Source organism: Ambystoma mexicanum, chromosome 4p, assembly GCF_040938575.1.
Source record: "Ambystoma mexicanum isolate Mex_15411 chromosome 4p, UKY_AmexF1_1, whole genome shotgun sequence".
NCBI classification, from domain to species: Eukaryota; Metazoa; Chordata; class Amphibia; order Caudata; family Ambystomatidae; genus Ambystoma; species Ambystoma mexicanum.
In genome coordinates, this window is record NC_090927.1 from 910,466,171 (window position 1) to 911,619,603 (window position 1,153,433).

Here is a 1,153,433-nt window from a genome sequence, read left to right on the forward strand (position 1 = left end):
ACCGCCGGACTCGTATTACCATTCCGCCTCCTTGACTACCGGAAATACCAGGGCATTATGAGCCTTGTGTCCCGGGAATTCCGGAGGCGCAATTCGGTAAATCCCCATTCCCATTGAGTCCAATAGGACTCAATGGGAATGGGGAAGTGGAAACACCGGCACCATCTCGTGATGGTGCTGGTGTTTCCACGTCCACCTGCAGGCGGGCAGTGTTAAACCCGCCAGGTCAGACCTGGCGGGAACATCACCTCCCGCCTGCAGGAGTCGGGATCGGGCGGTCCGGAATTAACAGTGGCGGCGGGTTTACCGCCACTGTTATTTCCAGACCGCCCGACCTGTAATGAGGCCCCATGTCTCTATGACCCATAAATTGCAAATGGAAGCACTGTTAGTACGTCTCACACTAGCAGCCTCTTTTTCGTGGCATTTCCTTGTCGTGCATTCGTGGTCTGACCACAGCCTTATTTCTTTTAATATTCTGAGCCCCACAGGGCGGGCCAAAGGGCTCCCAGTCACATCCTGGAGACGTAACTGGCATGCAGTAGATTCCCAGCTGCTGTCCTCCGATATTGTATCCTGCTGTAAGGCAGTTGGAAATGTGCAATTTTCTTTACTCTCTGGCATCGTAGTTCATGTTGCGAATCATATAGCCCCTCTTAAATTAGTCCAGGCCAGGAAACGTCCTTCTGAGCCCTGGTTTACTGATTCTCTGAAAGCATCCCACCTGCAAGTCAGACAGGCAGAGCGTAAATGATGCTATGCGTATGGTGCTGCTGAGAAGGTTTCTTTTCTATACATTGCTAGAGTATACCAACAGGAGGTGATAACAGCTAAACAATCCTACTTTACTGTCAAGGTGGAGTCCATTTTTAATCAATCTAAAGAACTCTTCTCTGTGGTAAAATCCTTCTCCTCAGCCACATGGTTTTCCCTACAGTGCCTGCCTCTCAAGATTTGTGTGACTCGTTGTCAGACTTTCTCCACACCAAGGTAATGGATATCTGTGATAACATCTCAGGAGGTAAGCAGCACATAGCAACAGCTACGACCTGCGATAAGGTGGTTGCAGATGGTACAGGATGGAACACTTTCCCAGAATTCTCGGCGATTGAAGTTTCACAGGCAGCGGAGCACTTGAAGTCAGCAGCTCCGTCTGACCCCAACCCTCTGGCCACTCTTAAAACGATCTTGCCGGCCATGATCCCTTGGGTTGTGGAGGCAGTGAATTCCTCATGTTGGACGGGTAAAAGTTCCAAGTGAGTTGAAGCAGGCTATGGTGATCCCTCTTCTTAAAAAGACTTTGCTGGATGTGTCGGTGTTGGCTAACTTTCATCCTGTTTCTCTTCTCCCTTTTTTCATGAAGCTACTGGATCCTCTTCTTTCTTCCTTTCTGGAATTGTCAGTTTTCTTTGACCCCTTTCAGTCAGGGGTTCATCTGGGATGGGGCACAGAGAGTGTCCTGGTGTCTGTGGTCAATGACCTCACCATGCTGGTGGACCAGGGCAGAGTGGAAGCCCTGATTTTACTAGATCTATCGGCGGCATTCAACCTGTTCGACCACGCCGTCCTGCTATCTCGCCTGCAGACGGCTGGCCTCTCTGGGCCTGTCCTGGATTGGTTTGCATCTTTCCTCGTTGACAGGAGCCAATCACTATCTTTGCCTCCTTTTCTTTCTTTCACACTTTATTCTGTGGTGTCCCTCAGGGGTCAGCCTTGTCCCCCATTCTCTTTAACATCTATATTCAGCCCCTAATTTGACTCATCCATTCCTATGGGTTTTCTATTATTCCTACGCTGACGACACTCAGATTCTGGTCCGTCTTGATCGGGACCAGGGGACTGTAGCTCGTGAACTAGGGAAGTGTCTGTCGGCAATGGGAAACTGGATGAGTATGAATTGGCTGAAGCTAAATGGGGACAAGACGAAAATCTTGGTGGAGGGTTCTTCTTTGGTTTCTGCTGAATGGTCTGATTCTTTTTGGCCCCCTACTTTGGGTGACCTTCCTATTCCGGTGGAGGTGGCCAAGAATTTAGGGATTTTTCTGTCATCTGACTTATCAATGTCATCTCAAGTCAGCGTAGTCTGTAAGACTGCTAATTTCCTTCTTAGAGTGCTGCGCAGAGTTCTGCCTTTCTTGCCTGAACGTCTGTGACCACTGGTAGTGGCCTCCTTGATTACCAGTCGGATCGATTATTGCAGCACACTCTATTTGGCACAACCCCTTGGGTTGATACACCGTTTGCAGCTGTTGCAAAATCTTGCAGCTAGCCTGACTACTTCCTCCCCTTGCAGAGCCCACATAAGCCATGTGCTTCGATCACCGCACTGGCTACCGGTGTCACAGAGGATTAGGTTTAAAGCCTTTTGTTTGGTACACTGTGCCTTCTTTAGGCAGGGCCGAAATATCTGCAGGACAAATTTTCCCCCTACATTCCGGGCAGGCTATTGCACTACAGTGATGCCAACTTAGTGGTTATCTCGAAAGTCCGCCTGGCTCGCGTGGGGGGTCGTGCCTTCTCATACGCAGCCAGTAGACTGTGGAATGGGCTTCCATCTAGCCTCAGAGGCCTTGTGAGCCATCTTCATTTCAGAAGGGCACTGAAAACCTTCATGTTTTAGGGTCACAGCTGGGGTCGGTTTCTCCTTCTTTTCCTCGCGCCAAGATGCCTTCAGGCGAAAGTGTGTTTTATAAGTACTCCTAACATAACATTGATATACTTGACTGCCGAGATGTTGTCCATCTTCGACAGAATACATGAGTTCACTTTCTTCTTTGTGAATGCCTTGATCAAGAAGGATCCTGCTAACAGCTCTAGGCAATTTATGTGTGGTTGGATTTCCTCCCAGCTCCATTTCCTCCTGTTTCTAACATCCCACACCGGGCCCCTTAGCCTGCTGGCATCTGACTCCATCACTAGGTCGGGCGGTCCCCAAATATGGCTTTCCCATTCCAAGCGTCCATATTCTGCAGCCACCATTCCAGTTCTGTTCTGGATTTGAGGTCTAGTGGCACTGCTTTATGGTACTTCAGACCTTGTTGTAGGTGTCTTATTTTTAGTCTCTGCAAAGCCCAATAATGTAAGGACCCTTGAAATATGGCTTCAATAGACAATGCTAATAGTCCCACTATTCTTGCTAACGTTCTCAAGGATACTACTCTCTTGTCGAGACATCCTCTGATTTCTTTCTTGATGTCTCTTACCTTCCTGGCTGGTAACTCTAGTGTTGCTGTTCTGGTGTCTACTATGAACCCGAGGAAGTCTACCCTTTTTATCGGTGTAATGTTGGATTTCCCCTGATTCACTAGGAATCCCAGCAACGAGAGTAGGCCTTTTACCCATTCTGTCTGGTATCAGAGGGTTTCCCTGTCGTCTGCTAGTAGCAGGATGGCGTCTAGGTAAATGAACATACAGATCCCTTTCGCCCTGATCGCTGCTGCTATCGGTCTCATGAGCTTTGTAAAGGCCCATTGTGCCGATGCTAAACCGAAGGGCATCATTGTGAATTGCCAGTATTACCCGTCCCAGGCGAATGCTAGGAAGGGGCAGTACTGTTCTTGGACAGGTACTGTGAGGTACGTGTCTTTTAGATCGATCCTTGAGAGCCAGAATGCTTGCCTTAGTGTGTCTCGAGCTGGTGAATCCCTTCCATCTTGAAGTGGCGGCATATCACCCAGCTATTCAGTTCTTTTAGATTGATCACTGGTCTCACTTTCTCCTTCCTGTGTACTAGGAACATATTGCTTACGAATTCTGGTGTTTCTGCGCATGGCTCGTTGGCTCTCATCCGCGCTGGGTGTTGCAGCTCGCTGTGCAAGCTCTCCCTCTCTGATTGGGCTATGTGTATTGGGGATGGGTGTGGCATTGGCATGGTTCTTGTGTGAATTCTAATTGCAGTCCTTTGGCTGTCTGCAATACCCACGTGTCGCTGGAAAGCGTGTGCCATTTTCGCCCAAATTGCTGTGACCCCGGCGCCCTCACTGGTGGGTATGTATTGTGTCTCACCTGCAGGGGTGATATGTCCTCTGCCTGGTCCCCTTCCTCGACATCTGCTCAGGAATCGGCCTGTGGTGGGAAAGAAGGAGTCTTGCTGTTTATATTCCCAATAATGGCTCTTATATTCTGAGGCCTCCTTGTGCCTTGATCGCGATCCGTCGCTCAACCTCAAAAGCGACCGGTCCCGGTGAAAACCTTGCTAGGATATATCTTCCTAATCGAGGCCTGGGCCTTTTCCTGGGAGGTGTATGTCGCCACGAACATCACCATTTCCTTTCCGAAGGTTTCTCCGAAGAGAAGGCCTTGGGCCACTTCACCCGCTTCATATGAGGCCAGGTCTCCTAGTTTGGAATCTATCTTTAAGAAGTTTCCTCGCCTCCTTTCTGAGGAGATCAAGCAATTTGCGTTCCCCAGGAGGCATACCGCTCTCTGTGCCCAATTTGCTAGAACATCTGGGTCAACTTCTTCCCCCGTGTCTCTGTACCGCTCTGCTAGGTCCATGATCTTGGCTAATGGTCCCGCAAGGTCTAGCATTTTCTCTTGACAGCTCCTCCATGATCTATCTATTCCTTTTTGAGGATCGCTAGATGTCTTAGACATGAAAGCTAGCATCTTCGGGTCCAGCTCAGGTGCTTCTGCCACCTTTCCCAATAACTCTTGCCTCGGGCACTCTGCTTTCATGTGTTGTCTTGGTTCTTTCTTGAGTGCTTTTCGCAGCCTCTGCGTCATGTATTTGGCCACTCGTGGGGATGGCTGCCAATCCTAAGACCTGGGGTTTCTAATGTTCTCGGGTTCTAACATATCTGTTATGTTATGTTATGTTATGTTACTTGGCATTTATATGGCGCTCTATATATCATTGGTATGACCTCAAAGTGCTGGTAGGTTGAATGCCCTTGGGAAGCGTAGTTTTGGTCAGTAGAGAGAGCTAGTGTCGTAAGGTGCGTGGGTGCACCAGAGATGTGTGCAGCTTATGTAATTGCTGGGTGGTAGCTGCATCCTAGCGTTAGGTGTGGTGCTGGAGATATCAGTTGGATGTGTGCAGTCTGGTGGGTGGACACCCAGACTGGGCTCTGGCTGCGTTAGGCCTGAAGGACGCGTATGTGAGCGACTAGGCCGGAATGTGCTCGGCTAGCTGCGTTTTATTAGGGTGATGAGGTGTTTCATGGGGTAGTATTCGTATGTGAACAGTTAGGCCGAATTATTCAGGGGTATAGCTGTGTTCTAGTTGAATGATGGTGTATAGTAGAGGGTAAGCATAGTAATGTGATATGATGGATATCTTTAAAGCGCCCGAGACTAGACACGTGAACAGAATGGCAGGGAACATAGTGACACACAGACACAGAGAGACAGGGGCTGCGCTTACAGCGACAGGGGCCTGGGGAGGGATACAGATATATGGCAACTGAATGGGGAACAGGATGGCAGGGTACACAGTGATACACGGGGGCATGTTAACATTTACATTCTTATTTCTATCTAGATGCGATTCAGTAAGTTCATCCATCCATTTCCTCTATTTCTTCGTCCACTCATTCTATCATTTGTTCTATCCATCAGATGCCTCTATCAATGTTATCTCTTCCATTCTATCTGTCCCGTGCATCTATTACAACTATTCCTTCCATTCTGTTCATTACGTTCATTGCATCCAACGGTTCCATAGACATAAATTCCAATCATTCCATCCATTTCATCAATCAGTTCAGTATGCATACATTCTATTAATTCTGCATGCATCTATGCCCTCCATTCCATCCTTTCCATCGATTCCGTCCATTTCATCCATCGATTCCGTACGTTCCATCCATCGGTTCCATCCATCGGTTCCATCCATCCATTCCATCTATACATCAGTTCCATCCATCAATCTGTCCGTTCCATCTGTCCCATCTATCTTTTCCATCCAACCCATCCATCCCATCCATCTGTTATATCCATCCGTTCCATCCATCCATCCGTTCCATTGCATCCATCCATTCCATCCATCCATCCATCCATTCCATCCATCCATCCGTTCCATCCATCCATCCCTTCCATCCATCCATCCATCCATCCGTTCCATCCATCCTGAGATCTCTTCCCTATCTTCTAGATGTTCCTCTTTCCTTAATATCTTACTTCCGGAGGGTTCTAAGTCTCCCTCCTCCATCTCTCTTCCTCTTCTTATGAAGAGCGTGGGGTCTCTGATGACTCTTCCTCCGAGTCTATCCCTTCATTTCCCATATTGTTCTTCCCTGGGTCGGGGGTCGTGAGGCTTGGCAACACCGACTTACATAGGAATGCATCTCTTAGCATATTGAAAGCATTGGTAGCCTCTGGGGCCTCTTTGTCTGCCCCATAGCGTTGACCCGGGTGGTCAGAAGAGGCCTTCCTCTTTCAGGTCTCAGTACACCCCTATGGGCCTCCTTGTGGGGCCCCAGTGGACATGCTCTCAGTTTTTATCGGTGCTCTTTTGCTTTTGGCTCAACAAAGTCTCTATTGTAGACAGTCTGTCTTGTATGTGTATTACACCTTGGGCCACTGCTTTCACCAGTGAGTTCCCCAGCACCTCTCTGAAGCTGTGAGCTAAGTCCTCTGCCTGCTCCTCCTCACTCCTTTCAAATTCTGACATTGCTTCTGCTGTGGAGTTACTATGTGTGGCCAGCACCTGTTCTGCTCTGCTTCTATTTGAGCTTGCCCCTCGATTTGCGAGGGAATGGATGCAGCCCTTCCTCTTGCCGAAAGGCTGTTGCACGATCTGTGCTGTGTGTTTATTTGTGTTGATATCAGATTATGCATACTTTGATATATGTGACCTCTCCCAGTATCGGGAGGCTGGAGCACGAATCGTGTTGATAAACTTGAATATGGTGTGCGCTGCGCCTGCTGCAGCTCTCTCGGATCATTATTGCTCCCGAGTGCCGTGGTGTTTGTCACGCTTCACTGGAGTTGCTCTGCTGACAAGCGCTCATGAGGCCCCACCCCACCGAGGGAGTGGGTTGCTACGCACCTGAGGCCCCGCCCCACTGAGGGAGGGGGCCGCTCTGCTCCTCTGCTTACGTGGTCTGTGGCAGGGTCCCCAATCATGCCTCCTCCGCACTCTCTCTTCCTCTTGTGCTACTGTTCGCGTGTGCCTGCAGCCCTTCCGGGCAGTTGATCTCTCTCTCCCCTTTCACAAAGGTTCTCCCTGTTTGCGCTCTAGCGCCCTGACCTGGTAGCACGCTAGCACTCCCCTCATGCTGAAACCTTGTGTTTCAGCATGAAGGGAGTGCTACTTCTGGAGGGTTGCCCGACTGCCCGACTGCCCGACTGGTGCAGTCGGGCAGTGACTGACGGCGCCAGACAACAGTCGCAGTATCACAATCGAGCCGAATACGGCATGAATATTTAACAGATACCAATGCTGGTGAAACGGAATTACTTGCAACTGCAACATTGACCTTTCAGGAAACTGATCACCAGTAAATACCTACTTTACACGGCCCATGAGCCTTACACATTTTTATCAGAGGAGAGTATATGTTTCAAGGACGCTAGGAGGACTTACACATAAGACTTTCTGTGCAAACTTAGGATTGTCCACTGAATATGTTTAATGCACCAACTATCAGTAGCTTTACGCCCTGAAGACGGCCTAGATAGGTTGAAACACGTGTTGGCGTGACCAAGTTTCTTTTCTAAATGTATATATACAGGCCGATTCATGTAATTCCCCTCAAACGTGTCGCACGCGGCTGGCGCACAGCGTGCCCGTGCGAATGTCTGCGCCAGCCGCGTGCGATAAAATCAATTTCCGCGCACAGCGTATTCATGGATTCCCACCTCCAAAAGAAGACGTGGCGCAGAGTGGCGCAACGACCCTGCAGCAGCGCCAGTTACGCCCCCAAGAACGCCCTCGCGCAAGGAAAAGCCACCAAGATCGCAAAACCATCGCAAAGGGCTGCGCCAACCCTGTACCAGTTTACCGGACTGGCAAACAGCAAACGCAAAGCGGGGAACGCGTATTACGGGTGTCGGGAACACGCGTGCGCAAGAAGTTCCACACGCGACCTGGCCTGGGGGAGCGTGTGCGTGTATTTCAGGGGTGCGCAAGAAGTATGACACGCGAATGGCCTGGGTGCGTCTATTTCAGGGGTGCGCGAGAAGTATTACACTCGAATGGCCTGGGTGCATTTATTGCAGGGGTGCGCGAGAAGTTCCACATGCGATTGGCCTGGGCGCGTGTATTTCAGGGGCTCGCGGGTGGTTTCACACGCGATCGGGCCTGGGGGAGCGTGTGCGTGTATTTCAGGGGTGCGTGAGAAGTCCCACACGCGATTGGCCTGGGCGCCTGTATTTCAGGGGCTTGCGGGTGGTTTCACACGCGATCTGGCCTGGGGGAGCGTGTGCGTGTATTTCAGGGGCTCGCAGGTGGTTTCACACGCGATTGGGCCTGGGGGAGCGTGTGCGTGTATTCCAGGGGTGCGCGAGAAGTTCCACACGCGATTGGCCTGGGTGCGTGTATTTCAGGGGCTCGCGGGTGGTTTCACACGCGATCAGGCCTGGGGGAGCGTGTGCGTGTATTTCAGGGGCTCGCGGGTGGTTTCACACGTGATCGGGCCTGGGCGTGTATTCCAGGGGTGCGCGAGAAGTTCCACACGCGATTGGCCTGGGCACGTGTATTTCAGGGGCTTGCGGGTGGTTTCACAGGCGATCGGGCCTGGGGGAGCGTGTGCGTGTATTTCAGGGGCTCGCGGGTGGTTTCACACACGATCGGGCCTGGGGGAGCGTGTGCGTGTATTTCAGGGGTGCGCGAGAAGTTCCACACGCGATTGGACTGGGCGCGTGTATTTCAGGGGCTCGCGGGTGGTTCCACATGCGATCGGGCCTGGGGGAGCATGTGCGTGTATTTCAGGGGCTCGCTGGTGGTTTCACACGCGATCGGGCCTGGGGGAGCGTGTGCGTGTATTTCAGGGACTCACGGGTGGTTTCACACGCGATCGGGCCTGGGGGAGCGTGTCCGTGTATTTCAGGGGCTCGCGGGTGGTTTCACATGCGATCGGGCCTGGGGGAGCGTGTGCGTGTATTTCAGAGGCTCGCAGGTGGTTTCACACGCGATCGGGCCTGGGGGAGCGTGTGCGTGTATTCCAGGGGTGCGCGAGAAGTTCCACACGCGATTGGCCTGGGCGTGTGTATTTCAGGGGCTCGCGGGTGGTTTCACATGCGATCGGGCCTGGGGGAGCGTGTGCGTGTATTCCAGGGGTGCGCGAGAAGTTCCACACGCAATTGGCCTGGGCGCGTGTATTTCAGGGGCTCGCGGGTGGTTTCACACGCGATCGGGCCTGGGGGAGCGTGTGCGTGTATTTCAGGGGTGCGCGGGTGGTTTCACACGCGATCAGGCCTGTGGGAGCGGGGTACATGTATTTCAGGGGTGCGTGAGAAGTACCACACGCGATTGGGCTGGGTGCGGGTATTCCAGGGCTGCGCGGGAAGTTTTACACGCTCGCCTACAACACGTATTCATGGAAACGAACGTGGCCAATCCGGAAACACGTACGCCAGCAGGAAGTAGGCGTACGTCCACCCGCACAGCATAAAAGTGCACACAAACAACAAACAAGCTCAGACGCCAGGATGAACATACCGTTCCTAGCAGCAGTGGCCGTGGGATACCGCAGGAGGAGGAGGAGGATAGTCCGGGCCAGAATTTTTACACCCAGAACCAGCCTTTTTGGGATGCCTGATGACCATGTGTATGGGAGGTACAAGTTTCCACCTCACGTAATACTCGACCTGGTCAGTGAGTGGGAGGATGACCTCACATCAACCACCCTGTGCTCCCAAGCACTCAGCCCCCTGGAGAAGGTCCTCAATGTACTGCACTTCCTGGCCACTGGATCATTTCAGCGGACAAGTGCCATAGTGGGGGGGTGTCACAGGCCACGCAGTCACGCTGCCTACACCAGGTCTTGGCCATCATCACTGCACGCCCATCAGTCCGCAGGCACATATACCTGCCCAGAACACCTGCAGAAAGGCAGGCTGTTGCCCAGGACTTCTACAGGGTGGCACAATTCCCCAAAGTGCTAGGTGCCATTGATTGCACCCATGTGGCTCTACGTCCCCCCAGGGCAACTGAGCACATCTATAGAAACCGCAAGCACTGGCATTCCATCAACGCCCAGGTAGTATGTGATGCCAAGGGAATCATCACCTCAGTATACGCCAACTATCCAGGCTCCACCCACGACAGTTTCATCTACAGAATGTCTACCCTAAACCGGGACATAGAAGCTGGGCGGCATGGCGATACATGGCTGCTTGGTGAGTATAAATGCCACTGCGCATGCATGCATGTCAGATACTGAGTAATGTCACAATCCCACTGATGATACCCATCACCACCTCCCCAGGGGACAGTGCCTACCCTCTCAGCACCCACATGATGACGCCAATTCGGAACCCCACCACGCCACCCCAGGTAAGATACAACACAGCCCACATTGCAACCCGGGGCATCGTGGAGCGCACATTCGGAGTGCTCAAGTCACGCTTCCGCTCCCTTGACCGTTCTGGCGGGCAGCTGTTATACGCTCCCCCAGTAGTGTGCAGGATCATAGTGGCAGCATGTGTCCTGCACATCGTTGCAACACGCCGGGGCCTGGCCGTGGACATGGTGGTGCCCCACATCCCCAACCACATGCATGCCCACTGCGCATGGGAGGGGAAAGGGCACAGGGTGAGGCAGCCCGTACGCAGCTCTTGGCTAATTACTTCACATAAAATCACACCCCTGTGGAGTGCACACAGCCCTGGCACATACCAGCTGACAATCAATGATGATTGTTACTGACAATTATGATGTGTCAATGGACAGTCAACTGTCACAACCATACCAGCCTGAGATTGTACATCTGGAAGTGTTCCATTGTGTGCTTCCCAAACTACACAAACAGCACCAATGCTGTGTTCAAAAGACAAACTTCTATGCTGCTGAAATCATTACCCCCTTGCAAGACACAACATGACAACAGTGCCATGTCACCCAACCCCTCCCCAGCACCGCCACCCAACACACCATGGCATGACATGCCATGTGAGAGCAAACAAAGTCATCCCCCAAACATGACACGTGTCACAAAGTACAGTGTCCCTAATGGAAACTGGCCACACACAATGTGCCCACATGAATGTAGAAACAACAACACACATGACCAAATACTTACCACAATACAATCGACATAGCATAAACATGACAGTACTAAGGCAAAGGATACGTAGTCTTACAACATGAGAATGCCAGCACATCCACCACCTCCAACTGTACAGTGTTGTTGCCAGGCACATCTGGAAGTCCACTGCTCACAACATGAGCCCCATCTCCAAAGTGGACGGCCTTGTGAAGACATGAGGAATGAACCTGCAAATCAGGAGGGAGACATGGATGCACAAGCACACATCAATACACCATGCAGTGCACAATACAACAACAATATGCACTAGGAATGTATACACAGTATTGACTACAGACTGCCCACACAGCTCATGGGAGTCCAACGTCACTGTGTAATTCACTGTCACTTGGGCACACCCTTTGCAAGCCCATGGAAACGGGAAGCAGGAGGGGTGTGTGTCTCACTGACCCAAGCATCTAACCCAAACTCAGGACAAGCCTGCATGTGCCCAGCCGGAATACAGTGGATGCCCACAGGAGCCACACAAGGCAACACACTGCAACAAAAAATCAAAAATCAAAAATGGCCATGTGTGGGCCGGGGGGGTGGGAGAGGCCACCCAGGAGGTCTGAGGACAGGGTGCCCACCAACAGTCACCTGCGTGAATGTTGCGAAAAAAAACACCTCCATGGGCTCATGGCCTGCACGGCTACTAAATAGTGGGAGATTCACTGCTGGATTCGCTCTCCTCAACCTCTGCTGCTGCTGCCACAGGAGGTGGTGGTGCCATGGGAGGCAGCCCACGCAATGCCCTAGTTTGGTCCTCCATGGCAGCAAGCATGCGGGCCTGGAAGGCCTCGTTCTGGAGGGAGATGGTGCGGAGATCCCCATGCAACACCCAACGTGTTGCCCGGACCTCCGCCCGAGTTGCCTGCATCTCTGCTGAGAGCATACGGGTGACGCGCTCAAGCAGTTGTTCTGTCCTGGTGACAGTGGAAGCCTCAAGGTCCACAAGAGTCTGCCTGAGGTGCCGGACCTCTCCCCTCAGGGCTTCCCTCTGTCCCTGGGCATCTATAGAAATTGATTCCCTCAGATTGTCCAGGGCCGCCTGTCTGTCCCTGTTGGGCGCCAACATGTCCTCCCTGACTGATTGGCAAATGGAGTCTGTTGCCTGCTGTAGTAGCTCCATCTGCCTTTCTGGGGGGACAATGGAAGTGGCCACCCTCTCCATGGCCTGAGCAATCATTTCGGATGATGCTGCCTGTTGGTTGGCCATACCGTAAATGGATTGCTCCCATGCGGTATTGCCTGGTGGCGGACGGCCACCGCGTTGGCGGGCACCACACCTGTCTGGGGCAAGGCCAACTGCGCCTTGCTGTGTCGGCACTGCCTGAGGCTGCAGGACTGCATTTCCCCTCTGAACTGCTGGCCCAGGAACAGGATCAGATGTTGCGGAGTGTTGCCCTGCATCCGTAACCACCACAGGCGCACCTACCAACACTGACATCCCCATAGTGTGCTCTACCCCTGGTGCAGGTGGGTCGGACAGAACAGTATCCCTTCCATGAACACATACCTGCGAATCCACATAGGCCTCATCCGAATCAACACCTGAAAAGAGTTCTGGGGAGGTGCAGCCAGGGACACCCCGGGACAGTATGGCCTGCAGCAAGAGAGGGTTCTCCCCCACCACCAAACCAGGTCCCCCACTGGTGCCTGGTCGTGCTTCAGATCCCTCCTGGGCCTGCACCATCTCCTCTCCCTCAACAGCATCAGGTGCGTCATCCTCTGCAAAAACAATAAAGACAAAAAATGGAAACAGGCATTAGCACCATGGCACGCTATTAGGCCAGACAAGCTACAGTACCAGTAATTGATTTACACACGTCCCACATGACTATAACCCTCCCATGCATGCACTGTCCATGAGTTGGAAGGGGAGGAAAATGTCAGACACTGATGACACCAAGATGGGAGAGCAACACATCAGCTGCATGCTGGCCAGCAGTGCCATCACACATTGGCCTGTGAGTGGCATGTCCAATACACATACATGACACATGCCATCACACAGATGGCATGTACCATGGGCATGACATATATGTGACAATGGGGCACAGTGATGCGCAGTAGAACCAGGTGAATTCCTACAATCAGCCTGAATGAACACAGCTTAATACGGAACAATGTGGTAGCAAGATGCCACTTCAAGGGCAACTGGCGCAATGTAGTGCAAAACGCCTACTGTGGCCAGAAGGGACACTGTAATACCCACATCCCGGGGCGCAGAATGCATTGGATGAAGCACATGGGTGGGACAAAACACTCAGGCACACACACCCTGACCTGGCACTCAACCGAATCCCCTCCCACAAACTACATACACATGGATCACACACACATGCATGTGCACTCACCGGACAATGCCTCGTAATCTGGCAGTTCTCCCACACCTTGGATCTGCTCCTCTGTGACGTAGGTCCCAGCAACATGCTCATGTAGAGTGAGTTCTATGTCCTCTTGTGGAGACCCACCTCCAGTCACCAGAGTTGCGACATGACTTGAGGCCAGCTTTTTCTTTGCCCTACGCTTAAGGTCGTTCCAGCGCTTGTAGCACTCAACAGCTGTGCGCCTCATAAACCCAAGGGCACTTATGCTGTCCGCGATGGACTGCCAGTGTGCCTGACGTCGAGCAGGTGTAATCCTACACCCTGAAGTGACCAACATTTCGGCGTCATGTTCAGACACATACTGCACAAGTGCATCCAGTTCGGTATCATTGAAGCTAGGCTTCCTTGGCGTGCCGGACCGTGTAGCCGTGTCGGGGTCATCAGCCTGTACTGGACGAGCACTCTTCCTCTTTCTTTTTGTGGGTGGTGGGGATCCGGAGTGCCCTACGCCGCTCTGGACACTAGAGGCAGGAGCACCGGTGGACTGTGTAGTAGTAGTGTGCGATGGCACACTGACCACATGACTATCTGCAGGCATTAGCTGAAGTGTGATTATGGCAGGGGGAACCTCAGTCTGATGTACCGGGACCAACACTGTCCTTGCTGGGGCAGTCAGAGCTGGGGTGGACGGAGCTGCAGCTGCCCCTGCAGCCTCCCCACCCCGCCTACTCGGGGCAGCAGATGACATGGCTGCCCCTGTACCACGTGGCCTGGTGACACTGGCTTGCGCCGCCACCCGTGGGCTAGACTTGGCGACCTGTCGGACTCCATGGGAATGGGGATTAATGGAATTCTGCCTCCGGAATTACCGGGTCACCGGGGTTGTAATGCCCCAGTGATTCTGGCAATCACGGAGGCGGAATGGTATTACGGGTCCGGCAGCAGCCTGCCGGTTTTTCTGGCATGGCTACCACCGGATTCGTAATGAGGCCTTATATATCTATGTGTATTGATGTTTTGTAGAACAATAATGATAGGTCTGTTGAATATACAGGAAACCATTTCCTGTTGATGGTTGTAATTGGACACAAAAAGGTTGCTGACATTGTACGAAATGTAAAAGTGAAAAAATAAACCTGTGATTTGTAGCCAAAAAGCAAGGATTTGCTAATTGTTGGGAAACAATTTTGTTCATGATACATGGTATTATTTTTGTTAATGGGAAATTGTGAGGTTGCAGACTCATTTATTTCAATACATTTACAAGTGATATACAAGACTGCAATTATTGTGTTCTCTACATAACTGACGGATGGTTAGCGCAAAGTGCTCGTTGACAACACATACTTGGTGATTTCTGTTAGGTCAAGAGAAGGACCTACCAGCACTGCAGCTTACTTGCAATTAAACATAATCTATTCCTAATAATTAATTAGAGTGCAAGCACCCTCAACTTCGGATTAACCTAACCGCTGTCTACGTTTAAAGTATGCTCCTCACCTGGCTGCGCTACCAGTTTTTTGTGAGGGCTAGTTGTAAAGGAAAGAGGATAGATAGTGTTACTAAAAGACAAAGGAACGGAATTGTCCCTTTCTGTGAGGGTGCAGAGATAGGAGACGGACACAGGAGTGGTAAGTTGGTTGGCATAAACTTTTATAAAAACAAAGTGGGGCTGGATAATTGCCTTTCTAGCCCTAATACCAATAGGGGTTTCCCTTCCTCAAAATTATAAACTAAGTAGTCACTCGGAATGCCGCTGTGTCAAAAACCCCTATTTTCAGCCCTCACACTAAAACATAATCTTACAAGTGTAGGGAGGATTCTTGTGGGCTAAAGTTCCCTGGTAGTTTGCAAAATAAAGTTCCAAAGAGTGAAAGGAAAAACACGCTTCCAAAAAGGGTTCTTCTTCTTTCCCTGGTCTCCTTTCCAGGCTTTCTTTTATAATGTTTACAATGTCATGGGGTGGCTTTCCCCTTTCTCTGCTCTTTGGGAGGTGGTCCTCAATGCGAGAAGGAGTGCCTTCCTTCCCCATAGCTTTTCTTACTTCCTCTTTCAATAGGTAGCACACAGTGCCAGGGGGGATGGCTTCCTTCCCCTGGGCTTCTCCTCTCGCAGTTTGCCTGGTTCCTGAATCTGCCAGGCACTGTGTCTTTGTTGTATTCTAAATTTTAGTTGCGGGTCCCAGACTTACTTTCTATTTCTAGTTTTATTCTCTTGGTATACTTGGTATACTTCCCTGCCAAGTATTTCTCTTGCTCTGTAGCGCTGTATAATTTTTTTGCCGCTGACAGCTTTCTGTGGGTCCAATACCCCCTTCTATTTCATTTATTTCCATTGTTTCCCAGACACCTTCGTTTTGGTATCTTATTTGTGGGTCACAGACCCCTTTGTCTTCATGTCTTGTTTGTGGGTCCCAGTCCCCTTTCCTTGCTTTCTTGTTCGTGGGTCCAAGACCCTGTTTGGCAGATCTGGTTCACTTCCTGCCCAGGCACTGCGACAAGGACGACGGATTATCCTCCTATTCCCCTCTGATAAACCTGGTTCTCTAACATGCCAAGTGGATTAGGGTAATCAAGGTAGTCTTTGTATATCATTTTGGGTCCAGGATCCTGTTTCTTAGGTGCCCCATGCCTTTCTCTTCTCCACACTCAACCCAAGTGGGTCTGCATGATTTTACCGAACCCAAAGGTTCAACTCCCAAAAGTTCGATTTGTTTTTTATTTCCGCAAATATATATATCGGGGCGACCCCCCCACAGTCCCCCCATCTTACCCCTATACATTTTTATACACTTTACCCCCCCACATATATGTATGTGGAAAATTGGGGGTCAGACTTTTGGTAGTCGAACTTTTGGTATTCAGTCCTTTTGTACAATACCACCCAAGTACCTCCTGCTTCAACACTCAGTATTCTCTGGAGGGTCGAAGTGTTTCTGGTGGTTTCGTTTGGTTTCCCGTTCTCTAGACCGACTTCTGGAATCAAGATCTCTACGGCGACTGCACAGTTGCTTCTGCAGGGTGGTTGGATGTTCTCTCCATGCCCTTTCTCTCAGCTTTCACACTGACTTCTCCAGCAGCTCTGTTTTCTGTTTCCGTGTGCTTTCTCTCTCACACACTCGATTTCCACTATATCAGCTCTGCAGCACTTACCCACTTTCTCTCACTTTCTCGCAATGTTGCTCCCCTCTGTAGTGGCACTGCAGCCAGGAAAGCTGGAGAACTGGAAAGCTGGAAAGAAGAGATCACACTTCTCCTTACTAACAATGTCAAACCAGGGTCGAAAATCATCCTTCTAGGTGACCTCAACGTGGGCCTCAATGACCCTAATGACAATAATGCCTTGGCCCTTGCCAATACCATTACAGGACTTGGCTTTCTTAATCGCATCACTAGCCCCACGCACATTAAAGGAATAACCCTTGATTGGATTGCAGACCTTAATTGCAACATCAAAGTCCTCTCTATCACACCTTGTGCCTGGTCTGACCACCATTTTATCACCTTGACCATTCAGGACACCCCGAGGACTAGCTCCAGCCCCAGCATGGCCCCACCACCAACTAGAAATAATAAGAATATTACAGTGGATAAGATGCTCCCGCTACTTAACCCCACCACTAGCATGCACAATTACAATACCCTTTGCCCAGAAAAATTGGTCGATCTGTACACCCATACCCTCTCTCTGGCCATAGATGAAGTAGCCTCTCTAGAAATGTGAAAAGCTGAACAAACGCACACCCTCAATACTCGGTACACCATTAGTCTAAAAAAGCTGCAGAGTACTAAGAGAGTAGCCAAAGGGGCATGGAGAAAAAAAACCTCTGCTCTCAATAAAGTGAAATCGCACAAGCGTCATCCAACTACAAAAATGCTATCCACTAAAGGAAAAGGGATACCTGCAATCAGAGAATCAGCAACACAAAATCCGGGACCAAAGAACTCTTCCCTATCCTCCGAGAATTGGAAACACCTGTGACACCGGATGATCAATGCATCAAAGATACCAAATGGTTCTCGGACATCCAAGCAGGCCTGCTAGACAAAATTACGCTCCTCCAAACCAAAATTGAAGCTAAAAAACAAAGTCTCTCTGTTGAAGCTAAACACTACAACCCGACTAAAGTCACCACAAACCTGCCCACTCCTTTTCTGTTTGCTCCTATCTCAGTGTCAGAATCTATTAACATTATCGAAAGCCTCAAACCCTCTAAATTTCAGGGAGATACTTGCCCGCCCTCCTTCATCAAAGAGGTGGTAGCAGATATTTCACCTTTCATCACAACCTTTATAAATGCTTCATTCGAATCCTGCACAGTCCCTACCAACCTTAAAGATGCGTGGGACTGCCCACTCCTGAAGAAACCATCACTTGACCCTAACACACTGACCAATTATCGACCCATAGCCACGGTACCGTTTCTACTCAAAATTCTGTATAGGGCAGCGTACATCCAAATTCAAAAACACCTTGAAAGGAACAACCTCCTCTGCCTTCGCCAATCTGTCTTTGTAAGCACCTTACACCAGCTGCTCATCTCTCAGTTAAAGCCATCACCTGCATTCAATCCTTTCTCTCAAATAGGACCATGACAGTGTTATCTACCACTGCAACAGCTGACTCAGCCCCAGTCTTATGTGGCGTGTCCCAAGGCTCGTGTGTCTCTCCCACTTTATACAATATCTTTACGGGCACAAGACGTTCCAGAAGAGCATGGTACCTGAAAGGAGAAAGAGTACCAGAAGTTCTATCTATGGCCTATCTTGGCTCAACCCTCAATGATAGTATCAATGACTCTTATGGGCTGACATCAGTGAAGTGCAAATCTAGGAACTTGACATCACAAGCGAAAGTTATTAAACAAAGGTATTGTAAGTTTTCATTAGCACCACTGATTGAATTTTACAAACTCAAGGTCATGCCCATACTGACCTATGGCGCAGAAGCACAACTTTCACTTGCAGGGGATGTGTGGCCACAAATTGAGGGCCTCTTTTGGAGGCGAGTACTTGGCATGCCTAACTCGCTCCCAATGGACATGATGCGAAAAGAGCTGGGGCTTACGTCACTTTATGCGGTCACTGTGTGGAAAACATTGTCCTTCCTACGTAAGTGTCTAAGCCCCCCGGGTGAAGGTGGGTTTGTAGTTGTTAAAAAGGCACTAAAGCAAGAGCAAGAAAGAACCCTCATTCAATGGAAAAGTATATGTATGGAAATCTTGCAAAGTATAGAGTTATCGGAAGACATGCTATCACAGAATCCAGGACACGTGAAAAAGAAGCTATTTGATTTAGATTGGATAATGACAGAGGAGCGAATTAACAACCTAAAAATTGGGGGAACGAAAAGAAAAGACTTCAGAAAATGAGGTGTAGTCCTGAGCTATATAAATAAGTCCCATCTCCTACATTGAGGCACGACTTCATGAGATTTCGTTTTAATTTGTACACCTCAAAGGAAGTAATAGAAAGACAGAAGGCCACTATTGAACGCGACTATACTTGTAGATTCTGCTCTCAACCAACAGAAACTCGATTCCATCTCACGTTACAGTGTCCATCGTTGACTCACCTAAGAATGAAACACTTGGGAAAATTAATCGAGGAGTTCACTGTAATGTCTATTAGAGAATGGTGGGAGCTTTTGAACCAAGGAAAACAAGTAATTGTCACACTAGCCCTACTGGCATATTTAAAGGATATTTTTAGACTGATTATGGAAGAAGGGAAGGGTACCACCAACTCAATTTCTGATCAATTAGAGAATGAATAGAGAACTATGAACTTGAGCTTGACTGTTAAGTTAAATTTATTTGCTCTTTCTTCCTTTTGTTTTCCTTCATGCCTCGACAGAATTTTTGATCCTTTGGAATGTGCTTAGTTTTTACAAGTATCTCTCTTGTTGGAAGCAAATTCAATCCGAGACTAAGGAATGTGTTCTGTGTCTGTCGACAGGGGAAGAGGTCCAGATATTTTGGCATCGGATTGAGTTTTCGACAATCTATCGTACAATTAAGTGATACGCGGTATTCATCTTTTTTTTCTGTAGTATTTATCCAATGAGCTTTTTGTATTTTTCTTTTTGCTTCCACTGGTCTACAAGCTAGTATTTCTTCTGTTATGTTCTTGTATTGCATCAGTTGTTTGCAATTTTCTTTCCATGTATCCAATATTTTGTAGTAGCTGGAATTGGGGTGAGTCTGCAAGCACCGTGTCGATGGCGTGTCATCATTATTCACAATCTTCCTATATAGGTCTAGGATTTTCCATATTACAATGGATTCCAGGGACTGTAAGGCCAGTTCAAATCAAATTTGAGTTACTGGGAAAGAGGGTGGTAAAGCTAGAACTTTTCTCCAGACCCTTCCTTCTATCGCATCCCACGTTGTCCATGACAAGTTTAGGATGGATTCACTTCCATATGTAACTATTGCAGTTACCTTTTGTCTGTAAAACATTGTCAGGGGTTTGCAGGAAAATGTTCCATACTTTCTACGTATTATCGCTCCTTGTCGAGCAAGGAAGTCTATTTTTTATCAATAAATGGTCTTTCCATAGACTTCCATTAATGCTTTGATCGATCCAGACTCCAAGATATTTTGTAGACGTAACTAATTCAAGTTTTTTCTGTTGAAGATAGATCGCCGGTTCTTTCTTTTCTTTTTTCCCCATTCTTGGTTAGGCATATCAATTCAGTTTTTGCTAGGTTGAAGCTTAAATCATTCTTTTCTACATCATTAGATAGGATATTCACCATCTTCTGCATGCCGATTTTGGTCTTATCTAGTAGAACCATGCCGTCTGCATACAGGATCCATTTAATGGGAGTTCAATTCAAGATTGGTGGATTGATTATTACAGTTTTTTGATGATCTTCAAAGTCAGCCAGATAAAGACAGAACAATGTAGTAGCCAGCGGGCACCCTTGCTTTAGGCCATTCCATGTATTAATTACCTCTGTTACTGCTCCCATTTGAGACAGTGGGACACGGACATTAGTGGATGAATACAGCGCCATTATGGGTTCCAGGATGTTCGAAGGGCAGTTCCACTCTCTCAATTTATCCCACAATTTTTTCCTGTTAACGCTATCAAAAGCCATTTGGAAATCAATGAATGTTGTAAGGATATGGGTGTTTGTCCTCATTGCTTTTAGCTTCAATAGGTTCAATATAAAAAGGTTGATGTTAGTGCCAACTTCTTTTAGGAAACCCGTTTGTCTCACGTCGAATCTTTGGGTATTCATTGTCCATTTTGTCAGGCGTTGCTGTAATATGGTGGCAAATATTTTCCCTAGGGGATCTAACAGTGCCGATGGTCGGTAGTTAGTTGGTTGATCTCGGTTGTCCTTTTTGTAAATCGGGATGACAATAGAGCTTGTCCAGGTAGTCGGAATTTGCTTATTTTTTATAATGAGGTGAAACATGTGTTCACATAGTCTTGACCAGACCTCTGGGTTTCTCTTCAAAATGTGATTACTTAACCCATCTGGACCCGGGGCCCTGGAGGAGTTGAGATGCTGTATGATCTTTAAGATTTCGTCATGAGACCATTCAAATTCCCAGGACTGAGTTATTGCATTTTTGTATTTTTCTGGTTTCATAATTTTTCATCACTTCTTTTTTTTTATAGATATTTGTGAAGTGCGCTGACCATGCTTTCTCAGATACATCAGCAGTTACAAGTTCTTTAGTGAGATGATTGTTATTTAGCAAGTTCCACATCTCTCTGGTGTTGCGTTGATTTAATGTGGCCAGCATTGTCTCTGCATCTAGTTGCATGCGCATTGCTCGTGAATTTCTTTGCCAGTTTCTATACTGTTGTTTGAGCTTTTGAATAGTTATTTTTCTATCTTCATTATTCAATTTTTGGGCCATTCAAATCTTTAATCTAAGTTTTTTTTCTTGGTGGCCGTTTCCTAATTAAATGCATGAAGATGCTGGACAGGTTGTGGTCGTTGTTTTGATCTAAGTCCTTTTTGTCTGTAAAATAGCCATTCGTATTCAATTTTATTATTGTCCATCATTTCAGTATTCTCAAAGATCGTCAGTAGTTGTTGCACCTACATGTCAGAAATTCATAGCCGGTTCAATCCTTGGTTCACTTCTAAAGGCACTTTTATATTTATGTGGGGGCGAGTTTGAAGAACCATCCATGTTAAAGTTAAGACGTTATGGTCGCTTGTGGTCTTATTCGTAATCTCCAGTGATTCAAGGTGTTTCATCAGTGAGCCAGAGACGAAGATGTAATCCAGGTAACCGACTGTATTTCTTTTACCCCAAGTTGGTTTTGGTGGGATGTCTCCTTTTATCAGGCCATTAACGAGGATTAGATCTCTCATTGAGCATTCCTTATTCCATAGTTGGGCTTTCTTCGTAAATTTGTTGAGGGCGATTTTATTCCCAGTTTTTGTGAAGCGATGGATATTGAAGTCGCCACATATAATTGCCTCAATTTTTGGATACATTATCTTCAGTTCGTCAATTTTTTGTACGGTGTCAATGAATACATTATCGTTAATGGCACATGGATTCCAGTAGACATTATATATAGAGGCTATCCTTGTCTTTGATTGTTTATTTTTCGTTCTAGAATTTAGCTTGATGGATGAGTGTTCTATAATGGTACATTGTGTAAATGGGTTCAGGTTGCAAGATTTAATTACCTGTATCTTCAATCCCAATCTTATCATAGTTTAAAGGCCCGCATATGGTCGACCTTTTTCTCTAGTGATAGCAGGGTTAATGTATATTATGAATCCATCACAGGAGGGTTGCTAACTGATCCACATTTCTTGTAAATACAATATATCACCATTTTTAATAATCCGGTTGTCGCCCCTGAAGAGAGCCCTTTAGCCACGAGTGTTCCAACAGCATAATTTCCAGGGGCTTCCACTTTCTTGATCTCATGTTATAATATGCGACTAGGAGAGATGCTTTTTCTTTGATGATGATTTTCCTTGGTTGTTCTATTGTTTGTTATTTCTTTATTTGTGATTTCAAATCCCAGAGTATCTAATTCTCTTGCCATATCTGTTACAGTATTTGCAGTATTCCTGTATTAGAAATGTACAGCTGCATTGTTAGTACGGTGTTCATGGAGAAATTCAATTGTTTGAATATCCCTTGATTCAATAATTTTTAGATTAGGAATCGCATGTAATAACCTTAGTATGTTTGTTCTATTCAGAACAATATTGTCGTGTCTCTGCCATTTTGTTTTGATATTGACAGTTTTGTCAGAGTAAGATCCTCTTGGATCTTCGAAACTGAGGAGCTCATATCATCCAGTTCTCTTTGGATCGGGGTCTTTTTTTTGTCTTTCTTTTTTTGTAGAACTTATTTCTGACCCTGTATAGAATGTAAGTTCGGTATCTGAAATGTCATCGCACGTTAGGATGGAGTGTTCATTATTTTTTGTGCTTTCATTCCCAGATTGGGTTAGTTCTCCTGGTGAGCAGTCTTCATTGATGACTATATACTCATCATGTAGCATTATTGCAGCTTCTTCTCCTTCATCAATGGTGTATGTCGATAAGTTCATCAAGATTTCCTCTTGTATATGGCTGTCTTCCATTGAGCTAGTTTTGTACTCTTCTAGTGCATTCTTTACTTTCTGGAGCTGTTGTACAGGATTTTGTTCAAATTTCTTTTTATCTTGCTTTGAATGTGTGGAGTCAGGTACTCGTTGCCGGAGCCTTATATTTTGTAAAAAGGCTTGTGATCCTTTCATACAATTTTTGGGTTTAGAAGGTTTATTCTTTTCTTTTGGCCCAGGGGCTTGACGTTTTCACTTTTCTTGTTGTTTTGCTCCCTTTTGTGGGCCTTCAAATATTGGGAAGCTTGGTGGTTTTAGCTCCTTCAATCTCTGTTATACTTCATTTCCCATTGGTGCCATGTTGTTAGTTGTCTTACTTATGCATGATTCTTGTTGGTTTTGTGATCTTATTTCATTCTCTTGTTGGTTAGAGTTGTTCCTTTGAGCATTATTTCCCATGTGTTTCACCATGGTTATAAGGACTGATGTCATGTCATTCTTGTCATTTCTGTCAACTCTGGCAATGTCAAATAACCTGGCCTGCCATTGAGCCGAATACTCTGCCTCTTTATCCAATCTGTCTTGTGTGCGCTTTTCAAATGCCTCTAGATTGATCTGTTTTGTGTGGATAAGTGCAAGCAAGTAGCTTGATCTTTCATAGTGTCTGTGTGAGTTTCCAGTAATTTTAATAATGGTGCAAATGCGTAGGTAGATGCAGCCATTAGTGAGTTTTGAAGATCTACCATCGTTGTTGGTATAGGTTGAGTTGGCATATTTGACTCATTTTCACAGTGACAATGCTGCGCTTCACATCGTTTTGTTTCTCTTTCTGCTTCTCACATGCTTTTTGTATGTTGATCTTGTCTTTCCATTTTGATTTGGTTATGTCTTTCTATACGTTCTTGTTGAGTTTCTTTATTCATTTGTTTAGTAATAAGTGTATCGGTACAGTTAAATAGATTTAATTTGTCTTTTTTCGACTGTGTTGTTATATTTGTTTTTGTCAGTTTTGGGTCTTTGGGAGCTGGAGTAGAAGTCATGTCTCTTGTCTCATTGGATCCACTGTTAAACGGATTAAGGCCAAAAAGTTGAGATCTCTTTCGTGATTTGCCATCAGAGATTCGATCTGTTATGTCTAAGGACAGTTTTGCAATTTTTGTCATTTCCGGTTGCAATTTGGGTGAGATGCGTTTTCTTTCTATGTTTTGTGTATTGAATTTCTCTTGCCATATCTCTTTGGCATGTTCTGCTCTTAATTTCAATGTCAACAGGGGAGTTGCCGTATTTTCTGACGATTGCAGGTTTGTGTGTTCACCTATTTGATTAGATTTGTCCTCATCGACAGTACTCTTATCTTCTAGTGAGGTATCTTTAGCTGCATCTTGTATGGCCATCTGACTAACTTTCAAAGAGGGATTCTTATTTGGTGACTTCTGTGTTAATGATTTTCCAAGAGTTTCACTTTTCTTGTCTTCTGATTTGTTACCCTTCAATTTGGGGTTGGTAATCTTTTGTGTGGAAGGCAGCTCCTCCACCTTCTACTTAGTTAATTCTCTTTCATCAGACTCAGATTTTTCTGTTTCTTGCGTCTTCCGTAGGCTTCCATTCTTTTGCTCTAGACTTGTGTTTTGTCTAGGGTGTTCCTTTACCTCAATGTCATTCTGCCTTGTTTGTTTTTTCATTTTTATTATATGAGGGAGTATCGAGGTATTATATAGTATATCTGCATTACTACCTTTCTTCATCTGATGGCAAGTCTTTGGTCCAGTCATTGCCACCATGATGACGTATATTGGTTTTGTGGGTTTGTAGTCTCCTTTCTACTGTCTGGAGATGAAGAAATATCCTTGTGGGAAGTTGTAGGATTACACAATTCCAGTTGAAGTCAAGATTACAATTCAAGCTCGCACTTACACACAACCTTGTCTAGCGGTAAAGTGCCACTTCAGAGTTTGCGTTTCTGTAATTTGTTCAATTCTGGGGATCAAAGGCAGGAGTGCCCGCAGTCTCCCCAGTGTTTGTTTCCCATTGTGTGTTCAAGGTAAGCTTAATCACTTTACTGATTACTATATAGGCCTTGAGATTTTAGGGTTCTGGGGATCAAAGGAAAAAATGCCCGGAGTCTCCCCATAATCTTTGTTTTCCATTATACTTGCAAAGTAGGCTTGGTCCCTTTTCTGATTGCTATCTTCTCATACGCTAGATTTGTTTTCGCCATATGGGTGAGCTTATGTTAATACAATGTTTTTATTGGCTAAACCTAGCATTGAAGGTGTTAGCTGTTCACCGTATCTATAATTCATTGAGCAACAGCGCTCAAAGGATAATCCTTGCAGTCGCTCTGTTGCATTTAGGTACTTGTCCACTACAGAGTTGTAATTGGATCAGCAGATCAGCAGACTCTCATAGCACTGACTCAATCTCCGCTATAGAATGGGTTTGTCAGCTGTCTCATAAGCTCTTGTTCTGTTCGTTGCCTATCTCACGTTGCAAGTCTGTGTTTTAGTAATATTTTGGCAACTGTGTTTCTATGCGATCGCACGAATATAATTATTGCTTATTTTGTATGATGCTATCTAATTCAACATGTATCATTTGAACCGTGGCAGTACAAATGTCAATGAGTTGCCGTTACGCGGCACTTCCAGAGCTGTAGAGGAGGGGATACAAATAATTGCCTTACCCTTTCTTATGGTAGAGTTCATCAGTCAAATCGATTAGCTGCTTGTGACAGGAGATCTCCACTCCTGCCGAACACTCTGCCAAACACTCCGCCACTATTTGATCACCTAGACAGCTTGGGCATCACCTACACTAACTATGCAGATGATATAGAAATGTTCATCCCTATTGAACAAAATCTACCTTATCATTCAGCCATGGATAGCCACTCACGGCCTCTGTCTGAATGATGACAAACAGAGTTATTATTGATTGTCTGTCAAAACCGCCTGAACAAATTACCCAGCCTTTTCCAATGATTCAGTATTGACAACAATACCATCCAAGTGGCTAAAGCAGTCAAAACACTAGGGATATACCTAGACTCTAACCTTAGCCTCACTAAACAAATCAACACCACAGCCTCCTCAGTAGCCTACACAGCTAAACGTATAACCGACTGCAGACCATTCCTGTCACCTGACAGTTGCATCATCCTGGCCAGGGCACTTATCTTATCTAAACTTGACCATTGCAAAACATTATGAAACAGAGCTGGTCTGCTTAACCTCAACAAACTTCAATAATGCTCTTAGAGCTTCCCTTAACATACCCAGAGCCAACCACATCACGGCAGCCAGTTAAAAAGTAAAGTGTCTCCTTGTGAAGAACAGAATCACTTACAAAACGTTATCCTTCACCCATAAGTGCTTAGCCAACATGACACCGAAATACCTAATTTTCCAAAAACCTATCAGACAAAAAAACCACCAGGCCCGCACAAATTAACTAAATCATCATACCAAGATACAAACTTGAAAAATCTGGGGGCAAAAGCTTTCCGGTCCTAGCCGCAAAGCTATGGAATGCTTTACCTACAGACCTCAGAACAGAGAGAGTATCCTGCACTTTTCGAAAAAAAACTAAAAACCTGGTTAGTCTCACAAAAATAATCCAGTTTCTTAAAGGCAGATTTTAGCTCCTATCCTCCTGAGTATCGATCTATGTCTATTTTGTTCTTTACTGAAAACCAATTCTGACAACCACCAACATGTATTGGCAATCTTTTATTTTGCCACTGTGATTGTATCTGTATGCATAATATAGTTTGCAAGACTATATGATGTATCATACCAAGTGTGCCTCACCTCATTCTGTCTGCTTGTAGAATATAATTGTAATACTATACGATGTGCCTCACCAAATGTAATGTTATTCACCTGTACTTTGACTGTAACCTGTTAATCTGTGTACACACTCAAGTGTAACATGTAAACTTGCGCCCAGGTACCTTTAGTTGGGGAGCGCTATATAAATAAAAAACAAACAAACAAAACTCAAGGCTCTCTCCACTTCATCTCTCTGTGGTATTTGGCTCAGCCTGGTCCCTCTCTTTGCCTTTCTTCTCCCGGTCTGCTGTTTGCAGACTTTGTTCGGATGCCACTGCAGTCGTCTCAGCATCCCGGTCAGCGGGTTTCTCCCTCTGCCAAACCGGCCAGATCCCTTGAATCTTGCGAGTCTCTTTACCTTCTATGCTGCTCTGCTCCTCGGCTGGCCTGCCTCCAGGTCTGTGTGTGTTTTTTGTAAGTCCTTTTTTTGTTTTTATATCCTCTTCCTGTTTTTGCTTACATGGAAGGCTAGATTGTTGACCTTGGCTCTGCGGAGCACTTGTCATTGCTCCGCCACTCTTCCTCGTCTCAGTGGTTTTACTAGGCAACCTTACCAAGTCATCGAGTTCTTCCTCATCTCAGCATTAGCAGTTGGGGTAACTTTACAAAAGCACATGGTGGAAGCTAGCAGGGAAGAGAAGAGGGGAGTTGAAGGGAAGAGGTGTACATTTGGGGAATACCGCATTCTTCTCATGCAGTTGTCCCTAATCCCATTGTGGTGATCTCTCCCCATGTGATCCCCCCTGTGCACCACCCCCAGCGGGACATCTGGGCTGTGGCAGCTTCACCCTGGCCGCATGAGAATGGGCTTCCTCTAGGGGAGAAGGGACAATATCCGAAGATTTGTCACATGTCATTCCCCTTATAATGGTGGCTTCCCCATCAGGGTTTAAACAAGGGTCATGGGGGATGTCACATAGCCCTGGGATCTTACTCGAAGGTCTATCTGTGCTATTGCAGAAACCCATTTGGAAAACTGGGGCAGATTACTACAGAGGATTAATTGTGCCGGTAGCAGTGGGATTACAGACGCTGTTACCCAGATTTCCTTCCCAACGATGCCTATGGGGACCTTCCCAAAAGAGTATGTTTTCATGTGTTCAAGGAAATAACACATTTCTTCAGTTTGAGTCCTTCTCCAATTTTTAGGCAACAACTCAGGCCTGATGGCACACTTGTTACTTTCGCTATGCAACTGGGCCCACAGTTGTTTCTGTTCAATTGTAACGGGTACCCGGTAGATGGTGTTTACTTTCACATATAGGAATCGTGTCTTGTTTTTCTTATTTTTAGTTTTCTTCCCTCTAGCTGGAGATCTCCCCATAATTTCTTCCCAATTGGCTGTTATTTCACTGGGCTGAGAGTAGAGGATACTAGCAAAGGATGGTTCAGCTCTCGATTTGTTAATGTTCTCTTCCTGGATGTATTCCTTAAGTGAGGAGATGTTGGGGAAATTAATTTTCATCGAGGGGAAATCCCTCGCCTTGTGACCAAACACCTCACAGGAGAAACATTTCTTATGTAGAGTAGCAGATGCCGTTATAGAGGATGGCATCTCTTCTTCATCTCTTATTACGAGGGTGTTAATACCTAGTTGTCAAATCACTATCGGTAGAATCCGAGGAGCTTAGAAAAAACCCTTCAAAAGCTAAAATGGCACTAACCTGATCTGACAGCAAGTCCCTGGTATGCAGCAAATGTAGAAATAAGAATCCCCCTGATCAATCTTGCTCCACCCTCTCCGGGGGTAAAATACACCAGAGCGGGTATGAGCAAGTCCTCCCAGGGAAATCCTCAGGGGAAGAAAACCCTGGACGATGGTGTTCACAGGTGCTCCGGGCGTGTCTTGAGGTAAACCAAGGTCATCTCGATGATGTCATCTGGGAGTATACAATACAGGTAAGATAACAGGTAAATATATTTAGCACAGAACTTCAGGAGATGTGCAGAAAAGGCAGAGATCTGCACTTACTGGAAGAATGTTGAACTCTCAGCCGAGAGATTCGAAGTTATCGGAAATCACGACTTCTGGTCCCTAAAGCCGGAAACGTTATATCAGTTTCCCTTCAAGAGAAAAGATATGCTTTCTGTAAGAGAACTATTATGAAAGGATAGAGGACCAGGAAAAGAAAGAATGCTAACTTACTCTGAAGGGGATGGTTGAGGGAGCGGCCAGTCAGAGAGGGTGCCGGAAGCACGAGAGTTGCCGAGGGAAAACAAGGTTCTGTTAAGCCTGGAGAGGAAAAGTAACAAGGAGGAAGGAAGGGAAGGAGAGTGAATTGCAGGGAAGAATAGTGACAAGGAATCACGTAGTAGTGAACGTCTATCTAGTGGCGAATCTTACGAAGCGTCCCATTCAGGAGTAGCGACGCGGCAGGTATCTGTGTTTCCTTTCCTATATGGGATCATGTGACCGCTCGCCTGCGTCGTAGAGGAGCGTGCAAAGTCTATACCGTTGTGAGCCGCTACGGGAAAGCCGTCCACGGCCATCTTAGACAGGCGGACGCAAAGGGCTCTGCACAATCGGCGGCGCTGCCAAAGCGACCAATGCCGCAGAGATGTGACACTAGTTCACTATCCCTGGATTTGTTAGGGGTCTCTTGATTTCTGGGAATTCTGATTGTACAGATGTTCCTCTCTTTTTTTCCTGTTCTATCTGGAAAACCTGTTGATGTAGACTCTTAGAAGGGGGGATTTCGATAGTCTCCCTTTTATCCAGGGTAACAGATGGCTTGGACAGGTTACCTCCCTCAGGGTGAGAAATATCCTCCTTCTCCTATCCTGTTATAATGGGGTAATCACCCCAGTGAGGGGACAGGATGACTGGGTTCCCAGAAGTCTCACATTCTGCTGTCTTGAAGGGGCCAGACATTTCCCAAGAAAGTGGGGAATCAGGAATGGTCCTGACTAAGATTTCAGGGGTTGGTTGGGATATCACTACCGGTGGCTCAGGTGTTTTACTCTTCTCAAGGTATAAAGTAGCATTCTCATTGCCTTCAAGATCTCTAAGGTTATCACTCCTATGGGAGGACCTTGAGATTCTAGGCTCTGGAGTCTCCCGGTTTTCTATTTCAAGAGCAAAGGAATTTTTCAAAGCTATTAAGGTGTTGAGAAGTTTGGCATTCTCCCACAAGGACTCATCCTTGGTGTGACGATGGTGAACCTCCCCTTCTGAGGGATAGAAACATTCATCTAGGGTTCCCTTCTCTTCAGATGGAACATACCAATTCACATAGCCCATAAATCCTCTTACACTACCCGCAAACACACAGCAACACAACTCAATCTAACACCTAACAAACATCTGTGACACTGGACCCCCTTATGGAAACAACTAACCAGTGCGGACGACCACAATTGCACCTCCACCCTAACCGCATATGACACACATACTCAACAGAAACGTTAGCACATTTCAGAGGCATTAAGTCTTACCCCTACGGTTACAACAAACTGGACCGCTCAACCAACTGACACACACAAAACAACGCACACAGAAGCCTGTTCCTTCTGGTTCTGAACCTTACCTATCATCCTATCCCCAATAACACACACCACCCTCTTCTCTTGCAGAGCCATGTGAGAACCTGGTGACTGCCCCTGGGTGGTAGCTGTGTGCAGTATAAATCAACATAACATAACATGATGGATTCTCAGGGTGATCTCCCTTTCTTTCTCTATTGGTCTCGTTAGAGGAAGACTCCCATAAGGTCTTGTATATCAGGGTTCCCACCAACCCGCCGCTTCTGACTTTAACTGGGGTTGATGAGAAGTTCAAGAAGGCACATTTTATTTTCGCTCTACAAGACATGATGGTTAGTGGTTTGTTTTCTCCCTTTTGGCCGTATCCCGCAGAAGGCATAAACTAGAGGACCAAGTTAGGGGCGTGAGGTCTACCTGCAAGTCCAAGGAGATGATAATCTTGTCTCTGGCAGAAAGCAGATACTCTGGGGGAAAACAAGATTATAGCTGTTCCCCTCTATGATTTTCCTTACTGGAAGAATGGACTGGGAGGTCAATAGCTGAAAGGGAACTCCCATCCTACGGTTCACATAGTTATGGGGTTCAGGGCTTCTAAGCAGACCCTGATCATGTGTTCTTGACCCAATAAAGTGAGGTTGATTTGTCTCTAGGTTTAGGGTTGATGACCTACTGATGGAAAAGACAATGTGCCTCATTACGAGTCCGGCGGTAACCGAGCCGGAAAAACTGGCATGTTACCACCGGACTCGTATTACCATTCCGCCTCCGTGATTCCCGGAATCACCGTGGCATTACAACCCCAGTGACCCGGTAATTCCGGTAATTCCGGAGGCGGAATTCCTTAAATCCCCATTCCCATGGAGTCCGATAGGACTCCATGGGAATGGGGAAGTGGAAACACCGGCACCATTTGTGATGGTGCCGGTGTTTCCACCTGCAGGTGGGTGGTGTTAAACCCGCCAGGTCACACCAACCAGTCCGGAAACAACGGCGGTGGCGGGTTTACCGCCACTGTTATTTCCGGACCGACTGACTCGTAATGAGGCCCAATGTTAGTCAATCCCTTTCCGAGTATATCACCCCTGGTGCTAGCGATTATGTGCCATGTGATCCTGCTAACTACTCATGTGGGTTCCCCAGTTTGTGTCAACATGGCAGCATGCCACTTCTGACACCATATGTAAGCATGCAGAGATAGGAGATGGACACATGAGTGGTAAGTTGGTTGGCATAAACTTTTATTAAAACAAAGTGGGGATGGATATTTGCCTTTCTAAGCCTACTACTAATATGGGGTTTCCCTGCCTCAACATCATAAGCTAAGGAGTCAGTCAGGGTGCCCAAATAAACTAAGTCTGTTGTTATGACAAAACCCCCTATTTCCAGACCTCACACAATAACCTAATCTAACATGTGTGGGTGATGGGGTGGGGGTTCTTCAGGGCTAAAGTTCACTGCAAGTTTGCAAAATAAAATTCCAAAAAGTGAAAAGAAAAACAGGCTTCTACATAGGAGTTTTCCCTGGTCTCCGTTCCAGGTTTTCTTTTATAATGTTTACAGTGTCACGTGGGGCAGGGGCACTCTCCCCTTTCCCTGCTCTTTGAGAGGTGGTCCTCGATGCCAGACGGAGTGTCTTCCTCCCCCTGGGCTTCTCTTTGCACAGTTTGCCTCCTGTTTCCCGAATGTGCCTAGTTACTTTGTCTTTGTAGAATTCCAGGTTTTAGGTGCGGATCCCAGACTCGCTTTCTATTTCCAGTTTTATTTATTTATATATACTTGGTATACTTCCCTGTCAAGTATTTCTCTTGCACTGTAGCGCTGTGCAATCCTTTTGCCACTGACACCTTTCTGTGGGTCCCAGACCCCTTTTTATTTCATTTATTTCCCATGTTTCCCGGACCCCTTTGTTCTGGTATCTTATTTGTGGGTCCCAGACCCCTTTGTCTTTGTCCCCTTTGTCCTAGACCCTGTGTGGCAGATCGTGTTCACTTTGTCCATAGGCAATGTGACGAGAAGGAGGAGTTATTCTCCTAATCCCCTTTGATACACCTGTTTCTCTAACCTGACAAGTGTTCTTGTGGCTTACAGTAATCAAGATCGTCTTTGTGTATCGATCTTAGGTGTCCCGTGTCAAACCTCAAGGGGTATACGCAACCCCTCTGTAACCACGGAAGCCGAAGGGAGTACGACTCTCCCACCTTGGTTGTGCCCGGGTGTAACGCTCACCTGATTCCCGCAGAGGCGCCGGTCTTGACTGGGCGAATACCGTATCTTCAAAAGGTGATGTGTAACACAAGGTTGGCTCTTTGGGCTGGACCTCTGTGCACTGTATGTCTGACTCGAAGAATAAGATGTCTGCAGACAGAAAATATGGGATTAATGAACTGGGGTTATTGGGTGTCTCTCTCTTCTTCCCCTTCTCTTCTCCTGTAGAACCCCAAAGGTTAACGCTCTCACCTTAGGTAAGTGAACGCCGTGCTCTCCATCTGCCTCGGGGCAGGGTGCCGTAACCAGTTTCTTCACTGGATAAGGGTGCAGGCCTCTTGACCTCAGAGGACTGCTGTCCGTCGTTTACTGCACGAACGGTAAGTTCTGAGTATTTCAAATGTCTTTAAAAGTCTTTTGTAATGATGTCTCTTGTTTTGCAGGGTTCCGGCGATGGCGGATGACGGGCTGAAGTGAGTTGAGGATGGAACCCGTGTGAGGAATAGAAGCGCCTGGAAGCACGTAAGTAAGCGCTTGTTGCCTGCTTCACGATGCGCACTAACTGTCCTTTTATCTTGCAGGTACAAGTTCGGAGCTGCTGAAGGGTGCCGGAATACCCACTGGGTTCGGCGTGGGAAGGAGTAATGGCACGTGAGTAATAAAGTTACCCAATGTCTTTAAACGCACCTTCTTTTGTCTTTCAGATGCGGGATGCAGCGCCGAAGGCCTCCGGAGCGTGCGAAGAGTTGGTAAGCTTTTGTCTTTCAGATGCCGGAATGCAGTGCGAAGACCTCCGGAGCACGCGAAGAGTAGGTAAGCCTTTGTCTTTCAGATGCCGGAATGCAGCGCGAGGCGTTGGTGACAGCTGATGGACCAGGTAAGAGAAGCGCTGTCACTGAAGACCGTAATGCTAACCTGTTCTTTCTTGTCTTTATAGGTGTTGCTGAAGACTGGATTCAGGATGGTAAGCCTTTTTCCCTTAGGCCCAGGATCAGATGCAGAAGACACGATGAGCGTTCTGCTGCAGAGGATGCAGAATAACGCAAAGCAAGATTCATCCATCGGGTGTGGTTTAAATAGCCTCCTGTAGTGCTTAGGTGTCTCCTTCCACAGCCTCGCCTAGGTAAGAAAAGAGTTCCTGCTATCCAGAAGAGTTCCAGTGTTCTGAACCTAGGGAGTGGCTCCTGCCCCACCCAACAGGAAAAGTAGTCCCAAACAGAAGAGGATTAGAGGCTCAACTGGCAGGTAAGTAAGCAGCATGGTCTGCTGCAGGTAAGTCCACCCAAGTATTATGAGCCTGGCGCTTCCAGCGCTGGGACTGGGCATATTTATGAGCCTGGTGCCACTGGCGCCAGGACAGGGTCCAAAAGGTCCCAATTGGGACTGGTTGGCACTCAGAACCTGGGTTATGGGTCTGCTTCCAAGGGAGTTGGGTAAGTCCTGACCTTTTGGAAGCAGAGATCATGACAGCACCCCCCCTCAAGGCCCCTCCCAAACCGGGCTTCTCCGGGGGTTTGGGCTTGTCAGGAAAGGTTCGATGGAATCTTTTGATTAGACGAGGAGCGTGGACATATTCTGCAGGTTCCCAGGATCTTTCTTGGGGGCCGTAGCCTTTCCAGTCAATTAGGTAAAATAGTTTAGATTTGGAGATCTTGGAGTCCAGGATGCTTTTGACTTCAAACTCGAGTTCTCCATCCACTAGGATAGGTTTTGGAGATTTAGGTAGTCGGGTTTGAGGTTGCACGGGTTTTAATAGAGAGACGTGGAAAACCGGATGTATCTTCATGTGAGGGGGCAAGTCCAACTTGACCGCTACTGGGTTTACTATGGTAGTGATGGAATAGGGACCAACGTATCTTGGGTTGAATGTGTGTGGTCCTTTTAGAGGTAGATATTTGGTGGATAACCAGACTTGATCTCCTACTTGATATTGGGGGGCTTCCTTCCGATGTTGATCTGCTCCTTTCTTGTATTGTTCCTTAGCCCTTTGAAGGTGAGAAACGGCTTCCTTAAAGGCTTGGGTGATTGTAGAATGCAGGTAGTCTACTGCTGGTGTTCCAAGATCTTGGAGTGGATCCAACTCCGAGGTTCGAGGGTGACTGGCGTATAGAAGAAAAAACGGGGTTTTCCCAGTTCCCGAGTGGACAGAGTTATTGTAGGCATATTCGGCTATCCAAAGGATATCTTTCCAAGTTTTTTCAGTTTGTTGCAGCATGCAGCGTAAATACTGTTGATTGGTCCTCTCGGTTTGTCCGTCGGTTTGAGGGTGGTGACTGGTCGATAGTCTCACATCAATTTGAGCCGACCGACAGCAACTTCGCCAAAAATGAGAAATAAATTGACTACCTCGATCCGAAATTAGAACTGAAGGAAAACCGTGCAGTCGGACGATGTTTTCGAGAAATTCTCGGGCCAGAGTTGTTGCTGTTGGCAAGCCTTTGAGTGGAATGAAATGCGCTATCTTGGAGAATAAGTCCACGATTACTAGGATCGTATTGTATCCGGAGCATGGAGGTAGATCGGTGATGAAGTCCATAGAAAGCGTATGCCAAGGGCGAGGTGGGATGTCAATAGGGCGTAAGAGGCCGGCTGGTTTTTCCTTTTGACTCTTGTTTTGGGCGCATACTCCACAGGACATTATAAAGTCTCTGATATCTTTTTTCCAAGACGGCCACCAGAAGTAGCGCTTGATCTTTTCTGAGGTTTTGGCCATACCGGGATGTCCTTCCATTAAGGAATCGTGATAACAAGAGATTACCTTTTTCTGTAAATCTGTGCTGGGCAGGTATAATCGTTCTTGGAAATACAATAAGTTGTCCTTCACTGCAAAGTCCTTTCCCTGCAGATGCCAATTCTGTATGTCTGCTGGAGTTACAAGTTGCCTGGCTTTATCCTTAACTTCCTCTATGGATTGTGTGGCGAGTACACCCAGGATTCGTTGTTCCGGGAATGATAGGTACAGGTTAAGGGTTGATCAAGTGTTCTTCCACTCCCATCCGAGAAAGGGCATCAGCTTTACCGTTTTTTGTACCAGGTCGATAGGTAATTATGAAATCAAACTCGGCAAAGAATAGTGCCCAACGGAGTTGTCTAGAGGATTGGGCTTTTGCGGTTTTCAAATATTGCAGGTTTCGGTGATCCGTAATCACAGTAACGGTGTGTCGGGCCCCCAGAAGATAATGCCGCCAAGCCTTAAAGGCAGACTTGATAGCCAGAAGTTCCTTATCAGTAATAGTGTAATTGATTTCAGGAGGCAAGAATTTGCGGGACCAAAATGCCACGGGATGCAACTGATTGGTTACTGGGTCCTTTTGTGATAGAACTGCCCCCATGGCAAGACTCGAAGCATCAGTTTCAACGATGTAGGGGAGTTCGGGGCGAGGATGTTTTAAAATTGGTGCAGAGATAAATTTAGTCTTCAAATTCTGGAAAGCTTGCTCCGCCTCGGTAGACCATTCAAAACGTTTGTTTTTCTTTAACAAGGCGGTGATGGGCTGGACTATTCGAGAGAATTCGGGGATAAACCTGCGGTAAAAGTTAGCGAAGCCTAACATGCTTTGAACACCTTTTACGGAGGATGGTGATGGCCATTTGAGAATTGCATCGACCTTCTTTGAATCCATACGCACTCCGCTAGGTGATAATATGAATCCCAAGAACTCAACTTCAGTCACGTTGAAAACACATTTTTCCAATTTGGCGAAAAGTTTGTGTTGACGCAATCTCTCGAGGACCATTTTCACGTGTTTCCGATGTTCAGATTCCGATGAAGAATAAACGAGGATGTCGTCAATGTAAACAACAACACACACATCTATGAGCTCTCTGAGGACATCGTTCATAAAATATTGAAAGGCGGCCGGGGCATTGCAAAGTCCGAAGGGCATGACCTGATATTCAAATAGCCCATACTTGGTGCGGAAGGCCGTCTTCCATTCATCGCCCTCTTTTACTCGTACCAGGTGGTAGGCTCCTCTAAGATCCAGCTTTGTATATATGCATGCTTTTCTGACTTGGTCCAGGAGTTCAGGGATCAAAGGCAACGGATATCTATTCTTAACGGTGATCTGGTTCAGGGCACGATAATCTATACAAGTTCTAAGGTCCCCTTCTTTTTTTGGAACGACGAACAAAGCTGAAGAAGCAGGGGACTTGGAAGGACGAATAAACCCATTCGCTAGGTATTGATCCAGGTATTGTCGGAGGTGAAGGTTCTCAGGCTCGGTGAGGGCATAAATCCTACTACAAGGAGGAGTAGATCCAGGTATCAGGTCTATCTGGCAGTCATAAGACCTATGAGGAGGTAGAGAGTTAGCCTGATCCTTCCGGAAAACATCTTGGAATTCTAGGTATTCGGGAGGTAACTGGGGAGTCTCCGAAGAAATTGCTGCCAGTGCAACACCAGGTGGAGGGTGACAAGTAGAGACACATTCTGGAAACTGAACCGTTCTTGCTCGCCAATCGATCTGAGGATTGTGTTTCTCTAACCAAGGTATTCCTAGAATAATCTGGAACTGAGGGGCCTTGATCACATCGAACACAATCTTCTCATGGTGTCCATCTTGACTTACTAGCGTCACTTCTTGAGTGGTATGCGTTACTGGTCCGGAGGCTATCTCCGTACCATCCACCGTAGTAATGACGTCCTTTACAGCCTTGGGACAAAGAGTTAGATTCATCCTCAAAATCATTTCATGATCCACATAATTGCCGATGGCACCGCTGTCGACGTAAGCTTCAATCGCATGTAATCGATCCGGATGATCAGGGCTAATGAGGACCATAGGTATCACGAAATGCGAGGTCACGGAACTGGTTTTAACGCTCGGCAAGAGGACCTCTATTCTTGTCGGGCGAGGTTGTTTCCCTGCTCAGAGTTTGTGACCTTGGTAACTGCAGCACCTACTGCCTTCTTGGCTGGTTTCACCGGACAGTCTTGAAGAAAGTGCCCTGAGTTTCCACAATAGAGGCATAATTGCAACTGTTTTCTCCTTTCCCGCTCCTTTTGTGTTAGTGGTCCTTTCAGGCCCCCTATTTGCATGGGTTCCCCGGAGTCTACTCCTTTGGAAGGAGTTGGTGGTTTGGAAAATACTCGAGCATCAAACTTGGAACGATCGGCCTTCCTGTTCTGCAGTCTGTGATCTATTTGAACGACTAAGTCTATATAGTCCGAACAGTCTTGCGGGGGATTCACTACTTGGGCTAACACATCTTTGAGCTCTCCACGTAGACCTCTATAAAACAGCGTAATCCTTTTGTCCTCAGGCCATTGAGTTTCCACTATCAGTCTGTTGAAAGACGCAATATAAGCCAAAAGGTCTTGATTACCCTGTCGCAATGAAAGAAGCTCATTGTCCAAGGCCTGCCCCTGTGAATGTCTTGCGAACAGTTTTTCCATACTGAGCTGAAAAGCTTGAAAATCATGGAGAACCGGATCATCTTGATTAACTAGAGGGATCGACCAGTCTGCCGCATTGCCACTAAGGTACGAAAGCACGAAAGCTACTTTAGCTTGATCAGTTGGAAAGGCTGCTGGCCGGCATAAGAAATGCAACCGGCACTGATTAATAAATACTGCAAACCTCTTTGGGTCACCAGAAAATCGTTCGGGCGGAGCCAGAGGTACATTCCCAGGTAGATTGATTTGCACTGGATTCATAGAGGATGTTGAAGGAAGATTTGCCCCTGATGCGGGTAATGGGGTCTGTCCGGCTTGTGACTGTAGCAATTGTCTGGCGAGATCGTCTGTTCGCTCCTTGGAAATAATCAGTTCCCTTCTTAGAGCGTTCGTTTCCTGACGGGCTGCATGCACTTCTGCTCTTAGTTCCCCAAGTAACTGGGCTAGCTGGTCGGTATCCGAGGTTTCCATAGCGCCTGGGCGGGAGTTTTGCGGTAGGCTTTGCGTTCTGTAACGCTCACCTGATTCCCGCAGAGGCGCCGGTCTTGACTGGGCGAATACCGTATCTTCAAAGGTGATGTGTAACACACGGTTGGCTCTTTGGGCTGGACCTCTGTGCACTGTATGTCTGACTCGAAGAGTAAGATGTCTGCAGATAGAAAATATGGGATTAATGAACTGGGGTTATTGGGTGTCTCTCTCTTCTTCCCCTTCTCTTCTCCTGTAGAACCCCAAAGGTTAACGCTCTCACCTTAGGTAAGTGAACGCCGTGCTCTCCATCTGCCTCGGGGCAGGGTGCCGTAACCAGTTTCTTCACTGGATAAGGGTGCAGGCCTCTTGACCTCAGAGGACTACTGTCTGTCGTTTACTGCACGAACGGTAAGTTCCGAGTATTTCAAATGTCTTTAAAAGTCTTTTGTAATGATGTCTCTTGTTTTGCAGGGTTCCGGCGATGGCGGATGACGGGCTGAAGTGAGTTGAGGATGGAACCCGTGTGAGGAATAGAAGCACCTGGAAGCACGTAAGTAAGCGCTTGTTGCCTGCTTCACGATGCGCACTAACTGTCCTTTTATCTTGCAGGTACAAGTTCGGAGCTGCTAAAGGGTGCCGGAATACCCACTGGGTTCGGCGTGGGAAGGAGTAATGGCACGTGAGTAATAAAGTTACCCAATGTCTTTAAACGCACCTTCTTTTGTCTTTCAGATGCGGGATGCAGCGCCGAAGGCCTCCGGAGCGTGCAAAGAGTTGGTAAGCTTTTGTCTTTCAGATGCCGGAATGCAGTGCGAAGACCTCCGGAGCACGCGAAGAGTAGGTAAGCCTTTGTCTTTCAGATGCCGGAATGCAGCGCGAGGCGTTGGTGACAGCTGATGGACCAGGTAAGAGAAGCGCTGTCACTGAAGACCGTAATGCTAACCTGTTCTTTCTTGTCTTTATAGGTGTTGCTGAAGACTGGATTCAGGATGGTAAGCCTTTTTCCCTTAGGCCCAGGATCAGATGCAGAAGACACGATGAGCGTTCTGCTGCAGAGGATGCAGAATAACGCAAAGCAAAATTCATCCATCGGGTGTGGTTTAAATAGCCTCCTGTAGTGCTTAGGTGTCTCCTTCCACAGCCTCGCCTAGGTAAGAAAAGAGTTCCTGCTTTCCAGAAAGAAGAGTTCCAGTGTTCTGAACCTAGGGAGTGGCTCCTGCCCCACCCAACAGGAAAAGTAGTCCCAAACAGAAGAGGATTAGAGGCTCAACTGGCAGGTAAGTAAGCAGCATGGTCTGCTGCAGGTAAGTCCACCCAAGCATTATGAGCCCGGCGCTTCCAGCGCTGGGACTGAGCATATTTATGAGCCTGGTGCCACTGGCGCCAGGACAGGGTCCAAAAGGTCCCAATTGGGACTGGTTGGCACTCAGAACCTGGGTTATGGGTCTGCTTCCAAGGGAGTTGGGTAAGTCCTGACCTTTTGGAAGCAGAGATCATGACACCGGGCCCCCGATGTGTATAAACAGGTCACCACAAGACAGCCAATGGGGGTAAGAGGGTTCGGGAGAGGTTGTGGTTGTGGATGGGTAGGGGGAGATTAGGATCACCGGAAAGAGGGTTAGGGATGCGTGAATGGATGGGTACGAGGAATACCGGGAAAAAAACATACAATATACGTGCAAATGCCAAACCGCTTAGAACCTCTCTTACTTGAGTCAGATTCTTACTTGAGTCAGGTGCTTAACACCTACAACCCTGTCCTGTTTCTTGTTGCCTGTCTGCCTCCTAACTTCCCTAAGCATGAAAGCTCATACAATGGATATGATGTAGCCACATAACACACATGCCATAAGCCATGCATGATGACACAGAGTTCACGTGAGACAAATGAAAATAAATAATACAGCATCAAGATTCTTGTCGCCCTTTCCCCAACTGGCTTGGCGGATATGAAGGGTTTGCTCTGAGAGCCACCCCACTGGTGGTTTGCCCAGAGCACGGCCCAGTTATCCTATGTTCTTCAACTTAGTCCTGCTGTTGGTTAACAACCTATGCCATGTCTTCCAGATGCCCAACTCAGCATTGAAAGAAAAGTTGCCAAAAGGTTCATATGTTTTAAGCGTGTTCCTTCACAGGAGTACTTTTTCGCAAAGCTGTCCACACTTTAAGCTAAACTATACCCTGTACACACATGCTAGATTATAGATTCAGGAGTTTAACTTATCCTTGGTCTGGAATCACCATGCAGCGACCCCGAGCGAGTAGCAGAAGACAATAACACATGCTCTGGCAGGCAGCGCACAGTTCACCGCAGCAGCCAGGGAGCACAAACCCTTCCCAGGATTCACCACCACGGCCCCGGATTACCAGACCTGCGTTGACCAATCTCATCCCTCAATCATGCTTCATCCACTCCTGCCGCATCACGCCACATCCTGCTCGTGCTCCTGAAGGTTGCAAGACTCAGCGCTGAGCATGGGCAAATGTGAGCCTTTTCAAGCTCAAGCAGCATGTGCTGTATGCGTGTTGCTGCTGAGCCTCCTGGGAAATGTAGTTTCTGGGTCTCTGCACACTCCACAGCCCACCAATTCTCACATCCCGTGCCTTTCTCTTCTTCCCGCTCAACCCAGGTACAACGCTGGGTATTCTCTGGAGGGTGGCAGCGTTCTGGCTGCTTCATTCAGTTACCTGTGGCTTCATGATCTCTGTGGTGACTCCACATCTGCTTCTGCAGGGCAGTTGGAGGTTCTTAGCCACTAGGGGAGAAGGGACGACATTCAAAGATGTGTCCCACTTTCAAAAAACAAATATTAGTTAAGGAAGAGAGCAGTACTGTTTCGTTTCATGTATTGACTGAACTGGCTTTCAGTAACAAAAAACCTACTCAAGGATGGGGTTTATTCCATGGAAATAGGCCGAAACTCATTGACACATCATCCTGAAGATACACTAGCTCGAGAAAAAACTTTCTGTATTTTAAAAAATCTATGAAAGAAAAGTCTCTTTCGAAACAAATGTAAAGTTTGTGATTAGACGGTACATTAAGAAAGCCAATCTATGTGTAACCCTTGAAAAATGTCTGTTCTGTAGTGAGAAAAGTTTCTGTTTTGTACTTATTAGTATGTTTTTATATGGAAATTTATAACAAGGAAACTATTGTTGAAAAATAAATCAACCAACATGTGTACTTGATATAAATCTAAGAGTTCTGAGTCTGGGTAGTTTATAATGATATTCACTCAAAAAAAGGACGTTATGGTTAAGTTGCACTACTAAAAACCTATGCAATTCACTAAAAACACTTTACAAACATGCCACTATGGTTCAAAGTAAAACCGTAAAACCCCTGAAATTCGCCAGTTATGGTAGGCTAAGCAAATATACCTGCCCTCACCACTGTGCACTGCTAACACTAACACCCAGGACCTGAAAGATGGCATCACAAATGTCATTAATGACTTTGCTGATTATATCACATGTGTAGCCCCTTTGTTTTTGTTACATAGGTTTTTAGTAGTGCAACTTAGCCATAACGTCCCCTTAACAACGTTTTATTGGAGTGAATTTGTACGGGTTTTTAGTAGATCAATGTAAGTATAACGTCTTGTTAATAAAAAAATGTTCTACTGAATGTCACAGATTTGAAGTAGGGCAACGTAACCACAACGTCCCTTTACACTCCAATTATTGCATATTTCTCAATAAAATACATAGACACAATAATCTTTGCGAGTAATAGTTTAAATTTGCAAAGCACTAACGCGTGCTACTAAAAAGGAGGAATACTTGTTATAATCCGGGGCGGCTTTGGTGGGTCGGATTACAAAAGAAAATCTTTTTTCAAGATGGCCACCATAGAAAGGGAAGGCGGTTATTTCATACATAGTCCCTCTTTCCTTTCCATGGTAGGCTGCAAAAAGCACAAGTATGTGACGTGACGCAGAACCTGTAAGTAAACATACAGCGATGTACAACCTAATAACTTACATTTCGAAATAATAGACTGGACTGTAAAAGAAAACGTGAACATTTTAGAGTTCGTAAAGTAGCTTTATTAAACAACAAACTGTCAGAGACCATCGCAGTAATTCCATTTTCAATGCAATGATAACAATGTTTCTAAGAGCGACATTGCAAATGTTAAAGATGAGGAACACGTTGGTTTTTTTCCATACAAAAAGGTTGGGTTCTTGGTTAAAGCAGCCGCTTTGTTTACACAGCGATTTCCAAGAAGGCGCCATGAGCTTGAGCCTACAGCACCATAAATGATGTGATGTTGCTTCGAATAGCGAGTTCAGCGTACGGACAAAGCAGGCTTAGAGTGCCATCCCACATAATTGTTATGAACAGGCAACCGCTCGCAAGCAGTTGTATTTGCCAGCCAAAAAAGCCCTCACTCGGCATCTGAAAACCATGGCAGGGACAGAACGGCAATATGTACCTGGGCGGGAAACGTTAGAGAAAATATGTGTCAATAACTAACCTTTACCAAAAAATTTCAAAAAAGACAACAAGTAATACACAAATGTAACTGGTCAAACATGACATTTTATTGAAATGTTACTAATGACCATGTGTACCTATAGTAAAAGGCTACAAAAGCAGAGATTCTGCATGCACCGTAAGAGAAAAATAAATGCCAACTACACAGGAAGACGATAATGCAGTTATGAAAGCAAAATGAATGAACAATTAAAAAAATATTACATCTCGTGTTTGCAAACAAGACAAAAAGAACATGGAAACTGATACACAAAAGCAGAACCTGTGCACTCTACAATATTACAGGAAAAATGTTACAGTGCAGAAAGATAATACGTTAGTTATATTGGCTCAATTACATTTTCGGTAATCTAAAAATAAAGCATGGGTCACTGTACAGTGGGCAAAAGTAAACTTACATCATATTTACTGCCTCCATTCTTTCTCTGCAAGTCAGACACCAATGTGTTTGCATTAAAGAATCTTCGTGGACTGATATTGCATGTGCCTTACAAACTTTTTAAAACATAACCTTATCAATTGCTGTTTTATTCGACCCTTTCATTCTGTGAATTTCTTCAAAGCTTTCCCTTTCTCTCAAGGTCAAAAAACAATTGCCCCTTATACATTCACTCGGATGAGTGGGCGTATTGAGCGTCCAACCAAAAAACCAACTCATGCGACCTTCACTCAGAAGCCAAATACATTCTTACTTGGCAGCAACATGTTGAAATCCAATTATGAGAACCGCTACTCCCATACACCTCCAGAATTGCTGTTTCCAGCAAAGAGTGCAGATGGTGGCCTTAGTTTTCAAAACTTAGGACCCCAGTCTGACGGCAATATAATTCCAAAAACATTTCAACCCGCACGCACTAATTGGTAGTGGTACAGTGAGCACTAACTTCCATTTAAACGTATGACTTTGGTGACAAGAAAACTCCACTTTTTCAGTTTGTGCTCCCACATCCCATCCTACCCCCCTCAAAGGTCACCATCTGAAATAGTATTACAGAAGTGTGAAACGTGCAATGCTGTCTTGTTTTGTATGTGTTTCTGGCGATATCCGCGTAGACCAAACCATGAATAAAAGATAGCGGGGGCACTGAAGAAAGCTAACGTTCTTTATGCTGTTCCACAATCAATCAGGGAAGGCGCCACATGTCCGCAGGCACAAACTTTTTCCCCTATTCAGTCTAAAGGGAAAACAGACATTTTGAGAACCCCCACTTATAATTTCCCCCCCTGCACCAAACATCACCAAACTTTCCAAAGAAATTCAAAGTGTCCGATATTTTTTTTGTGCAAACTTTGGTGAGGATTCGTCCAAGGGGAGCGCAGTTATAAGGCACCCAAAAAGTGCTCTTCCTATGGAAACAGCAACTTCACCATAACAACACAGCCAGTAACGTGCCTTTCTTATATGCTGCAATGGGTGTGGCCAGGGCCTAGAGTTTTGAGTGTGGGGTATGGCTTACGGCCTGCAGCCATGCACCCAAAACTCTACATCCTGCCCACAACCACCTGGGTGATGTGCGGAAATACAGTTGTATCGATAGGTGTGTTATGCTTCTCTTGTTCTAGCCAGAGGCTAGACTCCTAGCTGTATGTCCATAGATATTACAATGTGTGGGTGTGCAGTGGCTTATATCTCCAATGCTTTTAACTTTGTTCTTGGGTGCGTGTCCTTCGGCCATGCACCCAAGACTGTACACACTCCCCGCAAACATCCAATCGATAATCAATACTACAGGTGTATCCATTGCTATGAAATGCTGCAATGGTTGTGGCCAGGGCCTACAGTCTTGGAAGTATGGCCTTCGGCCTATGGCCATGCATCCAAGACTGTAGGCCCTGGACACAACCACCGCAGCATGTCACACCCATGGCGGCGTACTAATCAATAGCACACCCATAGGAAAAAATATGTAATAATGACATGTACGCAATTTTAATGGTCGCTAACACCACGCGTGTCCTTAGAACAGTTTCAAGGTGCCTGTTCAGAGCACAGACTGAAATACTACCCTTATTAAACCCCTCATTTTCTGCACGTACAAACATCCCGAACAAGGTGGGCATAGAGAATACATCATTAACACCTGCTGCCCAAATAAGTGCAGTATTTCACCCATCTCTTACTCTCTGAACCTCCCCAAGCACTGTAGGAGATCAAAATAGTTTCCTAAACAGCATTTTGCATGGAGACTACATCATTAACACCTGCCGCCCAAACAGGTACATTATTTAACCCATCTCTTACTCTGTCAACCTTCCCAACACACTGTAGGAGAGCAAAAAAGTTTCCGAAACAACATTTCGCCTGTGATGGCGACTGCGCTGTCTTCGGATCCAAGATGTCGGACGCATCCACACATTCTGAAGCTCATCACGGCTCACTGCAACCAATCGGCAGAGACTTCATGTCATGACGCCAGCCCCTTAGCCAATCGGTATCTTGTCCGCGGAGCGAACAGGAAAGTGTGACCGCGGAGCGGACATAGATATTACTAATTTGTTTAGACCTACTTTTTGGTCGTTTTAAAGAAAACTAGTACACGGATTGGCACCAAATTTACAAAAGCACGCTTCCGGACCAAGCTCCTGCCGCAAATTTGGTGAAAATCCATCCAGTGGTTTGGTCTGTCGGCATGCGTAAAGTTTTTCCCCCATTCAGTCTGTAGGAAAAAAAGACGTTTTGGGCCCCCCTTATAAATTTTCCCCCACTAGACGAATCCTCACCAAACTTTGCAAAAAGAATTCAGAGTGGCCCATATACTTTTTCTGCAAAGTTTGGTGAGGATTCGTCCAGGGGGAGTGAAGTTATAAGCCGCCCAAAAAGTGCTCTTCATATGGAAACAGCAACTTAACCATAACTACACGGCCACTAGCGTTGCCGTGTAATAAGTCACTCATATGCCATAGTGTGGAGTCTTTGTTTCTGTACTGACATGACGGGCAAAAAGGAAATGTACTTGTATTTTTTTCTTGGTCATATTTTTTGTCTATTGATGCTGCACTGTTTTCTTATTGATTTTCTTTACAATGAAAAGATACTTTTATATCAGTCGGTAACGCAGTTGTTCAGAAGGGTGAGTAGTTGCCTCCTGAAGCTAGGAGTTTCGTGTATCACTGTTTGCAGAACTACAAGTACATGGAAGGTATAGCATAACAAAACCCTTGAAATTCAGTAAATAAACATTAAGTAAAGGACAGTTAAGGTAAATATGTTCAGTGCAACCAAACCCCTTGAAATTCAGAGTAAAAACTTTAGTTGAAGCAGCGTTAAGGTGTGACAATCTAATGCATCAAACCCTTGAAATTCGGTGGAAAAAACCTTAGTTGGAGTGACATTAAGGTGCTGATTTAATACCAAAGCACCCATGAAATTCGGCAGGTGCCGGAAGCTACGACACCTCAACTATGAGGCCCCCATTGCGCAGCCTGTAAGCACCCTGATGACATCACAAATTGCATCACTGATGATATTGCATGTGCCATCACTTATGTCATCAAGAGTGACATCACTGGTACAACAGATCAAGTGGATGGATTCAGGTGCAACGTTTACAACCCAAAACTACCATATTTCCCCCTTCAGAATTACCAAGAGGCATTTGTTGCATATTTTCCACTACACTTCAAAGACAACATTGAAAGGACATCAATTAAATCAATATTTAATTGTATTCATTAATTGCATGCAAATAAATGCCAAACCATTTGGCAAAAACTAGTTGGCTTAAACAAGAAAGGAGGCTCTCAAAGAACACAAACAATGCTACAAGACATAAACACTGACCCCATAAATAAACCTACCAAAATATATGGAGACATACCACAAACTGGTTCATTTTAAATTGTTTTTCTTGAAACTATGGATAACAAGTATGACCACTACACAATTCATCCACTGCATTCAAGCAACATCATTGGAAAGGCTTTAGAAACATACCAAATGTGCCAAGCAAAAGGCTGTCTCGTGAGTCTATGGGAAAACCGTTTAGAGTCATGCTGTTTTCCACTACTCTTCCCTATAGGAATCAAGTAGAAATAGCAATGGGTGAGGTGGAAAATGCCATGGTACAATCCAAGCAACCAGAAAAAGATTTAGTAGTGCTGGTATTGCAGTTCAACGGTGAACAACCCAGCATTTATCTCAAAGTCACCGAACAAATAGATCATGGATTTGTATTTTATTTTGATTTTTATAGCGCTTTTGCCAAAGTGCTTTCACAGGGTAAAAACGGTACAACATAATGTGTGCATAATGACATGATTTTGCTGATCCCATTCATTTTCAATAGGCAGAAGGTGCATCCTTTAAACAAGCACACAGTGAAAACTGCTAGATGGATTTGGACCAAATAAGAAAGGTGTATGTCACAAAGCGGTGCAGATATAATTTCATTTTTCCAAAAGGTGACTGACACTAGACAAAAATCTTTTCAATATCTCCCATGGGGCATTGATTGTAGTTGAGGCATTGATTTTTCAAAAGCAAACTTCCAATGCCATATGTGATGTTTGTGAGAATTTCCACCTGAAAAGAGTAGAAAAAAAAATGCAGAAGGTAATGTACCTTATATTTACAATTAAAAATAAGTGGTATGCTGAAAGAGATGCTTCCCCCCCATAACAAGTGTTCCACCAACCCTGCTAACACAACCGACCCACTTACCTCTGCATTCACTGCCTCACCGTTTTCCTGTGCCACATTCTCCAGAACCCAGTACACCATCATCAGACTTATGCTCAACATGTCATACAGGCTGTCGCAAGTGGCTGCAGTCGCTTTCTCTTGCGGCGGCAGTGCAGCTTGACGGCTGGATTAGGCACGGCCGCCAAGCTGCAGGTTCTTTTCTCTAACCTGGAAATGATCGATCGGCTGGGCTCACCACGCTGTGTGCTTCCCCTCCTCGGTGCAGTGTCCAGTGCTGCTGTGCCTTTGGGACTTGTGCCTCTGTGCCCCATGCCTCATGTGCCCCATGTCTCATGAGACATTCCCGGAGAGGCAGTTAAGGAGTCTTGTAATCACAATAAGGGATATTTTGGAGAGGGTGGGGAGTCACAGCATACTACTAGAGAGTGTGCTGTAGAATAACAGTCCTTTGGGCGACATTTTCATTTAGATTGGTTTAGATTTGCCAGTCTGTTGTGCCCAGATTCATGCCAGCTGTTCCCTGCCTTCGCGGTTGTAAACTACGTAGTGTTTGCGCTATGTCCATTAGTAGAGCGCTTGCCTTACAAATGAAGTCCTGTTTGTTAAGTGAAACTGGCTCTAAAGCTAATATGGTTGAAAGAAAAGACCCTCCTACATGTGTACCTGTGGGCAGTAATCGTGTGAGGGAGGTTATGGCTAGGAGCGCCCTGAAAAGATAGCCGAGAGGCATAAGGTGATAGAAAGAGGTAGGGTACTGCTGTGGTTGTTCCAGGGATAAATTCAGTGGAGCTGGAAGTAGTCACCATTCAGCAGGATCTTGTTGGATTATTTGATGAAGTCTGCCCTTATGACATCGGCCTAGAAGAAGGTTGTGCATTCTCCGTCTTAAAGCATGAACGCTGTGATTGTTGAGACTATGGCACAGTTGTGGTAGGAAAATAAGGAGCCTAAGGGAAGTGTAAACTAGCATTATAGTAAAGACAATCAATGCAAAACTTATCAGGATTTTGGCAATTGGGTGGACTCTTTTAATCAGATTGTCTCACACGTCCCCTTGAGTACGATTGATAAAGCTTGTCAATGTGATTTGAGAGAGTCAGAGGTCAATAGGATGGATACAGAATGTCAAACCTGTGTGTCTATGAGTACCAGTGAGGAAAACCCAGCAAATGATTTCAAAGCATCTCAGTTCAATAGCAAGTCCCATGATGTGGGCTCTACTTTGTGATGTCATCTTTGATGTCCTGGGTGTTAGTCTTAGCAGTGCACAGTGGTAGCGCAAGTTAAGGTTGCTTAGCTTACCATAACTGGCGAATTTCTGAGGTTTTTTGGTTTTACTTGTAACCATAACCTCCCTTTAACAATGTTTTTTCATTGAATTTCATAGGTTTTATTAGTGCAACTTAACCATAACATCTCTTTAACAAAGGTTTTTCAGAGAATTCAATGGGTTTTTACCAGCGCATGCTATTTTCCTACAACTTACTAATATCATACTTACACCAATATAGCAAAGTTTTTGCCCAATTTACAGTGTTTCACCTTAGAACTGCCATTTCCCACCTTCTAGCATCATTGTTAACACTTCTATACTGTTTTTGCTTCCGTCGACGTCCGCGAATGTATGACGTTATTGTGTAGCTTCCAGACAGTGCCTTGTGACCATGCGCTTGCACGCGGCATGATGGCGTGTCCATGAACGTGTTTGCACTTCGCGATAGGGTCCTTGCTTCGAGGACAGTTCGGAACTGCATTTTCTACTGATCTAGGAACTTTGAAGCTCAAAATGTACCTTTGCACAGCTCCTACACCTAGTCTTCTCATTATCCATTAATAATCTAGTACAAAGCACACCACTGTGCAAGGGGAAGCAGTTTTGATGTGCGTTTGAAGCTGTATTCAAGGATCATGAGAAACATTGTCAACTACCTTAGAAGATACACACGCACATCTTCCCCTGTCGACCTGCCCCTCCATATTAGTGCTTGGTGCCTCTTACCTCATTTCCCTTCTCACCTTACATTCTAAACTCTATTGCAAAAATTTCTTTTTTTTAAAAAACAACAAAAGAAAGGTTCATTTAGGAACCACCTTTCACAGTTAAAAAAGAGAACTAAAAAAAATCTTATAGACTCCATCTACTTTACATTTCTCAGTAAAGTAAATAGACTCAATACGTTTTTCCAACATTTCCATTAGCATTTTGTGTGGAAATAGACTCAATACGTTTTTCCAACATTTCCATTAGCATTTTGTGTTATGCTAATGGGAATAAAGTGACATTCATTCCCCGTTCCAGGGACCGGAATGGGGGATAACGGCTCGGCAGCCAACGTTATCGGCCCAAGCAAAGTGTGTATGTGTGCGCCCTGATGCCTGCAGGCTTCAGCGCATTAAAAAATAAATGAATGAATAAATAAATAACGAGGGCTTCGGTCCATTATCTTCCATTGCAGCCCCTGCAATGGGATATAAAGGCCATTAGTACCCCGGGTTCCCAATACGGCACCCCGGGGTGCTAAAAAATAGATTTTTCTTCCTACAGCAGGACACCTGTGGCATCCCGCTGTAGGAAGGAAAATCCTTTTCCAAGATGACCACCATGGAAAGAGACGGCGGTGCTCCATACAGGGCCTCTCTTCCCTTTCCATGGCAGCCTGTAGAAGGCGAAGTCAGAACCCTATGACCATATTACCACAAGCACATTTTTTCCCTTTCAAGCCTATCCTACTTTCAAATAACCTTACCACGTAGCTGGTCCCAGGTCAACATGGCCACTTAAACATCATTTTTCGTCCCTCACGGTCATGGCCAGTAGCCAGATCTTCCCAGTCATGACCTTATACCATGACCAGTACTTTTTGTACCTACATTATGACACTTTTCAAAAAATAAAACACGGGCACATTTGCAAACCCATGCTGTAAGGTCCTTGCCAATGTTCCTTACACGAGTTTTCTTGAAATCTGCTCATGTTTTATTTTTTCCAAAATGTATATACATAGAATAGTCATATAAATTAGCCACCAGTTGACAAAATCCATTCAGTCTTTACACAAACATTGAAGGTTGGGTCTATAATCCTTCTGGAAACCTTTGTCCACATTTGTCAAATGGCAATAAAGTTATAAGCCATCTAAACATGTTGAGACCACCCCCTCTAATTTAGCCCCTTGCTGAGAAAAGCCCACCAAACTTTAAAAAAAAACATTTATATCTAGATCTAAAATTGTTTTGTAAACTTTGATGCAGATTAGTCAAATGGCACCACATTTATAAGCCTTTACAATATTTTGGGACCCCCCCTCTAAATTTGTTCCCTTTTAACAAAACAGCTCCACACTTCCCAAAACCATTCAGAATCAAGTCTAGAATATGTCCAAATTTTTATTCAGTTTCATTGAGTGATGCCAAGGTCAAGAAGTGGTTCAAGAACTGCTTTTCATCAACCATGTAATGCAGAAATAGGCATATATGTCCCCGAACATCTGAAGTGTTCACGGACATAACAGGCCATATCCCATCCCATCCTCATCACCCTTCACCTCCCGAGAGATTATTTGATAAGTTTGACAAGTGCAATGTTGTGTTTTTTAACATGTTTCTACTGCGGTGTCCACGGAAACCGGCGGTTGACCGTGAATCCAACATGGCGGGCATTTCCAAAAATCTGACACACTTCACACTTTTCACCATCCAATCAATGGCCGTCCAATGTCCGCGGACATCACAGCACCCTCTGGGCCAATTGGATGCCTGTGCACGGAACAAACACGGAAATGTAGCAGAGGCAGAAATCACTATTTTTTTGTACCTACTTTTTGGTTGTTTTAAAAAAAACTACTGGACGGATTTACACCAAATTTACAAAAGCATGCTTTTGGGTCCAAATCGCCGCTCCTAATGCAAATTTGATGAAAATCCATGCAGCGGGTTGGGCTGTAGGCATGAGCAAATCTTTTTTCCAGTATGTCCATGGAAAAAGAAAAATGTGGGATCCCCCTACAACTTTGCCCTCCCCTTGCCGAAACCTCACCAAACTTGCCAAAAAAATTCAGAGCAGGCCATATACTTTTTTGCAAAGTTTGGTAAGGATACTTCCAGGGGGAGCGAAGTTATAAGCCTCACAAAAAGTGCTCTTCATATGAGTTAAGCAACTTAACCATAACTACACACCTGCTACTGCAGGCCGTGTTATATATATACATATATATGTTTCATCCTCTAACGTCAAGAATAAAAGGAAAACTAAAAAGGAAAAAGTAGTATCATACACTTAATAGAAGGCATTTTACCAATGCTTGTTATAAAAAGTACAATATAAATAATTACTATTTAAGAAGTTCATTAAGATGCTGCAAGAATTGATAAAGTGCTAATAACATTGAGATGTTCTGTCCTCCCATCAAACGAGCCCACAGGGTGTATCCAGCTTGGTCAAAGGAATAATAAATAAAACGTTCAAATTGTAATTGTTTAATATTAGTGGTGTTTGGGCAGTAAATAACAAGATGTTTAAATTGTTTTTAAAGTGGCCTCCACTCTACACAGCCTACAAGTTCTGTTCTCCATATTTAGTCCCATCCTGGGGCCAATACATTCAAGAGTAGGAATTTGGTTTAGTTTGAATCTAATATATTGAGCTCTCGCATAATTGTATTGAAACAAATAAATGTATTTTGATAGACTAGCTCACTTTCTTACAAATCTAGAGTATTCAAAATAAAGCAAGAAATATCCCAACTTGTCAACTGTTTGTATCCAGTCCAACTCGTAAAGTCTCCTTATTGTCATATTGGGTTTATTGGCTAGTTCCTCTTTATCAGAGGCAATATTTTTCAGGAGATCATCTAGTAAGCATCTATATTTATCAAGAGATGGTACGGATCTGTCTGCTATAGCTCTATTAAAATCTTCAAAGAGGGACTTTGCATAGAGATTCAGTTTTTCTAGCTTACAATAGAGTCCAGGGATATCAGCCTTAACTTGTATCTAATGACATTTTTCAAAATGAGCAGGGAAAGACCTAAGGCTTTCCCTGTAATGTATTAAGATATAAACCCAAATCAACAAGAATTTCTTCTAAGTCATTTGTCAAAGCTGGAACTATTTTATCTGTATACAATTTTGGTAAAAACAGATTACTTACAGAGGCTAACATAAACTCTTAAGTTGGCAGCCAAAGGAAGCATCTAGCTCTTAGTTGCTCCCTAATTTCTTTCAGCGAAGCACTATTGGGAATGGTATTGGAAATGGTGAAATCCAAATATCTAATGGATCTAATTCTTTCCAGTATGAAATCCCCAACAGACCAGTACATTGTTTTGGACACTCTTTTGTTAGAGAGAATAATAACCTTTGACTTGGTACCTTTGATCAAAAGATTATTACCTATGGTATAAAATGTAAACTTGGTTTGTTTCCATTGGAGGCCAATGGGAGTAAGATCGAATAGAAGCAAGTCATCGACAAAGGCTGCCCAATGCAGGCTCAGAGCACGCATTTGTACTGAAAGAGATTTTGGGTGTGCCATAATGTGTTGATATGCTTTATGTAAAGAGAATCAGAACTAGAATACAGCCATGCCTGAGGCCAACATAGGTGTTAATGGGTCTTGTAAGAAGGCCGTCATTCCCAAGTCTAATTCTCACCTTGGTGTTTTCATGTAGCATTGAAAGAAGATTAATGAATACATCAGGATTACCCAATAACTAAGTTTAGCTCACAAATGGTCTCATGTAACACGATTAAACACACAACATTACTTATTTATTTACTTCATTTGTTGATAGCGCCCAGACCCGGAAGTATCATGGCACTAGTACCTGTTACCATGTGAAATACAGTTGTGAGAGAGATGGAAGGCAAGGCCTTATCCATATTTGTAGTTTTAAGTTTTCTGAAGATTATGTAAAAAGGCTCTTCTTGGATAAATGCTGGTTGGGCGTTGCAAAGAGTAGGAGCTATGACAGTGAGGCTTGCTGCGCCTGCTCTCTTTCTGGTAAATGTTAGTTTTGCTAGGGTTAAGGTGGTAGAGGAATGTAGGCAACGTGGTTTAGAACTTTTAGAGATATGCTGATGGAAGTAGGTAGGTGCATTGTTGTGGATGCATCGCTGCATGATTGATCGGATTTTAAACTCAATGCAGGCTTTGATAGGCAGCAAGTGGCATGTTGCTTGGGAGAAGTGGGCCATTTGTTTCAACCCCCAGACTTCCCGAAGGGCATTGTTTTGGATCATTTGCAGTTTGGTTATGTTTTTGGTCGAGGTTCCGGAAAGAATGGTGTTACAATAATCCAGTATGCTGCCAATGATAGCCCTAGCAAGCGAGAGGAGATTGTCAGACGAGAGAAATCTTCTACTGAGATTGATGAGTTTGGTGGAGTAAGCTGCTGATGTGGCTAGGTCCTTGATATGTTTTGCATGGAAAGTTCTGAGTCTAGGTACATTCCCAAAGTTTTCACATGGCTGGAGACAAGATGATGTTGCCATCAAAAGAGAAAAAGGTGAATGCCGGATCAAGGTATTTGAGTTGGTGCAGAGAGCCTATGATAAGGAACTCTGTTTTATCATTCAAGCAGAGATGGTTGTCTGCCATCCAAGCTTGGATGATACTATAAACACAATTGATGCTCGCAGAGTCTAGGATGTGATTTCCAGTAAGTTGCAGTATACTTGAGTGTGGTTGGCTAAATTTGTGTTGGGGATCTCAAGACTGCCAGGGTGAACAAAAAGGCTTAGTGTACAGACACAAGCCTTGCAGAGCCCATATGAGACAGGTATAGGGTTGGCTGCTTCGTATCCGGCGAACATCCTGGAGGTGCACTCACTGAAAAAGGAGTTGACCCAGCTGACAGCATCTTTGGAAAAGTTGAAATTGGAGGTAAGATTATTGCATAGGATGTTGTGGTCAACAAGATCAAAGACTGCAGAAAGGTCTAGTAGGAGAAGGATGGCGAGTTCTCCAGCTGTCAAGCTGGATCTTAAGTTCGAGGAGGGCTACCTAAGTGCTGTGCCTGGCTCTGAAGCCAGATTAGCATGAGCCAAGAAGGTTGTGGGCCTATATGGGGGTTTGGAGTTGGGTGTAGGCAGTTCAAGCCAGGATTTTGACAAGGTAGGGAACTGTAGTGATGGGGCATTAGATGGTGGGGAGAGTGGGGTCACGGGAAGGTTTTTTGAATAGCGTTGTGTAAGAAACCTGAAGGTGTCTCCCAATTTAGTCCCCGGGGATCTGTTATCCAGTTGGCCAGGACACAGCCATCGCCATTGGAACCAGTTCTTGTGGGTGGACTAGTGCGGGAGGATCACCTGGATGGGGGTCTTCGGGGAGTGGAACGGGAGCACCAACGGGTGAGACACGGTATTCCCCTTCTGTCAAACTCTCTTCCCTATTCTATTATACAGGACAGTCAACCTCTCTACCACCCCCTTTCTTACACAAACACTTTCGCACAGCATGAAAGACAATGTACAAACAACAGAGCCGTTTACCAGACATGTCCCAATACAAAGGTCATGCAAAGTCAGGCAATTGACCATAATCGCACATACCTGACGATCTTTCCTTTCCTCACAGGGATAAAAGGTGGCAAACAACAGCACATGACGAGCATGGTAGACCGCACAATGTGAGAGTTAACTCAGTCCGGTACTTCAAAAGAAGGCAAAAGATACCTTGAGTCGAGAGGCTACCAATGGGAGGAGAGACCTTGCCCTTATGGACAGAGACCCGTGATGCCGCGAGAGAAAGAACCAGAAGGCGACGAACAATAGCCTTATTGTGTTGCACCAGATGTCCGAAGTAGCCAGGCGCCTCCTCCGCTGAGAGCCATGCTGTATATTCCGTGTATAACATAAGTCGAGTTACAGTTGATCATCTGCAATAATCTCATCTAAAACTGCCACTCCAGCATAGTTGAGATCCACACAACAGGATACGTATATGCGTGCTGAAAACCTTATTTCAAATGTATTCTTTCCATCCACTAACCACCAAAATTGAAATCCCCAACAGGACACAATTTTTCTTTACTACCTATTTTTAGACTCCAACATTAACCATCACTGGCCTTTCAAGCTTAAAAAAAACCTCTCTGTATAAGTATGTATATAACTGCAGATGGCTAATTTGTTGAACTGGTAAGTAAAAAATAAAAAAATACAAAAATTCAAAAGAAATGCAAATACACATGTTCCTACCTTAATGAACCGTTTTCATTCGAAAATACACTCAACACCAACTTGCATTTACTTAACCTAGCCCAAACCAATGTATTAGAAAAGTTAATAACCATTATAGGCTCTAACATTACCTAAACAAATCAGCCGAATTATCTTTCCACTTCACGCTACCCATTCCAAAATGGCCGACAATTACATGCCCATATGCGGTGACGTCATTGCGTCACGTTAGACCACGTTGGGCATGGCATGATGACGTCACCGAGCTGCGCCGACAGTATAAATAGCGCGCGTACTAATGCCAGTATTATACACCCGTCCTGGCAACCTCTCCACAGCTTATCATGGCTAGAACAGGACTCATGTAACTTTAAGGATTGATAGAGGTAAGTTACTATAGATCCCATTGTTAAGATATAAAGCAACCACTTCTTTGCTCCAAGCCCTATATATATATATATATATATGTATATATATATATATATTCAACTGATTCTAAACAGAAGCTTTCTGTTTTTCTCTCTTCCCTGTAGCATTTCTGACCTTATTGAATCTAAAAATATTGACCATCAGGCAATCTTATTAAACTTTCTCTAAAGAGTATTTGGACACACCAGCTATTTACCATTTATCTGAAGCCTCTAAAAAATCAATTGGATGAAGATGTAACCTCTAATATTGCATCACAATCAGGATGAGTCAAATTTTATGACTATTTGCTAAGGTTTATAATGAGACTGCTAAATAACATGATTTGCAAAACCTATGCTTATCCCTTTTTTCAATTCTAAGTAATTTACCTTTGCCCCCCCCCCTCTTTTTTCTTTGTCAGAAACCACTTTCCTCTCCTGATGAACTATTGACAGTTTCAATGGGGAAACATGTGTCGAGAGTTAAGGACATAGAAATTGAAGTTTAATAAGGATATGTGCATGTCAACTGATTTGAAAATCATAAGGTGTGAAGTCAACACCAGGCAGGATATGATTTGAGAGTTAAGGACAGAGAAATTGAAGTCTAATAAGCATCTGTGCATACCACTGATTTGAAAATCATAAGGTGTGAAGTTAACACCAGGCAGGATATGATTTGTTTGTTCTTTTCTAATTAAATTACAACAATAAAGAGGATTTCAAGAATACTACTAACATTGAACTGGACTCTTTTTCAAAACCACAATTTGGACCTGATTCCAATTAAACACTACAATTGGAAGACTCACCTTGGAACAATTTAAAAATTAGGGTGGCGCATTGGAGTAATTTCTTCCCAATCCTTTATTTTCTTACAGTGTATCTGTGTAGCAGACGCACAGTCTTTGGGAAGTACTCATGCTGACAGCCTTGTGTATTTCTTCAAAGTTACCTAACACAAGCTCTTTTTAAAATTAGCAAAAGCTGGCACCAAGGGAGTGCTTTGTTGGCTGCAACCTTTTATTTTTCATGAAGTGGCATCAAGAATCTGGTACAAAAGAAGGCCAAAAGAGATAAAAGTGTAATGAAAATAGAGTACCTGAGAGCGGTACAAATATGGAAAGGTAGGTCAGGAGGTTAATTGACTGTTGCTGCAATCTGTGCACTGATCTGCATGCCACTGCACCTGATCGTGGGACTGGCTCCACTCTTTTATTTTTTTCTGACAAGTTTATGCATACTTGCTTCATGGACCTGAGTTTAATTTGAGACCCCTTATATTTTTTCAGGTTGCTTTATTATGTAATTTGGTGTTTTGAAAGCAGACACAATTGTACAGACTAATCTTATAATTATAGTGACTTTTCATAATGATTATAATCTGAGTCTGTAGAATTGTGTGTGGCGATGAAGGATAGCCCAGGAGCAACACGTTTGTCTTGGAAGCAATACAATGCAGAGCAACACAGGTTCGAGTCCTGATCCCGTGCTTTTAACCACTCGCTGGTATTAAGTGCGCTTGAAAACCACTCACTGGTATTAAGGGCGTAATAAAAGAACAATTATATGTTCTCATCAAGACAGAGCCTATTAAGAGGATTCCCTCTTGTAGATACACTGGTTTTTTGAAAGACTCTGCAGAAATTATATTTGTTGTTTCCAATATTGATGGATGGAATAGGAGAAGATGAAGTCTCCTCTGCGCTCTAAATTGTAAACTATGGAACTAGGAAGATGGGTCACCTTCTACAATTCATACTTTATGCGATCGTGAGCAAATCTCCTTTCATCGCTGTGACTCATTTTCCTTAGCTACCTGTAGGCAACTTCTCACTCATATGGGTTTATAATATGTACTGTTACACCATAAATTATAATTATTGTAACCACTTCTATAATTTGGGAAGGCAGGTTGCCAAGTGAGCGTCTATTGTGCATGGGGTGGGAAGGTAGACATTGTGCCAGGTATGGATTTTGTGTTGTGGGATGGGGAGGCAGTAAGATATTGGTCTTTTTCTGTGCCAACTTATGGTTTGCTTGGAGAACAAAGCCAGACTCCTGGTTTAGCTATTGCTCCGATCTACCAATTAATTCTCCAGCTTCACCACATCTTTACAGTGGTCTAAAACTATAGATGGGATGAGATGTAGTCTGCTGTCAAATTGTAAACTGGAACATGGGGAAATCTGGGCTCAAAATACCATCTTTCCCATTTTAATAATTATTTGACCCTGGTGACATATGTTGTGTATGTGGGAGAGTTTCCTGTGGTCAGCGTCTCTAAGAAACCACAAACATAACTGAAAGATATGTTGCATAAAAGTCAAGTAATGTTAATAATATATATTATATAAACTTAACAATGTGTGGGAGTGGGAGAGGTTGGCATTGAGTTAACTTGTTCTGGAAGTTGGAGCTGCTGCATTGTGGACCTGGGGCCCTACACTGCGCCATGGGCCAAAGAATTATACTTGCCCCCCAGGCCAAAAGTTGGCAGTCCCACCCTGAAGCTTGTGGTAGGTGGTGCTGGGAATTCAAGCTCCTTGAAGATTTTGAAGAGTTCCTTAGTATTAGAGCTTGCTTCGCTGATTCTGGAGTTGTCTATATTGGATTTAGTAGTTATGATAGCAGCTTTGTAAGTCTTAACTGAGGCGAGAATGGCCTCTTTGTGTGCTTGGGAGGGGTTCTTCCTCCAAGCGTGTTCATGTGCCCTTTTATGTCTGCGCAGGGTGAATATTTCTGTGAACAAGTTTTGATTGGTGATGTAGTTTTCAGTGGTGCATGGTGGTTAAGTGTATGCAGGAGCGTGGCATTGTAGGCTGTCAGGATGGTTTCTGGGTCATTGCTGTCAGGCAATAGAGCGAGGGAGGTGTGGATAGTTGGTTCAAGCTGCTCTTTGGTGAGGTTGCGGGTGTGCCTTGCAGTAATAGGGAGGCGATTAGTGCCTTTGTGGATAGTCGCAGATTTCAATGTAAGGGTGAATAGAATCAGGGAGTGGTCTGTCCATGGTAGGGGGTCAATGGTTGTGACCATGATGGGTGTGTTAAGATTGAGTATCCAATAGAGGATCCAACCTTTAGTGTGGGTGGGGGTGGTAATGACTTGGGTGGGTTTCATCTCTTGTACTTTGGCAATGAGAGCACTGGCCTTAAGGTCGGTGGTGTCATTGAAGCCTAAATTAAAGTCACTGAGTAGTATTAGTTTGGTGTTAGGTTTAATGAGCAGAGTTAGGAGAAGAGGGATGTCAGTATCTCGGGAGGAGAGGTGTTGGGTTGGAGGTAGAGGACTGCAAGGTTAATGGTGGTTTTGGGGCAGGGCTCGATTTTAGTGTGCAGGAGTTCATAGCCTTGTAGAACTGGCAGGGGGAAGGTTCTGATTGGTATAGAATATTTGGATATGATAGCAAATCTTCCGTTTGGTTTGGCGGGCCTGTCACATCTGAGCATGGAATAACCAGTGGGGATGGCAAGCAATAAGGCTGGTCCTGCAGCATCATGCAGCCAGGTTTCTGTGATGGCTAGTAGGTCATGGTCATGTTCCAGTATAAAGTCATGTATGTCTGTGGCGTGGGCGCATAGGTATCGTGCATTGATGAGGGCGCAGGCTAGGTGATTGGGTTGGTGTGCAGGCGGGGTGGGTCGGGATGGGTGCAGATGGGTGCACCTGACACAGTGTAGGTGTCATAGAGGTGGGAAGTGGCAGTAGTGCAAGGAATATGGCTGGGCGGGTGTAAATGCGTTTGTTTCCATGAGCACCTGTGCACGGTGGTTGGTTCGGGGGTTGGGTGCGGGTGTTAAAACACAGTAGTCTGGGTTGGCCAGTACACTCTTTAGAGCTTTTGCTCTTGTGGGTGACATGAGGGTCTGAGCTGAGTAGTGACACACAGGGCAAGAGCAGTGCGAGCGGTACATAGGTTGGCATGGCAATAGTAGCAGGCAGGCAATTCCTTGTTTCAGCAAGAGGCAGCATGAGGGTGGTGTTGTCGAGGGGCAGAGCACTAGGTCATTGCACAGAGGGCTGAAATTGGGTGGGCTGGGTGCAGGTTGGCTTGGCAGTAGTACCAGGCAAACCATGCCCTAATTCAGCATGTAGAGCCAAAGGGGAAGGCGCTAGATAGTGGCACACAAGACTGGAGCTGGGTGGGCAGAGTGCAGGTTGGCATGGCAGTAGTACCAGATAAACATTTCCTTAATTCAGCATGTGGCAGCACCTGCAATGTGGTGCCAAAGGGCAAGGCGCTAGGTAGTGGCATACAAGGCTGGAACTGGGAGGGCAGGGTGCAGGTTGGCATGGCAGTGGACCCAGGCAGAGACGTTTTTATGGGAGGGCAAAAGGGGCACTTACCCAGGGCCCCCACCTTGGAGGGGGCCCCACAGGGCTGTCTGATCTGAAGAAGTAAAATTCCATTGTTCACCAGTCTTAAATAGCACACGTCAGGATATTTTATGGGGTGCTGCTGAGGCTCTAAACCCATTGCCTTTCTGTTTTGACAGGTACATTCTGCCTTGATCAATTCATCATGTATTGCTTTCTGTGTTCGCTGTGGTATAGACCGTTTGTGTGTTCCTTACGACACAACTCTGTAGCATTCTTTCCTTCCTGTGGGAATTCTGTTGATCATGTGCAATAGGCAACAGTGAAATTCATATTGATGAATTGAGTACCACAATGGCTCAGAAGTTAGCTCAGTGTGTGAAGCACCCATTTCAGAGATATGTGTTCAATGCAAAATTTGAATATAATCCAGCATGGCTGGCTGAGCATTTCCTATGCCTGAAGTTTATAAACCTGCCTGCATATTTACTTGATTTTGCAGAACAACATCCGCTATTATCAGCAATGCACCTGCACCAGATAGGGGTTGCTATAAAAACTAACATATCATCCGTATGGTGAAGGTCTTGAAATTGGTTTGTTCAGATGGGGTTTTGTAAAACCTAGGCAATCGCCTAAAACAATGGCATAAGCTGTTAGTCCAAGAGGTGAATAAGTATCCAAATTCAAGACTATGGAACAAAGGCGTTCATGCTTGTATCCTGGATTTGCCAGCAGACGATACAGTGATCCAGGTCAAATAATCTAATATATCTTACATTACTGTGCTTTCTTCTGTGAGGTTGGCCATCTTGCATGCTGCTGGTATCGTTTAACCCATTACTTGATCTTTCTTCTTATGAAGGCCATTTGGGTGGATGGGTTGGTAGACAGAAGAGAGCGGACCAGATGTTGCAGGCCTCAGGCAAGCATATTTTAAGGTCTGCTTGTTTAACACATAAAACGTCTTGCTTTTTGGTACAAGTCAAAGATTTTTATGCATGTTTATAAATTAAAATGTCACAAGCCATTGTTTTGGAAGTATTTAAAGCTTTAAAATACAAAAGACAAACCTATATAAAATGTAGTAAATCACATCGATTGGTATGCTGGTACTTATATACTTCCCTTGATGATGGAGAGAATGAAGCTAGGATCATTCCCATTTTGCATAATACCCTTCTATAATATTCTGTTTAAAAATGGTCATGTTTGGTAATGTGATTTGTGTACTTTCCAAGTATGTTTTTATAAAATGAGATGGTTTTAGTTAATGGTAGGAACTGGAAAAGAAAGTGTTCAAATTCAGAAATTGCAGATTTGGCACAAATCCCAGCTTCACGCTTTCACCCCTTTACCAATGTGTGATCCTGGGCATCTAATTTAATCTTGTATTGCCTAACTTCTCAATATTGCCAGTCCCTAGACCTTTCAAAATTGTCAGCCCTACAGAGTGATTTCCTTCTTATGGTATGCTCTTCAGAAAAGCCTTATTCGTGGTTTCACTGGCTATAGTGTTGCTTCCACTATAATACTGAGCGTCAATATATTGTACACCACAGGCACTTGTTCCTATGATCTCGAATGGCAACACTATTTGAAAACCATGTACCACTTCTAATCTCAGTCTGTTTGGATACAGACACCTTCCTGCTAGATTCTAATCTGGATCCGCTATCCATGCTATGGTATGTGTAGCTTTCTCCTTCCTTCGAATTGGTCTTCTTCATCCATGCTTGAGCACTTTTGCAGTCTGTGAGGCAGCTAATGTGAGTTATCTGTCTATTCTGAGTTACATGTACCATTTACATAGGGTCCTGCGTTAATACTACACGCTGCATACCTTCCTGGATGCTATTGATAAAAAGTATCCTGTATGTACCAGAACAATACCCTCTTCGTAGAAGGCTAATGTTGGTCTTCAAATGCTACTTTTTTTATCATTCTGATTAGAGCAACAATGAAGAGGGTAAGGGGATTTAAAGAGATATAAACATGCTTATTATGCTGAGAAACAGCATATCAACCTACAGGTTGTGTGCGTGACGGGTGGGGTGCGGGGGCGTGACCAGTATTCTTGATCCCAATTCCTTTGCCTTGGTGGAGGGGGGCCCCAAAGATGTCCATGCCCAGGGCCCCAAAAGTGATTAAGATGGCCCTGGACCCAGGCATACATTTCCTGAGTTTAGCAGGTGGCAGCGCATGGGATTTAGTGCCAAAGGTCAAGGCTCTAGGTAGTGGCACACAGGGCTGGAACTGAGCGGGCAGGTGAGCATGGCAGTGGTACCAGGCAAACATTTCCTGAGTTTAGCAGGTGTCAGCATGTGGGATGTGTGCCGAAGGGCAAAGCACTAGTTAGTGGCACACAGGGCTGGAACTGGGCGGTGTAAGGAAGGCATGGTATCAAAGTAAGACAGACACAAGTTATCACAGTTCACAGGTGTTTATTAATATGTAGAAATGGGTGAGATAAACGCCTAATCTAAATCTAAGATGGGAGCAAGCTGCGACCATCAAATCACAATAATACAGTGCTAGTGGAGTCTAGTCAAATAAAAGGGCCTATACTAAAAAATTGCCAATCCTTACCAATATGCTACAAAATAGTGTGGGATAATGTTCACAAGAAAATAAAGAGTGTTCATAAAATCATAAGTCAGGATGCTGAGGTCAGGGTCTCCCTTCCCCTCAATAAAGGTGTTCTTCCTGCTTTCGTGATATATATTTTTCCATTCGCTTTTCTATTCTTGAACCTTAATGTGCCCCAGTACCACTCGATGATATCTATTTTAACTCCTTCATAGGCTCTGGGTAATATGTCTGGCTCATGTACGTATTCATGTTTATTCCTGTCCCACAGTTTCTGTGGTACGAGAGTGTATTTGGCACCAGAATCAATCATCATGTGCATGTTAACTCCATCAACACACACGTGGCCTTGGGGCTTTCCATTTCTTTTTCATTCTGTTCATCCGTTATAACAAATACACATTCCTCTCCATCTTCATCACTATAATTACTATCACCTATCCAATACGTTGAGGTGTTCTGTACTTTACAACATCTGTCATAATGTCCTTTGCCCTTGGCTTTTGCATTTTCCACAAATCATTTTCAGAGCAGGACACTGCGGGTTGTCTGCCCAATGATCTGTACCATCACATCTGAAACACCTGCCAGTGTTCCTCCTCCTTGTGCTGTTTCTCTGCTTGTGTGGGCTTTTCCTTCCCGCAGTTACATATTGTACTTTAGGAGGACCTCTGTTTCTTCTGTCTTCAGTCCACAGTGGCCTGCGAGTCCTCTCCGGTTTGCTTCTCCCACTTGTTATTTCCGTCACTTGGGATATTGATTCATTATTCCTATTTGTAGTGGTCACTGTGATATTACCTTTTGGAATTTTGTGTTTGATTTCAACAGTCTGTATTCTGTTTTCCAATTCTTTCACACATCTCTCGGTGTGTTCAACCTCCTTGGCTACGCGTAGGACGGTGTCCAAGGGTGGGTCATCTTCGGCCCATAACCTTTCTCTTACTTTACTGCTTCTGCACTCTAACATGAACTGATCTCTCAGTTTCTCGTCTAACTGTGCTTTAAAATTACATGTTTTGGCTAATTTCCTCAATTCAGATAGGTATTGCTCAACACTTTCCCCTTCTTCTTGTACTCTCTTCCCAAATTTATAACGCTCTAGAATCGTGATTATCTTCTTTTCATAGTGTTTGCTCATTTTCCTTACGGAGCGTTCATATTCATTTAAGTCGATATCTTCATCCGGAGACAATTCAGGCAGGTCTTCAAACTTTTCCTGTCCAGCCGGGCCAAGGCAGTGTGACAATAATGACTTCCTTTTTTCTACACTGCAATTTTGACCACATACAACACCTGCATGATGTTCAAAGGACTTGATCCACCTCCTCCATGGCGTGGCTGGCTCTCCAACTTCTGGCAGGAAAAACGTGAGTGGAGGCACACTATTGAAAGACATTGGGCCTCATTACGAGTCCTGCGGCAACCAGCCGTTTTTTCCAGCTCGGTTACCACCGGACTCGTATTACCAATCCGCCTCCATGACTCCTGAATTTACCAGGGCATTACGACCCTGGTGTCCCGGAAATTCCGGAGGCGGAATTCGGTAAATCCTATTCAGGCGGAAAGTGGGCAGGGTGCACAAACAGCAGACTTCAATGAAACTTACTTGTTGTGTCGTCGGCCACTGCAACGTTTGTGTGAACGGAGTGGAAAAAGCAGGCGAAAGTTATTTTCTTTTCTCGGAGAAGAGGTTGGAAGCTGGCGATGATTGGAGCGGCAAAAGCAGCCGCTACGACACTCCAGAGCAAGCCGATTATCCTGGAGGAGGGGCTGGAAGCTGGCGATGAGCAGAGCTGCAGCAGGGGCCGCTACGATGCTCCAGTGCAGGTTGATTACAAGGAGGCGGTGGGGCTCCAGACCAATCCTCGTCGCCACTTGTAGTGGCAGAGGTGAGGAAATAAAAGATATATTTGGGCTTTGAGTACTTTATATTTAATATATATTATAATAGTATATGTGAGCAGTCAAAAGATAGACGGTACACAGAGCCCCACCAACTGGCAACTTCAATGTCAGTTGTCCGTTCAATCGCGTTTGTGTTCTCTCCAACGCTGTAAACACGTCTCCTGCATTCCAGGAGCTCGTGTATACACAAGCTGGATCTCGTGGTGAGGTCTCGTGACGATTGGGAGGGAAATGTACAATACTGCAAGTCTCTTTCATGTAAAGTCTCTTGCTTCAGGGGGCCTGATAGCTATAAACACAAAACAAAAGTTCCTTCTGTTAATCTTCAAGTCAGGTGTTTCCTTTTCACCCTTGGATCCCACTCAGGCGGGCTCTGATCTTTTTCTCAACAATATCCTCCCTCAATTGGCTCAGACCATCCACTCACTGTGGACATCCCTCAGTCCGGTTCATGCTTGTCATCACAATGTTCGCGGGTATCTCACAATTTACCCCAACTTGCAGGCATCCCTCAGTCAGGTTCACGTTTGCCACTTTATCACAATTCACTTTGTCGTCACAATGTGGGATTCACTCCCCTTAGCTTTCTCCTGGCTTCACTCCGTCGGGTTCACACTGCCATTTAGACTAAATATCCTCACCTTGCAATATTCAAGAGTCTTAATGTCTTTTTAAAGAATTGTGCAGTTTATTCTCTCCACTTTAAGGTTTCCCAAAGCACTTGCCACAGTTCACAATTTCATAAGCTCATCAGAAAGCGGGTCACTCGGTTATTCTATGACAGATGCTGGTCTCACAAAATCACATGGCGCTCCCCTCTTCCGGGCGCAAACGCCGCTTTCACTGTTCCTTTACTTTCATGCACACTTTCACAATGTGTCAAAGACTTTCGACTGCACAAGGGGTTTGGCTTGACCCTTGCATGACCACTTTGACACTTCACGCTTTTCTTTCTTTCAGGAGAGGGGGACAGCTAGAGTCTTTTGAATGGGCACCCATGTGGCGTTACACCACTCTATTTCTGGTACTGATTTCACTCACAAAAGACCTCAGTCTATTATCTTCTTTCTTCACATACAATGTTGCCACTGCAACCTTGCACTTAAAGGAATGGTTCGGTGAAAAATGTGTATTGCCCCTATGGGGCGACCATGTGTTTTTAAGCCTAAGTCGCTCGATTTTAGAAAAATTTCCTACGGACCCTACCCGAGTTTTTGTCCATTAAACGCACGCAAAAACAGTTTTGTGATAATCCTATCATTTCCCCAATCGCCCTGGCTGACCTGCTTTTGCGGCACTAAATCATATCCCCCGCCCCTGAACCTGACATTATCAAAACATTCATATTCCCTGCCTCTCTCCGTGACGTTACTGTGCTGCGTAGGCAAACGCGCCCAGTCGTCTTCTACGCGACTTCACACAGAACCCGGAAACCAACACAGATCAGCTCACAACACAGCGCGCCACAATTCGGAATATGAAACTGTACTTTAAAATCAAACAGCAACACAGTAAATTTGGTTAAAGTACATTTATTTGACATTAAATGTTTATAGAATATTCAGCAATTGCCATATGAACTCCGAAACTCATTTATTTTCTTTTATCTCTATCCGCAAATCCGTAAAATTTTATCGTGAGTCACGCGCTGTTCCTTCATGGTACACAGGGTGTTGGTTTTCGTTCAAAGAAGCACTTTTGTCGCACGTTGAACCGCAAGGCTGTTCCACCAAGTAGGCACTAGGCCAGCGTAAAGGTTGATATGTTGCTTCTAGCCGCTAGTACTGCGTAAGGGCATATGGGCCCTTGGCGATCGTCCCATAAGATCATCAGAATGGTGCAGTTGTTTACATTAAGCTGCAGCTGGCGGCTGAAGAAACCGTCTGCCGGTGTCTGAAACTGGTGGCAGTGGCAAAAGGGGAGTATATACCTGTTTTGAAAACATAAAATTTACAATTAGTCTCACCAGCCGATCTTTATTAATATTATTCATTTTATTTATTACGGCCGAGCTGAAACTATTTGCTTTCAAGGATAGTGCAATGGAGTATGTTTGGCTCTAAAATCTATGCGAAAACTAACGAAATAAATCGAGGTTAGTGCACAATGAGAAACGACTTTTTGTCTACATACGTGTGGAATGTGGACCTGCATGCCCATGTGCCCGCTACAATGACGATCCCACAAACGTTTTCAAAGCTCTTCATTCATTAATTTATTCATGCATTCATTCATTAATTCTTCATTCCGGTATAAAAACGTCTAAAGAGTTACTTACATTATATTTGCAATTTCCATTGTGTCTCTGCGTAATGCAGTCTGTAAATCCCACTGTGCTCTTGACAACGATTTTTCGTATACTGAACTAACATGAAACTCGGTCTAGTTTAAGAATGTTCTGCCTTATCGTCTCTTACGTTATTGCACCCCCCAGCCCTCCCTTCAAATTAAGTTCTTTCTGCATGGTCCCTGTCTCTCAAGGTCAAAAAACAATAGAACCTTATACTGCCAGTGCGAGTTGTGGACCTCTTCATGGCGCAAGCTGAAAATCAAAGCCGCTGACCTTCACTAGAAATGAGCATACATTCTTTCTTTGCAACATCCTGTAGTAAAGCCATCTGTGAGAACTTGAAGTTTCGAATCCATCTATGTAGTGCGCCTCAATGTGCACATGCAAACTGGCTTCTCTCCCATCTGCAACGGCTCGCTTGGCACGTTCTGAGGCCCCCAATTTTGTCCTTGTTGTCTGCGAGCCTTGAAGCCCCAAAGAACCATAACTATTGAGACTTTTCATTTTTGGGGGAAGGTCAGAGAAAGTATAAAGTACCCGAGGAGTTGAGTTGAAAGTGAGATTTATTGTGTTTGTTTTATTATTTGCAATACGCAAGCCTCCCCTCGGTTAACAGTGCCCAGCATTTATAAGAGATTGCGAAAATTAGTTAAATCAACAAAAATATATACATACACATATAGACAAGGTCAGCAATATGAGGTGAATAGAGAGAGAATTCAAAGATGACACCCAGGTAGTTCGGCACCCAGGATGGTGAAGGTAGGGGTTAGGGTTAGCGTACTTTGTATGCACACTGTACAATAAAATGTATTTATAAAAAGACAATCATATTACAATTATTTAAACCGGGATTTGTACTTCACAACCAGCTCTCCTTTGGGTGGACATGGCACAGTGGCAATATTGGGTGGCAATGGATCAGTGCTCTGCACAGAAACGTTCAAAATTCCATATCTGTGCTTCTCTAATACAGCAACAATAAGGCTTTTGACAAAGTCAAACTCCATTTCCTCATAGACTGGTTTGATCACCCATTGCTTACTTCTTTTTGAAAAGGCCTTAGTGTAGCAAGGCATCCTTACATTACCCTTAGTCCTAGATTGTTCACGGCCGAGATTCTCGTTATGGGCTAAGATGGCAAGTAGAGTCCTATGACTCATGCCCTGTATGCTGAAATGCAAGCGCTTTGGTCTGTACTTTAGGCACATATTGTGGAACACCTCCAAACCTCCTGTGTGACAGAATTCTGTCAGTCCCCTCAAATCTCTTGATAGAGTTTTATCGAAAACAATCTTCTCAATGGCTTTGTGTGTCGGTGAAGATGGATTCAACCACTTCTTCTTCTTCCGTGCCTCTACTGGGGATAAAGGGCCATGTTCACATTGGTGGAAATGTAGGTTTTCTGACCAGTTGTGCACGTTGGTACAGTGGTGCATCAGTGACCGCCATTTTTCAAGTAGTATTTCCACTGACCCTTAACAACTTTTGGAGCTCCACCAAAGATGGTTGCTGATAGACTTGGACCACTCTGAAATACTTTCCAAACCTTTTTTTTCCCCTGCAGCCGAGATTTTCTTATTGATTGATTTAGCAAGATGCCATACGTCAAATTGATGTTTAATATGTGGGAACTGCTCTCTCATTGTCTTGGCAATTAAAATGTGTCTGTCCGTGGCTATGAGGTCGATGTGCATTCCCCTTGATTTTAGATATTCCACTGATTTTATAAATCCTAGTTTCTCCATGGCCACTGAGGATCTACATTGTGTTACCTGCACAACCACCAAACTCACAATTTTCTTACTATCCATGTCCTGAAAGTGGTAGGCGCAGTACTTGGCAGAAAATCCAGGGCTGTCGCACTGTCCATCGCCAGCTAGCCTGAATCGTTTGCCTTTGAATGTACTTGCTAGAGACAATTGTTAAATTTTCCAAGCATCACTAATGGCCGGAAACAGATAATCATGTTGGTATTTGTAGTACTGCGTTTTTTAAATGAAATGGAGTCCCACAAACTGAAAGAAAGACTCTAACTTTCTAAAACTGGAGCCACTAAAAAGTGATGCAGCTGCACACAGTAGATTGCCTGCTGGCAGTTTCCCCAGCATCGGTTGTGCAGACCATGAGAACGTATGATGTAATCTACATGCGGCATGTATTGTGACGTTACTGCCTTGTTTTTGACGAGTCACATGAATCAATGGCTTTCCACATACTTTCCCTCTGACGGAATGCCCACATTTCAGCATACTTATAATATCCATCAAACAACTGTCGAATACTATGTATTTGCCCTCTTTCATTAGACTGTCATCCTGCGTCAAAGTTGTTTCGGCTTGTGACGTTGAAGACATATCACCACATTTGAAAGAAATATCGCTGCTATCAAGTTCTGATGCGTCGGTGAATGTTGCTGCTGGTTCATTCTCTGTCATTTCAACATCTGCCACCTCAACATTGATGGGAGAACACAACAATCTCGACAGCTTTTTTGGTGGCAATTCTTTGGCGGGTATAGATTGTGTGAATTAATCTGCGACTACTTCAGAGCTATCTTCAATACATCCAGTATCATGTTGTTGCGGCGGTGTGTTCGTACTGTAGCAATGGTCCAATACAACTTTGCTGGATTCTCCGGACACATTCATTTCATGTTCTTGCCATTGGACATGAGCATCCCGAGTCTCAACATGCCGCGTCTGAATTAATAGTTCCTCTATAGTGTAAATGGTCTGGCAAGCAACATCTCTCATTCGCTTCACTGTCTGTGTATGTATAGTTCGTAGACCCACGGGTAACTAGAGGACAGATTGGAAAACACAAGATAAAGTATAGTACAATTGACTGGAAAAAAACATAAATAGTCCCCAGCACAAAAAAATGTCTAAAGTTATGAACTATAATAAACAAAAATAATCAGGATGGGGAGATCCAAAACAGAGACACAGAGGTGCTAGGCGTGTGTGTTTATTCTATAGTCACACAGGAAAAGGTAAGTATCTGTACAATTTATTTTACATTACTTCCGATAAGCACGAAAGGTGGTATAGAGAAGACGGACAGGGTTGTTTATGCAATGGTGACACAGGTGGGTGCAAACCTCTGGAGTGTAGAGGTCAGCATTACATTGAGATGCATATTGCCTCGTATATCGAGGGGGTATAAGGACCCGCTGTTGAACATAAACACAAAGAGCACACAATAATCTTGAAAGTGAACAGGTACAAGTGGTGATGCTGTTGTGATGAGTAGTTCGACACAGGGAGTGACACAGGGTGTGTTTCGGCCATAGAAAGTGGCTTTGGAAGTAGCCGTCTGGCCTTCGTCAGGAAAAGGGCACCAGTAGTGGTGCTGTCCGTGGTGTCTGTGGGTGAGACAAAGCTATTAGGATCTCGGGTAGTTGTTCAATAAGTACTCAGAGTATTAAATACGGGCCAAATTAATGCCCAAAAGATACCCCATACGGAGTATCTTAAAAACAGCTTACCTGCCGCCGGAGGGGAGCAGGTGAGTGCTGTCGGGTGAGCCGCGAAGAGTGCAGGCGGACCGGTGCTGGGTGTGGCACCAGGTGGAGGGCTGTGATTGCCTACGAGCTTACGTGGTCATGAGTATCACGAAGCAGGAGTGGGGCATAACTCGACCCAAGTCTGGAATGAAAATTAAAAGTTATAGGTAACCTGAGGGAGTAAAGTGTTCCAGGAAACCAGGGCTATCCCGCGTGAGAGTAGGGGGACTTACTATAGTCTGGGTGGTACGCTGCCGTGCTGGACGTAGACTGGTGGGAGCCGGATGAGTCGGACACCAAGGTGCCGTGGTTGATTGTATAAATGGCCGCCCGTGGCTAGAGACAAACGAATGGGATCCCGCGGTCCAAGAGCGGCAGTCTGCTTGGGCCAATCAAACGGCAGTGCGCCGTGTTCCAATGGAAAGGCGGTACTACGTGTGTGGTGTTGGGTAATGTAGTCCGATAAGGGCAGAAGGGACTTCTGTTAAAGGGAGCTCGCACGATAAGGCGGGCAGGTCACAAGGAGGCCGACCAAGTGGATGGATAGATTTCGCTGCCCACTGTGGGTGATTCAATACAAAGGGTTATGGTGTGTAATAATCATCAAATCATCATAAGGTGAAAAAACAACGATGTCTCGAGTGTGCACAGAGAAGATGGTAACAGTGCACAAAGCATTTACACGGTAGAAAAACATAGGTGTCTAATGTACATATTAAGATCAATCTAGTGGGGTGGACACTGGTACGTTACCAGAGAGAGGATGTTGGTGACTCATAGCTGGTGGCAATTTATGTTCTAAAAATGTTTCCATTCCACGGTTATATTGAGGCCGTCTTGGACGGAGTTCAATTTGTGGACCCATCTTTGCTCGAGTCTGGTAAGGGCAATGTTGATGTCGCCTCCTCGTCTCTGAGGCTGAAGTTGTTGAATCACGGTCCACGTGAATTGTTCATGGGTATGTTTTTTCTGGCTGAAGTGTTCGACCAGAGGTTTGTCCTCTACTTTGTTTTTGATGCAGGATCTGTGTTCGTTGATCCTTTGTTTGACTGGTCTAATGGTTTTGCCGACGTAGATCAGGTCACAGGGACACTTGATAGCGTAGATCACGTGTTTGCTTTCGCAGTTGGTGTGGCTGTTCTGTTTCCATATTAGGTTCTTATGGATGAACGTTTTGCTGTTCGTGGTGAAGCGGCAGGCGACGCAATGTCCACAGCTAAAGTGCCCCACCACTGGTGGGAGATTCCACAGCGTGGTGACTGGTTTGGTAGGTTCTAGGAAGGTGTGGACCAGGGAGTCTCTCAGGTTTCTGTTTTTCTTGAAGGCGAACAGTGGTTTCTTCGCCAGGGTTCCTTCATTTTTTACCAGATGCCAGTGTTTCTTGATGGTATTTTTGATGAGGTTACTGACTGGGTTGTACGTGGTGACGCAGACAGTTCTATCATTAGAGTGTCTTTCTTTGGTAGTAAGGCAGAGGGAGCGGTCGGTGTTGGCCGCTCTTTTCTTGGCCGTCTTAATGGACTTCCTGGGATATCCCCTCTCTCCAAGACGCGTTTGCAGTTGTTGTGCATGGTAGTTGAATTTTTCTTTGTCAGAACAATTTCTCCGGATGCGTAGAAACTGACCGTAGGGAAGATTGTATTTTAAACCTAGTGGATGGTAACTGGTGAAGTGGAGAAGGGTGTTCCTGTCGGTCGGTTTTCTGAAGAGTTCCGTCTTCAGCGCATCTCCGGACCGATAGATGTGTAGGTCGAGAAAGTTGATCTTTTGGTGGTCCCATTCAATGGTGAACTTGATGTGATCGTTCCGTGCATTAAGCCATTGGTGGAAAGCAAGTAATTCCTCAGAGCTTCCTTCCCAAATGAGTAAAATGTCATCGATGTATCGACGCCAGACCTTGATGTTAGGTCTGTGCGGATTGTTGTCAGAGTAGACATGATCTTCTTCGTATTGAGCCATGTAAAGATTGGCGACGTCCGGGGCAAAAGTGGCACCCATACTCACTCCTTTTATTTGCTGATACATTTGATGGCCGAATAGAAAGAAATTCTCACCCATGGCGATCCGGATGCACTCCACCAAGAAGTTAGTTGGTATGGTTGAGGTGTTCGCTCGTTTTTCAAGGCAAGTTGCCAGAGCTTGTAAGCCCTCAATTTGTGGGATGGAGGTATACAATGCCTCAACGTCCATGGTGACCAAAATGGACTGGGCGGTCAAATGTATGGAGTCCAAAATCTTGATGGTTTCAGTGCTGTCTTTTAGGTAAGAAGCCATCTTACCTACGAAAGGCTTCATAAAAAAGTCTGTGTACACAGAGAGAGGTTCCAGCAATGAACCACAGGCGGAGACAATGGGTCTGCCCGGTGGTTTGGTGGGGTGCTTGTGAATTTTGGGTAGAATATAGAAGGCCGGAGTCCTCGGGTGGGTTTTGTTGAGAAAAATTCTTTCTTCTTGACAGATCCACCCCTGATCTTCGGCATGCTTCGTAAGGTTGACGATCTCTTCTTGCAGCCGTGGTGTGGGGTCCCTGTTGAGCATTTTGTATGAGGATCTGTCGCTGAGGAGTCGCAAGCATTCCTGATTATAGTCTGTGGTGTTCATGATCACAATGCCGCCTCCTTTGTCTGCTGGTTTTATAGTGATAGTGTTATCCAGGTGGAGGTCCTTCAAGGACTGTCGCTCCGTTGGTAGCAGGTTGTCCTGATAGAAGTTTTTTTGTTTTATCCCGTCGGTGATTGTTTTCATGACGATTTTCTCAAACGTCTCAAATTCACAAGGGATCGTGTGTGGGGGTGGTGAAAAGGTGGATTTGGGTTTGAAACCCGTGATATTGTCTTTACTCCTCTCTGGTCTCTGGTTGATGGAATCTTGTTTCTGGGGTACGTGTATCTCGAAAAAATATTTCAACCTAAGGGTCCGGAAAAACCTTCTAAGTTCTGCTTCCGTGTTAAAGGGGTCTGCTTTGGTAGCTGGAACAAAGGAAAGGCCCCTCTCGAGGAGCGACTGTTCAGATTGAGCTAATGGCCTGGAGGACAAGTTGAAGATGGGAATAGTCTCTAGGGCTGGTTCGAGTACCACTGGCGTGTCCTCATGTATTGTCCGGTTTGTTGAGTGCGCCTTCTCGGGCGGCCCCGTTGGCCCCCTCTCTGAAAAAACGGATGTTGTGGTGGTTGATTTTGATTGCCGTTGATACCGGGGGAGCCTGGGGTGCTCCCGCCTGAAGAACCCGAGCTACCTGAAAAGTTGACTACCCGGTTCCGTCTATTGTAGTTAGTTTTCTGTTGTTGCTGGAGTTCCTCGTAGTATGTTTCTTTGAGGTAGGGATAGGTTTTCTCCTCTGCGTAGTTGTTGAGATCTTTCCTGAATTTCTGTACCTTGCGTTCCACCGTTAGTTGGTTGAATTTAATCACTTCTTCTTCTAATTTTTGTAGTTTTTGTTGTGCGTCACTGATGGTTCTGTCATCTGTGAATTTCTTTTCAAGGGTCGCGAGGGCTTCTCCCTGTTTTTTACATTCTTCCTGGGCCGTGTCGATTATAAGGATTATCCAGTCGCGGCTACATTTGTTGCCCACGCCGCTAAAGTTCACTTTGAATTTCGGATTGTCAGTGAACACCCTGGGGATGTTCTTTACTTGTAGACCTTCGGGAATGATTCCCGCTTTTAGGTATTCTAGCATGAATCTTACACCGATGAATATTTTCGAAAATTACTGGGCACAACCACCACTCTAGGCTCTGAAGGCGGACCCATCGCCCAAGGCGCCAACAGAGATGAATTAGATACCATTTTACAGAAAAAGAAAAAACTCGTAAGAACAGAGATGCATGGTACCTTCATGCTAGAATACCTAAAAGCGGGAATCATTCCCGAAGGTCTACAAGTAAAGAACATCCCCAGGGTGTTCACTGACAATCCGAAATTCAAAGTGAACTTTAGCGGCGTGGGCAACAAATGTAGCCGCGACTGGATAATCCTTATAATCGACACGGCCCAGGAAGAATGTAAAAAACAGGGAGAAGCCCTCGCGACCCTTGAAAAGAAATTCACAGATGACAGAACCATCAGTGACGCACAACAAAAACTACAAAAATTAGAAGAAGAAGTGATTAAATTCAACCAACTAACAGTGGAACGCAAGGTACAGAAATTCAGGAAAGATCTCAACAACTACGCAGAGGAGAAAACCTATCCCTACCTCAAAGAAACATACTACGAGGAACTCCAGCAACAACAGAAAACTAACTACAATAGACGGAACCGGGTAGTCAACTTTTCAGGTAGCTCGGGTTCTTCAGGCGGGAGCACCCCAGGCTCCCCCGGTATCAACGGCAATCAAAATCAACCACCACAACATCCGTTTTTTCAGAGAGGGGGCCAACGGGGCCGCCCGAGAAGGCGCACTGAACAAACCGGACAATACATGAGGACACGCCAGTGGTACTCGAACCAGCCCTAGAGACTATTCCCATCTTCAACTTGTCCTCCAGGCCATTAGCTCAATCTGAACAGTCGCTCCTCGAGAGGGGCCTTTCCTTTGTTCCAGCTACCAAAGCAGACCCCTTTAACACGGAAGCAGAACTTAGAAGGTTTTTCCGGACCCTTAGGTTGAAATATTTTTTCGAGATACACGTACCCCAGAAACAAGATTCCATCAACCAGAGACCAGAGAGGAGTAAAGACAATATCACGGGTTTCAAACCCAAATCCACCTTTTCACCACCCCCACACACGATCCCTTGTGAATTTGAGACGTTTGAGAAAATCGTCATGAAAACAATCACCGACGGGATAAAACAAAAAAACTTCTATCAGGACAACCTGCTACCAACGGAGCGACAGTCCTTGAAGGACCTCCACCTGGATAACACTATCACTATAAAACCAGCAGACAAAGGAGGCGGCATTGTGATCATGAACACCACAGACTATAATCAGGAATGCTTGCGACTCCTCAGCGACAGATCCTCATACAAAATGCTCAACAGGGACCCCACACCACGGCTGCAAGAAGAGATCGTCAACCTTACGAAGCATGCCGAAGATCAGGGGTGGATCTGTCAAGAAGAAAGAATTTTTCTCAACAAAACCCACCCGAGGACTCCGGCCTTCTATATTCTACCCAAAATTCACAAGCACCCCACCAAACCACCGGGCAGACCCATTGTCTCCGCCTGTGGTTCATTGCTGGAACCTCTCTCTGTGTACACAGACTTTTTTATGAAGCCTTTCGTAGGTAAGATGGCTTCTTACCTAAAAGACAGCACTGAAACCATCAAGATTTTGGACTCCATACATTTGACCGCCCAGTCCATTTTGGTCACCATGGACGTTGAGGCATTGTATACCTCCATCCCACAAATTGAGGGCTTACAAGCTCTGGCAACTTGCCTTGAAAAACGAGCGAACACCTCAACCATACCAACTAACTTCTTGGTGGAGTGCATCCGGATCGCCATGGGTGAGAATTTCTTTCTATTCGGCCATCAAATGTATCAGCAAATAAAAGGAGTGAGTATGGGTGCCACTTTTGCCCCGGACGTCGCCAATCTTTACATGGCTCAATACGAAGAAGATCATGTCTACTCTGACAACAATCCGCACAGACCTAACATCAAGGTCTGGCGTCGATACATCGATGACATTTTACTCATTTGGGAAGGAAGCTCTGAGGAATTACTTGCTTTCCACCAATGGCTTAATGCACGGAACGATCACATCAAGTTCACCATTGAATGGGACCACCAAAAGATCAACTTTCTCGACCTACACATCTATCGGTCCGGAGATGCGCTGAAGACGGAACTCTTCAGAAAACCGACCGACAGGAACACCCTTCTCCACTTCACCAGTTACCATCCACTAGGTTTAAAATACAATCTTCCCTACGGTCAGTTTCTACGCATCCGGAGAAATTGTTCTGACAAAGAAAAATTCAACTACCATGCACAACAACTGCAAACACGTCTTGGAGAGAGGGGATATCCCAGGAAGTCCATTAAGACGGCCAAGAAAAGAGCGGCCAACACCGACCGCTCCCTCTGCCTTACTACCAAAGAAAGACACTCTAATGATAGAACTGTCTGCGTCACCACGTACAACCCAGTCAGTAACCTCATCAAAAATACCATCAAGAAACACTGGCATCTGGTAAAAAATGAAGGAACCCTGGCGAAGAAACCACTGTTCGCCTTCAAGAAAAACAGAAACCTGAGAGACTCCCTGGTCCACACCTTCCTAGAACCTACCAAACCAGTCACCACGCTGTGGAATCTCCCACCAGTGGTGGGGCACTTTAGCTGTGGACATTGCGTCGCCTGCCGCTTCACCACGAACAGCAAAACGTTCATCCATAAGAACCTAATATGGAAACAGAACAGCCACACCAACTGCGAAAGCAAACACGTGATCTACGCTATCAAGTGTCCCTGTGACCTGATCTACGTCGGCAAAACCATTAGACCAGTCAAACAAAGGATCAACGAACACAGATCCTGCATCAAAAACAAAGTAGAGGACAAACCTCTGGTCGAACACTTCAGCCAGAAAAAACATACCCATGAACAATTCACGTGGACCGTGATTCAACAACTTCAGCCTCAGAGACGAGGAGGCGACATCAACATTGCCCTTACCAGACTCGAGCAAAGATGGGTCCACAAATTGAACTCCGTCCAAGACGGCCTCAATATAACCGTGGAATGGAAACATTTTTAGAACATAAATTGCCACCAGCTATGAGTCACCAACATCCTCTCTCTGGTAACGTACCAGTGTCCACCCCACTAGATTGATCTTAATATGTACATTAGACACCTATGTTTTTCTACCGTGTAAATGCTTTGTGCACTGTTACCATCTTCTCTGTGCACACTCGAGACATCGTTGTTTTTTCACCTTATGATGATTTGATGATTATTACACACCATAACCCTTTGTATTGAATCACCCACAGTGGGCAGCGAAATCTATCCATCCACTTGGTCGGCCTCCTTGTGACCTGCCCGCCTTATCGTGCGAGCTCCCTTTAACAGAAGTCCCTTCTGCCCTTATCGGACTACATTACCCAACACCACACACGTAGTACCGCCTTTCCATTGGAACACGGCGCACTGCCGTTTGATTGGCCCAAGCAGACTGCCGCTCTTGGACCGCGGGATCCCATTCGTTTGTCTCTAGCCACGGGCGGCCATTTATACAATCAACCACGGCACCTTGGTGTCCGACTCATCCGGCTCCCACCAGTCTACGTCCAGCACGGCAGCGTACCACCCAGACTATAGTAAGTCCCCCTACTCTCACGCGGGATAGCCCTGGTTTCCTGGAACACTTTACTCCCTCAGGTTACCTATAACTTTTAATTTTCATTCCAGACTTGGGTCGAGTTATGCCCCACTCCTGCTTCGTGATACTCATGACCACGTAAGCTCGTAGGCAATCACAGCCCTCCACCTGGTGCCACACCCAGCACCGGTCCGCCTGCACTCTTCGCGGCTCACCCGACAGCACTCACCTGCTCCCCTCCGGCGGCAGGTAAGCTGTTTTTAAGATACTCCGTATGGGGTATCTTTTGGGCATTAATTTGGCCCGTATTTAATACTCTGAGTACTTATTGAACAACTACCCGAGATCCTAATAGCTTTGTCTCACCCACAGACACCACGGACAGCACCACTACTGGTGCCCTTTTCCTGACGAAGGCCAGCATAAAGACGGCTACTTCCAAAGCCACTTTCTATGGCCGAAACACACCCTGTGTCACTCCCTGTGTCGAACTACTCATCACAACAGCATCACCACTTGTACCTGTTCACTTTCAAGATTATTGTGTGCTCTTTGTGTTTATGTTCAACAGCGGGTCCTTATACCCCCTCGATATACGAGGCAATATGCATCTCAATGTAATGCTGACCTCTACACTCCAGAGGTTTGCACCCACCTGTGTCACCATTGCATAAACAACCCTGTCCGTCTTCTCTATACCACCTTTCGTGCTTATCGGAAGTAATGTAAAATAAATTGTACAGATACTTACCTTTTCCTGTGTGACTATAGAATAAACACACACGCCTAGCACCTCTGTGTCTCTGTTTTGGATCTCCCCATCCTGATTATTTTTGTTTATTATACGTATACCCACCTGGGTAAATCGGGACCTAGCCAGGTGCCCTTAAGTTTTAAATATAAAGTTATGAACTGTTTGTAACTAACCTTGTTTTTGTTTCTTTTCTTTGCAACTTTTTTGACTCGACCTTCAACATCTGCATGCTGTTGCTCCAATACATATCTGCATGTCTCCCCTTCCTCTTGCGCTGCAACGACTATATTTTCTGTATCCGCATAGACAGCACAGAATGAGGCTCCATCGACTCCCTGAAACATAGTATTTTCATTACTGTGTATCAAAATATTGTTAGCATAAAACGCACGTGAGGACGAACACACATGTACATCTCAATAGCCAAACACTATTTAAACATTGTGTGGAACAATCAAACGACAAGTATTCGAGCTCTGATGACCTAGTTCGATGGAGCTGTCAGTATCCATACCTCTGGCTCTACATGGACTGCCACGAATTATTGTATTGAAGAGGAGGCATAAGCAACTCCCTGAAACACAGTACTTGCGTTAGTATGGTTTTCAATATCGTAAACATAACACACACTTGGGGTCGACGGCACAGGTTCATATAGAGAGATAACCACAAATGTTGCATTGTCTAAAAGAATCAAGAAATATTTAAAAAAGATCAGATTTAATCGACTTATTTCTCCGATTTCTTTACATCTGCATCATCTAAATGGGTTCTTGTGATTGTAGTGGAAGCTCCATCATCTCCCTGAAACACAGTACTTGCGTTAATAGGGAAGAAAGTATAGCAAATGGAATCACGTTATATGATCACGCTCGATGGAGCTGTCAGTATCCATACCTCATGCTGCTGAAGAATATCTAGGGCTGTTGTCAATGTGGTGCGCACTTCCGAAAGCTGTTGCGCCGATTCGTATCCGCATGGTCCCGCTTCCACCGGAATTACTTGAATGTCAGGCTCTGTATCAAGTGCGTGGGTTGACGATTCAACAACTGCCTGAAACATAGTATTTGCATTAGTAAGGATTACAATATTGAAAACACAACATATGCTTGGGGTCGACCGCACAGGTACATATCAAAGGCTAACCACAAATGAAACATGGTGTAGAACAATCAAACGACAAGTGTTCCAGTCCTGATGATCACGGTCAGTTGAGCTGTCAGTATCCATACCTCGGGCTGCTGAAGAACATCTAGGGTTGTTGTCAATGTGGTGGACGCTTCAGCATCTCCCTGAAAGACAGTACTTGTATTAGTATGGATAACACTAATTATAACTGAAAACAAACACCAGGGGACGACAACTAAGGTGTATATCAATTGGAAAGCACTAACCAAACAATTGGTAAAATAATCACACGATACATACAAATTATTACTTGACATGCATAAAACAAGTCTGTAGCGGAATAGCCAAGTATGATTACCTGATACGCGCTAGAAGTGGTTGATAACTGCGAGCACGTGACGGAAGTAGAATGTTCTTGCTTCAGACTCAAGGGATAGTCAAGAAGTTGTAAAGGTAAATTATTGTTTGATAATGAAATGCCAATATTTAAAATTGCCATGTAAGGAGACAGAATACTTGAGTAATGCGCAATATAGCACAGTTCCCTGTGCCCATATATAGATTTCGTTTGTGGGTTATGAAATCTAAAAATAATATATTGATAAATGTCATTATTCAAAAAGCTATACACTCATATCAATGTCGAAAGTATTACAAATTGGAAACAACACCTAAAATATCAATGAATCCATTCGGCTACCTACACGCTACCGCAAGACCTAAAGCTTAAAACGGACACTTGACTCACCAGTGGCGGATTGTGGACGAATAGAGTGGGAATAGCGTTTGCGAGCAATTTTCGTGTCGATCGCTGTTTATTCTTCTTTGTTGCCCAAGATGTGGTGTACATGTTCGAGGGAAAGTGCCGGCTGCAGATGAGGTATCGAACACCCCTCTTGTCCTCAAAGACTTGTTGGACTCTACTTTCCAGCTCATCCAGTGGATATCCGCAATGTCTGACCCATTCTCTTATTCGATCAACAGTTTTCGGGAATACATGCATTGTAGTGCCTTCAGATTTAGCATGGGTCTTCGAAGGGCGACCGCTAATCGAACAGGCAGGCATTGTTGAAAATTCTGAAAAGTAAATATCAAGATTATTATAAATGATGAATAAAAATGTCATAAAAAAGTAAATGAACCATACCATGCTCAATGCAAGGTTTGTTTCGGTCGCCGGAACTATACCAGTTCATCATGTGCGGCTTACTATTTGCATAAATTACAGAAATGTTTTAAATTATGTGACTAAACTCTGAACATGTGACTCGTCCCTTGGATGTTCTGTCTTGCACGAAAAGGAACCATGCTTACATTATAGACTGGACCCCCAAAGGATGCAATTCGATGACAATTGACACAGATGAAAATAAATAGATCTATTGATAGCATAACAATTGAAACTCAAGTCAATAGCAATGAGACAAATGACCGTAGCTCTATTGGGTACTGTAACAGCAAAAAGATTGAAATGTAAAAATGACCGAAATATGACTAGGATACATGGCCTTACCTTGACCAACAAACAGTTGGATTCAGCAGGCCGAGCAGTATGTTGCAGGAGAACAGGTAGATGGCCACAGGTAGCACACTGACGAGTTTGCTCGAAGCGGTCACAGATAGCACAGCGACAAGCAGATTAGCCTGCCTGGAGACACGGGGTCTGAGGAGGCCATGTGAGCGATGGCCCCTGGGCGTGGGATACCTTTTGAAGTGTACATGCTGTTTGGCACCTTGGTCGTTTGCGCCTGTCACAGCCCCCCATGCCAGCGCTCATCCCCGGGTGCGAACCGCCTTTGATAGAGGGGGTGGGATGGATGGACCTGGGGCGTGCAGATAAGGCACAGGAAGACTGCTGAATGGAGACACACTTATGTGGATTGCAGGGGGGCGGCCTGCCTCAGGGGAGGCCTGCCTGGAGACACGGGGTCTGAGGAGGCCATGTGAGCAATGGCCCCTGGGCGTGGGATACCTTTTGAAGTGTACATGCTGTTTGGCACCTTGGCCGTTTGCACCCGTCACAGCCCCCCATGCCAGCGCTCATCCCCGGGTGCGAACCGCCTTTTGGCGTGCAGGCAAGTGTGTAAGCGAGGGGCCATCAGGCCCCTCTCATTCTTTACTTCTCAGTAGAAACTCATACCAAGTGCCTCCAGTAGTGGGTTCGCCCCTTGCCCTTATGTCATTTTAACTTTGCATGACATTCGCGTAGATGGGAACACTGAGCAGGACACGGGGCATCCATTTTTGCACCCCCTTTCCACTCCATTTTGGTGACCAGGCCTCACTGCGATAGTACAGCGCGCAGAGCACATGGCCCACAGCCTCGTTCCCAGTCTGACTGGAAAACTCCAGAGGTATTTGCAACAGCTAATAAATGTAACACATCACTCTCTGAGATCACGGTCCTTCATGTGAACCGGCCTGAACCAAGCACATGGCTCGTTCATCTCCACAAACGTGTCCTTGCCCACGCACCCTCGCCAGTGGAAAGTTACTGCCATTCTGACCGTGTCCCTGGAAGGTATTCTCTTCATGTGCCAGACCACTGACCACGCCATGATGCCCACCTAGCAGATCCCCAACTAACATTAGACCCCTACTGCAGTATATCGTTGCCTATCAATAACAAATGCCACATATCAGAGATTCTTGTGAGCACAGACCCACACTTCAAACAGTGTATTATAGTGGTCAAGACCCTTGACCTAAGGCCTGTATAATCCAATGTTAATTGATAGTATTGATATATGTGTGACTTTTATAGAGACATAACCGACTGAAAGACTTTGAACAAGTGTTATTTAGTGCATGCATTATTGATAATATATTTTGTTAGCTTAGATAGTGACCACCCCGCTTCACAGCGACCTGAACTTCACCCATTCCGAGCACAGATGTCTGACGTCCATCCTTGAATGGAGACACACTTGATTGATTTAAAAAATCGAAACAACCGTTGTTAAAATATATGTGGTGTTTTATTGTGTAGCTTATTTTGATGACACAAAAATACAAAACTTTACACATTGTACAGTTCAGGTTGCAGCACAGCGAGAGAAAATCCCCTGTACTGACCGCTGTCACTCAGGAACGTTTCTCTTATGGCACGAATGGCACAGGCGGGTATCACTCTTCGAACGCGGTGTCCAAGCCTCTCGTGAAGCCACTATGTAAAGGAACGATAGGCCACCAGCCTGTACCACCTGTGAAAAGGAATGAAACAAACTGTTTTTAAATGACCAAGATAAGTTTAATAAACGTTTGTTGTCAATGACAATTCTTGTAACTAATGGCATTCTGCTCGGACAAATTCTATCTAGACACTGCACACTATTGAAAGACTTTTGTGCGTTACAATGATATGTATATGTAATTTTGGATATAGTAGAAGACCATGAAATGGGAGTGGCATCACAAGCAGAGTATACTTACTCGTTACTTGGATTAAGAGGACGAACAGTTGCGCGAAGTTCGTGCATAAGCACCATCATTATCCTCAACACGGACCGTGTGAGGCAGGCTGCCCTGAAGTCTGGCAGCTCGGTGATGCATTGCGGTCGTGGCTCGCCTACCGAAATGTAGGTCACGCATCCCAAGTTTTCACAGCAGCAGCAGCAGTTCTAGTCCTCGGTTGGCATTAGCTCACACAGATTGCATGTGCACCAGGTGGAAACACCGTCCATGCGACTAGGTCCAGGCTCTTCAGCTGTTGAATCGTCCTCCCAACTGCCGTCCGAAGACCCATCGTTTTCGCGTGTTTCCCTTTCCAGTAGTTCTTCCTCGGTATACTCGGGCTTGTACATGTAGGGCATTATTGTACCCATTGGGCCTCATTCCGAGTTTGGCACTTACCAATGGCGCTATTAGCGCCTTGGTCGGCGCTGGACCCGTACCGGCACTGCCCTGGAGGAATGGGAAATTACCGCCCTATTGCGAGTTGACCAGGGCGGTAATTTCCCATTCCCCAGGGCTCTTCCCCATTCCCAAATGAGCCCCCATAGGGCTCAATGGGAATGGGGAAATTGCAAATAACGGTGACCGTATTTTACGGTCACCGTTATTGGCTTAAAAGCACCTTTGCGCCCTCATTCCTAACGCCTGCTAAAAGCAGGCGTTAAGGACGAGGGCGCAAAGGGAATTCGGAATGTGGCGGTAAGAGATTACCGGCACCGGTCTCATTAACGGTGACCGGTATCCCTTACCGCCATACTCAGAATGAGGCCCATTGTGTGTTACAAAACTAAAATAATTGATAGCGGTGGTACTGGTATCTGTTCACACGGGCTACAAGCAATGAAGGTAGCTGACCAGAGCACAGAAACGAGTCACAGAATACTTAAAGTAGCACAGAGAGAGGAATGGAATCAGAAATCTGCTGCTGCGTGTTGTGAAGCGGTCTGTTTTCCTTATTGAGGAAAGAGGCGTCCTGACATTTCCATGCTGAAGCGCAACGAATGTTGACACGAGACGTGCTTTGGCGTTGTGAAATGGGCGAGACGCCTCTGCTGATGACAGGCTCAGGGGCGGGGGATATGATTTAGTGCCGCAAAAGCAGGTCAGCCAGGGCGATGGGGGAAAGGATATGATTATCACAAAATGGCAGCTCCCTGGTGCCTGTTTTCGCGTGCGTTTAATGGACGAAAACTCGGGTAAGGTCCATAGGAAATTTTTCTAAAATCGAGCGATTTAGGCTTAAAAACACATGGCCGGCCCATAGGGGCAATAAAAAATTTTGACCGAACCATTCCTTTAACACAGTCCAATCCACTATCAGCTTCTTACGACACACCGGCTGTGCTGAACTCGTTGGCGTTTTCTTTCCCGCTGGTGTCAAGGACGGTACCAAAATGGCAACTGCTTCTCCATGCCCTGTCAATCAGTGCAGGATGGTTCCACATACCACTGACATCTGACACACCACTCGCCAGCTCCGATTCCTGGGTTTTTGTTTCCTTTCTCAGAGGTTTCGCTGGTCTGGGTTGAAAAGGGCAAGGGAAATTCCCTCCTAGTCGTCCTTTCAGATCTCCCCGCCCTTCTCCTCCGTTTGAACTGCCGTCCCGGAATGGCTGCTTCCTCGGGTGTTTGGCCTTGCTCAAAGTGTGCTCTCGTGCTCTGCCTTTTATCCCATTGGGGAAGGGAAAGGGCAGTCAGGTGTGTGTAGTTGTTGACAATTGGCTGACTGTGCCTGACTCCTGTGTTGGGACATGTCAGGTAAATGGCTCTGGTGTTATTCTGTTGCCTTTCATGGTGTGAGAAAGTGTTTGAGTTGGAAAAGGGGGGGCAGAGTTTCTACATATCCCACGGGGTCAAATATGGTAAAGGTGTCATAAGGAAGGGGATACCGCATCTCGCCCTTCGGTGTCCCACTTATACTCCATGAAGACCCCCATCCAGGCGATCCTCCCGCACTGGTCCACCCAGAGGAACTGGATCCAAGCGATGGCCAGGTCCTGGCCACCTGGATGACAAATCCCCAGGGACTAGCAAGTAAGACACCTTCAGATTTCTCACATACCCTTCCACTATGTGAGGTGGATGAACTCTTGCATATTCCATTGATTTGCTGTGGTCGGTGTCAGAAGAGGTGTAGGGGTTTTACCGGTCTCTCTATGGTAACCTATGAATTGGGTTTTGAGGGTGTTGTCAGGCTTCATAGGTTCAGAGTTTTCCCAGTCCCATACTGGAGAATTTTGGGAGTAGTAGTCAGCTTACCAGCAACTCTGGGTTAGAAAATCTCCAAATGGAAGTGGAGTTTCCTGTAAGAGAGTAGAAAAGGTAGGCAAATCCCGCCCCAGCATAGCTTCTTCCCAGAGCCCAGGGATTATGGTTGATGATATTTTACAGGATTCACCCCGGATATATATATGTGCACAGGTATTTTGGGGTACAGATCATTGTCCCCATGTAAGGCCACATTTTTCAGGTCTTGGTCTCTAGTACTTCTTCAGATTCTTCCCACTCTTTGCCCTTTAAACAGCCTATTTCATAGGTTCATCCCTTAGATTCTTTGGACAGTCTCTACCTACATGTCCTGTTTCTCTACATGAGAAACGGACAGGAGGAGATAGTCTGCTTCCTTTTAATTCCTCTTTTAAGCAGCCATCTTTGGTCTTAGGATCAGTCCTTCTGATTTCTACTTTCTCTCGTGGCATCCCATTTTGTTTCTATATGACCCCCCTTGTTTCTCCATTCCCTGAGGTGGAGGGCGGTAGATAGGTTTATGATCCTTCCGTTCTGCCCAGCGATGGCCCGAGTTAAATTGTTTAGCTGCATCGGAGTGGTTTTGTTCAGTTTCAATGGCTGTGACTAGGGTAGGTCGATTTAACTGTAGAATGGCTTCCTGAGAGGGTGCTAGGGGGCCGACCAAGATGGCCGCTCCCCTGTGAGCTCCCAGCTGCCTCCCGCATGAATCCTGTTTAATCGCGGCAATCATGTGGCGAAACTACTAAATCTGCCAAAAATAATATATACTAGCACGGCATCTCACCCCTGTCGAAAATTCGGAGTGAATCGGACTTGCCTTCCGTGAGAAACTCGCTGCGTAGTGCGGCCTGCACAGCCAGGACCTGCGTGGGGCCTAGGAGACCCGACCCGCCTACCCAAAATCCTTTGCAGACGGACAAGAGCCACCCGCGGCCACCTCCAGCGGAAAGCGGCACAGGGGGAATCGCTCGGAGTCGGGGCACCCACAGCCAGCACCGGGACAGTGGCAGAGCGAGACACCAGCAGGTGGGGAGCAGGAGGCGCGAGGAGACCCACAGAAGCATGCAAAACAGGCGAGTTAGCGGGTCTACGTTTCGCCAACAAACCGGGGTCACTCCGCGACGTCCCCGCCATTTTAAACCACAGCGTCTCCCCGCGCGTCTGGGTCTCAGCCCCTCGCTCGGCACCAAGCGGCCAAATCTGATCACCTCGCCCGTGCCTTGGCTACACCCCAAAACCAGACACTCCGGCACTGTAGCCAAGTTAAAGATAGGTAAGTCCCAGAAACAACTAATTTTGATGCAGGCCCAGCGCCTAAAACACCCAGGCCGGAACACTGCCCAGAATCCCCGAACAACCAGTCGGAGGCAGAATTGCAGCAACAAACGGACATTAGGGAAATCCTGATGGAATTAAAAGCTGGGATAGGAGGCCTGGACAGCAAGATAGACTTGCTCTCGTCCAAGGTGGACCTGTTACAACACCGGCTCGACGAACACAGCGACAGGCTCGACTCTGTCGAACAGAGAGTGTCAGATCTGGACGACGGCACATCAGTACTCACTTCCCGGGTCTCCACGCTCGAGGGGCAAATGAAAACTGTACTCGCCAAAAACGAGGACTTGGAAGGCCGCTCCAGACGAAATAACATCAGGATAGTCGGAATCAGAGAAAGACAACTACCAGTCAGAATGGAAGAATACATCGAAAAATTATGCACAGAGCTTTTTGGTCCCACAGTCCTATTGCAAATGTTTGTAGTTGAAAGAGATCACAGAATCCCTGCGACAAGACTGGCGCCGGGAGCCCCTGCCCGCCCGATCATTGCCAAGCTTCTAAGCTACAAGGACAGGGACTCCATCCTCAGAATGGCAAGGGAAAAGGGCAAACTACACTTCGATGGGGACGACATCCAGTTTTAACCGGACTTCTCGCCGTCTGTCCAAGCCCAAAGGAGATTGTTCACCCAGGTGAAACACAGACTACGCGCCAACCAGATTACATACTCGATGCTCTTCCCGGCGAGACTTCGCATTCAACTAGAGGGAAATACCCACTTCTTCAACTCCCCAGAAGAAGCCACACTATACCTTGACCGGCGGGGATGTAAATCCGCAAACCAAACGCCCGGCGCCTCAAACAGAGAAAGAGCAGAGAGAGTCCCGCCGTGACAAACACCTGCGCTACTGCCCAAAGCAAGCAGGAATCAAGCCATCAGGACAACCTTTGCAAATGGGAGGTTGGGACTAAGCCTAGGAAGGACACCCGCGCCCCATGCACAGCACGCATTATGTTCCAGTTGGGAGGGGTTCCAAACGGACAAGTTGGGGGTTGTCCGTGTAAGGAAGTTGGTTTCATTGTTGTTGTCATTCGAATCATGCTCAAAGCGCCACGGCCTAACCGCGGGCCTCACCCAGAGACCTGCCGCCACCCCTCTCGAGCCCTCCCGCCTGACGCTGCTCCCATGCAATCCAGCCGTGCCATGTTTCCGGACTCCGACTTCAATCTTGCTGCCATCCGGTGTCATATAAATCATCACTGGTACATTCAAAGTAGCTACCTGGAACATTAGAGGGGGCAACATCCTGGCTAAGACACTCAAGATCCTGCAATTACTTAGACGCCACAAGGTCGAGGTGGCAATGATTCAGGAAACCCACCTTTTGCCGCAAAATGAGCACCAGAGGGCTCGCGGCTGGGGTTGCCATCGCTACTTCTCTTCATATTCATCCTATGCCAGAGGAGTCACTATTCTCCTTCACTCTTCACTGGGGTTTCGCCTGATCCAAACAGAAAGAGATAACGAGGGAAGGGCTCTTTTGGTTCGGGGCATAGTGGAGGGAGAGGAGGTGGTCTTCGTCAACTCTTACGCCCCCCAACACAGACAGCGCAAACAACTTTGACTGGGTGCTATCCCGCTTCTTGCAAGTGCGAAACGCTACCATAATCTGGGGAGGAGACCTGAATACTCATCTCGACCCACAAAAAGATAAATCAAAGTTAACAGCACACCCGTCCAAAGCCAGCCTACACGTCCAGGAGATCTGCAAAGCGTTTGACCTATCGGACATTTGGAGGACCCAGAATTGGGAAGGCAGAGACTACACATACCACTCAAGTGTTCATAATACGAACTCTTTCATTGACTATCTGCTAGTCTCCGCTCACAGTAGCTGGCAATGGGGCGCATGTCAAATACTCCCCAAAACCTTCTCCGACCACGCCACGGTAACACTCGAATGCCACCTGCCGACCACCAGGCCACGACCTCCACAATGGCACTTCAAACCCAGATCCCTCGCCAACCCGATATTCGCCACCGAGCTAAGCGAGGAAATCAACACCTTTCTTGACATTAACCAAGGCACCGTCAACTCTGCCGGAGTGCTATGGGAATCTTTCAAATGCTACGTAAGAGGTGTCTGTCTAGCCAAGGAAAATGGAATCCTGAAACTTATCAGACGCGAACCAGAGACCTGCGGAACGCACCTGAAGGGATAGGAAAAGCAGCAAGCCGCACACAATTCAGACCAAATCCAGGCGAGGTTGAAAGAAGAACTTCTGGACTTTAGAAAACTGGCTGAATGGGAGATAACATTTCTGGGGCAAAATCACAGAATTAGACAATACGGCGAAGGCCAGAAGCCTGGAGCCCTTCTTGCTCGCCTTATAGCAGCAGACAGGAGGTCGACAAGGGTGGACAGTATCCGGACACCGCAGGGAAATATGCTGCACAAAGAAGAAGATATAGTCAAGGTATTCGGGGCTTTCTTCCAAGACCTATACAGCGCCGGGGGCCCAGCAGACTCTGATGCGATCCGGAACTACCTCAATGACACAGAACTTTACTGGGTGGAGGGGGAACTCCGTGAGCCACTGAATGCGCCCATAACGCTGGAAGAGATCCAAGAAGCCATCAAAAGTCTACCACCTTCCAAAGCCCTGGGGCCAGACGGGCTAACTGGTGAGTTTTATAAACACTTCGCCCCTCTCATTGCCCCTCTCATTGCCCCTCTCCTGCTAAATGTCTTCGAAGAAGCGATCGAATCCGGCATTCTCCCACAGGCACTAAGAGAAGCGAACGCAGTACTACTACAAAAAAAAAGACAAGCCTCCCGAAGATTGTAAGTCCTATCGCCCCATAACATTAATTAATCTGGACAACAAAATCCTGGCCAAGATCCTCGCTTATAGGCTTGTCCCATTAATGCCTGCACTGGTACTCGCCGACCAGGCGGAATTCGTGCCTGGCTGAAACACCACATTCGGGATATGCAGAATGTTTGGGGTTCTGGCAGCACTTGACCCCGATCAGCAGGCAGTAGCGGTGCTGCTGGATGCCGAAAAGGCATTCGACTCTGTTGAGTGGCCCTTTATGTTTGCTGTGCTACAGCAGCTCAGACTTGGGAAACAGTTTATCAAGCTGCTCTCACTCCTCTATAACCAGCCCCTCGCAACAATCACGCTCGGGCCGACTCGCTCGGCACATATCAACCTCCAGCGTGGCACTAGGCAGGGATGCCCACTATCCGCCATGATATTCGCCCTAGTGATGGAGCCCTTAGCAGCGGGCCTAAGGAAACATCATATCCAGAGAGGTCTTAAAATAGGTCCTCACCGGCTAATAATATCACTCTATGCCGACGACATAGTCCTGTTAATGCAAAACCCCTGCGAAAACCTTAACCCGATCATGCGAGAAATAATTAAGTTTGGGTTGGTATCTGGCTTGAAAATTAACCAATCGAAATCAATCGTCTTTCCCTTAAACACAAAAACCAAAATAGTCCAAGACGATTTTAACTTCCAGTGGGAGACAGCCCATGTCCGATATCTAGGAATCAGAGTTTACCTAAACCACCAAGATATATTGAAAGACAACTATGAAAGCACACTGAAATTATTAAGAGACAAGGTAAACAGGTGGAAATCGCTACTGCTCATTCTCTGGGGGCAAGCCTCAATGGTAAAAATGGTAATCTTACCCAAACTCTTATACCTTTTCGCCTACATCCCCATCCTGCTGTCCCGGCGCTTCCTGGGTAATCTGAGAAGCCTAGTTCTGGACCTCATATGGTCGGGCAAACCTGCAAGGGTGGCTTACTCATCCCTCGTGCTTCCTGTCAATAAGGGTGGCCTAGCTCTACCCGATTTAGAACGGTACTACTGGGCGGCACAAGCTCAGTTTCTCAGTCATTGGTACGAACCCCAATTCGTAAGACCGCATGTAGAGGTCGAACGGGCACTAGCCTCATACAACTTGCTAAGGGCCGTGATTATCAGCAATCAAGCTGTGCCACACACGACGCTGAACATAGTGCAATCCACTTTCGCAATATGGCGGAAAATGGCTCAAAAGTACAAGATTCAGCTTAGATACTCTCCTCTTCTACCCGCGAAATTCATTCCCGGGATCCCACTCACCGCCGAGAAAGTGTATCTGATCTGGGCGGACAAGTGCAAAATAAAAACTCTTGGCGACTTCTTCATACAAGACACCTTCATAACACCCCAGCAGGCGAGGGAAAAGGGGGGCACATCCTCCCTTGACATCTTTTTGTACTTCAGAGTGCGATACACCTTGCAGGCCCTCATCCCAACATTCCCACAACAACCTCCCACCTGGCAACTACTGCATGGGACCATTCAGGCACAAGGGGAGGGCAAACTAGTCTCATCCATCTACAAAACCCTGCTCACGGACACTCTTCCCTCGAACCCCAAAACAAAGACAAGATGGGAAACCACGCTTCAAACCCTCATTCTTGATGAAGACTGGCATTATATCTTACAACAGACTCAAAAAGTGGCACTTAATTCCCGCTTCAAACAAATCCACTTTAACTATCTGCACCAAACCTATTATACCCCTAAAAGGTGAAACAGACACCACCCTGGGTCCAATGCATCTTGCGACCGTTGCGGGTCCCCGGACGCTGACTTCCTGCACCTAGCGTGGAGTTGCCCGCCAGTGTCTAAATTCTGGTCAGATGTGCTCGACGAAACTGACGCAATAATCGGCGAGAGAGTGGGACACTCACCACTGGTGGCGCTCCTCGGCCTAACGAGACCCCTGTCCTCACACGTCCGGAAACTGGCAAGCATGTTATTGGCTTTGGCCCGTAGAAGAGTAGCCATGGCGTGTGGACGAGGCAAACCCCCCACCCTTGCGAACGGGAAGAGGGACATCACATACTGCCAAGAAACGGAAGCAGAATTCATAAAGACACTTCCCCACCACGCAAGACCCCCAGATATATGGGGCCCGTACATCTCGCACCTCCTCTCTAACGCAGCACCAGCCCTGACAACTGATCAGCCACCACAGACTTCTCCTGTGTAAATGTAAATGCGTTAACTGCCTGTTGTGTGATGGGACTATCGGAGGGTGGGGGGCGGCCGTGAGGGGGGCAATCGGCGGCATTTTAGTAGCCCACTGTTTGGGCTTGTTGGTACACATGTTTACTAAAATGCAAAAATAAATTTTAAACAAAAAAAATAAATAAACTGTAGAATGGCTCCCTGCAAAAAAGGCGGTAAGGAATTAGTGAATTGTTCCAGGGTGATCAATTCCATCAACTCTTCCAAGGATTTACCATTGATCCAATGTGCCACAGCGTTTTTAACACATTTACCCATTTCTGAAAGGGTTTCGCCCAGGTTTAACCTAACGGTCTTCAGCTTCTGCCGATAGAAATTGCAGGTTTGCCCCACTCTTTTTAACAGCCCCTCTTTGATGGATAGAAAGGTGGCCCCCTGTGCAAGTATCAAGTAGTTGATAGGAGATTTGTAGTTCTCCCTTCAAAAAAGGGGACAAATAACATCTTTTAAGGTTCTCTTCCCATCCTAGTTGTTCAGCTAGACGTTCAAAGTTTAAGAAAACATTTCCTAAATCTTTGCCTTCAAGATATGTCCCCCCTGTGATAAGTACCCTCTGTGGTAGGAAGGGTCCTGCTTGCAATTCAATTAGTTTAGTAAAATGTTCTAGGAGTCTAATTTCAGCCTGCATCTGATGGGTCGCCAACTGGGCAATGACGTTTTTAGTTTGGTCAGCCATTTCTTCAAGGGCGTAAGGGTCCCTTTGGTGGATGGTTCCGAATCAGAAAAAAAAACAACTTTTGACTCCCTCGGACAAGGTTTTGAAGTCTTCTGATTCGTCTGATTCTGAGTCTGCCAAAGCAATAGACTTTTGAAAGTTAACCTCTAACCCTGATGCTCCCGTGACAGATAATTGGATACCAAAAAACAAGGATCGGAAAGGGGCTGGGGGTTCAGAGCACTAGGGCTAATAAAAGTAAAGACGGGTCTAACTTTCAATATTACTCGATCACACTGTTGTATATTAAAATATGACAGAGGAAGAGTGTCTAGTAACACTTGAGTTTTAAAGAACAAATCCTGCTGTCCAGTTGGCATACAAAAGTTGTGAGAACACCTTTTTAGTGTGGATACCTGGTCAGATTCAAGGAGTTCAATGATTTTTATTTTCCCCTTCTAGTGGTACAACAATTATCAGCATGGATCTCAAATTTTATCAGTTGAATCACATCCCATAACTGACACCATGTGTAAGGAAGGCATGGTATCAAAGTAAGACAGACACAAGTGATCACAGTTCCAAGGTGTTTATTAATCCCTTAAGTGCCAGGCTATTATGCAAGTCTATGCAAAAAGGACGGGTATACTTGTTCTTAGCAGTTCTGTAAAAATGGGTGACCTAAACGCCTAATCTAAACCTAAATCTAAGATGGGAGCAAGAACGACCATAAAATCATAATAATACAGTCCTAGTGTAGTCTAGTCAAATAAAAAGGGCCTATACTAAAACATTCTATTGCCAATCCTTACCGCTATCCTACAAAATAGTTTGGGTTGGATAATGTTCACAAGAAAAGAAACAGTGTTCACAAAATGATAGGTTAGGATGCTGAGGTCGGGCTCTCCCTTCCCCATATTTTTAGCACGGGACGAGGCGGGACTCTTGAGTACAGCACACTTCTGGGTTTCTCTGGCATGAGCTTACAGTTCCTTTCCACAATATCAGGGCCTTCTGTGCCCAAGTCGATTCCTCTTTACCCTTGGATCCCCCTCAGCCGGGCTCTAATCCTTTTCTCAACAACAGCCTCCCTCAATCGGGCTCAGACCATCCACTCACTGTGGACATCCTCAGTCGGGTTCATGCTTGTAATCACAATGTTCACGGATATCTCACTATTTACCCCAATTCGCATATATCCCTCAGTCGGGTTCACATTTGCCATTTTATCACAGTTCACTTAGTTTTCACAATGTGGGACTCACTCCCCTTAGCTTTCCCCTAGCTTCCCTCCGTCGGGTTCACACTGCCATTTAGACTAAATATCCTCACCTTGTAATATTGAAGAGTCTTAATGTCCTTTTAAACAGTTGTCCAGTTTATTCTCTCCACTTTACGGTTTCCCAAAATACTTGCCACAGTTCACAATTTCATAAGCTCATCAGAAAGCGGGTCACTCGGTTATTCTATGACTGATGCTGGTTTCACAAAATCAAATGGTGCTCCCCTCTTCCGGGTGCAAACACCTCTTTCACTGTTCCTTTAGTTTTGTGCACACTTTCACAACACGTCAAATACTTTTGACTGTACAAGGGGTTTGGCTTAACACTTGTATGATCACTTTCACACGTCAGGCTTTTCTTTCAGGAGAGGGGTACCAGCTAGAGACTTTTGAATGGACACCCATGGGGCGCCAGACCACTCTGTTTCTGGTACTGATTTCACTCACAAAAAACCTCAGTCTGTTATCTTGTTTCTTCACATACAAGGTTGCCACTGCAAGCTTGAGCTTAACATAGTCCAGTCCACTATCAGCTTCTTCCGACTCACCGGCGTTGCTGAACTCGTCATTTTCTTTGCTGCTGGACTCAAGCATGGTACCACGATAGCAACCACTTCTCGCTGCCCTGGCAATCAGTGCTGGAGGGTTCCATGTACCGCTGACATCTGACACACCACTCGCCAGCTGCGATTCCTGGTCTTTTGTTTCCATTCTCTGAGTTTTCGTGGGTCTGGGTTGAAAAGGGCAAGGGCAATTCCCTCCGGGTCGTCCTTTCAGATCTCCCTGCCTTTCTCCTCCATTTGAACTGCCGTCCCAGAATGGCTGCTTCCTTGTGCATTTGGCCTTGCTCAAAGTGTGCTCTCATGCTCCCTGTGTCGAAGTGAAAGGGCAGTCAGGTGTGTGCAGTTGTCGGCAGTTGCATGACTCTGCCTGACCCTTGTGTTGGGACATGCCAGATAAACAGCTCTGGGTTAGTCCTTTGTCGTTCACGGTGTGAGAAAGTGTTTGAGTTGAAAAAGGGGAGGGCAGAGTTTCTACGTATCCTACGGGGTAGGATTGAAAAAATGTGTCATAAGGAAGGGGATACTGCGTCTCGCCCTTCGGTGTCCCCCTTCTACTCCCCGAAGACCCCATCCAGGTGATCCTCCCGCACTGGTCCACCCACAGGAACTGAGTACAATAGCGATGGCTGTGTCATGGCCACCTGGATGACAGATCCCCGGGGACTAGCAAGTGAGACACCTTCAGGTTTCTCCAGACCATCGTTCTTTGCCTGCCAAGCCATTACAGAAGGGGAAAGACCATATGCAAATCAGGCTTGGCCCCAATCCAAAAGGGGCAGTCCAGCCCGAACTGCTACGTCACATCCTTTCTGCACGAGACCACACGCATCCCCGAACCTCTTTCAGCCTTGTTGGGCCTCATCAGTGAGGAGTAGCTTGGGTCTCTAGGCCCAGCAGGAGGGGGCCCACATCTGGGCATACACGTCCCACTCGGGTGACATAGCATAAACAAAGAGGTGATGGCTGGAAGGTTTCGAATGAATCCTAACCTCTGGCATTGCTCTGGGCAACCCTCCAGACCATCGTTCTTTGCCTGCCAAGCTATTACAGAAGGGGAAAGACCATATGCAAATCAGGCTTGGCCCCACCCCAGAAGGGGCAGTCCAGCCCGAACTGCAAGGTCACATCCCGTCTGCACGAGACCACAAACATTCCCAAACCTGTTTCAGACTTGTTGGGCCTCATCAGGGAGGAGTAGCTTGGGTCTCTAGGCCATCACCTTTCTGTTTTGCTAAAGTCACCCCGAGTGCGACGGGTATGCCTTGAGTCTGCCGGGCCTAGAGACCCAAGCTGCCACCCACAACAAACAAAGGTACTGGGGTGGAATGTAGAAGAGGGAGGCCGCTGGGGGAACATACCTGAGGGAAGGAACTTGTAAAGACTACGATGTTGATGTTGAGCATGAACGTATATCTCACGAGAAACCAAGAAAATCAGTGGAGATATTAAGCATGATGCTTGGAGAAAGTCGGCGCTCGCACATTTCTGCTTCTTTGGTTTCTTGGCTCTCTGCTCTGGGCTTTGCAATAGCGCCGCTCTCAGTGTCCCATGTAGCTTGCCACACTCTGTGAATACTTGCTGGCGGGAGACTTCATGTCTTCCGCTTCCACAGGTGTTGGTATCGTTAGACGAGCCCCAGGCACTTCCATGGGCACGCCACCACGTCAGACGGTCCTCGAAACTCTGTTCCGAGAGCAGCTTTTTTGCTTCTTGGATTGCAGAGGGCTCTGCGACTCCACTCTGCTCTGCCCCTTTAAGGTGTAGCTATGTCAGACGGGTTCCCCTGCATATGGCTCTCTCTCCTCCTCTCTTATCCACTCGTCCTTCTTACATACAAGTTTGCTCTTAAAGGGATATTCCCTTTTCCTTCAGACTTAGTGGTTGATTCAGCATTGTCTGGAGCCAAACAAAAGGAGAGCACATATTCATTACTGGAGGCAGTCCCATATATGCAGCTAAGGTGGCTTGCATAGGGAGATCATTCTGGGAATGGGAGCCCTTGTCCCCTAAAGGGGAGTCACTCCCAGTGAGGTTCCACTTTCCCAGACCCCTGCGGAGAGTCTTGCTTAGGGCTCATATCCCTAGCCCCAAAGGGGGTGGCTCCCCTCTGGGGAGAAGAGGTGATTATTCTTGATTCGTCACAGCTCCCAGAACTTAGTCATATTATTATTGCCCTGGAGATAGTGGAGAATCTTTTGTTTGACTATCATTGATGGACATACAAACTTTAAACCTTTTAGTTACATTTCTCTAATCTTGGCATATCTTTCTTTTCACCTGTTAATAGGCATGCATGTCTGTGCCCACTAGTGTTTTAGGGTGGTTTCGTAGTGAAGCTCTCTTCTTTTTTGCTTCTACAATCCTAATATCCTAAATATCATATACATGTGTGGAAAATTCCTGGGCCGAACAGGAACCTCTCCTGGTTAGCTTTTGCAAGCAATGTTGTACAGTATCATTCATTGTGTTAACTTCAAAGTGATGATTGTGGTTACACGTCAAGATACCATAAAAGAGCCTGGCAAGGTCACGTGTACATTTATCTAAGAGAGCATTATTCCATGTGACTATTGATCTCCCCCATGATAGGTTAATGTTAAACAAAATCGTGGCATGATCACTCTATTCAACAAAATTAATACTACCCAGTGAACAAAGGAAGGAAAGAAATTTGTAAGTAAAAACATGATCTATCCAGGTAGAAGACATCCCTCTTCTCAGAGTAATACTATTATCAAATGAGGGTATTACAGGGGCAATACAAGTTGTAGGTTCCATGATTCCAGAAAAAGCACCCAGGAGTCCATTCAGATGAAATGAGAACCATTGTGCGGTTTGTAAACAGTAGAGTTCAAATTAAGATATTCTGCAGCACAATTCGAATTAAAATCACCACATACCACAACGTTACTATTGTGGCCGCCTCCTAACCAATCTTCACAATATAAGTAAGAGCATACTGAATGGAACAGATGGAATTTTTTGACTGGATTACAATATATGTTGATTAAAAATACTTCGATCTTAGACTTATTGCAAATTCCTGTCTGCAGACTAATAGCAAGCAGAGCATTGTTAGCGATTTTAATCAGTGAAGCTTGTATATCAAGCGTTAGTTCAATTGCTGAAGCTAAACCCCCATATGGCCAACTTCTTGGGCCCTTAATTGCCTCTTGAGAAAAAGTTCTATTGCCCTCAATAAAGAGGGCAGTGGACAACATTGTTTCCTGTAGCATAATTATAGTATTACCTGCAAGGCAGCAGTTTGTGTTAGTGGCATTTAAAATATTAGCACAACCACATGTGTTCCATGAAAAAATATGTATAGAAGTTGTGCTAAAGATGAGACATAATGCCCTTAGAGTTTCTGTTTTATTTAGTGCTGCCGAAAGCCAGGACCAATCATCTTATGTATCCATTTTATTGTTTAAATTCAAATTAGTTGTACGCATTCTTGTATAAATGGAACAGTCTCTTTTAAATAGTAAGGGAGGAATGGCATGGTTTTTAGACATGCCAGGGTTACCATTACTTATTAAAAAATACTTATTGAAGAAAGAATGACTTGTGAGGGAGTCTCAAAACTCAAAACATCTAAAATCGTCTAATATCTAAAATCATCCACTCGCTCCCAGAACAATCACACCACAATATGGGAAAAAAGGTGCGCCACGAGTCTGTCACTACCAGCCTCAGGGATTTCCACCCACTTTATACCTCCTAAGTGTATAAGTCGGAGAGAGGGTATCATCGAAAAAATGTCTTGCAGTCTAGACCGATTGAGGTGAAGGTTGCTGTTTAATTGACGTATATTTTCGAATCCAATCACCCTTGTGTCAAGTTGAAAGTATCAAAAGAACAAGAATGTACTTCTATGTTGCATTATTTTGTAGTCCCCTTTTCATCTTTGTTGTCAGTCTTTGTACTTTGGAACAAAGAGGAACGCCAAAAACAACGGGAGAAAAAATGGAGCAAAAAGGCATAAACAAAAGGGTGTTCCTGTGTGTAAAAATATTTAAATTGTGGATACAACTTGTATTATTTGCATGTTACCTTAAATAGTGATGCGATGTAATCACATGCTTTATAGATCTATGGTACCTGTGTATATATTGTAAAGTTGATCCTATTTTCATAGTCGCAATTATGCAAAAAAAAGGAGAAAAGAGGAGGAAGAATTGATTAAGTATTTACAAAGTTATTTTGTATTTATCTGGAAAAGAGAAAATTCTCTGGAACTCATTAAATAAACATACCGGCTTCATATAATGCTGATGAATCAACTAAATTGTCCAAAACTGAATGAATAAAGCAGCTTGCTAATATATCAACAACTAAATAGTATTTGTGAGAAACATTAATGTATGTTTAAACATGTAAAGGTGAGGAACCAACAACAGGTTTGTTGTGAAAAAACACAAACAATGAGTACAAAGGCAAATTCAACATGAAAAATTGAAACATGAGTCCATTACGCCCTGCACTTGCCTGAGTTAGTTGAAGTGTGGTGGGCCAACTGCTATTGTTCTAATAGTACAGAAAAGTACCCAAGCGGGAGTTTGGCACAGTGGGAGTTTCGGTGGAATTGAAAAGGTATACCACCTTCATCAGGTAAGGGATTTCTCTGTTCAGCCCCTAGAAGAAATATGGCAGCAAATAGATATTTAGATGGTATACAGGTATCATAGTTTCTCACATAGCAAAAAATTATTTAAATCAGTGGGTAATCGGAACCAGAGAGGGTGACCACAGGGCAGTCTCAAGAAGCTATTGGACCCATCATCAAGTTTGGTCACTAAGAGAGTGCAGAGATCTAACAGAAAATAACACACCGTGCATAAGAAAAACTGGCAGATGAAAAAATATCATGAGCCAAGAAAGAAAGCGAAGGTGCAAATAAACACCCCGCCAGAGGTAAATTGGGTTGTTCACAGAAGGCAGAGAAGAAAGAAAATTCAGGACTGCTTACTTGAATGGGGTATCATGCTCTGAGTAATGGATGGTGAGTCAAAAATGTACTAGCCAACTAGGAGATAAGGTCAGTTGAAGCGAGTAACACCAACAAATTAGGTGTGTGGTTTGGGGCAGAGGTGCACACACTGCTGGTGCACATCTGTAGTCTTAAGCAGCTAGTGCCCCAGAAGGAGAAACAAATGGCTCTCAGTTGTCATTCAGAAAAAAGTTAATTAATAAAGAAGTGCAGAGTTGAAAACTTCTTACCTAAACTTTTTCAAGACACATAACAGCACAAAGTAGGTGCCACTCAAGTTGCGTAGAAAAATGTCAGAAGGCAAGAGCCGTTGAGGTAACTTGGTTGGATAAATGGCGCCAAGCTAAAAGAAAACACAGAAAGTGCAGCAACTGAATATCAAAAATAATGCCACACTATGGAAACATTTGCTATGTAAAGAAAATAATTTGATGGCAGCGGACCGTGACCCCTATGAGGGCAGAAGTGGACACTAGCCGCAGGTACATGTAAAGTTTGTCAAATGTAAAATATATCAGCATAGCCAAAATAGAAGTAGAGGGCAACACGAGGAGGACTAAATATCAGTTACTAATCAAAGCGCTGATCTTACCTGTGTGTGTGTGTATCCGCTGTTACAGGAGATCAACTCTCGTGCGGGCAAAATGTCCCGTGTACTGTCGCTGAAGCTCGCGGGTTGGACAGATCAGCTGTGTGGAGACATATAAGCTTACAGAGCGAGATCTGTAAGTTTCAGCTGAAGCCATCATATAGAAAAAGAAAGAGGACTGTAATCTGGAGGCCGGCTCTGTCAGGTAATGGAGAGAAAAAAGGGGACTAGTATGAGGTCCCTTGTTCTCTATGTTAGAAGATGCCTAAAAATAGGCACAAACGTATGGTAAAAGTGAATACTATCTGTAAAGCCTTTCCAAATGCCAAAAAAGAAAGGCAGAGAGCTTAGAGTGGAAAAAAATATGATTACAATAAATGGAAAATGAATAAAATAATTAATAAAAAATGAATAGCTGCATAAATTCACTATCAGCCATAGAGAAGGCTGCGGTCAGAATGCCATTGTGTGAGCTGTTATGTGGCATGGGTGTTGTCAACAGGAAATTAAAAGAAGCTAAAAATGAAAACAAGTACGGGTTGGCTAAATTGGCTGTCCTGATACCAAAAATGCTTGTGCTTAACAAGTTATGCATTGCCAAAAAGACCTGATTGTGTAAAAACCTAAAATTGAATGGGGTCCTACATTGTGTGAACTGTCCCCAGTATGCTATTAGAAAATGTGCTGGTAATAAATACAGATACAGAGTGCAGTGGGGACAAACTCAAAGAGCAGAGGACTACCAAATAAGCAGTGCTTCATTAAGGCCTCGGTCAGTGGTGTCTAACCGAAAAATCCAACAGGCTTCTTTGTTTGCCAGGGCTAGATGTGGATTGGTGGCATCTTTAACCACATCTATTATCCACCATGATATATCCTTGGTAGAGTGGCTCTTTTCCATGTAGTGACTTACAAGAGGAGAAGTGATTGACTTGCATCTGATGCGAGACCGATGTTCAGTTATACGCGTATGTACTGGGCGGGTGGTATTTCCAATGTATTTTAAGCCACAGGGGCATTCAATGCAATAAATCGGCCAAGGCATTTTGCAGTTCGTATGGTGCAGCAACATCCATATTTTACCATCAATAGTAAATGATTTAGTCCTGTGGACGAATTTACAGACCGAGCAGGATCCACATGCAAAATGGCCAGTAAGTGGCCGCTGATCCCAACTTGTGGTTGTAGATCTGTTGGATTTTTTGGAGGATGCATGTACCAGTTGATCCCGCAGGTGTTGTTGTCTTTTCATGGGGAAAATAGGTAATGGTTCATTGGGTAAGGATAGTTGAGCCACTGACCAACATTTTTTGATAGTTTTTTTTATCAAAAAGGTGTCTGGGCTGTATGTTAAGGCACATATCAATTTCTCTTGTAATGGTTTGGTTTTAGGTTCAAAGAGAGTCTCACGAGGAGTGAATCTGGCTCTTTTTTTAAGAGTCAGAGGCAAGTTTTTTAGGGTAGCCACGTTCCATGAGCTTGTCAGTAAGCCATTGGGCATGGTGATCATAGTCTGGTAGCAACGTGCAGTTGCGCCCGAGTCTGAGGAATTGTGAGTATGGCAAACTTTCCTTTTGGTTTCGGGGATGGAAACTGTTGAAGTCTAAAAGAGTATTTCGATCAGTTGGTTTGGTGTAAAGTGAACACATCAATTTATTGTTTAAATGTTGAATTAAAAGATCCAAAAACGGTATGTGATGGTTATTTGCCGTCATGGTAAAGCTTATCGCTGTATGACATTGATTGAGCCAGAGGAGAAAATTCTTGAGATGATCTATGGTGCCATGCCAGATAAAAATGATGTCGTCAATGTAGCGCCTCCAACAGTCAATACATTGACGAAAAGGATTAGACTCTGCAAAAATGAATTTGTCTTCAAAGTGGGCCATGAATATTATTGCCAAACTGGGGGCAAAGACTGCGCCCATGGCAGTGCCCTGTGACTGTTAAAAAAACAGATCTTCATACTTGAAAAAAGTTCTTTTTCAAAGATAAAGTGAGCAATTCAATAATGAATTCAGGTGGTGCTTTGAAAGGTGACGGAGATTGAACTAGGCTTGAGCGAATGCAATCTATGGCCTCATCTTGGGGGATACTTGTGTACAGTGCTACAATGTCAAAAGTAACCAAGAGACTCGTCAGATTGTTTGTCCTCAAATAGTGAAATAACAGATGTGCTGTCTCGTAGGTAAGTAGCAGCGTTCTGGCTGATAGGTTAAAGAAATGTGTTAATAACTTGACAAAGTGGCTCCAGCATTGTGCTGCAGCCTGCTAAAATAGGTCTGCCTGGGGGATGTACTGCGTCCTTATGTATTTTAGGGATGGCATAGAATTTTGGTGTTGAACCCTTGGACATATTGAGGAATTCAAATTCGTTCTCCGAGATCCATGCCCGATCTCGTGCATAGTTCGTAATTTCTTGAATAGTATTGTGGATGTCCTTAGTGGGGTCCTTCCGAAATTGGCAGGAGCTGCCTGGTAGATTCAATAAGTCCATAATCATGGTAACTTATTGCTCTAAGTTCATGACAACAATACATCCTCCCTTGTCCGCGGGCTTAATTAGGAATCTGCGAGTTGTTCACAAGGGAGTGGAGGGCTTGTCTTTCTTGATGTGTTAGATTATACCTCAATCGCTTTTCTTTAGTTTGAATCTTCTTAAGCTCTTTGAGTACACATTTTTCAAAGGTTAATAGCTCTTTAGGCATAATGCTGTCTTCTGGTGTGAATGCAGATGGATGGCGAAGCCCTGTGTCACTTTCCAGAGTGGGGTTCTCTCGATCTTGAAAAAATATTTTTAACCAAATTGTTCTGAAGAATTTTTTCATTTCAGTTTGGGCAGTAAACCAGTCTGTGGCACGAATCGGAATGAAAGTTAACCCTTTCTCCAAGACTGACATTTCCATATGGGAAAGCGGAATGGGAGAAAGATTGAAGATCGGAAGATCTAATGGTTCCATTGTTGCCTGGTGTTCCTCCTGCGTGGGCGTGACCGTTGTGGGTAAGTGCCCCATTGGTGAAATTGGGGTGGGGAGTACAACCTGGGGCATGGACCCCTTTACGGACCAGTGCCTAAAAAAGGTGGGTTACCTCTAAATGGAGGATAATAAGTGTAAAGACTGGTAGGGGGTGTCTGTACTTCTGCTCTCTATATGGTAGAGGAGAGGCACAGAGGACCCCAGCCAAGAGTCTCTATTATTGGTACGTGGTCAAGCAATCAAGGCCTAGCTTCTCAGGAGGTGATGCAGGCTAGTTCTTAAGTACAGTGTTGTCCCCAAACCCCCACAAAGGAATGCCCACACACTGTATTACTGAAAACACAGTCTTTATATAATTAATATTCAAAGGTATGTACACGATCACAATAACGCACTTTGTACTTGGAAGTCAATAATGATAAATATATACCATTCTAAAGTGGTACCACCAATGTTATCAAATCTCATTAAAGTGCATCAACTGTACGGTTAAAATGTCACACGGATTAATAACGAGGAAACCAGCAATATAGATATGAAGGGTCGCAAGATGGTTGAAACAGTAGGCAGAACACTGGCCCCTACCTCCAGGCGCAGTTCTGTGTGGAGATCCCCCCACTTGGGCAACCTGTAAATAAAAGATATATAGCACAAGCCCATATGTTCAATAGTCTCACTTCTTCCTATTAAGGTTTTACCCCCCCAATGTACCTGGTGGAGTAGAGTTCTCTGACGATGCGTCGACCGATCCTTCTTGAGTGCCTCCCTTTCAGGCGGGAGCCACGAATCATCGAGAGGTGTCGGGGAACTTGGCGTTCGGTGTCGGAGAATCGACGGCCCTTCTTGAGTGCCCTCTCTTTAAGGCAGGAGTCACGGGTCGTCGAACGTCCGACGGTGAACAGGGTGAAATACGGCAGGGAAGTGGCAGCTTCATTCCTAGTGGTGCTTGTAGACCACAGAGCGTTGGCATCCTGCAAGGAAGAGGCGTGCGGGGCACCTCGGTGACGATAGTTCTGGACCGCAAAGAGATGATGAAGAACTGTGGCCCAGCAAGGGCGTCGAGTCGTCGGCATCTCTGTGGTCCTTAGGTGGCGGGAAACCCACTGGTGGATGCTCCTCGGTGCGTCGACGGTCATGCCTTCTCCAGCGGGAGACAAGCGGGTGACGATGCAGATGAGAGCGTCTGATGATCAATGGAAGTTCTTAGGCAAACGGGAGCATGGCGGCTCCGGTCGGCGACGGCGGTCATCGACAGTGGCGGACAAGAGTCCGAGTGCTTCTCCTTGGAGTTCCGCAGCAGTCCCTGTATCGGGTCGGCAGCCTGTCGAAGGTCTGTCTGCCAGGGAGCGTTGGCAAAGATCAGCTGTGCACGATGGTCCCTCATAGCTCAGGAACCAGGCGCCTTACCAGGTCCTCTCTGGGTCAGTCCTTGGAGGCACAGCAGCTTTCAGATTGTGAAGGAGAGCAACAGCAATTCTTCTCGTCCAGCAGGGCTTCAAGGTCAAGCGTTAATCCAGTTACTCGTTGTAGTGGACTTCAGCTTCTGAACACGATTCCTAGCAGTGAGAGGTCCCCAGATATACTGTTGATCTCCCATTCATTCCGCTGGGTCACGCTCAAGCATCCAATCACGACTACGGGCATTCATGCAGGCAGGCAGCCAATCAGGCACATGAGGTATTCAGGCCATTCACTTCTCTCCAGACACTCACAACAAGTTATGTGTATTGGGACAAGTACCGAGCCATTCAACACTCCCAGCTGCATTCATACCGGTTTCGGGCAGGGGTGTCTCAGTCATTGTGTCAACCACCAGATACTAGACACCCACATCACAGAATGCATATTCGTCACACACTCTATTCACCCAGGTCCCACCCACAGGAGGTGCCCACAACATACATCACCGGGAAGGCTCCAGCTAGTCTGGCTGGGCCTTCACAACAACACCATATATGGCATTTCCACCCAACAGCCAGTCAGGGGGAAGGGACAGAGTCAGGGCTTCCCAGGACTTTGGGAAAACAAAGTAATGGGTAATAGAAAGCAAGAGGCCACCGGGGCCATCTTGTTTTCCATCAAGAATCAACGGATCCCAATGGCAGGGCCGGGGTATCCCAAAATGGAGGATACTCCGCGCACCTGTCGAATTCAACATGGAGCTGCCACCAGCCCATACCCTGCTTTGCGGGCCACCCACAGGTGCGCAAAAACATACACTAGGCGCACAGGGTTGTACCCCCACCCATGGGTGCCATAAGGGTATCCCATGGGTCCGTTCACCAAACCAAAAGAGAGCTGCACCGCCAGGAGTCGCACATGAACTCCTGCGCGGAAAACACGACAGAACCCACGATAAAAAGCAGTAAAGGACAAAGATACGGAGGCCCTGTCCCTCCGATGCATTTCCAGCATCACAATAAGGTAGAAAAATATAGTCACTGTCAGAACCAGAAGAATTGCTACTGCTCCCTGAGAATGTAATCCTACGTTGTTGGGGGATGCCTGGTTGGTTCCGACAAGTATTGATGTTTTGTGAATAATTTGGATCCAAATATGGGTAAACGGATTCTACTTGTAGTCTTGTATGTGTTTGGCAAGTTTTTTGGTTTTCTTAGCACACGTGGAGTCTTTAAACTCTTGGAATTTTTTATTGATATCTCTCAATTTCTCGTTGGCATTTGCTATGGTAGTGTCATTAGCAAACAGTTGTTCCGCTTAGCAAGTTCTTTTTGTGCCAGTTCTCCAAGACGTTGTGCCGTAGAAATAGTTAGTACCATCAAGTCTCTGCTACATTTAGTTGCGATGTAGCTAAAGTTCGTTTTGTATTCTTGGTCTTCTAAGAAGACACATGGTTCATTGCGAACAATTAGGCCAGATGGAATAACGTTTTTCTTAAGATACTCTATGAGAAAGTGGCCATGTAAATTAGTGTGGAAAGTTTTCTTTGTTAGTTTAAGCAAATCGGTGCCAGAGTTGGTTTTGGGAGAGGCTTGCTTTAGGCCTGTTGGGTCAAAAAAAGAAGGACCACGTAGAATTGCTCGGATTTGATCGTCATCGTAGCTGAGTGTTAAGTTGTCAGCCATGATAATGTGGGTGAAAGGTTGAGAAGAAACACAGTTTAGGAAATAGTGAAAATAAAGTGAAAGGGCTGAGGGAGGAAAACCCAGGGTACCCCTCTCTGGGGGAAGAACAACTCAAGCATCACAATAGTGTGACCCATCAAACGATGAGGTCATTAGAAAACAATGTTAGTAATGTCCCCTGAAACAGCGGTGGCTGTCAGTACAAAGGAACAAAGAGGAACTCCAAAAATAACAGGAGCAAAATGGAGCAAAAAGGCATAAACAAAAGGGTGTTCACATGTGTAAAAATATTTCAATTGTGGATACAACTTGTACTATTTGCATGCTACCTTAAATAGTGATTTCATCACATACTTTATGGATCTATGGTACCTGTGTATATGTTGTAAAGTTGACCCTATTTTCATTAAGAGTCACAATTATGCAAAAAAAAGGAGAAAAGAAGAAGAGGAAGAATTAAGCATTTACAAAGCTATTTTTTTATTTTTTTGTAAAGAAATAATTCTCTGGAACTCATAAAATAAACATACCAGCTTCATATAATGCTGATAAATCAACTAAATTGTCCAAAACTGAATGAATAAAGCAGCTTGCTAATATATCAACAACTAGAAAGTATTTGTGAGAAACATTAATGTATGTTTAAACATTTAAAGGTGAGGAACCAACAACAGAGAAAGTATTGTTGTGAAAAAACACAAACAATGAGTACAAAGGCAAATTCAACATCAAAAATTAATACATGGGTCCATTACGCCCTGCACTTGCCTGAGTTAGTTGAAGTGTGGTGGGCCAACCTCTATTGTTCTAATAGTACAGAAAAGTACCCAAGCGGGAGTTTGGCACAGTGGCCGTTTCGGTGGAATTGAAAAGGTATACCACCTTCATCAGGTAAAGGATTTCTCTGTTCAGCCCCTAGAAGAAATATGGCAGCAAGTAGATATTTAGAGGGTATACAGGTATCATAGTTTCCCATAGCGCAACAAATTATTTAAATCAGTCAAAGTGGGTAATCAGAACCAGAAAGGGTGACCACAGGGCAGTCCCAAGAAGCTATTGGACCCATCATAAAGTGCGGTCACTAAGAAAGTGCAGAGATCTAACAGAGAAGAACACACTGTGCATAAGAAAAACTGGCAGATGAAAAAATATCATGAGCCAAGAAAGAAAGCGAAGGTGCAAATAAATCACCCTGCCAGAGGTAAATTGGGTTGTGCACAGAAGGCAGAGAAGAAAGAAAATTCGGGACTGCTTACTTGAATGGGGTATCACGCTCTGAGTAATGGATGGTGAGCCAAATATGTACTAGCCAACTAGGAGATAAGGTCAGTTGAAGCGAGTAACACCAACGAATTAGGTGTGTGGTTTGGGGCAAAGGTGCACACACTGCTGGTGCACATCTGTAGTCTAAAGCAGCTAGTGCCCCAGAGGGAGAAAGAAAAGAAGAAATGGCTCTCACTTGTCATTCAGAAAAAAGTTAATTAATAAAGAAGTGCAGAGTTGAAAACTTCTTACCTAAACTTTTTCAGGATGCATAACAGCACAAAGTAGGTGCCACTCAAGTTGCGTAGAAAAATGTCAGAAGGCACGAGTCATTGAGGTAACTTGGTTGGATAAATGGCGCCAACCTAAAAGAAAACACGGAAAGCGCAGCAACTGAATATAAAAAATAAAGCCACGCTATGGAAAAATTTGCTATGTGAAGAAAATTATTCGATGGCAGCAGACCGTGACCCGTATGATGGCAGAAGTACACACTAGCCCCAGGTATATGTAAAGTTTGTAAAATACATCAGCATAGCCAAAATAGAAGTAGAGGCCAACACAAGGAGGACTAAATATCAGTTACTAATCAAAGCGCTGGTCTTACCTGTGTGTATGCGCTCTTACAAGAGATCAACTCTCATGCGGGCAAAAAGTCACGTGTGCTGTTGCCGAAGCTCGCGGCTTGGACAGATCAGCTGTGTGGAGACGCATAAGCGTACACAGTGAGATCTAGCAGTTTCAACTGAAGCCCTCATATAGAAAAAGAAAGTGGACAGTAATCTGGAGGCTGGCTTTCTCGCGCAATGGAGAGCGAAAGGGGACTAGTATGAGGTCCCTTGTTCTCTATATTAGAAGATGCCTAAAAATAGGCACAAAAGTAGGGTAAAAGTGAATACTATCTGTATAGCCTTTCCAAATGCCAAAAAAGAGTAGCAGAGAGCTTAGAGTGGAACAAAAAAAATATCATGATTACAATAAATGGAAAATGAATAAAATAATTAATAAAAAATGAATAGCTGCATAAATTCACTATCATCCATAGAGAAGGCTGTGGTCAAGATGCCATCTTGTGAGCTGTTATGTGGCATTGGTGTTGTTAACAGGAAATTAAAAGAAGCTAAAAATGAAAACAAGTACGGGTTGGCTAAATTGGCTGGCCTGATACAAAAAATGCTTCTACTGAACAAGGTATGTATTGTCAAAAAGACCTGATTGTGTAAAAAACATAAAATTGAACAGGGTCCTACATTGTGTGAACTGTCCCCAGTATGCAATTAGAAAATGTGCTGGTAAAAAGGACTACCAAATAGGCAGTGCTTCATTGAGGCCTCGGTCAATGGTATCTAACCTAAAAATCCAACTGGCTTCTTTGTTTGCCAGGGCTAAATGTGGATTGGTGGCATCTTTAACCACATCTATTATCCACTATGATATGTCCTAGGTAGAGTGGCCCTTTTCCACATAGTGACTGACAAGAGGAGAAGTGATTGACTTGCATCTGATGCGAGACCGATGTTCAGTTATACGCGCATGTACTGGTCGGGTGGTCTTTCCAATGTATTTTAAGCCATAGGGGATTTCAATGCAACAGATTGCCCAAGGCGTTTTGCAGTTCGGATGGTGCCGCAACGTCCATATTTTATCATCAATAGTAAATGATTTAGTCTTGTGGATGAATTTACAGACCGAGGAGGTTCCACATGCAGAAGGGCCAGTAAGTGGCCGCAGATCCAAACTTGTGGTTGTAGATCTGTTGGATTTTTTTGGAGGATGCATGTACCAGTTGCTCCCGCAGGCTTTGTTGTCTTTTCATGGCGAAAATAGGTAATGGCTCATTGGGTAAGGATAGTTGAGCCACTGACCAACATTTTTTGATAGTTTTTTTAAACAAAAAGGTGTCTGGGCTGTATGTTAAAGCACATATACATTTCTCTTGTAATGGTTTGGATTTAGGTTCAAAGAGAGTCTCACGAGGAGTGAATCTAGCTCTTTTGTAAGAGTCAGAGACAAGTTTTTTAGGGTAGCCACGTTCCCTGAGCTTGTCAGTAACCCGTTGGGTATGGTGATCATAGTCTGGTAGGAACATGCAGTTGCGCCTGAGTGTGAGGAATTGTGAGTATGGCAAACTTTCCTTTTGGTTTCAGGGATGGAAACTGTTGAATTGTAAAAGAGCATTTCGATTAGTTGGTTTGGTGTAAAGTGAACAAATCAATGTATTGTTTGAATGTTGAATTAAAAGATCCAAAAACGGTATGTGATGGTTATTTGCCATCATGGTATATTTTATCGCTGTATGACATTGATTGAGCCAGAGGAGAACATTCTTGAGATGATCAATGGTGCCATGCCAGATAAAAATGATGTTGTCAATGTAGCGCCTCCAACAGTCAATACATTGATGAAAAGGATTAGAATCTGCAAAAATGAATTTGTCTTCAAAGTGGGCCATGAATATTATCGCCAAACTGGGGGCAAAGGCTGCGCCCATGGCGTTGCCCTGTGACTGTTCAAAAAACTGATCTTGATACTTGAAAAAGTTATTTTTCAAATATAAAGTGAGCAATTTAATAATAAATTCAAGTGATGCTTTGAAAGTTGATTGAACTAGGCTTGAGCAAATGCAATCTATGGCTTCATCTTGGGGGATACTTGTGTACAGTGCTACAATGTCAAAAGTAACCAAGAGAGTCGTTGTGGAGTCAAATTGTTTTAAATAGGTCATTAGTGTGCTGGAGATTGCAAACAGGGTTAATACTCACCCTAGAATCATGTGGATGATATTCTGATTGTGAGGGGACCTCATTATTCCATGAAGATGAGGACTCCTTATGCAGTTCTTGACACATTCTGACAAAAGATTCATTCAGTACAATTGAGTTGTGGGATCCCAAAGTGGAGACATCTTTCAAGACTGGTTGTGCTGGCGGGCAGTAGCAGTAATTTGGGTTTGTATGATAGAACCAGTTTTAGGAGTTTTGTGAGTGCTTATTAATTGTGTGTGTGTGTGTGTGTATTCCACGCACACAGAAGATGGCCCATGCTTCGGGATACTTATGTTTTGCAAGTCTCTCAGCTCATAGGAGGCCGTCAGTTCCATGGCCATGTCGGGGTGAATGTTGATCAGCTCCTAAGATTGTATATAGGAACTACGGGTGAGGGCATGATAGTTAATGAGGAAAAATCTAGCATTTGATAAGTTAGTAACAGCTCAACTTGATAGATGATCCTCAGAAGGACTTAACAGGCCCTGTTACTACACCCTCAACCCTGCGTCATCCAGCGGACCACAACAGACCACTCACTTGCACGCCACTAAAACAACATTTATTGAATCAAGGTACCCCAAAACAATGATTACAGTAGTTACTTGGGCCTCTAGGCTTGCCTCCAATCCTTAACTCAAACCACATTCCACGGAAGCATCTTGTCATGATCTCTGCTTCCAAAAGGTCAGGGTTTTCCCAACTCCCTTGGAAGCAGATCCATAACCCAGGTTCCGAGTGCCAACCAGTCCCAATTGGGACCTTTTGGACCCAGTCCTGGCGCCAGTGTCACCAGGCTCATAAATATGCCCAGTCCCAGCGCTGGAAGCGCCGGGCTCATGATGCTTGGGTGGACTTACCTGCAGCAGACCATGCTGCTTACTTGCCTGCCAGTTGAGCCTCTGATCCTCTTCTGTTTGGAACTACTTTTCCTGTTGGGTGGGGCAGGAGCCACTCCCTAGATTCAGAACACTGGAACTCTTCTGGAAAGCAGGAACTCTTTTCTTACCTAGGCGTGGCTGTGGAAGGAGACACCTAAGCACTACAGGAGGCTATTTAAACCACACCCGATGGATGAATCTTGCTTTGCGTTATTCTGCATCCTCTGCAGCAGAACGCTCATCGTGTCTTCTGCATCTGATCCTGGGCCTAAGGAAAAAGGCTTACCATCCTGAATCCAGTCTTCAGCAACACCTATAAAGACAAGAAAGAACAGGTTAGCATTACGGTCTTCAGTGACAGCTCTTCACTTACCTGGTCCATCGGCTGTCACCAACGCCTCGCGCTGCATTCCGGCATCTGAAAGACAAAAACTTACCAACTCTTCGCACGCTCCGGAGGCCTTCGGCGCTGCATCCCGCATCTGAAAGACAAAACAAGGTGCGTTTAAAGACATTGGGGAACTTTAATACTCACGTGCCATTACTCCTTTCCACATCTAACCCAGTGGGTATTCCGGCACCCTGCAGCCGCTCCGAACTTGTACCTGCAAAATAAAAAGACAGCTAGAGTGCATCGTGAAGCAGGCAACAAGCGCTTACTTACGTGCTTCCAAGCGCTTCTATTCATCACACGGGCTCCATCTTCAACTCACTTCAGCCCGTCATCCGCCATCGCCGGAACCCTGCAAAACAAGAAACATCATTACTAAAGACTTTAAAGACATTAGAATTACTCAAAACTTACCGTTCGTGCAGTAAACGACGGACAGCAGTCCTCTGAAGTCAAGAGGCCTGCTCCCCGTATCCAGTGAAGAAACTGGTTACAGCACCCTGCCCCGAGGCAGATGGAGAGCACGGCGTTTACTTACCTAAGGTGAGAGCGTTACCCTTTGGGGTTCTACAGGAGAAGAGAAAGGGAAGAAGAGAGAGACATTCAATAACCCAGTTCCTTAATCCCATATTTTCTATCTGCAGACATCTTACCCTTCAAGTCAGACATACAGTGCACAGAGGTCCAGCCCAAAGAGCCAGCCGTGTGTTACACATCACCTTTGCAGATACGGTATACGCCCAGTCAAGACCGGCGCCTCTACGGGAATCAGGTGAGCGTTACAGAACGCAAAGCCCACCACAAAACTCCCGTCCAGGCGCTATGGAAACCTCGGATACCGACCAGCTAGCCCAGTTACTTGGGGAACTAAGGGCAGAAGTGCATGCAGCCCATCAGGAAACGAACGCTCTAAGAAGGGAACTGATTATTTCCAAGGAGCGAACAGATTATCTCGCTAGACAATTGCTACAGTCACAAGCCGGACAGACCCCGTTACCCGCACCTGGGGGAAATCTTCCTTCTACGTCCTCTATGAATCCAGTACAGATCAACCTACCTGGGAATGTATCTCTGGCTCCGCCCGAACGATTTTCTGGTGACCCAAAGAGGTTTGCAGTATTTATCAACCAGTGCCGGTTGCATTTCTTATGCCGGCCAGCAGCCTTTCCAACTGATCAAGCTAAAGTAGCTTTCGTGCTTTCGTACCTTAGTAGCAATGCGGCAGACTGGTCGATCCCTCTAGTAAATCAAGATGATCCGGTCCTCCATGATTTTCAAGATTTTCAGCTCAGTATGGAAAAACTGTTCGCAAGACATTCACAGGGGCAGGCCTTGGACAATGAGCTTCTTTCGTTGCGACAAGGTAATCAAGACCTTTTGGCTTATATTGCGTCTTTCAACAGACTGATAGTGGAAACTCAATGGCCTGAGGACAAAAGGATTACGCTGTTTTATAGAGGTCTACGTGGAGAGCTCAAAGATGTGTTAGCCCAAGTAGTGAATCCCCCACAAGATTGTTCGGACTATATAGACTTAGTGGTTCAAATAGTTCACAGACTGCAGAACAGGAAGGCCGACCGTTCCAAGTTTGATGCTCGAGTATTTTCCAAACCGCCAACTCCTTCCAAAGGAGTAGACTCCGGGGAACCCATGCAAATAGGGGGTCTGAAAGGTCCTCTAACACAAAAGGAGCGGGAAAGGAGAAAACAGTTGCAATTATGCCTCTATTGCGGAAACTCAGGGCACTTTCTTCGAGACTGTCCGGTGAAACCTGCCAAGAAGGCAGTAGGAGCTGCAGTTACCAAAGTTACAAACTCTGAGCAGGGAAACGACCTCGCCCGACAAGAATAGAGGTCCTCTTGCCGAGCGTGAAAACCAGTTCCGTGACCTCGCATTTCGTGATACCTATGGTCCTCATTAGCCCTGATAATCCGGATGAATTACATGCAATTGAAGCTTACGTCGACAGCGGTGCCATCGGCAATTATGTGGATCATGAAATGGTTTTGAGGATGAATCTAACTCTTTGTCCCAAGGCTGTAAAGGACGTCATTACTACGGTGGATGGTACGGAGATAGCCTCCGGGCCAGTAACGCATACCACTCAAGAGGTGACGCTAGTAAGTCAAGATGGACACCATGAGAAGATCGTGTTCGATGTGATCAAGGCCCCTCAGTTTCAGATTATTCTAGGAATACCTTGGTTAGAGAAACACAATCCTCTGATCGATTGGCGAGCAAGAACGGTCCAGTTTCCAGAATGTGTCTCTACTTGTCACCCTCCACCTGGTGTTGCACTGGCAGCAATTTCTTCAGAGACTCCCCAGTTACCTCCCGAATACCTAGAATACCAAGATGTTTTCCGGAAGGATCAGGCTAACTCTCTACCTCCTCATAGGTCTTATGACTGCCAGATAGACCTGATACCTGGATCTACTCCTCCTTGTAGTAGAATTTATGCCCTCACCGAGCCTGAGAACCTTCACCTTCGACAATACCTGGATCAATACCTGGCAAATGGGTTTATTCGTCCTTCCAAGTCCCCTGCTTCTTCAGCTTTGTTCTTCATTCCAAAAAAGGAAGGAGACCTTAGAACTTGTATAGATTATCGCTCCCTGAACCAGATCACCGTTAAGAATAGATATCCGTTACCTTTGATCCCTGAACTCCTGGACCAAGTCAGAAAAGCATGCATATATACAAAGCTGGATCTTAGAGGAGCTTACCACTTGGTACGAGTAAAAGAGGGCGATGAATGGAAGACGGCCTTCCTCACCAAGTATGGGCTATTTGAATATCAGGTCATGCCCTTCGGACTTTGCAATGCCCCGGCCGCCTTTCAATATTTTATGAACGATGTCCTCAGAGAGCTCATAGATGTGTGTGTTGTTGTTTACATTGACGACATCCTCATTTATTCTTCATCGGAATCTGAACATCGGAAACACGTGAAAATGGTCCTCGAAAGATTGCGTCAACACAAACTTTTCGCTAAGTTGGAAAAATGTGTTTTCAGCGTGACTGAAGTTGAATTCTTGGGATTCATATTATCACCTGGCGGAGTGCGTATGGATTCAAAGAAGGTCGATGCAGTTCTCAAATGGCCATCACCATCCTCCGTAAAAGGTGTGCAAAGCATGTTAGGCTTCGCTAACTTTTACCGCAGGTTTATCCCCGAATTCTCTCGAATAGTCCAGCCCATCACTGCCATGTTAAAGAAAAACAAACGTTTTGAATGGTCTACCGAGGCGGAACAAGCTTTCCAGGATTTGAAGACTAAATTTATCTCTGCACCAATCTTAAAACACCCTCGCCCCAAACTCCCCTACATCGTGGAAACTGATGCTTCAAGCCTTGCCATGGGGGCAGTTCTATCACAAAAGGACCCGGTAACCAATCAGTTGCATCCCGTGGCATTTTGGTCCCGCAAATTCTCGCCTCCTGAAATCAATTACACGATTACTGACAAGGAACTTCTGGCTATCAAGTCTGCCTTTAAGGCTTGGCGGCATTATCTGCTGGGGGCCCGACACACCGTTACTGGGATTACGGATCACCGAAACCTGCAATATTTGAAAACCGCAAAAGCCCAATCCTCTAGACAACTCCGTTGGGCATTATTCTTTGCCGAGTTTGACTTCATAATTACCTATCGACCTGGTACAAAGAACGGTAAAGCTGATGCCCTTTCTCGGATGGGAGTGGAAGAACACTTGATCAACCCTAAACCTGTACCAATCATTCCCGAACAAAGAATTCTGGATGTAATCGCCACAGAATCCATAGAGGAAGTTAAGGATAAGGCCAGGCAACTTGTAACTCCAGCAGACATACAGAAATGGCATCTGCAGGGAAAGGACTTTGCAGTAAAGGACAACTTATTGTATTTCCAAGAACGATTATACCTACCCAGCACAGATTTACAGAAAAAAGTAATCTCTTGTTATCAAGATTCTTTAATGGAAGGACATCCCGGTATGGCCAAGACCTCAGAAAAGATCAAGCGCTACTTCTGGTGGCCGTCTTGGAAAAAAGATATCAGAGACTTTATAATGTCCTGTGGAGTATGCGCCCAAAACAAGAGTCAAAAGGAAAGACCAGCAGGCCTCTTACGCCCTATTGACATCCCACCTCGCCCTTGGCATACGCTTTCTATGGACTTCATCACCGATCTACCTCCATGCTCCGGATACAATACGATTCTAGTAATCGTGGACTTATTCTCCAAGATGGCGCATTTCATTCCGCTCAAAGGCTTGCCAACAGCAGCAACTCTGGCCTGAGAATTTCTCGAAAACATCGTCCGACTGCACGGTTTTCCTTCGGTTCTAATTTCGGATCGAGGTAGTCAATTTATTTCTCATTTTTGGCGAAGTTGCTGTCGGTCGGCTCAAATTGATGTGAGACTATCGACCAGTCACCACCCTCAGACCGACGGACAAACCGAGAGGACCAATCAAACTCTGGAACAGTATTTACGCTGTATGCTGCAACAAACTGAAAAAACTTGGAAAGACATCCTTTGGATAGCCGAATATGCCTACAATAACTCTGTCCATTCGGGAACTGGGAAAACCCCGTTTTTTCTTTTGTACGGCAGTCACCCTCGAACCTCAGAGTTGGATCCCCTCCAAGATCTTGAAACACCAGCAGTAGACTACCTGCATTCTACAATCACCCAAGCCTTTAAGGAAGCTGTTTCTCACCTTCAAAGGGCTAAAGAACAATACAAGAAAGGAGCAGATCAACATTGGAAGGAAGCCCCTCAATATCAAGTAGGGGATCAAGTCTGGTTATCCACCAAATATCTACCTCTAAAAGGGCCACGCACATTCAACCCAAGATACCTTGGTCCCTATTCCATCACTACCATAGTAAACCCAGTAGCGGTCAAGTTGGACTTTCCCCCGCACATGAAGATACATCCGGTCTTCCACGTCTCTCTATTAAAACCCGTGCAACCTCAAACCCGACTAACTAAATCTCCAAAACCGATCCTAGTTGATGGAGAACTTGAGTTTGGAGTCAAAAGCATTCTGGACTCCAAGATCTCCAAATCTAAACTATTTTACCTAATTGACTGGAAAGGCTACGGCCCCCAAGAGAGATCCTGGGAACCTGCTGAATATGTCCACGCTCCTCGCCTAATCAAAAGATTTCACCGAACATTTCCTGACAAGCCAAAACCCCCAGAGAAGCCCGGTTTGGGAGGGGCCTTGAGGGGGGGGTACTGTCATGATCTCTGCTTCCAAAAGGTCAGGGTTTTCCCAACTCCCTTGGAAGCAGATCCATAACCCAGGTTCCGAGTGCCAACCAGTCCCAATTGGGACCTTTTGGACCCAGTCCTGGCGCCAGTGGCACCAGGCTCATAAATATGCCCAGTCCCAGCGCTGGAAGCGCCGGGCTCATAATGCTTGGGTGGACTTACCTGCAGCAGACCATGCTGCTTACTTACCTGCCAGTTGAGCCTCTGATCCTTTTCTGTTTGGAACTACTTTTCCTGTTGGGTGGTGCAGGAGCCACTCCCTAGATTCAGAACACTGGAACTCTTCTGGAAAGCAGGAACTCTTTTCTTACCTAGGCGTGGCTGTGGAAGGAGACACCTAAGCACTACAGGAGGCTATTTAAACCACACCCGATGGATGAATCTTGCTTTGCGTTATTCTGCATCCTCTGCAGCAGAACGCTCTGCATCCTCTGCAGCAGAACGCTCATCGTGTCTTCTGCATCTGATCCTGGGCCTAAGGAAAAAGGCTTACCATCCTGAATCCAGTCTTCAGCAACACCTATAAAGACAAGAAAGAACAGGTTAGCATTACGGTCTTCAGTGACAGCTCTTCACTTACCTGGTCCATCGGCTGTCACCAACGCCTCGCGCTGCATTCCGGCATCTGAAAGACAAAAGCTTACCAACTCTTCGCACGCTCCGGAGGCCTTCGGCGCTGCATCCCGCATCTGAAAGACAAAACAAGGTGCGTTTAAAGACATTGGGGAACTTTAATACTCACGTGCCATTACTCCTTTCCACATCTAACCCAGTGGGTATTCCGGCACCCTGCAGCCGCTCCGAACTTGTACCTGCAAAATAAAAAGACAGAGCGCATCGTGAAGCAGGCAACAAGCGCTTACTTACGTGCTTCCAGGCGCTTCTATTCATCACACGGGCTCCATCTTCAACTCACTTCAGCCCGTCATCCGCCATCGCCGGAACCCTGCAAAACAAGAAACATCATTACTAAAGACTTTAAAGACATTAGAATTACTCGAAACTTACCGTTCGTGCAGTAAACGACGGACAGCAGTCCTCTGAAGTCAAGAGGCCTGCTCCCCTTATCCAGTGAAGAAACTGGTTACAGCACCCTTCCCCGAGGCAGATGGAGAGCACGGCGTTCACTTACCTAAGGTGAGAGCGTTACCCTTTGGGGTTCTACAGGAGAAGAGAAAGGGAAGAAGAGAGAGACATTCAATAACCCAGTTCCTTAATCCCATATTTTCTATCTGCAGACATCTTACCCTTCAAGTCAGACATACAGTGCACAGAGGTCCAGCCCAAAGAGCCAGCCGTGTGTTACACATCACCTTTGCAGATACGGTATACGCCCAGTCAAGACCGGCGCCTCTAGGGGAATCAGGTGAGCGTTACACATCTGGCTTTAGCTGTGGCTTCACACAGGTTTTATGGAGGCGGAAGAGGCAAAAGGCTCCAGTTGTGGCCTTACACAGGTTAATATGACCTTCTGCTAGTCCCCGCGGCTTTAGTGACTCTGGTAGCTTCAGCGGATCCGACTCTGGCAAGGCGAGTGACGGATCACTCTGACGCTCCGTGTCCACGTCCACACCCTCCACTGGCCGATCGAGGCAGATCCGAGGTTTGAGGAAGGAACGTTACAGCGTCATGCCACACCACACATTGTATTCACCATAGGTTCCGTTTCTTCCCAAATAACAATCATATACCAACTAACAACAACAATATTTAACCAAATATATTATGCTAACCAAGCAAATCCCCGGTGTACAGGGATTGAAGTAAGGATTTGATGAGTAGGCGCTAGAAGCAGATCCTGGCTATTAGATATCACCCAATAAGCAAGAGAAAAAGTTTCCAATAACTCAAAATGGCCACCACTCAAACTACACTGTGAAACACTTCTTTTCAACATTTCTACCAATAAATTTCATTCTAGTCAACCTACACATCCTTACCAAAATCGAATACTACATATAGTATTTAACTTGGCTTTTTATAGTATTCGAAGACTATAACTAGTCTTTTTTAGTATTCCGTGGTAATCGTTTTAAGCAGCATACTATATGAAGACTATTCAGCGTGCTGAATACTAGTCGATTACTAATAGAATAATAAACAAAATGCTTGTTTCTAGACTTTTCGTCTTCATTTGGTATTGAATACTACATTGCCACTATTAACTACTAATGACAAGACAAAAAAAGATGAAAATAAGATCTTCCATTTCGTGGACGGCAGTTTCAGAACACAAACAAAACACTTATAACCACCAATCATAAATGGTTTTGCAAAAGCACCTTTTGCCTCCAAAACTGAAACATTCAGCAGCATCATACAGCCTTTCATGTGGTTCAGATCAGACTAACAGAATAGACAGGAATTCTCAAGGTCAAACTGCTTGATTAATTAGACATTCTTTGATCCATTGGTTAATCATAAATTGCAGATGTTTAAGATTATACATTTTTCTGAAAATTCCAAAGAGAGATATGAAATGGGACCATATTTTGCCTAAATTATCTTCCATGAGTGCCAGGAAACACCCTGTTTTATTTCCCATTCATTGTGGAGGCAATGATCTGGGGAATCTTCATAGGGATCGTCTTGCTTTAGTTGTGAATCATGATTTGGCAAAACTCATGGAACTGTACCCTCACATAACTTTAATTGTTTCTAAAAATGGAATTGGCTAACCACATGTAATTTTCAAATAGATAAAACATGGAGGAATGCGGAATGCCAATAACGCATCTGCATACCTGACTGACCATGGGATGCAATACAATTGTATATGTCTAATCTGTATGGGTGAGATGGAGTGCATCTGACAGATGCTGTTAATTACCTCTTCCTTGAAAATATTGTCAGGGTAATTCATAGAATTTCGCACAAAAGTGTTGCACGCGGCTGGCGCACAGTGTCCCCGTGCGATACACTGCGCCAGCCACGTACGATAAAATCCATTTCATCGCACAGCGTATTCATGGATTTCAGCCTCCAAAACCAGCCGTGGCGCAGAGTGGCGCAGCGACCCTGCAGCAGCGCCAGTTACGCCCCCAAGAACGCCCTCGCGCAAGGAAAAGCCATCAAAATTCCCAATTCATCGCAAAGGGCTGCGCTAGCCCTGGACCAGTTCACAGGGCTGCCAAACAGCAAACGCCAAGCGGGGAACGTGTATTTCAGTGGTTCGTGGGAAGTTTCACACGCGATTGTCCTGGGTACGTGTACATCAGGGGTGCGCGTCAAGTAACACACGCGATTCCATCAAGGCACGTGTATTCCAGGGGTTCGCGGGAAGTATCACATGCAAAATCAGCAGGGTACGTGTATTTCAGGGGTGCGCGGGAAGTATCACACGCGAATTCAGCAGGGTATGTTTATTCCAAGGTGCGCGGGAAGTTTCACACGCGATTGCCCTGGGTACGTGTATTTCGGGGTGCGCGGGAAGTTTCACATGCAAATTCAGCAGGGTATGTGTATTCCAAGGTGCGTGGGAAGTTCCACACGCGATTGCCCTGGGTACGTGTATTTTGGGGTGCGCGGGAAGTTCCACATGCAAATTCAGCAGGGTACGTGTATTCCAAGGTGCGCGGGAAGTTCCACACGCGATTGCCCTGGGTACGTGTATTTCGGGGTGCGCGGGATGTTCCACATGCGATTTCAGCAGGGTACGTGTATTCCAAGGTGCGCGGGAAGTTCCACACGCGATTGTCCGTGGTGCGTGTATTTCGGGGTGCGCGGGAAGTTCCACACGCAATTTCAGCAGGGCACGTGTATTCCAAGGTGCGCGGGAAGTACCACACGCGATTTCCCTGGGCACGTGTATTTCGGGGTGTGCGGGAAGTTCCACACGCGAATTCAGCAGGGTACGTGTATTCCAAAGTGCGCGGGAAGTTCCACATGTGATTGCCCTGGGCACGTGTATTTCGGGGTGTGCGGGAAGTTCCACATGCAATTGTCCGTGGTGCGTGTATTTCGGGTTGCACGTGAAGTTTCACACGCGACTTCAGCAGGGTACATGTATTCCAAGGTGCAAAGGAAATTCCACACGGGAATCCAGCAGCCTACGTGTATTCCGGGGGTGCCGGGCAGTCCTACACGTGAATCGGCCGTGTGGGTCCACCCAGCTGTTCACTCGACACCCTCCGCAGCCCCTGCAGGCGGCCCACACCACAGGGGACTACCCTGCACATGTCCCGCAGGCAGCCCATCCACCATGCCCATGCCCCCCAGCCAACCCACATGTCACCTTGCATTACTGCCCACCAACGCATGTTCCCCTGCACCCCCACCCCCCAGCACTGTGGGCCACCCTCCACCAGGCCCCCACTCATGTCCCCCTGAACCCCCACCCCCCAGCACTGTGGGCCACCCTCCACCAGGCCCCTACTCATGTCCCCCTGCACCCCCACCCCCCAGCACTGTGGGGCACCCTCCACCAGGCCCCCACTCATGTCCCCCTGCGCCCCCACCCCCCAGCACTATGGGGCACCCTCCACCAGGCCCCCACTCATGTCCAACTCATGTCCCCCTGCACCCCCACCCCCCAGCACTGTGAGCCACCCTCCACCAGGCCCCCACTCATGTCCCCCTGCACCCCCACCCCCCAGCACTGTGGGCCACCCTCCACCAGGCCCCTACTCATGTCCCCCTGCACCCCCACCCCCCAGCACTGTGGGGCACCCTCCTCCAGGCCCCCACTCATGTCCCCTTGCACCCCCACCCCCAGCACTGTGGGGCACCCTCCACCAGGCCCCCACTCATGTCCAACTCATGTCCCCCTTCACCCCCACCCCCCAGCACTGTGGGCCACCCTCCACCAGGCCCCCACTCATGTCCCCCAGCACCCCCACCCCCCAGCACTGTGGGGCACCTTCCACCAGGCCCTCACTCATGTCTCCCAGCACCCCCACCCCCCAGCACTGTGGGCCACCCTCCACCAGGCCCCCACTCATGTCTCCCAGCACCCCCACCCCCCAGCACTGTGGGGCACCCTCCACCAGGCCCCCACTCATGTCTCCCAGCACCCCCACCCCCCAGCACTGTGGGCCACCCTCCACCAGGCCTCCACTCATGTCTCCCAGCACCCCCACCCTCCAGCACTGTGGGGCACCCTCCACCAGGACCCCACTCATGTCCAAATCATGTCTCCCAGCACCCCCACCCCCCAGCATTGTGGGCCACCCTCCACCAGGCCCCCACTCATGTCTCCCAGCACCCCCACCCCCAGCACTGTGGGCCACCCTCCACCAGGCCCCCACTCATGTCTCCCAGCACTCCCACCCCCAGCACTGTGGGCCACCCTCCACCAGGCCCCCACTCATATCTCCCAGCACCCCCACCCCCAGCACTGTGGGCCACCCTCCACCAGGCCCCCACTCATGTCTCCCAGCACCCCCACCCCCCAGCACTGTGGGGCACCTTCCACCAGGCCCCCACTCATGTCTCCCAGCATCCCCACCCCCCAGCACTGTGGGCCACCCTCCACCAGGCCCCCACTCATATCTCCCAGCACCCCCACCCCCCAGCACTGTGGGCCACCCTCCACCAGGCCCCCACTCATGTCCCCCAGCACCCCCACCCCCTAGCACTGTGGGGCACCTTCCACCAGGCCCTCACTCATGTCTCCTAGCACCCCCACCCCCCAGCACTGTGGGCCACCCTCCACCAGGCCCCCACTCATGTCTCCCAGCACCCCCACCCCCCAGCACTGTGGGGCACCCTCCACCAGGCCCCCACTCATGTCTCCCAGCACCCCCTCCCCCCAGCACTGTGGGCCACCCTCCACCAGGCCCCCACTCATGTCTCCCAGCACCCCCACCCCCCAGCACTGTGGGCCACCCTCCACCAGGCCCCCACTCATGTCCAACTCATGTCCCCCTGCACCCCCACCCCCCAGCACTGTGGGGCACCCTCCACCAGGCCCCCACTCATGTCCAAATCATGTCCCCCTGCACCCCCACCCCCCAGTACTGTGGGGCACCCTCCACCAGGCCCCCAGTCATGTCCCCCTGCACCCCCACCCCCTGCATCCAGGGGCACCCTCCACCACGCCCCCACTCCTGTCCCCCTGCAGCCCCACCCCCCTGCATCCAGGGGCACCCTCCACCAGGCCCCACTCCTGTCCCCCTGCACCCCCACCCCCCCAGCACTGTGGGGCACCCTCCACCAGGCCCCCACTCATGTCCCCCTGCACCCCCACCCCCTACCAGTCAGGGGCACCTGCCAGCAGCCCCCCACACATGTCCCCCAGCCAACATGTCATCACAATCTAGATCCCTGGGCCTTATGGGCAGCCTCCAAATGCCAAACACCCACCCGAGTATTGCATCCACCCACTTAGAAATGGCAATTACATGATACAACCCCAATGGCAAGGTTGTAAATGAACACATGTCCCTTACATTCACACAATGGGTGTCAGTGAATGTCAAATCCCATATCATGATATGCATGAAACCAATGAGATGATACTACACATTGAAGTTTGAAGAAAAAATATGTATTAAAAGCAACATAAATTGAATCAAAAATAAACAAACGAAAATGGGAATTAAAAAAAAGAAAGCAGCATGTCCGTAAAATAATGTAAAACCACAAATCATAATCCAAAGGAAAGGTGTCCAAAGTCACAGTTCACAAAAGTAAATCCAATGGAAAATTTAAATCGAAAACCATTGCTCCATGGGTAAATCATAAAAAAAAAATATAAAATCCAACAGTCAACTATATACAGATAAACAATCCACGGTCCATGATCCCAAAAGAAGAAATGAAACCTATCTAATAACACTACCTAATAAAAAAAACTATATACAGAAATGTGGCCCATTGTCCAAAAGGTCCAAAAAAAATGCAAAACCAAAGGAAACCTAACACTAACTACAGAACTATTTACAAGGGCAGCGGGCCAGTCCGACGGCTCACTTCGGGATGTTCCCGGCCAGGGCATCATTGAACTCCTGCTCAATGTCCCAGAGGCGGTCCTCCTACATGGCCCCTAGGGTCCCCAGAGCCGTCGACATGTTCACCTCCAACTCCCTGCGGATTGCCTCGAGGCACTCGGCCCGCCTCAGGGCCCTCCGCATGGAGTTCTCCGCCCTGACCATCGTGAGCCGTGCCTCTTCCGCCCGCTGCCGCTCCGCATCTATGGCGTGGCCCAACCTCTGCCACACGGAAGACACTTCCCATCCTGGGTCCTCTTGCCCTCCGGCCGATGCCTGCCCCTCCGATGTCGAAGGCCCCGAGCCATCATGGCTCCCACCTCATTGCTGCTGCTGCTGTGCCCGTGCCCTGCCTTCTGCTGCCTGCACATCCTCCACCGGCTGGGGTGCAGTCCTTGATGTGGCCACCCCTGATGGATGTCCGACTCCCGACTGTGGCAGGGATGCCTCCTCCACCAGCCTGGCCGCACCGTCAGAGGCTGCTGGTGCAAGATGATGCAGTGACAGGATCAGAGACAGGATTGCACACAGGCACCTCCGCAGCGGCCTGTGCTGCCTCCTGTCCCTGGTCCTGCACTGCACCACTAGCACCAGTGGAATCCCCCCTCCAGACCCCATCTCTGTTGCTTGCACGGCCTCCTCCTCCACCAAACCCCCCACCAACCTGGATGACTCTGTGCCATCTTCCCCCGTTGGGCCCTGTGGGGTCCCAGCTGCCCCTTCTGCTGCCAAGGAGTCCAACTCTGACCGCCGCCTCTTGGACCTCCCCCCGGCAGCTGCAGCCTGGGACGCGGCACCGGACTCCTCACTCCCCGTCGAGATCACAACCTGGGAGGGGAGCCGGGCCTTGCGTCTCCGGCTGGCGGTTCGATCCCCGCTGCTGTGCTCCACAGCACCTTCTCCGCCATCTTCATCAGTTGACGCTGCAGACAGGGAGAAATAAAACACAGGCATCAGGGCACTGTACAATGGACACATACACACATGACAGTTGTACATGAGTGGCATTGGCAAACCTCAGACATGGCATCACAATCGCCAACACACATGTCATTTCAACTTGCACACATGAGCCATACCACAGCCATATCGCAACTGCCAGCACCATCCATACACAAACAACAGCATGAGCAGACAAAGGTGAGCCAGACATCACATGCAACACAGGGAGTGCACTACACATGTACACACACCACCACACTTGCATGCATGTGTACACCTCTGCCAACTGTCGCAGTGTTCAGATCGGCATCCATGTCACATCTGCCAATCAGGCTTCCACATCCCGCTGTCACATGCATCCATGTTGCATCACGGTTGCACCCTTGTCAAATACACACACATGCACATGTACACAGTGCTAATACATGCAGCTGAAAACAACATCCATGTGTGACATCACAAACATGCCTACGTACATACACATTCATCCAAACATGTGTGCCCACACAACTGCATTTGGCAGGCAAGCCTACACACACAAGCACCATCCATGTCTCACACATGACAGCCCTCGCATGTGTTAGCCTCACGGCCCTGTACACCCCCACCCATACTTGGCCCCATACAAACACATGTGCAATCGGCACACTACTGGCACATCACCACACGCACAGCTTACAATCATGATGCATGTACACTTACCGCTCGACTCCAGACGGGTCTGCCTCTCAAGGACCTGGACGTGGAGCGCTGGGGATATGCGTTCCAGGACCCTCATCTGATCGTTCGACAAGTGGCCCCGGCGCCCCTTAGCATCCGCTGCCTTCAAGAGGTGCCGGGCCTTCTTGAGGGTCCTGGACCTGAAGTCCTCCCAGCGCTTCTTGACATGTTGGAAGTCGTGGACTGCCACCCCCTTCGCGTTGATGGCAGTCACAATGTCCGTCCAGATCCGGGTCCGTCCTTCCTTGTCTGCGCGCAAACTTCCGAAGAGGGCATCATACTGCCCCAGGACTTGCTCCACCAGGACACCAACTTCTATGGCAGTGAAGCTGGTGCCCCTCTGCCTCTCTGGCCGGGGTTGTCAGTGGTGCCAGATGTTGCAGTGCCCGACATGACAACCCCAGAGGCAGGAGTGGGTGGGCAACTGGGTCCTGGGGCTGGGCTGTGGAGCGATGGAATCCCAGTCAGGAGTCTTCGGTTCCAGCAGGGGTGGTCACAGCAACAGCACCCCTGGCTGATGTGCAGGCAGCAAATGGCAGGGCACGTGGGCAGCAGGCAATCAGGCAGCAGCAGATGGCAGGTGGGAGCGTGCTTGGGGGTCTGGGGGGCAGTAATTCGGCCTTCTGGGCAGGAGCGTGGTCTTCCGTGTGCTTACGCGTGGCCAGCTTGATACAGAGTGATTTGGCACGTGAAAATACAGCACGTCTGCGTGTAATTCGAGGAAAGGGCCTTAGCGTGTAAGCGCGTCAGCACACGTACGCAAATTCATTGGCCCAAAGGCCACCAGCGCGTATGCGCGTCTGTGACGTGCGTGCGCGGGCATTTCCCTGTACACGGGTGCATGTTACACGTCCAATGACTGCACGTCAGAGTGTCAGCTCGTGTAATTGGAGGATGGGGCCTTAGCGCATACACGCGGAAGTGACGCTGGACGTGTGGGCATGTTTAAAAGGTACGTGTAGAATGCCATTTCCTTGTACATGCTTTTTGTGGAGAGCGAGTGGGTGAAATCTGTACTTCTTGTCGGTTCACACGCGATTTACTTCACGGCGTTCCAGGTTCGTACTCCCTGTTACCTCTGACAGCTTTTTGTCTTCTTGTCTTTTTCCTGGGCCTGTTTCCTCAAACAGCGTTCACTTCTCCTTTTGTCCTGTCTCCTCAGACAGCGTACAATTCTTCTTTTCGGCGGGGGTGTTGCCAACGCGCACACGCGCGTATTTTTCACGCGATTTTTCCTGGCAGACGGTGAGTCGCGCACGTATTTGACATCTGTGCTTGCCCCGTGTGTTGCCTACCCCTTCAGAGGTCAGTCTAGGCTGCGTGTGACACGCATATGTTCATTTTTGTGTTTCTGGGTGCCACAGCGTACTGCAGGTTTTTTTTTCCACGCACGTGGTCTAGGCGGGGTTGCGTGCACATTATCTCCCTTTTTCGGGTTGCCTGTGCTTTGCGTGACCTGTCATCTTCCCCCAGGGGTCACATACAGCCTTGCTAGAGCACTAGGGTACGAATTCCATCTAGTACCCTACCCCTTTGACCCCCACTTGCCCAGGACAATAGTTTACTGCAACTCCCATACGCACAACAACATCAGTGCCATGGTTGGGAGGCAAGCACGCGGTAAGGGTGGCAAAGGTGGGCGAGCCACAAGAGGTGGCCAGGGTGGATACGGTAGGGCACGTGGCCAGGACTTGCAGGGTGCCCCTAGCCCCCCATGTGTGGGTGACCAGTCAGGGACACCCATGCCCCCCCCATGGTTGAGGGTAACGTGGCTGACACCATCCCTGCTCAGCCCTTGTTGGACCAGCCCATTGTGGCACCAGACCTGGCACTGGGTGACTCCAGGGCTGACTTCCAGGTCAGCAGGTCTAGGCCAAGTGTGGCGGTGCACATTGGTGTCACCAGCCCACGTGGATCAGGGACAGCTATGTCATCCGCTGCCCCGAGTAGGCAGGGTGGGGACGCTGCAGGGGCAGCTGTGGCTCCATCCACCCCAGCTCTGAGTGTCTCAGTCAGGACAGTGTCGGTCCTAGTCCATCCTGCTGACATTCCCCCTGACTACATCACACTTCAGCTAATGCCTGCACCATGTCCCATGGTGAGTGTTCATTCCCACACTCCTAGTCCACAGTCCAGCGGGGCTCCTGCCCCTAGTGTCCAGAGCGGCGTAGGACACTCAGTATCACCACCACCTTCCAAGCGGAAGAGGAAGAGTGCTCATCAGTACAGGCTGATGCCCCAGACACGGCTACACAGTCCGGCCCACCAAGGAAGCCCAGCTTCAATCAGGTCGAACTTGATGCACTTGTGGAGTATATGTCCGCACATGACAGCGAAATGGTGATTACTGCAGGATGCAAGACCACACCTGCACAACGTCAGGCACACTGGCAGACCATTGCGGAACTCATAAGTGCCCTTGGATTTGTGAGGCACACAGCTAATGATTGCTACAAGCGCTGGAATGACCTTAAGCTCAGGGCAAAGAAAAAGCTGGCCTCAAGTCATGCCGCAACTCTAGTGACTGGAGGTGGGTCTCCGGCAGAGGACATAGAACTCACTCCACATGAGTATGTTGCTGGGACCTACGTCACGGAGGAACAGATCCAAGGCGTGGGAGACCTGCCAGATTACGAGGCATTGTCCGGTGAGTGCACATGCATGTGTGTGTCATCTATGTGCATGGTGTGTGTGTGAGTGCTTCTGATTGAGTGCCAGGTGAGAGGGTGTGTGCCTGAGTGGTTTGGGTCACCCATGTGCTTCATCCAATACATTCTGCGCACCAGGATTTGGGTGTTGCAGTATCCCTTCTGGCAACAGTAGACATTCAGCCCAACCTAACGCCAGTTGCCCTTGAATTGTCATCTTGCCACAACATAGTTGCATGTTATTCTGTGTTCATTCAGGCTGATTGTCTGCATTCCACCACTTTCACTAGGCATTTCTCAGTCCTATTGTCACATGTGTGACATGGCTAGGGTACATGCCATCTATGTGATCATTTCTCAGTCCTATTGTCACATGTGTGACATGGCTAGGGTACATGCCATCTATGTGATGGCATGTGTCATGTATGTGTATTGGACATGCCAATCACTGGCCAATGTGTGATGGCACTGCTAGGCAGCATGCAGCAAATTTGTTGGTCTTCCATCTTCCATCAATGTGTGCCATTTTCCTCCCCTTCATACGCAGTGACAGTGCATGCATGGGAGGGTTATAGTCATGTGGTACATGTGTCAATGAAGTACTGTTTCTGTTGCTTCTCAGTCCTAATTGTGTTCCATGTTGCTAATGCCTGTTCCCATTTCTTTTCTTTCATGTCTTTGCAGGGGATGACGCACTTGATACTGCTGGGGTTGTGGAGATGGTGCAGGCCCAGGAGGGGTCTCAGGGCCGACCGGGCACCAGTGAGGGACGTGGTGTGGTGGTGGGTGAGAACCCACACTTGCTGCAGGCTGTCATCTCAAGGGGTGTCTCTGGGTGCACCTCCCCCGAGCTCTATTCAAGTGTCGACTCGGATGATGAGACCTATGTGCCGTCGCAGGTAAGTGTTTCTGGGAGGGATTCTGTACTGTCCAACCCACCTGCACCAGGGGTAGAACCCTCAATGGAGATGTCAGTGTTGGTAGGTCCGCCTTTGGTGGTTACGGATGCAGGGTCACATTCCGCTACATCTGATCCTGTTCCTGGGCCAGCAGATCAGAGGGGGAATGCAGTCCTGCAGCCTCAGGCAGTGCCGGCACAGCAAGGCGTAGTTCGCCTTGCCCCAGACAGGTGTGGTGCCCGCCGACGCAGTGGCCGTACGCCACCTGGCAATACCGCATGGGAGCAATCCATATACGGTATGGCAAACCAACAGGCAGCATCAACTGAGATGATGGCTCAGGCCATGGATAGGGTAGGGTAGCCACTTCCATTGTCCCCCAAGAAAGGCTAATTGAACAACTACAGCAGGAAACAGACTCCATTAGCCAGTCACACAGGGAGGACATGTTGGCGTCCAACAGGGACAGGCGGGCGGCACTGGAGACTCTGCGGGAAGCCATTTCTATTGAGTCCCAGGGCCACAGGAAAGCCCTGAGGGTGGAACTCTGTCAGCTCAGGGCAACTCTGGTTGAGCTTGAGGCTTCAGCTAACACGAGGACAGAACAGCAGCTGGAGCGGCTCACACGTACGCTCTCAGCTGAGATGCAGGGAACTAGGGCGGAGGTCCGGGCATCCCGTGAGTTGTTGCATGGGGACCTACGCACAATTATCCTCCAGAACCAGACCTTCCACACCCGCATGCTTGCTGCCATGGAGGACCAGACTAGGGCTTTGCATGGGCTGCCTCCCATAGTGCCACCACCTCCTGATGCAGCTGCAGAGGATGAGGAGAGCGACAGCAGCGATTCTCCCACAATAGGGTAGCCGTGCAGGCCATGAGCCCACGGAGGTGTTTTTTTTTCGCAAGATCCACACAGATGTGTTTTGGTGTGCACCCTGTCCTCGGACCTCCTGGGTGGCCTCCTCCACCCCCCACCCCTCACCCCCCCAGGCCCATTCTTGGCCATTTTGGATTTTTTATTTTTTTTTTATTTATTTTTTTTATTTTTGAATCTTGATTTTTTTTGACAGTGCGTTGCCTTGTGTGGCTCCCGTGGGCATACGCTGTATTGTGGCAGGGCACATGCAGGCTTGTCCTGAATTTGGGTCAGATGCTTGGGTTTGTGTGACACACACCCTCCTGCTTCCCGTTTCCATGGGCTTGCAAAGGGTGTGCCCAAGTGACATTGACTTAAACGGTGACGTTCGACTCCCATATGATGTGTGGGCAGTCTGTAGTCAATACTGTGTATACATTCCTAGTGCATATTGTGGTTGTATTGGACACTGCATGGTGTATTGATATGTGCCTCTGCATCCATCTCATCCTCCTAATTTGCAGGTCCATTTCTCATGTCTTCACAAGGCGGTCTACTTTGGAACTGGAGTCCAAGTTGTAAGCAGTGCACCTACACTCTTGCGTGGTGCTAAACACTGTATAGTTGAAAGCGTTCGAAGTGCTGGCATTATCAGGTAGTGAGGCTACCAATTTTCTAAGTCCATACTGTCATGTTTATGGTAGGTTGGAGGTTGTGTAGGTGATTGGTATTATTGGTAAGTATTTGGTAATGTGTGTTGTTGGTCCTGCATTACTGTGAGCATTTCATGTGTGGCCAGTTTCCATTAGGGACACTGTAGTTGGTGACACTTGGGGCATGTTGTGGGGATTAATTTGTTTGCTCTCACATTGCATGACATGCCATGGTGTGTTGCGTGGCCGTGCCGGGGAGGGGTTGGGTGACATGGCACTGTTCTCATGTTGTATTTTGCAAGTGGGTATTCATTTTTGCTGCATGGAAGTGTGTCTTTTGATGACACTGCATTGGTGGTGTTTGTGTAGGTAGGGATGCACACATTGTGACACTTCCAGGTGAACAATCTCAGGCTGCTATGGTTCTGACAGTTGACTGTCCCTTAATTCATCAGAATTGTCAGATTGAGTCATCATTGATTGTCAGATGGTATGTGCCAGGGCTGTGTGCACTCCACAGGGGTGTGCTTTCTATGTGAAGTAATTAGCCACCAGCTGCGTACGGGCTGCCTCACCCCGTGCCCTTTCCCCCTCCCATGCGCAGCGGGCGTGCATGTGGTTGGGGATGTGGGGGCACCACCATGTACACAGCCAGGCCCCGGCGTGTTGCAACATTGTGCAGGACACATGCTGCCACCATGATCCTGCACACTACTGGGGGAGCGTATAACAGCTGCCCACCAGAACGGTCAAGGGAGCGAAAGCGTGACTTGAGCACTCCGAATGTGCGCTCCACTATGCCCCGTGTTGCAATATGGGCTGTGTTGTATCTTACCTCGGGAGGCGTGATGCGGTTCCGAATTGGCGTCATCATGTGTGTGCTCAGAGCGTAGGCACTGTCCCCTGGGGAGGTGGTGATGGGGATCATTAGTGGGGTATTGGCATTACTCTGTATCTGTCATGCATGCGTGTGCTGTGGCATTTCTACTCACCAAGCAGCCATGCATCGCCATGCCGCCCAGCTTCCATGTCCCGGTTTAGGGTTGACATCCTGTAAATGAAGCTGTTGTGGGTGGACCCTGGATAGTTGGCATATACTGAGGTGATGATTCCCTTGGCATCACATACTACCTGGACGTTGATGGAATGCCAGTGCTTGCAGTTTCTATAGATGTGCTCAGATGCCCTGGGGGGACGTAGAGCCACATGGGTGCAATCAATGGCACCTAGCACTTTGGGGAATTGTGCCACCCTCTAGAAATCCTTGCTGACAGTCTGCCTTTCTGCAGGTGTTCTGGGCAGGTATATGTGCCTGTGGACTGATGGGCGTGCAGTGATGATGGCCAACACCTGGTGTAGGCACCGTGACTGCGTGGCCTGTGACACCCCCCACTATGGCACTTGTCCGCTGAAATGGTCCGGTAGCCAAGAAGTGCAGTACATTGAGGACCTTCTCCAGGGGGCTGAGTGCTTGGGAGCACATGGTGGGTGATGTGAGGTCATCCTCCCACTCATTGACCAGGTCGAGTATTATGTGTGGTGGAAACCTGTACCTCCCATACACCTGGTCATCAGGCATACCAAATAGGCTGGTTCTGGGTGTGAAGATTCTGGCCCTGAATATCCTTCTCCTCCTCCTGCGGTATCCCACGGCCACTGCTGCTAGGAACGGTATATTCATCCTGGCATCTGAGCTTGTTTGTTGTTTGCGCACTCTTTTATGCTGCGTGGGACGTGCGCCTGCTTCATGCTGGCGTATGTGTTTCAGGATTGGACCTTTTATTTTTTGGCGCGTTGTAGGCGACCGTGGAAATCTTCCCGCCCACCCCAGGAATTCACGTAACACGCTCTCCCAGGCCCAGTCGCGAGTAAATATTCCCGCCCACCCCTGGAATACATCTACCCCACTCTCACAGGCCCAGTCGCGAGTGGAACTTCAAGCGCACACCGAAATACACGTACCCTGCTGGTATCGCGTGTGGAAGTTCACGCGAACCCATAATACACGTACCCTGATGGAATCGCGTGTGAGACTACCCGCGCACCCCTGGAATACACGTACCCTGCTGGTATCGCGTGTGGAAGTTCACGCGGACCCATAATACATGTACCCTGATGGAATTGCGTGTGAGACTACCCGCGCACCCCTGGAATACACGTACCCAGGCAAAACGAACGGCAGGGGGGTGGGGGTGCAGGGGGACATGAGTGAGGGCCTGGTGGAGGGTGCCCTACAGTGCTGGGGGGTGGGGGTGCTGGGAGACATGAGTGGGGGCCTGGTGGACGGTGGCCCACAGTGCTGGGGGGTGGGGGTGCTGGGAGACATGAGTGGGGGCCTGGTGGAGGGTGCCCCACAGTGCTGGGGGGTGGGGGTGCTGGGAGACATGAGTTGGACATGAGTGGGGGCCTGGTGGAGGGTGCCCCACAGTGCTGGAGGGTGGGGGTGCTGGGGGGCATGATTTGGACATGAGTGGGGGCCTGGTGGAGGGTGCCCCACAGTGCTGGGGGGTGGGGGTGCAAGGAGACAGGAGTGGGGGCCTGGTGGAGGGTGGCCCACAGTGCTGGGGGGTGGGGGTGCTGGGAGACATGAGTTGTACATGAGTGGGGGCCTGGTGGAGGGTGCCCCTGGATGCAGGGGGGTGGGGGTGCAGGGGGACAGGAGTGGGGGCCTGATGGAGGGTGGCCCACAGTGCTGGGGGGTGGGGGTGCTGGGAGACATGAGTGGGGGCCTGGTGGAGGGTGCCCCACAGTGCTGGGGGGTTGGGGTGCTGGGGGACATGAGTGGGGGCCTGGTGGAGGGTGGCCCACAGTGCTGGGGGGTGGGGGTGCTGGGAGACATGAGTTGGACATGAGTGGGGGCCTGGTGGAGGGTGCCCCACAGTGCTTGGGGGCAGGGGTGCAGGGGGACATGGTTTGGACATGAGTGGGGGCCTGGTGGGGGGTGCCCCACAGTGCTGGGGGTGGGGGTGCAGGGAGACAGGAGTGGGGGCCTGGTGGAGGGTGGCCCACAGTGCTGGGTGTGAGGGTGCTGGGAGACATGAGTTGGACATGAGTGGGGGCCTGGTGGAGGGTGCCCCACAGTGCTGGGGGGTGGGGGTGGAGGGGGACATGAGTTGGACATGAGTGGGGGCCTGGTGGAGGGTGCCCCACAGTGCTGGGGGGTGGGGATGCAGGGGGACAGGAGTGGGGGCCTGTTGGAGGGTGCCCTACAGTGCTGGGGGGTGGGGGTGCTGGGAGACATGAGTGGGGGCCTGGTGGAGGGGGCCCCACAGTGCTGGGGGGTGGGGGTGCTGGGAGACATGAGTGGGGGCCTGGTGGAGGGTGGCCCACAGTGCTGGGGGGTGGGGGTGCAGAGGGACATGAGTGGGGGCCTGGTGGAGGGTGCCCCTGGATGCAGGGGGGTGGGGGTGCAGGGGGACAGGAGTGGTGGCCTGGTGGAGGGTGCCCCTGGATGCAGGGGGGTGGGGGTGCAGGGGGACAGGAGTGGTGGCCTGGTGGAGGGTGCCCCTGGATGCAGGAGGGTGGGGGTGCAGGGGGACAGGAGTGGGGGCCTGGTGGAGGGTGGCCCACAGTGCTGGGGGGTGGGGGTGCAGGGGGACAGGAGTGGGAGCCTGGTGGAGGGTGCCCCTGGATGCAGGGGGGTGGGGGTGCAGGGGGACATGCGTTGGTGGGCAGTAGTGCAAGGTGACATGTGGGTTGGCTGGGTGGCATGGCCACGGTGGTTGGGCTGCCTGCGGGACATGTGCAGGGGGGCAGGGTAGTCCCCTGTGGTGTGGGCCGCCTGCAGGGGCCGTGGAGGGTGTAGAGGGAACAGCTGGGAGGACCACACGGCCAATTCACATGTGGGACTCCCCGGAACCCCCGAAATACACGTAGGCTGCTGGATTCGCGTGTGGAATTTGCCGCGCACCCGGAGTACACGTACCCTGCTGAAATTGCGTGTGGAACTTCACGCGTACACCGAAATACACGTACCCTGCAAATTCGCGTGTGAAACTTCCCGCGCACCCCAGAATACACGTGCCCAGGCCAATCGCGTGTGGAACTTCCCGCGAACCCCGTAATACACGCACACGCTATATTTCACACAGCGGGTGTCCGTGTTTGTCGGTACCCCTTTGCACCTCATTTGTCCTAGAGGGCCACTGTATGGATCATTCATCATAGCTGTATGTGGGTGCTTTTTGTTAGCGCACATTTTGGCGCACATTTATTTCAGGCGCAGGGACGCTACCGCCTGCTTTCTTGTGGCGTACTTGTTTGGCCCTGTGCGCATCTTTGCCCGTGCGCTGGTTTGCCCTATTCAATTCCATGAATATGAGTTGTAGGCGAGCGTGTGGGCGTTCCGCACACTTGCCTCCTGTACTTCCCCCGTGACGCCCATATTTTCATGCGTTGTTCCCCATTCCGAGTGTTACGCCCCGTGTTCCGCCTACTTTTGTGATGTGCGCCGCGCTATGTGCGATTTCGCAGCGGCCGTGACGCACGCCGTTGGATGACCTGTGCCCCGGCGTGCGCCGCGCACTTTTTCAGCGCACATCCAATATTTTTCTCGTGCACGGACTTCCATGAATCGATGTGCGCTGGTTTCCTTGCGATTTTCACAGTTTTACTGCGAATCGCACATTTTGGCACCTCTGCGCGGGAATTTTCGGCGCACATTAATTCCATGAATCGGCCTGTTAGTCAGCTCTGAAAGTATGCTAAGTGCAAACTGTACCATATAAAAAACAGTCCTTCTAAGAACTTCTTGCACACAATAAAAGGGCTCTTTTTTATTAACAATTGCCTTTGTTTAAACTTTGACAAATTCCCACAGAATTATCATGGAAATTCCAAATGTGGGTTTCTTTATCATTATAATTAAAGTATCCGTAATTAAATTATGACAAACACTTTACTAAAGTGCTCTTTGAGATTCCAAAGTACATCAAAAAAATAAACATCCTCATCATTTCTCAATGTATTTTATTAAATGCAAAAATGTTTTCATTTCCAACAGAAAAAAATCTGAACAATCAGTTACAAATATTTGTCCACATAAGAAACACATAGTTATTTGTTTACTTTGTCCATTTACAGTGCAATTATCAAAACATATTTGACACCCAGTGATAACCATGCAGTCTTTTTCCACATTCCACCTCACTTTCAGTAGTTGAAAAAAGAGTCAAAAGATATTCTAAATTGTCAAAAACCTCTAGATGGTTATTTATGTAAGGAGTAAAAGGAGATCAAGATGTGCTCTCCATTTCAAACGGTATTGAGCTGCTATCCTTAACAATCAAAGACCGCACTGCCTTCAAAACGACACCTCAAAAAAGAGTAAGAACCCTCTACATCATATTTTACGCTTATACCTTTGTCAAATAATATGAAATATAAGGAAAAGACAGTCTCACTCATCCAATGGCTTAACAATTGATCGGTGTGCATTTCTATTGGTAGAACATAAAACAAAACCTTTCTCTGAGGTACTCAACAGCCAATTGGCAACTGTTGTGCATATATACTTCTCCCAGTTTCCATGTAAACACTCCTGCAGGATTTCTGTAGATTCCCAGGATTTTACCACAAGAACATGAATCCCAAAAAATCTTGAAACACTGTAAAGGACCTTTCAAACAATAAATGGGCTATTATCTATTTTTTAACAGTTCACAAATACAGTTTTCTTTTTACATTTTCCTTTTCCCACATGAACACCCATACAGGACATCTGTTGTTTCTGCAAAACATTACTGTGGAAACGCATGAGTAAAAAACAAGAATTACAGTGTGCTACATAAAACCATTTACCTAGGGAGTCTATGGAGCACCAGAGAGCAACATACCAAGATGAACACAATTCAGGCCAAATAGACCACTACCATCCATGTTAAATGCTCTGCACATCCTTGACAAAAGGGACCCCTGCTTACTCATCCTCCTCAGCCTCTCTGCATCCTTCATTACCTTTGACCATGAAGCTCTCTTCAACATCCTTTCCATACTCATTGGTTTTCGATGGAACAGTCCTGGAGTGGTTTGCCTCATACGTCTCTAACATAGACCAATTTGTCAAGATGTGCCCAAACAGAGACCCAATCCTGCCTCTGTCATATTCATCTTCTTAATAGAACCCCTGGGGAAACTCCTCGCCAATACCGGCATCAAGATACACCAATATGCAGATGACACACAAATGTACCTAAATAGCAATTGCATCTACGACATCCATCGATTCGAGCATTCTCTGTCCCTCATCCTAGCCTGGATGTCAAGCACCTACCGGAAACTCAACCCTACGAAGACTAAATTAATTTTCAGAAGAAACCCCACCAAGCGTGCCCAAGTCCAGAAATGGTTGACTGACATGAAGTGCGATGTAACCTATTACAGAGAGCAAAATCTCTCTTGTTTACTTTCGTCCGTGACCTCTCATTCCAAACACACATTACTAAGAAGACCCAAACAGCATAGTATCAGCTGCAGTCCTCGACAAATTCAAACCTTTCACCCCTGCCCTGCATTTCCAATATGCCAACTTGGCCCATCTGAAAGCTGTCTAGCATGTTTCAGCACTCCTTGTCACAGGACTAAGAAACATTGACAAGATTACCCCCATGCTCAATGAGCTGCGCTGGCTACCCCATCAAGCATTCATCATATTCAAAACCTGGACTTGGACGGTTTATTCAATTTTGATGTTGATGACATCTTTAACATCATTAAGGGTTTGAAGAACTTCAGGGCCCCTGGTCCCGATGGAATAGCTAATGCGATAATTAAAGCAAACCCGACCTTCTGGGCGAACATCCTATCTCGTCTTTTTTACAGTATTATTGAATATGGAGAAATACCTGATAGCTGGAGACAGTCTGTCCTGGTCACAGTATTTAAGAAAGGGGATAAGACAGACCCCTTTAATTATAGACTGTTGGCCATGCTAGACAGCAGCCAGAAAATGTTTGCAACCCTTCTCCTGAAAAAACTTAATGTCTGGGCTGAGGAGAGGGGGCTGCTTCATACATTTCAAACTGGCTTCCGCAAGGATCACGCGGCTACTTTAAACATCTGTGCCCTACAAAGCCTAATTCCAGATGTTGAACATGGCAAAGGGAAAAAGCTGTATACTTGCTTTGTGGACTTTTCCAAACCATTTGATACGGTGCCGCATGATTGATTGTGGGCTAAGCTGACTGAGTGGGGAATTGAATCTAGATTGTTGTATCTTATCAGATAACTCTATTCTAACACCTCCGTGGTGGTGCATATGACCCAAGGAGGCATAGTATCTATATCCATACCCACCAATCACAGCTTGAAGCAGAGATGTGTCCTTGCACGTTTGTTCTTTAATTACTACATCTCGGATATGGCTATGGTGCAGTGAGAAATGTTCCTCCAGTACTGGGGTGCGATCCAGTGCCATTGCTCGGCTATGCTGACGATACTGTGCTACTGGATCGCACTTCGATAGGTCTCCAGTGCTCCATCAATGCACTCACCTCCTACACTCAGCAAAACAATCTTTTAATTAATATTGGTAAAACCAAAATGGTAACCTTTGGTTTCAGTGCAAGGGGAAAAAACGATTTGTTTGGAAATTGGGTGATGTGGCTCTTGAAGCAGTTGAGAGCTAGCTATACCTAGGTATTCCCATTAAAGATTGAGCCAATAATTTGTTTAATGGTGATTTCATAATGTCCAAGTTCTTGAAAAAGTGGTGGACCCTTAGGAAGTTTGTTAGTAGTAAAGGTGGATGTAATATCGAGGGCCTGAGTATATAGAGCTAGCACTGTGCTGGGGATATTCTATGGCACTGTTGCTATCCCAGAGCCTAAAATGAAATGACTGGAGACCCTGGAGGCAAAGGTCCTATGCTCCATCCTTGGGGTACATTGTATATTGTATATACAACAGCGGCATTCTATATATGGAGAGAGGTTTTTGCACAAAAAAACCTGTAGTGTGCACATTTTAATAGTGATTTAATTTTTTTTAGATTTTGTATGTATTGATTAAGAATTATGAAACTATTTTTAATCAAATGTTGTTGTTATCGTCTTTGGTAACAATTGCCACTGTAGGGAGGGAAAAGAAGCGAAACGTTTTTATGAATGTTCTTATCTGATTGAGTCATATTGTGTTTGTTTGCTTGTGTGCTTAAGGTGTTACTGTTGTAACCAAATGCACATTAAAGAGAAATTAAAAAAATATGTATTATGAAATATGTATTTCCTGTTTTATGTATTTGTGTACTGGTTTTTATTGTTCTTCTTGCTATTTTTATCTAGGGCTGGATTGTGATTTGTTAAATGTGTAGAAGGTTTGATATGTAAACCAAATGCACAAAAATAAAATAATAATATATATATTTTTTAAGTAACAGTAAATGTGTTTGGAGGTAAATCGGCTGATTAACTGCCAAACTCGTAATGAGGCCCATTTTGTTCCCAAATCTAAATACATGTTAACTTTAAGATATGCTTCCAATATACTCCTTTTCCCTTTTAGGAGCAATCCTTACAGTCCTTACCCGCACACCCCTGTGTGGGCTTCCACTTCCTCCCTCACTCCATCTAAACCTAAATCTCCTCTATCCTTGTGTTTCTCCTTTTTCAATTATCCGTTCCCAGTTTCTATCTGGCAATCAAATTTAAATTTCTTGGTTTTTAAGGGAGTTTTGCTTGTTTTTCTTTTACATTTTGTATGTGTTTGTTCACTCCTTATTTTTTGGTACTTGATGACATGTTGTTGTACTTGCTGGCCAGATCATGTATGTCTGGTTATATAATGTCATGTTTCGTTATGAGATTTCACATTAATGTCTAATGTCAAGTTTGTTTGTTTGTTTGTTTCTTTATTTGTAGCGCGCGCCAGAACCAAAGGTATCAGGGCGCGAGAACAAGAATACTTTAGGCTAACAAGTTACAAAGATACACAATCACAAAAGTACAGATCAATGGCAATACAGCAGGTACACAATCACAAAAGTACAGAACAATGGCAATAGAGCAGGTAATACATTTACATCAGAAATAGGTTACAGTAGAATGGTCAGATAGGCTACTAGTCAGTTAGCTGGTAAGGCTAGCCTATAGCTCGTTTCCTTTAAGCCACTTGATGAAGTTTAATCTGAGGTGTGGGTATGTTTGGTCAAGCCTTAAGGTGGGCGCGAGGGAGTTCCACAATTGGGCAGCTTTGACTGGGAAGCTGTTCCCTCCAGTTGTGGTAATTTTGAATGGGGGAACTGCTAGGCAGTTTGTATAGGCTATTCTCATGGGTCTTGGTGTGATTTTTCTTTTGAACCTCTCTGTTAGGTAGCTAGGTAGTAGGTTATTGAGGCCTTTGAACGTTAGAGATGCAGTTTTAAGTTTGATGTTGTCAGTCGTGGATAGCCAATTGGATTGTCTGATAAATGTTAAGATGTGTTCTCTTTTGCGGAGTCCTAATGCCGCTCTAAGGGCATTATTTTGCAGTATTTGGATTGTCTGAATAATGTATTTATTCGCACCTAAATAGAGAGATTTACAATAATCCAGTTTGGACAGCCAGAGTGCTCTTGCCAGCGTGGTGCAGCTGATTGTGGACAGGTAAGGTTTAGCTGATCGGATCCACTTGCAAGTGTAGGCTGTGGATGATGCCATAGTGTTCACTTGTTCTGCTAAGGTTAGGCCAGAGTCGAGGTAAAAACCTAGTGTTTTTACATCCTTAGCAACTTTGATTATGTGGCCGTCTATGACAAACGTTGTGTAGTCTTGACTGAGTTTCTTGATGTTGTGAGTCCCCAGTATGATGAGTTCCTGCTTGTCATCCCCCGAAAGTGGGATGAGAATCTGGGTGTCATCTGCATAGTTGGTGTAGGTGATGCCTAGATGGTCTAAATCATCAAACAGGGGCTTAGTAAACATGTTATACATGGTAGGGGAGACGCATGATCCCTGGGGCACACCATATGTGATGGGCGCAGGGTCTGCAGCTGCTGAGGTAGAGAAGACCCTCAGAGTTCTCTTGCTTAAGAATGATTTGATCCATGCTATGGCTTGGGGCGAGAAGTGTGCTGCTGGTTCTAGGTGGTTGCAAAGCACTCTGTGATCCACCAGGTCAAATGCTGCGCTGAAGGATCCAAGAGGAGGAGCAGGACAGTTGTTTCTTGGTCTCTCAACTTGTCGACCTGGGCTTTAAGATCAATAAGTGCTGTTTCAGTACTGTGTTGTGGTCTAAAACTTGACTGCCTGGTGCCTATGAGTTGGTGCAGCTCCAGGAATTTCTGGATCTGTATGTAGGCCACTCTATCTAGAATCTTTATCAAGAAAGGAACCGTGGTGATAGGCCTATAATTTGTTGGTATAGCCGGGTCCAGTGATTGCTTCTTAAGGAGAGGAGGACCCAAGATTCCTTGAGGTTGCTTGGTATAGTGTCTGAGGAAAATGAAGAGTTGATGAGTTTGGTGATGAATGGAGCGATGTCTCTGGCAGCATCTTTTATTATTTGAGCCAGGCAGTTGTCGCCTCAACAGTTTGAAGGTTTCAGCGGTAAGATTATTTTTTCAACCTCCAGTATAGAGACTTAAGTAAAGTTAAATCTTTGTTCTGGTTTGGTATTGGTAGGTGATTTGTCAGTTTGGATGGTTGTAGACGGTATGTTAAGTTTTTTTCTTTCTTGTCAATTTTAACTTGGAGGGTGGCAATTTTGTCACTAAGGGCCTTCTGAATGTTAGAGCACCATGTTTTATTTTTGTCACTGTTGTCAGGTACTAGGATGGGGTTCTCTAGTTCCTTCAGTATTGTGTAGAGCTCCTTGGTTCCTTATTTGGCTTGCATTATTCTATTGTCGAAACTTTCTTTTTTGGCTCGCTTTATGTCAGTTTTGTATTTTGTAGAAATATTAATGAGGGTGGCTTTATTCATCTCTGATGTTAGTAGTCTCCAGGAGGATTCGCACTTGTGTTTTTCTTTCCTTAGCGATTTTAGGTATGGGGTAAACCAGGCGTTTAGATGTGCTCTAGGTTTGCTGTTTCTCATTTTTAGTGGGGCGATAGTGTCCAGGGCATTTGCCATGACAGTGTTAAATTCATTGACTAGAAATAAGAGATCTAGTGTGTCCGGCAGCGAGTTTAGGGTCGGGAGAATTAGTGGCAATAGCCTGTCTGTTATATATTTTTTTTCCTTGTTAGCGTAGGGGGTGCTAGAGTATTATTGTGAGGTAGGAGGATTTTAACGTCTACAGAAAAGGCTATAAGAGCGTGGTCTGTCCAAGCTTGTGGGTGGACGGAGGTGATGGTTATGTTACAGTTGTGGTCAGCCACCCAGTTGAGTGTGCGGCCTTTCTTATGGGTCGGCTGTGTCACTCTTTGGGTGAAGCTAAGCTCTGAAATGACATTAGCAATGTTTGTGGCGTGTACATCTTTTTGGTCATTGAAGCCTTGGTTCAGGCCTCCTGATAGGGCTTGTGATTAGTTTTTCAGATTATCTGAAAGGATCGTGGAGATGTCCTCCTCGAAGGTGCCAATAGGTCCTGGTGGCCTGTAGATGAGGTGTATATTGATAGTTTGTGAGTTAGTTGTTAGGAGCTTGACAATTAAGGACTCACAGGATTTTGTATGTAGGGGAGTTTCTATTCGTATTGATGAATTTGTTTTGACGATGAGAACTAAGCCTCCTCCGCGGGAGTTAGTTCTGTCTTCTCTGAAGATGGTGTAGTTGGTAGGCACAACAAGCATCAGGGCTGGGCCAGCCGCTCGATGTAGCCAGGTTTCGGTAAAGGCTAGTAAATCATAGTTGCCTGTTTGAATAATGTCGGCAATTTCTGTAGCGTGGGCTATTAATGACCTGGCATTAATAAGTGCTCCTATAAGGGTATGGCTGGATGTAGGTAGCGTTGAGGTGACAAGTCTGTTCTGTTTGGCTGGCTTAGCTCATGGTCTAAGATGATTATCTATTTTATGGTTGTGATTGGAAGAGTCACTTAGTGGTGAGGGGTTTAGTTTTGTTGTGTCCTTATGACGATTTCTGTTATAGGCACATGCAGTAAGGTGCCTGGCTGGCGGTTCGTATATTTTTGGTAGTCTTGCACGTAGTTTAGAATTTCTGTGTATGAGGTCGCAAGGAATATTAGTTATAATAGGGTTAGGAGAGGGTATCTTTCCTGGGGTGGGCATATCCAGTCTGGTAATGCAGTTAGGACTTTTAGTGGTCATGTCTTGATGAGGTGGGCTCATAGAGGACATTATAGGCCTAAGAGCAGAAAGATGATAAAACATTATAGACTGGTACTATATGAGTATCTCAAGAAACGATCGGCAATGCTAAATAGGTTAAATCACTAGGGATGTCAAGCTAAACAGACGCGTAGACATTGCATTTAGTAAAAATACCATAGGTTAGCTACAGTTCCATTGGAGAATCTCTAATTGCACGGTATAGTACACTTATAGTATCCTTGATACTAGTGCTTAGCAAAGCATGTGATGGGCTGGCAGTATTGGGCACTCGCATACATATACAGGCAGTGTAATCAGTAGTCAACATTGGGATTTTGTATGTGATCAATGTGTAGTCAGACATTCAATTGCAATAGATATATTGTAAATTCTGTTATTAGGCATCAGCTGATCGTATTAGTCACTATCGGGAAGTAGGTACTCTCCCATACCGTTGTACATGGGATATAAACAATGGTCAAAGTCACAGTAGGTGTCCGGATTAGGCAAAGGAGGGCAGTTTGTTACAGGCTTTGGTTGCAGCTGCCTTGGGAAGATGTAATCTGCGGATTTTAGTACAGTAGCATTATAGTTTGGAAGAGGCTCTCATGGGGAGTTTGAGTGGGTTCACCTGACAGTTATTCGAGGAGTATGAGTTCCGGCAGCATAATGGCTCCTGTTGCGCTCTGTCAACTCCGTCAGAAGGGAGCCTCCTTTCCTAGCTTTACTTCCTGGGCAGGCTATAGGCTGAATGCAGAAATTGAGAGGCTCAGCCAATCTGGGCAAAGAGGGGCCAGGCACACGGTGGTGCAAGGATCAGGCAAATATAGGGCTCAGGGCGGCGGCCATCTTAGATGCGGTTATCTCGTGTTGTAGCAAATGCGAACAGATGAAAATTTGCCTGCTTAGATGCAGCCATAAGGTGGCAAGTAGCAATCCCCAAAACACCCAAATACATACATAATACACAGGGGAAGCACTCTGTTTATGAAAAGGGCCAAAACCCAGAAGTAGACCTTCAAATATATGCTGAAAAGCTTGTCACTCATGTTGGACTTAAGATCTGCATGATCTCAAAAGATTGCAGAAGAACCCAGCCTCAGCCCAATGGGAGTCCTTCCTCACACACAACTATAACTATCTCGAAAGGATTCCTGGCAGGCTACTGGAACCTCCAATAGGCCTGCTCCAACACCTGTTGCTATTTTAGAAAGCATTGGCAAAGCCAAAGGTTTGGGCTTTTGGATAGGCAAGGGATAGGCATTTACTGGCCACTGATATAATGGTACTACCTGGACATAACATTGCAACAGCTGGAAAATTGAGCGATTACCTGGGTAAATGATGCCAGTACCTGGCAAATGCTTATTTAATACCTCAAGCCAAAACTGTTGGCTTTGTCTTTTCTTGTTTTTTTTCTGGATTTCAGTGCATGGAAGAGATATAAATCAAGTGGCTGAAGGCACACTTGATTAAGACATTTGTATTACACCAGTAGCGATTTACAGCTGCAATTAAACCATAATCTCTCAGCAGACTGCATAGAAAAAACACTGGTGGGCTAAAATGTGATTTACTGCTTGGCAGAGTGAGCTCAAAGAGATCCCAGGAAGATGTGTTTAGGACAGTGAGTGACATGGAGTCAGTGGCAATGGGCGTAGGCCATCAGTGGGTGGGAAAATAATCAAACAACACCCATAAGCTGTATGTCCTCCTCACATGCTATCTCCCCCTACCTGTACTCCAATGCAATAGTTTCAGCGTATAGGTGGTGTTTAAGCAACACTTAAAGGCCCAAACTAAAAATGTCATATTTCCAGTCATTCAGGTCAATTTTGGGCCTACAGGCGTATAAAGTACATAGGTAAGCAAAGGAGCTTTTGCTTGTGCACGGTTACAGCATCCCATGCTCACGGTGACATCCTGGCACTGTGGAAGGCTCAAATGCCTGACCACAGCTGAACCTTCCTTAAACATTTTGCTCAAAAGGACAAGCCTAGGTGCTCTAAGACTGCCATTGTGGTGATTCGGCGCAGTATACAAAGTTTGCAGCATAACACAATGAAATAAATAAAAGCATGGAATATGTTGCCAAAATAAAAAGGGGACGTTTTGTTCATTTTTAAGGGAGACACAAAAATGACAAAGTCACATTTCTGACATACAACTACTCCCGACTGTTATTAAAAAGGGTTCCGATCACCATTCCCCTTGTCTGTGATTCCGTTTTGGAGCACATTCACTTCTGTTCCATGCCATTATTGCCACTTTGGCTGGCTGGCTGGCTGAGGGTCCCTTCACTGCTGATCTCTAAGTACAATGGTGTTCACGTTGTTGGCTTGCAACCTGAAAGACAACCCCGCCCCCTGCTCCTCAGTCCTGCAAGGTGGCCCTAACATGGTATAATACACTACACAAGCAGCAAAGCATGTCATAGCCTTATGGTAACAGTCAAAGCATAGTAACATTACATAACATTATAGACGGGGTCCAGACTGTCACTGCATACACAAGGACAGACAGCTGCTCTTTTCGCCTTACCAACCCTGTTTATCATACATCCACCTGTGTCTTACACGCATTCATGAACACGGCATGCCAAGTGAGCTTGGGGCATTCTTTCTCACTATAGATGGATACATATTACTAGATTTTGATCGTCTACTCCCAAGCCGCTACGCAGCCTGACCATGAACAAAAATAAAGTATAGTAGGACCCGAGATGAAATAAACTCTTAATAATTACCTTTTTGACATCAAGATGAATTTTACTGGGATTACCGAGATATGTTCAAAGCAGAAATGACCGAGGGAGAAAAAAACGAAAGTCATTTTTTCGAAAATTACTTTCGGTTTTGTCTCCCATGGCCATTTCAGACCATGCGCTCCCCTCCCACAACCCTTACTTACCTTGTGGCGGCACACAGCGAAGTGTGCCACCGCCTCTGCAATCCCCCTGCGTCCCCCTGCTACGCCGTTCCCTTTAGGCGCATGGAAGTCGACTAGCGCTGCAGGGTCCTTTCCTTTATAATTTTTTTTTATTTTGCTTGTCCAAGCTATAATTTTTATGTAAGCAGACACCATTGCGACCCCAAGGGCCGGAATGTCGATCAATGGGAGCATGGGACACCCCTGCAACCCTCGCTCCCTTTGAGCAACAATTTCGAATTTCGTTTTTTTCCCTATGCCATTTGCACCGTTTTCTATTTTATTATGATACCTTTTCTCCCTAGAGCACTGGTCTTCAAACTGGGGGGCTGGCCCCCTTGGGGAGGGGGCAAAGGATGTCCAAGGGGTCCCAACACTCTTGTAAAAGGGATTAAGATGACTGTTTTTTAATATAAAACAAGGATTTAGGTGATTGCCTTTAGTAGAAAATATAAGCAGTAGAAAAGAGCCTGGTGTCCCTTGGACATCCTTTGGGCCCCCTAGGGCGGGCCAACCCCTAGGTGGGGGGGCCCAGAAACAATATTTTTACTCAAGTGGGGGCTCGTTATGAACAAGTTTCAAGACCACTGCCTAGAGTTTGATCGGAAAAGCCAGAAACTGCGATTCGATCGCAAAGGAAACTTCTTATTTTTTTATTTTATTTTATTTTATGTTTATAGTTACTAAAATTATAACTTTTACATTTTCGTTTATACCATTGTCCCTGATGTCCTTTTTTCTTTTTGTTTTAGATTTCGTTTGGTTACAGGTCATTGAAGGTAAACACACAAGAACTACTTTAAATTGGTTTTTCGCTAATATAGTTCCAATATTGCACAACTCAAAAGGTCAGGCTCTTATAGTTGCCTGTAAGTATTGGTTCCCATCGTTCTTCTTGGGAGTAATGGCCAGCTTCTGGTGGGAGCATCGCCACAAATGTCTTTCTTTCTGTATCCAGCGATTCACATTCCATGAAAATATGATAAGATGTTTCGATCTGTTTGCTGTTGTTGCAGAATCGGCAAAAATACGGGTCGATAGGGATCTGTTTGGTTTTTGCCAACACCTCTCTAGTTGGTAGTAAATTCAGACAAAGTCTGAGGAATATATCTCGTGGCTGTCGACAAGGGAAAAGGTCGAGATATTTCAGGAGTTCATTGAGTTTTCGGCAGTCCAGCAAGCAGTTAAGCGATAGTTGGTATTCAGCTTTTTTTCTATGGTGTTTATCCAATCTGCTCGCTGAATTTTTCTTTCTGCTTCCACTGGTCTACATGTCAGTATTTCTTCTGAGATATTCTTGGATATCATCAATGTTTTACAATGTTCTTTGCATGCATTCAGTATTGTGTTGGAGTGAGTTTGTAGTAGTACTGCTGGAATATCTTTATCGATTACTGTCTTTCTATATAAGTCCAATGTTTTCCGTGATACGAGGGATTGAAAAGATTGCAAGGCTAATTCGACTCTTATTCTAGTAGTTGGAAAGGAGGGAGGTAGAGCTAGCACTTTTCTCCAGAACCTTCCTTCAAGCAGATCCCACATTTTCCATTAAAGGTTTAAGATGGTTTCGCTGCTGTAGGTTACTATCACGGTTACCTTTTGTCTGTAGAACATGATCAGTGGTTTGCAGGAAAATATACCATATTTCCTATGTAAAATTGCTCTCTGGCGAGCAAGGGAGCCAATTTTTGCGAAGAGGTGACATTCCTATGCCCCTGCGTATTTCTTTTCACAATCCTAAAATGCTGCTGCGGCTGCTTAGCTCTTTTAGAATGCGTTTGGTATGCAGCGCACTGCAGAGGATTGTATTGGAAGTATCCCACAACCAGACAGTGCACAAAAGGTCTTTTGTAAACGCTCATTTGTCTGCAGCTCGTAGAGTCTGTGCATGCGTCACTGTTAGGCAGAATCCTATGCAGTTCCCTTAGGGAGCACTACAGAAGATGAAGACTACAGGTATATGCAATAAATTCCCTTTGGTATCAGTCCGTACCACAAAGATTTAGTTGGTAGCTGTGGCTGAGCAGTCCGACTTATCTCAAGAGGGAGATGAGCAGTATTCAGGGTTTATACAATAGGACTACAGTACTATGGTACAAGGAAACACTGACCAAAGGTTTGTATCAAAAAGAATATATATATTTATTTTACACACTCTTAAGTTGACACACAAATCACTATCATTAAAGCAAGTTAAAACAGTCAAGAAAAGTATACACAACTCCCTATTTAAATTGTAGACAAGTTTGAGCAAGAGTGAAAACTGAGCAAAACGGCACAGTGTAAACCAAGCAGAAAGGGCACTCTAACAATTTCTTCAGAGGGAGGGAAAGGACAAGTCATACAGGGTTAGACTCTTAAACACACCAGCAACACTTCCCAATTGGATTGTGAACAAGTTAGGCAAGGCAGTACTTTAGCATAAGCAATACTTAGGTGAAAACCGAGCAAAATGCCACTTCAACAATATAGAAAGGGGAAGGAAAGGTGCTTATAAGAGTTTAGGTGCACCAACACATTTCTTAGTGAAAGGCAATTTAGAGAAGGCAGTTGTAACAGATTTAGCCAGAGTCAATAGGCCTGTGCCAGAGTCAATACAAGGTACAAGGTACAAGGCAAGTGCCCCGGATCAAACGGTTCTAGTAGCTGCAGTCAAGTCTTTGTTTAACAATTTGAAAAGGCGGTTGCAGAAGGTAAAAAGATGTTAGACGAAGGGGGCGGCCAGCCCAGAAGGTAAGTAAAGGATTTAAAACACCTTTACCCAACGAAACAGGAGGCCTGGCGGAACAATGTACCTTGGTGGTAGCGGCTCCTGCGGTGGCGGTAGTTCCTGGCAGTTCCTGCAGTTCGGGAGATCCAGCAGAGGAAGAGAGGCTCTCATCGTGGAGGAAGGTTCGAGTTACTGCACTGCCCAGCGATGAAGCCAGCCGCAGTGATGCCAAAATGAAACAAAAGGTACGCTCCTTTAAATCGCGGTTGTGGTGGACGGGTGCCTGGCTATAACCAAGGCAGGTCCTGGAAGGCGATTGGCGAACTGATTGGCCCCACCAGCTCAAGGGGAGAAGACTCTTGCAGGTGAAGATCTTCTCGAGTCGTTGGAGAAAAAGTGGTGAGGATCTGCAGCAGGGCTTTGCCGGTGGTTCAGTCGTTGCAGATGTCTTCAGCTTCTCTCCTCTTCGGGTTTCTTAGTTCCAGTGGCGACGTCTTGTCCTCCAGTCCTCAGAGCCCTGCTTTTATATAGAAAAACCCCCATTCATACAGCCTAGCTGTCACTCCCACAGCGGGGTGGTTATCCTGGCGGGATAACCCCCCAGCCTATCAGGGCAGATTGCGACTTGGGTTGCTTAGGTAACCCTGTCCAGGGTGCCTTTTCCCCCTCCCGCACATCCTATATACCCCAGACTCAGTGGCGCCGAGAGGAGGGCTTCTGTGTAGAAGCCCGCCAAAAGGACGAACATAGGATCCCCGACCTGGGTTAAGATTTCAGAGAAAGACACAAGAAAGAAATATTATCAAAGATCTGGCAATAAAAACCTACCGGAGTAAAGTTAATATTAAAATAAACCAGCGGTATGTTAGAGGCTGTCAGTAAAAGTGGTAGCCTCGAACAATGGGAAAATCCCATAGGAGAATAGGTTGAATATTTATGGTAGTAACCACTGCCACCAGCCAGAAACTTTGGAGAGAGGGACTGGACGGTACCCCCTCAAAAATGAACACCAGGGAAAAACTATTAACCCTTTCCAGTACTTCCATAGTAAGATGGGTTGTACTGGTTTTGTTCATAACTATTGACTAGTAAAGTCAATGGTAACTTTACATGCCCTGGGAGACAGTAGTCAGTCCCAGGGTATGGAGTCTATGTTTGGGGGTCTCTATGACACCCCTGTGTTGCTGCACTGAGGGTGCTGTGTAACACCCATGTAAAAAGATGATACCTATGAGGGTGAGACAAACCCCATAGACCATAAGCACAAAAGATAGCCTACACACATCAGCAATATGTCTAAGAGTTGGAAAAAGAGTCTCACTCTTAGCAGGAGAGAAAAATAAACCCGTCAAACCCAGCAAAGCTTCTGGGGGACCCTATATAGGTAAGGAAATTAGCCTTAGAAGAGAATTCTCCCCAAAAGTCACTGGCGCCTGTATTTGTTTCCTCACATCACTTTACCCTAGACAGCAAAGAAACCGAGGACGCCGCCAGGGAATTCACAGGTGCAATTCTACGGTAGATACTGCAGGTGGAGCGAAATACATTTCATACTCGCATTCCGTTGCCATTTTACTGGCACTGTGGCTTTTCAATGATCGCAGGGGCCAAAGGAGGCGTGAGTGCTTTCTGAGTGCTGAGGAAGGGATTTATAGTAAACCCATATCCCGGATCCCTTAATCCGCGGGCGCATTTTTTTCCCTTCTCTTCGACTGTATGAAATGAAAATGTACAGCCTGTGCGTGGGCGTATGAGTCATCAGAGGCCAGGAGGAGAGGGAGAGCATATGGGCTGCCAAGGGCTGACCTCACAAACACTACACACGCACATCTCAACATGGCCGCTACTCGCTCTGGAAAACGCTTTCTCCGTCAGGGTCGCCCCCGGTATTTACTCGTGTTTTCGTCCCCTGCCATTTGAACGTATGTACTGTGCACCGCTTTCCTTTTCAGTATTCAGCCAGGCTGGCTCCATCCGCCTCTTGAATACTCGCTAAAAGGACCTGAAACACGCATTGGCAAAGCCAACGTGGTTAACTTGTTTAAAGGATATGTCATTTGAACTGTTTAGATGGGTGTATTTCTGAGGAGTGGATGGATGTGTCGTTTGAAATGTATTTTCGAGAGACTGTGTCCAGGGTCGGACTGGGACAAGAAATAAGCCCGGACACCCAAAACAAGTGTCCCACCCCTCGCCTCAAAAAAAGTGCCCCTCAAACTTTCAATTTATCAAACTATCAAACTTGATATTTAAATCAATCACTGACACCAAAATCTATGCATTGAAACATCCACTTACACAACATACCATTAAAGGAAAAAAAAAAGATGAAACAGGACAATCACAGGATTGACAATTAAACAGCATAACACGCAAAGTCTGTCTTCGGGTCAAACACCACACAGTGCAAGCACAATACGAGTATTTGACGCAAAGCACACAGCGGTGTGAGATTGCATCCCTACGCTGCCCTCCTCTGCCTCCCCCTCCACACCACATAATGACCCTTGCACAGTGCATGGCACGTCGTGCCCAGGACTGGCCAATAGGGCAATGACTTGAGTACAGGCCTTTGTTGGCTAAAGTGGTCCAGTGAGATGAGTTACTTCACTCCGCAGTTGAGAAGTTGACCAGTCTTACTGAACACATATTATTTAAAATGCACAATTTGCAACACTTTTACCACAATGCTCCCCTCTGGTCGTCCCCAAAGCAGCCGCATCACAGGAGGAGTCAATTCCCATTTTGCAACCTGTCCAACAGTGCTGAATTAAAAAGAAACGACCGGGGCTTCCAGGCGCTGTGTTCACACCTGTCATCACTACAGAGAGCAACAACACTCATTTGGAGAACGCCTAGGCCTTTTTCCGGCTCTAATAGATTAGGATGACGATACAGTCATTTTAAAAAAGACATTAAAGTGCTATTTTATTTATTGGGTTGTCGCAGAAACATATAAGAAGCCATTACATACACCAACCGTCCAAATTGTCTGAGACCTGCTGCTGCTAAGAAGCCCCCCCCCCACTCCCAAAAAAAAAGTCCGGGCACATTTGAAGATATTAAACTTCTAGGCCAGGTGAGCAAAGAGAACACTTCTAGGCACTATCCATCGCTCGAGTGCCTTACAGGAGTTCCCATGTCGGCGATGGATCATATCATGATATTTCTAACGCTTTTTCTAGAAATCGTTGTAGCTTAAAAGAACCTGAGAGTGTGACGAGTCTATTGGGCGAAATAAGTTAATATTTAAGAGCTGCAGAGTTCCAGGAAAAAACCTTTTTTTCTGAGAAATTGTTTCACATAGAAAATACTAAGAAAAAAAAAAACAAATGCTCGATGATTAATTAAAAAAAGAAACGGTTTGGGCTTCAATATTCCTATTACCAAGAGAAAAAACACAAAGGCAAAACTTTTTGAACAAGCCGGGGGACGGCTTCTAAGATCATCTGCTCATCACACCCAATGCATGGGAATATGGGACCCCGCCAGGTAAGCCTAGAACAAATATGACCAAACTGTAGAAGCCAACCAAAATACATGACACCCCATCTCAAGCAATCCAGGGGTCTAGAACACATTGAGGCGCACAAGCTCAGCAGTCAGACCCTCGCTCCCGCCACCCACCGGCACCGAACCAACCCGCAGAGCGGGGACATCAGCCGGTCCCTGGCAGGAGCTGTAGCTCTGATCGGTATTTTGTACGTTACAAATCTCACTGGGAGCTTGCCGGGCTGAGGCAGCCCCGGCCCGCCCAGCCCGGCCGCTCCCAGTGTTTTGCATAGGCTGAGTAGTGTGGGCCCCCCCTTCGCTCCTGTTCCTTGTACCCCGACTATGAAATAATATGACAAGCAGACTTGGGTGTGGAAAACTTATAGGCCGTAGGCTTATTTATTTTCTACCGAAAATAACACCAAAACATAACATAATAGAATACATCACACCAGATGCTTTTGGGCACAACGTGTCCAGGGTTGGAGGAGATGCCCAGCCTTCTCCTCAGCAAGTCTTTGTTACCCTTGGGCATCCGACCCCGGACACGTGCCGCCGCCCACGACTTTCTTCTACCGTGTACCAAAGAAAGTACTCGGCGTTCCGGTTCCTCCTTCTTTCTCCTTTCCTTCCTTTTTGCAGGGTGGGTTGGGTGGCAAAATGTTTCCTTCTCCCCCTTTTCCAGGCCCTGGGAGCTTACCCGTCAGAGGTGAGCTCCTTCTTGGTTTGTCCTTCTCTTGGTTTCTGCGGGGTTACTTATACTCCCCTGCTCCTTTGTTGTCCCTTTGGGGGCCGGGCTTCCCCTGGCCCCCCTGTTGCTTTTCCTTCACACCTTTTCCTGTTGTGTTGCTTGTTTCCTGGCAGCACCATGGGTGGGGGCGCCGCCTGGCTGCCCCTCCCCTTGCATTTCGCGCCGTTTCATCCCCCACCCTGCGCCTAACCCCCCAGGCCCTCCATCGTGCCGTACTTTGTACGGTACGGGGCCTGGGGCATAGGCTGTGTAGTGTGGGCCCCCCCTTCGCTCCTGTTCCTTGTACCCCGACTATGAAATAATATGACAAGCAGACTTGGGTGTGGAAAACTTATAGGCCGTAGGCTTATTTATTTTCTACCGAAAATAACACCAAAACATAACATAATAGAATACATCACACCAGATGCTTTTGGGCACATCGTGTCCAGGGTTGGAGGAGATGCCCAGCCTTCTCCTCAGCAAGTCTTTGTTACCCTTGGGCATCCGACCCCGGACACGTGCCGCCACACCTGAGTGGATGCTGCTTCAACCGCTCAGGTCCCCCCAAAAGCACCCTTATCTGCCCTGAGAATGTTGTTATAACAAAAATCCCCCTTCCCTTAGTCGACAAGTGCGCCCCTGATTCTCCGTGCTATAAATTCTGACATGAAACTTTCCATTTTTCCCCCCATTGTGTGCCATGCTATGCAGTCTACCCGCTGCTGCTGCCTCTATGGTAGTGGTCCTTCTCTCCGATGCAGTTTAGGTATATTGCTCTCCCTCTACCCGACTGGTATACTAACCTTGCTTTTTTCCTGGCCATCCCCATCTATCGTGTGACGGGCCATTAGTTCCCCTGCCCTGAAAGCCCCATGGTATGCCTCGGCCCAGCTTTTCTTTCTCCCTTTGGCCAATGCCTTTTCCCAACATTCACCCCTTTTTGCCGAAATTACACCCACTTCCGGCGCTCCTGTTTCCACCACTGCATTTATTACCTGCTTCTCGTACTACTTACCTGTTTTGTACGTTAGGGCGTTCCTTGCTCGCTTGTTTATGACCCGCCCTGTATCCTTTTTCCCTTTTGAGTCAACCTTTGTAGTCAACCGTACCTTCCTTTCCAGGTTTGTAATGGACTTTTCTTTTTCCTTTTGGCCAATGCCTCTTCCAAACCTTCACACACTTTCTCTGCAGCCATTTTTTTTTTTCACATTGCACTCCCCTGTGGTCTTCCTTTTCCTTTTTGCGTTACCTTGTAGTTAACTGTTCTTATCATTCCAGAGCTTTTCATGGACATTTCCACTTTTCCTTTTCGCTTTGGCCAATGCCCTTACCAAGCATTCACACCTTTTCTCCGCCGAAAAAATATATATTTTTTTTTCTTTTTTTTAAAAACTTTTTTGAGTTAACCTTATAGTCAACAGTTCTTCCCTTTCCAGAGTTTTTGATGGGACCCATGCCTTCTTTGGCGTGGGCGTTTTCTCTATTTCTGGCGCCCGGCCTTGGATCACTGCACCTCTCGCCACTGAAAATGCGCCAAGGTGACAGCTACACTTTTACTACTACTGGGCATGATGCACCCCCTTTACTCGACCCGTGCACCACTGCCATGTTATCCGACTGCACCGCTATTTCTCCCGCTGCACATAATGCTACCCAGCTAGGAAACCATTCCAGCCTGCGTGTTATTCCTAGCTCATGCAGCCTCCTGCCCTGCTTTTGATCATTTCTCAGTGCAACACTCTCACCCTAGTGTTGCGCCGACGCCAAGTTCTCTTGCCGCACCCGTGAGCAACACTCTTTTCCCCTTGGTTACTCCTCGTATCCTACCTATGTGGAGCCCCATCCCGGCCCCCTTGTCCTTGGCTCAATGCTTCTTTAGAAAACCACTTTCCCTTGTTCTATGACCCTTCCCGCCGTATTCAGTTTTTCAGCTAATGCTTGCAGGTCTGTCACGGTGGCCTTGTTCCTCCCTTTTAGCGGACTGCCCCTTGCTGGACTGAACCTCCCCACTATCCATATGCCAAGAGCTGGCATGCCCCATATGTAGACATTTGCCCCTGAAATATTCCTCTTCCCCTTGCATACCTAGCCATTTCTGTGATTCCTTTTTCCTGATCAACTCTTCTTTTAATACGTTGAATATAAAAGTCCCATCCCATATCCGGACAGCAAACCATTTCTCATCTAAACTCGTGGTCCTCTTCATTCCATGCATCCCCCCTGCATGCCTTGTATATTTTTAACGCCCTCTGCTGATATGCTACCCATGCTAGCCCGTCCTCTGGGAATTTCTGTAATATAATGGTGGGCATTTGTCTGGAAGGCACTCATCCAGCTGCCAAAGCTCTTTACTACTGTTGCCCTCCTCAGTACGCCTTTCTCGACCTCTTTTATATCTTCTATTGACCCATTCATCACTCTTCTTAGCAGAGAATAAATGTCAACCAACTCTTTTCTCCATATTTTTTTTTTTTTCCCCTTTACCTTGTCGTTTATATACCATCCCCTTGCCTTCGTGGACCTGCCCTGTGGGTCCTTTCTCATTGTTGGTCTGCCTTATTTAGTCATGAGAGGTCCCTTTTCTTTGTCTGCTTTAACTGCAGCTGCTACCACTCTTGGTGCCACCCCCAAGCGGTGGGTTCCCTGCCACTGGTACTGCTGTTGCTCCTATAGGTCCTATTGGCTGTGGATTGGTACCTTGTGGTACCCCTCCTGAGTTTGGCGCTATTGGTGCCCCCTGAAGTGTTGGGGCCGGAGTCCCTCTGGGTTCCGACCCTGCCTCCCCCTCCTTGTTTACGACACCTTTCCATTTATCCCATGCCTTTCAATGATCCCCTTCCTCATTATCGCTGCTCTCTGTTTCAGATGATGAAAACCCATGTCCACTAACTTTGTTCTCTAAGGTGGATTTCAGATTATTTGGGGTGTTCTGAGACCCCTGTCATTCTATTTGTAATGACTTCTGTAATTGTTTTGCCAGTATTGCTTTCTATGATATCCTCCCGCACTTTGCTCCCTGGTGTCCCATTTCTCCTTTAAAACCTTCAATATGCACAGGTTGAAGTTTTCCTCATCCCAACCTAAATCTGGGAAGCAAACCATTCCTTTCTTAAATTCGTGGTCATACTCTTTCCATACTTCGCCTCTGGGTATTTTTGCAGAATAATAGTGGACATTATTTGAAAAGCCGACATCCATTTATCAAAAAACTCTTTGGTACCTTAATAAGCCTTTCTCATCCTCCGTTAGGTCCTCTATTGATGCATTCTGTCCTCTCTTTTGGCATTCTAGCAGGGCAAGTCTGATGCTCTACCGACTGAGCTATCCGGGCCCTTCAAAAAATAACTATGAACTCTTTTCTCCCTATTTTCTCCTTTAACTTCTCCTTAATGTGCCATGCCTGTGCCTTCATGGGACCGCCTTGGGTGTCCTTACCAACCGTGGGCCTACCATACTGGGTCACCCTCCTATCCTACTGTGCCAGTGAGTGGCCCTGCTGGGACTATGACTGTCCCTTGTATTGGTACATGGGTGAATCCTGCGGGTGTAACCGGGAAACTGGGGTTCATCCCCTGGGGAATAGACCCTGGCGGAATCCCTTGTGCCACCCCCTGTGGTATGGGGACCCTGTTGTCTGCTGGTCCTGGCTCTCCTGCCCCTTGACCGTCACCTGCACTTTCTACCCATGCCCTTTTCTGTTTATCCTTACTCATTACCTCCTTCCATTTTACCCATGCCTGCAAGTGGTCCCTCTCTTCGTCCTCGCTACTTTCCGTTTGAGATGACTCCACCCTTAATTTGACCCCGTGCTTTCTGTGCCCCACGGGTTCTGGGCGACTTACCCTGAGCCGTGATGCATGTTTTCAACATTTTTACAATTTTGACCCAATTTTATTATAACTTTTCACAGTACCTTTTTTTTTTTTTTTTTTTTTTTAATTTTTGTTTTCTTACCTTTGCCTCTTCCTAGGCTCTTCCGGCTGCTCCTGCGACTCTCTTGTCTCCTCTCTCGCCCTCTTCTGGCCTTGCGGTATTGTAACCTCCTCTTTGCTGCCGCTGGAATCCTCTAGCAGCAAAGGCGACATTGCCCTTGCCCTTTCCTCCTTCTGCATAACATCCAGCACCCATTGTGCCCCATATTCTCTTTCTGCCTTTTTTGGCCCATTCACTGAACTCCTGTGCACATCTTGCTCTTTCCTCTGCCATAATTCGAAGATCTTCCTTTCAGTTCTAGTAGCTTTTATTATTTTCTCTTCTCTGGGTGCGATGTGCTTCAATTTTCGCTGTGTAGTTGTCTCCTTAAAAGTCAGAGCCTTCTCTGTGTCACTAGGCATCTCTCCTTTTCTGCTACACTCTTCAGTTCCTTGCCCCCTCGTGCGTGTTTCTTTGGTCCTTAGCCCTGTTCTTCCCCCAGCCGGGCCTTTCCTGCTCTTTGCTGGCCCCAAGATTTGCCTTGTGTGTTTGTCCTAAATGTTGCGTTGTTCTTCTCCCAGCCGGGCCTTTCCCCTCCGTTGCAGCACACAACCACATTAATTGTGACTGCCCCTTTAAGATATCAGTGTGTCCCGGTACTTCGAGCGTTTGCCGCTCCTTCCAATTATATATGCCCCGTACAAGCCACGCCCCTTACTCGCCGCTCCTTCGTTTTGTTTACCTAGTATCCGCCGGCTTCATACGGCGCTTGTAACCGCTTCCCCTTCTCACCACACGCAGGTCTCGTTGCGGCTTCTCTCTCTGCTGCCGATGACTCGTTTCTGAGCGGCCGCTGATTCCGCGCTCCTTGCTGCCTCGTTCAGCTACCTCTTCGGCTGCTACTGTTGGTCCTCTTTTCTCGGCTGGCGTTCCCTCTCGGCAGCCTTGCAGCGGTCTTCCTGGCTCCGTCCGGCTGCCTTAACTTAACACGGCACTTCTCCTGCACGGCAGTCGTCTTCTCTTACGCCCGCAGACCTCCGGCTTCTGTGTTCGGGTTCCGACCCGGCAAGGCACTCGCAGCTCCCAGCAGTCTTCCAGCAGTGTGCTCTGGAGCCCTCGGGTGCACTCCGCCTTCGTGGGACCTTCCTGGATCTTCTCTCCGCCGCGCATTTTCCTTGGATCTCCTCTGCCGGCGTCCCTCCTCTGCTGGCCCTCGGCGGGTGATTGAGTTGGCAGCCATCCTGTCTTCACTCCGAGGCCGCATCTTACCCGAGCGAGGTGAGCGGGCCGCTTCTCCTTCTTCTGCCCAGTTCCTTCAGCTTACCCGAACGAGGTGAGTGAAAGTGACTGTCGAAAAACGAAAAGGGGAAAAGAAAAAATGTTTCCTTCTCCCCCTTTTCCAGGCCCTGGGAGCTTACCCGTCAGAGGTGAGCTCCTTCCTGGTTTGTCCTTCTCTTGGTTTCTGCGGGGTTACTTATACTCCCCTGCTCCTTTGTTGTCCATGGGGGCCGGGCTTCCCCTGGCCCCCCTGTTGCTTTTCCTTCACACCTTTTCCTGTTGTGTTGCTTGTTTCCTGGCAGCACCATGGGTGGGGGCGCCGCCTGGCTGCCCCTCCCCTTGCATTTCGCGCCGTTTCGTCCCCCACCCTGCGCCTAACCCCCCAGGCCCTCCATCGTGCCGTACTTTGTACGGTACGGGGCCTGGGGCAAAATAGTTGTTGAACTTACTTGTCTTCACCTGGCGGCTGGCGCCATGGTATCGCCGATGGCAGTTGGTTCAGGGGCCGGGCTGCCTGCAGCAAGCACTCTACGTTTGCGCATGGTTGGCCGCCGGCCGCAGGCAGAGGCATTCATCAAAGAAAGGTAATACTTCTGTGTTACCTTTCTCTGATGATTAATGCATCCACGGCGGGCCGGCGCCGCAAAGGAAAGCAATTTAACTTACGTTGCCTCATTAGTGTAGCACGGTGGCAGAGGGGAGCTGTGAAGCAATCTGCATGCGTTAAAGCCTCACTCCGAGTTGTCTAACCAACGCTTGGGTGTAGCGCTCTTCCCATCCCCCGCAAGGGTATAGGGGCCTCATTACTATGCAGCATTCATTAACCTGTACAGAGCTTAGGGACAGCACTGAACACAAAATCTAACTATTAAATATGTTGCCAGAGATTGTATCCTTGTTTACATCAGCACTTGCACATTCATTGTACCAATATCCGCAAGTGCCACTATGCTCATCATCAGCATTATAAGGACCAGCAATTAAAAAGAACAAAGTTGGGGCTTAGCACAGTGCCCATAACTACTCCAGCAGTGTCTATTCCGTGCAGAGGCATGTGGGGTACGGTGAAGCAGTCATGGCCGGCGCTCACCGAATGGTGATTAACCGCTAGCCTAGGTGTCCAGGGGCAGGGAGAACAGAACTGGGGGCTTTGGTCGGTTGACGGGGGTCTTTGGACTCTTCACCAGCCCCGCCCCCATAACACCCCCAGGTCCGTTCTCTGGCCGTGGTGGGAGTTAGAACCACTTCCCCATGCATAAGTATAGGACAGGATTTACAAGAGAGATGTTACAACGTAAAACCTTCCATCAACAATGTCACTCCTGTTTAGGGACCGCCCAGTTGCAGCCTCTCCTCCACTGTGTGTTTCAGAATCTGAAACCCACTTCTGGAACAACCGTGCATTGCAACGGATCTTTGCATACTGATCGAAATGGCAAGTCTAGTGGATTCCGGGTAGGTGACATTGGAGACAAGCCCATTGAAGTTTATAGAAGGGTAAGGGGCTTGTTATGACTCTGAACCAAGTCCAGGGTGGGCAACAACAGCCAAAAGTGGGCTAGTTGAGGGGAATGTTTCTACAATCATGAGCGTGCCCACCATGTAACATGATGTAATAGAAGGCGTCATTAAATCAGTGTGCTAGAGGTCTAGAGGGGGTGCATCCACATCACAGATCAGGTGTCGACACTGGGCTTCACAACACACCTAGGAAAGCTACCATGTAAACCCCTTGCAAGCAGTATTTCTATATTAAAGATTTCAGTACAGGCCTTGTGACAAACCGGCCCAGGCGTGGGCAGAAACCAGCCCCCGGGGCTTCGCCCGCCTCAAAATGATTTTGGCCCGGCCACGGGCCGAGTGCCCGATGGGCCAGTCCGACCCTGCACACTAGGTTATATGAGGTTTATTACAATGTAATAACCCATGTTGAACAATGTTATGGTGTCTTTGGAGAATATGAGCCTGTGATAGGATGTATCTGAGTTCGCTGCATTGTGGGCCTTTCTTACCATTCGACAGCTGCAAGTTCCTCTTCACCGTCTAGGCTGGTAATCTGATTTATGTTAAGGTTTGGCAAGAACAAGCTTTGTTAATGTGGGTATGGGTGTATGCAGAAGCGAGTTCATAGGGTATCAGGGTCTCCTGAGAGTGCTAGCGTACATGTGTTCCTGAGGTTGAGAGTGCATGTGTGGATGGTGAAAGTACAGGTGTATAATTAACATTAGGCATTAATAAATATACCTGGGCAAATGGAAACATTATATCGGCATATGAGGGTGATACCTGATTTATGAGATGATACCTGGATATTTGTTGTTAGAAAGGCATATGATGTTAGTACCTGGTAAAAGATGGCAGTACCTGGCCTGTCATGTGGTAACATGGTCATATGAAAGTTAATGGCAGACATGGCTTTGCACTGGGTATATCATGAACGTACCTAGCAAATAGTGTGAGGAACTGACATATCATAATCGTACCTTGCTTACTACAGGAATCTTTGGCCTTACTGAAGATAATTTGGCTATACCTTTCTTATTGAGGAGGCTCCAGGACATTTAATGACAGCACGTGAAAGGTGGTGTGAGTGCCCCAGGGCTGCTCGAAACTCCACTTCCTGTCATAAGTTTCATTCCTTCAAACAATATTTGACATGTCAGTGACGCCCTCATCACTCCCATGCTGATCCTTGACACAGGGCATGTGCAGCATTTCCTTCATTGCCCAATGGGTACACAGGGATCCTGGTTAGTTCATCCTTGGCACCAACTGCTAATCTGTGAGTGTGATTGGGCACCTCAGTGCAAATGTATTGCAACAGGGTCTGGCACTTGACCCTGTCAGGGCGAGTCAAGGGCCCCTTCTGACCAGAGGCAGGGGGCCAAACTGGGCCTAAGCCCAAGTGAACTCTGTCCCAGAGGTAAATCGGGGCAGGTAGGGGGCGCAGTCCTTGACACCCCCACACATGCCATGCATGCTAACAGTGGTACCACCCGCTGTTGCACGTTACCTCCAAACCAGTTTTCTGGCAAGAGTTCTCTTTTGTTTCTTTCAGAACTGCACCCCCCAAAATGCACCTGAATGCACCAAAACAACCTGCCACTGAAGCACTGTAGTAGAATAAAGAACAGAAATGGAATGCATTGGGATTTTTTCCTACCAAACAGAGATGAGAGACTAAACATCCAACCTACCAACCCCAGACATGCCCCAGGCAAATGGTGGGGCAACATAAAATGAAGTGTGAGAAAGGACTGCAGGGGTGCAGGAGAGACACAGATATCCTCCTCAAAGCGAATTGGCAGCAACAAGCACCAGCACAGGAAGAAAACCATGAGGAAACTGAGCAGCAGGCAAATACCCTGACAATAGAGATTGAAAAGGGGGCGTGGCTATGAGTTTTTTTTAAAGCTTTGAACCTGTAAAACCCAGCTCATGGGGGGCACGAGTAGGCACAGACTGGTCTACAGATTCAGACAAGCGCTGAAACCAATGTAAGGGGTGGCGAGAAGTATAAAAGGAGAGTGAATAAGAGATAGTGGATTGTAGGGGTGAAGTCAGGCGATATGGAGACGGATTAAGAGACGAGGCAGAGGTTGGACAGTGGAGTGGAGTTCTGAAAAGTGGGTGGATGAGTTAACACAGATACAGGCGAGGTATTGGTTATGAGGGAGAGTAGTACCATTCTGGTAAGGGTGCAGCAGTGAGCGGGAGAGTGTTTTTGCAAGAGTGAGGATCTTTGTGAGGGAATAGTGGGAGCTAGAAGTTGGGGACAGAGGGTAGTAGGTTGAGTTAAAGGATGTGGATTTCGGGAGGGAGTGAGATCAGTAGGCAAGGGTCAGCAGGGCACCATATCCCTGAAAGGGTCAGCAGGGCACCATATCCCTGAGTTGTAGAGTGAGAAAGGGTGAGAGCAGAGTGAAACAGGGTGAGAGTACTGGAATGAGGAGGGCTGAAAGCAGCTGAGTGAGGAGGGGTGAGAGTAGTAGAGAGTGGAGGGATGAGAGTAGAGGAACAAGAAGGAAATAAGAAAGGAGGGGTGACAGTGAGCATGCCAAACATCAAAGGTGCAGAAGAGGGGGATGGAAGGTGAGATGGAGAAAGAGAGAGAGGGAGAGAAGTATTGAAGAAGGAAGTGTAAAAACAGGCACAGGCGAGAGAGAGAGCAAGTGGGGGAGAGAGTACCAGGGTGTCTTTTGTTGGTACAAATAAGAACCTTGACATTCCTATTGAGAAACTTTGGGGAGTACCTTTTAGAGTTAGGGCACCCTTAAGAAGTCCCTGAGGGAGAGGGATAGATAAGCCTACAGACTTTAGGCCGTCACCTTATCTAGCTTGTAGATAGTATGGGTTACCAATCGCTACCTAATCAACCTGTGGTTAGGGATGCTTGCTCAGGAAGTTAGGCGCCCATGGGAGACGAAGAAGAGGGACAACCTTGAAGCACAGAATATCTTGGATAGCTGTCAGATGGGCTTCCGCCCTATGATGGGTACTGAGTCGGTTCTTGTTTTGGTACTCAACGACTTCACCATGATTTGAGACGAGAGGGGTGCACGGCAGGCCTTATTTTGTTGGACCTATCGGCTGCCTTCGTACTGTTGATCATGGGATTTTGATATCTATGCTGAAGGAGGCAGGGTTTTCTGGGACATATTGGACTGGTTTTTGGAATTTCTGGTTTTTCGTTCTCAAACCGTCTCTCTCCCGTCTTATCATTTGTCCCTGGTAGCGGCGACCTGTGGGGTTCCACAGGGGTCAGCCTTGTCCCCTTTACTCTTTAATCTATATATCCGCCCACTGATGTCACTTATTCATTTGTTTGGCTTCAGGGTTTTCTCCTACGCACACAATACCCACATTTTGTTCTGAAAACACCTGGACCAGGCAGAATTGAGTGAAAGATAAAAACATTGCTTGGACCCCATCTGGGGCTGGATGGAGGCACATTGGCTCAAGCTGAACGGTGGGAAGACGGAGGTCCTGATCACCGGCCCACCAGAGGTGGCTAATGACTGGACCTCAGATTTCTGGCCAGCTTCGCTTGGTCACCTGCCAGAGCCAGCCAAAATGGTCTGAAATGTGGGTATCAAAATACCCGAATCTTTGTCGATGTAGGCTCAGGTCAGCTCAGTGTGTGGCCTGGGGTTTCTTGAACTTAAGCAGCTAAAGAAGGTTCTCCCTTTTGTCCCCGAAAGATTCCACGCTAAGGTGGTGGCAGCATGTGTAAACGGGATCAGTGACTATTGCAATGCGATTTACTTAGCACAACCAGCCTACCTCACCTAGCGCCTTCAAGTGCTGCAAAATGCAGCAGTGCGTCTGGTGAAACATATTCCGTTTGGAATGAGGGTACCTAGGGCACAGCAATCCCTTCACTGGTTGCCTATCGATGCTAGGGTTACATTCAAAACATTGTGCTTGATTCATTGTGCACGAAATGGTAGAGGAAGTTTAGCCATTCAGGAGAAGCTTCACAGTTATACCCCAGGCCGGGCTCTGAGATCCGCTAACGCAGCATTTCTACGCGTGCCTAGATACAGGACAGAGTGGCCGGGTGGAAGAGACTTTTCTTTGGCCGGGCCTAGACTTTGGAACTCGCTGCTCTTGCAGCTAAGTACAACTACAGATTTTGCATCCTTTGGCCAAGGGCTTAAGACCTTCCTTTTTATGTGAGTCGGTTTCTCAGTTTCTCCTCAGTATCTCCTGACAGCACCATGATGCCTTTGGTGACAGTGCGCTATAGAAGAAATTGATTGATTGATTGACCTTTAGCGTGCCCCAATCCAAATCAATCCAGTGCAAATATGATCATCTTATTATCTGTTTAATAAAAACCCTTGAACCTTCCTTGAGCGCCTGCGAGCTTGTGAAGCCAGCCGTGACAGTATGTATACATGGGTTTGTGAGAGCATGTGTTTCAGTTCTGCTTGAGTGCGTCTGGCTATGTGGCCTTCTGTGAATGCATATATTTGAGAGAACACATATTGGTGTGTGAGTCCACGTGTGGGTTTGTGAGCCTGATTGTGCGTATGTGAATAGTTGTTGTCATGTGTCACAGTGTATATCTAGGCATGTGTGAGTGCAGGCTTTATGTGATTGTCGAGTGCATATCTGCATGTGGTTACCTGTGTGGGTGTAACAGTGCATATGTTCATATGGTGCAAGTGTACAAGGGCATATCCCGGTAACATATGGCATATGAGGGAACTGCATGGGTGTATGAGGAGACTACCAGAGCATATGGTGTGAGTGCCTGGCCATTTATTTGCAATACCTGGAATATAAGGGTTGTGCAACGGCCTATGAAGGCAGAAAGGACTTGAGCATATCAAGCCGGTGGCTGGGATATGGTGCTTGGACCCTGTGATAAGATGTCACTAGCTGGTATAAGAGTCAAGTCCTAAAACGAAAAGTGGGGGTCTCATTACCATACCAATTGAATGTGGTGTCACTAGAAATTAGCATATGAAGGTCCCCTCTGAAAAAAAGTGGGGGGAGTTCTGAAAAAAGTGGGGGGGACACCTGTCTGCCCGCGTGTAGCCTCTAGTTGAGCCCTGGGTGTACAGTGTGAATACATGTGCGGACACTGCCAGAAACTATAATATGGTATAAGTGCCAGGGCGTATTACGGCTCTTATTGAGCATATGGAAATATTTCTACCAAGTAACACAGACACAATCTTTTCTTACCTGTTGCTCTCTAGCCACACATATTATAACGATGCCAGCAAAAACAGACACAGAGGCTCGGACTGGTCTATAGGTCAATAGGCCCATGACCGAACCAAAAACACAAAATGTTGTTGTGGGACCATTTTTTTTTTCTCAAAGTGGGCAACATTTTTGGCCAATTTGGGCCAGTTTGATGAGTTACTTCACGATGTGGCTAGTAGTTTTGACCAGTGTTGCTGAATAACTTAAATGCACAATTTGCATCACACTTTATCAAAATATTCCCCCTTGATTACTATTCAAAAAGTGTCACAAAAGGAATGATTTGCCATTTGCAACTGTGGGACACTTTTTCATCGGTGCCCAAGACAATTGCATGGCCCAGTCCGACCCTGCCTACCGACCCAGTCGGCAGAGGAGTGAGCGGGTTTCAGCTGGGCTCGAGTCAGGGTTTATAACCTGATTGAGCCTATAGACCTGGTTTCGATATGCTGGCCCCCTTGGAGACCAGTGGGCCCTGTGTCAGAAACGTCTGATATTTTGCCTTTTCAGTAGGGTGACCAGACGTCCCGGTTTTCTAGGACAGTCCGTGGAAATCACCCTCCATCCCGGTCCCGGGAGTTTTTTCATTTTAGAAACCCCGTCCGAGATTTGCATGGTTCGGTGGCTATGGTAATTAAAATTGTAATTATTTTTCACACTTTCAGAATTTTGAGGATTGGCTCGAACCCCCAACCGTTCAGGTACAAGTCACAACACTTACTGAGCCATAGAGACTGGCTCGGAAATCATTTTACAGCAAGCCATGTAATATCAATTACAGCAAACGCTTGTTTTGAATTAACAAGCCAAGATTCACAGACAGAACTGCACAAATGAGATCATATACAGTTTATAGAAAGGAGAAGTGCTGGAAATATGTTTGGGTGGTGGTTGTGGCAGTGTGGTGGTGGGCTGCAATGCGGTAGTCCCTCTTTTATGTTGTCGCCGCAGTTTTTCGTTTTTGGAATTCTGGTCACCCTACTTTTCAGGCATTATTTCCTCTGCTTTGTAACGCACCTGGACCTCTGATATTGACTAGGTTGAAGCAGCCCCAGGGCTGTAATATGCCCCTTTCAACCGATTTGCAGTGCAGGGGGGTGCAGGCCTGAAAGACATCTTGACCAATGATATGATAGATTATTTATAACACGCTTAATACCCAGAGGTTTCTAAGCACGGACCCGGGGATCGAACTTGTGTTGCTCCGTGTCGTCTTGCTCCCAAGGCGAGCACCTTGCTGCTGAGTTATACTACCAGTGCATGGCAGCAACTAAGATATAGTTATTTTATGATGGCTATGGTCAATTATAACTGTTTTAGGAATCGCAATAGGGACAACTATTATCCCCAAAAGCAAGATATGGTCATTGAATGTATCGAAATTCAGTGCTGCGAGTTTCTCTCCCTGTTGCTTGGTTTCCACTGTTCTAGGTTCTTGGTTTGACAGCGGTTGTTACATGGTGGAGAACTAAAATACCTTCTACCTTATTATGAACAACCCCACATATGTCTTTTATATGTTTTGTATTGTAGCCTCATGACCCGTCTTACTATCTAACACTCTGCTGGACAGGGCCATGTTGTTTACATGTTAGTTTTCATGTGTCTTCTTTGGAAAGCTGGCCCATCCCCATTTGGGAGAATCTGCTGTATTAAAAAACCTATATTACAGCAGTATAACAACATTGGTTAAGCCTTTCTTTTCCAAAAAAATTTTCATTTCGTTTTTAAGTGTAGAGTCACCCTGGGAAGTCTTGTACTGTCTATGGGATAGTAAAAGTAATATGTACTCACAATAGACAGTCCGGACTAGTTACCTTTTTATATGTGTTCTGAGTCCAAGGTGTAAACTTTATTTTTATACATTTTGACTTTTTTCCCCTAATGGGTCTTATAGTGACCAAGGACATGCAGGAGTCTATGTTGTTACTGTTTTTCAAAAATGATTTCTCTTTGACTTCTTTTACTGTCCTCGTTTTTGTAAGCGGCACATCAGTGCTTTCTAAGGAAAGTTTTTCCCTAGGGACATATAGTGATTTTCCCTCTATCCTGCTGTCTTTCAAAACTGACCCTGCATCTCCTCGGCCACTATTTTTGTAGCGCCTCTGGTATGTTCCAAATGGGATTCCCATACTGCCTTTTTAATGACATACAGTTGTGTGATGCCCTCCTTTACTGTGTTACATTACTAGCCTGTTAGGGCTTCACCCTGTTCACTGTACTTTCAGTGCCCTTTGGGTAATTACTTCCCCTGTTCTAGCTCACATTTGTGGATTGTTACCATTCCCTAAAACAATGTATATCAATTGAATGTTACTTTTAAAGGAATTATTTTATTATTTTATTCAATAATATCATATAATTCAAATGTCATATATGTTGATTATTGTATTTTGATGAAATCTTAATGGCTTTGAGCCAAATAAGGATTGATCTGATGAGAATTTCTGGGGCTTTGTTGATTTGGGTTGCAATGATAATGACCCTTAAACAAAAGGTTTTCATTGAATTGCAAAGGAATTTTAACAAGAATCTTTACTGAATATCCAGAAAAGCGGTTTCCGCTTCCTACTGCAGTGGGCGAGGGACTGTGAGAATTTAATGAGAATACATCGGGGGAGGACCAAGCCGCTATGGAATAGGACGAGGATTGTGAGTCTGGAGCCATTGTAGCAAAGCTGATTTCGTTTCCTCCAGGGATTTAGGGTATTAAGGCAATCAGTGAGACAATGCAGCTCCTTAGAATTATGAGCCAATTGAAATACATGTGTGTATTGCTGGCATAGCATAGAAGTATAAGCATTAAGCCACTAATAATGTCAGCAGGGGCTTGATGTAGCTATTGTAGTGTGGTATTCCACAGTTCATCTGGGACCGAGAAGAAGTGAAATGGCCAAGCTTGATGGAGTAAGACATTTTAAAAACACTCATACAGGAAGGCTTGAAAACAGCTGCCAGTGAGGAACTCACGCCTGGGAACACCTGTGCCATTTAGGGCACCTTTGCCACAACAAGAGGTGATGTAGCAAAAGCTATCTTTAGTGGCACAAGGTCACTCTACGTGGTACAGGCATGCACAGATGTAGGTCTTAAACATGCTATATGATATGATATGTTATTTATGATGCGCTAAATACACAGAGGTTTCTAAGTGCGGACCCGGGGTTCGAACCTGTGTTGCTCGCCGTCTTGCTTCCAAGGCGAGCACGTTGCCCCTGAGCTATCCTCCCGAGACTGCTGTTTCGCATGGTTCCCTGCTAAACCACATCAATGACACAGGCTTAAACTGGCAGCGATGTGACCAAGAGGTGCAGGCTGGAATGTCACTTTTGGGGGTGGGACTGAGGCTGATATGCATATGACCCCCATCCCACCACCCCTCTTTGCAATGGCACAGCTGGCTGAAAAATGATGCAATTGAAAGTTGCCCAGAGCAATTGCCAGTTGTTATAATTCAACGCTTTGTGTCCATCACAGTTCAGTGTTGCAAACTTGCAACAAGTGGCAAGAGTGTACCCAAGCTTGGGTCTCGAGCTTGCTGTGCCAGGCATTCCACCGCTCATGATACCCAATTAGACCAACACAAGCCCTAGGTTGTTTGTCGTCCCATACATAAGAGATGTGACCTAGCAGTTTGGGACAAAGGCAGATTTGTCACTACAGGATAAACTAACAGAATGGAAAGCTGCCCCAAGAAGTTTCTAGTAGCTATGGATAATAAAAGGCTTCACAAATCACAACTATTCAGTTTTGCGCGAGTAACGTTAGGTGGCCCAGATATTGCCAGGCGTGGGCCTCAAGCGAGCGAGCTCTGCCGAGTAATACCAAGATAGATCACATTAGTGCAGCCTTTGGTACCATTCCACATAGAAGACTTTTAGCAGCGTGAATATGCGTGTGATAGGCAAATGCGATGGACAATAATGGGTTGGGAGATAGGCGCCAGAGACCGCACTCTACATGGAAGGAGGGGGCCATGCTGGGTGTCCTAGGGCTGAGTCCATGGCTCTGTACCCTTGAATGCACCCATAAGTAACACTTACACCTGTTTCCATATGCGATGAACAGGGCACTGTCCGAAAGGGACAGGAAACGGGGATGATTTAAATAGAATGGTTAATGAATGTGGAGTGTAGCTATGGGTGTGTCAAGAGTGGGCTGGAAATGGGCAAGCCAGAAGATCCAGGAATGGCTATCTTCAGTCAAATTCGATATCTATTCAGCAAGTGTTGCTTTTTCTCTTTCACTGCATCCTCCAAGCCTTGCCTGAGTGAATCCCTTTGTGTGTGTTTGCTTCAGTGTGAATTTATTTCTGCTGGCCTGGTTCTCCTTTCTTTCATAGTTAATCCTCTTCTCGGGTGCACATTTTTCCGTAGATTCTCAGATCTGCGTCACAGATATTTTTGCACCCAGCAGCCACAGAGCAAGCAGTCAAAACACCACAAACGTGCATTCCTTTTTGGGTTTATTAAAGGATGCTGTGCCAGTGTTGATCTGCTTTCTAATAAATTGTATCGCAATATTTTAAATTGAAATTCATGAGGACTTCTTCAATTTACTCTTTTGAGATCAGGCAAACAACACTGCGCAGAAAACATAAAAAAAGCAACATCACAGACGTTGGCAGCTGTGCGCTCCTCGCTTTGCATTATGGAGCAGCCAGTAGGAAAACCTGTTGTTGACTATTTTGCCGACACCACCCTGCCTCACCTTTCCCTGTCTCTCGCCATCCATTACTCCTGACAGGATGTTGCCGTCAGATCTCTGAGTGGGCTGTGGGGGAATGACAGTTTCTGGTGCTCTATTGATAGCCTAGGGTTGGTGGTAACAAACCTGCCAGCAACCACCCCAGGGATAACCCCTCATACCATGACACACTGCCTGGTAAGGAACTAGGTTCAAGTTCTAGAAAGAAAAGATTGATATTTGACTACCGCAACGATTCATAATTGCAATGTAAAATCACTTAATTGTGATTTTAGGGTGGGTATTTTTTCTTATGGTGGGAGTTCCACTTACCTCCCTCTATTATCACCACACTTTTTAAATCACTATACTCCTCCCTTTCCATCTATGGTCACTCACCACACTATTTTCCATTCATGCTTCCCCCTCAGTGCAATTTATGCACCAAACTGTTATGCAATGTGCTAAGTTTAGCGCAAACATTACCTTAATGTGTTTATATTGTACCCATTTAATGCTTGCCGTTACCAGGGCAAAGTGGTCAATGGGTATGGCAGCAGGCCAGATACAGAGATTGCATTGGTTTACTTCGGTGGTCTGGTGCATGGCCAAAGGCCAAACCCTCTGCACAAAGTGGATACAATGGGGTAAAAGTCCTCTTGGGTCTGGCTGCAGGCCAAGGCCAGTCATCACTTTAGCTGGGTTAGCGGGACCCGGGTCAACATTCCTAGTAATCTGATGCAGGTAATTCTATCTCAGAAAGGGTGACCTGCCAGCCTGGTCCCCTTTCTGGGGTCGGGGAATACGGCTCTGCAGAGAGCCAGCTTCCCAGCAGAAGATGCCCTCAGAAGCTGGAATCAAAAGGACTAGCATCACACCAGTGTGCTGCATACCAAGAGGGCCTTTGATGCTATTGACAAGGAAATAGGGCAGGGTTAATATAGACAGAGGGAGCTCAGACGAGCTACAGGAAGACTCCACCATCTTGCTTTCTCTCTTCCTTTCTGTCCCCTCCCCTCCCCTTCCTTTCACACAAAACACTTTGAATGTGATGTCAGAAGGCAAAGTCCACGTGATCGAAGAGCCGGGATTGGACCTTTAAAGCAGGCTTACTTTTGTCCAACCACCTGTGGACCTTTGCTTTTATATGAAGGGGACTCCCAAACCTTCTTTGATTCATTTCTGGATTTCTGCCCTTGAAGAAAATTTGTTTGGACCCTTTTGGGAGACAGTCCTTTCCAAAGTCCTCCAGTTGTGAGGTGAAGATAGACAGTCCAAGGCAGAGGCAAGGTCTGCTCCCTACCCATTCCCGGGGCCCAAAGGGGGGGAACCCACTGCTGGATCAAGACCTGCCCCTCTATCAGCCACACTGGGACCCAGGACCACACCATGTTGAAGGACCCCTGCAGGTACATGCTAGCCTCCCCTGTGTTTGGGAGCTGTAGTATAATTTAGCGTGTTTTGGAGAGCAGCGCCACTGCATGGGATCACATCATAGCTGCAAGGTTTTACAGCAAGTCATGTGTTGCCAGGGTAACATATGGACAGGTATATGAAGACCGGCTATCTATGAACATCATTTGTTTTCTCCATTTTTCAATACTTAGTTTAAAAGAACACCATTTTTTTCTCAATTGAAAATGCCTCAATTACAGGAGACACATTAGATACTTGATTAATTAACTTAACTAACAAATACTAATCACTAATACTAATCAAATAACATCATAATGTGATCTCCATGTGAAAATGAGGTACAAAACACAGGCTCTGAAAGTCATTTTAAACATGCACTTGGATTCATTTTTTTTTCTCTGTTCAGTGTGTTAGCTGTATGCAAAATCTGCATGCCAGGAAATGAGTAGATACAGTTTCTAAACTGTATAAACCAAGCCATTGTTGAAAAAGGAGGATAGATTATTGTGGACTTTGATTGGGTACACGTCATTTTAAGGGTTGTGACAGAGGTTTCTTGAAGCAGCTCGGGGAGAAGGAGAGTTAGTAGACATTTGACGGTGCTGCAGTGAGGACTTGGCTGAAGCTGCTGAGGACGCCTGGCTGGGCTGCTGACTTTCAGAGACTGGGGTTCCCTAGTCAATTAGCACCGGCTTGAGAACAGAAGATTGCAGATTGGAACTGCATATTTTCGCTGGGGGCTTTAAAAAGAAAAACCTGGGCCACTTCTTGGAGGCGACAAGCCAGGAGATCGCGTGTGGGAGAGCTACAAATAGCTGGTAAATATACGAATGGAGTGAGTTTGCTGTGACGGACAAATGATTTATTATTAGGCAGGCAGTGTAGCAATAGTCACTATTGGGGAATCACCGTGTTTAAATGCCACATTCTAATGTTGCCATCTAAATGCAAGTCAATTGATGTACTGTTCTTTTTATGTTGCAAAGAATTTAATGAAATTCCTTGTATTTTTGCAATTGTTTCTCTTCAGTTTATTCTAGAAAAGACTGCCTCGCAAAGCTGGTAATGTATGATTTTGAAATGAAACTGGTATAAATCACAACCTGTGTAAAGGTTTTTTTTTTTTCCTTCTGTCTTTCTCTGGTGCATTTAGCCCATATCACATAATAAAAGGGGAGGTTATTAGGTAATATATGTGCCAAACTGCCTATGTAGATAAAGTAATGTTATGAGCAATTATAAATAGCTGTGTGCGTGGTTCCACTCAGTGTATACGTATGTGTGTGTCTTCTGAGTGGAATATAATACAGTAGTCTGCTGGGCGTATATCAATCAGCAGAGAGAGGCCTCTGGAAACATAGTCTCACTAATGTAAATTAATTAGTGATAACACCACATGTTATTGTGAATACTTTATGGAAGCATAGCTCACTGGTGTAGAAAAATCAGTGATAACAGCCATAAGTGGCACTCCATATGAAAATGTGTTGTTATTGAATAATGTAGAAGCCTTAGGCCTCTAGAGATCACAAGATCAGTCTAAACAAAAGAAAGGGGTTTTGTATATTGGGGCCACAAATAAAACAAAGAAATTATGCTCACCACTATATCACAACGAAATGTATACCAACCAAATGTATCTGTGTACTGAAATAATGTATAGTCACTATACCACTATAATACCAAACCCAATCTAAATACAAGGAGTGGTTATTACTAAACTATTTTTGTTTTTGGCGGTAAGAAAATACCGCTAGGTCTCAAATCTACACAAAATACCCAACATATTTATGGTGCGTTGCAGGCTGGGAAAGTGATCATAGAGCACCTACTGGGCATGGCAAGTGTGCCTCACACCGCCATCTGTACATTAAAGGGAACCCATTTCATAATAGCAGTGTGTCACTAAAAACGAATTTCAGAATGTCTCAAAGGGAAGCTACATTCTCAGACCTAGTGCAATATTTAGAGGCAAAATTTTTTGCACATGGGACGTGGTCATCGAATAGTACCTCAGAATGGCATGACCACATTCATGGTGAGGTGCAGAAAGAAAAACTAGACAATATTTTTGCAGAAGGCAGTATTATTCAGGTCTGCCTTCTAAGGTTATTAAATGCAGCCGATAAAAATGCAGAGAAAGACTGTTTGATACGGCTATGCGCCAAGATCTGGTTTATTTTGAATAGGTCCCTGCGAATGCAGGAAAATGATACCCAGCTAATTAACAGGTTAAAGACTGACTTAGATGGGGCAAGTAAGAAAGAGGAAATGTTAAGAGCGGAATTGGATGTATGTCAAAAAGATATGCAGTTAAAATGCAGAGATTTTGATATTCAATTGTCCAAAAGCAAGAAACAGTTTGAAGACAGTGAGCAAGAATTGGTACACTTAAAAGCATTGGTGGACCACATTAGACAAGATAAAGATGAGATGGTTTCAGAAATGTAAGTTTTACAAAAAGAAGATTTTGAAAAAGAAAGTGACCTGCAAAATGCAGAACAAGAAATGATTAAAATGCTTCAAGAAAGGGACAAGAGAAATAAAGAATTTAATGAATGCCAAATGCAAATGTGTGACATGCAGGAGGTAATTAATAAAATGAGTGATGAAAACAACTATTTGCAAAACGAAGCAGACAGGCTCCTTAAAAAGTGTAAGGACTTGGAACAGCAAATGTGCATTCCCAGGTCCCAGGAGAGGCGGCAGGGCACCACATTCAATGGAGTTGAGGTGAATTCTATTTCTACCCAAAGAGCTAGTGCCCCAGTGAATGGGCCGGTGACTGAACTTGGTTGCAGCGACCTTGGGGGATTTGATACTCCCATTAGGGGCCGCCACCAATCCCATACACCTGGAACCAGGGTTGATTCACCAAGTAGTGCAATTCCATGCATTGCAACAAGTAGCCCCATAAAGATAATGAAATCCATTAAAGCCCTGATCAAACCATTTAAAAAGGGAGGGGAATGCTGCATTGAGGATCACTTAGAAGCGGTTCATGACATTTTTAAAGCCCTCCAGATACCTAAGGAACAGTACAGGCAGTATTTTCATTTAACTTTAGATGCTCCGACGGCCAGTATCATAAGGGGATTGAATGAACAGCAGAATATGACATGGGCAGAGTTTGAAAAAAAGATTAGGTGTCATTTTTCTCCTTTCCAGTCATTGCAAGAGGCAAAGAGAGTCGCTTACACAATCACTGTTGGGCCTAATACATCCCCTCGCCAGTTTTTACAAGACTTAAAAAGAGCATTTTCTCGCTTTGATGTATCTTTTGACCCCAATTCCAATGAGTTTAAAACTGCCTACTTCTATGGGCTACAGAAAGACATCATATCCCAATTGGTCCGTGAATTTGACCGTGACAAGTCCCTTGAATGGATTGTACACCAAAGCACAAAACTGTATGAGGTACTCTATTGTCAGGGTAGAGAAAGTGATAAAATGAAAGATACTAGACCTAAATCTAAAGAACCCTCAGCAACAGTGATGGAAATCAGGTCAGCCAAAATGTCCCTTGAGTCTGCTCAAAGTGCAAGTAAAAATAATTTGGCACCTGAACAGAGGGGTAATCAACAAAGGTCATCACACCCTGCACCAATGTTTCAATCACGTGATCCTAGTAATAGGGAGAGCTACATCAGCCCCAGGTACTTAGCCTGCCCGGGGCCTATCTCCTATCGACCTGATATGTCAGGTATGAACAATAACCAGAGACAAAATCAGGATCAAAGAAATGATGGTCCTTATCAGACATTGGGGACACAAAGCAGATTTGATCCCAATACCATGATATGTGGTAATCAGGATAGACCCCGATATGTGGATTGATTTGCTGATAATGGGAATCAACATAGAGGCCAGTACCCACAACATGAGAGATAGGACATGAGGCAGAGCATAAACTACACTCCACGTCAGTGCAATGATTCCCCACCAGGGGGACTACAACCAAAGGATGCGTGAATTAATCAAGAGTTCAGGAAGCATACCAATAGAAACCATTCCCCTGAGAGGTATCAGAATAGATCTAATCAGGGGAAAACAACTGATATCGATCTAGGCCACAGAGAGAGGATTCTAGAGAGATGGAAAGGTTCCAGTGCCTCGAGGCCCAAGTGAAAATGTTAGCTGAGCAAATAGGAAAGCTCTGTACAGCGCAAAAACAGCCATCCAAGGAGGGGGCAGAAGGCCATAGCAATGACCGGGGGTCTTCTGAAAAGTGACTAAGTACTTATGATACCTGCAGTGCCAAAAAGACAGATTGCTCTGATGTAATTTTGCATAATGACTCTGAGATGCCTAATGATTTAAAAATGAAAATACCAGTAAATGAACATATAACAGAAAATGCCAATACTTCTAAAAGAGAGGTTCGGTTTAACCTAGAACTAAATCAAACATTGGAGATTTGTACAAATGAAAAAGAAACACCTGAAATTCCAAAAGAACAAAGAGATAGATTTAAGAAAAATGATTCATGCATGGGGAATACCAGTGAACAGGGAGTAAGTGGGGATACTATAGCTCCTTCCCTGGGCAATCAAAACAATGACCAAACTCAGGCAGAAAAAAGGAATACTCAAAAGGAGGGTACAGGTCAATCACCTGAAGAATTCTTTGAACCACATATTTTTGAAGAGGTTAAAAGGGCTGGTATCATACTGAATAATCACAAATGCACAGAATTAGACAATGACAAATCGCCAAGTGATGTTGTTACACATGTTCAGTTGGAGGGTTGTAGTGTGACCTCTGATGATACCTGGATGGATGGGCGAACAGTGGCCACACTCCAAAAAACCTCTGAACATGGAGAAATGAATAAAGTCTCTCACACAGGAATGGGCAAAAAGAAGGGAAAAATGTCTTTCCATTTACCAATGTGCTTAGCCAAAAGTGAAAAAGGCCTGAGAAAGGTGAGCCCTGAAATCAGTAAGAATTCACATTTCTTATGTGTGTTAGAGGAAATTGAAGACAGGTATTATGCTCCCATCACTGTAGAAGAACAATGCCACACATTTGCAATGATTTACACTGGCGCACAGGCCACAATTATGTCTAAAGAATTAGTAAAGTGTATCAATGAAGAGAGATCCCCACAGAATCAGATCACAGTGAAGGAAAATCAAGGTCCAGTGCATAATTTTAACGGGGAGGAGGTGCCTATTATTGGCGTCACCGAGGTTGACATAAAGATAGGTAAACACAGAATGAAACAGGAGGTATTGGTCACATCCATTTGTGAAATACCATTTCTGATGGGAACAGATTGCCTAAAAAGATTGTCTCCTCTCATAGATGGGGTGAATGGAGTACTGTGGTCCTTAACTAAAAAACCATTGAGACCTAAGAAACTAAAATCACAAAACAGCAAGACAAATACGCTTGGAGCAGGAGAGAATGAATTTGTAGGTGGGATTGAACCCAGGACTTAAAAGTCACTAATAGGACGGCAAAGTTACTTTACAGTGGGTGAATTGCAACCCCATTGAAAAAGGCCTGGATTTGAGAAAGGCGCAGTCGCCGAAACATGTGTCATCCAAAAAGGGCCTAACATTTATCAAAGCAAAAAATAAAAATACACAAAGAATTATTTTTATCAGAAACAAGTGCAGGCATTTTTGTGCTTTTTCTCAAAACTTGCAGACGGAGTAGAGGAACTCAGTGTCTCCGTGGCCTACACTCATGTGACAAGTCTCAAAATAATAGACAAAGGAATATAATACACAAGGCAAGACTCAAAACTACAAGGAACATACAATAATAGGTCGCGAAGGTACAAGCATAGGATATCTGTTCCAAAAAAGTTCCTCAATGTTAAAAAAAGCAATATAAATGAATGTCACACCGTTGCCAAAACAAATGATGCAGTGGAGGTGTATCTCCATAATAGTTGCATACCTAGCGTCACTGTTATATTAGTGTGTCAAGACAAAATGCAGAGTGAAAATTAAAAATTATCTGTACAAATATACTTAGACCCAAGGAAAGAATGTCAAACTGCCATAGATGAGCACACCGTAAGCTTTTATTTAAAAGAGAAAACATGCAAACAAGATATTGCTCCTGAAGCAGAGTCAGAAAAACACATCACCACTCTTGCTGAAATACACATGGAAGATGAGCAACCATGGGTTCACGTTGGGATAAATGACTATTCTAAAACAATAAAAGCCACTTTAGCGCTTGAACAGGAAAGGAGCTTCATTAAAAATAATGGAAAGGGAGGCGATCCCGAAATTTAGGATTAAAAACCAGTATGTCTCTGGTTTGGACGGTCCAGACTTTGAAAACCGAATTGCAGGTAGATGCAGGCTGAAAATTAGCATTGGACAAAAAACAATTTACCATAAGGTTTGGATAGTGAGTGGAACATAAAATGACTTTTACATGGGCAATGACATCATGCACAGAATGTGTATGGTGTTAGATTTCCTTAATCAAAAGATATGGTCACGCCTAGGTGGGCCTGCACCTGAATTTGAAGACAAAAGAAGGGCTTATCATTGCGCACAGCTGGTCCCTTATGCAATTGAATTACACATGAGGAAAGATACTATTATCCCTGCATTTACCAAACAGTTTGCAATAACACTGAAATGCAAAAATGGACACGAGATGAAAGATTCTGATGCATTTGTGTGTCTGAATGAATCCATAAAACAGCAAGGCCTGGATTATGAATACATTCCATTGGTAGATGTGGGTGAAGGGTCTGTAAAAATTATGGTGAATAATAAAGGTTGTCAGGATATTCATTTAGAGGAAAACTCCCCATTAGGAATGGCCATACAAAAATCACATTACACAGCAGATCTAAATAACATGGTGATTGGAAATATCCCTGAAAAGTATGTAGATGCTAAGGGTGAATTGCCAGAATACCTGGACTCTCCGCCCAAAGGGATATTTAAAATTCATTCTGTGTACCCTTATGATTCACGCGAGACAGTGTGCTGTCATCAAGAGGATTGCATAACATTTAACTTGAATGAAAATGAAATAGAAAATCAGCCCATTGAAGTGGAAGCTGATATGCCAAAACATTTAAAAGTGGCATCTTTACAAAGAGACACAGCCGAACAATTAGAGGAAAGCGCCGAGATTCCCCTGCCAGAACATTTTCCAGAATTCTCCAAAATGGTAGAGGAGCAGATTTAACTAGCAGATGCATGTGACAACGATGAGGATAGAAATGAACTGAGGAAGATATTTATGGAGTTTAAAGATGTATTTGCAAAAGATGCTTATGATTGCGGGCTAACTGATTTACATGTGGCCACGCCACCGGAAGGGTGTAACAGAAATCCAATATTTGTGAGTCAGTATAGATTACCACTGGCATGTTTAGAGTCGTTGGCAGAGATTATTAAAAATTTTGAGTCGCGGGGAATCATCAGACCCATTCATAGCACATCCAATACACCTATTTTAGGTGTGTTAAAGCCAAATGGTCAATGGTGACTGTGTGCAGATTTGAGGGAGTTAAATAAAAGAGTGCCAGTATCCAGATGGCCACTGCCATTCATTGATCAGGGATTAGCTCAGGTACATGGTTCAAAGGTATTTACCACATTAGATCTCACCTCTGGATATTGGTGCGTGCCATTGGCAGAGGAGATACAGAATTTATTTTCCTTTTCATTTGATAAGACTCAATACGCAGGGGTTAGAGCTCCATTCGGGTACGTCAATAGTGGGAGTGAATTTGGCATATTTTTGAGAAAAACTATGCCTGATGCAGCAGAAAGAGGAACCATAGTTTATGTGGATGATGTGCTGATAAAAAATGAAAGCTTGAAAAGCCATTTTGATGAAATAAGACATGTGCTTGGCCAATTGCAGAAAGCAGACGCCAAAGTATCTTTACAAAAAGCACAATGGTGAAAGAAAAAAGTGAACTTTCTAGGCCATGAAGTGACTGAACATGGACTAAATCCACAAAAGAAAAAAATAGAGGCCATACAAAAACTTAAAGACCCTAAAAATGTGAAAGGGGTAAAAGGTTTATTAGGAATGACAGGCTATAACAGAAAGTTCATTGAAAATTATGCTGAAATTACTCAACCATTAACTAAGCTGTTAAAGCTGAATACACCCTGGAAATGGGAAAAAGAGCAGTCTGAGGCAGTGGCTTAATTAAAGGAATGTCTTGTAAAGGCACCATGTTTAGCATATCCCATAATGGACAGGGATTTCTGTATAGAACTAGGTTTCTCTGAACATTGTATGTCAGCAGTGTTATCACAAAAACATGATTTGAATCACAAAACTATTGCCTATGCAAGTAAGGCGTTTTCCCAAGTTGAAATTAAATTCAGTGAATGTGAAAGGCCCTTTTGAGCACTGTGTGGGCGCTACAGCATTTCCGCACCTTTGTTCAGGGAGAAAAGGTAATTATTGAGACCAATCATCAACCATTGCAGTTTTTAGAGACTAAAAGAATCAGGTCAGGTAACCTAGCACAGTCCAGAATCACTTCATGGACGCTAGCATTACAAGGTTTTCCTGTAGAAGTGAGATATGGCCAAAATAAAAAAAGCCCAGTTGCTCAGGTTTTAGCAGATTTATATGACTGTGCAGCTGAACATGTATCAAAAGAAGTAGAAGCGGAATCTAGTTTACAGGATTTTGGGCAATTACCACAAAAAACTTTTGATGAAAAAAATGCAAAGATTTGCCAACTGTATATGTTGATGGTTGTGCTTTTCACATTGAAAATGATAGTAATAAACAATTAGTGTCAGGAATAGGAAATGTCTGGTTGAAATGTGAAGGCGTCCCCAGTATAGGGATGAGAATTGGAGCTAGGAGCAGTCAAGTAGCGGAATTGGCAGCCATTTATAAAGCAATTGCTTCTGCAGTTGATAATAGATTCAGTGAAATTGTCCTGGTGACTGGTTCTGACTATGCACGAAATAGCTTTGTGGAATATTTACCTGGCTGGAAAGTGAAAGGCATGATTACGTACAACAAAAAGCCACTTAAACATGGGAAAATGATACAAGCCATAGACAAATTAGTGTCAGAGAATGACTTAACAATATACTGGAGGAAAATTCGTGGGTATTTAAAAACTCCAGGAGAGGATAAGGAGGGGAATGATGAGGCAGAACACCTGGCTAAAATTGGGGCCGTGATGGGAGAATTGCTACCTATTGAACATTTGCTTGGTGAATTACAAATTGATGCAGTAACACGTTCTAAAGCACCAAAGGAGACAGATCAACCAGTAGCACAATGGAGTTATGATACACCAGACCAAGATCTGATTGAGGCACAAAAGGATGATCTAATTTTGGGAATATATTATAATAATTTGATAGATCCTGAACAAAACCCTTTAACAGAAAATGATTGCGTGGGAAAAGAAGAGTTGAGGGTGCTATTAAAGAATAGAAAACAAATTAGACTACAGGATGGACTCATGATCAGAGAGTCCATAACAGGACAGATACAGTGCGTGGTACCCCTTTCATTTAGAGGGTTAATGCTACACCATGCACACGATGCAATAACTGCAGGCCACAGAGGTTCACAAAAAACATTGGAAATACTAAAAGATTATGCTTACTGGCCACATATGTCCCAAGATGTGGAATTATATACTAGAGGATGTCTAGTATGTGCCCAATTTAAACCTGCTTCACCAATGCATAGAGCTCCATTAATGAAAAGAGGCCTAACTCTTCCATGGTCAGATTTGCAAATAGACTATGTAGGGCCTGTGAAGAGGTCGAGCAGGGGGAACCGTTATATTTTAAGTGTGGTGTGTTTGATGTCGAAATGGATTGAGTGTATTCCTGCACCAGATTGTAGTGCGCAAACAGCAGCCACATTACTGGTGAATTATGTGTTTTCAAGGTTTGGGTTGCCACAAAGAATAGAATCAGACAGAGGAAGTCATTTCACAAGTGCTCTTATGAGTAAGGCATGGCAAATACTGGGTGTGAAAAGAAAATTACATATTGCATATCGGGCGGCTTCTTCGGGTGGAGTTGAACGCAGTAATAGGTCTGTTGTGGACATACTAAAGAAATTTGTGGCAGAAGCAGGTTCCAGCTGGGATTTACGTTTACCTTTGCTTTTATCAGATCAACTCCTGCCAAAGCAACAGGTATTAGCCCCCATGAGGTTTTGACAGGTAGGAAAATGGTGTTACCACAACACCTGCTATGCCGAACACATGAGCAGACACTTGTGAGTGCGTCCACAGTTCATGAATACATTGATGAACTGAGGAAGCATTTACAACATGCATTTGCTTTTGTACAGAGAAATCTAGAGAGAGCTGCTGACAGTGCAAAGTCATATTATGATAAAAAGACATCAGTGAAAGAGTATTGTGTGGGCGATCAGGTGTATAAATTTCATTTTGGAATAAGTAAACAGAAAAATTCCAAATTTCTAGCAGCATGGCAGGGGCCATTCCGAATTGTAGATAAGATCTCTCCTGTGGTTTATAACATTTTGAAGACTGAAGGTGAAACAGCAACAGAACAGTTTGTTCATGTGAATCAAATTAAACCATGCCACCCCAGACATGAGATTAAACAACTTGAGCGCGTAGAAACAGATAAAGTCCCTTGAACATAAAAAGGTAAGGTAAATGGGTCTAGTTAGAAGGCAGAGAAGTTAAATAAAGATGGTTGATTATTATAATGGAACATAAATACTGTGATATATATATATATATATATATATATATATATATATATATATATATATATATATATATATATATATATATATATATATAAAATAATATTAATAATAATGGAAACTGAAATTAATGGGGTTGGTTTGCAAAATGAAAATGTATTAAATGTGGAATGCTATTTTATGTATGTTTGTTTTCTCTTTAACATGTGCTTAATTTCAGAAAGCGAGAGGAAGAGGGCAAAATGATTTATGAAGTGCATGGATATATATAATTTTATTTTTGGCAAAAGGGTGAAGTTAGTATTGTGCTATGTACTTAATCTGTTTCTTTTCTACTTGATTTAGAATATGAACACATTTTTGTTTGGAGGTTACGGGACCGGAGGACACGGGAGATGATGGAGTCCTGGAGTCCCCTGGATGAAGATCAAATGATGCCTGCCTCCGGGTGGAGGTGAAGACAAGTAACCGGAATGCCAAAAAGAGATGACTCCTATGGAAAAAGGATCCAAGAGTGCCAAGATGAAAGAGGATCCGAATGAACCAAATGATGTGACATCGCTGGTCGGGACATGTCAGAGACAGACAAGCGTCCTGGATTATGGAGTTCCACGTATTTATTATTTTAATTAATTATTTTAATCTGTTATGTTAATTCTTTATTTTAACTATTTGTTTTATTTTATTGTTTTGTGATTGACTTCAAGTACAAAAGTAAGACACTGGACTATGGACACTTCCATTGGGAAGAAATATGTAAAATATTTTATAAGAACTGATGGACTCAGAGGTGAATTTTGATATTATGATGATTGAACAGTGATTTTTCAATTTTCATTTTTCACATATGAATATTCATTTTGTTGGATTGCTACATTTTAAAAGAAGAAAGGGAGCGTGTTTGAGTTTCTTCCAATTGTGGCTTGGACACTGCCAAATTCTCAGAAAAAGGAAGGGATATGTAGTATAATTTAGCGTGTTTTGGAGAGCAGCGCCACTGCATGGGATCACATTATAGCTGTAAGGTGGTACAGCAAGTCATGTGTTGCCAGGGTACCATATGGACAGGTATATGAAGACAGGCTATCTATGAACATCATTTTATTTCTCCATATTTCAATACTTAGTTTAAAAGAACACCATTTTTTTTCTCAATTGAAAATGCCTCAATTACAGGAGACACATTAGATACTTGATTAATTAACTTAACTAACAAATACTAATCACTAATACTAATCAAATAACATCATAATGTGATCTCCATGTGAAAATGAGGTAGAAAACACAGGCTCTGAAAGTCATTTTAAACATGCACTTGGATTCATTTTTTTTTCTCTGTTCAGTGTGTTAGCTGGATGCAAAATCTGCATGCCAGGAAATGAGTAGATACAGTTTCTAAACTGTATAAGCCAAGCCATTGTTGAAGAAGGAGGATAGATTATTGTGGACTTTGTTTGGGTACACGTCATTTTAAGGGTTGTGACAGAGGTTTCTTGAAACAGCTTGGGGAGAAGGAGAGTTAGTAGACATTTGGCGGTGCTGCAGTGAGGACTTGGCTGAAGCTGCTGAGGACGCCTGGCTGGGCTGCTGACCTTCAGAGAGTGGGGTTCCCCAGTCAATTAGCACCGGCTTGAGAACAGAAGATTGCAGATTGGAGCTGCATGTTCTCGCTGGGGGCTTTAAAAAGAAAACCCTGGGCCACTTCTCGGAGGCGACAAGCCAGGAGATCGCATGTGGGAGAGCTACAAATAGCTGGTAAATATACGAATGGAGTGAGTTTGCTGTGACGGACAAATGATTTATTATTAGGCAGGCAGCGTAGCGATAGTCACTATTGGGGAATCACCGTGTTTAAATGCCACATTCTAATGTTGCCATCTAAATGCAAGTCAATTGATGTACTGTTCTTTTTATTGTTGCAAAGAATTTTATGAAATGCCTTGTATTTTTGCAATTGTTTCTCTTCTGTTTATTCTAGAAAAGACTGCCTCGCAAAGCTGGTAATGTATGATTTTGAAATGAAACTGGTATAAATCACAACCTGTGCTTCTGTCTTTCTCTGGTGCATTTAGCCCATATCACATAATAAAAGGGGAGGTTATTAGGTAATATATGTGCCAAACTGCCTATGTAGATAAAGTAATGTTATGAGCAATTATAAATAGCTGTGTGCGTGGTTCCACTTAGTGTATACGTATGTGTGTCTTCTGAGTGGAATATAATACAATAGTCTGCTGGGCGTATATGAATCAGCAGAGAGAGGCCTCTGGAAACATAGTCTCACTAATGTAAATAAATTAGTGATAACACCACATGTTATGGTGAATGCTTTATGGAAACATAGTCTCACTAATGTAAATAAATTAATGATAACACCACACTTTATTGTGAATACTTTAGGGAAGCATAGCTCACTGGTGTAGATAAATCAGTGATAACAGCCATAAGTGACACTCCATATGAAAATGTGGTGTTATTGAATAATGTAGAAGCCTGAGGCCTCTAGAGATCACAAGAACAGTCTAAACAAAAGAAAGGGGTTTTGTATGTTGGGGCCACAAATAAAACAAAGAAATTGTGCTCACCACTATACCACAACGAAATGTATACCAACCAAATGTATCTGTGTACTGAAATAATGCATGGCCACTATACCACTATAATACCAAACCCAATCTAAATACAAGGAGTGGTTATTACTGAACTATTTTTGTTTTTGGCGGTAAGAAAATACCGCTAGGCCCCAAATCTACACAAAATACCCAAGAAAAGGACTACTGTTGACCCTGAGTGGAACACACAGCCCCTGAGAGCCAAGACGGCCAGGATTCTTGTGTTTTCACTGTCATACCGCTGCTAGCCGTGATTCGAGCATGGTTGACACGGTTTGATCCAACAGGACCCTCCAGAGCTGCCTTTGGCACTCACAAAACTTCGAACAGCAGTACAGTGTGTTCGAGCAAGTTTGCTACCACACCGCGTGATGTGGGTTTAGTACTTGCATGCTTGGGGAGTGATTGGAAGAGTAGAGAGGGAACAGGAGACTTAAAGGAGAGCGTTAACTGCTTGTAACATTGAAGCTGCACTAGAATAGTCTCATTAACATGCGTAAAGAAGCTAGATGCCCCCACACAAATAAGTTCGCCCCTCCCCACCGCCCGTGAAGTTAGCGCCTCTCCCAACATTTGAAGGGTTAGCCCCCCAAAATGTAGGTTTTGTTGTGCCCCTGTACACAAGCACACACACCATTCACCATATACACACCCAGCCATCCATACATTTAAGTGTGCACCCTTTAACCATACAGGCACACTCAGGCAGCCACCCGTACATTTAAGTGTGCACCCTTTCGCAGTACAGGCACACACCCAGGCACCCACCCATACATTTAAGTGTGCACCCTTTCACCATACAGACACACCCAGGCAGCCACCCATACATTTAAGTGTTCACCCTTTCACCGTACATGCACACCCAGCCACCCATACATTTGTGTGCACCCTTTCACCATACACAGACAAGCAGCCACCTATACATTTCAGTGTGCACCCTTTCACCATACACTGACACACGCACACTTCATGCGTTTGAGGGGAGCCCTATTACTTCAAAAAGAAATTGGGGCTCATTACGGGTCCAGCGGTAACCATGCCGGTGCTACCAGCGGGTTGCCGCCGGACAGGTATAAAATTACTGGCGCCTGACTTCCTGGTGCCACCAAGCTATTCCAAGTCCGGCGGCCAGGAAGTCAGGCGCCGGTAATTTTGTTAATCCCCATTCCTGTTAATCCCCAGTCCCATAAAACTCCACGGGAATGGGGGCACGGACGCACAAGCACCATTGTTAACGGTGCCGGTGCTTCCGTGACAGGTCTGCCTACCATGGCCACTGTGCCCGACGGTCAGAACTGTCGGCACGGCAGCCTCAGCAGGCAGACCTGTAATATGCCGGTCCGGAAACAAGGGTGCCGGTAAGCTTACCAACACTGTTGTTTCCGGACCGGCATGGTCAGAATGAGCCCCATTGTTTCTTTTTGAAGTCACTCTAACTTCAGTAAGAAATGATTTCCGTTAATGGAAATAATTTCTTTATGAAGGCAGATTGACTTAAAAAATAAACTATTTCTTTTTGAAGTCATAGGGCTCTCTCCCCCACCCCATGACATGGAGGTCTCCAGCCTAGGCTCTTCCATGTCATGGGGTGGGGAAGCCCTCGCACTTCAAAAATAAAGTTTCTTTTTGTAGTCACTGCCTTCATAAAGAAATAATTTCTGTTACAGAAATAATTTCTTTATGAATGAAGAGTGAATTCAAAAAGAAACGTTTTTTTTTAGAAAATATATATATATTTTTTTAATTTTAATGTGGGTCCCCCACCGAGGACATGTCCTGGCGGGGCCCCCCGCTCCGCAGGGTCTGCGGGGGCCCCTGTTACGGCAGTGGTTGGCATATATTATGCCGGCTGCATCCAACTGATCGAATAATGGGAGCATAAAGATGTTAAATAGTGTTAGTGACACACATGAGCCTTGTGGGACACCACTAGTAACCAAGAACTCCTCTGCCATAGACTCCTGAAAGAAGACTCTGGACTTACGGTCTGATAGAAATTACTTTACCCAGCCTGCAGCTGAGGTGGAGAAGTGTGCTTTGTCACACAGTCTGTCTGCCAGTATGGAATGATCAACCAGATCAAACGCAGCGGACACAGTGGGGAAATCCAAGCATGTCCATCTCAGTTCCACCTGATTACTGCCAAACAGAATAATCCCATAAGGTGTATAAAGTAGCACATGTAACTCACAGAGACGTGTAAGCGCTTTTATTTTGTTCTCCATGGGGAAGGTTAGAGGAATGCCTATGGGACAGGAACTGTCTCAAAATGGAGGATTCTAAGAGCATTGATGGAGGATAAAGTAAATCAAGCCTATTCTAAGAGGGCCTAATGTTCTGAGTCCAAAGTCCAGGCCCTGTTCCAATATGTACATATTTGGGGCGTCTGCATCCAGAAAGTTCCTTCAAAACACTCACAGTGTCTGCGAGTTTTAAGAATACAAGCAGACTTCTTGACTTGTCCTTTGCAGAGGAATCAATGATGAGCAGTCCTCTTGTAGACTTGAAGTACCCTGACCAGGGCAAGACGTTGCAGACACCTCACCCAAGGGGACTCCCAATGCTTTTACTAGAGCAAGCCCTTGTAGCTTTCCTTTTTTGGCCTCAGGGCCTTCCGGGTAGGATTTTCTTTCCCCTACCTTGGCGTTTGCTAGGATGCCATACATATGACCAGCAGCCAAGTATCACACTCCCAGCACACTTGGGTCTCAAAACGTTTCAAACTTTCAGCTACCACCAGTCTCTGGGCTAGAGCCCCCAGGGGACTACTCCCTTGCTCCTTCTCAAGGTCTGACTCCCACCACCCTTTGGGTCAAGTGCTGTAGGAGGCTCATTACTCCAGCCTTTTCTACAAGCCTTAACTCCTCTACAGTGTGGTTGAGTTATTGTAGCCACCTGGCGCTGTTCAATAGTCCTACAATAAGGCCTCTTTGGCTTGGCCACCTCAGGTTCTTCCTCTATGTCTCTCCTATTTTTAACAATGTCAAACCAAGTCTCTGTAATACAGTCCTAAGACCCACTAATTGTGTCAATGGTTGTCATGATTGGTGAGTCCTTTTCACCATTAGGCTAGCCTATTGTGATTTGTATTCACTATCTGGTTCTAGCTTCTCTTCAGGAGGGTGCCCCTGTCTCTTAAGATGTTCAGATTGTGTGTATTCCTTACTGATTCAATTCAATCACCTATCTGCAACTGACGGCTCATACATGCTCAGTAGACATTGTTTCCAGGGCATGGTTCGGTAACCACAAGGCATGGCCTTTGGTCATGACTCAGACACACCATAAACGCTCACTAGGCATTCCTTATGGTCCTGCCAGTGGACACTGCTCGTGGCACACCCTGCCCGCTGGGCATGTTCTGTGGCATTGCCCATTGGTCAGCGTACCGGAGGCATAGTTTTTAGGTGAGTCATGCAGTGTGGAGAGACAGTACAGTAATTAGGAAGCTTGGGGTACTCAGAGGTGCATCAGGGAGGACGGCAAAAGCAAAGACTCATAGGCTGAGGCAAAGAGGCTATTCACGAGTTGGTCTTCATCCTTCACTGTTCCGCCCTTCACTGGGACTACCCCAGGCTAGGCAACTATAGGGAGTTTTGAAGGAATGACACACACTCTTGTCACCTGTCACCTAGTCCGTCAGTGGTTGGTCTCTCTGCTATTGTCCCTGGTATTGCTGGGAGGAGGCGATTTCTTCCTGATTGGTGTTCCCAGAGGAGCCTCTTGTGGCCTTCAGCTGGAAAAAGGGCAGATCCAAGATTGCCGCAGGAAGTGATGTCACTGATCTAATATGGCCACAGGAAGTGATATCACCAATCCAAGATGGTTGCTGGAAGTGATGTGACCAATCCAAGAGGGTTGCTGGAAGTGATGTCACCAATCTAAAATGGCTGCTGGAAGTGAAGTTCCAGACAGAAAGCGAAGCCAAAAAGCACAAGGGATGACACAAGCTCTCGTCACCTGATTACCTAGTCCATCAGTAGTTGGTCTCTCTGCTATTGTCCCTGGTGTTGCTGGGAGGAGGCAATTTCTTCCTGATTGATGTTACAAAGTGAGTTGCAAAAGATGATATGATTGATAATCCAGTGGAGCAAGAGAGAGCACATGACTTTCCTCCTGGTGGCCCATACAAAGAAACAAGGAGTGTTTTGGAAGATAGATAGAGAGAGAGGCTATATTCTTTGCCTTGTAAGGAACAGTGTTGCATGGACACAAGGGGAGAAAAGGAGTGCAAGCAGGATGCAGTGAGGAACTTGGGTTAGGGTGAATCCATGAGTAGACTTGAATATCAGATGCACGTTATTATTTCGAATACGAGCATTTCGAAGACGAACATGTCAAATTCTAAATGTTTGTATTCGAAATAATAGTCCCACAGCTAAATTGCTTTCATGTACCCCGCTCCCCTACCCCCTTACTTACCCCTTTGGCGGCACACTTCTCTGTGTGCCACCAAGTCACTGCAGCACCAGTTCCCTTTACTTCTGTGGATGGGAACTGACGCTACAGGGGCCTTTTCTTCTTTTTTTTCTCAAAACTTTGTTTTTGATGTGGGGGACACCCCCGCCACCCCCAATTTCATTATAGTGAACAAGGGTGCAGGGCACACCCCCGCAACCCCTGCCTCCCTTGTTCGCTATAATGAAAACCGAATGGATAAAATGTTCGGCATTTTCGGCTGTACGTAATTTTGGTACAGCTGAAATACGATCATTTAAACCATTCGGTTTTCTATTTACGATATTTTCATGCAATACCTTGAATATCAGGAAAAGTCATTTGGTGCTATGTTGGAGAATGATGTAGCCTAAGGCAAGTCGGTAGGCAGAGATAGGAAATGGGCATGATATGTTATAGAGAGAGTGTGTTGCAAACTTTAGAATTCTATCGAAGTAGTGGAAGGAGGGGAAATGAAAAATGAAAGGGAATCATGAAAAGTAGTCAAGGAGTCTGAGCTTCTGAGTGGGGATTAAGATTTTAGTCATTTGGTAGGGAAGGTAGGGGCTAGATCTTGGAAATGTTGGGAAGGTTTAAGCTAGTTGCTTATGTGGTGGAGCTTTAGGTCACTGTGAAAGATAACCCCAAGGTTGTGGACCTTAGGTGTATGGGTAAGGAAATTGGGGGAAAGATAGCAGGGTGGGTAGTACAGGAGGGATATTCGGAGGGACATGATTTCAGACTTGGAAGAGGCACCTCAGTACCAACCATTGGTAGATGGTGTAGAGATAGTTGGACATACAAGAGAACAGATATAGGGTAAAGGAAGGGAAGGGGAAAATGATTTGGGTATGATCAGCAAACAGGTTGTAAGAGAAGCCAAAGGAAGAGATTTGTTCGCTAAGGGATATGATAGTCTGATATGATATGATAGTCTACTTATATAGCACCTATACACAATGTGTTTCAAAGCGCTTCAAGGCAAGGGAAGGAACAAGGGAACATACAATGACATTCTTACATGCCATGAACATTGAGGATATGAAAGGGTGAGGGAGAGGGGTGCAGAAAAGGAGGGGAGGAAGAAAACAAGTGGCTATTGTACTAGGCCTGACGACATTTCAGATAGTGCTGGAGGGGGTCGAGAGACAAGGAACATCCACAGGGTTGTAGGTAGGAGTGGAGATGCCAGTATTTTGAGAGATTAAAAAAAGCACTGATCTGATCGATAAGAGTCGATACATCCACATGTTAAGCGATGAGTGCCAATGTTGTTAGAGAGAATAAGTAGAAGAGACTGATGGTTGACAGTTTCAGCAGCAGAGCTATGCAGGAGCATGAGAACTGAGAAGAGTTTGTAATGGTGGACAGAGGTGAAAAAGTTGGAAACTTGATACTATTCCTGTGTCTGGCTGAAACAGGTGTCTGGGGTTGCTGTTTGTACTCTTGTTCAGAAGAGAATTGCCACAGTATTTTGGTGATGGACTTCCCATGTGGGCGGGGCAAAGACTGATATGCAAATCAAATGGTTATTTCCCTTCTGTGAAAGGTACAGTGACCTAGAGTGTGGCTGTGAACTCCCAAGTGGATACCTTCCCAAAGAACAGGTCATTTAGCCATGTTCATTCTCGCAGAGGGGCGCTTATGCCCATTTTTTAATTGTTTAAGGGACTTAGGTTTAGTCGCCCTAAGTTTCCTAGGGTCATCCAGATGTGGACCCCTCGCTCACTGTGATCAGAGAGGCACAGCTCCACCTCACTGATGAAGCCCAACAAGGCTGAAACATGTGTCTGGGGATGCTGTTGGTACTCTTGTTCAGAAGAGAATTGCCATAGCATTTTGGTGCTGGACTGCCCATGTGGGCGGGACAAAGACTGTTATGCAAATGGTTACTTCCCTTCTGTGAAAGGTACAGTGAGGTAAAGCGTGGCTGCGGACTCTCGTGTGGGTACCTTCCCAAAGAACAGGTAATTTAGATGTGTTTGTTCTCGCAGAGGGGCACCTGTGACTATTTTTTTTATTATTTCTGTGTCATGCCTGCTGCAGAAACCAAATTGGAGGGATGGTAGAGGCCATTGGTATCCTGATTAAAAAGTATTCAATTTAATATGACAGGATCAACGGGTTTGGAGTAGTCGAGTGAGAGAAATGTAGATCAATGGTTGGCAGGGTTATCAGGGTCAGTAGAGGGTTTTTAATGATGGCTAGGAAGTAGATGTCTTGTTGCAGGCAAGTAAGATGATGGTTGCAAAAGAGATTGTGAAGTGAGGTGAGGGGAGCGGTAGGAGCAAGTGAATGTTGCGAGCTTCTTGATAGTCTGTGGGGCAAATGGGTCCACAGGAGCACAAGAGGGGTTGGCATCCGTGGGGCTTGGTGGTGGTAGGAGGAAATGATGCATAGGGAAGAGTGGTGAGAAGCAATTAATGAGAGGGAGGGGGAAGGATTGGAGGCTGGTGTGAGTGTCCCTGGCTTTGGATAAGTTTGAGGAGAGGTAAGAGTCAAGTTCTTCAGTTCAGGCTGATATGAAGATGTAGAGGTGGTTAGCAGTGATACAGTGGCGCAAGCATGTATTTAGGGTGGAGGACAGTTTTTGGGGATGGAAGTTGGCCATGCTGAATGGAAAATGTTGTAAATGTGCATGTTGAATGACCTTCGGCCACGCCGTGGGCACAGAGAACACAATTACTGTGCCCAATGGCAGTGAAGTGTGGGCACTGTGTCATTGCCATGGACCGCAGTCTCTGTACTATAAAGTAGACTGTTTTAGGGCACTTTCATCTCTGCTATTGTATATTTAATGCTATTTATCTATTGTTTGTACTATGTTTTGAATACTGTTTTGTATTTATTCTGTATATCCTTGTCTATAGCGCCTTTTTTATCGATAATCTGTTGCGCTCAATAAACACATATACTACTACTACCTGAAACAGACCCACATTGGTCACTGGGCATGACCACCAGCCATGCTAGTGACAATGTGCCTAGGGCATGAGCTTCTGCCATTCTCCGGGCATATCGAAAACAGACAGTGCCCACTGGCCGTCAGCTGCCCCACAGGAACTATGCCGAGCCGAAAATAGGACCAATGCACAGTGCTCAGTATATCCTGGGCACAATGACACACCCAGAGTGCCCATACCCAGTGTATACTCTACCCTAAACAATCTCATTTAATTGCTGCATCTGGGGATCTTTCACACAAGGTTCAACACTGGAACTTTGGATTCTGTGCCATGCATGCCTTTTTGGTGGCTACCCGGCACATATTCAACATTTCTACATCATTTTTTTGATTACCTTCACATTATAATGTGCCCTATGGTACCACTTGTGCCATATATCCTACCAGTCTTTTGGAATGTGGGCTCCACAGAGGCAGCATTGAGGCTGCAGACTTTATTGCCACATACCCTGTTTTTTTGTTAAAAGAGCGGATTCTACCCCTCTATGGTTGGAGGATACCCCACAAGGCTACATAATGCCCTTATCCAGTTGTACTCTGAATTCTGTGGACGCTCGCATGGAGCCCATGGAAAGTTTGAACAGACTCAAATACTTTGAGTCCATCTCTAACCAATCAGTATTTATCATTAACCAAATTTCATTTTACTACAGTCCTGGTTCATGGACTGATCTACTGGATTTGACCTTTATGGACTTCATTCACGGTGCGTCACTCTTTCTCAACTCTCATGCTGGACTTCCTTTGCATCTTGTACTCATGGTGGCCCTGAATCATGCTGTTCCCTTCTTCATCTTGTATCCTGGCTTGCAACATCATGTGTTACTACTGACTTCTGCAATTGTATTCGCTCTCCACTCTTGCTTCTCCACTCTTTTTGACTGCTTACTCTCTGTTCTCTCCTCCTTTCCCTTCTCCCTTTTCCTATCTCCTCCCCTTACTTTCTTCTATGCACTTACTCTATCAGAATTGTCCCTGGACCTAATATGATAGCAACCTCGTCTGTTTCCTCCACCCTCCCATTACTGTTTTTTTTCCTCCCCACCATCCCTCCAGCACTATCTGAAATGTCGTCAGGCCTTGTATGATAGTTGCTTGTTTTGTTCCTCCCCTCCCTTTCTGCACCCCTCTCCCTCACCTTTTGTTTTTCTCCGGCTCTACCAGAAATGTCGTCAGGCCTAGTACGGTAGTCGCCTGTCTGTTTCCATTTCCTTCCCACTCTCCTCCTCCCTTCCTTATCTATGTCTTAGCTCTTGCACTATCTGAAATGTCGTCAGGCCGAGTACGATAGTTAATTTCACATCCTTACTGTTCATGGCCTGTAAGAATGTGGTTGTATTTTCCCTTGTTCCCTCCCTTGCCTTGAAGCGCTTTGAAACACATTGTGTATAGGCTCTATATAAATAAACAATCATATCATATCATAATCAATAAGGTACCACATTAGCTGCATGTGGTTCCATGGACCCGTTTTTTTTAATTCACTTCTTTTTTTATTTATTTTGCAAAACCGTTGAACAGCTTTTGACTCTAGGATTTTGCATCAGAACTCTATTTTTTGGGACACCCCCAATAACTTTGCAACCCCTCCAAGCCAGTAAGCGATTCGACAAAATGTTGCAATAAAAATCAGATTTGATTCCATATTTTTTGGGGTGGTGTACCTATGGAGGCAAGTCCAACTTAACCATAGCTTCAGAGTTGCTCTCTTGTAGAAAGAGAGAGCAAGAGAGAGAAATAAAGTAGGATAGTTAAAAAGAATGAAAAAGAGAGTGAGTGAGAGAGAGAGAGAGAGAGGGAGAGAAAGAAGGGAAGCAAAATATCCTGTGTATTTGTCCTTCTCCTTTGTTGTCACTCATTGACAAGGGAAATGGTAGCAATGTGAATTTCACCACGCCTTTCAAATGTTGGTCAGTATTAAGTTTCAGTGTATTTGGGACCTGTGCCATGCAGCGTGCATGTTTTTTGCGCATGGACATGCATAGCATGCATAGTGTACACACATGCCTATTCTATGCTTGAGCACTGGCCAATTCTGTATGATGAGTTAACAAGAAGACAGTGAACATCCAATGCAACACAATGCCAAGGAGAGGGACATTTCGTATTATATGATAAAAAAGAAGATCAAATAAATGCAGATTATTTCAAAAATGGAATTTTAGTCTAATGCATGAATCAAATTTCACATTTAAATAAAGAAGTTGAAAAGGAGTGTTTTAATTCTATCTCAATTGAAGACAAATTATAACATTAGCCTAAATAAATATGAAAATGTATACAATAAGGAATGTCTCCATATGTACTGACTGATACCCATAATGTGATTACTTTATAGTGATACGATTGTTACATCAATACATTTGCCGTGGGATAACTCTAGAATTGAGCAAAACACAGGCCATGTGTAAGCAGGAATAAAGAATAACTTAAAGATCTTAATGGATTTGAACACTAGAAACAACAAATGGATTAATTGAATGTCACGGGTATTCTAAAACATTGATATGAATTGGATCATTGAAGCAGAAAAAAGTAATATTTACTATCATTGGAATATTCCATTAATCATTTATTATGAGGGAAACAATTGAAATCATAGATATTTGAATCAGACTCACAAAAGGTTAACTTTTTTGGATCTTTAAGGCAAGCAAATATGGAATTTAAGTTGAATTCTGTTCAACATATTTGTTAGGAAGATTGCTGTAAAACAACTTTGCTATTGCATTCGAAACGTTACTAAAACAACTAATTGGTTATTCACATTTAATTGTTGTGTATTGCAACAGATTGTCACCACTTCTCAAAGCAAGTGTTCAGGTGATGTCATACCATCACTTATGTATTTTTCACAACTTAATTCTTAGCAAGAAAAGGTTACCACAGAAGTCATGAACACATTGAAGCTTTGTAACTCTGTTGGAAAACATCAGAAGAGGAGACTTTTATTTATACCTTAGGAAACATGATACCTATTTAAATCTTGAATCAATTATTAACGTGAGGCATGAAAGCATGAACCGTCTGCTTCTTATTTGACTAACGATGCTCCTACTATTAACCTGTCAAAAAGCACATCTATATATATATATATATATAAAATGCTTAAGTATGTTTCCGTATGGTGCACCCCCTTTTGGCGCAGCTGTTTCGCCGCTGGCCAGTTCGGCTCACCCATTTTGCCGCGGGAGCCTTTCTGGCGCTGCCGATTTGGCACGAGGGACGTTTGGAAGTGGCTCAATTGCAGCCACGTCTAAATTTCCTCACGCCAAATTCCAAAGAATAATTCTTTTCAAATGCAGCAGGTTGGCAGGAAATGTTATAGTGTTCCATTTGAAAAGAATAGTGGCTTTGGGCTGATGTAAACAGCAACGCCAAAAGAGGGTGTACCGCTCTTTCTGCTTATATTTCTCTCTTATATATTTTTTTTTAATCAGACTGTTGCATCATGATGGCTAAATATTTAATTTTGCTGCCCCGGGTACAAGGGCTATTTGGTCTTGTGGTTAAGTTCCAAGCCTCACAATCTCGCAGGCCATGGTTCGTGGCTGAGCTAAAGCTTTTTATTTTATTGTAGTTTCAAAGCATCACTTTATTTTTATTTTACATAGAAAATTAAGAAAGGCTTAGCTCGGCCACGAACCATGGCCTGCAAGATTGTGAGGCTTGGAACTTAACCACAAGACCAAACTGCCCTTGTACCTGGGGCAGCAAAATTACATATTCAACCATCATGATGCAACAGTCTGATAAAAAAAAATAAGAGAAAATGGATGCACCGAAAAAAAAAATAAGAAAAAATGGGCGCACCGAACTGGCTGCCACACCAAAACGGTCGAAGCTCTCGCCAGCGACCATTTCTCTGCTCCACCTCTCCTCCCACCCCTCACAGCTACCACCTCTCTTCTCCCACCACCTGCCCACTACCACCTCTAAACCCATGCCAGCTACCACCTCTCTCCTCCACCCCCTGCAAGATGCCACCTCTCTCCTCCACCCCTGCCCACTACCACCTCTCTCCTCCCACCACCTGCCCACTACCACCTCTAACCCCCTCCCAGTTACCACTTCTCTGCTCCTCCCCTGCCAGCTACCACCTCTCCTCCTTCCCCTCCCAGCTACCACTTCTCTGCTCCACCCCCTGCCAGCTACCACCTCTCCTCCCTCCCCTTCCAGCTACCACTTCTCTGCTCCACCCCCTGCCAGCTACCACCTCTCCTCCCTTCCCTGCCAGCTACCACCTCTCTCCTCCACCCCCTGCAAGATGCCACCTCTCTCCTCCACCCCCTGCCCACTACCACCTCTCTCCTCCCACCACCTGCCCACTACCACCTCTAACTCCCTGCCCACTATCACCTCTCTCCTCCCACCACCTTCCCACTACCACCTCTTTCCCCATCCCAGGGCTTACACCCTCCAGGCACTCGCATTCTTATATGCGTGTCGTATTTGTAAATTAGATGGAGAGATTGGCCTCGTGTTAAGTTCTGTACCCCACAGTCTTGCAGGCCATGGGATATTTTGCAAATACAATAAAATAAAAAGCTTTAACTCAGCCTCAAACCATGGCCTGCAAGATTGTGAAGCGTGGAACTTAACCACAAGACCAAACTGCCCTTGTCCCTGGCGCACCAAAATTACATATTTAACCGCCATGATACAAAAAGAGCAGCAGAGCATTTCACAATAAAAAAGACTGAACCGTCCCCTGTGACACTTTGAAAAAAAGAATAAAAGATAAATAATGCCACCTCTCTCCTCGGGCACAAAACAGTAATGACACCCCTGGAGAAACCTTTGCAAAAAACAGTAATGAGACTATCCCGTGCCAAAAGATCCCAGCGTCCAAACGTTGCAGCGCTGAACTGGGTGCGAAAAAATGGGCACACCCAATCGTCTCCTCCACCAAAGTGGTCGTGGCAAATCAGCCCGCGCCGAACTGGCCGCGCCTAATCGTCGTGCTCTGGTTTCTGTACTCAGCTGATGCAATTTATCAGTGTTAGGTTGCCCTCTGCTGTCCAAATGGCAAAGTGCACCTCTGTGTATCTCTATCAATCAATAAGAGATAAACTAACTGCGTTACAAAAGACGATTTATAAGTGACTCGCAGGAAGAAAAAATCTTTGGGCCTGATTCATGGAATAATCTGCATGGAAAAAATGGGACTTGCGCACGAAATCGCACACATGTCCCCGTCCGTTGATTCATGGAACACAATGCGCGGGGATTACACAAGACTTGCGAGGAATCTGCGCCGGTCCACCACGTCACTGTGACCCGGCGAACGCCTTGCACGAGACTCCAAGGGAAGGGCTGGCTGGGCCTGTGCAGGCACCTAAAAAGGGGGTGGAACACGTGGAATGCGGAAGAACAAGCAAAAATGTGAGCATTACGACGGACGTTCCACCTTCAAACAATCGCACCACTCATACGCGTGCAAAACAAATGAATTAATGGAATTGAACGGGGAACAGTGGCGCGAAAAACCACACGCAAATACAGAAACACCTACGCCATGCGATAGCAGGCGTAAACTTCAACGCACACACTAACAAATGCATAAAAAGCATGCACGATCAACAAACGCACGTATGTATACAGCCACGATGAATGCACCATTTGTTGCAGCAGTCCTCCTGGAACACCGCAGGAGGAGGAGGATAGGCACGGACCGGATCGTCCACCCAAGGACCAGCCTTTTTGGGATGCCTGACGACCAGGTCTAAGGCAGGTATACGTCCCCCCATATCATCCTCGACCTGGTCACCGAGTGGGAAAATGACCTCACATCACTCACCATGTGCTCCCAAGCATTGAGCCCCTTGCAAAAGGTGCTCACTGTTCTGCATTTTTTGGCCACTGGCTTTTTCCAGTGTACCACCGCCATAGTAAGTGGCATCTCCCAGGCCACGCAGTCACGCTGCCTACACCAGTTGTTACAAAAACATATGGTTCCCCGTAGTGTAAACGTTGACTGGGGGCAATATACAATATTACACAAAAACTGGGAGAACCACGTTACAGACAACGCAATGTGTTGTCCTAATTCATGCTTAATTTTGCATATCATTCTGTGCACAGAGGTCACAAGAAAAATCATGTCTAAGAATATCAAAATAGTTTTAATGCAGAAATGGCAATTAGTACATGTTCCTTGACAATACATAAAACCTAAAACCAATGTTGTAGGAAAAAAGCCTATATTTATAATTGCAGCAATTCTTGGAAAATTCACAAGAAAAAAGCTAAGAAATAACAGAAAACAAGAGGACACAAAAAAATATTCAAACAATCATGTGAACTACTATAAAGTAGGCTAAGTACTACTCTAAAACACATCTAGGATATGTTTTATATTCTCGTTGAGTGTTGTTTTTTTTTGCATTCTTATGGCACGATTAATAAATAATCATGTAATTTAGCTGCCTATGTGGGTGTGACAAGTCTAAACAAAATTAGACAGTACTCATGTATATTTCAGCTGAACGAGTACTGGTACACGTTTCGGCATGCAGATGTGTGCGGCATCCATGTTGAGCCTTCCTCAGGGCAGGTGAATCTATTGACTGTAGGGGGGGCAGAAAAAGATACATGGGCGTATCAATACTCTATATTCACAGAAGACACAATTAATCATACAATTATTTGCTGCTGGCTAAATTTGAAAAAATTCACATGGTACTTACCCTGTGCTACAGACAGGGATATGTAGAATGCGTGATATTTTTTTCAGACACAGGGTTTCTTATGCTGGCTGGACAATCTCCTTTCTTAAAAACGTGGTGTATCCTGTGGTATACACGTCCACTACAGAGAGTGATAAAGAAAAATGGGCTAAATCAGTCCCATGAAGATGCACGCAAGTGGTTGTAGAATTGTAAACAAAGAAAAATCCTCTGTATACATGGTGGAGGCAGAGACTACCTCGCAAATACCTGAAGACTGTTTTTCTTGGCCCCAGTGTTGCGCTTTTGGGGTTCAGTATTCGGATACAAAGTAATGTCTAGATGTCAGCCATGGGCCATTGGCTTACAAATCCTAAATTGTGGAAGAGATAAAAACCAGAACAAACTTTGCTAAGTAAAAGCCTCTTGACACAGGCAGTCTGGTCACATATTTTTTGCCAGGGTATGCAAGACCTACCTGAGCATATCTTGCTCCCCTTGTCGGGACTGAAGCCGTGCTAAAGTGTTCGGTCCGTGCAGCGTTTGTGGTGGATTCTAATCCTGGGGCGGTCTCGCTTCAGCCGCATCGTTAATGGGAGCTAGAACAAATACAGCATGTTGTAAAAAACGGGGGTTTGGACGTGGCGAGTACATTTTCTTACAGATAGTGCCACATACCTTAAGAGACCTCTGTGTGTTGTCTGCAACCAAATACTTATGCATCTGCAGTTTGCTGCGTTAGTCGTGTTGCCATGGTAACCGGAGCGAAGCTTGGAGAGAAACACCCAGTGCAAATGCGGCCGGCCCCAGAAAGATGTTTCCCGGATTGACTGAACTCGTGAGGACTATATTAGTGCATGGACTCTTCTATTGTGCACAAACACTAACAAGTACCAGGTCCTTTGTATTTAGTATGGATCTGAATACTTTGCCATCTGCGGCTTATTACATATGCTGATTTGTCATGGTAATGTAAGGGGCAAATCATAGCCTCCATGCCAGACATTAGGGACGTGCATAGCCTGATGATTGCATGTTGTTATAGCAACCGGGGAGTGTCGCCCTCCATGACTGATTACAGTCATAGATGAGCTTTCGAAATGATTTGTCCCCTAAACCTGTGCCTCGGGTATTGGTGAATCCCGCCTTCTGTAGCGAAATTCAGCTGTAGAGGCGGAGGCGAGGTACTATGGTATACAACTATATATGTTGGCTGAATGTGCCCCATATCTGTGTTAGAGGTAGGTGAAACCTATACCTTCATGGTTTAGGTAAGATTGTGGCTGCCCTGACAAATTAGGGCAGACATTCCAGAGAACAGTGGAGATGAATCTGATTGGGTTGAAGACTCCTAATATTCCATGGGGGGTATAAATTCCTCATTTAAACCTTGATGGAAAGAGTCCAACCTGTGGATCCATCTTGCTTCTCTTTTTTAGAAGGCTGGATAAGATGTTTGACGAGTTGCTGACAGTATCTACGATCTACCATGTTAGGTCGTCCACAGAGTGCTGAGCCTCAATATAATGATTAACAAGCCCTGCGCTAAGGTTCCGGCATCTAATCCAAGACCTGTGCTCGTAAATCCTAGTATGGATAGGTCTCAAAGTCTGACCCACATATCGTAGGCTGCATGGCCCTTCAATCAGATACACAACTTGTTTGTCCATCATTGACCGGGGGGGCAACCAAAAGGGGGGGCAGCAGGGTGCATGTCAACTTCCAAATGGGTGTACGTTAAAAAACCAATAAAAATGTTTTGCCCCTCCATGGTCTCACAGACTGCACAGCTATGGTGGACCGAGAGGCATGTCTCTGCTGGCACCACCATCCTGCGTTGAATCCAAAGGTAGAAGTGGTGCTGAAGGCTCACCACGCAGTGCCCTGGCCTGGTCCTCAGTGGCAGCAAACATGCGTGACATTGATGAATGCACCAGCAGACTGAGGACTTGGAGGTCACCATACACAACCTCATGGGTTGCACAGAGTTCCTCCGCGATAGTCTGCCACAATGATAGCATCTCCTGGCGGAACAGCCTTCTGGTGGCTGCCTCTGCCTCACAGATTGCAGCTCTGTGGGCCAACAACTCTTGCCTCAGGGCTTCCCTGTGTGCCCAACCCTCTGCAAGCAGGGATGCCCGCAGACATTGCAGATCTGCCTGTCGGCCCCTGATGTTGGCCTCCATGCACAGCCTGTGGGACCGGCATGTGGACCGCAATACTGCAGCTGTTGCTCCACCTGTGTTGCTGGGGGGATCATGGAACTGGCCACCCTATCCATGCCCTAAGCCAAACTCTCATAGGTAGCACCCTGTCGGTGGGTGGAATGCAACATCTGAATGCAACATCTGCTGCTCCCACACTGCCTGCCCAGGCTGAACACGTCCCCCACATGTGCAGGGCCCACAGCTGCCTGATCCAAGGCAGCATTGCCCTTGCTGTGATGCCAATGTCTCTGGCTGCACGACTACAAACCCTTCCTTGGATATCTGCCCCAGGACCAGAAACCAATACATGGGAGTGTGGCCTTGCAGCCGTAACCACCACAGACGGGCGTGACACTACTGACTGGCCTTGTGAAGGCACCTGACCCCCTGCAGATTCACGGGCCCCAACTGCTCCACCCATTGGTGCACTCACCTCCACCAGCATTGAGGACTGCACATCCAGTTCAGCATCAGGACTACTGGAGTCCAAAGAGTCAGAATTGTCTGCAGCAAGGCTAAGGATGATTTGTAGCACCAATGGATTCTCACAGCCTGCCACACCACGTCCTCCACTGATGGTCTGAAGGGCCACAGACTCTTCTTCCTCCTCTTCCTCCTCCTCCTCTCCTCTGCATCTGGTGCCTCCTCACCTGCACATGGACAGAAAAAGACATGTGGAGTCATGTGCAACGTGTCTACAGTAAACATATGTATCACATTGCTGTCATGTAACAAAATGCAGGGCATGTCAACATTAGAAAAACAGCATCCACACACTATGTAAAAGAAGCTATCTGATCATGGCATATGCAGACTGTCAACAACATTCCCTGCTCAGGGCCATGCTGCCAGTTGACACATTGCCAACAAACATAGTCGTTAACAATCACATTATGGCACATAGCACAGCTAACTGTTGACTAATACCAGTGAAATGGGCATGACCATGTGGCTCTGTGATGTGCAATTACATGACATGGCAACAGGAAGACACACATATCTACATCCAAGTCCGCATCCATCACATGCCACACCAGTGTTGACCTATTATAGGGAGTGTACACAATGGGAAAGTATGTGAAAAAGGAAACAGTCCCAGATGATGTATGGCTGTAATAGTACCACCTAGACAAGGTCTGTGAAGTGGAGAGAGTAAGTCAATGGAGTTGTAGATATGAACAAGGTACAGTGACCCACAAGAGGGAGAGGGGTATGGACCCATGGAGTGTGTGCTAAGTGTGGGAGGGTAACAGGGACCAGGCCTCACAATGATTTGCCTCAGGAGTCATTGATATTGGGGCAGCGGGGATGTGCACAGTCTTGACATATGCAAACTCACTCAGGGCACGCCGTAAGGTGTGTTGGTTGTCATCTTGGATGTTCTATGTAGCATGGAAGCACCTACGTACATGTGTGAAATGAGAATCTATACCATGCAGGCCATGAAGTGTAACTCATATTTCGGACACAAGCACATGTCTAGCAGAGCAGAGTCACTGACATCAAGGATGCAGCTAACAAGAGGGCACGTTGTGGTATCATGTTGCAGATGTTGGGGGGTATGCTAGTGGGTGATGAGGACTGTCACACGGCCATGTTCAACTGATGTACACCACAGGGGTTGTATCCACTCTTGTGTACACTGGACAGGAGTCAGTACACCACGACATGGTGCACCAGGAGCAGTCATTCAAATGCAGCCAGATGTGCAGCACAATCATACATCTTGGTGATGCTTCACTACACATACTCAGGATGCACAATCTTGGTCACTCACAGGACATGTCCTCATAATTTTCCAGGCCTCCTATGCCTTGCACCTGCTCCAGTAGAATGAATTGGCTCATAGCCTATTCATGCTCGGTCAGCTCCTCCTCCTCTGGTAACCCCCCTCCAGTTGCCAGAGGCGAGGTTGGCACCCAGCTTGGACTTGGTGCAACGGATGAGGTTATTCCAGCGCTTCACTACCTGTGCAGCAGTGCACTTCTCAAACCCTGAGGCGTTGATCTCATCCGTGACATGCTTCCAATGCACCATACGATGAGCAGGTGTATGTGTGCTCCCCGGTTGGTGGCACATGTCACCATGGTGAATGGCCACGTAGTCCATGAGGATAATAAGTTCTACATCATCCGGGCTGGGGCAGCTGCTTCTGCTGCACGTCCCTTACCTAGTTGGGCTGGGGCAGCTGCTTCTGCTGCACATCCCTTACCCTTTCGGGCTAGAGCAGCTGCCTCCACAGGACGCCCCTGGACCCCTGGGGCTGGGCCAGCTACTTCCGCAGGACATCCCTGGACCCTTGGGGCTGGGACAGCTACTTCTGCAGGACGTCCCTGTCCCCGCCCACGTCTTCCCCCTTTCCCTCTTGGGTTCTTTCCACTCAAGTTCCAGGTGTAAGTGAAAAATGAAAGGCACACCAAGCCATTGTCATGGGCAATTAGAGTAAGAGGGCAGTCTATGTGATGTAAGGCGTAGTTCTGTGGTCCAGCAAGGCTCAAAAGTACCCCAAGTGTGAAAAATACAGCATGTGTAATGCACAGGCACCCCAAACAAAGAAATACATGCGTACATGAGACCAGGATAGCTTCTGGAAAAAGAAAAAAGCTGTATGCAATACACAGTGGCACCCAGCAACACATAAAATGCATACCTGAACCCCTTAAAGCTACCCGAAAGGTAAGAATAGAGGTACGCGATACACAGGGGCACCCAGAGTTGGAAAATGCGTACGCGACTCAATGTTAGCCTTGCAAAAATCAATAGTAGATGCACCAAAATAAGAAGTTCGCATGGTCCCTGAAGTGAATGGATTGCGTGGCACCCCAAAATACGCAGTACTCCACGCGCCCGTCTCCTCCCCTTCGCATGCACATTCAGAGTTGCTTCTACATGTACTAATGTATCCCCGAATATGTCACGTAAGGTACACGCTGGGGCCTTTCCTCGGATTTCACATGTCCATGCTCATTTTTTACACGCAAAGTCCCGTCACTCTCTTTCTAGCAGCCATCATAGAAATACACGGAAGACCCACGCTCCTGCCTCCATGCCTTTTTACCTGCCTCCTACTGCCCTGTGCTGCCTCCAATTTAGCCACCTTCTGCTGCCTGTCCACTGTATGTGCCTGCTTCCCACCTGCACTGCGTTTGCAGTGCCTGCTGTCCAGCCATTGCCTATGTTCTTGTCTTTGGCCCTGTGACCACCTCAGCTGCTTCATCGGACTCCCACTGTGCCATTCCACCACTACCGCTCCACAGCCCAGCTCCAGGACCACCTTGCCCACCCACACCTGCCTCAGGGGTTGCCATATCTGCACCATCATCAACAGACCAAACCGGCAATCCCACGGCGGTGAGGGAGAGGACTGTCAACTTCAGCGCAAGTGAAGTAGACATCCTGGTGAAGAAGGTACTGGAGCATTATGATGCCCTCTTCAACCCTCCAATGCAACACAGCAAGGAAGGACGTCAGCAGATCTGGGACGGGATCACGGATACCATCAATGCGAAGCGGGTGGCAGTCCGCTCCTTCAAGACTGTGCACAAGCGCTGGGAGTATCTTAAATCCAGGACCCAAGGCCGTGCACTTCATCCAGCCAATGCTACGACGGAGGGGCACAGTGCACGCAAGTGCCGGATGTCGGGGAACAACATGTGGGTCCTGGAGAGGTTTTACCCAGCACTGCACACCCAGGTCTGCGAATTATGGGAATATTTGGAGTCGCATTGTGAGTATCCATGTGGCGCACTGCTGTACGGTGCATATGTGTTGTGCATGTGTCAGCAAGTTGGCAGTGAACCCCTTAGGCTTGCAGCAAGTATGCTTCTGAGACGGATGTCTGCATTCATGCCCCTGACATTGCTCTCCATGTGTGTATTGAGTCATCTTTGGATTTTAAAAGTGCTCTTACTTGCTTTGTGTGTTGTAGTGTAGTCCTGCAGACTGTGCAAATGCAATGTTACTTGTGTCTGTGATGTTTCTAGATGGCAAGTGTGCCAGTTAAGGTTGTCTTGCCCACGTCATGTGCATGCATGGATGCAGCATGTGCATTTGTATGTCTGGCTTAGTCACATTGAGGCACTGCAGTTCACGGCACTCTGATGTGATTGGTCATGGCACTTGTACCCTCGGAGTTGATGTGTGTGCATGACATATGTATGTGCTTTTTGCTATGCCATGCTCACATGTGCAATTGATGCATGTGTGTGTGGCATATGCAATAGATTGGTTGTGACAGGGCTATGTATCTTGATGTGATCGTGTGAACTGATTGCCAGGCTGATGCCTGCATGGATTTGGGTTGTATGGCCATGTGTGTGGGTGTGAAGGTTTATGGTTGTTCCCTTGACAAGTCATGTGAATGTTGGTGATGCCATGCTGGCATTGGTGCAGTACACTGATGTTGCTGTTCTGTGTCTCCTTTTCCACAGTTCACACATCGGATGAAAAGGGCAGAAGCAGTGCTATGGAGCAGGAATACAGGGATGCCTCCACCAGGCAGAGGCGCAAGCCACAGCCACGCCCCGTGACAGCTCATGTTCCGGGAGCGATGTGTCTGGGGCACTGTCAGGGACATCGGGCATGGCTGCTGGGGGTAAGTCCGAGACGGTGAAGGCGGGAGGGGACTCCTCAGCAGCAGTGGGTCCGGTGATGCCACACAGGGGCCATCCATGGCGGAACACCCCACAGAGTCATCCAGGTTGACGGGGGGGGACTTGAAGGAGGTCGCTGTGCAGCCCACCGTGGAGGTGCCTGTGCAAGATCCTGTCCCTGGGCTATCAGATGCGGCAGTGTGCACCTGCTGGGATGCCTCCACCCAGACCCACCACCCGGTGTCCGCCGATTAGTCAACCCAGACAGACACCCGCTTAGCATGTGATGTGTACATCTGGGATTATGTGCAACCCTTGCTGGCCGGATTGACGAGGAGTACAGGTGCGATTTGCGATGATGTGCAGGCAACTCATAAGATGCTTGCCCATCATCACACTGAGCTGTACGGCCTTGTCAGCTGTCTTGCAGCATGCCTGTTCTGTGTTGTCCTCCATGGGATGTTCACTGCTGCGACCCCCCTCCTCGTCTTCCTCCTCTGTACACCAGTCGTCCTCCAGGGTGCCTTCCGGCCCAGATACCAGCAGGGCCCCCTGTGCACCAGTCCCACCTACATTACCCCATCTGGTGGAGCCAACATCCCTGCCCGAGTTGGGAGTCCAAGGCACATCAGCTGAGGTGGTCACCGTGCTAGCCCAGGCACTGACAGGGTCACCGCAATGGAGGAACAGCAGGCACCCAGAAGCAGTGCATGTGCCGTACACCCCCGGGTAGCGTCATCAGCTCGGAGGGCATACACACATAGCAGGCACCGGGCACTGTGGCAGCAAGTGGCCACATGGAGGAGACTATCTTATTATTCAGGGCAGATCATCCAAAGTAGGAAGGTGTGAGGTGTAAGGCTTACGCAGCTGGACCTGAGAGACAGGATGTCTTCCGTGTTCAGAGGATATGGAGAGCAGATCACGGCAGAGAGGCAGTGGACTTGGGAAGTGAGGGCCAGGGCGGAGATTGCTCTGCATCGGCGAGGAGGCGGGCTGCCATTCTAGAGGCCACTTGCAGGGAGGCCAAAGTGATAGAGACACAAATGCTGGAAACCCTGCAAGCCCTTCAGGCAAGAACGCAGGCCTGCATGAGAGGTGAGGACGTGGCGCTGGATTCAGTCCTGGTGGAAAGGCTGAGTGAGATTGGAGAGGAGGAGGAGGAGGACAAGCCCAATGCCTGTGTGCATAGTTCTTTAGCTGTAGCTGTAGGTTTTCTTTTTTATTTATTATTTTACCCAGACTTTGAAGACATTCCTTCCCCGTTTTTATTGTATATAGTTATTTAGGCATAGGATATTCGTTTTGTTTCATATTTCCCATGGATTACTTTCAGCTTCATTCCCTGTTTATTTTTGTACATATTTATGTCCAATATGGTTATGTTTGTTACATTCCACGCTTCATGCAGTTCATTTGTGTGTCAGCCTCTTTGATAGTTCTGTTTTCAGCCATTGCATCTCTCCATTGTAGGTCATGTGTCTTGTGGTGTGCATGCTTGTGTGTTGTTGTTGCTGGGATGGTTGCGGATGGAAGGATGCACACGTGCCTGACATGTGGGGGTGGGTCCATTAGACAACTGGGTCTCCACTGTATGTTTTCATTAGCATTTACCTGCACAGCATCACTGTGTGTTTGGCATCAGTGTGGTTGTGGTGGAGGGAGGTGGGCTCACTGTGGGAGTGTTCCATGGTCACGTTCATAACACATTAGTTTGTCATTGCTGTGTAAAATCCATGTCGTGCAGACACGTTCACCAGCATGTGCAGTCACACAATGCCTTCTACCATGTGTTGCTCAACTTCTACCACTGGAATGCACTAGTGGGCCATCTTTGCTCTTCCGGAGTGGCAGCACATTTCTCCAGTCTCTGTGACTCATGTTCTCTCTGACTGTCCTACCATCACCCATGCATTGGCCTGTCATGTGATTGTTCCCTGACAGGTATGTTGCCAACCAGGTCAATCATGCTCAGGCTGTGACATGCCTGGCTATTGTTTGTGGATCTTGCAACAACTTTTGGTAGGTTGGCTTCTGTCGTGGGCACATATTCAGTCACTGTGCTTTGATGCCTTGACAATGTGCCATGGGCAACATGCAAACATATTTGAATTCACTTGTCACATGTGTATGGTGGGTGCTGATAAAGGCCTAGATGGGTGTGTAAGCAGATGCTCCACTCATGGATGGACCTCCGGTGATTCCAGTTGGTCGTATTTGCGGAATACATGTTGGTGTTGCACTTCATGATGTTGTCAGAACACCGAAGTTCAGGGGAGCTGCACACATGCATTGCACTGGTATTGTGGGAGACTGTCAGGGGGCTGCCTGTGGGGGGTGTCAAATGTGAGGGGGGCTAGGGGCAGTGTCCAGTCTGGAGGGGGCTGTTGTGTGTTGTCCAGTCTGGAGGGGGCTGCTTGCGGGGGGTGTCACAGGTGAGGGGGGCTGGGGGTGGTGTCCAGTCTGGTGGGGCCTGCCTGGGGGGGTGTCAAAGGTGTGGGAGGCTGGGGGTGGTGTCCAGTCTGGCAGGGGCTGCCCTCGGGGGGTGTCACATGTGAGGGGGGCTGGGGAGTGGTGTCCAGTCTGGAGGACCTGCCTGGGGGGTTGTCACAGGTGATGGGGGTTGGAGGGTGGCATCCAGTCTGGAGGAGGTTGCCTGTGGGGGGTGTCACACGCGAGGGGGGGTTGTCCTGTCTGGAGGGGCCTGTCTGGGGGGGTTGTCACAGGTATGGGGAGCGGGGCGGGTGGTGTCCAGTCTGGAGGGGGCTGCCTGTGTGGGGTGTCAAAGGTGTGGGGGCTTGGGGGTGGTGTCCAGTCTGGAGGTTGCTGCCTGTGGGAGGGTGCCACAAGTGTGGGGGGCTGGGGGTGGTGCCCAGGCTGGAGGGGGGCTGTTGTGTGTTGTCCAGTCAGGCGGGGGCTGCCTGTGTGGGGTGTCAAAGGTGAGGGGTGCTGGGGGGTGGTGTCTAGTCTGGAGAGGGCTACCTGGGGTGTCACATGTGTGGGGGCTGGGGGGTGGTGTCCAGTCTGGAGGGGGCTGCCCATGGGGGTGTCACAGGTGAGGGGGGCCGGGGGTGGTGTCCAGTCTGGAGGGAGCTGCCTGTGGGGGGGTACAGGTAGGGGGGCTGGGAGGTGGTGTCCAGTCTGGAGGGGGGCTGTTGTGTGTCGGCCAGTCTGGAAGGGGCTGCCTGTGGGGGGTGTCACAGGTGAGGGGGGCTGGGGATGGTGTCCAGTCTGGAGAGGTTGCCTGTGGAGGGTGTCACAGGTGAGGGGGCATTGGGGTGGTGTCCAGTCTGGAGGGGTCTGCCGGGGGGGTCACAGGTGAGGGGGGATGGGGTGGTGTCCAGTCTGGTGGGGGGCTGCTATGTGTTGTCCAGTCTGGAGGGGGCTGCCTGTGGAGGTCGTCACAGGTGAGGGTGGCTAGGGGGGTAGTGTCCAGTCTGGAGGGGGCTGCCTGGGGGGTTGTCACAGGTGTGGTGGGCTTGGGGATGGTTTCCAGTCTGCAGGGGGCTGCCTGTGGGGGGTGTCACAGGTGAGGGGGGATGGGGGTGGTGTCCAGTCTGGAGGGGGTTGCATGTGGGGGTGTCACAGGTGAGGGGGCTGGGGAGGTAGTGTCCTGTCTGGAGGGGGCTGCCTGGAGGGGGGTGTCACAGGTGTGGGGGGCTTGGGGGTTGGTGTCCAGTCTGGAGGGGGTTGCCTGTGGAGGTGTCACAGGTGAGGGGAGCTGGTAGGTGGTGTGCAGTCTGGAGGGCGCTGCCTGTGGGCGGTGTCACAGTTTAGGGGGGCTGGAGTGGTGTCCTGTCTGGAGGGGGGCTGTTGTGTGTTGTCCTGTCTGGAAGGGGCTGCCTGTGGGGTGTCCCAGGTGAGGGGGCTGGGGGTCGTGTCCAGTCTGGAGGGGTGCTGTTGTGTGTTGTCCAGTCTGGAGGGGGCTGCCTCTGGGGGGGTGTCACAGGTGAGGGGGTCTGGGGGTAGTGTCCAGTCTGGAGGGGGCTGCCTGGGGGGGTGTCACAGGTGTGGGGGGCTTGGGGGGTTGGTGTCCAGTCTGGAGGGGGCTGCCTGTGGGGGTGTCACAGGTGAGGGGGGCTGGGAGGTGGTGTGCACTCTGGAGGGGGCTGCCTGTGGGCGGTGTCACAGTTTAGGGCGGCTGGGGTGGTGTCCTGTCTGGAGGGGGGCTGTTGTGTGTTGTCCTATCTGGAAGGGGCTGCCTGGGGGGGGGTCACAGGTGAGGGGGCTGGGGGTCGTGTCCAGCCTGGAGGGGTGCTGTTGTGTGTTGTCCAGATTTCGCTGAAGTGCAGCCTGGGCTTGTGAGGGAAGGCATGCATTTTCTCTGGGGTGCGGCCTGGGCTTGCAAGGTGAGGCTTGCAATTTGGCTGGGGTGCGTCCTGGGTTTGTGAGGGAGGGCACGCGTTTTCTCTGGGGTGCCGTCTGGGCTTGCGAGGTGAGGCCTGCGATTTTGCTGGGGTGCAGCTTGGGCTTGCGATGTGATTTGCGCATTATTTGTGGGGTTTGGCCTGGGCTTGCGGGGTGAGGCGCGTGATTTTACTGGGGTGCAGCCTGTGCTTGCGAGGAAGGGCATGCATTTTCTCTGAGGTGCGGCCTGGGCTTACGCGGTGAGGTGTGCGATTTCACTGGGGTGCGGCCTGGGCTTGCGAGGTGAGGCGTGCGATTTGTGATGGTGTGCGGCCTAGGCTTGTGAGGGAGGGAACGTGTTTCCTCTGGGGTGGGGCCTGGGCTTGCGAGGTGAGGCACGCAATCTCACAGGGGTACAGGATGCTGGGCTAGGGGTGGCCCGGTGGGTTGCGCCATGTTAGTCCTTTTGCTTGCTTTTTGCTGTGCTTGTGGGCGTGTTGTGGGAGCTCCTCGCACAGCTTGTTGTTACCTGCACAACGGCTAGTAATGTGTCTTAAAATCCATGAATACGTGTGGCGCGCAATATTTTTTCTGCGCCGCGGCTCACGCAGGGTCCTTCTCGCCGCACGGACCTTGTGCCATTTCTGCACCCGATTCCATGAATCGGGCCCTTTATGCTTACAAGCAGAACAGGCTAGTGAAACAGACCAGCAAGTACTTATGAGCAAAGAGGAATCAAATATTCTATGCATAGTCAAGATGGATAGGTAAAACAATGCCTGATGATCAGATATAAAGATGCCTCAGGTTTTGAAGTGTCAATGATCACGATTATTGGGTACTTCATAACCCTGTCAGAGTTCAAAGTAAGGATGGCTACAATAAATGTTTGCATGACAAAGAAATCTGACAGTGTATTGGGGTGGAGGGATTAGCCCAGACTGCGCATTAAATTAGACCTGAACTGCGAGGAAAACATGCTAGAACAGCGTATGTTATGCCGAGAACAACTGGTGGATTAGAAATCCATTTATGTTAAAACTCTTATCATGAAATGGAGCAGTACTATCCTCCAAACTGAATAATATGGAATGGTGTCATTTTGTTAAAGAATTTGATTTATTATTATATCAAGAAACTTGGATGACAGATACCCCCCTCACTCTCACCCACCACTTCGTGGCTTTCTAACATATAATAACCTTGCAAGAACAAATTCCTAGGGGAAAATCTCTGGAGGCCAATCTCGTGGCAACTTCACTTTTACCTAAACTAGAACAATTGCTGTTAGAATCTACGGACATAATTTACTTCACTTGAAGATGGAAGGAGTTGGCTCTTTTTATATTGAGTAATGTCTATAATATACTGATACCATGATAAATATTGACCCAAATGCAATATTGATAAATCGTGGGGATTTCAATATTAAACTGGGCAAAGGGGTCCCAGAGAACCAGATGGATATGGAGACGGTCACTGCTTAAAGTGGGCCGGGGCCTGCCGGGGCCGGGCCCCGGCAGTCTCCAAAAAGTGGGACTGAGCCGCGGCCCTGACGGGGCCCACGTCCAACCGCAACATTGGCGGAATGCATTATCCCGTCGCGGCCGCAGCCGGGACGGGAGAGGCGCCTGCCATGAAGTCAGGCGAGCCGACAGAAGTCGCAGCCAGCCACAGCAACGCTGAGGCTGGCTGCCACTTCTGTCAGTCATAGTAACTGCCTCTGTTGACCCCTCGCACGAGAGGTCACCAGAGAAAGTTACTGTCCCTTTGTTTCCCCAGGTCGCCGAGGCGTCTTTAACCCTCGGCAAACCTGGGGATTCCTCGACGTTTATGAAAGATGGCTTTGAAAGTACACATTTCAAGCCATCTTTTATAAAGCTTTGTCGAAGGACAATTTTGTCCGTAGTCAAAGCTTTATAAAAGATGGCTTGAATTGTGTACTTTCAAAGCCATCTTTTATAAACCCGAAATCTTTAAAAAAAAAGATGGCCTGAAAACTAGGCAAACCGTAAGGTATGCACACGAATATATATACATGTTATATATCTGTGTGCGTACCTTACTATGGTGTGTGTACTGTGCAAGCCATCTTTTATAAACGTAGAAATATGTTACATATCTCTATGTTTAGAAAAGATGGCTTGCATAGTACACAAACCATAGTAAGGTACGCACACAGATATATAACATTTATATATATTTGTGTGTATACCCTACGATTTAGGTACTTTTTAGGTCACGCCCCTCCCACAAGCCACGTCCCCAAATGAGGGCCCCCCTCGATTTCTTACCCCACTTAAAGCCCTGGAGACGGTCGAGATCTGGGTTGTTCCACCCATGATCAGCTTGAGGGCTTATACTTGCCCAAAAGGAAAGTTATTTGATATTTCTGTTATAGAAAGGGTTTTAGGAGTAATTAAGGGAAGGTCTCCCACAGATACAGTAATGAAAGATACCATTTAAGCACATAGAGGCAGCTCAATTATAGATGCATTTTTTTTATTGCCTTCCAGCACTGATTATCCATTTTTGACATGTGCATGTTTAATCATCTGGACAAAGATACTAACCCTTTGGCTCACGTATTTCCTTTAGAAGAAAATAAAATACGCCCCTCTAACAATTATCGTGTAGGTAACCTGACTTTGGGAGACCTTAAACAAGGAATACATAGACTTATTAACCCTGCAGTGAGTGGCATATTATGTTATGTTATGTTTGATTGTACCATTGATCAGGATGTGCTGCATGCTCATGAACAATGTACGAAGACTATAGCTTATAAAATGCCAAAGGAGTGTAAGAAAATTGTAACAGAACAAGTCCAAGGGTGGTTTAGTCTTTGCTCTAGAACAGCAAGCGTGAAATAGTGGGAGGCCTTGAGACCCGACCTAAAGATAAAGACCTCCTTATAAGAAGGTGCATTAATATAGACAGGCCTGTATAGAGAGAAAAAAGGGAACTGGCATTGAAACTAATGTATAGCCCTCGGATTGGGTGAAATATCTTGTCGCTATGTTTGATGGAGAGGATATTGAGAATGCTAATATCCATCCTAGTAATTATATTACATACTTTCTGGCTAATAGTGAAAGGTTTAACTTCTCATACATAGCTGTGGCCAATGCAGTTAAGATCCAAAAACCAAATAAAAGCCCATGGTCAGATTATATTCCTGATGATTTGTATACAATAAATGTAGATTTATGGGGGATCTGTTCTTTACAGATTAATTTCAGCAATACATTTCCATTAATTAAATTCCACATACTTGAGCCATTATAGCTCTTATTTATCAAAACGGTTGGTAAATCCTCCCTGAAATCCTATTGGTTTTAACGAAATAACTATTTATATTTATGATTCTGAATATTTGATTCCCTTTTGGTGTATGATTTATAACGGGGAAAACAGTGGCGCTCATGCACGTTAATTACACGGAACGGACCACCTAAGATTGAATTTAGGTGCATAGATCCCTTCGGTGATGTTTTTGTCATTTGCACTGCGAAGTGCAGAAAGGAGAAGTAAAAGGATTGCAAGATAGCCTGCCTGCTTTCCTTTTGCACTGCAAATTGAGAAGGACTACCTACCTTTTATGTGTGGTACGCAGCGTTTTAATGACTTCCATTACGAATCCACTGCATTTACGCCAGCATGAAAATGGAGGGCCGGGGCCTCGGCAACCAAACAGACAGAGGAGCACAACAGCTCCCTCCTTCAGAGGGGCAGAGCCTTGGAAGCGCTCATCACCAGAGCGACTCCCGATAAAGCGACCAATACTACGCGGCTCCCAGACAGCCGAAACAAATGGCAGCCACATTATAGTCAGATTTACAGTGCAGCTTGCGCTTCAGTCTCCCAACGCGGGGAGAGGTCAAATACACCAACATATAAACAAAGGATTACAAATAAATACACATGGCGGGACGCGCATCAGCCTCCCAACACAAAGGGAAGGACTGGACCCAGTCCCCTCGCAATGAGGGGAACAAACTCAAGTGCCAAACAGAGCTAGACAGGTGCTGGCCACCTAGAATGGCACCACAGCGCAGCAGTGGACGTGTACACAACCTGAACACAGGTAGAAGCCAAGCACCCAGGCAGAACAAATTTCAGAATATGAGTGGAGTGAAGAGGGGCAGGCAGAGGACCTAGCTTACAGCTTCAGACAAGTACTGGGGAGCTCGCTGGTGACAGCAGTGGCCCGAGGGGTAAGGCCCCTACAAGACAGATTGTCTACAATAGAGACATTCTTGAGCCAGAAGCAAAAAAGAACAGAGAAAACAGAGAGCACGTCCACTAGGGCCCCACGAGGAGGTCCACACGGGTGTACTGAGACCTGGAAGAGGAAGGTCTCTTCTGACCCCTCGGGTCACCGCTATGGGGCAGACAAAGAGGCCCCAGAGGCTACCGATGCTTTCAACAAGCCAAGAGACGCTTTTCTGCATAAATCGGTGGAGCCAAGCCTCACGACGCAGGGGAGAAGAATATGGGAAAAGAGGGGATAGACTCTGAAGAAGAGTTACCAGAAACCCCACACTTTTCACAAGCAGAGGAAGAGAGAACAGAGGAAGAAGAGTTAGAACCCTCCGGGGGAAAGAGATTAAGAAAAGAGAAACACCTAGAAGATAGTGAAGAGATCTCAGATATGTTCGAACCCGAGAACATTAGAAACCCCAAGTCTTCGGGCTGGCAGCCATCCCCACAAGTAGCCAAATACATGAAACAGAGGCTGCGAAACGCGCGGCATAAAGAGGCGAGACAGCGCATGAGGGCTGAATAATGAGACCAAAACTGCCGGGTAAGGTAGCAGAAGCTCCCAAACTGGATCCAAAGATGCTGGTGTTCGTGTCTAAGACATTGAGAGATCCGCGAAAGGGAATAGACAGATCCTGGAGGAGCTGTCAGGAGAAAGTGTTGAATCTCGCAGGGCTGCTAGCCAAGATCATGGACCTAGCAGAGCGAGCCAGAGACACAGGGGAAGAAGTAGACCCAGAAGTACTAGTAAACTGGGCACAGAGAGCACTATGCCTGCTGGGCAAAACAAATTACTCGATCTCCTCAGAAAGGAGATGAGGACTCTTGGTGAAGATAGACTGCAAACTAGGAGACCTAGCCTCTTATGAAGCAGCCCAAGGCCTTCTCTTTGGAGAAACCTTCGGAAAGGAAATGGAGAGGTTCGTGGGGACATACACCTCCCTGGAAAAGGCACAAGCTTCGATCAGGAAGAAATTTCCTAGCAAGGTTTCCGCCGGGACTGGTCGCTATAGAGGCTGAGTGACCGGTCACTATCAGGGCACACAGAGGCCTCAGAACAGCAGAGCCTATTATTGTGAAAATAAACAGCAGGACTCCGTCTTTCTCACCAGAGGCCGATTCCCGAGAGGGCGTCGAGGAAGATGAACAGGAAGAGGACAGAGCTTCCCCGCAGGTGAGACACATTACATACCCACCAGTGGGGGAGAACACAGCAATTTTGTTGAAACAGGCACGTGCTTTCCAGCGAAGCCTGGGTGTTGCAGACAGCGTACGGACTGCAACTAGAATTCACGCAGGAACCACACCAGAGCCACCCTCCCCACCCCCCAATACCCATGGCCCAGGCAGAGAGGGAGAGCTTACACAGCGAGCTACAGCACTTAGTGCAGAAAAAAGTCATTGAGCCATGCGCAACGACACCGAAGTTCATAAGCAACATGTTCCTAGTACAGAGGAAGGAAAAAGTGAGACCAGTGATACATTTAAAAGGACTAAACAGTTGGGTGACATACCGCCACTTCAAGATGGAAGGGATTCACAAACTGCGAAACACCCTAAGAGAAGGAGACTGGCTCTCAGGGATCGACCTAAAAGACGTGTACCTCACTGTACCTGTCCAAGAGCAACACCGCCCCTTCCTGGCGTTCACCTGGGACGAGCAATACTAGCAATTCACAACAATGCCCTTCGGCTTACCATCAGCACCATGGGCCTTCACGAAACTCATGAGACCAATACAGCGATCAGGGAGAAGGGGATCTGTATGATAATTTACCTGGACGACACTCTGCTACTAGCAGACGATAGGGAAGTCCTCCAATACCAGACGGAATGGGTAAAAGAGCTACTCTCATCACTGGGATTTTTAGTGAAGCAGGAGAAATCCGACATCACCCTGACAAAGAAGATAGATTTCCTCGAGTTCATAGTAGACACCAGAGCAACAACACTAGAATTACCAGCCAGGAAAATAAGGGACATCAAGAGAGAAACCAGAGGATGCCTTGACAAGAAGGTAATATCCTTGAGAACGCTAGCGAGTATAGTAGGACTATTAGCATTATCTACTCAATCCATATTCCCAGGGCCCTTACATTATTGAGCCCTGCAGAGACTAAAGATAAGAGACTACAGCAAGGCCTGAAGTACCATCAACAGTACCGCTAGACCACAAATCCAGAATAGAGCTGGTATTGCGGCTACAGAACATGGACGCATGGAATGGGAGAGCCATATTTGGGGACCAACCCGACCTAGTGATAGAATCGGATTGGGGTTGAAAGCCTGAGATCCAAATGTTTGAGGGAGAAAAGACAGAAGATTATTTTTCCGAAATAACCTTTGGTCTTTTCTCCACTGAAAATTTCCGACTTGGCCCCCGTCCTCACCCACACCCCCACCCACACCCCCTTTATTTACCTTGTGGCCGCTGACACTGCAACGCCTGTTCCCTTTCACTTCCATGATCGGGAACCGGCGCTAGAGGGTCCTTTCCTGTTTTATTTTTTTCGGGACCGATTTCGGGGGTCACCCCCGCAACCTCCACTCACAATATAGTGAGCAAGGGTGCAGGGGACACCCCCGCAGCTCCCGCCACCGTATGGGGGATTTGGTCAGACTTTTGGTCAAATCTCCCATTCGTTCATTTTTTCTCTGTCATTTTGCCAGATTCAATATAATCGATGCCAGCAGAATAGGCTGGGAAGCCCGGTGCGGGACACTTGAAACATGAGGGACATGGAGCAGAGAGGAACGCCAGATGCACATAAATTGCCTAGAGCTTCTAGCGGGATCCTTCCCGATCAAGGCATTCACGAAGAACAAAGTGAACTCCTGTATTCTGTTGAAGATGAACAATATCTCAGCATTAATATATCAATCACCTAGGATAGATGAAGACCAAGCTCCTAGCGGAACTAGCGAAAGACTTCTGGCAATACTACCTGCAATCAGGGACCTCAGTGACAGCAGAGTATCTACCAGGGATGCTCAACGTGATAGCGGACCGGAACTGCTGATACTTGTCGGATGCCAGTGACTGGAAGCTGAACGTAGAAGTATTTCAACAGCTAGAAGAGCTGTGGGGCCCAGTGCACACAGACCTATTCGGATCCATACTAAACACACAGAAAAGCAGCTACTTCAGCTGGAGATTAGATCCAGCAGCGAGAGGAGCAGACGCTTTTCTACAAGAATGGAGCGGGGAAGTACACTATGCCTTTCCCCATTCATGATGCTGAGCACAGTATTAGCAAAGACGCGCAGGGAAGGGGCAAATCTGTAGTAGCTCCGATATTGAAGTCACAAGTATTGTTTCCAACACTCATAGAACTATTAGCAGACTGGCCGAGGATCCTCCCCTCGGGAGAACACCTGCTCACGGACCCAGTGGGTCATTTCATCCTCTGAGAGTGAAAGGCACTCTCCCACTAATGGCGTGCAGGATGGCCGGAAACGGTGGGCTTTGCCAGGCATTTCCGAACAAGCTGCACGACTCATCGCAGAATCATGAGCACCATCCACATATCAGAGCTACGACGCAGCTTGGAGTAAGTGGTGTCAGTGGTGCAAAAGGAGACATTTTTATCCCGTTTCTGCCCCAATGGTAGCAATCCTAAATTTCCTAGCAGACCTGCTACAAACAGGAAAGCATTAAGAATAGGAGAGTATAGATCTGCAATTTCAGCGGGTCATCTACCCATCAACGGAATTCATGTTGGAGAAAATGCAGCAGTAATAAGGCTCATAAAAGGAGCCCAGTTTAGAAAGCCTCCAGAACCGAAATACGTACAATTATGGGACGTGACAGTAGTGCTGAGTGTGGGATGTATTGACCCACTCCGCTATGAGATAAGGCATCACCCTGCCCGTTATGGTGAAAGAAACGGTAACATGGCGGCAAAATCCTTGTGCGTGCCAAAAACCTACAAAAACCGTGTGCTTCAGCACAAAAAAAAGAGGGATGCACAACCTGCCACCCATGGTGCATGTGCGGTGGAGTAGAGCACACCCTGCAGAAAAGGAGCCAGGGGGCCCCATGACCAGCAAACAGAGTGCAGAGAGAGAAGCAGCACTTTGCAAGTGAAACCCCAAAATGTGCCTACAAATGACATTTGCTTTGTTGCTAAAAAACCCAAAATGCTTATAACGCAACACTCCTCAACATTCACAATCTTGCCTGGTGCTAAAGTTCATGTATCAAATGAAGTATTGTGAACATACAAAGTCCTAGGCCCTCATTACAACCCCGGCGCTAAACCATGGCGCTATTAGCACTATGGTTGGTGTCGGTGTTGTAACAAGTCTGCCATGGTGGAATGGAGAAATACCGCCCCATTCCAAGGTTGGCGGGGCGGTATTTCCCCATTTCACCATGGTCCTTCCCCATTCCCATTTTCGCCCCATAGGGCTCAATAGGACTGGGGAAGGCGCTAAGTATGGTACCGCAAATTGCGGTACCGTAATTAGCACCGAGGTCCCTTTGCGGCACCCTACTTTAACGGCTGGCAAAACCAGCCGTTAAGGTCGGGTCCCGCAAAGGGACCTCGTAATTAGGCGTTAAGGGTTTAACGGCGCCGACACCTTTTACGGCGCCGTTAAACCCTTAATGCCAGGGTCGTAATGACCCCCCTAATGTGAAGAGCAAAACATTCTTCAGACAAACTGGATTGCCTGAAAACTGACAGCCCATGCCAAAATCTGGGCTGCCTGATGACAGCTGTCAGATGGGTTACTGATGAAACTTTAAAGTGAGCTAAAACTAAAAGTCTGCTGGATTAGCAAACATAAAAAGGATTGTTGTCAAAAAGGAATACAGATTTTAGTTGTGTTTTTGATTCCAAATATTTTAAGGCTAAGAAAGTAATGCATTTATGTTTGATGCAACAAATTTGGTTTTTGCTGGATTTAAGAAGTTAATTAGCCTGGCTGAGCTGCAAGAACTGGAAAAGCAGGTTTCTCCCAGAAGGAGGGCCTTCCTCTCAGCAGAAACTCATTGGGGGTGCTAATTGCGGGTTAGAACAAACTCTTGTCTACAGAAAGAGAAGGAACAATAACAAGCTTTTCAGCCCAGGAACGGAGGTGTGAAGGTGGTCGTAAATTTCTCCTGGAAGGAACTTCCCCCAAGGAGGGGGATGCACTGGACTCCCAGGAGAGACAAAGGGGCGGAGCCAAGCGACCATCTGCTGTTAAGAATGATCAGTGAACAATTTTTTAAAAGACTCATAACTTGTTATTCAAAGTGGTGAAAAATATAAAAAGGACAGAGTTAATTGAATTTTTGCCTGCACGTGTGAAGAGGCGGTAGAACTGTGTGACATGTTCTGGACAGGAATGGCAATATATGTGGTTTTATTCGAAATGTATTAATGTTAGAATTGTGAAAATGTACATGCACATCCCTATGTTAAACACACACATTTGTGGAAAGTTGCATAAAATTTGGAAATTGTGTTCATAGCGAAAAGGACAAAATTCTGTAGAAAGTTGAGACAAGATCCCACCGCTGCGGGTTTTGAGGAATAGCTGCAACATAAAATGTGGCATCTTTGTGTGTGATTTGTATAAAGGTGACCAATGTAGAAATGTACAGTTAGTATCAAATCCGATTTTGAGACCAGTGGCTAAAGGGAGGTCTCTGAGGGCTGTAAACCAAACCATAAAATGTGACACCTTCCGGCCTTGATCCAATCACTCAAATTGCAAGGCGGAGATGAATTTTTGATCCTATCCCAGCCCACAGGGGCAAGCTTAGCTAAGGCGATCCATAAACCCACTTTTTGATGTCATTTTAAAGCATAAATTGAGACAGCTGATAACACATAATGACTCACAGATCCACTCACTTTCCTGATTCCAGCGAAGTGATCCAGCATTCTACATCCAGCTTTAATATTCTTCCAGATCCAGAGGCCAAATCTCTTGCCAGCAATTGAGAACTATTGATTTCCAGCAAAGCCCAAATCCTCAAATCTATTCTCTCCACCCAGTGAAACGCTGTGTGGTGTGAGAAGGCCTTTTGAACCAGTATCCTGAAATTCTCTGGTTTGCCACCACTAGGCTTGCTTAAGGGAACTCCCTATCCAGCTGATTCAAATACCCACAGACTAGGAGGGCAGACCCTGTGCAATTCCGGCGACCGGCCTAGCTGATCCAGTACCGTGCCTGATGTGCTGTCTTTCCTAGACTAGACCCAATCCAATGAACAGAGCTGACGGTCCAATTTAATAACTTATCCTGGGAGTATTAATAGGAAGAGCTGTGACCCATAGTATATTTGCATTGGTTTATCCCTATCTCAAACCCATTGTATCTTTCATTCAGAACCAGTATTGTTAGAACTATCTTTGCGCTGACCCTTTTCTCATCTGAAGAATTAGAGTTTCCACAGTAGGCGGGTTAAACTGATCACGTGACTGTAAGATCCCTCTGTGGTATTCGCTTTTTCATAGTCATCCTCTAGTGTAAGCAAACCCATTTGTCATTTGCAAAAGTGCATTTCTGTTTTCCATTCTCGCGCCTATCTTGCAAAAACGACTCTTATTAAAACCTCTATAACTTCCTCCGTTTTTGATAGAAACGAAATTTCAACTCCTACTTGTACCTAACATCTGTAGCTATCCATAGAACCCAAAACAGTGCAATTCTCCTGTTATCACGATCCTGTTATCACGAATATCGCGCAAGGAAAAGTTTGCCGTGAATTACAATTCTGAGAAATTTGTACACGTGTGAAATAGTTTTCATTTGTTTCCGACTTGGACTTTAAGATTTCAAATGTTTTCTTTGGACTAAATCATTGCTTGTGATTGTGTGCAACTGTTCAAAGCAGCTCCCATAGGAATTTACAACCATTTAAGTATTTTTGACCACATCTGGTGTTTTTGCCCAGTAAATTCTAAAGACAATTTTAAAGCCATGCTGACAGCTGAAAAGTCCATTCCATTTTTCTCTTGTGTTTTATGGGGGAAAGTGGGACGGATATTCTGTTTAATCTGTGCTATTCCTGAATACCTGCTCTCTCCTCACATCTATTTAATTGCCTATTAAGGGGTGTTGCAGGGGGACCCTTTAACCATAGTGCCATCTGTCCAAACCACCACAAAAGTATTATTTTCTGTGCTGCATGTTTTTGGTGCTCATTACTTGATTCATAGTGTATTAAAGATATTATTCTGTGTTCTGCCACCCCATTGGTGATTGTTGTTTATCTATTAAAACATATTGTGATAAAATGTTTAAATACATAAATAAATATTTACCTTTGCGAACTAGCCTGATTCCTGGTTCACTGTGACCGGGTGGGGGCTCAGGAGAAGGGTGTGATGTGGATGTGAGTGGTATATCTTTCAGAATATTGAACTTGTAGACAAAAATAAATAAGGGTTTCAGTTGTGCACTACGCGCTGGGCTTTGACTTGTGTGTGTTCCGGATTGAAATCACTTACATGAGGCTTCTTGCAAGTTGGCCAACAAAAAGATACCTGTCCTTCAAGAAATTGTCGGGCAAACTAGCCATGCTCTTATGCCTAGTATCATGCAGGAGGGTAGCAGACGTTAATGTCCTAGATGTAGACAGGAAGACGTTCGGACCAGAGGGGCTTACCTTCACCCTTGTCAGGAAGACAAAGACAGGATCCTCATCTATATCATACCCCTACTTACACGAGCATCCGAAGTGGTGCATAGCAGCACGCATAAGAGAATGTGAAAGTAGAACAGCAGAAACTCACCCGACAGGGACAATGCAGTTATTGAAAGCGCGTAGGAGACCGTACAAAGCAGTTGCGACAGCCACCATAGCCAGATGGGTGTGCAAGGTTATGCAGCTAGCAGGAGTAGACCTGTCTAAGTTTGGTGCGCATTTTGTGAGAGGAGCAATGGCTTCGAAAGCATTAGCTAAAGGAGCAACGGTACAGGATATCTTGCAAGCGGCCGACTGGGCCAGAGATAGTGCCTTTAGGACATTTTACTTTAAGCCTATACAATCACTAAATAAGAATAAATGGGGGTAGGGTCTTATGGTGACAGCGCTCTATCCTATTAGTTTGTTGCACAAATTGTAAATAGTACAAGTTCATTCAAATGCAGGGTCAGCATCCCATTATGTAGTAAGTGTTTTAATTGAAATTCCGAACAGCCGACACATGTTTCGACCAACACTCGGTCGCCCTCAAGGCTGTTATTCCACATACATTGTATCGTCAGTAAAAACAAAACCCAAATCATCATATGTTATGCCCACATTATGGACAAGATTCACAGAATAAAATAATCACACAAAAATATATATTACAAGAATGTGGTTATCACAAAAGAAGATAATTATAAATGACAATCAAACAAGTTACATACCCAATGGTAAACGTCACGCGGGATGGGTATGTGAGGATGTGGGAAAAGAAAACAAAGCAAGGGGATCATTTATTTCAATAGACTGGCTCTAGGCTCAGACTTGTTTTAAGGCAACGGGAGGGGTGTGTCTGTGGCTGACCATGTTCTTTAAGAGATGTGAATGGTGGGTGGTGAAGGGGAGGCTGCATGAAGGTGCATGCTGAGTGGGACAATGACACAATAATGGTGGTCATTTAAATCAATTTTCTTTCCCTGTGTTTTCTTCAGTTTTACTAGAACTACTGTAAAACACAATGGCCCTCATTACGACCCTGGCGGAAAGTAACTGACCTGACCGCCATAGCGTAAATAGCGTTTCCGCCATTGCACGACGGAGTAAAGTGCGGCTAATTCTGACCCATCGGGCACGAGCACTACGCCATGGCGGAAGTGCAAAGTCCGCGATGACGGAAATGTCCCCAAAACGCCCCTCACCGCCGTCGTACGGCGCCCTAGGTGCAATTCCGCCACCCATCATAGAGGTCACCGTAATGAGCGGCAATCGGAAAATACGGTGACCATAAATATACGGAAACGGAAGCAAAAACATGGTCCCGGAAAGGGAAACAGCACGCCGTACACCTATAAAATCAGAATTCCCACACAACCATTAAAAATACTACCCTGAGACACATCCCAACCCGTCATCCACCCTAGTGAAAACAATAACAATGGGAAAAGTAGCGAAAAAAGCGTGCGACCGCAAGCGGCAGGTCCACTTCTCCCGTGAGGAACTCACCGTGCTCACAGAGACCCTCCAGGAGAATGCTGCCGTCGTCTTCTCGACGCAAATGACCAGGACGGCACTTGCGAACAAGAAGGCCATATGGGCCCTGGTGGCACAGCGGGTAAGTGCGGTGGGGACCGCACCCCGCAACCCACAGCAATGCAGAAAGCGATGGGACGACTTGCGGATACGCGTACGGAGCATACTATCCGCCAACCGTAACATTGCCACAGCTACCGGGGGAGGATCGGAATCACCCATCAAGTTGACCCCCTGGGAAGAAATCTGTGCCTCCACCATTGGAATGGAGAGTATAGAGGGAGTCGGAGGGATGGAGAAAGGAGTGCAGACATCCGAAGAATCAGGTAGGTGTCCCAAATAAAACAATGCTAAATCCACAATGTCCAATCATGTGAAGTACCATGTGTCCACATAGTGCAACAGAAACACATGTCCAGGAGAACGTCCACATACATTGGCCTGATAGCGCACTTTAAAAGTCACATTAAATACATGAATAATTAAAAATCCTAAAAACACCCTCTACATGTGCAGCAGGCACACCCTAACTGCAGGCTGCAAAACAACTGCATCCTCAATCCACACAAAAATGAAACCACCTCCAAGGCCCTGACCCAAATCACCCTCAGGTACCACCCCAATGCATGTGATACATTGCCATTCCAATTTCCACAGACCCATTAATAACGCTCGCCCTCCTTTACTCCACCACAGGGTCCGATTCAAACGACGAGCTCCAGGACACCCCTACCAGCACACCTGCAAAGAGGGCCAAGACCAACGGCCAAAGACCCTCCACCTCAGCTGCACGGATCAAGACACGGCAGCAGCACAAATCAAGTGGCAGCACACAGGAGGCACCCCAGCAGCCAGCATGCCCACAACAGCACCACCACAGGTCCCCCCAATGGATGCCACAGAAGGCACTGCTTCTGGTGGCAGCAGCACCATAGGTGACACTGCATTAATGGCAGCATGCTCCGACACAGAAAACGGTGATGTCCATGTAGGATCCATCCATGACCTGTCTCAATCCCCCTGTTTGTTTCATCCCGTACACCATGAGGATACCACGCAGGGGCACCCACAAGACGACGACTGGCCATCCCCCACAAGCCCTGTGTCAAGGCAACATGAGGTGATCAGCCCCTCTGTGACACCACCGCAAATGGCCATGGCCCAGCAGAGGCAACAGTCCCTCGACCAGGTGATCGTGCAACAGCAGCAACTGGCCACGCTCCTCAAGGACCATGCTGATGAATGTGGGGGTACTAAGGCAGCCATAGAAACATCTACTGAGACACTTAGGGCAGAAATGGAGAGAAGTACAGAGACACTAAGGGCACAAATGGAGAGAAGCACCGAGAGCCTGAGAGTACAAATGGAGAGAAGCACTGAGAGCCTGAGGGGGGAACTGCATGCGACGTCCAAAGACGTATGTGCTGAACTTGCCGCTGTGCGCCGTGTGCTCACTGAGCTCTCACAAACCCTTAGGGACATGCATGGACGTGAGCAGGCAGAGACATCATCCATTGCAAGTTCCGTCCAGGGCAGCCCCCAACGTAGATCTGGGAGGAACCTGCGCTCCACAGGCAGGGGTGCCCCTTATACCCGGAGAGGGGGCTTGCAATAGCGTCTGCCCACTGACAATGAGCATCTTTGGACACTGGTGTTCGGGGGGGAGGTAGGAGGGTGGAGGGGGTGTGTTGGGCTTACTTGGGTGGCGGGTCGATGGGGTGTGTAACATAATTTCACATATGCTATAAACATTTCACAATCATCCAATGAGATGTGTGGACATTGATCTTTGTGTACGAGGCCATTATAGGCGTACAGTCCATATTGTGCATGTTCCAGACACACACAGTGCCACAAGTCCCGTGTCCATGTATCAGCCACCAGGCGTGAGTGCTAGAAGCATGAATCTATGATAATCTGACGAATTTCACGGCCCTCCTGTGCCTCGCGGACTCCTTGAGGTGCTGCCACATCCCCACCCTCATCATGACCATATTCAGGTGCTTGCAGTTCTGCGTCAGGGGGCATGGGCACATTTCTACGTACGCACATGTTGTGTAGCATGACACATGCCATGACCATCTTTGCAACCTTCTCATGGCGGTACAGGCGTGCCCCGCCAGACCTGCTGAGGCAGCGGAAACGACCCTTCAGTAGGCCGAATGCCTGTTCTATGACTACACGGGTGAGTGGGCATGGTTGTAGTCCTCCTCATGCTGGTTCTGTGGGTTGCGGAGTGGTGTAAGGAGCCATCTCTTCAGTGGATACCCGGCATCACCTGTATGTGGACAATAAAGGATGTTTGTGGAATGACATTGCTACGTACGCATCCCCCCCCCTTCCTGCCAGGTCATTGCCGCATCACATACTCCACATTATCATGCATGAAATGAGACTCACCGAGTAGCCAGGATCTGTTCCCTGCGTGTCGCTCCATGTAGCGTGGTATTGTAGAGTTCCTCAAGACCATAGAATCATGGGTTGATCCAGGAAATCGGGCACAACAATGTGTAATGATCCTGTTGGAGTCACACACCATTTGTACATTAAGAGAATGATATTGTTTTCGGTTGCGGTACTGGGCCTCCATGGCATGTGGGACAACCAATTCCACATGGGTGCAGTCGATGGCACCAATGCAACCCGGTATGCCGGCAAGTGCATGGAATCCCACTTTTGTGTTGGTAATTTCCTGCTCTGAGCGTGGTAGAGAGATGTAGTTGTCTGCGTGCTTCAGGAGGGCATCGAGCACTTGCAATAGTGTCCGTGACAACAGCGGCTGTGAAATGCCATGCAACTGTCCGACTGTGTGCTGGTAGGTGCCTGTGGCCAGGAAGTGGAGTACAGACACCACCTTCAGTAGGGGTGGGATGGCGGTTGGGCTATCTATCATGCTGACAAGGTCAGCGTGTGTCATGTCCACAATGGCGGTTATGGTGTCCCGGTCCAAACGGTAGAGGGTGTGGATCTGCTCATCAGTGAGGCTGAACGGATGTGCTCGGAGGCGTGGGATTGCGGGCTGCCTGCGTGGTGGTAGTGGCTGTGCTGGTGGGCCTTGCTGGCCCTGCCTTGCCCTCCTCCTCCTCCTGCGTCTCCTCTGTGCGGCCGGTTGTTGTAGTAGTTGGTGTTCGTCTTCTTCTTGAAGTTGGAGTACTTGCAGTGCTATCAGGTCCACCAGGGCCAACATCGCTAGTCCTGCCGGTAGCATTTTGGAGTGGGTGTGGTTGTGGGAGGGGGTTGGGTGTGCAATTTATGTGTTTTCAGGCTGTATAGCCTCCACCTGTGGTGATTCATTCCACCTGTGCAAGCTGCAATCCCCTTTGGGCGAGCACGTCCCGCACACAACGCTGCAATTCGACGCATGGCATCTTGCTATTACAATCATGTATTTAATCCCGATGGCAGTGAAATATTGGTTCATATGTTCATTCTGCTATGGTCCCATTGTTTCACATACTATCTGTGCAGTCGCGAACAAACTTGTGAAGGGTCAGTGGAATGTAGTACTCGATTAACGGTGGACCCTCATGCAGCACTGTACCGCGGTTCACCGACGGGCGGGGCGTCCCATTTGTGAGTGAAGCCAGTTGCCATTTTCACACACTGCCGCACTACATGGATGGATTTGTGATTTCAAGCGGTCACAGATGCCTTTTCGACGTGATGTTGCAAATGAGGAATTCGAAGGACAGCGCTTTCGGTTTCCAGCTAGCGGCGAGGAGACGCCCACAGGTCTGACTGCAGATATAAAGTTCTATTGTTCAATGTCCTTGGGACAGGGGCCATGGCGAGAATGCAATGATTGATATGAATAGTATGGGATGCGCAATAGCGTAGTGGACGATAAGGCAGGACGTTCCGAAATACATGTTACTTCACAACACTAGAATTCCGGGCTGGAGCACAGTGGATTTTGCAGACTGCATTACGCACAGACTCAATGGAAATTTCACATGTTATGTGAGTAAATAATCAGGCGTTTTCATACCGGGATGAGGGAATGATGTATGGATGCATGGACAGATGATTTAATAGAGAGTTTGCCATGTACATGGCTTTTTGGAATCTATCCACTTCCCCTGCGCTATGTGATGCAGGGCTGCCATAGTGGGACCATCGTCTATCTGCCCTTGTTGAACCCTCCCTGTCTCGATGCGCCTTCAAACACTTGTGTCTATGCACGTTACTAATCCCATCTAATGGATTCTGTTTTAACAGACGCATGCACACAAACACTCGTTTGTAATAGTGTTTTCACCTCGATTTATATAGTTATGATTCGCAAGTGATTTTTGGGTGGGAATAATCCTTTTGAGTGGGCTAGCATGCATATGGCTGTGGATTTAGTGTGATCATTGAAGTGAGTAATTCAAATGAAGTTCTGATGCCCATACTATTCTTTTTCATTTCATTTGGGTGACAGGTATCTCCTCCCCTTTTGCCGCTGACATCTGTATGCCACTCCTGCAGATGGCTTTTACTCCCGACACCTGCTGCTTCGTGTTAATCAGTGGAGCACCATTACGATCTTATGGGACGATCGCCAATGGGCCACATGCCCTTACGCAGTACTAGTGGCTAGGAGCAACATATCGACCTTTCAGCTGGACTAGTGCCTACCTAATGGGACGGCCCTGCGGTTCTAGGCGCTTCCATGTTACCTTTTTGAACGTGAATGTAGCCCCTGTGTACCATGAAGGAACAGGGCGTCACACAAGAAGAAGCTGGTCATTTATTGCGGATGCAGCCCACAATAATGAAATATATTTTGGAGTTCATGACCTAATAGCTGTATGGGCTTGGTGATTTTGTTGTGCATTAAATTTTGATTATGATATTGACCGTGTAGCGTTATTCTTTGCAAGTAATGTAGCATATTCCTATTTGTGGAGCGATGTATTGTGAGAAGATCTGCTTTGGGTTCCGGCTTCTGAGTATAGTTGCGCGGTACTGTACTGGGCGCGTTTGCCTACGAAGCCCAGTGAGGTCAGGGATAGGGGCTGCCATTATGACTGTTTTAATGATGTCATGCTCAGGGGCGGGGGATTAGCTTTTGTGTAACAGATGCCGGTCAGCCAGGTGGATTGGTGGAATGATGTGATTATCAGAATATGGCTGGTCACAGGTGCCTGTGTTTGCGTGCGTTTCTTGGAGGGAGACTGAGGTCATGTCCATTGGAATAGCTTCTGTATTCGTGCCATCTGTGCCCTGCAGCTCCCATTGGCCCCTCTTGAGATGAGCCTGGCTGCTCAGTCACTCTGCCAACTTGTGTGGTACATGCTTATGCTGATGGTTGGTTTGTTTACTGGCAGGAGTACAGGGCTGGTGCAGTCTCACTCAGGATACTGCTTTGAATGTTGCCTTACACTGGTGTCAAGCGATGGGGGGCCTGTTTTTGTTTGTCTCATATTTCAGTTCATGTTGCTGTACTTGAACCTTCACATGCCTGTGCTGCATCAGTACGGCAATGGTGCCATGGCAAATATGGATGGCCACTCACAAGGCACTTGGAGCCCCTACATTCATTTGTTCGTTGGCATGCATGGGTGACTTGTACATTTCACTGGTTGCATTGTGTGACTTCATTGCACCTACGAGGAGTTGTGCAATGTGGCCAGGGAGTGGTGTACAGGCACTCAGTAGGGCCTTTTACGGTTGGTTCGCGATGCCGTACTTCTCACCATGGCGGAATGGTACTTTCCACCATGCTTGATGGCGTTAGGTAAATGTCCGCTAGGGTCAGAATTTGCGTACCGTTGCGCCATGGTGGTAATTACGGTTTCGCATGGCGCGCGTGCGCGTACTTGGTGCAGTTAGCGTTGGCGTTCACTACGGTGTCGCTAATGGCATCGTACTTTACGGTGACGGGTCATAATCGCACCAAGCGCTATTCGATGGCGGTATTGCATTTCTGCCATCGTTTTTCGATTTCCGCCAGAGTCGTAATGAGGGCCAATGTTGCAGGATGGAGGGAAAGAAGGACCCAGCTATGGGGTTTGAATCGGAGGGGAATGACAGTGAGTGTGGGGCAGTGAAAAGAAAAGGGGGCGGGCGGGCAGAGGGAACATATTTCCACTACTTTTTCTTTTACATTTCGACCACTGAAAACCACCCTTATGTGCAAGTGCATTTAGCAGTAGGGCAATAATTGCTCTGGTGAGAAAAATATATTCTTTCAATACATGTTTGTGCAAGGACAATGTTTGCCCAGGGCCTAGTCGTTTGCCCTAGTTAAAAAATTGATTGATAGAATTTTGATTTTGCGCTTGCATAATTCATGCCCTAGTGATAACTGCGCTTGCACAAGTGCAACGTGTATGCAATACGTGTATTCCTCTCCCAACGGAAGAGATATTGCAAAATATGCTGGACAAATAATGGAAACAATTTCCCTTTTAAGGGTTACTGGAGGACTTGAGAAAGCCTGAACACAATAACATGCATGCACACGGGTGTGCTTGTAAGTTTCTCGGTGTGTTTAAAAGCAGCCCCCGGCTGCCTTCCTAATACGTTCACAATAGCCTGTTTAAACAAAGTGAATTGTGTCCGTGGCGATGTGAATTCTCCACCGTTGCAAAATCCCTGCCATCTGACGCAGGGGGATTTATAGCTTTAGTAGAAATTGCTTTCCCCACTGCCCGGATTAAATGCCGCGCGATGATTTTTTGTATGAGTCAACACCGTAATATCGCGCTGGCCGACAATGTCTTGAAAGGGAGAAAGAGCCCTTCCTTTCGGGCGCCTGGGCTGTGGACTATTTCCGGGCTTTTTAACCCCAAGGTACCATGCGGACTGTTTACGGGGTAGAGTTGGACGTCGTCTTCCTGCTGTGGGGGTGCGCGGTACTCTCCGAGTCCAGAGACCCGGGCCGAGGGAAGGAGATCCGCGAGGAGTACAAGGTGGGGAGGTATGTGCTCGAAGCTGCGCGGGTCCCCAAAACGCCGCGCGCCCCAGAAACAGAATGCAGTTTTCCGAGATGTCCGCCGCTTTTTTGCGTTAATGTGCCAGTCTGTCACCGTAAGCTCATAAGAATGTTGTCAAATATCGGGGTTTGTCCATGCAGGATCCTGTCACCCGCGCTGCACATTCGTTGCATGACAGAAAGCAACATCATATCGCCTGGGTCCTGCAAATAAAGCACGCTCTGATGTCTCTGCTGTGCACACTGTTCAGATACCGTTTATGTTTTGAAATACGTACCGCCTAAATGCACTTTTTCCCTTGGGGTGACTGTTCACTCTTTTAACAGCACAGGTGAGCACTGTGTCAAGTGCACTTTTTTCTAATGTCTGCAAAATATGCAAACAACAACGCACTTGGGAATTGCCAATATCTCCCCGCACAGAGATCAGGGTCTTCAATCATTTCAGAAATGTGACACTTGTGGCTCTCTACACGTTTTTCAAAAAACAATGCCTGCTGCACCTGCCAAAAAGCAAAAACAAATAGGCGTGGCTTTGGTCCGCGCCATCTATGTTCTGCCGTGGCATGTTGCGCCACTGATTAGCAAACAGGAACTGACAGCACGCGGTCAATTACACTTCACTAAAACGAGAAAGCCAAGCATGTATTCAACGGTTCATAATGGCGGGGTCAGCGCGCGCGCCAGTACGCGCCTTCATTATTTTGCTTTCAGACCGATTCAATGATATTAGCAGATGCCCGCCCCCCACTCCCCCTCGGTGCCAACCCCGTCCCCGAGAGCGATTCCAACCAATTAAAATGACAAACAGTGATGTTCAGAGAGGATGTCCACGGGCCCGTTTGAAAATAACAAGCTGATGTTTATCGTTCACGACTATGGGAGGCTGGGTGGCGACTCACTTGCTCACAGAGACGAGCCGTTTATGCATGGCTTTTTCTATAGAAGATGTACTCTGGTAGCACAGGGGTATATGCAAACAAAACCGAGTTTTCCTTTAAAGGATTACCTAGATTTGAAAGAGCGTTTTCCTCATTATTACTCTTAATATTATAATATCACTATTTTTCAACATCAATTCTATTCATGGATGCTCTTCACTGGCTCCAGGTTGCTGCAAGGATCAAGTTCAGATCCCGCTGCATCATCCATAAGGCTGTGGGGCTGGGGACCATGCTATCTGTAACTTGCTCTTACTAAATACTCTCCCTCTAGATCATAACATTCCTCTGGTACCAACTCTGTGTATCAAGCGTTTTGCTAAACAGAGGGGCGGAGGTCCATCTATTTTCTTAGCTGGCTCCCTCTTAAGGAGCAGCCTCCCCCTTCATCTCAAGCCAGACCTCCTCAAAATCCAGAAGCTCCTCAAGACTTTCCTTTTCACTCCTCCTTCCCTTCTTCCCTTCTCTGCTAATCTCACAGTTGCTGTGATTGGTGACCAGGGTCCCTATGTGTCCTTCAGGGCCCGGGCCTGCCACACCCAATCGCCTCTGCCTACACACAGCAAGCACTTGCTTTGGCACTTACTGGCTTCGCCACTGTAGGCCTGTACATACCCATTTATTTTGTACAGATGAAAGTTCCCTAGCACTTCCTACACTGGGCACTTACACCTGCTGCTCACACACCAGCACTCCAGCACTTACTGCCTGACCACTCTTACCCTCTCCCTCCTGCACTTGCACGCTCTGAATGCTCACATGGCCAAGTAGGTTCGTCTTTACCCCCCGTGTATTGTTTTCTATCCCATATTCGTTCCCTGTTGCCCTGTGGGTACTTTGAAACACAATTTACTTGTTGTATAAGTGCCTAATGAATACACACTAAATAAAATATATAAATAAATGCCTTGCAGAATTTCCTGGCATCACTGACCGGCTTTATTCCCTCTTTCCCGCTCAACATTAATTTGATCAACTACCATGGGTCACACATAACTTGCCAATATAGCACAATGACAACGCTAAAGCATGATATATGCCAAGCTGCAGTAGTGTGGCGACCCCTTCAGGGAGAAATTGTTGAAGAAAACCCCCATTAGGCAGATCTTTAAAAAAAATGTATTGTGTTTATTGGCAGATCAAATCAAGTACTTTCAGTGACTGTGATCAATAACACTTGTGCCTCCACATATGCCAGAGATGCCTGTATCATCTCTCTGCCAGGAACACTCCCTTAGCAGGCCTAATCAAGGTCTCTTTTTGTATATGTTTTCTAAATGTAGCTGAGTACCCCACACTTAGGTGGGCCTTGTTTGCAAGGGCAGTCTCTTGGAGCTGTGTCCAATACAGGCAATGGTGGCGCAGCAGGTGAGATGTGCTATTACTGCTGGAAGAGCCAGGTTTTTCAGGGTCTTGAAAGCCCATAAAGTAGGGAAAGTCCCGCATGCGATGTGGGATGATATTCGAAAGTTAGATGTGAGAGCACTGAAACAATTATGGGAGCAAGGCGTTAGAAGGTGATTGTTGGGTGTGGAGGGTCGACATTTGACACGTATGTGATGCTATGACGTGGTGAGGAGGAAGGAGAACACCTCTTCTTGAAGATGCTGTGCACAATGCAGGTGGAATTCAAATGCATGAATTATTTTATTGTTTAATATATTGAATACATGCTGGCTAGCGACTAGTTCACAATGGTTTTGATGGACCAATTCCTTCTCATTCACTGTCATAGTGATATCCAGATGCCACTGTTGATCTCATTAGAAAGCAGTTTGACCATTCCATCTCATGTGGCATGGGGAATGATGGTCACTTTCATGAAGTGGGCCCGCTCTCTTGTTAGATGGCTACAGTAATCCAGGGGTTTGAGATTTGCGTGGGCTGAATGTTTCGTGCTTGAAAAGTATGTGCTTCTTAATTCAAAACCTGTTGTGGGTAGATAGGGCAAGCATTGTGTACTCACATATTTTGGGGCTATTTAGGAGACAGACTGCTGCTGCATTTTGACATTTTATTTAATTATTTCTTTAATTTAATTATGTGGTTGAACTAAATCAACCTTTAATTAACTTACACAAACATTCATATATATCCAAATCATACATAAACAAAGAATTAAAAACCTTTAAAATAGTAGATGTTAGCAAGTCTCAGCAAGCCACTCGGTATCCCCCAAAATGCGAACTTGCGCCATAGCCTGCACCTATCAACTGCATCAAAGGCAGCAGTAAGATCAGTAGAGGCCACAAATATGCTTTCATAAGTTCCATTCTAGGTGAACAAATGCAGACAGTTCACTATGGTCCCATTTAGGGAAGTGCCCATGTTATGTTATGTTTGTTATGTTTATTGAGTTTATATAGCTCTTTACTCGAAAGCGCTTTACAGTATAACAAGGTACAATAATGAAAGAAGCATATTTACAAACATGAAACAAACCAGTGGTACAGTATGTAGAACAATTTACTCAAAAGGAGTGGAAGAGGGGGGATGGGAGGGGAGAGGAGGTAGGTGAAGGGGGTTTCAATTTCTGATTTGAGGTCAGCCTCAGAGGAGGTAGATGAAGAGGGTTTCAATGTCCGATTTGAGGTCAGCCTCAGAGGAGGTAGGTGAAGGGGGTTTCAATGTCTGATTTGAGGTTATGTCTAAATCCAGTCTGCCACTTCTCGAGTCTCCCCAATGCTGCAGACCACGACTCTAGATGGGACAGCAAGATAGATGAAAAAACCTTACTGTCAGAATCTAGAATCACAATCAGACAGTAATTCAGGGGGCTAGACCTGTCAACCCTTTTAAAGATGGGAACGACATAAGCGGTTGACTAGGTAGAACGATACTCCTCCATCTTTATAATGTTCTGAAAAAGAGATGACAAATACTCCGCCCACAGATGGGGATCACCCCTAAAGAGAAGATTTGATAAGTCATTCGGCCCTCGGGCGCGAGATGTACTTATCTTATACATGCTTTCCAAAACAATTTCCACACTAAAGTCTTCAGGGGTTAGGTCAGAAGCATTTACAAATAATTGGAGAGTCTTGTTCTTTCCTGATTGGCCCCCTTCAAAAACTCTAGAGAAGTGGGAGACCCATGCAGACTCTGCAACACCATTCACCGGCACGTGTGGTTGGGATACATCAACCGCGTTTATGATCTGCCAAAATGCCTTTGCATCTTTATTCTTGAGGCAACAAAGCATCACCTCCGCATCATCCTGAATATACTTGGCTCTAGACAGAAGTAGCCAGTTCTTATATGTTTGTCACGCCTTTCTGATCCCCTCAACCCTTTCCACCCCAGAGATCACAGATGCTTTTTTAAGAAGAGAGATCGTTTGCTTCATTTGTTTTTTGTGGGCAACTTCATCTTTATTGTATGCATGACAGTGGGGGATGGATTTACACCCTAGGTGTCCTCTTTTCCTGCATCCGTCCTCTGATAACATTGTAGCTACAAATTTCCCAAACTTAGCAGGGGTAAAAACGTGATATTTCCATGCCTCTGAGTTTGATGTCATATACAAGGCCACATGATGGTTGACCCTCCTCACCAAGCCCCTGTTCCAGAAGATCCTATTCCCACTATTTTTGGATATTAACTCTTTGGAAACTGCTAGTACAGGCTGAGCTTGCCCCTGAATAAGTTCAATCAAGAAGACGGTTTCCAATAAGGCGTGGTCACTGTGATATGTGAAGTGAGCCCTAAAATCAATACATCTCAGAGAAAACCATTCATCTCGAAAGATGTAGTCCAACACTGAGGTTGAATGACCATTAGTCCATGTGGGAGAGGTTGTTGAATTCCAGCCATTCAGCTGGGACAAACCAAGACCCTCCAGACCATAGATTTCCATTTCCATATTTTTGTCTTACCACCTAGATCTTTTTTAACTACTGGATCCGATTCATCATTGTTGATGCAGTTAGAATTTAAGTCCCCTGCCAAGATTACACGTCTCCTAGTCGTGGTATTTTGAAATGTTTGCAGGAGAGGCTGAGGATAGTGCAGGTGCCATAATTGAGACCATGAGACATTGGGTCACTAACTATGGTCGCTTTGTGTCAGGACGTCAGGTAGAAGAGAACATTTGATGGGTTGGAGGTGGAAAAAAAGTGATTACTGTGGTGGCTTGTGAAGTCAATGCAAGGTCAAGGTGTTTCTGTCAGTCAGCTGCTAGACCTTAACTCGTATATAACGGCGTCACATCCTATCAAGAGCACAAAGATAAAGCCTCAGCCTCTGAGTACCACAACAAAAATGAATTTCAATGAGATTATCATTTGCACATTTCGCAGGCCTACACATGAGTGCCTCTGCACGCACTTTGAGGCATCCCCCATATAGCGTGGCAGTGTACAGAGCTGCCCTAGACAATACTTGCATGAATTCCTTCATATATGATGGTTTAGCGGAAGACCTGCCCTAGCACAAAAAATAGAGAGAACATATGTCCACCTACTGAGGCTGGATGAAAAGTGGCATAACTATTAAGAACGGGTTTAGTTACAGTGTGAAACACCTTGCACTATTAGGCATCCCTGGGAGGTAACACCGGCATCCTGCCACTTATTCCAGGTTGAAAGAGAGTAAATAGTCCTATTGGACTATACACCATTGGGATTGCAGAGGCAGTTGGATGCCTTTAGCCAATATGCAGAGGAAAATGAACTAACTATAAACCCCATTTAATCAAATGTAGTTAGACTCCACCAGCAAGGGAAACGAGTCCCGGAATTTGACTGGCAAATGAACGGAACATCAGTACCTGTGGTCGCTGAGGTTAAATACCGGGGATTTATTCTCACCTTGATTTCTTCCATGGTCCCTTTTGTAGAGAGATCGGATTGTGCGGCGGACCAGCTCTGTTCTCAAATGTGAAGAGATTGAGCGTATGATATACTTCACCTGATCCGATTCTATAGCAGCGAAGTTATACCAAGAATCTTGTATGGCCAGGAGATAGACCCGCGCTCATGGTCTGTAGATTGGGTGAGGATAGAGGGGCTCATTTGAAAGAGAGTATTGAGTCTGCCACCATCTCTCCCAATGGCTAGTCTGCGTTATGAGTTGGTTCTAACATCTCTTGCAGCTCATTTGGATAGCAGATTCATCCTATACTACAGACATATATTAGTACCGGAGAGGGAGTCCTTGTATGATGATCTACTTACATCTAGATATGGGGCACCCTCTGTACTGACCCAATTGCGGGACATTGTAAATAAGATATTGCTTAACATTAATAGGCCTTTGGAGAATGTTAAAGTAAACCTGGTGGCCGTTAAGAAAGCAATATTGGACCGCGGTTTGGCCAGAACTGTAGATACAATGCGTTCCTCAGCTATTGCCCCATCCCACTCTATCAAGTATAAGCCTAGAGGCTCCTTACCGGCTCATCTCTCCCGAATTCCTAACTCTAGGTGGAGAACGGAATTCCTAAGATTTAGGATGAATGTCATACTTACCGGGGAGATAAGGGGGATCTGGGCATGATCCAAAGGGGAGAAGTTGTCCCAAGGGTGTAGCCTTTGTAGTTCTCAGCAGATGCAAACTCTGAGACGTATTCTTTTAGAATCTAGTGTGCTCCATACCCTGCGTGTAAAACACTTTTCTCCCTTTGTGCTGATTGAGGAGAGGCTTACATCCCTCCCATTTTGGGAGAGAATGGCCTTAGGGCATGAATTAAGTGTGGCTTCGGAGGTACTCAGAATTTTAAATGTTTTAGGTTTTATCAAATTGTAAAGTTAGATGTACTTATTTGTGATGAATTCAGCTAATGATTAATTTAGGGAAGATTTAGATTCTTTTCTTTTTATACGAATGTATTTCTCTCTCCTTTACTTTTCTTCCTTTGTTCGGCTCTACTTCTTTCTCTCCCTTCTCTTTGTTTTTTTCCCCTCTCTTATTTCTTCTTCCCTTTCTTTCTCATTTCACTGTTTTGAAAACTTGTATTTTTTTCTTAATGCTTATGTTGTTAAATGTTTTATGTATTTGTGAAAAATCTACTTTTTGGACTTTAACACAATAAAAAAAAAGTGAGAGAAAAAAGCGATGAAAGAATTATGTGGAAAGATGAATGAAGGAAAGAAATAATGAAAAACATAAGATAGTTGGAATAAACAGAAGTAGAATGAGAACAAAAGACATGAAAGGAAAGAGAAAGAACGAATGTCTATATTAATAATAGAAAAATATAAACTGCTTGTGTGTTTGTCAGTTTCAGGATTGTATCATTACAATTTCAGAGTTGAGAACTATTTAATAAAGTCACGTCCATTATCAATACTTTTCAACAGCAGCCGTTGCCTCTCCTACTGTCCTGCAGTGGTCAGTCGGGTCAAGTATTGATACTTGGTAACTGGAGCCATTTAAGGCAGTGAGAAAGACCGCCTCCCGAGGACCATTTGGAGCTATTTAACATTTCTTAACTAATCTGTAAGTGTTCGCCATGGTGCCACAGGTAATTACTTCAATGTTTTAAAATAAAGTGATATTCATGACAGTGCCCCTTTAAGAGAGAATTGGGCACATTAAAAGACATATAAACTTTGGTAGAGTATGTATTTGTTATTATTTTCACTCTGCCTATTCGTGTCAGCAGTAGGGATACCCATTTATTCATGACCATGCTGGATTCCCCCAACATTTTCTTTAAATCATAATTCATAAAAAGATCTAGACTACGTGGTATGTAAATTCCTAAATGCCAGTCAGGCCCATAATCCCACTGGCTAACAGGCCATGTGCTAATACATTTTTTTCTCCATCATTAACATTATACTTTGATAATTGGCCAAGTTTTCAAGCAATTTTTATCATTATTGTGTGTACTTCATTTTCCATTAGAGTTTTTACGTGCAAATGAAGAAATTACAAAAATGGCAAAATGCATCAATAAAAATTCCACAATTCCTAATATTAGAGAAGTCACTTCCTTAAAATACAGCAATTAGTTAAAATTGCGCAAACTCTAAAATGGATGAATAAAGAATACAATTGATAAGAGACATTTAACACTTCCAAATATACACGTAATTCATCGAATTTTTTATTTGACATCTTCTGCTTATTTTAGTTTGATTAGGTTGATAAGATGTAAATACCTTATCAGTGCTAATGTCAGGGTGCAAAATTCCAAGTTGCAAGCTACTAGCCACTTACCACCTCAATTCTATGCATACAGACAGCACACCATTTCTTACTCTCCAAGAGTCAATTATCGCCAGCCAATGGCTAGCGACAAGTGCAAATTTTGCACCCTGCTAATGTCATGGGGACTTTTTTTGCCGAAATGAGCTGCTGCCAAATCATTTGGGTAGCTAACATTCATCGTTAAGTACGAGTTTACTGAACGTTCGTGCCCTTTAAATGGTCAAGGAAGGGCATTCAGTTACAAGATGAAAAAGCAATTCAGTGGCATTCTGTACTTCACAATGTTTACAAGAGGATAATGAGATCTTTATTCCTGATATTACTGATTTCACCAGTAAGTAGAACATTCATCCTGAAACTAAGGAACTGTGTTTGCCAGTAGGCATTTGGGAGATTTATCAGATATTTTGGGGTTGTGCCATAATTCCTAATATTCAAGAAGAGATGGTCATATAATGTATACCTCGGTTTTGCCTCCTGCGTATCTGACCAATCCTTTCTAAACAGACTTTTTTTTCACATCATAAGGGTTGCTAATTAATGCTTCTGTTGATAGTGCAAGAGATTGTAGAATACTGTCATATTTAAATTTAAAAGCAGTAATAGGGTTGTTTTATTTACCCATTTGTAAGCTAAAGACGGTAAGAAAGGGTTCTTTGGGGGAATTAAAATATTTCTGTAAAATTGCAGCATCTTTCATTGATGTCATCGCTTTATTAATATTAATACTATATTGAACAGCAAGTGTGCTTGCTTGCTTGTACTACTGGTCCACAATATAAGGTTGTTTACACAAGGCCTTGGTTTTATAGATGAATTTTATAAGATGAAGGGGTGTATCTCTGCTGATTGTCGAAGGTCCTTAAGCCAAAGGTTTCAGACATATATTATACAATTGTGGGAATCAGAGACACCCCTGTATTGATCTTCCCACAGTTTCAACTTTTCCTGATAGATTGCCAGTTATAATAGAAAAGGCTACTCACTGTAGTGTTTCTGTACTCCTAGTCCATAGTCCCCTTTCCTCTATACTTATGGGTGCTCTGTGGAAAAGGAACAGAACACTTTTTGCACAGCACAAAGGTAACGATTTCCTTTTAAGAAATGTACGTTGCGCAGAAGGCGCCACACTGTGGGCGTGGCTAGCCACACTGACTCCACCTCCCAGCAACACCCGTCAGTCCTTGCATCCATAAGCCGGGACACCTGACTAATATCCTATTTACTGGTGGACGGCACGCAATGCATATGGAGGAAAAGGGACTCAAGACTAGGAGTGCAGAAGTCACTACGGTAAGTAAATCTTTTTTACTCCTACGTCCCATCCCCTTTGCTCCATACTTATGGGAGATTACAATCACTAATTCCACTGGGAGAAAGGCACTAATCTAAGAAAAAAATGTCTTTAGAACTGCTTGACCAAACCTGGCATTGGATTTGGCTGAGATGTCCATACTGTAATGTTTGCAAAATGCAGATGGAGAAGACTACATTGCCGCCTTGCTGATAAATGTTCTGCTGGAAAGCAATGGCTCTAGACTTAGCTCTGACTGTATGAGTGTGCAAGTGTGCAAGCTCTTCGGTACTGTTGGTTTTGTAGCTTGAATGCCTCAGCGAAGCAGGAGACAATCCATCTTGCTATGGTGGCCTTTGACACCTGAAGGCCAGCTTGCTGACCACCAAAAGACACCAACAAACTCTCTGATTTTCTGTATATCTATGATTGATCCAAGTAGAATTTAAGCGCCTGCCGAACATCCAGTGAATACAAAACCCTTTGCTCTTCCATTAACCGGGATGGAAATCTCTTGATTCAAGTGAAAGGCAGAAACAACCTTGGACAGAAATTTCAGGTGCATCCTTAACACAACCGTATTTCTGTTAAACGAAGTATAGGACTCTGATGCAGACAGTGCTTGAATTTCGTTAATCCTTCTAGCAGAAATGATAGCCACTAAAAATGCAGTCTTCCACAACACCAATTTTAAATCAGCTGTCAACATGGGCTTGAAACATCATATAGGAAATTGCTGCCAATACTATGAGATCCCACACCGGATGAGGCTTAGCCACTGGTGGATAAATACGGATGAGGCCTTCAAAGTGTCTTTTTATAACAGGGTTTGACATGGATACATTAAGATCTGGAGAGCCAATATGAGATCCAATATCTGAAAAATATGTGCAACAAGAATGGATATTAATGCCTGCCGAAACCAGATGAGATTAGGAATGGAAGGACATTATCCAAGGAAGGATGAAGAGGATTGAGCGAATGCTCTAGCATCCAGAAACAGAAACAAGTCTGTTCATTTCTTTATTGGGACTTCGTAGATTGCTTCCTGGCAGCTTGCATAATGGCCAAATTGTGATCGGAAAGACCTAACCCAGCAAATACTAACTGCTGAGGTACCAGGCAGCCAAGTCCAAGTACCAAATCCTGGTTGCCCAGTTCAGTGCTTTCAATATTAGAATGCAGCTGCTCGAACTCCTGAATTTCGATAGTATCCTCGGGATAAGAGGCAAGGGGGCAAATGCATAACAAGTGTCCCCACTCCAAGGGATCTGAAGCGCATCCCCTAATGTCTCCGGATCCTGCCCCAAAAGGGCTGCAAACTGTGGACACTTGCGGTTCTGCGATGTCGCAAAAAGATTTACCTACGGAGGACCCCAAGTCAGGTAAATTTCTGGTGGAACTGATTCCTTCAGCTCCCATTCATGGTTGCAGTGGTAAAGACGGCTCAAAATGTCTGCTGTAATGTTGATATCTTCCACCAAATGTATGACCTGGAGAGATACTTGATGCTGCACCTCCCACTTCCAGATTTGGATGGTCAGACAACAGAGGGGAGGAAATCTCGTTCCTCCCTGTTTGTTTATATAAAATATGGCCATCATGGTGTCGGTTCTTAGAAGGACCTTTGAATTGTGAATCAAGCGAAGGACCTTCGAATTGCGAATCAAGCTAAGGCAGTGCTTCAAGGAGTGCCTTGAAGATCGCCAGTAGCTTCAGCACGTTTATATGGTATTGGCTCTCTGTGGCTGACCACAGAGCATGAGTCTTAATCTAGGGCGGTTCTGGGAGTCCCTCTACCGGCACAAACACGGCCCATTGACCTGTTCTTGGGTGGATGGCGCCCGGGAGAGTCTCAACCAAATGTTTAGCTCATGATCCCTTTCACAGAGGAGGAATATCCCTGCATATCAGTTTTTGTCCTGCAACGGGCAGTTCAGCACCAAAATGTTAGGCAATTCACCTCTGAACAAGAGTACCAACAGAAACCCCAGACACGTGATTCAGCCTAATCGGGCCTCATCAGTGAGGTGGAGCTGTGCCTCTCAAAGAACAGTGGGCAAGGGGTCCACGTCTGGTTTCCCCTGGTAATTTAGGGTGAAACCCAAAGTTACTTAATATGAAAAACAAGGGGGGTTCTGGGAGTCCCTGTACCGGCACAAACATGGCCCATTCACCTGTTCTTGGCCTCTGGGAGAGTCTCAACCAAGTCTTTAGCTCATGGTCCCTTTCACAGAGGAGAAATATTCCTGCATATCAGTCTTTGTCCTGCCTAGGGGCAGTCCAGCCCGAAATGCTAGGCAACTCTCCTCTGAACAAGAGTACCAACAGCAACCCCAGAAACATGTTTCTGCCTAGTCGAGCCTCATCAGTCAGGTGGAGCTGTGCTTCTCTAAGAACAGTGAGCAAGGGGTCCACGTCTGGTTCCCCTGGTAACTTAGGGTGATACCCAAAGTTACTTCATATGCAAAACAAGGTGGATTCTGGGAGACCTACCAACACAAACACAGCCCATTGACCTGTTCTTGGGTGCACTACCTACGGGTGGGACAAAGACTGATATGTGTATGTACATTTCTCCTCTATGAAAAGCATAGTGAGCTAAAGCGTGGTTGAGACCCTCCCGGGGGACATTCACCCAAGTAAGTACAGGTCAATAGGCCGTGTTTGTACCGGTAGACGGTTTCCCAGACCTCTTTTATGAGTCTGAAACTAACCCAACATAGTTCCCCAACTGATGGAAATTCATCTGAGGTTAAGGTGAAAATGTGGAGAGGCTCTTGGAAAGGGAGCCCCTCTCGATGTTCCTGTCGTTCTTCCACCAGAGTAGGTCTCAAAGCATTTTGTGAGGAAACGTGATCTTTTTCGATTGATTGCGGATCCTTCTCTTGATTCCATGACTATGCTAATGAAGCTGAATCTTTCTCATCTTGAGGCAATCTAGGAGAAGAGCCAGGATCTAAGTCGCCATAAGGCTAATCCCACCTTAAAAGCTTCGATCCTGTTCCGATGCAGGTACTGCTGAAAATCAGCAATCATCTGCCATAATCGATGGTTAGCCGCTGACAGGAGGGCATCTGAACGCGCCTGTCGTAGATGAAGGGGCGCATTAGCATATACCTTTTTGACATAGGACTCCAACAGTGTACCTTCTTTAGAAAGAGGATTGGAAGAGAGAGATGTACAATATCAGTGGGGATTCCCATTTGCATTGTCCTTCGAGCATCGGGGCGAAGAGTACAGAGTCAACTCACAAGAAGAGGCGGAAGGAGTCCTGAGGTAAATATCATCGGAAGACCGTAGCTCAGACATAGGGGGCACAACATGTACATGTAGTCTGAAAAATGGAAAACAAAGAAGAAGAAGTTGACCTGTAGGCACAAGAAAATTCTGTAGTTTCAACACTCTGTGAACTAATAATATTTCTATGGATCTCAATTCATCATATTGTCAACACTAATCGAGACTGAGTATACTGCTGAGTAAAGCCCCAGAACCTGGCCTCCGCAAATATCTTTTGACTAATTGTTATGGGTGTCGTCTTTAAAAGTTATGATTCATGTTCATATTTGTAACACTCTTAAAGTTAAGTTGCATTCAGGCAAGGGGTCCCATTTAGGTGGCCCTCTTGCTTTAGGCTGTCTCCGGATTGGGAAATTTGTAGTCCTAACCAACATGAGGGTGGGACATGGGAAGATCCTTGGGCAATTAGGGAAACAATGGGAGTCCCGGTGTATTCCAACACTAAACTGGGAAGAATGTGGGGATGGGGGAAATGGGATGTGATATCTTTATTAAAGGGATGAGGGTTGGAGAAAAGATTGACAGTAAGAAGGCAGATGGGAAGTGATCATAATGTGAAAAGAAAAAGTAGTAATGTATCACAATGGAACTAAAGTGGGGTCTTTGAATTTGAAGTGCCTAAACTCACCTCAGAACCGCTCAATGGTAGTATGTGAGTTCAAACAGTCTAGATCAGATATACTTTTCCTGCAGGAGCCTACATTTAAGGCAGAGGAAGAGCGCATACTGAGAGGTAAAGATATGGGGAAAATATTGTGGTCCTCGGGTCCATCTAAAAAAGCCAGAGAGGGATTTTTGGTCCAGAATGAATCCTCTTTCACAGATTAAAAGAGGGATGGAAGGGCGTTTACTGGCATTGAATAGTACAATAGGCCACACGACTGTCACACTAGGTTCACTCTACGCCCCCAATCAACAGCAGCTCACTTTTTGCACTTAAGCCCTTACCTTCCTAAGCACATGGAAGACCAGCCTTCTAAAAGGTGGAGGCAACCTGAACCTAATCATAGATCCCTCAAAGGACTGGTCATCATTGAGAACTGGAGTCATCCCACCAAAGTCGCAGGAAGGAGATGCTTTGAAAGCTCTCTTACATAATAGATACATGAAGAACCACTCTCCCACACACACAAACATGCACCTTCTGCTCCCCAAAGCATAAAACATTCACCAGAACTAGAATTGATTATATACTACTGGACACCGCAGAGGAATATTTGATGAGGGAAGCAGGCATACAAATAGTAGGATGGTCAGATCATGTATGTGTACACCAACAATAGAGATCAGAGCCAAAGCCCCAATAGATAGGTGATGGATCTGTAATGACACATTGTACAATGATTTGGTCTTCAGAGAAAACCTCCATAGACAGATGAAAGACCTTTTGCCGCGCAATAATACAGGGGAATGCCACCTCACACTATCTGGGACGCAGCTAAAGCCAGCTTTCACAGCCTCTCAATCCCAGAAGGCGCGACAAAAAAAGAAAGAGAACATTACATGAAACCAAATTGAAGCAAAGAATTAGAGAACAGGAGGACGTGTTAAAAAGAACAGGACGCCAGCCAGATGACCTGTTAGCTAAAATAAGAGAATTAAGACAAGAACTAGGGGACATCTAGAAGGGGAAAGCAATTGCCCAATTGTGCTTTGTTAAACAGAAATATTACGTAAAGGGCGATAAAGCCCATACGATACTGGCAGCCCGTTTGAGAGGACAGAGAATGGAAAGAGCGATTTACAAATTCAGGGGTGAGAGAGGTGAAATTCTTATTAAGCCAAAGGGATAGAACTGCGTTTCGGTGAATATTTCAACCGGCTCTATACAACTGAACATTTGAGTGAAAGGACGGAAGCACATGAATACCTTGAAACATTCCCCCTTTATACACTGGCAGTAGAAAAGAGAACATCACTAGAAGCACCTATGACAGGCAAGGAAATCCTCAAGGCTATGTCACAGTTGAAGGCGAAGTCTGCGCCGGCACAAGATGGATCAACGCCAGCTTTTTACAAAAGACATGGGCCCTTGCTAACCTTGTTCTTGACCAAACTTTTTAACAGCATGCTAGATGGCGGCAGTTTGATGGAGGACACAAATTGCACAAGCACGAATCGTAGTTCTCCCAAAGGAAGGACTGGATAAATTGGACTGTGGGTCCTACGGACCTATCTCACTTATAAACATAGCTGTTAAAATCTACGCCAGTGTCCTGGCTGAAAGAGTAAACCTAGTCCTCCCCAAGCTAATACACAGCAACCAAGTAGGCTTCATCAGGGGTAGGTAGGGAGCGGACAATATTTACAAAACATTAAATCATATTGCAGTGATTGATAAGAATCCAGAAGATGCTGTTCTATTATCTGTCAATGCCGAAAAGGCCTTCAACAGAATCGAATGGCAGTTTATGGAAGCAACTTTGAGAAAGACAGTTATGGGTCCTAGATGGCTTACAGGGGCCTTGGCACTTTACCAAAACACCAGAGCGAGGGTTGTAGAAAACAGGGTTGCATCACCTGAATTCAAATTAAGTTGTGGCATTTGTCTGGGTTGTTCACTAGCTCCATTCATTATGCATTAACACTAGAACCGCCAGCCATACCCATTTTCTATAATGATCAAATACAAGGCCTGAAGATGGGTGACAGAGAATATAAATGAGCTCTATATCCAGGGACGTCATTTCACCAAAATGCCAGGAGTAGCGGAAGTGACATCACACAACCCTTGACCCCCTGACGACATCACAGGAAGTGATTTAATTTGACCCTGCCCCCAAGTGCCATCACAGGAACTAATGGCAAACCCTTCAGATTTTTTAGATGCATCTATCACTCGTGTTTCCAGGTCATTTCAGCCAGATATAAGAACCGAGGCACACAGGGAGGCATGATTTGTCCACAATTACACATTTGGGGATTGCCATTTTCCCGATTCGACATGGTGTCTACATGTAAAACATACATAAGCAGTATTTGTAACAGGGTAACCGAAATCTGTAACGCAGGCTACAGCCAGGGTCGGATTGGCCCCTCGGCGTGGGTGTCGGTTTCTGGTCATACTTGGGCCAGTTTGGGAAAAAAATGAAAAAAATATATAGATTTGTTTCAAAATCTTTTTTTTCTTTTCAAAAAGCCTTTCATCATTCTTAGGTCGATAAATGAGTACCAACACAGGTTGGGTGATATTGTATGCATATTTGTTGTATAAAAAAAGAGCTTAAACGTAAGTGCTATACAATAACATATTATCATTTGGCCTTGGACGTCTGCTTGGATTCACAGTAATTTAGTGTACTTAGGAACAATGCTATTTGATGCCACTTCCTGTTTTGTCAAGGGGTGAAAGGTCGTGTTTCATTGCTTCCCGGTATGTCACTTTGGGGTGGGGTCAAATGACATCACTTCCGGTGATGTAATCAGAGGTCAAGGGTCGTGAGAAGAGGGCCGGGCCACTTTTTTTGAGGCCGAGGGGTGGGACACATTTTGTTGGGTGACCGGGCCTATTTCTTGTCCCAGTGCGATCCTGGCTACAGCTAGTGTATGAAACCTCTATAGATCAATGGACACAGAGGTATGTGTTATCTGTGGCGTTGCTGTGTGAAACAAGTCAGAAAAGCACTGACCTGGGGAGGCGTGTGCTGCTGTTTACCCAGGAGAAAAATGTTGCACAAGCAAGGCCTGAAAATTAAATTATTGACTACGATTTAGTATCAACAAAATTCCCTGGTTATAAATCTATCTATGAGTCAACTACCACTACGATAGAAGAAACCTATTAGACTGGTCTGCGTGCACAGAGGGGAGTGCACCTGATCATGTTATCTTTGCTGGAGTATAATACTTGGCAAAGGTTCTTCCAATATACCCAAGACGACCCATCGTTTTTATTATCTAAGCATAATACTGGGTGCCAGAAGACTTTAAAAAACACTATTTAATATAATATCATTGCTGCACACATAAATCCATAGCACCACAGTTATTTAAAATTGAAAACACCCACGAGTTGCTTCTCACCTGGGGACTCACTGGCAGACTTCAAGGCGTGCACTGCACACTACTCCTTTGTCAGACCCAGTGGTGCCCAATGGCGTAGCACAACATTTGACAGCTCCCCTGTGAGCCATGCTATGGGCCTCACCATCTCCCCCCCCCCAAGCTCCTTAACAAAGCACAGAGCACGACACACCCCGGGCCGGATTGGACCACTACGTGTGCGCAATGTCCATGATGATTATGCCGCTGCAGTGGCATGCACTACTGCAAGTGAAAGAAGTAAATTTATATTTTCAACGCTTAAATCTTTAACGTAACATAGAGAGAAGGGGGCGGTGCCTGGTGCACAAATATACCAGCCACCAGTGGTGGCTGGTGAGTTGTTTTTTTGGAGGGTGTAAATATTTGCCACAAGTATGTGATTGCGACTGAGCATAGCGAGGGAGCCCAAACTAATCAAAGTGGGTTGGGGAGGTGTGGGGGGATTCTTCTCCCTCCCCAGAGTAAATGTTTTCAATAATGGGTTAAAATAGTGCATTACAGAGACCACTTTCTGGGAAAATTTGAGTAAAAGGCCAACAATGTGGGTAAAAGGCCAACAATCGGTTTTGTAGGGTGTAGGGTAAATCATGAAAAAAGTACAATAGATGCAAGTCACCAAAAGTGCACAGGGTATTTCCCAATGCATTATCATGTTGGTCCCTGCTATATATGCCAGTATAAAAAACCTTTGTAGGTTGGCTGTGCCCATACATTTCCATGCTGGCTCCACCAACATATGCTAGTATTCCCATATAAGACCACACTTATGTTCGCTTTTAGAGGTTTTTCTATAGTATAATTATTGGGACTGGGCACAAAACTGGCTCTGCCAATATATGCCATTACTCCTATGTAAGTACATACGTTGGTTTGGCCATTAAAAGTGACATGTCACAATATGAAAACCTGTCCAAACTGGTTCCAATGTAATACAGTCTAGACCCATAAGAACACTTATCTTGCTTGATTCATCATAGAAGCTAAGTTAATAAAAGGTCATGCTACAGTGACGAATATACAGTCTGCTGCACCAAAACATCAGTCTAGCGAGGTAATACTACTTAAAAGATTCTGAGTAATTAATATATGTCATGCCACAGTAAGCAATGGCTAGACTGACTGCACAAAAAAGCCAGTCTAGCCAGGGAATGGCACACATGAACTTGCCTTTGCCCAGAAATACCAGTAAAACATGCAAAGTCAATAAAGGATGTGGCAAAAATGCTCCAGTGATCCCCAGTCTACCAGGGCCTTACACACACATGCATCCCCTTTCACCCACCCATACATCTCCTCTCACATTCACTCACACTGGATTCACAACACAGACACACACCAAACCCCATCCAGAACATTCAAACACGCACTACCACAAGTGTGCTCATTCAACCACCAGTCACTCACTCACACCTTCTCTTACATGCACTCATTGACTTCTTTACACAGGCACACACCCACCCACCCACCCAGAACATTCAAAAACACACCATCACATTCATACTCATTCACCCACCAGTCATTCACTCATACACCTTTTCTTACCTTCAACCATTGCATTTTCCACACTCGCACACCCACCCACCGAGAACATTCAAAAACACACCATCACATTCATACTCATTCACCCACCAGTCACTCACACCCACATTCTCTTACATCCACTCTTTGCATTCTCTACACAGGTACACCGCACTCACTCATTCCATTCTCTATACAGGCACACACCCACCCGCCAAGAACATTAAAACACACATTACATTACTTCTCATTCACCCACCAATCACTCACACCTTCCCTTAAATCCACTAATGCATTCTCTACACAGGTACACTGCACCCACTCATTCCATTCTCTATACAGGCACACACCCACCCACCCAGAACATTCAAAAACACACATCACTTCTAATTCACCCACCAGTCCTGACACTTTCTCTTACATCCACTCATTACATTATCTATCTGTGCACAGACACACACCCATCCACCCAGAACATTTAAAAACTCACATCACATCTCATTCACACACCAGTCACTCACACCTTCTCTTACATCCACTCATTGCATTCTTTACACAGGTACACACCCACCCACCCACCCAGAACATTTGAAAACACCCATCACATTACTTCTCATTCACCCACCATTCACCTACATACATCTGACACGCACTTCACACATGCAAAGCACACATCATATTACAATAAAAAGGATTCTTACCTTTTTCTTTCAGTTTCGGTCTGTCCTTCCAGTCCCACTTGGCTCCTCAGTGCTGCTCACAAACAGGAACCAGGAAGTTGCGAGAGCTTCCTGGTTCCTGTATGTGAGCTGCAAGGAAGCCCAGAGAGAAGGGTTTGGAGCTGAACGTGGCATGTGACATGTGCCACATGTCACAGTCAGCTCCAACCCCTACTGAGCGCCTCCCTGGCACAGCCTTGATGGGTCAGGACTGAGTGGGGACCCTCCAGACTTGGTGTGGTGGGGCCCCCATGCTGTGGGAAAGCCTGCTACACATGGCACACCTGTTTTATTTATGCAGACAATATATTTTTTTAAGTTGCTGTCGCAAGGAGTCCCCAGGGGTTGCAAATGTGGCCCCCAGGGGTCGCACTAGCGACCCCTGACGACCCCAAATGACGTCCGTGTCTATACGCAGATGATATACTAGCTTATTTAAAGAGTTCAGATTCATCAATCACTGCGTTCCTAACAACCATCTCAGAGTATGGACGACTCTCTGGATTCAAAATTAACCTTGCCAAAACTGTGGCATTACTGAAAACAGGCGACCTCACACTTTCCACCCAAAGCCTATTAAATCACAGTGTACAGATCCCAAAATTACAAAATAAAAGTGATACATATCTCTGCGAACCTTGATAAATGATATGCCGCAAACTATGCATCCCTATGGGACACAATCAAAAAAGATCTGTTGTCCTGGTCTAACATCATGTTGTCTTGCGCTGCCCGCCTCACAACTACAAAAATGAATGTTCTACAATGGTTATTATTCATGTTTCAGGCTCTCCCTCTGGTATTGTCGGCCTTGTTCCATGACAAAATAAAAAAAGTCCTTCTTGCTTATCTGTTGGACCGGAAAAAGACCGTGGATAGCATATAATACTCTTATTTTGGCCAAAGATGAAGGAGGAGCCAAATTCTCGGATCTTTACAAATACTACAGAGTCGCCCAATTCAAATTTTGGTGGATAATTTATGGGAAAACAAAGACAAACATTGGATCATCCTAGAAAATCTTCTTTTTGCCCCCGTCACACTAGGGGAATGGCTATGGGTCGCTTACAGAAATATGCCTTAGAGGATACGCTCACACCCAGTACTCTCTGTATTATGGCATCTCTGTAAACAATGTAAAGATATAGCGGGAATTACATCATGGCCATCACCAATAAGAGACAACATAGTAGACCCCTCAAGATTTCAACCCTATCATGAAGCAGGCCTGATTAGGGCAGATTATGCATTGAAACAAGTAAAATTCCTACATAAGACTGACTTAGAGAGCACCCTTGGTGTGACTGCCATGCCTCCCCTGTTATACCTCCAGCTGAAAGGGCTCTTGACAGACAATTGTTGGAAGGACTATCTTCACCGCCCTCTGACTCAATTTGAACAGATTTGTCAGCAAATCTCACGGGCGAGTCTAAACAAGCAATTGTTCTTAGATCCTTTCGTAATTGCGATTTTCTAAGGTTCAGCCTGGGATCGAAGATGTGCTTATGTTTGAAGCAAGGTTTCTGCCCAAAGGGGATGTATTGCTTAAACAAACTCATTGCCGCCACATAACGGCCCTCCAAATTTGTTAGAACTGAATCGAAATAAGACCCTTCCGTGTTCAAGGACATTGCTAGGTTATTGAACCATTCATAAGTCCATCTGAACCTATTTCTTCCTCCTGTCAGTTCAGCATCACCTTGATAATATGGTCCGCGAGAACCATGATTGTTCCAGTTTCAAGAAAATCATAATAAATCATGGTCGCCTTGAGTTTGTAAGATGACTTGAAAATGTTCAGCAGCCATAAACATATTCCTTTGAACAAAGATATAGTCAATGATGGAGGACTGGTTGGCTCTCTTCCAAGGCGGTTTAGGAGGTATGTCTCCTTTTAGTGCCAGATTCAGCATGATAAATTGCCTATCAGCCATTAGGGTGAGCCATTGGTTGGCGACATGTGTTAAAGTACCTGTAGTGGTGCTTACACAATGGTGCTTACACAACAAATATTTACAACACCTTCTACTACTGCTGAAACAATGGTGATATCAGAGATCAAATCTAACATTTGCTCTACTCCTAAGAAGAACATTTTATGAGAATTTCTAGCATGATTCCAATATAAATTCAAAAGGGCAAAATCACCCTTCGGTGTCTTCAATCTGACAAGCTGGGTGAAAAGATTATGAGAGGCCCAAGGTGAATCCAAGAGCTTCCTTCACAGCCACCAATAGGCCGGCCGCGGGTCGTCCATGGGTTGATTTTGCTGCAGACAGCAAAAGCAAAGCATGGGCTTTCCAACAAGTGGGGGTTCTACATACCAAGTTTCCTGAAGCATAATTATGTCCATATTCAAAAGAGGATTATCCTTGGTAACTAATAAATGCTAAAATTCAGTTTTGTTGAGCTGTTATTTGTTAGCTGAACGTTTTCTCATAAGTGGCCCTCTGGGCAGTCTCGAATGTGTCAAGTCCCTCGCATGATGGGATTACACCCACCAAATAGCATTGAAAGCTCCCTGGGAGCAAGTGATTCTTAGGGGTGATCCAAAATCTGTCCCCGAAGCAGGGCCTCGATTCTAGGCAACGCTTTCACTCCTATTTACTTGCAGGGAGCTATTCTCTTGATTTAAAATGAAGCCTAACCGATATAGCTCAGTTCTAGCCTTCCAGAGGGCATTCAAGACCATTACAGGCTGGATCCATAGTCTAACCTTACCACAGTCTTTATCGTGAATTTATTCAACCTGGGCTATGTGAGAGGACTGTAGATCTTCCAGTGCTTGAATATCACCAAAAAGATTCAATATACTAGTTCTATTTAGAACATATTCATCGTAAGATACCCCCCTGCACTGAAGTATTAGATTATGTTGGTTGATAGAGGTGTGAGCTAGACGCCCAACGGGCTCAATTATTCTATTTGATCTTGAGTCTGTGAATGAATGATATCTCACTGTCTCACTCTCTGTCGTAGGCCTCCATTCATTTTGCTTAGAATGCATATAGCCTCTTGTGTCTAGTATGTTATTTTCCATTTTGACTCTACAGTGTACAATTTGAGGTTTTGCCAGTATGTTAATGAATCTAATTGTTTTTTCAATCTCATTTCTTCTTCGCTCCAAAGTTAAGAAGTTATCCGCCTTTTAGAGGGAGGTTTGAGCAATATGAGTCATCCATGTCTCAGTACGATGTTTCAACATCTCTATTTGTAATCCGTTCATGAGTGTTGTCTGTGACTTGTAAGACTGGAGGCTCCTCCTCAGAGTGCACTGAGAGATTTAACAACTCTGCCTGTAACAATTCGTCCAGAGGTTCCTGCTCAAATGCAGAACAATCAAAAGAAGTTTGCTTTGCAATTGTGACAGCCTTTGGTTTATTACTGTTTGAATGCAATGTTTTCGGATTCTTCCTTGTCTCTTTAGAGCTCAGGCTTTGTTTCAGGCATGTTGTGAGGGTTGAGGGCAGCATTACCCTTTGACAAATATATTGAAAGCAGGCTATGAGGTTAATTGGCGAGATGGAACAACTTCCTGTGAGGGCTTGAGGGCAGCATCGTTCACTAAACCATCTGTTTGCACTGCAAGATTAGAATCTTCAACATATATTTGGATAAGTTGTCCCTGGGGAAGTTGAATTGGTGACGGAAGGGACCTTTCGGGAGTCCCATGTTTTAATTTGGGAATAGTTAGTTCCTCCGCGATCGGCTGATTTGAGGGAACATTTAAGTCTAAAAGTTTAGTGAATTTGTTTTCCAGGAGCTCAGCCAGTGTCTTGCCAGGTTTTCCTGGGGGAGTGTGCTCCCCCGTTCTAATGTCTAAAGAAGTGTTACGTGTATGTAAAGCAGATGTGTTTATCTGACCTGGGTATACCTGCAACGATAGCTGGCCTTTGCTCTTAATCAGACTGGCGGTGCCGGCCATGACATTTGGTAGTGGTAGATTCAGAGACTTGGCTTGTAAGTCCCCCGAGTTCAGCTTACGATCGATTATCGGGAGCACCGCTAGCATAACAGAGTCTGAAATTTCAGTGAAATCTATTAATACATCATTATGTTTCTCAGTGTTTCAAGACGGCAAGCAGGTGAAAGAAGCTCTCTATCTAAGTTTTCACCCGTGGAGCTCGCCCCTGAATTGGTCTTTACACCACAGAATCCCCTAATGTCCGCTGTTGTAGATTGAGCGCGCTTGCGACTCATTGGCTGTTTTCTGAACGCGAGCCACCTTGGGCAAACAAGCTAACTTTTCTGTCCCATTGTTTGTCTGCATTGCTGTCTTCAAAGTGTATGCATATGACATGAAGATTAATATAGACCCACAAAAAGACACCTAAAATATGCGTGCAAACAAATAAAATAACAAATATACTCAAGTGCTCCGCGCGTCCCCCGCCCAACTGCGTAACTGCACTTGAAGATGCACTCCTAGATGCGCATGCAGATGCGCTCAGCCAGTTGTTTTTGTAGGAATTTGGTGCAAAAGTGGCAGAGCCAACCAATTTAAAGATTTCTTTTGATAAATGTGTCAAAAATCCACTGTTTGTAACACTGAGAAAAAAAATGGTGGGTTAAATCAATACTGAGGCCATATAAAATGTCTTGGAAGTATTTGTAGAGTTCTTCCAGCATACCGTTCAGGAGCAGTGTCCACTGCAAGCCACTGCGTAACTACACTCGAAGATGCACTCCTAGATGCGTGCGGCCAGTTGTTTTAGTAGGAATTAGGTGCAAAGGGGGTGGAGCCAACCAATACCATTTTGGGGGGATAAATATGTCCAAAATCCACGGTTTGTAAAACTAAGAAAAAACGGTGTGTTAAATCAATACTGACGCCATATAAAATGTCTTAGAATTATTTGTAGAGTCCTTCCAGCATATAGAGGAGCAGAATGTCCACTGCAAGCCACTGCGTAACTGCACTCGAAGATGCACTCCTAGATGCACTCCTAGATGTGCGCACGCAGATGCGCGCAGCCAGTTGATTTTGTAGGAATTGGGCGCAAAAAGGGCAGAGCCAACCAATTTTGTGATGAATATGTCCAAAATCCACTGTTTGTAACATGTTATGGAGGAGAATGTCCACTGCAAGCCACTGCATAACTGAAATCGAAGATGCACTCCTAGATGCGCGCCGTGGTGATATTAGCCCCCGAACATCCAAAATGGGGAACAGGCCAAATAAACCAAATGGTGGACATCTAGCCCAGGTCAACTTCCTATGGACAGGCTATCCTGAAACCTGTGATGAAGCCCTTGCCTGCCAATTTGGTAAGGGATGGGTGGGGGGCCAAGAGTGTTGGGTTCTGCCACCTGCAACATTGTGCTGGGCCGGAGAGAGTAGTTCAGGGAATCCCTGTGCCTACCCCACTAAGTGCCAGTGTTCTGGCAGGCACTCATCACATGGAGCAAAAACCGTCAATTTAAGGGAGGTTCCAAACATGTATGGAACATTGAAAACACACCCTCCACAGTGCTGTCGCCACATTCTGTTATATTTAGACGCGCTGTGACTATTTCTCTACTCCCTATGTTCAAACACACTGCAAGGGTGACCACTCACAGTGAACACTTCATTCCACTGACTGTCACTGTCAATGAAACAGCATACCACTGGAGCATGGGAGGGAGTGCAGAGCTCCGTGGCAAAAATCCCACTCCTACCATTTATAGAAGGGTGGCATGCCTTGATGAATGTTTGAGTGAGGCTCAGCAAGGGAGAGGCAGAGCAGAGGGGGTGGTAGGAGAGCCACAGACAATTCCAGCATAGCCAATCTACTCCATAGAGCAATGATTGTTAACGCCACCGTCTGGTGAAACCAATGTGGGTCCAAGGGTAAGAAGCAACCTACTTCATATGCTGCTGGCATTTGAAAAAGAGTGATGGTGTTTGGAGGCAGAGGAGGAGCTGGGGAGATAGTTGCTGGCAAAGGTAAAAGGGGATTGCAGTAGATCAGGAGGAGGGAGGTTGGGTAGTTGGGTTCTGTCACTTGCTACATGATGCTGGACAGTGGCAGTGCACATAATCCCCTGGCCTATCCGTCCATGTTCCAGTCCTTTGACAGAGAATCATCACATGGTGCAAGGACATGGCTATGTCCCTTTAAGGGATCTTCCAAACATGGATGTAACATCGAAAACATGCCCTCCTATGGTGCACATTTCCCCAAATGTTTTTGTATAAAATAGCCATGGGACTCCCATCTCCTGAAAGTTGTGCTTAATTGCCATTCACACGCTCAAGCAAGATAATGCTGTGGCTATCAGAGGAAGGGTGTTTGCAAGGGGATGGTACTATAGCAGTGTTACCAGAACTGTGGAGGAACGTTGTCAATGGTGAAGGATCTGCACCCCACATTAAAACACCTTTCATGGGTGACTGAACACAGTGAACCCTTAATTACATCGTCACAGGTGTTAAACCAGCAGCCCACCATAGGTGGGGTCACCGAGGTCACGGGAAGGAGCCCTGTTCCTTCCCATTTAAAGATTGTGGGCCCGATTCATGCAATTATCTGCATGAAATATCAGGACTTTTTGTGCCAAACCGCGTGCAAAGTTCAGTTTGTCGATTCATGGAATCGACTGCGTGGCACTTTTTCATACTTTGCATGGACTTCGCCCATGCTTGGCAACTCACTGCGAGCGGCTGAGTTCCTTGTACTAGACACCAAGCAGTGCGTGGGCGTGGCTTGCGGCAAAAAACGGAAAATGAGGAAGAACAAGGCAAAAACTGGGCGTTACGAGAGATGGCTTGCAGGCAGTCCATCGCACGCCCACTATTGCGTGGAATGATACGTATTCATGGACCCTAGCGTGCAACATCTCAGCAGAGAAATGGCCCTGCAAAGCCCTCATACTATCCGCCACCCGAAAGCAGGTGTACAGACACTTGGGCATAGGATTAAGCATGCAGGAGTAATTTTGAGTGTCGGATTTAGAGGTGCGGGTACGCAGCCGTGGTTCTGATCTGACTTAGGGGTGCGTGTATGCAGTGTAGCGGGGTGCAGGAACGGTTTGCAGGGGTTTTCACGCAGATTTTGAGACTTTTAACAGAGTTACGATAAATCATACGCATGTTGTCAGGATGCCGGTCAGTTACTTGGGACCCTGTGCAGGGTCCCTGAGGTGCAGATGTGCTTGCGGGGGACCCCAAACACTGTTTGAAGGATGCATATATTTGCATCCAGGGGAGCACGCAAAGGTAGTTGTTCTGGCTGTTTTTGCTTTGCATGGGGGCGTGTTAGGGGGTGTTCCGGCCATGACTTGCGTATACGGTAACTTTGCGCGGGCAATTCCATGAATACACGGAGTGCAAATATTTCATTCTCGGCGCGCTGCCTTTGCGGGCTAAAGGCGCACTTTTCCATGAATCGGGCTCTGTGTTCTCAAAACGCTGTTGTGCCTTGAAGGCGGTAGCCCTACTCGACATAGGTAGGGGCAGAGCATAGTGGGCAGCAGGAGAGCTGCAGAAAAATTCCAGTTTGGCCAATGCACTCCCAAGATCAATGACACACCTGTGTGTAGTAGCAGCAGGGTGGGCCTCGGGGTGTGACCAACCCACTATATAAGCTGCTGTCATTTGGGACAGAGTGTGGGTGTTTGGAGGCAGAGAAGGAGTTGCGGAGAGAGCTGGGGGCAAAAACAGAAGGAGATTGAGTGGCAAGAAAAGGGCTGGGAAGAGATGGGCAGAGACTGGCTCTCATTCCGAGTAGGGCGGTAAGGGATACCGGGCACCGTTAACGAGACCAGTGCCGCTAATCCCTTACCGCCCTACTATGAGTTCCCTTTGCGGGTCCTTCCTTAACGCCTGGTTTTAGCAGGCGTTAAGGACGGGACCTGCAAAGGGATACCGGGGTCAATAACGGTACCGCAATTTGCCGCCTTCCCCCTTCCCATTGGGCCCTATGGGGGCTCAAATAGGAATGGGGAATGGCCCTGTGAATGGGGAATTAACCTCCAAACTCGGAATGAGGGCCACTGAGAGAGAAGGAAGGAGGTGGACAGAGGTACAATGAGTGAGAGAAAACATCAGGAGTGAGGAGGCTGAAAGGAGAGTTAAGGGGAGAGAGGAAAGATTAAGATGTTTAGAGGGGTTTGGAAAGGGCATGAAGAGAGTGGAGGAGTGTATTCAAGATACATTTGGAGGTATTATAAGCGACAGGTGTGAGAGAAGGAGGAGAGATGTATTCAAAAGTAGGTTGGAGATGATATCAAAAGAGAGAAGTGTATTCAGCAGAAGGGCGGGGGTAACATTGGAGGGGAGGAGGAGGTTTTGAGGAGGAGGGTTCTAACATAAAGAAGATCTGTACAAAATCAACAGAATCATTAAAACATCTAATCACAGAGTGTGTTGAACTATCATCCCGCCGATCGTCGTTCCTAGGCAGATTTTTTTCTCCCGGGATATACATTGAGGACTGGTGGTTTAATCTACTATCTGGAAATAGGCCTCCATTAATTTGTGCAGTAATTGATTACCTGGAAAAGATCTTAGACAATGATCTAACTTTAACTGAATGAATTAAGCTAAGGAACTAAAGAATTGACTGCATTTTACATGTAATTAAAGTTTTGTAATAAAACTAAATGTTACAATTAAAAAAAAGAAAATAAAGAAGCTCAAACAAAGGTGAGAGCGAATGCAGTGGCGCAAGCATGCTGGCAGAATGACCTCAAGGCTCATGCTGAAAAATAAATGGTCAAAGAGGCAGCCCATAAAAGGTGTGTTTGTCCTGGTCATTCAGCAAAGGGCTAACATGCAGGGCCATTTTGAAACTGGCAAGGGAGCTCAGGTTACAGTTTTGACTTCAGACTTCTGTTCTCGGCTGCAGAGCAGAGCAATAATAATAAGTCCTTTTCAGTAGCGAAGGCATCTTTTGGCGTCGGGAGGGAGGGGTAATAGGGTACCAGTGGGAGGCTGGGGGTGCACTGGGCACCAGGGACAAGACAGGGGAGGGCGGCTGCCCCCCCCCCTTGCCTCACCCATGGCTCTGCCACTGGTCCTTTTATTAGCAAGCCCAAAGACGATTCCTTCGTGGAGAATGCTAATATAACTATCCACTATTTCCATTATTATTATTATTAATTAGCCCAAAGAGGCTGAAAGGAAATTACTAATGTTTAAAAACACTGATCACATTGATTTTTATAGGTTGGTTTTCTGGTCACACAGAAAACTAATAGGGTGAATTTGACGTGGAAGGTTAGATGCAAAGGGGCTGATTCACAAAGAAGTCACTACTGGTAACTTTAGCTTTCTCTTATGCCTGCAGATTCACTATTTGTTTCACAAAGAGATTTGCAGAAGTAACCATGACTTACTCCTGGAAAGATAAGAGTAAGCCAGAAGTAAGTCGTAATTGTGCCCAATCTCATCTAACACCATCAAACTGCAGCATTTGATTCCTAGACATAAGGCCTAATAAATACATGGGGCCTCATTACGAGTTTGTAGGTAGCCATGGTGCTGTTAGCACCATGGCTGACTCCAAACCGGGCTCCTTTACCGGGTTCCTGCAATGGAGACTTACCGGGTCATTACGACATAGGAGGACCCGGTAAATCCTCCTTGCAGGAACCATTCCCCATTCCCATTTGAGCCCCCATAGGGCTCAATGGGAACGGGGATGGAGGTAACGACGGGCACATTATGAGTGTCCTGTTGTTACCTCCCTCTTCCCCTCGCGGGACCCAGAAAGGACGCCTGGTTTTACCAGGCATCCGATCCGGGTCCCGCAAAGGGAACCTTGTAATCAGCCCTGATGGAATGAAGGGGGCCGGTTCCGTACCGGCCCCCTTCATTCCGTGAGCGCAAGCCTCGTAATGAGGCCATGGTGTGTCCTTCCTTCACTCCGTCCCATGTTTTGGTGATCTCTAATGATGTAAGGGAGTGACACAGTTGCATCAGCTGTGAGGTAGAATAACACAGATACAGGGAAGAGTATAGGGTGGCACACAAGGACTGCCAGACATGTGGGGAAGTTAGAGGGAACCAAACGTAAAGTATGGGCGGAGTAGGTGGCGTAGAGATTAGGAGCAAGGCAGAGAGGCGAAGGTAAACAACGGCCTGGGAGACTGCCACAGAGTTTTCAGAGGCAGGGACCAGAGAAGGGAGAGGGGGATCACATATAGCGGGAGGAGGGTGAAGCCATCGGGCCAAGTGGCTACATTGAAGTTGGCCATTGAAGTTGGCCATTGAAATTCCTGCAGTAAATCATGCACCTCGCATGCTCTAAGACTGCAGTACATATTCTGCACAATTTACTATTAAAACAGTATCCACTCATTTACTGTTTTGTAAATCGCAGCTGTTTTTCATGATGGGTACATTTATTCTGTTATTTCGATTTTTTTGTTTCGGGAGTTTTTGCTCATGGATTTTATACGTTTGTTCTGACTATTCTTTGTGCAGTGCTCTGAAAAAAGTCATGGGCTCGAGTCGCAGGCAAGAAAAAAATCAAAATAAATAAATATCAATTGCAAGGTGCAGAAAGCTCCCTCGAACCCCTATTCAATCAAAGGGGAATGAGGTGCCTTTTGGCCAGCACCAGTTTCAATTACACACAGGATCTGTTAAGTGTGTGTAACTAACAGTGGAGAGTAATGTGAGGCACATATACCACACCATACTGGCAAAAAAGTGAACCAATCTAAAGTTGGCTGTATGCTGGGTTTAATCACAAAACAGAGGAAAGAAATGTGCCTACCCCTTATGTAATAGTCGATAAAGAGAGAATTAAAACCCTGTTTTTCTCGCTGTGCCAAATTACGAAATTTGAATCCATTTTTGTTGTAGAAAAAAAGTTTAGATAAATCAAAATGTCACCAAAGTAGAATATTAATGAGAAAATCTTGAATTAAATTCAGGAATTGGAGATAAGCTGACAAGTGGCTCTTGTTTTGTGCTTTAGGCAATTTATCAAGGCAATTTCAAAAATATAATTCCAAAGCGGTATATTTAGCAATGTGATTTCTTGATTTTCTTCTTTTACACTCTCTAATTTTCATATTTCTAAGTGAAATTATCACAATGGAAAGGCTTGGATAATTGGCAGTTGTTCCTTTATTGACTTTGTGATCTTTGTCTTAGACACGTGATGCTGGTAATATAGCTCAGCAGGTTAAGTGCTCACTGCTGCAATCTGCGTGTGAGCTGTAGGTCGCTGGTTTCAATCCCTGGAAGGCCCACTTAGCCTTTTCGTTCTTCAGATGTAGATAAACGATACCATCTTTAGTTGGGTGATAATTGTATGTAAATATGTTCTCTATACAGCGCTTCGGCAAAAGCGCCATATAAATCACACATCATTATCATTATTAACACCCGTGTTTCGTGCTTTGGCACTTTTTTACGGCAATTTCAAAAATATCTATCTTACCAATACATCAAACAACATACTTTCACAATATCCAATGTTAAAAAGAAATACAGAGGGAAAAGGCAAGACAAATATACCTTAGTCAACTCATCATTATAATACAAAGAGCATATATTATATTATGGATTCTTAAAATTCAATAGTAATGATGTAATTGAATTTTTCAGCTTGTTTTTTTAACTTAATGATATGCATTATAAAAATTCCATGTGGCCAAGACAAATGGAGAGATCAATCTATGTACATGAAAAATTAACCTGGTCAATTAAATCTAATTAACCAACAATGATAATGTGGGTTTGAAATGTTTTATTGTCAAACATTAGAAAAAATTCTCTAGATGCATTTCAGTTAAACAGAAATGTGTATCTGAAATTGTTAAATCGAATTAGTCTAAATAAATCATATTGCAGAATTATAACTGGTACGTAGGACCTTTCCAATGCATTAAAGTATATTCAGCAATATGATTTCATGATTTGCTCTGATTAAATCCTTTTCTATTCTCTAATTTTATATTTTTAAGTGAAATTATCTCTAGGCAAAAGAAAAATAAATAAAAAAAATGGGAAAGTTTATCTTATTGGTGACCGTAAAATTAGTTTCAGTTGTACATCATGAACTAAGTGAATTAAAACTTACCAAAATTACTGGGACTCATTATGACTCCAGCAGGAGCCGTGCCGGTAAAAACGGCAAGCTGCTGCCGGAGTTGTGTTTTTTTTCCCGTTGCCTGGCAATGGGGAATCACCAGGGCATTACAGCCCCGGCAGTCCCTGAAGCCAGGCGTCAGAAAAGTTACTCCCCATCCCCATTTGAGTCCCATAGGACTCAATGGGAATGGGGATGACAGTAGAACTGGCACCATTCATTATGGTGCCATTGCTACCGTCGAAGTCTGCGAGCCGGTGCCTTTCCGCCCACAGGTCAGACCTGGTGGGCGGAAAGGCACCCGGCCCGCAATCTTGTACTCTGCTGGTCCAGTAACCATGGTGTCGGTACGCCTGCTGACACCGTTGTTACCGGACCGGCAGGGTTGTAATGAGGCCCACTGTTTAGAAAGGCACGGACAATTGGGAAATAGTTCCCTTTATTGACTTCCTAATCTTTTGTCTTAAATGGTTATTTCAAAAAGTAGCTTCAATAGCTATAGAAAACCAAATAGGGACCTCTGTGGGACCAATTCATGTCCTGGTTGAGAATATATTGGCATCACAGTGTAGATTAATAACATTGAAAAGTTACACTCACATATCTGATGCAAGTGCAAGTTGTATTTCGTATTTGCGTTTGCCACAAGACATTTCCCGGGAGGCACCATTTTGTATCCTATTTCTGCTATTGACATTAAACTTGACGGATAGTAATGGGTCTAATCACATACTGTGGAAATTGGAAGTCATCTATTAGTGGACATTTTTACAAATCAATTGAATTTGGCCAGAATTGAAAATTATAAATTATAACATGTATTCCAGTAGCTATTTCTCTAAAATTGGTTAAAGGTAACAGTTCAATAAAAATGCTGAGGTTTTAGATTTTATGTTATTTGTTCTTCTTGTAATTGCGATTAAAGTGGTAATAAAGGAGATATGCCTGTCTGAATTACCTGCTCTAGATGTTCTACAAAATTATATGGGAGAGAGACATTTTACAAACTATTGTTAGGATTGGATACTTGATTGCATTTGATTCATAGCATTTGAGGTTTTTCCCTCAAAATGTTAATAATAGCATATTGTAATTGGTAAGTTTACATACATTTATATTAGTTGTTGACAAGCAAAATGTAAATTGAATATATAGATTTTTTTAAACTTATGAAGGCCGTTATTAAGTAAAGAATGCATAGAACAATTATGATAAAAAAGAGTATAACATAAACAATGGAAAGATCAGACAACATTGGGTGAAGCCATAGTCGGACTGAGAACTTCATTGTTATTGGATCAGTGAATGCATATATAATTCCTGAATACACATTCATTATGTATAATTATTCTTGAAAAAAAACCAGTAAGCTAATTTGAAGAGTTGAGTTCCACTTTTACTGCATCAATTTTGAAAATCCATTCACTTTCTTTGCTGTAGCTTTAATTCTTGATTTCCTCTTCTTTCGTCTTGTTGGACATGTTGGAAGCCAAGAAACAAATAACCTTGAACTCTTTGTTTTGATGTTCTTCACTCAAAAAGATTGACAGAGAATGACCTGGATTTTTGTTCCTGATTGTTCTGATATGTTCTAATATTCTGACTTTAGATTCCTTATTGTGCATCCTACCGGTATTTTTTCACAAACACAGTGGATATCATAAACACAGAATTTCGTTTGACAATTAATACATTGTCATAAAGTATGCATTGGGTTGTTTGAAAGATTTACTGAAATAGTATTACATTTGTGAAAGTAGGCACATCTCTTTTGTTTTAGAGTTATATTTTTCTGCTTGTAAACTCCTTGAACTCACAATTTGCTTTATATTGTGAGTTTTTCGGAATATCTTATTTGGAGGTTGTTCCAAATATTGATTAAGATCCTTGTCCATTAATAATAGCTCCAAGTGCTTGCAAAATAGTTTCCTAATAATACGATTATGGGTGGGCAGTATATTTAATGATAAACTGCACCGTTTTTGGTTTTGGCACTTTTTGGTGGCATAAGCCATCAAATATCACCAAAACAATTGCTACAAGAAGAAAGGGATTCCAAGAAGCAGTCTTTGGGGTTGGCATGACAACTTGAAATGATGTGACATACAATTGCCAGTGCATAAAGTGTTCATTCATGTTGTACTACGCGGATATAATCCAATAGTGGCTTGTTTAACGTATTTTCTCCCAATCAGGAGTAATGTCACGTGTCTGTGTGACTTTTAACGCTGGAGCCACGCAGTGATCTCAAACAGAGACTGAGGCAGCCAGGCAGGGATAGTGCAGTTCTGCCCCCCTGTCATGGCCACCATTCCGTCTTTTCCTACTGTCATGGCCACCATTCCGTCTTTTCCTACTGTTTGGTATCCATGTTCTACTGGCCCCCCTTTCTCTCCGATCTTGTGTCTGTAACCCTGACGCCACTGGCTCCTGATGGTTCCATGGTCCAGCCATTCACAGTGTCTCTCCATCGCTGTACCACATCTCTCCTGTCATCCTCAGTGATGCACCAATGTCTTGGTGGCCGCCGCCCCTCACACTGCTGCTGCAACCTTGGGCGCTGCATGGCCCTGGCGTCCCACTTGAGACTCCTGCTCTGGATGCCTCCCTAAAGCGCAGGTAAGGACCTCCTTCCCGGTATCTCTGGCGGGCAGGGTCACATGAAAGGCCGTCGAAGAAAGTGTTGGGTTGGTGTAGCTATCAGTCTCAATGCACCCTGGAGATCCGACCTCACAAAGAGAAATGGATTTTATCTTTTATTCTTTGTATTATAGGTGCCAAAGTAAAGCTTTGCGCTTCTGAAATGATAAATGCGCAGGACACTTGGAATATAGGTTCGGCATCAGCCTTGTTGAAGATTGGCGATCAGTTATTTGGGGGCTGCACAGAGAACCCTGAACATGTTTCATTAAAGCCTTCCATCCTCTCTAGATATTTGTGGGTGTTAGAATCATGTATTGTCTGTTGTCACATTATGTAATGCAATTTGGGGGAGTTGTGGAATGTGTTTAGGACGTAAATAGATGCTGTGTATTGCAGGAGTGCTTCCATTAATCAGACTAAAGTGGACTTCAGACATGTGAAGCTGCGATTGGGGTTTCTGTATAATCCTTTGCGTGGGCGCCCGCAGCCCTTTGTACAGGCTCCCCCTTTGTGCTCCTGTTTGATCCAAGCTCATGCTCACTGGCAGAGATAACCTCATTTTTGGTGGGCAGGGGTGGGGCCGATTTTAAAAAGGGGTTGCGGGTGGGTTGCAAACCCTCATACATAAGCTGTCTCTTTGCGTCTGCCGCGGATCAATTGAGGAAAGAAATTGAAGCATAGGTCTCAGTGTTGAACAGTTACTTGTGTATGCAATTAAACGAGGCACCTTCTAGAGGTGATGTGAAGTGACTATAGGACCCAGCAGAGTAAGCAATCCTGGCTCAGTATCTCACCACGAACTAGACATGCAGACTGCAGGTTACACATACATATTTGTGGTAGGTGCATTAACCCATAATGCTGTCAACCCCCAACCTTCCCTGATACCAGGATCCTCAATATGGATTAAGCCTTGATAGTCCATTAGATCCATCTTTTACCCCAATTCAGCTGCTATTTAGTTTCACAAGGAGATGCTAACCAGAGGGAGGGTCTGAGCTATCTTAAACCCGAGCAGGTAAGTATTTAACTTCCTCATGGGAGGTATGTTGACATGGGCAGGACAGGTATCCATCCTCTGCCACTGTATGTTTATTGCTGCTGCCTGTTAATAAATGTTTGAGCTTGAACACTCTGTTTTCACATGTGAAGGATTTGACGGGCTCTTGCTGTGGCACCCCTTTCCTTTGGGTGCCCAGGCTGAGCTTTACAGCAAAGTGCTGCCATATGCCTACAAAGTCCTCAATGTGGGCTACTCCCTTTAGTAGCAGTACCTGACTGATTTGCATATGGCTGGACCCCTTTTGCAATGGCATAGACATGCTAAAAAACTGTGGTGTGGAAGGTTGGCCACAGCAGTGGTTTCAAATTCTCCACCCACCTAATTTTCTCTACAACCCACTCACCCACCTCACCCCTACTCATCCTTCCGCCCACACACTTGCTTTATTTCTTACCATCTCACTCAACCTTTTTCACTCATATTTCCTCTTGCTCATCATCTATGACAACCTCTCTTAATCATTTCCTCCCTTGCTCTATTCTACTTCCTTCTCATTCTCTTCCATGCCCGTGCCCCTTATCGCATCCTCTTTTGAAATTTGACACTCTCCTCCTTGCACCCTGGTACCTATAGATACAAAATGCAAATAACAGCAGTACACGCCAAAACTATTTGCATTGCCAGTGCTTGTTGGTTTTGTTTCTGCAATTTTCGGTTGGAATAATTCCTCTCTGGGCTTATTATTAATTTCAATTAGTGCATTTTCTAACATTTTGTTTGGATAGCCTCTGTGTTTGAATTTATCATTTGTTGAGCTTCTAATTCATAGTCTGAAAATGTGGTACAATTTATTTTAGCTCATAAAAATTTGCTGTAGGGAATGTTATTAATAATCCTCATCAGATGTCCATTTCTTTCATGTAGTATGAGTTTACCTGAGCAGGTTTGTGGAACATTTTACTTTACTTCAGCATCAAGATATGAGAAAATGGTTCTACTACTATTTCTTATAAGATGAATTCCCAGCTCATTCGTATCGATTTGTTGAATATGCTCCATTAATTCAGTTTCAGAACCATCCCAGTTCAAATAGATGTCAGAAATACATCTCATGTATATTTTGACAAGTTTCTCTCATACATTTGCAACATGAGTTATGTTTGCTCAAAATATGACAAACACATTGGCAGGCAATGGAGCAAATTAGCTCCCATAACCACTCGAAAAGTCTGCTTGTAAAGATCATTATTAATGAAGATGTTATTTGTTAAGTTGAAATGTAGTACGTCTAGAATAATTTCACAATATAGAAAGAAACTGGCTGATCTCTTTTTGAAAAACATTTGTATGGCTGCAAAAGTTAGATCAGGATTAATAGAAGTGCAAAGGGCTGTTACGTAAAGTGTCACTAGAATGTAGTTTGATTGTCAATTGATGTTTTCCAACTTGAGTAACACATCCTTTGTGTTTCAAATTGTTATATAGCAACATGATTAAGGTATTTGTCTATTAATTGAGACATATGTTCTGTTAAGGAACCAATAACACTAATTATTGGTCTTAAAGGTGGGAAACCAGTTGTTGTTTTATGTATTTTTGGCAGAAAATATTCGGTAGGTATCTTGGGATGTTTCACAAATACAAAATCCATTTTTTTTTTGTTAATTAAACCACTGTGATGCCAGAAGGATACTTTATGTTTAAGTTCTCTTTGTCATTGTTTTATGGGATTATGTCTTAAGAGTTCATAACAATATTGATATTGAGGTCTTTTAAGGCATTTTCTTCAAAATCAGATGTATTCATAATTACTATTTTGCCACCTTTATCTGCCTCCGATATAATGACATTTCTATCACTCCCAAGTGCTTTGAATGCCTGTTCTTCGTGTTTTGTCAAATTATGATGATATTTCGGTCATTTTTCATTACATTTTATTTATTCCGCTCTCATGAATGCATCTATGAGATTATTTGTTGCCATAGGTGGAATAAACTTAACTGGGAATTTAAATTGGTCTCAACTGGAACATAAATACTGATGTTTAAATTGTTTAACACGTCTTGTTGGCATATATCCTGCTCTGAGTCTAAGGTCACACACGCGTGAACCAATTCAATCTGTTGCAAAGTCTTACATGTTATATTCCTGTCCTCTTGTAGATTGATTTCTTCAAACAGATGATTATGGTATTTTAGTTTTCATATTCCGGTGTATTGGTAAAGGTCAATATGTACTTGTGTGATGTCACGTCCTCTTTTGGGGGCATAAGATAAGCCTTTATTGACCACTTGTTCTTTATTGTAGTGTGTTATGACTTGTTTGCTTGTTTATTCCCTGCTTCCTGTAAGCATGATATGAGCGATGTCTTGGAGATAATGTTCAGTGAGAGTCTGGAATGCTAGCAGATGGCTACGTGTTCCAGCCCAGGCAGTTGGAAGTATGTAGCCTGGGGGGTGGGAACCAGTGGGATCTGTGGGGCTCTGATATGACTCCTAGTAAGCTTATGTCCCATCATCTTTTCTATGACAAAACAGAATAAAGAAGCTTATGTAACGTACCTGCTTCCTCCAGAGATCTTACTTCGTAACAACATGAGTGTTTTTTTCAATAAATTGTTAACTATTGTTAACTATTCCCATGTCTGTCTGGAGACCTGACCCTGGAATGTTTTGTTCCTGGGTTGTGTCATAATGTTTCTTTCTTCTGTCTGTTTTTTGTATCATGTCCTTCTCTTGATGCCTGTATCAAATATTTTGTTATCGGGGGACCAGTTTCACGTCAGGAAGATGTAGTACTTCTCTTGATGCAACCTTTTTTTTAACCTCTGGACTGTTGACAAATGTAGCTTTTATTGTCCCGAAAAGCTTACTTTTTTCCATGGTTTACTGTATCTTTGCTGATTGCTCTTTAGATGTTGCCTAATTCTTTATAAAAAAAACTAAATATGCCATTTGTTTCATTTAATGTAGTACGTTCTGCCTCTTTGTCACTATTCCCTGATTCGCTATCAGTACTAGTTGGTGATATTATAGAGATGGGACTTCAAAAATGTCCAATCATTTAAAATGTTGTCCTACTTGGGGTGAAAAGCATAAACTCTTTTGTGTGTATAATCCTCCTCATCCCTTAAGAGTTTTATGCCCTTTCGTGATTTAATTTCATCTCGATATTCCCTCGTGATTCGTTCCAAAGTGGAATGTTTTTTTACATAATTTTAAGGTTTATTTTTCTGTGTGATCTCAGTTTGCCAATTTCCCTGTCCGTTCTTCCATGTTCTCTCTTAGCATAGTTGATTAATAGTTTTGGCATTTGCAGTGAACTATGATTAAGATTTTCTTCCCACTGATTATTAAGATTTTATTCCCATTGATTAGCAAGATCTGCATCTTCCACATTATCAACATTTGGAAATACTAAAATCCTAAGTCCCCTCGGTATTCTTTGTTCTTCTAAGCATTAAACCACTGTGACCTTTTCCTAAAATTGATTAAGTTCCTTTTTACTTATTCTTTCTAATCTGACACATTTTTCTCTGTTTCCTTTTGCCTTCCCAGGCTATGAGAAACACTTTCACTGCTCCTTTTTGCAGACAAGTGTTGATCTGCGGGTTTCTCATCCCTTTATGATGCAATGCTTTATGATTGTTAATATAAGTTTAGTAATTTGATAGTGAGAAGTTGCAGACAGACCAGAACATTTAGTTGATTTACTTATTTGGTACATTTTGGGGTTTATTATTAAATCCTGTTTTCTGTGACAATCTAGATTCATCTATATATTTAAACAAACTTGTGATCTGTGGAGAAAGCGCTGTCAAACACAATGTTGATGAGCAATAATTCAAAGATTGTCCAACATGATGTATCGTATCCGATAGTTCATTTATTGATTCTTCATTAGAGGGCCCATACTGTGCCAACACGTGTTTTGACCAATTAGGTCCTTTTCAAGGCAGGGCCTGACTACCAATGTTCACATTTTAAAAATTAAATCAAGGTGGATAGGTCAGGATCAGACCAAAAAGCCCAACATTATAATCAGTGTGAGTATCCATTAAGCATTGGGCATGATGTAGGTACATGTCACAATCTGGAGAATGACTTGAAGTCACCGTAAGGGTATTGTCCAAATGCTTCACTTTCCCACCCGAGGCACCACTCTCCTCACCTGAGTCTTCAGGGTCTGAGGCTCCGACGCCGTGTCTGTGGGCAAGGTAATCCTTTTTACTCTTCGTTGTGAATGCTCTGACACGGAATGAAGCCGTGGTGGAACTCTGTATTGGTTACCACCTTGGCTCCGTCCCCGTATGCAGGCGGGTAAGGGGAAAAAGCCCAAAGGCGGAAAAAACCCCTGAGTTGTAGTCGTGGATTGCGATGAGAGATGTAGTAGTCGCTGTAGTGGTAGTGAAATTCAATTGCCTCGGGATCCTCTAGGTAAACCAATCGAAGATCCTTCCGGAGAGGAAATGACAAGGAAGGAAAGAACACTGGCAAGTAGCCGGTAAGCGTAAAAACACAGCAGCAGAGGGAAACCGGCGGAGGAGAGGAGCCGCCAGGGAGACGGGAAGGAAGGAGAAAAGAAGGGAGAGAAATCCCCAGAAGGGGGAACAAGAGCGAGCGAGAGAAAAGCACTGGAAGCGTCTCACCGTGAAAACGAAAGGAGACGGTTGCAACGCAAGGAATCATGGGAAGCAGGAAGTAAATGGGCGAGACGGAGAACAGAGGAAAAAACACTAGACCGTAAACAGAGAAACGGAAAAAAAACGTGGTGGCAGTGTTAATGGCGGCGAAGCCGTAACAACGGCATCCATCGCCAACCAAGAGGGTTCATGACAGTATGCCCCCTCTTACTGCCCACCCTGCCCGGCTTACCAGGATGGCTCTGATGAAATTTAGCTACTAGGCGGGGCGCTTTGACAAAATGCACAGGTTCCCAGGAATCTTCAGACCTGGGATACCCCTTCCAGGAAATGAGATATTGTAAACGTCCCCGGTAGTAGCGGGAGTCACGGATTTTAGAAACTTCATACACCTCCTGGGAGTCTCTGGGTGAAATGTCTTGCAAGGGTTTAGACCTAAAATGTGGTTCAGTTCGTGATTCTTTGAGAAGGGAGGTATGAAACACCGGGTGCACCCGGCGAAGGTAGGAGGGTAGTTGAATCTTGTAAGCCACCGGGTTGATTCTTTCTAGGATGGGAAACGGACCCAGGAACCGAGGGGACAACTTGGAGGACCGGATCCACCTTGGTAAATATTTGGTCGAAAGCCATACCTTCGTTCCTTTAGTCCAAGTGGGGGCCGTTTGGCGATGTTGATCAGCAAGGGTTTTGTAGGTTCTAAGGCTCCTCGCTAGACTGTCTCTCCTCCGCCGGTTTCCCTCTGCTGCTGTGTTTTTACGCTTACCGGCTACTTGCCAGTCTAAGAGTGCCAAAGTCTCTACGAGCTGATCTTGGATCATCACGCTGATATTGATAACCATGAGTCTGGAATCTTCAGGTGTCTTCTTTGTGGATACAGCCAAAGAAACGTAGGGACTGGAAGATTTAGATAACCACCGGTTTTCTGTCCCTTTTAAAACCGGGGTGATTCGTTTCCCGAACGCCGTGGAGGTAGTTCGGAACAGTCCTTGAGCAGATGTTTGTCAGACCCACAGTAGGCACAAAGCCCTCTTTCTCTTCGTCTTCTTCTTTCTTCCATGGTGAGTGGTGCTCGGGTGGTTCCAATCTGCATAGGTTCTTCACTCTGTTTAGAAGATGGAGGAAGAGTGTTGGATGATGTCCCTGTGGTAGAGGGATTTTCTCTGTAACGTCTTCTTTCATTACGTCTCTCATGGAGACGATGTTCAATCTGTAGGACCGAGGATAAAAGATCCGAAAAAGAGGCAGGTCGGGGAGACCGGGCTAGTTCGTCCTTTATCTCCTCTTTGAGACCTCTACGAAAAATGGCAAATTGTGCCTGTTCAGGCCAACCGGCCCCTGCCGCCAGAGTCTTAAATCTAGTAATGTAGGTGAGGAGATCTGAGGCTCCCTGTTTAGCATCCAGGAGATCCTCACAAGCAGTGTAGGTGAGTTCATGTCTTTCAAAGGATTCTCTGAGAAGAATCTTAAAATTCCCGTAATTCTGTAGAACCGGGTCTTCTCCTGTCACAAGAGGTGTAGCCCACGCAAGGGCATTGCCCACCATATTCGAAATGAGGAAGCCAACCTTAGCCTGATCAGAAGAAAACATATGAGGGCGGAAAGTGAAGTAAATAGTGGCAGCTTCCAGAAACTCTTTAAGTTTTTTGGGAGAACCGTCGAACTTCCCCGAAGATAGGGCCATAGGTGGCAATTCTGGGGGAGGGGAAGGTTCTTTGCCCAAAACCAATTGTTTTAATACCACATTTTCTGCCTTAACAGTCTGAAGCTCTTGAGAAAGGGACTGTACAGCTTTCCATAGTTCTTGGATTTGATCCTGCAACTGTTCTGGAGTAGCCATTGGTATCTTCTGGCGTTGCAAACTGTCACAATCTGGAGAATGACTTGAAGTCACCGTAAGGGTATTGTCCAAATGCTTCACTTTCCCACCCGAGGCACCACTCTCCTCACCTGAGTCTTCAGGGTCTGAGGCTCCGACGCCGTGTCTGTGGGCAAGGTAATCCTTTTTACTCTTCGTTGTGAATGCTCTGACACGGAATGAAGCCGTGGTGGAACTCTGTATTGGTTACCACCTTGGCTCCGTCCCCGTATGCAGGCGGGTAAGGGGAAAAAGCCCAAAGGCGGAAAAAACCCCTGAGTTGTAGTCGTGGATTGCGATGAGAGATGTAGTAGTCGCTGTAGTGGTAGTGAAATTCAATTGCCTCGGGATCCTCTAGGTAAACCAATCGAAGATCCTTCCGGAGAGGAAATGACAAGGAAGGAAAGAACACTGGCAAGTAGCCGGTAAGCGTAAAAACACAGCAGCAGAGGGAAACCGGCGGAGGAGAGGAGCCGCCAGGGAGACGGGAAGGAAGGAGAAAAGAAGGGAGAGAAATCCCCAGAAGGGGGAACAAGAGCGAGCGAGAGAAAAGCACTGGAAGCGTCTCACCGTGAAAACGAAAGGAGACGGTTGCAACGCAAGGAATCATGGGAAGCAGGAAGTAAATGGGCGAGACGGAGAACAGAGGAAAAAACACTAGACCGTAAACAGAGAAACGGAAAAAAAACGTGGTGGCAGTGTTAATGGCGGCGAAGCCGTAACAACGGCATCCATCGCCAACCAAGAGGGTTCATGACAGTACATGCATGATTATGTAAACAGTGAACACAGATACAAAATTGGAGACATTCCATTTACAACATAAGAACACAAATCATCATATGTCAAAAACGAAACCCAAAATTGAATGATCAAAAATGTACACACAACATTGTGTATGACAGCACTTTCTCCACAGATCACAAGATTGTTTATTCATTTTTTGATAGGTCATGGGTGACCTATGATCTGATGGGATAGCAGCAGTCTTGGCATAAAAATTGAACTAGGAAGAACTCTGTACACATTTTTCTTTGCATTAAGCGCTCTGATGCCCGGTTACCCAAACACAGTTGTTTTACTCATCTATATATATGACTGTGCTTCCACAAAAGTGAACCAATCTAGTGTTGGCTGCATGGCGGGTTTAATAACAAAACAGAAGAGATCAAATATGTCTACTCTTAAAAGCATGATGGACATGCCACATGAATAAGACAAATAATTAGGAAGTCAATAGAAGAACAATTGCCCGAGCCTTTTCAAAAACAGACTTTGTTACTTTCAATTAAAAATAGGAAATGTATAGGGGGATGGCTAAGATGGCGGTTTGAGCAGACTTGGATGGCGTGGGCTCCCGACTGGTAAAGAAGAACAACAGAGCTAATCCCTGTCACCCTCCATCTAGAGAGGCTGTGGGGGAACAGGAGAGCCTGCAGAAGTGTGGGGCAGACACAGGCTGCACAGCGTTGCTCTGAGGTGCTTGGTGTGTACAGTGCGGGCAGAGGGCAGAAGACAACAAGGAGCGCATCCCTTTGACAGCTGTGGGCTGCAGCAGTGAAAGTGGCCCAGCGGCCCAGCAGTGTGCTTGAAGCCTCATTGAAGTGGGCCCCCCTGAGCGGCAATGGCAGGGAGGCCCATAAAGGAAGAAGCGGTGACCCGGCGGAGACACCAGGAAGGAAGGACACCGCGAGAGGCCACAGGTGGCAGCTGCAGTGATCACAGTCCGGCAGGGGGGCAGAACTGTCACCAGGACGTACGGCGGAGGAAGGAGAAGGCCTCGAAGGCAGCAGACTTCCATTGTATACAAAGACTGGTGAGCTGGGGGAAGCGGGTTGGCAGGAGCGCAGCGGTATCCTGCAGAACACTGCAGAACTGAAGGAAGAGGCAGACTGAAGTCCTGAGGGCAACAGTAGGTTGCAGACAGTGAGCTGTGGTGCAGCGGAGGAGGCCTGGAGAGCTCACTTGGGGAGGAGTGCCCCCTTTGGCTATTGGGAGAGGCTACCTGGAGGTAAAGGTACTCAGGTGTGGAGAAGTGCCTCCCTGGTCAGAGGGAGAGGCGGTCTGGCAGTGGAGCAGGGTATCAACACAACACAGGCACAGCATGTCAGTGAGGTGCACAAGGGTGAATGAAGGACATCCCTGGAAGAGGCAGTGAGTTGGCCTGTAAAGCAGCTTTGTGCACTCGGTGGGGGCCAGACCCCAGGAAGTGAGAGTGGGAGCTGAGAGCTGCTGTATTGGAGAGGGGGCCTGGGAAAGTGTCTGACTCAGGGTGAACAGCCAATCATCGGAATAGTGGAGGAGAGAGGTTGGGCGGTCTGCCGAGATCTGTGGTCACGCAGAAAACCCAGATCTGCTGTTGGACTGGTGGAAGACCGGGCTGTGAAGGCTGGTCCATCTGAGGAGGGTGCTGGAGAAGTGGCCTGCCTGAGATAGTGACTGCCTGTAGCAGCTGTGGAAGCCCCATAGGTGGAGCAGGCAAGGCGTAGAGGCCCAGCACTACAGGGAGGAGTACGTGATTGGTGAGAAGGTCCAGGCAGTGGAGTGGCAGGAGAAAAGGGCCTGAAGGTATGGAATACAGGATGAGAATGGGACATAAGAAGAAAAACCCCACAGTCAGAAGGAGGGTGTCCACCGGGGTCCTGTTCAAGCCCCTCTTCATTTTGGAGGACAGGAGAATGGAAAGGAGGGGAGATGGTGTTCACTAAGGAGAATCTCAGCAGTGCCCTCACTAAATTCAAAGGGGAGCTTACGGAGACTGTAAAAAGTGAGTCAGCCAGCATTAAGGAGGACCTCTCACAGGCGATTGTGGCAAATCGGAGAGATATTGACAGTCTAGAGGACAGAGTAATGGAGGTACAAGGTCTCGTGACAGACTTGGCTGTGAAGGTGCCCGATTTGGAGCGTCAGGGGCAGAGCATGGAAAAGAGGATGCAATCATTGGAGAAGTGTGGGGGGTGCTGTTGAGCGCCGAACAAGATGGCCGCCTGAAAACTACACTCCGTGGCAGGCAGATCGCATGATCCTTTTTTCGGCACCTTGCAGTACTGGCACACGGCCCTGGCGGACACGACTTGCATCCTGAAGATCCGTGCACCATCCGGCCCGAATTCTGGTGAAAAACGACGCTGGGGACCCCGAGATCTTGCCGTGCCCTTCCCCCATCGGCGGCGCGGCTTCGCGCCAATTCCCAGCCCGACTGCAGGACGCGCTGATCCTTCCTGCGCACCGGAGTCCTCTGGCCACTCCTGTGCAGACCCCTTGGGGGTTCCAGTGTCCCGACCCCTTCACCCTCTCCAGCCGGGACCCATCGTGGGAGAGTGCCCCCCCGGAGCCTTAGACCTGTGCCTGCCCTGGGACCGCTTCCCACCGGCCTGGGGGGAGGCGGCTGTGGCCGCCGACGCTGCGTGATCCGGTGCTGCCTCGGGAAGCGATCACCCTCAGTGCCGCAGCCAATTGGCCCCTCCTGGTCCGTGGCCGTGTTCGCCAGTGGGATCACCTACTGGAGGCCCCGCCCCCCTCAAGGAGACGGCTTAGCGCTGCTGCGCACCCTCGGACACCGGGTGCCGCGTTCCCCCGCCGACACACACCGCGCCGTAGGATCCTGGCGGCAACAAGGTACGTGCAAGGGGGGAGCCTCGTTCACCCCCTGTGATCGGCGCTACTTTGCTCCCCCCCCGCATCGCCCCGCGACATGATTATTGGGAGTACCAGGGGCACATAAAATTCCGGACACTCCATGTCCTTGGCATGCTGAGAGCCCCGTACACGCTCTTGACTCTTGAGAACAAACGGGGGGCTCGGACCTGCCCTGGCTCCACTTCGCCCCGCTCAGGCGTTCTCCCGCAACGCGGATCTGCCCACATCCGTTCGCCCTATCTGGGTGCCTTGGGCCGCGCTAGCCAACAGCACTCTACTCCAGGGTACCCCTGGCTCCTGAACAATTTGCGGTGATCCCGTGGTCATCCTTTTACACATGACCTGCTGACTGTCTGGGGCCTGCTACAGCTTATATTACGACCCCTGGAACCGTGGCCTGTCTGCCCCATCTACAGGTACAGGACTAAGAGGAGCTCTTCCCCACCCCTCCTACAGGCTCACCTGGACGACCATACACGGGTCCCTGCTATCATAGCGACCGCTGGGCATTGCCACCCCCAACCCCTTGGTTGCCTACGCTCGAGGTCCTCGGACTGTGCACAGGTGGCTAGAACCCGCGTCCTTCGCATCACCGGGTCCAGCTGGGCTCCAACGATCTGCGCAGGTGGTCATAGGACTCATATAAACAGAACCATAGATGCTGGCCCCCCTGGGCGACCACCTGTTCCTCATCACACCTTACATACCATCCTACGCGTTGCATAGTCCGAGCTCACCCATCTCTCTTCTTGAGCTGCTGAGACGGCGCCGGCCCCCCCTCATTCCACTTGAATTCCAACATCGGAAACAGAGCTCCATCAATATGTTTGCGAAGATAACGGTGAGATCACCAGAGGAGACCACCAACCAGGCTTCTACTGCATCATCATCCGTCACAGCTCTGGAGTCTCAAAATATGATGGATTTTATCCGCGAGGGCTTCACCGCACTCCATTCAAAATTAGATGACATGAACGGTACTATATCCTCCATCAAGGCCCACATTGAGAAGACAGATGGCCGGGTGGCGGAGGTCGAGGCAAGGGTGAGCTCCACTGAAGATGCACTGGGTACCCTGCGCTCTGAGGTCGTTGCTCTCTCCAACGGAGTTCTTGAGGTAGAAAAGAAGAACGAGGACTTGGAATCTCGATCAAGACGCAACAACCTCTGCATTATCAGCGTTCCCGAGAATGATGTTCATGAATCAATGGAGGACTTTGTTGAACACACATTATTGTCGCTCCTCGACTCGCCCAAGCTCTCCCCTCAATTCGCTATAGAGCGTGCACACTGAGCCCTGATGGCTAAACTCAGGCCCGGTGCTCCTCCCCGGCCCATCATAGCCCGCGTGCTGAATTTTCGAGACCGTGATGCCCTCCTCAGGGCCGCGAGACTCAAGGGAGAACTCCTGCTGGGCGGGGCAAGGATTCATCTCTACCCGGACTTTTCAATGACCGTCCAGCGTGAACGCAAGACTTTCCTAGCGGTGAAGCACAGGCTTCGAGAACACTCAATCAAATACTCCATGCTCTACCCCGCCAAGCTTCGCATAGAGCACGCCAACCAGGTGTTCTTCTTCACGATCCCGGAGGAGGCCTCTAAGTTTATGGACGAACATTTCCCGGGCTGATCCCCCTCCCTGGTCATGTCTCTGCAGTTATCCTTCAATCCCGTTGGGGAGGGCCCAGGACCGGCCACCTTCTTACATCGGGACCACACTGGATTACTACTCTATAAATTGCTTAGTTTGGTTCATCTTTACAAATATGTGCCACATCAATATGTGCAAAAACTCTGCCTAAGTTACGTGCGTATTCCCACTGTTGGCACCTTTTGTTCTAATTTGATCTGCCGCGACCCAGAGCAGCGCGGCCAGTCCGGCCTACAGGCCCCCAGGCGCTGATGCCACTGGTTTGGTTTTGGTTGAGGGGTTTTGGGATTGCCATTCCTCTGATTGGGAGGGGGATGTGGGAGGGGGGTGGGACTTGTTGGGGGTTATGTTACTAAAAGCTTAGCATTGGCAGCGAAGGCAGATCACAGAGCGATATTCAATGACTGGTGTCACAGGGCTGCTAAACTGACCCATTGTTTACTGACATTTTTTCTGATACAAACGTCACTGCATCGATGATTGGGAGTGACCTGACCTTAATGAGCTGGAATGTACGGGGATTGGGCAATTATAAAAAGATGAGGCAGCTGCAGGCGGAGCGTCATGGGTCAAAGATTCTTTATTTACAGGAGACACATGCCCGCACTGAACAGTGTATGAGATTTGCTAAAACATGGGGTCCCCATAGATTCTTTACCAATTTCTCGACCCAAAGCTGCGGGGTCATGACTCTCATCCACAAGAGCCTCAAGTTCACTCTTATTTCTTCACAAATAGACCCTCAAGGCAGATATGTACTGCTCCATGCCACACTTCAAAAAAAGGAGGTTGTCCTGCTGAACATTTATGGTCCTAATATAGATGATCCAGATTTTTATGTACATGTCACGTCTCTCCTTGATGGCTTCCCTCTTGTCCCCATCCTTTGGGGGGGTGATTTCAACACAATCTTTGATGTAATCCTTGATAGATTTGGGTCCAAGCCCTGCCAATTTACCAGGGCAGCCTATGCTGCACTATCATCCCTTCCCCGTCTCGCCATGGTCGATGCGTGGAGACTCCTCCATCCGGACTCCCAAGCTTATTCTTTCTACTCCTCAGTGCACGATTCCTATTCCCGTATAGATAGGTGGGTGATCTCCAACTAGTTGGTTAAGAATGTCATACAACTAACGATCCTCCCCAGAACCATGTCTGACCACTCTCCTGTAACCATTACCTTAGGTTGGGGCCCTGACCCTGGTCGTACTCGACATTGGAGGTTGAAACCCCACTCACTTCTGGACCCTGAGTTTAGCTCCGAACTTGAGGTGTCCATTGAGGAGTTCTTCAAGACGAACACGGGCTCCGTAGCATCACAAGCCACTCTATGGGAGTCCTTCAAGGTCTATATGAGAGGCATAGCGCTGTCAAAGGAGAACGGTGTCCTCAAGTCAATCCGGAGAGAGCTTGCCGAGAGCGAATCCAAATTGTTGATGCTGGAGGCTAAATGCTCACTTCACTCTACCCCGGGGACCCTGGCAGATATCGGGTTGGAGCTGGATACATTCCGATCCCTTGCAGAGCGTGAACAAACATTTTTAGATAACCCTGGCATGGTGAGGAGATACGGGGAGGGTGAGTGCCTTGGCCGATTTTTAGCACGACTTATCCGCCACGAGATGGGGTCCCCACATATCCTTGGGATTGAAAGGCCTGACGGCTCTATGGCTGTTACCTCACAGGACATCAACACAGAATTTTTCACATTCTACAAAACCTTGTATTCCAACTCAGATGAGGCCTCATTGACAGAGATCAACTCCTTTCTTGATACTCTTCCTCTATCGGCCCTCTCTCCGGAGACCACAGGATCCCTTGATTCCCCACTTACCCTTAAAGAGCTCTCTGATGCTGTTGACTCCCTATCCTCGGGGAGAGCCCCTGGCTCAGACGGTATTCCAATTGAATTTTACAAACGCTATAAAACACAATTACTCCCTCACCTAATGGCTCTTTGGGAGGAATTGGTTTCGGCCGGTGTGTTTCCCCCTTCACTCCGAGAAGCCACAATAACGGTACTGCTTAAACCTGGTAAATCTCCCTCGCAGTGCGGTTCGACCGCCCACTCTCACTTATAAATTGTGATGTAAAAATATATGCAAAGGTACTGGCGCTCCGGCTGGCTCCCTTTCTACCATCTATCATCCACCCTGATCAGGTGGGCTTCATCCCAGGTCGCTCTACCTCTCTGAATCTAAGGCGTCTCTTTAACATAATCAACAGAATAAGCCCTGAGACGCATGCGGTGGCCGCCACGCTCGATATGCAAAAAGAGTTTGATTCGGTCTCTTGGAGGTATTTGTGGCGGGTTCTTGAGTGCTGTAAATTTGGTCCCTCCTTTCTCTCCTGGGTTAGATTGCTTTACTCGGATCCTGTAGCTAGGGTCCGTACTGACGACCGTTGCTCACCTCTCTTTGATATCGCCAGGGGAACGAGACAGGGATGCCCCTTCTCTCCTCTGATCTTCGCTATAGCAATAGAGCCCTTTGCCGATATGCTCCGCCAATCCCATGCACATAGAGGGCTCCGGACTGCGGGCCAGGCTGACATAGTATCCCTATATGCTGACGATGCATTGCTATTTATACGCTCCCCCTCCATCAACTTATCCCCAATACTCGAGGACGTCATCCAATTTGGCCGTATCTCGGGCCTCAAGGTGAACTGCTCGAAATCCACACTCTTCCCACTCACAGAAGGCACCCCCCCTCCTGACACCCAGGGGTTCACATGGGCTCAGTCTAAAATTACCTACCTGGGGATAGAGGTGACGCGACACCACGCATTGACCTTCGAGGAGAACTATCAGAAGTATCTTACACTCCTGTCGTCTAAAGTGCTAGCCTGGGACAAACTTCCGATATCCCTCGCAGGCAGAATAGGTCTACTGAAAATGGTAGTGTTACCCCAACTACTCTACAGGTTCACCAACGTCCCCTTATGGCCAGGTGAGGGCTTCTTCCGGGGGCTGACCCACACTATCAATTCCTTTCTATGGCACTCGGGTGCGGTCCGCCTCAAACTTGATACCCTGTCTACCCCTATGACTCATGGGGGCTTTGGCGCCCCTGACTTTCTCAAATACTGGCTGGTATCCCAAATCCAATATGCATCCTACTGGTTTAACACAACGGACACCCCCCCACATGTCAGACTTCAGAAACTAGCGGTTAGTGACCGTGTCATTCGCTCCCTGGTGATACAACCTGCCCCCCTGGCACTGGACTCACAGAGCCCGGTCGCCTGTACATCCTTTGCATTGGCGAAAACATGGAGGCTGACCGGTACCGCATACACTTTCCATGGCAACCTCCCTCTCTGGAACTTTCTTCCGGGGGTCCCACGTGTATCACCATCCATGGTCCGACGATGGGCCGAAGCAGGATACGAGCTACTACGTGACGTCTTTGATCAGGGTATATTTGTTGAATGGCCTGACCTCCCAATGTCCTTAAAGAGAGGCCAGTGTGCATGGCTTCAATATTAGTCCCTTTGTAGGACTCTTAAATGTAACTATCAGATGTTCCCGGCATTACCACGAGACGACCCTGCCATTGAGGAACTGACCTCCCCCTCGCCCACCATAGGTAACATATCTAGACTATACACTATGCTGCAGTCCAGATCTATTCCGAAATTTGCTAAATTGAAGCAGGCATGGGAGGCTGACCTCGGGGTTGAAGTATCGGATGAACGCTGGGCACATATGTGTGAGCGCATACACCGGGTGTCCTTCAACTCCTGTTTCAAACTGATTCAGTTTAAAGTACTGCATAGGTTCTACTACACCCCGAACAGATTGCACCGCATGTCATCACACCTTACATACCATCCTAGGCGTTGCATAGTCCGAGCTCACCCATCTCTCTTCTTGAGCTGCTGAGACGGCGCCGGCCCCCCCTCATTCCACTTGAATTCCAACATCGGAAACAGAGCTCCATCAATATGTTTGCGAAGATAACGGTGAGATCACCAGAGGAGACCACCAACCAGGCTTCTACTGCATCATCATCCGTCACAGCTCTGGAGTCTCAAAATATGATGGATTTTATCCGCGAGGGCTTCACCGCACTCCATTCAAAATTAGATGACATGAACGGTACTATATCCTCCATCAAGGCCCACATTGAGAAGACAGATGGCCGGGTGGCGGAGGTCGAGGCAAGGGTGAGCTCCACTGAAGATGCACTGGGTACCCTGCGCTCTGAGGTCGTTGCTCTCTCCAACCGAGTTCTTGAGGTAGAAAAGAAGAACGAGGACTTGGAATCTCGATCAAGACGCAACAACCTCTGCATTATCAGCGTTCCCGAGAATGATGTTCATGAATCAATGGAGGACTTTGTTGAACACACATTATTGTCGCTCCTCGACTCGCCCAAGCTCTCCCCTCAATTCGCTATAGAGCGTGCACACTGAGCCCTGATGGCTAAACCCAGGCCCGGTGCTCCTCCCCGGCCCATCATAGCCCGCGTGCTGAATTTTCGAGACCGTGATGCCCTCCTCAGGGCCGCGAGACTCAAGGGAGAACTCCTGCTGGGCGGGGCAAGGATTCATCTCTACCCGGACTTTTCAATGACCGTCCAGCGTGAACGCAAGACTTTCCTAGCGGTGAAGCACAGGCTTCGAGAACACTCAATCAAATACTCCATGCTCTACCCCGCCAAGCTTCGCATAGAGCACGCCAACCAGGTGTTCTTCTTCACGATCCCGGAGGAGGCCTCTAAGTTTATGGACGAACATTTCCCGGGCTGATCCCCCTCCCTGGTCATGTCTCTGCAGTTATCCTTCAATCCCGTTGGGGAGGGCCCAGGACCGGCCACCTTCTTACATCGGGACCACACTGGATTACTACTCTATAAATTGCTTAGTTTGGTTCATCTTTACAAATATGTGCCACATCAATATGTGCAAAAACTCTGCCTAAGTTACGTGCGTATTCCCACTGTTGGCACCTTTTGTTCTAATTTGATCTGCCGCGACCCAGAGCAGCGCGGCCAGTCCGGCCTACAGGCCCCCAGGCGCTGATGCCACTGGTTTGGTTTTGGTTGAGGGGTTTTGGGATTGCCATTCCTCTGATTGGGAGGGGGATGTGGGAGGGGGGTGGGACTTGTTGGGGGTTATGTTACTAAAAGCTTAGCGTTGGCAGCGAAGGCAGATCACAGAGCGATATTCAATGACTGGTGTCACAGGGCTGCTAAACTGACCCATTGTTTACTGACATTTTTTCTGATACAAACGTCACTGCATCGATGATTGGGAGTGACCTGACCTTAATGAGCTGGAATGTACGGGGATTGGGCAATTATAAAAAGATGAGGCAGCTGCAGGCGGAGCGTCATGGGTCCAAGATTCTTTATTTACAGGAGACACATGCCCGCACTGAACAGTGTATGAGATTTGCTAAAACATGGGGTCCCCATAGATTCTTTACCAATTTCTCGACCCAAAGCTGCGGGGTCATGACTCTCATCCACAAGAGCCTCAAGTTCACTCTTATTTCTTCACAAATAGACCCTCAAGGCAGATATGTACTGCTCCATGCCACACTTCAAAAAAAGGAGGTTGTCCTGCTGAACATTTATGGTCCTAATATAGATGATCCAGATTTTTATGTACATGTCACGTCTCTCCTTGATGGCTTCCCTCTTGTCCCCATCCTTTGGGGGGGTGATTTCAACACAATCTTTGATGTAATCCTTGATAGATTTGGGTCCAAGCCCTGCCAATTTACCAGGGCAGCCTATGCTGCACTATCATCCCTTCCCCGTCTCGCCATGGTCGATGCGTGGAGACTCCTCCATCCGGACTCCCAAGCTTATTCTTTCTACTCCTCAGTGCACGATTCCTATTCCCGTATAGATAGGTGGGTGATCTCCAACTAGTTGGTTAAGAATGTCATACAACTAACGATCCTCCCCAGAACCATGTCTGACCACTCTCCTGTAACCATTACCTTAGGTTGGGGCCCTGACCCTGGTCGTACTCGACATTGGAGGTTGAAACCCCACTCACTTCTGGACCCTGAGTTTAGCTCCGAACTTGAGGTGTCCATTGAGGAGTTCTTCAAGACGAACACGGGCTCCGTAGCATCACAAGCCACTCTATGGGAGTCCTTCAAGGTCTATATGAGAGGCATAGCGCTGTCAAAGGAGAACGGTGTCCTCAAGTCAATCCGGAGAGAGCTTGCCGAGAGCGAATCCAAATTGTTGATGCTGGAGGCTAAATGCTCACTTCACTCTACCCCGGGGACCCTGGCAGATATCGGGTTGGAGCTGGATACATTCCGATCCCTTGCAGAGCGTGAACAAACATTTTTAGATAACCCTGGCATGGTGAGGAGATACGGGGAGGGTGAGTGCCTTGGCCGATTTTTAGCACGACTTATCCGCCACGAGATGGGGTCCCCACATATCCTTGGGATTGAAAGGCCTGACGACTCTATGGCTGTTACCTCACAGGACATCAACACAGAATTTTTCACATTCTACAAAACCTTGTATTCCAACTCAGATGAGGCCTCATTGACAGAGATCAACTCCTTTCTTGATACTCTTCCTCTATGGGCCCTCTCTCCGGAGACCACAGGATCCCTTGATTCCCCACTTACCCTTAAAGAGCTCTCTGATGCTGTTGACTCCCTATCCTCGGGGAGAGCCCCTGGCTCAGACGGTATTCCAATTGAATTTTACAAACGCTATAAAACACAATTACTCCTTCACCTAATGGCTCTTTGGGAGGAATTGGTTTCGGCCGGTGTGTTTCCCCCTTCACTCCGAGAAGCCACAATAACGGTACTGCTTAAACCTGGTAAATCTCCCTCGCAGTGCGGTTCGACCGCCCACTCTCACTTATAAATTGTGATGTAAAAATATATGCAAAGGTACTGGCGCTCCGGCTGGCTCCCTTTCTACCATCTATCATCCACCCTGATCAGGTGGGCTTCATCCCAGGTCGCTCTACCTCTCTGAATCTAAGGCGTCTCTTTAACATAATCAACAGAATAAGCCCTGAGACGCATGCGGTGGCCGCCACGCTCGATATGCAAAAAGAGTTTGATTCGGTCTCTTGGAGGTATTTGTGGCGGGTTCTTGAGTGCTGTAAATTTGGTCCCTCCTTTCTCTCCTGGGTTAGATTGCTTTACTCGGATCCTGTAGCTAGGGTCCGTACTGACGACCGTTGCTCACCTCTCTTTGATATTGCCAGGGGAACGAGACAGGGATGCCCCTTCTCTCCTCTGATCTTCGCTATAGCAATAGAGCCCTTTGCCGATATGCTCCGCCAATCCCATGCACATAGAGGGCTCCGGACTGCGGGCCAGGCTGACATAGTATCCCTATATGCTGACGATGCATTGCTATTTATACGCTCCCCCTCCATCAACTTATCCCCAATACTCGAGGACGTCATCCAATTTGGCCGTATCTCGGGCCTCAAGGTGAACTGCTCGAAATCCACACTCTTCCCACTCACAGAAGGCACCCCCCCTCCTGACACCCAGGGGTTCACATGGGCTCAGTCTAAAATTACCTACCTGGGGATAGAGGTGACGCGACACCACGCATTGACCTTCGAGGAGAACTATCAGAAGTATCTTACACTCCTGTCGTCTAAAGTGCTAGCCTGGGACAAACTTCCGATATCCCTCGCAGGCAGAATAGGTCTACTGAAAATGGTAGTGTTACCCCAACTACTCTACGGGTTCACCAACGTCCCCTTATGGCCAGGTGAGGGCTTCTTCCGGGGGCTGACCCACACTATCAATTCCTTTCTATGGCACTCGGGTGCGGTCCGCCTCAAACTTGATACCCTGTCTACCCCTATGACTCATGGGGGCTTTGGCGCCCCTGACTTTCTCAAATACTGGCTGGTATCCCAAATCCAATATGCATCCTACTGGTTTAACACAACGGACACCCCCCCACATGTCAGACTTCAGAAACTAGCGGTTAGTGACCGTGTCATTCGCTCCCTGGTGATACAACCTGCCCCCCTGGCACTGGACTCACAGAGCCCGGTCGCCTGTACATCCTTTGCATTGGCGAAAACATGGAGGCTGACCGGTACCGCATACACTTTCCATGGCAACCTCCCTCTCTGGAACTTTCTTCCGGGGGTCCCACGTGTATCACCATCCATGGTCCGACGATGGGCCGAAGCAGGATACGAGCTACTACGTGACGTCTTTGATCAGGGTATATTTGTTGAATGGCCTGACCTCCCGATGTCCTTAAAGAGAGGCCAGTGCGCATGGCTTCAATATTAGTCCCTTTGTAGGACTCTTAAATGTAACTATCAGATGTTCCCGGCATTACCACGAGACGACCCTGCCATTGAGGAACTGACCTCCCCCTCGCCCACCATAGGTAACATATCTAGACTATACACTATGCTGCAGTCCAGATCTATTCCGAAATTTGCTAAATTGAAGCAGGCATGGGAGGCTGACCTCGGGGTTGAAGTATCGGATGAACGCTGGGCACATATGTGTGAGCGCATACACCGGGTGTCCTTCAACTCCTGTTTCAAACTGATTCAGTTTAAAGTACTGCATATGTTCTACTACACCCCGAACAGATTGCACCGCATGTCATCACACCTTACATACCATCCTAGGCGTTGCATAGTCCGAGCTCACCCATCTCTCTTCTTGAGCTGCTGAGACGGCGCCGGCCCCCCCTCATTCCACTTGAATTCCAACATCGGAAACAGAGCTCCATCAATATGTTTGCGAAGATAACGGTGAGATCACCAGAGGAGACCACCAACCAGGCTTCTACTGCATCATCATCCGTCACAGCTCTGGAGTCTCAAAATATGATGGATTTTATCCGCGAGGGCTTCACCGCACTCCATTCAAAATTAGATGACATGAACGGTACTATATCCTCCATCAAGGCCCACATTGAGAAGACAGATGGCCGGGTGGCGGAGGTCGAGGCAAGGGTGAGCTCCACTGAAGATGCACTGGGTACCCTGCGCTCTGAGGTCGTTGCTCTCTCCAACCGAGTTCTTGAGGTAGAAAAGAAGAACGAGGACTTGGAATCTCGATCAAGACGCAACAACCTCTGCATTATCAGCGTTCCCGAGAATGATGTTCATGAATCAATGGAGGACTTTGTTGAACACACATTATTGTCGCTCCTCGACTCGCCCAAGCTCTCCCCTCAATTCGCTATAGAGCGTGCACACTGAGCCCTGATGGCTAAACCCAGGCCCGGTGCTCCTCCCCGGCCCATCATAGCCCGCATGCTGAATTTTCGAGACCGTGATGCCCTCCTCAGGGCCGCGAGACTCAAGGGAGAACTCCTGCTGGGCGGGGCAAGGATTCATCTCTACCCGGACTTTTCAATGACCGTCCAGCGTGAACGCAAGACTTTCCTAGCGGTGAAGCACAGGCTTCGAGAACACTCAATCAAATACTCCATGCTCTACCCCGCCAAGCTTCGCATAGAGCACGCCAACCAGGTGTTCTTCTTCACGATCCCGGAGGAGGCCTCTAAGTTTATGGACGAACATTTCCCGGGCTGATCCCCCTCCCTGGTCATGTCTCTGCAGTTATCCTTCAATCCCGTTGGGGAGGGCCCAGGACCGGCCACCTTCTTACATCGGGACCACACTGGATTACTACTCTATAAATTGCTTAGTTTGGTTCATCTTTACAAATATGTGCCACATCAATATGTGCAAAAACTCTGCCTAAGTTACGTGCGTATTCCCACTGTTGGCACCTTTTGTTCTAATTTGATCTGCCGCGACCCAGAGCAGCGCGGCCAGTCCGGCCTACAGGCCCCCATGCGCTGATGCCACTGGTTTGGTTTTGGTTGAGGGGTTTTGGGATTGCCATTCCTCTGATTGGGAGGGGGATGTGGGAGGGGGGTGGGACTTGTTGGGGGTTATGTTACTAAAAGCTTAGCGTTGGCAGCGAAGGCAGATCACAGAGCGATATTCAATGACTGGTGTCACAGGGCTGCTAAACTGACCCATTGTTTACTGACATTTTTTCTGATACAAACGTCACTGCATCGATGATTGGGAGTGACCTGACCTTAATGAGCTGGAATGTACGGGGATTGGGCAATTATAAAAAGATGAGGCAGCTGCAGGCGGAGCGTCATGGGTCCAAGATTCTTTATTTACAGGAGACACATGCCCGCACTGAACAGTGTATGAGATTTGCTAAAACATGGGGTCCCCATAGATTCTTTACCAATTTCGCGACCCAAAGCTGCGGGGTCATGACTCTCATCCACAAGAGCCTCAAGTTCACTCTTATTTCTTCACAAATAGACCCTCAAGGCAGATATGTACTGCTCCATGCCACACTTCGAAAAAAGGAGGTTGTCCTGCTGAACATTTATGGTCCTAATATAGATGATCCAGATTTTTATGTACATGTCACGTCTCTCCTTGATGGCTTCCCTCTTGTCCCCATCCTTTGGGGGGGTGATTTCAACACAATCTTTGATGTAATCCTTGATAGATTTGGGTCCAAGCCCTGCCAATTTACCAGGGCAGCCTATGCTGCACTATCATCCCTTCCCCGTCTCGCCATGGTCGATGCGTGGAGACTCCTCCATCCGGACTCCCAAGCTTATTCTTTCTACTCCTCAGTGCACGATTCCTATTCCCGTATAGATAGGTGGGTGATCTCCAACTAGTTGGTTAAGAATGTCATACAACTAACGATCCTCCCCAGAACCATGTCTGACCACTCTCCTGTAACCATTACCTTAGGTTGGGGCCCTGACCCTGGTCGTACTCGACATTGGAGGTTGAAACCCCACTCACTTCTGGACCCTGAGTTTAGCTCCGAACTTGAGGTGTCCATTGAGGAGTTCTTCAAGACGAACACGGGCTCCGTAGCATCACAAGCCACTCTATGGGAGTCCTTCAAGGTCTATATGAGAGGCATAGCGCTGTCAAAGGAGAACGGTGTCCTCAAGTCAATCCGGAGAGAGCTTGCCGAGAGCGAATCCAAATTGTTGATGCTGGAGGCTAAATGCTCACTTCACTCTACCCCGGGGACCCTGGCAGATATCGGGTTGGAGCTGGATACATTCCGATCCCTTGCAGAGCGTGAACAAACATTTTTAGATAACCCTGGCATGGTGAGGAGATACGGGGAGGGTGAGTGCCTTGGCCGATTTTTAGCACGACTTATCCGCCACGAGATGGGGTCCCCACATATCCTTGGGATTGAAAGGCCTGACGGCTCTATGGCTGTTACCTCACAGGACATCAACACATAATTTTTCACATTCTACAAAACCTTGTATTCCAACTCAGATGAGGCCTCATTGACAGAGATCAACTCCTTTCTTGATACTCTTCCTCTATCGGCCCTCTCTCCGGAGACCACAGGATCCCTTGATTCCCCACTTACCCTTAAAGAGCTCTCTGATGCTGTTGACTCCCTATCCTCGGGGAGAGCCCCTGGCTCAGACGGTATTCCAATTGAATTTTACAAACGCTATAAAACACAATTACTCCCTCACCTAATGGCTCTTTGGGAGGAATTGGTTTCGGCCGGTGTGTTTCCCCCTTCACTCCGAGAAGCCACAATAACGGTACTGCTTAAACCTGGTAAATCTCCCTCGCAGTGCGGTTCGACCGCCCACTCTCACTTATAAATTGTGATGTAAAAATATATGCAAAGGTACTGGCGCTCCGGCTGGCTCCCTTTCTACCATCTATCATCCACCCTGATCAGGTGGGCTTCATCCCAGGTCGCTCTACCTCTCTGAATCTAAGGCGTCTCTTTAACATAATCAACAGAATAAGCCCTGAGACGCATGCGGTGGCCGCCACGCTCGATATGCAAAAAGAGTTTGATTCGGTCTCTTGGAGGTATTTGTGGCGGGTTCTTGAGTGCTGTAAATTTGGTCCCTCCTTTCTCTCCTGGGTTAGATTGCTTTACTCGGATCCTGTAGCTAGGGTCCGTACTGACGACCGTTGCTCACCTCTCTTTGATATCGCCAGGGGAACGAGACAGGGATGCCCCTTCTCTCCTCTGATCTTCGCTATAGCAATAGAGCCCTTTGCCGATATGCTCCGCCAATCCCATGCACATAGAGGGCTCCGGACTGCGGGCCAGGCTGACATAGTATCCCTATATGCTGACGATGCATTGCTATTTATACGCTCCCCCTCCATCAACTTATCCCCAATACTCGAGGACGTCATCCAATTTGGCCGTATCTCGGGCCTCAAGGTGAACTGCTCGAAATCCACACTCTTCCCACTCACAGAAGGCACCCCCCCTCCTGACACCCAGGGGTTCACATGGGCTCAGTCTAAAATTACCTACCTGGGGATAGAGGTGACGCGACACCACGCATTGACCTTCGAGGAGAACTATCAGAAGTATCTTACACTCCTGTCGTCTAAAGTGCTAGCCTGGGACAAACTTCCGATATCCCTCGCAGGCAGAATAGGTCTACTGAAAATGGTAGTGTTACCCCAACTACTCTACAGGTTCACCAATGTCCCCTTATGGCCAGGTGAGGGCTTCTTCCGGGGGCTGACCCACACTATCAATTCCTTTCTATGGCACTCGGGTGCGGTCCGCCTCAAACTTGATACCCTGTCTACCCCTATGACTCATGGGGGCTTTGGCGCCCCTGACTTTCTCAAATACTGGCTGGTATCCCAAATCCAATATGCATCCTACTGGTTTAACACAACGGACACCCCCCCACATGTCAGACTTCAGAAACTAGCGGTTAGTGACCGTGTCATTCGCTCCCTGGTGATACAACCTGCCCCCCTGGCACTGGACTCACAGAGCCCGGTCGCCTGTACATCCTTTGCATTGGCCAAAACATGGAGGCTGACCGGTACCGCATACACTTTCCATGGCAACCTCCCTCTCTGGAACTTTCTTCCGGGGGTCCCACGTGTATCACCATCCATGGTCCGACGATGGGCCGAAGCAGGATACGAGCTACTACGTGACGTCTTTGATCAGGGTATATTTGTTGAATGGCCTGACCTCCCAATGTCCTTAAAGAGAGGCCAGTGCGCATGGCTTCAATATTAGTCCCTTTGTAGGACTCTTAAATGTAACTATCAGATGTTCCCGGCATTACCACGAGACGACCCTGCCATTGAGGAACTGACCTCCCCCTCGCCCACCATAGGTAACATATCTAGACTATACACTATGCTGCAGTCCAGATCTATTCCGAAATTTGCTAAATTGAAGCAGGCATGGGAGGCTGACCTCGGGGTTGAAGTATCGGATGAACGCTGGGCACATATGTGTGAGCGCATACACCGGGTGTCCTTCAACTCCTGTTTCAAACTGATTCAGTTTAAAGTACTGCATAGGTTCTACTACACCCCGAACAGATTGCACTGCATGTCCAGTGACCACCCCTCTAGCTGCCCTAGATGCGGTCAGGACACCGTTGATTACATTCACATGATTTGGTCCTGTCCCCGCCTCTCACAGTTCTGGGATGCAGTGTGCTGGACAGTATCGGCTATGCTCGATCACCCCATCAACCCCTCCCCAGCGGGATGCCTTTTCCATGACTTCTCAGGCCTTTCCCGGAACTCCAAAAAACTAGCTGGCCTCTGCATGCTTCTTGCAGTATGATCCATCCTACTATGCTGGCTTCGCCCCACACCTCCCACCCATGCCCAATGGCTAAGGGTGGTTACATGGGCCTCGGATTCTGAGGAAACCTGGTCTTACCTACAGCCCGCTCACTCTAGGCCCAGAAATATCTGGCTCAAATTCCGATCTTACATGTCTGATCTGAATATGACACCAGATGCAGCTTCCCAGCTGCTCCCCCTGCCAGCTCGGGTCCCCACCCCTACCATAGCTCTTGTATATCTAGCATATGTCACAGTAATACTTAATGGTCATAATTGTATGTGAAGCAACTTTGTATGCCTAAATTGTGCACATCTGTATTCGTATTATACTTGCCTGCTGTTGTTCGCCTATGTTATGCTGCCATGCTGAAGAAATAAAAGTTTTTAAAAAAAAACATTGGAGAAGTGTGAGGATCTGGAGAACAGATCATGGAGAGACAACATCTGGATCAAGGAACGTAAGGAATGGGAGGAAGGTACTGACCTGGAGGGATGCATAAGAGAGATGTTCGCAGGTCTGATGGACAGTGAGCAAGGTCACGGGCTGAAGATTGAGAGAGTGTGCAGAGTGGGGAGACAGAGAGTGGACCCCGGGACCAGGCCGTCGTATGTGCTGATGAAAATGCACAACTTCAAGGACTAGTCAAGGATCATGAATGCAGCCGGGGGACTGGGAAGATACACCTGAGGGGGAGCGAGGTCCAGTTGTTTGATGACCTATCCCGGACGGCACTGGCATGTAGGTGGCCGCTAAAGCTACTTACAGAAGAGTTCACTAGAAAAAGCTGAAATACAAGTGACTGTTCCCAACAGGACTGCAGTTCTGGATGGGCAACGAAGAGAAAACTGTCTCACAGGTGGAGAAGGTGTTGAGGATTATGGGCATGAGCGCTCTGGAGTCTCTAAGGAGGGATATGGAGAGGAACTCAGAGGGGGCAGCAAGAATGTCGCAAAGGAGCCTCCAGTGGGGGGCCTCAAAAAGTGGGGGAAAGCCCTGAACTGAAGTGAGGGGGTTGGTGTGGGGCTGGCCTCCTGCATACCCTTAGGCCTAGCTGCCTGGGCGGCAGAGGGTATAAGAGAAGATGGAGGGGTGGGAGAGTGGCAAGGTGGGGAGGGGGAGGCGGTGCTTGGTGTCTGAAGAAAGTGGACACGTTCTGAACCTGGATGGAGGATTCAGTCATAATTTTGGTTTGGTTACTTGGTACTAGACTAGGAATCACTATTCTGGTTGGTTATAGCAGGGGATAGCTCTGGGGAGCGGGAGGCACAGAGAGACACATGATTTACGGTAAATAGAGAGCAATGTGCAAATTATAATTGTGGAATGTTAGGGCACTGACCAGTGCGAATATGAGGCTGGCAGTGCTGAGGGACATCACTGAATGGGGTGCAGGGATTTTTTGCCTGAAGGACACTCGCCTGATGAAGGGGGATGAGGGAAGATTGAGAAGCAGGGAATTCCTGATGCAATACCATTCAGTGGCAGGGAGCAAGAGAGCTGGGGTGACTATCTTGTTCCATAGATCTATCAGGCCGCAAGAAGTCACTGTAAGGAGAGAGCCGGAGGCAGGTTTCTGATGGTGAATGGGAGACTGGGAGGTCAAGTGTATACCTGGGACTCTCGTTACACACTGAATCAAAGGCAGGGGGACTTCCTGGGAATATGTCTGGCTGAATTAGACACATTTGGGCAGGGTGAACTGCTGGTAGCGAGGGATTATAATTTGACTACGGACCCGAATATGGACTGGTTAGGTGGGCAGAGGGGGCAGGCAATGGCACCATGTCCAAACAACTGAGAGGGATATTCGAAGAAGCAGGTATATGAGATACATGTCGAATACATCACACGTGGGACAAGGATTATTCCCCCATACACAAAATCTACTCCCAGGCAGACTACATCCTGGCAACTGCAGCAGTATATATAGGTAGTATGACAGTTTCAGACCATGCACCAATCACTTTGGAGTGAGAGGGGGGAAGATTGCAAAGAGAACACAAAGGGTGGAGGCTGGAGGAATACCTCCTGAGAGTTGAAGGGATAAGGACTCTTGTGGAGGATGAAATAAATAACTATATGGGGAGGGAGAAGAGGAGGAAGGGGCGATAACTTTAAAAGTCATGTTAAGAACCTTCTGATTGGAGCATCAAAAGACTTAAGGGAGGCTAGGAGGGTGACACAATTGGGTCTGGAAAAAGAGATGGAGAGATTGGAGGCAGCCCATAAGGAGACAGGTACCAGCAGGATTGCTAGACAGTTGGCCCATGCTAGGGAACAGCTTAAACATCTCATTGGTAGGTCAGTAGAGAGTATCCTACTGAAGTGTAGGCAGACCTTTTATGAACATGGCAATAAGGTCAGGACGGTTCTCGCAAAGCAGCTACGCCCCAAAGAGAAAAAGGGCTTCATAGCGAATCTTGAGGACAAGGGGAGGAGAATAGTAAGTACTGAAGGGGGTAAGAGAAGGGTGATAGAGGAGTTCTTTGCCAGCCTCTACAAGGAAGGACTGTGTGATATTGAGGGACCGAAGGAGTACCTGGCTCGGTGGACGGGCCACGGCTCAGACCCAGAGAGAACAACTAAAGGGCCCAATCTCACAGGAGGAGGTAGAACGGGCAATAGCTAGGCTAGACCCCCACAAGAGCCCCAGGGAAGATGGCCTAACAGCAGCATTTACACCACATTCAGCCAGCGGTTATCTAGAGGACTGCCTGATTTATTTAATGAATTCCAAAGGGTGGAAAGATTGCACCTTCCATGGAAATGGCACACATAACCCTGATCCCAAAGCCAGGGAAGTACCCACAGCCGAGCTCCTAGTACAGGCCTATAGCCCTTATTAATACACCAGGGTGCTGGCAGCTATGTTGAAGGGGGTACTGCCATTTCTAATCTTACAAAACCAATCTGGCTTTATACAGGGGCAGAATACTTTTGACAACATAAGACAGGTCCTACACATTATTGATAAAGCTACCAAAAGAAGGAAATCGGCAACATGCCTGCTGACGATTGACACCGAAAAGGCGTTTGACCATGTAAACTGGAACCTCATGTTTCAAACGCTTAGCGTGACTGGCATGAGACCGAATCTTTCTGAGAATGGTTCAAGAGAATTACCAGCACCCAAAGTCGAGGGTTAAAGTGAATGGAGGGCTGACAAATGCATTTACTATTACCAGGGGAACTAAGCAGGGCTGCCATCTACCCCCCTGCTGTTTGCAGTAGTGATGGAGCCGTGCATATAGTTAGGTGGGCCATCTTGTACCACAAATTGGGCTGTTCGCAGATGACATGGTCTTAATGGTTTCCAAACCCGACCAGTCGCTCTCGGCAATCATGAAGGCAATAGGAGCTTTTTGCAAGGTTTCTGGATTCAAAGTCAACTTCTCAAAGTCCAAGATATTTAATCTGTCGGTGGGGAAGGATGAGAGAGAACGATTGGTGGCCAGCACCGTGTTAAAGGGATAGTCCAGCAAAACATTTTATTTAAAAAATAGATAGGCAACATTAAAAAAAAAATACTAGCACTTTTTTTTTTTAAACTTCCTATGTAAAGTTTTGAGCTATTCAAGCTCAAAATTCGCAAAAGCAAGGACATGGGCGCATCCATTTTGTGAAATGGATGCCCGCCTGTGCTGGCTTTTGCTTTTGCGGCACTAATGAAGGAAAAGCCAGCCAGCTGTAGTAAACAAAAGTTACCGCTGGGTGGCTTTTCCTTCATTGGTGCTGTACGTGGAGGACGGGGACCGGAGACCAGAGCAGGAAAGCTGCAGCTGAATCTCGGTAAGTGCTATTTATTTTTTTTTTAAATAAGCACTAGCTGCGTTTTTATTTCTAAGTTTTCCGGGCTGGAGGAGCCCGGAAAACTTAGAAATAAAACCGCAGCTTTAAAAACGTTATATTTATGTTTGCGGTCGCTTTTGAAGCTCGGAGGAGCCTGAGAAACTCGGAAAGAAAAACCGCAGCGTTTTCAAACACAACCGCGTTGTGTTTCTGCCTGCTGTGGCTATCCCTTTAAGGTTGGCAGAGGGCACAGTTATGTATCTGGGAATTAACGTGACATCAACGTTAAGGAACATTTTTAAAGAAAACTGCCCCCTCTTATGCAGCAAATAACTGGGGATCTGGCAAGGTGGAGAGGGCTATTCATATTGTGGCTGGGGAAGATGGCCATTGTAAAGATGAACTTTCTTCCCCGCCTGCTTTACGTGTTTCAGGTGATTCCGCTACTGGTGACGGGGAGCACACTGAAGGGATACAGGAGGGCCTTATGGAGTTAATCTGGGGTGGGAAGAAGCCCCGGATTGGGAGGAAGATTCTATATTGGAGAAGGCAGCAGGGGGTAGGGGGCGGGCTGCCCCAGTGTGAGGAAATACTACCAGCCGGCACAACTGAGAGCATTAGCAGAATGGGGAAGGGAGGACAATCAGAAGCACTGGGTGGTTATGGAGCAGGTAGTGGCGGGAGAATATATTTGGAAGATCCCCCGGTTAAGGAGAGATGACAGACCGAGAGGGTTTATGGAGAGCCCGTTTACAAGAAACACATTTGGGATTTGGGATCAATTGAACAGAACATTTCAGCTGGAGCCCTGGCCATCTCTACGGACCCCTCTCTTTAGAAATCCTGCCTTCCTGCCAGGGATGGAATACAGAAGTTTTAAGAGGTGGATAACAGAAGGAATGAAGGAAATTAGGGAACTATATGAGGCAGCACGTTTAAAGACCTCCTCAGAGTGCTGCAGTGAATTTGGGCTGGGGAAGGAGCTGCAAGTCAAAGTGCTGCACATGTGGCACTACACACCGGCACAGCTCCATACAACTCACACTTACCGTTGTGCTGGCAGCAGTGCGAGGAGGAGGGAACGACAGAGCATGTTTGGTGTGGGTACCCGCAACTGCAACACTTCTGGCAAGAGGTGAAGTCGAGAATCAGTGGAATCATAGGGTTTGACCTGGATCTGGATGGAACCTTAGCGCTCCTTAATATCACAGCGATGGGGGAATCTAGGTTGGGAGGAAGCAGAGGAGCGCTGTGTGTTAACCTTATATTTGCCAGACGATGTATAGTGCAGAAATGGAAGCAAAATCAGGCCCTGTCCATAATACAGTTATACTGTGCGCTGTGGACTACTGTAAGCATGGGAAAGAGGACGGCGATAGTTTGAGAGACAATGAGGAGGTTCGGCAACGTTTAGTTGCCCTTTATTACATATGCTCTGAACGATTACAGCCAGTTGGATATCCTGACAAGATTAAAGATGCTTGGCATCCTCCTGGAGGAGGAGGACTAGAACATAGAGAGGCAGGCTAAGATCAATGAGCTACATACACTAGACCTGGGGCCACGGGGGAATACTATTGGAAGAGTTGGCATAGTTAATGTTGATACTTAGTTATGTGTTTTGGAAAGGAGGAAAGTTGTTGAGAGAAATTACAGACTGATATTGTCACAGTTACTTTGGATGTTATACTCAATGCTTTACTGATGTTGCCAATGATCTTAAATGTGAATAAATATTTGGTTGAATAAAAACGAAATATGAAATTTAAAGTATATAGAAGGATTTAATAAGAATACATTAAGAAATCAGACTAAATCGATTTATATTTCTGAAGTTGCCTCATTAATAGTCCCATATTTGTACAGTCATCACTAATTGTCAAAATGGGTTTATATATATATTTTATGAATTTACATTTATATCTTTTTCATTAATATTTTGAGTAAAATTGTACAACCATTACTATTGTCAAAAAGGATTTAATTTAAATTTGCACTTTCTAGTAGTGTATATTGTCTACATGAAATATGTTAACATTTAAATATTAAATATTTTTAAGATTATGTTCAATATGCTTTTGAAGAAAAAAATTAACTTTGGTGATATTTTGATTTATTACAACAGTTTTCCTGCAACATAAATATATTCACAAATTTCACAAGTTGGCCCACAGAGAAAAATAGGGGTTTAATTCGATCTATACACCACACATTAGGAAATGTCCCAATATTTTCACCTCAAATAAAGAATTTGGACATTACTTCAGAAATCCCATAGGATCCTCCTAGGTTTTCACCAAACTTAACATGGAGAGAGGCTTTTCTTTGCCCCCAAAATCTGTGTTTAATTTAGCATTTTGACAACTTTTCTGATCTTCTGCATGAATCATTGAAGCATAAAAGTCATAATTACCACATGCAAATTAGCCCGTGTACAATATTACTAAACATTCTACTTGGCTGTTAGTTCTGAGGTGAAACCTATTGATACAAGCCATCAAGGAGTAGGGAACTAGTGATTACTATCTCACTTTTTGGTTATTTTCTGTGGTATTGAGATTGTTTTTTATAACAAAATCATTAAAGTAAGAGGGTATGTTATCGCTAGAGATGATTTAGAACGAAGGCCATGAATGTCAGACTTTCTTCTTAATTTACAGTGCATGCAGGAGCAGGTAGCACTGGTGTGAAACAAAGCGAGCGCAAAGCTTAACACCTTCACAGATATTTTCATATTGCAGAAGAAGTGGTTTTAAGGGAGTTAAACCAAGACACATGAAAATCACTCATGAAAGGATGCCACAAAACAAGTTATTTTGGGTGCGTATTATTATAAAATTATTTGCACAATAATTGCATTAATAATGTTTATGATAACTTATTGAAAATAATCATATTAATGATAACTAATAACAATAATACTATACATAATAATGTAGCCCTGATTGTAAATTATACATATAGTAGGAGCCACACAATGGCACTGTGCCCATATTAGGGTAGTAATACACTGACTAGAGACTTACCTTAGAGAAAAAGTGACAACACATCTTTTCCAGTGAAGTAATTCTGTGAGCAAACAAAGACTGAATTCCAGTTCACTAGACTTTATATCCTAAACCGATTCAAACGATACGACAGTTTTGGATTTTAGTAATGTATTCCAGATTCATTTAAAAAAAAAAAAGTTAAACTAATGGTAAGCACTGAAATGCAATTGTGAAATTAGTGAACAGCCATGCAACTCACCACCCGTCCAGATATATAAAAGGCTAGCAACGTTGGTAGCAATTGTTGCACGCGCACACCTCTGCCACTAGATGATGTCGTGTATAGGTGGTTGTATTGCAAACGTACAAGCCATTTAAGCACTCTTAAAACATCATATTAACTACAGGAGCTGCACAAAACACCTGAAGAGTTTTAGGTGTAAGTGAAATGCACACATGTTATCTCATGTGTATGTCCTAGACACCTACCTTTAACAACAGCATCTGCACCGAATACCAGGGTGGTGCTTTAAAACTAAGAGAAACTCATGTATGTGCACTTATATGTATTGTATATATAGAATAGAAATTCTCATTTGAACAACAGGATTAGTGCATCAGCATGTACAAAGCGCCGAGAAGGGGCTACACGCACTTAACACTTAATTGTTCACTGCATGTAAAGACTAGAGCTGAGAGTGACAAGGAGTGTCTAGTTCATTTGTAAATGTGTATACCTCAAAGGTAGTGGGTAGTAGCAGATGAGTGTATAAGATGTAGATGCATATTGCATTATAGCTGTTAAATGGTAAAGCCCTATTTTTCATAATGTAGTAATGTTTGAGAGGGAGACTATGCAGGGCTCTCTATAGAGACTAATGCAGCAGATATTGTCTCCCAAGAACAATAAACTACTAAAAAGACAGAAAGCCTTTCCCTTAAAACTCCCACCTCACCCAGCCAGAGCGAAAATAGAACCGCAGTGATCTGTTTTCACAAAGAAGTCTGTGCAATGTGTGCCTCCAATTCAAATAACTTACATTTCTTTACTCATGTAAACAGAAAATGCACTAAAGCTCCTGGTAAACAAAAAGCCAAATCAGAAATCATTGAAAATAGTGATACACAAAGGTCTTAAGGCCTTCCCAACGAAAAAAACCTTTCAGTAAAAAGACACATGTATACCGATTACAAGATTCCCTTTCATTAATAATTATTTTTTTTCCAGATACTGTTACACCCCATCATACCATTCTTACAATTGAGCCAATTTTTATTAATAGAATTAACCCCATTCTATACACTCAAGCAATCTATTACTAAAAGAAAGCAAAAAGAGCAATATATTTTCAATTGAAGGCATTGAAATGAACATGTATGCAAGCATGTGTGTCCCATAAGACATCTAAAGAAAGAAGTGGCAATTAAATAGCAATTTCTCTGGCTCACAAAATAGTGAGCCCCTTTAAACCACCCTCAACAAATAAATGATTAAATTAATTGAGACAAGTGTCTCGAGGCGCGTATACATGGGAGTGGCATTTTTGCCTGGTCTGGTGTCAGGCACTGGATCAGAGCGCTGATTGGAGCGGGGAGGTGGATTGACTAAGTATCTTTGTTTTGAGCGTTGGATGAGAACGCTGAGTGAAGTTGTGAGGTTAAAGAGAACACTCACTCTTTAAATACTCAGTCTACCCTGTCCACCTCTACAGAGACCCGAGTCTCTCTTCAGTTGCTGTTTCCAGTGTGTGGGAGTTCCATAAAACCCCATACTAACCGCGGAGCGGTCGCGGAGTTGGCAGCAGAGTTGAGTAGCTGCAGTCTGTGGCAGTCTACCCTGTCCACCTCTACAGAGACCCGAGTCTCTCTTCAGTTGCTGTTTCCAGTGTGTGGCAGGTCCATAAAACCCCATACTAACCGCGGAGCGGCCGAGGAGTTGGCAGCAGAGTTGAGTAGCTACAGTCTGTGGCAGTCCGTGGGCAGGACGGGCAAACCTCCAACCCATGGAAACTAAAACCCCTTCGGATCCGGAGGAAGACAGGCGCTGGTTGCGGAGTGCCAGCCTATCCTACAACAGACCAGAGCCAAGCAGGGGCCCTTCGGCCCGATTGACCCCAGGATCTCGTGGATGGCCCCCAGTGATTTTGACGCTCGCCAAAGACCCAAAGGGTGCAAGTACCACAGCTATAGCTACTGCCCCTTCATCATCAGCAGTATCGATCGTCCGCGCGGGGTCCACAACCCCCCTCTCCAGATTTCATCTGCTCTGGTTGACTTGGACGTTTTCACCAATTTGCATACCCCGAATGTAAGTGAGGCTACACAGAGCGGAGTATCGACAACAGCATCGGACGTGTTACCACAGCCAGAGCAAATTGAGGCGGTTCAAACTCCCGGCTCGCCCCCAGTGCAGCCTGCCGAAGGGCGGCCTGCAAGGGACTCGCCAGCCAGTCTGAGTTGTCCCGCCGGGTTTGTTCAAAGAAAAGATTTGCAGCTCCCGATCCGCCCTCCAAGTAAACTCACCGTTTCAACGCTGCTGACTGCGGGTGCTCGCAGTCTGCTGCTCGAGGCTATGGAGGCCCCGTTCAAAGTCCCGGGCTCAGGCAACACCGCCGAGCCCGTGATGCCGGTCGGAGTGAAGAAGGAAAGGAGGTCTCCTCCCCTCGGATCTTCATCAGAGCAAAGACGGACCGAGGCTTTATTACACGCCTCCGAAGACGCGGCACTGCCTCCAAGTGAAGGCGTAGCCAAGTGGCTCCCAGAAGAAATCACGCTGACAACGTCAGAGGGGAGAAAGATGCGCGCTCCTCTCTCGGAATCCAGTGTTCAAATGGACGATTCCATAGAAGAACTGGAAATAATGGAGTCTTCTATTTCGCTTTCTGCGACCCCCCCACCAAAGAAGAAAAATAAATCAAGATCTGGACCAAAAGTGTCACACCCAGCAACGTCAAAAAACAACAAAAAAACAAAAATTACCCGACATAACGTCCAGAATAAAAAGAAAGAAACATCTGCTCTGAAGGCACTGTCTAAAACAGTCATATGCAATTCCCTGAAGGAATACTTTGTGAGCCAAGGGAAAAGAAAATACGACGTCCTAAAAGAACTCACGGACGCAGAGATACTAGAAGTCACCATAGAGCACCCAACAGGCCTAAACCAAAGTCTACCAGCTTTAACAGAAATTAACAACCAAAACAAAGTAAAATGCCCCTTTAGTCTCCCGTGTGTAAGTGCAGGAAATCAGATGGCTTTTCGCCCGATTACTCCACCAGTACCCGCAAATTTACCATCTACTAATTCCATGGATGATGCTCGCTGCAAGGACCGGGCGCAAGCCAATCCTAACCTCCCTATACAGAAACCTTTGCCATTACCAAATCCTACAAAATTGTTGCTTTCGCAACTTCTCTCGCCTAACACGGCTCAAGCCGAGAGTGCACGGCGACTTCAACCTCAACCTGAAGACATCTCTGCGTCCTTAATTCAGGCAAACGCATAGGGAAACCAGACAAGCTCCCCTTTAAGGCTCTCACCACAACAAGTAAGTCTATCACCAATTTCTAAGGACTCAAGACGGGAAAAAAGAAGCATGCAGCAGAAGTTTCCACCCATGACTCCGCCTCCAGTTACACCAAGAAGAAGAAGTAAATCAGGAGAGCTGCAACAAGCCGAAACTCAGAAAGATTGACCTCCTAAATGACTAGACATACCAACCTTAATGTCTGCAATTACAATCGCCCTTGCCCCGTTTGGCAAACTATATGATTCAATAAGTGACTCACTTAAAGATCAAACAACTTTATTGGCAATGACTCACATGAAACTGATCTATCTGGAAGGATATATTGCTGCAAAAGAAAAATTGGACTCCGAACTGTTGCTTGCGCCCACCAGATTGGCCCCAACACCGAAGCAGACAAGCCAGAGAACCATTGAGATTAAGGACTCTATAGATCAAGGGTCCCAAACAGAAACCGTCAATCCATTTGAGCAACAGTTGGCATCCAACCAACTAGCGGCAGAAAAAAAGTCGCTTTCTGTCAATTTTCCTGAACATCAGAACAAACAAAAAAAGAACCTGTCTTACCCAGTTCACCCTGTCCTAACCAACTTACCCTTGAATGGAATCAGCACACGGGGCTCTATTACCACCCCCCTTCAATCAAAAGGGGCACCAATTAAGTTGTCCGAAAACCGGAATCACAAGAAGAGCCAGGATGGCGTACTGACGTCTCCTAAGCGGGTGGAGAAAGTAAAAACTTCTCTACAGGCTGACAAAGCCACAGAGCATTTCGACCCTAATGAAACAAAACGACAGACTCAGCAAACAGGCCCCTCGGTTAGGCCTAAAGTGAATGACCACAAGGAAAGCGAACCTTGGAGACCGGTATCAACCAGCTTTCCTCAAGAAGAAAATCCCAACCGGGTCAATCCAAGAAAGTCCCCAATCACAGCAGAGGATTTTATGAGTGATGAAAACCTCATGAACCTAACCATCCATATATCGCCGACGAGTGCTGTCGACCCACAAAATTGGCACTTTGGCAAGCAAACAACGCCCACAAAAAGTAACAAGCCCGCCTCTCCTCTCCCGAAAAAACGCAGACGAACGAGTGGCCCATACATTGAAGAGTCCCAAGCTAATAACTCCAGACATCCGAGAGGTCCGCAAGCGACGAGAAACTTTCCTTCATCTCCAAAAAATCATCAAAAAGAAACGGAATCAAAGGCCTATGAGAACCCTAAGCAAAGAAGCAGAAGAAGCCCGGACAGTCCCAGAAGACGCTACAGCCTGAAAAAGCAAAGAAGTCCTAACAGACAAAAATTCTTCTCACAACTCCACAGGCCTCAGCATAATTTGCCCCCGTCTACCATTTTCAAGATAGAACAGATTCCACAAAATTCTGAAGCAATAACATTGAATAGAGGCACCGTCCTAAAAATCCTGAAACATACCAAAGATTTTAGGCACTTGACAACGGCAGACTTAACGCTAGTCGAGCCTTACCACAAATGACACAGGGCCAAGGCCTTTCTTCACGTCAAAGTTCACGCGGTGAGGAGGGGTTCAAGAGAAGACTCCATCGACCTCCTCAAACATGGCTATAACATCACAGAATGGACAAGTTCGTCAGACAAGGAAACTAATCATTCGTCGAATTCGCGCTCCATTCAAAATCCACCACTAACAGAAACAAATTGGAGCGCCCACGAACAAGCTAAACCAGCAAGCCATTGGACGGCCACCTTTCAGGACCTCGGCGAAGAGGTCAAATGTTCAAAAAGAAAAGGAAATCAAAACCTCTCAGGGTGGGTAAGAGAAGAAAGAAACCCAAGCCCAGTTCTTCATGGACTACCTAAAACATCAATCAAAAATGCGAATGACAAACTAAAAGAAGTGATGAGCAAGAGGTCTCCTCTTCAATCCTCAAATACTTTGTCAACATTTGCTCCTATCAAACAACTACTAGCGTGGTTGCCTAAAGCTCCTAAGTCCTTGACGAAAAAATAGCAACCAACATCAGTGAGTCTGCCAAACAGAGAAAAGATCCAACAACCATCTTCAGCAGCCTCACAATACACAAAGACTCAAGATGGCTCCATTATTACAATGATGTCTTTGAACACTAGAGGATTTAGCCATCTAACAAGACCAGGCGAAAGTCAACCTTGCGGAATACGATATCATAACGCTGCAAGAAACATGGCTCCTTGACAAACCAGGAATCAATGGCTTCTCAGTAATGGTCTCACCTGCCAGCAAAGGTCGACTGGGCCGCCCGTCCTCCGGTCTCTTGGTAGCAGTCCAGACCGGAGCTGGTCTGACAATCAAGAAACGCTTAGCCGCTACTCAAAACCAACTAGCGGTGCTGGTGGAATGGGCTCCCCCCTCTGTATCAAAGACTGAGAAAAGAAAAAAAAGGAGATCCAATGGCTGGCCATAATCACTACGTATTGGAATCCGCAGTCTATCACCGACGAGAAATTCCTTAAAATCATCGAAACAGAGATCGATGGAATCCTAGCAGCTCAGGAAGAGGCGCTAATCATAATAAGTGGCGACTTAAACGCAAAGTGCCCGAAAAACGGACAGAACACCAACCACCAGCGAGCAAAAATTCAGGCAGAGTCTCGAGGGCAGAAATTGCAATCATTAATGAACACCAGAAACCTTCATAATATCGAGGAGGCCCTTCCCCCAGCAAACCCCATCCCGACTTGGGAAAGAGGTGCGCAAAAGGGAACCATTGACTACATCTTCACATCTGAGGGCATGCTAACTCGGATTGCCTCATTTGAAGTATTGCGGACCTCCGTCAGCGACCATAACATCTTGAAAATCAGCTGGCCTTCGGAGTTTAGCACAAGAGTGTACCTGTCTGAAGCCCAGGAACTTACAGCCCAAGAAAATCGTCTCAGACTCACGACTGAAAGGATCAGAGAACTTACTAGAAACTACGCAAAGCAACAATATAGGGAAACTCGGCCCCTAATTCATCTAGCAGACTACCAACCTCTGCTAATTCCCTACTATTCAAAAACACAGAAAAAAGTAAGGCTCTCTGTCCATCCGATGCACGAGTACAACAGGGAGTTGGTAATTAAAAGGCGAAAACTGCGGAAACTGAAGAGACAAGCGGCAACTTTAAAATCAAGTGACGCAGTGAAAATCTACACGGTAGAACAAAAAAGATACGAGTCTTGGTTAAGATTTCACAGATCAGCCCTATATCAACAAGATGCCGAAGAAATGCTAAGGAAACTGGCAGACAAAAACTCGGGAGCCTTTTGGCAATTGATAAAAAAGAACAATAACCCCACGACCGCTCCAACATCAAACTGTGTTGCAGAGGACACCTGGAAAACTCACTTCTCTTCTATTTTCAAGCTCCCAAATGTGAATTCACTTACTATAGACGAGCCATCGAAACATACCGCCTGGGAGGACTTCTCTGATATTGATGACATCTTGTCAACCATAAAAAGGCTAAAATCGTCAAGAGCACCGGGACCCGATGGAATTACCAACATCGATTTGGAAAACCACCCGTTGGAATGGGCCATCTTTATCAGTCAAGTCTTCAAAAACTGTACCCTGTCAAGAACAATTCCAGGTTCATGGTCCACTTCCGTGGTCGCCCCCATATACAAGAAAGGAGACAGGTCGGTTCCTGCAAACTACCGCCCAATTGCTTTGCTAGATACCATTGGAAAGATCTATGGTTCATTTCTACAAATGAGCTTTCAAACTTGTGCAAAATCTGCTGAATGCAACGATCCTTTCCAAGCGGGCTTCATGAAGAACTGTGGAACTACAGTGAACATCATTATCCTTAGTATCTTAAAGAACACACTCATGGAAGGATCAGGAAAGGTTTTCCTAGCTTTCATAGACCTCACCCAGGCTTTCGACCAAGTCGATAGAGAGATGCTATGGTCCAAATTGTCCTCCTGGAATTGCCCGACCGCAATACTGGAACCCATCAAAGCCCTCCACAGAGGAACCTCTATGAGGGTTAAACTGACCCACCAAGGCTTACTCTCTGAAGTAATACCAACATTCCAAGGAGTCAAGGAGGGATGTCCACTGGCCCCTGCCCTGTTCATCTCTTTCCTAGGCGACTACAAAGACAGTGCAAATCAAACAAGATCTTTTCTGCCAAAAATTGGCCAAACACCCGTAGCTCGACTTCTTTATGCTGATGACATTATACTCCTTGACCAGACAGAAATTGGCCTCCAACGACAACTGGACAATTTGGCCTCTTACATATCCGCAAACAATCTGGAGATAAACAAGGAGAAAACGAAAATCTTGATAATGGAAAAACCACCTGGAAAGAAGTAAAAAAAATCGAGTTAGCACATTGAAAAAGCAGCCCTGGAGGTCATCAAAAACTTTAAATACCTCGGCGTGATGATAGACAGCTCCAAAACAGAAGCTGCAATGCAAAAACATCTGTGGGAAAAAACACGAACGCTCACAACCCAGGCTCGGATCATTGACAGTAAATACGGTCGGTTCTCTCTGTTACCGGTCCTAAAAATTCTATAAAGGAAAAGTGGTCCCATGCCTGGTTTACAGAGGAGAAGCTTTGCTCACGATCCCACCGACAATTTGGGAAAAACTGGAGGGGTACTTCTGGCGGAAAGTCCTCCAATTTCCAAATTCGACATCGATTGCAGCCATCAGACGAGAACTGGGCTTACGCTCCCTGAAAGCAGTAAAAGAGGCAGGAGAAATGTCCCTCTTCAGGAAAGTGCTCATGCCTGAATCTCCACCGCTATATAATCTGATAAATACAGAAATGAACAACGATAGCTGCAAGATGCTGAATACATGGGCCGCCAAACAAAGAACAAGTCTGGCTACCATCGCATGCACAGAAGAGACATTGATCCAAAATCCAACCAAAGTAAAAAGGAAAATGGACCAAGAAGACTGGATTGAAACTCAAACAATTGCGGGAAAAAATAAACTCCTAAAACACCTATCATCTCAACCGAAAAAATTGAACACTATGACTGAAATCATCAAAATATTTCCGGATAGAGCTCTCTGTTCTACTCTCCTAAGGGCAAGGTTGAACTTATTGCCAACGAATGAAGTCCGGGCCATTAAGGGCCTCTCTGCTACAAACCCTTGTCGTCTGTGCAAAATCCTATCAGAAAAGGAGGCAGTGAAACATCTCCTCTTGAACTGCCCGAAGACCATCAAAGGGAGAAGAGTATTCCTCGGCCCTCTACTTGAACCTTTCTCTCAGTACGACGAAGAAGTGTGGTGGTCCCGTTTAATGAGTGGCTCAAGGACTTCATGGTCCCTAGCAACAGCAAAAAATCCTAAAAGCTGCCTTGGACGAATGCGCCAAAAAAGAGACGGAACTCCTCACAGCAAACTTGGCCGCCTAAAGCAATGGTCTGGAAACAGACAAACCTAAGTGCAATTAACGTAAGGAAAAACAAAAAAAAAGAAAGCAGAAGAAAACAGAAAATGAAGAGGAAGATAGAAAACCATTTTGCAAAATCATAAAATTGATAAAAGCAAAAAAATAAATTAAAAAAAAGAAATAAATAATTAAAGTGCAGTGGTTTCTTTAAATCAAAAGCAGGCTGCATAAATCTTGCATAAATCTGCAAATTACTTAAGTGCTGCTACAATCGATGAAGATAAAGGCTACATTGTGACCATATCATTCTAAGCTGTATGCAAAAAAATATCCTTTAAGTGCTTTATCCAGCTTTACGTGCTGCAAAGGCTAAATATGAAATACTTATAGGCGCACAGTACTTTATGCCTCTTCGATCTATAATAATTTGAGAATTGTACAATCCATAAATTAATATTTATGAACATGTTGTCTGTTACAATCATGTCTGGTCAGTTCATGATATTTGTATAGCTTGCTGAATGGCAATTTTCCACTCATTCCATGTAATGAGAAGAAAGCATGGACAGTATTTAAATAAATAAACAGAAAAGTAGATCATGTTTTGAAAGCATAAGAATGTACAAGACTATTTCTTTATTTTATTTATTTTTCACTTGTTAGGCTCCTATACAGCAGTAAATACGGTTTCAAAGTGCCCACAGGGCAAAGGGAGGGAACAAGGGAGTGAAACACATTCAAAAACACAAAAATATTAAACAAAATAGAGGGAAAAGGAAAAAGGACAAACATACTATGCCTTGGGTGTATTCAGAACGTGCAAGTACAGCAAGGTAGAGGGCACAGGGGGGGAAGTGCTGGAGTGCCCGTGCTCGTGGGTGAGCCACGGATAAGTGCATGGTAGAAGTGCATGTTATGGAGAGTGCTACATGGCTTTGAGCCACGTTGGATATAAGTGCGAGCCTCCAAGGCGGAGGGAGTGACTTAATTGCCTTGGGTCAAGCTTGATTTCTGCCCACTTCCCTCCACCTTAGTTGGCTGTGGAAAGTGGACATGAAATCAGAAGTCATATTTATGATAATGGGAGCCTCAGGAGTTTGGCCTAGGGCTTGGGACAGTCTTCCTGAGTGTTCACGCCCCTTAGCATAATTAACAAATATAGCCAGGAAATGTGAAGTTCTTTGCAATTAAAGACACACTGTTCTGAAGCATTACTCACAAATATGCAATTGACATTGAGGATAGTAAGATGATATCTTTTTAATATCAGAGCTACCTCCTACAAGCTCTAATTTGCATTGCACAAGCTATAACAAAAGCCACTATAACATAGCACACTACCACACGCATGAAAAGAAATGTTGTGTAAGCTACGAGTATGGTTTACATTAATAGAGAAAAGAACAAGTAATCATTTTAGTAGGCAGCTTGAGTGACATGGGATTTATATTATGTTGATCTATGCTATGGAGTGGTGAAAAATACCAAAACGCCTTTAGTCTCAAAATGCACACAGCAAGACTTCCACATTTTAACTCACGCTTTAGGAAAAGATGTTCTGCATATGACTTGACCACGGCTTCCTGCCAGGCGGGACCTGCTCTCTCTTCCGATCTCTTCTCAGCCCCCCGGTACTTGAGTTTGCCGATTGCTGGGTGAACCCCTTCCTCTCCTCCTTTAGCTTGCCCTTCATATGTAATAAAGGGATCAGACTTGAGCGTCCTATCCTGCCATATGGGTGATTAAAGCCTAACTGTTAAGAGTGTTCCTTTGCTTGCACATACTATATTCCTATGTTTAACCTTAAGAGACAGGTGTTGTCTGTGTCAACTGTTTGTCTCTACTATAGTGACTGGACTTCCGTTCTGTGAACGGATAAAGAGTGTTCCTTCCTTCCACAAAACTCCATAACATTAACTGGGTTTCTGAAGGGGTAAAGCGTAACTCTTGCGTTTAAGGCAGGAAGTTGCCACTTGTGGTTTGGCTTCTCTGCTGGAAAGAGGAAGCTACTATTTCCTGCTCATCACCTTTCGTTGAATCCAAACGGCAAGTGTATGTGTGTGTTTCTAGTTTACAAGCATGTGCGCTATTTAGTGACTTAACTGTATTATCTGAACCAAGTGTCTGATTTTTTGTCCCTTGTCAAAAAGTCCCTGCCTTGTTGGACAGTGTGCATTCTTACCAAGGAACATGTGTAGCACCCTGCAAAGTTCAAGTTCTTCGGATGTGAGCCAAATTGCCTTCTCAGACTCATTTTTCTTAACACCCCCCTCAAGGCAATTTGACACAGATCAAAGGATTGCTAGCTCTGTGAAGTCATTAATTCACCTACTGGGAGCTATACATACATAAAGATTGCCTATATTGGTGGCAAAAACGAGAAAACGTACACATTCCTATTTTAGCAAATAGCTGCTGCATGCAAAAATTAACATGAGTTGCTTGATAAATTGCTGAGCATGTGTTCTGTATACAAATTAATCAGCGTCTGCATCATATTTGACAAGGTTAGTACTAATTGCCAACACCAGCATGAATGAATACATGTGTCTAACATTGGGGTATTCAGAATGAGTCCATTATATTGCAACTGGACCTAGCTAAGGATGCATGAATGAATGCATGTATTCAATGTGAGGTATTTAGGTTAACTGAAAATCATTACAGGGAATAGCTTCAAAATGCGACAAAGGATCCTTTGAGAATCCATTAGCAATTAACAACCAGCATAGCTTTGCTCCTGGATTCTTGACCCAATGCGCTGTGGACTGTGTGACTTTGAGCACATGCACACATGTGTGAACTGTCAATAGTTTGAATCGGTGTCCTTGAAAATAAACCAATATGTGAGTGTCTTTGTTACCCACAGAGATTAGCAATATTGGTATGTTTGCTTTGCATTCAAAATTGCATCTTGAGGTATGATACGATATATCTTCAGTTCTTTAATCCCTGATTGAGCTGCCAGCTTGGGCGAATTTTGTTGAATTTCAGGCATTCTGAACTCTGGATTAGCTGCAAGCCTTTTTCTGAGGTGTGTCAAGAAGCACAGAGGGGATGAAAACAGGATGCTCATGTCATCATTTTGTACTTTCTTGTTCATCATTTCCTTGTGCGATGTACTCCTAGAACCAGAGAAATCCATCACTTGTCTCGCCTGTCTCCCCAGGTCCCTGGACGTCAGGGTTTATCGAGTAGGCATTGATCATTTTGTGTCTGGCTTGGGTCAGGCTTTGCGACAGAAGGTCCAGCTGCTTCCTTGGCTGTGCCGTTGAGTGTACTGGACGCATTTGGCAATAGTCTGAGTCGCTTTTGTCGTTTCCTGAGTAGTTTATCTTGCTCTGGCATGTTCCCATGACAAGGCGTGGCTTCAGGGGGCCAATTAACTCACAGTAGAAAACTTGCGGGAAATACCTTTGGATTCCGCAAATGTCTCTATGCACAGATAATGTTCTGGTGAGTCTGCTGCGCCAAAGCGCAAATGTTGGCGGGGAGACTTCGACTCACACATTCTTGGCAAGAAGTGATTCTTCGGCACAAACTCTACATCTGGCAATGGCTGACACCGTAGACTTCTTCCTGATCAATGACAAAATGAAATGTTTATGAAATTGAGAACACTGTTCGTATCCAAGACGTCTGAAAAGTTCTGCTCTGTACCGGAAACGAGTTGCTTCAGGGCCCTTCATATTGCGACTTGTCATGATTTCAGTGTCTGCAGCAAAATATGAGACAAATTATCAAATTATCAGGTATTATCAACAGCCAGCAATACCACGCACTCGACCAAGTCAGTGTTCTAATGACTGTGTCCAAGGCAATTAACCCTTTATGTAGGGCACTTGTGGCCGCTGCTGCCACCACAGAAAGACCAGTATTGAACCCACTGAACTGTGAACTGTCAATGAAAGAGTGCATGGCTTCCTTCATCCTATTTTCAGAGGCTAGCAAAGATGCAATCTGTTTGACCACAGCGAAGTGTGCTTGGAGATATGTATCTTCAGTGCTTTGCACCTCCAAACACAATTTTAACAACCTTGCTATGTATAAACTCAATTCCGGGTACTCTAATTGTTGCAACATGAAGCTGGGACAATGTAACAATTTCAGTTGAACCAATTTAGGCGGCTTCAAAATGAAGCCACAACATTTAATTTGTGCATTTACAGTGATCAGGGTTGGCATTCCCACTGTGACATGACAACAAGATTGATTGAAATGTACCAAATATGACCCATTTGGTAGGCTATGCGCTTTATGGTAAAAAGACTCAATTGGTACAACATACAGTGTGCATTTAGAGTTACTGTCACAGGAATTCACTGGCTCAGCATGTGTACACATCATTTGAGTAGAGCCTTTGCATTCACATAATGAGTACAGTGTTATTTCAGGACTTAGATGGTGAAACACATGCATGTGAATATGGTACAACATAATCTTCTCTGACCCACGTGTCATTTACCCAATGTACATTACCCCATGACTGTAGTTCCTGACAGATCATAGAAGGTGTTGTTTGAATGGGGATGTTTAGCACCCCATGCACAATCCAATCTGTTGAGCCTGGTGACCAGGCAGATGCTGCTACTACAGTCTTTGCCAATACACTAAATAATAAGAAAGTGGAGCCAGACATCACCTGACGTGCTGCAACCTTGGACAAGTTAAGTGCCTGTATTTGTTCTGCCCATGAAATTACATTCCAATCTGTGACCCTTCTGCTGAGAGTGTCCAGAAAATCTGTTTCCACAGAAAGACTTGCTGCAGCTTCTTGGTCGCTTCTAAACACAGATAAGTCATTTTGAATCAACCCTACTACATCTGTGATGATATCTCGTAGCGCATAGACACCCTGTTGTAGCGCTTGATCATTAGAATCTGCAGCATGAAATATTGCTTGTGACCAAGTTTAGGTTCTACCTGTTATGGATGCTTGTCCCACCTCACAAGATACACTAGGGTCAGAGGTGGTGCAGGTAGCTCCTCTCCTGACATGCCCATAATGGGTGCGCCTCTGACCAGCAGCTAACTGCATGATAGCTGTCCAATTCTCTTCTTTTATTCTTTTATGAAGTTATCTAGAGATTGTATCACCTCACTCCGGTGATACTGTGAAAAGCATTCCTTGGCACAGCTTACTTATGGATATAGTTTGTGTCAGGGAGGTGTTATAGGTGTTCCAAGCCTTATATGGGCCTATACTAAGTCCTGCTTTTCTTTTATTTCATTCACTTGCTTGAACCGCCCATAACAACAGTCTCCCTGATGCATAAGTAATATGCGTGCTGCCATTACATTCTTTTGCTTCTCCATAAGACGCATCCTAGAACTCACCTTCTGCCCTCTTCCACCCAGGGTAGAAACTCAGGTTCCTATTACTGCAAGTGGTCTGTAACTCTGTATCATTTAAGAAATACATCAAATGTGGGAATCTATATGCCATGTCTTACGTGTGAACACCTTTGATTTGCCATACCTGTTAACCCCAAGTAGACCATAGAGGGACAGTTTCCCGCCATGTTTGTTCAGTCATGGTTGCAAAGTATTCTCTGTCAAAAATGACTGAATCTGCAACATACATGTGTTGTGCATTATGTGGCTCTGGAGGGAATTTATACTGGAATTTCATACATGTAATCCCCTGCTTGGTATGGTCTCAATGAAATATATGGGAACTGTGCTTTGAATTCAGGACTGTCGGTTTGAAAGGGCACTGCACAGTGTTCCCAGAATGTATTTGGGTCACAGAATGGGTTCACGTTTGACAAGCAAAAAGGCATTGTAATATCACACATTACGCACTTGGGGCCCCATTTCATGGAGATCCTCCACATCATCAAACACATCAAACAACGCATTTTGCGCAAATGTCTGGAGCCTAGTTCTTAACAGTTCTCTGTATGTTCTGGATACAGGATTACTGGGTGCAAACAGACTGGATTCATCAATCACAGAGAAGGTGTGAACTTGCAGCTGTGTAGCTGGTCCACTATATGTCTTAAATGATGGCATCCACACATGACCCTTAGTTAGAGGAAACATTTGTATCACGGCTGGAGTTCCTGGATCATGGAGCTCTCTTTTCTCTAACATCTTTGAAAAACTTAAAGGCTTTAGAACAACTTCTTTGCTTGCAGGTGGAGTGGAAACCTTGCTCAGAAAATGCCCAGAAGTCAGTGAGATGAAGAATAAAGTGAGGCTGATCCATAGTAGGAGACAATACACTGCCAGTTCTTTTTAACGTTGTGCACTACTACTGTTAGCGCATTGCACGGGTAAAAACAGAAACTTTTGTTTCTGTACGTGTCAACAGGAAGCCTGGAACTACAGTTCCCAGAATCCCTGTGAAGATCAATTTGGCACGCTGACGCGAAAGCTCCTGGTGCTAACGGGCCGGTTTGTACTGGTTCATGCCGGTGAGGGCAGGAGGCCATGTACTTCTGCTTGATATATTTAGCTTCTTGCGTTCCTGTCTTAAGGTATTTGATCTCCAGGTACTATGTTGCAGACTGATTTACTCAAACGTATTCAGCAAAATCGCCTATTGAAGCTGCAGGCGGAAAGGCGCGATTGCCTTATTGAAGATCCCACGTTCCAGCAGGGTCATTCATTTGTGCACAAGTCACTAAGGGAACCCCAGCTCATTGCTCAAGTCCCACCAGAAACATCTAGAGTGGGAAAGCCTGTGGAAGGCACTAGCAACCAAACATTGCTAACAGAGTAAACATCTTTCCCAGCATTAGTACAGCTCTAAAAATATTGCTGCTCCTTGGTGAATCATGCACTTGTGTTGCAGATTATACCCTAATGAATGATGTGGATATTATGCTCATTACAGAGACCTGGATCTGTAAAACTAATTTACACTTTCTGCAGTTGGCTACTCCAGCAGGCTTTAATGTTCTACATGTGGACCGCGAGGGTCATAAGAGTGGGGGAGTTGCCATTATTTTTAAGGATAACCTTAATCTTTATGCCTCTAGTATTCTCTCTATTAACTCTTGTGAAGGCCTTTTAGCTAAACTTCACTTCAGTCCTATCTCTACCCTTAGTCTCCTTGTACTATACCGTCTTCCCTCTGCCCTTCCTGATTTCTGCGAACAAATTTTGTCTTTCTTGGGTCCTCATATTAAGTTCTCGACTCCATTCCTTGTTGCTGGAGACTTCACTCTTTGGGCCATTAATTTGGCAGATCCAGAGGCTCGTACAGTGTCTAACCTTTTCAATACTCTGGGTTTCACACAATACAATTCCCACCCATCAAGGAGGTAACACTCTTGATTGGATTTTAACTAGAATGCAAGTTATGTCAGCCATAAACGTGGAACCTTGGTGTTGGTCGGACCATTACACCCTCTCTTTCAATCAATTTATCAGGTGATAAACATAAAAAAGTGCGTACACCATCATTACCTACTTTGCGCAGATGCACCCATAATGTTACCATGGAAGCTTTTTCAGCAATTACTTCCCCCTTATTTTCAGTAATCGGAGTTAACAGCTTACTAGACTCTTACACTGCGGAACTGCGAAATATTTTGAATGGTGCATTTGATCAACTCGCACCACTTAAAAGAGTTACAGGAAAAAAGGATACTCAGGGCCCTGGTAACCAGTGTTTTTCGCCTGAAATCCTTGCCGCTAGACAACTGAAAAGAGCAGCTGAAAGAGACTAGAGGAATACTCCGACAACTGACACAATGTCCCTCTATAAAGAAGCAATTAAGTATTTTAAAGCTACAATTTTTGCTGCAAAAAAACAAAACTAGCGGAGCGTATCCTGGAGTCCAAATCTAGTACTAGAGAATTATTCCATATTCTCGAAGAATTGAGGGGTAATCCCCAGGAATTCCACCTAGTCGTTAACAACGCTTGGTGTCAGAATATTCATAACTGTTTTATACAAAAAGTTAAACAACACCAGGAACTAGTCAGACTAAATCTTCTCGACGTACTGAGGCTGCCTTGGAATCTAACATAGCAGCCAGGGAAATCGATAGCAATAGGGATACTTTTTTTTTCAGACAAGTCACTGTGAATGAAATATCCACCATTGTGGAAAATCTTAAACCTACCTCCTGCAGTGGGGATATCTTCCCTGCACCCCTTAAAAAAAATAATTCTTCTGTATTGCCGCCCCTGTTGCATCCTTTATAAATCTTTCATTCCAACAGGGGACTGTCCCAGAGTGTATTAGAAAAACCTGTATTTCTGCCCTGTTAAAAAAGGAAGGTCTTGATCCACATGAGCCATTGAACTACGTCCTATTACCAATGTTCCCTTTCTCCTCAAGATCATTGACCAGGTCGCCTGTATTTAATACGACACCTTTGTTGAGGAGAGAGGTTTACTGTCGGCCAAGCAATCCGGTTTCAGGAAACATCATGGCACTGATACAGCATTGGCTGATGTTAAGTCCCTGTTGATGTTGTTAGACCTGTCTGCCGCTTTCAACTTGTCAATCATTATAGGATGGCAGACAGGCTAATGGAAGTGGGAGGGTGTTCAAGATTGGCAGCATCTTGGTTCCGATAATTTCTGGGCCCCAGTAGGTCATGGGTTGTCCAGGAGGACTTTAAGTCAGAGGAATCAATACTTGATTGTGGAGTTCCTCAGGGCTCCAGTGCTTCCCCTTTGCTCTACAACCTTTACTCAAAGCTTTGCTTCGATGTTCTAGATGATCTGGGTGTCAATTTTGCAAATTACGTGGTTGACACCCAGATCGTCCTGGAACTGAGGCAGACTAACTTCTGGTTGCTAAAGTCTATGATGCTATGAAAACCTGGATTCAGGAAAATGTTATGGCACTCAATGATAATAAAACTGAGATTCTGATTGTTGGCAGTACGGCCAAATTGAAGGCTCTTGAACCACAATATGAGTCATTTCTAATGGGGGGAGCCACTATCCAGGTGGCCAGCTCTGTCAAAACTCTGGGCGTGTTTTTCGATAAGAATTTAAATTCGGCCCTACCTCTCGGAAGGAAACAGAGCCATGATAGCGACAGCAACTATCAATTAAAAAATCGACTATTGTAATAGTTTACTGGTTGGCATCACAGCAGGTATTATGAAAAAACTCCAGACAGCACAAAATGGAGCTGTTCGTGCAGTGTGGTTTGAGACGTAGAGAGCATGTTTCGCACACACGACGGAAGCTTCGTTGGCTTCCTGTCCACCGGAGGATTCAATTTAAGGCCTCATGTCTTGTCTACAAGTGTCTTGCAGGTAAAGCCCCGAAGTACCTCATGTCACGGATCAGGAAGCAACAATTTAGATGTACGTTACGATCTAATAACAAGGATCTGCTATACCAACCTTTTTTTAAGTTGAGCACATACGGGGATCTAAGCTTCTATGCCTGGGTGCCTACAATCTGGAATGGCCTCCCGATGTCTATTAGACAAATGCCGTCTCTTGCTCAATTTAGAAAAGTACTTAAGACTCTCTTATTCGACGGAAGCGGCATGTAAGCCATCGTTATATCGATTACCCGTTGACTACAGTTTACTGATAGTTTCTGGTTTCCATCTTCTATCTGTTTCATGTTGTACTGTGTGTCTGAGCGCTGTGAGGCCTGCGGGTTAGTAGGCACTATATAACAATTAATTACAATAGTATAGAATAACACCGTTTGAGAAAGTCTATCCAAAAGAATTCTTTCATTACTTCAGTAACTAGAAAGGCTTTCTGTTTCCAGATTTGCAGACTTGCAATACTTTCCTGAATTGTGGACGTGTAGTCAAGATTGGGATATTCTTCCTCATCTTGAATGCCTATCAGCATCATTTGACGGATCTCCATCTCTTCGTCTTCCATGGGCTCCTCACTTGGAAGAGGAAGATTGCGTGGAAACATCGCAGTAACCATCTGTCACAGGTTTTATGTGGCCCACAGAAACTTGCCTGGAACCTCTCTTAGGTGGTACTGCGGGTAGGACAACAGTTCTGGAACCTTTCACTCTGATTACTTGCACTGCTGGTCTGTAAAACGGGCCAAAAGGAGTCTTATCATGAATCTTTTCCAGGAACCAGTCTACTGCTTTGAGAGTGTTCTCAGGACTGGCCTCTCAGCAGCTTCCACCTGGAGGGATTCCCTCAGCAGCGTTGTCGCCAGCAGTTGCTCGTGCCTGGAGAGGGTGCTTGGAAGATTATGCAGGTCAGGCATAAACATCTTTCTCCCAAACAAGAGTTCAAATGGAGTCTTACCGTTGCATAGAGACTTGTGTGATAAATTATTTAAACTCCTGACCACTAAGGGCACATGGTCTAACTAGTTACCTCCAAGTGACGGAATGCATTTAGTCAGGCTCACTTTTATGGACTGATTGGCTCTTTTCACCAATCCGTTCGTTTGGGCCCATCAAGGAAGGGAAAATTGTAGCTCTGTTCCCCATGCTTCCAATGCTTTTTTCAGGGCCTGCCCCGAAAAAACCGCTGGTCCATTATCAGCATGGAACGTTTGAGTTGCTGTAACAGCTACCACACCCCTAAGTGCCTGTATTTGCAGTCTGCTCTCTTTGGAGGAATCATGCAGGTGAACCTAGTGCAAGAATCCACTTTTACTAGAATGTACTTGTACTTATTTACTGCTGGAAGTGGGCTTATAGTATCCATATATTGGATCTAAAAGGCAAGGCTGCCTTTCTCAAAGGAACCTCCTTAGGTTTTCTGCTGTGGTCCACAGTCGTCTTCAAACATGTGTCACAGTTTGCTATATATATATTTTCATCTGCTGTGTAGCCCTGGCCACCAGAAACGGTCAAGGAGCAGCCAGTGCTATGAATGTGCCTTTTGGTATGTGCTCTTGTGTGCATCACCCATAGCAAAGGGCAAGTCTGTTTAAGATCCCAAACCTGCTTCCAGAGTTGCCTGGAAGCAATAGTGTTATGCCTAATGTCTCTGAAGTCATTTTGAATCCACCAATGCATATCAGTGTTATAAGCTCTGACAATGTGATCTGAATCTGAGACCTCAAGTGTGGGTTTCCATGAATCTGCTTGGCGCAATGCAAGCAGTAATCCATGCAATTCAGCAGTCTGGGCAGACATGTCTCCCAGATGCTTTGTTGCAATATCAATGTGTATAAATGCTTCTTCATGTGTGAAGTGTACCACGACTGCTGCGCACGTGGCAGCGTACTTGGACCATGTCTCTACTGTTGGAATTAAGGACTCGTTGCAGTAATTTACCTGGAAAAAAATCAAACAATGGCATGTCAGGCTGTGAGGTGTCAGGCTCTGTGTCCAATGTCCAACTCAATCCACTCAGTCTTTTTTCTTTTATTAAAAAAATATGTTTTATATTGTGTTTGTTTAAAAACCTTTACAATTTCTGATCAAAGGTATTACATGAACAAATATATTAAAACATTTTACAAACATACATGCTTCCATTTCATAGCAAATTAAGTACAAAATCATTCATAATACATGGTTAATAAACTAATTAGCAGTAAGTTGCGGCAACTGAATTAAGCCAACACTAAAAGAGGTCAAATAAACATATATATCATTTTCCAGAAAACCTTCTATAAAGCTATAGACCTTCACAATTCCTTTCCTTCAATTTAATATCAAGTACAGACAAAAACAATGGGCCTCATTACGAGTCCGGCGTTAACCGAGGCGGTAAAACCGTCTGGTTAACGCCGGACTCGTATTACCATTCCGCCTCCGTGATTCCCGGAATTACCGGGGCATCACAACCCCGGTTTTCCGGGAATCACGGAGGCGGAATGGTGTAAATCCCCATTCCCATTGAGTCCTATGGGACTCAATGGGAATCGGGATCATGGAAACACCGGCAGCATCTTGTAATGCTGCCGGTGTTTCCTCGTCCGCCTGCAGGCGGGCGGTGTTAAACCCGCCAGGTCAGACCTGGCGGGAACATCACCTCCCGCCTGCAGGGGTCGGGATCAGGCGGTCCGGAAACAACGGTGGCGGCGGGTTTACCGCCACCGTTATTTCCGGACCGCCACGGTCGTAATGAGGCCCAATGTCAGCCTAATGACCAACTTAATGCTGCTTCCCCACATACATCTTTCCCATAAAGTCTCTCGGGACAGATTAGAGCACGAGTAAAGGAAATTCCCAAACATATTGAATCTGTCATGCTCAAAATACTCACAAAACATGACTAAATGTTTGAGGGACACTGTCACTGTAACTTTTGTACACAATCTACAAGATCCCCTCTTGTATAGCATGTTGCAATTCCCTCATTGGAACAACCTTTCGTTGGTTTGAAATTGATTCAATTTATATCACAAGTACAAGTTGCGACCAGAGGAAGAAGGAAACTGTAAGTTATATCTAGATCGATCCCTCCATTTCCTTTTCTAGACAAGGCAAACTCTTGATATGATTTATAGGAACCAATTCGGTCAGATTGGCAGCTCCAATAATAGAGGTGCATTTTACGTTTGCAGCTTGGTATACCTAACATTAGATCCTCTTTGGAAATCCCCATCATAACCAGTAGACTGTTCATTTTTGTTGCAAAGGCTGATAGAGAGCACAAACACCTCATGGTTAACTTGGTATTCAGGTCCACATAGAGGGAGTTGCAAGGTGGACTGAGAATCTTCACATAGTTATTTAGTAACCGCCAATTCCATTTCGTGGATAATGGTAAAAGTCCCAATTCATGACGGATGACGTCATTCGGAATGGAGGAAGCCAAGCCCAACACTGTTTCCAGATACAACCCTGCAGACTATCAAGGATATCATCTCTCTCATAGAGACCCATGTCCAAGATATAGAGAATGGATGGTTCAACTTTCAATAGGTAGAATTGAAGGACAGGTAATAGAGAAAAGCTGCAAAATGTCCCCATAATTATTCTCATTTGTGAGACAAGAGCTCTTATTTTCTCTTGCAGTCTTTCCTTCCACCAGGACTGGGAATAAGGGCCTCATTCCGAGTTGGGCGCAAAGGGAGGACACCAGTGCCGGTAAACCCTTTGCGCCCTATTCCGAGGTCCCTTAGCGGGTCCCTCCTTTAACGCCTGGTCTGACCAGGCGTTGTGGACAGGACCCGTTGAGGAACTCCGGAGCGAATAATGGTACCACAATTTGCGGTACAGTTATTTGCTCCTTCCCCATTCCCATTGAGCCCTATGGCGGCTGAAATGGGAATGGGGAATGGTTTTGTCAATGGGGACTTACCGGTCCCTCCAAGGTCGGAATGGACCAGTAAGTCCCCATTGACCCAACCCGGAGGTGGTAGCGGTATGGGAGGCAGCCATGGAGCTAATTGCTCCATGGCTACCACCATACTCGGAATGAGGCCCTATGAGTCTGATAATGTATAGCCCAGGTATTTCATTGACTGTACCGTCTCAATTTTAACCCCGTCCGTGAACCAATTAAAACTAAAAACTCTTTTTCTCCCATCTGCAAAAACCAATATATTGGATTTATACTGATTCACCCTTAGATTGTGTGCTACTGCATAAGACAAGAAAGGATTGATCTTAGTCTGGAGCCCGAATGGTGTCTTATCGAAGAGTAAGAAGTCATCAGCAAATCCAATATAATTCAGTTTTAACTGGCCAATTCTAATCGGAAAGACAATAGCATTGGTCCAACACTCTTCAATGTCGCTGATATATAAATTAAACAATACCGCTGCCAGCGTGCAACCCTGTTTTAGCCCAATTGCAGTCGGTATTGAATCTGTGAGTGCCCCTTCCTTATTTAGTCTCACTCTATAGCTAGTAGATGAGTGTAAAAGGACTATAAGCGCCACCAGATGTTTCGGGAATCCCATTAGCAACATTTTTTCCCACAAAAGCTCTCTCACAACAGTATCAAATGCTGAACTTAAATCAAGGGCAGCCATATAGACTGGCCCTATATGGTTATGCTTGGAATTCCATTGGATGTGAGATAATGAAGTAGCATTAAGGGGACATCCCCTAAAGCGTCTAAAACCAGTTTGAAATTTGAATAGAGTGACATTAAGCTTCATAAACTCCAGAAGCTCCTCAAGGATAAGGTGGCAGAAAACATTGGAAGACGCATCATTAAGAGCGATCGGTCTAAAGTTGATAGGATCATTAATTGGGCCTTTCTTGTAGATTGGAATTATAACTGCTGAGCACCATGAACTAGGTATTGATTGAGTAAGGAATACAGCATAAAATGTATATTTCAAGATTGCTGCCCATAATTGGATGTCGGCTTTAAATAGACATGCCAGAATACCATCCGGACCGACCGCTCTTGAACTATTTAACTTCATGATTGCCCTAACTATATCATCCAAAAACCATGGAGAATTGACCAACAAATCGTTTTTGAATTCAAATTCGTTTTTCTTAACAAATTTGGTTGACAATTCATATTTCAACCTAATGTAGTTAACCACTCCACAGCTGCAATGGCATTTTCTTTTTGTCCCTCATTTGCACCATTTATCGACCTTAAAATCGACCAGATGTTTTGGGTGTCGCTTTTCAATAGATAATACATCATATTTTGATTGTCATGGATAATAAGCTTAGCTTTTAGGTTCTTCACAGCATTTTTATAATTTTGAAGGATATCCTTTTTTTTTTTTAAAAACAGTGCATTTGCCTGTCAAGATTCAATTTTATTAATTGTCTGATCTTTGTATTTCTATGTTTCTTTAACATGAAGATCTCGATATAAAAAATATGCCTGTGCCGGTTCGAATTGTAGACCGGCATCCCCTTCTTTGCCATCTCCATTAAGTGGGTATTAATCCTATTTGATAGACTTGCATACAACATGACAGGCTCATAGATTGTCAGGGACATCATGTTAGACATTACTGGGTCATCTTTAATCCGACAAATATGCTGAAAAGAAGTTGAAGGATTCCATCTGACCGACAGACCTGACCTGTCAATTTCCACCAATTTCAAAACCTGGTTAGTTTTATAACCCCAGTTATCGAGATTTAGCTTTACTGAGATTGCAAGTTGATCACTAAAACCAAGATCCTTGATTATACAAGGGTCAGAAGTTTTGTAGAGAGCAGTAGACAAAAAGAAATGGTCAATATGTGAGGTCAGACCACCTCGCGACCATGTGTGTGGGGACTAGCATCGCGACCATCTGCATATCCCAGTTCAGGAAACAGTCCACCCATTTTTGGCCATTCCTGACCGTGGGAGCGGAAGACAACAGTTTCCGACCGGGGCCCAGCCCACGGAATAAACAGGTTGAGTTAAAATCCCCCCAACCAAAAACCCCACCTGTGTTTGACAAGTTAAAGCACTTTCCAGGACTGTATCAAGAGTGTCAACCATCACATTAAGGGGAATGGCAGTCTTATACCAATAAATACACAAGATCAGTAAAGATTTCTCACATGCCAAACAAGGGGTCAATTCTACAGCTATCACTGCAGCATCTTTATAGATGAGTTTTGAGGCTAGTTTGCAGGTGTTATTCATGAGAATAGCGATCCCACCAGAGGGCCTACCCTTCTCTCCTCTGTAAGCAGGTTGGGAGTAACATTCAAAGCCTTCAACATTGAAATGCGAAACATACATTATTTCCTGTAATAAAATAACAGCTGGATAACTAGTCTCATTTACTGTACCCCACCAGCGATGGAAATTTGCTAACCCACAGCTATTCAATGATAAACACACAAACGGGTCCTCGTTCTGGAACGGGTTAGGGGGAGCGCTAGGGATGCCGCATCAACAGCTGTTGTCGACACATTATCAATTCCACTAAAAGCAGCAGACATGGCAAGGAGTTGTCTAATCAAGTCTTCATTAATATGTGGGGACTGCCCCATTTCAATTTTATGTTTTTCGATTATTACAGGAGCAACGGGTTTATCCAGAAAGGTTTTAGCCTCTAACTCAGTTTGAAAAATAAAAGGCATCAGGCCAACATATTCAAAATTCTCCCTCAGCTCCCAAACCAATTTCATAATTGACATTGAGTGGAAGCCACACACATCCTGTTGTTCCGGTTTGTGGCTAATCTCACCCATTCAATGTCATCTGAGCAAAGAGTTTCCTTCCACCAGGACTGGGAATAAGGGCCTCATTCCGAGTTGGGCGCAAAGGGAGGACACCGGTGCCTGTAAACCCTTTGCGTCCTATTCCGAGGTCCCTTAGCGGGTCCCTCCTTTAACGCCTGGTCTGACCAGGCGTTGTGGACAGAACCCGTTGAGGAACTTTCGGAACGAATAATGGTACCGCAATTTGCGGTACAATTATTTGCTCCTTCCCCATTCCCATTGAGCCCTATGGCGGCTGAAATGGGAATGGGGAATGGTTTTGTCAATGGGTACTTACCGGTCCCTCCAAGGTCGGAATGGACCAGTAAGTCCCCATTGTCCCAAACTGGAGGCGGTAGCGGTATGGGAGGCAGCCATGGAGCTAATTGCTAATTAGCTAATTGCTCCATGGCTACCACCATACTCAGAATTAGGCCCTATGAGTCTGATAATGTATAGCCCAGGTATTTCATTGACTGTACCGTCTCAATTTTAACCCCGTCCGTGAACCAATTAAAACTACAAACTCTTTTTCTCCCATCTGCAAAAACCAATATATTGGATTTAAACTGATTCACCCTTAGATTGTGTGCTACTGCATAAAAGAAGAAAGGATTGATCTTAGTCTGGAGCCCGAATGGTGTCTTATCGAAGATTAAGAGGTCATCAGCAAATCCAATATAATTCATTTTTAACTGGCCAATTCTAATCGGAAAGACAATAGCATTGGTCCAACACTCTTCGATATCGCTGATATATAAATTAAACAATACCGCTGCCAGCGTGCCACCCTGTTTTAGCCCAATTGCAGTCGGTATTGAATCTGTGAGTGCCCCTTTCCTATTTAGTCTCACTCTATAGCTAGTAGATGAGTGTAAAAGGGCTATAAGCGCCACCAGATGTTTCGGGAATCCCATTAGCAACATTTTTTCCCACAAAAGCTCTCTCACAACAGTATCAAATGCTGAACTTAAATCAAGGACAGCCATATAGACTGGCCCTATATGGTTATGCTTGGAATTCCATTGGATGTGAGATAATGAAGTAGCATTAAGGGGACATCCCCTAAAGCGTCTAAACCCGGTTTGAAATTTGAATAGAGTGACATTAAGCTTCATAAACTCCAGAAGCTCCTCAAGGATAAGGTGGCAGAAAACCTTGGAAGACGCATCATTAAGAGTGATCGGTCTAAAGTTGATAGGATCGTTAATTGGGCCTTTCTTGTAGATGGGAATTATAACTGCTGAGCACCATGAACTAGGTATTGATTGAGTAAGGAATACAGCATAAAATGTATATTTCAAGATCGCTGCCCATAATTGGATGTCGGCTTTAAATAGACATGCCGGAATACCATCCGGACCGACCGCTCTTGAACTATTTAACTTCATGATTGCCCTAACTATATCATCCAAAAACCATGGAGAATTGACCAACAAATCGTTTTTGAATTCAAATTCGTTTTTCTTAACAAATTTGGTTGGCAATTCATATTTCAACCTAATGTAGTTAACCCACTCCACAGCTGCAATGGCATTTTCTTTTTGTCCGAAAAAAGTGGACCAAGGCCGTGAGGCCAGCGGTGCGTGCTGCACTCCCAATAACCACAGAGTGGTATAACTGTTTTCAGTCGGTCAATCGGAGGTAATAATCATTCAAATACTCTGTTAATATTTATGAAGAAATAGAGTTTAATTTCCTTAGTGCTCTACAGTTATATATCACTGTTTTAGCAGATGCGTCACATGAGCCCAAATTGGCCTATGCATTTCGGAGTCAATATCCTTCCCCAGGGCCAGCTCATGTAATATTCAATGTATCAAAAACCTATCATCGGTTTAAGTCTAAGTCCCACAATGTACATTATATATATATGTCAGGCATGCATCATATAAATGGCATTCAGAATAGAGGTGCAGCATTAATTAATCATACAGAGAGTATTATGGTGAACAGTAGTTACATTATGGGTAGAACAAAGGCATAAGTGGGCCGTGTGGTGCAATATCATCATGGTTAACATTCCAAATGAGGCCAGTGAAAATTCACCGCGTCAGCATTTGATCATATCAGCCACCATCATCATCAAGTTAAAGTGTCACATGTGTAGGAATATAAAGCGCATCATTTAGATTATGATGATTGTAATATAAAATCATGAAATATAGCCCATACATACGTGCCAAATCGCAGAGGTATGAAAAAAGAAGAAAATAAGAAAAGAAAAGATGAATGAGAAAACATCGGATTTACTAAATTAGCTGATTGTCCGCTAATGTGAAATGCTGTAAAACTACTATTAATAAACAAGAGGTACTGACCTTGTTGTGTTGTAAGCGCGCGAGTCGTGTGCTGAATAACTAGATTCTCCAGCTTGTTTGGAAAGCGTAACCATGGAAACCACCCAACGCTTCGTTACGGCGGCGGCCATCTTGTAACATATATAATTACTAACGTAACGAATGATTAATTAATGCTGCACCTCTATTCTGAATGCCATTTATATGATGCATGCCTGACATATATATATAATGTACATTGTGGGACTTAGACTGAAACCAATGATAGGTTTTTGATACATTGAATATTACATGAGCTGGCCCTGAGGAAGGATATTGACTCCGAAATGCATAGGCCAATTTGGGCTCATGTGACGCATCTGCTAAAACAGTGATATATAACTGTAGAGCACTAACGAAATTAAACTCTCTTTCTTCATAAATATTAACAGAGTATTTGAATGATTATTACCTCCGATTGACCGACTGGAAACAGTTATACCACTCTGTGGTTATTGGGAGTGCAGCCCGCACCGCTGGCCTCACGGCCTTGGTCCACTTTTTTCGTATACTTTAGCGTGCTACTTCACGGAGGCACCTCACCAGCGGGTTTGCACCCCTTCTTGAATCGCATTTACATTGAACTAACCGAATAACCAACACATCAACCTAGGTGGTGCTCGTTCACCTTAACCCATATTTTCTTTTTGTCCCTCATTTGCACCATTTATCGACCTTAAAATCGACCAGATGTTTCGGGTGTCGCTTTTCAATAGATAATACATCATATTTTGATTGTCATGGATGATAAGCTTAGCTTTTAGGTTCTTCACAGCATTTTTATAATTTTGAAGGATATCCTTTTTTTTTTAAAACAGTGCATTTGCCTGTCAAGATTCAATTTTTTTAATTGTCTGATCTTTGTATTTCTATGTTTCTTTAACATGAAGATCTCGATATAAAAAATATGCCTGTGCCGGTTCGAATTGTAGACCGGCATCCCCTTCTTTGCCATCTCCATTAAGTGGGTATTAATCCTATTTGATAGACTTGCATACAACATGACAGGCTCATAGATTGTCAGGGACATCATGTTAGACATTACTGGGTCATCTTTAATCCGACAAATATGCTGAAAAGAAGTTGAAGGATTCCATCTGACCGACAGACCTGACCTGTCAATTTCCACCAATTTCAAAACCTGGTTAGTTTTATAACCCCAGTTATCGAGATTTAGCTTTACTGAGATTGCAAGTTGATCACTAAAACCAAGATCCTTGATTATACAAGGGTCAGAAGTTTTGTAGAGAGCAGTAGACAAAAAGAAATGGTCAATATGTGAGGTCAGACCACCTCGAGACCATGTGTGTGGGGACTAGCATCGCGAACATCTGCATATCCCAGTTCAGGAAACAGTCCACCCATTTTTGGCCATTCCTGACCGTGGGAGCGGAAGACAACAGTTTCCGACCGGGGCCCAGCCCACGGAATAAACAGGTTGAGTTAAAATCCCCCCAACCAAAAACCCCACCTCTGTTTGACGAGTTAAAGCACTTTCCAGGATTGTATCAAGAGTGTCAACCATCACATTAAGGGGAATGGCAGTCTTATTCCAATAAATACACAAGATCAGTAAAGATTTCTCACATGCCAAACAAGGGGTCAAGTCTACAGCTATCACTGCAGCATCTTTATAGATGAGTTTTGAGGCTAGTTTGCACGTGTCATTCATGAGAATAGCGATCCCACCAGAGGGCCTACCCTTCTCTCCTCTGTAAGCAGGTTGGGAGTAACATTCAAAGGGCCTCATTACGACCCTGGCGGAAAGTGACTGACCGGACCGCCACAGCGTAAATAGCGTTTCCGCCATTGCACGAAGGAGCAAAGTGCGGCCCATTCCGACCCATCGGGCACGAGCACCACGGCATGGCGGAAGTGCAAAGTCCGCGATGGCGGAAATGACCCCAAAACGGCCCACACCGCCGCCGTACGGCGCCCTAGGTGCAATACCGCCACCCATCACAGCGGACACCGCAGTGTGCGCCTACCGGAAAGTACGGTGACCGTAAATATACGGAAACGGAAGCAAAAACATGGACCCGGAACGGGAAACATCCCGCCGTACACCTATAAAACCACAAAAACCACACAAGCACTAAAAACACTACCCCGAGACACACCCCAACCCGTCATCCACCCTAGCGAAACCAAGAAAAATGGGAAAAGTAGCGAAGAAAGCGTGCGACCGCAAGCGGCAGGTCCACTTCTCCCGTGAGGAACTCACCGTGCTAACAGAGACCCTCCAGGAGAATGCTGCCGTCGTCTTCTCCACGCAAATGACCAGGACGGCACTTGCGAACAAGAAGGCCATATGGGCTCTGGTGGCACAGCGGGTAAGTGCGGTGGGGACCGCACCCCGCAACCCACAGCAATGCAGAAAGCGATGGGACGACCTGCGGATACGCGTCCGCAGCATACTCTCTGCCAACCGCAACATTGCCACAGCCACCGGGGGAGGTCCTGAATCACCCATCAAGTTGACCCCCTGGGAAGAAATCTGTGCCTCCACCATCGGAATGGAGAGCATAGAGGGAGTCGGAGGGATGGAGAAAGGAGTGCAGACATCCGAAGATTCAGGTAGGTGGGCCAGATAAAACAATGCTAAAACCACAATGTCCAATCATGTGAAGTACCATCTGTCCACATAGTGCAACAGAAACACATGTCCAGGAGAACGTCCACACACATCGCCCTGATAGCGCACTTTAAAACTCACAATAAATACATAAATAATTAAAAACACCTAAAACAACCACTACACGTGCAGCAGGCACACCCTAACTGCAGGCTGCCAAACAACTGCACCCTCACTCCACACACAAATGAAAGCACCTCCAAGGCCCCGACCCAAATCACACTCAGGTACCACCCCAATGCATGTGATACAATGCCATTCCAATACCCTCAGACCCATTAATAACCCTCGCCCTCCTTTACTCCACCACAGGGTCCGATCCAAACGACGAGCATCAGGACACCCCTACCAGCACACCTGCAAAGAGGGCCAAGACCAACGGCCAAAGACCCTCCACCTCAGCTGCACGCATCAAGACACGGCAGCAGCACAAATCAGGTGGCAGCACAGAGGAGGGTACATCAACAGGCACCCCAGCAGCCAGCATGCCCACAACACCACCACCACAGGTCCCCCCAACGGATGCCACAGAACGCACTGCCTCTGGTGGCAGCAGCACCATAGGTGACACCCCATTGATGGCAGCATGCTCCGACACAGAAGACGGGGATGTCGAAGTCAGATCCATCCATGACCTGTCCCAATCCCCCTGTCTGTCCCATCCCGTACAACATGAGGATACCACGCAGGGGCACCCACAAGAAGACGACTGGCCATCCCCCACAAGCCCTGTGGCAAGGCAACATGAGGACAACAGCCCCTCTGTGACACCCCCGCAAATCGCCATGGCCCAGCAGAGGCAACAGTCCCTCGACCAGTTAATCGTGCAACAGCAGCAACTGGCCACGCTCCTCAAGGACCATGCCGATGAATGTGGGGGCACTAAGGCAGACATAGAAACATCAACTGAGACACTTAGGGCAGAAATGGAGAGAAGTACAGAGACACTAAGGGCACAAATGGAGAGTAGCACCGAGAGCCTGAGAGTCCAAATGGAGAGTAGCACCGAGAGCCTGAGAGTCCAAATGGAGAGAAGCACCGAGAGCCTGAGGGGGGAACTGCATGCGACGTCCAAAGACGTATGTGCCGAACTTTCCGCAGTGCGCCGTGTGCTCACTGAGCTCTCACAAACCCTTAGGGACATGCATGGACGTGAGCAGGCAGAGACATCATCCGTTGCAAGTTCCGTCCAGGGCAGCCCCCAACGTAGATCTGGGAGGAACCTGCGCTCCACAGGCAGGGGTGCCCCTGATACCCGCAGAGGGGGCTTGCAATAGCGACAGCCCACTGACAATGAGCATCTTTGGACACTGGTGTTCGGGGGGGAGGTAGGAGGGTGGAGGGGGTGTGTTGGGCTCACTTGGGTGGCGGGTCGATAGGGTGTTCAACATGATATCACATATGCCATAAACAGTGCACGATCAACCAATGAGATGTGTGGACAATGATCTTTGTGTACTAGGCCATCATAGGCGTACAGTCCATATTGTGCATGTACCAGACACACACAGTGCCACGAGTCCCGTGTCCATGTATCAGCCACCAGGCGTGAGTGCTAGAAGCATGCATCAATGAGATGCTGACGAATGTCACGGCCCTCCGGTGCCTCGCAGACTCCATGAGGTGCTGCCACATCCCCACCCTCATCATGACCATCATCAGGTGCTAGCAGTTCTGAGTCAGGGGGCATGGGCACATTTCTACGTACACACATGTTGTGGAGCATGACACATGCCATGACCATCTTTGCAACCTTCTCATGGCGGTACAGGAGTGCCCCGCCAGACCTGCTGAGGCAGCGGAAACGAGTCTTCAGTAGGCCGAATGCCTGTTCAATGACTACACGGGTACGTGAGTGGGCATGGTTGTAGTCCTCCTCATGCTGGTCCCGTGGGTTCCGGACTGGTGTGAGGAGCCATCTCTTCAGTGGATACCCAGCATCACCTGTATGTGGACGATAAACGTATGATGTGGAATGCCATTGCTACGTACGCACACCCCCCCCCCCCTTCCTGCCAGGTCATTGCCGCATCACATACCCCACATCATCATGCATGAAATGAGACTCACCGAGTAGCCAGGATCTGTTCCCTGCGTGTCGCTCCATGTAGCGTGGTATAGTGGAGTTCCTCAAGACCATAGAATCATGGGTTGATCCAGGGAATCTGGCACAACAATGTGTAATGATCCTGTTGGAGTCACACACCATTTGTACATTCAGGGAATGGAATTGTTTTCGGTTGCGGTACTGGGCCTCCATGTCATGTGGGACGACCAATTCCACATGGGTGCAGTCGATGGCACCAATGCAACCCGGTATGCCGGCAAGTGCATGGAATCCCACTTTTGTGTTGGTAATTTCCTGCTCCGAGCGTGGTAGAGAGATGTAGTCGTCTGCGTGCTGCAGGAGGGCATCGAGCACTTGCAATAGTGTCCGTGAGAACAGTGGCTGAGAAATGCCATGCAACTGTCCGACTGTGTGCTGGTAGGTGCCTGTGGCCAGGAAGTGTAGTACAGACACCACCTTCAGTAGGGGTGGGATGGCGGTTGGGCTATCTATCATGCTGACAAGGTCAGCCTGTGTCATGTCCACAATGGCGGCTATGGTGTCCCGGTCCAAACGGTAGAGGGTGTGGATCTGCTCATCAGTGAGGTTGAACGGATGTGCTCGGAGGCGTGGGATTGCGGGCTGCCTGCGTGGTGGTAGTGGCTGTGCTGGCGGCCCTTGCTGGCCCTGCCTTGGCCTCCTCCTCCTCCTGCGTCTCCTCCGTGCGGCCGGTTGTAGTTGGTGTTCGTCTTCTTCTTGGAGTTGGAGTACTTGCAGTGCTATCAGGTCCCCCAGGGCCAACATCGCGAGTCCTGCCGGTAGCATTTCGGTGTGGTTGTGGGAGGAGACCGGGTGTGCAATTCATGTGTTTTCAGGCTGTATGGCCTCCACCTGTGGTGATTCATTCCACCTGTGCAAGCAGCTCTCCCCTTTGGGCGAGCACGTCCCGCACACAACGCTGCTAATCGAGGAATGGCATCTTGCAAATGCAATCATGTATTTGTACCCGATGGCCGTGTAACATTTGTTGATATGTACAATCGGCTATGGTCCCATTGTTTCACATACAATCTTTGCAGTCGCGAACAGACTTGTGATGGGTCAGTGGAACGTAGTACTCGAGTAACGGTGGGCCCTCATGCATCACTGTACCGAGTTGCAACGACGGGCGGGGCGTCCCATTAGTGGGTGAAGGCAGTTGCCATTTTCACACACAGCCGCACTAGATGGATTAATTTGTGATTTCAAACGGCCACAGATGCCTTTACGACGTGATGTTGCAAATGAGGAATTCGAAGGGCGGCGCTTTCGGTTTTCAGCTAGCGGCGAGGAGATGCCCACAGGTCTGACTGCAAATATAACGTTCTATTGTTCAATGTCCTTGAGACAGGGGCCATGGCGAGGAAGCAATGATTGATATGAATAGTTTGGGATGCGCAATAGCGACGTGGGCGATGAGGCCGGACGTTCCCAAATACATGTTACTTCACAACACTTGAATTACGGGCTGGGGCACTGTGGATTTTGCAGGCTGCATGACGCACAGACTCAATGGAAATCTCTAATGTTATGTGAGTAAGTATTCAGGCGTTTTTATACCGGGATGAGGGAATGATGAATGGATGCATGGGCAGGTGATTTGATACAGGGTTTGCCATGTACAGGGCTTGTTGGAATCTATCCGCCTCCCCTGCGCTATGCGATGCAGGGCTGCCATAGTGGGACCATCGTCTATCTGGCCTTGTTGAGCCCTCCCTGTCTCGACGCGCCTTCAGACACTTGTGTCCATGCACGTTAACATTCCCATCTGATGGAATCTGTTTTGACTGACGCATGCACAGGTACACTCGTTTGTGATGGTGTTTACACCTCGATATAGATGGTTATGAGTCGCAAGTGGTTTTGGGGTGGTGATGATCCTTTGGAGTGGGCTGGCATGCATATGGCTGTGGATTTAGTGTGATCATTGAAGTGAGTTGTTCGAATGTAGTTCTGATGGCCATTCTGTTCTTTTTCTTTTCTTTTGGTTGACAGGTATCTCCTCCCCTTTTGCCACTGCCATCTGTATGCCACTCCTGCAGATGGCTTTTACTCCCGACACCTGCTGCTTCGTGTTAATCAGTGGAGCAGCATTACGATCTTATGGGACGATCGCCAATGGGCCACATGCCCTTACGCAGTACTAGTGGCTCGGAGCAACATTTCGGCCTTTCAGCTGGACTAGTGCCTCCCCATTGGGACGGCCCTGCGGTTCTGTGCGCTTCCATGTTGCCTTTTCGTACGTGAATGTGGCTCTGTGTACCATGATGGAACAGGGCGTCTCACAAGTAGTAGCTGGTCATTCCTTGCGGATGCAGCCCACAATGGTGATATGTGTTTTGGAGTTCATGGACTAATGGCTGTATGGGCTTGGTGATTTTGTTGTGCATTAAATTTCTATTCTGATATGGGCCGTGTAGCGTTCTTCTTTGCGAGTGATGTGGCATATTCCTATTTGGGGAGCGATGTATTGTGAGGAGATCTGCATTGGGTTCCAGCTTCGGAGTTTAGTTGCGTGGTACTGTGCTGGGCGCGTTTGCCTACGGAGCCCAGTGAGGTCAGGGATGGGGGCTGCCAATATGACTGTTTGAATGTTGTCATGCTCAGGGGCGGGGGATTGGGTTTTGTGTAACAGATGCCGGTCAGCCAGGTGGACTGGTGGAATGTTGTGCTTTTCGGAATATTGCTGGTCACAGGTGCCTGTGTTTGCGTGCGTTTCGGGGGGGGGACTGTGGTCATGTCCATTGGAATGGCTTCTGTATTCGTGCCATCTGTGCCCTGCAGCTCCCATTGGCCCCTCTTGTGATTCTTTTGTTCGTGGGCATGCATGGGTGACTTGTACATTTCACTGGTTGCATTGTGACTTCATTGCACCTACGGGGAGTTGTACTTTGTGGGCAGGGAGCGGTGTACAGGCACTCAGTGGGGCCGTTTACGGTTGATTCGCGATGCCGTACTTCTCACCATGGCGGAATGGTACTTTCCGCCATGCTTGATGGCGTTAGGTACATGTCCGCTAGGGTCGGAATTCGCGTACCCTTGCGCCATGGTGGTATTTACGGTTTGGCATGGCGCGCGCGCGCGTACATGGTGCAGTTAGCGTTGGCGTTCACTACGGTGTCGCTAATGGCTTCGTACTTTGCGGTGACGGGTCATAGTCGCACCGAGCGCTATTCGATGGCGGTATTGCATTTCCGCCATCGTTTTCCGATTTCCGCCAGGGTCGTAATGAGGCCCAAACCCTTCAACATTGAAATGCGAAACATACATTGTTTCCTGTAATAAAATAACACCTGGATAACTAGTCTCATTTACTGTACCCCACCAGCGATGGAAATTTGCTAACCCACAGCTATTCAATGATAAACACACAAACGGGACCTCGTTCTGGAACGGGTTAGGGGGGGCGCTAGGGATGCCACATCAACAGCTGTTGTCGACACATTATTAATTCCACTAAAAGCAGCAGACATGGCAAGCAGTTGTCTAATCAAGTCTTCATTAATATGGGGGGACTGCCCCATTTCAATTTTATGCTTTTCGATTATTACAGGAGCAACAGGTTTATCCATAAAGGTTTTAGCCTCTAACTCAGTTTGAAAAATAAAAGGCATCAGGCCAACATATTCAAAATTCTCCCTCTGCTCCCAAACCAATTTCATAATTAACATGGAGTAGAAGCCACAAACATCCTGTTGTTCGGGTTTGTGGCTAATCTCACCCATTCAATGTCATCTGAGCAAAGAGTTCTTAAACAGGGGATCGTCTGAAAGGCTTTTAGCAAAAATTAGCGATTTTGATTGGATTTGCCATTAACGTTATCCTTGCTTTCCCATCCCAAAATAAGTGGAAAATCTTCATTTAATACAATGTCACTCTTTTCCTCATTTTCCATGACATTTATACCAAGAGTCCGTACCTTGAGGGAGGCTTCATTTCTTACAGGATGCACAATAGGCACTTATATTAGCACCTCCCCAATAGGTTGTAATGGGTTAACACTGTTTTTATTTACCAAATCATGTGCAATCACTTTATGCTGAACCCTCTTGGGATCTGCCTGCACGACAGAGTCAGGAGCTTGAACATCTTTGCCCAATATCCCCAACATCCATGGCGCACCAGAGCCCTCCCACACCGGTATATCCAGGTTGTTTACCATAGGTCCCTCCTCTTTTCTTTGTGTTTAATAAGCGAAGTTCTCTTGTGTACCACGGGATAAAACTGTGAAAGAGAGGACTGGAGACCCTCATTCCCAGTACCTAGAGGACCTAGAGGTTCAGGCGCATTTGTGGTTGATTTTTTACTCTTGCCATTTAACCTGGAATTTTTATCAACGTTGATCCCAATCACGTTCTTTTTAGGGGTCATGTTTTTCTGAGCCCTTGGGATCTGGATTTTACCAGACAAGTTATGATCTAATAGAACCCTCGATTCCTCATTGAGTTGGGATAGATCTATACCTCATCCTCATGGATAGGGATCCCATCTTTGGGGAGAGGCCCATGGGAGATTGATGCCTCCTTAGACAACTTCTTCTTTAGGGAGTTGGCTTTCGCCCTTCTTTTTTGTACTCTCCCAGCTAGCCTCTTTTCTCTACGTGTAAGCACTACAGTAGGTTTTTCCAACTCATCACCCACCATCTGATCAGGTACTTGAAGGCACCCTACTGAGTCACATTCTTCTGAGAGGTCAATCAGATCAGTCAAGGGGGAGGTACTATCAGGACCAACATGTCTACTATTTAACTCCTCCATAGTTGGTGGAGCAGGCCCCAAGTGTCCCAAGAACCCAATTCACTCCCTCAAATCTCCACTCAGTATTTGCAATTCTGCCTTATAATGGTACTTTACATCTGGAGCATGCTGAGATGCTGACCATTGATTCCATCTGGTATGTAATGCCTTCGCTCCGGGCACGCTAGCTTTTGTAGCAGCCTCAAATTGAGCTAAAGAAGTGTTCATGTGTATAGTTCAATTTGCTGCAAATGGTTGTTCTTTCTGAATAATGAGCTGAACTGAAGCCAGAATGTTCTCCTCAGGTGTACATTTTAACTCAGGTGTGGAATATACATGTGACTTATATGCAATTGGTTTAGTCTCCCCTAAATTCCACACCGTGTATGTGAAAGCATTATCTCCCTATTTCTAAGTCTTCAAATGTATTTATGTCCTGCAAAGGACCAGTTTGAGTCATTAATGAATACACATGGTGCAGAATGTCGGTGTGTTCTGGCAGCAAGTGCGCTGCTTTGAAATAAGGTTTTTATCAAAGCATACAATGGTTTCACTAGCTCAGCAAAATTAGAAACATAAGATCTGCCAAAATTCTACAGTCCTAGAATGGCCTGTACCTGCCTAAGCGTGGTAGGTGGTCGTATCCTGGCACACTTTTCAAGAAAATCTGACAAACCTCTACCCTCATCTGAAAGAGTGAATCCTAGAAAGGTAACCTCACGATGAGCTATTCTTGATTCTTTGAAGTTAATCAGGTACCCTTTTGCAGCCAATGTGTGGATGACTTGTTGCAAGTGTTCACTGAGATTCTCATGGGTGATGCAAATATCATCTACATATTGCCAACAGTTAGGAATGTCTGCGAGCAAGCTCCGTATTCTACTTGAGAATGTGCTATGTGAATTCTTATACCCCTGCATTATTCTAGTGAATTGGGAATGTGTTCCCTTAAACGTGAATGCAGTGTATTTCTGGTTCTCTATACTTAAAGGTTGTGTGAAATACCCATTGCTTAGATCAAGGTTTGTTTTATATTTACATCTGTGTAGGTTGGCTAGCAATCCAGAACTGTGTTGGTTCTGGACTGCCTCTATCTTCCAATGTGCATTCAAAACTCGAAAATCCACAATAAAACGGCAAGTATCATCAGGCTTTAAAACTGGGAGCACTGGACTATTATGTGGGCTAGCTTGCTTTATGATTACCCCCTGGTCCATTAGTGGTCTACTATGGTTTGCATGTGGGCAACTGTCTGTGGTTTAACTGGATACTGCCTCTATGGCAGAGGTGGTTTTAGTATTGGAATCACATGTGCTGGACATTCCTTATCATGCCTTACATGACTTTTAAACAGCTGCACTGTTGCCAGTGCTGACCAGTTCCTTGCATTTTTCTGCATTAGTTCCCCGCTCACTTCGTTTGAAAAAGCAGGCCTTACCACCTCTTCTCTTGGTGCTTGTCACACGTATAATAGTGGCCAATCTTGAAATCCTAACAGTCCTTTATATTGTATATGTAACTGTGGCCAAAATAGTGCTTCAAACATTTTTGGGTGCTCGCCTTCCAGCTGAATAGTTACAAAATAGACTTCATTATGTGATAATGTCTGCCCAGTGGGAGTAGTGATCTGTGCATTCCTGTGTGCCCTTGTGTGTTCTAATAGGGCCTTGTGGCTACATTCAAATATGGAAATGTCAGACCCGGAGTCCAATAGGACCTCGATCCAATCTGTGTGTCGCTTAGTCTTGGGAATGATTAGTTGCGTGCATGGACTCTGCATTCTGTGAAACCTATAGGGCTACCATGTGTTTTTTCTCAACCTTCACTTCCTTCCCCTCAGCCTTAGAACGATCTGGCGTCCTTGCCTGCGGGGAAGGAGACAGACCCTCATCAGTGTATTTTTGCAGACTCTTCATGTGTCTCCTATCTCTAAAATCATAGTCAGTAGGTCTGAAATGGGACTGCCCCCAGGCTTACCCCATGATTGTCTACCCCTGTGTTTGCCTTGCCATTGCGTGGCCTGTCGGTCTCCTGTAGTTTTGCAATTTTTTGGCTCGTGCTCGGGAAAGTTTCTTCCTCTATTGGCGATAATTGTAGCCTCTGTGGTTTGTTGCCCTTTTTACAATGGAACGATCCTCGCCCTTTCAAGGGCTTCCCTTCGTGGTGTGTTTCCTTATCTGGCTTAACATCTTTGTTACCCTTTTTTTGTGTCTCGGCAGGTCCCCTGCCTAGGTCATATCTGCCTATTGATTGATAAGTGGATGTCACTATGTCCCCAAATTGCTGCCTTTTTTCTTGTTCATTCAATTGGGACAATATCCTATGGACTTCTAACCTTGCAGGCTCTCCTTTCAATAAGGGTAGAATTATGCTCTCAAACATTTGATAATTATTAGATGCTATGGACAGGTGTAAATTCATGGCTGCGGCCGCGCCTTGTTTTTCCATGCTGTCAGCTAGTATCAGTGCTAGTGATGTGATGGATGGCGTGCCTCTCAGCTGTAAATAAAGCGAGCTATAGATTGAGATCCAGCTGTCACAGCTCGCTAAAGGCGGTGTGCAGGCAGATGGAAGGAACATGGCTAGTGCCCTATGTCTGTGCTGGGGGATAACTTGGGGTTAGACTGCTTGAAATTGCCCTAGTTTCTCTGAATACCGCTTGGGTTTGTCTTAATTTCTGGACGGACAATATCCCATTATAATTCTCAATGTCTGTAGTTGTACCTGACCTGCATCCAGCTGTCCTTGCGGTTGTTGAGCAGGTGCTATACCTTGTTGAGCTGCATATTGTAGCGCAATATTGCGCACTGTGACAAGATGGCTGGCTAGCAATTGGTAGTCAGACTGTAGATTTGGGCCTCCATGGTTTGGATGAAACCGGGCCAAAAAGTCTAGTGACAGATTGGGTGTGGCTAACAGGCCAAGCCTCGCACTTGTTTTTGGGTAAACTAGATTACCTCCAAACCAGTTGACATTATTTGTATGTGTTAAAGCCAATTCGGGAAACTGGTATGGGTGATACTGGATGGTGTCTTAAGTCTCCCCTCACCAGGAGAGCTGCATATACATTATTTGTCTTATTGGCTGGGGTCATTAAGTAAGTAAAGAGAAATTCTGCTGGCAAACCAACAAGTTGTGCCACTGCTACTATGAAATTGACATTCACTGCCTGACAGTGTGCTGATCGAAGCCATTCATATAGCGCCATTCTACAATGGATGGGAATATTGATTTCTACTCACTCTAACCTCTTATTTTAAAAAAGATTTTTAGAAAAAACATTTTTCCATGTCCTTTTACCGAGACTGCAACCTGAGGTTCGTTTACCTATTAGTAATGCTCTGGTCATCTCAAAGACGTCCCATCTGGGGTTTCACCTGACTTAATTGCCTGGGGTCAAACTTGATTTCTACCCCCTTACCTCCACCTTAGTTGACTGTGGAAAGTGGACATGAAATCAGAAGTCATATTTATGATAATGGGAGCCCCAGGAGTTTGGCCTAGCGCTTGGGACAGTCTTCCTGAGTGTTTGCGCCCCTTAGCATAATTAACAAAAATACAGCCAGGAAATGTGAAGTTCTTTGGAATCAAAGACACACCGTTCTGAAGCATTACTCACACATATGCAATTGACACTGAGGATAGTAAGTTGATATATTTTTAATATCACAGCTATCTCCTACAAGCTCTAATTTGCATTGCACATGCTATAACAAAATCTACTATAACATAGCACAGTACCACACATATGAAAAGAAATGTGCAAGCTACGAGCATGGTTTACATTAATAGAGAAACGAAAAAGTGATAATTTTAGTAGGCAGCTTGAGTGACATGGGATTTATATTGTCCTGGGAGGATAGCTTAACGGCAATGTGTGCGCCTTGGAAGCAAGACGACACTAAGCAACACCGGTTCAATCCCCGGGTCCGCGCTTAGAAACCTCTGGGTCTTTAAGCATGTTATAAATACGCAACTGAAAACACGAACAATTCTTGTAACTGTGCCTCAATGCCCGCGGGCTGTGTGAGCGCTTTAAAAATGCAAAATAAATAAAATAAATATTATGTTGATCTATGCTTTGAGTGGTGAAAAAGACCAAAACGCCTTTAGTCTCAAAATGCACACAGCAAGACTTCCACATTTTAACTCACACTTTAGGGAAAGATGTGCTGCATATGACTTGACCATGGCTTCCTGCCAAGCGGGACATGATTATCTCTCTCTCTTCCGATCTCTTCCCAGCTCCCTGGGACTTGAAGTTGCTGATTGCTGGGTGAACCCCTCCCTCTCCTCCTTTAGCTTGCCCTTTATATGTAATAAAGGGATCAGATTTGAGCGTCATATACTGCCATGTGGGAGATTAAAGCCTAATGGTTAAGAGTGTTACTTTGTTTTGCTTGCACATACTATATTCCTATGTGCAACCTTAAGAGACAGGTGTTGTCTGTGTTAACTGTTTGTCTCTACTACAGTGACTGGGCTTCCGTTCTGCGAATGGATAAAGAGTGTTCCTTGCTTCCACACAACTTCAAAACTCCACTACATTAACTGGGTTTCTGAAGGGGTAAAGCGTATTTCTCGCCTCCACACACGTTTAACAGTGCTGCTTATCAGATCTGAATGGTGCGAAAAAGCATCTCTTGAATTTGCTTCGAGCCGTTTAAGACGAAGTTGCCACATGTGGTTAGGTTTCTCTGCTGGAAAGGGAAAGCTACAATTTCCTGCTCAGTGCCTTTCGCTGAAGCCAAACGGCAAGTGTATGTGTGTGGTTCTAGTTTACAAGCACATGCATTATTTAGTCACTTAGCTGTATTATCTGAACCAAGTGTCTGCGTTTGTCCCTTGGCAAAATGTCCCTGCCTTGTTGGACTGTGTGCATTCTTACCAAGGAACATGTGTAACACCCTGCAAAGTGCAAATTCGCCTGATGTGAGCGAAATTGTCTTCTCAGACTCATTATTCTTAACAGGAGCGCCAGGATAAGTGATGAGGGTAGACAGGAGCTGGGGCGATTGGGTGTGGGAGGTCAGGGGCCCTGAGAATGCATGAGGGCCCAGGACACCAATCACAGTAACTGTGAAATTAGTAGAGGAAAGAAGAAGGGAAGGAGGAGGTAAAGAGGAAAGTCTTGAGCTTTCAGGAATTTAAGAAAGTCCTGCTCAAGGCGCAGGTGGAGGTGGAGGCTGTTCCATAGGAGGGAGCCAGTGGAGGAAAGTGATCGACCACCTACCCTCTGGCGAAACACTTTACACACAAAGAGTTGGTGCCAGAGGAACATAGAGGTCTAGAGGGAGAGTATTTAGTGAGAAAAGGTTGAAGATAGTGTGGTCCCTGAGCCAAGACAGCCTTGTGGATGATGGAGTTGAATTTAATCCGTGCAGCAACTGGGAGCCAATGAAGACTTTTTAGGGCAGGAGAGATGCAGTCTCTGGGCTTAAGGCCAAGGATAAGTCTTGCTGCCCTATTCTGGATTAGCTGGAGGGGTAGCAGAGTGGAAGAAGGTAGATTCCGGAGGAAGCTATTGCAATAGTCAGGCCTAGAGAGATCCAGGACTCGGGTAACATTGAGCCTCTTGGGGAAGGTGGGAAAATGGAGAATTCCTTTCAGAAGGAAAAGCTGAAAGTGGGACTTCTTGGCAATGTCCTGAGTGTGAGGGAGGTAGGATAGAGAGGAGTCAAAGATGAAGAGGAGATCCCATGGAGGATGAACAGAATGAGGGGAATAAGGAGGGAGCAGGGGACCCGATGGGAAGGATCACAGTTTTACAGGTATTGAGGTAGAGATCATTGGAGGTGCACCAGGACTGGATGGCAGATGGGCAGTCAGGGATAATGGAAGGTGCAAGAGGGTCAGCAGGAAGTTTGAAAAAGAGTTGTGTGTCATCTGCATAACACTCGAAGTTAGGGGAAAAAGAGGTGATGAGCTGTGCAAGCTGAGCTAGGTAGATGTTAAACAGCCACAGGGAGAGGATAGAGCCCCGGGGGACACCACAGGTGGAGAAGGAAGTAGGATAGAAGAAGGGGCTCAGGATGACTTGGGACAGGCGGTCAGTTAGGAAGGATGTCAGCCAGTCCAGTACCCGATCCGAGATACCGGGGGTATCTCTGAGCCTTTGTATGAGGATGGAATGATTGACCGTGTCAAAGGCAGAGGAGAGATCGAGTAGGATGAGTACAGCTGGGGAGTTGGAGTCAAGCGATGCAAGCAGTTCTTCACTGGTGTTCAGAAAAGCAGTTTCGATGCCTCCGGATGCTCGGAATCCAGAATGATTGATGGTCGTGGAGACCACCAACAAGTTCAGTGTGCTAGTTGAGTTGGTGCAAGGCCAGTTCCCAGAAGTTCTCCCATGAAGTGGGTCATGGAAATAGGGCGGTAGTTGGCTGGGCTGGTTGGGTCTGCTGAAGGTTTTTTCAGGAGGGGGTGCACAAGGGAGTGCCTGAGGGAGGAGGGGAAAGATCCAGTGGCAAAAGAGTGGGTGCAGAAATCAGCAAGTGTGGGGGCAAGAGAGCCGATGTTGTCCTTGACGGTTCTCGATGAACATGGGGAAACCTGTTTAGAAGAGACCTTCATGGAGCAGACAACTGTGGTAACTTCTTCAGGTGTGACGTGGAGGAGAGGTGGGGCGGAGGAGGGTGAGGGGCCAAGGCAGGCAAGGGTGTGTGGGAAGGGTTGGGGGTGAGTAGTAAGGGTGTTCAGGATTTCCTGGGTTTTGGTGAAGAAGTGAGTGGCCAGAGCATTCCAGAGAGCCGGGGAAGGGGAAGGGGAGGAGGAGAGTGCGGAAGGGTCTGCTAGTTCCCTGAAGATCTTGAAAAGTTCGGCTGTGTTGTTGGATGCACCTAAAATCCGTCCCTGTATGTGGGCTTTGCACGGATGGAGAGTCTACATTGCCTTTGGAGCAGGTGGCAGGTCAGTTTGTCAGAGGATGCGCCTGAGGTTTGCAACTTATGTGCGCCCGCTCTGCATTTTCGTTTTAGGGTCGCAACAGTCGTACAAGGTGTTACGCTTAGAGGCAGGTTTCAGGCTAGTCCTCATGACTGTGGCAAGAATGTCAAGAGCATTGGTAATGGAAACATGGAGGATGCTGAGAGCAGAGTCAGTGGTAGAGTCTGAGATAGGGGGCAAGGTGGAAGCAAAGGCAGCAGCTGATACTTGTTTCATCGGACGGATGATAGTGAATGAAGTTGGTAGGGCTATTGGGGGTGTGCTTAGCGGGCCATATGGACCCAGGCGGCGGGAGATGAGAGAATGGTCTGACCAAGACAGAGGGGTGACTAGTGGGGAGGAGAGAGAGGTCAGAGTGAGTCCAGCCGAGTGGGTTGGACCAGAAGGGAGAATGGAGCGGGATAGAGAGGTGCAGAGGTCAATGAAAAGAGTAGATGCTGTGACAGGTGAGTCCAATTGGATGTTGAAATCCCCCAAGAGGAGGACATTGGAGGTGGATGAAAGTATCAGCCCATCCACAGCCCATTCACAGAGGAATAGGGTGGTAGAGCCTGAAGGCCGGTAAAAATCGGCAATGGTCAGGGTGGAGGAGGGTGAAAACAAGCTCTCAAAGGAAGAGTAGAGCTGGGTGGGTAAGATGGAGGAAGGAACCCACTCAGGGAAGATTAAGGCAACCCCACCACCAGCACAGTGAGGTCGAGGCTTGGAAATGATCTTGTAGCCATCAGGGAAGAGGGAGTCAAAAGCAGTGACTGAGCTGGCATTGAACCATGTCTCGGTAAGAGCGAGAATGTCGAGGTCAATGTCTTCAAGAAGGAGGCAGATGTCAGCAGAGTGTTTGTAGGCTGAGCAGGCATTAAGAGTCGTCAGATGAAGGAGGGCTCTGCCTTTGAAAGTTTTCTGAGGAGAGGTACAGGGGCTTGGTAAACTAGTAGGAGGGGGAGGGGTAGAGAGAGCTGTGGGAGAAGAGGCAGGAGAAGGAAGAAAGTTAATGAAAGATGGCAGGATCTGGTCAAAGAGAAGGAGGTTGGGTTGAGGACCCTGAACCAAGATAGTGCCTGTATGGTGGACATTAACGAAGCAACGTGAAGATGAGAAGCCGGTCAAGAGGACTTCCCACTTGGTACCGCCATTAATGGGAGAGGATGTGGAAGGAGGGAGAGTAGAGATGAGACGAGGGGTCCATAGATCTGGAGAGGGGACAGAGAAGAGGATATCAGTGAGGTCTTCTCTAGAAGAAGCGCTGACAAAGGTGTCTTCGATGGGAAGGCCAGGGTTTGTACTCAAGATGTCTTTTTAGTGCTTATTCCTTTCTGGACCTCGTGAGAGAGGGGGGATACGTGATAGTGTAGCAGTTAGAGAAGATAAGTGAGATGGTGAGAGCCATAAGTGCGGCAGATGATAGTAGAGGAATGAAAAAGAGTGGCTACACTACTCAGTTGTAGCTAAACTCACCAGATGGCCTAAAAATGCAGTCCTAAGGAAATGGACTTTCAAAAATAAGGGCACACATACAGCTAAATACGACTTTAAAAAATAAGGGCACACACACAGGTAAATTCGACTTTCAAAAGTAAGGGCACACACAGCTAAATGTGACTTTCAAAAATAAGGGCACACACACAACTAAATTTGACTTTCAAAAATAAGGGCAAACACACAAGTAAAATGGACTTTCAAAAATAAGGGCACACACAGCTAAATTCAACTTTAAAAAATAAGGGCACACACAGCTAAATTCGACTTTCAAAAATAAGGGCACACACACAGGTAAAATCGAATTTCAAAAATAAGGGCACAAATGCAAATGCAGTGAGAAAGGAAGTAGGATTAGGTGCAAGGAAGGATGCAGGAGGCAGAGAACATAGGCACATAAATTAGTTCAGTTAGTGGAGGAGGCAATGCGAGAGTTTAGCCATCACGCACTGGTTGGTCTGCAGGGAGAGTAGTGGTCCATAGGTCTGAGGTCAAGGGGTAGTTGTAATTAGGTTTGGAGGCCGAATCATTGTTTGAGGGGGGGGAGGAACACAGAAGGACCTCCAGGCCCGGACAGGCACAGACAGGAGCCTTAGAAGTAGGGCCTTGGGAGGCGGGCTGGCATTCGCCTGCCGGCTTTGCTGATTGGGCATTTTCCAGGAAGAGGGGCCCAATCCCAGTGGTTCCTCCCAAGAAGGCCAGACACTCCAGTGCCTACAGAACATGGGCAGCCATGATGCAACTGAGGCCAAATGTAGCCTCTCAATGGATTCCAGAGCACACAGCACCATAAAAAAAGCATCAGCCGCGTTTTTAAGTTAAAAAATGTTGTTTTCTTTTTGCGATTAATGTAAACAAAATGTTATAGCTGGAAAGTTGCTATATGCGCTGCTTGTGCAGGAGAGTGCTTATGGCCCCATAAAGCCCCAAAAGTGTTTACCTTTCATATTGGAGTATGGGGAGAGGGAGTCCCAGTCTCATGGTAGCTGAAGAGGCCTGTGCTGGCCGGAATGGCTCCTTGAAAAACTACAGCCACAGAGGAAGGCTTTCCCAAAGGCCTTAAAGTGGGCCCAGGGAGGTGGGCTAGCATTCACCTAAAGGGTTTGCTGATTGTGCCTTTTCCAGGAAGAGGGGCCCAATCACAGTGGTTCCTCCCAAGAAGGCCAGGTTAGTATCTAACTAAGGCATGCACTCATTAGGCATTCAAATTCAAATGCCCAAATAACGCAGTTATTCACATCTGTATCTGCGAAATTAACCCATGATTATAACACAGTGCTTATGCCACTCTACCTTTCCTTCTAGAAGAACCATTCTGTACCTATGGGTGTCTACTAGCCCTAGGAAGCGGTGTAGTGCCGCCTATCTGCAAGGGATAGTAAAGTGACTGCCTTAACGCTATCAATTCACATGGCTGGGGTTCCCTGCTTACGACAATCCCAGATGTTTTTATAGTCTTGTTCTACCCTGGATTGACCCACAAAATCAGGATGAAAAGGTATTCATAACATTTATTGAAAAGGCTACTGGTAGGACTGCGTTCAACTGGGTATTTTTCCATTTTATTTCATCCACACCTGAGTATGCAGCTGATCCAGTCTATGCCGACTGTTACTAGATAAAATAGGTAATTGTTTGATTCATTAGGGTGGCTGCACTTTAATGTGCATAGATAGTGAGCCGCTTCACCGTGGGATCATGCCTTCCACAGTGTTCCCAGGTGAGCAGGTATGAGCCCCAGAGCCCCTGAGCCTTTTACAATCTTTGGCCATGTCCCATTGTGCCCCCAGCCCCTGCGTGCTGCCTTGTTTCCCGGCTTAATTCCCTTCCTCCTCCTATCATGGCCACTAGTCATGGAGCCAGTCCTTCCTCATCCCCGTGGTCCCATTGGACCCAGTCCTGGCGCCTCTGGCGCCAGGCTCATCTTAAAGTGTGCTCTGCACACTCTAGGCCTAGGGTGTGTGTAGCTGGGCCAGGCGTGGCCATGGATCAGAACTGGAAGGCACGTGCTACAGGCCCAAAGAAGGGCAAGGTGGAGTTGGTTGTCAGAGCTAATGGGAGGGGCCTGAACCAGCCTATATAAGGCCAGCCCATCCACGTGTCCTCGCTTCGCGTTACTCTGCTTCCAAGCAGCGGAACGCTCTCCGCTGTACTCACCGGTGCCTCTCTGGATTTCACAGCCTCATCCGGGAGATTCTCCTGTGATCGCTTCTTACCGGCAGTCTTCCGCCCATCTCTGCGAGCGTCTTCACTTCAGCTACTCCATCGCTGCGGACGCGTCTTGCCTGCTGTAGCCGCTCCACCTCTGGACGCGCATCCTGCCTCTACCAGCCTCTACATCGCTGAGCACGCGCCTTAGCTGTTGCCAGCCGCTACATAGCTGAGCGTACATCTTACCTGTTACCGGCCGCTACATCGCTGAGTGCACATCTTACCTGTTACCAGCCGCTACATCGCTGAGCGCACATCTTACCTGTTGCCAGCCGCTACATCGCTGAACGCACAGCTTACCTGTTGCTCGTCGCAACATCGTTGAGCGCACATCTTACCTGTTGTCAGCCGCTACATCGCTGAGCGCTCCAGCCGCTACACCGCTAAGCACGCCTCTCACCTGCAACTCGTTGCAGCCTGTGCCAGACTTTTCTTCTTGCCTCTATTCCATCACAGTCGGAGTCGGAGACTTCCTCCTGCAATCTTCATCGAGGAACCGGAGACCATTCTTCATTGTCGGCCTGCACCTACGAGGAAACAAGAACAAACAGGTTGGAACTCATTTGCATTTGCATGGCCGCATAATACAAGAGTTTAAAGCTCCCTTATAAAGACCATCTTACCTGTCACTGTTGGAACTCCATCAACCTCTATGGTCTTCCGGACTCTCTTCGATCCAGATTCACTTCCCGTACCTATGGAAATGGAATGAGACATTGCAAGAATTACTATTAAAACGGAATACAAACACTCTAATCGAACTATAATCATAACAAAGGCTTACCTTATACGTGGATTGGTCGCAGCTGTTCTGGATCAACACCCCCCATGGGCCAGTGAAGTAACTTGGTCCGTTCTACGTGCCCCTGCTAGGAAAAGCAGGACGGATAGCTGTTCATCACAAAATTACAGGGGCAACACCCAGCTCCTGAGCCGCAGGTCCAACCACTCTCAGAAGGGGAAGGTGATTTCGAGGAGCCAGGTCAAGGGAGGGCTCCAACCACGCCCCAACGCCCCCACGGAAACCAGGTGAGCGTAACACCTCCCCTATGCCCGCCTCCCAACCTTCCCTCCACCGTGATTGGCTGCAGGTTACTGTGCATAGATAGTGAGCCACTTCACTGTGGGATCATGCCTTTACTTCCACAGCGTTCCCAGGTGAGCAGGTAAGAGTCCCAGAGCCCATGAGCCTTTTAAAATCATTGGCCGTGTCCCATTGTGCCCCCAGGCCTGCGTGCTGCCTCATTTCCCGGCTTGTTTACTTTCCTTCTCCCCTCCGCTTTGCCCGCCTCCCAACCCTCCCTCCACCGTGATTGGCTGCACGTTAATGTGCATCGATAGTGAGCTGCTTCACTGTGGGATCATGCCTTTACTTCCACAGCGTTCCCAGGTGAGCAGGTAAGAGCCCCAGAGCCCATGAGCCTTTTAAAATCATTGGCCGTGTCCCATTGTGCCCCCAGGCCCTGTGTGCTGCCTCGTTTCCCGGCTGGTTTCCCTTCCTCCTCCCTTCCCCTCCGCCTGCCTCCCAACCCTCCCTCCACCGTGATTGGCTGCACGTTAATGTGCATCGATAGTGAGCTGCTTCACTGTGGGATCACGCCTTTACTTCCACAGCGTTCCCAGGTGAGCAGGTAAGAGCCCCAGAGTCCCTGAGCATTTTAAAATCATTGGCCGTGTCCCATTCTGCCCCCAGGCCCTGTGTGCTGCCTCGTTTCCCGGCTGGTTTCCCTTCCTCCTCCCCTCCCCTCTGCCCACCTCCCAACCCTCCCTCCACCCGTGGCTGGCTAGTCCTTTGGTCTTAAACCACCCCCCAGGGCAGCCCTCTGCCTGGCAGCCCTTGCAGCTAAGGGCCCCAAGGCAAAGGGCGGCTCGAACAGAGGCTGCTCCAGAGAGTGTCTGCAGGTGTCCGCAAGGGGAAGCCGGTGAAGCCAGCGACCAGCCGTCAACCAGCAGCAACCAGCAAAGTAAGTGTGGCATGGGTGGGAGGTAGAGCAATTACTCTACTCCGGAAAACCCTGCCACTCAACATTACCTTACCTCAGAACTGTGAATGTTAGCAATGCCACACTTAGTTAGAATTGTGAACATTAGCCTGCATCACATCTAGAAGGACTGTGAATGTTAAGTAGTCCAACATCTATAGAGAATTGTGGACATTAGCCTGCACCAGGACCTGGCAGGATTGTGAATGTTAACAATGCCACATTTACATAGAATTGTGAATATTTGCCTGTGCCAGACCAGACAGGATTGTGATTGTTAGCAATGCTGCACTTAGTTGGAATTGTTAACTCTAACCTGCACCAGACCCAGACAGGATTGTAATGTCCTAACTATGGACTGTGAATGTTAAGTTGTCCAACATTTAGAGAGATTTGTGAACATTAGCCTGCGTCACATCTAGATAGGATTGTGAATGTTAAGTAGACCAACATCTATAGAGAATTGTGAACATTAGCCTGCACCTGACCTCGACAGAATTATGAATGCTAGCAATGCCACACCTAGTTAGAATTGTAAACATTAGCCTGCATCACATCTAGATAGGACTGTGAATGTTATGTAGTCCAACATTTAGAGAGAATTGTGAACATCGGCCTGCGCCGGACCCAGACAGAGACTTGTACATGATAGCGAGTTCCTCATTTGGTTAGAATTGTGAACTTTAGCTTGTATCGCATCAAGATGGGATTGTGAATATTGACAAGTGCCACACTTGGTTAGATTTGTGATTGTTGGCCTGCGTTACACCTAGATAGGATTATGAATGTTGGCAATGCCACACCTGGTTGAAACTGTGAACGCTAGCCTGCGCCACTCCCAGAATATCACGAGATATCGTAGTCAGATGGTAATGAATACAGAAGGGGATGCACCCGATGGCCAAAATGTTACAGAATTGTGGACATACAGACGCTTGTCTGGTCATGCACCTTGTGGATCATGTTCAGTTTGTCCACAGAGCCAGTCCGTGGACATGGGCTGGTGGCACAAATAAACAGATATGATTAAAAATGCTTAAAAAACAGATTTCAGTGCAAGGGTCTGTGCAGCTGGGTGCAGTCGGTGGTGCACGGCCAGTGCCCTGTATACCGTATGCTTGCGCCATCATTTGCTTTGTAAAGGGAAGTTGAAAAAATTCACAGTGTTAAAGAAAAGTCATAGCTGGAGCATAAGTACATAGTGTGGTGTTGTGGCAGGCATGGTAATTGTAAACTTCAGGTTCGACAAGCTGGCGATTGCCTGTCATTGATGTCAACTGTTTTCAAAACAGCTTTTAATACCACATTCAGTGGAGGGCCTTCAAGCACAAGCCAGGTAGGCCTATGCAGAACACTCCAGTCCTGTGCATCCACGAAACCTGTATTCATCACTATAAACACTCCGAACTGCCATCTCGGGTGTTGATGCTTTTTTGATCGTATTTAAGGGGCCCTGGCATTGTGTAGTTCATGCTTCCCTCAAAGAGAAACGGCATGTATGTCCTCAATTCGAGATGACTATTTCCATGACATGATTTTGGGCCTGTAGGCGTGCAGGTGAGTGGGTAGAGGAGCTGCCTAGGCGTCTCTTGTAGGACAGGCACGGTTGTGTGAGGCACTTCAATGGAGGCTCGACCTGGGGCACTTCCACAAAGGACAATTTGAAGACTGGGCAGAGACACAGCAGGTCGGTATGAAATGCGGGAGGCTGCTTCCAGATTCTGCTTGCCTTCCTAGCCTTTTACTTGGCCAGCTCGCTCCACCGGGTGCTAAATGCACTCATAATCATAGAGCAATGTGAGCTCCGGAGACTAACTCTAGTGTTATGGTATTGCAGTAGGTCTTGGCATACACATCTCTCTAGCTCTGTGTATTTATTATCCAAGAGGAAAGAAAGTAAGGGACTAATCAGAGTGAATGGCGTAGCAGGCAGCGAACTTGGCACACTAGGTGGAATATTATATTTTGTGAACATCTACCTTTTGTGGTGGGTGGTATAATTCCACAGGGTGATCAGATAGAATGTCAAGGAGTTTGGGACTAGCTCATGGGTTGAACACCAGTTGCATATATGTATGCAGCTATCAGGTCACAGAATTAGGTTTTATATCAAAAGCATTAGGCTTGTGATCATGTACATTTTCAAAAGGGTTTACTCATCAGTATGATACTCCTTCCCCTACAAAATGAAATGTAGTTGCCACTATTAGATTTCAATACGTTAATGTAAAATGTATTGAAAAACATGGAGACAATGCTTGTGAATCTGCTTAAAATCAGATGCTGTGCATATAGTCTGACATCTAGTGGTAATCGTGGAGTATTGCATCTTTATTTCGAAGATCGATAAAAAGGGACGTTGACATGGGCGTGACTGTAACACTATCCTAACGTGAGGTGTAGTGTACCCAAAATCGTTCACGCATCCAGGTCCCCCCAGATTGTTTTTTTCTGCCTTTCTGGTCGGTCACTTAATGCGTAGCTCGTCTTTTGAGTTTATACTGCTATTTGTTCATTTGGCAATCCATCACCCGTTCTTCGCTGGTTGTTCAATGATTATCGAGAACCTTCTTAATGGCTGATCCTGTTTTGCCAATTCTACACTGCCGGTGACTCAAGGGCCGTTTCTTCTCAGCCTTGGCCAACAGTCCCCGCCTTACAGTAGGGAGAGTGCCTTTATATTGCCCATCCCCCTTTTACTCCTTTCATCTGGCTGCTTTTTCCCCTCCACTAAGGAGCGAACGTCTTTTAAATTTTGCCTCAGTAAAAGTTCATGAGACTGCCGAAACACACTGTGTCGACTTTCTATGAAACTATAACGAGACTGCAAACAAAGGTCACATATATGTATATATATATATATATATATATATATATATATATATATATATAAAAAGTACGAACAAGGTTGGAAAGGTCTCTAATAACAAGGGTTTTTGTTCGCAATTTACATACATATTTTGGATCTATGATGAATATAGGTCTTATGTTGGAAGTTTTGGTTGTTTGTGTCTAAAAATCAAATTAGGCGTCAATGTTTGTCACAGAAATGTATCTAAACATCTAAATGTGATCTGTAAAATGTGTATACCAGAATGTTTTTTAACTTTTTGATATGTGAATAAAATTATATTTTGTATAAATAATCACAAGTCTTTCAGTTGAAATAGATTGAAACAGTTATTGTGTGACATACTGGCCTTGATCATTTTGCTTTGTATATGCTGGTCCTCGCTCACGTCAAACACTTTCTATGAGGACTAATTCGGAGAGAAGAAAGGCTTGTCGTCCCCTACAATGAAAGGGTACAGAACATGTTGTTCCAGATCCTGCAGTATGTAGCCAGTCGTCAGGTAACCCGTACGGAACGCCATGCGCCTATTGCCTATGATGGCATCCTGCCTCTTCCTAGTTCCACATACCCGTCTGTGTATGCGTCCTATGCAGGAGTGGCTCTCAAGCCAATGGTGCCAGGCAAGAGATCAGTGGGACGATCTAGTGGTTGTCTTGACAGCCTTTGTTCAGTCTCTGCAGTGGTGGTCTAAGGAGAAGCTTCTGAAGGGTAAATCCTTCATCAACCCCGCAGGAAAAGCCACTCTCACCATGGATGCATCCCTGTCAGGATGGAGAGCACACCCCTAGAACAGACACCACACAGCATGTGGTCCCAAACAGTAGCATCCAATCACATCAAGCAATGTGTGCTCGACAGTCATGGTTCTCTCACCTCATGAGAATGTCAGTCTCCCCACCCAGGAAAATGCCCTGCCCATACAAGCTGCTGTTGCAAGACCAAGGGAAGACAAAACACCCGTGCCCTCAAACACTCAACTTTGAAGCTTGGCTCCTGAAGTCATAGAGTGCGTGCACCTCCAACTACCTCAAAGATGTATGGACACACTTAAAGAGGCATGAAAACCTAACACAAGTCATTGTTACTCCAATGAATGGAAACGTTTTTTCATTTGGTACAATAGTAAAAATATCAACCCTATTGACTGCTCACCTAAAGATATAGGGCTTCATTATGAGTTGTGCGGTATCTCGACGGTAAATATGCCGGAATACTGCCCAGCTGAATTACCGTTGCCACCACTTGATCCAGCGGAATTACCTCCCGATGTACATGTGCCGGTGGCACTTGCCACCGGCACATGTAAATCGCCCTAGCGATTGAACCGCTTGTCCAATGGCTCAGACAGGTTACTACATGGTCAGGCTTTTGCTGGCCAGACGGACGAGAGGACAGGGTATCCCTATATGCAGATGACCTGCTACTCTATCTCAGCAACCCAGACTACGCATGCCCAATCATAACCCAAATGTTGACGACTTTTGGGGAATTCAGTGGACTCAGAGTTAACTGGGATAAATCGGTCCTGTTCCCAGTGAAGGGTGATGACCTGGCAGTCCCCCGGGGCATGCCATATCGGGTGGAGAGAGGAGGCTTCCGCTATCTGGGCATATGGGTCTCAGGGACTCTCTCGGAATACGTAGTGCACAACCTGCACCCCCTAATCGACCGCTTTGCCGGGGATGTACAGCACTGGATGCTCCTTCCTCTCACACTCATGGGCAGATCGGCCCTCTTTAAAATGATGGCGCTTCCACGCTTCCTTTATGTACTGCAGAATGCCCCATTGGCCATACCAAACGCGGAATTTAACCGAGTAGAGCGCCTAGTCAGGAAACTGATATGGAAGGGCGGGCAGCCTCGAATCGCGTTGACCACGTTGCAACAATCCATCTGGGAGGGGGGCATAGGACTCCCACACCTCAGGTCCTACTACTGGGCCTGTCAACTAAATGTAGTTAATGACCTCCTTGATGGAGACCCCGAACAACCACACATTAGAGCGGAGTAACCCATTATCCAAGGCACCCCACCACTGGAAACACCATACCAGACCCTAACCAGGCCCCCCGCACAAACGGTCTACCCATATCGCGATGATCTGGAGGCAGGCACACACCCACATAGGCTGGGGGAACAGGATCACTATGGCACAACCATTATGGCACAACTATGGGCTGAAGGAAGTTGGCTGCATGGACCCGGTGGGTGGAGGCTGGGATAACCCCAATAGGAGACATTATTGCGGATGGTTCCATCCTCCCATTCGAAACCCTGCAGCAGAGTTTAGGAATATCTGCCACAGAACATTACCAATACCTGCAATTAAAATGAACTCACGCCATTAATGCACATGGGCAAGAGCTTGACGACGTACCAGATTACACACCTCTGGAATGCAACCTACTACCACAACACATCCCTGGCAAGGTCACCACTATTCTGTACAAGGCGATTAACGCGTTCGCCACTCCGGATTTGGTCAGTCTCAAAAATAAATGGGAGGGAGATGTGGGGCCCATTGAACCAGAGGACTGGATCCAAATACTGATGCACCCACGTGAAATCGTAATAGACTCCAGAATAAGACTGGTACAACTTAAGATACTCCACAGGGTGTACTACCCCCTAGGGGCCCTATTTGGCTGGGGAGGGCAGAGGACCCTAACTGTGTGAAATGTCGGAGGGAGGAGGGCACTGTCATCCACCTTCTCTGGGAATGCCCTAAAATCAAGTCCTTCTGGGCGCAATGTTGTCAACTGTTAACGAGAACCCTGGGGCGCACAATAGTCCCACAACCTGCAATAATGTTACTGGGGGCCCCAGATGAGAATATTCCGGATAACTGGGAGGGTATTTTTCTCTACAATGCAATGGGCCTGATAAAACGCGATATAGCACAGAAATGGGGGGCCCCGGAAAGCCCATCAGTGGCCCAGTGGTCAAACGAAATGGACATATGTGCAGCGAAAGAGCATAGAATCTATACAGCACGGGGATGCCTGGCAAAAGCCATCAAGATCTGGGGGAAGTGGGAAGACCATGTGATATAGACCTCGCCGGTTAAATAGGAAAAGAGATGGACACAACCACTATACTGGACATGGTGAGAAATGCAGATGCCGAAAGTAAAGTGCAGAGCGGCAAGACAGGAATGGAGTGATGAACCAACCCGGGCATTGAGGGGAGGGAGGGTGGGGGGATTTGTTGGTGTACTGTATGTATGTTTAAAAACCAATAAAATGTGTTATAAAAAAAAAGAATGTTCCCTTCTTTGGGTCAGTTCTTACACTGATATGTAAGTCCAGCGTACACAGCTGGAAATAAGTATGTCTCCTGTGGGTGCTCACTGTCAGAGCATGGTTGTGGAGGAAATTTTGCAGTTGGCATACCAGTAGAGGTGGTGTGAAGTGACAGCACGTGAATATGTTGACCGTTATTGGCCTTGTTGCCATTCACATACTGAGATGACACAATTAATGTACAGTATGGTACACCTCTCATAATACTGTGTACTTTGAGACCGAAGGAAGGCAGTGCGACATTACACGAGTTAATAAGTATTATACATGAAAACTATGGAGAATGTACAGTCCAACACACATACATTTGCAACCGGCAACATCATGAACACTGTTAAGTGGAGCTATATACAGAATGGCAGGCCATCTGACTGTTACCTTTGTTTGGCGTACTTGTTCAGATAGCGAAAGGAAGCGGGTGGAGCTTCAAGTGTGTGGAATTGTAATGTGTGCATTGCTTCCGTTAGATATTCCTGTGTGCCACCTACACCATCGCAGCAGTCACTGGCGTTAGTGACTTCACTTGTGGATAGTCGTTCGTCACGGCATGCACTCCAGGTATTTATATTATGTGCGTGCCAAGTGTAGCACACTCTGTCATGTGAATACATAGCTCTGGAAAGGAACAACATAAACAAAAGCAAAAGTGGACAAGCGCAGACAGAGTTTACGGTTCCAGATCATTCCATACTTTACTAACAATACAGTGAGTGGTTGGAAGTGCTTTATTTTGCCACAGAATTTAAACGCAGTTGGTGGAATCACCGCTCTTTTATTTCGCAAACAAAATCCAGTGACCAATGCCGTCTGTGGAATTCTGTTCTTCTGTTCTTGTGTAGCACAGTGGGAAAAGGAGTATGTACTGCTGATTGAGGGCCCGTGTCGAAGAATACATTTTCTCTGAAAGGTAGAGAAGGTAGCATCTGGTGTCTCTGGGATGGCTTATAGAATAAAGGTTAGCAGGTTGGTTTGTATAGCAGGAACCGCAAGTGGACATACCGGCCCATAGCTGTCGGCCCAGATAATATCATGGAAAAGACATTTCTTACGGTAATCTTCCAATGATTGGCCCGCCAGCCGTCTATTGGAATGTGGAAGGTGTGGCACGCGCGGTAGGGTGCCAGATATCTGAGTAGAAATAGGAATAAGTGTAGATGTAAGTAGAAGGTATTAGTTGCAACGTAGAGGACAACACTTTGCGGGAAGGATAATGTAGTAATAGCTGCATGCCTGATGAACCATGAAGTGTGTGTTAGTGCTTAGCACCATATGTGAACCCACTGCCTTGGTGTCTGGTTTGTAGGTAATACTGTGATTGTATGGCTGCACACGAGAAAATGTCTTGGAACTGTTGGGACTAGATGATGTTTTCATGTGTTGCTTTTTTACAAAAGTTGACAGTGTTAGCAAGTGTAGTTGGACCCATGGCACAATGTGTCTGTGTGTCTACAAAGAAAGTAATACAATAAGAAACATAATGTTGGTCACCTCGGATTGCTGGTGAATGGAGCAGCTGCTTTGGTAAGAAGTACGTCAATGAAATGTGACCTGTACATGTTTGTGTGCCGGTTGACCGCTGTGTGCACCTGTGTCCGTTATAACGTATAGTAAACTGAGGGTGCGTAGACGTAGTAATTGTGTGAAAGGGCATACAAAGGGGAGAACAGCGAATGTGGCAGTGTACGAGTGCACAGAACGTGAGGTGCTTTAGTGTACATCTTGTGTTCTATGTTCGTCGTGCCTTGTATTTCTGCATTTAGAGGGGATGGGGAAGAATGGCAGCAAAAGAAAGTACAATGACAATTGCAACTTACTGGGAATGGTGGATACATGGCAGTGTAACAGTGTTTTTTTACTGCCGTCACAAAGGTCTGTGTAATGTAAGAATAGAAAGTGAGCGGTAGAGCAAGTTTTTAAATAGGCATAATGAGGAGCACGTTAATAACTGTTAATGGTCATACACATGTGATGTAAAGGTGTACTTACATAATTTCGGCAAATTCCATGCTTCTATTGGGAGGGCGTGAAATTGTAGTGTATGGCGTATGAGATCGTTGCAGAGTACCTTTGGGGCACATGCACAAAGGAACTGCAGTGCAAGTTATGTATCTTTTTTTGCTAGACTTCTACACAATATCTAAACTTGGAGCTAAACATGCTTCCTCCTCAAAGCTGTTTTACAATGAGCGTGTGTCCTGTTTAAGGAGAGATATGTTAGGTTTTGATTTCCAGAGATGATGAAGAAAAAAAAGGAAGGAATCAGCTGGCAACGTGTTTCGATTGTGGCATGTATTTACGAATGTTGGTAGTGCCGTTACGGTGACGATAGTGCAACGCACAAGTAGATATGATGGTGCCGTACAAATGGTCACGTGAATGCACAGATGACAAAATACATCAAATGTGCTTTTACGGTGGGTAATGTGAGACTGTGTTTGCTGTTTCAGAACACGTGGGTGGCTGGTCCATAGTACACAGTTTGGTGTCGTACTGCATGATCTTTTTTGGGGCTACTGTTTAGGAAAGGAACGCAGTTAGTGTGAACGTTTGTCTAACATTGTAAGGCGGCTATGGGCTTTAAATTGTGTTTTCTTTACACAGGAAAAAAGGGTAACAGAAGTTAAAAAAGTTAAGCAGTAAGGCAGTGTTTGCAATGTGGCTTGGGAACTATGATGTATGTGCTGTAGTGAAGTATGGGTTGGCTATGTTTTTAGGAAATGGTGTACATAAAAATGAAAGTGATCTAAGGGCCTACATGGTAGCAGTGGAAAGCAAGGAGCCAAATGTTTGCAGAAGTTAGGACAGTTACGTAAGATGTATTGATGTATGCATGAAGGGATCTAGGTGAGCCGAGCGTGGCTGATTGTCCCGCGGCCGGAAAGTTTGCATGAGAAATGTCCGAACCACAAAAGGTTTGCACATTTCCCATGCGAACACACGTACACAATCCCTACATACCCATACCCCCACCCACACCCACAACTCACCCACGACACACCCCCCCACCCACACCCACAACACACCCCCACCCAAACCCCCAACATAAACATACCCTAATTACCTTTTTCTTCACGCTGAGTCCCTGTGGCGCCAGTTCCCTTTCACTTCCGTGATCGGGAACCGGTGCCACATGGTCCTGTTCTTTTTTCTTTTTTTGTTTTGTTTACGGGGGCTTCAGGCGTTTCCCCCGCAACCCCCGCTCACTATACTTTTGAGTGTAGTGAGCGGGGTGTTGCGGGGGACACACCCGCAGCCCCTGTTTAAAATAATAAAACAATTTGTGAGCTGCTGGGGTGTCCCCGCAACACCCCGCTCACTATACTTTACTATACTTTACTATACTTTAAAGTATAGTGAGCGGGGTGTTGCGGTGGACACCCCTGCAGTCTTTTTTTTTTGTTAATACTTGCCTACAATGCTACCACCAAAGGTTCGAACTTTTGGTGTTCGAACCTTTGGTGGTAGCATTTTTAGAACTTTTTGTACATGCAACCTTTTGGATACGGTCAAATTGTACAATACCTCCATGAATTTGTATTGTTGTAATTGTCCAGATTGTATGGTAGGTTACTGTAGTGTTGTTAATTTAGTGTGTGCACTTATGATAGGTTTAGGTGACCACTGTACATAGGAAACAGGTTATGTATTCTGTGGTAGAAATAGCAGGCAATGTAAACTGCAGTGGCTAAGGGGTAGGTGGCTGTGTTATGTGTGGGGTTAGTTGTACGTGGATAGATGTTTGTATATATATTGTTCTGCAGTGCAGCGGTAATAGTGGGCAGGGTGTACAATGGTTAGTGTATGGCTGGAGGCCCTACAATGTACAGGGTGTAGTGAAGCGTGTAGGGTGTGGCCACAAGCTGCATAGTGTAATATAGGTGTGCATTGTCAGTGGTGGTATTAGTATGTGTATAGCAGAGATAAGTGCACTTATTGCACTGTGGATATTGTACACAAGTATAATAGCAATCGTTGAAGACTTACTGTTTGCATTGTGGAAGGCCTGCACTGTGTTTTGTGTATGGAGTGTAAAATGTTGTCGTACTGGTTGCTGCATTATCTGTGGGAAAAGAACACAATATGGTAGCACAGGTATTTCGTTAGTTTGCAGTACACTGCATAGCATACATTTCTTTATTTTGTGGACCCTCATAACTAGCACTTCGTAAGTAGTTTTCATTGAACCAGTGTACTGTGCAATCAGTGCAGTCCCTGGGGTTCTGTCCATAATCATTGGGTCTGTGGGGAAAACAAATCTATGCTGGATAAAAATTAAAAAAAACTTCGAAATTTCGTTGCTACTATGGTGCACAATGAATGATAGTGAAGTTTGGTGTGGTTACAGCACTTTGTAAGGTGTACTCTTGACGTAGGAGGAAATGTAATGGTGCACAATATCTGGACTATACATGTTGGTAGGATGGGTGGCATTCTATATAGCAGGTGGTGATTTGTGAATGTTTTACTGCTTCCTTTTTGTACCATTGTTCCTTTATGTGTTTGGTTTCTGCTGGTGGTTTGCAAGTATTATGACATTGTTCTGTGGTAATTCAGTATTATGACCATAGTTATGTTGCTGTTGGCGTATTGTAACTGCTTATACTTTGGAAGTGTTTGAAGATATGTTTGTAGCACAGTAGTTGTTGAAGGTTGAGTTCGGTAGTTGTGATGCTGCAAATAACATCATTGTATTCAGGTTGCAGTTTGATACCAGGTGGCATGTTCTAACTGTTTACAGTGTCCTGTTTGTGAAGGGTACGTAGAAAAGCTTGTGCATTCCTGTGGTTATTTGGACATCTGTGTCAAATTACGGATTTACGTGGTGGTACGTCCATATGTGTTGGAGTTGTATGACTATTGTCGGAGAGCTGGTGACTCCTTTGCGCAAGTCGTGATTTCGGAGGTTACTGAGGATACTTTTGAACCCTCATACTTAGCACTTTCCCTTCCACGTATCTAGTGGAAAATACTGGTACTGTGCTTTGTATAGACGTACTGTTTGCGTGAATGTACTCCTTTGGTTTATTGGGGATGAAATTGTCCAACACACACTATAGTGCATTTAGTCAATGCTTCCAGTATGATACGTTGCTTTAGGTCGATAGTGTGAAAGGAAAAATATTTTTTGTCCACTTTGGAAGGTAGTGGTTGGTGCTGGAGAGTAAGGTATAGTAGGTTTGTATATCAATTATTAAAGTTTGGCTTCCAGAATATTAAGTAGGAATTTCCAAGATTTGCAGGTAGTCTGATGGAAGTTTCATTGCATTCCCACCATGACGACTATTTTGTGATGTATGCAGTATAGTGGACTCCATTGGTGGAGTCTCTGCTAGTGCAGAATTTGGATGGTAGTTACGTACCTGTTGGCGTACTGTAACTGCTGATACTTTGGAAGTGTTTGATGCTATGTTTGTATCACAGTAGTTGTTGGAGGTTGAGTTGGGTAGTTGTGATGCTGCAAATAACATTGTCGTATTTTGGTTGCAGTTAGATAACAGGTGGCGTAATCTAACTGTTTACAGTGCCCCGTAAAGGGTACGTAGAGAAGCTTGTGCATTCCTGTGGTTACTTGGACATCTGTGTACATTTTGAAGTGGTATTGTCTATTTGCGGATTTATGTGCTGATACATCCATATGTGCTGGGGAGTAAGGTATAGTAGGTTTGTACATCACTGAGTACATTTTGGCTTCAAAAATATTAAGTAGGCATTTGCAAGATTTGCAGGTAGTCTGTGCTTAGGACTTATGCCAGCATCATTGCATTCCCACCATGGCTATTGCTCTCTAATGTATGCAGTATAGTGGCCTCCATTGGTGGAGTCCCCTGTGTGGTAGATTATGGCTACAGTTGTGAAGGTTTTTCTGCCAAGTGATACCTGTCCGCGTGTGAAGATAGTAAGTTTGTAGTTGTTTTTGGTACCGTCAGCTTTGTATCTTAAGAGCATTAATATCACATATTGACTCTGTGATGTGTATGTAGCGTTGAACAAATATCAGAATTGCACGACGTACACAACATGCCATCGTTTGCATTTTGCATCAGTTGCTGAAATGAAATGGAGTCACAGTTAGGTATTGATGCATACACAAAGCATTCGTTAGGGACTTGTTCCTGAACGACATGGTTGAACAGAGTGCATGTATGTTTCCACATGTAGGAAATGTGAAAGATTTCATTTATAGGTATGTTTTTTCTTTCCAGTATTTGTAGTAAGTACTTTAGAAATTCATGAGGATCTTCTTGTCGGTTTAAAGTGAATTTCACCATTTCAGCACTGTAGTCCAATTCTTGCCTTATTCCTGAGACACCGTAAATGGTGTCAGGATCATTTACTGCATTTCTGTGAAGGACCAGTATTTGCAAACACAACTGGTTGGCGCCATTTAAATACAATTTATCAACAACTTCTGGTATTTGGAATAGAACATTGATTGGTACATTTGCATAGCAATTAACACCTGTTGTATTGGAAAATTTGAATGGTCCAGCTACTTCTGTGTCTGAGCCCTTTGATGGAAGGGTACGTGATTTCTTTGCAGAGGCATTTTTTTTGTGGGTGGGGTTGGATATGTTTTGACTATTTTACTCCTTTTGTATTTGCTTTAGGTAGTTGCTGTAGTATCAGTTTCTTTTAATTTCTTTGATGGTACTGTGCCAAAATCATTTAGTACTTCTGATGCAATGAGCCTTCTTTTCAAAGCTTTTGGTTTTTGAGGAATAGGGTAAATTTTTAGATGGGGTGTGCACAGTGCACATAGTCTATTGTACTCTATGATGCAAGGAATGTCTGCCCTGACTGCAGTTGTATCAAAATTAACTTGATACGGTCCTTCCAGTGTACGTAGCCGTCACAGTGCTACGTAACTCATGCCTTCTTTGAAGACTGTTGCCAATATCAATCAATGCTTGATCTAAGGTTAGACCTTGCGATTTATGAATAGTTACTGCATAAGCTAGCGACAGAGAAAACTGCTCTCTGCGTACATACATGTCTTTAAAAAGAAGCGACCTCGCAGTTGTGCGTCCTATATTTTTGATTTCTGAAAGTTTATCAAACTTTATGTTTACAAACTGAATGCTGTTGTCCCGTGGGTATGTCTAGAAGCCAACAACTGTACCAAATGCTCCATTCATTAAACCTTGCTCTATGTCATGTTACGCTTTAGCATAACTCTACAGTTGACACATACATTAAAAATGTACTCCAAACCTGCTATGTTGGAGATGGAGTTTTCCAAGGCTTGTAGTCGTGCTATGCCTTGTTGACACATAGGTATTGTCATACCGTGTACGTCCAGTTTGTCTGTGGCATGAATTTGCACTAGTGGTTGTTTTTCTTTTTGCAGCATTGTTGCATTAAATTGTGCACAGCTTGCTAGAGTTGGCATTAAGGCCATACAGCTGACATTTTTGTGATTTAATTATTTCATGACATTAGTAGCACATTAGTAGCACATGTGTTACGGCCGTACAGCTAATTGATGCGTCTACTATTGAGGGTAGCCTGCGCTTCCTTTGATAGTACACCAATCCGTCCGTTTTTTTAAATGTTGGCATAGGTGAGGTCTGCAGACTGACGCATGTTTTGAGTTAGTTCTCTGTATTGGAAATGTTGCCAAAGATTAACATTCCCGATGCTTTCTAGACTTTACAGCACTGTTTGTGTCCTAAGGTTTTTTTAGGAGCATTTTCATTTGTTTTAAAACTCTGCATAGCTCCATAGCAGATTGTGGTTAAAGTTTGTAGTACTCTAATTTGTTTTGGTGTACTACTGGAAGGAGTAGCAGTTGGTGTAGTGACTCCACCTATGTTGTAGGCAGCCAAACCTGTAGGGGTGGTTATAACCGCAGAAATGTTGTTGTTTGTTAATTGTTGGACGTATTTACTGATAATTTTGATTAAGAATGTTTTACCTGACCCAGCTTCACCACTTACATATAGCAGTACAGGTTTGTAGGTTTCACAAGTGCAAGTTTTACTTTCGTGCTGTAGACCATGTTCAATGGTTTCACTTACTTCTACAACAAATGGTACGCTGTTCATCGTTTAGTTGGGATTTAAGTACTGCCAACTCTTCTGTAGAGTGCTCATACTGAAGCATAATGGTGGTTACCTCAGACATGGCTAATTCTGCCTCATTTGCTATGAGTGGCTCTCCAAGTGGTTCTTGGCTGCCTGTTTGCGAAGGTTCACAGCTCTCCGAAGTGTCTAGAGTTAGTTGTACTTGAAGTTCTTCTTCTTGTTGGAGTTCATTGTCCAATATGGTTTTGTACTGTGTAAAGTTTTCATCTGTAATTGTACTTTCAGTGGCTTTGAAAGCATCTTCATAGGAGGTGAAGGTGGCTAATAAATCTTCTTTTCTCCATGGTTTGAAAAGTTGGAGTAGAGCCATGTAGTACAGTTCTTTGTGTTGAGGAGTTTTTAAGGACAATTTTATATGATTAATTAGGCTGCATTTGGTACGTCTCACCAGGCTGCCTTCACAACTTTCCACTCTGTATCTACCTTTTTCCTCATTTTGTGTAATGTTGTTTTTGTATGGGAAGTTTTGGACTACTTGGTACAAGCACAAGGCTTCTAAAGTACTACCTCTGTTTGGGTAGTATGTGTTCAATAAGTTGTTCTTCAAAATGTCCTGGCTGTTGGATCGCTTTTGGCTATTGTTTGTATGTCTTCGTACCATTTAAGTACTCTTCTTCTGGATGCAGCAGGCCCAAGGCTTAGCCACACTCTGTTGTCAGATTTCCCATATAAAGCCGTGCCGGTTAACTGGTCAGCGGCTTCGTAGCTGCCACATTTTCTATGGGACAGCATTTTAATGCCAAAGCTGTACAATTTTTGTGCCAGTGTTTTGTCAGAGGATATTTCATCCCAGAGGTCTTTCAGCTCTGTTTTCTCTGCTTTGGTTAAGTAGGCGGTGACATATCGTGCAACGGCAGTGGAGTTGTCTGCAATGTACTGTACATCAACATTGGCATTCCATAAGAGGGCAATAATTGCATTGTAATCATTGATGTACTTTGATGCTTCGCTCCTTTTTATGCAGTATGTGTTTTTAGGAGATTTTCCTTTCACACTGTGTCGAACTGAAAACATGAAGCTGTTTACTTAGCCTGTTGTTGAAACTGGTCTAGGGAAACCAAAGCGGCAATTGGTCTAGTATTTGCCTCTGTTCTTATATTTTCGTCGACAATACTTGCCACACTTGTGTCTTTGGAATTGCAGAATTTGTGCTTGTAGGTCACTATGGGTACTTTCCGAAGGAATTTTGCAAGTGATATATTTGTGAATGAACTGCTAAACAGTTTCATCACTCTCCTTGCCAAATTTAGGAGCATTTTTTATCCACAAAAGCATGTGGATGTGTGGTGCTCCTCTGGCTTGATATTCTTTTCTCCAAAAGAAGTGTTCCACTTCTCCGAGGGGAGGAAGTTGTTTATTGCAAATGAAGTGCAACATGGCAAGGAAGCGATGATGAAATTAGCGTGAAACATTTAGCGTGAAACATTGTTTGCTATGCGTAGGAAAATGTGCAAGTCTTCCCATGCATACTCAGCACAACTTAAAGTGACAAACCATGTGGGAGGGCCAAGGTTGAGTAGCATACACTGTACATCTGCGTGTCGTTAGAACCAGTACACTTTGGTACCACGCATGTTTGCCAAGAGATTTTTAACACTTGATTTTAAAACTTCGTCCTTCTCTTGCACCTTTTGAAGTGTAGCAGACATGTTTTGGAAAAGGGAACCTGTTTTTAATGTGTGCGCAACTCCATAACTCCATAACATAGCGTTGCTAGTTCACTTTCAAAGAGCAGGTGGAATATGTGCTCCACATTCTGTCTAAGTCTATGGTCTTCAGAATACATTCGTAAACAGCGGTATTCTGATTCTGTTATTTGTGTGCTTCTTTCATCATATCTTCCACCTTTTCCAGTGGGGAAGAGTAGAGGAAAGGCTCGTGCTTTCACACTTTTTCCCCATATACTATTGGGGATCCTTTGGCTTGCCGCATTTGATATGTTTCTAGTGAATCTTCTATGGTGTCTTTGGAGTGCAGTGGGTGAATTGTATAGTGGTCTAAAATACTGGAGGCTGCACTAGGATCTAGATGTTCAAATTGGCCACTTGTTGAGGAGTCCTGAATTATTTTGGTTGTTTGTCTCAGGTTTTCTTGGATAATCAACGATTTGTGTATTGGCCTTTGCACTCGTAGAGTGTCTACAGTTTATTTGAGATCTAACGGTAAATAAACTACTTTACCACAAATGCCTTTCAGTAATTCGGTAGGAGATAATGTCGTTTTTGTTTGAAGACGTATTATTGCTTGAAATGGGTGCATTGTTTGTATTATAATGCTTTCATACAAATTAAGCTGCTGCAGTGCATTTGGCAGTGGAAACAGTTCCAAATTATTACTAACTGCCCGTGAAGGCCTTTGGTTATTGTCAAGTTTTGCAGTGCAGTATGTGCACAGTATGGAGGTGTTGGTAATGTTGTGCTTGTTTTCTGCTGGAAGGTACAGAGCTAATTGAAACCATTGGGATTCCTCATTGCCTTCTGTTTTCTGCATTATATCAACAGTTTTGGTGCTTTTTTTATAGAAAGTTCTACGACAACACACACATACTTGGTTTGGCATTTCAGCAGAAGTGCTTTTGAACTTTTGTATTTCTTTTCTGTATGTGTGATGTAAAAAGTTTATAGCTGCACTGTTGTCATTATTGTTGTGTGACAATGTTGGAGTGGGTAAGTGCGCTTCAGTTTCACAGTATTTCCTTTGGATGTGCTCAATTTCATCGAGCACTTGTTTGGCTGTACTGTGTAGGATAATATCATTTAAATGTTGGAGTGCTAAAGCTGGAGTTTTTGCATAGTACAGTTTGTACACTAGATTTCTGATTGTGGAATGGTGGGTTGCTAACATTTTATTATGGTGGAAGGGGCTTTTGCAAGCTGCTTCAGAAAAGGAGGCTAAGGAATGTCCTCGTATGCCAGGGTACTTGCGCACTGGACAGGAGTCCATAGTTTGTAGTATTTTCATTTTTCTTTTGTCAGTGCCTTTGACATACTGATTGAGGAACTGTTGCAAATTGTTATTAGGCATGGGCGAACTTTGCACATTGATGTGCAAGGTCATTTGTAGGTGAGGCGTGTTGGTTTGGTGGATTGGAGAGTGCCATCTAAGTTTGATGGGGATATTTCTGAAATAAGTGTTTCCTCTTCTATTACTGTGATCTAAGACAATTTGGTTACTTTGTTGTTGTTTGTATGATTCTACATTGAAGTATGGCCCTGTGTTGGATGTGTGACTCCACTCACCTGTACATATGTGGCCAAAGGAATCTATGGTCACATTGTGTTTGTTTCGAAGTAGTGCTTGCAATTTACCAATTAATCTTGTTCGTGGTTTCATTCTCTTCAAAGTTACTATAAACAATTTCTCCTTCACACTTATAGCAGTGTCTACAAGAGCTTTTAGGATGACTTTCCTGCAGTAGGGTTTAAGGGTTGAGCATCATTTCTGCCCTCTACTTGTAAGGTTCTGAAGGACTCTGTGGTGGAAATTCCTTTGTAAAATTCATTTTTTTGAATGCTTGCTTGTGATTACACTACCATTTGTATGTGCCCTTTTAGGAGTACTGTGCGTTGGACTGTATTTTGTGGTTTCCTGAATATTCTCCCATTTTACCAGATCACCTACACTGTCTTCACTGGTAGATGGATTTGTTTTCTTTAATGACTGCATTACCTCTTCTCCTGCACCTTTCTGTTTATGTTGACATTGCAGTGGAAGGCTACTTTCTGTGTTTGTAAGTTGTGTGGCTCTCTTTCTGCATTGCTTTCTGCGGAATTGCAGTTTGTTAGGCATTGTGTAGTAGCTGTTGGCGAAGAAAGGGAAATGTGGGTGTGAACATTTTGACATGCATATGTGTGCAATGTACGTCAGTGGGTGAATGGGAGGGTAGGCAGTTATTTAAGTGCAATTGTGTGGCTGTGCAGTGGTGTGTAAGGTTAGGTTGGGGACTCTATGTTAGTATGTGGGTATTATTCTAATGGTTGCGACATAACACTTAGCACCTCTAGAGGTGTGATCCGTAACAATGAATTACATACTGCTGGATGGGCACACATCTATATGCTACAGTAGAACATTAGTGCAGTTGTTTAGTAAAACATATAAGAGTATGCTGTTATTGCACTTACTTTGTTGATTGCAGAGAGCAGTGTTTTCTACGCTGTATTTTGAAGTGTACACTCCAGTAGCTTTCCAGAGACAGGTGGGTACCGCTCCTGTATAAGAAGACGGTAAGAAAATATGTTGGCTAATGACACAGTGCTTACATTTGCAAATTACATTCTTCAGAACTGTAGGGGGATGTCTTGGCAGGAAGACGAAGTGTGTGTGTATAAATGGAAGGTCTACAATACCATATGAGATCCTAAACATCAGAGCTGTACATCTTACAAATGATCTGCTAAAAATATGGGAAGATAAATTAACTAAGATATTAAAAGAAGCAGACATATCCATTGAGCAGGTGCTGCGGATGCCTCAAATCGCAAAAAAAACGGATGCGTCGATGGAATTGGATTACCAACGAAGAAAAGCGAATACAAATGAAGACAGCTTGTGACTTCGGTCTATCGACTCATGAAATCGGCGTGCTCCCAAAATATCTATCTAAATTTCCCTCACGTTATCACAGAGATCAATTCATCAGACTGCGACTAAATCTATATAAATCTAAAGAGATACTTACACTGAAACGAGATCCAAAAACATCAATCTATGTCGTTTCTGCAATAAAGACATTGAATCGATAAAACATTTGATAATTAGTTGTCCTGAAATCTCAGTAGAACGGTCACTGCATATAGGGAAATATGCCCCAAAAAATGACAACATGGAGGATTGGTGGAGCTATTTGATCTCTGGCACGAATCAGCAACTGACGTGTGGAGTAATACATTTCATGGATAATATTCTTCTGAATTAATTATGATATCTAAACTCCCGTACAATTAACAGTCCTTACAACAAGCAGTATTGTTGCTACGTGAGATCGGCAGTTGGAAGTGCATGTGGCGAATTTGAAGTTGAATGGTTATGCATATGGTCATATGGACAAAATGTTGACAAAAGTTTGTTTTTTATTGCAAAACTAAGTCAACTAAAAAAAAGAAGAAGGTGTACAATATGAGGGGCGCTTGGGAGTATAAGCATGTTTGTTAAAGGAGTGGGTGGGCTACTTGGGAGTTTAGTGTATCTCAGGTTATGAAAAACAAGTGTGTATTAGAGTAGGCCTATTTCTTTGACAAATGCAGTACTGCGCAGTGTGGAAGGATGAGACAATGGTGTGGAAAGATGTACAGAGTGGAAAGCACAATGTTCTTGGGCGTCCATTTGCATGCAGTTCTGTGCATATGCATGCTTAGTACAGGAGTGCAGGCATTGCTTCAGGGTTTTCATTTGATTATGCACATTTACACATGTTAGTGTTTTGAACGTGGCGATAACTTTTTTTGTTGCTTAACTGCTGTTGTTCTGTGTAATGTACGGGTGGAAACTGTTGTTATGCTTGAAATGTAGGCACTTTACACAGTTTGGTTGGAAAGGCTGCCTGATAGTTGTGTTTGCGATTTGTACACATTTGCTAGGAGGTGGTGCAATGGGGGAAAGCATTGTAAAAAAGACGGAACAAAAGAACACAGTAACTCTTTTTTTTCTTCTAGCAATGCGTGTTGTGGCCAAATGGAACCTTTGCCACCACCGACCACTGTAGGAGCAATTTAATGGTAGGTGATGGGAGGCACAATAGTACAAATTTTGAGTATGTTATGGAGATGTACTCATAGGTAGACTGTTGCTACGCACCGTGCATAGCTCTCAACCTTTCATGGCCCTGGGGCGGGTGAAAACAACTGATTTTGTAATTGGCGTGTGAAAGCCCATTGATTGTTATGGGCGTTTAGGGAGCTTGGCAGTTGAGACAGCTGCATAAGCGTGTGAGTTGAGAGGTATGCAGACGTATAACACAGTTGGCACTGTACTGTAGAAAAAATAGTAATACCTACTTGGTGTGCTGATGGATAGTGATGCTGAGGTTTATGGGTGCAGAACGTGTAGATCGTTGACCCGTACTTTCTCGTGGAGGTGCTTTTGATTTAGAAGATATGTCACCTCTGTGTGAGTAACGGCTGTTATGCACTCTTCATAAGATGTGATAGAATTACATGCACAGTTCTTGGTTGTAATTGGTGGATGCATATGTAATACTTTAACAGTAGCCAATCAGGAAGTGCTGCTGAAAGACTACTTGAAAGGGACGGAGGACTGGCCCTGATCTACTGGGCCGCTGCCCTCGCGGTAGTTGGGGAAATCGCACATGCTAAATGCTGTTCTTCGTAATGTGCTTGGTATGGAAATGGGACTACGGTTGAGCGATTCACATGTATGGCTGCTTTTGTGTTCCATGGCAGGATGTTCTTTTGTGGCCGTGATAACGTTAGTGCTTGTAGTGTGACATTTGTTAGTGGAAGTGAATTTATTTTCCCCTATTGCAATTATTAATCTGTTGCCGTATATACAATGTACGCTGCAGACACACATGTAGTAATGTATGGAGCACAAGCCGAGAGCAACCCATAACAAGGAGCACAGAAGAAGGTATTTCTTGACACGACTGTCAGGCAAAATCATATGCAGTACCCTTTGGGAACACCACACACAATTAAGACTACAAGTGACAGTACAAATTCACCTTTGGTACAAGCCTGTACTACACAGTAAATTGGTAGCGATGGCTGAGCAACCAGACTTATCTCAAGAGTAAAGTGAGCAGTACCAATAGTTACACAAAGGACAGCAATTACTATAGTTCAAACACACACTGACTCAAGGTTTCTGAGTAAAAGAATATACATTTATTTACGCATCAGTTATAAAACATTTCACTATTATCAAGCAGTTGAAAAATCACAAACTTAATACACTACACCCCACCCAATACATTCTGGACAAGTTAAGCTCAAAATGAAGTGTGAGCAAAATGGCACTGCAGTAATTTAAAAGGGAGGGAAAGACAAAGTTAGACAAGAGTTGAGCAGCACCAACAAGTAAGTAGACAGGGCAATCTACAAAAAGTAACTACAGTGAGGAAATCAAATCAAGAGGCCAGGGCCAAAGTCAATGGACCACAGTCTTTGCAGAGGATCACACAATTCAGAGTAGTTTGCGGTTAAGTCTTTGCGAAGAGTTCAGAACGTAGTTGGTGGGACGAAAAGTTACTTTAAAGAATAGAGATTCTAAAAAAGCCCTCGGATTGGCAAAAGATTTCAAACACTTTTACTGCGGTCAGACGGAACGAACGACCAGATTTCAATAGTACCTTAAATGGAGAAGAAGGCTTTAGCTGAGGCAGACGTTCCTGGCAGATCCTGCAGGCTCACGGTTCCTGAAGTGACTGTCGGACTGACATGAAGTAGGAAGACTGGAGGGTCCTGCACTGCCCAGGGAAGAAACCAGCAGTAGAGCAAAGCAACCAATAAAAGGTGCGCTCCTTAAAACCCAAGCAGGGTCCGTTCCTCCTGGCTATCAGGTTCACTGTATCTGTGCACAGCAAATTCTACCAGAGGAGGGAGGCCTGGCTTGCAGTTTGGCGAACTGGTTGATCCCACCAGCTCAAGGGGAGAAGATTCCTTGCAGATCTTCCCTGTCGCCGAAGTTTGAAGAGTCGGACCCGCAGCAGGGCTTCACCGGGAGGTTCAGTTGTGGTAGAGGTCCTCTTCTGTCAGCTTCTCTTCGGTTCTCTTGATCCAGTGGCGACTCTGCCTTCCCAGTCCCAGAGACCTGCTTTTTATGCAGTTTTCCCCCATTGGCACAGCCTGGCTGTCAATCACACAGCACAGTGGCTGTCCCGCCGGGACAGTCACCACAGCCAATCATACCAGAGTGCGACATGGGTCTCCAAGGAGACCCTGTGCAGGGAGTCTCAAACCCCTCCCTCACATCCTGTCCCCCTCAGACATTCAGGTGCCTAAGGAGGGCTTCTGTGCTGAAGCCCGTGAAAGGATGGTGAACAAAGGAACCAAACCTGGTTTGGCGCACAGAGTAAAACACGAGAAAGACTTTTACAAAAAGAAATGGCGAATAAACCCAGCCAGAACCATATAAAAGTAAATATGGTCCAGCGGGTTTAAGTGAGAGTCTACCAATATAGCCTAAAACAATTCCAAGGCTGTTTAAAATAACCGCGGTTGGGAAAATAGGGTAGTTACCACTGCCACCAGCCAAATCTTAATGAAAAGGGAACTAAACAGGTTTTCAAGATGGCAGCGTGATAGAATGGACGCACTGCCCTGAGCTCCCGCTCAGAATATGCCGAACAGCACAGAAAAAATATCCTAAAACCGCAATAGCCCTCCCCGGGACCTGCTACGTGAGGTGCTGGAGCTCTGGGGACCGAGGGGCCCCACGTCAGCCCTGGTGAGGCCGCTGTAGTGCGGCGAGTGACGGAGAGCGCTGAGGCCCGCCACCCAATGCTGAGAAGCCCAACAGCGATCCCGGGAGGCGCCGAGGGCTCAGCCCGGCGGTGGAGACTGGTGCAATCCCCGTCGCACATTGGCGGGCGGAGTAGGAGAGAAGGAGGGCTCAGCAGCAGCAGTGACCCGCTCTATCGGGTCTGGGAGGCTTCGGCTCCCGTGGCAGGTGGAGGGCGGCGCTGGCCCCGGGAACTGCTGTGGTGTGGCGGTGTGCGCGGTGGTGCGGCCTCCCTAGAAGTGAAGGAGGCTTGCTAGGATCCAGGCGCAGATCCCGCCTAGCGAAGCCAGAGGCGGGGAGGTGGACAGTCCTGCCTGGAGGAGCGGCAGCGGACCGGAGGTGGATCTGAGGCCGGGGAGCCTCAGTATACTCCCCGCTGCTGGAGGAACGCTGCACATCAGGGTTCACCCTACACCGGAGATCCAAGTAAGTGGAAGGGGATGTGCGGGGGGGACACAGAGTCAACAGTGGTGGTGGGGCCCCTCAGCGTGCCCCCTCCCCATGGCTGTGCCACTCAAGAACTCGGATGGCGGGCGGGAGGAAGACGCCCCAAGAGAAGCAGTACTGAGTGGGGGCCTTGAGTTCTAGCGCCCTACACCATCACTAACCCCCCACAGGGCAGGACATACGTGGTGCCAGCAAGGGGGCTCGAGGGCCCATAGGGAAGACCAACAATAACCAGAGATAGCGAGCTGGAAGGCCCAGAACAAGCTCATTAGGGTGCCCATTACCCACACCACGAGAGGTGCAACCCCCTCATGGCGGCTAAGCTTATCCTCCAAGGACGACTAGGATAGTGAAGAAGCCCTGCTCGCTATCAGATATTAAAACACCTACATCACCTCGGCCACAACAGTGGGGAGTGCCGGAACACGCAGGTTAGATCATCACAACATAGGCACCGGTACCCCACAGTTGGGGAGCCTGCATCAGAAACATGTCTAGAAATAAGACTAAGGACACCCCAGGCGCCTCCAAGATGGCAAAAAAGATTCAGGAGGGGTCGCTGGCCCAAATCTGGGCCAGGGAATCAGAGGACCAGAGGCCCCAAGACCCTAAGGAGGGGGCCATGGTATCAGAGCAGGATGTCAGCCAGGAACCACAGGAACTGCCCGTCACCCGGTCAATGCTCAAGACCCTTCTTGGGGAGATAGTAGAGAAAATCACGGAAGCACAAATGGATGCGTTAAGAGAAGACCTGGCTGAAGGCTTACAAGCGATTAAAAGAGACCTCAACAAAATTGAAGAAAGGGTAGATATGAATGAGAGAGCCATACAGGAGCTGACCGACGACGCACGGAAAGCGGACGTTCTTCTGGAAACCCTGGCTACAGCCACGCATAACCTCGAGTTGAGGGCCGAAGACCTGGAAAATAGGTCCAGAAGGTCCAATATAGGTATTAAATCTTTGCCAGAAGCTGTTCAGGATCAAAAGCTGGCTCAAACGATGAGAGCAATAATTGGGGACCTATTAGAGAAGGACCAGAACGGCAGCCTCAGATTTGACAGAATCCACAGAGTTGGGCCGAAGTGCCAAGAACCGGGAGCGAGACCACGAGACGCCCTGGTGGCGTTACATAGTTACACGCAAAAAGAGAGGGTCCCGCAAGCAGCCAGAAAGGCAGGCCAAATTTCCCATAACGGAGTAAAAATCCAGTTGTTTCAGGACCTGTCCCAAACCACACTGAATAGGAGAAGGCCCATGGCTCCAATTCTGACTCATTTAAGGGAAAATCAAGTCTGATACAGATGGCTCCATCCATTTGCCCTCAACTTCATATGGCAGGGGAAAAATCATAAAATTACGATAAGTGAGCAGGGAGCAGCACTACTCGGCCTGGAAGACAATACACCAACGCCGTGTGCGTCCCCAGTTGGGCGAGTAGCCCCCCGGAAGCCTTGGGAATGGACAGAAGCAGGACCAAAGAAATCAAGGAAGGAGCGAAAACAGCTACCTGGCAGTTCTCATACCTAAGCCCCGTTGCCAGACCAGGGTGCCCAATCTGAAAGGAAGGACAATCAAGCTCATTAAGAAGCACAACCCATATCCCTGGGGAGGGCGTACACTTGCTGAAAATGACATGCTTATATAAATATGTCACGAAGACGTCAAAAAGGCTCAGGTAAGTCTTCATGTATAAGTTTTATTGAGTTAGACAGGTAAAAGACCCCCGACCACAACAGAGGCTCCTTACACAATCACAGACAGGATCAACTGACAAACTTGGAATGCTGGAAGCAATGTAATCAAGTACATCCTCTATGACCTAATCAGAAGCTGATGCACAGAACATTCCATGTCACCCAGCTTCACCATGCTAGGTGGCTTAGGCTGCTATGTAATCAGCAACATCATAACACATCTCCCCTTTTTTCTTTTTAAAACCCCTTCACAAACAACACATTTCACACATCACCTCTTTTCACTGTTGCTACTCAATTTTTATTCCACACTTGGCCACCAGCCACACGCACTGCACCCTTCAACACAGCAACGACCCTGACTGGGTCGGAGTATAACAGATCTCCCTTCTTTCTCACCACTCCTTTTTTTATCCTTACCCAGTCACCACACTCCACACGTAGTTCCTTACTTCCTCTTCTCTTGTTTTCCCGCATGACCCATTCACTCTTCTTCTTCTTGAGGGACCTTCTCACCTCATCAACAACCACATCAGATTCCCTGCTCCTGCCTTACCATGGCGGACACGCCATGAAATAAGGTTTACGACCTCTCATGAGCTCGAACGGACACAAACCAGTGGTAGCGTGAGGTGCCATGCGCAACGCCCACATCCTATTTTGAATAGTTGCCAATTTGTCAAATCCACACTCTTCTCCCATGCAAATGCTTTCCATCACACATCTATTGAGTCTTTCAACTACTCCATTTGTTTCAGGATGGTAAAGGGCTGCTCTCTTATGACCCACACCACGGTGGTCGGTCAAAAAACCGAAAATAAAATATCGAATCACAAAAATCCCGAATCCAAAATCTCGAAAAAAAAAATCTCGAATTATTTATTTATTTATTTATATGTATTTGTGGGTTCAGGTAAGTATAAAAAAAGGTAAAAAAAAAAAAAAAAAAGAAAAAAGGGGGGTTGGGGGGGGAACCCCCCCATTTCGAAATAAAAACGTATTAAAAAAAAAATTCGAGATTTTTTTTTTCGACATTTTGGATTCGATATTATTGTTTTCGATATTTTTGAATTCGGTTTTTTCACTATAAACCCCACACCACATTTTACATAAATACATGGGAAAACACCCACCAGTAAATTGCGTCCCATTGTCTGTGAGGACACTTCCTGGGAGACCCTCACCCGCGAAGACCTCTTGCAATACCTTAACCATGCTTTCTCCCGATATTTCCCGCACAATTCTAAAATCTGCCCACCTGGAAAATAAATCAACTATCACAACAACAAATCTTCCCCGACCATATCCCAAATCGACAGGTCCCAGTATGTCCATAGCTACATCACTCCAAACCCTGGACGGAACTCCAACATCAACCAGGGGTTGCTTCTTAGCTTCAACTCCCTTCCCGCATCTCATGCAAAATTGGCACTCACTCAAACGAGCTTCAACTTCCTTATCAAATCCTGGCCACCAGTAATCTGTTCTCAGTACCCCTTTGGTCTTTGCAATACCAATATGACCACTGTGCGCCAGATCAATAATCCTTCCACGAATCCCCACTGGAGCCACTGCTCTTTCCCATCTAAATAATATGTCATCAGCAACTGACAGTTCATCTTTCACCTCCCAAAAGGGTTTTTCTTCCTCTACTAACGCTGATTTATTTGGCCAAACAGTGGAAACAACATACGAGATCACCTTGCTCAACACCGCATCCTTCCTTATCTCATCCAACCACTCAGGTTTGGATACAATACCTTCTGTACTCCGTACTCACAAACACCATCTCCATGTTATCATCCTCTATCCTGTCCTGAGAATGAACCTTTACTCTTGACAAACTATCCGCTAACGTGTTCTCTTTCCCAGGGATCACTTCCATAACAAATTTGTGGGCTTGCATCCTGGTGACCCATCCAGCCACTCTGCGTGAAATCTTGTCCAGACCTTTCGTCTCAAAAATAACTTTCAAGGGTTTGTGATCCGTACGGATTACAAATTCTACACCCCAGACAACATTTTTAAACCTCTCTACCGCCCAATAACATGCGAGGGCTTCCTTTTCAAGAACCGAATAGCATACTTCCGCCCCTTTCAAGGCACGTGATGCATGAGCTATTAAAACTTCTGAACCATCATCTTGCTTTTGAGCCAGAACGGCTCCCAGACCGCCCTCACTAGCATCTACCGTAATGATAGTCAACTTCCTCGTATCAAAACATCCCAGAGGCTTAGCCATATCTATTTCCTCTTTGATTCTGGCAAATTCTACATCACATTCACGAGTCCATACAAAATCTGCACCTTTCCTCAACAATTTCCTCATCTCCACAACCTTAGCTGCATAGTTCTCTACAAACGTTTGATAAAACTCTGTCATACCTAAAAATGAACGAAGTTCACTTTTGGTCGTCAGCCTCTCAATTTCTTTTATGGAGTTAATGATGCTTTCCTTGGGTTTCACCCCTTCAGATGACACCTTGTGACCCAGGTAATCTACTTTGGATACTGCAAATTTGCACTTCTCTTCCCTCAAAGTAATACCTCTCTCTTCAAAAATCTTCAACACTGCATTCAGACTTCTGTCATGCTCCTCTAACGTCTCACCACATATCAGCACATCGTCTTGGAAACAAAACACTCCCTTTACACATCCAAGCAACCGATCCATGATCTTTTGAAATACCAACGAGGCTGACGCTAACCCGAACGGCATTCTTCTGAATTGAAACACACCCTCATGAGTTATGAAAGCTGTAACCTTCCTACATTCAATCACCCCCATTTGTAGTAATTTCTTCAGCTCATCTCTCACCCCTACTCTCAAAGAAAATGGTACATGCCTAAGTTTCGCAGCAACGGCAAACTGCCCCTTTTTAAAACAATCTGGTGTTGAAACCCTTTCACCTTCCCCAAACTTTTCACAAAAACTCCTTCATGCTTACTCACATACTTGCTTGACTTAGTGGACGGCAACGACACCTGGAGCACCTGCTCGGGATGATTGGGATCTAATCGAATACCCAAACTCTTCTGTCCTCTCCACCCTAGCAATGATTGCCCCTTCTTGGTAATATACACTTTGGCCCTCATTACGACCCTGGCGGAAAGCGACTGACCGGAGCGCCACAGCGTAAATAGCGTTTCCGCCATTGCACGAAGGAGCAAAGTGCGGCCCATTCCGACCCATCGGGCACGAGCACCACGGCATGGCGGAAGTGCAAAGTCCGCGATGGCGGAAATGACCCCAAAACGGCCCACACCGCCGCCGTACGGCGCCCTAGGTGCAATACCGCCACCCCTCTTAGCGGTCACCGCAGTGTGCGCCTACCGGAAAGTACGGTGCCCGGAAATATACGGAAACGGAAGTTAAAACATGGGCCCGGAACGGGAAACATCCCGGCGTACACCTATAAATACACTAAAACCACACAACCACTAAAATCACTACCCTGAAACACACCCCAACCCGTCACCCACCCTAGCGAAACCAAGAAAAATGGGAAAAGTAGCGAAGAAAGCGTGCGACCGCAAGCGGCAGGTCCACTTCTCCCGTGAGGAACTCACCGTGCTAACAGAGACCCTCCAGGAGAATGCTGCCGTCGTCTTCTCCACGCAAATGACCAGAACGGCACTTGCAAACAAGAAGACCATATGGGCTCTGGTGGCACAGCGGGTAAGTGCGGTGGGGACCGCACCCCGCACCCCACAGCAATGCCGCAAGCGATGGGACGACCTGCGGATACGCGTCCGCAGCATACTCTCTGCCAACCGCAACATTGCCACAGCCACCGGGGGAGGTCCTGAATCACCCATCAAGTTGACCCCCTGGGAAGAAATCTGTGCCTCCACCATCGGAATGGAGAGCATAGAGGGAGTCGGAGGGATGGAGAAAGGAGTGCAGACATCCGAAGATTGAGGTAGGTGGGCCAGATAAAACAATGCCAAATCCACACAGTCCATCCATGTGAAGTACCATGCGTCCACATAGTGCAACAGAAACACATGTCCAGGAGAACGTCCACACACATCGGCCTGATAGCGCACGTTAAAACCCACAATAAATACATAAATAATTAAAAACCCCTAATACACGCACTACACGTGCAGCAGGCACACCCTAACTGCAGGCTGCCAAACAACTGCACCCTCACTCCACACACAAATCAAAGCACCTCCAAGGCCCCGACCCAAATCACCCTCAGGTACCACCCCAATGCATGTGATACAATGCCATTCCAATTCCCACAGACCCATCAATAACCCTCGCCCTCCTTTACTCCACCACAGGGTCCGATCCAAACGACGAGCTACAGGACACCCCTACCAGCACACCTGCAAAGAGGGCCAAGACCAACGGCCAGAGACCCTCCACCTCAGCTGCACGCATCAAGACACGGCAGCAGCACAAATCAGGTGGCAGCACAGAGGAGGGAACATCAACAGGCACCCCAGCAGCCAGCATGCCCACAACACCACCACCACAGGTCCCCCCAATGGATGCCACAGAAGGCACTGCCTCTGGTGGCAGCAGCACCATAGGTGACACCCCATTGATGGCAGCATGCTCGGACACAGAAAACGGGGATGCCGAAGTCAGATCCATCCATGACCTGTCCCAATCCCCCTGTCTGTCCCATCCCGTGCAACATGAGGATACCACGCAGGGGCACCCACAAGACGACGACTGGCCATCCCCCACAAGCCCTGTGGCAAGGCAACATGAGGACAACAGCCCCTCTGTGACACCCCCGCAAATGGCCATGGCCCAGCAGAGGCAACAGTCCCTCGACCAGTTGATCGAACAACAGCAGCAACTGGCCACGCTCCTCAAGGACCATGCTGATGAATGTGGGGGCACTAAGGCAGACATAGAAACATCAACTGAGACACTTGGGGCACAAATCGAGAGTAGCACCGAGAGCCTGAGAGTCCAAATGGAGAGTAGCACCGAGAGCCTGAGAGTCCAAATGGAGAGAAGCACCGAGAGCCTCAGGGGGGAACTGCATGCGACGGCCAAGGACGTATGTGCCGAACTTGCCGCAGTGCGCCGTGTGCTCACTGAGCTCTCGCAAACCCTTAGGGACATGCATGGACGTGAGCAGGCAGACACATCATCCGTTGCAAGTTCCGTCCAGGGGAGCCCCCAACGTAGATCTGGAAGGAACCTGCGCTCCACAGGCAGGGGTGCCCCTGATACCCGCAGAGGGGGCATGCAATAGCGACAGCCCACTGACAATGAGCATCTTTGGACACTGGTGTTCGGGGGGGAGGTAGGAGGGTGGAGGGGGTGTGTTGGGCTCACTTGGGTGGCGGGTCGATAGGGTGTTCAACATGACATCACATATGCCATAAAAAGTGCACGATCAACCAATGAGATGTGTGGACATTGATCTTTGTGTACTAGGCCATCATAGGCGTACAGTCCATATTGTGCATGTCCCAGACACACGCAGTGCCACGAGTCCCGTGTCCATGTATCAGCCACCAGGCGTGAGTGCTAGAAGCATACATCAATGAGATGCTGACGAATGTCACGGGCCTCCGGTGCCTCGCAGACTCCATGAGGTGCTGCCACATCCCCACCCTCATCATGACCATCATCAGGTGCTTGCAGTTCTGCGTCAGGGGGCATGGGCACATTTCTACGTACGCACATGTTGTGGAGCATGACACATGCCATCACCATCTTTGCAACCTTCTCATGGCGGTACAGGAGTGCCCCGCCAGACCTGCTGAGGCAGCGGAAACGGCCCTTCAGTAGGCCGAATGCCTGTTCTATGACTACACGGGTACGTGAGTGGGCATGGTTGTAGTCCTCCTCATGCTGGTCCCGTGGGTTCCGGACTGGTGTGAGGAGCCATCTCTTCAGTGGATATCCAGCATCACCTGTATGTGGACGAGAAACGTATGATGTGGAATGCCATTGATACGTACGCACACCCCCCCCCCTTCCTGCCAGGTCATTGCCGCATCACATACCCCACATCATCATGCATGAAATGAGACTCACCGAGTAGCCAGGATCTGTTCCCTGCGTGTCGCTCCATGTAGCGTGGTATTGTAGAGTTCCTCAAGACCATAGAATCATGGGTTGATCCAGGGAATCGGGCACAACAATGTGTAATGATCCTGTTGGAGTCACACACCATTTGTACATTCAGGGAATGAAATTGTTTTCGGTTGCGGTACTGGGCCTCCATGGCATGTGGGACGACCAATTCAACATGGGTGCAGTCGATGGCACCAATGCAACCCGGTATGCCGGCAAGTGCATGGAATCCCACTTTCGTGTTTGTAATTTCCTGCTCCGAGCGTGGTAGGGAGATGTAGTCGTCTGCGTGCTGCAGGAGGGCATCGAGCACTTGCAATAGTGTCCGTGAGAACAGTGGCTGGGAAATGCCATGCAACTGTCCGACTGTGTGCTGGTAGGTGCCTGTGGCCAGGAAGTGGAGTACAGACACCACCTTCAGTAGGGGTGGGATGGCGGTTGGGCTATCTATCATGCTGACAAGGTCAGCCTGTGTCATGTCCACAATGGCGGCTATGGTGTCCCGGTCCAGACGGTAGAGGGTGTGGATCTGCTCATCAGTGAGGTTGAACGGATGTGCTCGGAGGCGTGGTATTGCGGGCTGCCTGCGTGGTGGTAGTGGCTGTGCTGGTGGGCCTTGCTGGCCCTGCCTTGGCCTCCTCCTCCTCCTGCGTCTCCTCCGTGCGGCCGGTTGTAGTTGGTGTTCGTCTTCTTCTTGGAGTTGGAGTACTTGCAGTGCTATCAGGTCCCCCAGGGCCAACATCGCGAGTCCTGCCGGTAGCATTTCGGTGTGGTTGTGGGAGGAGACTGGCTGTGCAATTTATGTGTTTTCAGGCTGTATGGCCTCCACCTGTGGTGATTCATTCCACCTGTGCAAACTGCTCTCCCCTTTGGCCGAGCACGTCACGCGCACAACGCTGCAATTCGGGGAATGGTATCTTGCTATTGCTATCATGTATTTGTACCCGATGGCCGTGTAAGATTGGTTGATATGTTCATTCTGCTGTGGTCCCATTGTTTCCCATACTATCTGTGCAGTCGCGAACAGACTTGTGAAGGGTCAGTGGAACGTAGTACTCGAGTAACGGTGGGCCCTCATGCATCACTGTACCGAGTTGCAACGACGGGCGGGGCGTCCCATTCGTGGGTGAAGGCAGTTGCCATTTTCACACACAGCCGCACTCGATGGAATAATTAGTGATTTCAAACGGCCACAGATGCCTTTCCGACGTGATGTTGCAAATGAGGAATTCGAAGGGCGGCGCTTTCGGTTTCCAGCTAGCGGCGAGGAGATGCCCACAGGTCTGACTGCAAATATAACGTTCTATTGTTCAATGTCCTTGAGACAGGGCCCATGGCGAGGGAGCAATGATTGATATGAATAGTTTGGGATGCGCAATAGCTACGTGGGCGATGAGGCCGGCCGTTCCCAAATACATGTTACTTCACAACACTGGAATTACGGGCTGGGGCACTGTGGATTTTGCAGGCTGCATAACGCACAGACTCAATGGATGTTTGTAATGTTATGTGAGTAATTATTCAGGCGTTTTGATCCCGGGATGAGGGAATGATGAATGGATGCATGGGCAGGTGATTTGATACAGAGTTTGCCATGTACAGGGCTTCTTGGGATCTATCCGCCTCCCCTACGCTATGTGATGCAGGGCTGCCATAGTGGGACCATCGTCTATCTGGCCTTGTTGAGCCCTCCCTGTCTCGAGGCGCCCTCAGACACTTGTGTCCATGCACGTTAACATTCCCATCTGATGGATTCTGTTTTGACAGACGCATGCACAGGTACACTCGTTTGTGATGGTGTTTGCACCTCGATATAGATGGTTATGAGTCGCAAGTGGTTTTGGGGTGGTGATGATCCTTTTGAGTGGGCTAGCATGCATATGGCTGTGGATTTCGTGTGATCATTGAAGTGAGTTGTTCGAATGTAGTTCTGATGGCCATTCTGTTCTTTTTCTTTTCTTTTGGTTGACAGGTATCTCCTCCCCTTTTGCCACTGCCATCTGTATGCCACTCCTGCAGATGGATTTTACTCCCGACACCTGCTGCTTCGTGTTAATCAGTGGAGCAGCATTACGATCTTATGGGACGATCGCCAATGGCCCACATGCCCTTACGCAGTACTGGTGGCTCGGAGCAACATTTCGGCCTTTCAGCTGGACTAGTGCCTCCCCATTGGGACGGCCCTGCGGTTCTGTGCGCTTCCATGTTGCCTTTTCGTACGTGAATGTGGCTCTGTGTACCATGGGGGAACAGGGCGACACACAAGTAGTGGCTGGTCATTTCTTGCGGATGCAGCCCACAATGGTGATTAGTGTTTTGGAGTTCATGGCCTGATGGCTGTATGGGCTTGGTGACTTTGATGTGCATAAATTTCTATTCTGATTTGGCCCGTGTAGCGTTTTTCTTTGCAAGTGATGTGGCATATGCCTATTTGGGGGGCGATGTATTGTGAGGAGATCTGCATTGGGTTCCAGCTTCGGGGTTTAGTTGCGTGGTACTGTACTGGGCGCGTTTGCCTACTAAGCCCGTGAGGTCAGGGATGGGGGCTGCCTATATGACAGTTTGAATGTTGTCATGCTCAGGGGCGGGGGATTGGGTTTTGTGTAACAGATGCCGGTCAGCCAGGTGGACTGGTGGAATGATGTGATTTTCGGAATATTGCTGGTCACAGGTGCCTGTGTTTGCGTGCGTTTCTTGGTGGGGGACTGTGGTCATGTCCATTGGGATGGCTTCTGTATTCGTGCCATCTGTGCCCTGCAGCTCCCATTGGCCCCTGTTGTGTTTCTTTTGTTCGTTGGCATGCATGGGTGACTTGTACATTTCAATGGTTGCATTGTGGCTTCATTGCACCTACGGGGAGTTGTACTTTGTGGGCAGGGAGCGGTGTACAGGCACTCAGTGGGGCCGTTTACGGTTGATTCGCGATGCCGTACTTCTCGCCATGGCGGAATGGTACATTACGCCATGCCTGATGGCGTTAGGTACATGTCCGCTAGGGTCGGAATTGGCGTACCGTTGCACCATGGTGGTTTTTGCGGTTTGGCATGGCGCGCGCGCGCGTGCTTGGTGCAGTTAGCGTTGGCGTTCACTACGGTGTCGCTAATGGCTTCGTACTTTGCGGTGACGGGTCATAGTCGCACCGAGCGCTATTCGATGGCGGTATTGCATTTCCGCCATCGTTTTTCGATTTCCGCCAGGGTCGTAATGAGGGCCTTTGCCTTTAGACCTCCTTCCCTTGAACTCGAACTCACTCCACACATAACCCAGCAATTCAATTCTGTCCTGATTGTACCCCCCGGGATTGATATCCGGGTCTGACAATTGATCTACCGCTCCACTCATTTCCTTCTCAAACACACTTCTAGACACTAAAGTGATCTTTGACCCCGAATCCGCCATCATGGGAATCGCATGACCATTCACGTTCACAATCGCATATGGTCGCTCACAGTCGTCTCCATCACCATCCATCACAACGTTTATGGTGTTGACAATGACATTCTGCATTGGAAGCATCACTTCCTCGTCTGACGATCTGCCATCCTCTTCTTCATTGACGTAAAGCACTTTCCTTTGACTGGACTGCCCAAACTGGTAGTTCTTACAGCAGTTCGCAAAATGACCTCTCCTTTTGCACTTTGCACATGTCGCTTTACGGCCCGGACACACGATGGAAGAAGCAAAATGTGTGCTACTCGCACATCGAAAACACAGTCTATCCTCTCTTCTTTCAGTTCTCTGCACCGGCTCTTGGCTTTTCTTCTCTTCCCCGCCGACTTTATTCGACTGCTTGCTCTTTCCCCTTCTTCTGCTCTTGTTATCTCCCACATTTAATACTTCATTCTTGACTTCCTTGGAATCATTTGTTTCACTTTTTGTCAACTTCGCGACACACGCCAATGAGTGTTCCACGCGTTTCGCAAGATCCAAAACTTCGTCTTGGTTGGGATCATCCCTCAGCCATAATTCTTTGTGTATCTTATTGGATCTACAGTGCGTCATAAATTGGTCACGAATATGCTCGTCGAATGTTCCTTGAAACTTGCATGTTAATGCTAAATGTCGCAGGGCTGTCACATACTCTTCAACCGACTCACCATGAGCTTGCACCCGCATGCGAAAATTGCAACGTTCCAATATTGTGCTGGTCTTAGGATTGAAATGCTTGTCCAGCTTCACCAAAGCTACATCAAATTCATTTCCAGCATCACCATCACTGCCATCTTCTGCTGGTTGGGGAAGAGTCTCATAAATTCTTTGCCCTTCATATCCTAAAAAATGCAACAGTAGGGCCAACTTCCTCTCGCTAGAATATGATGTTCCGCCGGCAGCCTTTATATAATGCCCAAATCCTTTGCGCCATTGAGCCCATGGTATCTTCGCAGCTCTCGGTATCGGCCTAAATATCCGCGGTCCAGCTATCCCCGGTAAACCCGCCATGACTCTCCCGGCCGAGCGCTCTCCTTGCCCTTCTTGCTTGGGTACACCAAAAACTGGCCCTTAGGTTATTGCTCGCCCGCTTCTTAACTTCTGCACGCCTTCCCCCCTATTCAGCAGGTGAAGATTCTCCCTTTATGTGCACAGGGTCTCACTTCTTGACCAGTGAGTGTTGTTTCTCTACGTCGCAGCTTCTATGCACTTTGTCCTCTGTGTGGCAGCATACAGATGCTGTGTTTAGACAGTTCAAGCTGGGCTGGCACACAATGTAATGAATGGCTCTATTCTCTTTTTCTTGACCGCAGGTTTCTTTTGCACCGATTTCTTGTCTGGGGTGTGGGATTTCCACTTCTATCAGTTCAGATGCACATTGCTGGGATTTGTCATGCGCATCAACCAGCAGCTGTGTGGTAACATCCACTTGTAACACTTTAAATGCGCCTCTACTAAGAGTTATACGGTAGAAATTTCCAGTTCTAAAAGTTCAGATGCACTTTGCGAGGATTCGTCATGCGCATCAACCAGCAGCTGTGTGGTAACTTCCACTTGTAGTAATTTAAGTGCGCCTCTACTAAGGGTTATACGGTAGCCTTTCTTTCACTGAGCTTCTTCCGTCCTTTCCGGGACTCCGTATGCGCACTGGGGAAGCATCAGCATAAACACTGTGGATTCTTGAAGAGATCCTTATCACCCCGTCAAAGTTGCCAGCAAAAGGGCCTCTCCCTCTAGCCAGGTCACGGCAGCAGCGGGCAGAATGCGAACGGCGGGTGCCCCACAAACGTTGCGCAACGGGGGGCCTGGACGCGAGCACAAACAGGGCCTCGGGCTGTATAGCGCGGCGCGGACACTTACTTGGTGTAATAGGCTGCCGGACTTGGTGGCCGCTCGACGCTGGGAGAAAATAGCGGAGCGGCCAGCGCAGGATGGAGCTTCTATCTAAACTGCCACTACAACGCTTGGGAGATAGCGGAGCGGCAGTGTACTCAGGATCCTTGCTGGGGGTCTTCTGTCACCATCCCATCCTCGTCGCCATTGTTACGAAGACGTCAAATAGGCTCAGGTAAGTCTTCATGTATAAGTTTTATTGAGTTAGACAGGTAAAAGACCCCCGGCCACAACAGAGGCTCCTTACACAATCACAGACAGGATCAACTGACAAACTTGGAATGCTGGAAGCAATGTAATCAAGTACATCCTCTATTACCTAATCAGAAGCTGATGCACAGAACATTCCATGTCACCCAGCTTCACCATGCTAGGTGGCTTAGGCTGCTATGTAATCAGCAACATCATAACAAAATAGAAGAGGCCGAAGCCAACAGAAGAGCGGGATGCAATGGGGAGAAGGTGACCCGGCTTCTTGAAATGGGAAAGGGAATTCCTGCGTGGAGACAAACCAGGCTGTTATCAGGGTCAGGCTCTCGGGTTCTCAAACCGAGAGGGGCTAGGTGCCAGCTGGACCCACCCGGTGGGGGGAAGGGGGGGAAAATAGGGGGGGGGCAGCTTGTGCAGATACAAGAGTTAGGAACTAGCAAAAGATTTTCAGGGCCGGATGTCAAGTCCCACCTACCAGAAATACAGAGTCTCTGAATAACGGCAAGGACAGACCGAACATGATCCACCATATTGACTAATATGGATCAACTCAATGTATTGACCTCAAATGTCAATGGTTTAAACTACGCGCTCAAGAGGAAAAAAATCGAGAGATACCTCAGCGGGGAAAACCCGCATATAGTCACACTCCAGGAGACCCATATTCAAACTAGAGACTTACACAGAATCAAAATCTGGGGGTATAAAAGGTTGATCCAGGCCACCCAACCCAATAAGAAATGGGGAGTAATAATAGCGCTGAAAGACAGGCTAGATCTGGAAATCATATCAACGCAAAGAGATGAACAAGGAAGGTACCTGGCGGTACTGCCTGAGGGCAGGGGGGAACAATTCACAATTGCAACAATATATGCACCTAATAGTGGCCAAGACTCCTTTATTCAGAAGTCCCTAACCCGACTAGGTAACTTTGCCAGGGGTAGCATCATACTAACGGGGGACTTCAACATGGCATGGAACCCCACGATAGACAGGAGCAGGGTCACATGGTGGCAACCGGGGGGCCCATCCGGGGACCTCAGGAGAAAAATGGGAGAATTAGCCCTAATAGACACTTGGAGGGAGACCAAAGGGAATGCACCAGGATACACATTTTATTAATATGCACATGAAACCCACTCCCGCATAGACTACATATGGATGTCCTCCCCCTTACTGGGCTCCCTAACAGATATTAATCTAGGGACTATGTCAATCTCTGATCATGCCCCAATAACCTTGACCATAGCTAGACCACGCGGACCAACGGGCCTGTGGAGATGGCGATACCCCACGCCAGTGTTTAGGGATGCAGTCTAGGAGGTAGAGCAGGAGTTGGAGGATTTTGTTGCATATAATAGTTGGGACGACACATCGCCCCAGGTGTGGTGGGATCCCCTAAGGCCACGATATGGGGCAAGATCATTGCGATCAAGGCTCGGAGGGAAAGGGAGATGAGGCTTGAGGAAAAAAACCTGGGGCATAAGCTCAAAGAGGCAATGGCGCAGATGGCTGCGAAACACACAAGAGTAGCTGAGAGGGAGGTCTGCACCCTCAGGGGTCAAATTAACCTCCTTCAGACGAGGGCGGCGGAACAAAATCTCCTACGCCTGAGTCAAAGGTACTATGTCAAGGCCAACAGACCCGATCGCCTTCTTGCGAAAATGCTACGAAAGGAAGAACAGAACAGAGCTCTCTTAAGAATCAGGGGGGACGGGGGCCGAGCCTACAAACTCATGAAATACAAAGGGAGTTTTGCAGCTTTTACACCAAACTGTACTCCTCTAGTAACCCAGACCCGGCAAGGCAAAAGTCCTACCTGGACAAAGTGCCACTCGTGGCAATATCAAACAAAGACAGTGAAAGATTAGAGGAAGATACAACAACAGACGAGGTCAGGAAAGCTATTGGCTCATTAGCAATGAATAAGGCCCCGGGTCCCGACGGCTATGTGGCTGAGTTTTATAAATTGCACAAAGAGTTCTTGATCCCGCATCTGACAAGGTTGTTCAATCAGGTAGGGCCCACTAAAGTACTACCCAGGTATATGGAAGAACTAAAGGTTATCCTTATTCACAAAAAGGGGAAAGACCCAGAGATGTGTGCCTCTTATCGCCCGATTGCGTTAATAAACGTGGACGCTAAGATACACACCAAGGTCCTGGCATCTAGGCTAGACTCAATCATGCCCAAAATAGTAAAACCCGACCAGGCGGGATTCATTAAGGGCCGGCAAACAGCAGATAATGTGCAGAGGATAGCCCATCTAATTGAAAAAACACAGCGAAAGCAGGTCCCTGCCCTCCTACTTGCGATAGACGACGAAAAGGCATTCGATCGGGTGGAGTGGAGTTTCCTCTTCGCCACGATGGGAAGGTTGGGATTTGAATTATCAAGGCCCGACTCTTCGATTGTCAGTTAATGGTCAGGTATCCGATCCGGTTATTGTAGAACAAGGCACAAAACAGGGGTGCTGTCTTTCCCCCACTGCTATACGCCCTGCATCTTGAACCATTCCTGGCGGCAGTGAGGGGAGCAGACTCTATAATTGGCATTCCATTCGGGGGTCAAGTGCACAAAGTGGCACTTTTGCGGACGACCTTCTTCTCACACTGACATGCCCTGAGCAGTCCTTGAGGGGGGTTAGCGACGAACTTGCCCAGTTTGGACAAGTAGCCGGGTTTAGAATAAATGCCAATAAGTCAGAAATACTTAGCCTTAACCTCCCCACACCCATCGAACAACAAATCAGAGAGGCATATGAGTTTAGATGAGCAAGAGATAAGATCAGATATTTGGGAATACACTTAACCAAAACTATAGAAGGAATATATCACGCTAATTACCCGCCTCTACTGGAAAAGATTAAATCAAAGCTAGTAGACTGGGGGCCTCTCTCAATCTCGTGGCTGGGATGGGTGAACGTCTTAAAAATTGCGATACTGCCGTGGCTGCTCTATCTGTTTGCAGCTCTGCCGGTAGACATCCCGCACGCCTTTTTCAGAGCCCTACAGAAGGCGACTAGTCGTTTCATTTGGAAGCATAAACATCCAAGGATCTCTGCAACCCTTATGAGAGCGCTTACCTCTCGTGGAGGCATGGGAGAGACAGAATTTAGGAACTATTATATAGCGGCGCAAATTAGGATACTTAGAGACTGGCAGAGGGATGACAGGAATAAGCCCTGGAGGCCGATGGATAGGGCGGTGGTGGCGGGACACTTAGAGGGAATCCTATGGAAACCGAGGGAAGATAGAACTCCCCAAATGTATGCCAGTCAAATTACCTCAACTTTGGGGCAAGCCTGGGACACTGCAGTGAAGGGGGCTCAGATTACCACATTCCCGTCCCCATACATGCCACTATGGGAAAACCCTCAATTTACCCCGGGCACTGACAACTCAACATTTGGGAAATGGTACCAGAGCGGCTGTCGGATGGTGAGAGATATGTTTGTGGACGGAAAGGTTAAAGACTTCGAGCGGTGCAAACTAGATAGCCACAAAGCAGGTCCTGGGGAAAGTGGGAGGCGAACATAAGGGTCTAGATATCCTCTTTATGTATGAGGCCCTGGTTGCTATTCCTACGAAATCTCTCTGCAAAATATATGTATTAATGATGATGTCAGCAGTAATGGTGTTGGCTCGTAGGTGGAAAACGAAAACACCCCCTCAAGAACATGAGTGGATTGCCAAAATATGGTCAGTAGTATCTATGGAATGGTTCATGCACTCAATACAGGGAGAGCATATGAAGTTCGCAACAGACTGGTCCACCCTCCTGGCATTTCTCGGGGGAGGGGAAAATAGGATATGGTGTCCCAAAGCAAAGACCCTGTTGGGCATTATCGACTCACAAGAGGATTCCGAACCATGAAAGGGAATACATGGGGACTTGCGGAAAAGCCAATGGGACATGAAATGAATGAAACAAGGATACACAAACTTGCATTTGGCACCATGCAGAGGGAGGAAAACTGAGCAACTGACTCCTGAATCGTGGAGGAGGAAGGGGTGAGTGGGGAGTGCTTGGTTTTGTCTTTTTTCTTCGACGTTGATTGTTTTGTTTACAACAAAAAATGCTAATAAACATATGTTCAAAAAGAAAAAAGAAAAAGGGAACGAAACAATGTTCCATGAGAAACAGACAAAAAGGGATAAGTATTAACCCTTTCCAGAACTCTATGTAAGATAGTTTGTACTGGGTCTGTGGATTTAAAAAGACTAATAAAGTCAATGGCAACTTTACATGTTCTGGGAGACAGTAGTCAGTCCCAGAAAATGAGTCTAAAGTGGGAAGTCTGAAAAAGACAACCCTGTGTTACTGCACAGAAGGTGCTGTGTAACACACAGTAAAAAGATGATGCCTATGGAGAAGGTGAGGCTCCACAGTCTATGAACACAAAAATGTTAAACACACACAACAAAACACATGTAAGAGTGGTAAAAAAGGTGAATAAAATAAATCCTAGAAATCCAGCAACGCTGCTGAGGGACTTAGCCATTCTGGAGAATTCTCCCTAATAACATCCCTTAGCAAAATAAGAAATAAACACTTTGCATAACTTCTTTGAAGACACCAATTTATTATTACGCTTAAAATGTCTTTGTGTAGCCCCATACACAGCGCAATATGTTGGCAAAAGCCGCGCATTTCGGGGGAGCACACGTGCTACATCTGGGTTTTGTGAAAGGTGGCTGCCATGGAAATGGGACTGTGCAGGAGTTGGGACTGGTCAATATGAATTTGTGGGTGTGGTGTGTAGCAAGAGATTGTGCTAGAACGTCTGTTTTCCAATAGGAGTGTGCGTGGCCATGGGGACGGGTGTGCCGTTAAGTAGGCGGCCTATATGGCTGTTGGGCGATTTGTGGATACATTGGGTACAAGTTTACACAGAGCTTTGTGCACTAGCAGCACACCTAGGTTTTGTTAATCTCGCTGTGCACTGGTACGGAATACGCAGAATGCAGTGGTTCCATGTGGGTCCTTTTTGTGCTAGTTTGGTGACGCTTCCTCATCCAGACATTATTATTGTTCATTGTGTAGGGAACAGTTTAGGGCATGTTACTGGCATTTCACTGCAGTTTGCAGTGAAGGAGACATTTCGGCAACTAATGGAAATGTTTCCAAAATCACACATAATCTTTTCTCGCATTGCCCAGAGGCAGATGTGGCTGCGTTCTTCCTTCTGAGGCCCACAAATGGAGAAAGCGCGGCACAATGTGAACAAGGTTGTGCACTTTTCTGAGCGCCCTTGGCATGTTCTCCTTCCACAATGAAAACATTACCTTTCGAAGTAGGAACATTTTTCGTTCAGATGGAGTTCATCTGACTGATGCTGGCAATGAGATTTTTCTCCGTAATATGCAAAATGCGTACAACGCTTCCTGCAAGTGTAGGATGCATTTTCCCAGTGGTCGTTCACCAATTTTAACGTTCAAAATACAAATAGTACCAAAAAGGCTCTTTTCAGAGCCACCACTTTTTTGGGGAAATGCATCCAATGCTTTTGATGGCGTCCCGTTGCCCATTGTTACCATCTCTGTACGCAGCGCTTATAGGCAGCGTCACCGCCTGCATGTTTGAATTGAACTTCTATTTTTGAACAGTGCAAGGTGGCTCTGAAAAGAGCCTTTTTGTTCCCCCCACCTTCTGGCTGTGTAGCATTTTTCATGGAGTTATAAGAGACACCAGAAAAGACAGCAGTGGAAGGGAGGTTTGACAAAGAGTACCAACCACAGGGTCCCGGACCGCAGCCTCAAAAGCACTTCGCAAATGTTCTCCCCTCCACAGTACTGCGTTGCAGTATATGCACAATACAGTGACCTTTGACCGGTAGGGGTCTGTTGTACTGCGTATTTCCTCCAAGGTTTCTTGCGGGACGCAGTGGCCCATTGGAGTGTCCCTAGTGGTGGTAGGAGCAGATGCAGAGGATGTTGTAGAGGACAATAACCTACTGCCTGCTTCGAAGGAGACAACTCTCCAAATAGCTGCCTGGTGGTTCGCTCTCAGGTGCCGCCGCATGGACGTGGTAACATAGCTGTACAAGCCAGGTTTCCTGCGACTGAGTATGTTGCGCTCAGTGCACTGCACCTGGTTAGCATGAGATTGTGGCACTTTTCCAACAGTCCTAAATAGTTTCCACACCCAGGATTGCCACTGGCTGTAGGCAATGGGGATTCCTTCTACTTTACTCTTGTTTCCTTTTCGATGTCCCTCCAAATTGTGACGCCTGTCCACTTGCTCAGGACTTGTAGAAGGGGGTGTTGATGGTGAGGGTGTGGGTGCTTCTGAGCCAGAGGTAGTAGCAGAAGTTCTGGTGGCCCTACATTGGACAAGTAGTTTGCAGGCACACAATTGGTGAGAAAGCAATTTCTGCTCCAAGCAATGTGCACTGGTGCTCTTCTATAGAAAGCCAAACAGAGCAATTGTGGGGTATGCTCTTTTATAGTGTTTATGTGGAGCACGTGACATTGCAAAGTGGCATTAACTAATTCCCTACAATATCTACATGTAGAAGGAAGAGTGGAGGATCGCTGTAAGGGTGCACTATCACTGTAACACTCCGTACATTGTAGAGAGATGTCCTCTTTTGGATCTGGCTCGCGTCTGCCAAATAAGGGACGATGCGCACCGTTGATACGTTACCAAGGTGACGCCCCCATTGTTCTCTATTTGCAAGCTTGTCTGGCGGACGTACATTGGACGTTACACTTTGTGGCACTTTGTGGCACGTGCATAGTTCTCCTACTGATACGTTTGCCATCCCCGGCCTACTTAAACATATGTCACACGTACATTGCACATTTCTACCTACGCTTGCTGCGAGCTCTATACAGTAGGTGGGATATTTACATGGAAAAATACTCGCAGAACGTCGGTGCACGCTTCCAGCTAGTACAACTATACCACACGTTTATTCGGTTATGTTCACCAGGAAAAGTGTTACCAGGCGTCACAGCACGATATACGTATGTGCACAGTTGTGCTACAGATAAACGGACGCTCCTGTTACTATTTACAGACGGATGTGTGCATGCAAACATGCGGTCCGTAGTGGCGTCCAACGGATGATTGTATTGTGATTACGCATAGGGCAGCCAGGTGCAGCGGTAGTCCGTCTCCTCCATTTTTCTCACTTGCAATCATCCACACTAGTGCTATGCCATTCTCACTTACAATGGCCTTCTTAAACAAAAAAAAGGGACATACACAATCTGTACAAATTAACATATCAATCTTTATTAGCACACATTCATAGTGACTATTCGGAAAGGGAAGGGGGACAAGGAACAGATACATATATTGGGGAAGAAGGTGTTGAGCTCTCATTGAAACGTCTTTCATGACAATGAGTTTGCGGGGAAGGGGGGGCTGGGAAATGGGGAAGGCGGACATGTGCAAGTTGGACAGTGATATCTTATTTTGCCCCTTATATGTTCTTCTACAAACGTTCTCAAGGCAGCAAATTGGAGGAGTAACTGCTCGATTTTGGCAGCCAAGCGGTCAACTTTCATATGCCCAGCGTTTAGTTCAATTCCGGTGGCCGTATGTTCCTGTGTAAAAGGTGCTGCTTCTGGTGTACAGCTTTGCATTCCGGTATGTTCTGATAAAAGACAAGAAATGTGGTTAATTAATGAAATTTTACAATGTGATTGTGTTCTTCTTGCCACCGCGTTCCCTACCTATGGGGTTACTATGCTCACTCATTTGGTCATGCAGAAAATTCTCCTCCAGCCATTCCAAGGTGCTTGCCCTTGCCGTAACTCTTTCCCTTTTCACAGTTCGGCGTGTAACAATGAGCCTATCGTCATCAGTCATTTCTTCATGCAGAAAATTCTCCTCAAGCCACTCTAGGGTGGAAGCCATTGCTGCGCACAAACAGAAAACATCATGCTTTGCTACTATTGTACACTAACAGACCTGTGCAATTACAACAAAAGTGTTTGTGTACTTGCCATTCATAAGAAGTCTCCTGGCAGCGTGAGTACAATTGATTGGAACAGGAAAACAGAATCAGAAATGTGTATGCTTTTTCAATTGAACAATGCTTTTTTTAATACAAAACCTTGTAAGTGCTTAATATTTTGTAATCAGAAAACACCATTTTTAAATCAATGCTCTGTGATGTAGAACGCACATTGCATGATACACGGGTACTTACCGAAACCAACAAGCATCTATGCAAGGCACAAGCAAGCATTTTTCTCTTCAATAGGCTTAAGCGTGCTTCAAAAACTTCTGCAATACCCGCCAGGCAATTAAGACATCTGAACCTGTAGACATGAAACAAGAAGCATCCAACCTTCTAACTGCCAGCATTAAAGAACCCAGGCAGAAGTTGAACCAGTTAGCAAAAGTAGTGTACGTGCATTGACAAGGTGAGCTGCAACTTAAAGCATGCCTAGCATGAATGGTTTTACATTTCACACAAGATATCAGCAGTGTCAGTGTGTAGCAATACATTTTTAGGGTACACCTCGTACAATTTGGATTTTTTTTTCATTGGTTTGGCATAAGCCGAAAACAATTGGTGCTGCAATTTTATGTTTTTGGGAATGCTGACAAATATATATTTTTTAAGTCCTAAAGGTTAAGAGTTTGTTTTGCTTCAACCAGATGGAGAAAAGCCGGAAGGGAGAAAACATCAGCAATTTTTTTAATGGATTTCCGGAACCGACAATGATGAAGAATACAATAAACAATTCGCTTCTATTACAACTTAGAAGAATCTCCAGCAAGCAGAATGTAAGAAGAAGGCCATTTATATTTTGTCCAAACACAAAAGAAGAATCTAAAGTACCCTACTGTTTTTGTTGAGCATCTATCTTCAGAAAAGATCAAGAAATCACTTTTAGAATTTCCTATCAAGAAATCACTTTTATAAGTTTCTTGTTTGACCATTAATGGTTGTCCTTGGATACATTCAATTTTTGCATTTTTGATCTTTTTGAAAAAACACAGACCTTTTTTGTCAAGTAAAATGTTCACATACATGATAGCTGCATGCTATTAGCTACATGTAAGCTGCATGCACACATTTCATAGACACATATACATAGCGCCTTAACATCTTTATATACAAAATAAGCATAGCCTGTTAAGGCAATTAGAATTTAACGCATTTTTGCATCCTCTCCTTTAAGGTGTAGTTAGAGGTGATCTACACCACTGCAAAATGCCTTTTTTGACTTCTAGGTAAATGAACAAAAAGGTTTACATTATGGCAAAACACCTTGGATATGAGTAAGATAAATATTAAATATACTGATACATTTGTAAAACAATAAAGGGGGGGCAGTAATGCTTATATATATATATTTTTTCAAACTTATTTTTATTGGTTTTACATTTTAAGGTAGAGCAACAACCCCAACTCCCCCCTCCTCATTCCCTGGGCACACACCATGTCCCCTTGGATCCGCTGACCTGGGGCAGCCAGATTATGAGATGTCCAAAATGCGCAACTTGTGTGGGCAGTAATGTTCCATGAGTTCCCCCTATAAAGTTTCTAGAATCGGGGCCCATACTCGTGAAAATGTTGCTTGGTCCCCCCGCATCGAGTGGGTGGTCCATTCCAAAGCCACAAAGTTCCAGAGTTTATACAGCCAGTCCGCTAGCGCCGGAGAGTCAAATGATTTCCATTTAAAAGCAGTGACTAGAAGAGCTGCCAAGTGAAAGATGTATAAGCCTTTCTTTTGTATTTTGGCCAACCCCTGTTGACCGGTTCCGCCAGCCCGAGGAGAGTTTCCCCCGCAGCTCTATCTCCTTCCCCACCATATATACCCCTAATAATCCTGTTGGTTTCATCCCAGAAGGTTTATACTGCTGGGCAGGTATGCCAAATGTGGAGCCAGTCCCCTTTATTGCCACACCCTCTCCAGCATCTGTCTGAGATGTCTGGTTTCAACTTGTGGAGCCTCTCGGGGGTGTAAGGCCACTGGTACATGAGTTTCAGCCAGAGTTCCCTGATCTGAATCGATGTCATCAAGCGAGGGATATCTGACCAGCGCGAAGCCCAACTCTCTTCTGAGGCAGTGCACCCTGCTTTGGAATGACAGCTGCTTAGGTGGTGGGGGGGGGCGTCCACTAGAAACCTATATATTTGCGATATAAGGTGCTTATCACCTGGATTCGATATGAGAAACCTTTCAAAGGGTGGAAGTGCGAAATCACGGTTAGGGGGGCCCATTATCCAGTGGAAGACCTGAAAGTATAAGAAGCGCTGCGATTCTTGTAGCCCCAGTTCCTCTTTACAGGTGGTAAATGATTTGACCTCCTCCCCTGGAACATATCCCTGAGTTTTGTACAGCCAGCTGCCCTCCACTAGGGGAATGCGGGTGGCTCCAGGCCTGGTGAGAACTGCAGGTTATGGAAAAGCAGGGTGAAGGGGCAGGGGAAGGTTGTGATGTGATGAAGGCTTACTGCTTGATCCCATGTGTCCTCCACAACTTTCGTTATGTCCCTTCGGTGTATATTGAGGGGTCGATCTGCTCTCGGGAGCCATGGTTTCTCTCCCATGTGGGGTCCTGCCACTGCCATCTACATCTACACCCACCTCTTATCCTTATTCCCCCCAACCAGTCCTTTATAGCTCTGAGCTGCGCCGCCCGGTAGTATTCCCGAAAGATTGGGAGGCCTCATCCTCCTCTATTAGGGGGAGCATTAGGGTGTTCAGTGCAATCCGAGGGGATTTGTTCGTTCATATGTATTTGCGGATCAGCTTTTTTAAGGGCCGAAAAAATGTGGTCAGGACGGGAACTTGGAGAGACTGAAATAGGTATAGCGTTAACTCTACCCAGCTATGACACAGATAGTGGGGACCATGTTTGAAACTGCACCTGAATCTGGGCCAGCAAAGGGTGAAGTGAGCCTCGTAGAACCCCTTTAGCGCGCGTGTGATGGTTACCCCCAGGACTCAGATATTATCGGGGATCCACTTGAGTTGCGTCAATTCTTTTGCTACTGTCTCCTCCTCCTGATTGACCGATAGATTCAAGATCTCAGACTTTGCAATGTTTATTTTTAGGCCTGCAACCCTGCAGAACCCCTCGAGTTCCTGCAGTGCCTCAGGGAGAGTAGTGACCGGCCCTGTGAGAGTGAGCAGCATGTCATCTGCATACACGCTTAGCTTGTGGGCCTCGCCCCTGAAGGTTATGCCCTTGATTACCTGTGAGCCGCGGAGCATCACCAAGAGCGGCTCAAGGTGGAGCGCATAAAGCAGAGGGATAGGGGGCAGCCCTGCCTAGTTCCTCTGCTAAGATGGACCGGGCTTGAGAGGTGCCCGTTCACCAAGAGCTGAGCTGTAGGGTGTGCGTGGTTTGCCTTGATCCTCCTGATACATTTAGGGCCAAACCCCATGCTGTGCAAAGTGTTAAAAAAAAAGGTCCATTCGACCCAGTCGAGTGCTTTTTCTACATCCAAGGTTACGAGCACCGCCGGGACACCTTTCTTCTCGACTTTTTCTAACAGATGCAGATCCTCCAGAGATTATCGTGTGTTTGGCGTCCCTTAATGAACCCGGTCTGATCCCGGTGGATCAGAGTCGGCATCAACTGCGCCATTCTATTGGCGAGAATCTTGGTGTAGATCTTCGCATCTGTGGTGATGAGCACAGTTGGGTGGTAGGCTCCACAGCTGGTGGGGTCCTTCCATGCCTTGGGGAAGAGAACAATCTTGGCCTCTGCCGTAGTGTCTGTGGTCCTTCCTGAGTCTACAAGGAGTTAAAGAGATCCACCAGCTGGGTAGCTAGGATTCCCCTGAACTGTTTATAGAACGAGACTAGGAGCCCGTCTAGTGCCGGTGCTTTGTTCGGTGGTAGGTTTGCCTTTGCGAGGAGTACTTCCTCTCTTGTGATTTCCTTCTCTAGGGAGTCACTGTCTGTGGGGGATAGAATCTGCAAAAGAGCTGATTTGATGTATTCCCGCTGGGATTTCTGGTTTCGTTGATCGGAAGCATAAAGGGCCGAGTAATATGTGTAAAACTGTGTGGTTACTTGTTCTGTGGAGGTAACCTTATTACCGGGGGTGACTTTGATTGCCTGGATCAATTGGGCCACCATTTCTTGCTTTAGCTGTCTGGCCAGGAATTTGTCTGCCTTATTGGCCTTAAAATAATATTTTTGATTTAAATGTAGCAAACTTCTCTCACCTTGTTTGGTATAGAGAAGATCTAGCTTACCTCTAGTATTTTTGTATTGCCTATGCAGGCCTGGGGAGGAGTATGTCTCCATACTGTGCATGATCCGCTTCAGCTCTGCTTCGAGATACGACACCAGTTTCCTCTTGAGCCGAGTTCTATATGCCTCTGCCGTAATAAGGAACCCCCTCATAGTCGCTTTAAACACGTCCCATACCACCCCGATGAGTCTGCCCCTGAGTTAAAGTCAAAGAATTCTGCCATTTTTGCCTCCAGGGAGTCACAGGTGGTCTTATCGGTTTAATGGGGAAAGACCACTTCCACAGTTTAGATTGTTGTCTAGGTACGTTGAGGGCAAAGGTAATCGGAGCATGATCTGAGATGGTTATGGTGTGAGTTTCTATTGTTTCGAATCTCCCAATGAACGTGGCCAAGGCCCACACATAGTCCATTCTGGAGAGGGAAATATGCACGTGCGTGTAGTGTGTGTAAGCGACCTCATCACCCCTAAGGGACACCCAGACATCTTTCAGGGTCAGTCTGTGAAACTGTGCATTGAGGGTCCGTGAAGCTGGGGGCTGGACATATTTAGTGATCTTGGTCCTGTCCCTGGCTAGGTTCCAAGCAATGTTCAGGTCTCCCAGAAGGATAATGTCCCCCGCACTAAAGTGTTCCAGTTTGGATATGATCTTTTTCAAGACCCCCTCTTGACCTACCAGGGGTCAAGTCCTAAAAATTAAAGTGGAGGGACTCATCAACAAATGCAATAGGATGTGACGTCGCTAGAAATTAGCATATCAAGGGGAAATATGCAACTTGCATTAAATTGCCTTTGCATAACCACCCAATTTGCACAGGACGAATGGCATTTGCCTTCCATAAAATCAACACACACACATAACCAAGAGAGGATATTTTCTTCTAATAGTGTTTTTTAAAACATTAAAAGGTGTGCATGTTTTAAACTCCAAGAACAAATACAAATGTTTTCCATAGAACTTGCAGTACTGAAATGAAAAATGTCACCTTTAGTTGTTTGTTATTTTTCATCAGGTTATATAGTGCAGTGCAGTGGTGAAACCTGACGACTGTGGTTCGATCCCAGTGGTTGGCTTTAGTGCATGATTTCAAAGAGGGCATTCAATGTTTCTCATTTTAGCTGGGGGGGACTGAGTCCACCCTGTGAAACAAGTGGGGGCCTCCGTCCCACCGCGTGTACCCTCGACTTGAGCCCTGTGACCTATGTTCGGAGCGTAGATCGTGCCCATACCTGTTCCTCCTCGTACAACTCGGCAAGAGGGGCGAGTTGTAAGAGGAGGAACAGGTATCGGCCTGCGGGTTCTACGCAAGTTTTCATGATGGACACTTGTATGGTTTGTTTAAATGCTATAAGTACCCCCTCCCTCTTACCCTGTGCGTTCTCCTGCAGTATCTTAGGGTATTGGCTCAGCTTCAGCTTATGTCTGTCTTGCCTTTTGCCTTTTGATGTGGGTCTCCTGGAGGGCTATTAAATCGGGTTGGAGTTTATACGGGAGACCCTCCGATTTCCGCCTCTTGATGTGGGTGTTTAACCCCCAGATGTTAAGCGTCAAGCAGCGGAGAGTATTTCCAGCGTTGGGTGTAATTGTGGCCATGTGCTCGCTCTGGTAAGGGGCTGTATGGTGTCTTTACGCGTCTGAATGTGCCCTTCCCCCTCCCCCATCCTCCCTCCCTGTGGCCCTTCCCGTCCCCCCCATACTCTTCCCTTCCCTGGTGCAGGTCCCCCGTGTTACTCCAACTGCAGATTACCAGGATCGTGTGCAGGACGGCCTGAAACCCCCATTTGGATCCACCCTATTCCCACCTTCCCGAGACCAGTGATATTACCTACTTTTCTCACCCTCCTCAGGCGATGTTTATGGAAACCGGCTCTAGATCTTTTCTTGGGTACTTCACCCCATGGGACCCCCTCTGGGGGGGGGGCGTAATCTCTCCGAGCCCCCTAGTCTGGGGCCTCTGAGAAGGGGTTGGTACCCCCTTCCTGATTCTCTTTATGCGGAGTGTAGACCATTCCCAGCTTTTTGGCTTGTTTTGGCTGCTCACGGTAACTGTACTCGCAGCCTGTTGATCTTCCTCTAAGCCCAGCAGTTTTGACCCTTCTTCCAGTGAACTGATCCGTCGCTGCTTCCCCTGCCATTCAAACACCATTCCGAATTGGAAGGTCCATCCGTAGCAGATGTCTTTGTCCCGAAGGGCCCTAGTTACTGGGGCCATTTGCTTCCTCCTTGCCAGCGTTGTCAGGGAGGGATCCTGATAGAGAGAGATATCCGTCCCATTATAGGAGATTTGGTTTGCATTCTTCGCAGCGGCCAGAATCCTCTCCTTGGTGGTATAATTGTGTAGCGCTGCCAGGAAGTCCCTTGGGCGGGTTCCCGGGTTTGTTTTTCTTGGGCCCACTCTGTGTACCCTGTCCAGTCTGACCTCTGTCACTGCGTCTTCTTCCAAGAGGTCCGTAAAGATGTTGCGAATCACCCCCTTCAGGTCCTTGTCACGGATGTCTTCCAATATGGATTTAATATGGATGTTAGATCTTCTTGACCTATTTGCAAGGTCCTCAGTCTGAAATTCAAGGTTGTGTGTAGCGACCACCACTTGTTCCAACAGCATGTCTGATTTCTTTGTGTCATCTGCTAGTTCCTGGAGCGCTCTTTCGTTAATGTCTACCCTCTCCTCAATTTTGCTTACTTCCGTTTTGATCTCCTGTAGTGCTGCCGCAGGTCCTCTCTTATTTTGCACATCTGTCTTTGGATGGTGTTGGTGATCTTGTCGTGAACAGAGAGTGTGTCAGCGGAAACCAGATTCAAGTTAAAGAGGTGGCCGGCAATGAGTTGGGGAGAGGGGGCCCCCGGATTCGGAATCACAGATCAGGCCATATGAACCAAACAATAATTGAAAAACATGAATATTTTATTTAGATTTCATTTGTTTAAAACATACATTTTAAATTTTGTTACAAGCTCATCTCTAAATAGCAGCATATTATTGTTCAATAAAGTGCATAGTAAAACAAAGTGCTGATATAAAACAAGACTGAAAATTCAGTCAATACTAACTTCATGTTGCCAAGCTGTCTGAACCTCAAGTCGGCTGAAGGAGATCACCCGGCTGGTGGTCAGAGGCTATGGTAACATTTAACAAGGTAGAGAAAACCACAAAATTATATGGACAAGGCAATAGTAGTTCCTGACTAGAAAAAGGGGTGCCATACGTCGACTACTGTACTGTCATGACCTACTAAATACACTAGGTCTGGCATATACACAGGAAGTAGTTTCGATGGTGCGGAGCATCTAAGCTGTTTCACGGTTGATGCCCATCTTCTTCAGGATGGCGCACTCCCGTTGGAATGTTTGCCACTAGAAGATTTTAATGTAGCAATAAGGCAGTAATACATACAGAAATAAAGAATTATGCAAACTGAATCCATAGTTTTACCAATATCTCAACCTTGAAGCTGGCCACTTATTCCCGAATGTACATCCTGGGAAATGTATGTGGACCTGCAGGGCAAGTTCTTAGTCAAGTAGAACTAAAATGGGAACGGACCACGAGCATAGGAATACAATCGCACAATTGTATCGCAGTCACAATAAGGCATCTGGAAAGATCTGTCCTACTGGAGTCTAGTGTTGTTCACCGCGTTATGGTACGTGCGCAGATAGCGTCAGTCTATGCATGAACCATCCCGCCTGCGCTGAAGTCTCAATGGCTTTTCCCCAAATTCTGTGAAGAACTGCTTGAGAACCACGTGTGTGACTGCCTGTTCTTGCGATTCGAGTTGCGGGGTGTCTTCACTATCTGACTGTTCCTGCACGGGCCCCGAGGGGGTGAGGGAGGCTGATCCACGTCCCCACACTTTTTTAATCCCGCCCTCCTGGGTCTTCTTACTGCCCTTTGCCGAGTGTTGGGGGTCTTTCCCCCTGGATTTTGACATTGCCCCCCTCGAGGTTGCCGGTTGAGGGCCCCCATAGAGCCATCGCTTGGGGCCTCAAGGGGGGAGGCCAGATCCTTGAGTATCTCACAGGCTGTTGCCCCCTCCGATTTCTGCTCCTTGGTGTCCTTGATGTCCCCTTACCCCTATGTCCGGGGGAGAGGAGAGTCCAGGGATTGTCACGGTTGTTGGGGAGGGGACTGACTCTGGGTGTCTCCTCAAAGGTTGGGTGCAAGGTGCCTGAGCTGTTTAGTGCTGCAATGAGGGTGGAGGCCCCTGGGGCCGGGGCCCTGCAGGTTGTGTTTCTGATCCGGTTCAGGTGGCCCGTGCTTCCTTCTTCAGATGGCACTGTACGCCTTGCTTGATTTCCTCCCTGTGTTTATCCCTGTTAGGGGCTTTCTTTTACTTGCCCAGAGGGGGCCCGGCACCGGGATGAGGCGTTGGGTCGAGGACCCCAGCGTGCAGACCAGTTTCTCTGGAGGACCCAGAGAGGGCTGGACACCCCGTTCGCGGTAATCCCTCTGCCTTCGTGTGTTCCGTGGACTGGGTCCTGGTGCTTGTGTCCCTGGGGCTTCCTGGTTCCTGCTCTGATGGTGCTGCACACCGGAACATAGGGGGAAGGGCGTGGCACCTCCTGAGGTTGTCTCCTCTGTGGAGTGGGGACCCAAGGCCGACTGCCTCCGAGGGAGGGGCCACTGTGTGATTTTCTGTGCGCTGGTGACCCGCGCACCCTCAGCTGCCACCCCGCTTGCCCGTGCTTACTTGGGTTAGTTGTGTTAAGTGGCACTGCTGCTTGTCTTCAGAACTTCGTTGCCGCGGGTTAGGACACTGCACTCCAATGGGGGACCGCTGTCAGCAACAGGCCCCACTCCAAACTGTTGCTGCTCCGCCCTGCTTCTTCCAGCTGCCCGCTCTGGGCTCTCGCAGCACTGTGGCTCCGCCGGAGCACAGCCTCTGTCAATTCCTGTTTGCATACCCCCTCCTGGTCCGGCCCCCCTATTTGCTGATGGGCACTTTCCTTTCTCGCCACCTAATTATGCCGGGCAGTATGCCCTCTCGGCTGCCGCCACGGGTGCCGATCTCTCCAGGTCGCTCCTAAAAGACCCGGAGCCCGAGTGCCTCAGAGCTTCCTCTCCGGCCCCCGATGCCCACAGAGCCACTCGGTCATGCTATCCGTGCGGGAATATTTAACTTGCTGCAGTTTGCCTGGAGAGGGGTCGGGCTGCTGTGGGGATACCCTCTGCTAGGTCTCGGGGCTCAGGAGCACATCGGTCACAGTGCGTTCCCAGAGGCGGCCATCTGGATCCATGCTCATATTTTTTGATCGAAATATATGGATGTTTATGTACACACATGTGCAAACATTTTGCAAATAGCAGCACGACACAAATGTCCTGCCTGAAGCTACATCATTATATTTGCTCGCTATAAGTATGACATAGGAAGATGCATAATTTTGCACCAGTGCAGCACAATACACAGCCGAATGCAACATTATTATTGTTTCCTTACAAGAGGAAAACAACAACATAACAGTAATACAGCACACAGCATGTGTGCTACCCATTTATATTTGTTCTTTTCAACATAACAAAAACATGCATCATAGAATCATGCACATTTCACACAAGTGACCAATAAAAGCACAGAATTGCTGCACATCCAATGTTTAATTTTAAAAACAAAATTGCACATCTGCACAAAGCACACATGCTTTCTCGCAAACACTGATATGTACAGTGGCCTAGGCAAACCAACATACAATTCTTAGGCATCTAGCAACAACAATTCCTTTCTCTAATTGAGAGAATTTCACTCCATTGTGAGACAACTTGAATCACACTCCTGCAGCTGAGCCTCATCGTTTGACCGAGCCTACAGCCTATGTGGGTCCTTTGTCTTCATCAGAGTTGCCACTGATTCTCTTTAAAGGGTCTCTTCTGAGCTTCATTGCTGCTGCCCCAGTGCCCTCTTTACCGTGGGTCAGTTGAAGGAGGTCTAGCAACAGCCACGTTTCTTTTGTGTTTGCCATGCCATCTCATGTGGCTCTGCTTACAAAATCGTAGACCGGAGCCACTGCCTGACTGGACCCAAACCCGACATTGACAGTTACCTCTTTACCCACAAACCATTGGCCTGCTCCACAGCAGTCTTCAACTTGTGCAGACTTCTGTGTGCCTGTGCTTGATGCCTCACATTCATTCTCCGTTCCACAATACACCCATGAAGAATGTTCTCAATGAGAAGAACAGACACATGTTGGGTCATCCATATAGCAGTTACATGCTAGGTGTTGAATATACTGCTTATGGTGGTTGCAGGAGTGGGTGCACAACAGATGGTGCATTTACCGCCCCATGCAACTCGTTTTTTTGTGAATTCATATGTTTTTGATCAGCATATGGTCAAGCACTGTATCACTGGGTGGGGTGTCAGCGATTTATTTCACATATCGTTTTCATATTGAGTTTATGATCAAATGCGGCTATCGATGTAGCCCTATTTTCTGTATGAAGCATTAATAACATGTTTGTATATTTGTTCAAGCTTTTACAATACAGGTCATTTATATGTAGCAATGTAGTGGCACTCTGTACCTCCCTTTACCCACATTCTCTAGTGAGGGATCCTCCATGTCGTATTACCCGGATATATTCCGACTGAACACGTCCCCTCCTTTGGTTTTTAGATGCTTTTTTAATGGGACCATGAATTCACACAATCCCAAAAATAAACGTTTCTCAAAATGTGCCACAATTCCTCAAACTAGCTCTTGACTAGTAACACATATGTTTTTCAACTAAATATGGATATAACATAGTTTTTACGGCATACACATTTGTGCCCCCAGGCTGTCTTTGTGGCTATTGCAATATATTTAGTGTTAGAATACAAAATGCATAGACATTCCAAGATCTCTGTTACATACATACTTGTTTTTGGTCAAATAAAAGTAGGGGCTGTTTTGAGAAATTGTAGGCAACTTTTAACCATTTTTGGACCACGCACTCCCTTGGCCCCAAAAAATAAAATGTGCCACTCTTCATCTAAACACCCTACGACTACTGACAAGTACTTTTACAAATCAAAACAATGTAACACTATATTTGAAGTATCTGCATTCATGCTTCTGGGCTCTTTGCTTCTGTTCCTGCACACGTTAAGATAAGACAAGCTACAGGTGAGAGGGAGGTGGGTGTCTAATAAGTCGGCGACAAAGAACATTGTTGCACAGTAATGTTATACTTTTAAGGCCCTTCCTACTCCAGCACATTGAGGCCCTGCCAGCCCTCCTTATCTCCACTTGAATGCCTGTATAAAACTAACTATGACTAAACCAGGTGCCCTCATCAACATATTTTGTTACACCTATGTCTTGAAACTAAATTTACAAAACTCAAAAGTAATTTAGTCTCATGCTGCTTTGCATTATGATATATTCAGGCTTCTGTTGAAGATGGGGATATCAAAGCTCCAGTTATCTTTTTGCTTTAAATATTTATTCAAGCAAGTATATATTTGTAGGAGTGGTTTATTAAAGTTTTTGTATAGAGTATTCTTGAAAGGTAAAAACACAGCTTTCTACCAACTAGAGCCTGCAAGATACATGTGGTCAAATTTCTATGTTTCAGGGTGTGCTCAAATCCCTGCATCAACCACTTAACTGAAGTGTGTGATCTTAGGCAAATCATTTTATCTAAAAAGTAGAAGTCCTTAGAACTGATTCTGTCAATATTGTACTCTAGAAACAAAATGTCTCACTCATTGTATTGCCCCATAAACAATAAAAGTGATCATTCAAAGAGCGCTTGGAGACCATCAAAATGATAGTGGTGTGTGGTATAAATCAACATAACGTTTATTGCACATCACAACATTTGTTTGCTTTTTGGTTTACTCATGACAATTTCTTGTAATGTTGTTTTCCATGATATCATTAAGTATCAAAGCCTCATATCACTTCCTGTAACAACATTGTTATTTCAAACTAATGTCAATACATATGTAACTTAGGGCCCCATGCACGTCCTTTCTCACACAAGCCCTCACCCATCGTAAAACCTGCCCTGGCTATTGATAAAGGGCATCATTCTGTACACTGACATAAACTCAGAATAATTTAAGATGGCTTTCATATCTCATGCAACCTGTAGCCCTAAAATGTATTTATGGGGCAACCACTTTAAAAGAATACATACAACATGTACTGTAATTTTGCATTACCTTAGCCCTGCAAACCTAAACACGTGGGTGACAGGGCCTTAGCAGAAAAATGCTCGTAAGGTCTCCAACTCAAGACAACGACAAGGAAATGGTTTGTTTCCTGCCCTGGGAGGAGGCTCACCACAAACGGTCAAAACGTCAGCTTTTAGCAGTGCACAGTCAATTTCTTTATCTGTTAGAGGAAATGGCCAGTTAAGACAAAAGGCGTGCGTTGCCCCTCTTTACATTTGCATGCCCAAGTGGCTATAGAGTTAAATGAGGATTAAAAGCTAACGTGGGAGAGGGTGGCACCTTGCGATAACAGAAGGCTGGTTAGGATAGATTACAAAGGAACATGTCTTTATAGTGTTAAAAAGTTCTACCTCTAACTGTGACACCCTTTACTGTTGAAAAGAGCGGATATGACAAATCCACACATACAGGGTGGCCATTTTGTGGGTACTAAATAGCTAGCCAAGGACACCAGGAGGGGAGGCAGAATGGAGGGCCAGCAGACTTGAGTGCTAATTGAGGCCGGAGAGGCTGGTGAGGAAGAGTAGCAGCAGCATCAAAACGGAGGATAGACGGGTCCAAACGAGGTAGATCCCGTCAACCACAGACGCAGAAGCCTGATTTGTACCAAACTCCTCTCTAAAGTGTCAAGTGGATGCTTCCTGTGTGCATGGAGACTAGAGGCATCTAGTGCAGAGTAGCTTAGGGACAGATATAGGTTACCCATCCTTTTAAACTAAATACCACTAGGTCTATTATTGACCCATTCAAACATGATCTTTGCTTATATGACAATCTTGTTAATAGGTTTGATGATACGTTATGTTATATCTGCTTTTGCTGTAGCTTGTTTAATGAAGTTGAGACCCTCAGAAGATAGCGCATCATATTAAAATATCATATTAAAATGCATTAAAATGATAACTCTTTTGTCAAGGGTATATTTAATTGCAACTAGGTAAAACTTTAACTCTAAATTGGTCACAAACCTAATTTCTCTGAGAGTATATGATTAATGACGTGCATAACACCAGCCACTAGGCCAGACTATCTTTAAGCGCTGGATACATGGCCTGTGGTGTTTTAAACATGAATGATCACAGTTCCATTCTCACAGCCTCGCACAAGGTGCAGAGAAGGGAGATCGTGGTCACGCCTGAACCACAGGCATTCTTGTTAGATGGTGCCCAACAAATGCGGGGCTTCTTAGAGATGACAGTAGCGTTGTTAATAATAACCTCATGCCCCAGTCGCGATAAACGTACCGGGCAAAAATATTGTTACAAAAAAGCTTTTTTAACCATAAAGAGGGGTACAGAAAATGGCCCATCAGGAAATCAATACTCCTATCCATTGCAGGACAGCCGTGTACGATTGCCTCAGGTTATCACACTTTGAGGGAGTAAATATAAACTTTACAGTAGAAATTGCACAATTGGGAGGTCTGCCAGCTGAATCGCTCTTCACTTACTTGAAAACCCCAGCCAACAAGGTGAACAACGCATATGCAACTCTCCTGATAAGGGGAGACTTAAATACCATCCAATATCGCCCATACCAGTTTCCTGAATTGGCTTTCACACATGTAAATCATGTCAACTGGTTTAGAGGTAATCTAGCTTATCCACAAACAGATGCTCGGCATGGATCTAGTTTATCCACACACAAATGCTAGGCACGGACCATTAGCCACACCCAACCTATCACTAGAATTCTTAGCCCGGTTTTATCCAAATCGCAGAGGCCCATTTTTACAAGCAGACTATCAAGTCCTGGCTGCACATTTTGACACTGTACGTAACCTTGCATTACAGTAGGTTGCGCAATATGGCATAGCGCCTGCCCAGCTGCCACAAGGACAGACAGACACGGGAGGAGTGCAGTTACAGACATTGATAATTATATTAGGGTCATGCCCTTCCAAGATTGAGGACACACACACGTGGTATTCAGAAAAGCTAGGACAGCTGCGAGCCACCTATCTCCAGGTTACACCACAGAACAGGCATAGGGCCCAAGGCATGTTTCTTCCCTCTGGCTGCACACCGCCCTTAGAAAGCTCTAACAGCTGGATTTCAATTTATAGCTGGCTTTATTTACAGCTGTTAGGCACTCCGTCTATCACATCTTTTGCATCAATATTGGCAGACATTATGGGAACACAGGGGGCTTCTGCAGCCATGAATTTAGGCTTGTCCATAGCATTCAATAATTATCAAATGGTTGAGAGCATAATTATACCCTTATTGAAAGGAGAACCTGCAACATTAGAAGTTCATCTAAAATTGTCCTCAAAAGGAAGGGGATCTTTTCAAGGTAAAATGTGTGTTAGAACACACAGACGATAGCTTCCCCAGATAGAGGAAGAAAACTACTGAGAACCTGAATCAAAGGTTGAGAAAGCGACAGGAGAAAGGGACACCCCACAGTGGCAAGGCCCTCACATGGGTAGATGACCTTGAGGTAAACCAAGTGGGCAGTCCCATTTTAGACCAAAAGACCATATTTTCAGAGACAGAAAACAAATGAGAAGTCCACAAAAATATGGTAATGATGAGCGTTCATCTCATTCCTCACAGGCGAAGACGCCATACCATTCTAAAACTGAGGGGGAAGGACGAGAACATTGAGAAAAAACACACTTCAGCCCTGCAAGTTTTACAGAATGCAGAGTCCATGCACTCCTCGAATCATTTCCAAGACTAAGCGACACACTGACTGGATAGAGGTCCTGTTAGACTCTTGGTCTGATATTTCCATATTTGAATGCAGCCACAAGGCACTGTTGGAGCATACAAATGTACATAGAAATGCACAAATAACTGCACCCCCAGGGCAGACGTTAGCAAATAATGAAGTGTATTTTGTAACCATTCAGCTGGAAGGTGAACATTCTAAAGAGATGGAAGCATTTTATTTGCCACAATTACATATCCAATATAAAGTACTTTTGGCATTTCACGATTGGCCACCATTGTATGTGAGACAAGCCCCAAGAGGTCAAGGAGTAGTGAGACATGCCTTTTCAAAAGAAGTGAGGGGGGAACAAGTAAAAAAAGATACACAAGAATGGGCAGCCCTGGCAGCAGTGCAACTGTTTAAAAACCATGTAGGACATGATCTGGAATTTCCAGTGCATGTGATTGGCAGTGCTGAAACCACCCCCACTGCAGAGGCAGTATCCAGTTAAGCCACAAGCAATTGCCCACATGCAAACCATAGTAGACCAACTAATGGACCAAGGGGTATTTATAAAACAGGCAAGCCCACATAATAGCCCAATTTAGCCTACATTACGGCCAGATGGTAAGTACCATTGTATTGTATATTTTAGAATTTTAAATGCACATTGTAAGACAGAGGCAGTCCACAATCAGCAAGGCTCTGGACTTCTAGCCTATTTACACTGATGCAAATATAAAACAAACCTTGCTTTAGGATATGGGTATTTCACACAACCTTTAAGTGTAGAAAGCCAGAAATACACTGCATTCACTTTTAAGGGAATGCATTTCCAATTCACTAGATTAATGCAGGGGTAAAGAATTTGCCCAGCATATTCTCAAGTACAATACAGAGCTTGCGAGCAGACATCCGTAATTGTTGACAATATGCAGATGACATTTATATCACCCATGAGAATCTCAATGAACACTTGCAAAAAGTAGACTTAGTGATTGACACATGGGCTGCGAAAGGGTACATGATCAATTTTAAGAAATCCAGAATAGCTCATTGCACGGTTTCCTTCTTAGGTTGTATGCTTACAGATGATGGCAGAGGCTTGTCAGCAGATTTTCTTGCAAAGTGTGCCAGGATACGACCTCCCAACACACTCAGACAATTGCAAGGCATTTTAGGGCTTTTTAATTTTGGCAGATCTTATCTGTCCAATTTTGACGGGCTGGTGAAACCATTGTATGCTTTGATAAAATCAAATTTCAAAGCAGCTCATTGGTTGCCAAAGCACACTCACATTTTGCATCAGGTGTACTCATTAATGACTCAAACTGGTCCTTTGCAAAACAGAAACAGAAAAGGATTCAGAAATAAATCTGTTGGTGGGAGATAATGCTTTCACATACAAAGTCTGTAATTTAGATGAGACTAAACACATTGCTTATAAGTCACATGTGTATTCCACACCAGAATTAAATTTACACCCAAGGAACAAATTCTCTTGACAGTTCAGATGATCATTCAGAAAGAAAGTCCCCTGTCGGCGAATAGAGCTATTCACATAAGTACATCTTTAGTTCAACTTGAGGCTGCCACAAGAGTTAGCGTGTCCAATGCAAAGGCATTACACACTAGATGGATTCAATGGTCAGCATCTCAACATGCTCCAGATGTAAAATATCATTATAAAGCAGAATTGCAAACAATGAGTGGGTTGACTTGGACAATGGATACAGAGCCGGACACCTCACTGCCAGACATGCCATTGTTTGATTTTCCCCAAGAAATGTATTGTGATGGCTCTGCCATACTCGCTGTTGGAACATGTTCCAAATATGCTGCTACATCTGCAGCCGTATTAGGACATTTTACACATGAAGACACATTTATACATACTGGTACTGCAACAAAGCACCTGGGAGACATGTCAGCCCAGACTGCTGAGTTGCATGGATTGCTGCTTGCATTTCGGCAAGCAGACTCACAAAAGCCCACAATAGTGGTCTCAGATTCAGATTACATTGTCAAGGTTTGTAACACTGATTTGCATTGGTGGATTCAAAATGACTTTAAAGATGTCAGGCTTAAAACTACTATTGCTTCCAGGCAACTCTGGAAACAAGTTTGGGCCCTTAAACAGACTCACCATTTGCTATGGGTGATGCACACAAGAGCACATACTAAGCAGCACATTCATAGCATAGGCAATGCATTGCCAGACAAATATGCCAAAGAGCACACAGTGAGAAAAACAGTAGCAGCCATAACTCGGTCAGCAACTGCAATGGATGAGGACATGAAATAAGCTTGTTTGGGTATTTTACCCATGCCCAAAGGTTTCCCAAGTAATTACATTTATGACATTGAGAATAATATAGCAGTAGTCACAATTACTGTGAAAAAGGGAGATTATATTTAAAAATTGATCCCCAATCCTTTATTTGGGGAAAGGCTTATACCAGCCACAAAGGCTGGACTTGCATCTCCCCATGTTGGGGTTAGTGCAACTGCACAGCTGCTTCCTGACAGGTATTGGTGGCCAAGATTAAGGCAACAGGTTAAAGTATACATAGCAAACTGTGACACATGTCTGAAGACAACTGTGGACCACAGAAAAAAACCTAAAGAGGCTCATTAAGAAAGGCAACATCGCCATTTCAGATTCAATATCTGGATCACATAGGCCCACTACCAGCAATAAATAAGTACAAATATATTCTAATAATAGTGGATTCTTGCACTAGGTTCACCTGATTGATTCCTCAAAAGAGAGCAGACTGCAAAACAGTCATACAGGCACTCAGGGGTGTAATAGCCATGACAGCAACTCAACGTTTCCATGCTGATAATGGTCCAGCATTCGCAGGGTGGGCCCTGAGAAAGGTATTTGAGGCTTGGGGATCAGAGCAGCACTTTTCTAACCCATTTCGTCCAGAGATGAAATGGACTTGTCGGAAAGGCAAACCACTCAATAAATTTGTGCCTGCCTAAATGGATCCTTTCAATGGGGGGTAACTGTGCCTCTAGTGATCAGAAGTTAAAATAATGTGCCACGCCTGTCTTTATGCAGCGGTAAAACTCCATTTGAACTTCTGTTTGGAAGAAAAATGGATATGCCTGACCTGCACACTCTCCCCAGCCCCCTTTCTAGGCAAGAGCAACTGCTGACGACATTCCTCCAGATGGAAGCTGCTGAGGCCAGTCCTGAGACAACTCTCAAAGCAGGAGACTGCGTCCTGGAGAAGATATATGATACGACTCTGCTTGGCCCGTCCTATAGACCAGCAGTACAGGTAATCAGATTGAAAGGTTCCAGAACTGCTGTCTTGCCCTCAATACCACCCAAGTCTCTCTGGATCACCTGAAACCTGCTCCAGATGGTAATCGCGATGTTTCCATGCAATCATCCTCTTCTAGTTGAGGAGCCTGATGAAGAAGAATAGATGGCAAACCGACAAATGATGATGATTGGCATGCAAGATGATGAAGAATATGCCACACTTGACTTCAACTCCACAATTCAGGAGAGTACTACAGGTCTTTCAATTTGGAAACAGAAAGCCTTTCTGGTTGCTAAATTAAAGAATTATTTTGGACAGACTTTCTGAAACGATGTTGCATAATACTGGCAGTATATTTCCTTCTACTGTGGCTGAGCCTCACTGTGTTTATCATCTCACTAACTTCGGGGCATATACTGAGCAAGGTTTCCACTCCACCTGCAAGCAAAGAAGTCGTTCTAAAGCCTTTAAGTTCTTCACATATGTTAGAAAAGAGAGCTTCAAGAGCCAGGAACTCCAGCCTCAATACAAATGTTTCCTCTAACCATGGGTCATGTGTGGATGCCATAGTTCCAGACGTTTAATGGTCCAGCCAAGCAGCACTTTTTCTGTGATTGATGAATCCAGTCTGTTTGCACCCAGTTATCCTGTGCCCAGAACATATAGAGAACTGTTAAGAACTAGCCACTAGACATTTGCTCAAAATGCTTTGTTTGATGCTTTTGATGATGTTGAGGATCTTCATGAGATGGGGTCCCATGTGTGTTATGTGAGATATTATAATGTCTTTTTGTTTGTCAAAGATGAGCCCATCCTGTGGACCAAATACTCTTTCTGGGAACACTGTGCAGTGCCTTTCCAAACCGATAGTGCCGAGTTCCAAGCACACTTCCCATATATTTCACTGAAGCCATACCAAGTAGGGGATTACAAGTTTGAATATCAGTATATGTTCCCCCCAGAGCCAAATGATGCACAGCAGATGTATGTTGCAGATTCAGCCGTTTTTGACAGAGAATACTTTGCAAACATGACTGAACAAACATGGCTTGAAACTGTCCCTCTGTGGTCTACTTGGGGTCTGCAGATATGTCAAATCAAAGGTGTTCACACGTTAGAACCGGCATGTAGATTCCCACATTTGATGTTTTTTTTTTTTAATTATATGCGGTTCCATACTACTTGCAGTAAGAGGAACTTGAGCTTCTACCCTGAATGGAGGAGGGAAGAAGGTGAGTTCTGGAGTGCGCCCTATAGAGAAGAAAAACAACGCAAGGGCACCAAGCATATTACTTATGCATCAGTGGGTCCTGTCTTGTGGGTGGTTCAAGCAAATTAATGCAATAAAAGAACAGGAACCAGCGTGGGCCCATATAGGGCTTGGAATTCGCATAACACTTCCCTGACACAAGCTATATCGATAGGTAAGCTGTGCCAAGGAATGCTTTCACAATCTCACATGAGTGAGGTGATACAATCTCTAGATAATCTTATTAATGAAAAGAATTGGACAGCTATCATGCAGACAACTGCTGTTCTGAGGCACACGCAGAGTGGGTGTGTCAGGAGATCAGCTACCTGCACCACCTCTGACCTTAAGAGTACCCTGTGAGGTGTTACAAGCATCAGTAACAGGTAGAAATTACACTTGGTCACAAGCAATAATGCAAATCCAGCAGACTGAAAGTGAGGCAGGGCGACAAGGATTCCATAATTCTAATGATCAAGCGCTAGAGAACGGCTTCTATGCGCTAGGGTATGTCATTACAGATGTAGTAGGACTGGTTCAGAGTGACCTGTCTGTCATTAGAAGCGACCAAGATGCAACAGTAAGTCTCTCTGTTGTAACAGACTTCCTGTACACTCTTAGCAGAAGAGTATCAGATTGGAATGTAATCTCATGGCCAGAACAAATACATGCGCTTAACTTGTCCAGGGTTGCAATACGCCAGGCAATGTCAGGCTCAACCTTCTTGTTGCTTAGTGTTCTTACAAGAGGTTTTGTGGCATCATATGCTTGGGTACCCGGGATTAACAAATTGGATTTTGCATGGTGTTTTAAATATTCATCTTCGAACCACACCTTCCATGGTTTCCAGGAACTATATTCCTGGGGTAATGTGCACTTTATTAATGACACATGGATTAGGGAGGACTATCTTGTGCCTTATTCACATGCGTGTGTTTCACCTTCAAGTCCTGAAATAACGCTGTACTCATTACGTGAATCCCAAGGTTCCACTCACATAGTTTGTGCGCATGCTGTGCAAATGAACTCCTGTGACAATAACCCTGAATGCACACTCCATGTTACACCAATTGCATTTTTCCACAGTCAAGTGCATAGGTTGTCAAATGGCTCGTATCTTGTGCAGTTCAATGAACCCTGTTGTAATATTAAAATTGGGATACCAACATTAGTCACAGTAAGTTAAATGTTGTCGTTTTATTTTGAATCCACCTATGCCATCACAATTCAAATTACTACCCTGGCCAAGACTCAAGTTAAGACCCTTACAGTTTCCAAAATTAAGCTTGCATTTGGCACGCCAGCAAAACATGCGTTTAAGAGTGCGCAGCAGTGAGGAATCTTATCTCGAGGCACACTCCGCAGTGGTCAAACAGATTGCATCTCTCCTAGCCTCTGAAGATAAAATGGAAGAGGCCATGCACTCTTTCATCGACAGATCACAGTTAACTGGCATGAATAATGTTTTTTCTGCGTTTACTATGTTTGCCGCAAGAAGCTTTGCGAAAAACTCTGACCACGCTCGATGCGTGCATTAGAACACTGATTTATTCACCACTTGGTTCACTGTGTGGACTGCTGCTAATAATTGAACTTTCTTTTTTATGCTGCTGTAGACACTAAATCATGAATGCTCGCCACATGAAGTGCCTTGAAGCAACCCATTTTCGCTTCAGAGCTGAACTATGCAGGCGACTGTGGTACCAGCAATGAGCGCAATTTCAAAAGCATTTTATATTTTCATAATCAGGAACAAGTCAACAGTGTCAGCGATCGACAGATGTCTGGTGTTCTTCCAAGTAGCTGCTCCTCGCCAAGAACGTGGGGGTCAGAATTTCACCATCCAGAATTGCATAGTGGCAGCTTTCATAGCTCATACAACCTGTAGTCCTAAAATGTATTAATGGGGCAACCACTTTAAAAGAATACATACAATGTGTACTGTCAATTTGCATTGCATTACCTTAGCTCTACTAACCTAAACAGGTGGGTGACAGGGCCTTAGAAGCAAAGTGCTTGTAAGGTCTGCAGCTCAAGACAACGACAAGGAAATGGTTTGGTTCCTGCCCTGGCAGGCAGGCAGGCTCACCACAAACAGTCAAAAGTGCACAGTCAATTTCTTTATCTGATACTGGAAATGGCCAGTTAACACACAAGACGTGCGTGGCCACTCTTTACTTTTCCAAAACCCCAGTGGCTATAGAGTTAAATGAGAATTAACAGCTAACGGGGAAGATGATGGCACCTTGTCATAACAGGAGGCCGGTTAGGATTGTTTTACAAAGGAACATGTATTTATCATGTTAAAAAGTTCTACCTCTAAATGTGACACCCTTTATTGTTGAAAAGAGAGGATATGACGAATCCATACATGCAAGGTGGCCATTTTGCGGGCAATTAATAGTTATCCCAGGACACCAGAAGGGGAGGCAGAATGGAGGGCCAGCAGACTTGAGTGCTCATAGAGGCCTGAAGGGATGGATAGGAAGAGTAGCAGCAACAGAAGGAGAACAAAGATAGCCAGGTCCAAATGAGGCAGATCCTGTAAACCACAGACGCAACAGCCTAATTTGTACAAGACTCCTCTCTAAACGTTAGTGTCAAGTGGATGCTTACTGTGTGCATGGAGACTAAAGGCGTGTAGTGCAGAGTAGCTTAGTGAGAGATATAGGATTATGCTCCAGTCCGACCCTGTGAGCCACCCCTTCCCATTTCCCCTATTAAAAAAATAAAAGAAAAAATATATATTTTCTTTTACATTTCAGGCTGGTATCTCGCGCCCTTCCCCCCGGAGTGCAGCCACGCCCCCCTTCGGAGCGTGTGCCCCACAGTTTGAAAACCTCTGCCTTAAAGGATGGTCCAGTGCCAGCTTGGTGGGAGAGTAGCACCCCTAAAGAAGACAGGGCATCCACCCCGAGACAGGGCTCACCCATTCATTCAGCTATGATGGCACGGAAGGGCGGGATCCGTCCATTCAGCTCTAGTTCTATACTGTTGCCTTATAGAGCCACATGTAGATTCTATTTTGGATCAAGTTCGCCAATGTTGGGAGGGACTGTGCCTCCGCTACGTGGTGCCCTATTCCCTTGATAATAGCACATAACTAAGGTATTTAGGAAATACTGTGTCACTCAAAGGCCATTTGTAAAGTGTGATTTCCCAAAATCACCTGGGCTGTGGGAAATCCGGCCCTGGGTCTGACTGGGGCCTTGTTTTCGTTACTCTTCTATCATAGGTGGTCAGGTGAATGGCATTTGCTTTCCTCTTACCATCAGTGATCTTGGAACTCCATAGCTTCCATTTTACGCTGGCTTTGGATGTGTGCTCTTCCCAGCTCTCTAGTCACACTGGGCAGCTACAACAGCTTCTTGACAGCTGTTCAAGGCATTACTCCCACCTGATAATAGAGAGCCTGTGCCACTCCACTCAGCCCCATTTCTTTCTTCCTTTGGGTGGCATTCACACCCTTGTTAGGATTTACTCCTAGTGAGGGGTGATTGCTCCTCCACTTTGCTTGAATCGAGATGTATTTCAAGCCGCATGTTCTGAGAGAAAGCATATGAGACATTCTGTACATGTAACCCACACTTCAGCTGCGGCCACCATTGGAAGATTCTGGTAGCATAATAAAACATACTCTGCATAAGGAGACACTTTTTCTTGTATACTTCTGATAATAGCAGGATGCAAAATGTGCACCCGCCACTGACCACTAGCCACTACCCATTGGCTAGCGATAATTGACTTGTGACGAGTAAGAAATGGTGTGCCGTCTGTATGTATAGAATTGAGGTGGCAAGTGACTTCTTTATGGCTGGCTTGTAGCTTGCAACTTGGCAGTTTGCCCCCTGGAATAGGTGGTGGTGACCTACTGTAAAAATGGCAATTATTTGTCAATATTATGCACATGAAGGTCAATCTGCAATTCTTAAATCAATAGTAGATTGCTCCCTTGCAGGACTGTGTATCAGCTGTTTATTGATTTTGTCTGGTTGCGAGTGATGTTTCTGCCTGTGGGGGTGAGACAAAGCTGGTCTGTTTAAAAAGGAGCACAGGGGTTATTTAGTTGCCATTTTAAATCAGCAAGGAAAGGACTATGTACAAATCAGCGACATCACCTGCGAGCAACCCTTGTCCTGCAGAGTTGCTAGTTAAGGCTGTGCCTCCCTACCTAAGAGGACTCAGCCAATGACTGCAGAGTCTGCCTCTAAGTCAACGCCCGCTTATAAGCGTGAGCAACTATGAAAGGGTAATTTAAGATGGAGCAGGCGCCCTGCGGGTGCCAACCTTGAGAGAGCCCACCAAACACTGCCTGTTCAGAAAGCAGGGGTAAAGTGAAAATGTTGACTCATTTCCTTCACCCAGACTGTAGTTCTGAGTCACTGTGATGTGCTACATCACTTGTCATATGTTGAGTCTCTACTGGATTCTTGCAGGAAGTACATTTTGGAGCACCAGAGATCATATTGAGGGTGTAACAGTACATTCCTGTCAATAATCTAAGATGCATCACAAGCGGGAAACAAACCACAGATCTGTGGACACCCTCCCAAGTAAGTGTGGGCAGTGGACCGAGCCCTGCGCTATGTCCATAACGTTTGGAAACTGCCACAGTCCTTGTGCGGACCTTTGCTTTCTTTCCAGTCCCTCTGTTGCTGCCTTGCCAGGTGAGATCGGTTTAATATATACGAGTTCTAGGGAAGCACGTGCCTGCAAGTGAGAGGGAAGGGAATTGTTTTTACCCACAGGCTGTAGGATGGTGCCATTACCTAAGAGAGTTTGACCTCAGAATATCACTTTGAGCTAGTGTGAACAGCTTGATTCTATACTCTCCTATACCCCCTAACATCATCACAATATCTGCATGCCTTTCTGGACCATCGGAGCTTCAGGGAGCACCCAGAGATTTAAGCAGAGCAGTAGCACTGATTAGTAAAGTACTTTTCAGTGAACAGGTAGCACCCCCAAGGAATCCCGGAGATCTAATTCACTATTTTACTCCTTAAGCCTCCAGAGGGTCTCCAACTGCCCTGAAATTCCTATCTTTGCACCTTTACTATAGCTAGGCTTTTCTGTTGATATTCCATGTCACATGTATACAGCCGAAGGCTGGTACTGAATAATTATTCTCTGTGGCGGAAAATCTATTTCTATTGTATTTCTATTGTGATTTGTAATGTGCATAACCTCAGGGTAGAGGAACCGCCCAGGAGTTGGGCAGCCTAGCACCCACTGCCCCAAGATAGGAATAATAAAAAAAACTGGAATAATGATGGAAGGAAGCAAATTACTATTGAAAATGTACTGTTCTGTGATGAAATAAAAGTACTGTGTAGTGTCACCGAAGATGTACTGAAGACGAGGCCTAAGGGCGGCATGAAGTGGCAGTTGGGCTGCCCTTGCGATGAAGACTGCCCTGCTCTGGGGGCTACCCTGCTCTGTGCAGCTCTGCCGAGGATGGAGCTCAGAGCAATCTGGTGCACTATGGAAGGAGGGCATGCAGAGATGGTTATTGCTCTTTCTGTGCACTGCTGCAACTGAGCAACATTACCTTGCTATCACATGTGCACATGTGCAGTGGAGCAGGGATGGTTATGTGGAGAATTGTGTAGCCTCTATTTTCCGGCCCTGGTCCAAGCAAGTGTGCACACCTCCCTCACCCCGGACCAGGCACAGTCCCCATGATAACCCCCCCACCCCCTTCAGGCCCTCCGCTACGGATGTGAGCTACAAATCAAAATAAAATTGCTGATATCAGGCGATGGGATACACCCTGAGTTCTTAGATGACTAACTGGACACAAACTGGACAAGGTGAATTTTATAGCGATCCCAAAGGAGGCCCTTCTTTATTTATAAAAACAAAAACATGCATTCTTTTTTAGCTACTTTCCATATTTCTTTCCAAGGATTAACCCTGGCTTGAGCTCCAACTAAATGGGGACTTGCTGCATCAGTTTACCCTTCCTTGGAGGCGTCTCGGGACCCTTAGGGTGAGTCTGACACAACATACCCCTTACTTTACCTCAGGTGCCACCCACATGGAGTGTGAGGCCAGCGGATGGCCTCTGTGGGTGGTCCCATCTCCCTAGGCAGCCTTAGGCAGGTCGCCATGTCCTCCAGCTACCTCACGCCAGGGTATCTCCCCTCTACCCTGTTTTCTTAGAACAATAACATCCTACACCTAATGAACTCTTAACCTATATAACATGGCCCCTAATACTTTCCCAAAATCTATACTCCACCCTACTTAAGTTGCACATATACATAAATATATATTACAGGGCCTGCGGTAGCAGCCCCGTAGTTATAGTTAAGTTGCTCAACTCATAGAAAGAGCACCTTTTGGGTGGCTTATAACTTTGGTGCCATTCAGCGAATCCTCACTAGACTTTGCAAACAAAGTATATGGCCACCTCAGAATGTGTTTGCGAAGTTTGGTGCAGTTTTGTCTACGGTGGGGGGGCATAGTTATAGGGGTCCCAACATTTTTTAAATCCTCTTAGACACAATGGCAGCAATGCAAGGAGTGGCAGCTTTGTCCACAAAGCGTGCTTTTGCCAATTTGGTGTAATTCCGTCCAGTAGGTTTTTATTTAAGTGGCCAAAAAGTAGGTAAAAAAGTTAGTGATATCTGGGTCCGGTCCGCAGACTCATTTCCTGATTTAGAGCCCGCGGGTGCCTATAGACCAATCAAAAAGCAGCGTGATGTTTTCAGACATCATACGTGCTCGCTGATTGGTCAATTAAAAATGTGAGGTCCGTTAAAACGTTTGAAATAGATGCCATGTTGGATTCACGGACTGCGCCCGTGGCCCGCGGACATCGCAGTAAAAACATATTAAAAAACACAACATTGCACTTGTCAAACTAATGAAACAATCTCTGGGGAGATGAGGGGTGATGAGGATGGAATGGGATATGGCCATAAAAAGTCAAAAATCAGGTGTTCGCGAACATCTCAGATGTTCAGGGACATCCATGCATATTTCTGCATTACAGGATTGGTAAAAAGCAGTTTTCGGATTGCTTATACCTTTGGCGCCACTCAATGAAACTGCATGACATTTTACAATATCATTTTAGACCTGACCCTAAAAGGTTTTACAAAGTTTGGAGCTGTTTCGCCAAAAGGGGGCAAAATTAGAGGGGGGTCCCAAAATATTTGAAAGGCTTATACATTTGGTGCCATTTGACAAATCTGCACAAAGGTTTGCGAAAGGATTCTAGATGCCGTTTTTAATGTTTTTGCAAAGTTTGGGGGATTTTGTCAAGAGGGGGCAAAATTAGAGGGGGGTCTCAACATTTTTAGATGGCTTTAACTTTGTTGCGGTTTGACAAATCTTCATAAACGTTTTCAGAAAGACTACAGACCCAGCTTCGAATGTTTTTGCAAAGTCTGAATGGATTTTGTCAAGTGGGGGCTAAGTTATAAGACAATTTTTTGTATGTACATTTTGACACTTCAACAAAAAAAACATGGACGGATTTGCAGCAAACTCGTGCAAGGAGCATTGGTTAGGGGTTCTCTTTCATTTGACCAATGTTCGTTTTTTCAATGGATTTTGCTGACAAAAATCTATTGAAAAAATCAAAATGTTTTTTTATTTTACTGTTGGTCCCCCTCCAGCACCCCCCATTTCCCTATGTTGTTGACCCAACCCAACCCCCTCCCCACCCCTTTTATACCCTTCCCATCCACCCATATACATTTCAGTGAGTTTTTTTAATGGATTTTTTTTCGGCTAAAGATGCATCGTAAAAACGGCATCGGCAAAACAGCGTACGTGGCAAGGACCCGAAAGCTTGGTTTTGCAAATGTGTCCCAATGTAGGTACACAAAATAGTGATATACCTTTGGTGACTTAGGTATTGCCTGTGACCATGGGCAGTGCACAATCTGGCTACTGGCCATGACCAGGAGGGACAGGTAATGGGGTTAAAGTGGGCATGATCACCAGGGGCCGGCTATGTGGTAAAGTTTTTTGAAATCGGGATAGGTTTGAATGGGAAAACAAAATCTGTTTTTGTCTACAGCCCAAAGTGCTGAACAGGATTGCAACAAACGTTAGCGAGGAGCATCAGCAAGAACCTCAAAGCCTGGTTTTTCAAATCTGCCCTGTGTTTTATTTTTCCTAAAGTGTCAAAATGTAAGTACAAAATATAGTGATATAACTTTGGTGCATGGACAGTGAGCCTGGCCCGCGGCAAAAAACGAATGCCTACTCTGATTTACTTATTGGGGCATGTGGCATGGCCGAAGCCCTAGGTTTAATTGGGAAATAAAGTTCTGCTTGCGGCTGAAGGCCAAAGTGCTGGACGGGATTGCAGCAAACTTATGCGAGGAGCCTCAGTAAGGACCTGAAAGCATGCTTTTGCAAATCTGTCTTGTGTTTTACTTTTTGTAAAGTGGTAAAAAGTAAGTACAAAAAATAGTGATATAACTTAGCTCCTTCGGCAGTGGGCCTGGCCTTCAGCATGGACACATGTCTACTCTGATTTGCCTATTGGGGAATGCGGAATGGCCGAAGCCCATGCCCCATGGTTGTGGAGACTGCCCATGGCTGCAAGCCATGAGCACTGGCCATTGGTCACATCATGAGGGTATAGTGGACATTGAACTGGGATACTGGGTAGGTGCATTGGATAACAAGGATGGGTTGGTGGGCAGGGTTATGGTCAAGCCTCATGGCATAGGCACTGCAACCATGACTTACAACCCCAGCATGCGCTGTTCATAACGACACACATCAGTATGCATTGCAAAGAATATTTTTGTTAAAGGAGGTTTACAGTTCTTTCATATATGTTAAAAGAGAAATTATTAATCATTTAAATACAGTGATGTAACATCATGAAACATTTTCATTCATACAAACCATTGAAATTCATAGAAAAAATGTTGTTAAAGGGATATTATGGTTAAGTTGCACTAATAAAAACCTATGAAATTCAGTGAAAAAACGTGGTTAAAGGGACGTTATAGTTAAAAGTAAAACCGAAACCCCCCAGAAATTCACCTGTTATGGTAAGCTAAGACTAACGCCCAGGACATCAAAGATTACATCATCGCCCATCTTTATGCAGAGGGCCTACTGGCCTTTCAGGTCAACCAGCCAGAGCCCCACACTGAGCTCACCACCACCTTATATCTATGTGCTCACCACATATGCCTTGAAAAAGACCCATGTTGGATTGAAACACGTGTCCGCTTAAGTGTGTAAATAAATCACCATAAACATGAGGTGACGAGATTTCTCATTTATTCTTAAGAGTCAAATCTAAATTACACAGTAAACAATAAGATCTCTGAGCCAGCGCCCAGTGACTTGGTTCTTACCCAAACTGACTCTAAATCTCTCCAAGACATAAGAGCACCGTTTTGTAAGAACCCCTCACAGGCAGCAGGATCTACTAACTTATTGCAATGATCAGCGCAGTGACCTGCACATTCCAGTGCTCTACCCAACTCGTATTTTCAAATAGAAATATCCCAGGCATTGGACCTTACCCGTACGGATACAACGGGCCAGTGCGCACAACCTTAAATACCAGCAATCTACACATCAAACACACAGACACAACCCTCACTAACCAACCCCGTCCTCTTTCTTGCAGTGCCACATGAGAACCTGGAAACTGCCCTTGGGTGGTATCGGTGCACGGTATAAATCAACATAACATAAAATAAGGCTCCATCACGAGATTGCTGATAACCTCGCATTACCGTTTCCACCGCCTGACATCCCGGTGTTAGCGGTATATCACAGGCGGCGGCGGTGCAGAAAGTTCCCTTTCCCATGGAGTCCAAAAGGACTCCATGGGAATGGGAACACTGAACCGGCACTGTTATTAACGGTGCCGGTGCTTCAGTGAAAAACCTGCCAGTAGGAGCCTAAACTACCGGCATGTCAGGCCTGCCGGTTGTTCAGTGCCCCTACCGACAGAGTCGGAGTGATCCGGTCTGGGAATAAAGGTGCTGGTGTTGTTACCGGCACCTTTATTTCTGGACCGGATCACTGGTAATGAGGCACATAACCTGGGGGAATTGTCAGCATTAAATAGCGGCTGTTTAATGCCAGTGGGGGCCTGAGTTGCCTCCAGCTGGAGGTAAGTCATGTAACCCCCACCTATAAATGTGAAGTTTGCCGCTCTGGAATAGTGCTGGTAAACGTTATTACCAGCACTTTTTTTTCCAGACCGGCAAACTTATGGGGCCCATTGTCCTGATATTGTCCAGATTGCCCTCAGGAAATAACCAAGCCCCAGACAATTCCTATCTGTATTCCAGTTAAACATTTCCCCCAAAAAATACCTGTGCCCATTTCAATGCATGACCAGTGCTGCTAATTTAACCACCTTATCATGTTATTTTTTATGTATTTGTATTTATTAATGTTCTTGTGTAAGAGCTTGTGCACACAGGCCAAAGTGCAGGCTTTCATTAACACAGTAGGACCACTATATATCTAAAGGCAACAGCTCCCTCTAGCAGTGACAACAGGCACAGCTATGCAAGTCAGCATTGTCTCTATATATCCTAAGGCAACAGCTCCCTCTAGCAGTGACAAAAGGCGAAGCTACTGCATCGGACAAACATACAGGACAAACATACATCTGGCCTTTTATCAAATTGTTAGATTAGGTGCTTTCAACAAAGCACCGAACACAGATTACCAGTGCAAATGCCCATGCATATATGACATGAATAGTAGCATAAAAACCAACAGTGAGAAAAGTTATCTAAGTTCTGAGCAGGTGAAGAAAAGGGAAGAGTGGAATGTGAGGAATGCTGCAGAGACATCAAAGAATCCCAGCCTAAAGTCTCCTCCCATGAGGTGAGGTCCACCTGATTCTACCCCTGGGGTGGCAGTACGAGGGAGGATCACATGGGAGGAGAAGGCTGTCAAGGGAATGTGGTGACTCCGTCAGGAGAAATGCATTATTCCTCCTCTTTTGAGGATGGGGTTCTCATAGTGCCTGAATATTTAGTGGCATGTTGTCACAGTAAGGTCTCCCAGACATTCCCAAGGTACCAAGTATAAGGACTCTCTTGGTAAATATGGAAATGATGTGTATGGGAGTCAGTGAGTTAATGTGACTATTTTTAGTAGTGATGATTCTCCCTGGTGTTCAGGTTTTGGACCCAATAGAAAACCTGCACTTCCTTTAAAATCTTCCCCTAAACATACGCCATGTAAATCACCTAAATAAAGTGGATTAAATGATGTTAAAACCACTAGTAACATTATTGGCTTCAAGTCCCAAAATGCTCCTAGAACTGAGATGAGAAACAGGAGTCGAGAGTTGCCAAAGTGTAATATGCAGTCTAGTTGTTGCAATGACCCACACCTGAGTGGGACCTTTAAATATACACTGTACACTATTTAGATGTACATACAGCAATGAGAGGAAATAGAATAACCACAGCTCTTTATACTAAGCAAACTGATCGGAACAATATTCTCCATCGTATGAGTTTCCATCCTCCCAACATTCTACGCAACCTCCCGTATGGGCAAATGCTAAGAATCAAGCAGATCGTTAGTGATCCTGAGGTTTGCGAAGTGCAATTACAAAAATCACAAGAGAAGTTACAATCAAGAGGCTATCCAGAGACAGATTTACTCACAGCTCGAACAAAAACTGGCTCACAAGAACTCAACCAACTCTTATCTAAAAAAACAGAGTTCAGAACTAGTGTTTGTAACAAAGCTATCAATTCAAAGCAGACAAATTAAATAAATCATCCTGAACCGAAGGAATATCCTTACCAGTGATACCAGAACTAAAGACCTATTCTGAAAACCACCAGTGTTTGCATATGAAAAAAAGTAGTAACTTTCGTAATATGTTAGTGAATACACGAAGGAGGCCTACAAGCAAAACACTGGATAAACATCCTGGAACATACCCCTGTATGAGTTGCGGTAACTGCAATAACATAATGAAAGGCAACATTGTATCACACCCAAGAACAGGAGAAAAAATCAAGCAACATGCTTATCAGAGAATGTGATTTACGCAATCAAGTGCCCTTGTGGGAAATACTATGTGGGTGAAACATTACGTAAAGCGCGAGTACGCATAAATGAACATAAATCATGTATCAAAAATAATAATCAAGCTTCAGCTGTGGCAAGACACTTTAAAGACAATGGCAGCTACGATTTCTGGTATTGGAGGTAATACAGACCAAAGGACATAACAAAGACATTAAGAAATGGAGAGCACAACAGGAAGCTTTCTGGATAGAAAGATTGGACTCACTAGCACCAGGTGGAATCAATGAGGAACTTGATTTGAGTTGTTTCCAATAGTTCCTGAACGTTAATGACTTGGAAACGATACAGATGTTTTATAAAGACTTGTGCTTTAATATTGAAAGGCCAGTTTGACCATGTCACCAGTAAATTTATGGTTAACTGTTTTTCACATATGAGCTAAATTAATTCCTAATAAGTACAATTAGAAATGTTTTTTGAGTCTCAATTTAACCAATGTACAGCTCAAATTGGATTAATGTGACTTTACGTATCGCATACAATAAGATCACTTGAGAGGCTGCTTTATAAGTATATGAGTACATTAGGTATGAGGTCTTATGAGTGCATACAATCCTCTAACTGAAAGATATGTCATGATTTGAATACAGTATTGGCCATAGCATATAGGTAGAGGTCACTATAAGAAACAGTTTTGTGCAATGCTAAGCGTTTAGCCATCTAGAACAGGTTAGCATAATGTGATGCAGTTTTATTATAAGATTTCATACACGAGGCGGTCGATAAATATATTTTTCCAGCATACCCAGTAATGTGACTTGCTGAATTTTATTTTTTCCCAACAACTACAATGAGGTTGCAGCAAGATATCATGATGTTTTACAGTAAGTAAACATTGGACATCGGCAATGCGCATGCGCGATTTTAGGCATCATGGTAAGTTGTGTTCTGGAATTTATAGTTTTGCCGTACAAATACATAGAAGCTACAGTTAGACACTATAGTCTGTTAAAATAAATAAAATCATCACATAATGGGAACACGAAAGCGCGTATCTAGATATCAGATATTAATAACACATAATGATTGATAAACAGGACCGCAACAGTGCGGCGATTGTACAATTTATATTTTGAGTGCTAGCCACTTGGCTTTGCGCGTTAATTCCCAGTATGTGTATTGTATGCTCACAGTAGTGATCGAATAGATCAGGCAACTAATCATTCCAAGATGGCCGCCAACAACAAAGGTAACTTTGGTTGTCATAGCTACCATCCAAACATTAACTAACACTGAGTTCGGACACGCGCTTCTGCCGCGTCTGCACCCGCAGTTCTACTGTTCGTAGAAGGTAAGACAGTGAACCACACACAAACGGTTCTTTTGATTGACCAAACCTTTTAGGCATTGTGACTAAGATCCTAAACATTCTTTCAGCGATCGGTCCGCGCAATCTATAATGTGGCTGCAGACATCCAACGAGAGTGAGAATCCCGATCGCAGGCCTTTGATAAGAAGCACAATTTCTAAGTAGACACCGGTGTACTCTATTAGATATTTTTCCTTACTCGTAATGCACCATATTTCTACTACATTTCAGAGTTATTACTGATACGAGCATCTACAGGTCAGTCTTTTGTACGAGATACAAGTTATAGGACATACCTCCATGAATATTCTTTCTCTGATTACTGTCACATTTCCTTTTCTCTCCAAACCCGTCACATTTGTTTTGCAACGTGAAAACATATACGTAAGAATATGATGTACTTCAATGCATTGTCGATTTCTAATACTGCATACTGGCTATGTGTATACACTCAAATACCAATGTTGAATTGATTACTGGCATTGCGATGAACTGTCATTCACTTGATTTGTTTCTTATTGTGAATTTTGAACACTATGGTGTGAATTTGGACCTTTGAACACTTGATACAATGGTTTTTAATGGATACATGGATTTGACACATATTTTCACCACCAATGGTGTATTTGAAACTTTTTGTGGGTTGGTTCTATTTTTGTTATGGCATTATTGAATTGATAGCGCTCTGGAACATTGGGTAATCTAATTGTTTATTGTTTTAGACCAGAATAGGCCAGTTTATGAAGGATATGTAAATCCAAAATGCATAGGCCACAACCTTTTTCCTTTTTTGGTGCATCTGCAAATCAGTGAACTCAAAATGCAAAACATCAATTTAAAGAATAAATAAGTTTACTTTACGAAATATAATCACCTGCGTCAAAGTACTTTTTTGAAAAACGAATCAAGAGAACATACACCACACTAAAGTGGTTTTTGGGAGTGCCGCCCACACTGCTTGCTTCACGGCCAAGGTCTTGTTTTTGCTAGTAACATTATGGGCTTCAAGTCCCGTAATGCTCCTAGTACTGAGATGAGAAACAGTAGTCCAGAGTTGCCAAAGTGTAATATACAGTCCAGTTGTTGCAATGACCCACACCTGAGTGGGACCTTTAAATATTTAAAGGCCTTTCAGGTGCGGGCCAAAGGAGAACAGGTGAAGCAGCAGAAGCAGTAGAAGCAGCAGGAAGAAGCAGGGAATGGAGTCGCTGCTGTGCTGATAGCGAGTCTCTGTGTGAAGTTCATGGAAAAGGTCGAGATCCCTGGCGCTTAGGGTTGTACAGGCTCTGTTGTACAGGCTCCGTTGACGGCCAGCACGAGCAGTGGCAGGCTGTCCAGAGCGGTCAAACACTGCAGAAATCCTGACGAATGAAGAAGTGGAACCAATGTGTCAGAAGGAGACACCAGGAAAGACCAGTGAGTTGGCCTGATGTAGGTGACCCGGAGGCGCTCCCAAGGGGATTGCAGAGTGATTTTGAATACCGAACATTTGAACCTAAGCAAACTGGGTGCAACTCTCCTATTATGAGATGTCGGATAGGAGAATATTGTAACCCGCATTGGCAAAGCTAAATTGGGAAATATCCAATATTGAATTATTATAACCTGCAGTGCCAAAGCCAAAGAGGGGCAATAACAAAACAAAGCAGATACAACTTTCCTGAAAGGGGATATATTAAAAAGGAACATTGTAACTTACATTGCCAAAGCCAGAGAGTGACACAAAGGCAAGCTGAATTTAGCAGTCCCATATCAATACACCTTGAGTTTGGGAGTTGTAAACCACATTAGTAACAGCCAAAAGGTTGTGTAAAGGAAAATTACATACAGCAGGAGAAAAGCCCTCATTGGAACAAGGAACAAGGGGGAGAGAAGTGTAACCTGCAGTGTTCATGGCAAATAGACCAGTCTTTGTTTGTTTGTTTATTTATTTGGAATGCGCTCCTCACCCGAAGGTATCTTGGCGCGACAAGAATATTCAATTTTTATGTACAGTGCATGTAAGATAGTAGTAGGTACAATACAGGGAAGTAACAGAAATTAAGGTAAAGTACAATACAATATGGTACACAGTGATCTTCCAGAACAAAGTGAGCTTGCAGAGCGACATAGTTGCATTCAGATGCCGTTTGAGACGTGCCAGGTTTTCATATTTTTCCTAAAGCTTAAGAAAGTCTGGTCTGTTCGGAGGTGCAAAGTGAGAGCATTCCAGTATTGGGCGGCTTGGACCAGGAAGCTATTCCCACCTGCTCTTTTCAGGTTAAATCTGGGAACTACAATCCAGCAGGATTGGGAAGCTCTAGTAGGACAAGATGATGATTTTCTGATGATTTTTTCTTGTTTCTTGGAGGTACTGTGGGGCAGCATTGTTTAGGCATTCATGGGTGATAGAGACTAGTTTGAGGTGAATCCTGTCCTTAATGGATAGCCATTTGGTTACTCTTCTGTCCTCACAGAGATGTGTTCTCTCTTTGGAATGCCTAGTGCGGTTCTCAGAGCATTGTTTTGTAAAAGTTGTAGTTTGTTAGTCGTTTGTTTGCTGGCTCCTGCATAGAGGGTGTTGCAATAGTCAAGTTTCGACACTATATTAACTGTACGTAGAGCCTAGGGGTCGTTATGATAGGTAGTGCGCTAGTTGATACCGCCACATGAATGCAGATGCTAATACTGTACTACTAGTCAGAGGTGCTGCGTTGAAATACTTCTAATGGTACCCCCTAGTGAGTACCAGAAAACATTAGATGAACAGCAGAATGAAGGTAAGTTCAACGCGCAGTTCCCACGTTTGTAGATTAACTATGTTATTCAATTATTAATTCACAATGAGTCTTTTGACTATAACAAGTCTTGATATTTATTTTGCTTGTAGGAAAGTCAGCCGACACGGGTTTCGACCCTCTGGGTCGTTATCAAGCCTGTAAATGCAACAATATAAATAAAACCAAAGGAAAGAATGTTTGAGAAAACCCAATACGTATGGTATTTCGTGGTTGAATTACAAACATAATAACATTAGATGTGTTCATATCATGTCATAGAAGGGTGAAGCAAAGTATACATTGTTTCATCATATCATTGTGACATAGCAGTTCAGAAATATATCCAGAAAAAAAGGTAGGAAACCATACCATGGTTCAGTCGAGCGGGTGATGTTGTCAACATATAATGAAGTTGTCATTATACAGAAAGATCCAATATGAAAAGAGATATGAAGTGAAAATAATTGTAAGTTAGAGGGTTTCTTGTCATATACTCTTTGCAACATGCACATGGGAGCATTTCATGGGCCACTCAGGGTTTAAAGGGTGTAAGTGTGAAGCACCTGAAAATGGCCATATGCCCTGAGAGAGTAATCAGGAATGCAGAAGTGGATCACCAATGTGTACAGTGAATGAGGTAATGGGTATAGTGATTGGGTGGAGAAAGTGGTGAAGTGGGGGGCCTCCAATAGGGAGTGACACATACCACGTGTCCTGGTAGGATAAATAACCAATACAGTTGAGTAAGTAATATCAACCTAAGTAAAAAGAAAAAGGAGGGGAAAGACATTAGATATTGCTAAATGCGTGGCTGGGCGCAATCCAGGAAGGTTTGTAATCATAGTAAGTGCCAACTTACCCTGAATGGTAGGTGGCAATTATTGGATAGTATAGGTAGTATATGTTGTTGTCATCAGATAGACAACTGCAATGAGAAATAAAATGAAGCTGGTAAAACCCTCAGTGGGCAAAGTTGTACTATTTTAGCTTGAGAAAATGATGGCTAATGAGGGAGGAAAAGCCCTAAATGCACGGGATACTGGCTAAAAGCATACCTGTATGTATTATGAAGTCCTCTGTAGCAGGTATAGGAGCTTAATCCCCAGCTCTGAGTAGAAAGAGCATTAAATTTGTCCGTCCGGGAGCCGGACATGTCTCTTACTAGATGCCAGCGCCGAACGCTGTGACGTCAAGCGCGTGTCGCGCGCATGATGTCACGCGCACATTTGAGCGAGTGACGTCATACGTACTGCAATCATGCCTGGATAAAGTAAACAAAGGACGTGTGATGCGGATATTGTTGTACAGTGTGATTCGGAAGACAGAATGTAGGTAATGCCTGAAGGAGAGTATAATGGAATGTTGAAAGTGAAAGTGTGTGTAAAAGATTAATTGGTAGCACATAAGAGCTGGAGACATGGTAAACATAGAGTGGTGTTTAAGAAGCGCAGGATGTCAACATGGGTTGTTCAGGAAGTCAGGGGATGGGGACAGATGAGATGCTCTCATGTCTATAGTATAATATAACTCAAAGTAAAAGCATGTGATGCTGCTTTAAGTGAAAAAGAGGCAAGGGGAGAGAAATAGTCACATGGGCAAATACTTTCAACCTATTCTTATGCTAATTGCAGTATCTTGGCATAACTGAGAGTAAACATAGTTACAAGTAGTCTGAAACCATTATGATGTTGATGATAATGTCTTAAAGACAACAAGAGATAACTATCACAAAGAGATGAGCATGTATACACTAAAATAAAGTTGTCATAAATAAAAGTAGTCTCGAATTGTACTGGTGCTATTTGCAATATCTTGGTAAAACTAAGCATGACCACGAATATACGTAATCTGAAACCGTTTGGATACTGATGGCAATGTCTTAGCATAACAAAAAGTGAAAATCACAAAAGTTGGATATGTTTTAACTAGACTTGAATTGTCATAGATATGAATAATCTCAGATTGTTGTGATGCTAATTACTGTATCTAGCCACAACACAGAATAAGCATAGATGCAAGTAATCAGAAACTGTTTGGATGCTAAAAAGCAGTGTTTTGGCACAACAAGAAGTGAGAATCACAAGAGATGATTGTGTATTCACTAAGATTAGTTTGGTAGTCGATACTCAATGCATTACAAAATACATGCATTTCATGGTCTGTGTTGAGACCTATGCTGGTGCAACGAAAGCGACAGATAAACTTAGATTCCATTTGTCTGAGTTTAAGGCATATATTGCCTCCTCGTTTGCCACACTTTGCTCTGATCAAACCAATAAATCGTATATCTGCTGCGTTATCCATTTGATGTTTGGTTTGCCAATGTAATGCCAAGGGTAAGTTAGTGTCCATGTTCTTTAGACTCGAGAGATGTTCTCTTAATTGCCTAATAGTGCTTCCTATATATACTTTGTGACACACATAGATGATGGCATACACCACTAGTTTGGATTTGCAATTGATAAAATCCTTGATTTTGATTGATCTTCCACTGTTGTCTACAAATTCTTGACAATTTGCATGGGCATATTGGCATTGATTGCAACTACCGCATTTATAAAAACCAACAGGTTGTTTCAACCATATGGGAGGGTTGCTGGTCTCTATCGAGTCAAAAAAAGAGGGACTGAGTTGGTTCCGAAGAGTGTTGGCTTTAGTAAAAGTAATCTTGGGCTTTTCCGTGATGTAGGGTACAAGGTATTGGTCCAAATGTAGTAGATGCCAATGTTTAGAGGCCAATTTGTATAGAGTTGATGAATCTCTAGAGAACTGTGTAATAATCAAGATGGGTCTGCTTAAATTGGGTACTGAGTTATGCTGGGCTTGTTTGGCAACTAATAGTTCTCCACGTTTAATTTGAGAGTATTTTTGAGAGGCTTTTTGGACTGAAGTTACAGAATAACCTGTCTACTTGAAGCGGTTGGTTAATTGGATGCATTTTGCTTCATAATCTTCCTTTTTTGAACAATTTTTTTGTGCTCTATAGAATTCGCCCTCTGGGATGTTGAGAATAGTTGCTTTTTGGTGACAACTCTCAGCGTGCAAGATAGCATTCACTGCATTTGGCTTTCTAAAGGTCCTAGTCTGTAGTGTATTGTGATCCACAAAGATTTCTAAATCTAAGAAGGTAATTGTAGTGGGATTAGAGTGACCTGTCAAAGCAATATCAAAGTTGTTGTTATTTGCATATGTCACAAATTTATCAAAGGAAGAGCTGGAGCCCTCCCAAATGATCAAAATGTCATCTATATACCTCTTCCAACATATGAGTTTGTTACGAAATTCTGGGATGTTAAGAATATGTGTTAATATTCGACAATATTAAGGCTCTAGCTAGAGTGGTACAACTCTTGGTGAATAGATATGGGGCCTCATTCCGAGTATGGCGGTAAGGGATAGCGGCCACCGGTAACGAGACCGGTGGCGGTGATCCCTTACCGCCATACTCCGAGTTCCCTTTGCGCCCTCGCCCTTAACGCCTGCTTTGAGCAGGTGTTAAAGTCGAGGGCGCAAAGGGGCCCCCAAGCCAATAACGGCGACCGAAATGAACGGTCACCGTTATTTGCATCTTCCCCATTCCCATTGAGCCCTATGGGGGCTCATTTGGGAATGGGGGAAGAGCCTTGGTGAATGGGGAATTACCGCCCCGCCAACCTTGGAATGGGGCGGTAATTCCGCCATCCACCAAGGCGCTGCCGGTCCGGGTACGGCGTCAACCAAGGCGTTAATAGCGCCATTGGTTAGCGCCGTACTCGTAATGAGGCCCATGGTTTGCAAGCATGAATCAAGCATGAATCAACTTGCACATGTACACTGTTGCAGAAGATGTGGCATTGACTTGCTTACCCAGATTCAATGTAGCGTCTAAGTAGAAACCTAAAGTTTTGGTCTCTTTGGCCACTTTGATGGTAAACCGAGTGTATTTAGATGGGCTGGAGCACCTAGGATAAGGATGTCTGTCTTATCAACATTCAGACATAAGCCATGGGCTGCCATCCATGCCTGAATGACTAGGTATATTTTGTTTAGAAGGGCTAGATCCAAGTCATATTCTCCAGAGAGGGGTAGGAATATCTGTGTATCATCTGCATAGTTGGTGTAGATGATACCCAAATGGTCCAATTTGTCAAATAATGGCTTAGTGAAGATGTTATACATGGTTGGGGACACTCAAGAGCCCTGGGGGACTCCACATGTGATCAGGGATGGGTCGGCAGCTGTCAACTGAGAGAAGACCCTCATTGACCTGTTGTTGAGGAAGGATTTAATCCAGTCAGAGGTTTCTTGAGAGAAGTTGGCCGCAGAGGAGAAGTGTTTACAAAGGATTGTGTGGTCCACCAGGTCAAAGGCGGCCGATAGGTCTAATAAGAGGGGCAAAGCACATTGCCTTTTGTCCTTGAGTGAGTCAATTTGCATTTTTAAGTCAATCAGTGCAGTTTCAGTACCATGACGTGGTCTGAAACCCAATTGTCTTAGTCCTCGGAGATTGTTGGTCTCAAGGTAGTGCTGGATCTGTAGGTATGTCGCCTTTTCTAAGATTCTGAGGAGGAATAGGACTGCTACGAGTGTAGTTGGTTGGGATGGTTGGGTCTAATGATGTTTTCTTTAACAGCGGAAGGACCCAGGCGTCCTTTAGGTTTGTTGGACTCTGCATGTGCCAAATGATGCATTTATTAGTTTAGTAATAAATGGTGCCAGGTCTCTGGCGGCTTCTTTAATTATTTGAGCAGGACGTATGTGGCCTTGGCATCTTGAAGGCTTAAGTGAGGCGATAATTTTTTCCACCTCGGCAATAGATACTTGTGCAAATTTGAATTTAGGAGGACTATTCGTGTGGTGTTCTTCAGTTTCAATGTATGAATCTGGTTTAGTGATAATGAGTCTTTTGGGTGAAATTTTATTTTGGACGGTGACACCTTTGTTTGACAGCACATTTTGCATGTCAGTGCACCATACTTTATCCTTGATGCAGGAATCTTTAGGGGCCATGGGGGATTCCAGTTCTCGTAGGATCACAAAGAGTTCCTTGGTACTGGAACGATCACAAAGAGTTCCTTGTTACTGGAACTGGCTTTATTAATCCTGTCATTGTATGTTACTCTTTTAGTCCGTAAGATTTCAGCTTTGTATTTGTTGGATAATTCAGTTAGGTTGAGTTTATTTTCTTTGGACGGGAGGTTTCTCCATAAAACTTCTAGCTTTCTTTTTTCTGCACGCACGGTTTTTAACTGCGGGTGAACTAGGTGTTGAGGTGTGCTTTCGGTTTGCTTTTTTACATTTTAAGTGGCGCAATGGCGTCTAAGGATAGAGTCATAGTGGAGTTGTACAGTTCAACTAGTTCGGCTGGATCAGATAATTCTGATGAATCATTCAAAGTGGGTATAAGCAAAGGCATAAGCTTATCCAAGGTTATGTTTCGTTTGCTCCTAATAAGGAGGGGAGGCGCTATCTGCTTAGTTTTGGTGCCTATATTGGTTTGAGTAGTGAAGGAGATAAGATAATGGTCTGTCCAGGATAAGGGTTAAATAGATGAAATGGTAGTCTTCGAATTGAAGTCTGCAACCCAATCTAATATTCTGCCTTTCTCGTGAGTCGGTTGATTGACTCCTTTTGTAAAGACTAGTTCAGTTAAGGCGTTGGATAGTGCCATCGCCTGTTGGTCGTTAGGGTTGTGGTAGCCCAGGTTAAAGTCACCTAGTAGCAGTATTTGCGAAGTGGGTTTGGTATTATCCGAGAGTAAGGCCTTCTTCAAAGGACCCGATAGTGCCTGGCGGTCTGTAGATTAAATGGATGGTTAAGGTACTTGCCTTGGTCATGGAGAGTTTAACTGTGAGTAGTTGCGTCCAGTGGGTTAGTTCTATCCTTTCCTAGTTTAACTCTTTTTTTTCTTAGGAGTCCTAGTATTAGAGCTATGGGAGTGATAGGTTTGTCTTGTGGTTTAGGCTGTAGGCAGAGGTTTCTGTTAAATCTTGAACCTAGCCTGGCATTTCTGTCTTTGATGGAGCAAGGCTGGTAAGAATTAGGTTTCCTAGCATATAGGTTTATCCATTATGATGGGGTTAGGGTTTCTGTGGCTACCGGATTGGAAACTACATCGGCAGTAGGGGCCTTAATAGTTTGAGTTAGTTCAGGTAAGAATGTAGTGGGTCTGATATTTTGGTAGTGGGAGTTAGAGTTGAGGGTTGGCAGAAATTTAGTGCGTTTGATCCCTAGTAATGATGATGAGATCATGTTTATAGTTACTTTTTAAATCACTGCGGGAGAGGGATTGTCCACTATAGTCTGGAGGAGAGGCTCAGCTAGAGTGAGAAAGAAGGTAACTAAGAGGTGGCTAGCAGTGTACATGTGATGGTCTGTAGGCAGCTTTTGTTAAAGTACCTATGGCACATGGCCAGGCGGACTTTAGATCCGCGTTTAAGACTGAGAATGCATATATTGTATTGCATATAGTATCTATGTCACTTGACCCCTAGTCTAATAGATGCTGCACTGAACACTAGTCAGCATAAACAAGGTGGCAGGACATGTCTAATGTGGCTTGTTGGGCCAGGTGATAGTTTGTAGTAGCCTAGGCAGAGCAAAGGTGAAAGCATTGGTAACATTGGTGTGTAGAAAGGAAATGCAGCATAGGCACAGTAGGTGTGTGGACATTCAAATAACAGAGCACAGTAAGCATACGTAGTGGATGGTGTCCCGGTCCAGATGGTACAGGGTGTAGTTGTACTCCGGGGTTGGGCTGAAAGGACTGGCTCTGATGTTTGGGATTGGGGGCTGCCTGCGTGTTACCGCAGGCTGTACAGGTGCGGCATGCTGGTCCTGTCTCACCCTCCTTCTCCTGCTGCGTCTCCTCTGTGGTGCCTGCTGTTGCTGTTGGTGTTGTTGCTGGTGTTGCAATGTAAGCATGTCCTCCAGCTGAAGTATTGATGCTACTATTGGATTAATCTTGGCGCAGAAAGGGGTGTGGTGTATGGGTGTGCTCCTTTTGTACAGGCCCAGACTCCATTGCCTCCACCTGTGCTGATGGTGTGCACCTGTGGCAGTTGGGAACACTTTACACAGCCTTTTACGGTTGGTCCGAGATGCCGGTATTTACGGCATGCCGGTATCCACTTTTAGTGCCTTCCTGATGCTGGTATTTGCATGTCTGCCTGACTTGTATTGCCGGCATTAAGGGTCGCTATTAGAGGCACTGTTATTTACGGTGCCACTAATAGCGGGTTGGCAGGTCGGAATAGCCCAGAGCGGTAAGCGATGCCGGTAATCCTTTACCGGCATCGTTTTTCCCTTACCTCCAAATTCATAATGACCGCCTTTCTCTTCACCCCCTAGTCAGAAGTCAAGGCAAATGTTCTCTGAAAATCAATCAATTATTGAGTCCTATTTCTTCTTTAGAAACAACATCTTAGTTAGGATGTTGTACAACAGTTCATCAAAAACTGTAGTGAATATGCCACTTCTTTTCCTACAAAACATTAAACCACATTGACAGTACTTCAAGTTACCTTCTTCCTGGTCCACTCGCCTGCAAGGCTACCCACTATTTGTCCCTTTCCTGGTTTACTCTCCTGACAAGATAAAAACTTCTATTACAACTTGCACTCTGTGGTAAGTCTTGTTAACACAATTGGCATTTAGTTCTTTCTCCAACATACTGCACAAAAGGACAATAGTTCTCACACTAGCTAAGCTAGTGCAGAAGCTAAGATGGTCGCTGCATTGTTTGGGTGTTGCTAAGCAACAACCCCAGCTGGAGCACGAGCCTCCCCATTGGCTGCCGACGACTATTTTCGTACAGCCACACGACCGGAAGGCGTAAACCGGGTCCCCAACAAGAAGGCCCTTCGATGTGGAAGGATGGTTGGCCTCATCCCGGGCCCTCTTCTGGGGTGTGGTTTGCTGTGGGGGTAAGTCCTGGGCATCGCTGTCATGGTCTGAGCCTGTGGGGGTCGAAGAGAGGGACGGCATGAGTGATGTTTTGATAGGCATCATACATACATTTGTACAATTGATTGTCCACACAATCTACGGTAATAGGCATTTGTGTTTGGATGATCACGTTGTTTGATACATGGGTGGGTGATGCAGGCATACGTCGGGGTCGCTCATGTTGGGGAAGACGTATGGTATGGGACATGCATATTTGTTGGGGCCTGAATGCAGTGTGATTTATGGCATTTACATCTTTGTGTGGTATGTGTCAGGTACGGCATTGCCTTGCTGCAGGGAACTGCATGTGACTGTGATGCGTCCGACAACTGTGCAGGGAATGTGTGCGTGTTGGGCCATGGCTTGTCTCTTTGGACAGACATATTGGTGGACTTTCATCAGACTCTGCATTACAGTGTTTTCTTAGGACACTCACCTCCATCCGCCGATGTTGTGGCCCCACACTCCATGTCTCCGACACCTTCTATGCCCTCAGTGCCAATCAGGCTAGCACAGATATCCTCCCATCGGGACAGCTTGATGGGGGAACTGGCTCCTCCGCCTGTTGCCATTGCCTGGATCCTGTTGGCAGGGAGTATGTTCCGTACTCGCAGCCGCAAGTCGTCCCACCGCTTTCTGCAGTCTTTGATGGTGCGTGGGGTGTTCCCGGCTGCGCTTACTTTCTCTGCCACAAGTGCCCAGATCTCTTTCTTGCAAATGATGGCCTCCCTCTTCATGCTCTGGGCGAACACAATGTCAGCATGTTCCTGCAGGGTCTCAGCTAGCATCTCCAGCTCATATTCATTGAAGCGCTCCTTGCGCTGGCGGGAGGCGCCCTTCTTAATAGCCTTTGGCATTGTGGTGTGTTAGAGGATACGTTTCCATGAACAGCAATGTTCCACAGGTCCTGTGCGCCGAGGATGGCAATGGATTGTGTTTTTAAAGATGGTCGCCGTGCTCCTTCCCGTTCCTGTGCGCTATTAGCGCTGGACGCTAATGCCGCATTGGTTCATGCCGGTAGTGCAATCTGCGCTATGCATGATGCCGTTAAGGTCCTTTTTCGTGCCTTTTACGGCATGGCGGTAATGCCCTTACTGGCATGGCGCAAAGCTTGTGCCCGCGAAGTCGTAATAACCCTCTATTAGCGGGCTCTTGACTACACGGACACGCTATTTGCACCATACCGGTAAGGACAGTTACTTACCTCCAACCTGGAAATGACCCCCAAACAGGGGAGTTGCTAGGTCTGGAAAAGACCCGGGGCTAAGCTAATGTCGGAACTGTTGGGACTGAGGGCTAGCTAGTCTTTTGGCTGTAGCTCCTGAGATTCTATCCGGGGCTACAACCAAAAGACCAGGGGCTATAGCCCCCTTAGCCCCCCCCTAGCAACGCCCCTGACCCAAAGTCTTTTTGATCGGCCAAACAGAAGGTTGTAGAAACTTTAACCATTGTTTGCAAGTATGGAAAACATTTTCATCTGAGACAGTCACTTTGCCAAGTGAAGAATGTATTGAATGAAAAGAACTTTACTTTCTACCTGGTGTGGAACTTGTCTTGTGAAAAGAACTTTCTGAAACTGAACTTTAGTCGGAAACATCCTGCATTAATCCAGGGAAGGGGATCCAACCCTGGTCACAAGTATTTGTGGTTATAATTTTTCTTTTTGAACTTATATGTTATTTTGTGAAGTTAAATAGTCAAATAATGCCTGTATGATTTTTGTTGTGTGCATTAGTGTGAGGGACAGATATTTTTGGACATTAGGGTGATTTCCTTAGCCTTAGTTTGTCAGGTAGGGAAACTTTGTTAGCTAGAGAAAGATAGGCGTTTGCCTCACCCCTTAATATTTAATAAAATGGTGACTTGTGACACAGTTATACCTACATGTCCATCTCATATGTCTGACCCCTCAGTGGAAGGAGGAAAGAGAATAGAAGGAGGTGAGAGGGGAGAGGGGATTTAAGAGGCATGAAAGAAACACATTTCAGTTTTAGGAGCATTGAGATGTAGGTAGTGGGAGCTCATCCAGGATTAGATGGCCAGGAGACAGTTGGAGATTGGCGAGTGAAGGCTATCAGAAAAAGAGGAGAAAGAGACAAAGAGCTGAGAGTCATCAGCATAGACATGTGCTGAGAGACCAACGGACAAAGCAATAGAAGATAAGGGGCAGGTATATAGGGAGAAGACAAATTGACCCAGGGCAGATCCCAGGGAAACACCATGAGTCAGCAGTAAAATAGAAGACTTTAAACCATCCCAAGAAACAGAAAAGGAATAGTCTGCCAGATACAATTTAAACCAGGAAAGAGCAATACCAGAAAAACCCAAGAAGCGTCGGGTTAAGACAGAAGAGTAGGATGGTCGACCGTGTCAAAAGCAGCAGAGAGGTCAAGTAGAATTAAAATAGAGGAGAGCTTAGAGTGCTGTGCAGACAGAATCAAGTTGGAAACAGAGTGAAGTGCAGTTAACGTGGAATGAAATGCTTGAGAGCCAGATTGTGTTAGTGGAAGGAGAGAGTGAAGATCAAGATAAGAAGAAACTTGAGAGCAAACTACTCATTCCAGAATTTTAGAGAGAATGGGAAGAAGAGAGATGGGGTGATAGCTTGAGGGTAGGGAAGTGTTTATGGAAGGTTTGTTTTTAAGTGAGGGAGGATAACAGTGGTTTTAAGGTCTGCCGGGAAAGTTGCAGAGGATAGAGAGATGTTGATAAGACATGTCAGATAAGGGAGCAGAAGAGGAAAGATCTTAGTGATGTAGGGTGAAGGAATGGGGTCCATAGAAGCAGTAGGAGGCGCTCTGGCAAGAAAAGATGAGGTATCAGCATCTGAGAGGGGGTAAACGCGGAGAAGGAAGAGGAAACACAAGAAAAACTAAACAGCAGTAGGGTGCTGGGGGTGGAAGTGAGGATCGTAGTTACACCACTTTAGAAGTTAAATAGTTGTCCAGATAAGTAGGAGTTAGAAACCAGGAGACAAAGGGGCCAGGAGAACAAGAGGAAAGTATAGGATTAAGTAATTGGAAAAGACGATGAGGGTGAGGCGAGTAGGAAACAATACATTTAGGGAAATAACATTTTTGGGCATCAACCAAAGCAGAATTGTAGGATGAGTGGCTAGAGGAAAGCGTAGCTAGGTTAGATGGAAAGTTTATTTTTTTGCACTTGCGATCGGCCTGCCGAAGTGTAGTGAGTAGAGAAAGAAGTTTGATAGTCAGCCAAGATTAGGGGGATTTGTAGGATGAGTGAAAAGGATAAGCAGGGTGAAGAGCGTCAATAGTTGAAGAGAGAAAAGCATTGAAAGGAGAAAGAGCTGAGTTGACAGTGAGAGGCAAAGGCTGCAGGCGAGGGAAGATGGGAAGTGGGGGCAGGTAAGAAAACAGCAGGGTCTTAGGTTCTAAGTTTACGACAAAGCTATGTGGAGAGGATATTGGGGCAGAATAGTTGGAGGGGGAGAATGGGAAAGAGATGAAAGAGTGATCAGAGAAAGGAAAGGAATTACAGGAGACAGAAGAAATTGGAGAAGAAGTAGAAAATATGAGATCAAGAGAGAAACCAGATATTTGTGAAGGAGGTGTAGGGTATTGAGAAAGGATAAATGAATTCAGTATGGAGAGAAAGGGGGACGAGGCATGGCTGGTCAAGAGATGGAGATTAAAGTCACCAAAAAGAAAGAAGTCAGTAGTAAGAGGGAGGAGACAATCTCTGGTGACAATATCAGTGCAAAAGGAAAAAAGAGCGCCAGGTGAGCAATATGCAATAAGAAGAGAGATATGATGGGTTGCATAGAATTCAATCTAAAATGGTACTCAAAAGATGCAAATTGTAGAGAGAGGGAGAGTGAAAGAGTAGGCCTGTGTCACCACCTCTACCAGATTGTTGAGGGGAGTGAGAGAAGCAAGAGGCAGTAGTTGTAAGTGAAGCTCGAGTAACTGTATTGGTAGCGGAAATCCAGGTTTCAGTGAGACAGAGAAAGTGGAGATTGAGATGAAGAAAGGAGTCCATGATGATTTGAAATATTACTGGGCCTCGCAGTTAGTGGCCGTGAATGAATGGGTATAATTATAATTGTTAATTTATCCCCATGGTAATGCCGATTGCAACGACAGTCGAGTGAGTAAAATAATTCAATTTACTCTCTCTATATACTGAACATATATTCAATTTAGTATTCCATAAAACACGGACACAATCATAGAATAACTCATTACTTATACTTCACAAGTTTTAAAGTGTCCCCCAAAAGTGACCAGCGCTTGCTAAAACTTTACAAAAACCATGTTTATATATAAAGTTGAATGTATGTATGTATGTGTGTGTGTGTATGTTTTTCCGGGTGTACAAATCCACACTGTTGAACCCACGTTTACCAAATTTTGCATGGATTCCTCTTTTGTCTGGGCAAGATCATAGTCTATGTTTGGATGCAAAAATCGTTAATGCAAAAACATTTTTGGATGTGTGTGTATGTTTGTCCTGCTATACAAATCCACACCGTTGAACCCACTGCTACCAAATTTGGCATGATTCCTCATTTGTCTAGGGCAAGATTGTAGTCTATATTTGAATGCAACAGATTCACTCCATAGACACCCTCATTTACTGATGCTCACCCTGATTCACTACAGTAGGTAAAATTTGGAAAAGTGTTTGAAGCAAAATGTTCGATATGTTGGTAATTCCTTTGAAATGTATTACTACTGTATACAGTTCGAACGTGTTTAATAATGCATTTTTAAAGGGAATTTAAAAAAAATGTTTTTATCATGCCACTCCAAATATGGGAAATGGCAAGGTTACAGTTTACTTACGTTCATTCACAAGAAGACAGCACAATCAATCAATCTTACGTGGACATTTTCTGAAATGTGCTGAAGTCATTAAGTGACTGAAACATGGCGCACAAAAAAAGAACATCACTTGGAAAAGCTCTGTCTGATGCAAAGCGAAAATCAATATCAAGAGCTTCTGAAACACAACAACAAACAGCAGCACGACTTCCTGACCAAAGGACAAGAGCAACATCCTCCAGGGCACATGAGACACCACTTGATCAAGAAACGGGCAACGCCGGGTACCCCATTCATTTAAAAATATTAAAACACATTGTGCCTCATTACGAGGCTGGCGGAATGGGTTTAACGGAGCTGGTAATGGTGCTGGTGCCGTTAAACCCATTCTGCCCTATTACAAGGTTCCCTTTTACCAGACGTCCAGAGCGGGTCCCGCGAGTGGACCAGGGAGCTAACAGCGGGCCCGTTATTAACAGGCCTGTTGTTAGCTCCCTCCCCATTCCCATTGAGCCCTATGGGGGCTCGAATGGGAATGGAAAGGTCCGGGTTCCCTGAAAGGGGAAATACCGGGCCATCCAAGGTCGGAATGGCCCGGTATTTCCCCATTCAGGGAACCCGGATCCAGACCCGAGTTTGGAGGCACCCATGCCCTTATTAAGGGCATGGGTGCCTCCAAACCCGTAATGAAGCCCATAGATGTAAACAACAAGAAGTGTGATATGTCCAATCTACTTGTCTTCTAAATTAATATTGTTTAAAGACAACAGTTATCTCTTAGGATGACCATACGTTAAAAATCCTATATAGTTAGGATGTAGATATTAGCCCAACATGTTTTTGTTCCTTTTTAGATATTGATAACTACTATTAGGAACTTCTTCAGGGGATTTGGTCTTGGCTGCTATCTTCTTGTCTCACATAAATAGCGAGATAATAAGTAGTTCAATCACTGTAGTTCAGTGTTCATTCATCTAAGAACTTCACATGTGTCTATTTTCGGAATATTTCCTCGTTCATGGTGGTAACGTTGCTACCTGCATTATAAACACAAGACATCAGCATTAATTACTTGCTGTTATTTGTTGCTGCTTATTAGTACCACACAGCATAATAGAACATCCTTTAATTATTATTAGGTTTATCTTACCTCCTTAATTAAGCGAACAAGATAGATGGAAAAGATTCATTTCTTATTATTTCTACTACATGCTACAAGCATCTCGTCAATATCATGTGTATTCCTGTATTGTGTAACGGAAAGGGAAGCACTTACTCTTACGGCTTATCCTTATATTTTGCCCTTTAGTCGGTCCTCATTCATCCGACCCATGGTTTAAATTGTCTTCATTCTGTAATGACAAACGTATATCTTATTTATGTCACGTTAATGCTGTGTCTTGCCATAAACCATAGAGAATTAAAGCCTTCTTAATGAAGCCACTCTTGTGTTTTCGGATGTGGACTTTTTTGTGTGGACCCGCTGATTCTTAATTCAAACAGAAAACTGCACGTTTTCTGTACGTCATGCTGCGTGTTGCTATTACACTTGCAGCCTGTAAAGAATAAGGGCTCACCAATATTTACCTCTCAGCCGCTCTATTCATATTCATTACTAATTGCTGCTTCATGCATTCGTATATATCAAAGTGCATTTTCTGTCATTACAGTGTGGCGGCAACAGCAATTGACTTATTGGATAAAGCGGCACACTGAACAGGCGCTGCTTAGCTTACTTGCCTATTTGTATACACAAATGCCACAGAAACATAAAGCACTATTTCACTGTCATTTACGTGCAGTTGCTTGCTCGTTTCCAACTGATAGACGCTCGCGCGTGAGGACACCGTAAAGGGGAGTTGGTGCGACACACTCTGTCCTGCTTACACCTCATCATCAATCACGTGATTATTGTCATGCCTTAGCGTTCGTGCGTAGCCGAAAATGGCTGCCATTTTTGCCATTCGCATTTGGCATGCCAGCTGGAGTTATTAGTGTTTTAAACAGACTCTCTTTAGCGACATCTCGACCAATATGGTCAGTTTATGCATGAGACTAAATGCATGACTATCATAATGTTAGGATTATTTCCTGGCCGTTCTTAGCTGGATTCAGTATATTATTTTATAAGGCCAAAACTTGTTAGGGCACCACTGTTAATAATCACAACAATACTCTAGTCTAATTCATGCAGATCACTCTCCAACTACCATATTTAATGGATGACACCATATGCATAGTTTATCTATAGCGAACTCTGGACAACATATGTATATTGACAGTACAGTAAAGATTACCCTGCTAACTGCGCAGGGAGTATTAATACTATTAAAGACTAGGAGGCAAGCATTATGCTTTACTTCTTTTATTACTACTCCTCAGCAGTTCAACAAACTTATATATTTCACAACACAGAAATGTTAAAAGTGCTCCTCTGTGAACTTTTCCATATTAAAACTACAATCCCCATAGTCTCTGTAGTCCAACTCTCTCTTAGCCTTTCTATGACACACTTCCTGTCCTTGGGCTCCTCCTCTGCTTTTATGTGCTCAGAACTGTCTTTAAGATCCATAACTTGTCCCGCCAACTGTGCAAAGACTCTGAAACTTGTGCGCTTAACAGCCGATGACCTCTCGGTTCTTTAGGTTAACTTGTTCCTTCCTTCTGCCTTCAGCTATTCTTCTGCTCATCTCCTACGAAACACACAATACAGACATTCAGGGTGGTGGCCATGTACGTGTCCTAATCCATACATTACATTACTTATTAGACACTACATGATCGGGTGGGAATTTAATGCTCGCCTCATAGTCTTTAATAGAATTAATACTCCCAGCTCAGTTAGCAGGGGTAGTCTTTATTCTATGACAAGACTGGAGGCAAGCAGTATGCTTGTTCAAAGCTTCCAAAGTACTGTTCTTGTCAAACTTTCAGTAGGTTTAAAGTAAAATTATTTAAATACACGATCACTCGACCAATCTGCTGCTAGCATAATCTCTCTCAGTAGCACTCCTGTCATAAAGGCCTTGGAGGCCATTGCTGCTCTCACTGAATGCGCTCCATACGTTCCCACATTCCCACCTGCTGCGAGCATCACTTCTTTAACCCATCTTGCAATGGTGGCTGTTGCAACTGCGTGAAAGGTTTCCTACACGGTATTAATAACTGTTGTACCTGCCGCCCTACTTTGTGCTGTTCTCCCCTCATATTCCTTAATACATTCTTCTACACACCAATTAGCCTTTCTCGGAAAATAGGGGTAATGGACTGTCGTCGTCCCCGTTTTAGTCCTCTTAGCTATCGAGAAGGTTACATCTATTTGATGGCCAGTCTTCTAAGAAACGGAGAACCGTTGTCACATCCCAAATCCACATACCTCGGTTCTGGTGGTACTTTGTACTTTGCTCCTTTGATGAGCCTCACTACTGCTGGATGTTCCCCAGCTGGGATTCCCTCTAATGGCAGATGTCCTGCTGAAATTGCTGATCTGTACACTCCTATTGTACGAAATGCTTTACCGTCTTGCAATAAATGCGCTAGAAAATTTAATATTGCTACTACAGGAGCTGAAACGGGATAAAAACTTCCCCCTTTACACCAGTTAGTCCATTTGGCCCAATCCGCATCGTAGCGCCTCATAGTGGAAGGTGCCCAGGATTCCGCGATAAGCTCTGCAGCTTCCGTCGAAATTCCTGGCAGCGCCCAGTATCTCCTGATATACTGCACGCGACTAGCGGGAGCGTCCCTCTCACTCTCAGAGGATGACACAACCCAGCTGGGTCCGTGAGCAGTTGGTCTCCTTCGGGGAGGACTCTCGGGAGGTCTATTGACAGTTCCATCAGTGTCTGGAACCACACTTGCGATTTCCATAATGGTGCTACTAAAATCAATTCTGCCTTCTCCCTCCGACATTTCGCTGGAACTCTGCTCAACATCACGAAGGGGGAAAATGCGTAATGTGGACCGCCGGACCAATCTTGTAGGAAAGCATCGGTCCCCTGTGCTCCTGGGTCTAGTCTCCAACTGAAGTACTCCTTTGCCTTAGCATTGAGCCGGGATGCAAAGAGATCTATGTGCACTAGGTCCCATCTCGTGTTCAGAATCTGAAACATCGCTGGATCCAGTTTCGAGTCGCTGGAGTCCGTAAGGTATCGCAAGTTCCAGTCTGCTACTACATTCAAGGTTCCGGGCAGGTATTTTGCCATCACTGATGTCTCCGATTGAAGGCAGAAGTGCCATAAGTCCTTCGCTAGCTCCGCTAACAATGTGGACTTTGTCACTCCCTGATGGTTTATGTATCGGACTGCTGATATGTTGTCCATTTTCAACAGTACGCACAATTTCATCTGTCCTCTTGTAAATGCCTTGATCGCGAAAGAGCCTGCTAGGCACTGCAGGCAGTTTATTTGAAGGCAAAGCTCTTCCTCGCTCCATTTTCCTCCAGTCTCCAGAGTCCCACATCTTGCTACCCAGCCTTTCTGGCTGGCGTCTGACTCGCTTACCAGATCTGGTCGGTCTGCGAAAATGGCTCGCCCTTTCCAGGCATCCATATTCTTCAACCACCATTCCAGTTCTGTAATGGATTCCTGATCCAGTGGAATTAGCTGGTGGTACCCCAGACCTTGCTGTAGGTGCCTTATCTAAAGTCTCTGGAGGGCTTGGTAGTGCAAAGAACCTGGGAATATGGCTTGAATGGATGCCACTAACAATCCCACTATTCTTGCTAACGCCCTGAGCGGGACTTGCTTTTTGCTTAAGCACGCTCTGATCTCTCTCTTGATATCCATTATGTTTCGAGCAGGAAGTTCTAATGTAGCTTTCTTGGTGTCTAACACAAATCCTAGAAAATCTAGTCTCTGTGCTGGCATGGTATCTGACTTTCTATATTCACTAGAAACCCCAGTGACTGTAGCAGGCTTTGCACCCAACTCGTATGATAGACTAACACCTCTCGGTCTTCTGTTAGGAGCAGCAGATCATCTAGGTAAATAATCAGCCTGATGCCCTTCGCTCGTATCGCTGCAGCTACTGGCTTCATCTGTTTCGTGAACGCCCAGGGAGCGGATGCAAGACCGAAGGGCATTGTCCTGAATTGCCAGAGCTGTCCATTCCAGCGAAAAGCTAGGAACGTTGTGTATTCCTCTTGTATAGGAATCGTAAGGTATGCATCTTTCAGATCTAAACGTGTTAGCCAGTCCCTGAGCGGATGGATGCCCTCCGTCTTGAAATGTCGGTACACAATCCACCCATTCAGTTCCTTGAGATTTATAACTGGACATACTTTCTCCTTCCTGCGTACTAGCAACATATTGCTCACAAATCTGGGGGTCGCTGTGCATCTTTCTATTGCACCTTTCTGTTCTAGCTGTGCTAGTTAGCTGTCTAAGCATTTCTGCTCTGCTAGTGCTAATCTCTGCTGGTGTGGCCAATACTGTTGGGTCGGTGCCTCTATAAAATCTAGTTGCAGACCTCTGACGGTCTGCAATATCCAAGTGTCGTTGGAAAGCGTGCACCAATTGCTCCAAAACATGCGTGTTCTCCCCCCTACTGGAGGGTATACTATTACTCTCATCTGAGGTGAATCCTTGACCTCGTCCCAATCCTCTGGGTCTGCGACCTCTGGGGAAACGTCCTCTGGAAGGGAAGAATGTGTCCTGTTGTTTATTTTCCCAGTATTGTACTCTGGGATTAGAGGGTCTTCTTCCTCCCTGACCTCGACCGGCTGCACGACCCCTGAAGCGCCCGGTCCCACCAAAAACTCTGCTCGGAAAGATCTTTCAAATGGATGCCTGTGCTTTTTTTAAAGAGATATATGTGCCAACGAATCGGCCCATCTCTTTCCCAAAGGTCTCCCCGAAGAGGAGCCCTTGCGCTGCTTCTCCGGCCTCGTAGGATGCTAAGTCGCTCATTTTCAGGCTCTTTAGAAGCAGGCCTCTCCTTCTTTCTGATGCTATTGCGCAGTTCGCGTTTCCCAAAAGGCATACTGCTCTTTGCGCCCAGCCGGCTAGTGTGTCCGGGTCCACTTCTTCCCCTGTGTCTTTCGCCCTCTCTGCTAGGTCCATGATCTCAGTGAGACACCCGGCTAAGTCTAGCACCTTTTCCTGGCAACTCCTCCATGACCTGTCGATTCCCTTGCAAGGATCTTTGCTGGTCGCTACGAATGTTAGCATCTTGGGGTCTAGCTCGGAGGTCTCTGCCACCTTTCCTGGGAGGTCTGGACACGGGCATTCCGCTCGTAGGCGCTGCCTCACTTCCTAGCACCTCTTTGAAGCTGCCAGCTCCTCCTCTCTCCACTCGAATTCCGACATTATCAGTTGGTGTTGTGTGCCTGTGTACCTTAATCTGGTGTCTTAGCATGCACACTGCTCCTGTGATGCTTAGTATTATTTTTTTTTTAAAATAGCCAGCTTTTTCCTGTTGCTGCTCCAGGCTGTCAATCTGTCCCTTTAATGGGCTGTGTGTGAGAAAACTCGCTTTCTCTGCGCTGCTTCCTGTTGTGGAGCTTTGATCATGTGAAGGGAGAGCCCCTCTGTGTTGCGAGCTGCCACCTGTCTTGGCTTGTGTCTTCTGAGGTGCACTGCGTTTTGCGTGCCTCCTCTTTCTATGCGATTCTCGAATCACTTATTGTCAGCTTTTGAGGCACTTGTAAGCTGTGCCGCTCTGAAATCACCGCCGGGCCCGGTGTTCTCTTCCTCATTCGCCGCGTAGAGCTGCGGCGCCTGCGCATTAGCATTTCCACGCGACTGCTGAAGTTCCGTCCCCATGAAGGTGGGGGCCGGAGCTTTGTGAGCTCTAATGCTCTTCCTCCTGTTTGAGGTGCCCGGAACGAAAATAACCTGAGCTGCAAGGCCGAGCTGGGCCCCTGCGTTGCAGGGAATGCGGCACAGGGCTGCTCGCCTTTGGGCAACCGAAGCTCTTGCTTACCTGTAATGCCTGTTCGCTGGGGCCTGTTTCCCTCCTGGCAAATGTTGCTAACTTGCTGTGCCCCGCGTATTATGGTAAAATACCAAATTCTACATAGAATACTGTCGTCATTCTACAGGACTATACTGTACTCTCACTACTCCACGTTCTCTCTCCTCAGTCAAACTTTTAATCCAATACACATCTGACATACGGAGAGGGATAGAAATAGTACTTATCTGCTTGAAGAGCAGTAAAAGAATAGGAGGAGCCCAAGGACAGGAAGTGTGTCATAGAGTGGCTAAGAGAGAGTTGGACTACAGAGACTATGGGGATTGTAGTTTTAAGATGGAAAAGTTTACAGTGGAGCACTTTTAACATTTTTGTGTTGTTAAATATATAAGTTTGTTAACTGCTGAAGAGTAGTAATAAAAGAAGTAAAGCATAATGCTCGCCTCCAGTCTTGTCATAGAATTTGATCAATGTAACACATGCCAATCTATATTTTCATTTAGCCCTATTGAATGGCTCTTGGTTAGAAAAATGAGTCACGCGTCTAGTCGCGATAACCATCTTATTCTGACTAGTGTCATTACTAGGGGCCTCATTACAAGTTTGCCAGTCTGGATCAAGGGTGCCGGTAAACTCACTGGCACACTTGTTTCCAGACCGGCAAACGACGTGTTTGCCTGCTGTGGCCGCTGCGCCCGACAGGTCTGACACTGCCTGGGGGGGCGGAGCTGCCACGGTAGGCATACCATTCACAGAAGCGCTGGCACTGTTAACAACTGGGCCGGCGCTTATGAGTCCCCACTCCCATAGGACTCTATGGGAATGGGGACTTACATTTTACTAGCGGCTGACTTCCCGGCCCACCAGACTTGTAATTTCCTGGCAGCATCGGGAAGTCAAGCACTGGTAAAAGTGTATGAGTCCGGCAGCAACCCGCCGGACTCGTAATGAGGTCCTAGGAAACATTTTTAACAGTACTGTCCATTTTAGTTCATCGCAGCTGTGTCCTACTGTAACAAAATGTCCTACCATTGGAGCTGTTAACACTGAATTCCTAATACAACTCTTGTGTTCAGTGATTCTTGTTTTGACTTTTCGTTCTGTTTTGGCTGTATGTATTTTTTGACATGGATACCAACTGGTATTATAGTTCGTAAGGTGTCTTTGTTGCCATGGTTTTACCAGTGCAATGTCCACTTAGTGAGTTCTTTCAGTTTGAGCATAGCATTGTCTTTTAATAGTTATAAATTATGGTTTTTGTAAAGGTTTAACAAGCACTAGTCACTTTTGGGGTGCACTTTAATACTTGTGATGTATAAGTAATTTGTTCTTTTATGACTGTGTCCATGTTTTATGCAATAATAAATTGAATATATGTTCAGTATATAGAGAGAGCAAATTGAATTCTTTTACTCACTCGAGAGTCGTTGCAATCTGCATTACGAATAATTCAGTACACAAACACACAAGGTTTCATAATGTGCGTTTTGTATTGACATACCAGGCTTAACCTTGTGTATTGTCCTCGAGTCCCTTCTCTGGTCTAGGAAGAACCGGAAATGGGCGTCATCCTAAATTCTTACATTATTAACCGGACACAGATACCAAGGTGGATTTTATAGGGTTCCCAAGGTGGACTCCTCTTTATTTATCAAAAAACACACATTCACTTATTACTTACTCCCTATTCCCTTTCTAAATTAAGAATGGCTGGGCTGTCCATCAGAATCAAATGTGTTTTTTCTCACACACACGTGCACACGCACAAACACACGCATAATAAACACATGCGCGCGCACTCACTCCAGCAGGCTTGATTCTTTTTGTGACATACCATAAAACATTTCTAAAACCACATCAACTAACATCAATTGTCTTCACAAGAATAAACAATACACAACAAACAATGTGAGTAGTTTTAGGATGAAAGCAAAGTTTCTTCGGACACAGGAAGACATGATCCAACTGTCCTCCCACCACCGACGCGCTGCAGCTGCTGAACACTGCATTAGGATTACGGGGTGTGCAGCAGTGTCCTGCAGCATTCCCTTTAGCTGCGTTGGCTTGTTTCCAAGTAGAACTTTTTTGCTGAGAGCTTTACAGTAAAAGGCTGAGCTGGTTTCCAAAGCAAAATAAGCAGCTTCCCTAGGCAGAATATATTTAACTGTTGGTTTTCTTTATTTTTTTAAGAGCCTAATACATTTGCATTGTACTCTCAGTTGTTTAATTTTGGCTGAATGAATCTGTTGTCAACAAATTTCTTGGGACTGTGGCTACAACCCTATTTAAATGTCCGTGCTTTGGCACCCATCGCAAACGAGGCCCTTAAGAAAATCTGCCGTTTGGGATTGCTTACCACTGCACAGGAGATACAGGCTAAAAGCTACCATGCAAAAATCAGAGTTTTAATAAGTCTCCTACAATCTAAGGATGAGGTTCTAATGTAAAAACATCTTGCTCTATTTGGGTCCTCCAAACCCAAAACACTGCCTTACATATTGATTAGGTTCTAAAGTGAACACATGTCGCACTATTCAGGTCCACACACCCCGAAACGCTGCCCTCTGCATGTGTAACACAGCACTCTGGGGATGACCAGAAGTCCCATATTGAAAGATCTTAAAGATCTCAGGAGACACTATCAGTGGATAAATGACCAAAAATATAAAGACTTTTTTGTATTGGACACGACCCAGAAGAAATGCCCCGAAAAATTGCAGATAATTACGGCACCAGCATTTTTTTCCAGACCGGCAAAGCACAAGTCTGCCTCTAGGGGCACTGATCTACCAGCAGGCCCCTACCAGCAGAAAAATGCCAGAATCACTGGCACTGGTAGTACCAGTGCCAGTGATTCTGGCAATCCCATCCCATGGAGTCCTGCTGGACACCATGGGAGTGGGAACTTACCATCACTCCACCACCCGTAATATCATGGTAGTACTGGGATATCGGGCGGCAGAGACGGTAAAGCTTTTCTCCCACTACCCATTGAGGCAAACTACGTCCATCTGAGATGTGGTTATGTCTGTGAGCCCTAATGCTAGCCTAATAGCAGCATTTTGTGTAGCCTGTAGCTTAACAATAGATATAATGAGAAGCTGTGCATACTTACAAGGCACTAAAAATAGGCTGAGAAAGGTTAACCATGGCTCCAACAACTTTTGCTCAGTCCTGCGGGGGGGGGGGGGAAGGGTGAGGGGCTGGAAATATAAGGATGTGTCTTAAATGAATTAAGGCTAGACAAAAGGATCCAGCTGTTTTTTATTGAATATGTGTCTTGCAATTGTGAGAATCCGCAACAAGGAATGGAGTTTCTCTGGGAAGCTTTAAACAGCCGTAAAATATAATATAAGGGAAGAAGTGAAAGTGATGCCTTAGAGGGAGCTATAAGGTCTCCACCACCACAAAAGATGTACTCCTAGCAAAGGTGAGAAATATGTGGACAAAGTAACTGAACATATAAAGGCATCATGTGTATAATCCCTGCAGAGTGCTGATAGTCCCAGTCTATGGATTGCTTAGTTTCCAATGTGCTATGGCAGCTGGAACATTTGCAATTGGAAACATTTGATTACGCTTGAAACTGACAATGGGGTGCAGAGCACTCACAAGGTAAAGTTTCAAAGGCACTACTCCTTAAATATGTATATATTGTTTTCTTTGAATTATGGGATTAATAACAACCCTACAGATTATATGAACAAGAGGGTGCTCCCCTCTTTTATTGCTTCTTGTTTCTCTACAGTATTGATACGTGTGAATATCGCATATGCCCCAAGAGTTATACCCCTGAATAATGTCTGAGCAGGAGGAACTAATCATATTCTGAAACATGTTGCCCTTTTTTCTTGTGCTGCAGAGGCCAAAATTGGTCCATGTAAATGAAACTTCTGGACTCTAATCATTATGAGTAGTTTGAACATGTGTTTTGTCAAGTTAGAGTCATAATTGTAAAAAGCACATTAGCATGAAGATTATGAGAGAAGTCGTTTATATAATGTATGTATAGTTTTGGGAAAGGATAAGCTTGAGGCTGTTTGGTGTTCTTGTTAAATTATAAGGAAATGTATTAATAATATAGAAAAGCCACATAATTGTAGGTAAAAAGGGAGCATAGAGCACCCCGAGATGGTGGCTCAACTTGAAGGTCCGGACTAGGGTGACCTCCCTGCAGTCATAGTGAGCGTCCCAAATTAGGTGCTCTGAATAAGCTTTCCATGAGGGAAACCTTACTCCCCTATGGCTCCCAGAGCCACTGGAGGAAGTCAGACTCCCTGTGTTCAGAGAGAACAATGACTGAGGGCAGGTAATGACAGGACGTTTCATTAGAGATAACGACAGACCAGAGTGGGGATGTTTTGTCACATGTACGCAGGAGGGCTGAACACGATGCTCTATAAAAACCCTATCAAAGCTATGTAGTTGAATTGTACAAATATTATTCCTAAACAGAGGGTCCGGACGCAATTTACTTTTGGAGGTACCACTGCCAGGAGATAATTGAGGAACACTACATCTGACAGTTTGCGTCATCATCGCGAATGGAATGTGAGCACTCCTTTAAGCTCCTTACACTGACTGTCCCCCCCGACCCCCCTTAACCCATTCCAGGCTAGAGAAGGGTATGGTCGTTCATTAAATGGTCTATGTTCTAAAAGGATACCCTCATAGGGATCTGACCTCAATTTGACCTCAACATTCACTAACTATAAAATGTTCCAAGAATGAACTGAGAGCAGTGCTATAGCTTACCTGGATTATATCTGAAAGGTTTCTCTGCACAAAGAACCTGAAGTCTGTTCCGTAGAGCATAATGCACCTGAAGAATAGTGATTGCAAAACATGAATAAGTTAAGTTATATCCTACAGAGTAAATCAACTAAGGTGAGTGTGGCATTCAACAGGCAGCATCTGATAATTTTTAAAAGACTACTTTTGAGAGGGTTGGTAATTTGATATATGCATATGTCTTGTGGGTTTACTTACAATGTAAACGTTTTTTTTTCCTTCTGAACAACCTAAGAAAATGCTGAAGGGCAGGAATACTCTATAATGTGTCATGGTTTCTGGTCTGGCAGTGGCACTGTTCTCCCTTTTCTCTAGGTAATTTCCCTTCCTCCGGTTGCAGGGTTACAGCCCTGCAATTTTCCTGACAGTGTCTGAGTGATAGCGCAAGCTCACCTCATAAAACTTTAATCTTTAAACTTTAGGCAGGGGTGGGCTGGGAACTAGAAAGGGATGTCATTTGAAGGTCACCAGGGGTCTCAATTGTGACCTCTGTGGGCCACAGTTGCAACCCCTGGGACTCCCTTGTGACCCCAACTTTAAATTTAAATGGTTCTTTTTTTTAAAGAAAAAATAAAATGGGTGCTCCTGGTGTAGTATGGGGGGGGGCACCACACCAGGTCTGGTGGGTTCCCGGCCCAGCCCTTACCCGTCAGGGTGTAGGCTGGGCCGGGGAGGCACTCAGTAGCGGTTAGAGCTGACCGTAACACGTGGCACATGTCACATGTCACATGCTGTTACGCTCACCTGACTCCCACGGAGGCGCTGGCCTGGTTCGCGCTGCTGTGACCTCTTCTAAGGTGATGCGCAGGGTTCGGAAGACGGACTGGACCGGGCCCCCAAATCTGGCTTGTCTGGCTCGCAGAAGTATCGTTCTGTTGGCGAAAATAGGGGATTAACTGTCTGCGGGGTAATACAATCGGCCTCCCACTTTCCCCTCTCACCCTCCTCGAAACCCTTCTGTGATTCCTCGTAGCGTCTCACCTTAGGGTCTGGAAGGACGAGCTCCCCATCCTGCTTCTGATGCAGGGGCGCGTTGGTATCCAGTTACTTCACTGGATTTTCGGATTGGTGAGAACCAAACTTGCTTGGCTTCCAGGTAAGTTTTTTGATAAGAGGTTCCCCTTGTGTCCATGCATTAATGTACTAATGCTAGTGTCTTTTTCCCAATAGGGGCCGGGGTACGGAATGCTGGGGAACAGGCACCGACCCGAGATGAGAGGTGAAATCCTTGTAGAAATCAGGTAAGTCTTTAATGAGCGTTTTTTGGTAATGTCTTTTCATTCGCTCATTAACGCTGATGTCTCTTTTTCCCCTTAGGGGCCGGGGTCCGGAAATGCCAGGTTGCGCTGCGGACCCGAAATGAAGAGGGAATGAATCAACAGGTAAGTCTTTACATGGAGATTTAGCTTTCCTTATTCCCTTCTCTCTCTCACCTTTTGTTCTGGTCTTTTTCTCCCTAGGCGCTGGGGCGTGACTGCGAATCCGGATGATCGCTGCTGAACATGGAGGCGCCCTGTAAAGGTGAGTGGAATGCGGCGCTGTAGCGATCGACGCGATGAGCTTTTAAATAAAAGTTTTCCCTTTTCAGGATTGTCGGCGAGATGTCTCCGGGATGCAGATTTAGCAGGTAAGGACTTTTCCTTTTTCTGTTCTATTCTTTGCTTCCTTTGCAGGTGATCTAGGATGCTGGCAGGCGTGGCAGAAGTCAGGATGCAGGAGCAGACACGGTGAGCGTCCAGCTGCTAGATGCAGAACAACGCGAAGCACGTGTGGCTGTTCGGGTGGGGTTTTAATAGCCTTGGAAGAAGTTCCAGGTATGCATCCTTCCTCCAATCAGGTATGTATCCTTCCCCGACCACGCCCGGATGGTAAATTAGTCCCACAGGTAAAGTAGTTCCTTTCAGGCCTCAAGGAGGCCGGGATCCTGCAGCATGGTCTGCATCAGGTAAGTGCACCCAAGCACTCCCATAATGAGCCTGGCGCCTATGGCGCCAGGACTGATGTCTGTTATGAGCCTGGCGCCATAGGCGCCAGGACACTGTCCAAAGGGCCCCTATATGGGGTTGCTGGGTCCTTCCTTGGGGACTGGATGTCCGTTTTCGGGGACACAGGGCTTGAACCGGCTCCCCGGGAGCGGGCATCATGACAGCACTCCCCGCCAAGGCCCCTCCCAAGGTTGTTTCCTCTGGCGGTTTTGGTTTGTCTGGGAAGAGTGGGTGGAATTTCCTGACTAATCGAGGTGCATGCACATGGTCGCTGGGTTCCCACGACCTCTCCTGAGGTCCGTACCCCTTCCAATCAATTAGGTAGGACAGTTTTGACCTAAACATTTTTGAATCTAAAATGTTCTTCACTTCGAATTCGGGCTCCCCATCTATTAGAATAGGTTCTGGAGGTTTGAGTAGTCGGGTTCCGGGTACCACTGGTTTCAGAAGTGACACATGAAAAACAGGGTGAATTCGCATACTAGCTGGTAAATCAAGTTTAACAGCCACTGGGTTAATTATTGCCGTAATAGAATAAGGTCCCAGATATTTTGGGTTAAAGGTTCGAGGCCCTTTGAGTGGTAAATGTCTGGTAGCTAACCACACTTGATCCCCAATCTGATACGGAGGTGCTTCACTCCGATGTAGATCAGCATTCTCCTTGTATTTTCTCTTGGCTTGTTGTAAATGCGTAGTTGCCTCTTTGAAGGCTTGGGTGATTGTAGAATGCAGATGTTCTACTGCAGGCATTCCGAGGTTCTGAGGTGAGTCAAGGTTTGAGGTTCGAGGGTGATGCCCAAACAAAGTATAAAAAGGAATGTGGCCAGTTCCAGAGTGTACTGAATTATTATATGCGTATTCGGCTATCCAAAGAATGTCTTTCCAGTTGCTTTCAGATTGCTGTAACATACACCGTAAGTACTGCTCAAGGGTCTGATTTGTCCTCTCGGTCTGACCATCGGTCTGAGGGTGGTGACTGGTCGATAATCTTACGTCGATCTGCGCCATTTGACAACATTTGCGCCAGAAGTGGGAAATGAATTGGCTTCCCCGGTCAGAGATTAGTATAGATGGGAATCCATGTAGCCGAACAATATTTTCGAGGAATTCTTTGGCTAGGACAGAAGCTGAAGGTAAACCTTTCAAAGGAATAAAGTGGGCCATTTTGGAAAACAAATCCACAATTACCAGAATAGTATTGTACCCCGAACAAGGAGGCAGGTCCGTAATAAAATCCATTGATAGGGTGTGCCAGGGTGCTGGCGGTATGTCTAGAGGTTGAAGGAGACCAGCTGGTCTTTTCTTTTGACTTTTATTTTGGGTGCAAACACCACAGGACATCACAGAAGATTTAACATCTTTTCGCCAAGAGGGCCACCAAAATTGTCGTTTCACCTTTTCCTCTGTCTTGGCAATACCGGGGTGTCCCTCTATTAATGTATCATGATAACCGGAAATAACTAGTTCATGTAATTCCTTATGTGGCAGGAATAAGCGTCCTTGGAAATAAGGTAAACCATTATCTATGGTAAAGTCTGATCCCTTTTGTATCCATTCCTGTAAGGTTGTAGGGTCCAGGAGTTGTTTCACTCTGGCTTGACTGTCTTCAAGCGTCTGTAACGAAGTCATGCCTAGAATCCTCTGTTCGGGAATTATTGGTACTGGTTCTGAGTTTGTATCAGATTCTCCCATTCCAATTCGGGATAAGGCGTCTGCTTTGCCATTCTTGCAGCCAGGTCGATAGGTAATCACTAAATCAAATTCAGCGAAAAACAAAGCCCATCGGAGCTGCCGTGATGACTGAGCCTTGGCGGTTTTCAAATACTGTAAATTCCGGTGATCAGTGATCACTGTGATGGTATGTCGAGCGCCAAGCAGATAATGCCGCCAGGCTTTAAAAGCGGACTTAATGGCTAACAGTTCTTTGTCCGTGATTGCATAATTAACCTCGGGTGCCGAGAATTTTCTGGACCAAAATGCTACAGGATGCAGTTGGTTGGTTTCGGGATCTCTTTGGGACAGGACAGCTCCCATGGCTAGGCTGGATGCGTCAGTCTCGACGACATAAGGGAGATCTGGACGCGGGTGTTTCAATATAGGTGCAGAGATAAACTTAGCTTTTAAATCCTGAAAGGCCTGCTCGGCTTCTTCAGACCATTCAAAACGTTTATTTTTCCTCAAGAGTGCAGTAATGGGTTGTACCACGCGTGAAAATTCCGGGATAAACCTGCGATAGAAATTGGCAAAGCCGAGCATGCTTTGAACCCCTTTACAGAGCTAGGTGATGGCCATTTGAGGATGGCATCCACTTTTCTTGAGTCCATTCGGACTCCTTTGGGTGTCAGGATGAAACCTAGAAACTCGACTTCTGTGGTATGGAAAACACATTTCTCCAATTTAGCAAATAGTTTGTGTTGGTGCAGTTTTTCAAGTACTGCCCTGACGTGTTTTCTGTGATCAGATTCCGAAGAGGAGTACACAAGAATGTCCTCGATATATACGACAACACAAACATCGATGAGTTCCCGAAGGACATCAATCATGAAGTATTGGAAGGCAGCCGGCGCGTTACACAATCCGAAAGGCATCACCTGGTACTCGAATAATCCGTATTTAGTACGGAAGGCAGTTTTCCATTCGTCACCTTCTTTAACTCGTACCAGATGATAAGCCCCCCGAAGATCTAACTTGGTGTATATGCAAGCGTCCTTCACCTGGTCAAGGAGTTCAGAGATCAGAGGCAGAGGATAACGGTTTTTAACCATTATCTGGTTCAATGCGCGGTAATCGATACAAGTTCTAAGGTCGCCTTCTTTTTTGGGCACGAAGAACAAAGCCGAGGATGCCGGGGACTTTGACGGGCGAATAAAACCATTAGCTAGGTATTGATCCAAATATTGTCTCAAATGCAGATTCTCAGGTTCGGTGAGGGCATAAATCCTGCTACAAGGGGGTTGTGCACCGGGCACCAGATCGATTTGGCAATCGTACGATCTGTGAGGAGGTAACGTGTTGGCCTGTTCCTTTTGGAAGACGTCCTGAAAGTATTGGTATTCCGGAGGTAGTGGCATGGAGGCAGAGGTTACAGATGCTAGATTAATCTTCAGGTTTTCTGGGTAGCAGGTTTGTGTACAATCCGGGAAGGTTATTCTCTTAGCTCGCCAATCAATTCGAGGATTATGTGTCTCTAACCAAGGGATTCCAAGAATAACTTGAAACTGTGGAGCCTTGATTACATCAAACACAACACCCTCCCGATGGCCGTCGGGACCAATAAGAGTCACCTCAGTAGTGGAATGTGTTACCGGTCCAGAGGCAATTTCAGTTCCATCGACTGTGGTGATGACATCTTTGCTGGTTTTAGGACGGAGAGGGAGGTTAATCCTAGAGACCAATTCACGATCCACATAGTTTCCAATAGCCCCACTATCGATGTATGCCTTTATTGCATGCAACCGCTTAGGCTGTTCTGGATCTACGAGAACCATTGGCACAATGAAATGCGAGGTCTGAGAGTTAGTTTTCAAGCTCGGCAAGCGGACCCCTACACTTGTCGGGCGGAGTCGTTTCCCGAAATGGTTTTTATCAGCGGCTCCTACCGCCTTTCGGGGCGGTTTTGCCGGGCAATCTCATAGAAAGTGTCCAGAATTCCCACAATAAAGACATAATTTTAACTGCCGCCTCCTTTCACGTTCCTTTTGAGTTAAGGGTCCTTTAACCCCTCCAATTTGCATAGGCTCAGAGACATCAACTCCCTTGGGATTAGCATGGGTCTTGACCAACACCCAGGTCTCAAACCTGGACCGATCTGCTTTTCTGTTTTGAAGTCTGTGATCCAATTGGACCACTAAGTCTATATACTCTGTGCATTCTTGGGGCGGATTTACAACTTGGGCCAAGACATCTTTAAGTTCTCCGCGTAGGCCTCGATAAAACAACGTGACTCTTTTATCCTCTGGCCATCCCGTTTCCACAATTAGTCTATTAAAGGTTGCAACATAGGATAGGAGGTCCTGATTGCCCTGTCGCAGGGATAGAAGTTCGTCATCCAGAGCCTGCCCCTGAGAGTGTCGAGCAAATAACCTTTCCATGCTTGCTTGAAACCTTTGAAAATCACGGAGAATCGGGTCATCTTGAGTAACCAGTGGAACTGACCAATCGGCAGCGCAGCCGCTTAGATATGACAATACAAAGGCTACCTTGGTCTGATCATTAGGGAAGGCCCCAGGTCTGCATAGGAAGTGCAAACGACACTGATTCATGAATACGGCGAATCGTTTGGGGTCCCCAGCAAAGCGTTCGGGTGGGGCCAGCGGCATGTTTCCAGGTAGATTAATCTGCACAGGGTTACTGGAAACCACAGGAGCGGGGTTCCCTCCGGAACCGGGTAGAGGAGTTTGCCCAGCTTGACCTTGCAAAAGCTGTCTGGCCAGGTCATCAGTTCTTTCCTTTGATATTATTAATTCCCTCCTGAGGGCATTAGTCTCTTGACGAGCGGCATGTACTTCGGCCCGTAATTCCCCCAGTAATTGGGCCAACTGATCAGTCTCAGAACTTTCCATAGCGCCTGGGTGGGAATTTGTTGGAAGGCTTCGCATTCTGTTACGCTCACCTGACTCCCACGGAGGCGCTGGCCTGGTTCGCGCTGTTGTGACCTCTTCTAAGGTGATGCGCAGGGTTCGGAAGACGGACTGGACCGGGCCCCCAAATCTGGCTTGTCTGGCTCGCAGAAGTATCCTTCTGTTGGCGAAAATAGGGGATTAACTGTCTGCGGGTAATGCAATCGGCCTCCCACTTTCCCCTCTCACCCTCCTCGAAACCCTTCTGTGATTCCTCGTAGCGTCTCACCTTAGGGTCTGGAAGGACGAGCTCTCCATCCTGCTTCTGATGCAGGGGTGCGTTGGTATACAGTTACTTCACTGGATTTTCGGATTGGTGAGAACCAAACTTGCTTGGCTTCCAGGAAAGTTTTTTGATAAGAGGTTCCCCTTGTGTCCATGCATTATGTACTAATGCTAGTGTCTTTTTCCCAATAGGGGCCGGGGTACGGAATGCTGGGGAACAGGCACCGACCCGAGATGAGAGGTGAAATCCTTGTAGAAATCAGGTAAGTCTTTAATGAGCGTTTTTTGGTAATGTCTTTTCATTCGCTCATTAACGCTGATGTCTCTTTTTCCCCTTAGGGGCCGGGGTCCGGAAATGCCAGGTTGCGCTGCGGACCCGAAATGAAGAGGGAATGAATCAACAGGTAAGTCTTAACATGGAGATTTAGCTTTCCTTATTCCCTTCTCTCTCTCTCTCTCACCTTTTGTTCTGGTATTTTTCTCCCTAGGCGCTGGGGCGTGACTGCGAATCCGGATGATCGCTGCTGAACATGGAGGCGCCCTGTAAAGGTGAGTGGAATGCGGCGCTGTAGCGATCGACGCGATGAGCTTTTAAATAAAAGTTTTCCTTTTTCAGGATTGTCGGCGAGATGTCTCCGGGATGCGGATTTAGCAGGTAAGGACTTTTCCTTCTTCTGTTCTCTTCTTCTCTTCCTTTGCAGGTGATCCAGGATGCTGGCAGGCGTGGCAGAAGTCAGGATGCAGGAGCAGACGCGGTGAGCGTCCAGCTGCTAGATGCAGAACAACGCGAAGCACGTGTGGTTGTTTGGGTGGGGTTTAAATAGCCTTGGAAGAAGTTCCAGGTATGTATCCTTCCTCCAATCAGGTATGTATCCTTCCCCGACCACGCCCGGATGGTAAATTATTCCCACAGGTAAAGTAGTTCCTTTCAGGCCTCAAGAAGCATGGTCTGCATCAGGAAAGTGCACCCAAGCACTCCCATAATGAGCCTGGCGCCTATGGCGCCAGGTCTGATGTCTTTTATGAGCCTGGCACCATAGGTGCCAGGACACTGTCCAAAGGGCCCCTATATGGGGTTGCTGGGTCCTTCCTTGGGGACTGGATGTCCGCTTTCGGGGACACAGGGCTTGAACCGGCTCCCCGGGAGCGGGCATCATGACACATGCCACGTTCAGCTCCAACCCTTTCTCCCTCGGCTTATCCGCAACTCACATACAGGAATCAGGAAGCTCTCGTAGCTTCCTGGTTCCTATTTGTGAGCAGCACGGAGGAGCCGAGGGGGCCTTGAAGGACAGACCGAAGCTGCAAGAAAAAGGTGAGAAGGCTTTTTTTGGGTAATATGATGTGTGTTTTGCATGTGTGCAGTGCGTGTCAGATGTATGTATGTGAATGGTGGGTGAATGAGAAGTGATGTGATGTAAGTTTTTGAATGTTCTTGGGTTAGTGGGTGTATGCCTGTGTGCAGAGAATGTAATGAGTGGATGTAAGAGAAAGTGTGAGTGATTAGTAGGTGGCTGAGAAGTGATGTGATATGTGTTTTTGAATGTTCTGGGTGGGTGTGCGCCTGTGTAGATGATTAAATGAATGGATGTAAGAGATGTTGTGAATGACTGGTGAGTGGGTGAATGAGAAGGGATGTGATGTGTGTTTTTGAGTGTTCTGGGTGGGTGGGTATGTGCCTCTGTAGAGAATGCAATGAGCAAATGCAAGAGAAGGTGTGAGTGACTGGTGGGTGAATGGGAAGTGATGTTATGTGTGTTACTGAATGTTCTGGGTGGGTTTGGTGCGTGCCTGTGTGGTGAATCCAGTGTGAGTTAGTGCAAGAGATGTATGGGTGAGTGACCGGTGGGTGAAAGGGGATGCATGTGTGTGCAAGGCCCTGGGAGACTGGGGATCAATGGAGCATTTTTGCCACATCCTTTATGGACTTTACATGTTTTACTGGTATTTTTGGGCAAAGGCAAGTTCATGTGTGCCATTCCCTGGCTATACTGGCATTATGGTGCAGTCAGCCTAGCCATTGCTTACTGTGGCATGACATTTATTACTCAGCATCTTTAAAAAAGCAAGCAAGATAAGAAGTGTTACCTCGCTAGACTGATGTTTTGGTGTAGCGGCCTGTATATTCTTCACTGTAGCATGACATTTTATTAACTGAGCATCTATGATGAATCAAGCAAGCTAAGTGTTCTTATGGGTCTAGACTGGCTCACATTGGAACCAGTTTGGACAGGTTTTCCTATTGTGACATGTCACTTTTAATGGCCAAACCAACGGGAGTATGTATTTACATATATTGGCAGAGCCAGTTTTGGGCCCAGTGCCAGTAATTATAATATGGAAAAATGTCTTAAAGTGAACATAAGTATAGTGAAGAGGGATGGGGAAGCCTGCCACCCCCTGCCCATCCTGCTAAATTCATGACAACTAATTAGGCCAGAAAACAATGCAATCACCCATTCTATTTCGGGCGAATCCCCAATTGACACATGATTGACCAGTATGTCATGAGGTATCCCCTCAGCCAGCCATACCGACCAAGGAATGTACAGATCAATCTATGTGTTGATGAAGAGCCACATGCCATGATTAAGGACGCCTGTATGGACAGTTTGGATTAAACACCAAGAAGCCATGTTGCTGATGTTGTTAGAGACACCACGACATAGCAGCGTTAGACATGAAGCACACGTGTCACCCGCACTTCGGGACACAAGCACGCACTTGAATACATGAAGAAAATGAGCATACAGTTCTGTAGTTAGTGGACAGATAGATATCCATACTCTCATTGCTTATATTATTTTGCCATTTTGCCAAACGCAGAAACCGCAAGGCACAAGAGATCCTGAGCAAAGCTTGCAGATGCATATACCTGAATAACCCTATGGAGCTGCAGGAGCACCTAAGGGACCTGACCGAGCCAAGTTTGACTAACCTATGGAAATGTAGTATAGTATGGACACTGTAGAAACCGAATTATAAGGTTTAGAAAAATTACAGCAGGCCTCAGGCCTCAGAGCAAGAGACGAGCTGAGCTGATCTGGGCTAGACCCGCAGCCAAGGCCAAGAGATACGGATGACATTTCAATCCCCATACGGCAAAGGGACCAGCTGCAGAAGATGCTAATAAATCCTCATAATTCAGAGCTGCACAGCTCAAATCCATGGTCTGTGAACACGTGACGTGGCCGAAGCAGACAATGGACAGCAAGTAGCGGTTGGAAAGGAGAGCTGGTCCTAGGCTGCCAGACACAGACAGCGACAAGTATGCAACAAGTGTTGCACCGATCAGGAGAGCACTCTCATAAGCTAAGGTAGTACACACAAGTTACAATGTAGACACATCCTTGTTACCTTGAAGAGGTACACAATGAGATGAGAACCTTTTGCGGATCCCAGGCCTGGGGACGTCAGCTCTAGCCAATCAAAGTTTAGTAGCCTAGGGGTGGGTAGCAACGGGCAAGAACCAATGGTAAGTCCACCACACTGCAACAATGTTATAGTTAGTGACTTAGGGATGGACCAGGCCAGCCACCTGACATGCAAGGGCCAGTAGAGTAACATCTATAATGTTCACTATAGGTGCTAGAATACTCAATACCCAATCATTTGGCCCAATAAGTTTCCTGGAGAAGGGCCCATGTTGTGACGTCATGCTGATGACATGTGGTAGTAAAACCGGCCTGCGAGCCGAGGAAGAGCGAGTTGTGCATGAATGTTTTCTGTTCCTGTGCTGATTGATCCCTGTTGGTATTGCCTGTAATAAACCACAGTTTGTACTTGCTGTTGACTGAGTCCTCTGTGTATCCTAGGAGAGGGAGTTGGGCCTTCACAGTCCGCGGACTTCCAGTGTCCCTCGGGCATACCTGAGGGTCCTCCCCAACAATGGTCTTATATGCGAATACTAGCATACGTTGGTGGAGCCAGCATGGAAATGTATGGGCACAGCCACCATACAAATGTTTTTTTTATAATGGCATATATTGCAGGGAGTGCCATGATAATGCATTGGGAAATGCCCTGTGTACTTTTGGTGACTTGCATCTATTGTCCTTTTTTTCATGATTTACCTTACACCCTAAAAAAACAATTGTTGGCCTTTTACCCAACTTTGTCCCAGAAAGTGTGCTGTGTAATGCACTATTTAACCCACTATTCAAAACATTTACTCTAGGGAGGGAGAAGAATCCCCCGGATCCCATCAATCCATTTTTGTTAGTTTGGGCTCCCTCGCTATGCTCAATGGCAATCAAATACTTGTGGCAAATATTTACACACTCCAAAAAACAACTCACCAGGCACCACCCCCTTCTCTCTATATTACGTTAAAGATTTAAGCTTTGAAAAACATATTTACTTCTTTCACTTGCAGTAGTGCATGCCCCATCATGGACATTGCTCACACGTGCTGGTCTGGAACAGCCTGTGGTGTGGCATGCCCTGTGCTTTGTTGAGGAGCTTTTGGTGGCCCCCAAAATGTTTGCTACGCCATTGGGCACAACTGGGTCTGACAAAGGTGTAGTGTGCAGTGCGCGCCTTGAAGTCTGCCAGTGAGTCCCCGGGTGAGCTGCAACTCGTGGGTGTTTTCAATTTTAAATAACTGTGTGGTGCTATGAATGTATGCGTACAGCAATGATATTACATTAAATACTGTTTTTTTAAAAGTCCTCTGGCACCCAGTATTACGCTTAGATAATACAAATAATGGGGGTCTTGAGTATATTGAAAGACCCTTTGCCAGGTATTATACTCCAGCAAAGACCAGGGAATTTTGTTGATACTAAATCCTGGTTAATGATTTAATTTTCAGGCCTTGCTCGTGCAGCATTTTTCTCCTGTTTAAACAGCAGCGCACGCCTCCCCAGGTCATTGATTTTTTTGTCTTGTTTAACACACTAACGCCTCAGATAACACGTACTTCTGTGTTCATTGATCTATAGATGTTTCCTACACTATAGATCTATACATGTTTCCTACACTAGCTGTAGCCTGCATTACAGATTTCGGTTACCCTGTTAGAAATACTGCATTATGTATGTTTTACATATAGACCCCAGGTCGAATCTGGAAAATGGTATTCCCCAAATGTGTAATAGTGGACAAATCATGCCTCCCTCTATGCCTCGGTTCTTATATCAGGGTGAAATGTGAGCACCTGGAAACACGGGTGCTAGATGCATCTAAAAAATCTGAAGGTTGTTTGCCATCACGTCCTGTTTTGTCACTTGGGGTTGGGGTCAAATTACATCACTTCATGTGATGTCATCAGGGGGTCAATGGTCATGTGTTGTCACTTCCGCTACCCCTGGCATTTTGGTGAAATGATGTCCCTACCTGGACATGTGTTTCAAAGTGGCTCTGTGTTACACCCTGTCAGCAAACATTGCAAGGAAGCCCAACCCCTCTAAGGAGCATTTGGATGGGACCTGGGGGGTTTTATCCCCCATAGAAACCTTGGAAAAATTAGGCCAAATGGTGAATTGCAAAGCACCTTCGTCCATATATGGGGATTCAAAAGTTGCACAACATGACAAAAACCTTACATATAACTCCTATTTCTGGAAGTTTTATATCAAATTATTTACTCCAGTTAACTGTGGGATCAAAGCACAGCAGGAAAGAAGGGCAGGCTGATTCGGAGAAAGGGTAAGAGAAGCAGAAAGACAGGCAGCAAACACCTTAGTTTGCTGATTTAACACTTAAGAATCAATAGAGGGCACTACAAAGTGCTAAAGGATAGTGGTAGGCCATAAAGACCGCATATGGAAACTAAGGCACAATAACCATATACTAAAACGACACGTCAGACACAAGGTTCATTTTCCAAACAAATATGGTTTATTTCAAAGTATTCTCAGTCGGCCGACTGGGTCTCACCGCCTCATGACGTGTGTTCACAAACACCCTGAGATGCGAGAGAGAGCGAACAGCGATCAAGCAGCAATATATATATACATTAGACATAACCTTTGTTAAAGCAATTCGACCCGCCCACATACAGGCTAGGGTTCAGTGATGGACAATTATGACACGTTATGAGAAGTCTTCATTCAGCCTAAACATAGTTATTTTAGCAAAGACAGCAGAGACAGTTTTCTGTCATAGGGAACAGTAAGGATATCGTGTTGTTAGCAGGGAAACATTCCTTAATACGTTATCTGTGTGTTTCGGCTCATGAGCTAAGAGTCAGATAGTTCTGAAGCAGAAAATACCACTCTCTGAGAAGGAACACCACTAGGAGAATAAAATTCATGTTTGACTGCCTTTTACAACAGCGCTTGCAAGACAACCCTGCACCTGGTCTGCTGATTAAATGCGGTTTCTGCTTGACTTCAAGGACACATGAGAAAAGAAGAAAAACAATGTATTTCTGCACAGTTTGACATTCCTGTCTGTGTTAGTGTTTCAGAGTTCAAGCCGTGGCCTCGCACGGTGTGCGAGACTAAAGCATGGAATACATTTGCAAAGCGTTTTGAAAGAAAGCAAAAGAAAAAGCAAATGGCCGCCATTTCACAAAATGGACGCCCTTTGGTTACAATGACGACTCTTAGATTACGATGTTTGTCACATGATGCGATTGGCTTCTGCCCAACATATTATACGTAGCATTCGACTATAGGATTACTTTTCTGGTCTAACAAACCCTCCTTTTGGCCGTAAGCCAATAGCATCATCCATACATCGCGTCTTCATCGGACCATGTGTCCAATTCCGAACTACCCATGCTGCTATAATCGTCATCAGAAGTATGAATTGCCATAAATTCTTTAATTATTTCATTTTCATGTTGTGCACCTTCACTTAATACTCGAGGAGGTTTCGTTGTAATCACATGTACACACTCATTTGAAATTTGGGAGCAGAGGACTGGCAGGCATTGTATGCAACAATAGCAGAATATGAGGAGTCCAAATATTATAACCAAAATTGCAATTAGTTTCCATCCCCACGATCGTAGCAGTTCCCAAACCATGAACTTATATTCAGATTCCAACCGCCTGTGGGAACATGAATTTCAGACCTTAGGACATGCAATTTCTTAATTGCTTCAAATATCGTGGGGGAGGAGTCACTTACGAATACACAGCACGCTGACTCCACCAATTTGCATACTCCTCCACGATCAGCCAAAATTATATCAAGCACCATTCTATTTTGAAGTGCAATTAATCTGATTGCTTTTTGTTCCAATATCATATTATAGAGTATATCTGTTGTCCCATTTATCGTTTTTTCTAACACCCTGGACAGTTTTCTTATATTCCATGAATTTATTGCTTGTCCCCAAAATGGTATAAATGATTTCGCTATATCCCCAATGATGTGTCCTGCGGTATCATCTCGTCGTGGCCAAGATCTAGATAATTTTGCTATTTCAGAAGTTTTGGAAAGAAATACACCAGGTAAAAGTATACCTAAATAACAGGTCCCTCCCCAAGTTCTAGGTAACCATGGACAGACCTGATCTCCACATATAAAATAGACAGAACCTCCTATATATAATGGTTTTTCTTCTTGTTCAATCACAGCAATATTCATGCATCTAGTGAATGTTCCCACTGGGTGGGAACCCTTCTTCGGTAAGCAAAATGGGACAGTACGTGGACTATGATTAATAGTATAAGAAGGAGGCACAGCTTCGTTATTTCCTACCAGAGCCATTTTAAAAGTGATTAGGGACGTGTAAAGCTTAGAGAGCCTATCCATTGGACTCGTTGTTACCGGTTCTATTTTACTTCCGCTTGTAAATACAGAACAGACCAACGGTTCCAATACCAATCTTTCAAATTCATTTATGTTTGTTCCATCAAACTGACCAGTGACACTATCATTCCATTTTCCAAAAAATAGCGCTCTTAATGATGCATAACAGGCCGTATTAAGTGGCAAAGGATGTACATATCAACCCATTCCTCTTTCCCTGTGTTGAGGTAAATGGGAACAGACCCAACAATTGGACCTATGCAAGATAGCATGGGTCATATTCATTATCAGTAGCAATGTATTATTTTCTATGTTTCACTTCTTGTGAGGGGAGAGTATAAGAGAGCACATGTACTGGGCTGCTCACAGTAGGAGCGTTAGTAGCAGTCAAGAGAGAGTTCAAAGGATGCACAGTCTCCAGATACCAAAACATTGGGATCAGTGTAATCAAAATGCAAAGCGGTATCATAATCATTAGCATATTATTCTTTCCGAACCAAGTCTTCCTTGAAGTAGGCTTAATCTCTATCTCTATATCAGCGAATATCGGCATTCTCTGCAATGTTTATCTCAGGAAAAGTTTTCAGTGTCCGTCGGGGAAAGTTCTCCATAGCAACACACGTTAACAACAAACATTCAGGCCAGTCCAGGCTAGCCTGCTTATAGATGATAGCAAGCTGATGTTAATTTAAACAGAGCTCCAAAAGGGCAGGAGCAAGTATCAATTTTATCGTATCTGTACCATTTTCCCATGCTTATCTGTGCTAGGTTGCAATGGTCCTTCACTTTCAATGGTAGCACCGGGAAGCTGCGTGTCAGAGCTTTCAATCTTGGTACACCTCATACGCTCCTTTTCCCTAGGCCTCCGTTCCCAGCTTCATCCGTGAGCTAAGAACAAAGGCGCAACAAAAAGCTGATCACTTCCAATTTTGTGAACGTAGATTGTACCTTACAGCTCCAGGTACAGTATGATCGATGAACAATGCGGTCTCATTTCCAGATGCAGGATCAGTGCCAACTTGTGATGCACTGTTTGATGATGATGAGGCAGCAATCAGACAAAGTTGAGGCAACTTTGGCCTTTCGATCTTCGTTGCAATCTCCCCAGGCCCTTTCTCGGGCTTAGGAAGTACTTCTGACAGGGAACTGGTGCTGATATCTTTGTGATCAAGTGCAGCTGTCTTTCTTTCGACGTCAGGATCATCAAATTCTTTCTCATGTGGCAAAGGAAACTGAACTCTTTTCGTTTGTGTTGCGTGGATCCAATGCTGGCGGCCATTCACTCGGACTGCAGTCTGCCTAGCCAGTAGCACCTGGAAGGGTCCCATCCAGCATTGAGCAAGTAAAGATTTTCTTTCAAAAATGTTCACGAGCGTCCAGTCTCCAGGCTGTATACAATGTCCTGGGCCGGTATATCTGACAGGAAGAGCCTCCTCTACCTGCTGATGAATCAAACGCAAGTTTTGAGTCAACTTTTGGCAGTAATCAATAAGTAATGGGTACTCAATATCCCTCAACCGCTTTGGTCGAGGCACATTCCATACATTTGCTGGTCTCCCCATCAGGATCTCGTAAGGGGAGAGACCAGTCCTCGCCTGTACAGCTGTTCGCATGCAAAGTAAAGCTAGGGGCAGTGCATCGGCCCATTTCAAATTGCTCCCTGCACATATTTTGCTTAGCTTGTTTTTCAAGATACCGTTTTGATGCTCTACTAAACCGGCATTCATCGGGTGTCTGGGCGAATGGAATCGTTTATCTATTTGGAGACCTGCGAAAATTTGCAATATCACGGCCAGAATAAAGTGCTGGCCATTGTCTGACCATATAACGCGGGGTAGCCCGAAACAGGGAAAGTATTCTTTTTGCATGGCTTTAGCTGTGGACATAGCGGTACAATCTTTCAGGGGATAGGCCTCTACCCATTTGCTGAATGCGCAGACCACCACGAGGACATACTTATAGTTTTGGCACCTCTCTATTTCTATGAAATCGAAATGGGTGACTTGAAATAGCATGGATGGTGGGCCAAAGCTTCCTACTGGTGTCACTGCTCCCTTTCCAATGTTATGTTGTAAACAAGTCATGCAATTCTGAACCAATCTTTCAGCAGTTTTTCTAATGTGTGGATTCTGCCATACAGAATCCAGGTGTTGAATCATTTTTCTAGCACATATGTGTGTCGGACTGTGGGCCATAGTGACCATAGCCATCACATAGGCATTTGGCAAAGTCCATTGGTTATTTTTCTTATCTACCCAGCAACCCTCAGTATCTAATTCTGCCGGATCCTCATACCAGTTTTTTATTTCCTCAACAGTAGCTTCTGCTTGCATTTCCTTTACTGTTGCAATTCCATTTTCTATCATGCAGGGTACTTCTTCTATTTTTTCGACATACATTTTTGTGTGTAAATCAATGGCAGTTTGTTTTGCAGTTTCCCTTACCAACATTACATGTGACTTTTTTACGTGCTTCACATTTCATTATCGCTAATCGCTTGGGAAGCGCAAGTGCTGACAACAGTTTCACTATCAAAGTGCCATTTTGAATTATTGTTCCATGTGATGTCAGGAAACCCCTTTCAGCCCATAATCAACCAAAATTGTGTACCACCCCAAAGGCATACTGACGGTCAGTATATATGTTTAAATTGAGGTTTGCAGAAATTTCACATGCTCTTGTTAACGCTATTATTTCTGCAGCTTGTGCTGAGTTATATGGGATTCGTTTGCTTTCTATAATAGTTTTCAGTGTAGTGATGGCATAAGCAGCAGTTGATGTGCCATCTGGTAATTTAAAACAAGAACTGTCAGAAAACAGTTCTCCATCTGGCTCATTCTGTGGGGTGTCAGTTAAGTCAATTCTTCCTTTTGTCTCTTGTTCAGTAACCATTAAGCAATCATGGGGGAATTGTTTTTCACTCCCTTTCTCATTTGGAGGAGGCATTAACTCGGCCGGATTTAAAGCGCAACACCTCTTAATTTGGATATGCGGTGCAAGTAGAACAATTTCATACCTTGTTAATCTGGCTGATGTGATATGTTGCTTCTGCGTTCTATTTAAAAGAACGTCCACTGAGTGAGGTACCATTACGGTTAAAGCGTGACCTAAAACCATTCCCTCGGTTTGTTTTACTGACGCAGCAGCTGCAGCAACAGCTCGCAAACAAAGCAGCAAAGCACATGCAACAGGATCCAACGTAGAAGTGAAGTAGTTGCATGGTCTATTTCTCCCCCATGATCCTGAGTCAAAACAGCCAAAACACATCCATTGTTTTCATGCACAAATAACTTAAAACTCTTGTCGTAATTTGGCGTGCCCAAAACTGGAGCTGAACACAATGCAGCTTTGAGCAGGTCAAATACTTCTTGACATTCCATGTTCCACGGCAAAGGTAAGGTAACATCCTTCCTTGTCAATGCCACTATTGGTTTCACGATCATTGAAAAGTTAGCGATCCACTGCCTACAATATGAAACCATGCCAATTAAAGCCGTGACTTCTTTCTGCGTATTTGGAATAGGCATATCTGCGATGATTTCTATTCTTTCTGGCCTCAATCTCCTTCCCTCCTTCGAAAGGAGGTAGCCCAAGTAGGCCACTTCCTTTCAACAATACTGGAATTTCTTTTGCGAAGCTTTGTGTCCATGCGCTGCTAAATGTGTCAATAATGCAACTGTACTTTCTTTACAAATGTCTTCTGTGTCTGCTGCTTTCAACAAATACGCAACCTGTTGGTAGTTCAAGCATATCTAGTAATGCTCTACTATAAATACTTGGACTCTTAGTGTAGCCCTGTGGAATTTGTGTGAATGTAAACGAACATCCTCCTAGTGTAAAAGCATACAAATATCTACTATCTGGATGCACTGGGATACTCAAAAATTCATTTTTCAAATCAATTACACTAAAATACGATGCAGAGGCTGGAATCATAGTCAAAATTGTAGTCACATCCGGGACTAATGGAAATTGCGGATCAACCACTTTATTTACTCAGCGTAAATCAATTATAAAACGGTAAGGTATATCATTACCTCCTTTCATGTAAACCGGAAGAATCAGACTATTGCAAGTACTACCAGAAGTTTCTTCAATTAAGTTTCTTTTAATTAAGTCTGATACTAAAATCTGCAAATACTTCTTCAAATCGATTAAAATAATCTGTCGCTCTTTCCTCTCTGCCCTGTAAACAAGCAGTCAATTTATCCCAAGCTATTCTTTTTTCAGGTACTAAAGTTTTCAATTTCTCTACTATTCGCGATGGTAAAGCCAACATTACGTGCGGCGGCTTTTCTCCAGCCTTTCTCTCTCTATCAATTCTAGTCAAATTCTTCCATGTTTCGCCTAACATCAGCGCGTCACTTATATTTCTAACCTGTTTCCATATGTCTACAGGAAGAATCACAGGAAACAGTAAATCAATGGCACTCAATGTAAAAAAAGATGAATTCAAGACCGATTCAATTTCCTTATAGAATCCTGCCAGGTTTTTCCTAATATCAGGGATCATCTGCTTTATAGTATTTACCTCTTGCCTAGAAAAAGGGGCATGTACAAACTGTGCGATATAATGAGTTTCTATCGTTCGCGCCGTATTTCCTCAGGAGTCAGCAACCTCTACTTTCGGTACAAACGTGGGAGGCACCTCTCTCATGGGTAATTGCAAACTAGGTGATTCTACATTTGTTCGTCTATTAAGCAACAAGGCTAAATCAAGTGAAAAAACAGTTGTTCCAGTTTCAGGCGAAAATGCTCTTTTATAAATTGTCATTAGATCAGCGGGACAACTGTCATGCCCCCCGGATTCCTACGACATTCTCATGCCATTGGGGGAAGCCCGTGGCGCTTGTCCTGGCGATTACATCAACGCCGGTGTCATCGCCGGTAAAATACTACATTTCCCAATGGGACTTGCGCTTGGCATGCTCTAGGAACGCTAATTTATTTGAATGCGTTCCACGCCTCATACTAACTTACTTCATATATCTAGCCACGCCCCCACAGAGCCGGTGCTCCTAAACCATTGTATCACGGTGAGCAGTGTTTATCGGAAAGTTTCTATGTTTTCTGTTTACCTGGTTTCTGACTCCTGCTTGCCTCCCGGACTCCGTTGCCTGCTCGCTGATTCTGTTTTGACGCCATTCTGATCCGCCCTGCTGTTTGACCACGGAATTCTTACCGGACTGCTTTTGGTCTCCCTTCCTCATGTCCGGTCCTCGGCTCTCTTTCTGACTCTTGGTTCCGCATCCCTTACCCGTTCCTGTTATTTCGCTCTTCTTAAGGGAAAAGCATATTCTGCTTGACAAACATTTGTTGTATCTAGGTGTTTATAACACTCCACCTTTTTCCTAAAACTTTTTTTTTCTTTTTTTTGTGCATTTGGGAACAACTTGCTGTTTGCATACACTTTGGGAATATCAGAACACTTTGCAGTTTGTCTCCACCCTTTGGGATTTTGGGACGCTTTGCTGTTTGAACACACATTGGATTTTGGGACGCTTAGCTGTTTGAACAACTCTTTGGATTTTGGGACGCTTTGCTGCTTTACCAGGGATTGTTCTACCACCTTCCTAGTAGCGTTCTCTTGCCACCCGGGTCAGGGTATCCCACTTACCTGGTCTTGGGGCATCAGTGACACTTTCCTTGGGACACTCTCAAAGGTGTTATCAGAAAACCTGCTCCTCCACTTTGTCTTGTGTCTGTCACAAGTAGGTATTCCACGAATCAAGGAATTTTCACAGGTAAGCTTGTGGGTCTCGGAGGGGGTAGAGGGATTGGTTTGTTGCCATCAACAACGGTATGTAATAGGTGCCTTGTTTTTCTCCCTCTAGCTCTGCTGTGCATTCCGCCTTTTTGCCTGAGCCCTTGGCCTGACAGGTTTCATTATCCTGCAAGCCATGCTCTCAGGAAGAAAGTCTGTATTTCTTCAGTGGCGTGTAGTCCAATTGGTCTTCCTGACTAACGGTGGATCTGACGGAGTACGACAGATTTAGGAGCCCAATATTGATGTCTGTCTGTCTGTGATGGATCCTAGTGCAGATCCCATGGCTGCTATGATGCAGGCCTTTTCCACACTCCGTACAGACATGGCAGCAGCACATGCTTCCCTGCATCAACGAATGGATGTCATGCAAAGCCTTGTGCATCCTTTGCCCACGGATGAGGAGTTTGGGGATGCTCCCGCTCCAGTACCACCACCCGTTCCTCCGACACCCCAGCCTGGGTTAGCTCCGGTGGTACTACCTGGCCCCTTTCCCTTGGCCCCACCAGAACCCTTCACGGGGGATTCCAAATCCTATAGGACATTCATCAACCAATGTCGCCTATATTTTTTATGCCGTCCTTTGGCATTTCCCAATTCCACAACAAAAGCAGCATTCGTGCTCTCACACCTAGGCGGTATGGCCACGGCCTGGGCGAACCCCTTCCTGGAATCTGATGACCCTGTCTTGTATGATTTTGACGCCTTACTAGTAGCCATGAACCTGGTTTTTGATGCCAGATATAAAGCTCAGGCTTCGGATTTGGAGTTTCTGGCATTGTCTCAGGGTAAACAACCCCTCCTAGCCCGGTTCAACCAGTTGGCTGCAGAAACCTCTTGGCCTGAACAGAAAAAGGCAGCAGTCTTGTATAAGGGTTTGTCAGATGAACTTAAGGACGCGTTGTCCATTGTCCTCTCTGTTCCTTAAGTATTCTCTGACCTTCTTGATTTGGTGTTGCAGGTAGATGCTCATCTGCAACAGAGGCGTGGAGAACGCCGACATCGTGATCTACGCCCCGGTAAACCTGAATCGGTATCTTCTCCAGTCCCTGGGGATGTAGAACCCATGGAGATTGGGGCAGTGAAAGGTCTTCTTAGGAAGGCCGAGAGAGAGAGAAGACTACAAAACAATCTATGTCTGTATTGCAGACAGACGGGGCACTTCATTCGTGCATGTCCGAAGCGCCCCGCTAAGCAGGGGGGAAACGCCATGACCCGTCCCTAAATCGAGCCAATGTGACGGGTCAGCCTTCCAATGGCTCACTCCTTTGCCCAGCTGCCAAACATATATACCTGTCCATGTCCTTTTCATTGCCCAACTCTCAGACCTTCTCTAGTCCAGTCATGATCGATTCCGGGGCAACGGGCAATTATATGGATGAGCAAATGGCAGCAAGCTATGGTATCCCGGTAGACCCTAAAAACAAACCAGAAGCTATTTATGCAGTAGATGGCTCCTGTCTGGTTTCGGGCCATGTCACACAACAAACACAACCCTTGCAAATGAGTACGGCGGAAGGACATACTGAATACCTGTCTTTCGATCTTATCTCTGCACCTCAGTTTGTGATTATTTTGGGCATCCCTTGGTTGCAAAAACATAATCCTGTCATTGATTGGGTGAAACAAACAGTGATGTTTTCCTCTCCATCATGCAAGGTAGGTTGCTTTCCCGTTCAGGGGATGCTTCTCTCCTCTCCATGCATGGCTTTAATATCAAGAACGCACACTGTTAATGCCACCACAAAGGTGGTACCTGAACTACCTTCCGTATATCGGGATTTGGTTGATGTGTTTGATAAGGGTTTGTCTGAACAACTCCCGCCCCACCGGGAATATGACTGTCCTATTGATTTGGCACCCAATGCCATCCTCCACGGGAGAATATATTCCTTGGCACGACCTGAGGAAGAGCAGTTAAAGAGTTACATTGAGAAGGCTTTAAGACTTGGTCATATAAGACCTTCCTGTTCTCCAGCAGCATCTCTGATTTTTTTTGTTCCAAAGAAGAAGGGGGTTCTCCGCCCTTGTGTGGATTACCGTGCCCTAAACGCGGTAACGATAAGAAATCAATACCCATTACCTCTTATCTCGGAATTATTGGATCATTTCACATCTGCTAAAATCTTTACAAAATTGGATTTGAGGGGGGCCTACAACCTGGTTAGGGTGCGTAGAGGCGACGAGTGGAAGACAGCCTTTAAGTGCAAATACGGCATCTTTAAATACCTAGTGATGGCGTTCGGCTTAAGTAATGCCCCCGCAACATTCCAACACTTTGTCAACGACATTTTCCGAGACTTGTTAGACGTTTTCGTGGTGTTATATCTGGACGATAGATTAATATTTTCCGAGACATTATCACAACATGAGGAAGACGTACAGACGGTATTACTCTATCTTTGTGAACACGGTTTGTATGCGAAAGCAGAAAAATGTGTTTTTCACGTTTCTTCTCTGGAATTTCTAGGTTTTGTGATATCCTCTCAGGGAATTCACATGTATGATGCAAAAATATGAGCAGTCCTAGACTGGCCTACTCCTACTTCCCTTAAGAGTTTACAATCCTTCTTAGGATTTGCTAACTTTTATAGACGATTTATTGCATCATTTTCGGATATTGTAGCTCCTCTGACATGCCTCACCAGCCCCTCAGTTCCTTTTTGTTGGGACAATCAGGCCCAGGTGACCTTCCAGACTCTGAAAGAGGCTTTTACTAAGGCCCCAGTCCTGCTGCACCGAGATCCCCTGTTGCCTTTCATCGTCGAGCCCGATGCCTCTGCCATTGCCCTTGGGGCTATCTTGTCACAAAAATGCCCCACGACTCGGCAGCTCCACCCAGTAGCCTTCTTTTCCAGAAAACTGACTTCCCCGGAAAAGCATTATACCATAATGGAACAAGAGCTGTTGGCCATACGAGCTGCTTTTAAAGAGTGGCGACACCATCTACTGGGGGGACGGCATCCTGTTATAGTTTATACGGATCACCATAACCTTGAAGCCCTTTCTACTGTAAAATGTACTAACTCTAGACAAATCAGGTGGCATTTGTTTTTTGCACAGTTCAATTTCACCGTCTCTTACCGGCCAGGTCCCATGCATGGCAAAGCCGATGCGCTTTCTCACATTGGAAACGATGCATCTCCCGAAGATTCAGTCCTCCCTATTTTGCCAAAAAACACTTATGTGTGTTTGTGCTGAGACCAGTTGTTTACTCAAACAGATCCGCCGTTGGACAGCAGACCATGCAACTGTTCTTCAAGGGTTGCAAGCACGTTTGATATCGGGACTGCCATATATACAGGAACGCCCGTACATTCCAGATGTTCGGACCTGGTTACAGGCTCTAAGTTGGTCTCATGATACTCGTTTAGCCGCCCACCCAGGGCAAAACAAGACACTTGACCTTCTCCTCCAATGGTGTTGGTGGCCAAATATGAAACGGGATGTGGCAGATTTTGTATCCAAATGTGCTGTATGCACACAGTGTAAATCTGTACCTGGGAAACCTGTAGGGCTTCTCCAGAGAATGCCCATCCCGCCACATCCATGGCACACTGTGTCACTTGATTTCATGGTAGAACTTCCGCCGATCCAAGGGTTAACCACTATTTTGGGGATCGTAGATACTTTCACCAGAATGGCCCAGTTCATTCCCTGTAAAGGTGTCCCCTCTGCTCCTGCACTGGCCAAGTTATTCTTCGAACAGGTGGTCCGTCTGTTTAGTCTTCCTTTGGTTCTCATTTCGGACCGGGGATCCCAATTCACCTCGCGCTTTTGGTTGGCCCTCACCCGGTTCCTTTGCATCGATGTCCGTTTGTCATCATCATACCATCCTCAGACAGACGGACAGACAGAACGACTTAACGCCACCATGGAACAATACCTTCGATGTCTATGTCTACAGTACCAGTCTGACTGGCTGTCCGTGGTGGGGGCTGCTGAATTCGCATATAACAATGCTTGTCAAGCATCGGTTGGCTGTTCTCCTTTCTATGCCATGTATAGCCAACACCCGCAGGTTTTACCGTCCGCCCTTCCTTCGGTGGCACAGGTGCCCGCAGCTCAAGCAACGGCCCATTCTTTGCTGTCTATCCGCGCTGCTGTAATTCAGCAACTGCACCAAGCACAAGATCGCATGAAAAAACAGGCTGATAGACACCGCCGATCAGCCCCGGAGTATCGCCCGGGGGACAAGGTCTGGTTATCCACTCTGCATCTTCATATACCAGGCAAGCATAAGCTAAACCCTCGCTACGTGGGTCCCTATCCCATCACGCAGTGCATCAATGCAGCTGCCTATCGCTTGGGTATACCTTCTGGTTGGAAAATCCACCCCGTATTCCATGTCTCTCTATTACGTTCTTATATTGTTGGTACGCGGCTATTCAAACATCCAGCTCCTATTACAATCCAGGGAGAGGAAGAATATGAGGTACAGGCCATTCTAGATACTCGGGTTGTCCGAGGTGTCTGCCGTTATCTAGTAGACTCGAAAGGTTACGGCCCGGAAGACCGTACCTGGGAGCCCGCTTCCAACATTCATGCTCCGCGTCTTTTGTGGCCATTTCTCCGAGCTCGTGGTCTACGGCCCGGGGGACGCCCATCTTTGGGGAGGGGTACTGTCATGCTCCCCTGATTCCTACGACATTCTCATGCCATTGGGGTAAGCCCATGGCGCCTGTCCTGGCGATTACATCAACGGCGGTGTCATCGCCGGTAAAACACTACATTTCCCAATGGGACTTTCGCTTGGCATACTCTTGGAACGCTCATTTCTTTGTATGCGTTCCACGCCTCATACTAATTTACTTCCTATATCTAGCCACACCCCCAGAGAGCCGCTGGTCCTAAACCGTTGTATTACGGTGAGCAGAGTTTATCAGAAAGTTTCTATGTTTTCTGTTTACCTGGTTTCTGACTCCTGCTTGCCTCCCCGACTCGGTTGCCTGCTCGCTGATTCTGTTTTGACGCCATTCTGATCCACCCTGCTGTTTGACCACGGAATTCTTACCGGACTGCTTTTGGACTCCCTTCCTCATGTCTGGTCCTCGGCTCCCTTTCTGACTCTTGGTTCCGCATCCCTTACCCGTTCCTGTTATTTCGCTCTTCTTAAGGGAAAAGCATATTCTGCTTGACAAACATTCGTTGTATCTAGGTGTTTATAAACACTCCACCTTTTTCCTAAAACTTTTTTTTTCTTTTTTTTGTGCATTTGGGAACACCTTGCTGTTTGCATACACTTTGGGAATATCAGAACACTTTACAGTTTGTCTCCACCCTTTGGGATTTTGGGACGCTTTGCTGTTTGAACAACACATTGGATTTTGGGACGCTTTGCTGTTTGAACAACTCATTGGATTTTGGGACGATTTGCTGTTTGAACAACTCATTGGGTTTTGGGACGCTTTGCTGCTTTACCAGGGATTGTTCTACCACCTCCCTATTAGCGTCCTCGTGCTGCCCGGGTCAGGGAATCCCACTTACGTGGTCTTGGGGCATCAGTGATACTTTCCTTGGGACACTCTCAAAGGTTTTATCAGAAACCCTGCTCCTCCACTTTGTCTTGTGTTCTGTCACAAGTAGGTATTCCACGAATGAAGGAATTTTCACAGGTAAGCTTGTGGGTCTCGGAGGGGGTAGAGGGATTGGTTTGTTGCCATCAACAACGGTATGTAATAGTTGCCTTGTTTTTCTCCCTCTAGGTCTGGTGTGCATTCCGCCTTTTTGCCTGAGCCCTTGGCCTGACAGGTTTCATTACCCTGCAAGCCGTGCTCTCAGGAAGAAAGTCTGCATTTCTACAGTGGCGTGTAGTCAATTGGTCTTCCGGACTAACGGTGGATCTGATGGAGTACGACAACAACATATCTTATTCTTTATACATTCATCTTGTTGGTATTCTACCGTAACCTGTAATACCTTTCTCTGCATTGCTGGTGTATACTGACTAACGTATCATGCACTTCAATTGGGGAAATGGCGGCATCCGTAATCCATCTAAGCGCGTCTCACGTACAAATTCACATTTCTTCACTAACAGGTTTCAACAGTGGTAAAAACCGTTGCTGGACATACAACATATGTGGTTTATCTTTTTTCAATAATTCTTTATGTAATCGATCAAGTTCTTGCTTAAACACAAATATTCGGCGTACATGTTCTCGTACTTTCGTCGCATCATCTCGCAGATTCGAAAGAACAACCAAATCACACAACTGTATCGATCAAATCACTCCATATTTTCACAAGATAATTCCCCATGCATTCTAACAATACCTGCTGTTCACCAAGGCCTCTATGATCCGATATGGAACTTTGCACAGCCACTTCATTGTCATCATCAATATACGTTTCAGCCCATTCTTTCAATTCTTCTTTCCTTCCTTTGCTAATCGTGCTACGAGTCTGTCTAATGCTTCCTTGTGCAGGCCCCATCTCTGTTGAACTGCCTGCTAAAGCGGCTAACTCATGCTCTGGTGGCGGTGGAGGAAATGATGTCACAGGCACAGGGGGAGAGGAACTGCTTACTGCAGGTGCAGATGGAATAACGGGAATGGGAGGTACATAAGGAGGAGGTGCAACTGGGTCAGTACTTTGATGTTCATTCCTTCGCTCATTTAATATTTTGTTTATTAGTTCATCTGATGTATGCAAATCTTGCTGGGGATATATTTTCTGTACATCTAATTGGAAAGCCCTGTCCATGTTCCTAATGGCTTCTGAAAGCAAGCGTCCCCAAAAGGCAGTACCCTCCCCACAATGAGAGGCAATAAAGGACACACCCCAGGAGGGAATGAGACCGAGACCAAGTGCGGGTGATGTAAAGGGTTTTTATCTAATCAATAAAGGGCATGCAAAGGACTCTGCAAGCTCCGAGAGCGCTCTGTCTGACAATAACAAAGACAGTCATATTTATTACAAAACCACGTCACAAATCCTACACGCTATAGGGGGCACATAGTCTCAGGGATTGGGTGGCGTCGACTAAACTATAGGTGAGGCAGTGATGAGCCGCTCCAGGATTGGTGGACATCCGCGTGGTGCCAATGTGGGGTGGATGGGTCAGCTGGGCTCATCGGGGTGGAGCTGCCAGGCCAGGCGCGGTCAGTGTCGAAGATTGATGGCTGCACTAACATTTTGTCCTTGCGGCCACACACACGCACAAACACTCATCCTTTAGACGATTCCAGTTGTCCTGTAAATCCTACAATATGTTACTCTAAGAAATAATAGGAGACCGGAAAAACAACATGCAATGTGAAGCTTTACCAATACATCAGTGCACTGTTACTTTTGACCTGTTGACCGGGTGTCATAAACCTGGGTGTTTGGCCTGAGGGCACAAGGTGAGCTGCCTTGTCATTCCGTTCTGTTAGATGTAGTGAGGAATTACTTTATGATATGTTAGTACAGGGTTGAATACCTATCTCCAAGGCCCATTAACTTGGGGTGAACTGGAGTATTACTGGATCGGCAAGGGTGCACCTCTGGCCCCTTGATGCAGTGGGGTTTAGGACCAGGTTGTAAATAATTCATTTGGCCGACCATGGTGGCCTCGGATATGGGGGAGGTGAATACTTGAAGCGGGTCCAGCAGAATGAGGGGAGGTGAGGCTGTGCTGCCCGCACACCAGCAAGCCCTGGCGGGCCTTGGCGGGAGGAGGGGGAGATGGCCTTGTGGCTATGCTCAATTCTCTGTGCTTGGGCTGCACACTATACCATACGAGGGAACAGTTAATAAAGTTAGTAATATTAGGATGATAACACATTTCTATTGCTTATACGTTCATGTACTACTTCATATGCAACTATGAGAATCGGGCGGTGTCACATATATCACATAACATTAGTGGAATACATTTTGGTACTTACATAAGGCAACAGATGGATAACACATGAGGTAGCATCAGGTTGGGTTGGGTACGCAGGAGCATAGAAGCAATACGTTCATATGTGATTGTACATTTGCATTCTTGTTCATAACACTTAAATGTGTCCCACCGTGTGACACACAAGTACTCAGTAATGCTTTTCCGCCTTCTTTTGTACATTATCAGCAATCGTTAGTTAGCACTAGGTGGGCTCTATCAAGCCCTTTCATTGAGTCTTCAAGGCACACAGTATCTTACAACGGGCTGAGGTCATTCTCGCTTTATCAGCACTATGAGCTTTTATCCCTTTCCCAACACCTGTGTCATGATTTACACAACAACTCTGTGAATCGTTAGGCTTTAGTATACGGTTAACACTTCATTTGGGGAACGTGGGCAGGGGTTCATACAGGGAGGGCATTGACACCATATATTTTAAATGTTAGGGGTTAGATGCCGAGTCGAGGTCTGTTCAATTGGGATGGTTCTTGTTATTTTCCAGACTTGAACCGCGACTCAGGTCACTTCCGGGACAGTGATGTACTGCGGAAGGTTAATGATACAGTGTTTGTTCTGATACTCGTTCGTGTCTGGTTGCTCGTCAGAACGGGCCTTCAGTGGATCTGCCATGGCGTGGAGGTGCAGGGGGAGTTCATGACTCCCTGCGCGCAGTGAGCGGGGGCCAAGCTGCAGCTTTCGCAGACAGGCTGTTTCGTTGGGGCTTTTGGTTGTTTCTATTTAAAATGGAGTCCCAAAGCTTTCAAAATGGTGTTTATAGCACGCTACAGTACAAGCTGATTGGCCCTGTGTATCGATCAGCAGCCACCCTGCCACCTGAGTATAGGTGCATGGGGGGCCTCTGACGAGCCACGAACCTCCCGGAGGTGGGGCATGTCGGGGAGGGGGTCCCATAGACATATCCTCCCATACATTTCCCCACTTTCGTTACTTAAGTAACGAATATTGTAACTCACCCAACCTCTGGCGCTCTTTCTCATTCGCAACAGCCTCATCCCATGCTGGTGTGCCTTTTATTGGCATCCAGGCTCTACACACCCCCCGAAGGCTCTCCCCCCTCCTAGCATATTCATCTGGTCTGCAGGTCACATATATGCATCCCCCATCTCCTTCCAAGTCCACCCATACCTCTGTATACCACTCCCGTTCTTGGGGCTCCTTTATTGTGGTGTGATATAATCTATCTACTATATCCCCATTGTGGTATAATGGCACCATTCTATACTTGGACTCTGGGTCCTCACCTGTTTGTACTTGTGCTTCTTGCATGATCTGTGCCAGTCCTCTAATCATCATTGCGCCATTTGGCACTGCATTTGCACAACATCAAAGACCCAGCTGGCACACACAAAAAATCAGGAGCAAAAATACCACGATAGGCATCAGCATTTTGACTGTTAGTCCAAGCCACGATGGTACACAAGAGAAAAGGTTGTTGAACCAGGTGCTGGTGTCTGCTCCACCTTCGTTTTTCATTCGTTCCCCCAGGTTGTGCACAGCTGCGATAACATGTGATAGCGTACCATTGTCTGCGTCTTCAGAAGGCACGAATGTGCAACAGGCACTCCCGGTTTTTCGGCAAACACCGCCGTCCATCGCCGTTAACAGGTCTAGGACATACCTGTTCTGCATGGTCATTAACCACAGGGCTCTTAGCTCCACCTTGATCACGTTAAACCCTTCTTCCGTGTCGTTGGCCAGCTGGATCAGCTCCCAGCGTGTGATCTGGAGCCATTTTGCGTTTGCTCGCGCCTGGATGCTCGGGATAAGGGAGGCGAAGAATGTTTCTGCAGAATTGAACAGCCGGTACTTGTCTGGAATCTGTACCAACAGTTCTGAAGAGGCTTTGGATATGTGGTTGGATGATCTTCGTCGCCTTGATAACACATCTTGCACATTTCCTGGAGACAGGGCATACAATTGTGGTTTTTCTGTTGGCTCGCTGTTTTGTTCACGAGGGGCAACTGGCGCTTTTCTCCCTCCCGTGATGTGGCTCTCCGGAATGACTATTAATGCTCAATGCAACGTTGCCAAGGAACATGTGCCCCTCCAGGATTGTGGGAGGTGCAAATACGCCTGTTTACCGCAGACCCAGTAAGTGTCCATAAGTGCTGCTGTTCCTTTCTTCATATCTGGGATAATGAGTGTCCGGTTGCAGTTTTTGTTTACACCCATAGAGTTTTTCCCTTTGCCATGGAAACACAGATCATATGATCTTTCTTTCTGCAGTTTGAATGGCTTTTCTATGGCGGTTACCCAGGTCACTTTCGTGATGTGCTCCTTCCAAACTGGTGTGCAGGTTTTCTCGATCCACTGTAGTTTTTCTGCCGTCAATCCTCGCAGTGCCTCAGCTTTGCATGATATTACTTCATCTTTCCATTTATTGTCCAAAAACAATGTCCCTTTAATCATGAAAAAAGGTTCTTTCGAACATATCACTCCTTTGGCTCTTGAGTAACAGGTTTTCTCATTTTGAAGCATTTCAAAAGATACTTCGTGTGTCTGGAAGGTGTTCTTAATTCTGCACAGAGTGAGATGAAGGAGACATTGGGCATATGCAAGAGGAAATTCTTTAGGCAGCAGAACTTTAGGCGTACCTGAGGAGTGGGGAATCAGGGAACAGACATAACAACTCTCGTTGGTTGTCTGTTTTGCAGTGGAGCTCATGTCTGCGTACCATTTATTTGACTGATGTGGATGTCTAGGGTCTTCTATTGTGTCTAGAACCAGGCCAGAATATTCATCATATTTTCTCCTCCCCACCTCCCTCCTTCTCCTACTGCTTCTAAGGTAGCTCTTTGCTTCTCTGGCCGCATGTGACATAGTCCCCCCTTTCCCCGTGCCTCCCTTTTCCCATTCTTCATATGGAGCCAAAAACCTTTCTGTCATCTCTTCATTCTCATCCTTTCTACGTGCAGGTGGTCTAGTTTCTGTGGTTGGAGTAACTTCAGGGGTTGGCATTGTGGCAGTAGTGTCATATAACCATGACCACCTTTCCTGTGCTATTTTGACGCCACAAAAGATCTGTCACTGATTGGCTACATCCTCTCTTTTCCCACAGCCCTTTCTCTTCCGCACTTGCTCCTTCTTGTAACTCTAGTATTTGTGACACTGGCATGGTGTTGTGGCCATCTGGGAGATCTTCCTCTACACGTTGGTGCATTAGGTACTCACCTGTTCGTTCTTTCACTAAATAAGACGCTTCCTTGGCTGCAGCATCCGCTGCTGCGTTTCCCAAAGAGATAACATCTGTATTGGACGTATGGGCCTGGCACTTCACTATGGCTACCATGGTGGGCTCTTTCAATGCCTCATTGAGTTCTTTTAGAAGCTCTGCATGTTGTACTGGCAACCCATCTGCTCTGTGGAATCCTCTCCACCCCCACCTCGCCAATCCGCCGTGTACAGTAGTGGTCATATAGGCTGAGTCTGTGTAGATGGTGACTGAGCACCCTTTCGCTGCATGTAATGCTTCAATGAGTGCTATAAGTTCTGCTGCTTGAGCTGAGTAATGGGCTGGCAGGCGATGCTGTACTATCACTTCATACTCAACTTCTTCCAATCTCACAACTGCCACCCCCACATGTTTTCCCCCGTGTATGGGTTTATTGATGCTGACCCATCTATGAAGAAAACTTCTCCTTCGTTTAGTGCATTTTCACTTACAACAGTACTTTCTCCTTCCTCCCCCTTGAAAGTAGTACAGTTGTGTGCCTGCATGTCTTCTAATGTGCATGGTTCTGTAATGGATCTTGCTGGATTTACTGTTTTGCATCGAACTACATGGATGTTTGCACTGGATAGTATTATTTCGTAAGCAGTTGGTCTTTGTGTTGTCAGTGTGCTTTTTGATTGTTCCAATATAGCGAACATGGAATGTTCCACAAGCAGTGTCACAGAGCATTCCATCACTATTGTTGCACTTTTTTCAATGGCGAACGCTGCGGCTGCGAGAGATTGCTCTCAAGCGAAATGTCCTTGCATTACTGCGTCTAGTGTACCACTATAGTATGCAAGGGGCTTGTGTCCGAGGGACGTTTTTTGTGTCAATACTGCTGTCATGAGGATCACCTTACAGTGGGAGAACAGGTAAAATTTGCGTTCATAATCTGGGTTTGCGAGCACGGGTGCGCTCAAGATCAATTCTTCAGTGACGTGAATGCGTCACCCAATTCTGCGGACCATTGTATTTCTGTGTTTTCTCATTGGGCCTCCTTGAGTGCCTGTAATAACGGTCTTGTGTATGCTGCATAATCTAGTATCCATGCTCGGCAGTAGTTACACATGCCAAGACATTTTTGCATTTCCTTCACTGTATTTGTCCTTCTTACAGCTGTGATGGCAGCTACTCTGTCTGGTATTATTTTCTTACCATCTTGTGATATTAGTTGTCCCAAATACAACACTTCTCGTTGGCAGTACTGCAGTTTTCCTCTGTCGACCTTGTAGCCTTTGTGGGCCAATAATGTCAAGAGAGCAATAGAGTTATTTCTGCATTATTCCTCATTCTTTGCGCAGATGAGTAAATCATCTACGTATTGAATAATCGTGCTCTCTGCTGTCATGTTCCCTAGATCTTTGTGCAGGATGCAGTTAAATATGCTGCGGCTCTCACAGTATCCCTGGGGTAACCTGCAATGCTTGTATCTCTTTCCCCCCAGTGTAAATGCAGTTAGATATCTGCACTCTTCTGCCAGTGAGATTGAGAAGAAGGCATTTTTCAAATCCACTACTGTGAAGTGTGATGCATTCTTGGGGATGCTGTACAGTATGGATGCCGGATTAGGGACCAAAGGGAATTCTTTTTAGATGACATCATTAAGCGGACGTTGGACTTGGATCATCCTCCAAGCCCCTTCTTTTGCTTTTTTGATTGGGTAAATGCAAGTGTTACATGGTGAATTTGAGTGCACTATTATTCCTTGGGTTAGTAATGCACTGATTGTTTCTTTTATCCCTTCCTCTGCTTCTCGGGACAGGGGGTACCCTTTTACCCTTGGTAGAATTGCTCCAGGTTTAAGCTTTATTTTAACTGGTGTTACGCCATGCAATAATCCCACATCATGGGGGCCTGTGGTCCACAAATTACTGGGCACTGATTTCATGTCATCATCGAAAAAGCAAGGAGGTGCTCCTACCACTTCCATTAGTTGTACTGGCACTTGTCTTTCTTGTATTATGATATCACATGGTATGGCTATCTCCATAATTATCTCACCGTCACTTTCTGAGTCTGAGAAAAGATCTTCATCGGATAAATCTCGCAATGCAATGTCGGCATTGATGCACAATACTGTGCGCCACTCACAGCCATGTATGTCCATTGCAATAACGGCTATTCTATTAGCTGATATCTGGACTGCGTGCAAATCTAGGGACATCACTGTCCCGGGCACAATCTCTGGGCGGGCTATTGGTCGAAAGATGACCTCCGCAGGTACTCGCCATTCTAGCTTTTTCAACTCTGGGACCACCCGTGCCAATGTTTTTAGCCCTTGAATGAACACATCAGGATCTACCGGTATGCCGCGCACTTCTGGTGCTGTTGCTCGTGCATGCACCACCAGCATTACTCGCATGGGACAGATCCCTGGAGTTCAACAAACTATCCCTCTTTCCGTAAAGGAGATAGTCATATTAAGTTTACTGAGGAGGTCCCTTCCCAGTAAGTTAATCGGGGACTGCTCGTAGTACAGTAGGGGTGCCCTTACTGTCTTACCCCCCACGGTGACATCTAAATCTTCTGTGTAAGGAACTTCGACAACAGCCCCAGAGAACCCCTGCGTCTCCAATTTACGATTAGATAGCGGAAACCGGCCTTTACGTAAACATGATTTTCCGGCTCCTGAGTCTATCATAAATATGAACTGTTTATTCCCTATCTGCGCCCCTATCAATGGTTCCTCTGCTGCATTGTAGGTTGTAGATAGTACAGGACACACAAGTGCTCCCTGTGGGCTGTCCTATGCTGGATGTCTCGTGTTCCCCCCTTGGCTGAAGTCATTACCTGATACCACTGCCACTCCACCGTACGGTACAGGTGCGCCATTAGCAGTTGTGGTGAAGGGGTTGTTTTGTGTGTATTGCATATGCTTGCGGCTTTGTGGATGCTGTTGTATATTATGAGGAGGTTCTCTTGTTGCTCTACATACCCTTGCCTGGGTTGCCCTGTGCCCCTCTGATGGGTAATCCCTATGGGCTTCCTGGGTGAGGATGACCATAGGGTTGATCGTCTTGGTACACATTATTTGGTCTGCTTCTGCGTTCCCGTGAGAAATGTCCCCACCTACCGCAATTCCAACAGTTCCCTTGTCCCCCCCTTGGACCTTGCCCTCCATACCCGCCATTCCCCCATACCCTTGACCACCCCCTCTGTGACCTCTGTACCCACCTCGTCCTCCGCGGGGGGGCCCACACTTGCCACTGCGGTCCTCCGTACTGTTCCTGTCCATTCCACTGTGGCTGCCAGTTGCCAGCCCAATTTGCTGCCATCCTCCCCTGTATCGCTACCAGTCCCTCCTCCTCTTCCCCCTCCCTGTCTTGGGGGAGTGCTGCTACAGCTGCGGTGACCTTCACCAGTTTCGTTTGTACTAACTTCGCCTCACCTGCCAACCTTTTTTGAGCGATTTCTTTCTCTCTTTCCTTTATTCTTTTGCAATGGTGCACTATTATGCTTTGTATTTCTGGCCATCCTTTTTCTTCAATCCCTGCTATTTTGTCAAGTGCTTTTTGTACTTCTTTTGGGAGCCCTCTCTTTATTATAAAGTAAAATAGGGATGTTGACTGGTCCCAGGGTGTACCCGTCTCGGCTCTCCACATCTCCTGCACCTGTAAAATGAAATCCATAGCATCCTCCCCATCATTCACTGCATTACTGACTGTAAGTCTGGTGTATATGGAAATGTTTCTCTCAGTGCATCCCATACTCTTGCATGCACTGTGTTAAAAGATGCTCCATCATGGCGATCACAATCCAATGTTACTCCCGGGAAACCAGCTTTTGTCCACACTCTATCTGCCTGGTCACCCACTGCCGATCCCAGCAAGTTTTTGACATCACCTACCGCTAATGGCACTCCCGCGGTATGCTTCTCAAATGCATATATCCACTTACTTGCCCCTCCTGATAGCGGGGGCAAGAACCTCAACAAATTAGCTTTGTCCATCAGGGCCCAGGGTATGTAATTTGGCCTTCCACCTCCCCTATGTATCAATGGGAGTTGTAGTTTATTCTTTGTCATTTTGCCAGTACTCACCTTCAATCCTTTCTTCCCTAACGTCGCCATTCTTCCCATTCTATTCCTTAACCTTCCCGTCCACTCCTCTTACATGCTCCTCCCCAAGGGTGCCTCGTCTCCTCTACCTGATCTTTCCCCGTCGCCACACCCAACCTCCCACTTTCCTGTTCCTCATCCTCAATATCACACCACAGTTCTTCCATACCCCCGGTAGCCATTCCCTTTTCACCTGTGTTTTCTTCCATTTCCTCTGGCCCCAGTTCTATTATTCGAGTTGGTTCTTCCTGAATTCTAAATAGTATTTCCCCCTTCTTCCACACTTCTTCAGACGATTTATCGAGTGTCTGTGCCGTAGGTGTTGGTTCTGTTCTTGCAGCGCTTGTTCCACTATGCTCACATATATCTCTTATTCTAGATAACTCATCTCTAGCCATTGAGAGCCTAGAGTCTAGGTCCTCTGTTAACTTTTTAATATCTACTGCTGGGGTGCTTACCTGTCCACGCTCTCTGGGGCACTCGTATGGTGGCAGTGCAGTTGGTCGTTGGGTGGCTGTGGGGGCTACGGCGCGCACAAATGTGGGATCACTATAACCTTCTGCTGGCACAGGTTTGTTTAGGAGGGGTACAATCGTGTTACCCCTTTCAATCCTTCTTTTCCTGTATCCTCCCTTCCATTTTCATGTACGGTTAGGGGAGTGTCAATGGTATTGGGCTGATTAGGTACTGTCTCTTTCTTTTTGAGTGGAGGCACTTCTTCAAACAGCCTCCATAAATCTAATATTTCTCTTCTATTATGAAACTGTTTCCCTTTGTATTTTATGAATATACACGTGGCTACCATATCCAAGATACTTTTATCAAATTATCCCCCTTCTGGCCACACCTGGGGTAATCCTTCTCCTTTTAATTCTGTGACCCACTGGTCATGGTACTTTTTTATAAGTTCTGCATTACCAGGTACATTTTTACAAATGTTTGCCAGGGGTGTTCCTGCCCCCATATTGTACTTTCAGTGCTCATCTTTCCGTTCTATTTTGTGTCTGTCACTGTGACTTATGTGTGAGTGTGTGTGTTTGTGTGTGTATCCCCTATCTTCAACGGCTCTTGAACATATACAAAAAGGCTTGCTCACAATATTACTATCTTCAGATCTTACAGGGTCACACTTACAATGACCATACCACAGAACTATGCAATATCACTAATTCAACATCATCTCTTTACAAAGCTTTGAAACACTGTTAACTTAGCATGTGCAATATGCGACAGACATTTAACATACTTTTAACATACAACACATAACATTTACCCCCCTCCTTTTCTTGCCCTGCACTTATCTCCCCGATAAAGCTCCCCTTACCCTAGCGCATTATTTGTCCCTGAACCTTTTAAGGGTTTTTACACTTTGTTCACCATCGAGGTACCCAGACTGAAGTAGAAGAAGAAAGAAAATAGCAGTTTCTAACGTATACACCATGCCTCCCTATTCTCAGACACCTTTATTTTATTCTCCACTGTTCACTTATTCCCAGTACTAGTTGAGATAGCACTATCCAGCGCTGCCTTCTACCCCCTTGCAGAGCTAGGTTCCCGTCTTTATCTTCCCTTATTTGACCTTTTTTGTCCTAATGGCCATATGCAGAGAAAGTAAAAGTAGATATAAATAGCATTAATAGTTGAAAGCACCGATTAACTGACCTCGTATAATCTGGCTCCCTTCCCTTCACCTTTTATAATCACTCGCACTTAATACTCATGTGCCCGTCTTGATTCGAGATTCTCTGGACTGGGTCCGTCCAGGCGGCGCTGCCTCACACTCAATGGCCGCCCCGGCTCTGGCGAGCAGTACTAAAGGTTTTTTTTGGAGCGGGACCCATACCCTTTGGCCTACTGCGTGCGCACGTCTAAGCGTACCAGTTGCCATCGGCGGGCAGCTCTCTTGAGCGGGCGCGTCGTGTGTCTCCACTGGCGCCGGGAAATTTCTTGTGCCAGAGGGGACGATGAAAGAATTAATCACGCCTTCGGGGTCACCACTGAAAGCAAGTGTCCCCAAAAGGCAGTACCCTCCCCACAATGAGAGGCAATAAAGGACACACCCCAGGAGAGAATGAGACCGAGACCAAGTGCGGGTGATGTAAAGGGTTTTTATCTAATCAATATAGGGCATGCAAAGGACCCTGCAAGCTCCGAGAGCGCTCGGTCTGACAATAGCAAAGACAGTCATATTTATTACAAAACCATGTCACAAATCCTACACACTATGGGGGGCACATAGTCTCAGGGGTTTGGTGGCGTCGACTAAACTGTAGGTGAGGCAGTGATGAGCCACTCCAGGATTGGTGAACATCCGCGTGGTGCCAACGTGGGGTGGATGGGTCAGCTGGGCTCATCGGGGTGAAGCTGCCAGGCCAGGCGCGGTCAGTGTCGAAGATTGATGGCTGCACTAACATTTTGCCCTTGCGGCCACACACACACAAACACTCATCCCTTAGACGATTCCAGTTGTCCTGTAAATCCAACAATACGTTACTCTAAGAAATAATAGGAGACCGGAAAAACAACATGCAATGTGAAGCTTCACCAATACATCAGTGCACAGTAACTTTTGACCTGTTGACCGGGTGTCATAAACCTGGGTGTTTGGCCTGAGGGCACAAAGTGAGCTGCTTTGTCATTCCGTTCTGTTAGATGTAGTGAGGAATTACTTTATGATATGTTAGTACAGGGTTGAATACCTATCTCCAAGGCCCATTAACTTGGGGTGAACTGGAGTATTACTGGATCGATCGGCGAGGGTGCACCTCGGGCCCCTTGAGGCGGTTGGGTTCAGGAACAGGTTGTAAATAATTCATTTGGCCGACCATGGCAGCCTCGGATATAGGGGAAGTGAATACTTGAAGCGGGTCCAGCAGAATCAGGGGCGGTGAGGCTGTGCTACCCGCGCACCAGCAAGCCCTGGCGGGCCTTGGTGGGAGGAGGGGAGATGGCCTTCTGGCTATGCGCAATTATCTGTACCTGGGCTGCACACTATACCATACGAGGGGACATTTATTAAAGTTAGTAATATTAGGATGATTACACATTTCTATTGCTTACACGTTCATGTACTACTTCATATGCAACTATGAGAATCGGGCGGTGTCACATATATCACATAACGTTAGTGGAATACATTTTGGTACTTACATAAGGCAACAGGTGGATAACACATGAGGTAGCATCAGGTTGGGTTGTGTACGCAGGAGCATAGAAGCAATAAGTTCATATGTGATTGTACATTTGCATTCTTGTTCATAACACTTAAACGTGCCCCACCGTATGACACACAAGTACTCACAGTAATGCTTTTCCGCCTTCCTTTGTACATTAGCAGCAATCGTTAGTTAGCACTAGGTGGGCTCTATCAAGCCCTTTCATTGAATCTTTAAAGCACACAGTATCTTACAACGGGCTGAGGTCATTCTCGCTTTATCAGCCCTATTAGCTTTTATCCCTTTCCCAACACCCGTGTCATGATTTACACAACAACTCGTTAGGCTTTAGTATACGGTTAACACTTCATTTGGGGAACGTGGGCAGGGGTTCATACAGGGAGGGTATTGACACCATATATTTTAAATGTTAGGGGTTAGATGCCAGGTCGAGGTCTGTTCAATTGGGATGGTTCTTGTTATTTTCCAGACTTGGACCGCGAGTCTGGTCACTTTGGGGACAGTGATGTACTGCGGAAGGTGAATGATACAGTGTTTGTTCTGATACTCGTTTGTGTCTGGTTGCTCGTGAGAATGGGCCTTCAGCAGATCTGCCATGGGGTGGAGGCGCAGGGGGAATTCATGACTCCCTGCGCGCTGTGCGCGGGGGCCAAGCGACAGGCTGTTTCGTTGAGGGTTTTGGTCATTTCTATCTAAAATGGAGTCCCGAAGCTTTCAAAATGGAGTTAATAGCATGCTACAGTACAAGCCGATTGGCCCTGTGTATCGATCAGCAGCCACCCTGCCACTGAGTACAGGTGCATGGGGGGGCCTCTGACGAGCCACAAACCTCCCGGAGGTGGGGCATGTCGGGGAGGGGGTCCTATAGACCTATCCTCCCATACACTTCTGTCTGCTGCTGTTGGTCATGCTCTAGTGCTTTCTCTACATTTGTTTTATGTCTGCGCGCGTGTTTCTCCCTACTTCTCAAACGGAGATTAGCTTCCTTCCTCCAGTCTCTTACAACGTTGAACGCTGCAGGTCGTGCCTTTTTGCGTAGCAATACTGATTCTCGGTGTTCTATACGTGCCAGTTCAAAGCTTCCATTATTAGGCCACTGAAGGTCTGATACACGTCTAGTCTGCCTATGCCAAATTGCATTAAACACTATTGCCCCTATACCGTACTTGATATACATTTTGTGTGCCGGAGACCCTTCGGGTGGCACGACCTAGCCAGTTTCCAAAGAAAGTCTACTGCAGTGAAAAAAACTCACTAAACAGGAAGACAATTTCCCAGGCATGGTTAATTCTTACCCTTTTCTTACCCTGGGCGTTTGATTTTGCAAGAGCAACACTCAACCAATATCAGGACGTTTAAGAATCGGGGCACGACTCACCTGATCAACCAATTTGTCACTCAGGACGCAATTCGCCCATATACAGATGCAACCAAGAATCGTTGCGACTGCGTGTCTGGCTCAATCTGCCTCGTTTTCAGGACCCTCGCCTTGATGCTCTCTGGGTGCTGCTCGTTGATCAGGGATCGGATATGTACAGATCTGCAGAGGAGTCTCATCACTTTTACGGGGGTGCCCCGAACACCTTCCGATCCCGGCTCGACGGCTTCGTCCTCGATTCGTTTTCTGCCTTCCTACAACTTCAACGTATGCGATCGAGCATAAGAGGGAGGGTCCCTACTCGGGCGACATATTTGCTAGGCCATAAAGACTGCATATGGAAACTAAGGCACAATAACCATATACTAAAACGACACGTCAGACACGAGGTTTGTTTTCCAAACAAGTCTGGTTTATTTCAAAGTATTCTCAGTCGGCCGACTGGGTCTCACCGCCTCACGACGTGTGTTCCCAAACACTGTGAGATGCGAGAGAGAGCGAACAGCGCTCAAGCAGCAATATATATATACATTAGACATAACCTTTGTTAAAGCAATTCGACCCGCCCACATACAGGTCCTACAGGCTAAGGTTCAGTGATTGACAATTATGACAATTATGACACGTTATGACAAGTCTTCATTCAGCCTAAACATAGCTATTTTAACAAAGACAGCAGAGACAGTTTTCTGTTGTGGGGAACATGGAGCTCTGGCTCAGCAAGGATATCATGTTCTCAGCAGGAAAACATTCCTTACTACGTTATCTGTGTGTTTTGGCTCAAGAGCTAAGGGTCAGATAGTTCTGAAGCAGAAAATACCACTCTCCGAGAAGGAGCACCACTAGGAGAATATAAGTCATGTTTAACTGCCTTTTACAACAGCGCTTGCAAGACAACCCGGCACCTGGTCTGCTGATTAGATGCGGTTTCTGCTTGACTTCAAGGACTCATGAGAAAAGAAGAAAAACAATGTATTTCTGCACAGTTTGACATTCCTGTCTGTGTTAGTGTTTCAGCGTTCAAGCCGTGGCCTCGCACAGTGTGTGAGTCTAAAGCATGGAATACATTTGCAAAGCGTTTTGACAGAAAGCAAAAGAAAAAGCAAATGGCTGCCATTTCACAAAATGGACGCCCTTTGGTTACAATGACGATTCTTAGATTGCGATGTTTGTCACATGATGCGATTGGCTTCTGGCCAACATATTATACGTATCATTCGACTATAGGGTTACTTTTCTGGACTAACAAAGAGAAAGAGAGAGAGCGAGAGAGAGAGAGAGAGAGAGAGAGAGAGAGAGAGAGAGAGAGATAGCTGGTGGGAGTTTGATTGGGCACCTAAGTGCATTTTTGATAATTGGGTTAAGATGGTATGGTAATGTTTATTTATATACCGCCAATACACAGGCAAGTGTTTCAAAGTGCTCAAGGAAGGAGGGAACATGGGGAAAAACACAACAGTCGCTCAGAGACCTTGAATTTCTGAGACGATAACCGTCTGCACAGGCAGATCAAGTGAATATGATACATTTAACAGTTTAGATACAGCAAATAGACCTGATTGCGATTCTGCATTTTTTTCAAGTGCACATTAAGGGGTGAAGACAAGGGTGAACTCACGTAACGATCATCAGGGCTGTATACAGAGCAAGGAACAAGGTTTTATTACAAGTGCAGCGGTGGGGGCGTGCAGGGCCCTGAGACAAGTGCATTAGGACTAGCAGGGGTGCCTGGGACCTGTGGGACTCTGAGGTACACCAGGTGGCCAGTCAGTAAGCTGTGTGGAAAGGAGGGAGAGAAGGAAGAGCACAGAGCTAGGTTAGCAGGGTAGGGTGAGAGAGAAGGAAGAGGAGAAGAGGAAGGTCTTGAGGAGTTATTGGAATTTAAGATTATCAGGCTCAAGACAGAGGGTGGCAGGTAGGCTGTTCCAGAGGGAGACACCTGCTGAGGAAAGGGATCTCCCTCCAAATCTATGCTTGGAGGACGGGCTCACTCGCAGAAGGTTGGAGGTAGATGAGCGGAGCGCTCGAGAAGGACAGTATTTAGGAAGGCACCATTGAAGTTAAGTAACGCCTTGTGGACAATGCAGAGGGTCTTGAATTTGATCCGTGCAGCTACGGGGAGCCAGTGAAGGGATTTCAGTGCCAGAGAGATGCGGTCCCTGGGCTTGAGGCCAAGGATAAGTCTCGCAGTTTTGTTCAGGATGAATTGCCGAGGGCACAAGGCAGAAGCAGAGAGGTTGAGGAAGAGGCTGTTGCAGTAGTCCAGCCTGGAGAGAACCAGGGCTCTGGAGACGGTGAGCTGCTGAGGGAAAGTGAGAAAAGGCAGAGTGCCTCTGAAAAGGTGTATTTGATAGTTAGACTTTTTTGAGATGTCGGAAATGTGAGAGGAGGCAATGACCCCAAGGTTTGTGGTCTAACAGGTGGGGGTAGGCGCGGGGCTAATGGAGGCCGGCAAGAGAGAGAGGGGGAAAGCGGGGGAAAGTGTCCCAATGCGAACAATCTCAGTTTTACTGGCATTGAGACAAATGTTGTTTGCAGCACACCATGACTGAATAGCAGACAGACAGTCATGTATGAGTGAGGAGGAGGAGGCTGAGGATAGCCTGAAGGATAATTGCGTGTCATCCACATAACACTGGAAACTAGAGGCGAAAGTGGCAATCACCTGTGCCAGGGTAGCCATGTAGGCATTGAAGAACCAGGGGCATAGGTTAGAACCTGAAAGATAAAATCACATACACAGCAGTCAGTTTGTCTCACTATGTGAGAGAGGGTATGTCCAGACATGGGTCCGTTGCTCGCTGCGCCATAAGGAACCAAGCTGCACCTCACTGAGGAGGCCCAGCAAGGCCGAAACATGTCTAGGGTTGCTGGTATTTCCGTGCAGAGGGGAACTGGCCTAGCAGTTCGTGCTGGGCTGCTACCATTGGTGGCAGTACCTGACTGTTTTGCATATGGCTGGACTTTGGTGTCGAAGGTTGCCCAGAGCAATGCCAGTGATACAGATTCATTCAAAACCTTCCACCCAACACTTTTGTAGTCACTGTTAATAGGAGTGGAGCACATATTCTAAGCGTCTTCTTGTTCTGGTAATCTTTAAAGTGATCTTGGACATAACTTATTAACAGTAAACCTGCCCCAAATTCACAATCGCTGACAAAAAGAGAACACTGATTCATCTGATGTATTTGAGTGGCCATGACATTGATGTGAAAAAGTCTTCCCTGAGAGCAAGACAACAATGACTGACACTTGAGTAGTTCATGTATGAGGGCAAGTAATCACTGTTTGACCTGCTAGACCCGTGAAAGTGCAGCAGCAGAGGCCCTTCAAAGAGGCACTTCTCCTGCGCCTGCAAACTTCAGCCACTGCAGGAGCAGAGTAACAGGTTCTAAGTTGTGCATATAGGAGTAATCGAAGCAACGACTCCACTTTGGTTCTTTGTATCTGATTGGTGTGTAGCCCATATGTGTGTGCTGTCACATTGGTCTGACCTATTAGGGTACATACAAAGATTAATCTTGTATCTGTGGGTTTCCAACTAAGGATACTTAGTATGGATTTAAGTGCCAATAACAAGGTGTTCGCCAGTTTAGTTCAAGCTTTGGTTTATACAAGTTCAAACTATTACCAAAGTACCCTTGAGGCCATTCATCTCGTGCCTTGAAACATCACAATCCACAACACTGTGGTCTCAGCACCATGCAAAAGCATACAGTTCTCACTTCTGCAAATCTATGTTCATGCGTGTAGGACTTGTTCTCACAGTAACAAAGGGATTGGCCTAAAGAAATCGAATGGATTTTTAGTATGTCCTTGTATGTTTGTTTGCATTTTCCCATGCTACTGCCACACACAGTGCCTCTAAAACAGGGATCCAACACTATGGGCTGGTACTTAGCAGTTCCACAATACCAGGATTTCTCACTGTCACACTAATATGCTTTGCCACCAGGAGCAGAGTCTGAGCTAATGCTATTCTGCATGGCACTGCACTGTACTGTTCCTGCAACCTGGAATGGACAGTCTCCCTCACCCAAGCAATCAACACTCTGCATGTTACAAGTTAGGCTCTAATGTACCTGCTCTCTGACATACTTAAAGTCAGTTCTATTACACAAAGAAGAGGAGACACCATGCAATGACATGATATAGGAACAGCTGGAAAGATAGGAGGAAAACCAATAAAGAGCAGAGAGGAGAGTGGAAGTGAGAGAATTGGTGACATGTAAGAGAGTGGTTTCAGTGGAGTGGCCAGGGGCGAAACCAGGTTGCAGTCGGAGTAAGAGCAAATTATAGTCAAGATAAAGTGATAGCTGGGACTAAGCAGCACATTCAAAGAGTTTGGCGAGAAATGGGAGAAGGGGGGTAGAATCATGGTTTGAGGGAAAGAGTGGATCAAGGCAGGGTTTTTGAGAACAAGAATAATAATACTGTGCTTGATGGAGAGGGGAAAGAAGCCTGAGGAGAGATAGGAGTCAAAAAGAGAAGTCAAGTAAGGAAGAATGTGAGAATACAATGGGACAATAAATCCAGATTCAAAAAGATCCAGGACAGTAAAGGTGGGTCTGAAGGGGGAGCAAAGGAGGTAAGAGAGTAGGGTAGTAGGGTTCACTGAAAGAAAGAGAGATGCAGGTGAAGCAGGTGGAAATGAGGAGCGCAGTTTGTGACTTTTGGTGGTGATGTGCGAGGCAAAGGCCAACAGCTGGAGTACTGAGTCGGATGTGGGGATCAGGGAGCCAAAAATTGATTAAGGAGGGTGGATAGACAATGAGGACAAAGGGACACATACCTGGTGAGTGATTGGTAGAAGAGTTGTTTAGCATAAAGTACATTTAGATTGTACAGAAATGTGAATAGCAGGATGTGACTACTTCCAGTGACGTTCAGTTTCCTGGAAAGAATTGGGCTTAGATTGCAAAGAAGAGATACACCAGTGTTGAGGGGTGGGGGCTTAGATGAAAATAGAAAGGATGAGTATGCTTGTATAATGAGACAAGAGAGAATGTGAAAGCAAAAAGAAGATCATTGAGTAAGAGAGAAAATGAAGGAGCGAAAAATCGACAGTTGGATGAAAAGAGTGATGAACATCTGAGGGGAGCTAAACAACATCAAAGCAACAAAGGTGGCGGTGGAAAGGGTGGTGTGGAAAGAGCAAGTAGAAGGGTCAGAAGAGGTGGACATGAGTTTACAGGTAAATGACAAAAACAAATGAGATGCATTAGAAAAAGTGGAGGCAGCTATGTGAGACCAGACGGAAAATTGGGAAACACTAGATCAAAAGTAGGACCAGGGATGTGGGACAGTATGTGAGCATTGAGATAAGTTAAATTAATCTGTTCTGAGGAGAAAATGGCTGGTCGAATGGGTGCCATGAAGATAACGGTTAAAGTGGTCTAGAAAGAAAAGTGAAAGCCAAAAGTTAGGAGGAGAGTTTAAAGAGCTTCACAAGAAGAAGAAAGACTGACTGTGAGTACTACTAAGAAAGCAAGTCAGTGCTGTTTGGATAATGAAATATAGTGATGTTCATGGGAAGAGAAAGCAAGGAGGGATGGTAGTAGGAATGCCAGCCAGATCAATGGTACAGAAGACCTGTACCACCATGTTGCCAGATTTGCTGGTGCAGTGAAATCGGGTGGCTTCCTGCGTGAAGGCCAGCAAGATGAGCAGCAGGGGCGTCCCCACAGCCAGACAGCTGACGATCTTGTCCAGGGCCAGTTCCTGCCGCAGACCCTTGTACTTGTTGGCAGCGGGGGAATCCTTGAGCATGAAGTCCGAGAACACATACTTGGTGGCAAGGTGTGCAATGGCCATGGCTGCTGCTTCCCTTCCCCAGAGCCTCTCGCTTTTGCATGCCTGGTCACATTGCTGCTTTCCTTTGTGTCACTCCTTACCTCGGGCGGACAGCATTGCTAAGCCTCCTTACTAAACCAGGGAGCCTGCACCTTATGTCAGCAGGTCAGTACACTGCGAAAGCCTTCACTAAAGCAAGCTCGCAAGCTGAAAGATTTCCCATGAGGAATTCTGGCCGGGAAAGGTGGGAATGGGTGGGAATGGCCATAGGGATTAGCATGGCTATGAGCAGGCAATGGGTTGGCTCATAACCAAACAATAACTAAACACTGTCATCACGAGTTTGGCGGTAACCCTTAAATGCGGCGGTAGCTAATAGTGACTGTGATCCCTCTGACCTGCACAATAGCTGGCCCATGCATTTGTCCAACATTGCACCCTCCCTGTTTGGCGGTCTCTCACGGCCGGTCTATACCATGTAGGCAGCAACTCCCTGTCGTATGACCTGGCCCCAGCCCCTAGTTCTGCATGCACTTTGGCATTTTTCTGCCATTTGTGGCTTGAACAACTTACTGTGGAGCGCCTTCTGGCGGACTCCCCCCACCTTCCGTCTCTCAAGCTGCTGCGCACTACAGCAGCACTGCGGTCGGCTATTTGCACCAGGCAGTATTCCCCTGCCACACTACCTGTTATCAACATTGCATGCTGCATTCGCTTGGCATCTCTTTGCCATTAGTGGTTTGGACATTTATTTGAGGAGTGTCCGTCTGGTCCGGACCCTGGCAATACCTGACCATTCCAGTTGGGCCCACTTGCCCTGTGTCTTACTATGACAGGGCGGTATTTTGCCTCGTTGATGCCTCTCTGTGACTCTGGTTTGCTGTTTTTTACAGCACTAGCGTAGCCCGCTCACTCTGCCGGGCTCGGTGTTTATACATTTTCTTCCTCTTTGAGGGAGGTGCCCCGCCTCCCGCGCTACTGGCTCCCGTGTCCCATGACATGCTCCACTCAGGTGAACAGTGTACGTGTTGGCGCCAGACACATCTCCGCCCAGCCTATTTGAAGGCTGGTTGCCACGACAACCTTTCCGCAAGTTCGCTAGCCAGCTTCTTTCAACCCCAGCTGCTCATCGCGCGAAGGCCTCCCTGATGCGGTCTCCTGCATGACGAAGCACTTTTCCCCTCTTGCCGCACGCATCAGCCAAATTAATCATTCCAGCCAAGCGCCCGCCGCCCTGTGATCGCACAGGTAAGCAGACCTGTTACTTATCTGGCGCTGCTGTTCTGTGGGTGATTTATGGATCCCTGCATATATAAAAGTGAACATGACGCCACCTCCCCATTTTTTTGCTAACTTATTCTATAGGCGTTTCAGCCTCATGTGCTGTTCCGTTCGGTGGTTTTTCCACCTATGCAAATGTGAACATGTCGTACCTTTGGTAATGTGTTACTTTGGGTGATTTTGTGCTTTTTTTCACAGCATTTCCTGTGCTGCCGGATTTGGTCCGTGCAACGTCAGTCCATCCTGGACTGTCCTGTCCTCACCCAAGCCTTTCAATCCAGCACTGACTGGTATTGTGCTTACAGGTAAACTTTTCTGCTACTGTATGCACTTTTTTACTCCAATCCGCTTCACCAGTGTATATTACACGTGTTACTCATGACCCTCACGAGCAGCTGCCCTTCCTATTCTGCCTCTTGCTTGTGGGGCCTATAATTGTCTGCCTTCTCTTTACCTCTTTTACTCCCACATTTTTTTTCCTAACTAATCTTGTCTCTACTGAATATGGTCACTTCTGGGCCCTCACTTACCGGGCACTTTCTGATGCGCGGTGTATGTGCACAAACATATACTAACACACCGTTTATTGATGCCTGCATGCAGGATTGTGCAACAGCCAATCATATGACACTGTCCTTCAGTTCTGAGATTCGTTCTCTCCTGTGCTTGTCTTCACAGTTGCTGGACTTCCTGTACAGCAAGCTGGAGCATCGGCCCTGGTTCACCCCCCTTGGCTGTCCTTACAAATAGTGTAAGAGTCCTAATACACCGGGATAGTAGCCCCACAGATTTCTCCTGTCCTCTATGCACATACAGGGTGAGTGATCCGTGCCCACTTGATAGCAGTAAAACAAACTTTGACATCCCATTGAATGTATCCTGTAGAGAACCAGTTTTACCAACTATGTCCTATTCTTCTCTGCCCCCTTTAGGGAAAAACTATCATACTACATTAATTCTGCCCTGAGGAAGGCTCCAACTATTGATGCCTGTTTAGGCTCGCCGAAACGTGTTTTCCATGTGCTTTGTTCCCCTCCCTTTTGGAAGTACTTCGGGAACAATTCCTTGATATCTGGCAGTTAACCATATGGCAAGACAACCATATTAACCAAGTTGATTGAATGATTTTGCTTTGTCTGACCAGGGTAATTTTTTATACACCCTGGTAATATCTAGTCCACAGGACCAACTGTTTTCCTGTTGGGTTTCTGAAAAATATCCAATTTGTTTTCTGATGAATATACCGTTCTTGGTGAATTTATGTACACAGGATGAATGTTATGTTTTATGTCGTTTCTCACCTTTTGCTATGTCTTTTAAACTTGTGTAAAAAGCATTTTGAATTTCTAAAAATGAGTTTTGTATAATAAATGTATTGCATCTACTCCTAGGACCTTTTTCTTTGGTTTTCGTTCCTGTGACTTTCTTCGAAAGCATACACAAAACTGAGCTTCTGCTCATTGGGTCACCTACCATCCTGGGCAACCTCAACAAGAAATATCGCTCCTTCACCATCGATAATATACCCATCGCTGTGTCCCATACAGTAAAAACTCTGGGTGTCTACCTAGACTCTAATCTCACCATGAATAGACAGGTTAACGCCATTGCTGCCTCTTCAGCATACTACTCAAAACTGCTTAACGCAGTAAGACCCTTCCTAACGACACAGAACTGCCTTACTATCGCTAGAGCCACTATCGGCTCAAGACTGGACTACTGTAATGCTCTCCTCGGAGGCACCTCCAGCAAAAACATTGCCAAACTCCAACTCGTCCAGAACAATGCCCTTAGAGCTGCCACTGGATTCCCAAAAAAGGACCACATATCGGACCTAAGGAGACAGGTTCACTGGCTTCCTGTCAAACAGAGAATCATCTTTAAAATCCTCTCCATCACTCACAAATGCCTCCATGATCTGGCACCCCCCTACCTCGCCCAGCGCATCGCCTTCCCCACTTCCACAAAGCCATCTAGGCTAGCCTACACCAACTTGATCACCAAGCCCAAAACCTGCAGAGTGCGTGCAGGGGGCTCCAGCTTCCCAGCCATCGCTGCCACCCACTGGAACGCACTACCTTCACACATTAGGGTAATCGACTCTCACCTAGCCTTCCGCAAGGCCATCAAAACCAGCCTGTTTGTCTGAAATGTCAGGCACCGTATGCCCATCTGTACTCTGTAACCTAGCACATATGATGTAACCAAGTAACCGCATGTCCTAATGTACTCATGCCTATGTACACTTTCATGTAAACAGCGCCTCAATGCCTTGGGGCTGTAGTGCGCTTTACAAATGTAAAAAATAAAATAAATAAATACACCTTGTACTAACATGGAGATTTAACTTAAATAACTGACAGGAATTAGGACTGTCACCAGCGTGGGTACCTCTTTTTGGTTCCTTGTTTCGAAAGTAGAACTTACTAGGGAACACACCATTACTGTACTGCACACAAACAATATCCTTATTGACACAGTACAAAATGTCAGGTTCCATTTTTACTCGCTCAGATCATAGCCCCACCGCTCTCATTGCATCAGTATCTCAAAATCAATGAAAATAACATACTTGTTGGGCTGGTGATAATGGTTTTCCAGAATGGGGGGAGTCCCAAGGAAGCTTATGGAGGGCTTGGGGCTTATTGTGAGGGGGAACTAAGTCCAAAGTGGGTAAAATTGTCCAAAAGAGGGGGAGTACAGATGAATGCCTTACTTTGTTGAACATCACGGTGCAAAATTTAAAGTTGCGCGCTACTAGCCACCCATAAAAAAAGTCACTCACCACCTCAATTATATGCATACAGATAGCACACCATTTCTCACTCACCAAGAGTCAATTATCACTAGCCAACGGCTAGTGGCGAGTGCACATTTTTCAGCTAGCTATACATAAACACAACCCAATAGTGATGTTTTCCCCCAACACTTCACCCCAGGGAAACTTTAAGGTCTGACTCACATTGAAGTATGTCATTCCCAATGCAGTGCTCTACAAACACGTGAAATGACTCTGCTCATAACTTGAATCCCATGAAGTGAGGACAGCTGATGATCTCACACACGTGTGAATAAGTACAACAAAGGACAGTGCATGCTAGAGCAATGTTCAGAACCATGCACATACCACACAAGACCAAATAGCTAGGCAGAAGATGGAAAAGGGGGAAAATGGGGGAAAAAGATGTAACCCTAAGGTGAACTACTGAGTGAACATGAAGACTGTAGAACTGTATTGTATCCCCTAAGCTGAAGCGTAGCCGGGGCTAGCCATAAGGCTAATTGCTTCCAGAAAAAAAAACATTTCCAATGGAATATAGGCTGTGGTCCTATTTAACTGCAATGAAAGGAATTAAAACAGTTGCACAAATCATAACAGAGATTTTAATGAAGCAGTGTGATTCTATTAAGTTTTTGTTTCAGTGAAAAGGTGTGATACTGTTTAAAAATGTCATTGAACATTATAGGTTTTCCCAACTGTGATGTCTACTGGGACTGACCACCTCAAACACTGAAGCACACAGATAGATTAGGCATGGCCGAGCCTTAAAGTGCATTGGCCTCATTACAAGTCCGGCGGTAGCCGTGCCGATAAAACCGGCAGGCTGCTGCCAGACTTACAAGATTTTCCAGCGCCTGGCTTGCTGGATTTACCAGGGCATTACAGCCCCGGCGGTCCGGGAAGTCAGGAGCCAGAAAAGGTAAATCCCCATTCACATTTGAGTCCCATAGGACTCAATGGGATGGGGAGCATGAAAGCACTGGCACCGTGTGCAAAACTGCCGGTGATCCCAAGTAAGTCTGCGAGCAGGTGCTGTCCCGCTTGCCAGGTCAGACCTGGCGGTCAGGACGGCAGCCGCTTGCAGACTCGGAGTCTGCCGGTCCAGTAACAACGGGGCCAGTAAGCTTACCAGCACCGTTGTTACCGGACCGGCATGCACGTATTGAGGCCCCATGTCTCGAATGCCATTTTCAACCTTTGAAGAAAAGGCTTGAATCAGCTCGAGTCACTGGTGCCTCCATAGAGCAGTGGTCGAAGTGAGCGGGAACGCTCGGTATTGGAGTTCCACTACTTTTACTTTTTTACTGTTAACAGAACCACTACTTTTTCCATCACTTTTCACCATTCCGGAACTGCTCTTTGTGAAGCTAAAACACACTTCTCCATTTTACCACTGGATATCATTTACAGCTAAACTGAAATCCGTTTCAACGCAATTGGCTGTCAACCAGCATGGCTGCAACCCTAGAATAATGTGTTGCACGTTGCTCCCTTCCTTCCTCCTCTGTCCCCCACCAGAGCTACAGCTCCACTACTTTTTTGGTGCACTTCTGTCACTGCCGTAGAGATGGCTCGTAAATAACTTCAGACAGAGTCGGTAAAGGTATGATTCGGCTGGATCAGTGTCACCCAATTCCAGGGAGAGAGAGACCTCTATCGCTCGAATTGGGTTCAAACACTTGGGAGTTCCATGTAGATTTTAGGAAAGGATGGGATACATGTGCAATGCTTGCGTATCTGATCACTTACGCCAAAAATGAAGATGGTCACTATTCTCGAAGAGCACCTTACATATTCAGAGACCCTTTTCTACCCCAGCCTTTGTGCATTTGCGCCAATAAGGGGGTGTGTATGTGACCTTCAAAGCGCATTCTGGATGGACTCTTTGACATATGCAGAAGATAGTCACACTTCCTTGCAGCTATTTAAAACCCATGCATGGGGATGTGCCATGCAGGACAGGGGCACTGCCAAGCCTGTCCTGAATTCCCTTGAAGTGGAACAGCCGTGGTTTCAACTGCTTCTGTCCCATTTGCATTTCTATCCCTCAAACGTGGATTACAATGATATTTTTTCTTTTTTTTCTTTTTACAAATAACAATCAAAGGCCCTTTAAGGGCCCACCGCTGTGAAAGGCTCTTGGAGCACTTACGTGGTGCTGGGAGCCTGTCATTGAAACTCACACTAATGTAAACTAGTGTTAGGCTGGCCAGCGCATAATCTGCACTGCTACACAGCCCCCCTAAAATTCCGGGGTCACCTTTCACCTTTTTTTCGGGCACAAGTGATGCGATGAGCTTACGCATCTCATCTCTTGGGCCAACAAAACGTGCGCCCTATTCTTAAAGGGCGTGGGCATTTGTGTCTCACAAATTCGCAGATCAGATGCCCGTTCACACCCTTCGTGCTTTTGTGCAAATATGGCAACGTTACTGTGCATTTTAAAGCACACCCCGAATCCACAAATGGAATGCTCTTTGAAGTCTGCAGAAAATAGCCACTTTCTGCGCACCTATTTGGAATCTGTGTAAGGGTATGCCAATGCTTATATTCCGGTTCAAAGGTTTTACGCCATTTCGGGCAGCCTCAGTAATATAGATCCGCTGGGCTATGGAGTCATGATGTCAACTGATTCCAGAAATAAATAAAACATACAATACATGTCAAGTTAATGTTACTTGTTAATCAACACTTGGTGATCATAACTGATTTCATTTTGTGCCATTTTAACCCAACGGAACCAGAGTCGCCAGAGCGCCAGGGGACCACTCCAGTGGTGATAGTGAGCGGTACAAATATCCTTTAACATTAACATTAACATAAAAAAAGGGAATTAAAGCTATGATTTGAACCTGGCTCCCTAATTGTCCCCGTTTTGGAGATGAGAGCCAAACACCTAAGCCACAGTACACATCCTGTGACCATCAAGTCTGTAGAAATGTTCATAAGGGCAAGGACAGCAGGTCATCATACATCACCCTGGGCTCAGCCAAACCATTCCACGTGGGCAGTGCAGTTTCCATCTGGCGCCATACTGTGACGAGATTCGGGGGAGGGGAGGCGTGCAGTTACTTTCTCTTCAGGCCTATTGGCAATGTGAAAATGAGAAATGAAACCCCTCAGAGGCCACACACTGAGACAAAGTGTGGCATATTGAATCATAAGGGTACATCGTCTGTCCGCCAAAATGACTACATCATTTAAATTCGAGTGGGGCAAGGACGCACACATGTTCATGGATCTTACAAGCTAATCCCCTATTCAGCCTCACCTGGACCTAAGTGTTTATGAAAAATGTTGTATCATTAGTTTGGGCTATTAGGTGTCGCTTGCAACACCTATAAAGCCCAAACTATTGCATTCAAGTATAGATTCAAGTAAATATAGGGAGGAATGGCATATGCAGAGGGACACAGCCGAATGACATTTGAGGAGGGACACAGGCCTCATCACGAGTGTAGGTAGGAATTCCTCATTCAGGCCATTGCAAAAAGAATCCAGTCGATGAATCCATCTGGCTTCTTTCGATAGAAGACTTGCAAGAGCATTAGTGTAGCGGACAACTATGTCTACAATCCACCAAGTAATTTCATCAGCAGAGTGGTGGGATTCTACAAAGTGGCTTACTAGTGGGGCACTCATGATCTTATCTGGACCAATGTTCACAGATTCTAATGTGGGCTGGGCACATCGTCTGATCCACGTATCTGAGGCCACAGGGACACTCCATCACGTACACAACTTGTTTACTTTTGCAGTTCGTGAGGTTATGAAGGGTCCATGGTCTGCCATTGACCACAAAATCTTTAGTCTTTCTTGTAAATTTACAGGCTGTACAATTTCCGCACGGAAAATGGCCCACAGCACTCCTCAAATTCCATAATCCCACTCGCGGTGCTGGTTTTATGAATCTCGAGTGAACAAGGTGGTCCCTTAAGTTCTTGCCACGTTTGTACGCAAATCTAGGGACTGGCTCATCCTGTAGACAAAGTCGAGTCAGGGGCCAATATTTGGAAATTAATTTACGTGTTTTCTGAGAGTGGGTTCCGTGTGTGATGACACAGGTAGACCTGGTGCGGGAGTCCGGGGTTTGAGTATCAGGTGTCAGTAGGGCCTCCCTATTGTAAAATCTGGCACGTTTTTTAGATTTAGAAATTATATGGCGGGGATATCCTCTCTGTGTCAGTCTGCTATCGAGGTCCTGTGCATGTTGGTAAAAATCTTCGATGTCGGTGCAATTGCGTCTAATTCTAAGAAACTGGCCAAATGGAAGGTTCTCTCTAAGGTGTCTCGGGTGATCACTTGAAAAATGGAGCAAGGTGTTTCTATCACTTGGTTTACAGAAAAGGTTGCATTTTATACGTCCTTCTTTGTGCTGTATTTCCAAATCCAGGAAGTTAACCATGTTCTCGCTAGATTCCATAGTGAATTGAATATCGGTATTTACATTATTCAGCCACACTAAGAAATTGTCAAGGGTGTCTCTTGAGCCCTCTCAAATGAAGAGAATGTCATCAATATACCTCTTCCAGTGGTGGATCTGACTTTTGAATGGGTTGTTTTCAGCAAGAATGTTTGTCTCCTCAAATTCTGACATGAAAATGACAGCTAGACTAGGCGCAAAGGTTGCGCCCATAGCAGTCCCTTTTGTCTGGAGATGGAATTGACCATCAAAATCGAAGTAGTTTTTACTAAGGGCCAATGATAGTAGCTCAATAATGAACGGGACGGGGACTCTGTTCTGAAGGTCATATTTAATGAGTTGTCTCCTCATACATTCAATAGCCTCACCCTGCGGTATGCTAGTATACAAGGATTTTATGCCCATAGTTACCAGCAAGTGTAATGTTGGGTCAAAGGGTAGGTCTTCAAAAGTTTGAATGGTGTGGGTAGCATCACGTATATATGTGGGGGTCAGAACGCTGATGGGTTTGAGGAAGAATTCAATACATTTACACACAGGTTCAAGGATCGATCCACATCCAGACACGAGCGGCCGGCCTGGTGAGTTAACACTATTCTTGTGAATCTTAGGGAGGGCGTAGATGGTAGGTACCCTCCCTTGATTATTGGTCAGGAATTCAAATTCTTTTTTGGTGATCCAGTCTCTTTCACAGGCATAGTTGGAGATCTCAATGATCTCATTGAAAATACTTTTCGTCGGGTCTTGTCTGATTTAATATAGCTTATGCCGTCAGCTAGGAGGTCGTTAACCATAAGTAGATATTGGGTAGATGTCATCAAGACGATGCCACCGCCTTCATCCGCTGGTTTGATAACCAATGAGCGATTCTTGGATAGTTCAATAATGGCTAGGTTTTCTTCTCTTGATAGGTTATCATGGTAATTGGATTTTTCTCTTTTAAGGGAATGTAGATCTTTTAGAACACATTTCTCGAAGGTGATAATTTCAGGGGGTACCTGATGGTCCTGGGGACAGAAAGTGGAGGGTACATGTAGCCCTGAATCGGGGTCCACGTCCTCATGATCTTGATCCGCAAAAAAGGCTTTTAATCGTACCGTGCGGAAGAATTTACGCACCTCCATTTCGGTGTTAAACCAATCGGTTTGATGTGTGGGGACATAAGAAAGTCCTTTTGAAATAGCTGATGTTTGTATTTCCGTGAGGCCAAAGTTAGCTAGCTTAAAAATGGGTATGGGTTGTTCATCTACCTGGTGCGTCTCCTGCGGCCTCGAGGATTGCGCATCATTGGTGGAAATTGATTGTACCACGGGGGTCCCCAACCGGGTAGCCTCATCATGCCGCCTCCACCTAAAAAAGGATGTGGTGGTGGTTGTGGGTAGTTGCCAAGTGAGCATGGTTGATTTTGATGACTCTGATCATCTGACCCACTGCTGCTGGAGTTCGAAAAAGAAATCCATTTCTTCCTATATCTGCCTTGGTTTTGTGAGGGTTGTTGGGTTTTTGCTGTCTCTCTCGCTTGATCAGTGGTATAGGGAAAGACTAGATCTAGATTAAATTCCTTTATGTCTTTACTCAATTTTTTTAGTTTTTTTAGTGACAGTTGCAGTCTTGAAGTCTGCAAAGAGTTTATTTGTTACTTGAAGTTGTTCTCGCGCATCAGTGAGTGCCGAATTGTTGAGGAAACTTTGCTCCTCCTTGTCTAAATCTTTTTGGATTTCTTTACTGATGTGCTGTGCCGTGGAGATAGTGAGGACCATAAGGTCACGGCTACATTTTATTGCGATGTGACTGAAGGTAGATGTGTACTCCTTGTCACTAAGAAAAAGAACAGGTTCGTTACGGACAATTAAACCTGCAGGAATAATACTAGATCTTAAGTATTCCCGGAGGAAATGTCCGTGTAGCTCTGTTCGGAATTGTTTCTTTTTAAGTTTCGATAGATCATCACTTCCTGAAATTGGTGCAGTGCTTGAATTAGATCCTACGGGATCAAAGATAGATGGGCCTTGAATAATGTCTGCCGTCTCTTCGGCCATTATCAACGTATAGATGAAGTAGTGGTGGGCTGCACAAAGATCTGTAGTGAAGTAAGATAAGGTGATATAGTGAAGTAAGATAAGGAGTAGGCGGGTATGGTAGCAGGTTGAGAGCAGTATCAAAGGATAAGGTTAGGAGAGGGACAGTCCAGTGGTAAATTGGCCGGACAGGTGCCCAAAGTTTAAGGCTAAGATTCTAGCACAACCTAAGCAACTATGGTTGCTGAAATATATATACAAACAATAGGTGTGCACGCGTGGGCAGGGGCAATTGACACATTCGAAACAAGGAACCAAAAAGAGGTACCCACGCTGGTGACAGTACTAATTCCTGTCAGTTATTTAAGTTAAATCTCCATGTTAGTACAAGGTGTATGCTTTCGAAGAAAGTCACAGGAACAAAAACCAAAGAAAAAGGTCCTAGGAGTACATGCAATAAATTTATTATGCAAAACTCGTTTTTAGAAATTCAAAATGCTTTTTACACAAGTTTAAAAGACATAACAAAAGGTGAGAAACGACATAAAACATAACATTCATCGTATGTACATAAGTTCACCAAGAACGGTATATTCATCAGAAAACAAATTGGATATTTTTCAGAAACCCAATTGATGAAAGAAAGGGCCAACAGGAATACAGTTGTTCCTGTGGACTACATATTACCAGGGTGTATAAAAAATTACCCTGGTCAGACAAAGCGAAATCATTCAATCAACTTGGTTAATATGGTTGTCTTGCCATATGGTTTACTACTGTTCTATGCTGTTACCGGTAATCCGTGATGTGATCGAAGATATGATGTTCAAGGTTAAGATATCCATTGTACTTGAACAGTTCAACAGGAGGGCATTTCGGAAGTGAGTCTACCTGTCTAGTAAACCACAGCCAAAGGACCTTGATTGAAGCAGCATCTTTGGGTACATCTCCAAGAATGTCCGAAGCCTGGTGGTCATCTTTGGAGGGCTAATAGAGACAGCCATCACTCATTAGCACACTGTCGGTGAGATGCTAGTCACCTATGTGAAAAGGGTTATATCCAGGACCCACGAAAACTCAGCATAATACCTTACAATGATCCAAAACATTCCCCAACTGCACGATTCATGGAGTGACAGTGCCTTCATTGAGTCCACCCTCCTCCCAAGTCTCCAGGCATAAATCCACTTGAAATGGTATGGAGGTACCTCAAGGGATATTTTAAGTAGGTACATAAATCCATTAGCAAGACTGAGCTGATGGGTGGCATCACAGAGTCTTGTTTTGAGGTACTTTTGCAAGACATTTGCTGCTGGACAATTGCCTATGGTAGATCCTACTAGTGGTTGTGAAAAGGAATTGGGCAGTGACAAATACTACACACTGCCTTAGGAGGTGGCAATGCAGCTCCTGGTGGCACAGTCCATGAAGAATTGTCATGGGGCGTAGAGTACGGGGGCAGTGCAAAGTTGCGTTGATGGATGGTGTGAAAGCTGATAGGGGGTAAATTGTGTATGAATGAATGGGAGAGGGGACCTTAACAAGCTTAAGATGTGCTGCCAGGTGTGGGAAATGTATTCCCTGAAAAGGCTACCATCCAAGGAGCAAGGTCACTATGTGTCCCCATTTCTAAGGGTCTGCGCCCGATATTCAGTTTTACAGGGACACTGGCAGTGTATGATTTCGCCCTGTATCTCCCAACAGATGCTTTGGAACAGGCACTACAGCAGGCAAGCCTCAGCCAGTTCACTTTGACTGCCAACGGCCTGCACAGGTCAGCGGTTTAGGGTCATAGGATGCCAGACCCGTGTTTATGTCTGCTGTTTGCCGTAACTTTATGTCAAACCCAGAAAATGAATGGGATACTCGTGTCAATACCAGTGGGGTGAATTAAACTGCATTCCCCTAGCCCCAGCTGATTGTGGGTTCCCAGGCATGTATTCAATCCACAGGCCTGCTAGGGCAATGGGAATGACTGCCACCTGAACGGCTATGTGCTTTAACCACACTGTACATGAAGCAGGGGGTTCAAACCCGTATTGTAAGTGGTTCATGTGTTACATGTATTGCAAACGGAATGCGTTCACTGGATATCCTGTTAGTTTGCAGGAGCTGAGTGCACCTGAAATAGGTGTCTGTGAAATAACGTCTATATATTAAAGGAAACAGCATGAAAGTGTGACTTTATTTATCAGCACCTTTAAATTGACCCTCCCCAAACAAATGGGCATACATTAAAAAGAAAACCTTCTAAGAAGTGTCCACTAAGAAAAGTAAAAGGATTGTGTCATATTGAATCCTGTATCCCAGGTAATTGTGGAGGTCACCATGTTGGTTGTGGGGTTCACCAAGATCAGACTCAGGGTCCTAAGCGATTGATGGTCCATCAGGCGAGCGCTCAACCTCGAGTCCAACATTACAGGGAATGGCAGGCACCTGCACCCCTGTATGCTTGAAAGGACTTATTTGTTACACCCACCTCACAGTGAGACGATGTGTGTCGCTGACAGTGCATTCTGATGCGGGGGCGTCGGTGCTTCAACCACATTGAATGACAATGAGACACTTAGTGGCAAAGTTATAGACATCATCTTGGAAGCTGCATCAGGAATGCTTGAGAAATACATTGGGGACAGAATAGTGGCAAGATGTGTCGGTGAGATGGTCAATGAATGAGGGCAATATATGCTAACATGTCCAAATATTGTGCTTAAGTACAGCATGGAAATAGTGTGCTTTGTTGTAATGACATACTCTGTGAGAGTCAAGAGAAGTCATACAGTCAGTTTAGATGATCCCCTGATCTGTGATCCGTTTACACAAACAGACCTTGTGTATGTTGGCAAGGTCATAAGGCCAATATAGTGGCCATATGGGAAGTGGTATGTATGTTATGCATGCATGTCCATAATAATGCAAGGCACTATCAGTCGCAATGATTGGGAACAAGCGCATACAAACTAGACTTGGATTGTAGTGACATATATCACTAAGCTACTGACCACACATATTACTCATTAGCACCCTGACAGGGGTAGCCAGTCAATCAGGTGGCTAGGAACGCAGACCTGAACCGGTGATGAAAGCCTGCGTTCCATTCCATGCCGCCTGACGGCCGGCTCCCCCGCCACCATCTTCCCCCCAACCTCTGTCCCCCTTTTAAAAATGTTTTTTCATTTCACATCCCCCTACATACCTTATTTCAGCAGTAGTAGCCGCTGCAGCCACTCCTTCCCCTTGGCGCCTGTAGGCCGCCATGGAAAAGGAGCAGGGGCTATGTATGGAGCTCGGCTTCCCTTTCCATGGCGGCCATCTTAAGACAGTATTTTCAGTCATTGAACAGGACATGTGATGCGTCCCATTCAATGACTGAAAAAACTTTTATTCTGCACCCCGGGTTACCGCTTTTGTAGCCCAGCGTGCTAATGGCTTTAAGCCGCCGTTCCAAGTGCTGGTACAGGGGGTAACTGCCGGAGCCCTCGTTAACGCCCCACAGACTTGGGCTGCCGGGCCATTACCACCCGCTCCAATCCTTGGAACAGGGGCTTAACGCCACAGTAGAGGCACATGGACCCCAACTATGTACATTGATGATGCTGCATGAAGCTAGTAGGTAGATACAGCAGTACATGACAGTATGCAGAGCGTACATTTGTTGAGAGCCGTACATTGTAATTGATGCTAGAACTGCCACAAAATACATGTTGATGTATGAGCCATCTCAAATATGGATACATTAGTGCATGCCACATGGATAGATGAAGAATGCGAGTCTTGCCTGTCACAAGTGCCTGTGCTTAGGAGAATTGCCACAATTGCCAACATACAATTGACTCAGGTAAGCACCTATTAGACTACATTCGTATGACAGGTGGAAGACAACGTGTGGTACAGATGCTATTTGTGGCACCAGCAGGCAAACCATCTGTGGCACGCCCCTGTGTCGCATGTGTGACATAGACATTGTAGATCAAAATTCATTTGTACATACCTGGAACATGCAACACTCACAGAACCACAGGATATACAATATATACCCATGTATGGTTCCAGCATGATCCTTCTTTCCCGTAGCATGCTGATGCGCACTTGGACACACTACCTGTAAGACTCTCAGATCCAGGAGTGTCAGCCTGGGGAGGCAGCTGTGTTTGTTCTTGGGCTGAGGCAACCAGGTTCTCCCAACTATTGGTTATCTCCCTGAATTACAAGATGGCCACCTGCCTGGCATTGTTTCACCTGTGAAGCCTTGCCAGATATTGACCCCGTTCAAAACCTGCTCCAAATACCACCTCCACCAGGAAGCCATCTCCTTCTTCATGTTGACTATTTCCTTCTCAACTTTGTCCTTGACCTGCTCTTTTTGTCAACCTCTGAATCTTTGAAGCGGTGCAGTATTGGAAGGTACATGTATGGCCTAAAGCTTAATTTGGAAAGCAAGTAGTGCCAGGGCCCAAAATGTCCCTTAGGATACTTCCAGTGCATGTCCCAGCGCGTCGGTCGCCTCTGGTTCAACGGCCTGGAGCACAGTAGTCTACATGTATTTTTGGCTTGGAATTAAGTGGTGAATTCATGCTATGTGAAAGCTTTACACCTTTATTATTACAAGTCGCCCATTTATTTTTGGAATTGGTGTACATTAAAACACAGTTCTTACCAGTAAACGTGCTGCTTGCCCGAGGGGGGGATTCCTGCCGCAGTGCTTGCCAGCCTACGTCCTTATCAGTTAAACGGAAATGCTGCTGTTAATCGGACGTTGATGCATTTGACAAAAACTATTGTCAAGCAGTATTTGAAAAAACGTTTGGAAAACATGCAATATTAAAGTGCTCTGGCCAGTGTTGTCGTTGAAATAAACGTACATATATAAAGAGAATTGTAAGTATTTGTGTGATTTGTAAGGCCGTTTTCTAATTATTTTTCAGCAAAATCAGCATTTTTAAAGACCATTATTTTAAAGAAAACAGATTGACTAAATGCTTCCATTTCAGAATTAAAATGTCCTCGTAATATTACAACACTCCCAAAACCATCATGTGCTCAACATAGTGTAGACACGGGGATTCTGGAATGTCAGCTGACAGAGCAGCGGCTTGAGTAAGCTCCTGCTCTCCCCAGCCTACAGCTATTACAAGGATAATAATGAACACTTCCAATAGCAAGAAAAGACTTGACATTCTTGAAAATCCCCCCGCCCCGCCCCCACCACACAAGAAGCCAAAGCAAGTCCAATCCCCTCCTGATATGGAAGAGGCCCCCGGCTCCAAGTATATATACACTCTTCCATTGAAGCTGGCGCAAATAAATGGAAATCGCCAGCTTCAGATTTCTGGAGTCATCCTAACAAGAAGAAGAAGAAAATTAAGTCCACTCTGACTTATCTGTGAAGGTCAATCATTTGGAAAATAGAGTAACTAAGATGGAGAAAGGGACGGGGAGGGGGGGTGGTCAGGGGATGGTGTCTGAAATATCAGGCAGTTTTAGAGAATAAAACGAACCGAAAGGGCGAATTATCAAGCGAAATGTCGAAAATTCCGAGTGGTGGGGCTGGAAGCACAAAACGAAATAGACATAGAAAAGAATATCAATAAATATGTACCCTAAGTACTGTCAGAAGCATGTGGTACAGGGATACTCAACCCATCAGACTTGAACTTTGCCTACAGGTCTGGGAAAGTAGAACCAACAAATAATAACAGCTAACAATTAATCACAATTCCTAAGAATAACCCTTGGGCACCGGCAAATGCCTCTTTTGCAAATAAAGTGATCTAACTTGAATCTATGTGATCACTGCGCCGCCCGTAATTCCGCAGACGAAAATGTCGACGACCATTACGGCACAGCGCAGGTATCAGATAGACCACTGTAGCCTGCATCCCCCCTCTGAACTCCCCCCCTCTCCACTTACCTTAATGGCAGCACACACGGAAGTGTGCAGCTGACTTCCCTCAATCCTTTTTTTCCCCCGACCGCCATTGCCACGACTAAGAGGAGCGGGGGACAGCCCCACAACTCCTGCTTCCCTTAGTCGCAGTAATGGGGGGACTGCATTTTTGTAATGCGCAAAGGCGCAGTTTTAGTACCAGGCGACCTTATGAGGTTGCAGTACTGGTACGATTCCATCTAACATCATTTTTGTAGCATGTGATTTAAGTATCTGTTAGCTATCTTGGAACAGGAAGAAGATTTTCATGTTGATGAAGAGTGATTTTCGAAATTAAGTAGACACCCTGATGGCGCAAAGGCACATGCTGCAAAACGAATTTACGAATTGATTGTTTTACGATAAAACCTATTTCTCAGTGCTGAGTGATTCATTTTTTTATTTTTTTTTATTTTTTATTTGATTTAGCTGAATTCAATCAACTTTTCAAACTTACATGTTAATACAAAATAAATCAATAAACAATTTAAACTTCAATAAACAATTCGAACTTCACATTGGGACCAAGAATGTTGAAGGACAAAGAGGGACATGAGAGCAACTTAAAATTACATGTATACGTAAAATACACAAAAACACATATGCATATACAATCTTCTCAGGGGAAACCAAAAGGTGATTCATCCATGTTAAATAAAATTGTTAAATAAAAACACATCAAGTGGGATACAAACATACATATATGGACTTGTAATATAACATAACACATTTAAAAATGAATTTCCGTTGGTAAAATGGTTTCCAAGAAGTGTACCATGGACTTTAAGATCGAAAATCTAGGACTATTTACTAAAATACTCCATGTCTCACCTTCATCCCGTGCCAAATACAAATTTGTTAGCTCAGTGAATTGTTTGAAGCGTAAGGCATTTAAATAAGGACATGTTACTATCAAGTGCTGAAGTGTTTCTATGAAGGTAGCAGATTCACAAAATCGACAGTATTTTTGATCAGCGGGTATAATTTTTCGCCTCACCAGGACTTCCCTCGTGGGCCATAAATTCAATCTTACGCGTAAAAACTGGTTCCTCATTTTTGCCGACGGACACTTTACAAGATAGCCGGCCATTTGCCCTAGACAATTAGAGCCAAAGATCTTTATATTAAAGTCTCTGTACTTTGCACAATTTTCATAGTTGTGGATCCACGCCCATTGATAGTATTTCATTTTGGCTCTAGCTGGATTCTCTATTAAATTCTGTAGAGAAATATCAGCTTCTAATAGAGTGTTCAAAACTGAACTACGCCATTTGACGGGAAAGTACAGATTGGAGGAGATCAAATAGCCGGCAACCGTGCTTAATATGTTGTTATTGGTGACTCCAAGCAGACACTTACGAAAAAAAGCACACATGCTCCATTTGACTCTGCTGGATAAAGGTTTAATGCCCAGTTCGAGACGTAGGAGCGGCATGGGCACACAGTTTGGCAAGTGGAGCACCTTTCTCCAAAAAGTCGCCTCTAGCTTGTCCCACCTCTGGTCATTAATGTATAATTTTGATTCAGCACCGTACGTAAGTGTAGGAATGACTTTTTGCTCGTAGAACAGGAGCAAATGATTTAAAGAAAATTTACCGTACTTGTAAACTAGAATTTTGGCCTGAGATGTGAGAGACATAAGTTTTATTCGCAGTTTGTTTGGGTAACATGAATCGCCCACACTATTTTGGATGAACAAACCCAAATACTTGTATTCTAAGACTACGTCCATCGGTTTTTGTTGCAGGTACCATATAGCATTTTGTAATTTGGCTCTCCCCAGGGGCTTACAGACCATAATTTGCGACTTCTCAGTGTTTATTGTTAAATGATTCTCCAAGGCATATTTGGATAAAGCAGATAACAAATTCTGCAGGCCCATGGGGGTTTGAGAAATTAATACCAAGTCGTCAGCGTAAAGCAGCCACGGAATACGCTGACCACCTATTTCAGGGGCATCTGAAAGTATTTGAAGAAAATAAAAACCCATATCAAAAATAAACAAATTAAACAGAAATGATGCCAAGATACAACCCTGTTTTAATCCGAGAGAGGTAGTAAATGCTGCAGAGAGAAGACCCTCAATAGAGAGTCTTACACGCATAGAAGTCTCAGTGTGTAGCTGGATAATTATTGCCAACAAGGAGGAGGGACAACCAAGAATCTTTAACTTATGAAATAATAAGTTACGATTTATGGAGTCAAACGCTGAGCAGAAATCAATAAAGGCAAAATATAAAACTTGATTCCTGATAGCATATTTAGACTTGAGCATATTTAGTGTTATGATGTTAGGGAGGGTTCCTAAGCCACTGACAAAGCCTGATTGCAGGGGATCTACTTTGGAGTCTCGGAGTGCCCAATCCTTCAACTTCTTTAATATTATTCAAGAGTAAATCTTTCCAGGCACGTCGAGGAGTGAGATGGGGCGATAGCTTGCTGGATTAGCTCGCTCACCCTTTTTATAGATGGGAACAACAATCGACTGTTTCCAGGACAAAGGAATCTTCTGTGTGACATTAATGGTTTCAAATACGAGGAAAAGAATGTCTAAGAAAAAGAATGAGTGATTCATTTTAGGGCATAGTAGTACGATTTCCCTGCTTTGGTGGCCATGTATTTGCATGGACAAAAATAAAATGGGCCAACATTTATTTACCAGGGCTCCTTCAATAAAGACAACCCATGGGCTCTGACAAACACTTGTTTAGACACAAACACAATCAGCATAATTTCTGCATCAAGGTCTTTTTTTTGGTCAGATGTGTCGACCATGGTGGCCACACTGCAAAATCAGTCTTGCGGCACACAGGCACATGCCGCAAAATCAATTACACCATTGTGATGCTTGCCTCTGCTGATTGGTTATGGCCTGTGAGCTGCTATAACATTGTAGCCTTTAAGCTGTTTGAAGGACATGGTTTTACGTGTCTAAGTAAATAAGAAGAAATGCCAAAACCAATGGATCTGGAAGCAGAGGCGTAGCCAGGATTGTCTAGCAAATGGGGCCTGATGCTAATGTAGTTGGGCCCACTGCACTGACAGAAATATCTGTAAATGCCCACACAGCGCTGCTGAGTGGGCATTTACAGATTTTGGGTGGAACTTGCCCCTCAGGCCCTACCCTGCCTACGCCTCTGTCTGGAAGTGTAGCGAGTATGATTAACTTTGGTGGCATAGCATCCACATATCACGAACACCATTACTACAGAGAAGAGAGACAGTAAAGGGGTGCCAGAAAACTGAGGTTGGCATGCCAACTGGAAATGCTCTGGCATGGTCAGTCGGCACACTAAATGTTATTTCTTGTTCTCTTACGCTGATATAATCCAATAATGGCTTGTTTAACTAATTTACTTCCAATTAGGAGTACTGTACTATGTCACGTGTTTGTGTCATTTTCAAAGCTGAGGCTGCGCAGTGATCTTTCTTTTCATCCCAGAACAGCCTGTCTCTCTGCAGGGTTGCAAGATTGGGCAATTTTCCGGGCCAAGATAGCTGCCAGGTAGGTGAACGCTTGTTCGTTAGCTGTTTTTTGGATTCCCCTCTCTATAAAATCAAAACATGGAGCTGCATGAGTGTATACACTCAGGTGCAGGTTCCTGTCAGCAGCAGCAGAAGGGCTCCAGCCGGAGGAAGACCCCAGCACTTACACAGGCGAGGAAGCAGAGAGGGGTGCATCAGTGAGGAAGACATCAAGATCCAGCAGCAGCTGCGTTCATGTGTGGGGACACTCCAGCCAATGGCCAGTGGCGTAATACAAGATCTGGGGGCCCCCCTGCGAGCCATGCTGAGGGGGGCCCCCCCAACTCAGCAACAAATCACGGGTCGCGCCACACACTGGGCTGGCCTAGATTACCACACTTGTGCAATATGCACGAACGTGCTGTTGAAGGGGTATCCCGCACACTGCACTAGGAGAAAGATATGACTATCTGTTTAATGCAATATACAGCATACTTTCTGAGAAAAATTGGCCACAGTGTGTGCTATTGTTTTGTAGGGTAACACCAATCCGATACATGCAAGTCACCAACAGTGCACGTGAACATTAATGCTTTGCTATTAAAAATTCCAATGCTCAATGAAAACATGTCCAACTGGCTGCACAATGTATACCAGTGTAGACACGTAATAACAATACAATAAAGCATGCCAGGCCACATTTAGACATAGCTAGGCTGGTTGCACCAAAATGCCAGTCGAAGCAATGAGGCTCATCAACAAGAGAGCACACATTCAAGCCTGCGTCTCTGCGGCCTCTAATAACACGGCCAAACTCTTTAAAATCTGCAAGGAACTGGACAATCCTGTTGCGGTCTCTACCTCTCCTGTTCCCTCAACAGGCCCTCTGTACAGCTTTGGCCTCTCGCTTCTCTGCTAAAACTCAGGACATCCTGTCCACTATCTCCTCTTCCTCTCCCTCTTCCTCTCTCGGCCCCCCTTTGGCCATCTCTCCGTCTCCTCCTCCTTTCTCCTCTTTCTCTCGAACACCGGACTAGGTTTCTAGACAAGTCCCATCTATGGAAGTGTAGTCGAAACAGGTGCTCGCCTGCTCCTCCAGAACCATCAAGGACAATATTGACACCCTTGCTCCAGCCTTAGCCAATTTCTGTAATCATTTGTTTGCCACTGGAACTTACCCTCTCCCATACTCTTGGAAAAGCTGACCATCTCCCAGCTTACTCTCCACACTGAATCTGTTGGTTGTCTCCATGACCATCAGTCTGGCTTAAGAGATGCCAGAGGCATGGAAACTGCTCTCCTGAACACCTGTGAAGATCTGATCTCTAACCTTGATTTCAGCATTCCTTCTGTCCTCATCCTCCTTGAACTTTCATCTGCTTTCGACACGGTCCACCACACCATCCTGATCAATCAACTCTGTGAGAACCTGGGCATCATGGATCAGGCACTGTAGTTGCTGACCTCCTTCCCCTTCGACCGCCCCTCCCAGGTCCAATTTGGTCCCTTTCACTCTGACACCTCTCTACCTGTGGCGTTTCACAGGGCTCTATCCTCTCACCCTGGTTTTTCAACCTCTACTTGGCCCCTTTGGCCCACCTGATCTCTACCTTCTTCTCTAACTTTCAGAGTTATGCGGATGACACTCAGCTTTCCTTCAGGCTGCCCTCAGCCTAATCTCCTCTCTCGCTCATTCCTGGTGTCATCTTCAACTCCACTCTCTCTTTCTCGCTTCACATCTCGGATGTCGCCAAGAAGTCCCACTACCAGCTGCACCTCCTCAAAGGGACTCTTCCCTTTCTCACTTTCCCCCAGAAGCTCACTGTCTTCAGAGCCCTGGTTCTCTCTAGGCTGGACTACTGCAACAGCCACTTTCTCAATCTGCCTTCCTCTACTCTCCGCCCTCTGCAACTAATCCAGATCAGGACTGCAAGACTTATTATTGGCCTCAAGCCCACGACGCTAGATCTCCAGCCATGAAATCTCTCCACTGGCACCTGTTGGCTGCAAGGATCAAGTTCAAGACCCTTTGCATTGTGCACAAGGCTTTCTGTGGCTGCGATCCACACTTCATCCAATCCTCTCTTCCAAAGTACCTTCATTCTCAAGCCCTAAGGGTTAGATGCTTCTCCAGGCAGAGAGGGGAGGGGGTGGGAGATCTCTCTCCTCTGCAAGCGCCTCCCTCTGGAATGGCCTCCCTGTCCATCCCAAACTTGAGCCGGACCACCTGAAGTTCCGGAAGCAGATCCAAACGTCCCTCTTCTCCTCTGTTTTCTCTCTCCCCCTCCCCTGCTGACCTACCTGACCTACCTGCCTGCTGTACCAACTGGTTTCTTGGCTACCCTCAGTCTCACTGAGTCCAGGCTCTTTCTTAATCAGTCACCCTTGCACTGCTCCAGGCCTACCATGCAGTTAGGGGTTGTAACTGTAAACCTACAGTCCCTTGTTCTCCTTGCACTACCCAGAGCCGTGCTGCCCTGTCTGCACTTACTCAGAGCATTGCTGCCCTATTTTCCCCTCCCCTCTCCCTTGTACTCCCCCACCCCCTCCCTTTTCCCTTGCACTTCTCGTTCTCACACTTGCACAATCTAAATGACACAAGGCTTAGTAAGATAATTTGTCATGTCCTCCCTGTTTTCCTACCCTTGTCGTGTCGCGCCTAAAAACACTTGTGTACAGGCGCGTTATATATGACTTATCATATCATGTAATTTTATCACAGATGCCCAGAAAGATATACAGTGCTGCAGTAAGAAACGGCTAGACTGGCAGAACCCAAATGCCACTCTAGCCAGGTAGTTACACTTAGAAGGACTTCTTTATCAGAAATGCCTAGTTAAAAAAGTCATACCAAACTGAGGAATGACTAGACTGGCTGCACCAAATTGCCTCTCGAGCCACTATTACCACATATCATGCCTGCTTAGAATGTACGTGGACGACCATTATGATGTATTGCACAATACCACCCCCCCGCCCCCACACATCGCCTCTCCCTCCCATCCCATACCCCAACTCCAAAATCAGCTCATTGGCCCAGAATTACCTCCATGTCCCTCTTCCTTGTTTGTTTGTTTGTTTATTCATTTGTTAAGCGCACCAGACTCGTACGTAAAAGGGCACAATGACAAGGAAATGCAAGGCTTACATGATTACGTATACACAGGTTACAGACAGGATATATACAATATGAACAATAGGACTGTGGCAAGTTTGCATGATTACGGGATATATACAATATGAACAATAGGACTGAAGCAATATTGCATGATTACAGGATATATACAATATGAACAATAGGGCTGGAGCAAGGGTGCAAGCACTAGGATATAAAACTTATATGGTTACAAATGCATGGGCTGCAGTATTTACATAAAGAAAGAGTATAGCAAGATATACTGTTTCTTGATTGCAGGATAGTGTCCTCAGGGAGAGGGTGTTGGGGAGCTAAGGATTGGTGGCAGTGATATGCTTTATTAAGTTTTTCCTGAAAAGTGGATATGGTTGGTCAGCTCTCAACTCCTGGGGCAGTGAGTTCCAGCTTCTGGCTGCCTTAACAGTGAAGCTGTTGCCCCCGATGGTAGTAAGTTTGTATTTGGGGATATTTAGGCAGTTAGTGTTCCCCGTTCTAGTGGGTCTGAGAGAAGTTCTTCTCTGAAGTTTGTCTATAAGGTAACTGGGGGCCGCGTTGTTCAAGGCTTTGTGTGTCAGAGAGAGTGTTTTTAGAAGTATTTTATTGGATGTGGAGAGCCATTTGTGTTGATGTCTCAAGGCAGAGATGTGGGTTTTCTTATTTATGCCAAGGGCTGCTCTTAAGGCATTATTCTGTAGCGTTTGGAGCTTATTAGTGGTGGATTTGTTAGCCCCAATGTAGAGGGCATTGCAATAGTCGATTCTAGAGAGTATAAGAGCTCTAGCCAGGATCAGACAGCTATAGTCAGAGAGGAACGGTTTACCAGCTCTAAGAAGTTTGCATGTGTAAGCCATAGACGAGGTAAGGGATTTGACCTGTTTGTCAAAGGATAGTGTGGAGTCCAAGTAGAATCCCAAGGTTTTTACTTCATTGGAGACTTTAATGGTGTTGCCGTCAATATTGAAAGATGAGTATTCTTGACCTAGTTTTTTAATATTGGCCTGCAAACCCAGTATTATTAGTTCAGTCCTATCATCGTTCAAGCATAGGCCGTGTGTGGCCATCCATGCTTGGATGATAAGGTAAACTTTGTTCACTAGGCCCGTGTCAGTACCGTAATCCCCAGAAAGTGGTAGGAGAATCTGAGTATCATCTGCATAGTTAGTGTAGGTGACACCCAGCTGGTCCAGATCGTCGAACAGTGGCTTAGTGAAGATGTTGTAGAGGGTGGGCGAGACGCAGGATCCTTGCGGAACGCCGCGTAGGATGGGTGTAGGCTCGGCAGATGCTGAGGAGGAGAAGACTCTCATGGTCCTCTCACTCAAGAAGGACTCGATCCACTTGATAGCGTCCGTGGAGAAGTGAGCTGCAGAGTCAAGGTGCCGACATAGGACCTTGTGGTTGACCAGGTCGAATGCAGCGGAGAGGTCGAGTAGGAGCAGGAGTACTGTCCTTCCTTTGTCTCTCAGCTCGTCTATCTGGGACTTAAGGTCAATTAAGGCAGTATCAGTTCCGTGCAGTGGACGGAAGCCAGATTGTCTGTTGCCCAGGAGTTTGTACAATTCTAAATGCTTCTGAATTTAAATGTAGGCGGCTTTATCCAGTATTTTTAGTAAAAATGGGACCGTGGTAATAGGTCGGTAGTTTGTAGGAATGAGGGGATCAAGTGTCTGTTTCTTGAGGAGTGGTAGCACCCAGGATTGCTTGAGGTTGGCAGGTATAGTACCTGTAGCAAAAGAGGCATTTATCAGTTTGGTTATAAATGGGGAGAGTTCTCTAGCAGCGTCTTTTATTAGCTGTGCAGGGCAGATATCCCCTTTACAGTTTGAGGGCTTTAACGATAGGATATGTTTTTCTACCTCTAGGATGGACATTTTAGAGAAGAGGAATGTGGCATTATGTGCCGGTGGTGGCTCATTGGGCAGGAGAGTGTTAGGCGATTGCTGTAGGTTTAGAGCCTTCTTTTTTAGTTGAATTTTATTCTGAAGTGTATCGATTTTATGCGCTAAGGCTTGTTGTATGTCTGTGCACCAGGATTTGTCTTTGGTGCAGACGTCCGGGGTAGCAATAGGGGACTCTAGTTCTTTGAGTATGCAGAAGAGCTCTTTCATGCTTGAGTTTGAGCTAGCAATGCGTTGGTCGTATGAGTCGCGTTTTGCTTGGCAGATTTCCTTTTTGTAAAGTGAGGAAAGTGCAGTTAATTTGGCTTTATTCTCGCTAGAGGGGCATAGTCTCCAGTTTGTTTCACTTTTGTTCTTTAAGGTGCGAAGGTCTTTGAGTTGTGGGGTGAACCACTTGTTTAGGTGGGCTATGGGTTTGCTCGGTCTGAGTTTGATAGGAGCAATTTTATCCAAAGTGGTAAGCATAATATTGTTAAATTCCTGAGCTAGGCTGCTGGGGTCGAGATTATCAGACAGTGCGTTGAGAGTAGGCAGTATGGCGGGGATGATTTTTTCTACCGTAATAATTTTATTACTTCTGGTTGGGCATGGTGGTGCTCGTGGTCGGGCCAGTGCAGTGGGTCTGACAGTGGATAAGAGAAAGGAGATCAGAGAATGGTCTGTCCATGCTAAAGGCAGGATGGATGTGATAGTGGCAGAGCAGTTAAGGTCTGCTACCCAGTCCAATATTCTCCCTTTAAGGTGGGTGGGTGTAGAGACTTTTTGAGTAAGGGCTAGTGCTTTGATCGTATTAGCTATTTCTGTGGCATTTTTGTCTGTTTGGTCGTTGAATCCTAAGTTGAAATCGCCTAATATAAGTAGTTGGGTGGAGGGTTTCAAGTTGTTCATAATTATATTATGCAAGTCTTCCTCGAAGGTACCAAGAGGGCCGGGTGGTCTGTATATAAGGTGTATGGTAATAGATTGTGACTCGTTTATCTGCATTTTGGCAGTGAGGGTTTCGCATGATTGTAGAGGCTGGGTGGGGGCTAGTCTGAGACCAAGAACCGTTTTAGAGATGATAGCGATGCCGCCTCCTCGTGTATTATCACGGTCTTGTCTGATAATGGTGTAGTCGTCAGGGACAGCTAACATGAGGGTAGGTCCTGCTGCATTATGGAGCCACGTTTGCGTGATTGCGAGAAAATCCAGGTTCCCTTCCGTGATTAAGTCGGCAATATCCGTAGCGTGAGCGACTAGTGATCTAGCATTAAGGAGCGCTCCCTTGAGAGGGGGGTCCTCGGGAGTTTTGTTAGCTCTGATGGGTTTGTCTATGGTGGTGCAAACTTTAGGATGGAGGTTATTAAGCTGGAGGGTGTTCACATTCAAGGTAGATGTTTGAGTAGGCCATTTGGACTGGCTAGGCATTCGTGAGCTAGGTTTGTAATTGGTTTTGAGGTTGGAGGCCGGAAGGGCTCTTCTCAATGGTTCATGTAATTTGGCTAGTCTTGCGCGGAGTCTGTTGTTTCTATTGGACGTGGTACAAGGTAGGGAGGCATAAAGTATTGTTTCTTGGGCCTTGCAGAATGTGGAGAGCTTGGGTTGCATAGAGTTAGTAGTGAGTTGGCTAAAGTTTGAAGTAGGTATTGGTGACTGAATAATGTGGTCGTGACGGCTGAGGACCGATTGTGTGACTGTAGCCATAATACAGAAGGCTAATGCTTGGTGTGGCATCCTTCCAGTTCCAATGGCAGGAGAGTGCTGTCTAATGGCGACCATAGGGCGCAACACAGGGCTCCGCATAGGTTAAATGTGGTCTAATGGCGACCATAGGGCACAACACAGGGCTCAGCATAGGTTAAATGTGGTCTAATGGCGACCATAGGGCACAACACAGGGCTCAGCATGGGTCAGGTGAGGTCTAGTGGGGACCACAGGGCGCAACGCGGGGCTCAGCATAGGTTAAATGTGGTCTAATGGCGACCATAGGGCACAACACAGGGCTCAGCATAGGTTAAATGTGGTCTAGTGGGGACCACAGGGCACAACGCGGGACTCAGCATAGGTTAAATGTGGTCTAATGGCGACCATAGGGCACAGGGCTCAGCATAGGTTAAATGTGGTCTAATGGCGACCATAGGGCACAACACAGGGCTCAGCATGGGTCAAATAGCAATTATAGGGCACAGCATAGGACAAATGGGTGTCTGAGCCAGACCATGGGGCACAGCAAATAATGCATTTGGATGAACAGTTCAATTTGAAGTGTCACGATAACAGAAATGCAGTTCGCATGCCCACGAGTGGTGGTGTACTAGCGAGATTGTGAGGTCAGTTTCAAACGGGGGTGCTTGGGCAAGTAGGCAGCTCATGCAAGGACACCATAGGAACTCAGATAAAAAGCTAAGTGAACTCAAATGCCAGATATGGTGTCAGCTAGATTCGAAATCTGTCAGGGTAGCAGGAAAGGCACTGCTGCAACTTGCATAGCGTAGCAAATGAACAACCAGTGATTGTACTCACGAAGTTTACGGTCCAGTATACTGTCGATCACCCACGTACAGAGCATAAAAAAAAAAGTTCCCCATGTGAGGCGATTGTGCAGCGCGACCTTTATGATGAAAATCAGGGGTCCATCAGTATGCTTCCGGAGCGAACAGGGGCAAACAGGGCAAGCAGCCTTATGTTGGCCTTAGGTGGCCGCCGGCTTCCGCCTGCCGGCGGATGTTTAGGCTTAAATGCAGCCTACGCAACGTTGCTTAGCAACGTGGGACGCCCAGCCTCGCTTTCGGGCCGCATCGCGCCCGACATTTTGTTTTTGCAAAAGTCGGCGCGAGCGGACCTGGGGGTTGTAGAGGCTGCGGGGACTCCTTTGTTGAGGTGGGGTGCCCAGGGGGGCAGATTGGCCAAATGCAGGGGCAGCTGGGATCTGCTTTAGATCCTGTGAGGGGATCAACGCCGCCGTGAGATCCGAGGGTTTCGGCCCAGTCGAGTCGTCTTTGTTGAGGTCCAGGACGGTGGTGGGGGGCTCCTGCCCGCTCCACGACGATGGGGGTCTGTGAGGGTCCTTGTCCCAATGCTTACGTATGAGGCTCCTTGCCTCATGTGTAAGTACTGGTATGAGGAAGAGTGGGACTAGGAGTAATGAAGATTACAGGTAGCTAAGGCAGGCATTACCTTCATGTACCTCTACCTCATCCCAGTACCTGCCTCATACACAAGTACTGGGATGAGGAAGAAAAGGGCTAGGAGTAATGAAGATTACCAATAAGTAATCAAGGCATTAAACACAAGTAGTGGTGCAACACCATTGAGCTGACTGGGCTTCAGCACTCCCGCCCCCACCCACTGAAATTGTTATCTATGTTGGCTTGACCTGGCTGACCTACAGAGCAGTTACCGGAAAGAAAATGAGTTTCACTGTTAACAAGGGCCCGGCCCAGCAATTACTAATATACAGCATTTCACTGTTAGCACCTGCAATCAAATGTCAAATTATTTTAGGCAATTGAAATTGTGATGTGGGTTTAGTACTTGCATGCCAGGGGAGTGATTGGAAGGGTAGAGAGGGAACAGGAGACCAGTCATTCTCCCAGCAGCCAATAAATGGGTGCTTTCAGACTTAAAGGAGAGAGTTAACTGCTTGTATCATTGACGCGGCACTAGAATAGTCTCATTAAAATGTGTAAAGCAGTTAGATGCCCCCATACAAATAAGTTTGCTCCTCCCCACCACAAGTGAAGTTAGCGCCTCTTCCAACATTTGAAGGGTTAGCCCCCTGAAATGTAAGTTTTGTTGCGCCCCTGAACACAAGCACACACACCATATATACACAAACACACCCAGTGATCCATATTTGAGTGTGCATTCTTTCACCATACAGGCACACCCAGGCAGCCACCCATAGATGTAAGTGTGCACCCTTTCACCATACAGGCACACCCAGGCAGCCACCCGTATATTTAAGTGTGCAACCTTTCAGCATACAGGCACACACACCGAGGCACCCACCCATACATTTAAGTGTGCACCCTTTCACCATACAGGCACACCCAGGCAGCCACCCATATATTTCAGTGTGCATCCTTTCACGGTTCACACACACCCAGCCACCCATACATTTGTGTGCACCCTTTCACCATACGCTCACACAGACAGTCACCTATAAATTAAAGTGTGCACCCTTTCACCACACAGGCACACCCAGTCAGCCACCCATACATTTAAGTGTGTACCCTTTCATCATACACGCACACACGCATACCCAGCCCAGCCACCCATACATTTGTGTGCGCTTTTTCGCCTTACACTCACACATGCACACTTCATGGGGTTGAAGGGAGCCATAATACTTCAAAAATAAATTGTTTCCTTTTGAAGTCACTCTGACTTCATGAAGAAATTATTTCCGTTAAGGGCTGAACCATAACGGAAAAAATTTCTTTATAAAAGCAGAGTGACTTCAAAAATAGACTATTTATTTTTGAGGTCATAGGGCTTCCCCCACCTCATCACATGGAGGCCTCCAGCCTAGGGCCTTCATGTCAAGGGTGGGGGGGTAGTGACCTACTTCAAAAGGAAAGTTTATTTTTGTATTCACTCTGCCATCCTAAAGAAATCATTTCTGTTACAGAAATTATTTCTTTATAAATACAGAGTGAATTCAAAAAGAAACAATGAAAAAAATGATTTTTTTTCCCTTTTTTTTTTTAACTCCAAGTGGGGCCCCCTCCCAGGACATGTGGTCGCGGGCCCCCCCGCACCACGGGGGCTGCAGGGGCTGCGGGGGCACCTGTACGCCAGTGCCAATGGCTTGCAGCAGAGACAACTAGCTGCATGGCGAAGGCGGGTAGCCCCTCCAGGTGACTTGCGTATCTCCTCTTCTATTTCCCATTCCTCCCGAGTACAGAAGCACTCGGCTTCTGGGGGGCAGAGACATAGCTACATTCAAGGGGGAGCTGGCGCTAGCGCCAGAGCGGCAAGACATGCTGTACATGCTTCGTGCAGGACCACCATAGAGTGGAATGGGACGCGCTGAGACGATTGTGGCTTCAGTGAAGGAGAGAGCGAGTATTGCTGCAGTAATGAGCCACTTCAGGGGCTCGGTCCAGTGGTAGGAAGTCATGTGGGAAAATAATTTCTGTGCAGGCAGTTGTTGTTCAGTATGGGTGGTGGTCAGGATGTGTTCCATGCATGGGATCTTGCATGTTTTTGCTTCTAGGATTTATTACCAGTAAAGGTGGCCTATGTTTAACTAGTCATGGTAGTTTGAATGAGCGAAAGTGGGGGTAGCAGTGGTGCACTACTGGATGCGTCTCACATTTGTTGGTACTTTGATTATAGCAATGTGTTTCCTGTGACTCGGCTCCAGTGTACTCTTTTGGCCAATACGTTCTTTGCCAGGGGGTTATGGGCAATACCGCCGGGCCGCCCCAGTCCAGGCCTGGTAACTGTTGTCACATGGCGACAGGCCACATAGAGGGGTCAGCAACCCTCCCCCCAGGGCCAGCTCCCCTCTCACTCAGCAAATAAGGGAGACAGCAGTCCCTGGCGCTTCAAAGCGCAAGAATGGTGAGGTGATAAAAAGACCTCACCCTTCCACGGAAATATATGGGTGCATTGCACCCAGGGCAGCCAGGCAGGGAAAGTACAAAGAGATGCCCCCCCGGGGGCTCAGATAGTCAGCTGCAGGGCTGGCCAGGGGGGCTGGTCACAGCACCCACAGAGGTACTACAAAGACCCAGGGGCTCCCTGGGTCCTATATAAGGAGCTGCCTTCAGCTCACAAAATCACAAGCTGTTTGTGGACCCTGCACAGGGACCCAAACACTTTAAGGAAGTTCACTGTGTACTCAGCGTCTTCCTGCTATTTTTGTTTTCCACAAACCCTCCCACCCTAGAAAAAGGGGAAAAGAGCAAACGGAAAGTAGTCAGGACATTGTACGGTGTTCACAACAAGTAGTGGGACAAAGAAGGCGGCACGGGCCTGAGGGGGTAACCTCAGGACCCGTGCCCAAAAGTACTATATTATTATGATATGCGATTATTGTTTATGTAACCATATCTGTAACAATAAAAACCTACAGCCTTTTATTGCCAAAACTTGACCAAATGTTGTGGTGTGATATTTTATGGGGAGGGCAAGGGTTGTAAGACATGACGCACTCACCCCAACACAACAAATGTAAGTTTTCCTGCATATGGGTGCAGCAGTCGAACCGATGGAGTTTGTTTAATGCAAGAATGGCAGCTCACTGCTTGCCGATGAGCCCTGCACGTACACTACGGATTACAAATAGTCTCATGGGGACCAAATGAGTTTTGCATTGTGACGCCTAAGTTGCGAGAGGACATTAATGAGTAGCTCTATATGAACGGTGACTTTGTTGAGCCACGGAAATCGATGGCTAGGACTCCTAGGATATAGCGTAAGTAATGGGTGTTTTCTAAGCAGTCTTGATCCCCCTGGAAATGGCAGAGTTGTGAGAAGAGGAGCACCTGGAGGGTGAATGGTCTACAATTTTAGTGTTTTTGTTTCCGCCGCGGCTTGGGTATGAACATCCTTCATGTACCAATAAAGATTTAAGTAACAGATCACTGTACATTTCGCTCAGTAGTACTAGTTAGGCGAATGACAGAAAATACGTTTTTGCAATTTATGCTTCGGTTTGCTTAGAACGAATAGTGATTCACAAACACGACGTTAGCGCTGCTAAGTGCGGCTGCATTTTTAGCAATTTAGGATTCAATTACTCATGGTGGCGGTCATACACTTTTATTTAAAAAAAATAATAAAGAGGGTTGGAAAATGCCTCACTACCCCTAATCTAGGAGGTATTTCCCTACCTCAACCAAAAACTAAGGGCCTGTCCTGAGTCAAGATGTCCAAAGCAAAAATGTCCTGTGTCGAAAATCCTATCCTAGCCCTCTCATTCTAAAAGTAACTCTAAGGTGTTAGGGGTATTGTCTCCGGCTTGAAAAGTGCACAAATGTTCAAGTTCAACAAAAAGGTATAAATCCAACAAACGTTCCAATTGGATTATGTTCACAGTTCCAGGAAATGACTGCCTTCCGCAGGTTTCTCTCCACCAAAACAAAAGTTCAAAAGAATAGCCAAGTTCTTTATAGCCGAAGAGAATAACCCCCTCCTCCTGTTGTTGAAATTCACTAGAGGGGAAATCACTCCCTTCCCTAGGTCTTTTCCACATTGAATGTAATTCAAAATCCTAAGGGCATGAATCTTCCTTGGGATTCCCTGTTCAAAATAATACAAATTTAATTAAAAATCCTAAGGGCAGGAATCTTCCTTGGGATTCGCTGTTCAAAATACTACAAATGTAATTAAAAATCCTAAGGGCAGGAATCTTCCTTGGTATTCGCTGACTCACACCTGATATAGTCTCCTGCCGGGTACTCTCATATGTTCATTCACTTTTAAGATCTTAGGGTATAGGCTTTTCCCCATGTTCCTTTTATCATTGGTGTATTTGTATCTCCCCCAAACACAGGTACTATGCAACTCAGTTTGTGATTTAAGCCACAGGGAATTTGCCTCCCGTTCCAGTTAGGGACCAGGACTGCCTTCTTCAGCTCCCTCCCGGGGCCCGACGTTCCACTGTGGGCTCACCACCTTTAGGACAGCTCCCTTGCCTTCTATGACCCTGCTCGGGTCCTTCTCAGCTTCCGCTCTCTCCCTCCAGTTCGGGCAGCACGTTTCTGCGGTTGGTGGAGGTCTGCACGTCGCTCCGGCTTCTCTTGCCAGCGCGAAGCTCCTTTGCCTCGCATTCCCCTTCGGCATCGCTCCTGCCAGCAAGAATGTGTCTCCGGTCCAGAAAGCGCCTCCCTCTACCTCCATGCCACCTGACAGCTTGGCTTCCCTGGCAGTCACTAGCCGGTCACAATTCTCCGCAGTTCTCCACGGCTGCAACTTTGAACTCCTGTTTTACTGCAGGAAGCTGTTTGGAGCCAATCGGATTTCTCGAACAGCTACACCGTTCACTTCAGTCTAGCTGAGAGATCTTCATTTCGGTTGCTTCTTTTCTGGTGTCAATCTTTGTTACTGATGTAACTACGTGCTGTTTAAAAGTTCTATTACTGAGTGTTGGAGAATATGGAAGGTTACTGCCACAATATGCCATGAGGGCCTGTAGTACTGAAGGGATGTCCCTAAAAGGGAATGGGGGATACCATCCAACCAAATGATGTCACTCCACCCCCCCTGAGGGTCGCCTCCTTCCACGTGGTCCTCCCTTTAATAGCCATCTCCCGGGTGAGGATCAGGTAGCGGCTGCTGTCCCCTGGCCACATGGGGAGAGGCTACCTCTGGGAAAGGAGTGATGACATCATCAGATTCATCACAGTAGGTAGAGGTTCTAGTTTAAAAATGAATAAATAATGTTTGTTGTGCTGAAGTATGGGAATTGTATTTACTGTCGCTTACTGTACAAGAAGAATTCTGTATGTAGGTGCTGAAGTAATTAAAAGGAAACTGGCATTTGTAAGTGGGCATCAATAAAAGGGAAAGGTAACAGCAGCACACTTGATTACTGCTGCGTTTGATTACTGTGTGTGGTTTAGTCTTGTCACCACGAAGTGTGACTAGCAGTATATGCAGCATCCAAGCTAAGAAATCAAACATGTACTTTTTCTGTTCTTGAATAAGGAAGAAGTGCTGCGGGATTCCAATGAGATGCTCACTGGAGAAATCTCTCTGCAAGTAATGGCAAGATTCATTAGATTATTATAGATAATAGTCACACGTTGATGATTCCTGAGTCAATTGCCATATTTATCTTAAAACGATTCGTGAAGGCAGTGGACGGCGAAGCAGTGTTTGAATTATAAGGCATTCCAATATGCTTTCAGCACATTTAAGCATTTGGTGTAAGGAATATGGTCTCAGGTTCATCTGCATTTACATTGGGGCTTACAGTGGATGATGACTAGCAGATATATTGGGCTCTGCCATCACCAATGTAATTTTACATGGTCAGTCCTTGCCTACATTGAATTTTACTTGGTCAGTCCTTGCCTAGATTGAATAGAAGTACATTGTAAAAGTAAGGTGGGCAGTGTGGACCCTAAACATACGGGTTCTCCTGTTTAGTAAAGTCTGCAATACCAAGAGATACACAGGCCCCTTCATCTTTGAATGGCCCAAGATTCATTAAAAGGCAGTTCAAGGGTGAAAGAATCTTTGGGTAACAGTGTCTGTTTTTGTGATTATTCCGCTGTTGCTCCCCACTTCCCTGGTGCTCCTTCCCCTCTGCCATGTCATGCTTCTCCCACGCTGTTGCTCCTCCCCCTTGCACTGTCACTCCTTCCACCTTGCGGTGCAGATTAGCCCCACTTGCCCTTTCACCAATTCCTTCAAATGTTCATTCCTCATTCCTTCCCACTACTATAAATGTGAAATGCAATAAACAACGTCAAACGCCAAAACTATTGGCTTTGCCAAAGCTGGTTTTTGATTGTCTCAGCTTCAACATTTACAAAGACAGAGCCGCTGACTTTGCCAATGCCTCTTTCAAAGCATCTGCAACCTCATTGCTCTCATTCTGGATCAGTTTCCTAGATGTGAACCAATTTATGGGTCCTTGCCTAAGGAGTAGGTTGTTATTGTCATCGTTCTTGTATTCGACTGCACAAGCTCTTCCACCAATCCTAGAATGGGAAACATGGGCTGCAATTAATAGGAGAAACCCATGTTACCTACATTATCCCCTGGCTGCCATCAGCATATTCCGGCCTCACTCACCATGCCACCGACACATTGTGCCTTCATGCACTGTCAACCCCCTGCGGCACCACCTTCCTGCATCTCTGCTGTGAACCCTGTGAGAAACAGAGGGTGTCTCACCCGCTAATCCCCAGGGATCTCTCTCTCAGGTGGACAGGGCACGGCCATCGCATTTGGATTCGGAAACTGGGGGGGAACAGTGCAGGAGGATCACCTGGGTGAGGGGTCTTCGGAGTGGGGGTGAGGCAGCCGCTTGTGGGACGTGGTATTCCCCCTATTTTGTTTACCGAACCCATCCTATTTTTTAGGATTCTCCTAGGTCCAACCCCCACCCAACTTTTACACAAACACTGGGCCGAGGAAGAGGGTAACTGAAATTAACAACATTAACTTTCACACATCGTACTGGACATGTCCCGCTAATCGGGTCAGGCAAAGTCAGTCATTTAATTCTAAGTGCGTAACCTGATACCAATTAGCTCTCTTCACATGAATAAACGGCAGCACGAGAGACACATTCCAAGCAACGCGGAACACGAGTACAAGCAGAACTTCGGGGCGAATGCGTACCTACTCGAGCAGACCAATGGACCACGGGACGAGAGCAGTGGGTCAAAAACCCCAAGAGTTCCCTACTGGAGATTGCGAAAGACTCATGGAGAAGGCCAGATCCCACAAACACAGACTGCATTGTGTTTCAAGGACACCAGCGACCCTCCCTGGTGAACGGCAGAGTTGGGGAGGCGAGGCCAAGCCTGTGGTACTAACCTTGACTTGTGAATTGGGATTGCAAAACCAAGAAAAAGACGCACACAGCCAGTGAGTTGGAAAGCTACCTGAGTGACGAGTGCGTGTTAAATTTTGAAGTAGCAACATTATATCACAAGTGAAGGATGCATGGGTGTGGATGAAATGCGAGGAAAGGCAGACCTCTGAATTAACTTTATAATGGATGCTACATCAGATCTTTATACTCCAGCGACCCTGGTTGACTCTTTCAACCTATCTTTACACTGTATGTTAGACAAAGTAGTCCCTAGTAGGAGCAAACTAGCTAAAGAGAAAACCTCCCATCAAAAACGGTACACCCAGGAATTGAGCCTAATGAAAAAATGCAAAAGAAAAGCACAGTCAAAATGGCCAAAATGCCCATCTGAAGTAATAAAAATTACTTGGAAAGCCTTAGACAAAAAGTATAAACTGTCAATTTGTGACACTAAGAAAAACTATTTTAACAAGCAAATCGAGTAGTCCAATAATAACACCAAAAAGCTCTTTGAAATCTTCAAATCCTTGGAGAAGATAGGCACTTATGGCCCCAGTGAACGAAGACTGCCTCAATATACATCTGGCCTTTGAGGCAAAAATTGACCAGGCACGTTCTAAGATTAAACTCAAACTAAATAAGAACATGATCACCCCTCTACTTTTCCACAAATCAGTGCACAAGGAGGAGTCTGCCAAATTCAATTTTCCCCCATTACTATCTCAGACATGATGAATACACTGTCCTCCCTAAGGCCCTCACAATGCCCAGAAAATGTGATTCCCCCAACCCCATCCTGCAACATAAAGAAATCTTTGCCCCTTTCCTTGTCAGATTTGTGAACTCCTCCTTTGCCAGCAACCAGGTCCCGGACGCTATAAAAAAGATCAATGTACTTTTCACAAAGGAGGAAATACCATTTGCATATCAGTCTTTTGGTCCTCCCACAAGGGCAGATCAGCACTGAAATGCCAGCCAAACCTCCTTTGCACAAGAGTACCAACAGCAATCCCATACATGTGTTTCAGCCTTGTTGGGCCCCATCAGTGAGGTGAAGATGTGCCTCTCTGAGTACATTGGCAAGGGGCCACGTCTGGGTGCAACCAGGTAACCTAGGGTGACCAACCCCCTGCATATTTTCCTGAGTGCCCATAAAATACTGGACAAGCGTTGCCCTTAAGCACCCCTCGCATAGGTTTTATTAACTAACCCCCAATTGAACTCACCATGTAACTGGACTTCCCTGGTCATCGAACAACAAACCTCGGTGCTCTCAGAAAGATTGCCTCTTGTATTTACAAACCCAATCTGGCCATTTTTCTTTCCATTCTCGTCTTCAGCCTTTTGTGATGCTATCACCAGCTGCCCAAATGCGGTTTGCTACCTACCCACTTCCATGAACTCGGTCATCCAGCTCTCCAAGCCAGGCGAAAACCATTCCTGCATCTCAAACACTCTGCCATGTCCCAATGTATACACAATGAACCCCATATTTCCCAATATCCTAAAATGTGTCTGCAATTTAAACCATTGTCGAATCCCCACATTTACACTGTTCAAGATCACTGCATCCCCTCACATTGATTTCCCCTCGGTAAGCTTCTCTCTCGTGTGCATGAAGCGCCCTGTTGCATGCCTCTGAGCACTATAAGTTGTACATTGCACAATAACATTATATCCATGCTACTGCTAATTATGCTGTTACCTATGGCAAATCTAAAATGTATCCAAAGCTACACACTAAGTAACACTTATTCCAATGAATTTAACTACACAAAAACACATATTTAGTTGCAACATCGCATCTAATCCAGCTGCATCATGCCCTTGTACAACTTGCATAGCCTAAACTTCTTTCCCGCATTGGAACCTCGAACGTCCACCCCAAAACGAGTATTCACCCACACTTTCTAAAATACCTCAATTGAAAGGATCATACAACAAATAATCATGACAGTCCAGTATAACATCCAGTTGTTAATAACATTCAAAATATAAAAAGATGATATACAGTAGAAATCAGAAAATATTACATAATGGTGCACTTGGGATTAACATAGTTTTTCTAACCACATATACTTATGTTACTTGATATTCTACTGCCCGTCAAAATGTTATTATATGAACTACAAAACAATTCTCTTAATGAATGATGTTAATAAAAAGATTAACATAAACTCAGACAAGTTAATGTTTCTAGATTACATTATATCACTCTAATGTACTGTCAGGATGGTGGCCTGAAGTTGTACCCGCCTAGTTATGTCACACTATGACTACAATGGTCTGCATGAAATGCCTAATAGTCAACCATGTATGCGGTTACAATTGAATGTTCTCAAATTGCATTACAACTATATAATACTCTATAAATAATGTGTAATGTCATCTTTGATGTCCTGGATGTTAATCTTAGCAATGCATGGCGGTGGCGCGAGTGATGGTTGCGTAGTTTACCATAACTGGCAAATTTGTTTGATTTTTCGATTTTACCTTGCAACCATAGCGTCCGTTTAACAAAGATCTTTTCAATGAATTTCATAGGTTTTTAATAGTGCAACCTAAACATAACATCCCTTTAACAATGTTTTTCAGTGAATTTCATAGGTTTTTATTAGTGCAACTTAACCATATCGTCCCTTTAAAAAAGATCTTTTCACTGAATTTCAATGGTTTTTATAAGTGAAAATGTTTCATGATGTTACAGCACTGTGTATAAGTTATTATTAATTCCTCTTTTAACATATATGAAAGGACTATAAGAGTCTCAGGAGGATAGCTCAGGGGCAACGTGCTCACCTTGGAAGCAAGATGACACAGAGCAACACAGGTTTGATCTCAGGGTCCGTGCTTCGAAACCTCTGGGTATTAAGCGCGTTATAAATAACCTATCATATCATATCATATAAACCTCCTTTAACAAACACATTTTTGCAGCGCATACTGATGTGTGTCGTTTTCAGCATCACTTGCTGGGGATGCAAGTCATGGTTGAATTGCGTTGGGCATGAGGCTCGGCCATGACCCCAGCCCGACCAAGCCACCCTCGTTATCCACTGTACCTAGCCTGCAACAGACTCCACCTGAAGCTTCTTCTTCCAGTATCCACTATACCCCATAATGTGACCAATGGGGCATGAGCTTCAGCCAGGCTGCAGCCCCAATAAGCAAATCAGATTACACATTTGTCCTTGCCAAGGGCCAGGCCCACTGCCAGGCACTAAGGTCATATTACAATTTTGGCACTTTGGAAAAAATTAGAGACAGGATATATTTGCAAAAGCATGTTTTCAGGTCCCTGCTGATGCTCCTCGCACAGGATTGCTACAAACCCGGCCAGCACTTCGGGCTGTAGCCACAAGCAGAATTGTTTTACAAATTCAAGCTTATCAGATTTTGAACATTTTGGGACCTTGCCTACAATTTAGCCCCTCTTGACAGATTCCCTTCGTACTTTGCACAAACATTCAACGTTGGGTCTATAATCTTATTGCAAACATTTGTGCGATTGGTCAAAAGGCACCAAAGTTATAAACCATCTAAAATATTGGGACCCACCCAAATGTGCCCCCTCTGGATGAAATGGCACCAAACTTTGCACCAATATATATTTTTTTAACAACTTTATTTAAGGACCGGTTGCAACAGATTACATACACCTTTGCCTTTAGAGGCGGCCATGCAATATCACTTTATGTAGACCAAACCCCTCCACTCCTAGCCCCCACCTCCAGTACAAGGCTCAGGAAACCTCCCGATAGCTGTGGCCCTTCTAGTTTCATGGAGGGGGCCACTGAGGGTGTAGGAAAATGTCTCACTAGCTGTGGTTGGAAGGATAGCACTGGGAACGTTCTGTGGTATTCCGGCATGGGGACCAAGCAGTCTGTCAAGCAGTGTAGTACCCCTTCTTTAGCTGCTGTGACTTTTATTTCGGCTACTAGGATATTCCAGACTTTAATCCACCACAGTGATAGTAGGGGGCCCTCCTGAGCCTTCCACTTGCGAGCCAAAGTGATCTTTGCCGCTAGGAGAAGCTGAGTGAGTAGCCTAGCGGTCGTTCCCGATTTCGGGTGGCACTCCGGCCATGCAGCTCCCAGCAAGACCACCTCTGAGATCAGAGGCAATTTGCAATTGGTAATCGCTTCAATAGACTGGAGCAGTTTCTCCCAGAAAGCCCGTGCCCTCGGGCATTCCCACCACTTGTGAAAGTAGGTCCCACGGGCACTGCACCGCCTCCAGCAGGCCGGCTCCAAGAACTTCCGAAAATGATGTAGGCGTTCTGGGGGATACTACCAATGGTAGAGGATGTTTATGGAGCATTCCCTGTTGGTGACACATCTAAAGGCAGAGTTGTTTCTAGTCCATATATCGACCCATGTTTGGTCATCTATGGGATGCTCTAGATCGGCTTCCCAGCGGGACATGTATACAGGCCTGGTGGTTAACATGTCGTCTTGCAGCAGTTTATGAAGCTTGGTGATGAGACCCTGGCGAGGCTCCTCCTTCAGTGCGAGCTCAAGGAGGCGGAGCTCCCTCGTGGCTCCTTGTTTGATTGCTTGCTGGGAGAGCCAATCCCTGATTTGGGCTTAGGTGAATCTATCTGTTTCTGCCAGGAAACAACGGCTCTTGCATAGAGGACCCAGTCCCAAGCATTCAGAGTGGTTCTGGTTGAGGAAAGTATTGTTGCCCAGTGCAGAGGTGCCCTGCCTGAGATATATATATTAGAGAGCCTATTGGGAGGGCTCTTGGCTTGTTCGATGCATGTCCACTTCGGGGGGCTTGGGTCAACGACCCAAGTGATAGCGTTAGTTAGTTGGCCCGCTTTATAGTAATTGTGGAGATTAGGTGCCCCCATTACGCCCCATTTGACCACTCCAGTCATTACCTTTAGCGGGATCCATATGAACTTTGAAAGCTGCTTTTGTAGCTGCATGAGGGGTATCCCTGGAAGCTGCACCGGTAGGGGTTAACATAGGTACAGAAACCTAGGCAGAAGATTAATTTTACATGCTGTGACTCTTCCTAGAAGTGAGATTTCCTACCTCTCCCATCTCTTAAGGTCAGCCTCCAGGTCCTTGAACAGGGGGGGAAAGTTTGCTGCATATAGCTGTTTGGGGTTTGCCGCCGTGTACCCCAAGGTTAGTTCATCGATGTGGACTCCATTTCAATGGGTATTCCCCCGGAGGCGGTTGATCATTGCGTTGGTCATGTTCACCCCCAATGACTCTGATTTAGAATAATTGATAGCAAAGCCTTCTACCTGTTCAAAGGCCTCCAGTTCCGTTAAGGCCGCTTGGAGGGAGGTTTGGCTGGTGGTGAGTGAGAGCATCACGCTGTCTTTATAGAGATACACCCTGAATTGTTCTCCCTTTAGGTCCACCCCTGTTATGGTGTTGTTCTTGCGGCTTCTTTGTGCGAAAGGCTCCATGATTAGGGCAAAGATTAGCGGGGAGAGTGGGCAACCTTGTTTCGTCCCTCAGGAGAGTGGGATTAGAGACCAATAGCTTTTGGTTTATCCTCAGGGTAGTCTTTGGCGCCATGTAGTTGGCCAACAGCAATTCACGGGAAATTGAGCCAATCTGAAGGCTTCTAAGGTGAGGCGCATGAATGTCCAATCTACCCGATCAAAGGCTTGTGTAGCATCCAGAGTAAGCATGGCTAGTTCCTGTCGTTCCTCTGATGGCACTTCGATGAGATTGAGGGCACGCTGAATGTTGACCCTGGTGCTTCTCCCCTTAATGAAGCCTGTCTAGTCCAAGTTGATGATGGAAGGGAGAACCGTTGCAAGTCTATTTGGCAACACTTTAGAGTAGATATTTGCATCTATGTTTAGAAGCGAAATAGGCCTGTACGAGCCTCATTCCCTTGGGTCTTTTCCCGGCTTCAGCAGCATGATAGTGGTAGATTCCTGCATTGATGACGTTTGGGTGCCTGTTTCTCGGAATGAGTTCAGGAGTTCCGTTAGGGGGCCAATGAGGGATGACTTAAAAAGTTTGTAATACATGGGCGAGAAGCCATCGGGCGTGGGGCTCTGGGTTTCAGGGCTTTTATCACTACTTCTATCTATTTGGTGGAGATTGGGAGATCTAAGGCATTCCTGTCCGCTTTTGATACGCGAGGGAAAGCGGCTTGTGCAATGTATTGCTTGTGTTGCTTCGGGGGTCGAGGGGTGGCTATCACAGTGTTGATTAGGTGGGCTGTTGCCAGCTGCAGCTTTGCCCCTTCCCCATATTGGGTTGAGCCCTCGTGGTCCCCTAGGGCTGTAATCTGATTTTGCTTTTCGCTAGTTTGCTGACTAAAAACCTGTTGGCGTCTTCCGCTTAGTATGCCTCCAGTTTAGTGCGGGCCATTCGATGGGCTTTGGCCACTTTAGGAGACCACCCTTTCTTGAGGTTCTTCTCGGCTGTGGCCACATCTGCCTCCAGCTGTTTTTAAGTTGTTCGCGTCTTTTTCTGTATGGCGATGCCTGGGCGATCAGTTCCCCTCTGATGACTGCTTTTATTGCCTCCCATCTGGTGGCCGTGGATGTAAGGCCTGCAGGGTATTTCTTAAAATAGTTGTGGATAGCTTTGGTTATGTCATCTTGCAGTTCCATGTTGTGCAGCATTGGGTCATAGAGGGACCATTGGGGTCTCGCTGGAGGGGGAGGATCGTAGCGCAGAGTACTTAAAACTATTGTAGCGTAGTCAGAGAGAAATTCCGTGCCTATCATCATCTAATCAGTAAAAGAGAGAAGTTGGGGGCTGGCCAGTAGCATGTCAATCCGAGAGGAGGTGCTGTGGATGTGGGAGAAAAACGAAAAGTCTGTTGCTTCTAGGTGAAGGACCCTCCATGTGTCCACTACCCCCAGAGATTTGAACAGATGGCATACACCCAAGGCAATTTTGAATTCTCTGTGCGTGGGTTGGTTTGATTTATGTGTTAAGGGGTTTGGGATACCATTAAAGTCTCCTCCTATGACCACTTGGCCCTCCAGGAAGGGGAGAAGCGTGGATTCCAGCTCAGTGAAGAACATTTCCTGGCCTTCATTGGGAGCGTAGACTGAGACTATGGTATCCAGTTGGCCGAATAGCTCACCTTTTACTGCAATGTATCTTCCCTCTGGATTCTGAAGGACCTCTCGTTCTGTGAACAGTGTTCCTCTTGCCTACATATACTGTATAGCCACTGGATGCCAGATATTGTTTGGGGAATGCTCTGTCTCGTAATAGTGGTAAGTCTGTTGGGAGTAAATGCGTCTCCTGCAGGAAGACTACTGAGCTGTGGAGGTCCCCCAAGCGTCAGAGGGTTGATTTACAGTTCTCAGGCAAGTTTAGGCCCCTGATGTTTAGAGAGACATAGCGCAGTTTCTGATGTGGTGGGGCAGCCTCTGGCAGCTCCATCTCAGCTATCAATTGCGTAGGGAAAGGGGGTTATCAGCTGGCTTCTGCATTCTGGAACATTGACATTCATCTGTTTCTGTTGCGACCAGGGTTTTAACTTTTGGAACCTAGTAACAAATTTGACCAGAAAACGAGGAAAACCAAGAAAAAAATAATTTCAACCTAGGCCCTTGGAGCCTTGGCCTGTAGTATGTGTCCATGTACTCGGCTGGGGCAGCCCGTGGGACACTGAGTTCCATGGTTATGTTCTTGCAAGAGGTGTGGGTTAATCTTCATAGGCTCTGTATTGGTTGGTTGGGGGGAGACAGTTCATGCGTGTTTGAGATGTTGTGGTGGTTTCCCTCCTTTGTGAATATTTGTCCAGGCATTTCGTTGTAGTTTCGGGGTCTCTCCTGTTTCTTTCGCTGGAGACAGGCTCATTAAGTCTTTATCCGGGGTCGCGGGTGCCCCTCTGAGAATACCCCCGCCTCTTCCAATGAGTGAATTATGCGAGTTTGTCCTTCAAGCGAGAATTGGAGAGATGCCGGGAAGAGCCATCAATATTACATTTTCTGGTCCTGGAGGATGGTTAAGAGGAGTTTAAGGGCTCTACGCCTCTGGACCGTCGTGGCCACTAAGTCCTGGTAGATTTGTAGCGGGGCCCCTTGAAAAGTTGGGTCTCCCTATGTGTGACGTGCCATCAGGATTTCCTACTTGGTATAAAAGAAGTGGACCCTGGTGGTCACTTCAGGTGGGTCTGCTGCCGGGAACCCCCTACGACTCTGCAGTCTGTGAGTGAGGTCCAGCAGAAGCAGCATTTTGTCACAATGGGAGAGGAGAGTTTGAAAAAGGTTGCCAACGAAAGCCGGAAAGGGTCTGGTCCTCCGATATTGAGTTTTATCCTCACAATATTGAAAGTGTAATGTTTGATTGTGGCAAGTGGATTGCCGGGCCATCATAGATATATATAGATAGGGAGGAGGGGGTGTACCGGGGTGAGACGAGGGGTGAAAGCATTGAAAGGGTCGGGGAAAGGGAGTATGTGGGGTGACGCCTCATTGTAAGTAAGAAAAACTATCAGAAAGCAACAGTGAAATATTTACGATTAAACAGTACAGTTTAAAAATGGTGCTGATGAAACCACATAGAACCATTTGAAGTATGCGAGTATCTCTATCCACTAACATATGGCACAATATCATTTTTCTACTAACTACTCATCCTATGCGGGATAATTTTGTGTTATGTGTGGTTTAATTGCATAACAATGAACGTGCTTATTGAACCGCAGGCTTGCATGATTTGTTATTCATATGTAATTCTTTCTAAGATGCTTTCTTTCTTTTTCTTACAGTATACCTCAAAGACAAAGAAGGGAAGTAGAGCGAGAAAGCCACAAGCAAGGCAGGTATGCTAAAACATTTCTCATTCAAGGCACATCAACCATGAAAAGCCAAATGTCCTCCGGTATATGTGGAAATCAGAAAGCTTAACCCATTGAGTGAAGAGTTATGAGGCTGTGCATAGACTTGTTTCTATTTTAAGTGAATGTCCCACTGCAATCGTGGTAGGGTGACATTGGGGAGTCCTAGATTTTCAAAGCAATGTGAACAAGGCAGACAAGTTAAATCTTCCCCCCTCATTCCATCTCAGTGCAGAGAAAAAGGTCTCTGCACCAAGACCGTCTAGATGTAATGATTCTCAGAGCATGAGTGCAAATGTAACATTTCCTCCAAAAATTATATATATATTGGTCCCAGAAAATAAAAAGAACCTGATACAAATGTATTTTGGTTTCAGAAAAATGTAAAAATCTTACAATGACGGCAACAAATGATTTACAAAATGAAATACACTGAGGAAGTCCGAGCTAGTAGTGCTCATCGGTTGAAACATGCCGGTGTGAAGCTCAAAATTCAAATCCAGTACAATGGTGTAGAAAAGATAGCTCCTATGCAAGAGAAAGACAACTGTTATGTTTCTTCGACGAATTACAAAATAAGGAAACTCATAGTTGTACTAGAAAATGAAATACAAGTATGGTTGCATTGGAACAAATGACGGGCGCCTGATTGTTAAATGAACAAGGAGAAAATTAGGTGAATGCATAAGTCTTTGGAACACCACAAAAGTAAATTCATTTTGAAACATGTATATGTTTGTGTTGTGAAGTGCTTTGTTGAGTTATTGTGAGAACTGGAAAGGAAGGGAGATGTGTTGTATAGTGCTTTGGATGGATGCATGAGTCTGGCGATGTAAGAGAGATAACCCCGGCATCCGTCCATTCGTAACCAAAATATACCCATAACTCATTCCCATTTCCCCAAGAAAAGTGTAGAATGAGACCTGATTGTTTGTTGGCATAAAAAGGCCGCAGAATTTATTCCACAATAACAAAAACCACACTGCACACATTTGTGGAAACATTGTTTGCAAGATGTGGCGACTGCTCCGTGTCCAAAGAACCTGCCTCCCCCTTTTCTTTCCTAAGAGTCCACAAGTAGGCCCAACTCTCCCCACCTTGGTGTCCGAGCCTCTCCTGCAGGTGCCCCTGGGTGGGGAGAGTGGCGTTTCTTCGGGGGAAGCTGAGCCGTAATTGTGCGCCCCTGCCGCTTAGGCTCCCAAGGGGCGCTGGGTCCGAGAAGAGCGAAGACCCTTCCTGCTTCCTTCCTGCTTTCTCCTGGCTCCTCCAGAGTCTGTCTACTGTGTTTGTCTGGCCAAACACCGCCACGCCACGAGTGGGCTTCCGCCCTCCGTGGCTCCCCCCTTTGCTCCTCCTCTTACATTTCCAAGATTGTTGTGCAAATATTCCAGAAAAACAAGTCCATGCCTAAAGGTGATAAGTGTACCCCATCCTTCAAAAAATATTCTGGAGATTTTAAATTAATCAGACCATGTCTGATATGCCCAAAACCCCTGCCCCTGAAAATTTTTGCCATCGCACAATTAAGCTTGCGCCTGGATTTCTCCACTTCAGCATGGTTATCCGCGCCTTTCCATTCCAATCTAGGAATGATCTCAGACCAAACGACCTCCGTTTCCCCCAACTGTCCCGCCAGTTCCTGCAACGAGAACATCATCTCCCGCATGAGAGCCCCTCTCCCTAACCTAGTTAAATCATTCCCCCGTAAGTGAATGATCAGGATGTCAGGCTTTACTCCGTTGATTAAAAGCTTGCGCACCTGTCCCTGCAGCTGCGCCCATTTCACGCCAGGCACCCCGTGAAACCCAATCCTGAACTCGCCTGCTGTCAGCTTTTCTTGTTCCGCTGTCCAGCTGGCCCCAGCCCTAGACACAAAGGAGTGCCCTACCACCCATACCGATATCTTCTTCCTTCGGGCTGGCGCTAAAGGAGGAAAAAGAAGAAGGCATGTCACCCTTACATTTTTTCAGGCCTAATGTATCTCTTAAAACAATCAGATTTCCATCTGCCTATCTGTTTGATTCCGACTTCCCCCATCCCCACGGCCGCCGCAGATGTTGCGGCCCCGATCCGGAATTAATGTGTTCCAAAAACCCCTTCAGTCTCCTCGATTCTTTCTAGCGCCAGCTCCATCAACCTCCTGAATTGAAAGCGACTTAGGGAGGAACCGTCTTCATGAATAAGCAATGGTGCCTCGTTCCCCGATGCAGGTCTCACCCTGAGAAACCCTGCTACAGCCTCTTTAACCATAACGTTACCTGCCCCTCAGAACATTGTACGTCCTGTATCTGCAAATACCTTGAGCCTTTCGCCCTTCTGTTCTCAGGGATAAGCTCGCTTACCCTGAACACCCCAAAAAATGCTAATGTAAATGCTGCTCTGAACTGAGCTACTTCGAAACCACCGTGACAGATTTCTTCCAAACTGGCCACCACCCTCTGCAATTTGACAAAATCTATGGGCCGCCTTTCACCCGCTTTGGGTTTCGCTTGCCTGGCCCAACCTTTCATGGCCATACAGATATAGTGTTCCTTGGTGGGGTCCCCAACCCCTCCAACTTCGAAAAATGGGAGATGGCTGCCAAGTGATGTGCCATCCAAGACCTGGTTTTCCCTTCTTGCCATCCCCAGCCCACAAAGGCCCTCACTGGCATATCCTGCTTGTTTACCCCAAGCTCCTCTTGCTTGAATTTCAGGTACCGTTCCCAGCAAGCCAGATACCTTTTGGTTGTACCCAGTGCTAACGCCGTCTGAATCAGGGAACTCAGATTCCCCCAATCATGTCCCACCACTTTGTTTTGAATGGCGTCATCCCTTTTTCTGTTCCCGGGCAACACTCTCGAAATTTCTCCCACTGTAAACGAGAAAGAGCATCAGCTGCTGTATTCTGTACCCCAGGAATGTGTCTAGCTCGTACTTCAATGTTCCACTTTAACATGCATTTTGTGAGTTCTCTTAGTAATCGCAACACCCTAGAGCCACTGGCAGATCCCTGATTAATTATTTGGACCACTGCTAAATTGTCTGACCATAACATGACTTTTCTGTCTTTCAACTGTTCCCCCCATAGTTTGAATGCCACCACAATGGGGAAGAGCTCTAACAGTGTGATGTCCTTGGTGACCCCTAAGCCATGCCACTCCTCTGGCCATGCTGCGCCGCACCACTGTTTATCAAGGATTGCCCCAAACCCTAGCGCCCCCGATGTATCTGTAAATAACTTACGCCTTTCTTCGCTATTGCTTACAGTTCTCCACATGCGAACCCCATTAAAACTGTGCAAGAAATCGTCCCACATAGCCAAGTCCTCCCTTACTTCAGCCCCCAACCTGACTTGCTGCCCTGCATGCTTTAGTCCAACCATTTTCAGCTCAATACTCCTTGCGAAGGCTTTACCCACCGGGATGACTTTGCCCGCAAAATTAAGATTACCCGCCATGACTTGCAGCTCTTTCAGGGTGCCTTCCTCTTGGACCTTAATTCCTTGATGCATGCCTTCAGCTTAGCTACCTTGTCCTGTGGCAGCCTGCAAACACCTTCTACTGAATCAATCTCAATCCCCAGGAAAGTTAGACAAGTAACTGGGCCCACTGTTTTCCCTTCCGCCAGTGGTACCCCCATCATCCTCATCAAACTTTGAAAGACCAGCATGATCTCCCGGCATTCCGCCGTTCCCTTTTTCCCGATGAATAAAAAATCATCTAAGTAGTGCAGCACTGCCCCTGACTGGCATTCCTGTTTCACCGTGAACTCTAGGAAGGTGCTAAAAACTTCAAAATAAGCACATGAAATGGCACACCCCATTGGTAGACATTTGTCAAAATAATACAGCTCTTGAACCTTAAAACCCAACAAGTGCTGACTTTCTTGATGTATGGGTAACAACCTCAATGCCGATTCGATGTCTGACTTCCCCATGAGGGCACCTTTCCCCGCCGCCCTTACCATTTCTACAGCATCTTCAAAGGAGGCGTAATGCACCCTGCATTTATCCTTCCCTATCCCATCATTGACTGAATCACCCACTGGAAATGACAAATGATGTATTAGGCGGTATTGACCTTCCTTCTTTTTTGGTACCAGCCCTAGTGGTGATATTACTAGGTTAGGTAATGTGGGGTGCCTGAAAGGACCTGCCACCCGGCCCAAGTCCACCTCTTTGGCTACTTTCCGCACCACTACCTCTGGCATCGCTAAGGCTGACCTCAAGTTGCGCGCTTCGGCACCACTTTTCCTTTCTGAACATGGGATCTTGAATCCCCACCTGAAGCCCTCCCACAACAACCTAGCATCTTCAATGTTCTGATACGTATTCAACCATGGAGTCATAGGTTGTAAGTTAACCGGGGTAGGTAGCCCGCCTTTAATCAATTCATTACACATTTTTTGTGGAGCAGCTCCTGACAGCATGACATCGACTTCATTCTTTCTTAACATTGCTTTTACCCTTAGGGCTGCCCCTGCGTCTTCCTTCGCCGCTTGAGGAGCTGTGCTCCTTGCTGTTCCCTCCCTTTGGATGTTTGAATTGGCAAGTTTTGCCAAATGGACAACCCTCTTCTGAGTTGACCCTCCAGCATTCAGCCTGCTCCCCCTGGTAGCTGGTTCTGTTATTCCAGGAGGAGTGCCCGCGAAAGGACGCCCTTCCTCGCCTGGTGTAACCACCTCTGCCCCTCCATACCTGGGTTTTTTCAACCGCTGCTTTTTCACCCCCTTCACTTGTGGGTACTAGTTTATCCACCACACCTCCCACATCCATTTCATCCCAAGCCAAGGCCGGCCACACTTGCATTTTTAAGCGAAATGCCCGATCATACTGAAGCCAGCCTTCACCTCCCCTCTTCAAATAAATATCCTGGATGTAGTGGCAATATGCTAACATTGCTGCGGCATCCTGCGGGTGTTTTTCAATCATTATGGAGGTATAAATCAAAAAGGATTTTATCCAATTGTGAATGGATGCCTCTGTCTTGGGTGTCTCCTTCTCCCTTCTCTCCTTCTCTTTCTCGGATAATTCTTTTAACCCGTTACCCAAAGGCTCCATAACCACAAACTCCAGGATCTCAATTAATTCTTTCTTCCATACCCGTTCCTTAACTGACATTGGTATGTGCCATGACAGGGAATTTACCGACACCCTAACTGGTGCAAAACCAGGCATAGCCCTCCCATATTGCATCATAGTACCCCCTATCCCCCCTTGTCCGGCAATGGTGACCTGGGGTACTCCCATGTTGGCTACCCCTTGGCCCCACCAAGCGGCTGGCTGAGTCACACCACCTACCGCTGAATCCCACTGATTCCCCATCCTGGGCCCCGCTACCAGGGTCACAGCGTTTACAGGTAAGGGATGTTGACTCAGAGGGGCCTGTATTGCAGTGAGATTCCCCATGACCCCATTACCCGCCATGCCTGCTCCTTGACTCATTGTTTGTTGATTCCCCCCACTCAATATTGGCGTATTAGGCCATCCGCCCGGCCACTGGACTCCCAAACCTGGCCCCCGCTAACCGAGGGGCTTCCAATCGTCTGACCACTCCCAATGGCTCCCCCCGCCGGGACAAGTGTTACCTCTTTCTGCTGCAAAACAGTTGCCCCATTCCCCATTTGATTAGATGCATTAATATTCCCACTCAAGAGCGGCCCATTGCCCACACTCCCCCAGGCTTGCATACATTGTAACACCATACCTTTCACCACCTCCATGCAAGGTGGTCCATTCTCCATCACCGCCACCGGTCTGGCTTCAGGCGAGTTGGGTGCTCCCTGGTTCATGGATGCAGACACAGGCGCAGGTGCCGGTACGGCTTCAACCTCTTGTGTCCGTCCTTTATTCTTAGAGGGCCCAGCCCTCCCTTTCTTGTTGCTCGTGGCTTGTTCTTTGCTTGCTTTGGCCCTCTGTGTCATCACTCTCTTCCTCTTCCCTGCTGATTCTTCCTCTTCTCCCAACAGTCCTTCTTCCTCTTGATCACGTAATTCCTCATCCTCTGGAAACATTAAGGGAGATTCCGGCCTATCACTGGTGCTAGGATGGCTTCCCCCTGGCTGGCTCACCAAGGATTCCATCCAGTTGCTGCCGTGCTTTGCCACAACTATTTGGGCCATTGCAATGAACGCCTCCATGTCCATGGTTCCTGTGGCTCTTCCTTTGTGGCGAGATCCTTGTCTTAGTAAGCGTTAAATCCTTGACTCTGCTTATCCCTGTAAACCTCTCCACGCTCTTTGACAGACAGTACTGCTCGCGTCTGAAAGTATGCGGCAGATTTGCCCGAATCAACTCCGAATTTCTTTGCATCAGCGGTCGTCACGTGCCCCACAAGCGCGACGCCTGACCCACGTGCACCGTGGATTGCTCGCAGCGCTGCTGCTTCCTGGTCTGCGCCCACCGCTGCTCCCCTTCAGCGGCGTGTACAATTGTTCTTCCTCGGAGATGACCTGCCCCTTCACGTGCTGCGCACACCGCTGCTCCCCCTCGGCGGCGATGAAGCTGAAGCGCCGCCCGCTCACCGAAGCTTCCTTACCGACGGCTTCTTCGGAGATGAGCGCGATGGACCTGAAGTGTCTCCCACTCACCGAAGCTTCCTTACCAGCGTCTTCCTCCGACGCAGCGCACCAATGCTCTACCTTGATGGGGCCGCGGGCGTGCCTCGGTCTCCTTCAGCGGTTTCCCCCTCTGACCGCGGCTCTAGCAACCGCTGGTATTGCTGCTCCCCGTGAATGAGGCCGGCACTTGGGATGGTCGGGCGCCGCGCAGAGCTGCTTTCTTCTGCGATTGCCGGCAATTCGTGAGCACGTGGCTGGCAGGCGACAGAGACAAGCCGAAGTCCTTGTCCAGGCAAGACCTCTCCAACGATAAAAACGAAAACAAAACCTTCTCCTGTTGTCCACAAGCGGGAGTCCCACGGGTGCGGCTGGATGCTGCCTTCCGTGTGGACCCCGCTCCTTATAAAGGGGAAACCCCTCCCATTTCCTTTTGTTTGCCCTTTGGTTCGCGGGCTTTCCCCCTTTTTGCCGCGTTCCTGCTTCACGGGCTTTTGCCTGTTTTGCCGCCTTGTCCCGGCGCCTCCCCCTCCTTTGCAGAAAAGAGGGGGGAGGGCGAGGGATCCCCAAGGAGGACACTGCCTGGGTTATCAGGGGTGCCTCCTCCATTTTGCTGTGCCTTTGTCGTCGGCCCTGGCAATGTTGTGGTATGAGTGAGAGCATGTTCTGTGTGAAGGTTTCACACCCAGGCAGTTAGAGAGAGAGCTTGCCTGGGGGATGGGCGCCGGTGGTTTCTCTGAGTCATCTTATGTGACTTATTGTAACAGAATAAAGCTATTAATTGGTTTACACTTTATATCGTATCACAGTTTAAAGAAAAATAAAATACCCATTTGACAAATTGTGTGCAAAGGAAATATTTGTAAAGGCCTTCTTTTGGTGTAGACTTTTGCCCTTCCATTTTGCACTCCGCCATGCAAATTGTGTAAACGATGCCTGCCATGTATTCATGGCAGGTGGTGTTTGCAATGAATCCCTATGGAGTCTGCCTGCTTTTTGCTGGTGCAAAATGCCAGCTGACTCCATAGGGATCCCCAGAATTTGTGAAAGTGCATGCTGGCGCTATTGCTGGAGTATTTGTATGTCAGAGAGGAAGGGAGGTGGCGGAAACGTAAATCACGTTCTGCCCCTCCTCTCCACCATACAAATGCAGGAACGTGGATTATTTTGGGAATCAACAGCTCAAAAGCCTATGCTGTTGATTACCATAACGCAGGCTTAAAATGAGCCTCAATGTGATTGTTTTAATGAAATGTTCATATTACATTTGTGATGCCATCTTTGATGTCCTGGGTGTTAGTCTTAGAAGTGCACGGTGGTGGCGTGAGTTATGGTTGCTTAGCTTACCATAACTTGCGAATTTCAGGGGTTTTTCGGTTTTACTTCGAACCATAACGTCTTTTTAACAACTTTTTTTAACTGATTTTCATAGGTTTTTAGTAGCGCAACTTAACCATAACGTCCCTTTAACAAAGTTTTTTCACTGAATTTCATAGGTTTTTTAGTAGCGCAACTTATCCATAACGTCCCTTTAACAAAGTTTCTTTCACAGAATTTCATAGGTTTTTAGTAGCACAACTTAACCATAATGTCCCTTTAACAAAGTTTTTTTCACTGAATATAAATATAGATAATGGAAATGTGACAAATATTTACTAAGACTCCCTTACCTTACATTTATATAACATAGAAAATACTAAACCCCCTGCCCTACTAGTGATTTAGATGTCCGCAGACCGTGCGCATGTCCCCAGGCGCACGCGGTCACCATCAGCACTATCCAAAAACTTCTAGGGTATCTTCCATTATTGTATCATACAATAAAAACACACAAACATATTCAAAAAGCACCACATAAATACATTACATTTAATAATAAATAAGAAGTGGAAACTGTATATGTAATACACCAACCATCCACTGAAGTCGCATTTCCAATATAATGGAATACACCAAAACAAAATAAATATGCCTCCAACTGAATTACCTCACAGAAACTGCACAGCAAGAAGCAAGAGCATACTTACACACCAGTAACGGCAAAGGTTTGTAAAAAAAGTAGTAAGTACACTACATTTATTTCATATACTTATACATTTTCTGTATTTCTGTATCATGTACACTAAAACTAATATATATATTTTTTTTTTAACAGAGAAATGTCTAGTACTTTGGAATGGCTGGAAGAGAATTTCCCACAAGATGAAGTGAGTGAAGAGAGTGATAATAATGGTAGACATAACATTTCTCTATATAAACCAATTAATAACCATTACTTTATATGTACTTAACACATTTTTTTAACAGACCAGACAACCAATAAAACTAATATATCAAAAGTGATAATAGAAGATCCTCTCAAATGAATGGAACTGAAAATTGATTTATTACTACAACACTTCAATCAACTAAAACAGTGTATTGTGAACCACATTAAAGAAAACAATAGATACCACTATCCCACATGTACCTGTTCCCCCTCTCCATGTCCCAGCCAACTATCCCCAAACCCTCCCCACCAAGAAAAATGGTACGATGAAACTTCCATCCCTTCATGCCCTCCCATACATCATGTCCAAACCACGAATTCCCCTGTATTTGTTTCAGTTTCTGCTTCCCCCTCTCTTTCCAAATTTTTCTACTGTTAAACAATAATAGCATTTTAAATGTGTTCTTAGTATATGCCCGTGTCTTATTTTTTTTTAAAAAAGGCAGTCAGGGTGTCCCCGGACAGCGCGACTGTCCGGGGTGTTCTTAATTAACCAACACGGGAGTGTCCTAAGGACATAGTACCTGTTCGTACTGTCTGTAATTAAAATGAAGGTGTCCTAAGAACACACAAGATGTCCGCCTGTCCGTAATTAACCAAAATGGGGGTGTCTTAAGGACAATATACTTGTTCGTACTGTCTATAATTAAAATGGAGGTGTCCTTAGAACACACAAGATGTCCGCATCTCACAATCACCCAAAATGGGGGTGTCCGCAACCAGAATGAATATATCCTTAGAACACATATCCCGTCCGCAAAGTTTTGATGCACATTTATTTTATTCGAGGACTTGAACATTGTTCGTAGAACACCTGTGCACATGCGCATCACACACTTGGATCCTACGAACATCCCGCCTCTAAGCAACTGTCCGCCGCACATGTGTCACACTTTTAATTAGTTCGGGGACCTGAACACTGTCCGTAGAACACCTGCGCGCATGCGCACAACCATCACTGCGCTTTTGGTGTCCTACAGACAGCCGTCCCATTTATGAAAGTGTCCGCAAAGTCGTCATGTGACCGCACCCACGCTGAGCGTGTGTCCTTATTTGCGGACACTGTCCGGGCCCCAAACATTTAAAAACTGCTTTCTTGAGCAATCCAAGGTATTTTACAGTACAAGTTCACCATTGCAGATGTCCCAGACAATGGCCCTTGCCGATCTACATACTTTTTGGAATTTTTTGAGCCGTTCTTGGTGTTTGAAGTATAGCGGGATGGTGCGGGTGTCTGCGAAGCGTGCCCCAGCACCCCTATAAAAGGCCACACCCCAGAGCTGATCCTCATTCTGCTTTTTGATTTCCAAGATTTACAACATGCCAATTGTGCAGGTTGCAGTTCGTGGTTCCTCGTTCCTAGTTCCTGGTTATTAACCTTCCAGATGGCATCCCAAATTGCTTCTGTTGCTACTGCCTCGGCATCAGCACCCCCACCCCCTCTACCAACACCATGTCCCCAAGGGCCTGCAGAGCGAAACAGGTGTGAGGATGCAGAGGAGACGGATGAAGAGGATGAAGAGGATGAGGTAGTGGAAGTCCCTACTACTAGCACTCATCGTGAGTCTTGGGTGTGGCGGTTATTTACCACTGTTGATGGAAAGTCAAAAGCTCAAGCAAACAAGTTGATCTGCCCTCAGTGACACATGGTGCTGAGTCGTGGCAAAGCTGGTTCGTATAGCCTCATCAATGAAGCAACACCTAAAGCCATTCCACGATGGGCTATTCGTAAGGTTGTACCTTGCGATAAACGTAGTAGGTTGAGTTCCTCTGCAGCATCCTCAGTTTACACCCCTGTCACCACAAAAGACACTCATGTGGGACAGCACATCCCTCCAGTTGCCTCACAGTCCATTCATGATGCTTTTGACCCTTACCTTTCGAGGGTCACAATATTGTGCATGTACTGTGACACAGTAGTCTGCAGGGGGGAGAACCTCCGGACTGCTTTCGAGACTGCGGGCAAGGAGCATCAGAAGGTCTGCGAACTACCTGAATAAGGCCCACCCTACATCTTTCTCTCTCCACCTGCCCTTTCTTATCGCTGTGGTTGGTGTCCCTTCCTTACCCTCCTTTCCCCTCCTTTCCTTGTGTGTCGTGTTTAAAAAATCCCCCAAAAATATAAAACAACAAAAAAGAAAAACTAAGGCTCTTTTCAGAGCCGCCTTTCACAGTTTAAAAACAGAAGTGACAAATAAATAGTGCAGGGTCCTGTGCATTTTTTTAGAAGTCCCCGAACATCTAAGAACTGTGCAGTGCTGCCCTGTCACAACCATTGCACTTTTCTCTGGGAGGAAGTGGTGGGTCTGAATAGAGCCTTTTTGTGGTGTTTGTTTGTGTTTCAAAAACATCAAATGGTCTACACCTACTGCAAAATGGATTGCTGTAATTCCAAAAAAGGTTGCAATGCATTTTGTATATTTCGCAGAAAAATCTGATTGGCAGCATAAGTAATATGTACTCCATCTCTGCGAAAAATGTGTGTGCTACAAAACACAATATTTTCATTCTGAAAAGAGGACATGTTTTTCTATTTGTGGACCAAATGAAGAAGAACGCAGCCACATTTGTCTCTGTGCAATACAGGAAACAATTACTCTGGAATTTGGATACATGTCCATGACTTTCCCAAGTCCTTCTTTCATTGCAAATTGCAAAGAGATTCCATACACATGTCCTAAACTGTTCCCTCCACAATGAATAATAATAATGTCCGGATGATGCTGTGTCACCAAAGAAGCACAGAGAGGTATTAAATCCACCCACTTCATTCCACTCCATACCATTGCACTTCCATAGTGTGCAGCCACTCCACAGCGATCTGCATGCACTTCCAACCAATTTATCCACAAATCTCCCAAAATCCAAACAATCTGCTTTCTGAAACACATAGCCATAGCTATCCGCTCTTCTCTCAGGAAAAAAACCTACTGACAAACTCGCTCCTTACACAACACACCCAGTAAATCTTATTGACCAATCCCTTCTCTGCTCAATCTCATTTGCATGCCTCAAAACTGCAAAATCCCTGTATGTAATACGTGCTGCCCGCGAACAACCATGCTGTCCGCGGACAAATCGAAAAATCTGAGCCTGGTAGTGTGTCCCATTTCCCCTTTGAGGTTGGCTCTGAAAAGAGCCTTTTAAAATATGTTTTGCAGATGCTTCAGAAACACCTTTTATTTTGTATTTTGTATTTTTGGATTTTCTTTCTTTTTTTTTCTTTTCCTCCAAAAATCTTCACATTAGCTCCTCCAATGCAACTCTTATGTCCCAAAAGAGCATGGCATCTCCTATAAAAGATAAAGAAATGCCATCTTCTTTAAAATAAACAACATTAACAGAATCAATGTTCTCATTATTACAAAAGAACGTACCAGCTCTAACCATGAAAGCAAACATGCCTCGGTTGATTGCACACCTAGCAATATTGAGCTGAGGACAAAAAACACAACTATTGTCCCATAATGCTCTAGGTAACAAAGCAGAAGAAATAACCCTGGTATTTGGAAGGACTTTCATGATTGCCTGAACCAAGTTTTGCAGATCTTGCACCTAAGTAGGGGCACTGACATAGCCCAAAAGTACAGACCCACATGTGGACTATGAAAGCTAGCCATATCCTGACAAACTACTAGAATTGCCTGCAAATTCAAATCAGGCACAGTGCTCCACACCACATCCACTCCTTTTGTGTCAAAATGGTTAGCCACATTCCTAGATTTAGCATACTGCTCCAAACCATTCTCAAACATATCTCCAACCACCAACACCATGACTTTCTGCACCTCCGCCATCTTCACTACACACAGTCCCTCTCAATACGAAGCAGAACCTCAACACCTGATTGGCTAATCCTCAAAATACACTCCCACGGATGTGGCATGTTCTGTCTGCGAACAACCGCGCTGTCCGCGTTAGTAACACTGGGCCATCCCTTCTACCCTTTCCACTACACTCTCTGCACCACTTCCTTATTGGCTACTGTTAAGCAGTCACACAATCATCCACCAATCACATCCAAGAACTCTATATCTAACACTGTCATCACAGATCAGCACTTTAGATGTACTAATGATCACTCCCAGTACAATTTGGCAGTGACTGCAAAGTACCTACAGCAACAACTACTATAAAACTCCCCAAGATTTCTACTTGCAGATTCATGCACACACACATGCATGAACACATACTACAGGTATGAATATTTCCTACACAGTACATGTATACCTCTTCTAGTAATACAATACATCCGGAGATCATAGCTCAGTGGCAACGTGCGCGCCTTGAAAGCAAAACGACACAAAGCAACACAAATTCGATCCCCGGCTCCGCGCTTAGAAACCTTTGGATGTTTAAGCATGTTATAAATACGCAACTAAGACAAAATAATTACGCAACTAAAAAACAAACAATTCCTGTATCAGCGCCTCGATGCCCGCTGGCTGCGTAAGTGCTTTAAAAATGTAAAATAAATAAAAATATGAACAGAATAACTGCCACTTACCCTGTGTAACTGTAAAATTAACTTACTGTCATTTCTACCATCTACTATGATGAAGTGTCAATTGCAAACCTTTCAGCGCTCCAAATTTTTATTTACACACACACCTATCTAAAAAATATTCTTTCATATTATAAGATGGGAAAAATAACAGTTTAATTATAAAAAAGACTGTCCAGTGTATTATAAAATTACACGCAGCCAGGATGAGTACATACATATTCATTCAAGCACACACGCAGACAATATCATTAGAAAGGCTCCCAGATCAAACAACACCACTGCCTCTATATGAATTATTTCTGCTTTATTTCCCACACCTTCACAAAGCCATACATTGAATGCTTTTATGTACAATCGCTGCCATTACCCTGTAAAAATAGCAAAAAATGTATAGGATTAGTTCTTCTATCTCTTAACATCCATTAACATAACATAAAAAAACAAGTGTGCTCTATACGTTTACTATCATACTCATTTCAAAAACATATTCAACTAACAGATTCTAAATAAAATATACAGAATGCACATAGGCAAAACAATGTGTATATTAACAAAAGTGCTATAAAACAGAAATTCACTAACTTCTTTCTTTTACAATTTCAGTGAAGACCACTCTTCTGAAAAGCAGCAGCGTCTGAAGTACGAACAAGGACTTAGAAGAAACCTACTTTTTCCATAAAAAAAAGTAAGTACAAAACTAACAATGTTTTAACTGTTACTCAAACACACTCGTATTTTGTAATTGTAGAAGAAACAAATATATTAACCCTTTGCCATTAGATGTAGTATTAGTGCTTCCCCTTACCAGTTGCATACTTTATATTGTCAACTGAAGCCCAGTATAATAACACACAAATACAAGAATAGCCTTCCCAACTTGATGTAGCTGCCCATTGCACAATCACACACCTCCACAATGTTACTTACTTACCATCATACTCATACACTCATGCACAAAGCACGCATACACTGCACAACAGCCCAAACCACACTTTCTTTTTTTTCTCCAACAGACCCCAAAGAATACCTACCAAAAAACAACTCTGTAGAAAGCAACACAGAAGTAGAGCAAATCAAAATAAAAGTGTCAAAAATAAGCATCCATCTCTAGCAGATTTTGTACAAAAAGTTCAAACAAAACAGCTAATACAGTCATTAAGCGAAACAAAGCAAGCTTCCAGTACAGAAACTTTCCCTCCTCTATCAAAATGTAAAACCAAACAGAAAGTGATTAACAAGACTTCAGCTACCACTACTGCTAACACTGCACCTATAAATCTTGATGGAGTGGCAAGTAAGCATACCAAAAAAAAGTTTTACAAAAAATGTTCCGCCAAAGAGTCCTTCAGAACCTTTTAAAAACAGGAGAGAAATCAAGCACAACCCTTAAAACCTACCATAGAAATTTAATCCTAGAAGCTCTCGTATACAGTGCAATCCTTATTTATTTTAGTTTTAAACAGGATGAAACCACTAACAAAACTAACTACTAAACTACAAAAAAGACTTTGCAATAAACAAAATATCAACAAAAATAGCTTCTTAAACATCTGTGGAGGTGAATGGAGTCACACCATGACCACAGACCCATATTTTAATGAAGAAGCATATAAACAAAAGAAAACAAACCCAATTGCCATACATAGCAGTGGACGAGGGTATGAAAAACTTAATAACATCATTATGGAACAAGAAACTCTGCTAACAAAAATATCCCCAAAAAACTCAGAATCACCTCCCCATTCTACTCAACCAAAACGTCCAGTCTACAAATGGCCGTGCACATCAATGTGTAACATTGCCAAAAAATCTTTCAAATCTTTACTGCAGTTCCTCAGTCAGTATGTAAAAAGCCAAGACAAAATCAAAATGAAACTACTACAAAATATGGATGCCTGTTCAGTGCGCAAATACACAGGACTACAAGGACATTCATTAGCCTGCATTTCAGGACCTATTTGCAAAATCACCTTTCATCATATCAAAATGATATCAACACATCATTCAACTATAAGAAATCTAGTCCATAAACTCTACTATGCTAAAGGTCCTGGTTTATCACTAGCCAATTTAAATAACACTCTTCTTCATGGTACAGCCAAGCAACTACTCGAAGAAATAGAGCATATCCAAAGAAAATATTTTGGAATTGAAAGCCACTTACAAAATGAAATAGATGTACAACAAACTAGCAACTACCGTATAAATAGCAACCTTCTCTTAAACACATACAAAAAAGAAATACTAAAGTTTAAAAGTACCTCAGTTGAATTACCAAACTATGTGTGTGTGTGCTGCCGCAGGACTTCTTATAAAAGTACCACAAAAACTATAGACATAACGTACAAAATAGAAGACAAAGAAGATTCAAAATGGTTCCAATTACCTCTCTACCTTATAGCAGAAAACAAATACGACATTACTGACACCTTAATACTTTGCAATTACTACACTGCAAAACTTGACAACAACCAAACACCTTCACGTGCTATCACAAATAACTTTGAATTATTCCCACTACCAAAACCCCTGCAACAACTAAATTTATATGAGAGCATCTTAATACAAAAAGTGCACCCATTTCAAGCAATAATATGCCTCCAACCAAAAACAGCAAAATGACCTCCCTATGAATTAGTCAAAGGCATTCGTGGCGAAGTAGTTTATTTACCATTAGATCTCAAAGAAAATGTACACACTGTGGGAGTGCAACGGCCAATAGATCAATCTTTAATTGTCTTAGTAAATGGCGTACCTACAAAAGACTGGACGTGGACTTACATAAAGTTAGATAAGCCCTGCAATATCTAAAAAACAACAATGAATACTACAAAGAAGTTAATATTAAAGAAAACCTGAGAGAAACCATTGAAATAATTCAAGAGTCACCAGAAACTGGTCAATTTGAACTTCTAAATCCTGATACAGAATCCAATATTTTAGACCATTATACATTTCATCCTTTACACTCTAAAGACGCTATAGATGATGCACTGGAAACGTACCAAATGCGACAAGTCAAAGGATCTCCAATCAGCATGTGGGAAAAAAGTATAGAAGCACGGGGCTTCCCGCTACTCTTTCGTACTGGAAAAGGAGGAAGGTACGATGATAGACCCACTCAGATAACAGCATCAGAATATTGCTCTCTACGAATATATTCTGACGACCCCAGATTCAGACAAAACTTGGAATACATATTCCACCTTCTCTTTCAAAGTGAACTAGCAACTCTATGCTACGGAGTTGCACCCACATTAAAATCAGGTACCCATTTTCAAAATATGTGAGCTACGCAATTATTACAAAAAGTTCAAGAAAAAGATGAGGTTTTACAGTCAAGTATTACAAATCTTTTAGCAAACATGCATGGTATAAAAGAATGCTGCTTCCGACGTTACAGAGATGTACGCTGTATGATAAGAAACCTTGGCTCACCCACTTGGTTTGTTACATTAAGTTGTGCAGAATATGCATGGGAAGATTTACACGATTTCCTACACATAGCAAACAAAAATAAAAAAAACATAGATATAAAAACACCAAAAACATCTGCTCTCTAGATCCTGTAAATGTATCAAGATATTTCCATCATCGCTTCATTGCTATGCTACACTTTATTTGTAATAAGACTGTTCCTCCCTTCTGAGAGGTTCAACACTTCTTTTGGAGAAAAGAATACCAAGCCAGAGAAGCACCACACATCCACATGCTATCATGGACTAAAGATGCTCCTAAATTTGGTCAGGACAGTGATGCCACTGTTTTGCAGTTCATCCAAAAATATGTCACTTGTGAAATCCCTTCACAAACAACACATAGTGCCCTTCATGCACACATTTTACAATTTCAAAGACACAAATGTGGGAAATATTGCCGTTGCAAATATTTTAAAAAAAGGGAAATACTACAACAAATGCTGCTTTGGTTTCCCTAGACCAGTTTCAGCAACAGGTCAAGTAAACAACTTCATGTCTTCACTCAGACATAGGGCCTCATTACACGGTAAGCATTAAGGGAAAAACGATGCAGGTAAAGGATTATCGGCATCGCTAACCGCACCTGCCAATTACGACCCGCCTACCCGCTGTTAGCGGCACCGCTAAGTACGTTGCCTCTAATAGAGCCACGGATGCAGGTGCGCGACCCTTCATGGCGGCAATAGCGGCATGGCGGAATTAGGAGTCCATTACAAGACATGCAAACATGCAAATAGCGGCATGGAGCAGTCCCAAAAAGCCCATACTGGCATGTCGGAAATACCGGCATCGCGAACCACCCGTAAAGGGCCTTGTGCAGTGTTCCCAACCACCACAGGTGCCCACAATCAGCACAGGCGGAGGCAATGGAGACTGGGCCAGCACAAAAGGCGCACACCACACCCCTTCCCACACCCATTCACACACCAAAATGATTCCAATACTAGCAGCATTACATGGGCTGGAGGACATGATTGCATTGCAACAGCAAAAACAACAGGCATCACAGAGGAGACGCAGGAGGAGGACGACGAGACAGGCACAGCAAGCCCCACCAGTGCATCTAGTTGTACCACAGAGGCAGCCACGAATCCCCAGGATCAGAGCCACTCCATTCAACCTAACCCCTGAGCAGATACACACCCTGTACTGTCTGGACTGGGATACCATCACCACCATTGTGGACATGGTACACAACGACATAGTCAGCCTCATAGACATCCGTACTGCCATCCCCCCTCTACTGAAGGTGGTAACTGTGCTCCACTTCCTGGCCACAGGCACCTACCAGCATACGGTAGGGCAAATGCATGGCATATCACAAACAGTATTCTTACACACGCTGAACCAGGTGCTCAATGCCCTCCTGCAGCACACAAGTGAACATATATCCCTGCCACGGACTGCACAGGACATCTCTAACACCAAGGGTGGCTTTGATTCACTGGCAGGCATCCCACGTTGCATCGGGGCCATCGACTGTACCCATGTGGAATTGGTTGTCCCACATGCCAATGAGGCAGTGTACTGAAACAGAAAGCAATACCACGCCATCAACGTCCAAATGGTATGTGACTCCAACAAGATTGTCACACATTGTTGTGCCGGCTATCCGTATCAACCCATGATTCAATAGTCCTGCAGAACTCAACGATACCACGCTACATGGAGCGACATGCTGGACAACGTTTGTGGCTACTTGGTGAGTAGCATGGCAAGCACATGGCATTGTGATGTGGGCAGTACATTCTGGGGGGTGAGAAGTATACTCCAACTGGGTGTGATTGGGGGGGGAGACAAGCATACTCCAACCGGGTGTGATGGGGGGAGAGAAGCATACTCCAACCGGGTGTGATTGGGGGGGGAGAGAAGCATACTTCAACCGGGTGTGATTGGGGGGGAGAGAAGCATACTCCAACTGGGTGTGATTGGGGGTGGAGAGAAACATACTCCAACCGGGAGTGATTGGGGGGGAAGCATACTCCAACCAGGTGTGATTGGGGGTGGATAAGCATATACCAACCGGGTGTGATTGGGGGGGGGGAAGAAGCATACTCCAACCGGGTGTGATTGGGGGGGGGGAGAAGCATACTCCAACCGTGTGTCATTAGTTGTCAGGGTCAACTATGCCCATACAGAATCACACCACTGTCCCCTGAGGCAGCCCACACTGGACCTGACACATGGAAACCACATGCAAGTAGTAAGCTGCACAACAATGAAATGAACCCATTCATGCCATATCCATAAACATGCACATTGCACATCAGCCCATAACCCCTATAACACAGCTACATGCAGCCAATATGGACAATGGGAATGTACGCTGACCAGCATCACAACAGAAATGCGACCTTGGGTGCATACAAAGGGATTACCTCTATCCATTACATACAAAGGGATTACCTCTATCCATTATACTGATTCACACCGGTGCACCACTACAGAAGTGCCGCATGACAGCATGGGGACATCAACTTCGGAATGGCAGTTCACTAGCAGTGTGGTCCAAAAGGTGCCTGGACCAAAATACACAAATGACTGGACCTCACCCAGTACATGGCATCAACTGGCGTGGGCATACACGGTGCATGTCCACTTGCAAGGACTACATCACCTTCCCACATTGCAGTTACTTTGATTACCTCCATGCATGCAGGGATTTGTGGATGTCATTCACAATGCTAAGTTGATTTGTGTGATATGTACAGGTTCCACTTGATGTAAACACTTACACATACCCATTGTTGCACCCATGCAGGTGATGCTGGCTATCCCCTGAAGAGGTGGCTCTTTACTCCTGTACGGAACCCATAGAACAGGCACGAAGAGGAATACAATCGTGCACATACCCGTACCCGTGTGGTAATTGAGCAGACATTTGGCCTTTTGAAGACACGGTTCCGGTGCCTCAGCAGGTCGGGTGGGGCACTCGTGTACGGGCATGAGAAGATGGCCAAGATCACAATGGCATGTGTCATGCTGCACAATATGTGCATCAGACGGAGTGTGCCACTGCCCCCTGACATTGAACTGGTGAGGGTGATGATGGGGATGAGGAGGGAGAAGATGGGCTGCAGGTCATGCAGGTGGCAATGCCCAGGAGGGACGCGCTGTGCGCCAGCATCTGATAGACCAATATTTCTAATACACATGGATGAAGAGTGTTCAATGGATGTGGGTATTTGGGCACTGGGTTTTGTAGTGAAATGTACACTGTGCCCTGTTCACCAGTAAAGCACACATACACAAAGAAATTGTCCACTACTGTGATTTGTCATGTCACCAGTGTGTGTTAAGTATTGTAGGTAAAAGAAGTGCATGGACCCAACAACACGAACACCCTTTCCCCCCTACCCCCACAACACTCCCAAAAAACCTTTCACCCTCCCCCACAACACTCCCAAAAAACCTTTCACCCTCCCCCCACAACACTCCCAAACATGGCTTGCACATCAGTGCTGCATAGCTGTACATGTGTCAGCAACATCTGGCTGGCCCTAGTTCCCACCCCCTCTGCCACCATTGGGGGTTGTGAGGTTGTGTGCCACATTGCCCGCAAGGACCTGCGCCAGGGGCTGGTCTGCCTTGAGCTGGCAGAGGAGGAGGTGCACGGTTGGTCCGGTGCCGGTGGGCGGTTCTGCCTGTCCATCGCGTCTGCTATGTGTGTGAGGACCTGCCTCACAAGCGACATTTCCTCACATAGCCGATTGGTGCTGGCTTCTATGGCTTGTCTGATGCCCCTTGCATGCTCCCTGCACTCCTCCCTTGCCAGGGCAGCCTCGCCCACATGCTGGCCAACCAGCGCAGTGATGTCTTCCTGCTGCTGTCTGATGATGGCCATGTCATGGCCTCTGTGTCTGGGTTGTGCGGTGGGTGCCGCACCTTGTGGTATTTGTCCAGCATCAGGTGATGTCACCGGTGCACTCCAGCACCCTGCCACAAATTCATCCCCAGACTGCTCATGGCTGCTGGAATGTGATGTGGGGCGTGGGCTCGGTTGTTTTGACTGCTGCGGGCCGGGTGTATGGTGTTGAATGGGCGAGTTACAAGTGTCCTCCACATCTGACATGGTGCCGTGGCAGCTGCCTCGCCGATGGAGCTATTAGCAGCGGACAGTGTCCCTTCCGTGGGTGGATTGTGCGTGGGGGGGATTGCTGGAGCGGGTGCTGCAACTGCGTCTGGCAGACTTTCACGTCTTGGTGACGTGGGTGGCTTTGTGGGTTTGGCCCTCTACGGGAGTGCCCTCTTTCCAGTGCCCCTCGACGTGCTGGCCATGTTGCCTGCTTCCATTCCCCTGGCCTGTTTCTTAGCAGGTGGGGCCTGCATCGCAGTGTCCTGCTCATCGCTGTCAGTTTGTGAGCCTGTGGGGGACAAAGAGAGGGATGGCATTGGTGAAGGGTCAACGTGCTTCATGCAGATGTTGTTCCTGCTGTTCTATGCATTTGGACTTCATGTTTGGCCATACAGGTCTTTAGACAGTTGGGTGGGTCATTCATGCATGAGTCTGGGTGACACGTGTCTGTGGTGCTGCATGCATGTGTTTGTGTCGGGATGTGCACCGCGTATGGGCAGGGTTGTGTGCATGTATGTTTGATGGCCCCATCCATGAGATGTTTTCAGGGTCACATTTGGGGGATTACCTCATGTTTCACAGTGCTGTGTTTTGTGTGGACACTCACCTCCATCTGACGATGTCGGCACACCGTGCTCCATTTCGCCTACTCCCTCGATTGATTCGACCCCAATGGTGCTTGCACAGGTCTCCTACCACTCCTGTAGATTTATTGGGGATCCTCCACCGCCTCCTGTGCCCATGGCCAGCCTCCGGTTGGCAGCCAGGATGCTGCGTACACAGAGGTGTAGATCGTCCCACCGCTTCCGTACATCCTTCACAGTGCGGGGGGTGGAGCCCACCGCACTGACTTTATGGGCCACCTCTGCCCAGATCTCCTTCTTCTTGATTAGGGTGGGACGCTGCATGTCATTGGCAAACACGACCTCTGCGTTGGCAGCAAGCGTGTCGGTTAGCATTGTCAGCTTTTGAAAAGCGCTCCTTGCGCTGCCGCTCATCTCCTTTTTTATGGCCTTGGGCATTCTCAGTGGATCTGGGGATGATTTTTGAAAGCTCTGGTGTGGCTGCAGGTCCTGGGGGCAGAGGATGGCAATAGATTGTGTTTTTAAAGATGGCCTCCATGCTCTTTCCCGTTACTGTGCGATGACGCTACTTGTGGTTCCGCTTATTTACGGTCGCCGGTATTAGCGGTCACCTCTATTAGCGGTCACCGTTTTTGGCGGTAACCGCTAATGCCGTGTTGTGGGATGGCAGAAGTGCAATCAGCGCTTTCCTCGGTGCCGCTAAGGGACTTTTAGGGGCCTTTTGTGGCATGGCGGTAGGGTCCTTACTGGCATGGCGCTAAGCTCGTGCCCGCGTACTTGTAATGCTACGCAACTAGCGGGCTGCTTCCTACATGGACACGTTATTAGCACCATGCCGGTAAAGGACGTTACTTACCGCCTACCATGTAATGAGGCCCATAGTGTCAAAGGTAAATAACCTAAGAACACATATTACATAAAAACAAGAGAAGAATCAAAATACATCAATGATTACAATGCAATCATTGCCCTCCTATGGAATGCAAACATAGATGTGCAGTACATTGCGGACAATTCCACTGCAGTTGCACAATATGTCACAGCCTACTTAACCAAAGCAGAGAAAACAAAGCTTCAAGACCTCTGGGATGACATATCATCTGACAAAACACTATCACAGAAATTGTACAGCTTGGGCATAAAAATGCTCTCTCATAGAGAATGTGGCTGCTATGAAGCTGCAGACCGTTTAACGGGTACTGCCTTGTATGGAAAATCTGTCAATATAAGTCTTGGTCCTGCTAAATCTAGATAAAGAGTTCTCAAATCATATGAGGACATAGAAACAATAGCCAAAAATGATCCCAACAGCTAAGACCTGTTAAAAAACAACTTACTGGACACATACTACCCAAACAGGAGTACCACTTTGGAAACCATGTGTCTCTACCACGTAGCCCAAAACCTCACATACAAAAATAATGTTAAACCAGATGAAAAGAAAGGTAGATGCAGAGTGGTAAATTGTGAAGGCAGCTTAGTGAAACTTACCAAATGTGCTTAATTAATCATATCAAATTGTCATTAAAAACTCCTCAACATAAAGAACTGTATTACGTGTCCCTGCTACAACTTTTTAAACCATGGAGAAAAGAAGAAGAGTTACTGGATACATATGACTCCTATGAAGATGCTTTCAAAGCAAATGTTGCACAATGAACAGCAACATGAAGAAGCAGGCCCAACTACAAGTGGACACTCCCGACAGTAGTCAACCGTCTGTAACAGGAAGCCAAGAACCACTTGGGCAGCCACTAATAGCAAATGAGGCAGAATTAGCCATGACAGAAGTGTCAGTATGAACAAGCTACAGAAGACTTTGCTGTGCTGAAATCACAATTGAACAATGAGCAGCGTAGCATTTTCCAAGAAATAATAAAACAAATTGAACATGGTGTGGAACATGAAAATAAAAACTGTACCTGCCAAGACTACAACCCTGTACTGCTATACGTGAGTGGTGAAGCTGGTTCAGGCAAAGCATTCTGAATCAAAATCATCAGCAAGTTCTTTCAACAATTGACAAACAACAAACTGTCAGCTGTTGCAACTGCCCCCACAGGTTTAACCTCCTACAACATAGGCGGTGTCACTTTACACCGATTACTACTCCTTCCAGTAGAACACCAAAACAAATTAGACTATTACAAACTTTCCATAGAAGCTACAATGGAACTACGCAGAGTTTTCAAACAAATGAAAATGCTGCTAATAGATGAGGTGAACATGGTCTTCAACCTAATGTTGGCTTTGATTCACCTCAGATTACAAGAGGTCCTCAAAACAGACTACGACCAGCTCGTTGGAGGAAAACACATTATTGTTTTCGGAGATCTTCAATTGACGCCAGTGAAAGCTGAACCTATTTTTAAAACCTTAGGGCACAAACTGTGCCGTAAAACTCTAGGCAGCATAGGAAATGTCAACCTTTGGCAACATTTCCAATACAGAGAATTAACTGAAAACATGTACTAGTCTGCATACCTCACATACGCCAACATTTTAAAAAGTATTAGAGTTGGTGTACTACCTCAAGAAGCACAATCAATATTAAAAACCAGGCACATCCATGCACTCTATGGCCATAACTCATGTGCTACTGATGTCATGCAACAATTAGCACACAAAAATGTCAATTGTATGTCTTTGATGCCAACTCTTGCAAGCCGTTCCAAGCCGTTCCAAATTCAATGAAAATGTTGAAAAAGAAATGCAACCAATAATTGAAATTTGCTCCACAGATAAACTGGACGTACATGGTATGACACTACCCATGCCACAACAAGACTAAATACCCTAGAAAACTCTATCTCCAACATAGCTGATTTGCAGAAAATATTACAATTATCTTTAAACTGTAGAGTAATGCTTAAACGTAACGTTGACGTGGAGCAAGGACTAGTTAATGGAGCACTTGGTACAGTTGTTGGCTTTCAACATACCCACGTGACAACAACATTCAATTTGTCAATATTCTCTTTGACAAACTATCAGAAGTTAAAAGGATAGGACGCTCAACAGCCCGCTTCCTTCTTTTCAAAGACATGTATGTAACCAGAGAACAATTTTCACTAACTCTAGCATACGCAGCGACCACTCACAAATCACAAGGTCTTACCCTAAAGCATTAATAGATATTGGTAGCACAGTCTTTAAAGAAGGCATGAGCTACGTAGCACTATCACGCTTACGTACACTTGACAGGCTATTTCTAACCAACATTGATGCAAGTAATCACTTGGTAAGAAAACCTTCACAACAATAGGTATAATCTACCACGCAGGTGCCACAACCAATGCAGGTCACTACACTGCATATATAAAAAAGAATTGTGGATGGTTTGAATGTAATGATAGTACCATTACTCTAAAGCAGAGATTAGCAGCAAATCTTGTAAACACTTAATTAATATTCTTAAAACCAAAATGTAATACGTAATCTGTGTATGAACATAAGCAAAACTTCAAAACTATGCACAGTTAGAATACGCCAACATGTATCTAACTGCCCCAAGATTCTGCAACAAGCAAACAGATAAACAAATAGTACAAAGAAATCAAACAAGAAATATACAGTTAGAATATGCCAACAGGTACCTAACTGCCACACAAAATCTGCAACAACCTAACAGATAGATGAATAGCATAAAAGTAAAAATAAACAATTAGAATACGCCAACAGGTATCTAATTGCCCCACAAATCTACAACAAGCCAAAGATAGAAGATTAGCAAGAAACAAGAAATAAACAGTAAAACAATGAAGGAAATGTATTGTACCACACCATAGAAGGTTTTTTTTAATCCAGCATGACCTACAGACTAATGATTTAGAAAACAAACACAGAAACTGAGCAAATTGCGCAGTACACTGGTTTTAACTATAATACTTGTAAGGTACTAAATATGAGGGTCCAAAAAATACAGAAATGTCTATTATGCAATGCAATAACTCATTATGAACTACCTGCTCTAACATATGATCTTTTCTTTTATCACAGAGATCGAAAAAGTATGTCTGGTCCAGTTACCCATGCCATGAAAAAACTGCATACAACCACAAAAAAAATCAACTAGCAAGTATCCAATAAATAAACTCAGAAACACTGCACTCCTTGTTACAAACTCTACAATCTTAACTGCATAACCTAGCCAAAACTTCACATACACACTCTACAAATGAAACAGTACACAAACTTTTGGAATGTGGATATTTGATGGGTGTTTGATTCTATGTCTTGGGTGCCTACGGCCTTCGGCCATGCACCCAAGACTCTAGGCCCTGGCCACAACCACCACAGCAGAACACACCTATAATACCAAACATTTTGACTGTGGTATGTGGGCTGCTTATAGATCAGATTAATGATAATTAATGTTGTACTAACAACCCAAAACCAACATCATACTAAAGTAAAATAGCTAGTAGTGCATTCATTATGTCCGCAGACAGCCGCTACGACCACGGCCATGGAGAGCACATCAAGGGCACCTGCCACCTAAACAATACAGTATTTGACCCATCTCTTACTCCTCAACCATCCCTAAGCACCCCTGCACACCAACACACAGGGGCGTAGGAGACACATAAAATCTGGGGGGGACATCTTGGGGACTTTGCTTTATTTATGTATGTATTTATTTATTGTGTTTTAGTCAAAGAACTCGACTTTTCACAAAATTAGAATTAAAATAGCAGTACGTATTACATTACAAATATCACTGTATAAAACAAGGGAAAAGAAAACAAAAGAAAATTAAAGGATGCAGCAGCAAAGAACATGTCTGTATGTTGCATTTCTGTATTTTTTATCCGACTATGAGCTCATGGTAAGAGAGAGGAAATAACAATTACTTCCAGTGGGCCGCAGCTAGGACGCAAGCTTGTTAAGAGGCAGATCACCTGTAAGTGAACTCCTGCCAAATAAAGGAGTTGAAGCCTTTTCTACCAACTGCAAGTTGCTACTTTTTTGTGTGTGGCAAGGAGACGTGTGTGTCTCTGGAATGGAAAGATCGGGGTTTCAAAGAAAGAGGAATTCTTGTTTGTACCTCTGAGTAAACCCTGTTATGGGAGTAGAGGGACCAGGTGTGTGATGTGGCTGGTTTGACTGACCTCCGGGGGTAGAGGGGATACAGCAAACAAGGAGGATGAGCGATCGCAAGCCCACCCCCTTATAAGCAATCCCCAGGTCCGCGGCCGGTTGTGTCGGACCCGGGGGATGCCTAATAGGTGGGGTGTATGTGGACCCAGGGGGTGGCCATAGGGGCAGCCCACTATGTGGCCTGTATCTCTAGTGCCCCTGAGAAGGTCGGGCCAGCCTCTCACGATGAGTCTGGTCCTCTTATTCAATCTCATGCTGGCTTCAGAGCCTAGGTTTTCTTTGCCTTTGTTATTCTGAATGCAGAGCTGGACTCTGTTCCTTTCTCGTTTAACATTTGCTGCAAAGTCTGATCTATTTGATTGTCTCATATGTTGCTAGGACGGCAGAGCATGGGTCCTCTGCCCTGTAACATTATTCAAAGTGCCCCTCTGGCCTTTCTTTGCCTCTCCCTTGTCTCACTGCTTGCTTAATACATACCTCCTTGCTTAAACGCTCAAAATATTCTCCTTAACACAGCAAAGGCAGATGCAGTCTGTGTTACCTTCTATTTGTTCTATGTCTTCAATTGGCCTCTTATTTCTGCTTTTCTGTCTGCAGGGGAAAGGCATTTACCAGTCACTGCCATGATGGTTCTACCTGGTCATAAGAGGGCAACAGCTAGCCAATATTGGAAGAACATGGGCATATTATGCCAGAGGCTGGCAACTGCCTTCCTAATGCCTACACCAGAGACACAACTCTTGCCTTTGTTTCTAACTGTAATTCAGTGGATGAAGAAACGCGAGAGCACACACATTGCTTATAAAAGGAAGGGGATGATGTCACACTTGGTCAAGACATTTTGATCATACCAGGAGCTAAATTTCCAGCTGCAATTAAGCGATTACCTTTTAGACTTCTGGCTGTAAATAACGTTAGTATCACCTGGAAAGCAAATAGGTTGCTAAACAGGGTTCCTGGAGCATGAGGGGTACCCTACTCGTGGGCATGAATGATTGGAGGGCATTCTTGCCCTGTTTTGGAGCCTTGCCCCTACAGCCAGCATGGGGGAAGGGGCCTATTACTTTTGGTTGTATGTACTCTTTGAGGGTGGACAGACATTGCCTCCTGCTTTAGCCCACTAGCAGCTCTGCTTTGCAACTTTATCACACATACCTGTCAGGTGGCATGTAACCCAATGCTACTAATGTTATCAGCCTCAGAAGTCTGGAATCCTTTGCCACATCAACTAGGGTACAGGCTTGCCACCTGAGACTTACCCATGTCTGAGTCGGCATCTGTCGCCTTGTGGGGAAGACACACAAAGAAAGAGCAGGGGACAGTGCCCTTGTGGGTTTTTCACACTTCTTCCTCGAGGTGGGCACAATTCTCTCCGCAGAGAAAGTGGCACATGCTGGGCAACATTCTCCAACTTTGACAATGTCACCCAAAGAGCGAAATTGGCCATTTGAAATACCTCTGTCGACTTATTATTGCGCAATCCACGCTGATGGGTTTCAGCACCTGCTTAACGCGAGATGGCAATTAAGGGCATTTGCCAAAACACTCAAGAAGCACAGGACACCCTCTTACCAGCGACATGCCATGCTCACTCATTCTGATCACGAATTGGCATTTATCTGGGGTCTTATTAAATGTATTTATTTATGACATGTGTAGCATCACACAAAACCCCCAGGCATCAAGGCGCAAAGTGAACTGCATGGAGTGGACCACTTCCATTGGTGCACATTTTTACTTTTCCGTCACAAAATGGAAGATTTTAGCATAAAAGGCAGGTGAAATCACATTGCTTTTCCACTTTGGAAGAGTGTAAATACCTCACGCAATTAGCGATTTCTGGCGGAATTGACAATGGCTTCCTCTGGACTCCGCCCGCTTTTACCAGGTTTCATTTCCAAGCAGATCCGAGAGGAATCCCTTTCCTTATTTCCAGCAGGAAAATCCATGCTGGCAGTAAGGCCGCATTTGTCTAGTGGAGCGGGAAATACAGGGGGACCTGGTGTGTCCACTCAGCTCCCGAACTCCACCCAGAAAATGCACGAAAATCTGGCCAATTAGAAAAAGCGACAGTAATAGTGTTTCCTACAACTTTTTCTGAACCAATTGACCTGGAAAATGCTGTGTTGCATCGGAAGCTGAATGCATTCACTCTGCCTATTATCCCACCGCAAGATTAAGCCAGGTGCTGAACACAGGTGTTACATATTCCTGTGCACAATATGCATATGGAGAATTAACTAACTGAGCTACCTTACAAATGATATATCCTCTGGGGCTTTACCGTATTTCCCCCAGTGCCAAGGCCTTTTTTGGTGATTTCGGTATGTCGCCATTCAATCCCTTGTAACTTCTTTGTTACATGAGATATCTCGGCCAAAGTTGGCCCCTTTTTCCCACATGTAGGCGGTCGTAACGCCACCCAGGAATCCTAGTTAACTGTAGGGGGTTTGAGAAAATAACGAAAAAGAAGAACATTTGTTTTTTTTTCAGAAAATGCCAATAAAATGTTGTACAAAGAAACTTGTGGTGTTTTCCTTGTAAGAGCTAGGAACAAATGGTTTGCTGTGCTGGATTTGCCATTTTCCAGGCTTTCAAGAACAGATTGAGTGGAAACCAAAATAACACATTTTGATATGCTAATCAGCCGTTTTGTGACAGGTAGGTGATTATGGCGTTTTTTGTCCAATAGGACATGCATGGACGGAATGAAAGAAAAGGGTAGGAAAGCTGAACGGGAAGCCAGAAAGGCATACATTTGTGAAAAGTAGACAATATTCCAAGTTTGGGAAGGGGTGATTTGCACAGGTCAGGCAACAACTATGTAGGGAAAGAGTCTATAGTTTGGGGGGAAATCGAGAAAATGACAGAAAAAAAAAACAATTTCCGCACATTTCACTCTGGTCACCCACCGAAACACGCAGCCAACAACACATGGCCTACCTTCCCGCGTTCCCACAGGTTTCCCGATGAAAACGGTACCTCACATGTGTGGGTGCACCTACCTGGGTGCAAAGGGCAGAGCCTAAAACACTGGTAACCCCAAGTCATTTTGCACAGCAGATTTTCAGGAATTTTGTTCATGTGGACAACCTACAGATTTGGGCCTAGGGTGTCGAAGCCTCGAAGGAAAACAGGGATCCCCAAGCATTTCCGAAAAGAAGACATCCTTGGGAATCCACAGAGGTCTGACTTGCATGAATCGCCCCATAATGTATGACCCACAATCCCTGACAAAGTCTGAAATTTAGTGGAAAAAACACAATTTTCACATTGTCTGGGATTGTGGGTAATACATTCTGGGGCGATTCAATCAAGTCAGACCTCTGTGGATTCCCACGGGTCTCTTCTTTTCGGAAATGCATGGGGTACCCTGTTTTCCTTCGTGGCTTCGACACCCTAGGCCCAAATCTGTAGACTGTCTCCCCAAACCCTTTGGGGGTTACCAGTGGTTTAGCCTTTTCCTTTTGCGCCCAGGTAGGTCCACCCACACATGTGAGGTACAGCGTACATCGGGACACCTGTGGGAACGCGGGAAGGTAGGACATGTGGTGTTGGCGGCGTGTTTCGGTGGGTGGCAAGAGGGAAATGTCTGAAAATTGTAGTTTTTTTCACCAAATTTCAGACTTTGCCGGGGATTGTGGTTAATACATTCTGGGGCGATTCGCGCAAGTCAGACCTCTGTGGATTCCCACGGGTGTCCTCTTTTTGGAAATGCATGCGGTTCCTTGTTTTCCTTGGTGGCTTTGACACCCTAGGCCCAAATCTGTATGTTGTCCACATGACCAAAATCTGCTCTGCCGAAAGGCTTGGGATTACCAGTGGGTTAGACTTTTCCCTTTGAGCCCCCGATAGGAGCTACCCACAAATGTGAGGTACAGTTTTTGTCGAGACACCTGTGGGAATGCAGGATGGTTGGACATTTGTTGTTGGCGGCGTGTTTCAGTGGGTGGCCAGAGTGAAATGTCTGAAAATTGTGGTTTTTTCCACCAAATTTCAGAGACATTTCCCTCTGCCCACCCACCAAAACACGCCACCAACAACAGATGTCCTACCTTCCCGCATTCCCACAGGTGTCCCAACGAAAACGGTACCTCACATGTGTGGATGCACCTACCTTGGCGCAAAGGGAAAAGGCTAACCCACTGATAACCCCAAGCCTTTCGGCAAACCAGATTTTGCTCATGTGGACAAGCTACAGATTTGGGCCTAGGGTGTCAAAGCCACCAAGGAAAACAGAGAACCCCATGCATTTCCGAAAAGAAGACACCAGTGTGGGCACCCCCCTTTCCACTAACAACATCCATGGTGGTTCAATGGCGCCCCACACCCACCCAAAACAAGTTATAATTTGTTTTATTTTTGTTTTGCCCTTCCCTAGGGGCAGATGGCACATGTGTGTGACCATCTGCCCCCAAGGGGGTGGCAAAACGTACTGCCCCAGGCTTGGGGGGTGGGGTGGCTCTTCCAATATTTGCAGTGGCCTCTCCACTCACCCCAAATGGATGGGGACATCTCATGTACCCCTTCCTAGGGGCAGAAATCTGCCGTCAGGGAGGGCTACACTTAGGGTGGGGGGGAGGTCCGTCCCTTCTTTCAAACACAAAAAATCCTGGTGGTTTAGTGGGCCACCCCACCCCTCCCCCAACCCCACCCAAAACAAGTCATGATATATATATTTTTGTTTTGCCCTTCCCTAGGGGCAGATGGGCACATGTGTGTGGTCATCTGCCCCCAGGGGGGATCAAAACATACTGCCCTAGGCTTGGAAGGGGTGGCTCTGCCAATATTTGCAGTGGCCTCTCCCTCCCACCCCAAATGGATGGAGGGCATCTCATGTACCCCTTCCTAGGGGCAGAAATCTAGTGCCCCCATCCACTTAGGGTGGGGGGGAGAGGGCCATCCCCTTGCAAAAATCCCTGGTGGCTACTGGTCCCACCCACACCCACCCCACCCAAAACTACGTTTTTTTTTTAAATAATTATTTTTTTTGTTTGCCCCCCTTCCCTGGGAGCAGATGATCACCCATCTGCTCCCAGGGAATTACCCCCATGCTTTGGGGGACAGGGGGACAGGGCATCTTACATAGTAAACTGCCCCTCCCCCACTTCAAAAACAGATCCCTGCACGACACACCAAACACATATTCTGCGGGGATAAATGACATTACACCCCCCCCCCCCACTTAAAATTGTGGGGGGGGATTTGTCCCACTGTCCTCCCCATGTCCTACGCCCATGCCAACACACTTCCCAAAATTGCATTTTACCTCTGTTCGCCGCTGCGCTGTCGGCGGATCCAAGATGGCGGGCGAATCAAAACAATGTGATGTGCCTCACACCTCACCCCAGCCAATCGGCGAACACGTTGCATGTCCACGCACATGACGCAAGCCGACTAACCAATCAATGTCCTGTCCGCAAAGTGAACAGGGAAGTGAGTCTGCGGAGCGGACATAGATATCACACATTTTTTTGCCTTTCGTTTTTGCCATTTAAGAAAAAACTATTGGATGGATTTACACCAAATTAAGAAAAGCATGCTTTTGGGATTAAGCCGCCGCTCCTGCCTCAAATTTGGTGGAAATCTGTCCAGCGGTTTGAGCTGTAGGCATGTGCAACATTTTTTCCCATTATGTCTATGGGAAAAAAAAATGTGGGACCCCCCCTATAACTACACCCCCCCTGAACCAAACCTCACTAAAAAGTGCACAAATATTCAGAGTGGGCCATATTTTTGCAAAGTTTGGTGAGGATTCGTCCTGGGGGAGCAAAGTTATAAGCCGCCCAAAAAGTGCTCTTCCTATGGGATTAGCAACTTAACCATAACTACACATCCACTGCCTGGATGTGTAATATAGATATTTATAAAGTGTAAAACTAGCTGGCAAGCAATACTTTGCTGTGCAGTTGATGGGTACAGGTACAAAAAGGGGTGGGGGCATGCACATATATTGAGTGTCCATAGAGGGAGGAATAATTGTTGTTGTATTTTATTTTTTTCAGCTCTTGCTTCGTCCCTTCCCTCATGTTGCCTGTGGCTCTGTGTTGTCCCATTGTTGGTAGCACTGTGTGGCTATTGGATGCCAAAGTGGAACCTAGGGACAAGTAGTCGGGATTCAGATCTCTTGACCACGGTGGGGCCCTCAGACCTAACTACCATCTTATCAAGCCTTGGGTTAGTCACCCAACGCAACATGTTTGACATGCTTAAATAGGGAAGTAGCACACAAGCAGACATGCTTTAAACGGTGCCCCAGCGACTCAAGATAATGGACCCAGTATCGACAGTGCACCCGTCTTCTACTTCACCTAGATGTCTACCCCGTGTACAACTTCATCTTGTGGAAAAGGACTTACTTATATCCGTACTAACATGTATGATGTAATTACTACCCACTTGATTCATAAAATGCCTTTCTTTTTTTTAAAAGCACAATGTATTTATATAACAAAACCTTGTGTGGGTGGCACTGGGGTGAATCCTCGTTCAGTAGGAGAACAGCACCCGACAGAGAGACTCACAGTTGAAAAATCTCTGTGGGATCAGACTTCGGGACCACCAACGTAAGCGCCATCTAACAATAAGAGCAAAGGTGCGGCAAAGACCAGGGTTGGGATGTGTCTTACTTCCAGCACATGTTTTCTTATATACTGCATTTACAGTTGACTCTGCCACTTTCTGGTGAGAGACTGTGGCTAAAATTCAGTTTTCCTGGCTGGGGTAGGGTTTTTTGATAGCTGTGGATCAAATTGGCCCAGTGTGAGACCATTCCTTTCCTCTGTTACTCGTCTCGTTTTCCTTCCTTGCCCTTCTTCTGTCCTAGGTGCTATTCTTCCCTCCCATGAATTATTGCACTGTTCCCCTTCTTCACCTTGGACCACCTCCTCTGGAACATTCTATCTCATCTCCTGGCTTCCTCGCAGGATACCTTTTCTATTTTATTTCACTTTCCTCTTTCTGATCTTCTTTCCCCTTGTCTCCTTCCTGATCTTTTCTGCGTAGTGCGTGTTACTGTCCCTCTGCCTTCCTTACTACATCATTCTTGTCTCCCTTCCTCCCTTTAGGTTTCTCCTCTTCTCTCTTTTCAGTTCTCTTCTTACTGGCATCGTATCCCTTCCTCCCTCAGCTCTTCTCCTTCTTCCAGTTATCGTTTCCTCCACTTTCTCGTCCCCGCTTTCCCCTTACTTCTACCCTATCATTAGGATTTCCTCGTCGCAGTTTTCTCCTTCCACTTTCTCCCATTCTCCAGACAATCTCTCCTGACACTCCATCCCTGCCTTTACTCCCCGTCGTTGGACCTTCCAACTCGCTAGTCCTCTGCCTCTGTTCTGTCCATTTCATCCCTCTCTCTTGACTTCCCTTCTTGTATATGTCCCTCCTCCATACGGCTCTTATGTGGATTCTGGATCAGGCTGATTTGTGTCAGGCAACTACTTAAGGCCTGGGATTGGCAATTTATCTCTGGGCTCACCTTCCTCCTTTGTGAGAGGACCTACCGTTGGCAACCCTCATTCCACATACCATGGTTTGCAAATCCTATGAGGCCATCTTGAAGTCAGGGGACTCTGTCATGGAGGCTTACTACTGGCGCCTTGGCACAGGTCATGGTTTGTCATCTTCACGAGCCCTCCTTTCCTTGTGTTTCCCTGCTTGGTCTTCTGCCCCAGAAACAACCCAACTTCATAATCCACATCACGACTGCAGGCATCCTTGATGGGTCCAAACAACTGACCAGATGGCCATTCTCAGCCCGGAACCTCTAGGACCATTATAGTGCAGCTCCATCTCTAGCACTTTGGAATGCCATTTGCTGAATTGGTAACAACGGTCATGGAACTCTTCCTAGAGCCCAGATGCCTGTATCATGTTATTCCGAGTCTCTAAAACTCCATTCATTTCTATCTTTGAGCTCCTGGCCTTCTACCTTTAGTTAGGTATGTGTGCTTCCAAGAATGGGGTGAGCTGATTTTCAACTGCCAGGAAAATGGAAGCGGGTTTGGGAGCTCCACAAGTGCCACCTGATACTACCTAAAGTAAATCACAAAAGCTCTACACATAGTTTTGTGCAGTGTAAATGTTAAACCCACACTGGCCACCTGGCTCCATGGAGCCCAGGAAAGGTCAGTCCTACACCTTTAACACTGATTTAGATGACAGAGGCAATTTAACTTCGAGACAGTCCCAAAGGTGTTCCCATACAATAGAAATCCAATTTGCTGCTAGTTGCTGCTAGTTTGAAGAGAAGATCACAATGGCTTTTGATCAAGACTGGTGATTTGTCTGACAGCCTGAAGATACTGTGGTAGTTAGGTATCAATGCAGCGAGCATTTAGGCAAATAATACATACATGCTCCCATTTGCCGTGGGAGTGGGTATCAATGCAGCAAGCATTTAGGCAAATAATACATACATGCTCCCATTTGCCGTGGGAGTGGGTATCAATGCAGCGAGCATTTAGGCAAATAATACATACATTCTCCCATTTGCCGTGGGAGTGGGACACTGCCTCACAGTTAGCATTGGCGATTGCAAAGGTAAAGAGCGCCATGTGCAGAGTTCTGGGTCATTCTGTTGCAGAAAGCTGGATAGGCCGCTGCTTTCAAATGACTTTCTCTATTTTGTTCAAAGCTTTGTCTGTCGGAAGTGTTGCAAATCCCATTTAAGAGGGAGACAAATATTGAGCCATATTAAAATGCGAAAACTAGATCAAAACAGCACAAACTTGAAGCAGGGAAAGGGGAATAGAACAAGAAGTCCTTCCGGTGGGGAACACACCACAAAAATCACTTTTGCGCATCCCCCAGCAGAACCCCATAACTCACCTTGTTATAAGCTGTCATGCTCATAGATAAACATGAATAACGACAATGGTGTCCAATGAAGCACAGAGCCAAATGTAGCGGTGTATATCCTTTACTAACTGAGCGCGAACTGGTGCCAGGGCGGGGACCCCGGGCGGGGACCCCACCCACACCCAAACACGTGGGTCGCAGCCCGCGAACATAGTAGTAGAAATAGGACATTACATCTCCCCCTTCCTTAACACGAAACCTGGGGGGCTATTAGTTCATTTCCTCTATCCACCTTGAGGGTTTGCGTATCACTCTTCGCAAGGGGCTGCGAGTGGTTGGAGCGCCACTTACAGTGCCATCACTGGCACTGTCATCAGCGTCTCCGTCTTCTTCTCTGTACCCAGAGTCCAGCTCAGAGGAGACCTCTTCTTCTGTGATGTTGGTGTTCCCCTGTTCTCTTTCACCATCAAAAGTCTGGAAGAATGATGAGTTCCGTGTGATGGTCCCTTGTGGGCTTGTGGCAGTTATCATGGACCCTTGAATATGGGTCACAGTCATTGGTTGAGGCTTAAATGCAGGGACGTCTTTGGCATCTTGTGACTGTCTTACCAGCGCTTGGTCTCCTATCTGGATGTTGCACGGTTTTTCTTTTCTTCTTAGGTCGGCATATTCCTTCATCTTTGCTTTGCTCTCCTTGTCCTTTGTTCTTGACATGTCGACATAAGTGTCGGGAAGGTTGGCATTTGAATTGTGTGGCAGTGTGGTTCTTACCACTCGTCCAAACATTAGGGGCGAGGGACATGTTCCTGTCGAACTGTGTGGTGTGTTTCTGTAGTCCCTTAATAGAGTGCATATAGCCTGCATGAAGGATCCATTGGTAAAAAAGCAGGCATGGGTGCTTTTGAGGTTCCCCATGAAACTTTCTGCCGTTCCATTGACCTGTGGTCATAGAGGCGTGATTTTACGATGCTGAAGCCCGAGATGTTCCGCAAACATGGCAAAGTCATGTCCGCTGAAAGGTGGACCGTTGTCTGATTTCACTATAGATGGAATCCCGTAGTCCCCAAATGTCTTGTCTATGGCCGGTATTACAGCATGGGCACTGGTGGAGTGAATGAGATGCATCTCGTCGATGATTACCAACTGGTACTTGCCGTTGGCCAGCGGCCCAAAAATTTCGACCGCCACTTCGTCCCATACTTGTGCCGGCATTGCTGACATCTTGAGTGGTTGGGGGAACGTACATGGGGCAACTGACTTGCACGCGATGCACTTCCCTATTAGTTGCTCTACTTTCTCATCCATCTGGGGGAACCACACCTTGGTTCTAAGTTGTCGTTTCATCAATAGGATTCCCCTGTATCTGGAATGTGCTAGTACGAGTATTTGCTCTTGCAGACTTGCAGTGATGACTATTCTATTTTCTTTTAACAAGAGTCCGTCCGGGGACATGGACAGTGTGTGTCTAATTAGTTTGAAGGTGTGAAAATATCTTTCTTCAGTGATGGACATAGGTTGTCCATGTTTGATTTTGACGTGCCACTGACCTCAGGCACTCTTGTATTCTGAGGAATAAGTGGTGTTTATTCATGGCCTCTGCAAGTTGGGTACTCGTGATGGATTTTTTTGGAGTATGTTGTTTATTATGCAATGTATGTATTGGTTCGCTTTGATGGACTGGCGCTCATCGTGAGCTGGAAGCGGATACCTGGGACAAAAAGTCTGCCGGGTTGTTGTCCTTCCCTGGTTGGTGAATGATTTTGAAGGAGTATTCTTGTAGCCTGAGTCCCACCTGGCAATGCGCGGTGGCATCTTCGCTGTTGGTTTGCCATAGATTGTAGTGAGAGCCTGGTGGTCAGTGATGATGGTGAATGGGCGTCCATATAGGAACAGGTGGTAGTGTTCACACGCCCACACAACCGCTAGGCTTTCCTTTTCCAGTTGAGAGTATGAATATTCGGTGGCTGAGAGGCTGCGGCTTGCGTACACCTCAATGCGCCTCGGGGAGTCGGGCGATGCTCCTGGCTGTGACTGTGGTAATATTGCTCCTATTCCGACGGGGCTGGCGTCAACTGTCAATTCTGTGTCGAGATCTGGGTCATAGTATGCCATGCAGGATGCTGACGCGATTCTTTTCTTGATCTTCTGGAAGGCTTCTTCGCATTCGTGGGACCAGTAGAATTCCTGATTTTTCCCAGTGAGTAGTTGAAGGGGTGTGCTCAGTGACGCAAAGTCTTGAATGTATTGCGTACAATAACCCGCCATTCCCAGAAACTATTGTGCTGCGGACACTGAGGTGGGTGTGGGAGCCTCTACCAATGCTTGCACCTTTTCGGGGTCAGGCTGTAGGCCGTTGCTTAAAAATATCTGTCTGAAGAATTTTAAGGTCGATTTGCTGAGTTTGCATTTGTCGGGGTTGAGCATCTTCAAGTGCCATACACACTCGCCTTAAGGCGTCATTGTGTATTTCCTGCATGGTACCGAAGATTAAGATGTCATCACTGTAGTTCAGACAATTTGGGATGTGCTTGATGACCTGATGAATTTCGTTTTGGAATATTTCAGCTACTGGTGGATATACGCCGAAACTGAGTCTTTTGTACCTGAAAAGTCCCAGGTGCTTGGAGAATGTGGTAATGTATCTGGAGGGCGGATGAAGTTCGAGCTGGTGATATCGCTTATGCAAGTCTAATTTTGAAAATACTTTTGCACCATGCAGTAGATGCATCATGTCCGTCGTCCTGGGTGCGAGATGACGTTCTCTTTCTATTGCCACGTTGGGGGTGCTCATGTCCCTGCAGATGCATATGCTGGCATTGTTCTCCTTTTTGGGCATGGGCACAATGGGAGACACCCACGGTGTGGGCCCAGATGCAGGTTCAATTATGTCTTGTTCTAACAGGAACTGGATTTCATTTTCTACATGTCTCTGAATATTGAGAGGGATACCTCTATAATATTGCACGATCTGTGGTATCTGCGTATTCATGTGTAGTTTGATCTGTTTGTTCTTCAATTTCCCCAGTCCTTTAAACAACAATGGAAACATTTTCTGTATCATGTCCTTCGTGTTGGTCATGTATACAGACATGATCTGGTTGTGTATGAGGCCCATCTGAATGGCTGACCGGAAGCTCAGTATGCTTCCCCCTGGTACATCTCCTTTTATGACGTAAATTTTGACTTTCAAACATTTGTTCTTGTATTGGCATGTGGCTGTGGACATGCCTCTGCATTGAAGGGTCTTGTTTGAACCAAGTGGGTAGATTTGAGTGTCAGCTTCGCTTAATTCTTTCTTGCTTGCTAGGGACTTGTATGTGTCCTCACTGATCATGTTTACCGTGGCTCTGTTGTCGATCAGAAATTCACGGCTCAGTCCGTTTAGCCGTAGTAATAATGTCGGGCTGTATTCTGTGGCAATACTGTTTCCTATGGCATGGATGTATCCTCTCTTTCTGTCTTCACTGGATGAAGAGGAGTGTGAGTCTCCTCGTCCTTGTGGGGATTCTTCCAGGTATCTAACTTTCTGTCTCAGGAGCCGTGGTTGTGAGTCTTGCCTGCTACTGTAGTTCTCTTTTCTCTTAGCGCCTTCTCTCTCTGCATGAGGATTCACGTGGGGCACTATGGGAGCTATGGGTGGGGGATCGTCGCAGGTTATGTTGTGGACTCACCCGCCTTGAGCGATGGTCCTCTTGTCTCCTGGAATCTCTGCTGGTTTTCACAGATTGGAAGAATTTATGTTCCTGCAGACGGATTGGAAATGATTCTTACCTCTGCGTTTGTCGCAGTGGTGTCCTCTGGCTGGGCATGGGCCGACATGTGGGAACTTGTAGCCGCATCTGTAGAACCCTTTCTGTGCCGCTGAATTTTTAGGTGTGCGAATAAGGCACATGGTTACTGGAGGTGCAGACTGTGATTTTAATGTTGCCAAGTGATTCCATTTGTATTGATAGAGCAGAGTCTGCTCTTGCCAGCTGGAGAATTTCCTCCAGTATTCTGCTCTTTTGAAGTAGTCTCTTGCAGAATTCGAGAGACTCACAGCCTGCTATTGCCTGCGACTTGAGTGCTTCTTCTGTGGAGTACCGGTCAAAGTCACAATATTTGGCGTGTTTTCTTAATTTCATCACAAAATTGTCCATATTTTCTCCTTTATCTTGGATGGTCTTGTAAAAAATATGCCTCTCGTAATCTACATTTCTCAATGGTGCAAAGTAATTATTCAGCGAGTCAATCACCCCTTGAAATGTGTCGGTATTGTTTCCTGGCATTTCAAGTAAGATGTCTCTCACCACCGGGCCAAGTGAATGCATTAGGATTCCTCTTAGGCGTCATTCTTCTCTGACCTCAGAAGTGTCGATATAAATATGTAGTTCTTTGAGTCACCTAGCCCATCTGGGTGTGAGGCTACTGGTGTCCAAGATATCAAAATACTGCATGGCCTGCAATTGCAGAGAGTCTGTACCACCCTCTTCCATGAGCGCAGGGTTGCGAGAGGTGGAGCTGGATTGGGGGCTCTGCATGCTGCTGTCTGCCTCATTTTCAGATATTTGGCAAAGGACCCAATAAAAGTAAAAAGCTCACCTCGTGCTCTGGGGGCAAATGGACTCTGAATTGTGTTGCCCTGGGCTTATGGCGTATGGAGCCCACCTTGTTGCACGGTTGCCTTGCTGCAGTTTTCTATGTGGCAGATGATTGTCTGGTGCAGCCTGGCAGGGTCCTCTGAGGTGAGCCAGGGGTGTTTAAACTTTCCTGACTTGCATTGAAACTGGTGCTCTGTGCCGTGGGAAGAGAAAGATGCCAGCATTTGAATGTGTCGCTGGAAAGGGTTTCATTTGTCCACGATGCGTGATAGACGTTTGACACTGCAATGAGCCGGTGATCAGAGTCGTTGTACGGTATCATGCTGGTGCCTGTGAGGGGCCACGTGTCATACACGGAGCGCGTGTGTTACTTATTGTCCATACGCGATCCCTCCGTGGCGGTACAAATTAGCCTGTTTGTTTGCTGCTTCCTTAGATGTATGCGTGCGGAGCGCTGGAGCACGTGTTTATTTGGACAGCGAGTCGGCCGAGACTCGGAGGCATCTGGCACACTGCAGCGTCTCCAGGGCCGCTGAATTTCGCACTCGATGCGATTTCAGATGGAAAAGAAGAACATGCTGGATTCAAGATGCTGCTGTGAAGTGGGTAGTTACCTCGTCACCATTGTTATAAGCTGTCATGCCCTTAGATAAACATGAATAACGACAATGGAGTCCAATAAAGCACGGAGCCAAATGTAGCGGTGTATATCCTTTAAACTGAGCACGAACTGGTGCCAGGCGGAGACCCCGCCCACATCCACACACATGGGTCGCAGCCCATGGACATAGTAATAGAAATAGAACATTACACACCTTCCCACTCATCAACTCTATGGGTACCCAGAAACCCTCCACCCACATCACTCATATAGTTCTCTTCCCATCTTCCTCCAGCCAAAGCCTTCATTTCCCTTTCTCCTCATCCATTCCAAAGCATCCCTATGGCCCCTTTCCGTCCCCTTTTACATAGCACTCCTCTAGAGCGCCTTCCACTCCCACTTCCTCAATTCCCTATTTTCCCCTGTGGGAATAATTTGCATGATTCTACCGAGTTCTGTTTGGGAGACATGTTAAACAAGCATTGGCAATGCCAACCGATTGGGCTTTTTGGAAAGGGGACTTGCCTTAGTGGTATTAACTGGCCATTGATGGTAGCAGGTGCAAAATGGTGCGAGTACCTGGGCATCTAATAGCACTGCCCCACAGATGTCTAATACTTATACACAAGCCAAACGGTTGGCTTTGCCAGTGCTTGTTTTTTAACAGGACTTCAGTGAAGGACACTAGATTGCTTATAGATCGAGTGGATAAAGGCAGACCTGGTTTGGTCATTCTTATTCCTCCAGTAGCAGGGTTACAACTCCAATGTAGTCATTAACTCTCAGAAGGCTGCATGGAAAAACACTGACAGGCACTTCGAGTGCAAAGTTTGATGGTAAGGCTTCACTAATGCAAGCCCAAAGAGTTCCCATGAGGAGGTGTTTTGGGTGGGGAGGGACAGGAACTGGGTGGGAATGGCCATAGGGATTAGCATGGCCATGGGCACTCAATGAGTGAGCAAAGAACCAAACAACACCTACAGGCTGTTGGTCCATCCTCATATGCCATTCCTCGCTATCTGCACTCTAATGCAATAGTTTCGTCTTATAGCCCAAACTAATAAAAAAAATAAGGAAGGGAAACTGGTGGGGGCACTAACTACAATACAGAATTTACACCACCACCAAATTTGTGTCTGATGTTATATACAAGGCAATAATAGCTGCTCTTTGTCCAGCTTCCTTCTCAAATGGCAACTGAGGACATCTGTATGTTGTTGGTGGAATTGCAGTCTTCAAGCTCTCTAGTGGTTTGTGGGGATATCTGTATGTTGTCGGTGGAATTGCACTCTTAAATCTCTTTAATGGTTTGTGGGAACATCTGGATGTTGTAGGTTGTAGGTAGCCTTTAATCTCCATAATTGTTTGTCAGGACATACAAGCTTTATTGGTGAAATTGCAGCATCCATTTTTGTGCAATTATCGTGTCAAATCTTGTAGAGTGGCGTTAAATCGAGCAGGTGTATGCACAGTTTTAAACCTTGCAATCCCTTGTGCAGGAATCTGTGTCCTATCGATGGAATTGCAGGTTAAGCTTCCATGGAAATGTGTTTGCATAATGTCTAGTGAGGACATCTGTTCCGTGTGTCTGTTTAATGTTAAATACCAAACATTGGGCCTCATTACGAGGTTAAGCCTCCAAACTCGGGTCCGGGTTCCCTGATTGGGGAAATACTGGGCCATTCCGACCTTGAAGGGCCCGGTATTTCCCCTTTCAGGGAACCCAGACCCGGACCTTCCCCATTCAAGCCCCCATTGGGCTCAAAGGGAATGGGGAGGGAGCTAACAACAGGCCCGTTAATAACGAAGCCCGTTGTTAGCTCCCTGGTTCCCTCGCGGGACCCGCTATGGACGTCTGGTAAAACCAGACATCGGGCCTCATTATGAGGTTGGAGGTAGCCATGGCGCTATTAGCGCCATGGCTGCCTCCAAACTCGTTCCGACTCCGCCCTGGTGAATGGAGCAATTACCGGTCCATTCCAAGGTTTGCAGGACCGGTAATCCCCCATTCACCAGGGCCCTTCCCCATTCCCATTTGAGCCCCCATAGGGCTCATTGGGAATGGGGAAGGCGCTAATAACGGTACCACAAATTGCGGTACCGTTATTAGCTCCCGAGTTCCTTTGCGGGTCCCGTCCTCAACGCCTGGAAAAACCAGGCGTTAAGGGAGGACCCGCAAAGGGAACTCGTAGCAGGGTGGTAAGGGATTACCGGCACCGATGCCCTTACCGGTGCCGGTAATCCCTTACCGCCCACCTCATAATGAGGCCCATCTAGCGTGGGTCCTGCAAGGGAACCTCGTAATAGGGCGAAATGGCTTTAACGGCGCCAGCACCATTACCAGAGCCTTTAAACCCATTCTGCCCGCCTCGTAATGAGGCCCATTGGTTTACCCGTGCATATGGAAACTTTTTAGGTCTAGGTTACATTGTTTGTTCTGTACATCTGACAAGGTGAGGTACTGCGCAGCACAAATTCTAATTCTTTGTCAGAAAGTGGGTTTGCAGAACTCAACATTTGCTCTAAAAGACTTGCCAAATAGAACTGCCTGTCCACAGACCTCAAGGTTTCTGAGGACAGAATGCATTTGAATTCATAAAAATTGCTTCGCTTCTATTGGTACTCGTCTACACTTTGCTAGAGTTTCCACAAATTCCAGAAGGGCATTAAATCATGCAGAAATAAATGACCCTCCCTTCACCTCTGCGCGTTCGAAAAATGACTTATGATACACTCATTCCTGTAGGATAAACACTCTGAGCACCCAAACAGGATAACGTAGTAGTTTGAAATCACTTTTTCAGTTTAAAGTGGCAGCGGCAAAGCACGTTTATGGTTCGCCATTTTTCATGTCTGCCCCTTGGAGCACGTTGCTCAGGAGGCACCTGGGTGTTTTTTTTTTAACTTGGCAACATCTATGACTAAGAGAGAGCAAACTGCCAGCTCGCTGGGTTCCTTCATTATGCGCTATATTAATCAATGTCCAGCTGCGTACACGCTGCTGCTGCGCCGCTTCCGTGCCAAGGTGCGAGAGGAACCACGTGCCCAGAGCTTAAAGTGAAAAGCAACCTTGGAATGCTATTGTTACCTGTCCAGGATATCCGACACCTGTGTAAGCGAACATCCAAGAGTTGTTTGCTAGCGACATGGGGAGGATCCGCTGAAAAACGGCTTCAATCTTGCTACTATGCTCAAAATTGAAAAACTTCATTCTTAAATGACTTGTAATTGTTGAAATGTCAAAGGGGAATCAGAAGACCTTTGCATTGTTACAAGACTTCCCTGGCTATCCCGCTTATTTAGTCCGCTCAAGCCCCCTCCGTCTTCCCCACCCCTACGCATTGGCCAAACGATCTTGAATGTCCGAGCGTGGTGCCCTTGGTGGGGTTTTCGTGGCAGTGTGTTGTTGGAATGTAGGTTCTTGCACGTTTTGGGAAAATGAACATAATTCATAACAGAATAAATGTCATCAATAAAGCAAATACACTATGGTTGCTTTCATAGGCCGGACATTCTACTGTTTTCACAAGTGGAATAGCAGCCTTTGTGCACCATAATCGCTTGAGGGGACATGTGTGTGTTGTTGGTGGTGCACCCTTAAGGCTCCATAATGACTTGTGGTGCGTCAAGCGATGATACCGAGTAACTATAGCACATTCTTCAGAGGCGGACGGCCCGAAATGCATTTCTTTTACTCTTTCGTAAACAAGTCGCAAAGGTCACTGCAAAGGCAGAACTGTTATTTTGCGAATTACGCATGCAGTACACAGATTAATGACCAGTTCCGTATGAGCAATCTGCATAGCACATAGACGGCTGGGGAACCCTGAGCACGTGACAATGAATGACGTCCCTAAGCTTCTTATCCATCCCTGAGTGCAGGGCAGCATGTTCTCTAGCCTACCTTTCACTCCATGGACACTTCTCAGCAGGCTGCATACAAAACAAGCACTCCCGTATTATTGAGAAATCCTCTTGAACATGCATCCAAAAATGTTTTTCAGCTTTATTTTACTGGTCTCGCCCTAATCTAGCTCTCATCATTGCAAATCAAAACAAGCTCCCAAAATGCCAATTACTTTATCAATTTTAAAAAACATACCCACATAATTCACTGTTTCATTTTATTTGGAAGATGCATGGTATCTTTCCCATTCAAAGATGGCCACTAGTTTTGGCTTGTTTCCAGACAGCTTCCTTACAGTCATCCAAGATGGCTGCCTCCATGGAAAAGCTCCTGTCAAAGAGTTCGAAAATGGGCAGGGATGGCTATAGGGATTAGCATGGCTAGTTGCAGTGAATGCAAAGGATTCAATATCCGAACAACTGTGTATCCCTCCTCAAATGTCATTGCCATTGAAAAGCATTACAGACCCTCATTCAAGTCCATATTTGAAGCTCTTATGTTAAAGCTCTTAGTTTAATGACAATAGCGCTTTCAGCACCACCTAATCACCCAACCCAAATATGTTGGGTTGCTGAGCCTGCAGCATTATTCTCTTTTTTTAACTTTCACAATGAATCAAGCCTCCATTGCAGTGAAAACAGAACAAAAGACGTGCCTCACAACCCTACCAGGCTCTACCAGGCCACAGCAGGAGGGTGGGGCATGTTATAATGGCCTGTAGGGTTGGCAATAGTCTGCCATTCCTTGCAGTACTTTCAGGCTTTGTTGTGTGTAGTCACCTACTGGCGATCACAACTTTCTGCCGACATAGTGACCCAATGCTTTGAGGGCATCGTGGGCAAATTGGGCATGTCATGGGAAACAACGGGTAACCAGAGCAGATCGTGCAAGAGTCACATAGCAGCATTCAAGCAGACATGTTGTGCGCCAGTTGTCTCCGTTTTAGGCACATAGGCAGCTTTTACTTTCCCATAAGCCCGACACAGCAAGGCACAATGATTCCAGTTCTGCAGATGTCATGGAAATACGTACATCCCTGACAGCCCAGAAATACTGCTGTGGCAATCTGTGCACACATGTTAAGGTACTGGTCAAAGCAGAAAGGGAAACAACATACGCATTTAGTGAGTGATAGCTCTACTCATGCTGGCACAATTCTGAACCTATCATCATATTTTTCATCTTGTCGGTATTCAACTCCACCAATTTGCTGATGGCAACTTCAGCCATACCGCTTGCCAGGGACTCCACAGCCATCTCAGAGCTGCCTTTAAAAGAGGCATAGTGTTGCATGCCATCAGCATAATGATGGCACTGGAGACCATACCTCCTGGAGATCACCCAGCGCCAACAGATAAAGAACCAATCGATGCGGGACCCTTTTAAGGGAAGACGTAAATGCAGAGCAAATATGTGTAGACACTCTGGATGCTTTAGCAGGGAGGATAAAGACAAGGATTGCTATAATATAACAAAGGATATGTTTATTGAAGAGAAAGGTTGACAAGGCCTTTAACCAGTCACTAGGGCCCCAAACATGGACCAAGGGAACAGGGACTCTGAATAGGACCTGAGTCCAGTTCTTAGGTGGTTCGATGGGGTCGAACCAGGCTTCGGGATGCTGTAGATGCGGGTCAAATCGGTTTTGTGTGTGGCAAGTCACATTGATCCCAGGCAACGAGTCAGCGTCGAGTCGGGTTCTAGCAGTGATCCGTCCGGTTTGAAGGCGGCATCCAGTGATTCATGTCGATTAATTACTAAGAGTCCTTTGACGATCGAGCGTGGTTCGAAATGATAAGTACCGCTTGCTACGCTTGATGAGTGAAACAATGCTCCAGCGGTTCGAGTTGAACTGAGGTGCAAAGTCCTAGCGGTTCAATGCTTGGGTTGATGAAGCAGCGCTTTGAAGTCTTCTGCCCGGTGCTCTGGTTCTTGAGTCGGACAGGTGACAAGCTCTGCTGTGGCGATGTTGCATCGAGCCAGTTCAACAATGCAGCATCAGTGTTTCGAAGGTGAATGCCAAAGGCAGCACAGCGGGTCCCTTTCTTAACAAAATGTTTTAATGGTGTTCTCTCAACGAATACACCTCCATCTAGTTGGAGGGGGGCGGTCATTCTACCAGTCATTCTACTGATTTTTAAAAAGGTAACAGGGCTTAACCTTCCAATTACAGGCCTATCTCTTTGAAAGGCTTCTTGGCAAAAATGTATTCGAGGTAGATTTTCCATCATTTGGAGGATTGGGTAGAAACGCTAGGTGGTATTTTGCATGTGCAGGCAGGCTTTAGGCCAGGTGTTGCAACTATCCATCAGGCGATCAGACTAGATCTCAACTGTCGGAAATATGTGACCTTAAGTTCCCAAAGCTTGACTCGTAAAGGGGAAGTGTCTTAGGCCATTATGAATATGTCACAAAGTATTGTCTACTCAGTTGGCCCTTCTTTTACTTAAAGGTTACCCTTCTTACCCACTTGTGTTGGCCGTTTCCTATCCTCTGCTTTAAGAAAAGGTTATTGATAAGCAATGTTTAATCCATTGTATTATCTCAAGTAGGGGGTTGTAATTAATGTTGTGTGTGATTCCATGGCAATGCAATAGTTTTTTGTTTCTGTTTTCTGTTTCTGTTTTAACTAGCTGGCATTAATTTTAACTTGCTTTACTAATCTTTTATGGTGTTTTTGCTGAAATAAAGATAAATAAAGAAACAAAGGATATGTTTATTGAAGAAAAAGGTTGACAAGGCCTTTAACCAGTCATTACGGCCCCAAAAATGGGTTTGTGTGTGGCAAGTCACATTGATCCCAGGCAGCGAGTCAGCGTTGAGTCGGGTTCTAGCATAGCTCTGTCCAGTAGAAGGTGGTGTCCAGTGAAAATTCGAATGTGGGGAACACGTTTTGAATGCATTCCAAGTGGTTTGAGTGATGAAAACAGGAGCCCTGCTTCGTTTGCCCCATGGATGCTGTGCGTCCTACTGCAGCGTGCTCTAAGGCAAGGTATATCCTTTTCAGTCTCTGCCTAGGGAGGTTTGCTACCACAATTAGCAAAGTCTCCCCAGTGTGCCCTGTGAATGGGTAGGGAGCAGAGCTTTCCTCTGCCTTGGAACACTTGTCTTTGTTCCAGCTTCCTGGGATTCCCAAACAGAACTGGAATACATTGTACTAAATGATAATCACACTGCTACCTTTGCCTTCAAGAGCAGTGAGTAAAAAGAACAGGTTGCACTCTCAAAGACTTAAAACCTAGTAGAATTAAGGCTAACATAAGGTTATAGCTCTCAAGTTTCAAGAGGTATAATAAGGCATTAAACGGCTAAAACTGAGTGTACAGTGGTGGTCAGACCATACCAACGACCGTCACTCAAGAAATGTGTAAAATAAACCTTGCAGTATTGGACTGTCTTCGATGATAGCATTATGTTTCCAAGGAATCTCTACTCTTTTTAATCTCTGAGCCTTGTTTATATCGTCGATGATTTATTTTCAAATTTGTTTATTGGCATTTTCAATAATATCAAACAAGTTATGTGCGATAGTGCCTTTCTCAAATAGCAATAGCCATATGTTTAACTTAACGTCAAGAAAATACAAATACAAAACAAAACAGCCATAACTGTCTCCATATTCTGTTCGTATCATATAGCGTCATCTGCTACGGGGGAGGGTGGGAGCGAAGGGGAACCATCTGGTAACTTCAAAAGGGGGAGGGCTTCCGAAAGGTCTCTATCGTCTGTGGCGCTTCCGCTGTTGCTGGCCTTATGGTAGGTCCCTCATGGGCCTAGTTTGAGTTCCAATTCAAGGGGGTTTGTCATCCGAAGGGTGGAACATGTGTCTGGTGAGTTCCTTCCATGCCTCGATTGTCATACTGGAGTCATCCGTGGATCTGGCCACACAGTCCTCCCATGCCACGGTCTCGGCTAGCACCCATCGTTCAGTCTCTTTGTGCCATAGTTTGAACTGAGGGCCCATCGGTTTTTTCCAAGCCATTGCGATAGTTCTTTTGGCCAGTATGCACAATATGTCCATGAGTCTTGTCGCATGCTTGAGTTTGGTTGGTCTGGGGTAGGTTCCCAGGAGGCACTCATCGGGTGTCCAGTTTTATTTGCTCAGGCCTGCTTTTTCGCAGGTTTGTTGAACTATCTCCCACAGAGACCTTGTTCTGGGGCATTCCCATAACATGTGGATCAGATCCGCTTTTTCCCCCATGCACCAGTTGCAGGTCGATTGTGCCTGGGGATTGAAGGTGGCTATGCGGCACAGGGTCAGGTAAGTTCTATGCAGAATGTTTAGCTGAATCTGTCTGAATCTATGATTCCTGGACACCGTTTTGGTGAATGTAAGAGCTCTGTTCCATTCCTCTTCAGACATTTCCCGGCCTATGTCCACCTCCCATTTGCTTTTCATATCCATACTCCGAGGATTTGGTATGTTGATCAGGTGGCCATATATTTGCGAAAATGGGTCCACCGGCCTAAGTTGTACATCAGAGTGAGGAATGGGTCTGTAGCTGGTTCTTCAGGCCACAAGTCCCATTTGCGTCGGGCCACAGCACGGGTTCTTTGATACCATAGAAATTGGCCGGTATGTATGCCCTCCGTCTCCTGCAGCGAGGCGAACTCCCTAAAAGTGCTCTCGTCATACAGGTCTCCCAAGGTGTAGACCCCTTCCCTCTCCCAAAGCCTGGTGTGTTGCAAGTCAGAAAGTGTTGTGCATAAGTCTGCGATCAGGGGAACTTCTGGGGCATAGGGGTTCCGTGAGTTAGTGAGCGTTTCGCCCTGCGCCAAATTTTCCTCCCTTAATCAGCCAAAAAAGGGTAAAGTTCCCAGCAGTTTGGACGGTGCCCAGACCAGCTCTTTCAGATGGAATTGGGGCAGCATGGCCTGTAGCAATGATGTTTCAGATGTGGGTTCATCATCTAGCCATTTGGTCACAAAACTAAGCTGTGCTGCTAGGTAATACCTTTCCAGATTCGGAAGTTGAATACCGCCTTGACTATATGGTAGGGTTAGCAACTGCAACGCTATCCTGTGCCTTCATTTCCCCCATAAGAACTCTCGTAGTATGGTCTTGAGCAGTCGGAAGAAGGGTTTGTGTATATAGTACTGTACATTTTTGAACCCATAAAGGAATCGTGGGAGAACGATCATTTTGATTATCGAAGCTCTGCCCATCATCGAAAGGGGGAGCTTCGCCCAAAACGTCATTGATTTGCGTAGAGCTGGGAGGCTGCCTTTGTGTTGCGTTTGTGCATTAACTCGGGGGTATGCATTATGTACACTCCAAGGTAGCGGAATGACGTATTCTGCCACTAGATCCCCACCTCAGGGAGTGCCTCCAAATTCACTTCTTATATCGCCGATGATGACGCCACGATGACCTATATTCAAGCAGGAACCGTTTTGAATTTACATTCAAATGCTGGCTGTGTGGGCTGTACATTTCCATTGAAAAGTACTTGGGAACATTTAGGTTAAAAGTGCTCCAGATTGTCAGAACTGGCATTGCAGGCTAATAGTTTGTTTTAAACAAAAGGATGAATTTTTAAATCCACAAATGTGGTGTTAAAACCATGCATACAAATGTTACAGCTTATTTAACACGATTTTTTGAGCACCATGGGATTTTGGTCCTTTTGGCAAGCAGAGTGGGGGCATGGACACAGAGTGCGATTTGTTCCTGCCATTCTTGCTCCTGATTGCCCAAACCAAATTGGTTTCTATCAGGATGCAGGGCTCACAAAATCTACTAGCCCACTTGCATTGGCGAGTAGTTTTTATGCAGGGCGAGTACCATTTGCATGATACTGGACCTTGCTAGCGAGTATGGGGATGTTAGAAACTTATTTTTCATTTACTGCTAACATATTTTGTTTGCAGTAAATGGCAAATACGCGTTTCCCTGTGTATGCGTGACAGCATTGCACCAAATATGAAGTGTGCTTAAAGAAATAGCAATCCTTTGCCCCGGAACATGTTCAACAGAAAGATTATCACCTACAGGCTTCTAAAAACAAGATAAGTCTGTGTTCATGGAACACCCAAGGACATGCTCATTTGACTATGCCAGGCGATATAAACCTCAGAGAATATGATCTAGTCTGCTTACAAGAAACTTGGCTAACTGTCACGATGCCTGCACCCAGACATCTGAAGCCGACCAGTCAACCCAAAATCCTAGCACCCATGGGGACCTATAAGGCTCCAAAAGATTGCCTAAGGGCTTCCTGGACTCAGTCCTGGCGCCATTGGCGCCAGGCTCATATGGCCTTTTTCAGGCAAGTCAAATTAACAAGTGGTAAAGCCAGGTACAGCCCACCATGAGGCTGCTTGAAGGGACTCCTTTATTCAGGGGACTATTTCATTGGGTGTGGTACTGGGACTACTTTACCTGAGAACTACTTTTGGGAGGCTATTTAAACCACGCATGGAGAACAGAACACGCTTTGTGTTATTCTGCACTCCTGCAGCGTAACACTCACCGTGCCTGCAGCTCTGGTCCAGTCTTCAGCCAGGCCCAATCTGTCTACTCGATCTGCATCTGCAAAGGAAGAACAGAGAACAGGTTATAGCAAGAACCTTACCTGGATTCACCCCCGCAAGCATTTGGGAGTTTGTACCTGCAAGAGAAGGAACACCAGCGACCGCGCTATTCAAGGAAACATTTCCAGAACAATTAGCATAGCGCAGCGAATTACTCACCGATGCTCCGTTCATCCAGGCGATCCAGCGAGGCACTCTAGAGTAATCACCGCCCGGAACAGCCGCATCTGTGAAAGACAAAAAAAGACAATCAGTGAGTTACTTCTCGCTATAAGACATTCAATCGAGCGCTGCAAAATACTTACCCGAAGCTATATTCGTTTGCGGTCTTGCTAATCACCCTCACACGAGCTTTGTTTCTGAAAGTGCCACACCTGCAGACAAGAAAGAGAGCAACAGGTGAAAAGAGCGAATGAACAATACCGCATTTTAAGACATTATTCTTTCTTCTTAATACTGAAACTTACCTTGGCATTTACATCTCTCTATTGGAGAAAGAGACACCTGCGTGCGCAAATTCTGCAAAAAGGGAAAAACACACCATGAAGACAATAGTGTAAAAGTGAACTAAAGACCATTAGAATTTAAAAACAAGACATAAGATTTACCTCGGAGTCCTTATTGTCAGGAACTCAGCCACGGGATCAGTGAAGCTAACTGAGTACCCAAGTTTCAACGCATCCCTGCATGCAGACGCAGGATGGAGAGCTCATCCTTTTTAACAATCAGATGAGACGCAGTAAGGAGAACATAAGGAGGGTACAGAAGCAGAAGCAGTAGTTAGATCTTCTCCTATTGGTTAGCTAACTTATCATTGTCCAATTCTAGGAAAATCCTCCTTCGTGCCAGACAGACAAAACTCAGAGGGCAGGTGCAGTCGCTCTTCACTTCACTACTAGTCACGTGGTGGAGACCATTGCAGTCCAGTTACATTCTGCGCCCCTGTGGAATCCAGGTGAGCGTAACAGAATGCGAAGCATCCACACAAATTTCTACCCGGGCGTCATGGAAACCACAGAAACTGACCAATTAGCCCAGCTCCTCGAGGAGCTTAGAGCTGAAGTACATTCCGCCCGACAAGAAACTAATGCTCTAGGAAGAGAACTGAATGTGGCCAAAGAGCGTACAGATGACCTTGCCAGACAACTACTTCAATCCCAAGCTGCCCATACATCATTACCTGGACTAGGGGGAGCATCAATCCCAACTCAGTCAAGCAGCCCAGTACAGGTGCTACTACCGGGGGCTATACCTTTAGCCCCGCCAGAACGTTTTACAGGGGACCCTAAAAGGTTTGCAGTTTTTATGAACCAGTGCAGCCTACCCTTTCTATGTAGGCATGGAGCCTTTCCAAATGATCAATCAAAAGTGGCCTTTGTACTATCATACCTCAGTGGCAGTGCAGCAGATTGGTCCATTATACTAGTTAACCAAGATGACCCTCTTCTCCGAGATTTCCAGGGATTTCAACAAAACATGGAGAAATTGTTTGCCAGACACGCTCAAGGTCAAGCGTTGGACAATTAACTTTTATCCCTACGTCAAGGGAACCAGGACCTGTTAACTTACATAGCAACTTTCAATAGGTTGGTGGTAGAAACTGGTTGGCCTGAAGACAAAAGAACTACAATATTTCATCGTGGATTGAGGGGGGAACTAAAAGACGTTTTGACGCAAGTGGTAAACCCACCTCAAGACTGCACTGAATATATAGACCTGGTGGTTCAGTTGGACCACAGACTTCAGAACTGGAAAGCTGATCGAGCTCGATTCGAGAATTGGGTAATGGTGAGCCCAAGAGATACCGCCTCCAAAAGTACGGATGCACCCGAACCCATGCAGATCGGAGGAGTAAGAGGGCCGTTGTCCAAAGCAGAAAGAGAAAAAAGAAAGCAACAGCAACTGTGCCCATATTGCGGATCAGCAGGGCATTTCTTGAGAGATTGTCCGGTGAAACCACCTAAGAGAGCCGTAGGAGCCGCTGACAAAGTCAGTACTGAACCAGAGCCAGAAAACTCCCCCGCCCGACAAGCGTAGAGGTCCGCCTGTCGAGCGAGAAGGACGACTCTCAGACCTCACACCTAGCTTTACCAATGATCCTCATTAGTCACCAGCAACCTACGCGTATGCATACGGTCCGACCATACATTGATAGTGGAGCCATAGGTAACTATATGGATCACGAATTGGCTACAAGGATGAACCTTTCTCTTTGCAAAAAGACCACAACTGATTTAGTCACCACCGTCGACGGAACTGAAATCGCTTCTGGTCCAGTGACTCACTCAACAACGGAAATGACACTGGTGGGTTAAGATGGGCATCGAGAAAGCATTGTGTTTGATTTAATCAAGGCTCCACAGTTCCAAATAATTCTGAGAATGCCATGGTTGGAAACACATAATCCTTGCATAAACTGGCATGAAAGAAGAGTGACCTTCTCGGATTGTGTACATACTTTTTATCCGGAAGAACCCCGGATCAAGAAGATTGCCACGATCATGAGCCCAACGAATCTGCTACCCCAGGATTACCAGGATTTTCAGGATGTATTCCAGAAAGACCAAGCCAACACCTTACCGCCTCATAGACCATACGATTGCCAGATCGATCTCATACCCGGTGCACAATTTCCATGTAGTAGGATCTACGCCTTTACAGAACCCGAAAATCTTCATTTAAGGCAATACTTAGACCATTATTTGGCTAACGGCTTCATTCGCCCATCCAAGTCCCCCGCGGCCTCTTCTTTGTTCTATTGACTATTGCGCGTTAAGCCAAGTATTGGTAAAGAACCGGTACCCCTTTCCCCTAATCCCGGAGTTATTGGACCAAGTAAAAAATGCTCGTATTTACACTAAGTTGGATCTCGAGGGGCGTACCACCTTGTACGCGTGAAAAAAGGAGACGAATGGAAGACCGCTTTTCGTACCAAGTACAGATTATTTGACTATCAGGTGATGCCCTTTGGGCTTTGTAACGCCCCGGCAGTGTTTTTGTATTTTATGAACGATGTCCTTCGTGAACTAATTGATGTCTGTGTCATCGTGTATATTGACGATATCTTGGTATACTCATCTTCTGAATAAGACCATGTGAAACATGTTCGTGCTGTACTCGAAAAGTTACGTCAACATAAATTGTACGCAAAATTGGAAAAATGTTTCTTTCACACTACCGAGATTGAGTTTCTCGGGTTTGTCCTGACCCCAAATGGAGTGCAAATGGATTCCCGGAAAGTAGATGCATCCTCAAGTGGCCCTCACCCACGTCAATAAAAGGGGTACAGAGCATGCTTGGATTTGCAAACTTCTACCGCAGGTTCATTCCTGGCTTTTCACATTTGGTGCATCCCATCACATCACTATTACAGAAAAATAAAAGATTTCAGTGGTCAGAAGAATCAGAAAAAGCCTTCCAAGAACTAAAACAGAAATTCACTTTAGCTCCAGTGTTGAAGCATCCACGGCCAGAGCTCCCGTACGTGGTTGAAACTGATGCATCGAGCTTGGCTATGGGGGCAGTCCTTTCGCAGAAAGATCCTGAAACAGGTCAACTCCATCCAGTAGCATTTTGGTCACGAAAGTTTTCAGCACCTGAACTAAATTATGCCGTCACTGACAAAGAACTTCTAGCCATTAAATCAGCATTCAAGGCCTGGTGGCACTACCTCCTCGGGGCCCGACACACCATTACGGTGATTACGGATCATAGAAACTTACACTACCTAAAGACGGCCAAGGCTCAATCATCTCGTCAACTTAGATGGGCATTATTTTTGCGGAATACGATTTCATAATTACTTACCGACCAGGCTGTCAAAACGGAAAGGCAGACGCTCTATCCTGCATAGGAATGGAAGAAGCATATTCAAAGCCAGAACCAGTGCCCATAATCCCGGGAGGAAGAATTTTAGGAATAACTACTTCACTAACTCTAGATGACATCCGTGTGAAGATTCAACATCTCCTTGACTCCACAGCTTTACAAGATGGGTCAAACAAAAGCACAAACCATTCAGTTATTGATCATTTACCTTACTTCCAAGGAGGTCTTTTTTTTACCTAGTAAGGAACTGCAGAAACAGGTTATTTCCAACTATCATGAGTCCTTGGTGGAAGACCACCCCAGAATTGCAAAAACCGAAGCTAAAAATCAAGAGACTTTTCTGGTGGCCAACTTGGCGAAAAGACATTAAGAAGTTTGTGCTATCTTGTGGCATTTATTCTCAAAACAAGGCCAAGAAGAAGAAACCAGTGGGTTTATTACAACCCTTAGATATTCCTCCTACACTCTGGCATACATTATCTTTTGATTTTATCACAGATCTTCCCCCCTGTAACAGATTCAACACTATTCTAGTAATAGTGGACCTATTTTCCAAGATGGCCCACTTAATTCCATTAAAAGGTTTACCCTCAGCCTCGATTATGGCCAAAGAATTCCTCGAACACATCGTCGGAATACATGGGTCCCTTCAGTTCTAGTGTCCGATTGTGGCAGTCAGTTTATCTCACAATTTTGGAGACAATGTTGCCAATTGGCCCAAATTGATGTAAGACTTTCGACCAGCCACCATCCCCAAACCGATGGTCAAACCGAGAGAACTAACCAAACATTAGAGCAATATCTACGGTGTATGTTACACCAAACGGAAGGCAACTGGAAAGACATTTTATGGATAACTGAGTATGCCTACAACAACTCTTTACACTCCAGCACTGGCCAAAGTCCATTCTACACCATATATGGAAGGCATCCTCGAACTTCTGAACTTGACCCGCCTCAACACTTGGAGATTCCCGTGTAAGCAATTTACACGCTACCATAACACAGGCCTTCCAAAAGGCAACAGAACATTTAAAACAAGCAAAAGAAAGGTACAAGAAAACCACCGATCAATATCGGAGTGCCACCCCAAAATACCAGATCGGAGATCAGGTCAGGCTAGCCTCAAGACACATACCGCTAAGAGGAGCTCACACATTCAATCCCCGATATTTGGGACCTTATACCATTAAATCCATCATCAGCCCAGTGGCAGTCAAATTAGAACTACCTCCGAACATGCGAATACATCCGGTATTTCACGTTTCACTTTTGAAACCAGTGCAACCAGGAACCAGGCTACCAAAACCACCTAGTCCCATCGTAATAGATGGTGAACCAGAATTCGAAGTAAAAAACATTTTAGACTCGAAATTGGTCAAATCAAGGCTCTTCTATCTGGTTGATTGGAAAGGCTATGGGCCACAAGAACGGTCATGGGAACCAAGCAACTATATTCATGCACCACGACTGATAAAATGCTTCCACCTGAACTTCCCAGACAAGCCTGGACCAGCAAGAAGAACCACCTTGGGAGGGGCCTTGGGGGGGAGTGCTGTCACAATGCCTGCCCCCAGACATCTGAAGCTGACCAGTCAACCCAAAATCCTGGCACCCATGGGGACCTATAAGGCTCCAAAAGATTGCATAAGGGCTTCCTGGACTCAGTCCTGGTGCCATTGGCGCCAGGCTCATATGGCCTTTTTCAGGCAAGTCAAATTACCAAGTGGTAAAGCCAGGTACAGCCCACCATGAGGCTGCTTGAAGGGACTACTTTATTCAAGGGACTATTTCATTGGGTGTGGTACTAGGACTACTTTACCTGGGAACTACCTTTGGGAGGCTATTTAAACCACGCCTGGAGAACAGAACACGCTTCGTGTTATTCTGCACTCCTGCAGCGTAACACTCACCGTGCCTGCAGCTCCGGTCCAGTCTTCAGCCACGCCCGATCTGTTTACTCGATCTGCATCTGCAGAGGAAGAACAGACAACAGGTTATAGCAAGAACCTTACCTGGATTCACCCCCGCAAGCATTTGGGAGTTTGTACCTGCAAGGGAAGGAACAACAGCGACCGTGCTATTCAAGGAAACATTTCCAGAACAATTAGCATAGCGCAGTGAATTACTCACCAATGCTCCGTTGATCCAGGCGATCCAGCGAGGCACTCTAGAGTAATCACCACCTGAAACAGCCACATCTGTGAAAGACAAAAAAAGAAAATCGGTGAGTTACTTCTCGCTATAAGACATTCAATCCAGCGCCGCAAAATACTTACCCAAAGCTATATTCGTTTGCGGTCTTGCTAATCACCCTCAAACGAGCTTCGTTTCTGAAAGTGCCACACCTGCAGACAAGAAAGAGAGCAACAGGAGAAAAGAGCGAATGAACAATACCGCATTTTAAGACATTATTCTTTCTTCGTAATACTGAAACTTACCTTTGCATTTACATCGCTCTCTCGGAGAAAGAGACACCTGTCTGTGGCAATTCTGCAAAAAGGGAAAAACACACCAGGAAGACAATAGTGCAAAAGTGAACTAAAGACAATTAGAATTTAAAAGCAAGACATAAGACTTACCTCGGAGTCCTAATTGTCAGGAACTCAGCCACGGGATCAGTGAAGCTAACTGAGTACCCAAGTTTCAACGCACTCCTGCATCCAGACGCAGGATGGAGAGCTCATCCTTCTTAACAATCAGGTGAGACGCAGTAAGGAGAACATAAGGAGGGTACAGAAGCAGAAGCAGTAGTTAGATCTTCTCCTATTGGTTAGCTAACTTACCATTGTCCTATTCTAGGAAAATCCTCCTTCGTGCCAGACAGACAAAACTCAGAGGGCAGGTGCAGTCGCTCGTCACTTCACTACGAGTCACGCTGGTGGAGACCGTTGAAGTCCAGTTTCGTTCGGCGCCCCTGTGGAATCCAGGTGAGCATAACACTTATTCAACAACCGACCCTCGAAGGTTACGAAACAATCCTGGTACCCGCAAAAAAGCGTCCTTTAGGACGGCCCTCATCAGGCCTCTTGATAGCCTGCAGGCATGGATGCAGTATCTTAGTGGAAAGAATACTCTTCTGTAATTAAGCTCTCCTAATGATTAAGGCGAAATGGTCACATTTAGACCAAAGCAAGAACAGGTTTCTTCAAACAAAAATCATTATTGCAAACAAATACTGGAACACGGCCTCCACGGACTCTTCATCTTATATTGAAATGATAGAAGGGGCAGTTGACGAGGCCATGGCTGTGCACTTGGCATCACACCTTCTGATATGCGGAGACTTGAATGCCTTATGTGCATCCCACTCTTCTCGTCTTAATTTCCACCTTAACTCATCGCCTGCCAACCATCGTGGCCTATTATGGATGCAGTTAATGAAGTCAAGAGACTTACACAACTTAGATGAGGTTTTCCCTGACCTACAAAGACCTCCTTCGTGGGAGCGAGATACCTCCTAAGCCGCTATCGATTATATATTCGTCTCAAGATCTCTTCTGCAAGTAACTACTGCCTTTGAGGTCACACGAGTCAAAGCGAGCAACCACAACCCGCTGTCTATGACATGGCCCGAATCACCCATGCCAATGCTAATGGCGAGCATTAAGCTAGAAAGCGACTCCCGAGGGACTAGGTTAAAATTGAAGGCCGGCTCAATCAGAGACTTGGAGACCAGATATAACGTGATGTCTTACACTGATCGAATACAACAAGTCAACTAGATCCCGCTTTTGACAGTGTACAAAAAAGCCCCCACTTGCAAACATAGACCAAGTGTGCAAACCATTCACACCTATGACAAAATGTTAGTAGCAAAAAGACGAGAGCTGAGAAGAATTAAACGGAAGGCAAAAACATTGCCAGCATCGTCTATTGAAGCTGTTGCAGCAACAAAAAACTATAAACACTGGCTCAAAAACTACCGACTTGCCCTCTACCAACAAGATGCCGAACACATCTTAACAGCAATAAGTGGCCACAAAGCTCGAGACTTCTGGACTCTCTTAAAAACTACATCACCAGCAGCAGAAAACTCAATGCTAACCTGTATAAGTGAACAAACTTGGACATTATTCTTTAAGAACCTGTTTCAGCGGCTTCCACCTACATCACTCCAACTCCAACTAAAGTGACCACACACTGGGTAAAGCTAGACAATCAAGAAGAGATCGAAGACCGGATTAAAACCTTAAATAACTCTAGAGCCTCGGGTCCTGATGGAGTGACAAATGTTGACTTGAAATCCTGTCCAAAAGAATGGTCAAGGCTTCTCAGCAAAATCTTTGAAAGATGTGCAGAGCTAAAATCGATTCCACCCTCATGGAAATCTGCATTGGTTGTGCCGATTTTTAAGAAAGGAGATAAGAGTGACCCGGCGAACTACAGGCCAATTGCTTTGTTGGATTCGATAGGGAAGGTTTTTGGCACGCTGTTACTAGACAAATTTAAAGCCTGGGCTAAAAAAGCTCCATGTGATGACCATTTTCAAACAGGTTTTAAGAAGAACATGGGAACAGCAGCCAACATCCTCTTATTGAATGTCTTAAAGAATAAGGTGTTAGAGGGAGGGCCTTGAATCTTCATCGCCTTCATAGATCTAACACAGGCATTCGACAAAGTAGATAGAGCCTGCCTCTGGAACAAACTTTTTTTTTTTAATAACATAGTTTATTGAAGGTTTTTGAACATTCATACAACATACCAACTGTTTCCCCCCAACCTCCGTCTCCCTTTGCCGGGTCGTCGATCTGTTCGTCTCTTGCCACTCTGTACATCACCTGTCCAGTAATATGTTCTTTGCCATGTCTATGTTGTGCTCCTGCGCTTCCCGCGCTCCCACCCCTCAGACCAATCTCAGGTCACACGTTCTTCCAACTTTCCCCAGATTTTAGTGGCCTTTGCCGGGCATCCCGAGCTGTATAAATTCTGAGTTCTTTCGCCGCGCAGATGTCCATTTCGTTTGACCACTGAGCCGCTGTCGGGCATTCCGGGGCTCCCCATTTCTGTGCAATGTCACGTTTTATCAGGCCCATTGCTGTGGAGAGAAGAATGCCCTCCCATTTGTTTGAGATGTTCTCATCTGGGGCCCCCAGTAACATTATTGAGGGTCTCAGTTCTATCGTGCGACCAAGTGCTCTTGCCAAAATTTGTAAGCATTGTGTCCAGAATGTTCTGATTTTAGGGCAGTCCCAAAGGAGATGGATGAAGGTGCTCTCTTCCCCCCGGCATTTCAAACAGTTTGGATCTGTTGCCCTCCCCCAACCAAAAAGGGCCACTCGGGGGTAGTATAACCTGTGTAGTATCTTAAGCTGTACCAGTCTTATTCTGGAGTCTATAGAGATTTCACGTGGATGCATGAGAACCTGGATCCAGTCCTCAGGCTCAATGTCCCCGACATCCCGCTCCCATCTGGCTTTGAGGCTGGTCAGCTCTGGAGTGGCGAATGCATTAATAGCTTTATATAGGGTGGTGGTTACCTTGGTGGGGATGTGTTGTGGAAGTAAGTTGCTTTCCAGGGGCGTGTAGTCTGGGGTGTCAGCAAGTGCTTGCCTGTAGCCACTAAGTGCGTGTGATAATTGTGTGTAATGGTAGTGTTCTGCTGCCGAAATACCATATTCCTGCTGGAGCATTTCAAACGAAAGAATAGAGCCGTTAAGATATTTCCTATCGTGGTTATTCCGGCCCTCACCCACCGGGTCCAGGCGGGCAGCTTCCACACTTCCGTCAGCATGTGGTTATTCCATAATGGTTGTGCCATGGTAATCTTATTCCCCCAGCCTATATGCTTGTGTGCCTGCCGCCAGACGATCGCGATGTGAGAGGACATTGTCTGTGCGGGGGGTCTGGATAGGCGTTGATACATCGTTGCAAGTGGTGGGGTATCTTGCCTGAAGGGTAGTTCTGCTCTGATGTGTGGTAGGTCACGGTCCCCATGGAGGAGGTCATTGACTATGTTTAGTTGACTGGCCCAGTAGTAGGACTTCAGGTGTGGGACACCAATACCCCCCTCCCAGATCGATCGCTGAAGCGTGGTCAGAGCAATTTGAGGTTGCCCCCCCTTCCATGTCAATTCCCTGAGGAGGCGTTCCACCCGGACAAATTCCGAGTTTGGTATGGCCAGTGGGGCGTTCTGCAGTACATAGAGAAACCGTGGAAGTGCCATCATTTTGAAGAGGGCCGCCCTTCCAATGAGTGTGAGGGGGAGGTGCATCCAATGTCGTACATCCCCTGCGAAGCGGGCCGTCAGTGGGTGCAGGTTGTGACGCACATAGTCTGAGAGAACCCCGGAGACCCATATGCCCAGATAGCGGAAGCCTTCTCTTTCTATTCGGTATGGGGAGTCCCAGGGGATTGCCAGATCATCTCCTTTTACTGGGAAGAGAACTGATTTCCCCCAGTTTACTCTAAGGCCACTGAAGTCTCCATAGGTCTTTAACATTTGGGTTATGATTGGGCATGCTTGGTCTGGGTTACTCAGGTAGAGTAATAGGTCGTCCGCATACAGGGAAATCTTATCCTCCCGTCCATTAGGCCAACGGAATCCGGACCACGTGGCGACCTGTCGGAGCCATCGGGCCAGTGGCTCGATTGCTAGGGCAAAGAGGAGGGGAGACCGAGGACAGTCCTGCCGGGTGCCTCTGCCCAGCGGAAAGGTCCCGGAGGTCCAGCCGTTCACCCTAACTGTAGCTAGTGGGGTTTCGTATAGGAGTTGAATCCAGCTAAGGAACGTTTCGCTGATGCCCATGCGCCTCATTGTTGCCCAGAGGCGAGCCCACACCACCAAATCGAACGCTTTCTCGAAATCAATTGCGAGGAGTGCGAGTGGAGTGTTAAGGGTTGGGGCCTCTTCCAAAAGCAGCTGTAATCGGCCTAGGTTCATTCTGGTCGATCTTTGCGGCATGAAGCCGCATTGATCTTGATGGACCAGTGAGGATATTACCCCTTGGAGCCTGTTGGCCAGTACTTTGGCAAGGATTTTAGTTTCGCTGTTGAGAAGCGATATCGGTCTATACGATGTGCACTGATCAGGGGGTTTGCCTTTTTTGGGAATGACCACTATGTTGGCCGTTCATTGATCCGATGGGAGGGTGCCCTGTTCTTTAGCGGCGAGGAATAGATCCCGGAGGGGGGTGGCCATCTTATTGCTGCCCAATTTCTTCCAGGTCTCGGCCGGGAAGCCGTTCGGGCCGGGTGTCTTCCCAGATTGTAGCTCGGTCATGGCTTCCGCTATTTCGGTTTCATCTAATCCCCTGTCTAAGTGAGTTTTCTGCAATTCCGATAATTGCAGAAGCACGATCTCATCCAGGAGGGAAGCGTCTGTGGGGACCGTTGGGGCGGCGTAAAGTGTACTATAGAATTTGGCGAAGGCCTCCGCTATTTCTGGGTCTGTTTGGGCCGGCCAATTCGGGCCGTCGGTGATCTGTCTGACATGTCTGTGCCCCTCCTCCCGTCTTTCCAGCCATGCCAATATTTTGCCGGCTTTGTCCCCTTGCTCATAAATTCTAGCATTTGATTCCCAATGCGCCTGCCGTGCGTTATCAAGCGCCGTGTTATGGAGGGATGCTCTAGCCTTCAGGAGGGAGTGGTGCATTTCCGGGGAAGCTTTAGATATATATCTGGTTTCCGATTTCTTTACTTCCTCCTCTGCATTCGTCACCCTCCTGTGATGTTCTCTCTTTTGGTTACAGATCCAGGCTGTCATTTCCCCCCTAAGTACTGTTCTATGTGCCCCACATAATATCACAGGGTCCTCTACCGAGCTTGTATTGATCTCAAATAATTCATTGGATTTGTCCGTGATGTGCTCCACGAACTCGGGGAGGCCCAGGTAGTAGCCATTTAGCCGCCATGTTTTGGGCGGCAAGGGACGATCCGTACGGAGCGTCACCTCCAGGTGAGAGTGGTCTGATATGCCCGGGGAAGGAAATTTTCCCAATATAACCCTATATGCTTTTGGGGCCGGGAGGAAGAGGTAATCCAACCTGGATAAGGATGCATGGACCCCCGAGTGGAAGGAAAATCCCTGGTCTGTAGGGTGGAGTTCTCTCCACACGTCACTCAGACCAAGCGCTGATGTGAAGGTCGCCAGTCGCGTGGGACGGTCTGGGTTCCGGCTGCGGATGTGGGTCCGGTCAAGTGTGTTGCACATAACATCGTTAAAGTCCCCCCCCACAATCCACACCTCTGCTTGCTGTTGTGCCATCAGGGCGGTCACCTCCCTCAGGAGACCCTCCCCCAACCCCGGTGGGGAATATATCGCTAGAATGGCCACTGTCTCTCCCCTCAGCGCGCCCCGGATCATCACAAAATGGCCCGAGGGGTCCTGTACCACAGCAGATAGATCAAACGGGAGTCGCTTATGTAAAAGGATCAGGGCGCTCCGGGAGCCCATTGTGTACCCTGCATGGTATGCTAGTCGGTAATTAGTTCTGCGAAAGAACTGGCAGGTGGAACACGCTAAGTGGGTCTCGGTTAGGAGGGCTATGTCGGGAGAGCGTCTGTTAAGGAATTGCGTGACTAATTGGCATTTGATACTTGAGCCCATGCCGTTTACGTTCCAAGTAATGATTTTGAGTGACCGGTGGCGTTCTTTGGGTGTCGTTGGGGCTAGTGCATTTCCATAAGTGAGGTCATCTTGGCGCTGGGTGGTCATTGCTGTCTAGAGATCTGGAAGGTTGTGCCAGATGGGTGCATGGTGCATTTGGCCGTGGAGATGTGGCGTATGTGTGAGGTGGAGGCGTTGGCATCGGACATTGTGTGTTCGGTGGCATCTTGATCCGTGTGGATATAGTGTGATTTCCCGGAAAGTAACTAACGTAGAACTGTATCCCTTCCCCACTCCCCATACTCCTCCCCAACATGAAGTATCTGTCGCCAAAACTCTACTGTCGCTCAAAACAGTGTCGCCAGATTAACTTAATGTGAACTGTGGTCACCTTCCCACCAACTTACTACTCGATTATGGGTCTGGTAACTCAGATCAGGGGTGCGGTGACTGCCGATGGCATGGTGTGTTAGCGATGTTCACCGTGTGGCTCTCTGATCAAATGTGTCGGAGCGACGGCATCCCATCACTGTTGTCGTCCCGGGAGGAGTGTTGCATTGCAAATGGTTGCCAAGAAAGGGATCGATCGTTGAGGGTACTGATGGTACCGTGAGTTCCCCTCTCTGGCCAACATGACTGTTCCAGGAACCTTGTCAGGGATCGCGGTCTTCGTCCGGGTCCGCTGGGATCTCCAGTATGGGTCGTTGGGCGGGTCCCTCTCCCTGTGGTCGGGGTCTTGGTCTACCTCTGCGGTTTTGAACGGGTGCGGTCCAGTCCCCTACGATGTGGGTCTCTGCCCATTTCCAGGCTTCCTGAGGATCGGTGAAGTGGACGCTTTTACCTTCATGCTGGATCTTTAACTGGGCCGGGAACAGCAGCCCATATCTCACATTCAAGAGTTCTTACACAATCCGTAGGGTCAGACAACACTTCCAAAAACATATCTTGATCTCGTAATTGTCGTTCCACTTCAGCTTTGTACTTCAGTCGATCCATTATAACAAGGGTGCCGCCTTTGTCTCCTGGCTTCATTATAATAACCTAATTTTGCCATAATTTGTCCAATGCTTCTTTTTCACGTTTAGATATAAACTCACTAATGGTTAAGTCCGTATAAAACTTTAAAAAACATACTTATCCCTCAGCGAAATAATTTTTGACACCATATGACTATGGCTAGAGTCTTGCGGCCGAGTTAAAACACAATGAGAATGTTGGCACTATCGAATCACGTGACCAAGTAGTTTACCAATAGCATCGGAGCAATGTAATCATGTGACCGCAGTGTGGTGACTAAACTATGTATTGGTATATAATTATAGTCAGGCTAAACAATTTCAGTTTTTAGCGAGACTGACTTCTCATAGCATAGTACACTAGAGAATAGGGTTGACAATACTTACCAGCCTGTGATTGTGGGCTTGAACATTGCAACGGAGCGCACGCACAAATCAGAATCGTGCGCTCACGGGATCAGTAGACGATCACGTGATCACTCACGGTAGTAGATTTAAACGCGATGCGGGACGGGAAGCTGTATTAGCAGACGCCTTCCTGTTCCCATATCGCGTTTAAAATAAATGGCAGAGAGGTAGGTAGAAATCTCTGAAGAGGTTATGCTGGGGAAATGCTAGACTGCACTTTTTGAACTGTACATTCACGCTCGCCGGAACACCTGAATAGAGTAAGTGTTTAGTTATGCTTTTCCAGATCGGGCACATAATTCAAACAGCCCTTTGGGACCAAATTTTGCGGATGCCATTAAATGGACAAGTTATTGGTGGCAATACAGGAAGAAGTTATCCTTGTAAAACACCCATTTTTCAAGCCTGAAAATAGAAGACTCACCTTTGTCCATAAAGGTTAGGCAAATAAAACGGTTGCCATGATAAGTGCATAGGTGTTTACTTGGATAAGTGTATATTGTAGTGATTCGGTTTTTTAACATTTTTTGACAGTAAAGAAATACAATCAATATCTACACCTGAAGAAGGGGCCAGGGAACCCCGAAACAAATGGTGCTATGTTCTGATTGTATTAACAGATTGTAATGCAATACAATGTAGTTGAAAGATACAGAGATTTACTGTGCTTTATTTATCATTTGGATCTTTGGTTTGCTTCTGAAAATTATTACTTTTTTTTAATTTACTTTCTTTGTATAAACCTACTGAACAAATAGAATAATCAGTGAATGATGAAATTCTCCATGTTTGTTTGATCTTGTTGTTGAAATTATATTAAATTGACTATCAAATATAGTCTATTCACAGTGAAAATATCTTGTATTTGACCTTATTACATAATAGACTTTGCAAATGTTATTGATTTAACTCGAAGTGTGTACGAAGAGAACTTTTTCTCGTTTAGAGTGACCAGGATTTCACCTCAGTGGTTTCTGAAGCAACAGAAGTATTTTTGTCTTGAGCTCTTTTGTCTAGAGTAGCAAGAGCTTATCCTGGAGCACCGGAGCATTATTTACTATTAACGACATTTATATTGACCATGTTACACTCCTTTTTTTCGCATTACTTCGACACAAGCCACGTTAAGAATTGACTTTACTGTAACATAAAGACAGTAGTGGGCCTCATTATGAGGTAGGTGGTAAGGGATTACCGGCACCGGTAAGGACACAGGTGCCAGTAATCCCTTACCACCCTATTCCGAGGTCCCTTAGCGGGTCCCTTCCTTAACGCCTGATTTTACCAGTTGTTAAGGACGGGACCCGTTAAGGGACTTCAGAGCTAATAACGGTACTGCAAATTGCGGTACCGTTATTAGCTCCATCCCCATTCCCATTGAGCCCTATGGGGGCTTGAATGGGAATAGGGAATGGTTCCCGGAATGGGGACTTACTGGGTCCTCCAAGGTTGGAATGAGACCCTATTTCAGGAACCCGACCCGGCATGCGGTAAGAGGGTTGCCATGGTGCTAATAGCACCATGGCTACCTCCTACCTCGTAATGAGGCCCAGTGTCTGATTGATTGACAGTATCTTCTAATTTTGTAAAAATCTATTTTTGATTAAATACAAATAAAAATAAAAAGTGTGCTAATGGCGACATGCACCATTTTACAAAAAGCACTGGTAAATATTTTGTCACCAGTCACTTTGGGGCAAGTGCATTTCTCTTAGGTTGAGTATGTAAACTAAGGAACCCCTGTCTCGCTGCAGGTCTAGTGGGATTTTTAAGAATTTGCAAGGCTTGGGATGACATTTCAATACTAGTGCAAAGTCTTTGGATTCATATGGCATCCGCCTTCTTAGCAGGCAGATTCCATAGGAATCCATTGTAAATACCTCCCGCCACAGCGCACATTGTTGGAAGCAGTTACACTTATTTGCACTGTGATGTGCAAAAAAAGCAGGTCAATCTGGTTTTGACAGGTTTTACATGCATGTTGCACACTTCATAGTGGAAATGTGCAAAACGAGTTGCAGGGAACCAAAGTACACATCAGCGGCCTCATTGTCGGGCCCTTCTGTGCAATTTAGAGTTTTTAGAACATGATCCCCATAGAACTCTCATGTCTGGAATTATAGAGACAGTTTTCCATTACAGACGTTCCTGGCATACACAACTCTCGTAACTGACTGACTTAAAAAATAGGCTCTTGGAGTTTTTTTTTATTATAATCACTGGAACTCACACATTGGCAGGCATGAGAACAGAGCCGTTGTGCAGTGATCGTGCAGCACAATCATGCACTCCACAGCTAGCGGTGCGCACTCTTGTGAGCCTTTCCATTAGCATGCTTTGCGAAGTTTACTGCAACACTTTACTAACTTCATGAAGTAGCAAATATTAACAATAGGCACCATTAACTATCCCCGAATTGGATTTTGCAGTTATTTAGGTAAACAAATGTGATTATTGAATTGTGCCTTTCTTTACCTCCACAAACCGCTGTAAGCAAAAATCTAAATCAAATCCTGCGAGCGTATAACATATTGGACCAAGAATTGGATGTGGAGACATAGTCTTGAAAACACTATTTGCTGAAATAATTTCTCACTAACTAATTACTTCCAAGGCCAAAAAGGATTATAGAGATGAGTATGCCATGTAATGTGCCAAGCAGGCCAGTCTATTTTCTTTCTTGACTGACCTGAGACTGATGTTTGACTACATCCTTTGGTTTTCTGCATGATCATTGCACCCTTTTGATACTAAAACAAATTTGGTTAACAATTAGATGTATTAAAACTACTGCGTTCATTTTTTGTGGGATTTGTTTGCACATTTTGGGCGGAATGGAAATGCTCAAATGGTATGCAAATATGGCTGTGCATGTTTTCTTTTCTACTAAATGTACTTTAGTAGTATACAAGTAAAGCAAATGGGATTATGCATGCTAAACTTCACAAATATAGCTATGGTTATCAGAGTGTCTTTTTGCGCACTTCACAGAGATGAATTAGCAGGAAATTTAATGTGATTAATCAATAATGAAGGCAAAAAGCTTGGATGGCAAAGTAGCAATAAAAAAACAGGAAGCATTTCAACTTCCGGTAGTCCCGAAGCACGAACTTTGCGCATTTATGCTGGCAGAAAAAACATTGCACACTCCCCTATCTACAGCATCAAGATGCACTCTTGCGGTGCCAAGACCAAAGGTCAATTTGTATCCTATTATTTTAGCTAACAGCATTCCGCATGTGGCAATATCTAACCATTATGTAAAATAGTGAACAGGAAACTACATGTCCCAGAATTCAAACTGTGTTGGGTGTAAAAGTCATAATTGGCTAATGGCATCATGACAAGTAGCAGGTATAGAATGAGGGAAATGTTTAAGATAGTTGCTGAACATCTGGATGTGGGAAATGAGAGGGGCTTGGTCTTCTCAGCTGAAAAAGATGTGTCCTTGGAATTGTGCCTGCTCAGGTTCCAAATTTGGATGGCTACCCTAGGTGTAATGAAAGGGCTACTACTCTTGTTGTGGGTGGTTTTCAAATGTAGGGTGCTTTCTACTATGGTGGGGATGCTCCTGTTGTGAGTGCTGACTGCTGTCCCTGCTCTAGGGGGGAGTTAGAGGTGTTAAAGGAGGTTACTCCCGGTACATGTGACTGGTCAGGTTAAAATTAGGGATGCAGTGATATAAAGGCATGCTTAAGATCTCCTGTTGTAGATAACATTTCTTGCTGCCAGAGGCCATGTTCCTCTACAAGGCTAAAATGCGTGTGTTTGGATGGAAACTACGCTGTAAACCTAAGAGATGTTGACTCTAACCAAGGCAGGTGGGAGTAGAGCCCTGCCATATTCTAGCACTATAGCACTGCCATCCTCCTATTAAGAATTCCATGTGTTCCCAGCCAACAAGTAAACCTCTCTCAGAAAGTAATATTCGTGGACTGTCCGGGGGCTTTTGCTGCCGTGCATACTGCAGGACATTCTAACCCGTGACCTCCAGGCTGGACAGAGATCAATGTAGCAGATGATCAGCTTCCTACAGCAATTGGACCTTTTGACCTACAGGTTGTACACATACCAATACAGGCGACAGATTAAGCAGCTATATTAATGGATTAGGACTCTGTGTGTGCAGGTTTCAAACACACAAGTCTTGTGAACAGTTGCATTGCGATAATGGGATGTGCATCAAAGACCACGGAGGAACGGCTGTAAAAAAAACTGCTGTCTGAACAAGCGAAGAGCGCACATTCTCCCATAATTGACACTGTGGAATCCAAATCGAAGTCTAAAAAGATTACTTTACAGACCATTGTAATACCAACACAATAAAAGAAATGAACAAAAGTGGACCAAGCACGAAGGAAAGACATTTCTAGTATTTTTTAGACACAGAAATTTAAGCATCTTTGAGGGAATGCGAAAATGTCCAGTAAGTTGCTTAAAAACAACTATGCAAAAAATTCAACGCTCCAACGCGGTCTTGCTGAGGACGCATAAACTTGGTGGCCATATTGAAAAAGAGCATTGTTCCACTTTTCAATAGACGTTCACCTCCAAAGTATTCTTAATTACATACAAAAAGTGTGTGCTTGCAATTTCAAATAAGATTGTAACCATGAATGTATACGGTTTCACATTTTTGTATTTAAGATATTTTGCGTTTCACTAAAATGAATCCCCTTTCTCAAGGTTCTTTGTGCTAAATATGCCTTTTAATCTTAACGTAAGTCTGCCCTCCCCAACTGGGATTGTTAATATCTTAAAAGTACATTTTGGAAAAAGGAAGAGTGCCATGAAAGGCAAAAGAAATCAAATGGTTGGGGATATCGCAATAAAATGGAACGGAGGCAGGCAAGTGAGTGAATGTCAAAAATAAGCCAGAATACCAGCCATGAAAGTGAATTTTTAAGGAAAGTCCTATTGCTTGCATGTTTTTATCATTGTCCAGTTATATTGAAAAGGTTAGGTTAAGCGGACTATTGGCTAACCAAGCTGGTTGTTAATGAGATATCTTAGAAGGAAATATTAGAAATCGAATAAGCAATATTAACATTAGAAAGTAAAGCAGTTATTTACTTTATTTCGGCCGTAAGGCCATAAAAGTACACACAAACAACATCAAATAAAAACAACATCCATATAATAGCTTACTAATTACATCCTCGGAGACCCGATGCCCAGCTGTTGATCATCAAAAACATGTCTCATTTAGGTTCTCCTCCAGACTACTGTGAGCTCCCAAACCCCTGTCCAGCAAGGTCTGCACCCCAACCTTTTTCCGTTTGGCACTATGTTTGCAATGGATAACACAAGATGTTGGGTCCTGCTTTCAGGGGCAGGATCATTGTTGAACTGGGTATTGGTGCTGATTTCGATCAAGCTTTTAGCTCCTAAACGGCATCTTGCATTAATTGCTAAGATACCATAGGCCACTCTCTGGTCCCAAAAGTCAATCTACAGAAAATCAATGGCACCCACCCCCTGATAAGGCTGTCTGCTGCAATTTGCGATATCTTCCGAATGACAGAATAGCAACCACACACTTCCCTAAACCAGTGCGTGCATTTATTAAAAAGGGATTCCCTAGTTTTCTGGAGGTTCAGGGCCAGTTTGGGTACCTTGTGGAGGACTACTGTGCCCCCCATGACCCTATCCGCACCTTATGGGTCATCACACGCTGCCCATGGTATGGTCTATGGCCCCTGGGACAGGCACCAATCCAGAGCTGGGTTTGGTGCTGCAAGGACAGAACTACCGACGGGCTTCCCAGTCATTAGGTCAATGCTGGGCAGTCAGTCAGGATATCTAATTTTGTAGTGCGAGGGTTCGCGAACATGTTGTGATAACAAGGAGACCAGCATGATTTAAGACCTGGGACACCTTCTTGGCCTGTGCACTATTGGGATCATTGATCTCTTCAAAAGCACCAGTGGGCAGTGTGCCATTGTTACTTGGATGCCTCTTTTTTGCAGAAACCACACGGTTATACTAGGCAGTTCCCTCTCGACATTTAGGGGCCCCCATAATTTCCGCTGTTGTGGATTGTGGCTCTCCCCTGGCTCCCACTCTCCCATGTGCTTCCATAAAGACAAGGAACAACCTCTTGAGGTCCGTTAGCTTGGTCAGGACTTGGCTACATCAGCATGTGTTGGGCGCAGGGCCCCCATTGTCACCTGGGATAGTAATATGCGGTAAAAGTGTTATGTGGACTGGATACAGAGCAGGGAGTAGGGATCAATGGGGGACACGGGAAGAAGCCGCTTCCCGAACATGTGTCTGGGACACTCTTATTTAGAGCTGGGCTTATAGCGGGAGGGGCTAATGTGCATTGGAGCACATCCATGTGCTTCAATACCTTTGGCTTCCGTTGACTCCAGGGGTGTAATGGGGCTTGTAGGGCCTGGGGGTGTTGCCAGTGTTCTAGGGTCGTGTTGAATGTCCTGCAAGATGAGAGTCTCACAGTCCCTGGTGACACTCGTAGGGTTCAGACTTATCTTTGATGCCCTACCCTTCTGCCAATATAATGGGTCATTATTTGCAGTGTTTTGGCCTGCCGACATCTTCATGGGCACGGTTCCTAGATTATCCTGTCCCAAGTCCATTCCTGTTGGCCCGCTGTTCAGGATGCTGAAACTGGATGGCTAATGCTTATTGACAGTCACTGCCTCAGTGATGGGAAAAGCCGAGGCTGCTCCCTTGCTGTCCTCTGGTACCTCACATGTGAATTTGATGCCCATGCAACGCCAAACCGGCCCTAGGGCAAGTCCTCCATTTTTCCAGTGTCAACTATGGCGTTGCAGTTATTATTATCCCGATACCCAAGACAATGGGTGGGCAATATGCCAGTTCTGCCAGTATGCAGATGCTCGTGTATGCTATTCACCGGGTCTTTAAACCCCCGGGTACTTTGGCCTGTTCCGAGAAACTGATTAATTTCCTTAATAAGAGTGTAGGCTTCTGCTGAGATTCTTGTGGGGCTGCAGTGTAGTTTTTCCCCAACAGCTACGCCTGCGCCCATTGTGGGTAATCCCGCTCCCAACTGCTGCTTGACCGTTCGTTTCTTGAGTTTCAGTGGCTCTTGCTCCGGGTCTTGCATGATGGAGTAGGTGAAATATAATTGATGCAGTGAAATGTGATAGTTTCTTAGTCCAAGCAATCCCTGGCGCAAATGCATAAAAAGTCCCAATGGCCCCAATGCCTCACAGCTTCTCACCTGTTCAAGGTCAGGTACAGATACCTCCTCGACCGCTTCTCACAGCGAACATGCTCTCTGGAATTTCTGTGTCCTTGCAGGGCTTGCGACCACCTTACTCCTGCGGTGCCCAAACACTCCTGCATGAGCCAAACACCTGCGCCCTTTCCCCGCGGGCTGGCTGTATTTCAGCGGGAGGGGACATGGCCTGCACCATCCTCTGCAAGTGGTGTGACAGCTTCCCCCGGCGTGGCCAGCAGCAGAGGAGCACATACGGGCCAAACACCTGTGCCCTTTTCCCACGGGCTTCACTCTGCGGGGCGGGTGGGTGTATTTAAGCAGGAGGGGGCGTGGCCTGCACTTTCCTCTGCAGGTTGAGTGACAGCTTCCCCTGCGTGGCGTGCAGCAGTGGAATAAATGCGGACCAAACACTTGCGCCCGTAGAAAGTAAATGTCACTCTTAGGAAAGACCACTGCCATATCATGTATCTCAGAACTTCTAATTGACACAAGGGACCCTGTATACCCCTCAAGCTCTGAGAGAATGCCATAGTTCTTCCTAGCAACCTCTTCAAATGAGATTATGCTTCTTCTTGAGACAGGCAGCAGTAAACGGTTCACTCTCTGCCCATTGTTTTAAAAGTATACCTTTTCTGATGGGACTAGGCAGAAGCACAAAAGGGGTCTTGAGTTGAACGGAGTGGCACAGGGGATTTTCCCCAAAACCAAACACACAATTTCATAATAAAATATATATACTTGGACTCAATATCTTATTTTAGAAAACACAAAATAATACTAGTAGATATTTTTACCTTCTTTTAAAATGTCTTCCTTTTTCATTGATAATACTTAAAAGTAAAATGTGTTATTTTTATTGCTTCATTTTAACCTCTTAATTTTCAGGTCAGATTGTTATTACCGGGATATTTTTTTACAAAGAACTCATAAATATTCACCAGTCCGATTGCATGGCGCACCCAATGTGAGTATCAGAGCTGGAAATTCATATACAAACGCTCTGGGGGACAGTTTGGTAGTAATATCCAACTCAGTGTCTGAAGCCATTCGACCCAGCCAGCTGCCCCCACCGCAGACCTTCGGTTATATTTATTTTCTTGCTATGAATATAAAACCTCAGTTAATCTATGCATGTATTTGTGAAAGTGTGTTTGTATGTTTGAGGTTGGCTCCAGCCCATGACAGTTGGTGGGATGAAATGTTGGCCTGAGGTCAGTTTACCAATCTGGGGTGTACTCGCGATAGTGAAATCTGACCAACTACACCAGGCGGGGTTCCAACCATGTGTTTTCAGTATAGGTAATTTCGGAAAATTGCTGATTTTGTGACTATTCTAAAAATAGGAAGTTAGGACACTAGGTCGGCATACCAGTCTGGAGTGTACTGGCGATAGTGAATTTTGACCAACCCCACCCATTGGCCTTGAACAATGGTGGAGCGGTGTCTGGCCCTGTGCTATCAGTATAGGCAATTTCGAAAGATTGCCGATTTTGTTATTTTTCAAAAATAGGAAGTTATGGCACAATAAAACATACACAAGGCTATAGCAGACCCCCATGTACATACCCGGCAACACCGGGTGGTACCACTAGTACGATGATAATCTGTCACACTTTCCACGTATGCTCTGTTGCTGTAAAGATAGTACAGTGTCAGTGATTACAATAGAGCTGGTTTCAGGCTCCCTGAATATTTAAAATAATCACTGCCAAACATATAGCAGATACATGTATAGTTGTGCTGTGGACTGTCTGCAGACACACCAGTAGCTATAATGTGAACTAGCCACCTTTCAGACATCAAAAGTGCAAATCATTTCAAATGTGCACGGCACAGGCATAATTGATGTAGAAGTTACTTGTGACAGTTTCCTTTCAAAAGCTCAATTTGTGCTTAGGGAACCAACTATTAATACCGTTGACCTTATTTATCAAGAAATATAGGATAAGAAAAGTCAGGCATGGATCCACAAAATACATTTTTAGCAGCAATGTTGAACAGGTGTTTTGTTACCTACAAGTGCTGTCCCGTTTTTGGTTGGCAGAACAATGAGGTGAAAGGTTTTTTCAAGGACCTTGGTAAAAATACACTTTGTGGGTATCATACATAAGAAAGAGATGGAAGATGCTGGCGCCCAGGGTCTGATTTCACATTCATCCACTACTTGGGTGGGCAATGACAAATAATGTGGCACACAATATTCCAAGCATAACAAGCGCGTCCAAGCATTCCAGTGTATCAAGGGGTTATGGTGGCATAGCCACTGGAGCCCCATGATGATTGGAAAGTGAGCAGCTTGTATTAAATCAAAGGAGATGTACACGGTGTGCCAATTTACCAAGTGGGACTGGCTTAGAAACTATGAACTCCTTTCACGGCTACATGGATACCCACATGTAAGCCATATGATACATAGTTATTTGAAACCTCAACTTTATCTGTCTCTCTGTCCTGATCCGGATGCCCATACATTCTGTCTTCTGATGTGCACTAATCAGCTCCCGGTGCACTCTGTATGCAGTGCCAAATGGAACTGACCCAAAAATGAAAGCTACTGCTGAATTTTTAAGATGATTGATAATATGGAATCGGTGAAACATCTCCTCACTGAGTGTCAGTGCCTAGGGCCCCTCTATATGACCACTCTGGGTAACCTAGTGCACGATTATGACACCATTAACTATTATGAATTTGTACTCTTCCAATACACAATCGGTTACAACGCACTTGGCACTTTACTGGGTATGGAAAATAGTACACTAGAAATTGATTGAAAATGTATTGAAATAGCTGTGGCTTGATCAACATTGCATTCAGTTGATTGCAAACTGATCTTATCTCTGAATCATAATGAAAGGTCTATTAGGATTTTATGGATAGGTTTTATCACTGTGTTTTTAATTGTTTTATTGTTGATTTGCAAAAGATTTTTCGAATGTACAAGTACATCTATGAAATGATTATGTGATTGTGGGTTAATTGTATTATAAGTAAATGAAATTGTAAAAGTTATAAACGAACGAAATAAAATAAATACATTAAATAAATGGAACCCCTGAGCTGTGCATAACAAACAACGGTACCTTTAAGCTTTCCATTAAACAAGGCCATTTCCAGCTGAAATGATCTTCCACTGCACTTCCAGGTGCACGCAGAAAACAGCTCAGCAAAGTAATGATAAAGTGTTGTGATCTGAAGGAAAACAGGAAGTATTACCCTTATACTTTATACATACCTGCTCTAAGATGGGGGTCTTTCATTGATCACTGTCTGAAGCTTGAGCGCTCCCAAAAACTCTGCTCACTGCGTTGAGTGAGTTCCTCTGCGCACTACTAAAAAAAAAAAACATGCACTTCAATAAAGAAACAGACTTTTTCAAATAAAGTGTATTTCCATTAGTTTCACAAGTGCGAGTGGTTCTCTCAACATGCAGTCACTGCTGAGGCACCACGTCACATTTGACCTCTATGTTGTTTCCCGCCACAACTTCACAATTTTGATTACACGCTCTTCAGTCCAAGTTCACAACTTGCCATCCCCTCACTTATTTCTGGGAATTATGAATTTCTACAGATCATCAGAGCTCCAGGTTTAAAGGGGTCTCACAAATAAAATGCCATGCAACCTTTTTATCGAGTGGCCCATCTACAGGTTCTGAAGATGGACCCTTTGCTTTGCACCAAGGAATCCTGTCCATGAGATGAGACTAAAGACCTGCAGTGAACCATACATCAAGCCTCTCCAGTCCTGAGCGTCAAACCAGGGTTTCCTTCCATTATCAGCAGGCCACAGAACAAACATTGTGGGACGATTTGGCTGTCAGGGATGCACCAGGAAAGATTAGGGAGTCCCGGTTTTTCCTTATAAGTGAAAGAACCAGAGTGCAGGACTGCAAGGGAGCTCAGGTAGCAGCGTCTTTGAAACTAGTGAGCTCCTGCTTTTCGTTGCACCCACTGAACGTCAGACCACAGACTACATGATAATATGTAAATATACAAAGTAGGTACTTTTTGGATTACAGGAAGCACCTGGGAGTGGTGGAACATCCTCGCAAATGTATTGCTCCTGTGCTATGCATCCCTCTCTTAAGTGTCTAACAGCACGACTGAAAATATTAGTCACACCTTTTCTTTCTGCAACAGTATCTGTTTATGAGAGTCACTCTGCTGAGAACAAACAAGAGGTCATATCCTGTTCTATGAAGTGCTGCTCGCCCTGGAGGGTCGACAAACACATTTCATCTCCCTGTGTCTAAGCAGCAGAGAAGTGTCCAAAACATATCAGTTTGATCCTGCACCAGGGGCAGTTCACCACTGACATGAAAAGAAATGTTCTTCCGAACAAGAGTACCAACAGTGTTAGGGAGAATTCTCTGTTTAGGCTGAATTTCCTAACCTAGTGAGTCCCCCAGCAGCTTTGCTGGATTTCGGGTGTTTGTTTTTTTTTCCATCCTGCCAAGAGTGAGACTCTTTTCTCCCACTCTTGGACATGTATGTGTGTAATTCCTTCAAATGTCAATGTGTTTGATGGGCTATGGGGTCTTTTACTCCATAGGGTCTCATATGTTTTTCTATGTGTGTTGCACCGCACCCTACGTGCCGTAACACTGGGGCGTCCTAGCTGACCTCCACCATAGACTCCATACCCGGGGATTGACTACTGTCTCCCCGGGCATGTAAAGTCACCATTGGCTTTACTAGATCTAAATTTACTAACAGGACTAGTACAAACCATCTTATTGTGGACGTACTAGTAGGGGTAATTCGATTACTCCTGGACCTGTTACTCGAGGGGGCACTGTCCCGTCCCCCCTCGTCGAGTTTTGGCTGGTGGCAGTGGAAACTACTTGTTATGTTCGACCCCGGACATAACCCTATGGGATTCGTCCCATTGTTGGAGATTAATACTTTTTCTCGTTAATCTCTAAACGTACCCCCTGTCTACTTATCTTAAATAAGTTTATCGGATGGTATTTTCTGCCAGAACTCGGCTTGTAAAATGGCGTCTGTGTTCGTCTCTGTGACTCCTAAACCAAAAGTTGAGCCCTTTGTTCCACTTTTGGCGGGCCTCTGTACAGAGACCCTCCAAAGTGGTGCCATTCTGTCTGGGTTACCACAGGGATGTGGGAGGGGGTTTAGGCACCCTGGACCGAGTTGCCTTGCCAACTCCGGTCTCACTCTGGAGTGATTGGCCCAAGTGGTGAGCCTTCCCGCTCACCACTTAGCATGTGTTGATTGACAGCTAGGCTGAATGAATGGGGGTTTTCTGCATAAAAGCAGGGCTTTTGGGACTGGATCTTCAGAAGTCGCCACAGGACCTAAGAATCCGACGAGGGTAACGCTGAGCCAACCTGCACGACGACACCTCCGGTGGAGCCGTGCGGAACCGACTCACCACTTCCCGACGACAGAGGAGATCTCCCTGCCGGAGAGTCTCTTCCCCTGACTGGTGGGAACAACCAGTCCCCTTTGCTTTTTATTCGCCTCAGGACGCAGTGGTCGAATTGCCCGTGCAGCGCACCCCGGCAACCGGATAGCCACTACCCTGAAACCACGACCAAAAGGTGGTGCCTTGTGACGGAGTACTCCGCGGCTGGTCTCTTCCCTGGTGGTGCACCGAACTTCACTTTTCTTCGACGACGAGATCATCTCTACTCTTGGCAAAGACCCGACGTGCATCCACCACCAGGAACAACTGCCCCCGCCGGAGCTGCCCTCCACAACAAGGTACCGTGTCCGCCTGGCTTCCCTTTCGATTGGTTCGAGTGAGGTGTCTTAATTGAAACATAGGCCTCTTGGACTCAGAAGACCGTCACCGTCGTTAACTGCACGAGCGGTGAGTTTCCAGACACCTTTTTAGTCTTTATAGTCTTTAGGTGCAAGGCACGTTAACATTGAACAGGGCTTCGTATAATGCTTTTCTCCCTTTTGTCTTGCAGGACTCTTGAGGAAGATGGAGTGAAGCGCCTGGAAATGCGTGAGTAAATGCAAGCGCTCTAACTGTCTTTTCCTTGCAGCGTAGTTCGTGCTGAAGAGCAGGCGTTCTATTGCGAAGAGCGCGATGGGCGTAAGTAAATACCTGTCTAATGTCTCTTCTTTTGTCTTTCAGAAGTTGGTTTGCAGTGCCGGAGTCCGCGGAATGTCCGTAAGTAGATATAATGCTTTTATCTCCGCAGGCGGCGATGCAGTGTGAAGAAATCCAGAATTCACGGAGTGCCGGTAAGTAGTGACAATGCTTTTGTCTTCGCAGGCGGAGGTGCAGCGTGCCGAAAATGACCGCAGCCGATGGATCAGGTGAGTAGCACTGCGAGATAAGGCTGCCTTGCTAACCTTCTGTTTCTTGTCCCTGCAGGTGCTGCTGTCGACTGGATGCAGGAATGGTGAGTATGCTTCTTGCAGATTCAGGATGCAGGAATGGTGAGTATGACTCTTGCAGATTCGGGATCGTAAGAAGAAAGGCTGGAACAGACTCGGTGAGCGTTCTGCTGCAGATGCAGAATAACGCGAAGCACGTTTCGTCTATCGGGTGTGGTTTAAATAGCCTTGGAGTGATGAGGCGTCTTCCTCCACGGCCCCGCCTAGGTAAGAAAAGGGTTCCAGTTCCAGAAGCTTTCCAGTGCTGAATCCAGGGAGTGGAGCTTGCCCCACCCAGGTAAGAAAGTATTCCTGTTCACAGAGGACTTCTAAGAGGCTGGTAAGTAAGCAGCATGGTCTGCTGCAGGTAAGTCCACCCAAGCATCTGCACACATATTATGAGCCCGGCGCTTCCAGTGCCGGGACCGATGATTCTGATGAGCCTGGTGCCACCGGCGCCAGGACATGGTCCAAAAGGTCCCCGTGGGGACCGGCTGGTGCCTAGGATTAGGGTTAGGGGCCTGCTTCCAAGGACATTGGGCTGGTCCTGGCTCCTTGGAAGCAGTGATCATGACATGGAGACTACAAACGACTTGTAGTACCCCAAGAGAACAGACCACAGTTCTTGCAGTTAGCCCACGAGATTCCTTTGGCTGGTCACTTGAGTTTCAAGAAGACTAAGGAAAGGCTCGCTCTCTGCTTCTATTGGCCGAAGATGGGGGCCGAAGTAGAAAAACACTGCAGGAGCTGCCACACCTGCCAGATCTCTGGTAAGGTTGGCTCCAAGAATCTGGCACCTTTAGTGCCTCTCCCAGTTGTGGGAGTCCCATTTGAGAGAGTAGGGATTGACATTGTTGGTCCCCTTGATCCTCCAACCTCCTCAGGCAACAGGTTTATCCTTGTTGTAGTAGACCATGCTACTAGGTATCCTGAGGCAATTCCTATGAGGACTGTTACAGCTCCGGCTGTGGCTAAGGCCCTCCTTGGTATTTTTACTAGAGTCGGGTTTCCTAAGGAAGTAATCTCTGACAGGGGGTCCAACTTTATGTCCCACTACATGAAAGCCATGTGGAAAACCTGTGGAGTTACTTACAAGTTCTCAACAGCTTACCACCCACAAACTAATGGGTTGGTAGAACGGTTGAACCGAACCATGAAGAGCATGATAGGTGCTTTAGAGGAACCCCTTAAGCGTAAGTGGGACCTTCTACTGCCATGCCTTCTCTTTGCTTATAGAGAAGTCCCTCAGGAAAGCGTAGGTTACTCGCCCTTCGAACTACTCTATGGTCATCCCGTCAGAGGTCCATTGGCCCTGATTAAGGAGGGGTTGGAGAGTGCTCCTTCCCCAAGCCAGACAGAGTGACTGACTACGTGATAGGTCTCCGGAGGAGAATGTCACACATGATGACGGAAGCAAGCGATAACTTGAAAGCTGGACAAGCATTGGTCAAGCACTGGCACGATCAAAAGGCTAACATGGTTGAGTTCGCTCAAGACCAGCTCGTTCTCGTTATGATCCCAACAAGGCAGAGGGCCTTGTAAGATAAGTGGATGGGACCCTTTCGAGTAGTGGGTAAACTCGGAGAGGTTAACTATCTGGTGGACTTGGGCAATCCCAAGGAGGCTCCGACAGTCTTTCACACCAACCGACTTAAAGCGTATGTCTCACGACCTGATGTAGGAGCGTTGCTTCTAGCATCATCCGAGGGAGAAGAAGAGAGTGAAGCTCTTCCGGATCTCCTCAGAGGCTTACCTTTAGATGGAAAAATTGAAGGAGTGAATCTCTCCTCCAATCTGACTTCCGAGCAACAAGAAGAGTGCAAATCTATGTTGAATCAGTTTGCCTCTCTGTTCTCGCTTTCACCAGGCTTGACCCCTTGGGGCCAGCACGACGTACTCACTGGTGACTGTCTGCCAGTCAAAAGCAGAGGATACCGCATGTCAGAAAACGTACGAACCCACATCAAAGGTGAGGTCAGCAAGATGCTTGATCTCGGGGTAATAGAGCCCTCTACAAGTCCATGGTCTAGCCCAGTTGTGTTAGTACCAAAGGCCGGATCTAAAGAACTTAGATTCTGCGTGGATTATAGAGCTCTTAATGCAGTCACCAAGACTGATGCCCACCCTTTGCCAAGAACAGATGAGTTGGTGGATAAACTTGGCGCCGCCAAGTTCCTCAGCACATTTGACTTGACGTCAGGCTATTGGCAAATAGCCCTGACGGACCATGCCAAGGAGAAAACTGCATTTTCTACCCCCGTTGGCTTATACCAGTTTAAGGTAATGCCTTTCGGATTGAAAAATGCACCTGCTACGTTTCAACGGATGGTAAACCAGGCTCTGAATGGGATGGAGGACTTCTGCATGGCATACTTGGATGACATCGCATTGTTCAGCAATTCCTGGGAAGAACATGTAACCCACCTGAGAGATGTTTTGCAGGCTCTTGGACGAACCAATCTGACCATAAAGGCGAGCAAATGCCAGATTGGATAGAGTAAGGTAGTCTATCTTGGGCATTAGGTAGGCGGCGGAGAAATAAGGCCTTTGCTCAGTAAAATTGAAGCTGTGCAAAATTGGACAACACCGTCTACTCAAACCCAGGTGAGAGCCTTCCTAGGCCTCACCGGCTATTACAGGAATTTCATAGAGAACTATGGGACCATAGCTTCTCCACTGAATGTCATCTCCTCGCTGAAATTTCCTAAGAAGGTTAGATGGAACGAGGAATGCAATCAGGCTTTTGGAAACCTGAAAACCTCTTTGCCAAGCCCCAGTACTCAGAGCTCCTGATTACCGCCAACACTTCATTGTGCAGACAGATGCTTCAAATGTAGGAATAGGTGCCATACTCGGTCAACTGGATGGGAAAGGTAGGGAGCACCCCGTTTGCTTCATCAGCCGCAAGCTGAAGGATCCTGAAACAAGGTGGGCAACAATCGAAAGAGAGTGCTTTGCTATCGTGTGGGCTCTGAAGAAGTTTAGGCCGTACTTGTATGGTTCTACTTTTGTCATTCAGACTGACCACCAACCCTTGAGATGGTTAATGCAAATGAAAGGGGAAAACCCAAAACTATTGAGATGGTCGATCTGCCTGCAAGGGTTTGATTTCACCATTGAGCACAGGTCAGGATGTCACCACCAAAATGCTGATGGTCTCTCTAGGATGTATGTCATCGACTAGAGGTATGAGATTCATCCAGGAGTGGATTAAATCCTCCTGTCCCTTAGTCTGGGGGGGGGGGGCGAGTATTAGGGACAATTCTCTGTTTAGGCTGAATTTCCTAACCTAGTGAGTCCCCCAGCAGCTTTGCTGGATTTCGGGAGTTTGTTTTTTTTCCATCCTGCCAAGAGTGAGACTTTTTTCTCCCACTCTTGGACATGTATGTGTGTAATTCCTTCAAATGTCAATGTGTTCGATGGGCTATGGGGTCTTTTACTCCATAGGGTCTCATATGTTTTTATATGTGTGTTGCACCGCACCCTACGTGCCGTAACACTGGGGCGTCCTAGCGGACCTCCGCCATAGACTCCATACCCAGGGACTGACTACTGTCTCCCCGGGCATGTAAAGTCACCATTGGCTTTACTAGACCTAAATTTACTAACAGGACTAGTACAAACCATCTTATTGTGGACGTACTAGTAGGGGTAATTCGATTACTCCTGGACCTGTTACTCGAGGGGGCACTGTCCCGTCCCCCCTCGTCGAGTTTTGGCTGGTGGCAGTGGAAACTACTTGTTATGTTCGACCCCGGACATAACCCTATGGGATTCGTCCCATTGTTGGAGATTAATACTTTTTCTCGTTAATCTCTAAACGTACCCCCGGTCTACTTATCTTAAATAAGTTTATCGGATGGTATTTTCTGCCAGAACTCGGCTTGTAAAATGGCGTCTGTGTTCGTCTCTGTGACTCCTAAACCAAAGGTTGAGCCCTTTGTTCCACTTTTGGCGGGCCTCTGTACAGAGACCCTCCAAAGTGGTGCCATTCTGTCTGGGTTACCACAGGGGTGTGGGAGGGGGTTAGGCACCCTGGACCGAGTTGCCTTGCCAACTCCGGTCACACTCTGGAGTGATTGGCCCAAGTGGTGAGCCTTCCCGCTCACCACTTAGCATGTGTTGATTGACAGCTAGGCTGAATGAATGGGGGTTTTCTGCATAAAAGCAGGGCTTTTGGCACTGGATCTTCAGAAGTCGCCACAGGACCTAAGAATCCGACGAGGGTAACGCTGAGCCGACTTGCACGACGACACCTCCGGTGGAGCCCTGAGGAACCGACTCACCACTTCCCGGCGACAGAGGAGATCTCCCTGCTGGAGAGCTCTCTTCCCTTGAATGGTGGGAACAACCAGTCCCCTTTGCTTTTTATTCGCCTCAGGAAGCAGTGGTCGAATTGCCCGTGCAGCGCACCCCGGCAACCGGATAGCCACTACCCTGAAACCGCGACCAAAAGGTGGTGCCTTGTGACGGCTGGTCTCTTCCCTGGTGGTGCACCGGACTTCACTTTTCTTCGACGACGAGATCATCTCTACTCTTGGCAAAGACCCGACGTGCATCCACCACCAGGAACAACTGCCCCCGCCGGAGCTGCCCTCCACAACAAGGTACCGTGTCCGCCTGGCTTCCCTTTCGATCGGTTCGAGTGAGGTGTCTTAATCCTCTCTGTTCCGTTGGGTTGCCTCCAAGCTTTTCTCATTCTTTGTTCTGAACTGGTTCAACCTGCCGATAACAATTTACTATAAGACTTGAATGCATCTTTGCTAGAGACTTTTGGGACATCGCGCCTTGCCTCTCTCCGAGTGGGCCTGGCCTCTGAACTTTATGATCTATTGTGATTCTTGCCTTCCCGCCTTGCATTTTATCCGCGAAGGATTGAACTGTGTTGATTTCATAACATGCCTATCTTTTTCTCTCCCATCCTAACTAATCTTCGAGTGTCATCTAGGTTGAGGTATACACCTCTGTCTGAAAATAAGTGGTACCGGTAGAACCTAGAGTTGTCGATATATTGCTAGGGGGATTGATCGTTTTTCTACTTTGTAGAGTAATTGTGTTTGATTTGTTTGCCGTGATTTGCCTTAGTGTTTTCCATAGATGTTCTGTTATAAATAAATACCTTAATATCTTTACACTAAGCCTCGTAGCGTGTTTACTTGTCTTGCTGTGAAGAATTGCCCTATTTTGTATACTCCACATACTGCTCAACTCTTCTTGAGGGAAGTCTGACTGCTCAGCCACAGCTACCGAGTGAATCTGTGTGGTACAGACTGCTACCAAGTGGGTTCACCGTCAAACGCCTGTAGTCCTTAATCTTTTGCAGTGTTCCCAGCTGGAACTGCACAGGTTTCCGCCTAACAAACAACAACCTCCATTCCTTGTTTGGGATCATCAGTGAGGTGCGGCTCAATTACAGCATCTTTCTATGCACAGAGAGCGAGCGGTCAAAGTCTGGATGACCCTTACTAGCTCAGGGCAAAACCCCCAGCGTTTGAGTATTTGTCAAATGGTACAACGTCCTTTCATTGCGGGACGTTTTTTCACAGGGTTTTTTACCGTGAATATTTTAACGAAAAAACCCATCTAATTTTTTGGGGGGGGTTAGAAAATTATATATATGTGTTGTGGGTTTTTGGGACTAGATAAAAAATTAAAGAGAATGGGGGGTTTGGGAGGTTCCCCCCCCAAAAATAATTGTAAAAAAATTTGATGGGTTTTTTGTAAAAAAAACTTGTGGTAAAAAAACCCACGAAAAAACATCCCACGATGAAATGACATGGTACCTGTCAAACATGTGAAAACCCATTTGCTCAGAATAAACATGATATTTCCATGTGAAAAGTCAGCAGAGGGAAGTGTCCCTTTATTATGTTATGTTATGTTGATTTATACCGCACACTGCTACCATACAGGGGTTGTCTCCACATTACTTCTCTAATTTCCTATAAACTGTCAGTGGTGGATTATATAATCGATTTTGATCAGTTCTCAATCTTCAGTTCTGTCTTCTAACCTATCTAACCTATCTAACCACCAGGCTGCAATCAATACCTGTGTCTCTTTCTTCCATGCAGCCCGATCCTCAAGCGCAGTCCAGACATCACCAAATCCCCATTAACCAAGTCTGAACAGCTCCTGAGAATAGACGACCATGATTTCACCATGAGGCCAGGATTTGGAGGTAGGTGAAATGGACACAAGTCCACTTTCATTTGTGTTGCCTCATTGTTTTCCTAGAACTTGTGGGGCATTGGGACCGTGTCTGGGCGTCCAAGAGCAGTTCCAGTTATTAACCGTGTGCCCAAATGCATTTTTGTGTATGTGCAATCTTCCTTAAAACATGGTTAAACTATTGTTCTGACAGTAATAGTCCAAAGCAATTGTTATGGCATCATATGCCTTGTCCTTGCATTTACCATACAACTAAATCATAGCCTAGAGTGGTGCATGAAGCCACGGTGGGCAACACAATCCAGACAGAAAGAGAAGAGATCTACAACACAGGATTAAATTAATTCTGCCAAGCATATCTTCTTCTATTTGGCAGAACCCATTAGATTAAATTTCTACAAAATGGTGGTTGGAAAACCAGTTGCAAATGCCCCCTGTTTTTCTATGCTGCTGTACAGAACCTTTAGTGGGTGTTTGGGTAAAAGAGGGGGGAGCGACCCCTCTTTGGCCTGCAATCAAGATATTGGTAAGCAGTGATTTGTTTTTAGAAAATAAATACATTTTGAAAGTAGAAATTACATTAAAATTGAAAATGTATAAAGGAAATTGGTGATTCAAATTTAATACCATGAAGTTATGCGGGTTGGAGTATTATAAAGTGGCTGCACAGCTAGTTAATGAAATTAAACTTTACTACATAATTTCAATGCAATTCAATTGGGGGCAGACAGGATTCTATTTATCAAATTATCATGGATAGCCACTTCTCCCAAAGTATGGTTAGGCAATAAAAACACATATATGTGGATATAACATAACTGCTTTTTTAGTGCTGAACTTCAGGACTCTGTGGTACGGGAAAAGGGAAAAAGCACAGGTGGAGGGGTAAGGGTGGGCTGATGTGGGGTGAATTGTACATCCTGGGGGATCTTATTAAGGGGTTTGTGCATTGTTAGTTGCGTCAAATGTGCATCTCTACACAAGCACTCATTTGGGATCACGTTTTGTACTAGTGCGTAGCTGGATTTTAATGATACCCAACTTTGGTGTGTAAGGTAGCTTTACAAATGTCCAGAAAAGAATGCAACGTGAAAGGCTGAAATGTCCCTACTGCGATTCCAACCTATCCCAGGAAATTGAGATACCCTCAACCCACTGAGCTATCTTGAGGCCCTCAACCCGCTGAGTTATCTTACAAGATATCAGTATATACCGTCCTGTCACCGAGAGACAGGGCGACTCTAACCAGCATTGAGGTGCAACCCGGTATTTCAAATCACATTTGCTCCACTGGCAAAATTGCCCGGTGGGTTGCGTCTCTACGGAAACGGGTTGCATGCTGCTCTCCTGCGGTTCGCAGGTCTGAATCCTAGCATCTGATGAGCTGTTATTGCTTTGCATGTTGGTGAAATGTAGTTTCATGGTGGGCAGCTTGTTTCATGATTTCTGTACCCGACATTTCCAGAATGTGGTTATTGATATGATTCTGCAATCAGGTCTAGTCTATGCCACGTTTATGAGACCCTTCACCCAGATTGATCAAAGGAAGTGCCCAGGGTGATCAAAGGAAGTGCCTTTTCTGTCACCGGCTGAGTTGAACATATATTAATATTAGAGACGGATGCAAGTTATGCTTTTTATTTGACTTGCCATCAGCCACCACAATTATACTTTTATCACCTGCTGCTACACCAATTTGCTTCTTGCTGTTTGTTCAGCGATCAAAAAGTTAGGTAAAGCAGAATGCCCTGAGGTGTCGGCTTTTGAGGAAATGTTTTGAATTTTGAGATAAGATGTTTCTCCCATTATCTTTCACAATGATGGGATGCAGGCCCCATCTTTTGTGAGGTCCTTAACTGTCAGCATTTGGCACCTTTAGAAAAAATGTAAACACAATCAAGTGCATTTAAAAATAATGTTTTTTTTTTTCATTTTCATTTTCTCCACTTCAGGGCTGGTACCCTCACCCAGCTGCATTAATTACCCTAAACCTGGACATACAGAAGCCCAAACTATGCACATGTAATTGGAATGTATTCTTTGTTGTAACTGTCTCCACAGTTAAAAATATGTAATAACTAGCTCAACTACCCGGCTTCGCCCGGGATTTCATTTCTCAGATTTTTAAATCTCTGATTGGTAAGCCTTACTTCAGTTTCTTCAGCAGTTTTATTGCATTGTTTTTTAGCAGCACAAATTCTCAGATCAGTAAGTTTCGCTTGAATTTCTTCAGCAGTTTCATTCCTTCGTAACAGCAAGTGGTGGTTCAGTTTCTTCAGCAGTTTTGTTGCTTTGTTTTTTAGCTGCACAAATACTCTGATTAGTAAGTCTTGCTTCAGGTTCTTCAGCACTTTCATTGTTCTGTTTCAATGCATGTTGAATTCTATCAGCTTCATGTCCTTGAGATTTACCTTCTTCAGAATTTTGATCATGTTTCAGCTTCGATGAGCGATGATGAGCACTTTCTACAAATCACCTGTAGATGGCGGTGTAACACCACAAAACGTAAAGAAGAAAACCAATGCTGAAAAACCAAAAAGATTGATTATCTCGGGAACGGGATGACCTATTGAGCCAGAAATAGATGGATTATTTTGCCAATGAAATAAAGACTATTCCATGCAACATTCATGACGCCAGGCCTCACCATTCATGAGGAGTTATGTCCCCAAGAACGCCACATACAAAACCACAAAAAAACACAACATTGTTTTATATATATAGATGGCCTTATTGATACATCTTCTACCTCTTTTCTCCACTGTCCACTGCACAGCACTTCTACACCTCCTTTTCCCTCTCTCCCTTCCTCCTTTTCCCTCTCTCTCCCTTCCTGGCCCCATAGTGCCCCTCACCTCCTGTCTTCATTTTCCCCTTTCTGTGCTGGGGTTACAATGCTCGTCACCTACGTACCCCAGTGTGCCTGCTGCCTCAGTAACTCTCTCCTCTTTTACCTGCTATCTGGTGCCCTCCTTCTGTACCTGCCTCCATCTCACTGCCTATTTTTCAGTCACATTCAGTCAAATTAGTTTGGGACATATTAAGAGGACTTGGCTTATTTTGGTGGCTTCTATGGATGTACTATCTTCACATTGTGACAGCTGCAATTACACGGTTGGAGCCTGATTATGTTGAATTGACGTCTTGATCAAGATAGCCCATGCTTGCAGTCTGGTACAAATGGCTTAACGAGATCTGCGATAGGTTAGGTATTCCTTAGGCTTCTTTATATGTTTTGATGTATCAACTGTTGATCAAAGAGTCTGTAGCTAGTGATCACTTTTTGCAAGCCTTTATTTTGACGGAAAAATCATTAAACCACTCCTTTTGGGACAGTCGTAAGGCACAGAAATCAATAGGGGAAAAGTCACATTATTTGTTCTTAAAAGAACATAAGACGCATGACTGATTTGGTTGAGAGAACTCCCTATTTGTACATCTTAATGATGCTCAGGTCAGGTTACAGTTCAGTGGTTAAAACCTAAAATCTCTTCAGAAACAATTAAGTCTTAGTCCCAGAGTTTAACTCTGTGTGCTGATTATATACCTATGGCTTTAAATGTAAAAAACAGTACACACATATGATTAAATCAATCAGGACCACACAGAAGCATTACATTGTGACTTAAGATGTCTAAGTAAGAGGATAGCTATTTCCCATTTGTATAGAACAAATGTAAACCTCATCTTAAACACACATATAAGAAATGGTTAACTTTCTGTAAGAAAGTCAGCCTTAGCAAACGGTGGCAAAGAATGCTGGAGGTACCAAAAAACTCGAGACACTAAAACATCTGGAATTAAGTTAGATGGGTTGGAACAATGCCACCAAAAGCACAAGTAGTTATTATTTCAAATTCTGTGTCGACCCCACATATCACTGAAGAAATTAGTGTCATAGTGCAGGCCGTACCTAATATCTCAATGTTTGACTTCTCTGCAGATGGCATATCAGATGTCATAAGAAAGTTGAAAAATTCAAAAGCGCCTGGTCCTGATGGCCTATCAAACCTACAACTAAAAGCATCTCATGATATATGGGATAATATTTTGTCATTTGTCATTAATATATGACAATGCTATTCGAGAGTCAACTATTGCCTGTACTTGGAAGAAATAAAACAATGTTCCAATCTATAAACAAGGTGCTAGGGAAGAACCTGATAATTACTGTCCTATAGCACTTCTAGATGTAACCAGTAACACCTTTTCTGTGGTGCTCATAAGGGAATTTATGGATTGTGTTACAGCATCGGGCATAATACACTTGTTGCAAAAAGGTGTAAGAAAATGTATGGGTACAAGTCTAAATGTGTTTAGCTTAACTGTATAAGCACCAGGGCTTTGTATCCACCAAACAACCTTGTGTAAGTGGCCTACCTTGACTTTATGGTGGCCGTCAATAGAGTCAACTGCAATTCACTCTGGGCCAAACTAAAATCTTGGGGAATGACTTGGGGAAAGTCAGGGGTACAAATGTCAAGTTGCAAACTACTAGCCAACCGTAAAAAGTCACTTGCTACCTCAATTCGACACATACACACAGTACACAAGTTCTTACTCGCCGAGAGTCATTTATGACTAGCCAGTGACTAGAGGCAAGTACACATTTGCACCATGCTTAAGTTATAGATTCTTTAACATTCCGATAGAATTTGTCTGCATTAGATAATATACAGAAGGTTGTTTCAGCAAAGAGCTTCGTAAAGAGAGTGGTCTTAGGCAAGTTTGCTTTCTCGCACCTTGTTTATTCAATCTTTGCATGGCTTCTCTTAACAAATTACTGTAAAATTTCAAGAATTCACCTCCAGGATTGAGTACAACCCAAATAGCATGGCTAGCATTTGTGGATGATGTTTTGGTGATGGATCATACTCCTATAGGTCGTATAGATATTTAAGCAGAAAATGGGCATACATATCTGACAATGATTTATTGATTAGCTTAAGAAAACGCAAGATCATGCGTTTTACAAGAAATAAAGGTGGGACCTCCAAGTATATTTGCTAGTTAAACAAGGCTTCCTTACAGCCACCAGGGGGCGCACGGATGAGCTCAGCTGCTGTGTGAGCTCCGTGTACTCCGGCCCCACAAGTGTCTTGAGCCCCCACTTGTGGACTCCCCCCGCAAAATAAAGGTGCTGGTGTGCCTAGTGAACGTGCCCCCTCCAAGGAGGAAAAAGTCTGTCAAAAATTGGTACAGTTTTCACACCTAAACACGACGCTGAGAACCACCTCCCACCCCCTTGCCAGAGATGGAGCCTCGCGGAGAAAGCAAAAGCACGAGAAGGCAGCCCGAAACGTGAGGGACTTCACCGTGCAGAACAGAAATTAATGGGGCCATCAGACACCTCCCAGAGACGTGTGCTGGAGGAGACGACCCATAACCAGGTGACCCTGAGTGCACGCGTGTTGTAAGTACCCCGGGGAACCAGAGCTCCAGTGAAGGTGTGCGCGGATTGCCCTGAGACCCGTGAGACGGAACGTGGGAGATCCGAAACACTGCCCATAGCACGTCGCCCCTTGATTCCCAGAGACAGACACAAATATTGAAATGGGCTGCTGGGGCTGACGTGCCAACATAATCATTTCAGCTCCGTGTGCACAGTCTATTGAAGGCAATTTCAGGGCCCCTCTACACTGCAGGCTATAGACACGTGGCCCACCAACTCGCACACGCAAGATAAAAAAGCCCATAATGGAACGTTGTGCCCTGAATTCTGCATAGCATACCACCTGTCAAGAGAAACACGCACAACAGCAGGCAGCATGCACAGGGCTAGAGGCCTACCAGCCCCCAGTAGACCCCGGACACACACAGTACAACATTACCCAGCACCACCCCGGAGGTGGTAAGACTAGGGAAGACTGCACCGAAGGACTACACCCCAGTACCCCAAAGGCGAGGTAACACAGGCCTGAGATCCCACCAAACAATACACGCAGGGTCTGGACCCTCACCAGGGAAATCCTGGAATCACTCAGAAGTCACACACCCGCGAGCCCTCATAACATTGGAGTCACCGAAGCCCCACGCCTCCAGTTGCACCCTAGCTGACTGCCCCTCCCTGCTAAGCTGGTGCTATAACATAACGCAAAAGGAACGGGCCATCACTGGAGGTGACCCCAATCTAACCCCGCAAAGGGCCCTAACAAGCACTCAGCCTAACACAGACCCTGGTGGAGCCCCGGTTCCAGAAAAAGAGGGGTGCAATCAAAGCTAGGATAATCAGAGGGTTGGGCCCCCGATCTTGGGGCAAGTGCCCTCCTCTGAAACCTACAGTCTACTGAGAAGCGCACCGGAGGACCCCTCTCCTGCACCCCAAAGGTGGACAAATGCAAAACCGTCACAATACTACCTACCAAGTGGACGGTCAGAACCCCCGTCCAAGGAATCCTGGAATCACACTGAAGCCACTGGCCTGTGAATCTACACAACATTAGAGGCAGTGAAACCCTGCTCCCCCAGCCATACAGTACCTGACCTCCTCCACCTGCTAATCTTGGGCAAGTGCACAACGCAAAGGAAACAGATTAATACTAGAGGCGACCCTGACCTAACTCTGCAGAAGGTTCCAGTAAACACCAGACCATGCACAGACCTGGGTGGAGCCTCATTTGCGGAATAGAGGTGTGCAACCAAAGTCGACAATCGGAGGGCTGGGCCCCCAATTTTGGGGTGTGTGCCCTCCTCTGAAACCTAGGACACCTCTATATCAGAGGGAGCGGAACCTTGCGTACAGACCCTTCATTGGTCACAGCCTGGTAGCGGCACAGAACTAAACAAAGGAGACCCCACACTGAAAACACAAGGATCTTTCCCCCTTCCATTTGACGCTTCTACAGCTCGGACCTCGCTGCTCAGCCCACCAAGACATGCCCACTTATAATAACGAGTACTGATCCAGAAAGGTCCGGAGTCCTGCAACTTGATACAAACAGACTCACTCCTGTAATTCGACGACGAGCAGAACAAACTTGATCCACATCGGAGGACTACACAGAAGGCACCACACACAGCAAGCGAGATAAAACAAACTTCCGGATATCAATCCCAACGCAACTAGCACATGGACAGACGCCATAAGCTTGCCAAGAATTCATCGAGCCCACCCAACTAAGAGATAGCTCGCACCCCAACTGTGACAATGGCGGCATCCAGCACCGAAGCAGCCGTGACAAAAGTCGACGTTGCGGCCCTTCTAAATTAAATGAAGAGCATAAGAGCTGACATTGGGGCCAAAATAGATAAAATAATGAATAGAATTGACAAGCTAGAGGAACGGCTGGGTGGGGTCGAACACAACCGGACATCCCTTGATGCACTGGAGTCCCAGATGGATATGAGACTGGCTGTCACGACCCTCACCCAAACCCCCCTCTGGCAAACCCATTGGCCAGGTGGAGTCAGGACTGGGGCCTCTAGAGTCTGGCATCCTCTTCAAAAGCCCTCATGGGGCCAGTCCTGGCATCTATGGCGCCATGCTCATACACCATGAACAACAATGTGCTTGGGAACTACTTTATTGTATTGTCAGCCAACATGGAGGCATCCACATAGCTTGGTTCCTAAAAACCAAGCTATGCGGCCTAGTATTTTGGGTGTGGTAGCCTAGGGACTACTTTACCTGGACTATTTTGACCTACAAGGTAGGAAAACACAGGTTAGCGAAGGCAAGACTTTGCAGCGCTGCGCATAGCGCTTACTTACTGCTTCATAGCGCTCTTAATGCGCCATCATTTACCAGCGGGCTCAACATAGCCAGTTCGACGCGTGGAAGCTCTGCATACCTAAGGGAGAAAAAAGAGACATTTTAAACAAAGAAAGGCATGCAGGATAGCAACAAAACTAAAGAACAGCAATAAGACCTACCTGAACAATATCAAACGGGCCGGCGTCAGTGAAGTAACTTGACTGCACTCGCCCATGAAAGACAACGCGCCCCTGCAAAGAAGGCAGGATGGAGAGCACGTCTAATTCTACCACAAGGCAGAACCTTCCCCGCAGACCACATCAGGGCAAAGCTGAGAAGCATACCAGCGAGTAACCCGGCTGGGTGGCTTCCCTGTGGATACCAGGTGAGCGTAACAGAACGCAAAGCCTACCATAACAAATCCACCTGGGTGCCATGGAGACATCAGAAATGGACCAATTGGCCCAGTTATTAGGAGAGCTTCGTGCTGAGGTTCATTCTGCCCAACAAGAGACTTATGCCCTCCGGAGAGACCTAATTGTGACCAAAGAACGCACTGAAGAGATTATCAGGCAATACCTGCAATTACAGGCAGGACAGACGCCTCTACCTGGAAGCAATCCAACGATGCAAAACCCTGCCATATCACCCTCTCCGGTACAGATCACGTTACCTGGAACAGTGCCCCTGGCACCGCCAGAAAGGTTCTCAGGCGACCCACGGAAGTATGCGGCATTCATCAATCAGTGCTGCCTTCCTTTTCTTTGTAGGCCTGGAGCATTTCCAAATGACCAAGCTCGGGTAGCTTTTGTCTTATCACACTTGAGTGGTAGTGCAGCAGATTGGTCGGTGCCGTTGGTAACCCATGAAGATCCTCTATTACATGACTTTGGGGGGTTCCAGATAGAAATGGAAAAACATTTTGCTCGTCATACCCAGGAACAAGCAGTAGACAATGAACTCTTGTCCCTCCGACAGGGGAATCAGAACATTGCTACCTTCAACAGACTGGTTGCCGAAGCTAGGTGGCCAGAAAACAAAATAACCACGTTATTCCATTGAAGCTTACAAGGCGAATTAAAGGACGTCTTAGCCCAGGTGGTTGATCCACCCAGAGACTATGCAGAATTCATAAATCTGGTTGTGCAGCTAGACCACCGGTTGCAGGACCGAAAGGCAGATTGGTCTAAGACAGACCCTCAGACCGTGTATGTTCGACCAAGGGAAAACACACCCCGTCTACCGGAAAATGCTGTAGAACCCATGCAGATTGGAGGGATACAGCCTCCATTAACAAAACAAGAGCGGGACAAAAGAAGACAACAACAGCTTTGTTTGTATTGTGGGAAACCAGGACATTTCCTGAAGGACTGTCCAGTAAAACCCCCAAGAAGAACAATCGGGGCCACAGAGAAGGATGAAGCTAAGGAATCAGAAAACTACCAAGCTCGACAAACGTAGAGGTCAGTTTGTCGAGTGAGAAGAAAGAGTTGCGGACCTCGCACTTTGCAATGCCAGTGATCTTAATTAACCACCAACAGTCGTCAAGAATGCATGCCGTTGAAGCATACATCGATAGCGGAGCAGTTGGAAATTATATTGATCAAGAACTGGCAGCAGAGATTCCTTTGTGTTCTAAGCCAACTATGGACAAGTTTACCACCGTGGATGGGACAGAAATCTTTTCCGGAGCAGTAACCCAGTGCACAGCCAGGGTAACCTTGCTTGGCCAGGACGGACATCGGGAGTCTATTTCATTCGATCTCATCAAGGCACCTCAGTTCATGCTAATACTAGGGATGCCATGGTTGGTTGCTCACAACCCTTTGATAGACTGGCGGACACGAAAATTAACCTTCCCCGATGACTGCTCCCCTGCCTGCTACTACCAAGAGGAGAAACCCGACGTCTGTATCCCCATGCCTCCCGGAGCGACAGTATCAACCCTGGGAGCAACTAATACCTTGCCAAGTGAATACCATGATTTCCAGGATGTTTTCCGAAAGGACCAAGCCAATACATTGCCGCCGCACAGGCCCTATGACTATCAGATCGACCTTGTTCCTGGTGCACAAATCCCTTGCGGCAGGATCTACGCTCTCACAGAACCAGAAAACCTTCATTTGAAAGCCCATTTATACCAGTACCTTGCAAACGGATTTATCCGTCCTTCGAAGTCCCCCGCAGCCAGTCATTTGTTCTTCGTACCGAAAAAAGGAAGAAGACTTGAGAACCTGTATTGACTACCGCGCATTGAACCAGATCACCGTGAAGAACCGCTACCCCTTGCCACTTATCTCTGAGATGCTAGACCAAGTTAAAGATGCCCAGATTTATACCAAATTGGACCTTCGAGGAGCGTACCACCTGGTCCGAGTCAGAAAAGGAGATGAATGGAAAACCGCCTTCCGTACTAAGTACGGCTTGTTTGAATATCAAGTCATGCCCTTCGGGGTATGCAACGCTCCTGCGGCATTCCAATATTTCATGAATGACGTTTTAAGGGAGTTAATTGATGTGTGCGCCATAGTGTACATAGATGACACCCTAGTATACTCAGCCTCAGAACACAATCATGTCAGGCACGTTTGTTCAGGCCTCACCAAGCTCCGTCAACATCACTTGTTTGCAAAGCTTGAAAAATGCTTTTTTCACGTCACCGAAATAGAATTTCTTGGTTTTATCCTTACTCCAGGAGGCATCAGAATGGACGTGCACAAGGTAGATGCCATTCTGAAATGGCCTTCACGGATGTCTCTGAAAGGGGTACAAAGCATGCTGGGCTTTGCAAACTTCTACCAGCGGTTCATCCCAGACGTCTCTCAGGTTGTGCACCCAATCACAGTACTATTACGAAAAAACAATAAAAAGTTTGCTTGGACCGAAGAAGCAGAAGAAGCCTTTCAGGAACTTAAACAAAGGTTTACCTCCGCTCCAATCCTGCGACATCCTCGTCCAGACCACCCTTATGTCATTGAAACTGATGCATCCAGTCTCGCAATGGGGGCTGTCCTTTCACAGAGAGACCCGGAAACTGGCCAGCTACATCCTGTGGCCTTCTGGTCGAAAAAGTTCTCACCTCCAGAGATTAATTATGCCATAACGGACAAGGAACTCCTGGCTATCAAATCCACCTTTAAAGCCTGGAGGCACTAACTTCTGGGGGCCAGACACACCATTACAGTCATCACAGACCACCGAAACCTGCAATATCTCAAAACAGCCAAGGCCCAGTCCTCGCGCCAATTACGGTAGGCCCTTTTCTTTGCCGAATATGATTATGATTATGTAATCACATTTCGACCAGGAGTCAGAAACGGAAAGGCGGATGCCTTATCTCGCATGGGCATAGATTAAATAGTATATACAACTCCAGACCCAGTACCTATTATACCTGAAGACAAACTCTTGGGTATCACGACAGCTTTAACACAAGCAGAACTACAAAAAGAAATCCCTATGGACAATGAATCCTGATGCCTACCTCGCATGGCAAACTCAAGGAGAACAATATAGCATCAAGGACCACCTACCCTTTTTTAGGGATTGCCTAAATGTACCCAAGAAGGAATTACAACAGCATATTATTTCAAATTATCACGATTCACTGATCAAAGGGCATCCTGGGATCGCCAAAACCCTAGCTAAGGTGAAAGAGAACTTTTTGTGGCCTACCTGGCGTAAGGACATAATTCAGTATATTCAGTCCTGCGGTGTCTGCGCACAAAATAATTCACATAAACAAAAACCATCTGGTCTCCTACAACCATTGGACATTCCTCCAGTTCCATGGCACACTCTTTCCCTTGACCTCATCACTGATCTACCTCCAAGCCAAGGGTTCAACACCATCCTTGTAGTTGTGGACTTATTCTCGAAGATGGCCCATTTTATTCCTCTCAAAGTCCTCCCAGACACAGCCACTTTAGCAAAAGTGTTCCTGGAGGGCGTGGTTAAGCTACATGGCTTCCCTTCGGTTCTGGTCTCTGATCGAGGCAGCCAGTTTGTTTCAAACTTCTGGAAAAAATGCTGTGCAATGGCACAGATCGACGTTCAGCTATCTACCAGTCACCATCCCCAAACGGACGGCCACACCGAGAGAACCAATCAGACACTCGAGCAATATCTACGGTGCATGCTGCACCACAAACAAAGGAATTGGAAAGACCTGCTATGGATAGCCAAATATGCATATAAATTCTTTGCATTCAAGCACAGGACAAACGCCCTTCTACACCCTTTATGGCAGACATCCACGTACCTCTGAACTAGACCGCCCAGCCAGCTTGGAAATGCCAGCAGTAAAGACTCTACACACAACCATTACTCAGGCTTTCAAAAGGGCAAAGGAACACCTTATTCATACCAAAGAAAAACAAAAGAGATTTGCCGACCAACACCGGAAAAAGGCCCCTGATTATCAAGTAGGAAACAAAGTTTGGTTAGCCGCCAAATTCGTACCCATCAAGGGAACCCGGACCTTTCATCCCAGATTCTTAGGACCCTATACCATTAAGGCAATTATCAACCCAGAAGCCGTGAAACTGGATTTACCACCTAATCTACACATCCACCCGGTTTTCCATGTGTCCCTCCTGAAACCAATGCAACCCGGCACACGGATTGGGACACCACCTAAGCCCATACTTGTTGACGGAGAACCAGAATTCAAAGGCAAAGATATCTTGCACTCTAAATACTCTACGACCAAGCTATATTATCTCGTCGATTGGAAAGGATTTGGACCACAAGATAGATCCTGGGAGCCCAGTGAGAATATCCACGCACCACGTCTAATCAGGAAATTCCATCGGAACTTCCCAACCAAACCTGGGCCAGACAGAAGGAACACCATGGGAGGGGCCTTAGGGGGGAGTGCTGTCACGACCCTCGCCCAAAACCCCCTCTGGCAAACCCATTGGCTAGGTGGAGTCAGGATTCGGGCCTCTAGAGCCTGGCTTCCTCTTCAAAAGCCCTCATGGGGCCAGTCCTGGCGCCTATGGCGCCAAGTTCATACACCATGAAAAACAATGTGCTTGGGAACTACTTTATTGTATTGTCAGCCAACATGGAGGCATCCACATAGCTTGGTTCCTAAGAACCAATCTATGCGTTCTAGTGTTTTGGGTGTGGCAGCCTAGGGACTACTTTACCTGGACTATTTTGTTGGGGCTATTTAAACCACACCCGAGAAAGACAACACGCTTCGCGTTACTTTGCAGCTTGCAACGTGACGCTCACCGTGTCCAGCTATTCCCTCGAACCTCGGAGCAGCAGAACCTGCAAGGAGACAAAAGGAACATCATTAGCAGCAGCATCTTACCTGCAGTCTTCATCTTTAAACACTCGCAGCTACTGAGAACAGCTTCCTCGAATCTGCACGCCTCCCGGACAGAACGACCTGAAAGAGGAAGATAGAGGCAACATTAAAGAAAGCAGTAGAGACATTAACAAATTACCAACTGCTCAAAAGGCTTACCTGGCTGGTCACCTCTCGGCTGACACCACTCCGGACATTCCACTCGCGCTGAAGAACACCGCGACCTACAAGGAAGGAAAACACAGGTTAGCAAAGGCAAGACTTCGCAGCGCTGCGCATAGCGCTTACCGCATCATAGCGCTCTTAATGCGCCATCACTTACCAGCAGGCTCAACATAGCCAGTTCGCCGCGCTGAAGCTCCGCATACCTAAGGGAGAAAAAAGAGACATTTTAAACAAAGGAAGGCATGCAGGATAGCAACAAAACTAAAGAACAGCAATAAGACCTACCTGAACAATATCAAACGGGCCGGCGTCAGTGAAATAACTGGACCGCACTCGCCCATGAAAGACAACTCGCCCCTGCAAAGAAGGCAGGACGGAGAGCATGCCTAATTCTACCACAAGGCAGAACCTTCCCCGCAGACACATCAGGGCAAAGCTGAGAAGCATACCAGCGAGTAACCCGGCTGGGTGGCGTCCCTGTGGATACCAGGTGAGCGCAACACTGGCTGATCTGGAAGCAAGAGAGGAAGAATTTCATTTAAAGATGGACGATTTGGAAAACCGTGAGAGATGCAACAATCTTAGAATCTTCGGCATACCAAGTCGTGAAGGAGAAACCGAACAGGATCTAAAAAAGACACTCCACATGATCCTGAAAACATTGTTCGCCAACGACACGGTGGACGAACCTAAAATTGATCGAATACATAGAGCGGGAGGAACGGCAGGTGGCCCAAAAACAGTCCCCGTGCAGTTCCACAACTATGCCGATAGAGCAAGAATTCTGGACAAAGCCAAAAACACACCACAACTCCTTCTCGACAACGTGAAAGTGATGATCTATCAAGATTGCAGAGAATGTGCATTCCACTGACGAGGTGGCTTAAGGAGAAAGGGGTCCGCTACTGATGGGGATACCCGTTCTCCCTCACGTTTGAGTGGGAAGCAAACACCATACGACTGCAGACCGAAAAGGTCATAACCACCTGCATTACAGATCTGGTCACTAACCAGGTCAACGACCAAAACCCACAAGAAGGACTGCATCAGGAGCAACAATGGCGTATCCAAGGACTGAGGCAAAAGAAAATCCCAGGATCCAGAAAATACAGGAGAGTGAATGGTTCCCCGGATGCCGAATTCTGAAGTGAAAGACCTCGGGAAAATGACCACCGACATTAAATATACCTTAACAGGGGACCTGATCCGAAACGCCGGGCGACCGCTCACAACATCGAAACACTCAGGAAAATCTCAGATCATCCCACAGCAAACGAAAGATTGTTGACATGACAGGAAGAGATGAATGGGACGCCACCTGAAGGTAAACGAGAAATGCTCTGACCAAAAGACTAGTTCAGAGGCTGCAGATGAGGGGCGAAAGCACATGAAAAGTTGGTTAACACATGATGTATAAAGTTGAGTTATTGGGAATGGGGTAGGTGGGACGAAAAGGGGGCTCAAGGTTGATTGAGGTGTTTAAAGAAGGGATCGTGGGTTGCACGTTCCACACTGGTTGTCCGGAATTGACCAGGTGAGAATGACCTGGTTGAATCGGACACCACAAGGGGGAGGGACTGGGCGGAGCGGGGTTTGGGGAAAGGTTATGGCAAAGTATACGATACTTCAGATCAGTTCCAAGAAAAAGAGAATGATATGTGCAAAAAGTATGTTGCCCTCACGAACAACGAATAAGATGAAGGAAGGGCTATGGCAGTGCCACTGACAAATAACACGGCCAGGACACTTAGGGTGTGCACACTGAACGTGAAAGGGTTGAATTCACCTAACAAAAGATCCCTAGTGAACAGAGAATTCAAGAGGGCAAAGCTGGACGTTCTCTTCCTCCAAGAAACTAAGTACATACGGGGGGAAGAACGCAAGGTTCTCCACTCCAGGTTAGGTTCCAAACATTGGAGCTCTGGCCCCCTGCGAAGGGCCGCAGTGGGTATATTAGTGAGGAGGGGACTACATTTCGTATTAACTAAGATATGGGCAGATGTGGAGGGTAGAACTCTGGTAGTGGTGGGCAGAATACACAATACAATCCTCACATTAGCGACTCTCTACTCCCCCAACGCTGGCCAAGCACGCTTCCTCAAGCACACAATTCTGAAGATAATGTTAGAAGCCACAGGGTATATTGTTATAGGGGGGGACTTCAATCTGTGGGTCGACACAGATCTTGATAGACTCCCAGGCAACCCAGAAGCAGGCCTCCCGCATGATCTAGGACGGACAGACGTAGTAGAGATGATGCGACTGTATGGGCTATGTGACGCCTATTGCACCTCCCACCCCACTGAAAAGGGGTTTACATTCTGCTCGGCCCCCCACTCGACCCTCACTAGAATAGACTACCTCTTCCTCTTGAACGAGATAAATGAATTAGTAAATGCCTCCGATATTGTCCCGATCACGTGGTCAGACCACGACATGGTCACAGTAGACGTCGAACTCCAAGCTCTACCACAAAAAACTCGAAGTGGCGCTGTAACTAATCACTCTGGAAAGATATGGTATTCAGAGTAGAAATTACATGGGAAATGGAGGAGTATTTACATGGTAAATGATACAGGAGAGGTGTCTAAAAGAATGGTATGGGAGGCAGCAAAGGCAACCTGGAGGGGGATTCTAATCTAAGAGGGAAAGGGCCCTGATAGAAAATAGACTCAGGAAGGAGATTACCCAGCTTGATGAGGCAGCATGGAACGCACATGACGAGAGACCCCAGAAACTAGCGAAGGCTGCACAAAAAAGAGAGGAACTAAAGGCACTAGAAGAGGGACAGGTGATACATAAACTTTGTTTCTTAAACAGAAACATTATGAGAAGGGTGACAAGACAGATGCACTACTGGCGGCTAGGTTGAGAGGGCAACGGGGGGAAAAGGTGGGTCGCAGCCATAGAAGAAGTAGATGACCCCTATAGAACAGACTCGAGAGACATCCCAGAGGCATTCGCCAAATTTTATGAACACTTGTACACATCGGAGGGGGAAACAAGGGGAACTGAGATAGAACAATACTTACAGAAGATAGACATGCCGAAACTCCCCCGACAAACAGCAGAAGAGTTGGACAATCCCATCACGTCAGACGAGGTGGAAAAAGCAATTAAAAGGCTCCCGCTGGGGAAAGCTCCAGGGAATTATTGCTATACGGCCGGATTTTATAAGACCATTCTCTTTGCGCTATCCGTAGAACCACTCGCCCAAGTGCTCAGAGCAGACCCCCAGGTAGAAAGTATGCAAGTGGCAGACACATAATACAAGGTTGCCCTATACGCCGATGACTTACTGCTCCACATCACAAACCCTATGACATCAATACCAAGGGCACTGATTGAAGAATGCGGGACGCTATCTGGCTTCAAAATTAATAGATCCAACTCTATGCTGTTTCCACCACAGGACCCAACTCCAGAGCACACTGTAGCACTGACTTCCCTAGGACACGTGATGGAAGATGACACCCTCCGCTACCTGGGAATAAACCTAACCAGAAAGCTGGACGAGGTGTATGAGGCCAATTTCCCCACAACTCTTAATCAGGTTCTGGGAAGATTTAACGAAATGGCAAAAACTAACGATATCTTGGATGGGAAGACTGAATGCAATCAAAATGGTCTGCCTGCCGAGATTCCTATACCCATTCCAAATGCTGCCCATAAAAATCCCTGACACATTTTTTAAAGAAGCAAAGAGAATTACCTTAAATAAAGAGGCCAGGAATACCATATGACACTCTCACTCTACCTAAGGAGAAGGGCAGGGTAGGCCTCCCAGATCTGCTGCTGTATAGAAAACAGTTCAAATGAGGGTATTCATCCCACATCTCAGAGGGAGAAGGGATTTACAATGAGTCCAACTGGACAACCACAACCTAATTCCGGTTACAGTAGCGGTGTGGCTGTGGATTGCGAGAAAGAAACTAGCACGTAGGCTTCGAACTCACCCTATACTTGGCACATTATGGGACACCTGGAAAGAGGGAGCTGCAATGAAAGGTATCACTACATGGCCCTCACCTCTAAGCCACATATGGTCACCGGGAATACGTGAAGAAATAGTAGACCACGTAAAATTTCAAACCTGGTATGATGCGTGCCTCGAGAGAGTGGAACAATTATGGAGGGGCAGTGTCTTTTGTTACGATTACAGAACTAGAGGAGGCATTGGGGATTCATCCGCTCCTGGTTTTCCCATTCCTGCAGTTAAAAGGCACGCTCATGAGAAGAGAATGGTGAGATACCTTGGGAAGGAACTAGATCCCGAAACATGGGATAAAATATGTCAAGGGGCCTCACAGATATCCATCGCAGCACAATGTAAGCTTCACACTGTCAAATTACTGCACAGATGGCAGTATGATCCTTATAGACTATCTAACATGTTTCAAACGAAAGACCCAGTGTGCTGGTGATTAATGTGGGATGAAACAGACTACTGGCACATGTGGTGGGGATACCCCAGAGTTCAAATATATTGGACTGAGGTACTTGCATGGATCAAACAGCTAGATGGGATTCAGAGGGAACCCGCTCCTCTACTACTACTGTTCAATCTGGAAGAATGTGATGATGAAATGAATAGAGTGTACGGAAATGTGGCCCCTCTCCTCCTTGCGGCGAGGGCTTGCTTAGCGGTAAAATGGAAATCACACCTGACCCTGAGTCAGAAAAGAAGGGTCAAGTATTGCAGCCAATAAATACACAATGGAGCGAATTACAGCTGCTCTACATGGAAGAGCGGGCCAAAACAAACTAATGTGGTGTGATTCTGTGAACAAATATATGCCCAGCTCTCACTAGAAAGTGATAAGATGAACCTATATCGGTTAAAGGAACATGCTCCTCACTGAAGTGCAGCAGACTCTGGGTTACGAGGTAAACCTCACGAACGTAGCACTCCCTGCCATAAAGCCAGCTGAACTGGGTCACGAACAATTGTGAAATGAAGGGAGCAACATATAAAACTGATGGGAAAAGTGGAACCATGGAAAAAACGTACAAATTAATCTATGCAATAAACTACAGTACTCTAAATGTAGAAGTAAACCAAAGTTCTTTCTGTTTGACAAAACTCAATAAAGCCAGAATAAAAAAAAAACAAGGCTTCCTTAGAGGAAAAGATAGAAGTACTGTACCTTGGTATGTTGATAACTAATACTAGATCATATTTGAGAGAGCAGAAAAGAATAATTGAAAAACTACATTCTTTGGTAGCCAAATTCAAAATATTCAAAATAGAATTTGGAAGGTTTTCACCATTAATTACGGCGTACAACCTTTAAATAATTCCTTTTGTTGTATATGGTTTGGTTATATGGTTTAGGTGCTACTCATGTTTTTGGCTTGAAAGGCTTGAAATGGCTGAACAGGGGAGATGGTGACATTTGCCTTTCCTTTTTAGGACTACCACATATTTTACTAACAGAGGCTGTTTGTATTGAACTGGAAGTAATTTTGTTATATGTTGATACATTTCTAAAGAAATTGTCTTATTATGCTAAATTAAGAGTTGTGCAAATGAACACTTTATATAGTATTTTATGATTAGCAGCTAGCCTGGGTAGCAACCACATTATTGTCAACTTTGTGAAGAATTGGGAGAAATTTATGAGCGCCATTTATTTCAGATCAATTGTACATTTGAGCTATACGAACTTTCTGAAAGTTTTATGTAAGAAAACTATGTTGCGGGATGATGCATTAAATCGCCGACTTTTAGATACATTTGTTCTTATGTCTGAATGTAATAAATGCTTACCTAGATTTTCCAGACATGCAGTCTTAGGTTTCCAAATAGATGGGCTATTAGAGTCGTTATGTTCTTTTGATACAATCTGTTTAACACAATTGAAATTTGTTTCAATGCACTTTCGACTGGTGCCAGCAAAAGAATAGACAGAAGATTGCAACCATGTGCAACCAAACCAGCGCTTTGAGATCATACCAATGATACATAAGGCGTTCTATAAATGCAAAGTAACATAACATGTCGATTTTGCTGTGATGAATCTAAAATCAAATCATTGAGACATTTGTTTATTGATCACTTGGCACTGAGGAACTTAAGAATATTGCTGTTTGGGAAATTTGTGAATAATGTTAACATGTTGTGTAGGAGTGAATTTTGGTGTACACTAATGCAAGGCAAAAGTGTGATTGTCAATGTCAAGTTCCATAGGAAATCCAGAAATTGTATTTCTAATAACTTTGTGACTTGGTGGGTGGATTTGGATGAACTATTCCAAACAAAAGGTTTGTCACAGCCCCCCAACCACCAGTACTGGACATTTTGGGAAAGATGTGTTAACAAATGAAGAAGTTATTAAGAAAGCCCAAAAAAACCTGTTTTCGGCCTACTTCCATTCATTTTCCCATAGAGAAAAAGTCATAATTCCTGCGTGGTGAAGCCCACAAACCAGGTGGAGGGAATTGGACCAAATAAGAAACAACTTGGGCACGAAGCGTTGACTTCATTTCCAGGACAGGTCTGGGGATATTCGGTCCAGTAGTTTTAAAAACATTTGACGGGGAAGGGAGTGCCCCTTTGTCCCAAAATTATAGCTTCATCTCCCATGGTGCATTTCAGCAGAGAGGCTTTTCAGAAATGAAAAAGCAACCATTTTCTTTTTTTTTGCTCGAAGCAAGCGATAACTTTGATTATTTCAGGGTTATGCGAAAATAAGAGGTGAACAAAAAGCTATTTGGAGGAGGGAAAGGATGAAATGGCATCAGGCTAGAGGTGGGGATGGGGAAATTGGGGATCTGGGGGTGGTCGAGTTTGAACATTTTCGCATTATCGTGGTAATACAACAGGAATTCTGCGAGATAACCACGGTTACAATGGAAGATGCGATTGGGAATGAAAGTGGTCACACGAAACAAAGAGTGATGGGGGTATCATGAGAGGGCAAGGGAGGGGAAAAGCACCTGAGTAGAGTGAGGGGGGGCCAAGGCAAGAGGCGGGGGGCACTTGGAGAGTGCCGGTGAGGGCAGGGAAGAGTTTTGGATTTTTCAAGCATTTTCAGATAACCGCGGGTATAATGGGGGATGACCGTGGTTATGGGTAGTTCATTGCTGCTGTATGTGTAGTTCGGTGCTATTATCAGAGAAATATCAGGGGATAACCGCAGGCATCAGAAAAGATTTTTAAAAAACAAAGGAAATTTAGAGGTACAGAGGGAATGGGAAAGGTGTTACAAAAAAAGGTTACAGCTACTGCTGCAACATGTGAAGTGAAACCTATTGATGCAACATGGGCAGTCGCCACGGCCGAACGACATGGCTAGGGGGCCCAAAAGAAACCTATTGATGCAATATTTAAGGCCGGCGAGGCAATGGTTAGGGGGCCCCAAAGAAATGTATTGGTGTAACATGTAAAGTGGCTAGGAAGGAAGGCCATGGCCACCGGTCATGGCTGAAGGGTAGTGGGCCCTTTTAAGAAACCGAGTGGTGCAACATGTAGGGCCGGGGACACTGGCCATGGCCGATGGCTAGTGGGCCCCAAAGAAATGTATTGTTGCAAAATGTAAAGTGGCCACGGCCAAAGGCCATGGCTAGTGTACACCGAAGACATGCATTGGTGCAACATGTACAGTGTCCACGCCCGAAGGCCGTGGTCACTGGCCATGGCTAGTGGGGCCCATAGAAGCTTATTGGTGCAACATGTAAAGTGGCCACAGCCAAAGGCTATGGCTAGTGAGCCCCAATGAAACTTATTGGTGCAACATGTAAAGTGGCCATGGCCAGGGGGCCCGGAGAAATATATTGGTGCAACATGTAAAGTGGCCACGGCCACTGGTCATGGCTGAAGAGTAGTGGGCCCTTTTAAGAAACCAATTGGTGCAACATATACAGTATCCACGGCCAAAAGTCCTGGATACTGGCTATGGCTGAAAGCCATGGCTAGTGGGCCCCATAGAAACGTATTGGTGCAACATGTGAAATGGCCACGGTCGAAGGCCGTGGCCACTGGCCATGACCAGTCGGCCTGAATAAACTATGGTATAACAAAACCCTTGAAATTTAGTGAAAAAAACGTTGGTTAAGAGAGTTAAGGTGATCAGATTTAATGCAACAAAACCACTGAAATTCAGCAATCGTAGTTCAAACAAGTCATCCTTAACTATGCGCCCCCTGTTGTGCAGCCTATGACCACAATGAAGACATCACTGATGATATCACCAGTGACATCAATAGTTAGATCATACATGACATCACTGATGAGATGTAGTGGGCCCCAAAGAAACCTATTTCAGCGACATGTACAGTGGCCAGGGCCTGGTGCAATGTGTACAGTGGTCGTAGACACTGGCCATTGACTGAAGGCCATGGCTAGTGGGCCCTAAAGATAACTATTGGTGTGGCCACAGCCAAAGGCCATGGCTAGTGGGCCCCAAAGAACCCTATTGGTGCGACATGTAGGGTGGCCATGGCAGAAACCTGAGGCCATTAACCATGCCTGAAGGCATTAACTACTGGGCTCCAAAGAAACCTATCCGTGCTACATATACAGTGTCCACGGCTGAAGCTCATGGGCACATGTCATGGCGAAGGGCATGGCTAGTGGGCCCCTCAAAGAAACCTATTGCTGCAACATGTACAGGGTCCACGGCCAGACACCATGGCTAGTGAGTCCCAATTAAACCAATTGGTAGAACGTGGGCAGTTGCCACGGCCAAAGGCTATGGCTAGTGTGCCAGAAATAAACTATAGTATAACAAAGCCATTGTAATTAAACAAAAAAACTTTACTTAGCAGAAAGTTATGGTGATCAGATTTAATCTGTGATGTCATCATTGTGGTTATGCTCTGCGCAACAGGGGGCACATAGTTACGGTGGACTTGTTTGAAATTCGATTTGAAGTTTTTTTGGTGTTAAATCGGATTACCTTAACTCTCTCTTAACCAGCGATTTTTTCCACTGAATATATATGTCACAAGTTTCAACACTTTCCTTCCCGATGGCTGCAAGATCCTCTCCGAACCCAGAACCAACCATCCCGGTGGGGGTAAATCCTTGATTTTCCCAGAGTGGATCCCCGCTTCTATCATTCCAATGCAGCACTACACCTCCTTTGAATGCCTGGTTGTCATGCTCTCCATCTCTCCTGGCCTCTCTCTCACTGTGGACACTATCTACAGGCCACCTGGCCAGGTCGCCCTCTTCCTCTCTGAGTGGGTTAACCTCTCCTCCTCGCTCCTTGCCTCTACCTCCCAACTTCTCCTCCTCTGAGTCTTGAACATCCACCTGGATGCTACCAGCCCTTCTTCAGGACTCTTTCGCAACATCTGCGATTCTCTCTCTATTCTTCCCTCTGGCCCGACTCACCCTGCAGGGCACACCCTGGATGTTCTGATCTCCTCAGACCCCCCTTTCTCTAACCCTCTCACGACTCCTCTCTCTTGGAGTGATCACTTTCTCCTTTCTTCCCATCTCTCTCTCTCTCTTCCCCACAGGTCAAACCGACTCCGGCACTGCCACCTAACTTCTCTGTTATCCGACCCATGAAGCATGTGTCAGTTGAGGCTTTTGCTGCTACTTTCTCTCCTCCTGCACCTTTGGCTGACACACACCTGACACAGCCCTCTCTAACCTTCATCTCTGTACCTCTAACACTCTGGATGTCCTTGCCCCTGTCATGAGGATCTGCTTGAAGCAGAACTCCAAGTGGAACTCTTGGTATGATTCTGACCTCGCTGCCCTTAAACGCCAGCGTAGGGCGGCAGAGAGGAAGTGGAGGGCCTCGGGTGCACCCCTAGACAAACTGGCCTGCCGCCTGCTCCAAAGGAATACAGACTCTCTGTCCTCAATAAGAAGAGAGCCTACATCTAATCCTGCATCACTGCGGCATCTAACAATTCGGCCGAACTTTTCAAAATCTGCAACGAGCTGGCCAATCCTGCTGCAGTCTCTAGCTCTCATGTTCTCTCCCAGACCCTCTGCATGGCCTTGGCCTCTCATTTCTCTACTAAAGCTTAGGGCATCCTGTCCACCCTCTCTTCCTCTACCTCCTCTTCTACCACTCCTGGCTTGTCTGAAGCCGTCTCTCCTCCTCCTTTCTCCTCCTTTCCCCTGTTCTCCCCTGACGATGTTTCTAGACAAGCCTGATATATGAAAGTCACATCAAATCAGGTTCTCCCCTGCTCATCCAGAACTATCAAGGACCACATAGACACCCTTGCTCCAGCCTTGCCGGTTTCTGCAATCACTCCTTTGCCACTGGAACTTTCTGCAGATCCTTCCTCTTCGGCTAACTATCGCCCGATCTCCATCACTCCTTTCCTGGTCAAACTCTTGGAAAAGCTGGCAGTCTCCCAGATTAATCTACATACTTAATCTGTTGGTTGCCTCCATGACCACCAGTCTGGCTTCAGAGCTGCCAGAAGAACGTAAACTGCTCTCTTGAACACCCGTGAAGACTTGCTCTCCAATCTTGACTGTAATCTCCCTTCTGTCCTCATTCTCCTTGCTCTATCCTTTGCTTTTGGCACCGTCATCCATGCCATCCTACTCAATGGTCTCTGGGACAACCTTGGTATTACTGATCAGGCCCTGGCCTGGTTGACCTCCTTTCTCACCGGCCGACCCTCTCAGGTCCAACTGGGGTCTTTCCTCTCTTCTATCTCTCTCTCTACTTGTGGTGTTCCCCAGGGGTCTAACCTCTCTCCCTGGCTCTTCAACCACTACCTGGCACCTCTTGTCCACCACATCACTACTTTTTGCTCCAATTTTCAATGTTATGCGGATGACACTCAGCTCTCTTTAAGGCTCCCCTTAGCGACCTCTGCTTCTTCTCTCATATCAGATTGTCTGCCCTCAATTCAGGAATGGTGTGCCGCCAATCATCTCTGCCTTAATGCCAGTAAGACTGTGATCCTCCTCATTGGGACACCCGTTCCCTCCTTTCCGCTCTCTCTCGCTGCCCACTCTTGGCCTTCTTCCTGCTCCTTCCTGTGAGGCTAAGAACCTTGGTGTCATCTTCAATTCCACCCTCTCCTTCTCTCCTCACATCTATGATGTCTCCAAGAGGTCAAACTATCAGCTGCTCCTCCTCAGAGGTATTCTTCCTTTTCTCACTTTCCCCCAGAAGCTCACTGTCTCCAGAGCTCTGGTCCTCTCTAGGCTGGACTATTGCAAAGCCTCTTTTTAAATCTTCCTGCCTCTACTCTTCGACCTTTACAACTTAACCATAACAGGACTGCAAGACTTGTCCTTGGCCTCAAGCCCAGGGATCTTATCTCTCCAGCTCTGAAATCTCTACACTGGCTCCCCGTGGCTGCAAGGATCAACTTCAAGACCCTCTGCATTGTCCACAAGGCTTTCTGGGACCTGAGACCGCTCTACCTCCAACTTTCTCTTCCAAAACACCTTCCTTCTCAAGCTCTCCGCTCATCCACCTCCAACTCTCTGAGGGTCAGATGCTTCTCCAAGCAGAGAGTTGGGGGCAGATCTGTCTCCTCGGCTGGGGCCTCCCTCTGGAACAGCCTCCCCGCCTCTCTCAAATTCGAGCAAAACCACCTCTGTTTCCAGAAGCAACTCAAGACCTTCCTTTTCGCTTCCACTTTCTCTCTTCCTCTCCCCTGTTGATGCCCCTGGCTGCTCCGCGCACTGGTCACCTGGTCATCCTCTGAACTCGGGTCCAGACTCCTGCATGTCCAGTTGCCCTTGCACTGCCTCCGGGCTCCTCACCACTTAAGGGTCTGTTTCTGCAACTCTACAGCCCCTTCTCTCTGCACTTATGAGCCACCCGCTGGCTGCACTTGTGAGTTAACTGCACTTCCCCCTTCCGCTCCCCCCGGCAGTTCTCCCCTTCCCTGTCCCCGCACTTGCTCAATCTGAATGGCACAAGGCCTAGTAAGATCGTTATTTTGTCCTCCCTTGTTTCCCCCTCCTTGTCTTGTCGCACCTAGAAACACTTGTGTACAGGCGCGTTATAAATGCCACATCATATCATATTATAACATATCATATGAAGGATGTTAGGTAATTAAGACGTTTTGTTAACTTCAGTGTTCTTCCGAAATGAATACTGAAAAATAATTATATTACCAATATATACAGTTACCGAAATGTAAACACAAAATCAAGAAATGTAAGAATTTTTACACATGCCATCAGAATCCTTTAGCATGAAGACTTCTTTTCTTTTAAGATGGATTGAGCCTTTTCTAGTAAAACATGATTTACCTTTTAGTTTGACAACACGGAGACCGATTTCTTCTTACCACCATCACTAAGTTTCAATGTTCTTTTTGAAAATACTCATAAGATTGATGTAGGCAGTCACCCATGGATTTCTGATTTACTTACTGAAAATATGATGCCCCCAATCATGTGCAATATTTTGCTATTGCCTTTCTATTTAGAATGTGGGTTCCCTGTTTATTTTTGAAGATTTATTTTATTCCCATACCTGATAGAGCGATTTGACTCTATTGTTGTTTATTTGATTAGAGAGCATGCCAGCTCAATTTAAATGTTTCTATTGGCCTGTCTAAGCAGAGATAGAGGTTTGACGGTATGAGGGTCCTGCTGCTACTGGACTCTCAATGTTAACCCAACCAATGACTCTTAAACAGCTTCTTCATCACAAGGTTCTGATTAGTTCACTTTCTCTGCACAGCGTCTCTATTTATCTTTAATCTTAGGCAAAATGTTGCCTCAACTGCATTGTATAATGTATTTGTTATCATCTTCTCTCTGCATTTCATCAATCCGTATGCCATTAAGTTTAGTCTAGGTCAGCTTCTGTGTGGATCATGGTTACTGATCCCTTGCTTATTCCATGTCTTTAGTTATTTAAGTCATTTTTACATTTTTGGTACGTTTCTCTTATACTCTCTCAACCTCTACGTTTGGGAGAGTTTGTTCAAATGAGCTTTCTTTCTCTTCTGAATATCTTCACACTTCATTTCAACTTCCTTTAGTCTTCCTTTATTGGGAATAAAATATGCTTTAATAGCCCATCCCCGGTTTTTGAACTTTCATTGGCACGCACCAGCGTGACAAAAGAAGATGCAATATCACGGCTTATATATTTTCGTGATATCTAAAAATGCCATGCCTTATTTAAATGTCATCTGATAGATTAAATGTGATTGGTGCAATATTACTACAAACAGCTTACAGGACTTCTTGGCCCTTTGGCGACTCAAAGGAGGGAGACAAATACCATGGGCGTGCTCTCACCCTGTGGTTTTCTCCCAGCAGAAAGGGGAGGCGGGGGGGGGGGGGGTGAGGAATCGCAGGGTTACAGATGGATGTGATGTAGAAGAGTGTGTGGGGGTATAGAACGGTGTGAATGAGTGGGTGTTTGGGAGTAGAAATGAGTGTGGAAGGGTGGGAGGGGTGCAGAAGTCTGGGTGGAGCTAGTGTGTGGTGGGGAAGAGTTGGTGGGTGGAGTTTGAAAGGCGTGAGGAAAGATGGGTGTGGTAGATTAGGGTGAGGAATGGTGGGTGAGGCCACCGGGGTGTGAGGAAGGGTGAGGGATGAGGAAGGGCGGGTGTTTAGATGGGTGAGATAGGGTGGGTCGAGAGATGGGTTGACGAAGGGTGGCTTTAGGTAGAGTGGGCAGGCTCGGATAGACATGGGGAAAGAGATTGGTTAGGCCGGCGGTGGGTTGGGTTAGAGTAGGGGGGCGGAACAGGGATGCACAAGGGCAGGGGTGGGGGGAAGTAGTGGTGGGTGGTAGAGTCAGCGCATGGGTTAGAGTGGGGTATGTTAGAGGGGAGGCTTGGGAGTGGGAGTGGAAGTTAAAGTGGTGTGGTGGGTTGAAGTGGTGAGATGGGTCGGGGTGGTGTGGAGTGGTGGTGTGGAGTGGGGTAGTGACATGGAGTGGTGTGGAGGTGTGTGGTATTGGTGGGCATGTGAGGTGGTTGTGGTGACGTGGAGTGGGGGTCTGGAGTAGTGTGAAGGTGGGGTGTGGGGTGTGGTTATGTGGTGTGGAGGTGTGAGTGATGGTTCAGGGAGGGGTGGAGAGGTGTGGATGGGGAGTTGTGTGGAATGTTGTGCTGGTGTGTGGGTTGTTTGTTGATGTGTCAGTGTGGTGGTTTGGTGCAGTGTGGTGGAGTGGAATTGGGTGTAGTCATGGTGTGGAGTGGTGGTGGAGTGGTGTGGAGTATAGTGTAGTGGTGATGTGTGGGTGTTGTAGGGTAGAGAGTGTGTGGGGGCTGATTAGTGGTGGGGAATTGTGGGTGGAGATGTGGTGTTTGTAGTGGTACGATTGTGGTGCAGTGTTGTGGTGGTATGGAGTGGTGTTGTTCTGTGGGTTGGTGGTTTTGTTTGTGGGGTAAAAAAAATCAGAGTGGGCGTATGTCTAGAAGAAAGGGGGCTTGAGGCGTTGCCTGGAGATTTGCATAAAATCACAGAGAATTTTGGCAACACGGCAATGACCACACAATTGTATATTTGAAATATGTCTGTAATAGTGGCTCAAGCACGAACCCCAACTGAACATGGAATGCACGCTGGGCACCCCTTGAGCCATCCTTGGTGGAGGAATAGGTTTCTGCAAGACATGTTGCCGGGTGGAGGTGCAAGCACCATCTTCCTGCAGAGTTGGAGGCAGACAGACAGAGGCGAAGTCCATCTCTTCTGTATCTGTGTATCCATCTGTAATTATTTATGACAGGATCATTCAACACTGGCAGGATAAACTCTGGCGAGGCAGACTGCTGCTGTAAAAAGTAAAAAGAAAAGTGGGGTCTGATCCTCCAAGCGGACCCTGTCCCAGTGGCTTCCTATGTGTGCGCTCCTCGGCGCAGCTCGGTCTGAACTGCGTCACATTATGACTGATCGAAAGATAAAGCGTTGCTGTAAAATAAAGTTTCAAGATCCTACTGCAGCTTGATTTGAGATTGCTTTTGAAGCGAAAGAAACATTTGAAAGATATGTTTAAAGGGGTTTTCATATTGTGCATTTACTTAATTTTTTGTAATCAATAATTTTGAATTATTGTTCTGCTGAACTAAATTAAATTGTGGTACAAGAGCAATAAGTACATTTGCAATTGTAATGATTTCCAACGCTCCCTCTTAGCCCCCCTATACCCCCCATTACTCATGCTGAAAGATTTGCAGGGATTCTGGTCAATATGTTTCAAGATTGAACCAGCCCAGGGCCCTTCTCTTGGTGGGTAATGCTGTTTAACTCCCAAAGACAGGAACGGATATACGAAAGACTGGCCTTTTTCAGTTGTTCCCTTAAGAAGATGCAGGATTCTTCCCATAACCAGTACCCTAAGCTCTGATCGACCACGTGAGATTCTTTATCAAGTTCGCTCTCCGCCCTGCAGTCTTGGGGTGCACCATTTGGTTGCCAGACAGAGCTTCGGTGTCAGTTTAACAAGGGTGTATGGTGTCACTCCAGTGAGAGTAAAGAGTGGCGCATCGGGCAACAGAAAGTTGACAAGCTCCCGAAGAGCGCATATATGAACTCCAACCAAAAACCTCTGTGAGCAAGGCAGTCCCACCACTCAGGGATGAAGCACCACCCCCCATACCCCACAGAAATTCCCAGACCTCCTCTGTCAGAATGTTCTGAAGCAGGTTGGATGGTGACACACGCAAAATAACCGTTTTTTATCGCACCTACCAAGTTTGAACACTAGACGCAGTTTTCACTGTTTTATCTCAGCACTCCGATGCCCTCGGGTTGTTACGTGCTTTAAAAATGAAATAAATAAATATGCCAAAGTGAAGCCTTCCACAGATGTTCAGGTCAAGCATTCACGTATTATTCCTATTGCACGTAATTCAGCTTGTCAATTATTTCTATAGGGCATAGCCGTGCTAGCCCCCATTGGCCACCCTTCCACATTCCAGGGGGTGGGGTGGAAGACACCCGACCATAACCTTTACTACCCAAATAATACACAGACAATTGTTGTACATTTGGAAACAAAAGGTCACATTTATTGGAGCATAAACAATACGGGGGCAGTCCCAGCCCTAAACAACGTCCTGGTTCACAACCATAGACTTCTAAAGGTAGCCTAAAGCAGGGCAATGTCAGAGTTCTGAATGTTCCCGCTGTCCTCTTGCTGCACGCGGCTTTAGCAAGGCAGCGGACATACGCTCCAGATTATCTTATATGCAGTACTTCTTCCTCGCGCCGCTGAATCTTGTTGGTGAGGAATCTCAACTGTCCCTAAGGGACTCAGTGCCCATCGTCCGAATTTGGCTAGAGTGTGGCCATCGGGAAACCGCGGCGTCACACTCCTCCCCGGCTAGGACTGCCCCGAACTTCGCCTGTGACAGAAATGGAACCATTAATACATGGTAAAGGAAAAACAAGCAAAACAGCGCCTACAAACTTACACCTCGAAATCCGCTGAAACAAAATTACATATCCTTGCATCTTGAACCAATTGATATCTCTAGGGTTAACATTTCCACATACAATGATCTTGAAACCACAAAAATTTTACATCTGGCGCAGACAGTAATACACCCATAATCAACATTGCCTAGTGACTTACGACCTCGAGATCCGTTGAAAACATGATTAATGGCTGTACATACTGTTTTTAAGATGGATGTGCTGTCCAGGCCCAGTGAACCTAACTAATCTCTTGCCTCTGTGGGATCCCTGCATGTTCTAAACTAGCCAGAAAGGTGATGGTGGGTGGGACTTCAGGCAGGGGGGGACTGGAAAGGGCCTGTGCTGCCAGACCCCCCTGCCTTATATCCCATTCCCCGGCGCGCACGGGATGTGCGAGCCTTGGGGACTCCCATGCCTCCCAGGGAGGAAAGGTGGGGGGTTCCCTGCACAGGGGCTTGGACATACACTGACACTTTATTTTTGTAGCGTGCGGTCCCTTTAGGATTTCCTCAAAGGCAGTAAGGGATATACTGATATACTGCATGCAAAGCCCCTGTTTTAAAAATGGAGATATTGTAATGTGCTGTTTTCCATCAAGCCATAGCCAGGCTTGGGGGAAGCTATTTATAATATCCCGGAAAACAAATCTCGGAGGTTAGAGCATCAACTACATTTCTCTGTGACTTTTCCAAACATGTTCCTGGATGAAGTACGGATTGCCAAAAAGCAGTGTAAATCAGATGGAAACAGCATCACGTCCTTGGATTTCACTAGGTCATCTCACACTTGCAAGGTCAGCCTAACATTCGGGTTAATGTATAGGAATCCTGGCTCGTCTGCGCATGGAAGGACCTTCCTCTGAGCAGTTTGATAACATCCATGGGTATCGGGACAGCCTAACCCACGCTTTTCTATTGGCCAATGCAGAGATTTCAGTGCTGAAGAGATAGAATCCCTGTGCTTGAGGCCAAGGACAAGTCTTGCAGTCCTGTTCTGGATGAGTTGCAGACGGCGGAGAGTAGAAGCAGGCAGATTTAGAAAGAGGCTGTTGCAGTAGTCCAGCCTAGAGAGAACCAGAGCTCTAGAGACAGTGAGTTTCTAGGGGAAGGAGAGGAAAGGAAGAATACCTCTGTGGAGGTGCAGTTGGTAGTTTAACTTCTTAGAAATGTCAGTGATGTGAGGAGAAAAGGAGAGTGTGAAGTTGAAGATGACCCAGAGGTTCTTAGCCTCACAGGTGGGAACAGGAAGAGGGCCAGGCGAGGCCGGCCAGAGAGTGACAGGAACGGAGGGTGCAGGTGTGCCAATGAGGAGAATCTCTGTACAGAAACCGTCAGAAAAATATTGTTGCGGAAGAGGCACGCCTTATGCCTCGGCTTATTCGGTGGATGTCGGCTTGTCCATAAATATGTGCTGCAATTGCTTCATTACCAAAGCAAACAGGAGAGGGAACACTGGACAACCTTATTGTGTACCTTTGCAAAGATCAAAGGGACCAGAGAAGGGATCATTCAGGCCCACTTTTGCCTTAGGTGTCCAGTAATAAATCATATTGCTCCTGTTCATGCAAAACCGCAGGAGTAAAGCCCCATTCCACACCGTCGGGCACCTTCTCTGCATCCTGTGTAAGAAGAAATGCCTTGATCTGTGCCCTGCAAATCTTATTTAAGTTATGGAGTATATGTTGTATATCACAAAATGCCCCTGTTGGGAATGCAACCAGATGGATAAGGATTAATGAGCCTTGGAAGCCTTTCTCTATGACGTCCACTTTTACTTTGGTATAGAGATTCACCTTAATGTTTATTTTTATTTTATTTCAGCGTTTATAGCACAACCTTGCCCAAGAGCAGTGGAGCACATTACAACGTGTTGAATCCAGTATTGGGCATGCAGTATTTGGACAGAAGGATAGTACTGTTGGCAGAAGCGCAGAAAACATGGATTTAGTCATGCAGGAAGTATTGAAGGAAGAGACACATTTTCAGTGTTGTGTAGAACTGGAGGACGGTGGGGGCACTCAGAGGCTGCAGAAGGATCATGTTCCAGATGGCCTGGGCACGGTAAGAAAGGGACTGTTTGGGGTCCTTCTCTTTGGGGGCTAGCTTTGACTCCAACCTTTTGATGGATTTGTTGCGGGAAGAACAAGACCCTCCAGAGGTGTGACGTTTAGCTGCCAGGTATGTTGGTGTGCCATTCAAGATGGTTTGGTAGATGATGCAAGCGGTTTTGAATAGGATCCCTGGAGGTAGGGGCAGTCAGTGAAGCTTGTGCAGGGAAAGAGAGATTTAGTAACATTTGCGGGAGCCTGTAATGAGGCAGGCTGCAGCATGGTGGACACCCTTGAGAGGGGCCTGGTATTAATTAAGGCTGTACACCTCTTTGAGGAACATAGTGTTGTGTCCTTTCCTAGTATGACCATGTTTTGGTATTCCTCCATTGATGTAGTTATGCTTCCTGTCTCACAAGCTGTGAAACCAAAAGCAAGTAGAATCATTTATAAAAGCCTGCAGACAACCCAAGCCATCTCTTGGTAGCCTTCAGCTCCTTTAATGCTCACCGAACCACTTCTCTAGAGATATCAGGATATCACTATCATCCATGCGTTCCTTGAGTTATGGTTGGACGCTGCGCTTACGTAGATAATGCTTCTGTGCCTTCAGGAGAACAGCGCTCAGGCTTACAGATAGTTCTTTAAAATACCCCCAAAAAATCTTTTAACTGTTCCTCTTTTGAAACTGTCTCGTGCCATCAACTTTTTATTGTCTCAACAAAAGCTCTATTATGTTTTATGTACAGCTTCCTTGCCAGAAACAAACCAGTTTTATTAACGCATTGAAAGAAAACTTTGCTTAGTCTTTTATAGGGCCTCTCTCCTATATTGATAAGGAGCACATTTAGTTGGGCCCTTGTGATAGCTGGCTTTTGATAGTCAACACATGAACCTTTCCATTATGGAGACCCTCAAGTTCAACCAGCTGAGTCTTGAGTTAGGCTTCTGTAAGACACGTTAGTCTCTTAACTGCAGACAAAAGTTGTGTTGACTTGCTCCTAAGTACCTACAAATCTGGATGAGGGCACAACAACCACTCTCTAACTGCGCCTAGTGAAACTGTATCTATAATGGTGACTTTGCTGCATGTGCAGAGGGGTTTTAGGCGGCAAGGCCCTAACGCTAGCTAGAGGTTTTAGTAGATTAACAAGAGGTTCCTGTGACAATGATGTGCTAAGTCAATCAATATCAAGTTCTCTCTCTAATTGCAAAGCAGGTATTGAGGTATTTACCAAATAATTTCATTCACAGCCAGTATATTGTGATATGTGATTTAATATTCTTCCGTTAGAATATTTTTTAAAAAAAATCAATTAGAGGTACGATCACATGTAACAGCCAACACCTGTATCTACCCACACGATCTTTCTCAAGGCTAAGTGGTTAGGTGAATTGCAATTTCTCAATGGCAGCAGATTCGTACTTTAGTCAGTAATGCTTTAACCAGGCTATAGCACTTCTGTAGTCGCGCATATTCTTATAGGCTCCTTAGTTCTCCTCTATGGGGTAGTGTGCAAAGGTGAGCAGTGGTTAGATACGATTCCCAGATTGCATCATCTAATAGTGAGTTATGACTGCCTTGCCCATTACTGGCCTGAATGGGCACTTTGAAAAATTCCAGCAAACTTGAGAATGTTTTTCAATGGTAAGTCTGCATGATTTGTCAGTTGCGATTGCCCATGCCGAAATCGGCCATCGGATGGCTTACCGTGTGGATCCAGTACTGACTCAAGTAACAATTTGCAATCATGTGCATAGTATGCCGATGTAATCCCTCAGAATTGATTTAAAATCCTTCTTGAGTGCAAAGGGGGAGAATTCAAACTGCTCCTTCGTGAGTGCCAAGCCAAGGCCTTCAGTGACAGTGCCATGCCCCATGGCAAAGTCCATAGGGTCTTTCCATATTACATGCCACAGGGCCTGTGACGTTGAGGTGTCACGGCCGGAGATCAACAGACAACTCAGAGCCCAGTTTATGAAGCTCAATAGTCTTCATTACACCATAGAAATAAGGTATTTGGTAATACTGAAAACCAGCCAATTGGTAATGCGAAGAATGTTGACCAATTCCACTTACTAGAGGACCACACTTCATCAGTTATTCTGTCTCTCCCTTGCAGTAGGCATTGGTCCTCAGCCAAGTCTCCCCCAATGTACCCTTGGGATGGGTAGGGAGTACAGTTTTCCTCTGCCTTGGAACAGAGGGATTTGGAAAGGACTGCTTTTCCAGCGGGGTCCATATGAATTCTTCCTGATGTCCTTGAAGGTCCAAAAGTGAATCAAAGAAGGAGTGGGAGACTGCTTTAAGGGGCTCAATACCTGTCCATGGGTCAAGTGACCCTGACCTCCTGATGTCATACCCAGAGTGCCTTGTTCCTCAAGAACTGGAGGGGACAGGAATGAGAGCAAAGCCCACATAAAATTAAGATGAAGGAGCACTTTCTCAAGCCCATTTGTGCTCCCTGTCCTTCCCGTTCTTAAACCTGCAGCTTCAAAGACTATGTGCTGTGCAACACCCTAGTGTGAGGCAGGCGTTTGATTTTAAAGTGCCTCTTTGAAGCCAGGCTCAGGAGTTCTTCTGATGAGAATTACCATGCCTGACAGGGAGGAGTTAAAGTCAGGCTTAATTATTGTGGTTTTGGAACATAGGTGCAGACTTAAATGCAACCTCTGCACTGCCGTGACTTTGCTGTGATCTCTGCACCTGTCCTGTGCCCCTGGAGAGCAGGAACGGCAGATCAGGGAGGCTGGTGAAGCAGGACACAGTCGTACACTATTCCTTTGGCTTGGAGCTTTCTGAAAGGGGATCTGATTAGCAGAGCACCCTTTCTGAGATGGAATTACCTGCATAATATTATTATTTAATACAGATGAAAAAAGCTTGGGCGTTTACACGTTTACCAGCTGGCAATTCCTCATACTATGCTATGCTGTGCTGTGATATGCTATGAGGTTTCAGGTTTGTCTGCTCATCAGGGTTTTTGACTGCTCTGTGCACCCACACTCTCATATTCTATATTGAAGCACACAATATGCATACAAACTAAGTCACTTACATATAGAATGTTTAACACGCCTCCAAACAGATATTCAACGTCAGAACACTACTCTTCTACAACAGAAAGACATACCGCACCTAGGTCCAATGCATCCAAGAACCGTCTGCAAAGAAGGTTCCTCTTGCGACAGAAATGCCTCTATACTCTCAACACAGAACAACTAGAAACTGGGCAGAACATCGAGCTCAGGTACTTTGGGTCAGAGAGAAGCCATAAGGAAATGCTCAACCAGTCAAGTTGAATATCCTATTTTAAGCCTGGAGCGATGTTCCTCGATCCTCGTGGATACTTGTCTCCGTTTTCGGCCTTTGTATAGTAGACCACACGGACATTGAAAGACATAAATCACATGATTGATGTGACCGTTCAAAGGAAAATGCAGTGGTCGTTTGATATACTTAGATGAGATTTCCTTCTAACCCAAATGAGTAAATCAGTGACACATGCACCACATTTATAATGTCCCACAATGGTTGGAAGTCCCCACTGTCATTCTTGCGGTACTCTGAAGGTTTGGACCTACACGCCTACACTTGTCTCAAAATGTTACCTTTCTTGAAGGCAAGCAAGGGACATTGAGTAGTCCTCTTAGTGTCAATGATCAAATGCTAGTTCTCATTGGTTAGTCTGCAGACGTCATTAATGATCTTACTCTAGGTTGTGACACACTCCAGTTGGTGTTCATCTAACTGCTTTACTTTTGGTGTAAGTGGTATCTGTCCCTAAATCTCGTTCTCTTGACTGCATGGGCCACAACATTATTGAGGTCTCTCTTCTTAATTTATCTTTCAGTGCATCAGCACAACCAACACTTTCCTCAACATTAGTGCAATTTCTTCTCAAATTAAAAAACTGCCCATAGGGCGTATTAGTACGTACATTCCTCTGGTGGAAGCTTTGAACGTGGTGGAGTGTGTTTTTATATGTTGCTTGGTGAACAAGATTGTCACCCCCTGAGTGCGAGAATAACTACTCTGAGACCAAGTGAAGATTTAACGTGGTCTTATTTTATTTACAGCACACTGTTAACTTCTTGGTATCTCGTGGTCCCTTCTCAATCCTGGCCATTGTTGCTTCACAACAACCATACTCTCTTCTCCCCAGTCCATCTTTCAATTAACTGGCTGCGTTTCCCCTTTAGAAAGAAAAATCCCACTCTGGTTTATGCCAGAGGCTCCCTCGGTGGAGGTGTTCCGCTCTTACCCTCGCTGGACCATGCAGGTTTACCTACTCCCTCAGTGGTGGCGATTCGCATTAATAGTCACCTATTCATGCCGGCTTAACCTTTAATCCTAGTAGGGGTAAAGATCATCTGGTGGTATCTAAGTAACCCCTCCATCATAGGTAAAGTGGTGACCATTTATCTGCTAGTTGCAGCTGAATCTCAAAGCAGAATCTTTAAAGTAGGACGAGTGTCGGTCATGGAGGATAGCTCCTGGGCAACAAGCTTGTCTTGGAAACAGGACTACACTGAGCAGCATGGGTTCCATACCTGGTCCCAGTCTGTGCTTAGAGGCTGGCATGAAGAGCGTTATAAGAAACCAATTACATTTTTTAATAGGAATTTTCTAATTAATTAATGTTCAATAGTAAACTGTTAGCTAAAGTAATATATATTTTTTTCTTCAGAGCAGAATTTTTAGTTATGTGTTTGCGGGAGTTCCCCATTAATAGTCACCTATTCCTGCTGGCTTAACCTCTCCCTCGTGGCGGCATTGCGCATTTAACAGTACATGTTTATGCCAGCTCAGCTTCTCCCTCTGTGGCAATGTTTCCGCACTTAACATACAGTCGAGTTAGGCCTTCTCCAGCCTCTGTCAACCTGTCTTCTTACCGAATTTCTCAGCTTGTTCAGTAGGCCCACCGAAATCCTTCCCCAGTGGTGTTCTTCTCCGTCTTCTCCTCCTTTCCTCGCCTCACTCCTCATGCAGCCCAGACACTCCTACCTAAAACAAAGCAAGGCTATCATTAATATAACGGTTCTCCCAACGTTCACACCAGTGGTGGCCTCCACTCCCTCGACGCCCTGCCAACCCCAGCCCCTCCAGATTAACCCCTGCCTCAACCGTCTCTCGCCTGGTGCGCTGCCTGGCTCTGGTGGACTGTGTCGCTCTCCTTACGGTGCTCTGCTGCTGCATCCTCACAAGGTGATTGTTTGTTTTCTCAATGAATAATTACATCATAAAAGGAATTTGATGATTATCTTGTGTAATCGTAAATAGAAGAGATCCATTGCTGAAACAATTTCAAGTTCGCCCGAGGCCCATGCCAGATCAGGAAAATGTCAACTATGTATCAGTTTAACATTATATGAATGTATGACTTTCTTCCCAAATGCTGCCATATCTAAATTGTCTACACTTGTCTTTTATCAAGGCATAAATGTGATCTTTAAAGATTAAATAGTTGTATGTCAGAGCCAATCCAGCCAGTTTGAGTAGAAAGTTATACAGATTTGTTTAAGGGGCAGTTTATTTTACTAGAATTTCACAAATTTTCTGAAAGAGCTTCCTGTTTGGAATGTAAGGGTAACGGATCTGTATATCTAATGCAGGGGTACACAACTTATTTCATTGGAGGGCCAAATATACTACACAACTCACAAGCAGCGGGCCAAATTATCGCTGGCAATGAGTTGGTTAGTAACTGCATTGGTGCACACATTTTTGTTTTTTTTTAAAAACATGGGTTTTCTGGTGTACTTTTTATTACTTTTATACTGTAACAAGTGATACATAGTTATTTAGTGGCTTTACGGCTTTGCTGTATTCGTATTGTGGCACTGAAATTATGTTTTTAAAAATAAACAAACTGCAGGTATCATGATACAAAGACAAAAATGAAATCCTAGAGGCTTCACACACCTGACATGACTGACTTAGTGACTGACCAGGCAATACTTAATGAACTCATGTGAGTTGGATGGCCATAAATAATGCCCTGAAGGGCCACATTGGGCAGGCGGGCCACATGTTGTGTACCAATGTTCTAGTGTAACCAATCATTTCTCAGATTTTCAAAAGGAATACCTTCCACTCTTGTAATCATTTGAGCTGAGTGCCTAACATAAGAGAGGATTTCGGGACCATTGGATTTATAACAAAATCCACAAAAGTGGATAGTAGTTCCAACAATGATTTAATAGCAGAGGTTGTGGGTCTATCAGGCAGGTTCAAATGATCCTTGTATAATTTTGGTAGTAAATCAATGCAGAGAATTATTATACGTTAGATCAGTTGTGCCCAAAGAGTTATCAAATATATTCTGTAATAATAGGGTAGGGGGCAACAAATTAGAAAACCTTTTGTAAAGTTGGCCAAATAAGCACCCAAAAAAATGAACACATTTACATACAAATATAATCTGTTTAAAAGATGCACCAATGACTTTACAGGACCTGCAGATGTCTGCAAATTGGGGAGAAAATCTAGAAATTAATTGGGGAGTAAAAAGTTCTCTATGCATTATAAAACATGAATTGATTAATATTAGCAGACAAGCTATTAAAGATCATGCACCAAATCTTTACCCAATAGACAATAAATAAATTAAAAGCGCCATCCAATTCCCAAGCAAGTTCAGTTTTAGATTTATCTTCAGGTATTCACTGCTGAATTGTATATTTATAAATGACCTTAGCTCTAATCGAAAAGGACTTTAAAACACAAGGATATGATCTAGAATTACTTTATACAAAGGGCCCAACATCCCAAAGGGCACTGCATTACTTAGCTTTATGTAAAGAGTATGATCACTGTCATCAAGATGCTATCTAGTTTGCAGAAAAGGTAAATGGAATAGTGGTACAAACATGATAATGTTGTTCAATATACATAATTCCTTTATTAAACTAAGAGTGCCAGAAAAGTGTTTTATTATCAGTTTTAATATCTCGATTATACCATATATAAGCATTGCATTGAACAGTGGTTTCACTGATAACATCAAGAAAATAATTCCAAGTATGTTTTAAAAAAATATTACATTTTTTGCTAAAAGGTCCATTAGAGAATGTTAAGAAATCAAAGAGACTAAAAGGTTTTACTAGGAGGTTTTCTAATAAACTCTACGAAGAGGACATATTGGTATAATTATGGAATATAATGTGTCTTAAGAAATGTCAAAGAACACATGTTTAGTAATATAACTGAAAATCAGAAAAGGCAATGCAGCATATGGATTTAGGTAGTCTGAGTTTATTTATAGTGATGCAATGGGGTTTGTTATTCCAAAGAAATTTTGGTAAAATGTCATCAATTTTCCTAAAACAAAAGAGTCAGGGAAAATGAAAGGTAACATAGATATAAGCTATAAAAATATTAGGGGTAAAGATCATCTGGTGGTATCTAAGTAACCCCTCCATCATAGGTAAAGTGGTGACCATTTATCTGCTAGTTGCAGCTGAATCTCAAAGCAGAATCTTTAAAGTAGGACGAGTGTCGGTCATGGAGGATAGCTCCTGGGCAACAAGCTTGTCTTGGAAACAGGACTACACTGAGCAGCATGGGTTCCATACCTGGTCCCAGTCTGTGCTTAGAGGCTGGCATGAAGAGCGTTATAAGAAACCAATTACATTTTTTAATAGGAATTTTCTAATTAATTAATGTTCAATAGTAAACTGTTAGCTAAAGTAATATATATTTTTTTCTTCAGAGCAGAATTTTTAATTATGTGTTTGCGGGAGTTCCCGTGGTTAGCCGTGGCTTTATGAGCATCGCACGCGATGGCAGTCATTTTTTCAAATAAAATATTATCTGAGAAGAGTTCATTATGAAAGTTAATAATAGATTGAACACATTCTTTATCAGAGAGTAAAGAATTATTAAGTCTCCAGTAGGAGATTCTAAAGTCATGAAAATCACAGTCAAAAATAGAACAGATAGGAGCATGGTCAGAGATCACTTGCACTTCAAGAGTGGAATTAATGACGTGCGAGGACTGGGTTTTGTTCATTAAGATATAGTACATTTTTCTAAAAATTATATATGAACTAGTGAGAAAAAAGAAAACTCAATGGAATCTGGTTATACTACCCGCAAACTATCAAATGAGCCCAATTGATTTATAAACTTAAAAAACTCCTTGCAAGATTTGGAATTTATAAATTTGGTTTGAGATTTGCGGTTCAACGAGAAATAATCAGTTTGATTACGACCACCACCAAAAATGTTATTATCCAAATGTAAACTTAGGAGGAATTGTTCAAGGTTTCTCTAAAATGTAGGATGAGGAGCATGGGGACAGTACGTATTGCCAATATTTAACATTGCTCCAGCAACGTCCTCTTGCATGGGAGTCATTATGCTGTTGAGTAATCTACGATGTAAATATTTTTGATAATAAAATGACATTTTTTTAAATTAAATTGACAAAGGCTCCTGAAAATAACACCCATTGTTTAGCTAATTTTAAATTTTCTGTTTTGTTTAGATGAGTCTCTTGTAGACATGCAACGTCAGTTTTAAATATAGCCAGGTGAGAAAGAATCTTGTGTCGCTTCATAGGATAGTTTCCATTTACGTTGCAGGATAGAATGGTACATTACAAGACAAATACCATATGCTACAATATATAAGCATATTAAGCAAATATGATAATGTTCTAGAAAACAACATTACATGCTAGCTCGCACCAGCAGGAGGTGGTACCACTTTAGTCCCAAGAGAAAAAATATAGGGGCAGGGATAAAACAAAGGTTTAGGTGGTTAAAGAGTGAAAGAGGATCACAGATCATATCCACATTTAAGGGCCAATAACTGGTGAAAGGGAGAGAGGAATTCCCAATTTTTTTAATTTTGTTATTGTTCTTTTACTTTCTTTTGTTATCTGATTTCTTTCTTTTTTTATTCTTTCTTCCCTTCCTCCCCTTTTCTCCTCTACGCTCTTCACTCGGATGGAGGATGGATCATCACCGATCAATGAATATGTACTCATTATTAAACAATGTTATTTACACTTTAATAGATGCTATCTATTTTTTTATTTTTTTATTTTATTGGGCATTTATATGGCACACTGCTCTACAAGTAGAGTGTTTCTAGGCACCACAGGCAGAAAAGTGGAGTTGCAGGGTATAAAGACAACAGTAACAGTCCTACTAGGCCTTGTGATATTCAGATCATGCAATTGCAGGACGAAGTGCTAGGGGTAGAGGATGGCGTAGGGGAAGGAGGAGGGGAATTCAGAGGGTGGAGCGATGGATGTAGGGGTGGACCCAGCCCAGGGGCCAGGCAAGTGCTAGGGGGGCCCGGACCAGGGGCCAGTCAAGTGCTCAGGGCGGGGACAGCGGAAGGCCACCATCTAAGTCCAAGAGACCGGGGACATCACCCTCCAAGCTGGTCAGGGAAGAGGACAGAGTAGAACAGTGTTGAAAATTGGGTGCTGGAAGAGACTGCTAAGGGAGGGCCTGGTTCACATTGTGACTCATAAGTAAACCAGGCCACTAGTCACAGCGACAGGTGAGGGCATTAGCAAGGAAGGGGGTGGGAGAAGGAGGTAGAGGAGTGTCGTCTTGAAAAGCTTCCAGAACTTAAGTAGGTCCGGGCCAAGTCTTAGAAGGGCAGGGAGGCCATTCCAAAGGGAAGCACCTGCCGAGGAGAGAGATCTACCCCCCACTCTTTGCTTGAAAAAATGTCTGACCTGCAGTGAGTTGGAGCTAGAAGACCAAAGGGCTCTAGCAGGGAGGTATTTAAGGAGAGGAGAGAGAAGGCCTTGTGGATGATGCAGAGGGTCTTGAATTTGATCCTTGCAGCCACTGGGAGCCAGTAAAGAGATTTAAGGGCTGGAGAGATGCGGTCCCTGAGCTTGAGGCCAAGGATATATCTTGCAGTCCTGTTCTTGATAAGTTGAAGGGGTGAATAGTGGAAAGAGGTAGATTGAGGAAGACGTTGTTGCAGTAGTCCAGCCTAGAGAGAACCAGAGCTCTGGAGACATTGAATTTCTGGAGGAAGGTAAGGAAGGGGAGAATACCTTTGAAGAGGTGAAGCTGAAAGTGGGCCTTCTTGGCAAGGTCCATAATGTAAGGGGAGAAGGATAGAGCAGAGTCAAAGATGACACCAAGGTTTTATGCCTCACTAGTTGGTGAGGGGAGGGGACCCAAGGAGGGTGGGCAGAGAGAGGGAGGGAAACAGGATGTAGGGGACCCTGTTCTACTGAGAAGGATCTCAGGCTTACTGGCATTAAGGCAGAGATCATTAGCCGAGCACCATGCCTGAATAGCAGTTAGATAGTCCGGTATGAGAGAAGTGGAGGTAGACTGGTGGTCATGGAGGCAGCCAACAGATTCAGTGTGGTGGCACAGTTAAGAGATGACCAGCTTCTCTTGGAGTTTACCCAGGAAGGGGGTAATGGAGATAGGGTGATAGTTAGACGGGCAGGAAGGGTCGGCAGATGGCATTTTTAGGAGAGGATGCACAAGGGAGTGCTTGAGGGAAAGTGGGAAGAAGCCAATGGCAAAGGAGTGATTGCAGAAATCGGACAAGGCAGGAGCGAGAATGGAGATGTTGTCCTTGATAGTTTTGGGAGAGCAGGGGAGCACCTGTTTGGAAGAGACATTCATAGAGCGGATAGCTTTAGAGACCTCATCCGGTGCAATGGGTGAGAAGGAGAATATAGGGGAGGGAGAGAAGGGCGCCAAGGGAGATTTGAGAGTAGGAGTGGGAGCTGGGAAAGGGATGGAGGAGAGTGAGGGCAGGATGGCCTAGGATTTGGTAGGGAAATAGAGGGCAAGTGCAGAACAAAGGGCCTGGGATGGCAGAGGAGAGATGGAGACAGCAGTGGGATTGGCGAGCACCTTACAGATTTTGAAGAGTTCAGCCATGCTTTTGGAGGCCCCAGAGCTGCAGGCTTCGATATGGGCCCTCTTCTTGGAACAGATGGAGAGACGGCAGTGCCTTTGGAGGAGGCGACAGGCCAGTTAGTCTGTGGATGGGTTAGATGTCTGCCACTTCCATTCAGCAACTCTGCACTTGCGTTTCAGAGTGGTAGGTCGGAATCATACCAGCTGTTACATTTGGAGGCATATTTCAAACAGATCCTCATGACAGGGGCAAGAATATCAATGGCGTTGGAGAAGGAGAGGTGAAGGTTAGCAAGGGCTGAGTCAATAAGAGAGTCAGTTGAAGGGGTGGGAGGAGGAATGAAAGTGGCAGCAAAAGCAGCAGCTGACACTCGCTCCATTGGACTAATGTCAGAGAAAGAGACTGGCAGTGCAGGTAGAGGTTTGGCCAGGGGGCCCATGAGCTCCAGATGAAAGGAGAGGAGAGAATGGTCAGACCAGGTGAGTAGGTTACAGCTGGGAATGTCAGTTGAGATGAGTGCGTCCAGGGTTTGACCAGTGGTGTGGGTCAGGGCCAGAGGGAAGAATGGAGAGGGAAAGAGAGTTACAGAAGTCAAGGAAACGTACAGTGGCTGTTTCAGAGAAATCAAAATGAATATTGAAATCACAGAGGAAGAGAAGCTTGGAGGTAGAAGCCTACAGACGAGGCATTCGAAAGAGGAATAGGATTGCATGGGTATGATTGTAGCAGGGACCCATTATGGGAAGATCAGGGCAACTCGGCCTCCTGGCCGGTTAGGCCTGGGTTTGGAGAGGATCTTGTATCCATCAGGTAGAAGAGTGTCAAGAGCAGTGACAGAGCTGGCATTAAACCATGTCTCAGTGAGGGCGAGAACATCAAGGTCAAAGTCTTATATCAGGCGACAGATGTCGGAAGAGTGTTGACTGACAGAGCGTGCATTGAGAGTTGCTAAGTGAAGCTAAGATCCCCCTTTGAAGGTGTTCCGAGGAGAGGTACTGGGATGTGGTACACCCATCTGTGATGGAGAAGGGTCAGGGAGATGGCAGAGGGGAGAAAGGCAGGAGCGGGTAAGAAATTAATGAGAGACCATAGACACCTGCCATTCAGATAGACAGTAATGATACACATAGAGGATGGAAAGTGTTCCCAAAGAACTTCCTATCTGGTTCCACCATTAAAGGGCGAGGAGGAGAAAGGGGAGAGAGAAGTGACCATATGGAGAATCCTTAGGTCAGGAGAGGGTATGACAAAGAGGATGCCGCACGCGAGGTAAGGCCATCCCTTAGCCTGCTACTGCCGCTGTTGTGTTTGTTGTATTTAACAACTTAATTTATAAAAAAATTAAAATAAAAGAATATCCACGCCCAGGCCCTCTCTCCCCCTTCTTACCACTCTGCCTGCAGCTTCCTCTTCCTGGTTCCCCAGCCTCCCGCCTCCCATCCTGCCCACCCCATCCCTGATTGGTCAAATCACTAGCCGTAAACAACCTTCCCTGGGCAGCCCTCTGCCCGTGCAGCCCAGGGCAAAGGGCGGCTCACTCAGAGGCGGCTCCTGATCGTGTCTGCAGGTGTCAGCAGGGTCAGTCAGTGGCCAGCCGTCAACCTGCAACAACCAACAAGGCAAGTGTAACCAAGGTGACTCCCACCTCACAAAATTCCCAATCTCAGGAAATATTATTCTACGCCTAACCTTGATGAGCACTTCAGACCAACCTGTGTTTAAAATGGTAAACGTCAATAACTCCTAGAACTTTCCACACCTGCCTGATCCACACCTAGATAGTACGCCCTAGAGATTACTGTCCTGTTCTCTACCTGCCCCTCACTCGTAAGACTGATTGCTTAAGGTACTACCGTGTTGTATTTGGCCAAGATATTGTGCCTAAGAGATATTGTGTTGCATTCCACCCTCTTAGCCCGTTTCAATTCTAGATTGTGTGCTCAAAGACTACTGTGTTGTATTCTTACCTTTTAGCCTGTCTCATATCTAGATAGTGCACACAAAGATTACTGTGTTGTATTCTGCCCTCTTAAAACTGTCTCGCAGCTTGATATTGTGCCCAACAGATATTGTATTGCAATCCACCCTCTTAGCCTGTCTCAAATCTAGATGATGTGCTTAAAGATTACTGTGTTGCCTAGCCCACATCTTGATAGTGTGCCCAAGAGATTACTGTGATTGTTTCTGCTTGTCTCACTTACCTAAGATTGTTGTGCCTTAGTCACTACTGTGCTGTACTCAGCCTATTGTGCCTTAGTCACTACTATGTTGTATTCTGCCAGTCCAAATCGCTTAGAAACTGCTCCTGTTAACATCTCTTGCATCCAGTTAGTGTGCTCAAGAGATTATTGTGCTGTATTCCGCCTGTCAAAATGCTTAAAATTGTTCAAACTAGCCTATCCCTCGTCTGATTTGTAGACCTAGGGCCCTTTTACCACCACTAGCTCTCCAATCCCACCTTCCCATCACCAGATAGAGATAGCTTCTCGCAAGATTCCTCCTCTCGCATCAGTCCCAATTCCTGGATTCCCCCGCTCCCGCCCTCCCCTCCTCACTCATCCCCCACCGCACCTGACCCGCACTCTAGCACCCACCTTCTCAAACCCTCACACTACTCCCCCTGAACACAACCTTTGAAACCCTCCCGTGCACTTCACTGCAGTCTAACGCCACTCGGCCACTCTCCTACCACCACCCCAACTCCAACTCTAAAATCAGAGGTGCACTCTGGCACGCCAACCACCTTCCTCCACAGAAGCCTAATCCCGTCCACCCTTCCCACCCAAACCATCTGCCCCAACCTTCCCTCTGACCGCTATTGAGAACTGCCCCATACCCCTCGCCATGACACCTCACCCCCTATCAAACTCCCAAGCCAGAGGAGCCCTCTGACGCTCCAAACAGCTCATACCCTCATCTTCTTCCTCTCCCTCCTTGCTCCCCCCTTCGAACATCCCTCCCTCCCTTTCACCCCCCACGTCCCTCCCTCCTAACCAACCTCTGAGCTGCACACCCGCTCGCAACCACCCTACCCCCCCTCCCACTACCTTAACCCCCCGTCGAACCCTGCCAACAACCCACCACCTCCATATCCATTCCCGTCTCTAGAAACTGCATGTCTCGCCCATGCAAGGACAGTAGCCTCATCTCCCTCACCTTCTGACCCTCCTACCCTCTCTCGCACCCCCATTGCACCAACACCCATAAAAAGTAGAAATCGAGTCTGGCCCCCCTCTGCAACTGCCTATTCCTCACCACTTCTACATCAACCCTACCTCCCAATGTCTCTCTCCCCCACCCCACCACAATCCACCCTGCCCTCAACCTGCTTCCACCCCCACTCTCTCGACTTCTCAGCCTGCACACCGGACCCTCCGATCCTTTCGAGACTCACTCCAATCTCTAACCCCCCCACACCTGCTGACCATCTGTCCACTCGCCCGCCCCTCCCCGACTCTACAGACACCGCCTGATATCCTCCTCCACCTGCCTACTCTTCCCATCCTACACCAATGTAACCCCATCCCCTGCCACTCTGAATCCGCTGGCACCCTCCCCATCACTACCCCCCTCCCAGTTTCAATGACACAGAATGCTCTACCCTCCCTCCAAACCCCCATGCTCCTCATGCCCACTTCCCGATGACCTCTTGCATGACCTCACCCCACTCCGAAGTCAAATGCATCCTTTTTAATGCCTGCTCTGTAGCAAAAAACAAACACAGCATCTTCAACCTCCTCTCTTCTGACAAACCTGACCTGGTCTTTAACACTGAAACCTGGCTCTCCGATGACTTTGCCCATGTTGCACACAAAGCATCCCCCCCCCCCCGGTTACTCGCTCATTCCGCTCAACAGACCTTCCAGAGGAGGCGGTGTGGCAGTCCTCTTCAAATCTAATTTCTCTGTCTCACTCGTTGAATCTCAGACATGCATTCCATCATGCGAATCCCTCCTAGTTAAACTCTCACTACCCCCAACTATCTCCCATAGATTCCTACTCATCCACAGACCTCCTGGTTATGACAGACATTTCTCAAACAACCTCTATGATTCTGTAGCCACCATTCAAGTCAATCACCCCTCGCTGACTCTCTTAGGAGACTTCAGTATCTGGCTGGACATTCCCACAAACCCCATGATCCATCCTCTGGTCGACAGTCTTGATGCGCTCAACCTCTACCTTCATACGAACAGTGCAACCCACTCTAGGGAGCACACCGTCGATGCAATATTCAGCTCCCATGACTTGATTCATCTATCCCCTCCTTACCCCTCATCTGGTCTGACCAGTTTGTCATCCCTTTCTCCATCTTTGCCGCTGCCCCTCCCCCTAATCCACCCCTGGCCTCCCCCACCACCTGAAAAGCTGGAACAAAATAAAGATCCTTCCTGACCTTGCCGAAACCCTACTGCTTAGATCCCGTACAACGCCCCCCCAGAGAGATCCTTAACCAACGACTCCTTTGACTCATGGCTCAATGAATCTCTAATCCCTCTCACCCCCCCACGCACCGCTTCCTCACGCAATGGACAATTTTCCCAAATGGTTCTCCACCGAACTGAGGAACACCAAAAAAACTAAATAAATCTCTTGAACACAAATGGCGAGCATCAAAAACCGATCTCAGCAGATCTGCCTTCGCCTTGCACCATCGTAAATACAAACCTGGAATCCGGAAAGCCAAAAAATCCTATTACCAAAAAACAAATTCTTAACTGTGAAAACCACAGCAAAGAACTCCATAAAATAATTTCTGAATTCATCAAACCCACTTCCACCTCTACCCAATCTGCCCCATCACAATCGCTCTGTGACTCGCTCTACTTACACTTCTACCCTACCGCCGTTGACAGGATGACCGTCCTTAACAAAAAACGGTCCCTCCTCTCCCCCCCCAACGACTGAGCAACCCAACAACCACTCCTTCCCCCTCCGCCCCATCCCTGATTTACCCATCTTCGACTCCTTCAGACCCATCTCCAGCGACGAGTTTCTTGATCTACTTTCTGCTAGCAAACCGCCTGGCTCCCCCCTTGACCCCTGCCCCGCCTCTGTCCTAAAAGAAATATTCTCATCCACCTGCGCAGGAAAACTCGCGAGAACCATACTAAATGGCTCTCTCAGCTCTTGCACCTTCCCTGATGCCTTCAAAATCGTGCATGTCAAGCCTCTTCTTAAAAAGCCATTTTTCGACCCCGTCGATCCCAAAAACTACAGACCCATCTCAAACACCAGATTCCTTGCTAAACTGATTGTGCCGGGTCGAGGAGGTTGTTGGATTCAACAATCAGGTTTCAGACCTCGACATTGTACCGAAACCACTCTAACCTCAATCTGGGATGATCTTAAGGTCATTGCAGACTCTGAAGGATGCGCTGCATTAATTCTCCTCGACCTCTCTGCAGCCTTTGACATGATTAATCACTCAATCCTCCTTGACCGTCTCCACTCCCTTGGAATCCGTGGCGCTGCTCTCAAGTGGATCGCCTCCTTCCTCAGCAACAGGAAACAAATAACTCTCCTCTCCCCTTTTGTCTCAGCAGCCCACTAGGTTAACACTGGAGTACCCCAAGACGCATGTCTGTCTGCTCTTCTGTTCAACCTCTATATGTCCACCCTCCCTGGAATCATCTGCCCGCACAACATCTCGTGCTACAACTACGCTGATGATACCCAAATAATCCATAATTCCACAATTCTGACACCAACCCGACCTCGAAGCCTGTCTCCTAGATATTGACCCATGGAAGACAATAAATCACCTCCTCTTAAACCCCACAAAAACCAAAATCATGGTGTGCGGCAACACAGCTCTCCTACCTCATCCTCTCCCTTGGCCTCCTTCCCTAGGCCAACCCCCTCCTCTTTCGACACAGTAAAAAACCTAGGCTGCACTTTGGACGCTGGCCTAGCCCTCTTCCGACAGATCAACAATGTGTCTAAATGTTGTCACTGCCATCTCAAACTTCTCAAGCGCATCTTTCCCTAACTCTCACGCGCGAACAGACTTGCTGCTGTTAGGTCTATTGTAATGTCGAGACTGGACTATGCCAACTCCCTATACCTAGGAGTGCCGGCATACCACCTCAATAAACTCCAAAGAGCGCAAAACAATGCTGCTAAACTGCTGCTCGCCCTGGGGCCTAGAGACCACATCTCCCTGGCTCTCCAAACTCTCCACTGGCTCCCTGTCGGACGAAGGGCCTCCTTCAAGACCCTCTGCATCACTCACCGTGCAGTGCACAAGACCGGCCCACTATACCTGCAAGAAAAGTTAAAACCTTACCTCCCACCCCGCACCCTAAGACCTAGCTCTGCCCTCCTTTTAGTGATCCCTCCCACCAACTCTGTCAGGATCAGAGGATCCGCCTTCTCAACCTTGACCCTGACTCTGTGGAACTCGCTTCCCCCACATATTCGACACACCCAAAACTATATGACATTCCGCAAAGTGCTAAAAACATGGCTGTTTCCATAACACCAACCTCAACCTTTGAATCAATTGAATTCCAACAACCCATTGATTAAATCGACATTGCCATCAATGAACATAACCATTAATTCAGCTATGGACATCTGTATCCCTGAATACAGAATAATGATCACCATGATCAAAACTCCCATTTCCCTGTTCAACAACTTGTCTAGTTCCGTGAGGTCACTGTGTGACCCGTGTGTCGCTGTCAACCTGACCACCTGCTGCCGTGATGTCGCAATGTATCGCTCTGTATTGCCCTCCCCTATAGTCCCTGTGATGTCACTGTATACCCCACTGCGCCCGTGTATCGCTTGATGTCGCTTTGTATCCCTCTACCCCGTTCTGTCTCTGTAAGCCCAGCCCTCTGTCTCCCTGAGACCCTTATGCCCGTGTGTTGCCGTATACCCTGCCCTCCTGTTCCCGTGATGCAGCTATATATCCCTGTGACACTTCTATATATCCCTCAGTATTACCCGCCCCTCTAGTCCCGGTGATGTCGCTGTGTACCCCACTGTGCCCTTGTGTTGCTGTGTACCCCTCCCCTCTAGTCCCCGTGATGCTGTCCCACAGCGCCTGTGTATCGCTGTGTGCCCTGCCTCCATCTTACCCATGATGTCGCCATGTATCCCTCTACCCCCTGTCCTGTCACTGTATGCTCAACCCTCTGTCTCTCTGTCCCCCTTTTTGTGCCCATCCACAAAGCACATGCGCTTTTTGGGTGAACTATAATATCACACCTTATCACACCACTATACCTACTCTCTACACCATCACACAATTAGGGTACAGCTATACCCCTTGATAAATTCGGCCTAGCTGCTCACATATGAACACTACCCCTTAAACACCTCATCACTCTAATAAAACTCAGCTGTATCCCATGACAAACCTGCCTAGCTGATCACATAAGCATCCTACAGGCCTAACGCAGTCAGTTTGGCTGCACACATTCAACTGACATCTCCACCAACGCACCTAATGCTAGGAGGCAGCTACCATCTGGCTATCACATCAGCTGCACACACAACTGGTGCACCCACGCACCCTACGACACCAACACTCTCTACTGACCTGGACTGCGGTCCCTGAGGGCGTTCAACCGACCAGTGCTTTGAGGTCATACCAATGAAATATAGAGCGCTATATAAATGCAAAATAACATAGAATCACATGTCAGTGATAGTCTGCCTGTAGAGGGCGTTCACATAGGTGTCAGCGATGGGCAGGCCTGGGTTGTAGACCAGGAGTGCTTTCTTAAACTTTTTCCATTCAGGCTTTGAAAGAGAGGTAGGATAGGTAATAGAGTAGCAATTTGAGTAGATAGGAGAGATGGAGAGAACCATGGTAGCAGGGGGGGGGAGTTGGGGACAGAGGGAATGCACAGGAACTCACCAGGCGGCCTAGTAGCAAATTAGGGGAAATACCGTCAAAAGAAGGGGTAAGTCAAACATCAGGAGGATGGATAGTCAGAGTAACACAAGGAGGGTATAGCAATTACGCACACTATTAGCAGCCGTACTAGACTAGGCTTTCGAGTAAGGTGGAAAGCCAAACCTTCGAAAACACAGATTTAAAGCCAGTAAATCTAAAAAACACCCAGATTTGACTTTTAAAATAGAGGTGGAGAGCATAACGCTTGGAGCGCAGCCAGTAAAACTAAAAACACCCAGATTTGAATTTTAAAATAGAGGTGGCGAGCATAACACAGCCAGTAAATATAGATTTGCCATGAGATTAATCAATGTTAGAGAGCGTTGGTAGCGATTGAATATTATCAGTACTTTTAAGAATAGTAGGACATTTGGAATATTTAGCGTCTTGGTGACATGAACCAGGTACAATCTGGATGCTATATAATAATAATCTTGCTTGTCAGATACAGAAAAAATGATGATGTATCCATATGTTCAAAAGAGTGTACATTGAAGAATCCAGCCAGTGAACTGGGCTCAAATCATTGTTTGGAAATTCCGTTGGTGGTGGTAACAAACATTTCAGCAGCGTTGATTAAGCCATATCTGAAATTGAGCTTTTTAAGTGCTGGGTGAAAATCCCAAATTTGTTTTCTTTTTGTTAGCGTTTCTTTTGCGAAATCTGGAGCCATGCATATTTTATTGCCTTCATACTGATACACAAATGGCTCTAGGAGAATCGTTTCACTTAGGATTCCGAGGTGTGGTTCTGGGGGCTCTCTGAATCTCAAATTGAGTGGCAAAGGATATCCCTAAGACTTTAGGGAGGAATTTTTAATTTTTCCATGAACACAATGGAATCTTTAACTTCTGAATGTTCTGGAAGACCAAAGAAGCAAATGTTATCTCTTCGATTGCGGTACTCCAGGTTTGCACAGGCTAACTCCAATTATGTGACGTGCATTTGCATATGCTCCAAACCTTCAACGCGGTCTTCTAAAGATGAGATGTAATTCTCTGCTTCTCCCAGATCCCAATTAAATTGAAACATGTCTTCGCCGATAGCACAGAGAACCGATTGTAAAGCACTCATCGAAAGTTCTATGATATGATATGATTTGGCATTCATAACGTGCCTGTACACAAGTGTTTCTAGGCACCACAAGGCAAGGGGGGGGGCAGGGAGGACAAGGCAAACGACAAATGATCCTACTAGATCCTACTAGACCTTGTGTCATTCAGATTGTGCAAGTGCGATAATGGAAGTGCAAGGGGAAGGAGTGGGGGAAGTGCAAGGGAGAGGAAAGGGGAAAGTGCAGCCAAGGCAGCACTGCTCAAGGTAGTGCTGGAAGCAGGGGGCCTGTAGGGGTTACAGTTACAGCCCCTAAGTGTGCGGTAGGCTAGGAGGCATTGCAAGGAAGACTGGTCGTGGAGGAGCCTGGTACCCAGTGAGACTTTGAGGGAACCAAGCAACCAGTCGGCGCAGCAGACAGATAAATTAGCAAGGGAGCAAGAGCGAGAACGCAGAGGAGAAAAGGAGGGTCTTGAGCTGCTTCTGGAACTTCAGGTGGACCTGCTCAAGTCTGAGAGGGGCACACGGGCCGTTCTACTGTAAATGATGAGGATCTGATGATGGTTAACTCGTGAGGAATGCTCAAAATGCCTTTCTATAGTGTGTTGCCACTGTTAATTGTATTTCCCTCCTCAGAAATAGTATTTGAGCTTTCAGACGCCATAATGTGCAGATGGACAGGGTTTATAATATAAGATGGCAGTGCTTTGTAAGGAACATGCAATTAAAGTTGTGCACATGTAATACATCTCACGGGAACGTAAATAATAACATTAAACATTAGTACAAGTCTATTTTGAGAACCAATATGAATATATATATAGGTCTTGGGAGGATATCTCAGCGGCAACGTGCTCGCCTTGGAAGCAAGACGACACGGAGCAACACAGGTTCGATCCCCGGGTCCGTGCTTACAAACCTCTGGGTATTAAGCGCATTATAAATAACCAATCAAATCATATCATATATAGCGATATACAACCGTATGGTGGTCGCATGAGAGGGTGATAATATGCAACTGGGTTATCCCAGAGGTAAGTGATAATCAACTTCAAAGATACCAAAAACGAAGGTGAATTCTTTCAGACTAATATAATTCCAAACAGTGCTGCGGGAAGGGAGGTGCAGCAGCTGAAACGTGAAGGTGGGTAATTCTTACAGAGATAACCTGAATCTGCATAAATGCGTTTAACGAGTCAAATAGATCAGTCAATTGAAGAAAAGTGGGTGGAGAAAGGATTTCAGCTAGCCTCTGTAGCATTTTCACTTTTCAATACATTGTTAACATTGGGAGAATACATTTCTTTAAAATAATCCTTGCAGCAAGAATTTCCATATGATGATAGTATAAAATGTCCGATATTTCTTTGCAGGAGGCGCCAAAGGGATTGAAAGTATTGCAGCGTCATGGAAATTAAAAATGCCTCATCAGTTGGCGAGTAAAATGTATACATTAATGACATCTGTATTTCCATTGTTGCACGGACATCAAACCTGATGAAAAGTTGGCAAGCAGCATGATCATGGTCCCCTCCTGTCGATGTTTGAGGGTCCCTTAACCGATCTATGCTATTTTGAGAGACACAACTTCAGGAGCATGCTAGCTGATGGCACACCAACCTTTTTACTTAAGGTCCTCTGAAAGCAGACCAAAGGTGAGTAGAGGATCCGCTATCAAGTTCCATTGAGGTAGGAGTGAGGAAATAATCTCCCAAAGGAATTAGTTATTATAAAAGGGACTGAGGGACCAGAGTGCTACAAATTAGCGGACATCTTGCAGGGCTACAAGCCATGCACCCTATGGGAGCCTAATTTCTGCCATGGTTAATCTAGTCAAAGATAGGTTAAAAATTGGTAAGTGGTTTGTCTTGTGTCTCCAGGCTTTTGTCGTTCTCCTCCTGCTCTCCTTCTTATTTTCATATTGCTAAGGGCCAGGTGGCCCCATTATCTCTGTCCCGACATGCTCTTCAAGAAAATAGATATGGATTATCACTACTTACACTGCATACACCCTGTTCACTGCTACTCAAAGGACCTGCTTGTCCTCTTTTTGCACTATGATCACTGGAAGACTCAGAGCAACTATTGTGTATTTTAGGGCATCTCAATCCCCAGTTTTGACTCTGAAAACAATTAGTCTTCTTTTGATCAGTAAAGAATGTTGCTTTATGATACTTATTGCTATTGCTGCAGGAGCTATGTAATTACTGCACGATGCAAAATTGCGAATTCGAAAATATCGAATTCCAAAATTGCGCCGTGCAGTGATCACAGAGATCACCTTCCCTGGCATCCCGCATACCCCTGCACCTTCCCACTACTTATCTTTTCGGCATCTCACTTCAGTGTGTGCCGCCGACTCCCCTCTTTCCCTGCGGCGTCAGTTCCCTCTCACTAACGTAGGTAGGCGCTTGCGCTGCAGGGTCCTTTCTTCTTTGTTTTTTTTTTACTTTATTGTCCCCCGCTTTCAATGTAATGGAAGCGGGAGACCCCCCCCCCCCCCCCCCCCCGCAGCCTCAAATCCCCATGTTCAGCATTATGGGAGTCGTTTTTTTTTTTTGTCCCAGCCGAATGTGCATTAAACGTGCATTCTGCATTTTCTTTCAGCATTTTGGGGCAATACCTTGCTACATCGGACAAGAATCTGTGAATTTTTCCTTGCCAGCACAAAGCGCAGTGTGACGAGTAGAGCCAGGAGCCGTCATCTGGCAGCAGTGTGGCTCCTAGTGTTGTTGCCAAGTGCGATCCAAAACATGAGAAATCTATCTGAGGATACTTGGCGGGCCACTGAGCTGTTTGAATGACAGGCTTCCCTCAGTAGTTGACGTTACATTCGGCATGTGATGATGCCCCTCCCTGTGAGCCCTTTGTGACCCATTCATGACACCTACCTTCAGCCTCTCGCGTGTTACCCCGTATGTTGTTCTTGGCATCCTCAATCTTTTTTTGGGTGGATATATGAGTCATTTGGATCAATTGTACCAGGGGAATGGTGTTTCTGGTTTGGCATAAAAGCCTTTCACACTTGGAATTATCACCTACAACAGAACCTGTTGTAGCCTATCATAGCTTGTAATGGGGGAAGATTGGGGAACACGCTGGGCTTGAAATCCTTCTATCCATCTACCCTATCAATGTTGACACCATCAAACATGGCAAAGTGGTAAGCAAACTGCTTGGTGGAGGGCGTACGGCAAAAAATAAATCAATAGACGAGAAGATCGGCACTCTAGATATGTTTGTGGCGACAGTAGCTGGAGAGCTGGAAGCTCCTATCACAGCCTTAGAGATTGCAACTAAGGTGGACACACAAGAGGAACGGAATATCATCCGAACATACCAGAAGTTAGGAAAATCAAGAGTAAAGCAAAACTCAAACTTGCAGGCTTTCATAATGTGAGATCGGGAAATAAACTGGTGGAGACCACGGAACAGGCGCATTGCAACTTAACAGAGATAACGCCCTATGATTTACCTTTTGATGTTAGCATCAGGAAATCCCTGGATGATATGATATGATATGACATTAATAACACGCCTATACACAAGTGTTTCAAGGCGCGACGAAGATCTAATTGTAACTTTGATCTCTACTTTTTCATAAAGAGTGACCCGCATTGGAGTTTGTCTTAGGGCTGTCCTGCAAGTATCAAGACTCTAACACCTATGTTGTGATGTGAAACCCATAAGCCCACTGATTGCGGATACCAGGGAACTAGGCCGCGTGCTGACAGGGGCAATGTTGATTTGGAGCCTAGCAAATCCTTCTCTGAAGACTAATTCTCCTTGATCCAAAGAAATAGCTTGCAGCACACATTAGTGTTGTAGCATCTATGGTGGCTGTTTAAAGACTGCTTCATCTAATCCACTCTTGTTTAATGCTCACAAGGATTTTCTGCAATGAAACGCCGCCCTTTTAACCCATAAGTGCCACACAAAAGCTCCAAGCAAAATTCGACCAGACTGGATATGTTGCCCTTAACGGGAGGCAGCCGTCCCATTCCTTCGGGTTTTTACTCAAGTACCATCTCCCTCTTAAAATGAATTAACAAAACAACACACTAGATTAATACTAGGCTTGATGGTCCACCAATCACTCCTGGGGAAGTTTCAATGGCAAGAAGGGTATCCCGTGCTGGCAAGATTGTGATGGTGGCTGATGGATGTGGTGTGGTAGCAGGTTTTAGATGCCTTTTTGTGAAATGTCTTCTTGCTTCTAATTTGGGAAGAATGTGGAAATGTCACCTGCGTTCCTATAGCATATTTGTATCCGCCTTGGATTTTGGGAGAGTCATTGGTTAAACACAGAGAAGTCTCGGGAGGCTCATGCCCACATGACGATCACTGCTTAAAACATGGCAAAGCTACCCAGTTTAACCGACCCAGATTTTACGGTTGGCAAACTGGTTAGGTTCTGGAGGGTTTCACAGCCCCCGGCGAGCTGTTGAGAGGCACACGCCGTGCATTTAGTTGCTTGGCTTGTAATGCACTCTCTGCGCCGTGTTGTGAAACACACGAGGGCAGCTTAGCAGGACCTGCAATCATCCATCTGACCAGCTGCGTCATCCCACTTGCTGCTTCTTATCGGATTGCGTTCGTGCGCGCGGGGCCTCCACCTTGGGCCGAACGCCACAAAAACAACATTAAATGGGCAATAGTTTGATTCTAAGAATAGAACCTTGTCTCTGCTGGAGCCTGGCAGATTAAGAGCGCTGCCTCGGCCGAGGAGTGTGCAAAAGTAACCAGCTGCACCAGGCAATACGACACATAAACACTTGAGCTGACACAGTTGCTGTGCGCCGGCTCTTAACCCCTTCCCCACCGAACTCCCAGCTCTTCCGTTAGTCTATATGGCCTCCTAAACCACTCTTCCAAAACTGCTGCACTTACATTAAAGCCATGTAAATATGTAAACTCGTAATGTCGCGTTATTTCTTTATTTGCAGATATCAAATAGAGTTGCCATAAGACCAAGACATCACGTCAACCTATAAAATGCATGCATTTGAAAGGGGCGTTCTCCTCGAAGTCGCATAATAATGTAATTGGTAAACATTTGATGGCGTATATTTTACATGTTGCCCTCTGATTGAAATGCACGTTTTTCTCAAGGTGGGATTAAATCCCCCCTGCCCACCTCGTTTAAGAGGCACAGGCCATATTTTCTGCTTACAATCCCCCAAAGTGGATTATGGCTGGATAGCCTGGCCACAAGGGATTTGCTCTACTGCTTGTATGCACATTTATAATGTCATCTTAAATCTTTTTCTTTTAATTATTCGTGGCATGACATGAACATGAGGTCACAGAACATGATTTGCAGCTTAAATACGGCAAACCTAAAAATAGGCATCAGTAGCAATGTGTCCCCCCCTCACCCCCCACTTCTGCTGGCAGCAGAGTTGCAAACTCTGGCGAAGATTCCAGCTGTCCAGGATGCAGCTGCTGGCCCTAGAGTCACTAGACATCAAGTCAGCTGACCAGGAGAACATTCCAGTTCCAATCAATTCCGGCCCAATGCGTTCCTTTCAGCAAATACCACGAAACACATATACACAAATAGAAAATATACAAAAATATCAAAACCTTAAAAAGCACAATCAGGACATAAGATTGTATGTACACCTGCGAGGGTGGACTGTTGAGAACGCGTGCCGCGCACAGTCAAGATCCTTTCTCTGCGGGAGACATGCTTTCTACACATGCTCTGTTGCTAAATGTATACTGCCTCCTCCAGCTGCCATCGCACTGGGACCATGGGAGACCCCATTCTCTTTAGGATCTGGCCATACAGTGGGGAACAGTACAGAGAAGCCAACATCAGCCAGTGTCCTGCCCAAAAAGGTGCACAATCTTGCATGTGCCTTGAATGTTGGTGCATGCCATTTAGGCAGGGCCATGGCAGCCCCAGGGCCCTGCGCTGAGATCCCAAATGTAAAGGCCACACACCACTCAAGCATCTAGTGATTAACCTAAATGCGCTGAAGCCACTCCTTCCTGCCAGCCTTGCACTAGGGACAAAACAGGATAAAATAGCCCAGGTTTCCGGGACGGCACCACACACAGACAATTCCCCGAGCCCCCTTCCTTTTGCTTGTAAACCTGTTCAGTGGGAGGACATTCCATCTTTTTGTTAGTAAGGGGGGTACACTCCATAATCAATGGAAGATCTGATAAGCGGGGCTCGTAGACTTTCATCAGATCCTGCGTCAACTCTGACGTCGCTTGGGGACCAATAGGTGCTGCAAACTTGCCCAACAGAAAAGCGCCCTTTCTCCGTTGCCATGTCCTTCCCTGTCTGGGCTGAAGGATTGTGCCACAAGTCGCATACTGGCACTGGGTACTGCTGTCTAATGGCTTTTATTCCACCAATAGAATCGCCCTTGTTCAAGGCTGGACATGTATAGCTCAATGTACAAACATGAAATACCACATCTGAATCTGCTAAAAAACAGGATTTGGTAAATGTATACTGACATTTAAGTATGTCCAGATGTTCGGCATAGGGGGGTGAATGCCAAAGACTACAGGCATTAGAGCATGCCTATCACCCAAGCAACCTTCACTTCTACGAATTCCAATGCATCTGACGTGTTCTCCCCTAAGACCATTCGGAAGGACACATTGAAAGCAGATGGTGCATAAGTCAGGTATCTGTAGGAATTTGAATCAGATGTTGCCAAAACATGGAAACCATCTCTTGTTTTCAACGTCACTCTCTCCTTTGTTTGCAAACTTTTAAGATTTCTTCAATTCATTCTTCAACTTTCAATGCTCTAGTTGCTTGTCAGTTTCCCATGACAACTCGTTGTGAGATTTTCAGAAAAACCTTCACAACAAAAAAACAACTTCCCAGTCTTGTCCCCTAATGGGCCACAGTCCTTTAATTTATGGAAAGTTCCATGTGTCCACAGTCAAAGTGGCCTTTGGGGTGGAAATTGGGTCTGGCCAACATCCTTAGGATGTTGCCAGTGGGCCACAGTCATTTAGGCCAAAGTGTTAGTCGGCTGTGGCCTATGGCCATGGCCGGTGGGATACGGTTATTTACTAGAAAAGGGGGCACTGGCCATGGGCCAATAGTGCATGGCATATGAGCCATTTTAATTACCCGAGGTGGGTAAAGTGTCCATTAACCATGGCAGCAGGGCCCTGGCCAGTGCACCAAAGTCTTTTGCCTTAATTGGTGCAAATGGGCCATTACACCAAACCAAATGTGACTGTGCTTAAAAATGCACCGGTTTGTTGACCCTGGAATTGGTAACCCTTGGTATACATTTGCTCTCTCTGCTCCCAACTGACCTAATACAAATTGAAGGATAAAAGTGACGCACAGGGGTCCTGGATGATAAGTCATTTGTTTTTGGGATTCGAGGAAGGCACATTCTCGTGGCGATTTGAGGTGACTGTAGGCCCAGCATAGCAAGCAAACATGCCTGGGCATCTTATCAGGAAATCTGTGTGGCCCGCAGGTTACACCCGGACCCCTGCAATAGGTGCCCTGACACACGGGGCTATCTTATCAGGTTTCAAACCTGTGACTTGCAAGTTACTATAAGAAATACTGGTTTTCTTCTGGGGACAGGAACTTGAATATTTTCTTGATTTCTTTGTGTAGCCCTTGCACTTGCTAAAGAGATTGGCGCCAAAAGTTGGAGGGCTGAAACACGACCAACCATGCTGTTAGCACACTCTTGACTTGTGATCTTTGAGGTAGGTGGGGTATTTAACACAGACCCTTTCTTGCAATGAGCAAGCAAGAATTCTCCAACTTAACCCCACCCTACCAGTCCACTCTCCTGAAGAAATGTAGGCAAAAAGGGGCTTATCCTCTATTTTACTGCAGAAACTATAAAGACATTATGTAAAAAGCCATAGGTTTCATTAACAGGTCTTAAAGGAAACGGCGCAATATGTACTCCGTATCTTAACATGATTAAGTGTGCAGGGAGGGAAATAATTGCAGATGTCTCTTCTGGGCTGTGCCTGCACACTACCTGTAACCCCCTGGCTGTGTCCACTGTTTGCAGCACTCTGTTGCTTACCAGTGAGGCTTGCGCTTTTTTAAAATTCCAAACATACATAGAAGCATGTGAGTACTCTGGCAAATTGTAACATCATCTGCGACATGGCGTGAGTATATGGGCACATCATCGCAAAATCTGGCATATGATGTGAGTTTATGAGGCTTTCATGTCAACAACTGGAAAAGGGCATGACCAACATGGGCGTAATTTTAGGGGGGCACAGGGGTGTTTGTCCCCCCCCCCAACTTTCATGGAACACCATTTTGTCCCCATTCATTTGGCTGGGGCACCTTTTCTTCAGATGTCATGCCCCCCCAACATTTTCAGCAAAGTTACTCCACTGATGACAAATGATGGCAACAGCTGTCTAATGGTCTGAATACCTGGGCTAATAATGCCAGCATCTGGCACACCGGGCCTTTGCCTGCCATATGATGCACATAAACATGGAAATGACCGAAATACCTGACAAATTGTGGGATTTGCTATTGCGCAAGGGAAAAGGCTGCCAATGTGTGTGAGTGTGTTGCTATATAATGGTGATGCCTATCATATGATGTGACGACGTGAACACATCTGGCAAATGCAGTAACCTGGTGTACAACCTCAACACTGGGCTAATCATGGCGATACGTGTTGTGAAAACCTAGCAACAACACACATATTTCCGCTACTCACAAGGCAAAACTATTGGCTTTGTTCATGTTTATTTTTCTACTTGGGCACACACATGCTCTCACTGTAAAACACACACACACACATTTGGCCCGATCACCTACAACACCAACCAAAGTCGTCCATCCACCTAAGTGCAGCTGCCTCAGCCTTCCAACCTTAATCTGCTAGAAGCCATTACCCATCCTTTTCCCAACTCCAGGGGTCCTTCTGTGCATGAAACCTGGAGTAGCAACAAACGTACAGGGTGCTAATATTGTTTTTGCCCTACTTGTACAATTGTTTTTCTTCTGGTTAACATTTACCAGCACATAGAGGCCAAGGTGACTCAAGGTCACCAGTGATCCTGGAGGCATGGGCTTGCCTTAAGCAAATCAGTGCATCCCGGGAGATGTAGCCTTTGCTGGTTACAGGTGGATTAGCATTCCTTGAAATAATACTTTATAAAATAAAGAAAAGTTTGTAGAAGCGGTGTCTCCACCCCCTCTGCCCCCCCCAACCCCCTACCCCCTGTGCAAGCCCAGTTCTGGCCCCACCACTGGGCAAAGTCCTCTGGTGGATGTTAGCCTAAAGTCTGTCCATTTATTTTTTATTTATTTATTTGCAATTTTTGTTTACATTAAATTTTTAGCAAACCAAAAGAAGCCAAGCCATCAGCTAAATAAGTTCTTTTTTTCCGTTTCATCAGAAAAACTGTCCTCGTGGACGGAATTGTTTAGGTAACCATAGTTTGCATTGGGTTCTCCAAAACATTCCTAAAGTAACTGACCATCGCAATTGTCACTGAAGTTTGGACTCCACTCAGCAGAAATTTCCACCAGTACTCCGCCGTCAGAGTTTAGAATTTGTCAAAAAAATGGCCAAGGTAGTGAGTCCTTTCCAAGGAGAAGGCTGGACAGGTGGTGAACAGATGACAAAGAGTTTCTTTCGCCTCTTCTGTTTCACAAAATCTACACACGTCACTTACTTCTTCTTTGACTCTCACTGATAAGATTTCCTTTGTTCCGCTCTGGTTGAGTCGAATCCTCAAACATGTCATTCTTATCCTTGAATCTGGGCAATTTCTTTAGGTATGTTCGGATCTCACCTTGCTTTCTAGTCTCGGCAGCTCGATGTCGGTACAATTTCAGCTTATTTACATCTTCTCTGGTGGCTATCCAATCTTGCTCTCGCAGTTTTTTCTTCACCTTTCCCGGGTTGGTCAAGAGGTCTTCCACTGAGCGCTCTATTTCCATGAGTAGCTTTCTATGCTCCCTCAGGTAGACTGTGTTTTGTTGTCTCCATTTATTAGTTTGTGGGTAACCCCATCAATCATGTAGGGGTTGGGGGGAGGGTGCACTCATGCATTTCGCAAACAGGCTCAGCCTTTTCCATTTGGCTGCCATTTTCAGAGAACCTAACCCCAGTTCCTTTCTGACTACCTATATTGGAATTGAGCGTGGTAGGCAAAGGAGTTTTTTCAAAAAAAGACCTTCTAGAAGGCCCAGAGTTTGATTGGTAAATCAAAAAGTACAACAGCACCATAGGTTAGGGCCGGAACCACCATGGCAGTGTAGAAATCAATTATTGGCTCAAGCAAGTATTTACAGTATTTCTGTTTAAGGATCATTGCTTGACTCGCAAGAGTGGCAGTCTTCTTTTTTAGGGATTCAGAGGTGTGGATCTCTACTGTACTGTTCGAGATGCGGATCCCTAGATATTTGAAGCATGATACCTTTGCGATTTCTGAATGTTTGAGGTACCATTTAAATCGCCTTTTCCTTGCTTCTTAGTTTTTTTGTGTTCATTTCTAAGTTGTTTTACTCTGCAGATTCCTGTAATCTGTCTAACTGTCTTTGTAGACCTATTTCGGTGTAGTCAAGTAGGACTAAGTCGTCTGCGTATAGTAGATGTGAGACTTTCATTTTTCCGAATTTAGGAGGGAAACTTCTAGTTTGTTTCATGAACTCTACCAGATCAGCGATGTACAGATTATAAAGAGCAGGGGCCAAGGAACAGCCCTGTTTGACACCTCTTCTTGTTGGAATGTCCTTGCTTAGTAACCTGGTGGTGTTAAGATGGATTCTTATGGTCATGTTCGTATATAGCCCCTGAATTTGTTCCAATAAATCAGCTGGGCACTTCATTTCAGCTAGTTTTTCCAGAGGCTATTTCGATTTAGACTGTCGAAAGCCTCTGAGAAGTCGACAAACGCCAAGTTTAGCTTTCTGTTGTTTTCAATGATCTTTGCTTTACGTAGGTTAATTAGGAGTGCCGGGGGAGAGGTCGCCAACCCCTTAACAAAACCTGTCTGATAATTATCGTTTAGACTGTTCTTCTATGACCAAGCCGTCAATCTCTTTAAGAGCAGTGTAGTATACATTTTCCCCAGTACATCAAGCAGGGCTATCATCCTAGTTGTTGGGGTCAGAGCGAGTGCCGCTTTTGAATACTGGTATTACATGGACTGTTTTCCAGGATAATAGGATGGATTTTGAAGATAGAACATTCTGGAGCACCAAATCTAGCATGATGGCCCACTGCTCAGGATTTTCCTTTAACATGTGGTGTGATACCTTATGCGGTCAGGGGGCTCTGGAAGGGCTTAGTCTTTTAATCATGGTAACAAGATCGTCGTGATCGTATGCCAGATGCCAGGTGGGAGCTGTTTCTAAAGGGGCATCTTCCAAGGAGGATAGAGCTTTGAGTAGCGATCCAAAGAAAGCTATCCAGTTTCACTCTGTCACACCATTCGCTTGTTGATAGTGTTGGGTGTGAGTTAATGACCTAATCGAGGACCAAGTCGCGGCTGTTTATTTTCTGGTCTGGGTCCTTAGCATAGTTTCTGCATCATGTTGAAGTAGAACGCTTCTGTGATTAATGCACCAAGATTTATACTTGGCCTTTATTTGCTTAGTTTCGGATTCAGATGTGGCCTTCAGGGATTTCTTAAGGGCCCGCAGAGCTTGTCTCATCTCCTTTCTTTTTTTAATCAGATGGCAGTCAAATGTATGTTGGTGGATATTACCTTGGCTAGAGCACTGGGCTTTTCCTTTTACACGATTAAGAGTCAGAAAGGAGGTGTAATCCACTAGGGTCTTGGGCCTCGATGTACAGACTGCTTAAATTCGCGTTAAGAAGGTTCTAGCAGTTCCTTGTGATAGAAGTCGGGGTCGTCAATGTTCGGACCATATGTATTAACAAGGGCGGTGTGATGTCCCCTCAGAATCCACCAGACAATAACATACCTGCCCAAAGGGTCAACTAATGATTTAGTCATCTGGAAGCCTAGGGAATGATGTATCATAGTAATAACTCCCCTGTGACGAGTAGTCTGTACCAGGTTTATGAGAGCCCCAGCAGCGAGCGAATGAGTCCACCACTTTGTCATGGGTCTCCTGTAGCATTAGGATCCGAACGTTAAGTCTTTTGACATAAGCAATATTTTCTGTGCATTGGTGGGATTACTCAGACCACGCATGTTCCAGGTGAGTAGTCTAATTGGGCAGTCAGACCTAGCCATTACACCATATACCTCTTATCAATCTCAATCGGACATGGTCCTGGTTTTTTAATTTTTCAAACTCCCAACTCCCCCATGCCCCACCCTCACCGTCTCCCGAACTTGACAGTGTATACCCCTATTTTATTAACCCGTTCTTAAGCAGTGGGAGGCAACGTGCGCATCCAACCAAGAACATCTGAGCAGTGAAATGACCTGCTCTGCACTACCGAGATATAGCTAGCATAGAGGACCCTACAGACGTATGCTTTAAAAGATTATGGCGAAGTGATTCCAAAAGATAATCAGAGGAACAGCATCAATGTCAGTCGTTTCCGGGCAGGATCGGAATATTCTGGTCAACGTAGGTCGGTGTGTCCTCCGGGTTTTCAAAAAAGTGAGCTCTGCCTGCGTGCTGTATTCTGAGCTTGGCTGGAAACATCATAGAGTACGAAATCTTTTGCTCCCTGAAGGCCCGCTTCACCTGGTCAAAATTGCACCTGGCAGTCTGGTCTCCCATGGAGAAGTCAGAGTATAGATGAATCCTGGCCGAATCGTATTGTAGGGTGCCCCTATCGCATGCCAATTGAAGGATGTGATCTCGGTAGTTGAGCAAATGGGCAATAATTGTACACGGAGGGGCCCCAGGTCTGGGTGGTGGAGCCAAGTATCTATGTGCTCGTTCCACCAGGAACTGGGGCGAGAATTGTGCATCCGGGAATATGGGCCGCAGGGCATCTTCTATAAAGGTTTCCATGGGGACATTGAGGGTCTTCTCTTCCATGCCCACCAGCCTGATGTTACGACGAGACCGTGATCCTAAGTCTTTGCATTTTACCCAGACTGTGTTCAGGTCCTTTTTGATGCTCTCAATGTCTCTGCTATGTGTCGTAACGGTGTCTTCATGGTCCCCCACTTGGTTTTCAGCTGCAGTGATCAGGGCACTTTCTGTCTGTAGGCCTGTCCACAGCGAGGAGATGATAGTGCCAATATCATCTAGTTTCGTGTTTACAGCCGCAAACCCTGCTTGCATTGCTGTCATGTAACTCTCCATGTTGGCACCAGTAGGCGGTATTACACTCGGGCAGGGGGGGTCATGTGAGCAGGTTGGATCCTCATCAGAGCAGGTCATGTTAGCAAAGGCGTCCTTGAGGCCCTTCTTCCCACTTTATTAGCCCCCATGGGTCATATTTCAGTGGCAAGGACTAAATTGTAGGGGTTTTAGCCTGAGATATGAAAGCGTGCTTTGCTGTTATGAAACTTATTGTGGCCCAATATGTGGGCTGTGAGCGACTCCAAGCCCGTAGGCCTCTGTGGGTGCCACCTGTCACTCGCACAGTGGATGTTGCAGGATGGGGAGCGCAGATATCTTCTTGTTATTGTTCAGTCCAATGTGGATATGGATGCCCCTGTGCGCCCCCACTCACATGTCAGATGAGGTTAAATGCAGAATGAAGGGAGCATCGAGAAGCCTCTTTCCTGGCCGCTGCGATGGTCCAGGTGTTGCCTGAGGATTTGTGTTTCTGATGTGGTGCTGGTATTTGTTAATGTTAATGTTAAAGGGCATTTGTACCGCGCACTATCACCACCGGAGTGGTCCCCTGGTGCTCTGGCGGCTCTGAAAGAGGAGGGGAGGTTGAGTTCATGGGAGGAAGCAGGAAAAGTGCAAGAGAGCAGTGATGTGCTGTTGGCGGCCTCAGCCCGGTGGGTCTGTTGGCTGGGCCTGGGGTGTTTGCAGCCGGTAGTCGTCGTGTACTGTTGTGCAAGACCATGTGTGTTTTTTGTTTTGTTGTTGCAATGTAGTGAAGTTTGTGCGGTTTGTTGTGCTGTAGGTTTTGGTTGTGTTTGGTTTGGAGTTTGAGAGGTGTATGCAGAAAGGGAAATTGTTAGTAGGGTTGGTTAGTTTGCGTCTCTATCCTGAATTGAGGCGCTCGGCTTGCGTAGTCACCCCTGATGCGGCTTTCCATCGTGCAAGGCAATGCTCTGTCCTGACCTGTGTCTGACTGCTATACAAGGTACCTTACTCCTCTGGCCCCCACCTCTAACATGCTCTCTCATAGCTCCCCTTATCCTCTCTTCATACTCCTGTGGCCAGTGCATCTGCAAATGTCGACCTCTCAGGTAGTGTGGTGATTGCCAATATCTCGGCAATTCCACACTACTGTGGTACCTGGCGGTAACTAAGGGGCGGGCGAAAGTGTTGGTGGGATTGTCTGGGATAGTTGACTCAGTCCAGTCTACCCGGTGTCACCCGTCCAGGTGCCGTGGGAGCTGCCCTCTCGGGTCGGGATGTCCATGTCCTTTCCGGCTTAGTCATCCTATTTCCGGTTTTGGGTTCAAGATTTAGTCTGTGGTGTTGAAGAGCCAGGTTTTTAGTGATTTCCTGAATTTTAGGTGATCTTCAGTGTTTCTTATTTCTTTTGGGATGTTGTTCCAGGTTTTTGCAGCAAGTGGTAGAAGGAGGTGCCTCCAAGTTTTTTCTTAAGGTATGGTTTGAGTTCCAGGCGGATTTCGTTGCTTGATCGGAGGGGTCTCGTTGGTTTGTAGACTGTTATTTTCTTTTGTAGGAATTCTGCTCCTTGTCCGCTGATTGCCCTGTGCGTTATGCACATTGTTTTGAAGGTGATGTGTTGTTTCAATAGGAGCCAGTGTAGTGTTTTTAGGGCTGGAGTGATGTGGTCTCTTCTGGAGAGTTTGAGGAGTAGTCTTGCCGCTGCATTTTGGATCCGTTGCAGTTTCTTCAGGAGGTATTCTGGTATTCCGAGGTAGAGGCTGTTTGCATAGTCGATTTTTGACATGATTAGGGCGACGATAGTGAGTGTTTTGTGCGTGAAGGAGAGGAAAGGTAGATTTCTTCTTGCCGTGTGGAGGAGAAAAAAGCATTTCTTCAATGTTGCATTTATTTGTGGTTCCAGGGTTAGGGTGTTGTCCATTAGGACTCCCAGATTTTTTACTACCTTCGATGGTGTTGGTGTGTTTCCCATTTCCGTAGGCCATGGGATGGTGGTTTCGTTCTCTTGGTCTTTGGATATGATCATAATTTCTGTATTTCCTGGGTTGATTTTAAGGTTGTTGGCATCCATCCAGTTGAAGACTTCTTTTAGGCAGTCGATTAGGGTTGAATGGTCGGCATCGGTGTATTTGTCCCTCACTTGTAGGGTTGCATTGCGGCATGGCCCGCTGCCGCAGCCCGGACCCAGGTGTTTCCACCAAGCGCACAGCGTATCATGCGGCTGGTGCGCAGGGAGCTAGACAGTGTGTCACTCTGCAGACCCCACAGTGTTTTTCCTTATGCGAGCAATAGACTCCAGCCGAGAGGCGAGGGGGGGACGCTCCAGTATGGTAGGTGTTGTTGGGGGGAGGGAGCGCACATACCTTCTCAGAACTTTTCAACTGGCAGAGGAGGCCTGCGTGCGCTCCTGATCCCCTGTCGTAGGGGGCAGGGTCAAGAGGCCTATCCCCGGACGGCTACAGCGACCCAGTGTAAAACCCTGGAGAGTCGTGTTCCTGGACGGAAATATCCAGTGGTCGTCCCCTGCTTGCAGGATCTTAGTGTAGCACACAACACCGCTGCCGAACAGGATAAGATGTTTCTATTGAGCGCACAGCGTATCGTATGGCCGTTGCGTGGGAAGCTAACCAGTATGTCTCACCATAGACTTTTCAGCGTTCCAGAGGGGTGTACGTGATCCCGGTTGGAACAGTGTGTTGCGGGAACGTTCTGACGTCGATCACTGTCCAACTTTCTATATTCTGAGTCCTCTAATCGCAGTATCAATTCAGGAGGATTTTTCAGTAGTGCAGAGCTCAGCGGTCATGCGACCATCTTAGCTGGCGCACAACAGCGCCCCCGTGCTGTTTACATTTATCATCAAGATGCATCTATGTTTTGTGTAGAAGGATTTCCACAAATGTAATACATAGTTTGAAAGCAGACATTGTGGCTGAACAACTTCTTTGTTTCTAATGGGTCCTGTTCATATTCAAGTTTTGTCATGGTTTAGTTGCCTTCTGCATACCTTTTACACTAATTTTTACACTTATAATTCAATTTACACTCTAATTATAAAAACAGTGTTTACAATACTCCCACCTCAAAACCTTATGTGGGGCACGGATGACTAAACAAGGTCTAGTTTACATCTGTTTTACCTTGACCTGTAGTCAATGGGGTAAATTACTATAAATGGTCAGTGACAGCAGAGTCCTTGCTCAAGGGTGAGTGATTGTCATTACATGAATCACAGGAGTCACAGCCTTTCTCAAATCTTCAAGACTACACTGAAAACATTAAAAATCTGACTTTCCAGGAAGTGCAAGCACTGTTCAAAAACAAGCAAAAAGGAAATAGTTACATTTGGAATTGAAATAGAAACTCAACAAAATCTTTCGCCGTAGTGATAATCCATACAGGTATTTAACTTTTTATGTAGGGCTTCATGCATGGTTAATTCACCTTCTAAGCAATGATTATTATATCTCAGTCGATAGTCAGTGTACCGACCTCTGAAGGATGTTAGCTGGTAAAATAGCTCAACGGTTTGTACACTTGTTGCTGCGATCTGTGCATGATCTGCAGGTTGCCAGGTCGAATGCCCTCAAGGCCAACTCAGCCTTTCATCCTTCCGAGGTCAATAAATGAGTACCCACTTTGGTTGGGTGATAGATGTATGTAAATATGTTCTATGTACAGCGGTTTGGAATAAATAACAAATCATTAACTCTGTCCAGCCAAAATTTGCCAATGAGATTAGATATATAATTTAGCATTGAGCCCTTACCTCTCTGCACTGTTGTATCATAACATTGGCATACAATTAGGGAGTACTACCAGGAAATGACGAATTTCATTAAAAATCAAAAGACAATTCTGCCATCGAACCTCAAATCACACAATACAATTCATGTTTGCTTTACTGTGTAATTGACCAGGTTTGCGTGTCTTAAAAATGAAAATATATACTGAAGAGATCAAATGGTCAGACCTTAAGGTAATGAAAGGCGTATTCAGTGACTTATCACCCTGTATTACATTAACATACCCTCCTGCAACATGTTTTAGGAACTGTACCAGCTGTAGAGTGCCTGGGAATGGGTATAGAAATAATTTGTTTTTCTAAGGTTGAATTCCTTCTAATTATGGTTTACTGAATTCCTACTATGCAAAGCTTTTCTGATTCGAGTTAGCCTGCATAGTTTGCCTAGACTCTGTCAATGTTATATTAGTTCTATCTTTCAGGATCTTATTTTTATTTTTTTATTTTATTGGATATTTATAAGGTGCAGTGAAAAGAAAAAAGGGGGAGTGAGGGATGGGCGTAAGTGTAATTAGGGTCCCCTAGGGGAGGAAGTGCCAGAGGAGCACATTGGGGAGGCAACGGGTAAGTGCAAGGGCGGAAAAACATCGCAGGCAAAGAGGGAGGTCTACTGCCCAACAGGTAAGTTCAGGGTGGAGGCAAAAACCACACGCAAGGCGGGTGTGGGCCCAGAAGGTAGTGCAGGTGGGGTGCTGGGAGCGATTGGGCAGAAGGCCAGGGCCCAATTGGATTCTTGATTAGCCAGGCTGCCAATCTCAGCGTCAGAGGGGGTGGTTAGCATGGGAGGCGGAGAGGGAAGGAAGAGAAGAGGTATTGAGTTGTTTGCAGAACTTGAGGTGGTCTGGTTCAAGAGGGTGAGAGAGAGGGAGACTGTGCCAAAGGAGGGTGCCAGCTGAGGAGAGAGATCTGCCCACAGCCCTCTGCTTGTGAAAGCATTTCATCAACAGAGAGTTGGAGCCAGAAGATTGAGGTGATCTGAAAGGAGAGTATTTTGTAAGAGAGTTGCAGGTAGCATACTCCCAGGCCCCAGCCAGCCCTGTGGATGATGCAAAGGGTCTTGAATTTGATCCTTGCTGCAACCAGGAGCCAGTTCAGAGATTTTAGAGCTGGAGAGGTACGGTCTCAGGGCTTGAGGCCAAGGATAAGTCTTGCAACCAGATTCTGAATTAGCTCAAGAGGACGGAGTGAAGAAAGAAGCAGGTTAAGGAAGAGGCTGTTAAAGTAATCTAGCCTTGAGAGAAAGAGAGCTCTAGAGACACTAAACTTCTGTGGGAAGGTGAGGAAAGGGAGACTGCCTCTAAGGAGGTGAAGCTGAAAGTGGGCCTTCTTGGCAAGGTCCAAGATGTAAGAAGGAAAGGAGCGAGAGGTGTTGAAGATGACCCCAAGGTTTCTGGCCTCAGTGGAAGGAGAGGGAGGTGAGCCCATTGAGGGCAACCAGAGCACAGGAGGGAAACAGGGAACAGGTGTCCCGAAGGAAGGATCTCGTCATATTGGCATTAAGACAGAGATCATTGGAGGCGCAACAAGAATGAATAGCAGACAGGCAATCAGGGATGATAGAGGAGAAAGAGGGGAGCTTGAAGAAGAGTTGTGTGTTATCTGCGTAACAATGGAAATGAGGAGAGAATGCAGATATCAGGTGAGCAAGTGGTGCAAGATAGATGTTGAAAAGCCAAGGCGAGAGGATAGAACCCTGGGGAACATCACATGTAGAGAGAGTGGTGGAGGAGGAGAAGGATTCCAGGAGCACCTGGGAAGGGTGGTCAGTGAGGAAGGAGGTCAACCAATCCATTGCCTGGTCTGAGATACCAAGAGTGTCTCAGAGCCGCTTTATGAGGATAGAATGGTTGACCGTATCAAAGGTGGAAGAGAGGTCAAGGAGGATGAGAACTTCAGGAGAGTTAGAGTCAAGATTTGCAAGCAGTTCTTCACAGGTATACAGGAGAGCAGTGTCCATGCCTCTGGATGCTCGGAATCCAGATTGATGGTCATGTAGACAACCAGCGAGCTCAGTGTGTTGGGTCAATTGGGGGAAGACCAACTTCTCAAAACATTTCCCAAGGAAGGATGTAGTAGAGATAGGGCTGTAGTTGGGCAGACACGAGGGGTCAGCGGAAGGTTTTTTTTACCAGGGGCTGCACAGGCGAGTGCTTGAGAGAAGAAGGGAAAGAGCCAGATGCTAAGGGGTGGTTGCAGAGGTCAACAAGAGCCAGAGCGAGGGAGGAGATATTGTCCTTAATGGTTCTGGAAGAACAAGGAGACCCCTGTTTGGATGGGACCTTCATAGAGTGGAATACTCTAGAGATCTCATCTGTTGTGATAGGGGAGAAGGAGGCGAGAGTGGGTGGAGATGGAGGAGAGGCCAAGGGAGGCAGTGGAGTAAGGGGGGGATGGAGGAAGGGGAGGAAGAGAGAGAGGTCAGAATGTCCTGAGTTTTAGAGGTGAAATGAGTGGCCGGTGCCGTACAGAGGGCCTGAGAAGGAAGAGGTGAGGTGGAGACTGCAGATGGATAGGCTAGTTACTTACAGATTTTGAAGAGTTTATTCATGTTGTTAGAGGCTTGAGAGATACGGGCCTGAATGTGGGCCCTCTTCTTGGAGTGGATAGAGAGCCGGTATTGCCTTTGGAGTAGGCGACAGGCCAGTTTGACAGAGGATGAGGCCGAGGTCTGCCACTTCCATTCAGAAACTCTGCACTTGCATTTCTGAGCGGCTATGTCGGAGTCGTACCAGCTGTTACACTTGGAGGCAGGTTTCAGGCAGATCCTCATGACAGGGGCAAGAATGTCAAGAGTATTAGTGATAGCAAGATAATTATTGGCAAGGACAGAATCAGTGGGAGAGTCAAGAGGAGTGGAAGGAGGAGGGAAACACAGAAGCTGAGACTCATTTCATCGGCCCGATGACCGCAAAGGAAGCTGGAAGTACTGGTGGAGGCTCGGTCAGGGGGCTGGGAGGTCCCAGATGAGAAGAGAGGAGAGAGTGGTCAAACCAGGAGACAGGGGTAGTGAGAGGGTTGGAGAGCAGGAGATCAGGTGGGATGAAGGCATCAAGAGTGTGTCTGGCAGAGTGGGTAGGGGAGAACAGTGAGGGAGAGAGAGGTGCAGAGATCGTAGAAGAGTGAAGAGGCAGGAACAGTGGAGTCAAGGTAGATGTTGACGTCTTCAAGGAGGAAGAGTTTAGAGGTAGAGGCCAGAAGAGAGGAGGTGAAGGCGGCCCATTCCGAGAGGAAGACAGACAGAGGGCCAGGGGGCCTGTAGATAGTGGCAAGGGTGAGAGAGAGAGTCGGAGAGATGCTAAGCTTGCAGACAAGGTGGTCAAAGGAGGAGTAGGTTTGGGTGGGTATGAGAGAGCTAGGGACCCACTCAGGAAATATCAGGGCTACTCCACCACCAGATGGGTTGGGCCGAGGCTTGAAAAGGATCTTGTAGCCGCCAGGGAGAAGGAATCCAAAAGCAGTGACTGAGCTGGCATTGAACCACGTCTCAGTGCGAGCGAGGATCCCAAGATCAAAGTCTTCAAGAAGGAGGCAGATGTCAGAAGAGAGTTTGCAAGCAGAACGAGCGTTCAGAATGGCAAAGTGTAGCTGGTCACCACCTTTTCACATTTAAAGGTCTTCCACAGAGGGCTACAGGGGCGTTGTACAACCGTCAGAGGTGGTGGAGGAGGTGCAGAGAGAGAAGAGGGAGGAGTGGCAGGAGAGGGTAGGAAGTTGATGAGGACCGGAAAGTGCTGTTCAAAAAGAAAAAGATTGGGTTGAGGACCCTGGGCCATGACAGTGCCATTGTGATAGACATTAATGATGCACCTAGAGGATGAGAAGTGCACCATGAGTAATTCCCATCTAGTGCAGCCATTAATGGATGAAGAGTAGAAAGGGGAGAGGGTAGAGATCAGATGTGAGGTCCATAGATCTGGAGAGGGAACAGAGAAGAGGATATCAGTGATAGTCTGTCTGGAAGTAGCACTGACATAGGTGTGAGCAATAGGTAGGCCAGGATTAGAGGCCAAGAGATCTTTTTTTAACTTTTCTTTTCCAGACATCGTGAGAGAGAAGGGATAGGTGATAGAGTAACAGTTAGAGTAGATGGTGAGATGGAGAGCGCCATAGAGGTGGAAGCAAGTGGGACAGCTGGGGAGGCAGTACAATGCACAAAACTCACCAGGCGACCTGCCAGCCGAGGAGGCAGGTGGAGGTTTAGCAAGGGCTTAGGCCGGTGGTAGGCCGTCCCACAAAAACACTAGGTGCTACTTTTATACAAGTCACTCAAAGATTTAAAATACACCCAAATTCGAAATTCAAGCAGGCACTGAAATTCAGAAGAAATGGTGGATGCAAAGATATAAAACATATCCAAATTCAAAATTCAAGCAGGCACTGAAATGCATCATAAATGGTGGATGCAAAGATTTAAAACACACCCAAATTCGAAATTCAAGCAGGAACTGAAAAATATTGATTTCAAGGGAGACCATGCATCAGATCATCAAGGCAGTGCATGGTTAGGAGCATCTAAACATGAGTGCAACATGTATGGGTGGCAGCGTTTCAGTAATGCTAAATGAAATGCATGAAAGGATAGAAGGAGACACGGCTGTGTGGTCCGGTGGGAGATAGCGTGGCCCAGGCGGTCACTAAAACAGAGAGAAAGGAAATTAATCAGGCTCAGGGTGCATGCCACGAGGTGTAGTTCTGCAATGGGCACACAAAATTCGGAGGAGATGTGGTGCAAGTAAAGTCAAGGAGTGTCAGAGTGGGCCTGGAAGCCACTTAGAGATGGTGGCGAAAGTGGGTAGCCGGAGCATCAGACTAATAGTACAGGTGTGGAGTGGGACACTTACCCGTTGTTGGGTCAGTGATGAACAGCGGACTCACAATTGGACTGCTGAGGCAATGAACTGTTCCTCTTCTGTGTGTGTGGTTGTGCCACTGCTGTATCCGCGAGGCACATGCTGGAAATGTTATTTGTGACAGTAATTTGGACTGCTGAGGCCTGTGATGTTCCAATTATTTGTGAGTGTAGCGGACATTGCCGTTGTGAGGTCCTTAAGTTACCTCTTCAGCGTGGGGGTGCTAGCACTTCTCCATCCCATGCAGTTCCTTCTCTATGCAAGTAGAACCTGTACTGTTGTGACACACAATGTACCCGTTCCAAGAGTGTTAATCTTGCATTGCTGAGACTCACAAGGTTCCTGTTCTATGCGAGGAAAGCATGATCTGCTGAGATCCATGGTACAATGTTTCTTTATTTGGGCTGGAGTGTGCACTACTGAAGGCTATGTTACACCTGTGGAGTGTGCACTACTGAAGGCTATGTTACACCTGTGGAGTGTGCACTACTGAAGGCTATGTTACACCTGTGGAGTGTGCACTACTGAAGGCTATGTTACACCTGTGGAGTGTGCACTACTGAAGGCTATGTTACACCTGTTTTATATGAGAGGAGCTTCTATTGCGGATACACATTTTTTTATCTGTTCTCAGTGTGGGAATCTTGTACCCTTGCTTTACACCTTGCACTGATCCCCTCCACCTGTTCTACATGATTAAAGCTTGCGTTGCGGTTGCCCTGATTCGCCTTTTCTGTTTGTGTGGGGGAAGCCTGCACAGTTCCTACTCACACTGACCTGCTGAGTGTGAGCAAAGCATTACAAAGCTTATACTGATAGGTGACAGGACAGACTTGCTACATGTCATTTGAGACAAGAGACAGGCCCTACATACCACACTTATGGGGGCAGTCTTAAAGAAAATGAGATACACAAAGCAACGGTACTACGGAAGGGGGGACCTAGTGGGGTCACTACTAGCTAACAGGGACATGGGGAGTAGAGGGGACAGACGGGTTGAAAAGATGAGACAAAGAAGGGAGTATGATTGGCCCACTGGACAGAATCCCTGGGTTTTTCGCAGAGTACTATGATGAGCTATATAGGAAGGACTCTGGATCCCGGGGGACCAAGCAATCTAGACATACCTGGAAGGCCTGGCAATCCCCAAGCTCACCCCCGAGAAAATAGCGGCCCTAGAGGCCGAAGTCACGGCGAAGGAAGTAGTGGCCGCCATATGGAGATTGAATGCTGGTAAAGCCCCGGGGGAGGACGGTTCACCACCAATTTGTTTTAAACAATTTCAAGAATTGCTGGCAGCACCATTGGCAAGGGTTTCCAATGCCTCCAGCGAAATAGGTGAAGTACCCCCCTCCTTCCTGGAGGCCAGAATAGTGGTGATACCCAAGCCAGGGAAGGACCCTACGTACTGTCAACCGTATAGGCCCATCTCGCTGCTCAATGTGGACGCTAAGCTCTTTGCGTGGGTACTATCTACCAGGCTTGAGAGGGTTCTCCCTGGATTGGTCCACCCAGACCAGACTGGTTTTATTAAAAATCGGCAGGGGTGTAGGACAACCAACGTAAAACCCTTCACGTACAACATTCACCTTTGGCTAAAGAAAGGGGAGCCTTAATACTATCCTTAGGTGCCGAGAAGGCTTTTGATCGCGTGAGCTGGTCGTTCTTAAAAGGGGTGCTGGTATCGGTGGGAATGGGAGAGAAGTGGGAGAGTTGGATATCGGCCTTGTACTCTACTCCCAGGGCAAGAGTGGCGTTGAATGGGGAGGAGTCGCAACCCTTCAGGCTAGGAAGAGGAACCAGACAGGGGTTCCCCCTGTCGCCGCTCCTCTATGTGCTGATCAGGGAGCCGTGGGCAAGGGATGTTAGGGCCGACACCCAAATCCAAGGAGTGCAAGTGGGGGAGGAAGAGTACAAACTAAGTCTATTTGCAGACGATGCCCTCCTGTACATGACTAGTCCCCAGGCCACTACCCAATACTATTGGAAAACCTTGAGGTATATGGGCAACTGTGGGGCTTCAAGGTGAACCTTAGCAAATCCGTAGCATACCCGTTGGGACCCGAGAAAACCAGATTGGGGAATATATGAAGGGACTTGGTTTCCGAGTGCAGGGAGATGGTTTCCGTAATTTAGGAGTTGAGATTCCTGGAGGCCTTGGTGGCTTATTTGACAGGAACTTCCATCCTCTGAGGGAGAAAAAAAGGGGGATCTCGACCGATGGACCAGACTTAATCTGTTGTGGATGGCGAGACTCAATTGCAGCACAATGGTAATTCTTCCCAAATTCTTGTTCCTTTTGCAGATGCTCCCACGCCCTTTCTAGAATTGGTCAAACGCAGACTCCTGAAATTCCTATGGGCAGGGAAGAGGCCTAGAATAGCATACGGAACCCTCATCCTCTCAAGGGAGGAGGTAGGAGGGTCTCCCGGATCTTGGGACATATTACAGTGAAACTCAGATGCGCGTGTTAGTAGACCACCTGGAGTCGCACTCGGAGAAGCAATGGGTTACAATGGCAACTCAATCCTTTCCCTGGTCACTCTAGGTGAGTGGTTATGAGTCCTACAGAGGGAGATACCAAGTAGGGTCCACCGACACCCGCTGTTGCAGTTGCTGTGGTCAATCTGGAAGTAAGGTAGCGACATGAGGTGGATCACGACCTGGCCCTCCCCCTCAGCTGTATCTGGGTGCCTCCCCTAAGGAATCTTATGGCAGACCCCTGGCAATTTCAGGAATGGTACGAGGCGGGGCTCATTAGAACAGGACAGATGTGCGAGGGTGGAGAATTTTTGTCCATGGAAACATTGGAGGAATACCTCCACATTGTCCAGCTCTCCCCATTTCATTATTTGCAACTGAAGGGTGCTCTCAAGGCCTCACAGTGGGGACACAACATAAGAAGGGACCTTAGAGCCTTTGAATCTCTGCTTCTACAGGGGGCGGACACAAAGTGTCATATAGGAAACATCTATAAAGTGTTGCGGCACTCTGAACGCCCACGGGACCCGAAAGCCAGGAAGAGATGAGCAGAGGATCTGCAAAAACAGATACCGAATTAATTATGGGCCACCATGTGTAGAAGGGCTTCCCAGTCCACGGCCTCCCTCCAGTTCAGAATGCAGGCAATCAAGATCCTGCACCGTTGGCACCACCCCCCATCCCCAGCCCTACTAGCCAAAATGTACCCAGGAGCAGACTCAAAATGCTGGAAGTGACGAACCCCCGGCGCAGATTATTACCACATGTGGTGGGGATGCACCCAGATCCAAATCTATTGGGGGGGTCCTCTCGTGGATCAGGGGGAATGATGGGATCACGTGTAACCTATTTCTTTGGGGGCCCCTGTTTGGGGTAATGGAGGAGGAGGAGGGAGAAGATCAGGGAAAACACATGACCCGTACCCTCCTACTAGCGGCCAGAAGTTGTGTGGCTCAGTTCTGGAAGCAGAACAAAACCCCTACTGAAAGGGAATGGCTAAGGAAGGTCAGAACGATCTATGAGATGGAATATTTAACACATATTCCCAATGAATCCAGGGTCAAAGTTGGTGAAATATGGTTACCGTTTTTTGAAAAATAAGGTGCATAGCCTGATGGGTATCGACAGTAGGAGCATAAAAGCACCTCTGAAGGTTTTTGTGTGGTTGTAAGGGATGCATGCCGGGGGCGGGGATAGGGGATTAGGGGGTGTAAATGAACACACAGTAAGGACAAGACTATTTGTTTGAAGTGCCTTAACTTCTTGTTACAAAATGCCAATACAATAAAAAAAATGTTTTAAAAAGCTTATACTGCTGTTGTACCCTTCCTTTACATGCAAAGGAAGCTCATTGTTAGTGCTCATCTGTTCCATTTGCGAGAGGGTGTTTCTGTCACTGGATCACGCGCTTTATCTGTTAATTGTAAGAGAAACCTGCTTTTTTGTCACGAATCAGAAAGCTCTTTGCACACATTGGCTGAATGTCAGATGCTTTTTACTCTCTTGCAAAGAAGACTCATGTTTACTGCCTTGCTATCACATTTACTCTCAAAGTTTAAAAGTAGGGAGTAAAATACTCACACCTCAAAATCATACCTGGAGCACTGGCTGTACTGATGCAATTTGTGCCGTTGTTGATTGGTGCTGTTGTTTGTTTGTTTGTTTATTCATATTGCGCACCAGACCCAAGGGTATTCGGGCGCAAAGGCATGTTGCCCTATGCATTTAAACTGCATGTCATTTTATCTTATGATTTTTATTTCTGACTGTTTTAATCGTTCAGTTGATTGACTTATTTTTACTTTTCGTGCTGTTCCGATTGCTTTATGTCTAATATTTAATGGATTGTGACAATCCGGATAAACTTACTTACTTATATTTTAATACTTTTTCAGAATCTTTTGAACTATTTAAACAAGTTAACCATTTATGAGAAGTATAACATGACATTCAGATTCATACAAGTATTTAAATAGTTTGTTCATCTATAAACATGTTTTCAATATTTAGTATGCTGCTTTCTACACATTGCAATGATTTGTTTTTATTTTTAGCGATTTGCAACGTTTTGGGATTTAGAATTTTGCCAGAGAAGTGATGTTGTAAGGTGCTTGTATGATATGCGTGAATGCTTCTGCATGGAATGTCAATAAGGTCATGTGGATGGGTGGGCAACGAATGCTAGTTTGAGAGCTGGAATGAGTGCTCAGTATTTGTTGGTTAGTGTTAGAGCTTGGAGAGTATGCATAGTCTGGTTGGTGGGTGTGCCTAAATGTATCATATCCAGACGTTGATGTATCTGAAACGAAGCTAATAAACATACCCTACCAATAAGAAAAGCAGTAGCATATCACAGGCCAATGGGATGGGGGCAGGGGCACTGGGGCAACAGCGGGGCCCCAGGCCTGACTGCATATCAGAAAAAGGTGTGAGCTGTGCTCTGTGCCAACCCTATGGTATTCAGTCGCTGCATAATGCTTCCCACTGGTGGAGAGAGAACCAAGCTAGAGGCTGCCTGGGTCCCTGACGTGTTCCAGGACGTTGTCATTGAACCACATGGACCGAGAGAAGACCACCGAAGCATCTGCATGAAAACTGAAAGATAGGTTAAATCATTGTATGTGTGCAAGGTTTTTAATGTTTGTTTGTAAATGGATATATTTCTGTGAGTGGATGCATGTGTGTGTGTGTATGAAAGACTGTGTGTGGGGGTGTGGTTCTGTGTGTATATGTGTCTATGTAAGAGCACTGCATGTATGTGTTTGGAGATGGGGACTGCATGATGAAAGTTATTTATGGTGGCAATGCTGGCTCGTTTTGTTTCTGCAATGTCATCAAGGTTCTATATTTAAGCAATATGACCCGAGCGGCGGGGGCATTACCGACTCAGGTAATGCCCCGGAGCCCATAGGTATAGGCCCCGAGCGAAGCGAAGGCCTTACCGAAGGCCCCGGGCATTACCTGAGTCGGTAATGCCCCTGCCACAAGGGTCATAATGCTATTAGTACCCCGGCCCACATTATGTACGTGACCGGGGCACTAAAAGCATTTTTTTCTGTCCCGAAATGCTGCAGCGTTTCGGGACAGAAAAAAAAAAGAAACAACCAAGAAAATGGCCGCCATGGAAAGGGAAAACGGAGTCCGTTTTCCCTTTCCATGGTGGCCATCGGGAGCGGACGTGCTGGGAACACAAGCGTTCCCAGCACGTCCACTCCAGAAAAAGGATCAAAAAGAAGGTAAGTGAGATTGGGAGGGCGGGAGTGGGACGGGGGAAGAGGGGAAAAAAAATGCACCTGCGTCCCCGGCGGGGCATGAGGGAAGCCCCCAGCCGTGTGGAGGCGCAGAGCGGAGATGGCCCCGCTCCGAGTCTCCACATGGCTGGAGGCTTCCCTCGTCCCCCGTCGGGGATGCAGAACAAGAAGGTAAGTTGGGAGGGCGGGTGGGAGAGAGGGAAGGGAATTTTTAAAAAAATACAAAAAAAGTCTTACCCGAGTCCACGGCGGGGGGCGAAGGTAGCCTCTCAGCCTTGGGGAGGCTCGTAGCGGGGATGGCCCCGCTTCGAGCCTCCTCATTAGCTGAGGGGCTGCCACGCCCCCCGCCGGGGACAAAGGCCGTGGAATCCCGACGGAGGGATAATCCTGGTAATGACTCAGCGTTGGCCAATCAGAATCGCTCTTTCATTCTGATTGCGCCCTCACCGGGTACTAACAGGAATTATGGTATAGATATGGCAGCATCTTCATAAAAGTGATTTACAGTGACCATACTGCCATAGATATGTGCCACAACATCAAGGTGATTTGCACTGGGAATGCTTGCATATATTGTGGGTGCAGCTTCATGTTGTAATTTACAGTGGCAATTCTGGCATATTTAATGGGTGTAGTTGTATGAAAGTGATTTACAGTAGTAATTCCGGCATATGTTGTATGCACAGGCATAATGCAAGTGTACAGTGCTCCTGGGTACTGTTGGTGACATGGCATCAACTGGATGTTTTCATGTGTCACACTAGAGAACCAATTGTAAATTTGCAAACATTGCACTGTAAAATGCATAATTTCAACACGTTATTGTCAGCATTTTCTCCGGGGGAGAACACAGAAACCACCTGCATTGCTTCTTCAGTTGCTTGCACTCGTTTGTAGGAGATTTTAATGCCCCTCCATTACAAATATTAATTTGCTGTCACTGACCTTGAATCATTTACATCACCTGTGCACCCTCAAGAGTCACCTGCCCCCTGACACCAAAAGATGTCTCTAACACTGGCATGCACATGATATGTTACTGGTGTGCGCAGTGATGTCTTGTATGTTATGTAAGATTTGGTTCAGAACATACTTGCATGTTTCACCTAGTGCAGCACTTAGGATGCTCTTGTGGAAGTATAATCCTCATTTGTTTTGAGCATGTGTGTTGAATCCGGCCGGCCCAGGAGATGTGGTGTTACCTGTGGTTCTTCGAGAATGTTGCGGGGCCTCCTTAACAGGGCTCGCACAGAGGCCCCTGCATTTTGTGTTACACCACTGAAATGATAGTATATTCCTCTAAGCCTTTAGCTTCTATTAACACAAGTAATTTAACTTGTACTCAACATTTAGAAATTTCATGCAGTAAAAAACACATGAAATGTTGCCCATTCCTGCAGTAGAATCGAAAGTTGACACAACAGTGAACCTGAAAGTGTTTCTAGATGTGAACATCTAAATGGGGGATTCTTGCACTGGAGTCAGAGCACATCTGTGTCAGATTGCTTTAACTTTGTGAGGTAGATGACAGAGAATCAGACTTGCTGACTGGTGACTTTCTGGGCGCCAACATTCCGCTTGTGATTGGATTGTCTCGGTTCTCCGCCATAAAGTGTGGTTCACCTCACATTCGATGCTGCAGTGATGTATGCAGACTAACCAATTTCGAGCATTGCAGCCATTTTCAGCAAAACATTTTATGGCCAGTGTTAACGGAAATCAATGGGTTTAAATGTTAATTCCATATGGTGTCAAACTGTGGGTGAAGTGAACTATTTTCAGGGAAAACTATTTGAAAAATTGCATTTGTTCCTTTGGATTTTCCCAGGTTCCAAATCTGATTTGTTCCAGGGTGGAACAGGTAAACATTGTAAAATGTGCAAATCAAGGTAAACCATTTGCTTGTGGAGATGCGGCCTTCATATAAATTGACCATATATTAACACGCCCATTTTGCATATAAAAAGTGAATGTTACTAAGGTAGCCCACTCTCCCACCGACCAAGCCACAGTTGCACTTTTAGTCGTGACTGATCACAAAAGGTCTTCTTTTGCTTTTTGGTGAATCAGGCGCAGTTTGTTACAGTCTTAGTTTGTGTAATCTTGCCAGATAAGAGTGGATTTTGTGAATCGGGGCCATTGAATGTTGTATTTCACTTATGTGTTCAGTGATCTCACTTAAAACCTTTGTAAGCAATGGCTTTATTCTTTTCTAGTCTAGCTCCAGTATGTCCTAAATATTGTTAACAGCATGTGTTCATTTTTTCACAGGGCCTGCAATTCCAGTAGGGGTAGATGTTCAAGTTGAAAGTTTAGATAGTATTTCCGAAGTGGATATGGTAAGTTCCCGCCTTCAGCCCTCTTTCATACAGGATCCAGTACAGATGTATGCAGTGATTTCTCCAAGCATGTTCTCCCGTGCATGCCTCGGGCGCTGCCTAGCTGATGCTCACTGCTGTCTATCAACTCAGTGCCAGTTTCCCTCCATTTACTGCTACTAAACTTCTGTCTTCAAAGGTTCCACATTATTTACATTCCACCAGAACTCTCTGAAATGCACATCTGCTTCTCAACAAAATGGCTACCTTCTTAGCTTATTTAAGGACCATCTGTCCCCCCAACCAGCTTACTAACGCAGTTCCTATATTTGTATTATGAGATCTTTTTTGTATTGCACACTGAACTTAAAACTTGGCTTTGATGGGTTGAAGTGCAGGACTTTGGACGCAAAAGTGCTTAATTTATTTAAAAGAAATACGGTGGCAATTCACACATTCCTTGCTGTCAAACTGTTGCAAGAAAGCCACACCCTACTGAGCAGAGCGTTGGGGTTCCCTACCCAGAAATGTTACAGACATTTGTCCCTGTACAAGCATTAAAAAGTAATAAACATAAAAAAGATAGGAAACATTTGTTGATATTGAGGAATTACACACTGGAATATGTATAACACATTTTTCGCCTGAAAGGGATGTGGGGAATAAGGAGAGAAGGAAGGACAGGGGTTTGGTGACTGGGAAAGAGGTAAGGGGATTAAAACAGAAATAAAGTGTCCTAATGGTATGGGTACTCCCGTCCCCTGCACGCTATCAAGCTGAGAACACACATTTTCAGAAATTCAATAAGTTTCAAGTAGATTAAGTTGGTTACTATAGTATGATTTTAATATAATTTTTTATATTAGGTTTTCCTAACCTTCGGGTACATCATTTCCACACTATTGAGGAAAGAGCATGTGCACAATTTGTACATATGACACTTGACTACTGATTTGTTATTGGGTTACATTGATTGGCATATAGATACTATATAGATGCTTATATCCATATGAACTTTTACAGATATGACACCACAGATCTGTTATAATTGTGAATCAGAACAGGTGACACTCTGACTTTGGCATTATGGGTTCTCGTGTGTATAGCTGACTAGCTGGCAATCAATACACTTTTTATGGTATAGGAGGATTGATTAATTAGGTTTTTGTCTTATTAAATTCATTTTAGTAATTTTCCAACAGGACTGGACATAACAGGAAGTTAAAGGGTACGCACCTTTAACGTGAATATTTTATTTAGAGATTGCCATATGGGTCAGAATCAGTGAATGCTGGGTTACCTATATTGATGTGGCTCATGGTGTGTTGTTGTGATGGGACACAATATGACAAACATGCTCATTCTTAAATGGGATGCACTTCCTTATTTTGGTGGATATACTCATTATTGCTTCACTGTATTTTGTTCTCTTTTGCTTCCTTTTGGGGTTGCTACACTGCCCATCGGAAATGTATCCTTTTTTTTGTTGCATTATATATGTTCTTGTTGGACTAATTACGGTCATGTTGTATAATTTGTTATGATCTTTTATTAACTCCTGGGATGTACTGGGCCTCTGTCTGGCACTTTGATTTCTTGTTGTGTATTGTCTAAAGTACATAATTGTCTGGGTTTAAACGTATGATAATTGTATGATTCTATACATAAATTGGTAAATATCAGCCTTAGAAGAAGAGCTGTGCTCGAAACATGTGTCGGCTGAAACAAATCCACCAAGTCTACTGATATAAAGAATTCCTTGAAGGATATGATATGATACGGCATTTATGACGTGCCCATACACAAGTGTTTCAAGGCGCGACACGGCAAGGGATGGGGAACAGAGGAAAGACAGAAACAGCAATCCTACTAGGCCAAGTGCCATTCAAATTGCGCAAGTGCAGGGGAAGGGGGAAGAGGAAAAGTGCGGAGTGGGAGGGCAGTGGGGACAGTGCAGTACATGGGATAAATAGAATAAATAAAACAATATGAGAAGTAGGCCCAGCTGGTGGCAAGTGCAAGGGTAAGTGCAGACATCAGGTGTCAAATGCTGGTGGGGGACTGTAGGGATACAGAAAACAGTCCCCAAGTGCGGGGGTTGCCCGGGAGGCAGTGCAGGTGTGTAACTGGCGGGGAAGGGGACCTGGGCCTGAGATCAGGGGGTGGCCAGGTAACCAGTACAGTTCAACCACAAAATCAGCAGGGGAGAGGAGGAGAGAAAGCAGAAGCAAAGAGGAAGGTTTTGAGGTGCTTCCGGAACCAGAAATGGTTCTCCTCAAGTTGCAGGGAGGCTGTTCCGGAGGGAGGCCCCAGCCGAAGAAAGAGATCTACCACCAACTCGTTACTTGGAGAAGTGACTGACTCTGAGGGAGTTGGAGGCGGATGAGGGAAGAGCTTGAGAAGGAAGATATTTAGGAAGAGAGAGTTGAAGGTATTGAGGCCCCAGGAGGCCTTGTGGACAATCCAGAGGGTTTTGAACTTAATCCTCACAGCCACTGGCAGCCAGTGAAGAGATTTCAGTCCTGGAGAGATACGATTCATGGGCCTGAGGCCAAGGACAAGTCTTGCAGTCCTGTTCTGGATGAGTTGCAGAGGGCGGAGAGTAGAAGCAGGCAGATTTAGAAAGATACTGTTGCAATAGTCCAGCCTAGAGAGAACCAGAGCTCTGGAGACAGTGAGCTTCTGGGGGAAGGAGAGGAAAGGAAGAATACCTGTGAGGAGGTGCAGCTGGTAGTGTGACTTCTTAGAGATGTCAGAGATGTGAGGAGAGAAGGAGAGTGTGGAGTCGAAGATGACCCCAAGGTTTTTAGCCTCGCAGGTGTGAGCAGGAAGAGGGCCAAGAGAGGCCGGCCAGAGAGTGACAGGAAAGGAGGGAGCGGGTGTGCCGATGAGGAGAATCTCAGTCTTACTGGAATTAAGGCAGAGATCATTGGTGGCACACCACTCCTGGATAGCAGACAGACAGTCAGAGATGAGAGACGGAGAAGAGGTGGCCGAAGGTAGCCTGAAAATGAGCTGAGTGTCATCCGCATAGCACTGAAAGTTGGGGCAGAGAGCGGCAATGCGATGGGCAAGAAGTGCCAGGTATTGGTTGAACAGACTGGGAGAGAGGTTAGACCTCTGGGGGACACCACAGATAGAGATAGAGGAGAGGAAGGACCCAAGTTGAACCTGGGAGGGTCCATCAGACAGGAAAGAAGTCAGCCATGCCAGGGCCTGACCGGTGATACCCAGGTTATCACGGAGACGGTTGAGCAGGATGGCATGGTTGACTGTGTCAAAGGCAGAAGAGAGATCAAGTAAGATGAGGACACAGGGGGTGTTGGAATCAAGGTTTGAGAGCAGGTCTTCACGGATGTTCAAGAGAGCAATTGTTTAGTACATTATTTTAATATTACACACAGGCATATTGTCGAGAATTTACATCGGGGTAAAAATAATTACTAAAGGATAGTTTTTCTTTTTTTAAATTGATAAAATAATAGATTGGATGAATTACATTCCTGGTTAAGGGATTCATTCCAGAAACGCATTGAGCCATGGTCTACAAGATCACATTGAATTGATAAATGGAGTATTTGTTTGTTTTCTTGGATACATTAAAATCTTACTATATTAAGCAAATGTACCTTTAAACTACTTGAAACTTATTGAATTTCTGAAAATGTGACTGTTTTCTGCTTGATAGTGTCTAGGGGACACTTACCCTTACCATTAGGATACTTTATGTCCGTTTTAATTACTTTACAATCTTTGTGCCCAGGCCGTTTTACCGCTGCACCTTTAACTTCTTAGAATTTCTGACCTTTATAGACTATTTAATCTCCTGACTTCTTAAAAAAAAGGTGTGCCAATTAGAAGTCCTTTTTAATTACATAGAGGATAGGGGTAGCAGATAACTAGGGTGCCTACACACAAGAGGCCCAGTGGGTAGAGGACCAGCGGGAAATCTCCATAGTTCACCGTAGACCAGTCCAGTTCTGCCTACTTTTCATGCTTAACCCATCATTGTGGTGCTGCAATTAATTCTTTTGGTGAACAACTTTGGGGTTTCTGGTGCCTGTAGCATTGTTGAGTGCACAGTTGTGCCGCACAGAGTTTATTGTGATTGGTTACCGGGCTTGCTGGAATCTGTGCGGAATAATAAGTGGAAATGTTGGGGACTGCAGGAGACATGGGTTTTGGTGGACATGATACTTGGTTTTCATATGTTGCAGAAAATGGGTGCAGAACTAACTGTTTTAATGCCAGAGTGAGGGTGCAGAGATTAGGGCGGTTAGAGGATGAGAATCTGTAACATAGGCAGAGAATTTCAGATCTTAAGTACTCCCTTCCTATGAGCACGAGCATGAGTAGAGTGCGAGTAACTTACCCTTCGCACACAGGCACAATGCATAGAGTGACTCTTTCACTTTCTATGAAGTTCACTTAGCATGCTTAACAGAAAACCTAACCAGTGAGCCGAAAATGGCCTAGTCTGCACAAAGTTATTGTGAAAAAAACTCTTTCAGAAAGTACACATAATGCATGAAGTAGAGTTGTTGCTCCAATTTGCCTAATGTTAGGTTTTTGGACAATATGGAGGATCCTCTTGGCCATCAACAACTCTGAAAGACATATAATGCAAGGCAATATTTCAGTGCTTGCCAATAAACAAGGGTATTTGGGGGGTTGTAACAGTCCGTAACCATTAAAGTAGATGTGTGTGGTGAAAAAGCTTAGTGGGACCAACTGCAATGCATAAGACAGGGCAACACAGTGAGAAGTGTGATATGGATGAGTGCTGGGGAGGTCTTGCCCCTACTTCCAAGTACATTGCTAGAATGAATGTTTAACCAACCTCTGAGGAGTCATTGTGCATGGCATATATACCATCAATGTATTTACATCATCCACAGAGCCAATGGGGGGCTGTATTTTTCCTGGTCCCAGATGCAGAATGCATGATAGGGGCATCATTGCCAACCAACGGTACTCATCTTTTTGGATGAAATTAAAATGGTCGAATTTAATTTAACCTAATTTGTTACCACAATTTTTACTGCAAAAAGGTAGATGGTGGGTTGGGGTTAGGTGTATAGGAAAGGGGGTCTGGAGGTTAGGTGAGGGGGGAGTGTTGGGGTCTCCCCCTGCATTTTGCAGTAGAAATGTTGGTAAACAAATGTGACCTTTTTACTTTCGAGCAAAACAATGCACTGTTCTAACAAAGAATCTAGACAGCACCCCTTAAACTGCAGTGTGATTGTTCCAGAGATAGGTGGCAGAGCTGCTGCAGTGTGTTCCAGGAGCTGTTTGTAGCTGTTAGAGCAGGGAGTTTCATGCAAATAGGGAAATACATAAAAGCCTTCTGCCACAAGGAAGAAGGGCGAATGGAAAATGGTTTGTGATTGGTGGTGTTCAGTCTTGTCTATTTACCTGACTGGAGCCAGACTTGTAAGGTGTGGGGAACACTTCTCAATACTTGAGCGAGCCTCCTCTCAATAAGAGGCAATGTTGACCACCTCCAGGCTACAGCAGGGAGAGGCCCTCAAACCCTTCTGGGTCTGATGAAGAAGAATAGCTCAGGCTACGAGGACGTCACTAGTGAAAGACTGCTTGCAGGTAGAAGTTTCAGATTTCTGGAGGGTGTCGGCAGTGCTCCACATAGAATTTTGGAGTGAGAGTATTTTAGTCCCAATTTTTAGAATTAGAGAGTAAATCCAATTTCAAGAGAGTAAAAATGATTTTCCTCCTTCGCAAGAGAGTAAAAAGTGTCTGACAACTATCCAATTTGGGCGTAAAATTAAACTTTGTTCGAAAACATACGTGTCAAAACAGCTGTATTTCAAAGTGGTTCTAAATAATGTTTTGCACCTGTGGAAAACATTTTCCCCTCACAAGAACTTTGTAGATGCATGCTACTCAGCTTCATCTCCATGATACTTGGGCACAAACTCTTTTAAGAGTTACTACAGATGCCAGCTAGTTACATCGGGTGATTCATAAATCAAGTCCCTCACTCTACCAGCATCACTTATCTGCCTCTCGGGCCTACTGTTGCTGCCTTACACTACCTGCTTGACATCCATGTTTTTGCTCCATCTCTCCTTCCCTTTGCTTCTTTGTTTCCCCTATCTCCCACTCTCTGATGCTCTCCCTCTCACCCTTAAGTGTTCCGTTGCCACATTTTGTGGTCTATTTTTCTATCACTCTGCATCTCCTATCTCTGCATTCTATTGTTGCTTTTTCCCTCCTATATCTCGCTGTATCGGTTGATTTAACTCCTCTTCCTCTCTCATTTCATAACTCTGGCTATATCTGTTTTTTTAAAATTTTCTTGGTTGTGGTTGCTACTCCTTTTCTCCTTTTGATTATCTTTCTTGCACTGTATCTTATGTTATTGGCCTGCCCTTCTGTAGTCTTGCTTTTCTCTTTCCCTCTCTCCCTACCTGCTGTTGATCTGGGTTTTATTTTACTGTCTCCAAATGTCTTGTTTGCTCTGCTTCTATCCCTCACTCCGATTGTGTGTTTGTCCTATTATTAACTCTCTTTCCCTTCTCACTTTCTTTGTTGCTCTATCATGTAGCTCATTGCTCTCTTCATGTTGCTCGAATTCGTCTTTTGGATTGTCTAGCATGTTCTCTGTCCCTTCGCTCCCCTTGCCACACCTTTGTTCTTCTGTATTGCTTAGGTTCAGAGTTGCTCTTCCTCTCCTGTTTTTCTGTTTGTCTTTTAACCTAGCACCAATAAATATCCAAAAAGCTGAAAATGCCTTTTCTATTTAAAAATATAGTGCAGCTTTACCATTGGGTGCTCCTTTGTAGATGTGTGTAAACCTCCTTTTGGCCATTAGGCTGCGAATTATTGAGTTAGATGTGTATCCGACCAGATGCAGCACTTGCTTGAAAGCAGATGCTTTACCAACACTATATGCCATTACAAGTACACAAGCCCATATGAGATGGGTGTTCTGAGCCATTACAGGTATAGCAGCCTCAATGAGGCGTGTATTCTGAGCCATTACAAGTATAGCAGCCCTGAAGAGTTGTGTGTTCTGAGCCATGATATGATATGATATGATATGATATGGTATTTGTAACGCGCCTATACACAAGTGTTTCAAGGTATAGCCATCACAGGTATAGCAGCCGAGATGAGGTTGTGTCTGTTCTGAGCCATTACAAGTATAGCAGTCCTCATTGGATCTGCTTCTTCTGAGCCATTACACGTATAGCATCCCAAACGAGATGTCTGTTCTGAGCCATTACAAGTATAGTGGTCCTCATGGTATGTGTGTGTTCTACCTCTGAGCCATCACACGCATAGCAGCCCTGATGAGGTGTGTGTTCTGAGCCATTACACACATATCAGTCCTCATGGGCTGCACTTTTTCTGAGCCATTACAGTATAGCAGCCCAAAATAGATGTGTCTGTTCTGAGCCATCACAGGTATACCAGCCCCGATGAGGTGTGTGTTCTGAACTATTACAAACACAGCAGCCCTGAAGAGTTGTGTTCTGAGCAATCACATGTATAGCAGCCCTGATGAGGTTTGTGTTCTGAGCCATTACAAGCATAGCAGCCCTGAAGAGTTGTGTTCTGAGCAATCACAGGTATAGCTGCCCTGATGAGTTGTCTTATGAGCCATTACAAGTAGAGCATCCCGGATGAAATGTGTGTGTTCTGAATCACTGAACATTTGGTAGTCATTTTGATAAGTCAAATGTTAAGTCAACTGTGTTACAATTGAATGTTACATGCATCTTACATGCAGATCTCTGATGCAGACTCATTAACTCACCTATTAACAGGATTTGAACTAACAGGTTACACAATAATCTCTGCAGCAGGGTTATTGACCCACTGAGCGGCCTTTCCCAACAGGCTATTGACACTGAAAGGCATATAGGGTTAGGGCACTGGCAGTTCCATGTGAGGCTTGCCTGACATACCTGGCTTGTCAAAAGCTCTAAGCCTGTATGGACTATCATACATTAGTCAGGAGATTCATAATGAGGTTTTGAAATGTGCTCGAATTTTGGCAGTGGGAAAAGCGCAAGGCCGAGTAGAAGGGATTGAAGTATATGACAGCAATGCCATCTTCTCACACTGTCGGAGGTTGGTGGGAAGAGCTCAGACACTGTTCTTGCTCTGTACTTTAGCTCGCTGCAGAAAATGCCAACACATGTTCGTGCTTTCTTAACAGCAGCTCTGTTAAGAAATTCAGGTACTTTCCCAAAACATAGAAGTCCTGCTAAGAAATGTGGGCATGATGCACTCAGCAGTGCTGTGAATATTTGGCACAATTACCTCCGTAGGGTATAGCAGCTCTGTTGATAAATTAGGCTACTTTGCCTGAATATATAGCAGTCCTGTTGAGAGGTAAAGGTAAAATCTGTGCCACTGTAAATATATACAGCACTGCTTCTACCTGTATCCATTATACCTACTTGCGGTGGGTGGTCAGAAAGGTAGTTAAAGTTCAGACCACATGCCTAGCTATGCAATTGGTGTGCTTCTGTGATGAAAAGAAAACAAAGTATGAAATGCCCATTCTGCTGCAACTGTGTTGCCTCTATTAATGCCAATTAAGCAGAAATGCAGCCCTTGTTTAAGACAATTTTCATTTTACACAATACTACCTGTGTCCTAAAAGTGAAAAGCGTCTTCATGATTCAAGATGCTTTAATAAAACTGTAACCGACAAAATGCATGCAGTTGAACAAAGTGATCAAAACACAAATTCCCTTTTACATTACTCAGAAAGTATTATCTTGATAAAATCATAGAGTGTTAAAAAATGTAAACCGACCAGGACTCATCCCAATTGCTTCTTTCAAAGAACTGTGTCAATTACTAAAGAGAAGAGCAGATTTGCATGCTGCTGCTAGCCAGGCTGTCACCAGTGAGCTCCATGATTTAGGAGGGGTGCTGCCATAAATAGCCTGTGTAAGTGGTATGCAAGGAAGAATTAAAAGGGCCGCATGACAAGATTTCTGTGCATAAAAAGACCTGATACACACCTTATCTGGACGGCTGGGTGTCGGCCTCCAGGACCACCTGAGGATAAAATGTGGATAAGAAGAGAACTGGAGACGTATTGAGAATTAGGGTGAGTAAACTAGGCCCACAGTCTTTTCCCCACTTAACCTTTTTCCTTTATTCCTTTACAAAAGAAACCGACATTACTACATCTCTGTCAGAGTTGTCTTTCTGTAAAGTTGGGTGGGTACCACTCTTACTCAGAACTCCTGAAGACACCTGCTTAAAGTTGTTTCATTTCCTTGGCCAGCCTGAACCAAAACTCTCACATTGATGCATCTTCTCAAATTGCAGGGTAGTTACTCTTTCAGAGAGATTAAAGGTCTCTCCAACCAATGTGTCTCTTTCTCACTTGGCTGTCTGGGAAGAAACCTGCTAGTGCAGCCCACTCTTTCCTTGTGCTGAAAAGATAGAACAGATGGTAGACAACTGAATTAATTAAGAGGGCGCTGTGCAATTTAGTTTTGCTGCAGATATTTGCTTTGTAAACATGTGTGACAGAGTTTGACAAAAGTCTGCAATTTTAATCTTTGGTGTGCAATTAATTCATTAATATTCTTATTTAGTAATGAGCGATGTTCAGAGGGTTATGAACTGGGGAGGGGTTGCCAGTATTAAGCACAATTCCTGAAGGGTCACTGTCTGCCCACTAAGTCAGGAGGGGGTAATGTGTGTGATTCTCCTTGCTGCCGGAAAATGTTTAGTCTGGGGCAGGCCAGTGTTAGTGCAAACTCAAGTTTGTTTTCACAGGTTTTAACCTAAACCCCCTGGGTTATGAAAGAATTTTTGAAGAATATTTCAGTTTATGTAATGACCAAAGTTCCAATTATCCTGCTGCTGCTGGCAGAGGGCCTAGCTTTGGAGTCAGCACAGCAGTAAACTCATTTGTATAGGGACAGGTTTTAGGTCTCCCAATGTATAAGATCCCCAGATTACCATTTCTCAGGTTCATTTTTTGAGCAAATGTATGTGTGTTTCAAAGACCATTCTCTCCATTCTGGGCCAGACCTGGGAGCTTTGGCCTGAAGACTGTCCATTGCTGTAGAAAGAGCAGCATGTCCCGTAAACTTAGCTACGTTTCCCAAAGTTATCTGTGTGTTTCCCTACTACCACCTGTTAACCAGACCAGGCAACAACAGCTGTGGAAAGTAGTGGTTTATTTGCAGGCGATTCCCAGAGGAGCTCAGTAACCTCTTATGAGGGGCCCAACCTCCGTAACATCTCAGGAATCCTGAAACGTTTGCTGGCATAGCACAATGACTGCTCGGGCAGCAACCCCAGGGCTTTATCCTCAGAAGGGAACCTGCCTACTTAGAGCCACTCTAACCTGGATGGGTCTTCAGGGACACCCATTTATCCCTACTTTTACTACTACTAAATTGCTATTTGTGACTGTTTTGTGCTCTGGGGCCCTTCAGTGCTTCTTCATATGGCTACTCATGCTTGCATTGTTGGCTTGTCGCTTGAAGGATTCCATCCATGATCCTCATTGCTGTTAGTAAGCCTTACTGTTGCATTAACTGCTATACAGAACATGAACATCATTTAACTTCCGTCTAGAGTCAGACATACACATTTTACTTTATTAAATGTGTCCATCCCACTTCCTTGTGGTTTGTTACCAACAACATTCACCTCTCACACTTCCTACTCTTGGAATAGGCTGCCTTCTGATCTGAGTTTTGAGCCCCAGAATTATCATTTGTGAATCTACCTAGAGTACCATAAATAGACAGAGCAGGTATTTTAAGCTTACATATCTACATGGATTGACCAAGCACACTCTTGATTCCCAAGCACAGCCAGCGCTACTCAATCTCTACCTTATAATACTCCAAAAGTACCTTGGAATACAAGTGCATATATTAGTTCAACATATACTCTTCTGTGTCACCTCTGCCCGTATGTAATGGACAAACACAAATCCATACTAGTGTAATCATTTAGCCCTGCCTAGCTCCTTCTCTGTGTCTGCTCCCCCCTCTCTTACATCACCCTTGCTCATGCATTCCTCCGAGCAGACTAATGTTTGGTTACCCCAGATGGGGACAGAATACACGCCAGGCAAGGATTTGGCTCTTTGAAACTACTATAGTGATAATTGGGTTCAGTACAAAAGCATCACAATATAACATAACATTTCAAGTAAACCTGGGTCCAGCATTTAACCTGCAGCTGTTAAGGGAAGACCAAGATACTCAGGTGGGCAATGCTACAATCCTTCTCCTCTGCCAAAATGTAGATAGCACCAATTCCCATTAAACTATGGAGTCAAGACTGAGATCCTTGGCGCCCTTCTACTTCGCCAGCCACTTGGCGCTCACCTTCACCAGAAAGTGACCCCACAAGACTTTAAATCCCATTAAATGTATTAAAACTACAACTGTGACTAGCGTGCAATGGAATGTAATGCTGCAGTGTGTTGGGACATTAGATCAACTTCTATTAAGTTGACGTTGTGCGTGCAGCAGAGGAAAAATATACCACTTCATATAGCTCTCTGTCAAGCTGTTGTCGAGGAATTCCTTGTGCACTTCTTGATTATAACATTCTCCGACTCCTGTGTTCGGCTGCCACCCTCAGAGTGGCTAGGCAGGAGCAGCAGGCTTATCCCACATGACCACAGGTGTGGATACGCAAACACAATGGGTGGCTCCTCAGTGTTGGTATCCAGTGTCTATGCATAGTTACCTTGCTTGAACTAGTGGATAGAAAAAAGTGTAGATCCCATGCAATAATCCTACTATCGTACGAAGAGTTGGCAATATATTAGCAGAGTACTGTATGCCCTCACCTAAAATGTCATACTGGCAAGAAGCTAATTAGAGATGGTGACTTGCATGATACAAATACAACCCATGCAACATGCTCTCTATGGTCTTGTTCCTAGATACCAGCTATGAGAGTGACGACACAGACTGAGGGTTTTCCGATGACACTTGGAATGTCCATTGGTTGTGCCCCTTGCCTAAATAGCAAGAATACATACATTGTCCATGGAAAAATTCACTACATCTTCCGACCAGGCAGAGTGCTCTTTATGTCCCTGTACCTTGACTTTCATGGTAAGGAAGTGGTTTATACACGGGTGCTGCCTGCTCCACCTGTAGGAGGCTACTAATACAGCTGGAAGCAGAATCCCAGCAGTCAGTGAAATACTTGGTACCCCTGCTGGGGCCCACGCAGAGCAAGGGACCACAGCAGGGGAAAAAGATGGGCAGAGGTAACTGGGATTGAGGAGGAGATGGAATCCTCTGCTGCGATGTCAGAGGTTGTGCCTGCAATGCAGGTGAGAGTCTGCAGAGATCTGGCTTCAGAGCTTTTGGGGTCACTGGAGTATCTGACTGCTGAGGCTGTGGCCCCGCTGTGCCTGTGACCACTGAGATCCTCGGTCCTACTGAAGAAAATTATGCTAACAAGGCTAGGGGACCCAACAGAGCCCAGTGAGAGCCCTTCAACCAACGCTTTGACACAAAATCCATTGCAGATGCTGCTGATCCAGAACCTGCTCAGGAGGCTATTGTAACACCTGTTGTAACACCTGCTGAAGATGACGCAATGATGTATGACTTCTGCCTGGGTGTTGTCAGAGCTGCTGCTGGAGGGCTACAGGTCGGGGTATCAGGGAGTCCTAATGGCTCCACTCCTCCGCCCTGGCTCCCAAATCCTATTGACTTTGTGAAACATTGGCATGCCTGTGTGTTGGGTGTCCGATGCCAGCATGCAGTACACTGAGAAGTTATTGGACTATTTTATGGCCCTACTCCATGCTCAAGGAAGACCCAAAACCAAAGCCATTGCCCCACCTAAAGCCTGTGCTGATGCTAATAAGGACATGTCACCGATTCGACCTGGGGACTGGGTGCCCAATGAGATTATGGGAGCTGGGGGAGAAGGAGAGGCCTAATGAAGAGTTCAAAGAGTTTTCTAGGTTCACCTAAAGGTCCACAGTGAACATTCTATTGAGGAATCCATGGGGGAAAGGAAATGACCTACAGTGGGGAGTCATGAGACAGAATACATCCACCACAGAGAAGAAGCATTGTGAAGCACATTTGAGCTTAGCACGCACCTTTCCCAGAATGTACACTGCCCTCTAACCAATGAGTTGGGTTGTACACTGGTCCCGGGTAATTCACAAGGATAATGGATGTAACCTACCAATGTTTGCATGCCTAAAGGAGAGCACACCTCATGAGTATTGGTCAGTTGATCCAAAAAGGTTATCTGCCAGAGAATAAGGAAGCTGTAGGATTTTCATCACCCCTCGGTACTATAGTAGTAAATGGCCATTGTAGAAAAGGAACATCAGGATAAGGATAAAATAAGATAGTACCTCATCAAGATGTTCTGTACAGACCCGCTATTGTAATGAGCCCTTGGTTGACATACCATCCAGGCCCTTGAATGTGCAGCAGGGTTTGGTATTTTAAGAAATGAGGTACCTTTTCTTAGCACAGAGAGAAGAGGAAATGAGGTGAAATCACCTCATAGTTTCTGACGCTCTCAGTTAGCTTAGCTCAATAAGAGCATAAATATACTTTTGCGTTCAAATCTTGTATTTCTTCACATTTCTTTTTTCTTTTTTTTTCAATTTGAGTAAAATGTAGTCTTTCAAAGAGGAAGTAGAAATACTTATGAAAAATGCAGGTAATGTTTAATTCACATTCCTGTCATATAGTTACAAAAGGTGGCGTTTCTAAAGGTAGACATTGAATACAATGGTCAGCCCAGTGCAAAAAGCCAAAGCATTTCGGTGTGGAACACCATCTCCAGGGCTATGCAAACTTAAATAAATCATACATGAAGGAAAATAAGCCATACAGACAGGAAAATCATGCATACAGAAAAATGTGTCGTTGTGTACGTACTATGTTATGCCAGTCATGTTTATACATGTCACAAACCAAGGATAAAACAGAAAGAGAATCTCAATCAGCAACTATTCAAGTGTGTAAAACCGCAGACTACAGTTAATGTCCATATTCACAATCAGTTGTAGTTAAATGTTCATACCTCTGTAGCGTATTCTACTTTGTTGCTACCTAAATGCCACGTGTAACTTTTTTCTCTCATCATGCGGTCAGCCGCCTGTGCAATACATAGAAAGCAGTACCTATAATGTAGATATCTGTCATTACCCATGGCGTTTGCATAAATTGTGATTGAGCGCGCGGACTCGCACTGTCATGTCTTACCTTCAGTATTCCGATATGTCTTTCACGAAAGGGAAACCGCGAGGACGCACGGTTCCTCTCTGCATTTATACATTGTCATGGAGACCAATGCTAGGTGTGGTGTTCCGGCTCAGAACTGCCGGCGCACATACGCCTCGCGTCCGACCCTCCCATGGCAACGGGAGGGCGGAACAGTCTCCATGACAGCGTTGTTGCTGATACCAAGTGTTGTTGATAATGTTTACTCCCGAGTGCATGCCAGTCCTTATTGCACGATCGTTAACAAATGTTAAACCATAACAATGCATGAAGTGAACGTTTGCAGGATCGTAGAATAATATTAAACAATAGCCAATATCCACATTAGTTAGACTCCTTATGTATAAAAGGAGGTTCTCATTCCTGATCCCTTACTTAAACATTACCATACGTTCTACAAGGAGTCACATTAAGCAAAATAGCAGCATGTGCTGTGCAAATGCGTATTCTAGTTGGAACTAGTGTTTTAAAGCGTTAATTTGAGCCTTATAGTCTGTGATGTAAGGGGCTGATCTCAGTAGTGAGAACCTTCTAGCTGTGAATAGGAAAATTCGGCCAGATGCTACAGCCTGGGTTAGCTGAGTCTGGCAACGGCTTGTATGTCCTCTATGAATTTCATTTATCAATATCAACCATCACCACGTGATGCAATCATCCCCAATGTGTGGGTAAATCAATGTTTTTTTCCCTAAACTCACCGGTCTTACTCAGTAAGTTCAGCTCTATAATTACGGATTCTCACAGTGCTCAGGGTGTTATATTTAACAGGCATATCAGGCGAGTTTGCATATGTGTGATCTGATCTTGCTACTCAGAATGTTCCTTGCTTATGTAATTTTTAACAGGCACAACAGGCGAGTCTACATATGTGTGATTAGTTCTTGCTACTTGGAATATTCCTTAATTAGCCTCCTGATCACAAGCAGCACATATCATTAATTTTCTTATTGAGCAAATACCTACAACTTTCAGAATGTTATATGCAGCGAGCACAACAGGTACATGTACATGTACATGTACGTTTCTTATGTAGGAGATCTTGTTAGACCCTTTATGGCTTAATTCTTATCATGATGATAAGAAACACATATAGTTAATTTCCTCATTGAGTCCTTTTTGTATGAGTGTGCTCATTCTGTCTATCCAGAAGGTTTCTCGAGTTTCTTCTGGATGTTTTCATGTATGTCTCTTTTCTTCACGACTTTAAAGACTGTTCTAAGGTATGTTGCTTTTCATGCCAATGTCTAGCAACCGCCAAATTCAAGTTGTGATTTTGAATACACGACCTGTGTTCATTCCATCTAGTTTTTGCAGTCCTTCTTGATTGTCCTATATAATAAAGACCACATGGGCATTTTATCGCATAAATGCTACTTTGTGTATCACAAGTCACGTAACTCTGTAGTCTGATCCATTCTCTTGTTTGCGGATGGTTGACAGTCTCTCCTTTCAGGATGTACCGGCAGTTACTACAGTTCAGGCAGGGAAAAGTTCCAATTCTGTCTGTAGATTTCTTTCTCTGGGGAGGTCTTGTATTGACAAGTCTACTTTTACATTTCTGCTTCGTTGTTATGCAAAATTAGGGAAATCTTTAAAAAGATGCTCTACTCGCTGGTCACATGTGACCGTCCTCCAGTTTTTCTTGATGATTTTTTTTATCCTATTGCTTTATTTTGAATACTTCGATACGAAAACAAGAGGTGGTGCTGTGTCCGTTTTCTCTTTTGTCTTGCTGACTTTACTTCTTCTGTGGTATATCCACGGTCGAAAAAAATGTATTGCCCATTTCTTCAACTTCTTTGTTATAGTCTTCCGGATCACTCACGATTCATTTGACCCGTAACATCTGGCTATAAGGTAGATTCTTAATCAAGCTGGGCTGGTGGAAACTTAACATGTGAAGGAGATTGTTTTTGTTAGTACTTTTGCGGAATATGTTGGTCTTATATTCAGTTTCAATAATATTGACATCCAGGAAGTGTATTGTTTTTTGGAGTATTCATATGTAAATTGGATTCTTTGGTCTATTCCATTTAGATATTCAAAGAATTCTAGCAATTTGATCTCTGTGTTTGTCCAGATTCTGAAAATGTCATCAATGTATCATATCCAAATTGCCAGATTATGTTGCCACATTGGATGTTTCCAGACATGGTCCATTTTCAAATGTATGCATAAATGCATGTGTGTAGGCGGGTCCCATGGTGGCGCCCATCGCAGCGCCTGCAACCTGTAAATAGTAATGTTCTTTGAAGCGAAAGCAAGAATTTTCTCCTATGAATTCCAAAAGTAACAAGATGAATTCTTTCTGTGCAGCTATTTCTAATTCGTTCAGTAGCATCCATTCTAGAGCTTCTCTTCCCAAGTTGTGGGGAATTGACGTGTATAGGCTTTTCACATCTACTGTGAACAGTATGTGACTTGAATTGAACTGTATTTCACTTAGATGTTGTAAGAAATGGGTTGAGTCCTTAATATACGTGCATGTTTTTTTTTAAATCAGGGGTTGGAGGAAGAAATCTATGTATTTCCCCAGTGGTTGTAACAGACTATTGATTCCAGCTACGATAGGTCTTCCCGGCAGTTTACAGAGGTCCTTTGTTATGCTCACCTGACTCCCACGGAGGCGCAGGTCTGGTTTGGAGTGTTGTTGCTTCTTCTATGGTGAAGCGCAGGACCCGGAAGATGGACTGGACCGGACCTTCGAATCTGGCTTGTCTGGCTCACAGGAATATCTTTCTGTATGTGAAAAGGGAGTATTAACAATCTGCGGGAGAAAGTATAAGCCTCCCACTCCCTTCTCACCCCTCTACGAAACCCTCCTGCGAACCCCCACGTGAAGTCTCACCTTAGGGTTTGAAAGGTTGAGCTCTCCAACCTGGTTCTGATGCAGGGGCGCGTGGTATCCAGTTACTTCACTGGGATTTTGATTATAGAGGGTTCAAGTTTTGTTTTCCCGGTATAGTACCGTAAGGATTCTGTTAATGAGTATGATTCCGCAATAATAATTGTTCGTTGTCTCTTTTTCAGGTGCGGAAACTATTCCTAGAAGAGCTGTGGAACCGAAGAATGAGACTCTGGTGAGCTTGATGAGAGTTCTCTCAGTGTCCTTGTATCAATGCGCTCACTAACGCTGATGTCTTTTTTCCCCCTAGGGGCCGGGGTCCGGAAATGCCTGGATGCGGCACCGACCCGAAACGAAGCTCAATCCAGAAGAAATCAGGTAAGTCTTTAATGGGCGTTTGGGTAATGTCTTTTCATGCGCCCACTAACGCTGATGTCTTTTTTCCCCATAGGGGCCGGGGTCCGGAAATGCCTGGATGCGGCACCGACCCGAAACAAAGATCTATCCAGAAGAAATCAGGTAAGTCTTTAATGGGCGTTGGGTAACGTCTTTTCATGCGCCCACTAACGCTGATGTCTCTTTTTCCCCTTAGGGGCCGGGGTCCGGAAATGCCAGGATGCGGCACCGACCCGAAATGGAGTTGGAATAACCCAACAGGTAAGCTTTGTAATGGAAATTAAGGTTTCCTTGTTTTCTTTCCCCTCTCACCTTTATTCTTGTCTTTTTCTCCCTAGGCGCGGTGATGTGGCTGCGAGTCCAGATGTCGCCGTAGAACATGGTGGTACCTTGTACAGGTGAGTGAGATGCGGTGCTGCAGCGATCGATGCGATGTGCTTTTAAATGGATGTCTTCCTTTTCAGGACCGTCGGCGAGATGTCTCCAGAATGCGGATTTAGCAGGTAAGGACTCTTCTTTACCCTTTTCTCTTCTCTCTTTGCAGGTGTTCCAGGATGCTGGCAGGAGTGGCAGAAGACAGAATGCAGGAGCAAACACAGTGAGCGTCCAGCTGCTAGATGCAGAACAACGCGAAGCGTGAGTTGCTGCTTGGGCGTGGCTTAAATAGCCTTCAAAGTAGTTCCAGGTATGTATCCTTCCTCTCAGGTATGTATTCCTCCCCTGACCACACCCGTGTGGTTAAGTAGTTCCAAAGATAAAGTAGTCCCATTCAGGCCTCAGAAGGCCTGGATGTTGCAGCATGGTCTGCATCAGGTAAGTTCACACTAAGTACCTTTAACACAAAGTCCCCCTTTATGACCCTGGCGCCTATGGCGCCAGGACTGTGGCCCGATATGAGCCTGGTGCCAAAGGCGCCAGGACTGAGTCCAAAGAGCCCCTACTTGAGGCTGTTGTGACTTCCCTTGAAGACATGATGTCTGCCTCTGGGGTAGCTGGGTCTTGTCTGGCACCTTGGAGGTAGGCATCATGACAGTACCCCCTCCCAAGGTCGTCCTTTCCGGGGGTTTTGGCTTGCTTGGGAATTTTCGGTGGAATCTTTGCACTAATTGCGGGGCGTGTACATGGTCACTTGGTTCCCAAGATCTTTCCTGAGGTCCGTACCCCTTCCAATCAACTAGATAGAAGAGTTTTGATTTTAACATTTTGGACTCCAATATGTCCTTAACTTCAAATTCTAATTCCCCATCGATTTGAATTGGTTCAGGTGGTTTGCTTAGTCTGGTTCCAGGCTGCACCGGTTTTAACAGTGATGCATGAAAAACGGGATGAATTTGCATGCTGGCTGGTAGATCGAGTTTAAAGGCCACCGGGTTAATTATAGCTTTGATGGGATAGGGTCCAATGTATCTGGGATTAAAAGTCTGTGGTCCTTTCAGAGGCAAATGCTTAGTTGCCAGCCACACCTGGTCTCCAGTCTGATACGAAGGTGCTTCACTCCGATGTAGATCAGCATTTTCTTTGTATTTTTTCCTGGCTTGTTGCAAATGAGTTGTAGCTTCCTTGAAGGCTCGGGTTATAGTAGAATGCAAATGACCAACTGCAGGCATTTCCAGGTTTTGAGGAGGGTCTAGGTCTGAGGTTCTAGGATGATGACCATACAAGGTGTAAAAAGGGGTTTGTCCTGTTCCAGAATGTACAGAATTGTTATATGCATACTCTGCGATCCATAGAATATCTTTCCAGCTGTTTTCAGATTGATGCAACATGCACCAAAGATATTGTTCAAGGGTTTGGTTAGTCCTCTCGGTTTGACCATCGGTCTGGGGGTGGTGACTAGTGGATAAGCGTACATCAATTTGTGCCAGTTGGCAACATTTCCTCCAAAAATGGGAAATACATTTGCTTCCTCAGTCTGAGATTAATATGGATGGAAAACCATGCATACAAACTATGTTTTCCAGAAATTCCTTGGCCAAGATGGAGGCTGAAGGTACCCCTTTTAAAGGGATAAAGTGGGCCTTCTTGTAGAAGAGATCCATGATTACCAAGATAGGGTCGGTAATAAAGTCCATTGACAAGGTGTGCCAAGGGGCCGGTGGAATATCCAAGGGTTGTAGGAGACCGGCTGGTCTCTTCTTTTGACCTTTATTTTGGGCGCAAACTCCGCAAGACATCACAAAAGATTTTATGTCTTTTCTCCAGGATGGCCACCAGAATTGTCGTTTGATCTTTTCCTCAGTTTTTGCGATACCAGGATGTCCTTCCGTTAATGTATCATGATAGTGAGCAATGACCAATTCTTGCAGTTCTTTGTTGGGCAGAAATAACCGCCCCTGGAAGTACGGTAAATCGTTATTAACGGAAAAAAGTGTGACCCCTTTTGAGTCCATTCTTGCAAGGCTGTGGAATTTAAAAGTTGTTTAACTCGAGTTTGAACGTCCTCTATAGTTTGTAAAGAGGTCAAGCCTAAAATTCTTTGTTCGGGTATAATTGGTACTGGTTCTAAGTTTGAATTTGTTTCATCCATTCCAATCCGGAATAAAGCGTCCGCTTTGCCATTCTTGCAACCAGGGCGGTAGGTGATTATGAAATCAAATTCTGCAAAGAATAAAGCCCATCGGAGTTGGCGGGATGATTGAGCTTTGGCCGTTTTTAGATATTGCAAATTCCTGTGATCTGTAATCACGTAATGGTGTGTCTTGCGCCGAGGAAGTAATGACGCCAAGCCTTGAAGGCGGACTTAATAGCTAGTAATTCTTTGTCGGTGATTGCGTTATTGATTTCAGGAGCCGTGAATTTCCTGGACCAAAAGGCTACAGGGTGCATCTGGTTAGTTTCTGGATCCCTTTGAGACAAGACAGCACCCATGGTCAAACTGGAAGCGTCGGTTTCAACAATGTAAGGGGGATCTGGGCGCGGATGCTTCAATACAGGGGCGGAGGTGAATTTGGTCTTTAGGTCTTGAAAGGCCTGTTCTGCCTCGGGAGTCCATTCGAAACGTTTATTCTTCCGTAAGAGGGCTGTTATGGGTTGAACCACTCAAGAAAATTCCGGGATGAATCTTCGATAGAAATTGGCAAAGCCAAGCATACTCTGAACCCCCTTAAAAGAGTTAGGAGATGGCCATTTGAGGATGGCGTCCACCTTTCGCGAGTCCATTCGGACTCCTTTAGGCGTCAGGATGAATCAGAGAAACTCGACCTCTGTGGTATGAAAAATGCATTTTTCGAGTTTCGCAAACAGGTTGTGCTGGCGCAATTTCTCAAGAACTGCCCTGACATGTTTTCTGTGTTCGGATTCCGAGGAGGAGTATACCAGGATGTCATCGATATATACGATGACACAAACATCGATAAGTTCCCGAAGAACATCATTCATAAAGTATTGAAAGGCGGCAGGTGCGTTGCATAATCCGAAGGGCATCACCTGATATTCAAAGAGCCCATATTTGGTGCGGAATGCAGTCTTCCATTCGTCGCCTTCTTTTATACGTACCAGGTGATAAGCTCCTCGGAGATCTAACTTGGTGTATATACAAGCATCTTTTACCTGGTCAAGAAGTTCAGGGATCAGAGGCAGAGGATAACGATTCTTAATCGTTATTTGATTTAGGGTGCGGTAGTCAATACATGTTCTAAGGTCGCTTTCTTTTTTCGGCACGAAGAACAGAGCTGAGGAAACAGGAGACTTTGACGGGCGAATAAAACCATTGGCAAGATACTGATCTAAATACTGAAGCAAATGAACGTTCTCAGGTTCAGTAAGAGCATAAATCCTACTACAGGGCGGTTGAGCATTGGGTACCAGGTCGATTTGACAATCGTACGACCGGTGGGGAGGTAACGTGTTCGCCTGTTCTTTTTGAAAAACGTCTTGGAACTCTTGGTATTCAACCGGTAGTTGTATCGTGGTGGAAGTTACTGTGGCCAGACCCATATCTGGATTTCTTGGATAACAAGTCAGTTCACAATCAGGAAAGGTTATTCTCTTTGCTCGCCAGTCAATTCGAGGATTATGTGTTTCTAACCAAGGGATTCCTAGAATTACTTGAAATTGTGGGGCCTTGATTACATCGAACACAATTGCTTCCCGAGGTCCATCCTGTCCCACTAGTGTCATTTCTGTAGTGGAATGTGTTACCGGCCCTGAGGCTATTTCGGTTCCCTCTACTGTAGTAATGACATCCTTGTTAACTTTCGGACGGAGAGGAAGATTAATCCTGGAGGCCAATTCACGATCTACGTAGTTTCCAATAGCTCCACTGTCGATGTATGCTTTTATAGCATGCAACCGCTGAGGCTGTTTCGGATCCACGAGCACCATTGGCATGACAAAATGCGAGGTCAAAGAGTCTGTTTTCAAGCTCGGCAAGCGGACCTCTATGCTTGTCGGGCTTCACCGTTTCCCGAATCAGGTTCTATTAAATTGTTGTCCGTGGCTCCAACCACCTTCTTAGGTGGCTTTACCGGGGAGTCTCGTAGAAAGTGACCAGAAGCCCCGCAATAGAGACATAGTTGCTTTTGCCGTCTTCTCTCTCGTTCCTTCTGCGTCAATGGTCCTTTAACACCGCCGATCTGCATAGGTTCTGAAACGCCGGTACTCTTAGGGTTAGCGTGAGTTTTGATCAGCACTCGAGTTTCGAACTTGGACCGATCTGCTTTTCTAGTTTGCAGTCTGTGGTCAAGTTGGACCACTAAGTCTATGTATTCTGCGCAGGCTTGAGGTGGATTTACTATTTGAGCTAGAACATCCTTAAGTTCTCCGCGCAGGCCTCGATGAAAAAGTGTGATCCTTTTATTTTCGGGCCACCCCGTTTCTACAACCAGCCTATTAAAGGTGGCAATATAAGATAAGAGATCTTGGTTACCTTGTCGTAAGGATAGTAGTTTGTTGTCACGGGCCTGTCCCTGAGAGTATCGAGGGAATAATCTTTCCATGCTCGCCTGGAAGCTTTGAAAATCCTGGAGAATTGGGTCATCCTGACTTACCAACGGAACAGACCAATCGGCAGCACAGCCACTGAGATAAGATAATACAAAGGCTACCTTGGTTTGATCCTTAGGGAAGGCCCCAGGTCTGCATAGAAAGTGTAGGCGACATTGGTTCATAAAAACTGCATATTTCTTGGGGTCCCCCGCAAAACGTTCAGGCGCGGCCAAAGGCATGTTTCCAGGTAGATTGATTTGTACCGGGTTATTCGAAACCATTGACGAGGCATTACCCCCAGAACTAGGTAAAGGAGTTTGTCCTGCTTGACCCTGCAACAATCGTTTGGCCAGGTCATCAGTTCTTTCCTTGGATAAGATTAATTCTCTTTTGAGATCATTAGTTTCCTGGCGGGCGGAGTGTACTTCTGCCCTTAATTCCCCCAAAAGCTGAGCCAGCTGGTCTGTCTCGGAAGTTTCCATAGCGCCCGGGTGGGAAAATGTAGGTAGGGTTTGCGTTCTGTTACGCTCACCTGACTCCCATGGAGGCGCAGGTCTGGTTTGGAGTGTTGTTGCTTCTTCTATGGTGAAGCGCAGGACCCGGAAGATGGACTGGACCGGACCTTCGAATCTGGCTTGTCTGGCTCGCAGGAATATCTTTCTGTATGTGAAAAGGGAGTATTAACAATCTGCGGGAGAAAGTATAAGCCTCCCGCTCCCTTCTCACCCCTCTACGAAACCCTCCTGCGACCCCCATGTGAAGTCTCACCTTAGGGTTTGAAAGGTTGAGCTCTCCATCCTGCTTCACATGCAGGGGCGCGTAGTATCCAGTTACTTCACTGGGATTTTGATTGTAGAGGGTTCAAGTTTTGTTTTCCCGGTATAGTACCGTAAGGATTCTGTTAATGAGTATGATTCCGCAATAATAATTGTCCGTTGTCTCTTTTTCAGGTGCGGAAACTATTCCTAGAAGAGCTGTGGAAGCGAAGAATGAGACTCTGGTGAGCTTGATGAGAGTTCTCTCAGTGTCCTTGTATCAATGCGCTCAATAACGCTGATGTCTTTTTTCCCCATAGGGGACGGGGTCCGGAAATGCCTGGATGCGGCACCGACCCGTAACGAAGCTCAATCCAGAAGAAATCAGGTAAGTCTTTAATGGGCGTTGGGTAATGTCTTTTCATGCGCCCACTAACGCTGATGTCTTTTTTCCCGTTAGGAGCCGGGGTCCGGAAATGCCAGGATGCGGCACCGACCCGAAATGGAGTTGGAATAACCCAACAGGTACGCTTTGTAATGGAAATTAAGGTTTCCTTGTTTTCTTTCCCCTCTCACCTTTATTCTTGTCTTTTTCTCCCTAGGCGCGGTGATGTGGCTGCGAGTCCAGATGTCGCGTAGAACGTGGTGGTACCTTGTACAGGTGAGTGAGATGCGGCGCTGCAGCGATCGATGCGATGTGCTTTTAAATGGATGTCTTCCTTTTCAGGACTGTCGGCGAGATGTCTCCGGAATGCGGATTTAGCAGGTAAGGACTCTTCTTTACCCTTTTCTCTTCTCTTCTCTCTTTGCAGGTGTTCCAGGATGCTGGCAGGAGTGGCAGAAGACAGAATGCAGGAGCAAACATGGTGAGCGTCCAGCTGCTAGATGCAGAACAACGCGAAGCGTGAGTTGCTGCTTGGGCGTGGCTTAAATAGCCTTCAAAGTAGTTCCAGGTATGTATCCTTCCTCTCAGGTATGTATTCCTCCCCTGACCACACCCGTGTGGTTAAGTAGTTCCAAAGATAAAGTAGTTCCATTCAGGCCTCAGAAGGCCTGGATGTTGCAGCATGGTCTGCATCAGGTAAGTTCACACTAAGCACCTTTAACACAAAGTCCCCTTTTATGAGCCTGGCGCCTATGGCGCCAGGACTGTGGCCCGATATGAGCCTGGCGCTAAAGGCGCCAGGTCTGAGTCCAAAGAGCCCCTACTTGAGGCTGTTGTGACTTCCCTTGAAGACATGATGTCTGCCTCTGGGGTAGCTGGGTCTTGTCTGGCACCTTGGAGGTAGGCATCATGACATCCTTGTGCACTTTAGGTAAGTTGTAAAAGTGTGGTATCCGGGTGTGGTTGTTGGTCAGGAACTTGCAAGTGTTATGATTAATCCATTATCGTTCTTCTGCTTTGCACAGGAGTTCTTCAAGATTAGTTTTGATTTGGCTTGTTGGGTCCATATCCAGTTTGGCGTATGTATTTCCATCGCTCAATTGTCTTCCACATTCACGGTATTAATCTGCGGTATCTAGTAACACTAATGCTCCACCCTTGTCTGCTGATCATATTGTCACTGTCTCATCGCTATACAAATTCTTGATTAGTTGTAGTTCATGGGGTTTCATGTTTCGGTATCCAGTATGCTTGAATTTGACTTTCTATAGGTCTCTTGTGACTTGTTTATGGAAACTTTCTACTGACAGGACCATTATTGGAGGAATAAAGTTGCTCTTACTTCTGAATTTCTTAAGGTCGGAATCATCCATTATCTTGGCAGAGTCATTGTCTAATTTGCTAAAGAACACTTTGAGTTTCATCTTTCTTACTAATTTGTACAGCTCAATTTTGGTATCAAACAGGATGCTGTTGTATGTAGGTATGAAACTCAACCCCTTTTGTAAGGTCTCTTTTTCTTTTTCTGACAATGTTCTTGATGAGAGGTTAATTACTAAGTTTTATTCTGCTGTAATCTTGTTTTCGGTCCTTCTCTTTGCCTTTCTCCTCCCCCTCCTTGTTCTCCTCTGCCTGCCTCTAAAAAAGGTTCTCGTCTTGTACTTGGTGTACCTGTTGTCTCAGCCCTTGAGGTACTTGGTGCATTTTCTCTCTCTTGACGCCCAGGTTCCTTCTCAGTTTCTGCTCCAGAACTTGATGTTTCAATTGTATTATCTTGTCTAGGTTTTCTTATTGGTGGTCCGTACTTATCCATCCAACTGTAGACTTCATCATTGAGCTAGTCATATGTATCCCTTTTAAACTTTCTGATCTTCTTTGACTCTAGCTCAGTTTTGTATCCAGCTAACTTAGTGTTAATGTCTTAGGATTGAATCAACCTCTTCTCTATTCAAGGTTGCTAGCAGTTCCTTTTCTGTCTCTTGTATTTCAATGTCCAGATCTTTCAAATTGTTTGCAAGCTCTTGTATTGCGAGGATAATTAGATCAAGGGAGCACTTGTTTAGGATTGCCTCCCATTTCCTCACAAATTCCTTGCTCTCTTTACAAATTGTAGGGTGCAGCTGTATACGTAGTCCCCTTGGAATGCACTGATTTCTATGATATCTGCCCAAAGTAATAGCGTGTAGCTTCTGATTAATTTCTTTTCTGATCAAATATTCGAGCTGTTTGATTCTTTTGGCTGGAACCTGTTTGGTTGATTTATTTTTGTTCCGGATTCATTGATTAGGCCAAGTATTTTGTCTGCCTCTTCTGCGGAAAACCAGGTGTTTCCGCTTTCTTAGTTGTCCATGTTTCTATATCTGCAAATTACATATTTTGTCTTTAATATTCCTTCTTTGTATACAATAATATCTTTCAAAATGTTCTTGAAAAAAATTTGCTGGTGTGCCCCCACCTCAATTGTGTCGAGAACAAAGGTTTATAGGTAGAGCAGGGGTGGGCACCACGTGCCTGATTCAAATTTTCTCAATTTTTACAACTTCAGCCTGGGGCTGTCAGAAGGTAATGATCCCATGACACACGGATCATAAACAATTCAGAGAGAAGAGGAAATGATGTGAAATCACCTCATAGTTTCTGACGCTCTCAGTTAGCTCAATAAGAGCATAAATATACTTTTGCGTTCAAATCTTGTATTTCTTCACATTTCTTTTTTCTTTTTTTTCAATTTGAGTAGAATGTATTCTTTCAAAGAGGAAGCAGAAATACTTATGAAAAATGCAGGTAATGTTTAATTCACATTCCTGTCATATAGTTACAAAAGGTAGCATTTTTAAAGGCAGAAATGTAATACAATGGTCAGTCCAGTGCAAAAAGCCAATGCATTTTGGTGTGGAACACCATCTTCAGGGCTATGCAAACTTAAATAAATCATACATAAAGGAAAATAAGCCATATAGATAGGAAAATCATGCATACAGAAAAATGTGTGCTTACAGAAAATTTGTCGTCATGGATTGTGTACGTACCATGTTATGCCAGTCATGTTCATACATGTCACCACCAAGGAAAAAACAGAAAGAGAATCGCAACTATTCAAGTGTGTAAAACAGCAGACTACAGTTTCATGTACATATTCACAACCAGTTATAGTTAAATGTTCATACCTCTGTAGCGTATTCTACTTTATAGTTACTACTTTCTACGTATTGCACAGGCGGCTGACCGCATGATGAGAAATACCCAGAAGGTAGCAAGGTTTAAGAATGCTGGAACACAAACATGTCCCAAGTGTGGGGAGGAGAATGCAGGACTGGTACACATGTTCTGGGCGTGTCCGGAAATACGGAGGTTCAGGAGGGAGGTGGCACTCTGATTGACCGAGAAGGAAATTAGGTTGGATGTGGAGTCTTTGTGGGCATGTGTGATGGGGGGGCCCCAGGCCGCGTAAGCTGAAACATGTGAGCAAACTCAAGGACTTGGATTACATACTGGCGAAGCGCAGAATTGCTATGAGTTGGAAAGCAAGTAGTGGACCCAGAGTGGAAGTCTGGTGGCACGACCTCCTGAAATGGGCTAATGCTGAAACAGTGGCGTGGGACGAGGCAGTTCATAGAGGGGGGGGGGAGAAGCTGAGACACTGACAGCGTAGAGGCACTTAATGGCTACATTGTCAGGGCCGGCTCAGACTGGCCTGGAGGAAGAAGACTCCTCAGATGAAGTAGAAGAAGGGGTGGCCCCAGAACAAAGGGGAGAAGGTGATGATGTGGGGTAGGCTCAAGGTAGGGGAGGGAGGTAACAGGTAGACAGTAGACACATAATGAGACTATATATGATGGTAGCAATGTATAATTGTTGTTTACTGTTTGGTTTTGATTTGTTTGGTTGTTTGTTGGAATTAATAAAAATTGTTTTAAAAAAGTATATATGTGTGTTTCTCCAAAAGTGCAGCCTCCTTCCCATTCATTTTCCCATAGACAAAAAAGGTCAATGTTTGCCAAAGCACACAGCCTAAACTGCTGGACGGATTCGGACCAGGTCTAGAACAACTTGGGCATGAAGCATTGACTTGCAATCCATGCATGGTGTGGGGTTATTACGTGCCGCAGTTATTTTACAATTTGACGGAGAAGGGGTTGGCCCCTTCCCCAAAAAATTATAGTTAAATCTCCTGTGGTGCATTGCAGGATCATGGTTTTCAGAAATGAAACGAACACCATCTTGTTTTTCTCTCGATGAGAGAGATATTCACGTCTATAGCCGAGGTTATGGGAAAATGAAATGGAGTAAAAACTATTTGTAGGTCAAAAACCATACAAATGCCATCAGGGTAGAGGTAGGGGGATGGCTAGAAAACACTGAGTGAATTTTGGGAGTTGTAGGGGATCCAGGGACCGAGTTTGCATCATGAAGATTTCTGTAGCCTGGGCTATATCCGACATCTGAAAACAAACTGAGTCACAGAAGCAGCGTGTGCTCTGGGCTGAAAGGGAGAGGGCAGGGGAGGTGAGGAGGCTATCTGGGGGGGGGGCGCTGGCACAGATGAGGGTGGCACTTGGTGATAGCCTGGGGGAGCAGGGAAGCATTTATCTTCACAGCTATATCCAAGGTTACTAAGGACTACAGATAACCGCGGGTATGTGTAGGTCGGGGGTGAAAAATCACTGGCCATTGCAGATAGCCATGGCCAATGCCTCACTTGTCATCCAGGTCTCCCATTCATGCAGTAACCAGGATAGATTCTGCTTCAAAGTGAGGCAGGGGCCAGTTTCCTCACGCCATGTTGCTTGATAAATGAATCAAACTTACAAGACCACTTAGAGGAATGGGCCGGTCCTTTTCCTGCTTTAAAGCTACCATGGCCGAAGGCAGTGCTAGTGGTCTGGAAGTGTTCTAAAAATCTATGGAATAACAAAACACTTGAAATTCAAGGAAAACACTTTAGTTGCAGGGACGTTAAAGTGAGCAATACTTGGTAACAAAACCTTTTAAATTCAAGGAAAAAACTTCAGTTGCAAGGACGTTAAGGTGAGAACTTAATGCAACAAATCCTTAACTCTGCTCCCTCTGTTGCGCAGATTATGACCACAATGATGACATCACATCACTGATGACATCACTAATTACATAACAACAGTAACTGGCATTAAGCATGGCCTTCAGTCATCGTCAGTGTGCATGGCCAAATGAATGTTAACACATGAATGGGTACTAGTCATGGCCTTCAGTTATGGACAGTGGTCACAACCTTCACCCATGTGCACTAAATATTTTCAAACACTAACAGGCTGCCAACCAGGGGTGTTGCTAGGTCTGGAAAAGACCCGGGGCTACGCTGATGTTGGAGCTGTCAGGACTGGAGGCTAGCCAGCCTTTTGGCTGTAGCTCCTGAGATTCTATCCGGGGCTACAACCAAAAGACCAGGGGCTATAGCCTCCTTACCCCCCCCCAGCAACACCTCTGCTACCAACCATAGATTTTGGCCTTTACCAGCGGATGCTGCTTTCCACAGTGTGCACTGTATATTATATACACTGAACAGGCACTAGCCATGGCCTTTAGCACAATACTGGCCAGTTCCACAATCTTTGACTGTGCCCACTATATATTCTAACATATAAGTGGGCCACTGGCCATGGCCTTTGACCTTGATCAGTTTGTACTTCTTTTGGCCATGTCCACTGTACATTTTAAACTAATAAAATGCAATATTGTTCCCACTGTGTATTACACAACACTAACCTACACAACACTAACCAGCCACTTGCTATGGCCTTCGACCGTGCCCACTCTAACCAGCCGCTAGCCATGGTTTTCAACACAATACTAGCCAGTGGCCATGGTCTTTGGCTGTGCCGACTGTATATTCTGGCATATTAATGGGCACCAGCTATGGCCTTTAGTCCTGGCCACTGACTACATCTTTGAACGTTGCCACTGTATATTTTAAACCCGTGACAGGCTACTAGGCATGGCTTCTAACCAGGCACATTGGTATTTGTGAACACTAACCGACCACTAGCTTTGGCCTTTGGTGCTGGCCAGTGACCTCAGCCTTTGTCATGGTAAAGTCCATTGCCTACATTGTTATTAAGGTAATCAAAGTTTTCATGAGCTAACTTATAAATGATGTTATGTCTAATTCCATTATTGATGTAATCAGGTATATACAATGCAATGAGTGTTGTCACCAGTGATGCCATCAGAGATGTGATTTGTAATGGCATCAGTGTTCCCATACAACATGTAATTAGTGATGTCACCTGAGATGTGATCTGTGATGTCATCCTTGTGGTCATAGTCTGTGCAACAGCGGGCACGAATTTAAGGTGACTTTAGCTGAATTTCCAGGGTTTTGTTGCATTATATTGCTCACCTTAATGTCCCTGAAACTTCATTATTTTCCTTGCAAATATATATATGTATTCTTTTCCACTTAAAATCAGTTCATAATTTTCATTACCAGTGAATGCATAGAGTATATAGAGCATTTAACAGCCGAAGCAGTGAAGCAGAAGGCAGGTATGTGGGCGGGAGGATAATACAGCTGCATGGGAACCACTCAATCACTGGGGCCAGCGATCGGTTTGATACCACACCCAAGCCAACCAATTATTTTTTTCTTGTCCTGTATAAAGTCAAAGCAACAGTTTTTTATTCAAAATGTTTGTCACACATTGTCATACGTCTTGGGAGGCTAGCTCAGCGACATCGTGCTTGCCTTAGAAGCAAAACGACAAGAAAAAACACAGGTTCGATCCCTGGGTCTGCGCTTAGAAACCCCCCGTAATAAGCGCGTTATAAATAACGTAAGCGGCTCACTTCCAGTGAATGCGTACACGGTTTACAGAGTGCTATTAAAAACCTGAGCCGGTGAGTTCGGAAGTGCAGTGATAGTTGAGGGGAACTGAGCTCTACTTAGTGTAAGTGCACGTGTCACGGAATATCGCAATTCCTGCCACAGAACTGACTAAACTGAAACAGGGTTGGAAGAGCTACTCTCGTCTGAAATTAGACACATGTTGCTCTGTGCATTTTGGCATATTCCCACATGCAGGTTTACTGCTTGGCCGCACAATCCCAGTTTTGTAATTGTTTTGGTCAATGCATGAATAGTCCGAGTTTGTCCATCATTCATCAAGCCCAGTATTTCCATATAGCCCCATGCAGTGCATTCCCAGTGTTGCTGTAAAACTGAATTCTCAGCACAGTTCCTGACAAATAGTACTCTTATTTGTGGGGGCTGCACTTCTCGATGAAGTCCTACCCCACAGTGGTCGTTGGGTGGGCGATAGCAGCGTCTGTGAAATCCCTGCTCCCCTTAAGCTCTCCTCCTGCTCCTGGTAAAACTGAACTGATTTCTGAGAGCTACAGTCTTTGGCCATCAGGCGAAGGTTGTGCTGCGTTGCAGCCCAAGTACACTGCAATGATTTTCCCGGAGCGTGTGCATCAACGCCCTCACATTGACCCCCATCCAACATAATACATGTGCATGATAGAAATGTAAGTGCCACCATTACTGCGATTTCAACGCTGAAAACAGTTTTTGCCAAGACCCGATCAGTTCCCGGCACCAATCTCTAAATGGAGACCCGTAGGCTATACAGTAAGGTCACATCATGTGCCTGCCATGGAAAGAAAAAGACTGAAAATGAGAAAGAACATGCCCCCGCAAAGCCCAATACAATACTAGTGCCTCTGAAGAACAGAGGCCTCCTTACTGCCGCAATTGCGCTGTACAGTGAGTCTTTTCTGGTGTCTTCCCCCTTATGAATCGGTTCCACTGGCTTTGAAGAATTTCTTTTGCCAATGTAAGACTTTGATATTCTTGTACACGACTGTGTGTTGTGGTCTTACCATTTGTGAGGACCCATGATTTTATTATGCTCTATGTTCATTCTCTTTCGCACCCACACCTCAGCTGTCCCTGCCAGTGCTGGCCATTGTGTTGGAGGAGTCATTGCCACGAGATGTGATATGATAGGGCATTTATTACGCGCTTGATACCCAGAGGTTTCAAAGCACAGACCCGGAGATCAAACCTGTGGTGCTCCGTGTTGTCTTGTTTCCAATGCGAGCATGTTGCCCCTGACCTATCCTCCCGAGACTGATGACACCATTGAGTGAGATGGGGGCAGGGGCCAGAACAACCTTCAAACCACAAGCTTATTGTGCAGTTCTTGCACCATCAACCTTGCGCGATCTGAATGACACCTGGCCTAGTAGGATCGCTGTTTTGTCCTCCCTTTGTTTCCCCCCCTGCCTCGTCGCGCCTTGAAACACTTGTGTATAGGCGCATTATAATTGCCATATCATTTCATATCATCACTGCACACGATCATGGAATCACAGATATGCAAAGAGAGCATGGCCTTATATGGGAGACAGAGACCAAAATGCTGAGGGGAGCGAGTGAAAGGAACAAGAACAATAAGGACAATCTGTTTATATCTATAAGATTGAGTGGCAAAGCACCCTAGAGACCTGAGATTAATTATGCAAGCTGATCAGTGGATGACAGAAGGCTCCCTACCAAGCTTCAGGATAATGTTTATGAAAGCTTTTTAGCACCCACTTGTCATTTTACTTACAAAGTGAGGTATGAAATCTTCTAGGTACATTGCCCGCACTGCGCGCCCTATCACCAGAGCGCACCTGTGAAGCGTAGGCGGACTCGCTCATGCATGGGCACCGGAGATGCTTGGCATGAACAGGCATATTAGACAACATCACAGGTGGCTTTGTCTCATTCCTCTCCGTGCTCCTGTTCACTGCTGCCCCTCAAATCCTCACGGCAAGTGTAATCAATAAATATAGAAACTGAAAGGTGGCTAAGAGTGTAAGGTGAACATGATTTATTGATCGAATGAGGACAGTGCAGTAGTGTGTACAAAGAAAAGGCTAGGCATCTACCAAGACATGCGCTGACTAAGGTCTTAGCCTAACTAAGAATTTGGAGGCGGTTACATGCATACAATATGTCCACAGTGTAAACAGCAACATAATAATTAACCTGTTTGCATGCTTGCATTTCCTTTAGCAAAGCTAACCATGGCAACACCAATGCAGTGGATATCTCTATGCAGTGAAATTGTTGGCCTGCCTTTTCTCACACTGCACCAGTTGGACTTTGAGTAGTGGCCACTCCTTCTCTGTCCTGTTTGCCCCTTCTCAGCACTCAAAGGCATGTTTCTGTTTTTGTTCACCTCTCTATTGGTGTTCCTTCTGGCTATTGATTCTGCAGCCTGTCCCTGAGTGTCTCCTCTGTTTGATCAGCCTTTACTTGAGTGTGTCTTTTTTCTGTTTCGTTACACAGGGACACATAATGTCCTCCATACTGTCGCATTTCTATCATATGTTTTGCTGCCTTTGTGTTTTCTTCTGTTTTTCGTGCACATAATGCAACGGATCTTCCTCCCCCACATCCACCTGCCAGTTTCATAGTCAAAGAACGGAGATAAGAAAAGGGTGGTCATCCGTATCGAACGGAGGACATACCAAAAGCACACTTTTTTGCTAATTAAACTTCAGCCTAAACATAAATTGTAACGAACATATGTTATTTAGTAATCAGGAAATACCAACAAGAGAGTGCACCTCCCCACTAAACCATCCTCATAGTCAAAGAATGCCCACGAGAAAGGCAGGCCATTAAGGGGCCAGAACATAGCAGGGAGTAAAAAATTGGAAGTGTATTCCAAGATGGCCGCTGGAAAGTAACGTTGCGGATAACAGAGCTCCAACCCTGCAGAAGCATAGCCCAGTGCAGAGGCAGCAAAGCTCCGGCGGCACCAGAGAGGACATTAGTGGGCATCGCTGCAAGCGTTCACGGGCGGCCCACATTCATACTTTTGCTTGGGTGCAGACAATAGAGACAAGCACTAGCCCACCCATGCGGTGCCTGGTGGGCGCCAGTTAGCTGGCCCGCTGGCCCCTTGGGAAGCGGGGAGTGGAGCGTTCATCTCCCGGACCCGGTGGCGGTGGCGGGCTCGGGGGATCTGTCAGCCACGCCTCCTCTGCTTGAGCGTTTGGTCAGAGAACATTAGGGAAGCTTCAGCCACGAGGAGGCCTTTTGCGCCACGGTCTCCTGTCTCCTCATATTCCGGATCACTGGTGGAAGTCGCTCCTGGGCTCGGATAAGCCTGGGGTCGCCTGGGTCAGTTCTTCTCCCCCTGCTGTGGGGCATCAAGTACGGGGGCACAAGTGCAGCGACCTACACCTTGGTACACACTGTGAGCAGCTGGCCCCCTCCATTGTTACTGCGTGCATGGAGCCATATGGGGAGAGAACGTGAGGAGCAACTGGAGGGTCCCTATGCACAACCCTGCTAGCCTACGGTGGTCAGGAGGCGAACAGGGACCCTTCCTCCTGATGCAGAGCCCACGCAGAGACTCCTATTAACTGCGGCGCAGCGCAGCCTCGGCCCCTCTGCCCCCTCCCTTGTATTTTTACCGGAACGTCTGCTGTTATCTCGCATCGGACTGGGGTCAGCCAGGGGATCCTGGGGTCTGCCTCACTTTACCTACTGGAGTCTTCTCACAACGAGGCAGCGGGCCGGGGGCACAGGCACAGGGCTTGCAGCAGGTAGAGACCCCAGACCCCACGGTCGGATGGTGAGCAGCAGCGGCCATGTGGGCACTTTAGGCCATATGTCTCTTTGATTATGTGCATAGAATAACACTGAAAAGATATCCTCCTCTTTGTGATTGTGACCAGACCTCCCAGGCCCTGCTGTATTGGCGAGGGGTGCCCCTTCGTTGCCAGTAAACCGGGGCAAATGAAGCAATCGGCCAGAACATCTGGGTGGTGACCACGGAAAGCCCCCCACAAAACATTGGCAACACACTCCCAAGAAGAAGCCTTATCCCAGCCTTGGGCTTTTTCTGGAGTGGGGGCGTTAAAAGACAGCGAGCAGACACGTTCCCTCCGGCATGAATAGTGGCCAATGCCAGGAACGAAAGGAAGAAAGTCAGCGCAGAACCGTTTACAACAGTGTGCCCCTAAGCTAAACCCTATACAAGAGTGCTGGTCTAGATCAGAGGGGGCTCACACTAGCTCGGACAGTGTTCAAGACTGGGCTAGTAACAACTCAAACACTTCGGACATGGCTGCTTCCCAAGAAGATATGGATTGATGCTTTCGGGAGTTCCAGGATAGGCTTGCCGCCTCCCTGCAGGTACAATTCAATACCTTCACTAGCGAATTTAAGGCAGAACTAGCGGTAATGAGGAAGGACATTTCCTCTCTCAAGGAAAGGGTCAACACCAATGAAAAAGCACTTCAAAACCTGGCCCACGACTCAACTAAATCGGACGAGTTGCTGGAGGGACCGAAGACGACGAGGACAGGTTGGCCGACCGTTTCCTCGTGGCTGCCTATACCACCGAATCCGGCAATGCTGTGACCTCAGGCACTTGAGTGCAGAGTCTGGCACCCTATATTTCATCTCCAGCCTATCCCATTTGGCTGGAGCTGTGCAAGGGTTCTTCATAAGGTCCAGGCCCTCTTCTCAAACATCATCCAAAGGGGCACTGCCATGATCATCTTCCTCTTTGTCTCGCGCCTCTGGTACAAGAAGCCTTCCTTCTTGGTTTCCTCGGGCACCAGCTGGAATAGCTCAGAGGCTCTGGAGATCAGGGAGTGGAACAATCCCACCTTATCCGGTGGGGACACCCTATGTGGAGCATCCAAATGTGGAGATGCACTTTCCACTGCAACAATATCCTTGTCATCATCCGTCGTCGTGGCCGTATCCGTCCCTGTGTCTGCGTCTGCTAGGGGAGAAGGGACCCAACGTGGTGGTGGAGGTTGAAATGGGGCATCGGGGAACCTGGGGGACCACAGGTACGGGAGCCAGAGGCATCCTCATCTGGATCTTTGACACCAATGTGTGTAGAGTCGACAGACTATCCAAGGAAATGTCCCTCGGCTGAGAAGGCAGAACAGGAAAACTAGGCCCTATGCCGTCGTCGTATGTAAGGACCCCTGATCTTCGTCATCCATGGACAAGACCTCCATGGTTTAAGCGACGGTCTGGGAGGTATGTTTTAGGGGCCTCCTTGCTGCCCCCTTTTCCCCCCTGAGGGTCTTGAACTGGGGCCTGAACCGGTTTCACCCCTTCTGGCGTGCCTGCAGACTTTGCCAAAGTCACTGCAGCTGTGTCACACCTTGGGAGTAGGGATACCTTCTGAGGCGTCAGGGCTTACCTCGCAGGATCAGCGCCCTTAGATGTTGTGGTGGTAGTAGCAGTCATCGATGGAGTCGCCGACAAGGTCTTAGTCTGTGCCGGTTGAGCCTGATTGGGCTGTTCGGCCTTCTTCTCCTCCGTCTGTGGCTTCTCAGATTTCTCACATAGTTTAGCTGGGGTTGATGATTTCTTCTTTAAAGAGGTGCTCAATTGTCCGCTGGCAATGGAGGCAGAAGGGGATGTTGATTGCGGCCTAACCACTTGGGGACCCGCTTCAGCTGCGAACCTGGTGGACTCGGACTTGCAGCTCTTGGCCTTATCTTGGGCCCCCAAAGAACTTAGATGACCGCTCCTCGGACTGGCCAGTCCTGGGTGAGGAATAACCCTGCTCAGAGCATGGGTCAGAGGCCTTCGCGTTAAGCGATGCTGCTAGCCTACTACGCCTGTCATTCATTGTCTTCTTGGAGAAACCCGTCATGGTCAGAGGGCACGCAGTAGGCCCAAAGGCATGGTAGAATCTTTGAGGATCTTCACCCTTGAGGGCTGTGGAACTTCACCAACAGTAGGTCCCCGCTGTCAGCAGATGAAGAAAAGAGCACGCAGGCTTCTTTAAAACAAAAATAGAACTGTTTCCATCAAAAAAATGAAAAAACGCACAAATAGCTCAGAAAGCAAACTCGGGGACTCCCAACACTGAAGTGTGCATTAAAAAGCTGAAGATGGCTGCCAGAGGAGGGACTTAGGGAGAGGACTGTCATTGGATGGGGTCATTATGACCCAGAGGACAGCAATGGGTTTAGAGAAGAAATACCGTTTTTTAAGTGAAAGTGAAATTGTGTTTTCATTTCCCGAGGATTCCCAACCTGACGACGCGGAATATTCATGAGCATGTGAATCCTTTTAGACCCCATGCTTGAGAACAGTGATTTAGGAATATGCCAATTATCACATTTTTTCCATCGCAAAGACCTATTAACTGTGTTGAATGCAAAAGAGAAATAGACACATGCTGCAAACATAGGTAGTATATCTTTAGTCCAGGCTCTTTGCTGCACGGTATCCATAATAAACCCATTCAAGGTAGTACCCACCCCTTTCTGAATCCAGTTTGAAATGTACTGAAACGGCCTGTAGTTTCTGCCCATTGCTCTACTTCAAGTAAAATCAGGCATGAAAATATCTTCCTTTCAGCATCTAAAATGTGCAGGGTTAAGCCGATCATTTTTTTTATATGGGTATTATTGTTAAAAGTTTCCAGGATTTAGGAGTTAATTTTCACATGATCATATGTTTAAACAATAGATAAAGTATTGAAGTCCATAGATGTGGATCCCTTTAAGGACATAATTGCTTAGACTATTTGGCCCCGGGACCCTGGTGCTCGAGGCTTTCTTAATGAAGGACTCTACATCATCCTAATCAAAGTCCAATTTGCTGACATCTTAAAACTAGAAACACAGGATTCAGAAGTGTCATTCAACCTGGAGTAGTAGGATCCCCAGCTGTCTTCTGAGATAGGATTGCATCAAAGGTCCGCCTGATTATTATTTGCTTGATTAATTAGGCTCCAAAAATTGCAAGTATGTTTTCTTGTAATAATTTCCAGCATCAGCTCTCCAACTTTTGCAAAAGTAGATGGTGGTAGCACTTATGCCAGTTTTTATTATGCTGTCACACAAGGTGAGATTTCAGAGCTTTCCTTCTAGGAACCAAAAGAGTTTGGATATATGTTTCAGGCTCGACCGCAATTCACATTTCTTAAGTTGCACGACATGATCATATCCATGTGCTTTTGGTCTGTAGTTAGTTGGCAGATTCTGGTTTAAAGGGAGATTATTATGTAGAAAGGTAACCAAGGAGTCGGGGGCAACATCTCTTATTTTTTCCCCAAAGGTTGAATTGGTGAACGAGAATCCGACTTGCCTATTATATGTGCTTGGATTCTTAATTTTTAAAGCAATCCGGTTTCCTGATGTAGAGACTACCAGATTGGCTAAGAAGCTATTCTGTTTTGGTTAATATCTTTATATTTAATTGGGCAATAAGAAAGGCATGGTCACTGAAGTTTGTATCATGGACTACAGAACTTTCACATAGATCAAATCATTCTCATGATCAAAATATATTATCTCTTCAGGATTTCCCTTCTATCATTACCCCATGCATTTCTACTTGACATATCCCCTGCTACGTCCCCACTAGTCATCTGTAAATCCCATCCAAACAATAAATCAACACGTTTTCCCATTCTTACATGTTTCAGATTGTAAATAGCGTGAACCATGGATGAGTGCATAATTCTCAGCAGATGTGGCTCTGCTCTGTAAACGATTCCCAAATTATTAGAGTTGCATCTAAAGAAAGTATCTCTAGTGGAATACAAGGGGTTCCGATATAGATTCACAATCAACAAGCGTTTAGTGATTAACCCGTCCCGAAGGATTACTTTTATTGCAAGAATGCCATAGTGCGGATTCAAAACGATTTCATATTGTGTCAGATGGGAACTTTTGATGGCAATAATCAGATCACCTCAGGGTCTACCTCTATTAGGTCGTGTTTCAAATTGCTGGAAATCATAATAACCATCCAGCACCACTGATGAGTGGATCCAAACTTCCTTCAAAATCAATCTACTATGTCTATTAAGATTCTTGCATAAATCTACATTGTTAAGAAGATTAAAATGTCCCCTTGATCTCCACGACATAATTGTGAATTCACTCAATAATTCTAATTCCTAAGGACCACTTCACTTTTCTCCCGTACGACTGCGATTATGTGAAAGTGTTTGAGCTAGCCACGACCAACCATCCTGATTCCGATTAGCATTAGATGATTATTTATTATTTGGAGGGAACGCTGTGACGAGGAACCCTCCAGGCATCGAATTTCCAATACTCCCCCCAGTGTTAACCTTGAGGTTGGAGGGAACCAGGTTCGGAGAGACAGTATTGCTATCAGAATAGGTTAAAAGATCATAGCCCATCTGTCTTAATGTTTCAGCTTCATTTAATATTATTTTGATCACCACTTTTGAAGGTATTTTCAATGTAACATTTCTGTCATTTAAGGGTCAATAAAATACAACAAATCAATGTATTTCGACATTATAAGCCACAGGCAGGGCACTCCATGCGGCAATTTTAGGAAATAGGAGCAGTTTAAAATAGTTTGATTGGGAGGTTGTAGGACAAACTATAATATCAATTTATCAGACTTTTGGGCTGGCCTTGTAGCCATATTGTCTGCCACTAGTTGGTTGCCATCTGGCACATCCTTGGAAATAGGCAGGATGATTGAAAATATGTAGTAGGGTTTAAAAAGTCAAGTAGAAGACATGCAATAGGAATGAACTCTGTCTGACATTTCACTTTGCACAATCGTTTGCACACTTAGTTCTGTTTCATAGATTAATCATTATCCATCCTCAATGTGCTGATTATATTCTGTTCATAGTGTACTGCTTTGTCAATACTTAGAGTCTCGGGTGCTAGCTCATACTTATCTAATCTGTGCTGGGCAGTATAAGTTCCTCTTGATTTCTTAGCAGGCAATTTATGTGAGGGTCCAGACTGAAGCTTGCCATTTACAGCAAGATTATATTAGTCAACTTGCAGAGTGCTCTGTGCCGCTTCCTCTGACAGATGAAGATTTCAAAGACATTTCACAGATCTTCTTCTATTTGTACCAGATAGCTTTTTGTTTTCTGATTGTTTTTTTGCCATATTTATTTTTTTAGAAACAAAAGTAGCAATGGAACCATGAACAATATTTGTATCCATGATAGCAACTACAATCTGTTCCTCAGTGAACGCAGGATCGTTTGCAAGAGCATTAGTTTGACACTTAGTTGTTGATCGAATTCAAACATTTCTAATTTTACTTTGATTTCACTCAGCACCATAGTATCGGATTTCATCTCCGCTCTGGTGTTATCATATAAGTTTACAAAAGAACTTAATACCATTAATTTCATATAAGTTTACAAAAGAACTTAATACCATGATAAGCGCAGAAATTAATGGTGCAGTGAGCTTTACTTTGTCTTCTAGATCGTGCAAAATATGATGAAGATGAGGAGTTTAAGACAAGATAGTAGACAGTCACTTACTACCGGCAAGTCACCATGCAAAAAGGTCCACTGCGCCTCCATGTCTGAATTGCCATTTTCATTCGATCCTACCGTTGAGGGAGTGTCGCCCTTGGCGTTAGTCAAATCTAAGTCGAGAAGACTTCCATCATTAATAAAATGTGCCTCTCCTTGTTGATCGTGGGAATTTTCTGTGATTTCCTAGCCTCAGTACTCGGGGCAGCTATCAGATAAAAGTCTGTAATTTTTGCAGATGTCAATTGCTGTTTCACAGTTTTTCCATACTTGTTTTTTAAATGTATTAGTCGCAGGTTCAGTCTGTGTGATTGCAATACTGCCTCAAAGTGATGGGGCGATTAAACTACTCGCCACATGGGAAGCAAAAGCTGGGGGCACTGAAGAGGCGGTCAACGTTAAAAGAGACAAAGGTGCAGTGTTTGTTTGATGAGCATCGGATTCCACTATAGAAATATATGCCACTGTTAAATCATAGGTCAATACCGCAGGAGAATTACTTGGAAGGTGAGGGTTGGCAGGCAGATATGGAGACTCGATGATTTGATGATGTCGTGAGTTCCCCTGAAGGATCGACCATACTGCAATCGTTAGGGATCAACTTACTCCTAAGATTGTGTATGGTGTACCAAGAGCACTATAATTACACTCATGTGGAGAAAAATGATAACAAATAGGCAGCTGTTTTAGGGATACAGAGTGTTCACAAAGTAAACAAAGTTATAGCAAGAAAGGACACTTACCTGCTACACTTCGCCACAAACTGCTATCGACATCAGGCGCTCTGCAGCACTCTGCTGTGCTCTGAGCCATCCAGGAGGCTTAGTGAGGTCTGAACGTGCAGCACCAACGCAGGTTCTTTGGAAACAACTGCCAATATTTAAAAGGGCCCTTTAGCACTAAGCACCAAACACTGCCACCAACTGCAGACACTCTGTAGTACTCTGCTTCACTCTGCGCCATCCAGGAGATTTAGTAAGCTTTGAACGTGGTGGCCGTATCTTGCCAGCAAGGAAAGAAGCCTAAATGAACAAATTAAGCAACACTGAAAGCTTGCACAGCCGACCTGGGTATTGCAAGGGGTGACAGGTTGTTAGGAGGTGCAACCAAGCAAATACCTGGTATGATGCCTATGTGGGGATTAGCTTGTCACAGGCTGATGAATTCTCAAGTCAGTGACTCGCCTTCCATTGGGGCAATCTGACTGTTTGAAGATTAATGGCTATGGCAGATATATCTCAGTAATTTCATCTATCTGCAGTGTGGATGCCAACATGAATGCAGTAATTAAACTTTAAGATTTGCAAGAGTGTTGCCTATGCCACAAGCACGCGGTTGATACGTTTGTTTACTCAGGGATGTGATGGTAGCAGCCTGTTGAATATTGTCACAGACGGCCTCAATAACACACACAACGCATTAGAGACTGTTCAACGGATTGTTTTGAACTTTAAGGGGGTGGTCCAACTAATGGCCATCCATCTGTGTCTCTCATCTCCTGTGGGATCCCACCACCCAAGTCCAGGCTTCCCTAAATCCCAAGATGATTGGTCACTAGAGATCCGTAACCCCTACTATCAAAAGGCTTGCTGGCTATGGATGGGACCAAGCCTGATTTGCACCTGGTCTTTCCCCTTTCTACAATGACTTGGTAGGCTGAGGAACGATGGTCTGGGGGTTACTTCCAAACCTACCAGCCCTCAATGGTTTTATGCTTTTAAGATTGTGCCAGAATCAGTCGCACTGCTTCTTACACTTTCCACTCCTCTCATTCCGTCTTTTTCTCCCATCCTCCTGTCTTACCTTTCACTACACCACTCTCCTCACCTCACTACAACCGTCGTCTCACCTCTAACTATACCCCTCTCCTCTCGCTATACTCCTCTTCTCTATCTATGCTTTACCGCGCGCTCTCTCTCTCTAATTACTCCTACATTTCTCCACATTTCTCCCTCTCTCTGAATCCTTCTTTCACTTTCACCTTTTACATACTCCCCCTCCCATACTACTGATTCCACTCTCTAGCACACAAAATATCTCCACTACACTCTGCTCTAAATCTGCTACCAAGTCTTCAGCACGCCGTTCCTCAGCCTGTCCTCTATCTGGTCTCTTGGTCTACCTCCACGCCTCCTGACCTCACTCCTTCAACCCTCACTCTCCTGTTCTATATCATTCCGTGGGGTACGTGTGGGTTTAGTAGGTCGGGTGTGAGGTGTCTCATTTCTGTTTGGCCAGGAAATGTCCAGTTAATTTCCTGTCTGTTCTTGCTTCTGTTATCCTGGCTCCGTTCTGTGTTTTCTTGGTTGCTCCCAGGTGCACGCTGGGAGTTGTAGTCCTGAAACGGAAAAGAGAAAAAACTGGCCAGAAAAAGTCATGGGAGGCATCTTGTGACAAAGAGCAATACCTGTGGAAAAATGCATGGCATGTGAGGGGGTAACAGGGACTGAGACCCCCAACTCCCTCTCCCCACTTCTGAGAGTGGGCCCTGTTCCTCCCTGACAGCGCCATAACCCTGACCCTATCACATAATTAAAGGTGGTGGTAAAGTCAGGGCGTGAGCTTGGCGCCCAATCATGCTTCATGTGACCAGCCCTCCAGAAAAGCAATGCATTGCAGCAGCTTTGGCTTTGCAATTTGAGGTGTCCCATGAGCTTGTGGAGATCTCGCACAGCCTTGTGTTATCTTAGGGTCCCCTGAGTAGCTCGCCTTCTGAGATATGCCACAAATGCACCAGAGCTAGATGCTCCTCATTCACAGAAGTGTGGCTCTCAGAGATGCGCCAGTTTATAAAAAGAGCATCAAATGGGCCAGATTCTGAAAGCATTTTGGGGAGCAAGAGGTGAGATGAACTAGCACATTCCTCGCAAATGCCCAAAAGGCCCCTTTTCAGCTCTTTGTGCATTTGAGCAATTCAGGGGGTGTTTCGGCACATTTCAAATCACATCATAAATTCACAAATGTGATGCGCTTTTAAATGTGCAGAAATTAGGGTATTACCCCTGCACCTGTTGGGAACTCAGGCTCAAGTCATGATAGGGTCTTTTCAGACACTGTCATGATTTTTCTTGTCAGTGCGGCAACTTCACTTTAAACCGCAGCTGGAAAATTTGCATATCAATCCCCCAAACACAGATGGCATTTTTTCTTTTTTCTGAGCATTTCACAGCGACTGACCTTTTAATGGCCTGTCGGTGTGACATGTGCTCCCAGCAACCACGTATCGTGCTTCAAATACTAATGTATGCAAGAGGGCTGGACAGCGCATTGTTGCTCTACTGGTCAGCGCATTTTTGCGCTACTGGCCAGCCCCTCCTGAAATGCATACGTCACCTTTGAAAATAAGGTGTCCTGTGCCTTTTCGAAAAGTAGTGCAAATGAAGCAAACACATACTCTGTGCTTGTTTCATTGACCCTACTTTCTGACAATGTGGCCCAGTTTCGATGTGCAAAGTGGGTGGAAAGGATGCAAATACACCAAATTAAGCATGCCAACAGGGAGTGACCACAGAACGTGAGCAAAGATGTACAAACATTGTGATTCACAAAACCTGACCACAAGATTTGGTGCAGAACATGCTGTTCAACATTTGCTCCTTACACACTGAGGAACAAGTGGCTCAGAAAAGAGTACAACTGATTTGTCCAACGAAAGAAGCACACAGTGCGCCCTAATCACAACCATTAACACAGTATAAAAGCCCAGCACAGGGAGACAGGCACACATTCTCAAAATGGCCAATCCAGTAGGCATCGTGCTGCTGCCCTGACTGATGAGGAGGGAAATTATATATAGGAGGAGGATCACCTTATTTCAACTGGCTGATGAAGAGGTTGCACCGGGGTACCACTTCTCACCCCCTATCATACTGAAGAGGGGAGTCAGTGGCAGGGGGCCCTCAGCACACCATCAATGCAAGCCCCATGCCATATGACAACTAATCAAGGTACAGTCAGCCCTGCATTTCATTGCCACAGTCTCCATCCAGAGGCCTAGTGGCATCATAGTGGTGATATAATAATCCATGTCACGAGCCCTGCACAACCTCTTCAATGTGAACCTTACATATGCCAGGGTATATATAGGTATGCCTCATTATGCATGTGCTAGGGCAGGAATATTGAGGGCATTTTATGTCATAGCTGGGGACTCTGCATTTGTGTTGCCCTTAATTGCACCCAAATGGCTCTCATAGCCCTGCAGCCATAGGACACTTGTTCAGAAACAGGAGACACTGCCACGTGTGAGGCATGCAACATAATCATGAATGTGCATAACTATTATGGAGCTACAACTGACAGCTACATGTATCTGTACTATCCGATAGCACAATAGTTTGAGGCAGGATAGTACACTGATAGATGGTTGCCACTTGATCAGGCCACTGGCCAGTGAGTGAACATGACATGCATGTTTCCTCAGAGGTGTTGTTGGTTGTGGCAATGCATGATGCCAATGCACATCCCGACAAAATTTCCAAGGTTCATCATCTTGCAATATTTACTATCAAAACAAATAGAGAATATTCGAATGTGGCTGCCAAGCAATGACACTGACAATTTGTACACAATTATATGAATTGAATGCATAATCCTAATAAACCTCAGACAGCAGGTAGTCATGCACCAACATGTGTTACTCCCTCTGGTCCCCCGTGATGTTCCCTTGTGCCCCCCCCCATTCTCGCACACAGGTGTTGCCTGTTTTGCTTGATTCTTCTACCCTGCTCCCCCCTCACCCCACTCAAGCCTACTTCTGCAGGAGTCTGTCCTGATACATTCTGGTTTCACCATCACCGTCTTGTGGACAATGCTGGATTTTACTTTTATGGACTTCATTCATTCATGGTGCGTCACCCTTTCTCAACTGTCATGCTGAACTTCTTTTGCATCTTGTACTCATGGTGGCCCTGAATCATGCTGTTCCCATCTTCATATTGTATCCTGGCTTGCAACATTATGTGTTACTACTGACTTCTGCAATTGTATTCACTCTCCCCTCTTGCTTCTCCACTCTTTTGACTGCTAACTCTCTGTTCTCTCCTCCTTTCCCTTCTCCCTTTTCCTATCTCCTCCCCTTCCTTTCTTCTATGCACTTACTCTATCAGAATTGTCCCTGGACCTAGTATGATAGCAACCTCGTCTGTCTCCTCCTCCCTCCCCTTACTGGTTTTTTCCTCCCCAAGCCCCCTCCAGCACTATCTGAAATGTCATCAGGCCTAATATGATAGTCGCTTGTTTTGTTCCTCCCCTCCCTTTCTGCACCCCTCTCCCTCATCTCTTGTTTTTTTTCCGGCTCTACCAGAAATGTCATCAGGCCTAGTACGGTAGTCGCCTGTCTGTTTCCATTTCATTCCCACTCTCCCCCTCCCTTCCTTATCTATGTTTTAGCTCTTGCACTATCTGAAATGTTGTCAGACCGAGTACGATAGTTAATTTCACATCCTTACTGTTCATGGCCTGTAAGAATGTCATTGTTTGTTCCCTTGTTCCCTCCCTTGCCTTGAAGCGCTTTGAAACACATTGTGTATAGGCGCTATACAAATAAACTATCATATCATATCACATCATATCATACATCAACACGGTCAGCTGTAAAGAAGCACCGCCACGGAGGAAAATGAAAATATTAACTGCTGTGCTTCCAGCAGGCAGCCTGGGCTCATGAGCCCCAATGAATATTTCCCGACATGTCATAGCAGTCCTTGGAGAAGTCTGAAACACAGCGCTCTGCAACACTGCCTCATTTGTTGACAAGGTACAGCTGGGCATTTTCTCTCATAAATTGTGCTTGCGCGGGTCATCGAGTAAAAAAGAAGATATATTATTTAAGGGAAATGCAAAACATCTGCAGTCAGTTTGGTTCAAAGCCCAGCACGGAGAGTAATGTCCAGGTGCCCTAGAGCCCTGCTCGGATTCGGTGAAAGTAAATGGCTGCCGTGTGGGAAAAAAGCACATACTCGAGAGCCAATAAAATATTAGGGACATCACTAACAAACTGGACATCCAATCAGCTACTGCTTACATTTCAAAGCACTAGAGCAACCTCCACAAATCAGTAAATGGGCATTTTCAGAACTATTTTAAACCAAAATGTAACTAGTACAATACTCTTATTTTAAATACAAAATACAGCAAAATGTTTAACATGACTTGAAAGCTGCAGTAAATATATTTTAAAGCCTCAATCAAGTCAAATAACTTTTTAATAACATTAAAACATGTGGCCGCCATTCAGGAAGGATACATGGCTGACAAATTCACTACACAGTAGAAAACCAGCCAAAGAGTGCAAAAAGAGGTGTGGTTGGAGGGAAAATGGTGGGAATGGGAGGCAAATCCTACAGATTTCACTTAGCGGTGGGCCTTAAATGGGTGGGACAAATAGCCAAACCTGCATTGAAAAGCATTAGAAACCTGCATTCAAAGCCCCTATTTTAAGCTCTCATTTTAAAACTCTTATTTTAATGACAATAGTTTCAGCTTTATAGGTAGCGCTTTCAGCGCCACCTAATATCCAAAACTAAAAGGGGATGGCGGGTTTAATTTGTAATAGTTGAGTTTTTGTTAAATTAGCCTAGGTAGGTGATTGGGAATGTTGAGCTATATTATTGTGTTTCACAATTTTCAGTGATTGGTACTCTGGTGTAATTCTATGGATGGTTTGATTTGGTTATTGATGAAATGACAGTGGAATCAGCCCAACGATAGGATTTCTTCCTTAATTATTAAATTAATCCTGCTCAACGTACAGGTTAATTCTATTAGCAAATAGATGGTAGGGTGCCCAGCCGACAGCCCATCGCAGTATACTTAATGAAATAAAAAAAACTGTATGCAACAGTGAAACTTAATGAGCCCGCCACAGATTTATTTTGCAACATATCCTGCCCACCACAAATATGTCTTTGTCTATTTAGGTCTGGTGGGACCAACCTGCAGCACAAATGTATTTTGTTGGGAAGTGGTAAGAACACAGATTGGCTGAAAAGTGTGTTTATTTAAACAGCAAGGCCGGATCCACATCACATGAGCTTGGGTGTGTTACTCTGGACATAACTTATATATGTAAGAAACACAATGACATGTTGACAGGGTAAACCACTGAACATGTTTCATTAATTAAATTGTAATGGCTTAGCAGCTGGAAGAGCCTGTCTCAAAGGATTATGATTAAAGTATGGCACAGTGTCTGGGACAGCCCACCCTATATTATTGAGTTATGAACTTTAAATAGAACAACATATTTATGGAATTGTGGTGGAAACACTGTTTTAATTTGATATGAAAGTATTAATTACAACCTAGACTCGAAGGGACATCCACATATTAATCATAACACAACGTCCCAAATGTTTATCTAGTTACTCATTTTAAGACAGTGGTGGATCCTGCCCACTGTATCTGCCTATGATTAGAGTTATTGAAAGTAACAGGGCAAGCCTGCCTTAAATGAATATGGTTATCATGAACATTAAGTGGTTTATTAACCAACGTGAACTTTAATGAGAAGAAACCATTTAGGACATTGCAGTGGGACCAGCCACCTCAAATTGCTTCAAATTATGACAGGTAGGATTATGGTGCCTCAAATGACTATGTATGCACTCAATGTGACAAAGGTGGATCTGGCCCGCCTCAACTACTCATTATTAATTAGGATATAGCACCTAAAATAATATGACCAGTATAGGATTATAGAACCTTGAATGGAAAAGTCCATCCACAATTCTGAATAGACACAATAGTTATTTTAAATCTACATATCCACCAGGATTACCTGCGCATACTCTCGAGATTCTCACCCAGCCAAAACAAATTTTATAATACTCCAAAACTGTCTTGGAACATGAGTGTAATTTTAGGGGTGGTACACGTGTGCCCCCCACCCCCAAACTTTGTGGAACGCCAGTTTATCCCACTCATTTGGCAGGGGTCCCTTTCATTTAGATATCATGTCCCTCCTCTGCAAAACTTTCAGCAAATTTACTCCACTGTCTTGGAACCCCAGTGCGTTTATTAGATCAAAACATACTCTTCTGTGTTGCACCTCTCTAGGAGATAGACCATATAAATTAGTGGACGAACACACAACCATAATAATACAAGCATTTAGCCGAGCCTAACTCCCTCCGTGTGTCTGTAAACACCTTTCCTGCTTTCCCTCCCTCTTACTTCACCGTTGCACATGCTAGTCTTCCCAGCAAACTGAGGTCGAGTAGTCCTGGGTTGGAGCGAAACACACCTCAGACAAGGATTCGGCAATTTGAAACTACTGTGGTGGTGATTATGCACAGTACAAAGCAGAGTAAAATAGCATAACATAACCAAGAGCACCAAGGCCAGCCTACTTTACATGATTATAGATGTATATAAAAAAATCTAAGTATAGAATGGCCGCAGAACCAGGCTCTGCCCGTTTACTAATGAAAATTACCTGGCAGTCATTGGTACAGACCTTCTTTAATGTTTAGAATCAGGGCTGGACTGGGAACTAAAAGAGGCCCTGGAAATAATTGCTGGGGACCAACAGAGGCCCTGGAAATAAAGTTCAAAGTGGCCCCAAATAACACATTTCAGCAAGCCCAATGCTTTTCCTATGAGAAAATTTGGAAATACCACAGAAAAGAGGCCCAGGGTGCAGAGGCCCACCGGGAAATCTCCAGAGTTCTGTATAGGCCAGTCCACCCCTGTTTAGAATGCCCTTTATTCTGAAATGGCGATGGGACCAGACCACTGCATTGATTTCATAGCAGCACCGTAAAGAGTTGAATTGTGGAAAAGTGGTGGGAGAAGACTAACTCGAGGAATCTGATTAATTTATTAAGTTGACTCAAATGATTAGGAAGGTATTAAGGCTGGACAGAAGGTAGAGACATACCTGCTACTAAAGAGTCTACAATCAATAACATTATAATGGCAGCATACATGGGCCACCACAAACAGCGGTAAGGAAGGATTAGTGGAGGTTTTAGCCACTCCAAATGCTAATGCGTAAATTATGAAATGATGGTGGGCACAGCCGCAGAAGGAGAACAAAACCTTAGGATTAGGTGAGAGGGGGATCAGCCCATCACCAATGCTAATTGCATTACTTAGCTAGAAGCAGTGCTTTAAGCTTTTTAACAGAAGTTTAATAAATAGCGAAAGCTGGCTAGAGCAATGGACAAGCCCACCGCAAACAATGATTAACTAATAACGCTAGGTGGGACCACTCTGACTAAAAGTTCCATCGATGTTGAGAAGGCAATGGGACCTCCATATCAACGAAGAAAGGATGGCGGGACAAGCCCACTGCAAAATGCTGGTTTCATTGTGAAATGATCTGTAGGAATCTGTAGGGTCTGTTTTTTAAATGGACTGGTGGCTTTTAAATGTTTGCATGAGGGCCACTATAAAGGATTTTGAAGGAAGTGTGGAAGGCCCTTGCATAATCAAAGAACTGTCTACCATTAAAGGTCCAGGAGAAAGAGCAACATGATTTGACAATGATAAGCCATGGGCTGATCAACCTGAGTATGCTTAGCTTTTGTGGCGCAGAGGGGCTTAGCCTACCTATAAAAGCAGATTTGTTGAATGCAGCAGATTTGAGGGGGCTGCAAGGAACAAAAACGTCTTAATGTGTGGCGGCCACACAAAAATCAGGTAGGTCAGCAATGCCCAAAAAGAGCAGTAAAGGGAAACCTCACTGTCCACTTGCCCTTTCAGATTCTTAACACTATAATGCAGCCTCACAGATCCCACGGAAACAATAGATAATGCACTATTTTATGGCACTCCCTACAGCGTGCTCCGGGGGCAAGCCAGAGCAACCAGCGGAAAATGAAAAAACAAGGCAGTTATTGGTGTAGGAGCAGCAAACATTAATCGCGAAAGAAAATTGCCAGCGAAAGGATACACCATGTAAATAATGCAGAAAAAAAATATTTTGCCAAATACTGTGGAACAAAGTTAGAAGGAGGAGAAGAAGTGGTGTTAAACGAATGCTTGGTGCAAGATGAATAAGTAGGCAGGGTGATTTTTATAGGTTAAATCGCGTAAAATTGAAAATACTATTTTGTTTATTGAGGGGACACAAAGGGAGGGTTCTTTTCTTTGAAGAGGTAACTGCACGAATGGTGCCACCAACACATGCACTTCAGTCCCCTCTAGGCAATTTCAAATCGTTTCTGTGCAAGGTGCCAAAGGGGCGTGTAAATACTAGCGTACCGCTCCACCACCATGTCTGAAAGTTTTATACATTGGATAGCATGAGTAAGGCCAAGAAGCTCTGGCTATTATGTGTTGTAATGGTCGCTAAAATCATATCCTTAAATACTGATAAGGCGATTCCCGACCAGCGGCTGAGATGTGCAGAGATGCAGCTGACACTGAGGCTTAAGTTAGAGACATTGAAATGCAGCTATTTTAATGATATAGAACACTATGAGTCATTTTGGGGCATGCTTAATGACCTATATGGCTAATTGAAATGCAAGATACTGGCACAGTCGATTACCCATCACCGAGCAGTTAGATGGTTTTGTCTGTATGTTGCCATTTCCATGAACCCCTCCTCCCTTTCTTCCCTCCCGCATTATCCACAGTTAGTAAACCTCCTAAAGGCTGCTTTTATGAGACCATGATGATTTGTGTGTATAAAGCAGACGTGTTATGCTAGTTATGCTTGTCTCGGGAGGATAGCTCAGGGGCTCTCGCTTTGGAAGCAAGAAGACACGGAGCACCACAGGTTCGATCCCTGTGTCTGCGCTTTGAAACCTCTGGGTAGAAAGCACGTTATAAATAACCTATCATATCATATCTAGGCACACTGCTCTAAGATCCTTACTGTATAATTACCCCTGCTATTGTATGCTCCCTTTCTGAATGATTTCCTCCATGTCTTCGTGCGTTTATGCAATCTTCACCTTCATGCTAATCTGCAGCTTTAGAAATGAACCAAAGGTGGTTTGACCAGAAACCCTTTTTCAGTAGAACAGTATACAGCACAAACCTTTAACAAGAGCCTCATAGAGGAGGGCTTAATAATGAGCAACTGACCAGTTGATATTTAGGGAAGGCAGAATTGGGTTATTCTTTTTACTATTGTGGAAGGAGAGTTGTACAGCATCATGTGAAAAGATAACCCAGGGCAGATGTGCAAGATTTGCTCCAAGGAGCCGGGTACTGCTGCAAGAGTCTACGTTGCAGACGAATGAGCAGCAATGCTGAGGAGGTGAAGCAAGCTGCATGGAAGGTATCGTATTGTCCTGCGGTGTGTCACATGCATGCAGGCAAGTAGGAAGAAGTGAAGAGAGCAGTGACTGATTTCCCAGGAGTGGAGTTATCTGAATGCGGGGCAGCCATACGCCTAGAGTATAAAGGCTCCGGTGACATCAGGATATCAGCAATCTACATAAGTCTCATCACTCCGCAACAGGATTATAGACGCCTAACTATAACACAACGTAGGAGAAATGTTAAGCATGTTTCAGTTAGCATGAGTTTTGTACAATTTAGATTTATCATAAGATGGGATTACATGCTGAGTCAATAAATCTCGCACATGAGTCAGAGCGGGAGCGGGAGTCAGTCTGAGTAAAGCAGTCTGTGCAGTCCTCCAGTGCTGGAGGAGAATGTTCTGCTTGCCACTACTTGAGTCTTGGATTTCTGTGGTCTACAAGCTTTGTCTGAAGGACCGATGTCAGCGTGTGAGCGCGCGCGTGATTCAAGCAGTCTATGCAGTCATTGCCGGAGGTGCGGGTGAGTGCCATTACACCTACTGACATTGGATTTTGCTCTGTGCCCCCCTCTCTGACTTCCACAATTTGAACTTTGTTCTTGAGATAAAAGATACCCTGCATGTACCGATTTAAGGAATGGCAAGCTCAGCATGCACCCCCAAGTGAACCTTGCTCAAATTACTGATGACAACATGCTGGCTGCCATAAATCTGCCTCTACCGCCTTCACCTGTTGATTTAACGTCTGTGGCATCTCCGGCAACGGAGGCTGGGCTTGTGTCACACTCTGCACATTCCAGAATGGAGGAAGCCTTGGGTGCGACTTCGGTTGTTTCAGTGAGCGTGCCCCCTATTAAAACTGCCCCAAAACTGATCACATCTTTGTATCCATTGAAAGAGAAATCCTTAGCGCCTCCTGTGAAGGGCTCAGTGAACCCTGCTCCATTGACTCAAGTAGCAGTGGTTTCTCTGAATTTAGTGGACCACGCTGTCTCATTCAATCATCGCGCTACCAATTAGAGTTTTCCAGATTCTTCTCCAGAGATGGCCCAACACTATGTTCCCAACCTGGATTCTTCTTTCTCCTCTATTGGTTCTGTGCCTCCTTTAAGGCCATCAAAAAAGCAGACATTCCCTTCCTAACGCATAAGGAGGGGGTGTCTCCTGGGGATCAGTCTTTGGTGGAGATAAATCAGGTCCTGTGAATTTTAGTCACACTATACGAGAGCATAAAATCTAAGACGAAAGCAAATCCGGTGTTGTTAGTATCTCTTCTTTTTAAATTTCACAACATAAAATTGCACGTCTCTGCCAAAGAATAGTGTTTAATCAAGGTCTGAGTAAACCTAAGGAACATGTCTCGTCGCAAATAGAGAACACCTGTGCGCAGGATGTCATGGCTGAATTGACAAAAGCAAAGGGTACATCTGTGCCTGTCTCTTCCCAGGGGCTAACCTTGGGCACAGTTGTCGATTGTGAAGAGGCCTCATCCCCTGTAAAGGGGGCAACTAATATTTTGCAGCAATGTGGGGCACTGGCGCCTCCCCCCGGTCCAGGGGTAAATCTGTGCTATCCTGCCTTCAAGATGTATCCCCTGACAATGAGGTGATTTGTCTGACCAATTCCTCTCCTGGCAAAGGGAGTAACGCTAAGCTGTGGGCTCTGTGGTGATAAATAGTGCTGTCCCCTCACTATTGGTGAGGGTTTTGAAACGGAAGATGATAAAGAAGAAGAAAACAACAATACGAATAGACATGCGTTTCAGCAATTCTTAAAATCTCTGTTATCACAGCCGGCTGTGGAAACAACTTTATCTCAATCTGCTACAAGAGCCTCTCAGTTGAACTCTAACAAACCTACTGCAATGATATGATATGATAGGTTATTTATAACACGCTTAATACTCAGAGGTTTCTAAGCGCGGACCCCGGGAGCGAACCTGTGGTGCTCCATGTCGTCTTGCTTCCAAGGCGTGCACGTTGCCCCTGAGCTATCCTTCCGAGACAATACGTGCTATAGAGGCACCTTTGAGCTCTACGGTTGACACTAGAAAGGCAGTATTACCATCACCATTGTTACCTAACGACTGTCATCCAAAAGAATCTGGCCTCCTTGCCATCGCCCTCAGGACCTTCCGAGACATTTCTGCAGGTACCCACGTGCTACAAAATCAACAAGACCATGTCCTATCATCTTCTGCTAGTTGGCAACAACTTTTATTGAACTCCCGACCTGTTCAAGATCGTGGCCCTTTGAAGAAAAAAGACTTAGTAGTTCCCATGCCCGATTGGGTCTCAAAGTGTCTTGTGAACAACGCGGGTGATGGGCCAGAGCGCAGTCCACTGGGTCCGAAGGCCTTGGGTATTGGATCCAAACAGGGTGGCAGGTCTTCCCAAGAAGTAGTCGATCTGTAATATTTGTACGGAATCTTATTTGAAAGTGTCATCACTGAGAACAGATAATTGAATCTAAATCAAACAAACTTTCTACATTTATTATCTGAAGTGCCTAGCCTTGCGGGCATATTTACACATGATTTGAAAAGAGTGCATTTTGTAGACAGACTTAGAACAGATTGCTCTGTTGTTTACTTCAATTCTTAATTTGTGCATGATATAGTTTTTCAAGAATGTGCATCCCTATGAGTGTACGGATTTGATCTATCACAATACACTGGAAGAAAAAGGGTGGATAATGTGATCAAGGGGTCGGAGAGCGATTCTCAATTAAGTGCTGAAATCTTGGCCCTTAAACATAATATGAAGTCTTCAGAAGAAATAAGTGACCAGTCATGGCTGCTGAGTGCAATGCAGTGCCAATATTTAACATTCTCACTCTTTGGCTTTAAGTGGAGAGCATTCCATCTCAATTCTGTCGTGTAATACAGATGGTCACACTCACCTCTTGACCATTCCTTCTGTGGGCCTTGAGTTGAAGACTTATATGGTAGCCTGTCTCCAGGAGACTTGGCTATTGAATCAACCTTGGTTCGATGGGTACAAGGTGTGCTTTCAAGTTGCCAGGTGAGGTGACTTGGGTCGTCCGTATGGAGGGCTTCTAGCCTTGGTTAGGTCAACAAAAGACATTGTAGTAGTGAAATCGGTGGACTCCTTTTTTGTCTCTCTATTGACGCATGTGCAAATGTTTGGAGTTTTAAGTTTGAACCTTTTGGTCATAAATGTGTATTGTCATGAGAGAATTTCAGGCTTGGGTGACCTTTTAATTGCTTGACAAGTTACATCAATGCTTGGCAAGATCAACATATGGACGGTAACATAATTCTTGACAGCAATTTGAATTCTGATTGCGGAAGTGGCCTCTCCCAACAGGCAAAGGTGGGGTGCAAAATGCTTCTTACATCCAAGCAACTTAAGGTTAATCAATGGTTGGGGTTCCTGGGAGCTTGGGTCTTTACCTTCTGAATAGGTCTCTACAGGGAAATATCCCCCATCGTCCGATCTGGACGAATGATAAGGCTTACTCAACTATTGATTACATCTTTGCTGATGGGAGATTATATGATAATTGTATCTCACTCACCATTTCCGCTACCCCTCTTAGTGATCGCTATAAAGACTAACCAAGGTAGTGGCCCTTTAAGATGGGCAAAACAGGCGAATAGGCATACCCATGTCTATGAGCTCGTATGAAAAGGCATAAAACGAGGAGGGCAGTCAGGCTCCTTGAGAAACAGGCAGATCTCACCCCTGATTCAAGGAAGCGATTGATTAGGAAAACACGTCAGTCATATAAGAACTGGCAAAGGGTTAGTCGTGCTAAGCGGTGCCAAGAAAACGCTGAAGCGATGTTTGTTACCTTAAGAAATAAAAAGGCCCATGTCTTCTGGCGTCTAATGAACAACTTGGAGTCACTTCAATCTGGCTCACAAATGAATGCAGTCTCTGAGGGAGATTGGGCTCTTCCCTTCTCAACTCGAGACCCATACGGAATGTTGGCTTTACATTAACAGCTTGGGGTCAAAATGATAGGATGGATCTATCTCTTTTTGACTATGACATCATTTTGGAGGTGATAAAGAGGATTTGTCTATCCTGTGCGCCGGGTCCCAATGGCTTAGCCCATTTCCTGTTTAAAAATCAATCTGAGATATGGGCTAAAACTATGTCTGTACTGTTTGCAAGTGTGGTGGGTCTGGGCCATTTTCCCTCTTCTTGGTCCCTGGCATATATAGTACTGATTTACAAGAAGGGAGATAGAACGGGCCCCTTAAATTATAGACCAATTGCTATACTCGATGCGGACAGCAAGGTTTTTGCATCTATCCTGCTGTCCCATTGGAAAAGTGGCAAATAGGATTTTGCCGGAACCTGGAACATCATTAAAATCCTTCATTGTAAAAAGTATTCAGGATCTTGCCTGGGAGGGAAAGTATGATTCGGTCTTTATGGCCTCCATCGACCTAACAGCTGCGTTTGATGCGGTACACCGTGACCATCTAGGGTCTAAGCTCTTTCAGTGGGGTGTTTCTCCTGGTCTCTTATGGCTAATTATGCGTCTGTACTCCCACTCATATATCCAAGTACGGTTGAATCACCTTGATACTCTTTCTCAGCAGCTTCCTACATTTTGTGATCTAAGGCAGGGTTGCGTATTGGCACCCTGTTTTTAATCTCTATTTATCTGACATAGGTGATAACTTAAATCTGCCACTTTTATGACTCCCAAACTCCATCACTTGAGAGACCCTTTTGGTTGTCCTACGCAGACGATTTTCTTCTTTTTTGAGTGTACTCTGGTATGGCTCCAAAGGTTGCTTGATGCATTCTCCATCTAAATGAACAACCAGGCACTCCAGATTTATCCCAGCAAGACCTAAATATTGCAATGCTCAAGGACTAAGAAAGAGATTGATCTTCGATGGCATGTTGGTTCTGAACCAATAGCAAAGGAGGAGTCACTGATCTATTTGGGATATTATATACAATCGAAGCCTGGCCAGGCAAAGCCTTTAGAGTGGCTTAAGAACCGTGCATCCACACCAGCCAATCAATTGGCAAGGGTAGACTCCCGATACAGTAAATACACTGCAAATCCCGTGTCTTAAGTACTATGAGGAAAAATTGTCCCCAAGATTCTTTATGGATTGGATGTATATTCTCTCTCAAATTTCGTAGAATTGTTAACTCTGGAGGCTTTGGTGTTGCGAAGGACTTTGCATGTTCCAAACTCAGTAACCATACACGTAATTCAATATGAATTCGGCATTACTTCTTTGTGTCCTTGCTGGGAAAGATCTTATAACCTATGCCGGGCTCCTTGTTTGAGGACAAGAATTTAATTATGGTATCAAGGACCTGCAGATGGTTGAATGAGGTAAATGAAGTTTGTAGTATCTCTGTACTAGAAATTGGAAGCTTTATGGGAGAATTAAGGGATAGCTCTTGTAGGGTCAAGAAGCTCCTATTTGAAAATGACTGGTTACAAAAAACAGAGAAAATGCATTCACACTCCTCTCTGAGTCATTTACAGGGCGACCGTAAAAAGTTAGGAACGTTGGCACCGTTCTTGGCGCTTTATCCAGTTAAGTTAGTTAGACATATTTTTCTGCTTTTCATATGGAACCTGTGTCTGACCAAATAGATCATGGCCCGATTCGGTCACTTGGAAGCAACTCAGACTGGTTGCCAGTTCTTTAAAGACCAGGCGAAATGTGAAACTCTTAAACATTTAATAATAGCCTGTCCAGCTGTGCAAGGCTTGAGGTCGATTCATCTAGAAAAATATTTAGAATCCCTTGAAATGGGGCTAGAAGAACAGGTTTGGTCTGCATGCTTGTATGGGCACACTACTTCAACTGTTATCGCAGTTACTAACTTTTTGAAATCCTGGAAACTAGAAGAGCATTAGAATAACATTATTTCTTCTTGGAAACTATCGGGAGCAAGAACGTCCTTAAAGGATTTTAAGTTTAATGGACTGATTTTTCTCTTTTTCCTTTTTGGGGCTGCTTTTTCTTTCTTTTTTGGGGTTGTTTTTATTGTCTGTTTGTGTCACAGAGGATGCATTGTATTTTCTTATGAATTCTGAGCATGAATTTTAGTAGAATGTTTATTGTATATGAATTTTAATGTTATTGTGTTCTTTTGCTTGTTAAAGGTTATTTTGTTTAACCATTGAAGCAAATAAATGCATGTTTTTTTTAAAGTTCTCGCAATATAGGTTAAATGATCCAGTTCATAAAATTCATTTCAGCAGCTACTTTCTGTGGAATCCGCTTTGAAAATGAGCGTAAATTGCCAGGAGGGGATTGCTTGCACTTGCAATTTTCATCATTTGCACTGCGGAGTGCAAAAGTGGAGTGTAAATTGATGAGCGAACCGTCTTTACACCTCTCTTTTGGCTCTGCAGTGCCGAGCGTTCAGCATTTACACATGACAGGCAACGTTTACAATGATTTCCTATGGAATCCACCTGCTTTTTGCTGGCATACAGATGACAATGAGCCCAAAGTGAGTCAGGGAGAGATGGAAGTATACTGTCATTATGCTCAGCAATAGGCCTTCTTTGCAAGTTGTGAATACCACAATGGCAGCATAATATGTCATGTTTCTATTCTTTAGGACTTCACCATGACTTTGTACTTGAGACACTACTGGAAGGACGAGAGGTTGTCTTTCCCCAGCAGCAACAACCAAAGTATGACCTTCGACGGGAGACTTGTGAAGAAGATCTGGGTCCCAGACATGTTCTTTGTTCACTCCAAGCGATCTTTCATTCATGACACCACCACCGACAACGTCATGCTGCGGGTTCAGCCAGATGGGAAAGTGTTATATAGCTTGAGGTACCTTTTTAATTTAGGTGTATTGTAATATACCATACCAGCATATTGAGAAACCTTTTTAGACACAAAGACATACTGAAAAAGCTTTTTTAATAGAATATTTTTATTTCAATGAATCAGAAAACCTTTGTAGATTTATTTTCATATTTTTCAGCTGTCCTTGTAGTGAATTGGAGAATCTCAATGTTAAGTTGCATTCCTTTTATGAAAGTAGCAATGCATTGTAACGGCTGAGAAGTAGTTCTACAAAAGACTCCTCTGGGCTACTGCAATGATGGGCAGCTTTTTATGTTAAGATATTTTTAATGACTTGTCATGTATAGGTGAAACTTGTGAATATTTTATTTGGGACTAGAATGTATTTGCTTGTTATGATTTGCTTTACATGTGTAACTTTATGACATTTTTCTATTGCCGAATAAAGTATTTTGATGTATGACCTTACACTGGCAATCACAATACTAGTGAAAAAATAAATGAAAATGAATATGTCAGCTGAAATGCCCCACAAACTTAAAACACATTGGGCCTCATTACAAGTTTGCCAGTGTGGTAATAATGTGGCCATAATTCTGTTACCGCCACCTTACTGGCCGTGACAGAGTTACTGCCACTTTTACTGCACCACCGGATTATAGGTTTGGCCTTGAAGTGGAGGAGTTCCCTGTAGCAAGAGGCTGGAGCTACATCCTCCACGTCAAGGCCAGAAACCTTTGGATTTCCCACAGCAGATTAACCACTCACAGTCCGATGAAATCCTCATGGAATCCTATGGACTCCACAAATGGGGACTAACCGTGGTGTTTCTCCACTCATAATCCTGCTGTAAATGAAATAGCGGTAACATAAACAAGTTCTACTGGTAATTCCCATGGAGTTACCGCCAAAACTCGTAGGGAAGCCCATTCCTATAGTCTTTCCAGGCCTTACGGCGGTTAAGTAGTTTTTATGTGGAGGCCAGCAAGTCAGGAGTACAAGAGATGATCACACCCCTCTTGACTCATCTGGTCCCAGGGCCTGTAGCCCTAGAGTCACCAGCGGCATAGGGGAGAAACAAAGATAACGCCAACCTCCACAGTGAAAATAAAGGTTCAAAATATATCCTGCAATGTGCAGGGTTCGACTGCTGCTTTCCTTCGCACACCACTAAGACAATTCCTTTCATTGACCATTACCTTAAGTCCATCTTTCCACTCCCTGTGATGCGACTGTATTTTTCACAAACCCAATTGCTACTTTGTCTCCTGTTTTGGTCTCACACTTGCAAATACAAGCCAATATCATTCTTCTTTTTTAACATTTGACTTCCAAAGTTTTGTCTTGGAAGTCATTTCCGCACAAAATTATGAACTGTCCGAAGTTAATGTTATCACTTATGTCACATATTAGTAATCTGCATAAAACCTAGCTGTTTAGTAAGTACACTCTGAAGTCCCTGCAGCTGGCAATGCTGTCAAACCTCAGCTCAGTTTTCTCACCTGTCACTTCTTCATTCTCACTCTTGCTCATACGTGGAAACAGAACTCCAAAGTAATGGCCTGCAAGTGCCTGCCTTCTTAGTGCATGCCATTACTGTACAATATCTGTGTCTTTTCACATCATAAATGCAGTACTACAAAGACCACAAAGTGATATGACGTGAGCGTAAAAGACAGAACTAGCACATTATTTCCCAATGCCCTATGCACTGTGCTGCAGTTTAACACACCACAGAAAAGCTTGTGTGATAGAGGCACCTGCTTCTGGTCATTGTTTCACAAAGGGCTGCAACTTGTAATGCAGGATGGAAATGAATCTTGCAATTCTTTAAAATGATAACATATTCTTGCATGCGAATAAAGCAGACATCATGGACTATTGAGCTGTAAAAAGAGTTGTATTGTGTTATTTAGTTAGCATTGGGGAAGGCAACGATGTGTGAAGCCAACTGGAGGCTTTTATACCAAATGAGTCCACATCAGAGCTCATGACCCAGAGATAAACACATAACAAGAGCAATGACTTGACAGTGAAACAGGCCCATTGCACACACGCTGATGTTACTGACCTCGTTTCCTACTGAAATAAAACCGAGAGCTTTAACAAGCAAAGAGTCTTGGCGAAGAAAGCAATATTTTCACCTCATGATGGCTGTGCCCGTATGCTAGCTTCAGTTCAATGCCAATATTGATGATGGGTAGACTTATGGAAAATGCAAAAACATTATCCAGATTGTATGCTGCTTGGGAAGACACACTGAAAGATTTGGCAATTTATGGTGAGATTTGTGATTTGTGGTGAGATTTGTGAGCCACTCTTCAGTGCAAACATAGAGGTTATCTCTCAATAGGACAGCACATTAGGGGAATTCCGAGCTTCAGCATCGTCTTCATGCACACCTCTTTTCACCCACAGTCCACATTCATGTAACTCTTTCTTTTATCCAATCATTTAACCTTGTTGCTCTAATGGGCTTTAGAGTGCACCTGAACTGGGCAGTAGGCAAAGACAGAGCGCCACTTCATTGAAGGTGGTTGGAGAAGAGATAACATGAAGGCATGCTGCGCCCTTCCACAGCAGGCAGTTCAGACCACGCCGAGGCTCAGACTCAGACATCATGCCTCCCTGCAAGCAACCAGGCATCAGGAGGGCACCTGATCTTGAGGCATCAATACTAGGTGTGATATACGGATTAGCAGGACATGATGGGCAGGGCTTACCTGGGGAGCCGAACACTGATGATCTGCACAGGCAGCCCTTCTTTTTCTCCAGACATCATGATATCTCGGTCAATTACCTCATGTGCCTTGGAGTAAGGAAAGAGAACTAGGCTTGCAAGTCCTCAGATGCAGGTATGAAATACAGGAACCCAGTGTAACTAACTGCTCTCTGTATGAGTTATTAACCATGTAACATTTGACACAAGCGGGGCAAAAGAAATGTATGTAAAATGTGACAAAAATGGGGTTAAACACATTTCTCAGCACTCTTATCCCCTTGGTTGAGCAATGGAGCACATGCGGAAAGTTCTTATGTAGGGTACCCATCACAGTACCTTACATGTATTTATATAAAATGCAGTTTACAAAGAGAAATTATCCATTCACACCACATAAAGTTTAATTGTGAAGTTCATTAGTTTGCTCAGATCAGATTTTTGAATTCGTCAGATATTCTTTGCAAATGAATAGCTGAAAAAATCCTGCATTTCATCAGAATGAGCTCAAATTCCTTCCGACATGTCAAGGATTTGGGACGTCTTTTAGTGCATAATTTTTTAGAATATTTTTTGGAGCTTGCTTTGAGTATTATTGCCATTGAGGGCTACAAGGAAAGGAGAAAAAGCACAGACTAGGGACATCAATAATATACTAAAAAAGAAAAATTGTACCTTTATGCTGTTGTATTTGCAGAGAAAAATGCATTATATTCTAATTACATACCTCTCACAAAAAAAGCTGTGCCAAAGCATTTTTCATTTTAATACGGACAATTAAGTTTTTGAAAATTGGATTTCTTCTAGTGATTGTACACGCAAATCTCCTTTGAGGTAAGAGAAATTCATATTTTAATAAAAGCTTCTATGTCTAGGTATCCGATTGTTTGCAGATGTTCTTTACAAAATTATTACATTTGAAGTTGCAAAGCTCATCTGTAGGTGCAGACGAGAAGCCATATCTTAAATCACAATTGTATTAAATTCAGTTGAGCAATTTCAATATCCTTTGCTTTTCCCCCTTTCATTTAGTGCTCAATGTCAATAATACTCAACGCAAGGCCAAAATAATGTAAACATAACTCGCTGTAAAACAACCTAAATGCTTGTTAAAGTGATATTGGCAATACGGGTTTTGGCAGGGATGTCAGCTTTTCTTGGTGAATAGCAGGACTTTTGAATCAATTATATTGCAAAGAATATCTGAGCTGTGAAGAAAATGGTATCTTCTATGTTTTGACGATATACCACTGACAAACCAAGCAAGGAACTTTTTGTATTTTATGCCCAGTAGCATGTAAATATGAAGTAACAATTGGTATCAAAGGAAGACTTTTGAATCAAGTAAAATGTAAAGACATTTTGAGCTGAGAAGAATCTGAGAAAATGACTAAACTCCATAATGAAAGTGTATTTGGAAGGCGCAGATCAATTCTCCATGTGAATCCCATTTTTTTTATAATTGCCTGTAAGGTTCTGGGGCTTAAGTAAGTGCCCTGAAAAGGTCTCTCTGGTGTTGCTCCTTTGTTTAACAAAAGAGATACAGTGCTGCGACATTCCTCCTGCACCACATGTGTAAATTATTTAATTTACAGTCTCTAGTAGAAAATATGAGCTGAGAGGAAAATCTGATCTGAGAAAATAAATAAACTACATCATTAAACTTTATTTCTCCTTGTATAAAAACGTAATGCGTTCACAAAATGAGTGAAGAGAGAAAGGCAGGAGGTTATGTGACAAAATCACATGGGGCCTGCTAGTGGAGGAGGAGAAGAACCCCCTCCCCAGGATTTTCAACCCGTGTATTTAGTATAAGGAGGATTTCCAAGAGTGCTCCCACACTCCTCATTCCCAGAGGGACCGTAGGGATCCGCTTTCCCGAACCCACTAAGAGCCTACAATAGTCCAACCTGTTGCTGGGAAGGAAGCCCCGATGTTGGGTTTCGGGGTACCAGCAGCTGGGGACACCCCATCAGAGGCATTGAAGCAGTATTTGCCCAAGTAAGACTCCATGACCTCAAACTTCTTAGTGAAATACGATCAGACAAAGCTAGAGAAAATATGGACTACATCTCCATTACATTATTTCCTCAAATGAAAACCTGAAACAGATCCAGATTTTCCAAACTGGCTTAGTAGGGTAAAGCGGTACCAGAGGAGCATAAAGTATCAGGGGTAGCCCTAACCAGGAATTTGTTGGAAAGGGGCCCCCACAACATATCCTCATAATCCAGCAGTTCCCACAGGGTAAATATTTCTGCTTCCCCTGTTCTCCCAATCAAAGCCATGTAAAGGGAAACAGTCTGCATCAGGGTATTCTCCCGAAAGACACATATTTCCCCTTTCTAGGCGTTTTTAAAATTCAATGCGAAATTCCATAGGGAGGAGAGAATGAGCAATCCATAGCCATCCTCAAACACCCTTCCAGATGGCCACCTGGCACTTTCAAGATTTCTTCCTGACTGCTTACTTACCCAGCGTAAGGGCCAATCAGAGCTGGGGAAAGACCACCTGACTGTCCCAGCATATCAGGGGACAGGTACCCGTGTCGAGGACTATACAAGAGTATCTGTGAGTAAAGTCCTGCCCAAGACAGCTATGCCATATTAGGACAAAGGAGTATAAAGGATTGATATGGAGAGCTTGCTGTGGCAAGGAGGAAAAAGCAGTTACATTGTTTTCAACTTCTTCATGCACTTGCCTAATTGGTCGAATTGTCGTCCTCATATCCTCATAATGAGTGATAAAGAGACTAAGGTGGCCCTGAATAATAGAGAGAGGATTAGCTGCGTGATAATGGCGCCAAGAAGTGGATACATTAGGCTAGTGCATGAAGAAGCTGAACAAAATTAAGCTTCAAGACACTCATTCAATGACTTCTTTACCATCTGCATACCTGTAAAGGAACTGTAGATTGTTGAAAGCAAGGTTAATCCTATGTACATGTAAACCCCATCTTAGACATGAGTCACTAAAGCCCAGGTTATGAATGAGAAGCACCTAAATCAGAGAAGCATTCATAAATACTGTGCTCTGTGCCACTTCCTGGGTGCAGGTTCCCTATGGAGGTGGCATTGTGGCTGTGTACAGATGTAAAATTCTGAACTGGGGAGACCACCAGGGGGCGCAGACGTAATGGACGCCTGAACCGTCATCTCCCTCTCCGGGTCAGAAAGACTGCACGCCTAATGCCTGTTACACACAAGAAACCAGCCTAAAAAGGTGTTCAACTAACAGAGGAACCGCCCGGGCAACTTCGAGCCCTTTTTCCCCTGAACAGGTGCAAGATATATGCAGAAAGTTGTCCGTGCCTGACGCCCCCCCTGTGCCCAGCTGAAGGTCCGGAGTTCGAAAATGGCGCCCGCGCCTCTTGTACTGGAGCTGTGAGATCGGAAGCCGCGGTGTGAGGAGGCGGTTAGCGAGTGCGGTCATTGCGCGCAGGGGAGCTGTCACCGTTCTCCTGGACACCCTGCCTGGTTTGCCTTCATCGGTGCGGCCCTGAAGAACAGAAGCGGAGCGTGTGGGAGGCTGCTCCGCGGCCGCCGGGACTGTGGGAGGCGGATCGGAGCATCGGGGGTGCCGGTGCGTGACCCGAACTTCCAAGTAAGTTGGTGCGGTGCTCCGCTCAGCGTTGAGTGTCCGTGGCTCGGGAGGTGGTGCCCCTCCCCCCCCTCTAGCAGTCGGGGCGGGACCCCCCCCCCCGGGCACCCTCTCCTCGACGGAAACCTGCAGCTGGACACTGTGCTCCCCGCCCAAGGGGTCCGGGGCTGTGGGAGTCCCGAGTGGGAGGCCCGGTTTGGGAGGAAGATCGCTGAGAACCCTGACACCCGTGGGGGTGCGTCTCACACCGCCTCAGGCGATTTGGTCATGCCTGTTTGTAGGGCATCTCTCTGAATACATGCAGCGCTCTGGCTTGCACTACAGGAACCCCCGGACAATCGGCCGTCGCTGCATTGGTTCTGCCCGGCGCACATCTCCCTCGCCACAGGACAGGAATACCGCCTCACACGGACGGAGAGAGGTGGGGAGTCGTCTGTGCTCCAGCCATGGCCCATTACCCTCTACCCTTCGTCGCCAGATGAGGCACACACTCCAAAGCCCGACACACACCGTCAGTTCAGGGGCCTTAAACCACGTGGCCGGTGCCCCACTTTTTTTCTGCTTTCCTGCGCAAATGCTCTGCTGAATGTACAATCGGCACCACTGCTTGGTGTGTGTCCTCTGCCTCGTGGAACATTGGTCAACAACAGTGCGAGTGCAGTGCAGCGAGGGGGGAACATTTGGTATTACACACCTCTAGTGATAGTGTGATGGTGGTGGCGGCACACTAAGCAAGAGGTCTCCTCCCTCTCCACAACACCTTGCGTCGCCAAAAACATGAAATGAAGGAGGCCCGGGGGTTCTGCCCATCAATACACACAGCAGCATAGTTACCCGGGACTCCCTACTCCGTCCAAACCTGGACCCCCGCACCCTGGCTGCATTGCGAAAGTTCAGTCGCTCGGATCCTCCCATGGAGATGGAGGAAGTCCAAAGTTCTTCGGACATTCCTGGCAATGATGGTGACAGCGCAACCAAATCAGATATCCGCCTCCTCTTGGGTGAAATCCGGTCGATGAGAAACAGCCTTACTGAAACGGTCTCTGATCTGCAGGCAAAGGTGGAGGACCGCCTAGAGGCAGTTGAGAACAATCAGCAGTCGGTAGACATATCCAACATGCAGTATGAAGCTAGACTCATAGACTTGGAGCCAGTGCTTAATTTGTAAAAAATTAAGTGCCGGGCCCCAAAAAATATTGGCCCTATAATACCGGGCGCGGCGCAGGCGGCAGTGCGGCCAGTGCACCGCCCGCACCAGTTCAGTGCTAGACCTAGATTGGCCCACCACCCTCCCATCACACTGCTGCTGCTTCATGTCACATGTTGCATGAGCAACTGCTGGCATAGGCTAGTAGTGGGATGGATGGGGAAGGGCACACATGGGTTGAGAAAGTATAATGCTTTAAAGTTGGAAAACACTTGTTATGGTAGGTGTAGTGGTTCCAGCATTCCGGCAACCCCAGAGGCAAAAGAGTGCCAAAAAATGCCAGAGGCAAAAGAGTGGGGTTATAGCCCCCTCAATCCCCCCTTTAGCAACGCCTGCTCCTCCTCAACCCCACCCACAGACTCAACTGTCCCAAATGTCAATAAGGTAATGCCCAAAGACCTGGTCCAACAAGGAAACGGGGGTCTCTTTTGTATGCTACCGTGGGCATGTTTCATCACTTAGTGTTAGTGCAACGTGCTGTCGGCAGTATTGACCAATTTCACTTGCTCAGTGTGCATGAAAAAGCAACATTAAACACGCACTTTCCCCAAACTAAAATCTCAGTTGCTATGAATTAAGGTGTAAATTATTATATGTATTGGTGAATTATACAGATTAACTATTCAAACGCGCCACTGGCATCCAAAATGCACAAACTGAACATTATTTGGTGTTCCATGAAGTAAATGTTGCTATCGATAAATCGTTCATTGTGTTTGAAAAGGCATTTTAAGTCCCGGTGCCTATTTGAGTCCCCCCTTCTGGCCTTTCTGATCATTACCGGCAGGGGGCCAAATTAGGGCAACTGCACCAGTGTCACAAACTCACAAATGAAGAATGCAGTGCTGCATTGCATTTTTTGGCTATTCTGCTCCACTGGTGCTAAACTGCACTATGCACAAGGCAATATTGTGGATGATGGGGATGAATTGCACTGGGTGACATGTTTAACTGCTGCATTTTCATTTTTTCTAAAAATATTAATGCGTCATTGATGCCGGCTCACATCCACCACACATTAAAAAGAAAGCCACATACCAAGATGAACATCTGAACCACTGATATATACCATCACCATGTTTAATAATGGCCTGGTCGAATTAGTGGCACCTGACAAGAGATAATAACACAAAATGGCCATTTAGTGCTATTATTGTTTGTATATATTTGCTTGCATAATGACGTGAACGGTAGGGTAGCCACCTAACTTGCAGGCATGGAGCCCTACTGCCGTCCCCCTTCAAATGCGCCCTCTCTTTAAGCAGACCGAGACAATAAATAGGAGGTTTCTGATTGAACCCTTAATATACCTCCCTCACAGTGTCGGTAGAACGGACCGTGATAAAAACCACCTCTTAAAACTAAATTCGTCACACACACACGCTGTTGCCATAACTGGGCCACCCCGTAAAGCAATTCCTGTTTGGACCTGTGACAGACATGGCACGTCCCTATTGGCACAGCGGGCACTCAACTCACTGAGCTATTTTACCAGCCGAAGCCCCTTAAGCACAAAAACTTGTGTCAAATAAAATTGTTGTTCCTGTGCACTGCATTGGATGGAACAACAAGCGAAGCAAATAACAATCCAAGCATGTATTTTAACGCAGCACATAAACCCCTCTCATTCCAATTCCTGGCAATAACCCCCCTGGCGTAATCCATATGGCTAAATGGTCTTAAAACGAGTGCGGCTTGGTGTCCATCCACATAGTGCTATGCTGGCGTGCTCCCCACCCCCACTTAGGCAACCACACCAGCTGGGGAAAACAAGCGTGAATAAATCACACGAAGACATAGTGATGCCGAGAACAAACTCTACATGCCTCTCGGTCCCGCACGTGTAATCCTACCCAAGAAGGGATCTTTAACACTGAATGAAAAATGGGAGCAGGCCCAAAGCCATCCGAATGAAACATCGTAACTTAAAGTGTCCCGGCCATCACTACAGTGATTGTAATAACAAACCCCATGCACGATTGAGTTCGAAAGAAACTACGGTTATGGCGCCCATTTCCGATATGACCTTAATCGAGGTGACGGATATTAATGCGTTAATATTAATTAATTTGCAATGCTAGACTGCAGTCCCACAACATTATTTGTTCCCTTTTGCTAGAGAGCTTAATTAAAACGCCCGTCTTGTTCATGGCCACTAGTAGCCAGTATGGCGATCGGCCTGCAAAAAAAAAAAAAAAAAAAAGATATTTGATTCCAAGTTTATTCCTGCAATGGCTGCTGCAGCATGGAGAAAATGCGCAGCTGAGCTTAACTGCCAACAGATAATTGTCAAGATACATATGTGGGGGGAGAGGGGCTAAACCCAAAGGTGCACTTTTTTAAAAACATTTTCAGAACACTGAAAAGGCATGCGTCCCGGAGGTCAAATTTTTTTTTTTATAATTGGTTGTTCTATTCTAAGTCGATGTTTTACATTATTGTATTAAGAATTTAGTTTTTGTGTAAATTTGTGTATGTGTAAAGTTTTTGTTCAAAAAACTGTATCACATTAAATAAAATAAATAAATGCGACATGCATGATGATAGGCAGCTCGAACCCTGCATGTGGTTTCTGATAGACCGATGCTCTACACGTTGAGCTACTGATGTCCCATGCGCAACTAGCCATCAACTTTACAATAACATAAATAATCAAAAGCAAAGCGCGGCTGCGCCAGCCATGCCCAACTGCCCATGTACGGCCAATTCACAACATGGCTTTAAATTAACGCGGCTAACGCGCTAGCCTAATTAATTCTCCCGGAAAGCAGATGTCACAGGTTATCCAAATAACACCCGCGGCCCCCTCACCATCACCCAGGGCGTAACTAATGTTTAACCCTTCATCGCACCTGCCTGCCGAGCCACCTTTTGAGCAGGGCAGGCCCATCGGCAAGCCCAGAAAACATTCGCACACACCCAGCTGCCGTACCATCCCGCTGCTAGGACTATGCTAAGAGCAGCAGCAATAACACAGCTCCGCTCGCATTGCCCCGCGGCCTGCCTGCCAGCTCGGGTCAAATCCTGAGCCTGCGGCGGCCGTGGGCACACGACGAGCGGAGCAGGCAAGCAGCTGCCTGCCTCCTGCACGCGCCAGTCACCACAGCGTGCCACACTGGCTGGCCGCAGTCAAAGTTGGGCGGGTGAGGGGGCTTAGTACTTACCGTTACGTTACTGAGTTGAGTTGAATTTACACCGCACACTAAGCCAGCCAGCCAGGCCTTCTTAAGCTGCCTGCAAGTAGGCCACACACGGGACCACACGTGCAGGGGCAGGCTTTCTTTCCTCACGAGTCACGCCACGCCTTAACAAAGCAAGTGTGCCTCGTGAGGTGAAGGTGGCCTGCCTCGGCATTAAGAACAGACCCACGTGATCCACCCCCACACGTCATCATGTCATTTCACTGGCTGGAGACTCAGATGAACAGCCAATGAAAACTGTACATTCTGTGTTACTATACAGAATGTATCAAATACTGCATAGTAACAACAGAATGTTGGGTTTCCATTGGCTGTTTGTTGCTATACACCCAGGCCCAGCAGCCAGCCATGGCCTGCAACTGCAAGCAGAGCCGCAGAGCAGACTCGGAATGATTTATGATCTTGCAACTTTGGAAACTGAACAAACAAAATAATTGCACATGCCCCAGTCATGTTCCGGTCCCCATAAAAGAGTGCCGGTGTTGGGCACCGGCAACCACCCCCACAAATTAAGCACTGCTTGGAGCAGAAAGAGAGAGATGTGGAGTCCAAACTCGATGATTTGGAGAATCGTGAATGGCGATCAAATATCCGCATAATGGGTCTGGAGGAGGAAAAAGGTGAAACTCCCTTAAGTCTGGAAAGCAAGGTGAAAGCCCTCATTCTATCCCTTTACGAAGATGTATCACCTCCGGCGCTGGAATTAGACAGGGTGCACAGGGCGGGCACCCCATCCCGGGGCCCCCGCTCGGTGTTAGCCAAATGCCACTACTATGTCCAAAAACAGGATATTCTACAGAAAGCCAGAGCCAGAGACATTATAGAGTTCCAGGGCTCGCGGGTACGACTCTACCAAGATCTATCAGCAATGACATTGGCGAAGAGGAGGGGGTGTCGCCCCCTCACAAGTTGGTTGCAGGAGAAAGCGATACGCTATAGGTGGGGTCACCCCTTCTCACTCACTTTTACGTATGACGGGGAGGAGTTCCGAGTCACCTCTGTTGAGGAAGCAGAGCGGGCTCGTCTCTACCTTCAGGAGTCGGCGGGGTGCTCGGATGTGGGGGTTCGCAGGGAGCCATCGGGACCTCGTAAAGACACAAAGAATACACCATCGCAACGAGGGAAATCGCAGCAGAAATGGAAATACAAATGTCTGAATACTCCCTGAGGATCTCGACTTGTGCTTTCTCCTCTACATGTATAGCCGAGACCCTAGTTAGTTTGAATCGAGGAAGAGGTTTGTCTTTTGAGCTAATTGCTCACCGAATTGTTGATGAAGTTGCTTACAGATCTGTGGATTTGACAGCGCAAGGTTCCTCCTACTAGTTGGAATCGGTTTCTTGTTCTCTTTTCACATGCGCATAAACAGTTTTGCAGGTCGTGACCCGGAGTGGCCCTTCTTATTCAAAGGCGTCTCACTTCTATTGTTGTTTACTTTTCTATTGTTGTTCTTTTTGTTCTAAGTTAAAGTTCGCCTTTTTTTTTTTTCAGGGTGAGAATGCGTTCGGCAGCAACTCACACAGGGGGGGAGGGAGAAGGGGAGTTCTTGTTTCCACTTGTGACTTTTCACCATGGGCACATATGGTTGCTCCACACACACCACGCAACATGGCACTTGCTTTTTGGTCCCTCCACGGGACTTAAGGGACAGGCGAGCACAGAGGAAGAGCACATTTCTCACATCTCACAATATGGCTCGCTCTGATGGTATAGTCTTTGGCTCCCTTAACGTCAACGGTCTGAATTCCCTGCAGGAGAGGTCGATGTTAGCGAGGCAATTCACTCAGGCTAAATTAGATGTCCTCTTCATCCAGGAAACAAAGTTTAGTAGTGGCAAAGAGAGGAAAATCTTTGATAAGGACATAGGGGACGCAATCTGGGCATCTGGTCCTCAAAATAAGGGTGGCGTGGGCATTTTGTTACGTGGGCATTTTGTTACGCAGATCTCTTGGACTGCAGGTAGACCGCACACACAGAGATATGCACAGGAGGTTTGTTGCACTCAAAGGAAGACTAAGGACGCGCACCGTCACACTGTGTGCCGCCTATGCCCTGAACCAAGGTCAATTGAGCTTTATTGAGCCCCTGCTAGACTTTCTCGAAACATGGAGGGAGGGTATGTTGATTTGTGGGGGCGATTTCAATGTAGTCATTGATCGTGACCGGGATTGGCAATCTGCACGGCAAACTTCTTTACCCCCCAGCAGCCTTCAGGGTGATAGATTCTCGAGTCTACTAAGCGAACACCACCTGATAGATACCTGGCGAGTCTCCCACCCGACAGGAAAATACTTCACTTTCTACTCCCCCCCACACCAAACCTTTTCCAGAATTGATTACTTGCTGTCGGGTGCAGAGAACGAGAGTGATATTTTGGGAACCACCATCCAGATAGTGGCCTGGTCCAATCACGACTTATGCACATTGGAACTAGACCTGGGTCCGCTTCCCGCCCCGGACCGCCGGTGGCGGTGTAAAGATTTGCTATGTAGAGACCCCGTCTTTAGGGAATCGCTCTCTGAGGCCATAGTGGAATATTTTAAAACTAATGACACCGAGGGTATGCCGTTGAATACAGTCTGGGAAGCAGGGAAGGCCACTATAAGGGGAATCTTGATATCAGAAGGGGCCTCCAAGAAAAGGCTCCGGTTGCTCAAAGAGGGGGAATTAAAAAGGGATATCACTTGTCCAGAACGTACTCTCAGGGAACAACCCGTAGGTGACCAGGACACCACCCTAAAAATCAGAAAATTGAGAGAAGAACATAAAGATATATGGAATGGTAAGGCCCTTATCCAGCTTAAATACCTTAAGCAGAGATTCTTTGAGAAGGCTTACAAAGCCCACACGATGCTGGCGAATAGGCTTCGCAGACAGAGAGCAGACAGGGCGGTGTACAAGGTTAGAGACGCCCGCAGTGTCCCGATCACGAACCCACAAGACATAGTTAACCGTTTTTCTGAGTTCTACTCGGAATTGTATGCCACGGAAAATAGTGACACTGGTTCCAAAATAGAGGAATACTTAGCTTCCCTGCCACACCTGCCCATCACAATAGAACATCTAGAAATGCTAAAGGCCCCTGTCACTGCAATAGAGGTGCAGGGTGCAATCTCAGCAATAAAGGCGGGCTCTGCCCTGGGACAGGACGGATTCACACCTGCCTTTTATAAAAGAAACTCCAGTACACTTGCCCCCTTCCTCGCCAAATTGTTTACTTCCATCCTAGAAACTGGACAAGCCCCTGACTCCTTCACTGAGTCTATCATTATCGTAATCCCTAAGGAGGGGAAAGACCCTGCAGACTGGGCCTCATATCGGCCAATCTCCCTAATAAACGTAGATGCCAAAATTTATTCCAGCATTCTGGCCTCCCGTCTGGCCCAGGTTCTCCCCCAACAAGTCCACTCTGACCAGGTGGGGTACGTGAGAGGCCGGCAAGGTGCCGACAATGTTAGAAAAACCCTTGACTTAATGGCAACGCTCCGAGAAGCCGGGGAAGATCCTTTCTTATTATCGGTTGATGCCGAAAAGGCGTTTGACCGGGTGGAGTGGCCTTTTTTGAGGGCCTTCTGAGGTGGTCAGGGCTGAGAGATGCCTGGATACAAGGGGCACTGACTCTATACCGACATGCCCGTTCCAGGGTCTCGATCGATGGCCTTTCATCGCCCCCCTCCCCCCTAACTAGGGGTACAAGGCAGGGGTGTCCACTCTCCCCTCTCATTTTCGCCCTGGTGATGGAGCCTTTTTATCAGGTTATTCGGTCCAACCCCATGATTAAAGGAATCCCACGGGGAGGTGGGGAATACAAGCTGGCAATGTTTGCTGACGATGTACTCCTGTACCTCACCTATCCATCCACTTCCATCCCTGCCCTCTTGCAAGACTTGTTACGGTATGGTGCTCTGTCGGGGTTTCGAGTAAACCTACAGAAAACCGTAGCTGTCCCCCTCAGAAATAGCACTGATCTGGCGCAACGTCTGAAGGCAAACTGGAACTTTCAGGTCAGTACTGACTCAGTTCGATACCTAGGAGTGAACAAAACAGTCTCCCTGCCCAATCACTTTGAGGCCAACTACACTCCACTGTGGATTGCCATTCAAAAAGACATTGCAAGGTGGCGCAAAATCCCCATGTCCTGGGCAGCGCACTTCACAGCCATTAAATTGAATATCCTCCCACGATTTTTATTCCTGTTTCAGTCCCTCCCAGTCCTGGTCCCTGACTCCTTCCTGGCAGAGGTAAAGCGTACATCGTTAAGATTCCTATGGGCTGACAGGAGGGCCAAGGTCCCGTACTCGACATTAATCAAACCGAAGGAAGAGGGAGGTATGAGTTTCCCGGACCTAGGGGAATATTACAGATCAACTCAACTTCGGGTGCTCCCGGATCACCTGTGGGAAAATCCCGACAAGCAGTGGGTGGCCATAGAAAATGAGATTTTCGCTCCGGTTACGCTGGGAGAGTGGTTGTGGGTCCCCCTGTCTGCCATGACAAGAAGGATTAGGGAACACCCTATCCTCAAGGTGCCATGGTCCCTGTGGCGCCCCTCACGAGCGATGCAGGGAGTAACCACCTGGCCTTCCCCCCTGAGTTGCATTTGGGCCCCGCCAATCAAAAACTTGTTGTGTTTTGACCAGCGATTCCAGCCTTGGTGCGACGCAGGTCTTAGCCGGGCTGGACAGTTTTTTTTTTTTTTTTTTTTTAAATAATTTTTATTTTCAAAATAACACAATACAAACCAAACTTGCAGCATTATACATTGCAAACTGTAAACATCAATTAATACCGTATTACTGCACTTAAAACCCCCCTCCCTCCCCCGAGAGCTTATCAGCCTTACAGTTCTGTGTACACTTGGTGCGGCCGGGCGCCGCCCCTCCCGGGAGCAGCAGGGTCCATTTCCGCGCCAAAGAGTCCCGTGATTAACATTCTCCAAGCCGCCAGGTTGCCCATTTCTTCCTCCCCACAAATACCACACGCTTCCTGCCATACCCCCGTTTTAGCCTCCGCCCACTTCTGCAGGTCCCGCCACCATATCTCTATTCTTGGCCCATGGCGTTGCTTCCAACTCATAGCTATCCTTCTCTTAGCAAGTACATACGCCAGGTCTCTCAGTTTCCCAAGATGTTTGGTGTTCCGTGGTCTAGGGAACCCTCCCAGGAGGCAGGCCCAGGCCGTGTCAATGCGTAGCAGAACCCCCTTATCTGCCAATTTCTGTGCCACTTCCCCCCAAAAGCCTTCAATCACTGGGCAGGACCAGAACATATGTGTCATGCCTGCGTCTACTTCATCGCATTTCGGGCATGCTTGTCTGCCTGCGTTCGCAAACTTAGCTATTCTCTTCGGGGTCATATATGCTCTGTGCGTGATGTACAGCTGTATTTGCTGCAATCTAGCATTCCTGGACACTTTCTTATGGTATCCCATGGCCCGTTCCCACATCCCATCAGTCATCTGTACCCCCACTTCCGCTTCCCAGTCAAGCCTCAGATCCATCAAATCCTTCCCCACCCGGGTCATCACCACCTCATATATTCTAGAGATCTCATGCCCGCCCTCTGATATATCATATATCGTTCCGATCAGTGCATCTGGATCTTCCGCCAGCACCGTCTCCGGCCAAGTTTTGCGGATGATCTGTACCAGCCTTAGGTATGTAACATATTGGCCCCCGTGCAACCCTGTTTCCTCACCCAGGTCTACGAATTCTCTAATGGCCCCATCCTGCCATATGTCTCCCAGTGTGGCCAGTCCAACCGTTTCCCAATATGTCCTGATAATTTTCCTGAGCTGGCTGTCCCCCATAGCTAGGGAGACCAGTGGCACATGCGGGGAACACGGGTGCGGGCTCTCAATCAGCTGGCACATTCTATGCCAAATTCTCCACCCCAGCAGCAACATACCTGGGCATCCTTGCAAGTCCGACCTAGGGACCCAGACAACCTCTTTTAGATAAAACGGGGCGCAGTCCCTCCCAACCAGCTTAGACTCAGGAGTTTCCTCATCAGAGAGCCATCTGGTCACGTACTGCAGTTGGCTGGCCACATAATAGGCCTCAAAGTTTGGCAGCTTGATGCCTCCCCTATCGTGGAAATTTTGCAGTTTCCACAAGGCTACCCTGTTGCGGATGCCGTGCCACAGGAAGTCCCTGCATACACTATCAAGTTTGACAAAGAACTTCCTGGGTATGAAATATGGTGTATTACTGAAAAAGTGCAAAAGCCTGGGCAGGACCACCATTTTAAGCATCGCCCCCCGGCCCACCATTGCCAGCGGCAGCTTCTCCCAAAACCGCATACTCTCGCGGATTTTCTTTACCGCCGCCTCAGCATTGTGCAAGTGTTCTTCCTTCACAGCATGATATACATCGATTCCGAGGTAGCGGAAAGACTCAGTCGCCCAGGGCACGGGCAACACCGGCAACCGTTCCAGTGGGACTCCAATAAAGCTCCCCAACGGAAACATGCTTGATTTGCTGGGATTAACCGCTATGCCGGACAACTCTGCATACTTTCCCATGACCTCTAAAATGTACTGGAGGTTTTCCTCCGGACACCTCAGGTACAACAACAGGTCGTCAGCATATAAGGATATCAAATGGTTCTCTCCCCCACCTCGATGCCAACCAGGTCATATTGCTGTCTGAGGTACACCGCCAGGGGCTCCAGGGCCAATATGTACAGCATCGGGGACCAGGGGCATCCCTGTCTGGTGCCTCTGCTAAGTCGCCACCTTTTGGATATCACAGATCCCGTGCGCACCCTGGCCAGTGGCTCGCTGTACAGCAGTTTCGCCCACCTCACATAGCCAGGCCCAAACCCGTACCTCTCCAAGGCCGCCAGCAACCACGGCCACCTCACTGAATCAAATGCCTTAACTGCATCTAGGGACACCACCACCATCTCTTCATCGCTTCTATTCCCCTCTTCAATCACTCGGTGAAGTCGCCTGTGATTGTGAGTTATGTTCCTGTTGGGGACATAGCCCGTCTGATCCGGGTGTATCAGTTTACTGATGACCCTACGTAGCCTGTTGGCCAGGACCGCCGTAAGGATCTTGCTGTCCTGGTTCAGCATCGACAGCGGCCTATAAGATCCACAGCTTTGTCGGGGTTTATTAGGCTTGGGGAGCGGCACTATCAGCGCCTCTCTGAGCGTTTCCGGTAACCGACCCTTCTCGAAAGATTCATTGAACATTTCTAGCATCGGGGGGAGTACCTCTGCTCCATACACCTTATAGAACTCACTAGGGAGTCCGTCCGTGCCCGGGGTCTTACAAGTGGGCAATCCCTTCACTACCTCCTCCAGTTCCTCTAGTGTAATAGGCGCGTCCAGCTCCTCTCTTTCTTCCTCACTAATCCTGGGCAGCTCTATATCTTCCAGTGTAGTTCTGATCTCTGCCTGATTTTCTCCCCCTATGTCCTCATACAGTGCTTTATAGTAATCAAGGAAGGCTGCATTAACTCCTTCTTGGGTGTCTACCTCCTCTCCGTCCTCTCTAACCATCATCCTGATCGGGGGCCTAGGGGTTTCTCTCTTATATAGCCAAGCCAGTAGGCGGCCAGTTTTGTCTCCACCCGCATGCTGCCTCTCAACATATTTCCTATAGTTAAGGTTACAAAGCCTCTCCCAAAGCTCCGAACACCGCTGCTGCAGCTCAAGTACTAGGTCTGCATCCCCTCCTGCCTTGTTACATTCGCACTCCAGTTGTCTCTCCGCCTTCTCTAACTCCATCAGAACCCCACCCTGCAGGCCCTTCGACTTGGAAATAGCGTCCCCCCGTAACACAACCTTGAATGCCTCCCAAAGTGTGCCCGCCGAATCTACACTGCCCGTGTTAACCTCAAAGTACCGCTGGATCGCCTCCCTGATGTCCTCCCTAAAAACCGTGTCCTTAAGCGCCTCCGCACGGAGGCGCCATGTAGGTATTCGTGCACGAGGGCGGCCATATTGCCAGGTCAGCACTAAGGGCGAGTGGTCCGATAGGACCCTCGCTTTATATTCAATTTGAGTGGTCGCCAACACCACTTCTGACGTGGCAAAAAAATAATCCAATCTCGTGTGTAAGCTCTGTGGGGCAGAGTAGTGAGAATACTGCGAGGTACCAGGGTATTTCAGTCGCCAAACATCCGCCAGCCCAAAGTCGCCCAGTAACGTCTGTAGTACTCTGGCCGCCGGGGTGGGCCGATCAATCCTATCATCGGACCTATCAGCCCTTGGGTCGAGAACACAGTTAAAATCCCCTCCCCAAATAATCGCTCCCCCCACACATGTGCCCAGACGGGTGCATAGGGTCCTGAAGTATGCGGCAGCATTCTGATTGGGGGCATATGTGTTAATAATGCAAACCTCTCTATCCTCCACCAGGGCTCTGAGCATAACCAACCTGCCCTCCGTGTCCACCTCCTGCCACGTGATTTTGAACGGAACGTGCGGTGCTACCCAGATTAGCACTCCCCTGGCATAGGCAGAGTACGGGGAGCCCACCACCATGCCACTCCACTTTTTCTCAACCAGTTCTAACTTGTGTCGGTTCAGGTGTGTTTCTTGCAATAGTGCGATGTCAATCCTCTGCCTTTTGAGGTACAACATAACTTTATTCCTTTTTAAATAACTATTAAGTCCCCTAACATTCCAGGTGACAATCTTAAGGTCTCCCATGGCAAGCTCGTTCCCCCCTGTCTCCCATGTAGCGACCCCCAACCGCCCCCATGACACAGCTAACATTTTGGTCCAGTAACCCCTCATATAAGCTCAAACTCCCTTCAACTATATACACAACTAAACCCCAACTCCCCTCCCCTCCCCCCACCCGTACCTTCCCCAACATCACACACCCCAACTGCTGCCCAGCTCCAGCTTCAGAGCTCAGGCACCCCCACATCTAGCTCCGCAAACACCGATCGGCGAACGGAGCCCAGTAGGGTGAGGTCACCCTAGTGGTCACCCAACTAAAACTATTGTGGGGTAAAGAGTATCGCCCCGTAAGGCTCCCAATCAAGTAAAATTTCACAGTATCCTGACAAATAGTGCGGTCATCTGACCTTCTTTACCAAAAGTGTCACACCGACTATATTCAAGTCCCACGAGCCACGCCATCTTGCGACGCCATGTTATGATTCCCGTGTCTCCTCCGAGCCCTTTCTGGGCCGAGCTTCTGGTTCCTGGGGGCATCCATGCGCATCGAGCCATCCCATGGCATCCTCCGGAGTTTCAAAAAACAAGGTTTTATGTGCATGGAAGACCTTCAATTTTGCAGGATAGAGTAACATATATTTGTGGCCCGCTTCTCTCAGCCTCCGCTTTACAGACCCAAAGTTCATGCGGCTACGCTGTACAGTCAAAGTATAATCTGGATAAGCCGTGATGTTTGCCGCTCCTCTCGTGATCGTCCCTCCTTTGCGGAAGTATTCCAGTATTCTCTCCCGGTCGCGGTAATTAAGGATTTTGGCGATCACAGGCCTAGGCGGGTTCCCGGGAGGTGGCCTCCTAGTTAGGGCTCTATGTGCTCTTTCTACCGCAAATCCTTGAGATAGGGCCCCTCCAGATATCTCCTGTAGGAGCATGGATTCGATGAAATCCGTAGGGTCGCGGCCCTCCATCCCCTCCGGTAGGCCCACGATGCGGATGTTATTGCGGCGGGCTCGTCCCTCAGCCTCCTCCGCTCTGCTCTCCAGGTTGCCCATCCTTTGTGTCAGGGCATGCAAGTCGGCCTTATGAGTGGCGCAATCTGCTGTATTCGGGCCAACTTCTTTTTCAAGGGCCTCCGTGCGCTCCGCCAGGGTCCTGACATCTTGCCGTAGCAGATTAACGTCCTCTTGGACCTCTCCAACCTTGCGATCCAGTGCAATCTTCAGTTCCGTAACGGCCAGTTCCAACTTGGATTCCCAGGCCGCCCTCAGTTCCACAATCGCCGCCAGGATTTCTTGGTTGGTGCACGAAGAAGTCGTGCCACTCCCAGCCAGCGCTTCCTTACTTTTGGTAGTGTCCTGGCTCGGGGGAGTTCTAGTGAAGTCATCTAAGGTAGGCTGTTTCCCCTTCGGCCGCACCGTCCTGTTCGACATGGCTCGGAAAATCGATCGGTTGCTAGAGTAGCAAGTTTGTGTACAGTGCACCGTCACAGCTAGGCCACCGCACAACTCGCCTCTATTCCAGTCCCGGGCCCCGGTCGGCCATTTTGAGTCGCCCTTTGTTCACGGAGTCTTTTATCCCATAGCCACCGATCTCCGTCGCTGTTAATCCGATTCTCTCCAAAAGTTCACAATGCGTGGCCAATACTTTCACACACCATCCTGTGTGTCGTCGGTGGTCAGCGATACGTCGTACCGCACATATCTGCCCGGATCGTTGCAGGATCTCGGGAGCTCCTCCAGGTCGCGTCCTCCTACATGGCTCTCGTAGCCACGCCCCTTAGCCGGGCTGGACAGTTATGGAAAAATGAAGTGTTTACCACCAGGCATGAACTGAAGTCCGACCTGCGGGGGGTAGATGTCCCCCCTGTGCTTTACCTCCAGTTAAGGAGCGTCATGCACGGCGCTCGATGGGGTGACTCCCTTAAGCGATCCCTGACACCGTTTGAACACATTATGAGTACACCCCAGGCGTCGAGGGGCCTTGTATCTAAAATGTATAAGACACTCATTACGAAGGGTCCAAGTCAACGTCCACAGTCAGAAGTAAAGTGGGAGGTGGATTTAGCCACAGAAGTTAGGCCGGAGTTGTGGGAGAGCATATATAGAGCGGTTTGGTCATCTTCTGTTTCCATGCAATACAAGATGCATAATGTTAGACTACTGCTGAGGTGGCATTACACTCCCCTTAGACTATCTAAAATGTTCCCCGGAACATCTCCCTACTGTTGGAGGGGATGCCAAGAACGATGCGACTACTGGCATCAATGGTGGAAATGTGACAGGGTCCAGGTGTATTGGCGGGAGGTGCTGGGCTGGATTTGAGCAGTGGATGGTGTTCATAGGGACATGTCGCCTACTCTGATATTGTTTGGGGTGGACTCAGAGGACGGGGAAACACATGAATCGTTGACGTACTTGCCACGCAATCTTTTACTGGCGGCAAGAGTGTGCTTAACTGTCAAATGGAAATCGGCAGTTCTCCCTTCAAAGAGGGAATGGCTACTGAAGGCACACACCATATACAAAATGGAAAGCCTTACGGCTGCAGTCAATGAATTGCGGAGAAATGTTGATGCTATATGGTTGCCCTTTCTAGAATACTACAATGCATGTTGGGAGACCATGGACTAATTGATATCTGTCGACGGAACAGCCGGCGAATAGAGCTGGGGGTGGTGACCCCCAATGCCATTTGCTCATCTGCCCTTAAGGTCTCTGACCGTGGCTTTGGTGTAGCCACCTGAGGTTAGGACAATGGGACCCTTTCCACAATATATGATGCGAGGACAATGTGTGGGAGCACAATGCTACTTCAAGTATTATGCCTGGTTTTTCTTCTATAACCTAATGGTTTGTCATGAGTGGTTAGGTGGTGGGTGGGTGGTGGGGTGGGGGATACGGGAAGCTGTTTTGCAAGACGTTAGTCGGACATTGCTCCGCTTTTTCTTCTTCTTTTTATGACGTTATTGCTTCATGATGACACTGATGGAAGATACTGTGATGGTAACATGTATTGAGGACGTTTTATGTGTTGTTTTATGTTGTAAAACGAGAAACGGTTAATAAAAAAGTATTCTAAAAAAAAAAAAACATTCTGAACTGGGTTTGTAGTGCTAAATAGAAAAGTGTGCACATGTTTTATTTACTTCCACCTTGCATGGTAATTGAAATTAATCTGTGACGGAGTGAAACACATATTGCCCCAACCAGAGTAGTGGCATTCTTGGCCATGTCCTTGCACAATTCCTGCAGTGGGACAGTGGGAGCCCCTCTTGATGTAAAAGAGAATGTAGGAGCCCTCTCCCTTCCTAACACCTATATTGCTGCTGCATATTTAATAGACTTATCCAGCTTCGCGTTCTGGACAACCAGCGTGCCTGTTTCCCCCTAATCTGCAACTACTGCCTGATGAGATTTGTGATCCTTGCATGGACCAGGAACTGAGTCAGGATTTGGGAGGTAGGTTGTGGTGCTGTGAGCAGGCTTCTTTTCATCTGAGGAAAGGAGCTCTGGTAGCGTTTTACCCTGTTGCCTTGTTTTACATCACTTTCTTTTTTGAAATGACTTAAAGAGAAACAACCAAAGCATTCTGCCATGGGAATGATTCATGTAATCCAGTAAGAACTGGGATTGGTTTTAATGTGGGAAGGATAATTCCACTGTACCATATCTGGGATCCTGGCATGATGAGGTGGAGCCTTTTCTGGGTGATTGTGAACCCAGGCGTTGATTGGTAAAGATTCCCTATGGCAAGGAGCCTGGAAAGTGAACAATCAGAAGAGGCACGGGGTGGGCAGTGAACAGTAAGGTTGAAAAGAGTTTGGGATGGAATAGTGCATGGGATGGAGCACAAGACAGTCGGACAGATAGTGGGGTTAAGCCTGTGTTTAGATTTGAAGACTAGAAGAAAGTTTGGTCAAGAGGTACCATGAAGAGACTGGAGCAGTAGTACAGTCTGCTGACAACAAGAGTGGAGATCATCTTTTTAGCAGAATATTAGGTGAGGTGGGGGCAGATTCCCACGTTACAGAAGATTTGGGGGTCATCAGTAGAGAGATGGAAGGAGAAGACAAAGGGAGGGGTTAGTTTGAAAAGGGAGGAGGTATAGAGTGTAAGGAAAAGAGGGCCCAGGGTTGATCCTGAGGGGAACGCAACAGTGATGGGTATGGCGCAGTAGATGCCACTGTACAGAAATATATTAAAGCCAAGGTGACAGAAAGTAATAAAGAGAGAGTGGTGGCAAACACTGTCTAATGTGCAAGAAAGATCCAGGTGAGTGTGCATAGAATAGACCATCAACAATGTGGGTGGTCCCTAAAACATCAGAGTATTTATGAGGAAACACATATTAGGTCTTGTTCAAGCATTACTTGTAGAGCCCATTCTACACCAAGGGAAGGTGTGTATATATACAATACACGGCCCGCGGTAGTGGCCGTGTAGTTATGGTTAAGTTGCTAAACCCATTGGAAGACCACTTTTTGGGCGGTTTATAACTTTGCTCCCCGTGGACGGATGTGGATACAACTTTGCCAACAAAAGAATATGGGGACCGCTAAATGTTTTGGGAAAGTTGGGTGAGGTTTCGTGGAGGGAGGGCAAGTTATAGGGGGGGTCCCACATTTTTTTTTCCATAGGCTGAATGGGCAAAATTTTAACCAAATTTGCGGCAGCAGCAGGGGCTTGGTTCGAAAAGCATGCTTTTGTGTGTTTGGTGGAAATCCGACCAGTTACTTTGTTGCAAAGAAATGAAATGTATGTCTCAAAAAATGTGTGATATCTGGCTCTGCTCCGCTGACCCATTTCCCTGTTTGCTCCGTGGACAAAAGTCTCATTGGCTTGCAGTACGCCGTGATGTCGGCGTATATTGGACGCGGCCGGTGGTTGGCTGGAGGGAAGCGTGCTGTGCGTCAACATTTTTGGGAAACGCTGCCATGGTGTATCGGAGTAGAGTGCAGCACCAGAAGGGCCAGGAAAACATAGTTTACGCCATGTGGTGGTGGGAAGAAGGGATGGAAAGGGTGGGGGAGTGACAAGTGGTTCATCTGATATATCTCATTAGGTGGAAGAAGACTGGGGTGTGCCTGCAGTATCCGTGTATTGCGCCAATTCGCGGGTACCTCCACAGACGACTACCTTGTGTGGTGAATGCAGACAGCCTGTGATAGCTGGTGACTGATGGCAGATCAATGGCAGAAGGGGAGTGCATTGCACATAACATGAGCATTTTAACATACAGTGCACTATGGTGTGTTGCATGTGGTAAGGCTATAGCCCCTTCGATGGATGGGTGGAAGCCTTGCACCGACAACTATGTGCCCTGGTTGCAAGTAGATTTCACATTGTTGCCTTGTGTGTGTGGTTTGTCAACATTGCATACACTGTTTGTTCCATGGGTGTGAGGATTGTTAGCACATCCTACAGTGTGTAGTCCATGCTGCACCTGATGGAGTGAACAGTCCTGCAGTGTGTCCAGTGGGTGCAGTGTTGAAGTACTGTGTGCATAGCAGTGGATAAGGTTGAACTGCATATTTTATCAGCTTGGGTACTGTCCATTGCGCGGAATGCTGACTACTGTACTGCACCATGAAGTATTGGTTTTGTGCACTTAATAGAGTGCTGGGAGGGTTCTACGTTATTTCGCCGTGGTATTTTTCATCGCAGGTTTTTTCATCGCCGTTTTTTTTCTCGAAAAACTCATTGTTTTTTTTGTTTTTTCTTTGTATTCCCTTACACCCACAACCATATATTTAATTTAGTTTTTTTTCGAAATAAAAACAGCGATGAAAAAACCTGCGATGAAAAATACCGCAGTGAAATGCGTGTATACCTCTGGGAGCAGGGCAACCGTTGTGAAGATTTTGTGGTTGTGTTGCCAGTAATACAATGCTATGTGAATAGAAGTGGGTAGGGGTGCCGGACACTGTGGTATGTTTGTAGATTCGGGTAACTGTTACATGTGTGCATGCATTGCTGTATTATGGTGCGGGGGTTGGGTAGAAGTGTTGCTGCCTATGTTATGTTGTGGATTGTGGTACCTGGCCACATGTTTGCCTGCATGGCTCTGTTGTGCTGGGTGTCGGCAAGGGTTACACTGTTGGGTGCATGGCGAAAGGCCATAGGCTGTATGCCATGCACCCAAGAGCCTAGGGCTTCACCATAGCCACCACAACATAACGCAGCCATGTAGTTTTAAGTCTGCATCTCTCCGAGGGTGGTGACCTTTAAAGAATGGTTGTGGAAGACATTTTAGATGTGGTAGAACAGCAGAAGTGAGCTGATATGCGTACATTACCAAATGGTGTAGGTTATCGCACATTAGGGAGCCACATGTTACCATTTGTGTTTTCTTTGGTTTGCCCTTTATAACACCCTTCCTATGTTACGTTTGTGGATTGTGATACTTAGCCACATGTTTGCATTCGTGACTCTATTATGTTGTGGTGGGTGTGGGCAAGGCCTGCACTCTTGGGTGCATGGCCAAAGGCTGTAGGCCGTAGACCATGCACCCAAGAGCCTAGGCCTTAACGATAGCCACCACAACATGATGCAGCCATGCAGGTTTAATTCTGCATCTCTCCGATGGTAGTGACCTTTAAAGAGTGGTTGTGGAGGACATTTTAGACTTGGTAGAACACCCAAAGTGAGGTGATATGCGTACATTACCATATGCTGTAGGTCACTGCACATGCTGCACATTAAGGAGAATTGTGAGAATTTGCGTTTGCTATGGTTTGCCCCTTATATGACCCTTGCTGTAGGAAGTGCTTTAAGACATTGTGTCATGGAAGGAAGTCCTCAGCATCATACATTTAAAATATGGACCATGTACACAGCCACCCACATACCATTCAACACACCCAACGCAAGGTCATGCAGCCATGCATGCAAACATGTGGCCAGGATGAAAGTTGGCAGGCTCATTTGCAGATGGGGAGTGCATTGCACATGACATGAGCATTTAAACATAGGGTGTACTACGTTGTGTTGTGTGTGGTGAGGCCCTAGCGTCTTGGATGCGTGGCTGGAGCCCTTGCCCCGACAACTATGTGGGTTCCTTGCAAGTAGGTTTGACATCGTTGCGTTCTGTGTGTGGTCTGTGAGCATTGCATACATAGTTGGTTCCATGGGTGTGGTGATTATTAGCACATCCTACAGTTTTTAGTCCATGGCTGGAGCTTACGGTGTGAACACTCCTGCAGTATGTCCACTGAGTGCTGTATTGAAATACTGTGTGTAGAGAAGTGGATAGGGTTGAACTGGATATTTTATGTGCTTGGGTAATGTGCATTGCGCAGATTACTGACTACTGTACTGCACTTTCAAGTATTGGTTCTTTGCACTTACTGGAGTGCTGGGAGGAAAAACAATATTGCTACCTCTACTTAGTGGTGAAGGGTGCCGCTCCGGGTGAATCTGGATCCTGAAAATGTGGATACTTTTGGAGAACTTTTAACTGGAGGTGCTTTCAAATCACATGAGACGTGTACTCTGAGTGTGTAACGGTACATATGAAGTGCTGTACAGAAATGATACTGTTCGATGCAGAGGTCTTGGATGTGATTGCTGCATGCCTGTGTGACTATTTGATAGTATCTAATGAGGGCGTGCTGAAAAAACAATAGTGGAAAGGGAAGAAGGACTGTCCCTGCTTTACTGGAGTGCGGCCCTCGCTGTAGCTGGGAAAGCGCACATGCCACATTCTGCCCTTCTCAGCATGGTGGTCATGGAAATGGAACTGTGGGGATTATCCAATCGGGTGTCGAGGGTGTGCTTCACAGGAAGGGGCAGTAATATTTTTTCCCAATACTCTGTGTAGTGAGGTTGGCAGAGATGAAGAGACGCAGAGTGCTGATCGTGGGTGATACCTTTGTGGAAGATCTGCACAGGTATGCCGTGCAAAGAGGCATTGCTGTTAATTTTGAGTTGAAAGGAGTGGAGGCTTTCTGGGGCACTCTCTATGAGTGCAGTTTCGGCGGTATGGTTGACCTTTGCAGAAGTGTGGCTTCTGTCAGTACTGTTGATGTTGTCGTGGTGCATTATGGAGCTGAACATTTGGGGTACATGTCATGTGGACGTTTGCTCCGTCACCTAAAGAAGTTGATGAACGCAGTGATGCAGATTTTTCCCACTGCCAAGGTGGTTTTCTCAAGCATAACACCTAGAGGAGCATGGGACCATGCCAGTGTAATTTGTCCCCAGCCAGAGGTCGAAAGGTGTCTTATAAACAGAAGCATGTGTCACTTTATGTGCACTGCTGGGATGTTCTCCACTGACTATGACATCATTAATGAGCGAAATTTATACTGGTGCCATGCAAATGGCATTTCTTTGACCGCCATTGGCAATGCTGTGTTGTTTTACACTGTGCAAGAAGCGTTGAAGAGAATCCTGTTAAAATGTAAGGAGGAAAAGAAAACAGAAACTTAGATAAACAGCAAAAACAAACAAGGTTCTGTGCAAGCACGTTAAAAAATATATATATATATTTTAAAAAGGCTCTTTTTCAGAGCCACCACCACAGACGAAATCCCCAACCCTGGTTGAAATGCATTCCCCCACTCCTAGCGGTGTGGATGAATCTGGATGCAGAAGTCTTGAATAGTTTCACAGAACTTTCTACTGGAGGTGCTTGCGAATAATCCCAAAACTTGCAATCTGAATTTTTAACAGTACATATGGAGTGCTGTATAGAAATAATTGTGCTGGGTGCAGAGGTCTTGCCTGTGATTGGTGGATGCGTGTGTGACTATTTAACAGTACGCAATGAGATAGTGCTGGAAAAGAAATTGTGTAAAGGGAAGAAGGACTGCTCCTGCTTTACTGGGGTGCAGCCCTCGCAGTACTTGGGCAAGCGCACGTACCACAGTCTATGCTTCTCACCATGCTGGCCAATGGAAATGGGACTGTGGGGATTATCCAATCAGGTACTAAGGGTGTGGTTCACAGGAAGGGGCGGTAATACTGTTTTTCATTACTCTGCGTAGTGAGGCGGGCTGACATGGAGAAACGCATTGTTTTGATCTTGGGTGATGCCTTTGTGGTAGATCTGCACAAGTATGCCCAGGAAAGACACTTTGATGGTGATTTTGGTTTGGAAGGAGTGGGCCATTGTGGTGCGCTGTCCATGTCCGCAGTCAAGTGGCCAGTTTCGCTACTGTTCATGTTGTTGTCATGCATTATGGCGGCAAGCATTTGGGTTACATGGCTTGTTCACGTTTGTTCCATCAACTGAAGAGGTTGATTAATGCAGTGAAGAGGGTTTTTCCAACTGCGCAGGTGGTTTTCTCAGCCGTACCACCAAGAAGAGTATGGAACTATCCTAATGTATGTTGTTCGCAGCCAGAGGCTGAAAGGGGTCTCATCAACAGAAGCATGTGTGATTTCTTTTGTCCGCTCATGGGATGTTCTTCTGCAACAATGACATTGTTAATTCTCGAAATGCAAGAGTTTTTCCATGCAAATGCCATTCCTTTGTCCAGCATTGGTGATGCTCTTTTGTTTGCCCATATACAGGAGGCATTGAAAAGTTTACTGTAAGAATGTGAGAAGGAGAAGAAAACAGAAAACCCTATAAAAACCGAAAATAAAGGTGTTTCTCTAGAAGCATCTAAAGAAAAGGCTCTTTTCAGAGCCACTGCTAATGACGAAATCCTCTACCCTGGTTGCAATTTATTCCCCCACGCCCGCACACAGCACAAAAGCCACATCCAGGGATTTTGAGGATGGCGGGCATGGAAATGGGACTGTGGAGGCTAAGGGATTGCACAATAACATTTCTGGGTGTAGTGTCTATGCAGAGGAATGTTGTACAGAACTGATAGTGTTACATGGAGTACATGGAGAGCTCTTTAATGTGATTAATGGATGCGTGTGTCACTACTTACCAGTACCAGGGGGTGCTGGAAAGACGATAGTGGAAAGGGAAGAGGGACTGTTCCTGCTTTACTGGCCCGCCGCCTTAGCAGTACTTGGGGAAACGCATGTGCCACATACTACCGTTTTCAGCCTGCTGCCCATGGAAATGGGACAGTGGGGATTATCGGTACTGAGGGTGTGGTTCACAGGAAGGGGCGTTAATACATTTCTCCATTACTGTGTGCAGTGAGCCGGGCTGACATGGTTGCCATTACTTGCAAAGGTAGCGTAGCATAGCAGAAATTGTTCCAAAATCAGCCCAAAGCTATGTGGGTCGGTACTCTGTTCTGAAAAGCTACAAACAGAATGCGGAGCAGTTCTGGGGTGTGACCTTTTGAAGGGTTGCTGTGGAGACCTTGCAACCGGCAAATAGGCCTACATCTTTGAACCAAATACATACATGTCCAATGGCACATTGTGGGGTGTTTGTAAGCGTGTACTTTACCAATAACACTCTGCAGATTGCAAAACATTTTACTTTTCCACTGTCCGATGGTCCGGATTGTGTCCTGCGTGTGGGTGCGGTCGCATGGTGATGTCGCAAATGTTCTCTATTGGGATGGCTGTCCACAGGATGCGTTTTGGACGGAATACTTTGTGCGCATATGCATAGGTGTCCAATGTACACCGTTGGGATCTCTGGACTGATTAATAGTATGACACACGTGTGCCAACCATTTTGGGACACGCTGGGTGTTTGTAGGGTATAGCAGGTGGAATGTTTATGTGTACAGCTACCTGTAGGACGTGGGTGGGTGCCTCGAACTACTTAAAGTTCATCACAAGTTTCTCTGGATATGCTGGACAGGGGCCGTGTTACCAGGAGACAGAGGAAGAGATACGCATGCCTGTACTTGTGCAACGGAAAAACGTCCGTTCCCACAACTAGTTATAGGTGGTTCACAAGATGCAGACATGCGGTTCGTACTGGCGTGGTACGGATGCCTCCATTGTGATTGTGGATAGGCCGGGCAGGTGCGGTGTCCGTAGGAACCTTCCTTTTGCTTAATTGCGGTAATTCCTACCAGTACTGTGCGCCGCTGAGTCATAACAGGATTTTAAAAACAAAGGAAAAGCCACATACAAACTCAGGAACAATTTACATATCATCCTTCATTTCCACACATTAATAGATACTATTATGAAAAGGGAAGGGGTAGCAGAAGTGGATCAATATTGTGGGGAATCGGGGATTTGTACAAGTTGGTCGTGAGGGGAGGAAGGGATTGAGGTATCATCGTAGAAGAGCACTTTTTGGGTGGCTTATAACTTCCCTCCCCCTGGATGAATCCTCACCAAACTTTGCAAAAAAGGTATAGGCCCGCACTGAATTTCTTTGCAAAGTTTGGTGAGGCTTTGTCCGGGGGGGGGGCAAAGTTATAGTGGGGGTCCCAAAATGTCTTTTTTTCCCATAGACTGAATGGAGATGAACTTTGCTCACGCCTACAGCCCAAACTGCTGGACGGATTTTCACCAAATTTGCAGCCGGAGCGGCGGCTTGGTCCCGAAAGCATGCTTCTGTAAATTAGGTGGAAATCCGTCCAGTAGTTTTTTTTAAAACAACCAAAAAGTAGGTCCAAAAAAATTGCTGATATTTGGGTTCAGTCCGCAGACTCACTTCCCTGTTCGGTCTGCGGACAGGATTCCGAATGGCTTAGAAGGCAACATGGTGTTCTCGGACATCGGACACGTCCACCGATTGGATGGTGAAAAGCGTGAAATACGTCAGATTTGTGGAAACGCCCGCCATGTTGGATTCACGGTCAGCGGCCGTGTCCGCGGACATTGCGGTAAAAACATGTAAAAAAACACAACATTGCATTTATCAAACTTATCAAATAATCTCTGGGGAGGTGAGGGGTGATGAGGATGGGATGGGATATGGCTGCAAGAAGCAAAAAGACTGGTGTTTTTCACCTTTGAAAGTTCGAGAACCGTCAGGATGTTCACGTACAGTCCTGTGAAGTTCGCAGACAGTTCTGCATTACAGGGTTGGTGAAAAGCAGTTGTTGGATGGCTTATAACTTTGGCGTGACTTAATGAAACTGCATGACATTTTTCAATGATCTTCTTGACCTGATTCCGAATGAGTTTGCAAAGTTTGGTGGGATTCTGTCAAGAGGGTGCAAAATTAGAGGGGGGTCCCAAAATAATGTAAAGGCTTATAAATGAGGTGCCATTTGACGAATCTACAGTTAAATTGGCAAACTGATAATCGATCTAGACATAAATGTTTTTGCGAAGTTTGGTAGGATTTTGTCAAGAGGGGGCAAAATTATAGGGGGGGTCCCAAAATATTGTAAAGGCTTATAAATGTGGTGCCATTTGACTAATCTACACAAAGGTTTGCAAAAAGATTATAGATCTAGATATAAATGTTTTTGCAAAGTCTGGTGGGATTCTTTAAGAGGGGGCAAAATTAGAGGGGGGAATCCGAAAATATTGTAAAGGCTTATAAATGTAGTGCAATTTGACAAATCTACACAAAAGTTTGAAAAAAGGTTTTAAATCTAGATATACATGTTTTTGCAAAGTCTGAATGGATTTTGTCAAGTGGGGGCTAATTTATATGACTATTGTATGTGCATACATTTGACATATTTGAAAAAATAAAACATAGGTGGATTTCCAGGAAACTTGTGTAAGGAGCATTGGCAAGGACCTTAAAGCATGGTTTTGCAAACGTGTCTGTGTTTTATTTTTTGACAAGTGTCATAATGTAGGTACAAAAAATAGTGATATACCTTTCGTGACTGAGGTGTAGCCTGTGGCCATGGGCAGTGGCCACATTGTCTGGGTCATGGAATATGGTCATGATCCGGACAATCTGGCTACTGGCCATGACAACGAGGGACAACACATGGGGTTAAAAATGGCCATGTCCACCTGGGACTGGCTTTGTGGTAAAGTTATTCGAAATTGGGGTAGGTTTGAAAGGGAAGGAAAATGTGCTTGTGGTAATATGGTCATAGGGTTCTCTTTTCGCCTTCTGTAGGCTGCCATGGAAAGCGAAGAGGGGCCCTGTATGGAACCCCGCCTTCCCTTTCCATGGTGCCCATCTTGGAAAAGGATTTTCCTTCCTAGACGGGACCGTCGTAAGAAAAATCCTTTTTTTTTTAGCACCCCGAGTTCCTGCATAACACAAAATGCAAATGGAAATGTTGGAAAATCTTATTGAGTCTATGTACTTTACTGAGCAATGTAAAGTAAATGGAGTCTATACGTTTTTTTTTAGTTCTATTTTTTAACTGTGGAAGGTGGTTCCTAAAGGAACATTTCTTTTGTTGTTTTCGGGTGTATTTGTTTTTTTTTGGCAGGAGAGCTTAGAACGAAAGGTGGGGAGGGAAATGAGGGAAGAGGCACCAAACATTAATATTGAGGGGCAGGTGGACAGGGGAACATGTTGCACGTCTGTTATTTCTAAGGTCGGGGGCAGTGTTTCTCATGCTCCTTGATTACAGCAGTGGTGGTGGCTCTTGGGGAAGAGGGATGGCATTAGATGATGCCATTTTAAGATAAATAGCAGTTTTGCTAAAAGTATCTACTGTATACTAGATTGTTAATGGATAATGAGTAGCAATAGGTGTAGGAGCTGTGCAAGAGAAATTTTGAAGTTGAAAGTTCCTAGATCAGTAGAAAATACAGTTCCGAACTGTCCGCGAAGCGAGTATTTTATCGTGAAGTGCGGACAGGTTCTCGGATACGTCATCATGCCGGGCGCCAGCCTATGGTCATGTGGCACTGTCCGGAAGGTTCGCAATGAAGTCAGATCTTCGTAGACGTCTACGGATGCAAAACCAGTTGAAATAGTTGCATAAAGTGTATAGAAGTGTTAAAAATGGTTCTAGAAGGTGGGAAATGGCAGAGTTTTATGGTGACACTTTGTAAATTGGACAGAAATATTGCTATATTGGGTAAGTATATTAGTAAGTTGTAGGAAAATAGCATGCACTGGTAAAAACCCATTAAATTCACTGAAAAAATGTTGTTAAAGGGATGTTATGGTTAAATTGCACTAATAAAAACCTATGAAATTCAATGAAAAAACATGGTTAAAGGGACGTTATGGTTAAGTTGCACTAATAAAAACCTATGAAATTCAATGAAAAGACGTTGTTAAAGGGACGTTATGGTTACAAGTAAAACCGAAAACCCCCAGCAATTCACCAGCAACCATAACTCGCGCCACCACCGTGTACTGCTAAGACTAACACCCAGGGCATCAAAGATGACATCACAAATGTCATTAATGACATCACTGATGACATCATGTGTGAAATACATTTTGATGAAAAGTTCCTAGACGGAGTTGTGTTTATATTGTTGGTAACAAGATTTCAGGAGTGATCGGGAGACCTATCAGGAACTACTTAATCTATTAAAGAATGTACTCATCTAAAATCATTGTATTGGAGTGTTGTTGTCAATACAGAAACCTAATCATATATAAACATAGGCAATGACTGCAGTACAATAGTTATAATCTTGTAATTTTGGATAGTACAATAATGAATGCTACCTTATCAGAGTTTTGTGTAATCTAAAATATGTAATAACTTGCTAACAATTCAAGACTTACAACACTTGTGCTAGTACAAACAATACATATGAAGAACCACAATGCATACAAATCAGAGGCACATACAGGGAAACTAAAGAAAGGAAGAAAGAAACAGCATCATCAGAAAATCTTAATAACATTAAATTTTATCTTCATGTATACAAATTAATTGTGTGTTTGAGGCCTGCTCATTTCCACATGTATGTGCACCATGAGCTGAGACCAAACCTTGAGGAAAGTACTTTAAGAACATATGATAAGGTTAACGTCTAGATACATAGCACATTTTCAATTTTAATATTCTGACTGTCAGTGAAAAAAAACACCTGGCTTATATATTTCAGTGAACAAAAACAAGTGGCCCAGGGATGTGATGTCATCTTTGATGTCCTGGATGTTAATCTTAGCAGTGTAGGCTAATTTGGCCTTAATATAGTGCCACTGCAATGAGGGGATACAGATTACACGCAAATAAACTAGGTAGTCTAGGGATAGGGGGAAACACAGCCAAGACGTGCAAAAAATGCAAGTGCAAATTAGAAAAAAAGTAGGCTCTGACCATCAATAAAGTAAAGCGAACAGTCATAAATGCAATGACCTGCATAAATATATCTCATGTCTAGTGCAAATAACGTAAGTGCAATAATGTAAGAAATGAATAGATAGCATGTATCAAAAAGGAAGATAAAATGCTAATACATACACAAGAAAATATCAAATATCGCATAAGGCATAAGCAAAGTCACTAATCATCAAGGTTCGTTATTGTAAAAAACTCTTGAATTGATGTTACTAAGTAAAAATACATGTTCAAGTTCATAGATGAAAGTGCATAGTGCAAGTACAAATAAGCATGAATGTAAAATCTACTCCTAGTGCAAAATAATAATCCAATGATGAGCTACAGAATAATAAACGTAGTAACGCTATATGTAACCTTCAATTTAACTTCATCAATCCTATTGGATACCTCTTAGACTTCCACAGTCTATATACAATAGTAGAAACGGTTTCACTCAACAACAAAAGGAAAACTGCAATATGGACCACATACATGAACCACCATTGTACACACAATTCCAAAAACAGATACAGCAATAATACATCATCAATCTTGAACGTGTCTACCATTAAAGTGCTAGACAAAGTCGTCTAAAAAACTTCTGAAACCCCAGGTAACATATATATATATATATATATATATATATATATATATATATATATATATATATATATATATATATATTATAGGGCAGCACTTAAGTCATAAGAAATCCTAAAATTTCTTTTGTTAATTACTTTTGACTTGCATGATGGATTTGGATGACATTTTCCAAATCAATAGTTTGTCATGGTTAATTCCAGACTGAACAGTTTGGGAAAGATGTGTTAAAAAATTAAAACGTTATTAAGATAGAGACAAAAGCAGTTTTCAGCCTACTCCCATTCATTTTCCCAAAGAGAAAAAGTCAAAATTTGGTAAAGACGAACCACAAAAACTGCTGGGTGGATTTAGACCAAATAAGAAACAACTTGGGCACGAAGTGTTGACTTTATTTCCCCCTGCTCCCAAAAGAATAGCTATGTCTCCCCATGGTGCTTTGCAGCAGAGAGCCTTTTCAGAAATGAAAAACTGCCATTGTTTTTTCTGCTCGATGCAAGCGATTACCCGGGGAATGCAAAAACAAAAAGAGCTCAAAAAGCTATTTGGAGGAGGACAAATTATGCAATAGCATCAGGCTAGAGGTGGGGAGGGGAAAGAGGATGTGAAATTGGAGACTTGGGGGTGGCCTGGAGAGCCAGTTACAGTTCAAACGTGTTGGGATTATCTGGGGAATACCAGGGGAATCTCGCAAGATTCCCGTGGCTACAACGGGAGACACGCTCGGAAAATAAATTGTGTCACATGAACCAAAGAGTGAAAGGGGGTAATGGGAAAGAGCCTGGGAGGGAAAAAGCAGCTGAGGGGAGTGGGGGGGACCATGGAAAGAGGAGGAAGGCACTTGGTGAGTGCCAGAGAGGACTGGGGTGAGTTTTTTTTTATTTTCAAACGTTTTCTGATGATCAGGGGAATATCACAGGCATGGGAAGTTCATTGCCGTTTTATGTGTGGTTCAATGCCATTATCGGGGGAATCGGGAGGGAATGAAACAAAAAGAACATTTTACACCTACAGTTACTCCATCTACTAGGCAGGGGCTAATGGCTCTTTGTGCCAATGGCCAGGGCCATAGGCCACAGCTAATGGGCCCCAAAGAAACCTATTGGTGCAACGTGTACAGTGACCACAGCCAAAGGCTATGGCTAATGGGACACAAAGGAACCTATTGTTGCAACATGATATTTACATCTTTAAATGAATAAATGGCATTGCTCCTCTGTACTTAAGAGAGCTAATTCAGCCATATCACCCGATGAGACAACTACACTCCAGTGACAGTCATCTTTTGGTCATTCCTCAATCAGTTTACACATCTCGAGGTGACAGAAGATTTTCTGTCTTTGGTCCCAGGTTATGGAATTCTCTACAACTCAGGACAATGAGCTCTCTCTTGCAATTTCACCGAGCACTGAAAACTTTTCTGTTTAGGTAGATGGCCCTTTGTATTCTGGGGGCACTGCTTTGATCTATATCATCTGCCTTTGTCGATGTCATGTGCGCCAATATACGATTAAGTTCATTTGGTGCGCGTTACAAATACATAAAAATCAAATCAATCAAACATGTACAGTGGGCATGGCAGAAGGCCATAACCACTAGCCATGGGTGTAGGTAACGGCCAGAGGGCCACAAAGAAACCTAATGTTACAACATGTACAGTGGGCATGGCAGAAGGACATAACCACTGGCCATGGGCATAGGCAAGGGCTAGTGGGCCCCAAAGAAACCTATTAGTGGAAACATTTACAGTTATGTTATGTTGATTTATACTGTGCACCGCTACCATTTGCATGGTCTCCAGGTGCTCACACGGCTCTGTAAGAAAGTGGGTGGGGCAGGTTAGTGAGGGAAAAGGGATAGGATAGAAGTTGTGCTCTTCTGTTAGTGCTTGCAGAACCAGGAGAAACTGGTGTCTGTATGTGTCAGCTTTCTGAGTGTGCTTTGATTATCTTCGCTAGCCTTGTTGTGTCTGGAGGGGTAACGTCCAGCGACTGGGTTGTTTGTGGCTTTTTGTTCTTGTGGCGGATGTGTGGCTTGCATGTTGTGTGTGGTATGGCTGGCCATTGAGCATGTGTGGTGTGTGGGAGGAATGGTGGAGAGGAGCAGGAGCAGGAGGTGGTTAGTTGGATGAGCACAGCAGGATTTGAAGCAGTGGGAAACTTCACAGGACAGCCAGATTCAACACAGTGTCAAACATTGAAGGGCAGCAAGATTGATAATAGAGGCAACATTCAAAAGGCAGCAGGATACAAAAAACGTTAGTTAAGAGAGTAGTAAGGTGATCACTTTTCAACATAAATTCAGCACTCGCATTTGAAGCAAGTCCACTTTAAATGATGTGATCAGTGATGTCATCTCTGTTGTCATCATTGTGGTCATATGCTACGCAACGGGGTGCAAAGTTAATGTGCACCTGCTAAATGCTAGCCCTGAATTTCAAAGGTTTTGTTGAATTAAATCTGATCACCTTAACTCTCTCATAACAAAGATTTTTTCCACTGAATTTCAAAGGTTTTGTTGCTATGTTTTTTTCATGTTAAATCCGATCACCTTAACTCTCTCTTACCTAATATTTTTTCATAGAATATATTATAGTATGGCGAGTATCAAGTTCAATAGGAAACCCAAAAATGTAATTGCTAATAACCTTTAACTTATTTGGCTGATATTTTGCAAACATGAAGTTTGTCACAGCCCCCCGTATTCCGGAAATTATGGGAAAGACGTGTTAATAAAATGAAAAAGTTATTAAGAAAGTACAAAAACATCATTTTTTGGCCTACTCCGAATGATTTCCCCTTAGAGAAAAAGTGCAGATTTCCACACAGCACACAGGAAAAAAGCGCTGCATGGAATTTGACTAGATACGAAACAACTTATTTGTTCGATGTGAGCGATAACTGGGGTTATTTCTGAAATAACTGGGGTTAGGCAAAAACGAAAAGTGGCTTTTGGAGGAGGAAAAAGGAGGAAATGGCATCAGGCTGCAGGTGGGGAGAGGGAAAGAGGACACAATGTGAAATTGGCTAGTTGGAGGGGGGAGGCTTGGGACCAAATTCAGAGCTCAAACGTTTTCTCATAACCAGGGTTATTTTCATAAAACCAGGGTTAAAGTAAAAAACGGGATCGGGAATGAAAATGCATCACATGAATGACTGTGGTTATTTTATGAATAACAGTGGTTATTTTATGAGAACCAGGGTTATTTGTAGTACATTATTATTATCAGGGTTATACTAACTGTGGTTATTGGAAAATGTTTTTTTAAAAGCGTTAAAAAAAGGTGATTAATGCAAAAGAAAATGGAATGTTACCGCTAGGTGCGGGTAATGGGTGATGCCGAAGACTATGGCTACTGGGTTACTTTAAGGAACCTAATGGTGCAATATGGAAAGTGGACATGGTCAAAAGCTAGTGGTCCCCAACAACACCTATTAGGGCAACATGTCAAGGGACCATGGCAAAAGGCTGTGGCCACTGGCCATGGCCAAAGGCCATAGCTAGTGTGAAAGGGGTCCCTAGGGGTCCCTCGTGGTATGGAAACAAGGCAATAACCATACACGAAAAGATGCGCCAGACACAAGGTTCAAATTCCCAATGCTAGAGTTTATTGCAAGCAAAAATAGTATCAATTGGCCAATTCTGATCTCACGCCCCGTGACGTGAGTTTCCTAGACCTCGAGGGACGCAAGAGAGCGAATTACGTACATCAGTTACATATATACAAAATGCATATCATACAATCAGCAATGTCATGTTTAACACCCCTCTTTATTAAGTTCTTTTGAACTCGGGATGACGATGGACATATCCGACGCGTATGACGATTATGACACTTTCCATGTCTATTCTCGTAACAATGTGCAATTAGAAAGTGCGGAGGCATCTTTTAGTTGTTGAACAGAACACGGTGGTTCTGTTCTTGGAAGCAAGCTGCACACGGGGGAAGAGTCACATTCCAAGCTTTGCTATCTATGAGGTACTATTTGTGTCCTGGGAGCCGACACGTTCTAAAGGGTTTTGCGAGGGGGGGCCGTAGGAAGAGCATAATTCAAGCCTTTAGCTGTTTTTATTCTAACATATTCTACCATCGTACGAGACTGGCTGGCAGCTGTGAAGTGATTAAATGCCCTGCAGCTCTCTCCCAAGGCTACAGAGAGGGAGCGTGGGCATTCCTCTCTGGGCTACTCATGCAGAGTTTCAACAAACTCTTCAGTCCCGCAACCTTGTCCTTTCATATTCAGACAACAATGTTAACAGTTGAGCAGACTAAGCAGAATTCACATGAATTGCAAGCTGCAAAGCAGTTTTAGACAGAAAGCAATGAGCAATGGTTAAGAAGCAAAATGGTGATTCTTGCTACATTTAAAATGGCCGCTTGTTGGTCAAGCATAGCAGTTTATATTTCTATAATTCGGTGCATAAAACGGTTGGCCCACGGCCATCAAGTTACGTCTGTCATTCAAATGAAGTGTATTCATTTTTCCAGATTGACAAACCCTCCTTTTGGCCGTATGCCAAATGTCTTATTCATTTGTTGTATCCTCCTCCAATGAGGATAAGTCTGGGGTATCAATGTCTAAACCATCTTCATCATTAATGTCTATCGCCATGAATTGTTTTACTGTTTTTGTTTCCTCAGTGTCTCTGTTATTTCGGCCATGCATTTGTTTTCCTCTCGACACCATGTGCATACATCCCTTAGTACATCCATCAGTTATTTCAGTGCAGACTGTTGGTAAGCATTGTATGCAACAGCAGCATGTTATGAATATCCCAAGTACCATCATTAGTATCGAAATTAACTTCCATCCCCAAGACCGCAATAATCCCCAAAACCAGGATCCTATCCCCCAACCCCCTTCTTCAGTGGAGAGTGTGGAACTTATGATATGTAGTTTCCAGATCGCTTTAAATATCGTAGGGGAGTAATCATCTATATACACACAGCATGCAGTTTTTACGAGTTTGCAAACTCCCCCACAATCAACTAATATAATATCGAGAGCCATCCTGTTTTGAAGTGCCATTAGTCTTATTCCTTTTTCTTCTAACGTCATATTCAATAAAATATCCGTTGTTGAATCTATTGTTTTTTGTAATATTCCAGACAGTTTTCTTATATTGTAAGAATTCTCTATTTGGGACAAGAATGGTATAAATGATTTGGCTATATCCATTGCTATCATTCCATCCTCGCTACTCCTTTGAGTTCTACCTTTTGTTCGTCTGGCTACTTCTGCTGTCTCCAAGAGGAACACTCCTGGAAACAGTAGACCTAGGTAGCATGTACCTCCCCAGTTCCTAGTTAAGCATGGATATGCTTTTTCTCCACATATAAAGTAAACAGGGTCCCCTACGTACATGGGTTCTATTTCGTGTTTTAAGACCACTGTGTTTAAGCAGTTGCTAAACGTTCCTACTTTGTAGGAACCCTTTTTCTGTAGACATAGGGGAGCAGTTTTGGGGCTGTGATCCACTGTATAGGCAGGGGGCACAGCATCTTTGTTCCATTCATCCCTCATTCGAAATGTCATTACTGATGTTTTTTCGGTGTCCGCTCATTTGGTCGAAAAAAAAAGATCGAATGACCATTTGGTCGAAACCAAATGGTCGAAAAAAAAATGGTCGAAATGTTTTATTTATTTATTTATATATATATTTTTGTTTTGTTTGGTTAAAAAAAAAAATAATTTTTCAAAAGTGGGGTTGGGGGGGGAACCCCCCCCCCCCCAAACAAAAAATAATGGAAAAAAAAAATAATTCGACCATTTGGATTTCGACCATTTGGTGTCGACCAAATGGTCATTCGACCATTTGGTTGTCGACCAAATGACTGGTAGCCAGTTTTTTCTGCTGGCGGGGTTGGTCTATTTTGCCTATTTAATCTATCTAGTCTTGTTATCTTTCGTGTATTCTTTCTCATAGGTTCTAGTGCAAACACGCGAATATTTTGGAATATGGAACAACCCACAGGTCTCATGATCACTTCCTCAAATTCATTCATATTGGTCTCATCTAGCTGACCCGTATTACTCTTGTTCCATTTCCCAAAGAACATTGCACTTAATATTACTTCACATGAATAAATCAATGGAAACGGTTGTACATACCAGCCTATCCCTTTCCCACCGTGCTGTGGTAAATGGGCGCAAACCCAGCAATCTTTTTTCTTTAAAACCGCATGGGTCATGTTCATGATGAGCAACAATGTTTTGTTGCCGTATCCTTCTCTATGTCTCTCTTCCATTGGGGGCAAAGTACCAGTGATTACATGAACCGGGCTTTCAGTAGCTGCTTTTGGCAAAAGTGTTTCTAATGGGTGAACGTACTCCAGGAACCATAGTGTAATAGCTGTTATTGTTGGTACTACCATACTTAAGAAACACAGGACCAATGTCCAAATCAGTACCTTATTCCTTTTACCATGCTTTTTCCCTAAATTTACAGTCTCTAAATCTATTATCTTTTCAGCAGGGGTGCAGGAGGAGGCTGAAACCAGTCTTGACTTGTTCTTCATCGTCCTTCTTCTTGCTGGCAAAGTTCATCGCAAATGTCTCTCGTTCTTGATGGCAGAAAAGTTCAACGAAAAAATGACACAGTTCAATTCTGCCAGCCTTTTCACAGCCTAGATCATTTATCCACTTCGAGCAAGATTAGTTGTTCTTTCTCCCACTGCTCAAATGATTTCTGAACAGTTCTTTATTGATAGAGTACTATGCATCCAGCTTGTCCCGCTCTGGTTTAGGACACATGTACTCTATCAGCCTTAGTACTTATGTGCGTCCAGCTTGTCCTTCTCTGGCTCCTGACACATGTACTTTTATAAGCGCACCGAGGAGCCGTGAGTCTTGAATTGTCCGACTTGCACAATTCTCACACTTCTCTCCTCTACGCCCCTGGCTCCTACTCCATCCGTGAGTGGAACCAAAGGCAAAAGAAAAGCACCAAAGATCTGTGGATCACTTTTCCTGTCGAGGCCGCAAATTATACCGATTCACTCCTAGTATTGTATGATCCGTGAATAGTGCCGTTGCATTTCCAGTATTATGCTCATAGTCAGCCTGTGGCACAATGATGGGTAGCGATGAGCGCCGTGGCAATGATGTAGTTTCTTTCTTTGGCTTTGGTGCATTTGCAGAAACTGGTGGGCGCCAAAGGGGTACACGCGTTGTTTCTGCTCGTGTTTGCCATCCAGGGTTTGTGTCGCTCGGCAGTGATGTTGTTTCTGTTGAGCACCGTTGGGGCACTTTTCGCCCTTTCCCCATACTGGCAGCCTCCTCAGGCTCTGTTTCGAGTTTCACTTCTCGCTTGCGCTTTGTTTCAACTTTCACTTTTCGCTCAGGCTGATGCTGTGGCATTGGACTGGCAACAGTTTCTTTCGTTTCCGAGACCGTTTCCTTTCTCTGGTCGTCGGAAGTTGTCAGCAGTTCTGGGAATCTTTTTGCATGTGTTGCATGGATCCATGCCTTCCGTCCGTCTACTCGGATGGCCGTTTGCGTCGCCAAAAGTACTTGGTAGGGGCCACGCCACCTGAGTGCTAATGCTGTCTTCCGTTCAAAGTTTTTAATCAGGACCCAGCTTCCAGGCTCCAGCGAGTGCCCCGGTCCGGTATATCGCACTGGTAACGCCTCCTGCACCTGCTGATGAATCAAACGCAACTTCTGTATTAAAAGCCCACAGTACGTGCTTAACATAGGATGCTCGACCTCACATAATTTTTTGGGCTCTGGTGCGCACCATACATTTGCTGGTCTCCCCATTATAATCTCATAGGGGGAGAGCCCAGTCTTAGCCTGCACAGACGTGCGCATACACAACAGCGCTAGGGGTAATGCATCCACCCAACTCAACTTGCTCCCAGCGCAGATTTCTGCTATCTTTGACTTCAAGATTCCGTTATGTCTCTCCACAAGCCCGGCAGAACAGGGATGCCTGGAACTGTGGAATCTCTTCTCTATCTGCAGACCTGCACAGATCTGTAGCACTACTGCGCCCACAAAGTGGGGGCCGTTGTCTGACCACAGGACACGGGGCAACCCAAACCGGGATAAATACTCTTTTAACATTACTTTTGCTGTGGACATGGCAGTACAGTTTTTTAAAGGATATGCCTCCACCCACTTGCTGAATGCACAAATTAGCACTAACACATATTTGTAGTTCTGGCACCTTTCCATTTCTATGAAATCAAAATGGACCACCTCAAATGGCATAGAGGGTGGGCCGAAACTACCTGCTGGAGTCACGGTTCCCTTCCCTACATTGTGTTGCAGGCACGTAATACAATTCTGCACTAGTCTTTCTGCATTCTTTTTTATGTGCTCGTTTTTCCATACTGTGGATAAATGCTGTACCATTTTCTTCGCGCAAATGTGGGCAGGGCTATGCACCATTATAACCATTGCAGTCACGTAACAATTTGGCAACATCCAGTTCTTTGTTTTCTTGTCCACCCAACATCCTTCCAAATCTAACTTAGCAGTGCCCTCAGCCCACCCCTGAATCTCTTCGGTCGTGGCCTCAGCCTGCATTTCTTTGACTGTGGCAACTCCATTCTCTATCATACAAGGTACTTCCTCAGTCTGTACTGTCATCATTTTATTCCCTAAATCTGTGGCTGTTTGCTTCGCAATCCTGTCTGCAAATGCGTTTCCCTCTCCCACTCTACATGTTACTTTCTTATGCGCCTCGCACTTCACTATAGCTAGGCGCTTTGGAAACGTGAGTGCAGACAACAATCGCACAATCAAAGGGCCTTGCTGCATCCTGGCCCCATGTGATGTCAAGAAACCCCTCTCAGCCCAAAGTCGGCCAAAAGTTATGAACCACGCCAAAGGCGTACTGGCTGTCAGTATAAATATTCACGTTCAAATTCTCAGAGAGTTCACAGGCTCGGGTCAGTGCTATTATTTCTGCGGCCTGCGCCGAATTGTAGGGGATTCTTCTGCTTTCTACAACACTCTTTAGGGTAGTAATTGCATATGTGGCCGTTGATGTGCCATCAGGTAATTTAAAACAAGAGCCATCACAAAATAACTCCCCATCTGGCTCTTTCTGTGGGATATCGCTCAAGTCAATCCTTCCCTTTGATTCTTCTTCAGTGATCATTAAACAATCATGGGCTGGTGATTTGTTGTCACCAATTTCTGCTATGGGCAGTGGCATTAATTCTGCAAGATTCAATGCGCTACACCTCATAATTCGGATGTGGGGTGCAAACAAGATGAGCTCATATCTTGTCAGTCTAGCTGAAGTGAGGTGTTGCGTCTGTGTCCTATTTAATAGAATGTCTATAGCATGTGGCACCATCAGAATTAAAGTGTGCTCCAATACCATTCCTTCCGTTTGTTTCACTGACGCAGCAGCCGCTGCGTCAGATCGCAAACATCGTGGTAGTGCGCGCGCTACAGGGTCCAATGCGCAAGAAAAATAGCTGCACGGCCTATTTCTTCCACCTTGTTCCTGTGTCAAAACCGCCAATGCACATCCTTCACTCTCACTCACAAATAGTCTAAAGATCTTTTTATAGTTAGGAGTGCCTAAAACTGGCGCAGCACACAATGCAGCTTTCAATTGCTCAAACGCTTTCTGACATTCCTCATCCCACTGTAAAGGCATCTCTGCATCCTTTGTAGTCAATCTTATCATCGGCTTCACAATCAACGCAAAATTACTGATCGACTGCCGACAATAAGAGGCCATGCCTATTACAGCTCTCAATCCTTTTTGAATTTTTGGAATAGGCATACTAGAAATACTTTCTATGCGTTCTGGTGTTAATCTTCTCCCTTCTTTTGAAAGTAGGTAACCCAAATAAGACACTTCCTTCTGATTATACTGGAATTTCTTCAAACTTGCCTTATGACCATGGGTCGCTAAGTGTGTCAATAGTAATATAGTACTTTCTTTACAGATCTCTTTCGTGTCAGCAGCTAATAACAAGTCATCTATGTACTGCAAGAGTACACAACCTTTGGGTAATTCTAGCATGTCTAGCTGCTCTTTTAGCGCTCTGCTGTAAATGCTCGGGCTTTCTGTGTATCCTTGTGGAATGCGTGTGAATGTAAATGATCGACCTCCTAGAGTGAACGCGAACAGATATCTACTGCTTTTATCCACTGGAATGCTAAAGAACGCGTTCTTCAAATCGACTACACTAAAGTATTCTGCAGTGGCCGGTATCATTGTCAGTATTGTTGTGACATCTGGGACCAAAGGGAATTGTGGGTCTACCACTTTGTTTAATGCGCGCAGATCAATTATGAAACGATAGGGTACCTCATTGCCTCATTTCTTGTAAACTGGAAGAATCGGGCTGTTGCACGTGCTACCTGCAATTTCCTCAACCACCCCCAATCTCACCAGGTCAGTAACAATGCTTTTCAATCCCTTCTCACCTTCAACAGAAATGTTATACTGTGGAATTCGTGGTAGTGTGACACCTTCTTTCAAAGTTATTTTTGCTGGCTCTATTTTCAAGCACCCTACATCGTTATCATGCATTGCCCACAGACAGGTTGGTACTCTACTTAGCTCTACTGGCAATTCTTTTGACATAAATTCCGTCACCGGTGCATCGTGAGGCCACATCGTGAGGAACACCCCGTCTGCCGTACAATGTATGACTGCCCCCAATTTTCTCAACAAATGTAATCCTAGCAAGTTCTCTCCACAATTTTCTGTCAAAAGAAATGGACACTGTTCCGTAAATGGTCCTATTGTAATTGGGACAGCTTCGGACATGGGCTTAATTACTGGTGTACCTGCGAACCCTACAGAAACATTCTTCTGTCCCGACAGTGGTATCTCCGGAACCAAGTGGTGGTCTATCGAGCACTTCTGTGCCCCTGTATCTACAAGGAAACGGTGCTCCTTATTCCCGACTCTCATTTCTACGTAGGGCCTCTCTGATTCACGGGAATAGACACTGGTTCCGACACCTGCCGTGGGCTGTCCTATTGCGAAAATAACACATCGTCCGATGTGTAGTCACCGCTACTGCTATAATACGTGTTTGGTTTTGTATCAAAAATATTCCCAATTCCCCCTCGATGTCCTCCACTCTGATCATTTCTCTGTTGGCCCTGCCCGCCCTGATTTTGGTTCGAAACACGTTGGTTCAATGCCTGGTTCTGTTGCGCTTGGTTTTGACCATAGGATTGGGTTTGAGTACCTGCATTGGTATATCCCTGCTGCTGCTGCTGCATGTTATTTCTGCTTGGGCCGTTTGACCCCTGATGTCCTCTATGAGGCCTTCTCTGACCAAACCCACCTCTATTCTGTAGGTGCGGGCATTGTGCTCGCCAGTGTCCTTCCTCCTTACAATACGCACATTGATTTAATCCCAATGACACCCCATGCATATTATTCAAATTTCCTCTGCCTTGTGCATTTCCTCTACCTCTATTGTATCCAATGACCTGCTGCAGTAACACCCCTACTATCGTTTGCATCGCTTCTTTTCTCATCTCCAATGGGTACCCATTATATATCTCACTTACTTCCTTTACTGACGTTCTTTTGTTCGACATCCATCGCATTGTTTCCCCTACCCATACCTGCAATCTTTGTTTATCACCTATTTGTCTCGGTACCGGCAAATGCTTTGTACCACCTGGAAAAACTCTCGGCCATGATTTTTTCATATTCAATCTTGACGCCTCCTTCCTACCTTTCTTAATATACTCACTACTATATTCAGGTGTAGTAAACATCTCAGCATATCTGTCTTCCATTTCATTTTTTACTTCAATGAGTTTGTGCACATGTTTTCTTACATCCTCATCTTTTTGCTCACTGCGTGCTAACTTATTCAAATCTAACAATCGCTGTGGCGGTAAATTCCCGAGTATCTTTTTCCATTCTCCCACCAAAATTTCCCCCATGCATTCCAACACTACCTGTCTCTCGTCGCTTCTTCGGTACCCATACAATGAGGCCAATGCTGCCGTCCCATCATTTCCTTCTATGTACATTTCTGCCTCTTGCCGTAATTCAATCTTTCTTTCTTTGCTGATCGCGCTTCGAGTTACCCGTCCAAATCCTGTTCCTTCAGCCCCGCCTCTCGCCTCCCCGGTCTCAATTTCGACTTCGGGCCGGGCGGATGGTGCTGAATCTGTTTCTGGAGCGGGAGGTGCGGATGGGACAAGTGACACAGGTGGCATCTGTGAAGGGCCTTCCTGGATGCTGGGAAATTGTGTGTCCGCGGTCTGCACTTGTGGGAGTGCTCGTGCTGTGGGTGGGGCTTGGGTTAACGCTTGCGTGAGGGGAAGTGCTTGGGCTACGGGAGGGGGTATGAGAGCCGTGTTAGTTAACAAATGTTCCATTAATTCGTCTGCTATGTGTAGTTCCCGCTGCGGGTATGTTCTTTCTATGTTCATCTGGTCACGTCTCCCTTCCCGTCTTAGACTTGCCGTCCACACCTCCTCTTTCTTTTCTTCTGCTACCTCAAGCTTCGTTTTGTGCCTACGCGCATGATTCTCTCTTCTCCTAAGTCGGAGCATTGCTTCCCTCCTCCAATCTTTGACAGTCTCAAAAGCTGCAGGTCGCGCTTTCTTTCTAATTAGCACCCTTTCTAGGTTATCTATCCTCCCAATCTCAAAACTACCATTAATCGGCCACTGATGGTCGGGTTGCTTTCTAGTTTGCTTATGCCAAATTTCACAAAATATTATCGCACCCACACCATATTTTGCATACATATCATAAGCCGGCGTTCCCCCAGGCGGTGCACTTTGGCCATATTCCAAGGACTGTCTACCGCAGCTGAAAAGCCCCGCTAAAGTGGACAGTACTTCAGGCATGTTTCTTTAACCTTCCCCTTTGGTTAGCTAACTTTTACCTGGACGTTTGAATTTGCAAAATCAACACTCTACCAAAAATCAGTTTTCTCTTTGAATCGGGGAGTGACTCACCTGATAAAACAAGTCGCCTGTCCTAACGCAACCTCTCCCAACGTCGTGTCTGCGCTTCTCCGGCTTCTGCCTCGTCTCGGGACCCTCGGCTCCTTTGCCCTCTGGCCCGGTACATCGATCAGGGATCAGATGTGTGCAGATCTGCGGAATGAAACTCTCCTCACTTCTACAGGGCGCCCCGTACACTTCTTGATCCCGGCTCGATCGTCCCGTCCTCGCCGTTCTTCCGCCTTTACTCCGTTACAACGTATACGATGGGGCAAGTGGGGGAGGGTCCCTATTCGGGCGCCATCTTGAAAGGGGCCCCTAGGGGTCCCTCGTGCTATGGAAACAAGGCAATGACCATACACGAAAAGATGCGCCAGACACAAGGTTTCAAATTCCCAATGCTAGGGTTTATTGCAAGCAAAAGATAGTATCAATTGGCCAATTCTGATCTCACGCCCCGCAACGTGAGTTTCCTAGACCTCGAGGGACGCAAGAGAGCGAATTACGTACATCAGTTAAATATATACAAAATGCATATCATACAATCAGCAATGTCATGTTTAACATCCCTCTTTATTAAGTTCCTTTGAACTCGGGATGACGATGGACATATCCGACGAGTATGACGATTATGACACTTTCGATGTCTATTCTCGTAACAATGTGCAATTAGAAAGTGCGGAGGCATCTTTTAGTTGTTGAACAGAACACAGTGGTTCTGTTCTTGGAAGCAAGCTGCACATGGGGGAAGAGCCACATTCCAAGCTTTGCTATCTATGAGGTACTATTCGTGTCCTGGGAGCCGACACGTTCTAAAGGGTTTTACGAGGGGGGGCCCTAGGAAGAGCATAATTCAAGCCTTTAGCTGTTTTTATTCTAACATATTCTACCATCGTACGAGACTGGCTGGCAGCTGTGAAGTGATTAAATGCCCTGCAGCTCTCTCCCAAGGCTACAGAGAGGGAGCGTGGGCATTCCTCTCTGGGCTACTCATGAGGAGTTACAACAAACTCTTCAGTCCTGCGACCATGTCCTTTCATATTCAGACAACAATGTTAACAGTTGAGCAGACTAAGCAGAATTCACATGAATTGCAAGCTGCAAAGCAGTTTTAGACAGAAAGCAATGAGCAATGGTTAACAAGCAAAATGGCGATTCTTGCTACATTTAAAATGGCCGCTTGTTGGTCAAGCATAGCAGTTTATATTTCTATAACTCGGTGCATAAGACGGTTGGCCCACGGCCATCAAGTTACGTCTGTCATTCAAATGAAGGGTATTCATTTTTCCAGATTGACAAGTGTACCCAAAAGAAATGAGTGGTGTGCACACAGCGGACACCCGGTGCCACTGTCCATGGCCAAAGGCCATGGCTAGGGGGCTCGTTTAGGAAACCTATTGAAGCAATATGTAGAGTGGCCACGGCCAAAGGCCATGGCTAGTGGGACTGGAAGAAAGCTATTGGTGCAACATGTAAAAGGTCCATGGCCAAAGGACAGGGCCATTGGTTATGGGTGAAGGCCATAGCTAGTGAGCAGGAAAGAAAGGTACATGGCGAGTGGCCATGGCCAACGGCCAGGTCCAAAAGAAACATATTGGGGGAACATGTACAGTGGGCACAGCCGGAGACCATCGCTAGTGGCCTGTAAAAAAATTGCTATAACAAAACCCTTGAAATTCACTGAAACAACCTTTGGTAAGGTGCAGTTGTACAGATTTAAGGAAATAAAACCCTTGAAATTCAGCAGATGTGGGAAGTCATCACCAGCTTAACTCGGCGTGTTCCTGTTGCAAAGCCATGAGCACATACATATTATAAGAGAAGGGATTCACAGTGATATACAAAATGGCATTATGGGTGACATAAACAGGAATGGACAGTTTGCATGCTGCTAGATGAGCAGGCAGTAATAATAGAAAAAGTGAAAATGCAAACCACAAAAAAGTGATGACAGCTAAAAAAGCCACTTCTGGAAGAAAGTGTCCATCATGACATGTGGCCAGTGTACAGTAATGGTTCTGGGTTGTCTCTTCAATAGAAATGTACTAATTAAACAGTGTGTGTCTGTATATGGTAGTATGTCCTTTCCCAAGGTCGCTAGTGTGCTATAGGGTACAAGTGAGTCTCTCACATAGGCAAGGCAGCAGTTCCTTAGGCTTCCTTTTGTGCACCTATTGGTAGTAATGGTTGACCAGTCACAGTCAAGCACTTAGGAGGGGAGCATGGTGGATAGGAATACAGGGTAACACGTTACTCCTTCAAATAAAAAAAAGGTTAATACCTATGTGCATTTTATAATTATTTATTTATTTTAATATTTATAACATGCCCATGGGCCTCAGAGCGCACATAAAATGACAGACAGGGCAAAGCAGGGTCAGTAGTCAGGGAGCATACAGGACAATATAGCTTATTGCAGGTAGGAGGTTTTGGATAGCAAAAGGGAGGTGAAAACAAAGAGAAAGGCAAGCCTAGAGGTGTTAGTTTCGTCCTAAACGATCATTAGGGTTAGGGACTGCCATGAGGTCACCAGCAGTTATGGGGTTACCAGGGCAACAGTTGTCCCAGAGGATGACCATAGAGTACTGAAAAAGTGTGTCTGTAGTCAAGTGTTTGGCGGATTGGTCAAGCAAGAGATGGTCGTTATACTGGGCTGGTTTCAATAAATATAATAGGTAATGTCTGTCTTTGAGGGTTTATTTTTGCACTTCTGCGTGGTTAATGGATGCAGAAGCCTTTGTTTTGGGGTTCATCAAAATACTACTGTGAGGATGAGGTGCTCAAACCAAGGACCTGCACCGAGGAAGCTGAGTTTGGGGTGTTTTCTCCATGCACTCAGCTCTGGTTAGGGTTGGGGTATGCATGCAAGGCTCGAAAGGGTCCAGAAAGGTTCTCCTGTGTCAGGGTTAGATGCAAGAGGCCAGTCTAGTTGGAAGAACATCTGCAAGAACATCTGGAAGATGCAAAGGATGTTGCTTGTGAAGCTGGGGGATCTGCTGAAGACAAGTCTAGTCTGGCGGAAGGATGCATGGAGTCTCCAGCGAAGGCAATCAGGTAAGGATAGAGTTAATGTAGTTATGGGAACCATGGCAGTGTGCTACAGTCATTAGCAGAAGGTGTGTTTAGGCAGCTGCAGGTTTCTGGCTCTTTCAGCTTCTGCCCCTCTCAGTGCCGAGGATCTCCCATGTACGCGGTCTGCATCCGCAAAGTGATGGATTCAGCAAGGCTTTCGGATGGCACATAGGTCAATGGGGACCCCAAGGCAAGTACCCTAGTGTCAAAGGGAGGATGAACACCATCCTCGCAGGTGCATCTCTGAGTTCTGCAGTGACTGAACAGAGCGCCAGTGTGCAGGGAATTTCCGGGAGCTTGTAGATCCCAGCAAGGCTGTCCTACGCCCACTTGTCAGGTCAGCAACTTCTTTCATGTTCTGGACCTCGTCCATAGGGTCTCGCAGTTTAACGAAGCAGACCCTCCACATTTATGAGTAATTAGGCAGGAGGAAGGATCAAACAGAGACTAATAACAGGGCTGCATTCATTCGACCATGGGGGATAGCGGTAGCCACAAGCCCTGGGGCACAGCAGAGCTGCAACCATGTACTTCTAGAAAGATGCCCAGAACCCACTGGAGCTCCTGCTGCTGGCTACGCAAGGGTACATGCAGAGCGAACAACAGAATGCAAAGTATTCCCTGCCCCTACAGGATTTAAGGCCTCTTAGGCTAGCGCCTGCTGTTTATGTCTCCGAATCTTTTCTTTAGGGGAAGCCAGTAAGCGAAAAAGTGAATAATTTAGGCGCACCATGACAAAATAACAGGTTAGGGTACTTTTTAACAGCTGAAATGTCTGACGATTCCAAACATAACTTGCTTGGTTCAAATAAATTCCACCACATTTTTTCCTTTAAATTCTGAAATGGTCGAATGGAATGCAACACTGCCTGGTCAGCTGGGCACTGTTGTTTGAAACCATTGCTGTTTAATAGTCAAACACCAAATAAACTCCCAGTGGTCCAGCATTCATATTTATGTTATGTTGTGTGGATAGGCCTCAACCACCACCATGGTAGTTCCCAAGTGCATGGGCTTGTCTGTGTAGTGTCATTCTCTGCCCTCAAAAGGGGTCTCCAGGCTTGAACCTGCTGGAAGAAAGAAAATCCGCAAGGGAATGAGAAGAGGATGGGAAAGCAAGACATAGATGCTACAACCGGGATGCAGTGGGGGAGGAGTGTTGTGTGATAGCATGAGTGTGTGTTAGTCCTGTTTGATGGACCATGGATCTGCAAAAGGGTGGAGGTGGATACGTTCTAAAGTGTTGTAATAATTGGGGCGTGTTTTCCAGACAGATTTGGAGAAGTGTAAGTTAGTAAACAATGCAATGTTGGCATCGTGAGGAGTACAAGCGTGTGCTCTTCCAATCCTGGAAGTGTGGTGGCTTATTTGCCCAAGTGTCTCTATACTGTGTACCCCAGGTCAAACTCCAGAATGAGAATGACTGCAAAAACCTGAGCCAAGAGTGGCACAGCCAAATGTAGACTGGGTAGAAAGGGGAATGTTCCTGATAAAAGAGTCAAAGCGGTTAAACTGGCACAGTACATGCAAAAGGACTGGCACTTTGATATCAAAACGGTTATCATTAAGAACATGTTTCATGTCATGTCATGCTAGACTTTATTTTGGCTCAAGGTGAGGCAGGGTGATGTGTTACTTGGAAGTAGGCTTTCTATACCGATGCGTAGCCTCTATGGAGAACAGAAAGCCTAAGCGCCCTCCCCTGCAGTATGTGTTGATTGGACTATGTGAAAGGCGATGCAGAATGTGTGAGACCAAGCAGGGTAGGTGGAGAGAGAAGGGCCTGATGTCTGTCCTTGTGTATGCACTGACAGATCGACACCCCCTGTCATGTTATGTTACTTTACTTTGACTGTTGCCATGATGCTATGACACGCTTTGTACCGCACTTGAAGCCACAGTGAGGCCACTTCACAGGACTGAGGAGCAGCGAGGGAAGCTGTCGGGTCACTGGTTGAAGGATGCTGTACTAGAGAAGAAGGAAGCACTTTCAAAAGCTTAAATGATGTGCACTGGTTTTGCATAGTGCAACTGTTGCCTTCACCTTGTCTTTGTTTTCGCAGGGTCACTGTTACCGCAATGTGCAACATGGATTTCAGTCGCTTTCCTCTCGACACGCAAACATGTTCACTGGAGATCGAAAGCTGTAAGTAAGCAAGCAAACACACACTGTTTAATTGGTGTCTACTGAAAGCCTGGCATTATCACCCAGCAAGTAATGAGCACTAAGCATGTCAATGATTTTGTAGTTTATCTAAAGCTGAGGTTTACTGTTCCAGAACCGGTCTTACCAATAGTAGTCTTCAGGAAAGGAGGTTGGAATTAGGGTGTCTCACGCTCTGCCTACTGAAATTGTGTAAACTGGTTGATTTACAAATTAGTTCAATATATCCTCAGAAATAATCTTCCGATAGATGGTTAAATGCAAATAAAGCATCTATTGGAAGATTTTTTCTGAGGCTATATTGAACTAATTTCTATGTCAACCATTTAGTTTACCTAATTTCAGTAGGCAGAGCGCGAGACACCCTAATTCCAACCTCATTTCCTTATTATCGATTCAAGGCCTTTATGGGTGGACCTTGGGGATTGGGTGACGCAACTTGCCACTACACAAAACTCAGTGGTCATAGCCCACTACACTAGGATACAAACCCATACACATATTTTCTTGCAATTGTAGTATTGCACAGTGATTGCCACTTTGTGAGGAGCAGATACACATTACAATGTTCTTTCCCTGTGTATCACAATTCTAGGCTCTGTTTTGTTCTCAGCTCTGGGATGCAAGAGGGTGCGCAAGTCAGTGGTGAGATACGTTATGCCAGCTGGCGGATGTGAGGGGTGAGTTGATGGTAGTATTAGACCCTGAGATAAAGCCGTGCGAATGAGCCCGGATACCTTGGCAGGAGAGGGGAAACATTTGGAAGCAGATAGAGGGTAGCAAGCTTGATCATTTGTTATTAGTGTGTGATGTGCATGGTTGTGAATCAATCACAACTGTAGTTGCCAGTTAAGTGCAATTTTCGTAGCCTGGATCTTGTTTGTGGAAATATGCAGAGCTGAGAAAACAAAAGCACTCTGGCTAAAAATATCAATAGTACATTTTAAGTCGATACTAAGATCTGCGCAAAAGCATGCACACATTTTGCTATTGCCATAGGGACAGGGCTGAGGTTGCCCCAGATTGTCTTGGCACAGAAGAAGAGTAGCAAAAGGAAGGTTAGAGTCAAAGGCTAACCTAGTCATGAGCGTGAAGGGGGAGGTCACCTAACTGTAGGCCGTGGAGCTAGAGACTGGCTAGCTCAGGTCACGGGTAAAAGAACACCAAACATTAAAAGGAGTATAATTAAATTTTTCAACAGAAAATAATTTTAATACAACATAACAAGAAGGACATGAATTCATAAATAGGCAAGTTCCTTTAGGAAGCACGTTTCATATGCATATGGAAATATATTGTGGTATGCATAATGGTGAGTTAGTAACATAAGTGATAATTATTTCTTGCTAATTATGTATTGCTGAACATAAATCATGTAGCAATAGATTAATTCCATATGCATTTCTGTTGAAAAATAGAATTGTACTTTAAATTTTTGGTGATCTTTTACCCGTGACCTGAGGTAGCCAGTCTCTAGCTCCACGGCCTACAGTTAGGTGACCTTCCCCTTCACGCTCATGACTAGGGTAGCCTTTGACTCTAAACTTCCTTTTGCTACTTCCCGTTTAACCCTCTACAGTCAGGCCCCCTCACAAAAAAGAGGGTCTCGCCCCCATTGTTTCTCATTGGCACAGAAGAAGCCATTGGTTTGTTTCAATGAACTTTCAATCAGTGGGCACTTAAGAATACATTCAGATATCTGGTGAGATGCATAAAATGGCTCCAACTCTTTAGGCAAGATGACTTATTAGAAGGCAACAATCTGCAAGGTTCTAATGTCTTCAAAGTCATTTAAGATCAAGTGAGGCACATACTAGAGTTTCACCTGCCTTTTTGCTGTCTGGAGTCATTTACTTATGAAATAATGACTGCAGCATCACTCCAACGATATATATATATATATATATATATATATATATATATATATATATATATATATATATATATATATATATATATATATATATATATATATATATATATATATATATATATACCAAGATAACCACATAGACACCCAGCATTGTCTCCATGCGGGTGATGTGGCGATTTTTACCCATTCCCCCGAGGTGGACTGTACATACATTGAGAGACTGTTTTTTGGGGAGTCTCAGGATACTCCTTGAACTCATCTAAAGCGAACATTATGAACGGCAAACTACCTGGCCAGTCAACTGCAATATGTGGCAAGATGGTTATCGGAGGATTCAACACCAGAGTCCAAACTGTTGAGGGCCGAGTGCACCCCTTACTTTCTGAATGAATGGATGTGGCTATCAAACTCGCAGCGGGGAGAAGGGACAAGACTATTAGACCTGGTGGGGGGGGAATGTGGCAAAGAGCCTGTCATGTAATGGGGAACCCGTTCCCGTGCTCCCCATAGATGCCGTTAGTGGCACTAGCAGGGATGGATGGGCAACTGAGGAAGACCATCAGGAAGCAGTGGGAACCAGCACGTATAGCGACCCTCGGGGATGTGTGGCAAGATGGGAAGGTGATAGAGTTTGATACACTGGTGGTAGATGTAGGATTGCATCGAGGACAGTACATTGCATATGTCAGGTTGGTGAAGATGATAAAAGGTACGTGGTCCGAAGCAGTGTTGGCCAGACAGCCCGACACTGTAATAGAAACATTTTACGAAGTGTCAGATGGGGGCCATGAAGTCTCCCGAATATATGAACGGCTGATGTTTAAAGTTGGAAAGGAGGTGATTCAGACGAGACGGGATTGGGAGGAGGAGGTGGGGGAATCAATGGGAGACGGGCTATGGGTCAGGGTACAGGGATACCACAAAAAAGTATCAAGGAATGTGAGGTTGCAACAGATTCAGTTATATGTCAACCACAGAGCATATATGACCCCTAAGAGGATAGCCAAGTTCAAAATGCTGGAATACAGGCATGCTCAAAATGTGGAGAAGTGAACACAGGAATGGTACATTTGTTCTGGGGATGCCCTGAAATAATGAGAATCTGGAGGGAGGTGGCCCACCTCATGGCAGGAAAGGAAATAAACTTGGATGTGGACTCACTTTGGGCATGCATGCTAGGGGGATTTCCCAGGCACGTAAACTTAAACATGTGAGCAAACTCAAAGACCTGGCGTACATACTTGCTAAGCGCAGCATAGCAATGAGTTGGAAAGCGAGTAGAAGACCGAAAGTAGAAGCTTGGTGGCACGATTTACAGAAATGGGCGAATGCTGAAACAACGGTGTGGAATGAGATAGCATACAGGGGTGGGGAGGAGGAAGCGGATACATTGATAGCTTGGAAACAAATAGTAATGACACTGTTGGTCCCCCGACCGGTCAGTTCCAGAGGAAGACAGCGTCCAGGTGGAGAATAGCGATGGTAGCCCATAGTAAGGGGTTGAGAAAAGCTGAGGTGCGTGGTAGGCTCGGGAAGGGGGGGAAGGGAGGAAACAACATGAAACTGTACATGAGAATTGTAATGTATATCCAATACTAACCTGTATGGTGCTCAAGTTAGAATCAATAAAAAACATTATGAACGGCAACCTATGAGATTTTAGATACAATCTTTGAGCGAAGTGTCTCAAATATCTTGGAATTGTGTCGATTGTGTAAGATAGTAAAATTGTATGTCTTTGCGGGGATGATTATGAACCAAAATAAAGTTACACTAAATCACTGGAGCACCCATCCTGTTACACCGATCGACCACATAGCGAGGATAAAAATGGTTCTCTTTTATCGGAATGTAAATCGTTTTCATGTTTTTCCACTGCTAGGTTTTCCTTAAAACATTAAATTATTTTTATGGCCATCTGGTAAAATGAACAACCCAGGTGAGGATCAAAGTATCTAAGAATGAATGATGGGCGCTACTATATGTAAATGGTCTTTTCTGTCTGATATGACGTAAAACGTTGACTTAATGGGGACTAGCTGTGTACTGTTTCGTCATTTACTCACTATTTTATGGACTGACCGATATATAAGTCCATCCACCGAAAGTATTTTTTTAAATAGACAGTCTAAAGAGATATAATGGTCTGTGACCCACTCGGCATGATTTATGTTACTGGTGATGATGTTGTTTTTTATTTATATATCGCCTTCACCAAAGCGCTTTACATAGGACATGTTTGCATACTGTATGCAGAAGGTCAAAAATGAAAAGTTGGACTCCACTATTGGTAACTAGTTAATTAATGCCGTACGTATTATCCATATCTAGCCACTGGGCCATGGGAAAGCAGCGGCCATCAATACCCAAGACTGCTCTTTGACAATGCTTTGCTACAGTATTATCATGTTGAAGAGATTTTAAAAAAAATGCAATTAGCTGATCTTTATTTTAAATATCTGAAGGTATGTGTATATCTTAGTCAAAATGGCATTGTTATCTATCGCTACAATATTCATGAGCTCTTTAGTTTATTTCTGGAGACAGCTCCCCAAATTCAAATTGGAACGCACTCGATCATTCTTGGGATTTGTGCCTCAAATGCTCTCAGGTGCACTAGCAAACGTATTAGTGTCCAAAGGACAGACTTCCACAGCTGGGCTTCATCTGAACTACATCCAAGCTCAAGCGTGTCATTGGTGTACATGTGCCCGATGCCGAGAGGCCTCTGCACATGGGTGCGCAACTGCCGCCATTCTCTACAAGGCCTGGAGCAACTTTCAGGAATAGCAAGCAAAGCAACGTCTTTGGAGAAAAGGTACCGTTGGCTGGAGATAATTGAAACGCTGGGCCCGTTTGCAGATTGACCAACAGACAAGTCAACCCGTCTTTTTAACTGGATTCCAGTTGCCCATGTTGTAACTATCTCTGCAAATGCACAGGCCGTCATTTTATAGGAAGTGGTAACAGCACGGAGGGGACCACCGAGACTAGCACATACATGCGTTTCCGTCCCCTCCCTGCATTTGCACACATTTGCAAAACAGAGTGCAAAAGCAAAGTGTAAAAACAGGCGAAATTGCATTCATGCCTTGCGTATTGCAGTTCATTTAGAAAGAAGTGTACGTGCCATCTGACATTTACACCTTTGAGACAGCGTTTAAAACCGATTCCTATGGAATCCACTTGCTTTCAGCCTGAATGAAAGTCTCACGCATGCATCAAACTGTGTGCTGTTTGCAGACGTAAGCCATGGACCATGGTACAAACGTTGTGCCCCACTTTCAAAACAAATGAAATTCCACAGGTGTGTAAAATTGTGTCGTTAACGGCTTATTCCTTTGTTTTATGCCTGACCTTTACATTTCAGAACTTACAGAATGACCCCCATAGTTTTCAGAATTGATGACGCTTCTGTGTGCACCCAAGGCAGAAAGCAACTCTATTAAGAATTCTGGGACATTTCAGACAAATGCCTAGGTGGACTCCATTTTCCTTTTAACATTGCATGATGGACGTTTCGTTTCTTTTGTGTTAGAAGTCTTATCCAAGCATGCATTTACATAGATTATATTGCACATATTAGTGAGCAATGTGTCTTGTGAGTCTTTCGCTCAATTTGGGCAGGAATGTTAAATTGAATCTACCCAATTCAAAGAGCTATTGAGTCTGGTTTACAAATCGTTATTTCCAAAGGGTTTACCGATTGAATAATGATTTTGTAAATCAGGCTCATTGTCTGTAATTAGCATCCAACAATTCTGAGCGCAAGGTTACAGACCTCTTGTTATTGACAGTGTAAGCTACGAATAGTATGTCCAGCTACACATAAGTGATGCGAACATGTTTCTGTAATGTAAGGCTCTTAAAACAACACTGAAGCATAACATTAAAACATAGGGCCTCATTAAGGGGATGCTGGTAAAGCCGCCGGTAGGCGAGGGGTTACCGGCAATCCGTAACACTGTTTCTGCCGTCTGGCTTCACGGTCGCACTGGGATATTACGGCAGGCGACGGAAACGGTAAATCCCCATTCCCATGGAGTCTTATAGGACTCCCCAGGAAGGGGACACTGAAGCCTTGGCACCATTGCTAACGGTGCCGGTGCTTCAGTGACGACTATGCCGGTAGGGGCCTGGAAATACCCGGCAGGTCAGGCCTGCCGGGGGGTCGCTGGCCCCTACCGCCATTGTTGTAGAATGGCAGTCCAGAAAGGGCACATTGCTACCGGCAACCTTATTTCGGGACCGCCATACTTATAACGAGGGCCATAGAGCATAAACACAGAGCATGGGTACATGCATCATAGCATGAAAGCAAAAACATATTTGCAAGTGGTGGACAGATGCCATTTGCATTGTTGTTGGCTTCACGATTACGACAAAGCATATGCCTTGGTTGAATGGCAGTCAGAGCAGTGCCATTGCTGGGTGCTTTCTAATAATCAAGTATGAATGATGGGGAAGCTGCATGGGCCTGGTGGTGGAGAGGGGAAGCTGGTCGCATAATCCAAAACTGTAATACGTATAAGGAAATGAAGCCATTGCATGTGGGGAGCTTGGTTTGCGAGGACCAGCAGATACTTGCCATCGAACATGGCGGATGCTACTGTAAAATCCTGCGGAGCAGCGTTTACTGTAATGCTAAAGGTCTTCTGATTGATTTCCTTTGCCTCCCCAGATGCCTACACGGAAGATGACCTCATGCTGTACTGGAAGAATGGCAACGACTCACTAAAGACAGATGAGAGGATATCATTATCTCAGTTCCTTATCCAGGCGTTTCACACCACGACAAGACTTGCCTTTTACAGCAGTACAGGTGAATTCGCTTAAAGGCATTTTTACTATCGGTACTGAAGAATGACGGTTGCAGCCTGAGCCGGGCTACGCTGGAATGGTTGGAGCCCGGGCGGGTATTACAGCTGACCAGCTACCAGTGGCTTCTGTTGGATGCAGTTGCCGGCATATTGGTTTTTGGGCAACTACCGGATAGGTCTATGGTCGTACGTCGGTAACAAAAGGTCAACCTTGCAGATTCCAGAAGACAATGGCTGCATCTGCCTTTTGTTACTGAAACTCTCCCTTCCCTTTTGCATGGTCTTCCACCGTACCTCATCTCTGCTAATCTTCCCCCATGCCCCTCCCCCCCAAGCTCCCATAGCTGCTGCAGACTCCAGCCCCATCCGTTCACAATCTGAATAGAGTGAACCTAGAAGCCTGACCCATAGCACGTCGTGCTTCTGTGCACAGCCTTTTGTGACTTCGGCTTCCTGGTTCATTCTATTTAGACCACGAACACTACTGGATTGCGGTAGCAGTGATTATGTATCGAATAGAAAACAACTAATGAAATTTCAAAGAATGAAAAACAACTAATACCAAAATAACTAATTTTGGAAAAAAAACTAAAAATGGGGTTGGGAGTGGGAATAGTGGTTTTTGGGGTTGGGGGGAAAGTATTACAAAAAAAAGTATTTGTTAAAATATCATGAGTCGTTTTTTCATTCGATGAAATCACATGTAACCCTGGATTGCAACAGAAAAAATCTTGTAGACTTCATTTTCATCTGAGAAGAATATTCAGGGGTCTAGTTTTGGCTTTGTTTATATTTTCATTTAACCAATAGACTTGCCCGAGTTTACTTCACTGGGCGTATGTAGTTCAATGTCAAAAACCCCATATGCAGCAACAGTTATACCCAGTACAAGGCCTTTGTAACGTAACTGGTCAACTGGGATTTCCACCGAGGAGTTCAGTAAGTGGGCCAGACATGCTTTCGAGGGAACAGACCTCTCATTCAGCCAAAATGTTTGACCATTTGCTTTGCATGAAAGCAGTGAATCCTTCAATTGGCAAGAAAACTCTCCATCGAAAATGTACTCCAGTCACTGTGCCTGCAACTCCCCAGACCCGTTACTGTCCTTTCCTTGATTGGGCCTTTACTCCGCCAGAAATCACACAAGGTTTATAAATAGATAGATCTAGTACAGTTAGCGTCCTATCCAAAAAAAGCAGCGTAAACAAGGGTGTGCATAGTCCTAGTGCCTGAGAGTAAAAGACATTTGAGCAATTTAAATCCACGAGTTCGGTGTTGCCATGCACTGGTCTGCTGTTGATTTTTTTAAAAAAACAATAAGAAGAAATACACACCTTCCTCAACTGTTCAGTACATTTGACCTCTTATAACGTTGCGGATATCTGTGACCTTCGTACTCTTAAAAGTGAAACGTCTTGATTTTGTCTGGAACTGTTGGTTTCCTCAGTGTTCCCTTTGTGTGGGACCATTGCATGCATTGGCTTGCCCTCATATGTAAGATGGTTGCCTTGGTCATGTTACTAACTTTTGGTGCATCCTTTCCCATTGGTTTTTCAATCGTCCCTTGGTTGTGAGACTTCCAGGCACTGGGACTAAGTCAAATCTCTCTAGGAAGGTCCCCCAGCTGTGTTCCAGTTCCTCAAAGTCAAGGAGTTTTGGGGGTTAAAGCCCTACTTGGAATTCATGACACCCCAGTTCAGGATGTGGGTGTTGCATCTCGCTACACTCACTTTCAGATAGTGGCCTCTTGTGGATGTGATGTTTTAACACTTGAGACTCTGTTACACTTGTAATATTATTATTAGTACTATTTTTATGAGGGTATTTGCTGAGCACTAAACTATCTTTGTGATGTTACAGAGCTCTTTACACATCATAGGGGGAGGCCCATAGTGAGGGAAGCAGATGCCAAAGGAATCAATACCAGGGGGCGGGGAGCAAACAGCTGGGGTGATACGGAGATATCAGCCCAGGATGGCATAAGCCAGTCATGAAGGAGCTCCTTGGAGCTACAGTGATATTAGCTGCAGCGGCCATTCACTCCCCAAGTTCATCTTAACTACTGCTTGCATCAGCAAAACGACTTGCATGGATCATGGCCCTATAGGTGCAGCAACATCATTTGGGGGGTCGCCAGGGGTCGCACCTGCGACCCCTGAGGTCTCCTTCTACCCGTCTGGTCTCCCTTGCTACCACTTTTTCTTTTTTTAATTTAAGCTCCTGGGCTCTGGCAGCGCCATGTGGCTCTTTGTTTCTGAGGTATCTGACGTTCTTGTTCAGGGCTCTTAAAAAAATAGGGGGTTCCACAAGTGTAACACGTTCAGCTGTGACCCTAAATAAGAAAGAATAGGAATAATACATAATTTGTCTTTCTGGAATTCTAGTCAATAATTGTTAGACTCATTAAAGGTTTATTTTAGACACACTTCAGGGGTGAGCCACTAATTTAGTCTGTTCTTAAACACCTCAAATTCACAAGTCAGATGAACATTTACAAAAAGCATTTAGAGTAGAAAAAGCATACATTTCGGATTATGTATTTTGCTCTTCGCAAGTTGCACTTATAGTATGTTTTTTTTCTGCCATTGTCTCCGTTAAGATCAGCACAAGGCATTCCATCTCGGTGTCCTTGGTCAGTTGACAAAACCCTGGTGCCTAAAAGCTTGTGTACAGTGCAGAAATGTTTGACCATAGCACATAAAGTGGCCCTTGATTTCATTGTGCCAAAATGAATGCTTTGTTCTATGGCATGCTGTTCAGGATGTTTGTTTGTATGCATGAGTTAACAAGTGCCCAGAATACGGGATGCTGTGTGAGTGTGCTGCTTTCCCTGTGGTAGTCTGAATTCTTTAATACACAAACCTTTCCAATGGTATGTATTTTGCCAATCTCTGAAGCCTGAAAAGAAGATCCATGCAGGCTTGACATGTGGCCAACTTTGCACCAGACCTGCAGATGAACTGACCTGCTGTTCTCTCAGTTACCAGTTTAATGGTATCATTACAGAGTGCAATTTGCTTTCTCACTTTGAGAACATTCAGACATGTAATTGCTCATTTTACTATAGCAGGTAAGATAGCTCAGTGGGTTAAGCGCTCGCTGCTGCGATATGTGTGTGATCTGCAGGTTGCAGGTTTCATGTGACCTGCAGGTTGAATCCCAACAAGGCCAACTCAGCCTTTTATCTTTCTGAGGTTGATAAATGAGTACCAACACAGGTTAGGTGATATTGTAAGTATATTTGTTCAATATAAAGCGTGTAAGTACTATGTAATAACACATCATTATCATTTGGCCTTGGACGTCTGCTTGCATTCACAGTAATTTGGTAACATGGGCCTATGCACACTGATATTAATGATACATATGGGGATCCATTTTTATACGAAATATATATCACATTACAGTGGTATCATAACCATATTTTTGATAGTGTACTTAGGAACAATGCCTTGTGATGCTACTTCGTGTTTTGTCAAGGAATGAAAGGTCGTGTTCCATAGCTTCTCGTGATGTCACTTTGGGGTGGGGTCAAATGACATCACTTCCTGTGTTGTCATCATAGGTCAAGGGTCCTGTGATGTCACTTCCACTACCCCAGGCATTTTGGTGAAATGACGTCCATGTGTGAAGTAGGCTGCTTTGTTAAACTCTTGGGCAACCTTCAGAGTAGCTAAAGCATGATATTACTTTTCATTATGTTTATATTCTTAAAGGCAATTTGCAGATGTTATCTAGAATCTTGTCATTATGTTTGTACAACTTCGAAGATCCTAGACATTATATATGCATATAGTTGTTTTCAATCTGTGGATTTTTATACTGTGTTTTATAGGTTTGTAACGACTGTGCTGAACAACAACCTGAAACTCAAAAGTCCATGCAACCATAGGTCCTGGCCATTTGCTTTGAGACGCCTTCTTAGCCAACACAGAAGTGAGAAGATGGTGTAAATGTGTTCCACCGATATCAGATTTCCAAATTGATAAATCACTGCCTCCTTTAGATTTAAATGCATTTCTGTTCCAATAGCAGAGTGAATAATGCACACAACTTCCTGTTAGATTTGAATTCTGATGCATGGGTTAAGACTGGTTGTCTACGATTCGACAACTCAGTCCTCAGACTGATTGTATTTATATTGTTGTATTTACTGGAGGAAGAATGCGATTTGTGCAGAAGTATTATGCATGAAGGCATAGGCTGATCAAACGTATTGCTGGGTGCTAGGCATACCATCAATGTCAGCTGGTTGTTGCATACCGAGGTGGCAAGGGAAGGAAACAGCTGGAAGCAGGGAATGGGTACAACAGAAGACCCAGAAGGATAGCATGTCTCTCGGACATGCACAATCTCCAGATGATGGTGATGAAGGCAGCAGGTGCGAGTAGGGGAGGGATTGGAGCAAGTGTGCTAAGGGAACATAGATAATGCACTGTGTGTACCACGGAACAAACTCTCTTCTAGAGGCCTGCTGTCTTCATATGTATCACATATGCATGCATGTTATACGTGCCTGCGTACACATGCACAAAGGGTTTTGCCTGCATATCTTGCTAGGTCTATAACCGTTGTGCACAAAGGGCATTCCCACTTGCCAGGCAATATGTGTAAACCACACATGCAATACACATGGATAGTAGCGAATTTTAGGCATGTTTGAGCGGTGCCCGCAGTGAACATGTTATTTGACTGTGCATGTTGTGCACCTAACAAAGGCTGAGTCCTTGTTTCTCATAGATGTGTCATAATAGATTTAATAAGGAATATCATTTCAGAATAGATGAAATGCTCAACAAAACGTTTGTTACAATAAAGTTTAGGTTGCCTGCATTGCAAAACGCCTCTACTTCAGCAGTGTAAAAATCATATTTCATTAATACAATTCGCACCCGTGGAATGGCGCACAGCCAATCAGGTGGCTGGAACAGCGGGCGAGATTACACAATCACTGCCGCTGTCCAAGCCACCCAAGGCCATTGCCCTGGTGGTGTTTATTGTTTTTTTCCCCATTGCATGGGCAGTGGGGCAACAGGGATATTCTCCCTGTTGCCCCGCTCCAAAATGTCCTGCTTCCCGTCCCCAACCCCTCCACTTACTTCGCGCGCCGGTTGGGAGCTCCTCCATCTGCCACCATAGACATGGAAAAGGGACTTTCACTTTACATCAGGAGATCGGATGCACAGCAGCGCGGATCTCTCAATGAACACTTGTGAAAGCCATTTGAACCAAGGGCCAATCCTGGGGTGCAAATGGCTTTCATGCCCTACCTGTCAGGTGGACACAGCCTTGAACGGCCCACAGTCTGAGCTTAGGCCTCGCTTCCCTTAGGCCTGCCTTATCTCCAGCTCGCGGGCCGTTAAAGGCGGTGTCCGCCCTCCATGCAGGGCATGAAAGCTACATTCTGTTGAAAAGGCATTTTGTTTGAGAAATAAAATAAAAGCATAGCAATTCACCAACAGAGATTAGCTATCGTGGTACACCACCACAAAAGAAGTCACAGTAAATAAAATTGCGTTTCTAATGATTTATTACAAGAATTATAATTTTTGAGTATTGGTTCAATGTACCTTCAATTCTCGTCTTTGCCCTAGGGTTTTTCTGTTTCTCAGAATGTTGATTTTCACTTGGTTTCTTTTTCTTACTTAGTTTACGCTTTGGGATAGTGCAATGTAGAACTGGCTTTCCTTCTCTTGCTTTTGCGACATTTTGTGATTGAAATACAGCTCCCAGAAAGCAGTGCCTCACTTTCTATTCCTGCTCTTACTTTGGTTAAGCTTTTGTCTTGTACTCCTTCCAGAATGCAGCGTTTCGCTGTTGACGGCTTTCTCCTAGTAATGCCAAGTGACTTTGCCTTCAAGTCCCACGGTGTAATGTTTCTCCGATCTGAACACTTGGACTCTATCCCTAGTCTCCCATGCTCTGAGACTCTCCTCACGGTTACCTCTTCACAACATGCAGTCTTACTCACATGCTTCACGCTCTCGGGTCTTCTCTCTGTTCTTCTGATGCCTCGTACACTCATCCCCCTTCAACTCCCTCTGTCCTCCAGGAATCCAGGCACCTTGCACATGGACATGAGACTCTGGCCTTCTCACCGGCTATGTCTCTTTACTGCACCTAGTAGACGCTTCCTGCTGTCAGACCTCCTCAGGACTCGGGCCTTCTCACCGGCTATGTCTCTTTACTGCACCTAGTACACGCTTCCTGCTGTCAGACCTCCTCACTGACTGCATGTCCAAATAACATATGGTCCCTATCAGGCGCCTCTCGTTCTGGGGCCCTTTCACCAGCTCCATTCCTTCCCAGTGTCTGACACCTGAGCCACTTGTACTCTCTCTTGCTTGCCAGATGTGACTTGGACAGCCACCAACAGCAATGAGGTTCATCCTCTAAACATCTTGCACCACAGACCATGTCCTGAGAGCTCTCAAGTCAAATGCAAATTCTTGGCTGTGTCTTGGGCTTCAGTGGGTCTCAGTCATTATCAATGATGTCCATGCTATTTCAGTGACTCTGCAATGTACGCTAACTCTGAGATGGGCTTTTCAGTCCCCATAACCAAATACTTTTCTTATTAGTTTCCTCTGGTCGTACTCATGTGGCTTAACCAATGCATGCATTATGGCAGTCTATCTACTGCCAGCCGGAATCTAACAGGATTCTTGCACTCTATGTATGTACTGTAGGCTTCCCCTTGAAGGTATTGTCACGACCCACATCCAGAAACCCCTCTGGCAAGCCCATGGGCCAGGAGGGGTCTTGGCTCGGGTCTCCAACAAACGTAGGCATCCATTGCCTAGGCCCTCTTGGGGCCGGTCCTGGCGCCTTTTGCGCCAGGCTCATACTTAATAAAGACTTGTGTTTAGGAAACTACTTTATTTCAAGTGCCAGCCAATATGGAGGCATCCACATAGCTTGGCTCCTTGGAACCAAGCTATGTTGGGTGTGGTAGCCTAGGAACTACTTTACCTGGACTACATTCTTGAAGCTATTTAAACCACACCCGACTTGAATAACACGCTTCGCATTACTTTGCAATTTTGCAACGTGACGTTCACTGTGTCCAGCTCTGCTGGCAAACCTCGGAAAGACAGCACCTGTTAGGAGACAAAGGGAACTTGGTTAGCAGCAGCAGCTTACCTGTAATCTCATCGTTAGCTGCCCACAGCTCCTGCAAACAGCTTCCTAGGATCAGCACGCCTCCCGGACCGTCGGACCTGCAAAGAGGAAAGAAACCAGATATTAGAGACTTCACAACACAACAAACTTTGCTGAAAGGTTTACCTAGCAAGTCGCCCCTCGACCAGCACTGTCTCAGAATTCCACATTCTGGGTGAACACTGCAACCTATGGGAAGGAAAAGACAACAGGTTAGCAAAAGCAAGACGTGGACTTCCGCACACCTAAGGAAGAGAAAGAGACATTTATTAAACCAAGAAAGGCATGCAAGAATAACAACAATATACAACAGCAATAAGACCTACCTGAAAGACTCTAAACGAGCTGGCATCAGTGAAGTAACTAGATCGCATCCGCCCACAGAGGACAGCGCGCCCCTGCCAAGAAAGCAGGACGGCGAGCACACCTGAATTAACAATACGGTGAGGAGAAGCTCCAGAGGGGCTGAAGGCATTCGGGGTTGTGGGGGGCTGATTACCCCAGTTGGCCAGTCTTGAACCTAGCCCTCCTAAATTACAGGCAGAACTTCCCCGCTGGCCACACCTGGGAACCGCAGAGAAGGATACCAGTGTCCCTACAGCTGGGTGGCGTCCCCGTGGATACCAGGTGAGCTTAACAGGTATTAATCTTCGCAGTTCTTGTCCGAAAATGCATTTTAGACATTCTGCCTTCTTCTATGGGAGGTAGTTCCAGTCGCAGGCATTTCTGAGGACAATTTGTTAAGTTCTTTTGATTCCATGCATGCCTGACGAATTCCTTATCAAGGATGACTGCATACCAGGTCTGAGTAATGTTTGTTGCCTCCTGAGCTTGCAGCCCAGACCAGTGAAGCCTATATTCATGGGCTCTTCTATGTATTTATATGACAGCAATATACTATATGAATCAATTTACCGCACTGCAGGGATTTTGTTTTACTGCCTTTGGCCAATGCTTTTCCGCACTTCTCTTTTCCTGGAGGTTTTTCTGTGTGGGGACCAATTATGTCTTTTGGCTAAAAGCTTGAACCTTTGATTTATTATTGAATGGGATGGTTATCTCACATGTCATGTACTGCAATGCCAACTGGACTGGTGGTTCCGAGTCACCCACAACTGTATCTTTAAGGGCAAGGACTGTTGCAAAAGGATAGTATTTAACACCTTGGCGGGAGCAGAGCTGGGTAGCCCTTGTGCCTTGATCTTGAATGTGTAAATACATCTGCCTGAGTGTTTTATTAGCCAAAATATCTGCCGATATGACTTTGTATCCTGTTCTAACCTTTCCAAGATAGCCTGCTATCATTTGGGATAACCAGTATCACCAATGAGGTCTGATAAGTAAGCTGCATGTCTCCAATTAAAAGCAGAGTGATAGACCTGCTCCATCTTTCCTCTGGTCAGCCACGCCTTCTTCTTTTGTATATTTTTGTAATACAGATGCGTGTACATTTGGCTGTACCCTTAAGAAGGAAATAGCTCCACTACCTGAGTTTTTGTTTTTCCGGAGCAGGTATCCGTCTCCCATATAACTTCATGGCGCCCCATAGTTGCTGCTGCCCCTCTTCGAAGTTTGTATTAGTATTTCCATAGTCAGCTTTAATGGTTGAAGGGGTTAACATTGTAGCTGGTTTCCAAATGAGACAGTGCTTTTGTTAGCTCTGGATCTAGAACGTACATGAGATTTCTCTGGACAGCGTGGGTCAGGTGTTTAGCAACCTTTCGAGTCCCAATGTTCAAACTTTGTTTCATCATTCAAACTCTTCTGCTCTCCCTAACTGCTTGTTAGGGTCTTGATGTGACTAGAAACATGTTTGTCTGCATTTTTCAGTAATTGGAGGGAGAAAAGGAAATGCTGGGAAAAAAGTGGGGCTTTAAGCCAGGCCCTGTGAATTCCACCCCCAGCACGGGATGTGGCATGCCAGCACACAGGAAGTATTGGGAAACAAAAAGGATGTTTTTCAGGATTTATTACCAGAATGGCAGGCTGTCAGGCTGTCAGGGGTAGCTCTTAAGCTCTCATGCCCTGCATGGGATTTCTCTTTGATTCACAGAATACGAATGTTCATTTGGTTTCTTTTTCTTACTTGGGGTTGTACTCTTGGCTCCCTGAATTTATTGTTTTCCTTGCTTTTGCTCTTGTAGCTTGTCACGCTTTGGGATTGTATTCTGTCTCCCCAAATGAAGTGTTTCCCTGTCTCATTCTCTTACTTCGTTTCCACGTTGGGCTTGTATTCCGTCTTCCAGAATGCAGCATTTCATTGGTAAAGTCTTTTCATAATACCGCTAAAGGACTTTGCCTCCAAGCCCCGCAGTATAACATTGTTACTCCCTCAACTCCTGCAGTTACTCACCTGACTGCCGTGCTTTGATCCTCTCTCCGGTGTTGCCTATTCATGGTGTTTGGTGTCATTTGCATGCTTCTCGCTCTTGAGTCTTCTCACAAGCTCTGGTCCTTCACGGCTTCTGATATCTAGCAAGCGCTTCTCCGTATCCAGCTTCTTGACCAAGCCTGTGTCCCACCACGCTTGCCTCTCACCTTCAGACCTTCTCACCAGCTTTGTTCCTTCAGGATATTTGGTGTCTGCTACACATGTCTCAATGTCTGTCTTTCCTAAATACTCTGAGGTTCAGCGCACTTTATTTTTGGGCTCTCCCCCCTGCTCTGTTCCTTCCCAGTGTCTGGCACCTGTGATAGGTCCCTCATCCTTGCTCTTGTATGCTAGATCTGTGTCAAACATTTGGCAACAGAGGGCGTTGTATTCCTTCCTGTGAGCGTATTGATCCTCAGTATCCTGGCATCGCTCCAGCTGTACACATCTTCCCATATGTGTCCAATGCTGAAGCGCGACCCCTCTTCCTGCTCTTCTGTTACACTCACTCCCTCCTCTTACATGTAGTGCCGTGGCTATTGTCAGGTGATTAATGACAGGGAAGTTAAAATCCCTCAAACAGAGTCTGCTTTCCTTGCAACTCTGTTCCATTCAATTGCAGGCATTGGCACTTCGCCACACTATGCAAGCTACATTCCCTCATTATGAACCTTTTAGAACTAACACAATGGGCGCTGCAAGGGGGATGATCCAGGCAACTACACTAGAGTCTTTAGTAAAAGCACTAGCACGATAGACTACATTTTCATGACACGCCCACTCTTCTCTGCAAACACCGACTTACGTAGCATACCCTGTGAACAGAGCAACCCTTATCCTCTGTGTGCTCTGATTGGCATTGCTGGGCTCATGCAGTTTCAATCTCTGGTAACAGTCAGACTTAGCAATAGACTTAGCAATAGTCAGAACAGACTTAAATGGAACACTGAAAATGTGGCCAGAGCCAACTACGCTCTTCCCTACTTAATGCCTCAATCCATTAGTAGTGGACTGTGGGCTTTCCTGTGCCAGGATGTAGAACTTGCACAGATTGTTACTACTGTTGCATCCATTCATGGGAAATTAAAATTGGTAGGGTGATAATTCGAAAACGTTTTTGAATAGATACTGTGAAGTCATTGGGCCTCATTACAGATCTGGCGGTGACCATGCCGGTGATACCGACGGGTTGCCGCCAGACCTGTAAATATTTACTGGCGCCTGACTTCCTGGTGACACCAGGGGATTACAACCCCGGCGGACTGGAAAGTCAGGTGCGGAAAATTGTAAATCCCCATTCCCATAGGGGAATGGGGACCACGGAAGCACCGGCACCATTTGTTAACGGTGCCGGTGCTTCCGTGAAAACTGCAGGAGAGTGCCGTCCCGCCCGGCAGGTCAGACGTGCTGGGTGGGAGTGCAGCCACCCCGCAGAGTTGTAGTGTGCTGGTCCAGAAACAACGGTGCCGGTAAGCTCATAATGAGGTCTCTCTGCTTATTAATTCCAGACCACGTAAAGCTGTACTACATAACACATATGCTATTTCTAGGCATAAGTATCAATATAGCAAACACATACACAATGCCAAACAGTCTCTCAGGTGAGAGCTGCATTGGATCCGTCAGAATGTTTCAGACAGGGATAAGTGTAGCGTGACCAATAGGCTTGTGAAGTCCTCCTTCCGACAGTGGTTGAGAGAGTACCGTAGATCGTAAATTCATGGCCAATGGAGCTCACTGATATTAGTTGTTCAGCAGAATGATAGCTGTCGTTTCTTGGAAATTGGACAACTCTAAATTGGCAGACAAAGGCCTCATGGGAGGCACCTAAATCCAATTGGACTAGGCACATTCAGGAGACCCTAGGACTATGGCGCACATTTGAGGATCCATTAAACTTAACCGATAGATGGATCTTTGCAGGTAATAATAATTTTATAATAATTTTGCATTTATATAGCGCTACGAACCCTCAGGCATCTGAGCGCTGCTTATTATTACCCACAGTGTGTGGTGCTCATTTATCGACCTCAGAAGGATGAAAGGCTGAGTTTGGCCCTGCTGGGATTCAAACCTGTGTTAGCAGGCTCTGCACGAATGTCAAAGCGAGCGCTCGACTCGCTGTGCTATCAGACCGGCTTATGTTGATGTTGAATCAATCATTGGCATCGTCAAGTTATTCGAAAATATGCATGCACCAGGTCCGGATGGTTTGGGCAATGCTCTGATTAAACTTAATGCCACATGGTGGAGTAGACTGTTACATCTTCTGTTTATCTCAATAAATCAGAGTAGTACTATCCCACGAACTTGGCTGAGCAGTATTATTATCCCTGTGTACATGTGTATAGGAGGGGTCGCGTTGCGATCAAAGGAATCGCATATTAGCTATTGGACCCTACATCTAAGATATTTGCTTGTGTATTACTTCATGAATTTAACGACTGTATTAATGCTAATAATATTATACCATTGATCTCTGTGTAGTAGTATATGCTTATGATTCATGTCACTCGTGTATAGGATAACACACCTCAACCAAGGGACCTATTTCTGAAATCCCTTTTACTGGCAGATGATTCCCCATCAATGCGTCAGCCGCCGCCTTGGTGTGGGTTGACCCCAGAACTACCGGTTCTGCAGACCTAAGCATTGAGTCCTCAACGACAAGGTTAAACATTTTGGTCCTGCAAAGACAAGGTTCCGGGGGACCAACAATGTTCATTTATACCCTTTGACATGGCATCCCAACAATTGGCTGGGGACCCTAGAATTCTTATGACCTGAAACCTCTGACATGAACTGCAAAGTAGCCAGTGTTGCATGCCCAACCCACATTAGGACCCCTTAGACCCTGTTCTCTCGCTCTCCCATTGGCCTCTACTGAAACTGACCTCCACTGACAGGCCAGTCATGTGTTCATATAGGGCACATCGACGCTAGACAAAGGTCAGGCAACTGCTGTAGTCAGGCAAAACCAGTGCCTCTGTCTCCGTGACCATATTTATTTTTTTTGCCTCAAACTTAGCTCTTCAACATGGCTTGGGACGCAGAAAAGATGTGCAAAGGTTACACCCCCAACCATTTGAGGGTTTGATTAACCCCCAAACAACCCACCTCCCCATTTCCAGGGCTCACCCCTCAGGGCGATAATCAGAACACATAGGCTAAACCTTTGGACCATACAGATTTAGAGTCATGGCACAAAACACGATCTCCATTTAGTCATGCTTGCCATACTTATATATACAAAACAGGTAATTAAGCATTCATCTAAAAAATTAGCACTATCCGACAACACAGCAGTAACATCAATAGAACCTCAACTCTTTCTGATACTGTACTGAATTGCACCAAAGAACTAAATCCCAAATCAACACTTTCTTTACTTTGACAAAAGATCTTCTTTTTCTGTCTCCAAGCATAAAATGCAAATAATACATATTTCTTATATAGTGCCACACACCCTTGGCGCTGAAAAACAGATTACATTATGCACAAATAATCCTTTTAATAACCTGTGTCCCACTGTGTCTAATCAACATCTGTCTTCCTGTTTATATTGACTTTTAAATCAAATAAGCATGCCTTGTTTGTTAATTGTTTTTTTCCTTTCTAATCCCCCTGGCAACCACTATCCCCGCTTTTCTTCTTTCTTTCGTTCGTTGGTACAGTTATATTGCATGGTTTTGCATTTTTTAAACAAACATATCCTTGTTGTTATACTCGTAGCAATTTGGTCTTATGACCCCATATTTGTAAATGAACAGAGCGCAAAAAAATGCTACAATGCAAAACAAGCAACCAAGTTTTCATCTAAAAAATGCAAACAATCTGACAATTCATTGAAATCATAATGGCACCCTGAACCCTCCCTCATACGCCATACATACACCAGTACCTCATTTGAAATATCCCTCCAATCATAATCCTTCTAACCTCCTCTCCCTCCTCAAGCCAGGCACATATAAAGATGGCATCAGCTCATCCACCAGCGCAAAAACAAAGCCCTCCTCATGAACATGGTGAAGCCCTCACCAAGGCACCTTCACCGAAGCAGCCAATCTGGCGAGATCATCACTTTGTAGAAAAAGCCCATTCTAGATCCACATGGCCTACTACTAGGTAGTTACCTTCTATTCCAAGGGAAGATCGTCAAAAAAGGAGGGCCATTCAACTTCAATTTATATATACCTTTATCAGCCCAAGGTTGACGGATTGCAGCGATGCAACCACCGGCCAGAAACACATTTCACCCTACTTGAAGGATCATCCAAACGATTGCAAGTGTCTCACATGGTGATCAACTACACGTGGTTCAGTTCATTTGCACACCCATAACACATTGCTATGTGGCTCTCATCTGAAGGTGCAGTTCATTGGTGGCTACTAGGTGGCACTGTGGCATTTAGTAACTTGTATACTTTAGTGGCCTATTGTGCACTTCACATTACAGGTAGAAGGACAGTTGTTATTATTGATGGTGTTTGGTAAACATGCCTGAATGTTAATGTTAAAGGTATTCGTACCGCGCACTGTCGCCACTGCTGTCGTCCCCAGGCGCTCTGGCGGATCTGAAAGGAGGGTGTCAATTGTATTGTGTTGTTTATTTATAAACCGCTTATACACAAAATAAGTGCTTCAAAGTGCTCCAAGACGGGAGGGGAACATGAGATCCAATCATTCATAGGGCCTTGGCAATTTCAGAATGATATACAATAATAATAAGCATACTAGGCCTGACGACATTTCTGCTAATTCAAGTGCATTACCAGGTACTATGGAGTGTGGGGTGCAGGACCGGTAGTAGAGGGTGTACAGCATAACAACTGACACAATGCAGGGGGGGAGGGGAGACAAGGAACAGACAAACAATAAACTTACTGGGTAAGGTGCATTCAAATCGTGTAAGTGCCAGGCAGGAAGTGCGAGTGATGGTTGAAGGGAATTGTGCCTGGTCCAGGAGGGCCGGGATTAGTGCAGAGGGTTGTCTTTTAGGGAAGTGCGTACTGCTGCAAGTAGCGCTGGGCCCTGAGGTAAGTGCAGGGACTGGTGTGGGTGCCTGAGACCTGTAAGGTTCTGAGGTGGGCCAGGCGACCAGTCAGCAAGCTGAGCAGAAGGAGGTGGTAGCAGGTGGAAAGCGCCAATTAGCAGGGGCGGGGGGGAGAAGGCAGAGGCAGAGAGAAAGGTTTTGAGGAGTTTCTGGAATTTCAGGACATCCGGGTCTAGGCAGAGAGAGGCAGGGAGATTGTTCCAGAGGGTGGTCCCTGCAGAGGATAAGGATCTATCCCCAAAACTTTTTGGAAAAACGGCTCCCTCTCAGAGAGTTAGAAGTGGATGAGCCGAGTGCTCTAGAGGGAGTGTATTTCGGAAGAGTGTGTTGTAATTAGTGCAGTCCCCAGCCCCAGAAAGCCTTGTGAACTATGCAGAGGGTCTTGTACTTGATCCTTGCAGTCACAGGGAGCCAGTGGAGGGATTTCCGTGCAGGTGAGATGCAGTCCATGGGCTTGAGGCCAAGAATGAGTCTCACAGTTCTGTTCTGGATGAGTTGTAAAGGTCTGAGTGTAGAAGTAGGGAGATTGAGAAAGAGACTGTTGCAGCGGTCAAGTCTAGAGAGAACAAGAGCTCTGGAGACAATGAGTCTCTGGGGGAAAGTGAGAAAAGGTAAGATACCTCGGAGGAGGTGCAGCTGGTAGTGATATCTGTTTGATATATCTGAGATGTGTGAGAAGGACAGAGTGGAATCGAAGATGACCCCCAGGTTTTTTGCCTCACTGGTGGGTGATGGTGCAGGGCCAAGGGAGGCCGAACAGAGTGAGTGTGGGAAAACAGGAGCAGGGGTCCCAATGAGAATGATCTCAGTCTTACTGGCATTAAGGCAGAGGTTGTTAGCTGCACACCAGGACTGAATTGCGGACAGGCAGTCATGAATGAGCGAGGAGGAAGAAGAAGCTGAGGGAAGCTTGAAGGAGAACTGTGTGTCATCCACATAACACTGGAAGTTGGAAGTGAAGGAAGAGATCAAGTGGTTCAAGGCGGCCATGTACATATTGAAGAACCAGGGGCATAGGTTAGAGCCCTGAGGGACCCCGCAAGTAGAGAGAGTGATAGCAGAGAGAAAGGGGCTTAGTTCCACCTGGGATGGACGGTCGGAGAGAAAGGAGGTAACCCATGCCAGTGCCTGATCGGTGATGCCAAGGGTATCGTGGAGACGATTGATCAGGGTGCTGTGGTTCACTGTGTGGAATGCAGAGGAGAGGTCAAGGAGAATGATGACAGAGGGAGAGTTGGAGTCATGATATGAGAGCAGGTCCTCACGGGTGTTCAGGAGAGCAGTTTCCGTGCCTCTGGATGCTCTGAAGCCAGACTGATGATCATGGAGACAACCAACACATTCAGTGTGGAGAGTAACCTGAGAGATAGCCAACTTCTCCAATAGCTTGCCCAGGAAAGGAGTGATAGAAATAGGGCAATAGTTTGCCAGGATAGACGGGTCAGCAGGTTTTTTGAGTAGTAGGCTCACCAGAGAGTGGTTGAGAGAGGAGGGGAAAACTCCATGGGCAAGAGAGAGAGGTTGCAGAGGTCCGCCAAGGTTGGAGCTAGAGTGTTGTTGCTCAATGTTGTCCTTGATAGTTTTGGAGGGGCATGGATCCACCTGTTTGGATAGACCAGACTAGCCTAGTGACCTCCTTAGGTATGAGGGGCAAAAAGGCAGGAAAATGGAGAGGGGGAAGAGTGTGAAAGGCCAAAGAGGGCTCAGAGGAAGTTGGTGCATGTGTGGGTGAAGGAGTGAGATAGGAAAGGATGTCCAGGGTTTTGTTGGTGAAATATGCTGTCAGTGCCGAGCAAAGGGCCTGGGTGGGCGCAGTGGAAGATGAGGCTGCAGAAGGGTTTGCCAATTCCTTGCACACTTTGAAAGGTTTGGCTGTGTTATTGGATGCTGCAGAGATGCAGGCTTGAATATGGACTCATTGCTTGGACCGGATGCTTAGTCTATATTGCCTTTGGAGAAGACGATGGGCCGGTTTGTCAGAGGGTGCACCTGAGGCCACCCATTTCCATTCTGCTGCGCTATACTTGCGTTTGAGGGCAGCAAGATCAGTGTCGTACCAAGAATTGTACTTTTTGGGAGGCTTCATGCGCATCCTAAGGACAAGGATGTCAAGAGTGCAGGAAATGGAGAGATGAAAGTTAGAGGGGGCTGTGTCAGGCTGGTAGCCAGACTCCAGATTAGGGGGCGGAGAAAAGGAGGATGAAAAGGCAGCAACTGTCATACCTATCATGGGAAGGGTGTCCTTGAAGAAGGAAGGCAGTGTGGGGAGTGCCAATGCTAGAGGAAACGAGAGTGTAAAGTGGGAAGAGAGAAGAGAGTGATCGATTCATGAGAGTGTTGTAGTAAGAGGGGTAGAGAGAGTCAGTAGAGATGAGAGCATCCAAGGAGTGGCCTGCAGTGTGACTCGGCTCAGAGGGTAGGATGGATAGAGAGAGGGAGTCGCAGAGTTTGCGGAAAGGTCCTGGGGAGGAGAGAAGTGGCCAGGTCAGCCCATTCAGAGAGGAAGAGGGTGGACTGGCTGTAGGGCTATAGAAGGTGGCCAAAGTAATAGAGGAGACTGGAGAGAGAGAGCAAGCCTGCAGAAGGGGGGAGGGGGAATAATAGTGTCTAGTGGGAATAGGGGAGTGAGAGTTGTGATGTCCTGTTGGCTGCCGAGTTTAAGTACGGTTTTCGATCGGTGCCAGAATTCCCATGTGCTGTTGTGGCTGGTTATGTGTTGTTAGTCTGTTGTTGCATTGTAATGAAGCGTGTGTGGATTGCTGTGCAGAAAGGTGGTTGTGTGAGTTTCTGTATGTTGAGTAAGTGGGAATTTGAAATTTTAAGGTACGGTTATAATGGTTTTAAAGTATTTGTCGTTTTCTTACCACTTTTTCTTCGCGTTTCTGCACCCAACCGCTATGGCTATCCAGTGTTTTTGGTACTCTACTTTTACCGCCTAATTGGCAGGCATGTTGCGTAATGGGAGTTCTCTTTTGTGTGATCCCAGTAGCTTGTGTTTTTCGCTTATTTCTGCTTATTTCTGCTACTTCCCCTGCCCTGCGGCAGGTGTAGTTTTGGTCACAGGACTTGTCCCTTATTTTCCATCCTGTTGGTTGTCTCCACCTATCAAAGTTCCCTTTAGGATTAGAGCCGTGTCGGCCTGGGTGGCCGGTGTGCGGCCACCCCCGCTTTTATAACGGAGGTGAGGGATTATGGTTTCCTACCAGGGTATTCACAGTATCGTTGTGGTCCTTTCTTCATAGGTGATTCCTCCTGCTCTTATCACAATGATGTCAACCTGCACCACATCGATGATCCCCATGTAGGGTGAAACGTGTGTAGCTGGGTGTTGCATGTCCGATAGCTGTTGGCCTTAAGATGATAAAGCTATGTATAAAATAGTACAGGCCTTTTAGAACAATTAACTGTTTCTCGCATGGAGAGAAAAGGGAAGCGTTTCAACTAATTTGCATGCCCATACTGCATTCCTTTGTGGGGCTGATCTGGAGGGGAACTTCCAGTGGTGGCCAGTAGTTGGTGGTCTGACATGTGTGGCTTGGTAACTGAAATGTTCTCTTCTACCCTCGCAATGCAAGTAGAAGAGATTTTTACTTGCATAGGTTAAACCCACCAGAATATTAATGATATTAAGGAAATACAATCATAGTTCACCAACTCTGAAACACTTGCATCGACTGCCTCCAAGGCCTAAACCCCATTCAAGACCTGCTGCATTATTTAGGATACAATGCCTTTCAGATCACCACATTACTTATTAGAGAAACTCACTATTTCAAGAGGGCAACCCAAAAGGCCACGATATAACAATGTTTCAAGGACACAGCTGCACGATAAGGGTTCCCTAACTACACCCAAATGATCTGGAATAACATCCTACCTCACACAAGACAGGCTCCAATACTGTTGCCATTCTACAAGGAACCGAACACATATTTGTTTTAAGGAATGTCCCATACCACAAAGACAACTTTGTCCCTTGATTAGCTGGTTACCAACTACTTTCTTGATGCGCTCCTTAATTTGTTCATTATCTTGACTCATTTCCGTTAAACCTCCCTCCACGGGTAAAATGTCCTACTGCTGCTGTTATGAAATCTGTAGTTTGCTCAACCCTCAAACCTGTACAGAGTTCAGTGCTCCCTGGCTTGATTTGCAAAACAAACACAAACACAAAAATACAAATAGAGATGAGGACTGCAAAGCCCTGTAAAAGATATCCACGTGATTGGTCACAATAGCAAAGAAATGGATTTAGGTTGCAGCATATTTTAACTACTGTTTAGGGATATGTTTCTTTAATTTGGACGTTTGAAAAACGTTTTGTTATTTAATTCATAAGAATTATGTAATTCAACTGAATTACTGAATAGTGAATAATTCACAGGTGTGACATTATTCACACGCATTATGGATTTTAAAACTTTAAAACTACAGCTGTTTATACACTGAGGAGCTCATTTTGACGGTAGCGAGCTCTTACGTTTGCACTGCAACATAAACGGCTCCTGCCGCCAAATGTTATTGTTTGCACGGCAGAGTGCAAAAGTGCAGGGCAAAAGGCAGCACACACGTATGCGTGCCGCCTTTTGCCTGCATGTTTGCCCTATGCCGTGCAAAGTGAGTAAACGCTGCCAGACATGCGTACGTGCCAGGCAACGTTTACTTTTAATTGTGAAAGCCACATGGCAGGCAGTGTGTACAATGGATTCCTACAGGGTCTGCCTGATTTATGCCGGTGCATAAAGCCTGAGACGCCACAGTCATCTTTTGCATTTGCGCCAGCATGAAAATGCATGCCGGCACAAATGCTGTCTGAGAGGAAGAGGCGGCGGAAATGCGAGTATCGTCCGCCCCTCATTGCCACCATACAAATGAAAGAAAATGGAGGGTAACGTTAATGAGAGGCATAAAAACGTGAAGCCATAACCTTCCACGTTGTGACCCCATAAAGCATGAGCTCCTACTAGTAACCCAAAAATGGCTTATCAATGCAGGATCTTCCAATTCCCATACAACTCCCAAAAGATATTTACTCAAGTCCCTATCCATCCAATCATTGGTAATATTAGATATAGACGATATTTCAAGCCAAGAAATATACACATCTTAAAAACCAATCATAGTATTCACAAAATTGACAAACTCAAGAAAAAGATGGGCCCTCATCACCAAAGATCATTCAGCACCACCTATGCCTGTCCGTTACCTAAATCATTTGATGTATGCAGCATAAAATATCTATGGGTGATCTAATGCCTTCCCGTTCCCTTCGTTCTCTCCACTCTTCTCTCTTACTACACCACTTCCCATTCCCTTCGTTCTGCTGATCTCTTCCTTCTCACCGTTCCCCCTTCCCCATGGGCCTCATCCCGCTTCCGCTCCTTTCAGCTCCCTGCTCCCCTGCACTGGAACTCCCTACCTCCCTCTATCCGCTCCATACCTACCTATCTCTTTTCCTTCACATCTCCCCCTAAGCACCTCACCCTAACACCCCTTTTTCCCTTACCCTCCTTGCTTCTTCATCCTAATGCCCTTTCTTTTCCCTCCTCCTTTCCCATCCTCACCCCCTCCCTCCCTCCCTCTTACCCTCACAGATTAATTGCTCTACCTAATGTTTTATTGGTTTGATTCATGTTTTGTAAATTGCTTCTACAGTTAAAAACTGTTTTATGTACCTTGTTGTTATAATGTACAGCGCTTTGGATTCAAGCGCTACATAAAGACAATGAATATAAATACAAATACAAATAATGGCAGCATGCTCATACTCTTGAATAGGCAAGTGATGCCTGAACCTCTACAACACTCAGACTCTGCAATTCATAAACAGAGGTGTGATAAAGGCCCTCTTAAGATTCTCTTGATTTGCCTTTTAATAGCTTGGCCAAACTCAAGGATTAAGCCTGCAAGACGTGCTAGTTGATGCAAGCAACAAGAAATGTGATGCAACACAGTTACGGGACAAAAGAGCATTGCGTACACAGATACCTTTACACGACTGTTGCCTACCAAATAGCCCTTTGCCATTTTCCATAGGATCCTCTGGGTTGGGTGCCCTACTTACTCTATCACCAATGCCAATGAGTGTGTGACACTTCTAGCTAATCTGTGGGGTTGGGGGCTGAGCTGTCTCATGGAAAGTCACGTGCGGTACACTGTGCTGTGATAGCCATGATGTGACATTTGTAGTTTGATAGCAGGTGCATCATTATAGTGGTTTGATTGTTGTGGCATGGTGGACGTGTGATGTGGTGGCTGTGGTATCAATGTTGTGGTTTCATTTTTGCGGCGAGATAGATGCTGTCTAATGCAATGGTTGTGATGGCTGTGGGTGGTGGGTTTGGTGTAATGGTGCTGGATCTTTATCTTGGTGTGATGAATAATGTGTCATGCTTAGGTTTGGAGTAGTGTGATGGCATAGCATGATTGTTGTGGAATGCTGGCTGAACTACAAAAAGTCCCAGAACTAATGAGCATCCTCAATTAAACCAGGCAACTCTTGAACAAGCAGATTGATGTGGGGCATGCATAGACAGTCTGTTCAAATTGCATCTACAAGCTGGTAATCAGGCAGTTAGACAAAAGGAAAATAAAAAAAACTTAAACAGTGAAAAGTAATCTCTTTCCCAGAAGAAATATATAAAACACAAGAGAGTGAAATTCCCAAGGTCCAGATAGACTACAAAAACCTGCAAAAAAGACTGCAGCTTCCAAGAATACTGAAAAAGCAAAGACTCATGGGAAAACAGATATATTCTGCTTGGCCCTCAAATGTTGTGAGTACATTCAAATAGTTGTGCCTGTGGTACCAATAATATCTCTTGAGGAGGTAAGTGGTGGGGTGTGCATGCAGTCACCCATCTTTTTTGACAAATTTGGTTGCTTACTGAAATATTATTTTGTAAACATTTACAGTGCAGGAAGTGGTATTTTGTGGTGTCCGTGCATATACACTACTGGAGATGCAATCTTGAAGTTGGCATTTTATGTTCTGAAACTAGATTCTGTTTTCCTTGCATTCTCTGTAGGATGGTACAACCGTCTGTACATCAACTTCACGCTACGTCGTCACATCTTCTTCTTCTTGCTCCAGACATACTTTCCTGCCACCCTGATGGTCATGCTGTCCTGGGTGTCCTTCTGGATTGACCGGAGAGCAGTGCCTGCCAGAGTTCCTTTGGGTAAGGACAAATGGGTTTTCCAAAGGTTTGTAAACATTAGGTCAACTATGTTCATATGCCAATCCTCCACATCACCTCTACAATTTGATGTAGGTCTCCAAAAAGCTAACCAGAGTATAGTTGACATCACAGACTCCAAGTAGTCCTGTGCAAACGTATTTAACCAAAATCAGAACCACCACCATTTTGAGGTTTTTCAGATTTAGGTAATACCCGCAAAAGTGTCAGAGGTTTAGGTGTTAATTTCAGGTGAAGGCTGATGAATGTTTCTGACTGCATACATTCACATATCTATATTGTTTACGGTCACCCACGCTTTAAGGGTCATACTAAAAATCGGGGTACTGGCAGGTAAAATCTAAAAAAGTAGTAGGAAACCCCACCCTGACATCTGTATCTAGTGAAGATACTCTCAAAGGTTAGCAGAAAGGATACGAGACACGGATATAAGAAAAACACAATCAATGATCCTTATTCGTAGACATCCAAATGTCTTATCAAAATGCCTTTTTTATTCTACAATATGGCATGATAAATACTTTTTTTAAAAAAGACTTTCAACAAAATTATCAACCTATCTCATACCGAAGCGCCTAGGGGTTAGTGCCACGTGCTTTAAATCAAAATGAACACCAACACATTATATATTCTCACTACAACAATTACAATGTTAAAAAACGGAAGGAAACCCCTTTCATGCATGAACTTCCAACATTAGTCCAAAGACAATACCGTTAATGGATTTTTTAATTCAACAGTTTGCAGCTAATATGTCTGCATGACCTGCCACAAATCATCTTTATAGTCTGCCGTGGCATGGGTTACATGGTCTATGACATGAAAATGTTGTCTATCAGGGAACTTCAAAAGGATATTGACCCTCTGTTTTTCGGCCTTTTTGCTGCAGGGTTCACTTTCATGCCATGTGTCCCTTCTTGTTGATTATGGCAAAGGCCTTCATCAGGACTAGGAAGACTACTTGTGTAAAGTCTCAATCTTCAAATACCCCTAGTGATACCTTGTTTGTGGTATCTAGAAACATAAAGTGGAGGTGTGTGACATATTTTATATTTCTGCTATATCTCCAAAGTAAATAAGCAAGATATTCACCAACTGCACTAACCTTTGTACTTCTAAACATGATGGCAGGTGTGTACTGCCTTCACAAAGATGTCTGAGCTTAAGAATCCTCAAACAGTGCTTCAAAAAATCTATTTATTCCATGGGCCTGTTATAATTACAAGACGGCATTGTTACATATACATGAAGGCAGAGGCCACTCTTTATTTTGAGCTATCTATACTTCCTATTGGTGCCTGATATTGTCCACCGTTATGTCCAGACAGACACTCATTAACTATTTTTTTGATTAAACATCACCTTTCACTCTTCACCCTAACTCCTCCTCCTGGGAGCTCTTTGAGCTCTTATTCTTCCATGCCGGTAGCCATGTAAGATGAAGTTGACACATGCACACTGTCACGTACGTCAGTCAGTTTGTTTCTAGGCTTGCAATTGAAATACAAATGGTGCTTTTTGTCACTGAAGTGTAAACCGACTAGGTTTTAAAAACGCATCCACAACAAGTTAATTATTCCAGATATCTTTTTTAAGTGCATCTATTTTTGAAAATCAACGATGTCGAAGAATAGGTAAATTATGCATATACAAGCCACGTTTCTGACCTTTTCTGGCCTTTTCTTTATTCTGTTGTACAGTGCAACAATTTTAAATGAGCACCATGTTTCTTAATAGTGGAAGAGGGTGCCTGCTAGAAGAATGAAGCTGCTGCTTTCTAGTCTGTGGTTCGGAGCATGCGCAAGCCTCGTTCTGGCTTGCGCATGCATAGATTAATAAACGAGGTCCCAAGACGGCAGTTGCCATTGGGACGCCATACCAGCAAGATGTGTCCTGCGTTTCCTTAACCGGCATGTGTGCGTATGCGTGTGGGGCGGCCTGGGGCACATCCGCCCGGTAACACTGGCGACGAGGAGATACCGTGTGTGTGTGTGAGTGCGACATCTGTTCTTCGATCGGAAGTCTTTGGTTGGAAGTCGGAGAAAGTGTTTCATCACGCTGCGCGGCTACAGATCTGACGCAGAGAGCCGGTGGCCATCTTGCCTTCAGCGATCACAACGGTTGCGGCCCAAAAGGGTGCTTGTGCGCCGTCTGTGATTCATTTGAAAGCAATTTTTGGAGACTCCATGGCCATTAGAAGTCTAATGGCCGTGGCTACAATTATTTAATGGTGCAAAAAGCACCCCAAGCGTGCTAGCAAGCACAGAAGCTATCTAATCTGGCTGAGTCTACACACTGTACAGCTGGATCCCAGTCATCTCACCCAGAAGAAAGACGGTCAGTGGGGACACATTGTGCAGGAGGAACCCTACTAGCTGAAAGGGTGTTTCCTCAACAGAGCCTCGACACAGATCGCTGGGATGGGTGAGCAGGAATAGGGGATGGTGCGCCTGTGCCAATACCACGCAGGCAACAAGGTACTCTGGCGCCAATGCCAGAATTCGACACCTCAGGCCCTCCCTCTAAACTTGGGCCTAGATGGCTATTGTGGGTGAAAAAACTTGAAATGCATTTCAGAGCCACTGGGGAGACAGACGACGATGCGAAAGTGGCCACTCTGCAGGCACAGAAGTACACAGGATTTCTGACTCTCTAAACCTTCAGGTGACCACCTACGATGCTGTCAAACAGGCCCTCCAAAACCACTTCCTCCCCATGGCGAATGTGGACTTCGATAGATTTGTTATGTGTGCGGAGAAGCAACAGGGCGAAGAGTCCCTAGACCAGTTTTGTGCAAGGCTGAGACACCTGCAGGTGGGTGAATGAAGAGGAGATGGTACATAACCAACTAATACAAGGGTGCAAATCAGGGAAGCTGTGAAGACAAGTCCTTTGAGAGCCAGGCCTGAAGCTCACACAGATCCTGGACACAGGGCGCACCTATGAACTGGCAGAGTACAGGGGGGCTAAGATGGACGCAGCGGTGCGCCCAGGGAGGAGCGAGGATGCTTTTGCTGTTGGTCGGCCCGCACCGGGGAAGTCACGTTGGGGCCAGAAACGTGCTGAAGGCCCTCCAACACCCTTGAGCCTGCAGTCCTGCCAGTACTGTGGGTATGACCTGTCTCACCCGGGAGAATGTCCAGCAAAAACAGGTGTAACACGCCTGGACATTACGCAAGGGTGTGTAGAGCAGCTATTCCGGTGACCACGTCAAGGGGGCCAGCAAGAGTGAGTGGGGGCAACCCCAGAAGGTTTAGGAATGTGTCAGCTGTCGAACAAGGAGTGCAGGAACTGGACATTGCTGAGGAAGAGGACGATGAGGAGGAGGTCTTCTTCATCTCAAACATTGCCACAGGTGCCAAAAAGAGAAGGCAACCAACCTGCACGTTGAACATTGGAGATGTGCCGACACCCGTTTTGATCGACACAGGGGCGTCGGTCTGTGTCCTGGCAGCTGAACACTATGAGGCTCTTCCAGGCCCCCCCAAATTGGAACCGTCCAAGGCCAGAATATGCACCTTTGGAGGAGACACACTGCTGCTGCTTATCCATGGAATCTTCGTGGCACCTGTCTCACATGGGCAAAATACAATTAAGGCAAGATTCTTTGTAACCGACGCAAGCCCACACTCACTATTAAGCTGTGTGGCCTCTGAGGCCATAGACATTGTACACTTCACCAAGTCGGTGTACCAAACAGACATTGACCGCCTTATGAAACGGTTCGAGAGCCTATTCCAGGGAGTGGGCAAGCTAAAAGGGGACCCAATTAGACTACACATTGATGGGTCTGTGAGGCCGACAGCCCTAAAGCACAGAAGGATACCGTTCCTCCTAAGGGCGCAAGTGGAGAAGGAACTATAATCACCGATTGATATGAATATCATCAAAAGGGTACATGGCCCGATGCCATGGGTGTCCCCAATCATAGTGGCGCCCAAGCCCAAACAGCCTGGAGCAGTCTGCATATGCGTAGACATGCGGCTGCCAAACGGCGCGATCAAGAGGGAAAGACACCTCACGCCCATGCTAGACGACATTGTGGGCGAGCTGCAAGGGGCCAAAGTGTTTTCCAAGCTCAATTTAAGATCAGGATATCACCAGCTGGAACTTCACCCAGAGTCACGTTACATAACTACATTCACCACCCATCAGGGGCTATACCAATTCAAAAGACTACGTTTTGAAGTCTCGTCAGCCGCAGAGGCGTTCCAAAACATCATTCGTGGAGCACTGGCAGAGCTGAAAGGAGTCCTCGACATGTCCGAAGACATATTGATCTTTGCACAGTCAGAATCTGAGCATTTGAAAAGGCTTGAATGCGCACTGGACAGGCTCAAAAGCCTAGGCCTGACGCTACACAGGAAGAAGGGCCTAGGATTGAGTTCTTCGGATTTGTTTTCCATGCCGGAGGCATCTCTCCAGAACCGGAGAAGGTGTGAGACATTCGCGAAGCGGCCCCCCTAGAATCTAGGCATAGTGAATTATTGCGGGAGGTTTATTCGTGACCTGGCGTCGCTATCAGAGCCCCTGCGGGCGTTAACGAGAAACGGTGTGGCGTGGACATGGACAACCAAAGAACAAAAGGCGTTCACCGACATCAAAAACGCACTGTCTGGCCAGGAAACAATGGCATACTTTAGCCAAGACCAAGAGTCGGAAATCATTGTGGATGCCAGCCCAGTGGGACTGGGCGCAGTACTGCTGCAAGCAGACACACGTGGTCATATGCGCCCCATAGCGTATGCAAGCAAAGCTCTCACGGAGACTGAGAGAAGGTACTCTTAAATTGAGCGGGAAGCTCTAGCCCTATTGTGGGGGTGCAAGCATTTCCGATGTACATTTTGGGCAAGCCCACGGTGGTTATCACCGATCACAAGCCACTCATACCAATCATGGCGGGGGTATCCTCCAAACCGCCACCACGTATCGAACGGTGGATGCTGCCCTTGATCGAGTACGGAGTGAGACTGCAATATCGGCCGGGCACCCACAACCCAGCAGACTACCTGTCCAGGCACCCTGGGGCCGGACGTGATCAAGACAATGTCGAAGTGGTGGACTGCGTTGAAATGGTCCGCAACATTGTGGAGGCTGCTCTAGCGGTGGCACTGTCATGGCAGGAAATAGCGGAGGCATCTGACAACGATGAAATATTCCAGATCATCACAGCGGCGATGAGCAACGGTGAGTGGAAGGAAATGCTCACCAACAATGCCAGGTGGGAGGCCAGTGCACAGAAGGACCTACAAGCAATGTGGAAGGCACACAATGAACTCTCACTGACCGAGGATGGACTCCTTTTACGAGGTCGGCAGATCGTCATCTCGCGAGTTCTGGTGACCAAGGTGCTGCAGCTAGCACACAATGGCCACCAAGGGGCAGACAAAACAAAGGCACGCCTGAGACTGAAAATGTGGTTCCCCGACTTGGAGCAGCGGGTGGATGATTTTGTGCGAGCACGTGTTCCGTGCCAAGCTGCGAATCCGGTGGAAAGGGGCCCAACGATAAGGTCCATGGAGAGAAGCGAACAACCATGGGGGACGGTGTAGTAGACCAATGGTCAAGATACCCAGAGGTTGAACTGGTAGAATCAACGGCGAGTGACCACACCATCTTGGCACTCTAAAAGATATTTACCTCCCACGGGTTCCCGATTGAACTGTGCTCTGATAATGGCCCGCCGTTCCAGGGACAGCAATTCGCCAGGTATCTGGAAGAAAGGGGCATCAGACACAGGAGAGTCACTCCGCTCTGGCCAAGAGCAAACTGAGAAGCCGAACGGTTCATGAGAACTTTAAACAAGGTGTTCAGAATCTCGTTGAATGGTGGAGGTGAGCTGCGCCAAAATCTATTGGAGTTCCTCAGAGAGTAAAGGGAGTGGCAGAGAGGGACCTGCGAGGTTCAGCGCAAGGACTGATAGATTGGGTTGGTTTGGTTGGGCTGCAGGTGAGAGCGGTAGTGGGAACCTGCCAAGTTGCCCACTGAGTAAGTTATGCGCAGGAGGGCATAACTTACTCAGTGGGCAATCACACTGCGTGCACAACCAGTAGTTTAATCAATCGATTTGCAATTTTAATCGGAAAGTGATTCAGCCTTTCTCAGAGAGTATCAAATGATCCCACATCAGTCCACCGGGGTCGCACCGGCTGAATCACTGTTCAACCGCTGCCCCAGAGGACTTCTACCCGAGATGGAAGGGCGAGCACCAGGGGTAATCGATGACGAACGGGTCCGTCAAGAGCGACGGATCAAGAATGAAAAGGAAAATGAACGGAGGAATCACCAAGAAACGACAATTGGAGTAGGGGACACTGTGTTGGTGAGAAACACACATCCGGAGGGCAAACTGTCACTCCCGTACAAACCACAACCGCTAGGGGTGACCTATGTAAAAGGGTCCATGACAAACCAGCCAGAAGAGAATCCGAGGGCTCAGGAGGAGGGGCCCCCAGATGCTACCCATCCGTCAATGGCACCAGATGATGAAGGGGCCCCCGGCCCACCGGAAGCACCTGGGCCGTCCCCAGAAGGCGGCAAAAGATATCCGAGCAGAGAGGGGCGCCAACGCCCGTCGAGGTTCCGAGACTATCTCATGGACCTGGTGTCCTAGTGGACCCAGAACTGGTTGTGCAAACCCATGTTGGGTTATTGTTATGGTTAATGTTTAATTTTTTTCTTGTTTGGAAAAAAGGAGGGATGTTGCATAGTACGCAATGGTTCAGAGCATGTGCGAGCCTCGTTCTGGCTCGCGCATGCGTAGATGAATAAACAAGGTCCCAAGATGGCAGTTGCCGCTGGGACCCTATACCAGCAAAACGTGTCCTGCGTTTTCTTAACCGGCATGTGTACCTATGCGTGTGGGGCGGCCTGGGGCACATCCGCCCGGTAACACACTTTTCAGTGTATGGGAGGAGCATGTCAAGTTGCCAGCGGCTACAGTACCACCCCCGATTGTTTGACAGTTGTTTGTGCAGCTAACATGCTGATGTAAGGAGCAGGCTGCCTGGAAGCACAAACGCATTCTGTCAAGCGGCTGTCATGTGCGTTCGTCTTTCGTGTCTCTGCTTAAGTTGCTTGCTGGGAAATGCTGCAGAAAGGTTATGATGCTAACGCACATCCCCCCACCTCTGCCATTTATACACCGCCCCCTCTTCCGATGGACACCTGCACCAGAATGCAGTAGCCACCCCTCCACCCCACACCAGTGGCGTCATCAGGAATCAAATTTAGGGGGGGCAGAGAGGGGGCCAAAGGTAGGGGTGCCGCCTATCAAAGGGAATGTGTCACATCAGGGGCACTCCTGCAGAGAAGCTTTTGTGCACACCAACAACCAAACCCCACTGCACCTCCCCTCCCATCAGAATGTAGGCACAAAACCATTAAGTCACAAATGACCCCTCAAACACAGTTTTTGCGCTACATTCTGATTGGAGGGGCTGGTCTTGACGGCAGAGGGAACCTAACAGCTCTTCATTGTTGATTGCGGCCTTTTGTGTGTGCCGTGCGGGCGAACACAGCACTGCAGACAGTGCAGAGTGAGTAGCCCAGCTGACGTAGCGGGGCCGAAGCGGGGCCCAGGAGTTCAGAGGCGGGGCCCAGGCCCCCCGGACCGGCTCTAGCGATGCCACTGCCCCACACACTATTAATGGCTGGATAAAACGCATAGTTAATGGTGCATCCCCCTGTCTCTGCAGGGGCCCGCAGAGAGCGAGAGGATGCGGGAGTACGCTCTGGTTATGGCATTAAGATAGTGTAGTGGGGGAATGTGACCGCTGTGGTGTTTTGTGGGCCCTCTGCATGTCACATGTTGGACCAACCAAGAACCAATGCAAACTTTCATCCTCCACTGGCCATTGAAATGAGGGCATTGAGTTGGCTAATGGTGACACATGCTATGACAGTGACTTAATCTCTCATGGGTTTAAGCGCTATAAAGTTGCATAGGGTGCTGAAGGGCTCCGCTGATCGCAGATTCCCTGGAAGGAACATTGGCTACTGACGACACACACAAAAGTGTTAAGACTCACAACGACTGAAAACCATCTTATACTAATGTCCTAAATTAATAAAATAGAGAGGTTCGACCTTAATATTTATTCATTTATTGGGTATTTATAATGTGCCTTTTTTTTTTTATTGTGCATATTAGTCAATAATCATTTTGACTTTTTACACAAATGTACAAAAACATGAATAAGGAAACATAAATAAATAAGAAATGTAAAAAAATAAAAATAAAAACACATGTAATACATCTCACTGAATGCTGTTACAAATTTGTTTTTTAAAACAGATAGTATTTTGAATCAATAAAAAAACAGTCTACACAAGTAAACTATCTACACCACAATAAAAACGGATCATGACCCAAACTTACAGAACAGACTCCAAATAACCCATAGCAGTTTTTGAAAGGGAGAAATTAGAATCTTCCGTCAGCACAGTAAACTAAATTATATCACCCAATAATTTCAAATCTTTTAATATACTTGCTACTTCTGCTGTAAGGAAGGTTTCATGCCCCTAATTGAACCTCTGCCAGAACATCTTTGAGTTCAACAATCTGGGGTCATGGACACACCTCTGCAACCTTTTGAGTCTTATAGGCCAGCTCCCTGTGCATTCTGATAATATATGCATCAGGGTTTGATTTACCCCTTCTTCACACAGATTGCAAAGATTGGTGGGATACATTATAGGATCCCTGATATGTGTAATTTCCATGGTTGGTAACAAATTTAACCTAAATCACAAGAACTCCATTCTCATTATAGGATCAAGACTTCTTTTCAAATAATTCGGAAGGAAGTCTCTAGGTTTATCTTGTTCAGACCATGAGGAGGAACGTTTAAGTCTCTAATTTCAGAGATTATTCTAGTCCAGTCACATCTCACCCGTGCTATCCGAGTTATCTAATATCTTTTGACATTTTTTGACTAAGGTTATTAGAAACACATTATTGTTCAGTTTTGACTGATTTGCAACCTCTTCATATAAAGATTTTTTTGGAGGGGCCAAAATCAGACTATAATCAGATAACCATATTCACTCCATTATTGAGAGCAAAGAACCCAAACCCAGTTCAAACCTAACACACGAAATATGAATAGAAGTGGGGAGATGCAGTACCTTCTTCCATATTTTCCCTTCTATTCTCTCCCAATTTGCCTCAAAGGCCTGGCAATTACCTTCGAAGCCATTTGTAAGGGAAGGCGTCACCTTTCCAACATAAAACTTGATTAAAGGGAGAAGTGCAAAACGGCAACATTTAATATATAACCTTCTCATTTGGGCATCCAGCTTTCTCAGCTTTATGTCCAAATTCAGCAAAAAGCCATTCTGCGTCAGACACCCGACTATCTGCCCACCCAAATATGTCACCACTTTCACCACTGGGATAATCAGATTTTTTAGAGTCCACAAATAACCTCTGACCTGTTTCTTTGGATGCCTAAAAATCATAATAGAAGTCTTATCTGGATTAATAATCAACTAATTCAGAGAAGCATATTCGGCGAGGGCATTGCATGGTCGTTGAATACCAACCTGTGAGTGATCCATTATCACTATATCATCCGCGTATGCCAGCCAGTTTATATAACCCTTTCCTAACCTGGGAACTACAAGTCCTTTCCTCAGAAGCCACTCACTCAAGTCTGCCAAATATAAAATAATGTGCCAATACACAAGGGATTTAATATCAAAATATCAAAGCTAGTTATGGTAATAGCCATTTCTTCTGTAAATGGCTGAAGAATATGCTTTTTTAGAGGGAAAGTATTAGAAAGGGCCAGAAAACAAGATTGGGAAACAAAGCAAAGAAAGGTAGAGGGGGTGAGTGGGGGTAAGGGAGTTGTAGCAGCGTCTAGGAAGTGAGAAAAGAATAAGGGATATATTCAGCCAGCCATTTCCGAGACTCATCAGGGAGCGCAGTAATCAGAGCTCGAGGGTTCATCTACACCGCACACAGCGACATTAACCATCCCTAAGTGCACACTTTTATTTTGTTGAGTTGCTGCCTAAAGCTAGTACTGCACACCAAGACACTGCGGCGGGCTGTAATAACAGAAAATTGCCGTGTTCTGGCAAAGGCAGTAAAGAGAGCTCGAAGGGTTTATGTACACGGCACCGGATACAGAAACATTAAACCATTAACCATCCCAAAGGGTGGTTCAGGCCTCACGCCTAAGGGGGAGAATACACATCAAGGGTGGGCTTGCATTTGTACGTTTTCAGGGGTATATGCTGTCAGGCTTGGACAGGTGCCTGAATGGGCAGCCCACCATTGGAGTGCAGGCCAGTTGTTGTGGGCCAAAGGTGGCTAGTTTGAAGAGTTACTGGACGGTACAGCTGATACTTTTGGCAAATCTTACCGACCAAAAGGATGTCGAAAAGCACTATTGGTAACATATTTGACCAAAAACGCACCCATAGATCATCTCAGTTTGCATAAAAAAAAAGAAATGTGTTTTGTGTCAGTGGGCTACTTTTGTATCGGTCCACAGGCCTTTGGGCTGCCCTGTGGCTGCCTGCAGCCCTTCTTAAGCTGCTAGTACCCTTTTCGGGTGCCACTGGATTTGTGAAGACGGAGCCTCTCTTACACCCACCCACTCTTCATCCCATACTGCTCTTTCCCAAACTCTCGCACTTTGTTTCAGTTTCCTCCTAGCGTTCAAAGGGGGCTGTGGGTGGACTCCAAAGTCAGCACTAAGGCAGTAATCTGGAAGCTCTGCTGTTTGCACAAAAGCCACTGGGATGAGGATCACCCCGGTTTGCCTGGTGTGATGGGGGGTCGGTACACAGGGAAAACTGAGCGCGTAAGAAAATCGGGCACAAAACATTTCAACATGTATTTCAAAGTAGGTTTAAACTATGTGTTTATTATTTTTCTAAGTGTTTGTATTAGAACAAATCATTAAGTATCAAGGTTTCACAAAACATAAAAACATATGGCAAAAAGAAACCAGCTGCTGGAACATTGACAGCCAAGCAGAACCGACAATGGTCTTAAGACACTGAATGGGACATAAAAAAACTAAACATCAAAGCAGTCATTTAATTTTCCATTTCATTCGTTTGGGCTATTAACAGGCTTGGACTGGCCAATAGGGTAATAGAGCAATGCCCAAACCAAAAATGCAAAGCTCTCGTGTGGGCCAAGTTTTTGGGGCAAAATTGGCCACTTCTTTGGCCAATGTGGGCCAGTTTGATGAGTTACTTCACTATGTAGCTAGTAGTTTTTACCATTGTTGCTCTATAAATATTTTTTGAATTTCACAATGTGCATTACATTTGATCATAAAACTCCCCTTTGGGTACTAAAGGAATGAATTTCTGTTTGCAACTGTGGGCCACTTTTTTGTTGGTGCCCGAGACAATTTTATGCCCCAGTCCGATCCTGGCTCTTAAGAGCCACCTTTAAGCCAAAACTATTGCATTAGAGTACAGATAGGGACAACTGGTATATAAGGAGGGACACAAAGCTTGGAGGTGTTGTTTGGCTATTTGCCCACCCGTTGACTGCCCACTATGCGTTTCCTTCACAGAAGTCATGCTAAAAACAAGCATTGGCACATCCAACAGTTTCAGCTTGTGTATAAGGCATTGCCAGGCACTGCTAATAGATGTACCATTTTACATCTGCTACCATCGATGGCCAATTAACACTATGGCTGTGCCTATGAAGTGCCTTTCCCTTGCCTACAAAAAAGCCCAAACTGTTGGCATTGCCAATGCTTGATTACAAAGTAGTCCCTACAAGCTCTAAAGCTCAGTTGTGTATGAGCTTTTTTCCTGTATAAGTTTCTTTATGAAGTATATGTTGAAGGTTTGTAGATCCAGTCAAAAATATCCGGCCACTAAGAAAGAAAGAAATTCCATTCTATGCTTGTATTTTGGCCATTGTATACAGTGTTAAGGCATTGAATTCATTTTTGTTCAATTTTTCTCAATGTTTTGTCCCTGTCTCCACCACATGGATGTGCTTTATTTAACTAGTTGCATCTCAAACCATAGTATCTCATTTGGTTTGTGGTTCAATTTCACAAAATGTCTACCAGGGGTTTCTATAGCACCTTATTTTTCAAACAAGGTCTGTGCTCGTAGATCCTTTGTCTAATTTCCCTGGCCGTTTTCCCAATGTACAGCAATGTGCACAGACATTGGATCCTGTAAATGCGTCTACAGTATGAACAATCCCTTCATGCCCACTTAAAACTATGAAGGTCGATGTGTTTAGAACATTATGAGAAATTGAACCGCAAATCAAATGAGATAGTATGGTTCAGGATACAACTGGTTAAAGCTCATCTGCGTGGTGGAGACAGGGACAAAACATTGAGAAAAATTGAACAAAAATTGATTCACCGCCTTAACACTGTAGAAACTGGCCTAAATACGAGGATGGAGTGGAATTTATTTATTTCCTAGTGGCGATATATATTTTACATTGAGACCTTTAATATGTACTTCATAAGGACATTTCTACAGGAAAAATACTCCTACACAACTGAGCTTTAGACCTGTGTAGTTTTAAAAAAAAAATGGCTCTTCATCATTCTGCTGATATCAAGGCTAGAGGGGAGATTTGACTTGGAAAAAAGATTTTTGAATGTTTTAGTCATGGATATGTAGTCATTCATGCTTTTCAACAGAGATATATCATATGTATTGTCTTAATACAACAGGCAATATAAACAGAGGGAATATTGTATGGCATTTCCATAAAAGTATAGATGTTTATCATCACATCTGTATTACTTTATGTATTATTTACCTCTTCCAACGTGGCACCTGTTTTAGTCGTCGGTTGTAGTAGACTCATGACAGGAGAGTCTCCCTACATGTAGCCTAAAGGGTTGGTCCTCCATTAACACCGAAACGCGTGTTATAGCACAACATTTGTTCTCGTCTGGTAGGATTCCCAGTGTGTGTTTGTGCCGGACACCAGAGGGACTCACAAGCAGTACGGGTTTCATGCTCGTCTTCAGAGAGCATTTGTTTCTGGGACATAAAGTCGCTTGTGTTGCGCCTTTAATAGGTCGTTGTTCCTGCTATTGACTGAATGGAGCAGGAAGTGAGGGTATGGCGTGTTCTCCGACCACAGGGCCACATCGAAATAGGTAAGGTAATATTTAAAAACACATCTTTTTTTCGTGATGATTTGTGACTACAAATGTGTAGGTAGCTAAGAGTGATCTGAAGTCACATGAAGCAGAGAAAACTGTTCCTATTGAGCCACTAGTGCATCTGTATGAAAAGGTTGTGTTTAATCAGAAATAAGAGTTCATGAGTGTCTCCCTGCACATAAAGGTGGACAATATCAGGCACTCACAGGAAAAATGTACAGCTCAAATTAAAAAGAGTGGCCTCTGCATTCATGTATCTTGTAATTATAACAGAGTATATGGAATAAATTGACTTTTTGAAGCACGGTTTGAGCCTTAAACTCAGACATCTTTGTGAAGGAAGTACACGCCTGACATCATGCTTGGAAGCATAAAGGTTAGTGAAGGTGGTGAATATCTTGTGTATTAACTTTGGAGATATAGTAGAAATATCAAATATGTGGCACACCTCCACTTTATGTGTGTAAATTTGAGAAACACTGCTTCACTAGGGGTATTTGAAGAACAAGTCCTTACATAAGTAGTCTTCCTAGTCCTGATGAAGGCCTTTGCCATAATCCACAAGAAGGGACACAGGATGAAAGTGTAATATGCAGCAAAAAGGCTGAAACACAGACATCTTTTTAAAGATCCCTGATAAACAACATGTTTATGTCATCGTGAGTATAACCCATGACAAGGCAGACTATAAAGATGATCTGTAGCAGGCCATGCAGACATACTAGTCGAGAATTGTTTAACTAAAAAGTGCATGAACATTATTGTCTTTAAACTAATGTTGGAAGTTCATGCATGAAAGGGGTTTCCTCCCGTTTTGTAACATTGTAATTTTTGTAGTGAACTTATACAATGTGTTGGTGTTCATTTTGATTTAAAGCATGTGTTCACTAATCCCTGGGCACTTTGGTATCATGCCATATTGTGGAATAAAAAAAGTGTTTAGATAAGGCATTTGGATGTCTACGAATAATTGTGTTTTTTGTATGTCTGTGTCTCGTATCCTTTCTGCTAACCTTTGAGAGTATCTTATCTTGACTAAATATAGATGTCAGGGTGGGGTTTCCTACCACTTTTTTTAGATTTTGCATACAAAAAGAGCTAAGTGGTTACATCTGGAGTGCCAGTTAGTCCTGTATAAAACACCCTAGAATGAAGCCTTGGGATCCTCACCAGGGATTGGGCACAATGTGAAGGCCGGAGGTCCAAGAGATGGAGAAGGATTGCTTTGAAAGGTAGGAAGCAATCCAAGCAAGTGTGGTATCCTGGATGCCGAGGTTAAGAGTGGAGAGGAGAAAAGGGTGCTCAAACCCATTAAAGACAGCCAAGATGTCAAGAAGGATCAGGATAAAGGACAATTTTAAGGGCTGAGCAATGGTGAGAAAGTTGCAGATGTGAGTCAATACCATTACAGTGGGGTAATGTCAGCAGAAACCAGATTGAACGAAGTTGGAGAAGTTGCTATCTTCAACGCAGGTTTTCATCCTATTAAACACACATGCGCAAGAACTTTGGAGTATGGAGAAGGAGGAAGATCAGTAATTTGTAGAATTGTTCAGTTAAGCTGATGGATTTATGAGAATAGGAAGAGCAGTTAGAATTTTTGAAACATTAGAGGAACCTTCCTGTCTTAATTGATAGGTTGAAGGGGAGGAGAGATGTGAATCGGCGAGGGGAGTTGGAGGAGTCAGAGCCTTAGTGACATTATGGGCAAATGGGTCAATAGTAGCACAAGATGAGTTGAATAGTGTGAGAATGGGCAGTACTTTTGAAAGACAAAAGAAATATCGAGGCTTAGTACCACATAATGAAATACGCCAATCACGGGTCGAAAGATACAAGTATCTTTATTTCTGTACAGATTCAAATCTGGCTCCCAACACCTTGCAGTGTGTACCAGCAGACACAGGGAGTGGTGAGAGTGCTAGACATCTTAACGCGGGTTCTTTTATACATTTTTCCAATCATTGTCCAGCCCCTCTCCAAACTAATAATTTACATGCTAGGGTTTGTGTCCAGTTCATATGACAAATATGACAATATTATTTCACAGATTTAACAAGTTTGCTTTTCCATGAAGATACAATGGTAGTATTGGGTCTCTGGCTCACAATAAGCCTAGTTTCAAGAAAGAACACAATATATTACAACCGAAGCACAGGGTTTGAGTTTGCTCTACATTGTTCCATTGTATAGATGAGGATGAGGCTTGTGAGCACAGACAACACTTGGATTGCAGTTCATATGAGTCACAAGGTTTCTTTGCATAGAACAAACAGTCTGCTCTCGGTCAGCCTAAATGTTGACACAACTCAAAGGTCGTTCGGCTCCGCTGTAGTTGAAAACACAGTTCACCATTTTAGGACACAGAGCAAGAGTTAAAATCAAAATGGCGGATGATTCTTAAAATGGTGGCGAAGTTGATCATAAATCGGAGCATTTCAAACGCGGTTTTCTGTGCAATGCGAATGAGCTTAGGCCAATATTCATAATAAGGAGGTATTATATGAATAGAGTTTATCAAATCCCCCTTTTGGCCTAAGCCAAGAGCATTACTCAAACAGTTGCTTTATTCAAAACCCCACGCCTCAATGTCCGTACATCCCGAATTACATTCTTCAGAAATATCAATCTCCATAAGTTCCTTGATAGTAATATCCTTCATTACTAAAACATTAGAAGTTTCCTTGGGCGTATGTACCTTTGGTCCTAGTGTACCTATTGTTTGTGCACAACATCCTCCTAACATCGAAAATATGGCAGGGAGACATTGTACACAACAACAAAACAATAGAACACCAAGAACTATCATTAGGACTGCAAAGAGTTTCCAACCCCGTGATCGTACTAAGTCCCAGAACCAAGCACTAAGATTCCAGTTTCCCTCAGGGACATGTACTTCAGTACTCAAGGTATGTAGATTTTGCATTGCCTTGAATATAGTAGGGGAGGAGTCAGGTACAAAAACACAACACGCGGATCCCACCAATTTGCATACCACTCCAAGCTCAGCTAGGATGATGTCTAACACCATCCTATTTTGGAGGGCCACTAATCTAATTGCCTTTTGCTCCAGCGTCATGTTGTACAGAATATCAGTGGTCCTATTGATGGTCTTTTCCAGTACCCTTGCTAGTCTTCTGATATCCTCCGAATTCATCATCTGTCCCCATAATGGCACAAAGGATTTGCTACTTCACCCATGACTTGTGAAGGAGTATCACCATTCTCATCCCGCCTTGGAAGAGCTCTAGAGACTTCAGTGGTGGTAGCCAAATATACCCCTGGTTACAAGATACCCAAGTAACAAGTACCCTGCCAATCTCTGGGTAACCAAGGATAAGCTTCATTGCCACAAACAACGTAAATGGGATCTCCTACATACAGAGGTCTGACTCACTGGTTAGATTCACAATGTTAGTACAACCCTCGAATGTACCCATCGGCTGAAAGCCTTCCCTTTGTATATAGAAAGAAACAGAGTTGGGGCTATGATTAATAGTATAGGAAGGAGGCATGGCATCCTGGTTGCCTACGGGAGCCATCTTGAAGGAAATCAGTGATTAACAAGGTCTAGAGAGTCTATCAGAAAGCCTAATAGAAGCAACATTGAGTTTCCTTCTATTCGCAAAGAGAGAACATCTCAGAGGTGTGGCAAGTGTGAACACACCCAGCAATGTGTTCTGTTCAGAATCGCATGGGTCGCATTTGTGCTCATTAAAAGAGTGTTATTATGATAACCCTGTCTATGTTGGGAGTCTCGGGGAGGAAGAGTGTGCAGATGCACGAAAGGTGGAGACACAGTGGAGATAATTTCAGTGGGTAACAAAGTCTCAAGTGAACGTACCTTTTCCATGTACCAGAACCCAAGCGCAAATATAATTATTAAACAAACCAGTGTGTGATTGAAAAACAGTGGGTCCTCAAGGACCATGATCTTTGATGAACAGATTATTTGTCAGCCACAAGACCAATAGCTTGCTCCGCACCAGTGGATTTAGGAAGGGACATTGTTTCTCAGAGTCCATTTAGAAGCCTCTCCGTTAGGCTCTTTTAGTTCATCCGTCAGTGGCTCCTGACCACGTGGCCTATCTTGCTTGAAGGTAACTTTGACGGTCCCTGCCTGTTATTTATTTTTCAGCGAAAGAGTGACAAGGGACTAGCTCAACGATCATTCCTTGTGGGCACAGCCGATGCTGTGCTGTGAGTCCGGTGTCTCGGACGCAGATTGTACCTCAAGACTCCAGGTACGGTGTGATCTGCGAACAGAGTGTTGTCACTTCCTGAAGAAAGTGATGAAGTTGAAACAAGATTGCTCAACATTGAAGAAAGATCCAAAGAAGAACTTGAAGGCAAAGCAGCAGTCTCCCCAGACCCCATGGGGTCAGGAAGGATTTCCATAGACAAAACAGGCTTGTGATGAGTATCAAAGTGAACAATCTCTTTCTCTTCCCCTTTGTCTTGGGGCAGAGGAAAAGGAATCTTCTTGATGTGCATTGCATAGATCTAGTGTTGTTTCCCTTCCACTTGTATGTCGGTCTGTGTGGCCAAGAGGACTTGGTATGGTCCTCTCCAGCGAGGTGCGAGACAGGATGCTCTTTCAAACGATTTTGTGAGCACCCAATTTCCAGGTCGGAGTCGATGACCTGGACCCTCATATTTTACTGGGAGGGCTTCTTGCACCTGTTGATAAATCAAATACAAGTTTCGAGTTAACTGGTCACAGTACTCAGAAAGGAGGAAATGTTCTACATCTTTTAGTAGCTTGGGTTTAGCTATATTCCAAATATTGGCTGGTCTCCCCATGACTATCTCATAGGGAGAGAGTCCTGTCCTCGACTATGCGGTCGTCCGCATAAATGATAAAGCTATCGGTAAGGCATCTGGCCACTTCAAATTGCTATTCGCACAGATTTTCGCCATCTTATTCTTTAATATACCGTTATGGTGTTCTACAAGTCCCGCACTCTGGGCATGTCTGGCCGAATTCTTGCAGGATAACAGCAGTGATAGAATGTGGACCATTGTCCGACCAAATGACTCTCGGCAAACCAACCCTAGGAAAATATTCCTTCAGCATGGTTTTTGCCGTTGTCATTGCTGTGGCATCTTTTAAAGGAAAAGCTTCTACCCATTTACTGAAAGCGCAAATAACTACTAGAACATACTTATAATTCTTACAACACCCCATTTCAATAAAATCTAAGTGTATAACTTCAAAAGGCATAGAGGGGGGACCAAAACTACCCCTCGGTATCGATGTACCTTTCCCAACATTATGCTGTAAGCATACCATGCAATTTTGAACAAAACACTCATCAGTTTTTGAAATATTCACATTAACCCAGACAGGTTCTAACAATTTACAAATCTTTTTAGCACATATGTGAGTTGGGCCATGAGCCATCATAACCAAAGCAGTGACGTAAGCATCGGGCAGCATCCATTTTTGTTTTTCATTATCTACCCAACAACCTTCATCGTCTAAACTTGCTGAACCCTCAGCCCACTGTTTAAGTTCGTCTGGAGTGGCATCAGCCTGAATGTCTTTTATGCAACCAATTCCTACTTCTATCCGCAAGTGTTAGTGACCTCCTTCGTTATATACATTTTGGAATGCAAATCAGTGCCAGTCTGTTTGGCTATTCTGTCAGCAAAAGCGTTTCCTCTCCCACATCATATGTTACTTTCTGGTGTGCTGCACACTTCATTATAGCTAACTGAGTAGGAAGCGCAAGTGCTGAAAGTAGCCGAACTATCAAAGTGCCATGTTGTATTTTAGTTCCATGCGAGGTCAAGAAACCTCTCTCTGGCCATAATGGACCAAAGTTGTGAACCACCCCAAAGGCATACTGACTGTCCATAAATATATTCACACTAAGCCCTTCGGAAAGTTCACAAGCACGAGTCAATGCAATAATCTCTGCGGCCTGCGCAGAGTTATGCAGAATTCTTTTGGTTTCCACAACAGTGCTTAATGTAGTGATTGCGTAAGCAGCAGTGGATGTACCATTTGGAAGTTTGAAGCAGGAGCCATCGCAAAACAGCTCCCCTTGTGGATCTTTTAACGGTGTATCTCTTAGATCAATTCTGCCCTTAGTCTCCTGTTCTGTGGTATAGAGGCAGTCATGTGACATCTTGTCACTGCAAGCAATTTCTTGCGGAAGAGGCAATAGTTCGGCCAGATTTCATTAATTTATTTATTTATATAGCGCTAAAAGCCTGCGGGCATCAGAGCGCTTACGATAAGACAAGACAACAGAGATTTAAGACGGGACAAGAAATGTGAAGGTCAGTGTTACATTATAATTCAGTAAGGAATGCTTCCAGGATTCATTTAAAAAGTAGTGTTTTCAGTTTTTTCCTGAAGAGGGTTCGAGGTTTCCTGTAGTTGGGTTCGAGTTTCAGTGAAGTGGGAAGGTCATTCCATTTTTCAATGCTCAGGGTCGGGAAGGCCTTGCCAGGGCCGTGCTGCTTTTGCGTTTTGGTAGTTTGCAGTTTACCTGTGTTAGAAGATCTAAGCTGTCTGGGTGGCTCGTACCACTTAAATTGTTTTTTGAGGTAGACCGGAGCTTTGCCATATAAACAACGATGAACCATGGTGAGAGACTTGAAGGAGATTCTCTCCTTCATAGTCAACCAATGGAGAGCCTTCCTTTCTCCGGTGATGTGTTCTCTCCAAGTTCTTCCTGTGATCGTTCTGACGGCATTGTTTTGGATTGTTTGGCATCTTTTCAAACATCTACTGTTGGCTCCTAAAAGAAGGGAGTTACCATAATCCAGTCTAGACAGTATAGTGGCTCTAGCGATGATCGTGCTGTTTTTTTGATCTAGTAATGGTCTGATTTTTTTGAGGAGAATTTGGTGGTACTGACAGTTTTTCTTAAGGTAGGCTGTGTGAGCTTCCGCACCTAGTGAATCTTGAAGATACACTCCTAGGGTCTTCACTTTTACTGATATAGGAATTTGGATGTTCTTGATAGAGAACGAGGAGCAAGCTGGACTCAATTTCTTTCTGGCCTGGGTAGAGCCGAATATGATAATCTCGGTTTTGGAGCCGTTTAAGAATATCCAGTTTTCTTTCATCCAACACTCAATGGTGTTGTATAGGGATGAGAGTCTGTCGTTGTCAAATTTGTAGTCCCCACTGAGTTCAAAAACCAGTTGGGTATCATCGGCAAAATTGGTAAAGAAAATACCCATCTGAGATAGCATGGTGCAAAGGCAGCGCATGTAGAGATTAAAGAGCAAAGGGGAAAAACTGGCCCCTTGAGGGACACCGCAGTCAACCAGTTTAGTGTTTGATGCTTTGTCTCCCCAGACAATCCTGGATTGCCTGTTTTGCAAGAATGAAGCAATCCATTCAATTGCCCCTGATGAACAATTGCCTGAGTTTTCAAGGGCCTTTCGGAGCTTTGTGTGATCTAGCAGATCAAATGCTGCCGAGAGGTCCAATAATATTAATAGTCCTGATTTGCCTTTGTCCAAGATGGACAGCATTTCAGTCTGGAGGTCTAATAGCGCGGACTTGGTACTATGGCTGGATCTAAATCCGAACTGCTGTTGGTGTAGTAAGTTGTTTCCATCTACATAGTTTTGGAGTTGTGCAGTAGCTATTTTATCCATTATCTTTAATAGAAAGTTACAGTTCGTGATAGGTCTGAGATTGGCTGGGTCCTGTTGGTTTAGGTCAGGTTTTTTTGGTAAAGGAGTGACCGTGACCGTGTTAATGATGTTAGGTACAGTTCGATCCCTGAATGATGCATTTACCATTCTTGTGAAGAAAGGGGCAAAGATGTCAGGGTTTTCTAAAATAAATTTAGGTGGTAATGCATTTTCCAAGCATGAAGTGCACCTCATAGAAGAGAGTGTTTTCTTCATTACATCAAATGTGATGGACCTGAATTGAAATTTTGGGATTTTTGTCTCGTTTTTGTTTTCTTTAAGGTGGGTTTTAAATGAAGTGTTTGTGGTCAGGCAGTTAATGATGGTTTCTCTGGCTTTAGCAATTTTGTTTTGGAATGCAGTCTGAACATTCTCGCAATCTATTTCAGTTGGTTGGAAGGGTGGGGTGAGTGTTATGGGTTTGTCTATGGATTTGAGGATCTGGAAAAGCTTTCCAGTGGAGTTTTCCGCAGTGCTAATGATGTCGTTATAGTAGTTTTTCTTCAAATCTATGAGCTTAGATTTGTATATGTGGTCTGCCGTCTTCCAATTTGTCTTATTAATTCGGTGGGATCTTTTAGCCATTTCCTTTCAAGGTTCCTTTTATCCTTCTTAAGCTTAATCGCTTCAGCGGTGAACCATTTTTGGTGATTGGAATTGGGCCTGACTTTCTTTTCTTTTAGAGGGGCATGGAGGTCTAATAGTTTTAACATGCCTTGGTTGTAAGTTGATATTTTTGTTCACTATGGTCTTCGTCGTTAGTGGTGGTCATGATTCTCTGCATTTCCTCTGAAAGCATACTGCTCGTGATTTCTTTCAGATTCCTAGCAAGAACTGGTTTTGGTAGGTTAGCTGGTTTTTCCTTTTTAGAGTTCAATGATAGTGAGATTTCAATTTTGAAATGGTCTGACCATATTCAAGAGTAAGAGCCAAGCATGGTAACTTTATTGCTATTTGTGACAATCCAATCAAGCTGGTTCCCTGTGGTTGCCCTAGGGCCATTGTTAATGATAGAGAAGTCGCTGTTCTCAAAATCCTCTTCAAGGATTATGCCTTGTTGATCCTGTTGATTACCCCTCCATCTGTTTATGTCACGTAACAGTATGATCTCTGTGTTGGTAGATTTGAGGTTGTTTAGTAAGGTCACAATCTCGTCATTAAATTCCGATATTAAAGATGGGGGTCTATATATAGTGATTATGTTAATGCAGTTATTTGGAGTAGGAGACAGTTTGAGGTGAATAACCTCACAACCTGAGCACTGAATAGGGGTGGCAAAGAGTTTGAGTGAGTTTTTTGCAATGATCGCCACACCTCCACCCTTTCCAGTTTCTCTATTTTTTAGGTAGATGTTGTAATTTGTTGGTACTGCAGTGTCTATAGTAGGTCCAACTGGCTCTTGTAGCCATGTTTCTGTTAGGCATAAAATGTCTAATTTCTCGTCAATGATATAATTGTGGATTTCTTGAGCATGTTTGGGCATAGACCTGGTGTTTAGTAGTGCGATTTTAAGGCAGACATTGTCAGCTCCTGTCTCCTGGTCTGTTTTATTGATGGTGACAGCTTTAGTTGTTATACTTCTTGTCTGTGTTGTGGTTGGGTCGAGTGGCTCATGTCTGTGTCTGAAAAATTTTTGGACTAACCCTTGCTGTTGTAAGATGGTAGTTCGAGATATTTACTCATTAAGATGTGGGTAACCCATACCTGGCTTTTAGCTGCAAGCCTGTATTTGGAATCCGGCAGCGTTTCTAGCCGTGGGCCATTGGACGCCGTGAACCGGCGTAGACCGGCTTCGTTGCAGAAGCGCCGGCGCTGAAGCGCCTGACGTTTGTATAAGTGGACATGAGAGCACTCTGGGAACTGTAGTTCCGGACTGTGCGAGCTCGCGTACCTGCGGCGGCATGGGATGCCGGAACTTTACAACAGGTACGAAGGTGAGTTCAAGGACTCAGAATGCCGCTACGGTAAAAATCAACTGCTCAGTCGATTCAATTGCAACAATTGCAGTCTGAGTTTTCAAAATAAAATGCTGGTATGCATGTAACTTCACTTGATTACCTTAAGTCAGTGCTTCCCGTTATGATAAATCAAATAAGAGTATTTAGGATTAAGTTGCTTCAGTCTTTAGGAGGCTGAGCTTCTATTCCTGCATACAAATACAGTTTGCAAGTCGAGAAAAGCAGAGCGACTAAGAAGGTTTAAATTACTTCAAGATGGTGCTTTGCGTGCTGCGCACTGCCTCCTTAGTGCCTCCTGGGGCAGTCGAATCCTGATTGAGGGCAAGGATGAAAGGTACTCAAATAGGGTCCGCCGGGACCGGCGTAGAACGGCTTTGTTGCAGAAGCACTGGCGCAGAAGCACCTGACATTTCTATAAGTGGACGTGAGAGCACTCTGTGAACTGTAGTTCCGTACTGTGCAAGCTCGCGTACCTGCGGCGGCAAGGGATGCCAGAAGTTTACAACAGGTACAAAGGTGAGTTCAAGGACTCAGAATGCCGCTACGGTAAAAATCAACTGCTCAGTCGATTCAATTGCAACAATTGCAGTCTGAGTTTTCAAAATAAAATGCTGGTATGCATTTAACTTCACGTGATTACCTTAAGTCAGTGCTTCCCGTTATGATAAATCAAATATGAGTATTTAGGATTAAGTTGCTTCAGTCTTTAGGAGGCTGAGCTTCTATTCCTGCATACAAATACAGTTTGCAAGTCGAGAAAAGCAGAGTGACTAAGAAGGTTTAAATTACTTCAAGATGGTGCTTTGCGCGCTGCGCACTGCCTCCTTAGTGCTTCCTGGGGCAGTCGAATCCTGAGTGAGGGCAAGGATGAAAGGTACTCAAATAGGGTCCGCCGGGACCGGCGTAGACCGGCTTCGTTGCAGAAGCGCCGGCGCAGAAGTGCCTGACGTTTCTATAAGTGGACGTGAGAGCACTCTGGGAGTTGTAGTTGTAATGAGTAACATCTCTTAATTTGGATATGCGGTGCAAATAAAATCAGCTTGTACCTTGTTAGTCGTGCTGATGTGAGATGTTGTGTCTGCGTTCGGTTTAATAGAACGTCTACAGAGTGAGGTACCATCACGGTTAAGGAGTAATCCAGAACCATACCCTCACTTTGATTTACAGATGCGGCGGCAGCAGCAACAGCTCTCAAACATCTCAGCAAAGCGCATGCAACAGGGTCAAGCGTGGAGAAAAAATAACCGCACGTCTATTCTTCCCTCCATGCTCGTCCATTAACACAGCCAAAGCGCATCCATCACATTCATGCACATACAAAATAAAGGCCTTGTTGTAATTTGGTGTGCCCAAAACTGGTGCTGAACACAATGCAGCCTTGAGCAGATCAAAAGCATTCTGCCAATCCATTTTCCACAGTAAAGGCAAAGAAATGCCCTTCTTTGTCAATGCGAACATTGGTTTAATCATTAATGAGAAGTTAGGGATACACTGTCTACAGTATGAAGCCATGCCTATCAAGGCTCTAACCTCTTTCTGTGTATTTGGGACAGACATGCTAGAGATGCTTTGTATCCGTTCAGGTGTCAGTCTTCTCCCCTCCTTTGACAGGAGATAGCCTAAATGGGCGACCTCCTGTCGACAATATTGAAACTTTTTTAATGAAGCCTTATGCCCATGTTCTACTAAATGAATAAGCAGCAACAGGGCAACAACGTACAAGTGGAAGGCAACTCAAGTGTATCAAGCTGTTCCTTCAAAGCTCTACTATAAATGCTTGGACTCTCAGTGTACGCTTGTGGCACACGAATAAATGTAAACGAGTGTCCCCCTAGGGTGAACGCGAACAAATATCTATTGTCAACATGTACAGGAATACTAAAGAAAGCATTCTTTAGATCCACAACACTAAAATGAGTAGCTGAAGCGGGAATCATTGTCACTATAGTAGTCACATCAGGCACAATCGGAAATTGTGGAGCAACAATCGTATTGACAACGCGCAAATCAATAATAAAACGGAAAGGAATTGCATTATCCCCTTTCTTATAAACCAGTAGAATCGGACTATTACACAAACTTCCTGCAATTTCCTTAATCACTCCTCGATGTACAAAATCAGAAACTATACCCTTTAAAGCTTGTTCACCGTGAACTGAAATCTTATACTGTGGAATGCGTGGTAGTTTAACACCTGGTTTCAACACAATTTTAACAGACTCAATTTGCAAAATACCAATGTCATTATCATCAACCGCCCATAAACATGCCAGAACCTTATCCAATTCAGTCGGTAAAGGCCTAGTCAAGAATTGTGGAGCAGAAGTTCATTGAGGTGAAATCGTTAAATGCACTCCATCCGGAAAACAATAAATTACAGCATTCAATTCTTTCAACAGATTCAACCCCAACAAATTTTCGCCACAATTAGTTGTCAAAAGAAAATTGACATGAATCGGTAAATGGTCCCAGTGAAGTGGTACCGGGTGAGAAACCAGACTAACCACTGGCGTACCAGAGAGTCCTACAGAAATGTTGTTCTGCCCTGACAGTGGAATATATGGAACCCGCAAATGATCAATGGAACACTTCTGTGCTCCTGTATCTATCAAAAATAGATGCTTTCTATTCCCCACCTTCATTTCAATGTAGGGCCCCTTCTGATTGACGGGAATAGGTACTGGTTCCAGACTCTGCTTCGGGCTGTCCTAACGGAACAGTTCATCATAAAATTCAAGATCCTCAGAAAAATACACCGTCGAAGGATATCAAAATTGTTCCCATTATTAACTCTATGCTGCTGACTATCCTGTGTAAATGACCGAATTGACTTCTACCAGGACCCCCTATCCCAGGACAGCCTCTGGATCGTCTACCCATGCTACCATACATGTTATTCGATTGCTGCTGAAAGATCAGGCATTGTGCTCGCCAATGACATTCTTGTCTGCAATAGGCACATTGGTTCATGTGTACAGGACCCATTTCAGGGATTACTCTGTGGGGCAAACTGACCTCTAAACTGTGTATTCCCACCTCTGGTTCCTCTTACTATTTGCTGCAACAATACTTTTTGTTCAAGTCTCCCTTCTTCATTATCCTCTCTTTTCAGTATTGACTCTGTTTTCATAATACTGAGCCATAAGCAATATTTCAGACTGTGATTTAGCTTGCCAGGCACTTTCGAAAATCATAATTTGTAATTGGATATCAGGCAACAATCCACGCACAAATTTGTCTACAAACATCATTTTTTCTGACTCGGTACTTTAGTCCTGACTGTTGAAATCTGAAAACACTTTTTCGAACCAATCAAAAACCTTCAGATTTCCCCTGGATGCAAGCTGTAAGCTTGTCCCAAACTATTCTTCTCTCTGGAACCAAAGTCTTCAATTTAGTTACTATTCTGTCTGGCAGTGCCAATATCACCTGTGGCGGTTTCTCACCAGCATTTCTTTCTCCATCTATCCGTACCAAGTTAACACATGTGTCACCCAGCCCTGCCTGATCCTCTACAGTTCTTATATGTTTCCATAAATCAGCACGTAGGATCACAGGGAACATCAAGTCCATATCACCCAGGGTGAAAACTGACGAATGCAAGACAGATTCAATTTCTTTATAAAATCCTGTTGGATTTTTCCTGATATCTGGAATTGTTTGTCTAATGGTATTCACTTCCTGTCTAGAAAATGGGACATGAACAAACTGTGAGACATAGTGAACTTCAATAGTAGTGGATGCTGCGCCTGTTGCGGCATTAGCAAATCACTCCAAACATCAGCCAATTGCATTGCCATCCCCTCTATCAAAATATTCTGTTTGGGAACACTTTCTTGGTCAGAAATCACAGTAAAGACAGCTGATTTTTCATCTTCTTCTATATATTTCTTAGCCCATGCATACACTTCTCTTTCTCTAGCTTTAGATACTGTACTACCAGTCACTATTCTTGGATCAGCACTCGTCCCTTCAATCGCTACAAGTGGAGCAGAACCACTTGGAAAACAGTGTACAGACAAATCTTGTACAATAGGCAGTGGAGACACTACCACTGCCGGTAAAGACGGAATTAAGGGAACAGGGACTGCCGGTAAGGGCGAGGATGCAGAAGGGGAAACAACAACGGAAAGAGGAGAAACAACAGGAGGAAAAGGAACAACCACAGGAGGAGGGGCAACAGCGGGAAGAGGTAAAACAGCAGGGAGAGTCACATAAGGATGTGGTTCAGTAGCAATAGTCCTACGCTCATTCAAAAGCTTATCGATTAGCTCGTCTGAGGTATGAAAATCCTAAGACGGATATATTTTCTGTACTCCAAGTTGAAAAGCCCATCCATACTTCTAATAGATTCCGACTGTTTCTGTGGGTCATACAATAATGCTTTTTCAATATTACACATATGTTGACGTGCGTGTTTCTCTTTACTCTTAAGTCGCTGCAGAGCTTCCTTTCTCCAATCCTTAATTGCATCAAATGCTGCAGGCCTAGCCTTTTTCTTCATCAATATGGACTCTAAGTACTCTATACAGGCAATTTCAAAACTACCATGAACTGGCCACTGAAATTCGGAAGCATGTCTAGTTTGTCTGTGACAAATCGTTAAATACAATACTATTTAGACCGTAATTACAGTACATTATACAAGCCGGTGAGCCAACAGGTGGCGCCAGTTGGCCATGTCCCAAAGATTGTCTGTCTCTGCGGAATAAACCCCTGAACCAGACAGACAATTTCCCAGGCATGTCAGATTAATGCTGTTACCTGGCGTTGTTTGTACTCGCGAGTGCAAAGCTGCAGCAAAATACCAGAATTCTTAGGAATCAGGGCAGGACTCACCTGATTTCAAAGACTAAGCAGGTCCGATCGGATTACAAAGGATTCTCGTGGTTGGCAATTTTGGCAAAGAGCCCGCCTCGATATGGGGACCCTTGTCAAGATGCCCTCTCGAACCGCATGCTCACCGTTCAAAGATCAGATCGCGCAGTACTGTCGAGGTGTCGCGTCTCATACAAAGGGGCCCCCTTTTCTCACTCTCCGATCCCGGTCCGATAGCCGCATCTTTTCAGCAAGATGACATCAATCTTGAGGGTCCCTATTCGGGCGCCATCTGAAAGACCAAATAAATATCGAGGCTTAGTACCACAAAATGAAATACGCCAATCAGAGGTCAAAAGATACAAGTATCTTTATTTCTGTACAGATTCAAAGCAAAACAGATAGCTATCTGGCTCCCAACACCTCGCAGTTTGTACCAGCAAACACAGTGAGGGGTGAGAGTGCTGGACATCTTAATGCGGGTTCTTTTATACATTTTTCCAATCATTATCCAGCCCCTCTCCAAACTAATAATTTACATAGTAGGGTTCGTACCCAGTTAATATGACAAATATGACAATATTATTTAACAGATTTAACAAGTTTGCTTGTCTCCAGCTCACAATAAGCCTAGTTTGAAGAAAGAACACAATATATTACAACCAAAGCACACTGTGTGACTTTTCTCAACATTGTTCTGTTGTTTAGATGAGGATGAGGATTGTGAGCGCAGACAACACTTGGATTGCAGTTCATATGAGTCACAAGGTTTATTTGCATAGAACAAACAGTCTGCTCTCGGTCAGCCTAAATGTTGACACAACTCAAAGGTCGTTCAGCTTGGCTGTAGTTGAAAACACAGTTCACCATTTTAGGACACAGAGCAAGAGTTAAAATGGCAGATGATTCTTAAAATGGCGGCGAAGTTGATCAGAAATCAGAGCATTTCAAACGCGGTTTTCTGTGCAACGCGAATGGGCTTAGGGCAATATTCATAATAAGGCAGTATGATATGAATACAGTTTAACACTTTGTCGGGTGAACTGGGAGAGAATGATCCCAGATGAGACAGAGTTGTTTAGTGAGGGGGTCAGAGAAGGGGAGTAAGTTGGGAGAGTAAGAATAAGGAGTATGTTAAGTGTGTCGCATATTTTGAAGAATAGATATAGCAAGCAATGTCATTAGAAGGCAGAGAGTAGGAGGTAGAACAAGGGCAAGTGGTGAGTGGGCTGATGGGTAGAGAAGAGTTTGTGAGAGTGAGAACAGAATCAGGAGATGAGTTTAGTCTGGTAAGGGGTATTAGCTTTATCCAAAGTTGAGGATAGGGTATGTTTCGTAGGAGAGCAGAAAGGGAAAACAGTGTTTGCACCATTGGCACAATTGGAGAGGCATTGCAGGCTTAAGGTGCAGAATCTCTGAGGAGACACTGGCCAAGGACTGGGAGGTGTAAACATGCATGAAGGGTAATTGTGTTCTTAAGCCATAAATAGGGTAGAGTTGAAATTAAGCAAGCTTGATCGTTAGAAGATGCTAAAAGCCGAGAGGGATGACCAACTTTAACTAGGTGCTACATTAGCACCTAGTTAAAATTGGGTCATCTCTCTCCGCTTTTAGCACTGCTACTGAGTCAGGCTTACATAGTTGTTTTACATATGGGAAAATTAGGGGTGGGTAATGGAGGGGAAGAAATTGTGATGACAAAAGGGACTATAGAGTGTTCAGATTGAGAGGCGCTCGATAGACAGATGAGAAGGGGGTGAAGTGGCGAGGGTGAGCTTCAGAGTATTTGAAAGGGAGTGGTGTGGTTGGTTGTAAGTGGATTTCAAGGAATGGCCAGACACAGCAGGAGGGATCCACATTCAGGTTGATGAATGGAAGAGATTTTAGGCAAGTTAAAATCTCCTAGAACTGTGATAGGGGCTGATGTGGGAAGAGTCTAGAAACAGATCCACTCTGGTCAATGGGAGCAGGAAAGGTTAGTTGTATCAGTGTGTAGTGCACCAAATGTAGCTGAGTCATGGGGGGGGGGTCCACATCTCGTTAATGGGCATGGCTGAAGGCTGGGGCAGTAGGAGTCAATACAAGCAGGGATTACCTAAATTGTGTGTACAGAGGGATTGGACATTCAGATGTCCAAGATGAGTATGCCCAGGCCACATTTCCAGACCCTAACAGGTAGCCAGCACATACAGTCTTCATGTCAGCATGCATTCTTTCGAAAGTGTGGATTTTGGGGAAAAATCCATAAGTCCCATTTTCAGCCTTTTCCTTCATATGCACGGGATTGAGGGTGAAATAAGTATGCAATGAGAGTCAACACTCAAAGAAATGTGATGTTTGAGTAACAAAATCCTCCTACAAAATCTTCTATATGCAATAGACCGATCAGAGGGCAACATTTGGTCAAAAGCTGAGCATGAAATCTCGTTTTCTATAGTAGAGATCTCCATGTGGCCATTTTAGTGAACCTTGTGCCATGCCCTCTAAAATGAAAGGCACGGTCAATATGTTTACAAATGTAGGCCCCACCTGAAGAGCTGCTTTTGAGAAGCAAGAGGGAATAGTTTCATCTACAAGCCTAGAGGATCAGTCCTGGCACATGTGTGAGTCAGTACTGGCCTTTTTCACATGCTAGGCCCAGGCTTGCCCTAGACAACGTTAGATGTGTTTTCATGCATAGAGTAGGAAGCTTGAGGAGTGACCTAAAGATTATTCTCATTACTTTAGCTGCATGGATGCAGGCAAAGGAGGCCTAGCCAAACTCCACAACTGCACAGGTCTGCAGACAATTATGTATTAACAGCCATACACGTTTATTCAATTGTTGTACTTTGCAATGTGTTTATTGTAAATGACTTGCAGTTTCGTGTGTCTAATTTGATGTCTTGCCATGGTGTTAAAGGTATCACCACAGTCCTGACCATGTCTACGATCATCACGGGTGTGAACGCCTCGATGCCACGTGTCTCCTACATCAAAGCTGTGGACATTTACCTCTGGGTCAGTTTTGTGTTTGTATTCCTTTCTGTGCTGGAATACGCCGCAGTGAACTACCTGACCACAGTTCAAGAGCGGAAAGAGAGGAAACTGAGAGAGAAGGTGAGGTGACACAATGTGGTGGTTGATTTGCTTTTTACCTTTTATTATTTTAAAGGGTAGCCATATTGGAGCTTTTGGGTGGCTATGGCATGCAACTTTCATAGTGGTAACACAAGGTGTCTATACAGTTCAGTCAATACTTTGCAGGTTTGACCCAATGCAATAATGAGCCTATGTTTAGATGTCAGTTTACTGGGTAACGTATCCTTACCTTTGACCTGCTATAACTTCGGCGTAATCATTTATTTTCCTTGCCTTATTAATGTCTACTGCTCTGGTATTGCCTTTTGCACCCTTCCTGGAGCATTCCTGTTAACCCTCTTCCACCTTCTCCTCCCTTCCACATGTCAGTAGGGTGACTGGCATCTCGGGGAATTGCAGATGACTTAGGCAAATCTTAGCCTAGGGTCATCCTATCCCAAAGTGTCTTTCTCAGAATCAGGACAGCCCAGACCACACTGTATGTTGTTATGATGGATCCGATGTAATCACTGCCCTCTATTGATACATTGTTACTATACTTTTGCATTTCATCCTGTTCTTGCTGCTCCCATTAGCTCTTCTCCGCACCCTTCCTGCGCTGCTGTTGATAGTAGATAATGAACAGCCCGTGTCACTCTGCCCGTGGCACTGTAGTCCCCATCCCAACACTACAGGCATTAAACAGATTTGAGATTTGCCCTCCTGGGCAACTAATAAGCAGGCCTGGATAGCACGAGAAGCACTTAGAGAAGGAAGGCTTCCCAGGGGACCCGTTATAGAGGACACCTTGTGACCTTGCAGGTAATTGAGGGGCAAGGGAGGAGGAGGATGCCAAACAGCGCCAGATTTCAATTAGGGAAGATGCAAAAGGCAAGCGCTGGGCATGACTGCTTCTTAATTAAATAAAGTTACAGTTTAGAAGCAGATCTCGGCCTCAGTGTTTCATTTCAGAAAGGTACAGCATGTTCTTTATGAGGTTCTAGTTTCCTTCAGTAGTCAAGAGTTACCACCTTAGTCTCCAGGGAGTTGCTGAAGACGTTTTTTAATTGTTCGTGTTACCAAGAACTGCTCAATGCTCTCTTTAGTGAAGCAACATTGAACTATTTTAACAGGATGATTACATTCACTGAATGCTAACAATATTCAAGTGATTGACTTGCCACCCTCAGAGAGTCGGAAAATCAGTCAATCCTGTCCCCCATTTGAGGAACAGGCATTTACCACATAATGGTGGAAATAAGAATACGACCTGAGCAGAGGGACACAGCTACCAACTAAACGTGCCCCTGTATACAGAACGGGGAGAAAGAGGGACCTGCACCGAGAAGCGCAGTGCAAGAGAAACAAAAAGAGGCGTGTTGATACGTAGGATAAAAGAGAAAGACAGAGGAACATGGCAGCGGGTTGACCCTCATAGCAGTGAGCAGCAGTGAAGAAAAGTCTTTCTTTGCATCATATAACCTCTTTATACTTTGGCCCTCATTACAACTCAGGCGGTAAGGGGTTTACGGCGCCGTAAACAGCGCCGACCCTTACCGCCTGAGTACGAGGTCCCTTAGCGCCATGGCGGATTTAACACCTGCTTTTAGCAGGTGTTAAAATCCATGGCGCTAAGGGACCATGTTGTTAATTACGCCACCGTAATTTACGGTGGCGTAATTAACGCCTTCCCCACTCCCATTATGCCCTATGGGGCAAAAATGGGAATGGGGAAGGGTAAATGGGGATTGGGGACTTACCGCCCCGCCGACCTCGGAATGGGGCGGTAAGTCCGCCTACCACCATGGCGTAAACGTAGTTTACGCCATGGTGGTAAAGTCACGGCCCAGGCGGTAACTTACCGCCTGGTTCGTAATGAGTCCCTGTAGCCGATCTCTGCTACAATTGTAGAAAAGTGGGAATAAATCCACTGAGTACTAGGGAGAAACCGTAGCATGAAAGAACGACAAACCCCTTTTCTTCACTTTTATAGGATTGTGATCTTGGGAGCATTGTTTTAAAGCGTAAGTATTTACTTCAACAAGTGTCGTCAACGCGACTACACATATTCTTTTCTAGCTCAATTGGCATTTACCTTCTGTGAATGCATCCTTAGAAATCTCAACCATTTCTAGTGGTCTTTTATAATAACTTTCTATTATAAAAATGTTCTTGTATTTCCTAGTCCTTCTTTACACACTGCTTATCTCCACCCCCGCAATACCAACTCTTCATCTTCCTTGGGGATACACTTGGAGGGTCATTTTATAACTAGCCGTGCCAACAATGAAAGCCGAAAATTGCTTTTATGCTTCAATATTTCCGCTCTAGCTCATGTTCTTGACATTCCGAGGCATGGGAGGCCAGCAAAGCATTGGCATATTCAGTTTGCTTGCCTTCTCCACCTCAGGAGAGCACTTGGTTTTATGCCTGCACGAGATTTTCATGCCAGCGTAAAACAAACGTTTCCAATGTAATACGCCGTGGTTTAGCACCTGATAACGACCAGGCGGATTCCATTATAAAACGCTGGCTGCAAAGCGTAATTCCGTTTAGTCCTAGTGAGCGACAGGCAGTCGTGATTCTGTTAAGGGCACGGAGGTGAGAATTATGCGCCTCTCGTTTCTGCTTTGTTGTATAACTGCAAGAAAACAAAAATGAGACACACAAATAGACTGCTCCCACAATTCATCCTCTTTGCCCCTCCCTTCTTCTGTCCTGCAATCAATGGAGAAAAAGGCCTCCGAAAGGAAAGTACCAACTCCTACTGCTTCACACATTGGACTACACACAACTGCAATGTTGCTAGGAAATGCTGGGAAATCAATGTCGTTGGAAGCAGTGTTCGTGTGACAGTACACGTAAAACGACACACCAGAAGAAGTAAATACTCGCCCTTTAAGCTCCAGGGCGTGAACATCTGCCAGTCATTTAAAAGTGACCAGACAACTCAGCATGACTAATTTGGCTGATAGCTGCTCAAAGGAAATCTGAGAATTGGGAGGCCCCCTCTCAAAAACACAAAGGACTAGATTAACGCCCACAGATGGGAATGGCACAATACCCTTCAAGAGCCAACAGCCCACCAGGAACCTATTCACCAAGTCCTAATACTGGAGATTGCAGATTGATATAAATTCACAATCCGATAATACGCGGAGTCAGTCAATTCTGCCAGGTAGTTAGCCATTGCTACCACAGAGGCCAGGCGGGGATACAAGTCCCCTCGAGAACACCAGTGCACAGAGGCTGCCCATGGTGACTCGTAAGATCAGAGGGTTCTCCGATATCAGCCAGGCGATCAGCTGGAGGGACCCTTCCAAAATTAGAGGATGGGATTCCCCTTGCGGGTCTCGAAGGACATTGGGGAGCATTGGCAGCAGATGATGAAATGCAATGAGAGGCTGGAAAACCGCAGGTTCTAGGCCTGTGATGGCCCCCAGGGGGCCATCAACACCATTGTAGCACCCTGGGACTGTACCTGTATCAGAACTTTGGAAATCAAGGCAAACTGTTGAAAAGCATAAAGCGCAACCCTACCTCAACCCTGGGCAAAAAGGGCCCATAGCCAGGGCCTTCCGGTCCAGCTTTAACTGAAAAACTAGGGAAGTTGGCTGTTGAGACAGTACATTAACAGATTGACCCGGGCGGGAATGCAGTGAATGTCATGTGTGGGAAAAATCACAGGAGGTAGACGTAAATCCACCAGGTTTTGCCAATATGGAGAGCACCAATCTTCAACAATACAAGACTGCCTGTATTTTCGCTGATGGGCATGCAGAAATCCCAAAACCTTTAGCCAGATCCGAAATGTCCCTGGACCTTGTTCCCCCCAGTCTGTTGACATAATGGACCACTGACTGATTATCCATCTGAAGAGTAATGACATAGTGCCACTGGTTTCTGCCGAAGACTCCAGACTGCAAAGAACCCAGCTAGAATCTCTAAACAAGTCATGTGCTTTTGAGATTCCATGTGACAACACCAACTTCCAGCGTGCTGAGGTGGTAATGGATTCTTAGAAAAACCCAGAACAGTACCGAAAATTGCTTGCTTGTACTTGGTGGAGCCACCATCTTAACTCATTGCGTGCTTCTGAATAGAGCTGCACCAATCAGCATATTGCGCCTTTGATGAGCTTGTGAATCTTCAATATTTGCTGGGATCTGTACTGCAGGGGGTCTGGAAAAATCACCCGATTTGACACCAGCAGCCGACCCATGATCCTGGCTATTTGCCAAATGGATAACACTTGTGGTTGCTGTGCTAGCCCAATTCTTACCTTGATATTGCATATTTTCTCCCTCGAAGGCAGAAGGATACACGAAACACTGTTTCACAAAATTTCTTGCGATTCCTGGTACTCCAATTACTCCCAATTGATCAGGAATCCCAGAGAGGTAAGCAGATTGACCACCAGCTGTAGGTGCTATTGAAGCATTCCCACGACTGAGCCATGATAAGGATATCATTGTGATAATTCTGAAAGCTGACCCCTCTGAGCCATAAGAAATCTACCAGTGGCCACAATCATTTTAAAAAACACCAAAGCATGGATGCTAAACCGAAGAACAGAGAAGAAAATCGAAATCCCTGTTGCCTCCATTGGAAACACAGAAAGTTTCTCTGTTCAAGCATGATGGGAACTGTCAGGTGTGCATCCTTGATATCCAAACAAACGAACCAGACGCCTGGTCTCAACATGCTATCTCACAACGCAATTGTCTCCAACTTGAAGTTCTGATAGAGCACAAATTGATTTCAATACAGTATATTGAAGACACCCCAAAATGGTTGGTCCTTTTTTCAAACCAATAAGATATTGCTGAGGAAATTGGATGGGTGTGGTCTCCATAGTTATATAGCCCGTGTCTTTAATAACTGTACTATTTTCTTATTCACTGCAAGCAGGGTTGGACTGGCGGCATCAGCCCATCGGCCACTGGCCGATGACCTTTGAGGACCTGGGGGGCCGGTTTTTATGAGGCCACCCCAGGGCCGTTTTTCTTGCCAGTAAAATGTTTAGTAAAAAACATATTTGCTGCGACTCATGTCTGCTGCGGGCCACGTGGCCCAAGCTGGACCATTTTTTTTTTTTGTGTGTCGTCACTGCCGTGGCGACCTGGGCGCAGCCCGAGCAGCAGGTCGCCTGAGGGTCGGAGCTGCGCCGGGCGCCAGAAATGAAACTGACACGCTCTCTCTGAGGGGGGGTGGGGCCTGGGATGTGCAGCATAATTATTCATCAAAGCAAGGTAACAACACACACTTTGTTACCTTGCTTTGATGATTTGATTTGCATGCATGCATCATAATTAATTATAAATGCCTGCATGCATCAGAGCAGAGGGCCGCCGCGGCCGTGCAGCCACTTGAATCGGCTGGTGCTCCGTGCTCGCCTCGGGCCCGCCCCGGCTCACTCTATGAAGTGAAGTGCTAATATATTATAACACCTACTGAGGCTGGCCTGGCTGCCTCCTGCCTGCAGGGCTGGGCCCCGGCCGTGGCACATCTCCCCCCAGTTCACTCTCGCAACAAGTTGCTTTTAACTTTGCAGGAAGTAACAACAACAAATGTGTTACACTTCGCAAAGTTGAAAGCAACTTGTGCCTGGGGGCTGGGGATGACACAGACTCGGTGCTCGCCAATTCTGGAGAGAGAGAGAGTCACGTGATGGTAATCATCACGAATTGAGAGAGAGGATATTAGTTGGGCCTCCCTGACCCTGCTGGGTATGATGATTTTGGCCATGGAACGGCAGCCAGCCCACGACTGACACAATGCAGGACAGCTGCAGACTGTCATCAGTCGTCACGTCACACCACCGCACACCGGACCACAGTGCCTGGCCAGAAGTTGAAGACCGAAGTTCTGAGAGAGACTCTGTGAAGGAGGCTCTGAGAGCCAGTGCTGCTGAGGTAAGAAACAAGTCCATAGAATAGCTGTGGCAGTTGTAACCTAGCCTGCTGTCACTGTGACATGTATACAAACATGTCTGCACACACACAAAGACTCACGCAAACACACACACACTTGGTGGTACATTGGTGCACATGTATGTTATTAAGGCGTGCCCCCCTGCCATCACGGACACTCTTGAACCGCTCATGAAGCAGCAAGATGAAGGTCTTAAAACCCCCTCCCACCACCTGGCAGTTCTGTCACCTTGGGCTGCGGGATAGCGTTGTGTACACCCCAGAGGTTGATTTGCATAATACTCATGGGAAGATGCCCGTGCAAAGGGCTGCTGTTTGAATTCCCCAGCAGTTCCTTAGTGGTGGGAATAATGCTTGAACTCGTGAGTATGACCTGGACCCTCTCAACTCCCCGGCGAGTAGCATGCAGAGACTGAGCGAGCGTGGACTCACTTGTCGATGAAGGCATGGTGCATAAGGAAGATGAGGTCGTTGCTGGACAGTGGCACCTGGCTCATGGTACTACCCATGAATATGTGGAAGAGGTTGTGCATGCTTCTCCTCCTCACCAGCTCATTGGCTGGATCCATGAAGCCTGGGCATTGGGAGGAGGAAACACAATGGCTGACTGTTAATGTCTGGTCTGTGGTCTTCAAGCACATTTGAGAACTGACCTGGCACAAAAAAGGGGGAAAGAAATCTACAGCAATTACAAGAATAACAGATGTCAGCGTTGCACTTTCCCCTTCTCTGAGTGAAAACCATCTTGCAAATGGCAGAAAGAGATGCACAGAAGGAGTTACATTAATCATAACCACTGTACGTTCCTCTGGGCAGCTTTCATTTCTCATTTTCTATCTCCACTCTTCCCTTACTTGAGGGGTCTAGCCATATGCATATTAGTCTTTATTCTGCCACCTACGGGAGCAGCTCAGCCCCAAATGCTTTGCCATATCCCTTCTGCAAGTGAACAAAAGATACCCGAGGCGTGTTTTTTTCGGCCACGTTGGAGCTTCATCATGAGAAGCAAGCATCATGGATAACATGGCACATATAACAAGTCAACAGGCTTGGAAGATAGACCAGGGCAGGACAAACCAAAAAAGAAAAAAAAAGAAATAGTGACTTACAAATGTCACATTCATCTTGGGGAGCAAATGTAACTAACTAAAGAGGGGTACCCTACACATATAGAAAATGACATGTGAGGCGTAAGCAGTTCATGCTGCCTTGTGTGTTTATTTGCATTCCACCACACACACTTTGTGTTTATGCCACACGAAGTACACAACTACAGGTGCCAAAATGCAAGAAAATTAAGGTATACACTGCTCGTGCTTGACGTTGCCCAGCTTGTGTTGCCTGCGCCGTGTGCCACAGCTAGACGCCCCAAGAGATCTGACTATGCGCTATGCTAGGTGCGAGTCCTGCTTCTTACACTCTTTGTGTCTATGCATTCTTGCATGTTATTCACATTGAAATGCAGGGCTGCGAGTCACGGGTGCAAGGAAAGGAGTCATGGCAGGATGTGCTATTCATACTGGCGAGGAACGGTTTGGGGGGCTATTCACTGTCATGTCTCTCAAGACCTCACTGTCATGTCTCTCAAGACCTCAACCTGCTGACAGCCACGGGCCCACGCCAGCCCCGCCGCCCACCAAGTCCTGAGTGATCCGTGTGATGCGACCCCTCCATGTCGGGATAAGAGGCACGCATTGGCATTGCCATAATTTAGCGTCAGCCCAGAGTCCCCCAGACAGCCAAAGCACTGGAATAGTGGAAGGCCTCTTTCCAGATCTAAACCTGCAACAATGCTAAAGGGCAGGGGGGGAAGGGGAGCTTTACTGCTGTTCGATAACCTGACCCATAGGTTAAAGAATTGTTCAGTTCACTGAAACGGTGTAAGAACAGATAAGCCATATAGCGGGTGTATGGCATAGACACTAGTGACATTTCGATGGAATTCGGCCAACTGTAGTGCTTGGGCATTCTAAGTAGTTGGGTGGGTGGCCTGAGTGCTGTGCAGGTGGGTAGGAAGGGAGGGAGGCAGGGCGTTGGGGCTCTTGGGAAAGCTCAAGGGCAGACATCTGGATTCTGTGGGCATGATGCATCGTCTGCTGAATTCGTTCTATATTGTAGATAATTAGACCATGTTGACTTTGTGTTTAGTAGGCCCTGAATGGCATGGAACATTTCGTTAGCTTTTGGGGTCTTTCTTTTCACACTCAGGGAAACATTGAAGTGAGAGTAAAGCTTGAGTCTATAAAGGGTATATGTGTAATGTGTAAAGCTTGAGACTATAAAGGGTATATGTGTAATGTGTGGAGTGTGCTGGGAAGGAACAGATTAATAGTGGGTCATCTGCACAAGGTGAAGTAACTGCTGAGACTAGGATCATTTGCATAACTCATTCCCGCATCTCTGCTTAGTGCCTGTGCTGTGACTTTCTTTCATGTAGCCTGGCTGTCTTGCTCTGGGTGAAACTGTGCAAAAGCCTTCAGGCTTCTAGGCACATGCACAGGCAAGCACATGGTACCGCAGGTCAGGAATTAGTTGTATTGGTGGAGCTGTGTCCTCCAGTGCTAGAATTTCAGGGGGATCTGTAGGTCAGGACTGAGGTCTATTGTTGGAGCTGTGTGTGAGTCCCAGCTACTGTAGTAGGTCAAAAATGGGGTGCATTGGTAGAGCTGCGTGTCCTCCTAGTGCTGGATTGGGGTGCATTGTTGGAGGGTGGTTTGGTGCTGCAGGTCAAGATTGCGATGGATTGATGGAGCTGGGGGGGACATAGTTCTGTAAATGAAGGCGGTTGTGTAGAGCAGTCTCTGGGTCCTTGGCTTGCACTCCAATGGCCATACTCCCCCATAACTGTTCCGGACATACACACACAGAAAAGCTTACCATATTTATTAATAGGAGTATGCATTTCCCTCCACATTCAGCATTATTTGCCTACTGCATATATGATATGATATGATAGATTATTTATAACGCGCTTAATACCGAGCGGTTTCTAAGCGCAGTACCGGGGATCGAACCAATGTTGCTTTGTGTCATCAGGCTTCCAAGGTGAGTAAGTTGCTACTGAGCTAGCCTCCCTACAAAATGCTCACATTTTCATCTGTGCTGTGAATGTCCTGCAATGCTTGCTGGCGCAAGTGACGAGGGTGTGCAAGGGCGTCCTGTTACTTGTTCCAGGAAAGGTTTGTGTCTCTAGCTTCAAGTGTCCCAGGTCACTTATCTCCCAAAGTTAGGGGTGTGTTGGAAAATACCAAATGTTGGTTTACTACACAATGCATTCATAAGAGACTCTGAAAGCCGCCCCATATCTAGAAAAAAACAAAGGCTTTATGGTGCAACCATTATCCTGTAAGAATTTAGCATTCCGCTCACTTTGAAAAATGTATTTGATAAACATGCCCTTTGACGCGTTCACAGCTCACCCCATCGCAATTTCCCAGATAATAGCCATTAAGAACTGCTATTACTATTAGACAGAAGGCTGCTGCTGTTCTGCAAGAGAAAGGGAACAATTCAGCGAAAAGACTGGTGCATTAATATTCAACTGAAAATAGCTTCAGAAATTACATGTCTGCATAGAGTAAACCATACTATTTGTTAAAAGCGGGGTTTCATCTAAGGAGTGAAAGCTCTTTTAGCACAGACGCCTGTCTGACTTGCAGTTTTCAGACAAGCACAGATGCTGGGTCTGATAAGGACCGTAAATGTAAATTAAAGAGAAAAAATTCAGAACAAATGTCAAGAAGCAATGTTTTCTTGCAGGAGTTTGGAAACGTGTGTTTTGGAACAGTCCACCACTTGCGTTCCAATTTTAGAGTAGAATAAGCATCCATTTCTTATGTATTTTGCTTTTTGCAAGTTGCAGTAATAGCATGTTTTTTCTGCCGTTGTGTCTCTGTTACGATCATAACAAGACATTCCACATCGGTGTCCTCGGTCACTTGACAAAATCCTTTTGCCTAAAAGCTTGTGTACAGTGTAGAAATATTTGACCATAGCACATCAAGTGGCCATTGACTAGTCTTCATTGTGCCCCAATGAATGCTTATTTGTAATGAGTCTTTCTTTTCCATCTCCCTGGCATGCTGTTCAGGATGTTTGTTTGCATGTATGAGGTACCGAGTGCTCAGAGTATGGGATGTCATGTGAGTGTGCTGCTTTCCCGATTTTGCCAACCTCTGAAACCTGAACAGTAGATGCACGCAGGCTTGAAATGCAGCCAAATTTGCACCAGACCTGCAGATTAATTTAACTGATCTGCTGTTAAATATCAGTTACCAGTGTAATGGTATCCACTGCATAATAATTGCTCATGTTACTATAGCTGATATGATAGCTCAGTGGGTTGAGCGCTCAGTGCTGCGATGTGTGTGTTTTCTACAGGTTGCAGGTTCGAATCCCAGCAAGGCCATCTCAGCCTTTCATCCTTCTGAGGTTGATAAATGAGTACCAACACAGGTTGGGTGATATTGTATGCATATTTGTTCTATAAAAAAAGAGCTTAAGCGTAAGTGCTATACCATTATCATTTGGCCTTGGACGTCTGCTTGCATTCACAGTAATTTGACAATATGGTTCTATACACACAGATATTAATGATACATATGGTGATCCATTCTTGTATGAAATGTACATCACATTAGTGAAATCATGACCATATTTTTCGTGTACTTAGGTACAATACTATTTGATGCCACTTCCTGTTTTGACAAGGGCTGAAAGGTTGTGTTTCATTAATGGCACTGATTCTGTAGAAAGCAGTGAGAAGTGTGGTAGGCACTGCATTCCTTTCTATAGCGTGGCGCTTTGCTGGGCACAGATTCCTCAGTCTGTGTTCACTCTGCATCAAGTCTCACTCACACACACACATTGTTCTTTACAAGCCCTTGCAGTTGCTGTCTATTTGAAAGTTTAGATTCAAATGACTTTTACCTGTTTACTGCAATCCCAGTTCCCTGCACTAGCATGTTACTATCTGGACATTCTTTAGCAATTTGCATCCTCCAAACAAATCAAGGAATACATCAACACGTCACAAATCATCCTCTATTGTTAAGCATCGATTTGCAGCAGGTCCCAAAACCGCAGTGGGGTCGTTGGTTCATGCCACTCCTGCGCCTCAGAGCTGTGGACCCTGTCACAGAACTGTATGCAAAGTTATTTTATTTTATGAGTTGTGTTGTAATGTAACAGACATGTGAATCCTCCATAAGTAGCATTTTCTGTAAAGTCGTGAATTGACGCGATTCACGGATGATGGTTTGAGGGCCACTTTTTTGAGGCGTGAGGCGGGCCACTTTTTTGAGGCGAGGATGGGCCACTTTTTTGAGGCGAAGGGTGGGCCACTTTTTTGAGGCGAGGGGTGAGCCACTTTCTTTTGGGTGTCCGGGCCTATTTCTAGTCCCAGTCCGACAATGACTGCAAGCCTCTGTGTCTGACTGAATGTATGTGGTGCCGGTGGATACACCTCTTACCATATCATGAGAAATTCTATGTAATAACCCCTAACCATATCTAGTAACAAGGGATCTGTGGAAACCATCACCAGGTTTGTGAAAAATGCTTTATCCAACCCCCTACCGGTGTGACAGGGGCACCGGGACCATTCTCGCATCCATAGGAGGGCAATTCCACCTCTCGCCTGGTTCCCCAGCTCCGTTGACCACTTTGTGGGAAAATGTGAGTCCTGATCCTCTGCTGTTGTTGAATACCTTGGGGATTGTGACCGGACTGTTGGAAGGGCCTAACACTGCAGGGTCTGCTGGAGGACATTAGGCCGAAAAATCTTCCTCATTGAGGTCTGGGCCTTATCAAAGGATATGTAAATGTTGCAAGGAATTTACGACTCTCCTTGACGGATCCATAGCTGAACAGGGCCTCTTCAGAATCCCACAGTAGGGGCGTCAAACAGTCTATTTAGTTTTAGTTTGACTTTAATAAGGGCGCCCTTATGGCGTTACTTAATCATGGAAGCATTTTCATCCTCCCTAGGAAACACAAAGCCCTCTGGGCCCACCCGAATATCACATTGGGATCCAGTGGCTGACACGTGACACAGACCTCTTCTGCAAGATCCAATATTTCATGACCAGGCCAAAAGTGTTCAAAAGCTACTCCAGTGGCCGAGGCCCTATCTGCTCTCTTAAAGATATCCTTTCCATACCGGCAGAAAAAGATGGCCAACCTGGGGTTAATGCTTGGGACCATGTTCTGCTTGCCTAACTAACATTGAGGGTTTTGCACATTCCACCCTTATTTTTCTTCTGGAACTAGCGTCCAACTTTTACACAGGAAGAATGAGGCAAACCTCACAATGTGCGGCAAGACATGGCAGTCTGTGGAATTAGGGTGTGTTAACCCAAAGGGGTTAAACATTGGCCCCCCCATGTGGTCTGTCACCTCTAAAGTAGAGGGGTTCTCCATCGTCAAATCCATCCACTATCTTGTCTGAGGGCTATCGGGAACGTTTCAGGGTGGTGAGATTGGAGTCATACCAAGAGTTGCACTTGGAGGTAGGCTTCAGGCGAATTCTCATGACAGCGGCAAGGACATCCAGAGTGGTGGAGCTAGAAAGATGCAGGTTTGAGAGGGCTGTGTCAGAGTGGGAGTCAGCCGCAGGTGTAGGAGGAGCGGAGAAAGTAGTGGCAAAGGCCTTCACTGACACACGCCCCATGGGCCGGATGACTGAGAAGGTAGTAGGTGGCAGTGTTGGGGTCGGCTTCGCCTCGGGGAGAGGGTAGCAAAAAATGGTCAGTCCGAGAGAGAAGTGGTAAGAGGGTTCGCAACGGGGATGTCTGAGCAGATGAGAACATCCAAGGTGTGCCGGACCAGAGGGTAGAATGGAAAGAGAGAGAGTGTTGCATAGGTTTCGGAAGAGCCCCGAGGAGGGATTAGAAGCATCCAGATGGATGTTGAGGTCTCAGAGGAGGAGAAGTTGAGAAGTAGAGGAAAGAAGAGAAGAGGAGAGGTCAGCTCACTCTGAGGAATAGTGCGACCTGGCCAGGTGGCCATGTAGATGGTGGCTTCAGTCAGAGAGATGCCAGGAGAGATAGAGAGCCTGCAGACCAGGCATTCAAAGGAGGAGTAGGCCTGCATAGGAATGACAGAGGCAGGGACCCACTACGGAAAGATCAGCGCTACTCTACCTCTGGGATGATTGGTTCTGGGTTCCGAGAGGATCTTGTAGCCATCAGGGAGGAGAGTGTCAAAACTCATGACAGAGCTGGCCGTGAACCATGTCTCGGCGAGAGCGAGGACATCCAGGTCAAGTACTTCATGGAGATGGCAGATGTCACAGGAGTGTTTGACAGCAGAGCGAGAGTTGAGAGTAGCAACATGAAGCAGGTTGCCACATTTGAAAGATTTCCGTGGAGGGGTACAGGCTTGAGGTACACCCTGTGGAGGTGGTAGAGGGGCCCGAGAGTGGGCCGGGGAGGTAGAAGGAGATGGCATGGTAGCCAGAGAGGATGAGGAGGGTGGCAGAGAGGTGGCGGCAGAAGGAGGTGGCGGAGGAGCCAGAGAGGTGCTGGTAGGTGTAGCAGGAGAAGGAAGTTGATAAGATGCAGGAGATGCTTATCGAAAGGTGGAGATTGGGCTGAGGGCCCAGGACCAAGATGGTGCCATTCAGATAGACATTAATGTTGGTCTTGGAGGAGTGGCCAAGAGGACCTCCACCAAGTGGCACCATTAATGGGAGAGGAGGAAAAAAGAGAGAGAACAGAGACCATATGAGGAGTCCATAGGTCTGGAGAGGGAACAACAAAGAGGAGGTTGGTAAGAGTCTGTCTGGAGGAAGCACTGATGTAGGTATCGGCGATAGGGAGGCCTGGGTTGGAGACCAGGATGTCCCTCTTGAACATCTTCCTTCCTGACTTAGTGAGAGGGATAGGTTAGGAGATAGAGTAGCAGTTAGAGAAAATAGGGGAGACGGAAAGTACCCCAGAGGGTGCAAGAAGGAAGTAGGAGGAGGTGGGAGCTAAAGAGAGGAGGGATGTACAGCCTGTGCTGTGCAATGCGGGTATGCATGGCGGGGGGGTGTCACACAGTAGGGAACACACAGAAGGGGCAGACAGGTACACTCAACAGTACAAAAGGTACCCCCAGTGGGGTGAGGTGCTAGAGCGTGGTAGTGAGCTTAAAATGATACAAATCACAGTACAACAGTAACCACAGTTAGGGGGTGGGGTACCTACAGAGTGGGAGAGAGCCTAAGACACAATATCACAGTACAGTAGTAATCGCAAATAAAGGGGCTCTAAAGAAAGACATAGAACACAGAGTACGACTAACCGCTGGAAGGGAGAGCCTAGGATTGCACAGGGACAGAGTACATTATGTCTGACGGTTTAGTGTAAGTACGCACAAGGCTGGGAAGTTTAGTAGAAAGCTGTAGGCTGCTCCTCCTACCCGCACCTTTCTTACCTTTCGGACACTAATGGTGGACGGCTGCACAGCGCTATCGCAATCTGGGCTGCTACCCCTTTGCCGCCAAACACCTGCGTTGCACAACACTGCAACCTTGTCCTGCGAGGGCTTTGCTGCAGAGGGTCCGATCCTCGGTTCTTAAAGGTTTAGATGCGTGTACATAGGCGCAACGTATTACGTGTCGACGGGCAGCGTCTCCTGCACACCTGCATCACACAACACCACAGCCTTGTCCTGTGAGGGCTTTGCCACAGAGGGTCCGATCCTCGGTTCTTAAAGGTTTGGATGCAAGTACGTAGGTGCAACATATTATGTGTCGACGGGCAGCATTTCCTACGCATCTGTGTCACACAACACTGCAGCCTTGTCCTGCAAAGGCTTTGTCGCAGAGGCTCCGATCCTCGGTTCTTAAAGTTTTGGATGCGTGTACGTAGTGAAATGTATTACATATCGACGGGCAGCGTCTCCTGCGTACCTGCGTCGCACATCACTGCAGCCTTGTCCTGCCAGGGCTTGAGGATCCGATCCTTGTTCCTTAAAGGTTTAGATGCGTGTACATAGGCCCAACGTATTACGTGTCGATGGGCAGCATCTCCTGCACACCTGCATCGCAGAGCACTGCGTCCTTGTCCTTCCAGGGCTTTTTCACTCTCAAAGCCCACAATGTCAATTTAACATAATCAGCTCTTCAGCAATTTCTGATTTTTCATAAGGAAAAGTTACTGGTGACTCCTGAAGATTTCTGGACAGCAGCACTGGCAAGGACCATCCCACATGCCTCAAATGCATAGAACTACTATTGTTATTGTTATTGTTATTTTGCATTTATATAGCGCCTTATATACCATTGGTATGGTCTGAAGGCGCTGGTAGGTTGAACGCCCTTGGGAACCGAGGTTCTGGTCAGTGGAGAGATTAGAGAGGGTCAAAGGTGCGTGTGCGCACCAGGTATGTGTGCAGCTGGTGCGGCATTTTTGTGGTAGCTGCTTCCTAGCGATAGGTGTGGTGGTTGAGGAATCAGGAGTATGTGTTCGGTCTGGCGGGAGTTATCCAGTCCGATTGAGGCAGCGTTAGACCTGACGAGAACGCTTGGCTGGGGGTGGGAAACCAGCAATGTTTATTTAGAGTGATGGGGAGTGAGTGGTGGATGTTGATATGAGAACAGTTATACCGAATGGTGTCATAGTATCTCTGTGTTCTACTTGAGTGGTGGTGTAAGGAGAGAGTAAGCGTGGGGTGTGAAATGAAGTATGCTCTTACAACGGTTCCTTGCGTTCCACATCAAAGACTGCACATCACGCAATCCACAGGGGTCAGGTCCGGTCCGTGCGATGTGTTTTGTTTCTCATCTGCTCTTGTGCTCTATTCATCGGGTCAGCGGGTTCATCCGTATAGCGTACTCCTCCATCTAGCATAATCATGCGTTCTGGTCCATTCATTCATTTGTTTCGTGCGTTCACCCGCTCCCCAGGCTCATCTGTTATGCACTCATTCGCATCAGATGCTCATCCGCCACTTTGTCAGTTCTGCATTCGTCAGCTCCGTTCACTCTTCCGTACAATGTACTCATCTGTTTTGTGTACTCGTTTTCTCGCTCTTATTTCTCGTTCGTTTGACGCATACGCGTTCTCTCGCCATACTCAGTCGCTTACTACACTCGGTCGCCCGGCATACTCAGCTGCTTGCCATACTCAGCCGCTCGCTACATTCCGTCGTTCGCCAGATTCAGCCGATAGCTGTACTCAGTCGTCCCCTAAGCTCCTCCGCGGTCCATGTTCATCCCCACATTACACTCAACCGTTTTCTACATTCATGTGCTCTCCAAATTCACTCAGCCGTATTCTACACTCATGTGTTCTCCACATTCATCTGTTCAGCACATTAATTGGCTCTTCGTATTCGTTCGTTCTGTACGCTCACCGTCCTTCCGCAGTCATCCGCCCTCCGCAGTCATCCGCCCTCTGCAGTCATCCGCCCTCTGCAGTCATCCGCCCTCCTGCAGTCATCCAACCTCCTGCAGTCATCCAACCTCCTGCAGTCATCCAACCTCCTGCAGTCATCCGCCCTCCGCAGTCATCCGCCCTCCGCAGTCATCCGCCCTCCGCAGTCATATTCCACAGGCATCCGCACTCCACAGTCTTCCGCCATCCACACCCATCTTCCAAGGGCATTCGCCCTCCACAGTTATCCGCCCTCCACAGTCATACGCCCTCCACCGTCATCCGCCCTCCACCGTCATCCGCCCTCCACCGTCATCCGCCCTCCGCCGTCATCCGCCCTCCGCCGTCATCCGCTCTCCACAGACATCTGCTATGCACCGACATCCGCCCTCCACAGACATCCGCCCTCCACAGTCATCTTCCACAGGCATCCACCTTCCAACAATCATCCGCCCTGCCCAGTCGTCCGCCCTCTACAGTCATCCGCCCTCCACAGTCCTCTTCCACAGGCATACAACCTCCACAGGTATACACCCTCTACAGTTGACCGCCCTGCTCAGTTTTCCGTCCTGCCCACTCTTCCGCCCTGCCCAGTTTTCCGTCCTGCCCACTCTTCCGCCCTGCCCAGTCATCCGTCCTCCACAGTCATCCGTCCTCCACAGTCATCCGTCCTCCACAGTCATTTGCCCTCCACGGTCATCCGCCCTCCGCGGTCATCCGCCCTCCGCGGTCATCCGCCCTCCGCGGTCATCTGCCTTCCGCAGTAAAACGCCCTCCGCGTTGATCTACCCTCCACAGTCATCCGTCCTCAGCGTTCATCCGCCCTCCACAGTCATCCGCCCTCCACCGTCCTCCGCCCTCCACAGTCATCCGCCCTCCACAGTCATCCGCCCTCCACAGTCATCCGCCCTCCACAGTTACCGTCATCCGCCCTCCACAGTCATCCGCCCTGCACAGTCATTCGCCCTCCACAGTCATCCGCCCTCCACAGTCATCCGCCCTCCATAATCAACTGTCAGCAGCGTTCATCTTCCACTCGCATTCCATTCGTTGGTACTCAGTCGGTCTCCCACTTCAGGCCTCTCACCCTCCACATTCCTCGGCTTTCCACATTCTTCCGTTCTCCATACCCTGTCGCTCCCCCAATCAGTCGCTGCTACTTTTCTTTACTCATTACGCGCATCTGCTTTCCACGTTCTTCTGCTCTTTGTTCTCTCTTCACTCAACAAGCTCCTTCGCTCTGCATGCTCTTCCATTCTCCACCTTCCTCCACTTTTTACACATGGCCGCTCTCCATACTCGGACCGCTTTCTACAGTCAATTGGTTTACACACTCATCCGTCACCTCTATTGATTTTGCTCGTATTATTCATCGGGTCTCCAGACCCAAACGTCTTCTAGACGCACTTGTCAACCGCTTCCATCCTCCCCATTCATTTATACTTGTCTAGTCTCATCTTTATTCATTCGCCCTTCTCACTCATCCGTTCAACACACTCATCGGCTTTCCAAGCTCGTCCACGCTCTATATTTTTTTTTTTTTTTTTTTTTTTCCAGTGATCAATTCGTGTTATTGACTTCACTGTTTAGATCTACCTTACTCGTTTTAATTTCATTTTGTGAATATTTGATACAATCGGTTTTTGTTATTGCTTTAGGTGCTTCGCTGGGTCGGTGTTATTTTGATGATGCTAGAACGGAGCCGGTTGGGTTTAGGGAAAGAGCCAGGTTTTCAGTAGTTTGCGGAAAGCTGTTAGCTCCTCGGTTAGCCTGATGTGGGGTGGGAGAGAGTTCCACAGGGTTGGGGCTAGGGCTGAGAATGATGCTCCGCCTAGCCTGACTGAGTTAGTCTTAGGAATTACTAGGAGGCCGGCTGTGCTTGATCTGAGGGTGCGAGTGGGGTGATAAGCTATTAGTTTTTCTTGAAGGTATTGTGGTCCAGTTTTATGTACTGCTCGATGGGTGAGGCATAAGGTTTTGAAAGCTACCCTACGGGCTACTGGAAGCCAGTGCAGTGTCTTGAGGGCTGGGGATACGTGGTCTCTTGGACCAAGCGAAAGTAACACCTTGGCCGCCGCGTTTTGTGTTCTTTGAAGTTTGTTCATTTGGTAGGCATGGATTCCGAGGTATAGGGGGTTGCCGTAATCCAGCCGTGAGATGACGATTGATTGTACCGCAGAGACTCTGTTAGGAAATGATAGATATGGAAAGATGCGCCTAAGGTTTTTGAGGTGGTAGTGGCAGGACTTTGAGACATTGTTGACTTGGCGCGAGAGTGTTAGGTCAGAGTCTAGGGTGCATCCAAGATTTTTCACTGTGTTGGAGGGTATCGGTGAGTTGCCCATGGCGGTTGGCCAGGGTAGGGGGTAAGGGAGAAGATCTGGGTTGCCGCATATCATGATTTCTGTTTTGGAGGGGTTTAACAGGAGGTGGTTTTGGGTCATCCATCGTTCAATGTTAAGGAGGCAGGTTGCCAGGTCTGGTCGTGAGTTAGGATTCGTGTTCAAGAGTTTTAGAATTAGTTGTGTGTCATCGGCGTAATTGTAACATAGGATGTTGTGTGCACGAATTATCGGTGGGAGGGTGGTCAGGTAGAGATTGAAGAGGAGGGCAGATAGACACGCTCCTTGTGGGACTCCTGTGTTGACTGGTCGTGCTTGGGAGGTATAGTTGGAGAGTGTCGTTACTTGGTGCCTGTCCTTGAGGAATGAGGCTATCCATTTGAGGGCGGTTCCACGTATTCCTAGGGAGTGGAGGCGATCAAGGAGTATTGAGTGATTGATCGTGTCAAAGGCGGCTGATAGGTCGAGGAGGATTAGAGCGGCGCATCCCGCGGCGTCAGCAGTCATTTTAAGGTCGTCCCAGATAGAGGTTAGGGTGGTTTCAGTTCCGTGACAAGTTCTGAAGCCTGATTGGGCGGGGTCTAGGAGTTTGTTGGCTTCAACAAAGGCGTTAAGTTGAGAGTGGGCGGTTCGATCAATGAGTTTGGCGAGGAACCTGGTGTTTGATATGGGGCGGTAGTTTTTGGGCTCGAGCGGATCGAGCGAGGGTTTTTTTATCAGGGGTTTGACGTGCGCCAGTTTGAATGCGTCTGGAAAGGTACCGGAAGTGAGGGAAGCATTTATGATAGATTTTGCGTGTTCTCCTGCGCAGGTGGAGGCAAAGATTTCTTTAAGGGTAGTGGCTGGGCATGGATCCTGTGGTGATCCGGATGGTTTGCGGGCAGATAGGAGTTTGAGAAACTGTTCTGTTGTTAATGGACTGAAGGAATCGAACGTTGGTTGCGTGGGGGTTGCAGTTGACGGGTTGGGTGGTACGGGCTGAGGATTGTTTGGTGGCTGTAAGAGTGCTAGTTTGGAGGTTAGAGTATTTGTCCTTTCTATAGCCGTGGAGTAGAAGTGGAGGGAGAGTGAGTCGCAGAGTGATTGTGATGCAGTCGGGATGGTTGTGTTACAAGCTGGATTGGTGAATTCGGAGATAATTTTGTGGAGTTCTTTACTTGGGTTTTTGCAGTTTAGGATTCGTGAGTTGTAGTGGGCCTTTTTTGTTTTCCGGATTTCGGCTTTGTACCGATACAGGTGTCGGGCCAAGGTGGTCCTGCTCTCATGGGTTTTCTCTTTATGCCATTTGCGTTCTAGGTGTTTGTATAGTCGTTTAGTGGTCTTCAGCTCAGGAGTGAACCATCTGGGGAAAGGGCCACGGCGGGTTGATGGTTTGCAGGAGGGGGTGAGGCGCATCAGAGATGCGCTAAGCCAAGAATAAAGGGCCTCAGGGGTGAGATGGTTGTTGAGAGGGCAGGATGGTGGTGGAGACTGGAGGAGAGCCTCGGCTAAGTCTGGGGTGATTATTAGTTTCTTCCAGCATTTGCCTATATTCGGAGGTTCGGATATGAGTAGGGGGAGGGGTTCGGGTGAGTGGATGGTGAAGGAGAGAATGAAGTGATCAGACCAGATGATAGGGGTGGGCGGCATTAGCTGAATCAGGTTGTTGGAGCTAAAGATGGCATCGAGAGTGTGTCCTTTATAGTGGGTTGGTCCGTTTATGTGGGGTTGGAGGTTAATTGCATCTAATCCGTCAGCCAGGGAGTATGTCATAGGGTTGGTGGGGATGTCGAGCCATATGTTGAAGTCTCCAAGAAGGGTGGGGTTGGGATGGTTTAGTTGGAGGGTGGCAATAGAGTCGCAAAGGTTATTTGCGAAGTGTCTATCGTAGCCTGGGGGCCTGTAGATTATTAGGAAGCTATGTGTGAGCGATGGGGAGAGGGATAGTTTAACAAGGAGAGATTCGCAGGATGGAATGGAGGGTTGGTTATCGATGATTGAGGCGCGGAAGAGAGATTTGTAGACGAGTGCTACCCCTCCTCCCCTGGACGGACGGTTCATTGGGATGAGGGAGTAGTTGGGGGGAAAGGCTTCATTGGCGATTGGGCCGAAGTCGTCAGAGAACCAGGTTTCGGTGATGAAAACTAGGTCTGGTTTGTCAGAGGTGAGGAGGTCAAAGATGGCATGTCTGTTTTTTGCTATTGATCGGGCGTTAAATAGGATGCAGTTCACAACGGCAGTCGGGGATGATCTTTGTGGTGGAGGGGGAGGGTGCAGTGGTGGAGAGTTTGGGGGGGGTAGGTTGGGTGGTGATAGATGGGAATAGTGGGCGAGCAGAGAGATTGGCAGGCTTTGGGAGGGGTTGGGAGGCTGCGTGTGATAGGATGGACGGGTTTTGGAAGGGGGATTTGAGGGAGGGATGTTGCCGGTTAGGAGTTTCAGTTGCAGCTGATGAGAAATCGAGGGAGAGGGGTTTCAGGCGGGGGGAAGCCACGGGGGAGAGGGGGGATTGCAGGATAGATGTGATTGTTCGAGATAGGGGGGGGCGAGGAGTGCTGTGAGATTGAGGGGGACCAAGAACGTTTCCTCTTTAGTTTCCCTGCTGCGACTGGTGTGTGGGAGAGGGTGGGGGGGTCGGAGGGTGATTGGGAGGCAGCTTCGGTTCTTGCTAGGGCTAGTCGTGCAGTTTTTAGGGAGGGGAAGGGGTGAGGTCGAGAGGGGATGATGGCAGGGGTATAAGGGGAGGGCGGGAGTCGGGTGATTGCAGGGTGGGGTGTGTCAGGTATGATAGCGAGGGGAGCGGGTATGGGTAATGCAGGTGGGTCGGGGGTGGGGTTCTGGGGATGAGTGGTCTTGGGGTGGGTGGCTCGCCATCGTGCCCCCCTTGCTTGGTGTTTGGAGAGGGGAAAAGCAGGGGGTGCGAGAGAGGGAGGTGGGGGTTTGGGAGAGGTGGGCAGGGACGGAAGACAGATCGGAGATGGTGTTTCTGACTGATTCTGGTGGAGTGGGTGCACTCATGATTGGTGCGAGTTTTATGATTGGTTTAGGAGGGTTTTCTGATTGTAGTTCTAAGGTCGGTGATGTCACGCTTTTAGGCACACTTCTGGGTTCAACTGTTCAAACCTGAGATCCTTCCTACAACATGAGATGTGACATCCAACTCCCTCCCACTCCAGACCGGAGACCCTTCCTATAGCATGAGATTTTCAGAGAGGATATTGGGCGCAGCTTCTAATTGCAATTTTGGGGAACAATTTTAAATCCTAGTTTCTTAGAGAGGCTATTGGGGCAGCTTCAGAATACAATTGGGAATATTTCTAAATGCAGTTTTCTTAGAGAGGCTAATTGGCACAGCACCTAATGCAGTTAGGTTTAGGATTCTAAATGGAATTGGGGACACTCCTAAATGCAGTTTTCTTCAGGGAGGCTATTGGGTGCAACACCTAAATGCAATTGGGAGCACTTTTAAATGCAGTTGCGAATGCTATTAACTGGTATTAGGAATATTTCTAAAGTGCTACTTTCCACAGAGAGGCTATTGGGCGCAACACCTAAATGTAATTTGGGAGCACTATTAAATGCAGTTGTGGACACTACTAAATGGTGTTGGGAACGCTTCTAAGATGCAACATTCCTCAGAGAGGCTATTGGGCGCAACACCTAGATGCAATTGGGAACATCATTAAATGTAATTGAGGACACTTCTGGATGCAATTTTTTTATTAGAGAGGCTAATGGGCGTAACTTCAGAATGCAGTTGGGATTACTTACTAAATGCAATTGGGATTAGGTGAGCGGCTATTCTAAGAGCAATTGGGAACACTTCTAAATGCAACTTTCCTGCGGGAGGCTATTGGGCGCAGCTTCAGGATGCAATTTGGAACATAGCTAGATGCATTTGTGAATACTTCTAAATGCAGCTTTCCTCAGAGAGGCTAATGGGCACAATACCTAAATGCAATTGGGAACACTATTAAATACAGTTGGGCACACTACTGAATGTACTTGGGAACACTTCTAAATGTGAATTTTCCTCAGAGAGGCTGTTGGGTGCAGCTCCTGAATGCAATTGGGAACACTTCTAATCCAATTTTCCTCAGAGAGGCTATTGGGCGCAATTCCTGAATGCAATTGGGAACATTTCTAATCCAATTTCCTTAGAGAGGCTATTGGGCACAATATCAAATGCAATTGGGAACACTTCTGAATGCAATTTTCCTCAGAGAGGCTATTGGGCGCAATTCCTGAATGCAATTGGGAACATTTGTAATCCAATTTTCCTTAGAGAGGCTATTGGGCGCAATTCCTGAATGCAATTGGGAACATTTGTAATCCAATTTTCCTTAGAGAGGCTATTGGGCACAGTATCAAATGCAATTGGGAACACTTCTGAATGCAATTTTCCTCAGAGAGGCTATTGGGCGCAATTCCTGAATGCAATTGGGAACATTTCTAATCCAATTTTCCTTAGAGAGGCTATTGGGCACAGTATCAAATGCAATTGGGAACACTTCTGAATGCAATTTTCCTCAGAGAGGCTATTGGGCGCAATTCCTGAATGCAATTGGGAACATTTCTAATCCAATTTTCCTAAGAGAGGCTAGTGGGCACAATATCAAATGCAGTTGGGAACACTTCTAAATGCAATTTTCCTCAGAGAGGCTATTGGGCGCAATTCCTGAATGCAATTGGGAACATTTCTAATCCAATTTTCCTAAGAGAGGCTAGTGGGCACAATATCAAATGCAGTTGGGAACACTTCTAAATGCAATGCAATTTTCTTCAGAGAGGTTATTGGACGCAATACGTAAATGCAATTGGGAACACTTCTAGATGCAACTTTCTTCAGAGAGGCTATTGGGCACAACACCTAACTGCAATTGGGAACACTTCTAAATGCAATTTTCCTCAGAGGGGTTATTGGACGCAATACGTAAATGCAATTGGGAACACTTCTAGATGCAACTTTCTTCAGAGAGGCTATTGGGCACAATACCTAAATGCACTTGGGAACACTTCTAATCCAATTTTTCCTAGAGAGGCTATTGGGCACAATATCAAATGCAATTGGGAACACTTCTGAATTGAATTTTCCTTAGAGAGGCTATTGGGCACAATATCAAATGCACTTGGGAACACTTCTAATCCAATTTTCCTAAGAGAGTCTAGTGGGCACAATATCAAATGCAGTTGGGAACACTTCTAAATGCAATGCAATTTTCCTCACAGAGGTTATTGGACGCAATACGTAAATGCAATTGGGAACACTTCTAAATGCAACTTTCTTCAGAGAGGCTATTGGGCACAACACCTAAATGCAATTGGGGACACTTCTAAATGCAATTTTCCTTAGAGAGGCTATTGGGCGCAACACTTAATTGTACTTGGGAACACTTCTGAATGCAATTTTCCTCCGAGAGGCTATTGGGCGCAATTCCTGAATGCAATTGGGAACATTTCTAATCCAATTTTCCTAAGAGAGTCTAGTGGGCACAATATCAAATGCAGTTGGGAACACTTCTAAATGCAGTGCAATTTTCCTCAGAGAGGTTATTGGACGCAATACGTAACTGCAATTGGGAACACTTCTAGATGCAACTTTCTTCAGAGAGGCTATTGGGCGCAATACGTAAATGCAATTGGGAACACTTCTAGATGCAACTTTCTTCAGAGAGGCTAATGGGCACAGCTTCTAAATACACACTTAGGCAAAAGGGTACGCTTCTAAACTGCAATTTTTACATGCAGGGGGCAGAGTTTCTGAATACAAATATACTGGATTTACAGTGGTGATGCTTTTTTAGTTGAGTGGTAGGGTAGTATGGTGTGAAATAATTGCTTCTGGTCCCGCCCTTCCCACACTTACTTGATGTTTTCTTCTTGCTTCTCCTGCTGATACCTGCAGATACAACCTGGAGCCGTCTCTGTAGGAGCCGTCCTTTGCCTCAGGTCCTTAGCCGATGGGGCTGCCGGGCAGAGGGCTGCCCTGGACGGAGCAGTGATGAAGGGAGGGATGGGCGGGTCGGGGGCGGGGGCTGGGTTAGGGAGGGGGTGGGGGGCGGGCTGGGAGGCGGGCGGGTGAACGATTGCGGAAGGAAGAGGCAGGGAAACACGGGGAAACGCAGGGCCGGGGGGGGGGGAAATACAAAATACACGCGGCAAGGGTCGCGGAGGGGGGCGCACTCACCTGCTCCTCAGATGGAAAGAGGAGTAGGTGCAGTGGCTCGGGTCGCTAGACCCAGCAAGGCCGACTTGGTGACCAATCAGGGGTGGGGGGCGGGCTGGGAGGCGGGCGGGTGAACGATTGCGGAAGGAAGAGGCAGGGAAACACGGGGAAACGCAGGGCCGGGGGGGGGGGGAATACAAAATACACGCGGCAAGGGTCGCGGAGGGGGGCGCACTCACCTGCTCCTCAGATGGAAAGAGGAGTAGGTGCAGTGGCTCGGGTCGCTAGACCCAGCAAGGCCGACTTGGTGACCAATCAGGGGTGGGCGGCGGTCTGGGAGGCGGGCGGGTGAACGATTGCGGAAGGAAGAGGCAGGGAAACACGGGGAAACGCAGGGCCGGGGGGGGGGGAAATACAAAATACACGCGGCAAGGGTCGCGGAGGGGGGCGCACTCACCTGCTCCTCAGATGGAAAGAGGAGTAGGTGCAGTGGCTCGGGTCGCTAGACCCAGCAAGGCCGACTTGGTGACCAATCAGGGGTGGGGGGCGGGCTGGGAGGCGGGCGGGTGAACGATTGCGGAAGGAAGAGGCAGGGAAACACGGGGAAACGCAGGGCCGGGGGGGGGGGGGAATACAAAATACACGCGGCAAGGGTCGCGGAGGGGGGCGCACTCACCTGCTCCTCAGATGGAAAGAGGAGTAGGTGCAGTGGCTCGGGTCGCTAGACCCAGCAAGGCCGACTTGGTGACCAATCAGGGGTGGGCGGCGGTCTGGGAGGCGGGCGGGTGAACGATTGCGGAAGGAAGAGGCAGGGAAACACGGGGAAACGCAGGGCCGGGGGGGGGGGAAATACAAAATACACGCGGCAAGGGTCGCGGAGGGGGGCGCACTCACCTGCTCCTCAGATGGAAAGAGGAGTAGGTGCAGTGGCTCGGGTCGCTAGACCCAGCAAGGCCGACTTGGTGACCAATCAGGGGTGGGGGGCGGGCTGGGAGGCGGGCGGGTGAACGATTGCGGAAGGAAGAGGCAGGGAAACACGGGGAAACGCAGGGCCGGGGGGGGGGGGGGAATACAAAATACACGCGGCAAGGGTCGCGGAGGGGGGCGCACTCACCTGCTCCTCAGATGGAAAGAGGAGTAGGTGCAGTGGCTCGGGTCGCTAGACCCAGCAAGGCCGACTTGGTGACCAATCAGGGGTGGGGGGCGGGCTGGGAGGCGGGCGGGTGAACGATTGCGGAAGGAAGAGGCAGGGAAACACGGGGAAACGCAGGGCCGGGGGGGGGGGGGAATACAAAATACACGCGGCAAGGGTCGCGGAGGGGGGCGCACTCACCTGCTCCTCAGATGGAAAAATGCAGCATTGCTTCTCCAGTATAGGCCATCCCACACACCACTTACAGATAAACATTGAACTCCAAAAATGGCTAAAATAATTTCGGCTCTGCAATAGGCAAGTCTCAGGAAACCCAATAGTAGATCCCCAGCACACGCCAGTTTATATCACACACTACTCACCTAACAGCCTAACTCAGAGCATTCTAGCCACTGCAAAAAGCTTGCAGTGCTAATTTAGGGCACTTCTCTAACCCCACCATATATCAGCAAATCACTACATACTGGCAATCTGCATCTTTGGGACCATGCTTGCAGTCACCAGGCTACACTAAACCAGACACTTGAGGTGTGCTGTCTATGCACTTGTATCAAACTATGCCAATGGCAGCTGCGTGCTACACAAAACAAGTTTGACATTGTTATATTGATGGAGGAGAGGCTATCCGATTTGGAGTAGCTCAAACCACACTTGCTTCTCTACGAGCTATTTCACATGATGATGCAAGCTAAAGCTATTCATTGTGACCATATTACCAATATTTGTACATTCTTCCACTGACTTCAACTGCAAGCGCCAATTATTTTCAAAATGCTGTATAATGCACACACGATTCTGAGTTTGCAACAACCTCTATATGTCCACTGCAAACTCCCTAGTGTTGCCAGCTTCTGCTCTACGAGAAGAAAAGTCTGATACCGGTCATACCTCTTGTCAGTGACACATCTACTCTCAACCACCCTTTTTCCTGTTGAGCTCTCAGGATCTGGAAATCTGATGCCATCCACCTCTTTCCTTCTCTCCTCAAGTTTTGAAAGGAATTTGAAGGCCTACCTCTTGACTTCCCGTGTAGCACTTGACTACTGAAGCATTCTTGCGCTTTTCATACAGTCCTTGTGTTACAATGTACCCTTTGCTGCATCTCAACCCAGAGCTCACCTGTACGGTTAACCTGCTCCAGTGTGTCCCCTTTGCCCTGAACACAGAGAATCCACACCGGCATACAGGTAATGACTGCTTTTGACCTTCTCGCATTTTCCACACCTGCCTACCCTTCAATCCCACAAACACCACCCCCAAATCGCTTTCTTTTTTTTAGATCCACATGCAGTGAGGCCAGAAGAAGGGTGTTATATAAGGCCACTTACCTTAACTTAATGTTCTTCTCTGTGCTTTTGTAGAGCAACCCCATTGTCGTTGAGGGCAGGTGCAAAATAAATATACCTATAATAAAGAAGAAATATATTTTCACATCTTATTTGCTTTTTGTCGCTGCAGAATTGCCCTCTCTTGTGTTTTTAAATCCTTTATTTCTTTTAGTCTTTATTCCATATACTGTTTTGCCCCACAGTGTCTCACATGTCTTTTCAATATCCACATTTCCTTTAGCACTCTCAGCCTTGCTTTGATCTGTGTTGGTGAGGTTGGGGTCCTCCCTTCCTTTGTCCAGCCCAGACTTCTGTGCCACGCTTGTGTCTTTTAGGGCATCATTATATATTTTTTGTTTCTCAATCCTCATCAGGGAGCAAGGATTCTCCAGCATATGTTTTGTCTCTCGTGCCATCTTGTACTTCACTACCTCTTCTTTGTCTCTGCCTCATCTGAGGTTATATATCCTCAGGTTTTCCCATCTTATGTTTACTGTCTTTAGTCTATTTTCTTATTTTATATTCTAAAGCTAACATATCAACTAATTGTTCTCCTCTTCAAGTTACCCTCATTTGTGCATTTCTTTTTTTAAATCAACTCTATCTCACTCACCACACCCTACCCACGGCTGTTTATCTTTTCTTTTTTACTTCTATTGTTCAATTTCCTTTTTTATTGTATATCTTTCTACACACAAACCTTCGAACAAAATATACATTCCATTTAATTCATTCTCTATCCTCTTGCCGTGGCTCTTCAATATCTACCTTGCCCCTCTGGCCCACCTCACTTCCAGTGTGCTACAGATGACAAAGTTCTCCTTCAAGCTTGTCTCTTCTTCCTCCTCTCTCATCCCTGACTGTGACTGCTATTCAGGCATGGTGTGCTGCCAATGAGCTCTGCCTTAAAGCCAGTAAGACTGAGATTCTTCTCATTGGGACCCCAGCTCCCTCCTACCCTCTTGCCGCCCTCTATGGGCCCCCTCTCCTCACCCTCTTGTGAGGTAAAAAACCTTGCTGTAATCTTTGACTCCTCTCTCTTCTGTTCTCCTCACATTGCAGATCTTGCCAAGAGGGCCCACCATCAGCTGCACCTCCTCAGAGTCATTCTCCCATTCCTCCTTTTCCCTCAATGTCTCCAGAGCTCTGGTCCTCTCTAGGCTGGACAACTGCAACAGCCTCTTCCTCAACCTTCCTTTATCCTCGCTTCACCCCCTTCAACTAACCCAGAATAGGATTGCAAGTCTTATCATTGGCCTCAAGCCCAAGGACTGCATCTCTCCAGACCTAAAACCTCTCCACTGGCTCCCAGTTGCTGCTAGGATCAAGTTCAAGACCCATTGCATCATCCACAAGGCTTTCTGGGGCCTGAGACCCCGCTACATCCAACTCTCTCTCCCTAAATACCTCCCTGCTATAGCCCATCGGTCTTCTAGCATGGCCTTTCTGCAGATCAGACACTTCTCTAAGCAGAGAGTGGGGGTAGATCTATCTCCTCCGCAGGGGCCTCCGTCTGGTGTGGTCTCCCTCAGGCTTGAGCTGGAACTCCTTAAATTCTGGAAGCTCCTCAAGACCCTCCTTTTCTCTTCTGCCTTCCCTCTCCCCCTCCGCTGCTAACACTCCTGTCTGCCTCAGGGACTGACTTCCTGGTTCCTTCTGAGTTCTACAGGGCCCAGGCGCCCCCCTTCCCAGTTAATTCCCCTCCTCGCACTTAGCATGTGGAACCTCTCCACCTGCACCCCATGCAATTCCCTGACACTTGCCCTTCTGGTCTACCCTTAGCACTTGTCTAGCCCTGTTGCCTTCTCCCCTACAACCTCCCCTTTTTCACTTCACACTCTTTACTCTTTGCTTCCCTTCCCACCCTAGCACTTTGCATTTCGCGCAAACTGGCACTTTGCCCCACCCCCTCACACTTCTTTACTGCACTTACACAATCCAAATGTCACAAGGCCTAGTAGGACCATTATTATTATCTTTTTCACGTGTTCCCCCTCTCCCTTTTTCGTTTTGTGGCGTCTTGAAACACCAATTGTTGTATAGGCACCTTTCAAATATCCAATAAAATAAAAATAATAATAAAACCAGATACAAAATAGCAACATGAAACAATAAAATCAAACACTTTGGCCAATAATTTTCTTTTCAATGCCGTTGGTCTCAAAATGGTTAGATTTCATTAGAAGAAATGGAAAATTGTGTTTCTGATGTCAAAAAGCATGGGAAGGGGAGATTGGGATGAGGGAAGTCTAGACGCATGAGGTGTGAAGGTGAGAGAGAAGCAGGGTGGAACTGGGAGTAAGGCGTGAAGGGTACCATCCCCTATCTAAAAGGAGAAGTTGTAAGAAAAAACGAAAATGGAAAGCACCCAAAATAATTAACATTCAAGAAAAACACTGGCCTCTCAGAGTGGCAGTTGTCCTGCCAGAACTCCCAATGAAAGTTTCCAAGGTGATATTGTTTCTACAGAGCAGTGAATTACAAATCATTGAATAAGGGTAAGTGACACCAAATACGTATATAGGTCCTTCAGCGATTATCCCATCGTATGTGACAGGACAGGGTAGTTCTGCTTTAGACTATATGGAGTTACTAGCAGAGAGTGCCCATACTCCGCGCGGGTTCTGTAGACAGACAGGAGAACCCTGTCATCAATTATTGAAAATCAATGATCCTGTAGGTCCCTGTTCCGAGTTGCTTATTACTTGGAGCACTTTGCACTCTGGAGAAAACTGCAATGAGAATGGGCATGTGTGACTGGCTGACATACCCAGCAGCAGACAGGTAAGGTAGAGGAGAGTTGGCATGCTGCAGCTTACTGGGACCTTCTGTGCGCTCTCCCCGCCTGTTGCCTCACCCTGGCGCGGTGCAGTGCATTGTAGTGCAAATATCTCAGAAACTGTGCATCCTAGGCCCTTGAAAGGACCTTGAGATTTGTTCCTCTCGTTGAGACGCTGAAAATGAGCTTTGTCCAGTCCTTTTGCGACCACATTGATGTTTCACTGATTTCAGGCAAGTCTCCCGTGTGATGGGGCTGCAATCCGGGGAAATGGATGGGGAGTCCAAATGTCATGTAGCCAGTAATCCCTGGAGGGTCCTAACAGGTAACTATGCAAAATGTGGTGCAGATTGGTGGAACGGTGTGCAATTGTATTGGAACAAACAAACAGATTTTCTGCTTTATATATAGGGTTTAACTCGGGTGGGGTTGTAATGATATCAACTTTTTTTAATACCCTGCAACCAGTTTCAAAATGATGTGGTGCTCTCAGTGTCGCTTGCGTGAGAGAAAAAGGAGGACCAGTTCCCCACCTCCTGTATCTATAGTGAACACAATCTCTCACAAAAATACCAGCGCCACAAATTCCGTACATAAATGTGCAAGTATTTTATTCTTACAGTGTTCTCCCATAGGAGTGCCCTTTTGATGACACGTGTTTCGGCACCCTATGTGCCTTTTTCAAATCTGGGCAAACAATGAATTGACCTCATTCATTAGATCGTCCTTGTATGTTTTCAAATCATGGGTTGTTGTATGCATAAGTTCCCGGGTTAAATCCCTCCTGCAGATGTTTCTCTTCAGCCTCTGCGCGTCGGCTGTGTACCAACCCGACACGTTCGTTTTGTATCTCTAAAGTATATATAGAGCTGTTCCATGAAATAATAATGGGTAATTATCCCTCTTAGCCGAAGTTTTGAAAGAATTACATTCATAATTTGGAATGCCTCTTCTAGTAATCAGCTCACTGTCTACAATCCAGGAATTTGTGGAGAGGTTAAAATATGATAATTTGTCAAACCAATATATTATGAACAGCATAGATTAAGCTACTATCAGACTTTCCTTCCAAAATAACACCTAAAGCAGCATGCACCACCACACAACTGTGTGTCTCGTTGCACAGTTCATCACACAGAGTTGTACTTCAAAAGAGCAGGATCTCTCCAATGCACTGACATAGAATTCAGGTGTATTGTTTTAAAAAAGGCAGCTATTTGTTCTTTCGGAATGTGATGTAAATGATCCGTAGCACCTCTGCAGCAGATGTTATTTCTGGGATATTAAACAGAAGCACATATGTCCCTGAAAATATAGCGAATTGAGACCTGAACTCTTAGTTTATGAGAGCCGCATTCTGGCCCTATGTCCTCCCCTCGGCTGTACCAGGAGTTATGTGTCCGTAAACCTCATTAAATGCCATTGCTACGCTCGGGCCTTTACCTCAGTCTTCAGGACCCATAACCTCGGGTAAGGCCCTCGAACTAGGTCTATAAAACGTAATTATACAAAGCTCTGAATAGCATTCAACTCGGCCTCCCATGTTTTACAATTAGAAACCATTCCACACATTCGACAAAATACAATAAGGCCGATTTAGTCATTAACTTATCCACATGGCCTTCAAGAAGTACATTTTCTCCTTCATAAAGTTACAATTGTACATCTCACGCTTCCATATTTCAAGAGTAGGAACATTTGAACCTTCCCATAGTTGGTGTTTGCCATCATCGCTGTAATTATTGACATGAAAAGCAGTCCTTGATCATTCCCTCTACTGTTGTTACTTACACCAAGGATTGACAGTCCAACAGATTCCCCAGTCGTTCCTTCTGTAAACCTGCTGCATCATTTCGAGAATGTCCAGCTAACAACCGCTACCACCCCACACAGGCAGCTTATTTCATTTTCCAAAACCTGGCCTATGAAATAGCTCCATGCCCGAGCCTGTGTATGCTTAGGAGAACTTTCATGTGCCCATTGGTTCAACAATAGATAACAGACCTATTGTGAGATGGTTGGAACCACAAGGAAAACAAATCTTTCCTCCCAATCTAGCTTTCATGCATTGACTAGGTCTGACTAATGGGCGGGGAGGAGGAAATGTGCCTTCTCTTCTCCGTCAGATCAGAGATGCTCTCCTAGCAGCTTGGTGCTGGTGTTATATTCTCTTTCTTCTAGCACTCAATTCAAATTACAAGCCACCAATCTCTCCTGCCACTCACCTGCCTCATTAACCCTCATACTGCAGCAGGCCACAGCAGTGGCCATTCACAAAGGCTCTTGCCTGCAACTGTTATTTAACAAACAATATTGAAAGCTCTCTATTGCATATTTAACATTACTCGTGACTCAGAATGCACTGATGTGTTCTGGAATAGTTTCAAGACTTTTCTGAGAGGGAAATGACAACCTACAGTCGTAGAATGCAATCAAATGTTCCACGCCTTCGAAATAAAATGAATGTGTTTGTGTCAAACCGGTCAACTGAAGATTCTGACCCCTCAGACAAAAAGTTGTAAGTGTGCATTTCTCATTTCAGCCAGTGAACTGAATTTTCTGCTCTTTTAGAAAACTGTTTGTGTGTGTAGCCAGTGGCCCAAATAGGATCTGGCTAGATGGGACTACATGCTTGTCTCCTATAAGAAGCCAAGAAATACACACACACACACCAGGGTTCTAAATAAAATATTTTATTGAATGTAGTTGTGTGCATTGTGCGTTTGTGTTTTGGGCTTATCCATCCAACCCACAATGGGATGCGGGCGCAGCAGTGTGGACGGTCCCCCAGTCATGGGCCGTCCCATAAGATGTAAGATTGGCCACGGGTGCAGCAGTGACATGAACCCGTCCCCCCAGGCTGGAGGGCCTGCTGAAAAAGCAGATGTGTGTGTAGCGGCAGTGAGCGCAGAGGTGGCTCCCTGGGTTATGGGGCTGCCCAGAAGAAACAAACGGCCCGCGGGTGCAGTTGTTTGTTTGTTTGTTTATTTCATATGTAGTGCGCGCCAGACCCAATGGTATCAGGGCGGGGTAGCAAGAATACTTTAGGCTTAAAAGTTACTTATAGGTTACAGGTTACATAGACAAAATGCAGATTAGTACGAGTACATCAAGTAATACGCATTGCATTCTAAATGAAGAATCAATACAGCAAGTAGTCCAAATGCAGTGCAGGTGCGAGTCACGGACAAAGGTCAAAGGTCCAATTTGTTTGCTAGGACAACTAGGTCGTGGGGCTGGATTATAGGTCATTTTCTTTAAGCCACTTAATCAAATTTGTTCTAAAATGTAGGTATGATTGGTCCGTCCTTAATGTGGGTGGGAGGGAGTTCCACAATTGGGAAACTTTGCGGGGAAACTATTTCCTCGAGTTGTGGTCATTTTGAACGGGGGAACTGATAAGCAGTTAGTATAGGCAGCTCTCGTGGGTCTAGATGTAGCTCTTCTTTTAAATATCTCTGTTAGGTAGCTTGGTGCTAGGTTGTTGAGACACTTGAATGTTAGAGAAGCAATTTTGAGTTTAATTTTGTCGACTGTGGAGAGCCAGTTAGATTGTCTTCTAGTCGTTGATATCTGAGCTCTCTTGGAGATTCCTAGTGCCATTCTAACGGCATTGTTTTGCAGTATTTGGATTTTTTGCGTAATGTATTTATTAGACCCAAAATAGAGGGCTTTGCAATAATCCAGTTTGGACAGCACGAGTGCTCTTGCTAACGTGGTGCAACTATTTGTAGAGAGATAAGGTCTAGCTGATCGGATCAATTTGCAAGTATAGGCTGTGGAGGATTCCATAGCATTTACTTGCTTGGGCAAGGTGAGACAGGAGTCGAGGTAAAAACCTAGTGTTTTTACCTCCTTGGCAACTTTAATTGTATGGCCGTCTATGACAAAGGTTCTGTAGTCTTGGCTAAGTTTCTTGATGTTCAGTGTAGTCCCCAGAATGATGGGTTCCGATTTTGTCATCATTCAGGTATAGACCATGACGTGCCATCCATGCCTGGATGATGAGGTATATCCTATTCACCAAGGCCAAATTCTGTTTGTAATCCTCAGAAAGTGGGATGATAATCTGGGTGTCATCTGCATAGTTAGTGTAGGTGACACCTAGAAGGTCCAAATCATCAAACAGGGGCTTAGTAAAGATGTTATACATGGTAGGGGAGACACATGATCCTTGGAGTACACCACACGTGATGGGAACAAGGTCTGCAGCAGCTGAGGTGGAGAAGACCCTCATGGTTCTTTCACTTAAGAAGGATTTGATCCATAGTATAGCCTGGGGTGAGAAATGTGCTGCAGACTCTAGGTGGTTGCAGAGCACTTTATGATCCACCAGGTCGAATGCTGCAGAGAGATCCAGAAGGAGAAGCAGGGCCGTTTTTCCTTGGTCTCTCAGCTCGTCAGCCTGTGTTTTAAGATCAATGAGTGCTGTTTCGGTTCCGTGCTGTGGTCGTAAACCTGATTGCTGCGAGCCTAGGAGTTGGTGCAGTTCCAAGAATTTCTGGATCTGTAAGTAGACCACTCTATCTAAAATCTTTAGTTAGAATGGCATCGTAGTGATGGGCCTATAGTTTGTGGGTATGGCTGGGTCTAGTGATTGCTTCTTGAGGAGGGGGAGGACCCACGATTCCTTAAGATTACTTGGTATAAACCTGATGAGAATGAGGAGTTGATGAGTTTTGAGATAAATGGTGATAGGTCTCTAGCAGCATCTTTTATTATTTGTGCCGGGCAGCTATAGCCTTGACAATTTGATGGCTTAAGTGATAGGATTATTTTTTCAACCTCCATTATGGACACTTTGGTGAAGTTGAATCGTAGTTCAGGTTTGGCCATAGTACAAGGCATGTTAGTTTGGGTGGTTGTGGGAGGTAGGTTTAGTTTTTTCTTATCAATTTTGGCTTGGAGGGTGGCAATTTTGTCACAAAGGGCTTTCAGGATGTCAGAACACCATGCCTTGTTTTTGACACAGTTATCAGGTACCGGGATAGGGTTCTCTAGTTCCTTTTGGATTGTAAAGAGCTCCTTAGTTCCTGATTTAGCTTGCATTATTCTAGGGTCAAAGCTTTCTTTTTTAGCTCGCTTTATTTCAGATTTGTATTTTGTAGATATGTCGGTAAGGGTAGCTTTGTTCACCTCTGAAGGTGCTAGTCTCCAGGTACTAGTGCTAGTCTCCAGGTGCTAGTGCTAGTCTCCGGGGGCTAGTGCTAGTCTCCAGGTGCTAGTTGTGATGACGGGCATTCCCCTTCCCAGGCAGGGGGCTGCACAGTGTCTATTGAAGTGTGTGAGCCAAGTGTGGTGCATTATGTTGACCCCATGTAGTGGATGGGGTCACCCAGAAGAGGAAACCGTGGGTGGCAGGTCCCAAATGACATTAGGAGGCAGTCCCTTCGCCAACCTCCATGACATCAGGGGGAATCCACCATAGGGGCAGCACCCACAAAGGTACTGAGAAGGAGTGGCTCACTGAAGCGGTCACCCGTTATATAATGTATCATATGTATTGTATGTTGTTGTTTGTATAATTATGACTATAGTTAAGTGCTTATTTAATGTATAGTAGGTTAGGGGTAAGTAGGTGAAATGTTATGTAGAAGTAATATTATGCAGGGGGCATTTTACGTAGGTGTAGGGTTCTAGGTGTTATTTATAAGGGATTATAGTGGTGTAGAGGGCTGTATATCCTGGTGTGACATACGTGATGGAAGTGGCAGCCAACTTGAAGCTGAATAGTCCAAAGGGGACATTTTTTGGCCTCATCATCAGTGGGTGGTACCAGATGATTGGCATGGGGTCTGCATCTTCAGACCCACCCTATGGGTTTCCCCATGGGCTGACGGAGCAGCTCCCTTTCTAATAGGAACTCATGTCAGGGGGAACTTAAAAGTGAATTAGTGATGAGATAGAAAGGTTCAACAAAAGATTTAAGTTTTCTTCCCTAAAAAATCCTCCTTGATGTCTGTGTCCCATTCGAGTCAGACATTGACATTGATTTTATTTTTCATGTCCAGCGCTCCTCCCTATTCAGCTGAGCTGGGGATGGGGGTGGTTCCCATGGGGACTTTCCCTGGCCTGTGGTTAGGGAGCAGTACACCCTTTCCCGGATCACTGTAAGAAAAAAGGCAGTATGGGGGCGCTGTTGAGCAGCCTGCAAGATGGCTGCCTAGCGTGAGAGCTCCGTGCCCTGCCGCCTCTTATCCGCTGATATCTGCAGTTCTGCCTTCGATCCTGTGTACCTGCTACGATCCCTGCACTGTGGCCATCAAGCCCTATCCGCACGTCGAGTTCTGGGAGAAATCGGACTCTCGGAACTGGAGATCCTTGTCCCGCTGTGCCTCGCCGCCATTGGGCCTACACTGGGCCCTGCTCTCATCGCGACCAGACCGGGTGACCCTCATTGGACTCGCTGCTGGCTGCTTTGCCCTGACACCTGGGGCACACACTACACTCGTGGGCCGGCTCGCTCCTGCTGCTAAAGGGGGTGCTATGGACAAATTCGCTAAGACGGTCCCTCGACCGGAGGTGGGTCACACGTCGCCTCCGCAGGAAGAACATGACAACGACCCTAATCCGGAGGTGGCGGCGCCGGACCTCACTGCCATGATGGAATCGATGGCTAAGAACTTTGCCTCCTTTCATGAGAAGCTTGACGATATCAACGCGAATGTCGCTTCGCTCAAGACCCGGGTAGACCAGGCTGGATCGAGAATCCCTGAGGCCAAAGGCCGGATCTCCACTAATGAAGATTCGATACACGTACTTCAGGACGCAGTAGCCACCTTATCGCACGACATGAAGAGTGTTGAAGCAAAATGGGATGACTTGGAGTCCCGCTCCCGCAGAAACAATCTTCGCATCATTGGGGTGCCTGAAACTGCCCTGAAGGGGCGCATGGAAGATGCAGTCGAACAACTACTCAAGGACTTGCTGGGGGATCCAGACCTTTCCCCTTACTTCACGGTGGAGCGGGCTCACCGGGCCCTTGTCCCCCGACCCCGACCTGGCGACATCCCCAGCCCCATTATAGCCAAGATTCTTAATTACCGTGACAGGGACCTCATTCTTCGCCTGTCGCAGGAGAAAGGGGAGCTGCGACTGGAGTCTCATGTCATCAGGATCTTCCCAGACTTTTCTGTGGCGGTACAGCAGGAGAGACGCCAATTTCTTGGCGTCAAGAAAATGCTCAGGGAACGCAATGTACCGTACGCCATCTTATTCCCGGCTCGTCTCAAGATCACTCATAATGGCAAATTGTACTTTTTCACAGTCCCGGACGAGGCAGTGAAATTCATTGAGATGCAAATACCGCTTCAGGGCTGTGGAGAAGGCTGAGTGGATGCTACTTAACTTTGGCGCGGACTGTGGACACTTATTGAACTTGTTTACTCAATCTGCACTATGGTACTGGTAAGGCTGCTCTGTTTACTGTGACGCTCTGCCCCTGCAGTCCTTGCGTGCTGCAATGCTTGTGCACACATCCTCACAACGCACTTCACAGAGCCGGTCTCACACTGTTCTGTTGTCCTACCTCAATTTCTGTTCTCCTATCGTTCAGGTCCTTAATCTCTCAGTTATATACTCCATTCCCCGCATTTGAGATGCAGGGATGTACGATATTTGACTGTCGAAACAGTTTTGGTCTATTCCGGAACCGTGGGGGCTCGTGTGCGGTCTCCGATTACCCGCTTAGCGGGCGAGGCCTGCGCCGCGAGTCCGCCACCACTGCTCGTTTTGCAACTGAGCCATTTGGCGCCAAACGTGCTGGTGCACAGCAACAGCGCACCCCATTGCGATTGCACTGTTTTTTCTCATTTTTTTGGTGTGTGTTGGCCCCAGTTGGGCCTCGGGGAAAATTGGGCCAGGTTGGGGGGGGACGGTCCAACAGTGCGTCGTTAGGGGTGGGTGATCTTTACACTGCTGATCCACGGTTAGTGGTGAGGGTGGGGGGTGGGAAAGGGGTTGTTTTACAAAAGGCACACAAGGTTCCGCAGCGTGCATGCTGAAGGGCCCCACGCCAACTTGCTGTTCCAACACTGAGGGCTCAGACCATCACGGGAGCTGGGATGTTCACTGATTTATGGGTACTGTGTCTGTAGATACCTACCTCTGACATGGCTACGGTCATAATGTCCTGGAACATTCGGGGGCTGAGCAACCACACTAAGGCCCGCAAGATTGTTGCATATGCTAACAGACACAACTGTAAGATATTGCTTTTACAAGAGACACACTCCGATGGCCTCATTCCGAGAGCTGTGCCCCATCATGGGGTTCTGCCAGGTTCTTTACTAATTACTCCACACAATCTAGGGGAGTTCTCACAATGATCCACAAATCAATTAAGTTTGTGCTGCATAAAAGCTATGTTGATCCCGAGGGCCGTTATGTTACAATACACTGCACACTGGTCAATAAAGAGTACTTGCTGGTTAACACTTACTGTCCCAATGTAGATTCTCCGGAATTCTTTGATACTGTAACTACCATACTGCTGGGCTTCGTGGGAGTGCAGATCATATGGGGGGGGGGGCCTGAACCTTATACTGGACACGGCCCTGTACAGACCTGCCACTACACCCAGAGCCCTGTCTAGCACGGCGCGCAGGCTGCATGGCCACATGCAGTCGCTCAATATTTGTGACGCCTGGAGAACACTTCACCCCCAGCAGCGGGACTACACTTATTACTCGTCTGTACATGATAGTTCGTCCAGGATAGATCAGTTTTTGGTCTCGAGAAATGCTATGGGTAGGGTGGAGGATACACGCATTTTGCCCCGCACATTCTCGGATCATTCTCCAATAATACTATCCTTAGGGCTGGGAATTCCCATCCCAACACTCTGCACCTGGCGCTTTAAGTCCGAAGCTCTAAAAGACATTGTGTTTAAATCTGAGATTTTAGCGGACATTGAGTCCTTCTTTGAGCTTAACTCTCTTCAAGACATGACCGCCGCGGTCAGATGGGAGGCGTTTAAGGCTTACATTAGGGGCATGTCTATTTCCCGAGAGGCAGGGGTGTTGAAAGCTATTAGGGCCGCCCTGGGACGATCTGAGGCCAAACTGAAAAGGTTGGAGCAATGTTGCTCCTCCGGATCTGACCCCACTACTCTGGCCCAAATCTCTGACGAGCTCCAGGTGTTGAACACTTTAGCGACCAGCGAAGTTCATTATTTCAGCCTCCCCCAGGCCGCTAGGAAATATAGAGAGGGGGACAGACCCGGAAAGACACTTGCGACACTTGTGAGGGGGGAACTGGCCGCACGCAGATCACTTCCATAAAAGATCAGAACAGTGATGCTCAATGGTTGGACCATCTAATACTTGATATATTCACCGAGTTCTATAGATCCCTTTATTCCCAGCCCGTAGAGCACACTGAACAACATATGCGAGAACTCCTTGACCAGATCCCCACCACGGAAATTTCCCCACAGACCCGAGACCAGCTGGGTACCCCGTTCACGCTAGACGAGATAGTATCGGCTATCTCAGACTTGCCCACAGGCAAGGCGCCAGGACCTGACGGCCTCACGGCAGACTTCTAACGAGAGCACGTGGCTATTCTGGCCCCCCGGCTGTTGGAGGTATGGAATGAGGCACTCCGAGCCACTATCCTTCCCCCTTCCATGCGGGAAGCGGCCATCACGTACTGCTCAAACCAGGTAAACCTGAGGAAGAGTGTGGGTCCTATAGACCTCTCTCCCTCATGAACCTAGATACAAAGATCCTTGCTAAGATCATTGCTAACCGCTTTCTGATCATCATGACGCACTTGGTACAAGAGGACCAAGCAGGCTTTGTCCCCGGTAGGTCCACCTCCCATAACATCAGGAGACTATTTAATGTCATGTCCCGTATAGACCAAGACGTCCAGGCTGTAGCGGTTACGCTGGACGCTCAGAAGGCCTTCGTCATGGTCTCCTGGAAATATATGTGGCTGGTCCTCGAAACAATGGGCATCGGCCCTAACATGATAGGGTTCTTTAAACTCTTGTACACTTCCCCCGTTGCGCGGGTACGAATCAACTCACTAACATCCGAGATGTTCACTCTATTCAAAGGCACCAGACAGGGCTGCCCCTTCTTCCCGATCCTTTTCGCATTGGTGATAGAACCGATGGCGGACTTTATCCGAGCACGGCACGCGTGTAAAGGAGTATGATTGGTTGACGAGCCTGAAATAATATCCCTGTATGCTGACGATGTCCTATTATACGTCAGAGACCGCACAGCCCATCTGGATCCCATACTGAGAGACATCACCTGGATTGGCACCCACTCCGGATTTACGATTAATTACTCCAAATCGGAGATTTTCCCGCTCACTAAAGCTACACGGCAGCCCACCACCGAGTATCCCCTGCGCTGGGCCCCTTAGGGTGTGAGATACCTTGGGGTGCCGATGTCCCTCACTAAGCCCACCCTGCTTGCCGATAACTACTCAGCTGTAGCATGAACAGTTGAGACAAAAATTTCACGTTGGCGCACCCTCCCGTTGTCCGTCGCTGGTCGTCTATCCCTTATTAAAATGATCTTGCTCCCCAAGCTCTTATACACCTTTTGCAACATTCCTATGTGGCCCGGGAGGGCTTACTTCACTAAATTGCATAAGCTCTGCGCGCAATTTCTCTGGCACTCCGGTACCCAAAAAATGGACTGACATGGCACTCTCATACAGACGGGGCGGTATTGCTGCTCCGGACCTGGAACTATACTGGATCGCGACCCAGGCCCAGCATGCTACTCATTGGTTCCCGGGTTCCCCAGTGCGCCCACATGTCAAACTGGAACGGCTTGCCTCCGCTGGTATCAACTTAATGTCCCTGATACTACACCGACGCTACACATCTGATTCCCCCGTTGACCCCATTGCTGCGACCCTGTATGCCTGGTCACGTCTACTACACTCGACAAGTGGGCCCTCCCCATATTACAAAAGGCTTCCCGTGTGGGCCTTTCCGGGCCTGGAACCCACACTTGATATCGCTTTGGCGCGACACTGGGGTGTGCTGGGGTATCGGGCCCTGTCCGACTTCTATCCCGAGGGCAAATTCATAGGCCCCCAGACCTGGAGACCGGGGCACACCAGATCTCCCAAGGAGACTCTCCAATACTACAGGCTTCGTGCCGCGTTCCGCACCATGTGGCCCTCATTTCTGGATGAGCCCCCAGACAACCCGGCGATAGCCTACATCGCCAACTCGGGCGGTGCACGCGGCGTCGTACCTTCGCTGTATCAAATCCTACTAGATATCATCCCCATTCGTACCCTTAGGGCGCGCGACGGATGGTCAGCTGAACTGGGTCTAGAAATTTCTGATGAATTGTGGGAGGATAAAGTGTCTCTCAATTTCCGTTTTTGTGCCATGCAATACAAGCTCCTCAATAGGCTTTACTATTCATCATGCAGGACATCGGGGGTTGCTCGCTCTAAGGTGCACCTCTGCCCGCGCTGTAGGGCGGTGGATGCTGATCACTTGCATATGTTCTGGACCTGTAACAAATTGTCCGGTTTCTGGGACAGTGTCCTCCATACACTGAGTGCGGTAACTGAAACTGTAATTGATCCCGATCCTTTGGCGGTTCTGTTTGGGGTCGAAACTAAGCGTTTGAAAAAGTTTTTGAATATAAGCTGCATGATTGCCAAAAAATATATACTTCAGAACTGGAAGTGCTCCTCCCCACCGGCCTCTCAGAAATGGCTGGGTATGCTCACATGGCCGCGGAACTGTGAGGAGGAATACCTGACAATGCTGCCTGCCCAGTCTCACCCCAGGAACATCTGGAGCAAATTTAACACAGCGTGAGTTACTAATCTGTATGTGTTTACAACACACACACACACAGATTAGTAACTCACGCTCTCTTTGCAGCATTGAACTGATCCTGTTACGGGACCTGAGAGTTTACAACACACACACAACACCATTCATGCCCCAAAGTAAGTGACTTCTCCACAAACAAACACTCTTGTCTGCTGCTATGTACGTATACGTTAGCTTGCACCCGTGATGGTTCATACACTGTCAATGCAGTAAGGCAGGCACACGTGGGCACGCAGTAAATGGAAGACCAATGCGTCAAGAATCACACATGATAGAATGGTCCCTGGGTGAGCTGCTAGACACGTATTGCGAGGTGCAAGTACAAGTCGTGTTCTGGCAGCCGTGGATTACAATAGGTAGTGCAAGTGGCAATTTGCACATGCAAATGATATGCACTGCACACAAGTCTGTGGCTCGCTGGGTGTCTCTGTGCGCTGTATACATTTCTGGCTAGGAACGCTACTGCGCTAATAACTCAGCTTCTATGGAGCAGGGGGGACTGGAGGATATGTGCGACGGCCCCTGCGTGTGCCCCTGACAACTTGTAAAGCTACTTGGCATTTGTCCCTCAACACATTTCAGCTGTACTGTGCGCTTCTACAACAATATCTGGCCAAGCTCCCCAGCACTGGCACTACTTAGCATGCATGTGCAAGTGGCCTGGTGGAAGGTTGGCTGCGGTGTGGCCCCTTGTGCTGCTCACCTTGCTTGGAGCTCCTGGAAACACATCTGCTTCTGTCGGACGTCTGAGCCCAAGCCCCATACTTCTGCTTGCGCACACATGCGCACATCTGCACCACCGAACGTGGCCAGGTTTCAGTAGTACTTGGCCCTCTGTCTGCTGGCAAAGGTAGTCTGGAGGCTCATTTTCCTGCAGAAAGGGCATAAAAGGTATATAATGCTGGAAAGTTCCCTGTGTGTGTGTCTTCATGCCGGTTGTCACTGTGCCATGTTAGAGACCTACATCAGAACTCCTCCCACCATCAGTGTGACTTTGACAGGCAAAGGGTGCAGGCTACTGTCTACAGCATGAAGTGCATCAAGCACATATACAGGCAAGAAAATAACATACATCGCAATCCACATCAATTAATGGACACATCAATAATGTACTCACTCAAATTTATTACAGACATGCCATGGATAAAACCCACTCATTGCCCACTAGGGGTGTTAACACAAGTAGTGCAGCAGCAGACATGCCACAGATATGACGAAAGTCCAAAGCCCTTGTGTAAATGTTTGTTACACCGAACCATCCTTGCGAGCCCATGGATAAGGGGAGCAGGAGTGGCCTATGTGAGTCAGGACCCCAAGCTGCAAACACATACACGAGGTAAGCTTGAAGGGCCCAGCTGGAACAGACAGTGGATGCTTTCAAAAGCCACAAAGCACCACACCGTCACATGAATGCACAATAGACAAGCAATTTTAAACTATATAAACTATTTAAACTAACTATAAGAAACCTATATTACCTAATTAAACTAACTATCAAAAACCATATTAACTAACTAAACTAACAAGAAAAATCAAAAATGGCCACATACGACCCAGGGGGCGGGGAGGAAGGCACCCAGGAGGGTGCCTTTTTTCTTTCTCCCCCCGCTGAATAGTGTTTATATACTATGGGTTAACAAGAACAATTTCGGTGCTCCCTCTACATTTACACCAAAAACACTCCCCCAACCAATTCTAGGCCAGCACTAATGACCAGGGGAGAAGGGCCACACCCTAATAATGATTGTGATAATGTCATAAAGTTACAATGAATGAACATATGTTCTGTCACGATCCCATAGCATGCAGGAATAAGGTGCGAAAATATTGCTGCTAAATATCATGAATCTCTATGAAAAAAGACATTCTGCACAAGTGGAAGTGCTATCCCTAGTGGGAATGGCCACTTTACAATGCTATAATGATGCAATGAATGAATATATATTTTCCGTTACGACCTCCCAGCACAAACTGAATAAGATGCCAAATATTGTTGCCAAATATTGTTGCCAAATATTGTTGCAAAATATCAGGATTATGTACAAAAAACACACCAAGCATCAGCCCCAGGGGGCCTGCCACCACTATATACGGTACCAGAAACATAGAGTAACCTAGAGGAGCAAATACTCTCCAATATGGCTGCCCTATGCGACCAGGAAAACCAGCAGCGAAGACGGACTATAAAAAGCCGTCTTTGTTGCCGGGCAACCATTGGTTTACACTCAGAGCGAGAGCCCCGGCGTCCCACGGCCTGACAAGAAGCGGAGGCCATCCGAACAATTCAGTAAGCGATTCACCCCTGCGACATGCAAATCAAACTGTGATTTATCTAGAAGACACCCTTTTCGATCGCGAGTCGCGGCAAGCATAGTGGGCTGCCGCGCTCGCTATCGAGAACCTTACAACTACCGGGAATGACACGGGCAGCGCTGCTCGCTTCCAGCACCTACCGCCGCCCCATGCGGACGCACTGTGTCAATATGAAAATGCTCACGATCGCGAGCTGAGGCAAACCCAGAAGACTGCCGCGCTTGTGACGGTGATCATTAAGTGACTTCGCCCGGCACCTCTCTAGGGTGACATGGGCAGTTCTGCCCACAGCAGGCTCCCAGAGACATCTAGTGTGTCAATTGTATTGGCACAGGTTCCACGCTGCGTGGCCCATATGGCGCCAGGCCCTGACCAAAATGCACGTATATGCGGACTATTGGCCATCCATTTTATGGCCACAGCCACGCATATTTAAAGAGGCACTATACTTAATGAACAGCAGTTTGATGTACCCAGCAGTAGTGAAGTACACACAATGACACATCACCATATTGTGTCTTACAGGATAAAAACGATGCAACCTTCCAGCCGTCCACAATAGCAACACGGCTCACAGCATCTGACCAGCAGGGCTACACGGAAGGTAACCATCTTTTTGTGAACAACACCTGTTTTTAGTCTAAACAGATTGATGTCCCCTTCCGCCAACAGAATAGACTGTCTAAAAAATCTGAAAATAATTAAATTAATTACAAGTAACTCATAATCTAACCATGGAATGTTTTTTTTAAAAAAAAAACAGCATGACCTCAAGAAATGAAAAACTACTCTGTTTTTCTTTTATTTCCTCAGGTAGATGGGCTGACGGTTTCTCTGATCCCATCCCGTTCCTGATCTTATCAAGACAGGCCAAAAACCACGGTCCTGATGAAGATGAGAAATAATATCATCGAAACCGGTCGACCTCTTTTTAAAACCAAGGAAATCAATCGGGATACCCCTCTGAAGAAAGATCAAAAAACATATTGTGTTATGGAGGAAGTTTCTCCCTAAGAAAAAACGTTGTATCACAGACTCCTGGATTAACAAACCGATCCAAGTGGCAAAGCACTAAGTGAAATATATCACAAAGACAACTCTGGACAACAACTCTAAAAGAAGCCAGATAAAAACAAAACAAAACAAAACCACCCGAAAGGAGAAGATGACAACGGATGGGCCTAAATAATCCAATTTTTAGTATTATTTTATTTAGCAATCACAAGAGTGATCCATCATTTGGGGTCCACACACTTCGTACGAAGGTCAATAAAAGATAAAAGGTCTCACGACCTACGAAACAGTTCCTCTCTGAAATGTGGCCCCAAGCCCTACCAAGACACTAATCTCCACCCCCACTCCTATATGGGCAGAAGATCCGTGGACCCCACTCCTAAGGATAGCAGCACGCATATGTTATGAGGGCTACTCCAGAAGAAAAGATAATCTGATGCCACCCATTAAATGGTACATGAATAATCACTAGTTCCCACGCTAAAAAGTGGACCCCACGAAGTGTTCTCGTGTGTTAAAACATACCAAAATAACACTTCAGGACAAACTAGAAAGTAAAACTAAACTGTTTCCCTGAGTGTGTTTCGACAGGGTGCACCTCAACACCCACATGCAATGATGTTGAGACAAAAAAAAACCTCCATGGGCTCAACGCCTGCACAGCCCGACCTGTGTGGTAGATAACTCGTCGTCCTCATCACCCTCTGGCTGAAAAGGTTGACGTAGCACAGTAACCTGACCGCGCCTGTGGAACGGGTGAGCTTGGTTCTGTGCGGCGATGACACGTAGGTCAGCATGTAGAACCTCGCGTGATACGCGTGCTTCCTCTTGCAAGGTAACACGGTGACACAGAGTTCTTCCTGCATGGCCTGGCTGAACAACTGGTACACCTCCCGGCAAGCACGTAGCTCAGTCGAGATGGTATTCTCTAGCTGCTCCAACCTCTCCTCTGACCGCCTCCTCTGGGATATCATGAGCACAGCCAGAGTAGATTTGAGGTATTCATAGTCAACCCTCATGGCCTCCATGTGTGCCTCTGCGTGAGCAGCAATTGCTTGACGCAAGAGACCATTTCAGCCCGGCGTGCCCTGTCCGAGGCCGCCATGCCCAGCCTGAGTGAGCGGGCCGTGGACTGCAACCCGCTGCTGGAGTTCCACCTGCATAGCAGCGGGTAGCACGGATTGGGCCACACGTTCCATGCTCTCGGCGATGTTATCAATTGCTGCCCCCTGGTGTTCTGAATTGACAACCATGGCTTGCTCCCACTCAGTATAGCCCAGTGGCATGCGGCCACCGAGTTGCTGGGCCTGACACCTGCGGGGCCCAAGGAGCCGACGTCCTTGTTGGGTTGGCACCGCCCGCGGCTGCAGGACTACATTCCTCCATTGACGTGATGCCGCAGGCACATCAGCAACTGGAGTGGAGGGTGACCCTGCGTCCCGATCCACCACAGGCACAGGTCCCACCGCCATCTGGCTCCTCAGTGCAGGTGTCGCGGACAGAGGAGCGTCCACATCAGAATCACTCACCCCTGACGAATGGACCCGATGCACATCCAACTCAACATTGTCGTCAGAGTGATCATCCGAGCTAGACTTATTGCCAGCCCTAGACAAGATGGTCTGGAACACAAGTGGGTTCTCTTGACCTACCACCCCACAACCCCCATTTGTGCTGGTTTGCTGGTGCGATAGCAACCCTGTGTCTGGCATGACAACACCATCCTCTGGCTCGATTGCGTCATCATCTGAAAAGTGGAGAGAAAATTAACATTAGTACACATGTCAGAAGCACATAACACACACACACACATAGACATCACATTGACAGCCAACACATGAAGCAGACATGTCACACACAAATGAGAACCTGCAATCCATCCAGTGGCCTTGATATGCAAACACATCCCAAAAGCAGAAATGGATGTGTCTAAATAGCAAAGCCTACACAAGTACAAAATGTAGTATGTGAACTCCATCCAACACAAACTCGGTCAGGTACATGTCACAGGCAGAAAAGACAGATGGCAACTAAGAGATGCAACACACCATAAGCATTTCTGAACTGCAAATTGACCACTGCTGCTAGTGATTCCAAACACACAATGACACAGGTACCATGCATGTAGACATGCATCACTAAAGCATCATCATCAATATAGCTACATCCATCTGCAGCTCGGCCCGTACCGGGTGGCATGGGCCATGTAGATATAGTGAATGTCCCAGGCAAAGCAAGGGCCTGCAACCAGGCATGAGGGACCATAACGCCCAGTACCGTCCGAGCTGCAGGACATGATGCCTCCACAACACCCCTCACGGCCTGATTGAGCACATTGGGCTATGAATGTGCCCGATTACATCATTTCTGGTGGAAATCTCCACGCCCAGGACCCACCATAGTAGCTAAGTGGGCTTGGGCATACACATACTGCACAACAGTGAACCTTTGGGATCATGCCAGTTCCACATAACGTGCGCAATGCAGAAATCTCACCAGCATAAATGTCTGTCAACTACATATTAGTCAGTCAACAATAAAGCTGCGGAAGACACATGTGTAAATGGACACTTTCACAAACACATAAGTGAGTACTCGCAATGTTGCACCACACAACATTGAAGCTGCTTGCATATGTACATGTGAAAGCATTCAAAAACACCCATTTCCCCATACACCTGTAGTGTGAACATGACCAGCATCCAATACACCAAAGCAAGCAGCTCTAACGCTGGCACTGGGATGCAAGGCTGTATGTGACCCCAGTGATAAAGTGACGGGTCACGCAACGCTCAGGCACCCCAAAACTGCAGTAAAACCATGCACGCAACCCTGGTAGCCCACGTGTGTGGAATTAACCACCTGCAGTACGCGGTGGCACCCAGTGACACGAAAAACACATACGCGTGGGACACGCAGGCTACTATGACCTCGACAATGGGTACACGATACACAGGGGCACCCACAGTGGGAAAAATAGCGTGCACGACTCACCGTCAGACTAGTGTGATAATGAAAAACACACATAGCCAATACCCCCGCCAAAAGAAGAGATACGTCCTTGATCCGCTGTGAAGTTGTGATGGTGCACGAAACAACACGAAGTAGCAACACACACGTCAGTCTCCACGAAAGGCACGTACAGCAAACTGCTGGCCCCACTCACCTTTAACCTGTGCTGAGGGAAACGCCTGTGCGCGTCACTTCTCTTACAAGCTTAGGCCCTTTCCTCGGATTACACACATTCACACACATACGTGATGTTTTTGCACGTGCGGATGCACCCGTGCTGAGGGAAACGCCCACGCGTATCACATCACATACGCGCTTACGCACTAAGGGCCTTTCCTCGAATTACACGCTGACGTGCACTTTTTTCGCATGCCAAATTACTCCGTATCAAGCTGGCCACGCGACAACACATGGAAGACCACGCTCCTGCCCAGAAGGCTATTTTCCTGCCCCCCAGAGCCCTGAGCACGCTCCCACCTGCCATCTGCTGCTGCCTGCCTGCTGGCCACGTGCCCTGCTATTTGGTGCCTGCGCGTCAGCCATCTGTAGGGGTCCAGTTGCTGTGACCCCCCCTGCTGGAACAGAAGACTCCCGACCGGTATTCCATCGCTCCACAGCCCAGACCCAGTTGCCCACCCACACCTGCCTCGGGGGTTGCCATGTCCGACACAACACCATCTGGCACCAGTGGCAACCCCTCAGCAGAGAGGCAGAGGGCTGCCAGCTTCAGTGCCAATGAAGCTGGCATCCTGGTGGAGCAAGTCCTGGGGCATTATGATGCCCTCTTTGGAAGTTAACGCGCTGACAATGAAGGACGGAAGAGGATCTGGAAGGACATCGTGGCTGCCATCAACGTGGAGGGGTTGGCAGCCCGCGACATGCAACACGTCCGGAAGTGCTGGGAGGACTTCAGGTCCAGGACCCTCAGCAAGGCCCGGCGCCTCCTGAAGGCGGCGGATGCTGAGGGGTGCCGGGTCCGCCTTACCGACAACCAGATGAGGGTCCTGGAACATATACGCCAAGCGCTCCACCTCCAGGTCCTTGAGAGGCAGACCCATCTGGAGTCAAGCGGTAAGTGTACATACGTACTGATTGGATGCTGTGCATGTTGAGGTGTGCCAGGAGTGTGCAGGTTGGACATAAGTCTTGAAAGGCCCATGTATGGATGTGTATGTACAGGGACATGAGCCTGCTGCATGTGAGTCCAGTCATGTGTGAGGCACATCAATGGTGTATGTGTTCAAATGCATGGTGCCCAAATGCATGTATGGGTGCACACATGTTTAGATTTCTGTGTATGTACTGTGGCATGGTTGTGGTGTGACACATGGATGCTGGTTCCACCTTCATGTATGTGCACAATGTACATGTGCGTGTGTGTGTGTATTTGACATGTGTGCCACTGTGATACACCATGGATGTATGTGACACCGACATGTAGGAGGCTGATTGGCAGATGTGACATGGATGCCGATGATTTCACTGCGACGGGTGGTGAAGATGTACAGATGCATGTATGTCTGGTGGCGTGTGTGCATGTGTTTGGCACTCCCTGTGTTGCATGTGAGGTCAGGCTAACCTTCGGATGCTCATGCTGTTGTATGTGTATGGATGGTGCTGCCTGCTGCAACATTCCTGTGATTTTGCGCATTTGTGTGTGGGTTCAAATGATGTGTGTTGGGAGTGTAATGCCATGTGTGAAGTTTGACACTGCCACTCATGTGCAACTGTCATGTGTGTATCAGACCATTGTACAGTGCCCTGATGCCTGTGTTCTGTCTCTCCCTGTCTGCAGCGTCAACTGATGAAGAGGGCGGAGTTGGTGCTGTGGAGCACAGCAGCAGGGATCCCACCGCCAGCCGGAGACGCAAGGCCCAGCTCCCCTCACATGTTGTCATCTCGTCAGGGAGTGAGGAGTCTGGTGCCGCGTCCGTGGCCGCATCTGCCGAGGGTAGGTCCAAGAGGCGGAGGTCTGAGGTGGACTCCTCGCAGCAGAAGGGACAGCTGAGACCCCACAGGGGCCTGTGGAGGAAGATGGCACAGAGTCATCCAGGTTGGTGGGGGGTTTGGTTGTGGAGGAGGCCATGGAAGGGCCACAAACAGGGTCTGGAGGGGGGATTCCACTGGTGCTAGTGGTGCAGTCCAGAGGCAGGGACAGGAGGCAGCACAGGCGGCCGCAGAGGTGCCTGTGTGTAATCCTGACCCCGATCCTGTGACTGCATCATCCCGCACCAGCAGGGATGCCTACGTCCAGATCCGTTTTCAGGGAGGGGATGCGCGAACAACAACTGGCCTCCCTCTCCCTGCGGACGTGGCAATCCGGGACCGTCTTGAGCCTGTTCTGGCTGGCAGCAACTTGGCATCCGGGATGACGTGCAGGGTTCTCGTCAGGACGCTGCCGTTATTTCAGATGCCTCATTGACCACGTTGACTGGCTAGGAGGGATCACCGGTGCTGGGTTCCTCTGTGTGGTGGACCTTCTAGCGACCCCCTCCTCAACTGTACCCCCTTTGCGCCAGTCGTTTTCCGTGCCATCTTCCGGCCCAAGTATCACCTGGGCACCTTGCAGAGCTGCCTCTGACCCAGCGGCCAGACTGGTGGAGGACACATCCCTGCCACAGTCAGGAGTCGGAGGTCCAGCAGGGGTGGACACCCCTACAACTGGATCCCAGCAGGAGGAGGACGTGTAGGCATCAACAGGCAGGGCACATGCACGGCAGCAGCAGGCTCAAGGTGGGCGCGATGATGGCTCGAGGCCATCAACATCAGAGGGGCAGGCATCGACCGGAGGGCAGGAGGACCCTGGATTGGGAGTGTCTTCCGCATGGCAGCAGTTGGGCCAGCAAATAGATGCAGAGCGGCGGCGAGCGGAAGAGGCATGGCTCACTATGGTCAGGGCGGAGAACTCCATGCGCAGGGCGCTGAGGCGGGCTGAGTGCCTCGAGGAAATTCGCAGGGAGTTGAAGGAGGACATGGCATTATCCTTGCGAGACCTCAGGTCCAGGGAACAGGCCCGCCTCCAGGACGTTGAACAGGAGTTCGATGATGCCCTGGCCCGGGAAATCAACAAGTGAGCCTTAGGACTTGCCCGCCACCATTGTATATAGTTTATTAGTGTTAGGTTTCCTTTCTATTTTTCTTTCATTTGGGGCGCATGGACTATGGCCCACCTTTTTGTATATCGTTATTTATTAGGTAGGGTTTTTTGTAGGTTTCCTTTCGATTGTTGGGCTCATGGACCCTGGATTTTTACATTGTATATAGTTCAAGACTGGATTTGACTTCATTGATTATTTTTTTTCCCATGGAGCAATGGTTTTCTTTTTTTTTACCTTTGGATTTGGTTTGATGGACAAACCCTTTGGAGCCATTTTCATTTCGATTTATTTGGATTCAGCATTCATATATTTTTCATTCATTTTGGACATCCAGCCTTTTGTTTATTTTTTTTTGTCTTGTGTGATTTTCTTTCATTCCATTGATTTTGTATTTAATACATTTTGATTTCATACTTCATTTGTGTGGTATTCTCTCATTGGATTTGTGCATGTCACGATGTGGGTTTTCTCATTCACTTGCCCCCATTGTGTGTATCTGACGGACATGTATTGATGTGCATACTTGTCATTTGGTATCCATCATGACATGGGGATTTCAATGTGGAGTGGATGGAATACTGGGTTGGGTGTTTGGACTGGGGTGGCATGGGGTGGCATTTGGGGGGCCATAAGGGCCATGAGTGTGGATCGTGATGACGTGTTGGGGGGGACATGAGTTGGGGCCTGCTGGCAGGTGCCCGTCACTGCTGGGTGGGTGGGGGTGCAGGGGGACATGAGTCGGGGCCTGCTGGCAGGTGCCCATCACTGCTGGGTGGGTGGGGGTGCAAGGTGACATGAGTCGGGGCCTGCTGGCAGGTGCCCGTCACTGGGGGTGGGTGGGGGTGCAGGGGGCCATGAGTCGGGGCCTGCTGGCAGGTGCCCGTCAATGGTGGGTGGGTGAGTGGGTGGGGGGACATGAGTCGGGGCCTGCTGGCAGGTCCCCGTCACTGCTGGGTGGGTGGGGGTGCAGGGGGACATGAGTCGGGGCCTGCTGGCAGGTGCCCGTCAATGGTGGGTGGGTGAGTGGGTGGGGGGACATGAGGCGGGGCCGGCTGGCAGGTGCCCGTCACTGCTGGGTGGGTGGGGGTGCAGTGGGACATGAGTCGGGGCCTGCTGGCAGGTGCCTGTCAATGGTGGGTGGATGAGTAGGTGGGGGGATATGATTCGGGGCCTTCTGGCAGGTGCCTGTCACTGCTGGGTGGGGGTGCAGGGGGACATGAGTCGGGGCCTGCTGGCAGGTGCCCGTCACTGCTGGGTGGGTGGGGGTGCAGACGGACATGAGTCGGGGCCTGCTGGTAGGTGCCCATCACTGCTGGGTGGGTAGGGGTGCGGGGGGACATGAGTCAGGGCCTGCTGGCAGGTGCCTATCACTGCTGGGTGGGTGGTGGTGCAGGAGGATGCTCTCGCATGGAGTATCCCCAAATTACATGTACCACGCTCGCCCAGGGCCTATCGCATGTGAAACTCCCTGAATACCCCCCAAATATACATACCCTGTTCGCACAGGCCCTATCGCGTGTGTAACTCCCTGCGTACCCCCCAAATACACGTACCCCGCTCTCGCATGGAGTATCGCATGTGAAACTTCCCACGCACCCCCAAAATACACGTACCACGCTCGCACAGGGCCTATCACGTGTGAAACTCCCTGCATACCCCCCAAATACACGTATCCCACTCGCACAGGGCCTATATGCGTGTGAAACTCCCTGCGTACCTCCCAAATACACGTACCCCGCTCTCACATGGAGTATCGCGTGTGAAACTTCCCGCGCCCCCCTGAAATTTGCGCAGGCTGCCCATCCACCCTCCCCATGCCCCACAGGCAGCCCACACCACAAGGGGGATTTTTTCCATTCAATTTACCTGGCGCGAGCGGGGTACATGTATTCTGAGGGGTGCGCTGGGAGTTTTACATGCGTTTTCACTAGCGCGGGAGGGGTACGTGTATTCTGAGGGGTGCGCGGGCAGTTTTACACACATTTTCGCTAGCGCGAGCGGGGTACATGTATTCTGGGGTGTGGGCAGGGAGTTTTACATGCGTTTTTGCTGGCGCAAGTGAGGTACATGTATTCCGAGGGGTGCGCAGGGAGTTTTACACGCGTTTTCGCTGGCACGAGCGGGGTTCATGTATTCTGGGGTGTGGGCAGGGAGTTTTACACACGTTTTCGTGGTTGGGGGGCTGTATGCTGGTCCACTGGCCTTTGCGCCAGGTACTGGATTTGTGCGATTTCTTTGGCGCACGGGGTGGGGTTGGGGGCGTAACTGGCACTGCTGCAGGGTCGCTGCGCCACTCTGCGCCACGGCTGCTTATGGATGTTTTAATCCATGAATACGCTGTGCGCCTAAATGCGTTTTGGCGCATGCGGCTGGCGCAGACTACGTGCGCCACTTGTGTGCCAATTTCTATGAATTACCCCTAGCGTCTCTGCATGCTTCAGGTGCAACTTCCATGTAGAAAAATTGAATCACCACGTGTGTGCCACACAAGCATTTCCCTGCCACGTGCCATGTAATCACTGCCCGCTGACGCCATGGCAAATGTTGCACATCTGGGATAAAAAATACCAAGATAGGTGGCTGGTCCTGCTGCTAGTGATTTCAGAAGGAGTGTCTCAGGCTCCATTGCAGGCTGCACGCTTGCAGATTACAGGGGCAACTGTGCCTGAATCACCTGAAACGACCAATGCATGTTTCCTCCCATCTCTTGTTTCTCAGCATGCAGGTTGTAGTTAAGTGGGGCCCCTGTCTGGTGTACCAGGTCCCCACAATGTGTGCGTGTACGTGAAAAGACTTTTTATTGTTGGCTCATGAGTGTCGCAAAACGACACCTAGTGTGGTGAAAAGTTTGTCAGAAGCGTTTAGATAAAGGAGAAATGGATGTGGGCATTATTTTACAATGGCAAATATAGTGGTCATTTTGGAATGAAGACTTTACTAACCTAATCAACTCAGTGATTCTCTCTCGTGAAGCATTTGAACAAAAAAGTAATTTGTTTTGTCGAGATCATTATTATTGTTACTTATCTGACGATAACGTGCAGTTACATCATCTACACCCACACACACAAACGCACACACACATACTCACACATTGCCTTGAGGACTGAACACCCACAAATTACCCGGCCACAGCACTGCACACACTAATAGCACTATGCCAGCACACCACCTGTAACGCGCCACAGACATACTGCTCATAGTGTTGCGCAAACACATCGCCGCTGAACTACACTGCTCATGCTAACCATCTCAGCACTGCATGTATACTCTCTCTCCACACACACACTGCCCCAACATTACACACACAGCACTTTAGCATTGCACACACACAGAACACCCACACCATTTCACATTCCTAGCACTGCACACATTGCCCATAGCATGGAACACTGCTGCCACAGCACCACACAGACTTGCAGCCACAAAGAAAGCTGGCTTTCATATGCTAACAGAGCATACTATAATGAAGGATTACTATGCTTTCTAAATATAATAATAACTGGATTTACTGTGATAACTTTGAAAATTGGACTATGGCCAAGTGGCACTGCTTTTATAACCTGGTATGTATCCTTACCGAACTAAGTGGGCAAAATCAAACATTGCATATATGCCTGAAATGGGTATAATACCTAGAACCTCCTGAGTGAGAACCTACTCATAGAACAGGTTATTTGGTCATGTGCACCCTCAGTAGTGGGGCTTCAAGACCTTTTTGTATAATTGAATAGTACATAACACACCCTTGCATCCACGTCTACATACACAAAAACACATACATAAAACATGCAGCACACACGCACACTTATAAAAAAATAATTAAAAATTGCACATGCTCTGGATCCCGATCCAAGGACAATGGGGTCCACAGTGCTATGAAATTGATTAAGAATATTTGTAATAGTTTAATTAATGAGTGTATCAAAACAATATCACTTAAAAAAACAAATTGGTGGCTGTAGCAAACTCTGAAAGCAATCAAGATAATCTCATGGTAAAAAAAGAAATGTATTGCCTTGTCATTGCTGAGAGTACTGCAGAAAAAGTCCGCAACCTTGTGTTTTCATGTAATAAATCCGGTTGGGCAAACCTATGAGTGAGATGAATACATGTGTAACTAACTGCTGGCAAATGAATTAACTGGGTACTAGAAAATTGATTAAAGTGCTGAAGCCAAAATCATGTATGTTTGAAAAACGGCTGACAAATCAGTTTGCTTAGTTAAATGAACAGAGAGAGCAAGGTTGACTATTAAATCAATACATTTAAGTCTGCCTACCTTAAATCATGTATGACAAAGATAATTGCTCTCTGCTCAATGTGGAAGCTTTACGGTGCCTGGAATAGCGGGGAGCAAGCCTCATGTCTCCAAAAATGCATTTGAAACCATGTCTGTAAAAAATGACAAGCAAGTGCGTGCAAAAAGCGCCTCGAGTTAGAAAGAATGTCGGATAAAATGGTTAAGTAAAGTGCAGGCCAGTGCCTTGAAAAAAAGTTGCAAACCGCTGTAAATCGGCCAAGTTGATCTGGCTGCGAGGAGGCTCCAACGCGTATGCAGCGTGTTGAAAGAATGGAGCAAAAGGGAAAGGGAGGGGGGAGGTGCCGACTGCAAAAACGCCTGTCATTGGACAGCGTGATAGGCTTGCTCAGATTGGATGGCAAGTGGCGTGCATCTCTACGTTAGTGTTGTAATTGGTTAGAAATACCAAGCTTCTCTGTACTTGCATGTAGATTGAGAGCTACATTCGTGTTAGTCTAACGAGAAAGCTTTTCTCAGTGAATGTAGCTAAAGAGCATGGTGCCGAGTTACAAGCCTTACTCCGGGTTTGGTGTCCTAATGAAGGGGTAAGCTGGTGGCGAAATTAGTTGCAGCTTAGAAAGTATAGCTGATCAGGAGGCACGAAACATCCGAGAGCGCTCCAGAGGCATGCAGAATTTTAAAAAAAATGGAAATTGATGGTTAGGACATTAATGGAAGAGCGGACATGTTATGATGAAATGCCCGTCGAGGGTCCATCGTGATAATTCAAAAGGGCCAGAAAATTAAATTAGTGAGTCTGTTATTGGGCAGCGTAATAGGCTTGCTCGGATTGGATGGCAAACGGCGTGCTTCTCCACGTTAGTGTTGTATTTGGTTAGAAATACCAAGCCTCTCTGTGCTTGCATGTAGATTGAGAGCTGCGTGCGTGTTAGTCTAACGAAAAAAGCTTTTCTTAGTGAATATAGCTAAAGAGCATGGCGCCGAGTTAGAAGCCTTACTACGGGTTTGGCGTCCTGAAAAAGGGGGTAAACTGGTGGCGAAAACAGTTGCAGCTTAAAAAGTATAGCTGAATAGATCAAAAGGCATGAAGGATCTGAAAGTGCTCCAGAGGGATGCAGAATTAAAAAAGGAAATTGATGGTTAGCACATTAATGGAAAAGCGGACATTTTATTATGAAACTCCTGCCGGGGGCCCATCATAATAATTAAAAAAAGGCCAGAAAATGAATGAAGAGGGGATGACAAGGGATGACAGAAATTGACAAAAAATTGCAAAAAACTTAAGTACACGCATGTGATTGGTTGATAAGTAGTTCAATTAAAAATAGAACAATTAGAGAAGAATTAGGTGACCAATCGACCACCCACAATGGGATTATTCAATTGAAAGGACATGGGTCATAAAGACAGTGCAGGTTACAGTGTTGCAAAAACAGTAATTCAGAAAACTGCAGAGAGCAATGCATCAGCTAAATGAAGATGAAAATGATTCGTAAGTCTTCATGTGAGGGTAATCACAACAACCAAGAGATCTAAATGCCGAGAGCAAGACAAGAGTTGTGGGTGTAGGAACCTTCTAGGATATAGGGAAGAATTCCTCATTCAGCCCATTAGTATGGGTGGATAAACAATAAATCCATCTTGCTTCCTTCTGTAAGAGACAGCGGGACACATTTGTTGAGTTTTTGACCACATCTAGGATCCACCAAAAGATGTCATTGGTGGAATGATGTAATTCAATGTAGTGGTTTACAAGAGGGCAAGATTCCATTCTGCACCTAATTCTGGAGCAGTGTTCAGATATCCTAATATGGACAGGGCGAGAAATTTGTCTAACGTATCGGAGCCCGCACGGGCACTTGATACAATACACCACCTATTTAGTTTTATAATTTGTCACAGAGGAAAGTGTCCAGGTTTTTGCCCCAATCTTGAACTCTTTCAGTTTTTTAGTAAATTGGCAAACTGAGCAAGATCCGCACGGAAAGTGATCAATAGTTGTTCTTAAGTCCTAGAGACCCATTCTAAGTGGGTCTTTCTTGAAGTTGGACTGTACTAGTTTATCACAAATGTTTTTGGCCCTTTTTAAAGCAAACCTGGGCAATGGTGCATCAGGCAGACTAAGTTTTACAATTGGCCCGTATTTTGAAATCACTTCCTTAATCTGGAAAGTTTGTGGTCCATGGGTTATGACACACTTCATTTTTGCTTTATCAGTGCCAGATGGTGAATTAGCTGCTGTTTATGGGGAAAGCAATGTATCCCTACCAGTAAAGTGTGCCCTCTTCTTGGCATTATCAATCAGTTCCGTTGGGTACACTCGTTTGATAAGTCGGGTGCTCAAGTTGTCCGATTGTTCATAAAAGTCACTCAAATTGGAACAGTTTCTCCGGACACGGAGAAACTGTCCATATGGTAAGTTATCACGGAGGTGGCGTGGATGATTACTGGAGTAGTGCAACAGGGTGTTGCGAGCACTCGTCTTTCGGTACAGAGAGCATTTTAATTTGCCTGAATCGTCTTTAATAAAGAGATCTAAAAAGGCAATTTATTTCATGCTGGATTCCATTGTGAACTTGATGTTAGTATCTATATTGTTCAACCAGTTTAGAAAGAGTACCAGATCTGAGTCTGACCCTTTCCAGATAAAGATGATGTCATCTATATACCTCTTCCAATTGATTATGCAGTCTCGAGAAGGGTTGGTAATAGATAAGTTGTGTTGTGATTCGAATTTAGACATAAAGAGTATGGCTAAACTTGGGGCAAATATTGCCCCCATCGATGTGCCCTTCGTCTGAAGGTAAAATTGACCATTAAATTCGAAATAGTTTTTGTTCAACGATATGGACATGAGTTCCAAAATAAAGTTGTGTGGGACTCGTTCCTGTGTGTCAAATTCCGTGAGTAATTCTCGCATGCAATTGATTGCCTGGTCTTGAGTTATACTAGTATAAAGGGACTGAATGTCCATTGTTACTAGTCGTTGAGTCATTTGGTCAAAGTCATGATTCTCAAAAATCGTGATTGTGTGGGTGGTAGCCCTAAGATATGTATCTGTGCGATTGCTGATGGGTTTCAAAAAAATATCAATACATTTGTACAGAGGCTCGAGTATGGACCCGCAGCCTGAGACTATTGGTCTCCCAGGCGGTTTTTCCATATTTTTGTGTATCTTTGGGAGTGCATACATTGTTGGTATGCGTCCTTGACTTGTAGTAAGGAATTTGGATTCCTTGTCTGTGATCCATTCACGATCGTGGACGTACTGTACTGCGCTCTCTATTTCTGATCTGATGCCACTTGTTGGATCTTTCGTACATTTTTTCTAACTAACTTGATCTTGTAATAGTTCATTCATCATATCCAAATATTGGGTTATTGACATCACAACTATGCACCTGCCCTTCTCAGCTGGTTTTATTATGATGGAGGAATTTTTTGATAGTTCCATCAAAGCTTGATGTTCCGACAAGGAACGATTATGTCTAAGAGGTTTCTCTTTAGTTTTAAGTTTTTCAAGATCTCGAAGAATGCATTTTTCAAAAGTCAAAATTTCTTTAGGCATTTCATTGTCTTGCGGTTTAAAAGTGGAGCTAACACGTACACCGGTATCAGTATCAGGTTCATTGTCTGGGAGTTCATTAAAGAACACTCTAAGACGGACAGTCCTAAGGAAACAACACATTTCTAATTCGGTTTCAAACCAGTCCGTGGGCTGGGTAGGTACAAATGATAGCCCTTTGGACAACACTGAAATCTGAGCAGATGTCAATTCTGCATTTGCTAAGTTAAAGATTGGCATCTGTTGGTGACAATTAGTTATCTGGTCGAGCGTCTCCGTCCTCGGAATTGACGTTGTGGCGGGAAATATGGGGGAAACCATTGCTGTACCCAGAATGGGCCTCCTGGCCCTCCTCTGCCTAAAAAAAGAAGGGGGCGGTATATAGTTTCGAAATGTTTGTTTTGTTGCTGATTATACCGGGCTTGGTCGTCTGAGCAACTACTGCTGGAATTTGAGAATGATACCCAGCGGCGTCTTCCTTTGTTTTTTGGTTGAGATGCTGACTGTTGTTTTGCAGCATCTATGTATTCATCGGTAGTGTAGGGGAAAATGTTATCCAACTTGAAATCCTGAATGTCTTAATGCAGTTTTTTATAGTCTTTTTTGTGATTGTAGCTGTCTTGAAATCTTTGAAAAAAATGTTATTCATTTTTTAAGCTGATCACGGGCGTTGGTAATAGCCATGTTCTCTAAAAAGAGTTTTTCTTCTTGATCTAGTTCCCTTTGCATCTCAGTACTCAATCTCTGAGCAGTTGTAATAGTAAGGACCATCAGGTCCCGACTACATTTAATTGTAACATGGCTGAAAGTTGTAGTGTACTCTTTGTCAGTTAAGAAAAGGATGGGCTCATTACGAACAATTAGTCCTGCTGGGCTAATATCTGCCCTAAGATATTCGTGGAGAAAGTGCCCATGTAGTTCTGTTCTGAAATTTTTCTTTTTAAGTTTCAGCAAATCATCACAGCATGTTAGCTAGGCCGCACCAGCATTTGATCCAGAAGGATCAAATATTGATGGACCTTTAATGACTTCCGCAGTTAGTTCAAGTGAATAACTGAAGGTTTGCGCTTCGGCCATTCTATTGTGCTGCTCAGGTGATGCACCACCGCACCCCTACTGGAGATACTACACTGGGAGGGGATAGCCCTGTAGTAACCTGATACAGTCTGAAGTATAAGGAAAGAAAGTCCAAAATCTGAAAAAAACACAATGAATGTGCGTCCTCAGAAACCCTACATTAAATGGGTAAGAAATAAACTCCCCAAGCAAACCGGTTGCCAATAAAATTGAAAACAAAAAGAGGGGAGAGTGTCCCAGGAGCAGTGGTGGAATGGGACTACGACTAGTCAAGGACAATGGGGTCCACACTGCTATGAAGTTCATTAAGAATATTTGTAATAGTTTAATTAATGAGTGTATCAAAACGATATCACTTAAAAAAACAAATTGGTGGCTGTAGCAAACTCTGAAAGCAATCAAGATCATCTAATGGTAAAAAAAGAAATGTATTGCCGTGAAGATTATGTTTCAAAAAGCATTATGGTGAATGAATAAAACAGTCTTGTAATAATTTAGACAAGTCTGAAGTTAAATAAAACAGTGAATCAGAAGCAATAGGTTTGAACAATCACTTTGCTCATTAAAATAAAGTAAATAACAGAAAGAGACACTGTCCGTATCAGACTTGGATATAATAACAAACAACATAAATTGTAAAGAAATACCAACTCCAGGCATTGACTTGCATTCAGCCAACACTCTAATTATTGGGTTGATACATTTTCAAATTTTTTGATTTTCAAAGTTTTCTTGTTCTTTTAGTGACAGGTCTGCCTACGTGTACGTGTCATTTCATAACTCACATAAAAAACAAAAAACAAACTGAATAGACATCTACAACACGTTTCGGGCAAATAAGCCACCTGTCTGGCAAATGATTCCAAAAATGAGATAGTTGCCTTCCTCAGGGCGAAAAAAACACGCAACGCCTGGACCCTGTGGGGAAGCAGACATAAACATAATAAATAAGACGAAAAGATAAACATAAGTAAATCTTGTTATTAGATTCTGCCAAGTTTGCTTACAGAGTAAGTTTAGAGCCAAAAAGGCAAATTGCCAAAGAAGTGTGACTGTAACTAATTATGAGTAACCAGACGCGGTGCTTACCGATGGCCGGGGCAGGGCGAATCCGACTTCCCCGAGAAAGACCTATGCTCGATCCGGCAGCCAACTCCCACACTCCAGTCTCCACCATGCAGACAGGAACCAGGAAGGCACGGCGCAAGTGGAATGTTTCTTTTTGAAGTTAAAGTACATGTGCTCTGACTTCAGAGGGAAATTTTTCATTCTTTCTGAAGTCTTTCTGAAGTCAGAGTGCATGCACTCTGGCTTCAGAAAGAAATTATCTTACTTTTAGAAAGAAAACATTTCTTTCTAAAGTCACAGTGCATACACTCTGACTTCAGAAAGAAACAATTTCTTTCTGGAGGCTGTCGGTCCTGCCCCTCGCCCCAGATCCCCCAGAACATGGTGTGGTGGTGCCCTCGATATCGCAGGGGCCCTGCCTACATCAGTGTAGTTCGGAAAATGTTTACTTCCTTTTTTGTCTGTGGTACAATGAAAGATTTTAATTTTTAGATACTTTTTTTAGCATTATGTTGCAGTATTGCTGGTTGCCAAGGATTCATCGGAACACTACCTACACTAAACTAAAAAAAAGTATACATCAGTACATGATATTTGTGTTTTGCCAATAAGGCAAAAAAGCAGTGATAAAGGGATGCCAAGAAGTATTGAGTGTATGAATTATAATGCAGGTTATCCTCAACAGTGCATGATAGTTATGGCCTTTTCTTAATGTTATGCTATTGGGATTTATAACGTGCACCGCTTCACTTTGCATGGTCTCCAGACACAAGCAGTTACGGTTTCATATGAGACATTCGAAGAGTTCTAAAAAAAAAATCTTCTGTAAAAACCCCCGCGAAAAAACATCCCGCGATGAAATGACATGGAACCAAATATTACACTGTGTCATAATGTTGCATAGACCCAATAGTCAAAAACAGAAGTTAATGCAGGGCAGGCTGTGATGCACTGCATTTTGATAGTTTTCATTCAGTTAAAATGTAAAAAACAAAAATATAACAACGTAAGAAATAAATGATAACATCTCTCACTAAGGCTTATTTTTTTGCTTACAGTTTCCTTGTACATGTGGACTATCGCAGCCCCGGCCAAGTATGATGGACAGTAGCTATAGTGATGGTGAGGTGAACAACCTCGGAAACTATGGTTCACAAAACGGCGAGAAGGAAGACCGAATAATGGTGCAGCTGGCACTTGGCACAGAAAGGAATTCTAACAGGAGAAAAAGTCAGCGAGCATACGTCAGCATGCGCATTGACACCCATGCCATCGACAAGTATTCCCGGACAATATTTCCAGGAGCCTACATCCTTTTTAACTTGATATATTGGTCCATATTCTCATAATGTTTGTTATATCAATGGGCAATTTACCCGCAATGCACTGGGTTCCCATAACAAATGATCCAGTTCACAAGTAGCTGTGGCAATGTCACATTATACTTGTATGAGCATCAGAAGAGCAGATGCAATTATTGTTCAATGAAAGCAAAACATATTAACATAATGACATGTATGAACATTGATATGGCACTTTTCTAATCTTCTCTTAAATAGAATATTACTTATTGAACCTTATATTTGACATATCAAAGCTGTTTACATACATACAGTCTTTCTGCCCCCTCATCAGTGGGCAATATGTAATAGTGCCTATTCCAATCTTTTTATATCTTTTTTTTTTGCTATACACATGCATGACTAAATATGATGTGAGAGTGTACTACTCAGGGTGTATACATGACATTTAACCAGACTATATTGCTTACCTGCATTGAATTGTGTCCCACAAATGGTTCATTGCCTTCTTCTATGTATAGAGACAGGCTTGAGAAAGTCATGTGTTGCCTCCATTTCATGGGGACTCTGAAATGCAGTTTGACCCATTTGCGACCAAAACCAACAGACTTTTCATGATGCTCGATAATACATGCACATTGTCTTCATGAATACTTTTTGAGCTTGACGTGTTTATCGATTGAAGGGGCCTGTGCAGTGCTTCTCGTGTTCACTAGAGATGGGAGGACAGCACAGACCACATGTGTTGCTAGTGATTTTAACCTACTTTGAATTGTCTTACATATTGAGTTAGCCAAATCACAAATGAACAATAGTAAATCAAACTGTTGTATTTTCTGTAGATAGGTAATGTACACCTTGCCGCAATACAATACCCTGTGTCCCAGCATTATGCCTTCAACATATTTAATTTTCCCTATTCATATACACCTAAAAGGTTAACTGTACCTCTCCACTCTCCAGATATGCCACTAAACAGAAACTGCACTGCCCATGAATAAGGTTTTAGCCTTACCCAACATGTCACATTATCTACTGCTCTGCAGAGTAGGTACTTAGTGCCATTCCTTAGATGGCACTCGGTGTACAGTGACACACCCTGCTATGCTTTATCTTTTATATAAGGTTGAACACGCTTCATCATTACATCATTGGTACTGTAGAGGATCAGACATTTGTCTTGGAATAAAGCAAGCAGCCTTGCAACTTTTTATGACCTACCGTTTACAGTTAAAACAAAATAACATTAATATGAACAGTCATAAAAATGGCCTTTTACATCCTAACCAACAATAAAAGACAGGGACTTTGAAGACAAAAGATAAAGCCCTTGTAGCTCGGTTCAAACCTCTGCACCAGTGTTATACTTGTTTCTATTCGTTTCTTAAATGTAAAGTGGCCCCCTATAAAGTGTTGTCACATGGCTGCTAAAATGGCATTGGTAAACACTCACGGCACCAATTTGTTGTTGTGACTAGGGCCCTCCCCATTGTATGCCCTGGTTAGTCAGCACTCCTCTTCTCGACAAAAACTCAGTGGATAAAGGGAGATTGGAAAAGTTGCTGTACAGGAGCCAGTACAGATGACCTAACAATTTACAATCGCATGCATGCAGCATGCTTCATACCACATACACAAATACCAATGGTATCAGTGTTTATATAATTGGGGTGTAGTAAAAAGGTAATGTGAAATCAATCGATTGGTGAGAGTTATGTTAGAGGAGCCAGTAAATATGTATGCTCCCTTCACAAAGAATTGACATTATTGATAAGAGTGTACAACATTAAAGGTAAAGCACATTGGTCATCTTGACTGGATTGAATTTTGAAATCCTGAATTTGACAAATAGCAGGATTATGTTGCCTGGGCCTCACAAACCCCATGCATGGGATCATGAATAAAGAGCATCCTCTGCCCTTTTCTCATTTGTTTAATTTTTGAGAATCTAGCCCGTAGACTCTGATGACGAGCTATGACAAAGGACTATAATGAAGGAGAAAGACTACTGTGAAGGTCTGTGACAAAGGAGAGGGAATAGGTTGAACAACTATGATGATACAGAAGGACTATGATGGAGAAGGTCTAGGATGTAGAAGGACTAGAGTGAATGAGATTACGAGGAATTAGAAGCACTAGGACAAGGAGAAGGACTATGACGAAGGAAAAATACTATGACGATGAAAGTTTAGGACAAAGATGAAGGAATATCATGAAGAATAACTGTGATAAAAAGCTATGATGGAGGAGATGAACGTAGACTAAGGAGTACTATGGTGGAGAAGTACCACAACAAAGGAATTTGATAAAAGGGAACAAATAGAAGAAAGTAGAAGAACAAGGAAAAGGAAAAATGACTAGGATAAGGAACTAGGACAAAGTAGTTTTACTGTGCATGATTTTGTTATGATTTTTTAACATCTATGTAGTATATGCTTTGCTTGTGCCAGATGTTATTTAATATGATTGTTTTTTTTATTGACATGTCTTAATTGTCTATGATTCGTAATTTACCATTTTTAACTGTCATTTTTCATAGTAGTTTTATGATCGTATTGTTAATAATTTTTTACTTTGTAAGTAATGATTGTATTTATCACTGGCTCTAACTGCTTTTTTCTGCGGTGCTGCTTTTAAGGCATATCCCAAAATAAAGTGTCACTGACTAACTGGCTGGCGGACTAAGACAAAGGGGAGAGGCAAAGGATTAGGAAGAAAAGAAAAGGACTAGAACTCAGGAGTGGACTGGGAAAAAGGAGAAGTATGACCAAGGACTATACAAAGAAAAGGACCATGGTGAAGGATATTTATGAAGTAGAAGGACTAATATGAAGGTGAAGAACTTGGACAAAAGACAATGAAGAAGGACTATGTCAAAGAAAAAACCTTTAATGAAGGATTATGACGAAGGAGAAAGACTATGCTTAAGGGCAGAAGGACTATGCTGAAGGACACAGGATTAAGACCTGCGTTTCTAGCAAGCTGTGCGTAAGTGCACTGAGAAACTTCCCTGTGGGAGCTGCTCAGAAGAGCCTTAGCAGCAAACACAATTACCACCGTCTAAAGCATTCATTGGGCATAGGCCACTGTAGCTCCTGCAATTTGTTTTTTCTGTTAAGAAGGCTAGAATATTCTAAACTTAATATCCCGATTAGCCCTCTATACATTACACCCACGATGCGAGGGTCTGCTGCTGTTCTCACAAACTAAATTACTTTGTTGGAATTTAGTTTGTGTACATTACTTTGAATTTTTTTGTAATTATTTGTGGCTTAAGATCTAAAAGGAGTGTGGGGAGACGGGCTTGGGACGGGGTGGTAGTAAAGGAGAAGAGGGTAATGAGGGGAAACCCCCTCCACAAAAATAGAAGTAAAATTCGAAGTAATGTACACAAACTAAATTCCAACATTGAATGATATAGAACCAATGTGAGGGTGACCTTAAAAGCATATTATTTTTCCCTCTCAGCATTTTGTGTATGCAAATGTCATGCTCCGTGCATTAACAGTACTAACATTCCGCTACAGGTAGAAATTCAAAATTGCAATATCATTTGCTTGGCCTGCAAAGCATTATGGGTATGGAAATTCTCCTGGCACTACTCATACATAGCATTAGGGCAACAGATATTTAAAAAACTACAATGTTTTCTTGGCAATCTACATTCTTTTCATGTTTTCAGAATTCCATTGGACATAGAATTTAATGAATGCTATGACAACTCACATCTCTTCTATTAATGAATGGTTTCACTGAGAACTTGTATAAAACTGGGCAATATTAGTGATGGAGGATGTTGCAAAAAATCTTGTTAACACTGCAAAATATTTGTGTTCACACAGACTCATTACATTTTTGCAAACTGCTCATAATATCATAGTGAGGCATGAAATATTTAATGCATGCAAAGTATGGTGGGTATTCAAATAGTCCAGTGAGTGTATCACTGCTACAATCCCCAGTAGAACCGAGTAGTGTTTACTGAACCCACTGCCAACTATTATTGGAGGCCAGCCTTGAAGCCGAGAGAATTTCTTTGGGGGTGAAGAACAAATTAGCTACTTTCAAATTCCAAGTCAAATGTGTCGGCACATTGAAGGATATGTGCAGCTTGTTTGCATTGAAGGACAGCAACATCTATTATGAATCTCAGTGAGGATCCTATTTGTTAAATAATATCTACCCAAGGGTGATGAATGGTGGGCATAACAAATATAGGCTAAATTCCATACCCAGTCATTTCATTTCTATGACAGGATTACGAGCAGGGCTCTGCTGAGAAGTAACTACATTTTTCTTTTCTTTTTTTTTAGAGCAAAAAAGTAATTTGCACTGGCAATGGGGGTACTTTTTAGGCAAGTGGAAATATATTTTTACTCTAGAACAGATATCTTTTTGGAATCCAAAATGCCTTCCTCCTTCTAACTGTTTGTCCTAGAGGCCCAAGCTAAACATCACTGAAAAGGCGAAAACCTGCCTCTGGTTGCTTGTGGTCTCGTGCATAAAGGATGTGACCAAGCAGTTCAGGCTGGAGTGCTCCTTTTGAGGGTGGGACCAAGTCTTATTTGCATGTCTTTCCCTTTCAGTAATGACTTTGCAGTCTGTAGATTGATGAAATGAAGAGTTATCTGGCGTGATGCTGCAGGTTAGGATTAATTCTAAATCTATGAGCCATCACCTCTTTTGTTTCAATTTCATTATGAGAGCCATGTTCTTCAGGCCCCTGAATTATTTCATTCTAGTGCCACATTAATTGTTTTTGTTATGTTTTCAGGCATGCTCCTTTTGTTTGAAATTATTCCGTCTGACAAATAACATATCATGTCTGTATATTTAGCTAGCCTCATGTTTTATGAGAAGTAACACACATGAGCTTTATCACAGTGACATACAACATGTTCTGCAAGCATATGAACAGTGTATGGCACTTGACAAATGAATAATCACAACTAAACCTATTTTTTATATTGCGCCTACAGTGCTTTCATTTGGTACATATACTTTTCTCTGCCCATGAGTAATTGTGCCAGGTACTGTGGCAGAACTTGGAGTCTTGGATTGGTTTATGATCTCTCTTAGAACTGCCTTTAAAATACTTGTTTTTGTGACCAATATATTTGGAAAATGTGCTGTAAGATGCACCTTTTAATACTGACTTGTAAAGAATTGCACTGGTTGGAGAGAGGGAAATTTACTTTCACGCTCACTTCAGAGATGACAGCTCATTAACTATGCATGCTCACAAAGTTGCTTACCTCAGTAGTCAGTTGCCTACATGGAAAATAATGTACACATGAATGCAAACAGTTAGAAAAAAGAAGGAACATTGATTGAGACGAAGCACTATGATAATGGACTATGATAATGGACTATCATCATGAAGGAGAAAGACAAGGATGGAAGACTAGGACCAGGTAGAAGGACTAGGAAAAATGACAATAATGATGCACCATGACCATGGAGAAGGTCTGGGATAAAGGAGCAGGACTAAGATGATTGTCTATGATGGAGATGGACTATAATGCAGCATTTACATAGATAATGCCTATGACACAGGAGAAGGACTATGCAAAAATATGATATTGAAGGAGAGAGACTATAATGAAGGAAAAGCACTTGGATAAAGGACTAAATGACAGTGACGAAGGACTATGATGAAGGAATATGCTGGAGGAGTAGAACTCTGATGAAGGACTGTGACAAAGGCAAATAATTAATGACTGATGAAAGAATAGCTCTATGAAGAAGATGGAGGACAGGGACAAATAAAAAGCACTATGGTGAAGAACTATGATTTAGGTAAAGAACTATGATAAAGTAAAATAACTATGATGGAGAAGGACCAGGACTAAAGCAAAAGACTATAACGAAAGAGGAGACAAAGGGAGAGGCTAGGAATTAAGGTCTATGAAAGAGAAGAAAAGATGAAGTAGCATGAATGACTATGGTGAAGGAAGAGTACAAAGGAGAAGGGCTATGACAAAAAAGACTATAATGAGGTAGGCTGACTATAATACATAACTATGATAAATGAGAATGGCTATATTGATGGATGGACGAAGGAAAAGAACTATGATGTCAAAGAAGAATGTCCATGATGAAATATCATGGCTAAGAAGGGCTAGAACAAATGACTATGAGGAAGAACTATGAGGAACGAGAAGGGCTAGGTTGAATGACTATGCTAGAGAATTACTAAATCAAAGGACTATGAAGGAGGAGGACTGGGGCAAATGACAATGTTAAAGGAAAGGACTATTATGGAGCTGATGGACAAATATGAAGGATTAGGTGAAGGACCAGGACAAAGGAGAAGGTTAATGATTAAGGACTACGAAGAGGGCAAGGAGCCAAGAGAAATGAAGGCAAATGATGAATGACTATGACAAAGGAAAAAGACTATGATGAAGAAAAAGGGGCCGGACAAAAGAGGACTGTGATAAAGGACTATGATGAAGGGGAAGGACGAATGACTGTAAAGCAGGTGGACTAGGATGATGGGCTATGTTGAAGGACAGAGGTCTAGGACAAAGGACTATGATGGAGAAGGAGCAGAATGTTGGACTATGACAAAGAAGAAGTTCTAAAGTGAAGGACAAGGAGTGGGACAAGGGAAAAGGGCCAAAAAGAAGGACATTTATGAAGGAAAAGGACTATGAGGATGGTGAAGGACTATCATGGACTAGAAGAAAGCATGTCTATCAGCAGGACACACACATTGTTCTGTGATGCAGCCAATTTCCCTGTCAGCTGGCATACCAGCCAAATAGTCTACTGCACCACACCTTTTCATGTTTCTCTCCTCGCTGTGGCAATGGTTTGGCCACAAGGTAGCACTAACGTGCCACCATACGTGCCAAAAAGAAAAGAAACAAGGTTGGAGGCAGGGCATTTTTGTTTCTTATCCAACCCTGTCCCCCTGCCCCCAACTATGGAACCCGATTCCAACTGCACTTATAGAAATCTCTCTCTTTTGTAGAAGTTAAAATGAAAGTGAAAACACATTCGTGTTTCTTGTCTTTCTGATTTTTAAATGTCCCTACTCTTTTGATCACATAACCTGCAGACAACTCAATCGTCAGTGTCATGAGTCCCTTGTGCATGTGGTGTGCTTAGTAAAAACCTGGAATTAATATTTAGCAGCATTTCTGAAATTCTGACATTCCCCAGCTTTGTGTTTCATGGAGTATGCTCAAACTTAGAATGAGCTTGAGGGTCTGAGGGGAACAAAGGGTGTAACCTGCCTTGTGAATCAGCAGGGCTGCCGGGGCATTTACATCTTTGTGGGTGCACATTGTCTTTTGTATTGCCTGCGCCTATCCATCCCGATTGGCACTCCCTGGGTAAGCCCACTTTTTCATTTATGTTTCGTAATTTATGTGTGCAGAATGGGCGCATCCATAGCTTAATTTGAGTCAACCGGAGTCACTTCTAGTTTTATTTATTAATACAGCGTTTGTGGGGTCATTAAATGACTCCATACCTCCGGGACACCACTTCTCAAGTAATGGAGTTTCCTTTACAAAACATTTGTATAACGTGCTTAAATACAATGGGCTTGAATCGCAAATCTTTTTTGACGCAAGTGAAGAGATGTGTGGGTGCATCTCCTCGCTTGTGCCAAAAAAAGGTTAATTCTAATTCACAAATTGCATCTGAATGAGTGCCTCTTAGATGCACTCACTCAGATGCCCCTCCCCCATAATACATTTTCACAAATTAGGGTGTTTAGGGCATTTGAAAGAGCATCTCGAATTTTCAAACAGGATCCCTTTTAAATGTCTTGAAATGAGGGTCACCCCCCTGTGCTGCCAGTGGCGCAAATCAAGACAGGGACATTTCTGTCCCTGTCTTGATCTTGTTGTTTTAAGTGTGACAGATGTGGTGTAAACCCCAGCTGTCACCCTAGCATTTCCATCTCCCTAACAGGGATGGAAATAGTTGGGCATTTCACCATGGCGGGCCCTTTAATGGCCCATCTTGGAAAGATCCACTACCAGCAACCACATGGTAGCTGGGAGCGCGCTCCAAACGCTATTGAATAGAAGGGGGCTGGAGAGCACCTCTTTGCGCTATTGTCCAGCCCCTCCTGAAATACTCAGGTCACCTTTGAGAATAAGGTAACCGGAGCATTTCTGAAAGCACAGCAAATGCAACAAGCATGTTCTCTGCGCTCCTTTCATTTGAGCAGCTTCTTGAGGATCTATCCCACTCTGTTCAATCTAAGGCGACCAAAAGCACAACATCCAGAAAGCATTACTTTGGTATGGTAATGCCCAGGATTGGAAAATTGCTGTGCCAGCGAACATGTCCCATCATGTCACCCTACCCATGTGCATTATGTTTTTATCCGTGCATACTCTTTACTCATATCTGGAAAAAGCTTTGTGGATCTGCCACTCTGTGTTCTGCATAGCATCCTGAAACGCACGAGAACACAGGGTAATAAAATAGTCAGGACATAACTGTGCTCTTGTGCCACATGCAAGAAGAATGAGCTGCAATATTTGCATCTCTAGCCACTGTCCTTGTCTATAATAATAATAATTATTAGGGGGTTTATTGAGCATGGATCTAGCTCTGGGAAGCATCGGAGCGCTTTAAAAGTCGTGGGGGAAGTACATGGTGACAAAGCAGATCACAAGCGATCAATAAAAGGGAGCAGGAAGCCAAAAGCAGTGGACGGGGAGATCAGACAATTCTAAAAGCAACTAAGGGAGGAAACGAGGGAGCAGATCGCCCAGTTTCAGGTTAGGTTGGAGTGGATGAGGTGTAGAAATAGGTGTTAAGGAGATGTTATTCCTTAAAGAGGAGTGTCTTGAGTGCCTTCCTAAAATGTAGAAGAGAGGGAGTGAGTCTGGTGTGGACGGGGAAAAGGTTTCAGTGTCTGGAGACATACAGAGAAGGCCTGTCTTCTGGTTCATTCCTTCACCAGCGGAGTTCAGGTCTGAACTGGCTCCTGGTGCATTGTAGGACTCTCTCAGCAAGGTATCTTGGAGAACTTGAGGGCGACAACCTTATAGATAGGCAGCAACATTGGAAGGTAAGAAGGTAATAGGTACTTGCATGCAGAGCCAGTGCAGTTCGATGAGGGGTTGGGATGATGTGGTTGAATTTACAGAGTCGTGTTGCAGGATGTAGGGCACATCTCAGGGTTGCCAGAATGGTCGCAGTAAGGTCTTCAAGAAGGAAATTGCCACCATCCAGGTGGGAGAGAACCAAGGCTTGGACAGCAGATCTGAAGTTGTTTGCTGGGATCATGGGCTTGACTTTCTTCAGGGAAAGTTGATATCAAGCCGTTTGTGTCTTTCTTACTGTCAGTCGATGTAGAACTAAACATATTTGGCACAGTTGCTCGATGCGGAAACAAACATACTTGGCACAGGTGGTCAGTAGGGGTGTGAAGCCCCCAAGTTTCATAGTCGAGAGCCAGCTCTTGATGTCTGGGTGTTCAGTGTTGTTGCCCAGCGGTAGGAATTCAGTCTTGGAGAGCTGAGCTTCAGGTCCACAATGGAATTATTTTGTGCATCTCCTTCCTCCTACTTACATACGTTGCACATCCAAGAATGAATAATTCCCCAGGAATTTTCACAAATCTATAATCACATTTTCCAGCAAAAACACTAACCTACAGCTTATGAGTCAAACTGTCATTTGATAGAAACATTCAAGAGACTCCAGACCACAACACATATATATATAGGACAGGCCTCTTGTAGAAGAACAGTCGGTGACTGGCCGTATGCTGAGCGCAGCATTAGCCTCCATGAGCACAACACAATCTTCCATATACAATTACAGCATATGTCCTCATTTATGAGAACCGCACAGTCATCTATAGTTAGTCCAGTTGACACTGACCCTTAGATGCTATATATAAAACACAACACACAGTTAGTGCTCCTTTTGGTCTACTAGTGACAGTATAGCCACAATGTATACAGGTGACATGCAAACTATAATAGAATTCATCATAACTGTGTATTTATCTTTTACTATAATACTTTACTTCCGATGCCTCAAGCCCATGGACAATGGGTTGGCCTTGAATGGATAATACATCTCGCTTTGTAAATCTTTGGTGGTCAGTGGCATAAGTTAGATGTTCAATTCTAGATCCAAGACAGGGACTGTATCTTGTATGTGGCTGGACACCCTGTTTAATCTCCTGTACTATAGATTCCACTTGGCTGCAAATGTATACATCCAAAATCTTTATATGTTTGTTCATTTATGCCTTTTAACAATCTTTTTTGTTCATATTTATTTTACACATGACCATTTCAATCTCATTTTTACAAGAAACTTTCTATTAAGATGTGTAATGGGCGTATTTAACTGGGTTGCTTGCTTTAATTCCTGCCAATGTTGGCAAATAGTGTCCGAGAAAGGATTATATGTATTTTCTTAGAAGCGTGTATTTCTAATACTTGCCTTGCCAAGATGTCCGGACCATATACAAACAGCTGCGAGGAAAAAGAAAAATATACAGACGAAGGTTACAAAAAGTCACAAGAACATTAGAATGTGCAATACCAGAAATCAAAAAATTTAACATTTTGTCCTGAAGAATGTACAGTAGCAAGGTTTGAACAGAAACATGTAGATGTGTGTCATACTGCAAAGAAACAGTACAGCAAACAACTGCAAATCTAATAAGAAAAGTCTATACTTTTGGAAAGTGTATGCACATTCTTTTCCATGTTTAAAGTAAGAACCAATATGTGCATATACTTGAATGCATTTGTTAAATGCTGTTTGTTCACTATGTGTACGTAATGTAGGTATATAATATATGTTGTTGCAAAGATAAATGAGAAATTGCTGTGTGTATAGGAAATATACACCACAAAATACAATAAATAAAGGTTTTTCTTGTGTACGTGTATAACAGAGCAAGATACAAAATAAACCAGTACAATGGGACTGTTGGTGTTGAAAGGAACGGCAGCATATAATGGGTGCACTTTGGCACATGATGAAATTAATTCCGGTAGCATTTTAACACAAAAGGATTTGCTGGACAGCACTGATATTTTTCGCCTTGAACAAGATGCATGATGGTCATTTTTCTTTTACTGCAGACGGCTGTTTCTCCAGCAGTGTTCTACTGTTCATCCCATTTTTACAGGCTGTGCAGTTATCTGATCAGCACATATATCTATACTACTGCAGGGAAATCATTGTATGGGGTACTGTGGCAAACGTAAGAATTTGAATATTTAAACACCTTTTCTGACTCTGTGTATAGCTTTTTAGTAAATATTAATGGCAAAAGATGCCCCACATTTTTTTTCAAAATCCTCCTGGGGATTTTCCACAAAACTGCTACTATAATGGGCCCTGTGACTCTGGGGCTGCTATCATCCCTCAAGTGTGCTTTTGGTTGAATAAACGCACACTGTGTCAAATGGGTGCTGATATAGTTAAAAATATATAAGCCAAAGTCAAACAGTGCTAGAAATAATACCTGTCTGAACATCTACTTTTACTTTGTTTTAAGATAGTGTCCTTGTTGCATCGCACAGTGCAGTTTGCTTTTCTAATATACAAGTAGTAGCTACATCTGGCTAAATGCATGTTTCAAATGAGATCACAGAGTGTGTTCTCCAGTTTGTTCTCCATGAAATTAAAGTAGTAGAAGCAGGTCTGAGCATTCCATTTGCTAATACGTTTGGGCCTGTATTATGGAAACCTTGCAATGGTGTAAGTGCAATTAGCAGTAGGGCAAAATTGCTCTAGTCCAAAAGACATAGGGCCAGATTCTCAAAACTTTTGTGGGCGCGAGTGATGAGATGCGGTTGTCCAACTCCAGCCTCAAGGGCCGGAATCCTGATGGGTTTTCAGGAGATAAATTTGCATACAATGGGCCTCATTACGACCCTGGCGGTACGGAGTGAACGGCGCCGTAAAAGGTGCCGGCGCCGTTCACTCCGTACCGCCGCATTACGAGTTCCCCTCTGTGGACACGGTAAGCACGCCTGGGAAAACCAGGCGTGCTTACCGGGTCCCGCGAGGGGAAGAGGGAGCAAACAACGGGCCATCTCGTAATGGCCCGTTGTTTGCTCCCTCTCCCATTCCCATTCAGCCCTCTGGGGGCTGAAATGGGAATGGGGAAGAACCGTGTCCGGGTCCTTGGAGGGAGGAATTACTGGGCCTTCCGAACTCGAAATGGCCTGGTAAGTCCTCATTCCGAGGACCGGGACCCCAACGCGATTTCGGCGGCAGCCATGCCGCCAATAGCTGCATGGTTACCGCCGAACTCGTAATGAGGGCCAATGATTCTAAATGTATGCACATTTTGTCTCATGAATATTAATGAGGGATATTCTGAAAACCCATCAGGATTCCGGCCCTCGAGGCCTGGAGTTGGACAACCCAGCTAGTGCATCTCCTAAATTGCACCCAAAAAAAGAAGCCCATTTCAGATGCTCCTTTCCCCCCATTGCACATTTGCACAAATAGGTGGGCGTTTCAGAGCATTTAAATGTGCAGCCCGAAGTCAGAAATGGTACGCACTTTTAAATGGCCTGAAATTAGGGTCACCCCCTGCAGCTTTTAAAGCACGCGCAGGGGAAGGACTAAATCATGACAGGGATTTGCCCCAGTGCGGATTGCACTTGTAGCACTGCAACGTTTCTGTAATACAGCTCTAGATAAACATTTACAGCCCCTAAAAGCAAGGGTCTGCTACCTTTAGCTCTCCAGATGTTTTGGGTTAGACAACTCCCATTATCCCCAGCCAGTGTACTAAATGGTGAGGGGTCATGGGAGTTGAAGTACAAGACATCTGGAGATCCAAAGGTTGCAGACCCCTGCCATAAAGACTGTACCCGCAAAGGGTCTCGTAGTGTCTTGAAAGTGTATTTGCACTTGTAAATAGCATTATATCTTAATTTCATCACAGCTGCAGGATAGCTACTCTCCACCTAATCATATCTGGAATACCCAGTTCACCATTTGATGTATAATATTGCTGCACCTTTGTAGAATGTTGCAACAATGTTACTTTTTAAAAAACTTTTATATGTAAATATTTGACGTTGTATTGTAAAATCACCACAGTCTCTAGTAACTTCTAAACTATGATCTGTACAAATCAAAACCTTTCATCATGGTATTCAATGGTGTAAGTGAAATGGAATTCGGGCAAGTACACAATACTCATCACCCGCAATATTTTAATTGTGTCTTTGTAATTTAAAACATTGTTAGATGTGATAAAATCATCTTTATTAATGTGGAATAAGCTATTTCATGTTTTTTATTTTTTCCTCTTCTGATTTGTACAAATGTGTAAAACGTGGTCTTCGGATTTCGGAATACCTTTTATGGAGGGAGACAACATTACATAATCTACCCAGACATAAGCAACATTGTAGTTCTTAAAGTAAAACATTTCTAACAGCAAGACTAAGCAGCAGGTGTCTAAGAATGTCATACGCTTTCCTCCTCAGACGGCTTCGCTCTTGGTTAAAATAAACTGCAGAGAATGGGTTAGGAATGCTACTGTTATGCATTGCGCCCACGCCCACCTCGTGGGCCTGTTGGAAACATGGGCTGGGAGATGCTAACCAATTCCTTGGATTTCCAAGCGTCTCACCTCTATGAATTGAGCTGTGGATTTCTTAATGCATGAAAATGCTTCCTACGGCCATCAGATACCCACCGGGAAAGGGCTGAATATGTTTTACACAAAATGAAGCACATGTACTGGTGCATCCCTTCAGGTGCATCAAAAAAGTTGTGTGTGTCGACCCCTTTAGTCATACTTGTGGTGTTCGGTGTTTGCGCACACCAGTCAAGTGGTAAGAGCAGTGGATGTATTCACAAAGCAACTTGATGTTTTTTCTAAGTCATCATTTTCACCACCATAACTGAACATTCTCGTGAGGGTGCAGACCCACCCATTATGCACAGGCCTTCGCTTCCCTATCATGCACAGCACTCCACTTTACAAGGCTTGTGGCATGACACATAATAATTCTACTGCCTATAGAGGTACTGCAGTCCCTGGTGTGGATTGCTATCCCAGATGGAGACCTGCACGGCCTCGGTCTATACAGGAGAGCAAGCGAGCACAGCCCTTATGGAACTATGCTAACTTAATGTCTTCCTTTACGTAAGAAGGCGGGACTCGGTGAGGGAAGTGTCAATCAACTTCTCTTTCTCTTTCCTGCTTCCTCTTGCTCAGTGGGTCACACACACTGGGGAAGAGTGAAAGAGCATGTACAAGATTAGGTATTTGAAAAAAACCTTTCATAACAGAAAAAGGATACAAAACACTAGACAGCAAAATATCTCATATATTTACAACCTCAATAAATAACACAGGATGTCTACATAGACAATACTTCTAAAATCATATACATACTAAAAACTGGGATACATTCCCTAAATTAATCTATACAGGCAACATTTCATAAAGAGAAGTACAAAATCGGGTAAGAGATAAGATTATTTGAAAGTTATTCCCCCTGATCAATCTCTGCCACAAAGTCAAAGATGCATAATTTGTTGATACGTATACAGATTTGAAAAATTGCAAAGTTCTCAGGTCTTTCAATGCTGGACAAGATATCACTAGATGTTTCATGGTTTCAATGATTGAGACGTCTTTACCTGAACCTGTTACGCCTTTGAAGACCCACCCTTGGTCCCCAAACTTCTAGCGTGTTAGCCAGATTAAATCTTTCCTTATTTGTAGGAAAACGTATAAGATATTTTAGTAGAGAACCCCTTCACCTAGGAAGGGAGGAGTACTTATAAAGTGCACAGGTACTGATGATTTCCTGAGGTGTTCATCCAGTCTCTACCATACAATTTAATGTATGCATTAAAAGAGTAGACACTAGACCACTCGAATTTTAACCAAGCTTGAGCAAAAGGTCCTCATACACCTTAGCAAACCCATTTAATGACGCAACCTTCCCCTCCAACAGGCATAGTTTGAAGTGCACAATGGGAGAATCTAACGGGGATCCAATATTTTCGCTAGACATTTAACTTTTTCCAATGTATGATTGTTCCTAATGACGTCAGTCCCAATTCATGCCTAATCTCACAATTGGGTAAACTCAAAGGTAACCAATGAGTCAATTTCCAAACAAACTCTTCTAAAATGTTCATAAATGGCCCCAAATCAAACAAGTTAAAGTGTAGGACACAGAGAAGCATTGGAACGATCTTCATTGAATAGTACTTTATAGTTGAAATAAAAGAAAATCTGAACAACTTCTCTCTCCAACCGGGCCGACATGTTAGCTTTATTTCTAAGTGAAACCTCAATTTTCTGCCTCAAGCTTTCTTTGCAGACTTAAAGCGGTCAGAGCAAGGAAGATGCGGTCATCTGCATATGCTTACCAGTGCAAGGTCAATGACCCAGGTTTTACTGCAACGCAAGTTATATCATAGATCGTTAATGTCAGAAACTTAAAGACTGAAAAGGGCTGGTGGCAAAATGCAAAAGTGCCTCTGTTCAACATACGATCTAATAGGTCTAGAAAGAGCAACTTCCCTTGTCATTTTGACCTGAATTTTAGTGTCTGAATGAAGCAACATAATACGTTTCAATGAACCTTCAGAGAAGGACCATTGAAAAAGTGTTTTTATTAAACGTGTATGTGTGCGTGTGTAAATGTTTGTACCTGCATGATTGTGTGTGTACGTTTCTGTGTGTGGGGGGTAGGCGCTGTCACCAACCGAATATAATGACAATCTTAACATATTTGTACTGATACTATATGATATGTCATTTAAAACGCGCTGATAACGAAGTGTTCCTAGGCACGAAAAACGATTACTGGCTGTAATACAATGCACTGCAGAAAAAGCTGGCATGTATTTAGCACTGTCTGACTTTCAATGTGTTTAGCAGCCAATTCTGGAATATGTTGGGTAAAACTAGAATTAAACAGTTTTACAGTGGCAAAACTAGCATACATTGGGTGCACCAGAGTCTGTTCTTACAATAGCAATTGTGCCATATATTGGGCACAGTCAGAATGAAAATCATATCTTGCTGTGGCACTAATACAGGCATATATAATGTAGACTCAGGCATCATGAGCATATTCCTTATAGTGGCAGTACAGGCGTATATTGTGGACACATTAGAAAAAGGAATGTAAAAAGATAATGTGTGATCAATTGATATTACCATAATGGATCAATACAATAATTCAATTAACAACCCACATACTCAGATTCATATTTACAGAATGAATCCATTAACAATAGACATATATATCTGTAGTGCATCGTAGATCGTACATCTGTAGAACTCTGTTTGGTATTTTCTTGCAAAATAAGGGATTTTCTGCAGTGTACTACAGATGTATTTGTTTACTGTTAATGGATTCATTCTGTAGGTATGAATGTGAGTTAATTGTTTTACTGTATGTAACCATATTGATCACGCATTTATTTTTAACATTATATATAACAATAAAGCAAGTATTTTTTAAAATAAATTCTAGATCTTGGGAGACTCCATTTATACTTATTTGTACTTATTTCTATTTGTATTGTTTAAAGCTCGGATCTAGCTCGAGAGCAGCAGAGTACTACTATACAGAGTGAGGGTAGCCAGCATTTGGGTTGCCATTTCTTAACAGTAGCGCAGTACAGTGAGGTATGTTTGTTGGTCTGTGCGTCCATTGAAATTAGTCCTTGGTCAGGTGCTGTTGAAAGAGCCATGTTTTGAAAGATTTGCATAATTGGAGAATTGTGGGGGCATTCCGAGCCGACACCAGGATCGAGTTCCAGAGGGTGGGTGCATGACAAGAGAAGGATTGTTTGCAAGTCCTCTTGTAGAGAAGGTCTAGACCCCACCCACCCCCCTCAAACTGAATGTAGCAAGATGATCAATAGTTCCAAGTGTTGCAAAAATCGGATTTGTATTGCCTGGAACACCAAAACAAGCACATTAAAGAGTGATGTATACTTTTTAGGTCAGAATGCCTCATGTAGTGAAGGGCATCTTGGGTAGCATACATTTATTATAGATACCATAATTCTTGGTTCGAAACTGAACAGGAGCTAAGTTCTGATCAAAAATAGATTGGTCAACCATTTTGTAATAACCAGGCATTCAGAATAAGACATAGGGGGTCATTACGAGGTTGGAGGTAGTGGAAAAACAATGCCGGTAAAGGATTACCGGCACCGCATACTGCTCCGGGCTATTCCGACCCAAGAACCCGGTATTAGAGGCACCGCTAATAACATTGCCGCTAATAGCGGCATGGGCGCAGGCACGCAGGCCTTCAGGCCGGCAATACCAGGATGCTGCTAACAGGAGGACATCACAAGTCAGGCAGATATGCAAATACCGGCATCATGAAAGCGATAATACAGGATACCGGCATGCCGGCAATACCGGCATCGCGAACCACCCATAAACTGCTATGTGCAGTGTTCCCAAATGCCAAAGGTGCGCACAATCAGCACAGGTGGAGGCAATGGAGTCTGGGCCAGCACAAAAGAAGCACTCCCACACACCACACCCCTTCACACACCAAAATGATTCCACCAGTAGTAGCAATACTGGGGCTGGAGGACATGCTTGCATTGCTACACCAGCAACAACAACATTCACCACAGAGGAGGCGCAGGAGGAGAAGGAGGGTGAGACAGGCCCAGCATGCCCCACCAGTGCGGCCAGTGGTACCACGCAGCCAGCCCCCAATCCCTCACATCATAGCCAGTCCATTCAACCTAACCCCTGAGCAGTTCCACACCCTGTACCATCTGGAACGGGACACCATTACCACCATTGTGGACATGATACATGATGACATTGTCAGCCTTGTTGAAATACGCACCGCCATCCCCCCTCTACTGAAGGTAGTGTCGGTGCTCCACTTCCTGGCCACAGGCACCTACCAGCACACAGTGGGGCACATGCATGGCATATCACAACCCTTATTTTCTCACATGCTGAACCAAGTGCTGGATGCCCTCCTGAAGCACACAAAGGACTACATATCCCTACCACAGACTCCCCAGGAGATCTTTGATACAAAAGTTGGCTTCCATGCACTGGCAGGCATGACAAATTGTATTGGTGCCCTCAACTGCACCCACGTGGAGTTGGTGGTCCCGCATGCCATGGAGGTGGTGTACCGCAATTGCAAGCAATACCACTCCATCAATGTGCAGATGGTATGTGACGCCAGCAAGATCATCACACATTGTTGTGCCCGATATCCCGGATCAACTCATGACTCAATGGTCCTGCGGAACTCCACGCTACCACGCTACATGGAGCGACATGCAGGACGACGTGCCTGGCTGCTTGGTAAATTGCATGACAGGCACATGGCAGTGAAATGGGGGGATAGATGCACACACCACCATGGTGTCATTGTGGTGACAGCACGTTGTGCACATCCCAAAACACTGTTCCCCAAAGCATCCCAAACTGAACATGACAACCAATTTCCATAGCAATGAAGTAAGCTGCACGCCTATCACAACATGCCAAACTTAAAACCACCCCACATTCCACAACACGTGCACCACCCATCATCGTACCTCACCCTTCGTAACACAATCCAGCAACATGCTGTCAGTATTCACTATGTAAATGTCTGCAGCAAATCACCACACAGGACAAGCATCCATGAGAGTGCACTGAACAAAACCACCAAGGGAATCCACTGCTTGTCACAGGGCCACCACCACAGACGTGCTGCATGTCACCATGGGAATAATCAGCACTGAATGGCAAATAATGCAGAGACTACTGCCAACGCTGCCAGTTATAAAATCATACTGAACACTACACATCACATATTTAACTCAAACACAGCGGTATGCATCCACAATGCATGAGCAACATCAAGGCAGTGTACACCGTGTATCATCTTGAAGATGCAATCCACACCATAGGTCCATGGCACAGAACACATTGAGGGCATGAAATATGTGTGCATACAACCAGGGCCATGTGCATGTGACCAACAAATATCTGCAGGCATGTGTGACAAGTACAGCTGTCCATCATGAATCCACTAACACATACCTTTTTTTCCTCTCATGCAGGTGATAGTGGCTATCCCTTGAAGCCATGGCTCCTCACCCCTGTCCGAAACCCGCAGAACAGGCACGAGGAGGACTACAATCGTTCCCATACCCGTACCCGTGTGGTCATCGAGCAGACCTTTGGCCTGTTGAAGGGACGGTTTCGCTACCTTAGCCGGTCGGGTGGGGCACTCCTCTACAGGCATGAGAAGGTGGCCAAGATCATCATGGCATGTGTCATGCTGCACAACATGTGTATCTGACGGAACGTGCCCCTGCCCCCTGACATAGAACTGCAACCACCTGGTGATGATGAAGGAGATGAAGATGTGGGCGCACATCATCGTGGTGTGGTGTCATGGGAGGAGTACACAGGTGTGGCCTGGGGTGATGGTGTGGGACTGGGTGTGGCAGGAAGGTCTGAGGAGTCTTCCTTGACAGGAACACACACCTGGCCCTGCGCATCATCGTCTGTCTGGGGTGCCGTAGCTGCCACCTCCCCTACAGAGCTGTTCTCTGCTGAATGTGCCCCATCGCCCACTGTCTCCTGTGCAGGTGACACAGGTGTTGTGGGGACTGTAGCAATGGGCCTTAGCGGCACCAGTGCCGTGGCATCCTGTGCTGTTTGCCCCTTCAGTGCCTGTCATGGCTTGGCTGGGCCTTTCGATGTGGAAGGCCTGTTGCCTTCTTCCCTGGCCCTCTTCCGGGAAGTTGTTGCCTGTGCGGGTGAGTCCCGGGCCTCGCTGTCAGGATCTGAGCCTGTGGGGGACCAAGAGAGGGACGGCATAGGTGATGATTTGACAAGCATCATGCATACATTGGTATTATTGCTCTTCTACACATTAGAGGGGATTCAGGCAGTGGAGTTTTGATGATCACGTTGCTTGCTATATGGGTGGAGCATGCAGGCATCCGTCAGGATCACTCATGTTGGAGCTGGCGCGTGCTATGTGACATGCATTTCTGTTGTGGACTGCGTGCAGTGTGACTTATGCCATTTTCATATTTGTGTGGTGTGTGTCTGGTATGGCATTGCCATGCTGCATGCATGTGTCTGTGCTGCGGACGGCATCTAGGCAGGGATGTGTCAATGTGTATGTATTGGGCCATGCATTGCCTCTTTGGATGGACAAATTGGTGGACTATCATCATACTTAGCATTACAGTGTTTTCTTAGGACACTCAACTCCATCCGCCGATGAGGTGACGCCACGTTCCATCTCGCCCACACCTTCTATGGCCTTGATGCCAATCGTGGTGGCGCAGATCTCCTAATACCGGCTTAGCTTGATGGGTGAGCTAGGACCACCGCCAGTAGCCATGGCCTGGCTCCGGTTTGCGACAGAATGTTCCTGACTCTGAGGCGCAGGTCGTCCCATCGCTTGCGAACATCCTTGATTGTGCAGGGGGTGTTGCCTACGGCACTGACTTTTTGGGCAACAAGTTGCCAGATCTCGTTCTTCTTTATCTGTGCCTCTCTTGAGGCTGTTGGCAAAACAACCTCTGCATTGTCTGCCAGTGTCTCTGCCAGCATAGTCAGTTTTTCCTCATTGAAGTGTTCTTTGCGCTGCCGGGATGTGTCTTTTTTTACAGCCTTGGGCCTGATCAGTGCTTAATTTGTAAAAAATGAATTGCCGGTCCCCAAAAAATATTGGCCCTATAATACCGGGCGCGGCGCAGGTGGCAGTGCGGGCGCGGCGCCAGCACGCCGCCCGCACCAGTTCAGTGCTAGACCCATATCGGCCCACCACCCTCCCATCACACTGCTGCTGCTTCATGTTACATGTTTCATGAGAAACTGCTGGCATAGGCTAGTAGTGGGATGGATGGGGAAGGGCACACATGGGTTGAGAAAGTATAATGCTTTAAAGTTGCAAAACACTTGTTATGGTAGGTGTAGTGGTTCCAGCATTCCGGCAACCCCAGAGGCAAAAGAGTGCCAAAAAATGCCAGAGGCAAAAGAGTGGGGTTATAGCCCCCTCAATCCCCCCTTTAGCAACGCCTGCTCCTCCTCACCCCCACCCACAGACTCAACTGTCCCAAATGTCAATAAGGTAATGCCCAAAGGCCTGGTCCAACAGGGAAACAGGGGTCTCTTTTGTATGCTACCGTGGGCATGTTTCATCACTTAGTGTTAGTGCAACGTGCTGTCGGCAGTATTGACCAATTTCACTTGCACAGTGTGCATGAAAAAGCAACATTAAACACGCACTTTCCCCAAACTAAAATCTCAGTTGCTATGAATTCAGGTATACATTATTATATGTATTGGTGAATTATACAGATTAACTATCCAAACGCGCCACTGGCATCCAAAGTGCAGAAACTGAACATTATTCGGTGTTCCATGAAGTAAATGTTGCTATCGATAAATCGTTCATTGTGTTTGAAAAGGCATTTTAATTCCCGGTGCCTATTTGAGTCCCCCCTTCTGGCCTTTCTGATCATTACCGGCAGGGGGCCAAATTAGGGCAACTGCACCAGTGTCACAAACTCACAAATGAAGAATGCAGTGCTGCATTGCATTTTTTGGCTATTCTGCTCCAATGGTGCTAAACTGCACTGTGCACAAGGCAATATTGTGGATGATGGGGATGAATTGCACTGGGTGACATGTTCAACTGCTGCATTTTCATTTTTTCTAAAAATATTAATGCGTCATTGATGCCGGCTCACATCTACCACACATTAAAATGAAAGCCACATACCAAGATGAATGTCTGAACCACTGATACCATCACCATGTTTAATAATGGCCTGGTCGAATTAGTGGCACCTGACAAGAGATAATAACACAGAATGGCCATTTAGTGCTATTATTGTTTGTATATATTTGCTTGCCTAATGACGTGAACGGTAGGGTAGCCACCTAACTTGCAGGCATGGAGCCCTCCTGCCATCCCCCTTCAAATGTGCCCTCTCTTTAAGCAGACCGAGACAATAAATAGGAGGTTTCTGATTGAACCCTTAATGTACCTCCCTCGCAGTGTCGGTAGAACGGACCGTGATAAAAACCACCTCTTAAAACTAAATTTGTCACACACACACGCTGCTGCCATAACTGGGCCACCCCGTAAAGCAATTCCTGTTTGGACCTGTGACAGACATGGCACGTCTCTATTGGCACAGCGGGCGCTCAACTCACTGAGCTATTTTACCAGCCAAAGCCCCTTAAGCCCAAAAACTTGTGTCAAATAAAATTGTTGTTCCTGTGCACCGCATTGGATGGAACAACAAGCGAAGCAAATCACAATCCAAGCATGTATTGTAACGCAGCACATAAACCCCTCTCATTCCAATTCCTGGCAATAACCCCCCTGGCGTAATCCATATGGCTAAATGGTCTTAAAACGAGTGCGGCTTGGTGTCCATGCCCATAGTGCTATGCTGGCGTGCTCCCCACCCCCACTTAGGCAACCACACCAGCTGGGGAAAACAAGCGTGAATAAATCACACCAAGACATAGTGACGCATATGGGGAACAAACTCTACATTCCTCTCTGTCCCGCGCGTGTAATCCTACCCAAGAAGGGATCTTTAACACTGAATGAAAAATGGGAGCAGGCCCAAAGCCATCCGAATGAAACATTGCAACTTAAAGTGTCCCGTCCATCACTACAGTGATTGTAATAACAAACCCCATGCACGATTGAATTCGAAAGAAACTACGGTTATGGCGCCCATTTCCTATATGACCTTAATCGAGGTGACGGATATTAATGCGTTAATATTAATTAATTTGCAATGCTAGACTGCAGTCCCACAACATTATTTGTTTCCTTTTGCTAGAGAGCTTAATTAAAACGCCCGTCTTGTTCATGGCCACTAGTAGCCAGTATGTAACATTTCAGCAGTGAGATACATAAATCATTTAGGAGGGACGAGATCCAGATAGCTGGCAGAGATAGCCAAGGATTTTTGGCACACCTGCCTGGACTCTGGGACTTCAGTGGTAGCCGAGTACCTGCCAGGGTCGCTGAATGTGATAGCGGACTGGAACTCCAGATACCTCTCGGACTCCAGCGATTGGATGCTGGATCAGGAGACTTTCCGACAGCTGGAGGAACTGTGGGGTCCGATCCATACAGATCTGTTTGCGTCCAGACTGAACGCACAGAAAGAAAGATTCTTCAGCTGGAGGTTAGACCCAGCAGCAGCAGGGGCGGACACTTTTCCGCAGGACTGGAGAGAGCACACTCTCTACGCTTTTCCGCCATCTATAATGATGAGCAGGATTTTAGCGAAACTGCGCAGAGAAGCAGCGAGCCTCATGGTAGTAGCTCCGATTTGGAAATCGCAAGTATGGTTTCCGACACTCATGGAACTGCTAATAGACTATCTGAGACTATTACCCCAAGGTGTGAGCCTGCTCACGGACCCAGCTGGGTGATTTCACCCTCTGAGAGTGAAGGGGACGCTGCCATTGATGGCGTGCAGGATAGCAGGAGACGCTGGAATCTCCCTGGAATTTCGGCGCAGGCTGCAAGCCTCATCGCCGAGTCTTGGGCACCTTCCACCAGAAGGCGCTACGACGCAGCTTGGAATAGGTGGTTGACGTGGTGCAGAAGGAGAAAGATTCATCCTGTTTCTGCCCCTCTAGTCGAAATATTAAATTTCCTAGCGGAACTGCTTCAAGATGGTAAGGCTTACAGGACCATACGAGTTTATAGGTGGTCCGCAATCTCAGCAAGGCACAAGCCGATAGAGGGAATACCAATAGGAGAAAATATAGCAGTGATCAGACTACTGAAAGGGATTAGATTTAGGAAACCAACACTACCAAGATACGAATCTCTGTGGGATGTTTCCACAGTGCTGAGATTTCTAGCAGATTGGCCAAACAACAGATATCTGTCGTTGGGACAGTTATCCGGAAAACTAGCTATGCTCCTGTGCCTAGTATCATGCAGGAGAGTAGCAGACGTGAGAGCCCTAGAGATCAATAGAAAGACTTTTGGTCTGGATGGAGTGACATTCAACATGTCAAAGACGGACTCTTCATCAATCACTTACCCGTACATGTAAGATCACCCCAAGTGGTGTGTAGCGACGTGTATTAAAGAATACGAGGCTAGAACGGCAGAAGTGAGGCAGGCAGGGACAACCCAGCTTTTGATAGCGCACAGAAAACCGCATAGGGGTGTAGCTACTGCCACGATAGCGAGATGGGTAAGAGACATCATGAACCTGGCAGGCATTGATATGTTGGGGTGCACTCAGTCAGAGGAGCGATGGCTTCAAAAGCATTAGGACAAGGCACAGCGTTGCAAGATATCATGAAAGCAGCAGATTGGGCTAGCAATGAAACGTTTAGAACGTTCTGTTTTAGACCAATTAATGCGATAGCTGATCCAGTAGTGAGAAGCTTTGAACAAGCTTAATGCTCTCCTCCGTCTTGACATAGAATGAAGATTCCCCCTGCTAATAGCGCAGGGAGCTCTTGATTCTATTAAAGACAAGGAGGCGAGCATTAAATTCCCGTCCCAAATACACAAGCTGATGCAATGATGACATAAATGACTTGATGTAATGTTTATAATTAATTTGATTATTCCTTCCAGAATAGGGTGTGTATTCCCCGCCCTAACATGTACATTTTGTTTCCTCCTGCCATTAAGGGATGAGCAAAAGAACAGCTGAAACGTTTAAAGGACCGTTGTCTGGAGCGAGCACGCAAGTTCAAGTGTGAGAGGCCAATCCAGCATGGAGTAGAAAGTTCGGATCGTTGACCTTGGTTACATAGTTTGGGAAAGGATTGCAGTTCCAGCAGTCAAGAAGAGGAAGGACTAAGGGACAGGAAGGACGAGGTCACATGGCCACAGACTATGGGACTACAGGATTGATGGGACTTGAAGTTTTGTTAAAAAAAAAAAGTTAAATTTGAAAATGAAAGTTTACAAAGTTATATTTGTTGAAACTGCTGGAGAGTGGATAATAAAGGAGTAGAAGCTTAATGCTCGCCTCCTTGTCTTTAATAGAATCAAGAGCTCCCTGCGCTATTAGCAGGGGGAATCTTCATTAAAGAGCATAGCACAAGTTCTACGAAATGTGCACAAACGCTAGGAGGAAGCAAATTAAATGGAGCACTATGGAGCACTTGCGAATATACGGTTGCCCGGGGCAGTCTGTGTATCTAAGCGAAGCACAATGTAAAGTGATTTCTCTGCCTTTTTAACAAAGCATACGTATTCCCTCCAGTCCTGACACTGGACCATTTCTTGTCTCCTGCTTTCATTATGTTTCCGTACTTTGGTTTGAGTCCATTTTCCAGACTGTACCCATGTAAATGGACTGAATGTTCGGCTGAAATGTTCTTTTGAAAGGAACACATGCTTGAAAAGATAAGCAGAACAATGTGGCTGTGTTATCTGATTTAACAACACGTCTGTGTTTCTCTGGGCGATGCACTAGTCACTTCTGTATCCATCAGTAAGGAATATAACTTCTGAAATAGTCATGTGTTTGCCGTTTTTGAGCGCAACGCATTCTCACGCTATACCGTTTTTTTGCAATTGCAAAAGTCTTTTCACTCAGATTAACCACAATTTGCGTGCACACAGATTGAACACCTCAGTACTCCTCAACCGCCGTGCGTTGTATCTTGAAAGTGTGCAGTCTGTGTGTGTGAGGATGGGTGCATGAGATGAATGGTGTGATGAGTGAACCACGGTCGTGCTAGCAGAGTGAATGTTGTATGAGTGCCTGCTACACCGCAGTGCGAGGATGGATGATTTCATTTGAGGGATTTTTAAAGCACATGTCAAAAAATCCCAGCAGAGTTAACTGCATCTGGGAGCAGAGTAGTTCAAATGTATCTAAAATTAATGAGCTGGAGGTGAAATTAACAGAAAGGTCAAGTTGCCAATGCTTTGCTAAAGCTAAACAGATCCTATGAGTCTCAGGTGTGAAAAGGGAGCACTTTCCACAAATAGGGTCTTCTGATGGCCAAATGTCTGTTCCCTCTTGCACTAAACTTGATTTCAAGGACTGTATGCAAGCGCTAATTAGAGGAATGCATCGAGGGGGTTAGTAGAGGGAGATCAAATCTGCCAAATAGGCAAGAGCTAACCCACGTAAACATTGGAAAACAAGGCAAAAAACCTCAAACAAGCCCAAACCTCTGTTGAACGAGGGTGGGGGCAATGCAGTGATTGGATACAGAAGAAACACAATGTAACTTGGCAAGCTGAAGGATAAGGTGAACTGCTGCTGCATTTTGATGCAACTTAATTGAAAACAAGTTGATATTCTGGTAGGTCAAGAAAACAAGGAATTGCGGAATCCAGTTTGGAATTGATGAGCTCCAGCAACAGTTGCCCTAGGGCCTGGTACGCCATATAAATAACAAAATACAAAAAATACAAACAATGGCTAAATCATACTGACATAAAAAGGCTGAAGTCATTGCAATGGCCGTAACCTAGAATATGAGGTTTTGGCAATCTCAGAATATGTGCCTGTCTGTTAAGGCTCATGTTGTCCTCCCAGATAACCACCAAATTAGTGTCCCAAAGATCAAGGGGAAAGGAGTATTAGATTGACTCATTCAGAAAATGATCTTAAGGTGTGAAAATCAATTTGGTTTAAGAGGGTTCAACAACAAATAATTAGATAACAGCCAATGTTGAATTTGAAGAAGACTGGCACCACCGGTACTGCCCACGTCCAGATCCAGAGTCCACAGAGGTGCCCGCTACTGCAAGAGGGGGCCTAGTGGCCACTAAAGTGCTTGCTGCTGTGGCACTGGATTCAGTAGTCTCAGGGTTGCCTAAAGGAATAGAACCACAACTTGGGATAGCGTCACAGTGGTTTCAGACCTCAAGGTCTTACCAGAACGAAGTCAGTTGTCTTCAGCTGGTGATCCTAGTCAGGGAGACCTTTGCCAGGTGCAGCGAGACAGCCCACTCTGGCTGATCTACATGAACAGGCAGAGAAGCCGGCCCAGGGAGAAGCCCTGTGATGTTCAGATTGTACTGGGAGAATGAAATACTGTACAGTCAGCCCAAAAATATTGCGACAGGAGCTAGCCAGATGTTGGCTGTGCCCCAATGCCCCAGGAGGTTCCTACTGAGCATTGCTCATGGCATTCGTTTGGCAGGTCAGGTAGGAGTCGCCAAAACAGCTGACAGGCTGTTTGCCCATTTTTACAGGCTACTGATGGGAAGAAAAATAAAAGAATTTGACATGTCATGCCATACTTGCCAAACATCCGGTAAGCCTAGTCGAGCCACAAAGGTAACCTTAATTCCAACAACAGTGATTGGGAGGTCTTTCAAGAGAATAGGAATGGCCATTGTGGGTCCTTTGGATCCCTAGACCACAGCAGGAAATGGGTAAATTTTGGTTGTGGTAGACCATGCCCCCCGGTACTCAGAAACAGTACCCTTCCAAAGCATCAAAGCCCCTGTGGTGATGAAGGCTTCAATAAGGATATTTTATTATGTGGGGTCCTCTAAAGAAGTTCTTTCTGACAGGGATCCAACTCTCTATCTGTGTTTATAAAGGCCATGGGAGAGGAATGTGAGGTAAACTATGATTTCTCCACAGCCTTTCACCTGCAAACCAACGGGCTTGTTGAGCGGTTCAACAAGACCCTGTGAGGGCTGATAGGTGGCTTGAAAGAGCCCCTTATGGAGAAAGTGGCATATTAACATGCTATGCCTTCTGTTTGCCTACTGGGGGGTGCCTCTGACCGATGTGGTGTTCAGTCCCTTTGAACTCATGTTTGGTCATCTTGCTAGGGGTCCCCTAAGTCTGGTGTGGGAAGGATGGGAGGGCAATCCCTGAACTTCTTCCCACAACAGAGTGGATTATGTGCTTGGCCTCAGATTCAAGCTGGCCAAGAGTGAACCAAATCTGAAGGACAGTCAGGAGCTCATGAAGCACTTCTCATGACAAGAAGGCTACCATGACTGAGTACACTCCAGGCCAGATAGTCTGGATCATGAAAGCAGTTAAGCCCAGTACCATTCATAACGAGTGGACTGGGCCCTACGTGGTGCTGGAAAAAATCAGTGAGGTTAACTACCTCATTGATAGCAAGGCCCTGAGGCAGACGTATTAGGTTTTGCATGTCAACCAGCTGAACCCCCATTACAGCTGGGTTAATTGGCTCTCGTTTTTGATGATGAGACACAGGAGGAGACAAATCCTCTCTATGAGTTAATGGCCACTGAGTCCACTTATGGGTCTCTAGAGGAAGTGCAGATCTCCCCAGAACTTACTAAGCATCTGCTGAGCAAGTTTGTGCATCTGTTTTCCCTAACTGCAGGAAAGATTGATTGGTGCATCCACGATATCGACATTGGAAATAGTAAGATGGTGAAGAGCAGGATTCACCAGATGTCTGACAAGGTCAGGAACTCCATTAAGAAGGACTTCTCTAAGATGTTGGGTTACTGAGCCCTCCCACATCCTATGGGCTAGCCCTGTGGGACCGGTCCCTAAAATGTGCAGTAGTGGGAAGGTTGAAGTCTTCTTTTGTGTGGACTAGAGCAGGCTCAGTTCTGTCAATATGACAGATGCACACCCCACACCCAGGGCAGGCAAATTAATTCACAGTTTAGGCTCTGCCAGGTTAATACTTATCTTTGACTTCAAACCGGGGTGCTGGCAGGTTGACCTAATTGATAAAGCAAAGTAGAGGTCAGCATTTTCCACTCCAGAAGTTTTGTATCAGTTCACTGTTATGCCGTTTGGGTTCAAGAATGCTCCTGCCACATTTCAGAGGATGGTGAACCAGGTACTGCCAGGTCTAGACGACTTCAGCAATGCCTATTCAGAAGATGTTCCAGTTTTCAGTCACACCTGGGAAGAACATCTATCTGTTCTGAAACAAGAGTTTCAAGCCATGTAGAAAGCTGTCTTGACTATCAAGGCCTCCAAGAATCAGATAGTGCAGAGAACTGTTACTTACATAGGACACTAAGGGGGTGTCAGCAAGAAACTGCCTCTCCAGGCCAAAGTCCTGGCAATGATGAATCGGGATATCCCCACCAACCAGCCACAATTGAGAGCCTTCCTGGGCCTCATGGGTCACTACCAGTTTTTTATCAAGGGATATGAGACGCTTGCCCTTCCCCATAATGATCAGACAATGGGGTAGGGTGTACACCAAACTATGGAATATTTGTCAATCAATTAACTAATTCATGGCGTGGGAGAGAGAAACAACCCTGGCACAAGATCGAACATAAACGAGACAGACATGTAAGTGTCCCAAGGATAAGGACACTTGCGTCCCCTGGACACCTACTGTACTGTACAACAGTACATTTATTAGCTAAAGTTCAACAGTGTGAAGAGAAATGTTCAGGATACATTGGTTTAAGAGAATATTTCAAATACAATAATTTTAATGTAGTATAAACAATAACATAAGAAAAACAAAAAATTCTGCTCAACGCGTTTCAGGTATTTCCCTTCTTCCAGAGCAATCAACATAAAATTCTTCATATGCTACTCAACGTAGAAATCTACAGACAAAGTAGAAAATAATATGTTTCATTGTCCTTTGAATCCTACTAATAAAATATCAACAGTAGGGCGCAGTTGCACGGTGACCAAGATGGCGGCTCTCTTGTAGAGCTCCCGCTCCAGGTGCTGTCTGAGGGCTAAAATAACCCTTTCCCACTGCTGCTGTACTCTTTAAGGGCTACCAGAGGAATCCTTATGCGCCGGGCTGCTTGAGGATCCCCTCCCGACCCCGCTGTGACACCTAGAAGCCGGGAACAGATTCCTGACCTTTCACGCCGGGAGAGGGACGGTGGGAGGGGGTCTGCACTGCGCATTCACCCACGAATGTCAGCTGTTGAGGCACATATTAGCGATCGGAGACACATCCTACTGGGATTTTCGGATCACCGACGAACCCCTGACTGATGCGCGGCACCCCTACAGCAGAAATCGGCAGTAAACCACTGCATGGCCGCCCTGCTGACCTCGGGGCACAATCTTCACTGCAACAAGTGGATCCAAGACCCGCTACGGAGGTGAGTCCTAGATAGGGACACCTTTGGCACCATGCTGCTCCGGTGGGATTGCCGAGTGGCCCGTGACATTATACTTCATTCCAGTGGTGCACGCAACTCACTCCTTAACATGCGTCTCCACCCCTATAAATACGACGCTCCTCCACCTGTGGGAGTGATATCACCCTTAAACTCCGACAAATGGAGGCCAAATGCTTATGCCGTTTTCGTTGTACACAAATAGGTCTCAACTCAGACCATGAGATGCATGTCTTCCTATGATTACTATGTAATGTGAGTACAAAAGTTTCCCACTTGTTTCAGTTAGATTGGTGAAGAAATATGTTGTGCCAAAATGTGGGTCTTAACAAGACAATTAGTTTGTACTTTACTTTTCGAGGGCTGATGTTAAGAAAGTAACTTTAAGATTTACAGATGTGATGATATAATGTAACTGATGTTAAATCCTTTAGATAATCAATAATTGATTTATCATTGGAACTGTTAGACCAGAGAGCCAAATATTTCCCAGTGGTTGAAGGCAGATGTACTAACTAGTACTTTAAAACTAATATTAGTTAACGACAAACATATTAATGTACAGTTTAATCAACATGCATCATGTATTGTTCTGTCCGGGCAGCAGACTCAACGACTCCATATTAAGAACTAATAATAATTTCACATAAATTGCGGACATCATTATGTATAAATGTATATTGTTTGTCTCTTATGCATGCATTCATATCATCAATCATTTATAACTGAGAACAATATTTTTAGCCACATACATAACTTCGATAACATTAGATGCGCTTCTGCGCGAATATGAAACACTAGACTCATCAAAAGGGGCGCTTGCGCACCTCTAGAACACTACTCCCACTCATGGAGCATGCGCACAAGAATAGCGAACGGCCCCAGACACATGCGCGATTACACCGGATCGCGGCCGGCATGGATCCCTCTTTATCTACATAGTATTTAAGTTGTCGCGTCCTGCGGACGCGTCTTTGACTCTCTTACAATAGTTCAGAATGGGATTGAACCCTTATATATGGTAAGTGCATACCTTTTACAGAAATATCCTTTTAGGAAATAACGATGAATCTAATCACTGATAGGCAGTTTCATATCTAAACAATAGGTAATCCACAATGGAACGAACATAACGTGAACAATTAAATATATGGACTTGGAATGTTTATGTCACTCATGAGCCTAAATAATACATGTTTCCTGAGGGTAAGCATGCATGCATATGGGCAACACACATAGAGAGAGCTCCAAGCACTATCACAGCAACATGGATTTTTACAGTGTTTTCACTCCTATGTTTACAGGCAATAATTGAGTACAACATGAGTTATGGATACAACCACATCAGGAATCATTCTTGAATGTTAACTTTGTTTGGATTCTATCCACAATATAATTAACAGAAAATAGGTGAGACTCACTCTCTAAAACAATGCAAGCGCACTATGATTACATACTTTTCTATGAGTCACTGTATATCAATTTAAAAAGTTAGTCACATATGTAACTAACATGCACACTGAATTAAGGTAGAGGAGAATAAATGGTGTATCCTGGGGTGCTGCACGAACATGAACAATGCATGATCAATGTGCTAATCTAACATATTAGTATCTTCTGACTCAAAATTAATAATGAACATAGTAACTTATTGCCATTCTGTCTTTTCCTGCTCCTTCTCCATACTGAACCTTTTGACCTCTACAAATTGGGCATGTGAATCTCATTTATGTACTATTATTCTCTAATTTGCAATATTTTTTATGTTTTCCTGTATAAATTGGTTATGTATTATATATTTTTTACTTTCACTGAAACTTGATCACTCTAATTTGACTTGCATCATTCTTTGATATGATACTGTCAGCCTTGAGAACGACGCCATTGTCGAAACACGTGTCGGCTGATACAGGGTGTCAATAAAGCACACCAATAACATGGACTTTTGATTATTTTCTTCATATATATTTGTTGAATTGAATATTATTAACATGTATTACTAATCAGGAGAAGCACGATTTGCGGGTCATTATCCATTTCACTCCCTCTGTTAACCTTTACACCAGGCCTGCAGCGCATGATGACCAAAGGAGGGCCCAAAAACCAACGCTCCATGAGCCACTATATTAAGTCTACACCTAAGCCCCCAAATACAGAAGGTGAACCCGCTGGAGTGGTATCAGAGTCTGTCCTGATGGAACCCTCCGAGACCCAGCGCATGATGGCATGCATGCAGGAAGGATTTGTCAAGGTACACAGTACACTGGACGATATGACCAGCACTATCGACTCCATCAAGACACGCATGGACAAGACTGACCTACGCCTGTCAGAAGCTGAGTGGAGAGTGCGCACGATGGAAGACGATATGTAAACCAGGAGGACTGAACTAGCTACACTCTCCAGGCGGGTACTTCATGTGGAAAAAAAGAATGACGACCTGGAATCACGGTCCCGCCGTAACAACATTCGGATCATTTGAACTCCCAGAGTGCAACTCCGAACCACCTTGATCAATGGAGAGAGTCCACCCTGCTGCCACTCCTGGGTAAGCTCTCATTGTTACCTTAATTTGTTGTTGAACGAGCCCACAGGACCATTGCTCCCAAACCCAAACCTGGAGCCCCTCTGCAACCTATCATTGCCTGCATACTCCATTATCGCAACACGATGCAATCCTTCGGACGGCCCAGGAACAAGGTGACCTCATACTGGGCTCCAACAGGATACACATCTACCTGGACTTCTTGGTGGCTGTCCAGCAGGAAAGGAAGTCCTTCTTCATGGTGAAGAAGCGTCTGCGAGACAACAATATAAAATATGCTGTGCTATATCCCGCTAAACTGCGAGTCGAATGGAGCAACAAAACCTTCTTCTTCACTATACCTGGCAAAGCTATGAAGTTCTTGGACAAGGCTTTGCCGACACCTTAGGTCCGAGTTACGTAACATAACGGCTGCACTAATGCCTCTTGACTACTCTTATCAAGCTTTCTACCCTTGCTAGGATCCTGTTGTGCAGTCAACTCAGTCAGCCTGAACTACGCTACATCACCATCCACGACTCTTAAATGTAGATCCCATTCCCAACAATTTTAATGTGGGCGTGGGCCATACAACTATGTTGTAATGCATTGTGCAAAAGCTAGTTGTTACATATCCTTGTTTTCTCCGTATCTAAGTCTGGGGACGGCCTGGGGGAATCCGTGCATCAGCTTCCCTATGCAATGTTACGTATATAGTTGGGGGTGTTTTGTATGGGGCAACATCACCCCATTTCAATGGGCGGTGCGGGTGGGGGCGTTGCACTTGGTACACACCATACACATGGACAAGTAAACTTTGGGCACTAAACTCAACACTGAGTCGTTGCGCAGTTTGTTTCAAAACTCTGAGGGCAATGCTAATACACAATCTATATCATGATGGGAGATATTACCCTCCTTAGTTGTAATGCACAGGGTCTGGGCAACCCAATTAAACGCTGTAAGATTCACCTCTATGTGGATAGGCACAAGGTAAAACTCCTCTTTTTGCAGGAGACCCACGCCCTTTCCACAACCTGTGAAGTGTTTGCTGAAAACTGGGGTGCGCATTGCTTTTACCCAACCTACTCCTCACAAGCTAGATGCGTCATGGCCCTGGTGCATCCTTCAATTCCAGTGTAAACAGGCAAAAATTGACCCTCTGGGTAGATATGTCCTGTTGTATGGGTCCCTCGCGTGGAGGGAGTTGGTACTAATGAATCTATATGGCCCCAATGGGGACGACCCCCAATTCCACAAAGATGTGGTTGGTGGGCTGGTACCCACTGATACCTAATATGGGGCGGGGACTTTAACACTATTCTGGACTCACAATTAGACAGGTCCACCCATGCTCAGAGAGCTCCCACACGTGCAGCTGCCACTATCAAAGAGGGCATGCGGTCGCTGGGACTTATTGATTCATGGGGGACACTACACGTAAGCAATCCCTCCTATTCCTTCTACTCATCAGTCCATGACCCCTCCTTCCGCATTGACTTGTTGCTTATCTCCGAGACGCTCTTGGGGGGGGGGGGGGGTTCTAGAAACATACATGTTTCCCTGCACCTACTCTGACCATGCTCCAGTCATCATCTCCCTGACTTTGCTGGCACTGTCTAGACCACGCAATACATGGAGATTTAAATCTTTAGCATTACAAGATACTGTGTTTGCATCTACTATCGATGAACACGTACGATTATTCTTTGAAGAAAATGTGGGGTCTGTGTCTTCACCCGGTACACTTTGAGAAACATTCATGTTCTACATCAGGGAAATTGTATTGTCTTCGGAGTTCAGTGTTCTCAAAACAATCAGAAATAACATAATGCAGTGTGAGGACAAACTCAGAGAACTAGAGCGAGGTCTGGTTGCTGATCCCTGACACAAATTAGAAAGGCCATTGACACCTTCAGAGTACACGCTGATCACGAGGTAAACATTTTTGATGTTCCGGCAGCAGCTAGAAGTTATGGGGAGGGTGACAGGCCTGGCTAACTACTTGCTCATGTGGCCCGTCATGAAAATGGCAGTGGATGCATCTCAGTTGTGACTGACGCTTCTGGGAATTTAGCATACAAACCCAATGCCATCAATGAGGTATTCACAAATTTCTACACGGACCTCTACACCAACAAATACACGTGCATGACAGAGGAAATCAACATGTTTCTTAATGCTCTGCCACTCATCCAACTTTCCCAAGACACCAGAGCCCTGCTGGACCTCCCGATTTCCCTCGCTGGCATTACCCAAGCTATTGACCACATACCCACTGGGAAAACCCTGTGTACCGATGGTCTCACGGATGAACTGTACAAACTCTACAAGGAGATCTAAGCTCCCCACCGTTTACAGGTTTGGCGAGAGTCGCTTAAGTCCTGAACACTCCTAGCCACCATGCGGGAGGCGGTCGTCATGGTTCTATTGAAACCATAGAAGCCAGCAGATCAATGCAGATCCTACCGCCCCCTCTCCCTGATCAATACTGACATAAAAGTGTTCGCCAAAATACTTCCTACCCGGTTAATGCCGGTTATGCCACATATCATCCATCCAGATCTATCGGGGTCCAGGCAGTTGCAGCCGCTTTGGATATCCAAAAGGCATTTGACTCTGTGTCCTGGCAGTTCATGTACGCAGTATGTAAAGATGCAAGTTCGGCCACGGGTTCCTGCAACCTCTCTCCCTCCTTTTATTCATCACCGGTGGCCATGGTCAATACAGATGGACTGCTCCCCCCATAGTTCAGGATTGGCAGAGGCACCTGCCAGTGGGGCCCCTTGTCCCCCGTGATATTTGCTATTGTCATGAAACTGTAACGCTCACCTGATTCCCGTAGAGGCGCCGGTCTTGACTGGGCGTATACCGTATCTTCAAAGGTGATGTGTAACACACGGCTGGCTCTTTGGGCTGGACCTCTGTGCACTGTATGTCTGACTCGAAGGGTAAGATGTCTGCAGATAGAAAATATGGGATTAAGGAACTGGGTTATTGAATGTCTCTCTCTTCTTCCCTTTCTCTTCTCCTGTAGAACCCCAAAGGTTAACGCTCTCACCTTAGGTAAGTGAACGCCGTGCTCTCCATCTGCCTCGGGGCAGGGTGCTGTAACCAGTTTCTTCACTGGATAAGGGGAGCAGACCTCTTGACTTCAGAGGACTGCTGTCCGTCGTTTACTGCACGAACGGTAAGTTTCGAGTAATCCTAATGTCTTTAAAGTCTTTAGTAATGATGTCTCTTGTTTTGCAGGGTTCCGGCGATGGCGGATGACGGGCTGAAGTGAGTTGAAGATGGAGCCCGTGTGATGAATAGAAGCGCCTGGAAGCACGTAAGTAAGCGCTTGTTGCCTGCTTCACGATGCGCTCTAACTGTCTTTTTATTTTGCAGGTACAAGTTCGGAGCGGCTGCATGGTGCCGGAATACCCACTGGGTTAGATGTGGAAAGGAGTAATGGCACGTGAGTATTAAAGTTCCCCAATGTCTTTAAACGCACCTTGTTTTGTCTTTCAGATGCGGGATGCAGCGCCGAAGGCCTCCGGAGCGTGCGAAGAGTTGGTAAGCTTTTGTCTTTCAGATGCCGGAATGCAGTGTGAAGACCTCCGGAGCGCACGAAGAGTAGGTAAGCCTTTGTCTTTCAGATGCCGGAATGCAGCGCGAGGCGTTGGTGACAGCCGATGGACCAGGTAAGTGAAGAGCTGTCACTGAAGACCGTAATGCTAACCTGTTCTTTCTTGTCTTTATAGGTGTTGCTGAAGACTGGATTCAGGATGGTAAGCCTTTTTCCTTAGGCCCAGGATCAGATGCAGAAGACACGATGAGCGTTCTGCTGCAGAGGATGCAGAATAACGCAAAGCAAGATTCATCCATCGGGTGTGGTTTAAATAGCCTCCTGTAGTGCTTAGGTGTCTCCTTCCACAGCCACGCCTAGGTAAGAAAAGAGTTCCTGCTTTCCAGAAGAGTTCCAGTGTTCTGAATCTAGGGAGTGGCTCCTGCCCCACCCAACAGGAAAAGTAGTTCCAAACAGAAGAGGATCAGAGGCTCAACTGGCAGGCAAGTAAGCAGCATGGTCTGCTGCAGGTAAGTCCACCCAAGCATTATGAGCCCGGCGCTTCCAGCGCTGGGACTGGGCATATTTATGAGCCTGGTGCCACTGGCGCCAGGACTGGGTCCAAAAGGTCCCAATTGGGACTGGTTGGCACTCGGAACCTGGGTTATGGATCTGCTTCCAAGGGAGTTGGGAAAACCCTGACCTTTTGGAAGCAGAGATCATGACAGTACCCCCCCTCAAGACCCCTCCCAAACCGGGCTTCTCCGGGGGTTTTGGCTTGTCAGGAAATGTTCGGTGAAATCTTTTGATTAGGCGAGGAGCGTGGACATATTCAGCAGGTTCCCAGGATCTCTCTTGGGGGCCGTAGCCTTCCAGTCAATTAGGTAAAATAGTTTAGATTTGGAGATCTTGGAGTCCAGAATGCTTTTGACTTCAAACTCGAGTTCTCCATCAACTAGGATAGGTTTTGGAGATTTAGTTAGTCGGGTTTGAGGTTGCACGGGTTTTAATAGAGAGACGTGGAAGACCGGATGTATCTTCATGTGTGGGGGCAAGTCCAACTTGACCGCTACTGGGTTTACTATGGTAGTGATGGAATAGGGACCAAGGTATCTTGGGTTGAATGTGCGTGGCCCTTTTAGAGGTAGATATTTGGTGGATAACCAGACTTGATCCCCTACTTGATATTGAGGGGCTTCCTTCCGATGTTGATCTGCTCCTTTCTTGTATTGTTCTTTAGCCCTTTGAAGGTGAGAAACAGCTTCCTTAAAGGCTTGGGTGATTGTAGAATGCAGGTAGTCTACTGCTGGTGTTTCAAGATCTTGGAGGGGATCCAACTCCGAGGTTCGAGGGTGACTGCCGTACAAAAGAAAAAACGGGGTTTTCCCAGTTCCCGAATGGACAGAGTTATTGTAGGCATATTCGGCTATCCAAAGGATGTCTTTCCAAGTTTTTTCCGTTTGTTGCAGCATGCAGCGTAAATACTGTTCCAGAGTTTGATTGGTCCTCTCGGTTTGTCCGTCGGTCTGAGGGTGGTGACTGGTCGATAGTCTCACATCAATTTGAGCCGACCGACAGCAACTTCGCCAAAAATGAGAAATAAATTGACTACCTCGATCCGAAATTAGAACCGAAGGAAAACCGTGCAGTCGGACGATGTTTTCGAGAAATTCTCGGGCCAGAGTTGCTGCTGTTGGCAAGCCTTTGAGCGGAATGAAATGCGCCATCTTGGAGAATAAGTCCACGATTACTAGAATCGTATTGTATCCGGAGCATGGAGGTAGATCGGTGATGAAGTCCATAGAAAGCGTATGCCAAGGGCGAGGTGGGATGTCAATAGGGCGTAAGAGGCCTGCTGGTCTTTCCTTTTGACTCTTGTTTTGGGCGCATACTCCACAGGACATTATAAAGTCTCTGATATCTTTTTTCCAAGACGGCCACCAGAAGTAGCGCTTGATCTTTTCTGAGGTCTTGGCCATACCGGGATGTCCTTCCATTAAAGAATCGTGATAACAAGAGATTAGTTTTTTATGCAAATCTGTGCTGGGTAGGTATAATCGTTCTTGGAAATACAATAAGTTGTCCTTTACTGCAAAGTCCTTTCCCTGCAGATGCCAATTCTGTATGTCTGCTGGAGTTACAAGTTGCCTGGCTTTATCCTTAACTTCCTCTATGGATTCTGTGGCGATTACACCCAGAATTCTTTGTTCGGGAATGATTGGTACAGGTTTAGGGTTGATCAAGTGTTCTTCCACTCCCATCCGAGAAAGGGCATCAGCTTTACCGTTCTTTGTACCAGGTCGATAGGTAATTATGAAGTCAAACTCGGCAAAGAATAATGCCCAACGGAGTTGTCTAGAGGATTGGGCTTTTGCGGTTTTCAAATATTGCAGGTTTCGGTGATCCGTAATCACAGTAACGGTGTGTCGGGCCCCCAGCAGATAATGCCGCCAAGCCTTAAAGGCAGACTTGATAGCCAGAAGTTCCTTGTCAGTAATCGTGTAATTGATTTCAGGAGGCGAGAATTTGCGGGACCAAAATGCCACGGGATGCAACTGATTGGTTACCGGGTCCTTTTGTGATAGAACTGCCCCCATGGCAAGGCTTGAAGCATCAGTTTCCACGATGTAGGGGAGTTCGGGGCGAGGGTGTTTTAAGATTGGTGCAGAGATAAATTTAGTCTTCAAATCCTGGAAAGCTTGTTCCGTCTCGGTAGACCATTCAAAACGTTTGTTTTTCTTTAACAAGGCAGTGATGGGCTGGACTATTCGAGAGAATTCGGGGATAAACCTGCGGTAAAAGTTAGCGAAGCCTAACATGCTTGGCACACCTTTTACGGAGGATGGTGATGGCCATTTGAGAACTGCATCGACCTTCTTTGAATCCATACGCACTCCGCCAGGTGATAATATGAATCCCAAGAATTCAACTTCAGTCACGTTGAAAACACATTTTTCCAACTTAGCGAAAAGTTTGTGTTGACGCAATCTTTCGAGGACCATTTTCACGTGTTTCCGATGTTCAGATTCCGATGAAGAATAAACGAGGATGTCGTCAATGTAAACAACAACACACACATCTATGAGCTCTCTGAGGACATCGTTCATAAAATATTGAAAGGCGGCCGGGGCATTGCAAAGTCCGAAGGGCATGACCTGATATTCAAATAGCCCATACTTGGTGCGGAAGGCCGTCTTCCATTCATTGCCCTCTTTTACTCGTACCAAGTGGTAAGCTCCTCTAAGATCCAGCTTTGTATATATGCATGCTTTTCTGACTTGGTCCAGGAGTTCAGGGATCAAAGGTAACGGATATCTATTCTTAACGGTGATCTGGTTCAGGGAGCGATAATCTATACAAGTTCTAAGGTCTCCTTCCTTTTTTGGAACGAAGAACAAAGCTGAAGAAGCAGGGGACTTGGAAGGACGAATAAACCCATTTGCCAGGTATTGATCCAGGTATTGTCGAAGGTGAAGGTTCTCAGGCTCGGTGAGGGCATAAATTCTACTACAAGGAGGAGTAGATCCAGGTATCAGGTCTATCTGGCAGTCATAAGACCTATGAGGAGGTAGAGAGTTAGCCTGATCCTTCCGGAAAACATCTTGGTATTCTAGGTATTCGGGAGGTAACTGGGGAGTCTCTGAAGAAATTGCTGCCAGTGCAACACCAGGTGGAGGGTGACAAGTAGAGACACATTCTGGAAACTGGACCGTTCTTGCTCGCCAATCGATCAGAGGATTGTGTTTCTCTAACCAAGGTATTCCTAGAATAATCTGAAACTGAGGGGCCTTGATCACATCGAACACGATCTTCTCATGGTGTCCATCTTGACTTACTAGCGTCACCTCTTGAGTGGTATGCGTTACTGGCCCGGAGGCTATCTCCATACCATCCACCGTAGTAATGACGTCCTTTACAGCCTTGGGACAAAGAGTTAGATTCATCCTCAAAACCATTTCATGATCCACATAATTGCCGATGGCACCGCTGTCGACGTAAGCTTCAATTGCATGTAATCGATCCGGATTATCAGGGCTAATGAGGACCATAGGTATCAAGAAATGCGAGGTCACGGAACTGGTTTTCACGCTCGGCAAGAGGACCTCTATTCTTGTCGGGCGAGGTTGTTTCCCTGCTCAGAGTTTGTAACTTTGGTAACTGCAGCTCCTACTGCCTTCTTGGCAGGTTTCACCGGACAGTCTCGAAGAAAGTGCCCTGAGTTTCCGCAATAGAGGCATAATTGCAACTGTTTTCTCCTTTCCCGCTCCTTTTGTGTTAGAGGACCTTTCAGACCCCCTATTTGCATGGGTTCCCCGGAGTCTACTCCTTTGGAAGGAGTTGGCGGTTTGGAAAATACTCGAGCATCAAACTTGGAACGATCGGCCTTCCTGTTCTGCAGTCTGTGATCTATTTGAACGACTAAGTCTATATAGTCCGAACAATCTTGTGGGGGATTCACTACTTGGGCTAACACATCTTTGAGCTCTCCAGTAGACCTCTATAAAACAGCGTAATCCTTTTGTCCTCAGGCCATTGAGTTTCCACTATCAGTCTGTTGAAAGACGCAATATAAGCCAAAAGGTCTTGATTACCTTGTCGCAACGAAAGAAGCTCATTGTCCAAGGCCTGCCCCTGTGAATGTCTTGCGAACAGTTTTTCCATACTGAGCTGAAAAGCTTGAAAATCATGGAGGACCGGATCATCTTGATTTACTAGAGGGATCGACCAGTCTGCCGCATTGCCACTAAGGTACGAAAGCACGAAAGCTACTTTAGCTTGATCAGTTGGAAAGGCTGCTGGCCGGCATAAGAAATGCAACCGGCACTGATTGATAAATACTGCAAACCTCTTTGGGTCACCAGAAAATCGTTCGGGCGGAGCCAGAGGTACATTCCCAGGTAGGTTGATCTGCACTGGATTCATAGAGGATGTAGAAGGAAGATTTCCCCCAGATGCGGGTAACGGGGTCTGTCCGGCTTGTGACTGTAGCAATTGTCTAGCGAGATCATCTGTTCGCTCCTTGGAAATAATCAGTTCCCTTCTTAGAGCGTTCGTTTCCTGACGGGCTGCATGCACTTCTGCCCTTAGTTCCCCAAGTAACTGGGCTAGCTGGTCGGTATCCGAGGTTTCCATAGCGCCTGGACGGGAGTTTTGTGGTAGGCTTTGCGTTCTGTAACGCTCACCTGATTCCCGTAGAGGCGCCGGTCTTGACTGGGCGTATACCGTATCTTCAAAGGTGATGTGTAACACACGGCTGGCTCTTTGGGCTGGACCTCTGTGCACTGTATGTCTGACTCGAAGGGTAAGATGTCTGCAGATAGAAAATATGGGATCAAGGAACTGGGTTATTGAATGTCTCTCTCTTCTTCCCTTTCTCTTCTCCTGTAGAACCCCAAAGGTTAACGCTCTCACCTTAGGTAAGTGAACGCCGTGCTCTCCATCTGCCTCGGGGCAGGGTGCTGTAACCAGTTTCTTCACTGGATAAGGGGAGCAGGCCTCTTGACTTCAGAGGACTGCTGTCCGCCGTTTACTGCACGAACGGTAAGTTTCGAGTAATCCTAATGTCTTTAAAGTCTTTAGTAATGATGTCTCTTGTTTTGCAGGGTTCCGGCGATGGCGGATGACGGGCTGAAGTGAGTTGAAGATGGAGCCCGTGTGATGAATAGAAGCGCCTGGAAGCACGTAAGTAAGCGCTTGTTGCCTGCTTCACGATGCGCTCTAACTGTCTTTTTATTTTGCAGGTACAAGTTCGGAGCGGCTGCAGGGTGCCGGAATACCCACTGGGTTAGATGTGGAAAGGAGTAATGGCACGTGAGTATTAAAGTTCCCCAATGTCTTTAAACGCACCTTGTTTTGTCTTTCAGATGCGGGATGCAGCGCCGAAGGCCTCCAGAGCGTGCAAAGAGTTGGTAAGCTTTTGCCTTTCAGATGCCGGAATGCAGTGTGAAGACCTCCGGAGCGCACGAAGAGTAGGTAAGCCTTTGTCTTTCAGATGCCGGAATGCAGCGCGAGGCGTTGGTGACAGCCGATGGACCAGGTAAGTGAAGAGCTGTCACTGAAGACCGTAATGCTAACCTGTTCTTTCTTGTCTTTATAGGTGTTGCTGAAGACTGGATTCAGGATGGTAAGCCTTTTTCCTTAGGCCCAGGATCAGATGCAGAAGACACGATGAGCGTTCTGCTGCAGAGGATGCAGAATAACGCAAAGCAAGATTCATCCATCGGGTGTGGTTTAAATAGCCTCCTGTAGTGCTTAGGTGTCTCCTTCCACAGCCACGCCTAGGTAAGAAAAGAGTTCCTGCTTTCCAGAAGAGTTCCAGTGTTCTGAATCTAGGGAGTGGCTCCTGCCCCACCCAACAGGAAAAGTAGTTCCAAACAGAAGAGGATCAGAGGCTCAACTGGCAGGCAAGTAAGCAGCATGGTCTGCTGCAGGTAAGTCCACCCAAGCCTTATGAGCCCGGCGCTTCCAGCGCTGGGACTGGGCATATTTATGAGCCTGGTGCCACTGGCGCCAGGACTGGGTCCAAAAGGTCCCAATTGGGACTGGTTGGCACTCGGAACCTGGGTTATGGATCTGCTTCCAAGGGAGTTGGGAAACCCTGACCTTTTGGAAGCAGAGATCATGACACAAACCTCTGCAGATATGGTACGTCTTAGACACAGGCACTGCAGGATTAGGATGGTGAAAGACCCCCAAATAATTTCACACTAGGCGGACGACGCGTTGCTGTATGTCTGCGACCAACAGCTACACTTGATGCCAATTATGCATGAAATCTCACACTTTGGGGAGATTTCTGGCCTCAGAGAATTTCAGCAAGTCAGATCTCTTCCCCCTTAGAGATGCTACAAATCCTCCTCAAGATCTTCAGGGTTTTAAATGGGCCCGGAAACCATTTGATACCTGGGGGTGACAATCGCACGAAATAGCCTCTCTCTTTATGACCATAACTACAAGATATACATGACGCAATTGCGAGCTAAACTTGCAAGCTGGACTCATCTACCTATCACAGTAGCCCAGCAGAATAGCACTTCTGAAGATGACAATACTCCCCAAACTCCTGTACTTGTTTCTTAACGTCCCGATGTGGCCTGGGAGGGCACTATTCCAGGAATTAGACAGCAAGATCTGCAGATTTGTCTGGCACTCCGGCGCAGTGCAGTTGAAATGGGAAACGCTAACACAAACATATGATAAGGGGGGGTTTGCTGCACCTCATGTTCGGCTATTTTGGATGGCCGCACAAGCACAATTTGCAATCCACTGATTCAGGGATGATCCCCCCCCTGCCCCACATGGACAGCTCGAGGGACTCTCGGCGGGAGATAGAGATCTCTGGTCGCTGATACTCCCGACAAGGTTTGCGGATGAATGCTGCTTCGACCCTGTTAGCGTCACGGCACAGGCCTGGCATAGAATCTGGAAAGTAATAGGAGTTACAGCCCCATTCCACGAGGGTGTCCCCCTTTGGAATTGCATCCCCTCTTTACCGCAAGTAGATCCTGGCTCCTGTGGGGTTTGGACGCAACATGGGTTCAACACACTGGGTTCACTGTTTATAGAGGGTAATTTCATCCAGTCCTCCGATGTCCCTGGATTGCTGCGTGGCAAGATCTAGCAAAGGCTGCAGTACGCAGGCCTACGCAGGGCTTGTAAGAGACTGTGGGATTGCTTCCCAGTCGTACCCGAAAATGACTCTTCGCTGGGAAACGTGGTATTCCCGGGTGACAACCGCAGGCATGTCTCATCACTATACTGCCTGACCCAGGCCCACTACGTCAAACCACATTACAATGCACGATCCAAATGGTCCGCAGACCTCCAATTAGATGTGAACAATAGCCTCTGGTCTGATATGTGCGCACAAACAAAGTGTCATACAACTCTGATTCAGATTGATACAGCTAAAGGTGTTGAATCATTATCTTGTATCCACAAGCAATGTCTGATTCTGCTTGAAAGTAAATGGAAATTGCTCTGATCTCTATGCCAATAATGTTATCTCACTCTGTGTTTTCCATGTCTTACCAACTGTGCCAATAAAGAAAGTGTAAAAAGAATATCAACAGTAGAGAATGAATGCATGCCATGCACCACAGTATCTCCCATAACTCATTTGGTAATCATTCACCTGGCGGGGCTTTTGGACTGGGACATAACAGTCCAAAATGTTCTCACTATTATTGAGGCAATAGATCAGTCATTCCACAGAAGAATGTGTCCAGCCTGGTGATCAGAAGGATACAGGGGGGTAAGTCCACTAAGCAGAACCCTATAATCAATAGCCTACAGATGCTATTATTAAATTACATCTCAATCTCAAAATATGCACCATGCCTTACCTCCTAGTAAAGAAATGGCCAGTAGAAGTCTTAGAGTTAATTCCAGTCCTTTCCATATGCTGTAACAGCACTTGCATCCAATTAGCTAAACAAAGATATGTTAATTGGTTTGTATATCAAGAGAATCTGTAAACAATCTATATTAATAGTTTCATCATGTCAGGATACAAGTATCCACTTTCTAATAATTTCCTACATAAGCATAGGGCCTTATAATGTCAACAAATCAATAAAAAAAGTGTGTCTTCCTTACCAACAAAACCGGCGTTCTCGTACACGGGCAATCAGGAGGCAAAAAGATGGCTATCTGTTGTAGTACACAACAAGGCGTACGTAATTGCGTATGGACATGATGACATCAGTCAATGTAAACAAAGGTAGATACAGTATCATTTTGCCGGCATACAACCCCAGCCCATAATTATAATACTTCACGTGTGATGAGGACCAAAGAAGTAACAGTGGTACAATCATTGCCAGTGATTCAAAGTAGTAAATGAATTCACAGTACCATAACTTGCAATCTCAAGAGTAAATATCATTCAGTGTTACAAGGAAATATATGTCGTTATACATAGTAATGGAATTGAGTAGTGGCCGTGTAAGGGATAATACAGAAATTCATATGTGCAATGCAGGGTCATAACCAACTTGCGCATGACGCAATATCACTAAGACTATGTAGTGAATCTCTAGGCAGCACAAGAGCCTGAAAAAGCTCAAAATGTGGCAAATCATATCCTCCATGGTAAAGACTGCTAGGTATCCATAGCTGATATGTAAGGTTTTATGTATTGTACAGCAATTACACCAATAGGGGGTTTCTTGAACAGTATATTTGTCTCAACATCATTCAGAGATGTGGAGTCGATCTTGAGGGATGATGCAACAATGGCTTTCTGGATTAATATCACCAAACTTACCATGTTTACACACTAATGTTGAAAGCATCCTACTGTGTATGAATAGGGTGCCCACTATCAGATATTTTAGTTGGGCTAATACATATTGTAGATAACATTGGTATCTAACGTATATCAGTTATTTTTCATAGGTGCATATGTGTAGACAGATAATACTCAGAGTAATGCCTCAAGATAGAACTCCTCGTTCATTCTATTTGGGCTAAGAGAGTCTATTTTTTCAATCCAGACATGTTCACGTTGGCTCAATCTTTTCCCAAAATCGCCTCCTCTCTGAGGCTTATGGAACACTTCCAGATCGATGCATTGTAATTGGGAAATTGTGTGTCTGTGTTCGATGAAATGTCTTGTTACAGGTGACCTGATATTTCTTGTGCGTATATTGCTGTTTTGGTCATTCCATCTTTCTGGAGTTTTGGCCCACATAAAAGACTCCACAGGGGCAACTAAGACCATAGATCACTGAACTGGTGTCACAGATAGCGTAATCTCTCAATTTAATTGTAGCTCCTGAGTGTGGGTGTCTTGCATAGGGTCCTTTAATTACGTTGTTACAGTTGTTGCAGTTTAGGCATGGAAATGTGCCATTCTTACGCTGTTGGTTGTCTAGTGGTCTATTGCCTCTCTGCTTTCACAAGTTGATCTCGAAAGTTCCTGCCCCTTTTGTATGCAATAAGTGGTGGTTTAGGAAAGAGTTTGTTGAGTTGTGTGTCTAGTTGAATAGGCCTCCAGTTTTTATTTATCAGTCTGGTGATGTGATGGCTCTGACTTGAATATTTCACAGTGTATAAAAATTGAATATCTCCTATCTTGGTTTAAGGATTAGGAGACTTTCCCTCGACTGCCGATTAGCCTTGGGGCATGTAACATTAATTATCTCCATGGAATAGCCTCTCTGTTGATATCTCGTGGTCATTCGGTCACTTTGGGTTACAAGAGTCTCATCATTAAAGGCTATCCTCTTCAGTCTCAAGAACTGACTCTACAGGAGGTTGTCTTTAAGATGTTGAGGGTGATGGCTTAGATAATGCAGTGTGTTATTTACGTAGGTTGCTTTACGGAATATATTGGTCGATATAATACTGTCAATCAACTCCAATTCTACATTCAGGAAATGTAATTTAGGTGTGCCCATCTCCATTGTAAATTTTATCAGTATGGAATTCAAATATTCAAAGAAGTCATTCAATTAATCCTGCCCACTTCTCCAAATTGAAAATACATCAGTGATGTATCTCTGCCAGACAATAAGTCTGGAGGACCCACTCTCATGTTGAAGGACATATTTAGTTTCTAGGTAAAACATAAATGGCTGACCCCATTGACGTGCCTGAGGCCTGTAGATAGAATTGTGTATTGAATCTGAAGAAGTTCTTGGGTAATAGGGTTTTGGTCAATTCAAGGACAAAGACTATTTCTGCTTGGCAATGGTCATCTCGTACGAGGGACCACTCAAGAGCTTCAAGACCATCGAAATGCGGGATTGATGTATAGAGGCTTTGGACATCAAACGAGATTAGAATGCAGTCTGGTTGGTAAGGAATTGGGATGTGTCCTGTGAGTGGTAGTAGCTTTCTGGACAATTGGCTGAAGAACTCTGTCCAGATAGATAGCTAGCGGGTCAAACACGCTATCAGTCCCTGCCACTATAGGTCTCAGGGGCAGGGCAGTATCATTTTTATGAATTTTGGGTAGGCCATAACATACTGGTGTTATGGGGAATTCCGTTGTTAGGAATATTATGGTCGTCAAAGTTATCCATTCGTTCTCACAGCCCTCTCTAGGGTGTCTTTAATAAGACTCACTGTCATCTGTGTAGGGTCCTGGTCTATAGTGACATATGTGTCTGTGTCGTTCAATAATTCCATACACTGGGCATTATAGTAAGTGGTGTCCATTATCACTAATGCTCCTCCCTTATCAGCTGGTTTGAGTGTCAATTAACTGTTATCAGCTAAATCCCTAATATGGCGGCTTTGGTGTTTCCCCAGAATGATATCACCTCTAAGAAATTGACAAAGAACGTCCCCTAAGCCGCTGCCTGTCAGACAGCCTTCTGAGCTTGAAGGATGGCCTATGCAAAGCCCCAGTTCTAAAGATCCCAGACTATGTGCAGGAATTCATCATTCAGACAGATGCATGTGATTTCAGAATTGCTGCAGTGCTGGCTCAGCTTAACTCAGGGGTGATCAAGTAACCGTGCACATACCTTAGTAGACACTTTACCAAGCGAGAGCGCAACTGGATCACAACTGAAAAAGAGGCTTTTGTGGTAATTTGGATGGTATGGAAGCTGAACCCTACGTATTTGAGTTTCACTTCATGCTCCAAACAGATAACAGACCTCCTCCACTGGGCCATATGACTACAGGGATTGCACCTGGACATCCAACACAACCCTGTGTCGCAGCACTCCAATGAAGGTGGCCTTAATAGGTATTATCACAAGGAGAATGAACCAGACCGTTAGAAAGCTGAGATTCAACCTTTTGGGATTGGGGCTTGTGTAGGGTTGCCATCAAACAAGGGTGTAAAAGCTCTAGCTTTTTGATGTTTATTCATCATAAAATGATGTGGGTAATTCATCTCAGAAAGGGTGGTCTGCTAACTAGAACCCCCCCTTTTCAGTCAGCTCCATGCCAAAAGCATAGTGTACACATGTTCCCTGCTACCTCAGTACCCTGAGCTGCAGCCCTTACTCTCCCATGGCACAGAGCAGGTTCAGAGAACACATGTGCCCTGTTGACAGCTGCTGGCGACAGCCAATTCACTACAGTACAGAGGTTGCATTTAAGTCTACACCTCTGTTCCAAATTCAATATGATTATGATAAACTACCCACCTGGTGGGAGGACAATCTGAAAATACACGCCATACCTCTTTTGGTATATTGTTGGTGAGGTCACACAATTATTACAGACACATCTGATATGTATCACATGTGGTTAACCCGAAGAAGGACTCGGACTACATGGAATCATGTTCCACCAGTTTTATTGAAATCAAAACCAAAATGCCTAACTAAACATATCGCTATACGGAAAGTTCCCCACCAAGCAAAAGTAAAACTAAGAGTGCACGTCAAGTCCAAATAAAAAGTCTTCTGTTCGAATACTAAGCAACTAACTGGCATTCCACTTTGGAAAAATGCCTAACAAAAAGAAAAGGGAGGCTTGCACGATAGCATCGTTATTGGACCTCTGCCTGGCCCTCTTGTAGTACACTTGTTCTCAGTCTTAAAGTTCTTTCAGATTGTCTTCACAGCTTTCGTATCAAATCCTTTAGGAACATTAATAATTATCTTCTGCATGGGTTTCCCTCTCTATTTGATAAGCAAGCCAATTCCAACCTCCTCCTTGTGCCCAGATTCAAACGGATGATGTCTGGGGGGAATAGTTTCCCCGTCAAAGCAGCTCAATGTTGGAACTCACTACCCCCATCACTCTTTAATTTAGGTCCATGACTATCCACTGGCTCAAGGAACATGATTTTTAATACACTACTAGGCTGTGCCTTACCACAAATCCCACAAATCTCGTACACTAATGCTTACCTTGGCCTATTAGAGGCTACTTGTTTGATTACCTGTATATATTGTATACCTTGTGTGTGTGTTACTTGATTGTCCATAAATGTCAAGGTGCTTCCAGCAATGTAACCTCTGCTGGACCTACCTCTGTTGCTATGTAACTAAGTTTTTACAATCCTCTTGTCACTTTTTGCGCCTTGCTACCCTTTGGGTTAGGTGCGCACTATAAATAAACAAAACAAACAAACAAACAAACAAACTGTTTATTATTTTTAAATGCTCTAATCCTTCCAGGACGACTTGAAAATACACTTTTCTTTCCCACCTTCGTAGCGTTGGGACGTCCCAAAGTTTGGTAGTTCTGTGATACATGTCTTATTTCTCAATACAACATTTAGCTTAGGGCTTATGCCCAGTTGGTAATACAGCTTCTCGTGATTTCATGCACTTTGATGTCTGTGTTGCAGGATGTTCAATGTCCCTTCACTCTGTTTCAATATCGGACCTATGTCTTTGCTTCTTTGATAACCTTGGCGGTGTGGCGATTTGAGAGGATTCGTCCCTTTTCCCCCAGGGGGGGGGTCCCCCCTTGAAGCTAGGGAGGTGTGCCCACTCCACAAAACACTCCTGAGGGGTTGAGGTAAGTGGGAACTCACTGGAAAGGTCCCATTCCTATGAAGAACTCCCAAAACCATTACACATAATGGCATACATGGGACTCTCTAAAATACCAAGGTCTTACAAGTCCCAAGACTTGGGTGAAAAAAAAGCCAATCTATTCCATTATCAAGAAGAAAGAGAACGTATACCTTTAAATACAAATCTTCAATCAACTGAGATGAGTACGTTGAATAGCAAATACAAGCCAAACAACGCAAATAAAGGAATGCATACACACGCAAAGGAGGCCCTCACTGTGCGTAACACCTGAAGGAGGCAGAGCAGAAGCAAGTTGCGGAGTCCGCAACATTGAAGCTTGCTCTGAATTGAAAGAGGAGACGCCAGAGACAAGGTGTTCCCCAGATGCAAGTAGCAGAGAGGGCTGGAGCCCAAAGTGAGGTGGTGGTGTGACCACGAAGGATAGATGGTGGGCACGCGGCCCACAAACCATATGCTGCTACCATCCTGAGAACGAAGCAGTAATCTATCTGGTTACCTGAAGAAACACTGGGACGCCCCAGGAATGAGAGGGAATCCCAGGAAGAGGACTGCAGCAACAGTGAGCTCACAGCAACGAGGAGCGAGAGAGAAACTCCCGGACAGGCACAGAGTCTGGAGACTTTCCCCTACGTTGTCTCCCGCTGGCAGAAGGACCGCGGGTAACCCAAATGAGTAGGGGAAGCTGCACTTGTGGGTGTCCCAAAGATATTTCAACTAGGACATAGGCTTGTTGACTAACTGTTGGGAAACGGTGTAATCGTGTTTGCACCTTTATTCCATGGAAGGATGTATAGCTAATTGTTTTGGATTTACCATTATTTGGATGTGTTAAAATGTACTTTTATGGCCTTATCGCCGAAAAGTTATTGACTGAAAAAAGCTCATTGTAATCCCTGAGAGGGAGAACAAGAGAATTTCGATATAAATACCATGTGAAAAGGAAAAGCAAACAAGCTATTCAAGACAGGAAGGGGGGAACATAAAAGAGATTCTTATAGATTAAAACTCAGAGACACCAACAAAGTAAATAATAACACAAGACAGACAACGTCAGAATAAGGTGAACCATAATCTAGAAGGGCAGAACTACAGAAGAAATTGTACATTTTCAGGTTGTTCTAACTCCTCCAAGAAAGATAAAAGTAAGTATAAAACGTCAAGGAAAGATATTATTCAAGAGAAAAGAAAAGCTAATAATCTCATGAAAAAGCTGCATGAACTGATAAAGCAAGTACCAAGTGACTATTGTGAGTGGTCAGAAATGTTAGGCGGACAACTTTGAGATAGTTTTTCAATAAATGCCATTTTATTAAATAATAAGTTTCAATAAACGCGTCACTATCCCTACCCTGATGAGGATTTCCCTACCTAAAATAAACTAAAGGAAAAACTCTAACAAAGGGCCTTCTGGCCTTCACACCTGTACATAAAATACACAAGAAAATTTGTGTCAATTCACAACAACAATAGCATTTGTAATGTAGCCACAGTCTCTCTTTATAACCTGGGTAAATTCCCCTTCCGCAGGTTTTAATTTGGATTCAGTTCCACTGTTCAACAAAAAGAAAAAAGCAAATCCGGGTTTGTAACAAAGTTCCAACACAGTTCTTTGCACCTTCAGCTTGTCAAAAGAAAGTTCCAACAAAGGAAAGATTGCCCTTCGTCCTTGATTAGATATTTTTAGTCCATCAAATAGAATAGATGATATTCTTGGTCAGGATGATTTTCTACAACTTGTAAGATTCAAAGAAACACAGCTTTTTGATATAGTCCGGATGATTTGCAACAACTTATAAGATTCAAGGAAACACAGCTTCTTGATGCAGTCAGGATGATTTGCCACAACTTATAAAATTCAAAGAAACACAGATTCTTGATATCAGCTTTTCTCAGCTCTCTTTTAAACACCATAAATCACATTTTGTATCTTTTTCAGGATAACCTCACAGCACTTCAACTTCCATCTAGTTTACTCACATGCCAGGCCTACTTCTGTAAGGATTCAACATGCAGGTTTACTCGCCTGCCCGACAGCTTTCAAAAATCAACAGTTCTAAATCTACTGACAACCAAAAGTTCACAACAGCTTCAGCCATTTGCAGTTTTATGACTTTCAACAACTTTTCAGAAAAGACAAGATTCACATGAGTGCTCTTCAACACTTTCATGCAAGCAAGGCAATTCTTCTTCTGAACATTCACCTTCCAGAAGGGCAGCATCTTTGCCACGCGTGTCTTCCTGCAACACCAGTAACCAAGTACCATTAAGGATATGATTTTGACTTTCTTCCTTTTGGCTTTGCGAATGTGAGTGTTTATGCAAGCTTTACATTTATGGAACAATCACAATTAACAAGCTTCACCTTCGAAAACATTTAATTTGCCCCTTTTCTTCTTGTTGGCTATATTAATTTAATTGTACACTGTGTTGTTAGTCTATTTTGACTTGGACAATGCTTGTATAACTCTTGGCTTTGGGTACTGCTTGTATGTTCACTGAAACTCACAATCTTAAAGTGTAGTCACTTGGGTTGAATGCTACAATGTTTTCTGCTGCTTTACAAAGGGGTTTTCAGTCAGCTTTCACTTTAGAATCACTTTTAGCTATACGTGATTGGTATTTAAGCTGTTTTCTTTAGTTCGGTATTCAAATAACATAATCAAAGCAATTTTGTTCATACGCGAGTGTTATCAAACGGTTAAGTTTAATGCAATTTCACTCAAACGCGAGTGACTCTTTCTGCTACTGCTGCCTGCCTTTAAAACGCAAATGGGATTATAGCGCTCTGTAACACTCACCAGCTTCTTCATTCGCCTTTGGTCCCGTAGTGTATCGCAGAACTGACACACTTCCGTGCTGAAGTTGCCTACGTTCCCGCAAATTAAACACAAAGCTCTGCTGTCTTTGGAGACCGTCTGGTGCAAACCAGCACCCAGCAACAGTCTCCTGCATGCTTTCTGCAGTGCAGTCTCTGCAATTCGGTTCACATTGGAGAAAGCCTTCCTTCTTCACGCTTCCCGCTGTGCAACTTCTGCACTTCAGACCTAGGGGGAAAAGGACCATCTCAGGGACGGCAGCTGGAATCTACCCTGCAGTTGTCCCAGCGCCCCCTCTTTTCTCCAACTTCTGCTTGGACTACCAACAACGAGCCTGCTGCTGTTTTCACCTTCTGCTACTACTGTGCCTTCTTCGGCCACTAATGGCCTGCACCTGAGGGGGCATTTTAAGCCTCTCTGCCTCCTTCAGGTGTGGGTCATTTGCATTACCAAGCTAACCACTCCTGCAACATTGCTCTTGAGCCCTCTTCCTCACCGCAGTACCTAGTGAATTATAGGGCCTAAAGTCCCCAACAACAACAAATCAGGTTTTATAACCAGCTGCCTACTTGTGAACTTAAGTTCATTTCTTCTAAGTATATTTAAGGAAACATCACAAGAATTTACTTGGAAGGCAGTTCATTTAAGCCATTATTTACAGATTTCCTTCACTGTACCTCTGGGAGTTAGGCTGATTTCTAACTGTGTAAGTCTCAGACGGCTTTCATTTATTAAGATGTTTAGGGATTTTATGTTAGCTTTATCAACATTAAGATGTACAATTTGTGGATCAGACAAATCAAAACAATAATAAGTCATTACATGTCTTGATATTTGTAAAAGGTTCTTCCCTTTTGGAAACAAATACTGCGTCTCATCCCATGAAGTCTCCTCACCACCGGAGCCTTGTCTCCTCCCAGGTGATCAAACTGCAGAGCACCACGCCAAAGGTCAGGATCAGGGAGCGTCTGCCTTTCCTTGGCCACCTGGGAGGAGACTTTAGGCAGGGGTTTAGTGAGGGAGCCGCAGGAGTCATCACACTTTCTAAGGATTACCTATTAACAAGAAATCCAAAGACTCCTCCGACATCCATGACTATCAACTCCACTCTCACAGCAAGTAATCTAGTTGAATACTTTGCTGCAAACATTTCCAAAATTATGGACTCTCTCCTGACCTTCCTCACATTCCCTCTTCCTACATTTTACACTCTGCCGTCTCTACCATCATCCTCTGCCTCTATCTCACACTTTAGTCACACTAATACTAAAAGTCTAATCTCTACTGATGAAGGCTACCCCTCTTGTGCCCCATCATACCCTCTTGCTTCTTAGCTATTCAAGCTTATTGCCCCTTTATAAGCCTCTCACCTCGATGAACTCTTCAACCTGTCCTTCGACTCTGCTTGCTTTCCCTCTGTTTTCAAAACAGCCACAGTCATACCTCTCCTAAAAAAGCAAGCGGCTGACCAGAACCTACTGGCTAACTTTCACTCTGTGTTTCTCCTTCCACACTACTCTAATTTGATTGAAAGGAATGTGTTCAACTGTCTAACCAATTTCTTATACACCCCCAACCTTTGAGACCCCCTGCAAGCAGGTTTCTGCTTTTGTCACGCCACAGAAACTGCTCTCATGAATGTGTCCAACTTCATTGCCTCTGCTAAGCACTCCAACCTATCCTCTATCCTAATTCTCCTTGAACTGTCTGCTGCCTCTGACACTGTCGATCACTCTGATCTCCTTAAAACTCTCTTTATTCTTGGTATTCGCAATCAAGCCCTTGCATGGATTGAAACCTACCTTGCACCTCACCAATTCTCTGTCTCCTGGAGAAATAACACCACCCAACTCACTCCCTTAACTGTTGGTGTTCCACAAGGCTCTGTCTTGGGTCTTCTCCTCTTTGCACCCTACATCTCTGCTCTTGGGGCGCGAATCTCCTCCTTTGGGTTCTCGTACAAACTCTTTGTAGACAACATCCAAAGCTTCTTCTCTTTCCTGAACTCCCCTCCGATCGCTCTATCAAAACTTCCAACTGTCTCTCTGTCATTAAATATTGGATGGCTTTGCACTCTATAATGTTAAACTGTACCAAAACAGAGCCGTTCTTCTTCCATGCCAAATGCTCTCTCTCTCTCATCTCTTCCTCTGCCTATCCAGTTCCGACCTGACACACCCCTCTACTCTTCTTCAGCTAGAAACCTCAGCATCATCTATGACCATTCTCACAGCTTTTCTTCTCTACTTTTATCTCCCAAACTGCAACAGCAGCTTGGCTTAACATCCGAAATATTTAAAAAATCAGGCACCTCCTTCCTTTAAACACTGACAAGCATTGCTTAACCACTCTTGTCTTCTCTGAACTGGACTACTGTGCCAGCATCCTCTTTGGTCTTCCCAACTATACTTTGTCTTCTCAACATGACCCTTAACTTCTCTACCAGGAATCTCTTTAAACTCCTTCCCATCACACCTACTTCCTCGTATTGTCACCATCTGGATGGCTGACGATGCAAAACAGGGCCAGATTAAAATGTCTTCTCCTGGTTTACAAATCTTTACACAGTAAGGCACCACTGTATCTGTCCTCCTCTATCCAACTCTGGAAGCATTCTCATAATCTCTGCTCTGCCTCCTCGATTACCCTTGTGGCTCCTCGCCCTGCCTGTGCTTCTTTTCCCTTCTGCTCTCTCTCTCTTCTTGCTCCACTTGCATGGAATTATTTTCCCCCGGATATCCGAGAAACAGTCCACACGGATTTGTTCAAAGCCAAACTGAAAGCCTACCTCAAAGCCTTAGAGTTACCTTTTTACCTACCTCTCATCTGCCTGCTACCTAACATTTTTCCCTCGCCTCTAACCTGCCTCTGTCCCTCACTTCCTCTGCCTTCACTCTAACACTTCACCCGTCATGGTCACATCCTGAGCACAGCTGGCTGTACCACCTACCTGCACTTGAAAATGTCTAATGTTGGTTGTTCTTAATCTATGTATGCCCACTTATGTATTGTACCCAGTGGCTGTTCCATTTACCTCCCTCCACATCCTAGTCAGACTGTCCCTGAAACTCACCACACTGTAAGAAGCTTACTGCTTCCTGTCAAATATGATTCCTTATCTATTGTACGTTCTTTTGTGATCAAAACAGCATTGTTCCTTGGTATATAATAAATAAGTAAATGAATAGGGCCAGATAGATCCGTTTTGGACTGCGGATATATTCATTTAGACATTCACGGACAACTGATAAGCGCCGTAGTTAGAGATGTAGGATGGGAATATCCCATAGCGATAGGGAAAGTTAGGCCTTATTCTTATTCTTTAATAACAACGTTTGGAACATGTCCTCAAGTGTCCGCTTCCTTCTTCTGGCCCTCCGCAGCAGTTATTTCAGCTTTGTTATACAGAGTCTGTATCTTTTCCACTCTCATTTAGTGGGGGTCTGTGCCTATTTCATTCTCTTAACTTCTCGTACTTTTGGCAGCTATTCCTACCTTGAATTACAGTGTTTGTAACTCTTTCTCTCTGGTTTAGTGAGGTCGGGTGCCTGTTACATTCTCTTGACTTCTCATACTTTTGGCAGCTTTTCCAGCCTTCAGTTACAGTGTTTGTATCTATTTCTCTCTGTTTTAGTGGGACCAGGTCCCCATTACATTCTCTTTGTGTTTCATACCTGCGTCAATTTCGGTGTTCCTAGAAACCATCAGTCATATATCTCACTCGCTTCCACACATCCGTAGCGTCTGTTTCCCCGTCGTTACCACTCATGCCAGGAAAGGTGCCTGGAGGTGGGAGCGCAAAAACATTGTGCTCCTCTCTGCTCTCGTGTCACGGCATCGGTTGCTGGGTGCCAGGCCCACCACTGCTCGTCAGTGGTCACGCAACCCAAGAAGACGGTTGTCTTGCCATCCTCTCTTTCCCCTTGACCGGAGATTCTTGCTCGGTCATGATACCCGCTGTCCAGCATCCAGCTAGCGGGTTTCTCATCCTAAAGGTCACCGCTGGATCCACGGCTCGACAAGGCTCCCCCCTCCAGGACATCGATGGTACGTGGACTTACCTCTGCATAGCACTTACTCTCCTCCCTCCATTGGAGTTCCCTCTCCATTCACAGTTTGTTCTCTTCTTATACACATCATTAGAATGAATGAAATGATGTCCGTCTTCCATGATCATGGCATTCAAGCGTGGTTCACCATTACCTGAAGCCAGCAGAGTCAAAGAAGGAACTTTGTGAATTATAGTTGTAACAGGGAATGCAAGAGTGTTTTTGACATCCATGTGTGCAGAAAGGGTGGTTTGGACTGGAATGGGAGTCCTCGTACCCAAGAGGGGAGTCACAAACAATGAGGTCCCACTTGTCCAGACCCCTAGGGAGAGTCTTGCATAGCAGGCTCACCTCCCTAGCCTCAAAGGGGGTGGCACACTCATGGGTAGAATGGACAAATTGTCCAGATTCATCATACACACCAGTGTCAGCCCTGTGAACTCAGACAGGGGTTAGGACAGCCAGGGAGTACAGGTGGGTAGGGTGAAGTGTTCCTCCACCTTACTTTTCTGTGCGGTGCTCTCTCCTTCCTGTCCCCTCCACTTCCTGCAGAAATAGGTATGACATCAGAACCGATGGGGCACTTGTCACATAGACAGGGATTGGACCCCTTAAAGCAGGCTTGCTTTCCTACAATCCCTTGTGGCATTTTCCCTTTACAAGAAGGGGTCTTCCATCCTTTCTTGGCTTCACTTTTGGACCATCAAGGACTTCTTAAGAAAGAATGAATGTGGACTTCTTTTGGGAGAGTTGATCTTTCCAAGGCCCTCAGCCATTGAGGTGAAGAAGGAGTGCGCTACACTCCCAACCCACCCAAAGAGAAAATTGGGGGTGACACTTGCTGACAACCAGGGCCTACCACTATGCTTCAAATCTCCTTATACTGGTAGTAGAGAAGAGATTGAGAAGAACTATTCATGTCCTAGAGCCCCCTGCAGTGAGTCTCACAGCAGCCTGAGATAAAAACAGACAGGATCTCCAATTGAACCGAATTTGAATCATGTTCACCTCATTCGGATCAAGGGAACCCGCCGGTGCTGTTTTTGGCACTCTTTCGAACTTCAAACCACCACTGATCTGCATTGGTCTAACAGACTCGCTGCTGCATTGCACCGAGCAGTGCATATTACCTGTTCATCTCGAACAACCAATTCCATCGGACCATGAGGATTACAGCTTTGAACCACGACTCCAATTGGTGGAGCATTGCATCACTCGTCGACCCGAATCAGCAATTACCAAATGTCTCAAACTGACCCGATCGTCAACCCTGGTGAGCCACCCGATCTGCATTGCTCAAACGGTGCATTTGAACAGCACCAAGCCCCCAAGTCAATTCCAGCTCACACCTTGAACCAGTACGACTCACCACACACAATCCTGTTTTGGCCCGCATATGCAGGACCTAGAAGCCTGGGTGTCGAACAACACAACATTGAATCAGGAACTTTCATGTGACCCTGTCCACCTGACCAAACCTTTTGGGCTCTAGAGACTGGTTAAAGGGGAAGTTTGGTCAGAAATGTTATTGCTAATCTTATCCATCAATCCATCGCCCAAAGCTCAAGTGCCCTCGCGGCTCAGATCACTCGCCCGTAACGCGGGCATCACTAGACGCTACCTATGAGCTCCACATATTTTTATAATGTTAGTGGGCAGTGTAGCCAAACGTACCCAGACATCACCAACGTCATAACGTTATCTAATGCAGAACCAGGAACATGAACACACACATCCACAGACGCAAAACATTTGTTTCTTTTCACAAAAATGATAACAACTGTTTATTTTGAAGAAACAGCATTGGTCAGGGCGTAACAAGTACTTTTAATTTTGAAAGAATGCTGAAAAGTGGTAATTAAGTCCACAAAAACATGGGTAACTTTTTCCAATAGAGGTTATAGCTAGCAAACATTGCATGGTTCTCATTTTTTGTTTAACTGTGAACAGTGATCTTGTAAGGCTGATTCCGTTCATCCATCGATTAATCCCAGTCTTTGCATTCATCACAGAAAGTTATTATCTTCCATTCCCGATTTATGACCAATGCACATGGCAAAGAAATTAGTGGTTTAAATTTCAAACGCAACACTTTCCATCCGCACGTTTTCAGAACCTATAGGCTGCCATGTTGCTTCTTATCATTGCGAACTCAAAAGAACAGATTGGTGTCTGGCGATCGTCCCTGATAATGGTTATCTCAGATGTGTTGTTGACGATTATTGTACAATTAAAGTCGAAGAAGCCATCGACCAGTAAACTGTACGCATGACAGGCGCACAGCGGTATAATATGACTATGTAAAATCGAGAATGCAAAAATATATTTCAGTACCCAATTTAGAATTGTATATACACAGTACATATTTATGTTAACTATTAATTTATGTTACAATTAATTCATTCGTCACAACGTTAATCATGTAGCATACAGGACACTTGCCATTATCACTTGCATAAATATTATTCAAAACTATGCTTACATTGTGCCATATGTTTCCATTCTTCCTATGTGACTGATGACCAACTGCTTTCAAAGACAGATCTGAGTAATAGAACCTTAACTTTCCCACGTAACCTTTCACTATAGTGAATCATATCAATTCTTTGTGGATATTCTACACATTTTGGCCTTCAAATTGTTAGTTCGGGGATACAAGGACAAATAACAATGAAACCCTTCATCCAGCGTTAACAGCGTGTCAGAGAGAGTTTCGTTTTGGAAAAACATTCCACAAAAATGAACAATATTAATACCAAGCTCTGCAGTGAAAAACAACGAAAGATTTGAATTATCCCACATATGAAAATATTTTACTTCCATTTGAATGGTATCAATGCGCCTGATCCAACAACATTTACATATTCTTTCATAGATGACCCTAGACGAGGTGCAGACAAGCTCATATTTCCCTATACTTCAATAGGGTAATGCCTGAAAAAACAAGCCAAATTAATAGTTTGGGGCAGTTTTTTGGCCAAAGTGGGCCAATTCTTTTCTGAAATAAAGAGAATTCGAATACAAAAGCAGTGGCTTCATATATAGAGACGGCCAGGATGGACCGGAAAGGGAGGGGGCAATTTCACACAAAGCTGGGTGGACTGTTGCAGCAAGGGCAACACGTGCAATAAGCAGCAATAAAACGACAACAAAAAGTACATCACTAAAATTCCATCATGCCTAGAATGAGTGCAGTTTTGAAAGGCTTACTGACTTCTGTGTATATCTATTCCAGCAATCATATTGATTTCTGTATTGATGCATGCGCACTTGGTTGTCCTACACATGTGGGCCTCCACAGTAAGATGTAAATGTGCAAAGGCCACAGGCGCATGTTCATAGCGCACATTGGCAAGACATATTCCTTTGCTCATTATTTCAGTGTTGGCTAACACTGTGGCACATAAACCTTAGGTCTAGTGCTATCTGCAGGCACTTATCATGATTCCTACTTTCCAGCGACTTTAGAATTCATTTATTTTATTTTTTTATTGATTTATTGGTTATTTGTAAAACACCTATACAAAAATAATTTGTTTCAAGGTGCCACAAGACAAAAAAGGTGGCCGGAGCAGGGCAGAAAAAAACAACAACGGTCCTACTAGGCCATGTCTCATTCGGATCATGCAAGAGCAGTAACAAGAAGTGCAGGTGGGGAGGGATTGGAGAAGAGGGGAGGTGTAAGTCTGGGCAGAACAGTAAATGCTAGGGTGGGAGCAAGGTGCAGGGCAAGAGGAGGTATACAAGTGCACGGGTAGAGGAGCATAAGAAAAGTGCAAGTGGAGCTAGGCAAGTACTAAAGGAAGGCCAGGTGGGTAAGTGCCAGGGGAAGCATGGAGTGAGGACCACATGTGAGGCACAATGACGAGGTGGCCCAGGCTCGGTAGGTATGCACACCCCACCAGGATTGTCAGGGGAAAGGGGCCTGAAAAGGCAAGTACAGGTTGTGGGGGTGGGGTGGGGCAGGAAGACAGGGTGCTGGGGTACACTAGGCAAGGAGGGCCTGGTGCCCTGTGTAACTCAGAAGGGACCAGGCAGCCAGTCAATGAGACACAGGGGGCATTAGCGAGGAGGAGGTAATGAAGAAGAGAAAGGTTGTGACTTAAGAATCTTCCGGAATTTAAGGATATCAGGCAGACGTCTGAGAGGGGAGGGGAGGGAGGACATTACAGAGGGATGTTGCTTGCGAGGAAAGAGATCCTCCCAACACCCTCTGCTTGGAATAGCATTTGAACTGCAGAGAATTGCGCCTAGCTGATCAAAGGTCTCTAAGAGAGAAGTATTTAGGGAAAGAGTTGGAAGAAGTGGGGTCCCAGGCCCCAGAAAGCCTTGTGCGTAAGGCAGAGAGTCCTGAACCTGATCCCCGCAGCCACCTGGAGCCAGTGGAGATATTTTTAGGCTTGAGAGATGGGGTCCCTGGGCTTGAGCCCAAGGGTAAGTCTTGCAGTCCTATTCTGGATTAGTTGAAGGGGGCAACGGGAGGATTTAGGCAGATTGAGGAAGAGGCTGTTGTAGTAGTCCAGCCTGGAGAGGACTAGAGTTCTGGAGATATTGAGTTTCTGTATGTCTGCTGCTCCAGGTTTCTGCTTAGATTCTTCAACTGTTTGTTTGTTTGTTTGTTTATTTGATAATGCGCTCCAAGCCCTTGGGCAGCTGGGCGCAACAATACAAGTAGACTCGAAACTTAATTACAGTGCCTGACACAGGCTATTACAAAACAGAGGTAACTTACAACAAATGATACAAGTGATACAGTACATATAGGATCAAGATGGGTAAGCATAGAAGAATACCGTCTTAACATATGTATAGCATGATCAGCTATATAAGGGTGAATATCGTTACATATCATTGTTGTGCAGCCATTTGAGAGCGTTACATCTAAATCTAGTGTAGGGTAATGGGCGTCTGAGGTCAGGTGGGAGTATGTTCCATGATTGTGCAGCTCTAACAGGGAAGCTAGATCCACCCGCTGTGGTAAGTTTGAATCTCGGGACTTCAAGTAAGAAGGTGTTGGCAGATCTCGTCAGTCGGTTTGAGGGTCTCCAGTTGATTCTTTCAGCTAGGTAGGGGGTGCTTGATTGTTGAGGCATTTGGATGTGAGAGAAATAGTTTAACTATTGTGAGTTCATTACAAACAGGGCTCGAAATTAAGATTGGATAAGCAGGAATTACAGGCAGTGCCTGGGTATCGAGCAGTAACTGGTAACCAGGAGCTACCACTAGGGAACAAGGAGGTAGTTTATAGCATTACATTAGCGTTACTTTAGTTGGCCTGGGGAGCCAAAAGTAGCTCCTGGTAACTGTTGATTTTAAGCTTACCAGTCTCTTCTACATTTGATTTGATTTGAGTTTGATTTGAGTGACATACTTGAAATAATCAGACTGACATTTATTGTTGTAATAAAAATTAACTATATTGATGTTCATAAATACAAAAATCTAAGAAAAATAGAAATGTTAAGGCCTATCTATGGACATTACTTCACAAAGAATAATTAATAAAAAATAAATGATTTAACAATTACATCTCAAGCGACATACTATTCCATTTATTGTACAATGAAAACAGTTTCCAAACACTCTGCAAACACTTGTAACTGGCTTTATTAAATAGAGAGCAACTCATTATTTGAATCTTGAAGTCAACCTTTCATTAAGTTCATGTTTGGGAGGGCAAACCTCTTTTGCAATGTTCTGTGGCATAGACTGGGCCTTCGAAACAAAATCTGGATCAATTCCATGCGTTTCTCATGGCCAGCACATTCAATGTCAGATCTTTCACAAATTCTAAATCCATCTGCTTGAAGATTGGCTTTGCTACCTACTGTTTGCTTCTTTTGGTAAACTCTTTGTTGTAACGAGGCATCCTGAAAATTCCTGCAGTTTTTGCTTTTTCCCTTCCAACATTCTTGCTGTGTGCATGTACAGCCAGTCTTGTTCTGGCCTTCATACCATCCATGCCAAAATGCAACCTTTTTGGCGTGTACTTTAGAGCCATGGGGCCTCATTACGAGTAGCGCGGTAAAAACGGGGTCATTACCGGCATGGCAGAACGAGCGGGTCTGTGCTCGTATGATGCCGCTAATAGCGAGTGATTACGAGTGCGCAAGCACGCGCAAACCCCCATGTCGGTAATGGCCATACCGCCATGCCGTAAAAGGCCCTCCAACCCCCCGATAGCGCCATCACTGGACCCGCCGATACCGCCACCTCCTAGGAGGAACCCCTAAATACCGACCCAGTAATACAAACATGCTAATACCGGGCTCGTAAAACCGGACCCAGAAATAACGTCATTGCGTCGGAAAGAGAAATTGGCCCGGTGGCCATCTTTAAAAAAACAATCCGTTACAATCTTCCCAAACCACCAGTTGATTCCTGGAGAGCTCTGTGCCAATACTTCCAGAATGTCCAAGGCTACCTGGAAGACCACCCCCCGGCTGCGGAAACAGCGTTTTTCCGACGCTGAATTAAATATGTTAGCGGACACCCTTGCTGCACATGCAGATCTCATGAAATCCCAGAACATGAAGCGTGAGGTGCAGCAGAAGAAGAAGGACATCTGGCAGGAGGTAGCCCGCAAGGTGTCGGCTGTAGGAACCACCCCACGTAGTGTCAAGGACTGCAGGAAGAGGTGGGATGACCTCTGCTTGAGGGTCCGCAACATCATGGCAAGAAACAGGAGGGAGGCCATGGCCACAGGCGGGGGTTCCCACTCTCCTGCCAAAATGCTCCCCTGGGAGGAGACCGCAAGCAGCTTCATAAATCCAGAGTCCATCGAGGGATTTGGGGAGATGGAGACGGGTGTGGCATCATCACCAGAAGGAGATGAGTGACCCTGCAGAACCCTGTAGGGGAAACCATGATGTAGCACAAGTGATGTGGAAGAGAGTCTAGGCAAGGCAATGCATGTCCCAACACCCATATCCAAGTCCAGATGGTGGACCAAACCCTGCCAGACAGAAATGCATGCTGAGTGCCAATCCCATACCAACACACAGCCAACACACCTAGACCGTCCCCATGTAATACATCACACAAATCCCAAATCAACGGCATGCCACCTGCCATGCAGCGAATGCCAAAATGCCCCCTCAGAACACCCTGTGTGACACACCTGTAAGACATGAATGCATGATTAAATGAATAATAAACAGCACCATTGTATGCTTCTGGCATGTAACACCATCACTGATGCCCTGCATCTCTTCTACCCCCCAGGCACTGATGAGGAAGATGCCAGCCAAGACACCACCACGAGGGCATCCACGCCCCACCCAAAGGAAAGGTCTACCGCCACCACCACCTCCGTGGCAGCCAAGCAGGCCACACACACAGCCAGTGTGCCTGACCGAGCTGAGACACAGCCAACAACACCTGCTGCCAGTGTGCCTGACACACTTGAGACCCAGCAGCCCACACCCACACCAGTTGAAAGGAGTCCCTACAAGCACTGGCCACCACTGAGGATGACTTGGAGGACAATTTGGACCAGGAGGGAGTCACGGAAGTGACATGTCCACACAGCCCAAGCCCCATGTCCACCCCCCTGCCCCATATCCAGCCCTCACCCACCAACAGCAGTGCTGAACCCTGCCTCCATGATTCGGACCTGAGCCCCTTCCAGGAGGACAGAACCAAAAATGCAGGCCCCGTGAGTGCACCACCCACCACTCCAGCACCCACCAACACCCTCAAGTCACGTCTGTCGAGGGTGGAGGCCTGACAGGAGTCCATGTTGGAGCTCCTGCGGCAGTACATTGCGGATGGAGAGGACCCCAGGCGGGAAATCGCCACTGCCATTGCGGGGACCACAGCAGCCATTACAGCAAACACAGCCGCTGTGAATGAGTAGGCTGTGCTGATGAGGGAATCAATCCTGCTCCACATGCAGCGGCCACGCCTTGCAGCAGGCGCAGAACCTGCCACCGACTCCTCATCAGCCACCACACCAGCTTCCTCAGTCCCCACCAGCCCTGTGCGCCATACCAGAAGGAGTGCAAGGCACACCGAAATGCTTCCCCCGGACAGCAAAAAGTCCTGCAAGTAGTGTGGGCGGACAATGTGCGGACTATGGGAGTGGGACACATGGTTGGGGGTGAATGGAAGCTTTTTGTGGAGTTTATTGGGTGGGTTAGGGAGTTCACTGGGGGGGTTTTGGAGTTTTTTGTGGGGGTTTGTAGTTAACTGGGGAGGGTTGGGAGTTCACTGTGGGTTTGGGGGGGAGGATTGTCACATTTTTGCTGTTTGAACTAATACACCCGTTGTGAGAAAAAACATTCAGTGGCTGGACATTGTTCATTTCGTGTGTATCCAATTAATGTATGACGGTGTTCAGTGCCCAACTCCCAACATTTCCTGTGTGCATGTCCACATGGACCCAGTGTGTCACTGACACATGTCTATCATAGTCCCTGTGGTTCTGAAGTATTTGTGAATCAGTGATTGGCGTACTGCATGGCCATCCCGTGCATCACGTACTGGCAGGGTGCTACTTCACCTCCGTCTCCATCCTCATCATCCTCACCCGGTGCATGCATGTCAATGTCAGGTGGCAGTGGTACATTTCTCCAGACACACATGTTGTGCAGCATGACACAGGCCATGGTGATCTTTGCCACCTTCTCAGGCCTATAAAGGAGTGCCCCACCAGACCTCCTTAGGCAGCGGAAACGCGCATTCAACAGGCCAAAGTTCTGCTCAATCACAACACGGGTGCAGGTGTGAACACGATTGTACTCCTCTTCATGGCTGTTCTGCAGGTTCCGCAAAGGGGAAAGTAGCCATGGCCTCAAGGGATATCCTCCATCACCTGTAAGCACAGTCATGGCCGCAGCTATTTGGTGTGGACATGCACATGTCCCTGTACATATGCATGAATTTTACCTAGATGCATACTATACTGCTATGAGGTGTGGTAGTCTGGATGGCGTTCAATAGATGATGCAGGGTGAAATAATGCATGCTGAGGCGGATGTACTGTGGTTGTACGACAATGTTTAGCCTCCCATTTATGCTGTGTATTCTACACTGTGCATGGTCACACTAGCCATATTGGCACAGTTGCAATCCTGTTCAGTCATGCATTGCTTGACATACCGATGGTGGCCTGATTGTGCCTCTTACTTGTTGTCATTGATATGCATAATTGGTAAAATGTTTGCCAGTGATGTGTCATGTTGGGTTTGGGAGGTTCAGGTCAGGAGTGTCTAGCTCTGAATGCATTCTCCAATCACCGTCAATTGCCAGCCAGGTGGCGTATGCATCCCCCCCTTTCCCACCCAGGTGGAGTATGCATCCCCCCTTTCCCACCCAGGTGGAGTATGCATCCCCCCTTCCCCACCAAGGTGGAGTATGCACCCCCCCTTTCCCACCCAGGTGGAGTATGCATCCCTACACATCAGTACCCCAAAGCACTGTCATGGGCCAATTGGGCAACTCACCAAGCAGCCAGGCATGTGGTACAGCATGTTGCTCCATGTGACGGGTAGTGTGGAGTTGCGCAGCACCATGGCATCATGTGTTGATCCAGGAAATCGGGCGCAACAATGTGTGATGATCTTGCTGTAGTCACATACCATTTGCACATTGATGGAGTGGTATTGCTTGCGATTGCTGTACACCGCCTCTATGGCATGGGGGACTACCAAGTCCACATGGGTGCATGTTTTCTGTAGCCTTTTATTCCCAGCAGCTGTCATCTTTTTGAAATTGATTTTGCGATGTGCCATACATCATATTGATACTTTATGTCTGGGAACTGCTGTGGCATGGCTATCAGATCTATTTGCATCCCTCTGGATTGCAGAAGTTGAATAGATTTAATGAACCCATATTTTTCCATGGCAACAGAAGATGTACATTCAGATACTTGCATGACGACTGAACTTACTTTTCTTTTTTGTTGTCATGTCTTGGAAGTGTTAAGTGCAGTATTTAGCAGAAAAACCTGGACTGTCACACTGTCCATCACTAGCAAGTGGCCATCACTGCCCTTTTGCCAGTGGGAGCATTGTACATTGACATCTTTTTGAGTGTCCATGCCTGGCTAATAGCGGGGAACAAGAAATCCTTCTGATATTTGTAGTACTGGGTTTTGGAAAGGAACGTGAGGTCCACAAAGCTAGAAACACTTGAAATTGTACTGTAAATTGATCGGCTTAACAACAAAGCAGATGAACGAAGTACATTTCCAGCAGGCCCTTTTCCAAGTATAGGTTGAGCAGACCATGAAAATGAGTTATGCTGGTGAACACAGCTATCCTTGATCTTCAGGTTGTTACCACGAGCAAACTTCACCAAAGGCTCTCCACAAATCCTCCTATGCATTTCTGATCACATTTAATAATTTTCATAATCTCGATCAGGCTGTAATAGAATACAGTGTATTTTGGTTCCTTCAATAGCCAATGGTTCACAAGTATACTGGTTTGCGATTCCATGGTGGTGGATAAGTCCTCAACACTAGGAAGAGTGAAGTCCACATCACAAGCACAATCATCAAACAGTAGCGAAGATGCTTCGGTTATTTCTGTGTGTGATATTTCCGATTTGTCCACATGTATTGTGGAAACATCGAACATTTTCTGTTTCTTAGATAGCATTTTCTAGAGGGTGTGGATTGTGTCAGCGGTTCTGCAAGCAGTTCTGAAACATCTTCTGTGTTGTCTGTTTCTTCTGGGTGACGTTGTGTGCTGCAACAATGATCCAGGGTTACTTTCCATGGGTTACTGCTGACATTTGTAGTATCTCAGCTCAGTTAAGGAAGAGAAGCTTGCCTGGTAGATTAGAGACATGCCTGACTCCACCATGGTTACATGTGTTACATCTCATTGGTGGAGATTACACTAGCTTTGTCATGATCACTGCTTCCAAGGAGCTAGGACCAGCCCAACGTCCTTGGAAGCAGGCCCCTAACCTTCATCCTAGGCACCAGCCGGTCCCCACTGGGACCTTTTGGACCTTGTCCTGGCGCCGGTGGCACCAGGCTCATCAAAGTCACTGGTCCCGGCACAGGAAGCACCGGGCTCATAATTTGTATGAAGATGCTTGGGTGGACTTACCTGCAGCAGACCATGCTGCTTACTTACCAGCCACATAGGAATCCTCTGTGAGCCGGGACTACTTTCTTACCTGGGTGGGGCAAGCTCCACTCCCTGGATACAACACTGGAACTCTTCTGGAACAGGAACTCTTTTCTTACCTAGGCGAGGCCGTGGAGGAAGACGCCTCATCACTCCAAGGCTATTTAAACCACACCCGATTGATGAAACGTGCTTTGCGTTATTCTGCATCCGCAGCAGAACGCTCACCGTGTCTGTTCCAGTTTTCCAGTTTTCTTCTTTCCGATCCTGAACCTGCAAGAACAAACGCTTACCATTCCTGTATCCAGCCTTCAGTAGCACCTGCAAAGACAAGAAACAACAGGTTAGCACGGCAACCTTCACGCGCAGCGCTTTCCTCACCTGATCCATCGGCAGCTACCATCTCTTCACGCTGCTCCTCCGCCTGTGAAGACAAAAGCATAGTTATTCCTGTGTGGAATTACTTACCGGCACTCCGCGAATTCCGGTTTTCTTCAACGCTGCAATCCTGCACCTGAAAGACAAAAGAAGAGACATTAGACAGGTATTTTACTTACGCGCCATCGCGCCCGCCACAATAGGGCGCCTGCAAATACTCCGGCGTTTCCAGCGTCTCTTCAACACCCGAACTCACAACTGCAAGGGAAAAGAGACAGTTAGAGAGCTTTTGAAAAGCAGGCAACCGGCATTTACTTACGCATTTCCAAGCGCGTCATTCCAAGACTCTGGCTCGAACTTCGGCTTTCTTCACACCATCTTCTACCTCAAGAGCCCTGCAAGACAAATAGAAAAAGCATTATACAGACCCCTGTTCCACATTAAAGTGCCCACGCACCTAAAGACTTAAAAGGTGTCCGGAAACTCACAGTTCGTGCAGTTAACGACGGTAGCAATCCTCTGAGGTCAAGAGACCTACGTTTCACCCAGTGAAGGAACTGGCAACGGCACCCTGCACCAGACGCAGATGGAGAGTCCAGCATTCACCTATCTAAGGTGAGCACGTTGACCTTGGGGCTCCACGGAAAAGCGAGGAAGGGAAAGGGAGAGAGATACCCGACAACCCCAGATCATTAACCCCATATTCTTTCACCTGCAGATATCTCACTCTTCGAGTTAGACACACAGTGCGAAGAGGCTCAGCCCCGGAAGCCAATCGAGTCCTGCACTTCACTTTTCGAGTCACAGACACCATCCTGCCAAGACCGGCGCCTCCGTGGGAATCAGGTGAGCGTTACAAGCTTTGTGTATTCTGGAATACAGAGCTCGAGTTGAACAACAACAGTTACGAGCTTCAGCTGGCCTGAGCAGACTCCCTCCTCTTTCCCTATTTAGAGTACTGATGTTTGTGTACATAATAAACAAATATATATTCCATTAAAACTCACTTTGTGAGTTGTCCATTTTCCCCTCGTGGATACTACAATTGGCGACGAGGATTCTTCCTTTCAGCGACCTGCCGGCTGTTTACACAGAGCTGCTCCGCTCATGCCCGAGCGTTGCAGCGTCCCCGTGCAGCGTCCCCGTGCGTGTCTCCAGAAGGTAACGTGCTCTGCCCCGGTCGTTTAATTCATTGACCTTTATATATCAGCAGAAACATAACGCACGATCGCCTTTGTGTGCATTGACAGAGCTGGTTACCCTGACACTTCCTATTTCGCCATGCGCGCATGCGCTGTGCTCTACTTGCGGTGGAGCGATGACATCTCTTAAAGGGACATGCATTTTGGCTAGTACTCGGCAGTATTGCCATTAGCAGAGGTATACTCCTTACTACTGCTCACCGGCACGTATTATTAGCAGTTTCTGCATACAAGTTCTACAAAGGACGTACATACTTACAATCTGAATGCTCAGCGCACATATGATGAACAGTATCGATAGAGATGTGTGCAAGAACGTAGACAGGCACAATAATCACAAACCTTTTTCTTTAACTGTGAAGTATACAAAATTTGCAACGGCAGCCTCATAATATGCACTGTTAATATCAAAGGCTCTGTGTGACACATTAATGGACAAGTAATACGTACTAAAGACTTTATTATAATTATCCATCAACATATCACCATTTCACATCTCATCAACATTACACCATGGATTTTAGCAGTGTTCCCCCACCTGCGGTTTTTATCCCAAGTACTGATGAGCCTAGCATTCCATGGAAGAGATGGATAAAATCTTTTGAGCATTATGCTGGAGTGGTCTGTGGTCCTAATTGCAGTGCAGAGAAAAGAAAATCATTGCTGCTACATTGTTTGGGCCCAGCTGGGCAGGAGAAGTATGAAACCCTGCCGGAGTTGTCAATAGAAGAAAGTGTTGACATTAATGAATATCAACATGCTGTCAAGAAGATTGACAAACATTTTGAAAAAGTAAGCATTATTTTAGAGAGGTACAAATTTGGGAAAAGAACACAAGAGGAGGGAGAAAGCGTTGAAAAATTCATTACTGCTTTGAGGAAATTGGCCAAGTCATGTAATTTCAATGAGCAGCTTGATGAGAGGCTAAGGGAGCAGTTCATGCTGGAATGGCGCAGTGCAAAGTAAGAGAAAAACTTTAGTCAGAAAATGACCCAACTTTGGACACTGTACTTCGTGTGGCGAAGGAAGTAGAACATACAGAGGAATGTGTCAAAGAATTAGAAAATAAAATGAAACATGTGAAAATTGAAAACTGTAGCAGCAAGTTAGTCAAAGCATCAACAATGCTACTGTCAGACGGAGAGTACCCAACAAACAGTATGGGTCATCACAACCCGATAAAGGAAGGTACAAGTCTAGTCATAAAGGAGCTGCTAGTGATTATAATAGGAAAAACAGTACCGACAAGCAGTCCAGGAACTCTAGAAGGAGACGCCAAGGAAGGTGTTACAGCTGTGACAGTGTCAATCACTGGGCTGATGACCCGGAATGTCCGGCTTTGAAGATCATTTGCAGCAAGTGCAAAGGCAAAGGTCATTATTCAAAGTGCTGCAGATTACGTGATACCTCTACAAATTGTATAGGAGGCAACTCAGATAGTGGCCATAGTGATTGAGAAGAACAGGAAGAATGCGTATTTGCCACAACTGGGGATGATGATGAAGAAGTTTTGGAGAGTCCCAAAGCCATTGTTTCGGTTGATGGTGTAGAATTGAATATGATGATTGATACCGGTGCCAAGTACACACTGTTGCTGAGGCATTTATAGAACAAGGGGAAGCATGAATATCTACATGAGACCGATATAAACCCCAGAGGTTATGGTGGGGTGAAGATTGACATCATAGGATGGTATTGGGGAAAATTGAAGTTTAAAGATAGGAGAGCTAAAGGTAAAATGTACATCACCAGTGGAGGCAGGACACCACTCCTAAATTGGACCCATCAGAGTAAATTGCAAGTCAGGTTAGACTCTACCATTGAAGAATCAGTGTTGACTATAAATAATAATGGAAGAGGAACAAATAAAGTTTGTGTCACGGATAAAGCAAACAACATGGATATCATGCAAGCTGTTTTTCGAGATGGTGTGGGATGTCTTCAGGGTTATGTACATCAGATACAGTGAAGACCTAATCATAATCCTGTAGCCCAGAAATTGAGAAACATTCCTTTATCCATGCGAGATGAAGTCAGAAAGGAGATAAGAAAGATGAAGGAAATGGGGATTATTGAAAGCATTGATGCTAGCGAATGGGTTTCACGACTTGTTGTCATAAGAAAGAAATCTGGTAAACTTAAAATTTGTGTAGATATGCGTGAATTGAATAAGTGTGTTATTCCTGATCGACATCCTCTCCCCAACATACATGAAATAGTCTCCACAATTGGTCCTTCAAAGTTTTTTTCAACTTTGGATCTGACTTCTGCATACCACCAGATCAAATTGCATAAGTGTTCCAGGAATCTTACCGCATTTATTACGCTGGATGGGCTTTACCAATTCAAGAGGATGCCGTTTGGGTTGGTGTCTGCAGCCTCGTTCTTCCAGAAGGTGATGCACAAATTGTTCGAGGGTGCAGCTGGTGTTATTTGCTTCCAAGATGACATATTGGTTCATGCTGACACTCAAGAATTGCATAATGAGAGGTTGCGTTATGTATGTCAGAAATTATACAGGGCAGGAATGACCTTAAGTAGGGACAAATGTAAAATCAATTGTTCCGAAATAGAATATTTAGGACATAAGATTTCTGCTGAAGGAATTTCTCCAAGACCACAACTAGTTGACACGATCAATAGGATGCCAAGGCCGTGCAATAAGGAAGAGGTTTGTACATTTATTAGAATGGCAGCATATTACTCCAAATTTGTCAAGGATTTTGCTATTCACACTGTTCCATTACGGGAATTGTTCAAGAGGAAGACTTTCGAGTGTAACAATGATTGCGAAGAAGAATTTAATTTCATTAAGGTTGCTATAGGATCAGCTCCTGCTTTGAAGAATTTTTGCACCAACAAGAAGATAATCATCACGACTGATGCTAGTAATATTGGGCTGGGGGCTGTTGTCACCCAAGAGAACAAAGGTCATGAGGTTGTAATTGCTTTCGCTTCACGGTTGCTTAAGGGGGCAGAGTTATCGTATGCTGCAATCAAAAAGGAAGCCTTGGCAATAAAGTGGGCAGCTGAAAAGTTCCGAAGTTTTATATGGTGAAACGAAGTTGAATTCCGAACGGATCACAAACCATTGACTCATGTATTTATGTCAAAAGGTCTGGACAAAGTTTCTAATAGAATTAGAAGATGGGTGATGATACTACAAGAATTTAATAACACAGTAGTATATGTTCCTGGAGCTAAGAATGTCACAGCTGACTGTTTGCCTCGTTTAACAAATATTTCAGAAATTGACGATGGGGAGGATGACATGGAGGTGGTGCTAAGTATCGAGGCAGCTTCAATTTCAAAATCTGAGTGGGATAATGCTGAGCGAGATGATGAGAGCATCAAATGTTTAAAGGAGTTACCCAATTGCCACGAATCGTGGAACAAGTCAAAATTTGAAGATGCCAACTTGATTGCATTCTGGTCAGTTGCAGATGAGTTGCATGTGCATGATAAATTTGTTATGAGAGGAGATAAAGTAATTCCTCCGTCAAGTCTACGTCAGAGGATTATTGAACTGGGACACAAAGGTCATCAAGGTGTGATAAAGACCAAACAAAGAATAAGAAATGACTTCGGGTGGCCATGATGCGACTTACAGATCGAACGCTACATCAGGGACTGTATCCTTTGTTGTAATGATGAGAAAAGATGTGTGGGTGTGAGACAACCGATGGTGATGACTGAGATTCCTAGCAAAGTATGGAAGGATGTGGGCATGGATATTTTAGGCCCCGTGTGTAACAATGGAGTGCAAAAGTATTGCTTGGTGATTATAGATCTCCTCACCAGGTGGGTAGAAGTACTAATTGCATCTAGTATCACGGGGAAAACAGTAACTGATTTCCTTTCCACTATCTGTGAGAGGGAAGGGTACCCAGGGAGCATTCTTTCTGATAATGGTACCCAGTTCAAATCCAAGGAGGTGGCAGATTTTTGTAATAAGTATTCTATTGAACATAGAACAAGTTCCATTTACCACACCCAGGCAAATGGGATGGTTGAACGTTTCAATAAGATATTGAAGGAGACGATCAGAATGGCTTGGTCCAATGGTATGAACTGGGAGGAAGCGCTCAGGGAAAGGGTGATCGCTCATCGTTTCACACCACATTCCAGCACAGGTCTTTCACCCTTTGAACTCAGTAGAGGAAGGAAGGACAATACTAAATTGGCTCCTGTGTGGCTAGACAACAAAGGTAAGGGATTAGAGAAGGAGTTGAGTACAGTCTGTGATAAGATCAGAAGGGTTCCGAGGAGGAACAAATTGTTTTTGATAAGAGCACGCAATGACAAGTATGATATGGCCACTGTTGTGGGTAAGTTGGTTAGGATACTACTTCCTCCTGCCCTTAGAGTGGGCCCATGTAAGTGGTCCAAGCCACTTACAGTTGTAGAAGCTTTTCGCCGTGCAGTTAGAATGGAAGATGGAAGGGTCTGGAATGTTGAGAGGATTTGTGTATGTGAGAACAGTGAGCATGACAAGAATGGCATTGAGAATGTCAGTTTGGGCGCGGAAATCGGAAAGTGTAGGTTTGGTGGTGAGATGGATGTGAGGAAGAGGAAATGTACGTCTAATGTTAAAAACAAACCAAAAGACGTTTCCTTGTCAGTTAATTCCAGAGATATTGGATGCAAGTCCAGATGGGGAAGACCATATCGTCTACCGAAACGGATGGAGGACTATTTGTGACTTTACATTTTTTTTGTATGAATTTTCAATTTTGTTTTTTTGTGCTGTCATCAGACTCTTGTTCCTGAACATTATAAAGGAAGGTGTAGTATCTCAGCTCAGTTAAGGAAGAGAAGCATGCCTGGTAGATTAGAGACATGCCTGACTCCACCATGGTTACATGTGTTACATCTCATTGGTGGAGATTACACTAGCTCTGTGTATTCTGGAATACAGAACTCGAGTTGAACAACAACAGTTATGAGCTTCTGCTGGCCTGAGCAGACTCCCTCCTCTTTCCCTATTTAGAGTACTGATGTTTGTGTACATAATAAACATATATACATTCCATTAAAACTCACTTTGTGATTTGTCCATTTTCCCCTCGTGGATACTACAACATTCAATTCAAATTCCGGCCACTGGACATCTGCATCCCGACACTGAATCTTGCAAGGACCATGCTGAGCCTCAAAAAGTAGCTGCTCCCAAGTGACAATGGTTTGATAAGCGACATCATTAGTTTGTGTAGTTATCTCAGTCTTTATGCTCCTCTTCTTCCTAGGCCTCTAATCAAAGTGAGCCAAATAAATACTCAATTTATTGCACAATTACAGAATATATGAATTACAACATAAAAATGTAATATCAATGAAATAACTGTAAAACAACGTATTTGTTTTAAAAACCTTTCTGTTATGTAACCTTGATATTTCAAATTGGATGTGCCGAACACCAGACCAAGCTGCAAAACAACATTTTGAAATTGTATAAACCTTGAAATGCGCTCTTCCACTTAAAGAATCATATAAACATATTTAACATATAACAACATGTCACTATGGAAACCATTAGAACATTAAAAATGACATCACAGTTAAAATGGATAACTGATATTTTACAATATATTATGAGGTATAACTCTTGTCCATGTGTCTCTTCAATTTTGACCGCTTCAGTGATGCATTCCTTGTACATAACAAATTCAAAGAACATTAATTAAATTGTTAAACAATTGTATTTTAAAATCTTTCATCTCACAAAGTACATCTTGAGAAAGTTGATTTAATGATTGTTGACCTTACAATATAAGTTAAACTATGTAAAAAGATAGGGTTAATCATCAGATTAAAATGTTTAAATTAGTATTTACATAAAGTTGAACACTGTGTACATGTAACATTTTAAAAAGACATATTTGAAAACTGTACCTCATAACCTTGTTGGTGCGAGATAATCCTGCAGAATATATTGATTAAATTATAGCCCCTTAATGCGTTGTAATGCTATTTTGTTTCAAAAAGTCAATTTTTCGCTAAGCAGCAAGCGTTTATGAACAAAAACATACACCATTCATATAATAAAAGGCTCTATGATATTCAGTGACAAAGTATATTTTTCTGAAGGTTTACTTTCATTGTTGCATGTGTTTCTGCGATAAATACGATAAATACTTCAAAGTTAGATGATCGAGTGCTTGCAATTTGCTGACAGTATTGCAAATTATCAAAGAAATAGGTTATCTCAAATGTAAAAAAGATATTGTTAATCAATAACTATTAGTATAAATCAATAAATGATCACTTCTCATACCTTGTCCTCCAGACCAGTTGCAGTAGAAGAATAGTACATTGTTGAAGTTCCAGGCTCTGCCTATAAAACAGTTATTGTAATGATAAAGATGTAATATCAACAAACAAAAAGTCATGTACAAGATGGTCGAATATTGACAAAGAAGCCGGCAAGCCAGTTTTTATCAAACGCTCATTTTATACATAACAATAAACAATATGTTTTAAGTTGAACTTGAACAAATACATATTTTGCATAGTCGCATCTGAAGGAAAATTCTAAAGAAATTACTTGAAAGATGAGGGAGGTTGCTGTTGACTCTGTAGTAGCGGTCGATGTAGCATCACAGTCCTTTAATCCATGTATATATTCATACCATTGTTCAATAGAAAAAGGATATTAGTATTAGAATTTAGACCACATTAAAAATTATGAGAAGAAATTTGTGTGCAAGTTGCTTGGCCTCACTACTAGGATGTTGGATGTATCTGTGGTTTCCTCCATGGCAACGGTCTGTAATTCCATCAGTGCGGTCTACTTAAAGACAGACATGGTAATTTTAAAACAATTATCTATTTTAAAGGATGCAATGTGAGTGTGTGTTTGGAAAGGCTCCCATTGCACTGAATTATTTGAGTATCCCTGCAATGGGGATACACAAAGTAATCTAAAGTTAAAAATGTATAAATCACAGAACATCGTGTCACAAAGGAAACTTGTGTAGTAAAATATCAATGGAAATATTCCCCAAAAACTGAAATCTGTTCATTATGTTACCTGTTCACAGACTATTTTAATATATTGAGTGGTCATTTATAAGACATATTATACAGGCAAATGGTAAAATACATTCAAAAATTCTGCGTCCACTACTCACCTGCGTCAGTGTGTGCTGAAATTCAGTTGGAACTGCATTAGAAAGTAATTTGTGAAGGATTCTAGGGTTACGCTTTTTAGTACACTGTGATTGTGCGTGCATATCTTTTGAGAAGTGCATGCTGCTGATGCAGAATCGATTGCCCCTCATGCCATCCAAGATATCCTTGGCTCTGCTTTCAATTTTGGACACTGGAAATCGGCAGCTCAAGAGCCATTTTCTTATTAACCCCTTAACTGCCCTGGGTTTTCCCCCTCAGTGCCAAGGCCTTTTTTGGTGACTTTGGTATGTCACCATTCAATCATGTGTAACTTTTTTGTTACATGAGATATCTCAGCCAAATTTGGCCCTTTTTTTCCCCACATGTAGGCAGTCATAACGCCACCAAGGAATCCTAGTTTGCTGTAAGGGGTGAGAGAAAATAACCAAAAAGGGAGAAAATGTTGGGTTTTTTCCAAAAATGCCAATAAAACGATGTACAAAGAAGCCTGTGGTTTTTTCCTTGTAAGAGCTACGAACAAATGGTTTGCTGTGCTAAATTCACCATTTTCCAGGCTTTCAAGAACAGGTTGCGTGGAAACCAAATAAACATATTTTGATATGGTTACCAGCCATTTTGTGAGAGGTAGGCGATTATGGCCTTTTTTTCCAATAGGACATGTGTGGAAAGGGTAGGAAAGTTGAATGGGAAGACAGAAAGGCATACAGTTCTGAAAAGTAGACAAAATTCCAAGTTTAGGAAGGGGGGATTTGCGCAGGGCAGGCAACAACTATGTAGGGAAAATTTCCATAGTTTGGGGAAAAATTGGGAAAATAACAGAACAAAAGGTATGTGGTGGACATGGTTGACCCGGTAAGGCAATTGCTTCTGTGACGTTTGAGAAAAGCAATGCTCCGCTACATTTCCCCAACTCTTCCAGTTAGGAAAACACATTTTTCTTGTAGTGTTTCACAAAACAGGCGATACCACAAGCCAAAAACGTAGCCATGGTACACAGGATTTTTATGCTTAAGGCCTAAACAGACGTACAAATGTGGTGAGGAAGGGCAGGCATACATTTTTTGAATAAGCACAGGCAGACCTTTTGAATGGCAGGTGACTTGTGCAGGTTACAAAAGTGTATAGTGCCTAAAGCATCGACTAAATGTAGGTCACATTTATAGGTCACATTTGGGAAATTAAAGTGTTTGTGACAAAGTGCAGCAGCAAATGTGTTGAAAAGTTATGAAAACCAAGCAAACACAATAAATGTCCTACTTTCCTGCGTTCCCACAGGTGTCCAGACAAAAACGGTAACGGTACCTGTGAGGGTGTACCTACCTGGGCGCAAAGGGAAAAGGCTAAACCACTGGTAACCTCAAGTCTTTCGGGAGAGCAGATTTTGCAGGATTTTGCTCATGTGGACAACCTACAGATTTGGCGTAGAGTGGCGAAGCCACCAAGGAATACAGGGAACCCCATGCATTTCCGAAAAGAAGACACCTGTGGGAATCCACAGAGGTCTGACTTGTGCGAATCGCCCCAGAATTTATTACCCACAATCCCCAGCAAAATGGGTCAAAGAAAACACAGTTTTAGACATTTCCCTCTGCCCACCCACCAAAACATGCCAACAACACATGTCCTACCTTCCCGCGTTCCCACAGGTGTCCCGACAAAAACAGTACCTCACATGTGTGGGTGCACCTACCTGGGCACAAAGGGAAAAGGCTAAACCAAAGCTATCCCCCAAAGTGTCTGGGGAGCCAACCTACAGATTTGAACTCTAGGATGGTTGGAGGTGATGTCCCTGGCATTGGGCATCCGTTTCCCATGTGGGTGTACCGTCCACAAGCACAGCGCCAGTTCCAGGTAGCACCGGCAGGGTTCCCTTCCCTCCCCTGAGTGAAATTCTGTAACCCAGCCCAGCCAGCTCTTCAGGATGGTCGGTGGTGATGTCCCTGGCCTTGGGCGGCTGTCTCCCATGTGGTTTGACGATCCCCAAGCCCAGCAGCGGGTGTAGGGAGGCCCGGCAGGGTCCCCGACCTTTCCCGGAGTGAGAAGCTGTAACGAAGGCCAGGCAGAGCTCCAGGAAAGTCGAGGTTAATGTCCCTGGCCTTGGGTGGCTTTTTCCCATGTGGGTTGATCATCCCCAAGTGCTCCGGCAGTCCCAGGGAGCCACGGCAGGGTCCCCTTCCCTTCCCGGAGGTAAATTCTGTAACGCATCCCAGCCAGACCTCCATGATGGTCGGGGGTGATGTCCCTGGCCTTGGGGACCCTTCGCCCAGGTGGGTCGACCATCCCCAAGCCCAGCCTGGAGCTCTGGCTGGGCTGCGTTACAGCCTTTCCCTCCGGGGAAGAATGGGGACCCTGCTGGAACTGCCACTAGACTTGGGGACGGTCGACCACATGGGAGACAGCCACCCAAGGCCAGGGACATCCCCCGACAAATTCTAGAGCTCTGGCTCGGCTGCATTACAGAATGTCCTTCTGGGAAGGGATGGGGACCCTGCCAGGGCTCCCTGAGATAGCCGCTACACTTGGAGATGGTCGCCCCATATGGGACACAGCCCACTAAGGCCAGGGACATTACCCCCGACTATTCTGGAGTTCTGGCTGGCCTGCGTTGCAGCTTTTCCCTCTGGGAAAGGTTGGGGCCCTGTTTGGGCTCCCTGCACATGCTGCTGTGCTTGGGGATGGCCAAACCACATGGGAGACAGGGGCCCGAACCTGCAGCCCCATGCTTGGGGGGTGCTTGCACCAAGAGTTCGGGTGGCCCTCTCCCCCCACCCCAAATGGATGGGGCATCTCATGTAGCCCTCCCTGGGGGCAGATAGGGGCAGAAATCTGCCCCCAGGGAGGGCTACATGAGGTGCCCCCCATTCACTTTGGGTGGGAGGAGAGGGCCACCCCCCTTTCATCATAAAAAAGGCCTGGTGGTCTAATGGGCCTCCCCTCCCCAAATTATTTTTTGGACCCCTTCTCTAGGGGCAATTGAGCACCCATCTGCCCCCAAACCTGCAGCCCCATACTAGGGGGGGGCTGCACCAAGAAATCTGGTGCCCCTCTCCCTTCACCCCAAATGGATGGGGGGCATCTCATGTAGCCCTCCCTGGGGGCAGATAGGGGCAGAAATCTGCCCCCCGGGAGGGCTACATGAGGTGCCCCCATCCAATTAGGGTGAGAGAGGGAGGGCCACCCCCCTTTCATGATAAAAAAAGAAAGTCTGGTGGTCTAGTGCCCCCCTCATCACCACCTGAAATAAAAATGTTTTTTGACCCCTTCCCTAGGGGTAGATTGGCATCCAAACCTGCAACCCCATGCTTTAGGGGAAAGGGGGGGAGAGGGCTGCTTACATAGTACATAGTACAATAGTGCCACAGATTGAGGGAGAGAAAGGTGTACACTCACCTTCACATTTCACTGCGGCAGCCGAAAATGGCTGAAGCGGTGAAATTTACTTTCTATTTCACGTCAGCACGCATTACGCATGCTGACGTGAAACTGAAGGAAATCCAACCCCCCGGCCATGAGGGTTGGATTTCAGTGCCAAAAAGGACAAGCTATCTTGTCCTTGGCAACACAGAGGTAATGTCAAGGATGAGAGAGTGAGTCCTTGGCACTTAAGAGGTTACATTGAAATCCTTTTGAAAAACATGCAGGGTTGTACTCTGACTTTTAGCATGGCTGTTATTAGTGCAACGCAAAACGACACAAGGAGGCATTGTTGGATTATCCTTATGATCTGTTAAATAAATACAAATAAATCTTACTATTAAACACTTACTCACAGTGAGTAAACCAATCATCACATTCCTTTTATAATAAACAAAAAATGTACTTTATAGAAGAAATGGCACCTAAAACAAACATGCATTGAAAACGTGCACTATGAAAGATTACATTTGGAAACAATACTCTTTAATGTTATGTACCAAATACAGAGATACAAATGTGTAGGACGGTTGATAATGGTGTAGACTTTTTGAATAAAATAAAATGGGAATAGGGAATAGGGTTTCCATTGAGTGTAAAGCAACAGAAAGTGGCCCTGCAGAGAATGTTGACACTACAGAAAACAATAGTAAAAGTTGACTAACTGTTACTTAGAAGAACAGATGAGCCTATTCAGAGAGTAAGGTAAAAGGTGGAGGGATGGAGATACCCGTTGTTGATTTCACAGATGTTTTCTTGGTAACTCCTAAAATGTTTATAAAGCTTTACAGAAATGGGGGTGTATGTGAACGTGTGACGTGTTTGTTCACACCCACCAGGCCTCTATGACAATGTTTGACCTCCTCAATCCCGCCAGTGCAGCCCACCTGCGAGCGCACGCACGGCCACAGGTGCGAACTGCCATTGATACCAGAGGGGGATGGATGTAGATGAGGCGAGCGCAATAGGCCCGGAACACAGGCAAAGGACACAGACATTGTTGATTGCAGGGACATGGTTTTCAAAGGGGAATCCGGAGACACCGGGTCTTGGGTGGCCATGTGGATAAGGATCCCCATGCAAATGAACTCTCTGAAGTGTACATGGTATTTGGCACCTTGAGAGTTCCCATCCTCCCAAGCCCCTTGCGAGCACACGCCTACAGGTGCGAAATGTCATTGATAGCGGAGGGGGATGGATGTGCATGAGGGGAGCGCAATAGGCCCAGAACACAATCAATGGATAAAGACATCTGTTGATTGCAGGGACGGGATCGACAAAGGGGAGTCTGGAGACACCGGGTCTGGGGTGGACATGCGGATAAGGGTCCCCATGCGAAAGAATCCTTTGAGTTGTACATGGTATGGTATGGTATAGTATTGTTTATTTATAGAGTGCCTATAAACAGGCAGTGTTTCAAAGAGCTCAAGGATGGTGGGAACACAGGGAAGAAACAACAGTCGCTCAGAGCCCCCGAAATTTTGAGACGATAAGGGTCTGCACAGGCAGAGTAAGTAAAAAAGATACATTTAACAGTTTGGATACAGTAAATAGTCCTGACGGCTTTCCTGCAGTTTTTATCAAGTGCACATTAAGGGGTGACGACAAGGAAAACAGACAGACGATCTTCAGGCAGAGATGCATTCAGAGTGTGCAAGTGCAAGGTATTCAGCACCTTGAACGTTCCCGTCCTCCCAGTGCCCTTGTGAGCATACGCCCACAAGTGCAAACAGCCATGGATAGCGGAGGGGGGATGGATGTGGATGAGGGAATAGTGATAGGCCAGTAAACTTGTTAAAGCACACAAATCCTTTACGATACTCTTAGATGTTTGAACGTGTTGTGGACTTACAAAACATTTCATATTAATTCATCTTTTATTTTTTTAATTTAGTTTGGGTAAGTGGATGCCAATGACACTACAAATTATACTGCTGCGGCCGAATGCCTGTATAGATCCACAATATTGTCCATGGTTAGTGCGGAATTCATCACGAAGGGCTCGAAACACACAGGCAGGTATTACTCATTGAACCCGAAATCCCAGTCTTCCATGAATCCACCATGTAAAGACACGATATGCCACAAGTCTGTAGCACCTGTGTAAGAGATACAGAAATAGTTTACTTGAATGAACCCAATAATTGAATGTTTTTGTTTGCACTACCTTGTAAAATGTAAGGCATTGTTATGCTTTAAAAAGTACCTTTTGTGCAAAGTACTGACAGTACTTGTAATTTCAAGTAGCGATCAATTCGAAATGTGAACGCACATTCCAGCAAAAACACTTTGGGAGATACTTCCAAGTGAAAGAAACTTAATTGTTCGGACGATAAATCTTAAAATGAACACTTTGGTTTCAGATTCGAATGAGTAATTTATGCAGTTTACAGAAAAATTCTTTCATCAGTGATCCATCGAAGTTATATTGATGTAGGGGAACAAAATATTATGTTTGCCGTTTCGGTCGTCAATCAAACAACATATATAGACTGAACATATTCATTATTTGGATTACGAGGGCGAACTGCAGCTCGAAGTTTGTGCGTAAGGACCATCATCATTCGCAACACGGATCTTGCAAGGCAGGCAGCCCTGAAGTCATGCAGCTCAGTAACGCATTGTGGTGGTGTGTCCTCTTCGGCAATGTAGGCCAAGCAGCCAGAGTTTTCTCTGCAACAGCAGTGCTCCACCAGAATAGGCATAATCTCACAATGATGGCAGGCACCAGGCGGAAACATGTTCCATGCGACTGGGTTCAGGCTCCGATGATTGATCCTCATGACTCTCATCCAATTCCATATCGTCTCGAGTTTTTTCTCTTTCAAGGATTTCCTCTTCTGAATATTCAGGCTTGTAGAGTTAGGGCTGAATTGTTGCCACAGTTCCTGAAAAGTGAAGAAATGCAGAATTAACAGTGAGGTAAATAAAAACGTTTTTGTTTGCATACAGTAAAGAAAAGAGGTTTCCCATTAACATTGAATGTTAAAGAACAACAAGTGAAGAAACAGACATGTTAACAAAACACATAGTGAAAAGACATTTGTCCATAATATAAGAAATAAAAAGCAACTACTGAGTTAATTCATTTCAGGCAGTACCTGTTCTTAGTGTGTCAACTTGGCAGATTGCTGAACAGTGCAGAAACAAGTCAGGGAAGCTCAAAATGAAATACACAACACAAAGGGCAAAAGAAACTCCTTGGCATTTCCATGGCGACACGTCAATAGATTGCGCACAGAGGACGTTGAAATGAGACGTGCAATGGGGTTGTGAAATGGGGTGTGGGTGTCTAGTGATGTCCCAGTTAGGGGCGGGTGTTCTGAATTAGTGCTGTGAGGGCACTTGAACTTAGGGCGGTGGATCAACGAATAAGATTAGCACAAGATGGCGGTACCCGACCTGTCGTTTTCGCATGTGTTAAAGTGAGAAAAACTTGGGTAAGTTGCATTGGAATTTTCTTTTTTAACGATCGATGTAGGCTCTAAAATACATGCCCGATCGATTGAGCCAATAACATTTCTGACTGAACTACCCCTTTAAGTCCAGGTTGCACCTTTTTCCATCAAGACATATCCTTTTGAACCACATGTTGCATCTTCTTGCCTGTTTTCGTCCCTGATGAAGAATCCAGAGTGCTTATACATTTCTGCTCTGCATCCTCTGTTTTCATTTACTGGGGAGGGTTTTATAATGTTTTAAAAGTTAAGTCTATGACTGATTTGTTTAATTAAAATATATATTATTGCAAAACCTGTTATTTTGGAATTGTTCTACTATTAGTGTTTGGGTTGCTACTGGCATTCACACCACTTCTGAAAGTATAGCCTTCCTTCAACCCACATTATCACAAAAGACGGAGAGGGAATATCTCTTAGCTGTGCCTGTTTTACGTTTATGATTGGGATCACTGTTGGTTTGTAGAAGTGTAGGGATTGAGTAGGCGATTTTGTCACTACTCACACTTATACTCTTGCTGATGTAAGGAAGGCATGGTATCAAAGTAAGACAGACACAAGTGACCACCGTTCAAGGGTGTTTATTGAATTTTTAGCAGGTGTGTGATCCTAAATCTACAGATGGGAGCAAGCTACAACCATCAAATAATAATAATGTCGTATCCGTGGAATTCCATGGGAATATTCTGAGATTCCTGCACTAATGTCAAATAGAATGCTTGGAAAAGAAAATGCGTCACACAAACTGGAGAGTGAAATGGGGTGATGGTAGAGGGTCAGGGAGGAACTGCACAAGGGAGGGAATTGGGGGAATCAAGAAAAGAAGGCACACATGGTGAGTGCCTGTGGGACAGGCAAGACATTTTGAAATGTTTTCCCATTATTGCAGGAATTGGGATAATCTGCATTACCACTGGAATGATTTGTCGTGGGGTTACAGGACAGCATCAACCAAGCCATGCATGGTTAGCATGATAAATTATTGCAGGAATAAAAAGAAGGGGGAAAAGAGGACGGGGGGGGGGGCAACCAATAGCCCATGGATTGCTGGGGCTTTAACCAGCAAAGTTGAGATCTGATCTAATAGGCCGGCGGATGTGGTTCTTTTTGGAGATTTGGTGCAACAGGTAGAGTGTAGACGACCAAAGGACGTGGCCAGTGGACCCTGAGGCCGTTAGACAAGGCCCTCTGCCTTTTTTAATTATCAGGGCAACATGGGCAGTAGGCATGGCTGAAGGGCATGGCCATGGTTGTTGGGCCCTGAGCCCTGCCAGCCATGAACATAGGCTGTGGCCGGTGAGATCTTTTTTGGATACTATGGAGTGGGGTATGGGCCATATGTAGCATAGCCGTTAAAATACAGTGTAAAAGCATAAGGCAGAGTTAAGCTGTCCAGATTTAATCCAACCAAACCCTTGAAATTCAGTGTTTTTGAAATGTCTTCTCTGTTACAGACATTAATATGTTGGCATTTTGTGGACGAAGAACAAAATACCTTACTATGTAGCTTTTTTCTGCTTTGGCACAGACTGGGTCATAGCTATAGTGTTTAACATCAAGGTTCTCGCAGAGTCCGAAACTACAATGATCTTTTAACATGTGGTCTTTTTAGCATGTCAAAAAACAATTTGATGCTGTGAGAATTCTGAGAGCATTCTCCCAGTTACCTCCCTTAGGATCCCCTCTCAGATGACAGAGAAAGGGTAATATCCTCGTGTTTTCCCTAAGGTCCCCCAAAGTACTGTGAAGAAGAAGTGGGTGCCAAGAGTAATGTATACTGCCTTTGGAAAACGCCACTATAGTACTATGACGAAGACGAGTGAGCCAGGAGGAATACAGACTTCCTATGTGAAACACCACTATGGTACTGGGACGAAGAAGATGCAAACAGAAGCACACCAGCATACTCGACGGATATGTCCCAATAACAAGGCAAGGCAAGGTCAGGCAATTGAAACTAAGTAGACCCACCTGCAACCCATTAACCACCTACAGGTGTATAGAAAGGAGGGAGAAGGCAGCAGTAGCAGTCCTGGGAGTGACAGAAGCAGACGTGGTCGTGAAACCAGAAGAAAAGCTGAAAGGAGGCGAGGTGTGGCTTGGGAGCTGGAGCTCCTTGGGACAGAGGCGAGGCAGAGGAAGGAGGCCAGCTGAGGGGCCATTCTTCCACCCACCAAGAGGAGTGCTAGCCCTCCTGGGGCACTGAGATAGTGCTGGAGTTCCAGAGGGGTAGAGGAAAAACCCCTAGAGGCATTTCACAAAGTTTGTAACAAGCACAGTAGAAAGGAAAGTCTTCAAAGGCGACCAGTGAGTGTGAGAGGGTGGAAAACCCTGTGTGACTTTCATTGTGAATGCTAGAGGAAGAACATCTATTCTATCTGGTTTTAAAGTATACATTGTATCAGAGTGGTCACGTTCATTTAAAGAAGGGAAGGGACGTTCTCAAAAGTCTCCATGTGAAATGTACTTTAAAGTAAACAGTCTCTGGGTCAAGAAAGAAGACATTTAGAAAAGGGGAACTGTGGGAAGCCGTGAAGTGTGAGCAAAACGGCATGGAGAGAAAAGGGGAGCTATGCAAAAAGATGAAGTGTGAGCAAAATCCCCAAGAAAACTATAAAGAATAATTAAGGATTGGGGTGGCCACCAGGTGGGAGAGTGATCAAGGAGGGCCGCAGAGACCCCATAATAAAGAAATATATACTGGGAAGGTTTCCAGGCAGGGGAGCGACCCAGGAGAACCACAGAAACCCAGTAAAGAAAATATGAAGAAACAGTAATTTATAAAGAAAGTGAATGCTGAAAGAGAATCTTATTTTGGCTAATGAACTTTAACAAGAGGGCACAGATAAAGCCGAGGGCACCTGGTTGCGTGACCTGTGATGGATGGACCGTGAGGTCTGACAACTGCGCCATGACTAGGGAATACCCCATTGAATAAGTGAACTCTGTGGCAAGTTGAAATTGAATAAACCTAGAATCTGCAGTGAGAGGCCAAGTGAAGGTCTTTTGGTCTCTGGAGAGAAGTGTTTTTTCCGTGCCCATTCTTGGAGGCGTGGCTACACTGTGGACTCCTTGCTGCTACAGTTCAAAAACCCTAATATTGCAGCGACACACGAAGCTGCAAAGTGAGAGGCCAAGTGAAGGTATTTTGGTCTTTGGGTTCTTTGCAAACTGAGGTGAGCCATGAATGGAATCCTAGCAATAAGTGGCTTTTTTGACTATGATGTAAGTTGCTAATAACTTTTGCACTTTGAAATGTACATCACTGGCTGAACTGTGTTGCCTTGTCACTACGCTTTTCCAACATATTTATCTCCTGGACCATTGGATGTGAACTGCCTTGGTGGTGCTCGTCCATTTCTGATTGTATGCTTTCGGCAGACTAATTACCTTGAGGTACATTAACATGGGCTTTTGTAATCATTGTCGACTGAATTAGTGCATGAGCACATTAGTGGGCGTGTCACGGAAATTGGAGAGTCATTGAGCTTTCTTGTAACTTTTGTGCTGTGCTAAGCCTTGGCTCACCTTTTTAAGGTAAACTAAAATTTGAATATGCGCCCTAGACATATACAAAAAATTAACTCCTAAACAAGTCGTACAAAAATGCTCCGTCGCACAGGCGTACGTGGCAAACGTGGAGCCAGTACTAAAATCAGCACAGCCACTGTAAAACACCTGCAGCTTCAGTCGCCCTTGGAAAACAAAATTAAACTTGCACAAACTGAAATCTCTGCATTTTTTACAGTTGAATGCAGTAAAAACGTGCCTCCTGCTTCATCAACGTCAATTGGCGAGTCAGCTGAACAGTTTCAATCCCGTACCATCGACAATAATAACTTGCTGCTGAAATTTTGTGTAGGTCTTAGACGCGCATCTTTGGGTGGGTCAGCAGGCGACGTGTCTTTAGATCTCGATGATAATGTAATTGACATAGATCTATCTAACTCTCCAGATTTAGTAGCCTTGGTTTCCTGTTCTACTGACTCTGATACCTACGTTTCAAGTGCGGATGAGGGTGACCAAAGCAACATGGGTGATACTCATTCCTTGGCAGACTGTGATACAGCCATTGTTAGAGGTCTTGACACCATTATGGCTAAAGTCGAGGCTCTGTCAACATTGGTTGATACTTTATTTAAAGGACAGTCAGAGATTAAAGGGGCTTTGAATGAAGGAACATTTTAACAAAGGGTATCTCCCTGTGAATAATGCACACAAAAAAACAAAAAAGTAAATCAAGTTGCCAGAAATTCACCCACGCTGGTGCGTGAAGCGGATGTATCACTAGATGTGGCACCTTGCCTTTTTATATAGTCTAGAAGGACTGGAGTAAAAGAAAAAGGTTGGATTAGGAAGGCATCTTTGTTCCCCCCATCTGTTTCGCTAGCCAAAATATCATCTGATGCATAAAAACATCTTTAAAGCATACAATTCGTGCTTGTTACATTTGTTGGAACGACAATACATGAAGCACTAGTAACTAAAGCACTACCTGGTTCAGTACCGGCTTCACAAGGGATGCAAGCTGCTCCTTGCAGGAGGAAAAAAATGAATACAAACTTTTTCCCAAATGGAGCCGCACACTGTGTTGCTTTAATTGGCCCTTCCACCCACGATTCACAGCAAAAATCAAGGATAAATCTATCCAAGGATAGCAGACATGTGACAGCTAAAGTGGCATTGTCTATCGTTACTGGCTTCTCACCATTGACACAGCTAAAAGATAAGGAAAATGCCAATGAAGGGAAAAATCTTGGTTTGGTTTGGTTTGTTTATTTATAAAGCGCGTCTGAACCCTCAGGTAACTGGGCGCATAATCATGTGGAACAACAGGGTTACAGATCGTTGCATGAAGCACAAAAGGTACATACATTCAAACCAGGTGCTCAAGGTGCATATTCCATGTTATGAAATAAATATCATAGATTGTGAGGGACTGGTTACATAATGGTCCGTTTGCAAAAATAGTTAGGCATAATGTAGAAATTGGGGGTGAGCGGAAGTTGTATAGGTGCGAAGCAGCGTGATTAGTCAGATAACCAGGATTTCACCATGGCTCTAAACGGCCAGAAGGAAGCTTCCGCTCTGATTGCAAGGGGGAGTGTATTCCATCATTGAGCTGCAAAAACTGTGAAGCTGGAGCCTCCTGCTGTTTTAGATTGAATTTGGGAACCTTTAGTTGCTGCAGGTAGGGAGTTCTAGTGGGTCTGGTGATGTTGTGTCTAGAGAATTTGTCAGATAGGTAACGTGGAGCAGTCAGTGACAGACACTTGTGAGTGATGACCAAGGTTCTTAACTTAATTCTGTCTCGAATTGGGAGCCAGTGCACTTCTTTACTGGCCGTGGTGATGTGAGCCTTGCGCGGGAGGTTAAGAGCGCATCTTAAGGCGTTGTTTTGGATGATCTGGAGTCTATTCCGATTTTTGGTGGTGGTGCCAAAGAAAAGTGTATTACAGTAATCTAATTTGGATAATATCAGCGCTCTGGATAAGGTGAGGCAACTGGCGCTAGAAAGAAACGGTCTGCAGGCGTTGATCAATTTGTTGGTATAGGTGGTGGATGAGATGGTGGCATTTATTTGTTTTTTTAGTGAGAGGGAGGAATCGAGGTATACACCTAGTGTTTTGACCTCTTTGGAGACTGTTATGATGTTGCCATCAATAGTGAAGGATTGGTACCTAGAGTCCAATTTGTTAAGGCGCGACTGGGAGCCTACGATAAGCAGTTCCATCTTATCGTCATTGAGACAAAGACTGTGTGTGGCCATCCAGGCTTGGATTTCTAGGTAGATTTCGTTAAGTTTAGCAACATCTTCTTCATAGCAGCCAGTGAGTGTGATGAGGATCTGGGTGTCGTCTGCGTAATTAGTGTAGCTGACACCCAGATCGTCAAGACGGTCAAAGAGAAGCTTAGTGAAGATGTTGTAAAGAGTGGGGGGGATGCAGGATCCTTGGGGAACTCCGCATTGGATAGGGATGGGGTCTGCAGCCGCTGAGGGGGCGAAGACCCTTGTTGACCTGTCAGACAGAAATGACTGGATCCAATTAATGCATTCTGTGAGAAAGCGGCAGCCGACACAAGGTGTTGTTTGAGGATCTGGTGGTCCACTAGATCAAAGCCGCGTAAAGATCCAACAGGAGCAAAATGGCCAGGTTGCCCTTGTCTTTGGCTTCATCCATTTTGGATTTTTAGGTCCAGTAGGGCGGTTTCGGTCCCATGCCTGGGTCTAAAGCCGGATTGGTGCAAGTCTAAGAGGTTATTGTCTTCCAAATGTTGTTGTATTTGGAGGTAGGCTACTCTGTCTAATATTTTGAGTAGAAAAGGGACTGTAGTGATGGGTCTATAATTTGTGGGGGAAGTTAGGGTCTAGGTTGGGTTTTTTGAGAAGGGGAGGACCCACGCTTCTTTGAGGTTGTTGGGGACCATTGAGTTCTTAAAAGAGGAGTTGATCAGTGCGGTGATCAGAGGAGCTAAATCTTTGGCTCCATCTTTGATGACAGAAGCTGGGCATGTGTCGCCTTTGCAATTAGATGGTTTAAGGCTGGCGATAATCTTCCTCCTCCGTGACTGGAGAGAAATGGAAGAGGGGGCAATTAGGAGAGGTGTGTTTTTTTTTGCTACTTAGGTTTTCTTTGGCGGTAAGGTTAGCTTTTTTTGCTTCAATCTTAGCCTGTAAAAGGGCGATTTTGTTGGATAGGGCAAGTTGGATATTATTACACCAGGCCTTGTCTTTAATACAGTCCTCAGTAGGTGGCAATGGTGATTCAAGTTCTCTTAGTATAGAGAATAGCTCTTTCGTGCCATATTTGGCGTTGTATATTCTCAAGTTGTAAATCTCTTTTTTGGCGTTTAAGATGGAAGATTTGTAGGTGGAGGCAGCTGTAGCAAAATTGTCTTTTGTGGAGAGAGATGGGGCTTTTCTCCAAATGGTTTCCGCCGCTCTTTTGTTGTTGCAGAGAGCCTCTAGCTCTGCAGAGAACCATTTGTTGGTGTGGGCGATGGGTTTAGCTTTACGTTGTTTGAGTGGAGCGATTTGCTTGAGGGCTAGTTCCAGTGTGTTGTTATAAAGATCTACCAGGGTAGATGGATTGTCGTTCTCAGCGGGAAGGTTGGCTTGAGTAATGGGCATGAGAAGTGGTCTGAGGTTTTCGATAGTGATGTTACAAATGTTTCTAGAGATTATTTGTGGTGTCCTGGTGGGTGGTGTCGCTTTGGGTGCAGTTCTGGGAATAGCAAAAGTGATAAGGTGATGGTCGGTCTAGGCGCAAGGTATGATGTCTGTCAGTGAGAGGTTGTAGTTGGCATCTGCCAACCAGTCTAAGGATCGTCCTTTTGTGTGTGTAGGTTTGTTGATGTGTTGAGTGAGGCCTAGATGGATGATGGTGTCAATAAGAGAGGTGGCATGATTGTCATTAGGGTAATAAAGTCCCAAGTTAAAATCACCCATAATGATAATTTGTGATTTGGGTTTAGTATTGGTAGTGAGTAAGAGAGCGATGTCTTCTTCGAAGGTGGAGGGTGGACCTGGAGGTCTGTATATAATGTGTAGGAGGATGGTTTGGGTGTCTGATAATGGGATTTTGATGGATAGGAGTTCAGCTGAGGGTAAGGTTGTGTTGGCTACTTCTCTGATGTTTAGGACGGATTTAGCTATAATTGCTATTCCTCCTCCAATTGCGTTTTTTCTATCTGCACGGGTGATGTTGTAGTTATCTGGGATGGCTAAGGCTAAAGTAGGACCAGCTGCTGTGTGAAGCCATGTCTCAGTGATAGCGATGAAGTCATGGTGGTTAGCAGAGATAATGTCGGCAACATCAGTAACGTGGGGCTACCAGCGAGCGGGCATTGATGAGAGCGCCCTTGATGGGAATGGAGGTAGGATTGGTTTTTGTGTGTGGCGGTGTGTGGGGTGTTGTGAGGATTTGGTTAGCTGTGGAGTCCAAATGCGTAGTTTGCTGCATATGGTCCTTGGTTAGGTTAATGATTGTTCTAGCAGGTTTGTAGCTAGCGCAAGTGTAGTGGCTGAGTCTAGCATTCCGAAATTTCAGTAGCGGGGCAACATTCAGTATGGTGATAGTAGGTAGAGAGAGGCGAGAGCCTAATCGTGTGTTTCTGAGGCGTGTAGGGCATGGTGTGAGGTGTGAAGGGGGGCAGGCGAATTTGTTTATCCATTCAGCTGGGGATAGTAGTTCTGGGCAGAGTGGAGTGGTCATGTTGGTAACGTTCTGGGGGGAGATATTTTGGAGTAAGGGGAGGAACGTTGCCATGGTCAGTGTGGCACCTCTTAAGGTGGCCATCATGGGGAGATTGACTATAGGTGGTAGAGGCAGAATATGTTGCCAAGGCTAATGCACGTTGGAAGTTAAGCAATACGTTGATGAGGTCCTTTTGGTGAAAGGTGTTAGAGTGTGTGTGTGTGTGTAGTGGGTATGGAGTGCCTAACTGGTCTCTAATGGTATAGATAATATGAGCGAGGCCTGAGTAGTGTGGAAGAATGCCGGGATAGTTTATGTAATCTGCATATGCACACAGAATATGTTGTAAAGGGCAATATAAGGGCGCGCTAGGCAGGCACAGGTTCAGGGTGAGCACACAATATATTCAGTAAGGCAACACAGGGGCCGCACTGGGCAAGGCTCTTAACCTCGACATCAGTACTTAGAAGGATTTGGGGCAATAATAGAGGAAATCAATCCTTTATCTTACATCCCTTTCCTTAACCGGTCACAACTTATGGCAATTTTTCAGGAAATTCCTAAATTTAGCCTGATTGGATCTAGTGATATTAAGCGCATTGAGTTACCTAGGGTAGGCAGCCAAACAAATTGGGCTTTGATTGAACTTTCTTCTGTTTTTGTGACTGCTGTGTTAATGTCACATGCCTCACTCCTCCTACCCATGGGTCTATCTTTGATTTTGTGTCGTAAAAGTAAAAAAAAATGATTTCAAGGGCCGTCCCTGTTTCTGAAGGGAATTACGTGCTCATTCGCCGATTGTCAAACTGAACGTGGATCTTTATGTGCTTTTCAAATAAATAAAGATAACATTATTGTAAACAATCTGGTAGAGGAAAACTAGCTGCCAACTCGTATTACCAATGACGAAAATTGACATCCCACTTCCATAAATACTTTAAAATGGAATACACATGGGTACCAGTCTTTTCTATATCATTTTGTGGGGGTTATTACCTTAGCTTCAAGGGAAGACTTTTTTTGCAAGAAACTTGGTGTGTTTCTCCCTTTTTCATAAGTGATCTCCAGATAGCGCACAACTCTGCGATCCCTTCTCATCGCGGTAGACCAAGTGGTGGTCTCACGATCGCAACCAGATTGGTGCACTCACTGGAAACCCTTTCTTCCACTTTTTCTTCACCATATGTTTTACCCGCTTTACTTTGTTTGTTTCGTTACAATTCCAGGCCCATTCTTGTGATAAATGTGTATGATTCACCTGGGGGCTCTCATACCATCAATATTATTGATACTATTGCAGATGTCATCTTATTATGGTTCGTAATATCTCGTTTGGGTCATGTTGTTATCGCTGGTGACCTAAACAACAGAAAACTCCTTTGTTCCTTTTTCCAACCGGCAAAGGATGTGAGTGAATGGGCACGCTTTCTGGCTCGCCATGATTTAACTTTTTTGCCTTTTAGGGTAGGAGATGCTACAGTATCGAGCCATGCATAGACAAATGGCATTATTAAAACCCATATCGACTACATAATTACTGACATGAAAACAAAAAGAACGTATAGAGAAGTGACGATTCATTTTAACAATTTGAGTGATCTCGCTGCACTTAAATGGACTTTCAGTACCTCTGTATTTGATAGAAAAAGGTTTGTGGTGGCAAATGCTATTTCTAATTCGAGGGGTAGCTGCATAATCTGGTCTGCTACAAATATTGAGATTTTTAATAAAACTTCTCAGCTGAATCATGAGGAAATCCAGGCTGCTCTGGTATGTGCAAATTGTGACCTTGAACTTTTAGCTCAAAATGATATTCGACCTACTAGGAAAAAGGGTAGTGTAGCCATGCATCATAATGGTACTCATAAAAAGAATAAACCACCATACAATGTCATAATAGCCGAAAAAAGAGTACCTAACCTTTGCAAAGCCAGAAATGGGATTAAAAATAATAATTTTGGGCAAAGTTTAATGAATATAAGAAGGGTGTTACTCCAATTGAACTCAATTCAATTTCGGAAAATAAATGGTTGCAGTACATAGAGAAGCTATACTACGACCATGAGGCCTCTCTTGAATGCTCAATATCAGAAGTAGCAGCACATAGTATGGCCAACATAGATATTGACAAGCAATTGTGGGTGTTTATTATCAAGAATGTGAAGAATTCTCGTGCACTGGGCCCAGATGGCATACCAAACGCAGTATTAAAGGACAATCCGGAATTCTGGACCCGGATACTAGGTTACCTGTTTAAGCACATTGAAAAAACAGGAATTATACCCTGTATCTGGCATAACTCTTTCTTGGTACCTATTTTTAAGAAAGAGGATAGGCTCAACCCCCGTAACTATAAATTAGTTGCAATGATGGATACAATCCAAAAGATATTTGCTACAATTCTCCTGCGTAAATTAACTGGGTGGGCCGATGAAAATGCAATTTTTATGTCCTTTTCAGACGGGCTTCAGAAAGAACTACAATACTGTTACCAATATATGTTCCTTACAATACTTAATTGCAGAAACTACTAATCCAAATAGACCACACCTTTATGGATGTTTTGTGGACTTTAGGCGTTTGAACTTGTCCTCCATGCATTACTTTGGCGAAAACTCATTATTTGGGGTATAGATGTAAATTTCTTACACTATATCCAGCAACCGTATACAAATACATCAATTACAGTAGACTAAATCTAGATGGTCTTTGCACTAAAAAGCAAACCAAAAGACAAATAGTGGCCTGAAGCAAGGGTGTGTGCTGGGACCGTTTTTATATAACCTTTTTACAGCTGACCTGAACTTAGTTTTCAGATCAATAAACAACTTTCCGCCTTCCGCTGAGGATAAATGGCATGCAGATACCTTAGTTGTCTCACACTGATGATATAATTCTGCTTGATCTTACCCCCATCGGCTTACAGCACTCGATAAATGCTTTAGTCAAATATGCAAGTGCTAATAGTACAGTGATTAACATAATTAAGACTAAAACGGTGTGTTTAAGTAAAAGAAGTGTAGACAAGGGGAACTTTACATGGCACATTGATGAAAATTGCCTCGAAACAGTACTTGAATATAATTACTTGGGATTGCCAGTAACTTCAAATCCGTACCAGATATATTACCAGGAAAAGATCACTGCCAATTAATGGAGAAAATGGCTTGCAATAAAACATTACATTGTATATCAAGGTGGCTATAATACTGAAGGACTTTTGGAGATCTACCGTTCAAGTGTTGTGTCTTCCATACTCGATGGTTTGCAAACCTTAAATTTAAAGCAGATCTCCTGGTTAAAACAATTTGAAGGCAAACTTTTGAGGTCTGTCATCAATCTGCCAGGTTCAGTCCCCGTCGAGGGTTTGCGGTTTGAGTACAGGGTTACTTCATTAAAGAACTCTTCTTTATGCCAAATATTTGAACTGTAGCCTAGTTTCAAATGAACTACTTCAATTATTGGGTATTTTGGGTAGAAGAGCTGCACGTTTAGATGGAAACAGCTTTATTATTGAGCTAAAGGAAACTGCAAGAACTTTTATAGAGAAATTCAATCTTGAAAACGATATACTAAAAATGTACCCAAATTACGAAACAAAAATAAAAAGGAAAGCTAGGGACTGGGTCATGGAAAAAAACATTGACCATTTGCACGGTAAGGCCAGATATGGAGACATGGCTCGACAAAGTTACAAAACTCACATTCCGTTTTCCAACCTGACTAAGCTGTGCTCTATAGAACTTAAACGTTTTGTACTGCATTTGCGCCTCAATTCATTGCCCACTAAGGATCTTTTTGGTGCATGGCAAAAAAAGCCTCATGAAAATCGGTTAAGCAGATTCTTTTTGGCTCATATTGAAACTTGTCATCATGTTTTGACTAGTTGTGTGAGTCTGCATAATCTATACAAATGTGGTTATATTAATTTTGTAAGTAACATCGAAGACTGCTCGAGTGACTTATTTTGGTCCACTTTATTTAGTGCATCATCAGCTGTTATTGTGGCTGCTGCTTTTAATATATAAAAGGAAGCACTGAAGAAATCTTAAAAGTATTAATACAATTTTTGATTTGTGTTGTTTGGATTTGATATGAATTGTTTTGATATTTATGATTTTAAATTGGTTTTGTATCATGCTCTTTCTTTAGATGAATGTTATGGTCTAGTGGTTTTTTACCTATCCATTTTATTAATGCTCCTTTTTTTACTTTTACTTTTTAAATGTGCCTAAAGTTCTGTATTTAACTAAGTGCACAATAAAAATAAATAAATAAACCAAAAGGAGTCATTGAATATGGGGAAGAGAACCGGTAAGGAAACCAGTTGAAATTGTGTGTTAACAAGTTGAACTTTGTGTTCCATTGAATATGGGGAAGGGAACCACTACAGAAGCAAGTTGAACTCTTGGGGTTTGAAAAGTGGAACTTGACAAGTTTAACATTGGTGTGAAATCAAAGGAGTTTGAACCTGGGCCGAGGAAGCCTGAGACTCCCATTGAAGAGTATGAACCAGAGGGCTTTGAGTTTGGAAAAGGAAATCTGGATAAGCCAAAGGAAGTTTGTGAAGTAAGTGTCTTGATCACAGCCAGGTCTCATAGTTTTGATTCAGGTGTTCAGACCAGGTGGGATTCATTGCATAGATCAGCAGGTCAAAGGTGGGTGTTCGCTTGGCACACATGGCATTTACACCATTCACAGCACTGAAATACCATAGACCTCCATAGAGTTACAATAGATTTACAATACCCATAAAATGGCCGCCTAGAGGGTCATGGACAAGCAGCAGCATTGAATTAGTCATTTGTCATAGAGAGCTAGTTAAGCTAGTTAAGCTCCGCTCCCGCTGGAACACATGCTTTGCGTTTTCTCCACAGACAGCGGTGTAACCCTACCAGCGTTTCTTCTCACAGAATCTGAAGAATTGAAGAAAAGAAATATGAATACTTTGAATAGCTCACAGAATGTCCACAGATCACAGACAAGACTTACCTGACCGAAGCTTTCCTTCGCCGCAGTCTTCCAGTAGAAGAATATTTTTTTGTCATAGTGTGTCTTCAGTCCGCAGTCCTCGTTCGCAGCTGCATCTTCCGAGGGTTTTTCTCTGCATTCCGAAGACCTGCAGAAACAAAGGTATTTAGTTACAAAACGAACATTACAGAGTTTTAGTGTGAAGATAATTTCTACGTGCATACCTGAAGCTCCACAGAGTTTTTCCTCACAGTTGTTTACCGTGCTTCGCAGTAGAAGGTTGCAGTCATTCAGATAAGATGAACTTGCACTTTTTTCAACGTTTTCTCTCCTGATTACGCTCGCAACCACTCCGCAAGCCAAGTTCTTTTCCATGGGTACTGAAACCTCTTCACTTATTATGCGCTTCAGCTGTAGCAAGAAATAAGAGGTCAATTTTCTTCTCCCTTTAACTTTGAACTTTTCAGTAAATCCTTTTCTTCCTCCAAGAACCTGCAAAGAGAAAGAAGAATAAAGAAGTTAGTACGAAAGATCTCTCCATCTTAGAAAACTTTTAATTCTCAGAAACAGTTCTTCAGCATTCCAGTTTTCAGAAACTCAATATCAAACGCGCCCCTGTCAGACAGCAGGATGGAGAGCTCCATAAACACAAAACACAGGTGAGGAGAGTGGGTGGTCTCAGATTTAGGAGGGAGTTTATTTCTGGGTGAAGTTAGACATAGACTGTTGGTAGTTCCCACCATTCTTTACACTTACAGTACCGCCATGCTTGTTATCTGGACTGGATAATCTGTTATCTATCTGTCCTGACAGGGAAAGAATCCAAAAGCTTCAGCGTAGCAGGTCAGCAGGCTCAAAGATCATTACGCTTCTGAGGAGTCCAGGTAAGCATTACAGTAAGGTACTGTGAACGTTTGGCAAGTGAATCCTGATAAGTCTCTGGAACTTTGTGAACCTGAGTGTCTTGAACTTAGGGAAGGGAGCTATAGCAGAGCTCCAAAGATAAGTTGTTTGACTTTTGAACACTATTTAGTTTATTAAGATATGGGGCCTCATTACACGTTGTCCGGTAAGGGAATACCGTTACCGTTAAAGAATTACCAGTACCGGTAATTTCCCAAGCCAATCACGACACTGACCCACCGCTATTAGCGGACCCGGTAAGTACGGTGCCACTAATAGCGGCAAGGCCGTGTGCGCGCGACCCCATACCGGAAATAGCGCCATGGCGCTAATATCACGCCATCACAAGCCATGCGGACATGGCATTAGCGGCATGGAAAAGTCCCCAAACCCCCTTACCGGCATGGCGCAAATAACGGCATCTAAAAGCACCCGTTAAGAGACCTGAGCAGTGTTCCCATCTGTCACAGATGGACACAATCAGCACAGGTGGAGGCAACGGAGACACGCAGCACAAAAGAACACACCACACCCCTTCCCACACCAATATGGTCCCAATACCACCAACATGACATGGGCATCAGTACATGATTGCAGTGCAGCACCAACAACAACAGGCCGCACCAGAGGTGACCCGTAACAGGTACCCATTCCTCACACCATACAGGCGATGCCAGCTATCCACTGAAGAGGTGGCTCCTAACCCCTGTACGGAACCCACAGAACCAGCAGGAAGAGGACTTCAACATTGCACATTCCCGTACCGGCGTTGTAAAAGAGCCGTCATTCGGCCTTCCAATGACATTGCACTGGTGCCTAAGCGGCCTGGGTGAGGCTCTCCTGTACGGCCGTGACAAAGTGGAAAAGACAACCATGGCATGTGTAGAGCATCACAAAATGTGCATCTGATGGAATGTGCCTATGCCACTTGACATTGACATGCAACCACCAGATGAGGATGATGTTGATGGGGCTGAGTATGGGTGAAATGCTCCGGCAGGACATGCAAGAGGCGATGTCAAGGAGGCACACGATGTGCGTCAGCATCTGAATCAGGAATTCCATCAGGTACAAGGGTGAAATTACATGGATGGAGATGGGTATTGTTGCCCTGGTGCCTGTTATGAGGCCCACAAAGGACCCTATCCACAATAAATGACACATACACAATGATGGAGACGACGCCTGGTTTTTAACCTCAGAACAGTGTATTGTGAACATAATGTGATAAAAATGTGCATGACCCCAACTTTCCAAATGCCCCTTCCACCCTCCCCCACAACACCCCCAAGAACACCCTCTCCCTCCTCCCCCCACAACACCGCCAAGAACACCCTCTCCCCCCTCCCCCCACAACACCCCCAAGAACACCCCTCCCCCCACAACACCCCCAAGAACACCCTCTCCCCCCTCCCCCACAACACCCCTATGTGAGCCTTATAGTGTCTATGTGTGCTGCTCAACATGTGCCACCTAGTCCTTGCCGCTCCATGATGTCCCCAATACGGTTAATGGCCTGGCGGAGTTGGCCCATTTCCTGGCAGATCCTGTCAGTGCAGGCCTCAATGGCCTCCCTTGTTTGGCCTGCATATTTGCTGAGGTCATCCCTCAGACGGCCTGTCTCGGCCACATGCTGGGCGACCATCGCAGTAATGTCTGCCTGCCTCCGGCTGATGGTTGCAAGGTCAGGTTGGGTGGCATGTGATGTTGGGCTGGCTGCTGCGTCCTGGTCCGTTCCCCCCGGCGTCAGGTGAGGACACCTGAGGGCTCCATGCCCCTTCAACGGTGTGGGTGTCATGTTCTCCATGGCTACCTGATCTGGACGTTGCCCTTGGACTTTCTGCAATGGAATGTGTCGGGCTGGGGGAATGGCATTGTTCTAGAATGTCAATTGCGTCCTCCTCGTCAGTGAGCAGTGCGGTGGCTGCTGCCTCTCCAGTAGAACTGGTGGCAGTGGAGTGCGTGCCCTCCGTGCGCATTCCACCTATGATGGGGCACACTGGCGTAGGTTCAGCAATGACAGCAGCCGTGCCCTCAGGCTGTGTGCAACTGGTGCTCCTGCTCCCTTTGGGCCTCTGCTGATGGAGACTCCTCCCAGTTCCCCTAGAGCTGGTGGCGGTGTCACCTTTCTCACTCATCCTGGCCTTTTTGGCTGCTGGGGGGGTATGTGTGGCAGTACATGTGCCTTCAGTGTCTGACGGTGATCCTGTTGAGGACAAAAATAGGGTATATCAAGGTTAATGGTTCTAGGTGCCTTATGCAGAATGTTCACGTCATGCTGCTCTATGCATTGGGGCTTCTTTATCATTGTTTCTAGAAATGGGGATGTCGGGTTGGTCATGCATGGATGGGTCTCTGTTGCACGTGCATATGGTGATGCATGCATGTATGTGTGTGGCTGGATCAATGGCCTGGTCATAGACACATATTTGGGGGACCCCTCACCCTTCACTGTGCATTGTTTGATGTATAGACTCACCTCCATCGGATGAAATGGCCACACCATGCTCCATATCTCCGACTCCCTCTATGGATTTGAGTCCAATTGTGGAGGCACATGTCTCCTCCCACGCCTTCAGATTCAACGGGGAATCTGCGCCACCTCCTGTGGCCATTGCCAGGTTGCGGTTGGCCGTTAGTATATTCCGCACACGGACCCGGATGTCGTCCCACCTCTTGCGGCAGTCCTTGATACTGCAAGGTGGTAGTGCCCACCACACTGACTTTGCAGGCAACTTCGGCCCAGATGGCCTTTTTCTTGTTGATGGCCTCCCGCCGCATGTCATTGGCGAAAACAACTTCAGCATTAGCTGCAAGTGTCCCGGTCAACATGATCAGCTCCCCATTTGAAAATTTTTCTTTGCGCTGCCGATCTGAAGATTTTATTAGCGCCTTGGGCATCTTTGAGCTTTCCTGGATGATTTCTTGTCGGAGTTCTCCGGAAAGAGGTCCTGGATGCAGAGGATGGCAATGGATTGTGTTTTTAAAGATGGCTGCCGTGCTCTTTCCCGTTCCTGTGCGATGACGCTATTTCCGGTTCCGCTTTTTTACGGTGACCGCTAATAGCGGTGACCGCTAATGGCGGTGACTGCTAATAGCAGGGACCACTATTTGCATGTAGCGTGGGGGCGGAGGTGCTATCAGCACTTTGGTCGAAGCCAGTAAGGGGCATTTTGGGGACTTTTGCGGCATGGCGGTACAGACTTTTACGGCATGGCGCTATGCTCGTGTCCGCGAACTCGTAATGGGACGCTTTTAGCGGCCTCTTGCGAGGGAGGTTACGCTAATAGCGCCATGCCGTAAATTTCCGATTTTTACCGGACAACGTGTAATGAGGCCCATGGACATTTCCTACAAATTGTTATTGCATAGAAGTGAGGACAAGCACAGTTTATGACACAGACAGTATTTTGCTTTGGACTGACAAACTTAGACTTTCCCTTAGTTTTCTTTTAGATAAGGAACCTTCCCACCTTAGAAATAGAGCAAGTTAGGGATTACACCATCCTGACCTGTAAAATAAAGGTTCTACCATGTCTGTCTCACATTGCCCATATTTAAGTCTTGGGTAAATATGTATCCTTTGATGCTAACTAAACCTTGCTTTAGGTAGCCTTAGAACAACAAATTACTCCTGTAATGTTCTTTCTGATGGATGTTCCTCCAACGGATTCCTCATTTTAGATGTATTTGTATCCTGTTTTGCAATCTCAGAAAATGTTTCGACAGTAGAGGGCACTGTGCGGCATCACCGTCAATATCCCTCAATGGTTATCATTCCCATGTCTGTACGTGACGTTGATGATAGTATGAATAGCATGCACCACGCCCTTCGGTTCAGTTCATAGTTTTTCCCTCTATCTGCTCAGCCGTCTGAGGGAAAATATAACCCGCATGGGCGTTGAAAGAGAGAAGTAGTAAATAATTGACTGACGATCAGAGAGGTAGGCTGGGAGGGCGATGAGGAATCCGTGGGAGGAACATCCTTCAGAAAGAACATTACCAGAGGTAAGTCATTTGTTCTTCTAATGGAATGTGTCCCCCACGGATTCCTCATCTTAGATAGACTCACATAGCAGTTTTGCAGATGTAGGTGAGAAAAGTGGATTTTTGTACAGTTTTTATTAGCACGTAATATTTTGCAGAACAAATCGAGCATCCTGGTCCAACAGTGTGTCTAAGCAGTAATGCTTTGAAAAAGTGTGGAGTGAGCATATTTGCAACATTGCACATTTCCTATAATCGTACACCTCTTTGGAGAGCCAAAGTAGTTGCTATGGTGGAATGTGCTCTTAAGTTTTCAGGCACATCCGTTCCAGCAATGGAATAGCACCCCAAAATGCATAGGATCATCCAATGTGATAGATTTTGTTTTGTCACGGGTTGGCCTAACTTGTGGCTATTGTAACCAGTAAATACTTGGTCATCTTGTCTGACATTTGCCATTCGAGAAATGTAGAAGCTAAGAGCCCTTTTTGGGTCACGTCTATGTAACCTCTCTTCATCCTTAGCAGGGTGATGAGGTGGATAAAAATATGGCAGTGTTATCTTCTGTCTCCGATGAAATTCTGACACTACCTTGGTAAGGAAGGAGGGACGAGACCTCAGAATTACCTTCCCCTTGGAAAATATAGTAAAAGGTGGATTGCATGACAAGGCTTGTAGCTCACTCTGCAAGCAGAAGTGGTGGCTACTACAAAGATTGTTTTCAAGGTTAATAACCTGAGTGGACAAGAATGGATATGCAACACAGCAGTCATTATATTCCTGGATTACACCCTGCAGGTGTAGCGGGCGAGGAGATAATTTGAGGAGGTGAAAAGGCAACTACAGATTAACCAATTTAAATACATGATGGTATTCCCAGGGAAGCTGAAAGTCATTGAGGGAGAGAGATTGTGGCTATTTCAAGATCCTGGTGAGGTGTAGGACTGGATGGAGATCAGAGGAATACAGGTGGGAGGGGCTACGGCAAGAGCAAAAAGGACTATTACCAGTCCACCAGAAGGCAGAACCCACCCAAGGGAAGAAAGGAGGAACCCGGAAAACAGCCGACATGGGAAGGAACCCAATGACTTTAGATTCAAGGTGGGATTGGATGGAACAATTAACAGACTCAATGGGAGTATGGAAGAAGAGCTCACTGCTTCTGAGACGTCCCAACCATTGGGAGCTAAGCGAGGGAAAGTAGGCTGAATAAGTGGAGCAAGGGGGGAGCATCCCACCTGGAACTATCAGTCAAATTGATACACAGGAGGAAGGAGTCTAACACTGGGGAGTAGATCTGGAGGGTACTCATAGGGCCTCATTACAAGCTTGTGTTACGCTCACCTGGTATCCACAGGGACGCCACCCAGCCGGGTTACTCGCTGGTATGCTTCTCAGCTTTGCCCTGATGTGGTCTGCGGGGAAGGGTCTGCCTGAAAATACAGGAGGACTGTGTTGAAGACTGACCGACTGGGGTAAGTATCCTCCCTCCACCCCCGTATGATTTCAGTCCCTCTGGCGCCCTCTCCTCATCTTGTGGTACAATTAGGCGTGCTCTCCGTCCTGCCTTCTTTGCAGGGGTGTGTTGTCTTTCATGGGCGATTGCGGTCCAGTTACGTCACTGACGCCGGCCCGTTTGATATTGTTCAGGTAGGTCTTATTGCTGCTCTTTAGTTTTGCTGCTATCCTGCATGCCTTTCTTTGTTTTTTCTCCCTTAGGTATGCAGAGCTTCAACGCGGCGAACTGGCTTGGTTGAGCCCCGCTGGTAAATGATGGTGCATTAAGAGCGCTATGATGCGGTAAGTAAGCGCTATGCGCAGCGCTGGAAAGTCTTGCCTTTGCAAAACTGTGTTTTCCTTCCTTGTAGGTCGCGGTGTTCTTCAGCGCGAGTGGAATGTCCGGAGTGGTGCCAGCCGAGAGGTGACAAGCCTTTTGAGCAGTTGGTAATTTTTAAATGTCTCTACTGCTTTCTTTAATGTTGCCTCTATCTTCCTCTTTCAGGTCGTTCTGTCTGGGAGGCGTGCAGATTCGAGGAAGCTGTTCTCAGTAGCTGCAAGTGTTTAAAGATGAAGACTGCAGGTAAGAAGCTGCTGCTAATGATGTTCCTTTTGTCTCCTTGCAGGTTCTGCTTCTCCGAGGTTCGAGGGAATAGCTGGACACAGTGAGAGTCACATTGCAAGCTGCAAAGTAACGCGAAGCGTGTTGTCTTGCTCGGGTGTGGTTTAAATAGCCCCAACAAAATAGTCCAGGTAAAGTAGTCCCTAGGCTACCACACCCAAAACACTAGACTGCATAGCTTGGCTCTTACGAACCAAGCTATGTGGATGCCTCCATGTTGGCTGACAATACAATAAAGTAGTTCCCAAGCACATTGTTTTTCATGGTGTATGAGCCTGGCGCAAGGACTGGCCCCATGAGGGCTTTTGAGGTGGATGCCACGCTCTAGAGGCCCGAGTCCTGACTCCACCTGGCCAATGGGTTTGCCAGAGGGGGTTTTGGGCGAGGGTCATGACAGCTTGCCGGTCCGTAAATAGGGGTGCTCAATCCATACCGGCACCCTTTTCTGGACCGGTGTAGTTCGAGTTGCAGCACCGATAACACCAAAATCGTAAGGTACCCACCGCATCTGGCAACACCGTTGGCACTATCTCCGGAAGACCCGTGGCAGCCGTGCCCGTGATACCGGCATGGTGTTAGTGAGTGCACATTCCGAGGTGCACAGACACGCAACCACCAGCATGGACATGCTGGTAACAACATGAAAACAATGCCAGAAATACCGGCACCGCGGACCAGGCGTTAAGTGGATACTGGTGTGTAGAAACATGCCACAGGTGCTTAAAATCAGCACAGGTGGACCCATGGCCTGTTCCACAGCACAAAAGGACTACTCCCACACACCAAACGCCTTCCAGAACCACAATGCTAGCATTCGCAGTAGCAGTACTGGAGCTGGAGGACATGCCCGCAGAGCTACTGACTGAAGAGGCAGTGAGGCGGAGGATGCAGCGGACGCGCATGAGGAGAAGGAGTGGCCCCAGCAAATCCCCAATGCACAGCAGGTCGTACCCTGCAGGCAGCCACCAATCCCTCGACTAAGGGCCACCCCATTCAACCTCACCCGTGCTCAGATCCACACGCTGTACCGTCTAGACAGTGACACCATCACCACCTTAGTGGATCTCATACATGGTGACCAGGTCAGCCTCATTAATATCCGGACAGCCATCCCCCCCCTTGCTGAAGGTAGTGTCTGTGCTACACTTTCTTGCCACAGGCACATACCAACACACAATGGGCCAACTGCATGATATCTCCCAACCATGTTTCTCCTGTGTGCTCTTCCAGGTGCTCGATGAACTCCTGTCCCACGTACAGGACCATATCATCTTACCACAGACTGCTGAGGAGGTGAATGCACAAACATAGCATTCCATGCACTTGCAGGCATGCCTAATTTAATTGAAGCGGTGGACTGCACACATGTGGAGCTGATAGTCAGGCATGCTGTGGAGGAAGTGTACCACAACAGGAAGCTGTACCATTCCCTCAACATACAGAATGGTGTGTGATGCTCGCCACCACATCACAAATTGCTGTGCAAGATTCCCTGGCTCTACACATGACTCCATGGTTCTGCGGAACTCCACGTTGCCCAGGTCCATAGCATGACACGCCGGAGATCATACTTGGCTGCTGGGTGAGTCTAACTACAAGGGCATGTGGAGTGGTGAATTGGGGGGGCAGTGAAGTACATAGCATACCTGGCTGCTGGGTGAGTCTAACTACAAGGCCATGTGGAGAGTTGAAGTGGGGGGGGGCAGTGAAGAGCATAGCATACCTGGCTGCTGGGTGAGTCTAACTACAAGGCCATGTGGACAGGTGAATTAGTGGGGGGTGGGGAATGAAGAGCATAGCATACCTGGCTGCTGGGTGAGTCTAACTACAAGGCCATGTGGAGAGTTCATAAAATGGCCCAGTATAAGACCCATGACCAGTGGATGTGCACACTGCATGCATCAGTGCATCATAACTCCTACTGCAAATCCCTGATTCAATTACCAAATCCCTGTGAAAGTGCCCAGAGGCAGGATAGGTATTTGAAAGGCAAAGGTAGATGAGGAATAAGAGCAAGGAACGTCATTACCCACAATTGTAAAAATGATAAACCTCCCACATTCAAGGGAACATGATCCTACTCAGCGTTGTGAGGGCATGAAATGTGCAAGTGTGCAGGTGCAACTGAAGGTGCAAAACAGTACCATGCCAGAGTGCAAGGCCTTGACAGCTGTGTCTCCATATATGTAAAATATATAGTGCATACATAACTACATCTATGTAGTCCAGCAATTAACCAAAACCACATGTACAAGAATGTACCACACCATAGTAGCAATGAAATACACAACACATGATGCTCAGCAAGAGAATCCAGAAGCTGCCATCCTTGTCACATTTGTGGATGCACACACATTTGATGGGTACACTGCCTGTTAGTGCCTGTGTCATGTCTCCCAAATGTAACACCTTTAGATGGAATGCTCATAGGAAAAAACCTCTGAATTGGGAATATACTTCACCACCACTAATATATGATTTCAAGGTGGCGTTGTCACCTTATCCACCGTTTCACACCCCAAAACCCCCTGCATAGCAAATATGAAACCCTTTACCACACACACATATTTCATCAATATGTCCTTCGTCATATAGGTCACGATTTCAAACCATGTCTATATAAAGGATTCATATTAAAGACTGCACACCGGTACTAGCACTACATCACAAATGCATACCATTCACATGCTAAAAGTACCATTGTACCAGGAGATTTAGTTGATTTTCATGTGACACATCAATGACATTTAGATCCATTTGTGTCAGTTGCTGGGAAAATTGTTAGAGGTAATCTTGTCTGTGAATGGTCCATGTGAATGTAACTGCACAACACATACCCCACAAGCATCCTGAAAATAATGCCTTCTGGTACACGGAAAATCACTGATGTCATCTAAACTCTATTCTGCCTGTACATTTTAGTCTTCTCAATTTAACACTTTACAAACTGTGCCAACATGGACTGACAAGGAAATTGACATGTACCCTTTCTGTTGATCACGTGCAGGTGATGCTGGGTATCCGCTGATGCCGGGTATCCGCTGATGCCATGGCTAATGACCCCCGTCAGGCAGCCCCACAACAGGCACGAACAGGCATACAACCATGCCCATGTGCGCACTCGCTGCCCAATTGAGCAGACTTTTGGTCTGTTAAAGGCCAGGTTCTGCTGCCTCAGCAGCTTCGGGAGGAGCCCTCATGTACAGCCCTGAGAAGGTGGGAAAAATGGTGCTGGCATGTGCCATGTTGCACAACATGTCATCAGGCACAATGTCCCCCTGCCCCCCAACATGGACATGCTACCACCAGAGGCTGAAGACGAGACTGAGGAAGAGGAATATGGCCAGCACCGCGACAGCAATGATGGATGTGCCACACGTGCAGACCTTATACAGCACTACTTTTGAGCACCTGCTACACACATGGCACTGGACATTGGGCACACTTGTCACTGTACATGAATAAATGCACTCACACCGAAAGATCAATGTCCACTCATGTTTTGTTATGAACACCATATATATTGTGAGAAAAATTACTATTTACATTTGTGATTGCCCTTGACTACCTCTACAATCCCACCCAACTATCCCTCCCCACAACCCCTCCCCAACTATCCCTCCCCACACCCCCTCCCCAACTATCCCTCACCACACACAACCAGTCTGTGTCCTATTTTCATCCACGTTTATGTGGAGGGGTGCGCACTTCTGTAGGGCAAGTCAGCCGCAGCGACCTAAGCTTTGGGCTGCTTTGTTGTGAACTAGTGGGAGTGTTGCTTGATGATGGTGCCATTGCAAAGGGCATGTGCTGTTGTTCCGCAAGTATTTGCACTAACACTGCGATGGACTCCACCAGGGTTGAGATTGACCCATTCCCCTCCCTCACCCGCCATGCCAGATGGTAGATCCCTTGTGTGGCTCGGCCCAGCATCCGCGCGGTCCTCCTGGAGGTGTCCTGTAGTGTCGCCCGCATGAGCTGGGCCTCTCCAGGTATTGTTGCACCATTGTGTGCATTGATGTTTGACGTGCCTCCATCCTGGACAGGCATCCCTCGATGTCACGTACATTGTGTAGGGGTGGGGGCTCATTGGGTCCACGGGACTGAATCCTTCAGCATCGGGGTAGCTGTGGTCACTGGATGTATAAACAGGCCCACCGTCTTCCATGATGTCGGCGGGTGGTCTGCCTTGCATAAGTGGTGCAGGTGGCTCCTCTCGGGGGATGCCTGTACGACAGGTGGCTCCTGTTCGGGTTTGTCGCTGGGTGGATGCAGTAGTAGCATGCTCCCATCTGCTCCCAGATGCACTGGATCCCTGTGTGGAGGTGGTGGTAGGCCAGCGGCAGCGTGTCCTGGTTTTCCACAATGTTGTCGGCTGTTGCGCCTCATTGTCAGATGATGTGCCTGTGTGGGTCAGTAAGGCAGGGCATCAGTGATGGGGGTGGATTCATCAGACAGACATGAGAACTAGTGATTTCAGATGTATGTGCATTGTTAAGGACATGCTGATGACCATGGCATGGTGCACACATGCATGTGTCGGGGAATGCTGTGTGGGTGCATTTGCGGTGTGCGTACATGGTGTGTGCAGTGCCTGTTGCCTGGGGTACTGGTTTATTCCGGTTTGGGCGTTATGGGTGTGCCACACAACCTGTATGACATGGGGTTGTCTGATTGTCACACGGATGTATTACACATATATCTGCGGCCTATGGCATTAGCTGCGTTGAGATTCTGCAGGATGGAACATGGTGGGTGAGACAAGTGGGCCACATGTATAATTGATGTGTGCATCTTGTCATCTGCTGGTGGTGGGGGTACGTGACACAGATGTGACTTTGGGCATGTGGTAGCACGGTGGTGACGACAGCAGTTCTGCAGTGTCAGGGGGATGTGTGCCTGAGTGCCTGCAGATGCAACTTGTGGGGGCAATACAGGGGACCTGTGTGATGTGTGAGTGGTGTATGGGTGTATGTAGCAGGCAGGTACGATGTGCATGTGTGCAACGAGATTGACGGTGAGTGGACTGCCAGCAGGGCTATACTGGCCTTGGATACAACATACTTCACATATTGGCCTATTCATTGGAATTGGGGCTACAAGGTGTGTGATGTGACACTGGGCTTACGGGGACTCACCAGCCTCATTGGATGTTACATCTCTGACGTCTGCATCTCTGACTTCCTTGTTCGCCTCCAATTGCATTATACTGCTGCAGGTTTCCTCCCAGGCCTGCAGTTTTATTGGAAATGGTGGTCTCCCTCCTGAGACCATGCCCTGGGCTCGCGGTGCGGCAAGGAGGTTCCGCACACTGGGACGTAGATCGTCCCACCTCTTTTTGCAGTCCCTAACTGTTCTGGGGGTTGTCCCCACCACCGCACCTTCCGGGCAACCTCCTCCCAAATGGCCTTCTTTCTGATTTGCGTTTGGTACCATAGGTCATTGCAGAAGACTTCTGCTGAGTTCTCAACCACCGTGTCCGTCAACATGTTCGGTTCTGATTCACTGAATCTTGGCTTGCGCCTCGGTGCGGCAGGTTGTCTTGATGTCATGTCTGTGTATGCTCTTCAGTGCTTAGAAGGTGCTTCTGACCCCTGTGCACTGTGGATTGCAATGGATTGTGTTTTTATAATGGCCACTGGTACATTTCCTGTTACGGCGATCACGTTATTTCCAGTCACAGTAATACAGGTACCGGTACCAGCGGTGCTGGTAGGTCCATGTGCGCGAAGCCGGAATCGGAGTCAGCGTCAACGAGGATGACGGTATGGGGGATTTTGGGGCCTTTTGATGGCATTACCGGCATGCCGGTGCTACCATTTCCGGCATGCCATAATGCGCATGCACGCTGACTTGGAATCAACCGTTGATTCTGGCAGAAATGCAACATGGACTTGGTAGCACCAGCATGACGGTAATTCCAATTATTTACCTGCAAGCTTGTAATAAGGCCCATAATGTTAGCAAGAAGGGAGGGGTACGAAAATGAGGCAGCGGTATCAATAGAACGAGAGTTGGTGGGGCAGTCTGGGGTGGATGGGAGGACGGGGAAAGGGTAGGCAGGCTCACAGAGTTGTTATAGTTGGGGGGGTTTTAAAGGGTAGACAGATACTTGGCAGTTGAGAGAACAAGTGTGTGATTGGAGATGGAGGTGGGTAGGGGAGAACCAGGGGGAAGACAGGGACAAAGGGCTGAGGATTTAGGGAGTTTGAGTAGACAGAGACTGACCCCATGTACATTGGATAGGAGAGAGAATGGTGGAACAGGATACAGACACAGGAGATACTATGAACTAGGTAGGTACCGGCACAGATAGCACAAGCATACTGCAGTGCATTTCATGAATGGGCTACATGATACAATTAAGATTGCAGTGTTCCAATTAAAAAAAGATATAAGCCGGGTGTGGCGCTACTTCAGGAAACTCGCATGTTGGGGGGCGTGTGCATGGTATTGGGGAGGAGATCATACAGAAATGTGACACTCTCTGAGTTTAAGAGGGAATGCAGATGAGTGGGGATACTGATTAAGAAATCGCACCACGATAAAAGCAGCAGACTTCAACATGGTGGTAGCCCCTGGGAGGGACATGTGGAAGGTTGACTCGAGGGCAGAGTACAGAAATGATGTGATAATCATATTTATGGAGGGAGGCACACCCGGAAGGGAGGGAGTTCTCATTTTTCTGGGCAGCGCACAGATCTTTTTCAAGAATAGATTATGTATTTTCGCCACACACGGACAGGGTCAAAGTGGAGGGAGTGGGATATCTCACAAGAGCCTTATCAGACCAAGTGCCACACGCATGGAGGGTGGGGCTTAGGTGCCACTTCCAGGGGGAATATGGGACTGGGATCCTAACACTTACTTGACCCAGATATCGTGCAAGAGTTGAAGGAGGAAACAGCACGATTCTTTCAGCTCAATGCGGACAGTTGAGTCTAAGCAAATACTGTGGGAAGCGGCATTGAGGGGGAAAGCCATGGCAGTGATGACAGCGAAAGCAAAGGAAAGGCAAGAACAATATCTGAAGAAGGAGGAAAAGGTGGTAGACCTAGAGGGACAGTGTGGGTGACTCAATCAGAGGTATTATTGCAGGAACTAAAGAGGACAAAGGAGGAGGCCAAAATAAGGGAGTGCGAATCTATGAATGGGGAGATACAACTGGGAAATTACTGGCATGGTTAGCACAAAGGGAGGAGAGAAACCAGCCGATATATGAAATTAGGTGGAAGAAGAGAGAGGGGACTAAGCGGGACCCACAGGACATGGGACAGATCTTTTCAGACTACTATAGGCAGATGTACACGACTCAATCGAGGAAATCAGAGGGATACAGGGGTTTGTTGGTGCACCTCCCACAGGAGCATAGCATGGAACTCGAGGGAGACTTAAGTACAGAGGAAATGGAGGCAGCTATCACTCAGTTGGGGAAAGGGAAAATGGCTGGACAGAATGGACTGCCCTTGGAGCTATGGCTTAAACCTAAAAACGAGAGTATGGGGCAGATGAGGAAATGTTGCTCGAAAGTTACAGAGAGGGCTTCTTGCCACCAGATCTATGGGAAGCAACTATAGTGGTTATACCGAAGGAGGGGAAACCAAGGGAGAGCTGTGGGCATACAGACCTATCTCCTTGCTAAACGTTGGGGCCAAAGTCCTAGCGAATAGACTACAAAACGTTATGGAGAACATAGTGAAGGAGGATCAGTGCGGATTTATCCCACATAGATCCATGAGACTGAACATCAGACACCTGCACTTGGTTCATAGGATGGCAAGAGATCAACAGCACCCACTGAGTATACTGGCACTAGATGTTCAGAAGGCATTGGACCTCTGTCAAATGGGGGTAGATGTTTGCGGTAATGAGGAGAAGGAGAATTGGGGAGGGGTTCTTTGGATGGGTGAAATTACTATATACCGACCTTACGGCCCAAGTGAAGGTAAATAATAATAATAATAATAATAATAATACCCTCTTTGGTGAATTCCAACTGGAACGCAGCGCCAGACACGGGTGTCCGCTTTCCCCAATGTTATTTGATATAGCGGTGGAGTTGCTGGTGGAATGGGTCAGGGGAGATCCAGAAATGACAGCATACCTTGGGTCGGAGAGAGGGAGGAACGAATATAGGTTGATGCCAGTGAGATCCTTTTGGCTCTGACAAACCCAGGTAGATTCATACCAAGAGCTATGGAGATTGTAAAAGAATTTGGAACATACTCAGGGCTGCAGATCAACTGGATAAATCTATTCACTACCTAGTGGAATGCGGAGAGGGAATCCAGAGAGTTAACCCACCACTGAGGACAGAAGAAACAGTTTTTTAATATTTAGGAGTGATTATCCAAAAGGAAGAGAGCCTTTTTGATGGGATCAATCTTGAATCAGCAATACGAAGGTTCGAACAGGATGTGAGGCAATAGACAATCCTCACAATCTCGCTGATGGGAAGGATGGCACTATATAAAAAGGTGTCCCTCCCCCGTCTTATATATAATTCAGCAGGCCAGAGGGCAAAACAAGTAGGGGAATTTGATAGGATAGACAAAACGGTAAGGGAATTCCTATGGGTACGAAAAACCCAGAGAGTCAAACTGTAGACGCTGTACAACTCTAACTGGGAAGGTGGCCTGGACCTTCCGCACTTGAGGCTATGCTACTGCGGGACACAATTAGCCACAGTAAATGGGTGGGCGTACCAAGAGGGTAAGTATGCACTAGTCAATATGGAGTTGGCACTGCTGGGGAGGAACGGATTGTATAAACTCAGATATGGGAATACACCAGCCCAGAAAGCGCAGTCAGTTACAAAAGCAGTGGGGGTGGTGTGGATGTAAGTCCAAAGACACCTGAGGTGGGAAAACGAATCACGTTGTCTGTCAGACTATGGGAAAAACATTAATCAAAGGGATTCACTATTTAAAATGGGGGGGTGGAAGCAGAAGGGGATCGTAAAGGTGGGTGACTTTATGATGGCCTCACATATTAGATATTTCCATGAACTACAGGAAGATTGGGGATTGAACTCTCATGACCACTAAAGATACTTAGAAATGGAGGACGCCTTGGCACCTCACACGGGGAGAGGATAAAATCCTGCAGGTGTCCCAGATACAACGTAATGTGGTAGGTGGGGAAATTACAGAGACGCCGGTGTCGACCCTCTACAGAGCATTCGCACTGCATTTAACAAGACAATTGACAGGATTGAAGTTGAGATCAGAGGGAGACTTGGGACACATAGACGAGGAGAAATATAGGGAGCCATTGCAGCACCCAAGGGAGGTGGCGATTGATTCCGGGTTACGATTAATACAATTCAAATATTTACATAGAGTCTATTACTCCAGGGAAATACTAAGAAGGATGGGGAGAGGAGAGGAACACACATGCCCTAAGTGCAGGACTGCCGTATACATTTACTTTCACATGGCCTGGGGCTGCCCGGTCATAACGAACTACTGAGTTCAGAGGGAGGTTGAAGGCGTACTGGAAAGACCAATGGCACTGACCCCCAAGGGGGCACTGTTGGGCATATGGACGGAAGCAGACTGATACAGTAAAATATTCCTGAACATAGCATGCATACTAGCCAAGAGTACAATAGTGGAAAGATGGATGGGGACAGAGGCGCCGACTATAATGGCATGGAGGACGGGTATGGATGCCATTAAAAGATGGGACCAACTGGTATACAAGGGCAGAGGCTACCCACATAATCATGAGAAGATATGGGGGAGAGGTTGGGAGTGAGGAGCACGTTGGCAATCAGGCAGAGTGGGAGGAGATCGCTCTGGGAAAAGGGAGGTGTGGGGGAGTGATCCACTGGGCCTGGAGGGAGGCACCTCAGACTGGGGCGGAGGGAAAGTGGGAAGAGGAGGAGGGAAGAAGTAAGAACTTTGTTCTGCCGCGCGTTTAAAAATAGATAACGCCGCAAAGTATCCCTTACTGCACCTATCCTACCTGCAGCCCTTGTTGGGCTAGGTGCATTAAAAAGAAAGCAATGCAGGTGTATTGCAAGAGAAAGGATCTATATCTTTAGCTTTACACCAGCTGCAAAACCTGTACCAGTGGCACCAGTATAATGCTTTTGTTGCTGGTCTTCTAGGCAAAAGCAACAACTCCATAACATCTTCCGGGAGGTCCCAATCTTTGTATCTTAGCCTCTCAGACATGTGTGAAGGTTCAGTGTTCGGATTTCTGGATGAAGAAGATGGCCTCCCCCTTGAGAGAGCAGATCCACTCTCTGGGGAAGACAGGTGGAGGGCAGATGGGCATTTTTAGAAGGTCTGGGTACCACGCCCTCCTGGCCCAATCTGGGGCAATCAGGATCATGGATTTCCCAAAATTCCTCAACCTGCTGATGGCGTGAGGGAAGACAGGGACTGATGGGAATGTGTATAGGAGTGGACATTCCTAGTCCACTATGAACGAGCCCCCCAGAGCTCCTCTCTGAGGAAATTCCCTGGAGCAGACTAGGCCACACTTTCTGTTGATACTGGACGCAAACAGATCAACTTGAGGGGTTCCCCAAAAGACAAAGATCTCTAAAAGGACTTCTTGAGCCAACTCCCACTGCTCAGAGCATCCGCCACTGTATTCTCTTTACGTGGACAGCCAACAAAGAGATCCCGTTTTGAAGAGCCCAAAACCAGAGCTGCATTGCCTCCCTGCACAATGGTAGTGACCCTACACCTCCTCTCTTGTTGAGGTAATGCATGGCCACCGTGTTATCCGTCATTATCAGGACATTATTTTTCTGGATGCATAGCAGAAAGGCCATCAACGCCAGTCTGATCGCTTTCAGTTCTAAACGCTTTATGTGTAGTCTTGATTCTGCAAGGGACCAAAGTCATTGTCAGATCGCTCATGTGTACTTCCTATGCCATGAGGGAAGCGTCCTTGACTACAGTCATTTCCAGCCAGGGTTGCCAAAAGGTTTCCCCATCACATGTTCTCCTCGCAGGCCCACCACAGGAGGTCCAGTGCAACCTTGATTCGGAACTGAAAAAGGTCTGTCATCCTGCCTGAGAACTGTGACTATTGGGATCTGAGGGCCAATTGGAGGGACCTCATCCTTAGGCGGGTTTCTGGCACGAGGAAGATATGAGGCCCAGCAACATCAGAAAATCAAATGCCCGCAGATATTCTGAAATCTCGTTACCATCTGCAAGATATGTTGGGCCCTCAACTCAGGAGGCAAAGCCTTACCCAAGAAAGATTCCAGGACCACTCCAATGAATTGAAGCTTTTGAGAAGGTGTCACCTGGGACTTCCTGAAGTTGAGGGAGAAGCCCAGTTTGTGGAGAGTGGCAGGTGCTGTAAAGATGTTCCAGAGCCTGTTTGGGAAAATGCGCACTGATCAGCCAATCATCTAGGTTGGGTAAGAGGTGAATCCCTCCCCTCTTTAGATTTGCTGCCACCACCGCCATCAGCTTGGTGAAGACCCTCAGGCAGAGGAGAGTCCGAAACGCGTACTCGAAATTGATAGTGAAAACTACCAATGGCGAACTAGAGGCACATTCTGTGCTTGGGATGTATAGGCACATGAAAGTAAACATACTGAAGATCGAGTGACACCATCCAGTCCTGGAGTCGAAGGGCCTAGAGGATCTGCAAAATATTGACCATCTTGAATTTGTCCTTTCTGAGGAACTTGCTGAAGCGTCTCAGGTCCGGAATGGGTTGCAGTCCTCCGTCATTCTTGGAAACCAGGAAATAGGTGGAGTACCAACCCTGGTATTGTTTCTGCTACAGGTACCTTCTCCATGGCATCTTTCTCCAACAGGGAACAAATCTCCTGTAGAAGTAGCTGATCTGGTTCCCGAAGCGATTGCTCCCTTGGGGAAAATCTGGAGGTCTTTGCAGAAATGGGAGATAGTACTGCCACTGTCTGTACTGCACATGCATCTGAAGTAATGCGATGACATTCTTGCAGTTGCTGAATCAATCTGCCTAACTCTGGGGATCTATGAGAAAAGTGCTCAGAGTGGGTTTGGGGCTATAGTTGTGGTAGAGGGCAATGAGACGGTTTTTGCCCAAGTAGTTTTTCCTCCATGCTCTCGGGGGGCTGTATGAACCTCCTTTGTCCTTGTTTCTGGGTAGTGAAAGAAACCAGAAGGTGTCACACCCTCTAGTGCCCGGGAATCTCTCTCCCAGGTGGCCAGGGCACGGCCATCACCTTTGGATCCAGACCCTGGGGGTGGACCAGTGAGGGAGGATCACCTGGGTGAGGGGTCTTTGGGAGTGGGACACCTGTTGGTGAGACGTGGTATCCCCTTCCCTGTAACACTTTTACCCCATCATACCCAGCAGGATATTTCAGAACTCTACCCCTTTCCCCCTGTCCCTACACAAACACTTTCACACAGACAGCCGCTCTGGGAAAAAACAGACTCACACCCACGCATTGTACCTGACATGTCCCACTACTACGGTCAGGCAAGGTCAGGAAATTAATGGTAACCACTCACACCTCACTTCCATTAAGCTTCCCCATATGGATAAAAGGCGGAGCACTAGAGCACACTCTTAGCGAGGCAAAGCACACAAAGGAACTGTGTTTTCGAGATGCAGCTGAACGAGGGGAGAAAGACGACAAACCAAGAAGGGTGCACTGCGAGGGAGATACCCTTGACCTTTCCGGCACACCACCCTTAATTTCCAAAGTCCTTCGGATTGAAAGGCGTAAAGCCAGGATACAAGACTGAAGAATCCTGCATTGTGTGTCGGAGATACCCAGGGCCCACCTGCATGGCTTAATGAGTCGAGAGGAGTAGCATCCTCTGTGGTACCATCCTTGGCTCCAAGATTAAAGCAGCACCAGTAGGATTAACAGAGACAGTGGGTTGGGGAGACCGATGCAAGCCTGGACTGTGTAGAAGTCAAGGTTGCAAGCAGCAACATTGTATAAAGAGAGCAAGAAGGAAGATGTGTAACATGTGTGTTGAAAGACGCGAGGAAAGTGAAATTGCTGATGGATGTTTGAACTAAGAAAAGGAAAATACAACACCTGTGACAGAGTGGTCTGGCACCGCAAGTGTGCTCAGTCGAAGGTCTCTGTAAGGTGCCCAGCTAAACGTTATAAAAAGTCAAAGTAAAAGATGAAAATGAGAAATGAAGTGAATCGAAGTGGTCCTGCGTTGGTCTAAGCAAAATCCATTGCACAATCGAAAGCAATAAAGAAACTTTGAATTGTAAAGAGACTTTGGCACAGAAGGCCCCGATACTTAAGCTTTGAACTGTATCATCGTGCCACACAAGGCAGAGCGTGTGCAAAGCTTGAATGTGCCGCCTTGTCCCGTGCTGAAAACATGGGGAATGGAAGCCAACTGCTCAGTTATCCTGACATATTCTTTCTTGAACACTTTTCTTTTGCGTACATTGTTATCCCACACCATTTGTATTTAGAAGAAAGGATGGGCAATAGGTTTATTAGTAATGGCCCTTTTATTTTGACAGAGACTCCACTATGAATGTGGTATTTAGTTTTTGATGGTTGTAGCTTGCTCCCACCCTTAGATTTAGGTTTATATAGGCGTTCAACCAACCCATTGAAGTTGAATAAACACCCTTGAACTGTGTCTGTCTTCCTTACAGTAGCTTGACCTCTTCCCTTTTGGCCAAAAGAGGAGTAATACCGAAAGGAACAACCTCTGCAAGCCTGCGAAGGCGGGTGTTGTTGCGGCTGATGAAAGGCTGCACCCAAACATTTTGCTGCAGCATTTGAAGCTTTTAGATTTGGCCTGAATGGGTTGGACCCATTAAAGGGCATAGCCAGAAGTCTTGATTAGACATTGGGTACAAACCCAGACTTACGTAGCAACACAAATCTCCAGAGAACCGCACTAGAGTCCATACACCGGCCGATGCAGTCTGACGCATCTAGGCCTGACTGAAGGGTTTGGCAAGAGGCCTCTTTACCATCATTAATGAGGTTATTGAAGCCATCTCTCATCTGCCTTTCAGGAATGTATTCTGCAGCTTGGGAAATTACATTCCACAATGTATAGGTATATTTTGCCAGAGCACAAGATACATTAATGGCTTTTAATGGCATGCTTCCAGCAGGGAATACTCCCTTTGCTAGTATGTCATACTTTTTATCGTCCCTATTTAGGGGGATGGTCAGATAAGCAGTGGCCTTTGAAGTGGAGGTAGCCACCTGCACCACTAAACTCTCTGGTGTTGGGTGCCTGAAAATAAAGTCCGGGTCCACAGAATGTGGTCTGCATTTCTTCACCAACTCGTTGTTTACAGCCGGAGTTGTGTCAGGTTTTTGCCGGTTTTCCAAGATTTTGTTTTAGTATTGAATGGCAGCACATGCTCCTTAGGAGGGCCTCTAGCCAAGATGTCTGTAAGATCATCCTGAGTAAAGTCCTTTGCTGGACGCCCCCAAGGTAAACATTCGATCACCCCGTTCATGACTATTCTATAATGACTATTTGATAGGCCACATTTGGGTTAGAATGCACATCTGGGCCTCGTATTCAACCTCAGGGGAGGTATCTAAACCACTGGTTTCCTACAAACAAGTAGATAGGTCTTCTAGACGGGACTGATTTGAGATCAATTCTTCTGGACCATTAGGAGTTCCAAAAAACTCATACCCAAAGGGTATGATGTCATTTTCCTCCTCGTATTCCTCAAAAATGGACCCAAATTTCGAGCTTCAAACCTCAATTGAAGATGGATATCTTCAATTGAGGTTTGAAGCTCGAAATTGGTTCCAAAGTCAATGTGGAACGGCCCTTTCACTTCAACTGTTTCGAGGAGGAAGTCACAGAAGCTTTTGGCTTCAATTTTGTCATTGTGGCCGATGCTGTCGACACTACTTGAGACAAAATCCCTGAGGTCTTCAGACTTGGGCTTTTGGGCACCTGGGTCGAGGGCTTCCATCATTTCTTCACAGAACTTTTCCCATTCGGCCACTCAGGCGCTCCTATCAGGAAAATGGACCTAACGCTTGTCGGGTGAGGAGTCGGAAGATGAGGAACGATGGCGTTGTTTTCTCAATTTCTTACGTTATGACGAAGAAGAGTGACGAGAGTCAATCCTGGATCTCGACCATTTGGAATGTTTAGAGCGTTTGTTTGGGCTTTCTCTTTCCTGTGCCACACCATTGCCGATTCTAGGGATTCAAACATATCACAACATTTTAATGGAGCAAGTAGGGTAGAAGGTAGAAGTGGATGAAATGCTGTTGATCTGTAGGGATGGGTCAATGTGCTTGATGCAAATGGAAGCTGGCCTACTTTTAAAAGGAGGGACACCGACACTACACTGAAACACTGATTTATATCCTATGGATATGTCCCAAATTGATACCTATTCTACTCCGTCCTCTGTGAAGAGCAGCATAGGAACAGTTACAGCTGCCTATGAATTTGTTTAGAAGGAAAGTCAAATATGGTTTATAATATGGTGTTGAGATGCCTGATCTTGATTGTGGGGTTATGAGAGTCCATGTGTTATTAGGATTATAGAACTTTATCTTATTGCAGGTTTAATATGCAAATACAAACAAGAGGGGAGCCCTTCTCATGGGTGGCCCATGCAACGCAACAGAGACAACAACATGAAACACCAGCCCATTGTCCTAATGAGATACCCTGCAAGTTTTCTTTGCAGTGGGCAGGGGGGAAATCCAATGATATGAAATAGATGTCTGAGTTAAACGCTCTCTCTGTTCACTCAGTACTACACACCGCACTCGCCCACAACCAACGCCCTCACCAGGAGTGGACCATAACTAAAAACATACAAATACATGTACTATGAACAGACCCACTGTCTTACGTAACGTATCATGAACCGAATTGGAACTCAGTTTCTGCGTCGAAGACACCCACTACTACCCACTACTACTGAAAGAATGAAACAGCATGCACTAAGGATCTAAGAGATACCATAACCGAGGGAAGGACCCCCAGCACCAGCATGCCTCATCCCTTTTCCCGACTGTATGGTGATTTTGCAGTTGACGTCCTGAGCAGTTTCTCAGCACTCTCAACATCCCAAAAAATGCATTTGAGACCTTCAGTTTAGCTGGCCTAAGCAGTCCTGCCTCAAACCCTTGCGCCAAAAAAGATATCTTTATGTTAAACCTCTTTCTTTTTTTTCCTTTTTTTTATTATGAGATTGTAATTGCCGAAAGCGATTTTTACAAGATTTCTAAAACAAAAGAAAAGACGTGAAGATGAAAGACGTCCCAAAAGAATTAAGTTTTCTGATTTAGACAGTTCAACCTGTAGTTTTGTTTCTTTGCGGCTCCCCAGGGTCGTCCAAGAGATCATTCAGGGACATCATTTCCCCAAAATGCCAGGGGTAGCGGAAGTGAGATCACAGAACCCTTGACCCCCTGATGACATCACAGGAAGTGATGTCATTTGACCCACCCCAAAGTGATATCGCGGGAAGCTATGGAACACGACCTTTCAAATATGGTTACGATATCACTATAATGTGATGTACATTTCATACAGGAATGGATCGCCATATGTATCGTTAAGATCAATGTGTATAGGCCCATACTACCAAATTACTGTGAATGCAAGCAGACGTCCATGACCAAATGATAATGATGTGTTATTATATAGCACTTACGCTTAAGCGCTTTATATAGAAAAAATATACACCCAATTTCACCCAACCTGTGTTGGTACTCATTTATCAACCTCAGAAGGATGAAAGGCTGAGTTGAGGCATTTAAGAACAGACTAAATCAGTGACTCACCTCCTGAAGTGTGCCTGAAATAAACCTTTAATGAGTCTAGCAATTATTGTATAGAATTCCAGAAAGACACATTATTTTGTATTCCTATTCTTTCTTATTTAGGGCCAGTTCTGAAAGTGTTAGACTTGTGGCCACAGCCCAGGAGGCTGCATTAAAAAAAATATATATATATATATATATATATATATATATTTTTTTTTTTTTACAGAGGTCCCAATGGAGACCACAGAGGTCACAAAGGAGACCTCAGAGGTCGCAGTTGTGACCTCTGGCGACCCCTAGATGACGTCCCTGAGATCATTTGGGGTATTTAACGCAATACTGGCAAATATTTGATCCAAAATTTTTACTGCTGCGATGGCACACAAGGTCCTGTTTCCTCCAATCAGGCGAGACCACCAGAGTTCCTCTTCAATTATGTAGGCTCTTGCTAGATGGTGAGACAAGTAAGGGGATCAGAAGCGACGAGTTCCTGGACAAGACAGTAGCAGATGCATATTGATTCTGGTTCGGAAGATACTTCACAGAACCGACAGCTGTTTGTAGGCGAAACCCCTCTTATCTTCATTATCTCGTTTGATGGCAAGAGGTTTAGACGTGCCCTTAATAGGGTTAATCTGAGGTTTTTAGCGGGGTGTCTCTTTAGGAAGGGCTGAATTTAATTTAGCTTTCGTACTGTTGGTGGTAAATGTGCTGGCAATTTGTAAGAGCTTTGTCTAAAGTTGAGATCCAGTCAAGTTCGTCACGTTTTTTTGTTTGTTTTTGTTGGGTTCTTAAGGGGCTCTTCAACAGAGCTACCACACACATCCAGTTTTTCTTTACATTCTCTTTCCCATTGAAACAACAGTTTGCATTTTCCAGAGCTCATCTCTGTCATCAACAGCGAGAAAATTGGAGGGCTCGACAAGTCGATGGTTTTCCGGTATAGCATGATGCTGTTTCGAGCAACAATTGCTACAAGTGGATTTAGAGACAGTTCTCGCCTGATCAGGACCATGGGCGTCGATTTGGGGAGGTTTAGTATGGTACGCCAAAAAAGGCTTTCTAATCTGGACCAGATTTGTTTTGGAAGGAAGGGCAAAGCCTCTGCCCCATAGGTGATGGATGGTATTACTTTAAGTAGATAGAATTTTATTGTCAGAAGCAGGGAAAAGGGACCATACTTCTTATCAAGGATCTTTGCTTGAGCAGTTAAATTCCGCATTTTTTGTAGAGATGAGTTTGCATAGAATTTTCTCATTTTGTGCTGTCCAACATAACACCCAAATATTTAAATTTCGAAACCTGTTCGACTCTATCACCTTCCAAGTACCATTTTTGATTTGCACTTTTCTTTTTAGCCTTCTCCAGAACCATGATCTTTGTTTTTGTTTTATTTACTTCAAGGTCGTTGGCCGCCGTATACTTTGCAAGGGAGTCCAACTGGCGTTGTAAACCGATGGCAGTTTGGTCCAGTTGGATTAAGTCTTCTGAGTACAATAGGCGAGGCACCTTTTCATGGCCAATTTTCGGAGGAAAAGATCTAATCAGGGCATTTGCTTCTTTATAATCTCCAAAGTAAGCCAGGAAGAGAGTCGGGCCAGAGGGCAACCCTGCTTGACTTCTCGTGTTGTGGGAATTGCAGAAGAAAGTAGACCACACTTACTCAGCCATACACAAATGTTGGTGTCGGTATGCAGGGCTTTTATGGGCCCTGAAATGCATGAGGGACAATCTCAGGATTACAACTTCTGCCAGAGTTTAGACCTGTTAACAAGGTCAAAAGCCTGTGTGAGGTCTATGAATGCCAAATAGACCCTCGGGCTGCCTTCGAAAACTTTGGCTTTAAGGACACTAAGGAGCATGATGTTGATGCTTGTGCCGGTTACTTTTTTAAACCTGATTGAAGTGGATCTGCACAAGGAACATTTTTTGACCACAGTTGGAATTTTTTTAGTAGCAGGCTGCCGAAACCTTTTCTGATGACATCAAGCAAGGCCACTGGGTGGAAGTTCCGAGGATCGCTTTTGCAGCCTTTTTTATAGATCGGGACCATAACCGACATCGTCCATGATGGAGGGAGTTTTCTTAAGGTTGAACATCTTTCAAATATTAGGCTTAGTAATTTGGACCATTCCAAAGGTGAGCTTTTTAAGTCTACGTAAGTGATGCCATCCGGCCCCGGTGCTCTCGAATTTTTCAGCTTAGTTAGAGACAGCCTGATGTCCTCAATGTCGTGAAGTTCCACCCATGGAGAGGTTCTGGAGGGTAGTGCTGTGTCCGATAGCGATGTGGGGGATTTGAACAACTTTAAGTAAAATATTACCCAACTTTGTTCAGAAATTCCATTTGTTAGAAGTTTGTCCGGGACTTTACCCAACGGTCTGATTAGTTTCCAAAAGTCTTGAGAGTTTGAGTTGTTTACTTGTTGTAACATATTGACGGAGTCCTGTTGGTAAAGGGCCAAATGGTAAGATTGCAGCCAAGACTTGTAGCTCCTCTCTGCCTCTTTTGCACTGGCCCTATTTTGGTCAGTGTTATATCGGGAGGCTAACCTTTTGGCTTTCCGGACTTTGTTTCGATTAGATGCCAAAAAGGGATCAAAAGTATGAGTGTGGAGCTTCTGCGCTTTATCTATTTTCTTGGACTTGCTGTTTGCTCCTCTGAATGATTCGAGGAGAGTTCTGTAATCGACTTGCGTGTCGTTTTTCGAGGCTATATATTTTTTCGTTAAGATCTTAATGTTTTTCGCAGACAAACATAGTCGTTTTCCGTATTCGATTGGTTCTACAACTGTCAAAAAGTAAGAGTTGGTTGTATTGGATGAGACCCATTATATGTACAGAAGGTTGTGGTCGCTTTGCAATGTTTTTATCACTTTAGTTTCAGTCAAGTTTGGTAAGAATGATTGTGAAGCAAAAATGTAGTCGATGATAGGGTGTGCACGCCCCCTTTTCCATGTTGTAGTGAAGTTTGCATCCGCAAGTACTGTGGCCATGTTAAAGAGGTTTCTTGATGTCATTAGGTTACTCCACGCCTTACCTCGAAGTTCTGCCTGGGCGTCTATTTTGGCTATGGGTCAAGATGCTGGTGGTTTACAGTTCGTGTTTAGATCACCACATATCAGTAGGTCCGCACCTTGAAAATCTGTAAATGTAGAATCAATTGTATTTTTTTTTTTTATTGTTGTTTTGATCAGTAAAAACCTGACCTTTCAACATATTCATTACAAAATTTAAAATTAATTCATAAAAGAAACATTTCATCATTCAGTTTCTACAATTATACAGACTTTCAAACATTTTTGTTTAAAGTGATCACAAGTTAATCATTATTCACTCTCAATGTTATTAAACTTTACATACATGATAGGTATATAAGTACATATGCACATTTCCAATTCTTAGCCATCATTGACTTCATATGACCCAATTTGTAATGAATTTAAATAGTTCACAAGTGCATATCTTAACCGTTTTGAGTGTCCTCCATGCAATATTAACCATAGTTGGTCATGCGTGATAACCGCAGTCTCATTAAACAAATGCCTGAAGTAAAATATCCTAGCTGTTAGCAGACCAACACACTAAATTACCAGGTGTTTCAACGTTTCAATCAATTGTAGCTGTTACCAGCTCCAGCAGGGTGTCTGTTTGAATCCCCTTTGGGTTCCAATAGATGTTAGCGATCAGCAGCAGCACCTCTTTCTTTTCTTTTCAGGGCTGGCACCAAGTCAGGAAATATATGGACCCTCGGCTCTTGGAATGTAAAAGACTTCTTGGCTACCATAGCCTTCTAAACCCTCTCTCTCCCGAGCTTCACAAACCTGACTATGAGTGTCGGACCCACAGCTGCGTTTGGAGACTGACCAGAGGTGGGGGACTTAATACGGTAGCATTTATCCACATATATGGGGTCCTGCTCCTCCTCCAAGTACAGTACCTCTGGGAGCCAGTTGGCAACAAAACCAATGGAGTCATCCCCCTCTGCTCTGGATGGGAGACTGATGATCCGCAGTTGTGCTGCACTGACACATTTTTTAAGTATTCCAATCTGGACTTCATTGCCAGGTTCCCTTTAATGACTGCCTCCATATCACGCCTGGCACGCTGCACCATGGGAAACATTTGGGCACGTTGTTGGTCCATTTGACACGCCCTCTGCTCTAACGTAGTGGTTTGTGTCTCCAACTGGGCCACATTCTCGGTCATTTTGTCAAATTTGTTTTCGAGTTGCGACATCAAATTCTCTATCCTACCCAATGTGGCCATCACAAGGTCCTGGGCTGCCACCTTTTCTTAGCTTTTCCTACCACACAGTGAGAAAAAGTCTGCCTCCTCAGCCTTAGCTTTCTTACTCGACTTCCCCAAAGCCATTTCAGCCACCTCTCTTCAATACCAGACAGGTGGATGCAATTGCAAAGAAAAGGTGTGCTACAGCTGGCCAACGCCGATAACTGTCTGAATTCTGTCCGTTCCACTTGCCTGATACCACCTAGCGGGCTACTAACGAAGTCTCAACAGGTAAAGCCCCCACCTTAGCCCCACACCAAAATCGCACCTGTTGGGTCCTGCAGGCACATTTACCCCAATGGCTGGAGAGCGCGGCCCACTCCCATACAGGTCTGGAGGATAGCCACTGCCTCTCAAACTTTCATCTGTTGCTTGGCAGGGTCTAAAGCAGCCCCTCACACTACAAAACACCACAATAGTGTGCCAAATCCGCATCTGCATATGAAATGGGCCTCTGTTCCACTTCTGTACATGCTGCCATCTCCTGCATGGGTCTTAGCACTGGCAAGCAAGCTAATCAAACTATCTGGTAAGGGCTGACCTCCTGCTAGCTGTCTACTCTGTTCTCACAGCCTGCCTCCGGACCAGCCCATCTGAACTTGCGGGTTCAGGTAGTCCCATGTCACATACGGCCTGGCCGCCTACATCCAGGCGACCGCAATGCTGCCGTGGGTGTGCGCGTGTGCCCGGGCTCAGGCCCGGCTCCAGCAGGGGGGCCAGGCAGGCCAGGTCCCCCTTGGTCTTTCTCCCACTCAAGGCCAAGTATTGTCAGGGGAACGCTCTATATTTCAGTCTTCCTTCATCCTCAGGAGGGAGGTGTGTTTCTTGTAAAAAGGCGATTGAGGTCTGCAAGTCTATGGGCCTCATTACACGGAATGCGGTAAACCTTGGTGCTATTAACACTGTGGTTGCCGCCGGTACCATACTATTCCAAGGTTGGCGGGGCGGTAATTCCCCCTTTCTCCATGGCCCTTCCCCATTTCCATTTTTGCCCCATAGGGCTCAATGGGAATGGGGAAGGGGCTAATTACGGTACCGCAAATTGTGGTAGCGTAATTAGTACCAAGGTCCCTTTGCGGGTCCCAACTTTAACGGCTGGTCCACACCAGCCGTTAAGGTCGGGTCCTGCAAAGGGACCTCATAGTAAGGCAGTAAGGGTTTACCAGTACCGGTGCCCTTACCGGTACCGGTAAACCCTTACCACCTACTGTGTAATGAGGCCCTATGAGTCTCGTCAGGATGGAGCGGCGTTTGACTGGCGAGTTTAGGCCTTGCACATTGAGCGAAACCAAGTTCAGATCAGCCATTTAGTTTGTGTACATGTTCCTTTGTCTTCCTGTGTGCTTCCTTTGGTCGTGTCTTCCTTCCTTCCTTGCCTTTACTGATCCGTGCCATCCCCCCGACTTGCTGAACTTTATGATTCTCCTTTTACCCCTCCCAGTTCCCTCCTCTGTCCCCCCCAGTACCCTTCAGATCAAAGTTCCTTGAAACTTCCTATGCGCCCCTTCTTGGGCAGTGGGTATTACCTTTCCTCCAACTTATGCGGCGCCAGGACTTGTGTCTGTCCTTCATTGGTTCCAAGATGGTTTGTCTCTTCCCTCTGTCCGAGGATAGTGTTGTCCTCTAACATGCATCGCCTTTTGTCTTTCCTTTGTTCCGGGGTCGCGCTCAGCGTTTCTTGGTTGTCTATGGCATGGCCCCTCCAGGGGGCCATGATCATTTCGGTTGGTGGCTTCTCCCTTTGCCTTCAGCGTCACGCCTCTTGGCTGGGGTAGCTGACCATTCCCACTGTCTTGAGTTCCCACTTCTTAGGCTGCGTGTGGGGTTTGCGTCCGGGTGCAGTCCCTCTTCCTCCAGGCGCAGGAGCGACACCCCCTCCTCGCAGGTGGTGATGCGGTGTTGTTTGCCCTCCCAGGCGAACTGCAGGCTGAAGGGGTGTGCCCATCTGAAGGTAATTCCTTTGGTTCTTAATGTCTTTGTTACCGGTGCAATCTTGGAACAAATGGACTTGGTTTACGGCACCTCTCAGGGGCTTGACTGTCTGGTTCCTGGGTAGACCCCCTTGAGCACCCCACTATGGTTATGCTTTACCTTTTGGGCACACACCACCCCGGATTTGTCAGTGGTATACGGTGCTGGAGAGTTTACTGGGTGAATCACTTGCTGTGGGCCAGGCCCTCTTTCTGTGCGCCCTTATGCGGGTTCTCGTTGAGTGGTGAAGGGCCTGATCATGATCGTTCTCCAGCCTGCCTCGGACCGGTGCTGCTAACCCCTGGGGCCCTCGAGCTGCGGCTATTGTGCGCACTTACTTCTGATCCGGGCACCCTCCGCCCCCGCCTGGGAGTCTGTGTTTTCTGCCTGTGGGGTTCCTTCTGTTACTTCGTTTGGTTGGCTGTGGAGGGCTCATGCCGCCGAGATTTCCTCCTGGTTCGGCACTCTCCCCCGGTCCCGGCCTTCGTTGTACTACGGTCTCTGGGGCCGCACTCCGCTCCTTGAAATCGGGGCCGCCATAGTGTGCAGGCGGTCCCGGCCGTTCTGTCCGCCGGGGGAGCGACGCCGGGTCACCCCCACTGTCCGATTGCTTCGGGACAGGCTCTGTTAAACTCACGGGGGGGTTCCGTCTCTCCTCCGGGGCCCCCTGTGGACCCTGAGCTGGTCACCTCACTCTCCCCCACCAGGGCCGCGGCTCCGCTGCACCTTCTACCGCGTCTTCTGTTACGGGGCTCACCGCTGCCTTCCCCTTGTCCGATTACCGTCAGAATTGGGGTCAACGTGGCTTTCCGGTCCGCACGGTTGTGCCGGCTGCTGAGGCAATTACTTTCCACTGTTTGGGACTGCTTTTGTAACCGTTCGTTTTCCCGCTCGGACGGAGCTCGGAGGAAAGCGTCTATCCTAGTCCGCGGCAATCTTGGAATCACCAAAGTCCTGTCTTAAACAAGCAATCACAAAACCAGCAGTTTTGGCTTGTGTATAAGTATTAGCAGACATTTGCCAGGCAATGCCATTATATGCCCACTTATGGGCTCCATTTTCCAGCTGTTCTCATCTTATGGGCAGGTGGTACCCTTATGGCAGTGCCTGGAGCTATCCATTCCTAATCAAAAACCCAAGCTGTTGGCTTTGCCAATGTATGTTGGATTCCGTTTGTCTCCCTAAGTCCAACAAGGCTCTACCTGAAAATGATATGGCTAGGTTGGCAAGTATTGACCAGTTTCAGATCTTCTCATGCATACTTACCAGTGGGGCTCTGACCTAAATAGAATGTACCTTTGTTTGAAAGCCTAGTCTACCCTGACAGAACGGTTCATGATTCAAACTGATAAGTACTGACTTGATAACCTCATTCTGTTTGAGTAAATTTACAGAGTTTGTATGCAAACAGAATATGTCATGTGTGTTGTGGGATTTGTTTGGAAAGTATGATGTAAATCCTGGGTGCTGGGTGTTTAGGCAGTGCCGGAAATGAAACATGAACACCTGTAAAATAAAAAAAAAGTAGACCATTTTCTATAATGTTGCAGGCAAAGTATAAAAGGTGTACTTAAAGTAGAAGTATTTAGGCAACTCCGCCAGAAGCCCTACATGGAGCACTGGGAGCGAGAACTAGGTAGAGAACTAGATGAGGCGAGCTGGAACCGAATCTGGACGAGGGCCCACAGGAGCTCCAACTGTGTAACAAACAAAGAGGGAGCGATCAAGGTCTGCTACAGGTGGTACTTGACACCGGAGATACTGCACAAGAGTAACGCGGCGATCCCACCACAATGCTGGAGGGGCTGCACTGACACTGGGTCCCTATTCTGTGGACATGCCCGAAAGCGACCCAGTTCTGGAGGGAGATTTTGGAACAGATCAAACTAATCACCAGCCTTTCGATCCCGTGGGACCCTGGCATTATCTTGTTGGGCGACACCTGCGACTGGCGGCCCACTGCACGCACCTGCTCACAGCTGCAAACATTTCTATAGCAAGGCTGTGGAAACACCCAGAGAGCCTGGCGATTCCCATGTGGTGGTCCAAGTGTTGGGACATCCGCGGCTGCTGAAATGATCACTGCCCTCCGTTTTGGGAATAGAAGCAAGTTTGACAGCATTTGGGCCCCATTCCTAGATTACACACAGCAATTCCCCGGAGTGGCCAGGCAGCCACCGTCTCTCCGCTGGATGGTGAAATACGACTCATCTGAATAGGTTTCCGCCAGCGGCTTCTGGGAGGCCCATTGCACAAACTGCCCTTAGCCAAGGCAGTTCAGAGCCCGTGGCCCCCACCCTCCATCTGGCATCAAAATAGTGGCGCCCGACCCACAGTACCCTCCAAAGACAGCTCCCGTTGTTCCTGGTTTTTAACTGAAGCTGCCCCTCCCGTGGATACTCCCTGAGTTTACCCCCTGTGACTTTGATGACCTCTCTTGAGGCTGGTTTGTTTATTGAATGTTATTTTCTTTCTTTGACTGCATTATGACTGGAATAATGTATACAGTACTTATTTGTTTGTAAATGCTCAATAAAAAGTAGAAGTATTTAAATATTTTCTATACAGTGCATTTAGAGGAGGATTTAACATTTGGACAAGGGACAAATGTCAATGCCCCCCGCCCCGCTCTACTCTCTCCCCTCAAATACAAACAGCAGGGCTGATCTGGCCCTACCAGTGAGATCTTATCTTTTTTTTTTTAAATATGTTTATTTTGAACAAGGCAGGAAACAAATACAGTTATACATTGCTGTGACCTTCCAAATACCTTTACTCCCTTTACGAACACTTTACCCCTCCTCCCCTCATCCCCACCCTGGACGCACGTCCGGGTTACAGTCCCAGAGGTTGGCGCTTCTTCCTCTCCTCCTCACGCCTCTCCCCCCTTATCGGAGGTGTTTCCGCCATCCAGAATCTGCCTGGCTTGTTGGGGCTTCAATGTGAGAGCCGGGAATTTTTGGTCATAGTTAAGGAATGGGCCCCAAATGTTCTGAAAGTGGTGGAGAGTCCCTGCCTTCGCCACGGCCACCTTTTCTGCGATGAGGATATCCCACATTTTGGTCCACCGGAGGGGTAGGAGATTTCCCTCCCTGGCTTTCCAGGAGCAGGCGATTGTTATTCTCCCTGCTAGAAGGCATTGGGATAGGAGCTTGGCTTTGGGCTAGTATATTCCCGGGATTGGAGCGCCTAGCAAAATGGGTTCAGGCTCTAAGGGGAGCGTTGTTTGAGTAATATCTTCAATGATATTCAGGCATTGTTTCCAAAATTGTTGGGCTAGTGGGCATGTCCACCACATGTGGAAGAAGGACCCCAGGTGTCCACATTGTCTCCAGCATGCCGGGTCCAGGGAACTGTTTATGTGGTGGAGCCTCAGGGGGGAATAATACCAGCGTAACAATATTTTATAAGCACATTCCCTGTTGGTGATGCAGGCTGAGGGGGAGTGCGCCCGGGACCATATATCTGTCCAGGCTTGGTCTTCTTCGGGATGGCCCAGGTCTGCCTCCCACTGTGCCATGGCGCGGGTTTTGGAGGTGAGGAAGTCCCCCTGGAAATGTTTATATAGGGCAGAGATCTTACCTCGGGCCGGGAGGTCCATCAGGGTTAGTTCCAGTGCTGTAGGAGGGCGGACTGCTGCAAGACGAATTTGCGGGTGGGAACACCAATGGCGAAGCTGGATATAGGAAAACCTGTCGGTCTCGTGGAGTTGAAAGGTCTCCTTGCATTGTAAGAACGTGCATGGTTACCCCCCTTCGAACAGTTGCCCCAGCGATTCCAGGCCCCCCGCGACCCAGTTCTTAAAGTTCCGGGGGTTCATACCCGGAGAAAAAATTGGGTTAAGAAAAATTGGCGATGAAGGGCTCAGTCCTCAGGGGACCCCTTTTTTCCTTAGCGCTTTGTCCCATATGTCCACGGTGTGTCTGGTGGCAAGCAGTAGTCTCTCTGACTGTCCCATGGGCGGCGGAAGGAAGCGTAGGGGGAGGGCAAGGTGAGACTGTTCGAGTTCCACCCACCTTGGTCGGTCAGAGGATATCTGCCAGGCTTGGGTGATTGCCAATTGTGCTGCCGTCTGGTATCCTTGTAGGTCGGGTACTCCCAGACCACCCATACTGGCATTTCCCAGCATTGTTCTCAGGGGGATTCTGGGTTTTTCCCCCTCCAAATAAAGCGCAGCATATTCCTTTGGAGGTCCCGAAGAGCCGGGGGTGGGATAGGCACCGGGAGTGAGGAGCAGGCATATAGGAATCTGGGGAGAATGTTCATATTACAGGCAGTGATGCGGCCCATTAATGAGATCTCCTGTAAATTCCATTGCTTCAAATCATCCGCCAGTTCCTTAAAGAGAGGGGGGAAGTTTGTGCGATAGACCTCCTTTGGGTTCGCCGGGATTTGGACCCCCAGGTAGGGGATCGCCGTGGTTTTCCACTGAATGGGACAAAGCGGGGTCAGGGTTGCCTTTTCCGTCAGAGTCAGTCCTATCCCAAGGGCTGAAGACTTGTTGAAGTTGATAGAGAAGCCAGTGACTCTTCCATAGTCCTTTATCTCAGCAAGAGCGCATTTCAGAGAGAGGGAGGGCTGTGAGATGGGGAATAGGACGTGGTCTGCATATAAGGCCACTTTGTGTTGGGAGTATCCAACCTGGAGCCCCCTGATAGCGTTGTTTAGTCTAATTCTTTGGGCAAAGGGTTCCATGAACAGGGCGAATAAGAGTGGGGATAGCAGGCATCCCTGCCTGGTCCCGCTGGTTAGAGGGATTGGGGAGGAAAGGGTGCCGTTAATTCTCAGGAGGGTCTTTGGAGATCTGTAATTCGTCAGGACCATGGTTCGGAACTCCGGTCCGAAGCCAAAGGCCTCCAGGGTGAGGTGCATAAAGGTCCAGTCTACTTTATCGAACGCCTTGGTGGCGTCAAGGGCCAGGAGCGCCAGGCCTTGGGAGTTTCAGGTGGCCAAGTCCACCAGGTCTAGTGTTCTACGAATGTTGTCACTTGTTGCTCTGTTTATAATAAATCCGGTCTGGTCTGGGTGGATTATGTCAGGCAGGATACGAGAAAGGGGTGTTGCCAGGACCTTCGAGTAGATGTTGGCATCGATATTCAGCAATGCAATAGGTCTGTAGGAGGCCGGATCCGTTGTGTCCCCCCAGCTTTAAGCAAGAGGATTGTAGTAGATTCTTGCATGGAGGGGGTTATAGTGCCTGTGCTCCGAAAGAAGTTAAAGAGATTCACCAATGGTGGTATTAGTTGATGCCTGAAGATTTTGTAGAATCTAGTGGTTTATCCGTTTGGTCCAGGGGCTCTGGATTTGAGGGTTTTTATGGCCCCCTCGACCTCTTCTGCTGAGATTGTGCATCCAGAGTGTCTTGGGCTGAGGGCTTCAGCTGAGGAAGGGTGGCCTCCTGCAGGTATTTTTTTTGCTCCTGCCGTTTGCGTGGCAGTGCGGACATTACTTGTACAAGGTGGTCGGTCGCTAGTGATAGTTTCTCCGGCTCCGAGTAGTGGGTTGTGCCCTGGGGGTCTCGTAGTCTGATGATGGTATTGTTCTTTTTTATTTTGGTGAGTTTTGCTACCATTAGCTTGTTTGCTTTGTTATTCCTGACATAATAAAATTGTTTGGTTTTCGCTAGTAGTTGTACCGTCTGTTCGGTGTAATGCGCCTCAATTTTCATCCGCGCCATTCGGAGCGCTTGTTGTATTTTGGGGACCATTCTTTTTCTTTATGCCTAGCCTCCACTTCTCGGAGGTCTTCCTCGAGAGCCATGCGGGTCTGCCTTCTGCTTCTGTGGTATGCCACCCCGCGGGCTATCAGTTCCCCCCGGATAACCCCCTTCATGTCGTCCCAGGTATTGGCCGGGGAGGTGCCCTTGATGGGGTTCTCCTGGAAGAAATTCGAAATTGATGTTGCTATAGTGTCCCTGATTGACATGTCGTTCAGCATTGGGTCATACAGAGAACGTTTGCGGCGGGCAGTGGGGGTTGGGTCATAAGTGCGAATTTCCAGGGTCACCGGGGCATGATCCGACAGTATTCTTGATCCAATGGATACCTCATTTGTAAAGGCAAATACCTGTGGCGATGTCAGCAGGAGGTCAATCCTTGAAAAGGTTCTGTGGACGTAGGAGTAGAAGGTAAAGTCCATTTCCAAAGGGTGCAGCACCCGCCATGAATCGACCACCTCCAGGGTCCTGAATAATCATAGCAAACCGAGGGCCAGGGAGGTGTCTCCGGAGGAGGCAGAGTGTGACTTGTCCTTTGAGGGGTCTGGCCATCATGCTTTGGCCCTCTATAAAGGGGAGCAGGGTGGGGGACAGGGCTTCGTAGAATGTGACTTGTCCCGTGTTCGGGGCGCAGACCGAGATGAAAGTGTATAGCTGGTTCAGCAGGAGACATTTCACTGCCATAAATCTTCCCTCTGGGCAGAGTTTAGTTTCCAGTACGTGGAGGTTCAGCCCCTTCTTACGGAGGTCTGCTGTACCTCCTTTCTTGCTTCCACCTGAGGCTAAGAATTGTTTAGGGAATTGTTGGGAGCGTAGGTGCCCGAAGTCTGCTGGCAACAGGTGGGTTTCCTGAAGCAAGGCCACTGCTGCTTCCTCGTCCTGGAGCTTCTGTAGGATAGATTTACGTTTGGGGGGGAATTCAGCCCCCTGACATTGAGGGATATGACTGAGGGACTGAGGGATATGACTCATATGACTCTCAGGGCCTCATTACACGGACGGCGGTAAGGGTTAACGGTCACCGTTAATGGCAACGGTGACCGTTAACCCTTACCGCCGTACTACGAGGTCCCTTTGCGGGTTGGAGGATTTAACGCCTGCTTCTTGCAGGCGTTAAAATCCAACCCGCTAAGGGACCTCGGAGCTAATTACGGCACCGCAAAATTGCGGTGCCGTAATTAGCGCCTTCCCCAGTCCCATAGAGCCCTATGGGGCAGAAATGGGAATGGGGAAGGGCAATGGCGGAAAGGGGATTTACCGCCCCTCCAACCTTGGAATGGGGTGGTAAATCCCCTTTCCGCCAAGGCGGTGCCGGTATTTTACCGGCATGAGCCATGGCGCTAATAGCGCCATGGCTCACCGCCTACCGTGTAATGAGGCCCTCAGAGTGCTATGCTCCTGAGTAGGGGGGGGTCTCTGGTAGGTTCATGTGAGAAGTATAGGTGGAGTTGAGGTCAGCCATTGCTCGGAAGGGTAGGAATGGTTGTTATCCTGCTCTTGGATTTTTGGTCCCTGCCAACGGGGAGGCCGGGTGTTAACTAGCAGGGGGGTCAGCATTGTGAGGCCGGCACCACCCCAGGCCAACTGGGCCAAGTAACAGAGGTCAGCCAACATGGCTGGAACTTGTGGCCAGACTATAGCTGGCATTCCAGGGATCTGTAGGTGTAACCTACCTCGGAAGTGGGCAGGAGCCGTGAGGGTAGAGGCCCGCTGCGGTGGATGTATGGTGATATTTCTGCGGTGGTTCAGTGTACGACGTCACGTCAGGGTCGAGGCGAACCAGAGCTGAAGGGGAGGTAGGGTCGCTTCAAATCGGACCCAAATTGTCTGAGGTTGTGGGCTATCGATATCCGATCTGTTTGTTTCCCGTCCTCCTGTTGATGCGCCATCCTGTGGTGTACGGTCATTTTTTCCTTCTGTCCCTCGGGACCCTTGTCCACGTGTTTCGCTTTTCTTTTGGTGGGGACACAGGGTCCCCTTAGGCAATGTGTTCGGAGGCTCCCGGGGAGGTCGTCCCAGGTGAGAGTGGATGCATTATTTGTGCAGCGTCCTCTAGGTAGCTAATTCTTCGTAGGGTGCCTTTATAGGTAAACTGTAACGCTGTCGGAAACAGCCACCTGTAGCGGACCTGTTGGCCCTGAAGGAAGAGAGCCAATGGTCGGAGAGATCTTCTTTTTTGCAGGGTGAGGAGGGAAAGGTCCTGATAGATTTGGAGTGGGGATCCTTGAAAGGTTATTTCATTTCGGGTGCGAGAGATTGATGAGATGGCCTCTTTGGTGGTGAAAAAGTGCACTCTTGTGATGACTTCGGGAGGAGAGTCCATCTCCACTCCGCGGCGTGGCCGTAACCTGTGGGTGCGGTCTAGTAAGAGTTGGGCCTTGTCAAGATCTGGGAGAAGGCATTGGAAGAGATCCCTGAGGTATTCAGTTAGGTTTCGGTCCGGAACCGAGGCAGGAACACCTCGGATTCATAGGTTATTGCGCCGGGCTCCATTTTCCAGGTCCTCCTGTTTCATTTCCAGGATTTCATATCTGTTTTGTAGCGCTTTGATGTAGTGCTGGATTTCATCTATAGCCGTGGCATGGTCTTGGGCCTGGTCTTCAACTTCCCCCAATCTTTGTTCCGCCTCCGTTACTCTCTGGTCTGTGTGCTCCAATTTCGTCGAGAGCTCAGTCATAACCTAAATTCAGCTTTAATGTCAGCCATAAAGGCTAGTAAGTCGCTTCTGGTTGCGAGGTGTTCCTTGCCCTCCTGGTGTGTCTGTGGTGTGGAGTTGGGTGGGTCTTGTTTCTTCCCTTTATCCGCTGCCAGCAGCATTGTAGCAATGTCTGTGTTTTTCGTGAGTTTAGGTTGTTTAGACATGATGCCCCTTTTCCTGGATAGTGCAACGGAGGACAGGGAATCGCTGAATGGGCCGGGGTGCCCCAGGAGTAGTGCTGGATGTGCTTAGAAGCCAAGAGCCCCTGGGCCGTAGTGAGATGTAGGCAGGCGAGGGCCCCACCGATCTATGGGGGCAGGGAAGAGGCGTATCATGTGCTGCGGGCGGAAGCGGGAGTATAGGAGATCCCGGGGTTCCCGGCTCCTGGGTGCTATGAATCCAGAGAATTACATTCGGGTCCCAGGGGTGAAGAAGGTGGAGGGGGGGACCCCCTCCCCCGGAGCTGCAGGATGGCCGGGAGAGTCCCCAGCAGGGGGGGGGGGGCGAGGAGTCGCCGAGTGGGCCGGAGCACCCCAGGAGTGGTGTTGGGTGTTGGGAGCTTGATGGGCCTGCAGGGCCTAGGGGAGGCCAGCACTGTGGCGCCTTTTAGCTGGGGCAGAGTGCTCCTGGAGAGTTGCCTGTGTATTGCGTTGCAGGGTCTCAGTTCATCCACACCGGGTCCCCCGATGGATGTGTTTTTCTTTCCAAGGGCGGTGGGGATGAGGGGAGAGGACTTCCCCCGTTCCACGGCGTGTGGGCAGTTAATCGGTCACCAGCGGGGGTGGGGGGGCGGTGGGCTGTTGGGTGGGCCGGGGCACCCCAGGAGTTGGCAAGGCGGGGGGGACAGCCAGACCTCCCCGGGGCTCCGAGTTAGGGCTACTCCCAATGTTGCCCCACCGCTGTCCCCGGATGCAGGCAGGCCCAAGATGAGGGAATCGTGCTTGGGGCCAGGTGCCCTTTACTGCTGCAGGCAAAGCGGCGTGGTGGCGAATTCTGTTGAGTTCAGGCTCTTAGCCCGCGTGTCGCCGCCACCGCCCCCGATCGGAGCGGGCTCTTGAGAGGAGGTGGCTATCCCCGCAGTGCGGATGGGTGGGCTGGAGCACCCCGGGTGGGGGGCAGCCAGCCTCTCACTGGTCTCCTAGTCGGGGCTCCTCCTGGTGTTGCCCCACGGCTGTCTCCGGATGCAGGCAGGCCCCAGGTGGGGGAATCATGTTGGGGGCTAGACGCCCTTTGCTGCTGCAGGCAAAGCGGGCCCGTGAGGAGCATGGCGTGATGGCGAGTTCTGTTGATTCAGGCTCTCTGCCCGCGCGTCGCCGTCGCCGCCCCCGATCGGAGCGGGCACTTGAAAAGAGGCGGCTAGCCCCGCAGTGTGGATCCGGCTTGGCGAGTGCACTGGTCTGGAGCCGCCGAGCCCCCGATGCGGGGCTCAAGGATAGTCATCAGGCGGGGCGTACGTGCAGATGGGGAGCAGGGCAGTGCGTCCCTAAAGCACGCCGTAATGAGCCAGTGCAACGGCCGATGCCCCGCTTTCCACGTAGTGGGTGGGGGCAGCGCCCCTGCGAACTCCGCACCCAGTGTCCGAGGGAAGCAGCTTCCTTTCGGTCATGGGGGTCCAGTGTTCCGTGAGGCTGTTGGGCTATGGAGACGTTAGGTCTCACTCATTCTTTGCGTTGTCTCTGCTCCTACCCCCTTCGCCGGGCCGCCCGGCCGCCATCTTGGGATCACTGAAGTCGGCAGGCAGATTGTTCCTGTATCAATTTTGAAGGCTCAGGAGGTGCGACAACCACATGTTTTTGGCCCCTCATGTGCCTGGGGTGTTCCGAAAGCAATAATCATGCTTTCCGATTTTCGTACGTTGCAGAAACCGCCTGAATTTTGCACCGCAGCGGGCTCCCCACGGAGGCCGTTAAAAGAGCAGCCACATCGATGGCACTCTTGGCCACCCCCCGAGATCTTTTTAACATGTCTCAGAGGCAGATTATTTACAACAGGAGGTGATTAGGGAGGAGAAAAGGTAAAAAGGCTGTGCCCATTGCTGTGGAAGTTAAAAAAAAATTATATAGGGTTTTAAGAAGCTATTTAAGTGTGATTGTTGGGTGATTAGTAAGTAAGGGAATACAGAAAAAGCTGTGTGAAACAATAAACTTGTTTCATTTCACTGTGTATCTGTATGAGACTTTTTGTAAGTTCTCATTAATTGCTATGCCGGAACTTGTAGGCCTCCATTCAGGATGGGGAAAATAAAGCTACAGTCACAGGGGATCATTTTCCAGGTCAAGTGGAGTGGAAGAAGTGGCGCTAAATGCATGTAGCTCCACTTTTTATGATCTGCAGTGTTTTGTATGATTTGACAGGTGAAGTTGGAGAACAGATCAGACTTTACAAGGTCCCCCTGCCAAATCCAATTGGTATTCCACCAGCATTTATTTTTACGTTCACGGAAAACCAATAGATTCCTATGAAACCTGCCTGACTTTTACACCTGGAAAAAGCGGGCAGAGTCCAAAGGAATCCATTGTGGATGGCTCCCACAATTGTTAATTGTGGAAGTGATTTACACTTTTCCAGACACGAAGTGGTAAAATAAAGAGCAAAGGTGATTTTCACCTGTGTCTTACTCTTTACATTTGCGGTACTTGGTGAAAACAATTAAAATTAATGAATGGCCCCTTTTGCAAAAAAGTGCAAACAGGAGAATTCCGATCTGTGCAATTTAGAATTCTAAACAAAATGCCTGCATTAAACCTTTCATCAACATGTTTCTACAATGATGAATAGATTATCAGGTTGGTTTATCATGTGACTTGTGCATTTTTAAAGTAATCTGTATACAATGTAGTATTATTTTAGGTATTCAAAGCCAAACTTCAACACATATTTGTATCAACTTGAGGTCGTAAAATGTGTGTTCAAGTATCTAAATTTCAGGCTAGGCTCAAATTATGGTTTTACCATTTGACCAAAGTGTGTGATCCTGGGCATATTTATTTATTTCACTATGCCTTACCTGTTAAAATTAGGTGCCCCTAGAAGTGATTCAGTTTGCATTATAAGCTATTCCAAAAAGCCTCACTCATGGTTTAATAGATGGGCAGGACAGGGATTAGAACACACACACACATCTAACTTTGCAAATATCCGGGCCACATTTATTGAACACAATTGTATCATTCAATAGAAAATCAGAGTAAACACATCAAACAGAGTCATCTTGGACAATTGCATATTATAACCAGTATGTACCAGACAATGATGTACAGGGTCACACCCCACCAGCAGTGATACCAAGAGACTGCAAACCCCTCAACCAGCACTGTCTACTCCTGATGCAGCCCTTACAGCCCTAGCACTCCCAACTCAATTAAAATGTGCTGCAAAAATGCAACAAAAAATAATATGGTGTGCTTAAAATGTAATTTTGGACATGAACCATTGATGGGTGACATTCAGAATGGGACTACTGTAGGGGTTCAGTTGGAAAGGAGGGGGAGGAGGTTGTGGAATGGGTGGGTGAAGGGAGGATTGTATACATGTGTATGTTATTGGAGGATATGTTGCTGTGCTTGAAATATTGTTAAGATCAACAAGACTACCTGTATTGATTAGTCATGGTATGTTTTGTTCTTAAAATTTAAAGAAGTTTGGAAAAAATGTAATTTTGTAGTTAACAAAATCTATTCCTTGCTTCAGTATTCTGGGTGGGCGGTCTATCTTTCACAGCAAGATGGACGGACCACACGCATCTCCTCCAGGGCCTGCTGGGAGTATCCACAGTGCTCAGGAAGGTATTGTTGGGCAGACACCATCTGAGATGGTACAAAGACTGGGGGCCTCACTGCTTAGCCCTCTCAGAGGAGAAGGAGGCATCACCCTCAATTCTCCCAAGCCAGTCCAGGAAAGGCATGCTGGGTGCTGATGTGAATAGATGGGAGGAGAGGTAAATGGGAACGGTGGTTAGGGCAGCTGAAGGAAAGTGACTGGATGGTGAAAGGTGAAGGAGGATCAAATATAACAGAAAGGGGAGAGCAGATGGGTAGGGAAGATAGGTAGATTGATGTTGCAACACTATTTTCATTGCTTCTCTTTTGCTATGTACAGTTTTTTATAGAGGGGCGCAAATGTACTTTTGCAGATCTGGGAAGACATTTTTTGCTGGATCACAGATCTAGGAACTCTAGATCAACGCCAGCACTTTGTTTACGGTACTCCTAGACCAACTCCCAATGGAATGTGGGCCCCCCTGATCACAACCCTGGCCCACCCAGATGAAAATTCCTGGAGCCGGGCCTGCACGGGCTCATGGTCTGTACATGAGTCCCGACATTGAACGCCCAGAGCTCCTTCCTCTGATTATCTCAGCTCCGCTTTGGAGCCCAGGAACCTCCGACACACACTCTCCACGTACCCACGAAGCGCCGTGGGTCTCCTCTGAGGGGATTTCTTGTCCCCCTCTGTCTCAATCAGGCCAGGAGTCACGCGGCACCCACCTGGGGGTCCACGGTAACCCCCTGTGTTCTGGGCGGGCCCTTCAGCCTGCACAAGCGGTCGTATCATGGCACGGCCTTCCAGCATGGTCAGGAGCTACATGGGAAGGCGGCCAATGTCCTTGGGCTGTCGAGCACCCCCAGACCGTGCCCTTTTGATATGAACTAATTTGTGAAACTATTTAAATTCAGTTTTGTTTTCCAGATTTATGTACAGTGTCAGAGGATTGTTGATGATTTTTTTATTGAAAATGTTAAGAAGAGTTACATTCTTTTTGTGCAGTATAGTTTCTATAAAACCTATATCTACAAAAAACAGGTCTAATCTAGAAACAGGCACTGGCGTGCTGCCAAGGCCTAATGAAATTAGGTATGACTGTGTCAACTGGGCATAACAGAATCAGATCTTGTTTTGCTAACATGGGGCATTACGTTCTACCCATTCTCAACTAGGCATAATGAAATCTGAGCATGGTATGCTAAACAGGCTTATTGTACACTAACTGGAACCTGAGCACAATGAGGATAATATATTTTGCTAGTGCTGAACAATGGTATAATGGGTTTTTCCTTGATGTGCTAAGTAAGCATTACACCCATAGCGGTTGGCAATGATAGGCATTGCCTGAAGCCCGAATCAACAGTCCAGAGCAAAGATAGGGTCATTAAAAAACAGGGCACCCAACTGCGCAACATTGTCCCCCGCTGGGGCTCTAATGCTTTTATCAGTAGGCAAGGTCTGACACTGACCTTCTAAAAGGAAGCACCTTCCCCAATGTGCCGCGCTATCATGCATCAACAATATGCAAGACCCACTGGAGAACAAAGGTAAGGGGATGCTAAAAATGCTCATCCCATATCGCAGGGGCTAGCTGCCCCAGCGGGGATGAAGAGGGAGCCTCAACTCTTAAGAATGATACATTCTGGGTGTTCTCACAGATTCCTAACTGGAATTACTTATTTTGGATTGGCTGGCCCTTCCTAATCCTTCTCAAACGGGCACTAACTGGACATCATGTACTTTAGCCACGTTCTGCAACTGGGCAGAATAGAAACTGAATGTAATGTGCTAGCAGGGCATTATAGAAGGCAAACGGGCCATAACCTGGTCAGAGTAGCTGTGCAAACGATAGCAAAACGTGCTATGTGGTGTCAGTACTTTTCAGCTGTCAATGCCAGAATAATAAGGACATGAGCTCTCTTGTGTTTGACCGTAACACCTAGCAATGGTGTGAGTACCTGGGCCTTTGATGACAGAACCTATGGCAAATTCACCATCAATCCAGCGCTCTTCTTTTGGCAACAAAAAGTTTCTCCTGCTTTGTTGTATGGGTTAGAATCAAGAGTAATAACTCCTACCCAATTCTTGAATAAACTAGAAGCCAAGTTCTGGAGACAGATTCTCAAAGTACCACAATTTACCCCTGGGTCATGTTTGAGATATGAGTTAGGTCTCATATCTTTAAGTGCGAAATATCATTGGCAACTATGTGCCCTCCTCGGTAAATGTCTTGTAAATACCAATGAATCATCAATTCTTGCAGCTCTAGCGTCCTACCTGTTTACATCAGACCATGTTTTCATCAAGAAATGATCTAGATATGTTTACCAAGTCCTAGCAATGGCAGATGTTAATTTGGAAATGCTCATAATGAACCCAGTGAGAGCTAAAAAGAAAATCTTCCTCCAAGATTGGATCCTAACACCGTCATTATGTTTGCAGTATAAGCACTTTAAAAGCTATGCTGATAAGAGAATGGGAGTTGTTGAACCATATTTGACTAGAGACCCCTCACCACACATACGCATGGCTATGGTGAGAATGCGATTTAATCTATGGCTCACCCAAGATGTCTTGGCCCAATGAAAACAAATCCTTGTGTCAGTCCTTGTGGGGCCCATCAGTAGTAGTGAAGTGAATGAACCACAAGTATCAAGATGCAACAACAATGTCACCCAAAATAGCCCAGGAACCCTGACTGGCCCACACCATGACACATACTTGACACGTGATGAATCAGGGCATCCAGCCATGCTAGGCAGCACCATGCAATCAAATCAACATAAAACCCATGTAGGCATATCCATGTGCCACACATGGCGTAGTGCCACACCATAGCTGACCTGTCCATTGCCAATGCCACAGCATTGACAGACTACACATGACTGGCGACTCACACAATGCATATGACTGCAAGGTAGACATGTTGACCATGCCCCAACAACCCCAGTGCACACAAGGTTTCCTGTGTCCATCCACCGAGACATGCACATATGAGTATGCACGTCATGACCATGCACTTGTATCACGGTCAGCACACCGCCATGTCTCACACAGTCCAGTCATGTCTTGCAGGTGATGCTGGATACCAGCATTTCCCATGGCTGTGTAAAACCCTGTCACATCACAGGAGATGGCCTATAATTATGCACAGAGAAGAACACGATCTTGCATTGAGAGGACAATTGGACTTCTGAAAACCTGTTCCAGATGCCTATATCACACAGATGGTGCACTGATGTACAGCCCCGAAAGAGTAGGGAAAATAATAATAATAATGACCCCCTAGCTCTGATGAAGAGGCTGGAGGAGTGGACCGGGCACACCCAGGCCCTACGTGTGGAAGCAAGGGAAGGACGGATGGTCCGCCATGAGCTCATAGAAAATGATTTTTGACACCAGAGACATGACACCCATGCATGCAATGAATGCATCTGTATGAATTGCATTAAATTGATAACACCAATATGAAGAAGATTCAAGTGTGTTTAATATTGGCATTAAGGCAACAACAACCCCTACTACAACCACCCCCCGCCCTCAGCCCCAAGAACCAGCATCCCTCACACCAACTACCACTCACATTAGCACTTATACCCCTTGTCTGTTGGCCTGTCAGCATTTGTGGCACACCCTTGTGAGCATCTGGGCAGGGTGCTCTGTGTTGCCCCCCAGTAGGGAGGGTGGACTGTGAGCTCCCCTGCATGCCCCCCGTAGAAGTTCTAAACTCAGATGTATGGCTCTGGCCATGGTCTCATGTGATGAGGACATTTGTTCAGCCAGGTCCCCGACCCTGTGGCTGGTGAGACACAGGCTTGAATTGCATGTGACTGTGCTCCTCCATAGACGGTCGATTGGCCGCGACAACCACCTGGTGGAACCCTGGTTGCAGTCACACATGGCCCAAGTGTTCCAGAGCTATATTGCGCATTTCTGTCTGCCTATGTTCCATCCGGTCCAGACAGTCCCATATGGCCTGCAGTGCTGGGGCAGGCACTGGTGGTGGTGTTAGCATTTTCACATATTCCTTGTGCTGCCCATGAAGCTGTGCATCCCTGCCCTGGTCGTCTAGTGAGCCCTCCGCATAGCGCAGGGCACGGCAGACATCACACTGTGACGGTGGTGTGTGCAGTGGTGAGAGGCTGCCCAGGGGGAGGACTCAGGGGAATAATTGCAGGCGGGGGAATGTAGGTGGCTGGATGGAGGGGAGGCACCCTCATGCTGATCTACATCTGTGCCTGAATTTCATCCTCACCGTGACCCACCTGTGTGTCCGCAGTCGGGCCTGATGTGGCACTTTCCTGGACTCTTCTTGGTGGCACAGATTGCACACCTGGGGTCTGTGTTGACCCCGTGGGCGTGTCCATTGGGATGGCGTGGTAATTCCCCATTTCACCATGGCGGATTCGGTAAGTTACCGGCGTTAACCATGGCACTAATAGCGCCATTGGTTAACGCCAGGGTCGTAATGAGGCCCATTGTCTTTGCTTTTCAATGGATGATCAACTTCAAGCTGTTAGGAAACACAGCAACAGCTTTTTGCAACTATTCATTAATAACAAGAAAGTACAACGCTCAAGCAATAAAATGACATAAAGACAAGCATTGGCAAAGCCAACAGTTTGGACATTTGTGTAGACATGTGCCAGGCACACCCATTACAGTACTACTGAGGCATAAAATGGCTACAGTTGGACAATGTTGTGATTACCTTACCTGGGCCTATGACAGCAGTGCCTTGCAAGTCCCTAATACTTATACACAAGCTAAGACTGGTTTTTAGCAAGATGTCAGTGCATTCCTGATGCCCACCCCTGATGTAGGGAAGCAGGGGTCTGTCAGTGGACTCAGCTGCAAATATGAAGCACTGTGCTAACTTAAAGTACACACTCTTAATGGCCGGTTGGTGATCTTTGCATGCCTTATCCCTACTCGCTCTTCACTGTGCATACATGTTAAACAAAGACTCTCAGGGATTTACATTTTTGGCATGAAGCTTCTTGGAAGGAGAAACAAGCAGCAGAGACTCTCAGAAGAAGCCAAACTGCAGTTGGCCCAGATCATTTTCCAGTTCTCCTATTACTATTGTACTATAGTTAAAGACTTTGTCCAAGTGCTGCATCTCTTTCCTCCTGATAATTGTGGTAGGACTATTACATTGTAGCAACCCGAATACATGTTCCTCTGCTTTTGCCTGTTTTCATACAAAAGGAAGTCATTTTTAGTTTTGGCTATAAGGTGGTGCTTTAGTGACACCTATAAGCCGAAACTAATGCACTGGAGTATAGCTAGGGAGAGAAGGCAAATGAGGAGGGACACAATGAAATGTAGTTGTTGTTTGGGTATTTACTCAAGCATTGACTGCCCATGAACATGCTAATCCCCATGGCCATTCCCACCCACTTCCTGCCCCTCCCCATCCAAAACACAACATCCTGGGATCTTGTTGAGCTAACATTATCAAGCCTTAAAATAAAACTTTACACTTGAATTGCCTGCCAGGGTATTGTTAAAGTAGTCATCTGAGAGCTAGTGGTTTAATTGGTTCTGTGAAAGTGCTACTGGTATAATAAAAATGTCTTAATGAAGTCTGCCTTTAGCCACTTGATTTATAAGCAGCATTCATGTCCTTCATTGAAGTCCTGTTAAAAACAAGCATTAGCAAAGTCAACAATGTCACTTTGTGTATATGAATTATATAGCCATTAGACATTTGCCAGGCACTGCTACCATAGGCCCATATCGCCGACACCTACTCCAATGCTTCCGCCAGACAAACCCTTACCGACATCCTCTTTGTCGTTCCTTCGCCAGATCTATGGACTCCTCTTATGGGGTCTGTGCTCTGCCCTATCTCCTCCTCTCCCATTAATGGTGGCACTCGCTGGGAAGTTCTCATGGCTTCCTTCGACTCCTCTAAAGTCATCATTAATGTCTACCTAAATGGCACTGTCATGGTCCAAGGCCCTCAGGCCAATCTCCTCCTCTTTGATAGGCGCTTCCCTCGCCTCATCAATTTCCTCTTATCTCCTGCTGTCCCCTCCTCTCCCCCCTTGGCTACCTTGCCCGCTCTCTCCTCCTCCTCCTCCTCTGCCCCTCCAAGGGCTCTTTCTCCTCCGCAGGGCGAACCTCTGATCTGTACCCCTCCCTGGAAGGTCTTTAAGGCTGGCAACCTTCTTCATATTGCCACTCTCAACTCTCGCTCTGCCGTCAAACACTCCTCTGACATCTGCCACCTCCTTGAAGAACTAGACCTTGATGTCCTTGGTCTTACTGAGACATGGTTCACGGCCAGCTCTGTCACAAGCTTTGACACTCTCCCCCCTGATGGCTACAAGATCCTCTCAGCACCCAGATCCTCCCGGTCTGGTTGGGGATGCGGGGGGGTGTAGCCCTGATCTTTCCTGAGTGGATTCCTGCCTCTATCATTCCCACTCAGACCTACTACTCTTTTGAATGCCTTGTCTGTAGGCTTTCTCTCTCGCCTACCCATTCTCTTACTGTGGTTACCATCTACCAGCCTCCTGGTCAAATCACCTCATTTCTCTCTGAGTGGGCAGACCTCTCCTCCTCCCCCCTGGCTTCTACCACTCAACTCCTCAACCTCGGTGACCTAAATATACATTTAGACTCTCCTTGCTCCTCCTCTGTACTCTTCCGTGACCTCTGCGGCTCCCTCTCGCTGTCCATCCTCTCCTCTGGCCCGACTCACTCTGCAGGGCACACACTCGATGTCTTGATCTCCTCTGACCTCCCCCTCTCCATCCCTCTGACCACTCCTCTCTCCTGGAGCAATCACTCCCTCCTCTCATCTCATCTCTGCTCTCTTCCCCCCAAGCCAAGCCTACCCCAACACTGCAACCTACCTTCTCGGACATCCGGCCCATGAAGCGTGTGTCAGTTGGCGCTTTTGCCGCCACTTTCTCTCCCCCACCTCCACCTTTGGCTGTCTCTCATCCTGATACAGCCCTGTCTCTGCTCTACTCTTCAATTTCTGATGCACGTGATGCTCTTGTCCCTGTCATGAGGATCCGTTTGAAGTCCAAAGCCAAGTGCAATTCCTGGTATGACTCTGATCTAGCTACACTTAAACGTAAGTGTAGGGCAGCTGAGAGGAAATGGAGGACTTCCTGTTCATCCTCTGACAAACTGGCCTGTCGCCTGCTACAAAGGCAATACCGACTCTCTGTCCTCACCAAGAAGAGAGTCCACATTCAAGCTTGTGTCTCTGTGGCATCTAACAACTCGGCCGAACTCTTTAAAATCTGCAAGGAGCTGGCCAACCCTGCTGCAGTCTCTACCCCTCCTGTTGCCTCCCAGGCTATTTGCAATGCCCTTGCCTCTCACTTCATTTAAAAAGCCCAGGACATCCTGTCCACCCTCTCCACCCACACTCCTCCTCTTCCCTCTCCATCTGTGCTTGCTGACCATCCTTTAGCCACCCTCCCATCATCCTTCTAGCCCTTTCCTCTGTTCACCCCTGACGAGGGTGCTACACAAGTCCAATCTATGAAAGCCTCTTCAAAACAGGTTCATCCCTGTTCCTCTAAAATCATCAAGGACCACATTGACACCCTCGCTCCGGCCCTTGCTGATTTTTGCAACCACACCTTTGCCTCTGGATCCTTCCCCTCCCCTCTGAAGCACTCCTTTGTGCATCCTCTTCTCAAGAAACCCACAGCTGATCCTTCTTGTCCAGCTAACTATCGCCCAATTTCCATTGCTCTGTTTCTTGGCAAACTCCTGGAAAAGAGGGCCATCTCTCAGTTTAACCTTCATCCCAATTCTGTTGGTTGTCTCCATGACCACCAGTCTGGCTTCAGAGCTGCAGGAGCACGGAAACTGCTCTCCTAAACATCCGTGAAGACCTGCTCACCAACCTTGACCCTAACATTCCCTCTGTCCTCATCCTCCTCAATCTCTCTTCTGCCTTCGACACGGTCAACCATACCATCCTGCTCAACCGTCTCTGTGAAAACCTGGGTATCACTGATCAGGCTCTGGCCTGGCTGACCTCTTTCCTCTCAGATCGACCCTCCCAGTTCCAACTTGGGTCCTTCCTTTCATCTATCTTCCTCTCTACCTGTGGTGTTCGCCAGGGGTCTAACCTCTCGCCCTGGCTTTTCAACCAATACCTGGCAACTCTCGCCCAATGCATTGCCATTTTCTACGCTGATGACACTCAACTCATTTTCAGGCTGCCCTCTGCCACCTCCTCTCCCTCTCTCATCTCTGATTGCCTAACCGCCATTAAAGATTGGTGTGCCCCCAATGATCTTTCTCTGAATGCCAGCAAGACGGAGATCCTCCTCATCGGCACACCTTCACCATCCTTTCCATTCACTCTCTGGCCGGCCACCCTTGACCCTCCTCCTACCCCCACCTGCGAGGCTAAGAACCTCGGGGTCATCTTTGACTCCACCCTTTCCTTCTCCGCCCACATCTCTGACGTCTCTAAAAAGTCAAATTTCCGACTGCTCCTCCTCAGAGGTACTCTGCCTTTCCTCTCCTTCCCCCAGAAGCTCATGGTATCTCAAGCTCTGGTTCTCTCTAGCTTGGACTATTGTATCAGCCTCTTTCTAAATCTACCTGCCTCTACTCTCTGCCCTCTGCAACTAACCTAGAATAGGACTGCAAGACTTGTCCTTGGCCTCAAGCCCTGGGATCGTATCTCTCCAGCTCTGAAATCTCTCCACTGGCTCCCAGTGGATGCAAGGATTAAATCCAAAACCCTCTGCATTGTCCACAAGGCTTTCTGGGGCCTGGGTCCAAAATCCCTTCAGCTATCCCTCTGCAAATACCTCCCCTCTCGAGCTCTTCGCTCCTCTACCTCCAACTCACTCAGGGTCAGTGGTTTTTCTAAGAAACAAGCTGGGGGTAGATCTCGGTCTTCGGCTGGGGCCTCCCTCTGGAACAGCCTCCCTGCCACTCTAAAACTTGAGGAGAACCATCTCCGGTTCCGGAAGTACCTCAAGACCTTCCTCTTTTCTTCTGCCTTCGCTCCCCCTCTCCCCTGCTGATCTGTTCTCTCTTGGCACCGTGCACCTGGCCACCCTCTGTCTTTTGGGCCCAGGTACCTGCTCATCCTGCCACCCTCCCGCACTGCCTCCGGGCCACCCCTTGCACTGGGGTCTGTATCTGTACCCATACAGCCCCCCCTTTTTCTTCCTGCACTTATCAGACCTACCCTGTCTGCTGCCTTAAACCTAGCACTTGCAAATTGCTGGCTGCATTACCACTGTTTGTTGCCTTTATTATTTATTTATTGTTATTTATCTCTTTCTCCTCTGCTTAGCACTTTCCACCTCTCCCCCCTTCCATGCACTTTTCCCCTCCCCCCTCTCCCATGCACTTGGGCGTTCTCAATGTCACTGGGCCTAGTAAGATTGCTGTTTTGTTCTCCCCTGTTCCCCTCCCTTGCCTTGTCGCGCTCTGAAACACTTGTGTACGAGCGCGGTAGAAATAAAATATCAATCAATCAGGTATGTGCACCATTTTCAAGCTGCTACCATTAATGGCCAGTTAGTACCTTTACAGCAATTCCTGGCAAATACCTTTCCCATAGCTACACAAAAGCCAAAACTGTTGGCATTGCCAATGTGTGTTTTCTTTTGGTAACTGTGTTCCACAATACAACATTTGCTTTCAGCCCACAAGTGAGGACGAAAGTCACTTTTCAAAGAGGATTGTGTAGCATTTGGCATCACCTAGCACAGAGCAAATAGTCCACATCATGTGGTTCAGTGATTTGGGAAAGCAGCAGTCCTCTACTTCAGAATCATTGACCCATAGCACCATAGCATACCTATCAGGTCAGGGTTGCCCAGAATGGCTCCCACAATATGCTGGATGCAGGCAGGTACTTGACCTTGTAGTCAGGAAAAGATAGGAGAGTCCCTTGATAGTTATTTAGGGTGTATTCAAGAGAGGTGTATTTGAATTTCTTTAGTGAGGACAAGAAACTCTTTACATTGATGATGCTTTTTACATTGAGGATGTATGGCTGACTAGTCAATCCCCCTGGTAGGTGCCTTACAAGGGTAGATGAGCTGTAAAGACAGATACAATAAGAAAAACATTACTCACCTATAACTTCTTATTCAATCGCTCTACAGCCAACAGGCACCCGTTCCCTTAACTCCTCTCCTGAAGGCCATGTTCAGATTACTTTTCAGGCACAAGTAGCGTGTAGCATTGAGCCTCATGAAGGGATGGTTGCATGTGAATCTATGAAAGATACCAATGCTGGGGAACCGTAGTTACAGTAAGTAACTTTCTCCTTCTTGGATCTTTCATAGATTCACAAGTAGTTGGATAGATTGCAAAGCAGTTAGAAATACAACATCAAACAGGGAGGAAGATCACCGAAAGCAAACAGGTTGCGTAGGAGTGTGTGTCTTAACCCTCAACTCCTCTAACATGTTTCTGTTGAAGCAGTCGATCCTCAGAAAGGTGTGCAGGATTTTCCATGTGGGAGCCTTGCAGATGTCATGGAACGACACCCCAGCATAGAAGGCAGCCATGGAAGATATGACCCTGGTCGAGTGGACCTTTGATTTGTAATTCAGCTTTAGAGAACCCCTTTACTAGCCACAGTAGGCCCAAACATAACAAACAGCTGGTCAGACTGGTGGAACAACGTGAAACAGGCAGTAACCCTTCTGCTATCCATAGAAGGCAGCTATAATTCGGCAGAGGTAGATGGCGTATTGAAGAAATCCAGAAGCACCATTGGCTCATTGAAGTGGAAAGAGGAAGGAACTTTGGGCATAAATTTGGGATTAGTTCTCAGGATCACTTTGTCTTTGTGGAACACTAGGAAAGGTCCCTGCACCTTTCCTAGTGTTCCTAGCCTGCAGCTCGCTAACTCTTCTGACTGGGATGATTGTGACTAAGAACGCTGCATTCCAGGTGACGCACTTCATATCGGCCACGAGCATTGTTTTGAACGGCTGGCATATCAACCTTGAGAGAACTATGTTGAGCTCACAGAAGGGAAAAGTCCCTTCATAAACTCCTTGACAACCTTGTAGAGCACCAGGATGTCATGTCTGGTGTCCAGGTGCACCATAAAGTGCACACTAGATGGACTTCAACAGATGAATGGGCTAAGCCGCTTTTAACCAGGTGATCTAATTACTAACCTCTCAGTCACGTAGGGTCTGGTACACAGGAGGGTGGCAGAATAGCAAAGCAGAAACAAGACAGTCCTTTAGGCAGGCTGTAGGGTCCGGTACACGGGCGAGTTATCAGATTAGGAAGGTATTTCACGAGAAGTCAGTTAGGCAAGGCAGGGTTTGGTACATGGTAGGAAAGTTACAGGGATGATTGGCACGGAAGACGTAACTTCAGATATGCCGTCTGTAACTCTAAACAGAAGCAGCGTTCTACAAGCTGCCATGGTTTAAAACCACAGGAAGGCAGAACCGCATAAAAGCGAGGCTCCAAGCCACTGCCTCTGAACTACAAACGGGATCAGGTTTTCTGGGTAATGTAGTTCTGATTCGTTGCAATAGGGACTGCTGCAGCTATTCTCCATGGCAACTGCCACTCAGAATAAAAATGTGCTGTAAAGTGCTGCACACCCCTATGGAAAACTATGACTCTCCTGTAAGTCCCATTTGGTGTGTGGGGGGGTTCCTACGTCCCCGACAAAGAGAGAAGGTAAGGGGGCAAGAGGTGAAGGCCAATGCGAATGCCGAGGTGTAACACCTCCTTCACAACAGGTTGGGAACGCCTGCATACGCAGGCGGGCCGTAAAAGCTAGCTGCAAAAGATAGCTGTCACTTTAAGAACTTTTGAAGGTGTAGGGCCTACGTCACGCGTGCGGCCCTCCGTGTGCCAGGCCCACACCTTACCCCTACCTCACCAACGTTCCACACCGAGTTCCTGTGGTCCCACCTATGGCGGGAGAATTTAAGTTAATGCTTACTTTAGGGGATGGCTGGGTGGGTGTTGTGAAGGAGGAGAGCCTGGACTAAGAGAACCTGAATCACCATGAAGGTAATATTTAATTTCTCTATCGTCCTTGCTCTCCCTCCTTCCCAACTGGTTGGGACCAGACTAAAAAGCCTTAGAATAGTAAGGGTGGAGGAGACAGCATGCATGGAATTCAGGCAAACAAATTGCGGTACACCTCTTGGCCGAATTTTGCATCATTTGTAGATGTATCCATAGTATAGTGCTTGCAAAAGGTTAGCGGGGTAGCCCAGGTAGCCGCTTTACAGATGTGTACAATGGGAACATGCCTGGTGAAGGCTATAGCTGCTGCCTTGGCTCTAGTGGAATGAGCCCGAAGTCTCTGCAGAGTTGCTAGCCCTTTCATATCATAAGCCTTGGAGATACAGGAGACAACCCATCTGGCGATGGAAGCCTTAGCTGCCTTATTGCCAGGAGAAGGACCCCCATAAGTAATGAAGAGCTGGTCTGCATTTCTAAATGGTTTTGTCCTTTCTAGATAACATTTTAGAGTTCTTACAACATCTAGGTTATGTAATGTCTCTTCGGCCGACAAAGCATGCAGTCTAGGAAGAAAAACGTGAAGACATATTTCCTCATTTAAATGAAAATTGGAAACCACATTAGGTAGAAAGTAGGGGGCCGTACGGAGGACTAATTTATCCTTATGGAACACTGTATAAGGTTCCTTTGAGGAGAGAGCTTGGAACTTGCAGCTCTGCAATCCTTCTAGCTGAAGTAATGGCTACTAAGAATGCTGTTTTCCATAGGCTCGAAAGGTTTTTAAATTAGGGCTGACAAGACCATGTTGAAATCCCACTGAGGTGGAGGTTCATGAATAGTGGGATGTAAGCGTAGAAGGCCCTCAAAGTGCCTTCGAAAGGCTTTGTTGGAAAGAGAGAAAGACTTATGTTCTCTGTTCAGCTATGCACTGACAGCTAATAAGTAATGTTTGCACGTGTCTACTTTGACACCATTGGAAACTAGTAAAGACATGAAAGACATGACATTATCAATAGAAGCCTCTAGAGGTTTAAGGTCTTGGTCCAAGGCCCAGTGACAGAAATAGAACCATTTGCTATGATAATGCTTCTTAGTAGAAGCTTTCCTAGAAGCTGACATGATGGCTATATTTTGTTCTGACAAATGTAAGTGAGAAAAGGCTAGTTATCTGGAGCCATGGCTTCAAGTTCAACAATTGAGGGTAGGGATGAAGGACCTACCCTTTCTGTTGAGTCGGAAGATCCCTCGATGATGGGAGATCTAATTTGGAAGTCCCTGCTAATTCCAGCAGGTTTGGAAACCAAAACTGGCGAGTCCAGAACAGGGCTATTAGAATCATTGGGCCTCATTACGAGGTAGGCGGCCACGGAATGAACGGTGCTGGTTAGTGACCGGCACCATTCATTCCGGGCCGCCATATTACGAGGTCTGCAGCGGGTCCCGCTAAAAACGGCATGGCTACCTCCAGACTCGCAATGCGGCCCATTGTCAGATTCTGTGACGTTCTGAATTCCAGCAATATTTTGAGTATCAATGGGAGAGGTGGAAATGCATAACGTGTTAGGTTCGACCAATCCAGATGTAGAACATCTCCCAGGCTCTGAAGACCTGACCTTGACTTGATGCAAACTAAGGACATAGACAGTTGTGCTGGTTGGCAAAGAGGTCTACTGATGGATGGCACCACTTCTGAAATATCATCTTTGCTACTGGCGGTTTCAGCTCCCACTCATGCGCAGCTGACTGTAATCTGCTTAGTTTGTCTACTGGGACGTTCTTCTTTTCCTCCAGATGGGACGCCAACAAGAAAATGTGATTCTGAATGACCCAATACCAAATCATCTCTTCTAGCAGACACAGGGGAAGGGAACGAGTACCCCCCCCGCTTGTTGATATAAAACATTGCAGTGCTATTGCCCGTTAGAATCTTCACCACCTTTCCCTGAAGTGAGGGAAGAAATTATTTTAGAGCGGGAAATATGGCTCTTAGTCCCAGGACATTTACGTGGTCCTTCTTTTCCTGAGAGGACCAAATACTGTGTGCTGTTATACTTAGACAATGGGCTTCCCCAACCATACTCTGAAAAGTCCGTTGTTATAAGTATTTGGTGAAGAGGAGGCTGAAAAGGAGAACCGATTAACAGGTTCTCTGGGGAGTTCTACCAGAGTAATGAGTCCTGAACTTGTTTTGGAATGTGAATCTTCATTTCCTGTGAATGCAACAGCTGGTTCCAGTTGCAAGTAAGATGCCACTATGCCGTTCCCACATGGAGCCTTACAAAGGGAACTAGGTTTATACAAGAGGCCACTAGCCATCAAGCTGCCAGAATTTGGTTGGTATTGAACTTTACGATGGTTTGTTGAATAGCTTCCACCCTTTCCAGGGGTGGAAAGGCTCTGTTTAGAGTAGCATCTGTAACTGCTCCTAAGAACTGGATCCTTTGTTTATGTTTATGTTTATGTTTATTGAGCTTATATAGCTCTTTACTCCAAAGCGCTTTACAGAATAACAACAGGTACAATAACGAAAGAAGCATAATTTACAAACATGAAACAAACCAGTGGTACAGTATGTAGAACAATTTACTCAAAAGGAGGGGAAGAGAGGGGGAGGGGAGGGCAGAGGAGGTAGGTGAAGGAGGTGTCAATATCTGATTTGAGGTCAGTGGGAGTGGGAGGAAGGGGGAGAAGGGAAGGGAAGGGGGCAGGTGACCTCCTACACCCTTTGGTGGTTACAGTATCCAATATGAGGTCATAGGGAGGAGGGGGAAGGAGGGAGGGGAGGGGGGGCTGGGATTTGAGGGGGGAGAGATGTAGGGAAGCAGAGTCAGGGGGGGAGTGGAGAAGAAGGGCTTTTAGGGAGGAGCGGAAAGATGAGTAGGTGGGGGTGGAGCAGATAGAGAGAGGTAGGGAGTTCCAGTGGAGGTGGGCCAAGAGTTGCAAGGAGTGGAAGCGTGAAGAGGCACAAGGGGCTGGGGGTACAGTGAGAAGGTAGAGATCAGCTGAGCTGAGAGAGCGGGAGGGAGAGTAAAGTGAGAGGAGGGAGGAACGATAGGGGGGGCGAGGTCATGGAGAGATTTGTAAACAAGGTAGAGGAATTGAAATTTCAATTGTGAGAGGAAGGGGAGCCAGCCGAGTTGAGAGAGTGAGGTAGAAATAGAGTCTCTGGGCCAAGAAGACATAGAGTACGGATAGAGTAGTGGTAGATGGATTTTAGGGGAGTCAGGTGAGAGACAGGGAGTCCAAAGAGAAGAGAGGAGCAGTAGAGGAGACGGGAGAAAATAAGACAGGAGATTAGGAGTTTAGAAGCGTGAAAGGTGAGGGAGGAGTGGATCTTGCGGATGTTGAAGAGGTGGTGCCGACAGGCACAAGAGGTTAGAGAGATGTGGTTGGAGAAGGAGAGGAGTCAATATGGAGGCCAAGATTGCGGGCATGGGTCGAGATGGGGAGATTGGAAGGGGGAAAGATTCCCAAAAATACCTGTTGTTTCAGGCTTATCCTTAGGGAGGATTTCTAGTGCCTGCATGGCCTCATTACACGGTAGGCGGAGAACCATGGCGCTATTAGCGCCATGGTTCATGCCGGTAAAATACCGGCACCGCCTTGGTGGGAAGGGGAATTACCGCCCCATTCTAAGGTTGGCGGGGCGGTAATTCCCCCTTCCACCATTGCCCTTCCCCATTCCCATTTTTGCCCCATAGGGCATAATGGGAATGGGGAAGGCGCTAATTACGGCACCGCAAATTGCGGTACTTAAATTAGCTCCCTGGGTCTCTTTGCGGGTTGGTTTTTAACACCTGCAAAAAGCAGGCGTTAAATTCCCCAACCCGCAAAGGGACCTCGTAGTAAGGCGGTAAGGATTTACCAGTACCGGTAAAATACTGGTACCGGTAAACCCTTACCGCCTACCGTGTAATGAGGCCCAGAGTCTTTTGAAATTTTTGTTTCTTGAACGGAGGAGCAGAGTCCTCGTTGTCCACTGATACCGTGATTGGCTCAGAACTAGGATTGGTGGGCACTGATCCCTGTGGTACAATAGGTGACATTTTGTCTTTAATGTGTTGAGCCAAAACTTCTAGGAAGGGCTAAAAAAGCATGGTTTCCAGCACTGTATTGGTGATGTCATTCGCCATTTGAGAAGGACTAGGTAGGGGCTCTTCTAGTCTGAAAGGGGAAGTAGAAGAGTCAGCCCTGTTAGGCGGCTGGTTTGGATTGTAGATGTGAAAAAACACTAGTCTAGGCACCTGGAAATTGGTTCAAACCAGCTGTGACCCAGATTGTGCTAGTACTTGAGTAGGTTGACCCAAACTGTCTTCAGAATGAGGGGAACATTGTGGCAAAATGTGAGGTGAATGAACTCTCACAGGAGTGCTGAATAATTGTTCAGCTGGAACTGTAAAAATTGTGGAAGCATCAAAGTATTTGAGTCAGAAATTAGAGTACAATTATCTTTCTGACTCTCCGTTACTGAGTCCAAGACAGATGCCACAGGAGATTTCTTCCGCTTGTGCTTTTTTTGGAGAAGTCGGTACCGGACTGGTTCGAAAGGGAGTGCGTTTATGCTTCTTGTGAGAGGACCTATGTGATTGTCTCAGTACCGAGGAGCTTGAGGGCTCAACTGCGGTTGTATAGGATAAGACTTTGGGCCTCATTACAAGTTGGGCGGTAGCCTTGACGGTAAAACCGGCAGGCTGCCGCCAAACTTGCAAATTTTTCCGGCCCCTGGCAATTGGGAAATACAGGGCCATTACAACCCTGGCGTACCTTGTATTTCCCCATTGCCAGGGGCCGGAAACTTTTACTCCCCATTCCCATTGAGCCCCATTCAGAATGGTGCCAGTGCATCCGACATGCTCTGCTCGCGGGTGCCGGTCCATGTGCAGCGATGACCAAGTTGCTGCTTCACAAATAGATTTTATGGGAACACCTCTTTGAAGGTCTGTGGAAGAGACTATGCCTCTGGTGGAATGGGCCCTTAAGCCTTCTGGGGGGTCTTTGCCCGCCAATCTGTAGCATTCTGAAATGCAAAGCACAATCCAACGTGATATGGTTTGTTTTGACACTAATTGACCCAATTTCCTTCCGGTGTAGCCAATGAAAAGTTGATTATCCACTCTAAGCTTGCAAAGCCTAGAAATGTAAAAGCTTAGAGCTTTTTTCGGATCCAGTCTATGTAATCTTTCCTTCTCCTTACTGGGATGAGGTGGAGGCTAGAATGCGGGCAGAATAATTTTCTGATTTAAATGAAAATCAGACACAACTTTAGGCAAAAACGAGGGTTTAACCATCAATACCACTCTGTCCCTGTGGAACACAGTATAGGGTGGCCCAGAAGACAGTGCCTGCAATTCGCCCACTCTTCTTGCAGATGTTAAAGCAATCAGGAAAGCTGTTTTCAATGTCAACAACCTTAATGGGCAAGTGTGCAAGGGTTCAAAACGGGCACATTAAAAACTTTAAAACCAGGTTAAGGTCCCAAACTGGGACTTGGAAAGGGTAAGGAGGGAACACCTTAGTGAGTCCCTTTAACAATTGTGTTATCAAAAGAATTTTAAAGTAGGAACATCTTCAGAAGAGCGCTTGAAAATGGAAAACGCTGAAAGATAACCTTTTATGGTCCCAACATTTAGGCCTCTATGTGCCAGGGACAAGAGAAAGGACAATACTTCCGGGATAGAACATAGAAAAGGATCAACATTCTTTTCTCTGCACCAGTTGCAAAACTTTTTCCAACAGCAACGGTATAGAGATTTTGTTGCTGGCCTTCCTGCCGAAAGCAACACCTCCATGACATCATCTGGAAGGTCCAAATCCTTGTATCTCAGTCTTTCAGATACCAAGCATGACGGTTGAGAGTCCTGACCTCTGGATGGAGAACCTGGCCCTCCATTTGTGAGAGAAGGTCCTCTCTCTGAGGAAGACGTAATGGAGGGCAGATGGACATGTCTAGAAGGTCCGGGTACCACGTTCTCCTGGCACAATTCGGGGCAATTAGTATTATGCGGTTTCCGAACCGTCTCAATCTCCTCATGAACTGAGGAATGATGGGAATCGGAGGGAACGCGTATAGTAGTGGGAAGTTCCACTCCACCACGAAGGCGTCCCCTAGGGCTCCTCTCGGGGGAAATTCCCTTGAGCAATAACTTTCGCACTTCCGGTTCATTCCGGTCGCAAACAGGTCTACTTGAGGGGTTCCCCAAAGGGCGAAGATCTCTTGAAGGACTTCCTGAGCCAGTTGCCACTCGTGGGACACCATGCTCTGCCTGCGCAGAGCATCCGCCATCATATTCTCCTCCCCGGCTAGATGAACTGCCGTTAAGGAGATTCCTTCTTGAATTGCCCAATACCAGAGCCGCATTGCCTCTCTGCACAGAGGTAGTGACCCTACACCTCCTCTTTTGTTTAGATAATGCATGGCCACTGTGTTGTCCGTCATTATCAGGACATTTTTTTCCTCTGACAGATGGCAGAAAAGCCTTCAGCGCTAGTGTGAATGCTCTCAGCTCTAGAAGGTTGATGTGTAGTTTGGACTCTGATGGAGACCAACGACCGCTGATTGTCAGATCGTTGGCATGAGCTACCCACCCCATGAGTGAGGCGTCTGTCACTACTGTAACTCCGACCACGGTTGCCAAAAATGTTCTCCTTTTCGGATGTTCTCTGTGCAAGTCCACCACAGAAGATCCTGCCGAACCTTGTTCGGAATCTGAAGAAGATCCGTCATTTGACCTGAGAACTGAGACCATTGAGTCTTTACAGCCAATTGAAGGGATCTCATTCTCAGGCGTGCCTCTGGCACTAGGAAGATGCAGGATGCCATGAGGCCGAGCAATCTTAATAAGTCGTAGGGCTGGAGATTTTGGGCATTTTGGAATTTGGAAACCATTTGAAGAATGTCTTGAGCCCTTGAATTGGGAGGCGAGCTCTTTCCCAAAGATATGTTTAATACAGCCCCTATGTACTGGAGCTGTTGGGAAGGTGTCATTTGTGACTTCTTGAAATTGAGGTAGAAGCCCAGTCTGTGGAGGAAGTGGCAGATGACTTTCAGATGATCCAAGGCTTGTTTGGCAGAACGCGCCCTGATCAACCAATCGTCTAGGTAGGGGTAGATGTGAATCCCCCCTTCCTGAGGTGCACTGCCACCACTACCATTAATTTGGTGAAGACCCTCGAGACGGAGGTCAACCCGAATGGCAGGACTCGAAACTGATAGTGTGAGTCGCCAACTACGAACCTCAGGTATTTTCTGTGCTTGAGATTAATTGGCACATGAAAATAAGCACCCTGGAGGTCCAATGACACCAACCAATTCTGAAGTTGAAGGGCCTGAAGGATCTGAGAAAGAGTGACCATCTTGAATGTGTCCTTCCTGAGGAGCTTGTTCAAGCCTTTTAAGTCCAAGGTGGGTCTCAGTCCTCGGTCCTTTTTGGGAATCAAAAAATATGGGGAGTACCATTCCTTATTCCTCTCCGCTACGGGTACTGGTTCTATAGCACCTTTCTCCAGCAGGGTTAAGACTTCCTGCTGTAGGAGCGGGTTTGGAAACTTCAAAGAGCATCTTCCTGGTAGATTGCTTTGAGGTTGCGTTAGAAAAGGAAGGCAGTAACCTTGGGCTATTATTTCTAGAGCCCAAACATCTGAAGTAATGGCTCGCCATTCTTGCAGATGCTGTGACAGCCTGCCTCCCACAGGTGCCTTGTGATGCAAGTCCTGAAAGTGGTTTTGTTGCGGTTTCTGCGGTCGCTGATGGTAAAGAGGCTGCAGCTGGGGCTGGCTTTGCACGTTTTCTTCATCCACCACGAGTGTAACGCTCACCTGGTATCCACGGGGACGTCACTCAGCCTGTTCTGACCTATTACGACCTCAAACCCTTCCCTGGAGGCTATTCGACTGGAAACTGGGCCTGAAACACAGGATTGGTAGAGTTTAACTCCCTATTGTCTCTGTGTGCTTGAACCCCTTCTTCCCCGGGGTTTAACCCTTCCCTTTGATCCACAGCTCACTTTGTTTTCTTGGATAGTGTGCTCTCCATCCTGCTTTCAGCACAGTAGCGCGTTGATTGATGCAGGCTCGTTGCTGCCTAGTTACTTCACTGGCAAGAGTCCGACAGGTAAGTATAATGAGTCTTTTGAACATTTCTCTAACTTTGTTCCTTTCCTTCCATAGATGATGGCCGGCGTCCGGGGATGGCGGCATGCTGCTGAGATGAGTAGCTCTGAAGGTGAGTGAGAGCGCGATGCACAATGTACCCCTTTCGTATTTGTATTGAACTGATTTCTTTTTCTGTGTCTTTCAGGTGCCGCAACGTTTTCAGCATGGATGCCGGTTATGAAGAACAAATGCGGTGGGTAAGCGCGTTATGCAGCGCCTCTAGATGTTTCCACATTAACATGGAGTGTCTTTTGCCTCTTGCAGATGGATGAGAAGTTCCGGAGACAGAGTTCCCCCAGAGCGGCTGGGATTCAGGTAAGCTTTTGAAGCTCATACAGTATTTAAAAATAAGCGAAGATTTGCAGAATGCTTACTAATGCCTTTTTTCTGTTCTTTTCCCTTTTCCTTAGAAAGCGGCGTGCCGGGATGGGAATGACACCACCGAAGATGCTCGCAGCAATGAATGATGGGCAGAAGCACCGCAAGTTGATTGATTGATTGATTGATATTTCATTTCTATCGCCCCCATACACAAGCTGTTCCTAACAGTGTTCTTGTTCTTGCAGGAGCTGAGCACAGAAGAAAGAAGCAGGCCTACTGGAGACCAATCTGAACACGGTGAGTGTCACGCTGCAGCTGCAGAAAACGCAATGTTTCTCAGCCTGGGTGTGGCTTAAATAGTCTCTGGGTATCCCAGGTGTCTCTGGGCTGAACCACACCCAAAAGGCTAGACCGCACTTGCAGTTCTGGGAACCGAAATATGTGGGGGCATCCATCTTGTCCCCATCAATGCACTACAAGTCCAATCCCCAATGTTATCCTATGGGAGTGAGTGAGTCTGCAGCCACAAGCGCCAAGTCTGACTCCAAGTGGGTCTTTGGAGGGATGGAGAGGCCCTTGAGGGCCATGTAGGTGATCGTGGCCTGGCTCCAGCCGGACATCTTGGAGGGATGACAGCACTCCCCCCCAAGGCCCCTCTCAAGGTGGCTCTTCTGCCTGGTCCTGGTTTGGTTGGAAGGTTTTGATGAAATCGTCTAAGCAAGCGAGGTGCATGAATGTACTCACAAGGCTCCCATGTCCTGTCTTGTGGACCATACCCCCTTCCAGTCTACTAAGTAGTATAACTTGGATCTGACGTACTTTGAATCTAGGATGTCCTTGACTTCGAATTCTGGCTCCCCGGCAACTACTAGTGGCTGCGGTGGTGTTGCTACTGGGGTCCCAGGTTGAACAGGATTAAGGAGAGACACGTGGAACACAGGATGAATCTGCATGTTTGACGGCAAAGGTAGTCTGACCGCCACAGGATTTATCATGGAGGTGACATTGAATGGACCCAGGTATCTTGTACGGAAAGTTTGGGTTCCTTTAATGGACACGTGTTTAGACGGCAGCCAGACTTTGTCTCCCACTTGGTAGTTGGGGGCCTTTGCTCGGTGTTGATCAGCACACTTCTTTTGGCAATTCTTAGCTTGAAGTAGGTGTTCAGCTGCCCTTTTAAAGGTTTGAGAAATGGTTGTGTCCAAGGTTTTGACTGCTGGCATTTCCAGGGTTGTAGGAACGTCCAACTCAGAAGTACATGGGTGCCTGCAATACATGGTATAAAAGGGTGTCTGCCCAGTGCTGGTGTGTAGGGAATTATTGTAAGCATATTCAGCTATCCATAATAGGTTGAACCAGCTTCCTTCAGCTTGGTGTAACAAGCAACGCAGATACTGCTCGAGCGTCTGATTTGTCCTCACAGTTTGACAATCCGTTTCGGGATGGTGACTGGTGGATAGCCGGATGTCTATCTGGGCATAGAGCAGCATTTTCTCCAGAAGTTAGATACGAATTGAGTACCTCGGTCTGAGACCACAACTGAAGGAAACCCATGGGGCCGTACAATGCCTTCAAGAAATACCTTTGCCAGATTGGAAGCATTTGGGAGCCCCTTAAGAGGAATGAAATGTGCCATTTTTGAAAATAGGTCCACGACCACAAGAATAGTGTTAAACCCTTGACTGGGTGGTAAGTCAGTAATAAAATCGTGGGACAACGTGTGCCAGGGTGCTGGTGGGATTTCCAATGGTTGTAATAGCCCAGCCGGTTTCTGCTTGGATGACTTGTTTTGAGCACACACTCCACAAGATAGGATGAATTGGATAATGTCTTTACGCCACGTGGGCCACCAATAATTTCGTTTTACCTTGGCTAGGATTTTAGCGATTCCGGGGTGACCCTCGATCAAGGAATCATGATAACCGGACATGACTTGTTCTCGTAGTTCTTGGTTTGGTAAGAATAAGCGATTCCTGAAGTAGGGCAACTGATCTTTTATCATGTAATGTTCTCCTTGTGCACTCCACGCTTGTAATTACTCCGGACTCATCAGGTTTTGGATTTCTTCATGTAATTCTTTCTGAGTTATGGTTGCTGTGATTCCTAGGAGCTTGTCACTCGGGATGGGTCAGGGGTCTGATACCCTTGCTCTTCCACCCCCATATGGGAAAAGGCATCGGCCTTCCTGTTTTTCACCCCTGGTCGAAATGTAATCACGTAGTCATATTCAGCAAAAAAAAAGAGCCCAACGTAGTTGGCTTGAGGATTGGACCTTTGCCGTTTTTAGGTACTGGAGGTTCCGGTGGTCAATTATTACGGTGATTGTGTGTCTGGCACCCAAGAGGTAGTGCCGCCATGCCTTAAAGGCTGACTTAATGGCCAGGAGTTCTTTGTCTGTGATAGCGTAATTGAGTTCAAGGGGTGTGAATGTACGTGACCAGAAGGCAACAGGGTGCAACTGGCCCGTTTCGGGGTCCTTTTGTGAGAGGACGGCTCCCCTAGCCATGCTTGAGGCATCCGTTTCCACCAGGTATGGGACATCAGGGCGAGGGTGGCATAAGATTGGGGCAGATGTGAATCTTGCATTGAGTTCCTGGAAAGCCTCCTCGGCTTCTGTTGTCCACTGGAACTTTTTGTTGCTCTTCCTTAGTAATGACGTGATGGGATGCACGATTTGTGAAAATCCTGGGATGAACCGGCGGTAGAAGTTTGCAAAACCCAGCATACTTTGAACCCCCTTGAATGAATTTGGGTATGGCCAGTTCAGGATAGCATCTACCTTGTGCATATCCATTTGGATTCCATTCAGGCTGAGAATAAAGCCAAGGAATTCCACCTCAGAGACGTGGAATGAGCACTTTTCGAGCTTGGTGTAGAGCTGGTGTTGACGGAGTTTCTCCAATACGGATCGGACGTGTTTAACGTGGTCCTGCTTTGATGTGGAATATACTAGGATATCGTCGATGTACACTAGAGCACAGACATCAATCAATTCCCGTAGGACATCGTTCATGAAGTATTGAAATGCAGCAGGCGCGTTGCAAAGGCCAAAGGGCATTACTTGATATTCGTACAAGCCATATTTGGTGCGAAAAGTGGTTTTCCATTAGTCCCCCTGTTTTACACGAACAAGGTGATATGCCCCCCTCAGGTCCAGTTTTGTGTAGATTTGGGCATCTTTGAGTTTTCTGAGCACAAGATTAGAGTTTTTGATGAGAAAAGGACACATTTTCTGGATGTTTAGGATGTTAATATGAGCAGTAGAGGCAGTGATGAATTGTTACAGTCATAGGTCACTAATAAAGAGGACATGACGATTGCAAGCCTTGTGTGAGGGAGCAAGAAGCTCAGGTGCTAAGAAGATAGGAGAGGGGAGGAAAGGCATGGCACTGTAAAATGGGAGCGAGAGGGTATCTGTTTTTGAAGAGTTACAGTGAGATAGTTGGTAATCTGTTCTGAGATGGCTAGAGGGAAAGGAGAAAAATATTTGAGTGTCATCAGCAAAAAGGTGATAGTGAGAGCCAAAGGATGAGATGTTCCCAATGATGCCAGGTCATCAATCCTCTCAGAAATGTGTCTCTCAGGGACCACCATACGAGATCTCATGACATGCAGTTAGATACTCTTAAAAGGTCTGACATGCTGCCCTGATCCGACTGACAATGGAGAAGCCACTGAATCGATCATATGTGAAACCGGGCCTCTGGCACGACCAGAATACAAGAAGCTATGAGACTATGCAGATGCAGAAAAGCAGAGGTTAGAAACAACTTCTGGGATTGGAAGACATGGACCCTCTGGAAGATGTTTGCCACTCGATCCTCGAAAAGGGCAGGCGAGTTTCCAGAACTGCACCTATAAATCTGAGGGATTGAGACAGCAAATCATGGGGCTTCTCGAAGCTCAGGGAGAAGCCCAAACTGTGTAATATTCACAATGATTCCGTCTGATGCATGTGCAATTGAGGCGGAAAGAGGCCGCTTAACAGACACAAAGACACACAGTCTGTTGGCCATACGAACCAGTCCTTAAAGACACATCTTCAAGAAAATAGGATTGAACAATTTACAAAGAAAAATATATTCAACTATACATATTACAGTAATCTGTTCCTCCTGATAAGCCACAGAGTAGTAATGAAACACTTTTTGAGAATATAATATAAGAAAAAACATTTGGTCATGACCAAAGAGATAAGGAGAAGAACAAGTTACTTATCCATGGTAACGTTCTTTCGATTGGATGTTCCTCCCACGTATTCCTCATCTTGTGATATTAGATCTCTCCAGCTTTGCCGCAGAAAATGTTTTCTCTAGACAGAGGGCGCTGTATTCCATCATGCCGATGTCCCTCGAACGCCTCCATCGAGCGTCCACATCATCGTCAACACAAATAGCGCATGCATCACCCATTGGCTTCAGTTCTGTTTTTCCTTTCCCGTTTTTCGAGGAATTAATCAGGTGTACCCAAGACCGTATGCTCTAAGAAAGCACAGAGTGTAAGACATGTAAATTGTACGGTGGGGTAGGCTGGATGGGGCGATGAGGAATACGTGGGAGGAACATTCAATCGAAAGAACGTTACCAAGGCTAAGTAACTTGTTCTTCGAATGGATTGTGTCCTCCCACATATTCCTCAGCTTGCGATAGACTCCCAAAGCAGTAACAATTTGGAGGTGGGAGTATCAATCAATGTAATCATGGACCGAATGGAGAACAGCCTTAGCAATAAGTCCTCCTTGACTGGAGGAAGAATCCAGGCAGTAGTGTTTGACAAATGTGTGAATGGATGACCAAGTGGCCGCTGAACAGATGTCATTTATTGGGTCACCCCTTTGAAGAACCGCAGAGGTTGCCATGCCCTTTGTGGAATGAGCCCTTAGGACTTGCGGCAGGTCCTTACCCGCAAGTCTATAACATTCGCCAATGGCCAGTAAAATCCACCTGGATATTGTTTGTTTGGTGACTGCCAGGTCCAATTTGGGGCCAGTATACCCAATCAAAAGATGATCAGCCTGTCAGAATTGAGCCATTCTTGAAATGTAAATGCTTAGAGCCCTTTTCGGATCTGATTTTATGTAATCTCTCCTCTTCTTTACCTGAATGAGGAGGAGGATAGAAAGTTAGCAACATTATCTTTTGCGACAAATGGAAGATGGAGACTACCTTCAGTAGAAAATATGGTTTTAACCTGAGGATGACTTTATCTTTATAGAAAGTAGTATGAGGAGGCTTGCAAGAAAGAGCCTGCAACTCACTTACCCTGCGGGCTGGTGTTATTGCGATACTTAAGACTGTTTTCAATGTTAGGAGCCTCAAAGGACATGAATGTAAAGACTCGAATGGGATACATGTCAGGAATTTTAATCCAATGTTTAGGTCCCAAACAGGTACATTAAATGGAACCGGAGGGTATACATTTGTAAGTCCCTTTAGAAATTGTACATTCAAGGGGATTTTAAAATAGGAATCCTCTTCTGGGGAGCGCTTAAAAATGGAAAGCGCTACCAAGTATCCCTTTATGGTTCCAATCTGAGCCCCAGATTGGCTAAATTCAATAGGAAAGAAAGCACCATAGGTCTGCCACATTGGAAAGGATCCACATTCTTATACCTGTACCAGTTACTGAATTTATTCCAATGACACTGATACAAGGATTTGGTTGCTGGCCTTCTGCCTGAAAGCAAAACCTCCATTACATCATCCGGGAGGTCCCAATCCTTGTATCTCAGCCTCTCAGAAACCATGCATGAAGGCGGAGATTTTTTTTACCTCTGGATGGAGAACCCAACCTTCCTCTTGCGAGAGAAGTTCCTCATTTTGTATTGGAGGGCAGATGGACATGTCCAGAAGGCCCGGGCACCATGTCCTCCTGGCCCAATCCGGAGCAATAAGGATCATGGATTTCCCGAACTTTCTCAAACTCCTGATCACACGAGTAATGACAGGGACTGGAAGAAACGCATACAGGAGTGGAAACTCCCAGTCCACCACGAATGTCTCCTAGAGCTCCTCTTGATAGAACTTCCCTGGAGCAGTACAGCAGCACTTCTGGTTGGCACTGGTCGCAAACAGATCCACTTGGGGGGTTCCCCAAAGGGTGAAGATCTCTTGAAGGACTTCCTGAGCTAGTTCCTACTCGTGGGAGACTGTGCTCTGCCTGCTCAGAGCTTCCCCTGCCGTGTTCTGCTCTTCGGCTCGGTGAACTGCCGATAGAGAGATTCCTTCCTGTATTGCCCAGAACCAGAGCTGTATTGCCTCTCTGCACAGTGGTAGTGACCCTACACCTCCTCTCTTGTTGAGGTAGTACATGGCCACTGTGCTGTCGGTCTTTATCAGGACATTCTTTCCCTATACTGATGGCAGAAAGTCCTTCAGTCCTAGTCTGATTGCCCTCAGCTGCAACAGGTTGATATGTAGTTTGGACTCTGATGGAGACCGACGACCGCTGATTGTCAGTTTGTTAGTGTGGGCTCCCCACACTGTGAGTGAGGCGTCCGTCACTACCGTTACGGCCATGGTTGCCACAAAGATTCTCCCTTGAGAATGTTGTTTTTGCAAGTCCACCATAGAAGGTCCTGAGCAATCCTGCTTGAGGCTTGCTGTTGGCCTGACATATTGCCTGAGAATTGGGACCACTGAGTCCTGAGAGCCCAATGAAGGGATCTCATTCTCAATCAGGCATCTGGCACCAGAAAAATGCAGGATGCCATGAGACCGAGCAACCTCAGAAAATCGAAGGCCAGAAGATGCTGGGCACTCTGGAATTTTGTTACCATCTGCTTTATGTGTTGAGTTCTCACCTCGGGAGGCGAGGCTTTCCTCGAGGAAGTATCCAGGACTTCTCCAATGAATTGGAGTCTTTCGAATGGTATCATATGGTACTTCTTGTAATTGAGGGAGAAGCCCAGTCTGTGAAGGGAGTGGCAGTTGATAATGAGATGTTCCTGGGCTTGCTCTGGTGAACAAGCCCTGTTCAGCCAATCGTACAGGTAGGGGTGGACGTGAATCCCCGCTCTCATGAGACTCGCTGGCACCACCGCCATCAACTTAGTGAAAACTCTCTGACGGATGTCAGCACGAATGGCAGAACTAAAAATAATTGTAAATGAGAACCGCTAATCGCGAACCTCAGGTACTTTCTGTGCTTGAGATGAATTGCCACATGAAAGTAAGCATCCTGAAGGTACAATGATACTGACCAGTATTGGAGTTGGAGAGCCTGAAGGCTCTGAGAAAGGGTAACCACCTTGAACTTGTCCTTCCTGAGGAACTTGTTCAGGTTTCTTAAATCCAAGATGTATCTCAATCCTCCGTCCTTCATGGGAATCAGAAAGTAGGGGGAATACCAACCCAGGTTCTTCTTCGCTACAGGCATGTTCTATTGCACCTTTCTCTAGCAGGATTAAAATTTCCTGCAAAAGGAGCGGATTCGGAATTTTGACAGAGTTGTATCCCGGTGGATGATCTTGAGGCCTTTTTTTTTTTTTAAAAGGGAAGGCATTAATAGTGGGCTACCGTTTCCAGTGCCCAAGCATCTGAAGTAATGCCCCGCCATTTGTTCAGATGCTGAGAAATTCTGCCTCCCACTAGGGTCTTGTGGGTCAAGGCCTCAGAGTGGCTTAGAGGCAGCTGCAGCAGCGGCTGAGGATAAAGTTGCCGCTGCTGTGGCTGAATTAGCACCCCTTTCGCGTCCACCACGAGGGAATCTTCTTTGCCCCATTTGTCCGGACTGTCCTCTTCCTCTACCAATTGAACAATAGAAAAGAAAAGAACGAACCCTCCAGGAAGATGAGCTTGATTAGGGTTGTTGAGGTTGTCGAATGGAAGCGCTAAGGGATTTAGCTTCTGCTTTGGAGGTCTGCAGCATCTCCAGAATTTCATTCGCCTTTCTGTCGAACAACCTCCAGCCGTCAAAGGGCATTTTGAGAAATCTAGCCTGCACGTCCGGTGCAAACCCCGACTTCCTCAACCACACAAATCTGCGTAGTACGGTGCTAGCAGCCATGGATCTGCTGATGCTGTCAGCAGTATCCAAACCTGACTGAAGACATTCTCCCATTGCTTCCTTTCCATCCTTAACTATAGCCAGGAAGCCGTCTCTTTCTTCGCCTTCCGGAATGTGATCAGCCCCCATGGCAACACAGTCCCACAGGGTATAAGGGAATCTGGAAAGAGTACAAGTGATATTGGTCGATTTCAAGGCCATGCTGCCTGCCGTGAAAACCTTCCGTGTACAAGCATCTACCCTCTTGTCATTACTATCTGGGGGGATAGAAGGCATTTGGGCAAGCATTAGGAATCATTTACTCGACAGCGGATTTCAAGAAAAAACTGAAGATGATGACAATGCTCTTCCCTTAGTCCCACATAACTAGATTCCTCCTCTGCTTCCTTTGGCCCTTGCTCTCTCTAGGTGATGTTCTATCTCTCTCTGTTTTATATATGTGAGTCAGCGCCCGTAAGCCTTTGGGTACCAGGTGCGCTTTACAAATGTACTAACATAACATTACATAAGCCGATTGCCTGGATGATATGGCAGATTGAACTACCAAGCTCTCAGGTGTGGGGTGCTTCGTTGGGTATTCTGGATCACTGCTGGAAGGCTTGTACTTCCTTGTAAAGTTTCCATTAACTGCAGGTCCAGATTCCAGGGCCTCCTAATTTGCAGTGACTTTCTTCTGAAGGGCATTATGGAAGGGTAGAATTGGGTCCTTGTTAGGACCCTGGTCCAGGATGTCAGTCATGTCGTCCTGTTGAAATGCAGGGGCTCTGCTCCAACCCATATACTCAGTGATCCTAGTCATGAGTTTTCTATTGGACGAATCTGCATGCTTAGAACGGTCAAGCCTGCAAAAATCCAGTTTAGGCTCGGTGTCAAGTCCACTAGCCGACTGGAGAGAATCATAAAGGTCGCTCATTTTCCACTTTTCAGAAATGAGATCTTCTGGCGCATTCCAATTGTACCCCAAAAGGAGGGGAATCCTCTTAAGAGGGCTGTTCCTCCTCATAGATTGAAGACATATGTCCTTCTTCAGAACACGTTTGTAAACCTTGTCTTGTATGCCCAAAGGTCTCGACAAAGTCAAAGTGGCCGGCGATGGTGTCAAAGATGGCTTCGAAAATTGCGCCGGTTTACTCGGCATTGTCTTCGACTTCGACGTAGAGAGGTCTGACTCCGATGGAGTCAACAAAGTCGTCAAGTGTTTCTTCAGTGGTACTGAGCAAGGACTCGGCTCTCGGCGACTTCTCGTCGGGTTGAGAACTTTTTTGACGTTTGCTGGCTTCATGCTCTGCTTTGAAGAAGTAGCCTTCGACTTCCCTTTGTCATGCGAAGGAATGACCGGGGCATGGCTCTTGTGCGATTCTTTCGAGGGGGTTGATCTAAATGTATCTCACTACCTTGGGGAATTGGATTTTGTCAGGCATCCAAATACCTCGGCAGAGGAATCAGATGATGAAGAGGGAGACCTATGACGTCTCTTCTTCGCCTTCTTTGAGGACGAAGACTGCCTCGAACGACTCCTTGATTCGGACCTCTTCGATTTTTTGCACTGGGAGGAGTCTGTAGACTCGCTGGACTTTTTCTCTCTCTTCGATGAAGACTTCAAAGCCACCCTCCCTGCTGCCAGTTTACTTCTGCGCCCCCTGAGAGCTTTCTCTGCCATGGCCTGACAGGACCGGCAGTCGACGGTATGGTGCCCAGAGCCCAGACACCACAGGCAGACGCGTTGAGGATCAGCAATAGACATTTTTTTGATCCGCAGTCGTGGCATTTTTTTAAACCAGACTTTGGTGTCGAAGGAGTCGAATAAGAAGACATTTTTCTTGTGAAAAACAGAAGCGCGCCGTTAATAACCCAAAGCATAGGCTCGGAAAATTGGAACTGAAGCCAACGGGCGCTGCATGCGCTATTTGTGCTGACGATGATGTTGACACTCGACGGAGGCCCTTGAGGTACATCAATGTGACAGGATCGCATACAACGCCCTCTGTCGAGAGAAAACAATGTCCGCAGCAAAGCTGGAGATATATAATATCACAAGATGAGGAATATGTGGGAGGGCACAATTCATTCTAATATAATTTATGATGATGAGACATGAAAGAATATGATTTAAGAAGAGTTATGCATAGATATGTTAAATGATGCTGATTAAATTGAGCAAGCAAAAACACTACTAAATTTGAAATAAATGGAATGAACTAAAAAATACAAACTGGCGCAGTGTGTCGTTCATCAGATGGAATAATTGTGAATATTTTTAGAACTAAGCAGGTGTACTTCTTGGGAAAAAAACATGCAACAGTTCTTATAAACTAATGAGGGAAATGCCCAAAGGTACAATACATCAGCTGAATAGTTTGCTTTACACTGCACTAGGCTGCATGTGCAGTACAGATGTGCCAGCTCCTAGCCTGGGGAATGAGCTCGAAAGAGCCAGTTGTCCAGGTAGGGGAAGACATTATTGCTTTCACGCCTAAGGCGAGCTGCGACAACTGTCAGCAGTTTGGTGAAAACCCTGGTTGCCGAAGAAAGGCTGAGCGGCAGGACTTCGAATTGGTAGTGGGAGGATCCCACCATGAACCACAGATACCTCCTGTTATTGAGATGGAATAGGCATCTAGAAGGTCCAGGGACACCAACGACTCCTGCCGACTGAGGGCTTAGAGGATCTGGGCTAGATCTTTGTTTTTTAAAACACTTTTTATCTGCATTTTTCATAACAAACAGACAAAAAACAAAAATGGGTTCAACATTACCAAACCCCTATGTTCTTGTTCTGGACCGAGTCCCCTGAGACCTCTCACTTTATCTAGCCACTCGCTCCCTCCTCCCCCCTTACTTATAGTAGTCGGCATGTCATATTGGCTTCACTCCTGAGATCACCTATAACCGTGTCATATCCTTGCTCTTCCTTTCCCTTCCCTCCTCCTAACCCTTTCTCCTTGTCCAGCCCCTCATGGTGGTTTCAGGTCATTGGACTTCGCCAGGTGACTCAGCAATTGACCCAAGTCTGCTGTTACTAAATTCCCCTCCACCTCCGCTCCCTGTAGTGTTCCAAATTCGGCTATCCCCATCTATGGGCGTCTGCCTGCCACATCGTTATTGCTGGTCCCTGTGGGTGTTTCCATGCGATGGCCATTCGGCGCTTGGCTAATATCAATAGGAATCGTACCAGCCTGTTCAGTGTTTTGTGTCTCTTCCCCCCTGGGAGGGTGCCCCAAATGCATATTCTCGGATTGCATTCCAGTTTTGTCCCCAGCAACTCGTTCACCCCTTTGATTACCTTAGCCCAGTATACCACTATAACTCCACAATCCCATATAATGTGCCAAAATCCCACTGAGCCCCTACCGTATCTAAGGCATTCATCCGTCAGCCTTTCATTCATCGCCCGCAGTCTGGTTGGGGTCACATATGTTCTGTGCACAATACTAAATTGGACCAATTGAAATCGGGCATTCCGCAACACCTTCTGGACCTGTTTCCATATTCTTACCCACTCCTTCTCCGGTATCTGGTATCCCATATCCAATTACCATTTCTCCTTCTCTTTCAATGCCCCCATGGGGTCCTCCTCTTTTAGGGCTTTATAAATGTGAGTGACCATCTTGGCTTGTCCTTGTGCAGACCCCTAGTATTTGTTCAGAACTAGACAGTAAAGGGAATACCAAAGTTTGCCTCATGCTGAACGATTCACTAGCTCTATGGCCATTTCTTCAAAATCTGACAGAGTGTGTCTTGAGGCAAAAAGAGACTAGTCTGAGGATTACCTGGAGGACAATGTATAAAGGGGAGGCAATAATCATGTGTCACAAACGCTAAGGCCAAAGCATGGTATGATACCAATCTTCACTGAAAAGGGAGATCCTCCCTCCCACTAGGGTATGATGTTTTAAGTCTTCTTCACTGGCGCTTTCTCCCTGGGGTTGCAGAGGGCACTGCTGAGGCTGTGATGCCCCCTTCTGAGGGTCCCCAACTTCTTCCCTGGGGAAGGGGAGATGGAGTGGCTGCTGCTTGCTTGAAGGCACCTGACCCCTACCATGGTGGGCATAAGAGGAGAAGGGACAAATCCCCTTCCTCTCACTGTGGCAGCTAATGGCTGCTGAACAGCTAAACCCTGCGACTTCATCATTGCTTTAGATGACTGGAACCTTTGAAGGGAGTTGTCAGCCAGACAGTAAAGGGAATACCAAAGTTTGCCTCGTGCTGAACAGGGCACTAGCTCTATGTCACCCTGCTTCAAAATCTAACAGAGTGTGTCCTGAGGCGAAAAAGAGACTAGTCTGAGGATTACCTGGAGGACATTAAACAAAGGGGAGGCAATAATCATGTGTCACGAACGGTAAAGCCAAAGCATGGTATGATACCAATGCTCGCTGAAAAGGGAGATCCTCCCTCCCACTGGGGTACGATGTTTAAAGTCTTCTTCGCTGGGGCTTTGTCCCTGCGGTTACAGGGGGCACTTCTGAGGCTTTGATGCCCCCCTCTGAGGTCCCCCACTTCTTCCCCGGGGAAAGGGAGATGGAGTGGCTGCTGCTTGACTGAAGGTGCCTGAACCCTACCATGGTGGGCATAAGAGAAGGGTTGAATCCCCTTTCTCTCATTGTGGCAGCTAACGGCTGCTGAACAGCTAAACCCTGGGACTTTATCATTGCTTTAGATGACTGGAACCTTTGAAGGGAGTTGTCAGCCTTGGTTCGAACGAGGCTGTGTCCATCAAAGGGCATGTACACGAGCTTTGTCTCAACGTCTGGAGTGAACCCTGAGGTTCTCATACAGGTGTGCCTCCTCATGACCATAACAGTGGACACTGCATACGCAACACAGTCAGTCGAGACAATACCTGAATGCAAGATTTGGTGTGCCGCCTCTGTGACATCCTGTACAAGGGCATTGAATCCCTCCCTCATACCTCACACTAGGATATTCTGAGCCACCTCGGACACCACAGCCTAAAGGGCAAAAGAACATTTGGCCAACGTGCAAAACACATTAACTGGTCTCAAAGAAAGGCTGCCTAATGTGAATACTTTACGCCCAAGGGTCCAGCTTCTTACTCTCCCTATCAGGGTACATGAAGGGGAAGGAGCTTGTCTTTTTGGTTGTGTGGCGGACCAGAAGAAGGAGTCGGACACACTTTGGACATGTAAAATTATTTTATTTTAAATAATAAGAAATAACTGCCTAACTGGCCCTATTGCTACATGATTGGTCCCTACCTAACAAAATGAAATAAGGGTGCTTGTTAACTGTCAGAAGTCCAATTGAAATGTCCACAGTCCACAAAATCTAATCCTATCTGGCCTGACCACTAAAAGTACCAACTAAAGATTGGCAGCATATGTAACCTCTGTCACATTCCCTTTGGCCTACTATCTTGGGCTTATTCAGAAATAAGTCAATGGGTAATATTGGTCCGGCCTCGCTGAAAGTTTCTCATGAGCTTCTGTAACTCGTGGTATACATCTTTTTGTCGTGTCTCCTGGGGTTTGCAAGATTTGCTTTTAACTTGAATGTCCTTCTGATTATCCTTTTGTATATAATCTTTTGCAACTCTTCCTCTTATTTTTATTCCTGCTGTATCGTTGTGTTGAGGTCTGTCCCTTGTGGTATGTTAGAAGGAGAAGGACTATAAGGTGTCATGTTCAACTTGCTTTTATTGAAATAATAAAGCAAATGCCTCACTAACCCTTGTCTATGGCATGCCCTACCTAACAAAACAAAACTAGGGTGCTCGTCGTCAGATGTGAAATCCAAAATCAAGAGTCTGTCTTCTGTGAAAACTAGTCTAAGCTGACCCTACCACTATTAATACTTAACAAAAGACCAGGATAACTATTACCATCTACTGGGGGATGCTTTTCCGTTCAATATGATGTCTTCAAATAGTCTCTTGCTATTCCCTGTAATAGCTCTATCAGTTCATTCAATGGGTATTCCCAGTCCCTTATGAATTTGTTCCCCCTGTTTCTCCGAACACTTTTCTTCTTTTTTCAAGTCGCTGTCTTACACTTATTCCTCTCAGTCTTGCGACTCACAGGAGCATGTATCAAGTACTCCTAAGTACTTGTTATACTTTTGCCAATCACTGGGACGAGTAGGTTGCTCCCCTGGGTGATCTTTACTCTTCATTTACTTTGCTAATCACTGCGATGAGGATACCGGTTCCTCAAGTGATTTTCGCTCTTTATATACTTTTGCCAATCACAGGAACAAGCATGCAGGGTCCCTGAGTAATCTTCACTCATGATATACTTTTGCCAATCACTAGGACGAGGATGCAGGTTTCCTTAGTGATCCTTTCTATTTATATACTTCTGCCAATCACTGGGATCAGTATGTTGTGTTCCCGAGTGATCTTCACTTTTTATGTACTTTTGCCTATCAATGGGACGAGGATGCAGGGTCCCTGAGTGATCTCCACTTGCTATATACTTTTGCCAATCAATGGGACGAAGATGCCGGGTCCCTGAGTGATCTTTACTCGTTGTATACATTTGCCAATCACTGGGCCGTGGATGCAGGGTCCACGAGTGATCTTCACTCTTTCTGCCTCGCTCTGTACCTGTATTGAAGGGGGTCTGCATCGCAAGGTCGGCGTTATTTTTCTCTCCTCCATGGTCGGTTAGGATGATTCTTTGGTTCCTTCAGTGTCGCTCTTCCGACAAGCTTTTATTTTCTTTGGTGGTTTCGACGATGACAGGATTTTCCCTCCTTTTTCCATTCCACGCCACCATCTTCTTCCTTTGGTTTGTTGGTTGGGTTTCCCACCCAGGAACAGACCTCCTTGGGTCTGTTATTGGCGTATTGCCTACTTGGCACGCCAACGGTGGAACTCTTCACTGGCCCTTTTTGAGTGTTCTGCTTGGGACTAATTTGACCCTCCTCTTTTTATGACTCACTGTTGGGGCTTCACCAGCTTCCAAAGAAAGTCCTTCCTTTGTGTCGGGTTCATATTGAGTATGCCTCCTGTTGGCTTCTTCATATCAGTATTTGACAAACACTCTTCGTTACTCTCATGTTCTTACTCTTCACAGAATCAAGTTAACACTAGTCTTCTGGTATTATATTACAATAATACATGTAAGATGAGCTTAGTTGTCTGTCAGTTAATGAATCTGTACTAGGTTTTGGGGAATAATGAGAAAGGAGTTCCTTATGGGAAAGTCATCCCCAATAGGGGAGTCGCTCCCTGTGAGATCCCGCTTACCGCAACCCCTAGGTGGAATGTTGCATAGCAGGCTCACCTCCCTAGCCTCACAGGAAGGGGCTCCCCCCCTTAGGAGAAGGGGCGAATACTGTCAACTCATCACAGTTGACTGTCGCAGCTTGAACTACCAAGCTCTCCGGGAGGTATGGGTGGAAATAAAAACCAGATCAGAAGGTACTAGGATGTACTTCTTGGCCAGATCTCTGTCCATCATAGTGAATGAGACTGTATTTCCCTTTCACAGGCTCTCATAAATGGGGCTTCCACTGCCTAGTTGAAAGGCAGTAAGGTCACTCTCTCTCTGAGGGCATTTGTTCAGTCAGTCAACTCAAACTGAACTTACGGCTTAGTAGCTGCAGACAAGCCTAGTCAATCCACCACCTTGTCCATAATTTTCTGAAACGAAGCATGAAACCTCCCCAGAGTCAGCACTAGGAGGATGTCCAGGAAAGGCGAGGAGTCGAGGCTGCTGGTCTCCTACAGTTTGGAGGCCGGGTCCATGAGATCCTCATCCTCACCATAGAATTCCTATGGGAAATCCCTCACCTCACTGGGCCAAAGTGGTTCTAGCCCAAATAGGATAGGATCACCTTACTCATCAAAGACTTCTGCCATCTTTGACATGAATGTGACCATATGAAGTGGGGCATAGTCTACAGGTGCTATGGCGCCAGCAGTACGAAACAGCACCAAGGCGAGGGGAGCCAGTGCCAGGAGCTCGACAACCAAAGGCATAGCACCACAGTGCCAGTCTGAGTCAGAGAATGTTGGAGCTAGGGCTGAGCTCATAGGCATGTGGTTGCGGTCCAGCTGTGGGTCCCTGTCAGCTCCAAGGGTGGTGGGCACCATTGATGCTGTTGGCACTGAGCCCAAAGCCGTTCACACTAGGGACTTGGCCAGAAAAATGGTGCTTAGAAGAGCCATTTGAGATGAGGACCTCTTGAGGTGTTTCTTCTCGCCTTTCCAGGTCCTGGATAATTGTTCCTCCCTCCTCTGCGCCAGATAGAGTCCTTTTGTCACACAAGTGACAAAAGGTCAAGAGTTTATCAGCACGCTCCCCTAAGACCTTTGGGTTTGATTTGATTTGATTGTTTATTTGTATAGCGCCTATACACAATGGCCCTCATTACGCGGTAGGTGGTAAGGGACCACGAAATAGGGTGGTAAGGGATTACCGGCACCGGTAAGGGCACCGGTGCCGGTAATCCCTTACCACCCTATTCCGTGGTCCCTTAGCGGGTCCCTTCCTTAACGCCTGGTTTTACCAGGTGTTAAGGACGGGACCTGTTAAGGGACTTCACAGCTAATAACGGTACCGCAAATTGCAGTACCGTTATTAGCGCCATCCCCATTCCCATTGAGCCCTATGGGGGCTCGAATGGGAATGGGGAATGGTTCCCGGAATGGGGACTTACCGGGTCCTCCAAGGTTGGAATGACCCGGTAAGTCCCTATTTCGGGAACCCGGACCCGGAATACGGTAAGGGGGTAGCCATGGTGCTAGTAGCACCATGGCTACCTCCTACCACGTAATGAGGCCCAATGTGTTTCAAAGTGTACTCTGGGTGCAAGGATTGGTGTGTTCCCCCATCATGACACAGTCAAAGCAAACAAATAGCAGCGTTCTCAAAGCACACAGAATGCGCAGAACACATTAGATTAAGTCATAGGGAGTAGTGGCTCCATGTTTAATGGCCCTGGCGTAAAGTCCAGCATGGGGCAAGTAGAGGGGATGATTGCAACCAGCGAGGAGCAGTGCTGCGCCCCCTGGTTGTGAAAATGTTTGGCGGTAGCAGGCATTGGAGATAGAATGTCATAGAAGGGGAATCCATGGGATGAAGGAATCAATTAGAAGTAGCAGGTTTGGTAGCAACTTGGAAACCTGGAAAAAAGGAATCCATTAGAAGAACAAGTTACTTCTTACCTGGTAACGTTCTTTCGATGGGATGTTCCTCCAACATGTTCCTTATCTTTGCCTCGGAAAACTTTTTCTCAGTAGAGGGCGCTGCACATCGGCGTCCGTCGAGTTAGTGTCCCTCGACAGCCTCCGACGTCACCATGCCCATAAATAGCCACACGCAGCGTCCGCTGCTCAGTTCCGTTTTGTAGCATAAGATAAGTCCTGCATGAATTGGTTATTGGCCTTGAAGGAGCGTAAGCTGCAACCACAAGGGAAGTATTACTGTGGGGATGGATGGGAGGGGCAATAAGGAATACGTCGGAGGAACATCCCATCGAAAGGATGTTACCAGGTAAGAAGAAACTTGTTCTTCGAAGGGATTGTGTCCTCTGACGTATTCCTTATCTTTGATAGACTCCCATAGCAGTGATGTGTAATTGGAGGTGGGCGTAAAAACGCCATGTTTCCCTTTAGGAATGAACAGAATGTAATACGGCTTTGCGAAACCTAGTCTCTTGACTAGAGGAGGAATCCAGGTTGTAAAATCTTGTGAAGGTATGTGCGGACGACCATGTGGCAGCCGCACATATGTCTCGAACCGGAACCACTATTTGGAGGGCCGAAGAGGCTGCAATACCCCTGGTTGAATGAGCCTTAAGATTTTGAGGAGGCTCTTTCCCTGCTAGTTTGTAACATTCCAGAATGGCCAAAATAATACATCTGGAAATGGTCTGTTTTGTTATCGGTAGTCCCAATTTGTGACCTGAGTAACCTATGAACAGTTGGTCTGCTTGCCTAATCCTAGCAAGTCTGCTGATGTAAAAGCTTAAAGCCCGCCTTGGGTCCAGCCTATGCAGCCTTTCTTCCTCTTTCCCCGGATGGGGAGGAGGATAGAATCAAGGTAAGGTCATTTTCTGAGTGATGTGGAATTCAGAAACCACCTTCGGGAGGAAATTAGGCTTCACCTGTAGGACAACTTTGTCTTTAAGAAAATTGTATGAGGGGGTTTACAAGATAGAGCTTGTAATTCGCTCACCCTTCTAGCAGATGTTAGTGCCACTAATAAGACAGTTTTAAGGGTGAGAAATCTTAGTGAACAAGAGTGGAGTGGTTCGAAAGGAGTACTCATCAGGAAATTTAAGACTAAATTTAAGTCCCATAACGGAACTTGGAATGGTCTTGGAGGATAGACATTAGTTAATCCCTTTAGAAATTGTATTACTAAGGGTAATTTGAAATACGATGGCTCCTCTGCAGTGCGCTTGAAGATCGATAGCGCTGCGAGATAGCCCTTGATAGTGCCAACTTGAAGGCCTGAATTTGCCAAGTAGAGTGGAAAGGATAACACCTTTGGTGTACCACATGAAAAGGGGTCGATATTCTCTTCCCTACACCAGCTGCAAAATTTGTTCCAACGGCAGTAGTATAAAGACGTTGTTGCTGGCCTTCTGGCCGAAAGCAACACCTCCATGACGTCATCAGGGAGGTCCCAATCCTTGTATCTCAACCTTTCAGAAGCCAAGCGTGAAGGTTGAGGGTTCTGATGTCTGGATGGAGAACCTGACCTCCCTTCTGTGAGAAAAGATTCTCCTTGAGTGGAAGGCGAATTGGAGGGCAGATGGACATGTCCAGAAGGTCCGGGTACCACGTTCTCCTGGACCAGTCTGGGGCAATTAGGATCATGGTCCTCCGGAATCTTCTCAACCTCCTGATCATTTGAGAAATGACAGGGACTGGTGGAAACGCGTACAGGAGTGGAAACTCCCAGACCACTACGAATGCATCCCCTAGAGCTCCTCTCCGGGGAAATTCCCTTGAACAAAACAGATCGCACTTCCTGTTGGTACTGGTGGCGAACAGATCCACTTGAGGGGTTCCCCAAAGGGCGAAGATCTCCTGAAGGACTTCCTGAGCTAGTTCCCACTCGTGGGAGACTGTGCCCTGCCTGCTCAGAGCGTCCGCTGTCAAGTTCTTCTCTCCGGCTAGGTGAACTGCCGATAGAGAGATTCCTTCTTGAATTGCCCAAAACCAGAGCTGCATTGCCTCTCTGCACAGTGGCAGTGATCCTACGCCTCCTCATTTGTTGAGGTAGTGCATGGCCACTGTGTTGTCCGTCATTATCAGGACATTTTTCCCCTGTACAGATGGCAGAAAAGCCTTCAGCGCTAGTCTGATTGCTCTCAGCTCTAACAGTTTGATATGTAGTGTGGACTCTGATGGAGACCAACGACCGCTGATGGTCAAGTCATTGGTATGGGCTCCCCACCCCGTGAGCGAAGCATCTGTGACTACTGTTATCTCCGGCCATGGTTGCCAAAACAGTTCTCCCTTCAAGATGTTTTCCTGGCAGGCTCACCACTGAAGGTCTCGAGCCACCTTGTCCGGAACCTGAAGGAGGTCTGTCATTCTCCCTGAGAATTGCGACCACTGAGTTCTCAGTGCCCACTGAAGAGATCTCATTTTCAGGCGAGCCTCTGGCACAAGGAAGATGCAGGATGCCACGAGGCCTAGCAACCTCAAAAAGTCGAAGGCTGGGAGACGTTGGGCATTTTGAAAATTGGTGACCATCTGCAGAATATCTTGAGCCCTCACCTCTGGTGGCGAGGCTTTTCCCAGGGAAGTGTCCAGGACCGCTCCAATGAACTGGAGTCTCTGTGATGGTATCATCTGTGACTTCTTTAAATTGAGGGAGAAGCCCAGTTTGTGAAGGAAGTGGCAGACATAATCTAGCTGGATCTGAGCTTGTTCCGGAGATACAGCTCTGATCAGCCTATCGTCCAGGTAGGGGTAGACGTGAATCCCTTCCCTCCTTAGACTTGCAGCCACTACCGACATTAGCTTGGTGAAGACCCTCGGGGCGGAGGTCAGCCCAAATGGCAGAACTCGAAATTGATAATGAGAGCCGCCAATTGCGAACCTCAGGTATTTCCAGTGTTTGAGATGGATTGGCACATGGAAATAAGCATCCTGGAGGTCCAGAGATACCACCCAGTCGTGGAGCTGGAGGGCCTGAAGGATCTGAGAGAGAGTTACCATCTTGAACTTGTCCTTCCTGAGGAACTTGTTCAATTCTCGTAAGTCCAAGATAGGTCTCAGTCCTCCGTCTTTCTTCGGTATGAGAAAGTAGGGGAGTACCAGCTCTTGTTCCTCTCCGCTACAGGTACCGGTTCTATGGCACCTTTCTCTAGCAGGTCTACAATTTCCTGCAAGAGGAGCGGATCTGGAACTTTCAGAGAGCTGTTCCCCGGTGGATGACTCTGAGGGATGCGTAGAAAAGGCAGGCAGTAACCTTGGGCAACTGTCTCCAATGCCCAAGCATCTGACGCGATAGCCTGCCATTCCGTCAGATTTTGAGTTAACCTGCCCCCTACTGGTGTCTTGTGAGGAGAGTCCTCAGAGCGGTTTGGAGGCGAATGAGGCAGATGCCGAGGGTAAAGAGGCACCTGCTGCTGCTGCGGCTTTTGTATTTTTAACCCGTCCACCTCGGGTGAATCTTTTCTGACCCCTTTGAACCGGCTGTCCACTGCCTCTTCCGACTGCGGAATAGAAGCAAAAGGACTTACCTCTCCAAGAGGTTCCTGAGGGACGATATGGTGTCTGACGGATTGCAGCTCCCAGGGATTTTGCTGCTGCCTTTGATGTTTGTACCTTTTCTAAACTGTCATCCGCCTTTTTACCAAACAAAGAAGAGCCGTCAAAGGGCATATTCAAGAGTCTACTTTGCACATCTGGAGCAAAACCAGACTTTCGCAACCAAGCAAATCTCTGGGTTGTTGTACTTGCCGCCATGGCCCTGCTGATGCTGTCAGCAGAATCGATGCCATTTTGAAGGGATTCGCACATTGCGTCTTTACCATCCTTAATGATGTTTAGAAATGCTTCCCTTTCTTCTCCCTCCGGGAGGCAGTCAGCCGCTGATGAAGCACACTCCCAAAGAGTGTGGCTGAACCTTGCAAGCGTACAAGTAGCATTGATGGATTTCAACGCCATGCTACATGCAGAAAATACTTTTTTGGCCATAGAGTCATATCTCTTGTCATCCCTGTCCTGTGGAACATTAGGGTAAGCAGATTTACTACCCGGTGAAGTTGCTGACTGAACAACCAGACTCTCCGGAGTTGGGTGTCTGGATAAATATTCAGGGTCAGCAGTAGACACCCTATATTTGGCTGATAATTTTTTGTTAACCGCCGGGATAACCTCAGGGGTTTCCCAGTTTGCCAATATTTTCCTTTGTAATGCCGCATGAAATGGCACCACAGGATCCTCCTGTGGACCTTTAACCAAAATGTCTGTGAGGTCGTCTTGCTGAAAAGCAGGTGAGGGTGTAGACCACCCCATAAACTCTATTATCCTTCCCATCAAGGTTCTATAAGGGGTTTCAGCATGTTCCCCTGGGTCTGGTTTGGCAAATTCCACTTCTGGGGAAGTGTCCAACCCACTTGCTTCATGTAAGGATTCTTGGAGATCTTTTAACCTACCTTCCTCAGAGGTAAATTCCTCTGGTACACGAGTTGCAGATCCCTGCAACTCAAAAGGTCTTTCCTGATCCGAATTCTCCCCTTCTTCATAAATAGATGATAAGGCTCTGGAATAATCAGTTCTTGGAAATGGTATAAATCCCATTTCCAGAGCAGAAGGGACCAAATTCGTCATAATTGGCTGAGAAAACGTCGACGTCATCGACGCAGACGTTAAAGGCTTTGAAGCCATCGAAAAAGGCGTCGAGAAAGTTGGTAGAGGCCTCGAGGAACTCGAGAGTATCGGAATTCTACTCGAGGTTGTCAACGACATTCTTGTGATCGAGGCTCTGGGTATGGCCACTGGCTGTGAGGTGGCCGTGGGTTTGTCCTTTCTCGGCGTCTACGTCAGCGTTGAAGACGGCGTCGATTCGACTGACCTATGCGTCGAAGAACCCTTCGATAAAGGCGTCGAAGACGTAGATCTATGCGTCGAAGGGACTTTCGACGATGGTGTCGAAGACGCGACCTTGTCTTTGCTCGAGGGTTTGTGGCGCTCTCGAGTAGCCTCTTTCGCCGGGTGCTGCGACTCGCGGTGTTTTGATTTTTCGGGTCTTTCACCCAGGGTATCACCCTCAGCAGTCTTCGAGGGGGTCGAGGCCGCTTTCTCGAAGACGCAAAGCATCTTTTTCCTGAATTCCTCCCACTCAGCCTGAGAGCTATGTTTTGTGGGGCAGGAGACCCTTTTCGAGGAAACGGAAGAAGAAGAAGACGAGGAAGGGGATCTTCGACGTCTCTTTTTTGAATGCTTAGCTCTCGAAGAGTGATGGGAACTGCTTCGAGACCTAGAACGAGAATGTCTTTTGTGATGGTGAGGAGATGAATGTCTCGACTCCGCCGAGGAAACTTTCGAAGAAGTTTTAACTGCCTTACCTCTCTCGAGCTTCCCCTTACGCTCCTTCAAGGCTTTCGCCGTCATGGACATGCAGTCCTCGCACTCCGAACAATGGTGCTCGACTCCCAGGCACCACAAACAGATCCTGTGAGGATCCGTCAACGACATTTTCTTTCCACAGTCTCGACATTTTTTTAAGCCGGACCGTGGAGTCATCGTTTCGGATAAGGAAGCCATCATGTACGAGTCGGTATTCTCGAGGAATAATGAAGTATATTTGACTGAAGAACTGAGCAACGATATTCCGAGGCACCACGAAGCGCGGAAAAACGGAACTGAGCAACGGACGCTGCGCGTGGCTATTTATGGGCATGGTGACGTCGGCGCTGATACGGTGGCTGCTGAGGGACACTAACTCGACGGACGCTGATGCAGAGCGCCCTCTACTGAGGACATTTTTTCCGAGGCCAGCAAGCTGGAGACGAATTATCAAAGATAAGGAATACGTCGGAGGACACAATCCCTTCGAAGTAGCAAATATGGTAGCAACTGGGAAGCTTGACATGTTATTGGATTGATGATTTTTATAGTGCGCACAACAGATGGTAAATCTTTTTAAAATAATTCCCACAGCATTTAACAGTAGAAGCTGTTCTAGCATGTATAGATTTTTGAAGGCATGTCTACTCGTCCAAATTTCATATATTCCGGAACCAAGCTTTGAGGTTGAGGGAGGATGCAGCGTGATGCAGCACTTTGCCCCCTTAGTGTGATAACAGGAAGAAGGTTGTTGGGAGGGTGATCTGCTGCACTTGGGACAGGGACAACCGGTCTGAGAACCACTACTGTGTTGGCCATGCTGGTGCAATCAGGAGCAGTCTGCAAGGTTGGATCTTAACGCCTGCACCACACTGGGCAGCAGTGGGAAAGGTGGAAATGCGTAGAGCAACTTGACGACCCGCGAGATGGAGAACGATACTGAGAGGTTTCCATGCTGTGGAGAACAACTCACACTTGGAGTTTTCCCGGGTAACAAACATGTCCATCTTTGTCCGCTCCCAAGCTTAAAATATGCTATCCTCTTGGATTCGGTTGAGCTCCCATCCATTGTAGGATTGCCTCTCTCTGCTCAGAGAGTCTGCAGCTGAGATGCTGACTCCTGGGAGGTGACTGGGAACAAGGAGCATCTCCTGCTGGAGTGCCCATTTCCACAGTCTGCACTTCGGTGGAAAGTACATGCGATCACATACCCTCTTTCCTGATGTAAAACATCATCATGGTGTTGTTTGTCAGAGGTTTTACTAATTTCCCTTGACACACGGTAGGAACGACTTTAGTGCCCAGAAGACTGCTCTCTGAGTTACAGAGTATTTATGTACTGTGTTTTCTTGCACAAAGTTCCTCTAGGAGGCAGTGATGCTTTTTCTGTCCGCTCAGACTCAATCATAAAATTGGCTGGTCTCATAAATTCCACACCACACAGATCTATATAACAAAATATAAATACATTTTATTGATCAATTAACAAACATTCATATTTCACAATTCATGAACAGCCTGAATTCTTTGTTCATACAGTGCACCTAAAAAACAAGCAATAAACAATTGTGAAGACGTAATGGGGTTAGTACGTGGAAGCCTATGTGCTGTAACTGCTTGGCTCTCATCGAATCGGAAGACTAAACATTGTACAGGTTCATAGTTTTAAAGAGATTTACTCCAGAATCGCATTGACTTGTCAATGCTATTTTTCTCATAAATCAAATACATCCCTATTCCAGCTCTATCAGACCACACACAAACTGCTCCTCTCTGTTTGGGCTTGCATCTTCAACATCATATCATTTATTGTACAATGCAAACAATAAACATGTTGACACTGGTATGTATGTTTCCCCTACTTTCGTCTTAATGTCTGTTTGGCATTTATCTTATCTTCCTTTGGAACTGCACCTACAACAAAACATTCATCCTTACTAGAGGCACTTAAAAATTTATTTTTTTCAAACATTAAAAACTATTAGAAACGGGCAGACCAACTGCCTTTGAACCACTCAATGATTTTAGGATGAAATTAATTTCTTGTCACAAAGAATTTTAATTTTCTTATATTTCTCTCATCAGGTCACCCTGTAATAAAATACAGGAATAATTTGTAATCTATATCTGAATGCATTTTTCTAATGTTATATGGTTGCATTTCCGATTTAACCTACTTGCCAGCATATGCCTTCTCAGTACTCTTTCGTTGTAACGTGCCGAATCCTACATAATGACATCAATTACATTTTTGCTGCCCACAGGTCTGAGTTATAAATAAACACGTGCAATAACTTCTTGAACTCCAATCAGCACCTCAATTTTTAGTTGTAATAGTTAGAACAGGCGCACGTACAGTGCCACCTCAATTCAAATGTGCAATCATTGACACGGGCGCCCGTGAAGTGCTGCAGTAAAACATCTGTGGCCACGCCCACAGCACATGGTTTAAGTACTAATTTCTTTCTACTTTAATTCATTAATTTCACTTTGTACATTTCTTAATTTCTTCTAACAAGGCAGAGGGTGCGCATGCTTTCTTGATAGCGCCAGCGACACAAAGACACAACCACAAACTCTGTGTCTAACAGGAACGGCTTTATTTGTGAGCTTGGCGCACTCACATTAACCTTGGTCAGATGGCCATGTCCCATGCACCGCTGTGTCCCCAGTAAGGTGATCATGGGCGGTGCTACATCTCCCCCCAAAATAACATTGTCCTCCCCATTTCCTGGATCCATCGTCTCGGTTTTGGAATGGTGCGCATGGTCTGTTATTGGCTTGATGTGATGCACTTTCCTCCTCTGGTGCTCCTTCAGGTGAGCGTTGCTCCCCTTCTTCCGATTCTTATTCATCTCCTGAATATCCTGACATCTTCCTTGCATGGTCCTCTTCCTTGCTCCATGTCTGAACGATATGTGGTCTTTCATCGTAGGCCTTTCTGAAGAGAGAGCTGTTCCTCGTCACTGCCCACCCATCTCTTTCCGCCGTTACCATGGATCCTTTCACGTGAGTGATGGTCAGGGGCAGAGGGTCAAATGGCAGGATGTGCTTGTGGGACTGGGTCTGCCTTACTAGGACGTGGTCTCCTACCCTCAGGTCTGCCTCCCTTGCCTGGTTCCTTCGATCTGCATGTTTTCATTCAGTCCTTTGCTTGACTGTCTCTTCTCCTTACTTCGTGTTCTTCTGCGTTCTCCTCAGAGGCTTGGCATTCTTGGGGCAAACATCAGTTCAGCCGCGCATGTTCCTGTGGAGTCTGTGGCGTGTTCCGATAATCCCGTAGGAGCTGATACAGTGATTGCTCTACGGGCATGTGGGTGATGTTGGCTTTGCAGAAGGGCCCTCTTGACGTTTGCCATGAATCACTCGACTGCTCAGTTCACTTGGGGCCACAGTGGCGTAATCCTGCGGTGGTGGAAACCCATGCATGTGGCAAAGCCGTGGAAGACTTTACTGGTGAATGGGGGACTGTTGTCTGACTTGACCACTTTGGGTACTCCGAATGCAGAGAAGATTTGCTTTAGCAAGGGTATTATGGCCGTGGCAGCTGTGGAGGACACTATTTCTGCTTCAGAATATCTTGAGTGTTCATCTAGTACTACCAGTACGTAGTCCCCTGATCTCAGTGCACCGTAAATGTGAATTGCTACTTCTTCCCACACCGCTTCCGGGAGCGGGGTCATGTGCAGAGGCTCTGGGAATACTGGTGGTTGCAGGCTGAGACATATGTTGCAAGATTTCAATGTTGCCGTCTCGATCATCTTGTGCATGCCTGGGAACCATTCTTTTCTCCTGAGCATGCGTTTGGCTGACACGATAACCCTGTGATTTCCATGCACGATGTCGACAGCACGTTGGTGGAGTGATGCTGTCACACAATCCGATCCCCTTTGATTATCAGAGATGAGGGAGACATGGACAGCTCGTCTTTGGACTTAGCGAGTGTCTTGAGTAGGGGTCCATCAAATACCTGGTTATTTCTTATAGAAGCTTCGGCTGAGTTCCACCGTCCGTTTCTGAGTCACAAGGTTACGAGGGAGAGCATTGCGTCGTCCGCTCTGCACTTTGTCAGTTCTGCCATCGAGATGGGCGGTGGCACAACGTGGTGGATGATATAATTGATGTAACCATCCGCTCGGTTTCTCGATGACTGGGGTCAGCGAGCGGGTGGCGAGAGAGTAAATACACTGGATTCTAGTCTTTTCCGGGCTTGTGTTTGATGATGCATTTGTATGCCTGCAGGTGCAATCTCCATCTTGTTATCCTGGGCGGCATCTGAGCAGTTGGTTGCCCATAGATAGTGAAGAGGGCCTGATGGTCAGTAATTATCGTGATAGGTTTTCCATAAAGGAACAAGTGGAAGTGTTTGTACGCCCAGACAACTGCCAGGGCCTCTATCTCGGCTTGTGAGTATCTCTGTTTTGCCTCGGTGAGGCTCTTGCTGTTATAGGACACTACTCTCCTCTGCGCATGTTCAATCCCTGAATGTGGATCCAGGACTGCTCCGAGGCCCACCGGGCTTGCGTCTACCGTTGGGGTCGAAGTAGGCAATGCACACAGCCGTGGCGATGTCTTTGTATTTGTATTTATTTGGGACTTATATAGCGCCTTAATCCAAAGCGCTTAACATAGCAACAATATAAAACATGGTACAATAGTAAACAATGAGAGCTTGACAAATGGAGCCTGAGATCAACCCTGCTGGATCAGATGAGATTTCAATGATTTGCGGAATAAGGACTAGGTAGTGATAGAGCGTAGAGAAAGAGGAAGAGCATTACAATGCATAGGGGCAAGGTGAGCAAATGTGCAAAAGCGTGACTGGGCACAGGGGGGGCTGGTACTACAAGACGAAACTGAGAGCTAGAGCGAAGAGAGCAGTGGGAGTATAGAATAAGAGCAATGAGGAGAGGTAATCTGGGGTAAGACCATAGAGAGATTTAAAGACAAGGGACAAAAAAAGTTGAATTCGAGTTGTGCATTGAAGGTAAGCCAACCAAGAGCGAGAAGAGCAGAGGATATAGAGTCACGTAAGGTCAAACAGAAGAGTAGACAAATAGCAGCATTGAAAACAGATTTTAAGGGAGCAAGTCGAGAGGTTGGGAGAACGAAAATTGTAGAGGAACAATAGAAAAGACGTGAAAGATATAAGTAGCTTAGTTGAATCAAAAGTTAAGAAAGAGCAGACTTTGGAAATATTGAATAGATGGTAGCAGCAGGCTCGAGAAGAGATAGAAATGTGATATTTAAATGATAGGGCAGAGTCAAAGGGCCTCATTACACGGAAGGCGGTAATGGTTAACGGCTACCGTTAATGGTAACGGTGACCGTTAACCATTACCGCCTTACTACGAGGTCCCTTAGCGGGTTGGTGCTTTAACGCCTGCTTTTTGCAGGCGTTAAAAACCAACCCGCTAAGGGACCTCGGAGCTAATTACGCCTTCCCCATTCTCATAGAGCCCTATGGGGCAGAAATGGGAATGGGGAAGGGCAATGGCGGAAGGGGGATTTACCACCCCACCAACTTTGGAATGGGGCGGTAAATCCCCTTTCCGCCAAGGCGGTGCCGGTATTTTACCGGCGTGAGCCATGGCGCTAATAGCGCCATGGCTCACCGCCTTCCGTGTAATGAGGCCCAAAGTCTAGTTCCAGGATTCGGGCAGTAGATACAATGGGAAATTGAGAAGGAGGAAATGAAAAAAATTAAGAAGGATAGGGGCGGGAATGGTAGTAAAAGGGAAAAAAGTACTTCAGTTTTTATGGTGTTAAGTGTGAGGTAGTCGGAGGACATCCATGATTTGATGGCTGATAAGCATGAAGACAGCTGAGTATGAATGTCAGATGAGAATGAAGAGAAAGAAAGGAAAAGCTTGGTGTAATCATCATAGAAATGGTCTCTCCGATCCTATTGAAAGGCCTCCTGTTGTGATGGACCCCATTCGATGGGGTGGTCCTGCTTCGTGGTTGCAAAGTCTGGCAGATACCTGGTACATTAGCTCGCCAAACCCAAGAATGATCTCACTTGTGGAATGTTCACTGGGTGAGGGTTTTCTGTCAAAGCATGGATCTTGTCTGGGTCAGGTTGGATTCTGTTTTCAGAGAAAATGAGTCTGAAGAATTTTAGGATACTTTTGATGAAAGGACATTTGTCTTTGTTAAGTGTTAGGTTAGCATCGTTGAGCGCTGTGCAGACTTTTGTTAGGGTGGCATTGTGGGCTTCCTGGGAGTGTCCAAATATTAGGATATCGTCACTGTAATTGATGCAGTGCGGTATGCGACAGATGATCTTGCGTATCTCTTCCTGGAATATTTCTGAGGGTGAGGAAGTCCCGAAACTCAGGCGTTTATAGCGGGATAGTCCTAGATGGGTGGTGAAGGTCGGGCTGTACCGCGATTCTTCAGAGTTCAATTTGGTGGTATCCTTTCTTTAGATTTAAACGGGAGAAGACTTTGGCCCCAATGAGTAGATGCCTCACGTCAGCGATGCGCGGTGACTGGTGGTGCTCTCTGAGGATGGCTTGGTTGGGTGCATGCATGTCCACGCACAGTCTTATTAGGCCCTACAGGCCCCTTTTGGCATGGGTACCACCGGTGAGACCCATGGAGTTGGTCCCGATGCAGGTTCAATTATGTCCACCTCTACGAGAGCAAGCAATTCTTTTTCTACCTGGTGTTGAATATTGAAAGGGATACCTCTGAAGTGTCTGGTCGATATGCAGCCGGATCTTCCTCCCTTTTAGTTTTCCGATCCCCTTGAAGAGTTGGGGAAAACTTGTTGCTATTTTGGCAGCGGGTTCAAGATGTATTTATTTGCCATGATTTGATACAGTATGTGTATTTGTCCCATTTGAACAGCCAACTTGAAACTCAGCACACATCCACTTGCAGCTTCTGCTGCCAGGACATGGACGAGTATGCTGTCCTGCTTGTCTTTGTGCCGGCAGGGGTTTTTAAAGTCATTCAGGAATGGGATGGGTTCCTTGGCCCTGTATGCATAAATGGCCACCCGTGCTTTCTTCAGTTTGGGTTTGTTTGTGAGTTTTTGATATTCCAGCACTGCATTGATGGTGGCTTCTGAGTCTACGAGGAAATCAAACTCTTGTCCTTGGCTGGATAGCGGCAGTGTGGGCCTGTGTTCAGATGCCGTGGGATTTCTCAGGGCATATAGGTATCCTCTCTTCTTTCGTTCCGTGCTGGACTGTGAGTCAGACTTGTTTGTGGACAGCGTGTTCGTGTGCAGATGGTGAATCCGCCTCCTACCCTTGTGGCGGGTGACAGGGAATTCTTTACTCATGTGGCACCTCTCCTTATAGTGCAGTCTCTCTGGGATCATAGTCCTTTCTTCCCAGCGATGCCTAAGTGGGGATTTGTGCCCGTGTGATTTCAGTTCAGAAGAGCTAGTTCTATATCTGGCTGATGACTGGGCATGATCCGTTGTGTGGGAGGTCATAGCCGCATTGAAAACAATGTTGTTTCTCGTGTCGGGCGTCTTGTGCAGCGTGTTGTTGCGTCAAGAGTTTGTTTATGGCGTCTTCTTTGATAGTGGGTGCTGCAGAGATGTGGGTTTTACTCAACGTGGATATTTGAAGATCCAGTCTTGAAGATGTTCTTGCTAGGACGAGGATTCCAGCTAGCGTATGCAGTAGTTGTAGTAGTTTCTTTTTTACTATTATAGACACACACCCCATGATCACTCGGGACATGATGGCCTCCTTGTTTTTGTATATGTGGAATTCACAGTGTTTTACTCCGGATTTAAGGCATGCCACAAATGTGTCCATGCTTTCATCAGGGAATTTTGTCGTAGTGTGGACCACGTGTCTCTCATAGTGGACATTTCTGTGAGTCGCAAAATGTTCCTTCATTATTTTCTTAAGGTCTTCGTATTAGTATTCTACATCCTCTGGTAATTAAAAAATGATGTCCCCTACCTCTGGGCCAGCCGAGACGGTGAGTAACCCAATGATGTGCTTGTCTTCTTGCTGGCCAACTGCATTTAAGGAGGTGTCAAATTCCTTCATCCACCTGGTCCACCTCAGACCTAAACTGGTGGTGTCTATAGTGTCGAAAGGCATCACGGACGGTAGCAGGAATGCATCTCTCCCTTTTGGAGCTGTTCCAGAAGCTGCAACAGCCTGGTCCTCGCTTTGCACAGGGTCGGACATGTTGCTGGGGCGTGTTGGGGTGCTGTACCATTACTGGTTTATTCAAAACGTGGGTACACGCTGGTTTCCTTTCCAGGATAACATATCCATGGTTGTGATGGACTGTGGTGGGCTGACACGTTGCCCTGGGAACTTCCAGCCTCCCTCTTAAAGGCCTCACCTACAACTTGTGCTTCTGACCAGTGGTGCGGCTGCTGATCTGGTCCCTCCAATTCACACTCACTGTGTGATATTAGCAGTGAAAGAGTTCCGCGGGTGCTGGGCAGGCTTCTCTCTTCCCCAGGCAGTCTTACATCTGGGCTGCGGGAAAACCGGTGGGCCGGCTGATGCTCTTAACGAGCATCAGCACACTGCAATGTGATGGTGCCATGGGCTTGCCTCATCGCCAGTCTGATGTTGCAGCCTAAGGCAGAGGGCCCGCACGCTTGCTTGATAGCGCCAGCAGCACAAAGACACAATGACACACTGTGTGTGTGTCTAACAGGAACTGCTTTATTCATGCTCGGTGCGCTCACATTAACCTTGGTCAGTTGACCATATCCCGAGCACCACTGTGTCCCCAGTCAGGGGATCACGGGAGATGCTACAAAGCCCTTTTCCCTCTCTTCATTTTGATAACAGTACTATAAAAACACATTTTTCATTCAAATATAACATACAATTGCAATAATGTCCTTATAAAATTTTCAAGTGACAGCACATTTTATTTTCTATGCCTTTAACAATTAAGTGAAATATTAAATACACTGCTATAAAATATCCTTGTTATCTTCTCGTATTCATCAGCATAATACACTTTAAGCATGTGACATAAATATAAGCAACAATTCCAAAATGTTTATGAACACAGCATTCAATATTCCTTAATCATATCTGCAACACGTATACTATTCACATGCACCTGTAAACAGAAATGTCATCTAGTCAGTGTAGCAGTCGAAATTCCTCACAACTATGCCGACAAACAGAAGTTCTTCATTTCTGTGGCCCACAAGCGGCAACCCCTGCCCCTTTTTTTTCTTTTTAAAGGGACTAGGATGAAGGAGATCATGGTAATCATCATGTCCGTGCTGTCAGTCACTGCGAGGAGTCGCTTCTATGTTGCCAGGCAATCTTAATGTCGACTAGGATTAGGATGAACAGAATTTCTACCTATGCTGTTACATGAACCCCTCCTTCCTTTGTTATGTTGGTTCGAAATCAAACATTATGTACCGCTGGCTATTGTTGAGTGGAACTCCCAATCTCATCAAGCAGAGAAGTGTGTGGAGGCCATGTCTGGTTGTGCATCGCCCTGAGAATCGGTGTCCGAGTGACTGTCAAACGGAGGACTGCCCGTGCCAGTGTGTGTACTTGGCACTTCCCTACTGTGAAGTGGGGCAGAGATACATGGTCTTGGCTTGAGTGGTCTCTACTGCCTTTGCGGTTCTTCTGGAAGTTGTGGTGGCACATCTTGAAGGAATTCAGCCCTCCTAGGGATGTCCTGTCCTCTATTATGAAGTTCTGTTATAAGAATGTTCGTTGATAGGTAGTGCATCTCTCGATGAGGTTGAGGAGGCTGCTTAGGTATGTCTGCTGGTTGGACTGACAGCTGATATTTTTTAGGTGAGACATGAGGTGGTGGAAGCAACTGCTTGAAACGTGCATTCTCCTTGTCCTAAAAACATGCCCTCTGGGCCTTCAAAGTCTGAAACGATCTCATGCTCCAGAATGTCATATGCAGGTATATCTGCTGCTGGTTCTTAAATAGTGAGTGGGATGTATGGCCATAGAGTGAGTTTAACCTGCCTGTGTGGTGTGTTCGTGGATGGAGTGGGCATCGATAGCACAGTAAATGTGGCAGAAGGCACACAATATAAACTTTCTGTGTGCCTTGTCACCTGAGTCGTCGATAGAGTAATAAATGAGTGGATTTTGAAGGACCTCTGGTTGTCAGCGAAGCCATTGTCAATGAGCCAGTGGTTGGCGTTGGGGTTGTTGTCGAGGTGGTAGTCGTGAAACCAGCTGGGTTGGTATACAGTCTTTTCAATGAAACATTATTCATCGAAAGATATTTCAGCAGAGACATTTTAAAATATATGTATATATGTTTGGTTTGGGGAAAAGGGTTAGATTTTGAAAACAAGGGTTTGGGGGGACCCCCAATTTTAAAAAAAAGAAAATATCTGGGAACGTTTGGGGTGTTTTAAAGGGCATAAAACAGGGGTTTGGGGGGACCCCTCAACCCCCAATAAAAAATAAAAAAAATTCGGTATTCCGGTTTTCGGTGAATAGTGTCATAAATCTACATTTGGTGAATACGTTTTCAATGAAAATGATTTATTGAAACATCTTTTCTGAGAAAAAGATTTGGTGAAAAGACATGTAAACATCTTGGTCGAAGGGGCTGCTGTTGAAATGGTCATCGTCGTCAATGGTGCCTTGGAAGATTTCGTTTTGGAAGTTGTCGACGATGGCTTCATTGACAGAGCAGTAGATGCATACACTGAACAGTAACTCATGAGCGGTACGCCCCCATCGATAGTCTAATGGGCGGACATTTAGATGGTACAACTGATTTGTGTAGATGGTACATTTAGATGGTACATTTAGATGTTACAACTGACTTTTTTTTTTTAGGCGGTACAACTGATTTGTGAGCCTTTAGATCTGAGGAGGAGATGTCTCAGGCGGGAGGGATTAGGAGCCTCTTTAAGAGCCCAGATAGGATCTTGCCTCCTCATCTGTTCTCCCAGGAGAGCTCTTCATGCTATCTTACCCTCTTTGATGAAGTAGCCGTTTCCAAGGATCTGCTAGGGTGGCCAGAAACTGAACTTCAAATAGAGACAAAGTCTGAGGCAATGGTTCCCCCATCCAGCCCGGCCACACATCTCTGTGGCGTTCTCTTAGTGTTTTATTTGAAAGTGCGGTCGGTATACAAACAGTAGAAGCACTCGCTATGCTTATGCTCCACATATACGATCTTAGGGTTGCAAGTGGATCAATTCCTGGCAAGGATTTTCTTTGCTTTCAGTTCATTCATGGTGAGCAAGGGGGGGCATCACAGAGGGATCAACTCTGAGGAAAATAGGGAGTTACTAATCCCCCTCCCTGGGAAGCTTTCCCTGAGTGCCAAGGCTCCCAAACACTTCAAATATGAAAGCACATATCTGAATCTTCAGAGTGAGATGAGACACAGAGTTGTAGGTGAATAGATGTTTGAGAAATGGTTGAAAGAAGTTAGAACTATACTGAGGACTACCAACTCTGAACATACAGCATGAAATCTGAACCTGGTCCCCAGGGGAGGAGCTATGGGAAGGGGTGCCTTTTAGCTGATGAACCAAAATGACTATGTTTATTTTCTGCGGGGGGGGGGGGGTTGTATTTGTTTTTATTGCTTTAACTTATATAAAATTCAGGCTTATTTAGACATCATCGTACTATGCATCCTTGTTGCCCGTGAACTCCCCCCTCCAGTCTATAACGTCTACTTCTTTCTGCTCGTGCTGACGCCTGCACAAACCCTGTGCGGCAGTTATACCTTCACGTTAGCATCCGTGGTGGATGTGTCATTACTCTCTTGTGTCTGAGATTGTGCCTGTACAGTCTCGAATAGCTCTCCAAGATTCAATGTCTGTATTTACTTCTCTTTGCCCTCTGTGGTTACCCTCTTGCCCCACTGATCTCTCTGCCAAAGTCCATTTCTGTAAGTCCTGCCACCAAAGCCATGCACTCAGGCCCTTCTGTGCTTTCCGATGGCTAGTCGACGTTTCGCTAGAAAATATCCCAATTCCTTCAGTTTATCAACATGTTTTGTTTGTTTTGGCCATGGAAACTTGCCTAATAAACAGGCTTTGGGGATTGCACATTCAACCTTATGTCTGCTTTGGCCAATAATCACCCAGAATGTTAATATTACTGGGCACGCCCAGAACATGTGTCGCATAGCAGCATTTGTGCTCTTACATTTGGGTCAACCTTAGTCTGTGTTTGTATTAAAACACAGCATTTGGGGCGTGGCCTGGAGCGCCAGCGATGAGGCAGCTCCTCTGATGGCCTCCGCTCGGATCTGCGGCTCAGCGTTAATTTTACCAATTTCCAGCTAAGTTCGTTGGTCATGATGGGGAGCCTTCACCTGCTGTGGTCCTGGGCAGTGGATGGCAGCGTTTTGAGGGCATAACGCCTTCGCTAACGGCGAAAACGCGATGGGGAGCGCGAAGGCCTGCTCCCGTGACACGACCTAAAATGGCCGCCGCATCCTCGTGAACCGCTCCAGGCTGGCGGCTAGCTGCCATCATCTGCCCATGAGACGCGTACGAGGCTCATCCCGCCCGACACCCTGCACCGGAGCGTCTCCTCCCCCCTGTGCCTGGTCCTCGACGGTGTGAGGCCTGCGGCCGGGGCCCCTGTGATCACCCGACTCGCTGGGATTGCTCTCCCTGCGGACACTCCACCCTCGTCTTCCTGGGGCGCCCCTGCCCACTTTCTGCCTGCTGCCTCTCCCGGCTACCACCGGAGGCCCCCCGTGATCCCGGCTCGAGTGAGAGCCACACACGTCGCCCGGCTGAGATTGGCGGCCCCTCAGCTGCACCTCAGCACCCTCTTTGATTCCTGGGGCGCCCCTGCCCGTCTTCGGCCTGCTGCTCTCGGGGGTGGGGCCCTGCCTCACCTGGCTACCATCGAAGGCCTACTTGTTGCAGCGTGGTCCCGGCTCGGGGGTCGGCCACGCACAGGTGAGGTGGGCTGCCCCTCAGCCCTGCCCCAGCAACCCCCCCCCCCCCAGCCAGCCTTCACTCCGGAGGCCTTCCATCTCCAGCTACAGCGTGGCCCCGATTTGAGCAACACACACCACCCTGGGACGACTTCATCTCTTCTGACCCCTCTGCTACCTGCTCTCTGCCCCCCCCTCGGGGTTACCCTGAGGCCTAACACAACACCCCCTCCGGGCGCCTAATATCCCCGCCGGGAGGACCCTCGAGCTCCACCTACTCCGACCCCACACGGAGTGTGTCCCCACCTGCGACTTCCTGGGGCGCCCCTGCCCACATCTGCTCACCACCGGCCGGAGGTGCCGACCGCCACCTTCCTAGGCGGACGCCCAGCTCGCTGGACTGCCGAACCTTGAGGAACTGTTCTATTTCACGAGAAGCTGGAGTCTTAACCTGTCCGCTCCACCGCCTAGGATCCTCGGGCCTTGCCCACCCCATACATCTATTTTGGCCGCCCCCCTCAACCCCTTGCAAAACGAGAACTCGGGAGTCACCCTCGGGGGTCGTCCCCTCCCCGCGGAACGATGGCCAAAGCACTAAAGCCTCCTAAATCAGCCGACATCTCTGCTATGCTGCAGGCCTCTTGGAATTCCCCCCTCAAGCTCACCCCCCAGAAAACGTCTGAGGGCGGCAGAACGCTCGCAACTAAGGAGGATCTGCAGGTTTTCATGAGCGATATTAAATCTGAATTCAGAGCCTGCATGTCGGAACTCACCGCCAAATTGGAACAGACCGAACAAAGAGTCGCCGGCATCGAACTGAGGGTTGGCGAGGTCGAGGACCTGACCACGGACCACTCCGCCTCACTGACGGAAATTCAACGCACCGTCCAATCGCTGGTGGCAAGAACCGAAATCCTCGAACATAAACAGGAGGACTTGGAGAACCGCTCCCGCCGCAACAACCTACGTCTTCGCGGGGTGCCCGCCTCGATCTCTGATCGGGAGCTCCCGGAATACGTTAGCACCTTCTTCCAGTCCCTTCTGCCAGACCTGAATGAGACTCAACTGCTGCTGGACCGGACCCACAGACTGTGCCCTCGCCGAGGGGTCGATACGGACCCCCCCGGACGTGATCACTAGGGTCCACCTCTACACCACCAAGGAGGCCATAGCAGCGATTGGCCGCTCTAAGGATGAGCTCTCATTTCAGGGAATCCCGATAGAGATCTTCCAGGACCTCTCCCCGCTGACTCTTCAAAAGCGCAGAATGCTCCAGCCTCTGTCACTCTTTCTACGGGATCAGCAGATCCGTTATCGATGGCTCTTTCCTACGGCCCTACAGTTCTCGTACAAGGGCACTTAGCGCACCATCAGCCACCTCGACGATGCAACGTCAAACCTCCGCCCGGACTCCCCAGAGACCTTAGACCTCTCCGCTCCGGGCCGATCAAGCCCAGCCTCAGAAGCAACCGCCCCAAAACCGAAACGTACCCCATGGTCCAGAGTGCAGAGAAATCGCAAACCCAAATGACACGCCTTAACGCCTGCACTGGAACCATGACCCTGGAACGACCCTAAGCTTCACATCTTGCCGCAGATCCGACGCGGTCCATAACCCCCTCCAAGGCGGATGACACCACTTTACCCTTGGAGAGACTTTCAAACATGTTAGTGCTGTCGAATGACAGCCATGTATGCCTAGGGGACATGTCGATAGTTCTAAATCGACCCCCCTGGCCGCACTTTGGTCCTCCCATTGGAGGTCGCTTTTGAATGTGTTTTCTCCCGTTGGAGACCAGTTGGACCAGTTTAAAAACCCTCGACCACAGGAGACTCCAACTCAATCATGTTCTCACATCCATGGCTGACCTAACACCCCCATGACCCCCTTCCCCCCAGCAAGAGGATCGCCCGGACCAACCCCCTCACTTGAAACTTAAGTTCACCTCCTTGAACGTTAGGGGCTTGAACTCCCCCCCCAAAGAGGAAATCGATCCTACAGAGGCTACAAGACAACGGGTCGTCGATCGCTTTTTTGCAAGAGACGCACCTGATCCCGGCGGACTTTTCATGCCTGCGAAGCAAACTCTTCCCACTACAATTCCTCGCCTCTAACGGCACTAAGAAGGGGGGCACCGCTATTTTATTCGCAAAAGACCTGAAGCCTCAGATTCTTGACTCACTACAGTGCCAGGAGGGTTGCTTTATTGCAGTCAAATGCTCCATCCATGGCCAGCTCTACACCCTCATCTCGGTGTACGCCCCGAACGAATATAGGGAAAGCTTCTACCAGGATCTGGAGGTCTCTCTCCTCCCATTCATCGAGGGGCATGTCGTCATGGGAGGAGACTTTAACGGGGCTCCGGACCCTCTCAAGGACAGATCTCATCCCCCGTCTTCTAGAGATTTGAAGTTGGCCGCTGGCTTGCTCCACCTGTTTCGCACACTAAACATTGTGGACTCTTGGAGGGTTCTGTCCCCAGGCGAACAGGACTTTACAGTCTATTCATATGTGCATCGTACCTTCTCCAGAATTGACCTAATCCTGACCTCCCCACAGATCCTGTCCTTCACTGATGATGTGATAATTGGCCCCCGGATCCTTTCGGACCATGCTCCAGTTACTCTGACCCTGCGGTCTCATGACCCAGACCCCCCTCCGCGCCGCCGGTGGTGCCTCTATGACCCTATCCTGGGAGGCATGGCAGTGAGGGTCTCAATCGCCAACTCCATTAGGAACTCTTTCGTTGAAAACCGGGACGAGAACACTTCCCCGGCTAACACCTGGGATGCCATGAAGGTGGTCCTCAGAGGCGAGCTGATTGCCCAGGGAGCCGCATACCGTAAAAAAGGTAGAGGGAGTCGCGCGACGCTTTGGAAGCAGCAGTCCGAGAGGCTGAGGCTACACATAAAAGGAAGGGCTGGGCCCCTAAATCCTACAGGATCCTGCAAATGGCCAGGAAACGGCTGGAAGCCCACTATGCTGAGGCTACGGCGAATCTGCTAACCAAGTCTAAGCAATGGTACTACGCTCAGAACAACAAGGCCAACAAGCTCCTGGTTAGCAAACTGGCAAAGGCGAAGAGCAGAAATACTATCTTAGGCCTCCGTGATCCGCAGGGGGTGATCCACTACGCTGACCATGAGACAATACGCTTGGCAACAGCCCACCACCTGGAAATAATGACGGCAGCCCCGAGAGATCCAATTAAGCAGCACTCATACATCCAAGAGGTGACCCTACCACACCTGACCCAGACGGCCGGGGAAGACCTGGAAGCCCCGATTACAATCGAGGAGGTGGAGGCGGCCATTAAGAGCTTAAAACCCAGAGCCCCGGGCCCGGACGGATTTTCCACTTGCTTCTACAAAATCTTCCGGCCCCAACTAGCGACCCCCTGGCCCGCCTCTTCAACTCATTCGTGGCCACTGGCACCGTCACCCCAATGATGCAAGAATCTATAACAGTCCTTATCCCCAAGCCCGGGAAAGACCCTCACGATATCGGCTCATATAGACCTGTTGCATTGCTAAATTTGGACGCCAACATATACTCTAAAGTCTTGGCCAACCGTCTGGCACCTATCCTCCGTAATATCATAGACTCGGATCAAACAGGCTTTATAAACCACAGGTCGACGAAAGACAACATCCGCAGGGCCCTGGATCTCATTGAAATCGCCACTCGGGATTCCCAACAGCTAGCCCTATTGGCATTGGATGCAACTAAAGCGTTCGACAAGGTGGACTGGTTTTATCTGCGCCTCACTCTGGGGCCCTTTGGCTTCGGTCCGACCTTTCAGAAGATGATCCTGGCGAACTACCAGTCCCCCAGGACGAGGCTGAGAGTCAACGGCCGCTTGTCGGACCCAATCTCCCTCACGTGTGGAACGAGGCAAGGATGTCCTCTATCCCCTCTGCTTTTCGCTCTGGCCATGGAGCCGCTGGCTCAACGAGTCCGGAAGAACCCCCGAATCAGTGGCCTGTGCACCGGCTCTGCACAACATAAAGTGGCCCTCTATGCGGATGATGTTTTGCTTACCATCACAAACATTGAGAGATCCATGAGCGAGGCCTTAACTGAAATCCACAACTTTGGGATGGTCTCGGGATTCACGATTAACTATCAAAAGTCGGCGGCGCTGGGAGTGGGCATGACGCCAGCTGAACGGGAGGCTCTGTTGAAGAGGGGTCCGTTTCAATGGAGCATCAAATCGATCCCCTAATTGGGGGTTCATATCCCTGCACGCCCAACGGAAGTTTACCGAGCTAACTTCCCGCCACTCTTCGAGGAACTAGAAAAGGATCTGCCCTGCTGGCAACCCCAAGAGATCTCCCTCCTAGGCGGGATCACGGCGTGCAAAATGAACTTACTCCCGCGCTTCCTCTATGCCTGTGCCGCCCTCCCGATCACCATTCCGCTTCCCCCCTTGCAGCGGCTCCAAAAGAAAGATGGTGGACTTTATCTGGAAGGGGAATAAACTGCGCATCCCGCGGAGAACAATGATGGCCAGCACGAGATTGGGAGGCCTGGGGGTCCCCGACCTCCGCAAATACCATATGGCGGCTCAGATGGCCCACCTCCAGGCATGAGGACTTGCTACGGGTCGACCGAAATGGGTGGAGATCGAACAATCCTGCCTCTCTCTTCCCCTTCGCTTACTCCCATTCCTACCCACAGCTTTACGTCGCAGCTGGCCGGGCACTCTCACAGCTACAAAACATACAATTAAGGCCTGGGAGTGGGCTCGCAGACACCGGGGCGTCCCAGGAGACTTGAGTGCGCTCTCCCCAATCTTCCTCAACCCAGCTTTCTCCCCCGGGGCCCGTCCCCAAAACTTCAGAAACTGGGTCGCCAACTTTTTGAAGGGGACTCCCCCCTAACCTTTGAACGATGCAAGATGACTTTTCAGTTAGCGGAAACGGATAGGAACTCCTACGCTCAGCTCAGACACTGGTGCTCTCACCCACAGACCCGAGCGGCAGCCACAAGACCCCTTACCTCACTGGAACTGACGGTGAGCGACCTACCGGCCCGGGGGAAAATATCGACCCTGTATAGGCTGCTGCAGGAGGACCCCCTCCGGTCCAGGCCTTCCTACATGTCCCAATGGGAAGCGGACCTCGGACATGCCATTGAGGACCATACATGGGTAGACATTTGGACAAGAACGCGGACGTCTTCCCGCTGTATAACCAACAGGGAGTGTGCCCATAAACTACTCTTGCCCTGGTATTACCCGCCTCTACGCCTTCATCACTTCCAACCAGCACTAAACCCTCTCTGTTGGCGACTTTGCAGCCTCCCAGGATCCTACTTCCACATGTGGTGGACCTTCCCCCGGGTGCAGGAGTTTTGGTCTCTCTGTCTAGCCACCATTAAGGACGTCACCAAGGCGATCATTCCGCTCACGCCCGAACAGGTCCTTTTAGGGATTCCATTGTCAGGCTCATACCCGCGGTCGGGGAGAAGAGCGGCCCTGATATCCCAGTTCCTTTTAGCGGCTACGATCACGGTGGCCCGCACCTGGAAGTCCGCAGACGGACCCTTGATGGCCCTTTGCTGGGTCAAACCTTGGGATATTTTAATAGCTGAGAAAGTCACGGCAGCCAGGGCGAGACTGCTTCATCGTTTTCGGGATATCTGGGAACCAGTGCTAGACTATGACCGGAATTATCCGGCCCTGACCCACAAACCGCCCCTGATCACAAGGGCCCTTCACGCTATGGAGGACCCACCAGCGCCGCCGAGCCAGTCTGACTAAAGCCGAGAACTATGCTTGCCGTGGAATGTGTGGGGTAGGTGACGGGGACTCTGGGTTCCATGGCCTGAGATACTATATGTAATGTTCTTGTATAATCTCTCTTGTGTGTCGAATGATAAATAAACAAATAATAAAAAAAAAAACACAGCATTTTCTGGGGTGTTAAGTATGCTCTGTGGGTCACATACTTGAAGGAGCTGCAGTTTGCCATTTCTCAACACCTTTCTATGGTATGAGATCACTCGCTCCCATACCCCCATAATTGCTCCTGTAAAACCTCTTCACAACTTTGTCGGATTTGCATAGTTGCATCTTCCTGTCTTCCTATGATCAGATTGTATATCCGCGACACTGCGTGGGCCCCCTCAAAGGTATTGCAAAGCGTCACTATCGTATCATCCTCTGTAAAATCTCCTTATTCTCCTGTCATTTCTGTTTAAGCTCACTGAGTAGTGAGGCATGTGTGATGTATTGTCCTGCGTGTAAACCTGTCACAGTGGTAAGTGCACCAGAGTCCCTAGGTCTACCTTCTTGGAGTAAATCCCTGATTGTGGCCACCCCCATGGGTTTCCAGTGTTTTCTCATTCTGTTTCTGCATTGCTGGTACCCAGCTTTTAGTGCCACCAGCAGAATTTTGGGGTGAGTAGGGTTCGCTGGTACCTAATAGTTTGCAGGCCCTGTGCCATTTTTGCTTCCATAGTATTAACAACAGTGCCAGCACTTGCAAGTTTGACTCATGTATCCATACAATCTCTTTCAGGAAGAATGGGGCACAGGCCGGTTGTAATATTGATGTGTCTTGGGTCGGCTCTTCGGCCAGCCACCCCGTAACATACTGCAATTGGCTAGTCACAAAGTATGCCTCAAAGTTGGGTACCCTTATGCCTCCTTGCTCGTAAGGTTTTTGTAATTTGCCCAGCGCTAGTCTGCACCTCTTGTGCTGCCAGAGAAACCCCCTGCATAACGTGTCGAGCTTTTGGGGATATTGTATGGGACATTTGCAAAGTAATAAAGAAGTCTGAGGAGGACTACCATCTTCAGCAGTGCGGCTCTATCCATCAGCGAGAGATGGAGTCTGATCCAGAAGTCAATGGACTTTGTTATTCCCTCTACTGCCTTTTGTTTGTTGTGCACATGTTGTAATTGTGGGGTGTGATATACCTCTATCCCTAGGTACCTAAATGAACTACCAGTCCACTTAACCGGGAGAGAAGATAGTTATTCCGGGGACTTTCGTCTGTAACCTGCCAGCTAACACAGAATGGACTTCTGCTCTCTAACTCTGATGCCCGAGAGTTCTGCATACCGTTCCAGCACTTCAAGAATATACTGTAAGTTTGTTTCTGGGTGTTGTATATAAAGCAACATGTCGCCCGCGTACAGGTACACTAGTTGACACCCTTCCTGTATATATACACCTGCCTCTTTGTACTCTGTGCGCAGGTACACTGCTAGCGGTTCATGGGCCAGGATGAACAGTATGGGCGACCAGGGGCATCCCTGCCTCGTGCCTTTCTGCAAGAGCCACTGTTCCGAAATCTGGCGGCCTGTCTTGTCTCTGGATACCAGCTGGCTGTATAACAGCCGTACCCATTTGGTGTACTTTGGGCCCATGCCAAATCATTTCAGTGTAGCTAACAACCATGGCCACCTAACGGAATAAAACACCTTGACCGCGTCTAGTGAGACCACGGCATAATGGTTAGTGCTGTCTTTGGTATGTTCTAATATGTAGTTCAACCTCTGAAGGATCCCGGTCATGTTCCTGCCTGGTACGTATCCTGTCTGGTCCGGATGTATCAGTGTGGCTATCACCGTCTTTAGTCTGTTTACCAGTACGGCTATGAGTATTTTCACATCTTGGCTAAGAATCGAAAGCCACCTATATGAACCACATTCAGTATCTGGTTCATTTGGTTAAGTAGGTATAATGATGGATTCTCTTAGGGACATCAGGAGAACCTCTGTGCTAAACACTTCATTTACTAGCAGGGGTGACACCTCTGCGATATATTCCTTACAAAATTCACTAGGCAAGCCATCTGTGCCTGGTGCTTTACCTGTGGGTAGCCCTCTAATTATATCTACAAGTTCCTCTAGTGTAATAGGAGCTTCCAGTCTCTCGATTGCCGTGGGGTCCAGCATTGGGAGGCCTATCTGTGCTAAAGCCTCAGCTATGTCTGCAGTGTGTTCCCCTGTCCTGTCTGCCTACAGCGCCTTATAATACTCTAGAAACCTTTTGTTTATATCTACTTGGGACACATGCAGCACGCCGTCTTTGTGTTACAACTCTCCAGCTGGGTTCTGTTGTTTTACTTTCCCGTGTGCCAATGCCCGCAGTTTTGCCCGGATTGGGTACTCGTAACATGGAGGAGCCAGGAACTGCAAGCAACACGCCAGTGTTTTTCGCCTCCCATGTCGCGCGAGTAGCCACGCCCCATATCCGGCTACCCGGACTACGGAACAACGCGTTGCTTCTCTATTCAGAGTCGTGCTGCGCATCGTAAGCTCGCTAACTTCTACTACCGTGAATCTTTATCAGCACAGCGCTAGCAAAGACCCTTTCCACTTCTCATCCTTAATTATTACTTTTCCCCTCATTCGGGAATTCTAGATACCTCGATCTTCGTTCATACTCTGGGAAACTGAAGGAAGCTATTCTCTACCGTCTGCAACCTTCCCAGCCGCCATTGGTGTGTAGACATACTTAGTTAGAGTTTGTTTCCTCACACAGTCTTTTCAGCACGTGTTAATTGTCTGGTTGTTCTCTATTCAAATATTAGGACCCAACCTTACAGATCCTCTTCTGTCTTTGAGTCCAAGACTCATAACCTGCTACCCGCTATCTGTTCTTTGGTCAACTGCTTTTTAGTAGGTTTTATTCCTCTACTTATTTAACGTTCTTTTATCATTTCGGCAGTATCAAAGTCCTTTAGGTCACATCCTTATTCCTCCTATGCTCCATTAGGCTCTCGTCCAGCATCTACCATCGGATAGGACAATACAGATTTAGAAGTGATTAGCCTTGTCAGGGTAAGCCCCTTTCTTTTCCCTCTGACTTTCAACATATCCTGGGATACCTTATACTCGTACTTATCACCTTCACTTACTCTGTTATCATTAGAATTCTTCACGAGAGGATTCCCGTCTACACTAAAAAGACACCCATGTATATCATCAACAGCTGCCTGCAGGAATCCACGCACCCCAGCAGACCATCGCAGGGTTTTTCCCCTTTTGGGGTATTCCCTGGAGACTCCACTTCTGCTTAGCCTTTTGGCTGGGTGGAGGAGGGGTTTCTAGGTGATACCCTCCTTCTTCTCTTACAAGACTACCGATCAGCATAGAGGTGGGTGTTATTTACAATTGCAGAGAGACATATATTATTTAAAGTGCTTAATTATTATAAATCTTAACACTTTGCCCTTGATCGAGTTAATCATACCTTTTTGCATGTTCCGCTTATACAGCCAGGCTAACATTTTACCAGTTTATCCCCCTCAGCGTGTTAGCTTTCTACATACTTTGCATAATTCAGCTTTCCTAACCTATCCCATGTCTTATACATTCATGTCTTAACCTGTTGACTTCTGAGCTATGGGGCCCCTCTATCTCATCCACTTGCTCCGTTCATTCCAGGCTGTTTCTGCCTTCGCCAAGTTGTCTGTTATTATAGACTTTATACCACCTGCTTTGGGTATTGCTTGCCCTCTCACTACTACTTTGAAGGCTTCCCATAATACTCCTTCTGACACCACGCTGCCAGGGTTATACTTGAAGTACTCCACGATACTCTCTCTAAAGTGTTCCCTAAAGGCCCCATCTTTTAGGGATTCCGCTCTTAATCTCCATATTGGTATGCAGGCTCTAGGGGTGTCGCTTGCCACACGACTAGCAGCGGCGCGTGGTCTGACAGTACTTTAGCCCTATAGTCTGTGGCTGTGAATTCGCTTAGCGTCTCTGTACTAGTGAACACGTAATCTAGTCTCGTATATAAGTTTAGAGGTGCCGTGTGGTGTGAATATCCTCTGACTCGCAGATGTAGGCCTCTCCAGAATTCTACCAAATTAAAATCTGTGAGCAGTGTATTCAGCGCTTTCACGGTTGGAGCAGGGTGTGCATATTTGTTAACTGACCTGTCTAGTCTTGGGGTCAGTGTACAGTTGAAATCCCCTCCCCAAATTACTGTGCAGTGTCTGTATGGTCCAACCCTGGATACAGTGAACAAAAAAAAGCTGCTGTGTTGTGGTTCGGGCGTATGTGTTAATTATAAAGACCTCTTGCTTTTCTAGGAATACATGGATAAGGACCATCCTGCCTTCGTGGTCCGTCACAGTCTGCCTCACACACAGGGGCACTGAGGGTGCAATCCATATAAGTACTCCTCTAGCATACGCTGAGTAAGGTGCACCTATTGTGCTACCACCCCATTTGTTGGCTGGAGCCTTTTGTTTCTCTAGTGTCAAGTGTGTCTCCTGTAAGAGTGCTATGTTCACCTTATCACGCCGTACATATGACATTACCCTATTTCGTTTAATGTAATTAGTTAGGCCCCTGATGTTCCGAGTGGCTACCTTAAGGTCCCCTGCCATTCATACTGTCGTCTGCTACATATTGTTTGTGTAGATCCCAGTGTTGCTCGCTACATGTGGTAGTCCTGGCAGGTTCGCAACTTTCCCCCCTGCCCCAACTTCCCTTAACCCCCCAACAGTTGCCCAGCAATGTTCTCCATGCTCAGGCATCCCTGCTTCTTACCCCTGCACCGACTGACCTGTCCTTCGGTGCTGGTTGTGCGGCGGGCGGATACGTAACCCTCGGTATCCGATAAAACAATAGTCTTGGGTGGAGGACGCTGCATCAGTTCCCGAAATTATTCCAAGTGTTACATGCTCATATCTTGCCATCCCACTCCAGTTTCTAAACCGCGATGTTGCCATTAGCAAGTCTATAATGTCCCTGTGTCTTCATTCCTTTGTTCCTCAATCTTCAATTTTAAATTCTGTGTATCCATCCACTTCTGTGTGTCTTCCGGAGTTTCAAAAAACAACGCAAGGCTTTTATATAAAACCTTCAGCTTTTCCAGGTATAGTAACATGTATTTGAGGTTGGACTCGCAAAGCCTTTTCTCGGCAGAGGCAAAGTGCATTCTTGATTTCTGTACTTGAAGTGTATACTCCGGGTACACCGTGATTTTTGATGAGGTCCTATGTATTGGGCCACCCATACTGAAATGTTCCAGGATCTTTTACCTATCCTTGTAGTTCAGGATTCTGGCAATGATGGGTCTTGGAGGCACACCTGGGGGTGGTTACCTGACAAGGGATCTATGCACGCGCTCCACTGTAAAACCTTGTGTGAGTTTCTCTGGGCCTATCTCCTGCAGCAGCCGATTTTCTATGAAGTTATTGGGGTTTGCACCTTCGTCTCCCTCCAGGAGGCCTATAATCCTGACATTGTTCCTACTAGCCCTCCCTTCTGCGTCTTCCACTCTTGCTTCTAGGTTCTTTATCTGTCGCCGCATCTCTCATGGTGTCCTTAAGGTGCTCCACTTGCTTCTCTAGCGATCCAGACCTTTCGGATAATGCATGCACATCTTGTTTTAGTAGATTAACATCAATGCTAATGGCACCCATCTTGCTCTCCAGTGAGGATTTGAGATCTGCTATCGCTGCCAGCACTAGTTGGTCATTATTTTGTCCGTCTTATCCGACTGTGTCGGCAAAACCGGTGGGGCAGACGCTGCTATATATTTTGTCCTGGTGTAGGAGTCAATTGTAGGTTGTTTGGATCTACCTTTGGATGTCTTAGATGGCATGTGCAGGGCTCTCGTGGATTTAAGGTGTTCTAGAACAGTTTATAATTGATTGTCTCCTATGTTGCTACTGCGCAGGTTTATTGTCCCTATGCACTGCCGGTAGCTTGTTATGCTTGATCCCTGTGCCTCCTCTGCAATATCCTATTTTAGTGCCTGGGTTGCGTAGAAGGGCGCTCTCTCACTCAAGTTCCCGCTTAATCGCGGGCTGTCTGGTGCCATACTATTTTCAATCCCTCCTTCTGGGGGCTGCCTGCTGCTATGTTGTGCTACAATTTTACCCCTCTCCCTTTATATGAGGGGGTTTGGGGGGCCTCTTGTCACCCTTTACTCTTCCCCCAGAACTCTTGCCAGGGGCTGATATGGCCCACCTGTCTCTGTTTTAATGCCACCCTTTTGGTCCTCTACATTGTGTGAAGGGGTGGGGGGCTTCTCTGCTACGCTTAGCCTCCCTCTGCAGAGCTTGCTCGGGTCTGTTGTGGCCCGCTCCTGCTGGTGCTGCTGCTTGTGCCTAAGTGCATCCGGCCGGTAGGGGTAGATCTTATTACTGCTTACTGGCGTTGTCTTGTTCCTTTGCCCCCTGTACCTTCCTGTACTGCTATTGCTTCTGTTGTCGCAGTTGTTCTTCTCAGTGTCTCCGCCCGGTTTGTGTCTCCTCCGGCTGTCTTCTTGCCTCGTTGTCTTTGCGCGGATCCTCCTCCGGCTCCGTGGAACATCTCCGGATACTTCGAGTGTCCTGGCTTTCTGGTCCAACCCACTTTTCCCTCACTCTCTCTCTGGATGCAAGTCAGTGGTGTGTTACACCGGGGCTCACCGCCATCTTGGTGACACTTCGGCACACAGGCTTGCTTCCTCCTCAGGCTCGTTCAGCTCGCAGGAACAGTGTTTTTCGCTGGTTCAGGTCAAATCATTCGGGGCAGGGTACTTTGTTGTAGCTCATGCACCGCTGGGTCGCAGAGTTATTGTTTCAGTTTATTTCGGCACAGATTCAGACGGATCATGCGCGAGCTCGAGAGAAACATGTCCTCCCTATATGGCAGTTGGCCACGCCCCGTGAACCAAAATTACTATGTTATCACTAACCTGTATGCAGGTTATTGTTTCGACAATGCACACTGCTCTTTACATACTGAGAATTCTCATCCTGACGTGGAATATTCAGTAGCATGTGAATGTATGAAAGAGCCAATGCCGGAGAACCAGGTGAAGTAGATAGCTACTGGGACAGCAAGAGAGGAAGGTATAGGTATATCATTTTCAAATGTTATGCTATGTTAATTGGCTTTTATACTGCACACATCACCACAGTAGTGCTCTTAAAGCGCTGAAACCATGTCTGTGTGGGTGAACTGTGACCACAACCAGGGTGTAATCCAGACCATGGTCTGTGGAGTGAGAAAAAAATGGGGATAAAGGTAAGCGGCAATTGGCACAGCGGGAGAAAGTCAGAGAAAGAACAGAAGACATAGGTGGCAAAGAAAGGGGAAGATTGCATAAGGGTTGAGTGGTAGCATTAGTTGTGATGCATGCACCATAGCATAGGTTTAGAGGTAGCAGAGCAATGTGCTGTTGGTTTAATGTGAAGTAAGGTAATGGATGTGTGATGGGGTCAAGAGTTCCTGGAAGTTGTAGAGGCTTAGAAACCATATATTTATAGTGAGTCCCTCGAAAGACCTGATGATATTGAGCTAGCTGAGAGAGGTGTGTAGAGGAGGAGCCAAGTACCCCCACCTCAACCACCTCACCCATATTGCCTATATTTTGGGAGCCCGGATGTGAAAACCGTGCGGTACCAGTGAAAATACTGATATGTAGGAGAATCCTGGAGGCAAGGTTCCCATTGAGAAAACCGCACCTGCATACAAGAAAATATGATGGCCATTTGAATGAAATCCCGGAAGAAGCAGAGCAAATGAATGGTCAAGACGAATGGTGACGTCACACAGAGCTGAGCTGACGTGCCTAGAAACAATGCAGAGACCAGAAAATGCAAATATTCTATAAGGCATCAAGAAAGTATCAAGGATAAGTGACATCTTGGGATCAAGGTGAAGAAGGTTATGCCACAAAATGGATGAAGATATCAAGCCTGTTTACACGTGTACAAATGCAAAAGAAACGCAAGCAGACAAAGGGCCTCATTACGACCCTGGCGCTCCCGTAATGAAGGGTGCCAGTACGGGACCGGCATCGTTCATTACGGGATGCCCTAGTACGAGGTCCCCTTGCGGGAACTGCACAGAACGTCTGGTCAGACCAGACGTCCTTAGAGGGTCCCGCAAGGGGACCAGCGAACTAATAACGGGCCCGTTATTAACAGGCCCGTTATTAGCTCCCTCCCCATTCCCATTGAGCCCTATGGGGGCTCAAATGGGAATAGGGATGGGTTTTTTCATTGAGGAATTACCGGGTCCTCCAATGTTGGAATGGCCCGGTAATTCCTCATTGAAGGAACCCGGAGCTGGAACCCGGTATGGAGGCCCAAAGTATTCTTGAGGCTATTTTTATAGTTAATAGAGTGCGGCATGCACCAATATACATATATGCATTAAGAGTAAAAGATGGATGTTCCCACTACGTATTATAACTGTCATGATGCATACCCCCGGGCATCCAGATCACGTCCATCAGCCCCGGGAGCAGGCATCATGTTGCCTTGAAAAAACCCAGCAACCCCTCCTAGGGGCTGTCTGGGTTCAGTTCTGGCGCCAATGGCGCCAGGCTCATATGGGACATCAGTCCTGGCACCATAGGCGCCAGGCTCATAAGTGCACACTTACCTGATGCAGACCATGCTGCAATAAGATCCAAGTCCATGTGAGGCCTGGAAGGGACCACTTTACCTTAGGGACTATTTTGTTACTCGGGTGTGGTCGGGGAGGAATACCTACCTGGGACTACTTTGGAGGCTATTTAAACCACGCCCGAAGAGCAGCACACGCTTCGCGTTATTCTGCATCCAGCAGCGTAACGTGCACCGTGCCAGCAGCAGCATCCAGCCTTCTGCCACGGCCACCTCGAACCTGGAGCACCTAGAAAGAAGGAAAGAAGCAAAGGTTAGAACAAGAGTATTACCTGATTTCTTACCTGATCCCGGATTCATCGCATCTTTAAACCTGAGGAAAGACCTTGTTTTAAACGCGTCGCATCGCCACCAGCAGCGCCGCGCCATACTCACCGTTCCACGCAGCATCTCTTCGATCCGGCGCTGTCTCCATCTTTACATCGCCGAATTCCGGCACCTAAGGGGGACAAGAAACAACAAGGTGAGCAGAGAGAACAGACAGAGACAATCTCTTTATCCGCCATATGCTTACCTGATTTTACCGCCGGAGGTATTATTCATCACCACGCCACATCTTCTTATGCCGCACCTGTGAGAAAAGGAGAAAGCAGCAAGTTTAACCCTTGGCATTATTTACTGGACAGTGTTGGGTAACACAGACTTTTACCGGAGCGCTTTTCAGATGTCAATCTTCTTATTGGGTCAAAGCTGCAAGATAAAAGAGGAATTGGACAGAAGTGAACTCCAGACATTTTGAACTCTTACGAACTATATACTTACGGCTCTTCGCCAGGACCTTTTGGAGTCAGGATTCGTCTACAACTCTTCCAATATCTTCAGGCCAGTGAAGTAACTGGTCTTCAACGCACCCCTGCGTACTTCGCAGGATGGAGGGCTCATCCTTCAAGAATATAAGGTGAGATTGCTGAGAGGGCACTTCAGAGGTGATTAGAGGGGAGGACAGTGGGGGTGCTATCACTTAAATCCACAAGTGGCTAAATCCATCTCTCCACTTGTAGGAGAATATTTCTACGGGTCAAGCAGACAAGAATTGGAGGGCAGATCCAGTCAGTCATCGCTGCACTATGCATCACGTGGGTGGAGGTCGCAGCAGTCCGGGTCCGACCGACACCCCTGTGGGAGCCAAGTGAGCGTAACAGAACGCAAAGCCTATCTACAAATCCCCACCCGGGCGTTATGGAAGCTTCAGAAACCGACCAACTGGCCCAACTATTGGGGGAACTTAGGGCGGAAGTGCACGCCGCTCGCCAAGAGACAAATGCCCTCATAAGAGAAGTAATTGTATCGAAGGAGCGCACAGATTATCTCACCAGACAACTGCTGCAAAACCAAGCTGGACAAACACCCCTACCTGGGGTTGGGGGGAATCCAGCCCCAGTTTCATCAAGCAATCCTGTGCAAGTGATTTTACCAGGAAATATTCCGTTAGCTCCACCCGAACGCTTTGCTGGAGACCCCAAGAGGTTCGCCGTGTTCATGAACCAATGCCACTTTTTATGCAGACCGGGAGCCTTTCCAAACGACCAAGCTAAAGTAGCCTTTGTATTATCATATCTTAGTGGCAGCGCAGCGGATTGGTCCATCCATTCCGCTAGTCAACCAGGATGACCCTCTTCTCCGGGATTTTCAGGGTTTTCAAATGAGCATGGAAAGACTATTCGCCAGACATTCACAGGGACAAGCCCTGGATAACGAACTCTTATCCTTATGACAGGGTAACCAGGATCTGCTAACCTATATCGCAACCTTCAGTAGATTGGTGGTGGAAACCGGATGGCCTGAAGAAAAATGAATCACGTTATTTCATCGAGGGCTTTGAGGAGAACTCAAGGATGTCTTGGCTCAAGTCGTGAACCCACCTCAAGACTGCGCTGAATATATAGACTTAGTGGTCCAGTTAGATCACAGACTTCAGAACAGAAAGGCTGAACGAGCCAAGTTTGAGAATCGGGTGTTGGTCAAAACCCACGCTAACCCCAAAGGAGCAGATGCTTCAGAACCCATGCAAACCGGAGGGGTTAAAGGACCCCTGACCCAGAAGGGAAGAGAAAGGAGACGGCAAATGCAATTGTGTCTATATTGTGGAACTTCTGGACATTTTCTAGGGGAATGCCCTGTAAAACTACCAAAGAAGGTGGTAGGAGCTGCTGATAAAAGCCATATGGAGTCAGACTCGGGAAACGACCACGCCCGTCAAGCGTAGAGGTCCGCTTGCCGAGCTTGAAGAAGGATACTCAGACCTCACATTTCATCATACCAATGGTCCTCGTAGATCCTGGGCAGCCATCGCGTATTCACGCAGTAAGGGCATACATTGATAGTGGGGCCATAGGAAACTATGTGGACTATGAATTGGCTTCCAGGATGAATCTACCTCTCTGCCGAAAAACCACCTCAGATGTTATCATCACAGTCGATGGAACTGAAATTGCCTCTGGACCTGTAACTCACTCCACCGCAGAGATGACACTATTGGGTCAGGATGGGCATCGAGAGACTATTGTGTTTGATCTAATCAAAGCCCCACAGTTCCAAATAATACTGGGGATACCTTGGTTGGAATCACATAATCCTTGTATTGATTGGCGAGAGAAGAGAATAACCTTCCCAGATTGTGCACAAACCTGTTACCCAAAGAAAAATCAGAACGCAGGCCTGGCCACAGTAACCACAGCAGTCATGCAACTACCTCCAGAATACCAAGAATTCCAGGATGTCTTCCAAAAGGAACAGGCAAACACCTTACCTCCTCACAGATCGTACGATTGTCAAATCGATCTCATACCCGGTGCACAACCCCCTTGCAGCAGGATCTATGCCCTTACGGAAGCTGAGAACCTTCACCTACGACAATACCTAGACCAGTACCTTGCCAATGGCTTTATTCGCCCATCCAAGTCCCCTGCATCTTCAGCTTTGTTCTTCGTACCCAAAAAGGAAGGTGACCTCAGAACGTGCATAGACTACCGTGCATTGAACCAGATAACTGTTAAGAACCGATACCCGCTGCCTCTGATCCCTGAACTACTAGGCCAAGTGAAGGATGCTTGTATCTACACTAAGTTAGATTTCGAAGGGGCATATCATCTGGTACGTGTAAAGAAAGGCGACAAATGGAAGACGGCCTTTCGCACTAAGTACAGATTATTCGAGTATCAGGTGATGCCCTTCGGGTTGTGCAATGCACCAGCAGCCTTCCAGTATTTTATGAACGATGTCCTTCGTGAACTCATTGACGTCTGTGTTGTCGTATACATAGACGATATTCTAGTGTACTCCTCCTCAGAATCAGACCATGTTAAGCACGTACGTGCAGTCCTTGAGAAACTACGCCAGCAAAAGTTATATGCAAAATTGGAAAAATGTGTTTTTCATGTTACGGAAGTTGAATTCCTTGGTTTTATCCTGACACCAAAAGGAGTCCGAATGGACTCACGAAAGGTGGATGCAATTCTCAAGTGGCCATCACCTAGTTCAGTTAAAGGGGTACAAAGCATGCTCGGATTTGCCAATTTCTACCGCAGATTCATTCCGGACTTCTCACATGTTGTACATCACAGCACTTTTGCAAAAGAACAAACGCTTCTTGTGGACCGAAGAGGCTGAAAAGGCCTTCCAAGAACTGAAAGCGTAATTCACGTCTGCGCCTGTCTTAAGACATCCATGCCCAGAGCTTCCATACATAGTGGAAACTGATGCATCCAGTTTAGCCATGGGAGCTGTCCTGTCACAGAAGGATCCTGAAACTGGTCAACTTCACCCAGTGGCATTTTGGTCCAGAAAGTTTGCGGCACCCGAGTTAAACTATGCGATTACTGATAAAGAGTTTTTAGCCATCAAATCCGCCTTTAAGGCTTGGCAACACTATCTTCTCGGTGCCAGGCATACCATTACTGTAATCACCGATCAGCGGAACTTGCAGTATCTAAAAACAGCCAAAGACCAATCATCGCGCCAACTTCGATGGGCATTGTTCTTTGCCGAATTTGATTTTGTGATCACTTATCGACCAGGCTGTAAAAATGGCAAGGCAGATGCCTTATTCCGAATAGGAACAGAAGAAGCATATGCGAACCCGGAGCCTGTACCTATAATTTCTGAACAAAGAATTCTTGGCATAACTACTTTACAGACACTAGAAGAAATTCATTTAAAAATCCAACAACTCTTCGATCCAGCAGCCCTGCAGGACTGGGTAAAGAAAGGCCCGGATTACTCAGTCATCAATGATCTACCCTACTATCGAGGACGACTATTTCTACCACACAAGGAATTACAGGACCTTGTCATCTCCAATTATCATGATACCCTGATGGAAGGTAACCCAGGTATCGCAAAAACCGAAGCTAAAATTAAGAGACAATTCTGGTGGCCCACCTGGCGAAAAGATATAAAGTCATTTGTGATGTCTTGCGGCATTTGCGCCCAAAACAAAAGTCAGAAGAAAAAACCAGCTGGCCTTTTACAACCTTTGGATATTCCACTTACACCATGGCACACCTTGTCTTTAGACTTTATTACTGATCTACCTCCATGTAATGGATTTAACACCATTCTAGTTATCCTAGATGTCCCACTTTATTCCTTTGAAGGGATTACCTTCTGCTTCAATTCTGACCAAGGAGTTACTCGAAAACATCGTTCGAATACATGGGTTTCCTTCCGTATTGGTCTCTGACCGAGGTAGTCAATTCATTTCACATTTTTGGAAGAAATGTTGCCAATTGGCGCAAATAGATGTAAGGTTATCAACCAGTCACCATCCCCAGACCAATGGTCAGACGGAGAGGACCAACCAGACCCTTGAACAGTACCTACGTTGCATGCTTCACCAGACCGAAAGTAATTGGAAAGATATTTTATGGATTTCCGAATATGCATACAATAACTCTGTACATTCAGGAACCGGACAAAGCCCTCGTACCTCAGAACTCGATTTGCCTCAGCACTTAGAATTGCCCGCAGTTAGTCATTTGCATTCTACTATTACACAAGCCTTCAAGGAAGCAACAGAACATTTGAAGCAAGCAAAAGAGAAATACAAGAAAAATGCTGATCTACATAGAAGTGAAACTCCACAGTACCAAATTGGAGATCAGGTTTGGCTAGCTACAAAACACATACCTCTGAAAGGAACTCAGACTTTTAATCCTAGTTATTTAGGACCTTACACCATTAAGTCCATTATCAACCCGGTGGCCGTCAAACTGGAATTACCCTCCAATATCCGAATTCATCCTGTCTTTCATGTTTCACTTTTAAAACCAGTTCAACCAGGAACAAGATTAACCAAACCACCAGATCCTATCTTGATAGATGGAGAACCTGAATTCGAGGTGAAAAAAATCCTGGACTCCAAGGTGGTTAAATCAAATCTTTTTTACTTAATCGATTGGAAAGGTTACAGGCCACAGGAAAGGTCATGGGAGCCTAGTGACCACGTTCATGCACCTCGATTAGTGAAGAGATTCCATCGGGACTTCCCAGACAAACCAGGACCAAGGGGAAGAACCACTTTAGGAGGGGCCTTGAGGGGGAGTGCTGTCATGATGCATACCCCCGGGCATCCAGATCACGTCCATCAGTCCCGGGAGCAGGCATCATGTTGCCTTGAAAAAACCCAGCAACCCCTGCTAGGGGCTGTCTGGGTTCAGTCCTGGCGCCAATGGCGCCAGGCTCATATGGGACATCAGTCCTGGGGCCATAGGCGCCAGGCTCATAAGTGCACACTTACCTGATGCAGACCATGCTGCAATAAGATCCAAGCCCATGTGAGGCCTGGAAGGGACTACTTTACCTTAGGGACTATTTTGTTACTCGGGTGTGGTCGGGGAGGAATACCTACCTGGGACTACTTTGGAGGCTATTTAAACCACGCCCGAAGAGCAGCACACACTTTGCATTATTCTGCATCCAGCAGCGTAACGTTCACCGTGCCAGCAGCAGCATCCAGCCTTCTGCCACGCCCGCCTCGAACCTGGAGCACCTAGAAAGAAGGAAAGAAGCAAAGGTTAGAACAAGAGTATTACCTGATTTCTTACCTGATCCCGGATTCATCGCATCTTCAAACCTGAGGAAAGACCTTGTTTTAAACGCGTCGCATCGCCAGCAACAGCGCCGCGCCATACTCACCGTTCCACGCAGCATCTCTTCGATCCGGCGCTGTCTCCATCTTTACATCGCCGAATTCCGGCACCTAAGGGGGACAAGAAACAACAAGGTGAGCAGAGAGAACAGACAGAGACAATCTCTTTAGCCGCCATATGCTTACCTGATTTTACCGCCGGAGGTATTATTCATCACCACGCCACATCTTCTTATGCCGCACCTTTGAGAAAAGGAGGAAGCAGCAAGTTTAACCCTTGGCATTATTTACCGGACAGTGTTGGGTAACACAGACTTTTACCG

The 1,153,433-nt window shown here is 45.9% G+C and overlaps 1 protein-coding gene across 3 annotated transcripts; it reads left to right on the forward strand.

The window, feature by feature from the left end:
* Nucleotides 1-228,929: 228,929 nt before the first annotated feature.
* LOC138453539 (gamma-aminobutyric acid receptor subunit rho-1) lies at nucleotides 228,930-949,291 on the forward strand. 3 transcript variants are annotated; one of them, XM_069606507.1, is made up of 10 exons: nucleotides 228,930-229,297; nucleotides 539,880-539,933; nucleotides 624,354-624,460; nucleotides 705,685-705,752; nucleotides 763,373-763,596; nucleotides 816,615-816,697; nucleotides 823,270-823,410; nucleotides 845,022-845,174; nucleotides 875,663-875,859; nucleotides 938,158-949,291. In XM_069606507.1, exons 1-10 carry the CDS (start codon nucleotides 229,176-229,178, stop codon nucleotides 938,446-938,448), a joined length of 1,440 nt encoding a protein of 479 aa, XP_069462608.1. In that variant the 5' UTR covers nucleotides 228,930-229,175; the 3' UTR covers nucleotides 938,449-949,291. The 3 variants fall into 3 exon arrangements, with proteins under 3 accessions (XP_069462608.1, XP_069462610.1, XP_069462609.1); XM_069606509.1 differs by having other exon boundaries at nucleotides 229,198-229,289; XM_069606508.1 differs by lacking the exons at nucleotides 228,930-229,297; nucleotides 539,880-539,933 and adding an exon at nucleotides 604,842-604,883.
* Nucleotides 949,292-1,153,433: the final 204,142 nt, after the last annotated feature.

What these genes read in the sequence shown, in the direction of transcription:
- LOC138453539 (XM_069606507.1), top strand. Translation starts at nt 229,176, where the DNA reads ATGCGGACTGTTTACGGGGTAGAGTTGGACGTCGTCTTCCTGCTGTGG. An exon ending in CATGAGGCCAGGATTTGGAG is followed by an intron (nt 624,461 to 705,684) that starts GTAGGTGAAATG and finishes ATTTTTTCACAG; the next exon opens with GGCCTGCAATTCCAGTAGGG. An exon ending in TGCCTTTTACAGCAGTACAG is followed by an intron (nt 823,411 to 845,021) that starts GTGAATTCGCTT and finishes CATTCTCTGTAG; the next exon opens with GATGGTACAACCGTCTGTAC.